This window comes from Leopardus geoffroyi, chromosome A1 (assembly GCF_018350155.1).
Source record: "Leopardus geoffroyi isolate Oge1 chromosome A1, O.geoffroyi_Oge1_pat1.0, whole genome shotgun sequence".
Taxonomy (NCBI): Eukaryota; Metazoa; Chordata; class Mammalia; order Carnivora; family Felidae; genus Leopardus; species Leopardus geoffroyi.
In genome coordinates, this window is record NC_059326.1 from 229,968,848 (window position 1) to 231,115,345 (window position 1,146,498).

General features: G+C 42.0%; 1 protein-coding gene and 3 long non-coding RNA genes across 8 annotated transcripts; all 4 read left to right on the forward strand.

Moving 5' to 3' along the window:
* The first annotated feature begins 26,356 nt into the window (after positions 1 to 26,356).
* On the forward strand, positions 26,357 to 968,544 carry CTNND2 (catenin delta 2). Of its 5 annotated transcripts, none has more exons than XM_045441900.1 (23): positions 26,357 to 26,456; positions 186,952 to 187,088; positions 382,099 to 382,211; positions 539,424 to 539,458; positions 539,849 to 539,965; positions 555,600 to 555,772; positions 570,173 to 570,740; positions 593,519 to 593,713; positions 605,563 to 605,884; positions 717,485 to 717,617; positions 751,515 to 751,728; positions 796,974 to 797,157; positions 830,595 to 830,712; positions 836,549 to 836,734; positions 851,885 to 852,058; positions 865,281 to 865,355; positions 866,410 to 866,560; positions 918,985 to 919,195; positions 924,332 to 924,416; positions 949,576 to 949,702; positions 953,873 to 954,004; positions 959,944 to 960,017; positions 967,373 to 968,544. In XM_045441900.1, the coding sequence occupies exons 2-23, from the start codon at positions 186,957 to 186,959 to the stop codon at positions 967,631 to 967,633; spliced, it is 3,780 nt and encodes a 1,259-aa protein (XP_045297856.1). In that variant the 5' UTR covers positions 26,357 to 26,456; positions 186,952 to 186,956; the 3' UTR covers positions 967,634 to 968,544. The 5 variants fall into 5 exon arrangements, with proteins under 5 accessions (XP_045297856.1, XP_045297866.1, XP_045297884.1 ...); XM_045441910.1 differs by lacking the exon at positions 26,357 to 26,456 and adding an exon at positions 26,505 to 26,571 and having other exon boundaries at positions 605,629 to 605,884; XM_045441928.1 differs by lacking the exons at positions 26,357 to 26,456; positions 865,281 to 865,355 and adding an exon at positions 26,505 to 26,571 and having other exon boundaries at positions 605,629 to 605,884.
* Positions 152,404 to 164,199, forward strand: LOC123578782. Its single transcript, XR_006702509.1, has 3 exons — positions 152,404 to 152,514; positions 157,973 to 157,977; positions 164,190 to 164,199. It is a non-coding gene; the product is annotated as an uncharacterized LOC123578782 (long non-coding RNA).
* LOC123578773 lies at positions 350,621 to 354,426 on the forward strand. Its single transcript, XR_006702506.1, has 2 exons — positions 350,621 to 351,181; positions 353,401 to 354,426. It is a non-coding gene; the product is annotated as an uncharacterized LOC123578773 (long non-coding RNA).
* On the forward strand, positions 754,122 to 754,787 carry LOC123578779. The gene is made up of 2 exons (XR_006702508.1): positions 754,122 to 754,270; positions 754,493 to 754,787. It is a non-coding gene; the product is annotated as an uncharacterized LOC123578779 (long non-coding RNA).
* Positions 968,545 to 1,146,498: the final 177,954 nt, after the last annotated feature.

Sequence of the window (1,146,498 nt, forward strand, 5' to 3'; positions counted from 1 at the left end):
GTGCTGATTATCTAATTAATGATTCTTCCAAGCATGCTGATACAGTAGTACTCATAAACTCACATCAGCATTTACTGGTCATCTAACTTTTACACCAAAGATTTTATGCATAGTTCAATAAACATAAGATAAGCTGATTTCTAACAGATCAAGTGATAGAATTGGGAAAAAAAAATCCTTTGCATAATTTGTGTTCCACATCAGATATGTTAGTATAGGCTTAAGAGAGAGAGAGAATATTGGGACTACATAAAACTGAAAAGCTTCTTAACAGCCAAAGAAATAATCAACAAAATGAAAAGGCAACCTATAGAATGGGAAAAAGTATTTGTAAGCCATCTATCTGACAATATCCAAAATGTATTAAGGAACTCATACAAGTCAATGGTATAAAAGCAAATAACTTGACTGAAAAATGAGCAAAAGGCCTGAATAGACATTTTTCTAAAGACACATAAATGGCCAAAAGGTATGTGACAAGGTGCTCAATGCTACTAATCAGGCAAATGCAAATCAAAACCATCATGAGATATCACCTCATACATTTTAGGATGGCTATTATCAAAAAGACAAAAAAAAAAAAAAAGACAAGTAATAACAAGTGCGGGTGAACATGTGGAAAAAAGGGATATAGCCACTGTGGAGATTAGTATGGAGGTTCCTCAAAAATTTAAAAAAGGAAATATCATATGACCCAGCAATCCCACTCTAGGTATATATGCAAAGAAAATAAAATCAGTGTCTCAGGGGCATCTTCATGGCTCAGTTGGTTGAGCATCCAAGTCTTGATTTCAGCTCAGGTTATGATCCCAGGGTTGTGGGATCAAGCCTGTGTCCAGGTCCACACTGAGCATGGAACCTGCTTAAGATTCTCTCTCTCACTCCTTCTGCCCCTCTCTCCAGCTCATGTGCTCTCTCTCTCAAAAAAAAAAAAAAAAAAAAAAGTCAGTATCTCAAAGAAATATCTGCCCTCCCATGTTTGTTGCAGTTTATTCACAATAGCCAAGAAAAGGAAACAATCTAAGGGTCCACTGATGGAAAAATGGACAAATAAAATGTATATACATACAATGGAATATTATTCAGTCATAAAGAAGAAGAAGAAGGCAATCTTGCCATTTGTGACAGTGTGGATGAACCCAGAGAACAGTATGCTGAGTGAAATCAATCAACCACAGAAAGGCAAATATGATATCATCTCACTTATATGTGGAATCTAGAAAAGTCAGACTCATAGAACCAGAGAATAGAATGGTGGTCAGCAGGAGCTGAGGGGTGGGGAAATGGGGAGATATTGGTCAAAGGACATAAACTTCCATTGATAAGATAAATATGCTCTGGGGTCTAATGTGGAGCACAAGGAGGACAATTAGTATTGTGTTTTTGAAATTTCTTGAGAGAGATCTTAAATATTCTTACTGAACACACAAAGAAAGGTAACTATGTGATTTGGTGGATGGATTGATGAACTTGATTGTAATAATCATTTCATAATATATACATATATTAAATCATCATGTTCATCTTAAATAAATACAATTTTTGTCTGTTAATATCTCAATAAACCTGGAAGAAATAAATAAATACATAAGTAACACAAAGAAAGTATTTCTGTGAGTATCATTAATTTTGAATTTTTAAAATAATGTGCAGTCTTACAAGGCTATTTATGAATTTATCAATAAAATCCACTAATATTCTATATTTTTTCTTATGTGTGAAGTATACACATTCTTAGTCGTTTTTCTTTTAATGATTATTTATTTTTGAGAAAGTGAGAGAGTGGAGATTGGGCAGAGACAGAGGGAGACAGAGGACCTGAAGTGGGCTCAGTGCTGACAGTAGTCAGCCCGATGCAGGGCTTGAAATCAAGAACCATGATATCATCATCTGAGCCAAAGTCATATTTTTATGTTAAGCGTATCTTTACATGTGATTTTGCTTAAATGCAGTGGAAAAATGGATGGCAGTGTTTGTCTCATGGAGATTCTGTCAGGATCCCATGAGGAATGTGCTTAGAACAGTATAGGGTCAGGCATATAGCAAATGCACACTGACGTGGGCTCTCTCATTGCTATGGTACTGGTGTGTTTTCCAAAATGGCCACAAAAAGAATTGATTCTGTCCCACAGAGCTTCTTACAATGGGACAGGCACTCCTCCTACAGACAAGAGCCCAGAGCGGCCCGTTTCCTCTCGCTGAAACTTTTTCTGACTCCCCAGACCATCAGAGTCCAGCCCAAGATGCCACTTTCCTTCTGAGCCAACGTCATCCAAGAGCACACACCCCCTTCCTCACCCTCGCACATGTGCGCTCTCTCTCATTCTGCGCTCTTAGCCTTAGAGAAGCAGCCGCCATCTTGTGAGGAAACCCAATCCACCTAGAGTGACCACGTGGAGATGTCCCAGCTGTCTGTGCCAGCTAAGGTTTCGGCCAACAGCCCCCATCAAACCTGAGTGAATAAGCCTCAAATCATCCCAGCCATAGGTAGGCTCCACTTCTTCCATCTGAGACTTCATACCTGGGGCAGAGATGAGCGGTCCCCCTGAGTCCCATTCGCTTTTTCACCTGCAGAAACTGTCACAGATCAGTAAGGATTGCTGTTGTTTTAAGCCACAAGGTATTGTGAAAAGCTGCTGTACAGAAAAAGAGAACGAATACAACCTATTTTCTAAAGCAATGGAATTTCTAAAATGGACAATTCCCCATCCCACCAACACCACTGTCACTTAATGAAAGTTGACTGACTTGAATTAGAGCAATTTTCATTTCACAAGCATAGGTTAGAGTGTACTCCATACACTGTGACCAGATAAAAGTCTTGCTCTAACAGCGGGTCCCAAAAGGGGGAGTGAACCAGGCACAATCTAATAAGATAATTAAAGTCGTAATATAAATGTCTTGCATTTTTTTGTCAAATGTCTGTGAAAACACATGCTATAAAAATAATGCTATTCTTTCTATTCAAATTATAATTGGTGGAAAAAGTATTCTTTTTCTTATATTGTTCTATTTCTCCTATTTTGGTAGGGTGGGGGTCACCCTCCCTGAGCCTTGGCCAGCACCACTGTAACAGCTTGAGATCACATGTACCATAGTGTCACCATGGGAGCCACGTGGTAGCAGAGGAGGTGCAGAAATAAGGCCATTTCCATGGAACTGACCCACAGGTGACTGGGCAGGTGGAGTGTTGGAATGGGTTGGTGGAGGCACAACCGGGGTGCCAGCTCTGCGGTGAAGTGTCCCAAGGATGGCTGCTGTTTTCCCAGGACACGGTCTTGACTTTGAGCCAAAGGCTTGTGTTTATTGCTGCTTCCCTGGGAAGAAAAATACATGGGTCAGGAATCATGGAGAAAAACATGGTAGTCTCCGCTCACAAACTGTGCTTTCTCTCTCTGTAATGCTGGGCTCTTCAGGTTTAGAAGCCCTGGTGCCACAGAGGGAACACGTCCGCCAGAAACCACGGCCAGCTGTCACTGTCTCCAGGCTGTTCCGGGAAGAAGGGAAATGACTTAGTTTCCTCACTTTTCCATAACACGCTACTGAATATCTGGTGGCTTTAAAACAGCAGAAATGTCACTTCTCAAATTCTGGAATCTAGCAGTGTGTGTGATCGAGGTGTCAGTAGGACCTTGCTTCCTCTGAAGGCTCTAGGGAAGAATTTCTCCTTGCCTCTTCAGGCTTCTGATGGCTCTGTGCAATCCTCAGCTCGCAGCTGTATCTGGCTGACCTCTGCCTCCATCTTCCCGTGGCCTTCTTCCTTGTGCGTGGCTGGGTGTCCTTTCCTCTTACAAGGGCAACTGCCATTAGATGTAGGGCCCACCCTGACCGGGTCTGACTTCACCTTAAATTCATTGCTTACTCTTAGAAAGACTCTATTTCCAGATAAAGACACATTCTGAGCTTCTAGACAGATGTGAAGACTTGGGGAACATTATCCACCCACTACAAGAAGTCACTATCTTGGCTGGGGCCACTGACTTTGATCATTAAAAGGGTTGGGGGCGTGTGACACAAAGAAACTAGGAGGAATATACAAAATGTTAGGAAATCTCTAAATATGTAAGCTGTAGTTTTATGTAGCCTTATCTTTTATGTTGTTAGTATTGATATTTTCTTGAATATATTTACCTCTAATTATTCTACTAAGATACAATTTGCATTCAGTAAAATTAATTTTGGGGCTACAGAGCTATGAGTTTTCACGAAGTCACTGGAAAAATTTCTTAGCTCAAAGGAAAATCTGACTTCCAGGATTATACAGGAGCACAACTCTGTCCTAAATCATCTTGGTAACCCATATGGTGTTTACTTTGGCGGCACATAATATTTCAAGGCAGGAGGCTCATATTTCATATTGGTGAAGACTGCAAAAGCCATTTTCCAAATTAGAGAGAATTGGTGTTAAAAACTGCATCCACACACGGGGTCAGGCTTCCAGATAATACTGTCTCCACGATAAGGGATAGCATTACAAGTTCTCCTCCTACGTTAGCAGAACGATGAGTTTCGATGTCATAAATACACTCCCCTTTGCTCTCAAACAGAAACTTTGTCAACAAGTTGCCTGACCCCAATATCTTCAAAATAATGTGCTTATGCTCTGGTACTGGTCATGTTAGTGATGTGCCCACAGCCTTCAGTGTAGCCTTGAAACAAAACCCCTTGCAATGTAAAGGACTGGAAGCGATTCACCTACAAGTTAGTCTTATAGGAAGGTAGTCTTTCAAGCAGACACTCTGCTTAGCCACAGTCTAAACACATTTCTTCGCTCTATGATTATTCACATGTGTAAAGAGTGAAGTTTCTTTAAAACAGTTTTGTAGAAAAAAAAAGTTTGAGGATCTAACCCCAATCCTAACCATAACCCTAAATGCTACTAGAGAATACGTTGGCTTTTTTTTTTTCTCTTCAACTCTGAAAATCCAGAGTTTTAGTTTTCAAGCCCAAGAGAGAAATGAAACAAAACAATACAAAAAAAAGTCATGTTTCAAAGTCCTGCTCGCCATGAAGTGGAAAATCTACCCCCTACGTGCCTAATTGCCATGAGTATTGTACCCTCACTCCCAACAATGCCCACATTCCTTATTACTCTCACTCGACAAGTAAAGGTAGGGAGTTTATTATGGTATTCAATTTCCAGGGACATGGAAACATATTGCTAAGAATTTCAAATGTATATATTTAAAAATTAGTTGGCATTTTTAATTTGTTAAGATGCAGGATTTTCCTGAGGACATCAAGAAACACTTGGCCAAAAAAAAAAAAAGAAAAAGAAAACTAGAACTTTGTCCTGGATCCTAAAGAAATGGAAGAATTGACCCAGACAACCAAATCAGGGGGAGGAAATGGCATCGAGGAAGGGCATTCTCTACAAAGAGAAATGATGACATGGAAAATTGTGACCCCGTGATGCAAAATCTGATAGGAAAATCTTTACACAGAACATCATATTTGATGGCAAACATTTAGAAGCATTGAAATCCAGTGCAATGAGATTTAAAAAGATGTACACAGATTCAAAAGGGAAGACATCAAACTGTGATTATTTGTTAACAATACAATTGTCTACTTAGAAAGTCCAAAGGAATGATCCACAACCAACTATTAGCGCTAATTAGAGAATTTAGTCAGGTTGCTGTTTCATGCTGTTACTGTGTGATCCGTGGCTGTTGGTAATGTTCCCTTTTCTAATTTGGATCCTCCCTCTGTTCACTATCTTCCCTCCTCACCACATAACCTGATCGCTAAGAGCTCAATTTTCCCCTATAGAGTTCTATTTGGATATCACCATTACTCTAAGTTTCTGTACATCACGTAGCCATTTGTGTGATTTATGAATCCATTTTTCTCTTACATAAAAGTGAAATTATGATACCCCAAATTATAAAGATATGCACATTATTACTTGACTTTCCCCAAAGTTTTACCTTGTCTCTTGTGCCAAATAGCACTTGTTAATGGGGTTTTCACTAGGGACAATTGCTCTGCAAATTCTGCATTTCTCTGCAAATGGAGAAGGAAACACATGCAGTCAAGATTCAACTTGACAGAACTGAAGCAGGTATCCACTCCCCATGGGGCAATGCTGTCTCACTCCCCACAGAATCTGTTCTGATCACATAGGTTTACTGGAATGTTTCAGCTGGGCAAATAACAGAATGGGCTTTAAAGTAATCCATATGGGGAGCCTTCTTACATCAAAAACCACATGCAGTCTCCAGCATCCAGAGATGCCCTACCTGGTTTCAGGGCTTCCAAACTGCTGTTCATGAGATTCAGAATCCTTTCTTTTTTTAGGGTTTAGTGACCAATGCCAGAGAGAACATAATTAGATCTCTGTATGATATAATCTCATCTCTACTGTATTAGTTTACTAGAGATGCCACCACCAAGTTTTGCAGACTGGGTGACTTAAACAACAGAAATGCATTTTTTTTTTTAATTTTATTTTAGAGAGACAGAGATTGAGCAGGGGAAAGAGACAGAGAAAGAGAGAGAGAAAATCTTAAGCAGGCTCCACACTCAGCACAGAGCTCAATACAGAGCTTAATCTCATGACCCTGGGATAATGACCAAAATCAAGTCAGACACTCAACCGAGTCATCCAGATGCCGCAAGAAATGTATTTTCTCACAGTTCTGGAGGCTGGACGTCTGACATCAAGATGTTGGCAGGGATGTATTCTTCTGAGACCTCTCTCTCTCTGACTTTTAGATGGTCATCTTCTCCCTATATCTTCACATGGTCTTCCCTTTGCATATGTCTGTGTTCTAATCTCCTCTACTTTTTTTATGTTTGTTCATTTTTGAGAGACAGAGAAAGAGAATCCTCGAGATGGGAAGAGAAAGAGAGAGAAGAAGACACAGAATCTGAAACTGTCAGCACAGAGCCCGATGTGGAGCTCAAACTCACAAACTGCGAGATCATGGCCTGAGCTGAAGTTGGACCCTTAACCTACTGAGCCACCAAGGTGCTCCTAAACTCCTCTTCTTATAAAGACAGCAGTCATATTGAATTGGGGCCCATTTTAATGACCTCATTTTAACTTTAATTACCTCTTTAAAGATCCCATGTCCAAATATAATCATGTTCTGGGGTGCTGGGTTTAGGACTTCAACATAGGAGTTTGCAGGGTTGGGGGATGCAGCACAATTCAGTCCATAACATACATGAAGCAAACATCCCCCAAGAGTCTTGTATTGTACATGAACTTGTCATAGACTCTCTCATATATTTTGTATACTTCATTTTCTAATCTGCTGTCTAATCCAGGTGTGTTTCGCTCATGATCTCCTGAACAGAATGAACAGTGATTACTTAATCTGACTAATCCCAAACTTGTTCCCAAGGTACAATTAATATATCATACATATTTTGCATTGAATATGGTCCTCAACGTCCCCTCATCAGTGTCCATCCAGATTCGCTAATTTGAATTCGTCTTCAAGTTTCGAAGTTTGATCTCTCAGAGGCATTTTAATTCTGACAAATCGCCGTATGAATCTATTATGTTTTTATATCTATGTTTATTTACCCTGACAAGAAATGAAAGGGGTGAAATGAAAGCTGCCTCAGTGCTGGTTTCCCATGCCCACAGGGCGAGGCAATGCTGGTTGGTATCACTTGCACACGCAGGAACGTCAAAGTTAGGAAACTCAGAACATGTATCTAGTGGCTATCCTACCTCATCCCTCCAGAAAGAGAGGCAGAGAATTCGACTTTAGAATGCCAACAATCTCTAGGGAGAGGAGGAGAAAGTCTCTAAGTTGGAATGTAAGCAAATGGCTCTAGGACGATACAGAATCTCTAACATGTAAGTCTCGTTTTCCATCAACCATCCTTTAAGCCAGGTTGCCCATAACGGTTGTTCAGAAAGCCCTGATTGCACGGAAACATGGAAAGCTTCTTGGAGAATTGTTTCCCAGTGGTAATGCCTCCCCGTGTCACCATCAGCCACAGACAGCGATTGGAAATACCAAAAGGTCCTGAAGGAGCACACCTTAATGAACCCATAGCATGATTCCAGCACCCTTGCTGCCATTTCTACTTTCCCCCATGATTTACTAAGTACAGTTTACGCTGTTTCCCCACAGAAGAAAGAATTTTAAGCTCTAATCTACCGCTACAACACAAGGAGTAGAGGAAATATGGCCTCTGTCATAGTTGGTTTGGGCTAGTATAACAAATTATCATAGTGTGGAGACCTTAAAAATAAACATTTATTTTTCACACTTCTTTAGGCTAGAATTCCAGGATCAAGGTGCCAGTATGGTTCTGTTCCCAGGGAGTGTCCTCTTCCTGGTTTATAGATGACTATCTTCTCACTCTGTCCTCTCATGGCAAAAAGAGAGCCAGCTAGCACACTGGCCTCTTCTTTTAAGGAGACTAATCCCATTCAGGATGGTGAAATCTGAAACTTGTCCCCAGGCATGGAAGGCAGGGAAAAGCCAAAGAAAAAGGCAGACCACTCAGATTGGTGGGTAGCAGATTTAACAAACAAGGGAACTTCCCTGTAGTGCCTGTCTTGTGGGCTCCAAGACAAGTAGATCTCCATATCTGCCCACCAGAATCTTAGCGGGTTATAAAGAGGCCTTAGCTGTGTGCAGTTATGTATTCAGTCCATATGATCACAATGACACGCTCTCCCCAGGCTGCATCCTTGAAGGAGCTCCTAGTGTGGGGACAGTGGGCAGAGCTTACATTCCAAGACAGGGGAGAAGATGAAGAACCTCTGATTGCCTAGGTCCAGCTCACGCGTCAAACAGTGGCCACATCCTCTCAATAACCTCTCCTTTTCCATGACCTAAATGCTGTTCCATATATCACCCTTGGCTACCACAGTGTCTTTCTGGCCATTGCTTATATTTTCTACAAAACCTCTTCCTTAACGCTTTACCATTGCTATGCCTTGTGCTTCTAGACAGATATACATATCCTGGTACTCACAAAGCTTTTTCTCTGACTGTACTTAAATCTGTATTCAATGTCACCTACTAAGAAAAGTGTCTCCTGAATACTATAACAAAATCAGTACTATTTTCATCTTTAGCTCCATTTCTTTCTCTATTTTTCTTCAGAGAACTTACCACTTACTAACTGGTGATATCATATGAGAAAATGAATTTACGTGTTAACTGTCTCTCTCCCTCCAAAATATCAGTTCTACAAGGGAACTAACATTGTCATATCCTCAGTTTCTAGAACATGGCCTGTCACTGAACCAGTGTTTAGTAACTATCTGATGAGAGTGTGAATGAATGGATGAATGAATGAATGAATGAATTAGTGGTCCAAGGAAGTGAAATTGGAAAGTGATGGCTGAGAGACGGCTAAGCCTCTGAGTATCATTACAAGCAGTCGGTAGATGGCAACCAACATGAATAAACCCAGCATTAGTAGAAGAGAGTCCTATTTAGAAATACAGAGGTGAACACGGTAAAAATAGATGAAGGAACTACTGTTCAGTATATTAGGCAAATTGAATCAAAACTTAAAATCTAGTCCAAAAATTTTTATTTTTATTTTTTAAAGTTTACTTATTTATTTTGAGAGAGAGAGAGAGAGAGAGAGAGAGAAAGCATGAGCAGGGGAGGGGCAAAGAGAGAGGAAAGAATGAGAATCCCAACCAGGCTCTGCACTGCCAGCACGGAGCCGATGGAAGAATCGAACTCACCAACTGTGAGATCGTGGCCTGAACCGAAATTGGATACTTCACCGACTGAGCCACCCAGCTGCACCTAGCCTGAAAAACTTTTTAATAAATTAGGGAAATTAAAATTCTGACAAAATTTTATCCAGAAATAAGCTTCAAAGTACAAAGCATATTAATGACCTATTGTCACATTTTGCTGAAAGCTCTGAAAGGTTTTAGCTTTAAATAGAATGGACTGAATTGAATAAGCACAATTTGGCCCAATACTCCTATTTGAGAACAACAGCTACTGTAGATTTATCTGCTAGAGTTGAAATTTAAGTTTTTTCCAAGACTTTAGTATACTGATAGTTAAACAATGTTTATAAATGAAAGTAATTTATGTGCAATGAAGAAGAATACATCAATTGAAAAGAGTGAGAATTACAAAATTTAATAGATGAATATCAGCCTGGAAGTTCTCTTTTTTAAAAAAAATGGTTAATGTTTTTATTTATTTTTGAGACAGAGAGAGACAGAGCATGAGCAGGGGAGGGGCAGAGAGACAGGGAGATGCAGAATCTGAAGCAGGATCCAGGCTCTGAGCTGTCAGCACAGAGCCCGACCTGGGGTTTGAACTCAAGGAGTGTGAGATCATGACCTGAACCAAAGTTGGATGCTCAACTGACTGAGCCACCCAGGCGCCCCTAGCCTGAAAGTTCTCTTAAAAGTTGATACAAATTGGGGCATCTGGGTGGCTCAGTTGGTTAGGTGACCGACCGACTTTGGCTCAGGTCATGATCTCACAGTTTGTGAATTCAAGCCCCACGTGGGGCTCTGTGATGACAGCTCGGAGCCTGGAGCCTGCTGCAGATTCTGTGTCTCCCCCTCTCTCTGCCCCCTCCCCTGTTCACACTCCATGTCTCTCTGCCTCTCAATAATAAATAAACGTTAAAAAAAATTAAGAAAAGTTGATACAAATTAATGAACTTTGATAATAGTATTAAAATTAATTTAAAAATAATGACATTGGAGGGTTTAATTGTGTTAGGTTGAAAATTCCAGAGGAGTACACAGAATTATGAGAAGGTAGCAATTAATGAGAAGCAAAGTCATTCAAAGAGGACTTCAATTTTTGGTGGCTGCTGGGGACAGCAGTGCCGAGAATCACATCCAAGATGACTCTATGGCGGGGGGCGGGGCGGCGCCTGGGTGGCTCAGTCCTTTGAGTGCCCCACTCTTCATTTAGAGATGAGTCGGGTCATGATTTCACAGTTTGTGAGTTCGAGCCCCACCTCGTGCTTGGGATTCTCTCTCTCCCTTTCTCTCTGCCCCTTCCCTACCCACCTCTCAAAATAAATAAATAACCTTGAAGAAAACCCAGATGACTCGACATAGGGTTCCGGGTGGTATCAGAAGTCTGATGGACACAGCAGACTGTAATCGGTGCTTAATTTTCATGTCCAGTGATACTAGAATAAAGCTGGCTCTCCCGGAAGGTGGGGCATTAGATTAGCTGGAGTTGCTGACACTCATCTCTGAATAGGACCAGCGACAGCTTCCAATAGTTAGGAAAGCCCATCTTCCCTTGAAGACACTGGAAAGAAATTTCACTATACAGATCGGATGAGATAGGAAGCAATTGGCTCAGTGAACACTTCTATTCCAAGGATGAGGTACAGCCCGTGCGGCCTGGTACAGGGGTCACTGTGCAGAATCCGTGGCCTCCCAAGCAAGAAACTTGTTCATGCCGTTGTTCTAACCTAAGGAAAGGACCCCGTGTTTCTCTTCATTTCATTAACTTTTGAACACTGTGTTCATCATCCTAAGTACATTTTGAGACTTCATGCTTTATCTTTCAGGTCTTTGATTTTCTTTTCTTGCGTGTCCAACCTGTTCTTATGCTTTCTGTGCCTTCATTTACATTTATCAGCTTCAGGTAGGAAACAAGCCAAGGCCACTTTCACATCCCCGAGTGGCCTCTTTCCAGGTTGACATCTATGAGCCAAACAACCCCACAAATCCATTTCACAGCAAAATCATCCTGCTCAGGATTTTTCATACTTTTTTGTCTGGAAGTGTTTTGCAAAACACTGTATTGCATGTCCTGTAAAAATAAAGATAGAAAAGTCCTAAGGAAGCTTTCTGATCTCTACAAATGCAGGGACTCTGTTAGGAAAGGAGATACGTATCTTCATTTCGCATGTATGTGCACACGTGTGTGCATAACGTGAAAGTGGAGGCACTCGTGTAACCTCTATGGAGACGCTCTTGCTTGCATGTGGCTAAAAGGCCAGAGGTCAGGGTCATTCAGTCCCGGGCAAGAGGTCCTGCAACGATACCTGAAACTATCACGGTATCTTAATGCGTTAACATTTATGTTATTGCTCTGAGTTCTCGAAAAAAGGTCTAACTGTGTTTCCCAGGCTTGGCTTAATAAAAAGAAAATATATCTTTCAAACATTTCACATAGCATACACAAGGTTTGGAATCTTTTTCAAAATCCTGATGTATTTTGCAAACTAACCACTAAAAATGTTACAATAATAGGTAGTGCATTAGCATTTCTGCATCCTAACCTACACTGAATATAGTAAGTGAAGAAGACTTAGCAAATTTGATAGAGGAATATTGGCCCTGCAAAGCTGTTTTAATTGTTATATATATCATTATGAAATTAATTTCTCTGGTTATATTTTTCATATCTTAGGTATTTTACATATTTATATATAGGTATTATAGATATTCCATAACCACATGCATAATCAATAACTTTAAGATTAAATCAATGCATACCTTAAAAAGAATGAAGGAACCAACATCCATCTACCCACCAACCAGTTTAGGAATTGAGATCTGAGAAAAGGCCAGGGAAGCTTGATTGGTAAACCAGCATGTCCCCACCTGGGACACTTCTACTCCTGGTGGTGCCTACTGACTTTCTAGGGTACCATTCAGTTTAAGGACGTCACTTTTCCTATGATCAGTTTCCATATATGCCTTTTTCCTAAAATTTATATCCCCCATAAGATGACTGTGATATACGAGGAGACTTGCCTTCTCTACCCCCTTTTCCAAATTTCCCATTTTGTCATCCTTACAAGAAAAGGCATAACACGCATTCAATTCTAGTATTTTGATCATTATGAAGTGTTCCCCTTTGTCTCAGTAAATTCTCTTTGCCTTGAAGTTTCTCCTTATCTGATATTAATATAGACGCTCCCGTGTTCTTTTACTTACCTTTGGCATGATAGATCTTGTTTCTTTTAATTTCAATATATTTGTGTTACTAGAGGCTAAATACTTAATTTTTTTATTATATTCTGAGAATTTCAGATACTATCTTAAGGAGGCACTGAGTTACAATATTTTTCCTCAAAAAGAATTGAGTTTTAGGTTGGCAGACAGTAAAGTATCAGAGGAATACATTGATCTGTCAGGCCTTGTTTTAGGCTTTCTTTAAAGAGAGCTATTACAGTTTTTTGTTTTGTCCCCCTCCACCCCCCCGTATTTCTAGGTTCATAGCCGTCAACCTAAAGTGTGGCTAGTTTTTTTTTTTTTTTTTTTTTAATGTTTATTTATTTTTGAGACAGAGAGAGACAGAGCATGAATCGGGGAGGGGCAGAGAGAGAGGGAGACACAGAATCGGAAGCAGGCTCCAGGCTCTGAGCCATCAGCCCAGAGCCTGATGCGGGGCTTGAACTCACGAACCGTGAGATCGTGACCTGAGCTGAAGTCGGACGTTCAACCGACTGAGCCACCCAGGCGCCCCAAGTGTGGCTAGTTTTACTTTTTGTATTAGGTTGCTAGGATCACCACACAAAATCTCACAGACAAGGTGGCTTAAACAAACAGAAATTTATTTCTGGAAGCTGGAAGTCCAAGATCAAGGTGTCAGAAGGGCAGGTTTCTCTGAGGTCTCGCTCCTCCATTTGCCAATGGCTGTCTTCTCACTATTTCCTCACATGACCTTTTCTCTGTGTGCTCACATCACTACTGACTCTTTCTCTTCCTGTAAGGACACAAGTCCTATTGGATTAGGGCCCCATCCCTATGGCTTCATTTAATCTTAGTTATTTCTTTAAAAGCTCTGTCCTTAGATACTACTTGGCAATGAGAAAGAATGAAATCATGCCATTTGCAGCAACGTGGAGGGAGCTGGAAGGTATTACGCTGAGTGAAATAAGTCAGTCAGAGAAAGACAGATACCATGTTTTCACTTATATGTGGAATTTGAGAAACTGAACAGAAGACCATGGGGAAGTGTAGGAGGAAAAATAGTTTTTAAACAGAGAAAGAGCCAAACCACAAGAGATTCTTAAATACAGAGAACAAACTGAAGGGGCATGGGGGATGGTGGGGGAGAGGGGAAAATGGGTGATGGGCATTGAGGAGGGCACTAGTTGGGATGAGCACTGAGTGTTGTATGTAAGCGATGAATCATGGGAATCTACACCTGAAACCAAGAGCACCCTGTATATGCTGTTATGTTAAGTAACTTGACAATAAATTGTATTAAAAAAATAAAAATAAATAAAATTTAAAAAAAAAGAAGGAAAAACTTACACTAATGTAAGTTATATCTCAATTAAAAATGTTATAAAACAAGAACAAAAATAAAGGCTCTATCTTTACTTTTTTAAATGTTTATTTATTTATTTTGAGAGACAGAGAGAGAGAGAGAGAGAGAGAATCCCAAGCAGGTTCTGCACTAGAAGAGCAGAGCCCAACTCAGGGCTCTGTTTGTCAAACTGTGAGATCTTGAGCAAAGCAGAGATCAAGAGTTGGATTCTTAACAGACTGAGCCACCTAGGTGCCCTGTAAAGGCTCTTTAACTATAGTCACCCTGAGGGTTAATTTCAACATACGAATTTGGATGCAACACAATTCAGCCTACACAGTCTTGTTAGATGGCCTTTCTGATAACTCAACTCAATCTTTGACTTGTTCATAAAGATTCTCCACCCTGATTGATCCTGGCCACCAAACTTTCCAGAGCATTAAGCATGTTCCAGAATTGCTCAGCTCCCTGCCTCCAAGCAGCTGTTCTCTGCCTAGTTTCTTGGCATCTTGGTGGAGACTCAGGGGAATCTCTCTGGATTTCCCTCTCCCTGGCTCCTTCTTCTCCAGTACTTTCTCTCCTAAATCCCGACCACCTTAGTAAGAGACAAACTTTAATCTCTTCCTTCTCTATCTAGTGTAATTGCTTCTCTTTCTTACATCCTATATAAATGCACCACATCCCAGAAAATGTTCCCAGGGAAAAAGTCTACATAAAAGTAGATACCCTTTGTGTGCCTCCTCTCTCTCACGGATAGTGGCCTTACATTAGCTGCTGTCCAATGGCTGCAACTTGTTGTGTTTCATATATTTTGTACATGGCATCATAGATTTTATAGATATTTTTGGGGGCGCCTGGGTGGCGCAGTCGGTTAAGCGTCCGACTTCAGCCAGGTCACGATCTCGCGGTCTGTGAGTTCGAACCCCGCGTCAGGCTCTGGGCTGATGGCTCAGAGCCTGGAGCCTGTTTCCAATTCTGTGTCTCCCTCTCTCTCTGCCCCTCCCCCATTCATGCTCTGTCTCTCTCTGTCCCAAAAATAAAAATAAACGTTGAAAAAAAAATTAAAAAAGATTTTATAGATATTTTAAAAGCTATTTTAGTTGCATGGCACAGGTTTTGATATATATGTTGTTTACCATTTATGTGAAAATAATTCAACCCTCTTAAGTAGATTTATTTTGAAATAGTATAGATTAAGTTCCTAACAGGATGAACTTTCTATTTGCTATTTTTTTTTTTAGTTATTGATTTCTGTTTTAATTCCACTGTTGTCTGAGAATATACTCTGAAGCGCTCAAATCATTTCAAACTTGCTATGGCTTGCTTTCTAACCCAGCATAGGTTGCTTTTGTCAAGTGTTACCTGCGCACTCAATATTTTGTGTATAATGGGTTACGTGGAACTTACTACTAAAATTAATTTCATTTATATTTTTAAATTCTATAATTCCCAGTGGATTCTTTCTGTTGGATTCTAATTCTCAGGTGAATTTCTCCATCCTCTCTAGTGTTTTTTTTCTATCTCTTCCTACATCCTTATACTCTTTTGAACATATTATTATTACTTTGAATATGTTCAATATATGCTAATCCCCATATCTGGATTCCCTGTGGGTCTATTTCTATTATATATTTGTTGGTTGGCTATTGGTCATTTGGTCCTATCCCTGCATAATGACTTCTGTGTTGGAACCCGCACATTAAAGCATTGAGGAAGTTTTCCTGAAAGGGTTCACTTTTTCCTGGTAGGTACCTAGACGTCCTGCTCACCTCTGGTCCAATCAAGGGCTAAGCTGAATTGAGCTGAGGCCACAGTATTGACAAGTGGCCATCTCCCCCTGTTTTCCCCGGATCTCAGGGAGCAGGCTTCTAGGAATTTTCTCTGAGAAACTGATGGGTCTCCTAAGGTCACTACTCAGGAAGGTCCTGAATGCAAATGCTTTTTTTTCCCTCCTCTGGACAGCAAGACTGTTAAAACTATATTATGATCTTCAAGGACTTTTTCCTTAGCTTTTTAGCCTTGTGAGGCTTCAGAAGTTGCAAAATTTTGAGGGGAACACCAGCCTTGTGTTGGGGTCAGTTCTCTGCTCCTCCCTTCCCACTGGGACCTTGCTCAAGTGTCAATATGAAGCCCTATGAGACCAACAAAACCTCTACTCGTATCTGTGTGTCAAACAGTGGCCCCCTGCCCAGCTAGACTCAAAACTCAGCCTCTTTCACTGTATCCAAAATTGGCGAAGTTTCCAGGGAAAGAGGAGATACACAGCGTCAGTTCAAGCTCTGCATCGTCTTCCGTCTGGAATCTTGGCTCCTCCAGTCCTTGCTTTAGAGAAATATTTTTGTTTTTATTCAAGAATTCTAATTATTTTCAGCAGAAGCATTGGGCTGCCACAAGCTATTCCATTCTGTCCAGAAATAGAAGTCTGGTCTATTTTTTAATTGGGATGTTTGTAATGTCAAATGATTTGAGAAAAACAATCTTCATTCAACCTCCATGTAACATGGGAGAGATTATGTAATAACAGCCAAAATGTATAAAATGGAAACTTGGCTGTATAAAGAATGATCTAACCTTAGAATAGGAAAGTGTGGTCATGAAAAACAGAATGGGGAAGTTACAGAAATATAATTTTAACTAAGAGGATGTATATTTGTGGATTATAATAAAAAACCAAACTGTTTTCATTCTGGGTGATGAGACTATAATTTTTTTCATAATTTTCATAATTTTCTAATTTATTTGTGATTCAGAATTTGTTACTTTTACAATAAGCAAAACTAAATGCTCACCAAAATATTTACACAAATATAATGTTCAATTATTCAGAAAATTCCTTCAGAAGTCCTCGTTTCTGACATTATTGAAAAAGATGAAAATAAAATAAATGTGAGGGGCACCTGGGTGGCTCAGTCGGTTGAGTGTCCGACTTCTGCTCAGGCCATGATCTCACAGCTCGTGAGTTGCAGCCCCGCGTCGGGCTCTGTGCTGACAGCTCAGAGCCTGGAGCCCGCTTCGGATTCTGTGTCTCCCTCTCTCTCTACCCCACGCCTGCTCACACTCTGTCTCTCTCTCTCTCTCTCTCAAAAATAAATAAACATTAAAAAAAATAACAATAGGGGCGCCTGGGTGGCTCAGTCGGTTAAGCGTCTGACTTCAGCTTGGGTCATGATCTCACGATTTGGGTTCTAGCCCCGCGTCGGGCTCTGTGCTGACCACTCAGAGCCTGGAGCCCGCTTCGGATCCTGTGTCTCCCTCTCTCTCTGCCCCTCCCTTGCTCATGCTCTGTCTCTCTCTGTGTGTCAAAAATAAGTAAACATTAAAAATAATTAAAAAAAAATAACAATAAATACATAAATAAATGTGATTTCTGGAAATACAAAATATAGCTAGTCATGTACATATTCCATGTATGTGGAAAAAATATTAGAGAATATAGGAAATATTTGATAACATTATTATCAACAGATAAATCAAATGGGTAAATTGTATGGAACAGCCGTACAAGTTAAACAGCATACTTTATAACAGGACGCTTTACAAAGCCCATAAAGGAATATACCATCATGAAATACAAAAATAGGAAAGTCACTTGACCTGGTGTAGATGCCATGCATCTGTGAATTCCTCGAAATTCAGTGAAAACAATAATCACAGCCAGTGTACAAAATGAAGATCAGTATAAACTCTCATCATTAGCCTGTAAGATATAAGTATTTGCATATTAAAGTAATTTGTTGATGCTCATTAGGAAAAGAATGAATATGAAAAGTATCCATTGGCAATGTGGTGTTGCCTCTGTGTCTTGATGACAGAACAATGTACGTGCAATCAGATAATACGTGTGCTTCGGAGTAGCGAGAAGCTAACACAGCAGAAGGAAGAGGGCGTTTTAATGTCATCACTAGTATTAACCGTTAAGTTGTGAAGTGGTCACCAGGTGCCAGGGCATGTTGCTATTTGTTTACTACGGATTGATTCACTATTCCTCACAACAATCTGAGGGGAGGGTTTTGTTTATTTTATAGGTAAGAAGATGAGAGTTTTAAGAATTTTAATGAGTAGGGGGCGCCTGGATGGCTCAGTCGGTTAAGTGTCTGATTCTTGGTTTCTGCTCAGATTGTGATTTCACAGTTCATGAGTTGGAGCCCCCTGTCGAGCTCTGTGCTGACAGGGCAGAGCCTGCAAGGGATTCTCTGCCTTCCTCTCTCTCTCTCTCTCTCTCTCTCTCTGCCCCTCTCACACTCACACTGTCTCTCTCAAAAATAAATAACTTTTTTTTTAATTTTAGATAATTTTAATTAGCAAATTGATTTCAGAGTGTGCACTCTCTACAACCTTCAGAGTCAACATTAAAGTGAGTGGAAATGAGTTATTCACTTTTGGAAACAGTGTAAAAGTCAGTTAGTTACATAGGGTGGACTCAAAGCTTGGAACTGACTTCATTTATGGCTCAAGGGAGATACAAATCTCATCTTCCATCATTCCCTGATTTCTCTTCCTGTATATGTGATTTAGAGCACATTCATATACTCATTTCAATACATTTTTTTAAAATTTTCATAGAATATATATTGGGAGGGAATTAAAGTGTCACAGCTGTAGGAAGCAGAGGGGGATGATTACAGACAACATAAGCATCAGAGATTGTGTTTGGCTGCACATAATAGAATCGAGCTACCAAGGCTTGACCAAACAAAGGTTAATTTTTATCCGATAAGCTCAGGGAGCAGCAATCTCAAGCTGTTGCAACGGCTTCAGGAAACTCTTAGTATCCTGGGCTTCATCTGTCTTAGGCTGGTCTTGGTCTGTGGCTCTCATTCTCAGGAACAATTTACAGGTCCAAGTGGCAAGGTCCACGTCCAGCCTGCAGACTGCATTTCAGAGTATAGGAAGGAGGCAGGAACAGGCAGTACTGGAGAGCCTCCCTTTCACAAAAGCCAACCATTCTCTGGACACTTCATCAGCCGCTCTGGTTTGTCTGCCAGAATACACCTAGCAGCAAGAGAGGCCAGGAAGTGTTTTCTAGCTGGTCACGTGCTGCTTTGGATCAAATTCGGGTCTTGTACAAAAGGAAGATAGGGAGGATAGACATCCGACTGGCAATCAGCGGTGATTTGGGCTTTCATCGAAATGTTTCCGCTTAATCAGAAGAATGAATTGAGAAAGTAGCACATAAATGAATCTAAAAAGCCAAATCAAAGCTCTAAAGCAAAACAACACAATAAGACGGTGATGTGGTCAAATATATATATATATTTTTTTTTTAATTTTTTTTTCAACGTTTATTTATTTTTGGGACAGAGAGAGACAGAGCATGAACGGGGGAGGGGCAGAGAGAGAGGGAGACACAGAATCGGAATCAGGCTCCAGGCTCTGAGCCATCAGCCCAGAGCCTGACGCGGGGCTCGAACTCACGGACCGCGAGATCGTGACCTGGCTGAAGTCGGACGCTTAACCGACTGCGCCACCCAGGCGCCCCTATTTTTTTAACGTTTATTTATTTTTGAGAGAGAGAGAGAGAGAGAACGAGACAGCAAGCACGAGTGGGGGACGGGCAGAGAGAGAGGGAGACACAGAATCCCCAGGCTCTGAAACCCAGGCAGGGTTTGAACCCACAAACCACGAGATCATGACCTGAACTGAAGCCAGGCACTTAACTGACTGAGCTACTCAGGTGCCCCGGTGATGGGGACAAATATTAAGAATGAAGGGAAGAAGCTCAAGCTGAGTTTGTAAGACTGAGCAAAAATCAGCGTTAATTTTTGAATTCACCCTATGCGTGCAGATTTTGAGACCTGCCTATGTGATTAATTATTATTTTTTACAGACTACCCGACAATCAAGGATTGGTGATAGGATCCAAACTTTTGTTAATAAACCCAGTGTTTCTTCTTGGAGCTACAGTACAAATGATCATAATATATGCCATTGATTTTTCTGAATCGAATCATTTAGGTTCTTCATCCTCAAACCTACTGAAAGCCAATGCCCCACTTTCACAACAAGTGTTCCGTGATGCCCACTCGGCCATCCTGAGAAGAAGAGATCTTAACTGGTTTTTAAGGGCCTATAATATGCACAACAAAGATATAAAGATGAAATAAAAGAAAAGTTATTTAAAATAGAAGATTATGTTCCTCTTTGTGTAAACGCTTAGTCACAACCAGGCCAGAAGAGCTAACCTTACCCCTGTATGTAGCATCTCTGTGATAGTGATAACTACACAAATTGACTGATGCAGGGGCGTCTGGGTTGCTCAGTCGGTTAAGTGTCTGACTCTTGATCTCAGCTCGGGTCTTGATCTCAGGGTCATGAGTTCAAGCCCCACATTGGGCTCCGTGCTGGGCATAAAGCCTACTTAAAAGAAAAAAAAAAAAAAGACGGATACAGGAGTGTTCTTTTGGTGAGTTGTTGTTCTTAATTTTGTGAACCACCCTTGGTCAATTTCTGATCAAAACAAGGTTGAATCTTTCGGTAATTTATATCACCGTGGTTTTTCCAGGCAAAAATGCTTCTTGTCTACATGTAAAATGGAATACTGTTAACAAGCTTACATACTTCTGAACATGTTCTTAGCACCTGCGGATGACGGTGGCACCCTTGAAAGCCATGAAGGATACTGGCAATTCTTCCTCCTGTAGGATTGTCTGATATACCGCAGAATGTTTAGAATGTGTGGCTTGTGACCACTGAATGTTAATGACAATAAAAAAAAAAAAACCCTTTCACACATTTCTAAACTATCTCCTGAGGAGGCAGTAATGATTCCATTAAGAATCCTTAACCTAGATGTTTGGCCTAAGAACTGAAATTTTGTTGATGAAATTCAATACTAAATCAGTCTGCCTTAAAATTCATCTAGGAGGACTGCACAAATTTGATAAGAATGCCCCCGTTCCATTCTTTGGGTCTTATTTTTGCCATTGCTGCTTCCTGTTCCTGTCAATAGGCCCCAAGCCGGTCAATCTGGGGAGTCAATTTCTTCATTCAGTGGAAGAAGCTCATTAAATCTATAAGCATTGCTGACACGTTAAATCATAGCACAAAGTTTATTTCTCCTTGCTGCTAATATTTGTTGTGAAGATTCTGTGCCCAGCTCTATAATTTGATGTCTTCTTCCTGTATATGCAATCCGTCAATTCCTGTCCACTTAGACTTCTGACCCACTGTCCGATTCTGATCAATGATGCTTGACCTTCTCTATGCCTGAGCAGCCTACATTGAATTTCGATGTTTTGGTACCAGGTTGTGACTTTTGATGATGTAGGGCTGCCACTGGACACCTCATTGGTCTCTGATGCCTTCATTCAGTCTGACTCCGTTCAGAGTCAATGTATTCCACTCCACTGTAAATCCAAGAACCCTGGCTCTCTCCAAATACACCCTCTCTATCTCTCTCCTTCCTCTGGCTCAGCATTTAGGGCCTATCCCCTCACCATGCCACCTATGTCCTGGCATTAAAAAACAAAAACAAAACCAAAGCAGGTTCCCTCGAAGAGGCAAAAACAATGAGAAAACGTTGAAGAAAAGGATTGAATAAAGAATCATCAATGCCCTAAACCGTATAGACAGTCAGAAAGAAATGAAAATATTTGAGCGTTAAGTGCCTCCTCTGTGTGTTTCCTCTTCTTCTCTCATCCCATAACCACAGATTATAAACTCCCTGAGGATCGGGAGCTGTCATTTTGTCTATTGTTTGCTACTGATACCACAAATTTTGCTAGTGTCTGAACCACAGTAGACAAACATCTGATAAATGAATGAATGAATGAGCGAAAGCATCATATGAGGGACAGCAGTAGTCAAAAGAAGTCTGTGTGAAAGTGTGAAGTTGCCCATCAAATTCTGAAATGGCCCACACATTGATCTTAACTAAAATGGTTAATTCAAAACAGTTATAACTACTCTGAAAGTCTTTGAAAACAGAGTAATGTTGTCCAGTAACAAATGCATATCTTTTATGGTCAACAACAAACAGTGTGTACTATTCTCCTGAATGTGTGTATACAATATATATAATGATATGACTTCTACATTTAAATTGTAAATTGTAAATTTTAAAAGAGTGTCATTATTTCCCCCATTTAAATGCTGGGCAGCAACAACAATCACTCACATAGTTTAATTTTACAACGTGAGAAATTTCCACTTGTTTATCAATGGGTAAATCATTTAAAAAAAATACAAGAATATTATCTTTCTAGTTGAACCTCAACCAGAATCTATAGTGCTAGATTGAAATTGCTTTGAACCAAGCATTTCAGTCTCCTAAAATTGGCATATTTTGAACTATAAAATACATGCATTTGCAAAAATATTTTGAATTGTTGGGTTTTATGTCTGAAATGAAGTAAAAGTGGCATATAAAAACATACTTGTATCAAATTTTGAAAACTGATTGAAAAAATCAAGAGATACAGCATTTAGTATTTAGATGATTTCTGCGCTTAGAACTCTTTGGATACAGAAACAGAACGAACAACAAAAATGTTTCACTTCGTGTCAAGTGCAGTAATTTGAAAACAATAAGCCAGTAATTTCCTGGTCTCCTAGTGAAATCAGGGAATTCAGAACTTTCCTTTGTACAGGAACTTTCAGACGCAGGAGGCAAAAGATGGCAGCAGTGAGTTGTTCCAAGACCTACACTACATATGATCATTGGACTTCATTTTTCAATATTATCTAATTGTGCATTTAATAATATCTTAAGTTATAAGTGATTTTAGATGAATAGAAATCATAATTTACCAATGAAATTGGGCACAGAGCAAATCAAAACTGTTCAGGGCATCACTGCCCTTCTCAAATACCCACCTCACCTACCCTCTACATAAGTTTATAGGGACTGCCTCCGGGTCATTTCCAAGGATTACAATTAGCGAATAGGTTTTGCCACGGCTCAGTTAAAAAATAACTCTAAAACACTTAGAAAAAATTATTTTCTTAACTTAGATCTACATAGGCATAGAAGACACATATGTTTCCCATGGATAATATTTATGCATGTACTTTAAATTTAATCCAAAGTGTAACTAACCTTTTCTTAACTCCTCCCTCTCCACCCCACCTTGACTTCCTGAATTAAAAGATGTGAAGTACAGGTTAAAAAAAGTTTTTTCCCCTCCAAAATCCGACCAAAGCTAAGGTGAGAACAGAGCATCCTTTAAAATATAATGTAGCCTAACGGATACAGTACTGCTAATTTGTCTTGTACCAAGTTCTCTGAAGTAATTGAATGCCTTTCTGAGGACTAAAATAAAAAATATAGTTCGACGCGTGCTGAAATATGGCCCTGCAGTGTCTTCTCTCACAGGGATCGGGAGTATTTTAATATGGAGCTGGCTCTAAAACTTGAAGCCAGACCAGAGCTCTAATTTTGGAGGCGAGACCAAGCTTGTGTGGGCACCTGTAACCCTGGGTTGAGAGGGTTAAAAACAAACATTTGCACTGTTGTCCGAAGTCCTTGTCTTAATACGCTGCTCCTTGCGTTTATTTCTACCTATTTAACCTAAAACTTTTTTTTTTTTTTCTCTTTGCATTTACTTCAAATGATAGTTTAGCATGCTCCGAAGTACAACAGAGAATAGCCCCGGATAAGTAGTCAAGCCATTTAACTTTCTTGGATTATCTCTTTTGACACAAAAGAGAAGCACTTTGCCAGGGAGAATCATAAGCCCCCCAAATCCCTCTGATGACAATTTCCTGTATTCTTCCCTGCTTATCTGTGTCTCAGAAACCAGCTCTGGGGAGGGGAGGAATACAGAAGATCACAGCCTCAGACAGTCTGGGATCTACAGGGTCAGGGACGGCGAGCTGTGGCATGATTAGGAGAAACGTTTGCCTCTGGCCCAGGGTGGGCTGCGGTCTGCGGTCTGCCCGCCCAAGTCCTTCGCAGGAGGGGCAAGCCCCGTCATGATACCTGAAACAGGGACACAGGTGAAGGCCCAGAGGACTTTCTTGGCACATAACTTGGGGCTTGTTTTCTAACAGTCCTTTCATCGTTCACGACGTTGATTCTATTTGCTGTATTTCACAGTAAGAGAGGCACAGAGAAGTCTCGATGGAGTCAATGAGTCAAACCATGGGGAGATGCGGAAGACCAATCTCAAAGTGAAGAGAGCAGTGCGGGATCCATTGGAAAACTATGCAGAAGGGACAGGTGGGGGGGGGGGTTCCAGTTTAGCTTGCGCAAGGGGCGGGGGTGGGGGGTGGGGGGTGGAGGGAGGAGGACGAGAAGAGAAGGTGCCGAGGTGTGGAAGTAGGAAGACACAAGAGGGGGCTCAAGAGGAGGCGAACTCGTCATCGCGGTCTATTCAAGTTCCAGACTGGACAAAGGTCTTTCTCGCAGTTAAGTTCACATACGTTCCAGATTCAAAACCAGAGGGATTCTGTTAAGAAGAAACTCTCTCCCATGTGCGGAAAACATGTTTTAATCTAAGTGCTGGGGGTGCCAGAAACAGGACTGGCGCTGTGGTGCGGCTCGCAGATGGATGTCCTGCGTTCTCTGCTCTAGAACAACAGGATTTCAGAACACCCACTTGCACCCAGTGGCTTGCACCTTCAGCCTGCCCCCTGCCCCCAAGGCGCACACCAGCTGCTCTAGACCCCCCTCCCGCCCCTGCCCCTTTGTTTGCAGGCCGGCATCTGCCCCGCCACAGTAAACTGTCGGTTTCTTGCACGTGAACCAAGGAACCGGCCCAACCCGGGGTTCCAGGCCTTCCCCGGGCCCCTTCCGGCTTTCGCCAGGTTGCGAACAGCCACCCGTCTCGAGGCCCGGCAGCGCGTTCGCCAGGATGCTCGGCCCTCTCCCAACCCGCGGCCTCCTCCCCTCTCCCCTGCTGCTGCTGCTGCTGCTGCTGCTGCTGCCGCGAAAACCAGGAGAAGTGGAATGCGCACGGCGAAGCGCCGCGCGGTCGCGGCGGCACTGGGCATGCTCGGCGCCCAGGGCAGGTTTGGGCGGCGGGGCGGACGCTTCCTCACTAGCCGGGCGCCCGAGCCGGCCGCCGAGGCATAGGTGGAGGCTGAGGCTGCCGCGCGCCGCGGGAGGAGCCTCGCCCTCGGCGGCGGCGGCGGCGGCGGCGGCGGCGGCGGCGGCACAGGTGGCGCGGGCCGCGCGCGGGGCGCAGCACGGGAGCGCTCGGCGCCGGGCGCCGCGGCGGCCCCAGGCTCGCGTCCGCGGCGGCAGCCGGCCGAGCGGAGCGCCGGGCGCGGCGGCGGCGGCGCCCGGAGCCCCGAGGAGCCTGGAGGAGCCCGGAGCCCGCGCAGCCCGCGCAGCCCGCGGAGCCGGGCAGGGGGCGCTGCGCTCGCCGCGCTCGGAGGGGCCGCCGGGTCGGGCGCCGCGCACTCGCGTCGGGAGCCGCCTCTCCCCCGCGGCGCTCGCCCCTGCTCCCCGCCAGCCTCGCCTGTCCCGCGGCCGCGCTCAGACAACAAAAGCGGAAGATGCTGCACTTGGGCAAGGTCAGGACCTTGCCCTGAAGCCGGGCGGCGGCGCGCACGCCTTTTCCCGGACTGAGGAGCTGTCGCTGGTGGCGGGTGCATGTTCTCCAGGAAGCAGTCGGGCGCCGCGCCGTTCGGTGAGTTGCTTTCGCTGGGCTGCCGGGGCCAGGCGCATCCTCCTCCTGGGCGCCGTCCTCCTCCTCAACCTCCTCCTCCTCCTCCTCCTCCTCCTCCTCCTCCTCCTCCTCGCCGCCGGTGGGGGGTTGGTCCTCTGCTCCCGGCCGGCTGGCGGCGGCGACTGCTGCGCGGTCCTGCCAGCCGGGGGAGGACCGCGATCGCGCCCGGTCCCCTCTCGGAAGACGGCTCTGCCTGGAATGGGGACCAGGGTTAGTGCCTTTCTCGGAGCGGTTAGCAAGTGGCTTCTTGCGTGCTCCCCCTCCCTGCCGCCCCTCTCCCCCGGAGGAGGCGTATATAGGGCAACATCAACAATACTGCTCCCCGCCACCCTCAAGAACATACCCGTTGCCTTCATGACGTCCCTAATATACGGAGAAGACGGGGTGGGGGTGGGGAGGACTTCCCTCTAGTCTTTTGCCCTTATGTTCAATGTCATTACGATGTTTGGCTAGAACAAAATGGAAATACTTAGTCATATGCGTCCATGGCCGTTTCTTCAGTCTCCCGCTGCTTGCCAGACCCAGAGCCCCTTTGGTCTATATTTAGCGGTTTCAGAGGAAGCCTTTTCAGCTCGATTCACAGGTTTCGGGGGCTTCTGCGTCCTGACAATAGATAGCGAGGCTCTGGAAAGCGCCGCCTGAAACCCAGGTTTGGAACGCTGTGCATGTGTGTGGGGAGACTGCGATGCGATATTTGGGGGATCGGTAATTAATGGCTGAAAAGCAACGCTGCTTTTCTCTTCGCCGACCTTCCTCTTATTCTGGTGTGTAATGTGTTCTCATCGATTGCTGCTCAGCTGGTTCGAGCCACTACGTTCAGAATTAAGTCACCGGAGAGGTGGTGCAGCCTCCCCGGTCGTGTGGTAGGAAAGCAGTCTTGGGGATTTTTGGGGTGTGTGTGTGTGTGTGTGTGTGTGTGTGTGTGTGTGTGTGTGTGATTCCAACAAAGGACAGCTACTTCCCAGATGCCTAAAGTTGTTTCCTTGTACGTGCAGGGGTAGGGAAGGGTGTGGAAATAAAGAAAAAGAAGGGCAGGTTGTGGTTCCAAGATGTTTTGTTCCCCTTGTGTGCTTGGCTTGAACTGATCTGATTTGCTTTGGCCCTGAAAGGTGTTGTTAACATGCATGCCTAATGTTATCAAGCAAATGTGTTGGTTTAGAAAAGGGATAGGGTACAAGCAGACTGTCGGGCCTGACATGCATAGATTTTCACTTTTCGGAACTATGTGACCAGTGTTTAAGATGCTTGCAATTTTCTGCAACGACTTCCATGAAAATAGGGAGGTGGTCCAACTACCCAGGAGTTCTCTCATTGTGCATCTTTCCATCAGTAGCTCAGGGTCCGGTGGTAGTCCTGTTCAGCTCTTTGCAGTTAGTAATTCACCTACAGGATTAAAAGGCTTTCAAGCCGCAGCACTTCTAAAATCCCATGGAGAAGTGTTTGATATGACTCATGTAGAATTACAAGGATGAACCTGTGCATGGTTTTGGGGGCTCGTTCTGTGAGAAGTATGACACATAGGGGTGGGCATCCTCAGATGAGGACTGGGTGCTTTACACTGCCCTAAATTCTCTTTGCCACATGCAGAATCCATGTTTAATGCTTTTGGGGGAATGGTTAAGTGGCATCCTTCCTGCTCTGTGGGCCACAGGATCTCAGGACTTGAATGAAGATGCTTGTATCGGGAGTTAGACGGTGAAATTTGGGAGGCCTGTAATTATACAGCTAGGAGGGGTCAGCGTTGCAGGAAGCCCTCTACGGCTTGAGTTAACTGAATGGTGTGATTAGCTTTACCTGTATCCTGTTAGTTTCACCTTCTACATGTTTAGAAAACTTTCCAAAAGCACTTTGAACACACCATTGTGTTCGTTGCATTGTTTTAATACAAGATTTCTTTCAAGAAGAAGCAGAAAGTGAGGGAGACAGATTTTTTTCGTTTCCTTTGGAGTCTGCTGTTCAGTTTTAAACGTGATTCTTAAAGGACTAGTGGATACTGTTCTGTGCTTATGTGTGTACGCAGACAGGTGCCGGTGAGCAGGAGTAAAACTACGTGTGTTGTACATGTGAGTTTCATGTTATATTGTAGATTGAAAACGATAGTGCCTGATTGAATGGCAATTGTAGTACGTACATGAGGTTGTTGCTCTAATAAAATTGTCATAGTCTTGTGGAAAGGAGTTATTTAATTTCGTGAATGTTTGTGTAGTTGTACAACCTAATCATTATAGATGTCACTAATGTTTTCATTGTTTGTAATAAAAGTCATGCACTGTCGAATTACAATATTTCCATCAACTTCACATCTTCCACAGTAGAACACAAGCCAAGTCTTTCTCCCAGTGAAATGGTTCGTTGGCGAGAAAATGAATTTCAAATGAAATTAGTTGGAAAATGCAATTTATAGTTTGTTAAATAATTTCTGAGGATAATATCACTTTCATAATGACCTTTAAAATTAAAAATGAAGATATCATATTCTCAAATATAACATTACTTTTGACATATAATTGAGAATGCAGTGCTCTCCTGAAAATATTGTAGAACGTGCTCCTTTCCACGGTGCTTTATCAGAATTCTCTTTTATACAGTACGCATTTATGTAGTACCGTTGGAGACTTCTCTAGAGGAATTTCATCAGGCTTTCCTTATGTAAGAAAACAGCAAAACTGCATTTAAGCTAATTTATTGTAATTTGCTTGTCCATAAAGTCAGGTGTGCTTAAATGGACTAGTGTATCTGGTTAACAAGACAATTGAACCAAAATTAGAACTGTTGCGTTTTGGACATCCAAAAATGTTTTTCTTCCTTCTTTTTCTCGTGACTGTCCACAGAAGATTTGAACATCCATTTATGATTGTTTCTCTATGTGAACATTATTTTTACTTCTGTAATGGGGAATGCGTGCTGTGAGTATTACTCTTCCTGAAAGTTTCTTTTTAATAAAGATTGTTATTTTTGAAAGATGCCATATAGTTGAGAGCATTTAAACTGGAACACGACATTCAGGGAATGAATTACCTCTGAATTACCATTCAGAGCACGAAATACCAAGAGAAGTCAGGCATATATTCTTCAATCCAGTAGTTCCGCTGAAGGTGTGGTACAGTGGGTCCTGGTGGGCGGATTCACAAGTCAGAAGTACATTTTCAAGCCAGATTCTTCAGTTGGCTTCCATGATGGTTTTCATCATCCATATTCCAAAGGTGTTCTCAGTACTCTGAAGGCTCTGTGAGAGGTGTTATGTGGGTGTGGGTGAAAAGTTAATTTGAGGGGGAGCAGTTCACGATATTTGTTGCTGGCTTCTGATTTTTTTTGTATTAATGTAAAATATTAAACATGTCATAAGTAAATCATTTCTATCACATTGTCTGCCAGTCTAGCCTACTGATTAATACACTGCCTGGTTGGGTTTAATGAATCTAATTATATTCACAAACAGTACCTCTAACAGAGGAAACTCACAGAAATATTTGATCGTACTGTGCTTTTAGTCCATTAAAAATGTTAAAACTCATAGCAAAAATGTGTAGTTATGACACTTCTAGTTGTTTATCTTTTGGTCACGTAGCTGTTAAGTATGCTCTCAAGCTCTTTATCATGGTAATTGATTTGTAAGAAATGTCTTAGCTATATTAGGATACTGAAGCTATACTCTATATCAATTAGTTTTTGACAAATTGGAAATAATGGCTAAATAAATGAAATAGTACTTCCTGGAAGCTTTCCATCTTAGACACATATTCACATGTATCCCTTGGTGAGATTCCTCAAAAGTTATCTGTAAACTGAATTACATCTATTGAAACTTCTTATTCCCTTAATTGTCATTTCATATCAGAAATACATTTCTAGAGGAAAAAGTTGGGCTCTGACCTACAATGAATATCGTGTGTGTGTGTGTGTGTGTGTTTTATATATTGTATGTATATATTGTATATAAAATACATGTGTAAAATAATGAAATATATTTATGTTATAGTGTAATGCTATTTGGGATTCTGTTTTATGCGGGTGCAGAGATGTGGAGAGAGTGTTGGCTTTGGGTGCGTCCCAGTCTGTCTCTTCTCAGCTGTGTCCTTGGCCATTTATGTGATACTCAGACTTTAGCTCAGTTTTTTTCCGCTGTAAAATGGGCACAACAGGACAGAATATCTGAAAAGATTGATTTCAGGATCAAGTAAGTAAGAGCACAGGTGGCTTACACATTATGAGCATTTGCATAAACCTATAAGATATATATCTGCATATTAAGGTGGATAGTTGTGCTTCATTTATGTATTATTAAATATGTCTTACAAATCATTTATGTATTATTAAATATGTCCTATAGTCTACCACCCTCTCTAACAAAAGTGTTCAATGGACATATTCTCTCCCTACTCTTACTGTAATATTACTTTATTATGTAGCTTGGCATATAAAGTATATCAAGTTTTCTAGTCTACAGCATACCAGTCCTTTGAGTATTAAAATATATATTAGTTAAGCTAAAAGAGAAGTAAATTGTATCTACCAGCACTATTATTAATAAAAAAAGATTCTAATCAGAGTCAGAAATTATAAAACTTTGATACTCTCTATTAATGTTTATATTATTCACCTGATTAAGATCAAATTTTCTACAAAGATTCACATTATACAAAGAATATCATAGACAGTTTAGGAAATACAACCTCACTCTCTGTGAAGTCAGATACTAAACACGTGCTCTGTTTGGAACCACAGGGCATGAATCCCATAATAATGTCATTGTAACAAAGATAAACATTAAACAGCTAAATTTATTATGTAAATAGAAGACTCACTCACCCCCACCTCCTCATTCAAAGCAAGTTTTTTTTTTAAGTTTATTTATTTATTTTGAGGGAGAGAGAGAGAGCGAGCATGCATGAGTGGGGGAGTGGGGCAGAGGGAGAGAGAGAGAGAATCCCAAGTAGCTTCCAAGTTCGGCACTGAGCCCTATTTGGGGCTCAATCTCATGACCCTCAGATCACAACCTGAGCAGAAATTAAGAGTCAGTTGCTCAACCCACTGAACCACCCAAGTTTTTGAAAATAAAGTCACTAAAATCAAGTTTTTGAAAATAAAATGTGGTTGTGGTATCTTTTTGACACTAAAGGATAATTTTCACTTGCCATCTAATTCAGTAACTTTAGTAAAGTGTCCTACTCCTTTGGGTTTGGTTATAGGAGCTCCTGCAAGGGAGAACTGTGATCTTTAGCAACCTAATTTTACCATACTAAAGCTTGGATGTATCTTAGGATTTGTTACAGAATGTGACCTGTTTAACAGGAGACTAATTTATCTGAAGTCAGAAAAACATTTTGACAATAAATATAGTTATTTATATTCAAATTTATGTGTTGTTGTGGGAACTGCCAATTATGTTACCAGAGTAAAATACATGTTATAATAAAAGACCTTTCTGGTTTTTGGCTCAAAGTGAGTGGTAAGCCAATTATGTTTGGTTAAATAGATTTAAGTGTCAAGATGTCTACAAATTTTGCATGATACAGAATATACTATTAAAGGGTATATTTAATTTGTAGCATTAGATGATGAAGAAGAGATAGAATTTAATTCCACCGTGGAAATTAGCTAATACATTTATCCCGCATAGGTGAGGGCTAGAGTTTTCTCATTAAGAACATTTTTTTTGTGTGTAATAGATGTGATTATCACTACTGTCATTAGAAAGTTGATCCAATAGGTGTATATTAAGAAAAATGCATTTTGTATGCACGTTTTATTTAGTTTATTCTTTGGGTTTTTAAAAAAAATTTTTTTTTTAACGTTTATTTATTTTGGGACAGAGAGAGACAGAGCATGAACAGGGGAGGGGGAGGGGCAGAGAGAGAGGGAGACACAGAATCGGAAACAGACTCCAGGCTCTGAGCCATCAGCGCAGAGCCTGACGCGGGGCTCGAACTCACGGACCGCGAGATCGTGACCTGAGCTGAAGTCGGACGCTTAACTGACTGCGCCACCCAGGCGCCCCTGGTTTTTGCGGTTTTAAGTAATCTTACAATGTTTATTTTAATCTTTTTTCATTTAAATGTTCAACATCATAAATCACAAAAAGCTATACATTTACCTTAAATTATAACACGTGCCAAAATGTGGATTGTCGGGGGTCCTTAAGAAACCCAATAAATATCATCCCAGCACTCTTATAGTTTCTGAAAAAGTCGATATTTTGAAAGAAAAAGAAGTAAAGGAGTAGCCACTGTGGACGAAATAATCAGGTTTGATTAGAGATAGTTTGATGTGATGCCAGATGACATCCGAGGGCCTTGGCCTTCTCTCCTCCTCCCTTCCCACAGGGACAGAGCTGTCTCTGAGCCCTGGAGCCTAGCCTTGACTCTCTGCAGGCAGGGAGTTCTTTAGAGGAAGAGGGAAGGAACTAGCCAAGCTGCTTCCTTTACTTTTCAGAAACGGAGGAAGTGAAGGTATGGAGAGAGGCCATAGTGTCACATGAATTAAGTTCCCTTTACCTGGAAGGAAATATCAGAAGTAGGAAAGCAGTGTTCCTCATTGACATGCTTTATAAAGAATTCTGGTTGTAGAATTCTGGATATAATAGCTTCCACAGTATTTTGCTTAGAAGTTGAGCTCTTTAAATATTTTATGGTATTTTGACACTATATCAGGAATTATCTAATGCCCTGGCTGATTTATAGAGAGTATGGTCCATGAAATTCAGCTGATTTATGCATTGCCAACTTTAAAATAACTCATTCTCAGTGTTTCTTCCCTACTCTCCACGTTAGACTTTGACTGCCAATAATTGGGTGGCCTTGTAAGTGGTGAGAATTGGGCATAAAAGGGACAGTGTCAAAATGTGACTTCCCAAACCATATATAAATGATGATCCATGCCAGCTGTTATCGACAGCACTTTTTACCTCAGTGTAGATAATTAGAATTTGGCTGGCATTTAATGTTTTAACTTTTAATAGAAGCAATAATGGACACCATCAAGAAGAAAAAAGTGAATTTCTAAGGAAATGTGATGTTTTATTTGACTCCGAGCATGACTACTCAACCTTAAGAAAGCTCACTTCTTAAAATAAATTTTATTCTTCTCTCTCAAATAGTTTGTTTGGACTTTCAAACATTAGAGTAACCTAGCAGTCATTACCTTCAGCAATGCAATAATTTAATTCTCAGAAGAATAACTTCTTTGGCAGCAATCCAAGTCTCCCAAATACAAAAAAGCCAAGATTCAGTCTCTTGTCTCTAACACGGTCCTCGCTGGTGGCTCTGGTGTTTGTTTGTTTGTTTGTTTGTTTTTTTGGGTTACTGGATAAGGAGGTGGGACGAAGATTTCCAGAAAGGCAGAAAGGTGAAATGGGCATCATCTGAAAAGTCTCAGAGACAATAGAAATCATGTCACATGTACCCAGGTCATAGAAGGTGATGCAAGAAGCCTGGTGCTTGTAGTGTGTGGATCAGACTGTTTGGCTTGAATTGGGTTGGAGAAAAGTAATAATGTTAAATCCACTGTAGATGCATAAATATATTATGGCACCTCTACCCAAAGGAACATCATACAGTTGACAGTTATCTCTTCTAAGACAGTGGGGAGTGTCCATGACATTGAAGGTTAAGAAGAAGGTTAAGGTTAAGAAGCAAAGCAGAAACCTATATTGAATATGATACCCAGCACACATACCCATATACACACCCATACAAACACAAGAACATCGTGTTTATGACAGGTTTCAAGAGCTTTGTTCATTGTATATTGTCTTTCCACCAAATATATAGTTTATTATGTATTACATCATTACACAGAACAAAAGTATGCCTTTAAATTTGAAAAGGATATTGTATTTTTGCTTTGGGATAAATTTCGTTAATTAGCTGAATGCCTGACTGAAATTAACAAGGCGCATCCTTCATTCAGTGTATATTACATATATTCTGTTCAGTTCTACACCTACATTTTCTGTTTTTAAAGTTAAGAGATGTTTTGAGTAGGTTTAGCAAGTTGGTGTCTTCTTGAGAGCTGTGCAGCATATTAGTGAAATATTTTCTTTTTCGAATAATGTTTTATTATTTTTTTCTGTTTTCAAAAGTAATGTGGATTAATTAAAAATTGGAAAATATAGTAGTGATGAAACAAAGCTAAAGTTCATGCATATATCTCAAGCCACAGAAATGACTATTTTTAGCAGAATGCAAATCCATGTTCATTTTTAAATTTAGAAGATCCCTCATATTCTGTTTTGTTACTTTTTAACACATAAAGCTGCTTTTTTCATATGATTTGTATTCATTTTTAGTGTCTGTTTTCCATACCTTTATGTAACATCATTTACTTAAATAACTTCCTATTTTTGGAGATTGATGGCATTTTTGTTTTTTGGTGGTATGTGTAATGCTGTGATTAAAGCTACATAGTTTTCATCAGGCTATTTTCTGTAGATTACTTCCTAGAACTGGATGTTTTCAAGGCTGTTGATAGATGTTGTCAATTTGTCCTCCAGAAAGGTTATATAATTTACATTTCCTTCAGCGAGGCAGGAGTGTGCCAATTTCTCCATGATTTCAACAACTGGGTATTTTAATTAAAAAAAAAAAAAAAACGAAAACAAATTCCAATTAGGAGGAAAACTGTGTTTTTCTTGTGATTTAATTTGCCTCTCTGTGACTATGGCTGAGGTTAAATATTACATAAGTTGATGACGCCGTCCTAATTCTGTTGTAAATTGTCTTTTTGTATGTTTTGCGCATTTCTGAGTTGGTTTATCTGCCTCATTTCTCATTGTTTTATATTGTCTATAGTAGTTATATTACCTTTGCCAGGTTTTATCAATTTATTAGCCATTTTATTCTTATTTTTAAAGCATAATTCTAAAGCTTGTAGTTAAATGTATTCCTTTTTCCTGGGGGGAGGGAGTCCCTCTTTAAGGGAGCATTCTACCTTCCCTGATTTTCTTTGTCCCAGTAGTAAATATGGTAATGGAGCAAATGGTGGAGGGAGTATTTAATAGTTGTATTCTGACTTGACTGAGTTCATATCTCAACTGTTCCATTTTTCTATTAGCAAGTGGTAAGTTAGTACTGAGTGCCACTGTTGATAGAGGGCAGGTAACTCCTGTGTCTTCAGGCTGTTGCGAAGGCAGACTAAGAGACTATGGACCTCACATACATAGCAGAGAGGCTAGTATATTTGTGAATCTCAAACACCTTAGTTATTTCTACTCTTCCTTTTTTTATTAAAATTTTTTTTTAAGCTGATTTGTTTATTTTGAGAGAGAGAGAGAGAGAGAGCGAGCATGAGCAGGGTAGGGGCAGAGAGAGAAGGAGAGAGAGAATCCCAAGCAGTCTCCCCATTGTCAGTGCAGAGCCTGATGCAGGGCTCGAACTCATGAACTGGGAGATCATGACCTGAGCTGAAATCAAGAGTCGGATGCTTCACTGACTGAGCCATGCAGGCGCCCCTCAACTGTTAAATAATAAAGATGACACATCTTTTTCTCTAATTCTGCCTTTTGCTTGCTCCACAGGAAGCATAATTAGGCACCTGCACAGGCTTAGGGACCTGTATATGACGGGCCAGGTGTTTGCCACGGTCTGGGGCTCACAGGTGGAAGGCCTGTGTGTGTACTGTTGTCATCCCCACTGTGGCCTCGCTGAAATAGTGTTTCAAGTTCTTTCGGAAGAGTAAGGGTGACATTCTTAGGCAAATATATGATTTTCCATTTCACAGATAATATAGATCCATATATATATTTCCCTATCAAATCATATGTGTACCTTTTAGTACATGCACCTTTCTCTCTGGTCACATAGGACCTTGCTTCTTTCCACCCCCACTGCACACCGGTAATCTGTCTTTTTATCATTGATTCTCAAATCTTCGGATAACAATCGGCACATAGTAAACACTATGTGTTAACATTGTGCGCTATACATACATTTGTTTTCATTGTCAAAACTGGTTCATCAACTAGGGTCTGTTTGGTTTCTTTCAGTGCATTTTGGGCACTGGAATTCTGGAGGGAACGCTGAATTAGGATTCTGAATTTGGGATCGAAATCATGAAATCATTTTTGTTCTGTCTTCTGACCTTGCATCTGAGACTATTTTGTCATTCGCTTATTAGGGTCAACACTTACAGTATTTTTGTGAATGTGATATTATAATAAATGTGAAAATGCTTCGGGAAATGCTATCATAATAAGCATTTAAGTATAAAATACATTCCCTGAAATTTTTGATCTGCTTCAGGGTTTTTGACTTGTTTTGTTTTGTTTTGTTTTTTTGGTGAATTGGACCGGACCAAAAGATTTTCTTGTCTGTAAAACTAAATCTCTGACCTCCATTATGAACATGGTTATGAAATGGTCAGTCCCCTAATGGTTGTCAAGATGCTGTGACATTCCAAGCTTAGACCTCACTTAGAGGAAGAATTCTCCTTTATCCACCACTGGAAATAATTCCTGTTGTTTCTTTATACCACTTCAAAAATTATGTCACACCAAATTGGCTCAAAAAAAAAAGTTCTATTTTTTTTTTCTCTCTGCACAGATATGTCCTGCTTAAAAGAGGAGGAGTGAAAATGAAGCCCTATTGTTCCTCAGGGATTGAAGTCTGTAGAAATGTCCCCAGAATATTATTTTCTCTCCTGGTGGGCTGCTGAGTCTGGCGCCTGGAAGGCTTTATCAGGACAGTTTTAGAGGTGTGAACTGAAGCTGGCTTCCATTTTTCTTTTTTTTGAGCATATTTCCTTAAATACTTTGAACAACATTTCAGAGGATTCTTATCACTCTAACTGTAGGTTGCCAATAGGAAGAAATCATGTGTAAACTTATGAAAACAACAACAACAACAACAACAACAACAACAACAACGAAACTTTAATTTGTTCCCTGTTCTCAAAACTTGAAGGAAGTAAAGAAGGGAAGTTTATGTCCCTTCAGTGAGTATGTTACTTAGTAGTAAAGGTTTAGGTACTCAAGGGGAGATGCTAGTCAATCATGGTTTTGCTTGTGCTTCTAGCAATTTCAGAGACGGTTCTATTTTTTGTTTTTGTATTTTTAATTTAGCTTCGGGTAGGTTGTGTGGTTAATTGTACAGTGATCCTGTACTTCTGGCTGTAGCAGTTGAGAGGTTCATGGTGCGCTCTTAGCTTGTACATGTGAACCCCAGAAAGAAACAGGGTGTAAGAGGATATGGGGCAAGGGGACAGCTCGGGGAACCTGACCCTTGGGTGATATCCCTGCTTCATCTGCAAATACAGACTGTGGAGACAGAAGACTATGTTCTGGTGGCTTCTGATAGAGGGGTGGAGGGTTAGTAACACCTGAGAAGAACTGTGGACATTTTAAGAAGTGAGAGGGAGCAGGAAGCTTCAACTAGTTTTTGGTAACAGAATGTTTTTCGATGGGCTGGTCAGTTGTTCGTGGACTAATCCATTCAGTCAACACACCTGGCCAAGTATAAGGTTCGAAGAAGCAATATATGTTATACTTATATGTTACACAGAGTAGCAAGTGACATACGTACATGTTAAACAGAGCAGCAAATGACATGCTGCTCCAGGGTCAGATAACCTGCCGCCCGCGCCCCCCCCCCCCCCCCGCCCCGGTGGTTTAGCCTATTTCTCTATTTCTCTACTTGAAAAGTGACTATATCTATGTCCTCTTCAGACTTGGACTTCAAGCTGAGCATGCCATCCCCAAGCACACCTTATTTCCTGTCACTTCTCTGAAATCCTTCCCTGCCTTCTGAGTGCCAGGTCTGTGAAAACGTGTTATATAATTGCTCCCAGGACTCGCGATCTTTCCGTATGAAGCATAAATGCTTTGCATTTGCACAGTGTAATAATCCGAGTTTTATGTGGCTTCCCGGCGGCTTGTCAAAGTACACATTTTATACCAGTGGTTGTATTCTCTCCAGGTTGGCAAGTGGGAGAGCGGGGTGATAACCTGATACAGGGCTGTCTCAGCCGAACAGGGTGTGGGAGGAAATACAAGCAAAGTTATTCCTTTGGCTTGTGTGGCTTGTTCGTCCCGGCAAAGGGCTCCCCTGTATTTTAACTTTTGAATGCGAGGCTGAGAATTTTGAACACAATGTAACAGATTTTTGAACCAGTAGTAGATTTTGTCATTTTTGCTTATTCTCAGAAGCTGCTTGGGTGATATTACGTCTGAGTTTGAATGTACATGCTGTTCCTTGCAGTCAGTTATCATTGGAGCTAATTGAGATGTAATGGATTCAGGATTTGGTGGCCAGATGAGTTTTTTGTTTGTTTGTTTTTAGCTCTGACCCATAGAAGCTGCTTTTGAACTTTGAGTTATTTTCAATTTCTCTCACTGTCCTTTATGCTTACACAGAGGCATTGGGTGTCCTTGCTTTTTCTTCTTCTTACTTTTTCAAACGAATTGCTTTGTGGACTTTGAGGGATAATTCTGTTTCCTGTTTGTTGCACCTTATTAGCTTTCAATATGTATGCCCGTGACTTACATTAAGACGCTGCCTGTGTACCGTAGGAGTAATTTCAGATTTTCTGCTTCATAGTTTTCATGTAAGTAGAGCTTTGCTACCTGTGTGTTCGCTACTCATGCATCTTTGAAGACAGGTATCATTAGGCATTTGGGACGAGGTAGGGCTGCTTCCACATCCATTGTAAGGCACTGAGAAGGACAGTGAAGGCAGGTGGGTCGTGCTGGTGTATGCGTGTGGTGCCCAACGCTTTGCGGTGACTCTGGAGGCACGTGGAAATGTTTGCGATCGTCACATTCCGAAGCTAGGCTGCACGTGCATATTAGGCTAGAAGGTATAGATGCAGGGTGAGAGGTCAAGTGTTGTGATATGCAGATGTACGCGATTATCGAGAATACTGTGATGTCAGAATTTGTGAAGCTGGTGTGTGTGGCTCACCAGAAGACGGTGCAGCATTTTGACAGTGGGTCTGTAGGCAGCTCTGTAGCGCCGAGTAGATGCTGGGTGGCACAAATATTACTAAACCCAAAGGTAAGTACACACCAGGTTTCCCTCAGCTGCAGAAGTTCAGGAAAATGTCCAGGGGCTTGTCTTTTGTGGTGGTGGAAGGACTTCACTAAATGAAAACATTATACCAGATAGTCTTAGCTCAGGCTGCCATAACAAAATACTGTGGACTGGGGGGTGTCAACAACAGACGTGTATTTCTCACAGTTCTGGAGGTTGGGGAGTCTGAGTTCGAGGTGCCTGCTGATCCGGTTCCTGGTGAGAGCTCTCTTCCTGGCTTGTAGATGACTGCCATCTCTCTGTGCCTTCACATGGCATTTCCTTGGTTCATGTATCTTTCTCTCTTCCTCTTCTTATAAGATCCTTTACCCCTTTATGGGGACCTCAGCTCATGACCTAATCTAGCCCTAAGTATCTCCAAAGCCCCAACTGTAAATACCATCACATTAGAGTAAGGCTTCGATCTACACGTTTTGTGGGGATACAAGCTTTCTATCCGTGACAGAGAGCATAGCAAGGTCTCGATGCCCAGGAAGGCCCACATCTGATGGCAGATTTGGGGTGTTTGATATTGAATTGATCCCTAAATGAATGAGAATCACTGATTGATAATCTGGGTCATTACTCAAGGTATTTTTAATTATTTTTTAGTTCACTTTAAGTCTTTTGCTTTGATTTCTAAATTATAGAATGTGACACACAGAACAATTTGCTAGGTAGAATCCCTAGACATACATTTCTTTCCTTTTCTTTTCTTTTCTTTTCTTTTCTTTTCTTTTCTTTTTTTTTAAGTTTGTTTAGGGACGCCTGGGTGGCTCAGTCGGTTAAGCCTCTCACTTCGGCTCATGTCATGATCTCGTGGTGTGTGGGTTTGAGCCCTACGTCAGGGACAGCTGACAGCTGACAGCTGACAACTCAGAGCCTGGAGCCTGCTTTGGATTCTGCGTCTCCCTCTCTCTCTGCCCCTCCTCTGCTCTCACTCTGTCAAAAATGAATGAATGGTAAAAAATGTAAAACAAATAAAGTTTGTGTATTTACTTTGAGAGAGAGAGAGAGGGAGAGAGAGAATCCCACGCAGGCTCCGCGCCATCAGCACAGAGCCCAACGCAGGGCTCAGACTCACGAACCTTGAGATCGTGACCTGAGCCAAAATCAAGAGTCAGATGCTTAAACACCTGAGCCACCCAGGCGCCCCCTAGATACACATTTTTATATTTATTAACATATGCTATTCCAAAGTTTTTTAATAATATTTTTAAAAATTACATGGATGCTCCTTGTCTTGGTTGACCCTTCCATCTCTTACCACCTTTACTCTTAAATATGCGGATCCAAGCTCCCGTCACTTCTTACCAAGATTTGTGTAGCAAGCTGCACCACCCCCCCCCCCCGCCTTTCCTGTGCTTCCTTGAAGTTTCCCTCCACAGTAGCCAGACGTCTCCTTTTAAGACTTCTCATATCTTGCCTTTGTTTAGAAGCCTCACAATGATGCCAAGAAAAAGGTTCAACTTCTTCCTGTCTTGTCTCACCTACATCTTCTCCCAGTGGTTTATTAGGCTGCAGTCCAGCCAATTTGGCCACCTCTCTGTCTCCCCTACTCATTTCCCTAAAGCTGATCCTCTCCTGGTTTCTCACCTAACACTTACCATTTTATTTTCTTCACGACATGTAAGAGAATTGGAAACCATCTCCTTTGTTTATTGGTTTGCAAGTTTATTTTCACGTCTTCTCCCATTTGAATACAACCTTTTGGAAGGTTGGTCACTAAAAAGGCTTTAAAATTTGGGCACCTGGGTGGCTCAGTTGGTAAAGTGTCCAACTCTTGATCTTGGCTCAGGTCATGATGTCGTGGTTTGTGGGTCTGAGCCCCTTGTCCAGATGTGTGCTGATGGCACGGATTCTGTCTCTCCTTCTCTCTGTCCCTCACCTGCTTGTGCTCTCTCTCTCTATCTCAAAATAAATAAGCTTAAAAAAAAAAAGACTTTAAAATTCATCCTATACTGATATAGTAGCAGGAGGAACTCGCAAGGATTAACATCTGCCTGGCTTCGAGTAGCGATCTTATGTAGGATAAATTTTTAATACGCAGTAATCATTGAATCATATCACAGATGTATGTTGAAATGGAAGACAAGATAGAAGACAGATCATCTATCACTGAATGAATGTCAGAGACCAATACGATGATTAGTTAGTAAGAGCTGATGCGTTTCCATGTGTGGATCTAATATAATGCTTTTGCCTAACAGGTCAGCTGTCATATGATTTCCTGGCATCCTCAAGCATGGTAGGCTGTTTTTCAAAGGCAGATTAGCTCATAGTAAATAGGATATAAATATGCCAGGAATTTTGCTGCAGGAGGACATTAAACTTACTTTTAGAACAAAAAAATAGAACTGTACAAAGTTTACTTTTTCATGGAACAGTATTCATCATCTTAAAGCAGTGGAGTATGAAATATGGAAATGTTGATTTAGATGAGAACTTCCAGGATATTCTTTTGTCAAGACATTATCTTAAAGTATTGATGAATGTAGGCAAAAATGGGAAAAATGATCATATAGGATTATCAGAAGTAGATTTATTTTCGTAAGGTGAATTTATTTAATATTCCCTGTTATATTTAAATTGAAGATACTGTCTATGATTTGGAATATTGTCAACTGAAAGAAAAGTAAATTATTTTGAATTACTACAGCCTTATCTAAATGTTACTCTTGGCATAAGCCCTTGAATGATATATGTTGATAATTTTGTGACTTGTTTAATAAAGAATAAATGGCAATGTTTCAGGGATGTGGATTTTTTTAACTGCTACATATTAAAATATCACAGGCCAATTTATGTGACTTCAAGAGTGATATTTTCATAATTGCATATTTGCTTCTATTTCCTCTCATACAGGAAATGTCTACAACTTAGAGTTAATATTAACAGAAAAATAAGTATTTGCTTTTACACACTTTCATGTCTCATGTTAGGACTCTGCTGTCACAGAATCCCCTTTCTATTTAAATTAGCTATGCTTTTAGTCAGATTATTTGTCTTTGAAAAACAAAACCTCCACATAGCAAATTTGATTGAAGTTATTGAATTAGTGTCATTAGGTTGAGGAAGTTCCTTTTAAGTAACAGGAGTATTTTAGGGTGGTTTTCTTTTCTTTTTTTTTTTTTTTTAGTTTAAAGTTATTGCTACCCACTCGAGCAAAAATATGGTTTAAATTGTTTCCTGTTGTCTTGGCTACATATTTCTGCACCTTTAGCTTATGAATTTCTCTGTAGATGATGTCTTAAAATAATTGACAGGTTAGTCATGGAGAGCAGTTTGGGAGTTTGTAACAGGAAAGGAAGGTGTCATCTGTGACCTTGTCTAGATGCTGGTCACCTCAGGAGCTCAGCGCAAGGTAGCAGGCTCCTTGCAGTGTTTACCTGTTGACATTCAGCATGCTAATAGTTTCAGCTTTTGGCATGGAGCCTTATTCAAAGAGAAGTGGGGCCCTCACCTGATTGTTTACCAAGGGCAGTACATGTCTTGAGAAGGTTTTTACTTAAGTCATCCTGGGAAATGCAGGCCTACATTGCTATATCATTGAGAGTATTAGGTAGATCCATGTGAAATTGCAACTTTCTTTGACCTACAAAAATGGCAATTGAAGCCAAATCATCGATCTCATTAATCGAGGAGTTAATTAATAATTGCAAAATAACATCTATACTTTTTTCCTCTTCAGTTCACCATTTACTAGGTTAATAACAAATAAGGGATTCAAATTCTCTTGTGTTTGTGAGTACTGAGGGAGATGTGCCAACTTGTGGCTCATGGGGGAAACCACTGATTGGATTAAGGTTGGCAGGACTGGAAAGAATTAACTTTAATCCCGGAGAAACTTAAGGAACTGTCAGCTGGTATGTTTGGCCCCAGGGAGTGGGATGCAGGCTGTCACTTTCTGCCCTAGATACTTACTCTTATCTTCATCAATGATTTTACTGGTGTGTGTGTGTGTGTGTGTGTGTGTGTGTGTGTGTGTGTGTGTGTTTAGCCTAGCTATAAGCTTGTAATTTTGGTTTTTAAGCTACATAGGATTTATTTATTTATTTAAAGGACAAAATAAATTAATGTTCTCATATTTTCATGAGACTCTTTTCTAAGTTTCAATGATTTTTGGTTCTTGCACTTTAAAATGTCATACGGTCATTCTAAATGATGTTCGAAGTCGTATAAAAATGCCATTGATTTATACAATTGAAGCTCCTCAGTCTTGTCCAAACGTTTACTTCAAACTGGATATGCTGGTAATACTAAATTGAGGACATTAAAATATACTTTAGTTTCCAAGAACACAAGTAAGCAATTTATAAAAATTATTATTTAAAAAAGCCCAGCTTAAAGCCTTGATCTGATGGGTTGAAAATGGCACGTGACTTTTGTGGCTTCCTCCCTGAAACCTATAGGCCTCATCCAGTCATGAGAAAAACATCAGGCCAGTCCTAAATGAGAGACATTGTACAAAATATCTAGTTCAGTATTCCTTAGAACTTTCAGGGTCATCAAAAACAAGAACAACCTGAGACGTGGTTAGAGCCAAGAGGAGCCCAAGTAGACATTAAGACTTAAAGTGCTATAGTGTCCTGGATGGGATCCTAGAATAGTAAAAGGACATTAAGAAAAAATTAAGTAAATCTGAATGAAGTATGGACTTTAGTTAATAATAATGTGTCAAAACTGGTTCATTAATCGTAACAAGTATACCAATGTAAGGTGTTTATAATAGGGGAAGTTGGGTGCAGAGTATATGGGAATTCTGTCTACCGTCTTTGCAATTTTTCTGTAAACCTAAAATGGTCCTAAAACATAAAGTTATTTATCTTTTATATCTAATTTTTAACACTGTAAGTTTTTAAAATGCCTGCTAAAGGATTTCAGTAAAGGAAAGGATGTTTCTGTCTGATTTTAATAGGCTTGGATGTTGTCCTAATATTTTTAAATTGTTATTCAAATTGATTTATTAACTACTTGTTAAATACTAAATCAGCATAAAATATTTTTTATCGTCTATGTTGTGGATTTATGGTTAAGGTGAGAGAAAGGACAGAATTTCTCAAAATTATAGAAAATAATGAAAAAGAAAATTTTTGTTTGATGATGTTTACAGTCATTAGATACGGACAACTCATAAGTGGCAAAATATCTCCCTTAATGTATTTTGTGTAGTGGCTTTTATAGAAGCAAAGGACGTTGTCATCTTTTGTTTTGAAAATATTTTAACAAACAAAATACATACATACATATTTTTTAAGTAGGCTCCACTCTTAGCATGGAGCCCAATGTGGGGCTTGAACTCACGATCCTGAGATCAAGACCTGAGCTGCCATCAAGAGTTGGATGCTTAACTGACTGAGCCACCCACGCAGCCCCAAATGAAAATATTTTAACAAATATTTTAATAGGGACTCTTTTCCTCCTCCCGTTTACAAAACCAGAAACAAATATAGTTAGTTTTCATTTTATCATTTGTCTTACTGAAAACTTTGATGCCATGTCTCTGGCCTTCTTAGACAACCTGCACAGTCCCCAGGATGTACCTAGAGTTAGAGTTACCAGATTTAGCAATGAAAATACAGGATCCCTAGTAAAGTACGAATTGCAGATAATCAATAGTTTTGCTTGTTGTTTTTTTTTTTTTTTTTCCCAGTGTGAGTATGTCCCGTAAATGTTGCATGGGGCACACTTATACTAAAAATTGTTTTTCTGTAGTTCAGATTTAACTGGATGTCCCCATGTAGAATCTTATGGATATGATAAGAGCTGAAATTCTGTTGCTTTAATAACATTAACAATACTAATTACAATAGTTGTTGAGCCTTTAGTGTATGTTTAAGACTCCAACACTTTCCTTGTAATGAGAGACTTTCTTTTGGGTTTATTAATTCTTCAACATCACTATCTTAAATGCCACTTTCTTATGCCAAACCTTTTAGTCTTAACCTCGGCCCAAAGTAGACTCTTACAGAGCTTTTGTTTTTCATTTACTGTGGAGTATTTCAAATTTTCGCCTTTTATAGCAATCATCTGCTAACTTGCCAGACCGTGACTTTGAAGAGACAATCTGTGATGATCCTGTGGACACCTCAGACAAAGGAGTATAATATATTAAAATTAAAAAAAAAATTTAATGTTGATTTTTGAGAGAGAGAGAGAGAGAGTGAACAGGGGAGGGGCAGAGAGAGAGGGAGACACAGATTCAGAAGCAGGGTCCAGGCCCCAAGCTGTCAGCACAGAGCCTGACGTGGAGCTAGAACTCACAAACAGCAAGATCGTGACCTGAGCCGAAGTCGGATGCTCAACCGACTGAGCCACCCAGGTGCCCCTGATATATTAAAATTTTTATGATTGAATGAGGAGATTGTGTATTCATTAGGATAAGCTCAGTTAAGTTGGTTTAACAAATGGCACCCAAATTTCAGCAGCTTAAAAGAGTAAAAGTTGGTACATCTTCAGCATGGTTGGTGAAAGGTGGGAATGGAGGCTTGGATAATCCTAGGCACCCCGGGCCCCAGGCCAATGGATCTGGCTTCTTAGTGAATTTTTCCATGATCATTGAAGTAGGGAAAGGGGAGTGGAAAATTGAGTCACCTGTCACTCAGTCCTGTATCATCAGGTAGAGTGAGTTGTGTGGCCATGCTCAACCTTAAATGGTGAGGGAAGCCAGTCCTACCATATACCCTGGGTGGGGAGAATCTGGACACAGGTGAACAGCCCTAAATACAGCATAGACACAAATGTTGGTGGAGCCTTTGAATGAGAGTTGGACAGCTTAGAAATACTTTCACTGTAGGAGTTATTTGTGAGCCTACAGCTTTTATTGGTAAAACAAATATTGCTTTGGAATTCTTGTACATAAAATAAAAACTGAGGATTTTGTATAAAAATGAGAAAAAAGTAAATGTCAAAGTCTCATTGATGGCACAGAATAGGGCGTGAATCATGATTGGGAATAAATATTATGATAATGTGCTCAAATGAAATGGTAGCACACTCCAAAGTAGTCTTGCTGTTTTTCAATATTTCCATGAAAATTAACTTGTCTAGAAATACTGTTCCCAGATGTTAAGAGAAGGCAGATCAAACTTTTCCTGTATACACACACACACACACACACACACACACACACACACACACACACAGTTTTTTAAAAATAAACTTGAAGACCTGATTTTTACATTTTATTTTGGTGGAAACAGTGCATCGTATCCAGAGACACTTGCCAGTTTTAAATGTGTCTCTTTGTCATATCCATTTGTTTTCTGTTCTATACTGACTCCCTGTCATTTCTCCCTGGCCCTCCTGTCCTTGCTTATGCGTCTGTCCGGAGGACCCCAGGGGTCGGTGATGCTTGGGTCAGGTTCTGCTGCTCCCCTTGGCATCCTTCTTGCGCTCCCTTCCATGCGGCACTGTCTCCATGGAAACCACAGGCTACTGGGCGGGCAGCTCCTCGGTGCCGGGTGGCTGGAGCTGGCAGAGGCAATCAAAGAGAGAGGAGGCCTTGAAGAGCCCTGGAAAAATCTTCCAGAGACAGGACCAAAAAATGTTATTAATTTGAGACATCCAGGCTTGTGGCGAAACTCCTGGGGGCCCCCATCTCTGCTCACGCCTTGCAGAAGTGTGCTCCTGCATCCACTGGCTTCCTGCTCCTGTGGGCCAGTGTTCTCCTTTGGGGTCTGAGGAAATTTGGGGAGGACCGAGGGAGTGTCAGTGCTGTGTAGCTGGTCACAAGCAGCAGACTGCCTTAAAATAATGGCTCTTAAAATAATTTAGATGTAGACACTGAATTTCCTGGTCACTGGATCTCAAGGCTACAAGCTTCAGTTCAGGGTTTGGCCATAAGTTGTCACTTTTTCAGGTGTACAAGCATTAGAGGAGTTTTCTGATGGAATTGTACCATTTGAGATCTGGATGGTTGAACAATGACAAACATTTGCTTCTGCTTTCTTCTCCAAGCATTGATCTCTCCTGAAGGTGGGAGGTAAACAGAAGTACAAATTCCTTCTGTTTCTTGGGTTGCAATGAATCCTGCCCTATTTGGACCTGACCTTTTCTCTGGGGATCTCATCCCAGAGACAAGTGAGCAACCTTTTACAAGAAATACACATACTGGTGAGGAGAGAGAGCAAAGAAGACAGAGAAGAAATTCTTTAGGGAACAGACCTGAGGAAAATATGTAATATTTATGATAGTTTTTTTTTTATAACTCTGTTACACCATGTTTGTTAATACACACTGATGTAGTTTTTCAGGTATAAAATGAAAAACAATTCAGAAAGAATGGAATCACATTTTTTTTATTTTTTTATTTTTTATTTTATTTTATTTTAAAAAAAAATTTTTTTTTCAACGTTTATTTATTTTTGGGACAGAGAGAGACAGAGCATGAACGGGGGAGGGGCAGAGAGAGAGGGAGACACAGAATCGGAAACAGGCTCCAGGCTCTGAGCCATCAGCCCAGAGCCCGACGCGGGGCTCGAACTCCCGGACCGCGAGATCGTGACCTGGCTGAAGTCGGACGCTTAACCGACTGCGCCACCCAGGCGCCCCTGGAATCACATTTTTGAGAGTCTCTTATTACTTCCAAAATTTCAGTTCCTTTGTGTATGCCCCTGTGTGTGTGTGTGTGTGTGTGTGTGTGTGTGTGTGTGTAACATTGTTAAGCTATTCTATAAAACAGTTTTAAAAAAGAGAGCATAAATACAAGATAATTTTCTTCTGTGTTTCTTTTCTTATATGCAGGATTCATTTATTTGATTCCACTGCACGGAAGGTCTCAAGTTTGCATGCTACTCTTTGGTGCTTACATATTTTTAGATATTAGGTGGATTTATATGTAGTTTTATTCCAATTTGATGTCTTTAATTTGAAATTGTATTTTTTCCTTGCCTTTTACTATAGCGCATTTCCCCAAATGCAATAGTGTTAGTCCTTCTCATTTGATTCTCTTATTATATCTTTGTCTCAAAGATCAGTGATACTCTCAAAAGAGAATATGATGACAAACGATGAAGATCATAATTATTATTATTGAAAATGAGGATTTTCCCCCCTAAACCTCTTATTTTCCAGCTGTGGATTGGGGGTTGATACAAAGCAAGAGCTTCTCAGTAATAGATCCTTTAAATATTGGAGATGATCTACAAACATATTCAAATATTGGTGATCTGGTTTAAAAACTATTTCCTTATCTTTTGAAATCTGCTTCTTTTACAAATTAAAGATGGTTTATTTCTTAGATTCTCAGTTTATAATGATCATTCAAAATTATTTTGAAAAGTTAACTTTTGAGACATAATAACTAAATTTTAGAAAATTAACTGAATGCCAATTAAAACAAAATAGCAACATTTGAAGAGTGTGTCTAGTGTAGTACATAGAAACCAACTTTTAGCATTTAATTCATATATTCGAAAAGAAGAATAATTGATAATGAATTAGCTAAGTGTTCATGTTAAGATATTAGGGAAAAAAAGGAGATGGAGTAAAATGAAAGAAAGCAGTTAAAAGACAACTATTACAAAGATGCATACTACAGTCATTCCTAAGTATGATTTAGTAATAGGAATACGTTTTATCGGTCACAGACCACTTCAGTATTTACAACAGAGAGGATTTAATAGAGGAGATTGGTTACATAGTTGAGAGAAAAGCTGAGAAGTCAAACAAGGAGTCAGGGAAGTAACTCACAGACTTGCCTCAAAGCATGACTCCCATTAGCCTAGAGCAGTGTTTTTTGTTCTTTTAAGTTTATTTATTTATTTTGAGAGAGAGACAGAGACAGAGAGAGAGAAGAAGGGGGAGAGGGCAGAGAGAGAGAGACAGACAGACAGACAGAATCCCAATTCCAAGAAAGCTCCTCACTGCCAGCGCAGAGCCCTCTGCGGGGCTCTAACTCACGAGCCAGGAGATCATGACCTGAGCTGAAGTCAGATGCTTCACTGACTGCGTCACCCAGGTGCCCCTAGATCAGTGGTTTTCAAGCAGGGCCTGTGTGGTCCCTCTCCGCCACCAGAGGACACTTCGCCATCTTTGGAGACATTTTGGTGGTCATCCCTGGGTGGGAGGTGCTGGCGGCGTCTGGTGTATAGAGGCCAGGGATTGTACATGCACAGGACAGCCCCCTCTAACAAAGGATTGTCTGGCCCCCAAATGTCAGTAGTACTGAGACTGAGAAACAATGACCCTGAGAGATGGGAAGAGGCAGTGCCACCAGTATCCTATGCCTGGATTTCCCAGGAGGAGAGGACCATCCAGCGGGACATAGGGCCACGAAGGGGATGCGGTAGCTCTGAGAGGCTGCTGGACAAAAGGAAGGGAGAGTGATGTTCTGTCTCCTGCTCTCTTCCTTGCGTCCAGCCTCTCATCAGGGCCTCCCATTGGCTAACCTCGGCTGGAAGCCTGCTGTTACTTATGCACAGAACACTGCCTGCAGGGTAACCTCATGATGCTGGACGAGTCAGGAAGGTGGAGGGCTGGATCTGAGGGCACAAGGGAGGCACCAGCCAGCAACTACTGTAATTGCCAACATTAACAGATGGAGGAGAGACCAATGATGATTTCAGTCAGTGTTTCAAAACTGATACATTTCAATAGTAGGTCGTAATTAATAATTCGTGGTAAACTAAGAATTGGAGAATATTCTTAACCTAAATAATACTGAAATCCTAGTTTTATAGTATCATTTTAATAAAAAACAATACTATTTGCCCCTACCACTTGTCAGCCCTCAGATGTCACAATAAGACAAGACAAAAGAAGCAAGGGATGTGAAAAAAGGAGGAAACATTTAAAAATTATTTGCAGATAATATGATTGTTTATATACACATCCCAAAGGAATCTGAAGGTAAACTATCAAAAACTACAATCTGTGTGTCTGTTTTTGTGCCGGTACCATACTGCCTTGATGACTACAGCTCTGTGATATAGCTGGAAATCTGGAATTGCCAGTTTTGTTTCTGTTTTCCAGTGTTGCTTTGGCTATTTGGTGTCTTTGGTGGTTCCATACAAATTTTAGGATCGTTTGTTGTAGGTCTGCAAAAAGTGCTCGTGGTATAGACAGATTTCAGCAAGTTTTCTGGGTTAAGTATCAGCATCTCAAATACAGCATATTCCTTTCAGGCTTGATTTATAGTGATAATTCAGATTGCTTTGAAAAGCAAACAGTGAAACATCATAATAAACTTTAGAAAACGTTTGTAACCCGATGCCAATTAAAATGGCAGAAGTGCGGAGTAAAATAGTGCTAGCTTTGATCACTTGTTCAATCCATAGCATTGTTAAATGCATATGAATTTGCAGTATGTTTTTAAGATAAAACCTTTTATCCAGATCAGGCTTTTTGACTGTTTCTCAGCTTTACTCTCTATGCAGAATTATCTTTCTACTTTGTTTAAATACGTATATGCATTTTAATATGTATACATGAGTATGTACATGCATGTGTGTATGTGCACACATGGTTTGTTGAATGAATATGATTATATTTGATATCAGCTCTGTGATTAAGTGTTAACCTTTTAGACTTTTAAATGGGATTCTTCCCTGTGAAATGCATTTGTAATCTGATTTACCAAGCTGAAAGGTTATGTATGCTATCTATAAACTCATAAATCCATATATTTATAAATATGTAATTAGACACATGACACAGACTTTCTGTTCTTTTAAGGGAATAGAAATAGGAAACGGTTCTTGCCTGTTTCGTCTTATGTTTCTTTGTATGAGCAGCGGCAAGTTAAATATTTTATATAATGTCGTTCATGATATGGCTGTTATAGAAATGGAGAATTTATATACCTTAAGATTTAGTCTACTGAATTTTTAATCAAATATCCTCCCTTAAGACTGCTGTGCAAGTAAAATCATACCCGATGGAGAGCCAACATTTGGCTTTGATGATCTTGGTTGCTTTCTTGCTAATGTTCACAGATTGAAAACTCCATGTGCTGGTGATTCTAGTAAAATCCGGAGTCTGCTCAGTTCACGAATCCGAAGTGGCAGGATGCTTTGGCAGCACTTTTCCTTGCCAACATATTGAAGATTTTTGATTGAGTTATGTATTCTCAGAGTAACAACCATAAGAAGCAGTGCCCTTGCACGAGTTTAATAGTGAATGTGGGACTTCAAGTGAACATTGAGGCTTCAGGGTGAAGGGCATATTTGTGAAGCTAGAGAACTGGATACAACAATAGGTTAACCCTCGTGTCTATCGAGTGTTTGAAACTCAGTAGAACATAGGTTTCTACCAGCATGATTTAGCAGTGTGGAAACCTTTGTTCCTAAACGGGTAAGAACTTAGCGGTTCTATAGGAAAATTATTTCCAAATTACTCACAAAAATGAAAGATATAGCCATGAAGAGTGTAAGCGGTTCAAAATATTTGTTTTCCACTTGTGCAAACCACTTTGGGATTAGGTCATTTATATATTTTTAAAAATTGTTTGAAAGCATCTACTTAATCATATATATATATATATATATATATATATATATTTTATCTAACTTAAAAGGTGTCTGGGTTATACTTTCCTTTGAAAATTAATGATGAGACTTACTTTGACTTACAGGTTATCTGGGTGAGGGATTGTGGTGCTAGTTCCCTCAAGTAAATGTTATTGTACTTTACTGGCTCAGTGACATTTGATATTAACACCATGTTTTTGTGTAGTGTGGAGGTTATGATAAGTTTTTCACAAAGAGGTCATAAGAATGAGATAATTTTATCATTAAAGGTTGCTGTTTTAACTTAGAAATAGGATAGGGCTTCAGTATGTGGTTAATAAATGGCAAAGTTTGTTTTTTCCCGCCATTTCTCCTTAAAGCAAGTCTATAAAAGTGCTCAACAGTCTATTCACCACTAACTAGTAGCACTTGAAGTCTGTGTCGGCCATCATATGGCTGTCATGAAAATGGAGAATTTATATATTTGTGTGCAAACATGACAGTTTAACCAAACTTGTGATACTTTTCCCACAAGTAGGAAAACCAATACTAAAGTTGTTCTTTTTCAGACCCAGATATCTTCAGCAAAATGAAAATGCAAGAAGCATATTTTTTATATTTAGAAGAAAATAGCACTGTCAAATGAAATGAGAAATGTGTGATCTTCTATGTAGTTCTTACACATTGACTATGAAAAGTGTTTCCCTGCAAAGAGAAGAATCTTTACGTGGAAAACCCAAAAGACTCCACCAAAAAACTGCTAGAATTGGTACATGAATTCAGGAAAGTCAGAGGATATGAAATCAATGTACACAAATTGGTTGCATTTCTTATATGTCAATAATGAGGCAGCAGAAAGAGAAATCAAGGAATTGATCCCATTTATAGTTGCATCAAAAACCATAAAATACCTAGGAATAAACCTAACCAAAGAGGTGAAAGACCTATACACTTAAAACTATAGATCACTTATGAAAGAAATGGAAGAAGACACAAAGAAATAGAAAAACATTCCATGCTCATGGATTGGAAGAACAAATATTGTTAACATGTTGATAGTATCCAAAGCAGTCTACATATTCGATGCAGTCCTTACCAAGTTAACACCAGCATTCTTCACAGAGCAAGGACAAATAATTCTAAATTTGTATGGAACCACAAAAGATCCTGAATAGCCAAAGTAATGTTGAAAAAGAAAACCAAAGGTGGAGGCATCACAATTCCAGACTTCAAGGTGTATTACAGAGCTGTAATCATCACGACAGTATGGTACTGGCACAAAAACAGAACACATAGATCAATGGAACAGAATAGAGAACCCAGAAGTCGACCCACAAACATATGGGCAACTAATATTTGACAAAGCAAGAAAGAATATCCAACGGAAAAAAAATGGAGTCTCTTCAGCAAATGCTGCTGGGAAAACTGGACAGCAACATGCAGAAGAATGAACCTGGACCACTGTCTTACACCATACACAAAAATCAACTCAAAATGGATGAAAGACCTAAATGTAAGACAGGAAGCCATCAAAATCCTAGAGGAGAAAACAGGAAACAACCTCTTTGGCCTCAGCTGCAGCAACTTCTTACTTGACATGTCTTCAGAGGCAAGGGAAACAAAAGCAAAAATGAACTATTGATACCACATCAAGATAAAGAGCTTCTGCACAGTGAAGTAAATAATCAGCAAAACTAAAAGGCAACGGACAAAATAGGAGAAGATACTTGCAAATAACATATCAGATAAAGGGTTAGTATCCAAAATCTATAAAGAACTTATCAAACTCAGCACCCAAAAACAAATAATCCAGTGAAGAAATCTGTAAAAGACATGAAGAGACACTTTTCTAAGGAAGACATCCAGATGGCTAACAGACACATGAAAAGATGCTCAACATCACTCATCATCAGGAAAATACAAATCAAAACCACAATGAGATACCACCTCACACCTGTCAGGATGGCTAAAATTAACAGCTCAGAAAACAACAGATGTTGGAGAGGATGTGGAGAAAGGGAGGACCCTTTGGAACTGCTGGTGGTAATGCAAATTGGTACAGCCACTCTGGAAAACAGTATGGAGGTTCCTCAAAAAATTAAAAAAAAAAAAATTCCCTACTACCCAGAAATTGCACTGCTAGTTATTTATCCAAAGGATACAAAAATGCTGATTCAGAAGGGCACGTGCACCCCAGTGTTGATAGCAGCACTATTGACAATAGCCAAAGTATGGAAAGATCCCAAATATCTACTTACTGACTAATGGATAAAGAAGATGTGGGGTGTGTGTGTGTGTGTGTGTGTGTGTGTGTGTGTGTGTGTAATGGAATATTGCTTGGCAATCAAAAAGAATGAAATTTTGCCATTTGCAAAAACATGGATGGAACTAGAGTGTATTATGCTAAGTAAAATAAGTCAGACTTATGAAACACCATATGATTTCACTCATATGTGGAATTTCAAAAACAAAACAGAAGGACATAGGGGAAAGGAAGCAAAAAGATGACAAAAACAGAGAGGGAGATAAACCATAAGAGACTGTTAAATGCAGAGAAAAAAACTGAGGGTTGCTGGTGGGGTGTTGGGTGGGGGGGTGGGGTAAATGGGCGGTGATTCACTAACTTCTATTCCTGAAATCATTATTACACTATATGTTAACTAACTTGGATTTAAATTTTAAAAATGGTGGGGGGGCAGAGAAGACTCTCGTGCCGTCACAAAATAATTGAGAGTGCAGAGGGAAGGGAAGATGTAAAATAACCAATCTGGATAACAGTATGAACCTTGGATGCGTAGTAAAACTGAATCTAATAGCTTATAAAAAACACATGAGACCTAGAAAATAAAATAATTTTCATGTACATCATAATTTAAAACAATGCAATCTGAATAACAAATTTCAGACTAGTTATCAAATTTAAGACTGTCAAATAAGACTAATTACTATTACCCGAATATCAAATTTAAGACCAGTTACTGTTACCATAGTTTTTTCCCCATATACAATACACGCACATTATTAAAAATAGTAAAACACTTCCATATTCTAAAATCTAAATGAATTATTTCCCTAGAAATCTTCCAAAAGAGTAGCTTTTAAAAAGAAAGGATTAGTTTAAGTCTGTGTTAGTTTTCCCATCTCCTACACCTCTGTGGAGGTGTTACTAGTAGATGGTCTCATATGGACTCTGTTACGTATACTTCTTCTTGCTACGAGGTGGGGGGGGGGGTCTCACCTGCTGGTGGATCTATGAGTGGAACCAGCATGTTAGTCCTAAGTATTCCACACAAGGCTCCTGTCAAACTGCTCATGTTCTCCTTCTCTTCACCTTCTTCTTGAGCAGGTGTCCCACAGGGAGTCTTTGTTCCAGATCCTTGCCCAGTTGCTGGAAGGTATGGAGTGGGTGGTTTTGGCCTTCAGTTCAACTCTGCCAGCAGTAAAGCAGAGGCTTTATTGCTAATTCCATCCAGTCTTTCTTAATTGGTTCAGAATGGAGAGGTGACTTATATGCTACATGTTTATATTGATTTGAACTTTATGATAAAGTGGGAAATTCATAGATAGTCAATAAAATCTTCTGTGATTCAATTTGCCTTGAAAGATAAATATATAGGGGTTAGAGAGGAAGCCTCAACCTTCCCAGGATACATCTCTTGTCTATGCCTTGGTGGTGGGAGCAAACACACTGTAGATCACTTCCTGCTGGCTGCTGGATCATTTTGTTTGGAGAAGATGGCCACTTTGTGCAGTAATTGTCTCCATCTTAAAGTGTCAATTCAGGGCATTTCAGGTGGTTATCATGATATTGATTAGCTTTAAATAGTTGTGGTGAGTGTCCTCAGCTTTAAACACTGTAAACATCTTGGAGCTACTTTTTGCTTTTTTTGTTATTGCCTAGGAGTTTTGGACAGGTATGTGAGACTGTTGAATAACTATGTAAGAATGAATAGGTTTCTGCAGGAAATAGAAATGATCAAATCAGACCGTGCTGTTTCTTTACCCACCCTCCCCCAAAAGTGTTTAATCATTTCTCCTTCCTAATTAAAGAATGGGAAATTTGCCAGAGAAAATTCTTACTTAGCATAATTGAGTCTTATTTTTATCTAATCTTTTTTGCTCAAAATGAATGGTGAAGAGTTGCTTCATTTTAAATTACTACAGTGTTAACAACATCACAAGGGGGAGCAACATATTCCATGGAGATCATGTGGAAACACGAGTAAAGCCTCTAGAAGGTACCAGAAAGATAAACTGTCAGTGAAATTTCTGATAATGTCACCATCTTTTTCTTTTTCTTTTTCTTTTTAAATACAGGTTGTTATAAATCTGATAGTTCTGGAGGAAATGAAACAGTGAAGAGAAAGAAGGGACTCCATGAAATGAGCCATGTTGAATGCATTTTGTAGGTTCTCTTCAAAGTGATAAAGGGAATGAGCTACTTGGAGGTTTTGGATATAAATGTCACAGTCATGAAACCAACACTACAATCCTAGGACTAACGTAGTCTAGTCCTATTACTTTATTGTGTCACATCCACTTTAGTGTGGAGTTGAGAATAAAGACTCTTCTCTGGCCGTAGAACTTCAGAGACCTTTGTTTGACATTGACAAGTTTAGTTAATTATTTCAAATTACTGTGGGCTTAACTCTGCTTTTAATTACATGCAATATTAATATAAAGTGAAGAACATTTTTAATGTTAAAATATACCCCCCCCCCCCCCCCCGCCAAGTTTTCAAGTATTCTTTTTCTTCTTGTCAAGAACACTTTGAATGTGGTATTGAATGTTCAGTTTCTGGCTACTCAACATTTTCATTTTAGTATTGGCTACAAATAATCTGTGGGAACTTGGGCATACATTCAGTTTTGGGGGGGGGGCTCAGATTCCTCTTCTCTAAAATGTGCAGTTGGCTGCCTCTAACATTAAGCGCTATTTACAGTCTTTATTTTATTAACACAAACATGGCACTTTTGATGTGCCAGGCATTATTCTGAGTCATTTATGTAATTAACTCCTTGACTCCATCTAACAACCTATGGGGTAGGTACTATTTTTATCCATTTTGCAGATGAGGAAACTGAGGCACAGAGCGATGCCTGCCTCTGTGTGATGTCTTCTACAGAAGAGCTATATAAACATGAGAGGTGGTGTCTTAGTTTGAGCTGCTATAACCAACCACCATGGACAGGGTGGCCTCGCAGTTCTGGAGGCTGGGAAGTTTAAGATCAAGGTGCCAGTGGATCCAGTGTGTGATGAGAGCCAGTTTCCTGGCTCATAGATGGCTATCTTTTAGCTGTGTCCTCACATGGCAGAAGGGACGAGAAAGATCTCTTGGGGTTTCTTTATCCATGAGGGTTCCATTGTTTTGGCCTAATCACTTGTCCAAAGGCATTACTTCCAAACACCATCATATTGAGAAATAGCGTTTCAACGTATGCATTTTGGGGGGGACACAAACATTCAGTCCATTGTCAGCGACGTAGATAGAAATCTCATTCGTGAGTCTCCCCTGAAGGTTAATTTTCCACTAATTGATGTCCCAAAGCTTTGTCTTGATCAGTCGGTCAATAGTAAGTTCAACATCTATGCCTGACTCTGAACTTGGTTCCCCTCCTGGCACTGACTTCCATGTTCCTGCCAGTCCTTGCAGGAGCGTGCCCTGGGACTGGTTCTCCATGACTGGATTGGGTCAGTGTGGGGGTAGATGGCGACAGGCCGGGAAGAACGTCCTCCGCGCCTCACAGAGATGTGGAGATGATGACAGATTTTCTTGCTCTGCCTTTAGAAAGCAAGCTTAGCACTTCATGCACTTTTAGCACTTCCTTTTTACAAGGGATTGAGCTGAGGGAACTTTTTGTTTATCGTCAGGTGTTTTTAAGTTAGGGACCTTTGCCAGAGCATTTCCGTGGTGAGCCCCTTTGGGTCTCCGGTATGTCTGTCCGCGTAGCTGGGTCAGGAGTGTGCCCGTGGCTCTGAACGGAGAGAAATGACTGCTGACGAGGGTCAGCTTTCACTTGGAGCAAGGTGTCTCCACCTCGGCACTGTTGTCATCGTGAGCTGGCTAACTTTCCATTGTGGTGACTGTCCTGTGCACTGTAGGTTTCTCAGCGGCAGTCCTGGCCTCTACCCGCTGGATGCCAGGAGTGCCCCACCCTCCATTTGTGACAGATAGCAATAGCTCTAGAGATTGTGGAATGTGTCCGGGGGTGGAGGCCGCACCCATGGATGAGAACCAAGCTGTAGATTGAAAGAGGCTTCTGGTAGACCCAGTCCCCTTAGCAGCCCCCTGCTGTCCCTCTAGCCCTCTCCATGACGGGTTACCGTGGGTGCCACAGATTCCAACGTGACCAGTGTTCTTATTACAATCACCCTACATGTATTCGCCAGGTGGTTATCATGGCCCATCAAGGTCTGTCTCCCCAGTGTTCTTAAAGTGTAAGCATCTTGAGATTTTCACCCTGATGATGATGAGCTGCTCTGTTCAGGCTTTAGGAAAGGGAATATGCTCGTATTTGGCCCAGATTGCTTTGTCTCTGGTGCACGTCTTGGGCAAAATGCTTTTTAAAAATACTTTTTTATTATGGCAAAATGTATATAACATTTTAAACTATTTTTAAGTGTATAAAGTGGCATCATGTGTATTCACGATGTTGTTATGATTATCATAGCTATCCATTTCCAGAACTTTCCATCATTCCAGATAGAAGTTATGTACCCATTAAACAATAACGCCACCTCCTTCCCTCTCCCTGCCACGCATGGGCAACTATCATTCAACTTTCTGTCTCTATGAATTTGTTTATTCTAGATACATCATATAAGTGGAATCACACGGTGTCCGACCTATTGTGTCTGACTTCTTTCATTTCACATGATGATTTCCAGAATCATCTATGCTGTGACATGCATCAGAAATCCATTTCTTTTTACAGGTGAATAATATTCCATTGCATATAGAGACCGTATTCAGTTTATACATTCATCTCTTGATGGAAACTTGTGTTCTTTGCACCTTTTGGCTGTTGGGAATAATGCTGCTGTGAACATGGGTGTATCTTTCTGTGTCCCTGCTTTCGGCTATTTTGTTATAGGTTCTTTGTTTTTGTTTGCTTTTCTTTTTTTTATATTTGGAGTGGAAATGGTGGATCATGTGGCAATTTTTTTTTTTTAATTTTGAGGAACTGCTGTACTGTTTAACATAGTAGCTGTAGCACTTTACATTGCCATCAGCATTGCATGAGAGTCATAATTCTCATCAACACTGATATCCCATTTTTTAAAATTATAGCCATCCTAATGGATATGAGAATGTATTATGCTGTGTAAAATAAGTCGGTCAGAGAAAGACAAATACCATAGGATTTCACTCATATGTGGAATTTAAGACACAAAACATGAGCATAGGGAAGGGGAAGAAAAAGTAAAGTGACATAAAACCAGGGAGACAAACCATAACAGACTCTTAACTCTAGAGAACAAACTGAGGGTTGCTTCGGGGGGGGGGGTTGGGGGGATGGGCTAAATGGGTGATGCACATTAAGGAGGGCCCTTGTTGGGATGAGGATGTGATGAATCACTGACTTCTCCTGAAACCAATATTATGCTATATGTCAACTTGAATTTCAAGAAAACTTGGAAAGGAAAACCAAACCAACCAAACAAAAAACAAAAACAAATGAAGTTGTATCTCATTTTGGTTGTGATTTGCATTTCCCTAATAACTAATGATGTTGACCATCTTTTCCGGTGCTTGTTGGCCATTTGTCTGTCTTCTTTTGGCGAAATGTTTATTCAAGTCTGTGCCCATTTTTTATTTTTTTGTGTTATTATTATTAGATTGGATACTTTTAAAGAACAGATAAATTCCACGATCTTCTTGATTCTGAATATCCATCCAGTCGTTTAACATTAGAGGCCATTACTTCGCTTCATTTAGTTTGTATGGATTTCATCTCGTGTTTGAGGGCATCGTGACACTGAGACCAGTAGTTCTGTCCTGTCATCAGTGTTTCCCACGGGACTGCTCGAGGTGGGAATTTCCACCAAAACCAGATCACGGTGGAACATGGAGGGTCTGACAGATGACAGTCCAGCTTCAGGTCTTAGTGGTGGCCAGTGTGGTCATAAACAGCACCGCAGAGACTGTGGCTGCAGTCCAGGAACACCTGCTGCCCATACTTCCCTTCTTTCTGTGGCTGTGACTGCAGTTGGCATCTGGCCTTTGTTCAGACCGGAGGGCTTATACTCCTCTCTTCACATGAACCCAGCTGTCAGCGATGGTGGGCACGACAGCATGGCAAGTCTTGACATGAATCACACTTCCCATTTTGTGGCAAAGACCGTACTAAAATAGGAGTCATGCTAATCATTTCCCATAAATTAAGGGTGGCAGGGTTTCCCAGTGTACTAACCCAGTAGAGCTGAGAATCGTGGGAGAATGGAGGCACCCTTTATAATTCCGACGAGAAAAAAAAGGATAAGAATGGTGAGAGGGGTCACATGTGATCATGAATGTCAGAGCCTGTCCCCACCTCAGGACTGTCTTCATGCGACTCCTCCTTCTGCACGGCTGGGTTTTCTGGGTTGATTAAAGATGGCACAGACACCCTGCATGTGGCACCGGTTCCATGATGGTTGGGGAAGAGAATCTGATTGGGGTATGTCATGAAACAATACATTTTAGATGTCCAGCACTGCATAGATTCAACCCCCGTTTTTAATATAGTTCTACAGTTTATGAAGAATAGATTATCTTCTGTAGTCACAACACCAGTTGGCATTTTAATAGGTATATTGGTTGATCTGTGAAAGTTCCTGTCTTAGGATCATAGCTCTGCCACTGATTTACTGGGTGATCCAGGGATCCAGGGGTCCGTGTCTGATTCTTTGAGACCTGCATGGGCCTCATAGGGCACAGGTACTAATTGTTGAATGAGTGAATACATGAAGAGTCTTTCTGTCTGTCACTAAGGGCAAAAGTGGTCTTTCAAGTTAGTCTCAGCTCTGATACACAATAATTCTAAAGGGATCATTGTTCATCTCTCACAAAGGAACCTGTAGGTTTCTGCCAGCATGCCAGAGCATCCTGTTAATGGACCAGAATTGCCATCTCCACGGAGGAGAGGGAGAAAATCTTCAACAACTCATTAAAGTTCTGATTGGCTGATTATAATGATCTGAGATGTCCCTCTTCCTCTGCAATGCTGTCTGTGATTTTGTATTTTCTTTCCCCAAATGAAAACAAAAACAGCAATTATTGCTTGCCTCAAATAATTATTGGACTTTTTTCTGAAATCAGTACAAAGTCTGAGCAAAGGGCGATTTCCCTGGCTAGAATCAGCATGATATAAAATCAGCACTGCAGCCTTGAGCAAGTTCGTTCTTCTCTGGAAGAACTCAACTTGTTGAAACTATCTCTGGCTTCACCATATATTTTGCATGAGCCAGCCAGTATTCTAGGTGAGGTCATTAAGCCTTGGCACTCCAGCAGGCATTAAAATGAAAGCTTGGATCAGAATCATGTGGTATTCCATACAGACTTGGGGTATTAAAAACGAAGCTGGGTGGAGAAACTATAATGCCACATCATGCATTTGTCACAGTGATAGATGCGCTTGTGGATATCCAGAAAAATTGTTACAGCTTATCTGCTGCTCCTGATAAGGTGTCAGGGAGGCGAGACTCAGAATGAGTTCATGATGACTGGAATCATGTATTGATCGGGACCACACAGAATAGCACACAGGTATTGATCATTCTAAAGATTCTAAGAGAGGCCTAAAGGCACGTGATTTCTCTCTCCCTGTGCATTTTTCATGAGTGGTAGTATAACTTGTCATTAGGCCAACCCGGGAAACACTATTGCACTGTGGCAAAAGCTTTTCTGTTTGCCCACAGGGAAAATGCAGCAGCATATCCACAATAAACATGTGTTTAGCACTTAGGATGTGCCAAGTACTGTGCTGGGCACTTATATCAACATCTCCTTAAATTCTCCCAGTGGGTCTCTGAGATGATTTGGGTTTTAATTTCCTATGTCAGAGAGGTCAGCTCGGGCCTCCTGATTTTCATGTATGGTTGACTTTGTCCCATATCGCCATTTATATGGCCATTGAGATATGGGCATCTTCCACTGTAGGGTTTCTGTAAATTCCTTATAGGTCACTTGCTCAGGCTTCCCTGGGAGCCAAGCCCTGCGTCCTCATGTGCTGTATCAGTTATAGCTGACCGTAGTTGCTGTAGCAAATTAGCATAACTTCAGTGGCTTAAAACAGCACAGATCTATTCTGTTACAGTCCTGGAGGTTGGACGTCCAACGTGGATCTCATGGGGCTAAAATGAAGGTATCAGCAAAACTTGGTTCCTTTCTGGAAGCTCTAGGGGAGAATCTGTTTCTTCCTGTTTTTGAGGCTGCCCGCCATCCTTGTCTCGCGGCCCCTTCCTCCAGCTTCGAAGCCAGTGACAGCAGACTGAGCCATCCCATCCCATCCCATCACATCCCATCCCATCACATCCCTCAGACTTCCTCTTCTGCTTCTTTGTTCACTTTTCAAGACCCTTCTGATCACACTTGGATCACAGCTGGAGATGATCCAGGATAATTTCCCTATTTCAAGATCACCTGGTTAGCAACTTTCATTCTGTCTTCACCCTAACTCCTTTGACATGTAACATAAAGTATTCACAGGTTCCAGCGTCGAGGATGTAGACATCTCTGAGGGGTATTGTTCTGTCTCCTACAGTGCTTTAACCTGGAAGTAAAAAATCTAACTCCTTTGCTGATCTTTAGTAATAAGCCGTGTATCTTAATCGTATCAGCACTTTATTCAGTTTGATGAAGGCTTAAAGAAGCTGACGATTATACCACTTTTCTTCTTCTTTCCTCTCTTTTCCCTTTCTCTGTGGTTTTATTGGTAAATGACCTTCCTTATTCAAACCAGATGGTTCTTCCTATCTCAGCCCCTGGAAGTCTCTTTCTCTCAGTAGCAGATGAGTCACTAATAAATAAATAAGTAAAAGGAATTTCAGAACAATGGAGTATCCATTTCCTGACAGAAATGTTATGATTATGCTTTTTTCCATCTCACGTTAACCCATTTTACACATTAACAACAACAACAACTGACTAGGCAGGCGAGTGATGTCCCATAGGGCATTGGTTCTCATCTGGGCTGATTTTGCCCCGCGGAGGATACTCGGCACTGATGGAGACATTTTGCTTGTCGCAACCAGGAGGGGAGGGGTAACGGTGCTACTGACACCTGGCTTGAAGAGTCATGGGGCTGCTAGATCCTTTCTCACACAGGAGAGCCCCTAAAACAAAGAGGCACCTGACCCATGGTGGTAGCAGTCCCGAGGTTGAGCAAGTCTGCTGGAGAATATACAGCCACCTGGTGGATGAGGGGCGGGGCTGGGGGAAGGCCCCCTGAGTGCCAGTCTCTGGTCGACCAGCCGTCTGTTCCAGAGAAGAAAGAGGACACTTTGGATAAACTTTTAACTTTTCTTAGTTGTAAGGTTATTGTATTTGTTGGAAATGAATCGTGTTCAGGGGGTTTGTAAACATCGAGAATGTGGTGGGTTGCCTGTGTTTGGTGTGGTTTCCACATTTCTGGGTAGTACAGTGATGATTTCCAGCGAATAACTACAATAGACATTTCTTAGAAGAGCAGTGTCATTTGTCCGCCTTCAGAACTGAATGACTCTTTGCCTCTCAGAATTACACCTCTTTTCCTTGAATTAGAGGCCAGCGAAGGCCCTCGCTGGTGGTGTCCTTGGGTCAGCTCATGGAGCCATGCCTCTCATCTGGGAGGAGTGTTTTTCTGTGAATGCTGAAGACACATGAAGTCAAGGAAGAATCAGGAAGCAGCAATGCTGGCCTGAGCAATGCAAAAAAAAAAGTCGGCAGTATTCATGATCCATTTGCACTGAACCTAGAGAGAAGGCCCAAACCATTGAAAGAACTGAGAATCGTTTTAGGTGGACCGTAAATTAAACCTTAGATAAGTGGATGCTAGGCTCAGGTGTACTTCTGCTGATTTCAGACACCTTTCATTCTGATTTCATAGAGAATGTTGAAGGGAATTCTAGAATTCAGAGGTGTAAAACCATCCATTTGTCTCAGACAACCATAAATCTGACCATCCCTGATTGTGTGTTATTTTTTATATACTCTGCTGCCTTCAAAGAATGCAATGATAATACTCTCAGGTTTAGTTTGGACAGAAGAGGTGCTTTGATAGAAGCAGCAAAGTATGGGGGGGGGGGTGCCTGGGTGGCTCAGTCGGTTGAGCGTCCCACTTCGGCTCAGGGCATGATCTCACAGTCTGTGAGTTCGGGCCCCGTGTCGGGCTCTGGACTGATGGCTCAGAGCCCGGAGCCTGCTTCTGATTCTGTGTCTCTCTCTCTCTCTGTGCCTCCTCCGCTCATGCTCTGTCTCTCTCTCAAAAATGAATAAATGTTAAAAAAAAAAAAAGTATGGATGTTGATTTAGTTTTGTGCTGATTATGTACTTACAGCACGTTAGTATTTACCTAGAAATTGCTACGTTGAGCTTCTAGTGCTCAGGTTTTATTATTTTCCTACAAATCAGCACTAAACAGAAAGAACCTCTCTCCCCTCCTGCTTTGCCCGTGTGACACATACACGAACACCTTTTGTCCTAATAATTGAATTACTGCTGGAAGTTATTAATAATTTCATTGTCCTCGTAGCTTCCTTCTATGTAATGTTCTTACCAATCAAAAATAATTGGTTTGGAAGCTAGGGAAGCCATTGTGTGTGGGATCCCGTTGTGACATATCTGGCCCCATAATTTGATTTATTTCTATTGAGTAAAATCCTTTGAGATCTATAGCCCTCAAGTTGGGAAAGAGAATAATTTTCAAACATATATCATTTATGCTAAGAAACACCGATTGTTTGGTGATCCAGGGTTTTATTGAGTATCTCTTTGCAAACAGTGTGCGGGGTTCTCTGGAGAATGTGCACATCAATATATGATTTGTTCTCTTTAAGAGAAAGCTTTCAACTTTATTAGGAAGATGTGATTTAAACGTGTATGTTTTTGTAGAAGTTTATGGGTTCAATGAAATATGAGAAAATAGATGTGATCAGGAGGAGTGCTGGGCACTGTGGAGTCTTCTCATCAGAGCTGACCTGTCCCAGTGAGCCTCAAGTCTCACTGGTCTTTAGACTGTATTTTAGCCCTGATCTTACTTTTTAAAAACATGTTTTTAATGTTTGTTTATTTTTGAGAGAGAGAGAGACAGACAGAGTATGAGTGGGAGAGGGAAAGAGAGAGGAGGAGACACAGAATCCGAAGCAGGCTCCAGGCTCTGAGCTGTCAGCACAGAGCCCGACGTGGGGCTCGAACCCACAAATTTTGAGATCATGACCTGAGTCGAAGTCGAACGCTTAACTGACTGATCCACCAAGCCCTCATCTTTCTATTGATTGGATACAGAAGACTTTTATTTTTATACTATGCGTATTCACTCTGTGTCATTCATATTTGATTTTGATATTTCATTTAATACCACCTTCGTTAATAAATGTCACCTTATATTTATTCCAAAACGGATCAACGATAGATAGAAAGGAATTTGAGAATAGTCAGGAAGTGAAGAAGGGAAGAGTTGGCCACGTGTCAAAGGAAATAGTTGAAGTATAGCCAAGAAGCTGTGTTCAGATGGTTCTGTTAAAACAAAGTCTCCTTTTTAAGGGAAGCCTGGGGAGTGAGGAAGCAGGTGAAGTGGCAGCAAAACGATTATTCTTTTAGTGGCTCTTCAAAATGTCAACTTTTTAGGATTATGAGGTAGCACGCTAAAACTTCTCTTTTGTACTAACGTTGAGAAACGTCTTCAGTTTCCTAATGCCCTACTTCACCAATGTGCTTTCAGGGTGAGCTCTTTGAAGAGGTGGAATACAAGTTTCTTTCAAAACCATAGTGCCTTAGGGGCGCCTGGTGGCTCCGACTTCGACTCAGGTCATGATCTCACAGTTCGTGGGTTCGAGTCCCGCATCGGGCTCTGTGCTGACAGCTCAGGGGGCTGGAGCCTGCTTCGGATTCTGTGTCTCCCTCTCTCTCTGCCCGTCCCCTGCTCACGCTCTGTCTCTCAAAAATAATAAATAAACATTAAAAAAATTAAAACAAACAAAAAAACAAAACCATAGTGCCTTCAAAATAGGAAAAGGTCGTGTTAGTGAATACTTGGACAAATTCCATCATTTGAAAGGAGACCTCTTCAAAACATAACTGACTGTCCTTAAAAGGCCATAGCAAAAATGAATTACTGTGGCAAATACTATCATATTTACTAGTTTATATTGGTTAGAATAGAGCATTCTTTGAGAAAGGTCTTATAACAATTGGTTCATTGTTTTATGATATAAATGTGGGTATTTGGTTCCATCAGTGGTTGGAAGAAGCCTTAATTGTTAGTTAACATTTAATCCCATTTCACCTAATTACAGAAGGTGATTAATGCTATTAAAAAACATAGAACAGGGTTAAAGGGTTTGGGTATTAAAAGATAGGGTGCAGGGGCACCTGGGGGGCTCAGTCGGATAAGCATCTGACTCTTGGTTTCAGCTCAGGTTATGATCACACGGTTCATGAATTCAAGCCCTATGTGTGGCTCTGTGCTGACAGCTCATAGTCTGCTTGGGATTCTCTCTTTCTCTCTCTCTCTCTCTGCCCCTCTCCCTCAGAATAAATAAATAAACTAAAAAAAGGTAGGGTGCATCGTGTGAAATTCTGAATAGTGTGGTCAGGGTAGACCGCGTTGAGAGGTGTCATTTGACCTGAAGGTTCAGGAAGGTGGGGGCGTGTGGATCTTAGGGGGAATGAAAGTCAAGGGGACAGCTGATGAGGTCCCTAGGTGTGAGAATACCTAATACTCTCAGAGAATGACAAGGAGGCCAGTTGTGGCTGCAGACAGGAAGGGTAGGTCATAGGAATTGTAGTCCTGACATCAGACTGGCCGTGGGAGGACAAACCCAACGATTTTATAGACCATCCTGAGGGATCTTCGGCTTCCACTCTGCCGAGTTTTGAGAAGAGAACGGACACGATTTGATTCACATTTTAGAAGAATTCTCTGCTGACCTGCAAAATTGTTGGGGGGGAGGGGCAGAGTGGAAGCAGGGAGCTCAGTTAGGAGGCTCTCGGTGGGATCCAGGCGAGATGTTGGTCGGGACAGTGGTGTGGAGATGGTGAGAGAAGTGATCATATTTTGGATATGTTCTGAGGGTCAGAGGATTTGCTGGCCAATTGGGAAGGGGTGTCAGAAACGGGGATAAAAGGTGACTCCAGGTTTTTTTGACACAGCAATTGGAAGGACAGGTGAAATTGCCATCCAGTGAGAGGGGAGACAGTGAAACTGGGGGGGGGCGGGGCGAGGTCAGTGGTTATTGTGTTATGTTATTGTTATTATGTTACATTATGTTATTATGTTATGTTACGTTATGTTGTTATGTTATGTTATGTTATGTTATGTTATGTTATGTTATGTTATGTTATGCTACGTTATGCGGCAGCAGTTTCTCAGACATCTAGGTGGAGGGGTCCAGTAGGCAGGAGATTATAGGAGTCTGGAGTGGAGCATAGAGGTCTCAGGTCACAGTGGGAACGTAAAGCATGAAAGCATAGAGTTGGCGATCGTATTCTGTAGACATAAAAGTGGACTGTGTATGTATTGAGAATGGGTGTGTGTATGCGTGTGTGTGTTTCTGTTCAAGTTATTTTCTATGGTTTGCAGCATAGAGGGCAGTACCGGTAAGAACGTTCCAGTACCTGTTAGCACACTGTAATAATGCTATTTAGATTGTGATTTGCAATGGGGAGGTTTCTGAAGGATCTTTATTCTTTGGGCACAAAAAGAAACCTCATGGTTTTTTTGGGAGAAGAATTCCGCTGTAGTAGTGAAATATAAGTGACAATGTAGGCAGACTCTTTGCCATTCTCTATACAGTAGTACTTATCGAGAGGTCATGTTTTATGGTAGATCTTGGATTGGTGGGGGTTTGCCAGTTTTCTTCAAGAGCCGTGTTTGTTTACTTATTTTTGAGACAGGGAGAGAGAGAATCCCAAGAAGTTTCCACAGTGTCAGCACAGAGCCCAGCGCGGGGCTGAAACTCACAAAGTGTGAGATCATGACCTGAGCTGAAATCAAGAGTCAGACGCTCACCCGACTGTGTCACCCAGGCACCCCAAGAGAGCCATGTATTTAAATGTCACGTCACAGCAGCTGAGGTCACTGCTCGAACTAAAATAAATTAAACGTTATAAGAGGTATCTAAATTACTTGGTTTAGCCGCTTTGTAAATGTGTAATATAATAAATTATAGCACTTGCTAAAAAAACAAACAAACAAAAACAAGCAACCTCTGGCTTCCATAGGATGTAATTGTTACAAGCAGTAAAGTTATGTGTATGTTCTTTTGCCTTTTCCTATTTTGTAACTGGAACACATCTTATGTGCATTATGGAATTTTTAGATGCAGTTATCAGAAATCCAATTAAGATGCTAGAACAGTAAAATTTACAGATGAGCTTAAAAGCACTTAGCTCTAATAGGGAATTAGTTATAAATCTCTGTGTAAAACATTACTGATCATGTATCTTTTGAAATGTTACCAACTATAATATTAAAACCATAGCATTCACAGTTGAGCTCTAAAATTTACTAAAAAAGGGATTACAGAATGGACTGGCAGTTGGAATGTTAGTATATCTGCAAAGAGTGGTTTCATAGCAGGAAGTGTGAGTGCTGTTTTGTTTAAAATATGTAACACTTCTTACCAGAAGAATCAAACGTGAGAGTAAACTATTTGTATAGCCAGTAAGTCTTGGTTACAACCCATTCTTAAAAAAAAAAAAAAAAAAAGCAAAAAGAAACTTTGTGTGTTATTACAAATACACCATGTATATGTTCCAAAACATCACATGCTCTATCTAGGATACTTAATGAAATCACTGCTACTTAACTCCACTGTGAGTGAGCAAATATCATAGAGTAAGAACACTGCTTTTAAAAAAAAGTAGCTCGAGAGCCAGAATTGGAGGCGAGAAGTAGTAATTTTTTTCATTCTCAGTACTGCAGTTTCTATTTTCATGGGAGACTGAAGTGGAAATACTGATACGATTATACTGACAGAGTCACTGCTCCTCTGGCATTTCCTGGCAGATGAGACGCCCAGGACATACACAGCACAGTCCAGTTTTTGAACTTCAAATTTGTCATCTAGTACAACTGGCGAGGTTTTACAAAGTCTTTTATTGTAGTATCATCTCATTGAGCCATAAGTATCTTTAGAGGTTTAACCTGGTTGTGATTTACATGGTGAAGCAATGTATGGTTTGGCAATGGGGCAACAATTTACCCAGGTTGTTTTTTTCTGTATTGTGATAGTTCCTGGCATATATGGCAAAGAAAGAACTCGGGGAAAATCTGTTTGTCTGTTTCTGGTAGTCTCCGTGCTTCTACTGTGGTAAGAGGAGGTAATGAGGACAGAGGGCTTCATACAAAATACAGACCCTGCCTGGCCTCATGGTGCTTGGTCGTGTGGGGAGGAAGAGGTACTGCTGAGAAAAAGTCTAAGTGGGAAAAAGGCAGGATGAAGCTAATCATCAAGGGTGAGAGTCAGGGATGGAGAGTTCTGGACAGAGCATGTGCAAAGACCCTGACAAGAGAAAGCTCGGACCCTTCCCTGATTGGAAGAAGGCCAGTAAAAAAAGGGAAGGTGACCGACAGAGCTCTCCAGGGCCATGTAGAGGCTCCAGAGAGCCAGGTCAGGCCGGACTTTGTTTTTCCCTAAGAACTGGGAATTACTCTTCCTGCAGTATCTTCATGGTGATGGAAGGAAGGATGTTTTCATTATTATTGGCATTGCTGCTGTTTAGTGCTTGGTTTGTTCTGTGTTTCCAGCCTTGTTGCCCTATGAAGGTCTGCATCCGGAACTTGGCTGGTGTGGAATAAGTGTGAATTGCAGCTCTAGGCACGGTGTGTTAAGTATGACAGCTGTGGCACAGAAACGAACTGTGTCAGTCATTCCTGGAAAAGAGAAGGCAGCATTAAAGGAGAACGAAGATTCCATACAGGAAGGGAGCTGGGGCTGTGTGTTAGCAGACAGACATGAAGGAGATGTTATGGCAGTCGATTCGCAGTCTGAGTCTAGGATCAGGTTGTATTCTTAACCTGTTAGCTTTGCAGCCTTGGAGGCACTCTTCACTGTGAAACGTCGCAGAGCCTAATTCATTAGGTTTTCCTAATAAATGAGGTAATACGTGTAAAGCACTTAACCCGGGGTGGCATACCTGAGTTTACTGAAATTATTAGCTATCATTGTTGCTCCTACTACTTTTATTATTTGATTAAGTTGGTAACAAGAAGAGTGGACAAGTATAGAATAATTAATGCCTTGGAGCTAAGAATATACATCCATGATAAATAGATCCGTAAGCGGGGATGCAGGGTTCCTGTAGAGCAATGCTAGTAGATAAGATTAGAAAAAACAGGATGCATACTGATATTTTATTGCTTATATCCTAACCTGCCGCTTGCAAACAGCAGTTCTGGGCTTATTCACTCAACAAACACTTCATGTTCTCCATGTCACTCAACCTTCTGCCCCCTTACCCTACTCCTATCACCTGGGCGTTTAACCACCTGTAAAATTGTAGGGGTTTCTTTGTGTGCGTCTGTAATGACATCCTTATCAGGCAGTATTTAATAAAAGCAACTGTGCCCCTTGTTTATGTTGTTACGAGAGTTGAGAGTTGTTCTGGAAAATGTCTGAGAAGGCTTTTGAGAAGTGTATATTGGTCACCAGAAGATCGAATTAAACGTGGAAACAAGCGTGGGAAACAAGCATGAGCAATTCTAGTATAAAGCTGAATTTGAGCTACAGTGTCTGTGATTTTGTTCTACACAGTCATTTGGAGGGAAAAAGTCCAGCCACCAAGAACATGCTGTAAGAAGTCCCAGACGTGCTGTGGGCCCCTAAAACAAGGGTTCCTGAAGAACCCACAATGCGCGTGGCTCCAGCAGAAAAGCTCTCTCTGCCTTTCCGCATTGTGCTGACCATGAACAACAGGTCTTGTCAGCCTTTTGTGGAATCCTGGTTGGAAGGTTTGTGTTGAAATTGTAGTATGTTACATTGTATATTCTTCCTTTTCCTGGATGCTCATGTAGGATCTCAAAACACATAAGAGAGCAGACAGGCATCATTTCTGTTATATGGAAATGGTATTTTTTTCTTTAATAATACAGGTGGTGATTAAATATGCACATTTGTAGCTCAGCTCAAATTTATGAAATATGACACTAAGTAAGTTAACCCATACTTAATGTATATTAGCTCTCCTGCTTATTGACCCCAAAGATCAAAGATACCCTTGAGTCAAGAGTTTTTTACATTATTCCAAGTCTAGATGACACGATTTGCATTACTCATTAGAATATAAGTAGAAACTTGTGGGCAGAGGGTAGTCAGTCATATTATTCTCCTGCTTTCCACCCTCTCTGCAAATCCTGTGTACCTGGGAAGAGTGGTCTACAAGGACATGACCCCGTTGACAGCCATATCCCAGCCACACTTGGCATTTCCTTGTTTCTCACAGACCGGGTGTGTTTCTGCCACGGTGCCTTTGCACCTGCCACAGGTTCCCCCCAAACATCTTTGACAGAACTGTACGCCTTGACCTGACTGGCTCGTCCTTATCTTCTTGGGCTCTATTCCACTGGAGGGCTCATTTCTGTGTCTGTTTTATTGCACAAGATTTAATCATATGAGAGTAGAGGTCATTGACCTATGAAAACTGATGTTTTTAATATTTAAGATGCGCTTTAGTATTTAGAAATTTAGCCCTGATGTCAGTAGTACAGGAATGTTTTTAAAGTACAAATATCTAATGAAGGATGTGAAATTTAAAAAATGCACGTTCTCCAATCAACTAATTTGGACATGGATGTATCTTTACTCACTGATTTCAACTCTCTAAGCAGATTGTTTGAGAATTTGATAAATTTGAGAATAGTCTTATATAATATTAAAGGGATTTCTGTAATCAGTTTCCATTTTGGTTTGACCCTCTGAAGCGCTGTAATTCTGGTTTGGTCCCTTGTGCCAGTAACTTACGTCATAACGGTTGAGCGTATGGCTGTCCAGACGTAGCGTTCTGAACGGGTTCTGTAGCCCAGCGTCAGCCACGTTATCACTAAGTGTAGTATGTCCCATGCCACATACGTGTGAAAGGGAGATGTACTTTGGGGCGTACTTCCTAAACCTGGGTCTGTATTTGACCCCCAGTCATTCATTCTGCAGATCTAGCCATCGCTACTCTTTTATGTTCTATCCTGACTGTGCTTTGCCATTTTCACTAACGTTTCCTGCTCCTCCCCTCTCTTTTCTGTACAGTTTGCTTGTTCTCTGAGACTCGGATTGCTGCTTACTGTCATCTAGACTCAGGTTTGGTGGATAGAGAGAAACATGGCCTTTCTCAAAACCTCATTCACTTTGTGCTGCGAATGTAATAAAGGCCACTTCCTCGGGGTGACACTCAAGTCCCAATTACATGTCCAGCCTCCTCTCCAGCAACATCGCTCGTTACCTCCTTTCCTCCTGCCGTGCCTGACCGACTGCTGCTATCATCCCTTGTTTGCTTATCTTCCTGGACACTTGTTCCTTATTTGTGACAGCAGGAGCTGCATTCGGCTTTGTATTCTTCTTCGTCTTTCTGGGTCTGAATACCTCATGATATTACAGACTCCCAAGGGCTGAGGTCTATGTTTCATCATCTCCGTGCCTCCTGGTTCATAGCATGCTGGCTGACACCTAGTTATCGCTCGGTGGATCCTTGTGAGTGGAAGATTTTGTGTGCTGCCGAACCAAATACCGTTTCCAACTGAATATCGTCTTCAGTCTGTGTTTTCTAAATGCGTTTTCTCGCAACCATATACTATCAATTCATCACTTAGATAAAGCATTTGAAGAGTCATGGTCAGTTCTCCATCAATATCTTTTCTCCCTCGGGAGTTGATGGCTGAAGGCAATGGTTCTCCCGACTGGCTCATGCCCCCATCGTCTGGCTTGTTAGAACTGAGATTGCTGGGTCCCAGACCCACAGTTTCTGATCCGGTTGGTTCTGGGCTGGGGCCCAAGAATGTGCATGTCTAACACGTTACCAGGTGATGTGGCTGCCGCTCTCCCAGAATCCCACTGAGAGAGCCTGTTTTAGGGTCACCTGGGATCGCTGGGTATCTCTGTGCTAAAGCAGCTGAGTCAGAGAGTGCTAAGTCTGTGGAAAAATCTTCCCATCAGGGTTAAACATTAGCACTGAGTTGCGCACGTCTCATTCACCCCTTTGCGTGACGGTTTTGTTCCTCCACCTAATGAGAGAAGATGCTTTCCTACCGCCTCTCCACTGGCCTTCCCTTAACTGGCAGGGAAGATGCTTTCACCTGCGGGATGTGTATGTTGAACTCTGTTTAGTTTGTTGGCCCACGCTTGCTTTCCCTAAAGAATTCCTGGTGGGGGCGCCTGGGTGGCGCAGTTGGTTAAGCGTCCGACTTCAGCCAGGTCACGATCTTGCGGTCCGTGAGTTCGAGCCCCGCGTCAGGCTCTGGGCTGATGGCTCGGAGCCTGGAGCCTGTTTCCGATTCTGTGTCTCCCTCTCTCTCTGCCCCTCCCCGTTCATGCTCTGTCTCTCTCTGTCCCAAAAATAAATAATAATAATAAAAAAAAAAAAAAAAACGTTGAAAAAAAAAGAATTCCTGGTGAACACGGGTTGTCTCGGTGCCCCCCAGGTAGCAGTTCACGTAATCCTCCCAGGAAGCCCGGGGATTGTCTTTGTTTTTCCCATGCGAGGAGGTTAGGCGCTTAGTGTGAGGCCATATACACAGTAAAGGTGGGTGAACCAGGGGTTGAGCCCAGGAAGTCTGGCTCTGAGTCTGGACACCTCACCGCTGTCGGCTGGTCTCTCTCTAGGTGGGAAAAACAAAACAAAACAAAACAAACAAAAAAAACCAAAAACCAAAAAACTGCTGTTGTCCTCGTTGTGGCTTGATGGCTTCTCCACAAATCCTTTTGGCATCTCCAGTTAGTATCTGGTCTAAGACTGCCTTCTGGGCCTCAGAGGATTTTTACGCTTCAATGGGAAAACCTTAGTGACCATCACTCTTTAAGGGACTGTGTCTTAATCAGATTTATTTTGGTCAGTGAGTGCAGCTGCACGTTACGATTACAGCGTATTTTCATCGCTTGCTTTATACAAAATGACAGCACAGGGAAAATGACCCAGTTCAGAAGGGAACAGTGGGTCCTCTTGTCGTATGATCTTGCACTTCTGATTTCATAGTTTTACATGCACCATCATAGTCGGCCTTACGCATAAAAGCAACAGCAAAAAAGCATGAAGCATTATCCCGATTTCACAGAGAAGGAGCTGAGTCTTGGGCAGGCTGAAGTTCTCCTTTACCAAACTGCAGGAATGGGATTCGGGCTCAGCTCCGGGTTTTCAATTCAGAGTTTGATACTGGTTTCACGACATATTAGGAATTTATATTCAATCGAGTTTCCGTTAAAATTTGTAAATTTCCGGTGGGGCTTTGCAGATCTTGAGTGCAATATTTAAATTAGATTTCTGAGTATTCGTTTATTCAACAAGTGTGTACTGAGCCTCTCCTTTGAGCTAGGCGTTCTTCTAGGTGTGTAGAATAATTAGCAAACAAAACACGGAGACAGCTGTTACGACACCGTGCTGGTAGGAAAGGACAGTAAGCAGTGAGCACAAATGAGTCAATTATATTGTATGTTGGAACCTGACAAGTGCTATGGAAAACAAAAGAAGAGTAGAGCAAGGCAGGGTAGAAAGAGCAGGAAGAGGATGTCGTTGAAATTTTCTGGGTAGTTAGGCAGAGGGACGGTTAAGCAAGACCTAGAGAAGGTGGGGGAATTAACCGTGGACCTGGCTGGGAGAAGACCGGTCCAGGTGCAGAGAGCATTGCTGGCAGGGAAGGGCCACATATGGGAGTGGACTTCAGGAATGGCAGGTGGGACAATGTGGCCATGGAGAGAACAGCAGGGGACTAATTTAACGAAATGATGCTTACCCAGATTTTCTAGGGCCTTGTGTGGCATCGAAAGTGTTGACCTAAGGTGTGGCCTGATCTGACATAGACCTAGTCTGGTGCTCTAGTAAGAATAGACTGTAGGGAAGCTATGGTGGAGACTGTATCATCAAGCCAGGTGAGTAAAGATGGATTGCTCAGACTAAGGAGAGTCAACAGTGGAGGTGGGGAGAGACGACCAGGTGCTGGATATATCTGACAGGTTGAGGCGGCTGAAGTACCTGGTGGCTGGGGTGTAAGGTGGGAAGGAAAAGGTGAGTCGGGGCGATTTCCAAGACTTTTGACCTGAACAACTGAGAAGGATGGAGTGGGCACCGACTGAGAGGCAGAAGAAGGTGGGTGGAGCAGCTTTGGGAGGTGGAGACGCTTAAGAGAGGAGTTGTGAGTTCCACAGTGTCTTGGCATCTAGATGTCGGTGCTGTGAAGACAGGGGAGAAGGGCGTGTGGTCCAGGCTGGATATAGTGACTTGAAGTTCATCAGCATCTGCCAGCAGGATGAGATCCCCCAGGAAGGGAGTGCAATACAGAAGATGAGAAAGACTGCTGAGCCCTGGTGCGGGTGTCTTTAGGGGGTCAGAGAGGAGGTAATGAATGCCAATGAAGTGGGAGGAAAACCAGCCGAGTATGATGTTCCTCAAGCCAGACAAGAAGATTAGTCAAGGCTTTGGAGATAAAGAATCCTGAAAATGCTGTAGGTAGCTAAAGAAGGCAGGCCTGAGAATTGCCATGAGTCACTGGGAATCCTCCCAAAGCTGTTTTAGTGGGGTGACAGGAGCAGGAGCTGCATGGGGTACCTCCTGTAAAATGGGGAGACTCTGGAAGAGGTTGGGGACAAACGGATCCTTCGAGAAGTGTACTTCCTTCCCAATTTTAAGATGCTTTGATTAGGTTTCCTAGGTTGGAATATTATTCAATTATGTTCAATAGAAAAAAAACGTTCAAAAAGGAGAAGGTTCAAAAAGAAAAAAAAAAAAAAAAGGCATTGAGAGCAAGACATAGAAGCAGGCCAGACAAAGACACTCAGAGGAAAAAGAGAGACACGGCAGTGGCTCCCAAAAGAGATCACGGGAACTTTCATCTGTGAACGTGCACAAGGGAAGACACATTATCAAATCAGTTTCCTGTTGTTCTTTTCCAGCTGCCTCTTTTCTTTCTGATGAGTAATTAATTGGGTTTTCTGTGAACGAGTAATCCTAACATATGTCTTTTAGCTCTCTGTTAAATTTCTTACCTGCCTGTGTTTCAGAGGTAAACCATGAGCTATTTCCACAAAGGGTCAGTGTAATTCCAAGATCTAGGAAAGACTGGTTTCCAACTCCGTTGAAGCAAGAATGTTGAGGTTTTAAATTTTAAATATATAGGATCTTTTCACTAAGTGTGTATTTTTGAACTTGATACCGTTTGTGTCATCCCAGGATATGTAGAGGTTTTCCCGTAGCTTCTGTGACCTGTGATACTGATGCAGCCTCCTTTAGGACAGGGAGCTCTCTGCCATTACCTCTGCATGATGCTGTATACATGAAAATTGGAAATGCCCCATGTGAACTCAGATAAGTTTCTCTCACTGTCTTCCTCAGTTCTCTACTGATTGATTTTTTTTTAAGTTTTTTTTTTTTTTTTTTTTTTTTTTTTTTGAGAGAGACAGAAAGAGTAAGTATAGGGGAGGGACAAAGAGAGAGGGAGAGAGAGAATCCCAAGCAGGTTCCATGCTGACAACAGAGAGCCCAATCTGGGGCTCAAACTCACGAAACCATGAGATCATGACCAGAGCTGAGATCAAGAGTTGGTCGCTTAACTGACTGAGACACCCAAGTGCCCCGAATTCTCTCTTGATCCTTGTTACTGTTCTCTGTTGCTGTTAGACCATCACTTAGTGTCAAGGGAGGAAAATAATGGTCAAGACTTGTACGGATCAAGTTTTGTGTATTACTATTAAACAGGGATTCTGTTACTATTTTTTTCTAACTTGAAGAATGCACTTTTCTTTTTAATCCTTTTGGACCTTCAAGAAATTTTTTTGTTGTTTTCTCATTTTTGAGAGTGAGAGAGACAGAATGTGAGCGGGTGAGGGGTAGAGAGAAAGAGGGAGACACAGAATCTGAAGCAGGCTCCAGGCTCTGAGTTGTCAGCACAGAGCCCAACAAGGGGCTCAAACTCACAAACCACAAGATCGTGACCTTAGCTGAAGTCGGATGTTTAACTGATTGAGCCACCCAAGTACCCCCCCTTTTGGACTCTTATAATCATAATCACCTTTGATGATAATGAGTAGCTCTACAGGTAGCATATTGAGGTTAGTTGCTGGGTGACATTCTTGGGCTAAGCCCGGGGTAGTTGTCCATGGTGGGCACTGCAAAATATGAAGCTAATAACTGAAAGCTAATGAATCAAAAAGGGAAAGGAAAGAGGGAGCAAACAATGGATAACATTGGATACAGTTAAGGAGGGAGCAAGGTCAAGGTTTGTAAGCTAATTCTTAATGTAGAGAGCGAGAACAGACAGAGAGGGGGAGGGAAAGAAAGCGTAGGGCTGAATTGAGGTGGGAGAAAGCATACTATGACTGTCTGACTAGAAACCATACTCAAAATATTTACTTGTCCTTTCTGGAAATCATGGAATGGATTCAACTGCCCTCTGTCCTAACCAATTATATACCACTGATTAGAATATAAATAGCTTTTTCTGGCTAGGCTCTTGAGTATTAAGACTGAGATTTTTGAGATTACTTTTATGATCAGCACCCTATGAAACATACTGTGTTTACCAAAATCACAAATGGAATTGTCCATTGCCAAAATGAACACTTGGCATCAACACGTAGGCCAAGCAAACTCCCAGAAATATAAACACTATTGCTGGTTGAGTCAGTACTATAAGCCGAATACAGCGCTTCTGTGGGAAGGTCCTGGTTAGACTCTGTTGAATGACTTTAAAAGTGGATCACCACACAGGCTCTGTGTTGATTAACAAGGAAGCAGAAAGCCAACTGGTCCTGTTGACTGTGGATGGATGAAACCAATTACCATCGGGCCCCCAGAGTCTAGTTAGGAAATTCCTTTAAGAAATAACTGGAACTGAGAAAACACAGCACCATTTCTCTCAATCATGCAAAGACTTCTTCTCCTGAAAGGTAGAGTTTAAGCCAAGATCTTGTTGATGGCATTTGAATATTCTAGTAAATCTGCTCCATGGTAGACCATGTGTACAGATATTCATTATATATTACTTTAAAGATGTACATTGTCATTGGTGAATGTATTAGTCAGGGTTCTCCTGAGAAACAGCGCATACACACACACACACACACACACACACACACACACACACACACACACATTGTCAACCCTTGAACAACATGGGGGTTAGGGGTGTTGACTCCCTTGTAGTCAAAAATTCACATAGTGTGATGGCATGGGTGGTAATTTATTTTCCTAAATAGCATCATGAAACACACTGCATCGATGCTATTAATTTGAATTTTGTTTATTTTATTACACTTTATTTTATAATTTTAAAATTTATATTTGTATTTGCTGTAAATTGCTATAAACACTCTTAGGCTAGTTGTATATTCTCTGTGCTTAGGGAAGTTTACAATAAATGTACTTAAAAACTGGATGTCCTTTTTTTTCTCTTAAAGTTATATCATTTTAGACCATGGTGTGTGTTTACTCCTGTTGAACCTAACAGTGTTTGGACTCAGGGAAGCAATTTGGTGAATATTTTAGCATTCATTTTTGACCAAAGGAAATTAAAAGTAGAAAGAACAGAAGGGCAAATTTGCCTTGTACAGGATGAAATCTGTGAAAATTATGTGTACAAGTATGAAAAAGTTCTCATCACCAAACGAATCTTGGATTCTCTTTGGTATCTTAAAATGTGTTAAAGGTAAGCATTAAATAATGTTTCTACAGGGGCGTCTGAGTGGCTCAGTCGGTTGAGTGTCTGACTTCAGCTCAGGTCATGATCTCATGGTTCATGAATTGGAGCCCTGCGTTGGGCTCTGTGCTGACAGCTCGGAGCCTGGAGCCTCCTTAAGATTCTGTGTCTCCCTCTCTCTCTGCCCCTAACCCATTCGCATTCTGTCTCTGTCTTCTCAAAAATAAATAAACATTAAAAAAAATAATGTTTTTACAGAATTCTTAACAATGGCCCACTTGTAATATAATTAATATTGTTATTGAAAGTTTTTTAAAAAATATACCCCTGGACAGTATAATGCATAAGTAATTCGTTAAGGAAGGTATCTATGGACATATTGGCATAGTTGTGCTTTTCATTTAAAAACTTCAGTAACTGTTTCCACATTGTTTATTTCTAATCACCCCTTAAAGACAGAGCAACTTTGCTTTCTGTACAACATGAGGGAAAAATTTGATAAATGGTTCTTTGAAATGTTAAAAATGTCATTGTACTTGTATTTTTCTCAAGCTGACAACATATGGCATATTTCTAATTTTTCTACTAGGATTTCCTTTTTAGTGACTGACATATACGTGATTTAAAAAGAAATCACAAAATTCTTCAAGTAGAAATTGTAAAGGAACAGTTGCTTTGTATATAAACCTATTTCCAGTTTCATTTTTTAGTTTTTAACATTTTATTAAGCATGATCACCTATTTGCTACTATATTTTGAGTTATAATTCTCTATATTAGACATTCATTCATTCATTCATTCATTCATTCAACAAATCATTATGGTTTATGGCCATAATGTTGCTAGGCTGTATTTTAGGTACTGAGGAATGTGTCAGTGTACAAACGAAGTTTCTTTTTTCGGAAGGCTTTATGTTTCAGATGTTCTCATTTAATTTAGTTGATCATCTGCTTACGCTTATCTAAATGTAGACTAGGTATAATTTTGGGGGATCTAAACATTAAATATGGTGAAAAACAACCCTTGAAATTTTTTTCTTAGCTTTCATATTCTGTTTATTTTATTCACAATTAAATTTTCCATGTTTATTTATAAGTATCAAGTCATAGGTTGGTTCCTGTATTAGTTTGTGTTAGTATTGTAGGGCCGCTATAAGAAACTTACACAGATTGGGTGGCTTAAGTAACAAATTTATTTTTCTTATTTATTTTAAATTTTTTAATGTTTATTTTTGATACAGAGAGAAAGACAGACAGAGTGCGAGTGGGGGAGGAGCAGAGAGAGGGAGACACAGAATCCGAAGCAGGCTCCAGGCTCTGAGCTGTCAGCACAGAGCCCAATGAAGGGCTTGAACCCACAGACTGTGAGATCATGACCCGAGCCGAAGTCAGATGCTGAACCGCCTGAGCCACCCAGGTGCCCCGAAATAACAAATTTATTATCTCATATTTCTGGAAACTAGAAGTCCGAGATCAAGGTGTCCAGAGGGCTGTGAGGGAAAATCTATTCCACACTTCTCCTGTGGTTGCTGGCAGTCTTTGGTTTTCCTTTGCTTCTACTGCATCACCCCCATATCTGCCTTCACCATCATGTGACGGTCCCCCTATATGAATGCTTTCTCTAATGGCATTCTTTTTTGAAGGACAACAGTCATATTGCATTAGAGGCTTACCCTACCTTAGTATGATTTTGTCTTAACTAATTACATCTGCAATGGCCCTATTTCCATATAAGGTCACATTCTGAGATACGGAAGGTTAGGATATCAACATGGGAATTTTGGGGCAAGATGCAATTCAGTCCCTAATAGCTACCATGGCGTGAATGAGAGCTTTTTTACTTATTGAACAAATATTCATTATATACCTACTAAATTGTAGCATTGTGCTAAGGATAAGTGATACAGAAGGGTTTTTTTGTTTTGTTTTGTTTTTGTTTTGTTTTGTTTTGTTTTGTTTTGTTTTGTTTTGTTTTGTTTTGTTTTGTTTTGTTTTTTAAGACACGTTAAGGTCCTGATTTTGTAACGCTGACTGGCAGGTAGGTCATCCGTATAATGTTGGTAAGACCAGTGTCAATGTCCCTGGTTGTTCCACGTACTAAAAATTGGGACAGAAAACTGGTTTCCATCTTGGATATGCTCTCCTACCATCGCAGTGATTTCTCCGTCAATCCTTAGCCATTAAACTACTGGAGAGTCGGGTTTTGGCCATGTCACATTAGGTGACCCAGTTCTGGGTACATTCCAGCTCTTGTTTGCCAAGGCAATAGGTCCCTGGGCACTCAGTCCTGTACAGGATAGTTCCCTCATTTTACCTTCCTGCTGTTACTTACAGTAAGCTTTGTGATAAGCAAATTTGACTCAGATACTTCCCGTGCAGCTTGAGTGAGACACTAGTAAGACTTACCATACATGAGGCTTAGGAGTGAAAAAATAATCCCCAGAGGAATATAATGGTTAATAAGAAGACAAATTTAGTTCTTGAGGTTTTTTTTTTTTTTAATAAAAATCATCAAGGCATAAACGAACTGGAAACTGAATAAACATGGGATCTCTAAAATGGCTGAGATTAAAGTAAACAACAGGTGCTCTATGAATCTGTCAGTTCTACAATTAAAAACAAAGTGATATAGACATTCTGGGTTATGCTACTTTACGCTAAAACAGATTTCCCAATTTTCAGAATGCGTGAAATAATTATAGCTGGGAGATTGCTTTCATTTTAATGGGAATTTGCAAATGCAAATCCCAGTTTGCTTCAGCAGTTGCATTATTAGATTTCAAACTCTGGCACGGAATGGTGTGTGTGTGTGTGTGTGTGTGTGTGTGTGTGTGTGTGTGTATTTCAATCTATCCATTCCTAACTTAGGAGGATTCATAATGGATTCAAGATAGATGGCTTTATAAATTTTAAAAAGTCTTTGAGGAAATGTTGCACATCCTTAGAAATATGTATTAAAATATTTCTATAAAGATGTTCTTAAATATCACCTAGGTTTTCTTTGGATGAATGTGGGTTTTCTTTGGTTAAATAGGAAGTCTTGTTTTTTTCCGTTCCATTTACTTAGAACATTGGAAAGTTGGAGCCAGGAGGAGAATGGTAGTACAACAACTAGTGTCTTCATTGAGCTCTGAGCAAGTGAAGATCTTAATAATTTGACTAGGACCCAAATGAAGTTATCTTGATTCTAAGTCTAAATGAGATAGCAGTGCTTGAACCACTTTAGGTTACTGATATTTCATAATTTAAAAATACATCAAACTACTCTTCAGATTCTCTGTGCCATATCAAATGTTATATTCTTTGATTTTTCCTTTAAAAACCCGGTTCTCTTAAAATGAAACAAACAGCCCTTGAGAAAAGTTTACTTTTTGAGATTTCATTGATCCACATTGGGTCAGAGTTCATCTCTTAGGAATGTAAATAATCGTTTGTGTTCTTTAATGGGCATCAGAAAGTGAACTACTTAGAACTAGTGAAATGTGAGCCCAAACTTTGTAGCTTTAGATTGGACTCAAGATCAGATCATTGTAGGGTTTTTTTTTTTTTTTGCTGTTATCCTCAATATCATAGCGATGAGATAGATGTATTTTGGGGGGCTAAAGTCTGTTGGCAGTCTTGATTATATGTTGCTGGGATCAGCATTATGGAAACAGAAGCTTGACTTATTTATTTTTTTCCTTCTGCAATACTGAAGCAGTCTGGCTGGATAGCTTAACAGTGTCAGTGTGGCAATATTCGTTCTAATAGATGATGTGTAATTTGTTCAGGAGGACATTTAACAAGGGTAAGTGGCATCTTCAGGAAAGTGTTCGTCTGCCATCAAGGATGTCACTTCCTCTGTTCATGTTATTGCCTGCCTAGACTTCCACCAATCATCCTCTAAAGCGAAAATGAAATGAATTGCTGTAATTTTTCTCTGGAGAAAAAGAGAGAGTGTGTTGGGAACTGCTCGCGAGGCAACGTTTTTTGAGACGTAGTTAGGTTTTCTGGTTTCTTTTTCATCGCCGTATTTTCAGATTATTTTGTAAGACAAGAAATGCAACCTTTTCATGACTCTCTGGTTCCGTGATGAATCCGTGGGAGGACTGACATTCCCTACCGGGCATTTTGGAAAACCAGCAGATCCGTTGCCTGCCCTCGGTCATATAACAACATTAAGGCCTGGTTGTAAACCTTGGTTTCAGACTGAGCCAAGTTAATATTTCTTGCATATAGTGGTGCTCCACATGTTGGAAAAGAACTACCTACCTACTCTGGTTGTCTCTAAAAGCAGTACTGTCCCGTAGAAATAAAACGGGAGCCACACAGGCAATTTAAAAGTTTCTAGTCACCCTGTTAAAAAATGCAAATAGAAACAGCTGAAATTAAAGTTTGAATTAAACCACTGCAGCCAACATATGATTTCAACATAGTCAATATAAATCACTATTAAAGAGATACTTCACGTTGTTTTTTTTATGAAATTTTTGCCCTCGAGGTGTATTTTACACTTATAGAACATTTTAATTTAGAGTCACTTCATGTTAAGCGCTGAATCACTTACATGTCGCTGGCTAGTGGCTGCTGTGTACTGACGAGCACATTCTGAGCTAAACATCCCCAGTGCCTTGGAAGGTCGGCAGTTTTAGAGGTTTGAGCCTGTCCCCTGTCATGGCCTAACTGACCTACGTCTTATTAATGGTACTCTTACATTGCAGCTATAGTCTCTCTGAGCTAGAGGAGAGATTCACTTGGTCTGACCTGGTGAAGGGACTGGGGTGGTACATGCACAGTCACCTGGGAACCTTTCTAACCTCCTGTCTGATTGTATACATCTGGAGTGGATTCTAAGATTCTGATTTCTAACCAGCAGCCAGGGGATACTGATACAGCTGGTCCAGAGAACACACCTGGGGTGGTTGTTTGGAGGAACCTGTTATTACTGGTGATTCCAACTTCTACTTACTACTGCTAAAATTTCTAAGGAGATTTTCTTTATATATATTGCTGCAAGCCTCTTTATTGCCATTCTTGTTCGCCTGGTTTGCTAATCCTTCATATAGAATTTTGCATTTGTACCGGTCCATTTGTACTGGTGCATTTGATTCCACCCATCAAACTGGGCTTACGAGGTCCCTGAAGACCCTGCTTCCTCGATTGTTACATTCAGAATCACCTCCTCCCTTTATGTAATTCCTGCCCCTGCTACCATTTACTCAATAGCATCCTTCTTGACAGACACACACACACACACACACACACACACACACGTCAGGGTTTCTGCATGAAATTGATTTCTTTGGTGTTTTTTCAGGTTATGACAACTTGGACAGTAAGTAGTTTACCAAACTAGATATCTCTGGTCAACAATATAAACCAATGTGGAATCCTGAAAATTCCTTAGTGTTGTTTGGAAATATTATGTCTATGGTATTTCTTCAATAAATGGTGCTGGGAAAACTGGATAGTCACATGCAAAAGAATGAAACTGGACCGCTGTCTTACACCATGCACAAAAATGATCTCAAAATGGATTGAAGACTAGAATGTAAGGGCAGAAAGAAGAAAACTCCTAGAGGAAAACACAGGTGGTAAGCTCCTTCATATCAGTCTTGACAATGATTATTTGGATCCGACTCCAAAAGCAAAGGCAACAAAAACAGAAATAAACAAGTGGGACTATATCAAACTATAAAGCTTCTACACAGCAAAGGAAATGGTGAACAAAATGAAAAAGGCAACCTACTGAATGCGAGAAAATATTTGCAAATTCTATATCTGATAAGGGGTTAATATCCAAACTCTATAAGAACTCCTACAACTGTGGACGGAAGGTCTGAATAGACATTTTTCCAAATTAGAATACAAATGGCCAGCAGGTACGTGAAAGGATGCTCAGCATCACTAATCATCAGGGAAATGCAAATCAAAACTACACTGAGATATCGTCTCACACCTATTAGAATGGCTGTTATCAAGAAGACAAGAAATAACAAGTGTTCCTGAGGATGTGGAAAGAAGGGAATCCTGTGTACTGTGGGTGGGAATTTAAATTGGCTCAGCCACTGTCGAAAATATTGTGGAAGTTTCAATAGAACTACTATATGATCCAGTAATTCCACTTCTGGGTATTTGTCCAAAGAAAACAAAAACACTAATTTGGAAAGAGAACTGCACCCCTGTGTTTATCACAACATTATTCACAATAGCCAAGATAGAAGCAACCTAAATGTCTGTTGATGGATGAATGGATAAAAAAGATGTATTTATACGTCTAGATATCTAAATATATAGTGGAATATTATTGAGCCATAAAAATTTTAAACAAATGATATTTGTGACAATGTGGATGGGTCTTGAAGGCATTATGCTAAGGGAAATAAGTCAAACAGAGAAAGACAAATACTGTATGATCTCCTTATAGTTGGAGTCTGAAAAAAAACAAAAACAAACCCCAAACCAAGTTTGGGGATCCAGAGAACAGATTGGTGGTTGTCAGAAGTAGGGCATAGGGCCTAGTTAAAATAAGTGAAGGGGGTCAAAAGGTATAAACTTCCATTCATAAGATAAGTAGGTCATGGGATGTAAAAACAGAAGTATTGTGTCTATTGTCTAGCAAATATTTACTATTTAAACACCGTTTTTAGATTAAAAAGAAGAAAGCAGGCCTTGCCCATAGAGGGGAAAGATTCATAAGGAAATGCAAGATGGTGATGGCTCAGTATCTTGGTTCCACTGGGATCAGGTCTTCAGATTGGCTGGTGGAGTCGCCTCTTCACTGTCAGGCTTTCCTCTGAATAGAAGGTCTCAGAGCCCTAGAACTTCAGAGTTTGGAGGTCCATTAAATGCCATTCTAGTCCAATCTAGTTTTACAGACCAGGAAACTTGGACATAAAAAGCTTATATGATTTGTCCAGGGAAAGCAGATAGTTTCACGTCAAGCTGTAATGTGTAATGTCACGTCGGCTGAAATGTCACCACCCCCAACCAAAGAGGCCTTTCCTGACAGGGTCACTCTTTCCACACCTTGCCCTGCTTCCTTTTCCTTTTGTAACCACTGCGACTTGACTTAGCTATTCCATCTACCTCAACCTCTAGAATGGAAGCTCCAAGAGAACAGGCATTTGTTGCTTTCGCTGTTTTGTCCTGGAGTCTGGTGCACAGTGTGTGGTCAGTAAATATTGTTACCGATTTACTCAATTTGCGTCTTGACTTTGGTGATCCGTATTGCAAATTTAATCAGTTCTTTCACTGCAGTGAAATGGGGCTGGTGGCGATGGGTGTGCAATGATGTCTCATTACTTTGTTGTTGTTGTTGCTATTTTGTCTGGGATTGATTAATGCTGGTCTGGGGGTTAGGTGTCTTATAAGGCTGATGGCAATGCTGAGATTTGATAAAGAACTGGCATGAGAAAAAAGGTTTCTAAAAAGACTAGCAAGAAATCAGTGGGTGAAGGTTGCATGTTGACAGGGTTTTTTTTTTCTTTGCCTTTTCTTCATTGTTGTTTGTTCTAAGGAGGTGAAATGATTCTGTGAGAATTTGTAGAGAATTGGGTGATTTGCGGAGTGGGTTTCTCAGATCTAAAATGGAGAGGGTGTCATTGGCCTGATATGTATGTAGTGAGGGTTCAATGAAATCGTGTATTTCTGGCACTCAGGATGGTGCTTAAAATAAGGTTAGTAATAGGGGCGCCTGGGTGGCTCAGTCGGTTGAGCGTCCAACTTCAGCTCAGGTCATGATCTCCCGGTTCGTGAATGGGAGCCCCGCGTTGGGCTCTGTGCTGACAGCTCAGAGCCTGGAGCCTGTTTCAGATTCTGTGTCTCCCTCTCTTTCTGCCCCATCCCCACTCATGCTCTGTCTCTCTCTGTCTTAAAAATAAATAAAACATTAAAAAAATAAGGTTATGGGGCGCCTGGGTGGCGCAGTCGGTTAAGCGTCCGACTTCAGCCAGGTCACGATCTCGCGGTCCGTGAGTTCGAGCCCCGCGTCGGGCTCTGGGCTGATGGCTCAGAGCCTGGAGCCTGTTTCCAATTCTGTGTCTCCCTCTCTCTCTGCCCCTCCCCTGTTCATGCTCTGTCTCTCTCTGTCCCAAAAATAAATAAACGTTGGAAAAAAAAATTAAAAAAAAAAATAAAAAAATAAGGTTAGTTATATTAGTACCATTAATATAAAATTATCTTAATGTAAATATTTCTCCACTCCGGTGAAAGCATATTTTTAAAGTTTATCAGTGGCTGCCTGTTGGGATACATATGTACATTAAAATGTAAAGCTTCTAAATCACTTTAATCAATAGCACATGGACAAATAGATTTTGGGTGTTCCTTGTTTTAAAGGTGAAAACAGTTTTTACTGACATTACCTCCTGTGAATCCAATCACTTCCCCTTGTGCCCACTTCCTATTGAAAATCAGGCTCACGGTACTGCTTCTGAAGACTCTTTACCCCAAACAGCATGGCCTCCCATGCACAGGCGTCCATGAGGCTTTACTTTTCGTTTTTAATGTTTTATTTATTCTTGAGAGAGAGAGGGAGACAGAGCATGAGTGAGGGAGGGGCAGAGCGAGAAAGGGATACAGAATCCGAAGCAGGCTCCAGGCTCTGAGCCATCAGCACAGAGCCGGACGCGGGGCTCGAACTCACAAGCCATGAGATCATGACCGGAGCCGAAGTCGGATGCTCAACCGACTGAGCCACCCAGGCCCCCCTTCGTGAGTCTTAAGTAACATGAAGTAACAGAGAATTATCGTGATGGATCCAGTGTGCAGTGTAGTTGAGTCCAAATCAGAGAATCATCTTCCCATTTAATGTTTGTTTCTTTGAAAAATATCAAGCATGTAGGGCGTATTTATTGTTTTGATGATATTCAAGTTAAGCCTCACGTTTCTCAGGGTGCAGTGCATAGATAAAACCATCCAGTAACTTGAGATAGTTAATTTTGAGGGATACACAGTCTTCCATAATGCATTTTAAAAATGTTTTTCAACACATGGTAGTAAACAATGAATATTTCATAAATACTGGTATTTTTTATGTTTATTTTTGAGAGAGAGATAGAGCATGAGTGGGGGAGGGGCATAGAGAGAGGGAGATAACAGAATTCGAAGCAGGCTCTAGGCTCTTAGCTGTCAGCACAGAGCCCGACCCTGGGCTCAAACACACGAGCCACGAGATCATGACCTGAGCCTAAGTCGGACGCTTAACCAACTGAGCCACCCAGGTGCCCCAACAATGAATATTTCATAAAAAACATTATTTATGACATTTTAAGCAACTTTATGGAGAGATTTTTGCATTGGTCCAGTTTTTATTTAGGAAAGACATGCATTGTATATCCTTGGGTTGTTGGGTTTTATTTACTTTTTTTTTTTTAAGGTTGTTTAGAGTTCTGTTTGTTTCAGCAGAATACTTACATGTAGTTATGATTTTTTCTACTTATCAAAAATATTGCAGTAACTCTTACAACTTTTTTATGCAATACCAGATTTTTCGGTGATTAATTTTCCCAGTAGAGATTATTTAAAATAGAAAAGTTGACTTTAGTATTCAGAGAATGATAACATTTTAAAAATTCCTTTCTTTGTGGCAGTTTTAAAACATATCCACAAATTTAGTTATCTTCCTTTGAATGGAGACTGGCTTTAGTGACTCAGTTCTAACAAATATGTTGCCACAGACTCGTCAGTGCCTAGGTTAGGTCTTAAAGATAATATTGACTTGTAACTTTTAACTTTGAGTTACAGTAGGATTTTCTTACTTTTGAATTTTAATTGAAAGATACACTATTGTTACACAGTGCTGACCAGTGTTTTTAATATGCAGATTTTAAGGCATAATCCAATATCAAAGGCATTCAGATGTGAAAAAGTCTATCTCATAAATGGATGCAACATAATATTTAATATTGCTACTCTCATATTCTAGCAAAGAATCTTGAGAATAGACAAAATTTCAAAATAGGCTCAGCAAGTGGGGCATGAGTTGGGTCAGTTTGTCCTAGGGCCTGACTTTTATTCTAAAACGTAGAACTTAAGTCGTCATTTACGCGAAACTTTCTGAGGCAGCTGAGTCATAGTACCCCATGTCCATAGCGGTCTTTTTCAGATGTCCACATGAGTCAGAATCTTTGCTGGGAGAGCTCCTAAGTCATAACAAAAGGCAGGTGTTCATTAGGGGGCCTGGGCCTCTGTGTTTTTACCAAATCTCCCCACAAACTTCACTACACACCTGTTTGGGACCTGTTACTCTAGAACATGCTTTCCTTCACATCTGGCAGAGAAAACGTAAAATAAATGTGCCTGCTGCTTCCAGAGTCCTTAAAGGACAGCTAGGGGAATCTAAAAATGTGGAGACGGCAGAAAAGGAATCCCAAGAAGCGTGAGTGAGTCCCAGGAATTGGGATTTTGGTGGAAGTGAAGGCCTGACTTCTCCGTGGGGAGAGGAAAATATGTGAGATCTGAGGCTCCATCTGGCGTGGTGGGAAGTGCAGTTTCTCCGAGAAGGGAACATGAGGATACAAGGGAGTGAAAGCATGAAGGATGGGAGTGGTGCTTTCAGAACAGAAGCTGTGTGTAAAACTGATTGTCCCCTCTTGGTGAGGGGGCCAGAGTCAGGAGGACAGTAACCAGGAGGTAGCCTGAGCTCAAGGCAGTGAAAGCTGATCATAGACAGTGGCTATTGTGATGAACAAGAGGAAGGGGCCTGGAAATGTTAATAAGAGCGAAAGTATTATACACTTGACGGTTTTCAGAATTGATTATGTCCCAGAACGTGACCCGAAATTCCAATAACTGGTTGGACTTTGAGGATATCCATGAGCGGAAATTGTATGCATTATTTTCTCACTCTAGAACGTGTTGAGCCTTTGAGACAAAAAAGATTCAAGGAAAGATTAAGCATTCTTCAAGAAAAGCGGAAGCAAAAACCTCCTACTTCTCGTCCAAGGGATCTGATTGGCTCCGAAAGATCCCCATACTAAAAGAAGCCAAGGCAACACGGACGGAACCAGTTACTTAAAATCCAGCAGCTAGGCCAGTGGCATGACCATTCGGTTATGAATTGAGATTCCGCATTGCCACATGTCACAGTGACTAGTCTTTCCTGCCTTCTCCTGTGCTGATTAAAACAAAAAATAAATAACCTAATTTGCTGAAGATTCCATAAAAGCACTAAGGTCAGGGGATGTTACCAGCTTTGTTCCTCAAATATTGATCGCTGGAACTAATGTTCTAACTACATACTTACAATTTAAAAAGCATGTTAGACCGAAGCCAGTTTTAAAAGTTTAGCTCTTATTTCTTATTTGGCCCCATCTAGGCGGTCTTTATGGGAGGGTAATGACTGCATGTGACAGACAGCAGGTCATTGGGCGCCAGTGGTTAGGGTGAGAGCAGGGCGCCCAACAAAGGGAGGAGGGCATTTATTGGTGGAGGATCTGTTCTGTGTCTTTGTGGTGAAGGGTGGTGGCTATCCAAACTTATACATGCGTTACAGTTTATAGAACTGTACACAAAAAGCTAACGTCACTGCCTGTTAATAAATACAATTTTAAAAACATGAGACCTAAAAGTAAGGGAGAAGGTGGAGTCCTGATAACAGTTACACGAAGACTTATTCTACAGAGAGGCTGTGGATGCTTTGGGGGAAACCCACAACAGTGAATTTCCAAACTTCTCTGGACTTGCAGAAACGTATCATATACGTGTGTATGTGTAGGATATGTACGTATAGATATATGCATGTACGTATATACACAGATGTGTATATGTATTTCCACTTGAATGACAGTCGATAAAAATGGTATGTGACTTCTGAAAGTGAGCATTTTACAGTCGGTATCAGCTAAAGAAACATCTCACGATCCTTCTGACATGGTCACGTGCTCCATGAATAGATACGGTTTGCATGTTGTTTTCTAAGAATGAACATGTGGCGTGACATCCACTGGATTCTATGATGAATAATCTTACGGAGATTCTTCACTAATTAAGAGGGACAATACAAGGAGTGAGTGCTGCAGAAATTCTAGCATCTGGTTTCGATTTTACTTCTATGGAGGTACATAGGCTCTTCACTGGTTTCTATCTTAAATAGTAGATTAACTTAATTTAATTTAAATGAGCTCCTTTTAGATATTGTGTCAGAACAATTGGCTGGAAATGAATTCTTTTAAACAGGTAAATTAATTTATCTTCCAAGGGTGGTGTTGTCTTTTTATTATTATCAATTACTGATATTAAGTTGCCATTTATCGTGTTTAGAGCCCACTACATATTGAGTGGATTCTGGGAGTGTTACAGCCTCACTTGAGAGGGAGGAGGCCCAGTGCTGGGGGCCGTTAAGGTTGAGCGGACACCTTGCACAGGGCAGGATAAGCCCAGAGCCCAGCACAGAGAAAGTGCTCAGTGCATCCTTCTTCTCTTCCTCTCCGTGTCCATCTATGTTCAAATGCTCTGTAGTTCTCAGTTTCTGACAAGGAATGTAGTGTGAAGAGGGGAGAAGCAGAAAGACCTGTGAAATGAGATTTGGAAGGTCTTGTCACCTGTGTTTGTACTTCTGGTTTGTTTGTTTGTTTGTTTTACGTTTACTTTTAGAGAGAGAGAGAAAGTGTGAGGAAGGGAGGGACAGAGAGAGAGGGAGACACAGAATCTGAAGCAGGCTCCAGGCTCCGAGCTGTCCGCACAGAGCCCGATGTGGGGCTCAGACTCACAAACCATGATGTCATGACCTGAGCTGAAGTCGGCGCTTAACCGACTGAGCCACCCAGGTGCCCCTGTCCTTCTGGTTTCCGGTGTGGGAATCAGAATTTATTTCTCTGTGATGTGATAAAAGACCACACACTCTGGTATCCAATTCAAGGCCCTGTAGGACACACGGGTATTCATGTATTCTGATTTAACTGAGGCCTTTCCGATTACTTTGTATCTTATTTTGGGAAATCAACCCTGGACGCTTTCTTGTTTGGGCTTCTCATGGTATCCAGGGAAGAAAAATTGGAATGCATAGGAAAAAGCTATCGATTCCAGTGCTGGTAGGTGTCGTAGGTAAAAGTCGACATGGGTGACCCCGGGGAGAGAGAAGCAGAGGGAGAGATCATGATGTTATTTTGTAAAGTATTTATTTTCAAATGCATAGGTTTACTAAGGGCCTGTCTTAATAGTTTTGCAAGGGTTTTGATGGTGCAAATATTAAGATTGTTAGTTTTTCATCATTGTGCCTTATTTTATTCCCCAAGGTCCTCTTTTTCTTAGATTTTACCTCGGGCTGCTCCCTAGCTGCTCGGAGAGAGCAGACTACTCTCGTCCCTCCTTTTGGGCTTCTGTGCCTCTCCCACAAATGTTTAGTTTGTGCCGCCACGGTCCTGTAGATCTGCCGTGTGATTAATGTATATTTTTAACTCAGGATTGCTTCCGGATACATTGAAGATTTGGTGTATAACATACATACAATAAAACTCATATTTTACGTTGAAATCCAATGAGTTTTGGCAAATGTGTAGTGTTATAGTTGCCACCCAAAGTAAGATACGAAACAGTTATTGTTACACAGAGCTTTGTCTTACCCCATCCCTGCTTTCTGTCCCCAGCCCTTGAGTACCCCATCTGATTTCTGTCCGGTAATCTTGCCTTTTTCAGGGTCTCATGTGAGAGGTTCATAGTATGTGTACATAACCCTTAATGTCTGGCTTCTTTTGCTGGCGGAATACATACGATTTTGTATCTTGCATCAATAGTGCAATAAAAAATTGCTTTTTGGTACCCTGTTTGTATGTATTCAGAATCTGTTTATTCATTCACTAGTTAAATGGACTTGTACACTGTTTCCGGTTATTAACTATTGTGAATAAATTTGCTATACATTTTTGCATACAGATACCAGACATATGTTCTCATTTCTCGAGTAGATAGATGCCGGGGGTGTGTGGAGGGGTTGGTGGGTCATACGCTTAAGTGTGTTTTTTAATTTTTCAAAAATCACCAAACTCTTATAAAATTGCTGTACACTTTTCCATTCCCACCATCAATGTTTAAGAGTTCCCGTTTCTTCACATCCTCGCCAGCACTTTCTAGTTTCAGTAGATTTCTACTTTATCCATATCAGCAGATAGGTAGTAGGGTTTCATTGTGCATTTGTTTTGCCTTTCCCTAATAGCTGCAGATGTTGCCCTTAGTATATCGATTGCTTTTTTGGCCAAGTGTCCGTTCAAAACTTTGGCCAGTTGTTTTAGTTGTGTTGTTCTACTTTCCAGAGCAGTAAGAGTTTTTTTCTATCTGCTGGACACAAGTCTTTCATCAGTTACATACTTTGGAAATATCTTCTCCCAATCTATGGCCTGTCATTTCACTTTCTGGACAGTATATTGCTCTCAAAGACTGGAACATTTATATTTTAATGAAGTTCTATTTAAAATTTTTCTCTTTGATGACTCACATCTTTTGGGTCATTTGTTTGAAATCTTTGCCTAACTCAGGACTATAAAGACTTTCTCTTGCATTTTCTACTAGAGTTTTTAACACATTAAATTTTACATTAGGTTTGTGATCCTTTTAGTTCGGTATTTTATATATGGTGTGAGGCTCTTGTTATGCTTAAAAATACGTCAAGTTTCTGTTGTTAAGAGGATTTTCCTATCTCCAGTGAGTTACGTTGGCACATTTGTGAAAAAGCAATTGACCCACGTATATGAGTGGGCGTATTTCTGAATTCTCTTCTATTCACTCCTTCTCTGTTTCCATTCTTATGTTAAAGAGACACATGGCCCTAATTATTGTAGCTTCCTATTAGGTCTTGAATGAGGTACTAGAAGTTCTTCAACTTTGCTCTTCTTTAAAAAATTTTTTTTTAAAGTTTTTTAAAGTTCATTTATTTTGAGAAAGAGAGAGAGTGAGTGAGCCAGCAGGGGAGGGGCAGAGAGAGAGGAAGAGAGCAAGAATCCCAAGAAGGCTTCTCACTGTCAGCGCAGACCCCAACACAGGGCTCGAACTCATGAACCTTGAGATCGTGATGGGAGACAAAGTCAAGAGTTGGATGCTCAATGTACTGAGCCACTGAGGCACTCTTCAAAATATTTTTTTTTTATTAATCTTGGTCCTTTCCTTTACCATGCAAAATTTAGTGTCAACCTGTCAATTTCTACAGCCAAGACTGCTGAAATTTTGATTAGGATTGCATTGAATTTAAAGATTACTTTGGAGACATATGATATTGTGTCTTCCAATCCATGAAAAAAATAACATTTAAAAAATTTCCTACTTCATTGCTTTATAATCTTCACTGCATAAGTCTTGAAATTATCTTATGACTTTTACCTCTACATATTTCGTAATGCTTTGATACTATGAGTAGAATTTTTAATTTCAATTTCCAATTGTTCATTTTTTTTTTTTCTGTAGTAAGCAGAGTCCTGCAGTCTTGCTAAGGCAACTTATTCTGGGAACTTTTTTTAAAGTTTATTTATTTATCTTGAGAGAGAGAGAGAGAGAGAGAGAGAGAGAATGCATGTGCGAGCATGAGCAGGGGAGGGGCAGAGAGAGAGGGAGAGAGAGAATCCCAAGCAGGCACACTATCACCACAGAGCCCGACGTGCAGCTTGATTGCCAAACTGTGAGATCATGACCTGAGCTGAAATCAAGAGTCAGATGCTTTGCTGACTGAGCCACCCAGGCATCCCTAGTTCCAGTAACTTGTGTGTAGTTTCTTTGGAAATCAGTGCATAACCAGTTACGTTGTCTATGAGTATTTACTGTTGCATTTCTGGCTTTGGAAACAATGTATCCTGTATTTATTTTTCTTATTTTATATCACTAGCTAGACTTTCAGTATAATGTTAAATAAAAGTGGTGAGGGTGTACATTCTTACTGTGCCTTCACTCTTAGGGGAAATCATCGAGTCTTTAATCATGAAGTGATTTTAGCTGTAAGTTTTTTTCTAGATCTTCTTTATCGGATTGAGATTGTTCCCCTCTCTGCTTAATCTGCAGCAGGTTTTTATTATGATGTGGAATTTGGTCTAGTGCTTTTTCTTCATCTGCTTCCTGCAGACGGTACGACGGGGGGTTACCTCTTCTCCTCCTCCTCAAGGGAGACACATTCCCCCCCCCCCCCCCACTGCTGCCAGCACGTACCCTTCTATCCACCCCGGAGTGAAAGCATTTGCTGACCTCCCTGCAATGCGTTTACTTCCTATGTGAACAGAGTGTGGCATGAGGGCTGTGTTGTATGCCTATCGACTGAATTTTTGACTGTGGTACTAAGGACGTTTATGGAGTGACTTCCCATTGGCAGAAACAGCCATTTCTGTATAACTCATGTCTGTTCAAGTCTGGATGGATCCTGAGGGACCTGGGGACAAGGTGACATTATAATTGTGACATTATCCATTTTTCCTAAGACTATTAGATCTCAGAATGCAATGGTATCTATCGGCGGAGCACCCCTCTTTGCCTGTGTATCAGGATATGGGCGATATAACCACTTCCTTGCAATTACACTGCTTTCCCTTCCTTGTCTCTTCCAAACCTTCCATCAAGCTCACCTGACATATTTTATACTTCTCAGATGGAGCAGCTTTAAACACCTTTCATGTACTTCTCTATCAGTATAAGCAATGTTTTAAAAGTTATCATTTTAAGAATTATTCAAGCCATTTAGTCCTACTTGCTGTGCTTAGAGATAATAATTGTAACTCATCAGTTGACTATCCAAAACAGGCCAACAGTCAAATGATACAAACAGACAGAACGCTCACTAGTGCCTTTCTGTCCGTGTGTCAGGTAGAGGGACTCTACGTTTGGCTTGTTTTGCTGAGTATCCAGGTTGCATACTCACGAGTGAGTATACATCAGGACTGCTTGATGGCTTAGTGATTTTCTTTCTGATGATATCAATTTTTTTCAATATTGCCAGTACTGTTTTGTTATTTTGCTATTGATGTTATTGTGAAAAGTGCTTAAGAGAGCAAAACTTTGTTTAACTTTATGCTCGTGTGTATCCATTTTAATGAAGAGATCTGTGATGAGGGTGCTGGTGACAGAGCGTAGCTATATAATCTTTGGAATTTAGTGTTTAGAAATGCCTCAGATTGTGTATGACACTTTTCATGTAAGCGTTTCCCTGGATGTCATTCGTAATTGCCACCAAGATATAATTTTAAAAATACTATAGTATAATATGGCACTGAAGAAGTACCAAATAGCCTAGAAACATTTATAGTTTATCATGAATTATGCCTTCATCCAAACTTCTCACTGATATGAGTGTATCCTTCTACCTTATGAAATTTTTATTTTGTATATATAACTTTAATTTGCTTAATGAAAATAAGCCATGTAGCAGGTAAAAAAATTGGTTTTGTTTTGTGTTTTACTGGCTGATAGTTACACTTCGGTTTTTATTCTCTTCAGATATGAAAATATCCTCAGTGATTAATAAATTGGGTAGGCTACTAGTGTATTTCAGTAACCATGGCTGTAATGCTTTTAGAAATAAGCTAAAAAGTAAATAATGAGATATTTTCTTTGAAAATATTTGAGAATAAAATTGAGTCAACAAATTGCTGATTGACTCTAATAATCTAATGTAACCCAGCCCAAACTCACAAAGCACAGTAATTGGGGAAAATTGCATGCTTCATTTGTGGCTTTCCTTAATTTGATCTTTTCATCTTCCTTTTGGAGGGCACTAAGCATCAAAGTTTGAAATATTCACCATGTGTAGCTCTTTAATTTATCTCCTATTAATCAGTGTTCTACTTTTGAACATAATCCTCATTAATTTAGTCCAATATACATGTCAATTGTTGATACAAGTATTAAAATTATGCACAAGATATGGATTGAAGGAAATTAGAATTTAATATAATCATCAGTAGTTAGAATAATTGAATTATTTCAACGGCGATATTGTATCTATCATTGCATTGTAATAAAAATGCAAATTTTAGCAGTTATGGAAACATACTGATCATCTTACAATTTCTGTGAGTAAGGAACTGGGCATGGACTGGATGGGCCTCCTGTTTCATCGTCTTTCACAAGGACTGAATCATGATCTGTAGTCTCATCTGAAGGGTTGACTGGGGAAAGATACACATCCATTTTCAATCAGTAGTTCTTAGCAGACTCTGAGTTCCTGGCAGGTGCCAGCCCGAGGTCTTCGTATCCTCATTGGTTTTTGGCCAGTGACTTCCCTCAGCTCCTTGCCAGGTTGGTCTCTCCAGTATGACAGCTTGCTTCATCGCTGTGTGCAAGCAAAGAAGCCATAGAGAGTCTACTAGAAGTACAAAGTCACAACCTTTAACCTATTCATGGAAATGACATTGTATCAGTGTCTCCTGTTGTTGGTTAGAGGGAAGTTATTCATGGAGAAGGGATTACGCCGGCCATGAATACTAGGCTGTGGGGCCTATCAGAGAGGCTGCTTGCTATCCTGAAACAATCATTTGTGACACAAACCAGGTACCGTTTGAATCTTTGCTTAGACTGTGATTCTTTATCCTAGAATTCAGTTGCTTTGGCGAATTTGAAAGTCATACACCGTTCATCATTTTTAATCGTGTCACCAGAATGTCTTCTTGGCTATATTTCTTCTCGATTCAAATTGTACCATAATTTATGACAACCTTCCAAAACATAGTGTTGGAAATACAGACCAAGACAGTTATTAAGGAACTGAATGGAGGACGTGTAACATAGAGGGCAGGGTATGATTTAATACAAATTCTCTTTCTGCTACTTACTGTACGTTGCTGTGGCCCATTTCTTCTCTTTCAAATGGAGATAACAGTGCAATCATATTGATAGTTTTTAAAGTTTACATAAAGTAATAAATGTAAAATACTTCTACGGCTACAGATTAGGTGCTACATAAATGGGCTTTATCAGTATTATATATCTTTACTGGACAAATGAGGAATCTTCTAATGAGGAAAAACTTTCAACACACCGTTACTAAGCTCAATTTTTTGTTTTCTTATTTTGGGTCACTTGGTTAATTTAAAGGTGTATTTCAATGAAAATAGAATTTAAGTTGCTGACGGTTAATCAGTTACTGAATTGTGGTTTACAAAGGAGCCATGTTTTATCTGGAAGCTTCCATAGATCAATCACTGTGGTCATATATTTCAATTTAATACTGTTAAAAAGTCCATACTGTCCAAAGTGCAGTTTCAGTGCAATCCCTATGAAAATTCCCAATGGCAAGGGAACCTGGGTGGTTCAGTCAGTTGAGTGTCTGACTTACGCTCAGGTCATGATCTCACAGTTTGTGAGTTTGAGTCTCACATCAGATTCCCTGCTGTCAGTATGAAGCAAGCTTTGGATCCTCTGTCCCCCTCGCTCTGCCCCTTGCCCATGTGCATGCTCTCTCTCCTCTCTCTCTCTCTCTCTCTCTCTCTCTCAAAAGTAAACATTAAAAAAAAAAAGAATTGCCAATGGCATTTTTTGCAAACAGAGAAAAAAAATCCTGAAATTTGTGAGACCACAAAAGACTCTGAACAGCCAAAGCAATCTTGAGAAAGAGGAAAAAATGAGGGAGGCATCACAACACCTGATTTCAAACTATATTACAGAGCTACAATAAACAGAATAGTATGATACTGGCATAGAAACAAACAAATAGACCAAATGGCACAAAGTAGCCCAGAAATAAAGCTGCACTTATAAAGTCTCAACTCATCTTCAACAAAAGTGTCAAGAATACACAATGGGGAAAGGATAGTCTCTTCAATAAAAAGTCCGTGGGGCGCCTGGGTGGCTCAGTCGGTTAAGTGGCTGACTTTGGCTCAGGTCATGATCTCGTAGACCATGAGTTCGAGCCCTGTGTTGGGCTCTGTGCTGACAGCTCAGAGCCTGGAGCCTGTTTCAGATTCTGTGTCTCTCTCTCTCTGACCCTCCCCCGTTCATGCTCTGTCTCTCTCTGTCTCAAAAATAAATAAACGTTTAAATAAATAAATAAATAAATAAATAGTCTTGGGAAAACTGGATATCTAGATGCAAAAGAATGAAATTGGACCTTGTCTTACACCCTGTGCAAAGACAAACTCAAAATGGATTAAAGATTTGAATTTAAGACAAGAAACTGTAAAACTCCTAGAAGAAAACATGGGGAAGATGTTTTTTGACATTGGCTTGATAACGAATTTTTTATGTGACACCAAAAACACAGGCAACAAAAGCAAAAGTAAACAAATGGGACTATTTCAGTCTAAAAACTTGGTGCACAGCAAAAGAGACCAGTGGCAAAATGAAAACACAACCAAATATCCGATAGGGAGCTAAGAGCCAAAACATATAAGAAGCTCATCAACTCAATAGAAAATAAACCAACAAACACACACAAAAAAACCCAAACCTGATTAAAAAATGGTAAAGGACCTGAATATAGATTATTGCCCCAGGTACTTGAAAAGATGCTTGAAATACCGAATTATTGGGGGAATGCAAATCAAAGCCACAATGAGATATAACCTCACATCTGTTCAGATTATATCTGCTAAGTTATCAGAAAGTCAAAAGAAAGCAAGTGTTGGTGAGAATATGGAGAAGGGGAACCTTTGTTCACAGTTGGTGGGATTATAATTTGGCACAGCCTGTATGGGAGCAGAATGAAGAGTTCCCGAGAAACTAAAAACAGAACCACCCTATGATCTGGCCGCTCTTCTGATTACATATGCAAAGGAAGTGAAATTAGTACCTTGAAGAGATATCTTCACTCTCAGGTTCATTGCAACATTATGCAGTAACTAAGATGGAAATAATAAGTGTCCATCAACAGGTGAATAAAGAAAATGTGGATAAATGTATATACACACATAATTAGATATTATTAAATCTTGAAAGAAATAGGGAAATCTTGCCATTTGTAGCAATAGGGGTGAACCTTATAGAGGTACATTATGTTGCGCGAAAGAATCCAGGCACAGAAAGCCAAATACTGCACGATCTCACTTATATGTGGAATCTAAAAAAGTTGAACTCAAACTGAGAGTAGACATGGGGTTACCAGAGGCTGGATGGCAGGGAGAAATAGAGGGATATTGGTCAGAGGCTACCAACTTTTAGTTACAAGATGAGTAAGTTCTGGAGATGTATGTATATAGCATGGTGACCATAGTTAGTAAAAAATGTGTGCTTGAAATTTGCAAGTGGATCATCTTATGTGCTTTTACCACGCACACAAAAAGAGGCATATATAGAAAAAGAGGCAGTTTTAGAAAAAGGTTTATTTGTCCAAGGAGAGAGAGAGCAAGCAGGGAGGGGCAGAAAGGCAGGGATAGAGAGAATCTCTCTGCTGTTAGTGCGGAACCTGCCACGGGGCTCGATCTCACAAACTGTGAGGTCATTACCAGGGCTGAAATCAAGAGCGGGACGCTTAACCAACTGAGCCACCTGGGCACCCCAGAAACAAGAGACAGTTTAATTTAGACATATTCTTTTCTTAAATTGTTGCTGTGAATGGAGACAAAGTGAAATAATAGGGTAACTTACAATAAAGAAAAGGTAAGTTGTGGGTGTTAAGTACTCTGTATTCACTATATATTTAAATACTTATCAACTTATAAACACTGTAAATTTAAATACTTATCAATACTTTAATGCTGGTTACATATCACCAAGTAGGACTTAGTATTTCTTTCTTAGGTAAAAGTTATGTAAAATGGCACAAATAAACTTAAGTGTACCATTTAATAAGTTCTTTTTTTAAATTTTATGTTTAATCACTGCATCCAGTGTGGGGATCGAACCCACAACTCCTGGTACAAGAGTCTTAAATGCTCCACTGGCTGAGCCAGACAAGCGCCACTGCCCCCGTGCCCCCCCCCCCCCCCGTCATTTAACAAATTCTGACAAGTGAGTTTTAGGCCTTTAGTTTATATGTTACATATGTTTAAAAAAATCAATATGAAAATAACAGAGAACAGTGTTTTGACAACTGATCAAAGTTATATTATCCACAAAAAATTCATGTGAATTAAAGGTATACATAGATATTTTATTTTTATAATAACATGGAAAACATTGTCAGAGAATATCATAGACATTAGTATTTTGCCCAATAAATGGTGGCTAATTTGTGAATTGTACAGCCCTCTGAAAGCTTAATTTACCATGGAGGACGATTTCTGTTGCCATGGTAATCCTGGGGCCGTCAGACTATTGCCAAATAGCCCATAAATGAACTGAACCTGGCATTTAGTGCAAGTATAGAGAGTGAGTATCCTTTAAAAACCCACCTCATACAATGCCTGAAGTTTTGAGTGATTTACTCAAACTTGTTTAGCAGAAAAACGAAAACTGTCTTAGTGCCACATTCACAGAAGACTTTATATCAGAGTAAGCACATTAATTTTCAGACCAAATAGGAAGAATCTAAATTGAAACAATTCTGTAAACCAAGAAAGTAAATCCTGTATGTAGGGTAGATGGCCAAGAGAATTTCATCTGAAAATCTGAAACCCTTCACGAGCACATCCTAGAGAGTTGGGACTGTTGTCACAACACGAATTTACCATGGCATTTTGTAAATACAGGCAGTGCTATTAATTTTGGGACAGAAACTAATATCATATGGGTAATATTTTGCAAATATAAAGGTGATGCATTTTAACTTCCACCTGCAGACTTGTTCCATTCCACTATCTTCCTTCTGTTTGGGCTTTAAGGTTTCTAGTTCCAAGGAAGGAGATATTAGATACACCCAGCGTGGAGAATCAGCTTTGGCTCTCAAGTAGACTTTCTCGATCTTTTAGCATGACAGAATCATGAATGCCATGGGATGGATAGACATGAAAGGATTTTCCTTGTCTGTAATCCCCTGTACCATACTGATAACAAGGATGGGCAGATTAGACTGTAGAGTTTCATATGTGAATCTGGATCGGATGAGAGGTTGGGAGCTCACATCTTCTGCATCGGTCAGTGTAGGAAAGGGGCCCTGTGTCCCCTCTTCCATCCAGAAGTTCTGAAGGGAGGGGCCATGTTAGATAAATATAAGAAAGAGAAAGAGAAAGCCAGTGGCTGAGGGCTATGGAGGGCTCTTTGTTTAGCAGTAAGAGAAGAGCTGGCTTTGCTGTGAGAGACTGTAAGAACAATCTCATCAAAGTAAATTGTGAAGAGTGAAGGCTTGTGCATAGCTCTCCCATGCCACCTTGAGATCCCCTTAGCAGGGCGTGAAGTCATGAGCTGCCATGACAGGGCCCAGGAGTCTGCTGAGACTCTTCCTGGACAGTTTGCCGAAGGTGTCGCCAAGGCCAGGCAGAGGGGCCCTGAAATCCAGAATGCAGCAAAGATTGCTTTGGTCTGGATTCATCCAGCCCTCAAGAGAATTGAAAATACCTGTTGATTCATCTGAGTTGCAAGGAAGATAATCGAGCCTTCCTAACCAGAGACTAAGAAGAGATTGTGAAGTTTCCCCAGCCTCCAGCTTCTGTAGCAAAACCTGACAGAATGCCGAGGGAGAGCACCAACAACCCTCAGCTCCCCAGCTGGTGAACAACACCCCAACAGGGGCTGTCAGATTGTTCAGAGTCCATGTCCCCTAGCCTTGCACCCAGCTCACGTACCAACTGGGCACCATCTTGGGAAGGAAGAGGGGTAGGTCAGACTCTGAAATACCAAGTACTGATGATAGACATACAGGTAAAGACTCCATTTGACTATTTAAATTGTTTAATCTGGCCAGTGTCACCTCATCATAGTAAAATTCAATTTTCCAGCAACTGATCGACCAATGGCTTCAGCTCAGGAAAATAAAAATAGTTATGGGGAAAGAGGATACACACACACACACACACACACACACACACACACATATACACATATGTGTGTATGTATATATATAGTCACTCTAGTATTTTTGTTATTCCTGTAGTTTGATTATTCAAAGTATATTTATTGTATTGCGATAAAAACTGTAGCCAGTAGGTTACATGGATACACCCATAGTCTGTGAGAAACAGGGCAAATCCTTTTGAAGTCTTTGCTTCACCTACCTCCACTCCTTAGTGTGTCTTCAGTCAGGCCCAAAGGGAGAAGAAAGTCGTAAAAACTTACTAGTTGCTGCCTCATAGCTGCAGAGACTGGATCCGCTAGAATTCAGACAGTTCCCCACAAGTTATCAGGAGAGAAAACTACTTGAGGTTGTGCAGTTATTTTTCTCCCATTAAGAAGATAAAGACAGGCACTTGTTTCTTTTAGATTCTGTATTCCTTCTTTTCTCTCACATTCACAAAGCCTAGCATAATACTATTAATTTTTTTAAATTTAAATTTCAATTAACATGCAGTGCAATACTGGCTTCTGGAGTAGAATTCTGTGATTCCTCACTCACATAAACACCCAGTGCTCATCATAAGTGCCCTCCTGAGTGCCCATCACCCATCTAGCCCATCCCCCACCCACCTCCCTCCGTCAACCTTCCATTTGTTCTCTTTCATTAAGAGTCTTTTGTGGGGGCACCTGGGTACCTCAGTTGGTTAAGTGTCCAGCTTCAGCTCAGGTCGTGATCTCGCGGTCCGTAAGTTCAAGCCCCGCATCGGGCTCTGTGCTGACAGCTCAGAGCCTGGAGCCTGCCTCATATTCTGTGTCTTCCTCTCTCTCTACTCCTCCCCCACATGTGCTCACTCCTCTCCCACTCTCTCTCTCTCTCTCTCTCTCTCTCTCAAAAATAAAAAATAAACATAAGAAAGAGTCTCGTGGTTTGTTTGCCTCTCTCCTCTTTTTCTCCCACTTCTCATTTGTTCATCTGTTTTATTTCTTAAATTCCACAAATGAGTGAAATCATATGGTGTTTGTCTTTCTCCAACTGACTTATTTTACGTAGCATAATGCATTCCAGCTCCATCCAAGTCATTGTAAATGGAAGATTTCATTCTTTTTGATGGCTGAATAATATTCCATCATATATATATATACCGCATCTTATTTAGTTAACTATTTATTGAACTCCAACTCTACAGACGTTGTTTGAAGTAGGGAGTCAGTAATGCACGTCCTTGCCCAACATTCTTGGAATAAGTCTTGGAAACAAATCATATCTTCTGCCCTGTGCTTATTACCTCCTCATCTACAGTTACCTGCTGAGGAGAGAAAACATGCTATAACTAAATACCTGGCATTTCCATTTTTAAGTTGACCACGTATGTACTCAAGGCTTTGTTTTAGCTGACATATGAGGTTTCCCTTTTGGATGTGTGTATATCACACACACACACACACACACACACACACACTTTGGTACACTCATTTTATTGAACTTGCTTATTCTATTATTTCCTTGCCACTTCAAACCAGCAGAGCTTAGAGGTGAAGACTGTAGGTACTTTAGCCATTTGGCCTAGTTCAAATGAGATGCCCCCTCTCTTTCTAGCTGTGGGAACTAAACACTGCCTCATGGGGCTCATACACAGTTGGTGGAATTAATACTCTTAGCGAATTAATGAATTCATGGGCATCACTATGTTAATGCTAAAGCCCTCGCAATAATGTCTAGACACATCATAATCAGTACATTTCCTTATCTCCATCTATCTGTCCGTCCCTCCCTCCTACTTTTTCATTATTGTTAATAGATTTCCATGTTGTTTAATGAGTTGGCATGTGTTTAAGAACCATGATAACCTGCCAAATTTATGATGCTTCTGTCCTCTGAAACATAATATGCTTTGATAATGGATGGAGAAGTGCAAAAAAAGAAAGTCCTATAATATATATATTTCCTTAGTCAAATTTTGAAACTCTCCAGAGACTTTTTCTTTTTTGAGTGCAGTTATAGTTTAGTCTGTGTCCTCAATTTCTGTTTTCAGCTTATGTGCTTCTTCCCAAGCATTAATTTTCTTATTTTATAATAGTGGGTTTTTTTTAGGCGTAAAGAATGTGTTTGTACTGCTGGTCTACGTAATGCCCTAGACCTGCTTGAGCTGCATCGTGGTACCCAACATAGTAAACGGGCCCAAATCCCCAAGGTCAGAGCCTGTGCCTCTCTGTAGCCTCTGCCTTCCAGCATGCCCCATGGAATCCCCTGACCTCTCTGTGGAGACATGGCGTGGAGACTCCCGGTCTTTTCAAAGAGAGAAGCTGTCTGATTTTAATAACCACACACAATTTTCATGTATTCAGTCCAGCTTGATTCTGAATTTCCATCATAGATCCCCGGCAAAGCGCTCTGCACCCCGACCAGTGGGATGGAGTTGTGCCGGTGAATCACCAGCCCAGCTAGCTGTCTGCTGTCTCCTCCCTTCTCACTTTCTGCTGCCCTCGGCTTCTGCAGTGCTGGGCCCCTGGGAGAAGGCCTTAGAGGCAGAGCAGTTGTACTGATGTCAGCCAGCTGCAGGCCTCCCGTAGGACAGGCATCCCAGATGCTAGTTCTGCCTGAACCCCTGGTCCCGGTTCTTTTCATGTGTGACACATTCACGAACTGCTGGGATTCTCTCCCCTAAACTCTCCTGTGCACAAAAGACCCCCGAGCACATGTTATTTCTGTAGTCTCGTTGCCCCAGCATGCAGGCCTTTGGAGCAAGATCCCTCTGAAAGGCCCGGGGAACTTGTGTTTTCCCCAGGTAGCTGATGGGAAGTTCACACCTTTCTCACCAAAGACAGGATGAACAGACTTCATCTATTCTTACCCGGCCCATGGTGAGTCTCCCACACTGTATATGTTTTCAGATTTCTCCAGGCATGAGACATGTGCCAGCCCCCAGGTGCATGTGCGGCCCCAGGCCCAGGGACACGTGCCAGGCCTTTGCAAGGGCACTCTGTGCATGCCCTATGTGGATACCAGGGTGGGCTCTTGGGCTCATGTGCTCAGCTGGCCAGCAGGGGGCAATGAGAAGCTGTGTCTCCTCCTTGCAGGTACCCCCTTATATCTCAGTGGGTACCTTGGAGATCTCATCAGTCACATGAGGGGTGGGAGGGAGACTTCCCCTCTGCTTTCCCGAAGTTAGGACCCCACCTCTTAACAAGTCTTGGAGGAGGCTGATGGCAGCTATTCGGCACTATTCAGCTGCTCTCATTAGAACCCCTGTTCTGGGCTTTTGCTGAAATGCTCAGAGGGCGTGAAGAGCTCCATACCTTGTCCCGTCGTATTAACAAATTGCTGGCACAAGCCTCGTTACCTGAATGGCATACTTGATTTGGTTTTAATTAGCATTTAATGTTAATTTTAATTCATTGGTACAGAAGCTTCATATTTTTCTATGGTTTTCAGTTAACTTAAATTTCTTTTTCATTTTCATTTCACTCATAGCAATGTTCACGTCTCCACACCTGGCTGTATATCACTCCTTAGTGATATCTGTCCTCTCTTTATGAACGTACACTTTGGAGGGATTTGGGTTTTTATATATAACTTGCAGGCATAATTCCTGCAGGTATGATTTCGCAAGTAGGATCCTGGCATCCACAAAATTCTCATTAACGAGAATCCTACAAAATGAGAGAAGGGCTTAAAAATAAGTTCATAAATAGTGTTTACCTTTTACAGTAGAAGTCTGTTCAATCCGCCCTGGTCAATCATAGCTTAGTGCCAGTTGATTATAAGAATGGAAACATCAACTCATTTATCTTGTTTAGAAATCTTAGATATAAGTCTACATTGTAATCTCACAACCAGAATTATAGTCTTACTGCTGCCATACTTTCATTTGATATTTTGATCAAAGGCAAAAACCATGTTTGGGCTGCATTGCAGAGTCCTTTTTAGAATGAGATCCGAGAATTTCTAGCAAAATCCTTGACATTTGCCCATTAAAACTGCAGCTTGGATATGATTCAGAGTAGCTTAGCCTCACCCAACAGTAGCTCATCATTTCCTGTGTAGCTTTTCCTCTTTTCACCTGGCCGAGTGCCATTCACTTTCCTTTTCCACACACACTATGCTCCTCTCCATCCCATGAGCCTACCATGCTGTCACTACTGCTTGCAAACTTTAAATTTGAGACAGATTTGCCTTCCTGTCATAGAACTATTTAAATTAGCAGCCCATGATAGTGTGAGTACATCCAGCGGTGATATCCCACATACACGGACTAGAACTTCTGTCATCTACCACGTCTTTTAATTAAATGCAAGTCCACTGGGGACTCTGTTCTGCAACGTCAAGATGTCTCTATGCTTATATGTGAGATTTCTAGTTGTGTAGGTACGCAAAAATGCATTCTGATTTAAAAATGCATTTAACACACATCTTAAAATCTGCATTGGCATGATTTAAAATGTTTTAGGCAGCAGCTAATTGAAGTTGGAAGTGTTTCACTTTCATCAGTATTAAAAATGACATATGATATGGGGCACCTAGGTAGCTCAGTCGGTTGAGCGTCCGACTTGGTCTCAGGTCATGATCTCATGGTTCATGGGTTCGAGCCCCGTATCAGGCTCTGTGCTGACCGCTCAGAGCCTGGAGCCTGCTTTGGGATTCTGTGTCCCCCCCGCCTCTCTGTTTCTCTCCTGCTCGTGCTCTATCTCTCTCTCTCTCTCTCTCTCAAAAATAAATAAACATTAAAAAAAGACTTTTTAAATGACATTTGCTGGTAATCATAGATGTAGAAAATAAATACACAGATGATGAAAATACATGTCAGATACATAAGCAAGCATAAACTAAAAAATCAAAAAAATTATAACAATAGCATAATTCCATTAGCAATTTTATGGTAACTAATAGATTATACTTCTCAAATAATTATTGAGAGTATTAACAGCATTTACCTGGAGCAGTGAGTAAGTGTGCTTACAGTGACTTGTGGGAAAGCATGAAAATCATAGCCTCATTGTAAAGCCTTGTTAACATTTTGATTAAAACACTTATTTAAATGTTTGTTCTAAAACAGATGTGGACTCTTCTGGAAATTGGGTGCTGACATAAAATGAGGTATAGGTACCACCAAAAGTATCAGTCGCTAGGGAAGTATTTGGATATGCGTGCCAGTGCATACAAGACCCAATTAACAGCAGAAATAGTTGAATATACTTCTGTAATAAGTGGTGGAGGACGAGAGTTATTGAAGCTATTAAAATGATAAATTGAAGGGAATACTTCATGTTGTGAAGACATTCCAGGGTGGCTAAGGCAGAAGTATGTTATTTCATTTTATTCTGGAAGACTGTAGTACAAATGAGATTCTTAAAAAGCCCAATTATATGGCTTCATTAAGGTGTGCATCTGCGTATGTGTGTACTTTTTTGTGTGTGTTTGGACATGGCAGTTCGTACTGCTTTGACCCTATAAAGCAGGAAAAAAACTCACCCAGAATTAAATAATCATAGGAATTTATTGTTTAACATATCTGAAAAATCTACTGGGATTGTAGGTTTCAAGCATGGTTTGATCAGGGCTCCATAACATGCCTATGTAATTCACTTCTCCTCTCCTAAGAGGAAGCTTGATTCCAGGCTCTCTTCCATTATCAATAAAACAAAGGCTACGACAGTTCTGAATGTCGCATTGCCAAGTACATCTGCTGGAGAAAGGAATCTTCCTTTTTTCCCTTTTGTTTCTCACCAAACAAAGGTACTCCGCTTTGCTTTTATTTTCCTATCTTAGGTTTTGCCCACATCTGAGTTGTTCACTGAGGTCAGTGAAATGACCTGTTTGAATCTGGTTAGATCTGAGTTACAGACCAGTTACTATGCCAGGTTTTGTTACAGTGTGGTGATCAAGCCAATTCCACACACAAGCCTTGGCCTCTGAAAAATGGACTAGGGAAGGGAACACGTGTTCGAGAGAACCCAACAGAGTCTGCTCTTGGGGAGAATATGAAACAGGAGACTGGAAAGATACATAGGGGCCAGGATAGTTTCCAGGCTTGCAGTTAGAGAAGGACAGAAGGACTTTGGTGTATTTCCAAAGTGACCTCTTTTCTAAAGAATATGTTTCCACAGAATTAAAAAAATGTTCAAGTAGAGGGGCACCTGGGTGGCTCAGTCATTAAGCGTCCAACTTAAGCTCAGGTCATGATCTCCCAGTCTGTGGGTTCGAGCCTTTGTCAGGCTCTGTACTGGCAGCTTGGAGCCTGGAGCCTGCTTTGGATTCTGTGTCTCCCTCTCTCTCTGCCCCTCCCTACTCACGCTCTGTCTCTCTCACTCTCAAAATGAATAAATGTTAAAAAAAAAATGTTCAAATAGAATCTAAGAATAGAAATAGGGCTGCAATAGTAAGGATTGCAAACACAGAGTAATGATAATGACATGCAGTTCTAATTAATGTAATTAACTTGATTCCTGCCCTCAGGTGCCTTCTCATCTTCATTCAGATGTCAGTGATCTTAGGGAGGACATCTTGATCCACTCCATTTAAGAGAGCGGTATCTCACCCCACAATTTCAATTCACTTTCTCTGCTTGGTTTCTCCTACTCAGGTGGACATCTGTATGGTACTAGCTCATTTCAGTATTTAGTGTTTATTTCTCCCTTGTAGAAGATATGCTCCACAAGGGCAGGGATATTGGACTGTTTTGAACATTTGATTGTAATGGGGCTTCCATTGGGTAGTGTCTAATAAATACTTGATAGATACATTACCCTGTGTGCTTTTATTATGTTTTAGTTAGCACTTCAAGGGTATGAGGATGGCCATTTCACTAAAGATTTTTTTTAAGTTTATTTATTTATTTTGTGTGTGTGAGAGAGAGAGAGAACAGGAGTAGGGGAGGTGCAGACAGAGAGGTAGAGAGAGAGTGTGGAGAGAGAGAGAGGGAAAGAGGGAGAGAGAGAGAGAATGAAAATCCTAAGCACTCCATGCTGTCAGCACAGACCCCAATGCAGGACTCAGTCTCACAAAACTGTGAGATCATGACCTGAGCTGAAATCAAGAGTCGAATGCTTAACCCGCTGAGCCCCCCAGGTGCCCCTTTCTGAAGATTTTTAAAGAAGCTAATGGAATGGGAAATCACCCACATAACTTTCTCAGGATGCCATGTTTGAGGCTGTTGCTAACCTAAGACATTGCCAGCTTCTGCTGTTCATCCAAGGACAGTAAGTTAGTTGATTCTGGCTGCTGTAACAAAATACCACAGACTGGGTGGCTTAAACAACAGGAATTTATTTTGTCACAGTTCTGGAGGCTGGAAGTCCAAGACCAAGGTTCTGGTCGATTCAGTTCCTGGTGAAGACTCTTCCTGATGTCCAGATGGCCACCTTCTTGCTGTGTCGTCACATGGTCTTTCCTCCGTGCATGGGCACGGAGAGAGGAAGCAAGCACATGTAAGCTAGTTGTCTGATGTCTCTTCCATTAAGGGCACCGATCCTATCAGGTCAGGGCCCCATTCCTATGACCTCATTTAACCTTAATTACCTCTTCCTTCCCTCCAAATACAGCCACCCTGGGTTAGGGATCAACATACAAATTTGGGGGAGGGGGAGGGAGGCACAAACAGCCCATAACAGACAGCTTACTTGTGGATCCATTGTCTACAAAGAAGCAGGGTTATTGAGACTTAAATTATATGTGATTTCGGGGCGCCTGGGTGGCGCAGTCGGTTAAGCGTCCGACTTCAGCCAGGTCACGATCTCGCGGTCCGTGAGTTCGAGCCCCGCGTCGGGCTCTGGGCTGATGGCTCGGAGCCTGGAGCCTGCTTCCATTCTGTGTCTCCCTCTCTCTCTGCCCCTCCCCCGTTCATGCTCTGTGTCTCTCTGTCCCAAAAATAAATAAACGTTGAAAAAAAAAAATTAAAAAAAAAATTATATGTGATTTTACTGATCTGGTCTTCTCCTCATTGAAATGGGGGAATTCATGAATAGTTATTTCCCTTCATCTTTAAATGCCACAATGAAAATAGATCAGAAGCTTTGTTGACTTCTTAGCACTTAAGTAATGCATAATATAAAACCAGGACTCAGTCAGACCCTGTGTAATATAAACTGAAATTTGGTCGATCTAGCTTTTAATGTTTATTTATTTTTGAGAAAGAGAGCGAGAGACAGAGCACAAGTGGGGAGGGGTAGAGAGAGAGAGGGAGACGCAGAATCTGAAGCAGGCTCCAGGCTCTGAGCTGTCAGCACAGAGCCCGATGTGGGGCTTGAACTCATGAACCTCGAGATCATGACCTGAGCTGAAGTTGGACGCTCAGCCAACCACCTGAGCCATCCAAGTGACCCTGGATCTAGCTTTTAGATGCACCCAAGAAGCATGGGCCACCTTACATGTTGACTTATGCAAAGAGAACTTCTGGTAGCCCATTACATTTATTTGTGTTCATACATCATCTTATTTCACGACAGTCTTTAAAAGAAAAGTCTAGTCTAGAATCAGTCAGTTGTGCTACATATGTGCACTCAGTCAGGAGACTCACGATGGCAACGAAATAGCCAAATCTTATCAGCAGTTGTACCGACCCATTAAACTGAGCACTGGAGATGGTATTTTAAGTTCCCCAGGCAGTATTTAACTCCCTTCTCTGTAGTTAATACAAAGTAGTCAGTTCTCAATTAAGCAGACTCGTTGTGTGGTGGTGAGAACATGGCATTTGCAGTTGGAAGGCCAAGGTCAGATTTCAGCTCAGCTGCAAACTGTGTGAGGAAGTCTGTTCCTGTGGTTCCATTTCTTCCTTGTCTCAGACCCCAAGAGTGGCTGGTTCCTAGGGAATCCAAGTATTTGTTGGTTGAATGTAAAATCCTCATTTTACTAGTAATGCTTTTTTTAAATGCAGACTTTTCATTTTTAAGGTGATTTCTTATGGCTTAAAGATTATAGTGAGTATATCTAACAACACGAACTATAGCAAAGCTCAGACGATCCATACAAAATACAGTAACATATGTAATACAATAATATAAAAACCATTTCACCACTGCATGTCACAAAGTATGTCTGTCTGTAAAAAATAGGTCCTTGGGACACCTGCGTGGCTCAGTCAGTTAAGCGTCTGACTTCAGCACAGGTCATGATCTCACGGCTGGTGAGTTCAAGCCCCATGTAGGGCTCTGTGCTGGCAGCTCAGAGCCTGGAGCCTGCTTCGGATTCTGTGTCTCCCTCTCTCTCTGCCCCTCCCCAACTCACACTCTGTCTCTCTCTCCCTCAAGAATAAACATTAGAAAAAAAAAAAAAAAGAATAGGTCCTTAAGCATGGACTCCAGGTGTTGGCTAATTTACCCGAGGATTTTAGAATCACATTGAAAGTGGCATGACAGTACTTAATTAACTGATTTAAGAGGTTCATTGCTTTTCATTTTAATCAATAGCATACCTGTATATACTCATACACCCACATACACACACCAGTAATTTTGTTGCTCTCCAAATTACAATCATGCCTTATAATAAGCACTAGAAACAAAGTTTTTCACATTAATGATTTTCCTGACACAACACAATTGATGTAATTGCAAATTATATTTTATAGTAAATGAAAAAAGTGCCCATTTTTAATTTAGAAATCAACATTTGTTAAAAGTAGTAATCCACATTTTAAAAATTTAATGCAATGCACATTTAGTTTTCAAAACATTGCTCTAGGCAGTGGTGTGACATTTCTTATAATTTACCAGATTGCTTTTTAAAATTAAGCTAAAAATTAATTTACTCTAGTAAATCCTTGAAAAAATTATGAATATCATCCCAAACTCCACAACCATCCTTAATGAAGGCCTTTCTTCTTTTCCATCATCAGTGTCATAGTTATTCTTAATTGCTTTTTAGCTTATGTCATAATCTTGGCAGTTTAAGTCAAATTAACATGATGGCTCAGATGGCAACTTTAGCAAATGCTCGGGAAATGTACATAACACCATTTAAAACTACTGTGCTAAGTAGTAGATACGGATTTTCTGCGTAAAGCAGAACATATTATATACAAATATTTCATATGGCAAAGAATACGAAGTTCCACTTGGGGACATGCGGTGTTGCATTTAGTTCTTATATTTAGGATTCTGAGTATCTCTGGGCACTTGATTTTCCCAATGTTTATAAAGTAGGGTACTGTCAGGCTCAGAGACTGATACTTTCTTTGTTTTGTTTGTTTGTTTGTTGTGTTTTTTTTTTTTTTTTTTTTGCTTCAGAGGCTGATACTTTCTTTGTTTTTTTTTTTTTTTGTTTTTGTTTTTTTGCTTCAGAGACTGATACTTTCTTTGGTTTTTTTTTGTTTTTGTTTTTGTTTTTGCTTCAGAGACTGATACTTTCTTTTTTTTTTTTTTTTTTTTTGCTTCAGAGACTGATACTTTCTTTGTTTTTTTGTTTGTTTGTTCTGTTTTTTGTTTTTTTTTTGCTTCAGAGGCTGATACTTTCTTTGTTTTTTTTTTTTGTTTGTTTTTGTTTTTTTCCTTCAGAGACTGATACTTTCTTTGTTTTTTTTTTTTTTTTTTTTGCTTCAGAGACTGATACTTTCTTTGGTTTTTTTTTTTTTTTTTTTTTTTTTTTGCTTCAGAGACTGATACTTTCTTTGTTTTTTTGTTTGTTGTGTTTTTTTTTTTTTTCTTCAGAGACTGATACTTTCTTTGGTTTTTTTTTTTGGTTTTTTTTTTTTTTTGCTTCAGAGACTGATACTTTCCTTGTTTTTTTTTGCTTCAGCGACTGGTACTTTCTTTGATTCATTTGCTGCGTCCTTAGTGCCAATGTTTGTAGCCCAAACTGTTCCTTGAGTTCCACTCTTCCATTGGGAACTAGTACACGTTCTCCCCCCTGATGCTAGTGACTTCTCTTCTACCCTGTGCTCTTCAACCATCAGCGATTGTTCCGTGCATTTGAAACAAAGACGCCTTTAATTGTTTCCAGTTGTTACTGGTTGTCAGCCACTAAACTGTGAGCCTTCCGTGAACCATGACCTGTTCCTGTATGTTGGTACAGCACAGAACTTTTCTTTATCCTTGTGTACACATGGTGATAAATCAACCTTTGGTGATGCTGAGGAAATATCATTTGGACGTGGAGACCTGCGTCTACCCTGCCTCAGTTATGTGTGCCTCCTTTCCCTGGCATAAGGTACGCATTTCTACCATGGCTCACCCTTCATCATTTGTGAGATTCATGCTTGAAGGGTATCCAAAGGAGTTGACTAAATTCAGTTGGGTAATGAAATTAGGAGCATTTTCTTGATTTTTGAAGTAACCTTGTCAATATACAGTCTAAGGAAAGATGACTCAGTTTGAATCCCACCAGTTTACTGTGACACACATATACTTTTAGAATGTAGAATGTCCTGAAAATTCATCTTTTTATGTTTTATTGTGTGATGTATGGCTTTACAACACTTTGAAAGTGATGTATTTCCAAAGAACGCTAGAATAAATGGATAGCCCATTTAGAAGAATTCACTTGTGTGAAGAGGCTTAAAATAAGGTTGCCATAGTTAAAATCCTGATCATGAAACCATCCAGATTTCCCATCTTATCACGGAAAAGCTTGTGCTCTTACAGTTTGCTTAAGCATTTAGAAATGAGCTCCATGCTCAACCTGCATCGTTTCCAGGGAGTTAAATTCCAGGAATCCACCTTCCGTGATGACCACAGAGTGAAGTGGTCCTAAGTGGTCTCAGAGGCGGTAATTCCAACCACTTTCTCCTCTTATTGGACTCGGGTCATTATCGGGCTCAAGGTAATTTCCTTTGTATGTTTCCAGATGTTTTAGCGGTAGTTGTCAATACTCTCATTTCCACTTTCGACATCTTTTGTAATAATGCATATGATGCAGTTTGTAACCACTGAGCTTCTGGTCACGGACATGTTGTGATGAACGTGAACTTTGCATTTCAGTAAAATCAGCTCTGAAATGTTTGGCAACCGTGTTCCGATGGATACATGTTCTAATGGATTGGAATAAATAACTGAAGGAGGATGAAACCATTTTAAAGAAATCTCAGTATCAGATCTGGCATGTGTGGGTGATTGTTAACGAGCCAAATAGACTTGATGAGTGCAAGTCCTCAATGCCTTACCTGTAATTTGGAGATGCAAAATGCTCCAAAAACCAAAATTTCTTTCAGGCGTTCATGGAAAAGTCGTTGGGGAACAACATCTAACCTGGACTGAGGCACAGTTATATGTAATCATCGTTTCTCTCACTTAATGTGAATATGCCTATCTTGGCTCAGAAATATCAGTAAGTATTGAAATTTCTCAGTACGTTGCTTGGAGTTTTCTATAGAAACGGTAGATGCATCTTCCTAAATCCAAAAGAAATTGAATGTGGAAGCACATATAACTCCAAGGATACAGATAACTGACTGGGAAGCCTCTAAAAGGTGAAAGTTAATAATTGGTTCTGCTAAGGAAATGGTGGGGTCATAATCAGGCATAGGAAATGGTGCTGTGGGTAGGGACATGCACAGATGTTGGTTCGTGTTGCTAACTCCACGGTGAATGGCTTTGATTTCTATTTTCCACAGTGTTAGTGCCTGTAATAGAGAGATGAAAGAAACCAGTGCAGGTGAATCCACGGGGGTGGACAGACCAGCTAGGAGGGGAAAACATTAAGGAAGAAATCAACTTCTGGTAGCTCTGAAAAGCTCCACAGAGCAGTTGGCATGAAACTGCCTGAAAGCCCAGAGCTGCAGAAAAGTCCTAAGAGGATCCGATTCTAAATTAAAGAATTCCCTGTGAAAGTTAGGGTTAGTTTAAGCAGTGATTGATCTCAGTACTTATTGTCCTGCATTGTTAGTGCCTGTTTATATCTCTGTGCCCCACTAGACCGCAGGCTCTGAGCGCGTAGCACTTTTCATCTCTGTTGTTGAGGGAGGGGTTCTCAGCTCCTGGCACATGGCCCGCCGGGTGGTGGGTGTTCAGTAGATACTTGGAAATAAGTCAGTGAAATATGTTTAGCTGTGCTCCAATAGCTGTAAGTCTGCACATTGTATTTGAAATCCATGATGTGTAATGTGGTACATTGGAGTAGGGCGAGGGAGAAAAGTGGCCACGTGTTTCTAGAATCCCTTCCTTTGGACAGAGACATGGGACATGTTTTCAGACTGCAGCACATACACCATCCCATCTGAATTCCAGGGCACCCCACATCTGATGAGAATTTCTATCGTAAGGAGCCTTTCTTACTAATGGAATATTTCCTGTTTTTCTTTTGTACTGAAGTGAAACATAAGGGTGAGAATCACCATAGAAAGCAGCATATAACCCACTCAAACACAACCATGAATAATATAAGTTAATTCATAGGCTTAACAGTTCTAATAATAATGGCTGTGTTAATATATATTTGATAGAAAAAACGTGGCACGCATCTCCTTTTGGTTAAGCGAGCCCATGGGAATATGCGGACACTACTGGTATGCTTGTGTTCATGGGTCTTGGTGCATGCAAATTGCAGACTGAGTCCCAAGGGGAAACATAACATGGTTTTCATTTGGCTTTTGCACACGCAAATCTATAACGATCACACAGTTAACAATTCTAAAGTTATATTAGAGATGAAGTCTGCATTGTCCCGGATTTCCAGTCAATTCTATCGTGTAGATCACAACTCTGAGCTGTATGTTATATATCCTCATTCCTCTGGCTATGGTGGCCTCGGTGCCATATTTGTTGAAAGTAATACTGGGACAATTAATGGCAGTCAAGTTTTTGACACCTTCTTTATTTTCTGGCACCACAAGATTCTCCAGGCTCATCTCGTACGGTCCCAGCCATAGTCCTTAGACTCAGCCGTGTCTCCACGGAGCCCTGGTTTCTTTTATTGGAGAACAGTGTGTGTGCTCTTCACTACTGGGATACCCTTGTTTTAGGCCCTTTCTGCTGACTGGGAAAAGAAGCACACGTGTGTATACTGAGCGTATATACCTATCTATAAGTGTTTCTATATGTGACAGTCTGTATCTACATGAAACTATACGTGAGTTCCCTTTTTGTCTCCTTCCTTACAACATGGGTCATTCTACTTATTTCCTTGCTTGTGTATAATGGCCTCCTCCACATAAGAGAAATCCTTCAAACCATCTGCCATCCATTTACTTAATTACAGTTTACATTTAGAGCAGGAGCAGAATTGTTAACCTGTAGTCCTGTGGAAAATTACAACTGGATTGCAGTGCTTCAGGACAACTGATCTTCCCTGTAGTCCTACAGCAGCAACGGTCTTCCACACGGGCTTAGGTCACCATGTCTTTACCCTACCGCCCACAGTGACATTACTCCGCATTTGTGATGCCTGTAGGTTGCTTTCTCATATTCTGCATTCCACTCCAAGATGCCCTGATCTCCTCAGTGAGTTTTAAACTGTGTATACATTAAGCATCAGACTTGTGCTGTAATACTGCGTTGAAAGATGCATATCGAAAATGAATTGAAAAATGAATACTATCATGTCTCCACCATTATAGTTTCATAGAGAATATTTTCACGCCTTAAAATATCCCCTGTGCTATACTGTTCATCCCCGTTTTCCTCTCAAAACCCTTGGCAACCACCGATCTTTTTTTTTTTTTTTTTTTTTTTTTTTTTACCATCCCTATAGTTTTGCCTTTTTCTGAATATCAGATCTTCCTCAACTTTTGATGGGGTCACATCCTGATAAATGCATTGTGAGTTCAAAATATCCTGAGTTGAAAATGCATTTAATACGCCTAACCTACCAAACACCATAGCTTAGCCTCACCTACCTTAAATGTGCTCAGAATAGTTACCTTACCCTACAGTTGGACAACACGTAGAACACAGAGCCTATTTTGTAACAAAGTTTTGGCGATCTCATGTAATTTACTGAATCCTGAAAGTGAAAAGGACAATGGTTGGTTGGGTCCAGATGGCCATCAGTGTATCACTTGTTGGCCCTTGTGACCATCTGGCTGGCTCACTGCCACAGCCCAGCATCATGTTAGCTTGCCAAAAGATCAAAATTCCAAAGTATGGTTTCTATTGACCCCATGTTGCTGTTGTACCATTAAGTTGAACCGTAATGAGTCTGGACTGTCTGTGCTTAGAACATAGAGTACGTAGCCTTTTCAGACTGGCATTTTTCCCTTGTAACAGTAGGCATTTAAGATTCATCCATGTCTTTTCATGGCTCGATAGCTCATTTCTTATTGCTGAATAATATTGCATTCTTCGGATACACCACAGTTTGTTTATTCACTCACCTACTGAGGGAGATCTTGGTTGCTTCTAGTTTAGGTAACAATGAATGAATCTACTATACACATTCACATGCAGGTCCCCCCGCCCCCTGCTAATTTTACTGAGATATAGTTGACATACAACATCATATAAATTTGATGTCTACCATGTGAGGACTGGACACATTTTTAAATAATTTGTGTATGTAACTAGGAGTGTAATTGCTGGATAGCATAGTAAGACTGTATTTAGCTGCCAAATGGCCTTCCAGAATGGCTGAACTATTTAACAGTCGCATCAGCGATGAATGAGAGTTAGGTGGTTCTGTATCTTCAACATCAATTGGAATTGTCAGTGTTATTTATTTATTTTTTAGCCAATTCTAATAACAGCATAGTCATCTCTCTCTTTTTAAAAATTTTTTTAAGTTTATGAGAGAGAGAGAGAGAGAGAGCGAGCGAGCATGAGTGGGGGAGGGGCAGAGAAAGAAGGAGACACAGAATCCGAAGCAGGCTTCAGGCTCCAAGCTGTCAGCACAGAGCCCGACATGGGGCTCGAACCCACAAACCATGAGATCATGACCTGAGCCGAAGTCAGACGCCTGACTGAGCCACCCAGGCACCCCTCTCATTTTTGTTTTAATTTGTAACGTATCTGAAAAAAGGAACCATGGCTTTTATTTGAAATAGTGTCTACCTAGAAGTCCCTGAATCAGTCTTTGCCAAACTTACTCCAGAAAGTATGAAGACTTTGAAAAAGTGGAGAACTCCTATGAATCCTCAGAATAAAAGTTAGCAGTTAAAATTTAGTAAAACTGTTTTTACAGATTAGACTGGAGAAAAAAAAAAAAATGTGTGAGAAAAGAAAAAAACCAACAGCAATATAGCAGGACCAGATGGGGGAAGGTGGATACTGGCCAGAAAACATTGAATTCTAGGAGGGCTGGTATAAAATTGTATAAGTGCTGAGATCTCCCTTTGAAACAGTAACAGAAACAGGTTGTAGAATAAAAAATAAACTCATCTCATGTTGGAAGGACACTAGACAATGACAGCCAACAATGCCCTGAAAAATGGGCTGTGGGAGTCAGATGTGGCAGAAAAGGGTTATTCTCTTCATGTTTCACTTGCCTTCGGTTGGGTGGCTCTTTCTCTCACCCCCTCAATCTCTGAGTCACCAAGGTGTCTGTTGGGCCCACCTCTGAAAGATCACTCAACACCAAGTCAGTAACTGGGTGATGGCTACAGACTGTTCTACTCAATCTTGGACTTTTCAGGTCTGTTTCCCTGCTGGAACTGGAACTAAAATGTTCTTTCAAAAACACAAAGTTAAGTTGCTCAGTGGCTCTTTGTTCTGCGAATGTTAGAATGTCTTAATTGGGTTGAAAGCCTTGTGTGAACTCACAGCCTTCTTAATAAACCTTTTGTGTGTCAGAATTCTGTCTTCCTTCTCTCTGTGTTCTCGGTATCTTGAAATGTGTCGAGGTCCCTGGTTTTTGGTGCTCCAGGGCAAATCTAGGCCACTACACTGTAAGTTTTTGAGAACAAATATTGTATTTATTGTGAAATTGCCCATACCAAGGACTCAAATGTTGCTAGTTGAATGAATACATATTTGACAAAATGGTCTTCATTATAATGCAGTTAATAGTAAAAAAGTAATATTATCCAAATAATTAGTCATAGAAAGTTGTTAAATGCATTAGGATAGAGCTATATAGTGGACTATTATGTAATATTAAAATCATATTTTGCTTGTGCCCAACTTGGTAAAGTATGTGCACTTAAACAAACAATAAATAAAGGTGTTTTTACAGTATTTCAGCACCAGACACATAGGGACATAGAGATGAGTTTGGGAAAAAAGTGTTAAAACATCAACACATTAACATCTCATGAGTGTCGAGTATTTTCCTTTTTGTGCTTTTTCTGTCTTTTCCGAATATTCTGTAATTACAGAATGACATATTTTTTTCAAAATTTGTTATAAAATATATTTTGTTATTTAGATCACAATGTTCAGCTCAGAATAACTGATTATTGTTTACTGATTTGATATTGTAGGATTGCTTTGACAATAGGAAAGTCCTAATTTTATACTGACACACTTTAGGATAAAAGTTTCACTGCTAAATATATAATATAGTTAAGGGTATATAAGCAGATGTGAAAATAAAAAAAAAGCCCAAAACAATTGCTGCCTATGGAGATTCCCCAATTATATACCTGGCATGTGCCAGCCATTCTCATTTCAAACGCTTTTAGATACAATGTCCCCCCAGAAGCCTTGCAAAAATGGAAACTGTAATTGCCCGATTATCATAGGTGGGAAACAGCTAGCACTGAATTTAGACATCTCTGTACCTGCTCAAATTAGGCTGCTCATAAGTGAGCAAAAGCCCGGGTTTTGTTATTAAACACAGAGCCAAAAACAGATTTGAGGTTTAAAAGAGATCCAAAAGCAACTGTATCACCGATTCAATGCTTTGTAGCTAGTCAATGCAGTTATCGCTGTTCCTCACCCTAGGTGTGTAAGAGTTTGCTCATTATTACATTTGTTCTGTACTGGCTCAGAAAATAAAACCACTGTGCGAACTTAGACAAAAGCTCTGTGCTTAACTGGTACCCGTCAGCTACCAAGACATTTTGCCAGTGTGCTGTTTAACTTGGGCAACAACAACAATGAAAGAATGTGTTCATTCTGGAAGATAAAATAGTAAAAGATAATTATGGAAGGACACCCTTGAAAGTGTCCAAACCATTTATTATGTCTGTAGGAAATTAGCTTCTTAAATACCTTCTTTCTTTTAGTACTGGTAGATACAAAGAACACCCTCATGAAAAGCAGTCATGAAACGCTGTATGTACTTCCTCATTAGGTAATTAGTGGGCTGATTGCTAGTCAACAACTGAATTTTCTGAACGTCACGGAAGGACGAGAAGGGAATTCCAAGATGTATTTCATGCCAAGTGTCAGGGCACCTGGGTGGCTCAGTCAGTTGAGTGTCTGCTTTTGATTTCGGCTCAGGTCGTGATCCCAGGGTTGTGGACACGAGCTCCATGTTGGGCTCTGCACTGAGCTTGGAGTCTGCTTGGGATTCTCTCTCTCTCCCTCTGCCCTTCCCCTGCCTATTGCTTGCTCTAGCTCTCTCTCTCTCTCTCTCTCTAAGAAAAAGCAAAACAAAACAAAACAAATAAAAAAATGCAAAGTATCTGCCAGTTTATATTTGAACTTTAAATATAATACTAAATTTTGATTAATTATTTCTTCCAGGATTTTATTTAAATTCTAGTTAGTTGACATACAGTGTAGTATTGGTTTCAGGCATAGAATTTAGTGATTCATCCCTTACTTACAACACCCAGTGCTCATCCCCTCCTTAATGCTCTTCACACACTTAGCCCATCGCCCACCCCCCGCCCCTCCAGCAGCCCTCACTTTATTCTTTCTGTTTTCCTTTTATTAAGTAAACTCCATGCTCAACATGAGGCTTGAACTCATGACCCCATGATCAAGAGTCACATGCTCTACCAACTTAGCCAGCCAGGCACCCCATAATATTTAATTTTAAATGAGAATGATTGGGCTTCCTATTAGCTGAAGGTATGCGGACAGTGTTATTCTGCTAAAATAAATTGTTTCTGCCTGATTATCTCAGTTTATTCCATTTTTACCAATTGTTTCATATACTGAAGATGAGTCAAATTAAAATACTGTTATAAAAGCTTCTTTGGTTGGCTGAAGAATATGCCATTTTTTCCACTGTAACCCGGATGCCCAGCCAAGTCTCTGGCACACAGTAGGACCGCAGTAAGTGTCTGATGCACGGATGAATAAATTAAGGAATTTATGCTGGTCAGTTTCTTATTCTGCTAAATAAGCCTCAATAATTTCCTTAATATGTACTGTGTGATTCCATGACTGCTTAGTATGTCCTGTCTAGATGGAATTTTGAAATGTGTATCCCCAGGTGCTTTATGTCATTAAGATTTTGAATCACACAGATAGTTTCCGGTATTAGGAGCCCAGAGGCCATAACATATTGAATCATCTTTGCTTTCAGCTCCTCCCAAAAGTTCTATATTTGCTAACAAGTGGCTACGTAGGGAGAGCCCAAACTGATATGCTATAATGTGAGTAATTATTTGATGACTTAAATTCCATTTAACGACATTTACTCAACACCTAATATGTATCATGCTTTTTTTAGTGTTTATTTATTTTTGAGAGACAGTGTGAGTTGGGGAGGGGCACAGAGAGAGGGGGACAGAGGATCAGAACTGGGCTCCGTGCTGACAGCAGTGAGCCTGATTCAGGGCTCAAACTCACCAACCACAAGATCATGACCTGAGCTGAAGTCAGACGCTCACTTATCTGAGACACCCAGGCGCCTCCCAGGCTTTTCTCATACATTTTATATCATTAAGTCACCTCAGAAGCCCATGAGGTTTATTTTATCATTCAGATGTGGGGGGAACATATTACTGAGGTCAAGAGACATTAATTCACTTGACTTACTAGGTAGCTGAATGGACAGCCAGTCCAAGATTCTGTTGTATCAAACTCTACCACGCTGGTCTGTCCCTCTTGGAAATGATTTAGTATGGAGTTTGTTGTAGTAAAAAATGTTTGCAGTGTTTGGACATGAGTCTGAATCCCTGCTTTGCTGTTCATTCTATGACTTCGAGTAAATTACATAAACTTTTTCAGCCTCATTTTCTTTACCTTGAGTAGCACAATTTAAGTGTCACGTAAATAGTATCTGTTACTATCTGTACTGTTAGGACCTTGTTTCATCATAAAGGATGGCTAACACATAAACAACATTGAAAAGCCTCCTCTCTATCCAAGTAGAGATTTGGACAGAGAGGGGGGATATTTCATAGTAGAGGTGTAATATAGCACCTTGTATCTTCTTCCATTAAATTCTACATAAAAGTCTATAATTTGCCTGAAAGAAAGTAAGTGCATTGAAAATAATGTAAGTTAGCAGCACCGGAGTGGCTCAGTCGGTTAAGCAACTTATTTCAGCTCAGGTCATGATCTTGCAGTCTGTGAGCCGTGTTGGGCTCCATGCTGATGGCTCGGGGCCTGTAGCCTGCTTCTGATTCTGTGTCTCCCTCCCTCTCTCTCTCTGCCCCTCCACTGCTCAGGCTCTCTCTCTCTCTCAAAAATAAATAAACATTAATTTTTTTAAAAAGAAAATATGTAACTTAAAATGGGGAGAAGTTCATAAAAACTTAAAAAAAGAAAATAATGTAACTTAAAATGGGGAGAAGTTCATAAAAATTAGTAGTTGATGATTTTATGTTCTGAAAACACGTACACACTTCAAAGGGGGGAAAACAGTAAAAATGTACAGATTAAGTTATGAAATTCTACCACAAAACAAAGACATAGAAGCCAACAAAGAATCTAGACCTTTACTCTAAGAGATAAAAACAAACAAAAAAAAAAAAAAAAAACAAAAACAAAAACAAAGAGGGGCATCTGGCTGGGTTAGCTGGAGGAACATGATTCTTGATCTTGGGGTTGTGAGTTCTAGGCCCACATTGGGCATAGAGGTTACTTAAATAAATAAACTTAAAACAAAACGAAACAAAAGAAAATTAGCAAAGCAGGTGGTAAACAAAACCAATATGGGATTAAAAACATCACCAGTGAGATAAAACTACTTTAGAAATTAAAGGTAGAACCACAGAATGGGAAATTAAATCAATGAAGTAGAAGATAAAGTCATGGCACACCTGAGAAATGTGGGCAGATATTAAAAAGATAGGACATATGATGCATGATGTAGGACCTAAAGGAAAAAGCACAGAAGTCTAAACTGGATATACTGGTTTCCAAAGCAACAGAATGTATGTCACATACTAAGTCGCTAAATACTTCCAAAGTGAAAAGAGGGATTGAGTTTCCAATTGGAGAGACATTATAGAGTGCCAATTTAAAAAAATAATAATAATAAAAGCACAAACCAATACAAAGAGAATTATTCATAAAATTTACAAACATTAGGGGAATATTAGTAGATGGCATATATTGATAAGTGTACAGTGTATAGAAATCAACTATTTTGATTGTTTGCCCTATAGAATATAGTGTGAAATATATCACTAAGTAATATACACATATGTAAGTAATAGTATATATAAGATAAATATGTATACGTATATGTGTATATATACATATTTACATACGCATACACACACCAATATATTACTGAAATAAAATGATGTTATAGAAATGAAAAGTTCGCCTAAGTGTTTCTGCACAGATTCAGGACCACTTTCATTATTGAGTGGAAGGCTGCAGTATTGGTATGGAAACATGGGAATGATTACAATTAGTGATCTGGACTGCTTTTATAAACATACCATTCATTATATAAGCACCTAGGGGAACAAGTGAAATACTTAACAAACAAAAAGAAACTATAAATTAGGAATATCTTAAATATTAATGTTCAACAGGTCTGTGTCATCTTAAGGAAAAGAAAGGTGAACATTCAACACACTACCCTTATGGACTGAATGTTTGTGTCTTCCCCAAATTCATGTGTTGGACCCGTTTCCCCAGAGTGATGGAATTAGGAGTTGGAACCTTGCGGGGTGGTTGGGATTAAATGGGATTAGTGCCTTTGTTAGGGTCAAGAGGGATCTTATTTTCTTTGTTCTCTGCCATGTGAGGAGATAGGGAGAAGATGGCCATCTGCATGCAAACGAGGAAGCAGGCTTTCTCCAGACCCTGGATGTGCTGGCACCTGGTTCTGGGACTTCCAGCCTCCAGAACTGTGACAAATAAATGTTTGTTTAAGACACTCCATCTGTGGTATTTTGTTATAGCAGCCCACACTGACCGAGACAGCCACCAGAAGGAATCAGATACTGGCATCAAACAAGCCCACAACTTCTTCTGCCTGATCAACTATGAAGTCATGTAGTGACTTAGTAGAGGTGTTATCTGTGAAAGAAGAAAGACAACTCGTTTATAGTGACTAGGACATGAAGTAATTGGTAGTAACCTTTAATCCAGTGGGTCATGTGATCTACTTAAAGAAAACTAAGAAATTTTGAGTTTTGCTGGTGATCACACCATTTGTATTTCTACCCAGATCTACTGTGCTTCTATCATATGCCTTGGAGAAAAGGTACAATGTCGTGCTTAGGAAATATTTTCTTGACTGCGTGAATGAAGGCTCTGAACCAAGACCCATCTCTCCTGTGGATAACATTTCTGTTCCAAACTACATACGTTCATTCATCTTTGAATTCCTTGGAACACATTTACTTCTAGCACACGGTTAATTCAAGATCTAGTTATTGTAGTTGCATTGAAGTAGCCTCCTTAATAATAATGATATAATTGTAAGTACCTTGTTTAGGAAAATGAAACAAAATGGAGATCTCACATATTTGAATTTTACAACATGAATGGTGTTGAAATCTAGGCTTGCTTGCTTCTTAGGGAAGAATTCCTTCTTTACTGTTAATGTAATCAACTTGAAATGTGCAATAGTAGTTTCAATGTGTGTAGTGCTAAGTTTCTCAGGGAACGATGATAAAAATACAATACATGAGGGGAAGCTAACAAACTTAGATTTGAATGCTGCTATTAATATTTTAGGAGAAATTTTGTTTTCAATGGTTTAATAGCATATCAGTTTAAAAAAAAAACATTTTTGAGTTTAAGCTTATTTTTCTGTGGCAATGCATTTCCAAAATATAAGCAAGTTTGAAAATATGTTGTCCCATTTTTCCAGAATATCTTTCATAAATTGAGGACTACTCCTGTTGGAAATATTGGATTTGAAGCATAATTTCCCATTTAATTGGATATTTTAGGATAATATATTTCATAATTTATATTACCTAGAAATGCTCCCTTAAATCTTATATTATTATTATTCAAGTTTACAAGTAAATGGTAGTACACTGAAGATTTTACAAATGAGTAAATTGAGGTTTGTCGAAGTTAACTTACTCAACACTCTTTAAGAATCAGCCTCAAACAATCCCAAAGTTTGTACAGAATCACAAGAGACCCTGGAATAGCCAAGGCAGTCTTGAAAAAGATGAGGAAAACGGAGGTGTTAGAATTCAGGACTCCAGGTTATATCACAAAAATGTAGTAATCGAGACAGTATGGAACTGCAAAAAATAGACACATAAATTAATGGAACAGAATGGAGGGTAGAGATAAACTCACAGTTATATGGTCAATTAATCTTCAACAACAGGAGGCAAGAATATACAGTGGGACAAAGTCTTCAGCAAATGATGTTGGGTAAACTGGACAGCAACATACAGAAGAATCAGTAAATTGAGGCTTAACCTTCAACGTCGCTCCTTATCAGGGAAATACAAATCAAAACCACACTCAGATATCACCTCACGCCAGTCAGAGTGGCCAAAATGAACAAATCAGGAGACTGTAGATGCTGGAGAGGATGTGGAGAAATGGGAACCCTCTTGCACTGTTGGTGGGAATGCAAATTGGTGCAGCCACTCTGGAAAGCAGTGTGGAGGTTCCTCAGAAAATTAAAAATAGACCTACCCTATGACCCAGCAATAGCACTGCTAGGAATTTACCCAAGGGATACAGGAGTACTGATGCATAGGGGCACTTGTACCCCAATGTTCATAGCAGCACTCTCAACAATAGCCAGATTATGGAAAGAGCCTAAATGTCCATCAACTGATGAATGGATAAAGAAATTGTGGTTTATATACACAATGAAGTACTACATGGCAATGAGAAAGAACGAAATATGGCCCTTTGTAGCAACGTGGATGGAACTGGAGAGTGTGATGCTAAGTGAAATAAGCCATACAGAGAAAGGCAGATACCATATGTTTTCACTCTTATGTGGATCCTGAGAAACTTTACAGAAACCCGTGGGGGAGGGGAAGAAAGAAAAAAAAAAAAAGAGGTTAGAGTGGGAGAGAGCCAAAGTATAAGAGACTCTTAAAACTGAGAACAAACTGAGGGTTGATGGGGGGGTGGGAGGGAGGGGAGGGTGGGTGATGGGTATTGAGGAGGGCACCTTTTGGGATGAGCACTGGGTGTCATATGGAAACCAATTTGACAATAAATTTCATATATTGAAAAAAAAAATTGAGGCTTAACCAGGTTAACTTACTCAACTTTCAGCAGGGAAAAAATAATGGAAAAGCAGGAACCATTGTCAGATATTTCAGATTTTTGAGGTAGCATTCTCTTCTATGAATAAAAATGCTTGTTACCTTCTTTAAATTCTGCAGATTAAAATAATGATTATTTACACTATTATATATATATATATATGCTATTATGTATATATTCAGGTATGAACATTTTCTATGATTTATACTATGTTTTATATGCTTCATTGAATGTATTCAGTATGTTTTAATGCAAAATCTCTTATTTCTGCTGAATACTTATTGGCCAAAGATGTTTACAACCATATAATTCCTCCATATTTTTAGAAAATGTAATTAAAATATGTAATGTAAGCTTACACACACACACACACACACACACACACACGAACACACACTGGTTTTTACAGGAACAAAAGAATTCTAACACACAAGAAAATAGTTCCCAGTAAAAGAAAATAACATTTAAAATATTTAAAGAAGTATATTAATATCTGCGTTATTTTCTGGAAGCTCTAGTGGGGAATGTGGTTCCTTGCTTTTTCCAGCTCCTAGATGCTGCCCACATTTTCAGTGGCTTCTCATTGCTCATAGGACAAAAATTTCATCTCTTTAAAGCCTGGCAAATCTTGTTTCTAGAATTTCATTCCTTCTGTGTGGTTTGTATCCTGACCTGTTAGTTTGGTGCCTCCGTTGTTCTTTTCAGTGCTCAGCTTTAATGTCACTTCTTCTAGAGACCTTGTGTGACCTTCTAAATAAAGACGACCTTGGCATTTGTAACCTCTGTCTACTTTTCCAGAATGGCGGGCATCAAGTTTACTTGGCCTCCACAGGATCATAGCCTATAGGGCATTGTCTAGCACAGTAGGATCACTCTGTATTTGTTTCAAAACTGGGTGAGTTAATGAAAGAATAAGTGAACATTTATTCTCCTTCAAGAGTATTTTTTTTCACCCAGTTGAATGAGTTTGTCAAAAGAGAGAAGTCACAAATGCGTGAGAAAATATGAGACTGCTAAGTGGAAATACAATGTTTGGAAAGAGAATAATAGTGAGTTTCTTTCCTATGGGGCTAATGACATGAGTTTTCCTGTGTTGAGCCTCCTAATAATGAATACAGATGTTTAAACCATTATAGATGCCAAAGGGCACCCAACTAGATATTGCTTACCCAGAGAGGCTTGGGCCATGCAAATGGGGAAAACGGAAAACCCACCTGCTTGGGTCCTAACATTATATCCTTTCCTTTCAATCATGCATACACTGGAGAAAGATGGTATTAAAATCTCATTTTGTAAATGACTGGTATTTATAATTCTTGCTTTCCTTGCTGGTTTACAATTTATCATCTTCCCATCCTGTTGAAAAATCAGCATTTCGTGTGGACAAAGATGTTTAAGTACGCTTCCATGTTGTAAATTAATTCTAAATACTTGTAAGATACCCTGAACAGAGATGAGTCTACAGATGACAAAGCAAACCAAAGAGAGAAATGCATCCTCACACAGCAAGGCTCCAGTCCTCTGACACACTCTCATTGATCTAAGCCTCCTCTGATCTATTTTAGCAAGTAACATCTGTGTGCACAATTTAGCACCTAATTACTCAGTGACTTGTATCTGTAGCTGTTGCGTTTCCAGTTCATAAACTATTTTTTTCCAAATTCAGCTCTGTTACTAAAATTTCAACAGACTGATTAAAAAAATACAAACCCAATGGATGTATTAAAAGACAGTGAGAAATGATAGTGCTTAATAACTTTGAGGACTTTATTTGACTTGCTTGATGATTCCTGTTTGAGAAGGAAAACTCTTTGGGGAACAATTAATATTGAAAACTTGGCTGTGAATAAAGAGGGCTAGAATCTCGGAGAGACTCAGGAAAGCACAGCCTTCTGAAGGTGTGATCACCTGGTATGTTGTCATGCAGCAGGTGGACAGGCTTCCCTGTGGTCCACCAGCAAGGATGGAGGAAACAAAACAACAAACTCACATCTTTTATTATATTTCTTATCAGTCAATTTAAAATAAATACTGGAGGGGCACCCGGGTGGCTCAGTTGGTTAAGCACTTGACTCTCGGTTTCAGCTGGGTCATGATCTCATGGTTCATGGGGTAGAGCCCTGCATCCGGCTCTGCGCTGACGATGCGGAGCCTGCTTGGGATTCTTTCTTCATCTCTCTCTGCCCTTCCCCCGTTTACTCTCTCTCTCTCTCTTTCTCAAATAAATAATCTTTTAAATAAGCAGAGTCAAGGTAAAACTAACACTATTTTGTTGAAAACTTCCTCAAGGGAAGTAAAATCTAGGAATAACCCTAGTGTTTGAAGAAAAACATTTGCAAGTAATTTTATGGGTATGCGGAGCCAGTAGGTTTGGCTGATGGATTGACTATTCTTAGTTTGCCAGGCCACTGCAATAGAGTACTGCATACTAGGTGACTTCAAACACCAGAAACTTAATTTCTCATGGTTTTGGAAACTAGAAGTCTGAGATCAAGGTGTCAGTGGGGCTGTGCTCCCTCTGAAGTGCCAGGGAAGGATGTCTTCCAGGCCTCTTTTCCCAGCTGCTGGTAGTTCCTTGGCTGGCGGCAGAATGATTCCAGTGTTCACATGGCAATGTCCCCGTGTGTGTGTGTGTGTGTGTGTGTGTGTGTGTGTGTGTGTGTATGCCCAATTTCCCCTTTTTGTAAGGGCCCCAGTCATATTGCATTGGAGGCTCACCCTACTTCAGTATGACTTCATCTTAACTAATGACACCTCACTCGATTCTATTTTCAGAGAAGACCATATTCTGAGATATTGAGGGGGACACAGTTTAACCCATAACCAATCCTGTGTGTGAAATAAGAGTCAAGAATGAGTCCAGAGTTTTCAGACTGGGCAAATAGAAGAATGGAATTGCCATTCATGGGAAATAGGTGGCAGAGAGGAGCTGGTGTATGGGGAAAATCAGATATGGCGCCCCGGAAGGATGGATTTCGATGGGTCCTTGTGAAGGGTGTATGTTTAGAGTGAGGATCAAGGGTATATGTTTAAAGTGAGGATCACCAATAAAACAAGAAATCACAAAATAGTTATCTAATTCTCCAGCTTCCAAAATTTATATCATTAGCTCAGCATGTAGAAAAATATATATTGATTGCATAAGATAATTTTTAACTACCCAAAGCATTTGTAGTTTTTCTTAAAATGCCTCATGGGTTCATCACGGTATGTATCAAAGAGTCCTGCAAATGTGGACTTCTTTCCCCCTAAATAAATGTAGCTTAGGCATTTTATCCGAGTTAGTTTATCATTTCAAGTCTTTGTTGGCAAGAGTTTGCTGGCTGTGAATGGGATCTGGCCAGGAAGCTTTCCTTAGGGAATGAGGAAATGGAAGCACAATAGAAGCATTGTGCACTGCTAGAATATTCTTCTTTTAAGAGGACATTGCTGTTTTATTGGTGGAAGTAACCATGGAATTTGATAATTAAAAGAAAGAATAAGCAAAATTCCAGGCGACAAGAAGTGAGAATTTTATAAAAAGCCATGTCAAGCATGAATAATATCTTGAATACTCAATTCATTGGCCTTGATATGCTTCCTCTTAGACCCCTGCTGTAATTATATTTAAATTTATGAAAGCTTTCACGCTTGTACAAAAATATACAGGGAAGAAATGTCTATGGACTTTTTCTTATAGTCGCATACCGTGTGATAATAAAATATTCATGTTTCCATTGAGTTAACCAATATTTTTGAATTGTTTAAAAATGGAAAGAAAAACACATGTCAGAACTAATTTGATAGTAACAAGTTTGTGCTAATAATCATTAATGATGGATTTTAATGGATACACAGATAGTTAAAAAATATCTGCATATATGTTTTAAAGAAAATTGAATCTTGGTATTTAAACCAATCAGCATTGCCCTACAATTTTTGAGGGTAGAACTTGCAATAATTATCATCAATCCTTCCTAACTATGCGATTAGAGCATTGAGGTTGGCAGGAGTCCTGTCATTTAAATTGATTATCACTGGAGAATAAAAACTTTGAGACCGCATGGTCTGGAGAAGAGAAAACTGATGGTGAGAAATTCTGGTTTCATTCCCAGATTTAGAATTGCTTCATCATATGACTTGGAGAGTAAGTCAATTAATTCTATTTGTAGAATGTTAAATGCAGCCACCCACTTCTTATCATTGCTGTTCACATCTTTGATCCCGTTTGACCAGAGTGAAACCAGCATGACTGCATTTTGCTCATCTAGAGTTTCTGATCAGGGATAATCATGGTCAGTTTAGCTCTTGTCATCAATTATAAAATAGAGAGTGATGAGGAAGATACAGTTGTGGAAGTTGACATTGACACTATTAAGAAGTTACATCTAAGAAAGTTTGGCAGTAATGAATGGATGAGACAAATGGGAGTTACAAGGCAAGGGAGTCCCAGTGCCCAGGATGCTTTTTCATGAACTGTTTTTGTGACAAAGTTAATTGGAGATTATGAACTGTTCGGGGTTACTCTGCCCCAAGAAGTTGTGTTTCTTTGGCAACATTTGTTAAACCCATTATCAAATATATTCTAGCAGTTAAAATGGTACCCGTCACCTAGTGAGTTAATGAGCATCTGACAGAATTGTAGTTACTCTTGACCACGGTTCACCATTATGGCACAAATGGTTGTATTCTCTGCTCTCTTCTAGTTTTATTCTGCTGGATTCACAGTTCAGTTCATGTTCCTATTTTTGTCCCAGCTCAGATAGCATCCAACTTAGAAATCAACACTTTCTTCTTGCTGGCTCTGTGCCATCTTTCTCTTGGTTTATTCCATTGACAGCCTGAACCTCCAAGCCATTCCCTGCTTCTGATGCCCAGGGGGACCATTACAAAGTAACAGCAACTAGGTGGCTTAAACAGTGGAAATTTATTTTCTTAGAGTTCCACAGGCTAGAAGTCTGTAATCAAGCTTTTGGCAAAGGCTCCTTCTGAAGTTCTGAAGAGAATCCTTTCTTATTTCTTCCAGCTTCTGGTAGCCCCAGGTGTTCGTTGGCTTGTAGATGCATCACTCTGGTCTCTGCCTCTGTCATCATGTGGTGTTCTCCCTGTGTGCCAGTGTGTTCACATCATCTTTCCTCTTTTAATAAGGACACTAGTCATATGGGATTAAGAGCCCCTGCTTACTCCAGTGTGACCTCATCTTAGCTAATTATATCTGAAAAGATCCTATTTTTAAATAAGGCCACATTCACAAGTACTGGAAGGAATAGGTTCCCAACATATTTTCGGTTGGGGGGAGCACAACTCAACCCAGAACAATCACCTACTTGGGCTGTTGGCCCTACCACATGGTTTTCATTTCCTCCACTGCCTTAGGATCTGTATCTATTTTCTGACACCAATTTATTCTTATACGTCTACCAGTAAGCTTTCTTTTATGAATGATGTTTGTGCATTTCCTGTGTCAACCCTAGGTATCGCTCGACATGCAAAGATCAAGGCTGACATATTCAAAGAAAAATGTTTATGTTTACATTCATCAAAAAATCACGACCTTTGTTATTTATAGAAAACCTTGTATGTATCAGATACTCTGTGAACATTAACTTATTCTTATAACTGCATGCAGAATAGCTATATCCATCCACTGGACCACATGAGGTCTGACTCATTCTGCAGTTGTGTGGCATTCCCACCCAAACCAGGGGGCTTCAGGACTGCATAGTAAAATGTTCTTTGAACAGGCAGTGATAAGCATATGGTTGGTACTAAGTGGGTGAAATGTAACCTGGGTGGGGGAGGATAGAAAGGCCGACAAGCCAGCAACAATGTAATTTGAGTTGCTTAATCAAAGAAAGATTATGTTAAAGAAATTTAATTTTATATAAACAATACGGGACCCCACTGCCTACACCAGAAATGAAAGTATAGCTCAGCTTCACTTTTAAGCACTGGAGCAAAAATCATATGTAAAACTCAATCAGCTAAGTATAAAATAATGACAGAAAAGTGAGTTTTGTTTCAGATATGCAAGGATGGCTTAATGTTAAAAAACTTGTTAATGAAATCTAGTATATTAATATTAACCACAAGAAAAGCCTATGGCCATCTCCACAGATGTCCAACATACACTTGAAAAAGTACCCTATCATAATTAAAGGAGAATTCTCTTATAGCTTCCAATTATGGAATGAATAAGTTACAGGCGTAAAAGGCACAGCATAGGGAATATAGTCAGTGCTATTGTAAAAGGGTTCTGTGATGACGGACGGGAGCTACACTGAGATAAGCACAGCGTAACACATAGGCAAGTTGAGTTACTATGTTGCACACCTGAAACCAACGTACCATTGGGTGTCAACTATGCTCAAATTAAAAAAAAATAAAAAAAAATAAATACAAGTTAAAAAATCTCTTAACAGAACACAGAAGGGGTGTTCTTCAATTTCTCAGGGAGTTACCAGTCAGGTATATCATATTTAGAAGCTTTATCAACATTAAAAACACTTCCAAAAAAAATGGAATTTTATGCATTATGTCACCTATAATATTTAAAATTATACTTGGGATACTAGGCAATGCTAAGCATCATAAAAGCGGAGACATGCCATTATTTGTAGACTTCACAATTATATACCCAAAATACACAGGAGAATAACATCAAGCTGTTATAACTCATAAAATGAGTCCGTTATCCAGACATAATCTCAAAACACAAAATTCCATAGCTTTCCTTTATACCAGCCATAAATAACTAGAACATGTAAAAAGAAATGCAATCCAACCTATGAAAACAATAAAATGATAAGATACATAGGGTAAAATCCTAACAAAAATATGCAAAATGTTTGGGGAGAAAAATACTAAATTTTATATAAGCTCAAAATGACCAGAGGAAAAAGAGACACGTATCAAGCTCATGAATGAGAAGGTTCACTATAGAAGCCTTGAATTTGAAGGAGAGGACTCCTCCCAATATGCTCATTTAATGATCTTGCATTCAGAGATTCCAATGAGATTTTTCAGGAGTGGCAAAAAATTGATTCAGTAAATCACATGTGAATATAAATGACCAACACAGCATAAGACAATTAACAGGAAGATTACAAGAACAATAACACAAAGCATGCACAGGCACTATGTTCTTTTTAAATGCTGATTTAATTATTTTGAGAGAGAGGGGACACGCAGGGGAGGAGCAGAGAGAGAGGGAAAGAGAGAAGCCCAAGCAGGCTCCACTCCACACTCAGCACAGAGCCCGATGCAGGGCTTGATCCCCCATGACCGTGAGATCATGACATGGACCAAAATAAAGAGTTGGATGCTTACCTGACTGGGCTACCCAGATGTCCCTATGCTGTTTGGTTTTTTTTAAACATGAATTACCTTAAGTTCTTAAGACAATAATATAAGGACTAGAAGTAGACTCCTACTTGGATAAGAATTTCATATTTGGGAGGGATATATAGAACTTTTCAGTCCTAACTTTTCAGTCAGTGCAGTTGTCTGAATGTTATATCCTTGGCTGTCTATATGGAAAATGAAGTACAATTAGATTTCTGTCTATACACCACAAACAAATTCTGTGTTGAATAAGGGTCTACATGCTTTAAGAGTATAAAAATTAGGTAAAGTTATGGGAATGTTTATTCATGTTGCATATTTAATGTCTTTATGGACAACAAAATAAAGTATTGAGAAATTTGCCCATATTAATCCTTAAATCTTCCGGAGAAAAAAAGTCTCCATAGCTAAGGTTAAAAGTCAAGGGATATGCAAAATAAAGTAACAGTGAGATAGTACTGCACATCTATTAGAATGGCCAAAATCCGGAATATTGTAACACCAAATTGTGGTGAAGATGTAAAACTGGAAATCTTTTTTTATTGCCCATGGGAATGCAACACGGTACAGCCACTTTGGAAGACGGGTCGGTGGTTTCTTCCAAAAGTCAGCACTCTCTTACCCTGTGAACCAACAGCTGTTCTCCTTCACGCTCACACAAAGGAGTTGAAAATTTATCTCCACGGAAAAACCTGCACACAGTTGTTTGTAGCAATTTTGTTTATAATTGCCGAAACTTGGAAGCAACCAAGGTGTCCTTCAGTAGGTGGATGGATAAACTATGGTCCATCCAGACAATGGAACAATATTCAGCACTAAACAGGAATGAGCTATCGAGCCATGAAAAGAGATGGGGTAAACGTAAAAGCACATTGCTAAGTGAAAGAAGCCAATCTGAGAAGGCAACGTGCTGAGTGATTCCAGCTATATGAAAAGGCAAAAACTATGGGGACAGCAGAAAGATCAGGGATTGTCAGGGGCTTAACGGGGGAGTAGGAATGAATCAGTGGAGCATTGAAGACTCAAAGGGCAGTGAAAATAGTCTGTATGAGATCGTAATAATGGGTACGTATAATTAAGTATTTGTCCAAACCCAGTGAATATACAACACCAATGGTGAACTGTAAGGTTATCTGTGGACTTTGGGTGATTTTGATATGTTGATCTAGATTCAATCATTGTCACAAATGTACTACTTCGGTGGGGGATATGGATAAAGGGAGAATGTACTTGTGTAGAGCAGGGAGTATATGGGAAATCTCAATACCTTTCCCTCATTTTTACTGCAAACCTAATAAAACTGCTCTAAAAAAGTAAATTTTTAATTAAAAAAAAAAGCTAAGGAAGGATGCGAACACACACCTATAGAAGCAAACAGTAAATACCATGAATATGTAAAGAAGTCACATGAGTGAATTTTCAAAAGTCATATATACTAACGTCCCAAGTTTTGAAGAGGAAAGAAAACGGAAATGGACGATATATGTAAGACGAGATGTTCAACCTTGCTTACATTCATAAAGTACAAATTAGAAAGACATACTGTTTTCAGGCATCAGAGTAGCAATAATTAATGTTGGATAATATAAGGATTAGCTGTACATGTGGGAACCTTGGGATTCAAAGTGGAGAATAGCCATCTGGGAGGGCACTTTGGCAATATTATTTGAAATTTGACATCAGCATTACTCATCCTCCAGCAATTTCCTAGAGCAGATCAGTGATTCTAATAGTGCATCTCTATTCTGGTAGCATCATCATCACCTGGGACTATGTTAAAAATGCAAAGCAGGTCTCCCAGGTGATCCAAATGCCAAAATTTGACAATCACCATTATGACCATTGTTAGGTAACTAAGGGATGACAGAACCATGCAATGAAACACTGTGCTACAATTAAGAAAATATGGGATAGATCCATACGCCTCGCCACACCAAAATATATTGTCAATAAAGCAAGCTACAGAACAGGACGTGATAGAATAGCCATTTACGTAAGTGGTTCAGATAAGACTTGAGTCTTACCTGAAATGACTCCGGTTGTTACAAAGGAGAAAGTATTACATGCCATATATACACATTGAAATGAACGATAACGAAAGGTCTTGCTAGAATGACCTGCAAGTGTAGACCAAATGGAGCCATCATTGCCAGGCGGGCCATGTCTGGCATGGTTTCCAAACTGGGGTATGCCTATGCCATTGAGTGCATGTTGGGCTCTCGGAGAATATATTAGCTCTACTATACTGCTTGTGTGTGCAGTTTTTACACCCCCAAACCAGAAAGAATAGAACTTTATTAGTTTTAGTTATGGATTGACATAGGAGCCTTCACTCTTTCTATACATCTGATGGCCATATGAGATTCGTAGTGAGCATATAAACTGAAGAAGTTGGGATTCTGTAATGCAACCATGTGCCTCGGTTGTTGTCCATTGTCAGTCCATTGTCTTCAATTTATTCAGTTTAAATGGTGTCATAGAACATGTTCCTTTAACATTACTGAAACTTAATGATACTTTGTAATGGTGACTGAGATTAAAAAAATTATATCCGATAAATGTGAACAGCTTAAACTATCACTAGTGGAAAAAAATGCACAACTTAGGGACTAAAAAGGTTTCAAATTTTCCTCATTTTTTTCTGTGATGACAGGTGGCTCTCCACAATATGCTACATATTTGAAAATATATTTGAAACAAAAACACATTTTATTTTTATTTTTTTTTTTTAATTTTTTTTTTCCAACGTTTATTTTATTTTTGGGACAGAGAGAGACAGAGCATGAACGGGGGAGGGGCAGAGAGAGAGGGAGACACAGAATCAGAAACAGGCTCCAGGCTCCGAGCCATCAGCCCAGAGCCCGACGCAGGGCTCGAACTCACGGACCGCGAGATCGTGACCTGGCTGAAGTCGGACGCTTAACCGACTGCGCCACCCAGGCGCCCCCAAAAACACATTTTAAAAGGTGGATATTTAAAGGTGGCCTCTACAAATCAAGAGTAAGTTAACTGCTTTTATAAATGAATTATGCGCTAGAAAGAACATTTTGAATGTTTGAAAGAGCTTGGAATATGTGATTAGTCATTATGTGACGTTGTTGCTAAAATCATGTAAGCCATTGTGTATTTTTTCATATTTGCTTACTTAACAAGTCCTGAGAAATCAACGTTGTAAACATTTTTGATTACTCGCACAGTTTCTTTCTTTCTTTTTTTTAATTTGGGCCCGGTTTGCTCCAAAATATTAACATGAAACTAACTGGACAATTGCACGACTGGAGTGGAAATAAAAATTACTACCTCAAGTTCAACAAAATATTCCTTAATAATAATTAACTTTGGTCAATTACAAATGTAATTTGTCAAGCATGTGCAAAAAGGAGCACCCCATCTCTGACTGGCATGGTTTCCTCCTTCTTTGCTGTTCAGCTCTGTATCTGCTACCTATGAAATTCATCCCTATGATTCTCTATTTAGTTTTCCAAAAGCTGCCTTTTGCCTTCCTTGCCTGTCCTGCCCATGCTTCTCTCATTCTGGCTGACTTTGTGGAAGTTGTAAAAAGGGGATTGCTGTCCTGTGCATAAATCCAGTCCAAGGAGTTGTTTCACAGTGACCATGGTCACCTGTTAGGGCTTCTGAAGTGCTTGTTTCATGTGCATTTGTTACAGGGTGCAGTCATCATTTTTCACAAAGCTTATTTCATTCAGGTTTTCAACAAACACAAATACCTAAGGTGAACAAAATATAATTCCTCAAAGAACTGCTGAATTAGGGAGAAAACAGGTAAAACAAGTGATGCGGAGAGTCTCGGACCATAAGGCTTATCTGAGCAGCCAGAAGGATAAAGGAATTAAACAAAGGTTTCAGCAGGGGTAGTATTGGCCAGGAGGAAACAGAGGACATTCTAGGAACAAGTAAAGGCAGGAAAATATAGAACAATATAGTTTTGAGGTAAAATTACTACAGTTTGCTTTGCTTTGGTAGAAAGCCTGTCAGCAGTTGATGGAATCTCTCCTAGGAAAATTTTTTATTACTAAATTATAAATTTATCGTTCTTAGCGTGGGCTATGCATCAAAGTTGTCTGGGACCTAACCCAAGACTACTGAAACAGGACTTCAGGTTGGGACCTCAAGCACTGTATGTTTGTTTTTGTTTTTTTTTTTACAAGATCAGTTAATTTTGAGGGGCTGAGAAATTTGTGCACAACGTGTCAGTATTTAATATTCTTTTGATGTTGCAAGGCCTTGATGTTTATCTATTTCATTAGGTATCTGCTGCATTGAAAGCAATACTCTCATAGATTTAAGCAGAGTCCTTAGGGTTCTTAGCACTGTCCCAAACATAAAGTTATAAAGTAAGGGAATAACTTTAATAACAGATTGTGAAAATTCTGAATACCGTGCTAAATTATTTAACATTTTAATTGGTTAAAAAGGTGGATAATCATCGAGCAGAACTAACTGCACGTAAAAATTAGTTGTGGCCAATGGAACATTCTCCATGATAGATCACGTTAGCTCACAAACAAGCCTCAGTTCAAAAAGGTTGAAATCCTATCAAGCGTGTTTTCTAATAACCACAATGTTGTGAAACTAGAAATCAATTACATGAAGAGAACTGGAAAAACCACAAATGCGTGGACATTAAACAGCATGCTCCTGAACAACAGCTGGGTTATTGAAAAAATCAAAGGGAAAAAACATACTTAGAAACAAAGTGGAAACAGAAAGCCAATGGTGGAATCTGTGGGATGCAGCAAAGGTGGTTCTGAGAGGGACATTCTTAGCAACACAGGCCTACCTCCAGAATGAAGAAGCATCTCAAAAACTCTAACTTTACACTTAAAGGAACTAAAAAAGAAGATCATAAACAAAGCTTAAAGTTAGTAGAAGGAAGGAAATAAGAAAGATCAGAATGGAAAGAAATGAAATAAAGACTAAAAACGCAATAGAAAAGATCGATGAGACTAAGAGGTAGTTTCTCGAAAAGACAAACAAAATTGACACACTTTTAGCTAGACTCACCAAAGAAAAAGAAGTTTCAAAAGAATAAAATCCAAAATGAAGCTACAACTGATACCACAGAAATACAAAGGATTATAAGAGACTAGTGTCAACAATTATATACCAACAATTGGACAATCTCAAAGAAATGGATATATTCCTAAAAAATGGACTATCTATGTAAGACTGAATCATGAAGAAATAGGAAGTCTGAAAGGACTGATTACTATTAAGGAGATTGAATCAGTAATCAAAAGCCTCCCAACAAACAGAAGCCCAAGACCAGATGGCTTCATTGGTAAATTCTACCAAACATTCAAAAAAGATTTAACACCCATACTCAAATTATTCCAAAAAGTTGAAGAGGAAGGAATGCTTTTAAACTCATTTTACAAGTCCAGTCTTTATCCTGAAACCAAAAGCAGACAAAAACACCACACAAAAAGAAAGAAAATTATAAACAATATCCTTGATTAGCATTGATATAAAAATGCACAATAAAATATTAGCAAACTGAATTCAACAATATATTAAAAGGATCATATGCCACATTCAAGTGGGATTTATATCAGGGATGGGAGGATAGTTTATTTCTACAAATCAGTGTGATACACCACTTTAACAGAATGAAGGATTAAAGTCATATAATCATCTCAATAGATGCAGAAAAAGCATATGACAAAATTCAAAATCCATTTATCATAATAACTCTCAACAAAATAGGTATAGAGGGAATGTACCCTTAATACAATAAAAACCGTATATGGCAAACCCACAGCTAATATCATACTCAAGGGTGAAAATCTGAAAGCTTTTTCTCTGAGATCAGAATAAGACAAGGATGCCCACTCTCTTCACTTTCTTACTGATGGGAATCCTAGGTACTGCAATTAGGCAAGGAAAGGAAATAAAAGGCACTCACATTGGAAAGAAAGAGGTGGAACTGTCACTGTTTACAGATGACATGTTACTGTATACAGAAAACCCTAAAGACTACCCAAAAACTGTTAGAACTAATAAATGAATTCAATAAAGTGGCAGGATACAGAGTTAATATACAAAAAGCTGTTGTGTTCCTCTACACCAATAACAAAATATGACAAAGAGAAATCAAGGGAATAACAGCACATACAATTGCATCAGAAAGAGTAAAATATCTAGAATAAATTTAACCAAGAAGGTGAAAGATTTGTACACTGAAAACTGTGAGACATTGATGAAAGGAACTGAAGAAGACACAAATAAGTGGAAAGATATTCCCTGTTCATGGACTGGAAAAATTAATATTGTGAAGATGTCGATACTACCCAAAGGGTGTACAGATTCAAAGGAATCCTCATCCAACTTCCAATGGCATTTTTTTTGCAGAATAGAACAAATGATTCTAAAATTAGCATGAAACCACAAAGACACCAAATAGATAAAGCACTCTTGAGAAAGAGGGACACAGTTAGAGGAACCACGCTCTCAGATTTCATACTGTACTACCAAGATGTATTAATCAAAACAGTATGGTGTTGGTATAACAACAGACCCATAGATCAATGGAACAGAATACAAAGGCCAGAAAGAAACCCATACATAGGTGCTCAATTAGTTATGATAAGGAAGCCAAGAATATGCAATGGGGAAGAGAAAATTTCTTCAATAAATGGTGTTGAGAAAACTGGGAAGCTACAAGGAAAATAATGCAATTGCACCAGGATCTTATACCACTCTGGATAACAGAATGGAGTTCCCCACAAAGTTAAAAATAGAACTACCCTGCAGTCCAGCATTGCACTACTCGGTATTTACCCAAAGAATGCAAAAATACTAATTCAAAGGGCTACACGCACCCCAATGTTTACAGCAACATTGTCTATAATAGCCAAAATATGGGAACAGCCCAAGTGCCTGTCAACTGATGACTAGATAAGGAAGATGTGGTCTATACATACAATGGAATTTTACTCAGCCATAAAAAAGAATGAAGTCTTGCCATTAACCAAGATGTGGATGGAGCTAGAGGGTATTATGCTAAGTGAAGTCAGTCAGAAAAAGCCAAATACCTTATGATTTCGCTCATATGTGGAGTTTAAGAAACAAACAAGCAAAGGACAGACTGTTAACTATAGCGAGCAAACTGATGGTTACCGGGGGGGTCGGGGGGAAGGGATAGGGGAAAATAGGGAATGGAGATTAAGTATTGCAATTGCTGTGATAAACTCTGGGTGTTGTATGGAAGTGTTGAATCACTGTATTGCACACCTGAAACTAATATTACACTGTATGTTAAGTAACTGGAATTTAAATAAAAACTTAAAACAAAAGGCAACTTACTGAATGGGAGAAGGTATTGGTAGGTCATATATCAATAGGGGGTTAATACTGAACATATATATGGAACACATACAACTCAGTAAGAAAAACAACAAATAATTTGATTTAAAAATGGGCAGAGGATCTGAACAGGTGTTTTTCCAAAGAACACATACAGATAACCAATATGCACATGAAAAGGTGCTCAACATCCTTAACCATCATTAGAGAAATGCAAGTGAAAACTACAAACGGATATCATCTTATACCTGCCCCAGTGGCTATTATCAGAAAGACAAGATATAACAAGTGTTGGTGAGGAGGTGGAGAAAAGGGAATCCTCATGTTCCATTGGTAGGAATACAAGTTGGTATAGCCACTAGTGAAAACAGTATGGAGGCTTCTCAGTCACTAAATTCTACACCTGAAACTAATATTATACTGGGTGTTAACTAACTGGCATTTAAATAAAAATTTAAAGAAAAATCAATGAAATGCCCCCTCAAAATAGAAGTATTATCTGATCAAGCAATTTCATTCCTGGATATCTATCAAGAAAAGGAAAACGCTAATTTAAAAAGACATATGCATGGCTACATTCATTGCAACATTGTTTATTAGGCAGGATATGGAAACAATGTAAGTGTTCATGGATGGATATACACAATAGAATATTACTCAGCCAAAGAAAGAATGAAATTTTGCCATTTGCAACAACATGGATGGATCTAGAGGGTATTATGTTAAGTGAAATAAGACAGAGAAAGACAAATACTGCATGATTTCACTTGTATGTGGAATCTAAAAAATTAAAACAATTAAAACCCAGACATAGAGATAAAGAAAGCAAATTGTTAATAGCCAGAACAGAAGTGAACAGGGAAAGGGTGGGTAATGGGTAAAGGAGATAAAAAAAAAAAATACAGACTTTCACTGGGCACCTGGGTGGCTCAGTCTTTTAAGCCTCTGACTTCAGTACAGGTCATGATCCCACGGTTCGTGGGTTTAAAACCCGTATTGGGCTCTGTGCTGACAGCTCAGAGCCTAGAGCCTGCTTCAGATTCTGTGTCTCCCTCTCTTTCTGTCCCTCCCCCATTCACACTCTGTTTCTCTCTCTCACTCTTCTCTCAAAAATAAATAAACATCAAAGAAAAAAAATTTTAAAGTACAGACTTACACTTATATATTAAATAAGGCATAGGATGTAATGTATAGCATGGGGACTATAATCAATAATATTAATCTCGTGTGATGAGGGATGGTAATTAGACTTATACAAAGGTCAAATCACTATGTTGTACCCCTAGAACTAATGTAATATTGTATCTCAACCATACTTCAATTAAAAAAAAAAAAACTAGATGTGAGCGTCAGCTAATGATGACCTCAGCTTCGAAATCTTCTGAAAAATACTTTTAAATGTGGTTTGGATAAGAGAAATATTAGATTTTCCGCATATCTTCTTCAAAAGCAGTAAACTTGAAGTTCTACAGATGAATATCTACTGTGTATTTGTTGGGAAATCAGTCATTAATTGATAGAATTCTCTGTAGTTTAGTGTAAAAGTACATTAAAGATGATTGAACACATTCTCAATAGGAATTGGAAGTAAAAATATTCCCCCAACAAAACTCAACTGTGTTTTAGGATTTGCTTTCACTTTTCTTACGGCAAGTCACAAGATATCCGCATAAAATAATCTTCCTATAAGACTCATCTTAAAACTAGAGTCTAGGGGCGCCTGGGTGGCGCAGTCGGTTAAGTGTCCGACTTCAGCCAGGTCACGATCTCGCGGTCCGTGAGTTCGAGCCCCGCGTCGGGCTCTGGGCTGATGGCTCAGAGCCTGGAGCCTGTTTCCGATTCTGTGTCTCCCTCTCTCTCTGCCCCTCCCCCGTTCATGCTCTGTCTCTCTCTGTCCCAAAAATAAATAAACGTTAAAAAAAAAAAAAATTAAAAAAAAAAAAAACAAACTAGAGTCTATATTGTGTGGGCATGTGCACACGTGCTTGCACACACACTTGCACACACACATTGAGAGCCCTTTATTAAGTGATGGAAATTTGTGCTAAATCCAATGATTTCTAATATAAACAGTCAAAAATGTTAAGTGGGGTTTCAATAATCCTTTATGTTAATTAAAAATCTTAAGACACTCCAAATCCAGCCTCGTAAGAAGGAAAAAGTAAACCTCACAAATACTCTGCATAATTAGATCGATTACAGATGAGATTAGAAATGTCATCACTGGGGAGCCTATTTCTTAGTGCGACTGTGGTGGCTAAGTAGTGGCATATAAACGAGTCCCTAGAAAAGTGGCTGAACTAAATGAATAAATAATGTGTAATAAGTCATGAGTTACTGGTTATTAGTATTGTTTCACTTATTTTACTTATGGTTTATGTTCATTCTCAAATCTTTTTCTGAGTTGGTATTACAGTTGGAAACATTTAGCATGTCTAAACTCTCAAGAGACTTTTTAAGCTAGGTGTACATATGCATAACAATTTTGCTTAGCTCTCTTTAACCAGAACAGTGTGTAAAGATATCATTGTCTAATTTAAGAAACATTATTAGTGTTAATAAAGACTTGCATTTTGTTTAAAAAAAAAATCAAGGTCTTTAATAACTTGCCTACTGTTGCATAGTCCAAAAGTCCTATATTAGGATTATGGGATCATTCCATCCATCACATTCCACAAATTGATATCTGATTTCACCTCTGGAGGATAACTATGTTATTGTTCTGATGTGACTTTATTGTTTTAGCTATTTTGCATCTCTGTGGTGGCTAAGCATTAGGAGGGTGAAAATTCTCTTCCTCTGGCATTTTCATGATCTAACTTGTGGCTCCTGATTTTATTCTGATACTTAGAGAAAATGAAATTATTGTGCAATAATAAATTAAATATGGGGATACACCCTAAAAATATCACTGAGAGTCTCAAGCTCATTATATTCGCACACTGTGAGAATGTTGAACAATTGAAGATAAATGGTTATGCACAGAAGTTATTTAGGAAAATATACCCAACTTAGAAGGAGAGAGATTTTGAGGAATTCTTCATTTTTACTTTAGTGTAAACTACTTTTCCTTAATGGCCCCAGGATAGTATTATTTCATTTATTAAGCACTTAAAAATTATTTTCTGGGTGCCTGCGTGGCTCAGCTGGTAGAGAGACCAACTCTTGATTTTGGCTCAGGTCATGATCCCAGGATCGTGAGATCGAGTCCCAGGTTGGGCTCTGCTTTGAACATGGAGCCTACTTAAGATATTCTCTCTCTCTCTTTCTCTCTCTCTCTCTCTCCCTCCCTCCCTCCCTCCCTCCCTCCCTCCTTCTGCCCCGTCCCCCCACCCACATGCTCTTTCTCTCTCTCCCAAATTAAAAAAAAATCACATTGTTTATTACGAAAATTTTTATTAGTACACATTTTCCATTTCTCTGTTATTTTTCAATTGTCTCTGACTTCCATGAACATTTGTTTAATGTTCTGTATGTTTTCAGGTGTGCCAACTCTTTTTTTTAATGTTTATTTCTAGTTAGTTAATAGTGTTATATTAGTTTCAGGTGCCCAATATAGTAATTCAGGACTTCCATACATCACCCTGTGCTCATCTCAACAAGGACACTCCTTAATCCCCATCACCTATTTCACCCTTCCGCTCCCCCCACCTCGTCTGTGGTAACCATCAGTTTGTTCTCTGTATTTAAGAGTCTGTTTCTTTCTTTTTTTTTAAGTGTATTTATTTTCAGAGAGTATGCACAGGGGAGGGACAGAGCAAAAGGGAGAGAGAGAATTTCAAGCAGGCTCCGTGCTGTCAGCACAGAGCCCAACATGGGGCTCCATCACCCGAATCATGAGATCACGACCTGAGCCAACATCAAGAATTGGATGCTTACCCTAGTGAGCCACCCAGGTGCCCCAAAAGTCTGTTTCATCACTTGTCTCTCTCTTATTTTTTTCCCTTTGCTCATTTGTTTTGTTTCTTAAATTCCACGTGAGTGAAATAATACAGTATTTGTCTTTTCTCTGACTTGTCTCACTTAGCGTTATCGTCTCTAGCTCCATCCATGCCATTGAAAATGGTGAGATTTCATTCTTTTTATGGTTGAATAATATTCCATTGTATATTTATATACCACATCCTCTATGTCAACTGATGGACACTTGAGCTGTTTTCATATCTTGGCTATTGTAAATAATTCTTTTGTAAACATCAGGGTGCACGTATCCCTTTGAATTAGTATTTTTGTATCCTGTGGGTAAATACCTGGTAGTGCAATTACTGGATCATAGGGTAGTTCTATTTTTAATTTTCTGAGGAGCGTCCATACTGTTCTCCAGAGTGGCTGCCTCGGTTTGCATTCCCACCAACAGTGCACAAGAGTTCCTTTTCCTCCACATCCTCGCTGACACCTGTTATCGCTTGGGTTGTTGATTTTAGCCATTCCGATGGGTGCGAGGTGATAGCTCATTGTAGTTTTGATTTGTATTTCCCTGATGATAAGACATCTTGTGTCTGTGGGCCATCTGGCTGTCTTCTTTGGAGTAATGTCTGTTCATATCTTCTGCTCATTGTCGGCTCTTATCGTCATTTTGCCATAGGTTATGCCATTTTCAACAAGGCAACAATAAATGTTATAGTATCAACTCTGTATGTATCCACTGATCCCAAAAAGAAAGTCTACAGGATCCCCAGGGTTTTCTGTAAGCTGTTGTCTTTTCTGTTCTGCTTGAAAGCAGCAGTTTTGTGGAAGTGGTGTGCAGTCTGTCTACCCAACATGCCTGTGGCGCCCTGCTGAGGGGCTTCGCAAATCTCCTGTCTAGGGGGGCAGGGAGAGCCATCACACAGGAAGTCCCGGTACCGGGACGGTAACACTGGCGTTCAGGGTCTTCCCTGTCTGTGGTGGCCCTGGGAAGGAAACGAAGAATCCTCTGAGCAATAGGGCAGGACAATCGTTTGTTAGAAATAGAACAGAAGACATAATTGAAGGTGGCAAATGAGAAGAGCCGCCAAGACGAAATAATAGTGCATATTTGCCAGTTCCTAGTGGAGGTCATGACCGGATCTGCAGTATACTTGCTATGTGCCTGTGGTGGGGGAGAAACTTCCTTCCCTGGACCTCTCTTGCCACAGGAAGGCACACCGACTAGAGAAATCTTGACTTCTGTCAGCTACCTCTCTCATGTCCCCTTGGGTGATTGGGGAGCCTAGGGAAGGGCCTTGGCATGTGTTGATCCTCCTCTCCCTCCTCTTTGGGGTCTGCCTCTGCATTGCTCTGCATTATAATTCATTAAGGTGGCTAAAGCAGCCTCAGTTGGTCTGGCTGTGTATGTACTTCAGTATGCGCGTTCCTTCCGGCCCACAGCTATAAGCCACATTCTCCAAAGTCCACCAGACTAGCACTAAGAGTGAATTTTTTATGTCCATTTTTTCGGTCTTGCATCAGTCTCTTCCTTGGTTCAAAAACTTAGGCTTTAAGCAGAAGTGTGATTTACTTAACTCCCTAAAATATTAACATCATAGATATTGGTGAGTTGGGTGCAATCAGAAGAAAGATCAGCACATATAAGGGAAATACATTCCTAATATCATAATGGAATATGGTAATGAAACGTGAAGATATTGAAGTTTTCATGGTAAACTTGGATAGTTCGTAAATGAGGGTTAAATTAGGCCCAAGCAAATGATTCTTTTTGAAATGTTGCTGTGGTATGTAAACACTTTTAAAATAGTCCAGCAGTATATAACAAAGCATGAAACTTTATATGAAAAACACACACATGTTTATGCTTGATTTTATAGACATTGGATGTGCTTGATAGTTTAGATGACTACCAAAGTCATTTTATTGTCCTGATGAGTGGTTAATTTAGGGTTGGTCTTCAATCTTATTTCTTATAAAGGGAATTCTAAATATCATAAGGTTACACTGTTTTTTCTTATTTAGTCGAGCAGTTTTCTTTTTTTTTTTTTTAAGGTTTACCCATTTTTGTTGAGAGAGAGCATGCGTGTACATGTGCATGTGGTAGAGGGGAAGAGAGAGGGAGAGGGAGGGAGGGAGGGAGAGAGAGAGAGAGAGAAAGAGAGGGAGAAGAAGAGAATCCTAAGCAGGCTCCTTACTGTCAGCACAGAACCCTCAAACCCATAAACCCTGAGTTCATAACCTGAGCTGAAACCAAGAGTCAGATACTTAGCTGTCTAAGCCACACAGGCACCCCAGCAGTAGTTTTATGCTACATTTAAAATTGCTACATTGCTACACTTTAAAATTACCATCCCCCAATCCAGTCCACGCTCCGGCCTAGTTTCTTCAGAATTTTCTGGGGACAGGAGCCCAGGTATCAATATATATTTATTAAAACCCAAATGATCCCAAAGTATAGACACATTTAAGGATTATTGTAGCAATAATTTAAAAGTACGTTAAATTTCTGGGGGTTTCGGTACCTGTGCTCAAACGAGGCTGGAAACGGGTGATCGTCCTTCTGACCAATCTTGTCACATCACTGATAGCCTAATGCTGCACATACAGTGCCTATCTCAGTCACCTCCATCTCATCATGTATGCATTTTATCATCCCACATCATCACGAGAAGTTGGGTGAGTTTGGTACAATAAGGTATTTGGAGAGAGAGAGACAGAGACAGAGACAGAGAAGAGAAGAGAAGAGAGAGACCACATTCACACAACTTGTATTACAGTATGTTATTATAATTGTTCTATTTTAATATTAGTTCTTTTGTTAATTTCACAACTGTGCCTAATTTATAAATTAAGCTTTATTGTAAGTTCATATGTAGAGGAAAAAACATAGCGTGTGTAGGGTTCAGTACTGTTGTGGTTTCAGGCATGGAGGGCTTCAAACATATACCCCTCAAAGATGGACTACAGTAGTACATTCTTTTTTTTTTAATTTTATTTAACATTTATTTATTATTGAGAGACAGAGCATGAGCAGGGGAGGGGCAGAGAGAGGAGGAGACACAGAATCCGAAGCAGGCTCCAGGCTCTGAGCTGTCAGCACAGAGCCCGATGCGGGGCTCGAACCCATGAACCGCAAGGTCATGACCTGAGCTGAAGTCGGATGCTTAACCAACTGAGCCACCCAGGCGCCCCATACAGTAATACATTCTTTAGGAAAATAATCAGTTAGAAAGTAGAGAGAGGTGTGAGTACCAGTTATATGCCCTGTGATCAAATGTGATCGTTGTGGTGCATTGTGAGTGTCATTAAGTGTGGACAAATTCAAAGGGAAAAAAAGCAAATGAAACTTTTTTTAAGTATAGATGATAAATCAGTTGTAAACCTGATTTACAGGTTTTTACACAATTATCCCTTGTGTAAATTATCTGTTAAATAGATTTCAGAGAAAAGCAGATGTTTGCTCTTGTATGCTACTGTTTGTTTCAGAACCCATCTTAATATAGGTTATATTCAGAAAGTACCTTGTGCTTTTATCAGATATTCCTCATGTTGTAATATTTGCTGCAAAAAGATGAAGTGAAATAAAAAGCAAAAGTGAAACGTTGGGGACGAGAGGTTCTCAGCATTGGATTGTAGGCTGCCTGACTGCAGGGCCCGGTGTAGTTCATTTCTCCCCATTCCTTGGGATCCTCAGGACTTGGTTGTGGCTTTGGTTAAATTGTCAGTGTTTGGTGAGTGATCACATTAGGGAATTTGTAGATTAGAATGACAGTGGAAAAGCCAGCCAGAAACTGGAAAGGCACGGACTTTTTAAATTCATCTGGGCTGGAGTTCAACAGTGTTTCTACTTAGTTCCCTCCCCTGTAAATGAGATTAGTGTTCTCTATCTTACCTACTTGCTGGGAAAGTTGAGATGATGTTTGTAAAACACCTGGTGACTGTAATAACTGGTGTGTGTTGATGTACTTGTCCTCTTCTACACCTGTAGTGAAAACAGTTAATATGAGAGTTAATACAAGAAGTTGCTGCGGGCAAGATCAAAGAGGTTTTTGGCTGCTTTCTCCTTGAGGATTTTGATGGCTTCCTATCTTACATTGAGGTCTTTCATCCAGTTTGAGTTTACTTTTGTGTATGGCGTAAGAAAGTGGTCCAGGTTCATTCTTCTGCATGTCACTGTCCAGTTTTCCCAGCACCACTTGCTGAAGAGACTGTCTTTATTCCATTGGATATTCTTTCCTGCTTTGTCAAAGATGAGCTGGCCATACGTTTGTGGGTCCATTTCTGGGTACTCTATTCTGTTCCATTGATCTGAGTGTCTGTTCTTGTGCCAGTACCATACTGTCTTGATGATTACAGCTTTGTAGTATAGCTTGAAGTCTGGGATTGTGATGCCTCCTGCTTTGGTTTTCTTTTTCAAGATCGCTTTGGCTATTCGGGATCTTTTCTGGTTCCATACAAATTTTAGGATTATTTGTTCTAGCTCTGTGAAGAATGCTGGTGTTACTTTGATAGGGATTGCATTGAATATGTAGATTGCTTTGGGTAGTATCGACATTTTAACAATATTTGTTCTTCCTATCCAGGAGCATGGAATTTTTTCCCATTTTTTTGTGTTTTCTTCAATTTCTTTCATAACCTTTTTATAGTTTCCAGTGTATAGATTTTTCACCTCTTTGGTTAGATTTATTCCTATGTATTTTATGGTTTTTTGTGCAACTGTAAATGAGATTGATTCCTTGATTTCTCTTTGTGTCGCTTCATTGTTGGTATATAGGAATGCAACCGATTTCTGTGCATTGATTTTATATACTACAACTTTGCTGAATTCATGAATCAATTCTAGTAGTTTTCTGGTGGAATCTTTTGGGTTTTCCATATAGAGTATCATGTTACCTATGAAGAGTGAAAGTTTGACCTCTCCCTGGCCAATTTGAATGTCTTTTATTTCTTTGTGTTGTCTGATTGCAGAGGCTAAGACTTCCAATACTATGTTGAATAACAGTGGCGAGAGTGGACATACCTGTCTTGTTCCTGACCTTAGGAGGAAAGCTTTCAGTTTTTCCCCATTGAGGATGATATTGGTGTTGCACTATCAACAATAGCCAAAGTATGGAAAGAGCCCAAATGTCCATCGATGGATGAATGGATAAAGAAAATGTCATATACACACACACACACACACACACACACACACACACAATGGAGTATTACTCGGCAATTAAAAAGAATGAAATCTTGCCATTAGCAACTACGTGGTTGGAACTGGAGGGTATTATGCTAAGTGAAATCAGTCAGTCAGAAAAAGACAAAAATCATATGACTTCACTCATATGAGGACTTTAAGAGACAAAAAAGATGAACATAAGGGAAGGTAAACAAAAATAATATAAAAACAGGGAGGGGGACAAAACAGAAGAGACTCATAAATATGGAGAACAAACTGAGGGTTGCTGGAGGGGTTGTGGGAGGCGCGATGGGCTAAATGGGTAAGGGGCATTAAGGAATCTACTCCTGAAATCACTGTTTCACTATATGCTAGCTAATTTGGATGTAAATTTTAAGAAATTAAAATTAAAAAATATATGAGATACTATAATTGGGAAAAAAAGAAAATGGAGCAGTTGGTTTGCAACAAGATTAAGGAGGTTATAACATTTAAGTTTGAAGGAAATAGTGAGCCCCTTATTGGTTAAAGAAATTCTCATGGAAATCCATGGACCTTACTGTCCTTGTTCTCCACCTACTCAGAAATGACTGGTTAGCTTTGGGTGGGCTCCTTGGGCCATTGCTGACATCATTGGCCTGTCTTTTTGAGGGCCTGTCCCTGGTGAAGTCATAGAGAAGGAAGGCACCGTCTATATTAAACATCTCCGGCGTCAGCTTTTTGTGCCAGTGTCATTGCTCCGTGGAAAAGCCTTTGCCAACCTCTCCTGACCTCCTCATTCCTCTCCTTGTTGGATACCTTGAGATAATGTGTAACCGGGGGTGGGTATGCTAGGTGGGGACTTTTCCGGACTTGGGGATGGGGGTCTGTGGATTCAACGACATTCTGGCATCACAGGTTTGCTAGCTGCGGGCTCTCACTTAGGGGAGACGAGAGGTGCCGTTTCATTGAGTGGTCACCATAGACTCAGCAGTCCCCAGGTGAGGGGGCAGATGGAGGATGCATGGTGGCTTTGGGGGCAGTGCAGTGTGAGCAGAGGCAAACTCCCTCCTGCCTGAGTGAAGACTGGAGGCTGTTCCCTTCCTGAGGTCCTGCCAGTCCCTGGCAGAGTCGGGGAATGCTAAGCAAAGAGTGCAGGACCACACCTCCTTCCCTGGGCTTACTGAACTTGACTATGAGAAAGAAGTATGGTGGCTGGCTGGCATTGTGTTGAATTTCTGGTTTCTGGGAAGTAGGAGAGATGGGTCCAGCCTGTGCCTGGGAGCTCAGAATTGTGTAGCAGGGGCAGATGAGGGTGGCTTTCAACTTCCCAGGGGCCCTATGGTGTGGTGTTCCTAAACAGGTGACTTGGAAGTCCAGAGGGGATCATCTGGAGGACTTGGCCCTGGCTCCAAGGGTCTATTGATGCCCGAGGCAGATGCTGTGATCTGAGCAGCTCTCACAGGTGCTTTCCAGGCGCTTAATGAGTGGGAGCCCCTTACAGGAAGGAGACCTCACACTCAACAGGGAAAGTCACTTGAAGCCCCCCCCCCCCCCCGCCTTTTCCTTATCCTTCTTTTGTCCTCTCCCAAATCCTCAAAGTGGAAGAGAGAGAGGAGATAGGTTACAGGGTATGGCCTCCACCCTCCTTAATACTAAAGAAAGGGAGATTGACTTTAGAACGATGTTAGAGTCTTAAAATCCACAAGTATTAACTCCTCTTAACTGAAATTAGACGGTTTAAGTAACGAAAAATCACTGAAAATTTAATAAATTTAGACAAAACTATTTTTAAGGAAACCAGCCACCCAGCAGGAAAGGGAAGATTGACAAATGATCGCAGGTAGAAGTAACTGGGAAAAAAATAAGACCATTTGATATTGAAACCTCAAAAAGTAGTGATTCCTCACATAGCCAAGGTAGATATTTGAATTCCAAGAGAAGACGTGATAATAGCTGACCTCTGACTTATTAAGACTGCCAACTCATAACTGATATAACCTATATTTTATGTGGACGGAGGCCAGCAGCTTCCCGGGCGCTGGCTCTCCACGAGGCTACCTATGGATTCTTCCCCAAGGGCTTGTTTGTGCCTGTTGTGTTCCCATGAATAGGTCATTTAGCTGAACAATACATAAAGCAATGGGATGGGAGGGCAAAGTGAAATCTATTGTTTCAGTGGGAGCTACCATACAAGCTGGAAGGTGAGAAGAAAAAAGCTGTTGTATCCTTTGGATAAATACCTGGTAATGCAATTGCTGGGCTGTGGACTAGTTCTATTTTTAATTTTTTGAGGAACCTCCGTACTGGTTTCCAGAGTGGCTTGCTGATTCAAATGGGCACATGCCCCCAATGTTTATATCAGTGCTGTCAACAATAGCCAAATTATGAAAAGAGCCCAAATGGCCATTGACTGATGGATGGATGAAGAAGATGTGATGTAATATATACACAATGGAATACTACTTGGTGATGAAAAGGAATGTAATTTTGCCATTCGCAACAACATGGCTGGAAGTGGAGGGTACTGTGCTAAGTGAAAGAAATCAGTCAGAGAAAGACAGATATTATATGATTTCACTCATAGGTGGAATTTGAGAAACACAACAGATGAACATAGGGGAAGGGGAGGAAAAATAAGATAAAAACAGAGAGGGAGGGAAACCACAAGAGACTTTTAAATACAGAGAACAAACTGAGGGTTGCTGGAGGGGCGGTGGATGGGGGGATAGGTTAAATGGGTGATGGGCATCAAAGAGGACACTTTTGGGGATGAACATTGGGTGTCATATGTAAGGGATGAATCACTGGGTTCCATTCCTGAAGCCAAGACTACACTGTATGTTAACTAACTTGAATTTAAATTAAAAAAAAAAAAAAAGATTCTGGGGAAGGTGCAGGTATCTGCTCATCCTGCAGCCACCTAAGACAAGCCACCAAGCCCCTTGTATAGGTTTCCTTGCTTATAAAACGACCACATACCAAAAAAAAAAAAAAAAAAAAAAAAAAGAAAAGAAAAGAAAAGAAAAAAGAAAAAGAAAAAAAATAGCTGTTGGATTAGGGTGTGTTATGAAGGCAATAAAAAGTATGGTAAAAAAAAAATCATAAAAAGTCCAAAATTGGTCTGCACTCACTCTGTTTCACAGTTTTGACATTGAATTCTCCACACCTCTGATAATTAACGAAAACGTGCCCTTATAGAAGATGCAGCATGTATCACAGGTCACGCGTGAAGATGTTGTTGCCTTCTGATCTGAGGTCCAGACCCCAAAGGGACCTGTCTTTCTATGGAAAGATGGGAGAGCGAGTGTACATCATGTTGTAAGTTTAAAAAAAAACATTAAAGGATTCTATCAGAATTTGTCAGTTGCTTTGCTTTAACTGGTTTTCTCACTTTTTTTTAGTAAACTTTTTTATTTTAGAACACTTTTCGATTTACAGAGCTGTGAGAAAATAGTTCAGAGAGTTTCCATATGCTTCACACTCAGTTTTCCCTATTATCAACATCTAACATTCCTGTGTTTCATTTGTCACAATTAATGAAGCAACATTGGTACATGATTACTAACTGAAGTTCATAGTTTATTCAGATTTCTTCAGTTTTTTCCTAATTTGTTGTTGTTGTTGTTGTTGTTCTGGGATCTCATTCAGGATACCATGTTACATGTAGTAGTTATGTCTTCTAGTCTCCTCTTGGCAGGGCAGTTTTCCTGACCTTCCTTATTTTTGATGACCTTTGATGCCCGTGGCAGTTTTGAGGAGTGCTGGTCAGGTATTTTTTAGAATATCCCTCCACTGGCATTTATCTGAAGTTCTGATCATGATTCAACTGAGGTTATGGGGTTTGAAAGGAAGACCACAGATAAAGCACCATTCCTGTGAAGGTTACTTCCTGTCAACATGACTTCTCTCTATTGATGTTGACTTTGATCCCTGGCTGGGGTTGCTGCTCAAAGTCACCTGGAGAATCCACTGACCGTTTGCATTTTTGGGCCTGGAGATTTTGATTCCAAAATTAAAAGATACATTTGGCAACTGGTTGGTTAACATAGTGCAAGGAATGTCATAGGTAATAAACACCATTAGGATCTTTGAGCTCTGAAATTCTTTTATTCTGGGGCAACCTTAAAACCAAGTATCAGGTGCTGAAACTTACACTGGTATGGACTAGCAGTTCTCAACTACTTAGGTATGTCAGAATCAAAATCAATCAGAATTGTAGAGCTAAAATAGAAATACACGAGGGCCAAGGGTCATCGAGAGAGTCAGGGCCTGGGTGTTTGTGTTTACCAAATTTTTCAGGTGAATTCTGACATGACAGACATTTGAACACTAAAAATAAAAATGTTGTCTGCAGGACACTTGGGGGCAGGGGGAGAGGGGGAGATACCTGTTGTGTTTTCTTGTCTTATATCCGGTTCTCTACTTTAGGTATAGATCCTAATGCTTGTTAGTGAAGCCCTTTCTCATTTGTATGGTTGCCTCTGTCTAAGACTCAGCAGTGAAGCCTTGACTCAAGCTTGGTCAATGAACAGGGTCCATTTTCCTGATTTCAGAACTTGATCAGGGCTGGAAACATGAACCAAGTTGACCATGTTAACTGAAGTGGAGCAAATGAATGGGAAATAAGAATATGAACATTGCATCTAACAAATTCAGTGTTTTGAACATTGATGTACGAAATGCCAAGGTAAACTTGACTCAAGAAGTATTTTGTAATCAATAGTCAATGAACTGATTATCTAGTTATGGCAGAATGCCATCTTTGGATTAATGATAGATGGCTATTGTTAAAGTAATTGTGCACAAAGGCCCCGTTTGTTGAAGAGAAAGGTGATTCATTTGTAGCTGAGAGACAAATTCACATGCCAAGAGATGTTTCCTGACATTTTGTTCATGTGAAGGTCAATTATGGTAATTTATTTAAGCAATTCACTGAGTATATTAAAACAAAGTGATTGAAAGTGAGGATGTGCTTATACAATTAAGTTTTTGGAACAAAAGGATGCCACACCTATGTATGTCATGAGTGTTACATATTTATTGAGACTTACTTAATGAAGATACTTTTTAACAAGCAATCATCCCTAGATTATCCTTTTTGACAATCTAGATTTTATATACTGGTTTTATTGGAAGCACCGATAGCTAGTAATATAACTTACCTAATTTTTTTATTATGGGATGCCTCATGGTTCTCAATTATTCAGTATTTTGATCATTATCATTAAGGACTTGTAACCAAAGAATGTTTAAAAATAAAATATTTCTGGGGCGCCTGGGTGGCGCAGTCGGTTAAGCGTCCGACTTCAGCCAGGTCACGATCTCGCGGTCCGCGAGTTTGAGCCCCGCGTCGGGCTCTGGCCTGATGGCTCAGAGCCTGGAGCCTGCTTCCGATTCTGTGTCTCCCTCTCTCTCTGCCCCTCCCCCGTTCATGCTCTGTCTCTCTCTGTCCCAAAAGTAAATAAACGTTGAAAAAAAAATAAAAAAAAAATAAAATATTTCTATCCTCTGCTATTCAAGATTATGCCCCCCTCCCTTTATGAAGGAACAGGCAATTTTTATTTGCTACATGATTAACTTGGGAACATCTCCCTGGGATAAAGCATCCTATCATAGCTAAAGTCAGATATATTTTGTGGGGAAATCCCAGATTAGTCGCTCCTCAGCCATTTGTGAGGTTGAGTATGTTCATCAATCTAAGTCATAGTTTTCTCATCTATGAAATAATTGGGATATTTGGTATCCCCTTTCTGATTCTGCAGATTAAAAACAACATAGCAATGTGCCTATCATATAGTACATGTTCACATATCGTGGCTGTTTTAGAGTCCATAGACTGCATCTGTTACTTCTTTGTGTCTCTGTTCCTATAGAAACACTTGCATGTCCGGCAGAGGAGGCACATGATTAGGAATTAAATTAATAGAAACTATTATCGACAATACATTGTTGGTAGAATGGGAGGTGATCATTTCGAACCCCAGTGTTTTCAACACGTCTTGCTAACTGGCTGAAGAAGGGGAGGTCTTTCCTCTGTGCTCTGCCCTGCTTTTTCATGACCACAGCAAAACCAAGATTTGGGTGTCTTTCCCACTCCCCGGGTGGATTTGTTCCCTAAGGTTGCTGTAAAAAATGACCACAAACTGAGTGGCTTAAAGCAATAGAAATCTGTTCTCTCTCAGTTCTGTGGGTAGAAGTCCTAAGTGAATGTGTCAGAAGGGCCAGCCATTCCCCTTCTGAAGACTCTAGGGGAGACGCCTTCCTTGTCTCTTCCAGCTTCAGTCGGTTTCTGGTAATTGTTGGCATTCCTTGCCTTGTGGCGGCGTACTTCAGTCTCTGCCTCCATCATCATATCGTTTTCTTCTCTCTATGTATGTCTCTGTCCAAATTTTCCTCTTATTAAGGACACCAGGCATTGGATTAGCTCACACCCTAATCCAGTATGACCTCATCTAAACTTGATTATGTACGCAAAGGCCTTATTTCCGAATATCACATTCACAGGTTCCAGGTTGACAACTTTTGGGGGATACTGCTCAAAACAGCGCACCAAGGCTTCCGACACATGCTCCATCCCTTGTCCCTTCTGGAAACCCTGGCTTCTCACACGCTTTGCCCCTCTGACTCCCCTACAAGCAACAGCAGCCCCCCTGAGAACAACCCGTAGCCCTCCCTGAAGTTCTACGGGAACGGAAAAGGCCAAATTCTATTTGTGATATTACCTGCATTGACTTATTAGTTGTAAATATCCCAAGTTGTAAATTTTCCATGGGGAAATATTCTCCGTGGGAGAGTGATATCAAATAGCAAGAGAATTGGGGAAAATGCAATGGAGGGACACTCGTAACAGGTACTGAGCGTCCAATGGTATGAAGATCTAAACCCGCCTGAGCTCATCTCATGTGAGGATAGTGCTCAGCATTCTCTCAGTTTTACAGGTGAGGAAATGGATGTTTCAGTTACATGACTTCTCCAAGGTCCTACAGCTAATACATGGCAGAGAGAATTGTATGTCCAGTTTTCTCCAATGCAAATGTTCAAGTCCCTTACTCTTCTCCCAGAATTTAGGATATCTATATCTATATCTATATCTATATCTATATCTATATCTATATCTATATCTATATCTATATATATATCTGTATATGTATGTATCTGTATATGTGTATATATATATATCTACATATATATGTGTGTGTATTTACATTTATACGTGTATATATATATACATATATATATGTATATATATATACACACACACTTTTTTCTCTTTTAACTGCCCACTGAATTTCTATGATATTTTCTTATGATGGAATAATTCCTGAAAAGACATTGTGATCAAAACGATGTTTTCCCCTACCCTTGTAAGTGCTGTTTGTCACACATATATATCACACATATACTCTTCATCCTCTTTGTTTTGCTGTCTTTGATAACAGTGCTTTCTGACCACTACTTGCAAGTCATTTAAACGAGATGTGCGTCCTGAGGGGATTCCAGAAGGCACGCTAGGATGGATGTGGATGGAAGAAGCGAGGGGCTGGTGACTGCATTTCCAGCTAAGGAGTATTATAGTCAGAACATTGCAGCAGTTGAAATTAGTTGTTAGGGACAGTCTCCTCGATATGCAGAAAAAGACTGTCAGGTAACACAAAGTAGAGTAGTGTGATACAGTTGGAAAAACACATCCCTTCAGTCAAGACGGAGGTATATTTTATTTCCAGTTTGCAAATGACAGTTTAAGTGACTGCTCATCAACATGGCTAGCGTGTAACCAGTGATTCCGACAAAAGCCGGCATTATTTTGTTCTCTGTCTAGAAATAAGCAAATTGACTTGACTTGAAATATATTCCAGTGAACTATGCTGTGTGTTTATCAAATAATAAAAGACACAGTAACGTTAAGGCTTATTCAGTTGTTGTTGTTGTTGCTGTTGTTGTTGTTTTGTTTTAAGCTAATACTTGAATTGCCTTCTGCTCAATAGTTTTCCTGACCACATTCAGTCCTACAGATTCACGTACTGTCTCTTCTTGCCTGACAACATATTCAGTATTTTATCTCCTCTAACAAATTGTTTAGAATAGCAAGTACAAAACAAAAAGAGAAAACAACCCTATTGTGCATTCTCTTAGTATTAAAAGAAAGAATTTAATGGCTTCTACATAATGACTTTCTTTTAATATTGATTGGGTATAAATTTCCATGTTTTTCATATGGTTCTTTATTTGGTCCTGATTTGTGGAAACTAGTTGTAAAAGAAAACAACATTGTCAGAGCTCTGTCCTAAAACAGCACCTGGAGTGAAGGCTGAGTTTGGCATAACTGATTCTGCATTGCAATAGTTTTTAAATCAATTGGTGATATTATGTATTAAATAAAAATGAACTGTTTGGGGCAATATTATTACTATTGCCCAAAGTAGGAAACCTAAAAAGAACTGAATTTTACTGCTTGAAAAAAATCATTATATTTGCATGGGCTTACAAACATATTTAAATTCACATGCGGATGCAATCTTTTTTTCTTGTTACATTCTACAATGGGTACGTGAACTCGCAGATTAAGTGGGTCGTGTCCGGTGGCCTCCGCTGCTATTTGAGGTTGATTTCATGGTGGGCAGACACCGTTCAGCACAAAAGCTCCCTCCGTGACACTGTCAATCCAACTTGGCACTGACACCACAGGGTCTCGTATAGGGTGATGACTTGGGTCATCTTATAGTCAGTTCTTTGAGGCAAGGGTGCATCTTCCTTAACTGGTCCAATACATGATTTATCTCAGTTTCTGTAACCATGGCAAATTTGAGTTATGATAAATCATTCTGAGAACTTCAAATAAATGGAGGAAGATGAATTTCATGACACATATTTTGCTCCCTTGAACCATATTCTAATAAGATATTATAAAATTCTGCTGCAGATTTCGAGGCTCTCCAATGCCTGACTTAATAGAAACTTTGCTATTATCTGTTGGGCTTTGTGTGACATTTCACTGAAACAAAGGTTTCAGTGGCCAAAAGATCAGGCAACTATGTCTGCTCTTCTGAAATTAAAAGGAGTTTACCACCTTTTTAAAGAAAAGGACCACTGTATGTTTCATCTGTATTTAACTCTTTAAAGCAAAATTCTTCACCATTTAGAGTTTATGTACCTATTTGAGAATTTTATATAAGTTTGAAACTTAGAAAAATTTACAAATGCATAGGCATGCAGTTTTTCAGAGATAATTTAAAATATTCAAAGTTTACTGTAAGCCCTTGAATGCCAAGTCAAGAACTCTTATCTAAATTTTATGTGATTATTAATTTTACCACCAGAAAACCTGAGACAAAAAGCCTGCTACTGGCCTTTATATTGTTTATAAAAATGAATTCAACAGAGATATAACTTTAATTCTAAAAATAAAACTTTAGAAATAGTTAAGAGAGTGTATGCATAGAATATTGGAAAATCAAAGGCAGACATAATAAAGAGTCAACGATTGAATAAAGATTAAAACATCGAATTTCTAAATAACAAAATCATTGTAAAATGAACTTTTGATGACTAATAGGAAAAAAGTAACTTGATACATACATATGCTAGTTAGATAGTTCATATTTCTCCTATATAATGAAAAATATATAAGAAAAGACTGTCGTGATGGTAGAAAAATGGAGAAAGGCCCTGAATGTGCAAACCTTAATAAGAAATAAAAATGTTCAATGAAATGTTCATTTTCCCTAGTAATTAAAGCCTAATGTAGCTGTTTGTTCTTCAGATCGGCAGACTTAATACAAAAAAAAAAAATCCCAGTACTCAGCATGGCATTCTGATGTGCCTACTGAGCCTATAAATCGAACAACCTCCCTGGAGTGAAATTTTTCAGTGTGTTTCCAAAGCCCTAAAATGGTGCATGGCTTGAGGCAGTAATCCCATTTCAAATAACTTATTTAAGAAAACGGACAAGAAAGCAAAGGTTTCTGTTGCAACCTCTTTTAATAGTGGGAAATGGGAGACAACTTAAATATTCTAAAGAGCAGATGGAGTAGGTAATTATAATACATCAGCTAATTAGATATGATTGAGTCATTAAAATGACATTGCATAAAATGATTACTGATATAGAAGAGTGTCAGAAGAAAATATTAATTGAAGACTGCATATTACAAAGTAACTACAGAATTTTGTTTGTATTGTGAAAAATATATATATATGTATGTGTGTATATATATATATATATATATATATATATATATATAAACATACTGTTTTTTTAATGGTAGTATTTTAAGTATTTTAACTCTGCTCTTTTCAAATTACATTGCTTATTGGTATTTTCTATTTTCTGCTGTCCTGCACAAAATGGAATCTGTTCCAAATTTAAATTTTAAATTTCGGAATCTAAAAAACAATGCTGAAAGCGTGGATGTATGAAACATGTAGTTATTTCCAAGATGATAAGAAGTTCAGATTCCTTTCCTTTTTTGTATTTTAAAGCTTTTAATTACATATGTGTATATATGTGATTTCATATATATTTACATCATGTATATATAGTGATTTTATGAGGAGATTAGGGATATTTGGTTCCGACAGAATCCAGCTCGTACATGTTTAAGAAAAGAACAAGTTCTTGTTTTGTTTTATGAGGAGACAGCTTGGGTCTCTGTTACCCAGGAGGACGAATGTGACTTTCTCAGGAAACCAATGATACTAGTCACCTCTCTGTTCCTTTTTGGGTACTTGCTGTGCTCTCTCCCTGTCTCTTTCTCATTCTTTCTCTCTCCCCTCATCTTTCTCTCCATCTTTCTGCTTCTCTGGTCTACATGATGGGAAGCGCAAGCACTCAGTATTCTCAGACCATACAGTGGTAGAGCCGTAGTCATCGGAGAGAGATTGGGTAACCCCACTGGACCCCAAATCCATAGTCCCAGGTCAGACTGTGTCTGTGGTAGCATGGGTCAGATGCCCATGGCCAGAAAGTTGGCTCTGGGGGAAGGGTCCAGCAGGGTATAAGAACATGTCAGCTCTCTCCTGTTCCCTGTGGATCACAGCACACCAGTTCCTTGATTATTGGGAAAAATTCAACCAAATTAAAAATGTGTATCTGCCATCTTGAGCAGTCTTTTTATTATTTGTTTAGTTTTCTGCAGAACACCTGACAAACTGAATGAGAATCTTCACTAGGATTTCAAGATCCTGATGTATTATAATTATGTGTTGTTTTGTGTAGTATTAGTTCAGTACCAAGCACTCAGATTAAGATTAGAATATAAAATTGCAATCAAATTCCACGGATGCTCGTTCTGTGTTTTGGAAAGTACAGAGACCAGGTGTCAGTGCATGTGTGTGTCCCTCAGTCTGGATGCTGGGGAGGGTCTCCTGATAAGCTTCAGGCAGTCTCTGTTTCGTCTTGTCCAACACATGACTGTGGCTTCTCTCCAAAGACTTCGCCAACCGCAAAAGTGTAGGGTGTTTGGAACAATTTAACCCACGGTGTTAGTTTACTTGAACTATTCTCGCAGGCTGATGACGTCCTTTAAAATTTTTAGCTACTTAGAATTTTATCGTTTTCCCCAGAGTTCTAGCAGAATCCAGTCCTAAAAATATACAGAAAGTTATTAAACCTGGAATTAGGCTGCCAACATATTTTCAAATCGAATGTTTAATTTCATAATTGGGAAATGATACATCTGCCTGGAGAAAATCAGTGGGGTTGGAAAACAAATTATGTGTCGACAGTGTTGGTGCAGAGAAATTATACATATTTATGAATGGCCAAATCATCTTATTACTGGAATTTGAAAATATAATTATCAATCATTTATGAGGTAATGATTTCAACTGAATGCCTTCTCCCGGGGCATGTATTTTATGTGTGTGTGAATTGACACACGTATACTTCTCATGCACAGTCTCCCTGGGTACTATCTCATTTAATCTTTACATTTTTATTAATAGAATTCAGAATCTATAGAATTAGGTGTCTACTTCACTGCTACTGCAAATAGGTACTGTGTGAAATGATTAGTAAAGTAAATTTCCATTTTAAGTTTTAGGAGAATGCTAAGTGTCACAGTATTTTAATATTTATGTGTCACATACACCTTAAGTACGTTGTGTGATTCGTTCAAAGACCGTATTAAACTGAGATCCTTTAAGGATTTTAGTTTTGTACTCATAAATGTGAAAGGACAGTGTCTTCTATTGATGTGTGGTTATTGTAGTTCGCTATAAATATAAATGTGTTTTCCATGTCACTTTATTTTAATACTGTGGGGATTAGATGACATCAGTCTTCAGGAAGATACTCTGGAGGTACCATCACCGCCCCCCACACAAAATTGCCGTGGAGACAACCTCGCCACGGTTTCTGTGTCTGGGTTTTCAAGATGAGGTATGGGACAGGTGGTTCCTTCAGTGACTGAGGCCTGGATCCCGGAAGGAATTCCAGAATTTGTAAATCTGATTTTCTGGTGTGCTGCTTAGAATTCTACATTTTTACCAAGGTCCCCTGTGATCTGCTGCATATGGACGAGTGAGACCCACTGACTTTATTCAGAGGGGAAACGCATCCGTTATGTAACGTGTGAAAGTCAAAGCATCGAAAATGCTCTTTCCTCCCTTTTAAGAGAAATTGACTTTATTATGTTAGCTGGATGAGTTCTTTCCTGCAGAAACCTAAATCTGGGGAGAATAACTCCATGCAACATTCTATTGCTGAGTTCTGGAAAGGCAGAGAAAGGACCCAGGATCCTGCACATATAGGAATCGGGGCCTTTAGGGCTAGTATGTTTCTCGTGGGAGGATCTCGTGATTCATCTCTGACACTGGTTTGTCCTCAGAAATGACTGCAGAGAGTTCTTGTCAATCATTTGGAGATAGTGTGCTGTTGAGAACTCTAAGTGCCTAGTCGGGCAACCTGGATTCTGGGTCTAGCTTAGTCATTCGTTGGTTATATGAACTTTGGAAATTCTTAGGACCCCAGATTCTTGGCTCTTTAGCAATATCCTGATTGAGAAGGAGGCTCTTTGAGTTGTGGGTGGCCCTCACTGCCCATGACTTAGTATATTACATCCATAATATAGTTCTAGTTGTTGTCAGAAAGACTGATTAAGAGACCACAGAAAACCTGGTTCATTTAGTTTTGTAGAGCTTCATGCAAGAGTTTTCTCATGCTTCATACTGTAATTAGGGAAAAAAATTGGTATGACAAGTCACGTCAACCTCTATCTTGGATTATTAGTAGAAATGAAGGAATCTGCAATTTCAACCTAGAATTTTTATATTTCAGTTAAGAATTTCGTGAAACATTATTGGAATGTTCTCTCTCTTTTTTTTAACATTTATTTAAACATTAATGAGAGAGAGGGAGAGAGATCACAAGCCTGGGAGGAGCAGAGAGGAAGACAGAGGATGCAAAGAGGGCTCAGTGCTGACAGCAGCGAGCCCAGTGCAGGGTTCAAATTCATGAGCTGTGACATCATGACCTGAGCCAAAGTCGAACACTCAAACAACTGAGCCACTCAGGTGCCCCTTGGAATGTTCTTTTAATTGACCGATGAAACTATGGACTGTTATGTGTCATGTCTGTATCTGTCATATAGTTTTCCCTTTACTTAAATTGACAAATACTGTCCAAAGAATGTACAGTGGAGTAGATGGGGTACGGCCACAGAGACTGTCAACAGAACACACAGTGTTGATCAGATGTTTGCCAAATAAGCTTGCTTCACTCTGCCTTTGGCACTCCTACCAAAGTGATCGTCAGCGTCTGGTCAGTGGGAAACTTGTGCAGACTCAGGGAGAATCATTCTTCATGGCAGGTTGCCTCGATTTGCATCCTCTAGGAATCCATTGTCAGTATTACGTAAAAGAGAGGCTAAAATCGTCCTGGAGGTTTACCAAAAGACAGTAAGATAAAAACGGGCATTCATCTGACTCACTCAGCGGCAGGGATAGAATTCTTGTTTGTGGCTCCCTTCTAAATCGGCTCCTGAGTGTAGCGTAGACTCAGTAGTCCTTTGTCCTAGAGACAGGTGCTTAGGCACAAGCTGTGCATTTTTGGAACTGGAGTTGGAGACATTCATTGGGTGTGTATGAACAGACAGAGACACGGACACAGCACACACACACTCTCACACCTGCAGTGCTATGGCATCTTAGTAATTAACATTGTGCGGCCACTGGTTTTCCTGCCATCAAAGTATTTTGAAACAGTGGCGGTATTGGCTTGTCATGTACAGCTGCACAGGATGCACTCTGCACAACTCTAAGGGATGCTTGCATCTACCTCGGTGCGTCTCATCTATGCTTACTGTCCTGTTACAATGCTGATTCCATTCAGCTTCGCGTGACAGCCAGTGCTGCAGGAGTAGTGACTACGTTGAGGAGTGTGCCCCCAGACAACAATGTGGATGGTACCCGCCAGAGTTGCATGATGGGGCAGCCCTAGGGTGGAGCCAGGCTCGCACAGCTGCCTGCCACAGAGATCCGTCAGTTTCTTGGTTCTTCTCATAGCTGGTACGTATCACCATGAATATTTCAGACTCACAAATCTTCCCCTAAAATACAGGGTAGGTTTGAGATTTTATGTTACCGTATTTCAAAAAGCAAGGAGAGGAGAGGAGAAGTAGGATTTATAGTACATCAGTCCATAGGTGACAGGCTTTCCTCCATGACTTGTAGGGGGCTCCCCAAATCCTCGTGGGCTGAACCTCTGAGGGACAATTAAATGGCCCCAGACTTCCCACTGTGAACATGAGGTGGCTCTGAGCCACTAATACTAATGTCATTGTGACTTGCCTTATTATCCCTATGTAATGCTTTCCAGCATTTCTTCCTATGGGATGTGCATTCGTTCAGCCAGCCAATGGCATATTGAATCCACAAATATCTGTAAATAATTTATTACAGGAAATGTGATTCAATTATTCAAAGTAAGTGTAATGGAAAGATAAAAATCATGTATAAGTCGAATTCTGATTATAGGAGCGACATAGTTAAAATGCCCCATATATGTGCCACGGGATTTCCCCAAATTGAATATTATAGCCTGGCATCATTGTGTGTCTTTTTGAAAATCCAAGCCTTTGTTTCTGTCTTCTGTGATGACTCTAGTCACTAAGAAATCATGCAAAATCCACAGTGTATACTGGATCTATTCTGATAAAATGAATAGCTAACACTCACTATTTGAATATTTGTTTTTGATTGAAATATATTTTTTAAATGTTTATTATTTATTTTTGAGGGAGAGAGAGAGAGAGAGAGAGAGAGAGAGAGAGAGAACACAAGTGGGACGGGGGCAGAGAGAGAGGGAGACACAGAATCTGAAGCAGGCTCCAGGCTCCGAGCTGTCAGCACAGAGCCCAACGCAGGGCTTGACTCACAAACTGTGAGATCATGATGTCAGTCAAAGTCAGATGCTTAACCGACTGAGCCGCCCAGGCGCCCTTGATTGAAATAGTTTAATAACTTATTATTAATAAATTATTTAAATCATTATCTGAGCCAAAGTAGTTTTGACTCGTTTTGAAAAACCCACATCCGAATGCAAACTGGTGCAGCCACTCTGGAAAACAGTGTGGAAGTTCCTCAGAAAATTAAAAATAGACCTACCCTATGACCCAGCAATAGCACTGCTAGGAATTTACCCAAGGGATACAGGAGTACTGATGCATAGGGGCACTTGTACCCCAATGTTTATAGCAGCACTCTCAACAATAGCCAGATTATGGAAAGAGCCTAAATGTCCATCAACTGATGAATGGATAAAGAAATTGTGGTTTATATACACAATGGAGTACCATATGGCAATGAGAAAGAACGAAATATGGCCCTTTGTAGCAACGTGGATGGAACTGGAGAGTGTGATGCTAAGTGAAATAAGCCATACAGAGAAAGACAGATACCATATGTGTTCACTCTTATGTGGATCCTGAGAAACTTTACAGAAACCCATGGGGGAGGGGAAGGAAGACAAAGAAAAGAGGTTAGAGTGGGAGAGAGCCAAAGCATAAGAGACTCTTAAAAACTGAGAACAAATTGAGGGTTGATGGGGGGTGGTAGGGAGGGGTGGGTGGGTGATGGGCATTGAGGAGGGCATCTTTTGGGATGAGCACTGGCTGTCGTATGGAAACCAATTTGACAATACATTTCATATATTGAAAAAAAAAGAAAGAAAAACCCACGTCCATCAAATGGACTTCTAGATGTTGATCCTGGCATCTCCAATCTTTCCTCTTCTCTCCATCTCATTTGAACCCATCATACACACAGATGACTGCAAGAGTCTTTATAACGAGGCTCTGCTGCAATTCCTACACCTTTTTTAAAGATAATTTTCAGACAGTTCTCAAAATTAAAATCTGACCTCGAAGGTCATTACCCCATGTATAAGATCCTCGAATTTATTGCCAGATTCTTTAAGATAAAGAGGACAAGCTCAAAAGTGTGGACTGCAGACCTTCTGTGGCCTGGACTTCCCTTTCTTTCCAGTCATATCTTGTAAGGTTCTTTTCTGTGGGACTTCACTCCACTTTTCCGATCGCTGTGGCCGCCTGGAGATTGCTGTATGTGTGACTGCCTCAGACAGAGGAGCACACATGCTCCCCGAGACTGGTGCTCCCTCCCCTCCGCACTCCCTCAGCCCCACTTCTGCTCGTCCTGTAGGGCTCAGTGTCCTGTTCCCCAGGCATGCTCCTGGCCTTGCCATCCTGCCTCACCCTGTCAGAACATTTGTCTCATTGCAGAGATGATCTCTTTACTCAGCTGCCCCCACTGAGGACCACAGAACGCCAATATCTTTTGACTTTGTTTCTCTGCCTGGTATTCCCTGTGCTTAGTACATAATATAGAGGCTTCATGAACACCTGCTATATAAGTAAATTGAAGGAAAGAAGAAAGAAGGAAAACGGAAGAAGGAAGAAAGGAAGCAAAGAGGAAAGGAAGGAGAGGAGATAGGGAGGAAGGAAGAGTGGGCCCTACCTGAAGAGAGATTTAGTGACTCATTTTGTGTGTGTGTGCGTTTTTATTATTTTTATTTTATTTTATTTTAATTTTTAGAGAGAGGGCACATGAGCAGGGGAGAGGGGCAGAGGGAGAGAGGGAAAGTTCTTAAGCAGGCTCCACATGCAGCACGGAGCCCAATGCGGGGCTTGATCCCATGACCCTGGGATTATAACCTGAACCCAAATCAAGAGTTGGACGCTCAACTGACTGAGCCATCCAGGCTCTCCTGGTGACCCACTTCTTGAGGATGGATCTTACAATATTCACCGTGACCGTGACCGTGACCGTGACCAAAAGAATCTTGACAAATTTACAGTTATAGTTTGTGCCAGTTCGATGATACTCCTTGGTTTTTAGCAGGATATCTTCTTCTTTGTATGAATGTAGCTTTTATTTATGTGAATTGTATCTATAATATTGGCAGCTAGAATGTAAGCACTTTGTAGTAGAAACTGCTTTTCTTGTTGACTTCTTGACCCTCAGTGTCTAGCATAAAGTCTGGCCCTTGGAAAATAAATTTTAATAGCACAGTCAACCAATGGGCTGACTAGGTAGCTGACTGAATGAAATATATCAGTTAGGATCACTGATTCCAAGTCTAAGAAGCACTGGTTTGCTTTGAGGAGGAAGAGGCATTTGTTGGAACTATGTGAGATGCTCGTAAAAGAAAAAGAAATGTCCAAAAGCCAGGGTTTGTAAAAGGCAGGATCCAGGAGAACTCCAGGGGTATAAGAACCAGGGACTAGTAGACAGGGGCTTTGGAGTGCTCCCAGGGACAGAATAAAATTCACTGTTTTTTATTCTTGTTTCAGATCCCAAGAGGAGCCCATTAGATTAGAGACATTCCACAATTGGCCAGGAAAGCATGGGGTGTTAGTTTCCTATGGTTGCTGGAACAAATTACCACAAGTTTCATGGCTGCAAACAGCACAGATATAATATGTTATAATTCTGGAGGTCAGGAGTCTAAAATGGACATGCTAATAGGGCTGCATTGCTTCTGGAGGCTCTAGAGGAAAATCCATTTCTTTGCCTTTTCTACTTCGAGAGGCTGCCTACATCCCATAGCTTGCTTCTATCTCAAAGCCAGCAATCACATCATTTCATCTGCTTCTATTGTCACATCTCACCTTCTTTTCTCTTCCACTAATAAGGATCCTGATTACACTTGGCTCACAAAGGTAACGCAGGATAATCTGCCCAATCAAGAGCAGCTAAGTAGCATCCTGACATCCATCTGTACAAACTCCCCCTTGCCCTGTAATGTAACGTCCTCACAAGTTCTAGGCATTGGAATGTGGACTACTTTGGGGGCCATTATTCCACCTCTCATGGATTGGAACCCTTGATTGTGAACCCAAGCAATGTCATGCAATCTAAGGTGGATAACTCCCTCCAGGAAAATCAAGGTTCAGTTAACAAAAGCAGAGAGAAGGACTATAGGTGAGACAAAAGCAGGTTTTCACTGCACATGTTGCAGATCATTTTGTTAATTTTTAGCACTGAAAATTACATTCTAAAGATGTTTCTCCTTGCAGTGAAGATGTTTGAAGTTAGGTGAGTGGATTTGCCATATGAGATGTTTGAAATAGCGTTGGAGTGAGCCATTCCCCTCTTCTTTATTACTTACTTTGGAAGCTTTTATAATGTCAGTTGACCAAGTGTGGCACACAGTTAAAGCTAAATCAGCATTTCTTCTGTTTCTCCTACAAAAACAGTTGCCCTAGTCATTTGACCCATAGGTTGTTGGGACATTAATAAGCCAAATGACCAGTACAGTATGGGTCACCATCCTACAATGAAATGGTCTAAAGGACTTTTAATCAGTTTACTTGTTTTCATAGGCTTGGGTAATTGGGCAGAACATAACAGCTCTGAGGAAAAGTGTGTTTCTCTTATTTCTGTTGGCTTTTATGAGCCTTTACTAACAGCCAGTGGAAAGGGCTTCCGTATCCTAGACTAAGAACAATTGTCCAGGCATGATTCAGTTGGTGAGTTCTCTTCTCTTTGCAAATTCAAATGTGTGATCTCAGATTCACAGATAAGCAGGGTAAATTTTAACAGGACACAGGACAATGTTTGGAGTTGACTGGCCCAACAGAGGATGTACTTCTTATATGGAAATGTTCCTGTGCATTCTAGGTGCATTCTAAGGCAGCTGAACTTGTAATTTAAGATACCCTACATTAAACTCCCAAGGTCATTACAAAGTACATGATAAAAGCAAGCAAAGGAGAAATATTTTGAACACTGTCATTTATCTTAAAGCAAGCTGCCACTTGGGAATAGCATGCACCTTTATTTCGTCTTTCATTTACTTTTGGAAACAATTCTTTTTTGAATCATTTTGTGTCTTGGATAAGCCAGAAACACTGGATAAGCCAGTGTTTCATATTACACACATGAGGGTTGTACAGTGCCAGTAACTTCCTTTTGGTTCATGGTTCAAGAGCATAAGATTGGGAGCTTACTCTAGACATTACGGTATGTATCTAATAGCCAAAACTTACGGTTTCGTTCTCTGCTCTGTTAAAGACTCCAGGTCTGACCTTGAAAATGTAACTTAATTCCTATATGCCTCATTACTCTCCCATTTATAAAATACATCTGCAGAGAGTCCTCACTGTCCCTTGGGCTACTTCCTCAAGGGCTGTTCATGTGCTTCTGTACTGTTGGCTCTGTGCCAAGAAGGAACGTGTAGAATGGATGTTGTTATTGTAGTGGCTTCTGGAAATGATGACGTGAAATGGAGATTTCGGCTAGTTATACCAACAGATACTAGTACACTATTTTCATTTTTTTTAAAGGTGCAATTTATCTTCCACGTAAGAAATAATTAAACATATTCAAAGTCACGTATGCATGTGGCTGAGTTTTTCCTGTTGCTGAGTTGACCAGCACTACCTGTCTATTTGTGACTCAGTCCCCGGACTTTTCAATTCCCACATTTTTCTAATCATGGTAGAGTTCACTGTTCCAAATTTGCCTATTATGTTAAGTAACGGGGTCAATTTAAATTTTAAATTAGAGGATTTCTTGGTGACCAATATAAGCTACATTTTGTGTGTGTGTGTGTGTGTACAATTGTGTATGTGGAAGACCTTGGTTTTATATCTTATAAATGCTTAGATGGCAACTTGATAAGGTCTTATCCAGGCTAAGCAGCTTGTTGTATTCGTACTAGGCTCATCATCTATTCTGAGGTTGTTTGTTCCTAAATCATAACTTGAATTTAATGATGAATCTGTGCAGTATGGTACCTATTTAAATATATAAAATTGAAATTCAATACATTATTATTCAGTTTTCTCTAGTTACCTATGCAGTGATTAAAACATGACTAGGTATTGTATAATCTTGAAAATGAAATCTACAAATTAATTTTTGATTAATGTTCTTCACCCTATTTTGTTCAATTCATTCAATATATCAATAGAACTTTAATCCCGTGTTCAAATTTCAAAGAGATTTTATTTTTCAAACAGTTAATTGAGAGACAGTTTTTTCTCAATTGTGTAAATTATATATGTGGTACACAGAAATTCGATAATGGTTTTCCAATCAGATGACATGTAGATTTATTATTCCAAATTGAAATTCAGTCACTTGTATAATTTACAGTTAGCATCATTCTTAGAGTACTTACTGTTTCATAAAAGCAGCCTATCGGACTGCATTGCCTCATGTGGATGCCATGAACAGACATAAAGTCACAAGGGAACAGAGGCAGAATCCATGTAAACAAAAGGTTCTTTCAAAACCCAGCATCGTTTTCTTTGGTGGAATTACTGACATCAACAAGTAGCACTAGCCACTTGTTTCTTAATTAAGTTAATAAATGACTAATTGATCCAGTAAGTAAATGATTCCAGGCAAAACAAATGCAATACAAAATGAAGACCACTAAATAATCGCTTAACAGACAGAATAGGTTAAGAATGATCAGTTTACTTACTGTTCATTCATTCATTCAATCACTCATTCATTCATTCACTCACTCACTCAGCAAATAAATATGGATACACTGGTTGCTTAAAAAACTCTTTTAATCAGGAGATTGAACGAGTCAGTAAAGAGGTCATTTAAAATAGGGAATCATTTTTTAAAACTATTTAAAGCTGTATTCTTTTGGTTTCGATTTAATTGTACTGCTGTTCAGTCACCTTATAGAACCTGGGTCATTTATTTAAGTATGGCACTGCTCGTAAGAGTGCTAACTAAATATTCTTGCAGAACCCTCCCCGGCCCTACTCTCTCCTCTTTGCATCTTCTATGATTTCCCATTCCATCTCTTTAAAGCAAGTAAGGAATCTAAGACATTTTTGAAGCATTTTGAAGAAGGAGTTTCTCTGTGTGTTTATAATTTTTTCCTTAAACTCTTTATAATCATCTCATCTATAATTAATTCCATAGCTTTTTGAAATGGGTTACCTTCAAGGAGTTTCACCAAATCATTCATAAAGAAATAAAAACTTACTCTTGATGCAATTAGATCTCCTTGGTTTACGTATATTTAATAGAATTACAAGTTAAACTGGAATGAGTGGATTTGGAGGCAACATAACTAGCTTCCGGGAAGCCGCTCCTTGAGCAGTGAGGGCAGGAGGACCCCAGTCAGCTGTGGAGTGGACAAGTGACCTCAGGCCCAGTGGGAGTCAGGTGAGGTTACAAAATGGAGTCAGTTAAAAAAGCTTCTTGAGTGCATGCTGGTCATTGTGCTAGGCACTGGGACACCAAAATAAGCTTTCTGAAGGCATTCCCATTTATAAACTTTCCCTCTTCACAACAAAGATCCACATTTTATTTATTTGTGTGTGTGTGTGTGTGTGTGTGTGTGTGTGTGTTTATTGAGGTATGATTAACGTATGGCGTTTCAGGCACACAACATAATCGTTCATCCATTCTATACATTACCCAGTGCTTAGCACCGTAATAGTCACATCTGTTACCAGACAAGGTTATTACAGTCATACTGACTGTATTCTCTGTGCGGTACTTTTCATCTCTGTGACTTATTTTGTAGCTGCAAGTTTATGCCTCTTAATCCCCTTTATCTATCTCACCCATCCCCCATCCAACTCCCCTCTGGCAACCACCAGTTTATTCTCTGTATTTAAGACTCTGGGTTTCTTTTTCTCTTTTAACTTTGTTTGTTAATTTGTTTTCTTTCTTAAATCTCACGTGTGAGTGAAATTATATGGTATTTGTGTTTCTCAGACTGATTTATTTTACTTGGTGTTACACCCTCTAGGTCCATCCGTGTTGTTGCCAATGGCAAGATCTCACTCTTTTTTTATGGCTGAATAACATTCCATTGTATATATTTACCACATAGAGATCTATACTTTATATCCAATTTCTATATTCATTATTTCCGCCCCATGACTCCTCTTGCCCTTCCTAGTTTTCTTTTACATCCAATGTTCAATGCCTTGTGCTGAGCCTGGCACATGCTGTGGTCAGTGAATTATTTTAAAGTAATGAATTATTTGCTAAATTAGTATCAGTATTAAAAGATGTTGTTTAGATTAGCAACACATAGTGACTGAGAACCCTAGGTTGTGTGGCTTCAAACAATAGTTCTTCCCATGTTGCTTTGGGGAGGCTAACCTCTCTGGACCTGAGTTTCTTTTTGGGGAAAATGGGTATAGTAATAAAAGTACAGCACAGGGTTGTTGTATTAATTGTGTCAATAATGGTGAAGAGCTTAGAAGAGTGTCAAGTACATAGTAAGCATACAATTAATATTATTATATTATCTTATAAAATATTCAATTGTACCTTAAATTTTAAATATACTGCCATATAATTAGGTAATATTCTTTTGTATACCTATGAGGACTGGTATGATACTGATACTCATTGTTTATTGTTTTTTTCCTCTAAGAAATACTGTAATTAATTGAAAAGAAACCTGATTGTAGGAAAGGTAAATGTAAGAGAATATTTATGATTTTTCTACCCAAGATCTATATGCTTAAACAGTATTTATATAATTGGGATTTTTAAGAAATCTGTTGATTCATCTTTGAGTATTATTTTCTTAAGACCCTTGAACTTTGTAAAAGACAAACAAAAGCTTCAATCTCAGGTGCTTTTTACTGTGCTTCTAGTAATCCCTGCACATTGCTGAGGTTTTTATAGATCTTTAAACCTTTTTCCCCTTTAAAAAATATCATCTTTCATTAATTGGGATTTCATCTTTTGGAGATCATGAAAGTTTGTCAACAAAATAGAGGCATAAAAAAGTAGATTATAATCCAGTTTATTTACTTTTGGATCTCTCCCTCCAGAAAGATCACAAACTGCACCAAAATACTGCCACATAAAAAGTACGAGCTTCCTACTTAATTGGCAGAAATATTATTTTTCTGCTGGACACAAAGCCACAGTTTCTTTTTATAGAGGTTATGCATATTTGCTTTAAATTTATTAATATATTGGGGCGCCTGGGTGGCTCAGTCAGTTGAGTGCCTGACTCTTGATTTCAGCTCAGGTCATGATCCCAGGGTCGTGGGATTGAGCCCTTTGTCAGGCTCCATGCTTAAGATTCTCTCTCTCTCTCCCTTTGCCCCTCTACCCTGCTTGCGCGCATTCTCTCTCTCTCTCTCTCTCTCTCTCTCTCTCTCTCTCTAAAATAAAACCAGAAAATTATATATTCTAACTCTTATAATTGACTAATTTTATAACTAAATACTAAAAAATTTGACCTCATTTGGGAACAACTTGTGTATTAAAGAGTGGTGCCTGCTGATCATGGGAGAGGCTGAAAGTATTCAGAAACAGGAGAAAGAAGAAAGTCGGAGGTGGGAAGCCTAATGCCGGAAAGAGACTTTTTCTCAAACTTAGAATAATTTCATTCTGAAAAAAATTGTTTTAAAACATAAAGTAGAAACATGGTACAAATGAACTATAAAATGTTAAACATTATTTTTAGATCAGGAATATGATATCATTATAAACAAACCTATTTACATATGTCCGAGATTTAAAATACAGTATGATTGCATACAGTAAATGGAAACATAGAGAATTTTATTTCAAACAGCTTTGCTAAAATTTGCCTTTGGAGATCTGAACAAGCTTGGTCTGGTAGAGAATAACGGGCTTCACAACCCATTAAAGATGTTGGCATCATGATGCTTTCAAAAGAAGCCACCCTCTCTTCAAGATCTCCATAGTAATTAGTGTCTTAGTGTCAAAACCTAAGGATTTATCTAAAATTATCAAAACAAAAATCTTTCCTGAAACCAATGAGTGTTGTTTGTAATCAGATTTCCAATGTAAAAGAAATGTTGCATTTGAGTATCAAATGTCAGCTATTTGGGTGAAAATCCTTAACCACTGTTGTCTTCTGCCTTCTGAGACTGGACTTGCTTTTTGTTTTTTTCAAGCCTCGTTGTTCTCCATTTGTAAAATGAAATTACTTTTTATATTTTATACTTCTATATTATTTTATATTATTACTTTGTATCTTTTTATATTTTTATATTACAGTAAAATGGATTAGGTGTGATAAGGGCAACATAACACTTATGTGACAACTCACAGAGTGAAAGATGACCTGTGTTTCTCCCTGGTTGGAATCAGCTTTTTGTCTGATAGATTCCATAGTTTAAATGTCGTTTTATGGACGGAAGAACTGAGTAGACGTTTTTCCAAAAAAAGATACAAATGGCCGACAGGTGCAGGAAAAGACGCCAGTGTCACTGGTCATCAGGGAAGTGCAGATCAAAGCCACAATGAGATATTACTTCACACCTGTTGGAATGGCCACCATCCAAAAGATAAGACACGAGTGTTGGCAAAAATGTGGAGGAAAGGGAACCCTGGTGCGTTATCGGTGGGAATGTAAATTGGTTCAGCCACTAGGGAACACATTAGGAAGTTTTTTAAAAAATTAAAAACAGAATTGCCATATGACCCAGTGGTCCCACTTCTGAGTATATATTGAAAGGAAATGAAAATAGGATCTTTAAGAGATAGCGCCCCACATTCATTGCAGTATGACTTACAGGAGCCAAGATACGGACACTTGGGTGAATGGATAAAGTGTGTGTGTGTGTGTGTGTGTGTGTGTGTGTGTGTGTGTGTGTAAAATATTATTCAGCCATGAGAAAGGAAATCCTGCCATTTGTGACAACACGGATAGGCCTTGAGGGCATTATGTTAAGTGAAATAGGTCCGACAGAGAAAGACAAAATATGATATCACTTATGTGTGGAATGTAAAAATGATTACTCATAGGAACAGTCTAGTAAACAGAAAACAAATTGACAAAAAAAAAAGTAGGGTTATGGATTGATAGTCACCTTTTTGTAATATCCAATCATTCATCCATTTAAAATTATTTATTGATCACATGCCAGGATATTTGAACTCCCAGTGTGTATTTAATGAATATATATTCCAAAAAATAAGAGAGATTCTTTGCTATGTAACCTTCACAAGTAAAATGAAACCTCTACACACATGATTTAGATTTACTCTCTATGCAAAGTGTTACCTCTTCCTTGAAATGTGTGTTATAGTAAGGTAATTATATCATTTAAAATTACAAAATTTCTTATATGTGTGTAAATATTCAACATAATTTGGTAACTATCAAAAATCATCATGACTATTCTGATTTTGTCTTATGTAATTGTTTTTCTTTTAAGGCTAGTTGATTTGTTGAAAAGATTTCTAAGTCAATGGTAGCAACTAAAGTTGTGAAGGAGAAGTTGAAACTCTGTTCTAGAATTAAATTGAAAACACTCATTGGCAGTTTCCCTGCTTTGATGAGTTAAACATGTTTTCTAAATTGGGATGCTACAGATACTTACTTGCTGTGCAAGACTTTGTCTTTGGTTGTCCATTGATTGTAATTCTGGAAAAAAACAAACGTGTGGTTGTTCTTTGGTATCTTGAGAAATTGTCGAGTGGCAGATACGTATTTGGAATCAATATGAAGGGCAAATTGCCGTAATTTGAATGGACACTTTCAAGTACTATGAAGTGAGAGCATGTTGCAGGCCAGTGTGTGGCTGGCATTTGGGGACTTTCTGTTTCATAGATCGTGACAATCAGAGTTGGTAGTTCACAGTAGTGAAACTTGCGGAGTGGCTTTGTGGCTTGATTTTTTTTTTTTTTGGTACCAGATTTCATCATGTCAATCGGTGATTAAGTAGAAGACCTCAAAATGGAAAACTGTGCATTTGTTTAAAACGCCGTTAGAGAGAGTGTTTGAGAAAGCACACTGGTTTTCACTTGCAGGCTTAGAGGCTATTGTTCAGCATCTTGCAAAGACACAATGTAGGGGACGGTGGTGAGTCCAGTGCCTGGGGCATTTGGCAGTGACAGTGTGTTCTGGGCAGTCGCTGTGTGTGAGCAGTACTGTATTGGGAGCTGTGCTAAGCATGCTTCTTTGAAGTTTCAGCCAGAAGAATAGTCAGTCTACCGCTGAGCCTCTTTATTATAGAATGTTTTAGAACTTTTCCTCCTATTCAGGGAGAGCCAAAATTTCAGGTATTGTGCCTGTTTCAATTCCTCCTCAGCTTACAGTTACTGTGATGGATCTGTAATTATAGAATCTCAGACTTTATTTCTCTGGTGTGAAGAGAAATGTCCCTCTAGCTTAGCAAACCCATGAAATTGGCTGGTGAAACATCCCTTGTAGTGTCTGAGGGAGCTAGGATGGTTATTGATTTCAGAAGTGGGTCACTGACTTTTCAGGGAAGATCAGCCCTGAAACTTTATTTTGTTTTTATCACAAGCATTAGTTTCATCAGATACATTCCTGCTGTAAAAGGAGACAAAGGTGGAATTAGAAACATACATGGGTGGGCTACTTTTGTATGTTACGCAGCGTCATTAATTTGAATGTTTCTATTTTCATGGTCCCACTCGTGCATTTCTTCTTCTCTGCAGTCTTTCTAAACAATTCGACAATGCAAATCCCTTCCTCCTTCCTGTCACCTTCGTAACGCGAAACTTCCTCAAGCAGTGCATTTATCATGATGAGCTGTAATGATCATATGTCTTCCAGGATTGAAAAAATCTTTTAATGTTTTTGAAATTGGGATGCTTCTTAATGTGACTGTTGCTCCCTTTTTCCTTGAAGCCATTTGGGATGGATTTTCTGTCACTTGCAAATGAAAGCATTATTAAGTCCCAACAGCATGGCAGCTACCCCCAGTTTCCTCCGTCTCAGTGTTTCTGGTCTCGCCCTTGATGCTCCCTGATTGCCAGCCCCTGTGCTTCCTGCCTTTCCTGCCCTTCTTACCTCACTTTATAGATCCATTCTGATCCTTTTCTCTCTGCCAGCAACCTCTGCCTTTCCAATGTCCACCAGTCAAGCCACTGGCTTCTCTCTGCTTGTCCCTTCACTCAGGTTTGGGCACCCCGATCATGGTTGAGGAATCTGTGAGATCCCACTCTTAGCTTCTTGCCTGTCGGGATCCGACCTTATCTCTAGGGGGCTGAAGCGCCTGCCCTCGTTTCCCCTCCAGATTATAAGCGTGGCTGGGACAGGAGGGGCAAGTACGCACCGTCATCTGCAGGCCCCTTTTCCAGAAGCACTGCCTTTTCAGTACTTCTTAAAATGTTTTATTTATTTATTTTGAGAGAGAGAGAGAGAGAGAGAGAGTGCACATGAATGGGGGAGGGGCAGAGCGAGCAGGGGAGAGAGAGAATCCAAGCAGGGTCCGCACTGTCAGGGCAGAGCCCGATGCGGGGCTCGAACTCATGAACCGTGAGATCATGACCTGAGCGGAAATCCAGAGTCAGACCCTTGACTGACTGACCCAACCAGGCGCCCCACCAAAACTTTTTAAAGAAAGATAAATTGCTGACATAATGTCATTCATAATGTCATAATATCATAGGTGAAAATGCCTGAGATCATGCTTTAGGAAACAGGACCGTGAAACACCCAGGGAAGACCCTCTCCTGTCCTCACTGACCTCATTTTGGCAGAACTCGGCTGATTTTACGACTGTCCCAAGCGTGAGCCCTGCCATTCCTCCTTGCTCTCCAGTCTCTACAGAAGCCTTCTTTCTAACTTCAGACACAATTTATGTCACCAAGAATACTATTCAGGTGGGCCCTAAGTCTGTGGCGCTGTTTAGGTTGGTCCCATCCTCCTCAACGAAGTGGACTTTTGACTCTCTCTGTTGTTATGTCCAACTTCCTACCGTTCCCACTTGTCTGCACACACAGGTAGGACACGCATCCCCTTGTGTTCGACATGTGACTCTAACACTCAGATCCCATGTCTCTCCGCCCTGCCGTCCTGTCTTCCACTGTAGGGACGAGGGACCTCATGCCTCTGATTCCGCGAGCAGCCTCTTATTCTTCACCCCAAACTATCAGATAGAATACGACATTTCCCTTCCTCCTGGTTTTGCCTGGTAGTTGCATATTCTGTTTATGGCTCACTACTCCTTCTTCCTTGCTTGGTGCTTTCCATAAATATTGCCAGATTCCGTTTGCAAGTTGGGAGTTGTAGCATCCAGTCCCGGAAGCTCCAGATCCCGCATACTTGATGGTTCTGCCTAAGAAGCCAGCAACCCTGGGTGTATGTTCTCTGGCATTTGACTGAGGAAAGGCATGCACTCGTCCTAATAAGGTTGAGAAAAAGCAGCTTTCTTGAGTCAAAATTAAAAAGTGTCATTTCAGGGACATCGCGGTGGCTCAGTCGGGTAAGTGTCTGCTCAGGTCATGATCTCACGGTTCCTGAGATTGAGCCCCATGTCAGGCTCTGCACTGTCTATGCAGAGCCTGCTTGGGATTCTCTCTCTCCCTCTGTCTCTCCCTCATTCTTTCGCTCTCTGCCCTTTCCCCACTCGCACTCTCTCTCTCAAAATAAACATAAATAGACTTAAAATAAAATAAAATGTGTCATTTCAAACACCATTCAGAGAAGTGTTCCTTATACAAAGCCCATTTTACTTATGTTACATGCTCTACTAAGCAACCATTATTGATTTTGCACTATTAGTTCATACATTACCTCAACAAATATTTATTGACTGGCTGCTATATATTAGATACTGAGCCAGATACAGGGAATTGAAATAGACCAAGACGGATTGAGTTTCTGCTCTAATTATGTTGAGTTTTGACAGCTATTTATTATATTGTGTATGTTATTAGGACAGGCTGTGATTTTTTTTTTTTTTTTAATTTTTTTTTTTCAACGTTTATTTATTTTTGGGACAGAGAGAGACAGAGCATGAACGGGGGCGGGGCAGAGAGAGAGGGAGACACAGAATCGGAAACAGGCTCCAGGCTCTGAGCCATCAGCCCAGAGCCCGACGCGGGGCTCGAACTCACGGACCGTGAGATCGTGACCTGGCTGAAGTCGGACGCTTAACCGACTGCACCACCCAGGCGCCCCCAGGCTGTGATTTAAAAAAAAAAAAATTTTTAATGTTTATTTTTGAGAGAGAGAGAGCATGAGCAGCGGAGGGGCAGAGAGAGGGAGACGTAGAATCCGAAGCAGGCTCCGTGCTCTGAGCTGTCAGCACAGAGCCCGACGCAGGGCTTCATCTCACAGACCGCGAGATCAGGACCTGAGCCGAAGTCGGACGCTTAACCGACTGCGCCACCCAGGTGCTCCAGGACGAGCTGTATTTCAAAACTTCTCTTTAAAAGGAAGAAACAGGGATGGATATACTTTTATGCGTGCAGAGTGCATCTGAGAACAATGCTGTGCCTATTTCTCTGGGCCGTGACCTATCAGTTGCAAATACAGAATTGTGGTCTTGGTGATCAGAGTGATTACACAAATGAGGTGTTCGGTATTGGTTTTCATGTCACTAGTTTGTACGAATCGACACATTCTCTGCAGCCTAATGTTAATAATATGCTTATGCTGATTCTTCGGTTTTACACGATCTCTTACATGTCACCTGTGGAGTGGAAGGTTATACAAATCGCATATATATTAAATTTAAAATATCACATGGGGGTGGGGTCCCTGAGTGGTTCAGTCGGTTAAGCATCTGACTCGGCTTGGGTCATGATCTCATGGTTCGTGGGTGGGAGCCATGCGTCAGGCTCCGTGCTGATGGTGCAGAGCCTGCTTGGGATTCTTTCTCCCTTTCTGTCTGCCCCTCCCCTGCTCTGTCTCTGTCTCTCAAAAATAAATAAATATTTAAAACATCAAATTGGATACATAAATGCGTGTGTATTTGTTTATATATATATATATATATTTAAATTTGTGTATGTATGTATATACATATATATGACTTTATTTTAAGAGGTCATCAAGAACTTAAGCAGTTCTTATATAAGCAGTTCTTAAGCAGTTTATATATATGTGTGTGTGTGTGAGAGAGAGAGAGAGAGAGAGAGAGAGAGAGTGACAATTTTTGGCCTATTGTAATGGCCAGTTTCCTTCCTCACTGGGCTGCAACCATAATGGAGAATTATGAAAGTGAGGCCTAAGGATAGGCAAAGCTACAAGTCAGTCTATTTTGTTTTGTACTTTAGAAGATAGGATCAAGAACAGGGTGGGGCACTGTCTTGAAGAGGGTGGGACATGTGAGGGAAGGAAATAATTTTAGGTGTGGCTGCATATGCATGGGATGCATTTGTTAGCTTGGTGTGAGGGTCAAGGAAGTTAAAGTCTAAAAGTCTTAAGTTGAAGCCATTGACTAAAGCCAAAGGAAGATGAGGAGAAATCTAGAAATTTCTAGCAATTCTAAAGTAAAAGATAAAAAGGGACCTGCCTGAAGAAAAGGAAAAGGGGAGAAAATGATTTGATAAGCAATGTTTAGAAATCGTCAATCTCTACATTACCCAATACATATCAAAGTGTCGTTTCTGGCTTGAGCTGGTCTCAGCTACCCAGATGTTAGCAGCAAAGAAAAATCATTGATAGATGCATTTTGGGTTGTAAGTTTATATGCCAGGTCACCTTCCATTTTCTCAAATATGTTTTACCCACAGTGTCAGCATTTTGGCTAATGGGGCCAGTCACTCAGACCAAACCCTGGAATCATCTAGACTCTTCTCTCTTTGCCTCACTATTGCATGCAACCTGTCAGTAATCCTGACAGTTCTCCCTTCAAAATATGTTTATAAGCTGATCCTTTTTCATCACCTGTTCCCAAGGACTGAAGCTACAGATAAAAGATTACATCAAGGCATTGACTGTTGGGTATAGATCAAGGCCATCAATAGAACTTTCTGCAGTGATGGAAATCTACACTTTTACTATCCACTATAGCAGCCACTGGCCACATGTGGCTATTGAGCACTAGAAATGTGAACACTGCAACTAGTAAACTGGCTTCTTAATGTTATTGAGACTTAAATAGCTATATGTTGGTAGAGGCTACCATATTGGACAGTGCAAGTCTAGCTAATGAAATAAGTTTTGAGTCCCACAGTATGCAAGGGATTTGGAGATTCTGGAATTTGAAGTAGGTGGGACCTGCAGCCTGGGAGAAGAAAGAAACAGGTCTCTATGACAACACAGTGTGAGGGCCTGGTAGTGACAGAATGAGAGGGCACTTGAAAGGATGAGAGGTCAAGGGTTATAGACAGAGGGTAGCCAGTTCAAGAGGAGCAATGACCTCATCGTGGCCAAAGGGGCTTATTGCTGAATCAGAGAGGAGGGATCAAGTAACAGTGGCATGAGAAGACTAGGTGGCTCATTGAATTAGATGATCGTGTGACACCAGAATCCGTCAGTTAATTTTTTGAAGATGGCCATATCTGATGTCACAGTCTGTTGGTTTGCAAACTGGAGCCCATACTCAAGGGCAGGGAGGGACTGAAGAAGGCAGCAGACCACTCTAGACTGGTAGGTGGCAGGTTTAATAAGGGAACTTATTTACAAGGCTCACCTTGGGTGGCTATGGGACAAGTAGATTTCTGTACTGCCCACTAGCCAGAATCTTAAAAGTTTCTATAGGCCTTAACTGGGTTCAGTCACATACCTTAACACCACATTTCTACCACTAGGCTATATTCTTAGAGAAGCTTCTGGGAGTGGGGAAGGTGAGCAGACACGCATTCATTCCAAGGACAGGGGAGGGAGTATGGAGCCTGTAGTTGGCCGGATCCAGCTTAAGGGTTAACTGGTTTTCAAGAACTATTTAAGTTCTTGATGACCTCCTCCAGTAAAGTCATCAGTTGCTGGGCAGCAGTGACTAAAGAAGGAACGAGTTTGAATACTTACAAAATGTAAAATAAGAATTTTATTTTCTTTTTGTGTGATGGAGGTCAATAAAAGATAGCGTTGAATGTGGTCCTTGAATTGAAAGCAGGAGAATTTGGCCTTCTAAAGTGCACGTAAGATTACAACATGTACGTTTATATCCCAAACTCATGTTTGGGAAATGAAAGTTTAGAATATTTATTTGGACCTCATGAAATCTTATTACTTATGGTCATAAGAGTTCATATTGGGAAGGATGCTCTGTATATGAGGGCTGCCTGCTTTTGGTATTTTTCTCATCCCAGCCAACTTTGCTGAATTTCTTGTTGCATCATCTGTGAAAGTCCCATGGAGGTTCTTAAGATAGTGTTTTGTTCCATAGGCTTACTTCACACCAGTGGGGCACAGCCCTCTTACAAGCTTTGGTTTATCCAGGTTGCTGATTTGAAGCAGCACATGCCTTTTCCTGACACCTGTAGTTCATCTTGGACGTAGGTGTCCACAGAGAGGACGTATCAATAATACGTGACCTTACTGGCCTGCTAACATCAGTTCCCCAGTGCCCCCATACTCGCCTCCCGGGGGAGGTAAGAGAAAGAAGCTGAGAACATCCAACCCCAGGCTGCCATAATAAGATGCCACAGACAGAGGGGCTTCAGCAGCAGAAATATATTTTCTTACAGTTCTAGAGGCCAGAAGTCCAAGATCGAAGTGTTGGCTTATGTTTTTGCTGAGAATGCTCTTTTTGGCTGCTCGCTTCTCTCTGTGTCCTCACAAGGTGGAAAGAGCTCTGGTCTTTTCCTCTTTTTTGTAAGGGCAACAGTTCCACCCTTAGAAGCCCCACCCTCGTAACTGCATTTAACCTAAATTACCTCCCTGAAGGCCCCATGTCCAAATATGGTCACCTTGGGCATTAGGGCTTCAGCATATGGATTTGGGGCAGAGGTGGGGCCAGGGATGGGGGTATGAGTCAACACAGTTGAGTCCGTAACACTCATGCATGCGCAGGTATAGCACAGCACGACTTGTGGTTTTGTATTTTCTGGACATAGAACTTGTTAGTACCCAGTTCTGCTAGAGAACAAACCCACTAACATGTGACAGTATCTGTCCCTCATTATTGTCTCTTTTTCTCATGTCGAAGATGCTTCCGTCTAAAATGTACTTTAGGTGTTTGCTGATTAGCATGTGACTAGCGATAGAAAGACTTCCTACACAGTCGTTGTATAAAGAGAATAAGAGGTGTTGTACGTAGGATCAAGAAATCTGTAGGAAAATCTGCACTGTACTTGTTGCCAAAGAGAAAAAAAATCAAAGGGGTGCATTTTTCTATATCAAATTGGTAAAAGCAGGAGAAGATAATAGAGGCCAGTCTTGTTCACATTGTGGGGAGGGGACATTCTCATGGGCAGATATGTTGAACCAGCCTGGCGGCAGGGAAACTCGTTCTGGCTCTCCAAAGTCTGAAACCTGCACTGGTTCCTCATTCCATCAACACCACTTTATCTATTGAAAATGTCACAGACATAACAGTAGGGTAAAAGTTATGAATAAGAGATAGTAAATTATGATGCCTTATGAATACTAGGTATTCGTGACATTTTAAAACTGTAGAATAATTTTTGTTGACATAAGACACAGTTCATGCTATGATGGTGAACAAAGTTTAAAAAAAATCGAGAATATTGCATTAGGACTCCATTATGTAACACTCATTACATAGAATGTGTTCAATCAGAAAAAAACATTCTATCAGAGAAGCCTAAACCAATACGCCAACGTAAATATACTTACCTCGGGTGGCGGAATTACTGAGGCTGGCTCTTCCTTGGTGTTGGTTTTTTTTTTTTCCTTTCTTATTGTCTCTCTACATTTTCCAGATTTCCTGGATTTAACACAGAATATCTCCTCATTTTGGTGGATTAGTTCTAATTAAAACTAAAGCACTTGGCGATTTACTGCCAAGTCAGAAGGCTTAAAGCTTTTTACACTTACCATTAGGCATTCCACAGCTTGGTTGCGGTAGTCTTCACGTGGCCCTGCCTCTCTTCTTGTGCTGTGAGCTAAAAGGATTAGGAGTGGAGGTCGGGCAGTCTTACTCATGTACAGGGATGGCCAACGGTCGAATTAGATCTGGGTGTGAAAAATCACGAGCCATGGAAATGATTCCCAGTCATTTCCATTCAGGCACAATGGCTAGCCGTGACTCTGGATGGTGGGCCTTGAAGGCCTTGAAGCATTCACTTTTTTTCTGTCGTTGCTGTAAGGAGAAAGGGGGGGAAGTAAACAGACTTAATTATTCCTTACAGTGTGTGGGTCAGAGTTGTCCGGTGCCTGAAGATTTACCTTGATTCAATGCCTATTAAATCCCATATTTTATTATGACAGGTTACCCTCCTACTTTTAAGAGTAACATTTTAGAGAAATTGGTGTGTAGACTAGCATTTATGAGGCAGCACCACAGGTAATGGGAAATAGGCCAATGCATCACAGGACTCTAAAATAGGAATAAAGAGGGAGAAAACCCGGGTTCTAGGCCCAATTATATAAATAACTTAGAGACTTTAGACAATTTCTTTGTCAAAAAATATATTGATAATAATGCTGGTCCAAAACCTAGATTCACATGGGCCTGACAAAATTTGGAAAACATGAAAGTTAAAATAATTTAAAATATGTAAGACTCGGGGCGCCTGGGTGGCGCAGTTGGTTAAGCGTCCGACTTCAGCCAGGTCACGATCTCGCGGTCCGGGAGTTCGAGCCCCGCGTCAGGCTCTGGGCTGATGGCTCAGAGCCTGGAGCCTGTTTCCGATTCTGTGTCTCCCTCTCTCTCTGCCCCTCCCCCGTTCATGCTCTGTCTCTCTCTGTCCCAAAAATAAATAAACGTTGAAAAAAAAATTTTTTTTTAAAAATAAAATATGTAAGACTCATCCTTTCCCATCTTGAGGGCGTCCCCTTTGGAAGAGGTAGAGTCCCCTTTGGACGCCAGTGACATGGATACAGGCGGAGATGCAAGGCCGGGGAAGGGGGTGACTTTGCATGTAAGAACTGCCATTGTCCTTTCTTCTTGCTTTCTGCCCTCCCCCCGCCTTCCCCCCATTCTCACACTTTTCCTAATTAGAAGGGCTTGGCTTCCAGGCTCTGTTACCTGGGCACAACATTTGTTGATCTGTTTATCTAAATCCTTATAATTATAAGGCTTGATCAAACAGGATACCACGTGTGAAAGCAAGTGGAATATAAAACTGTGCTTTATTATTACCTTCTCAACCCCACCACCATAATTATTTAAATCACTTTCTTTCATCTTGTTAGTATCCATCACCTAAAATACCTTCTGGTTTTTAGCCATGGTTACGTTTTGCCAAGCTATGTTTAACTTGATCTTTACTCTTTGCTCGAATCTTGCTTGCAAATATTATTTTCCCAAAACCTCCTATAAATTCTGTTTGTAACCGATTTATCTTTTCAGTGCTATTCTAATCGTCGTTGATATTATTATTACAATTTTTACTTAAAAAATGACAACAAATCAAAACTAATTTGGAAAGTCCAGTGAAAAAATTAGATGACCACCTTTTTCATACATTTTAAGGAACATTCTATAATAGAACCTGTTTCAGATAGCATAGCCCTAGTTAATAACTGCTAGCAAATATAGGTAATATCACAGTGCAAGGGTTCCTATGAAAATGATGTTGTTGACTGGAAAACCCAGGCTGCTCAGATACAGTAGAACAGGAAATACTCTAACATTCACATAGCACTGGTTCCCGGAGGGGCATGTGATATGATAGTTGGAGGCAAGAAAACCACCTTTATTTACTCCCAGACTTTTATTTGACTAGTGATTTTGTAGTGCTCTGGTAGAAATTGTTATTGGTTAATTATTATTTCCCCTGCTGATGAGCACTGCTAGATTATATATATAATAAGTACTTTAGTCTTATTTATTTGTTAGGGAAAGATAACGGGAAAAAATAACTTTTGGGGTGCTGTTTTTAACCTGTACAATGGTGTCCATTTATGAATTGAGCTGATGTTATTTGAGTTTCTTCTTTCTTTTATAAACTCAGAAAAAATAAACTGTGGCAAATGAGCCTTGGCAGCTTTAAAAACCTTTCATCTGCCGTAGGTCACAGAGAGGGAACTTGGTAAATATTTGTGGAGTGGGCTAGGTATTTAGTATTCACAGTACTAATCTTCTTATGTTAATTCATGAATTCCCTTAATTATTTCTAAATTATTGATCGTTTATTTTTGTGATTTCCTTATAAAGGGGAATATTGAATAGATTTTCTTTGAGATGGAAATACACCAATACACAAGTAATAAAATTATGTAAAACAGAAATAAAATAGTAGATCAGTTGGCTTTTTTTTTTAAAAAAAGACTCAGTACTTCATTTCTTTACTCTTTTTTTTTCCTTCTTCTTCTTTTTTTTTTTTTTTTTTTTTTTGCTTCTTATTATTTCTTCTTCCACTTACTTCAAATACAAAACAGAAAATTGTGAGTGTATCTTAGAATTTGGTTGGGGTGATAAAGGAGAAACGATTCTGTTTACTTGTATTGTTTCCTATTCTATAATGATGTCATGTGCCTTCTCTGTAGTTCATAATTTTCATTTTTCCCAAGGGGAATGCTTAAGGTTCCTGACAGTTGTATCTGTTTGCCATGGCGACATCTCACATTGCATTAAACATGTCCCTCTGCATTGCAGGAGCTATGCCTGTCCCAGACCAGCCTTCGTCAACCTCCGAGAAGACCAGCTCCCTGAGCCCTGGCCTGACCACCTCCAATGGGGATGGCTCAGAAACGGAAACCACCTCCGCCATCCTTGCCTCGGTCAAAGAACAGGTAGAAACATCCCACTCTTGTGATCTTCTTATGGGAGCACTTTAGAACTTGTTCTTTCAGATGAACCCATGATGACTCAGCTACATTGGAAGAAACTTACGATTTTCTGGCCAAATGTTGGTTTTTAGTATAAAAATATTAAAATTGGGTTATAATTGCCATTGGAGAGTGGATTAATATGTTTTATGTTTTTATTCATGATTTAGGCACTTTTCGTTGAGAAATATTCCACAGGGGGTAAAAAACAAACAAACAAACAAACAAACAAAAACACTTGACAGTCAAAATTCCCTGTATGGGTGAAGTTTTGGAAGATTTGGTGAGGGACCTTTTATTTAATACTGCTAAATGCTGAGGCCAAATAATTGGTCTTTAGAAAAGATAAAGTCTAATCAACAATCAAAATATATCCACAAGTGTAAAAAATTAGTATGTGTGACAGCAGATGAATTCTGTGTTGGGTCAAGGCGAATTGGTCTTTCCAGTATCTCTGAGATAGATCTGGAAGAAATGTGTTTTAGAACTTTCCCTATAAAACTAATTAAAATCTGAATGCTTCTTCCCCCGACATTACTTTGCCTTAAAATGAATAAGTAAATAAAGTCTGAAGTCTTAGATTAAAAAAACAACAACCACAAAAAAACCGTTTCAGAAAAGTGATGTTTCTTGTAAATAAAGGGTGGCAAATAATCAAAGAAAGCTGGAAAACCAAGATTTTTTTCTCGCTTCTTTTAGCATGTGCTAGAATATAAATCATAATTTTTTAAAGAAATTGAAAAAGCATCCTATGTTTGGTTTATATGATTCAGGGATGCTGAATAAGCAGCAGAAGTGGCCAGGCTATCAATAGAGTAGCTGAGGAAAGATCCATTGACAGAAGGGATCGATGATGCTCTCAGTCAAAGTGTGCCCTCGGGTCAGGAAGTGTATGACTAAGTGGGTACACAAAGCAAAGTTGAATAGAGTAATTGGATAATCTGGTTTTTGAAAATGGTCTGTAAGCAGGAAATTGAGGCACAGGCCGTATTCCTTGATGAGTTTGCTACCAAAAGCACACTCATGAGCGTGCTGACTCTTTTTAAGGAGTAATTGAAGAAAGGAACGAAGGTTCATGGCAGTTCCCATACTCAAGATAGTGCTTTGTTAAAGTTGGTCTATGCCACGGTTTCTTACTCAGGTATGATCTGGAAGTCTTTGGGCCAGTAACATTGGACTAGTGACAAAATATAAAACAGGAGGAATAAACTGACCAAGAAAATGACAAGACCTGTCTGATGAAAAGTATAGCATTTTATCAGAAGACATAAAGTAATTAGGAATAAATGGCAAGGTATGCTATGATCCATAATAATATCACTTTCTCCCAAATAAAGGTATAAACTTTAGGCTATGGTAATAAGGATCTTACGGCTGATTGTCTCTTTGACAAACTGGAATAAACTATTGTAAAAATTACATGGGAAGGATAAGTATATGAGAGTTACAAGGAAATTTTTGGTAGAGAGATTTTACCTTACCAAACATACTCATCACTATAGTGTCCAGTGGGTCCAAAATGTTCTCTCTGTAGGACATAACTGAGGGTTCAGAAACACAAGGACACATTCAACATAAAATCGTAGAAAAAATAGGCCAAGAGAAAATATGTGCCAAAAATATGATGAAGTGTTGATACAGTTAGTATATTAATGCTTCCTAATGTTGATGAGAGAAAAAGAAATACAGAATAGAAAACTAGGCAAAAAATATGAACAGCAATTCACAGAAGAAAAATGCAAAAGACCAATGAATACATGCAAATGTTCTATACTCTACTGATCAGGGATATAAAATTCAAGATAGAAATGATTTTCTTTAATCTACCAAACAGGCAAACATTAAAAAATAGTATATATTGTAATCTACCTAAGGGTTAAGGTTTGAGGAAATTCACATTCTTTGTCACTTCATATGGAAATGTGTATTGCTGTAACCTTTGTTTAAAATGAAATGTTGCTATGAATTGGCATTTATAGTGTTCAGTAGCCTTTGATTTGTTGTGCCTAGACATAGATAGTATAGAAATGGGTGACCTAGATCGTAAGGTTTTGTGTATATGGGTGTTTATTGAAAAATTAGGATAGAAAAAATAGAACAATAATGATAAGTTGAAAAACAAGGTGTATCTTTTTTAATGTTTATTTTTGAGAGAGAGAGTGAGAGAGCACGAGTGACTGGAGGAGGGGCAGAGAGAGAGAGAGAGAGAGAGAGAGACACAGAATCCGAAGCAGGTTCCACGCTCTGAGCTATCAGTACAGAGCCCGATGCGCAGCTCAAACTCATGAACCATGAGATCATGACCTGAGCCGAAGTCGGATGCTTAACCAACCGAGCCACCCAGTTTCCCCAAGATGTTATCTTTTATATAAAAGCTATATCCTTTTTATGTAGTTATTAATAAAATGAGTTGGAGCTATATATTATATCTTTGAAAAATTCCGTGAGGACTTTAAAAAACAACATAATAAATATTTTTGTTTATGTTTATGAATATCTAGAAAAGTGTAGGAGGAAATAAATCAAACTATCAACACTGGTTACCATATGTGTTTCCGATTAGATGGAGGTAGAGTATAGGGAAGACAATCAAAAATGAGAGAAAGAATTGGGAGATTGGAATAGATACTAGTTGGATACTAGGAGATGCTACTTCTGCTGAGATAGTGATGTTTGTAGTCGAGAGAGTGGATAAGCTGCTTGAAGCAAAAATACATTACTATAAATAACATGGCCTCTCCAAATCCTTGATGAGGATTTAATAAAAACTTATTGTGAAGAGTTTTTTCAAATAATTAAAATAAGTCTAGCGTTCATTTTTGGATGGCAAAGGTTAGATTCTTTGTGGCAGGAAACTAATGTGAACAGGTGTGAGAGTCTGTCCTGGAAGCCGAGTAGAGGATCTGGAAGCCTCCGCATCAGAGGCTCAGGCATCATCAGGTCCTGTGGGCAGCATGTGCCCATGTTAAGGCCAGATCCACCAGCAGCCAGGTCCATGGACTTCCTTGGGTGGCCTGGTGCAAACAAGCAATTTTTTTCTTCACTGAAGATTTTCGCCCTAAATTATTTTTAAGGTTTGCATCATTTCTTTTCCTGAGGTCTAGGCTATTATCTATGGAGCCAAAGCTAAGTTAAATATATCTGAAAAAAAAATTAGCTGAGATGAAAGAAAACTGACTTTGGCCATTAAATGTCTTTTATGATTTTTAATAATTATGTACATAACATTTATAAATATGTTCATTTGACTATTGCTTGCCTGGTCCTCTTTGGTGCTAATGGGAAATAGCTTTCCTGACTAAAAGTCCTATTTATTAAGTTAGAAAGTTTGAAGGAAGAAATTTTATGGCATCACTCTTATGTGCTACCCCAGTGCTGTCTCCTCGGACATCAGTTCTGCAGGAGAGAAGTCATTCTTTATCACAGCAGGCATATGTTCTGAGCTCACTGCCAAGTGATAGGTTTCATAATTTATTTACTCATTCATTAAATGTATTGAGCACTTTATATATGCAAAGTACAATAACGATGAAAGAAATACAAGTATAAAGAACACTCAGTTTGACAGTTTATTGGAATAAGTTGTTATGGAGAGTAATAATGTAAGTTTTTAGACAGGCAGTTAACATTGCATAGAAATAAATTCTGGTGTATAACCATAGAATGAACTGAAGTCATGCCAAGCCCTATGTCATGAAATGTGTCCACATGACATGTATGGCATGACTAAGATATTTGTAATCTGAGTCCTAGAGACCTTGAACCCAAGCAGTCATGGGTTACTCCATGAAAAGGTGTTCATTGATTTATTTCTTTGTTCTAATTTCCCATCTTGATTGCTTTTAGCTGGTAAATTTTACACTTTCATATTAACATAAATAGAACCATGATTTATGTTATACTCTATGGGTAATTTTCTGTATTTCAGACACATCTGTCTCATTTCCAAGTTATCAAGTTTCTCTATGGGGCATTAAGAGAGAGGGACCTAATTCCTATTTCCTCTCCTGTAAACAAGCGTCCTTCATCAGAAGAGGAGGGGGATGGGTGGAGGACAAGCATGTGATGACTTCGTTCATGTGATTTGGATACATAACTTAGAGGGGGTGATTGATAGCCATTCATTATATATAGCAGCCCCAAACGTGGGGTGTCTTAAAGGGGTGAGAACAATGAAGGGATTCTTTTTTAAGGATGGTAGGTATCCCTATGATGATGGCAGTGACTTATAGAAAGTGAAATTTATGACGCTTGAAAGGGGGGGAAATAACAGGGAGAAAAGTTACTGGGTAGATGAGAGTGAATGGATCCAGTGCATCAGAGAAAAGAATGGCTTTTGGAACAAAGACAGTTCATCGATGAGAATGGAAAAGAGGCAAAGTACATGGTCTCAGGTCACCCGATGGCTTGGTGTTGGAAACTGCGGTATTTCTTCCCCTCTCTTCAGATGAGCACAGTCATCTTGTTTGAGATGGACTTGTTTGGAGTGAGCTGGGCTAAGCAGAGGTGGGGAGGGGAGGCATTGGAGATGAGGGATGCAAGACAGCCATTATAACGATGCATCTTGGAAGTGACATAGAGTGGAAGCGGGGAAAGAGAAATTGTTAGTGACAATGCATTCGCAGTGAGTGTGCAGATGGTGATAGCTTGAGAGCTGTGTGCTCAAAATCAAGAATTAGAAAGTCATGATTGTTAATGTTTAGACCTAGGTTGTGACTCTTTGAGATGAGATCAAAATGAGAAAAGACAGCAAAATTTTTTTGACTCTGGGAAAGGTGGTGGGGAGTCATGACAATGCCAGGACAGTGGTCTCCAGGAGAAGGGACAGTGCTCGCGTCGCCCATGTGGAGGGGTGTGACTGTGAGAGGCACAATAATGTTCGCTTGTGGTTGCCTAAGAGTAGTAGTCCTGGTGTTCGCCGTGTGTTTTCATTGTTTTTAATTGTCACAGTGCTGGTCTACACAATTAGATAAGAATTTATATTCGTTTACACTATGTAACCTTGTCTTTGTATTTTGCCTTAAATCAACATGGTACTCCTTTGCTCTTAAGAAAACCATGACTTTCCTAAAAATATATTCATTTCGAAAGAATATTTCTTTTCCTTCAGGTAACTGTGTTTCATTTGATCATCACACAATTCCAACGCTGGCATCCAAATAGTCTTCTTGTATAAGCTAGAAAATCACGGGGCATTTTAAAGACCTTTAGAACTCATATAGTTCATTGATCTTTGTAAATTATGACTCAGATAAATGTGTTTTTTGTAATAATTCAACCAGTGAAGTACATTTAAAAATGAATAGGTTACATAGAAATTGTAGGCATATAACAGTATATGCCAGTGTCTCATTTCATTGTATTTTTCAGTAGTGTTTATCAAATGCCAACACTGTGCTTAGAACTAACCTTCCCTGGGTGATACACAAATCTGAACTGTGACTTCTATTTAGCAGTGAAGTTAGAAGACAAACATATATAGAAATGTATAAAACATTTAAAAACTTACAGACAAAATTTTAAGGAAACTCTCTAGTCAGTTTACTTAAAAACTCCAAGTAATTTATACTAATAAGAACATTCCTTAACTTGACAGTATTTATAACCCTAGACACTATTGCTACAGTAATTTCTCTTGTTTATTTTTTTGTTTTGTTTTTTGTTTTTTGTTTTTACTTTGCACAAGGATTGCAATCATGTTCTTGATTTTAGAGGAAATTTTTGGTACCATTATTTCAAATACTGATTATTTTCTAGGTGGTAAAACAGAAGATTTCTTGCTTTTAATCACTTTTGTTATTACTTTTTTTTTTTTTTTTAATTTTTTTTTTTCAACGTTTATTTATTTTTGGGACAGAGAGAGACAGAGCATGAACGGGGGAGGGGCAGAGAGAGAGGGAGACACAGAATCAGAAACAGGCTCCAGGCTCTGAGCCATCAGCCCAGAGCCTGACGCGGGGCTCGAACTCACGGACCGCGAGATCATGACCTGGCTGAAGTCGGACGCTTAACCAACTGCGCCACCCAGGCGCCCCTTGTTATTACTTTTAATAGAGGGGAAAGTAGGAGTGAAGACACTTCTGACCTCCCACTATGGGCAAAGCTACTGCACAGAGTACTTTATACATGGTATGTCCTGTGAAGGCACGAAACAAGCATTTTAAAACATTCTTCTTACACGGAACCTAAAGAAATCTTGATATTTTACATTGACTCATGTTGAGGATAGCATGTCTTTATTTTTATTTAGCTTCTTTTATTTATGATTAAAAAAATTTTTTTTAATGTGTATTTATTTTTGAAAGAGAGCGAGAAAGTGGGGGAGGGGTAGTGAGAGAGGGAGACACAGAATCCGAAGCAGGCTCCAGGCTCCGAGCTGTCAGCACAGAGCCCGACACGGGGCTCAAACTCACGAACTGCGAGGTCATGACCTGAGCCGAAGTCGGATGCTCAACTGACTGAGCCACCCAGGCGCCTCTATTTATAATTTTTAAATTCCATTAGCTCTGTATAAAAAGCATATGATTGGGAAAGAGCACATTATAAAATCCTCCTTTAATTAGTCTTTGTCCTGTGCCACATGTCGTTGCCAAGTCTTTCAGCATTGGTAGTGTTACTGTAATGTGGAACAGTAGTTTCTGATAACATGATGTGAAAAATGACCTGTGATAATTAATCGCTTTCCAAACTATGTCTTGGGAAAGCATCTTATGAAAGTAATGACACAATTATCATCCATGAAAAAGAGGAAATTAAAACACCTTTAGGAAAGGTCAAGAAGATAGGGAAGGATTATCTGCAAAGACTAGTGAACTTTATATTCATGTAGTCAGAGAAAAAAGAATTCTATGTATCAAAGTGCCACAAGTGGAACTCTTTCCATATATTAAAATTAAAATGAGAATTGCTGGATGATTTTGAATTTATTTCTTGTTTCAAGCCAGATGTAGATTGAAAATGGGGGGAGAAAGCATATTTTCCCCCTTGCTTTCATTGTTAGAACATAAACCATGGTAGGAACAGTCATGACCTTTTTCGAGATGTGAACTGCGCTATGAAGTTGCAAGCCAGGAGTCTACAGATCTGGGTCCTGGTAGAGGGTGTGGTTTGGAAGAAGGAAGGGCAGATCCTGGAGTCAGCAAGGATCAGAAAGCCTTGTGGATGGATATGACATGCACAGACATGGTGCAGACAGGCTGACCAGACTAGGTGTTTAGATTCGCAGCAACCTAAAGAAGGAAATTAAGTGGTGTATGTAGCAATGTGGAGCTCCAGGTAGGAAGGAAGGGGAGTGGTCAGCTGGCAGGGGGTTGATGGAACTTGCTGGGTATGAAACAGTCTATTTCTTTGTGGATCCTGGATCTGTTACATCGCAAAAATGATGACTGAAGCTTGAGAGAGCGGAGCAACGAGTGTCCTAAACCGCTTGTCTAAGGTCTTGGGAATTGGCGCTGGGAGTTCTAGTCACTGGTGAATATTCTGGAAGTGTGGATGGGTCATCTCCCTCCCTTCCTCCTCCTGCCTGCCATGCTCTTTTGTGTATATTCTGTTCTTGCCTGTAAGTTATTTTGAATTTTTCCCTTAAAATTTGACTTTGTAACGCTTCTCAAGACACACGTATACTTATCTACCTTTTTAATCACCCCAAATTCTAAGAATTAATTCGTTTGGATGCTGTCTGTTCTGTTCCCTTTGAAGCTATTAGGAGTTGGGTTTTTCAGGGACTGGAGGCTATGATGGGAAAAGTAAAAATGGACTAAGCTTTTATATGCTAAATTAGAAGATAAGCTCTCCGGGGCGCCTGGGTGGCTCAGTCAGTAAGGCGTCCGACTTCAGCTCAGGTCATGATCTCACAGTCTGTGAGTTCGAGCCCCACGTTGGGCTCTGTGCTGACAGCTCAGAGCTTGGAGCCTGCTTCAGATTCTGTGTCTCCCTCTCTCTCTGCCCCTCCCCTGCTCATGCTCTGTCTCTCTCTGTCTCAAAAATAAATAAAAACATTAAGAAAAATTTAAAAAAAGAAGGCAAGCTTTTAATATGTGGGGTTTTGTAACATGACATTATAGTGCATTTCTAATGCCTCTTTTATATTTATCATTAGAATTCATTGCTAAATATTCATATGTGAAATCACATTGAACATTTTAATATGATATTTTATAAAGTTTCTATCAATTTTCCATTATAAAGTAATTCATACACATTGTAAAAAAGTTTAAAAACTCAGAAAGGAAAAAAGATAAAAATTTTATTTGGGAGTCATATTGCAGCTAGAGATTGGGGCAAATATTTGGGAAGGGCCCTTCTAAGATTTTTGTATGAATATATAATTATTTATACAACATTTTTATTTTCCTTTATAAATTTTTTATACTTCCTCGTATACTTAATATTATAGTAAGACTATTTTTCATATCACTATTGTATTAAAACCTAAACAGATACACTGAGTTAACATTATAATTTTATTGAACCTTTCCATCTTTGTTGATCTCCTAGGTTGATTCAATTTTCTCAGAATGAAACAAAAATGCCATGTCACACTTCCTTGTACATAAATCATTGGGTCTACTTTGACAGAACCTGCCTGGAGCAAAGTTTTGAGAAAGACTTTAAAGACCCTTACAAACTCACTGGGAAAATATGTCATAATTAGTTACTGATAAGAGCCACAGGCAGGACTTACAAATCAGGAGCTCCAGGGGTATTAGTCAGTGCCCTTGTACAGGGTTTGCAAAGTAGGAAATTAACAAGCAGAATATTCTAGAGGGAATAAATGGGGGAAACATGTTCAGTATTCAGAACAACTGAACCAAATATGGTGGAAACAGTAAAGATAAACATATAAAATATGATAGGACAAGAAAACATTGTTAAATAGTATCTCAAAATCACAAAGATGTTTTTAAAAGGTTAGACAGTACATTTCATTCAAATGTACATATTTTTATAAAATATGACATACTTCTGTTAACTCTTTACGTAAAACTTATTTCATGAGATCTATAAGTAATGACTGTTACTCTAGTAATTATTTCATCCAGTGTCTTCTGTTGATGACCAAAGAAACTCACTTTAAAATGGTATTTAATTTGCTTACCTAAAGCCATATAAGAAATTGCCATAGAATTGAAGTGAGAAAATTAGCTTGTTTTATTCTGAATTCAGTGCTCTTTTCACTGTACTGCATTCTCTCTCAATTCAGGTATAATAATGGGCTTCAATATATTGTCTAATATTTCTCCCAAAAAAAACATTTCTCTATGGCCAAAGTTTGCTGAGGTCAGGTTAAATGATGCCCCTGCCTGCCTCGCTTTCATTTAACTAGGAAAAGAGAGGCAGATAACTTCACATCAATTTGATCTGCAATATATTTTTGCAATCGGAAGGAATCATGAATGAGATTCTAAACAAAAGGAATTCACACGCCTAGGTGGCTCAGTTGGTTAAGCGTCCGACTTGGGCTCAGGTCATAATCTCATGGTTCGTGGATTCGAACCCCTTGACAGGCTCTGTGCTGACAGCTCAGAGCCTGGAGCCTGCTTCGGATTCTGTGTCTCTCCCTCTCTCTCTGTTCCTCTCCCCACTCACGCTCTGTCTCTCTCAGTCTCCCAAAAATAAATGTTAAAAAAAAAAATTCAAGGAATTTACGCACCTCATTGTTAATGTGTGTAGAGAAAATGTGGTATGAAACAAGAACTGTGAGCTCAATACCACGGCTTTCTTTTCATTGAACATTCCTGTTTCCAAGAATCAGTGGTGTGGACGGAAGTTTTCTCTAGCATGCATCAGTGACACAGGTAAACACGCCCGCGGCAGCCCATTGATCATGTTCAAGTTGCTGTCATTCAGCTGCAGTCATTAAAGGAAAATGTGCAGGTTCATGCCCCAGGCTCTAAATGAGCTGGCTCCATGGCCTGCTGCCGTAAAAAAAACTGAAGATCAGCATCCTCCTCCTTGATAATGACAAGTTCTGATTTTTACATTCTTCGCAGCATCTCCAGAAGTAGCTGGACCACTTGCGTAATTACTAGGAGACAGAAGGACTCATCAAGACCAAAACAAACAAACAAAAGTCGCTTAGGACAGGTAATCCTTAGCATTTAGTAGCCAGTTCTAATGCATTGACTGCATTCAGCAGTCAATAGATGTTACCTGGGGGTGCATTTTACAGCTTAGACGGGTATCCTGGAGGGTCTGCTAGGTGCAGGAGTTATGTTCAAAATTAAAAATTAGAATTACATTGGGGCGCCTGGGTGGCTCAGTCGGTTAAGCGTCCGACTTCAGCTCAGGTCATGATCTCGTGGTCCATGAGTTCGAGCCCCACGTCGGGCTCTGGGCTGATGGCTCAGAGCCTGGAGCCTGCTTCCGATTCTGTGTCTCCCTCTTTCTCTGCCCCTCCCCCGTTCATGCTCTGTCTCTCTCTGTCTCAAAAATAAATGTTAAAAAAAAAATTAAAAAAAAATTAGGATTACAATGAATTCAATCTAAGATCATATCATAGTTGTAGGCAAAGACGAGCAATCCCGCGTGCAGTTTGGTGCTGCTGTCTGCCCTGTTTTGGGAAGCAGAACTCCGAGGTGTCATCCAAGGACATTTCAATCTTTGAGTTGTTGTGAAACTCTTAAAGTGCAGTTGTGGTCCTGTAGGTCAGCACCGGTACTCTCACCTCTGCCCAGACAAGAGATCGGCTGTGTCCGGAGCCACCCATTAGTGAACACAGACACTTCGAATAAATGATACCCCGGGCTTCAAATACTTGTCAGCCACCTGCCTACCTTCTGTAGACCTCCTGTCAAAACGAGAGACTGTTCATGCTGAAAATTAATAATCTAGAGTGTAAATTCTTTCTATTTGGGGAGCCCTCACGTATCACGAATGGCATCTCAGCCCTCTTTGGGCATGCCTTCTAAAAACATGGCTTTAATAATACTGCAGGAATAGGGTCTCTTTATGGAGACCCAAGATAAGAAATTACCATACCGAGGATTGCCTGGGTGGCTCAGTCGTTGAGCTTCCGACTTCGGCTCAGGTCGTGATCTCTTGGTTCATGGGTTCCAGCCCTGCATCGGGCTCTGTGCTGACAGCTTGGAGCCTGCAGCCTGCAGCCTGCTTCAGGTTCTGTCACTCTCTCTCTGCCCCTCGCCCACTCATGCTCTCTCTCTCTCTCTCTCTCTATTTCTCTCAAAAATGAATCAACATTAAAAAAGAAAGAAATTATCATCCTGAGAGCTTTTCAACCCTTCTCATGCTGTTGTCACTTGATTTAATGTCAATGAAATATTTTAGTATTACATGCATATTGCTACTAAAATAATGATAGTAATAATAAAAATTGTAATTCTTTTTCTGAGAACTGACTAATCAGTTCATTTCTGGAATAGGTTTGTGGCTGGGTCTCCCCCCCCTTACTGTTGCTTTGCTGCCCAAGAACAGTAGTGCCCAACACAGAGAATGAATCCAGTGTCTTTGTGTGGAGAGTACGCGTTCATTAATTGACTTATTATTTTGGTTTTTTTCTGTTCCATTTTAGCTGAAAACTGAGTGCTTTGCTTACTTGTAATAAAATACCTGTTAGGGTTTCAGTTTCTTCAATCAGTGTTTTTATTTTTTTTATTAAAAAAAAAAAAAAAACCTTGCAGAGAGAGAGAGAGAGAGAGAGAACATGTGAGTAGAGGAGGGGTAGAAGGAGGGAGAGGGAGAATCCCAAGCAAATTCCATGCTGAGTTTGGAGCCTGATGTGGGGCTCAGTCCCACAACCCCAGGGTCATGACCTGAGCCAATATCAAGAGTCAGAAGCTTAATTTACCAAGCTGCCCACACACGAGGCGTCCCCACATCCTTGTTCTTGTATGTCTTTTTTTTTTTTATAGTTATCCCTGTGGGCAGAGGTCACTCTTTGAAATGAAGTGCTAGCCCAGAGCCTAGTGACACATGGCAAACCATTCTATAGCCTATGTTATTCTATATTCTACAGGATCATAAATATTAAAATATTTAAATAATACATTTAAAAATATTTGCAGTGTGTTTATAGAGTAGACACAATAAGCTCCTAAACATGAGTTGTTGTAAGCCCCAGCATTCCCCGGGGCAGCACCAAGGCCTGTGAAGAGTCTAGAAGTCAAGTGATGTGGGGCGTCAGATGGGAGAAACCCTGATGAACTGTCTTGGAGTGGGAAGGAGGTTGGTATGAGCTGCCTCTTAATATTTGGTATGGGGAACGAGAAAACTTTTACTAGACAGATGTTATCCAACTGAGAAGAGAATTAGGATAAAGGATCAAAACTGGCAGATAGCAGATTCAGTTTTGTACCAGACATGATCGTTAGTTGCAAACTTAAGCAACTTGAAGCTGAAAAGGAATAATTCAATGACAGGTAACTCTTGAAATATTTGGAAGGCCCAAATAAAATGGTCAGGCTTGGGGTTCATATTGCTAGAGTTAATGACCAATTTTATTGGAAGTCTACCCTGAGAATGGGTTCAAAAGGTGGAGACTTTCAAACATGGAAGAAATCTCCTCAATGATGCTGGCAAATGACAAATTTAGGGAAGTACCAAGGAGTACAACTAATGACTTTTCTGTCTTTTCGGGAAATTCGCTAACGAACAATGATCAGTGGCAGACCTTTGACCAGTGGGTGGCAGCACAGAAATGTACCATGGCTGCTTGTAAATGTGCTATTATTTGATGCCTGTAGCCTTGGGTGGCTCTGGGTGGGCCTTTTGCTGCCAACTTCATTCATTGCCTTTCCATAGGATGCCCAAAATATATTATTGTTTTTCTTTTTTCTTCTTGTCTTTTCTTTTTGGTTTTCTCTTCTCTTTCCTTCTATTCTTTCCTCTCCTCTCCTCTCCGCACCAGTGCGTAGCCCAACATGGGGCTTGAACTCATGACCCTGATTTCAAGACCTGAGCTGAGATCAATAGTCAGACACTTAACCAACTAAGCCACTCAGGCACCCCTATTTTATTCTTTTTCTGACCAGGATATGAAACTAAGATATGGCAATCCTAGGAAACAAGGATATGAAAAAAGTTGGAAAGACTATGTGCTGTAATATTACCTAAAACAACAATTAAAATAAAATCAGAACTGCCCAGAAATTCAAAGAAAGAAATAGTGAATCCTTTAGTTATTAGAATTAAGGAGAATCTGAATGAATATCTGTCAGGGACTCACGTTTGATACAAAGTTTAACTACATGAACTCAAGTCTCCTCCACATGTTAAATGTTTTTGAGGTCTGGTATTCACTTGTTAGTAAATAAAATTTGTTCATTAGTATTCCGTCACTAAAGATAAATATTGCAAATTGTTTTTTAAATATTGGAATAGTTTAAATATATGCAGATTTTTTGTATCTGCTAAGAGTCTTTTCTCAGTTGTCTAAGGTATTCATAACTTCTAAATAATTTGGTGTCTATCAACAGACTGATTATTAATATGTAGCATTAGAAACTATTGCCTTTGTAGTGAGTCGAGTTAAAAACTTGAGCTAAGACATTTGATGAACCTTTGATAACCTGGCGAAAGGGCAGTAGGCATCACTGGGCTAAAAACGTTTCTTCCAGTTTCAAAGACAAGTTAAGTTTTCAGAGCTTCTGCCATGGCACAGAGTAAACTGGTAGTTGGTAGTGGCTCCTGAAGTAAAGTGGGTCATCTTGTTTTGAGGATTTATTCATAAGTGGATATGGGATTTAGGCCAATATTTGATATGGTGCAAGAAGTGATATACTTGGCATCAGTACATTTGATTCAAATTCCTCTAGCATTTACTTACTACATACCCTTTTAAGGCATGTAACATCTCTCCAAAATTAAGTTTAATTATCTACTGAAATGAAGAGTCTTATATGAGAGTTATGATGGAATGTGTGCAAATTATAACACAAATTGTACAAACATGTTAATAAATTTACTATGACCCCATGGAAATCTGTGCTCCCTAATTAGTTTATATCTGCTTAATGAATTTCTCTTCACCAGTCTTTGTTTGACAATTAAACATATATGCAATCTCAAACTTTGGATGAATTCATGAAACCCAAAGGTAAATCTGGGGGTTTCTTTGGTCCCTTAGCAGTTTGTGAGAGAGGAAGAGGATACTTGGCTGAAGATAAACCATAATAAACAAGCCTTTAGAGTTTTATTTATGGTCAGAATATCACATGCGACATAATGCTGAAGAGACAGGATAAGAGGTATTTTGAAGCTCCTGAGTACACTTAATTATATTAAATTTCAACTTCCTAGAAGAATATATATATCATTTTTCCTGTCGCTTTTCTTTTTCTTTTCTTAGAGAGAGAGCGTGCGTGAGTAGGGGAGAGGAGCAGAGGGAGAGAGAGAGATAGAATCTTCAGCAGGCTCCATGCTCAGTAGGCAGCTCAACAGCAGGGGGCCTCTGTCCCACAACCCTGGGATCATTACCTGAGCCACCAGGTACCCCCCTCTGTCACTTGTCTTAATGAAACTCTTTATAAAGCAACAAAGAAACAAATGGGTCTAGAACTCTTGATAATCAGGTCATTTGTATTGCTGTGATTTAAAAGTCCTCTGAAACCACAGGCATGGACACATGCCCCAGCACGGGTGAATGCCTGATGTCGAGAAGTATGGATAAAATCAGAGAAAGCAAGATGTGTGTCTCATCCTGGTGTGCTCCTGGGTCTCTTGTTGTAATTGAGAGAAGGGAGAGGTCTTTCCTACAGAAGCAGGAGCTCAGAGCCAAAGAGGACTGGAAGAATGTTAGGTCCCAGGGTTTACATAAATCTTAGGCCAGTTAGGATTCTCACAAAATGAGATAGGAGATTCCGGGCGGTCCTGATTATTAATTCAAGGATATTAGCCACTGCTTGAATTATATTATGGAAAGTGATTCTGTGCCCCTCTGAGGTATGTCCCCCTTCTTTTTTATACTGGAGAAAGGGACTTCCACAATTCCTGGACTGTAGAAACTATTCCTTGTAGAGTGGTTACACTTTTAAAAATGACATTATTTTGTCAATTAATAATATGAGTAACAATAGTAATACATTTCATTCTTAGCCACCAAAGTTGAATTAATTATGTAAAATCCATTCCAGGAGTTCTGATGTTTCACTGCTATTGGGCTATTTTATGTAAGTGAAAGGAATGCACCCATTTTATTCAGATTTCGGGAGTATTTAAGAAAGTGTTAACGGTAAGTTTGGTGAAGCCTACTTTCTGCCTTTTCCAAAACTCTCTATTTGATAACAGAATTTCTACTATCGAGACTCTAGTACTTTCTTTTTTTTTTTTTTTTCAAATTTTTTTTTTTTCGACGTTTATTTATTTTTGGGACAGAGAGAGACAGAGCATGAACGGGGGAGGAGCAGAGAGAGAGGGAGACACAGAATCGGAAACAGGCTCCAGGCTCTGAGCCATCAGCCCAGAGCCTGACGCGGGGCTCGAACTCACGGACCGCGAGATCGTGACCTGGCTGAAGTCAGACGCTTAACCGACTGCGCCACCCAGGCGCCCCAAGACTCTAGTACTTTCTAACTTAATAACTGATGGTGATTCAATTTTAGGTTGAATGAATGAACGGGTAGTAAAATAAATAACAATGGTTAGGAATTGTACGTGGAGAGAAAAATTAGATGAAATTTGATGTATTTAGATAGATCAAGAGTTGCAAGCTCGTGATGTGAATGTTTCAGTAGCAATAATCCTCACATTTAATTATGAAAGACTTTAACCCAAGTAAATTATCTTCTTTATTCACAATAATGTGAGATGTCTGGGTGTTTGCTTGAATTTTACCTTTTTATACTGTGTACATAAAGGAATGTGAGTGAGAAATTGCATTTTCACCTTGTTAACTTCCCTCATTTGTGATTTCATTATTTAAACTAATTAGCTATGTGCATGACTAAATTGCAATTCTTTTTGTTGCTAGGATTTTCATTTTTTTTAGGCATTATGACTTTATAATGATGCAGTGTCACTTTAGTCCTCGTAGAAAGGAATCCACAGTACACTTGTAGGAGATGAGACACGTTGGCGGTGGCTGCCAGGCTCACCCGAGGCCCCTGCTCTGAGGACAGTCCCAGATACCCCAGGTTTGTGCCATCCGCGGGGGATTGATGGCCCCCGAGTGGTGACTTGAATAGATACGGACACATCAGCACGTGTCTCTGGGTCTTTTTGTCCCAGCGCTGCATATTGAGTAGAGGCTGATGGTCTAACAGATGAAATTTGGGTAATTGGTGACCTTGTTTTCTGACCTGAGAAGAAAGCCAGAATGCTTGGTTCAACTTTTTGAAAAATCCAATGAAACATCCCAGCATCATTCCAATATATTACTTTTTTTTTTTTTTTTGTCATTGTTTCTTGCTTAAACTCGTTCAAATTGAGCTTCAGGTAGGGGCGCCTGGGTGGCTCAGTCGGTTAAGCGTCTGACTTCAGCTCAGGTCATGACGTCACAGTCTGTGAGTTCGAGCCCCGCGTCTCGAGCCCCGCGTCTCGAGCCCCGCGTCGGCTGACAGCTCGGAGCCTGGAGCCTGCTTCCGATTCTGTGTCTCCCTCTCTCTCTGCCCCTCCCCTGCTCACACTCTGTCTTTCTCTCTCTCTCTCAAAAATAAATAAACATTAAAAAAAATTAAAAAAAAAAATTGAGCTTCAGGTCACTTAAAACCAGATGAATCCTGGCTAAATCATGTATTTGGGAATTGATGGGTAAATTTTTAAAGTCAGGCCCATGACTTTTTTCCCTGTATCTTCTGACACATTTAAGATGCTTTAAAAAAAAAAAAAAGAAAGAAAGAAAGAAAAGAAAAAAAAACACTGTGAGTCAAAGCATTGCAGACTATTGACTCCTGGCAAGACCTCTCAAGAACTGAATTCCTGGTAAAGAACAGTGTACACAAGTCTGCTCTCCACATGCAGCTGTGATTTGGACAATCTTCTGTGGTTGGTTAGAGGAGATGTTCCTTAGGTGAAGAGACATGATCAGCTAACAGGAGAGTTCTGGAATTAGCTATTAAGTCAGTTATTTGCGAATATTTGTACCAAAATCATCACAAGGAGCCAGTCAGGGTTTACTCACAGGGAACCATTACAGTCTTTCTTGATGTTTGTTTGTTTGTTTGTTTGTTTCTTTCTTTCTTTTTAAAGTAGATTACTATACAGATAAGAGCAGTGACAGTGTGAAGATGTAACGCTTCATGATGTCACTAAAGCCTTTGGCAGTCTCTTGTGATATTCTTGGGTACAATGAGTCTGTGAATGACAGTACAGTTCACATCTGCACTGGCCGTGGTTAATAAACTGTTGCCCAGAGACTATTGGATATTAAATTGGGCTTTTTCGTAAAGAAAAAAAAATCAGTCTGCCTGGACTTAGGGCAGTAGAGGGAAATTCAATCTAAGACCAAAATTCTGTCTCCAAAAAGCTTAAGATATTTCATTTTTGCATGGCTACTACTGTTGCTTTTGATAGTGATAATTGTAATAATAATAGCTAAGACTTACATGCCATTATTAATGCTAGTGAGGTTTTATTCTTTATCTTCCTGGATCCTTACAATTTGCATGTGAGGAAGGTTCTGTTAATCCGCATGTTAAAATGAAGGTGAGACCATGAGCGATTTTGCACCTTGCTGGGGCTCTGTGGTGTCACAGGGAGGGATTTGAATTAAATTGCCTTCCCTTTAAAGCAGGCTCCCTTCCACACTCCCCTATGAATGTGCATACATGAAGGAAGTGATCAAGGCCACAAATGTTATGCTCTGTGACTTGCCTGAGTAAGGTATTAGAGAAGACAGAGAGAAGTACCGGCAAGGATCTTTAGAAGAATTCAAAGATCTTGGGGGGCACCGGGGTGACTCAGTCAGCTAAGTGTTTGGCAGTGCGGGGCCTGCTTGGGATTCTCTGTCTCCCTCTCTTTCTCTGCCCCTTCCCCGCTCTCTTTGAAAAATAAGCAGACATTAAAAAAAAAAAAAAGAAAAATTCAGAGATTTTCATTTAAAAACGTCATTATTCCCAGGAAGATAAAAACATTTAAAGATTTATTGATGCATTTCTTTCTCTGTCTGGAAGATTGATTCTAGACAGTTTTTGCTGGGGTTTCCTTTTTTCTTTTTCTACCAATTTTAGCTCCACAAAGAACGCCCCTTCAGTCAGATCCATTCACTTTGTTTTCAGATACAATCACAAGAAAAACCTTTCAAGTTCTCCTTTAAAATAAATTAAGCCATCACTCACAGCAAACATGACCTCCCCGCGTACGGAAATTAAATATAGAGGGTAATTTACAATTAAGCTAATATTTAACTTGCTGTCAGAGCCACAGCCTTATTGCAGACTGATGTGTTTGAGTGGGTGGAGCTCGGAATCCCCATGGTTGCCCCTGCGTCCCCTCTGCCTTGCCTCCAGGAAAGCAGGTCAAGCCAGCAAGCTTCAACGTTAACGATTGAGTTTATCAAACCACTTATTTCAGTCTTAAAATCCATCCAAATTTTCTTGTCCTTTGTACCCTTAGAAAGATGCGGAGTCGTACCTCTTAATATTAAATTGTATTTCTCCCTATTGGAATGGAGCTGATTTTTAAACCCTCTAATGATACTGAGGTTGTTGGTAAAGGAATCTCGTCTTCCTAAGGAAAGTGGGAGACGAACTGCTCTGAGTGTCTGCATGTTTGCATTTCTTATGCATCGAGATGTGAAATATCTCCCCAAAGAATAAATAATTTGTAAGCCAGCCTTTCTAATAAACAGTAGTAATAACAACAACAACAAATGGTGTTGATGAAATTGCTCAGTCTGGCTCATTTCTCTCCTCCTAAAATAAGAAAATAAAATACTAACTAAGTTTACTATTTCTGTCTGGCCATAGCCAATATTATTTTTAATAGAAAGATCTAAATATCCGAAGTTCTCGTTTCTCTCTTCTATCCAATTAGCAACACTATGTACACACCATTTTTGTAACAATGGGATGATAACTTTATTTTATTTGTCTTCACCATGATCCCTAGGCTCATATAGAAGAATTGATTATCCAGAAATAACCTTATTTTCATATGCTTCTGTTCCCTACCATTTGCCCATTTCCCCTTATATGAATTTTTTTTATTATTTAAAAGTTTGTTTATTTATTTTGAGAGGGAGGAAGGGCAGAGAGAGAGGGAGAGAGACAATCCCACTGCACTGATGGTGCAGAGGGTGACATAGGGCCCCAACTCATGACCGTGAGGTCATGACCTGAGCCAAAAGCCAGAGATGGATATTTATTTTTAAAAAATTTTTCAATGTTTATTTATTCTTGAGACAGAGACAGACCATGAACAGGGGAGGAGCAGAGAAAGGGAGACACAGAATCCGAAACAGGCTCCAGACTCTGAGCTGTCAGCAGAGCCCAACGTGGGGCTCAAACCCACAAGCTGTGAGATCATGACCTGAGCTGAAGTCGGACGCTTAACCGACTGAGCCACCCAAGAGCCCCAAGAGATGGATATTTAAATAAATGACTGACTCACACAGGTGCTTCTAAAAAAAAAAAATTGCTCTTAGGAGCGCCTGGGTGGCTCAGTCGGATAAGTGACCGACTCTTGGTTTTGGTTCAGCTCATGATCTCATGGTTCGTGGGTTCGAGCCCCAAATCAAGCTTGGGATTTTCTCTCTCCCTCTCTCTCTGCCCCTCCCCTGCTCGTGCTCTCTCTCTGTCTCTCAAAATAAGTAAACTTAAAAAAAAAATGATCTTATTCAAACTTTCTTTCTGAAACTAGTATTTTTGGTTTTTTCTGAAAGCCTATTTTAAGCCATTGAAAATTTCAGCTATGTCCACATTGAAAATTGTGGAAAGTTTCTAAATTCCAATTTCCAGAATGAATAGCTGTTTAGTGGTACTTTATTCTGTTTGCTGTATGCAAAAGCAATCCTTATATCCCAAATTTATAAAAGTATTCTTTAAATTATACCCATTTACTCAGCATCATTGGAAAGTGAGTTTCAAATAAATAAGAGAATTTACATTTAATTTGGGTTTGACCTTTGTGCACACTATAACAATTTTATTTAAATTATCTTTATAAAGTTATTTTTATCTTAACATTGCTCCATCCTTCAGCAAATTAAGGACAAACACTGAAAACATTTCAGTTTCCTTGATGTGTTGGTGTTGTTACTAGGAGCACTAAATTTATTGTGTTTCATCTGTAATTATAGAAGCAGGGCTATGAAACTTTGGAGAGACAGGCCTGTATCTCAAGAAAATCTCTGAGAGTTGCTTTGTTGAAGAATTCCTGAAAGCCTATTTTTAAAAAATTATCTACCATTTTGCCGTTAAATACATATAATACACATATATACATATATAAAGTAAAAATATGTATATTTATATGTGTGTATGTATATATGTATATATATATGTATATGCATACATATATACATATATACACACACACACATACACACACACACACACACACACACACACACGTATATACATATGTATAAGGTAAAAACATTTAGCCATGTGATCTCTAGGGCCCTGAAACTTTCTGAAGTGGTAATTACAGAATAAAAGGTCAAAGCAATTTCCTCCCAGGTGATTTAATGAAAATGATAGTTTGTATGTGTGTAGTTCTTTCCGGTTTACTGACTGCTCTGCAAACATTAATTTGATCTTGCACTGCATGATCTGGTTGGCAGGGGACATTTAGCTAATCTCATCTATAGGTAAAAAACCGGAGAAACTCAGGGCTTTCAGGTCTTCTTCAACAGGACACGAAATATAAGCTTCAGATCTAAGACGAGAAGTCATTGTTTGAATTCCTACCAATAATAATATTAACTAAAAATCATGGATGGCTTACCCTGAGCCAGGTACCTGTGCCATACACATGATCTTAATCCTTTCCACGAGGAACCATCTGCAGTCGTAATGCCCATCTGACACAAGAGTAAACTGAGAGGTTTAATAAGATAAATTAACTGGCCTGATGCCATGTGGCTAGCATGTGGCAAAGCATGAATGCTTAAGAGGTAAAGGTTATCCATAAACAAAAGTATAGTAAAATACATTTTGTTACATTATTCAACCTCTCTATGCTTCCGTTTCCTTACGTGTTAAATTAGGGTTAATAATACTGTCCACCTCGTAGAGTTGTGAGGATTTCAAAGTGAGTATATGAAGGGAGCTTAAAACAGTGCATGATATGTAATAAACACAAAATAAATATTAGCTACTATTTTATGTTATAGTAGCCTAGGAATATATGTTTTTTTAATTATTATTTAAAAGGCAATAGCGAAGCCTGAACATTTATGTAATACAGCTTGGAATTAAACTAGTTGGAACTGACAGATATGTTTCCATATGTAAGTTGCACATAATGAACGTGTCTTACAAGTTAAAACTGGGTCTTGCCAGTGAAACCAAAACCAGTGTCATCAAAATAGTCAGTCATTGGTAAGAGGAATGTGAATCTCAATGATACATGTTTAAGATCTAAGTTCATAAGAAACATATTTGAATAGAGTAATGTCTGTGCAGTTAATGTGGAATAACAGGTGATTAAAACTTGTTTTCCTTCATAGGTTTGTTTAAAGTTAATAGGCAAGGAATCAGATTGCATTGTATTTTGTTTTGCCATGACCAAGAGTAATTTAGCAAAGGGGTGCGTAGGTGACTCAGTCGATTAAGCATCCGACTTCGACTCGAGTCATGATCTCATAGTTTGTGGGTTTGAGCCCTGCATCGGGCTCTGTGCTGATAGCTCAGAGCCTGAAGCCTGCTTCAGGTTCTGTGTCTTCCTCTTTCTCTGCCTCTCCCCTGCTTGTGCTCTGTCTCTGTCTCTCTCAAAAATTAATAAACATTAAAATTTTTTTTTAAAGAAGAGTAATTTAGCAAAACTTTAATGCTAGTACTTAGCTCAATCCTAACCTTCTTCTATCCACTGATGCAGCTATGAGGTGGTCCTGTCCTGAACTTCATCTGTAGCTGTGAAGGAAGGAGCAGGCTAAGGCATTTGGTGAAAAGACGAGGTGCATAGAGTTAAAGTTTATGATTGATCTTCATCAGTTCCTTTTAACCAGATCAACCCTCGAGGAATTCCATACATAAGTCAACGAAGGAGAAAGTGTAGACACCTTTCATGTTGTCTTTGCTGTATGTGAGATCACTTCACAGAAAACTGATTTAGGCTTTTTCACAACTACTTACCCATCAACTCCATTTTTAAAATAGGTTCCAAGAAGTATTTAGCTTTTCACATAGACACAGTCCTGGATTCCTATCTCAAAGCTAGGGAATAAATTCTTTAGAACTATTGTAGGTTCTACCCAGTTAATATTAGATGTAATCCCTATAATCTCTTCAGATTTATTGGGCTAGGATTTTAAGAACATCTACTGGGAAGCTTTGTAAGAAACATGCTAAATGAGATCTTATAGTAAAGGGATAGCAAGTTAGGTATACAATAGGGTCTTGAGAAAATTTATTTATTTTTTGCATTCAACTGTATATAGATTCACCCAATCAACAAACATGTATTGAGCTATTCTATGCCAGAACTGGAAAGATTAATGAAAAATTGTGCGTCTTTCAAGAAGTTTAAATAGTAGAGCAGGAAAGAATGTAGTGAATGACAACAGCATGGGATAAAAACAGAAATGTGTTATAGGACAGCATAGAAAGGAAGATGGTGAAGCTAAGCCTTGGACGGGTAGGAGAGAGTGCTGTCATGGAATATGGGTCTTGAAGACTTAGTAGGAGCAAAAAGTAGATGTAGAACAGGAACTGAGCAGCCCAGGTACATCCCTAAATTGTTTCCCCTCTAGTCACCATACAGGTCACATAGATTGGGATTTCTTTTGTATAGGTTTGCTGAAATCAAAGAAATAATCCTAACAATACTATCTGAAAGAGTGTTTATTACTTTTACCTGTAAGTGAACCTGCTACAACAATAAAGCCATACATGTCTCCATGGATAATATCCCCTTGAAGTAGAATCAGTTGACTATGAATGCTTCCCCAAAGAATCCTCTCTTCTTGTTATTGTCTAGTCGTTAGTGTTACAGTGTCTGACCACCAGGATAGAGGAAGTGAAATGAACTCACAGACTGGCAATCTAAGGGTGAAGTCTGTAGTCCCCAGAGAGCCAGCAATCCCTCTGAAGTTGCCAGCAGGAATGGTGGGGTGTTTTCTCTGGGCATCAGGAGTGTTCTAGGACAGGCAATGCCACTCTGTAACTGCATGGTGTCACATCGGGCATGGTGTCACAGTGGGCATGATGTCATAGCGGGCATCGGAATGAGGGAGATACAATGACCCAGGAAGAAAGGACTTAGGATCACTACTTCTCCAGTTTTGGATCTTAGTTTTCTAGATCACCGTGTCTATCATTCCATGTTGAAAATGGGGCCACTTTTGGAGCTCCTGGGTGGCTTAGTCAGTTAAGTGGCTGACTTTGGCTCAGGTCATGATCTCACGGTTCCTGAGTTCAAGCCCTGTGTAGGGCTCTGTGCTGACAGTTCACTGCTGTGCTGACAGCTTTAGATTCTGTGTCTCCCTCTCTCTCTGCCCCTCCGCACCCCGCTCATGCTCTGTATCTCTCTCTGTCTCTGTCTCTCTGAAAAATAAATATTAAAAATTCTTTAAAGAAAATCGGTCCACTTCCCTAGTAATAGTGAAAGAAAGTGACTTCAAACACAAGGAGTTTTGATTTTGTTTTGTAGACAGTGAGACATCACATCTAGAAGTGGCGATGCTTTGGTTTTAAAGCAGGGGGATGCTATAATCAGATTATTCTTGGGGCGCCTGGGTGGCTCAGTCGGTTAAGCGTCTGACTTCGGCTCAGGTCATAATCTTGTAGTTCGTGAGTTCGAGCCTCATGTTGGGCTCTCTGCTGACAGCTCAGAGCCTGGAACCTGCTTCAGATTCTGTGTCTCCCTTTCTCTCTGTCCCTCCCCTGCTCTCTCTCTCTCTCTCTCTCTCTCTCAAATATAAATAAACATTAAAAAAAATTTAAATGTTTATAATCAGATTATTCTTTAGGAAAAAAAAAATGACCCCAGCAGCTTTGTTGAGAATCCGATCAAGGAGCTAAGAGCTTTCACAAGACTCCAGGGGAGACAAGATGGTAGCCTAACCCAAGGAGGTAATCTGGGGAATGGACAGGGACATGGAGAGCTGAAGGCATTGGGATTTGGTCACTGGTTAGATGTGCACAGTCACAGGCAGGAAGTAGGGCATCCTTCTAAATTAAACCTTCATGTGATTTAGGAAATAGAGATGAAGCACAACAGTTCAAGATCCAACGTTTATTTTTTTTATTTATTTTTGGGACAGAGAGAGACAGAGCATGAACGGGGGAGGGGCAGAGAGAGAGGGAGACACAGAATCGGAAACAGGCTCCAGGCTCTGAGCCATCAGCCCAGAGCCCGACGCGGGGCTGGAACTCACGGACCGCGAGATCGTGACCTGGCTGAAGTCGGACGCTTAACCGACTGCGCCACCCAGGCGCCCCAACAGTTCAAGATCCAAATGAATTGTTCTTGAATCTGTAAAGTTTACTTAAGGAGTTAATCATCACTCCTTTGCCTACACCTCTCTTGGGACCCTTAGTATTTTCTAACTGGTATTACAATTATCTGTGTTTGTCTCCCCCTCCTAACTAAAGTGAAAGATTCCTATGGGTTCAGCTTAATCCCTAAAATGAAAATGTTTTTGTATTCCATGTATCACAGAATACGTAGCACTCAAGGACTTTGAGTGAAACACTGTAGGCATTTTCATAAATAACCTCTTGGTCATAATCTACCAATATGATTTTGGGGGTATCTCCACTTACTTTTATTTAAATGAGTATATTTTCTATTTTTAAAATATACTTAGATAACAGTTTCATTATAGGATGCTTTAACTAACAAAACATGGGTGCAAATATTAAAATGTTGTTCTTTACAAAATCTTACTATGTTAAAAAGAGCCCATCTTCTTCTTAAAACATTGTCTGCATTCTTTTTACATAATCTAAATACTTTGTCTACCATTTCAAACATGATGGAAGGAACTGTGTGCTGGGCTTTTTGCCTTCTGCATAACTTTTAACTTTGTACATTGTTTCTGTAGCTCACCATATGATCTTAGGAAGCAGGAAAAAAGAAATTAAAATCACACAGAAAGTGTCCCACATTATTGTGTACAATTTTAGAATACAGTATTAGCTCATCATCTTATTTTATCTGACATTTTGACAAGTGTCTTAGCAGATCAGAGAAAAGAGAGGCTCTTACATGATTAAATTATACTAAGAAACACACACAGCATGTCACAAAATAGTTAAGAATTTTCGCAGAATCAGTAATCACTGGATAAGAGGTAATTCACATCCCTATATGACTAGGCCTGGGAGTTATCTCTAACTGCTAATGTCCTTAAGGAATAATTACCGTAAAAGCACTTTGGACTTGAGAAGTATCTTCCAGACACTGTAGATTGGCCAAGTTCAACCATCTTCTGTCTTCCGCTATAAAAACAGAAAAGCTGAATTTTATCTTCCAGTCTTTTTTTGTAGCCAGGTGTGTCTGAGGCACAGAGCTGACAAATAAAAGCAGACACCGACTATGCCTTTTGAGACAGCTCTTGCTTTCCTGAAAATGGCTGCTGTGCTGCCCTTGCCCATTATCCCTGCCTTAAATGTGCACAGTGCTGTGAACTATAATAGTGGCTTACAGTTGTGAGTTGGCCGGTGACACGCACAGGATGTGAAAGCATCAAGAATTATGGAATCTGGGTCTTCAGCCTCTTTGAGCCACACCATAGAATTCCTGGAGTAAACACCTGCAGACTCATCATGCAAGAAAAATAGACCTCTAGTTTTTAGACATCATTACTCAGATTGTACAGAAGGGCACATCCTAGCAAATACAATAGTATGTGAATAAGTCATGTGAGTATTGTAATTATTGGAAATACTCAAATCTCTGTAATGTCTAAAGAGAGCCACAATTAAACCCTTGCAGCAGGATGTAATCTTTTCTTAAAGCCTTTCACTGTGGGAGACTTTTCCACCTCCTTTGGTAATGTTTAATGGCTTTCTTTCCTTAATAAGCTGAGGCACATTTTATATTATTCTAAAAATGAAATAAAGCTGATTATGTTCCACTCGCTGTTTTCACATTTTACCACTTGTGGAAAATACGCAACTATTCCTTGGGTTAAATGAAAAATCATCTTTTAAAACATTTTTAATCATGTTAAATGTATTTCTTCTGGACATACATGAGTTATTATTTAGTGTCATAATTAATGTCCTAGAACTAGCAGAATACAGAAGTTAAGAGTTAGAAAGTTCTTAGAAATATTTATTTCTGTATCTTTACTTTTTTTCTGCTTACTAGTTTATTTACCTTAAAGTACATACAGTTATCTACTTCTTTTTTTCTGGGGAGTCACGGCCAAAGTGGTCATAGGTGAATTTTTTTTTAATGTTTATTTCTTTTTGAGAGAGACAGACAGCATGAGTGGGGAAGGGGCAGAGAGAAAGGGAGACATAGAACAAGAAGCAGGCTCCAGACTCTGAGCTGTCAGCACAGATCCCTATGTGGGGCTCAAACTCATGACTTGTGAGATCATGACCTAAGCCAAAGTCAGACGCTCAACCGACTGAGCCACTCAGGCACCCTGATCATAGGTGAATTATTTAATCACAAGATGACTCATTTTCAATAAGACATTAATTCATATTATGGAGATGTTGAGGATCCAAGAGTCCTAGCTCTGAATTTAGAAATATTAAATTAAAACTCTAACTCACTTTTACTCATATAGATCTGTTAATATAAAATATAAATAAATTGTGATGTTGTAAAAAGGGGGAAATTATTTTCCTTAATTATTTTGTACCAGCATTCACAATTTTCCCACTTAGCAAAAGCAGTAGGTAAGCTTTGTAATAAGCTTTGAAGTTTGCAGAGTTCTTTCACATAAATGGACTCATCGTGTCCTTATGTTAGCCTTATATCAGTTCTACAAATTAGAAATTATGACTCAGTAATGTTCAATGATTGGCCCAAAAATATGTCACAGAAATCCTGACAGACTGAAGTTCAAATTCTAATGTCTGTCTTTTTTTTTTTTTTTTTCAACGTTTATTTATTTTTGGGACAGAGAGAGACAGAGCATGAACAGGGGAGGGGCAGAGAGAGAGGGAGACACAGAATCGGAAACAGGCTCCAGGCTCTGAGCCATCAGCCCAGAGCCCGACGCGGGGCTCGAACTCACAGACCGCGAGATCGTGACCTGGCTGAAGTCGGACGCTTAACCGACTGCGCCACCCAGGCGCCCCTGTCTGTCTTTTTTTTAACACCATTACCAACTTTGCTGTGTTCTGTGTTAGATCTTAGGCATTCTACATCTTATACCTGAAAGTAGTGTTGTTTCACCAACCTGTGTTTCCCCCACCGCCACGCCACTGGGAACAAGTTTTCTACTGTCTGTTTCTATGAGTTTAAAGTTTTTTTTGTTGTTGTTGTTGTTGTTTGTTTTTTTGTTTTTTTGTTTTTTAATTCCATATACAATTGATAGCATGCAGTATCTGTCTTTCTTTGTCTGGCTTATTTCCTGTGGCATGATGCCCTGAAAGTCCATGTTGTTACAAGTGGCAGGATTTCCTTCTTTCTCAAGACTGAGCAATATTCCATTGTGCTCACACCCACTGGTGGCCACCGTAACCCCGTAATTCTACCTGTTAGCATATGCCTTCAACAGAGATGAGCCTCCAGTTGTTTTCCAACAATGGAGATGAACTTGCTGATCTGGCCAGTTCTCTTGCCAAGGCTCCCTGGTGAACAATAGCTTCTATCAGAGCATGGTAGCTACCACAACGATGAGGCCCTGGGGCTCCTCTCACAAATGGATATAGAAATGTTGAGAACAGGGATGCCTGGGTGGCTCAGTCGGTTGAGCTCCAACGCTTGGTTTCAACTCAGGTCAAGATCTCATGGTTCATGAGTTGGAGCCCTGCTGAGGGCTCTGTACTGACAGGGCAGAGGCGGCTTGGGATTCTCTCTCTCTCTCTCTCTGCCCCTCCCCTGTTCACTTTTTCTCAAAATAAATAAATGCCTTTAAAAAAAATGTTGAGAACGTCTGCTACAAGCTTTGATGTGGGTCCACTGCCACCTGCTGACACTTGCAGCACCTCTGGTACCACATCTGGAGCACCAGCTCCCCTGATGTGAGGGCGGCGCCACTTCCTTTTTCCAGTCCCTGTCCTGCACAGGCCCGGGACTTTGTAGCTCCGGCCAGCTGGCCGGGTGGGGACAGTCAGCACCAGAGACAGCTCCGACAAGGTGGGTGCACAAATATCACGGCCCCTGGCCTCTCACTGCGTGGAGAGATGGCCTTTCATTGAGCCTCCGGAAGCCAAACCTGGAAGCTGTCTCTTTACTTTGAAGATTAGAAGTGGAGGCTCCAAGAGGGTTAGTGAAAGTTGCCCACAGTGGTGGTGTTCGAAGACCTCCTTGGCTTTTATGAAGCTTTCCTTCTATGTCTGGTTTTCATTATTATTTTTAGGGAGGTCCCTTTTCAGTTTATAGACTTTGTCATTGTAAATTGTTGCTAGTCTCAAATCTCGGCTTATAAAATGAGATTTCCATAATAGAATGAGTGGGAAGAGAGCATTAAAACTTCTATTTATATTTAGGTTGAATCTTAACAATAATGGAACATCTACCATTTAGTATATATGGTGGCAGTCACCTGTACCTCTGTTCCCAGTTTGAGGCAGTGGCCCACATTTCAGGTGGACAGAAAGAAAGGATAGAGGGATATCCTGCTGGACTACAGAGACAGGAAAGGTAAAAATAAATTTTCCAGAGTCCTTTTCATTTAGACATTGAATTTGTTAGAGGTTTTTGCCAATTGGATTGCTTACTTGAGATTAAGAAGGCAGCAATGAGATGGGTGCCATCCTTCTGGCTGTGTGTGGGGATGGGGAGATTTTCCGCAGGACGTCATTAGGTTTGTGCACATCAAGAGGAAGACGGGTCTAACAGGACTGCTCTGTTCCTGAAGTCATCAGTTGTCACAGGGGATAGCCATGGGATGCCTACTTTTCACCTTCTTATTGGAGTGGCAGCCCTGGTGCGCAAGTTCAGAAATAAATAGAAGCTAGTTATCAACCCATGCAACAACTGGATGAATCTCATAAGCATTATGTCACATGAAAGAAGACAGACGTGCAAAGCTACGTAATATATGATTCTACTTATAAGGAATTCACAAAAAGACAAAACTGTGGACAAAAATCATATTGGATATCTGGGGTTCGGGGGAGGGGGCAGATGACAAAGGGGCAGGAAGATACTCTTTGGGGGGAATAAAAGTATTCTATATCCTGATTGCAGTGGTGCTTGTACAAGTCTAGACATTTGTTATTTTTTTATGCCTAAGTAGGGTGAATTTTATTGAATGTGAAGGTTACTTCAATAAGCGTGATTTTCAAAAAATGTTGGGAGAACACAGGTCTTGAGAAAATCTTCTCATCCCTATTCCCTGGCTTGCCCATGTTTTATCACCATGAATCTGATCACGCTAATGGAAATGGTTTTAGGGTTTTGTTTTTATTTTGTTTTTGATCACACACAGGATTTCCTGGTTTCTACAGGTCAGAAGTCCAGATACAGTTTCGTTGGGTCCTCTGCATATTCCACATGGTTGCAACCAAGGTATGGGCTGAGTTGGGTTTTCATCGGAAGGCTCAACTGAAGAAGAACCTTCTTTTATATTCACTCAGGTTATTAGCAGCATTCATTTCCTTGTACCTGCGAGGCTGAGAGCCACGCTATTTACTGGTTAGAGACTGGAGGTCGCACTCAGCTCTTAGAGCCCACCTGTGGTTCCTTGAGATTGCCCACAATCCCTGGCCATGTTGGCTGTCTCACTGTGGCTGCTTATCTCATCAAGCCAGCCAGGAGTCTCTCAAGTGAATCTGTTGGCAAGATAGAACCTTAAATAATATAGTATAAGCACAGCGAGATATGCCTTTACTTTGCCATATTCTGTTGGTTAGAAACAAGTCACAGGTCCTGCCCATGCTCAACAGGAGAGGATTGTGCAAAAGTGTAAATACCAGAAAACAGACATCATGGTGGAGGCACCCTAGAGTCTGTTCATTAAGGTCAGGAGAAGGATATAGAGGGATTCGCTGGTTATGGTAGAGGATCAGTTCTGGGCATGGTGGAATTGGTTGGGAAATGGGGAGAAGTTGGGTCAGGAGCTGGATCAGGAGCAGGGAAGTGCTGAGCATGTGAGGATGAGGGTTTGTCAAGGGGCGGATAAGGTAGAGGGTCACGTTTGACACCACACTGAAGTATTTTCCTAGAGAGAGTCTACTCTCTCCAGAGACAAACTAAACTCAAATTTTTCAAAGATGGTATTTTAAGAGAATCAAAATGTATCTCTAGGAATAAAGTAAAGAGTAGAATTTCATACTTCTGGCTCATAACTCAGACATGTACCGGTTAGATTTTTAGATGTCTCATCCCAGATATTATTGTATTTATATGACTACATATACGTCTATTTTTACACAAATGGGACCTGGCTCTCTATGGTTTTGTACTTTACTGAATTGTTTCTCCCATCTGCCTTTTGATTTTTCCACTTTATATTATTTCATCTTTTCTTTTTCTAATAATTCTTCTTTTTCTTCTTCGATTAGAGGTCTGGCTCATGATTTGCTCAAGAATGGCATTGGGTAATAGGAGTAGTATTGGCTAGCACACTGCACAGGTACATTCTGTCTCTCCAGACACCGTCTGTAGCATCCTTAGTTGGGAGGCAAAGGAACTGACCATCCTGGCAGAATGGCAGTTTGGTGATTGTTTGCTTCTCATAGGCATTGATTAGCTATTTGGGGATGATTTATCCCTATACCATTGACAAAAGCCAGCTCTTCAAAAGCTCACAGCTATTTTCTCTTTTTTCCCCTCTGGCTTCATCTCCAGACAATTTCTCTAGTTTAATTGCAGAAAATGGATCATTCAGTGATATACGGAGGATTCTCTCACTTAATTCCAGAGAAATCTACCTTTTGCTTAAGCTCTGGAGAGAAACATATTGGCTTTGTGTATCCTCCATAGAGGTTCATTGGGTTTGCATTTTTATGCAATTTTTCAGTTTTATTATGCATGATTATAATAATGGTGTTCCTTCATTTCAGCAGGTTTCAACAGAAAGGGGCCAAGTAAATAAATACACTTTTCTTAGGCAGCTTTTCCCTTTTTCCTAACTCTGAGCCATAACCAAGCTGCAGCAGCTATATCATCGTTAGGCTGGACATAAGGTCGCCAGAGGAACAAGCTGGAAGTGTATTCATTTAGATGTGAGCTTAAGTGCATTTGGGTTAAAGGTTAGGATGCATCCATTAGAGCTGATGTAAATGGACTCCACCAACACATTTCGTTCCAAACCTAGTGTCCTTCACTAGTGTTTGCTGTCACCTGGAAACCGACTTTGAGCTGCATCTCTGATGCTCAGGGCCTGGTCCAGGGTCCCTCTGTGTGGCTGAGGGGCCTTTAGCTCTCTACCAGGTGAGAAATCAGAGGTACTCACTCATGTTTTCCTCAGGCCTATGTTAAAGTTAACCAGCATCTACTCTCTGTCATCTATCTCTTGACCTAAGTGAAAAATGGTATGTGTCACTTCAGTCCTCATTATGTAGGCACCTGCACTCCGAGAAGACTTCTTAATTAATCTTCATGAAGTGAATGTCAGCCAAGGCCATGTATGGAATTGTTCTGAAGTGTGAGCTGTCTTCACACCTTTGTAGGTGGTCCTTTGAGGTCAAGCCCGAACAAGATTGATAGGAGAGTGCTGTTGAGGCTTCTTAGATAATTAATTTCAAAGGAGTTTGACTACATCTGGTCTTCTGGTCATTGCTATTAAAACAGCATGTTCACATTTCTGATTCAAAAGCCATTTCCTTTCTTCTTTTATACCCTTCTCATGAAAGATGCAGAAATTGTAGGATTGTGGCCTAGGCCTGACTCGAAATGAAGAGTCCAGTACAGGTACTGGGACACTATATGCTATGTTTTAAGATTCCATGACAACCAGTCAGGCAAGATAAAATTCTTTTACTTTTCTCCCTTGAGGATAATATTCCTTTGCTGCTTCTTAACTATTTTAGTTACATATTGGTTCTGATCAAAGACACTTGGTTCTGATCAACATATATTTTGCATACTTATTCCAAATTCCAATTTTTTGGCAAATATACAAGAAATCCAGATAAATAATTAAATCCAATTTAATTAAATCCAACTGAAAGCCTTATTTATTTATTTATTTATTTATTTATTTATTTATTTCACCTATGAAATTACCCGTCTGCTCCCTGAAAACAGAGATGATGTTGTATTCCACTCTAAATCCCTGAGACAACTAGAGTAATCCCTTGAGTATAACATTTGCTCAAACATTAGAATGGGAGTCACTGTATTATTTCAACACATACTTGACGTTGGTAGGAGATGTAACTCTACGGCAACGACACAGACTTACCTGTGTAACTTGTGAGTGCTTCTGTGTTACACTGTGACCCTATAAAACCTATCTAAGGGCAAGATGGGAGTGTGTTGCCCTCAGTAAATAGCATCGTTCAGATACCTCACAGATTTCGTGATTGTAAAGACAGTTTTCCTGCGGAAAAATGCACCAAATAAATCAGACCCTTATGGTTGCTATCCCCTGATTCAAAGTTAGCAAAACTGTAGCCTATCTAGCCTATATAGATACAGATGTAGATAGATATAGATATAGATATAGATATAGATATAGATATAGATATAGATATAGGTATAGATATAGTTATAGATATTGATGTAGATGTAGATGTAGATTGTTTGGATCATGTTAAGAGTTTTTTAAAAAAGGATTAGTTGCCAACTACATTCCTTTTTTATTTCTTTTGAAAATTTGGAAGATTGAAACTACATTCTCCTTGGGTAGGATTGGCTAGAAATTTGTAGAGTTTCTGTAAATCTAGCTTCAGCCTAGCCCACTCTGCTCATGTACATTACCTACCTGATCATGTTGGAATTTGCTGTTGTGGTTCCTGAATGCTTTATCCTAGAATTTCCCTGTGCAGGTTTCTCCTATAGCCATGTTTTGGGGATAACATTGAAGCATCTGGGTGTCAGGGAAGCTGGTTACTGAAGTCGACATGATCAGGTACCTAGGCTCTTCTCCAAGTTAAGTAGGGAACCTGGCTCTCTGGCCCAGTGTGGGGTCCTGAAGTCAGGGCTGGTTTGTATCTGTGAAGATTAGAGCGAGAATAAATGGAAGAAACATCCCAGGCAAAGAGTGACTCAATACTTCTTCTTTTTTTTTTTTTTGAAAAAAAAAAGTTTTATGTTTATTTCTGAGAGACAGAAACAGAGCATGAGCAGGGAAGGGGCAGAGAGAGAGGGAAACACAGAATCAGAATCAGGCTCCAGGCTCTGAGCTGTCAGCATAGAGCCCGATGCGGGGCTCGAACCCATGAACTGTGCGATCGTGACCTGAACCGAAGACAGATGCCCAACAGACTGAGCGAGCCAGGCGCCCCATGGTGACTCAATACTTCTGGATAGAGAGAAGGAAACTGTTAACTTCATTGATTTACAAGAGTGCTCAATGGAACGTCCCTCATATAAAAAGATTGTGTTCACAGCTAGACAGAAGAGTTAGACAAGGCCTTTGCCTTGGATTTCCACCCGCAGGATCCAATGTAATAGTCCCTGACCTTTGGAAACTGTCGGAAGATGGTGACCTAGCATTGTCTTTGCAATTGTATGTGGAAGGAGGAAGAGAAGGGCAATGTGGGTGGGTAGGTAGCACTAGATGATGTGGAAGAAGCAGAACTGGGTCAAGGAGAATGATTGGTCTTAACAATGTGGCATTTTGTTGGCAGGAAACACAGTGAAACACGCACTCTCTCAATACTTCCTTCATGCGTTCTCTAACTCCTGGGCTGTGGATTGAGGAAATTGGCATGTGTATGCATGTTGAAACTGATTTTAGATAATGTCCATCAAAACAGGGAAATAAACTAGAAACTAAAGTCAGACCCCAGGGGATTGATAGCTGTGTAAGTCATCCCTTACCACAGTAACCCCGTGTACCAATGACCACTAAGCTTCAGTGAGAAACAATAAGCATTTATTGTCTGCAGCACTGAGGTGGTTAACTCAGTTCTGCTGACTTTGTGCTCACGTGTCTGGATGCAGCTGGATGTCACCTGGGGCACATGAGCACCCGGGTTCTGCTCACTGTGTTTTATTATCTCATAGGCTAGTCATTGCGTATACGCATAGCAGTGTTGAGGCTCGAGATAGAGGGCAAACCCAAGAGTAGAAGAGCCGTTCAAGCCTTTCCTTGTGTCATGTTCGCCATGACTAGCAACATGACCAAGCCCAAAAGGCGCTGTAAAATTAATCCTCATTAATCTCTTGTGGAATTAAGCTACTAAAATGTCCAGGGTGTTTTTAGTGCAGCATAACCCAGCCTCCCTTGACTGATAAAATCATTAAATATCTTCTCAGCGTAATTTTTGCATCACAGGTGAAAAATTATACAGATGACAAATACTTGCGGTCATATATTTTTCAAGGATCTATAACAGAAATTCCGTACTTACACTATAGAGGGCTTATATACTTTATAAGGGGTCATACTATTCCCTTATTTGTTATACTTTCATTCTTATATGCATGTATATTTTTGGTAAGTTTTAATACCGCAGTTATAGTAAATGAAATTGGTAGAATTGTGTCCTCATACATTGTCATTGCATATACAATCATGTATAAACTTATCAATAGCAATTCTGTGTTTCCTAGTAGAATTTCAGTAGTTGAGTTGAAAGTGAAATAAGCATAAATATCAAATATATAGAAATTCTTTGAGGTGTTTATGTAATCACTTTGTGCCAGGTGTTTGTTGACTGATTTTGATATTAAGTTCAGTTTGGACTTATCTATACTGGTTCACAGACTTCTGAACATTAGGCTGTCAGTCCCATGTGTCTGTCCAGCACACTGGTTGAAATGTAGCTGTCATCTCTGATACCCAGTGATGAAATTCTCTACGCGGGAGGCCCCTCGCTGGTGTCGTAGTCCTGGGGGGCTCCTCTTAGGATGTTTCCTCATGGGAACTTAGGTCTTATTAAAGGAATGGACACTCATAAGGCCTGCTGTGCCTTCAAATAAAGAGGAGAAATCTTCACCTGTGGCCCACAGTTATCTTAAAAGCCCTTGGACGATTCCGTTAGAAATGCAAGATTATTCAATGCAGCATGGTCTCAGCTGATCACAGAATATTTAACCAAAATGAACATCTGTTGACTAAAACAACTGCCATTTGGTAATGTCTGACATCAGTGAAACAGAGATCTTTTTAGAGTAATGCTGAATTTACACAGATTCTATTTTCACTGACTTCAGTATTCTCTAAGCAGAATAAGTTGACAGTGCAGTCCCGACGTTCTAATTTCAAGTAGATCACTTGTTTTAAAAAGGCCTTGCTCTCTCTTTCGTCACTTGTTCAACTGGACTCTTGTGTCGGGGTTTCTTTTCTCTCCTTCACCTTTCTGACACTTTTGCGCTGCCTAGAAATTCCTGAGATTTGAGAATAATCTTCAACTCAACCAGTACCTCTGTTGACCTTTGGCCCCAGTGAGTGGATAGGTAACAGAAAAAAGGATGCCCACCAAAGAGGATGCCACAAAACACAACCCTTAGAGTGCATATGAAAAGCTCACAAATGTGTGTCACCGTGTGGCAGATTTCCACCATGGGTTGTCTTCCCGTCACACTTAATAAACCAATTAGAGGTTTAGCTCTTTAAGTCATTCACCCCTCAGTAAACAGTAATCTCCTAAAAGTCAGGGGACTTCCTGTTAATAATTAAATCTTTTTAAATCAAAGATTAACTTTCAGTACATACCGATATGTTAAGCACGCGTGCGCGCGCGCGCGCACACACACACACACACACACACACACACACACACACACACATTTAAAAACCCAACATATAAGTGATTTGGATTTGGACAAAGCCTCCAAGATGAGTGAAATGGAGTTTCTACAAAGCACTCAACTTCTTCTGCTGTAAAAGAATGAAGCTGTACCAAAAAGGGAAACCACTCTGTGGGAATTTGATTAAATTTACAGTCTGGTGTATTGTGCTCATTACAGGCTGACCCTTATAATTTCTAAGTTTGTAAAGAACTAGTTAAAATTTTGCTTAAGCAAATATTTTTATTTTGGAAAGAAGCTCATGGACTATACATATGTGCACGTGGTAAGAATTTAACGAGAGAGAAAAATAAGAGGAAGAGGAAATGGTCCAAAGTATTTTTTTGGACACTCCTCTTTCTCGTCTTGTTCTTTAAATATTCCTTTCATCTTGGCCCTTTTCTGTCCCTCTCACTGTGTCTTCGAGGAATGTTACCCTTCTCCCTGTTTTCACTTACATTTCTGAAGTTTTGCAAAAGTTTGGCTGAATACTCCCTTCAGTGATTTAGACTTTTTCACTCAACTGCTCATGCCCTAAGAACATTCTACACTTCGCACACACATAATATATCTAATTTCTCCCTTGCCCCCAACCTTCTCTTGTCGTTCTCACTGTAAGTCCTTGGATGACTCAGACACCCTTCCAGTTCTCAAGCAAAAGGCTTAGGACCATGCCACACTTGTTTGTTTATTGCACACAGCCAGTTAGTTACTAATTCTTCCTTCTTCCTTCTTTAACATCTGCTCCCCTCTATCCCTATCTCCACTTCACACTTCTGTGACTCCTTCCTCTCCACTTTGTTTTTCAGTGGGCTCTTGGCTACGCCTCTGATTTGTTCCAGCCCTTATCTGTACAATCACAGTGATGTCTCTGACTGTATTGTCCCAGTGCTTCTTATCGTGATTGACTATAACAAACTATTCCACAGATACTCATTTGAAAGGTATTGATGTAATTAGTGTCAACTTTAAAAAGGTTTCTCTCGGGGCGCCTGGGTGGCTCAGTCAGTTAAGCGTCCAACTTCAGCTCAGGTCATGATCTCATGGTCTGTGAGTTCGAGCCCTGCGTCGGGCTCTGGGCTGATGGCTCAGAGCCTGGAGCCTGCTTCCGATTCTGTGTCTCCCTCTCTCGCTGCCCCTCCCCCGTTCATGCTCTGTCTCTCTCTGTCTCAAAAATAAATAAAAACGTTAAAAAAAAATTTAAAAAGGTTTCTCTCTTTCTAAAAGAATAATTATATAGTTCTAAATATTACATGGGTCAAAGAAGAAATCCCAAGAGAAATTTTAAAATATTTTTAACTATATGAAAATGAAAACAATGTATCTTGTACTTTATGGGATAGAGTGAAAGCAGTGCTTAGAGGGAATTTATAGCATTGAATGCATATATTATGCATATATGTATATTATGCATCTAATGATCTAAAGTCAATAATCTAAGTTTCCAGCTTAGGCAAATATCAAAAGAAGAGCAAAATAAATCAAAGTAAGCTGAAGAATAAAGAAATAGTAAGAATTAGAACAGAAATCAATGAAATTAAAACAGGAAATAAATAGAGAAAATCAATGAAATCAAAACTAGTTCTTTGAAAGGTCGATAAAATTGATAAGCCTCTAGTCAGGCTAAGAAAAAAAGTGAGAGGACACAAATTCTAAAACAGAAATGGAAGAGGGGACTTCACTGTAGATCCCATAGAAATTGAAAGGATTATAAAGGAATACCATGAACAACTTGATGACCACAAATTTGATAGCGTGGATGAAATGGCACACTATCTGCCAAAACTCACACAAGAACTCACACACAAGAAGAGAAAGATCTAATAAAAATGAAGAATTTAATCAATAATTAAGAATATTCCAAGCCTGTTTCCGATTCTGTGTCTCCCTCTCTCTCTGCCCCTCCCCCGTTCATGCTCTGTCTCTCTCTGTCCCAAAAATAAATAAAAAACGTTGAAAAAAAAAATTAAAAAAAAAAAAAAGAATATTCCAAAGCAGAAAGTTCCAGGCCCATATGGTTTCACTGGTGAATTCCACCAAATACTTACGGAACAAATTATAGTAATTGTCTACAATCTCTTCCAAGGATAGAAGCAGATGGGATACTTTGTAATTCATTCCATTAGGCCAGCAGCATTACCCATATGCCATAATCAGACAAAGACATTACAAGAAAACGACGACCAGTATCTCTGATGAGTATAGATGCAACATTCAACAAAATATTGCCACATTGCATCCAAAAAAGTATATGAAGAAGTATAAACCATGACCAAGTATGCAAAGCTGGTTCAACACTTAAAAATCAATTAATGTGATCTGTCATATCAACAGACTAAAAAAGAAAAGTTGCATGATAACATCAGTATATGCAGAAAATATACAGAAAAGTGTCTGACAAAATCCAAATCTTCATGGTAAGAACTATCATTCAACTAGGAATATAAGAGAATTTTTTTCCAATTGATAAAGACTATGTACAAAAAAAGTCTATACCTCACATTGTACTTATTCGTGAGAAACTTGAAACTTCCCCTGGGAAACTTTAAGTTTCCTTGTTCCTCATGGAAGGGACGTCCCTGTCACCATTCCTTTTCAGCATCATCCTGGAAGTTCTTGCTAATGCGACAAAACAATAAAAGGAAATGAAAGGAATATAGATTGGGAAGGAAAAGATGAAACTGTCTTTGTTCAGGGATGACATGATCATCTCTATAGAAAATCCAAAACAGTCCACAAAAACCTTCTGGAACTAATAAGTGATTACTGCATGGCTTCCAGGTACCAAATTTAATATACAAAAATCAGTTGCTTTCCTATGTATTAACAATAAGCAAGTGGAGTTTGTTACTGAAAACACAGTACCATTTACATTAGCATCTGGAAAAAATAAAATATTTAGGTGTAAATCTAAGAAAATATGGGGTGCCTGGGTGGCTCAGTTAGTTAAGCATCTGACTTCAGCTCATGTCATGATCTCATGGTTTGTGAGTTCGAGCCCTGCATCGGGATCTGTGCTGACAGCTTGGAGCCTGAAGCCTGCTTTGGATTCTGTGTCTCCCTCTCTCTGTTCCTCCCCCACTCGCACTCTGTCTCTGTCTCTGTCTCTCTCTCTCTCTCTCTCAAAATAAAGATTAAAAAATTATTTTTAATAAAAAAAGAAAATATGTACAAGATACATATGAGGAAGACTATGGGCTGGTGAGTGAAATCAAAGAACTAAATAAATGGAGAGATATTCAATGTTTATGGATAGGAAAACTCAGTATCTTTAAGATGTCAATTCTTCCCAAATTGATGTATAGATTAAGTACAATCCCAATCAAAATCCCAACAAATTACTTTGTGGGTATCAACAAAGTGATTTTGAAGTTTATATCGAGAGGCAAAAAAACACAAGAGTAGCCAACACAATATTAAAAGAGAACAAAATTAGACTGGTTCTACTTGACTTTTCGACTTACAAAACTGCAGTAATCAAGACAGTGTGCTATTGGTGAAAAAATAGACAAATAGACAGATCAATAGAACAGAATAGAAATCCAGAAACAGACCTTCATAAATATAGTCGGTTGATCTTTGTCAAAGAAGCAAAGGCATCACTGTGGAGCAAGGACAGTCTCTTCAACAAATTGTGCTGGAACATCTGGACATTCACTTGCAAAAAGATGAATCTAGACACAAACCTTACACCTTTCACAAAAAGTAACTCAAAATTGATTGTAGACCCAAATATAATATATGAAAAACTATAAAAGTCCTAGAAGAGTACATAGGAGGAAGCCTAGATGACGTTGGGTATACAATGGCTTTCTAGATGCAAAACCAAAGAAATGATCTGTGAAAGAAAGAATTGGTAAGATGGACTTCATTAAAACTTAAAACTTCGGCTCTGCAAAAGGCAATTTATCAGGAGAATTTGAAGACAAGCCACAGACTAGAAGAAAATATTTGCAAAAGACACATCTGATAAAGGACTGTTATCCAAAAACACATCAAGAACTCTTAAAACTCAACAATAAGAAAATGGATAATGCAGTTAAAAATGGGCCAAAGAAGATGTGTAGATGGAAAATAAGCATATGAAAAGATGCTCCACGTCATATGTCATCAGGGATATACAAATTAAAATAAGGAGATACCGGGGGCTATGCAAATGAAAATAACAAGATAAATGCTCCCCATTTAGAAGGCACCATTCCAGAACTCTGACAACACCCGATGTTTACAAGGATGTGAAACTATAGGAATTCTCAGGCATTGTTGGTGGGCATCACAAAATGGTACTACCACTTTGGAACGCATTTTGGTGGTTTCTTACAAACCTAAACATACTCTTACCATAGGATCCAGCAGTCACACTCCCTGGTATTTATCCAAAGTAGTTGGAAACAAGTCCTCACAAAAAAACTGCACGTGGATGTTTATGGCAGCTTAGATATAATTGCCAGAACTAAGAAGCAACCAAGCTCTCCTTCCGTAGGAGAATGGACAAGTGAACTGTGGTCCATCCGGACAATGGAATATCATTCAGCACTAAAAAAGAACTGAGCTATTAAGCCTCGAAAAGATATGGGAGAAACTTAATACTGCTGAGTGAAAGAAGCCGAGCTGAAAGGCTACATACCATATGATTGAATTGTATGACATTCTGGAAAAAGTAAGACTGTGCACAATAAAAAGATCAGTAGTTGTCTGGGGCAGAGGTCAGAGAGAGTTAACTGTCAGTGCACAGAGGCTGTTTAGGGGAGTGAAAATACTCTGTATGGTAATATTATGATGAATATTGTAACTTTTTCTAAACCTATAGAATGCATACCACTCTAGCGTGAACTATAGCGTAAAATGGAGTTTGGGTGATTATGATATGTTAATGTAGGTCCATCTTTGGCAAAAAAAAAAAAAAAAAAAAAAACCGAAATGTTTCATTTTATTCAAAAATGAGTAAGTTAAAATTTTTTTTTAGTAAAAATTAAAAAAAATGTTCTGGTGGTTTTTTTTCTTCTCCCCAGTGTTTATCCTGCTTTAAACCACTCTTGTTTCTGATCTTCAACAACCTCACTCATCTCACCTTTTATACTCTTGTCCCCCAACCCTCATTATCAATTTCTGCATAGCAACCAAAGGCATTTAAAAACAAGATCTGACCTGTGCCTCCCCTACTTTCTTTTATTTTTATTTTTTTATAGTTTTTTTTAATGTTTATTTATTTTTGAGACAGAGACAGAGCATGAATGGGGGAGGGGCAGAGAGAGAGGGAGACACAGAATCAGAAGCAGGTTCCAGGCTCTGAGCCATCAGCCCAGAGCCTGACGCGGGGCTCGAACTCACGGACCGCGAGATCGTGACCTGAGCCAAAGTCGGCCGCTCAACCCACTGAGCCACCCAGGCGCCCCCCTCCCCTACTTTCAACCCTGCAGCGGCTTTCTCCTGGCTTAGAATAAATGCCAAGCTCCTATCCCTTGGCTTCCCATGTTCCAGGCATATCCGCTTCCCTTCTGTTCCAGGAAATCTCCTTCCAGACTTAGGATGTCAGACATGCTCTGTTTGGAATGCTTGCCTTTTTTTCATGGATGATTCCTTCCCACTTGTCAGGCTTCAATTTAAATTACCCCTGCTCGGGCAGGTCTTCCCTGGCAGTGCATGGAGTAACCCCCACCCCAACCCCAGAATTACTCCACCACACTCGGAAGTGCAGAGATTAAGACCACAGACTCTGGCTTCAAATGACCTGTGTTAAAACCCCAAACCACCACTTTAAAGTTGTATTATGTCAAGAGATTCTGTAATTCCTCTGTCCCCCAGTTTCCTCATTTGAAAGGAGGGGATAATATCAGAGTTAACTTATCTGATAAGGTTGAGGTTTTGAATGGGTTGATACACATCATGCACTCACTGAGGACAGTACCTGGCAAATAGAAATCCTTATGTTAGTGATTAGTACAGTGCGTCGTTATGGTCTTATAAAAGAGAAAAGAATTTCAATGCATTTTAATTGCTTATTTTTTATTCCCTCTTCTCTAATAACAAGGCAGGGACTATATCTGCCATTTCCCCCCACTACTATGTACCCAGCTATTCCTGGCACATAGGAGAACATCAGCAAGTATTTATTGAAGAATTGTGAATTGGGATCAGACTTTGCCAAATTAAATTAAACCATATTGCTGAGGCTCAGCTTTTTTTTTTTTTTTAATTTTTTAATGGTAGGCAGTGGAGTGGCACCTGCTAATGCTTAGAACTGGGTGAGACTTAGCCACTTCCCGACACCCTGTATCTAACTGCCTTTTTTGCCATGCCTGCAAGCATTTATAAAGCAAGCATTGATCCTCAAACAGGCACAAAGAGGATCCAACTGTCTGTGAAATCAGATAGAATCCTTTGAGGCAGGGCTGATCTTTAGCTATTAGGCACTGATACAACCATATTGGTTGTTAACTACTCGTGCTTATGTTGCTTGGCGTATAATTCCTGTCCAGATTCCTAGAGTGCCTCTGACCTTCTTAAGCATGTTCAGGAGCTCAAACTGAATGCCCAAAAAAGGGTTAAAAGCTGTGTCTGAATACCACTAATTTCACCCATGAAAACTCATTCTGATTCAAATTATTGAAAATGGCTCTTGCTGATCAGATGTAAAACTAGATCAAACTCTGGTAGTAGCTTCCCTCTGGAGGAAGGGGCTTCTTACTGAAAGGGAGTTGACCAGTCCTGGAGCATGAAATGCTTATTAGAGCATTTGACTAAATTTGCAGTGTGGTTTATACTAGAAATCTGCAAACTGTAGCTCTAAGCCAGACCCAGCTGCTGCCTGTTTTCCTACGGCCTGTGGGCTGAGAAAATTGTTTTACATTTTTAAGTGGTGGGGAAGAAAAAAAAAGAAGAATATTCTGTGGTGTAAAAACTTTATAAAATTCAAATTTTAGCACCTAATAAAGTATTTTTGGAACAGAGAATGCTCATGTTTATGCTCTGTGTATCACAGCTTTGGCCTTTCCATGGTGGAGGTGAGTAGTTGGGTTGGAGACCTTGTGACACAGAAATCCAAAAATACTCACTGCTGTCCCTTGACAGAGGGACAATCCTGGCTTACCCTAACAAATGAGCTATCCGTGCTCAATAGCTTAACATAAACTATGCATATCTATAAAAAGTGTAAAAATACTTATAATAAATGTGGCAAAAGGTTAAATGGTTCAACTAATATGGATAATGTGAACTGTTTCTGGAAGACTGTTAAGTGACACTGGACAGTACTCATGTATTAAAAGGAATGAATCAGACAGAGAAAGACAGATGTCATCGTATGTTTTCACTCATATGTGGAACTTGAGAAACTTAACAGAGGACCACGGGGGAAGGGAAGGGGGAAAATAGTTTCAAACAGAGAGGGAGGCAAACCATAAGAGACTCTTAAATACAGAGAACAAACTGAGGGTTGATGGAGGGGCGGGGGAGAGGGGAAAATGGGGGATGGGCATTGAGGAGGGCACCTGTCGGGATGAGCACTGGGTGTCCTATGGCAGCGATGAATCATGGGAATCTACCCCCAAAACCAAGAGTGCACTGTATACACTGTGTGTTAGCCAACTTGACAATAAATTATATTAAAAACAGAATAATAATAAAATGGGGAAAAAATCGAAAACTATATAATATGATTGCAATTTTAATATTTGATATATATATGTAATATTACATTGGTTTATAATGAGAAAGAAATGGAGCAGATTAATGGGTAACAGCTTACTTTTCTGCATTTATTGCCTAAATAAACCTATTTATTCTAAATAAGCTTGCATCAGTTTTATCAGTTTTCAAATAACAAGACTAAATGGTAATGCAGAACATCGAACTCATGGTAAAGCTAAGTAAAAGGAAGTTTGCATAGTCTTCTTCATTAGTGAAATAAACATAAATGTGCCATAGTTCCAGAACAAAAATATTCCAGTTATTCTCAAGAGATAGGAAAGTGTTTTATAAATGGCAAAATGTCTCTTAATCACTTGTTATCTCTCCATTCCATTATAAAATAAGAAAAGAGAAGTGGTGCTCTTTCCCTAGTTCTTAATGATTCATAGAGAATTGTATTCTTTTTTTTTAAGTTTATTTACTTATTTTGAGAGAAAGAGAGAGGGAGAGAAGGAGTGGGGGAAAGGGCCTGGAGAGAAGGAGGGAGAGAATCCCAAGCAGGCTCTGTGCTGTTGGCACAGAGCCTGACTTGGGCCTTGATCCCACGAACCATGAGATCATGACCTGAGTCGAAATCAAGAGTCAGACGCTTAACCCACTGAGCCACCAAGGCATGCTCAGAAAATAATTCTATTCTTAAGCATGAAAGGAAGGAGAAGTTTTAAACCAATACACAGGGCATAGTGCTATCCAGACAAAAAAAAAAAAATCTCTTCCCCTCATTGCTTGCCACTGAACAATAGCTTAGGTAGGTTATGATAGGGTATTAATTTCTTCTAAGGCCAGTTGCTAGACATTTGTCATGGACCATTAGTGATGTGACAGGATATAACAGAATCGGCATCTTTCATAACATACTACTTCAGTCAACTGTGTGCAATCCTTCTTCTTCTGGGCTGCCTCTTCCTGATCAGACCTTTTAATGATTATAACTTCCTATAGTCCCTGATTGAAGCTAGTGATTTTGTATCAACTTTCTATTTCCTCAACCTCATCTAACATAGTTCAGTTTCTTCTAACTGTTCCCCAGCCCAGTAATGTTCATTGAAGGCCATACCTTTGTAAGCGACGTCTTTCAGAATGATGTGCTGTATACAGTATCTTTTGGATGACCACTCTACCAAATATATTTAAGATAGTAAGACAAGTTGTGAGGTTCTTAGTCCTGTTGCATAGTTTCCACTGGACTAAAAATCCCCCAGACGTGCTCATTTTCCTATTCAGCAAGCAGTGATTGGGAAAATCTGTATTTAAGATACTGTTGTACAAAGGGAGAGGGGCGAAGGTGCTGATACACAAAATTAGAAAGGGTGATCCTTATCAGAATATCGTATATTTCCTGTTAGATATACAGTCAATCCTCAGTATTTTCAGATTCCATATTCATGAATTTGTCTACTTGCTAAACTTTGTTTGTACTCCCAAGTCAGAACGCATGTGTCTTTTGTAGTCATTCATGGGACTTGCATAGAGTGGCAAATGATTTTAGTTGCCGGACATGCACATTCCCAGCTGAGATCAAACAAGGCGGCATACCACCTTCTTGTTTTAGCTCTCCTACTGTAAGGAAGGGTTTATTTAGTGCCTTTTTTTTCCTTCACTTTTCTGCTTTTTTGCTCTGTGTGATTTTGCTGTTTAAAATAGCCCCCGGGCACAGCGCTGAAGTGCTGTGTGATGCTCCTCAGTGCAAGAAGGCTGTGATGTGCCTTATGAAGAGAAGACGTGTTAGACAAGCTTCAGTCAGGCACGAGTTACGGTGCTGTTGGCCATAGGTTCGACGTTAGTGAATTGACAATACGTATTAAATAAGGCGCCTATTAAATAAGCTATATATTGACAGGTTGATGAAAATCTGTGGCCAGAGGCTTACAGGAACCTCACCCTTCATGTCCCTAGGAGTAATGCTTCCTCTTTCACTAATGTAGTGTTTGGGTTGACTTTGTAGAACGTAGCTAATAACGAGCATCTACTGATTCTGTTTGGGCTGGTACTTAAGTTTAGAGAAAAGTCTTGGGGTAATTATTAAAATAACGATGGTTATTCATTCAGCGTTTACTGAGAATTTCTGTGTATAAAATGCACAGCAATGATCAAAAGACACAAATATCCCTGCCCTCAAACTTCCATTATAGTTGAATTTCTTGGCTTCTGAAGGCCTGTGCCACACACTTCATGTGCATCATGTAACACTACTGCGAAGTGCCCATCACAAAGGAAGCTGTAATTCAAATAATTTTAAATAAGTAGCCCAAGATAAAACAGAGTGTCCCCTCCAACAAGGTTTCAAACCCAAGCTGACTTGATCTAAACCTCTACTCTTAAATACTATGCTGTTGTCATGATTTACTTTTAAACTACCTAAAATGGTATGCCGAGACTTGGTCATAGAAAATCCACATGCCTACTGAATATTTCCATTTCATGAATTCAATGCTACAGGATAGCACTTCTTCAGATTCAGTCATTTAGGTGAATATTACATCGTGGGTCTAATCTCGTTTTGCCTTTGGTAGATTCTTCATCATCTTGTTCTTCTTTGGAAATTGGAGTTAACTTTGAAAAACGCTCTTGGTCTCTGGACACTGTGAGTTTACATGTAGCATTTGGTGAAAATGGACATGGCAGACATTGTTAGGATTAAACTTTGAAGAGAGAGGGGGATTTTCTATTAACGTTTTAGGGCGATAAGAAGAAAGCATTTTATTAAACTTTGCATAGTGACATTCTAAAAATCTTGTTTCAACATCTGCCTAGTTTTCCAAATTTCACTAATGGCACTTATCATTCTCAGCTTCATTATCTTTTGTCCCTTGCACTCTCCCAGCCTCCTCTTGAGCCATTCCACCTCCTGGAGACCCTCCTCAGTCCTCATGACTTTTTGCCAACATTTGGTTTGTCAGCTACCTGATAAGACAGTCTAGACAAGGAGATTTCAGCAGAGCTCATGAGTGTGGTAACAATCTCATGGCGCCTCTGGCTGGTTTCATTTTAACATACTATCCTTCACCAATATTCTTCCAGTTTGGGTTTTACATTTTTAAGGTGGCCTAAGAATTTTACTTCTTTATTTGAAAAATACTTTACCTTTTATTCTAAAATTTCCACCAAAATCGTTAAGAGAGAGCAAATTAAAATGTCTGGCAATTACATGTTCAACATGAGCCAAGATTAAAATTCAGAATTCCAAATTCAAAATAAAATGCAGCCATGTTCCCGAATTATTAAATATTCATCTGCTAAAACATGGTGAGGCAGCAAAATTATTTACTGGTGTTTTTGAGATACTAGGTAGAGTGAACTTGTTTTTGACCAAAATTTCACTTTATACTTTTTTTTTTTTTTTTTGGTACATAAACTTTAGATTGTACAGAACCCCTTTAAAGAAAATGTTAATGTAGCGTATGGGGAAAAAGCACTAAGCACATTTTAAAAATACAGTTGTATGATTGGAAACCAAAGGATTCCTTACCTTTTTTTATTACATACTTAAAGTTTCCTTCAAATACAATAAAACTTGTGTCTGGACTATGCATCTTTAAGATAAAAGCCACTTTTCAAAACAGAAATGCTTCCATTGAGGGTTCATGTGTTTGCAGAAACATATTTTTCAAAACTCACACTAAAGGTTGCATTCTGTGATGTGTTAGCCAAACACATAATTTCGTTCCTGTTACTAACTTTTTTTTTTTTTATTTTTAAAAAAAAAAATTTTTTTTTTCAACATTTATTTATTTTTGGGACAGAGAGAGACAGAGCATGAACGGGGGAGGGGCAGAGAGAGAGGGAGACACAGAATTGGAAACAGGCTCCAGGCTCTGAGCCATCAGCCCAGGGCCCGACGCGGGGCTCGAACTCCCGGACCGCGAGATCGTGACCTGGCTGAAGTCGGCCGCTTAACCGACTGCGCCACCCAGGCGCCCCGTTCCTGTTACTAACTTTATTCACATTCCTTTTTCCTTATCTCGTGGAGACCCGCTGTCCTGTGGGTTGTTAAAAAAAAAAAAATGCCAAAACAATGCAGCTGTTGCCATGGTCAGAAACATTACATTCTGTTCACTGAGGGTTTCCTTTTTCTTTCCACCATTTTTCAGGTTAGTAAACTCTGATTCCTCTATGTGAAGTTGTTAATTTCTTATTAGCCCATCGTACATACAGCAGTGATTTCTGTCACAGTTAGACATAATGAAGCTTAGTGTTTTGGAAAGGCAGTATAGAATTGAGGGCACAGATTTCTTAAGTCAGAGCCCGGCCTCTTGAGTGAGTTATCTAGGCTTTCGTACTTGATTTTCACTTCTCCCTGTGACTAGAGGACCATGCAATTTTCAATGGACGTGCTTCCTTATTCGTTTATAACATTGTTTGACAGATTTTTTTTAATGTTTAGTTGTACATTAAAAACTGCTGTGCTGCTGCTTAAATATTTGTCAGCCGTTACACGATCTGGAAGTCCTGTGTATGCCAGCGGGCTGACGCATTAGATTCCATTCTCTTCCAGCTCAGTCCTGGTGCTGGTTTTTATTTCCCCATCAAAGTGCAATTTTCTTTGACTTAGTCATTTTCACTTAAGTCATTTTACAATTGCAGCAATTTGGAAATTGCCAAGCTTGGAATGATAATCTTTTAAAATTTAAACTCAGGTTATAAGTTTCCCCCTGACGTGTGAGCGGTGCTAAATATTTTCACAATTTTGTGTAGGAAGGAAGAAAAACGGCGATTCATTCACATCGTTCATCGCTATCCTAGACTCAAGCCAGGGATGGTGACACTGTTCTGACAAATTAACTTCGCTATATTATACTAGACACTGTTGAAAAGAGATGATAGGATCAGTCATCCTCATAGTAAGGCGGACGAAATAAATTTCTTTCCTTTAGCTTGCTAGGCAATTTGATGTAACTGTTCCCTTACCTCTTTCTGATCACAAACTCTTACAGCTTCTCCTCGTCAAATATTAAAGTAGCGCTATAATAAAATGTAGAGACGGCATTGCTGAATAATACACCTATTAGACTATTTTGGTAATACGGTGATTATTAGCTACGTGAAACTGTGACGCAATGTATGTGGGGGAAAAAGCAAGTCCCACCATGTTCTCCAGTGGCATTCCCAAATTGACATATTTACTCAAAGGAAACACTAAGATATGAATGGTGGGTGCCTGGGTGACTCAGTCAGATGGGCGTCCAACTTCAGCTCAGGTCATGATCTCATGGTTCATGGGTTCGAGCCCCGTGTCAGGCTCTGTGCTGACAGCTTGGAGCCTGGAGCCTGGAGCCCGCTTCAGATTCTGTGTCTCCCTGCCTCTCTGCCCCTCCCCCACCTGTCTCTCAAAAAAATAAACAAACTTTAAAAAAAGATATGAATGGGAGTGGCGTATGATTCTGGATTCTGGTTCTAGGTGTCGGTAGTTATTTAGATGGTAGAAAAGATTCTTGAATATGTATTTTATAAGAAACCCAAAGCTTAGTAAATTATCATGTAATTTTAAGACAACACAATCCCCAATATACAGGGAGCGAGATTTATATTATCTCTCACCTTCGTAGAACACTTCATCATTTTTAATATTCTACCATATTATTCATCCTGCAACAAGCCTCTTACAAAGACACGGTCTCCCCCACTTTGCAGATTAAAACACTGGGCCCCAGGACCGAGATAAGTAGCACGTCGGCGATCTCATGTGCAGGAAATGCAGTCTCTCCCGGATCTGAGCACAGTGCTCTTTAGTCTTCGGTGGGTGTGCTGCGGCCGCTCTGCATCATGCAGCACAGGCCCTGCTGCGTAAGCGTAGAAGTTGATGAAGATACAATGTAATAAAGCAGTGATTTGGCGAATAGACACCGCTGGTAGCAACTTCGGTGTAAATACTGTCTGTCTGAGTCATCTTGACAGCTCCCCTTGTTTTGTGGTCCTCACCGCCTCATCCATCCAAAGGATGGCTCCATCCGCGATTAGTGAGTACACGATGGGCTTCTTTCCCGGTGAGGGTCTCCCCGCTCACGACGAGTCTTGCTTCATTATCCAGGTCTGTTGTTAATGGTGATTCTGCCCCCCTCAGCTCGCCGTGCTGCGGCCGTTCTGATGGGATCCTCTGCTCGCTCTCTGGGCTTAAGCGGCTGCTCCGTTCCATGCAAGCAGAGGGGCCCTCCTCACAGGACATGGGTTCCCGGGTTCGGGGACTGAGCCTGCCATTTGCTGCTTGTTTGGGGAAGGGGGCTCAATTTTCTTATCTGGAAAATAAGAGATACTTACCTGGGAAAAGCACAGGGTTGTTTTTGAGACAGATGTAAAGAATGCATGCAAAAATTTTGCAAATTATAAAACAATGATTTTATTTTTTTATAAATGTTTTTCAAGTTTTATTTATTTTTGAGAGAGAGACAGAGCGAGTGAGAGGGGGAGGGGCAGAGAGAGAGAGAGAGAGGGAGAGAGAGAATGTCAAGCAGGCTCCGCACTGCCAGCGTGGAGCCCATTGTGGGGCTCGAACTCACAGGCCACGAGATCGTGACCTGAGCCGAAACAAAGAGGCACTTAACCGACTGAGCCACCCAGGCACCCCTAAAACAGAATAATTTTAGCGAAGTAGCCTAGTGTCTCTGAACCCCATTGCTGGAATTGTTGAAAATTCAAACTCGATGACGGTGGAGGACATATGCTTACTTTCCATGTCTGTCTACAGGATCTTATATGGTAGGCTCGCCTCACTGTGGCGTCGACCGTTTTCATTGGTCTTCTGAAAGTGTGTTGCTTGTTTTTCATTTTCATTTTCATTTGAAAATGCGGTCATTCTTTACTGAACGGTCCCTGCACGCTTGTCAGCCCCCACAAACCGCTGCAGATGCTGAGATGAGTGACTGGGCCTGGGGAGTTGCGGGGCTGGGGGGCTGCTTTACCAAGAGGCTTGGTGGAGGTGCCAGAGGCCCCATGGCAGCAGAGACAACGGGCTTTGCTCCCAGCCTGGAAGATTGGGGTAACATTTCCCAGGAATATCAAGCGGTAGAGTGAAACCAGCATCCTTAACGTGGCCCGCAAACCACCGCACAACATGGCCACAGCCCTTGTCCCTGATTTCAGTCTGACGCTCACCCAGGCATGCCGGCCTTCAGCCTGGCTTCTGTGCCCTCTAGTCCCGAGACTCACCTGCCGCGTCCCACCTCACAGTCCGTGCTTTGCTCCCTTCTCTGCCCGAATGTGCTTCCCCAGACGCCCGTGGGGCTCACCTTCTCGTCTCCTTCATGTCTTAGATCAAAGGCCACTTGGTTCGTAAGGTCTTCTCCCCCCTGCCCTGCTTAAAATAACACTCCAGGCTGGCCCTGCTTTGACTTTCTTCGCAAGAGTTTTTTTACTTCCAGCACACTAAGTATTTATCAATATTTTAAATTACCTGTCTTCACTGGAATGTGTGCTCTGTGGCTCCCCCCACCCTTGTTAGGAGTTAAGTGTAAAGCATTCTTAGCTGTCAGAATTAGGGGCCCGTGAGTATTACTGGGGAATGAGCCACGCGCTGCGTGGCCAGCTTTACGTGCGTTATCTCATTCGATCCTTACAGCTGAGCTGTGAGTTAGGTCTAATTGCCCCCTTCGTATCGCAGCAGAGACCGTGGCTCTCAGAGCCACAGAAGCTTGCCCACACCTCAGCTGCTGGGTGATAGAAGTAGGCTTTGAATCATGGTAGAGAACCTGTACGCTGAGTCTTGACCCTCGAATCTAGACAGGAAAGAGAACCCGGCATATTTGGGGCACTGCCTCATCTACCCGTGACTTGGGAAGTGGCTGGAGATGTGGTGCCAGGAATTGAGGCTGGGGAGGCAGCAGGAGATCCTTTGTCGGCTTTGTGACAGTCTGGTATTTCCATGTGATGGTTATTGAAGGATGCCGAGCAAGGAGTAGGGTGACCAGACTGCTGTTCTAGGAAGATCACTCCAGCTGCGGAGTGATGAATATACATTAGAAGGAATCGGTGTTGGGCTTGGGAAGCCAGCTGGGAGGTTATCAGAGTAGCCCAGGCCAAAAAAAAAAAAAAAAAGACAAAAAACTGAACCAAGTGAATGACAGTGGAAATGGAGAGGTTGGAAGGCAAAATGGGCTGATGTGTGTAAAAGTAGATATGGAAGCAGGTGAAGGAGAGTCTTGGATGGTACATTTCTGGGACAGATGGGAGATGAGTGGTGCCGCTCTCTTACCTTCATGGATGAGTTTTCTACTTTCTTTATATTAAGAAAATAAAAATATATATATTACTATATTATACATAGCTATTATATATAAACATGTTATTGAATAATATTAAAAATTATATATATTACTTCCAATAATAAACCATGTTGTGAAATACACAAACTTGCTAACATTTAGGAGTATATAACGCTCACCCAGTTCATTAACTATCATTATCTCTTGAGGAGGAACTAGAGATACGAGCCCTGGGAATTCTGTCTGGAGCTTACAAACACTCCAGAGAGAGCCCTTTGATTATGGCACAAATAAAAAATAAATATGGCTTATTCATAATAAGTAATAGTATCATCATTATTATACATTTAATAGCACATCCTCCTCTTCGGCCACCTGTCAATGAGCAGCTCACTCCTGCCCCCAAAGACTGTTTTCCTAACTCTGCCTGGAAAAGAGAGATTACTGAATGTGAAAGTAGGCTGTTGACAATAACCAGTGCAGTGGCCTGCTCTTGGCAGGTTCTTTTGCTTTGCCTGGCAATGTTACCCACAGTATCTTATTAGGTACTTCATATTTAAATCACAGTAGAATTTTCCAGAGTGCCATCCTTCACATAACTAAAAAAAATTGTTAAGCTTGTTTACATAATGGATGTAAATGTTAAGAAGACTTCTTTTCAGGGAGCATGAGGATTTAAGATAAACACCTCTGATCTTCATCGCCTCATCTTTAAACTAGGGAAAATAACCCCAATGAAGGTTTGATGTGTGGGAATTACATGAGATAATGTTTATAGAGTTTCTCGGAACAGAGATCAATAATATTCCAAGTGTTCTTCAAATAGCAGTTAGTAGTAATAGGATTGGTATCATCATTAAAATGATTACTGTATTATGTATTGATGTAATTTAGCCTAGGAAAACCTTTTAGGGTCTTCATGCAAAGCGTGCTCTTTAGAATTTCGATATTAGGAAGTAAAAGGTTGAGTTTAAGAATATGATCTTGGTTGGGACGCCTGGGTGGCTGAGTCCAGCTGTGGCTCAGGTCATGATCTCACGGTTTGTGGGTTTGAGCCCCGTGTTGCGCTCTGTACTGACAGCTCAGAGCTTGGAGCCTGCTTCAGGTTCTGTGTGTGTGTCTCTCTCTCTGCCCGCCCCGCCCCCCCCACTCGTGCTCTGTCTCTTAAAAATGAATAAATGTTAAGGAAAAAAAGAATATGATATTTGTTTGGTAAATGAAGCCATAGTTAGATGAATTTATTTGAACAATCTAAAATTCAAAGTCTATGTCACGGCAACTAGTGGGGCCGTTATAATCCTTGTTTGATAGTTTATGCACAATCAAATGTGGCCTGGCCCTCAAGTAACCAGAAGCTCAAGTAATTATAAGTCCGTTGTAAGAAAGTAATGAGGGATGAGATTGTGAGCTGTCCATGTGTTTGGTATGATAGCTGCCATTTTTATTTCATTTTTTATGAAGTTGAACCAACTTGGGCTGACCATGTGTTCCTCGGGCCACTTTGGTCCCCATGCTCACGGACTTCACACGTGCACTTCATCTGTTGCTCCTTCTTTGAATGAGTGACTCCAACTTTAGTGAAGAAAAGTATCTTAAGGGTCAGCATAGTATTGACATTCCTATATACTATGCTCTGGTGTCTGTAATAACCTGCTTTTCCAAAAACAAGAATCCACTATGCTAAACCATATGGAATTGCTGAACTAGACTGTTCTAGATCCACAGGATGGCACTTGTATTAGGTTCCATCACTAATAAGATGAAGGCAGTGAGGTAGTTACTAACAGTAAGTTAGTCTACCGAAGCGTTCATGAGAGTAATCTGTAGGTCATCAGTTAACAGGGAATAGGGAGGGAGTGGATCATTCTCTGCTCCTACTTGTTGAACTGTAGGTAGTAGGAAGCATTTTGAGGAAGGAAGTTCATGTGATTTCAGAAAGGTGGAAAATCTTCCTGTCTTTAAGGCCGTTGAATAAAGAGATGATTCACATAGAAGTCTTGAAAAGCATGGATAAGGTGCCTTGCCAAAGTGGTATTCTGAGCACACAGTAATTAGAGGAACAGCTGGTAGATCGCGTTAAGACTATCGCGGTAAAAAAGCACTCCAGTACTGTCACACTCCGCAACATCAAGCCTTTTGATAGCCCACCTTGATTGTGTTTTAACTTGACATTTAGGATAAGCCTCTAACACATTTTCCTTCTTTTTCACCTTTATGTGATTTGCACTTCCTTACTGTGGCTTCTTCTCCAGTCTTCCTTCTGTCTTTTTGTTCCAGTGTCCCACTTGGTAAAATCAAAACCGTGAATGCATAAAAAAGTTGATAGTCAATCCTCCCAGTATCCTTGGTCAGTATAGTAATCATAACTGTGGTTTTGAAAGCCACCTTGGCATTTATAAATAGAGAGGATCTTTCTGGGGCGAAGATGCTTCCATCTGTCTAAACATTAAGGTTCTGTTGACATCATACACCGACTCTAAGATAACTTCTCTCTGAAAGCGGGATTGCCGTGAAAAGCCCATCATGCCCTGGGACATACTCTTTAGTGTGTTGAACACAGGTCAGTGTGAAATAGTTCAAGAAACAAACCCACACAAAAAGGCACTATTCCTTTGCTTGTTCTTTTTCCCAGAGGTGGCACAGCTGAAGAGACCCTTTAACAGCGTGTCTTTGTCTTCCCTGAAATCACGCAATCCCAGCACTTTGTCATAACGTGTTAGACCCTTCGAGAGCTCAGAGTTTATTTCCTCCAAACGCTTCATGTTACACCCGAGGAAATGGAGGCATACACAGAAAGTAGTGATTGGGGCTTTGAGCTAGAGTCACTCTGAGTCTGTCGCTCAGTCATGATGATGGAAATACACCGTCATGCTGCCGGGAGCCCTGTTTGTTGTTTCTCCAGGGGGTCTCAATAGAGATTTCTAGTTTACCCTCTGTGATTTTAGGTTTTTTGAAGCAGGGAGATGGGAAACTCACTTTAGCTGGGTGATCTGTCTCCAGCAGCCTTTTAGTCATGACATTTCCACCTCCTGGCATGTATTTAGCCACAGTGGGAAATTCAGGAGGATATACATTCATTCTGTCTTTGAGCATTCTGTAAGAGCAGTCTTGTAGAAGAGAAAAGAAGAATACTGATTATTGGAAAAGTATCGTGTAAATGCAAAGACAGCCTTCAATAATTGGAGGACCACTGACTTAAATTGTGCGATGAACCATTAAAAAGATAAACGTGGGTTTTGGTAAAAAAACATCATTGTCTTTTACTGGATTGTAGATATTCTATTGATGACTTCATGGTGCGTTATAAATCACAGTTTAAATAAGTGATGGAGGAGAAAGTAAATCTCTGGAGTAAATGAAGCCTGCTCATTTTCTGCTGCTTGATAAATAGTGTGTACAGTGCTCATAATACTTAAAATGGTTTCAGTGAAATTGTTATTGTCTCTTTAGAGTTTACATGTTGACACGAAAACTTGATATTCTGTTTAATGCACTGCATATAAAAGACTTTCTCAGTGCCATGTATCTCCACTGTGGGCCCATAGATATCTGAATGACACACAGAGAACGTTAAGTACGAAATGGTAGAAACTAGTTAGGTAACCCATAAGCACATGACACGTTAGCACTGCAAACTGAACCGTAAGAAAATCCAGGTGATATTATAAATCAAAGCACGATCGACTGGGAAATAAATGATGTGGGAATGTGTTGTAAATCATGTTATGGGGCTACATATTCTGTTTCGAGAAATTTAATAGTACCCCTTATTTAATTATTATGTGTTCTGCACACTTACTTTGTAAATTTCAATTCCCCCTCCCTTTCTTTTCTTCCTCATTTATAGGTGTTTATTTCTGGGATGTTTCAAGTTGGCAGGGTTGTTTCGGTGGTTATTTTTAAATCCCATTCTGAACATCACATTATCTGCCGACATATTTAGCATCTTAGTCTGGTTATTTGTTGCATTTCTATCCAAGAACAAGGACCCTTTGTATTACCTGCACTTGACACCGTTCCTGGTGCATTTTAGCTGTTCAGTAATGTCATTGGTGCCGTTGAGTACTGTTCACCTTCTGTTGATTGTAAAACGTGTTAGGATTTACATAACACCAAATTTGTTGACCTTTATAAACATAGTGAAAGGATTAGTGAGAAAGAAGGTAAGGGAGGATCCTTATTTTTTTCTCTGAATTTCACACACACACACACACCCTTCCACTGTATATTCCATGGGTTCTTTTCATTTTGAACATGTTCACCATCCAGAATAGACATTCTCTTATTTTTATGGGTATGTCCAGATGCCATTAGTGTCATATGCAAATGGTTCTGAGTAAATCGTGTTTGGATCGTCCATGGAGTATTGCACATCAGGGCGCAAGGGCGCCCTCGACACCTGGGCCTGTCTCTGTCATCTTTCTTCCATCTGTTGGTTCTAATAAATCTTGTCCCCAGCCCAGTAGAGGAGTCCAGGGCTTCCGACGCAGAGACTAACTTTAATATAAAGAGCCGAGTGTCTAGGAAGGGGATACGAATCTGCCACATGCTAAGCCAGAGTGCACCTGTGCATGTCTTCTCCACAGAAACCAGAGAGAATTCAGATGCGACATGACTTTGTGCTATGACTCAGTGGCAGGAAGTCCCAGCTAGGTCCGTGTGTTGTTCCCAGGTACCTGGGGGCGAACAGGCAGCACACTTACCTACACAGAAGGACAGCAAGCTGTTTCACTCATTTCCTGTGTAGACAGCTTGTCTGCTTCCTACTAAATTGTGATAATTACTTCAAACGGTGGCCATGGGAATGCTGCTGAGAAAAATTAACCCCTTCCTGATGGGTCAGTAGATTTTCATAATAGGTAATTAGTACCCTTGCAGGTAGCTGGCAAGAGCAGCCTTTCTGATGAGTCTAAGCTGCCTTGTTTTAAGGAATTAGGCATCAGATTTGACATCAAATGTATCTACGTGGAGTGGTCAGTGGTAATTACCTGGTGATAAATGACTGTGTAATTATGATTACTGTGTAGTAATGAAAAGTGTTGGCTTGTACTTATACTACAAGACTATAAGTTAGTCTTATATTTTGTGTTGCATTAATTCTTCCTTCATTAACTTTCGCTAGTGGAAATGGAAGGAGAATGTTTTGTCTCCTAAAGAATGACTTGCTTAGAGTCCTTTAGCGGGTACATAGCAGAAGCACCGTGGAGCAGGTTGGAAGATCAGGTTTGTGTAAGAGGCCAGACCGATACGGTATTATCTGACTTGTATATGGAATCTTCAAAAGCCAAGCACAGAAACAGAGGCTATCGTGGTGATTTCCAGGGGCTGTGGGTGGGGGAGAATGGGCGACGTGGTCCAAAGGCACAAACTTCCAACTGTAAGACGCATAAGTTCCGAGGATCTATTATACATCATAGTAATTATAGTTAATACTGCTCTACTATGTACTTGAAAGGTGTTAGGAGAGTAAGTCTTAAGTGTTCTCACCCCAAGAGAGAAATGGTAATTATGTGATGCAGTGCAGATGTTAGCTGAAGCTATGGTGGTAATCATTTTGCCATATATAAGTGAGTCAAGTCAACACATTGTACGCCTTAAACTTACACAGTGTTCTATAAGTCAATTACATCTCAATAAAGGTAGGGGGAGGGGGAGAGAAGCTAAGCCCAGAAAGGAAAAGGTAACCTGAAAAGGCAGGACTCATATGTCAGTACTATTGACACAAGGTTTTGATTTAAAAAAAAAGTAAAATTTTTATTGAGTTCTGAAGTTTTAATCTACAATCACTTAGATTCATTCATTTGAATATATATTTTTTAAGTTTATTCATGTATTTTGAGAGAGAGAGAGAAAGAGAGAGCATATTTGTGGCGTACCAGTGCAGGAGGGGCAGAGAGAGAGAGGGAGAGAGAGAATCCTAAGCAGGCTTCATATTGTCAGTGCAGAGCCCAACGTGGGGCTCAAACTTACGCACCGTGAGATCATGACCTGAGCTAAAGTCAAGAGTTGGATGCTTAACCGACTGAGCCACCCAGGAGTCCCTTTTTGAATATTTCTTGAGTGTCACCTGTGGACATGGTAGCATTTTCATTTTACTTCATCTGTAGATTCTATTCTATACTATTAAACAGTCCATCCTTCTGGAAATACTTTCCTTGTTAAGTACAAGTAATTACTTGTTTTTGGGTTTCCTCTTACCCTTCTGGTTATTCTTTCTGTTTTCTTTGCTGGCTTCTTCTTCCCTACCCAACTTTAAATGTGGAATGAAAGCATAGCTGGAGCCTTGCCTTGCCGTGCCTTGCCTTTCCATTCCTTCCCTTTCCTTCCCTTTCCTTCCCTTTCCTTCCCTTTCCTTTCCTTTCCTTTCCTTCCCTTCCCTTCCCTTCCCTTTCCTTTCCTTTCCATTTTAAATGTTTATTTTTTTATTTTGAGAGAGGGAGAGAGAGAGAGAGAGAGAGAGAGAGAGCGCAAGCAGGGAGGGGCAGAGAGAGAGGGAGAGAGAGAAACCCAAGCAGGTTCTGTGCTGTTAGCACAGAGTCCAACCCTATGAACCATGAGATCATTACCTGAGCCGAGATCAGGAGTTGGACACTTAACCGACTGAGCCACTGGGGACTCTTAGCTAGAGCCTTTCTTTGTATCTCATTCTGCCCTTCCCAGATGGGTGAGTTCGTGTCCATCACTGATAGCTTTAATTTGCATCACTTTCCTTACTTCCAGCCTTAACTACTTCCTTTAAATCTTTACTGATTCACAGGCCACTCAACCTCAACATGTCCAAAACTGAATGTGTGGTTTTCTCTCTAAAACTTGGTCCTCCTCGAGCATTGGCGTTGTTAGTGAATGGTATCTCTGCCTCCCCAACTGCAAAAGCTAAAAGGGTAGGAGTCATTCTTGGAACCTTCCATTTTCTTGTCCTCCATGGCCAATCATGGGCAAGGCTATTGGGTTTTGCTCCATGGCATCTCTTGAATATGCCCACTCTTACCACCTCCAAAGCCACCACACTCATCTGTGGCATCATTTTGTCCTGTCCTCCTGGACTTGGATGTCCCTCTCTTTGGACATCCCCACATCCCGTCTTGCTCTCTGACTCATTTTCCCTGTAGGAGCTTCAGTACTGTGGTTGTTTGAGGTGCACGTGGTGCATATATTAGCCTGCTCTTCTCATTATTTTAAGACTGTTTTTTTAAGATCCACACCATCGACATTCAAGCCAGACAACTCTATTGTGGTGCTGTCCTGTAAATTTTAAGATGTTAGCATCATCCCTGGTCTCTACCCACTAGATGTCAGTAGTACCCCATCCCTACAGTTGTGACAACCCAAATGTCTTCTTTCCATACCAATGCCCTGGGGCTGTGAGGGATGGGGTAGGAGGAATTGGAGTAAAATCCCTCTAGCTAAAACCACTGCTCTAGGGATAAAGAGCAAAAATCCTAAGCACAGCCCTAGGTTCTGGCATTTTGTAATTCCTGGTTTGGTGCCTCAAGCTTATTTCATGCTCTTTTCTCACGTTTCCCACTCTGGCCCCCTCACTGTGGTATGGCACCCCATGGGCTTTACATCTCAGGATGTTTTCCTAGACTGTTCCCTTTGTCTGGACCCTTCTCCCACACTCTCCCACCCCCATTCCCTTTGCCCTAATAATGTCCATATTCCCTTCACATCGCACTTCAAACACTGCTTCTCCCCTCAAAAATAAATGTCCTCTAACCTCCAGAATAAGTAATGCACGTGTGTACCTTGTTTTGTTGCACTTCCTTTCGTTGTGCTTCACAGATAATTGCGTCTTCTACCAATTCCAGGGTTGAGACAGCCCTGTGTCTGGCAAGTCTGTTGGCACCATTTTCCCAATGGCATTTGCTCACCTCTTGTCTCCTTGTCGCATTTTGGTAATTCTGGTGATATTTCAAACCTTTTCATTATTATTGGATTGGTTATGGTGATCTGTGATCAGCAGTTAGAACTTACTGAAGGCTCAAATGATGGTTAGTGCTTTTTAGCAATAAATTATTATTTATACAAGGTCTATACATTTTTTTTTTTTTTTTTGCAAGAGCATGAATACAGGAGAGGAGCAGAGGGAGACAGAGAATCTTAAGCAGGCTTTATGCCCAGTGTGGAGCCTGATGCAGAGCTCAATCTGATGACTGTGAGATCATGACCTGAGCAGAAATCAAGGGTCAGACATTTAATGGACTAAGCCACCCAGGAGCCCCAGGTATATATGTCCATTGAAGCCATAATGGTATTGAACACTTAATAGACTACAGTATAGTATAAATATAACTTTTATGGGAAACCAAAAAATCCATTGCAGTTGCCTTATTTCCATATTTGCTTTTATGGAGGTGGTTTGGAAGTGAGGCGTGATGTCTCCAAGGTATGTCCGTACTCGGATTATACTCTTTTATGAACCCTGTAATTGTACTTAAGAACATTTATCACAATTTAATTAAATTGTTAATCTTCAGCTGTTTAATTTCTGCCTCCATCACTGGAATGCAAGATCTATGAGGGCAGGACCTGTTCTTTCCTGTTTCACCAGTGCCCAGAACACCATGAGTTGTAAATATTATTAGGTAGAGTTCAACAAGTCATTATCAAGTGTGGTAGACTAAATAGCTACCCATCCCAAGATAGCCACATCCTTATCCTCGGAACCATAAATATTACTTTAAAGAGACTTTACAGGTGTGATTAAGGATCTTGAGATAGGAGATTATCCTAGGTGATCTGGGTTATCACAGAATGGTTTTATAAGAGGGAAGCAGGGGAGATCTGACTACAGAAGAAGGCAGGGTGGTGCTGGAAGGAACTCACTATCCTGCTGGCCATAGAGACGGAGGAAGGACTGTGAGCCCAGGAATGCAGGGGACCTTTAGAAACAAGAAAGGCAAAGAGATAGAGCCTCCTCTAGAGCCTTGAAGTCCCAGCACTGCTGGTGCTTTGACATTAGCTCATTGAAGCTGATTTTGGGCTTAGAACCTCCAGCTCATACAGTGTATTAAGCCACTGTGGTAATTTATTACAGCAGCAATAGCAACTAATACATCAAGCAAAGCAAAATTTCGAGCTGTGACAGTGTCTATAGAGAGAAGATGGTTTTTGGCATCAAAGACTTCATAATCTAGAAGTAAAAAATATGCATAATTATAGGACAAGATAAATTGGTCATAATTGAGATACAAAGAATGTGCTGTTCTGGTGCAAAGGAAGGAATAGCAATATCCTGTTAGAAAGATCAAAAAAGCCTATTAGAATATTTACAATTTAAAGGAGGCATTGGAGGACACATGGTGTTTGGATGCACGGAGATGAGTTGAGGGAAATTCAGGCAATAGAAACAGCTTGCATGAGAGAAAGACGACAGAGAATATGAAGTGCATTTGGAAAAGACTTGTTTATCCTGAATGTTGAATGCAGTGAAATGAATCGAAACGAACTCAGTGATATGAGTTTGGTAAAGTAGCCTGGCCCAGATGACAAAGGATCGTGACTGACAGCTATCTAGTGATTCCCACAGCTCAGGAGCCCATAAAACATCGCTGAAGTTTTTGACCAGGCACTGAGGGGATAGAGCTCTTTCTTTGCTTTAGAAAGCAAACCTCGGTGTATCATATGGTGTGTACTTGGTTAGAGAGCAGTTGGGTTGGAGGCAGGAAAACAAAGCAGGTGTTTTGTCAGTCTAGGTTAGAGAGAGCTAGAGCATGAAGAAGGCTGGTAGCAGAGGAAATAAAAACCAAAGGAACATCTTAGAGACATTTTGGAAGTAGGAGTCACAGCAGTGTAATGGAAGGCCAGAGTTGAAGGGGTTGGTATGTGAGAGTCTAGAACAGATCTGGGTGCAGGAAGTAGAAAGGCTGCTAAGAGTGTGGAAAGAAAGGGATCACTGGATTAGCCCATTTGACTGCAGCCATCAGAACAACTATTTCAAAGTCTAGACCTAAAGCTTTGGGTTGTGGCTAAAGTTATTAGCACCTGAGAGAGTGAGGTTCTACCTGGATGAAAAGTCCCTGACTTCATTACAGACTTTTTTACAGAGATTCCTGCTACTAATATAATCCAGCATAATTGACCTAAAGGTGGTATGTATATGAGACTACAGTTAATTGCTTTTCTTTAACTATGACAAAAATGGGAAGTGTCATTAGTTTGAATTCCCATGTTTTGGGCTTCATAGTGCTTAGCAGAAGGCCTGGCCCATAGTAGATACTCAACAAATATTATCTAAATTGATTGAAAAGTAATTTGTCTGTAGTAGAAATACGGTGTTTGTACAGCCTCTTAGTGTGGTTCTGTTGGGATGGTTGATTCATCTTCAAGGGTATGGAGGTGACTCATGAGTAGCCAATCGAGGGCCTCATCTCCCTGACCACAGGGTTTAGTTCCTGGATGGGCATCATTCCAGGAAAGGCCAATCAGAGTCCCTCCATGGAATGTGATGTAAGGATACTGAGCAGCCAGAGCCATAGACCAAACGTTTGTATGCTCTGCAAAATTTATATGTTCAAACCTAATCCTTGGTGTAATAGTATTTGGAGGTGGAGCCTTTGGGAGGTGAGTAGGCCATGAGATAGAGCCCTCACGAATGGGATTAGTACCTCTATGAAAGTATCCACACAGATCCCTCACCCGTTCCATCATGGAAGGACCCAGTGAGAAGGTACCAGCCATGAAACAGGAAGAGGGCTCTCACCGTAGCCTGACCTTGCCGGCACCTTGATCTTGGGCATCCCAGACATCAGAACTGTGAGAAATGAGTTTATGTTTGTTTTTAAACCACCCAGTCTCTTCCTCTGGGAACTCAAACTTTTAGAATGAGGTAATCCCAGAACCATCGGTGAACATCTTGCCTCTGTGTGCAAGATACCTGGAACGGATGCATCTGTCAGTGTGACCAAGCCCAGAAGAGAAGTGGCAGTGAGGGATGGTGGGGAAGGAGGGGCACACCCACATTGCTCCTTTGCGCCTGGAGGCAGCTGTGCCTGTAATTCACGTACTCTGGACTTCGCATTTCCATGAGCCAGTAAATTTTACTTTCTTCCTTACATTAAGCTATAACTTGCCACAGTCTTACCCACAGTATGTTAAAAGAGTGTTCGTTACTTTAAAGAAAGAATCGCCTTAGCTCTTCTCATGATCCGCATGGTTTGCATTATTGTAGCCAGATTAATTTGTGGGGCAGTTGCAAAGGACACAGAAACTCGTGTCAAATGTAATCCACTTGCTCATATCAGAAGTCAGTAGTGCTAGAGGGCTTTGTCTTAATAATATTTAATTTCCTAACTGAGGCCGATGATTGTTATAGCATTAACAATACTCCTTATTTTGTTTGAAATCTCTCAAAGCCTCTGCCATGCACACTGTGGCCTCCTGAGCTGTCCAGATGAAGGATTGCTAGTTGGGGAATTTTCTTTTAACTCTGCTCAGCAGAGCCCCATAGCTCTAGCCAATTGTATTATTGTAAAATACAGTCGTGAGGTTCTGAAGTCACCACTCAGAAAGCCCAATGTCTTCTTGACAGATAATGGGTTTGTTAAACTGCAGCTGTTTGATTAGTAAGTGAATGAGCATTCCTGCCAGAGTAGGAGGTAACTCCCGGTCAGCCTATAGAGGATTGATCTGATATGTTAGTTTTCTAAAATATCTATCCAGACTATTCTCCTGACAGTGAAGGGAAATCTGACGTTACAGATTTGCTCAAGTAATGTACGAATGTTTATTGTCAAAGTTCTGATCTGATATTTGTTAATTCTCCAATGGTCTGCCATAGAGTGGATGTTTTTCCTGCTATGATAAGGAAATCTTTCCCCTCTTTTTAGTTTACTACCTATTCTTGGATGTTGGACCAGAGTAATATGTTGAAAGTGTAGAAAATAAGGACAAAGACACATTTTGAAAATCAGTAAGATCCGTACAGCCTCCTGCTCAAAACTTCCTGGTTCAGATTAACTTGACCTTTGCCCCATATCTGGACTTCTTGGAAAGGCCAATAACGTCATTGGATAATTTCGGTGTTTTGTGAGGAAACTACACCCATGATCAAATAGAATTACTTATATGTTCTTTTTTAACATTAAAAAAATTAAGTTTATTTATTATTTTGAGAGACAGAGAGAGAGAGAGAGAGAGAGAGCACAAGCAGAGGAGAGGCAGAGAGAAGAAGAGGACAGAATCCCAAGCAGGCTCTGTGCCATCAGCACAGAGCCCGACATGGGGCTCAAACTCACAAACTGAGATCATGACCTGAGCCCAGATCAACAATCAGATGCCCAATTGACTGCATCACCCAGGTGTCCCTCTTTTTCACATTTTTGATATTTTTTTTCATATTTTCATTTTTTGAACAATAGCAACAAAAGGAAAAAAAAAACAAAAAAAACCAAACTTGAATATGTATATTTGCATAAGACTGCATGTACACTTTTTAATTGCCCACATTTCTTAAATACATTATTAGACATCAGAGGTTTAAATATTTCTACTCAAAAACATTTCCTTTTTTGCCTCTTAATGGGTGTTCATCTTAACCTCTGTGTCAAGGGAATGGCAATCACAGTATAGTCTGTCTGATGTTGCTCTACTGGAAAAACCACTACAAACCAAAAAAGCAGACATAGAATCAGTTAGTCAAATCAGTAGAGAAATGAAATGGAGATTGGCTTACAACGGAAGCAACTAATTGAGCACCAAGTTTTGAATTACCTTGTAGAGAGAAAGAGATAGTTTTGAGAAAGTGAAATGTTGGTGAAATTAATACCATTTCCTGATTGTATATTAATTCACACAAAAGGAAAACAAGTTCAGTAGTAATCAGAGTTGTACCTTTCATAAGAAATGCTTTGGGATTAAGAGTCAGAAGTCAAGAATAGTAGAAAATCAGCAGAGAACCATTAATAGAAAACATTAAGAGAACATAAAATACAATTTATCTGTATTAAAGAGGAATGGCTCAAGAGCCTTCTAACGCTGACAGGAAAGCTCTGTGAAGGAATGATAAAATATGGCACAGACTCATTTGGGATTGAATGTTTTTTTCCTGTAGTAAAAAGCAAAGCTTGGAGAGACTTGAAAGATGTACATCTTGTTTTCTTTCACTTTTTGGGAGCATCGCAGGTGAGCCTCCCAGGACTGTTTGGACAGTTTAGTATAATAATTGTTGTTCTAAAACTTCAGAGGCTTACATTACTCGTAAATACTCATCCATTCTCAGGGTGTGAGCCCCTCACTGCTGTATTGAATCACAGCATTTCTTCTCACTCTTCTGAACTCTGGTCCCCTATCATCTGGGGCTCTAAACCCTCAGGATTGACGTCGCAGAGGACGTGGGAACCATTTATTTTGCCACCATATTTTATGACTCTCCAAGAATTTCCCACCTCTTCTCAGTAACTGTGACCCACTTGAGAGGAACACAGCAATGGTGACAATATTAAGCCATGATGTACACTTCTTGCCACATCTAATAAAGCCTGTCTCTTTAGAAAGCATGCCACTGTATAAAGCTGTCTTTATACCTGAAAGGCAATAGAGAAAAAAAGGAAATTATACAGAAACAATTGAAAAATGTTATAGATACATAGGACTTCCATTCTTTTTTTAAAAAATATATATATATATTTAATGGATTTATGAGTATTTCATTCACAGGGAAAAGTTTTGGTTGTGGCTCCATCAACAGTCTCTTAGAAATCAATCTTATTAAAAAAATCTCTTCAGGGTCAGAACGCCTGGGTGGCTCAGTCAGTTAAGCATCCAACTTCGGCTCAGGTCATGATCTTGCAGTCCGTGCGTTCCAGCCCTGCGTCAGGCTCTATGCTAATAGCTTGGAGCCTGGAGCCTGCTTCAGATTCTGTGACTCCCTCTCATGTTTGCGCACATGCTCTCTCCCTCTCTCTCTCTCTCTCCTTAAACATTAAAAAAATTAAAAAAAAAAAAACAAAAAACCTCTTCAGGGTCACCTCTGGTTTGGACTGACAAATGCAAAATGCAGGTGAAGAAGGAATTTAAAAACAGAGAGATAAAAATGGGAGGGGGCATGGTTATGCAGAGGGGTGAGAGGAAGGTGGGGCTCTGGAGCAATGAGAACTGACTTCCCCAGTAGTTCTTGTACCACTGGTTTCCCTCCCTTCTGTCCGTCCCACGCCCTTGGACCCAAAATGTCTGTTCTCGCCTGAAACACAGGCTCTATTTAGATAAGTCTCTCCTGTCCATGCCAGTGGATGCTTCAAAACTGGGATAACAAAATTAAAACAGGGGCTGGGGTGGGTACTATGAAAAGTTTCTATCCTGCTACACTTCATTTTACCTGATTGGTTAATTTCCCGTTTCAAGTAGGAGTATAGACGATCAAGTGCTCCTCCTCCTCCTTCTTTTTTTAGTAAATGCTATATTTCCTCCAGTTCTCTGTCTTACAGAATAGTTCCATCTGCAGTCTTACTTTGAATATTTGAATCAACTCAAATATTCTGCTTTCTTTAGAAAGAACTTAATGAAACTTGACCCATGTTGTATCAAATAGACTCTTTCTAAACGCGCACTATAATTTTGAAAGCTAATGGATTGTTTCATTAAGAAAAAAAAAAAAGCTCGAGATATTATTTCACTTTAAAATCTACTGGTGTACCTTATCTTATGTCTGGTATTCAAAAGATGCTCAGAATCAACACCTAGACGAACCAACTTGTATAGTCGTTTGGGACTTGAAGAGACATTTACTCATTTTAATTCACAGATGACTTTTTCTGCTAATTAGATACATCTATTTCCCAAACATCTGTGAATAAATATGAATTCATTTTTTGTTTACTTTTTAACGTTTATTTATTTTTGAGACGGAGAGAGACAGAGCATGAACGGGGGAGGGGCAGAGAGAGAGGGAGACACAGAATCGGAAGCAGGCTCCAGGCTCTGAGCCATCAGCCCAGAGCCCGATGCGGGGCTCGAACTCACAGACGGTGAGATGGTGACCTGAGTCGCATTCGGACGCTTAACTGACTGAGCCACCCAGGTGCCCCTGAATTCATTTTTTTTTTAATGGAAATGAATATGCTCAGGTCTGGTCGATACAGTTCAACTTGAGTTGTTCTTCCCCAGATCTGGAACTTACTCGGTCATAATTATGGTCTGTGGAGACACACAAAACAAAAACCTTGCCCCTGAGCCAGCACCTGGGACACTTCTGTGGTTCTGATTTAGGAATTGTGTTGATCAACGATAGAGCCTCTACCTAACATCAAATTATGTATGTGTGTGTGTGTGTGTGTGTGTGTGTGTGCGCGTGTGTGTGTGTTTTATATCCCATTATCTTTCTATCTGAAGTTATGAAAACTGCCCTGCATAAAGTGTCACTGCACTTTTAATGTAAACATCAGCTAAATTCTTAGTATTGAATAAGTAAATCAGCATGCTAAATATCCACCCAAATTCTTGATGCTTCCGGCTGGAGGCCATTACAAAACTTCCAAAACAATAAAAACACAGCCTTCAGAATAAGATTTTAAACTACGAGAAAAAGAAGATTGGACTGAATTCCCAAATGTGAAGCAGCAGCATCCCAAGTTAATTTTAACTCATAAAAATGAAAGCATCTGCATAATTATTTACTGCAATTTGAAATAAGTCTTTGCTCAACGTTTGCAATAGCTTTTCAAAAAAAAAAAAAAAAAAAAAAGACTGCAAAAGCCACAAACGTGCATTTGTAAACAGTGACATTTATATCTGTATCTTTCTCTATATATAGTGAGGACTCTATCTATAAACAGAGAGATAAATATATAGAGAGAGATAACTACAGACAGTAAAAATCAACAGCAAGTAGCTTCTGTACTCCTTCTTCCTACTCTGGTGGGAAAATCAGATCAATCCTGTATACTGTGGACTGCATCAAAATTCCAGACTTCTTGGAAAATTTGGGAAGGGTAACGTGTTCCCAGAACCAAAGTCCTAGATTTCCCGGTTGCATAACCTGAGAGTCTTGAGGTAATCCTGTAAAACATTAGAAGAGATTCAGCTTTATTTGCATCCCAGATTTGTGGACTGGGTTTCAGTTTCAGAGAAATCAGACTCTCTGAGTTTGCAAGGAAGAATTCATTCACTTTACATTACAAAAGAGTAGTTGAGACTCTTAAGTGTTTGCCTTCTTTTGTAACAGCCAGAGCAGGCCTTGCAGTGTCTCTGGCTCTGCTGCTCAGATGCAGAAGAAAACAATTCCAATAACGAAGCACAATTAGCTGCATTTTGTGGTTGAATCACAGTGCACTTTTATTTGTACCCAAACACATTCCTCCAACTTAATCTGGGGAAAACTTAAACTTTGTTTATTTTGTAGTCTCTATTGAAATAATTCCATCTATGAAAATTGTTTCCCAAACTTCCCCTCCAAAGGGTATAGTGATTTTTCTAGGCAAAAGCTGTTCTTTCCTTCGTCTTTGTCCTTGTCTTAAAGTACTTGTCCTGTTCTGGTCGTCTAGCCTTTGTCTTCCCTTCTGGGCTGACAAAAGCCTGTGGATGCGGGATGTTCCTTCTAGAAAGACATGGCCCTAGACCAGGGTGCATAGCTTAGCCAGTGTAGTGAGGGTCAGATCTCAGTCTCTTATTACCTCTTCTTTCATTTGCTTTTTTGGCAGTGTGCAAACTGTGCAGCTGGACCTGGAGGCTATGATTTTATCTCAAGTTGCAATTTGTGCACATGCCTTTATCTCCCTAAACTTTAGGTTTGGGACTTACCTCACCTCTTTCATCACCATCCTTCTATAGTACAAATTCAGTGTTTGAAGTAAATTTAATAATCATGGTCACTGCATACAGGTATGGTGAAGAGCTCAGATCTTTGAAAACATGTTTATATTTCTTTGCTCATAATACATGTGATTTCTAAGTGGTGATTATCTAGGAAAATATGCTTCATTTTGTTTTCTTCTGACCTATTTCCGCTGTTATATCTTAAGCTTGACACTGTATTTGTGAGGCATGAGGGTAACTGGTCCATTTGGGAAGACAAAGCAAAGGGATTTAGCCAGGGTTAGGCAGTGAGGTTGAGGGAATTAATTGACTGGCGAGAGTCCTCTTGTCACTTAGCTGGTCCCTGAATCCACTTTTTCCTCAGTTCTCAATTTTGCATAAATATTAAGATAGAGAAAAGAAATAGTGGATACTTTTTATTTAACATATGTGCAATTATGTAAATTTTCCCTTGTGGAATGTTAAAACTATCCAGGAAATAGCCATGTAATATCACATATAGCATTAAAATATAAAACCAAATTACAACTCTTGAAAGAAAGTCTTTACATCACTTAGTCTATTTCCCTCTCAAGTGAAATAACTGAAGACAGCAACATTCTGTTTGTGGAACTGTATTAAGAATGACACATGGTCTTGGGAGTTCTGTGTGTATTAAGTGACTGGCTGCATGCTATACAGAGAAATCGAGATCAACCTGTATGAGAATTCTTTAATGTAGCTATCATTATGCTAACTCTAGCAATGAAGCAACTCGGAATAGCTTGCTCACCATCTTGTAGCTGCTAAGTAGTGAAGCTGAGATTCACAGGCTAAGATCACAGCCAGCCCATGTTCTCATTATCATATTTGTAAGCTATATAATTTCACTATTGAGCCCTAGACTAAGGTACCATATGCACAATAAGAAATACAAACTCAACAATGACAGGGGAACCTGTTTGGCTCTGTGGGTTGAGCACCCAACTCTTGATTTCAGCTGGGATCATGATCCCAGGGTCATGGGATCAAGGCCTGTGTCAGGCTCCATGCAGGGTCTGGAGCCTGCTTAGGATTATTTCTCCATCTCCCACTGCCCCCCACCCCAATTTTGCACGTTCTCTCTCTCTCTCTCTCTCTCTCTCTCAAAATAAATAAATAAAAATTAAAAAAAAATCTAAGGGGCATCTGGATGGCTCAGTCTGTTAAGCCTCTGGATTTCAGCTCAGGTGATCTCATGGTTCATGAGTTTGAGCCCCGCATTGGGCTCTGTGCTGGCAGTGTGGAGATTGCTTGGGATTCTCTCTCTCTCCCTCTCTCTTTCCCTCCCCAGCTCTCTCTTTCTGTCTCTTTCAAAGTAAATACATGAACTTAAAATCAAAACAAAACAAAACAAAAAACCTCAATGATGACATTAGTTATTAAGAGGCAATCTGGTTAGATTAATTTCCAATTCACCCTCATATTCCTCATCTAAAGTGGGCCAACCCTTGCATATTAGAAAACCAGGTGACATCAAATATAAACCCTTTAGTGATTTTTCATCCATACGAGCCATTCCTTTAATTGGGGTTTTTCCTTCAAAGCAATGATTTCACCATGCAATTAATTTGCTTTCAGTCTACAATTACACATTTAATCCTGCAATGAAGAACGACTTCATACTTCATTCCCTGAACAAGCTCTTTTGGAGCAGTTCATTCTGTGGAGAATGGGAAACTAAGTTGTCAATTCCACTTTTGCCGATAAGTATCCATGGGGGGAAATAGCAAGTCAAATGAATTAGAGCTGATAATTTTGTTGAAAATGATCTCAGCCATCTGAGACTCAGGAAATGAGCAAATGGTTTTCAGTGATAATTTTTTTTTAATTCATTCATGAGTTTATGTTATGAAACTTAAGGGAATGTATCTATTTTTATTTTTCAAACATCTCCTTAATACAATCAGTCCTGAAAATTGTTTTTTAATTCTTCTCAAAGTATGAGAAAGAAATAATCTTTCTTTTCACACACTGTTTTGACAATGGTATGTGCAGAAGTATTTGATAGACATATGACATTTTGAATAAAGATATTAATGTTAGCAACCAATTTCTATTATTAAGGAACAGCATTTTCTTTAGCAACTTCAACTGAGGCACTCAGATCTGAATGAATTTCAAGACTAAACCTTTTTAATTAACTACTCTGTCACTTTGAGATATGTTGGCAGCTAATGGTATTTGAAGAAGGAACAGCATCTGGTCTTGAGATGGTTTCTACCTTCTTGGCTCACTAAGAAATGTTTCTTTGGAATGCTGCCAATCAAATTTTCTGTACCATCATTAAAATTAATTCCACAAGCTAGTATAATTCAAGGACACAACAATTTAAGTTATTTAATGTTACTAGCAATGAATATAGTGGTAAAATAAAGGGTATTTTAAAATATTATTATTCTACATATGCAATATGTTATAATTATTTTCTTATGTTTTCCAGGTCAAATTCTGACTCCTTTTTGGTTTATTTCATTAGAAATAATATTTGTTTGGGGGCACCTGGGTGGCTCAGTTGGTTAAGCATCTGACTCTTGATTTCAGCCCAGTTCCTGATCTCACAGTTCATAGGATCAAGCCCTGCATTAGGCTCTGTGTTGACAGTGTGGAACTTGCCTGGGATTCTCTGTCTCCCTTGCTCTTTCTCTCTCTCTCTCTCTCTCTCTCTCTCTCTCTCTCTCAAAATATTAAAAATGCCACATAATCTTTGATTTATACAGAGTCTTTGAATTAAATATACATGTTTTAAGACTTTGTGCAAGTTTAAAATTTGGCTTTATTCTCTCATTTCTAAATATGGTACTAGAATATAATATTTTAAAATAGTAATTAAGAATAATTTTTATCTGTGTTAAGTGAAAATACATGTTACACATAAACACATACAATATTAATTCATGGTATTAGGAGTACATCATATTTCAGTTGTTTTTCTGGTTGTTATTATAAAGAAATAGACCATTATATTTTCCAGAAATAGATCTTTCTTCCAGTAATATCTTTGCTGTACCTGTTAAGCAACTTACTTGTTTGACAGGTTGTGTGTATTAAAGTATCAGTGGCAAATAGGAATAGGAACTCAAGTCCATAGTTGGATATTTTCTCTTTAATGGGAAAATGTGATTCTCTTTGTATTATAGATTAATCTATAGACAGAGAACATTAGGATAGTGGAGAACATTAGGATAATCTGATTGTTTTAAAGTTCATATTTCAAATCAATTATGTAGACATGTTTTCTGCAATGACATTACCACTTCATTTCCAGAAAGTCCAAATGCATGGGAGGCCATCTGCAATGAGTTGGGTGTGTGTGTGATGTGTTTGAGTCTTGCCTTAATTAAGAACCAGATATGAGACATTTCTTTAAAATGAAAATGTTAAAACCAGCTAGGTATAATTTGGTGCCTTTGTCACTGCTATAATTCCCTTTAACTCATGCCTTAATCAAATCCTGGTCTTGACATAATGCACCAGCGTTTTCCTTCTCAAGTCCAGACTGGAAATATTTGGGCTAATTTATTTGTTTGGTGATGGCTTTTATCTAAGAAATTGTCTAGTAATCATGTTTAGGCTTGTAGAATGAATTAAAATAAAAGCCTTAATTTGCTTTTCTTATTATCCACATCAATTAGAAGGACTTAACTCTTCACTCTGAACTTATTTTTTTGCCTCCAAAAGGTAATAAGAAGAAAAGAAAAATATGTTTTTTGTATCTCTGAACTAGAAATCTAAAATTCTTTCTTATTTGGTCTTTCTAATCAGAAGGAAGTAATTGCTTGCTAAAAAGGAGGGAAGCAGCTCTCTTTCCATTTTTAGTATCCATAATGAGTGACTTTCTTAATGGCCTGGCAAAGAAAAGTTTGCTGGCAAATTTAGATATGTACTTTTATAAAAACTCTCCTGTTTGCATATATTGAACAACACATAAAAATAATTTTGAAGTGGGGGGTGGTTCAAGGTGGCAACACAGGAAGACCCTGAACTCCTTTCCACCCATTGACACACCAGATCCATAGCTATATATGGAATGGTTCCCACTGGAAAAATAGCTAAAACTAGCTGAACAGCTTCCACAACAAAGGATAAAAAGATATGCAGACAGGTAGGAGAGACAAAGATGTGGTCTTACCAAAACCCCACCCCTGTACAGCAACACACAACATGGGAGGATCTCATGGATCCCAGGCTTCTCCCTAGGGAGTGCAGGGTTCATGCCTACATTAGGCATCCCAGCCCTTGAGATCTGCATGGGACAGAGGAGTCTCCCAAATGTCTGGCTTTGGAAACCAGTGGGCCTTACCTCCAGAGGACCTGGGGGGCTGTGGGGATCTGAGATACTCTTTTTTAGTGGCATTCATATGGGCTTACTTATCCCAGAACCCAGCACAAAGGCAGTTTGATAGGTGACTGGATTATATGAGAAGGAGATTCATTTCCTAATGTTAAAGCATCTACGGGAGGGGCAAGGACCAGCTGAGACTTTCTTCAGAGACAGAGATGCTGGTGAGTGCCATTTTTGCACTCTCCTTTACCTTGCTAGCACAGGTGGTTAGGCATGGACACAGACATACTAAAGCAATGGGTGTGCCCCTCCCCCAACAGTCTTCTAAACGGCTAAAGCTGAGGGAATACCCCACCTCTAGTGTGCAAGACAGCCTTCAGGCTTACCACACATCTAGATGCTACTCTAAGGAAACTTAGGCAGGGAGGTGCCATCTTTGTGCTCTACCTTGGCCTTGCCACAACTTGCTGGTACCTCCCAGAGAGGAGCGAATACACTTGTCCAAATCCCTGATTCTTGCTACTGTCTTCCAGGCGACAGAGACATCCATGTCTGATATGGAGGTCAGCAGGGTCTACAGTTGTGGTTCCACAGGACTGTGTGTGTGTGTGTGTGTGTGTGTGTGTGTGTGTGTGTGTGAATATATATTTGTATATATTATTTACTTATATTGAAAGCTGCTGCTTGAGGTTCTGGCTTCCGATCAGCCTGAAACTAGGTGCTGTCTGAGATGACTCCCTTTAGAACACTGACAGGTCCTGGCACATCCTCAACAACTGGGACCTCAACAATTGGGAGAATAAATCAGCTACTTAAACTATCACAAAAATTTGAGAGACAACCGAAAGCTAGGGCAAGGGTGAATAATAAGGTTCATTTCCCACACGAGGCCATTTCTTGAAGACTGGGAGAGGTAGCTGTTTCACTAATACATAGAAGTAAACACACAGAGTCAGGCAAAATGAGGAAACAAAGGAATATGTTCCAAATGAAAGAATAAGACAAAACCTCATTAAACAAAACAAAACAAAAAACCTTAATGAAACAGAGATAAGTATCTACCTGATAAGGAGTTGAAAGTAATAGTCAAAAGATGCTCACTGAACTCAAGAGAAGAATGGATGAACATTGGGATAACTTCAACAAAGAGATAAAGACTATAAGAGAATACCAAACAAGAAGGCACAGAGGTGAAGAGTATGACAGCCACACTGAAAAATACACGAGAGGGGTTTAACAGCAGACTAGATAAAGCAGAACAAATCAGTGACCTGGTAGACTAGGCAGTGGAACTCACTCAAACAGAACAGCAAAAAGAAAAAAAAATCATAATAATTGTGAAAGTGAAGATAGTTTAAGAGACATGGGAGACCAGACCAGCAGAATAACATTTTCATTATAGGGGTCCCAGAAGGAAAACAAGACAGAGGAGACAGGCAACTTATTTGAGGAAACAATGGTTGAAAACTTGTTTAACCTGGGGAAGGAAACAGATATCTAGGTCCAGGAAGTGCAAGACAGTTCCAAATAAAATAAACCCCAAGAGATCCAAGCTAAGATACATTATAATTAAAATGTCAAAATTTACAGATGAGAGAATCTTGAATAAAGCAGCAAGAGAAAAACAACTTGTTATGTACAAGGTAACTCCCATAAGACTGGCAGCTGATTTTTCAGTAGAAACTTTGCAGGCCAAAAAGGGGATGTATAATATAGTCAACGTTCTGAAAGAAAAACAAAAACAAAAACAAACTTCCAAACAAGAATACTTTAACTGGCAAGGTTGTTATTCAGAACTGAAGGAGATTAAAGAGTTTACCAAACAAGCAAAATCAAAAGGAGTTCATCACCACTAAACTGGCCTTACAGGAAGTGTTAAAGGGACTTCTTTAGGCAGAAAAGAGAAGACACTAGCTAATAAGTTAATATATAAAAATAAAAATCATACTGGTAAAGGTAGAGGTAGTGGATCAACCACTTTTAAGCTAGTGTAAATGTTAAAAGGCAAAAGTAGAAAGTTAGTTATAATAGTTACTTAAGTGATACACAAAAATAAAAAGCTGTAAAATATGATATTAGAAACTTTAAACATGGGGGAAGGGAGTAAAAAAAGTAGAGGTTTTAGAAAATTTTCAAGTTTAAGTTGTTATCAGCTTAAACTATACTGTTCTATATGCATATGTATAGGTTATTCTATGTAAACTTCATAGTAATCACAAAGCAAAAACTCACAGGACATACACAAAAGATAATGAGAAATGAAGCTAAGCGTAACATTAAAGAAAGTCATTAACCACAAAATAATAGAGAGGAACTACAAAATTAGGCATAAAACAATGAACAAAAGGGCAATAATTACATACCTATCAATAACTACTTTAAGTGTAAGTGGACCATATTCTCCAGTCAAAAGATATAGAATGGCTTAATAGGAAAAAAAAAAAAAAGAAGAAGAAGAAGAAGACTCATCTATATAAATTGCCAATAAGAGTTTCAATGCAGAGCTAAGGACACACACAGACTGAAAGTGAAGGGATGGAAAAAGTTATTCCATGCAAATGGAAACATAAGGGAAGCTGGTATAGCCATGCTTATGTCAAATAAAATAGACTTTTAAACAAAATCTGTAATAAAAGACAAAGAATGACATTACATAATGGTAAAGGCGTCAACCCAACAAGAGGCTATGACATTTGTAAATGTGTGTGTACACAACATACAAGTACCTAAATGAATAAAGCAAATATTAACAGACTTAAAGGGAGAAATAGACAGCAATACTATAAATTGTAGGTGAATTTAACACCCCTTTTGCATCAGTGGATAAATCAGGAAGAAAATCAATAGGAAATACCTGCCTTAAGTGACACATTAAACCAGATAGACTTAGTGGATATATACAGAGCATTCCATCCCCAGGTAGCAGAATATACATTCTTCTCAAATGTGCATGAAACACTCCAGGATAGATCACATGTTGGGCCACAAAACAAGCCTCAATACACTTAAGAAGGTTAAAATCCTATCAAGTATCTTTTCTTAACACAGCAGTATGAAGCTACAAGTCAATTACTAGAAGAAAACTGGAAAAAAATCATAAATATGTGGAGATTAAATAATATGCCATTGAACAAACATTGGGTCAGTGCGGGAATCATGGAGAAATAAAAAAATACCTTAAGAAAAAGGAAAATGGAAATACATTCATCCGAAACTTTTATACTAACCCACTAATAGACTTTCACAGTTACTACCATCCTTGTGTTAAATTTCTTACTACCTCCATCCTCATTTATGGCCTTACTGCCTCAAGTAGCAGCATCTTGCCTGGTCTCTATATGTGAATATCATCCCATTTCCAGTCACCTGCTAAAGCTCAGCTAGATTAAAATTTTCAACACACACTGTTGATAGCATCACATCATCTCCAGATTCTTCAGAAGCTTCCCCTTTGCCAATCTAATAAAGACTTTATTGGCAGCCAAAGAAGTCCAAAATCTAATTTCATCTATCTTTTCATTACTTTAGTACAAGTACCCAGTATTCTAATCTGTTTAGTTTTTACTGTTCACCTCAAAGTGTTCATTAATATTAGTTAAAGACTGTTACTATGGTAGTAACAATTATTCTTAACACATGTTTGACTGGAAGTCTGCTTCTGGTCATAAAGAAGTAATTGGTAGAAGAGGGACTCTTAACGGCATGAGTGGCTGTAACGCCGAACAAGTATATGAGGCACTAGTTTCCAAGACTGCACAGCAGGTGGTGCAGGACTTGATTCTTGAGAGAAAAGAAACAAGAGAGGAGACTCCAATTTATCCCAGCTTTCATTCTAGAAGTGGTTTCCCAACACTGACACAAAGGAGAGAACGTGGATGTCTCTCTCTGAGTTAAGGAGCAGATACCAGACTTTGAAACTTCTAGAATTTGAACAGCTGCGTATCAGAGAAGAGGAAAATGTACAATTTTCATGTGATGACCCCTCATGCAGAGGATGAGACCCCAAAAGGCTGTAAATAGAACAGCTTCTTTGGAAGGCAGAGCTGAATGGAGATATCAGAGGTCATGTGGTCCTGAATGATGCTGGAGTCCTGGTCCATCCAGAAGAAAATAGGCCTACTGAGCACCTAAGACATTCCATTGAGACCCCACAAAAAGCCACATTTGGAAATAAGAACCACAGCCGAGAGTAAAACTGATCACCTAGTCCTAAGGAGAGAAACAGAATACATTGGTACTATCAAATCATAAGATCAGGTCTGAGTCTGGGGTGTTTTCTACCCCCAACTGCTAATTCTCTGAATCTCTGGATACCAACTGGGTGTTCAGTAATTCAGTTCTGACACTAACAACCCAGAGTTAATGGAGACCCCACAAGTTAAATACTCATTTCAGCAAGTTTGCACCTTGCTTCACATGTGAATCACACGCTGTACTGCTGACCAACCAGCTGTAAACTAGGGATTCCCACAACCCCCTCCTCAGGTCTTATAATTTGCTAGAATGACTCACGGAAATCAGGAAAATGATTTACTTACTGTTACTGGTTTAATATTAAGGATAAAACTCAGGAACAGTGAAACAGAAGAGATGCATAGGGCAAGAAATGAGAGGAAGGGGGGAGGGCTTTCATGCCCTCTCAGCCTGCCTCACCTTCCCAGCACCTTAATGTGTTTCCCAACCCCAAAGCTGTCTGAACCCCATCATTTAGGGTTTCAGAGGGTTTTGTTGAGGTTTCATTATATAGGCATCATTGACTAAATCATTGACTGCTGTTGATTGACTCAGTCTCCAGCATCTCTCCACTGCTGCCCTCTTCCTCCATGTTGGGAGCTGGGGCTAAAATTCCAAACTTCTGATCAAGGCTTAGTCTTCCTTGTAACCAGTCACCATCCTGAAGGTATCTAAGAACTGTCAATAGTTTGCTTCATTAGAAGAGTAGACACTCCTATTACCCTTATATGGAAGTTCCAAGGGTTTTAGGAGATCTGTGCCAGGAACTCAGGCCAAAAACCATACACACATACACACACACACACACACACACACACACACACACACACACCACACTGAGAGAATCAAGATACTCTGATTGTAATTCAGCTATCTGTTAGAGAAAAAATTAACACACTATATTGGGGAACATAATAACTCACAGTTCCTACAATGAATCATCACAAAAGAGAAAAATACAGAAATATGGCAGAGTAAACCCAACCTTATTAAAAATTATATTAAGTGTAAATGGGCTAAATATTCCATTTCAAGGGTAGAAATTGTCATATTGTGTAAAAACAATACTAAACTATATGCTGTCTACAAGACTGTGCTTGAAATATAATGTCATAGATAATTTTGAAAATAAACAGAAAAAAAAGTTATTTAATACAAATAGCATAAAAAAGCTGGTGTCAGATCATTAATTTAAATAATTGATTAATCACTGACAAAGTAGACTTTGAGGAAATAGAAATTAATAGAGATAAAAGATGTCTTTACCTAGAGGCAGAAAGATATAACAATCCTAATGTGTATGCACATAAAAACAGAATTTCAAAATATATGAAACAAAAACTGATGGAACTAAAAGGAGAAATAGAAAATGCAGTTGGAGATTTTAGCAAGTAATACAAGTAAATGAAAAATCAGTATGTATCTTGAAGGTTTGAACAATGTGTGTGGTTTTGTTGTAAAGGCAGTGTATCAGTGAAACACAATGAAATTGAGAAATCCACTCTTATCTTCATAGTCAACTGATTTTCAGAAAAGACACCAAGGTATTTTGATGAGAACAGGGAAATCTGCAATAGATAGAGGAGGAAAAATTGGATATTTGTGTAGGGAAAAATTGACTTGACCATACCTCACGTGATACACAAAAATTAACTCAAGATAAATAATAGATTGAATTTTAAAAGCTAAAAGTATAAGGTTTCTGTATCTTTTCTACTGATTTTCCTAACAGTATCTTTTACTATGCATATTTAAAAACATTAAAAAATCTAAATTGACTTTTTAAAAATCTATGTCTTAGAACTTTCCTGTTCTCTGTAAGAAATCTTTTCCTATGACAAGATTATTCTCTTATGGCAAGGAAAATACAGCATGTGGACTTTTCATAGATTACAGGTAAGAGTCTAACTGGGGTAACCATTTTGTAGAAAATTCTGATAGTTAAAAAAAAAAAAAAAAACTTAACCATCTACCTACCACATTCCCCAGTGATTCTACTCTTAGAAAAATAGAAACATATGTTTAAAAAATAGTGACACCAGGATTTCATAGCTTTATAATAATAGCCTCTGACAGAAGACAATGAAAATACCCATGATAGATAAGCACATTATGGTACAGCCATGGAATGGAATATCGCCCATCAATTAAAAGGTATACATTCTTCTGAAACATACAACAATATGAGTGAACCTCAAAAAATCATTTTGCTGAGCAGAAGATGCTGCGCAAAATTAATTTATGATTCTATTATATACAGTTCAAAATCAAGCACAACTATACTACAGTGACAAATTAGACAGTGGTTGTGGGTTGTATGCAAGGGGCATGAGGATACTTTAAGAGGTGAGAGAAATGTTCTCCATCTTGATTCAGGTGTGAATTACCTGGTTGTATGTATTTAACAACTTATCAAATTGTATAATTAAGATATGTGCATTTCACTTTAGGGAAATTTTATCTCAATTAAAAAAAAAAACTACTTCAGTAAATTCAGTTTGACCCGGAAGAAACAAATATGTGAGAAAAATACCTTTGAACTCCCCCTGTCTGCATTTTTATCTTATTCTTTTTAATTTATTTTCTTCCATTTAAATTTTTCCAGCCTTCTAAGCCGATGCAGATGGCTTCTCTGGGAATTACCCTCCATCTAGTTGTGTGTGTTCATATAGCAACTATCAGAAATTATTATGCATTACAGCTGTTAGCATAAATGATATATATGCAAATGCAAAAAGTACACTACTTAAGGCAAATAATATATTATTAAAAATAATTAATCCAGGCATTGGGCTCAGAATTATAGAATCTAAAGAAAACATAGTGTATTGGTCTTTAAGGCTGTTTTTGTTTTGAATGAATGTGTTCGGTGAATGTATCTATTATTAGAATTTAATCTTCAGCATTTCAATTATGGTTTATATACACAATGGAATACTACATGGCAATGAGAAAGAATGAAATATGGCCTTTTGTAGCAACGTAGATGGAACTGGAGAGTGTTATGCTAAGTGAAATAAGTCATACAGAGAAAGACAGATACCATATGTTTTCACTCTTATGTGGATCCTGAGAAACTTAACAGAAAACCATGGGGGAGGGGAAAGGAAAAAAAAAAAAGAGAGGGAGGGAGCCAAAACATAAGAGACTCTTAAAAACTGAAAACAGGTGGCTCAGTCGGTTAAGCGTCCAACTTCGGCTCAGGTCATGATCCCCAGGGTCTGTGAGTTTGAGCCCTGTGTCGGGCTTTGTGCTGACAGCTCAGAGCCTGGAGCCTGTTTCGGATTCTGTGTCTCCCTCTCTCTCTGACCCTCCCCCGTTCATGCTCTGTCTCTCCCTGTCTCAAAAATAAATAAACGTTAAAAAAAATTTTTAAAAACCCAAAAAACTGAAAACAAACAGAGTTGATGGGGGGTAGGTGATGGGCATTGAGGAGGGCACCTGTTAGAATGAGCACTGGGTGTTGTATGGAAACCAATTTGACAATAAATGTAATATTAAAAAATAAATTAAAAAAATAAAATATTAGATCATCAAAGAAAAAAAATAATTTAATCTTCAGCATTCATACTCAATAAAATGTTTCCAGACATTAAGAATAACAAAGAATTTATACAACTCAACACACACACACACACACACACACACACACACACAACAATGTGATTAAAAACTGGGCAGAAGGCTTGAATAGACATTTTTCCAAAGAAGACACACAGATGGCCAACAGACACAGGACAAGATGCCCAACATCACTCATCATCAGGGAAATGCAAATTAAAACCACAATGAGACATCACCTGACGCTTGTCAGCATGGCTAAAATCAAAGACAAGAACCAGCAAGTGTTGGCAAGCATGCGGAGAAAAAGGAACCCTTGTGCACTGTTTTGTGAGAATGTAAATTGGTGCAGCCACTGTGGAAAACAGTATGGAGGTTCCTCAAAAAACTAAAAATAGAAATATCATATGATCTAATAATTCCACTACTGGGCATTTACCTGAAGAAAAAACACTAATTCAAAAAGATCTATGCATCTTTATGTGTATTGCAGTATTATTTACAGTAGTTAAGATATGGAAGCAACTTAGGTGTAGATATATATATCACATCCATATCCATTCATCTACTGATGAATTATAATGGAGGATTATGCAGCCAAAAAAAAAAAGGGTAAAATCTTGTCATTTGTGACAACATGGATGGAAGCTGTTAATGCTAAGTGAATACGCTAAGAGGTATTATGCTAAGTGAAATAAGTCAAATAGCGAAAGACAAATACCATATGATTTCACTTGTATGTGGAATCTAAGAAAGAAAACAGAGGTGCCTAAGTGGTTCAGTTGGTTAAGCATCCGACCCTTAACTTGGGCTCGGGTCATGATCTTGCTGTTTGTGAGTTCAGGCCACATGTCAGGCTCTACGCTGACAATGCAGAGCCTGCTTGGGATTCTGTCTCTCTCTCTCTGCCCCTCCTCTGCTTCCTCACTATCTCTCTCTCATAATAAATAAAAATAAACTTGAAAAAACCCCCAAAAGAACAAATGAACAAAAAGCAGAATCAAACCTCTAAATACCAGAGAACACTGATGGTTGCCAGGGGGGTAGGAGGTTGGGGATGTGTAAAATGGGTGAAGGAGATACAGGCTTCCACTTATAGAATGAGTAAGTCACAGGAATAAAATACACATTATAGACAGTATAGTCAATGCCATTATAATAGTGTTGTATGGTGACAGATGGTAGCTACCCTTGTGGTGAACACAGTATAGAGATGTTGACTCACTCTGTTGTATACCTGAAATGAGTGTAACATTGTGTGTTAGCTATACTCAAATAAAAAATTTCAGAAAAAGAATAACAGTGATGGCTTATAAAATATGGCTCCTGACTTTAAGGATCTCACAGCCAATATTCAAGTCAAACAACTGAGTAAGAAACTTACAAAAATTTAGAAAGGTATCAAATGCTACATAAGATCAAAAGAAGCAGAATGAAGGAAGTTTCTGGTTGGCATGCACAGGTGAGGAGCTTTAAGTTGAGACCTTATAATCTTAACAGCTTTGGAGTGTTGCTGAGATTACATTAGTTTTGATGTGTAGAAACAGTAATTATATACTGTTCAAGCTAGTACCTGGTTGGGAAGTGTTTCTGGCAAGAGGGGGTATGGAAGGACCCCAAGGAAAACAAAGTGTGTTGCATTCAAAGAATGGAAAATTTAGTTCAGTTCCAGTAAGGCTGAACTGTGGGGCGAGAGCTGAAACTGGAACAGCACACAGGGTCAGAATTGTAGAATCAGTCCACCATTTTTTTTCCAGATGGGTAAGGAGAACAAGCAGACATTAGAGAAAGAGGGAGAAAGAAAAGCTCTAAAACTTCAAGCCCCGACACAAGAAAGGATGACCACAACCAAAGCTTCATTTGGCCTTCACATGTCTTACGTTTGGTGTTTTGGAGGGGCCACCACCCATCTGGGGATAATCAACTGAACAGGCATCATGAGTCCTCGTTCCCATGTCCCCTGTTCCCATTCCTGTTCCAGTCAAGGAGCTGTTTACTGGGTGGTGCTCTTGCATTAACGTACGCACTAAGACTTGAAAGCTCTAATGCATTTAGCAAATGTGGGAATTGTGTCTGGATATGTATAGTCCACACCTAAGCTTCTTCTGCAGGAGTTAGGGATCCATTTTAATAGTGTGTACTCTATTAAGAATATTTGCAATATATATGTATATATATATATATATATATATATATATATACATATATATTGCGTACGATTTGTGCACATTTTACTGAAATGAATTTTTAAAACTTTTTATTAAAATGTTAAATCTTAAATGCTATCCGTTATACTCACCAATATCTAATTCATTATAGATCCCTAAATTCTTTTTGCTTATCCTTTGTATACTAAATAAAAATGTGACTCGTTTTTATTACACAAAACCTCAGCTTATAAAATTTCAAATTTTGTACCTGTTTTTGAAACACTTAGCATCCAAAAATGCCACATTGTCAGGAAATGTGTTCATATAGTGCCATGGAAATTTTTAATTCACTAATTTGTCACTTCCTCCCGTTAGCAATCAGCCGTCATGTATGAAGAGCTTACAAGCTAAGTGCCTGGAGAGAGAGGGCTTAAGTGACTTTAAGACATTGACTTTAATTTTTTTAGGACCTGGACCAAGATGAGGGATGTCAGGGCTTTTCAGCTTAGTGAGCTTCCCACTGAACACAGCAATACAGAATAGAAGAGGAAAGATGGACTTTCCAGTAATGGATTCTGTTCATGTGTTAGTCGTCAGTGATTTGACTTGCCTCCTTCTGGTCCAGTCTAGAATGGCAGATGACCTCAGAATGTACCATCACCATCAAGCTTCTGTGATATCCGTGATGTTCAGACAAGCTTGACGTGATGCGTACTTACTTATGTCTTATTTTTGCTGTTGGTCTTGATCTCCACTTCTAGAGATTGTATTCTTTGTCATCTGTGGAAGGTTAGCGACACCAACTTCATGTAGTGAAGACATGTGTCAGTGTGAACACACATACATATACATGCAAGGTATGTTCAGTACATATGTGTTACACATACTTGGTAAAGAATCTTCAGTTTTACAATCTTTATAATAGGTAATATTTACAACCCTTATAAAATTTGAAGGGGGAATTTACTATAATTTGTGGATGTAGAGATTCAGAGAATAAATGTTGCAGAATGGATAAATGAAAGATGGATGATAATTGTTTGAAAAATAAAACAATTTACTTTTTATCATAAAAATAAATGACATTCTTCTGGATGGTGATCTTAAGAAGATGATTTTCAACTACTTTAAAGATAATTATAAACATCTATATGACAAAAGTCATAGAGTTAATAGGAAACAACCCAGATTTTTATGTCATGTCAAATATAAAGCATTGAATTTATGAGTATTTGAATTTTATGTGCAAGAGACTTATCCAAATGATTTTGAAAAATATTTTGACTAGCATGGCAATGAAAAAAGGCATTTAAAACGTACTTGTGAAAAAAGATATTAATCTGAAAAATGGCTTTTTGTATTGTCAGTCTTTAGACTAATTGTCACTAATTGTCACTACCTGTAACTGTGTGACTAAATGTCAGAATCACAACCACTATTTGAATTATTGCCAAAATTTGAGATACATTAAAATGAAGACATACCATTATTTTATGTACCACTAAGAGATAAGGGACAAAAGGAAGGAAGAAGAAGAGAAGCAAAGGAAGGAAGGGAAAGAGGGAGGAGGAATAGGAGGGAGAGGAAGGGAGGGAGGAAAGAGAGAGGAAGGAAGGAAGGAAGAGAGGGAGGGAGGGAGGGAGGAAGAGAGAGACAGGTAAGAAGGAGGAAGGAAGGAAGGAAGGAAGGAAGGAAGGAAGGAAGGAAGGAAGAAAAGAAAAGAAGGAAAGAAGGAAAGAAGGAAAGAAGGTAGGCCAGCCAGGGCATGAAGCTTTCTTGGTACTTAATTTTTTTAAATTTTATATATATTGGAAAAGCTCTTATAGATTCATCTAGGTATACAGTTTTCATTATGTGGTACACACTTTTGTTTTTAAGCTTATTTATTTGAGAGAGAGAGAGAGAGAGAGAGAGAGCAAGAAAGAGTGAGAGCATGAGCTAGCCACAGGGGTTTGGGGGGCAGGCAGACAGACTGGGAGAGAGAGAACCCCAAGAGGTTCCACACTGTCAGTACAGAGCCCAATGTGGGGCTCGATCCCATGAACCGTGAGATCATGACCTGAGCCAAAATCAAGAATCATACGCTTAACCAACTGAGCCACCCAGGCGCCTCACATGCTCTACATTCTTAAAAATGGAAGGGATTATTGTACATTCTTAAAAAATGAAAATCTAAGCTCGGCAAGTTGTTTAAGTATTCCCAAAACTTTACCAGAGTCTTTCTCTTCTGACTCACTTTTGATGTTTTGCCATCAGCATCTCTGTTTTCCACATGCCACCATCCATCCCCAGCAGCACCGAAGCGGTGAGGGCACAGAATCCTTTTAAGAAGTGTTTCCCAGTTGCCTCTGTGATTGTCCTTTGAGCTGTTGTGACATATTCTGCAAGTTTTGTTTTCTTGATCTCCCCAGAATGTCACTGGAGGGTTTACAGACAACAGCCAGAACTGATAGTCCTTCCTCAAAGTCCTTCAAGAGTGTTTTGAGGGACACACAGGGGCCACTTTCCCCTGGGTGCAGGACTTGAGAAGAGCACCATGACCACCATCTACCTACAAGGGATCGTAAGAAGCTACTGGCTTTACATCTGGCTACTCCTTTGTCATTCTCCTTTTTGTTACTGTGATCGTATACTTAAATTCAGGGATGTTAATAGTTTATCTTATGAGGCTCTGATTTAAAGCTTACCTGGACAGGAGAGAGAGATGGAAAAGGTTTTTCCCTCTGTAGGTTTCCACGGTTCACGGGTCAGGAGGAGCAAACATTCTCTCTTGAGATGGAGGGCTGGTGGCTTCACTGGCCATGAGAGCGTGATGTAGGTTTGGAAAAGCCTCTGTGGTGGCTGAGACAGGGAATCCAGAAAAGAGAGAGCCTTCAACAGATATGCTGAAAACCAAAAATGGGGTTGTGTAGTGGTTCTAGTCCACAGGAGCATGGAATTTTTCTCTGGCTCAGCAGTGAGTGCAGAGGCAGAGATGGTGTGGGGCTGGCTAATCAAAAGTGGGGGTTTCATCATACAGCGAGTGGCAAAGGAAAGTCGGAAATCCCCTACTACTCTTACTTTCTTGAGTGGCGTGTAATATTAGTTATTGCAAAGGGTGACACTGCCAACAGAATCATGGAAAGAGCAGAGACGTTAAACTGCTTATGGATTGTACTTCTGCATAACATGCCTGTGGACGAAAACCGAACAAGCATACGTGAACGTAAATTAAAAAGATCCAGTTCATCTTCCTTGGGACGTTGTTCTTCTTTGACTGCAATACTCCTGGGCCAGTTGATAGGTACTTGTCTTTTCTGTAATTCTGCCCACGTTCTAAAATCCTGAAAATGATTTCGAATGGAATGGCTTGGTGGCACTTTAAAGCTAAAATGATTTGTTGTTGTTGTTGTTGTTGTTGTTGTTGTTGTTGTTGTTGTTGTTTTTAGCTAAATCAAAGAGGAACCTGCTACAAGTACAACCTTCACCATGTTGCTACAAAACTCAGTCAAAGATCGGTGACTCAGTACTTCCCGTATTAAAAAACAAATGAATGTGTGTCATCATTGAAACAAAAAAAAAATAACAGAAACTCAGAAACCTTGGAGCCACATGAGCAGCCATTTCAGTAACTGAAACCACAAGTGTGTGTAATATTTACTTCCTGGGCAACCATACATGGGCTGCTTAGGGCTGCTTCTCGTGCATTGGGATTGATCTCATTTGCTTCCTCAGCCCTGAATGAAAATAATCAATGGATATAGCAAAGCTTTCTGCCATTTGAGTTGTGAGTTATCTCAGGAAAAAAAATACATGACCCTGAGCTGAACACTGAATGTCTTTCTTAAACATTACCTATTAGTGTAACTTATTATGGAATGCTTTTAAGTGAAGTTGGAAGGATTAATCATGACAGAGAGAAGAGGCATAAACCCGTCCTCACACTTCTCCTTTCATTTACAAATATGAGTTGTACATCCGTAGTGTGGCAAACAGAGCCCCATTGGGTGATATGTACCTGTCTTCTCAATTGAATGGATCGTCTCATTTTGCAGGACGTCAGGGAGCTATGGCGCTCTTTCATAATAAAAGATCCAGGGAATGATAAGCAGTAGCTGACTGAATGTAAGACTGTCGGTGCCCAGTGTTTCCTTAACAGATTAGACAGTACCCACCTGAAAAAAAAAAAATAGCAGAAGCTCTCTTACTAGAAGCATTCCCACTGGTGTGGGATATAAGACAGGTATGTCTGATGCAGAGTCTGTTGAAAATTGTTCAGGAAAAAGTATGGTTCAGGAAGGGCTAACCCAAACTTTTCTTTTTTTGAGAAGAATATAAAATGATGAATTTTGGATAATGAGAAACAAAACCTAGATTTTTTTTGATGAACTTCCTAAATAACCTAGGATGATCAACTGATGAATGATTGGGATTTATCACTTTTCAACAGGGTAGCAAGATAATCTGCAAAAACCAGTGCTTTCCTGTATGCTAGCAATAACAAAATAAAAACGGAATGAGAGAAGTTCCCAGTCACAGATATCAATGTATATGAAGAGGTAGAAATATACTTTATCCATGATTTGAACAGTAGTTGAGAGCTTAGTGGTCAAAAGTCATGGGTTCTGGAACTAAGGGAGTATAATAAAAATACCAGCTTTGTTCCTCTTTGGCTGTGTGATATGAAATCACTTAATTTAAAGAGACATCTCTGTGCCATCGTTCCCAACCTGTGAAATGAAAATGATAATAATGATGCCAATGCCATCGGGTCATGGTGAGAATTAAACTAATTAGTATTTATAAGGCATTCAAATAGGTGCCTACAATGTGGTAAGTACTCTATAAATATTAGTTGTATTAACAGTATAAAACTTTAATGAAGAACGAATAATTTGGTAAAGGATGATCATAATACTGAACAGGAGGACTTACTATTCAACACTGTCAATTCTCCCCAACTAAATATGTAGATTGAATCTCAATCTGAGCCCAGTCTCTGCAAGAGTTTGTACAACAGAAGGGATGCACTGTAGTCACATGGGGTACACAATTTAGAATCAGGTGACCTGGGTTCCTTATTTCATGATTCCCGTTTTCATTCTCTTGATTTGTGAAGCAAATGTAATAAAAAAGTATACCTCATATGATTAGAGTATCTGTGTCAATAAAGCCTTTATCACAGTGCCTGACCCATACAAAGCAAACTGTGAGTAATAGTGAGTTGTTGTTACTAATATGTTTGGGGGAAAAAAGAGATTTTACTAAAAAAATAATTGAAAAGATTAGCAAAGTGATTTTTTTTTTTTTAATAAGAGGAAGTGAGGAGAAGTTTGATGATTCAGGGAGATTATTCTTCTAGACCTGAAAATGTGTTAGCCTTCTACAGCGATTAGAACTGAAGGGGCGCTTGGGTGTCCGACTTCAGTTCAGGTCATGATCTCGCAGTTTGTGAGTTTGAGACCCATGTCGGGCTCTGTGCTGACAGCTCAGAGCCTGGAGCCTGCTTCGGATTCTGTGTCTCCCTCTCTCTCTCTGACCCTCGCCCGCTCATGGTCTATCTCTCTCTGTCTCTCAAAAAAAAAATAAATAAATAAAAGAACTGTGTGGCATAGTTTCAACAATGAAAAGGTGAATGAAGCTGAAGAGCAAAACTGAAGACAGTGACTTGTACACAGTAGCCCTGTTTTGTGTCCCTCCTTGAAGCATTTTACATGTAGTGACTGCTGTTACCCCTGAGTTACAGGCGTATGGGGAGGTGAAGTGACCTGCCCAAGGCGTATTGAGTATCATAGTGACATTGGATCTGGGCATCTGGTTCTGGAATCCATACTCTCCTCTGAGGCACTAGGAGATATTACCATTTAGTGGAGTTGGAATTTTCGATCATCGGAGAGTATTTGAAGAGTTCAGTAAATAGTGGTAGGATAGCCAACCAATTGGGATGACACACATCCGTATAGAATGTAATTCTATATATGTAGAGTATAACTATATATATATATATATATATATATATATATATATATATATACGTAGAGAGAGAGAGAGAGAGAGAATGTAACTATACATGTACAGTATAACTATATATATAACTATATATACACATATAGAGAATGCAGCTGTGCATATAACTATACATGTAATTGTGTTACATAGTCATCTATATCTATATATCTATATCTGTGTATCTATCTATGTATCTCTCTGTATGTATATAGAGATGCATATATACAGTTAAATTCTAGGAATCCAAATTCCTGATCAATACATGATTTAACATGCTAAGTACATCTAAATAAACTTGGGGGCGTGATAATCGTGGGGAAGACTTTTCAAAGTGTGGCAAGGTGTCAAGGGGAACCCAGATGGGGCTGTACTTTCCGCTCCTCTGAAAAATGGACGGGTCATTGGCTTCGTTGGCATTAATTAGCAAGAGCTGATAACCTTGGAGAAGGTGGCTTTTGAGGAAGATGTCTGAGCAATCATCCCTAAAAAGTGACAGCTGAGACATGGAGATTAACAGGGCAGGACCAAACGACCTAGCTTTGGCGGCCTGTGTGTATAGAGAGAACCCAGGTAGAAGTTAATTCCATTGCGTTCAGTTCATCCCAGCAATATGCACACCTGCTATGTGTACTGTGCAGCGTTGTAAATACAGTAGTGGGAAAAATTAGTGTTTTCTCTGTCCTCATGGGGCTGGTTTATAGTCAACTGAGAGAGAATGACAATCGTATACGGAAGTATAATACAGTGTGCTAAGTGCTATGAGAGAAGTCCAGGGTGCTGTAGGATAAAAAGGGCACTTAATCTAGATTTTGTGTCTGTAGAAGTCTTCCCAGAGAAAACAATATCTCGGCTAAGATCTGAAGGTAAACTAAGATACAGCCACGCACATCAGCTCCTTTTCCTCTGATTGTGAACACAGCTGTGTTTTATCCAAGTGGTGAAGCCAGAGACCTGGATTTCTAAGGAAATAAGCAAATGAACGATAAGATACCTAGGCTGAGAATCGGGAGCAAGATCTTGGCTGGGTGTGGAACTGAGGTATCATTAAGCAAGCAGCCAGTGATGGACAGCATGAAAAAGATTGTCAAGGGCCAGAGTGCAGAGTTAGCACAGTTCCTACTGCGGTGCTCTAAGGATCATCAACAGTTACGAGTGTTGAAGCATAAAATTCAACTGAGAACATTTTAAAGATCTTATTGGCCTTATTCAGCAATCCATGAATTGGGCAGCATCCTGTCTGAAAGATAGGAAAGAGCCCTGATGAGCGGTACAAAATGGAGTCTAGGCAGTATAGGGGACAAAGAAGTTCCAAGCACAGAGTGGATTGATTCAAGAAAAGTCACCTTGCTTCGGGTGACACAGGGGTCTGTCAGGCAGATTACCTCACTGGTGCTGACCAGGACATTCCAGACCGACTAATTAAGATTACATTCCTGGGAGAGGCTGAAACTTCCGTTAAGATATTAAGTCTCCGTTTGGTGACCTGGGCTTTGCAAAGCGACTCCCTTTTGAGACTGCTGTTTCTTTTTTGATCTGGGACAGAGAATCCCAGAGAGTATTGTGAGAAAGGGGTATAATCAAATTAGGAGCACACTGGGAGAGCGGGTGTCATGGAAACCAGTGGAAGGAGGCTTTCACTTGTACGGGGCAGGTGACGTGGGAGCATCACTGACAGACGGAGGATGTGAAGGCTCCGCCAGCAGACTGGTTCACAAAGGAGCCAGACCGCGGCCAGCGTGATTGGTGGTTGGTGGACTGGGGGAGGAGAGGATGTAGTGGGATGGTAGGTGGAACTGGGGACTCCACACAGCCTGCCTTCTCAGAACAGTGGTCTGTTCAGTTGGGCGTTTTTCCAGCAGTAATCATGTTGCTGGAGCTCATACATGAAGTAGGCAGATGGCCTAATTGGATTTGTTGCCAGACAAGTAATGGAAGGAAACTGGGCGAAGGAGTCAGGGGTACTTGAGAAAAGCCAGCTAAGTGTTTTAATATGGCGTGATGTCTAGCCAAGGAAGGACAAGTGTGATCAGCACTAGAGTTTGCTGGGTGAGCGGAAATGTTGATATAGGACGGGACAATAGTTGTGGATCAAATGCTGCATGAGTACAAGAACAGGTTTACTAGGCATAATGTTCTGGCAGTGTTAGAAGAACAGAAGGCTGAAAGGAAACAGAAGACAAAAAAGGAGAAGGCCTTTTGTTAAGAATCCTGTTGGGGCGCCTGGGTGGCTCAGTCCGTTGAACATCTGACTTCCGCTCAGGTCATGACCTCGCAGTTTGTGAGTTTGAGCCCCACATTGGGCTCTGTGCTGACAGCTCAGAGCTTGCTTTGGATCCTCTGCCCACCCTCTCTCTGCCCCTCCCCCACTTGCACACGCACTCGCTCTCAAAAATAAATAAACATTAAAGACAAAAAGGATCTTGGGGCACCTGGGTGGCTCAGTCGGTTGAGTGTCCGACTTTGGCTCAGGTCATGATCTCACAGTCTGTGAGTTCGAGTTCACGTCGGGCTCTGTGCTGATGGCTCAGAGCCTGGAGCCTGCTTCCGATTCTGTGTCTCCCTCTCTCTCTGCCCCTTCCCTGCTCATGCTGTGTCTCTCTCTGTCTCAAAAATAAATAAAAACATTAAGAAAAAAAATTTAAAAAAAAAAGAAAAGAAAAAAAGGATCTTATGACTTTGTGGCCTGCATGTAGTCTGCTGCTTTCTTGTCCCGGAGGCTTATCCGTAGAGAGAAGGAAGAGAGAGCCTAGTGTATGTGAGGACTGAAGACTCCCCAAGGGTCAACAGCTTTGTGAGCCCTAAGGGACAGCACCCTGAACCAGTTTGCACCTTTTGCAGTTGGGGGTTGTGACTACGGTAAGAGGCCATGCAGCTTCAGAGTACTCACCGTCCTTAGACATTCTCAAGATGGCTTGGGCAGAAGGCTTGGTCCTCTGACATGCCCAGGAATTATGAGGCAGGGAAGAGGAATTTTCCTTAGCAGATAAAAACAAAAAGACAAACTGAACAAAAAATATTTTAAAATATTGAATAGGGGTGCCTGGGTGGCTCAGTTGTGTAAGCATCTGACTCTTGGTTTCAGCTCAGGTCATGAGCTTTGTGCTGACAGTGTGGAGCCTGCTTGGGATTCTGTCTCTCTCCTCTCTCTCTTTTAAAATAAATAAATAAACTTTAAAAAATAATTAAAAATAAAATAGAATATTGAGTAAATAACATTGGGTACTAAGAAGTGGAAAGCTAGGGATTTGCATGCATTTTTGGTAGAATGTTAATTGAAGACAATTTGTAAGTATGAATCAAAAGTTACATATATATATATATATATATTTTTTTTTATCTTTTCTCCCCTCAGAGAATCCCCCATAAAATTTCTTACAGGGCTGGTTTAGTGGTCACAAACTCCTTTAATTTTTGTTTGTCTGGGAAACTTTTTATCTCTCCTTCTATTTTGAATGACAGCCTTGCTGGGTAAAGAATTCTTGGCTGCATATTTTTCTGATTCAGCACACTGAATATATCCTGACACTCCTTTCTGGCCTGCCAGGTTTCTGTGGATAGGTCTGCAAACCTGATCTGTCTTCCCTTGTAGGTTAGGGACTTTTTTTCCCTTGCTGCTTTCATGATTCTCTCCTTGCCTGAGTATTTTGTGAATTTGACTATGATATGCCTTGTTGACGGTCGGTTTTTGTTGAATCTAATGGGGGCCCTCTGTGCTTCCTGGATTTTGATGTCTGTGTCTTTCCCCAGGTTAGGAAAGTTTACTGCTATGATTTGCTCACATAACCCTTCTACCCCTATTTCTCTCTCTTCATCTTCTGGGACCCCTATGATTCTGATGTTGTTCCTTTTTTTTTAATTTTTTTTTAGTGCTTTTATTTATTTTTGAAGGAGAGAGAGAGACAGAGCATGAGCAGGGGAGGAGCAGAGAGAGAGGGAGACACAGAATTCGAAGCAGGCTCTAGGCTCTGAGCTGTCAGCATAGAGCCCGACGCGGGGCTCGAACTCGCAAACTGGGGAGATCATGACCTGAGCCGAAGCCAGACCCTCAACTGACTGAGCCACCCAGGCACCCCTGATGTTGTTCCTTTTTAATGATGCACTGATTTCTCTAATGCTCAAATCATGCTCTTTTGACTTAATCTCCCTCTTTTTTTCTCCTTTGTTATTCTCTATAAGTTTGTCCTCTATGTCGCTGATTCTCTGTTCTGCCTTGTCCATCCTTGCTGCTGTTGCATCCATCTGTGATTGCAGCTCAGTTATAGCATTTTTAATTTCATTCTGGCTACTTTTTACTTCTTTTATCTCTGCAGAAAGGGATTCTAATCTATTTTCATGATTATTTTCATGATCTATTTTCATGATCTATTATCGTGATTCTAAATTCTGGTTCAGACATCTTGCTTGTATCTTTGTTGGTTAAATCCCTGGCTGTCGTTTCTTCATGCTCTTTCTTTTGGGGTGAATTCCTGTTGATTTCTGTGGTTCAGATTGTGCAGATTGTTGTGTTAATCCTCCAGTCTGTTTTCTAGGTGTGTAGGATGGTTTATTATTGGTCTGGCTGTATTTCATGGACGCGAGACACACAAAAAACTTCCATGCTGTCCCGCCATCTTGGTTCCTCCCCTGAATCAAAAGTTTTAAATTAACATGGCTAGAACCATTGACAGGAATTCATTCTAAGGAAATTTTCAGACAAGGATACAATGCCACACACTTAAAATGTACGTGTAAGAATCTATCACAGTGAGACGGTTAAGGGCTCTACTCTAGAAATTGACCCTCTTTTTGTTTTTTTTTAATTTTTTAATGTTTATTATTTATTTTTGAGAGGAAGAGAGAGAGAGAGAGGGAGCAAGCAGGGGAGGGGCAGAGAGAGAGGAAGACCCAGAATCCGAAGCAGGCTCCAGGCTCTGAGCTGTCAGCACAGAGCCCAATGTGGGGCTCGAACTCACGAGCCATGAGATCATGACCTGAGCTGAAGTCTGATGCTCAACCAAGTGAGCCACCCAGGTGCCACTAGCAACTGACCCTTCTGAATTTGGATCTCGGCTTTGCTATCTATTTTTCCTTGATGACCTTGGGAAATTCTTTAATCTCCTTAAGCCTCATTTCAATGATCTGTAGAAAGGGTGCACTGATAATGACTACCTAGAAAGTTGTGATTGGGGCTGTGATGCTACATGTGAAACTGAACACAGAAGCTGGATGTAACATGGGAAATGCTCATTCCATTTTAATTATGCTAAAAAAGGTGAGAGGGAGGGGATAGGAAGTGAGAAAAAGGAAGATAAGGAGGGAGGAGAAAAACATGGAGGGGAGGAGGGTAGATTAATCACAGCCACCTGGTGAAATAAAATACAGTACCTCTCTAAAGTGGAAAACTTTGCAGCCATTAGAGTTGCATTCTGTATTTATGCATAGTGACAAGAACACCTGTAGAAGACAGGTTACTTTCCCCATGATTTCAGTTTATTTACCATATAAACACTGCTATTATTTTGAAATTGCAGTCCAGCAGCACTAATCATTTTTCTTTTTAAATCAGTTTATCGATGTATAGTTTACTCACAGTAAAATGATACGTTTTTTATGTTATTTGCCTTACTTTTTTAAATTGAGGTATAATTGACTTGTAGCATTATATTAGTTTCAAGCGTGCAGTGTAATGATTTGACATTTGTGTATATTGCAAAAGGATCACCTCGGTAGGTCTAGTTAATATCCATCACCATGTATAGTTATGATTTTTTCTTGTGATGAGAACCTTTAAGATCTGCTTTCTTAGCAACTTGCAAATGTACAGTATAGCTATATAAACTATAGTCAGTCAACATCACTCATCATCAGGGATATACAAATCAAAACCACTATGAGTTACAACCTCACACCTGTAAAAATGGCTAAAATTAACAACACAGGAAACAGATACTGGCGAGGATGCAGAGGAAGGTAAACCTTCTTGCACTGTTGGTGGGAATGCAAACTGGTGCAGCCACTGTGGAAACAGTATGGAGGTTCTTCAAAAAGTTAAAAATAGTACTACCCTATGACCCAGCAATTGTACAACTAGGTATTTACACAAATGATACAAAAATACTGATCCAAAAAGGTGCATGCCCCCTGCTGTTCATAGCAGTATATCAACAGTAGCCAAGTTACAGAAAGAGCCCAAATATCCATCAACTAATGAATGGTTAAAGAAGAAGTGGTCTACACACACACACACACACACACACACAATGGATTATTACTCAGCTGTCAAAAAGAATCAAGTCTTGCCATTTGCTATGACGTGGATGGAGCTAGAGTATTTTGCTAAGCAAAATAAATCAGTCACAGAAAGACATATACCATATGATTTCACTCATATGTGGAATTTAGGGAACAAAATAGATTAATCTAGGGGAGGGGGGATAATAGGGAGGGAAGCAAACCATAAGGTACTCATAACTATAGAGAACAAACTGAGGTTTGCAGGAGGGAGGAGACAGAGATGGGCTAAATGGGTGATGGGCATTAAGGAAGGCTCTTGTCATGAGCACTGGGTGTTATATGTAAGTGATGAATCACTAAATTCTACACCGTAAACCAATTTTGCCATATGTTTTAACTAATGAGCATTTAAATAAAAACTTGAAATAAAATAACAACTGTAGTCACCATACTGTACATTATATCCCATGCCTTCTTTATTTTATAATGTTGAAATTTGTACCTTTTGACTCCCATTTTGCCCACTCTCCCCAGCCCCACCTCTGCTAAGAACCAATCTGTCTTTTTTTTAGATTCTATACATAAGTGAGATCACACTGTTATTGACTTTCTCTGACTTGTTTTACCCTCAAGTTCCACCCGTGTTGTTGCAAATGGTAACATTTCATTCTATTTTTATAGTTGAATCCTATTTCATTGTGTTTATGTGTGTGTTCGAATACGAATATTCTAATGTGTATGGAAGGTTGTATATATTCCATTATATATATTTACATTATATGTGTACACATGTATGATATGTGATATATATGATGTGGCACAGATATGATGTGTTACAGGTGTAGATACACATTCACACACATATACACACACATATGTACACACATATCACATTTTCTTTATCCATTCATCCACCAATAGACGTTTAGGTTGTTTCCATGTCTTGGCTATTGTAAATAATGCTGCAGGGAACACATGGGGTGCATTTATCTTTTCTACTTAGTGTTTTCATTGTCTTTGGATAAATATCTAGAAGTGGGTTTGCTGGATCATATGGTAGTTCTAATTTTATTATTATTATTTTTATTAGAGAGAGAGAGAGAGGGAGGGAAGGAGAGAGAATGAGCAGGCAAGCAGGGGTAGGAGGAAGAGGGAGAGAGGGAGAGAATCTTAAGCAGACTCCACACTTGCATGGATCCCATTGTGGGACTGGATGGCATGACCCTGGGATCATGACATGAGCCAAAATCAAGAGTCAGATGCTCAATTGACTGAGCCACCTAGGTACCCCCCCCCCACTTTTAATTTTTTGAGCAATCTCCATACTGTTTTCTATAGTAGTCACACCAATTTATATGCCAACCAGTAGCGTAAAAACGTTCCCTTTTCTCTACATCCTTGACAACACTTGTTATCTCTTGTCCTGATATTAGCCATTTGGAAGGGTATGAGGGGGTAATTCACTGTGATTTTGATTTACATTTCCCTGGTGATTGGGGAGCATCTTTTTCTTTAGTTGAACATCTTTTCCTGTGCCCGTTGTTTGAATATATCTTCTTTGGAAATGTCTAGTCAGATCTCCTGCCCATTTTTAAATCAGATTGTTTGTGTTTTTCTATTCTATTGGTTGAGTTCTTTATTTCGGATATTAATCTCTTATTAGATATATGGTTTGCAGGTAGTTTCTCCCATTCGGGAGGATGCTTTTTCAGTTCCTTTCCTGGATGGCTTCCTTTCCTGTGCAGAAGCTCCTGGGTTTGATGTAACTCTGCTTTTTTTTTGTTTTTGCTTTTGTTGCCTTTGCTTTTGGTGTAAAACCCCCCAAAATCATCACCAAGATTGGTGTTAGGAGTTCACCTTTTTACAAAAAAAAATCTTCTAAAACAATTTTACAAAATCAGAGTATAAAACTAAGTAAATAGCATGATATAATTTTTTCAGTTTTTATCTAAATTGCAGTTAGTTCACATACAGTGTTAACATTACTTGCAGGGGTACAATACAGTGATTCAACACTTGCCTCCGTCACCCGGTGCTCTCTTCCATCACAGGTGCACTCCTTCATCCCTATCACTTTTTTCACCCATCCCCCACCCCACCTCCCCTCTGGTAACCATCAGTCTGTTCTCTGTAGTTAAGAGTCTGTTTCTTCCTTTGTCTCTCTCTTCCTTTCTCTTGTTTTCTCCCCTTTGCTAGTTTGTTTTGCTTCTTACATTCCCCATACGAGTGAAATCATATGGTGTTTGTCTTTCTCTGACTCGTACCATTTTTTATTTTGAAAATTATTTATTATAAGATATTAAATATAAATACAAATGAAGTTGTCTACTGTATTTTTCAGGTGATGTAGTGCTGATTTTCTTTTTAATATTGTTTATTTTCGGAATATTTTACAGTAAGAAAGTAATATTTAGATGCTCAGTACACTCAAGAAACTTTTATTTTACTTTTTTAAAAAAAAAACACCTGCACGTGCACAAATAATACAGAAAATGTGTATGAAAGTGCTATTAACTCTTAATTATTGCACCAAAAGAGAATCCGTTCCCTTTTGCTTAAAGGCTATAATGATAATTGGGAGATATTGAGATATCTCAAAAAATAATTGTTAACATATGCATTAATTTATCATAAATAACTACAGAAAATGATCATAATGTCTCTTTTTTTAAAAAAGTGCTTTGACAGTGAGCAGAATTTCTGGTATGTAGTTTTGTGTTACATGGCCTATTTTGTATTCTGTTGGGCCATGATATAATAAATATGTGGAAGGAATCATTATAGCTTAAAGTTTGTACATCAGGAAAAAAAGAATAGTTTGCTACTTGATGGTTTGAAAATACATCCATTAGTTTTCTGCCATCACGTACAATGACTTCTCTCATGTCTGTATTCATAAAAAGTATCTGTTCAAATGTGTGTATTTTAAGGTTGATTCTCAGAGTGGTTCATAGGTGACGAGCTTCAGCTGTCTACTTTTATGCCTGAAGGGACAAGTTCAATGATCGTGTGATGGACAGTCATGACCGATGTCCTCTCTCATTATGCTTTTGTAAAACCAGAACTTAAAAAAATTACATTGCTGGGTATCACTCGCATGATTTAATTGTTACTGTAGTTAGAAATAACAATTACGGTTGTTTGTCTGAAACATGTTCTAACTACCCACAGCAAGGAGACAGATCAGTTTATCACCGTAAATATAGATCAGGTAACACTGGTCCTCGTGTCCTGCATCTGGCACGAACACTCCTATTGGTCTTCCCCCTTCCGTTATCTACACTGTTTTCATTTTTTCTTATTGATCCATTTATTGATTCGGCCATTAATGAAACTTTCCCACTGTGGCCAAAAGTAATGAAGTTGGCCTCCAGACTAAGTGATTTTATTGTACTTCATGCACTGAATATTTAGGAAACAAAATCAAGGGCTTGCTTCCAGTCACTGGCCTGTTTGACAAGTGGAATGAATCGTTTCTTTTAAAATTCCCTTCTCTGCAAAAAGTTATTTTTTTTTAGTGTTTATTTACTTTTGAGAGAGAGAGAGAGAGACTGAGTGTGAGTAGGGGAGGAGTAGAGAGAGAGGGAGACACAGAATCTGAAGCAGGCTCCAGGCTCTGACCTGTCAGCACAGAGCCTGACACATGGCTGGAACCTACGAGCCGTGAGATCATGACCTGAGCCGGTGTTGGATGCTTAACCGACTGAGCCACCCAGGCGCCCCTAAATGTTCAAGTTTTAAAAAAAATTTTTTTAATGTTTATTTATTTTTGACAGAGAGAAAGAGAGAGAGAGAGAGAGAGAGAGAGAGAGAGGGAGAGAGAGAGACAGGCTCCAGGCTCTGAGCTGGCAGCACAGAGCCCAACACGGGGCTCGAACTCAGGGACCTTGAGATCATGACTTGAGCCCAAGTCAGATGCCTAACCGACTGAGCCACCCAAGAGCCCCACAAAAAGTTATTTTCAATAATAATTATGAAATCAAATGAATATAATGACCTAAAGAAGAAAATGAAATTTTCTTTGTACTTTGTATATTCAGGCAGATAAAAATAAATATTACAGTAGAAAAAAAGGAAATAAGTAATAGCTCAATATTTCTTTATGCATTAGAACAGTTATTGGAAAAAACATTACTTTTTGGTGTCTCGCAGTAATGAGTAGTATTACTGTTTAGCAGTAAGTTACAATTATATAAGAATAACAATTCAAACATATTTTCTATTGTAAAGTTGTTATTGAAAATAACAAGTAAAACATTACATGTATGAACTAAAATTTGCACCCCTCCACCCCCCCCCCCCCACACACACACACAATATTACACCTTGTGTTTTACAATCTACTTTACTGGTTTAAATTTGGATTACGAACAAAATGCAAAATGCTTCTGTGGAATAGAGCTTCTGATTAGTGTCTTTGCTGTCACGGTAACTGTAGTACCCTGACTGGATCTGAAGGCAGGACTCTCCAGTACCATGAAGTATTGGGCACAGACTATACCCAAAGCAGGTTCAGACAGTCGGGACTGTTATAAAATTCCTCTGGAAATGAACGCATGTAGCTGAGTCTGCAGGTTTTTAGGGTTGACTGTATAGCAAGAGGTACATATATTACATGTAATTAAATTTTTATGGTAACCACAACAATTATTTAGAACTTAGACCCACAGAAAATGTAGGGGCTGTGTATTTGACCTGTGATGTTGCCTAGAGTTGCTGGCACATGGTGTGAAACAAAAGCAGACTGAATTCCAGTTATCTTATCATTAAATTCTCCGCAGACAAAACGCACCCTTATTGCCTGTGCCCAAGTGTTGTCCCCAGTGGCCCAACCACAGGTATCCTGCTTCCTCCCTCCTCTTCCTCCTCTATTAAGACCTGGCAGGTGCCAACTGTTCTCCTGTCACCTCTTGGCCGTTAACCTCCCAGCCCCTCCTCCTTGCTCACTGAGCCTAATTCTACCACCTACTTTGTACACCCAGGTGCATACCAGTTTCGTTCTACCTCAGGGCCTTTGCACTGCTCCTTCCCTTTCCTGGAGAGTGTAACCCTCAGAAGCCCACATACATGGCTTCCTCACCTCCTCCAACTCTTTGCTCAGTGTCACCTCCTTAAGGACACCGACTTTGACTACCCTGGTTGCTCTTGTAGCCTCCCTGTCTCTCATGTTCTACTATTCTTGCTTAAAATACATGATTAGCAGCTTCTAAGAGGACACAGTCTGTTGATTTGTCAGAATAATAATTATTTATTTTCTGCCTCCTGCTACTAGAATCTGAGTTCCATGAGGGCAGGGGGGTTTGTATGTTTTCATCACTGATGTAGTCCAAACCCCTGGGCAGTACGTGACACGTGATAAGTGCTCAGTCAATATTTCTTGAATAGCTACACCTAGATTTTTTTATTGTGTGGAATTGGGAAACAAAGTTGCTTCCAAAACTTTGTGTCTTTTTTTCACTTCTAAGAAACAATTTCCTTGCTTTTACATGTCAAGCCCACACAATTGAATATTCACCGAGAACAACAAACAATTACCCTAAGCCTTAAGGGACAATGATGTGATTATGTTATGCAGCACAAAGAAAAGGCTTAGGGGACTGTGATGGAATCAATGAACAATATTATCATTTTTGAACATATACATTGTTTTATATTGCCTAAATGAATTCTTTCAATAACCTTGTGAACAAGGCAGAATAAGGATTTCCTTTTGCTCTTGTTCGGACAAGGAGACAGACGCTGGAAGAGATTAAGTGACTTTCTGATGGGGGGGACGCGGGCACTCACAGCAGAACGGACATTGCAGTGCTGTTTTCCTTATTCCTAGACCAGCGAAGTTTCCGGTGTGTGCATTTAACTCTTGCATTACAAACATTAGAGCAAAATGTCTGAGAGAAGTAAAATGCATCTATCTGATGATTCAATGCCGGTAGGGAAACAAAACTATTCTACAGTTTCACGTGGAATCCCAAGAGGCACAAGTATCTCACCTTTGCCGAAATCCTGTACTCAGGGTAGTCCTGAATACGTGCATGGCAGCATTCAGAAAAGCATCTCCCCAACACCTGGAGCTCACCTTGTGTCTCATGGTAAACCCTTGGATTTTTTTTTTTTAATTTAAATTCAAGTTAGTTCACATACAGTGTAGTCTTGGCTTCAGGAATAGAACCCAGGGATTCATCTCTTACAATATGACACCCATTCTCATCCTGAAAAATGCCCTCCTTAATGCCCATCACCCATCTAGCCCATCCCAACCCACCACTCCAGCAACCCTCAGTTTGTTCTCCTATTTAAGTGTCTCTTATGGCTTGCCTCCCTCTCTGTTCTTATCTTGTTTTTCCTTCACTTCCCCTATGTTCACCTGTTGAGTTTATCAAATTCCACATATGAGTGAAATCGTATGATACTTGTCTTTCTCTGATTTATTTCACTTAGCATAATACCCTCTAGTTCTGTCCACGTTGTTGCAAGTGACATGCTTTCGTTCTTTTTCATCACCAAGTACTATTCCATTGTGTGTGTGTGTGTATGTATGTGTATATATATATATATATATACACATACATACATACACATATATACACACCACATCTTCTTTATCCATTCATCAGGTGATAGACATTTGGGCTCTTTCTATAATTTGGCGATTGTTGGTAGCACTGATGTAAACATTGGGGTGCATGTGCCCCTTTGAATCAGCATTTTTGTATGCTTTGGATAAATTCCTAGTAGCACAATTTCTGGGTCATAGAGTAGTTCTATTTTTACTTTTTTTTAGGAACCTCCATAGTGTTTTCCAGAGCGGCTACACCAGTTTGCATTCCCACCAACAGTGCAAAAGGGTTCCCATTTCTCCTCATCCTCGCCAAGATCTGTTGTTTCCTGAGTTGTTAATTATAGCCTTTCTGACAGCTATGAGCATTTGACAAAATACAGCATCTTAATAAAAACCCTCAATAATGTAGGTATAGAAGGAACATGACTTAACACCATAAAAGCAATATATGAAACAGCCACAGCTAATATATCCTCACTGGGGAAAAACCGAGAGCTTTCCCCCTGAGATCAGGAACATGATAGGGATGTCCAGCCTCACCACTGTTGTTCAACATAATACTGGGAGTCCTAGCCTCAGCAATCAGACAATGAAAAGAAATAAAAGACATCCAAAGTGGCAAGGAATAAGTCCGTCCTCTTTCCAGATGACATGATACTCTACATGGAATACCCAAAAGACTCCTCCCCAAAACTGCTGGAGTTAATTCGTGAATTCAGCAAAGTCTCAGGACCATAAAATCAATGCACAGATAATGGTTGCATTTCTATACACCAATAATGAAGCAGCAGAGATACCAAGGAATCGATCCCATTTACATTTGCACCAAAACCCATAAAATACCTAGAGATAAACCTAAGAGGTAAAAGATCTGTACACTGGAAATTATAGAAAGCTTATGAAAGAAATTGAATAAAATCCTTGAATTTTTTTTTTATTTTTGTTTTGTGTTGGGGGTGTTGCTCTTGAATGAACGCTACACTCGGTAAAATGTGGGTCTGGCATTTCTCCCTCCATCGATCAGCAGAATTGATTGGGTCCATCATTCCTTTATCACACCATTGATGGACAGAGGGATTGGGCTCATTATTGCTTCATAATAATGTCCACGAAAATGACTTAGACAAACTGAAATGATGGTCTCTCAGCAAATGACATCGGAGTTAACTAGACAGCCTTAAAAATGTAAATATTAAATATAACGGTAGTAACTGCTGACAGAGTGATGCCTTATTGTGCACAAGCCCCTGTGCTCTGTTTTTCACGTGTCGCATGCCTGGTGTCATATTCCATACGGGCGTTTGAAGAGGAAGGCACAGCCCTTTCCTTCATGGGCCCAGCAATGTGAGGCATGGGGAATTTGCAGGCCTTAATAAGGAGGACTGTTGAGGTTTGAACCCAGATATGTATGACTCCAGATCCTGTCTCTTCACTACTAATCACAGTTAGAAGAGTACTTGATTTCCTTGATAATGTGATGCTGTGTCTATTTCTTTTTTTTTATTATTTTTTTTTAATTATTTTTTTTTCAAACGTTTATTCATTTTTGGGACAGAGAGAGACAGAGCATGAACGGGGGAGGGGCAGCGAGAGAGGGAGACACAGAATCGGAAACAGGCTCCAGGCTCTGAGCCATCAGCCCAGAGCCTGACGCGGGGCTCGAACTGACGGACCGCGAGATCGTGACCTGGCTGAAGTCGGGCGCTTAACCGACTGCGCCACCCAGGCGCCCCGCTGTGTCTATTTCTAGGTATCTACGTATATAAATGCAAGGGATTTGAACTCAGTCTGTGTTGCAGCCCCAAGGATTGTTAATTTCTAAGGAAATGTTTGTGGTTTTTTTTTTTTTTGTTTTGTTTTTTTTTTTTTAATTTTTTTTTTTTCAACGTTTATTTATTTTTGGGACAGAGAGAGACAGAGCAGGAACGGGGGAGGGGCAGAGAGAGAGGGAGACACAGAATCGGAAACAGGCTCCAGGCTCTGAGCCATCAGCCCAGAGCCTGACGCGGGGCTCGAACTCACGGACCGCGAGATCGTGACCTGGCTGAAGTCGGATGCTTAACCGACTGCGCCACCCAGGCGCCCTGTTTGTGGTTTTTTTAAAGCTGTCTACACCATGGCGATTCTATTCAGTGAGTGAATCTTAAATAACCTTTAATATAATTAGTGAGGAAAAGAGACAGTTTGTGACTCCATATAATTTATGTGCATAATAAAGTCACCACTGACATTGAATTCCTTATGTTTTTTTCCTGTCTATTTTGCAGTTCCCAAAAATTGCTTGTTGAAGATTTTTTTCTTGTTGCATATTACAGAAAATATTGCATCACTAACGCAATCAGATAATGTGAGGAAGGCGCATATCTTTTTAATATGATTTCTGAATGAGGGGAATTGATCTTTGGGCCTAAACTTTGTCCTTTCAGTAGACAGCAGTGTGCGGAGATTTTTCTAGATTTTTCCGAATTTTTCTGGAATGTAAGAAATTCTCTCTGCAAGATTCTACTCAGGCGTGGCCTTGATAACGTTTTTCTCTTGCTGAGGGTCTCGGGGATTGTAGTCAGACTCTCATTGTCAAAGCCAGTTGTGGGCTCTGCCTTTTGTTGAAGCCACATGTGTCTCAGGTGATAACTAATTCAAGACTCTATTGAGAGAGGTCTGAACTTTAATTAGTTCCTCCTTAGTTCCTATGCTGAGAAAAGGAAAATGTGTTCTGTGAACACTTAGGACTGTTAAATGCTCCGAGGAAAAATAGATCCCAAAGTTAAATAGTTTGGAGAAATGGTACATATGGTAGCCCTTTCCGGAAGATTCTTAAGGTGCTTTATCCTATTAGAGGTCTCAGTGCATTTGAGTGTGTCCTACATAGAGTTTTCCATATTATTGAGCAATGGATGTTTTGTATGCAAGCGATGTAATATCCAGTGGAGCTACTGGTTATAACAGTAATATTGAAGTAGAAACGGGAGGCTGTACTAGTGAGCCTGTTCTTAAGAGTATTCTTTTGGGCTATAAGACAGATGATATTGTAGTCAGTTAAGGATTGTCTAAGAGTTATGTCACCCATGCTTCTCAAATGTGATGGTCTAGATGAATCATCTGGCCACCTTGCTATAGATTGATACCGTAGGTCTGTGGTGGGGCTCAGGTTTCTAAGAAGCTCTTAGAGGAGGCTAGACTGCCATAGACAACAGTCTGAAGGGCAAGAATATTTATTTGTTTGTTTGGTTGTTTATTTATTTGGAGAGCAAGAAGGGAAAGGGGGAGGAGAGAGAGAGAGAGAGAGAGAGAGAGAGAGAAAGAAAGAAAGAAAGAAAGAAAGAAAGAAAGAAAGAAAGAAAGAAAGAAAAGAAAGAAAAGAAAGAAAGAAAGAAAGGAAGGAAGGAAGAAAGGAAGGAAGAAAGAAAGAAAATCTTAAGCAGGCTCCACGTCCAGCACAGAACCTGACTTGGGGCTCAATCTCATGACCCTAGGATCATGACCTGAACCGAAATCAAGAGTCAGGCACTTAAACGACTGAGCCACCTAGGTGGGCCTGAATAGCAAGAATTTAGACCGAGGCTCTCACCCTTAGCACCATTGGTATTTTGGACTGGATAATTCTTTGCTGTGCCTGATGGCCTGTGCATTCTAAGATGTCCAGTAACATCACTGGCTTCTAACCACTTGGTGACTGCATGGCCAGGTAGCACCTCCTCACTCTAGTTTTGGCAACCAAAAATATCTCTAGAGATTGCAAATGTCCCTTGCAGGCAGAATCACATTTTTTGAAAACCAGTGATTAAAATGGTTTATATTGAGACATTTTGTCACTTTGGTTTCTCAAGTATTCCTTCTCAGTTGTCATAGGTCAGGGAAAGACACTTTTTCTTTTTCTTATAAAGCAATAGGAGACTAGCCTTCCTTCAAAGTTGAGGCAGGGGGACGCCACGGTTCTGTTCAGTTACAGGGATAGCTGGTGCACACTTGTCGGCTTTTTCCAGGGAGTATATTTATAATTTGACGGAACTCTCAAGAACCGGAGAATGTAATGAGTTCCAGACAACTTAGGGGCTTGTGCAGAGCTAAGAAGGAGAATTAAGGCGCCCATTTTATTACTGGAATAGCAGTGATTTCTTAAACTAATGCTTGTGCTTCTGGCTAATTTTTTTTTTAAATGAAACCAAAATTAAGGCATAAAAACAATGAGCAAACATAAAGTAAAATACCTAAAATAAGTGTGGCTAGGTTTCTGAGGAGCTGAATTTTCTAGTGAGATAGCCACGGGCAGAATGTTTGGGAATGGATCACTCCCAGCATGTGCATTATAGCTCCACAGAGAAGAACGTTCTCTAGACAGGCCTGGACAAAAGCCATTAATCTCCCAGAGGGGCAGCTGGGAACAAGAAAACTGCACGCCCTCCTCTGGCTCAACTAATCTAAAGTTCTGAGAATGTTTTAACACAACTTCACAAATCTGAAACTAACTCATTTGACCAAAAGAGAAAGAGAGAGTCTATTATCTTTTCTCATTAAAATCAAAGACTTTGGAGACCACTTCTTCACATTAGATTTTACATTTGTCTTGTTATAAGTTATTACTTTTCTTAAGCAGATGAAACCTATATCCAAGTTACGTTACCCTCTCTGGGCCCCCATGGTCCTATCTGTAAACTGGGGCTGTAGATTAGATATTTGTAGGTCTCCCTCAATTTCAAGATAACGCATTGCAGTGATTCTGTAATACGTCTTGAGTAGAGGAAGCAGAAACCAAAGTGGGTCAGAAAACTGACTCATCGATAATAATTTTAAGAACCATAAATATGTATGTATGACAAACAGTTATTATTTGGTGACTAGATTGCCTGGGTAGTTTGTAAGAAAGATCATTTTTTTATGTTGTTAAAATATAAAAGGCATGATAATTTTCAAATTGAGGACTGGGATTCAGTGAGTTAGAAATAGATATTGCAGAATATTGTGTACGTACTAGCGTTCTGTTCAGTAACACTGTTCTAAGGCTAAAGAGGGAATTCTAGACCAAGATATTTTGATAAACAAATAAGCAATTCAAATAGGATTGGCTTGTCACATAAAATTCTGCAGGAAAGGTAATTGGTAGTAAATTGAGTGCAAGATATTGATTTGCATATTCTCAAGATGAAAATATTTCTAGAGTTTGAGCAAAAGACAACATCTCAATTACTTTGGGGCATCTATAGTCTTTTTTTTTTTTCAAACGGGCTGTTAGCAAGATGTTCTTTTGATACATCTCTTTACTCAGGAATTATATGTTCTATTAAAATGGTTTATTGACAATAATTCTGTTTGTTTAATACACTTTCTGTCTGTTAGTTATTTAAATCTAACTCAGTGAGCATTGAGAAATAGAAAAAAATAACTAAATATTTTCCAAGGTCATGATTGCATTTCTATGGCATTATTTCTCCTTTAAAAACTGTAGAGCCACTGAATGAAATGGCCATCTTACTATTCTGAAATTGCCACTTATTAAATTTTTTTTAACATTTATTTATTTTTGAGACAGAGAGAGACAGAGCATGAACGGGGGAGGGTCAGAGAGAGAGGGAGGCACAGAATCTGAAACAGGCTCCAGGCTCTGAGCAGTCAGCACAGAGCCCGATGCGGGGCTTGAACTCACATACCGCGAGATTGTGACCTGAGCCGAAGTCGGACACTTAACCGACTGAGCCACCCAGGCGCCCCAAATTGCCACTTATTTAAGGTAGTAACTCCTTTTTTCTGCTGGTTGCCCCTTTTCCCCCCATGGCTTTCGGGATCATGATATTATTTACTCCTGGTACAATCCACCGGTACCTTGGAACCCAGAGAAATAAATTCTAAATGCAGAGAAGCCCATGTGAAGAATTGCCTCCAACTTCCAAATGGAAGGTCATTGCTTGATATTTATGTGGTCTCCGGTGCTCTTTCTTTCTGCTCCGTTCAACACCAGCGTGCACATCTTAAGCTTACTCTCTGCGCATATTGAGAAATATATTTGTTCCAAATGCTTGCACTCCAGCTGGTTGCCGAGATGACACACGTTATAATGTTCAGAAGTGTCTTCCAGACTCGGCCATTGGACCTGATTTTCTTTGGTTAACAGTGTTCCACTTTATCGGGCAGTAGAGGTAGCTTGCCAAGTTGTACCCAAAGGTGGGAAATAATCAAGAGGGAGTAGAAATACTCACTGAAAGTTGACCACACGATCATAACAGCCTGATTTGGGTGCCTGTCTGTCATTGGTGCAACTTTTTCCCACCCCAAGCCTATATTCTTTCTTTAGTGAAATGCTTATTTCTATGATTACTGAGGACTTCGTGTCTCTACTATAACTGGGATCTGGATTGATAGAGCAGAGAATCATACCCCTTCACAAAATTTATCCCAAAGTAGGAGGAAGAGGAAGACAAAGCTGGTGTTTTCTGTAGAGGGATTCTGGGGCAAGAATAGGTTTGAGATTAGCAGTGGTTACAGCTATGAAATCTTTTGTTTATGTCGGCTCCACGCCCAGCGTGGGACTTGAAATCGTGACCCTGAGATTAAGAGTTGCATGCTAGCCAGGGGCCCCAGCTGTAAAATATTCTATAGCCAGGTGATAAACAGTGTAATTGTGTGTGTGTGTGTGTGTGTGTGTGTGTGTGTGTGTGCGCTATTTAATTTCTATTGGAAGTATAATATACACGCTAAATAGACTATTTTTAAAGGTTTATATGTGGTGTCCATTTAAGAGGCAGGCTTTTCTCATTTTTCTCCCATCCTGTCTAAAACTCCAGTAAAGTGACAGCAGAGTCACGAATGAAGGGAATTCAGCTCCTAATGCTGGGAGGGCTCAGAACATGAGGCATTGAGCCCATTCCCAGAAGACCATGACTTAGTGTGAGAACTTTGATCTATGACATGAAGAACAGGAAAGAGAAACCCAGAGTCCATGCACAGGGGAGGTGGCTTGAGGAGCAGGGTGGGGTGGGGGCTGATCTTCTGGCAGCACCCAGAGGACCTTCAGTCCCAGGCAGCGTGCCCGCGAGGCCAGACTGACAGCGGTCCTGAAAACAAGTGGGTTACAAAAATAGCTGGTCTACATTATGAGATCCTATGAGGAATGCACGGGACTGATGTCCTACAGTACAGTCATAAAGACAAAACAATGATGATTACAAGTAAGATGTGCATGTCGAGTGTTGAAATGTGGCCAGAAAGTTGTGGCAGTTCTGAGAAAGAATCTGGAGCAATTTGAAATGCCCTGGAAGTTAATAATAGAAATGTCTCGTCCCTAACATGCCTTCAGAAATCGTAAATTTCTCTCCTTTCCAATCACATCTGATCGCATAATGCTCCCATGAAGTGATTTCTGGAAATCATAAACAAAATTCCTGGTGAGATTTATTTCTCTTCTCCATATCCTACCTCCCTCAAGCTTCCCATTCCCTAGCTCCCCTTACTCTTAGGAGATGACCCTGCAACTCCAATTCCTCACCCTTCTGTCCAGTCATTACCCTCTCAGCCGTGGGGCCTTCTTTCTAAAGATACCATTTAAGCACTTTTCTCTCCCCACACACACACCTTTTTGTTCTATATTCTTATGAATCTTGCTTCATAACCTATTTTCCTTCTCAAAGTTCTAATTACGGTCTACCCTCTTCTCCGCATTCTTTGCCTAAAAACACGCCCAAATCATTCTCTCCATTTTCAGTTTACAAAGGATAAAAAACCTTTGTGTATATATATTTTTTCCTTTTCAAGCTATCCTCTCCTCACTATCATCACTGAATGTCTTGAAAGGATGCTGTGTACTCTTTGCCTCTAATTCCTCATTTCCCATTGATCTTTTCACCTATTGGCTCTATCTCCTGCCCACAGATGACATTAAAATTGCTCATAAGGCACATGATCACCAGGCTGCCAAAATAATAGCCTCTTTTTGTTTCTTAACTGTGGACCTATTGAAAGCACCTGATACCATGGGTTTCACACTTAGAAAACTGCCTTTCACCCTGCATGTTCCAGCGCCACTGTTCTTCTCTTTTTCCCAAGATTCTTCTCATTTCCATCAATGGCTCATTTTCTTCCAGTTTTCCCTTAAATATTAAAATCCCCTATAATTCCACCCTGAACCCTCTTGTGACTTACCACATGCTTTCTGGGCCATTTCATCTTATGTTCAACTACCACCTACTTAAACAGTAAAATATTCAACTTTCCTGATCTGTGTTTCAAAATCCAGTGTGAGATTGCATAGGAACAGCATCCTGTTGAGAATGCAGATTCTCTTACATGAGATCTTGGCTTATCATCTCTCCTCCCTCCAGAAAAAGAGTTTGATAATGAACCACACACATAGTGCCTAGAATTGGGGCAGAGGAGAAACACAGGGGCTTATCTATGCCCTTTACATCACCTTGGACCTAAAGGGAAAGGTGGCTTCTGCTCTCCAAAGTCCTGAAGTGGAAACTCACAAGAGAACTCGCTCTCCCTCTCGCTCTCCCTCTCTTTCTCTTCCTCTCGAAAGGAAGTTTATTGTGAAGTTTATTAAGTGCTTTCAAGAAGAGGAGGCAGCCACCCTGCTCTATGGCGCTGTGTGTGTAATCCCATGGTCTCTGTGGCCGTGTGTGTGTAAGCCTGTGGTCTCTGTGGCTGTGTGTGTGTAAGCCCGTGGTCTCCGTGGCTGTGTGTGTGTAACCCCGTGGTCTCCGTGGCTGTGGGTGTGTAACCCCGTGGTCTCCGTGGCTGTGGGTGTGTGTAACCCCGTGGTCTCCGTGGCTGTGGGTGTGTGTAACCCCGTGGTCTCCGTGGCTGTGGGTGTGTGTAACCCCGTGGTCTCCGTGGCTGTGGGTGTGTGTAACCCCGTGGTCTCCGTGGCTGTGTGTGTGTGTGTAACCCCGTGGTCTCCGTGGCTGTGTGTGTGTGTGTAACCCCGTGGTCTCCGTGGCTGTGTGTGTGTGTAACCCCGTGGTCTCCGTGGCTGTGTGTGTGTGTGTAACCCCGTGGTCTCCGTGGCTGTGTGTGTGTGTGTAACCCCGTGGTCTCCGTGGCTGTGTGTGTGTGTGTAACCCCGTGGTCTCCGTGGCTGTGTGTGTGTGTGTAATCCCGTGGTCTCCGTGGCTGTGTGTGTGTATAATCCCGTGGTCTCTGTGGCTGTGTGTGTGTGTAATCCTGTGGTCTCCGTGGCTGTGTGTGTGTAAGCCTGTGGTCTCTGTGGCTGTGTGTGTGTAAGTCTGTGGTCCTGCTCCAGTTCCACTGAGGCTGAGAAAGCGTACTGGAAAAATATGATGCTATGTAACCCCAGATGTTTTTTTTTTTTTAACAAAAGGTAAAATTGTCTCCTGGTGAGTGTACAGTTTCTTGAAGGTAGAGAAGATTGATCTTTTGATCCCAAGAATGGAAGCTGTGTGGCAGAAGGGTGAGCCTGATTCTATCAGCCGGACAGTAGACTGAGAATGTAACCAGATTTCACAAGGCACTCAAAACGCCTGGCACCATGTCACTTCGGAGCTCTCGGCATCTGCCAACTTGCACAAAAACGTTTCTCAAGCTGTTGGATGTGCCATGATGACCAGCACAAGGGGGGTGGCCATATCTCCACTACCATGGTGAAATTGTTCACGTGGCTTACGAACAATTACCCACTTTCAATGACAGCCTCATAAAGAAACATCTTTCTCTTCCCCTGTGCCTACCCAAGGAGAAAGATCAGATGTAAGAAGACAGACTACGGCCCGATCTTCTTAAAATCACAGAGCCTTACACCCAGCCCTCATTAAAAGCAGGAAATTATTTGATTCCAAAGGAAGATTTTTTTAAAAATGTACAAAGTCTTAAGCTGCAAGATACTGTTTTTAATAAAAACTTGGCATAGCTAGAAAGTTATGCAAGCCGACTCAACTTCTTTAAGAAAGCCTGTACCTAACAGATAAGGGTTTTATAAAGAATTTCAGTGCTAACCATAAATGCACAGGTTTGTTTCTGGACTTCTAATTCTGTCCTGCCGGACTGTATTTCTACCAAGATAGTCTATCCATTAGTGTAAGTGGGATATTGAAGTCTTCAACTAATATTGCTGAGTTTTCAATGTCTACCATCAATTCTGTGTTTTTGCTTTGTGTCTTTTGGGGCTTGGTAGTTAGCTACATTTATTTTTGGAAACTTTATATCTGCCACATGCACCGACCCATTTGTCATTAAAAACATCCCTCATATCACTAGTAAACGTGTTGGTTGGGAGTCTGTTTTGTGCGATATTATGATTGCCACTCTAGGTTCTCTTTTTTTGACCGTTTGCACAGTATACCTTTTCCAATCTACTTGCTTTCCATCTATCTATACCTTTCAGTCAAAAGGGTGTCTCTCTAGGTAGCATATAGTTGGATCTGTTTTTCCTTTCTCCAGCACGAAAATCTTCATCCTGTGCTTGGATTATAATTCACATATATTCAGTTTGTTATAGTTGGATTTACGTCTGCCATGGTTTTTGGTCTGGTTTGATTTCTGTGTGTCTCGTGTCTCTCTCTCTCTCTCTCTCTCTTTTTTTTTTTTTTTTTTTGTCCCTCTGTTCATCCTTCCTGCTTTCTCTTGCATTAAGTGAATATTTTCTAGTGTGACATTTTAATTCCTTTAATGGCTTTTTACTACTTTTTAAAAGTTATTTTCTGGGGTGCCTGGGTGGCTCAGTCAGTTAAGCGTCCGACTTCGGCTCAGGTCATGATCTCACGGTCCGTGAGTTCGAGCCCCGCGTCGGGCTCTGTGCTGACAGCTCAGAGCCTGGAGCCTGCTTCAGATTCCATGTCTCCCCCTTTCTCTGCCCCTCCCCTGCTCGTGCTCTGTCTCTCTCTGTCTCTCAAAAATAAATAAAACAAAAAAAAATTTTTTTTAAATAAAAGTTATTTTCTTAGTGGTTGTTTTGGAGCCTAAATATACATATTGACTTATCAGATTTATACTAACTTAATTCTGGTGATTTATAGAAAAGCTATTCTTAGGTAGCCCACTTTTCTCTTCCCATTTTCTGTGCTGATGTTGTTAATGTCTATCTATGTTCCACTACAAAACCAACAATATAGTGTTGTAATTATATCTCATACAATTTATGTCTTTAGAAGAAAGGGAGAATGAATATGCTTACAGAATTTGTCTTTTTTTCTTTGTTCACCATTTCTGGTTGTCTTCATTTGTTTCTGAGTATTCAGTATACCATCTGGTGTCACTTCTTACTCTAATAATCCTTTTCTCCCATCTTCTTCCTTTGTGCTGTCAAATATACTATATTTATATATGCTGTAATAGCACTATTGCAGTGATATACATATTGTTTTATGCAGTTGCTTTTAAAATCAGTTAAAAAAGAAGGGGGAAGAATTAAGCATTTGCACCTTTATAAGTACAGTATTACATTGACTGGTGCTCTTTGTTTTCTTATTTTTTTTTTTTTTTTGGTTTTAATGTTTTATTATTTGCTTTTGAGAGACAGATAGACAGACAGAGTGTGAGTTGGGGAGGGGCAGAAAGAGAGGGAGGCACAGAATCCAAAACAGGCTCCAGGCTCTGAGCTGTCAGCACAGAGCCCGATGCAGGGCTCGAACTCACGAGCAGTGAGATCATGACCCTAGCCGAAGTGGGATGCTTAACTGACTGAGCCACCCAGGTGCCCCTGTTTTCTTTATTTTGATTTAAAATAATGTCCAGCATCACATGCTCTCATCCTGAGGACCTTTCCTTTGTATTTCTTGCAAGGAGGGTGTGCTGGCAACAAGTCTCTCAGTTTTTGTTTACTTGAGAATGTATTTATTTCACTTTTGGTTTTGAAAGATGATTTTGCTGAATATAAGATATTTGGTTGTGAGGTTATTTTTCTTTCCATACGTGGAATATTTCATCTCACTGTTTTTTTGCCTCCATTGTTTCAGGTAAAAAGTCAACTGTTCATTTTATTGGTATTTCCTTATGAATAAGGAGTCATTTTTCTCTTGCTGTTTTGAAGATTTCTCACTGTCTTCCTCTTCTAACATAACCATCGTGTGTTTGGGTGTGATTCTCTGGATTTACCCTCCTTGCTTATTGAGCTTCTTGGATTGTGGATTAGTGTTTTCCATTGAATGTGAGAAGTTTATAATAATTATTTATTTGACTATTTTTCTTTCTATCTCTCCTGTCTTTCTAGTAGTCCCTTTACATGCATAATGTATAGGAGTGTATAATGGTGTTCCCCATTTCTCTGAGGCTCTGCTCAAGTTTCTTCATTCTTTCCTCTCTGATCTTCAGGTTGTGTAATTTCCATTGGTCTGTCTTCAAGTTTACAGCATCTTACTTCTGCCAGCTCTGGTTTACTGCGGATCCCCTCTTGTGAATTTTTCGTGTCAGTGATTCTGCTTTTCAGTGGAAGAATTTCCATTTGGCTCTTTTTGATAATTTCTATCTATAGATATTCTGTGTTTGATTAGTCATTAGTCATACAATCCTTTTATTCTGTAAGCACGGTTTCCTTTAGTTCTTTGAACGTATTTGTACCAGCTGCTTTGAAATCTTTGTCTGCGAAGTCTACCATCTGGACTCCTTCAGCTGTAGTTTCCAAATTTTTTTGGTCCTTTCTATAGGTCCCTGTTTCTTCGTATATCTCCTAACTTTTCTGTTGAAACCTTGCCATTTTAGGCAATATATGTCAGTGGTTCTAGATGCTGCTCCCCATCCCTCACCCATACACACCACACCTAGCTTTCTTCTTTGTTTTGTTTGCTTGTTTATTTCTTTAGTAACTTGGCTGGACTAATTCGGTGAAGTTCGTTTTCCCCGTTTAGCATCTGGTGTTGCTTCTCAGAAGCTGCATCCTTAGGCACGTGCTCAGTTCACCCTTGATTCGCGGCTGGCTTTGGTTTAGACGGGCTCTTTCACTGTTTTTTTTTTTTTTTTTTTTTTTTTTCTTTGACCTCCCTAGTCCTTGAGATTTGCTTCAACTCCAGGAAGTGTCGTCATAGTTGCCTCTGTCCTGGATTCTCTCTCAGTCTAGCTGGTCTACCTCCTCATTTATTGCTGTCATGGAACGGCCAGCCTTCTGTCAGTTGTTCCCTACCAAGATTGTCATTGTTTTCAGTAAACCCTTAGGCTTCAAATTCTCCATGTTCTGCTTCAAATATAGTCAATTCCTTTAGGGAGAACACTGGAGTTCTCTGGTCTTACATGTGCCTCTCCCTTTGTTCAGAACATTGGCATCAATGCTCTGGAGGTGGGGATCAGGACAGTGGACCACTTCTGGAGGGCTACATCTGCTCTATGAGAGGGGCACCAAGATGGGACGGTAATTCTTGGTCGTCTCAGCTTGCCTCTCCCAGTATGGCACCTCCTTCTTATAAGCAAGCTGGACCAAGGCCAGTCAGGGCCAAACATTGTCAGCTTGCCGGCTGGGACAGAGGGTCCACCCTACAAATTGGGCCGGATGAAGGAAGACTGCTCCAGATACCTCAGTCGCATTTGCCTGAGATAGAACTTCCGCATGATAGAGGTCCTGAGATAAGTAACACCGATATTTTTCTCTTCCTGAGAAGAAACTACAGCCTTGAACTTGGAAGTGGTGGGAGAGGAAGCCCTGTCTTTTTGCCCCAGGCATTCAGAGCAGAGCTTCTATGACATTTATCCACAGGAAGGGGAGTGTGCTATGGTTCAGATGCCACAGATTCTCTTTTTCCTGGGACTTAGTCAATGCCTTGAATAAACGTTTCTGTCCATTTGTTATATGCCTTTAAGACAATTTCCAGAGGCTTTAAATGGTCGTTGATTTTTAAAAATCATTTGTACCAGGTCTGTTTGTTTCACTGGGGAACCTGAGTTTTAGGGAATCACTAAGCTGCTTTCTGCCTCTATACCTTTACCCTTCCCAAACAGCTCATACAAATGGCATTACACCATATGTAATCTTTTGCCCCTGGCTTCTTTTGTGTGTCAAAATGCTCTTGAGCATCATCCATGTTTTAGCATGGATCAGTGGTGCATTCCTTTTAGTTGCTGACTACTATTCCATTGTACAGATAATCCACATTTTGTTTACCCATTTGCCAGTTAATGAACGTTTATATTGTTTCCAGTTTGGGTTTATGATGAATAATTCTTCCATGAACATTTGCATGCACATCTTTGTGTGGACATAAATTTTCATTTTTCATGGATATATTCATAGAAGTGTAACTTCTGTGTATGGTGAGTTTCTGTTTAAATTTTAAGAAACTGCCAAACCGCTTTCCCAAATGACGGTATCATTTTAAATTCACACCCGCAATGTACGAATGTTACAGTTTTTCCACATCCCAGACAACATTTGTTATTATCTGTCTTTATCGCAGCCATTCTCAGGAGTGTGTAATGTTACCTCATTTTTATTTTATTTTATTTTATTTATTTTTTATTTATTTTTTATGTTTATTTTTGAGAGAGAGGGAGAGACAGAGCATGAGCAGGGGAGGGACAGAGAGAGAGGGAGACACAGAATCTGAAGCAGGCTCCAGGCTCCGAGCTGTCAGCACAGAGCCCGATGCAGGGCTCGAACCCACAAACCACGAGATGATGACCTGAGCCAAAGTCGGGCACTCAGCCATCTGAGCCACCCAGGGCCCCATGTTACCTCATTTTTAAATTGTGATAATGAAATGGTTACTTTAATGCCCCAAAGTAAAATCTTTTACGTGTTTGAAAACTGTCATAGATATCCTCTAAAATATATGAAGAAACAAAATTTGGTCAAAGGGGGAAATTGGCCTAATTTTAAGTTACCAGTATGATCTTAAGCGATATTATATATGATATTATTTAACAGTACGTACTAAAAATGATATACCATTCTCCTCAAGATGACACAAAGAAACATTTCTCTTTTTTTTAAGTTTATTTATTTTGAGAGTGGCGCAGGGACGAAGAGAGAGGGAGAGAGAATCCCAAGCAGGCCCCGCACTGTCAGCACAGAGCCCAAGCAGGGCTGGATCCCACAAACCTTGAGATCATGTCCTGCACTGAAAGCGAGGGTCAGACGCTCCACCGACTGAGCCACCCAGGAGCCCCCACACAAAGAAATATTTAAGGTTCTAGAATGTTTAGATATAGGAGAGTACCTTTTTATCCTTACATAAAACTGATTCACAGGGACATATCTGTGTGAAATACCAATTTTGTTTGACGAGGTGTGTCTAATCCTTTTAGCTCATATTTCGTTAAAATGCTCTTCTTCAGCTCCGAAGCATGTTGCCTTGGTCAGTATTAATTTAACGTAAGATTGCGTTGTCCCATGTTGGTGTTACTTCTGTTACTTTTCAAGTAACCTATTTTGAAGTGAAGGATGTTTCTATGTCTTCAGCTGATCGACACAGGAGCGATCTTGTGTTTGAGACAAGGCATGAAGGTGAATGCATGAAGAAAGCCTACCTTCTAGGAAATTTGTCTAGAAATAGAGACATGGAAATTACCCTTTTTCACTGAAATTTCTATTTGGGTGATTTTTATAGGCTCGTAAAAATTTTAGAGCTTAAACAGACCTTCAACGTGTTCTTCTCCATTCCTTTTATTTTAGAAATGAGAAAACGGGCTTGGCATCAGACTTTAGTTGTAAGAAGCCTGGAAGTTTATAAAACTTCCTCCTGTGATAAAAAATAAGTGTTTATACTTCAGAGTAAACATGGTGACAGACTCTTTATCCATGGCAATATGTGATGTCTTTGTGGTAGCTTAACAATGTATTCCTTAATCTTGTTAGACTATTGTCAAGAACTGAATATTTCCATTTGACATTGTAAAATATAGACTGGAATGTTTTAAAAGTAAGTATCATATAAATGAAATAGTAAGGAATCTCTTTACCATATAGTAAGATCAATTTCATAGTAATAAAACCCATGTATACTTGTCCAGGAAAATACAAACAGATCACTGCTGCACAGGAGTCCAGAAAGATCTCCATGAGTATATGTGCCTTTGATATGTGATCAAAGTAATAGAACTTGCAAGCAAATTTGGTTGACTCTAGATAGAACATATAAAACTTCTGATGTATTAAAGACTAATTATGAGAGATAATCCTATAAAGTGTATAGAATAAAATGTTGGGGAATATTTTAATGATAACAAGATAGGAAATGCGTTCTTGAACAAACCTGTTTTTTTTTCTAAAAAGCAAAAATCATAAGAGAAATCAGAAGTTGACATTATAAGATTGCATCAGAATTAATATTTCTAGGGGCACCTGGTTGGCTTAGTCGGTTGAGCATCCAACTCTTGATTTTGGCTCAGGTGGTGATGCCAGCCAGGGTGATGGGATTGAGCCCCATGTTGGGCTCCGTGCAGAGCTGGGATTCTCTCTCTCTCCCACTCTGCCCCTCTCTTTCACTTCTGCCCTCCCCCCCTTCTAAAAAAGTAAAAAGAAAATCAAAGAATTAATAAAGTTTTAGAAGAGCATATTCTATTAGAAAAATGCACAAAGCAAGTCACCAGACAAGTTTCAGAGGTAGAAACTGGAAGCCCTTCTTAGTAGTCGTACATGTAATTTAAGAAAAAAATTACCAATTTTGCAGAATGTCAGGAATTTGGGACACACCATCCCACCTGCAGTCTTGACTGCATCCCACCACACGTGCTGGTCAGTCCTCCGGAAGCAGGGGTCTGAACTGGATGAAATGCACTCTGTGTCACCTGCATTCTGCACTCCCCCCTCGAGTACATTACTGGGCCACCCTCCCAGCTCACGAGGCATGCAGCAGGCACCCACCACAGCAGTGTTTGGAGAGATCCCGGGGGGATGGATAAGCCAGGTGTGATGCATGGGGAGCTCTGCACAAGCCCAGACTGATTAATTCAATCTCTAAGCAGGCACAGGGTCTCAGAAGCTTGGTGTTAGGTGAAATAAAGGAAACAATTAGAATTAAAAGACACAATATATCTTCTTTTAAGGAGACACATATGATTAGCTAACCACATGGAGAATGGATTAGAAGAACATATATTAAATACCCTTCTGTGAGTTACTGTGAGGGAAGGGAGGAGGATTGAATTAAGATGAAGGGCAGGATGACCAGAATAAACACACACACACAAAAGCAAACACGAAAAAGAGCAGCCTTTCATAGACCAACAGTAAGAGTGTAACTGGGGTTAAATCACAAAGGTGCATTTTCATTTTTGCGTCTATTAAAAAATGAGGTTGAAACACCTAGGTGGCTGAGACTGTTAAGCATCTGACTTTGGTTCAAGTCATGATCTCGCGGTTCATGGGATCGAGCCTGGCATCGGGCTCCACACTGACAGTGCAGAGCCTGCGTGGGATTCTCTCTCTCTGTCCCTCTCTCTTTGCCCTTCCCCACTAGTGCATGCTCACATGGGCACTCTCTCTCTCTCTGACCCAGCAATAGCACTACAAGGAATTTATCCAAAGGATACAGGAGTGCTGACGCATAGGGGCACATGTTCTCCAATGTTTATAGCAGCACTTTCAACAACAGCCAAATTATGGAAAGAGCCTAAATGTCCAGCAACTGATGAATGTTGATAAAGAAGATGTGGTTTATATATATAATGGAATACTACTTGGCAATGAGAAAGAATGAAATCTAGCCATTTGCAGCAACGTGGATGGAACTGGAGGGTATTATGCTAAGTGAAATAAGTCAGTCAGAGAAAGACAGATACCATATGTTTTCACTCATATGTGAAACTCGAGGAACTTAACAGAAGACCATGGGGGAGGGGAAGGGGAAAAAACAGTTACAGAGAGGGAGGGAGCCAAACCATAAGAGACTCGTAAGTACAGAGAACAAACGGGGCGTTGATGGGGGAGGGGGTGAGGGAGAGAGGAAAATGGGTGATGGGCATTGAGGAGGGCACTAGTTGGGATGAGCACTGGGTGTTGTATGTAAGTGATGAATCATGGGAATCTACCCCCAAAACCAAGAGCACACTGTATACAATGTGTGTTAGCCAAGTTGACAATAAATTATATTAATATATAAATAAATAAACTACCTTTTTTAAAATGAAGTTAACCTTAATTTTAATTTGCTTTTTCAACATTTAAATTAAGGCATTATGTATTGTAGCCTGTTTGAGTTGGGGTCCAGCTGTATTGAAAACATATATTATAGGCTATATTTTATAAGGGCTCCTAGGTGGCCCAGTTGGTTAAGCATCCGACTTCAGTTCAGGTCATGATCTCACGGTTCGTGGGTTCAAGCCCCGCATGGTGCTCTGTGCAGACAGCTCAGAGCCTGGAGCCCGCTTCTGTCTCTTTCACTCTCTGCCCTTCCCGGCTTGTACTCTGTCTCTCTCTCTCAAAAACAAAATAAAAAATAAAAATAAGCATTAAAAAATTTAAACATAGGGGCGCCTGAGTGACTCAGTTAAGTGTCTGACTTCGGCTCAGGTCATGATCTCGTGGTTTGTGGGTTCAAGCCCCACGTCGGGCTCTGTGCTGACAGCTCAGAGCCTGGAGCCTCCTTCAAATTCTGTGTCTCCTTCTCTCTCTGCCCCTCCTCTGCTTGCTGTCTCTCTCTCAAAAGTAAATAAACATTATTTTTTTCATTTTATATACATTATAAACTATATATTAAAAGTTGAATGAGTGTTCAGATACACACAATGTATGCCTACAAAAACAACACAAAATGGAAAACACTGTAAATGAGCAGAAACAGTCAGTAGTTCTTTGGTGCTTGGTCACTGTGTTCATGGTCTCTCCTAATGGCTGGTAGTTTTTATTTGATACATCAAACTGTTCTCTTTTAGAGGTGGAAATGCTCATATCATTTCTAAGCAAATACCATTATCGCTTTTAGTGATATGAGCAGCCTGGAGAACAAAATGGGGGAGGTTTCTGAGCCACTTGTGGAGAACAGTTGTTACACTGTCCACCCAACAGACCTGTCCTGTCTCTTCTGGGTCTTTATTGGCTTCAGTCTTAGGCGATACACATTTTTCAGGAATGTTGACATTGGCTTTACCAATCATGGTTTTAACATTTCCATTTGTTCTGCAAACTAGCTCATCGATAGCTATAGAATTGTAGATGGGAAAGGAACTTTGGAGTCACCTGTCAAATCTTCCAGCCTGGTACAGCCCCCCTGAACTTGCATCATCCACCCTCCAAATAAACACTCCGCCATGGAGAGGAATTTCCCATCGGTCTGTTTTTGGACACTCGCAACTGGTAAATAGTTTTTTTTTTTTTTTCCCCATTGCCACTTGTTTCTTCTTCTGGACCTATGCAGAAAAGTGAAAGTCCAATTTGCAAATAACAGTTCTCTGGACATTTCAAGATGGTGGTTGTGTCCTTTTAAGTCTTCTCAAAAGTTATAATCACTCTTTCTTTTTGGGCCCTTTCCCACCCTGAAGATGGCTGTAATTTGAAAAGCCACAATTTTATAAAAAGCACAAACAGCAATGAAGAATAACCATCCTCCTTAGCCTGGATATAACACATCTGTTAATGGCAGCATAAGGTGTTATTAGTATCTGGGGGGGCCTCGTCCCACCTAGTGTATTTGAGAATCAGCGTAGCATGTTGGTCCAGAGCAGGGCTTTATGCCCAGAGAACCAAGGATCTCACACTGTGTTGTGTTACCTTGGGCAGGTTAGTTAAGCCCTCCCCGTGTCAACTGCCTCATCTTTTATTTGCTACATTATGCTCTGTTATGAGGATTGAGCTAAGTGATACTTGTAAACTGCTTAGCCCTTCAACTGATGAAGATGAAGTGCTCACTGAGTATTTCCAATTAATTGTGGTCTTCTCTTCATGTTATGCTTGAGCTTCAGTGTCTTGATCCTGGACTGTGAAACATTTTTATCTAAAACTAGGCTTATTTATTTATCCTGATTAAATTTCATCTTTTAGGACTTCACTCATTGTTACAGCATGGTGCAAACTCCTTGAATTTCCTGTGTCATCCAAATAATGCCTACCCCTATCCAAGTCTGAAATTACATAGGGAAGTCATTTGGATGCTCTAAGTTAACTCCCTGTCTTTTGAAATGAAATACCATTTCCATGTTGTTATGAAGTATCTACTTATATCTACTGTTACCCACAGTCAATTTTCTTCATTTCGTCTGCAGGGCTTCACCTACAGCTCTCCTCGAGTATGTGTTGATACCTTAGTGCAGGCCAAACATTGTGCCACCTTACGGATCACGTTCTAGTAGAAGAGGCTGGTGCCCAAACAAATTGTTAAAAGCCCTGTGATTCACACCTAATAAAAGGGCACAGTAGAGAACATCTGTTCCAAGGCACCACAGAGCAGCTGCTGGTGACTCTCCCTGAATGAACCAGGGGTGTGCTTTGCAGAGTTGGTGATATCTGGATAGGTCTTGAAGAATGGTTAGAAGTGATGAGAGTTGGAAAAGCATTCCAGGACCCCACAAATAGTCTCCTCAGATGCTTGACTACTGGCCAGAAGCCTCATTTTCACACACTTCCAGTTCTAAGCGTTCTTCCAGGGCTAATAAATCTATCAAAAAAGACAAAAGATCTGCCTTACGGGACCTGCTCTTCATGACTCGGGTTTGGAGCCTAGCGATCCCCAGTAATTTTTCAGATGCTCTCCAAACACCTCTGCAAATTAACCCAAAGTTTACTCACCGTCTCGCCTCCACCTGGCAGTTAAAAATAGATGAAACAGGTTCCTAGCTTGGAATAGGAACCTAGAAATAGGGAAAGAGCCTGCAGCATACTGAATAAGGAGAAAGAACAATTTGGCACAGTGTGTATTATTTATTTGTTTGTGTTTGTTTGCTTGTTTGTTTATTCATAGGAGAGAGAATGAGTGGGGGAGAGGGGCAGAAGCAGAAAGGGAGAGAATCTCCAGCAGGCTCCACATTCAGCACAGAGCCCGACATGGGGCTGGATCCCACGACCCTGGGGTTATGACCTGAGCTGAAATCAAGAGTGGGACCCTCAACTGACTGAGCCACCCAGGTGCCCTGGCATAGTTTTTAAAGCTTAGATTAAAGCACCAATGGGTTCTTGAGTGGTGTGTGTGAGTGTGTGTGTGAATCTTCTCAGACTTCTACTTTCCTATTTGCATGAAATGCAGAATGCATAGTCTGGGGCAAGTATTTCATTTCATAAAAAGCATGCACCAGTGTATTTTTGTGGGTTGGATACGTGATGCCATAGCCTCCTATATCTGAGGTAGTGTTAATCTTGCTGCCTTTGCTGCTCTAAAGAGAGAACATTAATTACACGGTGGCAGTCACCAGAGACGAAGTCAGAGAGTCTAGCGAAACTGAAAGCACATTCCAAGACCCAGCCACTTAACAACGTGTTCAGTGACTTAAACACCCTGAGTCTTCAATTTGTGTTGGTTGATGGAATATAATTTTGTAATTAGCAATGTGTACATTCCTAATATGATGGTGTGTTTATATAATCTCAATGAATTATGTAAATGACTTACCTGTACGCTTACATTTTAGTTTTTACCTCATCACTAAATACCACGCATGCTATAGTGTTCACTTTTAAAAAGACAATGCAATTAAAACCTTTAAATAAGGTAATCAGGAGTCCACAACAAGCAACCAGCCTGAAATATGCAGTCAAATGGAATAAGAGGCAAACACTGCTCAGTGTTTGGGGGAAGGTAGACAAGTTGTTATTGCCTTATTACGCAAGATGTGGGCACAAGTGTCCCTTTGCTGTGCTTGAAATGGGAAGCTCCATAGCCCTTCTCAGATTTTGGTTAGGTTCATTTCCATTGTGGTCTCAAGGTTGATTTCCTGGTAGGTATCTGATATACTAGCACTTTGTCTCAGTCTTTAATCGTTAATGATGATATCATTCTATACTAGTTAGCAGAATATTTTTTAAAAATACAGTATGTGGTCATCTTTTGGGTTCATATTGTTCTGTATGACTAGATTTTGGCTTGGCACTCATTTTTATTTCTGACTTCGACACCTGTGACCCTGCCTGCACGTGAGTCTAGCTGATTCCTAGGTCATCAGCATAGTCGTATTCATCTCCTTCTGTGCTATCCCTGGACCATAAATCTAGGGCTGATTACTTCCAGGGGACTGATGGCTAAATCCTAGTCGACTAGCATTTGTGCTTTTACCTCGTATTCTCCTTGCTGAAGGAAGCTGCATTAACTTTCCTATTGGCCCCCCTTTCTTTGGTAGTAGCAGAATTTAGATGAGCATGTCCGTGTTCACACAAATGACTGTTTTGCTCAGGATGTATTCAACTGCATTCCTTGTACTCCTCTTGAATGTGTATCTGGAGTGAAGAGAGTATGTTTGTAATTTTAGCTAAAGTTTAAAAATTAATTTATAGTCTGTATCTAAACTCTTAGCAAACACACTATTAGAATTTTTTGTTGGCTTTATTGAGGTGTAATTTACAACTCATAAAACTGTCCGATTTTAAGAGCATAATTCCACGAGTTTTAACTAATAGATTTAGTCATGTGACCACCACCACCATCTGGATAGGACCCCTTGCCATCACCCTGAAAAGTTCCCTTGTGCCACTTGAAAAATCAGTCCCCTCCACCATCACCCCTTCCCCCCGCCAACCATTGATCTGTTTTCTGTCATTCTAGTTGTGTCTTTCCTAGAATTTCACATACATGGACTCAAAGAGTATTGCATCCTTTATGTCTGATTTCTTTTAGTTAGCATAATACTTTGACATTCATCTAGGTTATTGAGTGCATTAGTGTTGTATTAGTTTTCTTTTTTTTTGCATAGTATTTTATTGTATTTGTTATCCAGTCATCAGTTATTTCCATTTTTCATGAAGTATGAATAAAGCTGTTAGTATCATTCAAGTGCAGGTTTTAGTGCAGACATGTATTCATTCTCTTGGGCAGACACAGGAGGCAGAATGGCTGAGCCGTATGCTAAGGGTATTTTTTTTTTTTTAGGGAACTGCTGAACTATTTTTTAAAATGCCTTGCCCATTTTGTTTTCCCTCTGGCAGTCTGCGAGCTTCAGTTCACCAACACTTGGTATTATCAGTCTTTTCCATTTGTAACAATTCTAGGAATTTGTTATGGTATCTTATTGTAGTTTGAATTTGCAATTCTCCAGTGATTAAATATGTTGTGCATCTTTTAACATGCATATTTATCATTTATATATTTTATTTTTTATTTTGATTTTTAATTTTTATTTTTTTATTATAGAGAGAGGGAGCAAGAATGCAAGTGGGGGAAAGGGCTAGAGGGGGAGAGAGAGAGAATCTTAAGCAGGCTCCACACTCACCTGACTGAACCACCCAGGCACCCCTGTATATTTTGCTTTTTTTAAAGTGTTCATTGAAGTCATTTGCTCATCTTTTTCATCAAGTTGTCTGTCTTACTATTATTGAGTTGTAAAAATTTTTTATGTATTTTGGAAATAAGTCCTATGTTAGATGTGTGTCCTGCAAATATTTCTTCCAGTGTGTGGCTCCCTTTTTCATTTTATAGCAGTGTTTTTTTTTTTTTTGAATATACTTATTGAGAGAGAGAGAAAGAGAGAGAGAAATCATATGCAAGTGGGAGAGGGGCAGAGAGAGGGAGAGAGAGAATCCCAAGCAGGCTCCACGCCATCAGCACAGAGCCTAACACAAGGCAGGATCTCACAAAGCTTGAGATCATGACCTGAGCAGAAATCAAGAGTTGGACACTCAACCATCTGAGCCATCCAGGTGTGTTTTGAAGAGGAAGAGTTGGTGATTTTGAGCGATTTTAATATATGCATACTTTTATCGTATACTTCGTGTGTATGTGTCATTTTAAAGAAATCTTTGTCAGGGCGCCTGGGTGGCTCGTCGGTTAAGCGTCTGACTTCAGCTCAGGTCACGATCTCGCGGTCCGTGAGTTCAAGCCCCACGTCGGGCTCTGGGCTGATGGCTCAGAACCTGGAGCCTGGTTCCGATTCTGTGTCTCCCTCTCTCTCTGCTCCTCCCCCGTTCATGCTCTGTCTCTCTCCGTCTCAAAAATAAATAAACGTTAAAAAAAAAAAAAAAGAAAGAAATCTTTGTCTAACCCATGATCGCAAAGATTTTCTCATATTCTCCTGCAGACGTTTTGTAAGTTTTGGTTTTACATTGAGTCTGATTCATTTCAAATTAACATTTTTTAAGTGGTGTGAAGTAAGGTAGAGATTTGTTATTTTCCCTTTTTTGAATTTTTGAATATGGTTACACCATTTGTGGAAAACCGTATCCTTTCCCTGTTGAATGGGATTTACCCCTTGGTTGAGAATCAATTCACTGTGTGAATGTGGTCTTCTGCTCTAAGTTTTAGAATACAAGTGTTCCTCAGTCATTCTAACAAGAAGGTTGGTAGAGTGGACTTTTGAGGACAAACTCCCTTCCCCAGGAAGGCAAAAGGCAATAAAGGACACACTGGTTCATAGCTGTTTTGTGAAGTGTCACTGACATTCATGTTTTAACCATTTCAGCCATGTGGTCATTTCTCTGCATGCTACTGACAATCCGTTTTGAAGTTGATTGTAATTTGTGTATTTTTGTTGTTGTTTGCTGTTGTTACTGCTGGATTTTTTTTTTGTTTTTGTTTTACAGATGGATGCTTCTAAAATATAAACCTTAAATTGCAGTATTACATGAAGCTTCAAGTATAGCACCTGGCATATAGTAATAGACTCTAAATAAATATCTGTTGAATGAATGCACATTTAATAGATACAGTTTTAGTTCCGTCATTGCATTTCACCTTGGAACTATTTTTGGTACAGATTTGGGACACCCAAAATTAGGGGTGGAGGCAAAAGAATTGTCATGAAATTCTTATCATTAATTTTCCTTAACTGAAGAAGAATCATTTTGCTTTGTTTCCTTTTTTTAACACCTTATAAGTCGAAATCACCAAAAATACCATACGTTTAAAAAACATTCATAATAAATAATTTTTTCTAAATATTTCTATTCCATTCAAGTCTCCTTTTAGTTTGGTATTTGAAATGAAATCTGTTTAAGAAATCATACCTGAAATTAAATCTCTTTAATGAAATACAACCTACTACACAGTGTATTTTGACTAATTATTGTCAGTGAATAAAATGATACCATTGTCACCAATATTAAAATGAATTCCACGTCTCTTATGTAAATGAAAACAGTAGGATTATTCAATATTTTTACTCTAACCTAGAAAGTCATTTCACATTTGTGCCTTTTTCTTCTCAGTAAGCAGTTGATATGATCTGGTTTTTTAGAATAAAGTAGATAACTGGGAACTCCTATATGGCTGAATATTCTGTCTCAGTAAAGACAATCTTTTTTCTTACTTTAAGAATTGTTAACAGTGGGGGCTCCTGGGTGGCTCAGTTGGTTAAGTGTCCAACTTCAGCTCAGGTCATGATCTCACGGCTCCTGAGTTCGAGCCCCGCATCGGGCTCTGTGCTGACAGCTCAGAGCCTGGAGGCTGCTTCAGATTCTGTGCCTCCCTCTCGTCTGCCCCTCCTCTGCTCGTGCTCACTCTTCCTCTCTCTCTCTCTCTCTCTCTCTCTCTCTCTCTTTCTCTCAAAAATAAATAAACATTAAATTTTTAAATTAAAAAAAAGAATTGCTAACAATGTATTCTTCCATACCATTCCTGCCTAATTTATCACATTATATTCCAAATATCTGCACTTTTCCTTATTATATTTTCTTTCAGTCTCCTGAGCTCCAAGGTTTTTTGTCTTGTTTTGTGGTTTCTTTTTGTTTGGGGTTTTTTTGGCATTCATCCCTAATTCCAATTCCTATTATAAATCTCACTGATATTATTCCTGTGTGCACCTGAGCGCACACACATATGAGTATACAGCATTTTGCAGCAAGAGAGAACCAACTCATCTAGTTCTAAACTGGTGCACCCTCTCCTCCTTCAAATATCAGCTTTAATGCTAACTCCTCAAAAAACTTTGCTAGAATAAATCCTCCGGTTATTCTGATCACAGTGACTTAATGACTTTCTCTCTGAAGTTATTCAAATGTGTAATTTTCAAAGTGTATGTAATTGTTAATCTATCTCTTCTAATAAAATATAAACTCCTTGGGCGCCCGGGTGGCTCTGTCTGTTCTGCCTCCAACTTCAGCTAGGGTCCTGATCTGTCAGGTTGTGAGTTTGAGCCTTGCATTGGGCTCTCTGCTGTTAGTGCAGAGCTTGCTTTGGATCCTCTGTCTCCCTCTCTCTGCCCCTCCTCTGCTTCACATGAATGCTCTTTCTCTCTCTCTCAAAAATAAATAAACGTTAAAAAAATATAAGTTCCTGAAGGTAGGGACCATTTGTCTTTCCTGCTTTGTGTCCCCATCACATAGAATTGGGCCAAACACGTTTAGAGGTGTGTTAAGCATTAATGAAATTAAATTGAAAACAAAGACGTGTAAACTTTCTAAACTTTAGTGTTTTTGTCTAAAAAAGAGAAAGAACAATAGACTCCTCTGAGGATCCAAAGAGATCTCACCTAGAGGCCCTTGGCACCCTAAGACATAGTAAATCCTCTATGTATGAAAGGTCACATACCCTTTTCACTTCTTTACTTCTCTAAGGAAGTAAAAATAATCCAGTGCAAATTCATGAATGTGTGCTTCTCCTAATTTGACATTTTCCTCTATAAAATAAAGAGCAGTGTGCCTGGAGGTCAAAAGTCTCATTCCTTGTATGGGGGAAGGAGTATTTCCACTGGAAAATTCTCAAAGACCAACAGGGTGATTTAAGTTTCTTATTCGTGTTCAGTGGGGACAGTTTGCCAGTAACTATTCTGATGATGCCAAAAATAAACTTGTCATTTTGTTAATGTTACTTTGAAGGACATAATTGTAGTAGACTAAAAATATTAACAATGAAAGAAAAGGTTTTAAGAGGTGGAAATCTTACATGTTTTGGAGTAGAATACCTGTTTTAATCATTCTGAAGTTAATGTGAAAGGTATCAGTGTTATTTACTAGTTTGCTTTTCTCCCTTAAGGGTTTTTTTTTTCCTCCCTTGATATAACTATCTCAACTCTGTTTTGAAGTAGACGAAATATAAATAAATGCTTAAGAAGATGCCATTGTATGAATGTGGGAAACCTTTCGGAGCCATGCTTTTGTGGGGAGAGTTTTGCCTCTGTCAAGGCCATGTTTTTCTAGAAAGCATTGAAAAGAGCCATAAGCAATATTATCATTTTAGCCATTTTAACTATGGGGTCAGTTCAACCAATTGTGCCATTTAGAATGATTGGAATAAATCCTTATCGACAAAACTGTTCTGTTTACAAGCTGTCATGAATACAACCGACAACTCTATTTTAGAAAAGGACTCATCAGGTCTTTCTTAGGTCATCACAGTATTAACTACAAAACTTGTTAGGTGTATTTGCTTTCTATTGATGTTTTATGTTAGGCTGGCTAGTCTCTTATCCCCAATCAATGATACAGCCATCATGTTTTATGTTGGTAAGAAAATAAGTTCATTTAATTTTCGATAAATCTTTGCTTGGGAAACATACATTCAATATAAATTCCAATATAAAAAGAGACATAATTTTAAAGCATATTTAGAGCTTGGGGAACAAGTCACATTATTCCTTACCAGGATTTTATGTTAGGTTAACATTTGGCAAATCCGTAAGAAGGCACAGGTGTTTTGTTCTCTTTTCCCTAAGTGAGCATGATGATATAAATGCAGTATTTAAGGCCACGTTATTCCTATTTAAAGACTATTGGATTTTAAAGTCTCCCTTTGACAAATTTGTTTTTAGTTTTATTTTGAAATGAGGATGAATATTTCATTTTAAAAGGAGTATATTTTGTTTGTAGATTATATGTGTGACCCACAAAGGCTTTGGAATAAGGGATGGGAAGGTGCTTAAAGGTGGTTATGGAACAAGCCAACTATAGCAGGCTTCATACACATGAAATCAACTCCAAATTTGTAATATAATTTCAATACATTTATTAATATATTTATTATCTTATTTATTATTAATGTGTTATATAAATTAATATAATCTAAATACAATTTAAAATATAATTACCAGTAATTATCCATTAATGTGTGTGTATACGTGTGTCTATATCACAAAATCATTTCCTAAGAAGTGCAAATACGGTAGTCTGAAATTTGATATTTATTTTTACATAATCTCCTTAATACTGATTTCACATGTTTACCTATGGCAGAATTAGTTTAGAAAGATACATGTGACTGTCTGTATATATGAATGTGTGGATGTACACAAGCATGCACACATTCATCCATGGGGACTTGAGTGCATGACAGTGAACCCGGTCATCGGACTGGACTTGACCCTCTGGCAGGAGGCAAGGTCAAGTGGACCGGATATTGGCTAACAGTCATGTTTTCTGTAGCCATAAACAGTTGCCCTGGGGCCACATCGGGACTACTACAGCTCGAGCCCCAAATGCAGGCTTTGGCATCGGGAAATGCTAGGAGTTGGGTGTCAGAGCCACCGGGCTGCGTGTCACCTGGAACTAGAGCATCTTCAGGATCCGGATACAGAGGGGCTGTAATGTCACAGGAACAAACATGGGATGCATTCAGCCGCAGGTATTAAGATATGGACCCAGTGACCTAGAGTTTTCAAATGTAGGTTTTATTATTATCCAGGTGTGATGAGTTCAACAGATCAGGGGTTGCATGTCACGGAAAAGATGCTTATAATTCAGAGAGTTTCGAAGAAGAGGGCCTGTTCCACACAGTGCGGGGCCTTACAGGTAGAGGCCAGGATTTGTCAGGAGGCACACGGAGCAGCAGGTAAATGTGGGCAAGAACCTTTGTTGTGGTTTCTGTGGGAAGGAGCAGGGGAGGCAGGGGAAGCAGGTGTAGGATTGGCTATCTTCTAGAATAATGTCAGTGGGCTTTGTGGTGCAGGAACTGCCCTAGGTTGTCTGGTTCACGGCTCTGGGGTGATTGAGGCAAGAGAGTGAGACAGCCTAATAGACGGCAGGCTGTGTGGACCCAGGACTAGTTAATTTTCGCATGAAAGGCACACTCCAGGGCGAGGCACTGTCTCCAGGAATTGGCTAGTCCTGGGAGCAGTGGTCTCTGTAGGGTCTGAAAGTCCCCAAGATGTCAAAGCATCAGAATTACAGAAAATAAAAAGAACTGATCAGTACACCTGCGATACATAATACTCTTGGAAAGAATAACAATAATAATGATAGAAGCTACTATTTTCAAAGATTTTGAGATTTATATTTATTTCTGTATATTTTTAAATTGTTTAATATAATTTTTGTCAAGTTAGCTAACATACACTGTATATAGTGTGCTCTTTGTTTCAGTAGTTTCCCATGATTCATCGCTTGCATACAATACCCAGTGCTCATCCCAACAAGTGCCCTCCTCAGTGCCCATCTCCCATTTTCCCCTCTCCCCCGCCCCTCCATCAACCCTCAGTTTGTTCTCTGTATTTAAGAGTTTCTTATGGTTTGCCTCCCTCTCTGAGATGCAAAATACCATTGATTAAACTTTAAACATTTTTTTTAACATTTATTTATTTTTGAGAGACAGAGAGAAACAGAGCACAAATGGAGGAAGGATAGAGAGAGACACACAGAATCCACGTAGGCTTCAGGCTCTGGGCTGTTAGCTCAGAGCCTGACACGGGGCTCAAACCCACAAACTGTGAGATCATGACCTGAGCTGAAGTCAGACGTTTAACAGACTAAGCCACCCAGGCACCCCATTGATTAAACTTTTTGTTGTTGTTGACATTAAAATGCATTTGGTACATTAGTTTTTAAACATTTCTTGAAAATGTACTTAAAAATAAATATAAAGTATGTTTGGCCTCAAATTCCAATGAATATAAGCTGAAAATGAGCGATGCCACCAAATAAAGTGCACCGGCAAGAAATGAGTCCTGCTTTGTAAGACAGTGTAGAAAAGTAAGACGTTGAGAAGGTACTATGGTGGTAACTTCAAAGTTCAAACAAGAAGATGAGTCTTGTGAATTCTTTCTTATGTGAAATTTCCAAATGGCCACCAATTTGGATGCCCATTCCTTGAGAACCAACAGATGGCACCAGTAGTTAGCGGAGAAGGGTGATGACTCTAGCTAAGTGAAAAAATTGGAGGTCCCCAGATCCTTGAGCAGCTTGAAGAAACCGGGATGTTCTGAATAGTGTCATTTTTATATACCTACTTAAGCCAAAATGCTTGTACCTTCTGTTTGGAATGTTTATCTAAGTTCCTCTGCCATCATGGAAACAAGTTCAGAAATTTAAAATCTGTTACTTATGACCCACGTTGAGAGTGCAGACAGGCTCTGATCGGCAGAGACCCTTGGGCATGAGATTTAAAAAGCTAAATAATGAAAACAGAGAGGGAAGCAAACCATAAGAAACTCTTAAATACAGAGAACAAACTGAGGGTTGATGGGGCTGGGGGTGGGGAAAATGGGTGAGTGGCATTAAGGAAAGCACTTGTTGGAATGAGCACTGGGTGTTTTATGTAAGTGATGAATTCTAGTAGGAGGATTCTACTCCTAAAGGAAGATGACACTGTAAATTAACTAACTTGAGAATTTAAAAAAAAAAAAAAAAAAGCTAAATAATGAATAACGCACCAGGACCACAAATCAGCTGTACTTTCAGACTATGGCTAGGACAAGGCAAGGGAAGGGTTGTACATTGAGAATATATTTTGAATGGTTTTAATTTTTTTTTTAATTTTTTTTTCAACGTTTATTTATTTTTGGGACAGAGAGAGACAGAGCATGAACGGGGGAGGGGCAGAGAGAGAGGGAGACACAGAATCGGAAACAGGCTCCAGGCTCCGAGCCATCAGCCCAGAGCCTGACGCGGGGCTCGAACTCACGGACCGCGAGATCGTGACCTGGCTGAAGTCGGACGCTTAACCGACTGCGCCACCCAGGCGCCCCATGAATGGTTTTAATTTTTAAGATTCTTAAGTTGTAGTGCTTATAAATACAAGCCATACACCAGAAAACTCCAGAAAGAAGATACTGGTTTTTTAAAACAATGACTCTCTTATTAATTTTGCAAAATTCTAACTTGGATTCAAACATCTCCTAAAGCTACGCATATTTACTAACAAGCAGTTGGAGAGAAGCATAATATAGTTTTCAGTTAATCAATAATAACTTTACTGAATTTATTTTATTTTTAGCAAAAAAATAGCTTTTAATTGATAAAATAATGTGCTGATAAAATGAGGGTGCAAATGATGTGAAATATATGTGGGAGGCTCATCCAATTACTAAAGTGCTGCCTGGGTCATAGCTGCAATGTTTCTTTTAACTAGAACAGGCTAGAATGATTTGATTATTAAGAAAACTGATGTGCATTGTGCCACTGATCAAGATTTTTTTTTTTTTGTTAACAACTCAGATGGTCAGAACATGGAAAGAATGAAAGGCTTCAGTAGTATTTCTACCAAATTACATACATTATCACTGAACTCCACAGTCTATGAGTGTATGTGTGTATATGTATACGTACATATGTATATATATGTGTGTATGTACATATGTATATGTATATATGTATATATGTGTGTATACATATGTATATATGTGTGTATATACATACGCATGTACAAATGTGTATATGTATATATACACATATACACGTATATACATATACACACATATATATGTATATGGTGAATGTGGTATTGTGACGAGGTTTCCTAAAAACAATAAGCAGCATAATGTCAGCGAGGTGTTAAAAAGAGAAGTGACTAAAAACTTCTTCCTTTTTGAATCTAACCATGACCCAAACTAACATGAGGCTATGTATCATGTTATTAATCCTGGTAAACACAAGTGATGGCACATACTTTTGTGGAAACTTCAGTGTGGCTGATTCTGGGTGCTTCTCCTTGACTCCATTATATACATATAGTAATATCTTTGTAGTCAAAAATTCTTAATTCAGAAATACATCTAGTCCCAAGGGTTTTGTATAAGGGACTTGTCGAGCTGTAATTGATGGAGAGGATGCTTTAACATTTTTCAAATGATGTGAAATGAACATCAAAACCCAAGTATCTGGTGTGGTCAGATATAAATGGGATAAAGAAAACCTGACAGGTTTAAGTAGAGAAGGACAGAGAAAAAGATAAGGGTACAAGGTAGGTGGTAAAATGGCTAAATATGTGCAAAGCAAAGGAGTAAATCTTTTAGCAGACTTAGGAGATAGATTAGCCATCATTTTGTAGTCTATTACTGTAATTACTTAAGTTCCACTGACATCTGTTTTCCCATCCATAAAATGGGGGCAGTGACGTCTCCTCTGCCAGTCTGTGTTGTTTGCATGTGCCCAGGGATAGAAACCTTTGTCTGGGATAATAAATTAGTGATTCTGTGCTCCACCTCCATTTTCTGGGTGCTTCTCCTTGACCCCATTATATATGTATAGTACTATCTTTCTAGTCAAAAATTCGTAATTCAGAAATACATGTAGTCCCAATTTACAATGTCCATCAGCATACTGATGATTCTGAGAATCCCATAATGAAGACTCTCGTTCACCTGTGACCCAGTATGTACCAGAATTATTTCCCCAGAACCCTTGTGGAAGTACTGCTCCCTGGCTGCCATTTTGGGAAATGGCTCACAATCTGCAGCACACCCAGGAACTAAGGTCGAGTCATATTTTCTTCATATTCATATTCATGTGCTCCTGATCTAAAAAAAAAAAAAAAAAAGGAACCTAGCATAATAGCTGTGCGATAAATGTTTGTTGCGTGATCACTTGAAAATTATTCTTAACAAAGCATGCATTTCGGTAAACATACTCCATAAATGCTGAATGAATGATGGATGAGCTAAGAAATGGCAGCATAGATGGCAAAAGATGAATCACGTTTAGGGGCTGTGATATCAAGCACCCTGTGGGCGTTAGATGGGATGAGAATAAATTGCCACGAGGGATCCAGCTACTGAGAAATGCCCTGGAATGTCTCTGCAGGAGTGAGAAATAATGAAGATGGTGTCACTAGAGGTAAATGAAGGGTCATATTTGATAGACCCTCTTGAACTTGGAAATAAATGTTGGAAGCAAATAAGAGAGAAGAATCAAAGCTAACATCACAGTTTTTAGCCTGGATGACAAGAAGAATGTAATGCTATAAACCAGGATAGGGAAGCTAGAAATAGGAGCATTTGTGTTATGAACATGATTTTTAGTAACCCTTTGGTTATCCATGGAGGTAGTAGATGATTGGAAATGTATTTCTGGGATTTTATAGAAAATTTGGGAAAAGAGGATCAGAAGGCTGATACACATAGATATGCTTGATGATGCTTTGGGGATCGAAAATTAATGGAAGAAAACGTGTGAAGGAGAATCAGTCCTTGTCGGCAAAACCCAGAAGAATGCCTGTATTTAAAGGGAAGCAAGCAGGGATAAGAAGATTGGCATAAAGAAATAGCACAGAGGCAGAAATTAGGATAGTATTAACATCAAGGCCAAGGTATGTGAACTGTGTCAAGAAGGACGAGTCATCAACAGTCATATACTGTAGATATGAAATTACGAGTCTCAGGAAGACAGCCACACTTGGGAATTAGGAAACCATTAGTCATGTTCAACAAAGCGGCACTGTAGAGTGGCAGTGATAGAAACTTTTTGCGGTGGACTAAGATAGGGATGGATGAAAGGAATAGAGGGACCACTTTGATATGCTTGGCAAAAGTCATAGTGGAATTATTTTGACAACACACACACACACACACACACACACACACACACACACACACAACCCCCTGTTACCACCACCTCCCAAAATGATGAAACACAGATTTAGATACTAATGTGTGGTGTCCAGCTGTAGTTCATTGAATTCATTGTAAAGTAAGCATTTTTGTAGGGAGAAGAGTGTCCAATGGAGAGAACGAGATTGGAAATGAAAGGCAAGGTAAGGTTGACTCAGGAAACGAGGCCCTAGAGGAAGCCATCTGAAATGTGAGCACGAACCCAGGGAGAGGGAGGAAAAAGTCTTGACTGTAGGAGGAAAGAATGGAGGCTGAAGACTCAGATGGATTTTGAAGTATAGGGAAGTAAGAAATTGCTGCTATGAGTTGATCATCATCTGTTGAAAGCAGAGGTGAGTTTGGAGAGGGTAGAGGTTGGGGAGGTGGTTAGGCCTGCTCCTCAAGCCCGTCAGAAAGAGTCCCTCCTCAGGGTCTTTGGTAGGCTGGATTTGGCACCTAGGAAGTTCCTCCTGGAGATACCTGCAAAGCTGTCTCCCTCCTCCAGGATCTTAGCCATCAACCACGTGACCCTAGTTCATAGGGCAGGAGGTCAGTTGTCTCGTTATTAACTTGCACAGCTATTGTATTATCAGATATATTTATTTACAATTTTTTTAATGTTTTTTATTCATTTTTGAGAGGGAGAGAGACAGAGCGCCGGCAGGGGAGGGGCAGCGAGAGAGGGGGAAACAGAATCTGAAACAGGCTCCAGGCTCTGAGCTGTCAGCACAGAGCCCGACGCGACATCAAACTCACGAACCATGAGATCGCAACCTGAGCTGGAGTCGGATGCATAACCAATTGTGGCACCCAGGCGCCCCCCAGATATACTTATTTAAAATGAGTTTATATGACCTACTAAACAGAAAACCAACTAGCAATCAGAACATAATGTTTTCCAGTTACTATCCTTTCCCCAGCTCATGTGATAGTTTGTGTTATTTGTTAATTTCTCCATGTCTCATTTTTCCTCATTTGGAAAATCAGGGTTTTGAGTAGATTACTTCAAAGGTTTACTCCAGTTTGGAATTTTTCATATATATATCTGAGCAATATCTCAGCATTTCTAATTTTGGTATTTAATTTAAAAATTTAGGGGCGCCTGGGTGGCGCAGTCGGTTAGGCGTCCGACTTCAGCCAGGTCACGATCTCGAGGTCCGTGAGTTCGAGCCCCGCGTCGGGCTCTGGGCTGATGGCTCAGAGCCTGGAGCCTGTTTCCGATTCTGTGTCTCCCTCTCTCTCTGCCCCTCCCCCGTTCATGCTCTGTCTCTCTCTGTCCCAAAAATAAATAAACGTTGAAAAAAAAAAATTTAAAAAAAAAAATAAATAAATAAAAAATAAATAAAAATTTATAGTCATGCCAAAGTGTCTATTTGATAAGTAACCTTACATTATTTTTAAAAATATTTTAAATATTAATCCAATTAGGACTAGAAAATTCTTTATATTCATAGAGTGTCTAATTGTTTGGTAAGGGACTTAGAACACATAATAATAAATATTATCCTTCAGTGTTTAATAGCTGCTGTTATTGTTCCAGTTAAATAAATATATATCTAAACTAGTCTGTTGAATATAACACATATAGTTATGCTGTAAGAAGCAGATTCGATCTCTTCTACATTTGTTTAATGCATATGTACATTAAATATACTTGACATTTTGTTCAGATTCTACTATATGTTCTAGCAAAATGGTGTCAATAGTGAGAGAAACACATATGTAGTGTCATTGCCCATTCAAATAGCTTGTGAATAGTTGTATTCATGAGTTCTTACAAAGACCCTCTGAGCCAGGTATCATTACCCTCACTCTAGAGATGAGGAAACTGAGGACAGAGAGGTTACAGAATTTTCCAAGATTGCACTGCTATTAGTGCCAGGCCTGGTCTGGCTCCCCGATCTGGACTTTCAACCCCCTGTTACCACCACCCCACAAAACGATGAAACACAGATTTAGATACTTATGTGCTGTATCCAGCCATAGTTCATTGAATTCACTGCTCTTAGAGTATTCAGTGTTGTAATAATACCACTATTCATCCATTTTTCCTCGATGGGCATTTGTGTTATTTCTGAGTTTTTGCTATTTTGAACAGTGCTGCCATGAACAGTCCTGTATATGTCTCTGGCTTTACGTTTTTCCAAGAGTTTTTCTTCATTATATGTTCAGGAATCAAATTTCATCTTAATAAGTTAATGCCTAATTGTTTTCCAAAATGGCTATCTACGTTGTATTCTGGTCAGCCAACAGAAGAGCGTCTGTTGATTCACATGAACTGTATCGCTTGGGGTTCTTAATCTTGGTAGACAGAAGTGGAAATAATTCATTAGGAGAAAGGGAAGCAGTATTTGGTACAGAGGAAAAGTAGACCTTTAGCATCAACGGAACTTTTCTGTGTTTGAAGTCATGGTCCTACAAACTCGCCGGAAGTCATAGCTCACACACAATTTTTAACCCTTCCAGACATCATGATATACTTTTGTAAATTAAAGGTAGTTTATTTAATCTGTTGAACATAGTCACTACATAATAGACAGTGTAAATTCACTAAAAAATGTGAGTGGCATGCAAATAATCAGAACTGTAATTGTACACACAGTACGAAGGAGTTTACCGTCAACATAATTACAGTGTCCTTTACAACAAAAGTATGGGAAAAAGATACTTCATCAAGCAAGACATTTTCTAAGCTTATCGGCACAGTCAAACCTTTTCAACTGGCACGCATCTTGTTTTGGTCTTCATAAATGCATGTGTGTTTCAAGTACAACCTGGCGAGCTGCTGTAGATGCCAAGATGAACAAGACTTTCAAAGGATTGATAAATGTACTGAAGTAGAGATGGGGTCTTGCTGGTAGAGAAAGAGATGGGGCAGCTAAAGTGATGAGACCCTTCGTAGTTGACATTAAGCTACAGATAGGCACTGACTATTATGGACACGCAGATTAAGGTCTAACCTAATGCTCGTCCTCCCCAGGCTGGGCAGGATAGGGATGCTGGTGGGAACGAGGTGACGTGACCTAAGACTTCAGAGCCCGGCTCCTTGGGCTGTTTACATATAGTTATCTCTGGGAAATGTGTGCATGCTAGTATCTAATTCAGTTCTGAAGCAGTACATTGCCAGAAGGAGAAATATCAAATTAGTACATAAAAATTAAATACAGAACATGTCAGGTGTGGTATTTTTGCGTGCCCAGATTGGACCTCAGGTTCCTCTGGAGACTTAGCTCCTAGCAGTACTTTAACTCCATGATTCTGTGTACCATGGTGGTCTTGATATTTTCTTATCATTAGGAAGGAAGCACCAGGGTTGGCTTACATTTTTCACAAATGTCATTGAGAAATTTTAATGAGATGGTCTTTAAAAAGATTATTTTAGTTTAAGCTTCAACAAATGGCATAGATAGGCACACATATGCGTATATGTCTACATAATTGTAGGAAGGGAGGAGGGGATCCACACAGGCTACTTCAAACAGGATAATTGCTATATGAATGCCATGTTGACAAAATAAGAACAATTCCGAAGCAAAATGGATTTTGATTAAGAAAACTTGACATTGGCAAAAATTTATTAGCAAATGTCACAAAGAAGCAGATTGGTACCACCCTCCACGTGTATTTCATTCATAGCATCACTGAATTCAGAGGGGAAGAGGGTGTGTTCAGGAAACAGGCCATACCCAGGACGGAAATTCGGTGACTCTATTAAATATGGCAGTTAATGTAAGTGATTGTTAATTGACCCTTAGAGAAAGCTGAAAATTGTTTGTGTTTTTGTTTTTAGAAATAGGAAGGACTTTAGTCTTATTAAGCAACAGGACCTTTTTAAAGCCATGCTTCCTATGAATAGTTTCCCTTCACATTCACATTTACTGTATAACGTGTACCTTGAAGGAATCGAAATGCGGATAGCTGAGACTCCGTGTGCCTTGGCATAAATCTGCTTATTTGGGTCATTAGCAGTTTAAATATATTTCAGAGATACTGAATTGTTTAATACTATTTTTAAAAGATAATTATTTCTTCTGAAAATTTTGGTTTCTATAAAGACAAAATTTCTGATTCAGAAGGCATGAGTAATAATATAACGAAAGATAAGATTCATATTCAAACAAAAAGTTCTTTCAAGTGCTCATTTTGTCAAATCACATCTCTTAATGCCCGAAGTCAAGACCATTAAATGCTAGAACAGAGTGCCCCTTCTCTGGGATTTCGAATTTCCTATCATGAGTTCTCACATGTATACGCTGTTAGGTCAAAAGCTCTGTATCTCCACCTTTTGTGACTTTCCCTTACAATCTAGGCTTGAAGAATACCTCGTATTGGGATGTCAATCCAAATAAAAAGGATTTTTTTTCTTTTAATGTCTGACATTCCTTGATCACTTATTTGTATTGGGAACACAGTGAAGAATATGATACAGTCTTTGCCCTCAAAGAGCTCAGAGTTTGGAGAGGGCTGGCAGTTAGAGATAAATGTCTATCAGACAGTGGAGGGAGAGTCACAGTGTGACATCTGCCTGAGGCACGTGAGCCTGAGGTGATCCCTTTCTTTGAGAGGAGCAAGGAAAGGTCCTTATTGCAACTGACCCTTGAACTAGACAAGAGCCAGGGTTTGCCAGACTGGCAAGGGGAGTGGTGCTTGTTAAGGGGGTCTGGTGGAAGAAACTGAACCTGTAGAGGATTACAGAGCAGAACTGGGTGTTCTTGTGAGTGATGTGTCATTAAGATGCACTAGATAACTGGGGTCTGTGCGCTGGATAGGGCACAGGAAGATGAACTGATCGAGGTGTCCACCTCCTCTGTTCCGGGTTTGAGAAGACCTTATCATTGTATCCTGATACTCATTGTATGAAATAGAAGTGTTTTGGGATCGTTGGACATGACAGTCTAGAAAGAAGCCTGGAGACATTTTACGGTGTAACTTAATGAGTTTATTTCAGTAGCATGGCGACAGGCCCATGTGCACAAAGAGATGCACTTTTGCCGTATGAAGCTGGTGTTTATATGATTAGTGCTAAAGCAGGAGGGGATGTGCAAAGAGTATTAGACCATAAACATTTTCTTCAAATTTCTACTTTTGCGTGATTTCCACTTTTTTTCAAATTTCTACTTTCACAGTTTTCTCTGAAACTTATCATTCAGTTTGATATTAACCATTGGTGAGATGTACAGGCAGTCATGAGACCCTTTAAGAATGAAGCACCAAGCACATATTTGATCCTTATGGAAACCATGCAGGCTGTAGGTCAGCCTTCTGGGCTTCAGGTGAAGATCTTTCTGCTTCTATCCCTCATCTTGAAATACATAGACTCCATGACTAAGTGCAGGCTAACAGTGATAGTCCTAAATCTTGCTTAAAATGAAACTTTGAAGGTGGTAGAATTGACCAATTTTGCTGTTGGAGAGAATTTTTCTACCAACTGAGACCCTACATTTGTATCCTAACTCTTGGCTTCCAGTTCCAATCTACCTCTACTCTATTTGCCGTGTCTTCTTGTTTCAGCAGACAAAGGAGCTTCCTTTGATAGCTTCTTAAGAGTGTTTTACATAACCACATATGCAGCCAAAGCTCACAAGGCAACAGCATAGCCAAACCTATACTGTGTCATTCATAATGAAAAGTTGAATTTATCATGCTTCTTTGAGATACATAGAACTCTGGATGACCAACGTATCTTTTGCTCCAATTGATTCAGGCATCATTTATGGTGGTAATATTCTATTGCTCAATTGTTATGGAACATCAACTAGAACCCAAAGGGTGTGCTTTAATAAGCAGAGGAAGGAAAGTGCCTCATTGGGAGATGGGTGCCCTGGGCTGAGAGTCAAAATCATGATAGCCCTCCAACATTAAGATTTAGTGACTTATAAATCCAGGAAACTCACTTAACTTCTCTAGGCATGTTTTTCTTTGCTGATATGGGAACGCTATCGCTTTCCCCAGTGCCTTATGGGGTTATGGCAAATATCATATCTGATTATCACCAGCTTATCTCTTTTAAAGTATTTTGGAACATTCAGCTATTCCTATAAATAAAATTTTCAACATCGTTTCAACTAAACAGTTTGAAATCTTTAGTATTTTGAATCATTTTGAATGTCATTTCCTTAAGATGTTCATCCTTCCCAACCTAAACAAGGCACTGGGTTTTTGCTTAGGATCTGCATATGAAGGCCATTACTCTCCTTGGGCTGGCTGGGCATTACTCCAGCTCCCCTCCAGTGGAATGGCCTACCGATTTCAGTGTGTGCATTTAGGGAGAACTCAGTGTCTAGGAAGCTAATGTTGAACTTTGTGTCCAGAACTCACCAGAAAACTCTTTGTCATCAGCCCTTCTATTGTTATCATAAATCAACATAACAAATACTAGGACTAAAACCAAATTGCTGTCACATAAATCAGTTCTAAATTTCTCCTCATGTTTAAAGGAGGTCATTGTGGAGGTTAAAAGATTCTCAAAGTGATTTTGTTAGGAAGAAATTGTAATGGTAAAGGTTAACAGAGTCTGGCCAAGTGTAAGAAGTTTACTATGAGTAGGTGGTGAGGTCAAGATCCCAACCCTGAGGGTGAGGGTGGGGGTTTCTCAGGTTCAAGCCTCCCCTTGGAGGTTGTCTTCAAACTTTAGGACACCTGTGTCCAGGCCAGGTTTTGTCTAGACACATCTTCCTGGACTTTTGAAACAGTCATACCTATGACAAGGCATTCCTTCCTCTTATTTCACTGGCCAGTGTTGGGCATTATCAGTGTGTATTAGATCAAAAAATAAGTTTTGAAATTTTGTCCATTATCAGTATGATAAAAGAGACCATTGTTCCCCCAAAAGTTCAAGAAAAGTCATTCTCTTATTAGGATATCAGTGGGTGATTAATAATTCTTACTCAGTTAAAACTGTCATCGTAACAGAGGGTCAACTGAGATCTACTAATTTGGAAAGAAATTCATGCTCTTAAAGAGCACACGTTTTCCCTGTCCTTTAGGAAAAAAAAAATAGCTGTAACCTTAGGTCAGCTATTCATAATATTCATCAAAAAGGATCAACCCTTCATATTTTGTGAAAAGTAAATAAAAACTAAACCAGAGTGACTTACTGGGGGAGATAGGCAAAAGCAAAACAAAAACAAAAAAAACAACAAGATAAAATATAAATAAGCAATACATATAATTTCAGATCATGATCCATGGTATGAAGAAAATAAAACACATGGGGCAATGGCAGGAAGAATGAGCAGGGGACAGCTGGTCAAGAGTAGCTGAGGAGATTTGGGGCACCTGGGTGGCCCAGGCAGTTAAGCATCCAACTTTGGCTCAGGTCATGATCTCAGGGTTCTTGACTTTGAGCACCATGTTGGACTCTGTGCTGGCAGCTCGGAGCCTGGAGCCTGCTTCAGATTCTATGTCTCCCTGTCTCTCTGACCCTCCCTCACTCACACTCTATCTCTGTCTGTCTCTCAAAAATTAAACAAAAGCATTAAAAAAAACTAAAAAAGAAAATAAGACAAGCTGAGGAGAGCCTTCTCTGGATAAGCATCATTTGTGCTAAGGCTCAGAGGAAGAGTGGGAGGCAGCCGGGTGAGGGTCTGGGAAAAGAATGGTCCAGGCTACTGGAATGGTTTCAGGGGTCTGAGGAAGAAAAATGCCATATGTTTGGAGCCTAGTGAAAAAGAGCGAATAGTGAAAGCAGACCAAGTCAGGGAAGTAGACAGGTGCTCTGTGACTGAGATGATGATGATGATGATGATGGTGATGACGACAACTTCATGGGAAGACCATTGGAACATTCTAAGCAAAGGTTTGAAATGATGTGATTAATAATTGGGAAAACCCTGACTGCTATGGAAAATAACATTCTGGAGGCAGTGGGGGATGGGGCAAGAAGGGAAGGCGGGAAACCAAGAAAGATGCTGTTGCAGAAATGCAAGCTAGAGATGATGGATTAGGTGGCATAAGGGGGGATGATGAGAAGTGGAAGAGTTCAAGATATAGATTGCAGGAGAATAGAACTAACAAAAGCCCACTGATGTATGCTCATGGGTCATAGGAAAAAGAGACTGGTCCAGAATGTCTCCTATGATTTTGTCCTCAAGGACTAGGTTGGTGATGGTCCCATTTACAGAGATGAGGAAAGGTTGGGAGTGATGGAATGGGGATAATGGGAGAAATAAGAAAAAAACACAAAAGCTCTCTTCTGGATGTGTGAACTTAGAGAGAGGTCTGGTGAATGAACACCCAGTAGAAATGGGAAGTAGGTAGTTGACTAGATACGTCTAGAGCTCAGTGGGAAGAGCAGAGCTGGAGATGAAAGCATTGGGAATCATCAGCATATAGATGATGTTTAATGCCTTGGGCCTGGGTGCGATAACACTGTATTAATTTTCTCTTTCCAGTCATGTTGTTTTCTGGCTTTTTATGAATCATAGCTTTTCAGACTTTAACGGGACTCTTCATAGCTTCCATTGCTCTGGGTAGGTTCACATTTTATTTAGCATAATACATTAAGCTGGCAGCTTCTATTTCTAGGTTTGTTGCAAATTGTTGATAAAATTCACAAGTGCTAAATTTTATGAGTATTTTTTCCTTGAGTTCTTTTTTATGGTTGTTAATGAGCTTGAGAATTTCTTATAATGCATAGTGTCAACTTTAAGCACATTTCTTGCATGGGACCTCATTATGTATAAATTTCTGCTTTTAACAGAAGGCATGCTCCTTTTAAAGTTGGAGGGGGTTTGATACCTGCTGTGTTCATAGACATGCAGCCCAAGTTTTAAATTTCTTCCACTGGAGATGTTGACAGTTTGACATTTTTAACAGGTCTAAGTTAAATAAAACAGTATTTAAATAAATACAAAGAATATCTTGGAGAAGTGGGTTCATAGCTAAGACTGTTGAGCATCCTTCTTTCCATAATTTTTCATGGAGGATGAACATTCAAATACTCGTAATTTATGTCAATTGAATAGCAATCAATTTTAGTATCTAATAAAAGAAACTTTAACTCCAAAGTGAATTTATATGTATTTGTTGGTTCTTAAAAAATGGTTAATTAAAATTGTATGATGACTGTTGCAATTATTAGAATGGATCATTTTTCCTTGCCACATTTTCATCTATTTTATTTATTTTGAAATGAGTGGTGATATTATATATGCCAAAGATGGAAACCATACTGTTCGAAACATGTCTGTATAGTTGCCTCAGGTCAATTTCACAATATTATGTGTGTGAATTAGTTAGGGCTGCTCTAATAAAGGACCACAAACTGGGTGGCTTAAACAACAAAATTTTTGTCGCTCAGTTCTGGAGGCTAAAAGTTGAAAATCAAGGTACTGGCTCCTTCCGAGGCTGTGAGAGAGAACCCGTTCTGTGCTCTCCCTTGGCTTCTGGTGGTTTTCCAGCAATCTTTGGTGTCCCCGGCTTGCTCAAGCATGACACTGATTCTTCAGTGATGTTCTCCTGCTGTGCACGTCTCTGTCCAAATTTTACTTTTAATAAGGACACCAGTCATTTTGGATGAGGGAACCCCCTAATGGATTCATTTTAACTTCTTTATGTCTCTAAAGATCCTATCCTCAGTTATGGTCACATTCACATGTTCTGGGGATATAATTCAACCCATAAAAGTATGTAACCCTCTTTCCTTACTAACATTCTTAATTTTCCTTACATGTTGTTAATGTTAATCCTGTAGACGTTCTGACTCTATGTATACTTCTAGCGCTCACGCGTAGCCCCATTTATATGCTCATGACACAGTCACAAAGCCAGTTTATATCTTTGATGCTGACCACTTCTCCAAACTTCAAATTTCTATTTTTACCTGCCTTGTTACCTCCAACTGGATGAATGAGAGATGTCACAGGCTTAAGATGTTCAAAACCAAAGTTTTGTTTTCTATCCCTCTCTTCAAATGCTCTTATGTCATTCTTTCCCATTTCAGTAAATGATCCCTCCATTCCCCTTCTCTGTCCGAAGAGCTGAGTCATCCTGCCATGTCTCTTTTCTTTATTCCCATCTAATATCTGTTCCATTGCTGTATTAGTTTCATATTGCTGCTGTAACCAATTGCAACCTAATAGCTTAAAACAATGCTATTTATCTTGTGTCTCAGAAGTCCAACATAAGGCTCACTAGGCTAAAATCAAGAGAGCCGCACTCCTTTCTGAAGGTCCTGGGGGAGACCGTGCTTCCCAGTTTAAGTTGTTGGCTATATTCAGTTCCATGCAGTCGTAGAATTGAGGTTTCCATTTCTTTCCTAGCTGGTGACCACCAGCCATTCGTAGCATCTGGGTCCACTTGTGTTCTTTGGCTCAGGCTCTCTTCCTCCATCCTTGAAGCCAGCAAAGGTGCCTTTGAATCTCTCTGACCTCCTTTTCTGCCTCGTCTCTTGCTTTTTCTGCCAGACTCCATGCAGAGAAAATTCTGGCCTTTTAAAAGTTCATGTGATTAAATTGAGCCAATCTGGTTAATCCAGGATAGTCTGTATATTCTTGGGTCAACTCTTGTATAACCTTAACTCCATCTTCAAAGTCCAAGTCCCTTGACAGTAGAACTTAGTTAAATGTTTTACTGAGTAATCAGGGCACAGGAGGTAGGGGAAGGGGGAATTTTTTTTAGAATTCTTCCTGCCACTGCAACCATGTCTTGTTAGCTCCATTTCAGGACACTTCTGCTTTTCTTCCTCCACCACTACCACTGTACTCCAGACAGCGATTGCTGTTTCTAGATGTTACCATATATACCTCACTTGTTACCCCACATGTTTTGTATGGATCATCGTTTATCAGATCCAAACAGAATTATTTCTTCATAACTTGTGTTGTTCAAGACACTTTTGCCTTAAATTTAGCATAATACATTAAATTGATCTTTTTAAAAATAATATCTGTCAGAAAATGTTACTCACATCTCTCCAGTGGCTTTTTTTTAGAATCAAATCCAAATCTTAAAATGGCCTGCAAGTCCCTATTTATTCCTATGAAGGCTAGATCACTTCATCAGACAATTTTATTTCCTGCATAGCACTTATCACCATGAGAAGCCATCTTTTTCATTTATTGTGGATGCTAATAGTCTGTGACTGTCCCTCCTTGTCTATTATCTTCATCTCTTAGAATACATTGACATTGTGGTCATTCTAAATGCTTCTATCTCTGTATGATTTATTTATTTTCTTTTTTTTAATATTTATTTTAATTCTAGTTATTTAACAAACACTGCAATATTGGTTTCAGGAGTAGAATTCAGTGATTTGTCACTTATATACAACACCCAGTGCTCATCATAACAAATGCCCTCCTTAATGCCCATCACCCATTTAGCCCATCCCCCACCAGCCTCCTTCCATCAACCCTCAGTTTGTTCTCTATCATGAAAAGTCTCTTATGGTTTGTTTCTCTCTTTTTCCCCACTCCCCATTTGTGAAACTCCACGTATGAGTGAAATCATGTGGTATTTGACTTTCTCTGATTGACTTATTTCACTTAGCATAATACATTCTATCTCCATCCATGTCTTTGCAAATGGCAAGATTTCATTCTTTTTTTTTTTTTTTTAACGTTTTTATTTAGTTTTGAGACAGGGAGAGACAGAGCATGAACAGGGGAGGGTCAGAGAGAGGGAGACACAGAATCTGAAACAGGCTCCAGGCTCTGAGCTGTCAGCACAGAGCCCGACACGGGGCTCGAACCCACAGACTGCGAGATCATGACCTAAGCCAAAGTCGGCCGCTTAACCCACTGAGCCACCCACGCGCCCCAAGATTTCATTCTTTTGATGGCTGAGTAATATTCCATTGTGTATATATACCACATCTTTGGACATTTGGCTTTTTCCAGAGTTTGGCTATTATTGAAAATGCTGCTATCACGTGGAGGCTCATGTACCCCTTTGAATCTATTTTTGTATCCTTTTGTATCCCTTTCTGTCTGTTCTGAGGGTGTCACTGTGCTTGGTACCCTCTACTCTGAACAGTGAAAAGAACTTTTCCTCATGAGATTTTCCCCTAGACACTGTGAGGAACATATTAGGCAAGCCCTCAACCCCCCAAAACTTGTAGCTTTAATTTCATATAGTTCTATAACCTTTCATTGAACTAGGGTAAATAAATCTTATTCCAATTTTATAAATAAAGTAACTTCATTCAAGACCAATTAAGTAACTTCCCCAAGAAAACCTGGTGCTATAACTCACACTCTGAGCGCATGTTCCGGATTTCTTTCTGAATCATACCAGCATTGGCATTTATCCCACAGGTATGCAAATTAATTATTCAACCACTTTTTTCCAAAAGTGGATATACATCATTTTTGTGTTACTGTCTAATGTTTCTCTTTGGCACTTTTATTGCCATCAAATATTAAATTATATGGAGGAGCCTGAAAACGACTGGCAATGTGTGGCAACAAAACTTTTCCAGGGAAACAAAGAAGGGAGGTTGGAAAGAGGAGATGATGCGGAGGCTTCAGGGTTGGCACCTAAGGCTGTTCATTCCTTTCTCTACTTCACTCAGGAGCCTAAGAGGAAGCAGGGATTCATTTCTTTACTACTTGAGAGCCAAACCTGATTGTGGTTTCTGCACTTCCCATTATACATTTCCTAATCCCTGGGGGAACGAACGTAGGACTCCAAACTAAAAACAAGGGCTGAATGAAATGGTCATGCAAATCTCCCTGGCGTCCTTCCAATGGTATATTGAGATTACGCATGCCTTGCTTCATTTCCCATTCAGTGTGATAATACTAATGTGACTGTTTTAATGAGATAGTTTCTAGGATTTGGGACCTGGGTGTTTAAATGGATCCAGGTAATATTAGACCATTGGACATGTTAGAGGTTAGCCCCAAGCTTTCTAGGGGAGAGAGGAGGAACTAAGATTTGAAAAGCCAGAGAATGTCAGAGCAGGGGGCAGGAGAATAAACACTGCATACGGAAGAGGGGAGGAAACTTACAAAATTGGGGCTAACAATCTGCAAGGAAAGATTCAAGGCTTGAGAGCAGACTTGTGCTCCAGCCCACACTCCACCATATACCGGCCTGGGGCCTGCCATGGTCATTCCCATTCTGGAATCTCTCTCACCACAAAGAGGGGACAATAGCAGTTAGTTGCAGTGCTGAAAATTGTTGTTGATGTAAGTATTTTGCATGATGTCTAGGTCATGGTTACCGCCCAACTCATGTTAACAATCAGAACCTTTGTAAATTTCCCAGGCCAACCGCATGGCTGTTGAGACCTGGGGCATGAGTTGCTGCAGCTGAATGCTATATAAATGAAATACTGCCTTTCTTCCAAAATCTGACCCACCGTAAGCCACGTTTTAGCAACTGACTTCAATGGTAAAAGAAGAACCAGCCTATGAATCTGAATGCTCACCAAACATGCAAGAGGAAATTTCTGTGTTCTTATTTCTACCCTCGATGTGAAAGAGTAAATTAGCAAATAACTTTTAAGTTTCAGAATACGATTTAATACTATACATTTATCAATTATAAAGGAAAATGCTAATCAGTCTGTGTGCATCACTATAGGAATGAGTAAATTGATTTGTTTAAAAAAAATAAAATTGCAGGGTGCCTGGATAGCTCACTTGGTTGAGCATCTGACTCTTGGTTGCGAGCTCAGGTCATGATCTCATGGTTTGTGAGTTCGAGCCCCATGTCTGCCTCTGTGCTGACAGAGCATAGCCTGCTTGGGATCCTTTCTCTCTCCCTCTCTCTGTGCCCCTCCCCCTTTCTCTGTCTCTCAAAATAAATAAAATTAAAAAAATCAATAAATAAAATTACTTTTCTAGAAGGAGGAATAAGTACCAGATATTGAGTGTTTCCAAATAATAGTAGAGAGCAACTATGTGAGGGCGGAGATATGTCTATCTACTTAACTGCCTTTCAGAATAGTGCTCAGCACAAAATAGCCATTTAATAACCATTCATTGAATGAATGAAGAATGCATGAATGCTAAAAAAAAAAAAAAAAAAAAAAAAAAAAAGGACTGCTCAAAGTACTAATTTGTTGGACTATGTAATAGACTTCTCTGCAGTATTTGCCTTTCATAAAGTCAGCCTCTATTTACATTGCCTTTTACTTTTAGGGAAACCCATCTTCCTAGGTTTTACATTTTACATGAGCGTAACATGATAATCCAGACAAATGTGGGACCTCTGTGATTAGCCGTTTACTCTGGACTCCTTTGGGGCCTCCAGTCTGTTTTACTTTTGCTCCCGGTGTGTGGCACGATAATCTTGGTTTCTCAGGACCACACTGAGTTTTTTAGGAGTTCCAGTGCTGCACATGAAATCCTGACAATAACACCAACAAGGGATAGTAAAATTGAAACCTGTCAGTTACTATAACTACAATATCTAACGTGGACTGTGTTTGTTCCCCGGTGTGGTTCTTGATAAATGCATATACTTAGACTGTGTTTTGGAAACTAGAATTGACAACTTTCGTATTGCAAAAGTAGGCAGCCACCTTCTTTTTTTTTTAAATTTTTTTTTCCAACGTTTATTTATTTTTGGGACAGAGAGAGACAGAGCATGAACGGGGGAAGCGCAGAGAGAGAGGGAGACACAGAATCGGAAACAGGCTCCAGGCTCTGAGCCATCAGCCCAGAGCCCGACGCGGGGCTCGAACTCACGGACCGCGAGATCGTGACCTGGCTGAAGTCAGACGCTTAACCGACTGCGCCACCCAGGCGCCCCTAGACACCTTCTTAATATACTAAATGCAGGTGAAAGTTTGTTCAATGGGTTTATGAAACCATGGCACTTATACTTCTTTGCTCATGGTTAGTTCGTGTTATGTTTTGGAGGTAAAGGCGTACAGGGTCAACAGTTTATCTGGTAGTTATTAAGATGCCTCTTGCGAAGTACCCTCTTCCAGATGCTTCTTTGCTCTGTTATAGGTTCAAGAATAACCCAGGAAGGCATCTTTCCTTTTAACAAATGGGTAATTTATATTGCATTTACCAAAATATTTTAATAAGTCACCTCACTGTGTCCTAAGGTACTGGATTTACCCCCTCATTGATTGTAGGCTGCCCCTCATTGATTGTAGGATAATTCTAGAACTATTGCTTCATTCTAGTATTATACATTAATGTTATTAGCTTGAAAAAGGAAAAGCAGCATGCTAAATTGGTGATTTTGTTGTTGCTGTTGTTGTCGTCGTTAGTATTTAAGGAGAATGTGAAACTGTCTCTTGGCTTCTGTCTTTTTCAAACCTGAATGTTGTAAGATTATTCTGTAAGTGCCCGCACTGGCACAGTGTGTCAGTCTTCCATCTGGACAGACACTGGGTGAGATGCTCTGGACTCCATGGCCAAAGGGCAATGCCCTGGCTTCTTGCTGCGACTGGCAAGGAGGTGTTTGAATAGTGCTATCGAATGTCATCATGTTTATTATGCATTCCGACACATGTCCATGGGGAACTTGCCTGAAAAGAAATACTCATTTGCGTTGCTTTGGATTCTCAAATCTTCCTGGATGACAAAAATCATGCAGATATTCCTAGTGCCAACGATGAAAAAAATATCTCTAATATATCTCTCATATAATTTCCTAATTATGATAATATTAATATAGAAGTGGCAATGCTTAGGTATTGTTATGAACCACTTGCATTGTTAAAATTAAATTATGATAGCATATTTTATAAAAATAGATTTTTAAAAAGAGAAATTATATCATTAATTTCCAGAGGAAGAGAAATTGAATCTCATGGTGCTTTGCATGCCTTTATTATTAAGGGAACTTAATTATCATACCCTTGGAGGAATTCCCTTGCCTGCCAAAGCCTTGGGAACAAAAGAGGGGATGGAAGGGGTCACTTGTTGCCACTTGGCTCAAAACCTTCCAGAGAGTTGGGGGTTGGGGAGAAGGGAGTTGAAGGGGTTCAGGTGAATGTTTTGAAACATAGCACTAAGTACTTCCTTTAATGAACACTACCAAAGTGTATTTTAATAAGTGCCTGAGCACTTTTCGTAATTAGCTTGGTAACTTAACTTCCCAAATAAGAACTTTGATATAAATTGGCTTTCTGTTATTAAATTCACAATATCGTTCTGGTTTTAGATACTACTATCTAATTGAAAGATTGTTAAGATCAAAAGTGATAATTTATGTAAAACCATTTTGTAAACTATAAGACAGTAGATGTTTATGTGGTTATCATTATGGTATATTTTCTCATTTAGGAAAGTATGAGTTATTAAAATCTTAATGAGTCGTGAGACGTGAACAAACAAATATTAACAATTAAATCTAATAAAGTGATTTAAATAAATTTACAATGACTAAGGTTTTTCAGACAGACTGAATTAGAATTTGGAGATCTAAATTTTATTTTTTAAGGAGCTGAATTAAATCCGTTCCAATTCTGTATGGCTTATTATGATGCCTCGTCCTGTCAGGGAAATTTTCTGCAGAAGAAAATAAAATTCATATATAGCAATATGCCCTTTTCCATAGTACTGTAAGAAAGACACTGTGGAAAAAGTTGAATAGAATCTGATAATGCCAATTAGGTCACAAACAGCAAAAAAATGGTGAAAATTATAGTATGGTAAAAAGCAATGGGTGTGCCTGGGTGGTTCAGTCAGTTAAGCCTCCAACTCTTGGTTTCGGCTCAGGTCACGATCTCATGGTTTTGCGAGTTTGAGCCCCACGTCAGGCTCTGTGCTGACAGTGCTGAGCCTACTTGGGATTCTCTCTCTCTCCCTCTCTGCCCTTCCTGTGCTCTCTTTCTCTCTCTCAAAATAGATAAGTAAACATTAAAAGAAAAGAAGCACATTATTTGTGATTCTAGCGTCTCCTGTAATTCTCAGATAATGTGTTGTCTCACAGTATGTGCATGTGAAAAGTATGTACTCATGTTCTTGTTCATACATACATCGATACAGATACATATTCACATGTGCCTCTGTCAGTCTTTCGTTTCAGAGATGAGATATTCTACAATACTTCTGCATAGTGCATTACTCTAGAGAAATGTCCTTGCCAAGCACTTTATACAAGTCGAATGGTATTATTTTTTAGATTCAGAACTCTTAATGTTCTTTTCATTTACTTCAGCTATTTCTCTGCGAGCTTTCAATCTCACCAGGAGACAGGCGTTCGTGGATGCCTTCACAATGTTGTTCCTGTTGCATTTTTATCACCAATACTCTCATTACCTTCGACTTCTGTGCTATTACTGCTGAGTTAATTGCTGACATTTCCTTCCAGATCAAACCTTTCATTACCAACATCATTGTCTGGAAATGTTCTGCCCAATAATTTTTAAACACAATTTCCTGTGCCAGTATTCATTTTAAAAGATATGCCCGTGTATTGGCTCAACTGATGCATATTTTGTTTCAAGTTGGGAAAATAAAATACATAGTGTATTTAATACATCTGTAGAAGATATTCAGTACTTTTATACCTCGGCAGATTTTTTTTATATATAGTTTCAGGGTTTCTCAAACATTGCTTAGAATTTAGGTGACAGCAAATGTTTTTTACATGCTGATTAAAAACACACACATACACATACACATACACACACCACCACCACAACAACAACAACGTGCCCACATACTGATATTTTAATGTAGGTAGTAATCCTCTAAGTAGGTAAGTACTTCAGTGATTATTTTGGACATCCAGCAATTCCAGATGAGGAAAACGTAGATGGTAGATAGAGAATTGGAAGTTGGAGTAACATATTTCAGTGACAGGTCATTTTCTCCAGATTTGTATTCACATCTGTGCTTCAGAATTGGATAACCAACATTTATGGTCCCAGGTTTTGAGATTTCCGGAAAGTGGGTACATTGATGCATTTTTGAGCGACCTTGAGACTTTGGAGTTCCTTAGCATGCACTTGAGGTATCAGTTTGATGGTAAAAGAATGTCATCAGAATATCAGGAGAAACTTGTACCTTTGAGATCCCCAGGTGTACAGTGAGTCTCAATTAATTGGATAGCCATGTCTGGGTGCCATTTGTCAACACGAAAATAACAAACCCTTTGCCCTAAGAACCCTAGTGGAAAGGCTAAACAATATTTCATTTGTCCCTTTTCCATTGCCCGGATTCATCACTGAATTGTACTCCCAGGCATAAATCTCACCTTTGATACACATTGACCTCATAGATAAGTAGAACTTACAGTCATTTTGGATTTTAGGAACTAGTGGAAATATAACAAAAAACCAGAAAAAAAATCCTTTTGACAGCCATACATACGACCTTTTGGGGAAAAAGGTTTATTTGGTAAAAACTACTGCTTCCAAGTTCAAGATTTCATATGCAGGGGAGAATGAAAAATCCAAAAGTTAGTACACTTAAAACCTGTTGATACCTACAAAAAAGTTCTAGAAGACACAAACTTCCCAAAAGATGAATTAGAAATAAAATGCTTCTTTGAGATAAAATTTTCTCTGATAGTTAACTTTTCTTTTTTAAAACTATTTCTTTCAGTGTTCTAGGAAATGGCACTGTGTCCTCATGATCTACCAAATCAGCTTGCCCCATACATTTTGTGCCACTATACTTACTTTGGATGTTTATGAGCCAGTCCTTAATGATTATTAACTTGCAGTTACTGGTAAAATGTTTTGGTTATGTCTTGTACTTTTCGTAAATTATCATGGTGACTTAAAATATGTTTCTTCACCTCTTGGTCTTCAATTCATGTGTTAAGGGGCTGTAGGTAAAAGACAATTCCTCTCTCTCCTCAACTGGTAAACCTGCCTATCGGAGTCCTATTAAAGGGAGAAGTGATATGTGTTTCCTGTTTCTTAAGAAAGTACAACTAAATCCTTCAAATGTTAGCAGATAAAGAACTTTTAAATGTCTATATACAATATCAACCTTAATGACCTTGACAATGATAGACAAAACCATAGTTGACAAAGGATTACTTAGTAGGTGGACTAGATTGGGGACAGTTCTGGGATGCTGGCTCCCTTAGGAACCTGGCTGATTTGGGGGGACTGGGATTTCTCATTAGAACTTCCTTCCTTCGTGGGGAGTAAGGTGTGGATAATCTGATCCTTCATTGCTCTACAAACCCCTTAAGAACATGATGGCACTGTGGCTTTTAAGCATGACTCCAGAAGACAAACTTAAAACCTTGTAAATGATTATAGGGATCTCCAGTGGGTAAGAACATGAGTTCTGAAGTTAAACTGCTCCCGTGGAAATACAGGTTCTATTACGTAAAATCCCTGTGATTTGGGGCACATTACTTAATCTCTCTGAATCTTTTTCCTCATCTTTAAAATGAGGTAGTAACTTGCTCCATTCGACTGGATGCAGAAACCATGTACAGTTCCACTCCTACTTAAGCTGCTTTTTTGTAAACAAAAAAGCAAGCTATTCCTTACCACGTGAGGATATGGACAAAGGCAGTTTCAGGGGTGTGGGAAGTGAGTTCTTGTTATCCTGTGGTGAGTTCCTTACCCAGTAAAATGCCAGCTCTTCTTATTCTCATTGTTATTTGTTTAATATTCCACAGCCCAGAGTGCTCGGTTGCAAATTAAGGGAAACTTATTAGAGGCCAAATTTTGAACCTAGGGCAAGAACGAGAGAACATAGCATAAACCTACGGAGGTAAATGAGCCTCAGTTTTTCATCCAGTCCATCTGATGACCTGAGAGGCTTTGAAAATGCCAAGCAATCACTTCATTCCAGATGGGCCGTACTTATAAAGGAGCAACCTCAGGATTTAGGAGCTTTAGAGAACTGTAAACAAAGCTTATAGACATCCTAACAAACGCTTATTTCAAAAATGCGGTATCAATTCTAGAACCAGCTGCAGTTGTATCATTCGGTCAGGGCCTCCATTTATTGGATAACAGTGTTTGGGCAATGTTCAGAAATAGAGACATATTCAAAACATATTGTAGAAAAGTCTTCAAAGTTCTCAAAAGAGAGTGTGTTATTTCAATAGATGATACGGTACTTGATGTGGGAAACAAAGGCAGGAGGAAGTATAGATAAAATTAAATTTGCTTATAACCTGCAGCCAAAAATACTTGAGGGCAGGAGAGTAGAACATTTCTCCAGGAGCTCAGCACAATCTTAATGTTCATGTTTTGCTAGAGGGAAAAACAACCTTAGCTTGACCATAGCTAGGCCTCCACTATCCCGGGAGTCTTTTTAAGCATATGATATTGCTTTTGGAAACTTCCCCTTGCCTTTACCTCCCCCAACTCCCAAGTGTATAATCAGTCACTGTTCCCAATCCAGGGGCAGCTCTTTCTGCCCGGGGGTCCGGGCCCCGTGCTTCAGTAAAATCACCTTTTTGCACCAAAGACATCCCAAGAATTCTTTCTTGGCCTTCGGCTCCAGACCCCACCGCCTCCAAACCCCATCAGCACCGATCCTATTGTGATTCACATCTGTTTAATATACACATCTGTTTAGTAATATCTGTTACCATATCTGCAGGCAGAGTCCTTTCAGGAAAGATCAGTTTGGACTTGGCTTTGGCCAGCTTCCTACACTACTCCATCCACATCCAGCCCCACCACAGGACAAAGAACAAGTTTAGAGATTGTTCTTAGGCAGTCATGATGAAATGGAACATAAAGCATACTACAATTCATGAAGGATTGCTGACCAAATACTTTTTAAATTTTTTTTGTGTTTATTTATTTTTGAGAGAGAAAGAGCACGAGAAGGGGGAGGAGCAGAGAGAGAGAGAGGGAGATACAGAATCCGAAGCAGCCTCCAGGCTCTGAGTATCAGCACAGAGCCCAACACGGGGCTCAAACCTACCAACCGTGACATCATGACCTGAGCCGAAGTCAGATGCTCAACCGACTGAGCCACCCAGGCGCCTCTATTCTTAAGTAATCTTCACACCCAGTGTGGGGCTCAAATCTACAACCCTGAGATCAAGAGTCACATGCTTTACCAGCTGAGCCACCCAGGTGCCCCTAACCAAATATTTAAATGCTGCTCTCAGTTTAAAAAATGCTTACAAGCAAGCAAAAGTACAAAGAGGGCACTAGCATCTAAGAATTACAGGGATGCTCATCATCTTGAGCCTTTTGGTCCTTGTTTAATCCCCATCACCATGAGAGTGCACCGCTGGCCTTTGTATCTTAGCTTTCCAAGATACAAGTTAAATCTTAAGTTAGAGGACGGAATGTTCCAGGCTAAATGTAAGAAAGTGTGCCAATACCAGGGAGAATATATCCTATGGAGGAAATTATACCAGAATATTTATGTAATTCTGATGTGATATATTGAAATGTATAGTTTCAAGTATGTACTTGTTTGTTTTAAATGTGCCCCTCCAATTTCTTTGAAACTTAGTATTTTTTTTGTAAAGAATTATTTTTAAAGTAGTCTCTTTGGGTAATGTTGTAGCCAAACACATTGTGGGAAGAACTTAAAATGCTTAGTCATGCGCGTTTTCTTATTGGTATTCCTTAGGCACCTCAGCCTAGGGCAATGACGTAATACCCAAGTCGGCCCAAGAAACAGGGGCCACTCTGTTTTGACAGAGTATTATTCATGATCACCACTTTACATAAATGTTAAAGAATATCAGATAAAGACGGAAGCTAATTATGCAAAAAGTTGAAACAAATGCTACTCTTAATACTGGGAGATGAAGATAGGATACTCTTAGTAGTCAGATAAATTGAATTATTTGTTAGAAGATAATGTCTGAAATATGTGCTTGAGATATGGGAAAGGATAAAATATGGTAGACATTGTCCATTCAACCATAAAGAAATTCTCCTTTGTCATTTAAAATGTTGCATTCTTCAGAGGGGTGTGTGTGTGTGTGTGTGTGTGTGTGTGTGTCAGAGAAAGAGACAGGCTGCTTTAAAAATAGGAACTCTGCATTTAAAAACGAGAATTCTGTGTTATTATTAATATTACTTGGAAAATGCATATATTCATGATAAAACTGGTACACTGTGGCATTTTAGAAGTATTCCATAGAACAGATGTGTTTCTACCTCTTATTAATTAATGCATTAAAAAAATCATGTTCTAAATTCACTCTCTTGGAGTCATTGCAGTCATGCATTCGGTAACTGGGGATTCCTGACTTCCAGCCTTGTTTATGCCCAAAACATTAATTCATATGAACTTCATGGATTGATAATTGACAGCATTAGGAATGCCAAGGGGTTTGCTGAACCTTTACCGGATGGTCAACTGCACATCCTATTTGAGAAACCAAGAGTGCTTTGAATACAGTGAAATTAATTTCATGCCAGGGTAGAGCGCTGTCCCTGCAATCCTCTGGTCTTAATCTCTCATTCCATGAGCTTTAACTTAAAGCGGACAGTGAAGGAAGGCATGTGATTTGCCCAGTATAAAAGGTCCCAAATAAGAGGTTTATATCCCGGTAGGGCAAATAATCACCAAAATGTATTTTATTAATGGGATTTAGTATATGTAGCCTACATTTCTAGTTACAGAGTTCAGGTTTACACTGATTGGCGTTCAAGAGCTAGTGTGTGATCTCATGCATTTCCAGCCTCTTAGTACTGAGTGTCCTATTTCTGAGTGTGCCTGACACCAGGTAGTGACATTTGAGCAGCAGCAGGCAGCACAGGGTTCAGTTTTATCCAAGTAGCTGTCACTACCAGGGCCCTAGGCAAAAGTCCAGCATTGTTTGTGTCACTGGCTTCCTCTTTTCTCTTCTTCTTTTCCCCAACGCTAACATGTCCTGCAATCCATCCTGGCCATGGGCAGCAGAGATAACCACAGACTACAAATGAAAAGCTGAGCTGGCCCCAAAAATATTACTCCTTGCAACTATTTAATTGCAAAAGAATCTTTGTGCTAAAGTTTCACCATGCCCTTTGAAAGGCAGACTCGGTAATTTGGCTGTCATTCATTTGTAATTTTATACCTTAGAGTCCGGAGGGATAGTAAATAGAATTACAGAGTTTTATCCTGGAATGCTGGTTCTGAGGGGAGAAAAAAAAAAAGCCAAAATTTCAGGAAAGAACCAAGTTAAAAAAAAAAAAAACTCATTTAAAGATCGTTCTACTAAAAGTATACAACTATTCATATTACACTTACTTGGAAATCACTACAAAGGCTTCACTTGTTTGTAATGTTAAAGCTTTCCTGTATTAATTAGTGCTGCTCATTCTTTTATCGTGCTGTCAGAGTTAGTGGGTAAAAGTGGCCAGAACATTAAAATGCAGCTTCTTTCTTTTGTCAGATCATTTGTCCAGTAGAACACAGCATAGTGAATTATTTTTAAATTGATGATACCACACCAAATAGTGATCCCTTCATTCTTTAGTTCTACTTCTAAGACTTAAAAGCCTTTTATTTTCATTTAAAATAACTTGGTAAGCTGAATTTAAAATGGTGTTTTTCTCTTTTTTTTTTGTTTTTTTGTTTTTTTTTTTTTTTTAGAAAATCAGGAACATTCGTAGCTACATAAGGTACATGTTTCATTCATGCCTGATATCTAGGATTGGAAATCATTTAGGACTTTATTTTTTTAAGAATAGTATACATACAGAAAAGTGGATACACCGTGAAATACAGCTTGGTCAAGATCATGTGTATAAGACTCAGCCATTCACTGCGTTTGGTTATCGGTTTATTTATTTATTTATTTTGCTGAAAAGAATTTCATTGTGCACAGATGTCATACTACATTTCTTCTTGTTCCTGGGCGTGTCGGTAGTGTCCAGGTGGGGCTGATAGGAATATTGCTGGGAGGAGCATCTCGATAGATGTTTCTGGTGTACTTGTGTGCACCTTTCTGGAAGTAGAATTTCAGAGACCTAGAGGGATGTCCTGAAGGGCTGTAGAAGAGATGAAAAAACACCAAATTACTCTTAGCATCTTACAATTCCGCTCAGTCTGTGAAAGTTCTGCTAACACCCAGTAGTTTTCAGTATTTGATATTTCGTCTCTTTTTTTTTTTTTTATTTTAACCATTCTTATGGTTATTCTCATGACTATGTACTGGCATCCCTTGGAAGTCATAAATTTGCATAGCACTAATGAGTAATAAAGTTGATCATCTCCTTTCTGTACTGCCTATGTGGACAGCCCCTTTCGTGAAGTGCTTCTTTAGGTATTTTGATCTTTTTTTTTGTATTGGGTCACTTATCTTTTTGTATTAGACTGCATTTGGAGAGTTTTGTTGATGATATAGATATAGTTACATACACAGACACACATAAAGAATGAGAATATCTTTTTCCACTAGCTGCCCTGTCACTTTCTCAGTGGTGTCTTGATAAACAGGATTTCCCGATTTCGAAATGGCCCAATTTATACCTCTGTAATTCCTTCTATGGTTAGCACTTTTTGCATCCTACTTAAGAGAGCCATGGTTCCTGTAAGATCCTGTTTGTGTCCTATATTTTACTCTCAAAGCTTTATTGTTTAATCCTTCACATCTAGCCTGAGGCTCCGTGGGAACCGATTTTTGTGTAGTTTTTTAGATGGAGTCATCGTGCATTTTTTCACCATGTAGATACCCAGGTGAAAGCACCATCTCACCAGTATGTGGCAAGGGCATGATTCTCATAAATTACATATAAGCCTGGTTTGGTGTCATAATTCTCTCCTGATCCACTGTTCTGTATTTGTCTCTTCTTATATGGATGCCATATGTTCTTAATTTCTGCCCCTTTGTAAAGTGCCCTCTTATCTGTAGGTTCAGTGTATTGATCTGTTTCTTTCCTTCAAGACCCCTTGTATGTGTTGACCGTTTGCATTTTCATGTAAATTTTAGAATCCACTATCCATTGTCTCAGCCTCTCCCACCCCTGGAGGAAAAAAAAAAAAAAAGCATGCTGAGGTTTGAATTGGAATACTGTTAAACCTGTCAATTAATCCAAAGAGATTGAAATCTTTACAATAGTAAATCAGCCAAGCATAAGCATGGTATTTCCCTGTAAAACCATTATTTGGGTCTGCTTTAATTTCAGGAGTGACGTGGAAGTGGTTAGTGAGGAGGTCTTATATCACCTTCACAGATTTATCCCCAGGTTTTGGATGTTTTCCTGTTTTTTGTAAATGTTACTATTGTTGTAATTTCTTTATTGACAATATACAGAAAGAAAATGGATGTTTTTGTACATTGGCTTTTTGTTTTCACTTTATCCCAGAAGACCTCCGGTACAATTTGTTTTTAAGTTTATTTTTTTTATTTTGAGAGGAAGAATGTGTGTGCGTGCGTGGGGGAGGGGCAGAGAGAGATGGAGACAGAGAATCCCAAGCAGGCCCTGAATGATCTGGGCAGAGCCACACCCAGGACCACTCGTACAATGTTAAGTAGAAGGAATGATAGTGAATAACACACCGTTCACCTCTTAAGGACGAGTTTGCAATATTTAAATCTGTAATTTTTAGGCCGTTTTTTTTTTCATTATCAAATTGAAGGGATTCCTCCATATGCCTAGTTTGCAAAGATTGCTTTTTAAATTGTGAATTACTGTTGGATTTTGTGAAAAACACACATTTATGCCTTTCTAGGATTTAGGTTAAGTTATTAATTATGGATATTCCACAATGTTTAGTTTATTCTATTTCTTTTCTGGAAAAAGCAAAATCAACCAAAAATGCAATAAATTAGTAATACAGTTCCATTTACAGTAACACTCAGAAGAGAATTGGCCACAAACTCCTAAAAAGAAGGTACACAGAATGTAGATATCACTTTTAAGATACCATACATTGAACCAATCTTATTTAAAAAAAAGTAAAGAGGGGTGCCTGTGTGGCTCAATGTGTTGAGTATCCGACTCTTGATTTTGACCCAGGTCATAATCTCATGGTTTGTGGGATCAAGCCCTGTGCTGGGCTCCATGCTGACAGTGCGGGGCCAGCTTGAGATTCTCTCTCTCTCTCTCTCTCTCTCTCTCTCTCCCTTCCTCTCTCTGCCACTCCCCCACTCTCACTGTCTTTGTCTCTCTTAAAATAAATAAACATGAAAGAAGAGAAAGAAAGAAAGAAAGAAAGAAAAAGAAAGGGCAAGAAAGAGAAAAAGGACTGAATTATGGAAGAGAGGGAGGGAAAAGGGAAGGAAGGAAGAAGCAATGGCCATGATTCAGTGTCCTTCACTGGAACACTGAGCTCTGCAGACAAGAGGAGACACAGAGAAACAGGAAGCCCTGTGGAGGACAAACTCCCATAAGAGAGAATATTGTTGAAATGGGGGATGTTACAAGAACTGCATGTTTAACCTGTTTTTTTTCTTCATTTATATTTGCCCCCCCCCCCTTCTCCTCAATCTGATGAAGCAAAAGCCAAGCCCAGGTGAAGTTGCTGGAATTATCAAGGAAATAATAAATTGAAGGGTTTAAATATAAGACAGTGGATTGACATTATCACACACACAAAAAAGATAAAGAAATCAGAAAGAGAAGAAAGTAAAATAACAGTAATATACAAAATGAAAAGAGAGTATAACTCCAGAAAAATTAAATTACCTATAAGTAATGTAAAAGAACATTAGCCATATTCTTTTTTATAGTCTAAGGGAGGTTAGAATCGAAGAAATGACAAGACTAAGAAGTCATGAAAGGAATAATGAGAGTAGGCAGCGCTCATGGAAAAACAAGAAAATGTAAAGCCATTGTGTAAATGAAACCACATTTAAATCATTAGGAGGCATAAATATTGCAGAAATAAAGAGGACTGCTATGAGGAAATAAAACAGAGAGGAAAAAAGGCAATAAAAGCAGCAAAAAGGGTGATAGATACGGAAGAGAGAAAACTGGGAACTAACATGTGGGTGGAAGTTGTTCTCTCCCAGGAGAACTCTTTTCTTAAGAGAGTACTGTTAGCCTGCTCTTTAATTCTCTAGTTTTCAGTGTGAGGTTATCTGAATGATGTATTCACAAAATTTGTATAGCCGTCTAAGTAGGGCCATGAGTTGTGCAACTCAGGAGGCATCCTCATGGAAAATGAAGGTGAACTGTGCTTCTGGAGGCACCAGGAACACCCAGTTCTGGGAGATCTATGCCCCCAGGAGATATAGATATTTGCCTGTGTTGCAGGCAACAGAAAATCTTACCAAATATGCTCTGACAGAAAACACTAGCATCCATGAGTCAATCTTGCAAATTGTCTTAAAGACAACGTAGAGTCAATCAAGACTTAGATCAAGATGCATGATTTAGGTCTTAGACATACACTATATGAATGGAGAGTGGTGTGGGGTGGGTGGGGGATAAGAATGGCCCTTTATAAAGTAGGTGCTGGGGCACCTGAGTGTCTCAATGGGTTAAGTGTCCAACTTCAGCTCAAGTCATGATCATGTGGTTCATGAGTTCAAGCCCCTCATTGGGTTCTGTGCCGACAGCTCAGAGGCTGCTTGGTATTCTCTGTCTCTTCCTCTCTCTCTGCTAGTCGCCAACACATGCACACATTCTCTCTCTCTCAAAATAAATAAATAAACTAAAAAAATAAAAATAAAAGTAGGTTCTGTTTGAATTTTCATCTAAAAAGCTTGTACTATTTTAAAAATAATCAAGACCTAGTTTTTAAAAGTCACCTTGTTTAGCTCTATTTGAGCCAACACTAAATATGATACTTTCTTTCCAGCATCAAGTATTATCCTAACAATTATAGTCGTATATTGTTTTAGAATTGAAGAAAGTATTTCCTCAATAAGATAACATATTACTAATATGGTAACCTCATTACATTGGGGTGCTATCTCTGTTGTACATAACTTGCCCTAGGTCGTCTAATTACAACCTGTGGACATGGGGTCCCTTGGCCACACAGGTGATAAAAAGTACTTAAAATACTTGGAAGTCACACCCAAACTAGAATCAAGTAAGACTCAGAACTGAGTTTTCTGAGGGACTACGATGGCTGGGAATGGGTAGGGGTGGATATAAGCATAAAAAATGTAGCGTTAAAGTCAAGCATCTAGACAGGTTCTCTTTTCTGTAAGTCTTCGGGTTTGTTAGAGTTTCCCATATTTTATATTTCTTTTGAATTACAATCTCATTTCAAAAAGAAAATAATTTGAATAAACTTATGTTTTTTCAAAGTGTCCATTTCTAAATCAAAACTAGACCCCAGCTTTGAATATGGACTCTAAGCAATCTTGAATCTACCTCTTGCCTTTGAATTCACCAAGGAAACAAAGTCTAGATTCGGTCTGAGACTAATTTTATGATTCTGTGGGTTTTTCTTTCTTTTTTTTTTTTTTTCTTTTTTTGTCAAAATGTTGAGATACAGATCGCTAAGGATCCAGATACAGATTTAGGGTAAAGAAATGAAAGATCCGAAAACTAGAATTTGCTAGGCAGGCTAGTGGGAGGGTCCTTTTGTGATGAAATGTTGCATAAATAATGCCGATGGGGGTCTAAATTCACTGTTGCCATGGAGACCTTTGTGCCTGGCTGAACTCAATTCTTTTCTCTTTTAAGACCGCTACCACTAGGCTTGTGGTGTCTCTGATGCCTCTTTGCTTTGCTTTCTCTTAAACTGTTGGCGAGTGAAAGAAGAAATTAAACTATGATAATTTGGCATGCTGACTTTTGCGAGACTGTTCTTCCACTCCATTCTTGATTCTTGAGCTCCTCTGGGGTTCCTTTTAGCCCTGGCTCTGGGAGGGAGGAGCAGGTGCAGAAACGGCTGAAACCCCGAACGCTGCCCGGAAAGAGGGAAAAGTAACCCCTCATCTTTGTGACTAGGCGACTTGTTGGCCTCGGCTACAGTTTTGAAGTATTTAAGGACCATTTGTTTCCAAAGGTAAAAGAGAAGAAAAAGTGAAAATGGAACGTATTTGTGTTTTAAATGCTTTCATTATTAATGTTGTTTGTGTGATGATGATTTTTAGCTAAAGTTGTAAAACTGCAGGTTGAGAGTTACGTGTAGAGAACACAGGTACAGTTGATCTCCGGCCTCACAGTTGTCAGTGTATTCAGAGTATTAATGTTGAAATTGTAAATGCCAAATAACCGAATTAAACAGAACGCGGTTGTAAGGACCCATTTGCCATTTTTCTATCTGTGAACCATTATAACTGCTTCATGACTGCATTTGGCAAAACTTGGTATGTCGTAAATACATCCTTTAGATTTCATGAAAGTTACGATTATCCGTGTAAATGCCGGTTTAAGTAATTAAAAGTTGGCTTGGAAATTGTGGGCTGTCAACCCCCCCCCCCCACTTTGGCACACAATTAAATAAAGAGCCTCACTCAGAAAGAAATTAATCTTTGAGAGTAAAGGCATAAAAATCGCACAACCAGTGCCAGTGTGTCAAGTAACTAAAAATTCAATGTATTGGACAGCTAACTTGTTGCATTGCATTGCCTTTCTCAACAGAGCTTGTTCAGTTCTCAGTGATGAGCTTTGCGTTAGAACTAGAATGCAATAATTGCATGTTTTGATCATTCTAAATGGTGTAAACAGGATGCTCAAATCCCATAATTATAGAAAACCTTTACCGTCCAAGTATTTCCAGATTGCTTTCATCCACATAACTCAGTGAGAGAATCATTGACCAAAATTTACAGTGACTTCGTAGGTTTCACGTATGTAGCCACCAGAGTTTAGAATATATTTGTGTACTCAACAGGTTAAAGAGACAAATCAATTTAGGAAAGCTGGGGATTTAACGGTGGGGTGTCACTGGGGTGACAGTCTGTGAGAATTATATGTTAAATTGCTATATATTTATGAGATAGGTGCCCGTTGGAGAATTCTAAGTGAAATACCATGATGACTCAAAGTCTTTAGGTTTTTATCTTTAGTGTTTTCAGCTGGATGGTAATAGCAAAAGAGAAGAACGATTTCCAACTTAATTGTGACAATCACAAGATAGAATTTCTACTTGATTAATATTTTTGAAATTTGAATGACTTTGTAACTCAGATACTGAGGGCCAATAATAACCAAGTTGATATAAAGAAATTACTTCTTTTTAATCAGGAGCATGTTAGGGCACATGTTTTAGTATGTTAATTGACTAGCGTGGGTATGTTTTATTTTAAAGAAGCTAACAAAGGAAGGCTTGAATATACTCTGGGGATACCTCTCAGTAAATATTTCATTTCGATTCATTAAAGTTAAAAGTTTATTTGGATCACATGAAAGCTAAGAAACCTTTTTTCACTTTGGGGGAATGGGTGTAAACCTATTAATGGTTTCAAAGGTATCCACTGGGAATTGCTACTTAAAACTTTGACCTTTGAAAAGAGTTTTCCACGCATCGACCATTATTTAATAATACAGCCTAAATGTAAACTCAAATGATCAAGCCTAAATATAAAGCTTCACTTCGGGAATGTAGTGTCTAGGCACTCACACTTTGTGGAACACCAATGTCATGGGTTCAAGTGGCATTAAGTCTTCAAGCTGTAGGGCACAGTATAGGCATGTGACCCAAATAGTTTTTTAAACAAATAACAACTTAACTAACTACATGGTATAATTGCCTATTACCTCACACTGCTGAATATAAATATTGTATATGGGAAGAAAATTTAAACTATTTTTAAATTTGTTATTTTTAATCCAGCTATTTAAATGCTGTGAATGCATCAGACAACATACTAAATAGGGTCCTTCAGATGTTGAAGATCCTCAAATGCCAAGTTGCACAATCTTTCCTGGAGTATTTTACTGTGAAGTTTTATGCAAACAGTTAAGAATAGTTTTAATTGTTAAATATTTATAATTTTATATATATATATATACATATATATATATATATATATATTTTTTTTTTTTTTTTTTTTTTTTTTTTTTTTTTTTTTTACCCAGACAATTCCAGATTTGGCCCAAATCATTGATATTATATTGATAGGTTACAAACTCATAGCTAATACATTTGACCGAAAGTTCCCGTTGAAATGGTTTAGGAACAAAGATTTGTGTTTGTATTTGTGTAAGAAGCTTATTAACATGTGAATTCTGATTCAGAGTTCTGTTTTATAGCTCTTTTGTAATTCTTATCTCTTACAGTACCTTATATTCAGCAAATCGATGTTGAGTTCCTCCCTGGTACTAAACATTGTATGCCATGAACAAAAAGGAAAGAGGAAGTTCCCAGAGTCCATGAACTAAAAAATCTGGTGCAGATGAAGATATGAGAACTCGTAACTGTAATGCAGTAAAAATTACTGCTGTAATGGAGCCTGGCCAAGGAGAGCCAGAAACACTGCTGAACTTGATACAGTACATTAAAATATGATTATTTGATCTTCCCAAACCAAAACGAGGAAAGAATCAGTGACGTGCACAATATAATTGTTAAAGCATGACTGTAAAGATAGTTTTTAAACAGTAGCCAGAGAAATCCTCTGGAAACGTAAATCCTAAACTTTAAAAAGTTTCGACTATTTTTAGTCTAAAATTTTACTATATGCAGAGTCAAAGTCAAAGACCATGCAGTCGCCCAAGCCCCTCAATCGTGTGTCTCCTACCACCCCTGGCTCTCCCACCTTTCCTAAATCGTAACCTCTTGCCCACTTTGCTCCAGCAGGGAACCTCCTTGCCATTTGTAGAACCATCACATGGCCTTGGCACTTGCCATTCTTCTCTGCTGAAGACAGAAAACAGCAGCCCCAACCAGAATCCAGCCCAGATATACACGTGCCCCCTTCCCCTCGTATCTCTCAGGTCTTTGATCAGAGGTCACCTTATCGATGAGTCAGGTCTTGATAACCTTACTTACGTTGCCTCCCTGTCTCCTTTTCCTGCATTATTTTTCTCCTCCGCCTTTACCACAGATGGTACTCTAAGTAATCCATTGGTCCATCTTGTTCCACGTCCATTTGTTTCTACCAGAACGTAAAGTCCATAAGGACAGGGATTTTTGTCTAACATTTTTATTGATGCATTCCCAGCACCTAGACCCTCGCGTGCCTTATTTATTGAACAAATGATGAACTAAATATAAATTTCCTGGCACCAAATATACAGTGTTCTACTTTGGTGTTGTTGTTGTTTTTCGATTTTTTTAAAAAAAAGTAGAAATTTTCAAATTTATCACTGGCCACTCGTTATTCTAGCATAAGTGTGAGAGAAAGTGGTCAAATACCAGCAGTAGATTTATGATTGCTTATGTGCCGACACTCAGCCAAGTCACCTGTATCACAGAATAGGGGTTGAGAATTTCCCTCCTAACGCATGGTCAAGGAATCAGATGGACTCTTAGTGAGAAGACCAGTGTGTCCTCCCCTCTTCCCGGCCTCTAGTGGTGGAAACTTGACCACTGCCCTCAGCTTCTGAAGTCATCTGTTGCTTCCATCATAAATGGTGTGGCTGTTATTGTAATACTCCAGCTGTCTCTAAGGTTCTGTAATTTATCCGCATATTCTCCAAACTATTGCATAAGGAACACACAAAGAATTATACATAGTCTCTAAAATCTCACATCATCTCTTTCTTCATATTTCTAATGTTCATTGACAGGAGAAAAAAGATCCAATAGCCTGGATCATTTATGTGATCATATTCAGTCAGCGGTTCTGTTAAATAAAGTTCTACTCAAAAATCAAAACCCGTTTTCAGGATCCTAAGAATTACCAATCAGCATTAATTATGTCAATAGTGGCATCTCATATAGTGGCCATAACTAATGCTGGCTCATCTGGAAAGCATAATCAGAGTGAGAATGTTTTTGTCATTTGTGCACCCAATCACCTGCTTCTATCACATCAAGTTTTTCCTACATTTGACAAGTTTAATTAAACTTAGCACTGGTGGTTTTAAAAATAAACTTTGCAAGCTCTAAGAATTTAATGAATGCTGCAGTGTGGCTAAATTACATAGTGACCTTCTCCAGTGTATAAATATTTTTCAAGGATGTGAAGGTTACTTCCTCTAGGAATAAAAATGTTGAGCTAGTCTGTGGCTTCCAAAAGTACTGGCTCATTTTTAAAGAGGAAAGACTGATTTTAGGTGTTGGTCAACTGGTCAGCTGTCTCCTTGTTTCGGTATGAGTCTAACCAATTGTTAGAACCTTTTTGTTTCCCTTAAGCCTCTGCTACTGTTTGTGTGGGGAATGTGACATTTGGATACGTATCCAACGAGAGTAATTCCCAATAGGTTTATTTGTTGCATGGCTTTCCCATTATTCACACACACCTTCTTTGTGAATTTCAGCTGCTTCTGGTTAGTTTAAAGCCCTCCTGCTCTTCTGAACCAACTTCTGGTAATTTTCATCAGCATTAGTAGAGTTTCTACTATCTTCAACCTTGAAATGGTAAAGGTGGTTAAATATCGGTGTTAAGGCTGAGGATTAACTGCACCACATTATCATGCAGCAGTTCTGCTGGAGATTGGAAACCATAATACGGAGGTGAACATGACAAAGACTTACAGAGGGTCACTCTGAGTGAGCTGTGGGGCTGTGTGTGCCTACATAGGCCCGTGGGTTGTTGGGTCATTTGGTTGTCGGCCCTAGTGCTGCTGTGGACCTGATGTTAGTCTGTGGACTGTGGCATATTCCGGCATATATTTTGCAGATGGGCTTGCACAAATATTGGCCGAATGTCATACATTTCCCTTTTAGGGACTTTTCTAATCGCCAGGTATATGGAATTAAACAGGAACTTTGCATGCCTTCATTTCAGCATATATGAACCTAACCCTGCCTTTTATTTGTTACTGTGAATGATAACTAACACACTCGTTGAGCGTATCTAGTGTTTGCTTATAGCATCTCGCTAAATCCTCACAGAGGCCCGTATATGTTAGCTATTGTCCCTGTGCTATAGATGAGAATCATTAAGCAGAGTAATTATTTCATTATGTGGGATGTCTGAGATTACAGAAAAAAAAAAAAAGTGTGCAAGATTTTGAACCCAAGTCTACTTGGTTATGCACCTCCCTCCCCTTCAGCCTTCCCACCAAGGGCACTGCTCAGTTTAACCATCTCACTTAGATTTTGGAGAACCTTTGTAGATCTTTGCCTATTCATAGAAACTCCCCTCCACGCATTGCATAGCTCTCCCTGTTTTTCTTTACTGGTCACCTCCGGCCACATGCTCCAGGCTCTTCTCCCTTGTACTGTGAATTGACCCACTGATCAACATGTTCCTGTTTAGAATCCTGCAGGGCCTGGGAGCCTTGGTGGCTCAGTCACTTAAGTGTCCGACTTCAGCTCACTTCATGATCTTGTGGTTCAGGAGTTCGAGCGCAGAGCCTGGAGCCTGCTTCGGATTTTGTGTCTCCCTCTCTTTCTGCCCCTCCCCTGCTAGTACTCTGTTTCTCGGTGTCTCCCTTTCTCTCAAAAATAAAACATTAAACAAATTTTTAAGAAAAGAATCCTTCAGGGCCTGGAGCTCAGGGATTGATGATGGGGTGCCGCATCAGAATCCGCTTGAGCATGCATTGTAAATACAGCTCCCTGACTCAGCATCTCAAAGTCTGGGCTGGACATCTGCATTTCTAAGAGGTTCCCTAGGGGATTCCAGGAGCAGTTGAGAACCACCTCTCTGCTTTTATGGATGCAGAAACTGGCTGTGAATGAGGTGGGTGAGAGAACAAGTTTAAGGTTGATTTGAAATTTTTCTGCAGAGAGTTAGGGGTAGCCTATAGATCTGGGCAGTCTCATCTGCCACAGTGGAGACTCCTGCAGGTTCAAGGTGAGAAGAGATCGGAAGGCTCAGTGGTATCTGGTTTATCACAGTCTTGTATTTTTCCAGGCTCTTTATTTCCAGGCTCTCTGCCATGCTGTATGTGTGCGTGCACATGTAAGGTAGAGAGAGGGAGATAGGCAGCAGGAGGGGAGAACACGCTAGCCTGATCTTGTGGTGGCCTCCCCATTCCTCAGTCTCCTCCTTTCCTTCTCTCCTCACTGCTTTCACCTGCAGCCATTGTGTGGCTTGGTTTACAGTACGGCCTTGTGTGTCAATTCAATACGTCTGTGGAGGCGGATATTTCCAAAGCATCTCCTAAGACTGGTTTCAATGAAATGGCATGGTCTAGGGATTATTACAGCACGATGTACTGAGCTGCTCTTTGCCAGTCCCTGTTCTAAATCTAGGAGTAGGGAGCTGCACAGCCATTGCCTTCATGGAGCTGTCTTTCTTGTAGGGACCAGAAGATAAATCAGTGACTATGATTGCTATCACTCCTCCTCCTCTCAAAAGAACAACAGTCTAGGAGTCGAGTCCCTGTGATGACCCAGAGGCTGTGCCCATCCTAAGGAGTTTATCCCTACAAGTGTATCCCTGTCAGTGCTCTGGGAGCCCTTTCTCTTTCCTCTCATTTTCAAAAGGAAACCAGGCCAACTGGCTTCTCATCCTTGTCTGCAAGTGACAGTGGTGATTTGGGGTAACTTTGAGAATCTGTGCTTTGTGTGGAGACAAAATACTTAGTGTTTTTAACCAGGTATGAAATAGGCCTTTTAGCTTTGGGGTCGTGGGAAAAAATATGGGCCTAGAGGCCAGAGGCTTAGCTCTATGCGCCGGCCCCAGTGCACTCCAATTGTAGGATTTTAAGAAAACACGGGCATACTCGTGCCTCACTTTCTCTCCATCGGAATAGTGACATTCTCATCCCTGTGGCACAGGTGCAGTGTGATGTCATGTATAAGCACAACTTCATACAGTAACTTCCTCTTCCATCTGTAGAACATTTTACCGGATCTAGATTACAAGTGGATATTCCTGTGCTGTAAGCATTCATTTATTTTGGGGAAATGCGTTATTCATCCTAGAACAATGTGGATGTTCACAACTTCTGAAGGCAGAATTCTAAAGGGGCTTCAAGTTAGAAGGTGGCTGTGTCACCCTGAGCGATCGGCCGACGTTCAGAACGTTCACTGCCAGTGCTTCTGCACTGTGCTTGGTGCATTCCCCAGAAAATCCGTCAGCCTAAGTACGGTGCCTAAGGCTGTGTAAGGCTGTATTCGGTGACTGTCACCCTCCCATCCCTTCTTCTTTTCTTCCTCAGTTGTGGCTTTTGGCTTTGAGTTTGTAGGTTTACTACTTTATCGGGATATATTTTGAGAAAAAGTGATGGAATGAACTCAGTTCCAGCTCTGGTATTAATTTTCTTTCATTTCGTGTTCTTTTCCCTCGAATGTCCCCCAAGGGCTTTGAAGCTGCACCATCTACTCACTTAATCCCTCTGCACCTGAGTTTCCTTGCCTGCAAAATTAAAGGCTTCAATTCTGTGATCCCTTCCAAATGAATAGGATTTTATGATTTCTCCTCTAGGGGCTCCCTGGTGCCGAGTTAGGGGTACAACTTTTAGCTGTGGAGCACAGAAGATTGGCCAAGGTGGGCTCTCAACAGGGTCGCTGGCCTAACCCGTGTGCGTCTCTTACCCTGGGGTCTCCAGCCCTTACTATTTTCACTCCTCCGATCCGGAAGTCTTTTGAGCAAGAACATTCATAAAGTGCCCATTGATTTGTACGTGATATAAATGTACTACTGTACTAAGATGCATATCTTAGAAAATAAGGTAAAAAGCTCATGTAAGAGGTGAGAACAGTAATTTAAACCGTAAGTTCACACCTTTCTTCCCCTACCCCAGGCGATTGTCTTATGTGCCCTACTTCAGAGGAGTTTCGCCACCACAGAGCTGCACAACTCAACGGGGTCGGGAAGTTAACGGTCGCATTCCAATTCAAAAGCTGCAATATGAGAAATAGGAACATTTGTCAAGCTCAGCCGTCTGTCCTTGTAAGACACCCCCCCCCATCTGGCTTATCTCCAGATTTAGGGTCAAGGATGAAGAAGATCATACAGCCATGAATGATTGTTCCTAATTTGTAAATGAACACATAGTTACTTCCAGGCATTCTGCAGACAGGGGGACAAGAAGACAATGTTGGAATCACAGCGCACTGCATCTAGGTACTGGAAAACAATCCAAGGCTTATGTTGATTTTTGTATCCTGATGACATGTACTAGGCATGTCTTTATATATCTCTTTGGATGGTTGTCTACAGGAAAGGAAATTGGGGTGGAAAAGCATTGAGCTATGTACTTACTTTTCAAAACAAAACTAATCAAACAATTGGCCTAATGTCTTCAAAGCAAGCTTATAGAATATGCAGGTTTTCTTTTTTTTTTCTTTTTTTAAAGTTTTTATTCACTTTTTGAGTGACAGAGAGAGAGAGAGAGAGAGAGAGAGAGAGAGAGAGAGAGAGCATGAGCGGGGGAGGGTCAGAGAGAGAGGGAAACACAGAATCCAAAGCAGGCTCCAGGCTCTGAGCTGTCAGCACAGAGCCTGACGCAGGGCTCGAACTCACAAACCATGAGATCATGACCTGAGCTGAAGTCAGACACTCAACCAACTGAGCCACCCAGGTGCCTCCCCCCTTTTGTTTTCTTTTAAATTTTTTAAAACTTTTTAGAATATGCAGGTTTTCAAGGCTAGTAAAATACGCATACATTTTGGGGCTCCTGGCTGGCTCAGTCAGTAGAGCATGTGACTCTTGATCCCAGGGTTGTAAGTTTGAGCCTCACATTGGGTATAGTGGGTGTAGAGATTACTTAAAAATAAAATCTCAAAAAAGTATGCATACATTTGGTATAAAATTAGATTTCAAGAAAAATCTAAAATCTCGAAAAAAATATGAGATAAAACAAAAAGTTGAAAATTTGGAATCCATGTCTGTGGGCTCATAGAGATCAACTATAGAGATATATTGTGTATGGAAGTCTGGTTTTTGGCAGTTTCGAACAAAAGTACTAAAGGTATAGTTGAATTCAAATTTCCTATAAGGCAACTATTTGACAAAGTTAAGAAAGCTAATGTAATGTTAGGTTCTATTAAGGGAAGTTCAATATCAGTGCTATGAGTGATGCTTCTGAAGTACTTGATAGTTTTCAGATTATATTTGAAATAGTGCATGGAATGTTGGTTATTAAGGGAAAGGGAGATCAACAAACAAAAGAGACCATGTAGAGGTCTGGCCACAATGATGAAAGCCCAAATAAGCAGGGGTAGGACCTCTGAACTGCTCCTGTTTAAATCAGAAGAGAAGGGACGTCTGGGTGGCCCAGTTGGTTAAATGTCTTACTTTTGAGTTTGACTCAGGTCATGATCTCATGGTTCGTGGGAACCAGCCCTGTGTTGGGCTCTGCACTAACAGCATGGAGCCTGCTTGATATCCTCCCTCTCTCTCTCTCTCTCTCTCTCTCTCTCTCTCTCTCTCTCTCCCTCTCCCTCCCCCTCTCCCTCCCCCCCCTCTCTCTCCCTCCCTCTCCTTCTCTTCTCTGCCCCTCCCCTGCTTGCTCTCTCTCTTTCTCTCAAAATAAATAAACTTAAAAAAAATAAATAGGAAGAGAAGATGTGGTTTTCAAATAATGGGGTCTATTGTATCAATGAAAACGTCAGAGTATTGCTTTAGTGAATCAGGAGACAGAAATAGAACAGAGGTCAGTATCAGAAGCAATTATTAGATTTTCATGAGTAGGCATGTTATGCTTTTGATGACCTGGGCCGCCTTCAGTGGGTGTGCATCTGACTTTGAACCACCGTCCCCAGTAGTTTCCAGGTAGGAACTGTCTACGAAGCTGACTGTCCAAGACTGACAGATGATGAACTTCAATGACCTTGTAGATCCCCTCCACTTACGAAATTCTCTGGGACTTTTCAGACATGACATCTTGATTGATTAGAACTAGTTTGGGTTTGTAAAGATCTAGAAAACCCATAATTGTACTTGCAGAGCCTGTTTTCCTGTATGCTAAGGTTTCTGGAGGTAGGAGGAAGAACGTGAATTTGGAAAACATCACCCAAGTGATTCATGTACACCCGCTGTCTAACATAGAATGAGAATAAAGGAGTTAGATTATTCACATAAGTACTTATTCATCCTATACATAAAACTCTATGGAAATACCTAGCTATATATTGAATGCCTGTTCCCTTAATGTAGCAACTGGCTAACTATGGGTTATCCGTTTCCTCATCTATAAAATAGCAATGATAGTCTTTATAATAGTGATATTATTATTAACAGCAGTTAATAGTAGTAGTTCCTACATACCGAAAGGGTATTCACTCTACTGTGGGGCGAGAAGGAGAGCATTGCTTTTCTAGGGAAAACGGTGGCCTAAGTTAATTATACTAGGAAGGTTCTCCATGCTGAGTTGGGTAGGATATGGTTCAAGTCATTTTTCTTAACTAAGTACAAGTTCTACAGTATTTATCAAATACACGTGTCTTGCTGATTATTTAATTTCTGACTAGACTATTGCTTTCCCTGCTTGAACAGCAAGGGAAAAGCGTTTGGTGGAAAATTGGCCTAATATGTGCGAAACAGCTGCTGGAATCCTGGCAGCTTGCTGTCCGGCTCGGCAGCCAGGGAGCTGGTGTTCATTAGCTCTGCCCTCCCTATCAGGTAAACACTGCAGCTGATGGAAATTACAGTCCCCCGTTTCAGGGGACACAAGGATAATTTGGCTGTTCCTAAAAAGGCATAAACAAAATATTGGCTAAGCACAGACAGATGTTGAGGTTACACTCTGTACATGAATTCATGTACTTGAATTCACTTTAATGGAGTTGAGCTTATGGTGTAAGATCTTGCAGCTCATTATAACTAAGTTGTTATGGGCTGCTAATTTGCTAGAAGCTGCTGTATCATGAGCTAGCCCAACTGCCTTGATGGGTCTCCTGGTAGTTAATGTGGATTAAATGTGAATCTTTTATTTTTTCCCCTGTGGTCTCCCATAATGATATTAGCTTGTCTACAGTGTGACAAATTCAGTGTACCAGGAGCATCTGGTACCCTATTCTTTATGACTGAAAATAAGCCTGCAAACTCGATACTGCACGTCCATTAAGACATTTCCCCAAACTGGGGAGAGGTGGAAGGGTGGCGACCATGGAAGGGATTTATTGGTCACAGTTCATTTTGCTCCAGTGTATGTAAACTATCTCAACAGCGGTACATTCATCAATGCTGCATTCCTACAAGTTCTCGCTGCATTCTCAGGATGCAAATATGGATATATTCCTTGTTAGACTGAGCTTAATTTATTCCCAGAAGAGGAATTTCAAAAAGAAAAAAAAAAATAAAAGGAAAAGAAACTGAATTTTCACAGCTTGAAGATAGGTTTATATTCATCTTTTGAAGTTGTTCTGGGAATGGATCACCCTGGAACGTTCAAGTCATGAAGCTACTTTAGTAAGGAGGGTATTTTTTTAATTGAATGCCTAGTCTTGTAAAAAATGAAAAGTAGAATCAGATCCCGTTGTGCCATTTGGATTTAAACAAGTTAATGTAAGAATGTTCATGTTTTGTTGTCACTACCTAAGCAGTGAGGAAATGTAAAATGAAAGACTTGACTTGTCATTTATATATAGCTTGTCTACAGTATGTAAATGCATATTGCATACCTTATCAAGAATAGGGTAGACCATTGGGCTAGATGTCACTGTGTTATCATCTCTGCTATACCATTAGCTGAGTAATCTTGAATTATTCACTTAATCTCTTTGATTGCTAGTTCCCTCCTCTCTACACCAAAGAATTATATTTCATATCCTATATTCTTCTCTGGGGCATTTGAAGGTAAAATAATTAGAGTAATAATACAGCTGTTATTATTCAAAGACTAAAACCATTATATTATTACATTAGAGTACAGTTATAATAATAACTCCCTCTTACCTGATGTCAGCGCTGTGGTGACCTCAAGCCCCTCAGTCAATGGTAGATGTGACATTGGCAATTAAAAACCACTCTGGAGGCAATGAGGTGAGCTCTGAAAGGCACACCAAAAAAAAAAAAAAATAATAAAGAAAGGAAAAAGGAAAAAAAAACACACAGGAAAGAAATGTCAACAATATAAATGAAGCAGAAGAGAAATGAAACTATTTCTTTGGTTGTAGGACCCCATAACTGTGTCCATAATGCCAGAAGACTTTACTGTGTCCACCTAATTATGAAAAAGCTCTGGAGGAGACAGGAACGTTTAGGGACAGGCAAACTAACATCCTAGCAGGACAGTGTGCTTGTAATGTGACACGAGATCCATGTCAACACTGAAGACCTTCAGATGTCAAAAGCCAGTTCAATGCTTTTATTTCCTTATCAAATGGGTTCAGTAAAATTTCAAAGGATTTCTTAGTTGGTGTATAGAAATAGATGAAGTGGTGTATCACATTTAATGGATGAGGAAAATCAGGATCGTTGTTGAATATTAACCTGTTATTTAAGTCACAACTTCCAACCTAATTTGCCTGATATTCTCTCCAGTCCTGCACACCAGTCAAACCGCACTCTAATTACTCCCTGAAACACTTACATACACCTTCAATATTTGTCTAATTCTATGCCTTCATTCATGCTGTTCCTTCCACTCATAATGCTTTTCCTCAACCTTTTCACACAGTCAACAACTAACCTCTCATCGTCCACCTCGGGTGCCACCTTCTGTATGTGCCATTATCCTTGATGTTCTTCTCCCCACCCTCTCCCATCTTCCCTAACTGGATGTTGCCTTTGAAATTAATTTGTATCCATCTCATCACAATTTAGCATTTTACTTTATATTCTGTTTAATTATATACAGATTTCAACTCTTTTGCTAGACTTAAAACTATCAACAAAATCTCTGTTAGGGTTCTCCACAGAGAAAGAGAGAGAGAGAGAGAGAGAGAGAGAGAGAAAAGCAATTGAATATATGGAGATATATAGAAAGTTTTATTATGAGGTCAGGATGAGATGATTGTGGAAGCTGAGAAGTCCCACAATCTGCCGTGTGCAAGCTAGAGGCCCATGAAACCTGATGATATAGTTGCAGTCCAAACTCAGAGAACTGAGAATGAGGGGAGTCCATGATGTAAGTTGGTTTGGTCTGAGTCCAAAGGTCTAGACAACCAGGAGTGCCAGAGTCTAAGGGCAAAAGAAGATGGATGTCCTAGCTCCCATGGAGAGACCAGACTTGCTTTTCTTCTACCTTTTGTTCTATTGAGCCTCTCAACTGATTGGATGATTGATGCCCACCAGAATTGGTAAGAGTGCTCTTCTTAGTCTACTAAGATTCAAATTCCAGAAACACCATCATAGACAATGTAAGAAAGAATGTTTCTCAGTGATTTGGGCATTCCTTAGCTGAGTCAAGTTACGTAAAATTAACCATCATAGGATCCATACCTGAGCTAATTTTGTACCCATGTCTTTGTCATCCAACACCTTATAGAAAGCTTTGCCCCTAAATATTTGTTGCCCTACTGCTACTTTATTCGCTCATTCAATTAATGTGTATTTGGCACCTACTGTGTGGTTGGTATTAGAGATCTGGATTAGAAAGGTATCAGTATTTTTCTGCCTGGGAATTTAGCGTTATAAAAATAGGAACTCCAAAATAATGGGTTCTTGTGGTATGCTGGCAGTCAAGAAAGTGTTGACGGCTTAATCCCCACCTATGGTTGCTTTTAGTGAGAAGACAGTATTCCTTTTGCATTTCATCTGTGTACCAGAGAAATCTGATATCGTAGTACTGAAGAGATACTAAGCAGCAATGTCCGCCATACTACTGGAGATAAACTTTGATTTCTAGGGATCTAATGACAGAACTCCTTGGAACTTTGGAACCAGTGAAGATACTTAAGTCATCTCCTCATCCTGAAAAACCGATAGGCACTCAGCTCAAAGAACTACCAGTAAAATTCATTAGGGATTTTTATGTTAGGAAGATGGTAAATCATGGGAAAACTGATTATTTTGCCATACAAGTGTTACAACATGAAAGTATATGAAGATGCTGATTTTATAATTGAGGGGTCTTTTTTAATGTAGATTTTACAGTTTGTCAAGAGAACTTTGGATGCTAGGTCAATAGAAAGCAAATATTTCCTGGGGCACCTGGGTGGCTCAGTAGGTTAAGCGTCTGACTTTGGCTCAGGTCATGATCTCACAGTTTGTGAGTACGAGCCCTGCGTCTGGCTCTCTGCTGTCAGCACAGAGCCCGCTTTGGATCCTCTGTCTCCCTCTCTTTCTGCCCCACCCCTGCTTGCGTGCTCTCTCCCTCAGAAATAAATGAAAACATTTATGAAGCAAGTATCTCCTGAAGCTTTTCTCAGAATCAGAAAAGTGTTCTTTCTTACTCTGTAAAGTATTATATTCTTTCTTTTCTTGGTGGCCCAGCAAAGGGATAATATCTTTTGAACTTGGGAGTAACTAGTTTACTAGTGACTAGTAACTAGTATGCTAATTTGTATGTAATTATTATACAGAGTATTTAATTATAATTAAACTATAGTAAAGTGTGGAAGAAAATGTGAGAGGATTAAGTTTTAACTATTTTAGGTTATGTCTGTAATTTCAAATTAATAATACTATATTAACTTGCAAAAGCCTATGTTCTGTGTAAACAAAAAAAGTATGAATAGAGACCGCCAGTCAGATTCTCAACATATTCAGTTCCTCAAGTTGATATCAAGACTTAGTAGAGATATCGTGATGTGTGTGATAGTAAATATTTCCCTTAATGTTACAGAGTATTGAGCTATTGAAGGGTTAAATGTTAAGAATTATTAATTTTCATTTTTAGTAAGTAAGGAGTCACTGAAAGGTTCTAAGTAGATGAATAACAGAATCACATTCATTAATATTTAAGGATAATTTTTTACTATATTGTGGAGAGCAGACTGAAGGCAGGTATGAACAGGGGCAGACACTCTAAAAATGAGTTTAGTTTTGCAGGCGTGTGTACACGACTGTCCACTGACACCCAGTGTGGGGTAGAATTGGAGTGGTGGCAGTGGAGATAGTGGACAGATTGGAGAGGTAGAATTGGGAGCTACAAGTCTGTTCTCATATCCAATGTGGGTTTTCCCCCCACACCAAGCAATTACCTAATACCACCTGGGTGTCCTACAATTCTGACACTTTCTACCTGGAGATAGCATCAGATCCCACAAGTTAAGATTCAGTCCTACAGCCCCTCCCCCGGCCACACATACACTTCACATGCCAGTGGCAAATCCAGGTTGTCACCTGTCCTTCCAGCCAACCAATCAGCTGTAGATTGGGTTCCATTAATTTACTAGAGCTGCTCTTAGAACCCAGAGAAGCATTTTACTTACTAGATTATCGGTTTATTGTAAAAGGATATACCTCATGAGCAGCCAGCTGGAAGCGATGCATAGGGCATGGTATGGGGAAGGAGCTCAGCGCTTCCATGTTCTCTCTGAGTGCACCCCTCTCCCCAAATCTTCATGTGTTCACCAACCTGGAAGCTCTTTGAACCTCATGATTACGGGTTTTTTATGGAAGCTCCAATATGTAGGCACAAATGATTAAATCATCAACCATGGATGACTAAACTCAATCTTTAGTCCCTCTCCCCTTTCTGGACACCCTGGGGTATGGGACTGAAAGCCCAACACTCAAATTACATTGTTGGTTCTCCTGGCCACCAACTCCCCATCTTTTGGTGTGGTCCAGAATTTCATTAACATAACAAAAGGCACCTTTGTCATTCTTAGCACCTAGGTAATTTCAAGGGTTTTAGGAGTTATGTGACAGAAATGGGACTGAAGAACAAACATATTTCTTATTATAAATCACAGTATCACAGTGGTATTTAATGATCTATTGTGCATATCTGGGGAGAATAAAGTCCAGAATCATAAACAAATTTGGGGACTAGGTAACTTGGGTAAATGATGGTACCATGGACTAAGATAGGAAAACAACAGAATGAGAGCAGGTTTGTAGGTTGTCTGTGATGTCAGTTTTGGACATGAACCTGTGGATTTTCTAGAGTGGGTGCCATGGACAGTTGTGTACCCACCATTATTGGTTATTGAAGCTGTGAGGATTGGTGAAATTATTTAGACAAAATCTAAGAAAATAGAAATTTAAAAGAATCCCAATGAGAAGAGTAGCTTGAGAGAGTAGGAAGCATCCACAGAGAAGAAGAGCAGCCAGAGAGGTGGGAAGGAAGGCAGGGAGGGGTGTATTGAAAACCATAAGAAGAAGTTGTTTCAGGAAGAAAGGAGAAGCCAACAAAGTAAAATGCTAACAATAGGTTACAATACTGGTGGCATATGGTAATGAGAGCATATATAATTATTCCATTGGTACGAATATTTAGCTATTCAAATTTCAACAAAGCATTGAGTGAGAAAGGATAAATATTGGCCTTTGTCACTCAAACATTTCTATTCTAAATAGAATTATTACTGTAATTCTTATTCTGTAATTCAAGTTAGTTATACAAAAGACATACAGTATGGGGGGAAGAGCAAGCACAATTCATGGAAAAATATCATAGAAATTTTGCATTGGAAGTGCCACAAAAGTATCTTTTATATTTTATTTTTATATTCCTTCTTTTATATTCCTTCAGATCCCTTAATCAGTTTGCTTTAGGCATGCACACTGTTGCACACTTTCTCATATTGACCCAAACATTATTTTTTGAGGTCAGACATTAAGTCATCCATCCATCCACCCATCCATCCATCCATCCATCCATTCATCATTTATTGAGAGTGCTATATATTAGGTGAGAAGAAGATGATAATGTAAAGGCATGACCCTGCCACCAAGACATGTATGTGCTAAGACAGAAGACAAGTATGTAATTAAGTTAATTCAATAAAACATTGTTGTACTATGAGAGTGGTGGTCATTTCTTGTCATGTGTAGGGGGTGAGGGTGAGGCCAGGAATGTACTCATACAGAACAGATGAGAATTAAATGAATCAATGTTGGGATTCAACACCATAAAACTGAAAGGCAAAAGCATATTTCCTAAACATAAGGAACAGAGGAACGGTGGGGAAGAGGAACTGGATATTTGGAGCAATGGTCGTAGAGTCAGCACATGCAAAATCTATTGGAGGAGATGCAAGTCATTGATCTTGTCAGAGCCTAGTGTTTTGGTACTTCCTCTTTTACTCTTTAAATATTGAAAGGCTGCTCTCTCCACTGTGGTGTAAACATAGACAAAGCTGTTGGAGCATAACTTCTTATTGTCGTCCTTGCCCTCACAGGGTGTATATGAGTTTCACAGTGGCACTCTTACAAGTTAAGGATCATTATTAGAAGGAAATATTTCAGTTGTACTGTGAACTTGAACACAACAATAAGTATAATTCTTCCAGTGGTTGGACATACTCATCCCAGTATTATATTTCTAGAAAGGCAAGGAAAACTAAGAAGAGAGTATGAAATGGTACAAACTTCAATAAGGAAGTTTGTATTGTTATTTTGGCTGGATTGTTCCTGATTCTATAGCCTCCATTAAAATGGTGGGAACAAATAATCCTAGATTTTTGAGGCAGTGGAGTTCTGAACAGTTAGAGCTGGCCTTTGAGTTCTACTCCTGCCTGATCTTTGGGGAAGCTCCTGACATTTTTAAGTTGGAAATGTCTCAGACAATAAAATGCCTTATTGGATCAGTGTGAGGAATGAATAATTAATGCATGTAAGCACTTAACAGAGTATGATACATTGTAAGCAAATACTTACAATCTTGATTGCCATTATTATGTGCTACTGTAATAAATAGAGTAGTCATTCCTAAATAGATATGGGCATAAAAATCACTAGTAGAAGCTTTTCAAAAGGTACATGGTAGGGCCCCATTACCTTTAAATTTTTATTCTGTAGTTATGGGTTATGTATTAGGTATTTTCAAAGTTCTATAAATAAAAATGAAAAAAAAAAGAGGGGCACCAAGGTGGCTCAGTTGATTGAGCGTCCAGCTCTTGATTTTGGTTCAGGTCATGATCCCAGGGTCATGGGTTCAAGCCCTGCATCAGGCTTTATGCTGAGCATGGAGGCTGCTTGAGATTCTCTCTCTGTCTCGCCTGCTCATGTGCTCTCTCTTAGATATGGAAAAAAGTTCTAGAAATTATCATGATATAGTTAAGAGTCACCAATATAATACCATCACTAATTTTTTGAATGAAACTTAGTGGATTTTTACATCATTTTAAACTACCAAGAACTATGGCCTTCTTTATTTCATGGAGTCTTGTCATTTAGGTGATTTAAGTAAACTGTGGTAAACATGCTTTATTCGGATAACAAAGCATTTGGTAAAATGTCAGAACAAAGCAGATAGAATTCTACAGCTTGAAGGAGTTGGTCAGAAAGAGGCATTTCTTCATGTTTTTATTTTATTGAACTGTTCTGGAAAGATGCCTATGATTTTGCTTCAGGGTGCTGATTCCTGTCATCTGCTGTCTTGCTAGGTGACCCAGAATGACACTGTGGTTGTTTAAAACATTAATCTGTCAGTTTTGTAAACTTCCATGGACAGCTCTTTGCCATAGTTTTTGACTCATCAGTGAGGTCTACACAGCGTTACAGTTGACATTGATTTGTTCCATTCCATCCTGACATCATGGCTTTGTTCTTTCCAGATTTGTTGGACACTTTGCTGTAGGCTTCCTATCATTACCCTGTCATGTGTGCCACCATCCCTTTGATTTGGCTTCAGAACATGTCTCAGTGGGATGAAATTGACATTGCCAGGAGTTTGTGGCTGTGAAATCAACTCATTCATGTGAAACAGGAATTAAAAGTGATGTGGGGGGAAAAGGTCACCTAAGATTATCTGATGGTATAAATCCTTGGTGGACACAGGGATGGGGGGCACTGGGAAGCAAAACCTCATCTACACAGTGGAAAAAGGACACGAGCTAGAATACGGTCCTGGAAATCCCTGCATCCTAGGGCCTGAAGAGAGATGCAGTGATCTTCCATTCTGTCATTTTATATAGAACTAGCAAGGTTGCATTAGCATTGATGCTTCTGAGAATGAGGCCTTAGAACCTGGTGTGGGATATGGTTAGGCTTGGGTAAGGAGTAGGAGGACCGACCAGTGTAACTTACAATAATCTTGCTGAGAGCGCCCCTCAGATGGTAGGTACAAAGGCCAAGGACATTTGAGGTTCACTCATACTGTGGTTTGTACTCCTTGGCTCTGAAGTTTCTGATTTCTTTTAGAAAAGGAACTGACCTCCAAGTAAAGAAGGTAAATGGAACTCTTGCGTTAATATCTGCTCCCTTGCCAAAGTGGACTTTTTAAAAGGGATAACCCCATAAACATCTCACCAAGTTTGAGTGGCCATCAACTCAAAATTATTTCACATGCCATGAAGAAGGCCACAGTGCTTCTGATCAAACTAGAATACACTTTCAAATATAAGTCATCCCAATTCAAGAGCGAATAAACCCGGAAGCATTAAAAGTGAAGTCTTAGAACTGATTAAACATGGTTCATAGACAAAGTGGCAAATAACTTATCATATCTAAGAAAATGAGTTCCAAACAGAAGAAGTAAAAACATAGGCTAATTTATAAGGAAAGTCTTGGAAAGGTTTGTAAGAGTGGGGACATGGGGTATGAAGTATAGTTCTACAAACAGGAGACTGTTTGCAAATCTGTTTAAATATCAATTGACCCCCAAGTCCCTGACCCTTCCATACACCAGATGACTGTTCCTCTCCCACATTGGCAAACACTAGAGGTGTAATATCTGGAGGGGTTGAAATTAGAGTCTCTTAACTCAGGGGCATGAGAAGAGTGAGTGATAAAGTCGGTATTGAAAGGTGACAGGGGGAGTAAGTGAAATTTTACTTACTAAATTTTGAGCAACCCCCCCTCACCCTGCCACCAGCCTCTACCCCTAGACAGTTTTCAGAACAGGGCAGCCACATGTGTATACTCAAAGATGGAGCTTGAGAGAGCCATCTTTGGGAGTTCTGCATGGACACACCCACGGATTCTCCTGGAAGAGCACAGATAACCAGCTCGTTTCACCAAGGGTCTGGTCAGCTCTCTGAACGCCCTCTGAAATAGAAGAAACCTGCCAGGGAATTTGATATGTTCAAAAGCCTAGAACATGAAAGAAAGACTCTAAAACAAATGGGAAATCATTATAAAATAGGAAGTATGCAAAGAGAAGAAAACATAATATTAACATCATGGAGAGAGGAAAAAAAGATTTCACATAAAATAAAACATTGGATGATAATTAAAAGAAAGATTCAGAGAACAAAAATGAGGTCTTAGAAATTTAAAGTATAATAATATATTGACACTGATGATGATTAAATTGAGGAAACTTCCCAGAAAGTAAAAGCAAAACATAAAAGAGATGGGAAACTAGAAAAGAAATAGATTTAAATAAGAAACTTAGTCAACTGATGTATATAACATCTGAAGAGTTAAAAACACAAAAACAGCAACAAGAAAATTTTTTCCATTTTTTTTAATGTTTTTTAATTTTTGACAGAGTCAGAGTGCAAACGGGGGAGGGGCAGAGAAAAGGAGACACAAACCAAAACAGGCTGTAGGCTCCAAACTGTCAGCACAGAGCCCAACTCGGGGCTTGAACTCACGAGACTTGAGCTCATGACCTGAGCTGAAGTCGGATGTTTACCTGACTGAGCCACCCAGGCACCCCAAGAAAATTTTTTTTCAAGGGAGAAAAGCATGAAGAAATTTTTAATAGAGTTATACAATTGCCTAGAACTGAACAATGTAAGTTTCTGGATTGAAAGGTCCCACTAAAGGTCCTGAAAATGTCTCACATTTCAGGACTAAAGGTCCTGAAAATAGACATATCACAACAGAATTTTAGAACACTAGGGACCAAGAAAAGATACAAGTTTTCTGGGAAGAAGTAAAAGCAGATTTCACGCAAAAAATAATAAAAATTTATAATGTTTCACACTTTTCAACAGCCACACTGGAAGGCAGGAGGTAATGAAGTGCTAGCTGAAAATTCTAAGGGAAAATTATTTCCGACCTAGAATTCTCTACTTCTGTAACTAGTTTTAGAACTAAGTTTGAGAGTAGAATAAAAACATATCAGATATGCAAGATCTCAAAAAACTACCTCCCACTCTCTCTTTCTCTCTGGAGAGACATTTTCTACCAGAAAAGGAAACAAAGTAGGAAAACGGAATAGCAGGTCTAGAAAGAGGGAACCCACATAAGAGAAGGCCAGAGGAGATCCCCAGCTTGAAGGTGAAGGGAGGGTCCAGGATGACCACTGTGTAAAGAGGCCAGATTAGAACAGGTTGGAAGACACCAGAAGAGAGTTTTTTTCAATGGATAGAACTGATATGTTCTTTCCTGTTTTGGATTTATTGAGAGAAGTTGATATCAAGCAAGGGAAGTTTTTGGTTGGATTCATGGGAAGTACATAGACAGCTGAACAAGTGAACAGTAGTAACAAAAAAGACAAGCCATTCATTTAGAGAAAACAAAATGTTTGATATTGGTGTTAAGAAAGCCATGGTATGAAGCATGTGCATTTTGATATTGTTCTACTGAACATCAAAGTTTAAAATATGTAGAGAACATGGGGGAAGATGGGCAAAGGGTCAATGCATGATGGCAGGTGGGGAAATGGAGCTAAATCCTTGTCTTCTGTGGGAAATCAATTGATGATGCCTATAACCAAAAATTTCAGGAATAATAATATTTGAAAGTTAATGGAGATTTGGATATAGAAATCAGTAAAGGAGTTAAAAGTGCTTGACTCTTTGAAAAAAAAAAAAGTGCTTGACTCTGAAGAAGAGAAAATGAGAAGGTGGAATTGCTGCTAGTTTTCAAACAAACTTGATCAAATATTTTACCCGCTTCAATTTGTACATATTTAGATGGATTTAACAATGACAGTTATTTTCCCTTATACAGTTGGAAATATAGATGACAATTAGATTATCTTTTTATATATAGTTTTATATATTTATATTTTATGTGTGTTATTATATATTTATTATATATAAGGCATGTATAATTATGTATTATGTAAATAAGTATATTTTTATATATGTATAAAATCAAAGAGGCACTGATTAGAAGGAAAAAAGCAAAACAAAGAAAATTTAAACAAAAGAAACATCACCTAGATAAACCTTTAACAGCTCTTTTAAGGATCGCACAAGTTTATTACAATTGATGAGCTGACTGAATTCTGAGAATAACACTATGATGAAGTCATTTCATAGAACTGCTGATATTTTTTAAGTCCTATGGAAGTTTTCTCACCTTCACTTGTGACCAGGAAATGCCTTCTTTGAAAAAAAATACTTTGTAACAAACCATTTAGCAATTTCATTCCAGGGAACTTGATACCAGGATCTTGTGTCATTTATTCACCCACATGCACCTAGTTCCAGTTACATATCCAGAGTTTTACTCACAAGATAAAATAACTTAGGACCTAGTCCCTTCCTTAAGAAGTAATCATAATACTGAAGAGATAATCATAATAAAGTACATAAAGTATGAGAACAAAAGTATAAACTGATTATCATTGGATCCCAAATTATAGCACTACACACTCTTGAGAAGTGGAGATTAGAACAGCTGTCCATCAAAGGAAAGTAGACCTGTTGCCTATTAATAGGTTTTCCATTCCCATCTACGTTGACCTAACAGGCCTCACTTAGGAGACCCTGGGAGCCTTCACTACCATGGTCAAAACTATCAAATACCATCCCCTTTCTGCTCGTCACCTTCATGCCTACCACTGTTCTGTTGCAACATAAGACTGTGCAGGACCGCCATTTTGTGTCTTGGTAGGTGCCGGTCCTCATTCTACCTTACTCTTATAGGAGAAGAGGTTGACAAAGAAGTCTTGATGCCTTAGGATGTGAAGTCCACACAAACAGTCTCAGAACATGTTCTGAGTCCATCTTCCCACTTCATGTGGTTGGCATGGTCAGTTTGAATCTTAAGTCATTGGATTCTAGCAATCAGATCTACTCTGTAGAAAATGTCTTCCACTGCCTAGAAGCTCATCCATCTTGTCCGTTCTCCACTTCTGTCTAATCTCTTTTCTATCTTCTCATATTAGAAAAATCATGGCAGGGGCGCCTGGGTGGCTCAATTAGTTGGGTGACCAACTTCGGCTCAGGTCATGATCTCACAGTTTGTGAGTTCGAGCCCCACATGTCTGTGCTGACAGCTCAGTGCCTGGAGACTATTTCAGATTCTGTGTCTCCCCCTCTCTCTGCCCCTCCCCTGCTCACGTACTGTGTCTCTGTCTCTCAATAATAAATAATCATTTAAAAAAAATTTTTTAAAGAAAATCATGGCAAATCTATATTTACTGAATTCACTATGCAGTCTAAAGTTTTCTACTTCCTTAAAGTTTATTTATTTTTGAGGGAGAGAAAACACAAGTGGGGCAAGAGCAGAGAGAGAGAGGGAGACACAGAATCTGAAGCAGGCTCCAGGTTCTGAGCTGTCAGCTCAAGTCAGGACTCAAACCCACAACTGTGAGATTATGGCCTGAGCTTAAGTTCGACGCTTAACCAACTGAGCCACCCAGGCACCCTTAAGGTTTTCCACTTCCTTAAATCTAGTTAGTATAGTCCCAATTTATGCTATGGTACATTGTTAAGTAAATTATTTATTGAAGGAATTAATAAAACTGTAAGTATGTGTTTTCTGATTTCATTTTTCACATTGAGTTAGCTAAGCCCCTTCAAGAGGCTTTATATGCTTTTATCCTCTTAAAAACATTTAATAAACTGTATTTAATTAAGTGGAATTAATTATTAATTAATTATTAATTTAGGCTCTTTAGGAAAAAGTTATAAACTATATGACAATTTTTCTTATAATACTAATGTGTTATGTGACCTCATGATGTGCTATTCTAGGAGTGAATATCATTTAGATCTGGCTCTTAGTAAATTTTAATGAACTCTGGTATCATATATCTGCTACTTTTATAAAATTTTATCTCTAAAATAAGATAATTTCCACAGAGTGGGGAGATTTAGGTTTTCTAACACTACTTAGCTTTTTCTTCAAACTTCTTTTATCAAAGAATGTCTTCTTTAATCCACATCCCAATGTTAATTCCCATGAAATACAATGCAGTTTTATTTAAGCATTATTGATATTAAAAACTGGCTATATTTAATACACACAATTTGGTGAGTTTGGACATATGCCTACACCCACAATACCAGCACCACAATGAAGGTAATAAAAATATCCATCACCTCCAAAAGTTTTTGCCCCATTTATTTTTTGTTTATTTATTTATTGGTGATAAGAACACTTAATATGAGATATACAATCTTAACAAATTTTTAAGTGCACAACATTGTGTTGTTAACTATAGGCACTATGTTCTAGCACATGGCTAGAACTTGTTCATCTTGTATAACTGAAACTTTGTACCTATTGAACAACTCCCTATTTCCCCCACTCCCTAGCCTCTGGCAACCATCATCCTATTTTCTGATCCTATAAGTTTGACTGTTTCACACCTCTCATATAAGTGGAGTCAGGTGCCTTTTGTCCTCTGTCACTGACTTGCTTCACTTAGTATCCTATCTTCTAGGTCCATCCGTGTTGTTGCAGATGGTGCTAATTCATTCTTTTCTAAGGCTGAATGATGTTCCATTGTAGGTGTCTACCATAGTTTCTTTATCCTGCTGTCTGTTGTCCATTTAAGTGGTTTGCACATGTTGGCTCTCGTGAATAGTGCTACAATGAACATGAGAGTGCAGAGATGTCTCGACTGTAGTTCTTTGGCCATATACCCAGGAGTGCAATTGCTAGATCATATGGTAGTTCTATCTTTAATATTTTATGGAACCTCCATACTATTTTACATCATGGCTGCAACAATTTACATCCCCACCAAGAACATCTAAGCATTCCGATTTCTCTACATCCTTGTCCAACTTGTTATCTTTTGTTTGCTTTGATAATAGTCATTCTAACAGGTATGAGGCGGTATCTCATTATAGTTTTGATTTGTATTTTCTTGATTAGTCATATTGAGCACCTTTTTATATACTTGTTGGCCATTTGTAGGTCTTATTTGGAGAAATGTTTATTCAAGTACTTTGTCCAATTTTTTTCCCTACTGGGTTGAGCTCCTTCTGTATTTTGGAAATTAACTCCTTTAAATATTTTCTCCCATTCTGTAGGTTACCTTCTCACTCTGTTGGCTATTTCCTCTGCTAAAAGGTTCGGTGTAGTCCTGCTTGCCTAGTTCTGCTTTTGTTTCCTCTGCCTTTGGTGTCAATCACTTTTTCAAGCCTGATTTACATCATCACTTCTGCAGTGAAACTGCCGAGAAGAAGTCCATGATAGCGGTCTTTGTCCTGTAATTCTTCCTCTATTTATTTTGTTGGCTTCTATTGTTCCTTCTACCCTCCAATCTCAAACCTTCAAAGATCTTTCTTTGCTCTTCTTATCTGTTCTTACAGTCTCCCCTTCACTGAACTAATTTAGTCCCACATATTCACTTTCAGCCAGCATTACAAATTTCACTGAGTATATCCACATTCTTTTATTTTTCCAGTTGATTTCTTGGCTACCCACCTGGCCTTGTCAACAACATTCCTGTCATGAATGCTCTTCTATCTATCTCAAAGTCTTTCAGAAACCCAAGGGGTTATTCATTCCTAAGAGGCCTGTTGTCCCTCCAAGCGTGAAATCTAGTTAGAATTGGAGACTGTAATGTTTGCACCTACACTACAGTTCAAGTATCCCCAGTGGAGTGGAAGCTCACTCATTTTTGTGACAATGCCCTAGGTGATACCATGGAGGCTGTAAGGCCACACGAGTCTCTGAGTTTGAGAACAGGTCCAGCTCTTCTAGTTCCCAATTCTAAAGTCAGTTTTCAATTCCAGGCATAAAAACCACACTAAACTCAGCGTAGGTCCTGAGAGCTCCCAACCCCAGTGATGTGCTGTGAGAAGAACAGCCCCCCTTCCCCATGAGCTTGAGGCCCTTTGGTTTGGGGTAAAGTAGGAAATGACTGTAATATGAGCGCTAGGCTGGAGGACATTTCAGAACCTGGTCTCTAGAGTTCAGAGAAATAAAAACTGTTTAAATGACGAGTCTTAATATGAATGTGAGTGAAATTCATAGTTTATATTGGCATCACATGCCCATTATGTTAATGGACTGCTATGGCCTCTAAAACAAAAGAATTGACAATAAGAGGAAGATGTCATCTACCCAATATTAGGTAGCTTCTTCAATTAATTACCCCTTGTCTATGTCCAGATCTCCTAAACACCATTCTTTATCTCATTCTCTTTGCTCCTTTTGAAAGAAGAAATTTTTTTATTCCTGGCCAAGGCTAATAAGCCTTTCACCTTAATGAACATTTTTGTAAAATGAGAGAAAAAAAAAAACCCAGAATCTAGGAAATAGCACTGGGATGATGTTTACACAAGGTAATACATGTAAAGCATTTAGCTCAGTGCAGATACATATATCTAACAGGTGTTTATTGAGTAACTTCTATGTGCCCGGACTGCTCTAGACACCAGATGCTTTGGCAACACAGCGCAAAAAAATTTCTGGTTTATACATGTTCCTAGAAATAAATTACTCAATAGTGAGCACTTGATAAAAAATTGTTTCCAATTTTATTCTTATGTTTTGTGCTGTCACGTTAATAAAACATAGGATTGTAGATGAAGAAGAGAGACTTCCTTGCTCCTTGAGGACCTTAACATTTACTATGTACTCCTTAGCAAAGCACAGGGGAAAATTCACTTAATTACTTCTTTGGTTCATATACACGATGACAAAGTAAACATTTATTGAATGGACCTTTTAAAAAGGCAACATATTGATACCGTTGCCTTAATAAAGAAAATGTCAGTTCAGTTAAAAAGTCATCAGGTAAATAAACAAGTAACCCAAAGTAGCCATCTATTTTTAATAATAGTGAACAACATTGAAGAGAATATGCAAACGCATTAAGTATTTGCTTGGTTAGTAGCTCATTGACTGGGAGTTTTAAAATACGGCAGAAAATATGCATTTACAAATCAAGCATAGAGGAAACTTGATAATTCTTAAAAACCTTGCGGCTTTCAGGTAAGATAGACTAACAGGGCCCGGCAGTACCTTCCCACCTGAAACAACACATCACAGAGAATATGAAACACCAGCTTTCAGGACTCTGAACTTTAGGCAGTGAAGAAAGGTGGTTCGTAAGAGACACAGAACAAATACACTGGGTGCACAGTTTCCCCAGCTACGACAGTGTAGAAAGGGGGACCCATGGGGCGCCTGGGGGGCTCACTAGCGTAAGCATCTGACTTGACTTCAGCTCAGGTCGTGATCCCACATTTCATGAGTTCGAGTGCCATGTCAGTCTCTGTGCTGACACTGCACAGCTTGCTTGGGATTCCCTCTCCCTCTTTCTCTGCCCCTCCCCTGATTGCGCTCTCTCTCTCTCTCTCTCTCTCTCTCTCTCTCTCAAAAAGAAAAAAAGGTGGGGGGTACCCAGGCAGAGCCCAGAGAACTCCCTGCACTGGGGAGACAGTGCGGACAGTCCACGGAGGTAGAGGTAACTAGAACTTGTGGGGCAAAGTAGAAGGAGGGCGATCACCGCTCAGAACAAGAACCCTGGAGATCTGCAGAGGGTCCACTTGTGCTATTCAGCTGAGACCTGAGAGCCTGCATATGTAAAAGGAAACCACCAGGGGGCAGGGAAGGAACCATCAGAGAGGATGGGAAGAAACAGTACCTGGGGGCTCACCTGGTGCCAGGAATATGTGTCCACACTGACCAGCCGAACTGGGAAACCCACCATCCATTGGATGTTGAGTACTTGGAAGGATCCGCCCAGGTAAAGGAGTACTTAGCCCTAGACCAAATGCTGCTCTGTCTCCCCTAACAAAGCTGAGCTGCAAGACTCAAGTGTATCCAATTGCTTCCAAGTAGTTGTGCCCCCAAACAGGCCTTAAAATACCTGTAAGGAATGTGAAGATATGCAGCACACAAGGGGGAAATTCAAAATGTGTTATGTTTTAGGAAAGATCACCATACCATACAGACATCACCCAGTGCTCATCCCAAGAAGTGCCCCCCTCAATGCCCATCACCCATTTTCCCCTCCCCCCGACCCAGCGATGAATCACCAGAATCTACCCCCGATACTGTATGTTAGCCAACTTGACAATACATTGTATTTACGAATTTTTAAAGATAAAAATAGTGAAAATTGAGATAAAAAATGTAAAACAAAAAAAGATCACCATACCTGACAAGGAGCAGAAATAGGGCCTGTACTCAGGAGAAAAGTCAAGCAGTTCGAATTCACACAGGTGCTAGAATTAGCTAATCAAGACATTAAAACAGGTTTTATATGCATATTCCCTAGATTTCTAAGTTAAAGAGACATGGAAAATCTACAAGAGACCCGAGGGAAACTTCTAGGGATGTTTGATTCATCAATGTTGGAGATAAAAATATACTCTACAGGATTAATGGTGGATTAGACATTGCAGAGGAAAAGATTGATGAACTCGACAACCAAAGGACACTGTTCAAAATGAAACACAGAGTGAGGGGAAAAAAGGACTTTAAAAATGAAACAAGAATCCATGAGCTGTGGGGCAATTCCACATGATCTAATGTATACTTAGTTATTGTCACTGAGGGAGGGGTGTTACTGGGGAAAAGAGAAAAGAAATCGAGGAATTAATGACTAAAATTTTCCCAGATTTGATGGAAATGATAAATCCACAGCTTTATCCAGGAAGCCCAGCGAATCCCAAGTGTAAGAAACATGAGGGAAACTACATCAAGGAGCATTATGATCACGTTGTTCAGAACCAGTGATAAAGAGAAAATCATAAAAGGCAGAGAAGAAAGACACTGGGTACGCTAAGAACCAAGTACGCAAATAACAGAGGTGGTTTTTTTTTTTTTTTTTTTTTTTTTGTCAGAAACAATGTGAGAGGACAAATGCCTTACAAAAAAACGAGGGCAAAATAACAATTCTTGTCAGGCACATAAAGCTGAGAGAATCCACCGAAAGAACCGCATTCCAAGAAACACTGAAGGACGTCTTTCAGACAGAAGGAGAATAATGCCACATGGAAATAAAGATCTACACACAGAGATGAGAAGCTCTAGAAATATGTGACTCTATGTTTGCAAGGCAGCTGACATAACGAATTTCCACATAGAGGCACCAGGGTGGCTCAGTCGGGTTAAGCGTCTGACTCTCGGTTTCGGCTCAGATCATCATCTCACGGTTTTGGGGGTTTGAGCCCCACAACGGGCTGTACTTTGGCAGCATGGATCCTGCTTGGGATTCTCTCTCTTTCCCTCTCTCTCTGCCCCTCCCCTGCTCACGCTCTGTCTGTCTCTCTCAAAATAAACTTAAAAAAAAAAATACTGAATCTCCATGCGCCTATGAAGAATGCTACATGATCTTTAAATATTGTTTTTCACGTGTTATCAATCCAAAGGTATAACTTGGTTTTCTGTTACACAGACAGATGCAGGATAAAATATAAAGCCTGGAAATGAAAATCTTCTGGAATCTGTGTATTTCTGTGGAAAGGAACTGCCAAAAAAAAAAATTAAAATTAAAAAAAAAAAGCAGTAAAACTTGCTGGAAGAAGCAGTGGAGGTTAGGTACACAAAAATGCATTTTGGTAGAGGTCTTGGTTTTTTGTCCTTATGAATCATCTTTGCCATCCTTCAGAACATGTAAGAATAAAGATTTGAGCTCCCATAACATGCTTCCTCAGTTTTAGCACCTTAAAGGAAAAGTTGAGCTCTCATTTGTAAAGTGTCTCTTGGTTCCCCAAAATAATGTTGTTAACAGAAAAGAAATCTCCGGTGGAAAAGGCCAAGGGCATTTTTAATATGTATGGAGGACACGCCAGATCCTGTTTTTTACAGGTATCCCCCAAGAATGTCCCAGGGTAGCAAATAAAATAAATGCAACTTTTATGGGAAGACACATCTCTGCGATGTGGCGAGTTATAATTCTTCCAAACTAACCTGTATTTTCAGTATTCTCCAGCATTTTTGTTTTCCCCTACCCAAAACATAACTGTGCAGATAACTTATATTTTACAGAAATTAAATGTGACATTGTAAAAACTTTTCCTGAAATTTTTAGTGAAAATATATGCTTTGCTATAATTATGTTTCGTAAAAAACTTAAGTGTATGGGAAAATATAATGCAAAGATGAAAATGTGGTACAAAAGTCCTATAATTGGAAGAGCTAAGATCCTTGATGCACTGACTGAATCATTTTTCGTTAATGTTGATCCTTTAACAGTGGATTTCAGGCATTCTTCAAAGCATTCTTCATTGGTTTAATTGTTTTTTTTAAGGTGATACAGCAAATATCTCAAAAGGTATTCATTTAGTAATTAGGTTGTATAGGATCAGTATCATTGCCTTTCTCCTGGAGTTTAAAGCCTACAGAAGTATAAGCATTATTTTTCTTCAGTCTACAATATATGTAAGTAATATTACGATCAAGTTAGTAGAGAGGCAGCTAGAACCCAATAGGGAATAAACACAGTACTCCAAATGATAGAAAAATTGTTTCTTTTAACATTTCATGGAATGTTACAATTTTAATGGAGGAAGTATTAATATCCATTGGGTGCTGGCCACCAGCCAAAGAATAATTTTTCATGGGCGGGCTCATTTAATCCTCACCCTGACTTTATGGAATAAGTATTGTAAGCCCATTTTACAGGTGATGAGATCGATATAAGAAAGATTAAATAACTTCCTCAAGGCCCTACAGCCAGCAGGTGCCAGGACTGAGATCTGAACTCAGCTCTGTCCGAACTGCCAACCCTTCTTGGGTTTCACAACAGCATCCTCTGCTTCTCCTATTTGACATCTTGATAAATTGCATTTTTCCCCTTGACCACCATGTCACTTTGATAGGAATTCCCCTTTGCAAATAGATGATAGAACTCATCTCTTTGGTGGTTTTATTTCAGGAATTACAGTTTGAGAGACTGACCCGAGAGCTGGAGGCAGAACGCCAAATCGTAGCCAGCCAACTGGAGCGATGCAAGCTTGGATCAGAGACGGGCAGCGTGAGCAGTATCAGGTACTGGGCACGCTGCCTCCTTACAGTTCTGGGCTGTGAGCTGCCAGTGAAAGTAAATTGTGGTGTTTGTCTTCTCCTCACAAACCTGGCAGTGGAATGTGCAGTGGAACCGTCAGTCGGATGTGGGAAGGGAATTGTAACCCATCTGATTTAAGATGTTCAAAAGGTGTCTGAAATGGCCTGATTTGTACTTGAAACTCCTTTAACAGAATTAACACCTGCCCCGGATGCAAATGGTGCATAATTGTCCATAAAGGAAGGCTCTGCATGCAGTCAGCTTGCTGGAAATCAGATTCCACAGCGCAGTCTCTCAGTCTGGTTCTCTTTCCCTAGATGATCCAGAGTTGCAGGTTCCTGAAGGGAAAGGGAGAACGTTTTGATGTAACCTGTATTGTTTGCTAATATATGATGCTAAAGTGTGAAATCGCACCTCGGTTATCAACCACTCAGGCAATTCTCCTGGGTAGAACAATTTCAAATTCATAGATAGAAGAGTTATTCAGTTAGGGGCTGGTTTGAGGTTCCAGAATGTCTCAAAACAAGACTTAGTCACTTGCCCACAAAATAAATGATCCACCCTAGAACCATGTTTTCATATTTAAAAAGTGTGTGTGTGTGTGTGTGTGTGTGTGTGAATGTGTGTGTGTAATGTGAGTATGTGTGAAAGAATCATGAAGCTCTCTATAAGACAGCTTTTATTTCTCAGTAACTCATCGTACTTTTCTATCGTCCTGTTCTACATTGTGGTTTTGACCTTCTACATTTTTAGGGAGGAGTCTTACTTCAGGAAACAATAGTTGCTGTGGCAAATCAACTCCAACATTGCAGTGACTTAATGCAATAGCAGTTTGCTTCTCATTTATGCAACAGATGGAGGTAGTGGACGGTAACCAGGGGCTGCCCCCCTGCTTTCCCTCCTACAGTGATGAAGGATCCAGCTTCTCTCTTGAGAGCTCTGTCATCCCTATACCTCATTGTCAATTGCATTGCCAGTTGCATCACTGCACCTACAAACCAATGGTGAAAAACAGTCACATGGCCTCTCGTAGATGGAAGAAGGGTGGGGATCCCTAGACCTGGGGTCTACAGCCACTCTGCTCAGGAGCATGAATTTGATGGTCTCTTAGCCACCTGCTCTGACAAAAGAATTAAAAAGGTCCTTGTCTCCATTGCTCTAAAATATTTTATCATTGTAGTCAGAATGTTTCCCACTAGAGTCATTTGCCATCGGTCTTTTAACATCATTCTTTTTTTTGTTTAACAATGATGAATTTTTGCAAGGAAATCATTGCACTCTTGTTAGACTAGCTTCCTTGGGTGCAATATCATTTTCCATCCCAAAACTTTATTTTGGGCATGTGAAAGTGTACCCACCTCTGCATCCAAGTACCTAGGTTATCAGTAGCTATGAATGGGTACATGGGGACCCTTTAAACTCATCACAGACTTGTTGAACACCCAGATTAACCAAAGCAGAATAGACAAGAAAAAAATGCGAATTGTGCCTACCTGAAATTGTTTACAGAAGGTTGACTGGTTGAAGATGGTGAGACTAAGTCAGGGAGAAAAATGTTTGGAAATATGTATTCGAACCAGTTCCTACGGTTATACGTATTTGAAGAGCTTTTTGTTAAAGATGTTTTTTTTTTTCTTTTCCCCTACTTCCTGAGAAGCTAAGACTGTCAGGTTTTTAGGTCTATACACACCACTGAATTCACGTTTATTTCGCTTTGAAACCCGTTGTTTCATTATTGGTCAGTTTATATATCCAGTCTTTCTGTGTGCTATGTTTGCATACTGTACATCTTTTATTTTATTAAATCCACCCCAACCCCTGGTAGAAATAGGTCTAGGGGACCATGTTGTATCCTGTGCCTGAATGCCCAACCTCTGATTGGATTAGAGATAGATATCTGATCTAATGGTGATTCATCCAGTGACCAACCAGTAAGAAATTGGTCTTACTCTTGAAAACACAAAATAAGTGATCCACAGGTGCCCGGGTAGCTCAGTCAGTTAAGTGTCTGACTTCGGCTCAGGTCACGATCTCACAGTTTGTCAGTTTGAGTCCCACCCACATCGGGCTCTGTGCTGACAGCTCGGAGCCTGGAGGCTGCTTCAGATTCGTGTCTCCCTCTCTCTCTGTGCCTTCCCTGCTTGTGCTCTGTCTCTCTCTCTCTCTCAAAAAATAAATAAATATTAAAAAACATTTTTTTAAGTAAGTGATCTAAAGTCTGTGACATCTAATGGTAAGCGGTAGAGGACGGTGGCCCTGTGGATTCGTGCCAGTGGAGGCATCTGTAATGACAAAAAGTAGTCCAACAAAGAGACTGTATTGTTCCTGAAAGTCAAACAGGCCAGTTTGCTTATCATTAGGAGCAGCTGAATTTTTAAATTCTTAAAAACTTCCTTCCTCCCTCATTTGATTTGACTGAATTGATTTCTTTTCCTTGGGTCCAAGGTATCTGGAATAGAACCCATCAGTGAACTACCAAAGTTGACAGAAAAATTATCCCATGACAACTTTTGATTCTTAATCTTATATTCTTAGCTCTCAGCCATGATACACAATCAATAGTTCTGTGTAAAATATATATTGAATGGTAATGTTAAGTGCAGATGACACTACCTAATTATTTCTCCTTGCCAGATAGCTATATAATGTCAGTTTTCATTAAGCTTAATTATTTTGTATATTGGAAACCTCCAGTGTATGAATCTGCACTTGAATAATACAAGCAATTTACTGATAATTCATTGGGGGAAAGTCTAATACATAGCTTCCACTGTTCTTTTTTTGTCATAACCTAGTTGTTTGCTCAGCTTCAGAAATCACCTTTGGAAATTCGGGTCTTTATTAAGTGTGATAGACTAACCTAGTTAGCACATCAAAAGGAATATTCAAAAAACATTTAAAAATAGAATACAAACATTTTTTAAAAGGAGAATAGGTAAAGAAGTCTTTGATAATTTAGATGTTGTTTCGTACTTCTTAGGGATGCTAAGGAGGGGTAAGAGAGTATCTTAGAGGAAATGAAACAAATCAAATATTTTTTAGACTTTTAGTGGAAGTGGTAAAAATGACTCATAAATATAGTTTGGTTTTCCTCTGCCTTTTATCAGTGATAGGAAACTCTCCATTTGGTTTCTAAGACTCTTTCCCTGGTAGTCACATTGACAGTTGAAACTTTCAAGAAAACTTTTGTTGATATGCATTTATAACAGTCAACTTTATAATAATCAGATCATGAGCGTGAACACTGGGAACTTGGAGAAGGAAAAGCTGGAGCTCCCTGTTGTTGAAGCACGTCAGCTACTGTGTCCAAACAGCCAGACCTTCAGTAGCTGCAAATAGGAACGTTGTGATCTCCTAACATCTTCACAGACTTTTTTTAATGTTTATTTATTTTTGAGAGAGAGAGACAGAGCGTGAGCACGGGAGGGGTGGAGAGAGACAGGGAGACACAGAATCCGAAGCAGCCTCCAGGCTCTGAGCTGTCAGCACAGAGCCTGACACGGGGCTCAAACCCACTAACCATGACATCATGACCTGAACCGAAGTCAGACGTTTAACTGACTGAGCCACCCAGGCGCCCCGCTTCACAGACTTGTCTAAACATCCGTGTTGGTATTGAAGCTTCCCGAGTTCAGATGCATTAGTGGTGAAGTGTTGGGATTCTTCTACACAGGAATTATTGGTGCTTCTTACTGCAACTACACATCCACCATGCACCTTATCTCCTTCCTGACTTGGCTTTGCTCACTCTTTCCAGCCCAGTCTTTCCAAGGTGTTAGATTCTGCTCCCTTCCCATGAGAGCATTTGGTTTCACATCTTCTCCTTGATTGCTCAGAACCATCCAGATCCGAGTCAGGAACTTTACTTACACAGATGTTGCCCTTTATTCAGGGTCATGATCAAATCCCCCTTGCTCGTGGCTCACTCCCACACTCTGGCCAGTTGTGATTACTTGGCTAATGCCTGTCCCTCAGGCCAAGGCCTGTCAGTGATCATGGTCTGACAGCCCTGTGAGCCATTCATTCCCTCCCAGGCTGGGGGCCATGCATGACTCTTTTAAGTCTCCTGGTCTGAGGACTTGCTTATACCTGTACCCATGTCATTCTCTCCACAGACGCTAATAACAGCATTCTAGCTCATCCTTCTGCCTGCGGTATGCCCAAATCTATCCCCCATACAGGGTGAGATTGAGCTACATAATACATAAATCAGAGCCGTGTTCGTGAAGCATTCTTTCCCACTTCTATAAACACACCTGTCTTTCCCATTTCAGTGCCTATGACCATGTGATCCCTTCTATCTAGAATGTCTTCCTTCTTTCACCAGGACACCCCCTCCGGTGAATCCAGTTACCCAGCTGAGGGCTCATACCCTTCTGAACCTTTCCTTGATCAGTCCAAATTGGATCAGGTGTCCCTTCCTTGAGGGTCATTAGAACTTAAAGCATTAGAGATGAGACACCATTGACGCTTTGAGAGGTTGCCTGCCAGAGAATGTCTAACCTTCACTCAAAGGATGTGTGGGGATTTTCTCGAGTGCTACTGAAAATTTAAGGACATCAAAATAGATGACTAATCATATCCCTGATTCCCAAGAACACAATGGGAGAGACACTGAATGCAAACCAGAGTTGAACCTATCTTATGGACTCTTCTTAAAGGACACCTGACTCTTGGAAACAATGATGATGATGATGATGATTTATAACAATGGTCTAGAGCTCAGAGACAAAGGAAGTCAAAAATTCAAAGCTACAGAGATTTGACACATAAATTCTTTATTGCTGGCTTTAAAGATGGAGAGGCTATGTGACTAGCAATGCACATGGCTTCTAGAAGCTGAGAGTGATCCTTGACTGACGGCAACAAGAAGAGGGTCTCAGTAGTAAAACCAAAAGGAATTGAATTCCACTCACATCCTGAATAAACTTGAAACAGATTATTTTCTAGAACATCAACAAAGGAATCTAGCCCAGCAGAAACTCTGATGCTAACCTTTAATGACCTTGAACAGAGAAACCAACCATGCCACATCTGAATTTTACAAAACTTATGAAACTGTTAGCGTAAAAAATGGGACATTGTTTTAAGCTGCTCAGTTAGTGGTAACTTGTTACACAGTAATAGGAAATATCGACAGTGCTTTCCAGTTGGTCGTTAGAGATTATAATAAGCTGAATTATTGAAAGTTTTCCAAGAAAATAAATCTTTTCTGTGACCATCTATATTTCATTCCAAAGGTGAATGTCTATAGCCCATTTTATTTTTCATGCATGTATACATGCGTTTGGATTCACATATTAAAATAATCTGTAGCTTTTATTCTAAGAAGTGGAGGTATTTGAATATGGAGTAGCGGCATTATTTATTGTGGAATAAGGACTATTAAATAAAGCAATCATACTTAGGCTCACCATTTTTTTTACTAATATACACACCCAAGATTCTAATTGGAGTTATATATGTTTAAAAAGACGAAATGTTAGGGGCACCTGGGTGGCTCAGTCAGTTAGGTATCCAACTTCGGTTCAGGTTATGACCTCAGGGTTCATGGGTTCGAGCCCCACCTTGGGCTCTGTGCTTACAGCTCAGAGCCTGGAGTGCTCTGGATTCTGTGTCTCCCCTTCTCTCTGCCCTTTTTCTTCTTGTGCTCTGTCTCTCTGTTTTTCAAAAATAAATGTTAAAAAATTTTTTTAAATACAAAATGTAATATATATATTCATACACACACACACACACACACACACACACACACACACACGCACATATATGAATTGCTTGCTCCATGTAAGAAGCTGCTCTTTCTTTCCTGCAGATGAACTATTGAATTTCTTGCAAACAAGTGTCCACAAAAGTTTGCCATATCTTAGAGACTGGATGCAAAAGGAATTAATGTTATACGTGTTACCAAAGGTCATTCTCTTTATTAGCTAACTTCTGTGAGCTGAAATGCCAACAATTCTATTAATGGAGTCTAAATGTCTTGTCCACAGTTAACAAAGAAGTCAGGCTTATTTTAGGAAATATGCTGACTTCTGGTTAAAGTAGTTAGAGGTGAAGAAACATTAGTCAAGTAGACACATACTTTTTGTCACAATGAAATGTATTTATTTAAAAGCATGATCACTGAACTTTTTAAGGAAATAAACCATATATGAATATAATTGTAAGTAAAACATGTGCATTTTTTCATTATCCTGTAGGATCTGATATTTAAAAAAGTAGATAGTTATATTTATTGTTTTAAGATAAAGAAGGAGTAAATTTGCCAAAATATTTCATTTTGAAAAGAACACAGCTTGGATAATTAAATAATTACTTTTATTTTTTTCACATGAATTTTTTTTACTATGAAGATATTTCTACACATTTGTGCGTTCCCAAATGCCATCTTTTAGCCAAAGGAAAAAAGTCACTCAATGCCATAGGATTCTAGATTCTTACCAGTGGTGAATACAGGCTTGCTCGCAGGGGAAAAAAATAATAGCAATAATAATATTGCTATAATATTATAAAAAGTAGTTTTTACTTGAAAATTAGAGAATAGCTGTTAGTTTCCACACTAGGCAGTATCTCTCATGTGGCTGAAGTATTACTCTTCCAACAAAGTCTAGTGATTTATTTGAACAGGACATTTAATTGATTGAATTGGTAATAAGAATTAACATTGCAGTGGTATTTTCTAAGTCTTTCAGAATGGCTTCTTTGTATGAAAACAGAAATAAAAACAAAAATATAGAGACTATAGACCTATTTTAGAGGTTTTCCTTTTTCATTGCCAATTAAAAAAAAATTGCTCGGGGCGCCTGGGTGGCGCAGTCGGTTAAGCGTCCGACTTCAGCCAGGTCACGATCTCGCGGTCCGTGAGTTCGAGCCCCGCGTCGGGCTCTGGGCTGATGGCTCAGAGCCTGGAGCCTGCTTCCGATTCTGTGTCTCCCTCTCTCTCTGCCCCTCCCCCGTTCATGCTCTGTCTCTCTCTGTCCCAAAAATAAATAAACGTTGGAAAAAAAAAAAATTAAAAAAAAAAAAAAATTGCTTCCCTGTTTCCTTCCAGACTAAATTCCAGAGCAGTAATCTACCTAGAATATGCTCCTGATTTTCTTAAGTCCCTTTGTGAAGCCTTGTTCTTATCTTAAGCCCTGTACTACCATCTTTCACCTGATCTACTTTTCTCCAGTGACCTAGTCTCTCATAGCTTGCCTTTTAATGCTACCGTTATTCCTTTAGGATTTCCTAGTGTAGTCTTGTCTTTCTCCGACATAAATTAAGAATATTCTAGACCACTTTCTGGCTCTCAAGAAGCACCATCACATTTCTGCTCAGGTCTCCACTCCAGAAAGAGCGAGAACATTCATAGTCTTTGTTGGTTTCAAGGGGACATACTTAACTCCTCTCGACCCCTTTTCTCTCAGTCTTCAGTCCCTTGAGCCCTTCCCACCTTGCCTAAAGTCCAAGGGCCCTGTGCTGAGCCACCTCTAGATAGTACCCTAGTGTCCTTTGGATTCCTAGGCATGCAAGAAAGCTTACACCCCAGGTTGAAGCCGCCACTTCGTCCTCACCTGCATGGAGACTTTGCTGAGCCTTCTTAGCCACTGAAAGTAGTGGCTGTCCCTCCTGCCTGTCCTCCTTTGGCCTCTAAGTAATTCCTGAAGGGCAAGGGCCAGGGGCGTATGCCAAAGCTGTGGCCAGCACGTGCTCACTGTGCAGTCAGTGCTGAATGCAGCAATGAGTGAATGGATATATAGTATTTCTATGACTGTTCTTATTTTTGTCACTCTTGTTCTGGTAGAAATCACTAGTCGTACTCATTTATAAGGATTTCTGTCTCTATGTATTCCAGAATATATATACATATAATATATATTACGTATCAAATGGTTTTACATTATTCTGAACTTACCAGATCGTAATATCACTTTTCAGCACTCATTCTAGTTACTTTTCACGTTAAAATAGCACACTGGATTCCAGAGCCAGTTGATTTGAGGTACTCTGTGCATGGAGTTATGGTTGACCTAGTCTCATACTTTCACTCTGACCTTAGGAAGATGATGATACTGGTGATAACTTTAATAATATTAATGACAGGGCACCTGGGTGGCTCAGGCGGTTGAACGTCTGTTTCAGCTCAGGTCATAATCTCCCTGTTTGTGAGTTCAAGCCCCCCATCTGGTTCTGTGCTTATAGCACAGAGCCTGCTTCGAATTTTCTCTCTCCTCTCTCTCTGCCCCTCCCCTGCTCTCTCTCTCCCTCTCTCTGTCTCTCAAAATAAATAAATAAACATTAAATAGTTAAAAAATATTAATGATAATATTTATTGAGCAATTTTCATAGACCAGGCGTGGATATGGTTTACGTAGATCATGCTCTTCACTTCGAGTTAACCCTATGAGTTAAATCTGATTTCATTTTGTAGATAACAACACAGATTCAGAGAGGGAAATTTGTTTTCCCAACATCCAGCAGCTAGGACCAGACATTGATTGTCGAGCCCAGGTATCTTTACTCCCCAAGTACACATGTTAATATGCCTTACCACGATGCTTTTATTCAGTCTTAAATGGTGTCTTAAATTATGTTGGAAATTATGCATGTTGTAAATAACTATCTACATGTCTCCAGTCCATTTTCTTCCTAGGGATATAAACATTTTGGACTGATTTTGTGCTTATTTTTTCTCTACCCCCCACCCCAGTAATTATAGCTATTTTGAATTCCTTTATCTGAATATATTTCTGAGATTCATTCTTACACAAATGAGGTAATGAGTGCTAATAGTATATGTTATTATTGCTTTTAATTACATCCAGACTGTTAGGCATTCTCTTGCAAATTGCAGTGGACAAATTATACTAATATTTATGTGTATAAAATGCTACTTGTATTGTCTTAGGCTGTTCAGGCTGCTATAGCAGAATACCATAGATTGAGTAGCTTATAAACAACATGAATTTATTTCTCATACTTCTGAAGACTGGGAAATCCAAGATGGAGGCACTAGCCAATTTGGTATCTGATGAGTGCCTGCTTCTCGGTTCATAGACAGTTTTCTTTGTGCTGTATCTTCACATGGCAGAAGGGCTGAGGGAGCTCTCTGAGGCCTCCTTTATTAAGGCACTAATTCCATTCATAAAGGCTCCACCCTGATAACCTAATCATATCCAAGAGGCCCCCACCTCCAAATACCATCACAGAGTAGAGTAGATTAGGACGGGCACAAGCATTCAGTCTATGTCACATATTAAACACATTTTTCTGGATTTCTTCTGTGGGATAACAAATAGTCACCTGTCCTGAGGATTTGATGTAGGTCCTAAAAAAGGGTCAAATACTTATAATGATTCAATATTTGTTTAATGTTTATTTATTTTTGAGAGAGAGAGAGACAGAGTGCAAGCGGGGGAAGGACAGAGAGAGCGGGGGGGGGGACACAGAATCTGAAGCAGGCTCCAAGGTCTGAGCCGTCAGCACAGAGCCCAATGTGAGGCTCAAACCCATGAACACAGATCATGACCTGAGCCAAAGTCGAATGCTTAACTGACTGAACCACCTGGGAGCCCCTTATGTATTTCTTATAGCAGCTACCATAGTTAACACTTTTGTATAAATTTTGAAGCCTGGGGTCTTTCCAAAATGATATATCAAAAAACTAAAATTAACTTTATATTTAAAAACAATATACCAAATCTTTAGAGATTTTACATTGTAAAATAGATATTTCAGGAATATTAACTCTAGTTAATTTTAAATTTAATATTCTGATTGGTATAGAACTGAAAATCTTTATAAATTTAGCCTAGAATATTTTCCATATTTTCTGTCATCCTTAGCATTTTTTAACTCATGGATCTGAAAAGTGAAATTGGTAGTTGCATAGTTTAGACCTAAATTTCTTCATTGTGTTTTTAGATATTGCCTACGCTCACTAATTTCCCTGAATTTCACTTTTTTTAAAAAATCTGTAATAGTATAATGCTTTTCTGTAATTTTGCAAAGGTTGAATGAAAAATGTAAGTAAAGCACATATCACCTCGCACATTGTTACTAGTGAATCATATATATTTTTCCTTTTTGATGAATAGAACACATAATCTTTTTGTTGAAGTCTCTTTCCTAATTTTTCTGCAAAAGATGATAAAATAGTTTTTCTCACTATGGGCTAAAACGACATACGAGGGTAGCACCACATTTGTCTCCTTCATTTTATAGACTAGACAACCACACAGAAATTGACATGATGAATGGAAGAAACTTTTCACATGGCGCATCTTAATATGTCTCTGCACCCACTGCTCAAGCTAGAGATGAGATTCTTGATATTGTGTGGTTGTGAAATGAAGAGCAGTAGTGCAGTGATAACATGTTGACAGGAAGTGTTCAGCAAATTAAGATCTAGAAGCCAGTGGCTCTTTGCATGGGTATTTTTCAGACAGGGAGCAGCAAGAGATGAATGCATGGACCAAAATATGCATGCTCATTATTTTCTCTGCTTGTGTAAATACAGTGAGAAGTAGAAGTGCCTCCTGGTGAAGGCATTTGTGTGTCCTTCTGCCTTTGCTTAGACACTGAGGGTTCAAGAGCTTTTACCAGCTTTTTTGTATTTATATTTGTGTATGCTCCTTTCGGAGGATTAAAAACCAGTGATATTTCAGCTGACGACATAACAACGAACATTTGATTCGCTTAAAAAGAAAGAACTTCGGTGGTCATCACTGGGATGACAGCAGCTCGCTCAACACCATGACCATTGTGTGTTCAGATTATTAGGAGGGAAAGGCAGTGGGGAGCGAGCAGGAAGAATGTGGTGGTGTGTGTGAGGAGATCGTGGTCTGGGCACCAACACACTCAAGAAGTGACTCGGGGCAAGCCATTTGGGTTTTCTGGGCCTCCATTTCTACACCTGTAAAATAGGAATAGTACCTAGGTTTGTTTCAAGTCTTCACTCCTGTGTTCTTCATCTCATTGGCACCTTTCATTTTAGGCAGTAAGTTGCATGGGAATATTTTAAGATGGCGACATTATGTGAACTTGAGTAACAAATCAAATTGAGAAATGAGGATAGCAAGATGTTCCCAGATAGATTTGGTGCTTCAGAGGAAGGCAGCTAGATGTCTGTACATTCATATAAATAGTTTTTTCCAATATAAGAATCTCCAGTTAGGTCAAGGCATGGATTTTATATTTGGGAAAACACAGTCTAAAAGAAATTGTGTACATATGTATGTTATAAACTACCTCAGATGTTCTCCATGTTTTCTAGTTTGGCTAAAAGTAGGGCAAAGATATGGAACTAGAACACAGTTTCACACTGAGAGACCAGGGAGATTGGGCTTTTTTTAAGAAAAAAAAAAAGTTTATTTATTTATTTAGAGAGAGAGAAAGCTTGAGTGGCGAAAGAGCAGAGAGAGAGAGAGAGAGAGAATCCCATGCAGGCTCTGTGTTCAATGTGGAGCCTGACGCAGGGCAGGGTCTCACAAATGTGAGATCAACACCTGAGCCAAAATCAAGAATTGGACACGTAACCTACTGAGCCACTCAGGTACCCCAAGGAGTGGGCTTTTTAAGAACTAACCATTGGTTCCATGAGAAAAAAAAAAATGCTCACGAGGTAATTCTAAGGACCTAATAGGTTAGGAAGCTCTCCTGTGCTTCATTTTTTTTTTTTTAATTTTTTTTTTTCAACGTTTATTTATTTTTGGGGCAGAGAGAGACAGAGCATGAGCGGGGGAGGGGCAGAGAGAGAGGGAGACACAGAATCGGAAACAGGCTCCAGGCTCTGAGCCATCAGCCCAGGGCCTGACGCGGGGCTCGAACTCCCAGACCGCGAGATCGTGACCTGGCTGAAGTCGGACGCTTAACCGACTGCGCCACCCAGGCGCCCCTCTCCTGTGCTCCAAATGTGAAGGCTCCTGGACTCCAGGGGTTTCCTATCAAATACAAAGAGAGATTTATAAGCAGATGAAGCATGATGAAATTTGTCGGTGCTCTGAAGAGAGTAAGTCGTGGCTCTGGGGATAGTTTTACGGAGGGATATTTGTGTGTGAAGGATAGGAACCACTGGTGGGAGACAAAATGTCAGAAATACAGGGGTCAAAGTCAGAAATACAGGGGTCAACTTGAAATCACTGTGGTTGGAATAGCCAACGCATGGTGCAGACTGGTGTTGGAGAAGGGTGCAGGCAGATGTAACCATTCTGTGAGCGGGCCCGCAAGTCAGTGTAGTGATTTGGGGTTTGTTGAGTTGTCAGTAGAACGTGGAAGACAGCTTTATCCAAGGAAGTGATGTCATCATCCTTGGTTCTGCCAGCCGCTTGGAGAATGGAGTGAAGCCTGTGGAGGCTGGTGACAGCCCCACATGTTAGAAATGGCAGCATTTGTCCAACGGAGAAGTCAAAAGATTTAAACCAAGGTCATGAGCACCTATAGCGATTTCAGAGTTGGGAGGCTCTGCGGACTCACTTATGTCAAAGGATACAGAGTAGGTTTTGTAGTATTTATTTTTCTTAAAAAATGTAAACATTTGTTAGGCTAAGCCAACACTGAGCTTAGCTTCTATTGCAAGCATTGCCCGTTTTCAACAAGGAAATCTTTGATGTTTTTATTTCATGGAATGTGAATGTATTCTAATTCTCCTTTATCCAGGAGAAACTATCATAGAATTTTAAATTTAAGAGATTGCTGTGTTAGCAGCAGGCAGCAAAGATGTTGCCTGATTTGTTGACAGTAAAGCTGTATTCATAAGCCTGTCTTCTCAAACATCTGTGTGTTTAGTACCTCAAGAGCTGAGGAAGTTTAAAAATTGTCACACGTTGTTGCTTAGTCTTCTGCACATATTTGAGAATGTACCTCTCAGCAAGATTTTATTGAAAAGCTATGTCTAAAGAATTGACTGCCAACTTTATTCAAAATTTAGCAATTAACCTTTTCTCTCTAATGTGGGAATGACGGTATCCACCTGTTAGGACTCTGTCATTTTGGCATTCTTCATTTAAGGTAAACAGTTTCATTCCATCTCTTGAAACTCATGCGTTCCTGTCGTATCATAAATGCCCAACAAACGTTGCAGCTCTAATTTAAGCAGGTAGCTTAGGGTTGTGGATCACACCACGGAGTTTTGAACTAGTCAGTTTTGGGTTTGATTCTCAGCTCCACGTATCGCTAACTGTGTGACATTTGGAGAGGTCTTCTAGAAGCTCCATTGATCTATATGTAAATTGTGGAGAATAATACTTACCTTAGAAGTTTGTTGTAAGGATTAAATGTGAAAATGTGTTTAAAGCAATTAGCGTAGTGTTTGTCACTGAGGAAATATCCAATATGTGAGGCCTGGTTCTCTCCTTAGTAATTGATGAATTAATTTATATAAATATTGTAATTATGACTCACATGTCACATAAACAAATGGGAAAGGCCCTCCTTTTCACAGAGAAATGTTGTTTATTTATATTTTCTCTTCTTTATCTTTTATTTAGGAGGTGATTATGATATCAAATTAACTGAAAACAGTATTCTCACTATTGTCACTCTCCGCCATCACAGTAAAGTGATGTTCTTAAATTTATGTGTGAGTGATACGTATGCGAGGTATGACCATGATGCCTGAAATATCACACTGTTCAGGATACAGTCTCATCACCACTGAAGAGTGTATTTGCCCTCAAGTGGACAGTTGCTCAAGGTCACTGTAATTTGGAGCACCTGTGTTCCCCTATCAATAAACTTTGCATAATGCCTTTGTAACATGGTACAAGAAGAGATAAAGGTGAGAATAGAGAAGATGCCCAATGTTACCTAAACACTGGAGTTGCTAGCATTTTATTAAAGCATTGGGGGTCTTTAAGGAATTGTGGAAGCTAATGGTGTCCACTGATACCTGTGTCTAAAAACTGAAGTCTGCTTATCTGGTTGCTGATTCACAGAAGAATTGCCCATGGCCACGTGGGTAGGTTGCTAGGGTCAACAAAATAAGGACAAATGTGTAGAGGCATGGATTTGTGAAGCTGTCTGTTAATAAGGAAGGAGCGCACGGTCTCATTCCATCCATCCATCCATCCATCCATCCATCCTTCCTTCCATCCATCCATCCATCCATCCTTCCATCCATCCATCCATGCATCCATCCTTCCTTCCATCCATCCTTCCTTCCTTCCTTCCATCCATCCATCCATCCATCCATCCATCCATCCTTCCTTCCATCCTTCCTTCCTTCCTTCCTTCCTTCCTTCCTTCCTTCCTTCCTTCCATCTATCCATCCATCCATCCATCTATCCATCCATCCATCCTTCCATCCATTCATCCATCCTTCCATCCATCCTTCCATCCTTCCTTCCTTCCTTCCTTCCTTCCTTCCTTCCTTCCTTCCATCCATCCTTCCATCCATCCTTCCATCCATCCTTCCATCCTTCCTTCCTTCCTTCCTTCCTTCCTTCCTTCCTTCCTTCCTTCCATCCATCCATCTATCCTTCCTTCCTTCCTTCCTTCCTTCCTTCCTTCCTTCCATCCATCCATCTATCCATCCATCCATCCATCCATCCTTCCATCCATCCTTCCATCCATCCATCCATCCTTCCATCCATCCTTCCATCCATCCATCCATCCATCCATCCTTCCATCCATCCATCCATCCATCCATCCATCCATCCAGCACATAAAAATCATTGACCTAATATATGTCACACAATATAATAGACACTGGGAGTATAGCTCTGGATGAAAAAGGCAAATTGCCTGTTGTCAAATAACCTACAGTCTTCATGCTTCCTTGAGGATGTGACTTTACTTAGTAAGGATGATAATCAGATCATTCTCTGGTTAAAATTGCTCTCCTTAGTGTCTATAACAAAACATATGTGAGACTAACCTTTATATGCATGATAGACTATTTAATACTAAGTTAACACAGCAAATGCAAGATCCAGATTCAAGAGAGAGAATTAAATTAGCTCGATTCTATTTAAATTACTCTTTGGGTTGGGGATGCAGAGGTGTATTTTAAGCATAAATCTGCCCATTTTCAACACTTATTATATTTGGATAATGAACTAGCATTCCAGAGGGAGAAAATTAATCAGAACTTAGTTTCATGTGCAACTCATGGAATCAGAATAAAGGAATAATAAACTAATGAAGAAATAAGGCTCCATAGGATATTTGAAAGTTTTTAAATAAATATTAAAAACTTCAAAAAAGAGAATTTTAAGAAATAAGATTTAAAAGAACTCGTGGTGTTTCTGTCAGGGGATTTGATTCGTCATTTTTCACAGAAGATTTAACTTGCTTTACTATGTCCAGAGAGAATTCTTTCATTTTCAGTGAGAAAAGTAAACACACACACACACACACACACACACACACACACACACGAAATAAAACTCTGAGATGCTAATTGAGCACAAGGATAAAATAAGATACTTTTCCAAATAAAAGTATTAAAATGGATTGATGGCCTATTTTTAAAGTTATCATTTATTAATAGGACTTTAGTTAAGAAATGAAGTTTATTTTGTGAGATTGTTATACAAATATAACTTTCAGAAACCAAGCTCATATTTTAAGATAGTGGCATATATGGGTATAATGAAACATATGACATATACAATGGAGAACATGTGGATTTTTTATGTGCATGGTTTAAAGAATGCCACAACTCTGCCGAGGAAATAGAAATTGACTAATAGTTAATGGAGACTCTACTATTATTCTCTCTCACTATCTCAGAGAGAAACGCTTGACTGCATTTTGTGTTTATTCATTCCCTTGGATTTCTTTATATTTTCCCACATGCATCATCCAAATATGCAAAATATTATTTGGTTTGCCTGTTTTTGTATCTTCTATAATTATGTTACACATTTTTTGCAACTTGCCTTTTTTTTAACCGTTTTTCAGATTTATCCACGTTGATGTAAGCACTTGTGATTTATACACTGTTTTCACTGATGCCTCCTAATTCATCAGGTGAATATGCCATAATCCATTTATCCTTTCTCTTGAGGAGAACATTTGCAGATGTTGCAGGTTTTGCTTTTAGAAACATATGGCTTGGGACACAATTATATGAACTTCTAGTGTAGGTGTGCAAGGGTTTCTCTTGGATGTGCACAGACATCCTGTGCACCCATCCTGAGTGGCCTTGAGGATTTGAACATCTTCAGGCTCCTCTGTAATGCAGAAGAACTTTCAGAAGTAGAGGTACCAATTTACATTCCCTTCAGCAAGGAATGATGCATTACTCCATTTACTCAGCAAAACTCGCTATTTCCCAAGTTTTTGTTGGTGGTGTTGTTGCAGCTCTGGTGGGTTTGCTTCTCCTTGACTTCTGCATTGAGAGAACTTTTTATACATTTATTAGCTATTCACGTTTATTCTTCCATTTAAATCTTTTGCACATTGTTCTATTGGTGGTTTGCCTTTTTTTAGTTATTTTAATTCTCAATATACTTAGATCGTAATATTTTGTTGGTTGAATGCATTATAACCATGTGTCATAACTCTCAGATTGTATGTTTTTCCTTCTTTATGGTGTCCTCTGGTGAACAGAAGTGCTTACTTATAGTGTTGCTAGGTTGATCACTGTGTTTTCTTTAGGATCTATGCTTCTTGGAATCTTGTTTAAGGAATTTTACCCAGTAAAACAACATTAAAGCCATTTCCTGTTTTTTATTTTATTAACTGTAAAGTGATGCCTTTAATTCATTTGTAGTTGATTTTTTTGACATGACAGAAGGTAGATATTCAATTTTCTTTTTTTCCATGTAAATAACCAATTGTCTCAGTACCTGCTATTGAGTAGAATGTCATTTGTCCCAAAACCTACAGTTCCATCTCTCTCATGTGTCAAATTTTCATAGATGTATAATCTAATTCTGGGAAATTGGGGGAGAATTATAGATTTATTATTTTGAGTCTTCCTGTCCATGAACTTGTTGTCAGTCCATTTTATGTGCCATCTTTCAATGAAGTTTACGCGTTTCGTCTTAAAGGCCTCGCACTGTTTTTTTGTCTCATTCATTCTAAGGCTCTTTAGAGTTTTTGTTGCGCTTGGAAATGTTATCTTTTTTATAGGATGCATCTGCTAAGAGTTTCTTTTTTATATGGAAGTGCAGTTGATTTTTATATCCTGATCTAATACCAAGAAAACTCACTAAACTCTTTTCACTACTTCTGTAAATTGTTGGTAGATTCCTTGAGGGTTTTTATATGAGTAATCTGTGAAGATTACTTTATCATGTCTTCTTTTAAAATCTTTTAAGTTTCATTTTGTTTTGTTTCTTTTTTGTGTTGGTGAGAAGAGACGGAGAGTGGGCAACTTTTTTTTTTTTTATTTAATGGAATTCCTTTCATTTCTATCGCCAAGAACTGCTGCGGGGTTTTTTTAATACCAGCTCTACTGACATATAATCCATGTTTCACTCACTTCACTGATTTGAAGTGTCCGATTTAATGAATTTTAGTATATTGCAGCCATTGCCACAATCAACTTTAGAACGTTTTCATCACCCCCAAAAACTCCCCATCTCCATACATTTGCCTTTCCTGGACATTCCATACAGATGGAATCATGCAGTATGAAATCTTTGATGATTGGCGCTTTTGGTTAGCATCATATCGTCAGCATGATTTTAGCATCATATGGTTCACCCATTCTGTACGTGTATCAGTACTCATTTTTTTATTGTCCAATAATAGTCAGTTGTATGGCTGTAACATACTTTATTAATGAATCTGTCATTGGACTTTTAGATTGCTTTCTATTTGGGGGATATTATAAATGGTGCTGTTATGAACATTCCTTAAGTTTTTTTAATGTTTATTTACTGTTGAGAGAGAGATAGAGAGACAGAGCACAAGTGCGGGGAGTGGCAGAGAGAGAGGGAGACACAATATCTGAAGCAGGCTCCAGGCTCCAAGATGTCAGCACAGAACCCCGACATGGGGCTCAAACTCATGAACCGTGAAATCGTGATCTGAGCTGAAGTCAGATGCTTAATTGACTGAGCCACCCAGGCACCCATTATGTAAAAGTTTTTATGTGCACATGTTTGTTTTTTATTTCTCTTGGTTTTTTTAGCTACAAATGAAATTCTGTGTCCTTCTATGTTTAATGTATTTTTTTAATAGATTCATTTCATCTCTCTAAGGTCATTCCTTTTAGTTCCTAATTTGCTAAATGTTACATCGTAAAGAACTATTAAATTTTACTTGTTGGTTATCAGTAGTGCATTCCGTTTTGTTGCTGCATGTTATCCTTCTGTATGAATATGTCACCATCTGTGTATTCATTCACCTGTTGATGGGCATTTGGGTTGTTTACAGATATTTTGCTATTTACAAATGAAACTGCTGTGAACAAGTATACAAGTCTTTGTATGACATATACTTTCTTTTCATGCGGGTAAATACATGTGGAATGGCTAGGTCATATAGCAGGTGTATATCTTACTTTTCAAGAGAATGCCAAACTATTTCCAAAGTAGTTGTGCTATCTCTAATCCTATCAACCTGAGAGTTCTATTAAACTGTTTTTAATATGCTAATCTAAAGTATATAATCACTTCTATAAGTTCAGTTTGTTCTTACTCAAATTTTTTGTGGAATACTGGATGATCTCCTCTAACTTTTCATTCCAAAGTCCGCTTTATGTCTTTAACATATTAAACAGACTTGTTTTTATTTTCTGAATCTGACAATGCCACCAACTTCATTCCTTGCGAATTTTATTCTGCTGCTTAATGTTTCCAAAGAATCTGGCTCACAGGGACTTATTTTTTCTTGCGTTTGAGACTTCTGATTGTGGGTTTATGTTCCTAGGAGCTCATGCGTGGGAATTATATAAAGGCTGAGTGTAACATGTGGTCTTGCAAGGAAGGTGCGTCATTTTCTTCTGCCAAGTGTGGGAAGCCCTACTTACTTAAGGCCACCTCAAACTGAATTTTTGCCCTGGGTTTACAGAGAGCATCATATGTGATAGAAACATGGCCTTAAACACATACGAGTAAGGATGCTTCTGTTCTGTCATGTTCACGATTCTCTTTTATGTTTAGATTGAGCTGAGAAAGCATGCATGCCGTATTTGTTTTGATCGCTCCATTCCAGCTTGTGGCTTTAAATGGCAGTTGTTGACATCATTTCATCAGCGAATGAGTAAAACATAACAAAATAAAACAAGGCAGGATGAGACGATGCTAAATCCTCAAACTAGTTATCCTAAACATGACTTATGCAAGTCATAGAGGGCTGGATTTTATTTCTAAGTATTCAGTTAAAAGAAGTATCTTCTGCCCCAAACCCCATGGTCTCCTTTGTCTTGTTTACGTCATAGAATGTATGGAGAACACTTACCTTGAGTGGAAAACACAGCTCACCCCCTTTCTCATTGACTCCTATTACATTTCCAGTGAAGAAACATTTTTACGAGTCTGGAATGTTTGCAGACTTAATCTACAGGGAAAACAGAAAGAGGACCCTGACCATCTGGGGCTGTCCCTGAGGAGTTTTCAAAGTCAGACCTGAAGAGAACTCCGTGATTCTGACTGCAGGGACTATACAGTCTCATCCGTAAAAGCGGATTCCACCTACTTACAATACCTACTCGTAGCCACAGAGCACAGAGGAGGTATCTGTGTTTTTATTGAGTCCTGCAGATGCCTGACAATTCTATGTCTTGCTTATCCTGAATTTTTATGTGAAAACCCAGGGTTAAGAAGTGAGAGTACTAGAACTCAGAAATGAAGCCAAGGGAGAGCTCGTTCCCCACTCCAAATGTTTCACCTCTCTTTCCCATTGCTGTTGGTCTTGTAGGACCCACATAAATCAGAGGTGGGATGACGCCTCATTATATTCCTGTATCTAAGATTTTGTGAGTAAAAATGGAAAGTATGTCTTTTGTAAGTTTACTGATAAATTGCCTGAGTTCAGACTTGTATAGAGACCTTTTCATTTCTTTTAAAGGCATAATTATAAAAACTTGACTGGATTATATGCCTTCTGAAGTTTATTATGAAATACGTAACCATTTCGCTACCTTCCCATTATTGAAATAAGCTGATGCATGCAACGGCATTTTTAAATGGCAACGCACAATGTAGATAAATGAAAGGGATTTCATTTATTGTTAGGGATAGCAGTGAAACATTTCGCATTGTTAGTGGCTACCTATCACCAACTTATGTTAGCAACTCTAGCAATCAAATCATTTATCTTAAAACTAAACAAAGTGAAGGCTCAGAATGAAAATAGAATTCTTCTTCTGAGCATTTACTCAGAAAATAAGCAGAGAAATCTGGATCGTTAGTTAAAAGGACCCTTGAAATAATGAATAGGTAGAACATTCTTTACTGTTATCTGTATTTACCTGTCCCTCAATAGAAGGTTGTGTTCACCAGGCAGTGGGTCTCTGCAGCGTGATACAGGGCGAAGACTTAGAATTTGATACAATTCATTATTGATTAGATTTACTGATTCTGAGACATGAGAGTGTCCTCTTGGGTTTCCTCTGAAGCAGCTTCTAACAGCTCATGCTCTTGGCTGACAGAACCACTGAACCTACAGCATGCATTTTTTAAATTAAAAAAAATAATAATGTTTATTTGCTTTTGAGAGAAAGAGAGAGACAGACAGACAGAGTGTGAGCAGGGGAGGGGCAGATAGAGGGAGACACAGAATCTGAAGCAGGCTCCAGGCTCTGAGCTGCCAGCCCAGAGCCCGATGCAGGCTCGAACTCCCAAACCGCCAGATCGCGACCTGAGCTGATGTTGGAGGCTTAACTGACTGAGCCCCCCAGGCGCCCCTACAGCATGCTCTCTTTTTATTTTTTTTTTAATATTTTTTTAACGTTTATTTATTTTTGAGACACAGAGAGACAGAGCATGAACAGGGGAGGGTCAGAGAGAGAGGGAGACACAGAATCCAAAACAGGCTCCAAGCTCTGAGCTGTCAGCACAGAGCCTGATGCGGGGCTCGAACTCACGGACCGTGAGATCATGACCTGAGCCGAAGTCGGACGCTTAACCGACTGAGCCACCCAGGCGCCCCATGCTCTCTTTTTAACAGAGAGCAACAATTGTTTTTTGTTGGGGAGGGCCAACAAAAGTTAGATATTATAGTGGCTTGCTGTCCTCCAAAGACCACAGAACAAACAGATATATGGCATATCTATGATCTTAAAATTACAGGGGCGGGTTGGAGGGATACTTGGTGGAAAAGTCCAGAAAGACTTCTTAGGGAGTTGATACTGAACAAAATGGACAGATGTTGGCATATGAGGATCTGGAGATTCATCTCATGCAGAACTCAGCTGCGGGGGCAGGGGCTGATAAGCATTTTGGTTCATATACCCTAAGAAAGGTTTTACTGTAGTCAAATAATAGAATCCATTGAGTGAAGGTGGCACCTGCAAACGTTCCCTCATCCAAGGTAAGAGGCATTTCCTGCCCCTTCTTTAGAGCTCTGTATAGAAAAGTATAAGCATATGTGCAATTCTCTAAAGGCTAGAAGCTTACTTACACTTCTTTCCTAACCCTAAACTCTGGCCATTAAGTTTCGGTCACCAAGTTGAATATGGCAGATGTGTTCTATTTTGGTGGTGGCCACAGTTTGAGGAAATAAAAGAAACAGGAATGATACTTTCCCGATGAGGCGTGACAACCTTGGGAAAGAACTTTTACTTTGAATAACTTTTCTTTATGGTTGTTTACCATTATTTCACAAATGAGTACCAGACTACTGCGAGTAATAGTGAAGTGTGGCCAGGAGTGTTTTATGTTAGCGGTTCTTGGGCCTGGCTGTGCTATTAGAATCATCTGGGCAGCTTTTTAAAATGCTGATGCCTGGGCCCCAACCTCAGGGAGTCTGATTTCATTCTTCTAGAAAGGCGCCCAGGGATCCATAGCTTTTGAGGTGCCCCAGCTGAATCGACGTGCAGCCAGCAACAACGGGCCCGTGCGCTTGCTCTGAAGCAGCCTTCCCCGCTTCGTGGATAGCAGCTTCCTGTTTCACAGTCTAGCCCTCAGTTTTCCTGTGAAAGGGCTAGCCTCTGAGTCTGCAAGAGGCTGGTTTACAGCATTTGTCGTTTTGAAATAATAATAATAACAACAACAACAGCAACAAGAACAACCACAATAAAAGCTGGTGTCCACTCAACCCGTTGTGAGCACTGACCGTGACCTTACTTAATTCCCATACCAACCTACGAGGCGAGTATAAGCTATTATCATTGCCATTTGCACACAGGGATAAACCAGTAGGAAAGGATTACATTGGAATTTGAACATGGGCATCATGACTGCAGGTTTGGGTCATAATGGTTTTCTCCTCTTCTGAGATTCTCGATGACTCTTGCAAATAATTACAAGCATTCACAGGAGCAAGGGGTCTGGAAGATACAAGGGTGAAGGAAGGGGAACGGGTACAGCCCTACCGAGGACCTATACTCCACAACCTAATGGCAAGGTATGCATCCTAAAAGAGCTATTCTAGCAACTTAGAAGTTCTCTACAGAGGGACTTTGGTCTAGGGAGAAATTTCTTATAGCTAAAGTAAGCAGCACCGCTGCAGGCATGGAAAGCAGTTCATTGTAAACCGGGGCCGTGTCATGTAGGGAGTAGATTTGTAGACGTTATTAGGTCAAACATATGAAATTGCTAATGACCATCCACTTGACCTACAGCCATAGCAATTTCAGAGTTCAATCTACGAGAGACAGTGATCTTGGTAGAGAGACGAGCAAGTCACCGTGCCGCAAGAGTTGCTGCAGATGTTGACAGGTTAGGTCTGGCCATTGGCCTCATCCATGGCTTGCTAATTGCTTCAACATTACATGGAGGCAATTTTTGCAAGACTGAATGACTTTGCTTGTCCAGACCGTGTGTCTACACTGCTGGTCCCGCAGACAGCAACAGCAGAGTGACTACGACATCACTAAGCCACTTGTAAATGATAAGTTAAAAAGGGGGTTAAGACGAAGATGGAGACAATGCTTCCTTAGGGCTGAGCGCCCACAGCTTCCAGAAGTGTGGCAAGGACTTAGAGAACTGGGACGCGAGCTGGACGCGAGGCAGGGCCCTGGGCCTCAGTGGCGGGCGAACCCTCTCCCAAGGCAGCAGTCGGCAGGAAGGGGTGAGAACTCAACTGTGGAGACGCTCTACAGTCAGCCAGAGCAACATCCAAGTCAAAGAACAATCCTCACGCGTCCACAATGTGGACGAATCGAGCATCTCATATCTGCCTTGGTGCAGGGTTGTGGGCATGGGCTGCCAGGGCCAGGGCACCTGGAGAGCAGGGATCCTGACATTTCCATCTTCAGGTCCCCCACAGCCTGAACATAGGACAGCAAGGGGCACCTGTACACGTGTGAGTTGGATTAACCTGAAGTATACATCTGACCTGATGTATGCATCTAGGAAGCAACGGTTAATGTTAATGACAATAATTTTAATTACTCTTAATAATAACTTTGGGGTTTAAAAAACTGAGTGTAGGGGCGCCTGGGTGGCTCAGTTGGTGAAGCGTCTGACTTCGGCTCAGGTCATAATCTCACTGTTTATGAGTTCAAACCCCACATCGGGTTCTGTGCTGACAGATCGGAGCCTGGAGGCTGCTTCGGATTCTGTGTCTCCCTCTCTGTGTGCCCCGCCCCTGCTCACACTCTCTCTCTCACACACAAAAATAAATAAACATAAAACAAAATTGAGTGTAGATGCTACACATCATTTCTATAAAATTTTTCATGACTTTTGCTGTATTTATTTTGAGAGAGAGAGAGAGAGAGAAGCACGAGTGGGGGAGGGGCAGACAGGGAGAAAGAGAATTCCAGGCAGGCTCCACGCTGTCAGCACAGGGAGCCTGAGGCAGGGCTCTATCCCACAGACCATGAGGTCATGACCTGAGCCCAAATCACGTCAGACTTTTAACCAGCTGAGCCACCCAGGGGCCCCTGTTTATGACTTTTTGATTCCATTCACATGACATTATAGACAGCCAGCTGAAAATCATCTTGGTGTACTGGAAAACTATTGAGGATTATTTCTGAGAACTTTATCATTGAAGATACATAAACACCCTGTGAATTTTTTGGAGAGCACTATAGAACAGAGTGCACAGGCCCAAGTGTTCCCAGCCAGTGAGATTAGGAAAGACTCTTCACAAAAAGTAACTAAGAAGACACCAAGAAATAGATTACTTCTATTTCTCTTCATTAAGTGTCTACATCTCCGGTAGAATGTCACAGAGTAAAGATAGAATATATAATGTTGTTCAGTTGCTGCGTTACTGGTCTTCTCAGCATCCAGAAAGTGTTAGGGAAATAGCAGAAATAGCACCATTAATGGCAACAATTAATCTTTGCAATTAAGACCAGGAAAAAAATATTATAATAAATCTCTTTGCCCTGTTTATACAACATTCCTTACTTTGATATGCTAAGAATACTAATAAGGATAGTGGCCCTTGGTTAAATGAGCAGACTATTAGGTTGATAGAAGTGTTGAGAGGAGTTTAAGTTGGATGAGCATTGCCTGTCGATGGCAGATTATTACACAATAGGCATAATTTGTATGCTTTGCCGAAAAGATCCATGCATTTTTCTTCCTTTCCCTTACTCTTCCATTAGATTAAAAACCTGACTTCTAAAGATTCTAACAAAATTGGAGACTAATTCTAATTCTTGGTGAATTCAAGGCTGTGGCGAGTCGGCAAATTCCAGGGATGGAATTAATGTCTGGACACACTGCTACTTTGCTACTTGGAAGAAACCAGAACAAGAATGGATAATCGGCTCCAAAATGGTGCTCACACAGGAAGAGTTTCTTTGGATTCAGTCCAAGTGGTAGATGGGCTCTTGAGTTGCTTCAGAATATTCTAGGAACATTATGGATGCATATAGAGAATCTTAAATTGGCAATTAATGAGCGCAAAAGTAGCACTTATGATTCCACACTCTATAATATTATTTCCAGGAGAATGTACTGAAGAAATAGTTATAAAAGCTAATGAATATGTATTTTGAACAGTTTTCTTTTTCTTTTTATATAGGATATTAAGATATATTTTCCATGATCTTGTTTACTAAAGCTAATACCATATTTTAGGTATATATCTCACCCTTGGTCTTGCTTTTGGGAAGAGCACCTCCTTCTGAATCCCACCCTATGACAGAATCTCCATTCCCCCGACCTAAGTGTAAATATCTTTATCACTTGGTCCTTACTTTACTTTTCCATGTCAAAACAGAATAAAAAGGATAACTATTTTAATGGTAAACTAATTTAAAGGGTAACTATTTAACGGTAAACTATTTAAAGGGTAAACTATTTTAACTATTTACTCTGTGTCTGTAGAATAGTAATGCCCAACTCAAAAGAATCATAGCTGAGACCGAATGGATTTTCAACAGAATGAATTGTACAATGTATATAAGTTCTCTTCAACCCCATAATGTTTTTTGATTAAAATAAAATTGTTAGTGCCAATATTTCCTCTTAATTTTGTTTGGGTTATACCAAAAGGATAATTGCAGCATTATTTTTCAGATATTTATTACTTTCAGGACAGATTTTATTTTATAGTGCATAAGCATTATAAAAATGATGAACTAGTATTAAAGATGCTTGGGTCATTCCTAAGTTGAGCTTTATAGCTGTTTACCAACATTTCCTCATCACCTCAAACTAATTAATGCCTAAAACAAAGCCAGAGGGGCGCCTGGGTGGCGCAGTCGGTTAAGCGTCCGACTTCAGCCAGGTCACGATCTCGCGGTCCGCGAGTTCGAGCCCCGCGTCAGGCTCTGGGCTGATGGCTCAGAGCCTGGAGCCTGTTTCCGATTCTGTGTCTCCCTCTCTCTCTGCCCCTCCCCCGTTCATGCTGTGTCTCTCTCTGTCCCAAAAATAAATAAACGTTGAAAAAAAAAAAAAAAAAAAAAAACAAAGCCAGAAAACCATTGGAAATTCGTATCAATTAGAAGGGCCAATAATATATTCTACCTTTATCCCAGTGGATTGCAAACTTGAGGCTTCCCCGAATGATCTGGAGAGCTTATCAAACACTGACTCCTGTGTCCACCTTTCCAGTTTCTGATTCACTGGGTCTGAGATCGATTGGGTCCAAGAGTTTGTATTTCTGAGTTCCCAGGCGATGTAGATACTGTGCATCTGAGAACGACATTTTGAGAACCACTCCTTTAAATTATTAAATGTGTTTTGAAATAATAAGAGCTAATGTTTATTATAAGAGTGCTTCCTGTGGATCAAGGGTTCCTTCAGCATTTTACATATAGAATAGGCATTTAATTCTTACAGTCAGACCACGAAGATGGTTCTGGTCTTAGCCCCATTTTACATAAAGATGGGGAAATGGAAGGTCACAGAATGCAGGATGCTTTTCTAGGTCACCTAACCAGTAAGTAGCAGACCTGGGATTTGAGCCCAGTAATGGAGGTCCAGGGCTCATGCTTGTACTACCAGGAGAAAAATGTCTTCTTTAGTCAACGCTTTTATATATTTTACTATTTGTGTAATTTTCCCACTCCACATTTTTCATATTTCACCAGCTCCGTTTTACTGAGATGTATCAAACATGTAAATACCATTTTTATAATATTCTGTGAGGGTACAGACACAGCAATGCCTTTAGTTTTCTTTCAATCTATAAATACTCAAGGAATGAACCAGAGGAAGAGCTGCCTCTCACAAGATTACGCATGTAGAAAATTTTCATGTTATAATGGAGAACAAAGAATGCAGGACAAGAAATTTCACACTCAGCTTGGTGCCACCTATGGGGAAAAATTTGTATAGGAAACAAACATATTTGAGAAGAAAACATATCATAATGCTGACATACACACAAGACAATGTTATACATTATTTGGAACACTTTGAAGCACATTTTAGACCATATTGCAAACCATTTCTTGGACAAGGCAGTATAGTTTAGTAAATCATTTTATATTAGAATTCCTTTTAGCATTTAAAATCAGTACAAATTAATGTTCCATAATAAGTAAACGTCATTTATTATTGTTGTTGTTTAAGAGTTTCTAAAATAGAAGACTAGAAAGAACAGGTTGTCACAGAAGTCTTTGAGGAAAAGCTAGTTTGTGAGTTTCTTAGAATATTTAGCTCACAACCAGGTCCCCATACTTCGATTCATTTTATTCTGAGAACAACCTTCTAAAGAGGGAGGTGTCATTCCAGATTTTAAGTGGATGTTGTTAGAACCCATAGCAGAGAACTGTCCTATCCTATGAGATATACTCTTCCCCAAATTTCTGTGGAGGTCCATAGTTATACCCCAAAAAAACTTGGGATTTTCAATTTTTCCAAAGATGTTCAGTACTCATTGAATTAATTAAGGAGGTTGAAATGGTTTGCAAACTAGAAACAATAGGAAAATGGAGGGAAAGGCTGTTTTGTATAACATTTAAGAAAAAAAGGTGGATGTTGATTTGGAGGAGGGTGCTAAAGGGAGAGGACCTTTTGGGTAAAATGATCCTGTAAAATTCAGGGCTGTCCTGAAGCCAGCATGCTGGGAATGTATTCATTCTTTCTAGCAGTGGGAATTCATGAAGTTATCTGTAATGGTGTGCAAACTTATCCCTCTCTCTACAGTCTAGATTACTAAATCATGGCTTCTCAAAGTGAGGTGCCAGGTCTGTGAATATCACCCCCCCCCACCACCAGAGCTTATTAGATTCATAGAATCTCAAATCTGGGGTAATTTGAATACACATCAGAGTTTAAGAGAAGCTGCCATTGATAACACTAATGTCTCCATGAAGCCAAATTAGCAGACCTGTCTTGGGTGAGGAGGTTGACGTTGGAAGGGGAGACCTTTGCCCTTAGAGGAAGTTCACGGCCACCAGGAAGAGGGGAGTTGTGTGGGATGTCAGTGCTTAGCTGGGGCTGTGCTGCCTCCTTGCCTCCCGGCTCCCACTGGACCTCTGTGGTGGGGTCAAGACCCAAGAGTGGGCACTGTCTTAAGTCCCAGTGGCGTTTGCTCATGATTCCCAAACGGATCTGCTGGGAAGACATGTTCTCCCTGGGGCAGCTGTGGGCTACCAATTCCTACCCCAGGTGGAAGGAGTCAGTGAGGCCAAATTCCCATTGGGACCTATCCTGAGTATGATTGACTTTATTAGTCCACGCACTGATGACTCAGAATCCTGAGCACACCCTATCATGTGTTTCCTGTTAAAGATGCTTATCTATGTAGGCATTACAAGCCTTACATCTGATGCAAGAATATAAATTTAATATTTTTAGAGAAGATGGGTGACCTCTTATGCATGTAAATGTGAGCTCTTTTTGACTCCTCTTAGCCCCAAGTGTCTTTGTGAACTTGGATTTCCGCCTTTCCTCTTCTCGGCCCCCTGGGGCTGCCACTTCTTGTAAACACTAGTGTCTGGTGTTAAAGTTTCTACTAATTGCCTTATCATTTCATAAAGAGGCATTAATTGCTAGCATAATTTCCTCTTTTCCTCTGAATTGCATACTCCTTTTATGCAAAATGACTACTTCAAATGCTTTTCCATCCCCCTTCTTTTTTTTTTTCCTATCCGTGGAGAAAACAGCAAACCTTGGGTGCTTGTAGGAAAGCTTTTGCTTCAGCATTCGACTCTTTGTTCATAAATTTGTTTTGTGAAATGTTACTTGAAGTTTATTTCTTGAGCTAGATATCCATTTCTTCAAGCCCCTTCTGAATTGTTTTGTTCTTTTGAGCCCATAGAAATTCTTTGAAATGATGGAATGAAATATTTTTATGTGCAATTTGTTTTCTTACTTCCCATTGATTTCTCTAATTTCATACTGTATTTTAATTGGTTCTCTTCTCTGTAGACTGCTCACCTGAACTCACACATGCACTTACAACATGCATGTTGCTGGTATGCCAGACATACCACTCACACACTCACACACACACACACACACACACACACACACACACACACCCCGCATCAGTAATCTCCATAGAATCTACAGTTCAAGGTCTATGCCTATATATTTTTAGTAGCTGGCAAGGTGGATTCTCTACAGTAGGTGCTCAATAGCTTAATAAAAGTTTGGGTTATCATTGAAAGGTCTTTAAATCCTTTTGATTAAAAGAGTATTTTAAATTTTGAAATTGAAATTGTCTTGTCGAATGCTATCTCGAAACCAGTTGGAGATTCAAAATCTTATTTTTCTAATAAATGCTAATCTTCCAGGTCAGGTTCCCTGGGAAGCCTACTCCAATACAAAGGGTAACATGCAGGAGGCATGCTAAGGGTGCTGTTGGGGTCAACACTGCAAAAGGAAAGGGAAGGGGAGGGAAAACTGGGGCAGGGGACTGGGCAGAGGGAGAAGTTGGCTGTGGTACAGGCACAACAAAGGCCCTGGTTGACTTAGGGAGGGGTTGTAGGGCTTACCTGGTTCAGGGGGTTGAACCCTAGATCTCCCGTGGTCAGCCAGTCACGGGATGCAAGCTGGTCCAGAAAGGGAGCTGAACTTGTCAGCAGAGCCTCCCCACTGGGGGGCTGACAGCTGAGGGCTGTCTGGCAGCTGCATTCCCAGCACTTGGGAGGGATAGAATAGGTCCTTCCTTAGAGGATCACAGTGCCCACTACAGTTAGTTATGTTTTATAGTAATGTTACTGGACTTTATTTAGCAGACAAGCCCAATCAGTGATCAAAATCACCGTTAAGCAATATTAATTGTAATCTTTGGTGAAAGCAACAGAATATAAATTTCCACGTGCAGTATATCAACTGTGTAAAATATTCATAGGAAAGAAGACTGGAAAAGCTGGTTTCAAAATGATGAGTGCTGGGGTGCCTGGCTGGCTCAATCGATAGAGCATGGGAATCTTGTTCTGGGGTCTTGAGTTGGAGCCCCACGTTGGGTGTTAAGATTACTTCAAAAAAATTGTTAAACAAAATGATGAGTGGTGTCTTTGGGTGGTTTTTATTTTATTCTTTATTCTTTCCTGAGTTATCCCATTTTAATAATTAATATTCACTATTTTATGCCTAAAAAATCCACCATGGCAGTTCACCCTGGGGGGTGCAGTCCGCTATCATTCTTCACTTCCTCATCCCTACGTACATAGATTTGATTCATTTATTTAGTCCCCTCTTGTTGCCTTTGTTCATCCACTTGATGTTTTGCCATGGCCCTCTTCCCATTTTCTGTGGCTGGCCTTGCTATTTTGAAGACAATTGCGCCATCCACTCTAGCCTGACCCCACTGGATTGGACCCGTTTTGTAAATGCAGACTGTGCAGTTCCAACAAAGTATCAACATTTTCCCTCCCTTCTCCAGCCACTGGAGTAATAAGCCAGGAATCATAGCTCTGGCTACAGGATGTTATTTCCATTGCTTGCAGGAGAGAAAACCTTGTGTTACATTTTCTGTAGATGAATCTATTTTAAAGATACTTCGTGTAAGCAGGGTGCTGTATGTGTGTGTTTGCAAGTTAACTTTATTTTTCACCCCAGGTTTGGGTAATTGGTGGTTGAGAACCCCAGTCAGAAGTGCCTAATCTTAGAATGGTCACTGGGCCCTTCAAAAATGGTACCAAGACCCTCACTAGTGGATTTTGCCATTGGAAAAAGGGGTGCTAGAGACATGGAGTGATGGTTAAGATGTGCAATGTCAAGATATACCTATCACCCCTTTGTGACCGGAGCGTCAGATTCTGGAAAATCTTTCACTAGAGAGCTTTGAGTGCAGTGCTCAGGGCTTGAGGTCTGACATGTTGTGGGCCCCACGGCTCCCCAGCTCCTGAAGATTCGGTCTCTTGGGCACACTTGAAGAATGACCTTCCCTGCCACAGAATGCTGCTGTGTCTGTCTTGCAGTGAACTTCTCTCTCCTGGAAAGTGCTGACCCTGGGCCTGAAAGCAAAGAAGGGGAGTCCCACAAGCCACAAATACAGGCTGTGTAACTTTTGTGTCTGCTGGGTAATTTGGATATGAGGCCAAATTGGGTCTAAAACTGGATGATTTTAAACCACGTGATGTTTGTAGGGACAAGATTATTTATGTCCCACGTTTATTTTTGGGAGAGAGCGAGAGAGTGTGAGCACACACACACACACACACACACACACACACACACACACACCAGTGGAGAGGGGCAGAGAGAGGGGGACAGAGGATCCAACTTGGGACTTGGGCTCCACGCTGACAGTATAGGCCCAGATGCGTGGCTCAAACTCACTAACCGTGAGATCATGATTTGAGCTGAAGTCCGACTGAGGCACCCAGGCACCACTCTCCCACTCATTTTTTTTTAACGTTTATTTATTTTTGAGATAGAGGGAGACAGCATGAACTGGGGAGGGTCAGAGAGAGAGGGAGACACAGAATCTGAAACAGGCTCCAGGCTCTGAGCTGTCAGCACAGAGCCTGACGCGGGGCTCAAACTCACGGACCGCGAGATCATGACCTGAGCCGAAGTCGGATGCTCAACCGACTGAGCCACCCAGGCACCCCTCTCCCACTCGTTTCTAAAGATAGGAGGATATTGATATTTATCAAAGTAATCTTGCAGCCTTTAAATTGGTATATTCAGTGTATAGACATGTTGAGCCATTCTGGAATTCTCATCTCACACTTCCTTCCAAGCAAGAATTGTACCCACTATTTTCATAAAGAAAATGTTGTGGTGGACACTTAGAAAGTTAAAACCCAAAGAACTGTTGTGTTCTAGGAGAATCTAGGATGCCCATTTAATAGAAACATCTTGGTATCTGAAACTAAGCTAACTACAGGGTGCAGTGTAGCTTAAAGTACAGCTTAAAAAAGGAAAATTACGGCATATAGTATGTAATTTTCAAGATAAATTACTATTTCTAAATAATATAGGAATGAAGGAGTTATCAGAACAAAAGGATTTTGATACTTATGTTCTAGATACCTAAGTGCATATTGTTGAGTAATTTGAAAGACAATAAACCAAAGCAAGATCTTTCAAATCCATGATTTTAGATTGTTTGAAAATACCATTCATCTCTTTACAACCTTTTTTTATGAAAATATTTCTAAATCTATTTGAAATTTTGCTCTGAATAAAGCTTAAGCTATCTGCATAATCTTGGGTTAACTCAGAAGTCCCCATTCATATTCATGGTTTTGCTAAAGATCTGGCAAACCCATTGCTTGCTTAGTATTTAGGAGACTACAAAACCAGCTTCCAAACTAAGCTTTATTTGATTATGCTCCCATGAGGATATTGCTTTTTACTGAATCATTTTTTTCTCCATAAGTTTCTCTTGAGCACCAAGGCAGAGTTAAAAATAGATCCGAGTTGGCTGGAATTATGTAGAACTGTAGTGTATATTTCTTATTTATGAACTATAGGAGAATTTCCCTTCTTTTTGGTCTCCCTTTTTGAATATCTACAAATAAACTATACTTCACTGAAAGAAGACTTTGGTGTTACGGAGCATTTGATTTTTTTTAACAGAAATGAGATAGTTTACTAGCATTCTCAAGCATAACAATGTCTCCTATAAAAAAAAAATCTGCTTCCACACACCTGATAGAACATTCAAGCGAAGCATCGTTCCCTCATTTGGTGTTGCGGACCTAATGAACAGTCCCGTTTTCACTTGGGAAGGCCCAAGAATGAAAGTGAATGGAAACAAGTCAAGCTTTGATTTCCATGTCCTTCAGGATGGGGCGAAGCAGCCCTTACTTCTCCAAATCTCACAGCCAGTGACTGCATTTGTGGCCAGGCATCCTTGTTGTCTGCATTGCCATGTGCTGCAAACACCCATCTGCCCAGATTAGCAAAGTGCAAACCTGGCGTTTCTCTCCTCAAATATTTTCGTCACCTCCATGATGTCAACACAGGCCTGCTGCTTCCTGTCCGAAGACCAGAGACCCAGTTGTGTCCCCTGAAGCCAAAGACCTAAACTGCCAGCCCCCAACAGCTTTGTTTGGCCCTAGCAACCACTGAGGCCACCTCACTGCTGGTGATGAGAAGCTTCCTAATGTCCCCACCAATCTCAGGGCAGATCAAGATTAGTTCAAAGAAATGCCTGCCACACCTGAGTTCATCCTATTCAGCAGGTGTGTCCATGCTTATTTCCTGTGTGGTCGTGGTTCAGACTGTGGCCCAGATTCCAGGCGGAAATGGCCCTCTTGCCTAACGCAGGCTCAGGATGGGGTGACAGGGTTTGGCATCAGTGTGTAGCTGGACATTTGGGACAGACTCCTCTGGGGACCCTGGCCCTTGTCGCAAGTCCCTATCACCAGCCCTAGATCCTTCACCTCCTTTTTGGTGATTTTTGAGGGACCGTGACTCCCACTATAGTCTGGCTGTCCCTCTTCCTCCAATTACTTTGACTTTCTAAAATCTCCAAGCATGGGGGGATAACTCCTGAATGTATTTAATAAGACACTTCATTTTTTTAAGTGAACTACTGTGAATAACAGCTCTTCATATCATTGGTTGCTGTGTTTCACTTGATAAACCCAAAGTGAGTATATAGATGAAAAGCTGGCAAATCAGTCTTCAAGAGCGTGGCTTTGAGGTGTTGAGAATTATCTGCGTGTTCCAGAAAGCCTCTGTGCATACAGCCCAAGGCAGGCTTGGCTTGATTTTACCACGATGTCTCCTTGATGGATGACATTGTCATTTGACACCTAGTACATTTGCAGGAGTAACAATACATCCATTCTTTCTGAACCCTGGACGAGACGCCTCAGCTTAGAGACCAATTGTGAAAATGATATTGATTGATAAGTCCCCTGGGAGCTATTACATGTGATTCTCTTTGCTCTCTGTATGTATTCCCATACTGAATGGTTTTTTTTTTTAACTGATTCTGTTAATATTATTGTATTATCATGGTATTATTCTAGTTTATTTACTTTTCTAGAGAAATCTGTTTACCTCTACTTAGAAAAATGCATCTTGGTATCCAAGTCATAAACTGTTGCCATTATGACACCCTGGGGTACCTGTGAGGAGGACATTCATTATGCAAATGTTTATTGTGCATTTCTGTGTCCGCTGTTCTCCAAGTGCCAAGGGAAATATAAAGCATGAGATCACCCTCTCTCCTTTAAGAGAATACGGTAACATTTAGAAGACAAATTTATATGAGATGTTAAATACAGTGACATTGTAGTTAGAAGAGTATCATCCAGTGACAGAGTTCTTGGTGAGAAACTATAACTAATGGAACAAATAAAAATGTCCCGCAGCTGCATACTGAAGTGTTGTAGGAAGAGATGTTGGGGGAAAGGCCATTGACTCCATCCGTGCTGTTTTTGATCTTAAGTGAATCATGCAAGAAATAAGAAAGGTGATCTTTAGAACCCAGAGGTTTCGGGGATTAGCTGAAGTCAGGCACGTTCAGAGAGACTTGGAGGTGGGTGGGAGGGGGGGGCGAGAGCCAAGGGCATACTTGCAGGTGTCCTTGTCAAGGTCTCGTCAAGGCTGGGCAGGCGAGCCAGTGTAATTGTGATCAGCCACGCTGCGCCTTGTGCAAGTCTCTGTTCATTCCCGCAGCCGGCACTGATGGCGGACGTGGTGGGTCTGTGTGAGTCCTACAGGCTCATAGCTAAGAACGTGGCCTCTGGCCCCTGACTGTCTGAGCTCTAGACCATGCTCTGCCATTTACAGGATCAGTGGTTTGGAGCCTAAGTTCCACTTCTTGGCACCTTGGTTTTCTGCTTTCTTTTATTTTGGTAAAATAGACATAACATAGGGGTGCCTAAGTGGCTCAGTCAGTTGAGCATCCCACTTCGGCTCAGGTCCTGATGTTGCAGTTGGTGAGTTCGAGCCCTGCCTCGTGCTTACTGCTATCAGCGTGAAGCCCGTTTCAGATCCCCTGTCCCCCTCTCTCTCAGCACCTCCCCGCTGGAGCTCTCTCTCCAAAATAAATAAACATTAAATATATATAAAACATAAAATTTGCCATCTTATTCATGCTTAAGCGTACAATTCAGTTCCACTAAGTATATTCACACTGTTGTGCAGCCATCACCACTGTCTATTTCTAGAACATCTTCATCTTCTAAAACTGCAGCTCTGTGCCCATTAAATAATAACTCCCCATGTCCTTCACCCCCAGCCCCAGGTATTCTCTATCCTACCTTCTATCTCTATGAATTTGACTCCTCTGGGTACCTCGTGTAAATGGAATCATACAATATTTGTCCTTCCGTGTCTGACTTATTTCACCTTGCACAATGTCTTCAAGGTTCAGCCATGGACCACATTTGTTTACCCATCCACCTGTTGATGGATGTTTGGGTTGTTTCTACCTTATTGGAACAACCCTTAGTGGGTTGTTTCCACCATTATTGTGAATAATGTCACTGTGAACATGGATGTACAAGTAAGAGTCCTTGGTTTTGTTGGTGTTGGTGTTGATGTTGGTGTACCTAGAATGGAAATTTCTGGTTCAAATGGTACTTCTGTGTTTAACTTTGTACCTTCATTTTCTTATGTATGAAACAGGGACAGTGATAGTTCCTGATGAGCAGGGCTGTTTTAAAGATTGAAGGCTAGTGTATTTGAAATCTTTAGACCTGTTTCAGAGCATATGGAATATGAAGAGTTATGGATAAGCGCTGGCTGCTTGATTTTACCTGAAGGCACAGCCCTGTGCAGGCTGCATGGTGACATGAGGGGGTGCGGTCTGAACACCAGCACCTCTACCAACAAGGCCAACGCAGCCGTGAGTAGCGTTGGACACATCTTCGGATTCACATGAAGCTCATGACAGTACTGTTCTCCCTCTAGCTTTTGAGGTTTCTGGTACCTCACGGGTAGGCGACAGAATTCTGGGTCTCCTTTTCAACAAAGCCCGGGATCTTAAGTCAGAATTTTTGAGTTGCGCCTCTTCCTGAATTCTTTGGGAAAATCAAATATGATCATATGTTTTTAATTTGAAAATGTTATTCGTAGTGCATAAAGACCGTGTGTCCTTTTGTGCAGTCTGTAAACTTAGGTCTGAAATATCACATGTGTTGCCAGGGGCCACCTCGTGAAGGTGGGTCTCCAGAGAGGCACTTTCTAGTCAATAACTCAGCAATTACTGAGAACTGATAATCCAGTAACCAGTTCGTACTGGTAATTGTGCTCTAAGTGTTCCAAGTTGGGCTGAGTTTGAAAAATCTCCTTTGATACAAAATTCTATTTTGGATGTGTGACTGTAACTAAAAAGCACTGAAGCCCTTGCTAACGTTATCTCTCATGAGGAAGGTAGGACCATAGATATGTTCCTTGGTTTCACTGGGAAAAGGTCATTTTATAATAAACATAAAAACCACTTTCAGGGGCTCCTGGGTGGCTCAGTTGGTTTAGCATCCGACTTCGGCTCAAGTCGTGATCTCGTGGTTCATGGGTTCAAACCCCGTGTCGGGCTCTGTGCTGACAGCTCAGAGCCTGGAGCCTGCTTCGGATTCTGTGTCCTCCCCTACCCCCCACCCCTGCTTCTCCCCTGCTCACGCTCTGTCTCCCTCTGTCTCTCAATAATAAATAAATGTTAAAAAATTTAAAAAAAATCACACTTTCAGGGGGGCCCAGGTGTCTCAGTCAGTTAAGCCAACTTCAGCTCAGGTCATGACCTCAGGGGGTTAGTGAGTTCGAGCCCTGCGTCAGGCTCTGTGCTGACAGCTCAGAGCCTGGAGCCTGCTTCAGATTCTGTGTCTACTGTGTCTCTGCCATTCCCCTGCTCGTGCTCTTTCTCTCAAAAACTAAATAAACATTAAAAAAAAAAAACACTTTCAACTTCTTTAGACACCCTGCTTTCCTAACTTAGGTAACCTTAAATATTCTGTTTAAATTCCGTGTCAAATAATATCATTCAAAGAATTCTGAGAATTGTGAGCCATGGATCAATGAACACAGCATAGAAAGGATTCAGGTGAAAGGACACCACTGTAGTCTTGTTTGTTTGCTTCCTTCACATGATGGGAAACAGAGATAGGTTTGCAAAGTGAATTCATTATACATTTACAATTTGCTGTACGATACAAGTGCTGGTGAGTATCGCCAGCATAAAACATCTATACTACATTTATTATGTTATGGGCGGTACTTTTGTCAAAGCGTGTGGGTTACTCTATTGAGGAAACAAAAGGTGGCCTTTTTAGGGAGAGAAATTTGTTGAGAAAGCTGCCCCCCCCCCCCCGTCGTCTCCAGTACCCATCTGTGAATTGCCTCAAATCCTCTGGAGAGGGCTTTGTTGGGCAGAGACCTTTGTGCACAGGGTTCCCCGTGCATGCCAGGTCACCCTTTCGCTCCCTCCCGTGAAAACAGCCAGAACTGGAGTCTCCTTTCAACTGGTCCTTCTAGACCCAGAACAACAATAAAAATCCTCTGTTTGCTGATGCTTGAAATTCTGTGAGCCAAAGAACAAAAGCTTTTCATTCCACAACTTGCAACCAGAATACATTTGGTTTAATGCTTTAGTGTGATTATGTCGAACTCAGAGGGGTCATAAGTCAAGAAAACCATTAAAATGAGCGGGTTTCGTTAGGAGGTCAAAGGGCAGGCGTTGTGACCAAGTGCCTGAAATGGAGGGGGGTCAGGCAGAGGGAGCGTGAGAAGATGGAGACCAGGAGTGGGGTACGGGAGGGGTGGGGGTTTGGGGCAGGGGAGGGATTAGAGATTCCAGCGGGGGCTTTCCAGCTTCCCCTGTCTGCAATCCTACCTTTATCTGAGGTAGTTGCGAAAGAAGCTGGCCCTTCAGGGATTTAAAATTTCTGCCCATCATGATTTATGAGGATCACTCTTTAAACATGGTTGAACTTGTAGAACCAGCTTAATTCGCTGAAGAATCACTGTGACAATAACATAGATAAAGCACCAGGACCCAGGGCCAGCGGTGCGGGTGGAGGCCTGGCCTGCGCTTACATGGTGCCAGGTGAAAAGCAGGCAAGGAGAGGTCAATGCGTGCTGGCCTTGTCCGAGGAGGGCAGATCTGGAGCCCGGGTCAGTAGGCTATCTGTGAAACAAGGGTGGACAGGGTTGGGAAATGTGAAGACGAAGCATTCCAGCCAGATACTTCAGAGACATGGAGGGGGAGAGACACTGGCAGATAGACAGGAGAAAGAAAGGGAGAAAGGACACACACACACACACACACACACACACAGAGAGAGAAAAGTCACGGATGCAGGACACCTTCCCTGCACTGGATCTTTTCAGACACCAGTGAAGGGACCAGTCCATTATCTCATTGTATCCACTTGGTGATGACCTGGGATTGTCACGGGTTCCTCTCTCAAGAGATGTAGACTCCAGCCTGTGGTCCTCTGCACCTGAACCTCTAACCCTCCTCTAACCCTGTGGGTACCTGAGCAATACCACTTGGTATAAAGTGCTAAAATATAAATAGAGGATTGAAGTGTCCTGTTTTGGGTGCTGACACTCGGGATCATTGATTGTTGAGGGATCGGTGGTTCTGTAATTGCACCTCCATTACTTATGCTCTGTACCTTTATGTCTACTGGGAAGTTATTTTTCCAAGGCATAGAAACCATGAATAAGCACCTTAAAAATTAATCTTATGTGATTTGAAAATAACACTTCAGCTACTGTGGAATGATTTGCTTTAGGGCTGGCACACGTCTTGGAGAAAACGTAGTTGTTATCCTTCATAATTGCGTTATGTATTTAGTTTTGAACAGAGCCACTGTTTGTGGATTCGGTGTGAAATTAGTATCAGCTGTGGAATTTTTTTAATCTCAATATTCAGTAGCAAGTAACATGGGGAAGCAAGGTCAACGCATACCATCATGCCACATAGAGCCACTGTCACTCTTCGATATCAGAAGGATTGGACAGTATGCATTGAAAATGTCCTCATTTTCCCACAGAACGTTGATTTTTTAAAAGTATTAAAAATGTATGTGTGTTTCTCTGCAAAAGTATTTGTGCGTAAGTAGTTTATAGAGACAGCATTTATCGTATTGAATTTTTCTGATGTCCAGAAATTTCCGTCTGCACCTTTATCATCAGAATGGTGCCTGTGTCCGTGGACTAACAGGATTTAATTAGTCCTGAATAATGCAATGTGATATTCTGCTCTGGCCCCGTCTGCCATCTTGTCATGAGTAGGTGATGATGAGAATGAGTGGGAAATACTGGTTTATGGTGTCTTTGGACATTAGAGTCTCATTCACATGGAGAAGGAACTGGCTGGCTGCAGCAAATCCTCATTGTGAGTGCTGACTTGATATTATCTCCCCGCAGATAGAGTCTGGATAGAATGGTGAATTCTAAGATGGACAATACAGTCGATTGTAGTCTGTGGCAGTGCTTCCAGAGGGGTGACACTAACAAAACACCAGATTGTAATGATGGGATTATTATTGGCAACTTGGAGTTTTACAACTGGAAGGTAACCCTACAGGTCTCAGAAGAAAACAAATAAATTCCTGTATATATGAGGTTTGTCCAAAATCATGAAGTCAAGACTGTACAGCTGGACCCTAGGACTCCCAGGGCCCTTTCCCTCAAACCACATAGTTCGGAGATTGAGTAATAAACTATAGCTCCCTCAATCTGTCATGCAAATTTTACTTTCTCTCCTCCAACACACACAGAATCAAAAACCTGTTTGAGTGACAATATTAAAGAGATTACTCTTTCTGTAACATTTACCCACCTATTTAATATTTAATTTTTTTTTTCATTTTCACACTCTTGTTGCCGGAATTACTAGCCATCGGTCACTCAGCGTGCCTGCTTGATTTGAGATGGAGCCCTTCTTTGCTGTGCTTTAACGTTGCCGGATGAAGCTCATCTCATACACCTGGATGGACTACGGGTTACAGCAGCGTTCTTTGTAAATGTAATCAGTTATCAGTAAAGGGCAAGAAAGGACACCTTATAAATTATTCTTATTGGGGGTGTGTCCAGTGTCACTTGTCGTTGTAATGGAATATGTAGCTTTCTGCATCATTTCCTAATGGATGTTTTACATCGAGAGCCATTGTGTTTGCTGCCCTTGACACTATGCCCAGCCTCAGAAGGGCTGCAACATGACCACAGTGGAACTGCACAAGAGGATAAAATCATGGCTAACGCTCTTTATACATTTACTATATACCTAATTTCTGCCGTATACTGTCTTAGGACTAGAAGACTAATAACGTGTGGCAGACTATTTTGAAGAATGCTAAGGAAGTTCACGGTAATGTTGATTAAGTATGTGTTGAACGGTAATGGTAGTGGGTTTGATGATGACAGACATGTATTGAATATTTACTATGATTTAAGCATTGTGCTAATTATCTTACCTGGGTTATAGAGCAACCCTTATTCCTCTGTAAGAATGACAAGGAAGAAACAGAGGCTTAGACAGATTGAATAAATTGCTCAAGAATAATCAAGGAAGGCTCACTTAGAAGAGTCCTCTGATATACACCTTGATGTTAAGATAGAATTTATTTGACATTGCAGTTGCTGGGGGAAGGAAGTAAAATTAAAAGGTAACTAACACTAAAAAATGCATGGCCAGGGCACCTGGGTGGCTCCGTCGGTTAAGCGTCTGACTTCGGCTCAGGTCACCATCTCACTGTCCGTGAGTTCAAGCCTCGTGTTGGGCTCTGTGCTGACTGCTCAGAGCCTGGAGCCTGTTTCAGACTCTATGTCTCTCTCCCTCTCTCTGACCCTCCCCCGTTCATGCTCTGTCTCTCTCTGTCTCAAAAATAAACGTTAAAAAAAATTTTTTTTAATAAAAAAATAAAATGCATGGCCATATTAGGTTTGAAAAAAGCCTTTGGCTGTGTCATTTTTCTGGTATGCCCAATTTTCCTTTGGTATAAATATTTATTGTATTTCAAAGTGGTAATAAGTACATCATCTGCTTGCACATCCAAAGGAGAATACCTCTACTTCTCCCTGAATTGAAATAGAACATACAGAAAATAGGAAAATGCTGAAAATTACATTAAGCAAACTATAAACCAAATAGCACAAAGTTATAGTTCCTTTTCATTTATTTCTTCAGGTTTATAGAATCACAGAGTTCCATGGTGAAACATACATCATTGTCATCATTAGCATTTCTCCTAAACAGAAATCCTGACTATATTCAGTCTATTTATCGCAAACTGGTAGGTGCTGAGCTCTGGTATATGGTAGATGAAATAACACAGCTTCCCTACAAAGCTGCTGAGATCAGGGCTGCCCATCTGACTAGGGAAAGCAGGGGGCACCGTGGTTGATGAGTTGGCATTGGATGAAGCCAGTCAAAAGTAGAGGGGCCACAATTTCAGGTCAGGCTAGATGGCATCAGTCAGAACCCAAAGGAAATTACATAAGGCCTTGGAGAGACTTCTGGGTGACAAGTTGCTGTGACTGGAATCAAGGCCCAATGCTACGCTGTAGGCTGCTCAGAAACACCTGTAAAAGGGATCCTGCTACTATACCCTTGCTTGCGGCCTAGTGCACACTTCACTCTGCCTCTGTGAATTTTGGCATCCCTGCTTCATGAGTGGTTCAGTCCAGCATGATTTAGTTCTCCTGTGGAGGATTTATACTCATAGCAAACATCACAGAGTAACCTGGTTCTTCTGTTTAATTTAGGTTAATCCTTGGATCCGGTAGGGGCAGGGCCATGGTAATGCGAGGGAGTCAACAATGCTGATGCAGATGGGCCTACCTAGTAGAGTAGAGAGCGACCCAAGCTTTGTCAGGAAAGGGAGCCCTGAAGTAGAGGTAGTCCAAGGTCAGTCCTTCCCCTGTCAGGTCACAGTTTTCCTAGGAAGAGGGGATTAAAGTTTATGCCTGAACTACACTCTCTTCCTTCCTTTTTTTCCTCCCTGCCTTCCATTCATCCTTTCATCCACCCATCCATCCATCCATCCAGAAAACACTTATTCGATACTTTCTTTGTGACTCATGGTGCTCATGTACTGGTGTGGGGAGACGATAAGCCAGTAAACAAGGAAATAAAATCCAGATAACTTCAAACAGTGTCTTGTGTCTACCCCTGAAAGTGTAGATGCAGAGGCCCAGGGCCAATGGTCAAGGACTGTAGCCCTCTAATACTTAGCAGTTGAGCAGAAGGAAGGAGCCCACAAAAGAGAATGAAAAGTAAACCGTAAGAGCCTTTAACTCACAACTGCCGAGAAGAAAGGATTCCAAGAAGGAAGCTGTCTGGCGTGTTCAATACTGCTTTGAAGATGTGTAAGATAAATCAAGACTAGTAACTGTTGGATATGCTAACATGGAAGTCATTAGTGACCTGGGCAAGACCAATGTCAGTGAAATGGGGAGCTTGAAAGTCCAAGAATGGTACTCAAAGTAGTGGAGGCCTTTTGAAAAGTTTTGCTGTAAAAAGGAGCAGTAAATGGTTGCTGTTAAGAATGGACTAATCGTGTGTGGTCTATAAAATTATGCTGAGCTGAATTCTGGCTCCACTGTTTGCCAGCTATATTGTAATGGGCTGGTGCCTAGCGTTACCAAGCCTCAGTTACTTCATCCATACAGTGATTTTATTTTTTAAATGCTTATTTATTTTGAGAGAGAGAGAGAGAGAGAGAGAGTTGGGGAGCAACAGGGAGAGAAGGAGAAAGAATCCCAAGCAGGATCCACACTGTCAGTGTGGAGCCCCATATGGAGCTTGACCTCTTGACTGAAAGATCATGTCCTGAGCCAGTATCAAGAGTCGGGTGCTCAGCCATTTGAAGCACCCATGTGTCCCCATACAATGATTTTTATAGGGCCTATTAAGGAAGGATGCATAGGGCTAAATGTTTTCTCTCTCTCTCTATCTCTCTTTTTTTTTAAATTACCCTTGTATGTGTGTTTGGAGGTAGAGAAAGGGCCCAGAAAAAAAAAAAAAAAAAAGAAAGAAAGAAAGAAAACAAAGCAAGAAGCAAAACCATAGACATTTTGGGGGTGAAATTATATTATCTTAAAATTATTTAAGTAACACATAATTAGTGTTACCCTGTCATAGAGAGAAGACTTTAGACATCTTGAGAATTACCTTAACTTGATTTTATATGCAAGTATTTTCATTCAGTAAGGATGATGTAAAGGCGTGACTTGTTTATATTCTTCTTAGATTTGTTAGTTACATATATATCTTAGTTAAAGTAGATGTAAAATTGCCGAAGATCAAATTAAGCCAGTGATTTAAGGAATAAGAGAATAATTGCATGATTTAAGCATATTTTGTGTTGGGTACTTAGCAGTGTTCATTTTGCAGATCTCATCTGGAACTTACACATATTGTAAAACGTAAAATGAAACTAGACCTTGGCTGCTACTTGGAATATTGAAATTCTTTTTGCTGTTGGAAAGTAATTATGGTAATATACTTGCCCAAGAAATATATATTCATGTGGAAGATTAATTCTAGGTAGTAGGAACAATGTAAACATGGGCCACTGCATAGTTACTATCATTAATAACCAAAGTTACTATGTTGATGTAGGAATGCCATGCCAATTGGGGCACCTGGGTGGCTCAGTCGGTTAAGCGTCCGACTTCGGCTCAGGTCATGATCTCGCGGTTTGTGAGTTCGAGCCCCGCGTCAGGCTCTGTGCTGACAGCTCAGAGCCTGGAGCCTGCTTGGGATTCTGTGTCTTCCTCTCTCTCTGCCCCTCACCCACTCACACTCTGTCTCCCTCTCCTTCAAAAATAAATAAACATTTTTTTTAAAAAAATCAAATAAATAAATAAATAAATAAATAAATAAATAAATAAAAGGGTGCCATGCCAATAAGTAGATCTTGTTTTAAATTCATACCATCTCTTTGAGGTAGGAAGGGTAAAAGAAAATCCCCACTTTTCAAATGGCAAGATTAGGTTAGCTAATGTGATCGTTTGGTAGTAGGTATGATTAAAAACAAGACGCTCTGACCATCATCATGGTACTTTCGTCTCTAGTGAGGCATCAGCATAATTAGATTGATACTTTGCAAGCAAGAAAATGTCAAACACAGCTCACAACATTGTGCAAGTAGTTAGTCTTCATTCTAAATGCTTTCTAATGGCAGCCAAAACATCTCTGGCTCAACTTATACAGTTTTTCAGTGAACACAAAATGAGTATTCTAGCTGTAGCCATTACTCCATGCCGAAGACACAGTGGGTCTGTGGCTGTGAAGATGATTTTGTAATAACAGCTTTGTTGAGGTTAAGCTCATATGCCATAAAATCCACGCTTTAAAATGTACGTTTCAGTGAGCTTTAGTATATTCGCACAGTTGTGTAATTATCACCACTAATATTGGAACATTTTCATCAATCCCCAGAGAAATCCTGTACCTGTTCCCTATCACTCCTCATTCTCTTTTCTTCCCACCCTTGGCACCCACTGACCTGTTTGTCTGGGTATTTGCCTCTTCTGGACCTTTCATACAAATAGAACATACAATATGTGATCTTTTGTAACTGGCCTCTTAAGTTAGCATAATGTTTTCCAAGTTGATTTATTTTGTACACATCTGGGTACTTTATTCCTGTTGCTGGCTGAATAATATTCCATGGTGTGGCTATACCACATACTTTTATTCGTTCATGAGTTGATGGCCATTGGGTTTGTTTCCACTTTTTGACTATTATTATTATGAGTAATGCAATTGAACATTCATGTGCAAGATCTCATCTGGAACTTACACATGTGGAGTTTTTTTTTATTTTATTTTTTTATTTTTGTTTATTTTTTTATTTTTGTGTTTTTATTTTTTATTTTATATTTTATTTATATTAAATATAAAAATTTTATATTAATATATTTATTATATGTTATATTATATTATATTATATTATGTTATGTTATATTTATTATTGTATGTTATATATAATATATATTAATAATTACATATATAATATATATTAATATATATAATATATATTAATAATTACACAAATAATATATTAATATATAATATATTAATAATTATATATAATATATATTAATAATAAAAATATTATATTAAATATAAAAATTTTATTTTATTTTTGTGTTTTATTTATATTTGTGTTTTATTTTATTTATTTTTATTTTTGTGTTTATTTTATTTATGTGGAGGTATGCTTTCATTTATCATGGACTAAGCTTAGGAGTGGAATTGTCGGGTCCTGTGGTAACTCTATACTTAATCATTTGAGGAACCGCAAGCAATTTTTCAAAGTGCGAGCACCATTTCTATAGCAAGCAGCAATGTGGGAGGGTTCCGATTTCTCAACATTCTTGCCGACACTTGTTAGTGTCTATCTTTTTTATTTGATTTCAGCATTTTAGTAGGTGTGAAGTGGTATCTTATTGTGGTTTTGATTTGCATTTCCTGAATGACTAACAGCGTGGAGAACCTTTTCATTTGCGTATTGGCCATTTGTGTATCTTTTCTGTAGAAATGCCTACTCAGATCCTATGTCCAATTTTTAATTGGTTTATCTTCATATTGTTGAGTTGCAAGTGTTTCCTTCTACTCTGTGGTTTGTTATTTTGCATTCTTAATGGAATCATTTGAGGCACAAATATTTTTAATTTTGGTGAAGTCCAGTTGATTGAATTTAGTTTTTGTTGCTCATGTGTTTGATGTCGTATCTAAGAAACCATTTCCTAGCCCAAGGTAATGAAGATTTATCCCTGCAGTTTCTTCTAAAAGTTATATCGTTTTAGCTGGCACAGGTAAGTGTATGATTTATTGAGAGCTAATTTTTGTGTGGTGTGAGGTTAGAGGTCCAACTTCATTCTTGTGCATGTGGCTATCCAGTTGTCCAAAGACTCTTATTTTCCCATTTATTGACACATCTAGCCTTTTATCAGTATGTCATTGTTACGATTACTGCAGCTTTTTAGAAATTTAGAAATTGGAAAATGTGAATCCTCCACATTTTCTTTTTCATGGCTATTTGACTATTCTGTGTCCTTGCTTTTTCATTGTGAATTTTAGGATCAGCTTATGGATTTCTGCCAAAAAGAAAAAAAACAGCTGAGATTTTGATAGAAATTGTGTTATATCTGCCGAGGAATTTTGGGAGTATTGCCATCCTCACAATATTAAACATTCCAATCTGTAAACACGGAGTATCTTTGCATTTATTTATATCTTTTTTGATTTCCTCCAACAATGGTTTTTTCATTTTCAGTTTTGCATTTCTTTTGCTATCTTCATTTGTAAATATTTTGTTTTTTGAAGCTATTATAAGTGGGATTTTGTCCTTAACTTCATTTTCAAATGGTCCATTGCTAGTGTGTAGAAATGCAAATGATTTTTTGTATATTAGTCATGTGTCCTGCAACCTTGCGGGACTTGATTATCAGTTCTAAAAGTTGTTTTGCAGATTCTTAGGATTTCCTTTATGCAAGACCATATCATCTGTGAACAGCGATAGTCTTGTTTCCTTCCTTTCTCATCTAGATGCCTTTTATTTCTTTCCTTGTCTAATTTCCCTGGCCATGACCTTCATTACCATGATGAGTAGAAGCGGCAATAGTGGACATCCTTGTCCATCATCCCTATTTTTGATTTTAGGGACGATTTAAGATGTGATTACTTATAATGAAATATATCGGTGGAGACTCTGAAAATTCAGTTCTCTTGCCCACTTTCTTGTTTAATAATAATGAGATTATTGTACTTAAAAAGTTAAGTAAATATTTTTGACTTGAACTATTAACAAATTTTCTGGAAAGTATACTAAAAGAGTCCGTTATAGATTCTATAACTATTTTACAGCCTTTTAACTGAAAATTTTATCTTTGTTTAGATTTTCCATGTAATTAACACATACACTTCTGCTGAAATTCAAACATTGAGTGTTTTTTGAAAGCCTAATGGGGTGCTGTTTTCATAAAAAGACATATTTTGTAGTGTTATAAAAATTATGTAATTACGTATTTGTGTTTTGCTTTTATGTCCAGAATTACAAGATCAAAGAAAATCAAAGCTATGTTATGGTTATAGAATATAGTAGAACTCCACTTAGTTTGTCCCTTGATAATCTTGAAACTTCTTAGCCAGCAACTAAATAACTCCGTATCCTTCTGTGTGCTTACCTAGTGAAGTGGGGACCCTGCTGGTTAAAATGCATCATAAACTGAATTTCCATCTCAGACTCTTTCTTCCTCTCTCTTCTAATTTTTCGAATCGCGTTACTATGGTTGTGTCAGCAGAAAGAGGATAGGAGCTTCATGTTGTCTGCAAGGTTTCACGTCATTAACCTTCCGGTGTCACTTTTATTATACGAGGAAAATTAATGGACTAATATTTGAGGGAAAGCGTTGTAGTGAGAAAAACACACTTTCAGAGCGTGATGGCCGTGATCCTTCTGCACAGAAAAGCAGCCCCCTTTCATTAGGGCATTGATGCTGTGGGTGTGAATTAATGAGATGCACAATTTTGTTTCTATGTTTGTTTCCCTGCTTTTAAGGAAAGTTGACTGATTTCTTTTCATATTCTTATCATATGGCACAGACATTAGAAAACATTCTTCTCCACACTGCAATGCAAAAAGTATTTGAATGAATTCTCTAGAAATATCATTGCCTGTAATTTTCTGAGGCGTGTGTGCGTACACATTTGCATCTCATGCGGAAGGAAGGTCAGAGTCTAAGCAAATGGGTACTTTAGAGGTTTGTCTTAATATTTCCTGTGCATATGCCTAAAATGCCAACTTCTGTGTGTAACTGTCACTGCACATTCATGCCGCGTTGCTTTTTGAGGTCACACTGTGACATTTAAAGATGAGGAAATTTTTATATTGTAGACAGTTGAAAGGACACAATAAAATAAGCTTGACAGCTGATCATCCCCAAAATGTGTTATGAAGTTACATAGAGAGAAGACGATTTTTAAGTATTTGTATTGTATTCATACTCTTTTTTTTTTTTTTTTTTTTTTTAATTTTTTTTTCAACGTTTATTTATTTTTGGGACAGAGAGAGACAGAGCATGAACGGGGGAGGGGCAGAGAGAGAGGGAGACACAGAATCGGAAACAGGCTCCAGGCTCTGAGCCATCAGCCCAGAGCCCGACGCGGGGCTCGAACTCACGGACCGCGAGATCGTGACCTGGCTGAAGTCGGACGCTTAACCGACTGCGCCACCCAGGCGCCCCGTATTCATACTCTTAAACATGTTAGTAACTCAAAATCCCTCACGTGACTACAGCCAGCTGTCTGGGAGAGAACATAGCTAACTTCTTTCCAGAAAAAGATATATTTATGCGACATCATTTTTAAAGGCTGAATTATCTTGCATGGATAGCCATGTGGTAGGCTATATTGCAAGTCTTTTCAAATATATCAATCAAAACTATTGCAGTTAAATACTGTTTCATTCCTCAAGTTATTTCTTCATTATCAGTACATGGCAAATGGAATTACTGGGTCAACATGTTTGTCTTTAGTACGTTTAATACCTAGACATACTTTCTTTTTTTTTAAGTTTATTTATTTATTTTTGAGAGAGAGACAGAGAGAGTGAGCAGGGAAGGGGCAGAGTGGGAGGGGAAGAGAGAGAATCCCAAGCAGGCTCTGCACTGTCAGCACAGAGCCTGACGTAGGGCTCGAACTCACAAACCGTGAGGTCATGACCTGAGCCAAAACCAAGAGTCAGACGCTTAACCTACTGAGCCACGCAGGTGCCTCAAGACTTTCTATTGTCTTACCATTTATTTGTGAATACATCTCTCCCCTTTTTAGATTATTGAGTTATGTGTCTCAGGACCAGGCCAAATAGTATGGACTTAATAAGTGTCTGTCCCATGAATGCTTCAAATTAGGCACATTCAGAAATGAAGATGTGCCTGAAAAGATTTTAAAAACTATAGAACTGAACTGCTGAAAGATCAAAGTCAAAAAGATATTTGCCTATTTGATGCTCTTCAATTACACATTTTTACCGATCTGCTATATTTTCTCTAATAGAGATGGTGTCTGGTTTAATTGTGAAAATTATCATTGTTGAAGTGAAATGGTGAGATGCAGAAAAGTTGAGCGCAGTTAAGTACCTTCGCCAGGAACACAAGGATGTAGGCAAATGCTAATCCTTTCTGTATCACACCGACTTCCGGAACATCATGCAGCCTATCTTCCGAAATAGATGTGAGAAGATTCAGAAATAGCGGACACAGCCCCTGTTGTCAAGGATTTCAGTTTGTTATTAGTTGGGACTAGTCTGTAGAACAAACATGGTGACAGGCCATGAATTCAGCTGTGTGTGTTCAGGTGCCTGGATCCTTACAGAGGGAAAGAGAAAAGAAGGAGAGGGCATTTTTGTGGACTGTTCAGACCTGCAGCCGTGGAAGGGAGGAGGTGGGTCAAGCACACAGCGGGAGCGTAATCTAGTGCACTAGATTCTCCTGACACGGGTTTGCACGTGTCCTGTGTGCCCACCCGTGGATGCATCGCGGTCGGGGTTCCTGTGTAGACCAGCAGCTTTGTGAAGAAAAGCAGCCATGAAAATGAAGTGGACCATGCTTAGAAGTGCATGAGTTAGTGCAGCCTTCAGAGGGATCTGGAAAGAAGTATGCGCGAGTTTTGTGGTGCAGCGAAGGCACGAAGTCAATAAGGCAAAGACTTGGGAGCTATATGAAAAGACTAGCTTTTTGCACTTGAGAGAACATGTGGTTTGGGAAGCGTATCTCTTTTTTTCTTCTGCTGCTTTGGGCGAAAGCCAGCGTTGTTAATGAGCTGAACGCCCCTGTCGTCTCACACGTTCTCGTCATCCTGCTGCCAGAAGAAACCAAGGACTGGAAGAGACTTGTGCTCCGTCCCCCTGGGCCTTCTGTAGATTAGCTAGTGGTCACTTTCCAAGCCAATACCGTTAACCCAGATGCGGGATATGAGGGTGATGAAAGGCAAAGAAGGGCCATGCACCACAGCAGTAACACTGAATCTTGAAGCATGAGTGAAGTGTGTCACATACAGAAAGGAAGTGACTCCAAGTCCCTGTGATACTGACGCAAACGCTTGAAAGGCAGGGTGTCTAGAGGTAGAGATGCATGGGAATTTACGCTGGTGAATTAATGGCAGTCAAGGCCCAAAGACATTTCTTTCACCTGTACTCTTTGGGAAAGCGATAGCAGAATCGTAGATTTGCAAAAAAATAATAAAGGAGATACTAACTGCGTATATTTATTTGATTTAGGGAAATAATCCCAGCTGACATATGTAAGGGCAGATTACAGAGAAGCAGAGCTAATATAACTCACAGGGTCCAATTCACAATGAAAATGTGGTTCCTGTTGTTAAAAAATTATTAAGACTTTTCAGATGGCAACAGCAGAGCATTAAACCAAGCGTAGGATTCTTCTAGGTGCAGTATCCTATGCAACTGCATGGGTCATGGGCCCTTGAAGCCAGCCTTGGCTGGGGATTAAGTGAGAGGTGAGAGAAATCCAGGATACTTCTGTGTTTAGGTTTGAATGTAGGAAGGTGGCATTGTCCCATTAAAAGAGAGTTGAATTCAGGAAGAAAATTTGCCTCATGGGGATGTAAACTATATTTGCCTTGACGATTTTGAGCTGACTTCAGGAACATTCCTTGGTAATGTCCAGGGGCATTCAGAAGTGGGAGTCTGGAGCTCAGAAGTGAGATAAAAATTTTAAAATAAAGACCTGAGCGTTAGCCATACAGAAGTGATACCTGATACCCTCATGAAAATGACAGGGACCAAGAATACATTGTGACCAAGGGCAGAAGCTTATGGGACACCGGAGGTCAAAATGGGGGGAAATGGGGGAGGATTGTTTGAGGTGTCTTTTTTTTCCCCAGTATTCCAGCCTCAAGCTCACTTCTTAGTATGTAAGGGGGAAATTAATGGACAGGAGAAAAATGAAAGCTGAAATAATTCTTTGGGTCAAGATTCAGGTGTCCACTGCATTTCTAGAAATTAGATGATCCGTCCATTAAATGCCCCCAAATGGGCTTGTTCATCACCCCCTAAATTTGGAGGAAATTTAATTAAATGGGAAATCCTCGAAGCTGGGATTTTATCTTGCTCTGCACTCACATCCATCACTCACCTTTGCCAGCCTACACTTCCTCCTAAGACGACTTTCCTCTCATCTTCTCCCCAGACGTGGCTCTGGCTCAATTATTCTAATTTCCTGACACATCCTGGGTTAAAACTTTGGTTTTGATCTTTGCCTACTACAGATAGAAACCAAATAGAATGATATGTCTGTGACTCATTAAATGTTAGATATTTTTTTCTTAAGAAAGTGAAATGACCTTTAACATTTTCTGAGAAAACATGACAGAAAAGCTGAGAGTAATGACTCCTTTAAAGAATAACTCCAATCAGCTCTCAGCAAGACAACGTGAAATGCCACAGGGCTTTCACTGTGCAAGGCCTTATTATCATAAAGTTCAGATTCTTGGACATAGCACCACATTATCAAAGTTTCCTGTGTTCTCATGTAGAGACTGCTACGTGTTCCTCTTTCATGATATGATGATGAAAGCTGGAGACAGAATTTCTATTCAAATGCATTTTAATGTGAGTCTATTTACTGTTTCATTCCTTTGAATTCTGTTTCTTACACGGCTCTTAATGCCTGTCACAAGTGTGTACAATATAGAGAGTCCTAGTAATAATTAATGAAAGAAAAGTACAAATGAAGGTTATCCAATTACATCAACATAACCACAAGTAAAGTTGTCATAACCGATACCTAAACAAATACCGTTCATCTCTTAGAACAGTGATTTAGACTAGTGCTTTGTAAAGTCATGATCATAGGAACCGAGGATCTTGCTATATGCAGATCCGGACTGACTGGTTTAGGGATGGAACCTGAGATTCAGCATTTTTAACAAGCTCTTTGGTGATTCCGGTGTTTGCATCAAAGACTGAACTGAAGTAGCAAAGATTCCAGTCTTAAGGCAAAATGCAGGACTTTTTTTTTTTTTTTTTTTTTTTAATTCTCTTTTGTGTAACTTGTGAAGCTTTGATTCTGTTCCTAAAAATTACAATAAGCATTTCTGCTTTGGTAGGAAGGGGAATCCTCTCTAGAGAAGGTGAAAAATTTAAACACACTCCCCAGTAATGCCTCTTTGGAAGGATAGCTGTGTCTCTGCTAAAATTTAAATGGGTCTTTGCCGAAACAAGTGTGAAGGGATTATTAGATCTACTTTGATTTTTCCTGCTTCAGAGATTCTATATGTGTTGTACATTAAAAAAAATAAACAGAACACTGATTTCTTTTTTAATTTTTTTTTTTACATTTATTTATTTTTGAGAGACAGAGACAGAGCACAAGCAAGGGAGGGGCAGAGAGAGAGGGAGACACAGAATCCGAAGCAGGCTCCAGGCTTGGAGCTGTCAGCACAGAGCCCGACACGGGGCTCAAACCCAGGAACCGTGAGATCATGACCTGAGCTGAAGTCAGACGCCTAACTGACTGAGCCACCGAGATGCCCCAGAGCACTGATTTCTTATGTTAGAAGATAAAGTGAGGCTTATTAAAAATTAAGGGTTTATTTGAGCAAAAATCCATTCAAATAGGGCAGCACAAAACCAGAAGTGGTTAGTAAGTAACACTCCTCTGACGGGAACCAGTGGAAAATTAAGGGGGAAAAAGGAAATTATTGCTTGGCTGTAGCTTAAAGCCTGGGTGGCCATTTGTGATTGGTTGTCCCTAGCGTTTTGATTTCATAATCTTGAGGCATTTACTGGCTTAGGTTTTGGTTGGCTTATATAAGCCACTATGGCATTCAAGCCACCTCAGTCTAATGACCTCCTTGCTTCATTAATTTAACACTTACTTATTTACCTTTTGTTTTACTTGGATATCTTTGCAGTTCCTTTTCTCTACTGCTCAATTTCTGCACCCTGTAATTATAAATATCCTCTTGCTTTCAAGCTCCTCTTACACGATTCATTCTTTAACCCTCACACTTTTCTTCCTTTTTTCCATTATTTACTTTCTTTTCTTTCTTTTCCCCAAAGTCAAATCTTAGATGGGAGAAACAGGGAAAAAATAAAGCTGTTTTGAGCTAGATAAATGTTATAAAATATCCTATGGGATGGCTTTTTAAATAGTTTTGTTCTTGTGTTTTTTTTATAGTTCCACAATGTGTGTAATTTCTGGCATCCTCTGTCTGTTTTATAAGCACCTTTTATAAGTCTAAATGCCTGTATTTACAGACAATTGTTCCCTTTAGCCAATAAAACTCAAATCTGTTCACCGATGCAATGCCTTAGGGAAACCAACTGCATTCTGGCCTTTTGGAGTTACTGGAAATGTGGTCTTTCTTATTAACACTTAGTTACTTGATCTCCATAGTACTCTTTTGTGTTTTAAATCAGCCAATTGGTTTTTGTCCTTTTTTTTAACTTTTTGAAAATGTTTATTTATTTTGAGAGAGAGCACAAGCTGGCGGGGAGGGGAGGGAAAAAGAGAGAGGGAGAGAGAGAATCCCAAGCAGGCTTCACACTGTTAGCTTAGAACTCCATGCAGGGCTCAAACCCACGAACCATGAGATCATGATCTGAGCCAAAATCAAGAGTCATATGCTTAATCGATGAGCCATCCAGGCACCCCAGTTTTTGGCTTTAAAAGAAGTCAAAGGTATCAAAAAGTTACCTATGTCAAAGGCCAAGGCCAATCATGTTAATGTCACGTTAAAGTCACCCCCAAGAATGGTATCTCTAGTGATTCTCTTCAAATCTAGTAACATTACCTGTTCTGTAGTTTTGATTACAAATTGGAAACTGTGCTGCATCCTGGGGAAATTTTTTGTGTACATTTATTTATTTGTTTATTTTTGTAACAGTGTTTTTTGTTTTTTTTTTTTTTCTGTATGAATATTAAAACTTTTTCAAAGTGCAACGTAAAAGACATTATTTCACTTGACAATGTGTTGATATATGGTGTTTGGGGCCAATGTTAAAGAAAACTAGTGTTTTCCTCTGCATTGTCATAGCAGAAGCAGGAGGGAAACCCCTTCCTTTCCGGCTCTCTATCTGTGGTTTCAACCTGAAGTCCCAGGAACATGGGGATTGTTTGCTTACCAGACCATCAACAGAAGTGCAAGGAAAAAAGTCGGAGCCTAATGCTTTGCATTTAAACGCATATGTGGAAGAGAGAACCTTAACTACAAAACAGATGCCTAGTTTTGTCCCTAAGAAAAGAAAATGTTCACAAGCATAGTTTTTCTGGCCACAGAATCCAGCTGTTTCCAGTGGCTGAATTATTTCCCTAGAATAACTCCTCAGAGATAGCAGAATATTATTTCATATACTTAAAATAATTCTAAATCCTGACAGCCATGATATAAAATCGAGTACCTCAAGACAAAGCGATAGAGAAAAGAGTGTCACCGTCCTCAGTAGCTACTCCCGACAGAGTGCAATTCCACTGTGTCATTTGTCCAAAGTGTCTAGGCGTAAGACTTACCTCTCTTTACTTGCTGGAGGTCAGCCCGCTCAGTGACCCTCGTGCTCCTGAGAATTGCACCTGGGACCTCCATGCCTGGGCTGTGGAATGTGTCCTCTAGTGCTGGTCCTTAGACTCCTCTTGGCCCCAGGCCTCTGTTGCTGCTGAAATGCCCAAGAGTGTGCCATCCGGGCAACTCCATGTTGTGGGCAGAACCCCTGCTCTCAAGCTCCCGCAGCACTGATGGTTGTCAAGTCTTGGGAAACCCCATGAGGAAAGGGTGTAGGGCTGCTCTCAGACCAGGCTTCTCGGCAGCCTCATAGGGTGGGGGAGGGCGGAATGCACCATATGCCGCTTTGCCACACCCCTGAACCCATGTGGCACTGCCCTTGTGCCAACAAGGAAGGAGGAATCCCTTCCCCACTCAAAAACTCGGTTCCTTTTCTGCCTGTATGGATGGAGGTAGGACATTCACTTCTCTGAGTGAATCCCCTGCCTACTCTACAAGGTACACTCTGGACCCTGTAGCCTGAAGGAGAGTGTCTCGGTCCATTTGGGGCCGCTTCAGCAAAGCCACGCAGTCTGTGTGACTTATCCAAAACAGAGATTCATTTCTCACAGTTCTGAAGGCTCAGAGTCCAAGAGCAGAGAGCCATCATGGTTGGGTTTTGGTGAGAGACCTCTTCCTGCTTCTTAGCTGGCCAACTTCTTGTTTCATTTGCATGGCAAAGAGAGGGGGAATGAGCACCCTGGGGTCTCTTTATAAGAGACCTAATCCCGTTTAGGATGGCTCCACCCTCATGGTTTAATTCACCTCTCAAAGGCCCCACCTCCTACTACCATCACACTGGGGATTGAGATTTCAACATATGAATCTGGGAGAGACATAAATATCCAGTCCTTGCAAAGACCATCGCAATACACAGAAGTATTTTTTCCACTTGGCTTATCTTTGGTTTAACCTCATGAAGCTCCTACCATCTAATGTAGGTTATGTGGACCAAACTCAGTCCAATTTCTAGCCATCGTTTAATTAGAGTTCAGGAGAGGGCCAGGCCACCCCTGGTACCTAATCACCGCCTACCCCAACCCAGATTTTTTGAGAACTGTTCAGAGCAATTGTGGACATCTCTTAAACACAGGCACAGAACACTTTCATGCTCTGCATAGGCATCATCCAACTAAAAACACATCCAATTCATGTTACTAAACAACATTTAAAGTCTTGGGTTGGAGCACCTGCAGAGTTCCTACCTGCCTACCACCTGCATGACTGAAAGGGCTCCCCGCAGTGATGTCCCCTTCAAAATGGGACACCCACCACAAGGTCAAATTCCATGTGTCAGTCAGTATAAAATGCAGGACCCACTTAAAACAGTGCCATCTTAGGTTCACATATTTGGAGACCCTTTCCCCAACAGAACCCCCGTGATGATCAGCTCGGGACATTAGTCAGTCACAGAAGGAAAATGTCTGCAATTTCCAAAGGTGTTCCATGTGTGTCACTACATGAATCAGATGTTTGGGGGTTCTGGAACACTTGCCAGGGTACAAAATAAGCAGCTCTATTCCAGCTCGAAATGCAGCTGTTTAGATGGAATCAAGCTCTTCATTTTTCAGGTAGTCGTTCCACAAACATGGGAGTGCTGACGAGTCTGTGCTGGGGATTTTAATAACAGGAAAAGATAATGCGTAACGAGGTGAAGAATATTGAAATAATGGTGTGCAACAAAGCATAGTGAGAGGAGCAGGAGGGTAGGAGAGTAGGAGAGCAGGAGGGTAGGGAGATGGCTTTAAAAGGCTGTTGTGTGAAGTGAGTGTTGCAAAGTCACATTTCTCTGGCAGCGCTAAGTGGACTTGATGGTATGTTGGTATCCAGAAAGAGAATGGCTACTAGACATGGAGAGTCTACACGTTATATACACATATGTGTGTATCCATCTACTTTCATCGTGTTGAATGTTTTCTGAACCCTAGACACAAATGATAGACCCTTCTTCTGCAAGGATCTCTTTTTAATGAGACTTTTGACACCACTTTTCTTCATGGCTTTTGGTAAACAAATAATCTGAGCATTGCTTTTTTTTTCTTTTTTTTTTTTTTTTTTCTTCTCAGAGTGGCTTTCTAACCTGATTGTCCTTGGTTGTATATGAAAGGGAGACTGTTCCCAACCACCAGGCTATTGATTTTCTCACCAGAGACTTCTATCAGGTTAACAGACTCCAGGCATCTGTTAGGGAAAGAATACCAAGTTCTGGGAGAGAATTTGGTCTCTGGAAACTTAGTCTGACATAGTTTGCTTGTTCTGTGAATGCGGAGGCAAAAGCGGCTACATCCAAAGGAAGAGTCAAATCAAACTGCCAGGTGCGCCATTTCTAGACTACGTACCCAAAGGGCTTACACGGAGAGAAAGAAACTATCACAAACCCGGTAGGACTGAGAGTCATAAGACAGCGAATGCTCCAAGTAGAGAAATGGAGGGACGTGGAATAATTCTCTAGTCGGCACTGCTACAGGACGTTTGCCCATAACAGGAAAACATGAGTAATCTAGCACAAAGTGAGCCTAAGTCGAACGCATTGGAAGTGCGATCTTGATTTTTCAACAAAAGGTTTATTTACATTATAACAAGTGTATAATACATAATAAATGAGCCAGTGTTGGCTAACAACCCTGGGGAGTATCTCCTGCCACACGTTTTACAACACATTTCAAAACACCATTCCTCATAATCACATTAATGTAGAGTAGAATACAGTCATACATTTGTTCATTTATTTTTTGAACCCATCCACCACTGTGTTAAGTAAAATCAAGATAAGTAAAATCTGCAATGAGCATGCATTTTATTAGAAGCTATAGATATATCTGTATAGCTATGTATGTCTTCATATAGATATTTTTATATATGAAGCAAAACATGGAAAAATACATCTTTTATGATAATTTTGAGGAAATGTCGTGCATGGAAAGATGGAGAACAAAGCTCTTAATTCCAAAAAGGTTCTTAGGGAGAGCATCAGGAACGTGACGCATCTTGAAATACAGGTAGGACTTTCATGGTCAGAAATGGAAGCAAAATCTATTCTGCACCAAGGGAATGCCGTGACTGGAGTACCCGAAATGTGGGAAGGTGCCACATACAGGGCCTCAAAGGTGCCCGTCTGCACCTGGGTGAGGTCAGATCTTTCAGCGCTCAGAAGCCTGGATGTGATTCCTCAGTGAGCAAAGAGCCACTGAAACTTTCTGAGCCATTTAAAGACATTATTATATAAGAACATAATTGGCAACCATTAAGGGTGTTTTAGAAGCAAAGGGAAACTATTACAGGCCAGTAGTCTACGAGGCAGTCCATGTACAATATCCCAGTGAGGGGTCAACCGCAGAGGTACAGATGAAAGATGGTGAAGGGCCAAAGTAGGTCGGTGACTATGTGAAAATAAGGAACACGGCTTAGCTTTAAGATTTAGTTTTTAGATATTGGGCAGGAAGGTGGGAAGGATTTGCTAACTGATTGGAGGTGAGGATTGTTAAGGAAGTGGAAAATGACTCAGGAATTGATTGCTGGTCTCAGTAACTAAAGTGGTAGTAATTTTGTTACTGAAGTAGGGTACAAAAGAGGAGAAATACTTTTTGAATTTAAGGTAATGGATTAAGTTTTGGACAAATTTGAAGTGACATCAGTAAGGTGGGATCTAACAAGCAGTTAAACAGAGCTACCATTTATGGAGGATTTACTTTTGTCCTGGGCATTTTGCTAAGCCCTTGACATGCATCGTGTTATTTATAACCTATTGTTTTTCATTTTTTCCCATCTCTGATATTTTATTATCACTTCTGGATCCTAGATAATGGAAAAGGGTCTTAGTTGACTCTTTCCCTGAGCCATACAACTTGCTAACGTTGGAGCCACTCTATTGGCCACTGCCCTATGCTAGCCCCAAGTATGTGGATTTGGAGCCTAGGGAGAAGTCAGGGCTAACAGTGTAGAATTGGAAGTTAACCATTTACTCACAGCCTTTGTTGAACCCCTGCAAGTGGCCATCTGTGGTGCTCTGAGCTGGGCACACCCAGATACCACTGGGCAGCCCTAGAAGTGTGAGTTGAAGTAACAGGCGTGAATCAAAGACTTGTGAGCAAGAGGAAGAGAAGAGGATAAAGCAAAAGATCCTGGTAAGTTGGGCAATGAAGACATCACTGCAGAAGAGGGAAAATAGATAGTAAGGAAAATAAGAGGAAAACCCAATACAGAAAGCACAGGCAGCAAGGGAAACTGGTGGGTGTCTGTTAGTACTCCAGAAAATAATCTGATGAAAGAAGATTGTGAGAAGCTGTTGAGTGTTAATTTTGGGGGTGTTCATGCTCATGGACTCCAGCCTAGAGTGACTTTTTTGAGGGGCTGTGAAGTGCAAATGTGGAGACGTAGTAGACTAATATACTTAAGAATTTGAGGCTTGAACAACAAGAAAACAGGTACAGGAGGATGGCTAAAGGAAGAAATCAAATTGAAAAGAGGATTTTGTTTTGTTTTCTGCCTCAGGCTTTTGTTTTGTTTTGTTTTGCTTTTGTTTTCCGACTCTGCAGCCTGAGGGAAGGAGACAGTAGGGCAAGGGAAGCACTCTATTCTTACAAAGTCAGCGATGGGGGGGTAGATGGTCAAGCAATTGAAAAAGCTAGTTCACACAGAAAATCCTAAAGATGACACATGCAAACATTAAACATTTTATTTTAACTAAACCATGTAACTGTTGATCTCTTGGCTAACTTTTTGCTGAGAAACTGGACCTTCACTTCACATGTGGGCCTGCTTTGCATTTCTTCACCACGCATCCTGTAGAAATTGCACCCCTAATACAGCATCTGCCCCTCCAGTTCTGCTTTCTTTAAAGAGAAGGAGACTTAGAGTTGTAACTTGAACACAGAGACTTTCTTGATTGTTTTTTTTTTTTTAATTCTTTCCACCTGCCATTTTCTTTCTCTTAAGTAATTCAACAGATTTTGGTAAGACTCTTCCAGAGCATTAGACCCAGTTTTTACTAAAACATTAACTCCCCTGCAGAAGAGTTAATGCTTATTCTTCTCAAGATATTCCAAAAAATAGAAGAGGAATAAAAACACCCAAATTCATTCTATGAGACCAGTACCACCCTGATACCAAAACCAGATAAAGACACCACAAAAAAAGAGAAGTATCACTATCTCTGATAAACTAGATGCAAAAATCCTCAACAAAATACTAGCAAACTGAATCCAGCAATACATTTGAAAAAGTCAGTTACCGCAATCAAGTGGGATTTATTCCCAGAGTCGTTCAGTATTCCCAAATCAGTCGAAGTGATACATCACATCCATAAGAGAAAGGATAAAAACTATATGATCATTTCAATAGATGCGGGAAAAGCACTTGACAAAGTAAAACATCATGATAAACATCATTGATAATGATGATAAAATATCATTCATGCTAAAAACCTTGACAAAGTAGGTTTAGAGGAAACATACCCTAACATAATAAAAGACATATGAAAACCATACAATGAACGTCATACTGAATGGTGAAAAACTGAGAGCTTTTCCCCTAAGGTCAGGAATGAGACAAGGATGTCCACTCTCACCACTTCTATTCAACATAATATTGGAAGTCATAGCCACAGCAGTCAGACAACAGAAAAGAAATACAAGGCATCCAGATTGGTAAAGAAGAAGTAAAACTTTCATTATTTGCAGGTGACATGATACTATATATAGAAAACTCAAAAAAGATTCCACCAAAAAACTGCTAGAACCAATATGTGGATTCAGTTAAGTCTCGACACAGAATCAGTGCACACAGGAATATGTTTCATTTCTACACACTAATTATGAAGCAGCAGAAAGAAAACTTAAGGAAACAATTCCATTTATGACTGCACCAAAAACGATAGCGTACCTAGAAATAAAATTAACCTAAGAGGTGAAAGACCTGTACTCTGAAAACTAAAAAATGTTGATGGAAGAAATTGAAGGAAAACAAACAAACAAACAAACAAATGGAAAGACATTCCATGCTCACAGATTGGAAGAAAAAATATTGTTAAAATATCTATACTACCAGGGTGCCTAGGGGCTCAATTAGTTAAGCATCTAGCTCTTGATTTTAGCTTGGGTCAGACTCTCATCATTTCTGAGTTTGAGCCCCATATCAAGCTCTGTTGACAGCATGGAGCCTGCTTGGACTTCTCTCTCCTCCCGTCTCTCCGTCTCTCTGTCTCTCTCTCTCAAAAACAAATAAACTTTAAAAATAAATAAATAAATAAATAAATAAATAAATAAATAAATAAATAAATAAAATGTCTCTACTACCAAAAGCAATCTACACATTTAATGCAATTTCTATCAAAATACCAACAGCATTTTTCACAGAACTATAACAAACAATCCTAAAATGTGTATGGTACCACAAAAGGCCCCAAATAACCAAAGCAATTTTGAAAAACAAAACTGGAAGTATCACAATTCCAGACTTCAAGTTATACTACAAAGCTGTAGTAATCAAAACAGTATGGTTTGGGCACAAAAATAGACACATAGATCAATAGAACAGAATAGAAAACCTAGAAATAAACCTACAGTTATATGGCCAATTAATTCTTGACAAAGTAGGTAAAAATATACAACGGGAAAAAGCCTTGTCAATGAATGATGTTGGGAAAACTGGACAGCAGCATGCAGAAGAGTGAAACTGGACCACTTTCTTACACCATCCATAAAAATAAGTTCAAAATGAATTAAAGACCTAAATGTGAGACCTGAAACCACAAGACTCCTAGAAGAGAGCACAGGCAGTGATGTTCCTGACACCAACCATAGCAACATTTTTCTAGATATGTCTCCCAAGGCAAGGGAAACAAAATCAAAAATAAACCATTGGGACTACATCAAAATAAAAACGTATCCATGGTGAAGGAAACACTCAACAAAGCTAAAAGGACCCTGGGACCGGGGAGAAGATATTTGCAAATGACCTATTCAATAAAGGGTTAGTATCCAAAATATAGAAAGAACTAATGCAACTCAACACCCAAAAACCAAATAATCCAAATAAAAAATGGGCAGAAGACTTGAACAGACATTTTTCCAAAGAAGACATCCAGGTGGCCAACCATTAAAAGATATCCAACATCACTCATCATTAGGGAAAAATCAAAACTAGAATGAGATATCACCTCACACTGCTCAGAATGGCTAAAATAAAACACACAAGAAACAAGAAGTATTTGTGAGGATGTAGAGAAATAGGAACCCTCACACACTGTTGGTGGGAATGCAAACCGGTGCAGCCACTGTGGAAAATGGTATGGAATTTTCCTCAAAAAAGTTAAAAATAGAACTATCCTATGATCCAGTAATTACACTACTGGGTATTTTCCCAAAAATAATACAAAAACACTAATTCAGAGGGATACATGCAACCCTATGTTTATTGCAGCATCGGTTACAATAGCCAAATTATGAAAGCAGCCCAAATATCCATGAATAAATAAATGGATAAAGAAGATGTGGTATTTATATTCAATGGAATATCACTCAGCCATAAAAAATAACAAAATCTTGCCATTTGCAATGCCATGGACGGAGTTAGTGAGCATAATGTTAAACAAAACAAGTCATTCAGAGAAAGATAAATACCATATGATTTCACTCATATGTGAAATTTAAGAAACAAAACAAATGAGCAAAGGGAAAAAAAAAAAAAACAAAACAGAGAGGAAAGTAAACCAAGAAACAGACTCTTAAGTATAGAGGACAAACTGATGGTTACTAGAGGGGCCAAGGGTCAGGGGTGGGGTGGGGAAAGGGTGAAATGGGTGATGGAGATTAAGAGTACACTTATCATGATGAGCGCTGAGTAATAATGTATAGAATTGTTGTATTACTATGTTGTACACCTAAAACTAATAGAACACTGTATGTTAACCAGGCAAAATTAAAAAATGAATTAAAAAATAAATAACATGTAAAGGGAAAAAATGGCTATATTGACTCTGTTATGAGGGCAGTGAGAGAGTCCACAGGATAGAAGTAGCAGTCTGGTACTGGAAAGGTATCCAGAGCTCCTGTCTGGAAAATTCCTAAGAAATTACTTTCTTGCAAGTCAGTGGGGGATGAACAATGTAGGGGAGGAGGGTCTGCAGCAACAACGAAGACAACAGAGAAAGCACAGTGCTTCCTGATGAAGTTCCAGGACCAGAACCTTGACCAAAGTACTCCAGAGCAAGGGCAATCGGGAGAAAATAACGCCTGATGATTTCGGGAGAAGAGAGCTACCGGGTCACCAGTATGTAAAAACAAGGGTGGGCACATTGATGGGCACGACAAAGATGACAAAGAGGCTGAGGACATGGGCCAGGAGGGTGATGATGTGAACTGATCTCATGGCGGCCTCAGAAGGAAATAGGTACGATGTCACCCAACTTGCCAGTCACCATCTTTGGCCCCATCAGACCCAACAATACCAAAAGGGAGTTCATTAGTCAGAAACAGTTGATAAATGACACATTCAGGAAAATCCGTTATGAATTATAGTTCCTAGTGATTTTCAAAGTTCAACCCAAACTGTGATGACGATATTTCGAATAACATCATTGCACAAGGTCTCCTCTTCTATCAAAAATAGAGTTTAATGTGGATGAAAACTGCTATCGGGGTGGCGAACTTAAAGGTTTTTTGGGTTGTTTTTTTAAGTTATCTGAATTATTCAGAGCAAACAAATCAGTCATGGATGACACTGGTAGTTGTCTCTCTTCTTGTTGACAAATCTAGATTTTCTTCAGATGTTTACCCATCCAGATGCTCATGGAAAGTAGTAAACCCCAATGGGTTTATGGGTTTAATACAATTATAGTAGTTCTATTTCTCCTTAACATGTGACCCGATCCTCATCTCTGGGGTGGGAAGGAGTTTTGGAAAAAGTGTTCTTGTTAATACCAAGAAGATCACTAGAGGACAGTCTCTTCATTGTCCAAACATTGTGTATCTACACAAAGATGCCTGCAACTGAGGCAGCCATCTGGTAAACAAGAGAATAGAGGCCTAAAAACCAAGTTTATATACTCAACATAACATGCTAAAATTCCATCTTTTAGAGCCTGGACCCTGAATGATGGTATTTGTGAGATGGAGAATCCTTCTGGAACTGTCTCAGCTTTAATAATATTAATAACACGATTATATTCTTATTGTCTTGGTCATCATTATAATTGTCTCAGGTAATAAAAGATCAAAACACTGAAAAAAACTCAACTCCCTTTACTCAGAAATATTCCACCAGTTTATAGGATGACTCAAGCCTGAGGCAGGAAACAGGCTAAGGAGCTCATGGTGGCAGAGTGGAGGGAGATGGGAGAGAAGGTGTTCTTAGGACTACAGGGTGAAGAGAAGATGTGGACCCTGAGGAGGAGAGCTGGGTCATTTTGAAAGGAGGCCCACTCGAGAGACCTGCCAGGAGCTGGACACCTCAGTGAAGATGGCTTCAGGGACACTGTCAGATGCTAATGCTGGGCTCGGGGTGGATCTTAGTGGGGGAACAGCAGGGAGATGTCGCCCAGGTCCTGCGTCCAGGCAGTGGCCATCCGATGTCCCTGGGGAACACCTCTCCCTCAGAGTCAGCTGCCAACAGCCATCCCGCTAGGAGAGCATCAAGAAGGAGTGTCATACTACTCCTCAAGTCAGAGCCTCCCCTCTGCAGCTCACCCCTTCCCACCCTCATGGACCCCGAAGGGCTGGGAGGCCCCCAGTTTGAGGTGTGGAAGGAAAGAGATGCAAGGCAAAGACATCAAAGAGAAGTCAAATACAGCTCAGTTTACCGGGAGTCTTCTCCCCAGCTGAAGCCGGGACTTGATGACGGTTGATATATATGTAGGAATTTAGGCTCTTTAAAGAGACAGGACATTTTAACTAGTGAAATTATCTTGCCTTTATGATTAATAGTGACCAAAGGACTTCCAAAGTCATGATCTGTGTAATCAACGTAAGAATAATTAGAAGAGGAAGACGACAGAGGAGGAGGGATAAGGGGAAGAGGAGGAAGGGGAGGGGAAGGGGTGGGTGGGGGAAAGAGGTGTCCTGCCAAGGATTTCATCCAAGAAGTAGATAAGAGGGTAGGGGCGCAATGTGAAAGTCAATGCTCCATTTGCACTCTTTGTAGTTATCTGATTCGCATGTAAAAGTTACAAATAGTACCGAAAATTTTAGCCCAGCTTCCAGAGACTATTATAAATATAATGGTTCTTTTGCATTGTCATTCATAGCTATTGTGCTTTGATAATTATCTTTTAGGATGAGGTAATAGTAAAGTCATTTAAATGGAAATACTGATGTAATTCAGGCAGTTTTTTTTTTCTTTTTCTTTTTTTTTTCCCCCTCAGTGAGTGATTTCCATGTTGCACTACTCTCAGTGGTAACTGCTCCCAAGATCAGAGACTGGAATAGGAGCTAAAGAGAGAATTACTTAGGTTTACATATTTTGTCTTCGCTCCTGTTCATTAGAACATCCTTATTTATCCCAAAACAGTCATGAAAAGACATGTACGAGGCATAGTGGAGGGTGCAAGCATTATTTCTCTTTCTGTTATTTTCTTTTCTGTTATTTTTCTTTCTGTAAATTGGCTTATCCACGCTTGCACCCTCCAGAAAGGAAAAATAATGCCCAATCCAACTGCAGAATCCATTGTTTGAGATCTTCAGCTGTCTCTGGCTTGCCTAGAGTTTGGGTGAATGCTTTGTGTGTTTTCACCCTCATGACTACAACAGTCTTTGTGTGAGGCCAATAAATCTGCACAGACCTGTTGCTTTTGAGTGCAAACAATAGCATAAGTTGTAGGTATCTCTTTCTGCCATTTGAATCCCTAACAGAGATGTATTTTTATTTTCTTATTTTTGAAAGCATATTACCACATGGTTGATGACTTATGAAATTCACCAAAAATAAAAGCTGAGAGCAAAAATTTAAAGTAATAATATGAAAACCTCAAAGAAGTCACCCACGACGTTTGGGGCCACCTAGATAATTAATTGATCTTTCAATTGAGGCAGTATTCCCAAGCTAAGTGGAATAATAGCCCAAAAGAAGTAAAGAGCTTATACTCACCTTTTATCAGAGTGGTAGAAACCAAGAAACTGAGACCGGCAAGTCTTATTAAACGGGAAAATATGGTCTTACCTTGTTCAGACACTTGATAGCACAGGAGTTATGATAAATTATACCCATATGCATATGCAGGCTGTCTTTGTGTGATTGCTGGAGGGACAGATGGCAGTCTGAAGATGCCGAGGGCACAGATGCAAACTGACCCCCATGAAGTCATCAGTACTCCCTCGCTGCAATTTTAGCCGTATTTCTGTCGCTGTATACAGTTTCGTTCATTGATACTGGTTCTAATGTGAACGGAATAATCTAGCTGACAAATTTTCATACGGTGACAATGGACATTACGAAAACTTCCAGTAGAACTCAGATTTGATGTCAGAGTACAAAGCATACATTTTGGCCTTTGCATTTCAGTAGTCTCTTCATTTTATTTCCATGGTGTGAAATGCCCTTCGCCTCCATTTCTGACCATAAAATTTCTACCTGTATTTCAAGATTCTCTCTTTCATGATGTTTTCTTTATCACACTTTTTTGGGGATTGGAGCTTTCTTCATTTTTCCATGAATATAAGGTGGAAGAGAACACAGTGGAAGGGTTTCAGGAGTTGGCAAGAGTGGAAGGCAGATTTAGTCAAGAGGTTGTACGAAGCCCTCCCTATGAGGATAAGGGTCTATTTGCTGATGGGGGCTCAGAGTTCCTGAGCTTTTTGTGCTGAATAATGTCAACGGGGAAGTTATCCTAAAGGGTTTTCAGGACAGATAGTGGTGGGGAGGCAGGCGGTGCTGGTGGGGAGGGTGTGGAAAGCAAGGATGGAAGTTCTTGTGTGTGGGTGTGTGTCTGTCTTATTGTATACATACATAATTTATTTATACATTATGTCTCTTATTTATAAGTAATTCTCAGACACACATGGTTTTTGGAAATTAGCATGGAGCTAAGCAGTTAGCCTAGTCATTGCTTAGACTTCACAACCAGCACAGCTGATATTAAGTCCCCACACCTGTCTTCCATCTCCCAACTCAAAGCAACCATCAGCTAGAGCTAATTGTGCATTATAGGTTTTATAGGATTCCGTTCCTTAGTTCCTTTGAAGAAAAATATCAGTTGGTTCAGCACCAAGAAGAGAGAAGAGAAGAGAAGAGAAGAGAAGAGAAGAGAAGAGAAGAGAAGAGAAGAGAAGAGAAAAAAGAAAAGAAAAGTAACAAAAATGGCCAGTACCTAAAAGCCTGGCTCATGGTAGCTACATAATATTTGTTGAATTGGATTAAACTTAATGAGTATAATAGTGACTTTCAAATTATGTGGTAAGGCCCTCTCAGTGCTTAGAGACAGGGCTTCAGTAACTTCTGGTTTTGGCAAGTGGGTAGTCCTTGGTCAGATAAGAGACGTCTTTAGCTGTCACTCTTCATTGGCCCCAGGTGGGAGCTCTCACCAGGAGCACACAGAGCTCTGAAGTGTCATTCTCATTCTGGGCCAGTAGGGGTTCTATCTGGAGAGAATCCATCCTAGAGGCTCCCACCGTGTCCTTGGAGCACCTGAAGCTCTGGGGCTTCCCCTCAGCTCTCAGGAATGGGTTGAAGAAGGGTTCTAAGAAGCACGTCTGTTGAGGACAAGAGCTTTACCTTTTCATTCTTTTCTCTAGGGTTGGCTGAGCTTGTAACCATAGGGATTTCACAACTTTTTAATGGAAGAATGAATGATAAGGTAACCCCTGTCTTCCTTAAGTGACCGCTAGAGCAGTCTCCTCTTTCTAGGAGTATCAAAATAGGCTTGAGAGGCACACAAAGTTAAGGAGAAAAAGAGAATTCAATAAAAAAATGCTACAGGGCAGTTGTTGATTAATTACAAATTATGAGGCACTGATGGTGGACATGCCTATGTTCTGACTAGTGTGATTCTCACATCAGGGTTCATTGGGTTTTGTCTGTATAAGTAATAATAATCATCTTTAGTTGTCTCCCAGTAGCTAATTTGGATTCGAGCTGAGAGAGTGCCAAAAAAATTAATTCTGTTTATGTTCTTCAGATAAAATCATCATCCACTCCGAGATTCGTAACATCACATACTTCATAGCCTGGTGTTCAGTACAAATTTTCGAATATGTACCTATTAGAGTAACAACCTCTGGTCAATATGTACAGTGACAGACTGGTGATAATTACACGGCATATTCATTTTCCCTCCAACCATACGATGTGAAATTGAGATTCTTATGTCACCTTCCTAAGCTATTATATTTTGGGTGTTCAGCTTTTTGACTGGCTTTTTTTTTTTTGTTATTGTTGTTTGTTTGTTTTTGAGTAACAGTGTTTGAGTACCAGATAAGACCAAAATTCCCTAGAAGATGAAATTGCCTGTGACAATGAATAGGAAAAAGAATTTTCATTCCGTTGCCAATACAGAGAATATCTTGGTTTATGTTGTGATGGGTTGTAGAGGGTTTGTATACCATAATCCAGAAATTGATTATATATTTTAATGACTGATGCACTGTTATTTTGAGTGATAAATTGAGATTTATTTCAATTCAGCTTCAACCAATATTTAGGACTTTGCCATTTCTTAGGGATTGTGCCAGATGCTTCCATGCATATTGTCTAGGTGCAGGATTTAGAATATACTGTATAACAGCCTACCTACTATTTAGAAAAGGAACAAATGCTGGAAAATCAAAGTCTCTTTTTTTTTTTTTTTTAAACTTTTTTTTTTTTTTTTTTCAACGTTTATTTATTTTTGGGACAGAGAGAGACAGAGCATGAACGGGGGAGGGGCAGAGAGAGAGGGAGACACAGAATCGGAAACAGGCTCCAGGCTCTGAGCCATCAACCCAGAGCCTGACGCGGGGCTCGAACTCACGGACCGCGAGATTGTGACCTGGCTGAAGTCGGACGCTTAACCGACTGCGCCACCCAGGCGCCCCCAAAGTCTCTTTATCAAAACAGTCTTGCTCCTTAGAAGAGAAATAAATCAGTGAGATAATGGAACAGCTCGTGTTACAGAAGAGACGAGGGGAGGTTGGATTGAAAGATAAAAATATGCCTTCCATTGATTCCACTCTCCATGGAATGAGGGGATTTTCACAGACTCTTACTCTCTTTTTAAGACATATTCTTAAAGATCATCTATCTGGGATATTCTGATTTTAGGGCATCATAAGACAGAGGCTCAAATTATCAAATTCATTGATAATATAAGGGAATTACTGTCCAAACCCAGAATGCGAAAATTCTTTTTTCTTTAAGAAAAAAAATTAAAAAAAAAAACTCCTTTTAGAAACAAATCAATAAAAGGAGAATTCAGGAAGGGACTGTTAAATAGAAGAACTTTAGAGATATAGCAAGCAAATTAAATATGTGGGTTTGTTTTTTTTTGGGGGGGGTTCCTGATTTGAATAAATGAACTGTAAAAAACAATCTTCAAGGTAAGAGAAATTTTCATGAATTTGGAAGATGAAATGAAGGATTTTTACTAATTGCCCTGGGAGTATCTACTAATTAGGATAATGGCATATCCTTATCACGTAGGGTGCATTGAAATTTTCATGGACGAAATAGTAGGGCACTTTGGATTTATTTTAAAAGACTTCAGCCAAAAAACTGAGGGAGGGGGGAATAGATGAAACAAGGTGGCCAAAATGTTGACAGCGATCGAGAGCACCATGATGGATCTGTTGAAGCCGGGTAAACTTCTCCGTAAAAGCTTTTGAAAGTTTGAAACAAACCAGAAGCAAGTTGATAAACAGTAACCCTGCAGTGGCCTGGTCCCTCACTGTGCTTTCTGCCACCACTGAGCCTTCAGGGCGATGGGCAATTTGATGGATAAGACAGGGAAAACGATTCTCTTCTGGAATGAGGACAAGAGCGGAGCTGTTATTCTGGACAGATGGGTTCTGTTATTCTGGATGAAACCCACGGGCGAGTTTCAGAATGTTCTGCCCTCCCTGTATGTATATCCCAAGGTTGGATTAGAATTATTTCCTGGGGAGACATTTCATAGATTTCACTAGATCCTCAAAGGGATTCATGACCCACGAAATTTGAGATAGACTAGATTATAGGAGTTCTGAAGCCTGTGTCAGCTGTAAATTTTATAAACCCATCTAAGAACACGATATTTAATTGTGCTATTTTAAGAACTCCCTGGACATTGTAAAGGGCTCTAGGTTTCAGGAAGTCTGCATTTTAATATATTTAATTTATTTAGGATATGGGAATGTTTAAGAGCTATCAGATGCATTGAAAAAAAAATCACATCTGGGTCTTAGACTGGTTCAGCCATTAACACAATGGCCGAATGTATCAATGCAATTTTCTCTCTTTTAGATACCTTTCAATGTCATCCTGGAGTCTATGTAGTAAAACCTCACTGTTAAAAGATCTGCTTAAAAAAAAAAAACCTTAAGAATTGGGAAGCATTATAGTAACATAAAAATCCCTCAGCTATACACAAGGGAGCAATGTAATCGCTCTAAGTGCCAGCATCTCACTGGCTGTAAAGAAAGAAACGTGCCAATAAAGTCTGAGATCTCCCCAGGCTGGAAACTCAGATCATGCATGTGCTAGTTGCTCATGGCATTTCTTTTATGCCATTGCGGTTCATTGGTATTCTACCTTTTTTTTTTTTGAATAAAATAAATTTGCAGTAAAATAACAGGTTTATAATGAAGCCTAGAGCGGTGCGGTCAGTAACAGGAGGCCGCTTTAATTCAGTTACAAAGTGGGGGCCCAACTAGCCATCATCCGGTATTGTCAGAGCTCAGACTATAGTTCATGCGCCAGGTGGGCTTCTGGCCTTGACACTGTTTGCCTGTTTCTTCTTGCTGTCGTCAAGCCTGGTGATGAGCCAGAGCAGAACGAACTTGTGCATGCCCGTGTGCCCATCTGTGTGTGTTTGCGAGGGCACACGTGCATGTTTGTTGGGGGGGGGGAGTAAAGAGAGCAATTTTTAGTATTAAAACTTTGTATTCAGTAGAACTGCAACAAAATTACATGCTAAACCACCTTAAAAATCAGTAGCCTGTAACACCAAGCATTTATTTGCATAGTCAAGACTTGTGCACATCTCTCATGAATGAGGGTTTGTCTGTTCCTGGCTGGGTGGCCCTGATTCATGCAGTTTGCTGGCTGAGCTTCTCTTCAGGCTTCAGATGCAGCTCAGATCAGTTTGCTGCCCAGCGATTCTGGGCTGAGGAAGGGGCATGGGCCTCTCACGATGGGCAGCCAGAACCTCTGATGCTCACATCGTATACATCCCCTTCCTACTGGCTGTATCCAGTCACCTGGCCAGGTCCCAAGTCTGTAAAGCATAGAAGTCTACTCCACCACAGTGGGGAGGGAAGAAGAACAGATTAGCTGAAAGATAATCCAATGTATCACGAAGCCATTTCCTTACAATATTACACAAGTGTGTTACTAATTTCCTTGCTCAATTTGTGGCTAATTTCTGGCTTAGAAACACTAGACTTATGGGTGAGTCATGCACACAAATCAATGTCCAGTCAGTGAAGCCCCTGGATCCAAATGTGGGTCACCTACCTTTTATTTCCTAAAATTTTCCTTCCCTTTCAGAATACTTGTTACCTCAACCCTGCTTTTTGTTTTTGTTTTTGTTTTGTTTTGTTTTGTTTGCAAACTCTCCCCGTTACTCTTCCTTCACTCTTCACCTCCCAGTGGGTCTTTCAGTTCCCCAAAATGCATCACGATTTTGGTGCCTCAGGGCCTTTGCTTATACTATCCCCACCACTCCACCCATGATTCTTTGCCTCATGGAAGTCTATTCATCTTTCCTATATCATCTTAAGCATTACTCCCAAAGCCATCTTCACTGACCACCCAGCCTCATATGCCCCCATTATGCTCAGAATACTCTACCCCTTCCTTTGAAGCCCGTGATAATTTCTGTTTACATAGTTCTTTTGTGATCACATCCACCTTTCCCATTAGACCTAAAGTGTCACTGATACAGAAGTGATATCTTTGTTCCCCATTGCATTCAAAGCACCCAGCCTGGAACTCAGAGAGTTGTTGAATGAATGATTGAGAACAGAACCCTGGAGAGTGGGAGATTCCTCTTGTCAAACGTACTGCGTTTCTAAGCTTGGAGACATGGAGACAGACCAGCATGAGTGTGAACCCCAGCTCCATTGGTCACTTCGGCTCCCATCCTTCCCAATGTGACCTGAGTTCTTTGTGCGTGTGAGCATATGCCTCACTCTGACCCCAGGTTTGAAGAGTAGTGGGATTGTGGATGCAAAGCTCCTGGCCCGGTGCGAGAGGCGGTCAAATCCAGGAACCCAGGAGGGGGTGCTGTCTTTCTCTCTCCCTGAGTGTAGGGTCTGGACCACTATCCTTCCCAGGCACCAGCATTGGGGAGCGCTTGTCCCACATCCTGCTTAGTGTTAGTCCTACAGTGAGTTCACGTAGCTGCCAGAGTAAAGCAATATTACGAGTGGAGTGTGGGGCTGGTGGTCGTATATAACACCGTTGCTATGGGAAAGTGAGTTTGGGCTTCAAAACAACTGGCTGAGTAAAGGGCTTTTGAAAAATAACACACAACCAGAGGCTTCTAGTCGTGGTGCATTCCCTCTTTTGACAATAATGAGGGAACTCTCTGTCCTCCCCAGTGACACAGTCCTCTCCCAGGTTTATCAAGTGGATGTGCAGTATTTCATCTGAGTTCCTCACTCGGGGTCGGGAGAGGTGATCCCTGGAAAGACTGACTGCATTTTCTGATGGGACACAGCAGAACCAGCAACCCCTTCCTGGGGACAGCCCTGCTCCATGAACCACAAGCCAAAAGAACAGCTGAGTTGTATTGGCCCCAGGAAGAAATCTTACAATAGAACATTGACTTGAATCACTCCTATGCTAAAAACCAATGTGTTCTCAATGTGACCGTTGTGACCATGAACTCTTTGATGACAGAGGTGGAGGTTAGGGGTTGGGTTGAGGGGTGTACCTGACAAAGAAATAAGACCACTGCCTCTGGCCTGGTTGTTCTGAGATCTATTCATTCATTCCCCGTGGTCCTGAGGTTAGCACATATACCTGCATGGTCCTTGCTACTTTTTCATTCCTTACAGCAACAATAGATAAATCAATTTAAAAAATAGCCTTGGCAGAATATCCATGATGCTTATATCCAGGTGTAAATGGGGTGTAAATGGTGAGGCATTCTGGGGATTGTTTAAGGAGTCACTCTCATTTCAGAATAATCATGATAAAGCACGCTGGGGAAGTGAATGGAGGAGGCAGAGCCATTGAGACAGGCTATGGGTGAGGCCAGGAGAGGAATTATCATAGCATCATAGGACATGACTTAAGACACTACAGGCTTTGTGGTGCCCTTTGGGGGAAAGCTTCTTTGGGACCACTGGGCTGTGAGAACCATGAAATAGGGTGGGGAATGGGCTCTGTGTGTCCCCACCTCCTCAGTCCTCTGTAAGGGAGGCTGGAGTCAGAAGTTGGGTGAGTTTCCGTTGCAAACAGGACTTAAGTGTCAGTTTCCTTCTGTCCTTTGGAATTAGTCCGTGGCTCACATGGCCGGTCACTCTTCCTCTAAACTACAGGTACATTTTGGAAACCCTTTAATTTAAATCTTTGGCATGTGAACTGGTTGATTTGAATAAATAATTATTTTAAAGGGGTGGAAATACTGTAGATATCAACGATGCTGTTGAATATTCCTTAAGACAGCTTCCCAGTTTTTAAAGTGAAATGCTTGGCATTTAGTATACCACGATTAATATTTCAATTTGTTAAAATATTTTGATAAATAAAAGATCATCATTTGACTCAAAAAAAGATTTCCAATTTCAAGTCAGAGTCAGTTAAATGAAATTGTTAAAAAGGCATGGGGCCTACTCTTATTATAATTATTGATCAGACTGCGACTGCAGTTACTATAGTGGGTAGATTATTTTCTTAAGGGTAACTGTTCCTTCAACCTGAAAGAAAATTAATTTTGGATAATGAAAGAAATTGTAAAGAACTATAAGAAAAGTGGAGAAGAGGAACTTGGCCCCTCCTACATTTAGAGAGTGAAATTGGTAAAAAGATACTCACAAATATGAGAAATAATCAATGATGAAATGAGACTTGAGTCTAAATAGAGTGCTGAGAACAGAAAGTGTAAGACATCTTTTCTGTCCCTTTGTTCAATACGATAAAAATTACTTTTTATTGCTTCTGTTGGTATCATAGTATTAATTGACTGTAGTAAAACATGGAAAAATCTCTATTTCTGAAATGGATCGTTTCTACTGTTATATTAATAATTGGAAAAATTATTTCTTACCCTTGAGTCTTCCTGAAACCTACCAAAGATAGTGGGAGCCATCCAAATAAGACATACTGACATAATGGAGTTACTTGTGGTCTCAGTATGTTTAGTCTTTCATGAAGCGTTTCTTATGACTGCGAGCTCTCAGGAATGAGTGTGTGCTTCTTGGAAGAACAACCAGAAGGGGGCAGCACGTCTTTGAAAATTATATTTATTTTATTTTTTTTAATGTTTATTTTTGAGAGAGAGAGAGACGGAGAGTGAGCATGGGAGGTGCAGATACAGAGAGAAACAGATCTGAAGCAGGCTGTAGACTCTGAGCTGTCAGCACAGAGCCTAATGAGGGGCTCGAACCCACGAACAGTGAGATCATGACCTGAGCTAAAGTCAGACGCTTAACCGACTGAGCCACCCAGGCGTCCCCAAGAGTCATTTATATTTATTTCACATCAGCATTTTTTTCAAGTGCCCCTCATACATAGTTGATGTGTACTATAATATGCATTTATAGGTCAGAAAACTCCCTTTCTTTGCAAAGAAAAAGATGATGCAGTAACAGCTATTGATAAAATGGAGCTTCAAAAAATGTTTGTTTCCAATGAAGACTTGTCCTTCTCTTGAGTCACATGGTTCATTATTTGTGAATTATGTGGCAACACACCCATTCCTTCTTCAGTCAGAAAATCTTCATGGAGTCACCTAATCATTAGCAATAACTGTGTTAATTAACCAATGGAAGGTTTAGAATCTTCCTTATGAGAATATTATGAAAACTAATATATTCTCAAGAACCACAGATAGGTCTTTTATTTTTTTCCTGAGGAGATGGATGCTGAATTAACAATTCTTTAAATATTTTTCCTTCAGCACAAATTCTACCAGACTTTTCCATAAAAATGTTTTTAATCATGTGATATTGGCACCCCTTCAATGTCAAGCTTAAAATTGTTTTTTAAAATGATTCAGACATTCATAATTCTAAATTAACCCGGCTACAAATCTGTGTTTATCCTAGATTAACCTTTTTTCAGATCCTTAACCTTTCTCGTATATTAAAGACTTCGAGAGAAAATTAGCAAAGTCAAATACTAAATTTTTCTTAAAACAATAGTTTGCTTTTCTGTAATAACACATTATGTAAAACCTCATTGATTCACATAAAATAAAGTCTGAGGATTAGCATTCTGTTTATTGGACTTCAATTATTCTCGCGTGCTTATAGTTAACCTAAATTAAGCTAAGCAAGGAAACAGCCCCTGTCAAAGTCTTGCTTTGATATATAAATTATAGATGGATGTAACTGACTTTTAGACAATTGGATCCTCGGTTCCATTAGAGCAGCAACATTATACTTTTCTGTGTTGTGCGCAGATGTATAGAGTCAAGATGCCATTCTTTAGAAGATCGCAATAAATTCTAACATCAGTGTGTCACTTTAGGAATTAAATGACAGAAATGTATAACTCCAAGGGGCTTTGAAGATCAAAAGTTTTCCCCTCTGTGTAAAGATTAGAGATTTTCACATATGTGTCCATCTCAAATTTCTAGTGAAATCTTTTTCACAAGTCCAGTCTAAAACTCAGCCCAGGGAGGCGAAGTTCTAGTTCTTTGCTGGGTGGGGAGCCTGTTGTCTCTCCCCCTCCCTCTGCAGCCTGCTCACCCTGTGACTTGAAACCAGGGACCCTGCCGACCTGAGGCCCAACAGCGCTGACTTCACTATCCCTTTGTTTTCCGAATGCCAAGTGAGGATGCCGTCATCTAAGCACATGGTTCAAAGCGATGGAGGTCATTAATTAAAACCCAGGAATTGTAAGAATAACTGTGTGAATAAAAGTATATATTTCATTTCATCTCATTGTACCATATTTTATGTTATTCTGTGACTTCTTTTCAATGACAAAGAAGGGTGGGTAAACGAAGGTCTAGATATAGCTATCTGAGAGTCAGTTCACAGAAAGTGTGCATGGAAGCAAACTTCCGTACACGTTATATACATTTTCGGGTATTTGCACATACTTCAAGCATGCGTACAGCACGCTTGCACCATCGGATGAAACGTTCTTGCACCGAGACAGCAGGAAGTGCAGAATGGACAGCGCTCTCCAAAGGAAAGAATACTAGTATAGAAGCTAGTTTGAGGTAAATAGCCAAGCGGTACGCCCTGCTTCCATTTCACACATAGAGACACTCAACAGCTTACTTCATGATTCCTCCCATTGCAAAGGTTATGATCCTTTTTGACAGCTGTCCTTGTTCTTTTTGAAAATATTTTTGCTAAGCGAGTTCTCATGCATGAAATAGCAGTGTTGCGGTGACAGCAGAATGTCTAGAGAGAACCAAATGTTCAATGGTGATTAGACAGAGTGCATCGCAAGTACTTGCTGAATTGCTGGATTCTGTCTAAAATGTGTTATTTAAAACACTGGGTATCTGCGTGGAAATCAGACTCGTCGCTTTAGCGTCTTCCCGTTTTGGCAACGGCAACTGCTCCAAGGGTCCCCCACTCTGTCAGGGAGCCAGAGCACTTGTAAAGAGGAGGGTGTTGATGTGAGGAAGGCTGGAGAGAGCCTTCCGTCTTTCCAGAGGACCCATGGAGGAACAGCATCTGTTATTTCTAGAAGGATGTTCTGCATTTCTGCCTCGCTGGGAGGCAGTGCGGGGTGACGATTGTGGACGCTACGGTCATCTGCCTGGGTCGGAATCCCAGTCCTGCCCCTTCCTAGTTCGGTGAACCCGGAAGTTCTGTTCGACCTCTCTGTGTCTTAGCTTACTTTGAGGTTGGTCTTCACAATGGTGCCCACGTCCTAGTGTGTTTGAGAGGATTGAGGGATATTGTATACGGAAAACACTCGGGAAAGTGCCTGATGCACGTGTGTGCTATTTAACTGCTTGCACTCTTTATAATAAATGCTCTGCCGCATTGCAAATGTTCCAAATCCTGCCATTTACAAGAAAAGGGAGTCCTTGTGGGATCAGAGCAGGTGGGTCCTAGGTGGAAATCATCATCATAATTGCGTAGTTCTGTGGCATTGAAAAAGCTTCAGGCTTTTAAAACTTTCACTTTTTCCATGTTTTCAAAAACCAAGAAATTAATAGTCATTCGTCTCACATTTTGATTTCTTGATGGTTATGGTTTCCATCATAAGCAGTGACTCTTTTTTTATGTGTTCTTTTGCCAATTTTATTTGAAGGAGGGAATTTACTAGAGATTATTCAAGACTTGTGACCAACGGTGGTCATGTCTCCTGATACGTTTATTAACATTTAAGAATGTGAGGTTGCAGGTTATCTAAGGGATGAAAAATAAAACTTCAAGCCGTGTGTGTGTGTCCGTATGTATATATGTTCTATTTTGTTTGGTTCTTAAAGCTAACATTATTGTCAGGCCCAAGAATTATAATATAAAATTCAAAATGAAAAGGCTTCAGCTATTTAAATGTTCTTCATTGAATTTTTCTGGCATTGTGTGGCTCTTTTAGATCTTTTGGTTAGTATCTAGTTCATACTTTCCCCAAAATAAGTGTGTGATAAGTGTGCATTTAATTTCAGGGGTGCCTGGGTGGCTCAGTCTGTTAAACGTCAAACTCTTGATTTTGGCTTAGGTCATGATCCCATGATTCGTGGGTTCGAGGCCCATATCTGGCGCTGCGCTGACAGCATGGAGCCTGCTTGTGATTCTTTCTCTCCCTCTCTCTCTGTCCCTCTCCCACTCTCTCCCTCTCCCTCTCCCCCACTCGTTCTCTCTCTCTCTTTCTCAATAAATAAACTTTTTTAAAAAGCACATTTAATTTTAAAAGCAAAGAAAGAAATGGAAGTAATGGATGCTAAATCTGTATCTTGTTTTAATGTTTCTGTTTTGTAAAGAGCACGTAAAGAATGAAAGTCAACATATTTCTCAAAATGTATTACCATTTTTAATAGGTAAGGCACAATTGTGCACCATTTCCCCCCTTCTTTGACTGTGAACATGTGGCCTCAAAAACGCATGCATCATTATTTTTTTCATATGGGAGTTTTGAAACTCTCATAGACTAGGTTTTTTTAAAAAATGCTGTCGCAAGCTCTATGCAGCAAAAAGTCGAATATTAGCAGAATAAAGATCGAAAGAGGGACTCTAGCCAGAGCTATAGGCTTTGCTTTATATCTTGAGCTTCTCTGAACCACCACCAGCATGAATTCACATCAGGGATTTTATGCACCTTCAGTGTGGGCTGGGGTTGATACGCGGCTGGCTGGGGAGCACTTTCTAGAAAATGAATATGAGCCATTACTAGAGCAGGTGGAGCCAGAAGGCATTGGGATAAACACAATAAACCTAGTGCGGAATTTGCAGAGACTGTCTTGTGTGCATTCACGACGTTGTCGTTTCATACACAGCTGGACGTGCAGATGATAAAAACGCTTTCCTAACAACAAATCCAGTATTAAAAAAACTGTAAGTACAGTGAATAACAATTGAATGTATGTTAGGACACCTCAGTGAACAAGCACAGAGAATATGTTCACGCGGATGTACAAGTTGTGTGGGCAGCTGTGTGCCAATCTGCATTCTTACTCACCGACTTTGTTCTTCTTTGCATATTTGGTTACATTATCCGGAACGCATCTCCCAACTCGTTCTGTTTTCATTTCACCCAAAGAAGGAAAACTGTGTGTTGAAAAGCTCCTCTCTTCACATGTTTCTCCCTATTCAGTGATTTTCGGGGCACATTTATTGAATTTATAAAAGGCAGATGAGTCGACAGCACAAGAAAATCAAACGGATTGCCTAATCCAGCCATATTTTTATAGCCTATACATTTTATCTAGAAAAGTGATGGCAAAGAAATATCTGTCAAATTTAAAGTAAAAAGGTACAAGGAGGACTGGAACAGGTACTTTATCCAAGAGGACATGAGGGTGACATAAAAGCACAGGGAAGAACATCCAACATCATTAACCACTGGGCAGGGGACGCAATTGAAAACTGTAATGAGACACCATTCACACTCACCAGAAGAATGACTAAAATTTAATAACAAATTTTTAAAGCTTTTTTTGGTACTGTTTATTTTGAGGGAAAGAGAGCATGAGCTTGGGAGGGGCAGAGAGAGAGTGAGAAAGAGAATCCCAGACAGGCTCTGTGCTGTCAGCTCAGAGCCTGATGCGGGGCTCAATGTCAAGAACCATGAGATCATGACCTGAGTCGAAATCAAGAGTCAGACGCTTAACCGACTGAGCCACCCATGCGCCCCTAATAACGAATTTTCAAAACACCTGGCAATACTAGGTTCTGGCAAGAATTCAGAAGATCCAGAACTCTTAGACACTGCAGAAGGGTATATAAAATGCTGCAGACTCTGGAAAATGGTTTAGCAGTTTCTTATAAGGTTAAACATATTTTCCATATCAACCATTACCAAACTTCTGGGTGTTTACCCTAGAGAAATGAAAGTTTATGTTTATACCAGAACTGCATATGAGTATGCATACTAACTTTATTTGTGAAACTCATGAGCTGGGAACAATCCAAATGCCTTTAAGTGGGTAAATACTTAAACTTCAACTGTCATACAGCCAAGCCACAGAATGCTCTTCAGCAGTAAAGAAAGAACTCTTGATACATGGAGCAACTTCAATGAATCCAAAGACATTTGGTGAGTTAGAAAAGCCAGCTGGATGGGACACCTGTGTGGCTCAGTCGGCTAAGCGTCCTACTTCGGCTCAGGTCATGATCTCGCGGTGTGTGAGTTCAAGCCCCACGTCGGGCTCTGTGCTGACAGCTCAGAGCCCGGAGCCTGCTTCAGATTCTGTGTCTCCCTCTCTCTCTGCCCTACCCCCACTCATGCTCCGCCTCTCTCAAAAATAAATAAGCATTAAGAAAAAAACCCAGAAAAACCAATTGGAAAAGTTTACAAATGTATGACTGCCTGCATGACACTCTCCAAAGACAAACTCATGAAGATGGAAAACAGATCAGTGATTACCAGGGGTTGTGGGTAAAGGGCAAGTGTGGCTAAAGAGATTTTATGAGGTAGTTTTTTACGATGATAGAACTGTTCTGTATCCTGATGAGACTATATATCTGTTCAAATTCACAAAACTATACAAGAAAAATATCCCAACTTTATTATATAGTAATTAAAAAAAATTTTTAAAGTAAACTCTACCCCTAACATAGGGCTCAAACTCACAATCTGGAGATCAAGAGTCACATATTCTACTGACGGAGCCAGCCAGGTGTCCCTTTCTTTTTTCTTTCTTTCTTTCTTTCTTTCTTTCTTTCTTTCTTTCTTTCTTTCTTTCTTTCTTTCTTTCTCTCTTTCTTTTTTTTAACGAAGCTCTATACCCAACTCAGGGCTTGAACTGATGACCCCAAGATCATGAGTCACATGCTCTAATGTCTGAGCCAGCCAGGCACACCCTTAAAGATACTTTTAAAAATCATGGCTAGCATATTTCTCTCTAAGCTGCTTAAGAAGCCGAAGTCACACATGAAAAAGGTCAAATCAAGTACAGTTTCACAAACTTTAAAATATTTAATGAATTTATATTTTTGGTTAACATCTGCATCTCACGCAGTGCTCTCTAAGTGGCAGAGGTAAGGTGGTACCATCTGGGATGGTTGCACGTGGCTCATGGTTGAGCACTTTTCATTTTAACAGTTATATATTTACTTCAATAGGGAAAGAGGTAAATAACATATCAGATCCATAATTTCGTGGGTAGTATTGCTTAAGAGTGGCTGAATGTAAAAATGGTAAAATAATTTAAAAGGCACTGTGTGTGTATGTGTCTGTGCACGCGCATGTATGTGTTTATTGAGAAATAGCCAAGAAAATAGACTGAAATCTAAGAAGTACTAAGCAAGTCATTTTTTTTGAGATAGCTAGCTTTTTAGACCATATGTAGTAGGAAAGAAAAAGTTATAAGGAAATGACGATATAGTCAGATTTTAAAGACTTAAAGCAAAATAGTACTTTGTTTCTGAAAAAAGAAGAAAATGTTATCCGGAGAATTTCCATTGTTTAAAAATAATTGTTTGTGGGGGTGCCTGGGTGGCGCAGTCGGTTAAGCGTCCGACTTCAGCCAGGTCACGATCTCGTGGTCCGTGAGTTCGAGCCCCGCGTCAGGCTCTGGGCTGATGGCTCAGAGCCTGGAGCCTGTTTCCGATTCTGTGTCTCCCTCTCTCTCTGCCCCTCCCCTGTTCATGCTCTGTCTCTCTCTGTCCCAAAAATAAATAAACGTTGAAAAAAAAATTTTTTTTTAATAAAAAAAATAATTGTTTGTGTCTGTGTCTCCGTGTTATCAAGGCAAATGCTAAAGTGCCAAACAGGCAAGAGAAACCTACAGGTATATTTCACAAAATAAAAACTAATTGTACAGGTAAGGAGGAATTCAAATACATGTTTTGTCTCGGTTTTTCTATTTTAAATTATTCCTGACATAACCATTTAGATCCTCTATTCCGTGTTCAGTCATGGATGTTCCAATAAAGAAAATAAACTCTTATTAACATACAAGTGAATAAAAACATTTAACCGGTTTCATATTTTCACTGAACCAAGAAAAGAATTAATTTTATGGGAACCTAAGTATAGACATGAAAATATCGAGCAGTTTTACATATTATCCAGAGCTTCAGGTTATTAATATGCATTTCAGCTTCTTCCAGATAACTTAGGAATATTATAAACTATATTTAGAATTACTAATAAGCAACACATAGAAAAAATAGCTAACAAATAGTTGATTGTTTATATTCAATTTTAAATCATTTGGTACATAGCTTTGGTAAGATTTTCTCAGATTAGAGATGAAAACAGAGTTTCACAAGGCAGTCATACTAGGAGACCATTTAGGTTGTTACTGGGGAAGAACTGATGACGGTTGCTGATGATGGTTGTTGAATTGCTCTTTTCTCCATCATTCTCTCCTGTATCCCCTGCCCATCCTCCTCCTTCTTCCTCCTTGCTTCCTTTCCTCCTCATTTTCTCTCCCTTCCACCATCCTTCCTGCCTTCCTTTCTTTGTTTCCTATGCAAGGAATTTCTGGGTCAGAAAATATATGCACTTTTTTTCTTCACTGTTTACTGACATGTTGATTTCCTGAAAGGTTCTGCCAACTTAACCCAGTATTGTGTGAGACTGCCTGCCCTCCGCCAGGCAGGGGAATGCTGGATGGGATCAATCAAGGATACCTCGTTCTTATATAAACTTACATTTCCCTGGTCGCTACTGACACTGAGCATGTTTCCTTCCATCTGCAAGAGATTTCTAATTCTTTTTTTTTTTTTTCCTGAAGACTGTTCCAATTTAAAAAAAAAAACATTTTTTTACATTTATTTATTTTTGAGAGACACAGTGAGACAGAGCACAAGGGGGGAGGGGCAGAAAGAGAAGGAGACACAGTATCTGGAGCAGGCTCCAGGCTCTGAGCTGTCAGCACAGAGCCCGATGTGGGGCTCGAACTCATGGACCGTGAGATCATGACCTGAGCCGGAGTGGGACGCTTAACCGACTGAGCCACCCAGGCGCCCCTCTAATTCTTCTTTAGTGAATTGCCTGCCTATGTGTTTTGACCCTCTTTCTACGCCATTTATCTTTTGCTTCTTGCTTGGGCTTCTTTCTACACTATTTTTTATTGACAATTATATACTTTGCAAAACATTTGCATAGTCTTTTGTATGTTCCATTGTTTATGGAATCATTGGACTTAACAAAGTCTTAATTTGACTTACTCTTAACTGGATTATAAATCTTAATTTGATAATAAAATAAAAATAACGGGCTCCTATTTCTTCAACTACTTTCGTACTTATTTATTTTCTTGTTTGGGGTTCCGTTTGTTTCAAATGTCAACCTAGCTGGGATATATTTTCAATATCGTATGAGACAAGTTCAGCAAACTTGAATTCTTTCAGATTAATTTAGACTTGACTTTTCAAGTTAAGAAAGGATCTAAATGGGTTTTTAGGAAATTGCATTGAATATATATATTCTGGTAAGAAGTGGCATTTAAAAATATTATCTCTTGCCATATAGGAATATAATCTGTTTTCAAATGGCATGAAATGTTTCCTTTTTTGTTTGTTCTCCTTCTTTCAAATTAAAAAAAAAATGTTTTACGTTTATTTATTTTTAAGAGACAGAGACGAGCATGAGCAGGGGAGGGGCAGAGAGAGAGAAGGAGACACAGAATCTGAAGCAGGCTGCAGGCTCTGAGCAAGCTGTCAGAACAGAGCCTGATGTGGGGCTCGAACCCACAAAACTGAGATCATGACCTGAGCTGAAGTCAGATGCTCAACCAACTGAGCCACCCAGGCGCCCCAACCTTCTTTCAAATTTAAGAGTTAAACTATATATTTTTTTTTCTTATACCTTTTCTGTTACATCTATTTCTAGACATTTTATAACTTGACATTATGGTAACCCCCCCCCCCACACACACACACCTAGTAATGTGCATTATGTTGTCTTTTCACCAACATACAGATAATGCATTGATTTTAGTATATGTCATATAACCTGTTAAACTGATTCTTTTTTTTTTTTGAGATAGTTATTAAAGTTTGTTTGTTATCACTTGATACTTTCATCTCTCCTAGGTAATCAACAATAGTGAGGGTTTTGTATTGTTTTTCTTTTTTAATTGGAATTCCAATATAGTTAACATAGGGTGTTATAGTTGTATTTTTCATATAACACCTCTTCTAGAAAGTATTGGTAGACCTTCTAGGAGAGAGTTAGATACCCCTGGTGAAGGTCAAGGTTGCTGACTTTATGTGCACACTTTTAGTTTATATTGTGCATTTCATTTCCTTCTGGTTTGCTGTCATTTTAACTAGAATCTTTGCTCTTCATAAATAATTTTTGGCTAGTTTTTAGGAGTTCACACTTACTCCGTATAGTACTTAAGGATCTTCTCTGTCATTCTTTATGCTCTAGAATAGTTAAAACAACAGAATGTGTTATGTAGAATTATTGTGGCTAAAAACCATCTGGGATATGAAATTTCTCTGTAAACTGGAAGGTAATGGTTACGAGCAAGTGCACAGGCTGGAGGAAAATCAGGGCTTAAATTTCTGGTCTGCCATTGACTCCATTTTGACTTTGTACAGTTCACCTACTTACTCTCTGAGTGTAAGTCTCTGAAGTGCAGATAACAATAATATATAATTTCTTGAACTGCTCTCATGTATCTCTTTGGTAACACATCCTCTAACACATGAATAGCCTGACCTGCTATTCCACATCCATCAATTTGAATGTTCTGAATTAGATTATAAGATCCTTGAGCATTCTATATTTATTTTGAATCCCCTGAAACTTGTAACCTACAGAGGAGGCAGGCAGTACATTGTCTGATTAATTGAATTTCAGAACGGTCTTACTCATTTTTGCCTCACGTAGTTCTCAGGTTATGATTCTTAATTTTGCTGGCAGAGTACATTTTATTCATTTTCCAAACTTCAGTCGACTCTGGGGAACTCTACTTACTATATTAACCAAAACTAGGAAGCTCATTTTTAAACCATAGTTAAAATGCCTTAAATGCCTTCTAGAAATAGTATATTTGTCACCAAATATTTATTCTCCATCAAAGGTGATCATTTTACAGTGTCATGTAAGAAAAATTAAATTAATAATCAAAAGGTTGCTTTGTGAAGTTCAAAAACAAAGCCAAATCAAACATGGAGACAGGAAATCGTTGGTCTCGGGTGACATATCATCTTGGCATGTTAGGGGTCCGTGGGCTACTCTCCCCCAAGGAATAGATTCTGGCTTTCACAGTGAGTAAATGCGCGTTCCCTTAAGTTATAGCACATTCCCATGGGAGACTGACCCTTTCTTATTTGCCAGCTCTCGGTTTTCTAGATTCTGTGCTACATTTTCTAGATTCCGTGCTATACATTTACTAGTTCCTCATAGGCCCTGTGCTCCTATCGCTCCAAACCGCCAATCCGGACCCAGTATCAACTCTGCACAACACCATATGACAGATTCTGTAGTTTGTCAGGAGTTGGGGGGATGGGGGAGATGTTGCCACAGAGACGCAACTCTTGGTGGCAGCTTCGAATACTGAGTGAGAGTTCACAGGCTGAACAGTAGAGGAAGTGAAGGGACAAGAGTACAGTCAAAGCCAAGGATGTGCAAAAGAACTCGGAGCACTTGGGAATATGGAGTGGGGCTCAGTTTGGCTACTAGAACATGGAGAATGTGGTTGAGATGCAACCAGAAGGAATGTGTGGGGGGAGCCAGTTGGTGATATCACCATGTTGACCCAGACTGATTCTGATCTCTAGTTCTGTGCCTGTGTTTAACTACCATTCTCAGTTCCTCTGTGTTGAGTCGCTTGTGTGAACAATCCAGTTTTCCTTCCCCTGGATCGGCCTGGCAGTGAAAAGTCCATTCTGGGACATTGTTTTTCCTGAATCTGTTTCCTGCCTCTCTTTCTAATCTTCCAGTGTCCTCGTAGGAGTTGACTTTCCTTTAACCTTTGTTGAACACTTTCCACTTTCCGTACGAGAAATCATTCATTTGCCAGGCATTTACTGAGAATTAATTCCATGCCAAGAACATGCATCCCTGAACCATAAAGAGCAAGGATCCCTACTCTTGGGGAGCTTATGGGGAACCACAGGCATTGTGCACGAGTGAAGTATGAGAGGTTATAAAGCGAAAGCGTGATGTCGAGCATGGTAAATCAAGAGTTACATGCTCCATCTAACGGCGCACAAATTCTCTTTTTAAAACACCAAACAGCACAATGAGCCACGTCTTCCATTTGGGTCCACTCCAACTTTAAATGCCATCTGTTCTCTGCCAACTGCCAAATATCTATCTCCAGCTCATTCTCTCCATTGAACTCCAAACAGCTCAGACTTTCCTTTTGAATTCCTCATTCCCTAAACTCCAAGGTGCGAACTCTCATGGCCCCTTAGACGTCTCCTAGGCCCACACTCACCACACCCAAAAGTGACCTTTCCGTCTCACCCCGCCCAAACCTGTACTTTCTCCACCTGCTTCTCCCAGCCAGAAAACAAATTCCGTTTCTCCAGCTGCTCAGATACAAAAACTCAGGTGTCACCTTTGACTCTCACTTTTTCTCGCGTTAAGTGTTTAACTTATTAGACCCATCAGCTCTAACTTCAAAAATTATCCAGAATTCACATCATTCTTTCTGCTTATCTCCTGCCACCTTTGTGACAGCACCACCGTCCTCCACCTGTTTTCGTCTTTGTCCCTGAGCAAACTCATTTTCCTAACAGCCAGAGGAGCCTAGAAACAGGAGTCAAACTATTTCACTCCTCTGACCAACATCTCTCCACGGTTTCTCATCTCAGAGAAAAGTCCGTGTCCTCACAATGGCCTAAAGGATCCTCATACACAATTCCGCTTCCCCCTCTGTCCATTACCATCTTCTGACCTCCTTCTTCTCTCCTCCCTGACCCCACCTCCATCCCTCTTGCCCTCATCCACCCCATCTTATTTTGTTACAGCACCTGGCTCTCCTTCAGATGATCAGTCTTCCATCCAGGTTCCAGCATCAGGACTTGGCATTTGCTGGAGCTTTCTCCCCTACCCTTAGTCATCCACTTACTCTCTCACCTTCTTCAAGTCCTTGTTCAAATGTCACCTTCTCAGTGAGACATTTTTTTTTAATGACCTACCAACCTAAAATGACATTGGCCCACCCCAGGCCATCTCTACCTCCTTCCCGTGCCTGTTTCGTCTTCCTCTCTGGCCCTTCTCTGTCTGACTCACTGTCTACTCTACTTATGTGCCTTTATTGACAGCCTTTTCCCACTGCAGTGTTAACACCTCGAGGATAGGGGATTTTGATCCTTTTATTCATTGCTTCGTTCCCAGGACCTAGATTTGTGTCTGACACATAAAAGGCACTCAGTTATTTTATGTTTAATGAATGAATAAGTGAAGGCACATGGGAAAATTCCTCTTCATTGAATCTTAAACATTCCTTGTGTCAGTGCTCAGAATGCTTTATCATTCAAATATTGTGTGTAGGGGGGTTGCATTTCACCAGGGGGCCTTGCTTCCTATACTCCTATCCATAGAGATGTAATGTATTGGGGATAAAACCCTAGACTGAGAAGCTGTGGTGTGCAGACGAAGGGTGCCGGGAAACCACATGATGCTGATCCCTGCTGTATTGAGGACAGTGCCAGAGAAGCCAGAACATGACCAAGTTCATGTATAAGTCTGGGCTTCGGGCATGGGAGAGAGCTTGACTTTATAATACCTTTTGAGCTGGCACAAAGTCGTCTTCCTCAGACCCAGGGAACCGGTAGCAGGGATCAGGCACTTCTCCCACCCCTTGAGGCTGTGTGCTATTCTTTACCCCTTCTTGTAGTCAAAAGACAATGCAAAGGAATTCACAAAGAAATGGCGTAACTAAAATCTTTCCAAACAGTGCATTCTGAGGCTTGCACAGGCTGCTTTTTGTGTCGGTGATTCCAGTGTCTGATTTTGGTCTCCCTCAGCCAGTGACTTTGCAACTTGTCTATGACAGCAGAAAGTAATACATCTCATAACCCAATGTGTCCACACAAATGTGGCTGTTAAACACAGAGAAGAGTTAGTCTTCTTAGGTTTGCAGCACCCAGATGATTTCTGTTTTGTTCTCTTCTATTTTATCATTACTATATTCTTAATTCTGACGGACAACCAGCATTAAGGTAAGGCAGGTGAGAAACTACCTAAAGGCATGATACTTAAGGGGTGCAGGGCAAAAATCACTATTAAGACAAATACTATTTTAAGGCAATATTTCAAAAAATCCAAATTAAGGCAAGCAACCCACAATCAATGACTTGTGGAGATTTTAAATACAAAAAGGCAGTTGCATGATTTACGACCCTGGTGTAGGGTGCACCTCTACGTTATTGTGCCCTTGACAGCCAGCCATGCGTGTCACCGCTGGTGGGTTTACAAAGGTTGACAACGGCATGCAAATTGGGCAGCATGGGGCTTTCTAGCCATGCTTTTTGATTGTAGAACTTTTATTGACTTTTGCCACCTGGTTCGGAATATGAGAGTGTATCTCGATGAGTGGACACAGGGCGCATTTCTCCTTTTGCCTCAGACTCCAACATGACTCAGCCCAACACTGCCGGTTGACTTGTCTCTACCTCTATGTCCCATACTATTGGTTGGAAAGAATACAGCCCTAGTCTGTCACCAACCTTCCTAGGATGCGTGGCTTGTGCCAGTGTGGGGAGTTCACCTGCCATCAACAGCTTCCCCTCCCACTGGTCTCCTAGACAGGCCATCCCACACACCTGCACGGGGCTCTGTGTAATCCTTCTCTTCCAAGTTGTTTTTTTATATGATTTATCTATAATATATACTATTATGTCTTATGTATATAATATATATATATATGCACCTATAAACACATACACACACACCTATTTTGTAACTATATATACCTATAAACTATAGGTACCTATATATACCTATAAACTATACTAACTATATACACCTATAAACACATGCACACATATACACCTACTTTTGAATCATAGAGAAGGCATGTTTTAGGTTAACATAAACCTAAGTAGTTCCATCAGAATGAAGAGCTACCACTGAATCAGCATTAGACATAAGATACTAGGAGCCTGAAGGGAGCGATCTGAGCACCTGACTCACATCATGGGCGTAGCAGGTGGGAGAAGAAAGTTTAATAATCATCCCCTTGAAATGATAGCACAGGAGACGCGAACTTAATGTGGTCTTTACTTTGCCGGTGGAAATCTTAAACCATGAGGAGATGATTGCCCTGCCCAATTTTGCTCAGAGCTGCGTTGGTGAATTAAAATTCCAAGTTTGCTTCCTGTTCCGGTATTTGGTGTAAGAGAAGATCCTCCAGTGTTCTTTAAATGCCATCACTATTTAAGCTTGTGATGACAATGGCGAGATTCTAAGTGAGAGAGACATGGAGAATAGCGTTTCCATCCAGCGTCTCCTGGCCCTGGAATTCACCATGTATGCATTTCTTTATGTTCAGATTTCAGCTTAGCAGAAATCGAACACACACAGTGGTGTGTTAAGCAGTTCCACGTTCACAATTAATCTCAATGGTGATAAGTGCCAGAGTACTCGAAGACCAGTGCTAAGTTTACAGGACTGTGGAACAAAATGCATAATTATCATAGGCCGGTGGTAAGTTGAGCCTGTGAAGGGGAACACAGGCATAGACCTTTGGGAAGTAACCAAGCAGCAGCAATGTGCCTGATTTAAGAAGATCTTAAAAGAAAAGCTGTTTTCTCTGGTTCAAATAAAGGAACAGATGTGGCTGGTATGATGTGTTTTGACAAAGTGCTCCAAAGACACGGTGCTTAAAAGGCTGAAAAGCCACTGCTCCAGCAATTCCCATCTTCTAAGTGCCACACTGCTGGATTTCACATCTCTTACGCAGGGAAGGAACGCAGTTCATGAAAGTGCAGGGGGCATGAGCAAGTCCAGGGCCGTGGGTAAAATGCAAGATGTTACATTCAATCAGCTGTGTTCTGATAACCGCTTTTGGTAAAATAGAGATCAAATTCAGAGGTCCCCAAGCGCAGCAAAGGCAGAAGGACCCATGATAAAATGGATACAAATGGATAAAACAGGGTGGAAGAAATTTCAATGAAATCTCAGTCTACTATGAAGGAGAAGAAAACAGAATCATGCACATGCACACATGTATATTCCTCCTTCCCTCCGTCCATATGTGTGAGCGAGAGAGTCTAATGTGAGGGTCTAGGATGGGCAGGTAATGAAAAATAATTCTAGTAGACTTATTAATAACAAGTTAATTTCTACCAAAATCATATTTTTTTGTCAAGTGAGTTAATCTGAGTTAATTATGTCACCCCAAACTGAATGATTGAAGATAATGTCTCACTACTTGACATCGGTCATATTTATTTGCTTGGTTTAAATCCCTCAAAATCAAGACAGCACAAGAATACAAGTTAATTTGCCAGTGGTTCCTCATCTTACCAATGTTTTCTTTTTTTTCCCATCCACATGTTCTAAGGAAAAGTGAAAGTCATAACCTAATGAGAAGAAATTTCCCATACACTGTTGTAACCATAGTGGAAAGATAAACTTGGTATTGTTAAGATAGGTGATGTGTACTCAAACCATCATCACTTTCCCTTGGGTTGAGTCTACCCTCCAAATAGGTGTATGTCTACTCTAAGATTACCCTCTCATAATAGTCAAATTTTTACACAAACAACAATACTTGCCTTTCAGAGAAAACATCCTGCAGAATTGAGAGTGCATAATGGTCAATTATCGTGATAATTATGGTATAAATCATGACTGGCAAATAAAACAATGAAATGTAAAAGATCTGCTTGTAAAGCTGTGAGAACAAATTCACACAAAAGTCATTCAGCACAGTCTCATTCTTCTTGCCTTTCAACTGACTCCAGTCAAGTCAGAAAAAAACATCACTGAAGGCCAATTATTTCCTTAGTCAGCTCTTCTTAAATGTGAATCTCCCAATGGTCTTTGTTAAACTACCCTTCTACAAAAGGGGCAAGTTTCATTTCAGGCCAGGCAGAGTTAACTAAGACCCATTCCATTCCATCCCATTCCATTCCTGTACAATGTTATAATTTAGCTGGCAGGAAAAGGCAAACATAGAATTCACTGTAACAACACAACGATGACTTCAACAGTACACGGCTCTACTGGGTTTTTTTTTTTTTCATTATTTTTTATTTATTTTTTACTATAAAGAGTGTTAAAACCTTACATTTATGTAGCATTTTCCATTGCTGAGGTAAATTGGGCAATACAGTAATTTAATTCTAACAGTGACCACCACGTGAGTTTGGTATACACCTCTTGCTCTACCCAGAAAGAACACCCCCTGGGGCATGTTCCCTATACTGGCTAGGAAACGGATTATTATTCACAGAGAAAGAAACTTGGGGGAAACCATGACTGGAAAGCTTGTTGGGTGTGTGGAAGAATGGGCTTTTGCATATGTGAAGGTGGTATGGAATCAGCCAGGTTTGTGTTTGTTTTTGCCTCCGTCTGGCAATGGGATTTCTCGAAACCTTCCTTACCCGTGTGGACCTTCTATGCCTCGCCTGAGAAACCTTGATACCTGTCTTGCATTATTATTGAAAAGTTTGCGTGCAGTCATGCTTGTCACTCACGCGACATGTTGTCTGGCACCCAGTAAATTTTCCAAGTAATAGCTCTTAATGGCAATTATATCTGAGCACGGAATGGTCAAGTGGGAATTTAAAGATATCCCGGAACTCTGCAAAGTCATTAATAATGCAAGACTGTTGATAGAGTTACAAGTCCTTAAGTGAATTTTCCAAGTTAATTAGTTTCCTGAATCATCCGGTTTGAGTCCATCCAGGTTGAGCGACGTAAAGCCATCTATTTCTTTCCTTTATGTGAATATAGGGCATAAGATGCTGAAAGCAATCCTGCATTTAAATATAGAAAGTGGAAGAAGGTAAAGCCTCCACTTCCCATGCCAGCCTCTACTTCCTCATAGCAGTTAACTCTGTGCGCCATATTGCAAATTCCACTGCTCAGACTTCTGTGTCTCAGGCTCTCAGTTTGCCTTGCTGGCATTGGGAAATCTTAGCACATCAAAATTTGGATGTTCCTTCTGCCTTGATTGGAGTTCACTCTTTATACAAAGTGGGTTTCCCCTAAATTTCTGAAAGCAAGAGACTAACCAAGCATCCTCACACCCAAATGAGGCACATAAATACTATTGAACCCAAATTGGGCATTTTTATGACATTAATTGTTCACTTTTAGGTTCTAGAGTGGATAGAAGGCAGTAAGAATTAGGCATTCAGCTCCTTGAGTAAATTTAATTTCTGGCGATACAGTTTCTTGAGCAAGCTTTGATAGGTCGTTTCGCCCCTTGGTCTTATAGGACCAAAAAAAAAACAAAAACAAAAACAAAAAACAACTGTTGCGAATCCTAAGTTCTCACTTTCTGCCAATATCCAGGCTACCGAAACCTCATGAGGTATATTGGCTTCTTTGCAGTGTGAAGGGAGAATGGTGGTAATACCTGAGACGTGTGTCATTTATAAACTCTACCTTAAAGACTTTCCACAGAAGTCTGCTTGGTGGTTCAGAAAATTCTCCCTGTGGAGGCAGCATAACTTTGTTAATCACAGCTCAGCTTTGCTGGGCAAATGCAAAAATGGGTGGCAGCAAGTTGGCACAGAAGTATAGCTCTAGCATGCGGAGCTGGGGAGAGGCACGTGTGCACATCCAGAAGTTGAGGACGCTTCAAGGGCACTATGGAAGGTAATTTGTAATAATGAGAACAAGACCTGGGAAACAGCCATAGGCAACTTGTTGAACTAGCAGGACTCAATCTAAAGGGCTCAGTTCAAATACTTTAAGACCAAGAAATTGCAGTTATCATGGTCTTCAGAGATATTTCATAAGAAAAAAAATATTTTTTCCATCCAATATTCATAGCGGTGCTTCAAGCCAACCATAATTTTTGAGCAGACATATGCCAGGGCACCTTCTATGTTGGTGCCCTCTCTCAGGTTCGCCCTCCAGGAAAAGCTCTAACCTGTCTTTTGAAAGCTATCCAGTGTCCAAGGCCAAGGTCAACTACTACCTACTCCAAGGTGCTTTTTGGATTCTCACATCTCCACCAATTTCTGTCTTACTCTGTTTGGGTTGCAATAACAAAACACCATAGACTTGTTGTGGCTTGTAAACAACAGAAATTTCTTTCCTACAGCTCTGGAGGCTCCAAGTCCAAGATCAGAGTGTCAGAATGGTTGGATTCTGGTGAGAGCCCTCTTTGGGGTTGCAGGGAGGAGGTTCAATATGATTTGGGGGATGGACACAAGCATTCAGTCTGTAACATCCAAGCAGCTCTCTTCCTACTGGGCTCTCCTAGTATCATTTTTGAAACTTGATTCTCATTGTTATAAAATTTTTGAATTACAATATGTAAGTCCTTTAATGTTCTTCCTAATAGATTGGAACATCTTGATAAACCTAGCTCGTTTGGGGTAGTTGGGAGAGGAAGACCCAATACTTTGCCCAGTGCATGGAGTAGAAGCTAATAATTAATTGAATTATTAAATAAATAATAATTGTATAAACAACTCATTGAAATCTGAACCTTACAAACCATGCTGGATTGTTGTTGTTGTTGTTGTTGTTCTACTTCCACCTGGCAAGAAAGGTTACAAATGTTCAGAGTTTTTCTATAGACAAATCTCAGAGTAAACCGGATGGTCATGTATGGGTACCTCATTTATGTTCCCTCTGTTCCAACCAGCATGGATGCTATTCTTAGCGTTCCTATTTGCGGCTTACCAAGGAAGAAAGGACTCTTTAGCTGCAGTCAGACTTGGTCACAGGTGCATGCAGGAGCTTAAAACTCTATGTGGTGGGGCGCCTGGGTGGCTCAGTCGGTTAAGCGTCCGACTTTGGCTCAGGTCATGATCTCGCGGTCCGTGAGTTCGAGCTCCGCTTTGGGCTCTGTGCTGACAGCTCAGAGCCTGGAGCCTGTTTCAGATTCTGTGTCTCCCTCTCTCTGACCTTCCCCCGTTCATGCTCTGTCTCTCTCTGTCTCAAAAATAAATAAACGTTAAAAAAAAATTTAAAAAAAAAAACTCTATGTGGGATCAGGGACATGTTCAAACTTGTCACTACTAGGACCAACACAACTACTTTGCACCAGCACGACCACTGGAATGCAGTAGGTCCCACAGAGACTCTTCTGAAATATTCTGGTCTCAGACCTTGTCCTTTTATTCACAATTGTCCCTGCAAACTTTGTCTTCAGTTCTTGATTCAGTCATGGGTCTTCTCACAGTATATGGACTGTGCAGATACCTCCTGTGTCCTCTCCATTGTGTTCCAGGACAGGTTTTTTTTTGCTGTCCCTCAATATGAATGTCATCCCTGGGAGTGCTGATGAAGCCATCCGCAGCCCCTCCACCCCACATCCTCCTCCAATACCCCCACCACTTGTGGTTGAGGGTACCAGTGAATTCTTCTGAAGGCAGTGAGAGCAAACTTGCTTGGGCTCTCTCGTTTGCTCTGGAAGCCACAGGCACTGCACCCCATCCAGAACTCAGTATCCCCTTCCCCTTCTCGAATGATAGGATGCCCTTGGGATGCCAGGCATTGCTTATATCTTTATTACTTGGTCTAGGGAAAGCTTATTACTTACAATAAACCATGTGGACATTCAATGCCAGAGTGAGCTAGAAAATGCTACAAGCCACATTTGCTTCTTATTGATTTTGCATTTGCTCTCCTCCCCACCTCCTCTGCCATTGGCTTGCTTCTGTTGAATGCCATAAAATCTTTGAGAATGCGGTTGTCTTCCCTTCTTCTTAAGGCCTATACTCCAAAGATCTGGCTATAAAGTGAATCTTTTTACTTTATTTCTTGAGTTCTGGCAATCTGTTTTGTATTTTCTGCTGAAGATTTTGACTTGCTACTAAATTTTGAGTGTAGACAACAGTGCTAAAATTTAATCAGTAACGATCTCTTGTCTTCACGTCTTCACTGAGACTAGGAAACATTTGGTCTTATCCATTCCATTCTCTGTACTGAACTTGATGTGAGCATAATTGCTGGTCAGTCTAACATTTTCACACTGTACATGTTTCCAAATCAGAAAATAGACTATAATATAAAAATCAATAGCAGCCCTAACTATCTGTAAGAACCTGTTAGAAAATTTAACAGTATAAGATCTCAAATTCAATAGCTGCAAACCTGTAACATTCTTGGAAGTTACTTCAACCAAACATGCTTGGAATCTAAATGCAGAAATTTACAAAAGTAATATATACGAACACCGAAAAGACGTAAGTTCTTCCAAAATACACTTAGATAGTAATATGATTCTCCCAGTTAAACAATTCATTAGGGATGAGTCAAGAAAATAGGAAAGGAAAATTAATCCAAGGTTTTTCTGGAAAAATGAATGCATGAAGCTAAGAAAAAAATAGGAAAAGAGTAATGAGAGGTAAAATTTCTCTTCATTTATAATAGCAAAAAGCTAAAATAAGTAGAATTGTGTGGTGCTACTGCCAAGAACATTCCACAAAGCAATGGCAAAGCATGAGATCATTCTATTGAAAGATACTGCTTGACTCTCCCATCTATTGTAAAGTAAGAATTAACATGTTAGTTAGTAAGGGTTCTGTTACGTTCAATGTTTTCCAACAATCATAAGGATTAAATGAGAATCTACCCTAAAAAACTGAGGATGAATAAGTACTTACATAAAAGGAGAGCCTCACACGGTGACACTTTTTGCTTCTTCTGCACTTAGTTTTAAAGGCAAGAAATTAAACAGGTTTTAGGGATATCCTTTGGATATTATAATGTCTGCCTCTGAAAATAAATTAAAGGCTGAACTGTTCTACATATGCTGACAAGAATACAGGTGTGTTTGCCAGCCTGTATTATGGACAAAATGGAACCAGCATATAGACTTACTCACCTTAACAATTTTAGTATTTAAATAGTACCAAATTCCAGTATCTTGTGGCTTTACTTTGGAACTAATTCTATATTAAACCTAATTCCTATTCTTCTTGACAGTGATATTTCTTATTTCTGGCATTGGTAACTCCTACTTGGAAATTAAGTCTTTACAATGACAGGAAGTTCCCATATCAATTTTTCTCAGAATGATTTTGGCACGATATTTAATGGACCATTTTTTGGCCTTTATAGAATGAACTGTCTGAGCTTTTAAAAGTCACAGTCAATATGTGTCTGTCAGATAGAGAGGGACACACTAATTAGTAGCATGTGCTCTCAATTTGTTTAGCATTTACTGTCGGTAAATACCTTTATCAAAAGCAATATTCTCTTCCTGGAATGTGTTATTTACAGACGTTGATAACATCACTAAACATGTTTTAAAGACAGTAGGAACTGATGCAATCTGAGTATAATCAGTTTCTCCCTAAAGAAAAAAAAAATGAAAGAAACTTTTTAATGCAGCAGAAAAACATTCTGATGTAGTTAATTTCCTTTCTTAGACTAGAAAATATGTAGTAAAATGTTATAAAAAAAGATAGAAAACTAAATTAAATGTTTAAAAAAATGCATTGAGATTATTAAAAAAAATATTGACCCAATTCTGGGTGGAAGCATGGTTCTGTCCTACTAATTGAGCAATTGGGGGAATTTGTTTGACCTGATCTAATCTTAGTTATTAGGAAAAATAAGTATCTGTCACATCTGAATGACCTGAGCATTAAGTGAACTAAAGCAGCCAAGTGCTTAGGATAGGGCTTTGCAAAAAATTTCGGCCCTCACTGCCAAGGAACTATTATTGTTTTTATGCTTTCTTTCAGATAAAGAGTGGGTTTCTTATCCCACCCCCCCACCCCCCCATCCCCCCCCATGGAGTGTTCCATCTATGCTGTCAAACAGCCACTAGGGCAAGCCGAGGCTGTGAGATACATTATTTTCTAGTCCATAGTTCAGGAGTTGGGCAAATAATAATTACTGATCACTGAAGTAGACACCTCATAGGCTTGCCTTCTTTCTCCCCATAGTCTTAAGAAGAGAATATAGTGTAACAGTAGGAGCATGGGTTTCATGGTTAGACACCCTGGGATCAAATTCCTACCCTCCCAACTTCTTAGCTACGCACATTTGGACAAGCTTCCAACTTGGTCTATAAAATGAAGATAATAATCTTGTCTACTTCCTAATGCTACATGGAAGGTAGCCATAAATATTAGGTAATTCTGTTGTTTTATTTTGCCCTACAAGCGAAGGAAACTATAACTCTGATAGGTGATGTAACCTGCCAGTAGTCATGCAGTGAGTCCCTGGTAAAGATCTAACTCAGATGTCTGAGGTCAGAATCCTTTCTTGCCTTTTTCTCTCTGCTCCTCAAGCTTTCCTGGGTTCGGTGTTGCTGGGGAGACAGGGTGCTTGAACTTGCAATGAATTCAACAATTAAATTAAAAGATTCAACTGGGAAGAATCCACAGAGAGGTCGATCTTGAGAGACCAGTGAAGTGTGGATATAAGGATAAGAGAAAAACATGAGCCCGTTTAGCTGTAACTTAGATAATAATGGTTTTTTATTAGGACCTGCCCTGACTATGATGAATATTCACGAGTGACGAGACAGATAATCCAACAAAGAAACTAGTATTTGATATCAGACCTGGATTCTTAAGGGAATTATGTGGTTGGTGATCTCAGCATTACAAGTCACAGGCTAGAAAGTAGTGCATCATGTTGAAAATTGGCTCACTGCATGGAGAAAAATTAGTCATCTCAATATCAAATCCTATAGTTTCATGATCTAGAATACTATGTTGGTGACCGTGAAGAAGATAAGTATTTCTCTAATGTTTATTTATTTTTTTTTTTTGAGACAGACAGAGAGAGAGAGAGAGAGAGAGAGAGAGAGAAAGAAAGAGAGAGAGACAGAGCATGAGTCAGGGAGGGGCAGAGAGAGAGGGAGACAGAATCTGAAGCAGACTCCAGGCTCCGAGTTGTCAGCCCAGGGGCTCAAACCCACGAACCATGAGATCATGACCTGAGCCGAAGTTGGACACTTACCAATGAAGCCACCCAGGTGCTCCAGAAGATAAGTATTTCTTAAACAAAATGCCCAAAGGCCAAAGGGTAAGTAGAGAATTTGATGTATTTGACTACATCAAAGTAAAAGATTACTGGTTTAAGAAAGGACTTCATAAACAAAGGTGAAAGATAGGATAAGGTAATTGCAACGTATAAAGCAGACAGGAAGACTCAAGTCCAGAGTACACAAAGAAGTTTTGTACATCCACTAGAAGGGCAAAACAGCTACACACACACACACAACACAAAATAAATAAAAAAGGGCAAAGGATATGATTAGACTATTCACGGTAGGAGTAAAATATATGCTAAGACCTATAAAATAAGTTAGATCCTACTAATTGTTGTGCTTGATTTTATGTGTCACCTTGACTGGCCATGGGGTAAGAGAACTCTAAGACACTGATAATCAAAAATGCAAAGTAAAGCAAGAAGGATATACCGCTTTATAACTATCAATCTGGGGATTATTCAAAAGTCAAATAATATTAAATCCTGGCAAGGATGTGGGCAAAGAGGCAGTCACAGCCCATGAAAACAGGGGCAGCCACTCTCAAAACATGATTTTTTTTCTAAAAAAGCTTTTTTAAAGGGCATTATAGCATGCATGTGTTCTTAAAATTGTACGTGCAAAAATACCACCTTTTATCTAATAAAAGAAGATGAATAGATGGTTACATGTTTAATGTATTAGAGAGTGTGGGGGGGGGGTTAGTTGTGGCAGGGATGTGTGTAGAAATAGAGGAGGAAGGAAAAGAGTAATAAAATAAAATTGAAGAGAAGAGGTACCTTGCAGAAAGCCTTCTTAAGTGTGTGCCGTGAACCAACGTGTAGCTATATAAGTCAGTGCACCATGAGTCCTGAAAAGGAAAAAAAAAAAAAAGAAAAAAACAAAAACAAATAAACACTGCCTTGACCAGGTTGTCAAGGTCTATGTCAACAGTGACAAGTCACATGGGCACCCTCTGATGTGATGAACTTGCCTCTTTATCTCTGTGGTCTTCCTCCCCAAACCCACCATCTCTGTCTTAGGATGAGAAAAAGTGAGACAAATCCTAATAATGGGACATTCTATAAAATATCTGACTACCACTCATGAAAACTGTCAAGGTCATCAAAGACAAAAAAAAAAAAAGTCTGAGAAACTGTCATGTACCAATATTGGTTTAAGAATTGTGATAAATATGCCACAGTACTATAAAATGTCTATAAAGCAGGAAAAACTGAACGCGGGGTATATGGCCATTCTCTGTACTGTTTTCCTAATTTTTTCTGTAAAGCTAAAACTATTTTAAAATATGTAGTCTAATAAATTAGTGGGAGCAAGATTGGAGTGGGACATAGAATTATTACATGCTGGACTAAGCAAGTCAGAATATATTTTGTTTTTGGAATGTATTTGAGTTGGGGGACCTCTAAAGGATTGAGTCGTAAAATATGAATTCTAGAAGGCCTCTGAAGGCTCACATGCAGAAGGAGCAGTAGATCAGGGCGGTGACTTTAGAAAGCGAGTCGAGATAAGGCTGAGTCCCGAACCAGGCAACAGCACTGAGAATGAGTAGGAAGCAGAAGGTAAAACGATAAAGCATTGGAATTAAAGCAGTTAATCTCTGAGTAAATGGGGTGGATTGGAGGAAGGAGGGAAAAGTCTGTCCGCGTGGTTTTTAAGTTGAACATGGGATGTTGCAAAAAGTTTACAAAAGGAAGGAAAATGGCCTAAGGAAGTGTTCACAATACCGAGAAACAATCTGGCGAGGATGTCATGCCTGGAATTTTGTAATGGTAGAGAAAATTCCATGGAACTGGACTTCCCCGTGTGGCTGTGGGTTTTCTGGTCTCAACCAGACAATACTTAGAAGCTGACTTTTGTCAGCCTCTGTGATGTGATGATTTCTGTTTGTAACAAGCAGTGTCAGTTGATTGACTGACTTCTCTGAAAATGCATCTAGGTTTCCAGTCCCCTGTTGCTTCAATAAATGCGGCGGCTTTACACATTTCTGTGCTGAAAGCGAATTAAGAGGGTCCTGGGTTTAGTGTGCTTGCTTCCATATCGATTTATCCAGCTCCCAACAACATGGCTGACTGAGCTGATGTCTACTGGCCTTCTTTCTGCATACTAGAAACTCTTAGAAATCATCAATAAAATATGACCAAAATATTTAATCCGTAGCTAATCTCCAAGGAAAGCAAGGGGTATCTCCAGGCACCAGAAATTGAGAAATCAAAGCCAGTGGAACGTGAAAGCAAGGCTCTGAGTTTAAGATCCAGATATAAACTGAGAGGAAAGAGAACCAGATGCTAAAAGCCCGTTGCTAAAGGCTGAATGTGTGCCCCCCACTCCAAATTCATATGTTGAAACCTAATCCCCAGTGTAATGGTAGCCGGAGGTGGGGTCTCTGGGAGGTGACTAGGTCATGAGAGTGGGGCCCTATGAATGGGATCAGTGCCCTTATAAAAGAGACCCCACAGAGCTCCCTCATGCGGATACAATGAGCAGGTGGCAATCTCCAAGCCAAGAAGAGGGTTCTCACTAGAATCCAGCCATGCTGACATCCTTATCTCAGACTTCCCAGTGCCCAGAACTGTGAGAAATATTTTTTATAGGCCATCCAGTCTATAATACTTTGTCATAAAAGTCCGAACAGATGAAGATACCCACCCAGAGAGAAGGATGCAACTTTAGGCTGGATGAAGAGGGAGCTGAGCCATCTCTACACAATGCCTAGAGACTCAAAGTCCAGCCCCATCTGTGGAAAAAGCTAGAAACTCTCTGACCACTGGTTTGGGATCAACAGGGCAGCCGGTCCACTCAGGGCACTTGGGTGGGGAAAACCCTCTTCCTTGAGAAACCCAAATTCTAGACCCATTTGAAGGTAGCATCTAAATTTGCACCCTGCGTGCCGTGCAGAAACTCTAGCTCAAAAGGTTAAGCTGAAGAGATTGTCCAGAAGCCCTTCAGCGCCAGCATGGGCAAAGGTAACACTTCTCTGAAGGGCCCTTCCACAAAGCAGATCATGCAAAAATCCCACAGGAAAAAAAGAGAAAACGCTGCTGAACATGAGCTCGGAGTTAAAAATGTCAAGTGGCAAGACAAATGAGTCACCATGAAGGAGTCAAGGTTTTCAACAAACAGAATGATTAGCAATCCAGGAATTTGAGCAGAGCAAACTGAAAGAAACAAAAGAAGAAAGCATAAAAATTGAAAAAGGACGAAATAGAATTCCTAGAAATGAACTAGTATAGTCACTAAAATTAAAGCCTCGTGGGAATGTTTGAGTAACCCCAGTATTGAGGATACACTCAATAGACATTTCAGAATAGTGGTCAAGGGCCTGACAAACACCTTGGAAACAGTGTCCACACACCTATCTGAAAGCTCGCTATTATTTTGGCGAGTCACTGCTTCCTGTGGTTTACGCCATGGAACTATTGAGATGGTTTCATTCTTTCCCCAGATTTTTATCCTGAGTTTTTTTGATTGATAAGTACCTCCTAATCCCCTTATTCATTTATTTTTTATTGAATATTTTTGATATGTAACATTGTATAGGTTTAAAGTGCACAGCCTGTTACTTTGGTACGTTGATATATTGTAACATGATTGCCCGTGTAGGGATATTTGTCACATTATGCAATTATAGTACAATATTATTGTCTATATTCACTCTACTGTGCATTAGATCTCCATGGATTATTTACTGCTTGTTACAAGTTTGTACCCTTAAACACCATCACTCTTACCCCCTGCTTCCCATCCCCCGGTAAAATCACCATTTCACTCTCTGTTTTTTACAGGTTTGCCTTTTATAGATTCCACATATTCTCTGCCCTACTTTTCTCACTTAGCACAGTGTGCTTAAGGTCCATGCATGTTGTCCTGATTGGAAGGATATCCTCCTTTCTCATAACTGACTAATATTCCATTCTACATATGTACCACATCTTCTTTATCCATTCATCCGTTGATGGGCATTTGGGTTGTTTCCATATCTTGGTTAATATGAAGTAATGTTATGGTAAACATAGGAAGGCAGAGATCTTGTCAGAATCCTGTTTTCATTTCTCTGGGTATTTACCCAGGAGTGGGATTGCTGGATCATATGGTAGTTCTGTTTTGAATTTTATGAGAAACCTCCATACTGTTTTCCGTAGCGGTTGGACCAACTTACATTCCCACCAACAATGTATAAGGGTTCCCTTTTCACCATTCCTTTTCATGCTTGCCAGCACCTGTGAAATCCCCCCTTTATAGACCTGAAGTGTCATAAGTGGACTTACTGTTTGTTTTAATGAGTTTCCATGTTATGATCACACAGTGAAAAATCACTTTTCTTCTCTCACCTTCATCTCCATTGGCTGGAAGACCTGATAGATCCTTAGGGACTCTGATTCCAAAGGATCATATAACCTCTCGGGTTGCCATGATTCCCTCTTTAGCGGACTGGGGACCACTTTTATCCCAGGACACCTGGTACCCTGGAAATACCACAGGACTACAGTTTTCTTTTATTGTTAACTATGCCGTGAGTCTCACTCTCCCTGCTGACATTGCCGTTTCTTGGTGTTGATTAGAATAACGATTCCAGCTTGGCACTTTACGCTAAGACATTTTTAACTCTCTAATTTGAATTGATAAAAGAAGAAGAAACTGACATATCTTAGGTAAAAGAGGAAGAATAGCACAGTATCACTAAAAGCGAACACGTACTTTTTATCCTATTCTTTTTACAAACTAAATTTAAAGGCAGACAGAACTTACTCATCTTTATGCCCTGTAAAAGTACTATGTATGTGTTAGAGGTATGTTTAAAGACACTTATTAAAAGTTCTGAATACTTCCGAAGGTCTAAAACAATGAAATGTTAGTTGCACAATAAAGCCGATTGGTCAGAATTCATTTTAGGGATTTCTGCCCTTACTACTAAGATTAAACCCCCAATAATTCCTGCTCAAATAATGTTAATACTTCTGTAAGTAAAAAGATATTACCCGGAGCTCAAACACATCTTTTTATTTTATTTATTTATTTATTTATTTTTAAAAATTTTTTTTTTCAACGTTTATTTATTTTTGGGACAGAGAGAGACAAAGCATGAACGGGGGAGGGGCAGAGAGAGAGGGAGACACAGAATCGGAAACAGGCTCCAGGCTCTGAGCCATCAGCCCATAGCCTGACGCGGGGCTCGAACTCACGGACCGCGAGATCGTGACCTGGCTGAAGTCGGACGCTTAACCGACTGCGCCACCCAGGCGCCCCTCAAACACATCTTTTTAAAAAAAACAATCTAGTAAAAAGTGTTTGTTCATTTAGTCTACTTACTTATTTTAAATATGCATATAACACAGAGAGAAAACAAATTAAATTTCAAAAGCCAGAACCTGTTAAGACATCTTTTTCCACGCGTGAATATTCTGGGCAGGGCCAGGCCTGACAAAACCGCCAGGCTGACACTATAGCTACTCACCCCAGAGACATCACAGATGTCAGGACCTTAGACATGTACTAAGACGAGCACAACATGTAGGATGGAGAGACGCATCTTGGGGCCAGCTCATTCCAAATAAAGCCAAGCCAGGCAGAAACCATCCAAAAAGAGGAAGGTGGGGGGTGAAGGGGTCACACGGTAGAGCTGGCCTGTCATGTCCAAAGCAGGGGCAAGCCCGGGAGAACCTAAGCTATCTTCACTCTCTTTTTTTTTTTTTTTTTTTTCAACGTTTATTTATTTTTGGGACAGAGAGAGACAGAGCATGAACGGGGGAGGGGCAGAGAGAGAGGGAGACACAGAATCGGAAACAGGCTCCAGGCTCTGAGCCATCAGCCCAGAGCCCGACGCGGGGCTCGAACTCACGGACCGCGAGATCGTGACCTGGCTGAAGTCGGACGCTTAACCGACTGCGCCACCCAGGCGCCCCTATCTTCACTCTCTTGATGGAGTTCACAGCCTGTGCTGGCTCCATGGACACTTCCTGCACATCTTGGACACGTGGCAGCTCTCCTGCGGGCCATGCTGTGGACACCAGCCTCATGGGTCAGCTTCCACCTGCGCTCCTTGCATGCGTCCATGAGTATCCTTGTGAGCAATACCCCCTCTCCGGTCTGGGCAGCAGGACCCAGCCTTGGGTTCTGTACTTCTGCTGTGTCCGGCTCCTGCTTGTAGACCACACTCAGGACACCCGGTTCCCTGGAAACATTGACATAGCACGGTCCTCCTTCATTGTAAATTCTACCCATATGACATTGCTGCTGCCGTACCTGCACGTGTGGAAACTTGAACCCGCAGAAGATCATTCGCCCCAGAATGAGCTTGTCACAAAGAATCGATTGGGTGATATGAGAGAGGGCAAGTGGATAAGAAGGCATCGGTAACTTTCATGGTGATGGTCTTACAGAACCACTGCTAGCGGGGGCCTTGGAGATGCTGTCATCTCCTCGGTATCTCTGGAGTCTGCGGATAGTATGCTCGTCAGCAAGAAATTTTTTATCGTCATTTTTAGAGGCGTAATTTTTTCTGAAGTACTTCAAGTCAGAATGGAGGGGGGTAGCTCGCAATACTCAAAACTTTGGAAAAGGAAGAGACAGAGGAGTCAATTTTTTATTGTCCTTAGTAAGTCTTTACACTTGACTCTGTAGACTTTCCTCTGCATGTGATGTGTCATAACCTAGTGTTAATTTGAGCGTAGAATTTGGGAGACACCAGCTAGTATGTTTTGCCATATTTTCTTCAATTTTTTTCCCCCAAAGACAATAGATCTGGAGGAACTCGTTAATAAACTGGCAGATGAGTTTCAAGATCCTGATGAAAAGGTCCGGAACCCAGTGGTAATCGGTAACTCCTCTGAATGAACTACCTTCCAGATGAATGGCTGTAGGAGAGAACAGTCTCCTTTTAAAAGTTCCGTAAAGTCCATTTTTAGTTGCACCCCTCATCTGTTTCCACAAAGGCTGCCATTCGAGAAGCTTGTCCAAAAATGGCCGTCTGTACCTGCGGATTCAAGTGGAATACCGTCTTCAACAGCACCTTGCACAGGTAGCCACCATGGACTGTAGCAGCACCCATAGTTTGATAATGAAATTCCAAGGAGTAATAAAAAAAAAAAAAAAAACCTCCAGATGGATGTGGTCATCTCCTTGCCAGTATTTTTGGAGAGGCTAAACTGGACCAGCCTGCTAAATTTACTTAATCACCTCGATTGGTTTTAATATTTTTAGGGCCTGGACCATTTTGGGAGGAGAAACAGATGTTGTATGATAGCTGTGAGTTTTTCAGGACCTGCTGCTGAAATAATTACAGATCAGGAACCGCAGAGTCAAAAGTGATCTTCATTCGAGTCAGTTTGGCAAAAATAAAGGTGATGGGAAGGCTGTCTCCCTTTTGTTTGTCCGCCTTGTCCTTTCGTTTCAAAATTGGGACACGGCTCTTGTGAGAATGCCCAGGTGCACAGCTGTTGCATTTATTATGTTTCCGAGTTTTACCATTTGCTAAAACATGCATATTCATCAACAGTAATTGAGAGCAACCCATTAACTGTGAAAGTAAGAGGATGCAAAAAAAAAAAAAAAAAAAACAGACTAGTTTCTAGTTTGGGATATTTTGTATTATTTCAAGAAAAACTCTGATTGAGTAGACATAGTGAAAGACGGAGGGTTTTTGGAAAATATTTTAATACACTTACTTGGAAAAGTTGTGCATGTTAATAACAATGTGAACAGTAATTTTGTGAAAATATAAAATGTTTCCAGTCATTTTTACCAAAATTGTTTAAGAAAAATGTATCTTCCAAAATACAAAAACAGTTACAATGATCATGAAGTCTAAAGAAAAGAGTGGGGTAGGGGAAGAAGAGAGAAATATCCTTTCCATTAGGAGAAACGAGGCACACGAGAAATCATTTGGGGGTCTCTACCTGTACTCAAGGTAACTGACTAAACAAGGTGTTAACTCTTTCATATCGTTAGGTATTTATAGTAAATATGGCCACAATGACTGAACACCTGTATCAAAACCATGGCTGAATATTTGTAGAATTTTAGTTAACAGAGTATATGACTCAATCTCGCCTCTTTTTATCTCTTGAGCCCCATACCCCACCCAGCAATCAATCCTGTTAACCTTACCTTCCTAATCTAGCCAGGACCGCTCACTCCTCATCACCTTCTTACCTAACGGGTCCTCTGCTCTATCACACCTGAAGAGTTGCCTTTGCCCCATGACTGGCCTCCCAGCTTCAGCTCCTCGAGAGTCTATTCTCAAGAGTCTGTTCTCAACACAAGAGTCAGTGTCATCTTTAAAAGCTTATGTCAGTTATTTTCCCTCTCTAGTTCAAGTACTTCCTGCCTCTCAGGATACTCAGATAAACGTCAAAGTGCCTGTTACAACTGAGTTGATCTTCTGATGTTCACCGCTCCCTGGGCTGGTGACCCGCTCCCTGGGCTGGTGACCTACAGCCCTTCGGGTGCTGTGTTCCCTGGAGGACATTGAAAACGTTCTTTCCTCTGCCTGGGACTCTCCTCCCATACCTTATCACCTGCTCCGCCTTTTCACCAGCTTGGTGAAGACCTCCCCATACTTCATTTAGAACTTAACACTTCACCTTATGTATCCCTCTTTCCGTTTTGTCACCTTCCAGCATACTATACATTTATTTACTTACTAATCCCATCGAATATCTTCCTCTCTCAACAACAGAATTAAGAACATTTGTCTGTTTGGTTAACTACTGAATTCCCCTAAATGTACCCAGAGAGTCCTAGGCACTTGTAGAGAATCAATAACTATCTGGTGAATGAAATATCCAGTGTGTTTGCCGTATAGTTTTTTAATCATGTCATTTAGATATAATCTCCAAAGTGAATCTTAGGTCCTAGTCACCACTAGCTAACAAAAGTTAACTCAACATAACTAATTAAAACTGCTTCTAAACGAACACATTTTTCCAGTCTCTATAGAGCCCGCCTCACTGATCAGTTGAGAATGGAACTCTGTCTCATTTATAAATAAAATTACTTTCCCAGCTGCCAAAGCTTAGCAGCCAAACCTCTAGTGCATAAACATCTTCCTCTTCTGCTTTCTAATTCATTAATAATAGTAATAATACAAGAAATTGAGTCAGGGTTTGCTTTTTACATGACAAAGAAAAAAAGGTATAGCTATGTATAGATATAGATATATATCATTTTATATATATTTATACCTGGTGCAACTATGGCAAGGGGTTTGTACTCTAACTGAATTCTGGCAGAGTCAGTCAAAAGTTGAGAAAGTAGGAAATGATGCCAGGAAATGGTTTGTATCTCTCACCCTGTTAGGATAGAGTCACCACAAGTGATTCCTCAAAATATGTAACTGGGAACCAAGTTTCCCTTATGCATAGGTTTATATGCCTGAGAACTCTGGCGTAAATTTTTTTTTATCAAAAACACAAGTGAAAGATGGAAAAATGGTTTAACAAAAAGCCAAAACACCCAAAGAAAAAAGTAATTAGTCCTCCTTATGGATGTATGGGTATTACTGCACAGTTTAAGAGATGGATGGATGGATGGATGGATGGATGGATGGATAGATAGAGGGGTAGACAGATAGATAGTAGACAAACAGAATGTATTACTTCAGTAGACACTTATAAGTACGTTTTCCAGTTTTGTGCATAATTGTCATGAGAAACAGCCTTAACAGTGTACCATATACCAAAAATAGGATTATTATTTGAATACACTTCCTAACTTGGCCAGAAGCGATACAATATAATTACAGTACACTTGAAATGAAATGTTGGAGCGGAGCGGGAGCACTTAAATTGGAAAAGCTATTATGTTGGACTTGTGCGATTAATCTCTGAGAAGAATGGCAAACAGGTTTTTAATGAGTTTTAAATGTAGGACTAAGATTGATGGATCGTCCACACTGGGTACCAAGGCTGAGGAGTAAACCAACGCGGGGAAGGAGGGCACCCATGCAAAGTCCACATGGGACGGAGGCAGTTCCTGGTGTCAGTGTTGTCCTTTTGTTTGTTTCTTTCCACCATGGCCATTTCTTTGCTGTAGACCAGAGTAAAGAAACCTATAGACTGGAATTGTAGCAACTCATTTCTTTGTTGACATCTTTAATCATTTAAACAACACACTGTATAGCATAAAAGTCACTTACTTCCCAAGACCCCAAAAATAGAGTTTATTTCCCATTTATATTTGTAACTTTACTTTAAAACAAATTCTGCTTCAGTTTTCGTGCTGAAATTTTTTTCTCATTATAACCTATTTCAATCCAGCTTATTATTTTGAAGGGAGAAAAAGTAAATAGAATATTTCTTCCATAAGTGCACCTAGAATATCCTAAGACTGAAGTCCGAGGTCACAAGTGGTGAACAATCATCCACTGCCACATCAAGAAATGTGCAGTGAGGAACAGGTGTGCCAGGAGAGACCAAGGCCAGGACTCAAGTTGAGAAACAATGTGTGGCAGATATCAGTGCTTTTCAGTAGATCAAGTCCAAAGTGAATGCCAAGGAGCCAAGCCTTGCCTGAAAGATCACCTGTGTGTTCTGCCTGTGAGGTCATTGAGAGTGAGGTATAAATAACCTTGACTTTAAAATTGCAAATGTGATCTCTCTCATCCTCAGCTCTTTGCTCTGGGCTGGGAATTGTGCTCTCTAGTCTGAGTGGACACACACAACTTGAAGAAGTGAGTTTAGATATCCCTGGATTATAGTGAAAAAGAGAGGCATTTCTTCGTCAGCAGGGCTAAATCTCAGTGATCCTCTGTGGAGGTCTTAAAATCCCGTGCTCTTGGGGCGCCTGGGTGGCGCAGTCGGTTAAGCGTCCGACTTCAGCCAGGTCACGATCTCGCGGTCCGTGAGTTCGAGCCCCGCGTCGGGCTCTGGGCTGATGGCTCAGAGCCTGGAGCCTGTTTCCGATTCTGTGTCTCCCTCTCTCTCTGCCCCTCCCCCGTTCATGCTCTGTCTCTCTCTGTCCCAAAAATAAATAAATGTTGAAAAATAAATAAAAATCCCGTGCTCTGATCTGAATGCTTGTGTCCCTCCTCCCCCAAATTCTTATGTTGAAATTTTAGCTCCCAATGTGATGGCATTTGGAGGTGAGACACTTGGAAAGGGATCATTTCAGGCAGGTGGAGGCTTCGTGGTGGCAATAGGGCTCTTACAAGAGACCCAGAGAGGTCCTTCACCCTCACCGCCATGTGAGGACACAATGAGAAGTCTGTGACCTGGAAAAGATTCCCCACCCAACCGCGCAGGCCCTGGGATCTCAGACGTCCAGCCTCCAGAACTGTGAGAAATAAGTCTGTTGTTTATAAGATGCCCAGTTCAATGCACTCTTAGAGCAGCCCAGACAGACTGAGACACCACCAGGACCTGGGTGCCACCTGCAGCGTCTGTTACCTCCTACCCTTGTTTTCCTCTGTCACCTTCGGTTAGTTCAGTTCAGACCACAGGGTTCACTATAACCTGGATATCAAATAACAATGAAACAGTGATCCTAATATCACCTTTAAATTTTTTTTAATGTTTGTTTATTCTTGAGAGAGAGAGACAGAGCATGAGTGAGGGAGGGGCAGAGAGAGAGAGGGAGACACAGAATCTGAAACAGGCCCCAGGCTCTGAATTCTCAGCACAGAGCCCAACGCAGGGCTCGAACTCACCAGCCATGAGATCATGACCTGAGCCGAAGTCGGATGCGTAACCGACTGAGCCACCCAGGCGCCCCACTAATATCACCTTTTAATGATAAAACATTTTATTGTTACATTTTTAAACTTTACCCAGAATGTGCATGGGTGCTACACAGTATCTTTTAGAAGCAATGTCTTGGTCCCTATTTCTTTCAAATCTAAAATTACTTCTTGAAGACTAATTTTCCCAATCCTTGAGTGCAAATAGTTGAATTTTTCAAAATGTCACTCTGTTATTTCCTTGTTTATGAGGAGCGTTGTTGGCTCAGTGATCCATTCCAGCTTTGAAATTTAGTGATTTTATAATGCTTGTCCATCGAAGCTAGAACATGTTGCAAATGGTTTGCGTCAATCATCCTGAGGGTAACAGAGTCCCCAGTGACCTTGACCTGTTGTCTCTGGGCTTAGTCCACCCCAAAGTCAATCAGAGTTCTTGAAGCTAGACCAGCTAGAGCTACAGCTGGTTCTTATAGCTGAGAGGTTCAGAAGCAATCTCTTACTCTGGGTCGTATTGGATCTCCTCCCTACCTGGCCTGTTTCTCATTCCTTGGGTTTATTTTTACATTTAGTCTCAGGTTCTTGCAAAACGGTGGGGTTTTGGGCTGAGGTTGGGATTTTTGTACCTTCTGCCCTGTCTGTAGATATCCGAGTACTTGTGCAGATGAGACCTGAAAATGCTTCACTTATTCATTCATGTTTATCCACTCAACAGATACTTATTTGGTGACACTTTTGTTCCACACACTTCTAGGCACATGAGATTCAGCAGTAAACGAGACAAGCAAAGGGAACCATAAAGAATAATAAAGCAGAACAAGGGTGAAAAGAGTAAAGAGATAGATGGTATTTTATATATAAAATAGCCAGTTAAGGCAAAATGATATTTGAACAGAGCTCTCAGGAAGAAGAGAGGGAATGAGCTGTGTCTGAGGGAAAAGTAGTAGCGAGTGCAAAGGTCCTGAGGCACTTGAAGGAGAGCACCTGCTGGGATGGCCTGAAGGAGGGGGCAGGTCCAGGAATAGGTGGAAAAATGCAGAGGGGCCACCTTTGGGGTTAACACCGTAATCAATTAGTAGGGGAAAAAAGCAAGTGGGAAGCAAGTGGGGAAAAAAAAGGAAGTGTATGTTTGGGATTATTATACACAAACACACTTCTCAGTACTAAAATATGAGTGAAATCTCATGTGTCAACATTTAGGTTTTCCAATGTATATCAAATCAGAAACAGGTTGGACAGTTATTAAAGAAACAGATGATAAGTATTAGCCATAATTCAAAGCTTTATTCTCTGCGTATTTTCCACTGACTTTCTTCATTAGGTAGTCTATTTTCTGTTTCTTCTTGGGCTATTGTTTCCTGGGTCGCCCTGTGCTGTGAGGTGGGAAACCTTTAGCACACGGTGTGTGAGGAATGCCATGGTCCCACCTATGTTGGAGGCTTCCTCTGACTGCATTTATATAATGGACTGTTGGAGGCAGAATGTACCAGGAGCGAGATCATTAAATCTGTTGTCAAGGGGGCCCAAGAGCTCTGTCCATTCCAGTTGGGTGATCTTGTCAGAATGATGGGTAAACATTGTTTGAGAACAGTTCTGCTTCATCAGAATTCTAAGCGTGAATTCTGCAGTGTGAGAATAGCCACCTTGTCAGATTGCTTGGGGTGTAGACCACTGGACCTTTTATCAGTACACAGACCGCAAGGTCTGTGCGAGGCAAGGAAAGAATGCAGGTTCTGAATTCGTTTGCAGGTACTTGCAACATGATACTGGCCTGAATGTAGATGTAAAATCATAAAACATTGAACAGAGGCTGCAGCATTGGCTAAATGCACTCTGGCAAATGTACACATAATGTCCTCCAGGTAGGTTAGAAATTATGGTCGCAAGGTTTTATTCGTGTTCGTTTTGAAGTTTTAAATGAGCTCTCTTTTAACATCTTCCTGCAAATTTGGGGATTTGTGATATGTGGAGAAGAGGCGCTTTTTGTGGAGGAATAAAAGAACTATCTGGAAACATTTTTCTTTCCGAGAGCAAAGGCAGTTAGCTGTATATGCTGACAAAGCACATGAAAGGCGGGCAGTATTAAATCTATCACCTTATTCGTTGTTGCTCTTTTAAGAAGTGCAAAAAGGAAGAGTATCTTTATCTTTAATATATTGTGGTGGGTAAGAGGAGCCCCTGCTGTTCCACTGACTGCTGCCAAGTAGAACTTTCCATGGTGCGGTTTCGGTGCTTAAGGCGCTGTTTATCTTTCTACATGAAGTGGAAAACGTAAGACTGACACACTGTTGATGGCGATAAGATGCAAATGACAATCTAGGACTCTGCTTGAGACAGAATTCTTTGTCTCGCCAGCAGCATTGTTTCACTAAATATTAGTTTAAACTTGGTAACTCCGGGGCGCCTGGGGGGCTCGGTCGGTTGAGCGTCTGACTTCAGCCCAGGTCATGATCTCGCGGTCCCTGAGTTCGAGCCCCGTGTCGGGCTCTGTGCTGACAGCTCGGTGCCCAGAGCCTGTTTCGGGTTCTGTGTCTCCCTCTCTCTCTGACCCTCCCCTGTTCATGCTCTGTCTCTCTCTGTCTCAAAAATAAATAAACATAAAATTTAAAAAAAAATAAAAAAATAAACTCGGTAACTCCATCAGCTGTGTGGTAAAACAGGAATAACAGAAACGGAACTTGTAATAGCCACGTGGTCTGTGCCAAGCCCTCTGCTGAGCACGTTCTATGTACTTTCATTGACTGTTCCCCTTGTTTGTTTCCTCCTTATAACACATCTTTGAGCCAGACTAGCACCATAATCTGTACTTTATAGAGGAATACAGTGAGGTGGGGCAGTTAGGGGGCTTTATCGGCTGGTCATTCGGGTGGAGAGCTGGTTTTAGGGATCAGGACACCCAGAGTTTTTCCATTACACACGTGAATCACTCGATCCAAATGATCTCTCTGAAGATCTGAAGTGTCTAGAATTGTGCACTCTGGTAAATGTTTTTACATGGTCTTATATCGCACCCTTTACTTTATCTTGTCCACGGTGACGATCTCAAGTCTGATCGCAGAGATTTGGGCGAAGATAAGACAAAAATAAGATCAATAAAAGTTAGGAAGAGGAGAATCAGCGGGAAACAGTTGAACCCACTGCTTTACAGAAGGACTTCTAAGAAATTTCCGTATGTTAATGTGCTTCATGGATCTCCAAGAGGAAAGTAGAAACTATGGTGTTTTCCAAACGCACATGGCCACGTCAGGGAGCGCACATGACTGTCCTGTGGTGCACTGTTTTTCTCCTGGTCCCTGTCAGAGAACTAATGAACTAGAGAGGAAGGATGTGCTCTGTCTTTGGTTCCCCTCCCCGGTCTGTTCACCTGTTTCTGCTTAGAGACTGAAGTTTTCATTTAGGGGATTTCACATTCACAGATCTGCCTGGGAATCCCACAGCCAGGAGGCTCGTGTGGAAACGCACTTTAGGACAACTCCTCCTTGCTAATATTTTCTGGGATCTCAGTGTCCCCAGTTTTCCTATAGAAGTCAGAGTCCAACAGCTGTTTGGGACTTTGCTCCCATCCCCGTGTGTGAAAACTCCATCTACACTTCTCTCCACGCATCCACGTTGGGTTATGGAACAGCTTGCACAGGAGCTACCGGAAAGGTTTCCACAGAGATGCCCTACCATTTTCTCAGAAGTCCACAGTCACATTCTTGAGCTTGGAAGTAAGCAAATTCTCAGGGATGTCCTCGAGTTATTCACATCAGTGAAGCCTGGAGAGAATAAAGGTCAAAACTGGAAGGACTTAATAAGATGCTCTTTATTAAGCCCTAAGTTAATGTCAGACTGTTTGGCTTTTTACGTGCATTAACTCATTTAATCTGAATAGCTCTTTTAGGACCATACTCTTCCTATGATATGAAAACTTGCCCCACTAGTAAATTACAGGACTGGAACTGGGCTGTAGCCCAGGGTCCAGATTCTAGAGCCCATGCAAGTAACACTGTAATGTTTTGTCTCTTGTCAGTTAATATGATGGTTAAGTTTCTAAGGGAGTTGGGAACCTAAAGGGTCACAATCAGAGAGATAACAGTGGACTCCAGGAGGCAGCCAAAAAGGAATGGAAGCAGACGTCCCAGCAGTGAAGACAGGCAAGGAGCCATATTTTTGGGTCTTGGAATCATTCAGTGTGATGACAAGAATCTGGTAAAGATGCTGTGAAACAGCATCCTGTGCCCTAATACAAAGGCAGTCAAAAATGCCTGCAGTTTGGGAACGATCAATCATCACCCTTAGGAGGTACACATACCTGACCTCTTCTTCATCAATGAGGAGTCAATGAGCATTCCATTTCTTAAGAAGACAACGAGGGAATAATGCCAACTTGTGGAGTCCACAGTCCTGGCACCACCACTATCTCTGTGACCTTTAACAAATGCTGTCACCTCTTTCGATCTTAAAAACGTGGATTATCCTACAGAGGGTGTCATGTGAATTAATGCGGTGACATGTCAATTGTCATGCAAATATAATGTGGTGAATTAATATTGTTTCTCCATTGTGCAGCTGATATATATAGCCATCCTGCTTCTAGAAAATTTTAAGTTTTGAGATCATCTGTACAAAATTGTTCCTAGACCTTGAACTCTGGATAATATTTTTGGAAAAGATAAATTGCAATAAGATTTTTAAATAACAGAACGTATTTGGGGCTGCCTTCCCAGGTCTTGGGGCTGAAATGTAGAAGCGTGTATAGCTAAGTGCATGAGAAGCATTTCTCAGGGCCCACATGTGATACAGCTCTCTGCTGTGTCACAGCACCTGTGTCTAGCCGCTGATGTGAGACTATCATCAGTGCAGAGCTTCCTGTTGCTATGAATAGAATACTCATAACAGCTGGAGGGGTTCGCTAAAAGGAGTCTCTGTTATCCCCTCACCACACCCTGTTTTGCACAGCAAGCGTACTGGGCAAGTATACTTTTACATATGGGTAAAACCAACACTGTCTCCTTGATGCAGAAAGGAAAAAACCAAATACAATCCTTCCCTTGGGGCACATCAACAAGTTTCAGAACCCATTACAATCTATTGCCCAGATGATTGAATTAGATTCTAGATGAGTGATGGTAATAAGTGTGCATTTGCCCAAGTGGGTAAAGACTGAAATGTGATTTGCAATCTTGTAGATGCTGTGCTGGGCCAAGACGAATTCGTAAGAGTAGCTTAAAAGTTCCATTGTCTTAAATTGTATTAATTAAAGTATTATTCATTCTCTTGGAGTATGAAAGATTCCGTAATAATAAATAAATAAATAAATAAATAAATAAATAAATAAATAAATAAAGTTCTCATTGCCAGTGGGGAAGATTTATGCAGAGATAGCGTGTAAGTAATCTTGTATTGTTTCTCAGAGGTGCCTGAAGGAGCAGTGTTGGGTTACAGGAAAAGCAAAATCTTAGCTTCCTATATGTGATCACTTTAATTCTGAGCAGAACAAACCTTCCTTGATAAGCATTAGTTGCCATTAGTTCAAGTAAAAAAAGTCATCCTTTTTCATGCCCTTATTTTCTCTCCTGCTAGAAATGTGCGATCCCTTCTTGAATGACAAAATGATTGATTTTAAACCAACACATCAAAAACTGAAAGGCAAAAGGGAGGAAGGGGGAGGGAACGAGTCCCACAGAACTTTCTAAGCTGCCTCAGAAAAGAGACTTTAAAGGTCACCTCCTGCCATTTAATTTGAAATTCCCAGCCAATGCTTGGAAATCTAAATCAAGATCAAGCTCATCGTGAGAGGTAGCGGTGTGCCGGCTCTGGGTGAGGCATTGCACTGTGCCTCACACAAATATACGGGGTTCAGGTAAACTGTTTCCACTAACAACGGGAGGACCGTGATTATGACGTGTGTACCCCGCGATAAGGTGAACTAGAAAAAACTAGAATGGGGTCCAGAAAACTGTTATTATCACTCTATCTGGCAAAACAAATAAGGTTCTTTGCATGATTCTTCGCCCTGGAAGCAAACAGATAATAATACTGATTTTATCTTCCTTCTCTTCTTCCTCTCAGTAGCAGCGTTTAAAATCCACTTCAATTCCATATTTTAGTCCCATACTTGGCCCTTTTTGCTACCAGTGTTTGAGTAGTTCCTATCCACCCCGTTTAGCTTAGACCCAGAACAAGTTCAGTAGTTCCGACTTGGGTGCCGTGATGCAAAATGGGACGTAAATGATGTGCCAGCATTCAGTTTCCTAATGCAGCTGGTGCCCAACTTATGATGGTTCAACTTAGAATTTTTTGACAAAGCAATGCACATTCAAACTTTTATTTTGGATCTTTCCTTGGGTCCATGCTCTGTGGTCTGGTCCTCTCTCTGGCTGCTGGGTAGCAACAGCCCTCAGTCAGCCCCGTGATCACAGGATCCACAACCCAGACACTGACCACCTTCTGTCTCCACACAACCGTCCTGGTTTTTCACTTTCAATAGTGGACATGGAAGAGTCAACACTTCATTATAAAACGGGCTTCCAGTTCGATGATTTGGCCCACCTGTAGACTAATGTAAGTGTTCTGAGGACGCTTGAGGTGGGACAGGCTAAGCTATGGTGTGCAGTAGGTTAAGTGTATTAAAATGCATTTTCCACTTCTATTTTCAACCTATGACGGGTTTATCAGGATGTAACCCCATTGCAAATTGAGTTAGATCTGTATTCAGAAAATTTCCATTTGTAAGAAAGAATTCGAAAGAGTACCCCTCTCAAAAAAAATAAATAAATAAACTTTCTGTTCTAAATATTCTGTTAACTTGTGTCTTAAGAATGCATAACATGGATGGGGCGCCTGGGTGGCGCAGTCGGTTAGGCGTCCGACTTCAGCCAGGTCACGATCTCGTGGTCCGTGAGTTCGAGCCCCGCGTCGGGCTCTGGGCTGATGGCTCAGAGCCTGGAGCCTGTTTCCGATTCTGTGTCTCCCTCTCTCTCTGCCCCTCCCCCGTTCATGCTCTGTCTCTCTCTGTCCCAAAAATAAATAAACGTTGAAAAAAAAATTAAAAAAAAAAAGAATGCATAACATGGAGAAATCAGAAGATTTTTGTAAACCAAGATTACATCTGATTTGAACATAGAGAAAATTAACTTAGGGCATCTGGAAGCAAGACAAATATTATGCTAATCATATTTTATAAGTAAAACCCTAAGGTCATCTAAAAAGTGTTACAGAGAATATGGGACAACCTATATGGAGAAGAACCAACTAAATAATTGGCTACTAAATAGTTACTTTGGCCTGTAGCTCCTTTTCTGTGTGTTAAAGCCTATAAAGTGTTCATGTTGGTAAGGTAAATTTTTGTTTATAGCAGTGCTCCAGAAGCGAATGAGCCTTGATTCTCCATAAAACAATCTTTTCCTGTTTATTAAAGGAAGTTATGTGTCATCCTATAGAAAATGATTTTCAAGCAGAGTAACATAAATCTAACAGAAACCAATACAGTGGTCTTCAGAAGGAAGAGTATAAATATGCACGGAAGAATATAAAAGAGAATCATGTTATATCTTTACCTAATGAAAAGCAAAAGTCTTAACTTACATCAGTGTAATTTTGAATTTGTTTTTAATGAGGTGTTCCTTTTTGAGGGGAGGAGTACGTATACCGTGGCTGGTAATACTGGGTTATATGTTCTTTCAGTGCTATAATCCAGCCAGAAGAGAGCCTTGCCCAGATGGAAAACTCATCTACTTGTCAGAAATAAGTCTTGTGCTCCGATATTCTGAGCCTCCTCTCTTTGGTTCATACTCCATATAATTGACAATAAGCAAGGACAAATTGGCCAGAGATAAGAGCATCGCAGGACAATGGGAAAGAATCTGCAGTCAGGTCTCTGTAAACTAGAAAGGACACTGTTTCACCTTCTGCCAGTGTCCTTTCTGCTGAGAGAGCTCAAATGTTTTGCAAAACAATCAGGGCCTGCGTGTAGTGCTATGGATGCTGGTATCAGTCTTGATGAGACAATTTTTAGTGTTAGGAATCAGCCTCTGATACCCACTGTCACAGACACCAGGGTTATGATGGTGTCAAAGACGTGTTGGTAGAGCAGTTATGTCTGTTGTAAGTAAGAAGTGGCATTTTAGGGAAAGGCACAGTGTGGAGGGCACACGTTTTGACCTCCCTGGCCTTTGGGGGTTTTTTAAAAATTTTTTTTAATGTTTATTTATTTTTGGAGAGAGACAGAGCATGAGTTGGGGAAGGGACAGAAAGAGAGAAAGAGACAGAGACAGACAGAATCCTGAGCAAACTTCAGGCTCTGAGTTGTCAACACAGAGCCCGACACGGGGCTCGAACCCGCAAACCATGAGATCGTGACTCGAGCCAAAGTCTGACACTTAACTGACTGAGCCACCCAGGTGCCCCCGGACTCTCGTTTTTTCTACAGCTTCCTTTGTCACTTTCTAGCTCTCTGGTCTTTGGCAAGTCTTTTCAGTTCCCTAACCTGTGAAATGAAGATGATGTCACTTGCTTTTCAGGGTAGTTGACAGAGTCCCAGTTGCATATGTAAAAGCACCTGAAACAGGCAGGGGACTCATCACTGGTGGCTGTTGATGAGTAGGGTAGGCTCATGCAGATTTTTCTCCAGGAATTTTTCTTCAACCCAAGTTGATCAGTGTAATATACATATATTATGATGGAGTTCAAACACGTGCAACTCAAACAAATATATGCGCATAGTCTGTGTGTTTCAAAGGACAAGATTCTTCAAATTTTCATTTAAATGAGCTATTTCAAAATAAGTTTGGGTTTCTTGTCTGAGCTTTTTTCCTCCTTCTTGAAACCAACTGATATTGGATGTGTTACTGGATACAGGTCAACGTGATTGTTGGTGTAACAGGCTGCAGAGAATGAAAAGATAGAATGAGTAGAACTTTGAAGATTCTCATGTCACTAAGCATCTAGATACATGATGCTTTAAAAAAAAAGATATTGTTAGATCATGGTATTCATCGCTAAAACCCAAAACAAAGCCTTGAAGTTTCCATAGAGTTGAGCTGTAGAAAGTGAATTTCCTGGAGGAAGGAGTCACTTTACAATTTTCCAGCTTCTCCCTAAACAGCAGTGTCTCCAGTCATATATATATATATGGGGGTGGGGGGTGGATTCTGGAGTAAAAGTGTTAAAATTATATGACCCGAAATAATTACATTTCTGAAAAACTTGAGACTTCCTGGCCTTTTGTAAAGGTTAAGTCATGTTAGTTTTTTTGTTTAGGGGATTTTTTTTTTAAGTTTGGGGTATATTTTTCCATAGCAACTCAATTTCCCTTTGTAGAGCATGAAATGCCTTTCTATTTACCAATACATTCCCTTCATTAATTCAGAGACTTGCAATAAAACTGTGTCAGCCATAATAGTTGAAAGACCAGCAAATATTGAATTCCATTTGCTCTTTTTTATTGATGTTCTACAGCCTGGCCTTTCATCCTGTCTATGCCAGCACTGGGTGCTTAGCCCGGAGGCACACAGTAGTTCTTATCCACGCAAACATATAACATCACTAAAATAAGCTAATCCATTATTTTTAAAGTTTCCTCCTGAAGCATGCTTAGCTTTAGAATTTACAATTATGCCTGAAATTATCCTTGTAATCGCCATGGAAAGTATCACTATTGGGACAAACAAGAGAGGAAAGCAATGTTTGGCATGCTATGGTTGCTTGTTGTATTTAGTTGAGTGTAAATAACTAAAGGAAAATGCTGAATGGAAGGAGATGCCATTACGTTTACTTTTTTTTTTAATGAAAGAGTGTGTGATTCACATGTATTATTTAATCTGAATAAGTCTTAATTGATTTTCTGTTTCAAATTTAAAATAAGCATATTATGGGATTTAGGCAAACAGATTGCTAATGTGAGAAGTATATAAAAATGAGTTAAAAATGTCTTCCATAAAAAATGATTACCATTAGACGTTAGTATTTTAGTCTGATCCTACAGTAAGATTACCACCCCTAAGATAATTGTGGTGCGAATTTTTCATAGAATCCAAGGTTTGCATCTGTGTTTGGCAATGCACAGTTCGGGGAGAAGGATTACACTCTACTTGGCATGTTTCTAAAGCCCTTGAGTCTAGCTATGGTTCTACAGCAAAGTAGGGTGATGTTGAGGAAATATAATGCCGCTAGCCTTCAATTCTTATATTAAATGTGGCTTTTGTATTAGCTGAGCTACAAAGCCTTTTTTTAAATCAGGTTAAAAGCTGGGGCGCCTGGGTGGCGCAGTCGGTTAAGCGTCTGACTTCAGCCAGGTCACGATCTCGCGGTCCGTGAGTTCGAGCCCTGCATCGGGCTCTGGGCTGATGGCTCAGAGCCTGGAGCCTGTTTCCGATTCTGTGTCTCCCTCTCTCTCTGCCCCTCCCCCGTTCATGCTCTGTCTCTCTCTGTCCCAAAAATAAATAAACGTTGAAAAAAAATTTTTTTAAATAAATCAGGTTAAAAGCTTATATAATTTAAAGCTATGATTATTATACTTAAGGTATACTTCTAATCCAGAAATGGATAGGTATCATATGCATAAACATAATATGTATCGTACAAGAGACTCTGGTTCTAAAGTTAATAGTTAATATTTTTCTCCCTTTTTTTTTTTCCAGTTTCTATAAATCCCAGAATTTTTGCGATAACAAAGTACTCCTTGTATTAAAGACTACTCTTATATTTCCTTCTTAGGTCTACCATGTATGATAACTTGTGGCAATGAGAATAGTCTATTAAGAGATGTTAGAGGGGTCCCTGGGTGGCTCAGTTGGTTGCACATCAACTTTGGCTCAAGTCATGATCTCATGGTTTGTGAGTTTGAGCCCTGCATCAGGCTCTCTGCTGTCAGGGGGTAGCCTGCTTCGGATACTCTGTTCCCCTCCCTCTCTGCACCTCCCCCCCCCCCCCCGGCTCACTCTCTTTCTCTAAAAAATAAATAACCATTTCATTTTATTTTTATAATGTTTACTTATATTTGAGAGAGAGAGAGAGAGAGAGAGAGAGAGAGTGAACGAGAGAGTGAACAGGGTGGTGGGAGGAAGGGGCAGAGAGAGAGGGAGACACAGAATCCGAAGCAGGCTCCAGGCTCTGAGCTGTCAGCACAGAGCCCGATGTGGGGCTCCCAACTCATGAACTGCGAGATCATGACCTGAGCTGAAGTCAGAGGCTTAACCGATTAAGCCACCCCGGCGTCCCTAAGAATGAAATGCACATTTTAAAAAAGAAGAGAGATGCTAGACATTTTGCAAACAGAATAAAGGATTATTGGTATGTTTAGTAAAGAAAAAATACTTACAAATAAGAGCAGAAAAATACAAAAATCCTAATATAGTGTGCAAAGGACATGAACATGTAATTACCAAGAGTAGATATTTACAAGATAAATAAAAATGGGGTCAAGTTCTTAAAAATTGAAGAAGCCAAAATCAAAAGAAGTGTTATGAACTCAATGTGTGTGTCCTTCAAAACTCACAGGTTGAAATTCTAACTCCAGTGTGACAGCTCTGGGAGGTAGAGCCTTTGGGAGGTGATTAGGTCTTGAAGGGCCAGCCCTTATGGATGGGATTAGTGCCCTTATAAAAGGAATCCCACAGAGGGGCACCTGGGTGGCTGAGCGTCTGGCTCTTGGTTTGAGCTCACGTCGTGACCTTGCTCACGGATTCATGAGCTCCAGCCTCTCATAGGGCTCTGTGCTTACAGAGCGGAGGCTGCTTGGGATTCTCTTTCCCCCTCCGTGTCTCTGCCTCCCACTCTGCTCCTCACCTGCTGGTACATGGGCGTGTGTTTGTATGAATTCTCTCTCTCTGTCTCTCTGAAGATAGACTTAAAAAAATAAAGTGTTTCACCTTTTTCAAAAAAGGAGGATCCCACAGAACTCTCCCTTCTCTCAAGTAAGACGATGAGAGATCCCTCTGCAACCGGGAGGAGGGTCCTCACCAGAACCAGATCATGCTGGCACCCAATGTTTTCATTTCCAGCCTCCAGAACTGTGAAAAAGAAATTTCTGTTGTCCATACGCCATCCAGCTCTTACATTCCGTTTTAGCAGTCCGCAGTGAGACAGGAAGATATACCACTCTTACCTACAAAATTGAGCAATATATACTTTGAAATACTCTGTGTGTGCTAGCTTGGGCACGGTGACCCCCATAACATTCATAAACTACAGACAAGGGGAGAAAATTGTCTCGATTCTTCTTTGAAAAAAGTGACAATATGCACAGTCCCCTTAAAAATGGTTACAACTACTGACCATTTACTTCAGTTTGCAGAACTCAATCTAAAATTGATTTACATTTTAAAATACATAAACTTGGGGTACCTGGGTGGCTCAGTCGGTTAAGCGTCTAACTTCGGCTCAGGTCGTGATCTCATGGTTCATGAGTTCGAGCCCCACGTCGGGCTCTGTGCTGACAGCTCAGAGCCTGGGGCCTGTTTCGGATTCTGTGTCTCCCTCTCTCTCTCTGCCTCTCCCCTACTCACGCTCTGTCTCTCTCTCTCAAAAATAAACATTAAAACATTTTTTTTTTTTTACTATCTAAAGAATCCCTCCAATACAAGGTGGATGGTTAAATAATTCCAATGCATCTATTGGCTAGTGAACACATTTTTTTTTTTTGCCACCAAGTATGCAAGAATGTATCCATGAAATGGCTGCTTTAGTTTTAAGTTTTGTCTTGAAGATTTGATAAACAAGACTGTGTAAAGAAGCCCGCTGTGCACTGGGCATTAGTGGAGCAAACCAGGCGGTCTGCTGGCTTCACTTCCCTATAGTAACATATTGGATGAATAGATGTGATAATTAATGATACGCCTCTCTACAGCAGTGTTAGTTGTTTTTAAGAGCTTTAAGTTTTGCCCATTGGCACCATCACTGGAAGCATGATGGTTCTGTTGCAGAGCATGGCAAGACAGCCAACGCTTTAGTCCTTGGATTTTTTAAGGTGATATGCAGAATAACGTCCTCTGTACATTTGATGATAGAACTTACCAATAGCGTCCCAAAGACATGTATAGTGACCCAAAGAAAGAATCCTGCTGGTGAAATTTATACTACATGTCACAGAAACGTGAGAAGCAACTCATTTTGTAAACCTGGTATGTAGGTTGAAGCCAAGATCTGCAGAAGGCAGGGAATGTGGGCCTGATGCAAAGTAGAGTTCAGTGTAGACCAACCAGCCTTGTGTGAAGTCTGAGAATGGATTCTCTATCACTCAGTTTATGCTACTTCTATGAAAGGAAGGGCTCTTTCCAAATCTCATGAACTACAACTTTATATCATTACTGTCTAGCAACTGTAAAGATAATGAGTACCTTGGAATGACATTATGTTCAGTGGATCCAACAAAAGTATCTTATATTCAGTCAACATTTACTGAGTGTCTCTGTGCCAGATGGGGTGGTAGATATTGGGGGTGCAGCAGTGAACAAAATAGAAACTATCTTCACTCTCTTCGTCAAAATAAAAAGCTTCTGCACAGCAAGGAAATAAGCAACAAAACCAAAGTCAACCTATGGAATTGGAGAAGATATTTGCAAATGACATATCTGATAACGGGTTAGTATCCAAAATATATAAAGAACTTACCAAACTCAACACCACCCAAAATGAATAATCCATTTAAAAAATGGGCAGATGGCATGAACAGACATTTTTCCAAAGAAGACCTACAGATGTCCAGCAGACACATGAAAAGATGCTCAACATCACCGATCATCAGGTAAATACGAATCAAAACTACAATGAGATATCACCTCACACCTGTCAGAATGGCTAAAATCAACAACACAATAAGCAACAGGTGTTGGTGAGGATGTGGAGAAAGGGGAACCCTCTTGCACTGTTGATGGGGATGGAAACTAATTCAACCACTCTGGAAAACAGTGTGGATTTTCCTCAATAGGTTAAAAATGAAACTACTCTACACTCCAGCAATTGCACTACTAGGTATCTACTCAAAGAATACAAAAATACTAATTCAAAGGGATACCTGCACCCCAACGTGTATAGCAGCAATTTCTACAATAGCCAAATTATGGAAGTGGTCCAAGTGTCCATTGATTGGTGAATGGCTAATGGAGATATGAGATACACACACACACACACACACACACACACACACACACACACACACACACACAGGAATACTACTCAACCATAAAAAAGAATGAGATCTTGCCATTTGCAGTGACATGGAGGGAGCTGAAAAGTATTTTGCTAAGCAAAATAAGTCAGTCAGAGAGACAAATAACATGTGATTTCACTCATGTATAGAATCTGAGAAACAAAACAAATGAGCAAAAAGAGAAGCAAACCGATAAACAAGCTCTTAACTCTAGAAAACAAACTGATGGTTACCAGAGGGGAGGTAGGTGAGAGGATGGGTTAAATAGGTGATGGGGATGAAGGAATGCTCTGGTTGTGATGAACACTGGGTGTTGTATGGAAGCGTGGAACCACTATATTGTACACATGAAACTAATATAACACTGTATGTTAACTAACTGGGATGTAAATAAAAACTTTTAAAAAAGGAAAATACCGGGGCACCTGGGTGCCTCAGTTGATTAAGCGTCCGACTTGGGTTCAGGTTGTGATCTCTCGGCTCGTGAGTTCAAGGCCCGCATGGGGCTCTGTGCTGACAGCTGAAAGCCTGGAGGCTGCTTCAGATTCTGTGTCTTCTTCTCTCTCTGCCCCTCCCCCTCTCGTTCTCTCTTTGTCTCTCTTAAAAATAAACATTAAATTTTTTTTTTGAAAAATTATAAAAAAGAAACTGCCTTCACTCTTGAGCAAAGTATATTCTAGTAAGCGTTAGAGATAATAGGTAACCGAGCAATAAATAATGTAATTTATTACATATATAATGTTATTAATGAAATAATATTTCGTATAGAACTAAAGGACATCTAAAAAAAGAATAGTAACAATACCACATTACTTAGGATGCTTTCAGCTACAAGTAACAGAGAAACCAACGCAACAGATGAATGTAATATCTCACTTCTCTTGAACCACATCACAGCTGGTTGTGACTCAGTGGAGTCATTCGGGACCCAGTGATTTGAGGGTCTGCTCTTCTGTGTTCCCCAATGGCTTTACTCATTCAGTGCACAGCCTCCACCTCCACCCTGGAGTACTCAGATGGCTTCTGGCTTCTACAAGGCCACCTGTTATTTGCTATGGTTAAGAGAGTGGAGCTTTCTGATGATGGCTGATCCAAATCTTGTTGGCATCACAATAGCCAATAACAATGTGGTTTTTGGCTGGAATGCTATGGCCACATGTGCTCATTGACAAAGCCTAAAGATGCTGAATTCTTCTGTGAATTCACTATTCATCTGAAACAGTTGATCAATTAATTTGCTTTCATATACAGGGACAATGAAATGCTCAGGAGACAAAAGCTTAGGATTCTCTCATAAGCAATCATATTATATCTGTAAATAACCTTAAAATAAACAAATTTATTTAAATAACAGCATAGAAAACATGTATTTGACCTTGCAATAAGCAATAACAATGAATTGTTTGTGTTTTGATTAGAATTAACTTTCAATGAAAAGCTTAGATACCTAGACAATTGGGTTTTTCTTTTTCATTCTTTGGGATTTATTAGCATCAGAACCCAAGTTCTAGGATTAAAAATTATGTTTTATGCAGGATAAGGGTGGGTGGATGATATGTTAGTATGTGAAGTAAGAACTTAAAAAATTAAATTAGGTTCTTTTACTTGCATTTTTATAGTAGTACTTGTAGCAGAACCTAATTCTTTTACTTAAGAAAATGAAAACAAAACAAAATTAAATACACTAATGAACTACTAACAAAGCAATCAAATCTCACCTCTCTGAAGGGATTGAAATGTTATGGTAATATTTTTTTACTTTTTTCTGCCTTGGCTCATGGTGAAGGATGGACGTAGCCCATCTGTCGCCTACTGATTTTTTTTTTAAATATTTTTAACTAAAGTTTAAAAGAATTTTAACTAATCATTTAATAAACTTTAGCACATAAATCCATAAACCAAGTATTCAAACCGATGATATTCTGTATCCCATATCAATTGTTATTACACTTATCCATTATTGTTGGATGTTTTAAATCATTTGGTAGAAACAATTTTAACAGCAGTAACAATTGAACAGCATAGCTAATCTTTAAAGTGCACTCTTAGGATAAGATTACTGTTTTGTGATTCCAAAAAAATAACTAAATAATTTTGTGATTCCACACGGGGGCTAATGCATCGCCATTTATACCACCATTAAGATTTTGCCTCCTTCCTCCCTAGCTACATCTTCAGGCAACTTGAAGATGATACAGTTGTATATATCAGGCTCTGTTGTTTGGTTATCATCAGTGTGGGGATCCTAGGAATGGATGAAGAAAAGCAAATAGAGCCTGTGCGGCAAAGCCAGTCTCTCTGTCCCCACTTTGGCACCTAGAAGATGCCACTTTGGGACCCCAGTACTCTCAGAGATATAAGAGAAGAGGAGTTAGCCTGCCATTTAGTTCCTTTACAGATTCAGTTGTGTCCCCCCAAAAGATATGTTGAAGTCCTAACCCCGACCTTATTTGGAAATAGGATCTTTGTAGATGGAATCAAGTTAGGATGAGGTCATACCCCATTGGGACAGGCCATAATCCAACATGACTGATGTGCTTATGAGAAGAGGAACATTTGGACATACAGACACACAGAAGACAATGCTGTGTGTTGACAGGAGGCAGAGATTGGAGTGATGTCTCTGTAAGCCAAAAAATGCCAAGGACCACCAGCAACCAACCACCAGAAACCAGAGGGGAAACGAACAATAGGATCACCCTATAGTCTTTAGAGAAGATGGTCCTTCTGACACCTTGACTTAAGACTTTTAGCCTCCAGAACTCTGAGGAAATGTATTTCTATTGTTATAAGCCACCCAGTTTGTGATATGTCAGCTCTAGGAAGCAGTTTCCCCCTTACTTTCTGGGGCAAACAGACCCTCGCACTCACTCAGGGTTGAAAGTGTCTCTTGACCCTGAGCACATCCACTCCGGGCAGTTCTTCACATGGTTCACACACTGTGGTCCCTGCCTCTGAGTCCCAGCTCTGTCCACGGGACCTCAGTGCAGCTCATGGCTTTGCCCATGTGTTGTTGTCCACTGGTCCCAGTGTCTACCCCAATTAGGAGAGGATAGGAGCAAGAGCCTTACAAGCCACTACATTCCCAAAACTGGTCAGTTACTTGTACTTGCTGTTTCAGGTACATGGACTGGCCCATCTACACTTCCTTATTTCCCCATTGCTCTTGGCACAGACACTTGGTGCCTTAGCACAACTGAATTTAGTATGTGCTGAGCATTTCATTTGACCAGTGTTTTAGAGAATCACATTGTCTATATGAGGATCCCCAGTTCCCTCCCGTTTTTTACTTGAGTCATCTTAGGCAATTGTGGGAAAAATCATATTTTTGTGAACATTTTTTCAGTATATACAGCTCTGAAGGAGACAAAAATGCTTTGTGTATTCTCCACGTCAATCCCAAAAGTGATCAGGTGATACTAGTTTTCCTGTAGCCCAGTAATTTATTTAGGACCCATACCACTTCCACAGTGCATTAGGTCAGGTGTTAGTTGTCTGTTATTTACTTGGAAATGTCTTAATTCTCCTGAAGTCTGGCATTAAGTCAATGCCAGGGTAGACCAGTTAGCTCTTTGTAGTTACTATTTCTGAGCTGAGTTAAACAAAGCCAATATTCTGTGCAGCAGTGATGGAGGGTAATTAATCACTTTATTTATCCATATGTGTAAATGAAATCGTGCCATTGTTAAGCAGCCAATAAACATTTGGTGTCAGCATGGAATAAATGGATTAAGTGGAAGGAAACTAATGTTTATCCAATGCAGCTTTTTATTATGGCCACCCAATAAGGTTCATATTTATAATTCTGTCTCAGAAAAGAAATCTGAAACTCACAGGGCGTTTAAAAATCTTACTCAAAGGGCACCTGGGTGGCTTAGTGGGTTGAGTGTCCAACTTGGGCTCAGGTCATGATCTCATGGTTTGTGAGTTTGAGCCCGGCATTGGGCTCTCTGTCCCCCTCTCTCTTTGCCCCTTCCCCATTTTTGTGCTCTTTCTCTCTCTCTCTCAAAAAGAAATAAACATTATAAACAGTCTTACTCAAGTTATTTCTTATGCTGTTGAGAAATAACAGATCGAATTTGAACCTGATTTTATGTGATTTCAAATGAAAAATCTTTCCTCTGGAGTAAAGTTTTCTCATTGTATAGAGTGTCGGTAAATGTCTTGTTTGGTTTAGTTTGTCTTGGAGTTAACACTATATAATTTAAGTGCAAATGTCAAGACAAGTAACAAAATACAGAGACAAATAGAAAAGAAAATAAAGATATAAATTTGGAAGAGCATTTTTAACTAGAAAAATTTAATTAACTCTACATGTTCTTATATTAGGAAACACATATACATATATTTGGAGACCAGAGTCAAAGTCTGGATTTGTTTCATTTATTTATTTTTTTAGTGTTTATTTTTGAGAGAGAGAGCGAGCATAGTGTTTATTCTTTATTTGCTTTACTTTTTTAGTGTTTATTTTTGAAAGAGAGAGCGAGAGAGAGAGCGAGCATGAGTGGGGGAGGGGCAGAGAGAGAGGGAGACAGAGAATCCGAAGCAGGCTCCAGGCTCCGAGCTGTCCGCACAGAGCTCGATGCTGGACTCGAACCCACAAACCATGAGATCATGACCTCAACTGACATCGGACGCTTAACCAGCTGAGCCACCCAGGCGCCCCTGGTTTTGTTTTAAAACAAAAGTGGCCTTCTTTGTACACCAGTGCCATAGTACTGGTGTATTTTCATTGGGTCACATCAATGACTTTTCCTCAAGTGTACTTGTGGTAAAATGTGGATATAAGCCAATTTACTCTTTGGGTGTATATGTCAGGTGTATATTGTGATTGCAGCCCCATAAGATTGAATGTATTACCCCCTCACTATCATGCTGATTCTTCTTTTAAGCTTCATAAACAATTTAAGTTCAAAGCCAGAACACAGCACATCTGAATTTACTCTATATTTGCCTCTCGGGCACTGAGAAAGCCTGCCGCAGAGAAAACACATTTCCCAAAACCTCTTAGTGTACCCACAGTAAGGAAATCTTTGAGTTTCTTCAAACTCACTCTTCCTTCTTGTACAGAGGCTGAATGAATAATTTTTTTAGCTGTTGCATCACGTTTCCAGTCAGTGTATTAGCACAGCTGATTTTCTGTGCTTATTTGTCCCATGTTAAGTTAGTTGTGTTTTCATGGTATTGAACCACTAAGCCAAATCTTCAACAAACTAATTAGATAACTCTTTTCTGTATGCACAAGGAATTCTAATTTGTCAATCCATCTGGTATATACCTATATCCATATCTATATGCTTTTTACAAAAAAAATGAATTAGAGAAAAAATATCACACCTAGACTTTTTAATAACATATACATGTTCTGTTTGTACCTTGTAAGTAACAGGACTGGTACCTGAATGAAATGCATCTGTTGGGTAGATATGTAGTAGTACCTTTTTCATGGTTTTTTTCTTGGAAGATCTAGTGGAGTATTGCATGGATGTCTTTTCATTAAAATAAAGAAAAATTAAGCTATTGTTAAAGGAAAGAGGAGATTGATGGAGTTTTTACATTCTCGTAAAATCTAGATTCAAATTTGAGCTACTTGTATGTAATTGTAAAACCATAAAAAATTAAACGGTGAATAGTTCTGTGTCAAATGTTCACCTATAAGCATTATTATAAAGAAGGGAACAGGGGCGCCTGGGTGGCTCAGTCGGTTGGGCGGCCGACTTTGGCTCAGGTCACGATCTCGCAGTCCGTGAGTTCGAGCCCTGCGTCGGGCTCTGTGCTGACAGCTCAGAGCCTGGAGCCTGTTTCGGATTCTGTGTCTCCCTCTCTCTCTGACCCTCCCCCATTCATGCTCTGTCTCTCTCTGTCTCAAAAAAAAAAAAAAAAAAAAAAAAAAAAAAAAGAAGGGAACAATAAGCTGTGGAAAAATCTAGTTACTCTCTTGGTAAATTAAACTGAATTTGATAAGAACAAAACAAAATAAGCCAATTACATATAAACATGCAGAGTTTTAGTATTTGGGAGAATTGCTTTTGTAGTTCTCTTGAGGAAAATAGGGATAGCAAAAAATAGATTTATTGTGTACTGTATAAAGGGCAGAGTCTTTTTTTTCAACATTCTAATCTCTTTGAACTTAATGTATATATAATTTATTGTTCCTATATATTCATATATCTATGAAATTAGGAAGTTGATTTATTGAGAATGTCCAGTTTGTATTTAACCCTGTAATTAAATCTTAATGTTAAATTCAGATTTTTTTTAAGAAGCCCTATAGGAGTGATACTTGAACTATTGTCAAACTAACTATAAACACTGATTTTTGGAAAAGAATTGATAAAATTAATCAAGAACACAAAAATAGTTTTATTGTTTGTCTCCACAATGCTACTTCTAGAAATCTGTTCAAAGAAAACAATCAAAATTTTATAAAGATATTCATTAACACAATACATGTATATCCATTCACACATGTACAATGATAATATCTGTAACACTTATTAAAATAAATATATAACGAAAATAAATTGGAAATAAACTAAATGATCAATAATAAGGTATATATACAAAGTACATCCATATGGCTTAGTATGTACCCATTATAAATTATTTCTTCAGGGAATAAAGACTGTAAGAAATGCTGACAAATCAGTGGCAAGTAAAAAAAGTAGTATGATTTTAATTTTTAAAAACATAAAATAAAAAGTATACGTTAATAGAAAATAGTGGAAGGAAATGCAGTGAAATGTTCCCAGTGATTGTCTCCGACTTACAGGATTAAAAGTGATTTGATTTGGGGGCACCTGGGTGGCTCAGTCAGTTGAGCGTCCAACTCTTGATTTCAGGTCAGGTCATGATCTCGCAGTTCGTGAGACTGAGCCCCGCGTCGGGCTCTGTGCTGACAGTGCAGAGCCTGCTTGGGATTCTCTCTCTCCTCCCTCTGCCTCTCCCCTGCTTGCTCACTCTCTCTCTCTCTCAAAATAAATAAGTAAACTTTTTTTAAAAAGGGATTTTATTTTTTTGACCTTTACTGAATGTCTAAATTTTTACCATACATATGTAGTACTTTTATTAAAAAAAAAAAAAAAAATCTTAAGAAGTAATCCAAGGGGCGCCTGGGTGGCGCAGTCGGTTAAGCGTCCGACTTCAGCCAGGTCACGATCTCGCGGTCCGTGAGTTCGAGCCCCGCGTCAGGCTCTGGGCTGATGGCTCGGAGCCTGGAGCCTGCTTCCGATTCTGTGTCTCCCTCTCTCTCTGCCCCTCCCCCGTTCATGCTCTGTCTCTCTCTGTCCCAAAAATAAATAAATGTTGAAAAAAAAAATTAAAAAAAAAAAAAAGAAGTAATCCAAAAAACCTGGATTAGGAGGCACATAAAAGAATGTCATCCTGACAAGTTTGGGAAGAAACTAGATTAGAAATCCGCATGGGCCTATTTGCTACTGCAATTTTTATGTCAGATATTTAAAGATTAAAAAAAGCGTAAGGTAATTAGGGCCAAGAATTATGCTAATGGAAACACATATTGGATAAAATATCTTGTTAATATTCACATTAACTGATGATTAAGGGAGAAGACAGTTTGACTGATATACTTTCCTCCAGACATGGTAATGGAGCTGAGATATTGCCCAAAACATCCCCCACTTCAGTTAGAAACGACTCCCATCCCTCGTCGGAGATTTGAACAATTTTCCTTTTTTTTTCCACCGTAAATATAATGAGCTCACTAATAAAATGGCTTGATCTGTGGTTTTTACATATGTATCAACTCTGCTCTATGCAACTGAAAGTATACATTGCAAGATTACGCATAGTTGTAAGAAAAATTCATAAATGTTTCTAGTTTATTCGTTATTAATGCTGTGACAGATTTCAGTAACAAAATTAATTACCAGACATGATCCTAATGTAGTATTATTTTAAATTTGCCTCAGAGCAAAACAATCATCCTTTAAAAAAAAAAACTCAGTGTAATTATAATACATTATGTTTTCAGCTCTTTAGATGAATAAAAACATGTTCTTCTGAATCCAATGTCAGTGTTTCTGACAACTGTAGATATTTTGTGTAAAATTTGTATATTTTCATGTGCAGCAATCATTGACAAATACATATTCTCCTTTACATGATTATACTCACATTATATTTGTTTGCATATGAATTTGCTCAGCATATAAATCTAAAATATAGCTTGGCAAGTTTGTAGATAATAGAGCTTCAAGAATAACTTTATCCATACTATCTGGATGTTAAATTTTAATTTCTGGAGGGAATTTGTTTGTGCATATTTTCCTAAGATGTACTTACTTTATCATAAATATGTAAAAGTATACATATTGACCCTCTTACATCATTCTAGCATTGTTTAATACATTTTATAATACTGGTATTGTGAGCATTTCCAAATAGTAGTTGCAAATCAAAATACACTTTAGTGTTTGCAATTTCTGATTATAAGGCTAGATTATTTCTCAGTATTTCTCATTTAGGAATCCCCAACAGTAAACATGTTCTTACCCTATAATTGTGCATAAGAATTTGGAAGAACGTTTTATTTGCCCAGACTTTTCATAGGGATCCCAACAGTCTGAAGGTAAATTGCCTGCCTTATCAAATAGTTTTTAAAACCTATGCACTAGGATCGTAACATGCCAGATGACTAAGAAAGTAGAAATTGAGCTTGCGGAGAATAAAAATCCACATAATTTCTTTTTAAGTTTTAGATAAGATGCAACATTGCAGAGAATTTTGTTGCAGTGAACAAAGCTTCTCTACCCACTAGAATAGTTGCAAAGTCACTATTAGTATGTGTTAAATTAACGAGGGAGTGGGGAGCATCGGTGGCTCAGTCGGTTGAGTGACCAACTTTGGCTCAGGTCATGATCTCACCGTTTGTGGGTTCGAGCCCTGCGTCGGGCTTTGTGCTCATAGCTCGGAGCATGGAGCCTGCTTCAGATTCTGTGTTTCCCTCCCTCTCTGCCCCTCCCCTGCTCATGCTCTCTCTCTGTCTCAAGAATAAATAAACATTAAAACATAACAATAACAACAGTAAGTAAAATCAATGAGAGAATATGTAGAAATGAAGGGGGGTAAATTAGGTTGAGCAAATAATCATCTAAGTAATATTTTTACCTGAATATCAACAGGGGAGTCTTTGAATTTATGGTTTACCAAGAACAGTATGGTTTCTGACAGTGGCCCTGGCATAACCATTGGTAGATTTTCCCTCTCAAAAAAACTGCCCCAGTTTGGACTCTAGAAGTCAAACTATTCATGGGAAGTTATTCACTTTCATTTATCCCCTCTTCTCCCATGGAGCCTACTAACAAGAGCTTAAAGAAATAAAAGGGAACGAGTATTTGATTTCTTTTTGACTAGTGAGGGTGCCACAGAGCTTCTGGCTAACTCACGGACAGAAGACCCTCTTTGCAGCTATCATAGTCTATGGAGACCCTACCACCGCCATCCCCAAGGAGTCAGTCCTCTGTGCAGTGATTTGATACTCTTTGAAGTCTACTGAACGGTGACCAGGATAAACATTGTAGGGCTTCACTTGGAGGTTCCACAGCAAGAAAATATGGGGCCGCTCACAGAAACCTGAAGACTCCGTGCCTTGCTTCTCGGACTTGGCTGGCGCAGGCATTGAGACCTAATATGGAGCCCATTGCTTTTCCCGCCAGGCCAGTTCCGTGTGTGGAAAAGGCCTGTCTGCCGCTAGCTGTAGAGACATGCTAATCATGGTGGTGTGATGAACATCTCAAAATCAACACTAGATATTCCACTTGAAGCTCTTCTAAGTCATTGACCATGTGTAACTTTTAGGTGTAATCACTTTTCAGCAGCTAGGTTCATTTCCTCTGGGGAAAGGAATAAAGAATAAAGACAAGAATTACATGTCGATTAGACTTTCATAAAAGAGCCATATCCCTTAAGCAGGACCATGTGCGGTATCTCTTATCCAGTTAAAATTGAAGCATGTCTTTTGGAAAGAACTAAATCATGTTTTACTAGACATTGATTAGATCATCAGATCTCAACTGGGCTGTGTAGGAAGGACGTCATGATAATGCAAAGAAATCATTCATCTTGTATGTGAGACTATCCAAACATTCTCCCTTTGCAAACTATAGATCACTAAGATTAACTATTGTGTTCATTCTTGGAAGTTTCCTTCTTACATTCTTTCAACCATATAACTGAGAGTCCTTTATCAAGCGTGATTGTGAAATTAGGTACACATTTTTAACATAGGACCACATGTTTTTCTCAACACCATGTGTAGGTTCATATATGAGAACTTGGAAACTCCCTAACTCCTCCTGGAACCTTTCCCAGGCAGCACACCCTATCCACCCATGTCGATTTTGTATTCCCACTGACGCCTCCTTGTATGTTCACCCCTGAATAGCCAGTCTCCAAAAGAGTACCTGGTATGTTGTGGACATTCATACATTTTATTGATTGGATGAATGAATGAATGAAATGAAAACAAAAATATACTTACAATTATTGTTGTAGTTGTATATTCTCGATGTGATTGCCTTTACCAGACCAAGAGAACCATCTCTGAAGATGAAGACTCCATTCTCCCAGTTGTGCATATTCCCTACAGTCTACCTGTAGGCAGCTGGCTATTTTTGTGTGCCTTCGAGATCCTCTTAATGTTCCTCATTTGCATCAGTTATGGCAGGACTATGGGGTCTTCCCCGTGTTGTCACACACACAGCACACACACGCACACCCTGAGATCGTGGGATTGAGACACTGCAGAAGAGCCTGTACTGAACCTGCAGGGAGCCTTACAGGTGCTGTGTTGGAGATCTGGTACCTCTGACAAGGCTAAGCCTGAGATACTTGTGTGAAGGTGTTTGTGGGACATTCTTCCCACCATCTTCTTTAATCAGGCCATCCTATTACTCAGAAACCTCCAATGGCGCCCAAGTTTTTCCAGAAAAAAAAAAAGCCAAATATTAGCCCTTGGGGTCATTCACAGACTGGCTCCAGTTTATCACCCGGGACCATCTCCTACTATACCCCCACTTTTCCTTCTCGAAGGTACCTCCTTTGCTCCTGACTTACCAGGATATTGCCTTTGCTCCATAACCACCCTTTGGGTTCGCACTCATGTCTTTGTTTACTCTCAGTCTCTCTCTTCCCACACTGCACCCAACCCAGCTGTGATCACCCTCCCTCTATCCGTTTATCAGAGATCCTCCTCAGCCCGTGCACTGTGGCTCGCACACCGCCTCTCCTTTGGTATTTCCATGGTTTCCTCCTTCACATGCAATGGTTCCCAATTCTGTGCTTCTGATGCCCCATGTCTTAGACCGGGTGCCCACCGCAAGCCTGTCCTCACCACTGAATCCAGTGCACCTTGAGGGCAGGACCACTGGCTGTCCACTCCTCTCCCAGTGCCTCGCACAGTGGTGGGTGCGGATTGGGTACATTGAGATGGGGCCAGATGATCATGCATCTGTTGAGTCCACTTGATTTCTTCCACAGAAAATGAAAATTGCTGTCATGTGTACACAGGTCTCCTGAAACTCAGAGTTCAATAAAACAAACATAAGGAAGCAGTTTAGTTGGCTCAGTCTTAGAATGGCTAAAAGACATGACAGTTGAGTAAATTTTGCTCATTCACACACTGGCAAGTGCATCGTTGGGTTTCTGGAGTGCTTCGGTGTTTCCAGTTGGTACTCCAGAACATTTCTTACAAAGTGATGGGTTTGTTTCAAGATACAAGGAAGGTATATGGCTCAGGTGGGATGTAGTTGCTAGCCCATATTTTTAGATATCCATCATTTCCATCTGTGGGTTGACATTTGAAGACATGACTAATGAAGTAAAATAAAATGTTATGTCAATTAATTGAGGCGTCATAGTTACTTAACTTCTATTGCTTTTATCTTTCAATGTTTAAGGGACTCGACACCGGGATACTAAGAGAGCTTAAAAGCAATCTGTGTCATTTGTGTCATTTGGAAAGTGTCCACAAAAAATAATGGGTGAGGTTTTGCTAAATTCCATTTTCTAAATAAAATAGCTTATATTTTAACCTTTGACCTGAGGTAAAGAGACAGATGCTTTACAAATGTTTCATTCTTTTTTATAAACTAATCTAACCTAAGGAAAACTGAATGAACACTTTTGGCGACAGACTGACCATTGCAGTCTGCTGAGTTCTAGATAAAGAAAAAGTAGATGGGGCACCTGGGTGTGGCTCAGTCAGTCAGGCATCCGACTTTAGCTCAGGTCATGATCTCAAGGTTCATGAGTTCGAGCCCCACATCGGGCTCTGTGCTGACAGCTCAGAGCCTGGAGCCTGCCTCAGGTTCTGGGTCTCCCTCTCTCTCTGCCCCTCTCCTGCTCGCACTCTGTCTCCCTCTTTCTAAAATAAATAAGTGTTAAAAAATTTAAAAGAAAGAAAAAGATATAAGTAAAAATATTTTAAAATGTGCCTAATGAGTCACAAGGCCCTGTTACTAAGTATCATCTGTATAATCTGATATTTTCTCTCTCCCAGTAACAAACTGTGTTTGTGCATTGTGACATTTTACACCAGATTCTGGGTTTGCTCCTTCTGGTTGAGGCATTGCTCTAATAAACATGCCTGACTGGAGGTTATTTGCTTTTTCTTGATTACTTCCAGGGATGGTGAGCTTCCTCTGTCTCTGGGAATAAAATTCAACCCCGATAGCTCTACTTACAGAAGGGTCTTCATAATGAGTGAATTTTTCTCCCGTTCACCTGTTGCCTGTTGGTCCCATGACTGCAAAATCACCAGCACTGTAAGTTCCTGGAGGGCAGGAAGTATGTTTCAGAAGTGGTTGGCCCTCCTACCTCGCCGGCACCCACGTGGAGCTCAGGAAAGAGCGAGCTAGTCTTTTCTCTCCTGCTTGGATCTGCCCTTAGGCAGATAAAGGCATTTACCTTTATCCTGCAGTCTGCTTTCTCCTACCCCAAGTCTCTCAACCCTCCTTCTAGTTACACTCATAACTGCTATTTCATCCCCAGTCATTATGCAGGGATACCAAACTCCCCTGTAGTAAGCACTCAGGGAGCCAGGAAATGTGAACATTTCACCCCCAGTGAATTTTGAGAACAAGATCTACTCTCCCCGGCAATCCTGGATCAAAAAAAAAAAGTCCTGTAGGGGCACCTGGGTGGCTCATCAGTTAAGTGACCAACTTCGGCTCAGGTCATGATCTCACAGTTTGTGGGTTCAAGCCCTGCGTTGGGCTCTGTGCTGACAGCTCGGAGCCTGGAGCCTGCCTCAGGTTCTGTGTCTCCCTCCCTCTCTGCCCCTCCCCATTCACCCTCTCTCTCTCTCTCAATCTCTCTCTCTCTCTCAAAAATAAACATTAAATTTTTTTAAAAAGTCCTGTAAAAACCTTTTCAGCTTATAGAACTGTCCCTCAAGATATTTGAATTACAAGACTTGAAAAAATAAGGTTGACCTACTAGCTGATCTGAAACTAATGTTCACGCTCTAAATACTATAAAATCTGTGGTGTGGGGTTGCCTACAAATTCAATTATGGTGACTCTTCAAGTAGATCAGGAGTTGGCAAACTACATCCTGAGGGCCAAATCCGGCCCGCTATCTGTTTTTGTAAATAAAGTTTTATGGGAACCTAGCCAGGCCTCCTGGTTCAGGTGTCGTGTACAACTGCTCCTGTACTATACCACAGGCAAGTAACTGCCAGAGAGACCTTATTGCCCACAGAGTCTAAAACGCCTGCCCTTTCCAGGTGCTTGAAAAAACTTTGCCAACACCTAAACAGAAGATCAACCAAAATAGACATTCTTCCCATGGCACTGAAAAGCTCAGATATTTCTGCAGCAAAATAAATATTTGATTTTAGATTAGAATTGGATAAAGGCAATCTGAAGCATGTTGCCATTTATTGATTGTATATATGTTGCACTTGAACATGCTGTATTTTCTATACAGTTGTCCAGGTAGAGTGGGTTATATACTCTCCTTATTTGGGAGAATGTGCTTTTTCCTTCTGCGTGTATAGACGCGCATTCTGAGCGAGGAATACGAAGTGCATTCTTTTCCCAATTGCTAATGTTCTGGGTAATTCTTTTCCAGCATTTAATGATGAAAAAAAAAAAGGAGAAAAGTTGAAAGAATTTTACAGTGACTACCCATATGCCCGCCACCTGCCTCCTACCACTAACAGTTTAATATACTTGATTAATCACATATGTATTCATCTGTGTGTCATCCAGTCGAATGCGATTTGTTATATAACAAATACTGTTTGTTACGTAACTAATGTTATTTGTTGGTGCATTTCAAAGAAAAATCGCAAACTTCAGTACACCACGCTCCCAAATACTTCAGCGTGCGTATCAATAACTACAGTCTAGTATTTAATTCCAGTTCCTGTTTTTCTCTTTGAGGTGCAGCTTACGTACAAGGAAACGCACAAATCTTAAGTGCACCATTCAACTAGCTTTAGTAAATGAACAAAAGGAAGCAACACAAACCTCCGTCGACATATATGCATTTCCAGTCGCCCCAGTAAGCTAAGCCATTACCCTTCCCAGCAAACTTCAATCCCACTCTCTCACAGGCAACCACCGCCATTTCCTACCATAAACTGGTTTTGCCTGCTTGAGAATTCCATACGAAATGGAACCAAGAGTATGTGTTATTTGCTGTCTTTTTTCATTGAACAAGAAGCTTTTGAATTCATCACACTGATGACACAAATAGTGCTTTTAATTCACTGTGTAGCACGATTACAACACAGATTACAAACCCATTCAATTGGTGCGCATTTGGGGCTATTATAAATTAAGCGGCCGAGAACATTCTTGTACAAGTGTTTTAGCATATGTATGTTTTGTATTTGTGGGAAAGATACCTAGGATTAAATTCACTGGATCATTGAGTAGGTGTACATTTTGTTTTGTAAGAAGCTGTCTGACCTTTCCTCATCGTGGTTGTACAATTTGACACTTCTACAACAACATATCGGGGTTTCTGTTGCTTCACAGCCTTGCTGATATTGGGTAGTGTCATTATTTTTAAAATAGCCATTCAAGTGGCTATGAAGCAGTGTCTCATTTTGGTTTTAATTTGCATTTCCCTGATGAGCAATGATATTGAGCATTTTTTGTTGTTTTACTGTAGTTAATTTTAACATAGTCTTAAAATAAAACTCCCATGAAAAACCTGATGTGGAAAAAGTGCACACTTTCCATTTGTTTTGTAGCAGTTTCTTCCCCATAAAATTTCATGACATGACTGATGTCAACCCCCTTCTTTCAGAGTCACCAAAGATATCAAGATATCCGCTGTTGCAAAACACACACATATGCACACGATTACAGTAATAAGTCCAAAGCAAGGTGCCCCTGCAGAAATTGCTGATTTCTTTGTTTGTTTGTTGATTGGTTTCTGGCTTAGGGGTTTTTTGTTGTTGTTGTTGTTTGCCTATCATTTTATTTAGCTTATTCTCTCATGCTGTCTCCTTGGGATAGATCCCAAATATCACGGTTCTGCTTAAATTGCACTCCCCACCCACATCCCTCCATTTCACCACCTCCACAGCAAGGGAAGAATTATTTCTCAGGCTGAATTACATTCTGCGGAGCTTAGCTATAGTATTGTCTAGAAATGTTTAACTGACTTAAATAAGTTATTGATTTTTATTTTTCTTTCATCTTTAGCACCTATTAGAAACCTGTCATCTCAGTATGCCCATGGGATTCTCCTCCATACTCCCATTCAGTTTTCTCCTATCATTTCTTGCAAGATCAAGGTCATACCACGTTTCCACCCAGATATCTTCCTTGGTGAAGTTCATTTCATTTTTTTTTTTTACAAAGTCTATGCTATCATATGCCCAGTTTATGCTAACTTGCCATACTTTCTTTGTTACCTACTATTAATTCATAGTTTTATATGCCATTTCCATTGCAAACTGTACTTTTTTTCCCGAAGGTAACAGGCCCTAAACATTTTACTTCTTTTTAAATCTCAACTCCAGGAACTCATTGGTTGGAGTAAAGCTGGTGTGTATTCACTTTAATTCATCGAAGAATTCAATAAAATAGAAGATTAATTCCCTCAGGATACAACAAAGCAAGTAGTTAAATGTTTAACCTTGGGTTTAAGTATCTCTGTGTTCAAAACAAAATGCAGAAATATATTATGCCTTGTAAATTTAAGAGTTAATCATTAGATTCATTTCCTTTACTACCGTTGACTGCCAAGGAGTTTTCTGTGCTATGAGCATTGTTTGGGTTATCCAGAACCTTTCTCAAACCAGCCTAACGCTCAGTGGCTTTAACATTAAGTACATTTTACTTGCTACAGATCAAGAATGGAGGCAGGGTTCATGTGGTTCTTCGTTGTGTGCAGGGGTTATCCCCTCTACCAGCTAGGCTCAGAAGGAAGGTTCAAGAAGTCTTCACCCCTGTGTCTGGCACCTCCGTGCTCCTCCATGTGGCCCCCATTCTCTGCATATGACTAGCTTTGGCTTCCACATAGCAGGGTTGTCACCAAGTAGTCAAACTTCTTATGCAGAGCCTGGCCTCCAGAAGGAATATTCTATCATGCAGGAATGGAGAGGTCTTAAGACCCAGCCTCGAGAAGTTTCAAAGTCACAGAGCATCACTTTTGCTGCATTTTAATGATCTAAGCAGGTCATGGCGAGTCCAGAATCAAGGGAAGGGATGGAAAGACACCTCCCTTCTCAGTGAATGAAGTGGTGGGAATTTGAGGCTAACTGTGATCTATCACATGCATTCCTGACATAAGTCTATCTAGTTTAACTTGCTAGGCTTGTTTAATGAGGACTAGCAGCCTCATTGCAGGGTATTAGTCCCAGAGCTAAGGGCTCGCTGTCACTGTGGATTTACAGTGGTTTTAGGTGAGTTCCCTTCCAGGAGCTCTTTGTCGTTTTTAACCTCTGCTTGCAAAGCACAGACTTGGAGGAGGCAAGCATCACACCACCTTCCAATGAAAGAGGGCTTAAGAAAAGAAGAAACGCCATAAAAATCCTCTCCTAAATGCCATAACCTCCGGGAAGAAAAACTGCTAATACTATTTCATGTTATCTAAAGGCATTTCCACTGACCAATCCTCAATAGATAGTGTATTTGTACTATTATTTTTTTCAAGTAGTGATGATACCTCTCAAGGACACTGGCACATCAGACTGCTCAATCCCAGCCAACTACAGACCAGATGTGATAACATAACAAAATAGAGTTCTTCACTGAATCTCTGACAAGGAGAAAAAAGTATGACCCCTATGCTTGCTTTTATTTTATTTTATTTTATTTTATTTTATTTCATTTCATTTCATTTCATTTCATTTTATCCTATGCTCTTCTATTTTATTCTCTTCTATTTTATTTTTCTCATTTAATTTTTTAATTTTTTAATTTAAATTTCAGTTTGTTAACGTACGGTACTAGATTAGTTTCAGGCATATAACTTAGTGATTCGGGACTTCCATACTTCACCCAGTGCTCATCCAGACAAATACCCGCCTTCATTCCCATCACCTGTTTATGCCAACCCCTCCCCCACCTCCCCACTGGTAACCATCAATTTGTCCTCTGTAATTAAGAGTCTGTTTCTTTATTTGTCTCTAAAAATGTGTTCCCCTTAGCTTGTTTGTTTTGTTTCTTAAATTCCACATCTGAGTGAAATCATACATCACTTGTCTTTTCTCTGACTGACTTATTTCACTTAGCATAATATTCTCTAGCTCCATCCACGTCGTTGCAAACGCCAGGATTTCATTCTAAAATTCACATTTTCCTATGTTATCCGTAAGGTAAAATACTGGCATTTCTGTTGTCTACTCTCTGACACAAAATACTGTCTTAACTTCCAAATTAGGACAAAAAGAAAGTTGTTGCTGTCAGTGGTGATGGGGCCGTGGGAGGTGTGTGTGTTTGTCCCGTGACTCTGGGTAAAGTGACATTTTAGGCAACAATCAAGTCATTTCTCAGGATAGTGCATTAATTACATACAATTCTAATTTTGAGGGAATTTGATTTTTTGGTATTTTCTTATATTTTGAAGGTCAAAAAAGAAGAAAGGGAGTGTGATTTTTTATTCTCGTTTTGACTTTCAGCCTGTTTGAAAAAAAAATTAAACCACCCTTACTTACATTATACTATTATTTTTTGACTATTTATACAATAAAACAGGAGAATATGTCTTCCCTGACTCTAGCAGAATCAGTTTATTATATTTTATACTGTGTTCCAACATTGTACTTCTTTTTGTATTTTCTTATATTAACTCATAATAGAAAAAAAAAAAAAGTCACTTTACATTCCAGTAGTGAAAATACCAACTACAAATAAAAGAAAACAAAACTAACTATAAATAAAAGAAACTACAAATAAAAGAAAACAAAAAGTACATTCGTTTCTCTGGTTATTTCATTCTGGATAGCGGGGGTAAGTGGAGAGAATGTCTAGTCCTGTTAGGGTATCGTTTTCCCCTAAGCTGATAATGACCTGCACTTCGAAGGGGGTGATAACCCATTTTCTGGGTTCCTATCACTTCACTTCTGTCATGCTCTTGGAATCCATACAAAATGTCAAGGTCTAGTTTCTGTGTTTCCTATGAGAAGGGCTCATTAGAGTAATGCATCAGGGGCTTGTATGACTTAGAAATGGGTCCAATAAGGACTAAACCAACACCACCAACTGATTTCATTTAGACCATTAAGCACATTAGGTGATGAAGATTTTGTCAGTTCCTCTCTAGCCAGATTAAACCAACAAATTAAAAATGAAGGATGTCCTCACTGCCTGTGAATTTCCTGAGCTTCTTCATCAAGGCTCCCTCTGGAGTCCTCATATGCCCTATTGCCTTAAACCAACATGTAGGCATCAGAAGTCGAACAGGGACATGCTAATGACAACTGCCCCTGATGAGTTCTGATTTATCTGTGTATAATTGTCCCAATTAGAAATCACTAGGAGCACATCATAGAACATTTATAAGTGAAAACAGTGTTTCATTTCATAGGAAGCTTGAGTGAGTGAAATATGATAATGGGATTAATTAAGAAGAGGAAAATTAGTTTGTTCAAATCTATAGGATGAACAGAATTTAACAATTAAAAAAAAGAGATTATTATATAGTGGCCTAAGATGTAGGCTTGAAAAGGACAGATTTTCCATAGGGATGTCAACATCGCCCTCACTCCTACCCCCACAGAGAAATAATCTTGCCCACTCTGGACTTCTCTTGAATCAAGATATATACTGAGCTTAAGGTGGGAAAAATGGTAATTTCTAAATTTGGGGGTATAAAAACATAAAGCTTCGTTGTTTTTATAAAAAGATTTGTCATGGTGCACCATGAAAAAATATGTGCTTTGATCATTTCATCTATAGGGTAGCTGATAGCTTAGCAGCAGATTAGTGAACGTTCTTATTCCAATTGGGGTTGTACAAATCAAAACACTCACTCAGTGGGTGACTGACTTATTCCACTGATGTTTTATGATAGAAGTATAGTAAAAGAGTGTAGTCCCTTTCCGTCACGATGCAACTCTGAAGAAGAGAAAATTCAGTGAAACAAGAGGACACTCCGAATATGAAGTTGAAGGTCCTGACTTGTACTAACTGTGCTGATCTTCCTTCATGAACAAATGTGTAGTGAACACCAGGCAAAGAGCTTTATACTGAGGAATAGAGAGATGAATACTGTTTGGTTTCTTGTCCTCAAAGAGGTCATCATCTAGCAAAGTATTAAAGACAAGTCATTGTGGTGTGTTTTGACAAGTGATAAGGCTGCTCTGGGCTCTCAGATGATGCAGAGCCTCAATCAGCCGGGACATCTAATGCAGGTGGCTGAGGCTGGGTCCTCAAAGTGGGTTAAGGAGGTCCTATAGACCAAGAAGATTCTGGAGAGGAACCTGGGTGTGATCTCACAGGCAGTGGGAAACCACTGAAAGCTTTTGAACTACTGGTTTCCATGATCAGCTTTCTGCTTTAGGATGTTGACTTCAGTGACATGGTGGGTAATTGATAGGAAGAAGAAAAGACTGCAGGCAGAGGGGAGAAGCAGTTGGGTGGAGTGAATTGGAGGAGAGACAGGGAAGGATTGGTTGATACTCTGTGCCTAGGACCTTAATGTCTGTTTTCATTTAATCTCCACAATCTCAATCTGTGGTAACTCATGTTTAGAGCCAGTTATATAATCTGGAACACTCAAGTTCAAAATGAAAATATGGAGTTTGTTGTTTAAAAACCAGGGAGTGGAATGCCATTAAAGGTACTAAAAAGATACTAAAGCTTTTTCCTAACACATACACTCACGAGCACGCTCTCTCTCTCTCTCCTTGTCATGATGTTTTTGTATTTACTATTTAATGTTCTTCTAAATAAAGAAATTAAAATTTTAAGCTATTAGCATGAATTTTACCATTTATCTTTGTATTGTGCTTGCCAGATTTAAATGCAAATATAGGAGCGCTTAATTTATATGTTAAATTACTGAAATGATACAATTCATATTTCATAGCCCATACACGCATACATATTTTGTTCTTGGAAGATCAGAGGAAACACTGTGCAATTTACCTCAACCATTTTTATTTCACTTCTCAATATGCACATATTCTAGCAACATTCTCTTACTAAAGAGTAAGGAAGGACTGAATGGACATAGAACTGGGGGCACCTGGGTGGTTCAGCCATTAAGCATCCAACACTTGATTTCAGCTCAAGTCACGATCACTTCGTGAGATCGAGCCCCATGTCGGGCTCTGAGCTGATAATGCAGAGCCTGTTCGGGATTCTCTCTCTATCTCTCCCTCTCTCTCTGCCCACCCGCCCCCCCCCCCGACATGCTTGCTCTCTCTCTCAAAATAAATAAATAACATTTAAAAAGAAGGAAATAGAACAGTGGATTGTCATATCTTTTCCTTTCCTTCTAGGTCATCATGTTCAGCATAAGTAGTTGGCAGACACAGGAGAGTAACATGAGTAAGAAAGAATATGATAGGGTGCCTTGATTGCTCATGGTTCTTAGAACATCATTGCCTTCTTCTTTCAAAGCAAGTTCTGGTTCAAAGGGTAAGCATGGCCTTTTGGGGGCAGTCAGCAAGCACTCCTGCTTACTCAGTCATAAACATAACATGTTTACCTGGTACTCGCCTTGAGTCTTGCTCAGCTCCCACAACACATCATGGCTCCAACAGGGCACTGCACGCATTCTGTGAATGAGGCAGGACAGAACAGAATTACACATACATTGTGCATATCCACATCCTCATGCCTATGCTCCAGTGTCTTGTTGGATTCCACTTGCAAAACACAAGTTCAAAAATAGGGGGCTCTCTGAGTGTAACACAGTTGTAATTTGAGACAACTGCAAGGTTTCTAGCCCATGGAGCCCACCCTGGTAGTATTATCTCAGTACCCAGGAGGAGACTGAGGTTCCAGAAGGATGCGACTTTGCATGTTCCCCTCGGGCTGTGGGGCATTGGTGGTGGGAACTAAAAAGAATGGTGTGGCAGGCTTTATTCAAGGGGGGCCTTGAATACAGTGGGGTTTTTCAGTGAGGGAGAAAGATTGGGCCCGACTCCAAATATTACAAGGAAAAACGGGAATTTAAAGCCAAGGACCAGGGTGGGGGTCAATGGATGGGAAGTTACTCAGAGGAACCATCAAGAGTAAGGATGGGGGGTGCACCTAGGTGGCTCAGTGGATTGAGCATCTGACTCTTGATTTCAGCTCAGATCATGATCTCATGTTCATGAGATCAAGCCCGGCGTCGGCCTCTGCCCCGACAGCACAGAACCTGCTTGAGATTCTCTTTCTCCCTCTCTCTCTGCCTCTCTCTCCCTCTCTCTCTCTCAAATAAATAAACTTAAAAAAAAAAAAAGGAGTAAGGAGGGGTGGTGGGATTCTGGCTAAACTGACCTACCAAGATTCATGCTAAAGACAGGGCAGGTGAGCAGACATCACCTGGGGGGATGATAGAGGATGAAGAACCCAATGAGATATGCAGGGTCCTCAGACATCAAGTGGGGGGGATTCTAGCTATCCTGGCTCAGAAGGATCCTTGTTAGAACTAGACTCTGCCAGGAAGGTCATGAGAGCCCAAGATTGGGCCTCGTCAAAAAAAGAGCTCGCAGGAGCCTAGCCAAAGTTTGATCAAGGATAGAACCTTGTGGATGGGAAGTTAACACCTACCCTTCAGTCACTGAGCTCTTTATAGCACCAGGGAAGAGAACACAAAAAGATCCAACAAGGCAATGGCAGGGAGTGGTTTTCAAGGCACATTTCCAGTGCAGAACTGATAGGTAGATGCTAAGGATCCCAAACAATGATTCTGGAAAAGATAAGCTTTCATATCTTAAGAATATTAATAGATATTTCAATTCATGGATTTTAAAATGGTTTTATACATCTGGCAGACAGTACAATTGCTTAGTGAGATCTCACATTCAAATCCTCATTCTTTCTTCAAAAGAGGACTCAAGACAAATAAAGGCGCCCTGCGATGGTAAGATAGGGAGAAGATGGAAAGGCTGATCCAGCTTTTCAGTTTCAAACACCAGATATTAAGGGCTGGCTGGAAAGAAGGCAATTTTTAATGTGTGAATTTTTCCCCACCACAATAAATACGGAAAGCCACAGACAGATGTAACCAAGGAAACCAATTTCCAGGAGTCGGGATAGTGGGTAGGGGGTTGTGGAAGCAGATTGGCACCAGGGTAGCTCCCCTGTGAATTGGCGGGAGGAGCGGGAGTGTGTCTGCCAGGTGTGAGCCTAACTTGAATAAATATGCTTCCAGAGAGCCAATGAATTGTATCATGTGAGGTCTCTTGGACTCACCTAGAATGCATTAAGACTTGTATTTTGCTCTAGGACTGTAAGCCAAAATACCATTTTTAATTTTCCCCCAAAACATATGGCAATGGAAGTTAATACAGGGGCCTGATGAGCAGGGAGCTTAGATATAATGGATGAATTTTCATTTGGAAGCAGCACTATTCCTTGCATCTGAATGATAGTGGGCAGTATGATTGGTATATTATGCTCCAGGGATAATGCCTTCATTCACAGAACAAAGGAGAAAAGAGCCCAGGGCAGAGTCACTTGAGTTCTACTGAATAATGAACAAAAAAGATCATCAGAAGTTAACAGTGGTTTCTTCTTTTATTTCTTCCCTCTTTGTTCCTTCCTTCCTTTGTCTTTACTCCACTCTTCTCAATGCCTTTTTAGTTCTTCTTTAGTTATTATATAGAAATAATTAAATAGTATATTGCATATAGAGAAAACAGTTCAGGGGGAGAAAGAAAAGAAGGCATACCAAACCATACCCCACTGTTTTTTAAGCTTTTTTTAAAAGTCTATTTGTTTTGAAAGAGAGAGAGAGTGCATGCTTGCAGGGGAGGGGCAGAGAGAGAGGGAGAGAGAGAATCCCAAGCAGGCTCTGTGCTGTCCATGTAGAGCCTGATGTGAGACTCAGTCTCACTGAGTGTGAGATCATGACCTGAGCCAAAATTAAAAGTCGGACGTTCAACCAACTGAGCTACCAAGGACTCCTATATTTTAACCTTTTTATTTTGAAATGGTTATAGATTAGTGGGAAGTTACAAAATAAAATACACACAGGCATATCCTATAACTTCTCCCAGTTCCCATCAATGGCAACATCAGTGGTGTCGCCACGCAGTACAGAATCACAACCAGGAAACTGACGTTGGTACAACGTCAGCGCTGGCTTTCCCCAGTTGTACACGCACTCCTGTGTGTGTGTGTGTGTGTGTGTGTGTGTGTTTAGTTCAGCTCAGTCTTATCAGATAAGTAGCTTTGTGTAACCACCACCACAAGGACATGCAGGATGCCTCCAGCACCATAAGGCCTCGTGTTACCCCTTTATAGTCACACCCACACTCACCCTCCGTCCGGAAGCCCTGGAAACCGCTGATCTATCCTCCAGTTCTATAATTTCGTTATTTCAAGAAGGTTATTTGTCTTTTTTTACTCAGCATAATTCCCTTAAGATCCCTCCAAAACGTCATTTGGGACATATTATCAATAATCCATTTCTTTTTATTGCTACATACCTCCCTTTGGCGTGGATGTATTAGCGTGTTGAATCATTCACCTGTTGCAGAACATTTGGTCGTTTCTAGTTTGGGGCATTTATGAATGAACTGTCAACATTTGTGCACCCATTAAACATTTGAACTGAACCTTCAAATGGTTTTTAAAACCACTACTGATCATAAGGAAGTAAAGACCTATAATGCCATGAGAGTTGTTCGTGAGCATGACATGATTTCTGCTCCATAAGGCCACTGAAATTGAAATTTATTTTTACAAATCATCTGTTGCTACTCAAAGACAGAAAAACAAAAGATTCAGACTTCTCTTTTCTGTGATACAGGCAATGGTTATTCGCATAAATTTCCATTAAATATCTAAGAAGTGTTAGCTTCACTTATATTAATGAAATCGTTTCACCGTCAGTCAAGTTCAGTACTCAGGGTTTGACATATCTGTAATAGACACACAGTTATGAAGCAAGAACAGATGAAAGCAAAGCAAAGCAGGGAGTTCAGAGGAACAGAAGAGTGAGGGACACCCCTGAACACGATCTCACACATGAGCCCAGGAAGCTAGGAAACTATAAACTTGACCCCTCCTTTTGTCCAGAGATGTCTCCAAGGTTAAAGTGCTCCCTTCACTGAGCAGACCCTAACAACAGGGATAATTCTGGAAGAATGACTGCCAAAGACTGATACTTGGAACATCTGAGAACCTTCAGATAGGTACCACCTCTGTCAGCAGACAAACCTACTACTCTTCTCCTGCCTGAGAAATCACTTATGAATGATCAGACTGCAAAACGCAGTGAGCTCTCTATTCACCCTCAGTATTCATGAGTGAAGCCGTCAGGCTCACCAAAGATCTAACCCTGAGTTGCAAGGGACCCCAAAGGAGATTATGAATATCATGATGTATAATGCAGGAGTCTACACTTAGCACAGAAACGGCATAAACCACTCAGTTTCTGGTGGTTTGGAAGGCATTTCAAAATATTACAAGATCTCAGAATTAATTCATTAACAGTATCCCTGGTCATCTGCAATTGCAATTTACTACATTCTGATTGATGGAATGCTCACTGACAAAAATATTATGATAACTTTATTGTCTAATGTGGCTGGCATTCAGAAATTTTGCTTCAACAACTGTAAAATTCTGATGCACTCGCATAAGCATTTAAAAAAATACCCAGCTCATGCATGAGAAATCTCCCAGGAAACTACAAAGGGAGCTATAACGTGAGAATTTTCTAGTTTATAATTTACCATTTGTTCCTCCTTCTGATATTGAATTTTATGCACAATGTGCCTCTTGTAATATAACTACAATGGATGGCAAAACTAGAAAAGCATTTGAAGAAGAGAAACTTGAAAATATGTGTTTCCCATGGTAAGACCTTGACTTTGTGTAGATAGTGCCTTTAAGGTATTGAGCCAAGGGCTAATTCTTTGTCGTTGCTAGAAACTGGAGTCTGTATTTTGAAGGAATTAAAACAAACCAGAATTCATGTTCATTTCCTGTTGTTCAGCTCTGGCTGGCCAGCACACAACCCTGACATTGTTGTGGTACTCCGAGATAAACATTGCAGCCGTGTGTATCCGGGCTACGGCATGGGAGCCATTTTGCGGTATCAGTTTCTTAGATAATTTGTCAGTCAAGAGCTCCATCCAAATTAACTTAGGAATATGAATTTCCCTTGCCTCAAAATAAAAGAAATTAATAATAGCAATTTGGGTCTGATTTATTTTCTTCCAAGGTTTTGAAAATAAGTTTTTTACTACGGGAAGAACAGTAGCAGTTGCCAACAGAGGCATTTTGTGCTGGACCGATTGGAAAACTTACAGCTTAAAAAGTGAGTCCTCTTTCTTTGGACATCACAGACTGCCTCTTTTTCTCCACAGCTTTAGTGTAGAAAAAAAGAGAAGATGGACAATGTAAGTTCTACAAAGGCTATATATAACGTATTGGTGAGATGGTATTTATTGGCCCCCAGCGTGGACAACTTGAATTGCATATGGTTGGACCTATGGAACTTTCACTTCTATTAGTTGGCTGTGCTCTCTCAGCCTTCTGTTCTGCATGTGATAATGAGAGCTTACTTTTAAAAAAAAAAAAAATAATGCCTTCTGTGTTCCCCCACTGTTTTGTGGGTTTTACATACATTGGTTTTGTAAAGATGCCTCTGGGAAATTCTAGTAAATCTCCATTTTATAAGTGGGGAAACTGATGTTTAGAGAGATTAAGTGGTTTGGTAAAGGCCCTACGGTCCTGTGTGCAGTAGTGCCTTGAACACACCTTCTCATACAATGACTCTCCGAGCTTTGCACACTTGCTTCCCACACCTCTAGTGGACTGCAACGTCCTGGTAAGCCGCACTGCGTCTCTCTGTTCTGTATGCCCAAAGCCACCATGAGCTCTCACCACGGGTTTGTGCTGACTTTGTTTCCATTTTCTCCAGGACTGGCTGTCACCAACAGTCTAGGCACGACACCACCGTGCCTGGGTATTTTCTTAATGTCCATTGTTCTCACGTCCCCACGTCTGTCCCCATTTTAACCCTCCCACAACAGACCACAGCGGGCTCCAAAGGATGAAATAGAGTAGGTATTAACCTACAGGCCATGTAAACCATTTTAGCCATGTGTAATAGAATAAGAAGCAATTCCGTCCTTGCTCAGGTAGTGCCAGGCGCCGATCTACTGAAAATACATCACTTGATGTAAACTAATCTATTTCACCCACAAAATGTCTGCACTTATGCCCAGAGAGTTTAAGTCACTTGCCCAAAGTGTCCTAGACTGAAAGCAGCGAAGCTGGGCTCCCGTCTCAGGGAGTCTGTCTTGTGAGTCCACACCCTTGGCCACTACACACGGCCCCCTGGTTTGGGAGCTTTGCGGTCCTCCAGCTAGGTGGTGTAGCCCTGCGAACATTTTTATAATAGCTGTAAAATTATATTTCTTTTTAAAAAAAAATTTTTTTTCAACGTTTATTTATTTTTGGGACAGAGAGAGACAGAGCATGAACGGGGGAGGGGCAGAGAGAGAGGGAGACACAGAATCGGAAACAGGCTCCAGGCTCCGAGCCGTCAGCCCAGAGCCCGACACGGGGCTCGAACTCACGGACCGCGAGATCGTGACCTGGCCGAAGTCGGACGCTTAACCGACTGCGCCACCCAGGCGCCCCTGTAAAATTATATTTCTAATGGGAAGAGGTAGAGCGGGAAGAGGATGTATGATCGAAGGAAGAAAGAAACATGCCAGTTGCATGGCGGAGAGATCAGGACACTCATTTGGGAATATATCGCAGATGCACGTAGAGACCACAAGGCAGTAGAAGGATGGAAAAACAGCTCCACAGGAAGTTCTGGGGGGAGCAGGGTTCCTCGCATATCCAAACAAATATGGTCTGGGTACAGTGCACTAAACAGCTGCCTACCTCTCAGCTCCACGGGCTGCCGCTTCTCACCATTTTTAGTGAATATGTCACATTTGCACATATTTGGGACTTTTGACCCAGGTCATTTTATCTTGCAACCAATACGCATTCTTGTGAGGTGGCTGCATGCAAGGCCATATACTAAGAAGTATTTTATGGTAGAGTACAATTTTAGGTCATACTGACATCGTAAATATAAGGGCCTTTGTTCCCGTAGGCGAAGATCCAACATCAGTTCTGCAAACCTTTACTTCACAACAGTTTCTCTGGCTTATGTTTTAGGTACATTGCTTAACTTGAAAGCAAACTAACAAAAAGAAAAAAAGGAAAAGAAAAAACCTTCATAGTTCCTTGCCTTTATTTCATTTTGAGTCATATTGTGAGCAATAACGCATCACACGATACAGTGTAGGGATTGATGCTCTGGGCATCAGAAAGCTGAAAAAGAAAATAAGGAAATATATTTGCGCAGCTTCATGACAGACAGAGTAGCTATAGTAATGGCTTGCTTTGTGTCTTTTCCTGACATTAAGCAAACTCTCTGAACTTTCATATTATATATATTAGAAGTGGCCTGGAGGTGGGTAAGGATCCTATCATGCTGGAAATGATGAGGGTGAAAATCACTTCTCTAGGAGCTCAAAGGTTATTCTTTGGTTTCAACTAGTTTTTCCCCAACATCATGCCCGCAGAACTTTACAGTTATTGGTTACTTACGTGAAATGTTTAAGCTTATACCAAGACATAGCCAAAGTGATCCTGTCATTTTTATCACATAGAAAATAGAGACAAATAGTAATTACATCTCTAAAACCATTCTTTCCCTCTATTATTTGGACTTACATATTTCATATTTTTTTGCATTATTTGAATTTCAACTACGAGTGATTTATCAACAATGAGAATATTATGTAGAACTGGGTCACCAAGATTTATCTCAGCGTTTAAGGAGACATTTCTAGATGTAAGAATCATGATGTTTTCCTAGTCCAAGTAACAAAGGCATTCCTAAGTTAGTGTTAAGATTTTCCCTCATTTTTCATGAAATAAAACATTAAGAATGAAAGAGAAATTCCCTTTTAACCCACCTCAGACATTTCTCTCTGTTCCTCAGAGGCTACCACCGTCATGAAATTCAGTGTATGAGGGCACCTGGGTGGCTCAGTCGGTCAAGGAACTGACTTTTGATTTCAGCTCAGGTCATGACCTCACAGTCATGAGATCAAGCCCCGTGTCATGCTCCATGCTGAGCGTGGGATCTGCTTGGAATTCTGTCTCTCTCCCTTTGACATTGCCCTGCTTACACACATTCTGTCTCTAAAATAAAAAAATATATACATATATTTTTTATTTTAAAAAGAAATTCGGTGTATCTTTTTAATGTATGTTTATATGATTTCACTCAATAGATAGACAGACATATAGTTGAAAAACTAGCTTAAACCAAAGAATAGCCTTTGTGTATATACGTGTGTGTATACATATATGTATATGTATTTATACACAATATCATTTAATCAATGTTTTTAAAATTCACATAATTGGGATCATGTAATACATATGTGAAATTTGCATTTCCCACTCTATATTTTACATTTGAGAACTACCTAGGTTGCTTCATTGTGTATTTGGCTAATTTATTTTAACTGCTGAGTAGTGTTGATTCCATATATACGTTCTCTGTGTATGCAATCATATGATTTACACTTGTCCATTCCCTACTACTGATCCCTTAGGTTATTTCCATTGTTTGGGTAGTGCTGACCTCTAGGCATGAACAGTCTTGTAGAGGTGTTCTGGGCATAGGTGCTCAGATTTCCCTGGAAGTTCTACCTGAAAGCAGACTTACTGAGTGATTAGGCATCTGCATATAGGACATGACCAAGTATTGCCTCATTGCTCACCGAGGTGACTGGTTTATTCTCACGTGCAACGTATGAGAGTTCTTGTTCCCCATCTTCTCTCCAGCACATAATATTGTCAGACTGTCTAATTGTTTGACAGCCTGTGGAGTGTAAAGAATTGGCCTGTGTTTGGTTTTTATTCTTTCAATTGCTAATAGGCTTGAGTATCTTTTAATATGTTCAGTAACCATACATTCTAGATTTTTTTCTACTGTGCATCAGCTATATGTATACATATTGACCTTGCTTTTGTTTAACCTTTTTAATCTTTATCTTAAAATGATTTGTAGGAGTCATTTTAATATTTGTAAGTTATCTGCGCTGCCAATATCTTCCCCCAGGACATGGCTTGTTTTTTCAACTTAGTTTACGGTTTTATGTTTATGTTTTTGCTTTTATCACATAGGGGTGTTATTTTGATGTCGCTAAATGTGAGAATAGAATGGTAGTTCAGAATGTGGCCTCTAGAAGCAAGAGACCCAGGGTCGTAATTCTTCCTCCACTGCTTGCTGGATGTGGGACCACCAGCAAGTTCCTGAACATCTTTTTACCTCAGTTTCATTATCTGTAAAATGGGAAAACAGTACCTGTCTCAAAACTGTTGTCTTGGAAATTGACTGTAAATCAACTAGAATATTGCCTGGTAGAAAGCTAGAGGTATCTAAGTGTTAGCTATTAGGAGTTGTGCTTTTATTAAAAGCAACATATTGTTTTTAAACTCTTTCCTAGCACTACTGATTTATGGACGTATTTCTGTATACATTTAAAGGTTAAATGTTAGGTCATCTTTGTTACAAATATGTATTTTTCTCACAATAATTGGGTTCTGGAACTGGTACATAGTTTTATGTTTAAATACATACTGGCTAATCTAAATTATGTCTATATCTTTATTAAATTCAGTTCTTTACAGATTACTTCTATTTGAAAAAAGAGCATTTTGGTAGTGAAAGCAAACTTTAGTTTCTAAAATTGAACATGCATGGAAGTTACAAGTGCTTCAGAAATAACTTTTATATTATACTAAATTGAATGATATAATTGGGAGAAAGTTCACCATGAATAATATCCAAACACTTGAAGTAAGAATGTGTGAGACGCAGGCATAATCTGTGTGTATCGGATGAATAAATAGTTTGTTTGCTTTTTTAAAAAAGCATCCACCTAAAAGCAGCTTTTAGGAGAAGAAATCAAGTATATAAGATATACAATTGCATAGAATCCCCTAACAGAGAGTCAAGTGAGCACTTAATGGAAATAAAATCCAAACCAGGTCTCTCTTGGGACTTCTATTTTCTGTGATCAGTCATACTTTTAATGCATTTTAACTGTGCTAAAGGAATCAGGATTTTGAATGATTGATGCTCTTTATCTGGCGAAAAGGAAGCTTCGTCTGCTTTGAGAGGAATAGTTTCATATTCACTGCGAACGGCATTCTTTCAAATGTAAGGGGAAAAAAATGTCTCTTCTTGTTTCTGTTGCATCATCAAATTGAAACACTTTTGAAAGAGATGAACAAAAAGTAAATATTATAGGAAACTCTGATGTGTGGTCTGACACATAAAATCACCCGTTATTGTACATGAGCAGATACATCTCACAGGATGAGTAAAAGCTGTCACACCACCTTATTTGTGGTAGAGTGACCCAAGACATTTTCTCCCAGCGCTCCACGGCGGAAATGTAAGCTAGAGAAGCAAGAAACACCTTACAAACTCAAACACTGCCACATTTCTCTATTACTCAGTGTGACATTTATTCAACAGAAACAAACCCCCCTCCGGCTCCAGCGTTTTCACACAACAGTGGTTTATTTCTCACTCGTGCTGTGTCTTCTCTGGGTTGGCAGAAATCTTCCTCCCTCCTACTCAGGGACCCATCTCAGTGGGGGATTAGGAGAGAGAGAGAGAGAGAGAGCATGAAAATCTCGTGCCTGCCCTTCTGTGCTTGGGGCAGGAAGTGGCACTTGTCCCTTCCTCTCAGGTGGCGCCATCTACGTGCAAAGGCACATAAAGTGCGCTCTTCGCTGAGCGTGCGAGGAGAGGAGTGGTGAATGCAATGACTTCTGTTGACTTATTCGTACTGTTTCCGGTGGGAAGCCACTTGAGTGTGTGTTTCCCTCCACGACGTTTTATTGTGAGTTAGAAATATGAGCTTTGGAGTTTGGCGGATTAATTTAAATCCTTGTTGAGTTCCTTATGATCCGTGTGGTCAAGTTATCTAACGCCAAATAAGCCCGTTTTCGCCATCTCCCAAAAAGACCATTGTGGTTGACAGGAATCAGAGGAGCCAAGGTATACAGTAAGCACTTAGTAAAGGGTGATACTGACAAAAGAAACATAGCAGCATAGAGATAGTAGTAAATCCTAGAGGGTTAACATGAGACCATCTTTATCGTACCAGAAAAATATTGTTATCAGTTTCCTGGGGCTGCCATAACAAGTGACCACAGCTGAGTGGCTTAAAACAAAAGAAATGTATTCTCTCAAACTCTTTGGAGGCTGTGAGTTCAAAATCAAGGTGTCAGCAGGGCTGTGGTCTCTATAAAGGCTCGGGAGGAGGATCCTTCCTTATTTCTTCTAGGCTCTGATGGCTCCAGGCATTCCTTGGCTTGTAGATGCCTAATTCCAGTCTCTTCATCCTTTTTCATATATCCTTGTCTTCTGTGTGTCTCTTGTAAGGACAGTTATCATGGGATTTGGGATGATCTCATCTGAAGACCTTTCCCTTAATTTAAACATCTACTAAAACACTTTTTTCCCGGGCGCCTGGGTGGCTCAGTCGGTTAAGGGTCCAACTTCGGCTCAGGTCATGATCTCACGATTCGTGAGTTCGAGCCCGGCGTCGGGCTCTGTGCTGACAAGTCAGAGCCTGGAGACTGCTTCAGATTCTGTGTCTCCCTCTCTCTCTCTGCCCCTCCCCCACTCACATTCTGTGTGTGTGTGTGTCTCTCTCTCTCTCTTAAAAATAAATAAGCATTAAAAAATATTTTTTCAAAAGCGCTTTTTCCATTAGTAGTCACATACAGTTTCTAGAGATTTAATGTGGACATATCTCCTGGGGGTGAGGGGCACCATTCAACTTACTACAACTATGAAAGCATTTTTTTTTTATTCCTATTTAAAATCGCACTTACTGGGACACCTGGATCCCTCAGTTGGTTAAGCCTCTCACTCTTGGTTTTGGCTCAGGTCATGATCTCACAGTTCATGAGTTCAAGCCCACATCAGGCTCCATGCTGTCAGTGCAGAGCCTGCTTGAGATTCTGTCTGTCTCTCTCTCTCTCTGCCCCTCCCCTTCTCTCTCTCTGTCTTCTCAAACATACATACATACATACATACATACATACACTTAAATTTATTAAAACAATAAAATAAAATGCTACTAACTGAACCAGTGCATGCAACTTTTAAAATATTGACCTTAGGATTACTTTTCTGTTTTAAGTGTGGAACTTTATAGATAACATATTACCACTATATGGCACATACCTTTTTGAAATAAGAAAAAGTTGCATTGGACTGAATTTGTAAAGTTATCATTTCATGTATCAGTTGTGTGTGTTTTTCACCATTGTGCAACTGTTTTCCAGTTTGATAAAATGGATTGGTCAGGGAGCAAGATGCCCAGGAAACAGTCACATGTCCCTTAAGATACTATTCTTGTGTTCATGTATACCGATCGCAGCGTTTCTGAACACTGATTCATGCCAGAATTCCCTTTCCTTTTCCCTCTGTAAATATATCCAGAAGCCCCCTCTAAGGTACAGATTAAAGGTCTAAAATCCACTTGCTGTTGTGCAGCTGATGAGCTATTCATAGAAGCTGCTGGATCAGAGTAAAAGATTTCGTGAAATAAGTGTAGAAAATCATTCTCAAAATGATACCTGTCTGTAATTGGCATCTAGATTTCTTACCAATCATCGACATATAAAAAGGGGCATGTAGAAAGTATTTGCATGTGTAATGAAAGAGTTATGCACATGTAGACATTTTAAATTTATTTATATATTTAATAAATCATTCAAAATTAACCTATGTCGCCTTCATAGATGAACTCTGCACATTGTCTTTGGCACATCGTGTATATGAACAACCCTTGCTCCCTGGGTCGTCTTATAAGATGTATTTGTAAAGCGAGAAATCGGGACTGTATATTCAATTGGTGGCAAAGTGTTATAATTTGTAAATGACTTAATTTGAACTAATAATCAGCTGAAAGGAACTGCTCATGTGATATGTCTAGAAGAAGGAATAAATTTATCGAGCCTTCTTTATAATGCAAAAGGAGGTTATTTCTTTCCTAGACAATCTCACAAAGTCTATATGAAACTAGTCAGACTCGTATTTTAAAATAACTAAAATTGGGTAGGACTGCATCTATGTAAAAGCTGTTGCAAGAGAGGAGTATAATAGGTTGGGCTTTGTAAAAAAAAAAAAAAAAAAGGAGCTGTTCTCTGAAAATTACTGAACAGTGTCCATTTATAACACGCTAGTGCCTGTGAATCAAAAGAGATCTACATCAAATGGATTACAGTTAAGATTGTATCAAAACGGGATCTTTTTTCTCAGTAAAAATCTAAAGGACACACCGTGGAGCCACCATTGCTACTCCAATGCATCTTTGTGTCTTCTAGTCTAGGGTCCTTGGTTTCTAACCAGTGAATTATATCTGTGTATTCTCTTTTTTACAGTTCAGCAGAAGAGCAGTTTCACTGGCAATCACAAGGTAAAGTACAGCTTCTTGATGAAACTTACATCCATTCCTACGTGTATGTCTACTGATTAATATTCTTGTGAACTTTAGAAAAAAGACTGATAAAAATGAGTATGAGAACACCATGACACTAAAATTAAATGTTCCTGTGATAGCTCGTGATTCCCTGAGAGTTGAGTTCTCTCAATTCCCTAGAAACCTCTGGGTTTTTCATGGATACCTGGAATTGGCTGGCCTTGGCTTTTGATACTGGTTGACCCAGGATTACAATGCGAAATCTAATGAGAACCTCATGAGAGAATGTCTTTGGTTAGGATACTTTCCATTATTAAATAGTAACCTGAAGCTTTAATAATAAGAGCATCATGTATTTGCTCATCACTTTAAAATGTTGTGTTTCAGATGGTCAAAAAGACATCGAAGATGAACTTACAACAGGTCTTGAGCTGGTGGACTCCTGTATTAGATCCTTGCAGGAATCAGGAATACTTGACCCACAGGATTATTCCACAAGTGAAAGTAAGTCAAATGACAATGATGCTTGAAGATAATTTTAAAATACAAGAGTATACTTTATTATAATATAATTAACATAAAAAGCTATATCTAAGAGGACTTCAACCTGTGTTTGTACATGTTTTATCCATTTCACTCCACTCTCATCTAATTCCTTCCCACATTACCCATCCCAACTCACATTAGATTATAGTCTCTCTTAAGTCAGCAATTGAATCTAGATTTCTCACAAATTACTGACAGAGTGGGGATTCTCACCAATTTTCTGATATCCTTTTTGGCACCTAGCTAGACTATCACATTGAATGCACTCACCATATATTTGTTTAACCAGTACAGTGTCTGCTTTGAAATTTACTGTGAATGCTTTACATACACAGATCATTGTTGGTAGAGATCATAAACAGTACAACAGCTATGCAACAAAATAGAAAGAATCGATGTAATATATGCAGTACTAACTACTTAGTATTATGCTATAGTACTCTGCAGTAGCCCCTTGTGTTTCTAGATGTAGCCACCTTGAATTTGCATATTAACCTCGACAGAATATTTTAAAATTTCTTCATCTCCTCCTAATTATATATATTTTCAACCACAGTGGTTGAGGCTTAGGAATAAAAGTGCTGTGAATTGAAATGAGCTTCACTTTAATAAATCATAAAATTCTCTTGACTTCGTTTAATAAAATCCCACAAAAAGCTAAAAATGAAATCATTAAAACATATATCACACTGGTAATTTCTATATCAGAAATCAGTGGAGCATTTCATTTCTTAATTAAAAAAAATAAAATCTCCTTGAATACCCATCAAGGTTTGCTATTTAAAAGGAAGATATAAGAGTAAGATAGCATACTTATCTTGAAACCATTAAATTTACACATTAGTTCACTTTCTCTACAATTTTCGTAATACCACTACTCTTAGGATAACATCATCATGAATATCCAGATTTATTTAAACCCATTTGAATCCCCTCAATAAAACTTCTAAAATAAGATGCATGATTTATAGTATCCTTGTTATCTGTATTTTATATTTTAGAATGTAGCCTCATTCCTTATCTCTCAGTCAATAAATGCATTTCTCTTATAGGGGTAGTTGTAGTCTGACTTATATTTAATTAATATTTGAGGCACATGTACTCACTTTGTTAGAGTAAGGAAAATAGAGATAAAATAGTGTGTCTTGGGAGAGAGTTGATATTTGATATCATATTTTTCATATGATAATAGAGAAACATTCTCTTATGAGCTTAGGAGAGGGAATAACCTTCAATACACAGAAGGTACAGAAAAAAAGAAGGAAGAGAAGTAAAATAAGAGGCAAGCAAGTTGAAACAGGAGGGATGAATCAAGTATGTTAGTCTAGCCCTACAGGTGAGCACACTGAATTCTTTGAAAAGAATAAAAAGTTTGTAATAAAGACAAGATAGTTATGTGATGTTGATAAGGGACATATTTATATTAATGAAACAAACGTTGAAGTTCAAGGAACAGAGTAGTAACAGCAATTATAATCAATATAAACTAGGATTGGGAAGCATTTGTGAGATGAAGTGGAATTTAATGCAGGAACATTAGGCCAGGTCAAAGAGGAATTATCGAGTGAAATGTTTTTGCTTATAAGGATGTGATGAACTCATACTAACATCTAGTGAACGTGATGTACCAAACAGAATAATACCTGAATATTAAAATAAAAATTATTAAGAATGAACAGAGAAATTGATGAACAATACCGTTGTCAACATTTCAATGCGCAGAATCAGACAGAATTCAGGAAGAGAAAGACACGTAAAATTGGAATACATAATCGACAAACCAATGTAATAACTCTATCTAAAAGGTTAGATCCATTGAATGATAGTATACATTTGTTATATATGTCCAGGAAAACTTAGAAGACTTGATCAGCTATAGGGCAGTAAAGACAATCCTAAAAATTAAAAAGTACAGAGGGGTGCCCGGGTGGATCAGTCAGTTAAGCATCTGATTCTTGATTTCATCTCAGGTCATGATCTCATCGTTCATGAGATCGAGCCCCACGTTGGGCTCTGCACTGAAAGCATGGAGCCTGCTTGGGATTCTCAATCTCTCCCCTCTCTTTGCTCCCCCACCCCACCCCAGTCATGCTTCCTCTCTCTCTCTCCTCTCAATCTCTCTCTCTCTCTCTCTCTCTCTCTCAAAAAAAAAAAAAAAAAGTCATCTTAAAAAAAAGTATAGAAAGCCCACCTTCTTTGGTAATAATCTAGTAAAATTAAAAGTAAATAAAATGATAAAATACATCCACGGTAAAATTAAGAAAATGCATTTGGATCTACAAATAAAAATAGAAATAAAAAGAAAGTTACATACTATTTAAAAAGCAAGTAAAGTAGCAGGGCACCTGGGTGGCTCAGTCGATTAAGTGTCCAACTCTCGCTTTTTGGCTCAGGACATAATCTCACAGCTCATGGGTTCGAGCCCTGCATCAGGTACCATGCTGATGGAGCAGAGCCTGCCTGGGATTCTCTCTCTCCCTCTCTGTCCCTCCCCTTCTCTATCCTTCTCAAAAATAAACTTAAAAAATAAATACACAGAAACAAATAGAATAGCGATATTTTATAATGAAAATACAGGGGTAAGGGGGAGAAACTGTACTCAGTAAATCTTAACTTTAGGGGCGCCTGGGTGGCTCAGTCGGTTGAGCAACCGACTGCGGCTCAGGCCATGATCTCGCGGTTCGTGAGTTCGAGCCCCGCGTCGGGCTCTGTGCTGACAGCTTGGAGCCTGGAGCCTGCTTCTGATTCTGTGTCTCCCTCTCTCTCTGCCCCTTCCCAACTCACACTCTGTCTCTCTCTGTCTCAGAAATAAATAAATATAAAAAAAAATTTTAACAAAGATCAGATCAAAGAATGTAGTACTCATTTTGGGGAAACCTTAAAAAGAGCTAAATAAACCAAAGAAATTAGAAAGATGGGAATAATAAAAGTAATGCAGAGATAAAGTAATATAATATAAAACAGTAGAAGAGATAAAGTGATAAAAGGAGTAAATATAGGAACTTAAAAAAAATTTTAATCAACTGATAATCCTGAGTTTTCCTAATTGAAACACTCTCTACACATGAGAGAAATGGAATGAATTTTTAGTGTTCACTTTTCATTTCCTGTAATATGTGTTCAAAAATTATCTACAAAAGATGTATCTTTGTTCCAGGAAAGTTAAATACTCCAGTAGGGTTTTTTGGAATGTATTTGGTAACTGCTGGATTTTTGTGTTTTGGAAAGATTAGTTATGTCCTGTTACTATGTACTGGGTTATCTTTTGAAGACTCCTAGGATTTGAGTTGTTTGTTTTTCCTGCAAGCCCCTGCTTTGTTGTTTGAGATAGAAAAGTAACAAGGAAAAATAAACCAAAAACAAAAACAAAAAAACTCAAATAACCCAGGTGATAAAATCACCATCCAAAACTTTTATGCCAAAGGATCAAAAACCACAATGAAGAGTATTGTTACTCTTTTTTTTTTTTTAATGTTTCTTTATTTATGAGAGAGAAAGAGAGACAGCCGGGGAGGAACAGAGAGAGAGAGAGAGAGACACAGAATCTGAAGCAGGCTCCAGCTTCTGAGCTCCACACTGTCAGCCCAGAGCTGGACACAGGGCTCGAACTCAACAACGTGAGATCATCTGAGCTGAAGTCGGACACTTATCCGACTGAACCACCCAGGTGCCCCTGTTGTAATTCTTCAGATACATTTGTTCTTAATATTTTCAGAGTAACTTTGAGACAGAACTAATTAAGTAAAATTGGGGAAATTAATTTTAATTTTTCTAATGATTGATTTATTTTTGAGAGAGAGAGAGAGAGCAGGGGAGGGGCAGAGAGAGACACACACACAGAATCTGAAGCAGGCTCCAGGCTCTGAGCTGTCAGCACAGAGCCCGATGCGGGGCTCGAGCACATGCACCGTGAGATCATGACCTGAGCTGCAGTGGGACACTTATCCAACGGAGCCACCCAGGCATCCCAGGAGACTAATTTTAAAATATTGGGTAGGTAACTGTCATTTCAGGGATCAATTACGGCTAATTTTAAGTGTTTAGAAGGCCATAAAATAAAAGTCTCTCTGTTGCTCTTGTATTTGTATCAGGGTCCAGCTGGGACATAGATTGTACTCAAGAGCTTAACCAAAGAGAAGTTCATTAAGGGACTATGTGCAAAGGAGTGGGCAAGATTGAGGGAATAAAAGGTGTCTGTTGAGGTGCTCAGGTGGCAGCAACAGAGGGCAGCCCTTCCCACGGTGGACATGAAGGAAAAGTCTAGGGAACAGGACCAGCAGTCAAGAGGTGTGGCAGGAGCAGAAGGATAAACAGCCTAACTTCTCTCCTCCTGCTTTCTGGTGTCCCCATGCCTACTATTGGCCAAATCTGATCACAAACCAAAGAGCCAGGGGCCCTCGTGAGACTCTACATGGCAAAAAGGGCAGAGAAGCAGAGATTGACTATGGGAGTGAAGAAGCAATCTGCACAACATCCCATTAGGTAGTAGAACAATATACCATGTTCGTGTTCTTGTTTTGTAAACAGCACATTGAGACCCGGTGACTTTTTGACACATTTCATATAGTGAGGGCAAATCTAACAAATATGTGTCACAGAGTCATTAGGAGAATTGCTATTGTTTACTGGGGAAGAAAAAAAGTTCTAGAACCTCAGCGATGGAACCTTAGCTTCTCACATAATGTACAGCTTGATCCAAACTGCTGTGGACTAAATACCTTATTTAATCCGTGTATCTTTGGAGATATAAACTCAGAGAGAAGTGTGATTAGATCTTATCCAAAAATTAATAAAACTATTTGCCAGTCAAAATCAGAAATAGAATGGACAACTTTGGAGAAAATGACTTACATGTTTATAGACAATGTTAATTTGTTTAAATATTGTATTTTGAAACAGTAATTATTTTTATCTGGAGCATATTGACAAATTTAAATTCCACCACATTCTAGAAAACCCCAGCATTCGGGAGGATGAAAACCTTAGGAGCTTATTATATTCTGAATGTTATGGCAAAGAAAGGACTGTTATTCTGAGATTTCAAATCAGAACATATTCAAAAAAATCAAGAATCAATCATGTAACTTACCATTCTGAGCAGATAGAATACAAATTGAATAATCATATATATATATACTTGGACAGAGGTGGATATGTTATTTAGTGTTGATTTACAGTCTGTCATTTTTATTTAATTACTGTGATTATTCTTAATTGTTATGCAGCAAGAGAATTGTTGAGGGATCAAGTTAGTAAGATACTGTAAAATATAATTCCATCGAGTCTTATGCAGTAATAACAATAAAGGTGAGGGACATCCTTATAAAGTGAATCTTTTCATAATTCCTAGTAAGCATGGCACCAAAGGATGCAGAACACTTTTAGGAGTAAAGGTTTTTATAATAACTAAAAGAATCAAAAAATAAATGTATAGACCACGGCTCACAATATTGATATCACGCTCAGGGCAAGAGAACTGGTTCGTTTCATTTTCTTGTATGGTGGAAACCAGTCCGTAGGCAGACCCAATGAAGAGCCTCTGAGAAGGGATACAAGGCAGCCCATCCCACCCTTGGAGTCAGAAAACCTGAATTTTTTTTTTAAATTTTTTTCAACGTTTATTCATTTTTGGGACAGAGAGAGACAGAGCATGAACGGGGGAGGGGCAGAGAGAGAGGGAGACACAGAATCCGAAGCAGGCTCCAGGCTCTGAGCCATCAGCCCAGAGCCCGATGCGGGGCTCGAACTCACGGACCGCGAGATTGTGACCTGGCTGAAGTCGGACGCCTAACCAACTGCGCCACCCAGGCGCCCCCAGAAAACCTGGATTTAAAAGTCCTCCTGCTCCCCCTGCTCCGCCAGTGGTTGAGAACTATCACCCGGAATCTGGAGATCCCAAGTCTTTTCCTGGAAATGCATTTATTCAAGTTAGTTGAGTTGCTCCTTGGGTGGTTCATTTCCTGTAAAATCGCTTCATCTTATGCCTTTGGTTTTTGAAATGCAAATGACCGTCTTCTTTCCAGAAGTTTGTCATGGTTCCAAGTCTAAAATTATCTTGAAATACTACATGCATCTATTTGTTTCCTTTCAAAATTCACTCACATCCATTTCCCTTACTGCCTTTGGTGTCATGGGGCCAGTAGGAAGTTAACAGTGGCAGAAATGGTAAGTACGAGCAAAAGTCAAGGGAAAACACCCAGGCGACACACAGGACATAGTAATATCCACCTAGAAGCTGTAGTTAATTTCCCTTCCAGATGCTCCCTCTGTCAGGTTTGCAACAATTTCTTTTTCTCTGATTTCCTTCTATCACATGGATATTCGAGGGTCATGTTCTACCTTTTCCAAAGAGGCAAACATGGGAATCGAAGGGATAAACGAAGGCATGAAGTACCAATGCTTCCTTCTCCATTTCCAAAGCAAGGGAGGACATGATGCAAATTTCTCGTTAAAAACATCATTCTCACCCGTGTGAGTAGGGTGTCCTGAGATCAAGCACAGAGTTGAAAGCCCGATGGGAATTTTTAATAAAAATAAAATTGGGTTTTGGAATTGTCAAAGTGTCCAAAACACAGGTGTCCAAAACATAAATATGAGTATCGAACAAAAGCTGGTGAAAGGAAGGAAGGTATCAGAACTGGCATGAGTATAAGAAAAGTTACAGAGGCGAACGCCCCGGTGAGAAAGTCAGAACGAGCAAACTCTTTCTCAGGAGACAGTGAAAGGAGGGGCGTTCTGGTAATACCTTGTGGAGACATCTTGTGGGATTCCCCCAGAACTTAAAACACTCAAACTGCCCCTGGTCAAACAATAAGCCACTGCAACAGCAACTGATACAATCAAAGCATAATACGCTGGGTTTTTATTGCATCAGTCTGGGCACAGGTGGTGTTACAGTCATTCATTTTTTTTTAACATATGTATTAAATACTTATTAAAGGAAGCACAGAGAGTCTCTGCCCTTGTGGCATTTACATGCTAGTCAGCAAAGGCTGAAATCAAGTAATCTGAATACTATAAGGTCAAGTAGATAATGGCTACAAGCAAAAAAAAAAAATAAGACGTGGAGTAGAATAGGGTTCTCAAAGTGTACTTGGGCATCGTGGAGGGTCCCGAGACCCTTTCAGGGGGGCTGCAAAGGCATGAGTTTTCACAAAAATCCTACGATGTTATTAGCTTTTGCATGCTCATTCTCGCCCAGTGAGGGTGAAGGCGTCTCACCGGAGCCACGTCACAGGGGTTTTCCAGAGGCTAGGTGGTGCGCGATGGCATCACTGTCATCCGTTTCAAAGATCTTTCGGTTTCAATACAGTGAATAGCATTCTCTATCACCCATATAAATAAAAGCTCTTTGCAGTCCTCAGTGATTTTTTAGAAGCATGAAAGTGTTATGAGAACTGCTCCAGTTTTGAAAGAATGATCAAAGGGCCAGGAAGACCTCCGCTGGGAGAAGATGTTGGATTAGGGACCTGAACGGAATTCACAGCCAAGCCCTGCAGATCTCTAAGGGAAAAGTCTGTGATTTGTGGCAAATCACACACTGGTTCTTTAAGTTAGTATACTCCATAAATAAATTAGTTTTCAGCATTTAGCTTTTAAATTTTGTTTCCTGCTAAACTGGTTTCTATTAATTTTCTATTTCTTTTCATAATTCTTGATAATAAGAAATATGGACCTATTATCTTTAGGCAATTAATTTATGAAGAAGTATATATAATGCTTTTCCTCTGTGTGCTACATTAAGTTTTTTAAATGGTAAATAATCTGAAGATAAAACTTTACAAGGAAATAGTTGGGAATTGTAATGAGCTATAAAAAAATACTGTTCTGTGATGATAACATCATGTAAAATCCCATGCATAATAAAATTCTTGAGCGATACATTTTAAACTAAAGTTATACATTTGAAGTTCATTTTGTGGTAAATGTCATTTTGTTAATTCCCCTCTATTGGTTACAGCTGTAAAGAAACTGAGTTGTTGCACAAGTGTGAGTACATCACCCACCTTCTATTTATCCATATACAATAGGAAAACTTGAAAAAGCCCACTGATTAGGACAATAGCATTGGTTGAATCTAAATCAGTTTAAAAACTAAATGAGTACTTTTCTAATCCTGGGACCGCTGGAGTTGTAACTTTCACCTAAAGCATTGCACACTGAAAGCAGCTGCCCAGACAAACTTGACATTCTGCAGACAGACTTAAAAATCAAGTGTAGAAACACACCTGTCCTCGGAATAATTCCACATCACTCGGAGCTTCCTTGCATAACAACCTTCTCGAGCTTTTTTCTTTGGTTAATTCTAGGAATAGTGGATGGGCTTAACTACCATTTTCAGGGAAATTCCTCAGTGAAACGCCTACAGTTGAGCTTTGAGAGTTACTAGTGAAGATTAGAAGAAAATAACTACTTTAACACCACGAGCCACCTGTATTCCAAGTAAGCTTAAGCTGACAAATTTTCCAGAATTCACAAAGAGGAAATGGCCACTCTAAATGAAACTGATTAGTAGTTCGATTTAAATAAAAGTCAATATTTGTACTCTATAAAGTTAACTTGCAGTTAGATATGACCAAAATGCTATGAGCTTGTTAAAATCAATTTGATAATCTTACAAATAATTGACAGCTTCTCATTGATTTTGTGATTTATAACAGCCCATTTGTATATGTCTATATAATTTCCACCAACTATTTCCTCTATTCTTGGTCAACATTTTTTTTATAAAGAAAGATGTTCTCTTTCTCTTCAGTTGATGTGGCTCTGAGAGTTTATGCTCATTTAAAGCACAATAACACTTAACCTTCAAATCATTCTTAACCTCCCAGAAAGACGAGAATGAGAGGGTAGAAATGAATGCAGATTCTGTCAGTTATAGATGTATGTGAATCTTGGTGGCGTTATCCTTCATGGTCTATGTAAAGATAAGTTTTTATATCATTTTGACAGACTCAATTTAGCCTAAGAGTAAATGTTTCTAAACTTCCTGACAAACGTAAATCTAAACAAAGCTGCCAAAGTCAGGTGTCCAGTCCTGAAAGGGTCTGTCTCAGTTTGCGTGTTTATTATTCCTTTGATAATCCGGAATTAACAGCCTCAACAGAACATTCGTGGAGTGCCTGTCTGAGGCATTGCCTAATTCTAATGGTTTATTTTAGTGCATTCTTGTTAGTAACGCTTTGTTTTTAATGGTAAAAATGACCCTTTGGAGTTAAATTGATAATCACCCCTTAGAAACCTTGTCTTTTTTTTCCCCCCTAAGTGTATTTATTTATTTTGAGAGAGAGAGAGCGAGAGCGAGCAGAGATGGGGCAGAGAGAGAGGGAGAGAGAGAATCCCAAGTAGACAACATGCTGTCAGCACAGGGCCCACCATGGGGCTCGATGTCAGGAACGATGAGATCACGACCTGAGCTGAAATCAAGAGTCAGATGCCTAACCGACTGGGCCACCCAGGCGCTCCTAGAAACTGTCATTCTTGTGACTTCAACTTCCACTATTGATGACTTTGGTGGCTCTGTCTCTGTCCTCAAGTCTCACCCACGTGCAATCAAACTTTGATCTTGGAAATTGCCAGGTTATATTTGAGCCAGTACTGAAATCAAGCTCAGAGTCCCTTTCTAACTACAGAAATCCTCACCATCTCCTTCTGCTCTGTAATTTAAAAATTAAGCCCATCCTTCCGTAAAACACACCCACTAATTTCTCTGCTTGGGAATGCCACATCGTTGGGAGTTTCGGCTTTCGCACCCTCACCTGTGAGTGTGTGTTGTATTCTGGGACAGGTGCTCAAGTAAAGCAGACCGGAATTAGCAACTCCCAATAAATCACCTGAGAACTTACAGATTCAGAAGGTACGTGCGTGATTACGCCAGCGCATTACTGTCTGCTCGCTTTTCTGGAAAGACTTACTCTGCACTGTGCGAACCTCCCGGGCCCCCACTGCAGTGCTCGCAGTCAGCTACACGGTGGAGTCGTTTCGTCTCGGCTTCACTCCTGCCCTCTTCGTCACTAAGTCCCCGTGAGCTTTTCTTTTAAAACGTCTCCCAGCTGTGCACCTCTCTCTCCCTTCCTCAATTACAGCGGGTTTTCTTTCTCTGCACTGCAGGAAATTCCCGGTCCTAGTCGCTCCAGTATCTAAGCGGTGTCCTGCTGCCTTCATTGTAAATGTTCAGAATTCTGGGGCGCCTGAGTGGCTCAGTCCATGAAGTGTGCACCTCTTGGTTTCGGCTCATTTCATGATCTTGCAGTTCCTGGGACTGAGCCCTGCTCTAGACTCTGTGCTGACACTGTGGGGCCTGCTTGGGATCCTCTCTCTCCCTCTCTCCGCCCCTCCCCTGCTCATTCTCTCTCTCTCTCTCTCTCTCTCTCTCTCTCTCTCTCAAAATAAATAACTAAAAAAAAAAAAAGTTCAGAATTCTGCTTCCATCCTATTACCCTCTGTCTAGAGAACCCATTGCTGTGTGATACTGTACAAATCTCCCTGTCAAATGCTTAAAATTTCTCAAGAGTCTGGGCTGCTCAGAGGGTTAAGGCAACCCGGTGGGGGTAGGATGAATTCTCTCTGAGCCATCAGGCATCAAGGCAGGCTGCAGGGAGGAGGTAACATTTACACATCACTTTAAGGATGAGTTTTGATATTGACAGAGAAATGAATTTCAAGCTGAGGGGACAGAGGGAAGTTTGCTTTCTCATCTCTTGGCTCTGACGACTAGGTGTTGTTTGGGTTTGTTTTCAATTTTAAGCAGGCCACTTTAATGATCTATGCCTTAAATGTCTCATTTGTAAAATGAAAGCTCACGAGGTGTTGAAGGGAAACATTAAGTGATACCTGGGATAGTACTGGGATAAGGTTTTCGGGACAAACAAATCCCAATCAAGGTTTTGTTATTATCAGACCACGTGGCTATGTGATTAGATCTAGTGACTAACTAAAAACGGACATCTGTAAAGGAGTTTGTGCTTTTGCAAACATTTTCCCATCCATTGTCTCCTTAGGTGCTCAAATTTGCCAAAATTAACGTTTGTAGAGACACAGTAATGGAGTGTGGTTAAGAACACACGCTCTGAAGCCCGATGCCTCACCTGCAGGCAGCCTTGGGTGGCCTCAGTTAGTGCCCCTCTCAGTCCTGTTGACACAAGCAGGATGGTTGGAGGTGCCTTCCCACTGGCTCCTTGTGAAGATTCAGTGAGCTAACCGATGTCAGCTGTTCTGGACCGTCCCCAGAACCTAGAAAGTACTCAGTGAAGGTTAGCTTCTATTACTGACACATCACTATCCTCATCATCTCTGCTTTTATAAACATGGAGGTCTACTGAGTTCTAGTTCTGGATTCTTTTCAACCCACCCCATTGGCATGGCTGTGACCTACATAATGACTTAGGAAAAACGCACTGCAGGTCTCTGGCCTTTTCTGTGTTATTGCAAAGTATGTAGCTGAATTAAGGGTTACTGTTTTCTGAGATCGACATGTAGCTACAGAAGGCAAGAATGAACAATTCCAGAAGTCTCTTTAAACCTGTGCAGAATAACCGCAGATAATCATGAAAACTCTAGAATTTCTAGCTCAGTTAGGAAAAAGCAGACTATATATTACAGTGTATGCGTTAATACGACCTGTGAGTCTGAATTTTTATGTACAAAATTAGCCTTTCAAGCTTTCTACCTGCCTAGGCTGATCTCTGCCCCACTGACGGTGGATAGCAAGCTTCCCCAGCCAATACCGGAGTCTCGAAGGAGGAGTTCTTTGGGGGCGTACCACAGTCCGAGGCATAGAGCTTTCTCCTGCAAACAAGTTGGCTTCTCTTTAGGGAAGAATTTTTCAACCTTAAAATGTCAGTTTGTGTATAGGACTTAATACTGCTTGGATACTAAACAGCACCTACCCCTAGACTTGGGGATAGAAGATGAGGATCTGAGTCCCATCTTCGTTTTACCAAGTGCATGACACTGGCTGACCAAACCCTTCAGCCTCTCCACACCTCTGTTTGCGTTTCTGAGAATAATCAAAAAGATTCAAGGACGGTTGTTTTCACAGATTGCTATGTGGTCTCTAGTCAATTCATGTATGTGAAAGCACACAGAGATATTATTGAGATACTGGTATTATACTCAAGATGCATTGCTTCAGGTACCTTTCTAGGTTCAATGGAAGGTTTTATGTCCCTTAATTCTGCAGTTCCCTTGGAATTTCTCCCCTGTGTCCAGTTGGATTATTGTGTCTTGATCAGGTCAAGGACGCATATAATCTTGAATTTTAACTATTTACCACGCAATTATTTCACCTCCTCTTCCCAGTCCCCCAGAACTGAGTCATATTGAGCAGACCCCTGGGCTCAGCTTTGAGGACTATCCCACCCTGGGGAAGGTCCAGAATGGTCAAAGAAGTCACAGTCAATGCCCTGGAAATATGCTTCCCATACCAGAGGGTAGCTGTTGCTTTCTGTGACCTACTAAGACTTGGAGATCCGCGGTTGCTCATAGTTGTGGTTTCTTCTGGAAGAGTTAATTGCCCTAAAGGCAACATTCCATTTCACTAGGTGGAATTTTAAAGCCCAGTCTCTCCCCACCCCCCACCCTAAGAAATCCTCTCACATCGTCCCTATCCCCCAGCAGAATGCTTCATATCCTCAGGACTGTGGTCTAATACCACCTCTAGCCCGAGCCTCTAGGCAAGACTTGATGAAGGAAAAAGTTCTGTAGAAAAAAAAAACAAATCATAATTTAAAATCCAGAACTATGAATGCTTTCGAAATCCCTGGAAATTTTGTATTTTCTACCTCAATGCACAGTAATGTTAATAAAGCAAATCGATAGTTAGTTATATGTAAATTTTACTTCCATTATAAAGTAATTAAGGATTATCCTATAATTTTAACCTTTTTCATCTTCTCATATAACTTTGCTGTTTAAAATTGGAATGAATAAATGCTGTTCATTTGAAACCTAGTGAGCAATGGAAAATCATTCTAAAAGGCACCCAGTGTTTCAGCTATTGTGCTGACTGTTTCGTCCTTGCCAGGTGATATGTCAGTGCTGTAATATTATGATACATTGCTCATTGTTGCAATTACCTTTGTCAGAGTGCATCTAGGTTTCATGCTTGAGATGTGTGAACAAAGTCATGAGATGGAGAATCTCGGTTTGTTTTCGTTGAGTATTGATCAAATACAACACTGATTCTATAAAAGATGAGCAGATCTGATTATTACGTGATGTGTATTTCAGGAGCACATAAATCACATTTTTAATTGAAATTTCTTTGCAAAGGGACTTTAAATTGCTACCTTTAATATCCTGCCTGGAAGGCATTTGTAGGTTTCTGGTGATGATTTTATGAATCTCTTCAGAATTTACAGAATTGTTTCACTTGCTAACTTCATAGGCAAGAAAGTTCATCAGAGCAAAGTCATTCAGTCTTCCTCAAAGGCAAATAACCGGGACTCACAGTTCTCTTGCTTTATAGATTGTTTCACTGCGTGCATGAAATTAAAGATTTTATTTTGTTTTGTTTCACTTTTGCTGAAGTTTCCAAAGGTCTGGGCACTGTGGTGTTTCCACTTTCACTGCCCTGGAGATGCACTGTCATGGGGGAGGGGGTATGGCCAGGACAAGCCATTACCTCAGGGCAGAGAGAAGTAACCAAGGGAGGTCTCTGTGGGAAGCCCCCCAGTGGCAAGTAGAATGGTAACCACTGATCTTAAAGGGCCTTCCCTCTCTCAGGGTGGCTCACTCTCCTCCGCTGAGCTGTGATCTTCAGTAGGGTAGCGACCAAGGGGAGCACCTTTGGCTACGGTTCGTAACTGTCCCCCTCCCCACCATGCCTCTCTCTTCTTCCTTCTCCTTGCATTTAGTCCCATCTGCCTCTGCCCCCATCACCCTGGCTCTTCTTCCTTCCGAGGGTTCTTTCGTATCTCAGTCTGCCCCTCACCTGGGCCTCTTGACTCTGTCGGTGCCTTGAAGTTGCCACAGCAGCAGCGGGGACAGTATGGTTCCTGGCATCCACAATGAAACTCTGACTGCACTCCCCATAGACCCATCGTATTTCTGGTGATTAGGCCTAGAATACCATCAGTATGGATTAAACGATTTTTTTGCAGGCTATTGCAATCTTCACCATCTGGTATATACTGTTTGCTTGGGACTCTATTTTCTAAATTACAAGAAAAAGGATTACGATTGTACTTTTGTTATGCCCTTCATGATGAAATTGGGACTGGATGGGAGCATTTTTATATCCTTGCTTGACTTTTTTCCAGATTTCAAAATACCCAGTCTTACCTGTGTCCGTGAATTGGCTTATTATTCAATATCCAATGATGAGAAGGTATATTTGCATTGTTTAGAGTTCTCACCAAAGAATTAGAGGGAAGGAAGGCGGAAGAAGTTCTTAAATGGCAAACATTAATAGGAACTGATGCTTTTTGAGAAATATACATCGCTTTTATACTATCGCATGTCAAATCTGTGGTTGCATTCGAAACATGAAGCCATGTTATATTCTTGAAAAGAAAGAAGTAGGGAACTTGAAATCTGGCCACATTTATCAGGAACGATACTATTGTCTAAAATAGCCAAAGAGGGCGATTAAGGATGGATGATGATTACAGCGTGGTCTGTGCGTATATAATTATGCTCTATCAAAAGAGGGAGAGACTTTGTGCTGTGGTTCAGATAGCATGAGAACGCTTGTATTGCCAAGTCCTTCCCACCCAACTCCCCCTCCTCACCCCAGACCCCTCTCAGACACGCACAAGTGTGCCTAGGCTCTTTTAACGCCCAAGACGAGTCGGTAAAACATTCGATTAAAGACACTTGCTTCAAAAGAAAGTGGGCAAACTCTCACAAGGAGCCCGTTGAAATAGAAAGGAATACAATAAAATGCACTTTCTCATACAAAGTATAATTAAATAGGACGGCCAGGAACTGAGTCTCATATCTCCATCACTTGTAATATCAGCCACATTAGCAACACCAATTTGAGCACTGTATCTTCTCATTGTTCTGCACACGGCTGCGATGGCAAAGATAACCAGCCAGTGGCTGCGTATTCTGTGAGATCAGGGTGAATTCTGCATTGTTTGAAGACCTATTAATATTTTAAACACTGTCTACCCTTCAGGCATTGAGGTATTACATCACTATTTATACAGCGCAATTTGCCACTGCTTGGAAGGTTTCGAGCACTTCAGCATCCTGATAATTAAGTAGGAGATAGAATTATATTAACACAATTAACATGAGCCAAAAGGTAGACTTTTAAATTATTTCAAATGTTTCTGATATTGTGTAATCCAAAAATAACTCCTTGATTAACTAATTTGTCTCATAAGAAATGTCTCTATGTAGGTCAGGATGAGATCACTTGAAAAAACTCTACTCTTTTGAGAACTTTTAAACCGCCAAAAAAGAAAAATCTCATTTAAGAGCTGGAGTCAAATTATATGGTCATTTTAGTTCTCAGAATTCAAAGCATAGATGGCTGGAATCATGCGCGTGTGATAATTCTAGGCTACTCTCAATAAATAATACATGTCATTTCTGCTTCACTGAGGCTGTCACTTACTGCTCTAAATGACTTTCAATGCAGGGCCCAGCCTGCTCTCCCAGAGTGCACTTCAGCTCAATTCCAAACCTGAAGGGTCCTTCCAGTATCCGGCCAGCTACCATAGCAACCAGACCCTGGCCCTGGGTGACACGGCCCCTTCGCAGCTCCCTGCCCGAGGCGCGCAAGCCCGAGGTGCGGCCCACGGCTTCAGCCAGGTACGTGTGGGAACAGGGGCTCCACGGGAGCAGGTGGGGAGCAGGGCTGCGAGCTGGCCACCGCGTTCCCTCCTCCCCTCTTCAGGCATGCCCGGTAACTTGGGAAAGTTAGGAAAGATGCCTTCAGGGCTGTGAGTGAAGGAAATGAATGATCAAATACCATTGTCAAGTAACACCGAATTGTAGATATTTTCTTGAGGGATGTCTGTGGATCACTCCTGCTGTCTACTTTGTACAGGCTCATCTATGTGAATGTGTGTCTCGTTACTATTTCTGTGTCTATATGGGATATAAATATGACAGACACTCCGAGTTTGTGAGTGCACCTGGAACCAATTTTTTCTCCTAAAAAAAAAAAAAAAAAAAAGCACGAAATTATTCCTTGGGCATAATCGTATCAAGGAACATAGTATTAATGCATAATCAAGTACACGGAACTCTTCTGTAGATAACTGTGATTAGTTTAGGAGCGGTTACACGTTGTCAGGTTTGATTTTGAAATGTGCCTATAATTGTTTCTTTAAAGCCCCGCACTTTCTCCTGTCGTTTCACAGCACAAATTCATCAGGTGCAGTTGAGATCAGCTGTTGGTAAAGAGAACTAGCTCCTCACCTGACTTTGTTTTTCACGCGAGATGTAAGCGTTATTTACATGTTAATTTGGGGGTGCAGGCTTTAGTTGATCAGCCCACCAGAATTAATGTATTGATTGGAGGGCTCTCTTCTCTTCAGCTACTTTAAACTTACTGTAATCTCTGCATGTTTGGTCCTGGAATGAAGAACCGGCCACCTTCAAAGTAGCCCTTTAAGCTGATGAGCTTCATTTCATCCTTTCTGCGCTAACGCTCGGGACCTCCGTACCCCGTTACCTCCGCCAGGAACAGTTCCCCAGCTGCACTACCCATCTGGGGGCTTCCAACGACCAAACCCATCCATCTCTGTTATCAGTTTATCATTACTACGCATCCGTGGATCTTTCCACCTAAAAGCTGAAAGCAACCTGAGGGCAGGGCCATTTTCCTCTTTTATCAGCAGCCCCTAGCCATCCCAGTGGCCCTCTGGAAATGTCTGCAGACAGGTAGGAGGTAAGGCGAGCCAGAATGGCATGAGGTATAGTCACCGGGAGATGCTGATTTTCAGTGACATGGACACAGAGAAGCATGAACTGAAATGCTTCAGTCTCAGTGCATTTCAATTATTAAATTATTGCCCTGGCAATATGTTAAAAATACGATTACCTCCTGCAGGCAACACCCTTGTCCATCAGTGGCTTTGTGACTTTTACCTTCTTGGGGATGCCAAGCACAGGGTATGTGAATAAAAGGGAGGGATAAATAAAACATTCCACTGAGAAGATTGGCCAGCTCCCCTGTTGTGGTGCAGTGTGTGACCCTTGCGGTGCTTGATTTTTTTTAATGTTTATTTATTTTTGAGAGAGTGAGAATGTGAGCAGGGAAGGAGCAGAGAGAGAGGAGAGGGAGAGAGAGAGAGAGAGAGAGAGAGAGAGAGAGAGAGAGAGAGAATCTGAAGTAGGCTCCAGGCTCTGAGCTGCCAGCACGGAGCCCAACATGGGGCTCAGACTCACAGACCGTGAGATCATGACCTCAGCCGAGGTCGGACCCTTAACCCACTGAGCCACCCAGGCACCCCAGGATCACTGTTCTTTAAATGTACTGGTCTGTTCTATTGCCCTGAAAGAAAGATGCAAGGATATGCGAGGGAATATCTGAAAATGGTTTTTAATTTATTAGAAAAAAATCATACACACATGCATTTATCACATATACATAATACTGCGTATTTTTTCATTACCTACGAACATTCATTATGTGATGTTTGAAACACTGGGTGTTGTCAGCATAGGAAATATTGTTAGATTTTTTTTTTAATCTGATTTTATTTTATTAAAAGATAAAATGGAAGCTGTGATTTCACTATGTAGATGTAGATTTTTTTTTTTTCTCAAAAGCATCCCATTCTTGAAAGGAACTATTTTTCTCCTTCTCATCTGTCTTCTCTTTGACCATGATACAGTGATTGTGGTAGAATGCACTCAATTTTGAATTCTTTGGAAGCAAGCAACGATATTACACACCCTCTTTTATCCTTATATCTGACTATACTTCTGGGTCCAAGAGGCCACATTCAGAAATGAGAAATATTTTATACTCAAATTAACCTGCAAAGGTTATGAATTTAGCTTTTACCAGCCTCCTAGAACTTCTAAGACACAAAGGTAGTAAAACAATAAAGTTCTATCTTTTTAAAAAAAAAATATCTTGAACTCATATTACTCATGTTTGGCTTTTTTTTTTTTTTTTTCATAAATACCTAAGACCTCTGTAATTTGAGCTGAAACACTGAATCAGTTTCTTTTTTTAAATCTGTATTACCATAGCTGAGCATCATGGAAAACAGAAATGTCAATATAAAATGAAAAATCAGTTAACTTCTCAACTCATCTGTGAGCATCTTCTAAGTTCAATTCACACATAGCTGTATAATGACTAGCTGTTAAAGCGAAGCTTTCTTATAAAATTAATAGCTACCATTTATTAAGCACGCAGAAGTAGTCTGTTTTACATGCATCATCTTATTTCATGCCCACCACGGGGCTGCATTAGTATCTACACTTTAAAGATGGGAAAATTCAAGCTCATCACATTTAGAGATGTTGTCACACACCATTTTAAGGAAGCAGTGGTAAAACAGGGCACAAAATCTGGAATGAGTTGAAGCCTAGTGATTCCAGCACTGTTTCATAGGTTTCATTATTGACCATTTCAACACCTTGGATCTAGTAAGAGGTCTATAAATGTGGACAAGCAGTATGGCGGTTTATCTACTTCCGTGTTATAGAAGTTCTGCTTGGAGCTAATTCTTTCATCCAGTACTTAACATGGGAGTATAATAGTGGAAACTCAGAATGACAGGATTGGGCCTCACATTAAAAGTCTGCTTTAAAATTTAATCAGAAAATGTAACAAAGTTGTAAAGATATCAAAGCTATGTATTTGAAGTCATCAGAGTTATAGTTGGAAGACGTCTATAAATGTGCATGTTCAAAGTGATAACTTAGGTTTGAGCCAAAAGTGACTGGCATACTCATTTACTCTGGCAGGTGGGTGGATGGAAAGTCTGAACATTCAAAGCAGGGGGTTGTTCTAATCCACTTGATTAACAGGATTGAGGCTGTTGGCAAATACCGAAATCTTATTTATTTTACTAAGTGGTAGATCTTGGTACCATGATTTACTTTTAGCTTTTCTGTGCTGCAGTAGGAAAATTCATGTTTTATTGAATACCCTATAGGACCTCTGACTTCAAAATAATGTCAGAGAAGCGTTGAACAAGTAAACAGTATTTTTATTTGGCTTTAGCGTTATACCTAGAAAGTAGGGGCACCATTTCCCATTCCAATAGCATCCCTTTTGTTTAGATTATCTCGAGAATCCCTCTATTCCAGTGGTTTTACAGAGCCCAGTGACACATTCTTTTCAATATTCTGACTGGTGCGAAAGCTCATTTCTTCAAGGCTGGATTAATTTTTAGAATACCTTGTAGTTTGAAAGTGCCAACGGGGCTAGGGAAATTCAAATTATTGCCAACAGATGCCAGACCAAGTTAATAAGGTCAATAATCAATCAACGCAAAAACATTTCTTTTTTTTTTTTTTTTTTGGTTGGTTGGTTTTTTTGTGTGTGGGTCTTAAAAAATATGTGTAATTCTAAAGTAAAGCAAATGGTTTTGTGTCTGGCTCATAAATCATGTCACCATGCAATGTCAAAGGAGTATCATGTGTGTTCAAAGATTCTAATTTCAATTAAAAAGAAAAAACTCTGACTTATTCAGCAGAATAAATGTTGGTGGAGTGACCATCACCCGCTCTACACCAGACCCTGGCAATACATGCATCACCTACATTGCCCCATCGTATCTGCAGATAAAACTATGAGTCACAAAAGGTGCAATAGAATATTGATTCTCTGGTGTTGCCCTAACTACAATCCTTGAAAGTCCTTCCCCTCAGACACTAGGTTGAGTTTAGGAGACTGGGAGGCATAGAAGGTGAGACCCTACCTATCAGCCCCCAGGGCCTTTCTGGGAAGTAACGTGAGCCAATTTATGGTTATTCTTTCCGCCACCTTGCAGTCTCCATGCCCCAGCCTCTAATCAGGCTGTGTAGATAACCTCTCCCTCCCTCCCTCCGTCCCTTCCTCCTCCAAGTCAACCTTGCCCTTTATGTAACTCTCCTGAGGTGCCCCAGTTACATTTGTGTATCTATGGGCTATTCTTTTTTTTTTTTTAATGTTTATTTATTTTTGAGAGAGAGAGAGAGAGAGAGAGAGAGAGAGAGAGAGAGGGTGCAAGCAGGGGAGGGGCAGAAAGAGAGGGAGACACAGATACCAAAGCAGGCTTCAGGCTCTGAGCTGTCAGCACAGAGCCCAATGCAGGGCTCGAACCCACAAACCGTGAGATGATCGTGACCTGAGCCAAAGTCAGAGGCTTAACCGACCGAGCCACCCAGTCTCCCCATCTGTGGGTTATTCTTTAATGCATCTGAGATGCTTTGTGTGCCTGTTGTAAGCCGTGTGCTGTTGTGTGTGCTTGGGAGAGAGCAGGAAAGAAAATAGACACAATCCCCGCCCTCAAGGAACCTACATTCCAGCAGCAGCAATGAGAACGCAGAGTATCGACACAGGGAATAAGTAAATTACATAGTTTGTTAGAAAGCGATGATTTCTATGAGGAGGAAATGACGCAGAACAGGATAAGCAGGATCCAAAGTGTGGGACCGGGTGTGCTATATGGGGCCTTGTGCAGAAGGTAAGGATTGGGAAAGACCTGAAGATGGGGAGAGAGGTCGCTGTATGTAGGGGTGTCGTGGGGACACCAAATACGATGAATGGCTCCCGGATGAGGTGGCCTGGCATCTTGATGGAGCAGCAGGGAAGCTAAAGCGGGTGCAGGACTTTTCAAAGGGGCTGGAAACCCAGCCCGTTATTGTCAGGACCTTGTGTTTTACTCTCAGAGGCACTGCATGGCCTGACGTAGGCCTTGAAAGCATCATTCTACCGTATCACATGTAACACCTGTAGTTAGTCACACAAGAGTCTATTTCTTCCGATCAGACTGCCTTTGCTGCCAGAGTAGGAACCACACACAGTTGACCTCCATATCCCAAGTGACCGGCCCAGGATTCACCAGGTGTCCATCAGGCTCCTCAAACCCCAGCCTCCCTCTTTACAATCGTACCACAGAGGTTGTGGGTAGAGAGCTGATAGAGAAGCTGGCTCTCCTCCAGGCTTGTCTGCTTCTGCTCACATCAGATTCCCTGTGGATTATATGAAATGCATCGAGGAGTCGCTCTAAAAATGTCGGTGTCTCCCCATGTGCAAACATGAAGTAGTCTTACCGAGCATTTCTTCCCTCAAAGAAACAAAATGTGCAAGAGAGAAAGTATATCCCTGTATAAAGGGCACTAGCAAAGTAGCATTGGACCCTCAAGGTTTTAGCACTGCTCTCATGTTCTTCCACAGAACTGATGTAAGTAGGCGCGTATTTATAATTCTAGAAAAATGCCTGCTTGCTGTAGAAAGTCAGAATCGTATGCTGGTTTTGTAGAATAAAACTGGGCAATAGTGGATATATCCTAGAAAAGCAGTAAGCTTTCTCAGAAGCAAAGTTGCCATTTCTTTTTTTTTTTTTTTTTTAATTTTTTTTTCAACGTTTATTTATTTATTTTTGGGACAGAGAGAGACAGAGCATGGACGGGGGAGGGGCAGAGAGAGGGAGACACAGAATCGGAAACAGGCTCCAGGCTCTGAGCCATCAGCCCAGAGCCTGACGCGGGGCTCGAACTCACGGACCGCGAGATCGTGACCTGGCTGAAGTCGGACGCTTAACCGACTGCGCCACCCAGGCGCCCCAGTTGCCATTTCTTTTTGATGTGGGCTGCTTATTCAATGTGGCACCGACTTTTATGTCTTAAAAGTGCTCATGTAGACTATATCATAATTATAAATATGCCATGTGCCCACTTGGGCCAGCGCCCTGGTGTTTGTTGAATTTGGAGCATCTCTTAAGGTGGTACAGTCTCACATCAGGACGATGTGAAGGTCAAGGAGGTGGAGAGCTCTGGGGATGGTGGCTCAGTGGACAGAGACCCACGTGGCGTAGAGGAGGAACAAGTCCCCAATAAACACCTATTTATTGACCGCTGAATGAAAAGGGTCATACAGACAACTGGGGTGACATCACTCCGATTTGCTTCATTATGAGCAAAGTCGTTGTTTGGTAACATTAATGAAGAGAAAAGTCACCCATGACCTTGGGAAACACAAAATTACATGGATGCATTTAGCATATATACAGTGCATAGCATTTAGAGGAGAAATCATGCCATTTTGTCTATTTTCCTTGACTTGTCTGTGGGAAACTAGCGGTTCTTTTAAGATAGTTTTCACATGACCACCTATTGGAAATCTTTCCTCATTGAGCCGCTTTAAAATCTTCCCCCTCCATTTTCTGTTTCCAGTATAAATATATTTAATCTGGCTTCAGTAGGTGAAACATCTCTCCTTGCAGGGAGGGTGTGTGCTGTACTATAACATTTCCTCTCCTAAGTAAACATTTGATTTGGCTTCTTGAAGTAAATACTGAATGAACGTCTTGCCGAAATAAACCGTTTTTCTTGGTAGTATATTTTTCCCAAGGCCCGTTTAGTTTTTTTGAAAAAGTTGCCATCCAGAAACCCTCCTTATATATTCTTTAAGACAAATTTATATAAGTCGCTGTTTTCTTTTTCTCTCTTTTCTTTCCATTCATAGAGACTTTTAATGGCCATAGGAAATACTTTTCTGAGTATTTATTGATAATGGCCCTAATCATACTTTTATTAAGTGGAGGTCAGAGGGTAGGAAAATCCATCACCCAGGATGCAAAAGTCTGCACCACCCTGTTTTTGTAGTGTCTGGGAAACCTTGGAAAGGGCTCACTTAGTGCCTCCTTCTCACTTGAGTGACAGACATGATTTGCAAGAGCAGTGCTCTCTCCCTTTCTCTCACACTCGCTCTCGCTTGCTCTCATAATTTTGAGACCCTCCTGCAAAAAGAAAGCAGTGAGTGAGGTCTCCATTATTATCTCAGAGATTATAGCTCTTAGGGTCCTTTAAATCAAATTGTCCTCCTCTGAAGAAGGAATTTCTTCCCAACTCCTTGGTTGTTACAATTACTTAAGTTTACTTTGCTCTGGGTATCACCTTTTGCTGTTACGACAAGGTCACCGCCAGGTAAACCCTGTGCTTCCGTTCTCATCCAGCAGTGATGACTCCAGGGATAGTGTGAACTCTGACCAGAAGCTGTCTCTTTATGTTTCCTGTTAGTTTTTACCAAAACCAGTGCTCCTCAAGGGAATTGCTGGACAAAGGTCTTCATGATTCTATTTGGCTATTTCCAAAATCAAACCTTTGTCACAGCACCAGACTTTTCTACCTTGGGGATTATTTTAAAGAGTGACATTCCTTCTGAAGTTAATTTCAAAAGAGAGGTTATCAAAATTGGGGGGCGGGGGGCAATGGTAGTAGTGCTCAGGAAGATGTATTTCATCCCAGGGAGTAAGTTAGTTCAAGGGCACAAGACTTTTGGGGAATGTCGATTCATTTTAATTATTTTGTACTGTAGGAACATTTCTGATAATACCTCAATGCGACTGCTTTCTGGAGGTGTGATTTCTTCTCTTTTCCAAGTTGTGAGGGTCGACGGCTTTGTCATCCTGAGCACCTGAGTGTGCTGACCTAAAGCCCCATGCAGACTTACTCTAGGAAAGTTCTCCGTGCTCTCAGATATTTTAATCAATAGCATGTAGCTAATATTTCTAAATCGTGTTACCAGATTGTTATGGTTTAGAAATGTATTTCTTCAGAGACTTCATCTTATGGGACACCTGGGTGGCTCAGCCGGTTAAGTGTCCAACTTTGGCTCAGGTCATGATCTCACGGTCCGTGGGTTCAAGACCCGCATCGGGCTGTGTCCTGACAGCTTGGAGCCTGGAGCCTGCTTCTGATTCTGTCTCCCTCTCTGTCAGCCCCTCCCTGGCTCTCCCTCTCTCTCTCACTCTCTCTCTCTCTCTCTCAAAAATAAATAAACATAAAACATTTTTAAAACATGTCCTCTTAAAGCCATGTCCTATTTATTTAGTATTTAAACGCTATTCAAGCTTCTTAACTCATCAAACAAATATTATTCAGTCATTGCCTTTATTCTCTTACTTGCCTCAACTGGCTGCCCACCCCTTGCTCACTGAGTCAGTATTGTCTCTGTGTGTGTGTGTTCTCTGGCGCCCTGGCCCTGTGGTGTCTCCCTTGCTTTGAAACGTGCTCACCGGCTTCGCCTCTCGTGCCAGTGTTTTTGCCCAGGACCTCCGTAGTCACCACAACCAGGATTAGGTTCACCAGTCTGCTGGTAATCTCAGGAAAGTGAAAGTGATGAATGTGGCCCGTGGGGAAAACAGACAGCTGATCGACGGCTCCCTCTGGGAAGCCATGAAACAAGGACTCCTGTTCCCCATTCCTGACAGTGTCGGCCTGGCTGCCCAGCTTTCCGGGCAAATACTCCTCCTGACCCAGAGTTAGGGGTCTCGCTGACAATTCCAGGAAACTTGGCAGGTCTGAATGTGTCTTCATGGGGACTTCCCATAAACCATGGGCCTGCTTTATAGAACGTTGTGTCGCTCAGTGACACTGCTTACTTGTGGTTTGAAGTCAAGATTCCTTAGACACTCCAGGCTGTCAAGTTTCTTTTTTAACTGGCTGGAAGCATGGCTGGGTTTTGTTTTGCTTTGCTGGCACTGCCCGATCCCCAGACAATGAGGATTAAACAAGTTTCCAAGTTTGGAGAACTTCTACCCCACGTCACCCCCACGCCCAGCCTCACCCTGTTTATGTAAGATAAAATGTAAAGGATGAGGAAGTGACTCTGCTCTCTGTTGAGGCCAGTGCCACATTCTGGTCCAAGAGTGCCATATTTTCAGAGATTCAGGCTTCCCGAAAAGAACGATGTCATAATTGTTAACCTGGCATTATTCTGTATAAATGACGATAGGTCTCCACAATAATGTCATGGTAAAATACGATCGCAGAGAGGCCTTCAAGAACAAAGTCCTCATTTGTATGTGGAACATAGCAGGTGCTAGTTTATGGTTTATTGAGTTAGGGAATGAATTAAAGCATGGATCTTGAATACTGTTGGCTAATGGGTGGTGGGAATAATGTATACATTGCCTAAATTCCCATTTTAGTACTCTTTTTACTACACTTTGAAAATCCATTCTCCCCTTAAACACTTTCATAAAGTAGGTATAAAGGTACTCCACAATTACACAAGAGGCCTTGGTGTATAAGTGTATACACACAAACACACACAAACATAAATGTATAAATCACAACGAGTATTTGCTAAATCTGACCCATCTGAAACTTATATGTAAACTATTATGCAGATGAAATACTTAATCCATAAGAACTTTCATAAATTTTATATATTGCTCATGTGTCATTAAAAAACAAATCCCGACTTTTTTTAAATTTGAGATATAATGTACTTAAAGTAGCCATGGGAACTGGAATAATGTTTCACTTTTCTCTTGATGAATTTCCATAATGGGAAGCAAGAAAGGAAAGACATTTAGTGTGTACCAAACTCAGCCTATTCGAAACTATTTAATCAGAGTGTCTATTTGGCAATGTTCTACTTCCTTGTCAATTTCACATGGGTGGGTCTCCTATTTCAGAGGCGTAGGAGAAACAAAGTAACCCAATGAAGACCCCGACAGAAATCGTCCTTCTCCAAAGGACTGTCTTACAAGACAGTATTAGGGCACAGTCTGCCCCAAGTATGTAAAAAAAGTTTTTTATATCATCCTAAGGGTCTCATCATCAATAAGAAGGTTATATCAATTCTTACTGCATTTCCAAATATCCTTAGGGAAGAAGGTGTCATAGTCATTAGTTTTTCGTTGATATTGTTGTTCGGGATTTTTTTTTTTTTTTAATGTTTATTTTTGAGAGAGACAGAGCACAAGCAGGGGAGGGGCAGAGAGAGAGGGAGACACAGAATCCAAAGCAGATTCCAGGCTCTGAGCTATCAGCGAACCATGAGATCATGACCTGAGCTGAAGTCGGATGCTTAACCAGCTGAGCCACCCAGGCATCCCTGGTTTTATTTTGTTTGTTTGAAGTGAAGTTTTGGAATGCTACCTTTAAAACTGGATTCACAGTTTTATAGTGTAAACACACTTTTAAGATGGAATTGAGCTTCTGTGACAGTCAAGTGGGTAACATTCATTCTATGTGTGTTGAAATCTGCTTATCTCATTTTAACCCAATGACCTAGGTAGTAATAAGCCTACATCTGAGGCACAGATATTGTATCCTTAACTGGCTGAGAGTTGCTAGACAAATTATAGAATGGAACAAAACATAAACACAAGAGTGGAAACAAGCTTCCAAAACATTACTGCTTTTGTCTAATTCATTCTTAGGCCCTGATTACTCCACAGCCTTCAGAATGGAGTCTAACATCCAAGGGTTATTTATTGAAAACTGCAAAGGGACATACGCAATAGTCCGTCCAGTGAGGTAGGCCACCACCTACAGTTGCCTGTTGGAATTCAAATTAAGTAAAATTAAATATGTGTTAAAATCCAATGCCGATATTAAGTACCCAATAGACTCCTGTGTCTAGTGGCCTACCATATTGGACAGTGCTGATACAGAACATTAACAACGTGAGCAATACCAATCTTAAAAAGCATATAATTTTTTTTTTATGTTTTAATTATTTTCGTGTAAAAAAATGGCCAAATTTCACCAAGATCCTACGCTATTTAAAAGATTTTTGAATGGGGCACCTGGGTGGCTCAGTCAGTTAACGGTCCAGTTATTGATTTCAGCTCAGGCCACGATCTCACAGTTCGTCAGTTCAAGCCCCCTGTCAGGCTCCCCACTGGCAGTGTGGAGCCTGCTTGGGATTCTCTCTCTCTCTGCTCCTCCCCCCTCTCAAAATAAATAAACTTAAAAAAAAGAGAGAGAGAGAGATTGTCAAATGGGCTGCTATAGCCTGTCAAAATATCTGCAGGTGGTAGGCCAGTTCTCAAAACTTCTACGGACTCGGGGGCCATTTAAGGAATCTTTTGAGGACAGTAATATTTAGCAGCCAGCACTCCTGAGACTAGAAGTGTCAACGGATTAAAAGGAAAATTAAATGTGTGCAAAGTGTGTTCAGGGTTTTCCTGGTACCCACGTCAGTCTAACATTTAAATCCTAGAGTTCTACATAGCATTGTTTTCATTTATATTTGTATACTTTAGTGTTAATAAAAATTGTGCCACTTGGTGATAGCATTGCTGATGTCACATAGGGTTATTAATGTTACATATCCAAGACATAACTCAAAGTATCTGTTCTGTTATAAGCAGGGAACTCTCTTGTGAGCCTCTGGGGTTCTCTCTCCTCTTTATGCTCCTGTGGGAAGGGGTTAGAGAAAATTCCTGTTGTAGGCTTTTCTGCCACTTGTCGGCTGAGTTCTGCACAAACGAATGTAGCTCAGGCCCCAGGAGAGCTTCAGAAGAAAAGTGAAGGAAGGAGGTCCCTGTCTGCAGCTTAATGGTGGTTCTCACATCAGCAGCATCTGTCTTCCCCGGGAGACTGCTGGAAATTGAGGCTCACAGGCTCACTCCAGACCCCTGAATCAGAATCTCTTCTAGATCTGTGGCTTGTAAACTCTAGCGAGCACCATAATCACCTTTGGAACTTGTTAAAACAGCTCCCTGGGCCCCTATCCCAGAAGTTCTGATTCAGTAAGGGTATACTGATTCTGAGTGCAGGCAGGGGCACACTTGGGAAACCACTGCTCTGGGATAACTTGTTCTCTTGTTTGCTTGCACACTGGAGTCACCTAGAGAGCTCCCCAATAGCCTGATGCTTGAGTCCCCACCTCCAGAGATTCAGAGTACATGGATACGGAGATTTTTTACAGATCTTTTTAAAAAATCTCCTTTGCCCATGATAATATGAAGCCAGGTTTGAGAAGCCCAGCCTGTATAAATTTCATGCTCAGAACTTCTACCTGGATGGAAGCAACATTGTAAGTAAGCAGCACCCTTAAGACTCTGGATGATGCTGGGATAAATCTCTGGGGTTCAGGATGAACACACCAGTTTTACAGAGCTTCTCCACCATCCTCCACATACAACCCCCCTCCGCACCCCCAGTGTCAAAGTCTTGGGACCAGCTTTATTAACTATCCCTTTTTTCTGCAAATATCTGTGATATCTGTGCTATGGATCAGGCCTCGTTCTAGTTGCTGGAGACACATTATTGAACAAAGTTATGGAGTTTATTTTACATTTTACTTTCACTCCTACCGCTAAATTCAAAATAATTGCTCAGTGATGTTAAAGGAAAACTAGAGCTGGGCAGTAAAGTGGTAAATAGAGATTTTATTCAGGAAAAAAGAAAAACTACTGTAGTAGAGGAAAAGAGACCTTGGTAATGAACTAGGCTCAGTCCTTTAATTCAACAAGGAAAAGTGGGATTTATGGCCAAGGAGCAGGGTGGAGTCACAGGGCAGAAAAGAGGAAACATTAGGGGGAAGGGGATTCTGACTTAAATTCACCTCACAGGTACTTGCTGAAGGCAAGCCCGGTGCTCAAAAGGCACCTGGAAGGTGGTGGGGCCTGAGGAAGGAGGTCCGATCTGCAGGGTGGCCGGGCATGGAGCATGGGGGCTTCCGGCTAAAGTGACTCAGCAGTGTTCTTGCTAAAAATGAACAAAGCAGAGGTGAACGCGGAAGGGCCCCCAGCCAGGGTCTAACTGAGAAAAGAGCTCAGAGGAGCCTCACCAGAGTTTGGTCAAGGAGAGAATCTTTGTCAGCGGACTGATCTAAAATATACACAGATATGGAAAATACATATATCGTATATAAATGCACACACAATCGTACACGCACAGTGTCTCAACCAACTGCTGTCTCCTCTCATCCCACTGCCGTTAATAGAGAATTTTGATTTTACTCAGTTAAGTCTCTGGGATCTCCCCATGAACCTGACAACCAGATAAATTTTGGAATGGAATGGAATGGTGTGTGTGTGTGTGTGTGTGTGTGTGTGTGCATGTGTGCACACGCACCAGGATGGAAGTGCCCCGCCTGTCATTTGCCAATTGCCATTCCAAAACGGGTGGAGAGGCAGCATGGAAACTTTTAATGGATGGCATCTGTTCAGGCTCTCGCCCCCCCCCTTCCCTCCACCTTACCCGCTTCCTCCTTCCCACTCAGTTCCCACCCCTAATTTCAAAACCTTCCTTCCCCAGCTTCTCTCTCTCTGCACGGTCCTACCCCCTTTTCACACCAGCCCGCTCTCAAAAACCTTTCTGCTCCTCCGGGAAAGCCTGGAAGATCCCAGACCTCCTGCCCAGAAGCGGTTGACAATGTAGCGTTCTCATTCGAATGCAAATTTGTCTCTGGACAAGATTCAAGGAAACCGCTTTCCCCTCCAACCGTCTCTCCAGCTCCACCCCAGCCCTTGTTGTCTTTTGTGTTCTTGTAAATAAATGAGAGGCAACTGGCTTTCAGTCTGAAGACACAGCTGCAGGGGGCTCTTCAAAGACAGCTAGAGAGCGAGAGATGCTGGAAGATGTCTCCCAGCGTTAAAATCTAGAAAAGGGAGGCTTTTTTAGTCTTTCATTTGCAATGGCTCGGATTCCTCCAGATACCCCCCCCCCTTTTTTTTAAACTACTGAAAGACTAAGGGTACTTCTTTTGACTTAATAGCTTCCCCTCCTTCTAACTTTTCTGGTCCCCAAAGAAGAATCCACACGGCCATAGCAACAGAATAAACTCTGAGAAGTATGTTTGCTCTTGATGTTCTCCAGATAAGTATGCAACTGAGCGCATTTTGGAGGCAGAAACTGTATCCAGTGAAATGACGGTGGGGGTGGGGGACTCAGTGCCTCGATTTCTCGTTTGACCACGAACGGATCGTGATTGCATTCAGGTGCATCCCGGTGGCCCCGCTGGGTGGCCTTTGAAAATCTTTCTGCGCCCAGTGCGATGCCTCTGCTATTCCAGAAACATCTTAGATATGTAAGCAGAACAGTGTGCCCCGCTCGCCAGACGCGATCCCCATCCGGTTGTCGGCCGGCCCTTGCCGGCCGGTTGTCCCTCGTGTCCGAAAAGACCCTGCCCGAGAAGATCGGGGGCCTCTGCGTCCCGACCCCGCGCGCAGGGCAGCTCGGCGGGCCTGCCGCGCGCGCGAGTTTCGCTCCGTCGCCGGGGCGCGGGGGGCGCGGGGGGCGGGCTTCCCGCCGGCTAAGCGCGCGTGTTCTCTGCTCTCCCGCGCACAGGGCACCACGAGCCGCGCGGCGCACCTGGCGGGGCCCGAGCCCGCGCCGCCGCCGCCGCCGCCGCCGCGGGAGCCGTTCGCGCCCAGCCTGAGCAGCGCCTTCCACCTGCCCGACGCGCCGCCCGCCGCCGCCGCCGCCGCCGCGCTCTACTACTCGAGCTCCACGCTGCCCGCGCCGCCGCGCGGGGGCTCCCCGCTGGCCGCGCCGCAGGGCGGCTCGCCCACCAAGCTGCAGCGCGGCGGCTCGGCCCCCGAGGGCGCCGCCTACGCCGCGCCGCGCGGCTCCTCGCCCAAGCAGTCGCCCAGCCGCCTGGCCAAGTCCTACAGCACCAGCTCGCCCATCAACATCGTCGTGTCCTCGGCCGGCCTGTCCCCGATCCGCGTGACCTCGCCCCCCACCGTGCAGTCCACCATCTCCTCCTCGCCCATCCACCAGCTGAGCTCCACCATCGGCACGTACGCCACCCTGTCGCCCACCAAGCGCCTGGTCCACGCGTCCGAGCAGTACAGCAAGCACTCGCAGGAGCTGTATGCCACGGCCACCCTCCAGAGGCCGGGCAGCCTGGCAGGTAACCGGCTCGCCAGCCCGCCTTCCGCGGCTCCGCCCCGGGGTGGGGAGCGGGGGACACCTGGGCGCGCGGTAGGGGCGAGTGCGGGACCCGAGCGCCCCGCCGGGGGTGGGGGTGGGGGCCGGCTTGAGCGCAACTCGAGCTGGGCGTGTCTGGGCCAGTGTGCAGCCTGCGGGGTGGAGAGGGAGCCAGGGCGTCCCTAGGCTTTGCTAGTATCTCAACTATGATGCGCCAGCTACTTCTTGGAGAAGTAATGCTGTGTCTCAAACTGATTTCTCCAGCTCTCACTCCCTCGCTCTCTCCCTCTCAGTCTCTCTCTCCCTCCCTCCCCCCAATCTGAAGACTTAGACATCCATACAATTCAGTCATATTGAGTAAAGAATCACACAGACCTGTTGATTAATGTCCAGAAAAAGAGCCACGCAAATAAAAATCGCACAATCCAAGTGATCGCCTATAGTCACCTACAGTTGCTGGTTATATATATATATATAAAAGATTTTTCCCAAAGCAGCCTTTCAGTTCACATAGATTTCAATAGTAGTGAGAAGGTAACCAAGGATTAATTGCTTTGAATTGTTACTACTTTGTTATGGCTCTCATTTCTTCAAACTTATTCTATTTTGTCTAAATTTAGTTACTGGGAAAAGTGAAAGATTCCTCCAGACCTGTCATTGCATACACATAGATTCCAACAGTGGGCATGGAGTAAACCAGTGATGAAGTCCCTTGAATTCGTTACCTGCTTATGGTAGGCACAGAGGGGTTGGTGCTAGGAAACCTTTTCTCTGCCAGTTCAGAGGAGGTGACTTTTCCGTAGTTGTTGTGCCCGTCAAAGACCAGGCTGAGCTGGTGATTCTCTGCTGGTAGCACCCACCATATGTTCAGCTTAGACGGGACACTGTGATTGAAAGACTGTTTTGTCTCCTAAAGCACCTGACGACTCACCCGGATTTATTGTTGATTTTTTTTCCCTCTTATGAAAGTATTTGGTAATTGTGTCACTCTAGTAACAGATGCTATGATCATATGTTTCCTTTCTTGACATAAATAGATGACTGCAAGATAAATAGGATTAAAAAAAGAAAAAAGGAACTTGTTGCATGCAGAAGGCAGGTGTCTGAGGGCTTCTTTAATTCAGCACAGTAATTGCTGGTGTGGACTGGCCTGGGGTAACAGGATGCAGGCTGCAATTCAGCTGCCCCCGATTTATGTTAGCTGTGCTTACTGAGATGAAAATATTTCCTCTCACACACTCCACTGTCTTTAATAGAATTGTGGAAGTAGATGATCATTAATGCCAACCCAGTAGCAGGACCAAAATCTCTAAATGTAAGGACTCAGGTTTGGCAGTGTGGATGGCAAAGGTGGCCAGGAGACATGTATGGCAACTTTGTGTTTATAAGCTTGGAAACTTTGTTTTATGAATTTGTACAATAAGTTACTAGATCCGTCAAGGAGGGGGAACCAGCTGCAGAACTTGTAGAAGACGGAAGCCCTGTGTGGTCCTCCTTAGCCACAGGGCAAGGACCCTCAAGGAGTCCCTGAGAGCCCTGTGATTGCTAATGGCCATTTCATTCCCTGTGCAAACCTGGGGAAAGAAACCAAGAGCTTAGCCCTTTCTCCTACTGAGTGTATATATATATATATATATATATATATATATATATATATATATATCCTAAACGTGTGATTGTTCCACTGGATTGTCTTAGTTAAAACGGGGAGTATGGGTCTGTTGGAGAGTTTGCGGGAGTGTGAACGGGGCAGACGGAAAGTCTGACTGCTCAGTATGTCCCTGAAGTTAGGAGTAAATATGTTGTGAAAATCGCTTGCTCTCTATAAAAGCTTGAATGAGTGTTTCTAGGATCTGATGTGGGATGTGTGTATGTGTGTTGGGGGGGTGGGGGGTGGAGGTAGGGAGGTGCTGGCCAGAAAGAGGGAAACCGTCCCTGGGATCAACAATCCCACGTGCCTTTGCTGCCTCTGCATTTCCATCTGTCCCTCAGATGTTCTGACCATATTTCATTTTTGCTACCTGGCGGGGTGGGGGGGGGGGGAGGGGGGGCGGGATATCAATGTGCCATTGATGATTCTTAATTTTAGAGCTACAATGAACATGCTTAATGTTTGAATTATTTTGTTTAAAATGCATGCTTTTAAATATCCATTTAAAGATTTTCTCATGCAAATTACTGCTGGTGGTGCTTGAGTTTAAAATTACTCCATAACTCTGCATAAATACTTGAGTGGCATAAGATCATAGTCCCCATTTAGGAATTAGAAGACTGTGGCCCAGAACAGATATGGGGAGAGACTCTAACATTTGCAACAGATCAGGCAGGACACTTGGAGCTCTTACCAAGTGGGACCCCATACCTCAATCTGTGTGCTTCGTACCAGACCTGACTGGCATGGTAAAGTTTGGGTCCACCTGGTTTGCTAGTTGAAAGCACCATGAAAGTCAAGACTGGCAAATACCTTTTAGATTTTCAGGGTTGTGATTTTGAAGATTTGTCACTGATAACTAGGAAGTACAAATTACGGGATAGGTAGTGATTTTCACTACTGAATGACTTAATTCATTCAATAATTATTAAGTACCTCTTACCTACCGGCACTGATTAAGACCCTGGGGATCCAGCAGTGATCAATATCAACCAAAATCCCTGGCCTCCTTTCAAATGGAGGAGACAGAAAATCAGCGAGATAAATAGTTTTGGTAGAGTGGCCAGGGAACGCTCTCATTAAAAGGTGACTTTTGAGTTCCTTGTGAAGGAGGTGAGGGAGCTGGCCCTATTGATGTCTGGGGAAACTGCATTCTGGAAAGAAAGAGTGGCAAGTCCCGACGCTGGTAAATGGGGGTATGTCTGATATGTTTGAAGAACAGCAGGAAGTCGAGTGGGGGTGGATCAAAGAGAAGGAGGGCAAAGAAATGACCTGAGGTCAGCAGAGTGAGCAGCCGGGTCAGGGTGAAAGCTGAGGTTAGGTAAGCTGAGACTGGTAAGCCTTGAGGAATTGAGGATGCCAGCTGTGGCCAATCCATGGGAGCCATCGAGGATTTGAGCCGATGAGTGACACAAGCTGCCTTAGTTTGTAACAGGGTCTCTCTGGCTGCTGTGTGGAGAGTACGTTGTAAGGGATCAAGGACAAAAGCCAGAATGCCGGTCAGCAGGGTTATTGCAGTAATCTAAGCAAAAGAGGATGGCTTGAGCCAGGATGGTAGCAATGGAGGTTATGAAAAGTAGGGTAATCTGGATGCATATGTATGGTGGAGCTGAGCAGATTATCTCACACAGTAGGTTGTGATGGTAGGAGAGAGAAGATTCAGGGAGCCCCAACAGCCAGAAGAACGGAGTCTCCATGGACTGAGGTGGAGCCAGGTACAGAGAGGTCTAGTTGGGATTGAGGCAGTGCTAGTGAATGTTAAGATCTTGGTTTTGAACATGTGATGTCTGTGTGTCAGCATCAAAATGCACATGTAACTCAGACCACTGGATCTGTAGGTCAGTTCAGAGAAGCAGCCCCTGAATGAGGGAGTCATAAGCAGGTGGATGATACTAAGACCGTGAATCTAGAAGACATTAATTACCTAGGAAGTCAGTGTAGAGAGAAGAGGTCCAAGGATTGAATGCTGACCGCCCCGCCCCCGCCCCCGACAGATGTAAAGGTCTGGGAGTTGAGAAGAAGCCAGCAATAGAAAGAGATAACCAGAAGTGTAGGTCAGTGTCGTTTCTTAGAAGCCAAGAGAAGAGCATGTCTCAAGGTTAGAAGATCAATAAACTATGTCTAGTGCAATTAAGAGGTCAAGACAAAGGAAGACTGTTTGATGATACTGGTGGAATGATTTCAGTGCAGGATGGTGGTGAGATCCTACTGAAGGCAGGAGGTGGCCCAAGAAACAACGGGAGGAGGAAAGCTCGAGACGAAAAACGTGCAGAACCTTTCCAGGGAGTTTTCCTTGCTTAGCTACAATCACTTCCAGAGATTCAAAGTCTGTCTGAGGATTTCAAGTCCTCAGAGGTAGTGGGCGCTTGGTAAAGAACACAGCTTCCACATTTTCCTCTGGATCTTACCAACAGCCAAACTTTATAAAAGTCTGGCTGGAAATCTCAGAGTTCCAGCTCTCTGGGAAAACACCCCGATTCAGATCAAACCTAGAAAAGTATGATTTCTCAGGTGTTAGGTCATCAGGATCCAAAGACCTCTTAGAACGTTTTATCCCCCTCCTCCCACCCCCGCCTCCTCCTCCTTCTTGCAATTCTTTGCATCATCGAACAGTGCCTGAGTGAAAACCTAGCTCTGCCTTGTGGGAGGTCCCTAAGGTTAGGTATATTACACCTTGACATTGTTCTCTCATCCAGGGGATCACAACAGTACCTGGCTATTTCTATAATCTCAGGCATAAATAAGATAACGTGTATAAAATTCTAGCCCCTTTCCTGGCTCAGTAAAAGTTAACTCGTATTATTTAATAATACCTACCATATAAACTTGGATTCGTAAGGAAGAAGCCATTCGTTTTTGTTTCAGACAAAAGCAGGTCTTTTGAGTCCCCGAAACATGCCAGTTTCTGTGTGGGACACACAAAGAGGAGTGAGAGATACTCTTTGCCCTCAAGAGACCCAGCCTCAGAACGGATAAACGAATGGACAGTTTTAGCCCTCGTGCTGGAATAAGACAGATTTCGGTTACTGTGGGAACAAACTGCAGGGGCATGTTATGGTGGGTGTTCGATGTCTGCCGTTGATGCTTCCTTGACGTCGCGGCTCCAGAGCTAAGTGGTGTAAGCAGAATCACTGAGGAATGGTAGCTGGAACAAAGTCCAAGAAGAGAGAAGGTAGGGAGCGTGAGGGTGGAGACTTCCAGCAGATCGGGGTTTCTGGAGGGAGAAATGGATGGTTCAGGTGGTGAGAGAAGGGGAGCGGGAGAGGAGGAGTAAAAGCTGTGTTATTTCATCCTTCCGGCAGACAGCCGACATGATCATATTTGCACATTAAAAACTCCATTCCAGGGACTGAGTGAAAGAAGGATTTCTTTTTACAAGAAAAAAGAGGCAGGGGTGCCTGGATGGCTAAGTCAGTTAAGCATCCTACTCTTGATTTCAGCTCAGGTCATGATCTCCCGGTTTGTGAGTTCAAGCCCCGAGTCAGGCTCTGTGCTGACAGTGTGGAGCCTGCTTGGGATCTCTCTCTCTCTCCCTCTCTCTGCTCCTCCCCCACTCGTGCTCACGAGCTTTCTCTGTCTCTCTCTCTGTCTCTCAAAATAAATAAATAAACATTAAAAAAAGAAAGAAAGAAAAGACAAAATAGGCAGAGAGACACAGGAAGGCATTGGAATAACTCTTCCATGGGAATAACCCTCCCAGATCTAGTAGTCTAAACTGCTCCCCCCCCACACATACATACTTGTGTGCAATGTGACTGTTCAAAAATTATCACTAATAAATAGTAGGGGAAGAAGGCTAAATAAATAGCATAACTAGTTCTTACATTTTTCTCTTGACAGATAGGTGGCTTAATTTTCTTTTTTATAGTTTAAAAAATGTATCCATTTTGTGCATGATGATGAATAAAATTATGTTAAAAAAAACCCATACTGCAATATAAAGCATTTGCGAGACGCCAGGCACTTTGCAAACTGTATCTCATGTAGTTTCCAACAACTTAAGGAGGTAGGTGTGATTGTTGCCACATTCTACAGATTTGGAAACTGAGGTTTCTCAATGATAAGTTTCTTGCCCAGGGTTACTTGGCTGGAAGTGACAGGGATAGGATTTGAACCTAGATCACTTTCAGTGTGGCTTCTCTATAAGGCAGAGAGGCAGTATATTTTTTGTTGTTGAAGAAAAACACCAGGAATATAGAGATACAGTGTGAGGTTTTTTAGCTTTTTTAAATAACTAGTAATTTTGAAGAAAGCAGAAGTATCTCAAAAGTGTGTCAAAATCTTACTGAATATGACTCTACCAGCACCCAATTTTGTTCCCTTTTGTAAAGAAGACAGCATGATCATCTCATTTTCTGTGTTAGAGGAAAATCAATCCTATTAAAAGTAGGAATCTGAGTTGTACATAGGTATTAAAGTTAAGCCAAACATTAGAAGCTTATTTTGAGGTAAAAACGAAATGAATTAAATGTAGGTTCTTAACCAATGATTACAATACAGATTGGCCTAATATGGACAGGATTTTGGTCAAGACGTGTTCATCTTTTACCTCTGCCTAGCGGACATAAAACCCAGTGTTTAGAGTGTATCACATGCCATGCCTCTCAAATTCTGCATACTTGGTGATTTCAGTTCCATTTGTGACGTGCTGATTCGTCCAGGCGCACCTGCTATAAGAAAGAAAGAAAGAAAAAAAAAAGCCTAATCCCACATAAAAGCTTTGCAATTTTCACCGTCAGGTTCTCAAAGGAAACATGAACTCTACTCAAGTAAGGAGTGCGTTTGTTTAACACCCAGCGCTTGGGATGCGGTCACAATGCAACGCGAGATCTTGGTGCCTGCTGTCCTTCAAATCACATTTCCCGAAGGTGATCCTCTAACAGTTTTTGCGAACCTTCCTCTCACCCTTAAATAAGACAAAAATCTCTAGTTTACATTTACTAATTAGAATGTGATCAGCCTGTGATATCAACCAACACGTTAATCTCCTCTCCAAGGCGGTTAAGGCCAGTTCTCAGCCAAAACTTCCAGGGGGTTCCGGAACCAGACCTCCCTCGGGTCTCCTCCGCAGCCACGGAAAGCCTGTGGCATTCCCTGCCGGCCATGCCTCTCAGGCCCAGAATCTTCCTCCGAAGTTCTCGCTCTCAGCGCTCAGTCCCCGTCCAGGCTGTTTTCTGGATCTGCATTTAATATAGTCTCTCTCCTGCAGGCTGCCTTCTGGTATCCTGCACCCCAGTGGACACTGAGAGTGCAGGCCAGTTCCCACACGCTGACCCTCTCCTGCTTCCACCAACAAAGTGATTGCTTTGTCAACTGCTTGCCCTCCAGAATTCTGGAACCTCATTTTCCAGCAGGGAACTCACATCCAAGTGGTCCCACGGAAGCCCACTGTCTTCAGGCTTTCCCTCCGAGGGGATGGTTACTGAAATCTCATCAGCAAACCCCCTCTGGACTTCTTGACTGCTGTCTCACAGCCCTGGTCTTCCTAGAGCGCAGGGCACACAGAAATGGCAATCGGACATCCTTTGCGAAGTCACTCCATGCAGCGTCTCATCATACTCATATTGGTATCTGATTTCTGTCCAGTTTATGTCCACGGCAAACTTGCATCAGGGAGACTGCCATTTGAACATCCCATTACAGTAAGTTAGTGGCTGAACCTGGAACTAAATGTTTGGGATGCTAGGTGGCCACAAAAGGCCTACCTGATTTTTGTTGATTCACAGAAATTAGTACCTTCCCTTCCCTTCCTACCACATTGGCAACCATGCTAGTTGAAATGGGGCAGACAGGTCTTTTTTGTACATTTGTAGGAAAGTGGCATCTTTACCTACAGTTCTATAAAGAGCTTTTCCAGTGTCTGTGACGCTTTGATGATTTTGATCATGCTTTATCTCAGACAGTGGTTCCAGATGGCATTCTCTGTCCATGCATCTGCCTCCCCTGTGTCCAGATCCTCTGAAAATTACAGAATTTCAGTGGGTAAGCCACCAAAGACACAAGAACACAGAGGCCAGTGGTTGTGGCTCATCAAAAGCAAGCCGTGATAGGAATTTTCTAGAAAGCAAAATACACAGGAGTGATAAGCACTTAAGATGTTGAAAGTTTCTCCCAAGAATCTGCTGTGCCAGTATGACAGAGGTGGGCTGATGATTTTCAGTAAAGCCTTGGACAGGCTCAATTGTCAGAGTGAAGCTGGGGAGATACGTGGGGTTAAAGATGGAGGGATTCGCTGGAAGTCAGGGCTTGATACAGTTTTAAGTCTGCTGCTTGCTCCCACTTACATATTCTCTCTCCTCCCAAGATGACGAGCCTGTAGCCATGGCTTACTCCAAAGTGAAGAATGGGGGCAGTCTCCTGAAACTGGACAGGCTGTCTGAGAAAGTTCAGCTCCGATTTGGCCGCCGGTGGCTTAGATAAAGTTTATTTCAAACAGTCATGCGGGTGGTGGGCTGGAAGGGGGCTCAGGCTGTTCTTTACCCTCTTTCTCTCATCCCCAAGGAGGAATGCCAGGCCGTATGCCCCTCCTACCTTACAGATTGTAACTCAGGGGCATTTAATGGGAGATACTTCCATTTAGGCTGTAGTTGAAGAAGCTGCCAGCAGGTTTTTCTTTCTCAAATATGATAAATTAGTAAGGATTACTGAGGAATTGGAGAGAATTAGTGACATGAAAAAAAAATAGCAAAAATGAACTGTCTCTCAGAAGAAACAGATAATTTACAGAATAAAAGAGATTAAAGGAAACAAGGAAGAACTTTTGGATCCGTACTGAGAAGGGTTTAAGAAGATCTTGTGTTTATTAAATAAGAACCGGGTGATACATGAGAGGATCAAAGAACAAGAAGATCTTTATAGGCTGTAAAAATAGCACCACCCAAACAACAACAAAAAAAAAAGTGATAGAATAAGTGGGAAGTAGTCGAGGAAATCGCTCAGAAGGTCGCCATACAGGGAAGGAGACAGAAAATACAAGAATGATGCAATAATAGTGCATGGAAGACACATCCAAGACTTAGGAAAGTCCCAGAAAGAATGGAGGGAAGCAAGCTACCAAGGAAGTAATACAGAGCGATTCCTCAGAGCCAGGGGACCTATACCTTCATAGGAAATGCTCCGTGTTTGCAAAAGGGCATTTCCGCATTCTGCATCGTGCAATTTCAAAGCACCAACGCAAAAGACCCTAAAGCCACTGGAGAGGAAGAATACGTATGCCACCAGATTGAGGCAGTGATACTGGGTGGCAAAGAACAATCAGGTGATGTGCTCAAGAGTTCTGGGGGCAAGTTATTTTTTTAACGTTTTTTATTTCTCTTGAGAGAGAGAGAGAGAGAAAGAGGGAGAGAAAGGGAGAGAGAGAATCCCAAGCAGACTCTGTGCCTTCAGTGCAGAGCCCAGTGAAGGGCTCGAACCCACGAACCATGAGATCATGACCTGAGCTGAAACCAAGAGTCTGACGCTTAACTGACTGAGCCACCCAGATGCCCCTGGGGGAAACTTATTTTTAACCTAAACTCTATACCTAGCCAAATTTTCTACATAAAGGCAGAATCAAATATTTTCAGTCCTGTAAGTATTGATAAAATTGATCTCCATATAGGCCCCCTTGCCTGGAGATTTACAACACTCAGTGGGTGTGTCTCAGCTGAATGAGGGCATAAAACAGGAGGAAAACATGGTACCCAAGAACAGTGTATATTGACCGTCAGGATGGTGCAGAGATGTTCCCAGGGTTTGTGGGGGGGGGGGGTACATCTGGGCAGTAAGCTAGCAAACTAGGAAAGGTAGGACTCAACACATAAATGTTGACAGTCGTGAATGTTGGCCTAAGTCCCAAAGAGTCTGGGTAATTTTAATATCTAAGGGCTGAACAAGTACAAGAACAAGTTAAGAATAATGAGTTCAATTGCAGTTTGACAAAAAACAATAGTTCCTACATTGCGTTGAGTTCCACAAATACAGGAGGTGATGGTTAAGAGAGAGAATGGATTGAGGCCAGACATGGGTACATCAGTTACTAGCTTGGGTCCATCATTTACTTGTTCTGTTCACCTTTTTTATCCTACTTTTTTTTAAATATAATTTGTTGTCAAGTTAGTTAACATACAGCACATACAGTGTGCTTTTGGTTTCAGGAGTAGAATCCCATGATTCATCGCTTACATACAACACCCAGTGCTCATCCCAACAAGTCCCTCCTCAATGCCAATCTCCTCTGCCCCCCCCACCCCTCCAACCCTCAGTTTGTTCTCTGTATTTAAGAGACTGTTATGGTTTGCCTCCCTCTCTGTTTGAAACTGTCTTTCCCCCTTCCCTTCTCCCATGGTCTTCTGTTAAGTTTCTCAAATTCCACATAATGCGTGAAAACATATGATATCTGCCTTTCTCTGACTGACTTATTTCACTTAGCATAACACCCTCCCGTTCCATCCACATTGTTGCAGATGGCAGGATTTCATTCTTTCTCATTGCCAAGTAGTATTCCATTGTATATAGAAGCCACATCTTCTTTTTTTTTTTTTTTTTTTAATTTTTTTTTTCAACGTTTATTTTGGGGACAGAGAGAGACAGAGCATGAACGGGGGAGGGGCAGAGAGAGAGGGAGACACAGAATCGGAAACAGGCTCCAGGCTCTGAGCCATCAGCCCAGAGCCCGACGCGGGGCTCGAACTCACGGACCGCGAGATCATGACCTGGCTGAAGTCGGACGCTTAACTGACTGCGCCACCCAGGCGCCCCAGAAGCCACATCTTCTTTATCCACTCATCAGTTGATGGACACTTGGACTCTTTCCATAATTTGGCTATTGTTGAAAGCACTGCTGTAAACATTGGGGATACATGTACCTGGGGATTAAGGATCCCAGGAGCATGCACATGATCTTCGAGACATGAGGGATTGAAGGCAGGGTGACGGTGTGCGTGAAGTTTGAAGAGAAGTGGATTAAAACGGGACCGGTTTTGGGGCTTCCGGAAATGAACCAACTCACAGGCAATTCCCTTTTCCTCTTCGAGAAACAGGCCAGGTAATGTGCAGTCAGGTGTTTTGCAGGTGCTGAACCCTGAACACCCGTCTTACTTCCCAGCGCTGCGGATCAGATCGGTGGAAGCTAGAAATAGGAGTTCTGCGGGAAAATGCTCTTAGGTATAATACCGCATCAGGGAAGGAAATGACAGAATGCGAGGAGAGATGTGGAGACACACATAGTAATTAGGTCTGGAAGCCAGGCTGCAGATGCACTGTTCGCTCTTGTGCTGCCGGGGTATCGGCCGCCCTGACTGTGGACCGTTTTCTTGGCTGGGTCCCCGGCACTCAGCAATGGGGTCAGCCCAGCTGATGTCTGACCCATAGTGTGGGTTTCTCCTGCTCTTCAGGCTCTGTGCTGCTGAACTTCAAGTCAGCAGGGCATTGAAGGTAAAATATTCCTGGGTCTGTTTTCACTGATCGCTCCTTGCGGGTCACAGGTGTCAGTTAATCTGAGCAAAGGGGCATCTGTGCTTTGCCACTCACCTCACACGTGAGCATCAGTTCGATTGTTGCCTGGTCGCTCCACCTTAATAAATACGATGCTGTTAAATATTTATTTTCTTTCTACCTAAGCCACAGGGGTGATGTGGAGACCAGCTATCTTAGTAGATGCACAAATACTCTTCAATAATTAAAAACCTAAAATCTCTCGAAATGGAGTCGATTTGCAACCAAGGCTGCATCACAATCCCACCTGCCACTGTATCTCACCAAGGTGCATTTTGTAATTTTTAAAAATCTCTCTGTGTGTTTACTTTATATGTGTGTGTATATATATACACATATAAAGTGTGTATATATATAAAGTATGTATACATAAAACCTACAGTTTTTTCTTATTATTTATATGTATTGTAAATATGACAAAAATTACCGTAGATACATTTATTTATACATATACATACACATATATGCGTATGTATTTTATATATACCTATAAAAGTTTGCATCTCCTGTGGATAACTAATGTGAAATATCTGAATTCTCTAAAGGCTAATCCCACATGGGTCTACATGTATTGTTGTGGTGCCCTGTATTGCCAAAGAACTTATTTACATTACAAAGCAGAAAGTATCTTGAAGTATTTTGTAATCCTGGCAGAGCATTTGAATAGTGGGAGTTGTGGGCTCCCGGAGGGCAGCTAATGGGACTTTCAGAGTTCAGAGTTTTGCAGAACTCCTCACCAAGCCTCTTCTAGTAGGTATTCAACAACCTTTTTTTTTTTTCCTTAAGATTTTATTTTTAGGTAATCTCTACACCCAATGTGGGTCTCGAACTTACAACCCCAAGATCAAGAGTCACATAGCGGCATAGCCAGCCAGGAGCCCGTTCAACAAATATTTTTGAGTGACTATTGTAAAAGTATTTTTGGGTGCAAATGGTATATCCCATTGGTAACCGGAAGTCATGCTTAGCATGGAGAGAATACAGAGAAATACCAGGTTCTACCCAGAACGAGTGAACCATTAAAAACTTAACCAGTAGCTACCAGAAAGACTTGGTTCAATGCATATTGAGAATCTGTAAGATAAAGTGTCTGCGTCCTCACCTCTGAGTTTCCTAATTCTTTGGAAAGTGGCTTCCTGTACTTTCTACGTTCCTGTTGCAGCATTAACAGAGGCACGGACAGCATTCCAAGGAATGTCGCAGGCTCACCTCGAGAGCTAGCAGTTCTTTGTGTGTGTAGCTGTAGAGAAGAAATCATAAAAACAGATAATTCCTATTCTGTGGTGTCTGTATTCTGAGCATGTGCCCAGGATCCTGCAGGTAGAAACTTGGCAGCAAAGAGAACCCAAAGAAAACCATTAATTATTTTGGTTCAGGAGACTCTAGTGGCCCCTCCTATTTCTGCTTGCTATGCTAATATCTTCAAATAGACGTGATCGCATTGATTTTTCCTGTTGGGCTTCCTAGATGGTGCCTGGGCCCGCATGTGCTCTGCTGTTACAGACGGTGCCTGGGCACACAGGTGCTGTGCCATTACAGAGGTGCTATGCCCATACCGTACCCCAAATGATATCTGCATTTCCCCATGTTTCTGGTTTCAACCTTAGAGCTCCCCTAGAATGGACTGGCAATGTGATAAAGTCAAAACCCCCCTTACAAGATAAGCTTCATTTTAATAATTGATGTAGAAAAGGGAAGTCTGTATACATTTCTCTTTAGAATGAAGAAAATACACACACACACACACACACACACACACACACACATACACACACATGCACACAGGTACTGTCAGGTCTTAAGCTCAGCTGGTTAGAAGCTTATAATACTCCAGTCCCCTCCATGGCGGAGCCAATTAGTTGGTTATAGTTGACATGACCCCAAAGAGCCCCCTACACCTTGACAGCCTTCTAGCAAATATGTAGTATTTGTTTTGCCCTTAAAGAGTCAACACAGATTGATTTCTGGACTGGAAAACCATCACGTACATGACTACTGGGCCGCACCAATTGATGGTTTAATAGTAACTTCTTTGGATAAAGAAAACAGTTGAAAATAGGGTGGGGGAATTATAACTATACATCGGTCTCATCCGGGTGCTTTGTATTAGGGACTTAACGTTTAAATAAATGTAACTGATATCCAAATAATAAGTATACATATATAATACATTACTAATTGGATTCTAAAACCCACAGATACAATTATTAAAGCCCTTTAACCAGAACAGAATCAGGGGAAAATTTTAATCCTCCTCAGAACTGTTTATTACACAGCATAATCTCTCTTCTCAAACCCTTTTTTTATATGCCAAATATTATGTTGAGTAAAATAAGGAAAATGTAATAAAGTGTTGATACGAAGAATTTATAAAATGTAAATATAGAGAACGAGTAACCTATGAAGCAATTTGCTTGCCATTTCTCCCCCCCATAAATTATGTTGAAAGTTCATGGTATCTTTTTCTTCTGGAATTAACACCAGAGCCTCCCTGTGGGTGTTAGTAAGATATATAAAGGAATGGAAAAATGATACAGGAGAATACATCTGAACTTTGCATTATAAAAGCTAAGTAATTTTTGAAAAAGAATTTGCACACCCTGTCTATGGTATATTTAATACAGTCTGATCAAAAAGGCCTGTGTTTGACAAAACATCTTAGCTCATGTATATTTCAAAATATTTAAACCAATTAATGAAGAAAACAACTTAAGCCTACTTTTGTCTGATAAAACTTTTCTCCTTGCCTTTACACTGAGAATTTCATCGGTGCCCTTTGAGGGGCACATACACAAAAAATGAAAATTCAGCTTCAATTCTGAAGAGCTCTGGTCCCTTGCAGCCGAAGCTGGTCTATCTGTCCTGCTTTGCATCTCAACAACAACAACAACAAAAAAAGATGGGTCAGGAGCGCCCTGTTCGGGCTTCTTTCCATGGAAATATCCATAATTATCCATAGTAATTAGGTCCTGAAACCAGACTCCAGATGTACTGTTCGCGTATTGCGCTGATGGGGTATTGAGAAGCAGCTGTCAAGAAATAAAATGACACTCGTCGAATTTTATCCGCCTTGTTGATAGAGAAGAGTATCTGTGTGAATATGAGACTGGCCATTAAAAACTCTGGTAAGTGACTAATTAATAAAGCACAGAATCGTAGATCTCTCTGCATCAGTAGTTAATTAGGACCATAAGGTAGTGGTGAGCCTGGCTCCTGGTCCGTTTCACCCTGAACGTGGCTGCCCAAAGCTTCTCTCCAGGTGGAGATGGGGTTCGAAGCAAATTTTAAACAGGAGACCCCTCCTGGGTAAAAATTAACATTCACAGATTACACTTGTTTACAAGTTAATGTCAGAAGACTTTAATTACAAGTCCGAGGTCAAATTATGTTGCCCTTCTCGCCTGGGTGGCGCAGTCGGTTAAGCGCCCGACTTCAGCTCAGGTCACGATCTCGCGGTCCGTGAGTTCGAGCCCCGCGTCGGGCTCTGGGCTGATGGCTCAGAGCCTGGAGCCTGTTTCCGATTCTGTGTCTCCCTCTCTCTCTGCCCCTCCCCCATTCATGCTCTGTCTCTCTCTGTCCCAAAAATAAATAAATGTTGAAAAAAAAATTAAAAAAAAAAAAATTATGTTGCCCTTCTGCACAAAGATACTACAATTCACGATTCACCCCTGCCAATTTTTTATCTGCCAGCTGTCAACTGAAAAGGATTTGGGGTGTCTTGATGGACTGTTTTGGGGAGTCATTCTGTCAGCTTCACTGGGACGTTTATCTGAATAGTTGTGATTACACGCGAGTTATTTTTAGAAAGATTACTACGTGTTCACGGGATCCATGATTGTCACGGCAAGGACCCCACCCTCACTTGATGTAAAAAATCAGGCACCTTCCAGCCTAAATGCCCCTTTTCCCAAAACCACGCTGTGTCCAACCCGAAGACATTTTCTGGAGACCTACAGAAGTGAGGGGATGGGAGGGGCAGGAATTGTCCTGCGGGCCGTACGTGTCTACAGTCTGTGAACTTGGGGGACTTCCCAACAGGAAGTCAATTGCAGCACAGTGAATAGCACAGGTGGACAGAAAGCATTCTGTACCCTTTTTACTCTCAGAGGCATTGCTGCCTTCCTGCAAAGCTCAGAACCTGCACCCCCTCCAAGGGGGGTGACTCCTTTCCCCCCACCACCCATCCAAGAACAGAGATTTCTGTATTTTATTTATTTATTTTTAATTTTTTTACATTTATTTATTTTTGAGAGACAGAGTGAGACAAAGTGAGAGTGGGGGAGGGGTGGAGAGTGAGGGAGACACAGGATCGGAAGCAGGCTCCAGGCTCTGAGCCGTCAGCGCAGAGCCCCACGCGGGGCTCGAACCCACAGATCGTGAGATGATGACCTGAGCCGAAGTCAGACGCTCAACCAGCCAAGCCCCCCAGGCACCCCATGAGATTTCTGTATTTTAAATCTGCAGTCTTAAGGGCTCTGCTGAGGACCAAACCTTGGCATGCACTCCTCAAGACCCTACGTTGGCCCCAAATCTACCAGGCCTGCCCCTAACCATCCAGTGCTAGATCTTGTCTTAGAAACGTCTGGGGAGTGTTTGAACTCTTCTGTTCCCTGGGCCCATCCCCTCAGGTCCCAGTTCAGTAGTCTGGAGGGGGCCCCAAAAATCAATACTGTTAAAAAGGCTTCTAGGTGAACGCCATGTGTGTCCTCCCAAGGTTGGGAAGCACCGAACCGAACTCTTACATAGGTGTGCACCGAAGCAGTGAAGGGAACCTAGACTTGCTTCCCCAGAATCCTCCTAGAAGCATAGCAGAAGCAGCAAAAGCATTCCTGGCCACCCATATGTAAAAAGTCTGCCCTCTGTAGGAAAGATGGGCTTTTATATGCCCCTTGGTGTCTGAGCCTTGCCACCTAGAGCTGAGATCAGTCACTCTGCAGCAGCCCACAGGTGGAAGCCTGACCTGTAGGCCCAGGCAACCCGTGGCAGCCAGTACGATGCCCGCGTGCGGTGGCCAGCACAGCCACCTGCTGGACCCAGCTGCCGATGTTCCCGCAGAGGCCCCATCAGCATGGTCAGCATCTGGCTGCACCCTCGGCCTGCACCTTTGTTGTTGCAATCGTGTTTGCTTAGTAAGGCAGGGAGAGATAAGGAATCCATAGTTCGGTCCCCAGGGCTTCAATATGGCGCCTAAGTTGATGCCGTCTAGCAACCAAGATATGTGTCCGTGGCTCAACCAGTACATGTGTGGACCATCCACACCAACATTGTCAGAGAACTTGTTAAAAATGCAGAACTTTGGGGCATCTCCCAAACCTGAGCCAGAACCTAGATTTTAATCAGAAGATTCGTGCCAGTGGTGTTTGGAGAAACACCGAAATCCATGGCTGGTTCATTTGGAGCAGCTCTTTATCTAGCCTGAGATAAACCGAAAGTAGATAATGAGGACACTCTCCAGGCCACCACTGAGTTTACCTGGTGTGTTTCACTAGTATTTGCACCATCTTGGACAAGTGTGTTTTCACTCAGAGTTCTGAGTTTTGCCATAGGACGCCATCCACTCTGGTGCAGACACAGAAGCATGCACCGTTCGCTGCAAAGAAAACATAGAAGTGGTCCATCCTATGAATGTAAAGATAACAGACTTCTCATTGCTCGTTATTCCCCGTTACTGCTGTCTCGTTACTTTACACGTGCCTGCCTGTCACAAAAGGAAATGAACAAAAGAAGCCTGTTTTTCTAACAGCTTGAGAAGAAATGCTCGTGGTAAAAAAGAAAATACTAGAAAGAATGAGGGACACCTGCTATTCTAAGGGACACGATCACATGGGCACCGTAAATGCTACTTCCTGACTAGTGATTTTTCACTTTTAAGATATGCTCGGTGGAAAGTATTTGAGCCCAAACAGAATACAGTATTCATTTGCTAAAAGGTGTGGTGAGGTCTCATAATTAAGTTGCATTGGAAAATGCATCATCAAGTTACAGGAATAAATCCTGTGTTTTACACCTGGTCAGAGACTGTATGAGCATTCACGTTATTTGTGATAGCAAAGTTACCGTAACGGATGAAAATCTAGGATTCATGAAATACATGAAACAGAAGGGCATTTTCTAAAGGTTTCCAAAACAGACTTTTTGTAGAATCACTTTATATCATCAGATGGCCTGTTGCATTGAACTTATTAGGCTCCAATGCAGATTTTGTCATTGAATATACATGAATAGTCTCCCTTCCAAATGTCGGTCTGAAATATGGCTGGTAGCCTGTCTAGGAAATGTGTTCATATATCTTAACATTTACAACAACATGGGATAAGATGTCTAACTAATTCAATGAATTAATGATCATTTGCAAATGAAATTTAGTGCAGGGACTTGACTCAAGATACATAGGAAATATTTTGGGGTCTCTTAAATACTGAAATTAACTAGTGAATTAGCATAGAAGTGGGGAGGAGATTTTGGAATTTTGAGTTGAGTCCAAAGCAAAAACCAAGAATTAAACAAGTCTTTATTATGGTAAAGTATTCCTTAGATCTAAGATGCTATATTTGCATCTTTGAGCAATTTACTTAGCACACATGTATGAAATAATATCAGCCAAAGTGGCTTTTTTTATTTCTAAAAGTGCTTATATGTTGATATCATTTTTCCCTCTTGAGATTAATAATGACAAATATCAAGGGCTAGAAGTTTTAAGGCCGTGTCCCTTAGAATAGCAGGTGTCCCTCATTCTTTCTAGTATTTTCTTTCTTACCACGAGCATTTCTTCTCAAGCTGTTAGAAAATGACAAATATCAAGGGCTAGAAGTTTTAAGAGGTTCAAAGTCTATGGAATAACTGTTCCGGGGCCATAAACTGTCACAGAGCACAGGCTACCTACCTGCATGGGCCGTGCTGCCTAGCCACGTTGCTTAGTGATGCCAACGTATCAGCAGGGATCAAACCGCTGATATCGGAGTATGCAGCGGGAGGAGTTCAGTGGGAATTTGCGAGGGGAAAATCTGCTACTATTCCAAAAACCACAGTTCTCTTTGGAAGTTCTGTTTTGAGGTGCCTGGGTAGCTCAGTTGATTAAGCGTCTGGCTCTTGATTGCATCTCAGGTCACGATCTCACAATTTGTGAGTTGGAGCCCCGTGTCGGACTCTGTGCTGTCAGCATGGAGCCTGCTTGGGATTCTCTCTTCCCCCGACCCCTCTCTCTGCCCCTACCCTGCCCTCTCTCTCTCTCCCTCCCTCCCTCTCTCTTTCTTTCTCAAGATAAATAAACTTAAAAAAAGTTCTATTTTGCACTTCAGAGATACAGTTTTGCTAATAAACATCGATGTTGAACTCGATTCACAATTTTCAAGAAACCTGAATTCCTAGATTTTACTTTGGCCTTTTCTTCCTCTGAATACCGTTGTTTAGATCAGAAATGAAACTGCCTGTCTCTGCCACCTGTTCACAAATACTGAGTCAGCTTGCTCTGGCCAACGGACTGCTGTATCATTTGGGTCCTTATTTTTGCCTGTGAGCATTTGAAAAAAAATTTATTTTATTTTAATTTTTTTAATGTTTATTTCTGAGACAGAGCATGAGTGGGGGAGGGGCAGAGAGAGCGGGAGACACAGAATCCGAAGCAGGCTCTAGGCTCTGAGCTGTCAGCACAGAGCCCGACTCGAGGCTCGAACTCACAAACTGTGAGATCATGACCTGAGCCCAAGTTGGTAGCTCAACCGACTGAGCCACCCAGGCGCCCCTGAAAAAAATTTTAAATGTTTATTTTTGAGAGACAGAGAGAGACAGAGAGAGAGAGTGTGTGTGTGTGTGCGCTAGAGGGGGAGGGGCAGAGAGAGAGGGAGACACAGAATCCGACCGAAGCAGGCTCCAGGCTCTGAGCTGTCAGCACAGAGCCCGACGCAGGGCTCGAACTCATGTGAGATCATGACCTAAGCTGAAGTCAGACGTGTAACCGACTGAGCCACCCAGGTGCCCCCTTTGCCAGTGAGCATTTGAAACTGGCTCCCAGATTTGGGAAGAACAGATAATGGCAGGCAGTATGTCCTTCAGAACCTAATATTAATATTTCCAGATGAAAACATGCAAACACTTATTTCTTTGCAAAAGCGAGTGAATTCATACTAAATTAGAGGGTCATAACTTATATGTTATAGAACTAAAAGAATGTAAACGGGTCCCAATTAAAACCAGAATGTATTTGTTTCATTCTGTCTGGTAAAGTAATTGGTATAATGTGGTAGTAAATTATATTATTAGAAGAAAGCAAGAAATGATAAATTGAATGTTACAACTTGTTAGGCATTTCTTTCTTTCTTTTGAATATGCCTGTCTCCTGTCTCTCTCTTTATCTAAAACAGGGGGGCTCTCACTGTCATCTCTGCAGTAGAATCATGAGGTGAGAGGGTGCCCATTAAGAGAGGCACACAGCCTCTCCTTGCTCAATAGACCAAGTCCTAATCTTTTGGGGATATCCAGGAATCAGCCTTCCAAAGAGTTCCCTGGATGATTCTTGGGAAAGTAAATGAAGATTTGAGAATTAATCATGTTCTAAGGAACAAAAATTCAAAGGCTGTATGTGTGTGCGTGTGGGTGTGTGTTACACGTGTATATACATATATATGTATGTGTTATATATACGTGTATACATACATATATATACGTAAATTTGAGCCGAATCTCAATCAGAGATGGTGCTGCTCTCATGAGCTCATTAAGTGTGATCTTCCACTGAATATTCCAAATCCCTTTGATATAAATGTGGCTGTTGTGATTGTGAAATTTTGAGTTAAAAAGGAAATCTGTTCAGTTCTTACAACCAATTGTAGTCTCAACTCATGAAGAGTCCATACGCTGTGTTTCTTTTTAAAGACAATATGGGTTAAATAGGTACTGATAAAATCACTTCCATAAATACTGTGAAATGAATTTCTTACAGAGGGGCCTTTGCTCTTGCGGCTGGTTCCCTCTGTCTGGGAAACAAGTGGATCTCCCTCCATCATGGCTTTGTCTGGCCTTCGGAAGTTTTCCGCTGAAATGTCAAATAAGCAAAAAGAACTTTCTTGACCACCTTATCAAAACAGTATGCACCACACTTTGTCTGCTGTCCCCTTACCCTGCTTTACTTTTCTTGAGTACCTTTATCCCCATGTTGAATGAATCAATCTGTTGGTTGATAGGGACTAACCTGCTACATGTAAACGACAGATATAAAACTTAACATGTAGAAATTTATTTGCACATCAGTCTAAAAACGATAACTGTTTCATATTGCTGGTCAAACGAAAACACTGCCTGCTGGACTCTGACCCAATGAAACTGTGGCGTGGAGGCACGTGACAAGCCCTTTCTGCTCCGTGATTATTTCCCCGTGCTGCTGGCTTCCTCCTGGGCTAGCAGAGTGGTGTTATCTGTAAATTTTCAGATTTAATTGATGCTATATCTCTTTCTAGAAAGTATTGCGCATTTCCTTGGTCATTTCAGTCCTTCCCTTTTTGACTTCATTCATCCCTGCAATCTTCGCAACTACCCATTAAAAGCAGTGCTAAGGGTAGGCTTTAGGATCCTTGCTCCTTGCCTAGGACCCTTGGTCATTAATGTCTGAATCGTGGTTCCATAAAAATTTCCTCATGCCCAGTAAATGCTGGCCCTCACATCCTGTCCCCACTCAGACCATCAGGACTTTTTGTGGTCCCCTTGTTGGGTGTTTTTAGAGACTCAGAATCAAGAACATGATTAAGTTATAACTCTAAATCTACGAGTGATGGATGGCTTTCATTTAACTATATAACATTTGGATATAATGACTGTTCCCTTGATTTTTACGCTTGTAAGTCTTTGGCAATATTAAGAAAGCCTCCAGAAGAAGGAAGAATTGATGGCAGGAACTCAAGGCGTATCATACTTAAATATATTCCTGGAAAATATGAACATGAGATAATATTCAGTGTGATGTTGGCATTTGATAAATCAGATGCAATGAAGCTAATTATGCAAAACAGTTATTTTGAACCTATCATTCATCTGAGCGCTATCTAAATCAGAGTTGATTTAATTACTAGCAAAGGGAAAGGTAAGGAACTAACTTGCTCTATTCCTTCCCTTTCCTCAAAACATTCAGTCATTTTTATTAACACTGAATTCAGGGAATTCTGAGCACTGCCTCAATCATTCAGAAACGCTCTGTTTTGTTTACGTAAATTTAAAACAGCCCTGTGTACAATATACTAATAAAGCGTGTATTTATCTGCCAGCAATTTCGAAACTTTGGAATGGGCTTTTTCTCAAATATACTCGGTGAGAATATTAAAATCCTGGGGGTTACATGATCCTGAAGAAGCAGTGCAGAGTCACTGAGCATTGAAGATCTTGTCTCTAAAGTGGCCACCGGTGACTGCCTTGGACGGCCACACAGAGAGAGAGCTGCCCGCAGACACTGCTGAAATCAAGGAATTCCAAAATCCCGTTGCTTAGAATGGAGTGGAGAGCTCCCAAGTTCGGGCTGTCCAGAGGCCGCTGACAGTTAAATCCCAGCATGGCGTGTGGGTATCGGCTTTGAAGGTTTAGCCGAAGGGTCTCGCCAAAAGTCCGCTCTCCGCCTCATTCGGTTCTTGTGTGTGTTCTCCGCTCACCGCCATGAGATAACCGTCTCTCCTTGCTGCCCTGCATCCTTCATTGTCCCCCGGTGTCCTCCACCCCATCTGCCCCAGTGGAGATGATGCTTCTGGGATTCTGACCGTACCTCAGGTGCAATGTTGGCTCTCGGTCAACATCATCTTTTCCGCGTGTCAGCTGAACCTCTTTAGCCCTCGCAGAATGCTCTGTCCTCGGGTCCGCAAAGGTTCCCTGGTCCACAGCACTGTTTCAAAGCGACACCTCCTCCCATACAGTGCGAGGAAATGACACAAATAAGGATTTACAAATACTACAAGGCGAGCGATGCGCAGACTCAGTTTACAAATTCAACCAGTTAGTGACAGCCACTTGTACCGTTTTTTTAGAGGAAGGTAGACCAAATGAGGTGCTTCAGTTTGGAGGGTAAGAGTAAAAGGAAATGTGACTTGAAAACCTGTTTCTTTACAATCTGCTTCTCTTAGAGATGTAGGCTGTTGTAAGTCCAAACATTTCCGTTCATTCATTGTCCGGGAAGAAACTGCTGATGAGAACGAATTCTGGCTCACTTTTCAGGAACAACATCAGGATGGCTTGCCATCATGGTTTATTTGTTTGCTCATCATTTTACATAATAATTTCTGTTGCAGAATTTAAGGTGCAAGGACTATGGGATAAGAAGAGGTTTTTAGGTTCAACTTGTCTGCCTGATTCCTTTAGTAAGGAAGCCAGCCACATTCGTTAGGCTGAGAAAAATGATGTTTCGCTGGCCCTGTTCAGGGTGGATTTATCTCAGAATCATTATCATCCTTATAGGGAGATCAGGTTTGGGAGCAAAGCAAGGCAGCTGGGTGATGCCGATAAGCTGATTAGCTTGACATATTGCTGCCATTTCATGCTATTCATTTGATTTTCTGCAGATTTCACCATTTCTGTGCAAAAAACAAATTCAAATATGTCTTTGATAAAACAAGTTCTGTCTGAATGTTGGTTGGGTCCTAATGTCTCCTGTTCGCTTATTTCAGCTGGGTCCCGGGCCTCGTACAGCAGCCAGCACGGCCACCTGGGCCCGGAACTGCGGGCCCTGCAGTCCCCAGAGCACCACATAGACCCCATCTATGAGGACCGTGTCTATCAGAAGCCCCCTATGAGGAGTCTCAGCCAGAGCCAGGGGGACCCTCTGCCATCAGCACACACGGGCACGTACCGCACGAGCACAGGTGTGTATTCAGCCCCCCCTGGGTGGTCTGTGCGTAGTAGGTGGCGGGGGCGGGGGGGGGGTCCTGCTCGGGAGCTCATCAAAGGTGTGTGTGTATGTGCGTGCACACACCTTCTCATCCTCTCTCCCCACCAGCATTATGACCTACTTCTACCATTAATGTCTGTGATGATAATGAGAGAAACCAAATACGATTCATTTAGCTACCTGAGTCTCTTTTAAATGAAAGAAGTTTAATGGGGGGTTGTAAGCTTATTTTGTCCAACAGGCGATCTGAAAGAAAACTAATTTTTTGTGTGCCATCGTTAACATATTTGATGAATTTAAGTACTCCAAGAAAGCATAGTCATTATGCAGGACAGAAAAGGCATAGGCCTAATGCTGGTAAGTGTTCTTTAATGATACAGGCTACCTATCTGGCAAGCTGGGGGGAAACCTATTTAGGAAAATGCCACATTATTTTGTAAGGCAAACTGAGACTTTGCTTCATAAGCACTATCAGGTTCAGTCATGTGAAATTATCGTGTAAAGGTCAGATATTGACAATTGCATATGATTCAATCAACCCTAGAGCTCTCCTGGACTAAATATATATTTTGAATTGAACACGACCACAGGCTGCGCAAAGAAAGGCAAGCATTTTCCAGAGCATGTAGCCATTTGCAAAATAACTGGTTAAATGCCATGCTTAAATGTGCTGGAGAGCATTCATCTAACAATAAAATTGATACAATTAAGATATTGAGAACCGCCCTTGTTACAAAGCTTCACATTGCTAAGGAAACTTAGAAAATAGTATGCCGCTGGTTTGCGTACAGCAACTGATACACGCTGCACTTGAACCAAGGCTGAGGCGTGGGAAAACCGAAGCTCTGGTCCAGAACTTGGCACACAGGGCCCTGCACCTTCAGACTATTGTAACTTCCAGTTACCCCGAAGTAGAGCATAGCAATTTTGTTAACTGCATTATGATACTAAATTATACGTTTTGAAATCCAGGCAAGTTAAGTTGCTTTTATGGTCGATTACTGATATTTACATTTCAGTATTTCACTGCACCGTAAGAAGAATGGCACAAAATACTCTTTCTTTTATTTTTGACATCATAAATGCCATCCACCGTTAATAATTCATATCTTGGTTCAGATGCAAAGGAATACCCATTTATTCTTCTGTCGGAGTTCTCTCATTGTCAGCCTGCTAGAACCACTCCTGTGTGAGGCTGGGCTCTTTTAACCGTTAGTTGGTTTGCATAATAGTAACTAAGGCAATTTTATTTCCATGCACCCCTTACAAAAGGCAAGGATTACCACCTCTGTGATGTTGAATATGTAATTTGCATAAAAACTGACAACAAAGGGGATTATATGCTGATTCTCTGTCCTGCATTCCTGTGCTCTTCGAATTATCTTTTGTTAATAAACTTCTGGGGGCTTCATAAAAATTTACCTACAATAAGAAAACAATACTTCATTCTACTGTGTCGGATCAAAGACAGGGGAAGATGTTCACACTTAAAACAAAACAAAACTAGTATTTTCTCTAAACTAGGGGTCTGAAAACTCTCGCTCATGGGCCAAATTCAGCTGGCCACCCATTTGATTAGTGCTCCTGAGCTAAAAATCATTATTACATTTTAAATGGTTTATGGTCAAATGATGGATAATATTTTCTGATACGTGGAAGTTCTATGAAATCCAAATTTCAGTGTCTATAAATAAAGTTACTGGAACACAGCCATGCCTATTTGTTCCCGTATCATTTCTAGCTGCTTCCACGCTGTAGCAGCTGACTTGAGTAGTTGTGGTGGAGACCATCTGGTTGGTAAAGCTGACAATATTTACTTTCTGGCCCTTGGTAGAAAAGTTGGCTGACCCCTGCTCTAAGCCATCAGTGGAGCCCTGTACTGAATGAACGAACAAGGGTGTCATCCTCCTTAGGAGGGAAGCCAGCAGTGTCCTCTAAATGCATCAAGGAGAAAAACCTGTTTGCCTGGGTGTTCTCAGTAACAGTAATCTCTGCCCTGGCAGAGAGCTGCTGAGGTTGTGACATCCAGATGTCCGAGACCCCAACCCAGATGCCCTTTTGAGCTTGAGGCACTTTTGAGGAAATCTGCTGATTTATGCAACAATATTGACATTTCCAGGAGTGCATGGATGGTCTCTTGGGGTGACAGGTGGGGAGAACCTACCTCTCTCCAGCTCCTAAGTATAAAGCCATAGGCTCTATCTCCTCTGCACCTGCTCGGGTCACTCCCTGTTTCTACACTTAATTCATTTCATTTCAAATCCTTATACTTTCTTAGCTAACCCTGCAACCCCAGGAACTGTCTCTGTTAGAACCCACATGTTTGGGAAAATGCCTTTAATATGGGTGTATACCCTTTACTTATAAATTGTATACATAGTATACAATATCATTAAATAATATCTAGTAAAAGTCAGGATTACAAATTAATATAAAGAAACATTCTAAGATTGTTTTTTCATATCCAGGAGGTTATTTTTTTTGAAAGTTTATTTATTTTGAGGGAGAGGGAGAGAGAAAAATCCCAAGCAGGCTCCGCTCTGTCAGCTCAGAGCCCGACGCTGGATCCCATGAACCTTGAGATCATGATCTGAGCTGAGATCAAGAGTCCGGACGTTCAACCTAGTGAGCCACCCAGGCACCCCCAGGAGGTCGTTTTTCACATCCTGTGTTGCACACACCCCATACTGGAGACTTCTGATGCAGAACTTTGAGAGGTTTCCAGGGCCAGAGCAAATACCCCAATTTCTTGGGACGGTCTTCTAGGGCCTCTTAGACCCGAAGTATTCAGGGGCCACTGACTTTTGGCTCCCATTGTGACTGAGGTGGTTTGAGCAACCTATCTTAGGTCTCAGCCCTTGGGTGGCAGGGCACTGACTGGTGTTCCTTCAGTTTGACCCCTAAAGCATTTCCAGAGGACACATCAAGGAGGTGGGCCACGGGAATTGAGGGGCACTTGTTGTAGTCAACACTCAGGAATGAAGACAAATGCACTTGCCTAAAAAACCAGGGAATTACTAGATGGCCTATAGTAAGAGCAGGTGAGTCCGAATGACAGAAGCATGTACCAGGTCACTGCTTTCAGAGATCATTCTAAATTCTCTGAATATATTCACAAATCCTCAGAACCACTGCATGAAGGAGGTACTGTTACGATGGTCATTTTACAGAATACTGAGGCACAGAGATGTTGAGTAACCTTCCCAAGGTCCCACAGGTTGTATCGAGCCAGTCTTTAAACCTTTGCGCCCAGGCAGTCTTGCTCTGGAACCTGGGCTCTTAACGTTCATCTTGGTTGAAACTGTATTTGTAGGGGTTCCGTTGGTTAAGCGCCCAACTCTTGATTTCGGCCCAGGGCATGATCTCACGGTTCGTGAGTTCAGGCTCCACGTGGAGCTCTCTGCTGTCAGCACAGAGCTGTTTTGGATCCTCTGTCCCCCCTCTTTCTGCCCTTCCCTCGCTTTCTCTCTGTCTCTCTGTCTCTCTCTCTCTCTCTCAAAAATAAATAAACATTAAAAGAATAAAAAAGAAACTCCATCCTTCTCTCTGCATGCCTTCTCCAGGTCTCTTTGACTGCCATAATAACCACTCACCCCTGTTATTTACTCTGAAGACCGATTTATTTCTTTATTTTTAATGTTTATTTTTGAGAGAGAGAGAGAGAGTGCAATTGAGGGAGTGGCGGGGTGGGGGGCACAGAATCCAAAGCAGGCTGTAGTCTCCAGGCTCTGAGCTGTCAGCACAGACCCCAATGCGGCACCCAAAACCACAAACTATGAGATCATGATCTGAGCCAAAGTCAGACGCTTAACCAACTGGGCCACCCAGGCCACCCCCTTTTTTTGTAACGTTTGAAGGCTGATTTAAATCTCCATTGGAGGCACCAACTCCGATGGGGACCTCTCTCTACCTTTGGGTAGGCAAAGAGGTCCTCAAGGCCTTCCCAAACCACAAAGCTACCTAACCCTTCTGTGAGAGAGCCTACACACATGTATTTGTGTACATTTATGAACAGGTTAGGGGGTCAGGGTGCTAACGTCCTACTTCTCACCTCCCTTCTGCTCCAGACTGTGGAAGGTGAAACTTATACAAACAAGGTTCACGACTCGACACTGGAAATCAGTGGGATGTTACTTAGCTGGTGGATACTCTGTCAGGGCTGTGCCAGGAAGCAGGGTGTGAAGAGGGTCTTGTGCCCCTGCCCCCGCACGCTCATGCGCCCCGGCCATTGTAAGACAAGAACCGCAGACCTTTGCCCCACCCGGTTCCGGCATAAGGGAGCAGGTTCTGAGGACGGCCCGCTGGCCTCCCTGGCCCCAGACGTGCTCTTGGTAGGAAGGCAGAGATAAAGTAGAGGAGCACGCCCTCATGCCTGAGGACAGGATTGAGATAGAAGCCAGCAGTGTGGCCCCAGAGACCTCGCGGCCTAAGAGAAGGCAAAAGGGTCACTTCCTGAATCAGCACTGGTGTCTGCTGAACGGAAAGCGTCCTCTTGCCAGAGGTGACAGCCACTCATTCCTTGTAGAGCCAGGAAATGAGAGGGGCCACCATCGATGTTCTCTCCCTGTGCAGGGAGGCGGAACGGTGTGACCTGCGGCCGAAAAGGCAGGCCAGTGAGTCTGATGGCAGCGCGAATATCCCCACCTGGCTTTCACAGGACATCAACCCAGTGTCTGAAGCTTTACTTCTGGCGTGATGAAAATTTAAAGAGGCACACTTTTAACTTGGATGTCTGTTTAAATAAAACATACCTTTCATCTGGGATAAGGCTTGTCAAAACCAGAGCTTATATAATAAGAAGTACAGCCAGGCAGGGACGATGCGATCTTCATGGATTTGCTTATGATAAAGTCTATTAAGCAGAAACTAAGTAGCACGAGTTTTTATTGCAAACTCAAACATACCAGTAACTGTCAACTTAGGAGTCATTTGATTAACACCAATGCTTGACTCTGACACTCCCCCCTATCCCGGCCCTCCAAATGCATCTTTCTAAACTAATGAAAATGGCCAGTGTCTGCCGTGATGAATGTCACATGAATTTACTTTGGGATAAATGCGTTTCTCAGTGAGTGGAGAAAACAAGCTTTCTGTGATGAATGTGTCAGCTTGTAATAAAAAATGAGTTATCATCGGTATGTTGCGAGGAGAAAATCTGCTAACTATCTCTATGAGGTTGACAAATACTAAAACATGGAAAGAAAAAAAGAATGGGATGAAAATATTTGCACGTGTGGAGAAAGTACTTTGAAAGAACTTAAAATTCTCCACAATAATGGCCACTGCTCAATAAAGGTATAGAGGCATTTCACAGCACCTTCATATTCATACAACTTTATTACTGTTATTCACTAACAGGTAAATAACATCTTCAATTAAAATCATCATTGGAGTCCACAAAAACGTGGCATATTAGCAGTTTATTACTTCTTAAATGCTGTTACTTCAAACTGTAAAAGTGATTGCTTTCCATTAGAGCAAGTCAAATTAGATCCTTCATAACAGCTTGGTTATTTTTTTTTAAGTCTAGGAAGTCAGGGGCACGTTATTACCCTATTGGAAAATTTTAATGAACCTGGTGATGAATATCCTCTAAAAATGGAGAAGGGCTTCCAGAAGCTTACCTGTATCAAACCACCTAAAGAGATGTGAATAAAAAGTGTAACTGAGCTCAGCTGAGGGAAGGCAGAGTGTTGGCTAGTAGGAACAGTTTTTTGGTAAAATCCAGAAACATCAACACCCACACCATAATAATGATTCTATTACTAGTAAAACCCCTGCATTAATGCCCCTCCCCACAAAGGCAGTAATACCTGAAGTTAAAAGATTATGTTCATGATGAGCCCTGAGTAATGTATAGCATTGTTGAATCGCTGTTTTGTACACCTGAAACCAATGTAACATTCAGTGCGAACTGTACTGGAATTAAAATGGGGGGGGGGGAGATTACATTAAATTTACCCAGGAATATTTTCCCATTGAGTTTAGCACGGGTCAGCCTGTGTAGAGAGCAGAAAATGGGAAGGCCTTTACAGTTGAGTTCTAGATAATAATACTGCTGGGAATATAGCAGATTGAGTGCTAAAAGCTCTTTGTCCCTAAAATAACAGAGTCGAATTCTCTTTAAGAGAGTTCATGGCCACGTTCTTGGACCTGATGGCACCTAAGCTATCTTTATTTTCTGAGATTGCACAGGGAATAGTATTTAATTATTGTGTTCCTATTTTGTATTTAATAAGGGTAAGTGTAGTTCATGTTTTCATATTTCTGTAAATGCAAATATACAGAAAAGCAAAGAGAATTAAAAAAAAACAAAAATAAAGGTTTTTCTTCTTTTGTTGAACCGCACTTTTTATTCCCCTGCAACCAAATCTCTTCATGTGTCAGATTCTTATATTTTATTCTGTTTTTTTTTTTTTTTATGGTCAGTAAATAATGGATGTGACCATCTATCATCATCCAAGTAGAATGTCTGGCTGATGAAAAAGGATCCCTCCTCCCCCATTTCGAGCAAATATCACACATAAAACATCTTTCCCCCTTTTGTACAGTAGACCTTTATTTGTGTAGCTCTGAAGAAAACAGGTAATTTCGTGAACAGTGTAGAAGTCGGGTGAAGTATCAAGTCAGCTGCTGAAGAGGCTGCTTTTAAAATCTCCCCAAAGGTACCAGCGACATGGCTCGCTGAGCTCTGAGAGCTCATTGAGGGGAGAAGGGGCCGTTTGCGGAGCAGGTGAGGAGAGAGGGGAGTGTTGGACACGCTGACGGGGAGCCTTCCCCTTCAGATGTTTGCCCTGGAAGGTTCCATTGAATAGAGCCCTCCTGCAAGGCGGGTGACGTGGTCCGCCGAGCTCTAAAGCTCGAATAAGAGAAAATGTGTGATGGGACAGAAATGCAGGCAACGTGTTAAAGGAGAAAGTCTTTAAGGGTGTGACCAGTGTCCGCTGATCCACACTAAGGGGGGGCATGGTTTGCATGTGCCACGCTGAGGTCTGAACAGGTAGGGCACAAAGGGGGAATTTGACTTGTGATGCCGAAGTCATTTTTCCATGTCGTGCTTAAAGAAATACAAGGCATCGCGTTGTTACACTACTGATGGCTAGTTTGAGATCTATTTGAGCCTCACACGTTTTCTTCAAGACAGACAGTTGCATGACCCACATTTTAAGAGAGTGTATTTTTCTCCCCGTCTGTATTCCATGTTGCATTATTTTCTTTGCACTGATTAGTCTCTTTTTTTTCTCATTTCGGCAGTACCAACTTGAATTCTCATTTTATACTTTGAAATTCCCATCAGGCATCCTATTTATTCTGACCTAAAAGTTTAAACTGTGGATTCAGGAAACTTTTGAAATGTCATTTATCAAATGCCACACATGCGATTATGATTTTCTAATAAGATCTCTCTGGAAGTTGTTCACCCATCTTAGATTTCAGAGTCTACCCTCTTTTTTCGAATTATAGTGGTATTAGTGATTAAACTAAGACTCAAAACACTTTGAGTGGTGCCTGGGTGATTCAGTCGGTTAAGTGTCCAACTTCAGCTCAGGTCATGATCTCATGGTTTGTGAGTTCGAGTCCCGCATCGAGCTCTACGCTGCCAGTGCAGAAGCCTGTTTCCGATTCTGCATCTCCCTCTCTCTTTGCCCCTTCCCTGCTCACACTCTATCTTCAAAAGAAATAAACATTAAAAAAAAAACTTTGAAATAAAATTAAGGTAACTATGAATATCCCTATTCTTTGATTTTTATAGACATGAACAAAGTTAGTTTTTTTTTCTATGTGAAGAATTTTTCCCCATATTTTTCTGCATATCTCAATAAATTCAGTTTGAGGGGAAATGATCTAAATTAACACACGAACTTTTACCAATTTTTACTATAATATTCATGTTAATTCCTATTGTAAACCTGTCTATCCTCTATGCCTTTAGTAGACATTTCCCTTCATTTTAAGCCTCTCATAAATTTTCTTACCATGAAGCTAATTCAGTAACACACATTTTGAAGTTTAAAATCTGGTCCAGTTGCAGCGGTGGTTGTAAGAATAAACTCTGGAGGCAGGGTGCAAGGACTTGATCCCTTCACTGCTAGATACCAGGCAGACTCAGGCAAGTTACGTAATCTCTCTGTGCCTCAGTTTCCCATCTGTAACGTGAGAGTGATGTGTTCAGTCTCTTATAGGGTCTTAGCAGACAGAAAGCCCTTGCGGGAGCTCTGGAGCCTGATACCCAGTGGCAAGTGTCTCCCCCACCCCCCCCCACCCCCCCACCCCCCCAGTGCAGTGGGTACAATTTCCTTGTTGAGTATCAGTGGATTTCAACATTGTTAATGGTAGACACAGCAATAGCTCACTTGTTTCATAGTTCCTACATATGGGATGTTTAATACCCTTCATGTCTTTAAAGCAAATAATGATCCCATGAGGCCATCTTGTTCTCTTCATGCCACAGTCAGGAAGGTGGAGCTTAACAAGCTCAGTAACTCCCTCGTCTCATACCCAGAATTGGCCAGAAGGCCTGGATAGGAACCCACTTGTCTAACTTCAGAAGCCAGGCTCTGAATGAATTCCCTGCCCCTGACCCCAAACAGGCCAAAGTGAAGTACAAATATGAGCCTGACGATATTCCTACATCTGCCTCTGCCTTCTCTTCCTCCTGGAATACTGGAGCTATTCCTGTTTCTGCTTAATTAACTGCATTTCACGCCCTGTTTTCACGTTTGAAGCCAATGTCCTTACAGTCTTTGCTGCTGTAAGTGTTTTGTTTTGGTTTTTTTTTTAAACCCTCTCATGATATTCTCTTTCAGTTTAAAGTCCCTGGAGAGTTTTTGGCATGATTAGGTCGCTCACCTTACTATTACTACTTTTTTAACAAGTATGTTTTTGTTTTTGTTTTTTTAGATTTCTGTATGATTTCCTGATCTCTGCCATGTTGTCCTTCTTTCCTGCTAATCATTGTACTTACTGCATTAGCTATTAACACTTTGGAATAGAAAAGGATATATTTTCTGGTATTAGTAACCATTTTCAGCAAGCTTGAATGTAGATATTACTTTCCTGAAGGCGGGGGGGAAATGAATTTATCTGAAAAATGTCAGGTGTATTTAGTTTTCTGCTTTTGCCCTGGATTTGCTGGCTATCCTGTCACAACTCTTCTAGAAAATGAAATTTTGTTTGCCTCTGTACATTTGTTCTTCTAAAAGCAAGGTTAGGCCTGGCCTAAATCTTTTTTTTTTTTTTTTTAATTTTTTTTTAATGTTTATTTATTTTTGAGACAGAGACAGAGCATGAATGGGGGAGGGTCAGAGAGAGAGGGCGACACAGAATCTGAAACAGGCTCCAGGCTCTGAGCTGTCAGCACAGAGCCCAACGCGGGGCTCGAACTCACAGACCGTGAGATCATGACCCGAGCCGAAGTCGGACACTTAACCGACTGAGCCACCCAGGCGCCCCAGGCCTGGCCTAAATCTTAAACCCCTGCCATCGTGATATAAAACACATTGTTCATACGTTATTAAAACATGAATTCTAATTACACATGTTTGTAAGTTTGCGAGAAAATAGAACTCTTCCAGAAATTGCGTAAAGACATAAGACAGATTTCCTGGTTCTGAACTTAATGTTCATTAGTCTAAACTGGTCATTTTGAAACAATCCATCAGGACAGTCTGCATCATTTCAAAGACCGCTCCTCAGAGTATACATACAATTTTTGTTTAGGAAGTTTTTCAACGTTTATTTATTTTTGGGACAGAGAGAGACAGCATGAACGGGGGAGGGGCAGAGAGAGAGGGAGACACAGAATCGGAAACAGGCTCCAGGCTCTGAGCCATCAGCCCAGAGCCCGACGCGGGGCTCGAACTCACGGACCGCGAGATCGTGACCTGGCTGAAGTCGGACGCCCAACCAACTGCGCCACCCAGGCGCCCCAGGAAGTTTTTCTTAAATGTGTTTCTACTTTTCACCATGCCTCAGTGGCTGTTCTCCTAATTTGATTATTGTAAGATGAAATATTATATAATTCATTGGAAATGAGAAGCCCTGAACTCTTTTTTAATGTTTCTTTTTTAAGTTTATTTATTTACTTTGAGAAAGAGAGCACAAATGGGGAGGGGGGAGAGAGCGAGAGGGAGAGAGAATTCCGAGCACACTCCACGTTGTCAGCACAGACCCAATGCGAGGCTCGAACCCAGGAACTGTGAGATCATGACCTGAGCTGAAGTAGGATGCTTAACTGACTGAGCCACCCAGGCACCCTGAGAAGCCCTGAACTCTTAATTAAAACTCAGTTCTCAGCATTAGAATGTTTTCCTCCAGTTCACTTTATAACTTTTTTGTCATTTGGCACAATTTCCTTAACTTCTTTTCATAATTATTTGCTCAGTGTGACATAATTTTTTGGGTGTTTGATTTGGCATATGTCCTGTAATGCGAGAGAGGACAAAATAAACTCTCTGTCACCCACTAATAAGCACTCAGTAGTCAGAGTTGAGGGGTATCGTTTATAATTGAAATCCTACTCCTTAGAGCCTGGATACTCCTGGATACAAATGGTTGTATCCAGACACTGGCTGTTTTTTGGATATCTTCTGATCTGCAATGCCAGTCAAGAAATTGTACTGTCTACGGCTGATCATGGCTAACAACTGTTGCAACAGTTAATGACTGGTCCCATTCTGTTAACGTGAAAGATGCTGTTTGCATTGTATTTGGTCATTAAACCTTAGACGTCAAATATTTTTGAGAACCAGATAAAAACAATGCCATGCAATGGACTGACAAGAATCCACGAAGGAAGCATAATTGAAATTCAGTTTGGGACTAGTCAAACTGACATTAATAACTGGTGGAGACTCTTCCCAGAACAATGTAGACGTTTCGAAAAGATGCAGGTGCTTCTGGAAAAGCCAGGTCGGCTCGTTATTTTGTCTGGGTTGCAGTTGGGCACCTCCTCCCACCTGCCTACCCTTCCCCGAATTTACTTGCTACTGTGACAGCTTTAGTTGAAGAAGAGGCATATGGAAATCTTTGGGGAATTGCTTTCCAGGAGCTAGAGCAGTCCTGTGTTTACTGCTCTAGGACTAATTGTGGAAATAGGAGCCCTTGGGGCGCCTGGGTGGCGCAGTCAGTTAAGCGTCCGACTTCAGCCAGGTCACGATCTCGCGGTCCGTGAGTTCGAGCCCCGCGTCAGGCTCTGGGCTGATGGCTCAGAGCCTGGAGCCTGTTTCCTATTCTGTGTCTCCCTCTCTCTCTGCCCCTCCCCCGTTCATGCTCTGTCTCTCTCTGTCCCAAAAATAAATAAACGTTGAAAAAAAAAAAATTAAAAAAAAAAAAAAAAAAAAAGAAATAGGAGCCCTGCCCCACTCTACCTCCCCACCCCCAGGCCCACAGTTTCTTTCTTTTATTCAGGAAAATTCACGACATTACTAAGTTTGCCTTATACTCTTAATAAAATTAATGTGACACACCTGAACACTTCCTGAATTTTCTCAACTTGAACAATAAAGAACTACCCATCCATGATGCCTTATAAGTGGTCCCTATGCATCCTCTGCATTTGGGTTCTACACAGACTTTATTTTCCTTTGAGATGAACAAAACTTCTCTTGGGGATTGGGAAGCCATCAACACACAACTGATGCATTTCCCACCCACCCCCATCGCCGAAAGGTTTATTTCGGAGATAGCATGCTAATGATCATTTTAGTGGATGACATTGAATGTATTGGTTCAAATATGACAGATTATTTTTTTTATTCTTCCAAACCCCCCCCCCCTTTATTTTTTCTTATGTGTGTAATTTCCCCCCGCCCCCTGCCTTAGACCTGGTTAACCGTTTCTGTGAGCAGGTCCTCAATTTTTTGCTTTGTCCCTACTTTCCTGTCCTAGCCCCATCTTCCCCCGGTGTCGACTCCGTCCCCTTGCAGCGCACAGGCAGCCAGCATGGCCCGCAGAACGCCGCCGCGGCCACCTTCCAGAGGGCCAGCTACGCCGCGGGCCCAGCCTCCAATTACGCAGACCCCTACCGACAGCTGCAGTACTGTCCCTCTGTGGAGTCTCCGTACAGCAAATCCGGCCCCGCCCTCCCGCCCGAAGGCACCTTGGCCAGGTCCCCGTCCATCGATAGCATTCAGAAAGATCCCAGGTGGGTACAAATCCTTTTCTTTTCCCGACCGCGATGTCTAAAGAGGTTTTCCAAGCAGGCGTCCTTAAGACATTGTTCCATGCATGTCCCACCATCGCGTTCGTGTTCCTGGCCGAGTATGAAAGGGTTGGCTTGGGGCTGGGTTTTATAATCTTGCGTTTGATTTGGAATACGGGTATTGATCATGTGTCTCTGTCTAGTGTCTTTTGGGGTTCAACAGCAAATAATAACCTCTCCAATAAGATATGAAACAGCTCTCTTTCGTGCAACAGAAATTGAGGAGTTGGGGATTCAGTGGTTCGACTTCAGGTATCCCAGTCTAAGCGCCTTCTTGTCTCAGTGGAACCATGTTTGGTCACTGCGTACCCATATTTCTGTATTCATGCCTTCTGGGTTATACCCAGAATTGAAAATTTAGAAAATCCAATTACCTTTATTTTTCTGTGTCCAAAAATAAACATTAGGTTGGCATTGTTTGGGCGTCGATAAAAACTTGGGTGTAATATCAGAGAAATTCTTATTCCTGAGTGGTGTTTCTTTTTTGCTTCCTTTTTTCCAGCAGTGGTGAGATATTTAGTGGTGCTCTACTTCTGAAGTTTAGAATTGGTTTAGTGATGTTTTATTCATAGCCATTTGATTTATGCTGATAGAGTCCCATAAATATATATCTGCATCTGTGAATACTATAGATATGTCAGATTTCTGGTATTTCTTTATAGCAGGGCATATCACTTGGCTCTGGTAAGTGTACTTAAAATTCGTCTCAAGGAATTTTTCTCTGATAGAGCACACAAGTGCATATGTACTGTATTGAGGAGTTCCATAGATTCTTTTGTGGAAAAGAAATCGCTTCCACAAACATAAAAGGAATAATGGGACCATTTCATAGTATTTTTTGAGACAGCTCCTTTAGCACAATTCAGACTGGCTTTGAGGGTCCATGTTGAATATTATATTTGATGGAGGCTCCGTGATAAAAATAAATTGTAATAAATGCTCACTGTTAACTACTAGAAATAAGAAGTATGCTGACATTACATCGTACAGTGTCTGCTTATCCAGATCTTCAGTTTCAAAGGTCCTGAAATCTGCCCCAAGTCCTTAAGTACTTTCGCTGGCGTGGGTAATATGTTCTTCAGATAACACCTCAGCACTCTCTTAAGTGTTTGCTCTTGCCATGCTACTGAAAACATACAGAAATAGAAGAGTAGTAAACTCTTAGGAAACGGTAAATAGAAAAATACATCATTGAATTGGCATTGCTTTATTTAGCACCATATATTTAAATGAGGGTAAACATTTTATCTCCAGTGGAAAGGTTTTAAATTTTCATATTAGGAAAAGTTGGCTTAGCAAGAAACCAAATGTACTTGTTTCTCTAGCCACAGCCTAGCCTCTTTATTTTATGCTGTATATTAAATGCATTTGATTTTATTAAATGGTGTATCCTTTCTATTTTTTATTACTGTCATTTTTACGACCTTTTTTTTTCTTCTTTCAGTGTATTGCCATGGCTCTCTTACCTTTTTAAGTTATGGATTGTGTCACCAATATTTACTGCGTGCCCACTATAAACCAAAAAAGGGAAACACCAATAAGCAGTGTTAATCATAAATAAGACAGTATCGGCTATTAATTTTGTGTATGTGTAAAATTTATGTGTAAGCCATTGTGTCATATGAATTACAAATTCGCCGTTACTTTCAAGAATGCCAGTCGTTAGCCCTTAACTATGCGTTAAATCTGAAAAAAAAAAAGAAAAAAAAGCATTCCACTTCCTCAGCTCAGATATACAACAGAACAGAACCACATCCAGAACCAGAACTAGATTGTCATGGCTTAGTTAATACAAAAGGAACTAATAATCTGGCATCATCCAAAAATGGATAGAGCTTACAATACAGTAATGCCTTTCTTGTAGAATTTTCTTTAAAAAAGGGAACATGTCACAGTGTTCAGATTTAACTGACAGACGTCTCAAATCTAAACTTCAAGTCCAAATTACGATGATTCTCCTATGATGAGATTTTTGCATCTTCCTTTGAATAATAAATTTTGATTGTTATCAGGTGAATTTTACTCGAACTAATAGGTTTAACTTCCAGGGTTCAGAATTGTTTATTTTGGCACTGTGACCCATGATTTAAAGCTTTTCGGTCCTTAGACTTTTTTCAAGCTTTTATACATACATTGTTAAAGAGAATTTTTTTTAACATTTTATTTATCATTAAAGTACCAGACCATGTAAGCCTCTGCTGTTCCCAACATGTGTATAGCACGTTACAATTCTCAAAGCACTTTTAGTTACATCTTTGATGTAATTCTCCTTTGTGGAAGGAAACTGATAGGTTTAGTGCCTTGAATAAATGGAGAATTAGAGTGTTAAATGACGTTGCAGATCACATTGCTGGCAGGTGGGTACATGGGCTAGAATCCATACTTTTAGGACTCGGAAGCACGTGTTGGCATGAACATCTTAATTTTTTCATAAAAAAAGGAAAAAGAAAGAATATACTCCCGTCTCTTATGATTATTTTCAGAGGGTGATTGAATGGTAGTACCTGGTGTTTGGGTGTAGGAGTTTGGAATGATGAAAGAAATGATAGAAATTCCTGAGATCGGTCTCCTTGCTCTGCTGATTGCTAACTGGATGTGTGGTCTTTGTTTTATTTTTTTATTTTTTTGGCTTTCTTTTCTTTTCTAATACCTGCCTTATGTATCTTACTGCAGACCAGGGTATTTTTCTGTGGAAGAGTTTTAGTATTATTCATATATTTATTTTCTGAGAAAGAACAAGTAGGGGAGGGTCAGAGTGAGAGAGAGAGAGACAGAGAGAGGACCCCAAGCTGGTTCTATGCTGTCAGAGCAGAGCCCTATGTGGGGCTCTGTTCCACAAACCAGTGAGTTCATGACTTGAGCCAAAATCAAGGGTCAGACGCTTAACGGACTAAGCCACCCATGTGCTCCTGAGTTTCAGTATTATTCAGTGAGAAGCTTTCCAGAAAATAGTGTACCTTAAAATAAGACTTTGAAATCAAGATAGCTCCAATTCAGTCATTAGACTTGAAACCAGAGACTCAGCTCTTAATTCCTCTGAACCACAGCATGCAAAAAATTGGTTCCGAAGGCTTGCATTTTTCTCACATGCTGGCTCCGTTGTATATGGAGGCAAAACTTTGGTCTTTTTACTTTTGACTGCCCCCGTGATGTACTCCAACAAAGAATGCACAGAAACCTTTTTTATACAGAGAGATGATAAAATCGAATTTCCTTTTTAGAGTCAGCAACCCCTGAGAAAATTTACATCCATATGTTTTTGTTTTCTAAGAAGTTTTTATTTTTTAATTGCATGTGTGAATCTCTTAAGGATTGTTAACATGGCTAATGTATTTTCAGTGCCCTCCAAATTCTGAATTTTATACACTGTTGTTTTCAAACACATAGGTCAAGTATAAATCTTAACATCAAATAATATGAAAGAGGTTTTAGTGATGTTGGGAGTGATAAGTCATAGCATCCTTATTTTAAAAATCGGATTAATGAAATAACTAGAACAACATAACGTAAGACTGGCATACCTGTGTGTACTAAAAGTACTATACATGTTCTTATCCATAAAAGGAAACTTATGGCTTAGCCATTTCCTGTCATAACTTAGCGTGTAGGTTGTAGTAGGAATAACATCTTTTAATCTTGTTGATGAATCCCTTTTCAAGATGTTGTAATTCGTGATGTGCACAATCTCCAGCAATTTTTCAAACATGTTAAAAGAATCTCACTTAGGGGCGCCTGGGTGGTGCAGTCGGTTAAGCGGCCGACTTCAGCTCAGGTTATGATCTCGCAGTCTGTGAGTTCGAGCCCCGCGTCGGGCTCTGTGCTGATAGCTCAGAGCCTGGAGCCTGTTTCAGATTCTGTGTCTCCCTCTCTCTGACCCTCCCCCATTCATGCTCTGTCTCTCTCCGTCTCAAAAATAAATAAACGTTAAAAAAAAAAAGAATCTCACTTATTATAAACCTGGTTTAAACTTAAACGCTGTCTTCTTTTCGTTTCTCAACATAACAGAAATAAATACAATGGCACATCTTTAATCCTGACTTTGGGCCCAGATTTGCACCTGCCTTCTAGTTGGTTCTATGAGACTTCTATTCCATAGAGTTCCTTTGTTTCAAGCCACAATTTTTGAACAATAATACAAAAATATTCATTTTTCTAAGGAATCCTAAGGAATTGCCTACTGCATTTCTACTATGTTTTATCTATTTTAGGAAGCGATTAAAGTTATTTTACTATTGGATGTTATATTAGCAAATATTATTTAATAATGCTGCTTATAAATATCTTATCAGCAGGTAAACCTAGGTTAAGAATGTTTTCCAAAGGCTGTTTCTTCATTGCCCACCACAAAACCACATGTACGGCAGACAGTGAGTGAATGAATACTCAGGAAACAAAATATACTACAACAATGCTTTTTAAAAGGTGAAGATTTGAAAAATAATTTTCAATTCTTTAGTAACGTTTAAGACACTATTACGTAACTTACATGACATGGCTGAAGTGTTTATCGTGAGCACAGTTACATGGTATTCTTCATTGTCCTGTTCTCTTGGATGGGGGGATCTCTGGGGAGCTTGGTTTTCACTTCAGATGCTCAATAATCATTTATTTAACTGCGGCAAAATACAGCGCTCACAATTTACAGACCGTCCGAGTGTGAAGAGCATTTGGAAGTCACTTATTCAGTTAGGCTAAAAGCAAGCCTAACAGTTGGCATTCAGTCTCTACTTGAATGCCTCTAAGCCACGGGCCACTCACCATCTCCTGAAAGCATTTTATTAATTCTTCGAGTAATTCAAGCCTATAAACTAATTTATGGTGATACAAAACCTGCACCTCTTGTAAGTTCATCCCCTGACCTTGTTCCTGACCTTTGAAATCACATGAGATCATGCCTATCCTCCCTCCCAAGGCCAGCCCTCGAAGACACTTACACCACCTCCCCAGTGCCCGGGGCTCCTGTCTCTGTGCTGGCTGCGTCCCTTCCCTGAGCCGTGGTTTCCAGGGCCCTCCTTTGGGAGCCCTGCAGTGTCCTTCCCGGTCGTCTCCTGCATCACCAGAAGCGCGGGAAGGGAGCAAGCGTTACCTTCGGGCAACCTGGGGTCACAGTAGGTTTTCTTGCGAGTAAGATGAGAATGTTTGTGACAGTGATGATGATAACGATGGTAATTAAAAAAAATTTTTTTTTCAACGTTTATTTATTTTTGGGACAGAGAGAGACAGAGCATGAACGGGGGAGAGGCAGAGAGAGAGGGAGACACAGAATTGGAAGCAGGCTCCAGGCTCTGAGCCATCAGCCCAGAGCCCGACGCGGGGCTCGAACTCGCGGACCGCGAGATCGTGACCTGGCTGAAGTCGGACGCTTAACCGACTGCGCCACCCAGGCGCCCCAATAACGATGGTAATTTAAAAAATGAATTGAAGTAATATATTTTGTACTCGGTGGTAAACTTTTTTGGGATTTTTATTTTATTTTTATCTTATTTCCATTTACTTGTTCAAGCTTTCATTTGAATTCCAGTACAGTTAACACGTAGACTGTAGAATTAGTTTCGGGTGTCGATATAGTGATTCAGCACTTACCTACGTTGCCCAGTGCTCATCACAGCAAGTGCCCTCCTTCGTCCCCATCACCTGTGTCACCCATCCCCTGACCCCCTCCCCGCTGGGAGCCAACACTTTGTTCTCTATAGTTAAGAGTCTGTTTCTTGGTTTGCCTTTCTCTCTCTCTCTTTTTGCCCTTTGCTCATTTGTTTTGTTCCTTAAGTTCCACACATGAGTGAACTAACAGGGTATTTGTCTTTCCCTGACTTACTCACTAAGCATAACGCTCTCTAGCTCTATCCGTGTCATCACAAAAGGCAAACATTTCATTCTTTTTCATGGCTGAGTAATATTCCGTGGTATATATGTACCACATCTTCTTTATCCAGTCATTAATCGATGGACACTTGGGCTATTTCCATAATTTGGCTATCGTAGATAATGCTGCAATAAACATCAGGGTGCATGTATCCCTTTGAATTAGTATTTTTGTATCCTTTAGATAAATACCTAGGAGTGTGATTACTGGATCATAGGGTAGTTCTATTTTTAACTTTTTAGGAACTGCCATATTGTTTTCCAGAGTGGCTGCACCAGTTTGCATTCCCACCAACAATGCAAGATGGTTTCCCTTTCTCCACATCCTTGCCAACACCTGTTGTTTCCCGAGTTGATCATTTTAGCCATTCTGACAGATGTGAGGTGGTATCTCATGGTTTTCATTTGTCTTTCCCTGATGGTGAGTGATGTTGAACATCTCTTCATGTGTCTTTTGACCATCTGGATGTCTTCTTTGGAGAAACGTCTGTTCATGTCTTCCGCCCATTTTATAATTGGATTATTCGGTTTTAGGGGGTTGAGTTTTATAAGTTCTTTATAGATTTCAGGTACTAACCCTTTATCAGATATGCTGTTTGCAAATATCTTCTCTAATGCAGTAGGTTGCCTTTTATTTTCGCTGATTGTTTCCTTCACTGTGCGGGAAACCTTTTTTATTTTGATGTAGTCCCAATAGTTTAATTTTGCTTTTGTTTCCCTTGCCTCAGGAGACCTACCTAGAAAGAAGTTGTCATGGCTGATGTCATAGAAGTTACTGCTTTTATTCTCTTCTAGGATTTTTATGGTTTCAGGTCTCAAATTTAGACCTTTCATCCATTTTGCATTGATTTTTGTGTATGGTGTAAGAAAGTGGCCCAATTTCTTTCTTTTGCATGTAGCTGTCCAGTTTTCCCAGCACCATTTGTCGAAGAAACTTTTTCCTGTTGCCTTTTCTTTCCTGCTTTGCTGAAGACTAATTGATCATACGACAGCATTAAACTTTTTAAATATGCATTATTTAATTTAATCCTCCCCTAAATCCCTATGGCACAACTCTTCGTAGTGCCCGTTTTACATATGGGTAAACTGAGGCCTAGAGCGCTAGAAACTGGATCCATACCTGTCCAAATTCTTATCTCGTGTTCATAACTACTATGAATATTGATCCCAATATTAATGTTACAATCAAATAAAATGCAGTCTTTCCACATGTGACTTCTGTAAGGCTATAAATTAATGATTCTTACCTTGAATTTTTAATTTTCTCTTTCACGTAAATGAGGGGCTTCAAGTTCACTTCTTGTTCGCAGTCATTCCAGTATCCAATGCTTCAGAAGTCTCTGGATCCCAGTTTTGTCATCCAGCATAATTACTGGACACACTGCTCCGTGTCCCTTGGAAACACGAAAGACACACATGCGTGTCCTCAGTGAGATTTGATCAGGAGTGGCCAGAGCTGGTCCAAAGGCAGAGCCTTGCACGTATTCCCCAGTCTTTGGGCTCCTCCCTCCAGGTCCGTCTGAAGGCACCTGTGTTCTATGTGGCTTCCCGGTGGAATATTCTAGGGTGAGCTCTGTGGGTGTGATGACAGCACGAAAACAGCTTCATTTTTCGAGGAGCTTTCAAAGTTATGTGAGAGAGAACGTGACTGCGGGGCCCTGTGTGAACAAGACAGACATGATCAGAGAAGCAGAGAAGAGCAACTGAGTGTTTTTTGCCGTGTTTTCACTGTATTTTCAGTGTTCTTCTTAGGCTCTAAATGTATTACTTTAACTAGTAATACAGAAGGGAATGTTCGCTTATACCCCATATGAGGATCTGTTTCTTGTGAAGTATAGATATAACGTATTACTGTCCCGTGGCTGCCATAACACCGTACCACAAACTGAGTAGCTTACACCAACAGGATTCACTCTGTCACAGTTCTGGAGGCCGGAAGTCCAAAATCAAGGGGTTGGTGCAGGGCCACGTTCCCTCTCAGGCTCCAGGGGAGGATCCAGCTTCTTGTGGCCCCGGCCGTTCCGTGGATTGTGGCAGCATCCCTCCTGCCTCTGCCCCAGGCTTCACTTGCGAGCTTCTCTCTCTCCCAGCCCCCTCTCCTCCTCCTATAAGGACACACCAGTCATTGTATTTAGGGCCCACACCAACCCAGTGTGGCCTCACTTTAATTACATCTGCCAAACCCTGTTCTCAGATAAAGTCACGTTCTGAGCTTCCGAATGGATGTGAACCCTGGGAGGACACTCTTCAGCCAACCACACAAGCCTTAGTGTACATTTACACTATTTACACTATGAAATAATTGTACACAGGGTTCCTGGGTGGCCCAGTGGGTTAAACGTCTGACTGAAGCTCGGGTCATGGTCTCACGGTTCATGGGTTCAAGTCCTGCATCGGGCTCTCTGCTGACAGCACAGAGCCTGCTTTGGAGCCTCTGTCTCCCTCTCTCTGCCCCTTCCCCCCCCCCAAAAAATAAATAAATAAACATGTTTTAAAAATTTAATAAAAAAGAAAATAGTTGTACACCGAAGATAGGACTTGAGATAGGGTTTGTTAAAGATAAAACAACAAAATTGAAAGTTTTTAGATCGGTTTGTATTTTTAATTATGAAGACATTTCTTCAGGAAGAGTGACCTGGTTGAACATGTAAGGTCTGAGCACAGACCTGTTGTTACTGGTTCACATGGCTGGCAGTCTTTGCTCCGGCTGGAGAGAGATGGGTGAACTCAGCTCTGTTCTTGGCCTTTGGGCGTGCTTGAATGATTAGTGCTGCCTTGCTCACATTGTGAGGGTTGGTTTCAAGCTAGATAAGATCTAAAACTTCACATGGGCTAACGCACCGACAGCAACAAGGGGCCGTGGGGGAGGTGCTGGAAGAAGCAGGGGGGTCATAGCTCTGCCATGGGTAGCTTGCAACAAACATGCACCATCATCTGACTGGGAGAACCAGTGAGTGGACCAATCCATAGAGTAAATATGATAGTTATTCATTCCTTTATTTTGTTTCATTAAATAATTGAGTAGAAATTCCAGTGTTCTCCCTTCTCAGCCCAACGGATGATCTTGCACAGCCCTGCAGTGTAGACTCACCTCAAATGGGAGAGTGGAGGGGGTCACCTGGGGAAAGGGATTCGCAGCCAATCCCGATCCTGGAAGTGACGCTCTGCCCTTAGCATCCGTGTACGCGAAACAGTGATGGTATCATCATCTTCCTCATAAAGTTGTGAGATGAGAGTTGTTAAGACTCTGACATCTTTGGGATATTTCCTTGCACGGTGAAAGGCCCATCATAGGCTGTGTCAGGACTGCTGTCCCACCCCCTGGGACTGCAGCCACCAGTCCCCTCCCCCCTACGCCCCCCCTCCCCCCGCCATCAAGACACCCCCTGGGATGGAGTCAGAGCCATGGGAAACATGGGTGAAGGCAGAGAGGCCAGAGCTGTCTAGTTGGAAGGACCGAGAGCCCAGGAGCTGGGAGGCCAGTGTGGGAGGGGATCTGGGGAGCCCAGTGCGAGGAGGTGGGGTAATTGAGAGCCCAGCCCTCGTGGCAGGAGAAACAGAAGTGCAAGATGGAAGGGAAGACTTCACTGCAAAAGGATTTTTTTTTTTTTTTGGTTTGTTTTACAAAAGCCTCCTTTCCGGAATTCCTTTTATCGGTTTAAAGGAAAGCAGTGTTCTCACACAGTACTTGCCTGTGCCAGTATTGATTTTTCCCACAGCCAAGGATACTCGTTTTGCCTCCTGTCTTAAAAATCACTCGTAAAGAGTAAACAAGTGCACTTTAAAAACAGCAACTCATTTCTAATACGACACCCCCACCTCATTGATACCAAAGCAGACTCAGGCCAGGGAGCGCCACGACATTCCACGGTAAAGAGCCATGACACGGAGTCACGACTGACAAGCAACTACGCGCAGGGTACTAATGAGCTCATGGTTAACGGCCACTCCGTCACTTGTGCTGGAAGTCTCCGTGTTGTGCTTTGCTGGCAAACAGACTTTTCTCTTGAGAACCGACCTCTTCTTTGCCTTCAGTCCACGGGCTCTGACTAAACCAGACGCTGCCCCAAGTTTGAAGGGGAGCGTGCAGTCCACACCCGCTCCAAGAGCTCACGCCTTGCAGGCCCCACAGACTAGCCAGACCTCCAGGTGTGTGGATGAGTCTGAGGAACCCATCTGTCTCAAGCAGGCTACATGCATTCTGGACATCCCCACCTCATTTAGGTCAAAAAGCCAAATCCAGGTTAGGTAGAGCCGACACACGCCCTCTTGTCTGTAAAGTTTCCTGCCCCCTGCCCAGTCTCTCCAGAGCTGGCTGTGATGGTCTGCAGTTTGGTTCCACCAGGCGGCCAAGAACATTCATCTTCGGTCACTCTACTTGTATGTCTAATGATTTAACAGTGTAAATTGAGTGTATACACTCTTCCCGGAACTTTCCTTTAACCTTCTGCCTAAAGCCGGCTGCACTCTGTGTCCCAGAAATCGAGATTTTTGTCTTTCCCCCAATTCAAAACAACTGAGAGGTTCTATTCAATAATTAAATTATCATGAAATCTTTCCCAAATAATGGGAGAGACTAACTCCAGTGACACCTTCCAGCATCAGGGTACCTTCAATCCCTAGAAGTCAAAACTCTGTGGAATGTCAAGCATTTCAGTCTTAATTTAGGGCCCCCAACAATGGTAAGTACAGTGATAACTCATAATGAAAATAAAAGTAATTGGTCGTTCGAAGGAATGGCATATTGACTTCCTGAGTAAAACAAACAATTATTTTTCAGGGTTACTCTTATGCTTTGAATGTGTTACTTTAACTAGTAACTTACGTTCCTTCCTGCTTCTCAGTTATTCTCTGTTTTTTCACTGATAATCAGATTCATGTGTGTGATGTGTGTCTTACCTGTTGGATTTAGATGTTTTCATACTGAAAAGTATAGGATCTTGCAGGTGAAGTCATGCCTCGTACCCATCACTGAGGATAAACAGAGCTCTGAGACAGGAAGCTACAAACGAGACGGAGGAAGTCAATCTCTTCATCTTTAGTGTGAAAGAACTTATCAGACTATTTCAGAGCACAAAAGGGATGTAAATATTAAAAATGATGCCCCTTGGGGGCGCCTGGGTGGCTCAGTTGGTTAAGGGTCTGACTTCTGCTCAGGGCATGATCTCTCAGTTCGTGGGTTCGAGCCCCGCCTCGGGCTCTGTGCTGACAGCTCAGAGCCTGGAGCTTGCTTCGGATTCTGTGTCTCCCTTTCTCTCTCTGTCCCTTCCCCACTCACACCCTGTCTCACTCTCAAAAATAAACATTAAAATTTTTTTTTAAAAAATGGTGCCCCTTGGAAACAAGTTGAGAACCAAAAGTAAGGGGCCCCCTTTCCCTGAAATCTCATGGAGAATTTGAGACCTGTAGATCCACAGGAAGCTCCAAGATCCAAATGCTCCATTTGGGTGCACTGCCTTTATTTCATGTCCAAATACTCCCTGTTTACTTCCCACTTGATACTGTTTAGGGTTCTTGGAGGGAGTTTGAAGGAATCAAAAGACGATTTTGTGCTTCAAAGGGAATCAAAGGAATGTTGTATGGGTCCATTATTGAATGAGCTCATAAAAGTGCTGACAACATCCCCCCACCATTGTTGGTTCCTGTGGGTGGGGAGCCCTCACCAGGAAAGAGAACCCAAGAAAACTCAGGGTGACAGAATTAGCTACGTTGGTCAGTCATTCCTCAGGGACTGTCATTTTCCAGGGGGATCTTGACAATCCCAGACTTGATTGTATTAATGAAACTGGCATCTGTGCGTGTGTGTGTGTGTGTGTGTGTGTCTACATACACATACATATATGGGAGTATACATGCATACGTGTGTGTGTGCTGCATAGATTATGTGTCTTTGCATATATAGATTTTGTGTATATATATAGATACAAACAGACATAGTTTATGTGTGTGTGTGTGTATACATGTGTATATTTTTACACAAGTTATCTGTTTATTGGCTCTGCACACATTTATCTGGAGATACGACTTTGCAAAACTTACAAAAGCACAATATTATTCACGTGACAAAAAGACACAGTAACAAGGTACTGATTTTCCTCCTTGTCTACTTATCTGCCAGCCTGCTCTCTCACACCATGCTTTGCTTTTATTTTGTTTTTCCACTTTTTTTTAAGTCATTCTAAAAATAATCCGTTCTTTAAATCAATGTTGATAGAGTGTTAAAAATGAAAAATAGAAATTCACAAAACCAGAGAAACTCAAGATTTGTTTCCCCTGCAGAAATATGGGTCCTTCACAGTAGCTATCAGAACATTGAAAAACACATTCTGGTTGTTTGTTGACGCATTTAATAGGCATCCACATGGTTCCACTCAACCTTTTGCAATTACGTGCCATTTTAAAGTACGCTATCCTTCTCAGAGAACTTGACTAGTTCTTAATTTAAAAGAACTTCCTTTCTTTATCTTCGACTTCTACTGTGGAACTATTCAAGGCCTATTGCATTATAAGCATATCTCAATTAACTAATCCTCAGAGCCTTCTGTGTAGATTCCCCTGCAATCAAAATCTGAAATCTCCTTTGTGATTTCATGTACAAACCCAGCTTTAATATTTCTCACGATGTCGTAAGTCGCCTTTCTTCACCATCTGACTTTAAACATTTGGTTGAGGCCAAAAGGGGAGCTTTCAAAACTTTCATTGTCCTACAAGGAAGGTGGTAGTTGCCTGTCAGTTTGTAACTAATGGGAATTAATTTTTGTTGCTTCTTGAGGTATTTTGCAGCTAATAGTGCTCATTAATTTGGAGGCACTGACATCTATGGAGATAAAATTAGCATTTGATAGTAAGAAATACTATACATTTTGAACTGAAATTTCCATTGCCATGATAAATTACGGTTTGACAAATCCAGTAACCTAAATTCTTTCATCTACTGAAAACCACATTCAGCTGTCTTAACTGGACTGCTGAACCACGCGTGGTCTAGAGTCCAAATCATTGTATTACGAAGAGTAGGAGAAGAAGGAGGAGAAAGAACAGGAAGGGAAGGAGGAGGAGAAACATATGGAGTGGGAAATTTAGAAGGAAAGCCTCTTGCCCTACAGAATGTTTTATGTGCTAAAATGCCTCTCGTTGAGTGAGATGAAACGTGTATCCTCTCTTAGAATTTCATACTAAAACTTGGCCCATGGGCCATCGGTTGTGGGGTCCTCTTCAGAGATGAACCCACTACACCAAGAAAACTCTGTTTGATATCTGGACCATTTGCAGAGAAGCCCCTAAAGCGAGGGACCCCGCCCACCGTCAGCCGCTCTATTCTGAAGGAGGCCGCAGTGAGACCCCAGGTATTTCCCGTAGACTCTGAAACCTGGCACAGTAAATTCCCCACAGTTTTGGAATTCATATTGGGGTGCCGCCAGAAGGTGCCCAGTCTTTTATTCTGTAATATCCTCCAACCACCGCTTACTACACAGGAAAAGCTAACATGGAATAACCTTAGAATATAGGACAGTGTTTTCAATTGAATGAAAGGGACCGTATGAAAAAAGCAAAGTTGGCTTGCAAAGAGATGCTTGAAAATCAGTGGCTTAGAAGCCACAATGAAGGAAATCACTTCTCTGAATATGTGAGTTATGTAAAATTAGCTTCAAATACTCACATATGTCCCGTTGAATGTAAATGAGAAATCCTGAGTTTTTACCTTACTTTGCCTGTATGTACTATTTTAAAGATATTTACTGAATAAATGAATGACTAGTATTATGATATTTCTTCTGAATGTTTGCAAGTATTTCAAAGCGGCAATAATATTCTCGCATCTTAATCGTTACTGAAAAATCTCCGTGTGGCTGGTACACTCTGTGGAATTAACGGTGGTGTCTGTGGCGTCATTGCCCAGTCACCGCATCTCCTGGAGCTCACCCCTTTGTGTGGTCCCCTCCCACACTGACTCAGAGCTGGCCTGTGACCAGCAGAATAGCGTGCGAGTGTCAGTGTATGACTTCTGCGGGTAGGGAACCACTCTGCCCGCCATGTGAGTGAGACACCTTCCAAGCAGACCCACCAGGGCCCGTCATGCCTTTGAACCTTCCTGCTTAGATCCCAGACATTGTGCAGCAGGGACAGATCACCCCCACTGTTCCCTGTCTTGAGTTCCTGACTAAGAAACAGCAAGACAATAAATGATTCTTGTTGTCGGCCACTGAGTCGTGGGATGATTTGTTATGCCTGATCTGACTGGTCATCTCACTGAAGTTATCGGTTTTTCTCCCAGTATCTCCTGTGAACACCCCCCTCCTCCTTTCTTGTGTAAAAGAAAAAAGCCAAAAAAGTAGAAACAACCCCAACATCCGTCGACCAATGAACGGATAAACAAAATGAAGTGTTTACGTGCAACAGAATATTCCACAGGCTTAAAAGAAAAACAGAAATCCTGTCCCATGCTACAATGTAGAAGAACCTTGAAAACATTGTGCTGGATGAAGTCAGCCAGTCATAAACTGACAAATGCTATGTAATTCCACTTATTGGAGGTACTCCAAGTAGTCAAAATAATAGAGACAGAAATTAGAATGATGATTACCAGGGGCTTGGAGGAGGAGGAAGAGTCAAGTTAATGTTGAATGAGTACAGAGTTTCAGTTTGGGATAATAAAAGACGTGGACGGTGGTGGTGGTTTCACAGCAGGTGTGAAAGGACCTAATGCCACTAAACGGTACACTGAAAATGGTTGGAATGGTAAAATTACAAGTCATGTATACTTGACCACAATATAAAGAACCAAGAAAGGAAAAAAGGAAAGAACCAGCTAAAGGCGGTCCAGCCCTACTTCTGACATATAGAAACTAAGGCCATTTGGAGTTGCACCTGATGGGGCCCCAGGGAGGACGACTGAGTAGAAGTGGCTCCAGGGGGCACCTGGGTGGCTCAGTCGGTTAAGCGTCCGACTTTGGCTCAGGTCATCTCACGGTTCGTGGGTTTGAGTCCTGTGTTGGGCTCTGTACTGTCAGCACGGAGCCTGCTTTAGATCCTCTCTCTCTCTCTCTCTCTCTCTCTGCCCTCCTCCCTTTCGCATACTCTCTCTCAAAAGAAATAAGTTAACATTCAAAAAAAAAAAAAGTCTCCATGATTGCTTCCAAAACAGTGCCTTCTGCTGCTTTATGGGCTCTCAAGCCCATTTTTAAGGGAGATGCACACACAGCATCCTGTCCCATTTATCGCTTGCCAAATATGTTACCTAAGTAAGGTATTTAATCTCTTGCCCACATTTTCTTATGATTAAATAAAAATAAGCAATATATTACCTAATATATGAGCTATAAGACTAGTTAAAATAATGAATGTGAAGTAACTTTTTCAATTAGCTGACACAATATTATTCTACAGAAAAAAAAATTGTTCATATTAGTTGAGAAATAGTGCCTTATGGTGGTCAGTTTTAAATAGTTTATTTATTTTTCCATTCAACAAATATTCATTGAGTACCAACAGCCAGCCATTCTGGATGCTGGAAACTTTTGGATAGGAGATGATATGGGAACATTAACTAGGAAATAAGCAAGAATTATCTCGTTTAACATCATATAAGCTTAAAACTAAATCAAATTTAAATGAAAACTATCTGCTACATTTTTATTAAAATTGCCTTTAGAAACGGATTATATGAGCTACCGCATAATTCTAGTGTAATAACTCAGGCACCTCTACTTGTGTGTTTTGCTTTCAGAGCCTAGGTTCTATTTCATGACTTGTACTGGGGTTAATTTCCCCTCGCACTGGAAATGAAGGCAGTAACTCCTACCTCAAAGGCCCTAAATCAGAAAGCTTTCAACCAACATAAAGAAAACAGGCAGGGAAAAAGCATCCCGTTTCTCCCAGGAACCAATAGTATTCCTGTCCCTATCTCTCCTTGACAAAGAAGTCTGCTATATTTCCAGCCAGGCTATTTTATATTAGAAAAGAACTCATTAAGATAAGTGGCAATTAACATCTACACTGCAATAAAAGTGCTTCTGACATTAAAGAGGAAATATAAAACATGGGCTCTTTTAGATAAACTGAAATGTTTCTGCAGGGGGCCTTACAGTGTGTTTGCTGTGCTTTGTTTTGAAGGTTACTAAAACATTAACAGATTGAAATTTGCTATAAATCAGTTTGAAAGGAACAGGCGATATTGTTAATATTGTAGAAGTGACCATCAGGAACACAAACGCGGGGCGTGTCTGCTGAGCAGTGTTGGGTACATACACACGCAACCACACGCGCGCGCGCACACACACACACACACACACACACACACACACACACACCGGCTGGACCTGCTCTGTGTAAGTAACTGCCAACCCTTAATGACTATACATTTTCACTTTTGTCCATTAGAAAGGAGAGGATTTCCTGTTTGATGATCCCATGCTGTTGCTTTAATAAAAAAAGGCAAAGCTTGCAACATATAACAGGACCCTTACGTACATCAGTGTGGAACGTTCCTATCATTCAAGCCCACACTGTCTCCTGAAGCGCTTGTATGGAATATGCAACATTAGCTCCTTCCCTGCGATGAGAACTTACAAATTGCAACGAATAAAAATGCACTCCTGGTTATCTCAGTCAATAGGAGCTTGTTGTAAGTTTCCAGAGGGGTATGGAAGAGACAGGAAGCTGTTTCAGCAGCCCCAGCCAGGCAGGTCTCATTGAAAAACAGATCACGGCCATGGATACAGAAGCTGCTTTGGGGCCATGGCAGGAACTCTGAGCAGGGCGCTGAGAAGTCTGCTGGGCCCTCATGCAGAGCTTTGCGGTGTGGGGTCTTTTCTTCCGTGTCCCCGCTTCCCCCCGACCTCTTTTCTCTTCTCCTTCTTGTCTCTTAGCACTGACTGCCAGGGCTGCTAATGGCTCGGCTTCTGCCTGTCTTCTGTCTGCATCTGTCTCCAATTGTATGTCACGGTGCAGTGCCTTGAATTCAAACTTGCTCAAGAAAGTTGTTTGGGGCTGAAGTGGGTGTCCCCCGAAATTCAAATGTTGAAATCCCAACTCCGCAGTATCTCTGAATATAACCATGCTGGAGAGAGAGGCATATTAAAGAGGTGGTTAAGTTAAAATGAGGCCATCATGGTAGGGCCCTAATCCAGTAAGACCGGTGTCCTTATAAGAGAAAGGACCATGTGAGGACAGAGTGAGAAGGTACCACCTGCAAGCCAAGACAAGGGAAGCCTTGGGAGAAACGAAACCTGCTGACACCTTATCTTGGATTTCTAGTTTCCAGAACTGTGAGAAGATAAATTCTGTTAGGACAGTCCAAGTGGACTAATGCAAAAGCTGTGTTTGGAGCCACAAGTGGGTGTTCAAGATAAAACTTGCTGGACAGAGCTCAGCGGCAGATGACTTCGCCCTTCGAGGCAGGGCTGCCTGTGGGTCAGTGGGAATTCCAGTGGCATTAGCTGTGGTGGGATTCTACAATCATCTACACATGTATGTCCTCAAAGGAGGGCCTAGGGGGTGTGATAGCTGCTCTCAGCCCAAAGTCCAGCTGGCCAATCATTTTCCCCATAGAGGTGTACCTTTAATGAAGATGAATTTTGTATAGTGTTTATTTATTTTTTTTTAACGTTTATTTATTTTTGGGACAGAGAGAGACAGAGCATGAACGGGGGAGGGACAGAGAGAGAGAGGGAGATACAGAATCGGAAGCAGGCTCCAGGCTCTGAGCCATCAGCCCAGAGCCCGACGCGGGGCTCGAACTCACGGACCGCGATATCGTGACCTGAGCTGAAGTCGGATGCTTAACCGACTGAGCCACCCAGGTGCCCCTTGTATAGTGTTTAAAGTATAACTTGAAAGTCAACAAATGTGTATTTATCTTCTGTAAATTTGAAAAGGTTTGTGTAGGTTATAGAGAATGGGATTCAAAAGAGTAGTTTTACTAGTTTTACACATAAATCATGAAAAGTATGAATAAATCCACGTAATGTAATAAATCACTAGTGCTTTGATAAACTGGACATACCCACTTGTGGAAATGGGAGTCATTGCTACAAATTAAGAATCACTGTCTTTTCTGTTTCATGCCTTCAGTTTTCAAATCATTGAAATGTTCAGTCTACCCCATTTGGAATTTTATATTAAAATATATCTTCGTATTTAAAACATTACCAACACTAGAATAACCAGAACTTAAACTTTCTAGCACCTTCTCTGGAGCCTTGCTGTCCAAAGTGTGTTCCAGGACATGGGTGATGGTTAGAAGTGCATGTACTGAAGGGGACTCTGCATTTTAATAAGACACCAAGATGATTTCTGTGCACGGTAAGGTCTGCATCACTAATACGTAGTGAGAAACTTCTCGCAAATACCGCATCCAGTTTATTGCAGAAGTTAGAAACCAAGCTGTGAATTAAGATGCCAATCATATTTGACCTTGCAAATGTGCTTTTTATTATCTTGTGGCATTGGTGGCATAATAAGGCACTAGGATCATTTGACTTTTGCAGGCTTAGAGTTTTATCTAATCAAAAGTCTGAATTTAGGTCTACAGTTGATAATGTGATCAGCAAAAGTTCCCCCACAGTATCAGTTCCCTTTATTTTTTATTTTTACAGTAATTGCACTACACCTGTGTTATTCTGCAACTTTCTTTTATTCACATAATGTGTCTTGATGAGCCTTTCTGTCAAAATATATAGACTGACTTTATTCATTTAACCACCACATCCAAAGTACGAGATGTGACATGACTCTTACATCACATTGTCTCATGGATTGTTTTCAGCCGCTCGTCTTAGAGAGACAGTTTTTTCGTTGTTTATTATCTGAGTATTGGAGTTTATGAGATGATGCTGTTCCCTCTAAAATGCTAAAAACGAAAATCTCAGTTTGTCTTTCAAGGATAACCAACATTCCCTCCCCTTCACGAACTTTAGCCACACCCCCCTGTCTCTTTTTTCTCCTACTGAGCCCGTCTCAGCTAGCTGAGGTCTTCTGAATGGATCGTGCCAAAATTACCCAGACTTGCTTGGAGATTTATTCTTTCCCCTCTCTTTGCCCGTGGCCTCCATTTGATCTAACGCACTACTCAGCCACATCTAGTCTCCCTAACTTCAGTAGATAGCATCATCCCTTTCTCTAGCCTGTGACCCCTCAACAAGGACGTAGTCCCTTCATGCTCTGTCGTGAGCCAGTAGCAGCCCGGGTGGTGCCTTGTGAGTGCTCCTTACAAACCCAGTGGGCACGCCCTCAGTCCACTGGGTGTTGCACACCTCTCCAGCGTGGGGACTGACGTAAGACCGTTCTCTTCAGCCAAAGCGACTGCCCCTCGGTATGACACTGCAGTGTGCAGCTCTTAGAAATGCAGAACCCCAGACCTATTGGCCAGAATCTCCTCGTTAACAAGATGCCTCAGTGATGCATGTCACAGTAACGTCTCAGGAGCCCTGATCAGAAGCTACGTGTTGTCCAACCACTTTCATTATATCTCATTAAGAAAAGGCCTTCGTGTTTCTTACGCAGAAGTCGCACCCCCAATGGAGAATCTGGGGCTAAGCTGTGAGAGAGCGTGGGGGTCCGGAGGGTGGGGCCACACAGCAAACTGGAGCCCTTGGGATGGAGGAGAAAGAGAGACTCACCTGGAAGGCAGTAGTAGTTTCTTCTCTCTTGTCATGATGCTTTCTGAGCTTTGGAATAGGAGTTGTTTCCCCAAAGTCTGGGCCCCTGGCTTTTGAGCTGAGGTGGACTGTCCTTGGGGTGAGGGTCACTGAGCATTCCCACCCATTTCAAGACGCTCACCTTTGCCAACGCCTATCTTCTCTTCACCCATTCTCCTTTCCACCCTCCCTCTCATGGTTTCTCATCATCTTCTTTACAAATAAAGGCCAGCCCCCCACTCATTCAGAGCCTTGCTGCTTATTTACATGAACAAAGTTTCTCCATACTTGTATCTCTAAAAGCCAAAAATAGAAAGATTGGTACTGACCTATCTCATTCTAGCAAAAAATATTCATTTCTTGGGGTGCCTGGGTGGCTCAGTTGGTTGAGTGTCTGACTCCTGGTATAGGCTCAGGTCATGATGTCAAGGTTCATAAGTTCGAGCCCCACGTCGGATTCGGTGCTGACAGCACAGGGCCTGCTTGTGATTCTCTCTCTCTCTCTCTCTCTCTCTCTCTCTCTGTCCCTCCCTGCTCATGCTCTCTCTTTCTCTAAAATAAATAAATAAACAAACAAACAAACATAAAACAAATATTCATTTGTGGATTCATAAACTAGTTTTTAAAACTCCACATCCATTTCATTAAGGGATGTGTTTCCAATAATATTGCATTTTATCTTTAAAAACAGTCTGTCACATTTTGTATGCATTAATAATCCTAGGTTTTGAACAGTTTGTGTACGACCAACAGCCAAAATAACTCCAAACAAAAGAAACAATTAATAGATCTCTATGGTCAGAGGAAATAAAGCATGCCAGGATGTATGTGTAGTGTGGATGTGTTTATGTGTTGTTTCAATGAAATCTCAAGGCACCGTCTTTTAATCTCCGATAGATGGTTACTTTAAAGGGAAAAACCACAGAGGCTCATTCAACAACTGAGGCTACTTCACAATCTAAATTTTATTGGGTCAGACTCTGAGGCTTTCATTAAGCCTGCAAAGGAAAATAAAACTTCTGAAGACTTCCATTAGGCTTGACCTTTGAACCAGTTTGTCAGAAGAAAGGAAATGCATAGTGGCGGCTCTTGTTAAACACCAGTTCAGGCAAAGAGGGTTAGTTCTTGTGCTTCAGACTTTGATTTCCATTTAAGGCTTTCACTCCTTAGAAAAAAAGGATCATGTGTTAGGTTGAAAGCTGGAAAAATTAAAGTTGGCCTTGAGTTTTCTGAGAAATCAGCACCCGTTTCTTAGCAAATTTCAGAAGCAAACTTATCTTAGCCACAAAACAAATGGCTTCTTTCAGTTAATACACAGCAAATGAGGGTGTCTGGACTTCTTTTTAAACAATGGACCAACTATACTGTGCCCGTCCTGTTACCCTCTCTGCGGGCACAGCAGTGACAGACTGCCGTCAGGCTGAGAAGCCGAGGGCATTTCATCTTTTCAAGAAAGCCAGAATTCTCCCCTGCCAGTAACCTGATGTGCCCCCAGCCCTGTTAGGATAGGCTCCATTTGAGTTTTCTCATCATTATGCGAAAAAAGAGAAGCATAGGGAAATATCCTCAAATACTTCCTAGATCGTTAATGCCAATAGAGAAAAGGCTTTCTTTGCATGATCATTGCAGTTGATGGGAAAAGTCTCTTTGGTAAGTTTCAGCAACAGAACAGAGCACGTGATGACTTTTTAATATATGCCCTTCACAGTTTTCCCTACTCAGTTTCAAGTGGTAGAGAATGACAAGCAGGCTGTGACTTGGCAAAGTTCTGCCTCGAGCAGGTAGTGTTACCTGCACATATTAGTATATGTGAGCTTGTTAGTGTTACCCTGTAGGATTTCGGCCTAATGGGGAAGGTTACCTATAAAATGGGTCGGGCATTAGTCTTTATTGTTCTCTTGGATCACTCTTGTATTCAGCACATCAGCATACAAAAAGAGTCCCCTGGGCTTGTCCAGAGCCCCAGGGGCCCATACCAGAAGGTTTAGTTTTCCACCAGTGCTATAGTCAATCTAGACCAGAGTCAGAAAATGACTAAGACAACGCTGCTCACTTTCCAAGGACCCGGCATCCTGCTGGTCCACCTGTCACCTAGGACCTGGCCTTTTCTGCGTTGCTAATTTCCATCTTATCCCCTACTTCTAATGACCAGATGATGGCATGCTTCCCTGGGCCTTAGCCACACCTTGAAAACACAACACCACAGCTCAACACTCCTAAGACAAGGTGCTTACTCTGCTGGGGTGGTTCCCTTTCCTTCCTTAGAACCCCATCCTTGGTGAGGATCTTGTTTCTTGCTAGTCAGGATTCTGTGTTGCCATGTGCTTACCTGCCCGTGGCCCATCTGCCAGCTTATATCCCCAAAGCCAGACTCCTCTGCTGATGGCCATGTTTGCACTTATTGGATAATTGCTGCAGGCACCTTGAAAGCATCTTATTTTACCTCTAAAGATGCTAAATCTGTTCTGCTTCCTTGAGTCTGCACCCTAGGTAGCCTTCCACTTCCTAAGCTAAAAACCTCGATGTCGTCTTCTGCCACGTCCTCCTCACAAATGACCATGTTGGCCATCAGGTTTATCTCTGAAATATCTTAGAATTCCTGGTCCACCCCCACTGCCTTTCCCTTAAAGTAGACCCTTGTCATCATTTACCTGGTCCCACTTAACCCATCTCACTCAGTTTGAGGCGTCTTCCCCCCCTGCTGCCAAAAACACCATCTTCAAAATTAACATGACCATGGCATTCCCCTTCTTGGTAGCTTCTGCTCATGCTCGGTCACCTACAGAATTAATCCCCACTCCAAAATAAAACTATGCACACCAAGTTTCTAACCCTGTCCCCCAGCCTGCTCCTGTATCCTGTCTGCCATGCGGACCAATATAGTGCCATCATGTGAGATGACGTGCCCTTCATAGAGTGGCTTTTCTACATCCTCTCCTCTCAGCCAAAATGTTCCTTCCTTTTTTTACTTCTGGAAGATTCAAATCATCCTTCCAATTTCAAGTATAATCTCGTTTGCCTCTCTCTGTGCTCCCCCTGGAGGGTCTGCCTACATCTGCAATGTGTCTAATGGAAGGGAGGCAAAGGAAAGAGAAAAACCCAGGGCCTACAGGATTTGAGAAATCTTGAAGAAGTGTGAAAGGTGTTCCAGTTGAGTAAAGACTTGGCAAATGCTGTTTTTAGGCGCGCGCACACACACACACACACACACACACACACACAACACACAGTTCAATAGTTTGATTCCAGAGATGAGAGACCAACATGCTTGAGATTTATCTTTTAGGGAAAAAAAATCAGGAACATATTTTAAGAATGTTGGCCAGCACATTAAAAATAGGGACCAATAAAAATCATCGTATTTTTACTGGGATTGAGTGATGACAAACTAATGTAATTTAGGTTTTTAATGAAGCTATTTGATTCAAACATTAGGGGGTGTTCATAAAGATGCCATACATTTCTTTCCAAAAAAGCCCTTGAAAAAGTTTTTTATGTTAGGATAAAGAAGGCATGAAACTAGTGATTACCTAGTTTAGGTGTTCAAGAGTCTATTAAACTACCACTGTCTCCTCTAAGAACCTATTTCCTGCCACTGTCTGAGTCCATTTACTAATCGTACAGGTGACTTTATAGCATCTTTTTTTTACATCACTTTCATTAACCTTCTAATTGACAACATTTATACTTTTAACAATAGAATAGTGCACAGAAACTCCGATTCTCTTCTCAAAACTCACCGTGGTTTTCCAGACATGGAAAGTTTGAGAGGACCTTAAAAAATCACATCCTTCGCATCGGAGCTGACAAGAGAGACCTTTGTGAAACAGTTATTTCTAGTACAGAAGAGACACTGAGCGGTTGTTTTAAAATATTTGAATCTAAAGAGAATTTTCTTTATTATCTAACGTCTTTTAAAACTATCTTAAAGATAAGGAAAAAGTAAACATACAGCATGAAGTATTTGTATGAAACACGATATGAAGGTGTCAACCATGAGCCTTATTGGTGGCTCTTAGTAAGTTGCCAGGATGTTTTCTTTCTGTAGAGTAAGTTCAAACACAGGGAGGGCAGACTCAGTCTAAATCCTTTCAGGGGGTGCCTGGGTGGCTCAGCTGGTTGAGCATCCACCTCTTGATTTTGGCTCACGTCAGGATGCCACGGTTTGTGAGACGGAGCCCCAAGTCGGGCTCTGCACTGACAGCACAGATTCTCTCTCTCTCCTCTCTCTCTGCCCCTTCCCAGCTCCCTGCACCTCTGCTCTCTCTCTTTCAAAAGAAATACAATGTTAGGAAAACAATAGCTCCTTTCAGAATGGTGCCACGTGGCAGAAGGGGTAAGCATAGTGAGCTACGTGTTGCCTGCTTCTTTCTGATGGCACAGTCATCGGTTGCCTGTCTTACTACTTTGTCTTCCTGGATCATGTGACTTATTGACTTTCTCAAAGCTTTGAATTTAAGAGAGTGCGTGAAAAAAGAAATCAGAAATAAACCACCGCTAAAACAGTGTCTCACATATCCCTGAAGTTAACTACACCAGGGACACAAATTGTTGACGCATGAAGACTGTAACTTTTTTCCTTTAATTTCTAACTGTAAGTATTTCAGCAGGATACTCTGTAGCCTTTTCTTAATGCAGGTATCTCCCTACTCAGAGTAGGTACACATATGAGCCATTTGAAAGTATTTAACTCACTTAAAAAAGTACATGCATATGCTTTACTACCAGCCAAAGAAGAACACTCATACTTTGATAGAAATTTATTTTGACTCGGAATATAAATTTTGTGGGTTTTTTTTTTTTACCATACACACTTTTAAGTCTCCTGCTTATCATAAAATACCTTTTTATCCTATAGCTGTCAAAATGAAAAGAGCTCACATAGTAAATACATTCAAGAGGCCACCCAAAGTACATATCATTGAGCAGTTGCATAAAATATTGAAAACGTGAATCACCCCAGTGTAACTTTGCTGCTTTTATACATACACAAATGCCACTTCAATGAAACTCTCATGTGGGATGACGCATTTATGTCTGTCACAGATCTTTTTGGAGGCAATTCACAAGTGCTTGTTATATAATATTATTATGCAACTCTGCCTTCATTATGTCAAGAGATTCTCTGCAGCGAATACTGAGACAACATTAAAATTACAGAGATAAGTAAGATGTAGCCACATCTTCAAGAAACTTTGGGATGTCTGTGGGAAGTGAGAGATCCACGGTTTCGGTCCTGTAATACATATGCTCTGAGAACACTAAGCACGGATTCCATGGGAGTCTGAGCAAGAGCTTTAATGAGAACAGGAAGTGGGGAAGACCCCCTGGAGCTGACTGCGTGAGGAAGGGCATTTCCTAAGTCAGGTTCACGATGAGTTTCGTGCGAAAAGAAAAGATACAGGTAGAGAGCAAAAGTTATCCAGTGTGGGAGATGCAGGTGTGTGGAGGGGAGGGGCAGGACAGGACACCACGAGGGGGCGCAGCGTGTGAGCCTGAGCTCAGAAGGGCTTGGAGCTGGATGCAAGATTTGATTTCTTGTATCTCAAACCAAGGCCACAGGGGGTGCGGAAAAATGGCAGTGGACAGAGGAAGCCGGCTTCTGCTTTGGGATCAGTTGTGGGAGGACAGTGCCGTGAGCCAACCTTCCATGTTTGGAATCTCTTGATCAGTGACCACATACTGGCCAGTGCTGTGTGTGTGTGTGTGTGTGTGTGTGTGTGTATGTGTGTGTGTGTATGTGTGCGCGCACGTGCGTGTGGTCTGGATTTCTGTACCATCTTTGAAATAAGGCAGTCTGATACCTCATGTTTCCCATCATTTCTTTTTCAACTGTATTCCTTTCCAGGTTTTAGGAACTTCTCACAATGCCAACTTTACATTTTTATTACATTATTATCAAAATGTCTTGTGTTGATAAAGCCCTAATTTTGGATGTCTTTTGCAGTGATTACAGGATTTTCTTCAAATGGAAGCAGGTGTGGGCATGACAGAAGAGGTTGTAATGTTAGCGGTAACTCGCGGCTGCTTGTCTCCGGCTTGACCACTGTTGCTTAAGCCTCTAAAGCCATGTCCGGTCGCCGCTGGGCCCTGGGCAAAGCACAGAGGTGAACCCAGATGACAGGCCAACCAGCATCCAGGGTGTAGAAGAAAGCGGACCTCGTGTAGAGTGTAATCCTGATTTGACAAAAGTTTTTTTTTTTTTAATCAGACGTGGTGCCTGCAAGTGACAAAATGGAGGAGTAAATACATTTTTAATGCAGCAACATAACAGTGTAGAAAATCACAATTTTAAAAATATTACCCAATTTTAACATCAACTTTTCTGGCAGCTCAGACTGTTTTAATTCTCTTTTTCTTGGTGATGGGTCCGTTATCATTTATATTTATGTTACATACATTAGAAAGGTAATAAAACTGACGTTTGGGACGCATTGCTGATCCCTGCATTTATTGGCGAAAAAAAAAAGGGATAGTATATGGGAATTTTCACATAGGAGGTACAATTTACTGCGTAGGATTTAGGAGCTATCTTCAGTTTATCAGGCTGAAAAATAGATTACATAAAACTATGTTAAATTCTGTTTCTTTCATCCTCAGAACAGAACTGATGTCACTTTTCAGAATTTGGGGGATCCAAGAGTGCCTTTTTTCGTTTCGCTTTGAGATACTTTTCCGTCTCAGTCCTTGGGCTCATTAAACGTTCAGTGTTAGGTACGATTTTTTGCCCACAAAGCTTTCTTAAAGTCATAACTCAGTCACCGGTTTATCCGAGGGCCAACAATATTTAGATAAAGAAAAACAAATAGTGAAAAGCAAACCAACAGAAGCTGAAGAGACTCTTCCTCTGTGACCAAACGTGAAATATATGATTATTCCCCCAAAACTCTTTTCCTGCCAAAACCTGTCAACTTGGCTTCCCAGAACTGAAGAAAAAAGAGTTACGTAAAATGTCATATGTGAGCGTTAATTTGGCTTCCTCTGGAAATTTGCTTCTCTTGCAAGTGGACGACGCCCTGTGACCCGGGGGCTTGAATGGAAAGCCCACGTGGAACCGTGCATGTCTTTTCAAGTGTGGCTGGTGGTTTGGTATCAGGTCAGTGTGTGGGCGTGTGTGGCTTCCGGTTGTGAGGCTGACGGTGGAGTGGACACGCTGTCCGTGTTGGAGTAAACTGCGATCTCCCAAAATAGCGCGATCGCCCATTGAAGAAAATCCAAGTAACGAAAAATCAAATAGAGCCGCGGACACACTCTGTGTTGCACAGATGATTTCACGGCACTGCTTTTACACAGCACGTCCGTTGAAAACACGTTTTAATTTACAAAGATCTGTTCTGCGCGTTCTTAGAACTGTGATTTGTGAAGTGAAGTCACGGTGTAGGTATGTCACTTATCAAGCGTCAACCGTGGACCGGGCATGGCCCCAGGTGTGGAAAATGGACAGTTTCTGTTGCGTGGGAGCATACGTAGCGCCAGGGGAAAATGACGTTAAACAAAGAAATACCAGTAGATAGAATGTTCGGAAGGAACTAAACTGCAATAAGGAGACTGAGAATGAAGAGGAAGGCTGCTTTACACAAGGTGGTATAGGGGAGAGTGTTCCTTTGCACATTTGAATAGAGGCCCAAATACCAGGTGGAGGTGATGTCTGAGGTGCCTGGTGGCTTAGTCAGTTAAGTGTCTGATTTGATTTTGGCTCAGGTCATGGTCTTATGGTTCATGAGTTCAAGCCCCGCATTGTGTTCCTTGCTGTCAGCTTAGGATTCTCTCTCTCTCTCTCTCTCTGCCCCTCCCCTGCTTGCTCTCTGTCTCTCTCAAAATAAATAAATAAACTTAAAAAAATAGGAGGTGGTGTCATCTGGCAGGTATCTGGGAGAAGAGTCTTTGAGCCGAAGGGACTGGAGCAAGAGTCCTGGGGCACAAACCTGGTTGCTGTACATGAACTGAAGTGTTTTGAAGGTGGAACCCATAGCCTTTGGCGGTGAATTGCCTTTGGGGAGGAGGCAAGGACAACTGGAGCGGTTTTTGTCCTGAGTGACCAAGAAGAAAAAAAGCTCTGTTTGCTGAGATGGGAAATCCCAGGAGAGAATGCAGATTGGGAGGCAGGGGGAAAGGATAGCGGAAGCAGGCCTTGTCCATTTTGAGATACTACTTTTCATCCAAGTAGAGATGGGGAATTGGAGGTCAGGGGTTGGACCGGGAGAGAAAACTCTGGGCATCATCAGCATGTAAATCCCAACAGACCAGACTTTCCTGGCAAGCAAGAGAACACGCACAGGAGCCCTCACAGCTTGTGGAGGCTTTGAGGAAAAGAGAATCCAACCAAGGAAACTGAGGAGGTGCCCAGAGTGAAGTCAGGAGACCCAGGAGAGTGCTGGGTTCTGGAAGGCAAGAGAAGAAAGTAGAGAGGAAGTAATCCTGAATGCCGCGGGCTGCTGGCGGGACCAGTGTGATGAGGGATCTACAACCAACCATTTGATTTTGTCCCACAGGGGTGGCCGGAGATGCTAAAACTCTGCTTTCCTGGACTCACCAAAATATAGATGAGGAACACAGATATCAAGTAAAGATACAATTCAGGGAGGCGGTACCGTGTTCAGTGAGAGGATGTGAGCTATCTTGGTGCAGACCTCAGCTCATCTGGGTCCTGCTGGCGTGACCTTCACCTCTTTGTGGTTCAGTTTGGTCAAATATAAAATGAGGATAATAACAGCCTTTACTTTATTATTATGAATTCTAGGATTTCTGCATGGAATAATTAATCTACACAAAACACTGAAAACACTGCCTGGCATTATGTAGGTGTTTGCTGTAATTATTGACATTATTGTTTTTATAGGGATTTTGCTCTAAACGAGGGCAAAGAAAGGAAAGTGGGACAGTATCTGGAGGGAGGTGTGGGGTCAAGAGGATGTTTGTGTGTCTGAGTGTGTGTGTTTTCTTGCTGTGTTTTATGACAGATAAGAGATTTCACAGCATGTTTTAACATTGGTGAAGGATTAAACATTAGCAGTGCAGGAGAAAGAGAGAGGGTAATTGTGGGTATGGTTCTTGCGTCTGGGACAAAGGATGGATGCAGTGGAATCAAAGGAAAGTGGGACACTTTACTCGTTTTAATAGAAGAAAAGGCAGAGTAGATGGGTGCAGACGGAGGAGGGTTGGAAAATCTGTTGAACAGAGAGACTGCCTTTGTTCTCTCACTGGGAAGAAAAGCCAGGTTCCCAGTTGAGCGTGGGAAGGGGGCCCAGGAAGCTGGGTGATCAAGGAGCATGGGGCTGCACAGACTGGAGAACAATGTGGAAAAAGGAAAAGTCGAAAAGCTGTGTGTTTGCCATTGCTCAGCTACAAGAATCTATTCCTCCCTGAACTTTGTTTCATATAAATATGTATCTTCATATATTTGTATGTTAAAAATACTTTTCTTTATTTTTGGGAAAGAGAGAGAGAGAGATGGTGAGGGCAGGGGAGGGACAGAGAGAGAGAGAGAGAGAGAGAGGGGGGGGGGGGAGAGAATCCCAAGCAGACTGTGCTGTCTGATGCGGGGCTCGAACTCGTGAACCATGAGATCATGACCTGTACCAAACCCGCGAGTCAGGCGCCTACATGACTGAGCCACCCAGGTTGCCCCTTTTATATTAAAAAAATACTTTTAAATGAAAATGGCATTAATTATAATTTCTCAGTTACTCTTCTAGGTTGTGCTAACAATGAGAATTCTAAAGTAAAAACTTCCTCGATAGCAATTTTTGCTATGAAAGCTAGCATAATGTATGTGATTATTTATAAATTAATATTTTAGAATAATGGAGTATAAAATAATGTAAGGTCTCCACTAATCTCTAAATTGTATCTTTAAGCTAGTAAAATGATAGCAAAAAGCTGTACTCCTCTATTAAAGAGACTGCTATATGGGATCATCCCTTTATCTTCTCTACTTTTTATATTTCAGCGTGGTATCTAAGAGGACCGTAATTTTGGAAACATTAAACTGACGTATTTCATTCCTGGTGAATATTCAGCTACTAGAGATGCCTGTTTTTACTTTGGGTGCTCATTATGACTGCAACCAACCCGAAAAACTGGGAAATTAGAATTAATAATTATTTGTATTAGTACATTAAAATACATGACATCTAGGTAAATTCAAATTTCAGACAAACAATCAATTGTATTAAGTACAGTGTGATCCATACAATATGTGGGGGATGCTTATACTAAGAATTGATCCATTGTTTATCTGAAATGCAAATTTAAGTGGACATCACATCTTGCACTTCGGCCACCCTGTCAGCCGTGCTGGTTTGCCTCCTCCCACATTACAGCCAAGACATTTGTTCCGTCAGGGGGAGAAGGAACCCAGATCCAGGAGATCATTGCTTGGCCTTAAGTTTCAAACCGACATTTAAACGTGGTTAGTGGATTTGGGCATGCCAGCAAGATTCTTTGCTTTTAGAAAGCCAGGCTGCGATGCAAGGGAGCAAAGAAGACGTAGGGGGGTCCCCAAACCACAGCTGGAAGGCAGATCAGAGAGAGCAGGCAAGAAATCCAGAGAGAACCCAAGAACAGATTTCCTGAATTTTCAAAAGAAGTTTACAAGGTCAAGCAGGAATCAGCAAGTTGAAAAATTCAGAGAGGACGAGTCTGGGGTTTGCTGGAAACCCATGAAAGTGCCCGGGAGGCCCCACCCCCGAGTTTCATCCAAGGTGGGGAGGAGGTGAGACTTGAAAACCCCAGAGAGGGGTTGGTGGCTGCTCCCGTGTGGAATTCTGGGAAGACCCAAGCCGTTGAGGAGGAAAGCAGCATGGCACCAGGGAGCCTCCACTTCCCCTCGGCCTGCGGGAATTCCAGATGTTTCCACAGGATGCCTGCAGAAGGGCCCAGAGTATCGGCGGCCTGGACGAGGGTCTCAGGACCAGGAAGGCCGAGGGCGGTGTGGACATTGTTGCTAGCGCCTTCTACTGCCCTTGACCTGAACACCATGGAGTTCACTGAGGCCAGCGAGACGCTAGCCCTGCTTCCTGCCAGTGACCCACGACCTGCCCAGGGTGAAGATGCTCTGAACAGCATGAGGATTTTCCTCTTGGGGACAGAATTGCCTCTGACAAGAGAAGCACTGGACTCTGAACAGGATGGAAAAAAAGTTTCAGGCCCAGCCAGGAGAAGCTCAGGGACAAATGGGAGTTTGTTTGGAGACAAAAAGCAGTCACATTTCTGCACCAGCAATCAACAGTGTGTAGACGTCAGCCTGCGGCTGTAGGGACGTGATAAGGATGACCGAGCTGTAGACCTCAGGCGCTGTCAGGGCCCTCCACTCTCCGCTGCGGAGGTGGGGGTGAAGTTGATTGTCGCCGTGTCTTGAAATGGAGATGAAGTTGGTCTGGAAGGATAAAATGCCAGGCAGAAATTCACTTAGAAAAAGCTCCAAGTATGTGAAAAAGGCAAGTTCTCCAAGGTAGTGTAGGGTGGGAGGACTTGAGTGTGTGTGTGTGTGTGTGTGTGTGTGTGTGTACGTGTGCGCGCGTGTGCGCATGCGTGCGTGTGTGTCTCACAGGGTATGAGCGGCATGAGAGGGACCCTGCTGGGACCAGTCACAGGGGAAAGTCAGACGGAGAGGACAGGGAAGTGTGGGCCCCATGGATGAATTCCACATCACAGAGCATCGGACTTTGTCTCTGAGACCAAAAGCTGACTCCCCAGGTGTTCTGAGTGAGAATTGACAGAATCAGAACTGAGTTGTAGGAAGATTACAGTGATTATAACGTGTAGGATGGAGTGAAGGGTTGGATCCATGAGCTGTCACAAAAGATGACTTTGGGGTTTTAAACCTCAGAAAACAATGTTATAAATAGAAGCAATGAAGGCAGAGGAGAAATTAAGTTTGAGGGGAAGATAAGGATTCACATTAGATGTGTCAAACGTGGTGTGGCAGTTCAGTCAATCAGCAAAGATTCTTTGAACACCTACTAGGCACCAGGCCCGGCTTAGTGCTGGTGTTGCAGTGAGCAGAGAACTGAAAGCATTTGGACTCCACGAGGGTTGGAACCCCATTGGGAGTTAGTTTGATTTATTTTGATCCAGCCACTCCCCACCACGGGACCTAGCCCATTGGAAGGGCTCAAATGTTGCTCAATGAAGAGAGATCCGAACAGACTGGTACCTCCAAATGGAAAGGTCTGAGCAATTACAAATGCTGCCTGGATTCTCATCCGTGTTAATTACTTCTGATTACTTTCGTCTTGAATGAAGCTACACCTGTTTCCAAAGTAAGAGCCAGACCAACACAACACACGTTTTCAAAAAGTAACATAGATTTCACATTGCATGCAGTCATGCACTGATTTTAAGTTTGTAATTAATGGATCCTGGGGAGAAGAGAACACACATGCCCTATATCAGGTTTGGCAAACTATAGTTCCAGCCCACAACCTGTCTTTTAAATAAAGTTTTATTGTAACACAGGCCGCGCTCATTTGTTTACGTATTGTCCCTGGCTTCCGCTGCACTGCAACAGAGGAAGGAGTAATTGTGAGAGACGATCTTGCAAAACCTAAGATATTTACTGCCTGGCACTGTAAAGCACCTTTGCTGACCCCTGCTTCTAAACCAAGATGTGATAAGTTACGAGCGGGTTTGCAAATGAAATCGATTGACAGCTTTCTTTAAAAAAGAAGATGTGATTGTAATCTCAACAGAAGGTAATGTTGCTTAGGCATACAATTTAAAACACTAATTACACATCTGTACAGTAATTAAAGCAAGGCTTTTAATAGGCAGCACTATGAATCCAGTGTAATGAATGTACTTAAAAGGAATACATTTTCTTTATTCTGAAAAATCTCCTCTAACTCACACATTATATAAGCAAACCAAACCACTGATGTCTTCTATGGAATCATGATTTTTTTCCCCCAGAAAATTGTTTGGTGAGCTCTAGTTAAAATGAGCATAAAATGGTTTCATTAAACAATGAATTAATATTATGCGATTTTTTATCAGTGAGAACGTATTTAAAACTATAGGCAGTACTTAACTAGTTGAGCTCCTTTTGGCCCCTTGGTCCCTCCTCTTTCTTTCTTTTTCTTATTCTTTTTCTTTTCTTTCTCTTTTTCTTTTTTTTTTTTTTTTTTTTTTTTTTTGGACAACACATCAGTCAAAGAAGTGGGTCTCTCCTGTGGTCTGTCTCATGCTGGGAGTGAGAGGGTTTTCCTTCCAGCAGGACACCTCCACCAATGATTCCTTTTGCTTTGTGTTCCATGGCCACGAACACACACATGCATGCCAAATACACACACACACACACAGCCACATGCGCACATGCACAGGCACACGTACACACACATACCCATTTGTGGTTTGGGTATGATCAAGGGCCTAGGCCTCTGATCTCTCACTTCGTTAGCAACTCAAAAGCAGAGAAAAAAGGCAGAAAAACACTTCTGAGTGTAGGACGTGGAAAGAATTACTATAGCCGTAAAGACTAATTGGACCTTGGGGACTGATGAATGACTACGGAGGTAGTTCAGAAAAGAAGCTTTGTGGGGCGCCTGGGTGGCTCAGTCGGTTAAGCATCTGACTCTTGATTTGGGCTCAGGTCATGATCTCACGGATGTGAGATCGAGCCCCTCGTTGGGCTCTGCGCTGAGCAAGGAGCCTGCTTAAGTTTCATTCCCTCTCTCTCTCTGTCTCTGTCCCTCTTTCCCTCATGCGCACATGTGTGCTCGGAAGGAAGGAAGGAAGGAAGGAAGGAAGGAAGGAAGGAAGGAAGGAAGGAAGGAAGGAAGGGGAAAGCAGTTTCAAGATCACACTGAGCAGAGTAGCCTCATTTAACTAGCCAGGGGTCTCGTCTGGAGAGAACAGTCACATTAGTCCCAGAACATTGGCCAAAACTCTGCTTCCAGGCTGCACAGGAGAGCTGCACACTCAGACCATGAGCCTTCTCCTTGTGACCTAGAAAAGGGAAGCTCTGTCCCCAATGAAGGTCGCAGTCTTCTGTTTCCAGGCAGAATGTGGAAGTTGTCACTATGGACAGAAGATTGGATAGTATGAATGTAAGATCTGACTTGGTTCTCTGTGCCTTTCATTTGGCACAATGTAAGCCAAAACCTTTGAGGTGTTTTGGCATTTTGACTCAGCAACATGGTAAAAGATCAGAGCGCCAAGCAGTCCTGTGCCTACATGTGGGTATGAAAGCACACCCATCCGTTTTAAAGATCGCTGCGCCTTGCCTCATGGGGCCCAAGGTGAGCCTGTGCATTCTGAAAAGATAGCAGATCCAGAAAGCTAAACTCTTTCTGTTTCCAAGGCAACTGAATGACAAATAGCTTGATTCTTAATCCAATAGATGATATGATGGTGCTGGTACATTTTCAATTAGAAAATGGCTATAGGAAAACAGACACCCCTGAATCCGCTCCATGCTTGCCCAAGGAGCCTATTTCCCTAATAGTCTTCCGGAAAGATGCCCTAACAACATTTGATGGAACATAGATTCAGCCTCTGATCTGTTGCAGAAAATGAGGCCAGCAACAAATATAGAGATAATATGATAACTATATGCAGTGTGTTCCCACACTAATTCTATGGGACTGGTTCCAATGTCCCAGTGCCTTACTTAATCAGTTTATATACTCCTCAGAAAATATTCTGATGGAGGAAAGAGGAGCCTGGGGGATCAGAATGGCTACCGAACCGACATTTCCACCAAGCCTGGAAGGGTGAGTAGACTTTGAAGGATAAGAAGGGGGGTACAGCCCCAGACATGGAGCGAGAAAGATGGCGTGACTTTCAGCACTGCTACTTAACTAACTGTGGCATGGCCGTGACAGGGAAGGACAGGGAAGTTGGAAGACATTGCTGAGGTTTGAGAGATCATCCTTCTGGGAAATTTGGGTGTTATCTTCCAGGCAGGGTGACATCAGCCACATATTAGAAGTAGAAATCGAGCAGGATGGATAAAAGGAGGAGGAGATGAAGCAGAGGCCATTCTTTAATTTCCATGCACCTATTGATTAAGAATCATCGTTTGCTCACGTCTCCCCTCCATGCTTCCGTCCATGGTCAACAGCAGCTCCACACCAGCTGGCATCACCCCTGCCTGTCCCACCACGAGTCTCCTAGCTGCGAGCACTTCTGGGCTCATCTCATTCTTCTCACAACAGAGTACAGTAAGACCTGTGTTTGAGAGCACAGTTTGTTCTGGAAACACGCTTGTAAACCACAGCACTTGTAAATCAAAGCGAATTTCAAGAACCATTGGCTCAGTTGTGCCCATGTGACACGGCGTCACGTACTACTCGTATTTTAAGATCTCGCTCGTTCATCAAGTTAAAATTTATTAGAAAGGTTTGCTCATCTTGCAGAACACTCGCGGAGCAAGGCGCTTGCAATCCAAGGTTTTATTTGGATTTATTTTTCAGGTGTGGAAGTCAGCATGCCCCTCCCCCATGCAGACCATCATTGTCTTCCCATTACATCTAAGATCAGGTCTGACGTCTTCACAAAAATACCCTATCAGATGGCATCTTACCTAGCCTTCCTGGCTCTCCTGTCACCCCCATGTCATTTACTCCTACTACTTCTGCTTTGTGGGCCAGCCCCGGGGGGCCACCTTGTGTGCACCTGAAGGCCTTCCCACGGGCACAGTCCTGTGCCTTAGATTTTCTTAGGATTCCCTCTGCCTCACTTGGCCAGCCCTACTGGTCTCTCAGGCTTGCGCAGGAGAACCATGTTCCTGACCCTCACCACCACCTGCCCATCTAAACTGGATTCTTTGTTAAAAGACACCTGGCATCCTTAACCTTTCCTTCTTGACACTTACCATAGTTTGTCACTGTGCACAGGGTGTATGTGCTTTTCGTTGATGTGGGACGGTCTGCAGTATCTCTATCCCAAAAGTCTGTACCCAGCTCGTGGCAGAGAGGAACCTTTGTGGAAGAAGGGAGGGTAGAAGAGAGGCCACTGAGCATGAGAGAGAGGCATAAATCACAAACAAGTAATTCAACAGGGTGCGATAAATGAGTGGCCTAGTCCTTGAGGGCACATGGGACCTTCCCTGAGGGAGTATGTGCAGGTAGGTGACACAGGGGACATACAGGAGAAGCTAATACAGTATTAGCCTGAGAGCTGGAGCTACCAGCCTCCATTCTGGAAGGAAGGAGGGAGCCAAGGAGGGAGAAGGGGCCAAGCACAGGTGCCAGAATGCACGAAGGGGAAATAGACCCTGTGATCGCATCCTGGCTCTGTTCCTCCCTTGCTGCATGATCCCGGGGCATCCACTTACATGTTGGGTGTGCTGGGTTCCTAATCTGTCAGGTCGAGATGGTAATGATGCTACCTGCCCCACTGGGCGGTTTTGAAGATGAAGGAAGTTAGTGTTTGAAAGGTGCTCAGAATGTCTTGTCTGTATTGTAAGAGCTACATCCGTGTGTCAAAACACCAGCTCTGAAAGGGAGCAAAGACGTGAGGGAGGGAGGCGATCAGGGAAAGCAAACACGGGGACCAGAGATGCTGCTGGTAGGACTTCTGACTGCTGACTGGTGGCTGAGAGCAAGGAATGCTGAGACACATTCATTCATTCATTCATTCGCTTGGCAAATGAATGGAGAGAATGGCTGGATGTGCAAAACATGTGGGAAAAGAGGGAAAGGCTCTGATTTCTGACCTCAGTGGACAGGAAGAGACAAATTCACCTGCCAAGGGCAGAAGTGACGGGGGCGGGGGTTGGAAAAAAGGGGGATACGTCCCTATTGACAAGGGATGAGGGGTAGTTTTAGAGCTGAAACTCCAGCCCCTGTCTTGTGAGGAACGCCCCGCCTCCCACCACTGCTCCTTGCCACGGTTCTCATTGTACATAAATATCCCTTTCTAAAGCTAGTTTTGTGTTTGCAGGCTTATGTTTTTTATAGAGGGGCCCAAAATTATTATATACATTTAGATCCCCCAAATCCGAGATTTATCTGGGGATGAAAATGCACTGCTGAGCAACCTGGAGGGAGTAGAGAGGCCAGACAAGCCTGCTGTGGCCAGGAGGTGGTGGTGTGCAGGGGGCACCTGTGTGTGTACACACACGTGCACGTGGGAGGAAGGCCAGTACGCACAAAACCTAAAAGTGCTTGTTCAGCATTTCACAGTGTCTTCATAAAGCATTAATCCTCAACAATCAGAAGGTCAGGTCCCATTATCCCCATTTTATTTATTTATTCATTTAAGTTTCTTTATTTTGAGAGAGAGAGTGTGGAAGGGGCAGAGAGAGGGAGAGAATCCCAAGCGGACTCTGCTCTGTCACTGCAGAGCCCGATGAGGGGCTCGAACACGAACCTTGAGATCATGACCTGAGCCGAAGTCGGGCACCCAACCGACTGAGGCACCCAGGCACTCCATCCCTATTTTATTTTATTTTATTTTATTTTATTTTATTATTTTATTTTATTTTATTTTACTCTATTTTATTTATTTTTATTCTATTCTATTTTATTCTATTTTACTTTATTTTATTTTATTTTACTTATTTTTATTTTATTTTATTCTATTCTATTTTATTTTACTTTATCTTATTTTATTTATTTTATTTTATTTTATTTTTTAAAGGTTATTTATAGTGAGAGGAGAGTGTGTGCATGCGCATGTAGGAGAGGCAGACAGAGAGAAGAGAAAGAGAATCCCAAGCAGTGAAGGAGGAGCCTGATGCAGGGCTCTGTGCCACCAATGGTGAGATCGTGACCTAAGCCACAATCGAGTTAGACACTTAACTGACTGAGCCACTCAGGTGCCCCCCCCCATTATCCCCATTCTAGAAAGAACAGTGAGATGCAAGAACCCCTGAGTAACCGGACATTTCTGTGCCAGTTAGAAAGAGAACGTGAAGCCTGATTGGTCCCATTGCCACCTATGCCCTCTTGATGGAAACTAAGAGACATCAGGAGAAAAGCTTTGCCTTGGAGTGTGTTCCTAAGTGAGGACTGGCAGTCACTGTATTGCGGCCAGCAGGTACACACTAATGGCTAGCATCCATTGAAGGCTTACTCGCCCCGACATCCCTTTCAGCAATTTGCCTCTATTATATCACCCGGTCCTCCCACCAGCCCATCAACAGGAGTAATTTTATCATCCATGTTTTCTAGAAGGAGGAAACTGAGGATCCAGCCGATGAGTGACTTTCCCAGGGCCACGAAGCTAGTGGGATGAGTTCTGGAACTCACTGAGGCCATCTGCTTCCCGAGCTCACACCCATAGCCACCATGCTGGGCTGACCCTCCTGGGTTTCCAGAGAAAATTGTACCCACAAGAGTGAATCATTAGGAATTAACTATATCCTGAGGTCAAGAAGAATACAGACCATCCCCAACTTACAGGGGTTTGACTCACGCGTTTTTGACTGCATGATGATATGAAAGCATTACCCCATTCAGAAGTACAATACTTCAGATTTTGAATTCGGATCATTTCCCGGGTTTGCACCATGCAGGCCGATCCTGTCTCGTGATGCTGGGCCATGGAGAAAACCATAGCCTCTGGTCAGCCACGCGATCACGAAGTGTCAGCGGCCCATACACTGACCTTCCCTCCCCATACCACTGCTCTGTTGTTCGGGTCCAGTTCAGTATCCAATAAATGACATGAGATAGCCAACACTTTATTGTAAAACCAGCTTTCTGCTAGAGGACTTTTGCCAAACTAATATAAGGTTGATGTAAGTGTCCTAAGAATGTTTAAGGTAGGCTGGGCTAGTCTACGGCGGCCGGTACGGTGGGTGTATTAAACATATTTTCAACTTACAGTGTTTTCACTTTATGATGCGTTTATCAGGACGTAACTCCATCATAAGAATATCTGTAGTCTTTTTACCCATGCCAGTCCCAATTTATACCTCTAATACCAAACTGAAGTTAAGTTCAGGTCGGCTATATTTTTGAAAACCTGCTAACAGCTTGGAACTATCCCAAGCATTGCATGGGAGAGAAAGGAAGTTTCTGGAGCATCGCCATGGCTTCAAGATGTTCCCAGTCTTGAAGAGAAAAGACACACATGAAACCTAGAAACATAGTAACATGCACCACCCGCTAAAGATTGAGGGATTCAGACAGCACATTCAAAGTGGCTCCCCCTGCAGGTGTGGACATGTAAGGAGGACTCCTTTGGGCACATGGGCAGAGAGGAGGAAGGACGGGGGTTTCTGGAGAGAAAGGGCATCTGGAATGGCCTTCCTGACTCCTTTCTACACTGTTGAAACTTGCCAGCTGACGCCTCATGAAGCAGGTGACATAAGCTGGGCATTTTTACCTCCTCCATTTGCCCAGGAAAATCATTTTCCCTGATTTTCCACCCTGCTGCCAGCAACAGCTCGAGGCAGCTTCCCACAGCTGGGATGCAGAGGGCACAGTTGTGCTGGCGTGGTGACCCTTTAGCCTGATCTTTCTCTCCGTCAGTAGAGAGCAGCTGGAGAATCACTGGGGACACCCGGGGAGTCTTTTTCTTCCCTCTGCTGCCCCTCCTGGGTATCCCGAAGCTGGTGAGCTTCTTGTTCCCACATTTAGCATTGACAGATTTACTGTGCGCGCCCAGTGCTGCCCCAAGAAGGCTGTGCACCGTCCCTGTCTCTCCTGTGGCCCCATTTCAGTAAGCAGCAGAAGGCGTGGATTGTGGGGTGTACGAAAACAGCCCCTTTCGCTGACAGAAGCACACGTACATCAGGATTTCAGCCAGGGGGAGCCCCAGGGTGAGAACAGCCATCTCCAGGTAGGGGAAGGCTCTGTGGGAACAACACGCCGATCTTTCCCTGTGCCTGTGGTTTTCCCTCTGATTAGGGGTGACAGTCATCCCGGCCACTAGGAGCGCATCACTTACCCTGAGAAGTACAGCCCCCTCCCCTTCACTCCCTCGGGACAGAGGAGACCGGCCAGCCTTGGGGGAAATGTTTTTTTTTCCCCCCAAACCATGAAAAATAGATGCCCAACTAATGACAAAGCAAAAAGCCAGACACACAAACCTAGGAAAGCAAATTTAGTGTGGATTTCAGATTCAACAACGATCAGATTCCCACGCAACTCCCCGCACCAAATGCTCTGAGGATCCAGCTCCCACATTCCTACTGAGGACATTCCCTGCCCTCCTCCCTTGTGACCAGTTTGCCCGAGGACACGTTCAGTCGTTCGAGTTGAAACCAAGGCAGAAGAGAACACGACAGGTCAGTTACGGGTCAACGTGTTCCAGGAGAAGTGTCGTTCCCATAGAGAGATGATGAGAAAATCTAGGACAGTTGAATTTCCGAAGAAGGGAATCCTTTTTTCCCCTGGGCTGTGGGGGGCAAAAAATGGCAGGACTTCCAGTGGACATGTATGTGGTTTTAATATTTAAAAATGTACATTTTAGGGGCGCCTGGGTGGCGCAGTCAGTTAGGCGTCCGACTTCAGCCAGGTCACGATCTCGCGGTCCGTGAGTTCGAGCCCCGCATCAGGCTCTGGGCTGATGGCTCAGAGCCTGGAGCCTGTTTCCGATTCTGTGTCTCCCTCTCTCTCTGCCCCTCCCCCGTTCATGCTCTGTCTCTCTCTGTCCCAAAAATGAATAAACGTTGAAAAAAAAATTTTTTTAATGTACATTTTAGACAATTTTTGTAAAAAATTTTACATTTTAATATAAAAAATGTACCGTCTGCCTGCACACTGTCCTTTACTGTAGTGCTGAGCAAAGACTAAGGGTTTATGATTTCCTTTGTCTCAATGAGTCTTCAGAAAACAAACAGTGCGTTATTCTTTTTGAGGTGTTGAAGAAGAACAAAAAGAAGGAACAATCATAACGTTGGAGAAATTCCTTTAAAACCAAGCCATTCATGGTTGTTTGCGCTAAGTTTCTTAAAGATATGAACCCTTCATGGTCCACGGTCCCCATGTAGGCTTGGAACCACACAATGAGGAATCTGTTGTGTTTTCCTCCCAGTTCATTTTGGCTCCTCCAGTCTCAGCTGGACCAAAGCTGCTTCTGTTCACTGGAGGCTAGACAAAGGAGCAGGTGTGGGAGGCCCACGTACTGAGATGTGAGGTCCTTTTCATTGTTTTTTCTTCGTGTCCCACCAGCATCTTTTATGCTCTCTCACCTCAAGGGAAGAATGTGCTACAGACCAGACCCCCTCCCTCCCTGCTCTCCATCTTCAAGTCTGACCCCTTGGGCGGGTGGGGCAGGAGGTGGGGCCGCTCAGGAAAGGAGAGGCAGAGCAGAGAGTGGGGCAGGGCTGAGACTGCCAAGTAAAAGTCGAGACATCCACTCAAAATTGAATGTCAGATGCACAGTAGACACAACACGCTTCCTTGGCTTCTGTGGAATTGGGAGTAAAAACACTCAAGTTCTGTCTCAGCTCGGCTACTTAAAGCTTTGTGACTTCACCGTGCTGAGCCTCGTTTCCTTCAACTGCAAAATGGGGGTGACAGTATGGGGGCCTTAGCTCGTTGAAATCAAATCTATGAAAAGAGCTTGGAATGTGCTTGCAAATGATACATGCACTTTGGGGAGTGAAGCTTTCCCAAGTTGAACATTGAAATGGTACATTTAGACAAAACAGTGCAGAAAAGTTCAACCCCTAGCAACTGGTAATTAAACAAAATACATGCTGGTCTTTGAACCACGTGGGCTAGAACTGTGCGGGTCCATTGATAGGCAGACTTGTTTTTCAATAAACACAGTGTTTACTGTAAGGACTGTAAGTGAATTCTCCTTTGGATTTTTCTCAATAACATTTTCTCTAGCTTACTTTATTGTAAGAATATAGTGTATGATACATATAACATACAAAACATGTATTAATTGATTGTTTATGTGATCGGTAAGGCTTCCAGTCAACAGTAGGCTGTTAGTAACTAAGTAAATTTATGTATGAATTTTCAACCGTGGAGAGGTTGGCACCTCTATCCCCAGCATTGTTCAAGATTCAACTATAGATGCTAAAGTTAAGAAAAGAGACAAGTAGACAGACAATCTAAAGAGCTGACTGGGAGCTGGCTTACATGCATCGCTATGATTTTGTTCACTGATAAAACAATTCGTGAAGAGACTCCCCAGCTCACATCCAGGGTGAGCGTTTTTGCATTTGTACCACAAGAGTTTCTGTGCACTGGTAATGGGAAGAAGACCCAAGAAAATACATTTACCAAGTATTTTATAGTGAGTGATCAAACTCTGTTCTAGAGTGTTCACCAAATACAGCTTGTTTTAATTCTAGCAAAACACAGTACAATATACCATTAGCCCCATTGCACAGCTAAGAAACCTGGGGCACAGATGCATATGTAATGCATATTATAGTGGAGTTTGGGTTCAAGGTTGTAGACCATGCCCTGAAGCACATCTTCACTGACTGTGCCAATAATGCATAAGCAGTTGAAAAGTTCCTTTTCAGGAACATGTTTGTAGATATGATTGCCAGAAACCAGGATCATAGAATTAATAGGACTAGCTTGATGAGAGACATAACTAAATGAGAGGTAATCCAATTATTTAGACACTTTTTAAAGCAAAGCATGAAGACTTTAGGAGAAAAGGAATTTTACGTTCCAGACTTACACATTAATTTCCAAGCTTTAGCATCTAATTGTGAAACAAAAGACAGCCATCCATTTCCTGAGGATTTTATTATAATTTACAAATTGTCATGCCTCTGGTAACGCATGAAGTTTTGCTGTCTGGATGCAGTTACAGTAGTAAGTAGTCCCTTATGTAAAATTTGCTACCTTTGAAGTGTGGTGTCATCTGGAGAAAGTAAAGAAAGGGGACATTGCAGGGCTGTGTTCACTGCTGTTGTGTTTTCTTAGTTAACCTGCCCAGTGTGTAAGGTGCTAATTGGTATTTCAACATTAGGACAATGGAATGTTCATTTCTTCTCAATTATCAATGTGAATTTTGAGGTGAGAATAACAAAGAATCCTTGGGAAGGATCCTTGGGAAGTTTGTTAGACAATGGAAGGTGGAATAAATTTGTGTCCTGGGATAAAATCCAAACTCATGGCCCCTCTGGCCCATCATTTCCTCATCCCCACCCGTCCCACTCAAATCTTCGGAAACAGTGGTTCTCAGACTTGTTGGTTTCCTACCCTCCCTTCACATGCTTATCTGTTACAGAAGGACTCAGAGCTTCTGACTGTGAGTTACATCTACTTATATTTATTGTATCAGAGATTAAAATTGAAATGTGCTTCAATATTTAATTTAATATATTCATTAAGAATTACTTTTAAAGTCATGGAGTGCCTGGGTGGCTCAGTTGGTTAAGCATCCAACTGTTGATATCGGCTCGGGTCATGAGATCAAGCCCTGTGTCAGGCTTTGCACTGATCGCAAGAAGCCTGTTTGGGATATTCTCTCTCTCTCTCTCTCTCTCTTTCTCTCTTTCTCTCTCTCTCTGCCCCTCCCCTGCTCATGTGCACACACACACTCTCTCTCTCTTTCTCTCTCCCTCCCTCCCTCAATGAATAAATAAACTTAAAAAGAATTACTTTTAAAGTCATAATAAACCCATTACGTATTGATATAAATCTTTCATTTAAGGTAATTGTTTTGGGGGTGCCTGGGTGGCTCAGTCGGTTAAGCGTCCAACTCTTATTTTTAGGTCAGGTCATGATCTCACAGTATTGTGGGTTCAAGCCCCACCTCGGGCTCCATGCTGACAGTGTGGAGCCTGCTTGGGATTCTGTCTCCCTCTCTCTCTGCCACTCCTCCACTCGTGCTGTCTCTGTCTCTCTCAAAATAAGTAAGCTTCAAAAAATAATAATAAATAATAATAACTATTTTGATGGTAGCTACACTTGTGAGCATAGCATTGAATGAAGTATCAACTTATCCGATCACTAAGTCACACAACTGAAACTAACGAAATATTGTATGTCAAATATATTTCAATTACAATAATAAAAATAAAATGACTAGCTTTCCAAATACAGCACTTTTATAATTTGCAAATCTCAAATGTCTAGCTTAATGGAAGACAACTACATTCCCATATCTGCTTCTTTGTTCAGCTTGTAAAATATTTTGTTTGATGTATATGAAGAAAATCTGGCCTCACACAGATATGTAGTCGGAAAATGAGTATTTTCATAGCTCTTTAGATAATTGTGGATATTATTTTAAACCACACCAAACCCTGTAAGTTGTAGTTTCTTAAAGTTTAGTTGAGGGGCACCTGGATGGCTCAGTCAGTTAAGCGTCTGACTTCGGCTCAGGTCATGATCTCGCATTTGTGAGTTCAAGCCGCACGTCGGGCTCTGTGCTGACAGCTAGGAGCCTGGAGCCTGCTTCGGATTCTGTGTCTCCCTCTCTCTCTGTCCCTCCCTTGCTCTCTCTCTCTCTCTCTCTCTCTCTCTCGAAAGTAAATAAACATTAAATAAAACAAGTCCACTTGAAATAAACAACGTAAATTTTAGCAGTGAACTTTTTGTAACGTGTTGCTGAAAATCCCTTGCTCTGTCTTGGATAAATTTTGAGTGCTTTGAAAGGTCTTTTACCCTCGTGTGCCGTTGGCATATACTGTGGAGAATTATGCAGATATTCTAAACGTGGATATATCTCATGTAGGATACATTTTTATATTCATTTTATAGTCTATTTGTTGGGGCTACCAACAATCCCATCAGAAAGTCTTCAAGTACCAAGAGATTTTTAAATTCAAATTTTCCCATCCTCTCATTTTTCATGAAAGTTGAAACTTTCTCACTGGCATCGCATACTGCCAGTCATTTCACTTAAAGTGAGAAGCTCCCTGTGTTTCTTGTTGTCCATAGGAGAATGCCTGCCGATACCCAGGACTCAATATGACTGTAGTTTGTCAGTCTTTCACGTGAAATTAGTGCCCCGTGAAGAAGGAGGCTAGTTCATTTCACAACTCAACACACACAAAAGTGCTTTTCCAGGACAGACCACGGCAGGTGGAAGTGCCTTATGTGTGTTTTCCATTTTATCACCCAGAATATTAAAAAGATGTGCAATCGAGGATCAAGATTTAATAAAATTGATAATTTTGACTGCTGTGTCAAGGACATTCTTTTTTTTTTTTTTTAATTTTTTTTTTTCAACGTTTATTTTATTTTTGGTACAGAGAGAGACAGAGCATGCACGGGGGAGGGGCAGAGAGAGAGGGAGACACAGAATCGGAAACAGGCTCCAGGCTCTGAGCCATCAGCCCAGAGCCCGACGCGGGGCTCGAACTCACGGACCGCGAGATCGTGACCTGGCTGAAGTCGGACGCTTAACCGACTGCGCCACCCAGGCGCCCCAAGGACATTCTTAATTGGAACTGGCCCTTTTTTCTTTCTTTTTTTTTTTTTTTCAACCATGAGCGTGTGACAATGAAGAATGTCATGGCTACGAGAACAGTGTGGTATCACTCTCCTGATTCCTGCTAAGACACTGATTCCATAGCCTCGATGCCAATGTCAACAAAACTGAAAGGGCGAACAACATTTTAGCGTCACTATGGAAATAGTCTTAACCGTGCAGATGCCAGAAGGAGTCCCCGGGTTCCTGGGCCAAACTTTAAGAACCATGGCTTCGGATTAGCCCTGGTCTGTGCTGGATCAGTGACCGCTTTGGGTACAAGGACGATTTTATAGCACAACTCACAATGCTGCCCTGGGAAATACTCTTTTTTCTTTTTAGAAAGAGCACACACTTCTTTGAATAGTGTTTACCTATGCTAAATGCTTCAAGAAAGCTGCAGTTATGTTCTGTGCTCAGTTTACATAATTCCTCTCTTTGAATAGCAAGGAAATGTTTAAGCTGTTGGTTGCTTTTTCACTCAGTTGCACACTTATTAAGAATAAATACAAACTTTGAAATGTTTTCAGGATTTAATTTTTATTTGTGCACTGTGCGATGCTACAATTTTAATTCCTTTGAGCAATAGTAATACTTTGTTTGCATTATAAAATAAATACTACAAAATGTGCAGCCAGGCATGTTAGATTGGCTTATGAGTCATTTTATTTTAAATAACACATCTGATAAATTAGATAAAAATAAGGTCCTCTGGGACTTTTTGTAAACATAGTCTTGTCTAAAATACAATGAATTATTTTATTCAAGTTTCTCTTTCCATGGAGTGCGTTAATGAATATCTTAAACTCTGGGGCGCCTGGGTGGCGCAGTCGGTTAGGCGTCCGACTTCAGCCAGGTCACGATCTCGCGGTCCGTGAGTTCGAGCCCCGCGTCGGGCTCTGGGCTGATGGCTCAGAGCCTGGAGCCTGTTTCCGATTCTGTGTCTCCCTCTCTCTCTGCCCCTCCCCCGTTCATGCTCTGTCTCTCTCTGTCCCAAAAATAAATAAACGTTGAAAAAAAAATTAAAAAAAAAATGTCTTAAACTCTACAGCATAGCACACTGGTGTCATGTGAGGGCCACCTGTGTAACCTTGTCCCAGCCTGGAAAGGTGTCAGGACAGGCCCTCCAGACGACAGGAAGAGAGTGGTTATGAACTTGGGTTTTGAAATCACAGCCATTTTGGTTTGTGTCGTTTATTATCTGAGTGACCTCACACTACGTACTTAATTTTTTAAGGCTTTGTTTCCACAGCTTTAAAATGGGGTAATATCTGGGGCCCCTGGGTGGCTCAGTCAGTTAAGTGTCCGACTTCAGCTCAGGTCATGATCTCACAGTTGTGAGTTCGAGCCCCGTGTCGGGCCCTGTGCTGACAGCATGGAGCCTGGTGCTGTTTTCGGATTCTGTGTCTCCCTCTCTCTCTCTGTTCCTCTTCCTTTACACTCTGTCTCTCTCTCTCTCTCTCTCTCTCTCAAAAATAAGAAAACATAAAAAAATTTTTTAAGTAAATAAAAATAAAATGGGGTAATATCTGTATGAATAACTCTAGATGAGTCCGTGGCTACTGCAAGCGGCAAATCAGTACAGGTCTGAAAAGGGTGTTAGCCCCTTGGCCGGTACTTAATGTATTAGTTCGCTGGAGCTTCCAGAGCCAAGCTAAGGATCACAAACTGAGTGGCCTTGTCCAATAGAAATATAACGTCTCACAGTTCTGGGGGCTAGAAGTCTGCGGTCAAGGAGTCAGCTGAAGGTACTCAGGGAGCATCTGCCACAGGTGTCTCAGGTAGCTTCTGGTAGCCCCTTGGCTTGTGGCAGCCAAACCCCAGGTATTCTCCCCACACGTATATCTGTGCGTAACCACGCCATTATGTTCTTTTAGGCTCTACTTCCTTTATTAATGGCCAACATGCCTCACAGGTGATTTACAGACATACAAACTCGACTTAGCACATCCCTTGAGTTTCTCCTATATGTCTTAGAAGTTATTTAAGGAAATTACAGACATGATGTCTCTTTTACTTCTGTATAAAGGAATAACTGCCCCATTATTATAGGGACCCCAGCCAGTCACACTGGGTGAGGGGCCCGTCCTACTCCAGGATGACCCCATCTTAACTATTTTTTGCAGCGTCTCTGTTTCCGATAAGGGCACAATCTGAAGTATTAGGGGTTAGGACTTAAACATATGCATTTGGGAATGATCCAGCTCAGCCCATAACGTTTAGCAAACCCTCCATAAATGTGAGATCTTGCTATTGTTTTGTTGGTATATTGCAATGCAGATGACTCTTAAATGGTGCGTAGGAGAAGTTGGAACTAACTCCCAGGTTTCTGGTTTTGTCGACTGCTGCCGTGAACTGAACCGAGATGGAAACTGAAAAGGGGGGGGCAGGGTCTGTGCTGGGGGTGTCGGGGAGCAGGAGTCAGGGTGTGACTGTTTTTTTTTTAACTTAGGGAAATTTTGTATATCTGGGTGGCATATCGTGTAATGATTGTAAGCTCAGACCTGGGGAGAAACGTGGGCTTAAGATACAGTTTTGCCAAAATCATCAGAAAATAAAATGTTTTGTCTGTATGTTACATACACATGCTCTCATTCATCCCACGGACATTTATCAACTGACTATCGTGTACCAGGTTTTCAGGTCATTTTTGTTCCAAGTTATCGGTGTTCAGGAGGTTTGGCAAGCTGACAAGCCGTAAAACTAGAGATGCTTTTGGAGCAAAGTGAATACTCTGGTTTCACAGCAGCCGCAAGGGAACTGCAGAGATTCATCTGGAGAGACGGGTTGGAACCAGGTGGAGGAGGACCAGGCTTTTTTCAAGTTGAATATTTGTTTTTCCTGAAAGCAGTGGGAAGCTACTGGGGGCTTTGAGCTGAAAACCGGCAGGTGCTAGGCTGTGCTTTAGGGAGACGAATGTGGAAATACTTGGGGAACAGAGTGGTGGGCCCCTTCACAGGGAACGCACAGGATGACGAATTTCACCCGCAAGAAGGCTAAAACTTGGGGCCAGGGAATAGGAGAAAAACCCCATGGAGGAAATCGGGACGGTATGTGGAAACAACACAAACAATTCACGACAAAATGTGTAGCTTAGGACAATGGGAAAGTGTGGTATTACTGAGAACATAAATAAAGGGGGATTCAGAGGGGAAACGATTTGTGGAAAGAAGTGGCTCTCGGGGTTAGACGGCTCGTCTCAGTTGGCAGAGGGTGTCCGTGGCGGAATCCCGAGGTGAACGTGGCTCAGGAGCAGTGACATAGTGGCAGGAGAGCACTTGACATCCGCCAGGAACCATCGCCATTCCCCGCGGGGGGTTAATACCAGATACTCTCTCTTCGCTTCTCTGCAAGTGTCCTGCTTCTCTCTCCCCAGTATCTTAATCCGTCAAGACTCGACTGTAGGTGAGATGTTAATTCCCTAAGATTCTGCTAAAAATCAACAGTTTAATTAAACTTCACAAATCCAGCTGCCGCCCCACGTCCCTTGTTAGGGGCCCAGTGTATCCTGCTTTGCTATATTAAGTTAAAGAAACAACCAATGTTACCTTCTGTTGAAACCACAAGGATCTTTTTAAAAGGTCTCAGATTTTGATTGCTCTTAATGTAAAAGAGGGATCTGAGCATGAGACTCAGACCAAAGCACGAGGTTAACTTCAGAAATGATGTGGAAGGGCTGACAATGGGTAAAACAGATGTTCTCAGTGAAACAGATCCCTTTATGTAATCCTTTTATAGTGTTTTAAGAGCCCTACCCGAAGTTAATGATGGTTGCATTCAGGATTATTTCTTCATCTGACACCATGAAATTAGGGGTATTTATTCATACGAGGTCATTCGCATATAGATCAAACATTCTCAGTATAAAAGTGATAGTTATTTAAAGGAAGCAAAACATGGTGGAAATAGCAATGGTGAAAGACAAGCAATTATTTTTATTGTTGAAATAGAGGGCGAGTGCAGAATGCACTGTCAACGTGTGAGCCACACATCGAAAGTGCCGAGAAGAAACAATCACGTGTGTCTTCTTGTGAAGAGTGTGGTTCTTCTTGTGAAACAAGCTCCCTGTTACGTAGCTTATACGCGGCTCTACACAAAATTAAAAACCTACTTTGTTCTCATATAGCTTAAAATATAGTTTAAGAGGCAGGGGGCACCCAGCCAGCTCCGTGGGTAGAGCATGCAGTTCTTGATCTCTGGGTTGAGATTGTGAGTTCAAGTCCCACACTGGGTATAGAACTTCCTTTAAAAAAATAAAAGATAAAATATATATACGGTAAAACTTTGCTTTGTGAGCATAGTTCGTTCCGGAAACATGCTCGTAATCCAAAGCACTTGTATATCAAAGCACATTTCCCCGTGAGAAATAATGGAAACTCAGATCATTCGTTCCACAACCCAAAAATATTCATATAAAAGTGATTACAGTACTGCGATATAATACAAATTAATAAATGAAATATAAAATATAAAGAAAAATAAATCAACCTGCACTTACCTTTGAAAACCTTTGTGGCTATTGTGAGGGAGACAAGAGAGAGGAGAGTTATTGCGTGGGACCTACTTTCACTATCACTAACAGAATCGCTGCTATCTATTGGCTCAACGGAATCTTTTTCTTTTCGCGAACTTTAACAAGGAACCTATCCAATGGCCTAGAATGAAGCAAAGCATTCCTGAGCTCACTCTTGTCTGGAAAAGCAAAGGACAGTCCATAGGTGCTCTGAAGTGACAAAACATCCACCACTGCCAGTGGTGGGCACCTTCCAATGTTCTGAAAAATCACGCTTTCTGTCCAATACTGCAGCCTGAAACTGAGCACCTGAGCATGGGAGGTGATCACCTATAAGCCTGCAGCGAGGGAGAGAGAGAGAGAGACATAGAGAGAGAGAGACAGAGAGAGAGAGAAAAGAACCATTGGCTTAGCTGTGATCATGTGATGTTTGGCATCACATACTATTTGTATTGCAAAACATCGTTCGTACGGAGTTAAAATTTATTGGAAATGTTTGCTCCTCTTGTGGAATACTTATGGAACAAGTTACTTGCAATCCAAGATTTTACTGTGTGTGTGTGTGTGTGTGTGTGTGTGTGTGTGTGTGTATTTTAAGAAACAGGATGCAAATTTAAATTACTTAAAGATACTTACGCAGTGGCAATGAAACATTGCTCCTGAGTGGGGGAAGATTGCTACAAGTTAATATTATGAAACCACGTGTAAATGGAGATATTCTCTAGGAGCTTACAGGAGACATCCCCCAGTTTATGTGTCCAAAGTAGTAGCTCCTTTCCTTCTGGAAAATAACATTTCTCCATATTGTCTCCATGCAGTTTACTTATTTATTTTTAGATTTATTTTTTTTTTGAGAGAGATAGAGAGAGAGAATGAACAGGGGAGGGGCAGAGAGAGAGGGAGACACAGAATCTGAAGCAGGCTTCAGCCTCCGAGCTGTCAGCACAGAGCCCGATGCGGGACTTGAACCCATGAACCGTGAGATCATGACCTGAGCCGAAGTCGGCCGCTTAACTGACTGAGCCACCCAGGTACCCCTCTCCAAGCACTTTAAGTGAGAGTGGCCATTTTCTGAGGCCACATGGTTCTGGTGATTTTCCAGAGGTGACCGAACATAGTATCCCACGCTCCGGGAACAGTGACTGCATCAGGATTTGGCACCTGCCCCAGGTGGAGCCCCTGAGAACCCTTCCCTGGCTTGGAACCCAAGAGAATGGTCCTCATTTATCTCTGGAGGTAAAGGGTGAGGAGCGGAAGCCAAGCGTGACCTTGGGAGAGATGAGAGAAGCAGAGACAGGCCCAGGAGAGAGGAACCCCGGGGCTCCTTCCTGCTCCTCTGTTACGGACGCTCACGTGCTGTGATGGAGATGCTGTTGCTGTTTGCTTGTTGCCTTTTCCTCTTGAATTGTTGTCACTCACATCCAAAGGGTTTTGACTGATACAGGAGAATGCCTGAGGATTTGATCTGTGGGAGAATTCATCCCTGCTTGTGCAGAACACTGCATTGATGGTGAAGAATTGCTCTATTGTGAGTAGACTATGGATCACTTCCCCAGTTCTCCACTGTTCTTCTTTGGCCAAATTTAATTTGATAAGGCGAGATACCATATGCAGCCTAGTTACGACATGTGGCCTGTTTTCCTTTGTGCTACTAAACAGTGGCTCTTTCATTGAGAAACAGCATCAGAGCCTGAGGTCAGGGTATGGGCACCCACAACCATCGGAGTAAAAACAAAGAAGGCAATATATTTTGTACCTGTCATGGACATTTGATGGTCTCTTGCAGGATTGTGTCAGGTACTGTGTTAGGTGCTCTGGATGCTAAGAAGAATGAAGCAGGTTTCATCTTGAGGCATCAGAGCCTCTTAAAGAAATGACCGCTTAAGGATCTACTGAGGCCCGTGCCGGCGACATGTGGTGGGGACATGGCCCGGGGGGGGGGGGGCAGCCTACCAAAGCTTGCGGTCAAGGGGAACAGACTGGAGCTGGGACTGGTGGCTTGTCCTTAACTCTACAAGGGGACCATTAAGTACGAAGACATGCGGTTCCTTTCAGGGCAATAGACCAAGAAGAATGTGTTGGCAGAAGCAGGACTGATGATTTGAAGGGGGGACAAAAAGCCTCGAGTATGTAAGAGATAAAGAAATGGAACGAAAGCTATGTCTTCCCAACTATTTTATGACTTTTAATTTGTATTCTAATTCTGAATACGAAAGCATAATGTTCCTAAAGGGGTACACAACATCTTAGTAAACATTTTCTGAAAAAAATAACACGACACACAATTTTTTATTTCTATTGCATCTTCCGTTAGCTACTAAGAGTAAGGGGCTATGGAGTCTGTGATCTGACATTTGATCATGAATTTGACACAGAATCGTAAAAGTCTTTGGGAGGCAGGAGAACTTCCACGTCATTCATTCATGTCCACTCCATTATTGTACTGAGAAAGACAGGGAGCCACAGAGAGGAGGTAGGAGTTCTTCAAATTCCCGTGAAGACTCAGTGAGACTAGTAATTTTCAAACTGCAGATTGCAACCTGCTAAGTAAGGGTTGTGAAATCAGTTTTGTAAAACATAGTGTTGTGAGAGAGAGCATATGGCAGAATGGTGATGTCACATTGCATCACATGTAGGAAGAATGAAGTTTTATGGTCTTTTTCTTCATTTACGTGTCCAATCAGTATCTAGTAAATAGTGATATACATATGTAGATGCATACGCGTGAGTGTTCTCCAGCTGCCAAGTAAAATGTACTTTTTACCATAGGTTGCAAAATAAAAGTGGTGGGGAAAAAATGGTGGTCAGGTGCTGTGGCCAGAGTCCCGGTGGACTTTTGGTCAGCCGACCACTCAGGTGCTTGGGAAACATCAGGGTTCTCAGGAGTCCAGGCTGATGTTCAGCCCGCGGTGAATCCTGACCACCTTCGGGCTGGCATCTTCTTCCCTCACAGGCCCTTGTTCTTCTCCAGCACCCTCCTCACCCTGCTTCCTTGGCCAGGCCTGTTCTTTCTTCTCTGCGACCACCCTGCCTTCGCCAAGTAGCCTTACAAATTCTTTGGTGTTCTCCCTTCTCTGGCTCTGCCCAACGTTTGGACCCCTGATAACAGAACCTGAGACAAGGATTTGGGCGTGGATTTTGGAGGCGATTCCAGAAAGCAGGGAGAGAGACAAGAAAGGAGGAAAGAATAGTCTAAAGGCCCCCCATCAAGGTCATTGCTGACGGTGTGGAGTGAGGGATTGATGTGCTAATCCTTCTCAGGAGCATGAGCAGCGCCTGCCCCAGTGGTCCGGGGTTGGGGGTAGGGGGTGGGGAGTGGCTGCTATCTGTTAACGACCAGCTTCCAGCGGCTGCAGGGTACCTAGGGAGCATTAAGTTCCTGCACTTCTGGACTGTGTGTCCTTGTAGCCAGGTGGACCGGCATGGCTTTGGTGCCCTAGGCAGAAAGCTACAAGATCATGGCAGCTACTCAAGAGCTCATCTGAGCTCACAGGGAAACGTCCCCGTGGAGCAGAGGCTGAAATCAGAGGGAGCCAGGCGGCACCAGGAAGCTTCTGCTCCGCCCCCTGTGGCACCCATCATGTCTGTCACACAGCTGGGATTTGGGTGCTGTCCACCTCAGGAAGTAATAGCAGCCAGAGTGGAATCAGGATCCTGAGTCCTAACACAAGCCTGTGCCTCCCACCACCCCATACTGCCGCCATCACAGCTTTTAGCTTTAAAATTTTTTGGCGTGTTCTTCTTTTGTTAGACTAATTTATCTGATATTCCCTTGAGGGCCCTTGTTTTGTAGTATAGAAAACTGTATTTACAAGTGAGAATGATTTGTTTTCTACACAGAAAAGCCATTCTTTCTATCTCCTTTGAATTATTTAGTTTTTCTTTGAAGAATGCTGAACATAAAGGTTCATTTACATCCCCAGCTTCTCCTAACTGATCACTTCAGGAATCCGGTGGCTGGCGAAGGCAGCCTGGAAATTAAGTATGCTGCTGGCAGGCAGGATAAAGCACCGGGAGCCCCAGTCCCTCATACGGAAGAGGCCCCCATTCAGGTGGGTTCTCCAGAGCACACATATATCAGGCTTATCTCCTCCTGAAGTGAGGGCTCAAACACAAGTGATTTCATACATGTAGGAAGATTTAGTGCCTTAGAACCTGCTAGGTTTTAATGTTTTCTTCTTCCCTTGGTGGAATTCAGAGGTGCGAAATCCTAATGATAGACTTTTCAGATTTATAAGCAAATAGGTGCCATGTGGACTTTTTCCAGAGCTCGATTTTCTCGGCATAGATTGGTTCACTGATTGTATGTGTGTGATGGAGAGGCAGGGGACTTTTGTTACCCCAGTTAACCTCTGTTTTCCTGGGACTCATCACAAGCTGATTCTCCTTGCACTGATTTCTGTTGTGGGTGTACAAAGAAGCACTTTGCCATCCATCTGGACACCCGATCATTGAAATAAGGGTTCTCTTTCTGAGGGGCCATTTCTTCTTCACGTTCTGTTTTCTTCCTGCACCGTGAAGATGACAGGTTAGGAGCCCGAAGCCAGGTGTTAACTTCTCTGCTACCCAAGGGCCATCCCTGCCTTGCTGTCTCCGCCAGGCAGCACCCTGCTGGAAGGAAGGGTCTATGTCTTATTTCGCGCTGTCCCCAGACCCCAGCTCAGGGCCAGGCAAGTAATAGGGGCTTTGCCACTTTGAGCAGCAGCTCAAATCACGGCATCCTTGATATCCCCCCAAGTAACCCTTCTAAGCTTACAGCGTAGATGCTGCTGAAGTTTTATGTTTGTTTTCATTGTGCAAGCACATGTAATCAACCTGAAATATGATAGTGTCCAAAACTGCCCATCCTCTGTTCCCTGTTCCCTTTAAACAAGTTAGTTCTTAACCTTCAGTCCCATTCTGCCCTCCAGGCTGTTTCATTTCCATAATGAACATCAATTAGCTTACCCCCGTAGTACCTTAAATACTAGTCTACCTCCATTAATTTGTCCAGAGCTTATGGCAGGCAGAACTAGGTGTGTCAAAAGATCTGTACACAACCAAGCCCACTGCATAGGTTCGCCATAAAGTGAAATACGTATCTGATGGCTGCTAGCCTATATAATAACTAACCCACGTACACTCTCACAACACACAAAGAAAGACTGATTTACATCACAAGGATTTTAATTAGAATTTTATTAGCATAATTGACATGGTGTTAAAATTAATTAGCAATTGTTTTTCCCAAGTCATCTTTAAAGAAATTACTTGAAGGCACTCTAGAAGATATTTTATGAGCTGCTTCTGTACAAAAAGAAGAATGTGAACGTAGATGATTTGCAATATATCAGTGTCATTTGGTGTTTGTGTTTCTTTTGGAATCCCGATCTCATAGGACTTTAAATATAGAACAGGCAGCCCCCGTGCCACATCACCTTAAAATATTGGTGTGATATTTTATGCAAAAAGAGAAATCACCTGCAGCCATGGATCTGCCTACAGTCGCATAATAACTTAGAATGCATTGAATTATTTGTCATACCTGAATGATGTCTGACACGGTCCAGAAACCAGTACGGCATATTTTTCTCTAATTCATAATGAAAAAACACATTGTAAATTTTAATACACATCAGAATATAAATTATTTTCTGTTACAAAATAAAAATAAAAGAAATGACAGCCTGGGGAAAATAGGTAATTTGCATTTATTGTATCAACTGACTGCTGTGGAGTTTTTATTCTAATACAACACTTTTATATAGTCTTCAGAACTGGTCCAGTGATTCAAATTATAATTGAGGAAGATCGACTCCTCTTGTGCTAGAAGATGAAGCATATTCACTTTCTTAAAAAATGAAACTCACTTTAAAGGTAGCTCTCAGAATTGTCCAAGTCTGTCCCCCAGCACTTTTTTCATCTTAATATGACTTTTTTTTTAAAACCATTCCGTACAGCACTGCCTTTATGCACACTCATGGTTAAGCAGGACACCGTCAAATGCAGATCGATGTGTGTCATTCACACGTGTGTGTGCCCGTGTACTGCCTTGTGCGTTTTAAACATTGACATCTTCAGCGACAAGACCAAAATGTGCAGGGTCGGCCTGGGGATTTTGTAGGTTGGAGACCCAGGAGAGAGCTGCACTTTGAGTCCGAAGGCAATCTGTGGACAGAATTCCCTCTTCTTCCCAAAAAGTCAGTCTTTTTAATTCAGGCCTTCTACTGATTAGATGAGCCCTACCCACATTATGAAGAACGATCTGCTTTACTCAGTGTCTACTGACTTAAACGTTAATCTCACCTAAAAGAATACTTTCACAGAAATATCTAGAATAATGTTTGACCAAATCTTTGAATATCCTGGCTTAGCCAAGTTGACCCATTAAATTAACCATAACAGCACCATATTATATCGAAATGGATATGGTTGTAGATATAGATCCACCTGAAACTTACTTTTTTGATTCAACATTGTTCCTGAGCTTTATCCACATGGATGTGTGTATGCGTATTTCATGCATCCTTCTGCTTTGTAGTATCCCATTGCATACATAGACCACAGAGCATTTCTCTGTTCTTTGATAGATATTCAGATGGTTTCCATGCTCTTCTTAGTGGATATTTAGCAAGCAGTGACTGCCCTCTGTGTGTGTCCTTGGATGGATGTGGGACGTTATAATTGCTGGACCAGAGGGCCGTTCATCTTCCAATTTAAGAGTTACCTTTTATTGTCTAAAATGGTTGTGCCAATTTTCACTCCTGCTCTCAGTTTACGGCCAGCTCTTCCTGTTGTCAGCCTTTTAAATCTTTGCCACCTTGATGGGTCTGTTGTTTCACTTTATCCCTGAAGTTCAGCATGTGTTCAGCATGTTGCCTGTGAACTACCTGTTTATAGCCCCTTCCCTTTTACGGTTGGATTACTTGTGAGGACTCTGGAATCAGGCTACCTGGAGGAGATCCCACATGTCCTAGTCACATGAAATTGCTCAAATTTAATCTTTATTATCAGTAGCTTCATTGACTCTTCAAAATAAGACTAATACAGCTACCGACTTTGTTAGAGGTGTTGTATTTTCTTAATTAATTAATACATTTAAAGTACTCAAATGGGGTTGGCTCAAAAAATGAAATCCGTTATTAACATACAGAGAAGATATTTATGCATTCTTTTTTTTTTTTTTTTTTAATTTTTTTTTTTCAACGTTTATTTATTTTTGGGACAGAGAGAGACAGAGCATGAACGGGGGAGGGGCAGAGAGAGAGGGAGACACAGAATCGGAAGCAGGCTCCAGGCTCTGAGCCATCAGCCCAGAGCCCGACGCGGGGCTCGAACTCACGGACCGCGAGATCGTGACCTGGCTGAAGTCGGACGCTTAACCGACTGCGCCACCCAGGCGCCCCGATGCATTCTTGATGTTATCTAGATTGTGACCTATTCTGCCAATCTGTGATGCATCTCTTTATGTTATTTTTTAACTTTTAAATTTCAGTGTATTCAAATTTTGTCCTTTATATATTCTTTTAAAGGAATCATACCCACGCTCAATTCATACTGTCATTCTCCTTTATTATTGGAATAGTTAAGATTTAACCCTTCAGATTTGTTCTCTAGTATATTGCGCACTTACTATTGGGTATAGTGTGAGGTAGGGATCTAACTTTATTATTATTTTCTTCATATGAATATCACTTGCTAGAAAAGCACTTCTTTTTTTCAGTATCTTTGCCTCCTTTATTTGTAATATTACTTTTGCCTTCAGGATGTGGCATCCTCATTTACCAACATCCACCTATGCTGCCTTATACACGCTTACATTAAGGTGCGTATCCTTAATGATTTTTGTTTTGTTTCATTTTTTAGCGTTTATTCATTTTTGAGAGACAGAGAGAGACAGGGTGTGAGTGGGGGAGGGGCAGAGAGAGAGAGAGGGAGACACACACTCCAAAGCAGGTTCCAGGCTCCGAGCTGTCAGCACAGAGCCCAACGCGGGGCTCCAAGTCACAAACTGCGAGATCGTGACCTAAGCTGAAGTCGGACGCTCAACCGACTGAGCCACCCAGGCTCCCCTATCCTTAATGATTTTTAAAATCACCTTGTGTTTAACACCTATGTGAAGGTCTCCCCTGCCCCACTCCGAGAAATACACCCCTGCTTTCAGTCCTCAACTAACTTCTTTACTCCTGTGGGGAGCACGTAAGGCTTCCGGTCTCCCAGGAGCTAAAGAGGACTCAGGTTGGAAGGGGAGGAAGAAGATGGCTCGGGGGTGGGGGCTCTCTGTGGTTCAGCTCTCCTGCTGTCAGGCCAGCTGGTGGCAGAATGGCCACCTGCCCACTCTCTGAAGGGACGAGGGGAAAACCACCCACTTTTTAGGTCCCTAAACTTAAGGGGGCAGAAAGTATACACGGGCACCTTACACTAGCATCCGTGGGACTCTCCCCAGGTTTTTGCCCAGAACGCTTCCCCCTGGTCGAGAGGGAATTACATCTGCGTTACTTCCACATCTAAGGCTCTTGGTAACTTCTCTAAGCCAGGCTTATGTTCGATTTGCAAAGCCAAGTTTTTCTTTATCCTTCCAAAAACCTTCTTTCCCCCCCCCGTCAGAGCTTTTCTTCCAACAAGTACACTTTGGCTGTCAGACTCGTGTCTTCACTTCTAAAAACTCTTCTTGGAAACGCAAAGCAGGGTGTTGAGCATACATTGCACAAAGGATGTGAAATGTGTTCTTCCTTAATGCTCTTAAGCACCTGCCTTGCACTGTTGCCTAAAAGTCAGGGAGGGTCAACACAAAATGCCCTAAAACTAAATAATAACAACGCTCATAAGAAAAGAATTCAAGGGGAAAAAGCATGCTAGAAGAGTGTTCAAGACAATGCAGATTTCACTTAATAAAAGAATCAGACTAAAAAAATGATTACACGTTACGGGGCTTTCCGATTGTGATTCTTACAAGCTACTTCTCAAATAACATCTTCTGATTTAATCCATGCATACCAACAGCCACATTACGCCTCGGTAGTTGTGTTTAGGCCCAATCTGATTTTTTTTCTCCCAGCCACATGTGTCACAAACAAAAGGAAACAGCAGTGTGAGTAGTAAAAACTTCCTTTTTTATTTAAAATTTTTTTTAAACATGTATTCATTTTTGCACAGCAGAGAGACCGAGCACAAGCGGGGGTGGGTCAGAGAGAGAGAGGGAGACACAGAATCGGAAGCAGGCTCCAGGCTCCGAGCTGCCAGCACAGAGCCGGATGTGGGGCTCGAACCCACAGACCGTGAGATCATGACCTGAGCCGAAGTCAGATGCTTAACTGACTGAGCCACCCAGGCGCCCCAAAAATTCCTTGTTGAAAGTAATATTGTGAAGTTCAGAGGAGATAGTCAGCGAAGTCTGGAACTGCAGGACCACCCGCCAGGGAGAAGGCGTCTGTCCCTGATGGGGTGGGTGGCCTAAGGAGGATGTACCTGTGAGGGTGTTTAATGAGCATATGGTGAGAGCCAGAGGTACCCTGAACTTTGGCCTGCCTCCACCCTTTTCCAGGATGACTTTTAGACTGGGGTCTGTCAGAGAGAACCAGAGTTGGACTGCAGTTCAAACCATACAAGCAGATCTTATCCAGAAACGATTGCAGTAGGGGAAGAGAGGCCTGGGTGTGGAACCGGGCCCAGTTTTGAGCACAGCCCAGACTGGTGGGGATTGGGGCTGAGGAGGCCAGGGGATGGCAGATCGCTAGAGGCCGCACCTAGGGCAGGGGGCCTTGCTGCCAAACTGACTCGTCAGGATTCTTGCTCCGGGCAGCCAGCGTGCTCCCGTCTCACCTGGGAGCCAGTGGGGATGAAGAATTTGATGAGGTACGATCCGAGGGTGGGGCATTCCCTCCAAACCGGCAGCAGGCTTCTTGCCCAAAGTGGAGGCGGCCAGGACAAGGGCCAAGGTGAAGGCTTACCTGACAAAGGGCCCAGAGAAGCCTGACTACAAGTTCCACCAGGGAGAGTCTTTGTCCGTCCGCAAATGCTTGTGACATAAAGGCAGCCCCGTTTTCCTTTCTGCTGTCACCTCACCTCACCCAGCCGGTGAGAGAGACAGAGGTCCCTCTGAGAGCACACACGTGTGCTAGTCGGCTGGAGCCTGAGAGTGAGACCTGCCCTGCGTGACCTCACGGCCGCTGGCGCCCCCACCGCCCACACCCCCCCCCCCCCCCGTGACCCGTACTGCCCTCAGCCCATGCCCCCGCGGCCCACACCGGGCACTCGGTGCTAACAGCTCTGTGCTGCTTCAGACCGTCAAACAGCCCAGAGGGCAGGCCATGTACCACGTGCTCTCCGTGGGCCTGAAGACTTCCCACAGCACAAGAGTGCCCCGTGCGTCCCTCACAGACATGGCCCACGGGGGAGAAGAGGGGGGGACTCAGGCCCGGCACTTCGCTCTGCTGTGTGGTGGGAGCCTGCGGGGCTTTCTCTGCAAAGTGACTGCCTCCATGTTAGAGTGTCGTAGACTCTGGGTCTGGAGTTCTTTCTTGTCCAGCAAGAGAATGGACGCAGGATTGAAATGCGAGAGAGGCCAATGCCCGGGAGGGGACAAAAGCCCTGAGTCCGGGTCCTTGCTCCATTTTTATCAGGATCAGGAGGCTTACAAGCATGACGGGCGTGCACAGAGAGACAAACCCTGAACGTTAACTCATGGGCGTGGGGGAAAGGGGGTTTTGAAGATATGCGGTGTTAGGGGTGTGGGTCAGTACAAGACAGAATCCTGGCACCCGGCAGATGGTTGTTTACAGCAGGCACGAGGTGCCGCGTGTTTTTCTTAGCCAGCCTAGGGGATAAGACAGACAGAGCGTGCTACCTCAGGGTCAACAAGCCTTTCTTTTGCTAATTAGCTCCATTCCGGGCAACTTGGGCCTGCTGTGGTCTAAAGTCCTATTTGCGTGTTTACTTATTTTGGTTCTTCCTTCCTGTGAAAGCAGCTTTCTACTATTGTACTAAGTTTGGGGGCGTTTCCACCCTTAATACCTAATATTGTTTACCTCATTTTTGATGCTTTCATCCTGAGGCTCTTCTATTCCTATATATTTGTCCTATACTGGGGGCCTTTGCCCTGTTTACCTAATCTGTTTTAGCTAATCTTGGATGCCTACATCCTGTGGCTTTCTATTTCTTTGTGCCTTGTTAACCCATTGGTACAAGCTCAGGGAATTCCTAAGCTTCTCCCCCACATCAGAGGAACAGTTTTATGGTGAAGTGTCCTAATACCCAACATTTCCAAAATTTCACTGCAAGGGAATCGGACAAGGAACACAATTCCACGCTAATTGGAGGAGGTGAACAAATGCATGAGGCCAGTGTTGTGGAACCGCCAGTTTAGCTGGGATTCATTTTCCTTAGTTTTATATAATTCAAGTCAGTACTGGGGCGCCTGGGCGGCTCAGTCGGTTGAGCATCCGACTCTTGATTTCGGCTGAGGTCATGATCCTAGGGTCATGGGATCGAGCCCTGCCTAGGGCTTCACATTAAGTGTGGAGCCTGCTTGGGATTCTCTCATGAGATTCTCTCTCTCTTCCCCTTGCCCTCCCCAAATTTTGATCTTTGGAAATGAAGGAGGGAAGGAAGAAAGGAAGGGAGAGAGGGAGAAAAGAAGAAAGAAAGGGAAGGAGGGAGGAAGGAAGGAATCAAGTCATCACTGAATTTTTTACATGTGATTGAATTATTTTCTATTTTTTGTAGAAATTACTCAATAACCTAAGATGTATTTCTTTAAATTGATCTCCTTATTTTAAATTCCAAATTTATTAAGTCCCTTCTTCTGTTTTTTTTTGTCCTGGATTTACAACGGCAGGAAGCAGGTACTACTCTTTGGTTGACTTTCACTCTTCACATCAAAGGCAACACCAAGACTTTCTTTATTTGTATGCTGGGTACGGACAAGCTATTACAGCTCCAGTACAGGAGGGGACAAAATCCATACTGTATCTTACTTAAAAGACAGGATTCATCTACAAGTTAACTACTGGATTAAGCAGTGTGGTTAAAAATTGCTCACTGGGGGGCTGGGGGGCTCAGTCAGTTAAGCATCTGACTTCAGCTCTGGTCGTGATCTCACGGTTTGTGGGCCCCTGCACTGGGCCCTGTGCTGACAGCTCAGAGCCTGGAACCGGCTTTGGATTCTGTGTCTCCCTCTCTCTCTGCCCCTCCCCTGCTCGTGCTCTGTCTCTCTCTCTGTCTCTCAAAAATAAAAATAAATGTAAAAAAAATTGCTCAGAATTTCTCAAGTGGTTAAAAATAAGGGCTTGGTAAAAGAGCAAATAACAGTTGTAAAGGGGACAGCATTTGGGGAAGATTTTAAGGCGAGCTTTTGAGGATTTAATCAGGCAAGCTTTTTGGGTCATCTGTAGGGTGTTAATTGGTCACTCTTTGATCTTGAAAAGATGTGAGGGAAAGGAAGTACTATATTGGGGCAAGATTTAACATGGTTTTCCGAGTTATGAGTAAAAGGTTTCTGCAAAGATGTATTTGACATACGGATGACACAGTAGCAGGGACATTGATCGTTGTTAGTTAAGGTTGTAGGTAAACCTGTGTAACAAAGATGAAAAAGTAATAATTTGGAAGTATGAGATTTACTCCTGATTCATTATTCTACAAATATTCAACGCAAGATTAAATTTACTCGTGAAAGCCTGATTCTTATCACAATTAATTGATTCGAAGAAGAGATGTAAATCCTATCCACTTGGGTGACCTAAGTCAATGTTGATTCCTAACACCTAGGAAACACGCGACAGTCACACCTTGGCAGTGTGCATGTCTGAGTGCTGACCACAAGTGGCTGTCCTTGGTGCCCTGTAAACCGAGGCCACAGCGATCATCTCGGAGCCAGTCGGGTCCACTTTTTAAAAGGGTGCTTTACGAAGGTATACGTGATTCTCTGGACCGGACCAACCCTAAAATCTCTTTGTAGTGGGAGGATGTGTCAATGCTCAACCCTTTTAAGTCCCCTTATTAAGTATACCTTCTCTGGTCCTTTATGAACCAGTATTTTTAGGGCAGTGAAACTACTTTGTTAAACACTATAATGGTGAATGCATGTAATTATACATTTGTCCAAACCCACGGATTGTACATAAGCAAGAGTGAACCCCAACGTAAACTGTGGACTTTGGGCAGTGATGGTGTCTCGATGTGGGTTTGTCATTTGCAGCAAATGAATCACTCTGGTGGGAGAGTCCGTAGCGGCTGTACATGTGTGAGGGCAGGGGGAATAGAAACTTCAGCACCTTCTACTCAATCTTGCTACGAACCTATCACTGCTGTAAAGAATAAAGTCTAACCTTTTGCAACAACATGGATGGAACTAGAGTGTATTATGTGAAGCGAAAGAAGTCAGGCAGAGAAAGACAAGTATAATGATTTCACTCGTATGTGGAATTTAAGAAACAAACCAGATGAACATAGGGGAAGGGAAGGACAAATAAGATAAAAACAGAGAGAGAGAGAGGGAAACCATAAATACAGAGAGAAAACTGAGGGTTGCTGGAGGGGAGGTGGGTGGATGGATGTGCTAAAGGGTGATGGGCTTTAAGGAAGGCACTTGTTGGGATGAGCACTGGGTATCGTACGTAAGTGATGAATCACTGGGTTCTACTCCTGAAACCAATATGCACTGTATGTTAACTAACCCATTAGGCGAGTCCTAATCCAATATGACTAGCACCCTTTTAAGAGGATATTTGAAAACAAGAGAGACAACAGGGATGTGCATGCACAGAAGGACGATGTGAGCACACAGCAAGAAGTCGACCATCTACAAGCCAAGGAGAGAGGTCTCAGAAGAAACCAACCTTGCTGACACCTTGATCTCGGACTTCCAGTCTCCAAAACCATGACAAAACAAGTATCTGTTGGTTAAGCCACCCAGTCCGTGGTATTTTGTTCTGGCAGCCCTCGCAAACTAATCTACACGTTAGGAAAACAGATCCAACCTCCAAGAGTTGACTTTATTCTTACAATCCTTCAAGTTTTTGCTCTTGGCCATTATTTCCTGTTGCTTCATAGAATACCATGTCCTACGATTGTCTGGTTTCACTAGCAGTAACATCTTTCATGGGGTAACAGTGTCAGACATTAAAAGAACATTTGATGAAAGCTTCTCCGGAAACATGGCCTCTTTCAGTCCGAAGTGTAAACATGCATGACCTTTCCTCTTACCCACTGAGCTTATATCCTCTGGAATTTACTAAGCGTCTGTAATTATGTCTGAAACGTGAAGGAAACATTTCCCCCAAGGAGCAAAGAGCCACTATTACAAGGCCAGAAAGATAAAATGTTTGATGTGGTTTGGTTTTCTCATTAGTTTGGTTTTCGTTTTCTTGAAGGGTTCTTTTTGGGTTTTGGTTTTTGGGTGTTTTTTTTTTTTTTTAATAGTTGACTAGCTACAAGTCCACTAATTCAGATTTATCTTCATGATTTTGTGTGTAGTGAACACGTTACCTACTATTTCAAAGAAGATAAATCCTGATACGTATATATTTTTTTGCTTCTGCTTTCTTTCTTCTTTTGCAATGGCTTTTTCGCCAACGCCAAGCTGTTGCACCTGTTTTCACCTTGGTAGAGAGTGAGGCTGTCTCCACCCACTGCTATCCACATCCCTTCCCTGGCTGCTCACTGTTGTGTCCAGGGAGTTGAAGATACACAATTGAGGGGGCTGGGGGATGGGAGGAGGACACTGGGCCGGTTAATCGTCTCCAGAGCAGGACAGGGTAAAATCTTCAGGGAAGAACTGGGGGAAGGAAGAGCCCTGAAGGCCACAACTGAAAGCGTTTGGTGATTGCAGTGGGGAGCATAAGAAGAATGTGCAAGTAGACACTTTAATCTGTTACTATGAACTGAACTGTACCTCCCCCAAATTCATATGTTGAAGCCCTAACCCCCTCCACATAGTCCAAGTGACTATTTGGAGATAGAGCCTTTAAACAGATTAGGTTTAAGGAGGTCATCAGGGTGAAGTCCCAGTCTCGTAGAACAGGTGCTCTTTCGAAGAGGAAGAGACACGAGAGTGCGCGCTCTCTCTCCCTTTCTCTGCCACGTGAGGTCACGGCAGGAAGGCGGCTGTCTGTAAGCCAGGAAGAGAGCTCTCACCAAAACTCAATTAGGACTCAAGTCCTAATCTTGGACTTCCCAGCCTTCAGAACTGGGACAGATTATGTCTGTGTTTAAGTCACCAAGTCTGAGGTACTTTTTACGGCAGCTGGAGTACACTAATTGGTATCTGGCCTGCTTGGGGATTGATCACTATTAATCCTTGCTGGCCTGTGTTCCTTTTGATTTACAGTAAGATACGGCTGGAATGTAAGTATTCTGAAATCCACAGTGAATGCTGCTTGTACGGATGAGAAAGAGAAAAGCAGAAATTAATTACCTCCTTGGAAGCATCAGACTTTAAATTGAGTGTGGCTGAGGCATGGACTTGGGCTCTTCATCCATGCACGATGGGGAAGCATCAGAGAGGTTGGGCACAGGAGCGACAGGATCTTACTTAGCTCTGAGGTGGATTGTTCTAGCTGCTTGCTTGCTTGCTTGCTTTAAAAAAATTTTTTTAATGTTTATTCAGTTTTGAAAGACAGAGACAGAGCACAATCAGGGGTGGGGCAGAGAGAAAGAGAGGGAGACACAGAATCTGAAGCAGGCTGCAAGCTCTGAGGGGTCAGCACAGAGCCCGACATGGGCCTGAAACTCACAAACCGTGAGACCATGACCTGAGCCAAAGTTGGATGCTCAACCGACTGAGCCACCCAGGCGCCCCGTTTCTTTCTTTCTTTTTTTTAAGTTTATTTATTTTTGAGAGAGAGAGAGAGAGATTGAGCTCACACTAGTGAGAGAGGGGTGGAGAGAGAGGGAGAGAGAGAGAATCCCAAGCAGGCTCCGCATTATCATTTGATTCAGGGCTCAGACTCAGAAACTGTAAGATGATGACTTGAGCCGAAGTCGGACGCTTAACTGACTCAGCCACCCAGGCGCCCCTAGCTGCTTTCTTGAAGGGAGATTCAAGGAGCAAGATCCAACGCAGGGAGACCAGTAGGAAGGCTGTCGCAGTATCTGGGATAGCGATGACGGTGGCCCGGGCCAGTGTAGTAGGGGTGGAAGTAATGGGTGGTCAGACTGCAGATGTATTTTGCAGGTGGAGGCGGTAGCCTTCGTTGACGGGTCCGTGTAGGCTCTAGGCCCCGGCCGCTGCCTGACCGGAGTGGTCATGGGTGGAGATACTGACGGTAAGAGGAACAGTTCTGGAGGAGACGTCACAGCCGCAGTTTGCCTGGAAACGTCACATGGGGCGGAGAAGCACAGAGGCTCAGGCAGCCAACTCGGGAAGAGGAGGAGGAGCTCTGCACGACACTATGGAACCAACAGGCGTTTGTACGTGGAGTCAAGCGACCGCACGTTCTCTTGTGCCCAAGACAAGTCCAGTGTATCATCTCCATCCCCCCGATCCAGGCTCAGAGGTGTCCCCGTTTGGACAACAAATTATATCTGTCACCTTAGTCTGCACCCTAGTGTGACTGAAGTCATGGATGGGATGGGAGGGCCGTCGAGTGGGTGAAGGTGAGGACGGGAGAGACAGGATGAGCCCCTGGGCTGCCGTCATGTATGTGACGAGCAGTGAGAGAGAATCCGTGCAGGAAACAGAAGGGGCCTGTGAGCAGGACCCCCCCCCCCGAATCCACATGGAGACACCTATGGAGAAGGGAGACGATGTTGGGACGCCCCAGGCACAGTCCTCGGCCTCCTCGCTGTCATCTGCACCCATTTCCCTTTGTGCCCGCCTGCCCTGTAACCACGTCTGTATCGCAGTGACTGAAGAGTGCAGATCCCGGGCTTCAGCTCTGTCCCTGCCCCCGTCCCCCCCATGACAGCAACCATGACGTCTCTCCCACGTCACCTCCCTGTCAAAGTCTCCCTGGACACTAGCTTCTACTCCTGTTCCATGTCATTTCCCTGCTCTTCTCCCCTTGAGCACTTAGGACAACCCAATGTACTTTTACCCTTCCTACCCCTCGCCTCCCCATAGAATGCAAGCCCCGTGGGGGAAGGACCTCGTTCTCCGCTCCCTGCCCGGCACATCTAGGCCCTCCACGAGTTTTTGTCGAATGATTGAGTGAATGAAGGAATGAACGAGTGACCGGAAAGGAGACCGGCCCTTGAAGGAGGCGCAGTGAGCACTCAGAGGCAGGAGGGAGATGAGAATAGTTTGGGGGCAGACACTGGAGAGTAGGGGGAGCGGCTCGTCAGTGCTGCCGAGAGGTTGAGTAGAATGACGCCCGAGGACAAGCACCGGCTCGCACGTCGCCCGCGACCGCTGGTGGACGCAGAGACCCCTGAGCTCACAGGGAGCACCGAGTGGGATGCGGGGCCTCCTGGAGAAGATGCTGGAACAGCACAGAGGTGTTGGAGTGGAGGTGAAGTCGGTGACAAAAGACGCGGGCAGAGAAGCGAGGACAGTGGCTTCACAGCCCAAAGGAGAACGTGGGGCTTTGCTGAGAGCGAGGAGAGGTTTGGGGGGTTGGGTGTCTCAGAAAGAGGATGTGCCTGGGAGCCGGCGTCCCCCAGGGGGGCAGCCTCACGCACCTCTGGCAGTGCCTGGAAGCTTCCGCCTGTGGTTTTGGGGACGAAAGCTCTTCTGCAGTTCTTCCACGTTGTTGTTGTTGTTGTTAATTAACAAATGGGTTCAGAATGTTTTCTTTTCTAAGTCAAATGTTTACTGTTCCTTAAAGAAGGAAATTATAAAGCCTAAAAAGAAAAAAAAAAAAAAAACAGTCATGTTTGTTCTTGATAAAGTGGATAGTTGGCCTACGTTTTCTTTTTTTTTTTTTTAATTTTTTTTTTCAACGTTTATTTATTTTGGGGACAGAGAGAGACAGAGCATGAACAGGGGAGGGGCAGAGAGAGAGGGAGACACAGAATCGGAAACAGGCTCCAGGCTCTGAGCCATCAGCCCAGAGCCCGACGCGGGGCTCGAACTCACGGACCGCGAGATCGCGACCTGGCTGAAGTCGGACGCTTAACCGACTGCGCCACCTAGGCGCCCTGGCCTACGTTTTCTTAAATAATGCTTATAGAACCCAAACTTCTTTTGAGTTGTGCTCAGATTGTGCTTTCAGCATTAGTTTTTAAGTCTTTTCTCTCACTGGTCTGGAAAAGAAAACACGAGGCAAGGGGGCACTTTGAAGCTGTTCTGTACGTAAAAGAGGATTTGGGTCCTTGCTTTTCTCTTTCTCTTCAAAAGCACAGTGTATTAATTTCCTAGATCTGCCAGAACAAATTGCCATGAAATCTGTGGCTTAGAGTAACACGTTTTTTCTCTCACGTTCTGGAGGCCAGAGATCTGAAAACGAGGTGTCACTGGGGCCTCCCTCCCACCAAGCGCTCTCTGGGAAGACCCTTCCTGCCTCTTCCAGCTCCTGCTGGCCTCAGGCATTCCTTGTTTTGTGGTTGTGCCATCCCGAGTTCTCCCTTCATCTTTGTGCGCCTTCTCCCCTGCTTTTCAAAGACACAGGGGAGAAGAGACACATGAAGACACATGATGTCCTTATAAGAACAACAGTCCTTGGAACGAGGTCCTAAGATGATTCACGATGATTTCATCTTGAGACCCTTAGTTTAATTGCGAGTGCAAAGACCCTGTTTCAAATAAAGTCACATTCACAGGTACTGGAGGTGAGGACTTAGAAAGAGATGTTAGGGGCCCCTTTGCACCTCCCTACATGTAGTTTTCTAATTTGAGACGTGATTCGTTTTGGGGTTCATCATTCTTTTGCGTCCTGGAAAGCCACTTAAAATGATTATATAAATAAAGTTGCTTTGCGTTTCAGAGAAACAATGGAGACCATTCTTTAATTGTATTTTTTAGATCATGTGCAAGTAATGGATGACTTGGGAATTAAAATCAGATATTCAGCAGTCTACAAATTGTATGTTTCTCTTGCTGACGTTAAATCGACTAGAAAACACAATTAGTAAAACGTCTTTTGAAGAAATACATTTTGTTCAGTGCATTCCCCCGTGGATTGGCACAAAATAGAATCATGATTAATTTGAAGTCATGGCAAACTTTAATTCGAGTTGTTTCAAATTATTGTTTCCCGTGAATATAGAGCTATAGGAGTTTATGAATAAGCAGGGAACAGAGAAAAGGTTAAGATATGCGGTGTAAGGCAGGGAAAGGATGTTCATGAAGCCTCTAACTTTATTAAAACCCTGGACTCTGTTGGAATCAATGGAATTCCTTCGTTTGTAGAACAACCCAGGCAGGTGGATGGATTGGATCTTACCTGCCTTATAGTTGAAGGGACCGAGAAGCAAGACAAGTACATAAGAAAGCCCACCACCCAGCTAAGAATCAATGGAGGCAGGATTTGAACCCAGGGCTTCTGTCCCATCGCTGTCTCCATACACTCATCTCACTCACTTGCAGAGTGAAAATAGAGCAGGGGTCAGAAGCCTGGCTCTTGTTGTCGCTTTACCGCCAAACCTCTGTGGATCCTGAGCACTGGTCAGGAGGGGGTGCTACATTAAGAGCCAAGGTCTGGGGGCACCTGGCTGGCTCAGTTGGTGGAGCATGTGGCAGTTGATCTCAGGGTCATGAGTTCAAGCCCCACATTGGGCGGAGAAGTTACATAAAAATAAAAATGAGAGCCAGGGTTTGAATCTTACTCCTGCTGCTTGCCAGCTGCATGACCTTGGATCACTTACTCGTGCTCTTGTGCCTTGGTTTACCCATCCGTAAAATGGGGATGATCTTAGCACCTACCTCGTAGAGTCGTGTGAGGACTAAATGGAGGGATCTAATACCTAAAGCGCTTGCAGCAGCGCTTATGAAGCCGAGCTAGGGAGACCTGCTCCTCCTCTCGTCTCCCCCTGTGTACATTTATTTGCATAGCTGGACTCCTCTGCTCTCCTGCAGCCCTGCGCCATGAGGTTGCTGATGGTGGTGAAACGCCCTGCAAGGACCAATGCCGGTTAAGCCTAAATGTACTTTTTTTCCCACTATAGGAGCATTTTTGAAGTGCGCATTAGCTGTTGGCAAAGAAATATTTATTTATTTATTTATTTTAGATTTTCTTGTACATCTGTGGTTCTAGCTTTGCCTCATTCTTTGCCCTTGAAATGCAGCTCTTTGTTACACAAAAATCATCTTTGCTCGAAAAAAAAAAAAAATTCCATCAGAGGCTTAAGAGCAAAACTGAGCCAAAACATTTATTGAAGGAGAAAATAATCATCACTATTACACTTGATTATTTGAGTTTGTAATCTGTTTCCAGATAGATCATATATTATTTAATCTATGTGGCAAAACCAAGTTAAATAAACCTTGGATAAATCTTATCTCAGGGGAATTCTTAACATGCTATATTCCTGTTGGTTTTTTGTCAGTTTTTTTGTGGAAATTGTTTTATTTCCTTCCACGTATTTGTTTTCTAATCACGCTCCAAAATACATTTGCAATTTGATATTGAACATGTTTTTTTTCCTACCTTGGGCTTGTCTAACATTTTAACTGATGAATGTTATTTATTTCACTACGTGTTCACCTGAAATGGGGATTTAATAAGGTGGTGGTTTTGCAAGAAAATATTATTTATAGCTAAAGCTGACATATAGTGAACAAAAATTTTAATAAGGGCCCAAACCAGTCATTCAAATTGCCGCACGTTAACCTAAAGGCTTTATGAACAAGGCTTTGATTAATATGTGTCCTGTAAAAAGTAAGGATGACTTCCATAAATGTGTAACCTGTTGTCTAGAGGATAAGTAAAACCATCACAAATATACCAGGAAGGTAACCTTGGCTCATCCCCTAGTTAGCATGAGAGCCAGTGAGGAACACTGGTGGGAATTGTTGTTCAAGGGTTGCTAAGTATGTTCTAGAGAGAAGTATTCATGTCAGCAGGGAAAGGAGGGTGGATGAGCGGGAGCGGTCAAGGTAAGACATGGCAGAAATGAAAAGCAGGAAACATAAATATTCCCCAGAAACATCTATGTATTCATTCACATCGTGTTTTTTCCCATGCTAAAATTTAAAGTCTTTATGCGCAAAAGGGCAAAACATCGTTTTAGGGACACTCACTGTGTATCATCAGGATGGAGTAGAACTTCTTTTTCTAGTGGAAAATATACACAGAGAGCTAAACCATGCTTCGTGTCGACGTAAAAACAAATGAGAACTTGTTAAATGTCCTAGACGCTTGATGGTATGATAGGCCGTTTATCTGTGCCCGAAAGCGCGGTTCCCCAGAACGGAATAGCTAGGAACTACTTCCTTTCCTGAGATGCTCGCTAAGTCGAAGTCTCTTGCCATAGCTCTGTGCACCTTCCCATCCCACCGCAGGAATTAGGTGAAAAGCAGTTTCATCAAGAAAAGCCCATTTTTCCACTGAACTTATGGCGTCTAATGAAACCAAAAGCCAAGTTATTTTTAACAAAGACATCTGAGTTTCCTTGGCCAAAGAGAGGGACTTCTCTTCAGGGGAACGGCCCCCCTGGAATCAGGGGGACAAAATTTTTCACGTGCAGCAAGGAGGGAGGCTCTGTAGGTGGTCAGGCATACACCTGCTGTGTATATCAGCTGTGTGCTCACCTGCGTCACCTGTGTGGTTAGGTTGCAGCCAGGTCACTATCTGAGTTGACAGGTGTGCATATTAATAATTACAGCAATTTAAAAATGATGCTTTCATGAATGCATGGGTGGGCAAGCCTTCTGCAAAGGGGTATGTGGTCAATGTTTTAGGCTCTGCGGGCCAAAAGGCAACTTGTGAATATTATGTAGCTACTGCAAAATAATTATTAATGAAATCCAAAATATAACAATAAAATGTTAATAATGTTTTGTAATACAGGTTTTCTTTTTAAAAAAAATTTTTAACATTCATTTTTGAGAGACATAGTGTGAGCAGGGGAGGGACAGAGAGAGAGAGGAAGACACAGAATCCGAGGCAGGCTCCAGGCTCCAAGCTGTCAGCACAGAGCCCGATGCGGGAGCTTGAACCCACGAGCTGTGATATCACGACCTGAGCTGAAGTCAAACGCTTAACCAAGTGAGCCACTCAGGTGCCCCGTAATACAGGTCTTTCAATAAGAATGAGGCTATTTAGGAGAGATAACATTTTGCCTAATTTGGGTTCAAAGTTAGTGTTCTCTACCATCAAATCTATTGTAAATGTCCATTTTTAGAAACCATTTGTTACCTCACAAGCCATACAAAAGCAGGAGGTAGCCCAGATTTGGTCCAGGAACTGACCCTGCTCTAACTAACACTGTTGATTTTATGTGTTCATGAGTATCATTCTAGTATGTTTCTGTAAAATATAAAAGTAGATTCTTTGCTTACATATGTTTTAGTAAGCTAGCCCTTTCAGTCTGAGTGATTAAAATGAATTTCTATGATATTTTTATGAGATGCATTCTGTCTGACATGTAGATAGAATTCAGAAGCCCATGGCCTGATTGGATTAGCCCAATTTTGTTTTCCAGCTGGGGACCACCCATGAGTGTGTAGTAAAATCAGTTGAGAGCATTTTGACCAGCGTTGAAAAGAATGAGTAGGGCAGCATAGCATAGCATACCACGAATAATAACAATTACCATAGTAAGGAAGGTTTGGTTTGCTGTTTTGGGAAAGGGGTGCCAGACTTGAGTATGTGTGTGTGTGCATGTGTGAGCCTAAGATATATTTTTATGATATATTTTAAGATATATGCAGGGGCTCCTGGGTGGCTCAGTCATTTAAGGTCCGACTTCGGCTCAGGTCATGATCTCATGGTTTGTGGGTTCAAGCCCCACATCGGGCCTTGTGCTGACAGCTCAGAGCCTGGAACCTGCTTCAGATTCTGTGTCTCCCTCTCTCTGTGTCCCTCCCCTGCTCGCTCTGTGTTTCTGTCTTTCTCAAGAATAAATAAATAAATAAATAAATAAATAAATAAATAAATAAATAAGTAAACATTAAAAAAATTGAAACATATATGCAAAACACTGAGAACTATTTACTTTTCCCAAAGTAACATATTAAAAAAAAACAAAATAGAATCTCCTAGATGCTGGCAGAGAAACAACATTATCAAACACCTCCAGCTTTTGGCAAATAAATTATGTCATTATTGATGCCTATAAAATATTTTGAGTGTCTGTGGAGTGGTGTTTTCCACTGTAGATGGTGAGAGATCAGATGAATAAATGACGTATTTGTGTCTAGAAAATAATCTTAGGTGCTGTAACTGTTTTTCTGAACTAATGCACAAATTTGAGTGCAGAAATGACATAATTTCTCCCTCTCTGGATTTGTCAGGAATTGGTATTTTAAAAATTATAACCACTTATCTTTATTAGCAAATGGAAATTATAGCTGTGAAGGACATTATTTTTGTAATATTTTAGGTTGCATTCTTCAAACAGCTTAGGCATTTGTATTTACACAGTTTGTCTCCTTCCCAGTAAGTCCTTTTCTCCTTATGTTGAGTGGGATGGGCCATATCTTAGAATGAAGTCTTTGTACTCCGTCTCTGTATTTCTGCCTTTCATTCACTTCTCATTCAGCCTGCCCTTGGTAGGGACACAACTGGTAATTGGACCCAGATTTGCAGATGACATGAGATGCTCAGACGGACAACATGACCCTTCCCCCTGGATAATCTAAGTCAACTGTCCCCTCTTCATTTGAATATAAAATATGGGCCCGCCTCAAAACAGACATGAGTGTCCAGATGGAAGTAGGCAATATTATCAATATCACTGTTATCCTCATCATCTTGGTGTGTCTCTGAAAAGTAGATTGTAAGTGTGGAGAAAGGAAAAAGGGTAAATGTTGAGTAATGCAGGAATTTAAATAAAATGAAAACAATAAAAAAAAACTTTTCTCCCAGCCTAATTTTAGCCTTTAAACCTAATTATTAGTGAAATTGTCAAACAATTCCTACTCTATATATGATATTTTATATTTGATAAGTGGGTATGCATGATTATCTAGCTTTCCTATAATAATATATACAGATATACTTGTATATACATATGTGTATATGTATGCGTATACATAATTGTACATATATGTATAAATATGTAAATTTATTATATACATATAAAATTGTTTAAACTGCAGATTGTGGTGCCTTAGTGGATAGTAAAATACTTTTGTTGGTCAAGAACAGTGTTCTGGGGCACCTAGGTGGCTCAGTCAGTTAAGCATTCAACTCTTGGTTTCGGCTCAGGTCATGATCCCATAACTCAGGGGTTCGAGGCCCCCATTGGGCTCTGCACTGACAGTGTGGAGCCTGCTTGGGATTCTCTCCCTCTCTCTGCCTCTTTCCTGCTCTCTCTCTTTATAGAAAGAAAGAAAGAAAGAAAGAAAGAAAGAAAGAAAGAAAGAAAGAGGAAGGGAGGAAGGAAGGAAGGAAAGAAGGAAGGAAGGAAGGAAGGAAGGAAGGGAGAGAGAGAAGAGAAAGAAAGAAAGAAAGAAAGAAAGAAAGAAAGAAAGAAAGAAAGAAAGAAAGAAAGAAAGAAAAACAGTATTCTGAAAATTTAATGGAATAAAACAGAGTAAAGTAGAACAAAAAAGAAAGTAACCTATCAAAACGCAGCTACCTTGGGGCACCTGGGTGGCTTAGTCAGTTAAGCATCTGACTTCGGCTCAGGTCATGATCATGATCTCATGGTTCAGGGGTTCAAGCCCATGTGCTGACCCCTCAGAGCCTGGAGCCTGCTTCAGATTCTGTGTCTCCCTCTTTCTCTGCCCCTCCCTTGCGCTCTGTGTCTCTCTCTCAAAAATAAACATTAAAAAATTTTAAATATAAAAGGGCATCTACCTTAGTGAGAACAACTTTCTTTCCCCCTTAATTATACATTCATTTATGTCTGCTCTTGGATCTGTATGAACTGAATTGCAGTGTAAATATTTCGTATTGTGGCTCATTGCTAAAAATTTTTGAAAAATGTTGCTAAAGTCATAGTGACAGCAGTGATTCACGTGTCCCTCTTATTGTTGTAGATATTCATTTTTTTAAGTTTATTTTTGAGAGAGAAAATACACGCACAAGCACAGGAGGGGCAGAGAGAGAGGGAGAGAGAGAATCCCAAGCAGGCTCCACACTGTCAGCACAGGACCCGAGGTGCAGCTCGAACCCATGAAACGTGAGATCATGATCTGAGCCGAAATCAAGACTCAGATGCTTACCTGCCTGAGCCACCCAGGCGCCCCTACATACTTTTTATTTTATTGCCAAGTATCGGAGCATTATAACTAGTAGATTATTTCCTGGAAATGCATCCTGCAATTTAATGGAGATAAATATTTTTATGTTTGGTTCCACATGGCATTCACTCAGACTATTATTTGGTTAGCTTTTTCTATCTGCTGGTTATTGTAGGTTTCTTATCTGCTATTTTAAGCTTTCTTGCAATAACAAGGCTGAAGATTGGATTGCAATAATCCAATAATGCCACCCAAGGAAAGTCTAGAAGTATAATGTTGAACACCAATTCAGAGAGAAAAGAGCTTGATCCCTCTCTGATACTGTTTCAAATGGCACCCTGTGTTGAAGTAAGGATCCTGTATTTTTTATGAGCATTACATAATCTGTTGTCTCCCTGTTGAATAAAATTCCAACCAGCCAGAAATCTGACACTGCAAAAACATGAGAATTCTCACAGTTCAAAATTACAGTGGCTGGAATTTTTTTTTTTTTACCATATTGTTTTCCTTTGTACACAAAGAGAGGACTTAATAAAAATATGGTAATATATCTGACAAGTTGCGTTGTTGTTCTGTGTAGTATCTCAACAGTTGTTATTAGCTGATGTATATTAACTACATAGAAATGCTTTATTTACTGTGTGGGTCTCTGGGTATATAAATTAGTAGCTGCTTGCTAGAACCTTAGAAATAATGTAGTGGCAAAAATCCTACCATAATTGTACTTTTTGTTTGTGAGCAAAATAGAAAGAGCCCCATATTAGGGAAGTTGTGCTAGTGGGAACAAATTCTAGTAAGTTCCAACATGAATCGAAGATGGACTCGAAACTGAGGGCTTAGATACAAATTTTATTCAAGATCATCATGAGGAATTTGTAACTAGGAATTGAGAAGTGGTGAAATATAATGTGTGTGAATGTCCGTGTTTTACAAATTTGGCAGCTTTTGAAAAATAATTGTTATGAGATTAACATTCCCAAGATTAACCTAATCACGCGATCCAAGGCTCCATGTTCTACAATTTACAACGACTAGTAGAATTTCTGTATTCTGTAGTTCATAAGTAGACTTCCCTTTGAACATTTCTGCCTTTTGGCTTATGTTATGTGTTTGTAAATATTGATGATGTCCTGCGTTTTCTGAGGGGGAGGGCTTACTCCTGTAAAAATCATTCTGCAGGGTTCCAAACTGCAAGTCTAGAGAGGAACTCTGGCAGCAATTTCAAAAAGAGACCCCTTTTTTGTAAGTATTTACATTTATGCCAAACGTATGTTGTGACCTTCGTGTACATGTAGTATTTGTTGAGATCAGAACACCGGTTTCTTTGTATTAAACATACAAATCCAGATCCATTCTTTCGACCCTCTTACAATACTATGTGCTGTGGCCCAGTTGAGTATATGGTATGGACAAAACACAAATTTAGGTTGAAATTTGTAAGTGAGGAAACAGTGTACTATCTATTTTGGTCAAGATCAATAAGTAGGAGAAAATACTTTTCCAGCATTCCCCTTGTAGCACGGACTAGATTTCACATTTTTCAGATTTCAGGGTCCCCAAAGTGTTGTAAAGTTGCTTTCTGATATCTCTCAAGTCTTGGGAACAGGGGAAGGTGAGTGAATCCACATCACTTGCTGGGATGGGCAATGTTCTAAGCCCTTCCCCTCCCATACCTCCCTCACTCCCCTGCGTATCTGTAGGTTAGATGCTGGTGTGTCCCCATTTTGCAGGTGAGCAAACTAAGTCCCTATCCCTTGCCCAGGGTCTCGCAGCCATTAAGTTAGAGGACCTGAGCTCAACCCAAGGCAGGCTGCCTTCAAAGGCCGCATTCTTAGCTATGGTGTATTTTTTTAATGAAACGGTTTGATAGAAGAAAGAAAAGGAACACAGGGAGCATGAGTGCCATGACTGAAGTGAAGACAGGTCTGTCTTGTTAACTAACATCCCAGACCTCTTCAGACACCTGTGAGAATACTATCGGAAAAGCTTGGCCACAGCACCAAAGCGCGAAAGGGTTGGGGCACACATTGTTCACCGTTCTGGAAACCCTATTTCCGAAGAAAAGACCTCATAATTTTGAAGAAATAAGTACAAACCTAAGCAACTATTCACAAGACTCATGAGCTCTAAATGGTTGAAGACTGATGGTATGGAACAAATACATATTGTGACAATATAAATGAGCCTTCATTATGTATTTTGTATTCCATGTGGTGTAAATAGTGTGATAATGCTTTACACACATTCATTGTTATTGTTAAGTTGTCCCTTCAGTGATTGAGAGAATTAATTAGGTACCTTACTGAAACGACTCTAAGCTCAGTCTCCTTTCCTTCCTTCCTTCCTTCCTTCCTTCCTTCCTTCCTTCCTTCCTTCCTTCCTTCCTTCCTTTCTCTCTCTCTCTCTCTCTCTCTCTCTCTCTCTCTCTGTCTCTCTCTCTCTCTTTCTTTGCTTTAAGTTTCTGTTATACCTCGAGAAAAGGAAATACAGAAATGTTTGAGGTAAGAGACACGTCCTGTGTCTCATGGAATACCTGGGCTTTCCAGAAAGACGCTGATGTCAGGCATGTGTAAAACCCCCCACTTCACGCAGTTTCTCTGAATCCCACCTCCTGCCATTGGCGTGAGCACATCGGAAGCAGTGTTTTCTTGGGTTTCACCACCACCGGTTTGATAAACCTGTTTCCTTTATGGTTACTTCTTTCACATTTTTCTGCACAACAGCAGGCATTTCTCACTTTCCTCAAGGCTCATCTTTTTTTTTTTAAATATACTGTATTGTCAAATTGGTTTCCTTGCCACACCCAGTGCTCATCCCAACAAGTGCCCTCCTCCTTGCGTATCACCCATTTCCTCTCTCCCCCACCCCCCATCTACCCTTAGTTTGTTCTTAGTCCTTAAGAGTCTCTTATGGTTTGCCTCCCTCCCTCTCTGTAACTGTTTTCCCCTTCCCCTCCTCCATGGTCTTCTGTTACATTTCTCAAGATACACAGGAGTGAAAACATATGGTATCTGTCTTTCTCCGACTGACTTATTTCACTTAGCATAATGCCCTCCAGTTCCATCCGTGTTGCTGCAAATGGCCAGATTTCATTCTTTCTCATTGTCAAGGCTCATTGTCTTGTCCCTTGTATGATGCTGTCACTTCCCTTTATTTTTTAAATTTTTTTAAAATATAATTTATTGTCAAATTGGCTAACATAGACTGTGTATAGCGTGCTCTTGGGGTAGATTCCCGTGGTTCATTGCTTCCATACCACACCCAGTGCTCATCCCAACAAGTGCCCTCCTCAGTGCCCATCACCCATTTTCTTCTGTCCCCCACCCCCATCCACCCTCAGTTTGTTCTCTGTATTTAAGAGTCTCTTATGGTTTGCCTCCCTCCCTCTATGTTGTACCTTTAAAAGTTGCCAACTCGGAGTGAGCAAAATTCCTCATTCTTCTGAATAACAAATAGAAACAATGAAGGGCTTGGTCAAAATGTTAAAACAAAAACATTGGCAAACCCTTTTTTGTAAATTCATCGCAATAGTGAAATGTTTATGCAGAATATAATGGGCCACTAGAACTGAAGATTTTCCTTTGAATCAGATGATTTTTGTTATTAGGACAGCTTTGCAATACTTGCAAAATGTGTTTAGTGCCATTAAATCACACTAAGTATTTGCCATTTCAGTGCCAGACATGTAGGATGGCTCTCTCTCATTGTTAATTGGTCTCCCACAAGGGAGCATTGGAGGAGGAACCAAGTAGCTTAGGGTCTTTCAAGTTAATAAAAATCTCTAAAAGCTCTCATTTATCGTGTGTGGCAGTTAATAACTGATGGCACCTAGTAGTGGCTGGATTTGAGGCACCCAAATGGCCATCCCTTGGGGATACAGATCCCAAGTAAACTGTGGAGATGTTTTCACACCTCAGACTAATTTATAGACTAATGAGGCCAAACCCCGGCACCACGTGGCACAAATGACCCATCGCCTGGTCCTCGGTGATGACGGAGGCTGAGTGCCCTGCTGCTCGTGCCCTCAATGGACGATGGCGGTGTGGAAGCTTCCATGAGATCTCCTCCTTGGGAGGCATGCCCTTCCCAACATCCTCCTTCATGGAAAGTAGACTTCAGGTCTTCTGGGTGCATTCGTGGTGATTCCTGAGCAGGAGACATTTGTCTCTCCTTGCCATGTTCCCGGGAAGAGTTTCGACACGGGAAGCCAACCCATAATGGCAGCTTCTTTATTAAAATATGTGCAGTGGAAATTATGCTAATTAAGCTGGAGTGTAATTATAGACTAGAAAGATTCTTCGCAGTCTGAATTGAATTGTTGTAGATAAATGCGCATTAACTTAATAGTGTGCGGCTAATTATGAAAAGTAAAGGAGAGGAAGAGAGGCGATCAGTTACGCGATGTTTTAGAGATGCCGCTGTCCCAGTCCAACTCTCCCATTAAAGCCCAGGTAACCCTGTGATGAGAATTCTTCTCTCATCTGTCTCGGAGTTTCAATACCACAATTAAAATGGCCACTGGTGACTAATTAACCCATTTAACTCTGTTTGTCTGTGGCATTTATTACAGCAGAGAGTTAATGCAGTAACACTCGGCAGCTTTATGCCCTCATCCAAGTATATCTGTGGAGTTAATTCTTCATTCTTTATTTATGCTTTTGTGTGCATTTATGATAATTATAAAAATGAGGCGAAGCTCCATCGTCCCAGTGTGATTTGCCACACTCACCTAAAACTGTATTCTGGGAAATAAATTCTTTTTACTTAGAATTAAAATAAGCTCAAGTGGTAGTCATATGCCTTCTGTTCCAAAGCTATCAACTCTAACAACCTGAGAGATATGGTCATGATGCTGTGCTTATGCAAAGGAAAAGTTAGTCATTGAATCCTCTCAGCTACCGACTTCTAAAGTCTATCGGTAAGGTGGGTTTCCCGTGTCCATTGATCAGTGCCACCTGGACCAGCTGAATGACAGGTGCTGTTTGTAAGCATGGAGAAGATGTGGAGCGACCTTTCAATGAATTTTCGAGAACGTAGTGTTCACGAGTCCTCTGAGCAGAATGGCTCGACACCCGCTTGCACACTACCAGAGAGTTTGGAAAACGAAAGACCCAACAAAGCACTGAGAATTCAAAGGTCCTTTAGAGAGGGCATGACTGTCCAGTAAAAGGAGGGGGCCTGTGTTGTGGGACATCACACCTCACTGTTTTCTTCTGTGTTTCCAAGAAACCTCAAAAAAAAAACCCTTTAATGGCTTTTTATAGCTAGAAAATGAATGAAAATGTGGGGATGTGCATCAGGTCGTTTCCAATTCCTTCAATTTCCATCTTTTTTCTTTTCTCATTTACATTATGGTTGTGTTCTTACACGTGGTTTGTTCGAGACACTAACGATCAATAACCCTGAATTTTCCTCGGACCTTCCTAAATCTTTTCTAACCTATCTGCAATGTTCTTTAGAACATGTACAGCTACTTCTTTTTTGACTTAACGAAATGTTGCTTCTAGTATGTTGTGACATTTGTTTTGCCAAGATAGTATTGGTATCAGAAAGTTTCTTAAAGCTTGTTATTTAATTTATACACTTTCGAGGAAAGCATGAAGTTGTTCTTGCCTGTGGGATGAGACGGTATTACTGAGTGATTGTAACCCTGGTTTCTGGAGATTTGGTGCCAGGCCAGAACCCTAGAGCTACCGGATATCAACTGTGTGACTTTGCACAAGATGTTAAACCTCCAGCCTCTGGCCACCCCCCTCCCCCCCCACACCTGTGCACTAAGTGAAACCATCATTATTTCCTCAAAGGGGGATAGCAGCAGTCAGCAAACCACAGTCCATGAGCCAAACCTGGCCCACCAAATGCTTTTGCAAATAAAATTTTATTGGGACATAGCCACGCCCATTTTTAATGTTTACTCTATGGCTGCTTTTGAGCTACAGTGGCAGAATTGAGTAGTTGCAGCAGAGACTATATGGCCAGCAAAGCCTAAAATATTGATCTTCTGTCCCTTGAGAGAAAAGGTTTGCTGATCCCTAGATTCGAATATTAAGTTTGTGTTTGTACGTAAAACATATATAAAACACACGCGTATATAACATAGGCCTATAAATGTGTGTGCATATACAAACGTAGTATGTAGATAAAGCTCCCAGCATAATGCTCGACACATTGCAAGCATTCAATATCTGTGGACAGTTTTAAATATTATTATGATTTTATTAAAACCAGTGTTACTTTGTTGTTAGAAAATTAGTTGTAAAGGGGATATTAGATGGGGTAGCATAAGCCTTCGCATTAATTGCAACTAAAATATTTTCTTTAAAAGTATTTTCTGAAGACAAGAATACGTTTATAATTTAAGCAGAGGCTGATTTTAAGATTAGATATCATGACACTTTTTAAAATGCATTAGTTTCCTAGAGCTGCCATAAAAAATGACCATCCATTTAGTGGCTTAAAACAACAAGTTTGTTTTCCCACAGTTCCAAAGGCGAGAAAGCCAAGGTCAAGGTCACAGCAGAGCCAAGCTTTCTCCAAGGGCTCTGGGGGAAGATCCTTCCTTGCTGCTTCTTAGCATCTAGTGGTTACAGTCTTTGGCATTTCTTGACTTGTAGACATATCACTCTATTTTCCCTGCCTCTGTGGTCGTGGTGTCTCCCTGGGTCCGTCTTCACACGGTCTTCTCTCTGTGAGTATCTCTGAGTCTAAGTTTCGCCTTGTTTTAAGGACACTGGTCACTGGATTAGAGCTCAGCCTAATCCAGCATGACCTCATAATTGTAGGACATCTGAAAAGACCTTATTCCCAAATAAGGTCACATTCATAGGTTCTGGGGGTTAAGACGTCAATGTATGTTACCAACATATCCTGTCAAAAAATATATTTTTGGGGGGAACCCCAAATATTGTAATATCAAGTATTATCAACCTGTAATGTCAGGTAACTATCCTTTGGAAAATTGACACTTATCCTAGTATTTTAGAATATATCTTAGATGAAAACAAATGATTAGAACAAGTATTTCACTCCATCATTTTAATGGCTGAAATGAAGAATGAAAAGACTGATCAAGGGGCGCCCGGGTGGCTCAGTCGGTTAAGCGTCTGACTTCAGTTCAGGTCAGGATCTCGCGGTCCATGAGTTCTGTCGGGCTCCGGGCTGACGGCTCAGAGCCTGGAGCCTGCTTCCGATTCTGTGTCTCCCTCTCTCTCTGCCCCTCCCCCGTTCATGCTCTGTCTCTCTCTGTCTCAAAAATAAATAAACGTTAGAAAAAAAAAGACTGATCAAAATGCTATCAGCAACACATTTTTTAAAGGGACGTGTATGTGTATTGTTTCGAAGTGAACTTGAGGCTTCAGGTGACATGCCACTATTGGGAATGGGATTCAGGCAGATGGATAGACAGACCCTGTCCAGGGCAAGGGGAACCTTACCCAGCCCACCTGAGCTAGTCCCACCCCACCTGGGACGCTGTGTCCAGAGGCTGGCAGTCCCTGAAAAAGGCAGGTGCACACACCGAAGTGTGTTCCGAGAAAAGATAAAATACATACGAAGAGTGTGGAGGGGTTGAAGACAGAGGCACGCAATAATTATAAAGATCTGGATCCAAGACTCATATTGGAAAGTACAAGAATATTTTAGAAACAACTCGTGATGCCATCATCGGTAATACTCTTGACACGTTCATTTATTTTCTTGGTCTTTTAAATTCTCTGTTTCCTTGTCCATTCTTTCTCTCTCTTGTCTCTCATCGTCCCTTACCCTCCTTCACATACAATGCACGTACATGCACATTGTGGTCATATTTCCTGTAGAGATTTGTATCTCGGGTTTTATTTTTTAGTGAGTATCATTTTATTAGTGCCTTTCCATGTTATTACATATATTGTTTAAACATAATTTTTAATAACTGTAAATACTCTGTTTTCTGGCCATAGTATTCTGTAACCATTCTTTTTTTTTTTTTTTTTTTGATCAGTTTTGTTTTTTTTTAACATTTATTTATTTTTGAGACAGAGAGAGACAGAGCATGAACGGGGGAGGGGCAGAGAGAGAGAGGGAGACACAGAATCGGAAGCAGGCTCCAGGCTCCGAGCCGTCAGCCCAGAGCCCGATGCGGGGCTCGAACTCACGGACCGCGAGAACGTGACCTGAGCCGAAGTCGGCTGCTCAACCGACTGAGCCACCCAGGCGCCCCTTGATTGTTCAGTTTTAGATACTAACTCGGACATCATAGAAAAGTGATTTTAGATATCGTGTAAGGTTTCAGAAGCCAGGGACAAAGCCAGATGGGTTGAGATGCAGATGTGGGGCCAGTGTTCAAAAGAAAATTCACAGTGGTCATCCTGAAGCAGAAGGGGGCCTCTCTGGTCATGCACGCATACTTAAATTATTCTCAGTTATTCTGCAATCAGTTTGACAGTTGGACTGCATGGCTATACCCACGTTTCTTTCGCCTCTGAAATGCTGGGTCACAAATTCCTTCTGGAGCACGGCAGGCCTTATGCACATGAATTAAATGACTCTGATGGGAAGGTCTTTTTTCAAGGAACAGTTTTTCTAAAATCTGTGTTGTTGAAAGGAATAGAGGAGGAATCGAGAAACCCAGCCCATGAATGTCAAATGCACCTGTGAACCTGGGTGCCTTTCGCAGATGCACTTGATCAGAGTAGCTTACACATGGGATCCATTCGAACACCTAATTTCTTGGTTAATTTAGGCCTTGGACCTAGGTTTTTGTTTTTGTTTTTTTTTTTTAAGTAGTTGTCTACAATGACTGGTCTGGGTAGTCACGGAGTTGCTTTACAGCATGTAATCCTAGTATTTGAATTTCTTTTTTTTTTTTAATTTTTTTTTTCCAACGTTTATTTATTTTTTTGGGACAGAGAGAGACAGAGCATGAACAGGGGAGGGGCAGAGAGAGAGGGAGACACAGAATCGGAAACAGGCTCCAGGCTCTGAGCCATCAGCCCAGAGCCCGACGCGGGGCTCGAACTCACGGACCGCGAGATCGTGACCTGGCTGAAGTTGGACGCTTAACCGACTGCGCCACCCAGGCGCCCCCTAGTATTTGAATTTCAAGTTGACTTTCAGGAAGGAACATTGTGGGTCCATTCGCTTGCCCATAAAGCTACAAAACCCAGGGGATACCAGGCTTTCCCTTTCTTTCTCCCTTACCAGTGCTAGTGGTGGGTTGGAAAGGCCAAAGCCCACGGCCGGTTCCCACCTTTCTACATCTGCCTCAGGGCCCAAGGAGCCCAGAGGATTTGCCCCCAGGGAGTCCTGCTGTCCAGAGATGGGGGAACACATGTTCCGTGGTTTGTTCCCTGGGATCCTAAGAGGCGGCTTTAATGTCTGAGATGGGAAGCCAAATAAAAATGCTAAGTGATTCTGTCCTTGGGAGAGTTCTTGGATTTTATAACGAGGTATTTGTCAGTCTCCATTTCAAACCACCCGGGAGGACACAGGTAGCTTACCAGCACAGTGTCAGCATGCGACAGATCACAGAGTTTTCTGTCAGCGGGTTCTGGTGGAAGGAGGTCCCAGAATGCAAAGAAGCTCAAGCCCATCCCTCTTCCTACTTCAGCACAGAGCCAAGAGAGCCGGCCTGGATATGTACATAAAAGGCCAGGAGAGACCCCCACACCCGTGACCCTATTTCTAATGTGCAATGAGTCATTTTGCCTCTATATTTGGAGCCCTAATTTTATTTAAAAAATTTTTTTAATGTTTATTTATTATTGAGAGAGAGACACGTACACAGAATCCGAAGCGGGCTCCAGGCTCTGAGCCGTCAGCACAGAGCCCGACGTGGGTCTCGAGCTCAGGAGCTGTCAGATCATGACCTGAGCCGAAGTCGGACGCTCAACCAACTGAGCCACCCAGGCGCCCCTGGAGCCCTCATTTTAATTAATTTTAAAATTTTTCGTCAGCGAGAAGGAAGCCACCTTGAGTCCCTTCTGGGCCCAGGTGAAGTTTGAGCACATACATGCCTGACTGTGGCTGGTGTCATAGTGGAAATGTCCACCCCTCCTCCCGTCAGCTTGCATACAGAGCAAGACCCAACCCTCCGGATACGTGAGCCAATGACAGTTAAAATATTCAGAGTCCTGGTCTTGGGCCGGTTTCCGTGAGAGAGACGTCAGAATTAATTTAATAACTTTTACACAGATAAAGGCCTGCTAACTCATCTGTTACGCTTTCTAATAACACCAAATTTCATGTTACTACCCTAACAGTCACCTGTAACATAATAATACTTAGTTATCACCTTTGTCTTTTTCAGATTTTTGACTGTCCCCTTTTTACATAATAAAAATCCACATTACATGATATTTAAAAATATTTTTCTATTTCAAAGAAATTATGGTATTGATTCTTCTGGGGTTTTCACTTAAGACCTTGTATTTTTTAAGCCTCTTTTCTTATATTAGATGTATTATATTTCTTAGATACATATATATGTATTTATATATTATATTTATATATATTATATATGTTCATATATAATATATATAAATATATTTCTTAGATATATATATATATTTTCTTATCTTGCTTATATTAGGTGTTAAATTAGATCCATTAGAAGAAATAACAGTTTTAAAACACGTGTCATTATTTTATACGTTACAGCGGTAGCTTGTCATTTAATAGCATCTTACGGACCACACCTTCCAAAGAGATCTAACTACCGGGAAGTATCACTTTGTGCTTGTAGCCTCTGCTTGAGGGAGCCGGTTGAAAACACATTTGCATACCTGCTCTGTATCTTCTGATTCGGGTCTTTGTTGTCTACTCTTCACTCCTAGCTGCATCACTGCAGGCAGCAAATGTTAGACGCATCTCTCCAGGAAGGGCCACGTCAACTTCCACGAACCAGCCTAGTGCAGCAAAGTGCCTTTGAGCGACACGTATGAGCGAGGCAGTATTTGCAACGTCTCTGTTTTTTTAGGACAGTTTCTAACTGGCTTAAAACAGTGTGTGTTTTGTATTCTTTTACGAGATATCAGTCAGACGTGGCTACAAGAGGAGGCAGAGCTGAGGCTCGGGAAAACAACGTTTATTTTGCTCACAGGTCCTGGGGACAAGAGGCCCCAGCTCACCGCGCAAGGCCACAAGGGAGAAGGCAAAGCAGCCGGGAGGCAGAAGCCGGGAGGAGGGTAGCACTTAGCCATGGCCTTTGTTAGGAAATGAAATGTAACTGACTGAATTCAAAGATTAAATTGGCTTTATTAAACAATTCATGACTTGGGCAGAACCCCCCCTGCAACACCCCAGCAAATGGAAAGGAGCTCCCAGGAGCTGTACGGATGGGAGGATTTTATAGGCAGAAACGGGGTAAGACAGTAAAGCCAAAGAAAAGAAAAGATTGCTTTAGGCAAGGTCAACTTCCCTGTGGGGCAGTTCGGGGGGAGGGGGGGTCTTATTTAAGGGTGGATGACCTCATCTTCCCTTGGAGGATAGAGGGGGCCCATGTGACCCATGACCTCATTGGTGCTGGCCAGAAATTCCTCCTACTGGTTAAGACCGCATTTCTGGGGGAGGTCGAAACTACCCTTAGGTTAAGTATTCAGCCCCATTTTGGAGCTGTGGGGTTTTTTGTGACACCGTTATTACGGTTTATGTGAGAAAGTGAAGCACGACTGGGTGAGCAGGTTAGGGCTGGCCGTTTGAACAGTTCCAGGGGCTCTAAGCCTCTAGCTGCCTGGTACCTGGCCCTGGGATGATGAAGTAAAGGAATACTGGCTTGAAATTAATATCCTGGGGTGGACAGCCCGGCTAGAGGAGGTTTGAGCCTGGAACGGTTGGCTTGCGTATCCAGGACATGCTGCGGGACTGGCCCTTTTCTCTCTCTCTCTCTCTCTCTCTCTCTCTCTTTAATGTTTATTTCTTTCTGAGAGAGAGAGAGAGAGCACAAGCAGGGCAGGGGCAGAGAAAGAGGAAGAGAGAATCCCCCAAGCAGGCTTCACGCTGTCAGCACACAGCCCGATGTGGGACTTGAACCCTTGAACCATGAGATCATGACCTGAACCAAAATCAAGAGTTGGACACCTCCCTGACTGAGCCACCCAGGCTCCCCGCCCTTTGCTTTCTATAAGAAATATCTAGCCCCCACCCACCCATGAAGGAGCAGTCTCTCTCCAACCAGAAAGGTGGTTTGAGATGTTAGAGCATCATAATATACAGAAAGATTTTTAAATATGCAGTACAATGTGCTGCCCCTTTTAAAATATTGGTGAGGAAGCATCTGAGATGAGCTCCCCACTAGGCCCACAGTCTTGACACAGATGGGCTGCAGCCATTCAGCACTGTCTTGGGGGTTCCTAACAACAGACTGTCTCAGCATGGTTCCTCTGAGACCTTTTCCCGTCTGCTGGGAAAGAATTTAACAAAGTCACTGCATCATTTGGACACATTGGGTTCTCTCAATAGTTTCAAAATTCTTGGGCCAGTGTTTTCAGTAATTAGTGTGAAGAGTATCCTTGGTTGAAACAAAGGCAGGTGCCTGAGAACGACGTAACAGAAGCGGTTCCCACATGCCGGAGTTAGTTACCTGTTCCCGCACAACGCCCAGTGATCGCCTCGAAAAGTAGTGGCTTCCAACCGTAATGCATCCTAGTGTCTTGGTCCTCTGGTAAACTGGCCTTAGCTGGGTAGTCCTCACCTGGGTGCCCTCATGGGGTGTATAATGGCCACACAGAACTGGACGTGTAGGGGAGAAAAAATAATGTCCCGTTTGTCCTTCTGAGTTATTGGCTGCCACACCCCTCCCACCCTGTAATAAAAGATAGATTTTTTTAAGTTTATTTATTTTGAGAGAGAGAGAGAGAGAATGAGTGGGGGAGGGACAGAGAGAAAGGGAGACCCAGAATCCAAAGCAGGCTCCGCTCTGTCTGCGCAGAATCCCTCACGGGGTTCGAACTCATAATCTGTGAGATCAAGACCTCAAGAGTCGGATACTTAACTGACTGAGCCACCCAGGTTCCCCAAAATATAGATTCACAAGAGAAGAACAAGTTTGTTAACGCGTAGATTCCACACTCGCTTCCGCAGCACATATACGAAAATTAGCTCGCATACTCATGCACACATGGGAGAGACCCAGGGAAACTAACTCCCCGAGATGACCCACACCCCCAGCCTCACATACCACCTTCAGTTGAAGACAAGGAGAGATGATGGGTGTGGGGAGCAGAGCTTGGCAGGTGTCGGGGGGTGGGGGGCGGTCATCAGGAAAGACATGCTGAATGAGGATGAGGTCTGTGATGCAGGTTAAGTCCCGGTCTTCTCCATCGATAAATTCCTGGTGACAGAGTCCTCCTGTCTTCCCGGTCCAGAGAGGGAGATTGACAAATAGAAACGGCCCTTAGAAATGTACCTTTCCCTTAGGAAAGGGTGACTGCCACTCTGTTTTCAGAGCTTCTCCTGCGTCTGCAGTTCCTCAAAAATGAGCAGCTCAAATAATCCCGATGCCAAGGAGGCCCGTTGTGAGGCGGTGTGTGCAGCCGGCCTTCGGCCCCGCGGTGGCACACTCTCACGCACCCGGTTGATGCCGGCTGCCATCTGGAAGCTCAGCTGGGCGCCTGACCAGGACGCCCACGCCGTGCGGCTCGGGCGTCTCACGGCGCAGGGGCCGGGATCCGAGAGGGACCGGCTGAGAGCGAACATCCCACAAGACCAAGCTGGAAGCTGCGAGGCTTCTTACGACCTGGCCTCAGAGCCCTGTTGTGTTAGTGCAGACAAATCACTTAGCCCAGCCAGATTCGTGGAGAGGGACCCCTCCTCTCGGTGTGAGAAGTAGAGGTGAGGACAGGGCGGGGAAGGAACTGGCGGCCTCTTTGCCTTGCTGCTGTATCAAATACAGCCACCGTTCGAGAGCTTAGATAGAGGATTCTTAGTTTCTCGTTTATTTCTGTTCTATCCTAAATAGACACTTTATATACGTAACATACACTATACGTACATTACATTTGTATATGTCAGTTTGCGTGTAGGTGTATGTGTGTGTATATATGTGCCTCTACATATACATATATATATGTATGTGCACTAAGAAGAGAGATTTTCAGAACTTGTCTCGTGATTGTGGGGATTAGCAAGTCTTAAATCTGTAGGACAGGCTTGTAGGCTAGAATCTCAGGCAGGGGTTGACACGGCTGCTCTGAGAATTTCTTTTGGAAACCCCAGATTTCTTCTTATGGGCTTTCGTCTGATTGGATGAGGCCCACCTCCTATGAAAGGTAATCTTAAGTCGACTTAAGGTCAACCAGTTGTCCACGTCCACAACATCGACACAGTACCTTCAAAGCAGCACTTAGGTTAGTGTTTGATTCAATAACTGGGTACTGTCGCCAAGCCAGGTTGACATCACGGTGTCCGTAAAAAGGACACACTGGTTCATGTAGTGGTGATACATGAAGGACAGGAGAGAGGCGCAAGAATCTTCTCCTTGGCAGATCTTCTGTACACAGAGGGAAATCAGAAGCAAAACAACAACAACAACAACAAAACGAATGAAAAGATTGCGGAGAATGCACAGAGTGTTTCTGTTTACGTACACCTTGGGCAAAACTTTATGAAATATAAAAATAGGAAGGCTTTTGGGGCACCTGGGTGGCTCAGTGGGTCGAACGTCTGACTTTGGCTCAGGTCATGGTTTCATGGTTCGTGGGTTTGAGCCCCGTGTTGGGCTCTGTGCTGACAGTTAGCTCAGAGCCTGGGTCCTGCTTCTGATTCTGTGTCTCCCTCTCTCTCTGCCCCTCCCCTGCTTGTGCCCTGTCTCTCTCTCTCTCTCTCTGAGATAAACATTTAAAATTTTTTAAAAAATATGAAGACTTTTAAATACGACCTAAAACTCTTGGTTTTTTTAAATGTTTTTATTTACCAAACTTTAGAAGCATGACTGCTCTTTGTCAGGATCATAATGCAGACTTTCCTCCTTGTTCTACTACATTCCGTATCTCAGATGCAGTGACCTGCTCCAAAGTTGAGGAAACAGCTTAATGGTTTTTGTAAAGTCTTCAATTGGAAAAAAAAAAAAAAAAAAAAAAAACACAACACACACATCGTGTGTGTGCACGCGAAAGTGAAAAGAGCAAACAAAGTGAAACTTACCACGATTGGGTCATTTTATTTACATAAGGAATTAGCAGTGAACAGATTCCCTTGCCTGGGAGGAGGGATTGGAACATGCAGGTCATTTTCAGCTTCTTGAAGAATTTCCTGTGTGACCTTGAATAATGTGCCTACCCAACTGGTGCCTGAGTATTCGCTTGTTGTGCGCAAGTTAATGTTGTGAAGGGTTTTTGGGCGACCAGATGGAAGCCAGTGTGTTTCTGGGGAGAAGGAAGAGGAGAGCGGGGTCCACATGCTCTCAGCTTTGCCAGCTCTCCAGCCCCCGTGCCCGTCGCCTGTGGACCTCGTTACACTGAAGCATACGCCAGATTCCCTGATGGGAAGGGTTTTGCGCTGCTCTGATGTCTGGGGTTTATTAGAGGAAATCTATTAAGCCTGAGGTATGAGGCTGGCTTCCTGCCGTCACGGGGCTCGTGGAAACAGCTCTGGAAGCATCTTTCAGTGAAATCTAAGTTTGATTGAGACACCAGATCAGTGGAAAAGCATTACTCACCCCAGGAATATAACGACTGAAAATACTACCCCAGCTCTCTTCCTTGACAGAAGAGCGTCTGGCAGGGTAATAGGAGAGTGACGAAGATGTTAAAATACGTGAGAAGAGTTATTTAGTACAGGGATTCCCAGATACCTCTCCTTGCAAATATGTGCTCAGACTGCAGAGCTACGTGTAAGGAACCAGCATCAAATAGTCATCCGTTCTCGCCACAGTTTTATGGAGCACTAAGGAGGCATGACGTGCCATAGAGGGCCTGTCAGCCAGCAGGCTCCCACCAGGGTGGCTAACAAACTCCTGGAATGTCCCCACTCTGCCCACCAACTGGTCACATGTGATCCTCCGTGCCTCAGGCTGGGCTGACAGCTGTTCATTCACTTAGGTGAACCAACTTACGGGAACCTTACCAAGAGGTGACCACTACGCGTCCTCTCCACTCTTTCCTTCATGCTCACCGTTCCAGACCAGAACTCACTAGCATCCAGTACAGGAAGTCTGCTCTGCCTTTTGACGGCATCATCAGCAGGAACAGAGTCGACAGAGGCCTCTATGATACGACCAAAGACGCTTCATTGCCTGTGATCTTTGTCGGGCACCGTCAGCAATATTCCGTAAACCAGTAGTTCTCAACAGGGGTGTGATTTGGCCCCCTACCCCCCTGGGGTTACTTAGCAATATCTGGCACATCTTGGGTTGGCACAGCTGGCAGGGGATGCTATTGGTGACTAGTCGTTAGAGGTTGGAGATGTCCCTAAACATGTTACAATTTTAGGAAACCCACCCCCTTTTTCCAACCAAGAATTATCCAGAATATCCACAGTCCCAAGGTTCAAAAACTCTGCCTTACTCATGTGTCTTCTTCCCCTTAGCTTCACCCTCAGCCTCCCAGATGGAAGCTTGTAGGGCCAGGGATCGTACGTGATTCACTATACTTCACTGACATTCACGAAAAACTCAGTGAACAAATGAGCGAATGAATGAGGTCAGGGCGGCATTCTAAGCAAGCGAGTAGGTCACCATTAAGTGAGCACTTACATGATATTTGCGTATACAGTATTGCATCCTTTCGTCGGTATTGTTTTTGTCTCTGAGATGTTTTTATCCTGGCCTAATTTCATTCGTTCACTGTGCACCTGACTGTGTATAAGCCAGCGTGGTAGCCACCAGGGGCAATACAATGAGTTCAACGTGACGTGACCCCTGCTCCCTGGAGTTTACTTCCCCACTGGAGAAAAGCGGCATGAACCAATCAAGAAGATAAGTGTAAAATTTCAGTGGGACAAGCGCTACAGATTCTGCGCGCCTGCCACAAAAGAAGCCTGAGAAAGGTCCGTAGTGTCAAGGACTAGGCAGTGTCATCTCCGGAGTGCTGTGACCCACAGATGATATCTTAAGTATCTGTGTTAACATACCAGTATCACCTGTGGATATTTTGTCATCAGGAAAGAGCTTTTGCAGGTCTTAATTCTCGAGCAGATTAGCATTTCCCAGCAGAAGGGAAATGGCCCACGTTAGTAGTGGAGGAAGGGAGACTGCCAGGCCCATGCAGGGACCTGCCCACGGTGCAGCGGGAAGAGGCAGGCAGGGGCCGACGTACGGGGCCCTTCTGGAGCACAGGGCCGTGAGTGACAGAGTGCAGGTGGAGAGTTTCCAGAAGGTCAGTAAGATGTTCTGGTTTGCTTGAGAAGCCTCGCAGCAGTGTTGGTGTGCGGGATAAACTGGGGGTGGGGATTTTTCCAGGCTGCAGAGAGCCCATTAGGAAATACCACAGTTTTCATAGCAAGAGATAATGAGTCTGAGGCCCATGGCTCCAGCCACGGGACTGCTTTGGAAAATGAATTTACAGTTCTCTTGTCTGATGGCATGCGGCGTGGAGAGAGACAGGGAGGAGCTTAGATATCATTCTTTTCTTTGCAGGGTTATTTTTTCCCAATAGCTCTTGAAGGAGCAATCCCTCATAAATATTTGTGTTCCTCCAAGGTGACAACGCCTGTCCTTCCTTTCATCAGCATCCTGCTAGATTGGGTAATCTCGATGTTCACGGCAACTCTGTGGATTTTGCATTTCAGAGAAAATGAGACAAGATTGAATTTTCTTACGTGAGAATAGGGTGATTTTAGTTCTAAGAGTCTTTTGCCAAAAATATTTGATACATCCCCAACTGCTAAACAAACATGAAAAATGCCGGGATCCAAAGATGATTCTTTGTCACACACTTCCTGCCTAAAGTTCTGGCTGGGTTGTGTGTGAAACCTGCAAATACAAATTCTCCTTTCTGGGAAAGATGTTCTAAAATAAGAACAGGAGACCCAGATGTAGCAGGAAGGAGGCTGGGAGTCCTTGTTGCAGTTGGGATGGCTCATTCTCCATAAAGTAAAGTTTCCTTTCGTCCCTTCCCCCCTCTTTGCTAATTCAGGACTCTCCCTCTTCTGTTTAACCATCAAGGATGTATTAAATCACGCAAGAGGCAGTAAACCTGAAACCTCAGATATTTCAGAGACTCAGAACATAAATCGGTCAAGGCATATTGCAAAAAACTCAGTGAGTTTTTCTGCACATGTAGAATAAGGGGTGAAGAAAAGGTGTTTAAAACTTATCCACAAACGTGTAGCTCTGGCATCGTCCAGAATACAAATTTTAAGTAACAACACTACCTAAGCCACTTGACTCTACTCTGGGAAATGAAGATACTCAGCTGAATTGACATTGTTTCTCACCAAAACTTAGTGCCTTCTGCAGTTTATGTCCGGACTATCAACATGTGTGTCCTATTTCAACCAATCAGGATTACTTCTCAAACCTGCAAAGGGGGATGATACCTGCTTTTCCTAACTCAGCAAATATTTTACACGTCTTACACACTTCTACTTGAAGTTAAAAAAAAAAGATCTAGACCAAGTCTTCTGCTTTCTTATTTTTGTATCCACCTACACAGAATGAATCTGAATGTTCTCATAACTTGAGGAAATACACACTTCCCCTGACCCTAGTGGATAAAAACCTTCCTGGAGATTCTGCCTCTGAGCACAGTCCAGACCTCTGATGCTTGTTCAAATGGAAGTCAAACACTCCCTGAAGAGCATGAGAAAATTCGAGTGTGCTCGGTTCTGTTATGCCAAGGAGGACAGTGTCCTCTGCACTCTGTCCTTATTCCTCCCTTGTGCCCATACAAATTCCGCCTCCCATAACCAGCCCTGAGGACCACAGCTCTAAATGGGGCGGGCCCTGCTTCACGCAGCAAGCACAGGCCATCGGCCCATCGAAGCCCAAGGTGGTTCTCAGGCTTCCTTTCAACAAATGGGGAGGGCGCCCGGGTGGCTCGGTCCGTTAAGGGTCTGCTTCTTGATATTGGCTCAGGTCATGACCTCATGGTTCATGAGCTCAAGGCCCAAGTCAGACTCTGCACTAACAGCGCAGAGCCTGCTTGGGGTTCTGTCTCTCCCCCTCTCTCTGCCCCTCCTTGCTTGCGTTCTCTCTCTTTCTCTCCAAATAAATAAATTAATTTAATAAAAAAAAAGGGCAAGCCTCTGAAGCTCTGTGAACCTCAGTCTCCGTATCTATAAAGTAGAGCTAATGATAAGCCCTACCTCCCAGAGTCATGGGGAAGGAGACTTAATCGACCACTAATGTTTATTGAGCAACTACTAAGGTTTATCACTCTGTGTATTAAAGTTGGATGATTTATGTAAATTTTCAAAACCCAGTCAAGATTTTAGCTTACTAGGTTTATACATGCGTCATTTTCTGAATCCGCTAATTGGAGGACATTTTATTGGTCATTTTAGGGGATTTTGGTGGAAAATACTAAATCGTTTTGGGACAAGATAATATGCCAGTAAATACAAATAAATGAATATCCTGAAGATACAGAAAGATAAGTATTTTATATCAGACCTTGTTTAAAGAAAATATCTGTCTTGAATTCCAACCAGCAGATTTTGATTGGCATGACCAATCCCTATGGAAAACTTAAAACAGGAAAACACAAAGGGTAGTAGAATAGTACAAATTAGGAAATGTTTTATGCCTGGAAAGCATTATTTATTATACCTCAAACAGCATAAATCTTTATGGACATAAACCTCCAGACAGCTCATTGTATTTGACATCGTAGTCATTAATTGAATGAATTCTATGTGACTTGCAAAAGCCAGAGAAATGCAGAACATAACTCATTTGGAAGGAATTTGGAGGAATGGGCCCAGGGTGGGACCAAGTACAATTTAGAGACCAGGTCATGAAAGAAAAGAAAGGGATTGTGTTTAAGAACTTGTTGAGGGGAGCCTGGGTGGTTCAGTCAGTGGGCCATTGGACTCTTGATTTGGGGCTCTGATCTTGTGGTTTATGGGATCGAGCCCCACCCACGGCTCTGTGCTGCTGACCAAGTGGAGACTGCTTGGGATTCTCTCTCTCCCTCTCTCTCGGCCCCTTCCCTGCTTCCACATGCAGCCTCATGCACGTTCTCTCTCTCTCTCTTTCAAAATAAATAAATATTAAAAAAAATGGTTGAGAGCATTTATCTTTCTCTGGATAAGACCTTTCCTTTTCTGTTCCACCACCTGACTCTGGGTCCTGGAACCCTTACAGTGAGGTTGCCTGAAGTTGTAAATGGACTTTGCTTGAGCATAAAATGTTTTGCTTTACAAAAGTCAATGGCATAAAATGTCTGTGTGTGTGTTACTGATAATTTAAAAATTATACAAGTCCCGGGGCGCCTGGGTGGCTCAGTCGGTTGGGCGGCCGACTTTGGCTCAGGTCATGATCTCGCGGTCCGTGAGTTCGAGCCCCGCGTCCGGCTCTGTGCTGACAGCTCAGAGCCTGGAGCCTGTTTCGGATTCTGTGTCTCCCTCTCTCTGACCCTCCCCCATTCATGCTCTGTCTCTCTCTATCTCAAAAATAAATAAACGTTAAAAAAAATTTTTTTTAAAAATAAAAATTATACAAGTCTTGATATAAAAACAGAAAGCAGTTGCCATTGAAAAATACATAAGAGACGTGGCGGTAGTCCTGAATTAAATGAATTTTGCCTTCTTCTAATGTCTGTGTACCGAGAGACAGACATGCATTCCAACTTCTGGTTGTTTGTAAAAATGAAAATGAAAACTGTTTGGTTAGTGCGGCATCTTGGTTAGGAGGGTGGGGCCACCTAAGTTGTAATTCTGGCTCCGTGGCTTGGTCGTCTCTGGGATCTCAGGCAAGTTGCTAAAGCTTTTCTGTGCCACCGCTGCTGCGTGTATAAAATCGGGGTTCTGATGGTGCCACTCTGATGGGAACGTGGTGTGGAGTGGGTATGGTACCCAGAGCAGTTGCTAGCACACAGGACTCACTCAGTAAACGAGAGCTCTCAGTACGTTGACTTCTTGTGCAAACAAAAGTCATGTCAGGGCTTATAGTCAAGTCCTACTATGTAAGGAGATATTCTCCCTGATTAAGAAATCTATAATTGCCTCTAGAGGTAGTGGATAAAGTATTACCTCCATACAATCTCTGATCACTCCAGTGCAATTAAATCTAGAAAGAGTGCCTAGAAAGAGTACCTGTTTATCTGAGAATGGTCTTCAGTTCGCTGAGCTCATTTGCTTTCTGTGGCGCTCGTGTTTTCTCATGCGACCTCCTTTTCTGCAATCTGAGTCCATAGAGCCCAACAAAGCCCTGGAGAAAAGACTGGAAATGGGTGTGAAGGAGGTCTCTCAAAATCAAGTTCAAGAATGAAAACTTCAACGATAATTTCAGACAGTGAAGGGCATGCTGAATATAAATGTTCTCAGTGACATCAGTGCCACCAAAGCAGTATTTTTTTCATGAGCATTGCATCCTGTTGTACTATACTCTTGTTAAGGTATAAAATAGAGAGACAGATGACAAATTTAAATGTTGGTATCTTCCCCAAATTCTGTTGTAAGCATTTTTTTAAATACATAGCAAACCATTAAGGAATTCTGTGATTTGTGTCTTTAAAAGTCTTTAAATAATGCATTTGAAAACATTTACAAAAGGAAAAACTGTTACAAAAGAGTAAAAACATTTTCCCAAATGACAAGTGTTTATGCTCATTGAATGTAACTACTGCGTCACTTCATTGAAATTCTAAATTTAAATCTTGCAAGATAAACTTTCTATTCCAATACGTATCATCTCCCCTTCCCCCAATAATTGTTCATTATGCAAAAGTTCTTTATTGAGGTTTAGATCACAGCGATGGGAAGGACCATTCCTTTACCGCTGTTCCCCAACCATGTTCCAAGGTGCCCCAGGACGACGCAGCAAACTCAGTGGGGCTCCTCAGGATAGTTTAAGTTTTCAAGGGAAACAAAACATCCGTCAGACACCAGGAGAAGCATGAACTTGAGTTGGTTCAGTTTCAGAATTCGGTTGTCACATTCCTTTTGATGACGTCATAAACTTGCAGATGTGGATGTTCAGAAATTTCTGTCACGGGAAGCAAGCACCATGTGAAAATCAGCGCGAGAGGAACAGGAGGCAGCAGTGTCTGAGTCCGAGGTTGGAGAAGCAGAGCCGCACCCCAAAGGTGCTAGCTTCTTAGGACATAGACAACTCTGAAGTTATTCGCACCGGGTTCTTTAATAAATGGAGGTGTCGGGCAATTCTTTTGGCCCAGGGACACCATGAAGAAGTGAAGAGGACCCCGTGTGCCAATAAAATTGGAAACCTCTGCAGTTATATAAAGTCGGGCTCTGCCCAGTCACTTCCCACAAAGAAAAAACAAATGGGTTCAAACAATTAGATATTAAATTAGCATTCTTCAAGATCCAAGTGATTTGTTTCCTTGTGGCTTCATTTCACAGCTGTGCATGGAACTTAAACCGTTCTTCTAGTGAATAAAGAAATGCTTAATGAAGAAATCATAATTCTTAATTAGTGGAAAAGATAAAAGAAATGTGTGCTTTTATTATTTGCATAAATAAAACTATTCTTATGTGCCATTTGCTCTTTTCTCTGGTAATCAAATGTATTCCATGAGCCCTGTCGGCCATCCTGCCCGTTTTAAATTTGAAAGGTCTATGGCAGCAATAATAGAAAATATCTTTAAACTCATTGCAAACTTTTCAATTAATTTTCAAATTAATCACAGCCATTCTGAGAGTTAGGCGGACCTAGAGGTAATAAAAGCCGAGTCTAAGTCTTTATCAATGGGTAGAAATGAAAGGTAATGGGACACTGTTATCTGGAAATGAATACCTTCTTTTTTTTATGATGGCACTTTAAAAAGAAGCTTACTAATACATTCAGTTGTACAGATATGGAATCTTCCAGGATAATGGTATACAGCTGGCCTGTCTGTACCCCTTTCACTGATGATCTGCAGGGATTACAGGGATTACCAATAAATATCCATTGTTGGTTACCTTACTCAAAATGAGGGATATATGTATCATTATATATATATATATATTATATATTATTGTATAATTATAATATATAATAATATGATATATATATATCAATAATGTATATATTATATATATACACACATATGTATCTTCCACATTTTATATTTAGAAAAATCCAGACCAACAAGTAATATGAAGTAGGATAAAAGAAAATGTCTTCACATGGAATTCTTTTGCATTTAATGTCTAGTAATGAGAAATAATTGTGAATGGCCACTTGGACACTGTAGTTCTCTTTTTCTAGTATTAAGGCTTGGCTCAAGTATTCATAGCTTCTTTATACTTCCTTTAAGGGCAAATGGAAACAAACCTAGCTAGGTGTGTTTGGGTTGTTTTCTGATGTAGGCACTAACAACTGTTTATAGTTCTTTGCTTGTTTTTTTTTTTTTTTTTTCCTTTTCTAGCAGCTAAAGAGCAACAATACCCAAAAGCTTTCCACCCATTCCTGATGCGTTTCAGTAAGAATAACAGCAGAAAAATGCAGGAAGATGTAAACCCTAAAGTCATTCATCAGTACTTACATTCGAGGGTCAGATTGGCTGTCTCTGAGATTTTAAAATAACCAGCCAAGTATACAAAAAAAACAAAGAGGTAAACAGGATGTGGCTTCATGGGGACAAAGCATCTTCTCTTCTCTTCTCTTCTCACTCGTGGTTCTGATATCATGTTGACAGAGCTTAACAACACCACTTCAACCCCCAAGCGAGCCACTTCTCCAGACACAGAATGGAACATTGATCTCTGGCACCTACCCTTCCCTTTCTGGTATCCCCTGGATCTCCCCTAACGGGGCAGCCCCAGCTCTGGGGGCCAAGAAAGACAAGAGGAGAGCCTGATGTTCTTTTGAGCATAAGCAATTTCACAGACCATCAGCATCACGCAAGGCCACCCTGACGATGATGGATCAAGACAAAATCAAGACCCCTCCGTAGTCATGTCTGAAAACTGACAAATCACAAAACTGATGGAAACAGCCACCTGTCCAAGCTGATTTGATGACTGCTTTTTCTTTACCAATCACAGTTTGAGCCTTGCTGTAGTCTTCCCTCCTTCTAGATCTTTAAGAATCTTTAAGATACCGAGTTACATCCCGGCAGCAGCCAATCCAGAACCAGACCCTGCCTCCAAAGCCCCCCAACACAAGCCCAGATGCTGTAAGTCTGCTTTAACATCATCTTATTGAACTACCCTGCAATCCTGAGGTGAGGGATCTTTGGTTAGAGCCAATAAGAGCCAACCACAGATGCGATCCTGATAGGCTTGGTTGGATTACACTGACATGTCTAGCAACATGCTTTTTAAAGTTTACCCTTCCTGGGGCACCTGGCTGGCTCAGTTTGTAGATCATGTGACTCTTGATCTTGGGACTGTGAGTCTGAGCCCCACATTTGCGTGTAGATTGCTTAAAAAATAATATCTTTAATTAAAAAAAGTTTACCCTCCCTGAATACCACCTTCTTATAGCACATGGCCCCATGCTTATCAGGAAATTAATCCCTAACACAGTTAGAATAAGTTTTTTTTTTTTTTCCTTCTTACACAACATGCTTTTTCAATTAGGCAATTCTGCTCCAACATTATTGCCTACTACGGTTCAGAGGCACAAACCAAGGTTTGGAACTAGAGTGTGTGTGCATTGCAGAACAGACTTAGGGAGGAGATATCTTGGCCGAATGTAACTTTGAATAAGCTTTGAACCTTAACAATTGACCACCCGGTTCCATACACTAACTTACCTGTGACCTTGGTCAGGTCACTAAACAATCTGACCTGGGTTTCTCAGTCTACACAATAAACATGGGAAATGCTGGCTAAAGTGCCCTCCCGTCCTAAAATATGAAGAAAAGCCATCAAAATGCATATATACAAATTCTGGAAATACTAAGTTACTATTATGATTTTTCACGATGGTATAATTATTTCATAATGTTAACAGTAATTGTTTCTGCTGTCGTTTAGATGGATTTGAATCCAGCATTACTGAAAAGGAAAGAGGCAACCAGATGGCCTTTAAATGCAGGTCTGGCATTTCTTTAATATCTTTTCTTCAGCGTACAGCCATTGCTTATTTATAGTTGTCTTCTCTGCTAAAGTGTAAGTGGTTTGAGGTCAGGACCCAATATGCGTATCTGCAGGACCTAGAACTTCTCCTGGTTCATAAAAAGGCCTCTCAAACACTCCTGGAAGGAGACCATGCGTGGGTGCTATTTTCAGAGGATTTGTTACTCATTTTAAAGAATACCCTCAAACATCTTTCTCACTTGGTGCCTCTTCTAGACTAAATTTCGTTTCGATTCTGTAAGATTTTCCTTAAAGGGAGTCTCTCTGTTCGGTGTTATCTGAAATACATTGAGTTGTCATTCTTTGAAGAACTAAAATGAGGTGACAGACATGGAATCGTATGTGCGAAACATGCTAGCAACATTCCCAGGACCAAGGTCAACAGTGGATATCACTAGATGCCCACCGTGGACTCTGTGTAGCAATCAACCCTCGAGCCTGTACTCACAACTTACATTCTAAAGACAACGTGACAGGTGCTGTGGGACAGGTTCTTGCTTCCAGAAACATGGAGACCAAGCACGCAGTCTTTGGAGATGGGTTCTTCTAGAATGCATTTACCCGTGTCATTTTGGTTTTTGGAAAGGTTCGGAAGTTTTCAGAAACAGAATCATTAAAAGCTCTTTTTTAAAGATTCTTTTCACAGAGAACTGTCAGATGATATCGTTGTTTAGTTTATAAGAAAGCACTCTCCATTCTATAATTTACATGCAGTATATTGCTAGGCCATTTTTAATAGTATTTAATATTAAGTTTCCTTTAATACACATACATATAGTAAAACTTTCTGAGGGTGAGCAAGACCTTTGTGGCTTTTTCTCAAATACCTAATCTAAACGGGAAGCAGGGGGCACCTGGGTGGCTCAGTCGGTTAAGGGTCAGACTTCGGCTCAGGTCATGATCTCGCAGTCCGTGGGTTCGAGCCTCGTGTCGGGCTCTGTGCTGATAGCTCGGAGCCTGGAGTCTGTTTTAGATTCTGTGACTCCCTCTCTCTCTGACCCTCCCCCGTTCATGCTCTGTCTCTCTCTGTCTCAAAAAAATAAATAAACGTTAAAAAATTTTTTTAAATAAATAAATAAATGTGAGGCAGAACCCTGATCTCTGCCGATACTGACAGAGTAAAAACTATTGCTCTAACATCCTACAATCATGCCCTCCTCTCATGGGTCTTGGGTGTCAGATCCTTCCTTCTGTTCCCACTGGAGGTGCACAGGTCCAGATTTTTCTAGGAAGCATCACGGACTGTTAATTTTAAAATGGGTACATAGTCATAGAATATAAACATTTTCCATAAAGTCATTATGGCTTACACGGAAAAGTTTATGGGTACTATTTGTCCTTTGTTCCCTTGGGCCATTACCACCAAAGACAGCCTGTTAGAATTTCCAGGGCAACTAAACGGTTATGTGTATGAAGTTGATTTTTCCTTGTGGAATCTATTTTATTGAAAATGTCTAGTTGTATTAATAGATAAAAGCGAGTATTCTACATTTTATTGAGACTGAATAGGTATTACCATATAATTGATAATATTATTTGCAGTCTAATGGACTTTTAGGATATTTAAGCCCTTGGTAGAAGCAGAAATTCACTGGTACTTAAAATACATGAGATTAAAAATGGTAAATAGCAGCATGAACTTTTGCCATTCATTTTACATTATCCCCCCACCCCACCCCCCCGCCTTGATTCCCAATAAGTTGGACTCCAAGAAAAAGCCCTTTGCTTGGCTAAGATTTACTTAAGGCACCCAACACCTGTAACAGTTGGGAAATGAGCAGTTTTCTCACGATTTTGCTGTTTCCGATTCTCCGCTTCAGCAGCCAGTAGAAAACTTGCTAGTCGAAAGTGTCCCTCCTTGTTCTGGAATAATAGATGCCAGTCCCCGAAAGTGGGTCCTAGCCTGGCCAGTCCGCCCTGTGGTCCCTGGGCATGACGGACGTGGCCACAGGAGTCACCAGTTCACGTGAGCAGAGGGTGGGAGAAGGGCCGGCTCTTGCCTTCACACTCCGTGTGCACCTGGCCCCGGCCCCAGCGTGTATCCCCACCCCCCCACTGCCCAGCACCAGCAGCCTCGCCAGGGTCCCCCACATGAGCCACTAAACTCTCTCCTGCTCCATCCGCACCCTATAGAGTCTCAGCCCTGCATCCAGAGGGACCTTTCGTAAACACAGCTCCATCAAAGTATGATTTATATACAATAAATGCACTGTTTTAGGCTGCAGTTTCTGAGTGTTGACAGATGTATACACCCACGTAACCACTGTCAAAGCGATTCTCCAAAAACGCGAATCGGACCACAACATGCCAGTGTCTCTGGCCTCTCTCAGAGCAGAAGCCAGAGACCTGCCAGGACTGACGAATCCTGTGTGATCTGGGGCCTTACTGCCTCTCTCCGCATGGCCCCAGGCCCCACGCCTCTTCCCTCACTGGCCTTCTCCCCTCTTGCCTGACGTGGTAATTAAGCACATTCCTCTTCAGGGTCTTAGCGCTGTTCTCCCTTTCAGGAACATTCCTTCCACCAGGCACCACCTTTAGGTCTATGCTCCAGGGTCACCTTCTCCGGGAGGTCTTCCATAGCCACAGAGTTTACAGTAACAACCCCTGTACAGCACGTGTGTGTGCGTGTGTGTACACACACACACACACACACACACACACACACACACACACTCGTGTTGCCTATGCCTGTTTTATTTTCCCATTACACCTGTATTAGTTTCCTGTGGCTGCTGTAACAAAATACAACAAACGAGGTGGCTTCAAACAACAGGAATTTATTCTCTAACAGTTCAGGAGATCGGAAGTCAAGTGAAGGTGTCAGCAGAGTGGGTTCCTTCCAGAAGCTCTAAAGGAGAAACCGTCCATGCCTCTCTCCCTGCCTCTGGTAGTTGCCGGCCATCCTTGGCATCCCCTGGCTTGTAGCCACATCACTCCAACCTCTGCCTCTGTCTGCACAGTGCTTTCTCCTCCCTGTGTCTCTCTGTGTCCTTTTGTGTGTCTTATGAGGACACGGCCATAGGATTTAGGGCCTGTCCTCATCCAGGAAGATGAGGATCTCATCTTGGTCCTTAATTATATCCTGTAAAGACCATATTTCAAATAAGGTTATGTTCTGAGGTCCCACATGGACTTGAATTTTTGAGGGGACACCATTCAACCCAGCACACGCTTAACACGGACAAATAATGCACTTTGCTCTCTTGATAACGAATTGCCAACCACCGTTAGGAAGCAGCTCCCTGCAACAGGAACTTTTGCTGCGTTCAGTACTGAATTTCCAGTGGCTAGAGGCACAGTGGTCACTCCGTGAACATTGGCTGGGGGAGTGAGTGGTTTATAGCTGAATCTGCCAAAGCAGGAAGTCAGGCGGCCTGCAGGGATGCAGTGAGAGGCGAAGGCCACAGGTTAGAGAGGTGGGTGTTTCAAATAGACAAACGAGCGGGTTGGTAAGTCAGAGTAAATCGCTAGAGGAGTCGACCTCATGACCAGCGATCACAGGGTGGATTCTCAGAGGCATGAGTTGGAGGTGGTGACTCTTAGGATAGTCCAAGCAGCTCCCTCCACCTCCTCGGAGTCTCGCCAGTGGGATGGTCTTTTGTCAGCTTAAAAAGGCCATATGTGCATTTGTTTCCTGCGGCTGTTATAACAAATGGACACAAAGTTGATGACTTTCAATAACACAGATTTACTCTCCTGTAGTTCTGAAGGCCAGAAGTCTGCAGTCAGGTTCACTGGGCTATCATCGACATGTCAGTACGACCATGCTGCCCCCAGAAGTTTTAGGAGAAAATCCTTGTACTTGTCTGTTCCAGCTTCTAGAGCTGCATTCCTTACATTTCTTGGCTCATGGCCCCTTCCCGCGTCATCAAAGACAACAATATAGCATCTTATTTCAGTGGTATATCTCCTTCTTCTTATATACAAAGTCCATTTTGTCAAATAAGGTAACATTTACAGGTTGGAGGGATACCTTTGGGGACATTATTCAGCCCACCAGAGGGATCCTAACTAGAGACCAGCCATGGATCTTGGGACAAGTATAGAGAGTTCCAGATTCTTCCTTCCTGATTTCCCAGTGCAGGAAGTGGTGGGATTCTGTGCTTTCATTTAACTAACAGGAATGACTCATTTCCTGCCCTAATTAGTTTCTCTGCTGAGGGCAGGGCTACTTGTAAGGAAAGGGTCCAATTTGAAACAAGCAAGTACGTCGACCTTACGCTCATAACATTTGAAACCCCCCTCTTTTTTGTACTTGGTTTTTCATTTATCATATCGTCATAGATGATCTGTCTGTGCGAGTTGCCTCGGTATTTTGTGAAAAGAGAGGGTGTAATTAATAATGCAGATTTAAGATAAGATGAGGATCATCCCCAGGAGGGAAGAGCTGGCTGGTGGTCCTTGACAGCATTGAGTCCCTGTGAGCTGAACACATCTACAAGGAGCACAGTGGCTGCTCCATCAGAAGACAGGTCAAGAAATCATGGGTCAGTGAGTTAATGCTACTGATGCAGTTTGGGTAATTACATTTTCCCAAAATGTAAAGCTTGGAGAGAGCCGTTTCTTTCTACAAATGAAAACAGTTGAACTTGTTTTCTAGACAGTCATAATTCCAATGCTGCTGTTTCTCTGAAAGCAAAGATTTGTTTTCTAAATGTGATAAGCCATGTAGGGCAGCTTCTGGTTTGGGCTACAAAATATCCAGGAATGAGGACCAAGGCACGAATGCTTCCATATGTTTCTCATTGGATAAGATCTCGTTCGTCAACAAGAATTAAAATACTTCCGTTTCGTCATAAAAATATCCACCTATCTAACGTTCTTATGACCACCACGTCTGCACCGCCAACCTTATTAACAAGACCACATCAGAAACAAAACAGCTCACCTCATGGCTCTAGATGCCAAAGTTAAAGCCGATATGCTCTTTAAAACCTTTAGTTAGGGGGTGCCTGGGTGGCTCAGTCGGTTAAGCGGCCAACTTCGGCTCTGATCTCACTGTCAGTGGGTTCAATCCCCGCGTCGAGCTCTGTGCTGACAGCTCAGAGCCTGGAGCCTGCTTCTGATTCTGTGTCTCCCTCTCTCTCTGCCCCTCACCTGCTTGCACTCGGTCTCTCTCTCTCTCTCAAAAATAAATAAACATTAAAAAAATACAACTTCTGGTTACAGTTCAGAAGTTTAAAGAGGTGGAGATTTTCACGTTTTTAAGTAATGTCCATGTAGCCCTGCCCCACTGAAACCACTGAGACTGCAAAGTGGGCAGTGTCCCTCCAACATAAAGAATCAAAGTAAGCAAGGTGTCTCTGACGTGAAGCTTTGCTGAAAGTCAAATTTTGAGTTCCCAGAGACTCTGGCCCCGAGGCCCGTTACAACGCAGAAGTAAACGTGATAAAATCTTGTGACGGTACATCAACTCTCCGGTTTCTGTGCCAGCATAACATAGTAACGGATTTCAAACTGTTTTGCTATTTAGCTCTGAGCTGAGCGCTTATAATTTTAGCAACTCAGATAGTCCATATAAGAGTGAGAATTTTGTCACAATATTGTTGGGGTATGTGACAAGTTTTAATGGAGAAAAGGTTACATTTGCATATTCTCCAGTTCCATTAACATTTCTAAAATGAAGCCCAGTAACAAATGAGAGTTATGAGTTCGCTCCGGTAGAAAACTGTAGATGGTTCTTATTTCTGAGTCTTTACTCCGTCGTCTAGTTATATACGACAGCTGGCATGTCTCAAGGGCCCACAGTGCGTGCCAGATACTGCTCCAAGGGGTTCGTATATATTATTTCTGATCATCCCACCAATACACCCAGGTAGGAATTATTATCTCATTATGAAAGATGGACTCAAAGCAAAGAGCACGCCAGCCAGTGGAAATTCAGCGGGAAACCAGAGGCAGACAGAAGGAGCCCAAGGCTGCAGAAAGTGTTCATGGTGGGTGGAGCAGGATTCGAACCAACTCTGACTGCATCCAAAGAACTTTTGCCCACCATGGCACTCTGCCTCTGGAGGCGGTAGGGGGCAAAACAAATCATTTCAAAGTGGCACATTTTCAGGCAGAATTTTTAGTATAAGCTAAAGCAGTGTCTCTCTTTACACTTATGTTCTTTCGTGTCAGTATCAGCTCTAATGTCAATAAACCCATCAGTAACAGGTTATGTTTAAAAAATTAAATGGCATTATATAAATATTGTAAATATATACATACGTCCTTTAGAGCAATCTTAGGGTAACAATCGCTCGTATATATCTATCTATAGCTCTTAATACCTTGCCAACCACTTTCACCTTCATTAGCTCATGTGTCATTTCAAAAGATATCCCATGAAATAGGCGGTATTATTTGCCATATTAGATCTATGGAAACCAAGCCCAGCAAACAGTGAGGGACTTGAAGAGAGAAAGCCAGATGTTCAAGTTTGGAAGGCTATCCTAGCTACTCTCATACCAAATCCTGTGTCCATTCTACTAAAATAATCCAGGAGTAAAAGACTTTAAAACATGCTTGCTCAACACAAGTGATCAGACACACTTCGTGTTTGGACCAGAGTTTCTCAGCCCTGGCTCTAATGACAGTTCGGGGATGGAGAATTTTTTCTTGTGCACTGTAGGATGTTGACCCGCATTCCTGGCCTCTCCCCACTGGATGCCAGGAACATCTTCCAGTTGTGACAACCAAAAATGTCTTCGGTCATTGCCAAAAGTCTGCTGTGGACACTGTTTTAAACATATTTTTTTAATTTTTTAAATTTTTATTTGAGAGAGAGAAGAAAGACTGAGCACAAGTGGGGGAGGGGCAGAGAGAGAGGGAGACACAGAATCTGGGCTCCAGGCTTTGAGCTGTCAGCACAGAGCCCGACGCGGGGCTTGAACTCGGGAACGGCAAGATCATGACCTGAGCTAAAGCTGGACGCTTAACTGACTGAACCACCCAGGTGCCCCTAAACATATTTATTTTTGAGACATTGTCTAAAAAAAAAAAATCCTTCTTCTAGATGTTATTGCAAGGCAGTGATTACAGCAGCCAACACAGTTATGTGGTTAAATTTATCTATTTGAAAGCAGACAGCCGAGTTTTATTCTGGCTCCCCCAGTTAAGTTGGTACCATCTGTAAGTCAAATTTCCTCCTCTGTAAAATGAAAATAAACCACAGAAGGCTACTTAAGGATTAAAGAGTTAAGGCGTGTGAACAGGGAACCATGGCAACTGACTTTTAGTGCACTCATGTTGTTTCTTAAGGTTATTTTTCTGGCTGTTCTGTAAACCTAAACAAATCTGAATGTTCTTAGATTTCTTCTCCACAATAGTCACTGCAGACCAGAAACAGCATTTTTGCATTTGTATGAAAGGCCCTCTGTGATCTCATCCCAAACTTGCTTTCTAGCCCTGCCTCTACTATCCGGCCTCCCGGGCAGGCTTCCTCCAAACAGCCTGTTTCTTAGCCATTCCCCAGCTAGTCTGAGAATGTACCTTTCCCAAATCCACCAATCCCTCTGCAGCCCCGAACCTCTCCCTGTGCTGATCCTTTATTGGTATGTGTCTTTTCCAGAGCATCTTTGTCTTGTGAGCCACTCCTTGTCCTTGAGGATTAAGACCCTTATGCAAGACCATATCATATACCAAATTCTGGTCCAAATGAGATGGACATTTTACTTCCTCTGGGCCTCCAGTTCTTTCTCTGGAGTCTATCTCCATGGACAACAAAAAATCCGAGCGATCTAATTTAAGCGAAACAAAACCATTCTGGAAAAAAGACTTGGATATAAATCGTTCCCCCCCCCAACTTATTGTTGAGGGGGTACACCTTTAGCATCACTCTTGTGAAATTGAGGAAGGCATTTGAAAACACTAGTAGTATCCTCTTAGCACCTGCTGCTGTGGCTAGGGCTGGGAAATGCCAGTTAGAATAAACCAGAAGCGAACTGCTCAGACGCACAATCCACTCCAGCATGATTCGTGGAAAGCTGGTTTAGGCTAAGAGACATCAAGTCATTTTGAACACTAATTTACCGTTGTCGTTAAGTCTTACCCGGCTTTGTGATCTCCCTCGCCCCCTTTCACTCTGTCCCAGAGTCCCCCCCCCAGGGACCCCACTTTCACACGTTGTCATTGCACCAGAGGAGGATTGGAGCACGGCAGCTGAGGGAATTTCTTCATGCTGTGGGAAAAACCCTTGTCCCCGTGAAGCTTACAGCAGAGAAAGGGCGGAGTGATGAATCATCGTAACAAAAACGATGGAGGGGAATTTCAGCCAGTTATAAGTGTGGTGGATGAAATATGGCGGTAGTAAGATGATATGAAGGGTCAGGCTTGTTTGCCTGGAAGCTTCTAGGAGATACCCTCCGAGACATACGAACTAAGACCTGGTCAAGACAAGAGAGCACCATGCAGAGACCTGAGGGAGGAGCCTCCCCCAGCGTACCAGGATCTTGAGATGGGAACAGCAGAACTGTTTTCAATAGGAAGGAAGCAATTCAGGGAACTTGGTGCAGGAAGCTCAGGAACAGGGAGGAGTCCTCTGTGTGGGAGGTGGCTGTTGTCCTTGGTACAGTGGGAAGCCACTGGAAGGTTTCAGTGACAGAATTACTGATGCATAGTAAAGACTGCACAGTTTGGCAGTATGGAGAGAGTGTGTGTGTGTGTGTGTGTGTGTGTGTGTGTGTGTGTCTGTCTGTCTATCTGTCTAGGTGTGTCAGGGGACGGGGGAGCATTCCAGAATGACCAATTGGCCAGAGAAAAGATGTCATTAGAACTGAGGAAACACTCCCTGCCCAGATACTTCCTTCACTCTTTCCTTCATGCCTTCATTCTCCCAAAGCACATTTATGTAACGTTCATCAGGTACCGGGGATATTGTATGCTCTAGTGAGCAAACATGACCGAAAGGGCTGCAGTCCTGGCCTCAGAGAACTTACCACAGTGTGGAGACGGAGGCAGCGATGGGATGCAGTCCACAACAAAATGGAGGCACTACCGCTAGGCGTTGCATGGATGGACTCACGGAAGGCCTCCCTGAGGGAATCACAGGGAGCCCGGGGTCCTGAGTTTGAGTGAGAAACCGCTGGGCCAGAGCTGTTCCAGGAGCCAGAACAGAGGTGGGCGAGAGCACCGTCCAGATGTCTGCCAGTGCAGGGAGCCCAGGGAGGCAGCGGGACGCAAGGCTGGCAAGTTGGGAGATGGCAAGCCAAGCAAAGGCCTCACGAGCCATGGGAATATCCTGGTCTTTATCCCGAAGACAGTGGGAACCACTGAAGGGCTTTAAGCAGGGAAGCGGCCCGATCAGTTTTGTGTTTGTGCCCAGTCCGATGCCTTAGGTAGGAAGAAGGGTGCGTGGGAGGTGATTGGCTTGGTCAGCGGGGTGAAAGGTGAGAAACAGGTCTGGGAAAAGAGTAGTGGGGCAGAGGGGATGTCTGGAAGATTCCAGAGTTTTCAGGGGAAGCTGAATAGCCTTTTTCCCCCTTGGCTCATGATTCCTTAGAAAGTGCATCTGCTCTGAGTTTGGGCTGTGTGTGTGTACATGTGCGTGTATGTATATACATGCATCCACACAAATGAACCTGTGTGTGTGCATGTGTGCAGAGGGTCCCTCAGACTGTTCTCCTAGAGATGTTGTTCCAAAGATGTTACTGATATATGCCATATAGAGCAGTTACCATCCGGTTAATAAAATAGGCTCAAATGAATTCTTTACTAATCACTTTCCAATAGCACAGGCTCACCAGAATTCATCTTAGCCATCCAGTACCTATAGGACACTGCCAATCTTAATGTATAGGGTATTCTGTAGATTTTTATTTCATTTGAACAAAGAACACAATTTTACTTGGCTGCTATTCTGAGCAGAGGGGCTGTGGGTGCTATCTCGATGTTGCTGAAGTGGTTTAGAATCATGCGAGAGAAGGACATTAAACTTAAAGTAACACAAGCTTCCTGTGTTTTTAATCTGTAATTTCTGCTTTGATCACATAGCCAAAAAAAAAAAATGTAATAATTTGTCTGTTACCAGCAATCACTTATGGGTAGTTTGTAGAAGATGTATTACTATACTATCTTTCCTTTTGAAAATATGTGTGGCTACCTAAAATTTTATGTCAAATTTATTAACTACTTAATGCACATTAAATCAAATGCTTGATCTTGCCAAGAAAAACTAAGCTAATTCAAAAGGAATCCCATTGACGATTGTCTTCAGAGCCGTGAAGGGAGTGCTAACACGTTTCAAGGTTTGCTTGACAGCCTCTATGGGTTGTGATAAAGGAAAGATAAAGAGAACAGGTTAGAATCTACGAGGACGCTTTTAACCTTCGTCTGTTCCTTCTCTGCCCCATTTTTTTTGTGACTCCTCTTCTCCAACGACAGCACTGACCCAGCATCAACAGGATGGATGCTCTTGAGCTGTTTCTCTGGGAGTAGAGTGGTTATTGCCAAGCTATCTCGTTTGTCTTTCACCCTATCCTTTGGATAAATAGTACCCTTTTGTGGCACGTGGGGTCACCTTTTTATCTGCGGTCTCAGAGGTTGCTTTTTTATTTCTCTGTTAAAAATGGGTTCCCTGCTACAGGAATAGAATCCATACAATTGGCCCTATTAGCCCCATGTCCTAGCTGGTTGAGCCGATTGACTTCATAAAACAATATTCATTTGCATGGTACAGTCAGTCTTGTGTTTTAGGGTGGACTTAAATGTCTCAGAGCATGTTTCTTAAAATTAAATAAACAACCATCTTCTTGGAGTAGCTCAGATGTGAAAAGAAGAATGGAGGAGAAAAATGTACAGTGAAAAAATATATATTAACATTGTATGAATAAACCCAACTCTTGAACTTCCTTTCATAAATTCTTCTTGTTGCTCCACTTTTCCCTCTGGAGAATCGTTTAAAGAAGAGATGACGATAACAGTAACAGTAATAATAGTCAGAAAATAATAAAGAAGGCCTCAGGTTCTATCACAACATTTTGGATTTTGGATTGGACCCCATCCAGTTATATTTTCTCTTGTCTGATAATTTAGCTAAATGCTGTCCTTGAGTCAGACTGTTGAAACAATATATTAGAAAACCAATGTGACCTTGGGGCGCCTGGGTGGCTCAGTCGGTTGGGCGGCCGACTTCGGCTCAGGTCATGATCTTGCGGTCCGTGGGTTCGAGCCCTGCGTTGGGCTCTGTGTTGACTGCTCAGAGCCCAGAGCCTGTTTCGGATTCTGTGTCTCCCTGTCTCTGACCCTCCCCTGTTCATGCTCTGTCTCTCTCTGTCTCAAAAATAAAATAAACAGGGGCGCCTGGGTGGCACAGTCGGTTAAGCGTCCGACTTCAGCCAGGTCACGATCTCGCGGTCCGTGAGTTCGAGCCCCGCGTCAGGCTCTGGGCTGATGGCTCAGAGCCTGGAGCCTGTTTCCGATTCTGTGTCTCCCTCTCTCTCTGCCCCTCCCCCGTTCATGCTCTGTCTCTCTCTGTCCCAAAAATAAATAAACGTTGAAAAACAAAATTAATTAAAAAATAAAATAAAATAAAATAAACATTAAAAAAAATTAAAAAAAAAAAAGAAAACCAATGTGACCTTATAAATTCTCCATTTAAGCCCAAATTAAAAATGTGTATATTAATAAAATCATGTGACACTTTAAGTCATTTTTTTTCACAATCTTCATAAACATGTAACTTCAGTTGATACATTTAAGGTTTTATATATATAGGGTGTGTGTGTTCAGCATACATCCGTATGTGTATACCTACACGCACCTCCAAGCCATCAACTGAAGGACGTCTTTTCAGATTCTTTTAAGTGAATGTGCGTGTATGAAAACCAGACCGGCTATTTGTGAAATAGTTCCGTGTAAACTCAAGTACGTTTCATAAATGGGTTAAGCGCGTGTTAACACTGTGGTAGGATTTCTCTCTCATGTTCTCCTGCCTTCTCCTTGTTCAGAGAATTTGGATGGAGAGACCCAGAGCTACCGGAAGTGATCCAGATGTTACAACACCAGTTTCCTTCAGTCCAGTCTAATGCTGCAGCCTACTTACAGCACCTCTGTTTCGGAGACAATAAAATTAAAGCCGAGGTAAGCGCTACTTGGATTCTTTTTTAATTTTTTTTCCTCAACGTTTATTTATTTTTGGGACAGAGAGAGACAGAGCATGAACGGGGGAGGGGCAGAGAGAGAGGGAGACACAGAATCGGAAACAGGCTCCAGGCTCTGAGCCATCAGCCCAGAGCCCGACGCGGGGCTCGAACTCACGGACCGCGAGATCGTGACCTGGCTGAAGTCGGACGCTCAACCGACTGCGCCACCCAGGCGCCCCAGCGCTGCTTGGATTCTTAAGCGACTGGTGGTAGATTTCGTCAGCACCGAGGTCTATAGAGTAGTGTTGAAAGGGGAAAGGAATAGGAAAACCAAAGTTATGTTTCCAAAATTTAGATCCGTATGTAAGACCGAAATGGCACCTTCTGATTAACTGGCGTGTGTATGCATAGTCTTCTTTTTTTTTTTTTTAATTTTTTTTTCAACGTTTATTTATTTTTGGGACAGAGAGAGACAGAGCATGAACCGGGGAGGGGCAGAGAGAGAGGGAGACACAGAATCGGAAACAGGCTCCAGGCTCTGAGCCATCAGCCCAGAGCCCGATGCGGGGCTTGAACTCACAGACCGCGAGATTGTGACCTGGCTGAAGTCGGACACTTAACCGACTGCGCCACCCAGGCGCCCCCATAGTCTTCTTTTTTAATGTTTGGATACTGAGGAGTAGATGACCAAATATACCTTCTAGTATTAACACAGGCAAAATGGTCAAACGCTGGACTTTTCATGTGATTTGCCTTCCTCTTCCCAATATCATCCCTGGAGTTATCTCTGCCTCTAAATCTTCAAGAAATAAAGAGCATCTTACGTTGTCTCCTCAACTTACAAGATTACTGCAGTCACCTATGATATCATCTCTCCTTTCTGGAAAACTCACTTACAGGATGAGAACTCTAGGCAATAGATAAGCTTTGTGTTACAATCAAGGATTTTGAGCCATTTACAGAATTACTAGGGAATATAACACGGGTGGATGTGATCCAGGAAAGAATATATTGTCTGCACCCATTATGTAAACAATTGTTAACATGCTTGGTATTCTTGGACTACTTTGTATATACACTGTGCTGCGTGATATTTCTAGAAAATCACAGTGGTCGGCATAGCTCACTCTGATTTTTTAGACAAGGGACAAGTATTTGCATTAAGCTGCTGAGTAATCAAATGTTTTAAAACAATTTGATAAGCTATAAAGAGTCATCTCCCTAGCATGGGAGCAGTTCTGGGGATCAGTCAAAATCGGTTTCAGAGTGGAAACAAGAAATTTAGAGATATAATTGCAATTTATTGTAGATTTTGCTTGCTTGCATTAGGATGGATATAGCCTAATGCTTTTCATCATTTCTTTCTATCTTCCACTGGGACTTAGAGGACTTAGCAGAAAGGTCACGTGTCTTTGTGGATTGAATAAAGGGCAGTGGTTCTCAGCCAGGTGTGATTTTTGCCTCCCAAGAGATAGTTGACAATATCTGGAGACACTTGTGGTTGTCACAATTGGAGAGGACCGTGGCGGCGCTATCAGCATGTTATGGGTAGGGTTAGGGATGCTGCAGAACTTCCTAAAATGCACATGCACCGGGCAGCAACCACAGCAAAGAGTTATCCAGTCCCAAATGTCAACAGTGGTGTCAACAGTCACGTAAAGAAAAATATTGTTCATCCAAGATAAGTTTAAAAATGCCAAAAATACTATTAAAATTATATAAAATGATCTACAAATAAAGCAAAGTTAAATTTGAGTTCTGTCCCCAATGGAAAATCTCTCAATCCTTCTATGCCTTTAATAGAAAACCAAAGAGTCACTCAAAATGAAGGACAGATTTCTGATTAGGGGATTACAGCCCATCATTTTTTTCAAGGTCACCACTTTGAGGGCATCTTTAAAGGCCGGGGAAGCATTTTATTCCATTGTTCACGTAAGGTTGGATCAGGGGTGTCATGATGCGTGCCCCCAAAAGCAGGAGTGTGGTTCCGATCTCAGGATTGATGATGCCCTGCAATACACCTGGAAGGTACGGAAAGTTGGGTGACTCACATAACGAGGCTTATTGGGATGGTCGGCGTGGCTCCTAAGTGGGACTGAAAACGTCTTGAGAGTAGGAAAGGGGGTTGGCTTGAGTTTTTGTGGTGATTATAGGGTGGAGTCAGTGTGAGGGTTCTCAAGTGTGGACAGGGGCTGGCGTGATTTGAACTTCCTGCTGATGCCGAAAGAGGAGGCATCCAAGCTTTCATATCACCTTGCTCAGATGTGGGCAGAGCAGGAGAGGGAGGCTTGAAAGCAGTCAGAAGCCAGACATCCAAAAGCGGAGTCTGAACCTTTATTATAAAGGGTCGTGTGATCAGTACAGACAGCATGGCCTGGGGAAGTGTGAAGTCACTGGTCCCACTGGCTCTGTCTACGTGCTCCTTGGACTGGCCAAAGCCTCTCAACAGCAGTGGCTGCTGGCAGCTGGCCACAGACTTGGGTGTGGCCCCATCAGACGCACCTCTCAGCCCCGCGGTGGATCCGAGGTGGCATGATGTCGGGGGCGTGTGGGGGGGGGGGACTGGGACACGCGTCGGCGTCCAATAGACACATCCATCTCCCAGTGCTGCTTCCCTGCTCACCAGCTGTGCCTCCTGGAACAAGCCGATTGTCCTTCAGCCCTTAAAATAGAGATGCCGATACCTGTACTGTGCGTCTTTGTGGGGCTAAGTGACTTAATGTATGCTGGCCACTTAGTGGTAATATATTCATTCATTCATATTCTTTTTTGGCCAGGAACAGTTAGAACATTCAAGTTACTTTATTTTATCTTTTCGATGTTCATTTTAAGTTATTTTACTCTATTTAAAATACAAGTTATTTTATCGTACGTATGTATATATGTCTGCATGTGTACGTGTGCTTATTTTCCTAATTTGCCGTGGGTGCCTGTGTCCCCTCTTACTGCCTGGAGATCTTCCAGCAACTGGCTCTCGGAGGAGGGGCTCATCTGGTGGGTGTCAGTGCTCCACTGCACCCCCAAAGATTCCAGATGTGGCCAGGACCTCAGGGTAACGTTGGCCAGGTCCCCGGGAGCCTGGGATGGGGAGGAAGGGAAGAGTGGTGTAGGACCAAGGGCACAGTCTGCCACCACGGTGGACAGGGACAATGCACGTGCCTAAATAAAACACAAAGTGAGCTATCTGAGTTTCCCTGTCTCGCTCCTTCACTCACGTGGGGAGCACACATATGTACACACACATGCACGCACACACACACACGGAACCTCTGGAAGGGATTTTGCACGGTTCTGTTTTGCTCCCTCATCCTAACTCAGGGCCCAAGCCAATAGTAATGGTTCTCCCTTCGTGACGGATGGCTGCCTGTCATGTTCTCATACACAAGTATTGATTTTTGTAATTACCTGTTGTTCAAATACTAATCCTGCAGGCACTCGCCTTTCCAACGTACTCAGTCCCCCAGTCTTTCTATTGCATTTTATTGAATTGATTTAGCCCCTCAGTCTGCATTTCATTATTAGTATTGACTTTGCTCACACAATGGATAGACCATTGAGCAAAAGGCAGAATTAAATCTCCTATATGGGGAGGGTCATAAATCATGCCTTTCTCATTCCTCATTCCAGTGCTTGGTACAGTTTTCATGTAATGAAGCCAAGAAACTCAGTGCTGTTCAAAATGATGCCGGATATTATAGGCACAAAGTTGAGAATTTGCTTCCATAAATCAGCAAATGAAAGCCCCGTTTCTAACTTTTCCTCCTGGTCTGGTGACCGGTGGATTTGCTGGATTGGTGGCAGCCTCCCAGGAGGGGGTGGCGCCCCGGGGAAGGAGCTGGTGTGGGCAGCTGGCAGCCACCAGGGACCGAGCTGGAGTCTGCGGGCCAGTGGGGGACCCAGCTTAGAGCGTTCAGTTACAGATGAGACAGGAGGGTGCTCCACAAACTGGACCTCAGATCAGAACAGAAGTGGTTGAGGAACAACTAAAGAGACCTGGGAAGGAAAAAGGGTAAAAATAGACAGGGTCTGGGCTGTTGCCACAAACACACTGAGTTTGCGCAGCTCGTTTTCACAGACTGATGAACATCTGATACGTTGCTGCCCTCCTGCTTCAGGGCAGGGGTAGCAGTGGCACTAATGGGTGTCAGTACTATTTGAACTGTGTCTCGTATACGTTGTCTCCTAGACTGTTGGGACTGTCACAGTAAATTGAGCTGTACATAATCTCTGGAGTTGTTTGACGTGAAAACTTGCTCATGTGCGTGTATCACCGGCATCTTTTAGGAGGTACCCAGGTGATAATCTCTTAGTATTTTTCATAAATGCTTTCTTCATTCTTTCTGGGCGCTCCCCAGTTAAGAATATTAAGATTGTCCATCGACTCGGGGATAATACTAGGTGCCTCTCATGGGTTCTAATGATTCGAGCTTCTTTATGTTGCCCCTCCTGCTTTGTCCCCCTGTTTCTGCCCATGCACACGTTAGGACAGGTAGGTGCACACGTAGGCACCCCATACTTGCACGTGGACAATCATGCACCAAAAATGAGCATAATATATATATGCTGTAGGGCAGCATTCAAGATAACATGTCTCCTAGAAATTAAAAAAAAAAAATCTTTTTTCACAGTTTCAAGTGAGAAGGACTCTTCTTAAAATTAAAAAACATTAGCTGTTTTAATTTATGATGAACTAAGGAATTAAATTTAGTGGAAGTTTAAAATTAATAAGTATTTAAGTGTTAAAATAATTTTAAGATGTATTTTCTTCTAAACATGGGACCATTCCTTTAAACAACATACCTTTTAAACAAAACTGGAGCTGTATTAGTAGAACTTTGTTATTAACTGACCGTGTTCATTTCTTTGTGATGGAAATGGCCACTGACCACTGCTGATGAAGATTTTTAGGGTTTTGACCTGGTCACCTCTTTTAAAAAAATTTTTTTTAATGTTTAGTTATTTTTGAGAGAGACAGAGTGTGAGCAGGGGAGGGGCAGAGAGAGAGAGAGAGAGAGAGAGAGAGAGAGAGAAAGAGACAGACAGAGAATCTGAAGCAGGCTCCAGGCTCTGAGCTGTCAGCACAGAGCCCAACATGGGGCTCGAACCCACAAACCGTGAGATCATGACCTGAACTGAAGTCATATGCTTAACTGACTAAGCCCCCAGGCACCCCGGGTCACCTCTTTTTATATGAGAAATTAGCTTCAGCTATCAAATCTGCACCCCAAGTATTTGAAGAGCTTGCATATTAAACACATATTTTGATAATAAGCATGATTGCTCTAGGAAAACAGTGCTGACTTTACTTTCCTAATTCCCAACACACCTCTGGGAAGTTGCCTTAGCACCCTGGCTCCAATCAAGTATTTTTTGGTGTTGTTTTTAAAGAAATGGCATTTTCAGTTCTAGTGGGGAAAAAAAAAGTTTATCAAAGCCTATTTTAGGTTGGTAGGGGAATTGAATATTAATAATATATAGATCCTATTTTTAAGGAACCCACAACCTACCAGACAAACAGCATACAAACCAGGTAATATGGCACTGTGTGTTAAGCACAATGGTGACACAAAACCCAGCCTGTGGAGTCAGAGAAAACTGCCTGCTTCCTAAAGTGATTACACTGAATTTTAAATTAGAAGTTGCGAGAAGAATATAGCCTAAGCCATACCCACTTAGAATTAATGGAAGACGGCTTGGATTTGGGGTATCAGTCCTTTGGAGTGTGTGTGTGTGTGTGTGTGTGTGTGTGTGTGTGTGCACATGCATACACATATCCATGTAGTTTCAATGTGTTTGTACCATTTACACTAATCTATTTTTCCAAATTGGCACCATCTTTCTTGAGTGATGATAACATAGAAATTGGTTTCAAAAAAAGAAAGAAAAGAAATTGATTTCTGTGTATACCCATACCATCCCCATCCCCCATAATTTTTATTTTATTTGGAGTGATTTAGAACATTCCATATGTTAAAAAAAATTGACTTGTTCCTGTCTACTACACTTAAAGACCTTCATCATTTCTATTTTATCCTGGTTCTTTCTACCTCATATAGTTCGAGAGGAGGTGCAATCCATCTTTTCAGTTGAATACCTTTGAGCCATTTCTTGTCTTCTCCATCATAAATTGTTCTGCATTTTTAAAGAAAGAGCCTCTATTAGTTGCTAGATGTGAGTTGAGAGTATACCACTGAGTTACAAACACAGGCTCTGGAGCCACGCTGCCTGCCCTTGAACCCTGACTCTTCTGCTTTCTAGCTCTGGGATCTTGGGCAAGTTTCTGTACCTCTCTGAGCATCAGACTCCCAGACCATCAAATGGCACGGAGAATCCACATCACTGCAGCGAGGAGGCGCATAGACCGCCAGCCAGCATAAGTGCTTAAGGAATGTGGGTTATTGTTAGTATATGTTGAAAATATAAACTAAGGAAGTCTCTTCCAAACTGTTAAATGTAAAACCAGTCTCCTCGTGTTAGAGACAGAATGGTTTATATATTCTGCTTTACTTGTATTTTTACCATTCACATTTTGAAATCTACTGTTGTCAGCTAAAGAAATGGAAGCACATGTTGTGTGTGGCTGTATGCCAAGCCACTGTTGAAATGAGTGGATTCAACCACGGGGCCTTTAGGAAGTTAGAATCAAAGAACCATTTTCGTGTGGCAACATAAAACAACACACAAACGGGTCCAAATGCTTCACACACTGATATTGTGTGGTGGTGGAACTCTGGAGTAGATGCATTCGGCAGATATTCCCCGATCAGCTGTAAAGTTCCAGGCTCTGTTCTTGGCCCTGACATCCCAGCAGTGAACACACTAGACTCAGGTGAGCCACTGGGAGGCAAGAATGAACAAAGATGGAAATCTATGACATGTGAGATGGTGTCATGAAGAAAACACAGCATGGGAACTAGGATAAGGGGTGAGGGCATGTGGAGGCAGGGATCACTGCAATCTTACAGAAGGTGATCGGGAAGGTCATCTCTGAGAAGCGGTGCTGGAGCAGTGCCCGAAGGCTGAGAGAAAGAGAGAGAGAACCATGGAGTCAGCTCTCTGAGCAGGAGTGTTCCATGCAGAAACCAGATAAGCCCAAGACAGGAGCGTGCTTGTTTGTGTACTTTCTTGTGGCTGCTGTAACAAAGTACCACAACCAGGGTGACTTGGAACAACAGAAGTCCAAGATCAAGGTGTCAGCAGGGCAGGCTTCCTCTGAGACTCTGGGTAGAATGAAGAACCCTTGCCTCTTCCAGCTTCTGGTGGGGGCCCTCAATCCTTGCAATTCCTCAGCTTCTAGCTACATCCCTACAATCTGTACCTTTGACATCCCAGGGCCTTCTCTGTATGTGAATCTGTGTGTTTCTTCCCCTCTCTTATAAGGGTAGCAGTCCTATTAGGGCCCACCCTGATGATCTCATCTTAACTTGATTACATCTGCAAAGACCCTGTTTCCCGCTAAGTCACATTAGTTAGGATTAACCTATCTTTTGGCTGGCACAGTTCAACTTATAATGAGGAGCAGCCAGAAGTGTGGTTGGAACCTAGAGAGAGGGCTAGAAGATGAGATCAGAGAGGTAACTCAGTCCAGGGCTGTGTTACATAGGTCTGGCAAGCTGAAGGTCTTACCATCAATGAAGAGAAATCCGGGGCCTGCTTTTTGGCAGAGTGGTTGAGACTGTAGTGCATTTCAAGAAAGAATGCTTGCAGATTTTTGGAATCCATTAAATGGCCACAGGAGAGGGTAGCCGGTGATAGGAAAGATCGGGAGAAGGTGAGTGTGTAAATGAGGTGGGTAGGATTGCCCCGGCCCATGTAAAAGGGTGTGCTTGTAAGAGGCAGTCAAAAAAGGAGGAAGGTAACCTTAGGTGGCCTCTGGGAGTGACCGCAAAGTGGTTAAGAAAGTGTGATAAAAACAAAGTGACTTACTAGATCTGAAAGAAGTCTGGGTAGCTTCTGAGAGGACTCTAGTGTCAAGGACAAAGACTTAGAATCGCAATGAGTGGGAGGGGTGGAGGGGGCGGACCGTGACCTTCCAGGACAACAGTATGAGAAGTGGCCCGGAGGCAGAAGGGGGAGCATGAGCAGCGGGTGACCGGGAGAGTAGTAATGTCCTACGCACGCAGCCGGCAGGAAACAGCTGAGCGACAGGTGGTGGGTCTGCATAAAGAAGAAGGGAGAGACAGTGACCCTAACACACGGAGCTCTAAGACCTGTTTCCAGAGTGATCCATGATCTCGTTGCATTTAAATACCACCATGGCGGAAGGAGAGAGTACAGAGTGTGATTAGGGCTGGGCGCGCTGGTCGGAAGACGGAGATTGGCTCTGGGTCGTGGGGAGGAGTTGGCTCCCTGGAGAAGTTCAGGCTTTCCAGGGATTTCAGCTCTTGTGGACACAGGAGAGGCGGTATAGGACCCATGCCGAGCACCACTGCGCCCGGAAGCTGGGACTGAATGAATGAAGACAGCCCAACATGTATGTTTTTCGTTTTCACGAAGGCTTGGTCTTTCACACATGACAAGGGACAGAAGAGGGGGAATCGTGAGTTTTTGGACCAGTGCTTCCAGCAGAAAGGCCCATGGGTCATTCTCAGTGGCATAGATGGCAAGTAGACAGTATTGCTAACAGGCTGGGACAGAACTACAGCTAAGAAGGACAGATACGATCGCACAGACGTTTGCATCCAGCTGGTGGCCATGCCCCCGTGCTGGGGGCGCTGAGTCAGAATCGCGGCCTTTTGGAAAATGTGGGGAGAAGCAGAGACAAAGGCATCCAGAGGCACCAAATAGTGGCGGTGCAGTGGCCTTCCATACTTAAGGGCAAATAGGACCTGAGGAAACGGCCAGGATGTCTGGGGCTCGATGGCCCTCTGTCCGTCCCTGCCACATACCTTCCATCCACGTCCTGTGCTTCTGCCTCTCTGCCCTGCTGGTTCCATCTCTTGCCCCTTTGAGCTCTTCTCACTCCTCCTAAATTTGCGCCTGTCACAGCCCCCATCACCCATGCAGAGGTTTGTCCTGGCCTTGGTGACTTTTTCCAAGTGCTGAGGAGACCGAGGCCTTCTCTGGCCCAAGGTCTCTCCTCCCCGGTGTCAAGGGATCAGACATCAGTGTGACAGTTCTGTGTGACTCACCTGATAAGGGCCTTCTGCTGGCCCCAGGGATCACTGAATAGACACAGCAGCAGGGATGGTCCCCCATTAGGAAGTAAGTCGATCTTTACCAGAATCCAGTTCAAAGAGGGCCCAGCTCTTGACAGGAAACTCCCGCAGTAGACACAAAACTGGTTTCATGGCCTCTTCCATTAAGAAGTTGAACAAAAGGGGTACCTGGGTGGCTCAGTCACTTGAGCATCCCACTTTGGCTCAGGTCATGATCTCATGGTTTGTGGGTTCGAGCCCCACATCGGGCTCTATGCTGACAGCTCAGAGCCTGAAGCCTGCTTCTGATTCTGTGTGTGTATCTCCCTCTCTCTCTGTCCCTCCCCCCCACACACTCTGTCTCTCTCTGCCTCTCAAAAATAAAGAAAACTAATAAAAAAATTTTTTTCAGTTTAACAAGAGACCTGGGAAAGAGAAGCAAAGCATGTTGGGAAAAGACTGGACATAGGACGGGAACAGCCCATAGTTTGTAGGTGGCAGTGAAAACTGAAGACTCACGTCTCATTTCCAGACTGGCTGTCAGCTTGGCTTCCAAGCTGGTGACTTATCTGGTGCCACCAGAGCACAGGGCGGGAGAGAGCACAGAGGTTCAGTCAGATCTAAGGAGCAAGGACCGTGTTTCCTCTAGTTTAAGGTCCCTTCAAGGAAGGCCAACTATGGCAGGAGAGAAGAGACAGCACGCGGTGAAGGAAGGCATGGGCATCAGAAGTGCAGTGGGGGACAGAGCCACCTGCCACACACGGTCTATAGCTGTGGGCCACATAGACGGAGACCAACGTTCAGAGATAGCCTTGGGCACCTGGGTGGCTCAGTCCGTTAAGTATCCAACTTAGGCTCAGGTCATGATCTCATGGTTCAGTTCGTGAGTTCGAGCCCTGCATCGGGCTCCACGCTGGCAGTACGGAGCCTGCTTGGCATTCCCCTTCTCTCCTCTCTCTCTCTGCCCCTCCCCCACTCACGCTTTTTCTCTCTCAGAATAAATAAATAAAACTTAAAAAAAAAAGATGGCCTTGGGGTCTGCCTTTATGTGAAGAAACCTCTCTTCTCCCCCTCTTCCCCGCCAACAAAAGTGGAAGAACAAGGTGGCAGGAGGAAGGTGGGAAGCTTGCCCCCCCGCCCCCTGCCCGGGGAAGCTGGTAACTTGTCCAGTCCTCAGGGAGGGTGGGATATCGGAGGAGGGGGAGGGAGCCAAGACCGAAGTTGTAAGTTGGATAGGCTTCATTCTTTGAAACTGGAATGAGACTATTTTCATAACCAAAAGTGAATGGAAGTTAAGGAATCAGACTGATGTGTTGACATGTAACCAGCCTACAGTGAGAGTCCTAATTAAAACCACCAGGTACAGAAGGTTCTCTTTTCAAGACAGTGATGAGTCAGAGAGCTGTCTCCAAAGCTGGGTCATGACTCGGGAACAGTGATGCAGCAGGTGTTTTTTTTTTTTTTTTCTCTAATCTCTGACAGTTCCTTGCTGCGTTTGCTAAAATTTGCTCTAGGTTATTTTCACTTTGTTTCTTCTTTGGGCCATGCTCTTCTTCTATTTTAATGGGTTGTCTTTGTACCTGCCCACCCGGGGAATGGTTTGTATCCTTCCCAGTAATTAACAAAAGAAACAAATGACCCATCTGAATGTCAGTCGATTCCTGTATGTATCACAGGTAGGAGCCAGGCTCTAACCAGAGGCCTCTCGCCAACGATTTTTCTCTCGGCAAATGTCTGAATGGGATCTCCTGCATCATAAGTTAGAAAAGAAGATCTGTAACTAAAGAACCAATCCTTTCTTCGGGGGCATAGACCAGCTTTATGTCCAACATCAACCTCAGCTGACCTTTATGGTAGCGTCCTTTTCTTCACTCCTGGGAGAGGTCACAGAAGAACCTTGACCTCTGTCCTCCTGCTGACACTTGGATCCTGAGGGCTGCCGACTTGCCAACATTGGCTTTGTTTCCTATTGAGCAATCTCTCAACTGTTGAACCAAGGAGGAGGCATTTTGTTGGCCTGTCATCCTTTTGATCTTTCCCTTCCAGTCTCCAGGTTTTCCTGGCACACAGACTAGAGAGAACGTTTTGTCAGGATGCTGATACAAACGACACGAGAACCCTCCACGCCAGGTCTGTGCACACGTGGCTTATAGCGTGCACTCCTTCTCCCTCCCCAGATTCCATTGCAGTTCGGTGCTTTCCTTTATTTCAGCAACCTCTGTTCTGTTAATCCACTGTAAGTAAATGATCTTGCACGTGCCCTTTTTTGAGCCTCTGACTACTTACTTCTCCAGCTTCACCAAGGCTATTTCTCCATTTCATTCTGAATCCAGAGTTTGGATCTCCTCGTGCTGATGGCACTTGCGAATGCGTTAGCGACCTGCTCTCTGCACACTTGGATGCACCATCTTGGAAACCTTTAACATGGCGGGAGTCACATCCCGTGGAGGACAAGAGCCCCCCTGACTTCAACTGTTGCCTCAGTTGACGAGAGTGCATGCAAATTTCTAATCCCCCATATTTCAGCCACTCAAAATCAGATTCTTATTGGAAGAAATGTGTCTTTATACCACAACTATCCCATAGACGTTTTGTTATGTCTCTTCCCTATTGGGTGCACTTCATCATTACAAATTTTTTTTTTAATGTTTCAAGAAAAGCTGTAGGTGATCATTATAAGATGACTATTCTTTCTTGGTAGTTCCAGTGCACTTTTTAACCAAACCTCTAATATAAGTGAAAGAAAAAAAAAAAACATCTATTTTGTTAAGAGCCCTTCAAAATTCAAATTGCTCTCCTGTATTTACAATCCTTTTTAGTTAATTTGCCTCTTGAATAAAAAGTAAAACACTGAGTAGGCATTAGGTCTTTTGTTATTTGTATTTAACTTTATGTATGCAAAGAATTCTGCATTTCCTTCAAATCTATAAGGGCGGCCTTCAGTTTCCAAAGATTGCTTGAAGGAAAGTCTTACAATTGACAAAGTATTTCCCCTGGAAATGTGGTATATAAGAAGACCAGCCTCCCCAGGACCGCTCACAAATGCCTCATTAACCCAAAATATATGAATTATAACAGTGGGTGAATAATACTGTATAATATCCAGTCTCTTTGTCTTTGTGGGGGAAAGCAAAAAAAGTGTTCTGAAGGCTAGGAATTCATCTCTGGCATTCTACTGCTTAGCAGCCAGTGCTCCCCACACAGTCCCTGTGGATTCTGGGGGGAGAATGGAGACCATCCTTACTGCAAAGCATTTAAGTGATGGAATCTGCTGTCTGGACCAGGGGCCCAAGGAAGGCAGAGGCAGATGAGAGGGAGCAGGGAGACAATGGCAGAGCCATTTCTGGAAGGGGTGCATAAGCTTTCAGAGACCCTAGTGTGTGGACAGAATGAAGGGGATCCGAGGATGAAGGACAGAAACTGGAGACTGGAAAATAGAGGTGAGGAGTGGACCCTCCTAGCCGCACTACGTGCAAATCCCAGTGACACCCCCAGACCTGATTGGACTCTCCCTGCCACTCCCTTCATTTAATTCCACTTTTCCTACTGTCCTTTTCTGTTGCTACCTCCTGTAGCCAGTTTCTCTTTTTTCTGGTCCACAAGGGAAGAAGATCATCTTCCCAGCTGCCCCCTGTTCTCTTACGTATAATGCAAATACACTTGATCCTGACATTTGACTAGATCCCTCCTACCCTCACAGGCGATAAGCGTACCAGGAATAAAAGGTTTCCCTCATAAACATCACACTTCTAGTTTTCATTCACATCTTGAGGACACAAATAATGTCACGTTGGTAAATGGTAAAATGGTGGCGTGTACATTTGGGCAGAAAGCTTTCCTAAGATTCTCTCATAGATGGAGCTGTCTGGGGACTCCCCAGGGAGCAGCCAGGTGGTGCTGGGGAAGTGGGGTGAGAACTGGGCCCCCTATTTGCAGGCTGAAATAGCCCCACCCTATTCCAAGAGATACTGAAATCCGATCACTGGGAAAAGCACTCTATCAACAGAGACTCTGAAATTTCATCAAAGTTCTTTCAGTAGAGGGTGTTTTCTGAATTCATGTTACACTGGCTATTTCTTCTTTCTGCTGATGACGATAACCCAGAGTCACCCTGTCCATACCACACGTACAACTAGTTGTTTCCAGTGGTCCCCTAGAAGGTATCTCTGTTCGGAAGCACACCTATCAGCTCTGGCATGGAAGGCACCATTTCTTTCCTCTCTTGCTGCTCCTGACAGAGAAGGTGCCTCATGCCCATGGAGGCAATGACGGCACCCACAAGCAAGCCACCGTTTTTCCAGTTGCTGCCTCCTGTATCGGCCTGCCAAGCACACCTGACGCTGTCACTGTATTTCACCCAACTCTGTCACTCTTCCCAGGCACTGTTGCCCCTTCTAATGACTGCCATCATCCCCTTGCATCAACCATCGCTTTTATGGCACACGCGATAGATCTTTCAAAGGCTAAAAATGTCAAAAGCAGTGAGAATATCTCTATAGCCCTCCTGATTGGGGGTTTCTGATTTTTTCGCGTGGCTAAAAATAAGTAAAGGAGAGCCCACTTACTTATTTTACTCACAGCCTCCAGATTTTGTGTGGTCCATGTAGGACTCCGAGGGAGACTGATCCAAGAGTTAAAAATCACGATCTGTCTAGAATTGTCCCTCTTCCTAACCATTAAGGCTTTGCTACTGGATCCAGCTGCCTGGTCCTCCCTTCTCTCAGTTCCACCTACAAACACATATCTGGAATCTAGCCCCTAGACCTTGTTGGACATGCCCCAAAAGGTCTAAAGAACAGCAGATGCACCATTTAGGCTCAACCCCCTTGCCATGTACTTGAGTTTGCAGAGAAACTCAGCCATACAAAGCAGAAGAATGTGTCTTATCTTCAGCAGGTAGTGATTAAACTCCCCAGCCTCCCACATTCTTATGGGGTACACACAGCACTATTAATATCAACCATGCAGGTAAGTGTCAAAAGTGATATTGATACATAGACTCTAGACTCTTAAGACCGTTTGGGGCAAGCATGGAAACTGAAGGAAAGGAGATGATTCTATAATGCCATCTTGGTGGCCAGATGATTCTTAGTAGGAGACCGTACAACCTTATATATGTAAAGGAAAAGAACTATTTCAGTGGAACGTGTCCACTATCCCCTTGATTATAGGTGATCTGCAACATTATGTTGTATAGAAATTAGAATCCAAAGGAAAAAGGTTGCTTCCATTGGCTCTTACCAAACAAGCAGGGATATGTGAGGCTTTTAACAAGGAAATAAAATCTGACCTATAAAAAAAATATGAAAACTGAACTTGGCATGCCAGTATCTCCGTTGCAGACAGGTGTGTCAGAGATGTGATGAGTGAACTTACCTCTTGGTAGAATGTTCTCTTTAAAAGAGTAATCTGCCTTCCTTTATTCTCGTCTGTCATTATTAGGCATATCCAGAGGGCCATGGAAGTGGGACTCTAGAAGTTTGGGGGCAAAGGAGCAAGGCAGTTTTTCCAAGGAATATAGGCAAGTATTCAGGTAAAAATTACTGCCAGGGATACGGACACAGAGTGAGCCAAAGACTAGTAGTCTCCAATGAATATTAGTGATATCAGAGTTTAAATAGAATAAGAATTAATCACAGGTGGTGGCTTGCAGCCAAATCCAAGACCATGTCCCTCTGGCCTGGGTAAAAACTGTGATGTTGGAGACTTACCGCAAGGGTAGAGTTATCTGTATTTTCTCCAGCCCCATCATTGCCCCTCATAAAAGGCAATATCGAGAACCGGAAGCCAACTTGATTGATCTGTGACCATGCCCCAAATCAAATGGGAGAAAATACCTTCATGACTCAAACAATGGATGGTAGGGTGATTTGAGAAGCCCTCTCTAAGAAAATCATCATATTTCTTAATGTTATAATAAGTGGAAGGTGTCCAAGAGAAAGTTAAGGCACTGTAGCCTCACTTACCATAAAGGGGGCATCTGGATCCTGTGGTTAAACTGGCATAAATAGTCATGAGAAAATGAGGACTCATAAGCTATGGGAAAGCTGGGCAAAAATGGAGCAGGGCAGCCTAAGACAAATTAGATTTGGGAGGTGTTTGTATGGTCATTAATAAAAGAAGGAAACCAAATACAGGTTATATTCGCTTTTTCTTGCCACTGTAACAAATTAGTACAGACTTAGTGGCTTAATACAGCAGAACGGTATTAAGGGAGGTCAGAAATCTGAAATCAGTTTCACTGGGCTGAAGTCCAGGTGCGAGCAGGGCTGTGCTACACAGCCCTATATGGAGAACCAGCTTCCTTGCTCTCCCAGCTTCTGGAAGCTACCGGTACTCCTTGGCTGTGTGGCTTCTTCCTCCACCTTTCAAGGTTATTCCAACCTTTGCTTCCATCATTACATCTCTCTCCTCTGACTCTGACCTTCCTACCTCCATCTTATAAGGACTCTTAGGATTACCTTGGGCCCACCCTGATACTCCAGAATAATCTTCAATCTCAAATTCCTTAATTTAATTACAGCACCCAAGGCTCTTCTGCTCTGTGAGGTATTTATATGTAATATATTCACAGGTTTCAGGGATTTTCCCATCTTTGTGTAAGGGAAATTATTTAGCCTACCCCATAAGTCCTTGTTCACTGACAGATAAACTTAAATGTCTTTCAAGAAAAAAAAAATCCAAATAGGTGTTCTTCACTTTTCCACAAAGTTCTAGAAAATTTCTGGTATTTGTGCTTAACTTCACTGATCTGCAAAAGACCCTAATGGAGGCTAAGAAAGACATGAAACACGATAATCCTGGGAAAAGATTTGAATTCAATTCTTGTAATGGCAGAAGGAACAGATATGAGTGGAAGGAATTCTAGCGTAAAGAGGGGTGAGGAGGACCTAGTGACCAGGTAGCCCTCTGCAGGAGGGTGGCGGGAGGTCACTCTTGTCACATTCCGAGCAGGAGAATTGGGGCCGCATGCTGAGGCCTGTTGGATTGGCAAAAGGCTGGGAAACCCTATTTTCTGAGCTTAATCAATGAAATCTTGCCTGGCCATTGTACTAAAGAATTGGAGGTTGTTTGAAGGAAGCATGGAAAGGTAGCTGTTGAAAAACAAAAGGTGACTGTTCATACCACTGGCCCAGACATAGCACATGTGCAGACCACAGTGAGTTTATGCTCCATAACACATGAGAGGAGCAGCTGTGGTAAAATGATGCTGGAAGCCAGTTGTGAGTGTATAAAGTCTTGAGAGTCCCTTGGCCAGCCAAGAGCCAACATTCTCAAAACTAAACCAAGAAAGATTTCTTGGAGAGGTTCTGGCAATTTCCGCATTAGCATGGGGACAGTAGAGAGTGGTACCCTGGCTCACAACACCTCCTTATATGAAAGACTTACTTGACTGAAGCAGTCAACTTTTCTAGATTAGCTTTATAGATTATCAGGATCTAAATAGAATGGCTCTCCCATTCTGTTGGGAGAATACTATTCATACTGTCAATGGCTTTGACAGTATCCAATATAGTTCAAGTTAATAAGGAAGCTCGATAGGCACTAGAGAGTTCAGTGCTGTCATTGATCTGGAAATTTTTTTTTTTCCCAATCCCAGTTTCTGAGGAAAAAAAAAAATCTCGATTTGCCTTTACCTGAAAGACCATAGATTCTATTTTAACGGTTCTTGCACAATGATATGTTAATTCCCTCGCCAGTAACCAGAATTCCTATGAAGGGACTCCAACTTACTTATATAAAAGATATTCTAATCTACAGCTTTGATGATTAATGACAATTGGGCTTACAGAAGAACAGGCTGACAAATGGAACTGGCATAACTCATGACAAAGTGAGACTAGCTTGTAAATTCTGCAGATTTGTAACGGGGTAAACTAACAGAAAATTTGAAGAATCAGGGATCTTTCCCAAATGATGAAAAATATTCCCCAGATGCACCCCTAAAATGAATAAGAAATGTAATACTTGTAGAACTCCTTGGGTCCTGGAGAAGTCATATATTTGGGGATATTATAAAATGACCCCAAAGAGCAGAAGCTTCTTTAGGTATTCAGTGGATAAGAGTACTGAATGTAACCGTGAATGCCTAAGGTGTACAAGGTGCTTTCCCCAAACAGTGACAAATACTCAAAGAGGTTGGAACATCATGCCCAAAGCCAGTAGGGGCAACAGAAAAACAGCCTGAAGGCTGACCATGCTGACTTAGTCTCCACCATTAGATATTCACTTTTTGAAATGGCAAGTGGCTTGCTAATAGAGATTGCTTGCATCCCTGAAAGACATTTGAGACCTAGAATCCCTGTTAGACGTTGGAGAACCTCAGAAAACACTGACAACATAGAGTCTGTTCCAACACTCTGATTAAATGCAGGGTTTTGCTGAAACACTCTTAAGTGGGGTTATACCAGAGGCATCCACCAGATGCATGAACAGGATCCCTCATAACTGAGATTCTCCTGCTTTATCTCCTCTGGTGTTTCACCCTCGGTGGAAGAAATCATGGGACCGACCTGCGATTCCTTGTCGGAGCAAGTCCAGCAGTAACAGGACTCAGAGGCAAGAACGCTAAACAGTGGAGAAGGAACACCTTTGGGGGGCTGCCTCCTTCCAATCTCTTTTATAGGAGAGTTAGCTTGAATAGAACAAAAATCAAAACCACAGCGCCAGAGCGTGTCTTCCTAGTTGGCCAGGTTGTATTCTTTTGAATGACCTTTTGAAAAGGTGCCAGTGACAGTGAGTCATTCGTTACTCATTTAGACAGGGTCAACCATCCAGTGTGCAACCCGCCACATTAAGAAGGCTTTTTCCTTCGACTAAGTTTGTTGGCTTTATCATATGATTCCATTTCATCTTGACCACTTGGTCTCAAAAGCAAGCCCGCTGATCATATGCTGGGAAGGCGCCAACTCTCATGAAAATCTCCTTTCAACATTTTCAAAGTAAATCGTAATTTCCTTAATTTTCTCATTCAGATTTGCCATTTCCCCACCCCTGCAAAGATGGGCATCTATATTAATAAATACCACACAATTTCTCATATTTTCTTTAAAAGTTTCCAAAGCTGATGTTTTCCCCTTTTTTGCTAAGTCTACAAGATCTAGATTTAATTTTTCTGCTACAAGAGAGGAATCAATAGATGATAATTTGTTTTGCAATTTAGATTTTTTCATTTTAGTGTCCTAAACCCTGAAAAGTGTCAGCAGAATGTGAAGATTTTGAATTACGAATAATCTTCCTTATTGTTCTGACTTTTATCTGTCTCCCTACCATTGAGCCCAAGTTCATCTAATGGAAATTGGATATTCAGCCATGGGCATGAGTGCTACACGATTTCGCATGATTTTATATCTTTTTTGCACTAAGGAAAACAAGCCATCTGCATATCTATAATTAGCTAATATATTCAGCGTTGGCTCCTGTAAACAAGATGCAGGTGTAAGTAGTGCTGAAGCATTTTGTGTTGGCTTTTACTTGCGGGAAAAATTACTCTCACTTGTGAAATAGAAAGATAAGAGTCATAAGAAAAACCTTTTTAATTGTGTAAAATGTTTGCTGAACTAGTGGCCTATTTATAGCTGTATGATATTCTAAGATCTCGTCTCAGGCACCAGAAATCTTTGTTCCTAAGTACTAATTTGCTTGGCATATGACATTTGTGCCGACAGGTGGACTGTAAAAATTGGCTTTGTTTCAAAATTGTGAAGGTTAGGGTAAAAAAGGCGTTCTTTAAAAAAATAACATGGTACGGGGCGCCCGGGTGGTTCAGTCAGTTAAGCATCCGACTTGATTTCGGCTCAGGTCATGATCTCACGGTTCATGGGATCAAGCCCTGCATTGGGCTCTGAGCTGACAGCATGGAGCCTGCTTGGGCTTCACTCTTCCTTTCTCTCTTCCCCTCCCCAACTTGTGCTCACTCACGCTCTCACTCTCTCTCTCAAACTCAATAAGTAAACATTAAAATAATAATAACAATAATAATAGTCCATTCCTGCTATGTGCCAGGTACTCCTCTTGGCCCTGGACATTCAGCATTCAGCAAATTAGGCAAGATCTTTGCTCTCACAGTGCTTATATCCCTCTAGGTGGGGGTAGGGCAGAACTCAACAGGTCAGTATATGAAATTTATCAGGTGGTGAATGGGAGCAAAGGAGGAATACCAAGAAGGAGAGGTAGACCAACAGCAGAGAGGGGGGTGCGCAGGGCAGATGGGCTACTTTTGATGGTTCATCGGGTTGAGTGGACACCCGAGTGATGGAAAGGAAGCCATTCTGTGGAGTCTGGGAGAACACCTCCAGCCACTCAGGAACTTCCAGAAACCCAGAAGAACAGAAACCAAAAGTAGAGAAGAGAGAATGCCGATGAGTGGAAGCAGAGGGAAGACAGGGACTGGTCACATAGGACCAAAGGCCAAGGTTGAGGATCTTCTGAATGCGATGAGATCATTAAAAGGTTTTGAGCAGGAGTGACGTGGTCTGACTATGTATGTTTTAAAACAATGATTCTACTGTGTGTGCAGAATTTTAAAACAAAACAGTATTCTTCCCTAAGTCCTCGGCCTCAACCAGCCTATTAAAAGCTGGAAGTATAACTGTCACCTTCCTTTTGGTCTAGAAAAAAATTGTATGCAAAAATACACATAATTCATTTGAAAATTATTAAATAATTAAAATTGCAAACCAAAATAATTAAAATTAAAAGCATGCATGTATTCAGTACTCTTTTAAATGCATTATTAGAAAATGATAACACAAAATATACAAAAACTTGATTTTTTTTTAAATCTAGGATTTCATATGTTGAAGATTTTTTTAAAAAGAGTTTAAGTAAGGGGGGCCTGTGTGGCTCAGTCAGTTGGGCCTCCAAATTTCGCTCAGGTCATGATCTCGCAGTTCTTGGGTTCTAGCCCCGCATCCAGCTCTGTGCTAACAGTTTGGAGCCTGAAGCTGGATTGGGATTCTGTGTCTCCCTCTTCTGTGCCCCTCCCCCACTCACACTCTGTTTCTCTCTATCTGTTTCTCTCTCTCTCTCTCTCTCTCTCTCTCTCTCTCTCTCTCTCTCTCAAAAATAAATAAATGTAGAAAACTTAAAGAAAAAGAGTTTAAGAAATTCTGCTGAGAGCTGAAGCCTGAGATAGAGTAAAGCTGGAGTATTTTATTATTTATAATTGGGGTTCCGGCCATTGAATCTGGTGCACTCCAGGACTAAAGATCCTTCAACAGGAATGATTAAGTTAAAGAAATAACAATCACCTCAATCCCTGTGGCTATTTATATTGGAAGGTGGACAGTCAGCAGGGTAGGTTCTTGGAGCCCACAACTCTCGGTGAGTTAGAAGAAAAAGCCATTTATTGCTAAAAAAATTAAATTGGAAGGAAATAATTGAAAGAACTGAATGCATCACAGTCTTGTGGGAGAAGGAAGAAGAGATGTTTCGAATTGCTCTCTTTTAGATATATACATTTGCAGCATACTTACTTATTGATACATGCATATTATTATACATACATTCATTATATATTTTGCAGTATGTCAAATATTATAACACCTGTATATAAAATAATAGACATGTGTGATTTAGTACTACCCACTTCCTAAAATCACCAGGAGAGGACTTCTGAGATAACCACCCACGTGATGCCTAGAATAAAGTCTCCTCCATTACGGATGACACATAGGTTTAGGATGTACTGCATTGCCCTTGAGGGGATTTCTTAGAACATATTTTTTTTTTTAATGCAAAAGCTCACAGATGCACCAAACAAGTGTATTTTCTTATTATACCAAGATCCAAGTGTCATATAGATGTTCTGCTTGGGCTGATGGACAAAATGAAGGGCGAATAACATTGAATCAGCTGAGCAACATCATTGAATAACTTCTCTTTCACGATGCCGTGTTGCAGACGGTTTTCCCTGGTAACAGCTTTCTTTAGAAACGTGTGAAAACGTGTGAAACAGCTTTCCATAGAAACGTGTGAGAAAATAAGGCTGACATGTTCCAGTGTGTGGATTCTCAAAAGAACTGGTCACAATGGATGCATCTGACAGACGTCTGGCAGGGGTGGGGGGAGGGGGGGACCTCCAGGGAGCTGAGTGGTGGAACTTATGTTTTTTCCCTTTTGCTCAGCTTGCGGGATCCCCTGCAGCCTCCACCCACTGATTCTGTGGGGAGAGCTAAATGGAGAATCACAAGAAGGACTTTACCAGTCACCTTGCTGGGGCTCAGTCAGAGCACAGAGCAGCAGGAATAAGCAAAGCAAAGTAAATTTAAGCAAATGGTTGAGAGTTGTAGAAAGATTCATATGCATGTTAAACTACTTACAAATTCCCCAATGCCAGGAAAACGGTTGAGGATGTTTCGTATCGAAGATACCCTTCTACGCTACCCACAGTGTCCTCCTTTGTACAGTCTCTCAGATTGATTCTCTTGCCCCGTTGCCGCAACTCCCCACGTCATTCTTCTGCTCAGGAACTATGAGTGGATCCTCATGTCCTGTCCCCTCAAATATTTCTTGTTATGTGTTTTTCTGGTCTCATCTTGGCATCCCACAGCACTCCCTGGGCCCCGCCTCCGGGAGACGTTCTGTGCAGGTGGACACCCTTTTCCGCATGCCTCCTGTCTTCTCCAGCCCCCTATGCCCATCCGTCTTCAGAGCCCTCCTCCACGTGGGCTGCAGGAATTGCAGACTGTTGGCCACAGAAGCTTTCTGCAAACTCTCCCTTAGATTCTGTGCTTTTTCTTTAAACTCCCATACATTTTATATTCTGCTCCATAAGGTATCTAAGACCAATAATAATAATAATAATAATAATAATAACAATAACAATAATAATAATGCCCCCAGCCACACACCATCAGTCCTTCAGTCTTTGGGTAAATTTAAGGGCAAAGGAGATACCTCGCTATCTAATGCACTGATGACTACGCTTTTACCCCAACCCTCCCATACATGTGCCCTACTGTAAAAAGTACAGACCTACTGCATCCCAAACATTTAAGGGTTTAATCCTGTTCAAATTGTGTGGCTCACTAGTTTTCAAACTTCTTTTTTCAAAGTCTTTTTATTTTATTCTCTCTCTTGAGAGAGAGCACCCATGCACATGAGCGGGGAAGGGTCAGAGAGGGAGGCCAGAGGATCGGAGGTGGGCTCTGTGCTGACAGCAGAGAGCCCGATGCAGGGCTCGAACCCACCAGCCTTGAGATCATGACCTGAGCCAAAGTCAGATGCCAAACTGGGCCCTTCAGGGCGCACCTCCCCCGCCCCCCCCCCCCGCCCAGTTTTCAAACTTCTTAAAATCAGTTCAACTCTTCTGCCTTCCAGAACTAACTAACCCACTCCACTTCCCAAGGAGGCTGGTTTCATGAACTTCCTGTGGGCTCCTCAGCACCTTGTATGTTCCTGTGAGTTTCTCCTTTATTAGTCCACGAGATCCTCAAGGGACATACAACAGTGCGTATTACTAAATATCAGGTGAGCCGAACAAGACGGAAATTCCTTCCCCAACCAGTTTTGAGGCCAGTAAATATCAGCCGTTACTACCACCAAAGAGTGGATGAGCAGGTACATCTTCGGAACATATCGGTGACTTGATAACCTAGAACAGAAAAGACATATGCGCGACGAGAAAAGTCTTAAGCGAATTTTATATTCTGTGCAATTTTATAGGTATAATAGAATAAGTCTTACTTGACACAGTTTATTTTTTTAACATATATCATTGTTTATTTTCAGTCTTATTTATTTATTTATTTATTTATTTAATATGAAATTTATTGTCAAATTGGTTTCCATACAACACCCAGTGCTCATCCCAACAGGTGCCTTCCTCAATCCCCATCACCCACCCTTCCCTCCCTCCCACCTCCCATCAACCCTCAGTTTGTTCTCAGTTTTTCACAGTCTCTTATGTTTTGGCTCCCTCCCTCTCTTTTTTTTTTTCTTCCTTCCCCCCCCCGCCCATGGTCTTCTGTTAAGTTTCTTAGGATCCACATAAGAGTGAAAACATATGGTATCTGTCTTTCTCTGGATGACTTATTTCACTTAGCATCACACTCTCCAGTTCCATCCACGTTGCTGCAAAAGGCCATATTTCATTGCCTTTCTCATTGCCACGTAGTATTCCATTGTGTATATAAACCACAATTTCTTTATCCATTCATCAGTTGATGGACATTTAGGCTCTTTCCATAATTTGGCTATTGTTGAGAGTGCTGCTATAAACATTGGGGTACAAGTGCCCCTACGCATCAGCACTCCTGTATCCTTGGGTAAATTCCTAGCAGTGCTATTGCTGGGTCACAGTGTGGAGGTTCCTCAAAAAAATTACTTGATACAGTTTAAATTGTCAAAAATTTAAATGTTTAACTTAAAAATAAAATAAATGCATAGGAGAGTTTTCTCTACACATCTATCATAACTCCTTTGCAGGGAATATATTACATTTATTTTAATGCTCATTATTTGTTATAACCACGGGCTATCTAAGGTACAAAATAATTTTTCTATTGTGGGTATGTATTTAGCATAATTTTATATTTTAGAAACATATTATTTTCTGTTTGCAGTAACAAAAGAACAGCAATTTTTAAAATGTGTGCTTTTATAATGCCAGTGAAACAAATTTAAACGAGGGGCTGTGTCTCTCATAAATGCTTTGCCATCTGTCAGTCAACCAAAATCTACTGTGTGCTGATTACCCACATACCTGCTTATTATAATTAAGGGCCAAAAATCTTAGTAGGTCATGATGCTTTCAGTGATATTTTTTGCTCTACCTGCAAAATTGGATCTAGAATTTGACCATTTCTTAGCCCTTGGGCTCTCATTACTCCTATCCAAAGCTACCGTGTTTCTTGAATCCGGACCATCTCGGTGATCCCTACCTGGTGTCCCTGCTTCTGCCTTTGGGACAGTGCGCTCTCTACATGTCACATACAGATGTGTTCAGTCACGCTCTCGGTCTCATGTTCCTCAAGGTCAACCCAATGCTCTTACGGCAGCTAACGCCTCCCAGACCTAACCCTGCCCTGCCTGGCAAGCACTCTCATCTCCTCTCTCGCCTTCACTGTACTCCGGCCACCCTGGTCTCCTTGCTCTTGCTTGGCACCTGCTGTCACCGTCTCATGGCCTTTGGTCCCTGCTCGAGTGTCGCCTGACCACAGTACTCAGACTGCACACCCCCATCTTTTTCTCCTGCTATTTCTTCTTTATGATTCTTATCCCTGGAGAGGATCCCAGTTTTTGAGGGGCTTAAACCTTATACATGTTGGTGGATCATCTTTAAGGATCCAGATTATTACTAGAAAATTGCTACATCCTCACCTTCCAATTCTCGTACAGGTATGTGAGCTCCTTTGAGGGAGGGGCTTCGTTCAACTCGTCCACCCCCGGCCCCAACTCCCGACAGTCCACTCCATAAATGTTCTTTAATGAGGGACTGTCTAATCACTACAACAGTGAAAGTTTGGGGGGTAATTTTTGTGGGCTTCTTCTAGTCACATTCTAAGATATTTTCATAATTCAGCCAAGTTCCAAATAGCCAAGTTGAATCTCTGCCTTGCGGGGTTTGTGTTTTCAGAATTTATATGTGCTCATCTAAAATACTCTTTGACATGCTGAACACTGTGTGAACGTAGCATTGTGGTTCATGAAATTATGTTGATTGAGTTCAGTTTGGAGCACAGTAAAGGAGATTTTTATTTCAGGCATCCTTTGTGATTCCTGCTACTTTGTGAGATTGTATTCCATATCTACAAGGGCAAGCACAAACATCATGCCAGATAATAGAAGCCATTAGACTTATTTGGAACATGGTGAGTGTGCCTGAGTGGGGTCTTCAGGAAAGGAATTTGTGGAATCGCTTGAAATTCTTTCTTGTTAAAAAAAAAAAAAAAAGAAAAGTAAGGGCCTTTCCTGGGGGCTCTTAGAAAGGGATGTGGAGGCCCGCCTTTTGCACACACCAGTTGTCAGAACCGAGTTGAGTTTGTGCAGAAGGTCAGCGTCGGCTTCCAGATGGACAGTTCTGAGACCCCTTTGGCCTCCGCACTGGCTTCCTTGGTGGGCAGCAAGATTTTCAATACAGGATCCTGATGTCCATCCGCTTCGACTGACTGCATTTCATTCTGAGACAGGGAAATGACTAGAGAAGTTCAGTGTTCGTGATCAGTTAGCAAAAAAAGGGATGGAAAGGGCCAAGGACTGTGGTAATGTAATGTTTGTGGTGTCTTGTGATTTTTTTAAAGTGTCCTGTAAAATGCGTCACTGTGTGCCATCATGATTCCCATTCAGACTAAAATAAAGGTCTTTTCCCCCTCTTTCTTTTATCTCTTTAAATAACAGGATCATGAGCATGATGAGGAGTCAGAATGTTGAATTGCTACAAAATAGGTCATTTCAGAGATTTTCATGAGAAATGGTTTTCTTTAACCAGAGTTATGGACAGGAACCGATTACCAGTCCATAACTGAGACAATATCAGCGACTTCTCTAGAATTGAGGATAGCAAAAAAAGGGAAAAATGTTCAGAATCACCCTTCGGAAATGTTCATTTTGTTATAGGGATAGGCGGTTGCCTCAGTGATGGTCCTCAGTACCTGCTGAGGACACATTGAACAGGATGGGACCTGGGTTTGGAAATCTGTACAGGGGACAAAGACTCTCGAAATGTGTGGAGGCTTTACAATGGGAAGCATAAGGGAATTCAAGTAACAGTGACAGTGTATTTGTAGACTTCTTTATATTTTCCATATGATTTTCAAAAACCAAATAGTTTCCTGCTAGACACAGGTGGAGTCAAAACCAAAACCACTGCCCGCCCTGTACCACGGCAGGGGAGTAGCACTCGGGAAATCTACATGCGCCTAGAACCTTCTCAGTCATTTCTCTTGCTACTGGTTGGATCTTTTGTTACTGGTTGCATCATTTTTTTTAATCTGTTCGTTAGAAATTGATCTGTTGAATCAAAAGATGGTCTTTCTCTCTTTGTGCTTAATAATTCTCTCTGTATTTCAGAAAAATACCTTCTTTTTCCCAGTGACTAGTGTCACCTCATAATTATTTTTAAATGCCTTTTTTTGGTCAGTTAATTTACCATAACAAGACAAACCATTGCACTTCTCTTCTTTTTCAAATATAGATTAATTCCTGTACTTACCTTGAAAATGTACCTAGCAAGATATGTCATATGTATGGTAATGATGCAGCACCCTGTGGTATTTTTTAAATGACTACAGAATAGAGTTTCAGAGTAAATATATTTCTTTTTAAATCTCATTAGTTATACACCAGGTTGGATTAATGATCTGGTAGATAATAAACAGTCTGCACACTAAATAAAATTTATGAAGCTATCACTCTGAATTGTATACCTTTCACTGATTCTATCATATGTTATGTCATTATATTATTAAGTTAATTCATATATTGACCAGGTAATAAGTCCATTAAGAATATCCTTTAACAAGGTAATACAGTGGGTGGTTCCCTGACAGATAATATTTGTTGAACTCTTTGTTAAATAATTCACACTTGAAGTTTCATTTACTCCTGAAAACAACCCCATGAGACAGGTTCACATTTTGTTCGCGTTTTACAGACATTTAAGGAACTTGCCTCAGGGGACACAGGTGGAAGAGAAGTAGAACGATTTGAACCTTATTGCTTCCGCCTCAAAGCCAGCACCCCCTCCAAACACTGCAATACACTTGCTCCCTAAAACATAACTTAAAAAGAAACATAATCCATCTTGGTTCAGCTACTGAATGGAGAAACTAGATCACTTTGCACGACTGCAGAGATGTATTTTCTCTCAAAATTCTCAAAAATAATTTCCACCATAACACTAAAAAAGATTTTAGCCTTTATCAGTTGTACTTCTGTCTTGCTCAGAATCAACTACACGTACACACATCAGTTCAACTCTGTGGAAACATTGATCGGTTACCTGACTTTGCTATCCAGGTTAGGGGTGGAATCCGGTGAGGTAAAATATGTATTTTACAAACTGATAACTTTGCAGTTCCTATATTAAAATTGAAAAGTGAATTTCAGGTACCTCTGGGTAAGCTTCTGGTTTTAGATCCACAAACTTTGTATCTTCCAGTAGCTTTTTTATTTTTTACTTTTTTTTTTTTTTTACTTTAGGGAGAGAGAGCCAGTGAGTGAGAGTTAAGGAGAGGGGGCGGGAGGGAGGAAGGGAGGAATGGAAAGAGAAAGAGAGAGAGAGGAAGAGAATGAATGAATCCCAAGCAGTCTCCATACTCAGGGCAGAGCCCGACATTGGGCTTGATTCCAGGACCCTTGGACCATTACCTGAGCCAAAATCAAGAGTCAAACGCTCAACCAACTGGGCCACCCAGGTGCCCCTCTTCCAGTAGCTTTTTAAGCAGAGAAAATTATTTAATTTCTAAACATTAATAGGGAATATAAAACAACTATATCCATTTTTATTGTTTAAATGAACACCACTGAAAAATAACAGTTAATTAAAAATTTACTAAAATCACCAAGCCCGAGGTTCCTCTTTGTAGTCAGCTTTTGGTAAACCATTTCTCAGACGTGGTGAGTTGATTGCTTATAAATATCTGAAGCGAGAGGAGGTACTATATATTATAATTCTGCAGTCCATTATTTAAATTTACTTTGCGTTTCAGGTCCAGCTTAGTTTCTCTTAGAACTAAACCAGAAGCCCAAAGATATATCTACTTTGCTTAAAACCAAGCAGATCCTTGAGAGGTATGGAAATGTCTACCCAGGTTCTCAGCTGTTTGAGCATCTTACCACCAATAGGTTAAAAAAAAAAAGGCTACTTACTCCAACCTCTTCCTCCTTCTCCCAGCTAATTCCAAATTCCTTCCATTTCATTTGCAGGGTGGGTGAGCAATCTCATATTGCCAAGAACAACTATAACCCATCCTTGAGGGTCTTGCTATCCTCGAAGCAACTTTTCATAGTATTTCTCTAAATGAAGATAGGAACCCCCAAGAGGAATTCCATTCTCTGTTAAAGTACTATTTAACCCACTATACGTCATCATCATTATCATTCTACAAAAACTGTCATGAGCTTGCAAACACTGCTGTAATTGGATATGTTCTAAATTATTCATTGATGTTGATGTCATTTTAATGATAATAGCTGATTCCTTGGTAAATATAGTTTATTCTCAATAAATGCAGAGAATATCAAGAGTAACAAATTCATTAAGTGGCAAGGCCCCATTTTTTTACAATGGGTGATATCGCATTACCTGCATTTTTCTTTTCTTTAATTGCTCATCCATTTGCTTCCTGATTTAAAAGGCTTATATATAGTCTGCCTTGTAATGAGAGGACAAGGGGGAAAACCATTGCATCCTACTCTTTATGATTTTTAGATACTTTTAGTTCTAGAGTTTAAATTGTAAAAACACTATAAAACAGTGGGTTATTGTATGGCAGAGGTGTGGAGGCTGTCTTCACTCTCCCTGATACACACTGGGTGAGCTTCACTGATTCTGTGCAAACACATCCCAGCTTTCATCCTCAAGAGACTGTCTGTGTCAGGCTGAAGAATGCCCGCTCTCTAAACAACCTGAAAGGACAGGCAGAGGGCATAGTTTTGCTTTGTTTGATGAGGTGATCTTTTTATTTCTCCTGCCGTGGGGTTCATCGGCATCCATCTTCCTTACTTCTTGTAGACTGATCTCTCAGTCTAGATCCCTGAAGTTTACAGCAAAGCATAAAAATAAATAAGAGCTATTATCGTAGGAACAATTGACCAACGTGGACCATCTAGCAGAGAATCATTTAAGAAATGAATTTAAGATTGTCTACTCAGGTTATGTATCAAAAGGCCTTTCCGGTCATTCTTTGAATCTGTTAAATTCAGGAAAGAAGCAGATAGGAAATTTATTCCAGGTCTAACTCGAGCTATTGCTTTCCCTTTATTCAACATTGTTGGTTTTTATTCAGTTATTTGTATTGATGTAAGTAAATCTGAATCACGGGTCAGCCTTGCAAGAGAAGGAAACACAATGAAATACCACCACAGTCTATTAGAATGGCCAAAAGCCAAGAAACTGACGATACCAAGTGCTGACAAGGATGTGGAACAGGAATTCTCATTCGTTTCTAGTAGGATGCAAAATGGTACGGCCACTTTGGAAGACAGTTTATCAGTTTCTTACAAAACTAAACATACTCCTAGTAGATGACCCAGCAATTTTGCTCCTTGGTGTTCACCCAAAGGATTTGAAAAGTTATGTCTACACAATAACATGCAAATGATTGTGTATATCAGCTTCGTTCATAATTGCCAACACTTGGAAGCAACCATGATGTCCTTTAGCGGGTGAGTGGATATATGAAGTGTGGTACATCCACACAACGGGGTATTATTCAACACTAAAAAGAAAGGAGCTGTCAAGCCATGAAAAGACATGAGAACAATCTTAAATGTGTATTACTGGCTGTAAGAAGCCAATCTGTAAAGGCTAGATACCAAACGATACTAAAGCTGTGATATTTTAGAAAAGGCCAAACCATGGAGAAAATTAAAAAATAGTCAGTGGTTTCGGGGGTTAGGGCAAGGAAGGAAGGAATTGGTGGAGCACAGAGCACTTTAGGGCAGTGAAATCATTCTGGATGATACTGTAATGGTGGGTACGTGTCATTATACATTTGTCAAGACCCACAGAATGTACAGCGCCTACAACACCGAGAGTGAACTGTAATTAAACCATTGGCTTCAGGTGATTGTGATGTGTCAGTGTAGGGTCATCATTGCTACTCAGTAAGTTTTACAAAGGGGAAGCCTGTGTATGTGTGGGGGCAGGTGGCACATGGGAACTCTCTGTACTTACTGTTCAGTTTTACTCTGAGTGCAAAACTGCTCTAAAAATAATGTCTATTCTATATTAGCAAAAATAAGAGGGAGAAGGAAGCTACCATGTGACGACCTAGCACACTATTCTTCCATTCATCTGATAAATAGTTCCTAACTCCCTTCCATGTGGCAGATGTTCTTCTTGTGCATTTTATTTTATTCTATTTTACATATATCAGATACGTATGATATGGTATGACATTTTATGAGCCCTATTTTAGTAAATATTAAATGTAGACTTTGGAAGAATTCTCCATGAAGATGATGGAGTGAGAAAGGGGAGACAGTGAACTGGCCTGGAATGACAGTGGGGGGGCCAGAACAAAGGCCTCTGCCTGCTGGGTGTGGAGTGCCCAGTGGGGAGCATACATGGAAAAGAGATTGTTGGCCATTTAGTGGGAGAGGAAATACAAGTGTCATTTCGAAGAAGAGAGTTCCTCCGACCGTTTTTTCAAAGGGAACTTGTACTTTATTAGTGTTTAACATAGGTTTATCTGGAGTCTTATAAGAATTTAAGGTTGGGTACAAGCAGAAACAAGAAGAATCGGGTGCCAGGAGAAGTTGATGGGAGGCAGGATACAGGGGAAAGACAAAGCAGGGGGGAAGTGTAGAGAACAGCACCCAGACCCATCCACAGCCATCCACAGCACCCAGAAGTCCTGCCATGGATAGAGACCCTTCAAGAGAACTCAAAGTCCACCTCTCGCTTCCTTCCTGGTCCTTTTGGGATGTGGGAGACAACAGGAGGAGGCAGAACCAAGGGCCTGACCATCACATTTCATGTGTGTGAACTCAGTTCTGACTAATGTTTGACTTCAGGATTCCAAAATTCTTAGATAAAATTCAACACAAGAAAACAAGAGCTTTTTATGTGTACCATCTGGTGACCGCCCCCCCCCCGGCCCCCCGCCAAAAAAAATAAATAAGAGCAAAAGAAAAAGCTTATCATCTCATTTGTGTTTCTCTAAGTAGATGAAAATAAAACTTAAGACTTCGTTATAAATTTAGAACTATGGCATTAATTAGGGCCACACCGAAAACATTGTGTTCGCATGGAACCATTAAGCATTGGTATTGCATTTGTTTTGAATTCTTTTTCCTTTTTAATGCTTTGGAATAATATTTGAATAGCTTAACTCACTAAGTTGTATGAATGGGAAATATGTTAAAAATTAAATACTAATTATACAATATAGCTAAAATATAAAGATAGATAGATAGATAGATTTGCTACACCAACTGCTTTTAATTATAACCAGTCAGTTGTAGAAATGGCTTTATTAACTCTTTTTTAATGGTTTCATCATTATTAAGATCATTAAACCCAAATAAGTTTAAAGGAAAGCGCACACATGCAAATACACACACATAGAGAAAACAATACTTATAGCTTAAACTTTTGTACAAATGGCATATCCTTTCTGAAATATTATGATACAGTGGGTGTGGCTGTAACCCAGATGCATGTACGGGACATGGTCACAGTGATTACAAACTTTATCTCTCTTGAGTGGGCACCAAGCAAGCACTGGTAAAACCGTACGTCAGGGGAAAGTTGTTTGCTGCTTCCTTCTCGCATTTGTAGTGGACCCACTGACATGCTTGGCCACTTTCCCTGGGTTGTACCGACTACCACCAGCTGTGCAGGAACGTCACAGAAGCTAATGCCCTCCCTAACAGCCCTGTCCCATGTCCTTCCCTCTCCTGTCCCTGGTCCTGCTCTGCCGAGACATGACATATGTGAAACACCGTATTCGTTTCCCAGATTAGGGACTTTGAGGCCAGGAGTTCTGGGGGAATTGCAGCTTTTCCTGTTTTCGTTTTGTTGGTGGATGAAAGTAATTCCTACAGCATATTCGGATTTATCTGATGGCCCACTTCCTGTGAATGATGCATACCCTCATTTTATCTCTAAGCTGGTATAATGAGCTGCGGTAGCCACTGGAGACATTTGTACACAGAAAGCGTTTTGTTTATTCGCCCCCCACCCTTAAATGAGGGATATTACTCAGTTTCGAAAAGTCAAGTTCCAACAAATCTGAGAAACTCTGCTGTCGCAGGTAATAGAGTCTCCCTCCTCATTCACTCGACAAATATTTGTTGAACATGTGCTATGTGCCTGGCACTGCACTTGGGGTAGGGTAAGAGATCCCTCAGTGAACAAAAACAGACTTGCCCCGGGGCACCTGGGTGGCTCAGTTGGTTAAGTGTCCAGCTCTTGATCTCAGCTCAGGTCATGATCTCGCAGATAATGAGATCGAGTCCCACATCAGGGTCTGCGCTGGCAGCATGGAACCTGCTTGGGATTCTCTCTCTTCCTCTCTGTCTGTCCCTCCCTCTCCCCCACTCTCCCTCTCTCTCTCTCTCTCTCTCTCTCTCTCTCAAAATAAATAAATCAATATTGGGGTGCTTGGGTGGCTGAGTCGGTTGACCTTCCGACTTCGGCTCAGGTCATGATCTCGCGGTTTCTCACTTGAAGCCCCATGTTGGGCTCTGGGCTGACAGCTCAGCGCCTGGAGTCTGCTTCACATTCTGTGTCTCCCCCTCTTCTGTCTGCCCTTCCTCAGCTCATGCTCTGTCTCTCTCTGTCTTTCAAAAATAACAAATAAACATTTTTTTAAAAAAACCTTCATAAATAAATACTGAGAAAGAAAAGGAAAAAAAAAAGCAGACTGGCCCTCCAAGAACCAAGATTCTAGCAGACAGTCCCCAACAAGATACATAATAAAGAAGTTAGAACCTGACAAGGGATATGAAGAATTCCATAACGGATTAAGGGAAAACAAGAACTGGATCGGGGAGGGGTACGGATCAGGGTGCAGTTTTAAATAGTGTGGGTGGAGTAGCTTCACAAAGAAAGTCACATTTTCACACCTTTGAAAGGGCGGGGGTTTAGCCATGTGCTCGGCACATCTGTGGGATGAATGAGTTTTCTGTGATAAGACAACTGAATAGGGAAAGTGCCAAATTATAATGGTTCGTGCCAAACCATAATTTTTCAATCCCTGAGGGACGTTGAATTCAGAAAAAGAAGACAGTATTACTGAAGGAGCTGTGTTCTTTTTTCCATATAAATGCAGAAATATTCAAATACAGCTTTGCTAATGAAAACTCCATGAAACAGTCTGTCTGTTAACAAACCCATTTGTTTCTGTTTTAATTTAAAAATCGGACTAAAACTTAAAGGACAGCGAGAAGACTCATCTAGAAACATATTGCAAGGAGTTTTTTTTTTCCATGTACTTATTTGAAAGAAATCAAAACTATTTTGGCTAACAAGAACATCAGAATTTAATGTGACTTTGTTAATCAATCTAATACCTGAGTTAAGCATGACATGCGTTGGCCTTAGTGTTCCGACCGGCTCTAATTGTGACTTTCTTACTTTCCCGAGCTGCTTAGATGAGAGTCCTTGTGTCCGTTCTGGTTTCTCATTTACTTCTGGTTCCTTTGAAATGCTGAGAGAATTTTCCAATTAAGCCTAGTTTTAACATTTTGCACATCAATCCCACAGCCCGTTAAGACAGAGGTTAAATGTAATTAAGTCTCAGGAGTGAGAAACATCTTTCGTCCTCCTATCTACTTCATGCAATGAGTATGTGCCATATTTTTTATAGAGAAATGTCCACCCATTATGAAGTTACAATCACCTTTCTTAAAATCTAGAACTCGAAAGGAAGTATGTTTGACGTTTTACCGCTGGGGTATTCATCAAAGTGAGGCAATCGCATCTAAGGAGAACACGGGTTTGCTCGCTTTTTCCTTTGTGGGCTTTAATTCAGTTCAGTGGAATGCATTGTAGCAACCGCTTCACGGGGAAAAAACCTGTTTTAGTTTACGTGGCGACCGCTTCTGACTCTCTAAGGCAAAAGTTGTTCCCTGTGCTCTTGCAGATAAGGAGACAAGGGGGCATCCAGCTCCTGGTAGACCTGCTGGATCATCGGATGACGGAGGTCCACCGTAGTGCCTGTGGGGCCTTGAGAAACTTGGTGTATGGGAAGGCCAATGACGATAACAAGATTGCCCTGAAAAACTGCGGCGGCATCCCAGCACTGGTGAGGTTACTCCGCAAGACCACCGACCTGGAGATCCGGGAGCTGGTCACAGGTGAGCATCCTTGTTAGCAGCACGCCCGCCTCTCAAGACGAAATCACCATTATCCAGCATGGTAGCAAAAGTGCTAACCGAGTGTGGTGGAGCAGGGCCTCTCAGAGGGCTCACACCGTGGGCAGGTCCCAGTACGCACGTGCGGAACAAGGGACTCCACGGATCATCCAATTTCACACACGTGGAGTAGCCAAATTAGAGCATTAGAATCCAGGAACCATTACCCTCCTAAAATTCTATGACCATATTTCAGTTCTGTCCCTTGATTTGGAAGTGGTTCAGCATCTTACAATACCTATAGGTCATCATTAAAATGGCATTTAACAAAAATTGATAAAAGGGCAAAATACGTGAGTGACCGTTAGGAAGGTGGATATTCTTGTTTATAACGTGGCTAGGAAGAGAGGTCTTAGTGTACTTAACAAGAGTGGTCTTAGTGTACTTAACAGTTATTTTCTTGAAAAAAAAAAAAATGTATGCCTAGTCCACGTTCCCAGGTGATAGGATCACATGTTAGGGAATTTTTCGAACGTGAACATGAGAGAAAGCCTTTCTGTGAATGTAGAACTTTTGAGCTTTGTAAAGTGGAGATCACTAGAGTAGCGCCTCAGAGAGCCACGAGGGTTTGAAGAGTGAGAACTTGTAAGCATTTAGCAGTACCTTTCTTGGAGTACGTGTGAATGCAGTAAAATCCGTGTGAATGCCATCACTCTCGTCCCTCACCTCCGAAATGTGCAGTTTTACTTGTTGGAATGCTAACAACAGAAGTGGCCTCAAGATGGGATTTCGGATTACTCCTCTTGGTGACCCATATTGTTGGCGATATTCGGGTTTGGGTTCATCAAAGTTCCCCTGCAAGCGTTTGGCAAACAGATTGCAAAGCTGACTCAAGAAAAGGGTCTCTTAATCCTCCGTGATGCTACTGATCTTCCTTCTGTCTTGATTCTAAAACTTCCTTGTAGCTATGCTCATGAGGTATATGTGATCTTGTTTATTTAAGAAAATACATTACCGAAGCTGAGAGGCATCAATTTTGGTTCAATGTGAGGTCAAGACTCTCAGCCTCAGCGTATTTTCTTAAAGGTACACCCTTCAAGATTATTGTCACATTTCTTTTGCACTCTTAGCTAAAATAGAACTAGACCTCAGTTCCTTTTTTTGTTTTGTTTTCATTTTTTTTTGTTTTGTTTTCATTTCTCTAAGTGGAGAATTGTCCTCATGGAAGAATATCGTCGTTAAGTTTACAGTGCTATTAAAATGATGGTTCACACCAAACTAATATGGGTCATTAAAGGTAAAACTATTATTATCAGATATTATGATGTGTAGGACCGTTTTGGGGTAAGTTAAATAATTGAAAATGTGCCTTGCCATTATGGTTATGAACCCCCATCCCTACTTTCATATTGAGAGAAAGGACTCAATACGTGTGATGGAAAACATCATGGCGCTTCTGGGCATGAAGGCCGTGCCAATGGGAGCACGAGGCCAACAGAACTAAAGCAGCACCTTGTGCTGTGCACATTATGCGTCCATTTCATGATTTCAAAAGAATTGGATTTTACTGAAATTTGTATTTGCCCCAACACAAACCCTCTTTGGTGGCTTATCTCATTGCCAAGGAATTTCGGCCACATGCAAAAGGCTGAGGTGATTGATGGCTTAAACCAGAAAGAAAATGACAGCATACCTCTGTCCCATGACATCGTCCACTGCAACATGCTCCTGCCTCTTCTGATGTTGGAAGCCACTCCAAAACACTGCTTCTGACAGATGCCGGATGTCTCCCATTTTATGCATCTGGGCAACATGGAAAATTTCTATGTGAGCCTCGTGTGTAAACATCAGAGGCAGGTAACCTCTTCAGAATGTCAAGAAGTTTCCTTTCTTGGCAAAGCTTTGTACCCATTGTCATGTCACGACTCAGTGTTTCTTCATAAGCATGTGCTGGGGGCTGAAACTCAATTCCACTTCCCCTCCTGAAAGAAATGCTGTCTTCTGTCAGGACTCCATCCAAGCCACTGGGGCTGAACAGTTCCGGAAAGACAGTGCTTGCTACTTCAGCAGATACTTTCTGCCATTCCAGAGTCACCGACTTATCATGCATGGCTGAACTTCATGCATGAGTTTTACTTTTCCCAAAGAAAAACATGTTGTTAAAACATTTTGATGGGTTGAAGCCCATGGCTTCTGAGGTTTCCCTGGTAGATACTCTTGAAAAACAATAAGCATCTTGGCAAAGCTACTGCTCTAGAAAGAGAAGTTAGAAGCAAGCATGTGCAAGAACATTCCAGCATGGAAGGAATTGCTGCTGCGGGCCAGTCTGTAATAACAAAGCCCTCTGAACCCCCATGCTGGCAGAAATCTGAGAAACCGGCAAGGTTCTGCTAACTTCTGTTGAGACGTAGCATCAATGATGCAGATCCAGCGAGAGCTGATTCTACTGCCTGAACCAAAGTAAAAGGATTCAAATGAATATCCCTCAAAGAGCTTTAGAGGGTCATTTTCATCTTCAGCCCCATCCCAGCACTCATCTGCCAAGGTGAGCTATGAAAGCTTGGATTCCGTTGGCTCCTGGGGAACTTTGGGAATCCAGTATTTTAGTACAGCTAACTGATTTAACCTCGAGGACATCAAATCGTCCATTTTTCTTATCTTTCTCTTTCCATGCCTCCTCTGAGACTCTTGTCTCCCCGCAAGCCTGGGAAATGCTTTGCTACACTAAGCCCACGGTCTCCGTTCATCCTTATTGTTCATTTCTCAGATGCTTTGGAATTTCTGCGGCCATCAGGCGTGTGCTAACCCTTGGACATCTGCACGTGCGGGGCTGATGTTCAGCAGACCCACACCGGCACTGCCATGCTTACGACAAAGCCCACTGTGATGGTTGGAGGCTCTGTTGGGAACTCTCCCACCCATGTAGTGCCGGCTGCTAGATATTAAAAGGGAAGTTTCTGACAAATGTGTCCACGTTTTAGAAACTTAATTAGATGAGCACCAAGGCTCATGATGGCCCTGGAGGATGGAGTAATAAAAGCTGCTCTTCACTGCTGCTGTCACATTGTCACAAGGACCCTCCTTTTTTTCTAATATGAAATTTATTGTCAAATTGGTTTCCATACAACACCCAGTGCTCATCCCAACAGGTGCCCTCCTCAATGCCCATCACCCACCCTCCCCTCCTTCCACCCCCCATCAACCCTCAGATTGTTCTCAGTCTTTAAGAGTCTCTTACGGTTTGGCTCCCTCCCTCTCTAACTTTTGTCTTCCTTCCCCTCCCCCCATGGTCTTCTGTTAAGTTTCTCAGGATCCATAAGAGTGAAAACATGGTATCTGTCTTTCTCTGGATGACTTATTTCACTTAGCATCACACTCTCCAGTTCCATCCACGTTGCTACAAAAGGCCAGACTTCATTCTTTCTCATTGCCACGTAGTATTCCATTGTGTATATAAACCACAATTTCTTTATCCATTCATCAGTTGATGGACATTTAGACTGTTTCCATAATTTGGCTATTGTTGAGAGTGCTGTTATAAACATTGGGGTACAAGTGCCCCTATGCATCAGCACTCCTGTATCCCTTGGGTAAATTCCTAGCAGTGCTATTGCTGGGTCATAGGGTAGATCTATTTTTAATTTTTGAGGAACCTCCACACTTTTCCAGAGCGGCTGCACCAGTTTGCATTCCCACCAACAGTGCAAGAGGGTTCCCGTTTCTCCACATCCTCGCCAACATCTATAGTCTCCTGATTTGTTCATTTTAGCCACTCTGACCGGCGTGAGGTGGTATCTCAGTGTGGTTTTGACTTGTGTTTCCCTGATGAGGAGTGACATGGAGCATCTTTTCGTGTGCCTGTTGGCCATCTGGATGTCTTCTTTAGAGAAGTGTCTATTCATGTTTTCTGCCCATTTCTCCACTGGATTATTTGTTTTTTGGGTGTGGAGTTTCCTTAAAGTCTTTTTGGAATTAGGTTAGATGTGCATACATGAATTAATAGAATAGTGATTTAAGTAGTGAAGCAACTATGCCCTTTACTTCCATTGTAATTCTTCAGCAGGCCTAATTCCGAGTCTAGCAAGGAGTAACAACATGGTACATGATGGAGCCCTGCCAGTACAAGGGAGCTTTTTCTCTTGCGTTCCTCTCCCTGAATATTAGCAAATGCATGAAAACCAGTGCGTGTTAGAATACACTGGGAGGGTGAAGTTGCCTTTGAATTCCTCTTTAGATATTTACAAGCTGGGATGTTTTATAAACAAATATTGGAAAGAACAGTGTTGGTGATTTTTTAAAAAAAATAATAAAGCATGTTTCTAAACGAGATTTTTAGATTAGATAGAGCCAGGCCCTATAACCAGAAGGATCTAGAGTGCCAAATTATAACCAGTAAAAAACTAGAAGAAAGAAATGTTCTTGGAGAGCTTTAAATTATTTACGGAGTATTCCTTGGCAAACTGTTTGAACAATAATAAAATGTTAAAATTGAGCTATTTACATGCATTTACATTGAACACATAGACATACATGCTTTAAAAAAAAGCTGCCTGTTTGCACTGCAGTGTCTATCCACAGCAGAATATATTCTGCCTCTGCCTATTAGGCCTTGCAATAAATAATTTTCTTCCTATGCAATAATTGCTATGAGATGATCAGAATTTTATTTAAATCCAGTTGAAGCTATTATATGCTAGCAATTACTGGAAATATCCAAATAAACTTTGGTTACAAATTCTGCATGTCCTTTGGGCTTGACTAATATAATTTTTCTCTCTCTAAATATGGATATAATCAACCTACATTTTGAAATGCCCAACTAAAGATTTCAGAATGCTTTACAAATCACGATAAGCCACTTTTTATTAAACCATAAAACCTAATAAATAACTTTTATTTCTGTTGAAAGCAAGTGTCCTGAAGAGTTCTGCTTCTCCCAAGAGCTGTGTTTTCTTCCATCTTATGTTTCAGATACTCAAATAGTCTATCCTGATTTAACTAATGAAAGAGATAAGCCTCAGTTTATTTTACTGACTAGCATTAGGTCAGTTGATTTCAAGCCGCGTCGGTTAGAAGTTGAATTGTGTACACCCCACCCCCAAATTCATATGTGGGTGGTTCCTTAATCTCATATAGCTGGTGTCCTTATGAAGAGAAGAAATTTGGACACGGACACATACAGGGAGGGGTCATGTGAACATAAAGGCAGAGATGGGGTAATGCTTTTGCGAGGCAAGGAGTGCCACACAGATGGCCCGAGAACACCAGAACCCAGGAGGGGGGCCCAGAGCAGATTCTCCTCATAGCCTCGGAAGGAACCAATGCCAGTGGCATCTTCATCTTTGACTTCCAGCCTCCAGAACTCTGACCATGTAAGTTTCGGTTGTTTAGTTCACTTGATCTGCGGTGGCAGCCCTAGGAATCTATTACAGACCCAGATCGAGGGAGTTTTTCATCTTTTCCCAGATGTGAGCAAACACATGTGTTGGCCCAGGAAAGAAGACAATGCAAATAAATGCAGAACCATGAGGGCGTAATAGTGTTGCCAGGTTTAAAATAAAGAAGACCCTGTTGGCCTCATTCCATAATGCATCTTTTTTTTTTAGTGTTTATTTATTTATTTTTGAGAGAGAGAGAGAGAGAGAGAGAGAGGAGAAGGGGCAGAGAGAGAGGGAGACAGAGAATCCCAAGCAGGCTCTGCAGCTGTCAGTGCGGAGCCTGATGCAGGGATTGAACCCATGAACCATGAGATCATGACCTGAGCTGAAACCAAGAGTCAGTCACTTGACCGACGGAGTCACCCAGGCACCCATAACGCATCTTTTTAAAACAATTACTTGTGAAGGATCTGAAGTGGCAAAGATGATAATTTAATGTACTTTAGTATTTTTAATCAAAGTAATGGATCTATATGGTCAAAAAATGAAATTGCATAAAAACGCTTATAATGAAAACAAGAGTCCCCAGCTGCCTCATCTGTCCTCTGGTTTTGGACACTCGCAGCCTCTCAGAGGCTGTCAGTCTTAGCCTCTGCTTTGTCTTTTAGTTTTCTCCTGTTTATTCCATGTCTTTAAATAATATGCTTATTTCACTCTATATAATTCAATGATCATAGTCTTTTCATTACTGACTTTCTAGTATGGCGGAGAAGGATTTTTCACATTTTCACCACTCATGCCTTTTCCTTTCCCATTATTTTTGGTTCCTCAGTACATTCAGTCAGTAACTTCAAGGTTAAGCCTCTATTTCTTCTGTATAATAAGGACATGGTCTCATCACCCATATTATAAGATAAAAATAATAGTACTCTTCTGTCCTCACCCTTCTTCACAACCTCTGTCGCCATAGTTGACTTTGACATTGTCAAGGTTGGATGTATTTGCAATCGATTCTGTCACCATAGTCAGTCTTCCAGGGTTTTCTATAGCTTGATTCAAAAGCTGAAAGCCAGAGATTAGCCTTTGCATTTTGATGGAAGAGCGGATCCGTGCGGTACCCAGCCATCACACTTCTTTCCCAATGGGTCCAAAGTAATGATCCTTGTCAAAGGAGTACATTTCTGGCATCATACCTAACAGATCCTTCATCATCTATAATGCCCACCAACTCAACTTTGTCCATGATTTCTATCATCATGAATTCCCTGGTTTTCCAGAGAGCTCATGAACAGAACCCTCTATTTTGGGGGCAGAATTAGATGACTGCTCTCTAGAACTGCTGTATTGCTCTTCAGGTTTGGAATGTCTGTCTCCTAGATCCCAGGCCCTCCTCTTTCTTGGTTTATTCTTTTATAACTTCCAAATATTAATTAAGGTGCTTAGGCGATGAAATTCTGAAAATGTTGCTAAATCCTCATACATGATTGACCTTTATTAGATATGGAGGGATAGAAATTATTTTTCTCAGGAATATTTTCTATGATATAATTTTATCCTTGAGACATAAAAGTCTGTGGTGATATATCTAGGTATTTTCCTTTTTAAAAATTCACTGATATTAGACATTTTCAGTTTAAAGAGTCATGATCTACGGTGCCAGAAAACTATCTTTTTATTTTTTTTTAATTTATTCATTTTCTCTATCCTCTCTTTTTAGGATTATTGATAGTCAGATTTTGGACCTCTTGGACTTTTCCTCTCTCTTATATTTGCTTACATAATTTGGAGCCCTTTTCTTTTTGTCATACATGGTGAGAGATCTCTTCAGTATCCCACATTACTCTCAACCTACCCACGAGGGAGTTTTTTGCAGGGATATACTGAGATACTGTTAGTGGTATTAACAGTGTTCTTATTTCAATCTTAAGAACTCCCCTTTGTGTTTTTTATAACCTCTGTACTTATTCTATGAATGTAAACAATTCTGGAATTTTAATCAGGATATTATTTTGAACTAAGATTTGTTTTCTGTTCATCATGAATCATCTGACTTTTCTATGTTGTCATTTCTTTCTATTTGTTTATATGGGGGTCTTCTCACTGATTTTGCACACTTACTTTAAATGCATAGAGACCAGTTGTCTACCCATTTTTTTTTTTTTTTGATGAAAGAAGATGTTACTTTAATAAAGGTTTATACACAGTGTAGTTTCAAGCAATTGAGGACACGGCTATTTCCATATGCTTCTACACATAAATTTATAAAACCATGTATTTTAAGGAAAGATGCTACTTGAATGACTGTTTATACACAGTGAACTTTCAAATTATGTAAACAGTCCAAGTACCAATCAACTGATGAACAGGTAAAGATTTGGTATACACACACACAGACACACACACACACGAAATAGAATATTACTCAACCATAGAAAAACGATGAATTCTTTGTTCATTTTTAAGACAGAAAGAGTAGAGAGTTTGAGCTCCATGCTTACCCATGAAGCTTGTTAACTGTGAACTTGACTTCAGGTGAGCAGGTAAGCATGAGCTGTTGTGATGGGGAATCCTTTAAGGATCTTGATGAGGAGAGCTTTTCTCTAAGGCTCAGATATCCACACTAGCTTTTCCATTTTCCTCCCGTGCAGTCAATCTCTTTGGAGAATATTCTTCTGAGTTGTTTATTTGTCTGCCCTTTAGGGAGGGGCCAGCAATTTTCTGGCTGCCGGGTATTTTTTCCACCTGGGTAGGAGTGGACAGTGTGGGGGCGAGGTGTTCTCTGCACCCAGGCAGGAATGGATAATGAGAGGGTGGGCAGCTGTTTCCTTTGCATCAGTCACCCTTGGGTACCCTCCCTTCTCATTTCTACATTCCCTGTGCCTGCCTTCTCTGAGCAGGAATCTTCCCTAGGTTCCACCAGGACAGGCAGTCACCACATTGGATCATTGGCATGGAGTCCCCTCTGTGTTCATCCTGGGCTGTGCTGGCTTCCATTGCAACTTCATCAGCCAACTCCCCTCCATCTGGTTTGCATCTTACAGAAACATGATAAAATGTCTCATCTACTGGGTTACTCCTTCCATTCTCTTCTTTATTCCATTATGTCCCTATTAATAATCTCTTGCCTGCATGAATTCTGAACAGTTCCATAGATAAGACAAAGTGTGAATATTACTAAGTATTGTCTCTATTGCTGATAGAAGCCAACGTGGAAGCATTGCTTTAGGTCTGTTAGCCAAGACAGCTTACTATTGCAGAAAAAGTCTAGGGTGTAACATTAACTAAATACCCTTCATGGAAAGAGACACTGGAATAGAGGGGAAGCATTTTCCCGACTAGCATCCTCCAACCTGTTTTTTTTCTAATCCTATTGGCTGTGATCACCTAGAGGCATGGCTCATCTCTCCAAAGCAGGAGCTAAGCATTTTTCAAGGTAGCCTTTCCTCTATCTTCCTGGGTGTTTTGGTGATAACCTGGGACTCCTGGTGAGCATTTTATATATTATATTAAAAGGCACTGAAATGGATGCGGGTAGCACATCATTTAAATCAAACCCAGGGTCACTGTGTTCCCAAAGTGTAAAATTAAATCCCACACTTATTTCTTATCCCAAATAATGTCCACCATGTTGTCTAACATAGCATATCGGAGGTTCTTCCATAAGATTAAACAGCATCACAAAGATAAAAATGAATGGAGACGTTCCAATAATGAAATGCCAGCAATGCAGAGATGCTTCGAATTTTAATATAAACCCCTCCAAATATCAAATTCCCAAGGAGAAATTAAAAATCAAAGTTTCAATCCACTTTTATGTTGGAGTCCAAAGACATTAAAGTTCAAAGGAATTAAAACCTAAAAATCAATATCTCTTGCCATTGTGTGTTAAAGTTCAAAGTCTACAATTCTTAAGCTAACTAAAGTATAAAAATCATCCTCCCCAACCTTTCAATTCCTCGCAGCCTCTGCCAGAAGTCTTCACTGTCCCTCCATCCCTCTTTAGGTAGCTCAGAGCTACCTCACGCAGGAATTGTTGATATACTTTAAGGGCCTCAAAGATGCATTGTTCCAGTGTGAAATCCTACCCATGACTCTCCAGGGGTGTGAACGCTGGCCCATGATGCATCATCTTTAGAAAAGGAGCCATGCTAAGCCCTGAGAGCAGTTATCCCAACACAGGTGTGTACCCCAATAGCAGCCCCAGACAAGGCCATGACAGGTACCCAGTGAAGTCTGTATCTGTTACATTTTGCTGCTACAACATATTTCCACAAACCTAGCCACTGAAAACAATGCAGTTTATTATCTTCCAGTTCTGGAGGTTAGAAGTCCAACATAAGTCTCACCGTGCTAAAATCAGGATGTCAACAGGGCTGTGTTCCTTTCTGGAAACCTTAGGGTAGGTTGTTGCCTTTTCTGGCTACTGCAGCTGCCCACATTCCTGGACTGGATACCCACTTCCCCTGTTGGCTGGAAACCCACTTCCCTTGTTGACTGGAGACCCACTTCCCCTGTTGACTGGAGACCCACTTCCCTTGTTGACTGGAGATCCACTTCCCCTGTCGTCAGAGCCAGCAGCATCACATCTCTGAGAAGTCTTCTGTAGGCACATTTCCCTCCGACTGCCGCCAGGAGTGAATCTCTAAGATAATCTGCCCGTCTTAAATTAATCACATTTTCAATAAAAGGTAACATATTCATAGCTTATGGGGATTAGGGCATGGAAATTTTTGGAGGACCATTATTCTGCCAACCACAGTATTTGAGGGAAGATGAGTAATTAGAGATCTTTTTGGTTGTAGTCAGTCAGGAGAAGCCAGTCTGGTGGTGCCTGACTTCCAGGGTCCACCATCGGTGAGCTTAAATTGAATCAGGGGACAAAATCCAAGCAAAAGGTAAATTTTGGTGTCACGCATTTACTGGTGGAAGGGAAGATTAATCCTTCCATGAAATTGGAAACATTGCTGCCCTCTTGCAACATTTAGATATTGGCAGTGGAAGCCACCCCAACACTAGGCATCTCAGCTGTGATTTGACCGGAAAAGCATGAGCAGTGTAGGTGATACAGTAAAGGGATTTATTATCTGGGTGAGACTTGGTACAACGTAGGAGCTAGTGAAGACGTCTGAGGAAGGCTGTGTTTGGTGCTGAATGTGAAGTTGACGTGGGTCAGGAGGTAGAGATCAGGATGACAGGCTCGATATGAAGAAGGGAAGCTCAGGAAGACCAGCTGGCACCTGTGAGGGTAGAGAGGCACCCTCTTCTGCCTCCCGTTGGCTGAATATTGGCCTCATGAGAAAAACACAAAACCTGGCTCCTTTGGCCACGGCGTTCCACACGTGCCTGCTGCAGGACATGGAGAGCTGAAGAAGGAGAAGTAGTGAGAACAGCAGCTTTGCCGCTGGCCGTGGCCCCACACCCAGAAGGCGAGGCCATGAAAGTGCACACAGGCCACGGCAAAGCTTGGTGCCCTGGGCCTACAGCCGTCAGAGTTCAGCACCTGCTGCTTCCCTGCCACCTGCCAGGTTGCCTGCAGATTTCTCCTGTGGACATCATTACCCTGGAAACTAGGAGGAAAGGGAATTCTGGGAGGCATCGTTCCAGCTCAGCTAGGCGGACACAGCACAACCGCCCCCTCTCGCCCCCCGCCGCCACCCCACGCCACACCGGGTCTTACTGAAGTGACTTCGTTCCCTTCCTGCAGATCTGACACCTTTGATTTTTAATTTCCTCTTTGGAGGTTGGGTTTCTTGGCTGTGCAGTGCCACACAGAGTGTGATCACTGTGTGGCACACCTCCACTGCCACATGTCCGTCCTCTGCCACCAGGGCTATTTCCCCGAGCTGCCCTATGGAACCCTGACATTGTCTATCCCTACAAAGCCTGCAGAGTCTCCCTCAACAGAAACTCGGGCATCCGGGGGCACCTCCGCTCTGTGCCCACTTGTCCCTGTTCCAGGCCCTGGGATCCAGGCCTGCCGTCACGTCTTTCAGCTGCTGTCACTGGATGCCTCTCCTCCTCTGCTGCAATTCCCAGGGAGGTTCAGTTAAGTTTCCATCTGTTGAACTTGCTTCTGCATTTGGACTCTCTTTTTAGCGTGTTAGGGACAGCAGTGTTGGCTAGAATTGAGTCCTGCCTTCCTTTACTTTTCCTTTGCTTTCAAACATGAAAGCATGGCTCTGGCAGCAGCATGCCTTTTTAGCGTTCCTCTAGATTCCAGAACAGCAATTGGCAAACCTTATCTGTAAAAGGCCAGATGATAACTATTTTAGCTCGTCGGCTATAACGTCTCTGTTACAACTACCCAATTCTACCTATGTTGGGTGAAAACAGCTATAGACAGTACATAAAAAATTGGATGTAGCTATGTTTCGATAAAACTTTATGTATAAAGGCAAATAGCTAGCCCTCAGGCCATAGTTTATAGAACCCTCTACTATACCCGCTTTTACCCTCTTTTCCACACCAACTTCTGAACAAAATGAAGAAGGAAGCCACATGATCAAATCATTACTCTTAGAAGTCAGATTGGAAGCCAGGTTCTAGGCCCGTTTACCCAGCGGGTTTGCTAATAATGAAGCCCAGAATTAGGCAGACGTATCCACTATTGCACAGGCATCAGTTGGGTCAGGGAAGCCTTCCTGTTCCTCTGACAGCCCCCCGGGACATATCCTGCGGAGACTAGAGGAACCAGAGTTTCCTCTGGCCACTCATTCCCAAGAAGGAAGGACAGACAGAGCTGAGCCAAACGATGCATGCCGCTGATTGTTTGGACAAGTCCCTTCCCTCAGGGGAAGAGTGAGCGAGGGTCTGTGCTCCAGTAATCGTGCTCCATCCACAGGAAGGAAACAGCAGGCCTGAAGAATTCCGCAGCACTCCATCGAAGGGAAGAAGAGACAGGCGTTCGTGGTTGGTCTGCCGCTTGCCCCCAACTCATTTCCTAATCTGCTACATAGCCCACGCATTCTTTAGAGAGATGTCTGCTCTTGCCCCCTCTCAGTTGTCATTTTCACCATGTTAGGGTTATCTCTCTATAGCAGATAGCCCGGTGATAACCAAATGCGAACAGCAAAACTTACAACCCTCCACACAGCACTGGTTCTGATTCCTAATTTCCTCCCCAGCCAGGCCACGTCTAACCAAGTGGGAAAATTCACACCATTACCTTCCCGCTCACCCCATTCTTAATTCTGGAGATTGAAGCCAGTCTGTAGGCTATGAGTCTCATTCATTCATTCGTTAGACACATGTTTGTTGAGCATGTACTGGGTGGCAGTGAGGCGTAGGTCCTCTGGATACAGGTGTTTGGTGAATACCCAGGTACCTTCTAGTCATAGGCCATCCCTGGGGCATGGCCCTCTTCCTAATGGCCAAGATGGTGATGCTGCTGTTCAGGGAGCTAGGTGGAGGAGGGCAGAAATAAAGGGCATAGCTGGAGGGGGTCTTGGGTTTCCGTTCATTTACATGTAAAGAAGTAGAATATATCAAAACTTTGAGTGTGATTTTAATATCCATTAACAGAACTGTTGTGGAACGTTGCAGGCTGAAAATTCAGAGCCGTGCTCTCAGAGGGCTTGTGTCATGGTGGACAAGACAGACAATAAACCTGTCATTTCAAGAAGCGCTATGATGAAAAATGGAGCAGGCTAAGGAGATTAGAAAGTAATGGAAATTTATTACTTAGAATGAAGCTTCGCTTCAAGAAATGAAAAGCTCCAAATGATGGTGTATGTTAGCTTAGATGGAAGTGTTCCAGTGAGCAAGACATTTTGATAGAAAGTGTTTGTTAAGGAGTTCTAGTTTATGTTATGGTAAAATATAGACTTGTTGACTGTAGAAATCAGTATTAGAACCCTTCTTTATTACATAAGCCACAGAGGAGGATACTGGTAGGTGTTTCCGGAGCTGATATGTTACGTTATTTCCTGTGTTTTACATTCTCATTGCTCCCCGATGTGCCTAACCTGAAAAGCCCGGTATTCTTTGCATTCTTATGTTTCAAGACAGAATAAACATTCCTGAACACCCGCCACTTACCAGTCATCATGCTGGGTGCCTTGAATATGCCCAGAGGTCCCCAGAGGACGGGCCTAAAGGAGCTTGCTCAATGTCCCAGCTGGCACGCAATACATTCCCTAACCCTCTGTTCCCGAAGCCTGTTCTCTTTATACTCTACCAATGATCTCCCAATTCCCCCAATCAAATGAAGATTTCTGGGCCCCAGATCTCTATGGTAATAGCCTGGGAATCCGTATTTTCACAAGACCCTCTGGCAGTTGTCATGATCGTGCACGTTTGAGGAACATCACTTTCTGCTCTCTCCAGGCCAGCAGTTACCACAGTGAGCAGCAGAGGGATGGGGGCGTGGGAGGCACAGGTATGTCTTGAGAGATGCCAAAACAATCTGTTGCAAGGAGTAATAACTCAATTATCCAAAGAAAATGTTCGGCTCGTTTCTCGTTTCTGCAAATTAGAATGAATTTGAAGTTGCCTCTTATTTCAGTGTGCCTGCTCACGTGAGAGAGAAGAAAGTGAGGGCACTTCTAACAAAGGCAGCAGCGGTCCCCTGTGACAGTCCGTCCCCTAACTGACAGCCAGCGGTAGGGAAGCAGCTGTCACCGAGGGTGCTGTTGACCGGGACGGGGCTTGCAACTCCCACGGTCTCCGTTTCCCTACAGAACCCGTGAGGGTTTCGTTAGAACCTCTGCACACCCATCCGAGCGCACCGTTCGGCATGCTCTCGAGGTAAATGTTGGATGTCCCCAGACTGCGTGAGGTTGCCTTCATTGCTCACCCCTAGGATCGCCAGTGCCGATGGTATGAAACACACCTGTGCTTACCTACAATTGCGTTCCAGAGCAATGCTGAGACGTTGTAAAGGTTCACGGGAAAGGATTGCCAAGGGCGTTTCGTTTTGTTTTGTTTATTTGCCCGGATGGAAATGTACAGTGTATTTTACTTGTTCGGTGTGACAATGCATAACTGATTTGTGGCTCTACTTTGCGACTCACGAGTTACAAGTTAATTAGAAACACTTTTCCCTAATTATATTTGAGAGTTTGCTCTATTTGCTCTACAATTATCACAAAAATTACATTAACTAGTGTTAATGAACACAACGTCGAAATCCCCACTGGATCCTGGAGGAAAGGGGAGAATTAAAGAATGTGCACATCTCCTGCCCAACACCTGGTTTCCTTTTCAACAGATGTTTTTATTTGTTATTCCCAATGAAATGTGCAAAATCAGCCTCCTTCCTGGTTGTCCCTCCGAGGATGAGACTCCACCTGGCAGGGGAGGAGCCACCGTTTTGTCTGCATGCGCTCAACCATGTTCCCGTAGTGACTCACTCTCCCGGTGGGCTGCCCGTCAGGATCGGTGGCGTATTTGCCTTCACGGAAGCTGTGTGCCATCACCGCGGCACCCTCCCGAGGGACAGCCCCGAAAAAGAAGCTCTTTGGAATGATTTCCTAACTCGGGGACCTGCACCATGGAGACTTGTAATCCCAGAGAAATAGGGAAGTTGTCCTCGGCAGCTGGCCTTCCTGTCCACCTTTCTTTCCTGCGTGTGCCAGGTTATGTCCGAGCCCCAAGGAGTTGTCGATCAAGTGTGAGAGAGGGTACATCCACGTGGATAACTGTTCTACAAAGTAAGCACTGAGACAGGGCTGGAAAAGCTTCAGGGAGGAAAGGGAATTCTCAATCTAGGGGATCAGGAAAGGCTTAATGAAGAAATTAATGTTTGTCGTGGGTTTGAAAGATGGACGGGAGTTTGGTTTTCAGATAATGAGAGCAAGAAAACACACCCTGTGCTTACAGAAGGGCTCCTCCTTTCCTAAGAATAAATTCAATTGTGTCACTCTTGTGCGTGTATGGGCATCCCACATGCCACCCCATAGAGGGTAGGTGCCATCTGCATATCTGCTGTGGCTACCTTCCTTGAATGCTGCCTGCTTCAGACAGTTCTGGTCTTCTGTCTCCATGCATATTTGCCTTTTAATCTAACACCCTCCAAGAAGCCAGGCGCCTCTTCTGGGGAAGGGGAGGAAGCAGTCGTGGGTGTCCCGCTTTATACTTCTTACATAACCTGAGACACCTGGGTGGCTCAGCCAGTTAAGCCTCCAACTTGAGCTCGGGTCGTGATGTCGCGGTTTGTGGGTTCAAGCCCCGCATCGGGCTCTGTGCTGACCGCTCAGAGCCTGGAGCCTGCTTCGGATTCTGTCTCCCTGACTCTGTCCGTACCCTACTCGAGCCCTGTCTCTCTCTCTGGCTCTCAAAACTAAATAAATCAATGAATACACACTGAAAAATGTTTAAAAAAATAGTTCCCTATGTGACTTGATTTGCCTTACACAAATATTACTAGAAATGCTCCCGGGGTCACATGGTATTAATTCACCATAGTGAGCAAGAATTCATTTGGGGTACAAATGACAGCTGTCCGGCTGAAAAGTTTGGAGATTTCTTGCAGACACTTTGGAAATGTAGAAACTCAGGCATAACGGTATTCAGCACCTCACATGAAGCCGTCCCATAACAAACACATTTAGTACTTAAACTAAAGATACACATTAGGAAAAAGAGCCATTTGCTCTACACTCGGTGTGGCTTTCATGCATGTTGGATTTTTGGTTTTTTTGAGAAAATGGATGTTCATTCATAAACTCAACTCCATTGTCAAGTGGCATACCTGGTCTGTTCACAAATAGAGTTTCTGAAGCCCATCTTTGTGGTTACTTCATTGAAAAATGAATACGTACTCTAATCTGCTTTCCAGATAGATTTCATAATCACATTTTACGTTCGTAAGTGTCAGCAGTAAGAAGGCTACTTCCATTCCTCACGTTTTATGTTAAAAGATTTGTTTTCAGATGAGGAGACATTGTCTTCCATGTTTTACTCTTCACTCAAAATTCTTTCCATCGAGAGTTAGCGAGAGGCAGGAATATGCTCAGAAGTCTAAGACTTAGAAATACGGATTCCAAAGCGGTCAGAAAACACTTTTATTAACAAGAAGAAGCCTTAGATATTAGCTGTAGTGGTATTTGTTTTGTTTCAGTTTTGTTTGCCCTTTAAGTGATTTTATAGTCCGGGTGGAGCAGACGTTTAATATTTTTTTTTTAGTTTTGTTAGTTTTTACTGATGTATAATTAACATGAAGTGTTCTACTAGTTTCAAGTGTACAACGTTTCCAAGCTTTTCTTAGTGCTGCTGCTCAGAATAAGTGTACTTTTGACCTCCGTCTCCTAGTTCATCCATCCCTCCCCCCCCACCTCCCCTCTGATAACCATCAGTTCTCTGTATTTAAGAGCCTGGGGTTTTGTCTCTTTCTTCGTTTTTGTAAATTCCGCATACGAGGGAAATCATCTTGTATTTGTCTTTCTCTGACTTCTTTTTTTTTTTTAATTTTTTTCAATGTTTATTTTTAAGAGACAGAGAGAGAGAGACAGAGCATGAGCAGGGGAGGGGCAGAGAGAGAGAGAGACACAGAATCCAAAGCAGGCTCCAGGCTCTGAGCCATCAGCACAAAGCCCGACGTGGGACTTCAACTCACAGACCATGAGATCATGACCCAAGCCAAAGTCGGACACCCAACCAACTGAGCGACCCAGGCACCCCTCTGACTTATTTCATTTAGCATTACGCCATCTAGGTCCATCCATGTGGTTGCAGATGTCAAGGTTTCATTCTTTTTTATGACCAAGTAATATTCCATTTTGTGTATGTTGTATGTACACACTCGCACACCTACACACCCACATACACAAACACACACATATCACATCTTTACCCATCCACCCATGGATGGACACTTGGGTTGCTCCCATATCTTGGATATTGTAAATAAGGATGCAGTAAACATAGAAGTGTATATATCTTTTTGAATTAGGGTTTTTGTATTCTTTGGGTAAATACCCAATAGTGGAATTATTGGATTGTGTGGTAATTCTGTTTTTAATTCTTTTTAAGAAACGTCCGTACTGTTTTCCATAGTGGCTGCACCAATTTGCATTCCCACAGACAGCACGTGAGGGTCCTTTTTCTCCACATCCTTGCCAACACTTACTATTTCTTGTAGTTTTGATTCTAGCCATTTCGGTAGGTCTGAGCTAGTATCTCATTGTGGTTTTGATTTGCATTTCCCTGATGATTAGTGATGTTGAGCATCTTTTTACTGGTCAGCCATTTGTATATCTTCTTGGGGAAAAATGTCTATTCAAGTCTTCTGCACATTTTAAAAAATCAGATTGTTTTTTGGGTGTTGAGCTGTATAAGTTCTTTATATGTTTTGGATATTAACCTCTTATTGGATATGTCATTGCACATATCTTCTCCCATTCAGTAAGTTTCCTTGCTGTCCTGTTGATGGCTTCCATTGCTATGTGAAACCTTATTATTTGGTGTAGTCCCAATAGTTTATTTTTGCTTTTGTTTCCTTTGCCTGAGGAGACATATCTAGAAAAATGTTTCTATGGCCGATGTCCGAGAAATTACTACCTATGTTTTCTTCTAGGAGTTTTATGCTTTGATCACTACAGCTTTGTAGCGTATCTTGAAATCTAGTATTGCAATACCTTTGGCTTCATTCTTCTTTCCTAAGATTGCCTTGCGATTCAGGATCTTTTGTGGTTTCATACAACTTTTAGGGTTATTTGTTCTAGTTCTGTGAAAACTGCTATTGGTACTTTGCTAAGGATTACATTAAATATGTAGATTGCTTGAGGGTAGTGTAGACATTTTAACAATATTGGTTCTTCAGTCCAGGAGCATGGAATATCTGTCCACTTGTTTGTGTCACCTTCAATTTTTTATAGTTGTTGGAGTACAGGCCTTCTACCTCTTTGGTTACATTTCTTCCAGGTATTTTATTCTTTTTGGTGCAACTGTAAACAGAATTATTTTCTTACTGTTCTCTTTCTGCTACTTCATTATTAGCGTATAGAAATGCAACAGATTTCCGTGTATTGATTTTGTGCCCTGGGACCTTACTGAATTCATTTATCCGTTCTACTAAGTAGTTTTTTGGTGGAGTCTTTAGGGTTTTCTATATATGGTATCATGTAGTCTGCAAATAGTGAAAGGTTTACTTCTTTACCAACTTGGATGCCTTTTTTCTCTTTTTCTTGTTTGACTGTTGCAGCTAGGACTTCCAGTACTCTGTAGATTAAAACTGATGAGAGTGAACACCCTTGTCTTGTTCCTGATCCTGAAGGACAAGCTCTCAGTTCTTCACCATTAAGTATGGTGTTCCTATATGTGGGGTTTTCATACATGTTATTTATTATGCTGAGGTGTGCTCTCTCTAGGCCTACTTTATTGAGAGTTTTTATCATGAATGGATAGCATACTTTGTCAAATGCGTTTTCTGCCCCTATCGAGATGATACGTGGCTTTTGTCCTTTCTCTTATTGATGTGATGTATCGCATTGATGGATTTGTGATTATTGACCCACCGTTGTGTCCCTGGAATAAATCACACTTGATCATGGTGAATGATTTTTATAATGTATTCTTAGATTCAGTTTGCTAATATTTTGTTGAGGATTTATGCATCTATCTTTTTAAGTGATTTCCTAGTCTGGATGGAGCAGGTGTCTAATTTTGTATGAGTTCCAAGCTCGCTCACAGCAATGAGAGAAAAGAGAGTTCAAAGAGAGAGAAGAAAACTAAATACATTTTCTTTTCTTTGGCAGTGGAGCCTCAACTTTGGGGTATCTTTCTCAGACAGAACGAGTGTAGAAGCTTTCCTTTTTGCTTCTGACCCTGGAGGCATTTTCTGATACATGTCACCACTTAGAATGCCCGATCACATGTACCTTTCATGAAGAACATTTATAGGCAGGACAGTGGTAAGTCACTTTACCTTCCATGGCGCTTTCAGTAGACTCCCTAATGTTTTGTTAAATTAGCAGGAAAGAGAAATTTGTATTTAACACACAGTTACAATGATAAGATGAACATGGGTCATTTAGGATTTTCAAGCAGTTTATCAATTTAATAATTTTCTGCAAAACTGCCCTTGCTATTAACTTAGCTATCGGAGTGTGCAAACACAGACGTGAAATTTTATTGTCATGTATAAACTTCACATTGAGCACAACTAAGTATTTATAACTTGAATCTAATGAAAATGGGATTGAAAAGAAAGAAATGATCATGTGACCCCAGGATGGGAACTCTCCCATAAGCAAGCAAGTCTGATTAACTTAGCCACACACTCAGTGGAAGGAAAGGAATTGCTCTCTACAGTTAGCTGATGAACCTCCAAACACCAGGGTCTTATTAAAAGTCCTTTTACCTCCAGGGAGCCCTCTCACCATCTCTCTGTAGCTTTGCTAAATGTAACCCTATCTGGGTTGCTATGGAAACAGCTATATCTATGCAAATTACTTTTTAAAAAATCATTAGGCTGCAGAAAGTCCGTCTGACATATGAAATTTGCAAGGACCCCAGCCCATAGCTTCTCTTGGCATTGTATCTCCGCTCTAACTGTCCCCAAGTTTCCTTTGCTGTGCCTATTGTAAACAAATACTCCCGAATCCTTGAGAAAGATCTCCAACAGTAAGAGTTGAACAGTGGTAAGGTGAGGGCAGTGGCCTGCAGTCAGAGTCTGGAGGGTTGTGGGCTGTGGAAGAATCGAGTTGCCTAGACACAGGTGAGGGAAGAGAAAGGTTGCAGGCAAATCTATTGAAATACCAACTGTCTCCCATTCATCTCTGTCCTCCGGTGTGGCGCTGGCACACACACGTGTGGGCATCCGTGTGCAGTGCAAGCGTGTGCACACGTTGACACACGCTGGTGTGCTTACGCACCCACGTCACGCAAGTAGCCCCTGTGTTTGTCACACATTTACATCCTTCTCACAGCCTGGCCGCCGCTCCGCCAGGCACAGACCCGCGTTGGAAGGACTGCAGTCCCCAGCTTCCCTTGTGTATCTGTTTCCTACACGAGGCTTGGCTCGAACGTCCTTGGGGCTCCCGCAGGGCTTTGCAGTTCCCCCCCCCCCGGTTGCCGCTCCTCCCTGAGCGTGGCGTGTAGCACTCTGCCTGCTGTCACAGTGTCACCTGCTGCTCCCTGGGCAAAGTGGCCCCACAGGTATCTGCCCTGAGCCCCCAGGAGGCCAGAGCTAAGAGGCGGCGTGTGACCCAGACGTAGAAGCATGGCCCCGCTGCCCTTGGCTTTCCAGTTCTGGAATCCCTCAACAGAGCTTCCCATGCTCCAGGCATTACAAAAACAGCCTCCTTCATCTTTCCCTCTGTGCCTTCCTAGTCGCTGCGCTGGGGACAAGTTCAAGTAATGGCTCTCATTCTGGTCCTCGAGTCCTCACTCGCCATCACTGAACTCTGCTCATGGTGCCTGGTCTCCACTCAAACCAGTTCCCTCCTAGGAGGCTTCCCCGCCCTGCCTGTCAGTTGCTGCCTGGCTCACCCCACCTGCCCAGGCCCGTCCCAGTCCCCAACCTGCACAGAGCTTGAGTTCTTCTCCAGATCCTCCCGGGCCCGCCTACTGACAGACTCTGCCCGCCCCAGGCCTCCAGGCTGCCTGGAGTGGTCAGTCCTGCCAGAACTCAGCCATGAGCAAGAGGGATCAGCTCGGATTCGAGCCGGCAGTCCTGCTTCACGTGGATCCTTTATGGCAGTGGCCAGTGCACACCATCACACATCTCAGCACACATCGTGTGCACGTCTCACTTTGGTTCCCCGAGGAGCCGACTCCCGTTTCCGTGTTTGCTCCAGAGAAGGGGGACCAAGGGGTCTCGCTCAGCTGAGCTCTTGGGACGGACAAGGGACCGGTTGGCGCCTCAGGAGTCAGCCCGCCTTCTTGCAGGCACCGCGGTGCAGACCCTACGATACAGAGGGCGCACAAGCATCATTTCTGCTTTCAGTATGTGAAATTTGTAAGCGAGTTCTCAACCAATCACAGTTATCTCTTTTTCTCTGAATGCTTTAACAATTAACCTAGAATTCTACCTTCAAAGTAAATGTGTTCCATTTGGAGCCCATATTTCCTACTTCCTTTGCTCGTTACAGAATTGGTGTCCCAGGCTCAGCCTTCCTTGCATGAAGGTCAGTGTTCTAAGTTTTCTCCTCAAAGAGCAGAGTCATGATTCCCAGCAAGTGAGAAGCATGTCATTGCCATTATCTACACGTGGGGATGAGAAGGAAACATTAAAAGACTAACATCATAGGTCCCAAACCAAAAGTTCTCCCTTGTACTTTGTTTAAACAGAATCAATTTAGAGTAAAAATACGTTTTCTCGTGTATAAAGTGTGTGTGTGTGTGTGTGTGTGTGTGTGTGTGTGTGTGTGAAGTTAGATATTATCCAGGCTTAATTATTCTAGGAATAGTTTAAGCTTTTAATGAAAGGGTGTAAATTAGATGAAATGTCCCTAGACCTCAAATTTACTTTTAGGAGTAAAGGTGAGAGTGTGGTTTTAAACAACCACGTCTCCTCTTACAAAAAAATCTCTTTTTGAAAAGAATTGGAGGTATCATAGATTGTCAGTGTTATGTATGTAAATACATATGTTTAAAGGCATAATTTATATTTAAAATGGTAGCCTTATCTTAGGAAATATAGTGCAGTGCTCTGCTTTTCTCTCTAAAAATAAATATTTATATGATTTATCTTGAAATGTTTATATCCAAAAAAAATGTGGGCGTGTGAAACTGAGAAAGTCTACTCAAGCCATGAAAAATTGCTTATTACCAAATATACCAGCTCCATAATTAATAAATTATTATAAAATGTATGCTGTCTCTATGAGAAAAATTATAAATAAGAATTTTTGATCTATGAACTATTATAGTTGTGTATTCTCAGAGACCAGTAAAGCATAGGTTTTTCCTTTTTAAAGAAGTATGTCTTTCTAATAGATAAATTTAAATATAAGATCAACAGGGGTGCCTGGGTGGCTCAGTAGCTTAAGCGTCTGACTCTTGGTTTCAGCTCAGGTCATGATCTCACGGTTCATAAGATCGAGCCCCAAATCAGGCAGTATCAGTGCAGAACCTGCTTGGGATTCTCCATCTCCCTGTCCCAACTGCCTCTCTTCCGCTCACATGCGCATGCATGCACACACACTCTGTCTCTGTTTCTCAAAATAAACAAACTGTTAAAATAATAAATAAATAAATAAATAAATAAATAAATACATAAATGATCTCCAATATATTGTATTTATCACCCTTGTACACCAGATTGATAATCATTATATTCTTTTCCAGGTGAAAGTTTTTAAATATGATTCCTCTGGGTATAATTAATTTTAATGGCAAAAGTTTATATACTCTACATTTCTTTTTTTTTTTTTTTTTAATTTTTTTTTCAACGTTTATTTATTTTTGGGACAGAGAGAGACAGAGCATGAACGGGGGAGGGGCAGAGAGAGAGGGAGACACAGAATCGGAAACAGGCTCCAGGCTCTGAGCCATCAGCCCAGAGCCTGACGCGGGGCTCGAACTCACGGACCGCGAGATCGTGACCTGGCTGAAGTTGGATGCTTAACCGACTGCGCCACCCAGGCGACCCAATATGCTCTACATTTCTAATGTTACGTATGATTTTTAAAATGATAAAATTCTACCAGGCTCTACTGACTTCTCTCATCTCAAATATTCCAGGCTTCCTCATTTGTGCTTCCCTTCATTTGCTGGTGCCGTCTTTCATTTTGAGGCGTATTCATCATACACCCACCTCCATGTTGATGCGAGAGATTTTCCTTTCATGCCGTGTGACAGATATTCAGTTTCAACTCCTTCTATTACAAATATTAACCCATAAGCTCCTCAAGGGCAGGAACAGTGTCCTAGTTATCTTCGTATCCATGATGCTCAACCCAGTATATAGATGGAGTTTGGTAAGCTTTCCCTGGGTGACGTTGTTGGAAACTCTATTCCGGTTTCCCTCTTGTTTATTGAGCTGCATATCTAGTATCTAGGTCTCAAACATATTCAGACAGACAGCTAGCAACCACTGTTGTGTCCCCCCTTTCTGCTTCCAGAGAGGGGGTTACCACAGTGGCAGACTTGCCTCTTCACTGACTGTTCGTCCGCCTCTCCTTTCCTAGTGAGAGCACGTAGGAGATGTCCTGGGTGGCAGTATGTTAACGCTTCTGTAGAGAGTACCAGACGCTCTTGCAAGGATAAGCAGGGCAAGGAAAGAGAGCTTTTCCATCTCAAACAGTACAAACCCGGCTTGGACTCCAGGCCAACTTATTGTCTCTTTCAACTCTGCCTTTGCAACTTTATTGCCTTCAACTCTACAGCCACCATCACACCGCCCCCTCACTGTCACCCCCACCTCCTCCGCTCTCTCCACCGCCATCTCTGCCTCCACCGCCTCCACCACCACCACCATCTCCACCGCCATCCTTGTCTCCACCTCCACCGACTCCACCCCCACCCCCACCGCCGTCTCCAACACCATCCCTGTCTCCACCCCCACCAGCTCCACCACCGTCTCTATCACCACCTCCACCGTCACCACCTCCACCTTCACCACCACCATACCAGTGGCTACCAGGAATCGATGAGTTACCTTATATACATTTATCTGATGGAAGCAACATATTTTTTAATTAATTGGTGCCTGTGTTCCTATCATAGAATTGAGGATACTCTTCATCTAATGATATGCTTTCAGCATCACAAATCATAAGTCAGCAGAAGAAATAATTGGCAATGCTAACTATTGCCATAAAGAACAGCTTAATGTCAAAGATCACAAAGGTTGTTTCGCAAGATCTGTTTTAGAACATTAATGGGTGGTACAAGCATTTCTGGCTAATGATTAATTGTATGTCATTTAATGAGGACATATCGTAGATCTAATAGCTCTAAGCAAGAACCAAAGAAATGATGTCCCTCAAACTCTCGCTTCAACTAAATATTTTTTTTTACTCTCTAGGAGTTGATAGGTAAAGGCTGGCATTAATCATTTGCAGTGCATGTATTTTGTACGTAAATTTGTACATATGTTTTGACTAATTTTCTATTAAAAAAGTTTGGAGTCTCAAATAAGTAGTGCCTTTAGGTTCTTGAGTAGACCAAGAATTTTTTGTCTTTTTTTAAAAAATAACAGTATGAGTACTGACTACACATAGTTTGTTAGATATAGAGTTGGTAAGAAACGGAAAATAAAATACCTTGAACTTTTTTTAACTTATTTATTGTGAGAGAGAGAGCACGTGCACAGGGGATGAGCAGAGAGAGGAGAGAGAGAATCGCAAGCAGGCTCCATGGGCTATCAGCACAGAGCCAGATGAGGGGCTCACCATGAACCAAGAGACCATGATCTGAGCCAAAATCAAGAGTGGGATGCTCAACCAACTGAGCCACCCAGGCACCCCCAGATGCCTTGAATTTTTTTAAATTTATTTGTCTATTTTTTTTTACAGTTATTTATTTTTGACAGACAGAGAGGGACAGAGCACAAGTCGGGGAGTGGCGGAGAGAGAGAGGGAGGCACAGAATCCAAAGCAGGCTCCAGGCTCTGAGCCATCAGCAAAGAGCCCGACGCAGGGCTTGAACTCATGAACTGTGAGATCATGACCTGAGCTGAAGTCGGACACTCAACTGACTGAGCCACCCAGGCGCCCCTAGATGCCTTGAATTTTTCATTGAACATCAGTTTTCCTATCTAGACACTTAGAAACAAAAGCACAAGGATTTCCCTTGAGTCTTAGGAACAGAATATCTACAACTCACTTTCTACTTGGAACCCAGACTTTAACTTATATAAGTTCTCACTGAAAATCCAAGTGTTTTGGGATTTGTTGAAGTTTGCTAAGAAATATAATACTGATCCATCTTTACAGGTGTTATAAACTCCATCTGCTTATAACATTCAATCCAGGATTGCATACCTGGACCTCATTAGCTCAGACCCCAGAAGAGAGGTTGTATTTTAATGTTATTGTCCTTACTCTTATTAGTAAGAGTTTATGTAACAAATTTACTTAAAAACATGTCAGCAAATCCTACCACCTTGGTCTTTAATTATGTCATTTGCCCTTGGTGGTGTCATTTGTTCTTAAATCTGTTGGTTATGGGGACAAACAGATGGTTGTTGAGTAGGACATGAATCCCTACTGTGGAGTGGGAGCATTAATCTGACAGCAGTGACATGATGAATTGGAGTAAGTAGCCTAGTTTGGGATAAACAGAGGTGGTGAGAACGGTTAGCTTATTGTGATATTTCAAGCTACAAATAGTGCATCAGAATCATGACCACAGGGTCCAGATAAGATTACACGAATCCTGAGTCCCCATTGTTGCAAGCTGAGGTAAGGAAACTGGGCTTTCCCAGTAGTGTGGTTGGAGAAGAGGGTGGAGATTACTAGATAGATCAGTAGGAACTCATTCCTTGAGTGAGTTTATCCTACTCTTCAACCCTATCCGTGTTACTACCCTCAACCAACAAATGCAATATACTTACTGAAGTGGATGGATAGAACTTTATGCTCTCAGACTCCACCAACAGAGAAGAGAGTTTGCCCTTGAAACTGTGTAAATGGTCATATCCATTGTCAACAACGTATATGTCTGTTGGCAACAGGTTTCAAAGCCTTTGTATACAATCTCTTTATAATTGTTGAAGCTTGCCCCTACCAAGAGACAAGATAAAGGTGGGAAATAGCAAAGACAGATGTCACCTGGATTTTAAAAGGAAAGGTGAGTCTTAGGAAACAAAAGAATTAAAAGATGCCGTTAAAAATGAACTGTAGGTGTCGGCAGATGAAGAGTCACAAAAGAATGAAGATTAGCAATAGGAAAAATAAATAGTGATTGTGGGCATCAATACTGGTGCTGATAGCTTCTCAATTCTTCAGGGTCTTCACAAGTTTGCAGCTTTTAGTAGCTTTATTTATGTGTTTATTCCCATGCATGACCCAATTGGGAAATAAAATAACAAAAAAAATATGAACTGGCATTTCAGAAAACCACATGCAAGCAGCTAATACGCTCGTAAAAAGAAGCTTAATTAAAAGGAATGCCGATGGGAAGGAGGCACCATGTTTGGCATTAAATCTCCAAAGATGAAAATGGTTGCTGGCGTGCAGCGTTAGCGAGGGACCACCGAACAGTCCTGTCGGTGAAAGTGTCGTGAGTACGGTCTTTCCAGAGAACATTTTGACAATATGCCTCAGTATTAAAACGTGCAGACTCTTTACCCAGCAATTCAAGTTTTAGGAATATATCCCGAGAAACTATTTTAAAAAGACCTTCAGAGCAAACGAATTAATATAGGGAAAGCATTTAAAACACTCTCTGGCATCCAGTAAGAGTTAATGTCAGCAAAACAAATTGGAAACAATGCCTGTCAATGCACATTTGGATAAAAAGAGTCCATCAAATAGAACACTACCACACATTAAAAATTACGGTGTGGCTAGATATTTGTTGATATCAAAATATATCCATGGCATGTGTTGAGGTGCAAAAAGCAAATTAAACAGCATGTGTGCTGTGGTTCTGTGTCTGTAAAGTAACACACATGAGTGTATGAGCAGCATAGAAAGGTGTACAAAAGTGTATGTACTCTTTGGGTGGATTTCTTTTCTTCTTTAAAAAAAAATTTTGTCCTTTTCAAATAGATTGAAGATTTTAAGGTTATCGTGTCAATTTTATAATTAGAAGAAAATAATGCTCTTAGTATCTTAGATTTTTTAAAGTTTATTTATTTGTTTTAAGAGAGAGAGAGAGATGGAGAGAGCACAAGCAAGGAAGGGACAGAGGGAAGGAGAGACAGAATCCCAAGTAGGCTCCTCTCCCTCCATTCAGAGCCTAATATGAGGCTCAGACCCATGAACCATGAGATCATGGCCTGAGCAGAGATCAAGAGTTGGACGCTTAGCCGACTGAGCCACCCAGGTGCCCAGTATCTTATTAAAAAATTCTTAAGTATATGCCAGAGCATGCACTTTTGGGGAACTTAAAATTTTATTTAAAAAAGTAACTGTAATATAAAAGGGAGTTTATCTTATATTCTGTATCCATACAGAGAAATTGTTAATGTCAAAAAATGGACGCATTGTAAAATTTGGTTGGAAATAGAGGCGCCTGAGTGGCTCAGTCAGTTAAGCATCCAACTCTTGGTTTCGGCTCAGGTCATGGCTCACGGTTTGTGAGATCGAGCCCCGCAGTGACAGTGCGGAGCCTGCTTCAGATTCTCTCTCTTCTTCTCTCTCTGTACCTGCCCTGCTCACACTCTCTATCTCTCCCTCTCAAAATAAGTAAACATTTTTTTTAAAAAGTTGGTTTGAAATAAAACATAGAAATTCCACACGTTTGCACAATGACTCAGTTAGAGTCACCTTCAGTTCTCAGGAAACAGTGTAGTTTTTATACTCACCTAAGGGTTAGTCAACAGATAAATGCATTACATGTGTTCCACATATTCAACAATACCTCTAAAAGTCATTTTATCAATTTTGTAATTTTACCTGAAGGAGCAATGCCGAATGTCACATGGCATTTAAATAAGCAAGATTGTCGCTTTTCCTAAATTGTTTTCTGAAAATCCTATTACGCTTTACATTGCAGTCATAATAGGGGCTCTGCCATTATGCAAGCTTCGCCACACTCTGCTTATGTTGCTACTGCTTTGATTCGGGAAATACCTAAAATAAGTGATTTTATCCCCTCCTGTCATTTGTTCTGCTTACAGTCACTGAATACATGCTGTCATGATCAGCTGGCCAGCTCGTTTTCATTTGTCCTCAATCAACCCATTGGTGGGCCTAAAACAGATGCCTTTAAATGAGAAAGGCTGTGAGGCATTTCAGGAACGTGCGTAAGAAAAGGAGAACTTGACCTTTCAGATCACCTGTGATATAAAAAAATAATAAATATACTTCAACTAACAGGAAAGTGTCCGCTCGTAGACTCAAAAGGAGCAATGTTTCCCCAAGGTTAACAGTGTGTGTGGCTAAATTTTTTATGGTGCTCTTCTCCTTTGTGACAACCTGCCTTCACCACCAGACCTCAAATGTAGGTATGCTTAGGATCATTACCTTGAACTCTGTTTCTGTGACCACATCCCATCCGGCAGCTCCAAACACCATCCAAATGCAGAGGGCTTTAAATTTCTATCTCCCCACGGTGCTCCAGATGCTGGCATCCAGCGGCCTCTGGATATCGCCCCTGGCTGTCTAACTGGCATCTCAAAGTCGACGCATCCCAAACAGCAATCCCCAAGTTCTCTCCCGACCTCTTGTTCCTCCAGGCCTCCTCGCCTCTGTTATTCAACTTCTCATTTCCCCCCAACCCCTCCATCCAGCCCACCCGCCGGGCCAGACGTTCTGTGTCACGCATGACGACTTCCATCGCTGTGGACCTGATCGTCTCTCCCCTGGAATTCTCAAGTGGCCTCCTCACCGGTCAGCTCACTTCTTCCCTCATTTCAGCCTGTTCTCTGCCAAAAAGGCTCCGGAATGGTGTCTTTAAAGACCAGTTGCCCTTTTTGGGGTGACGGAAATATTTTGGAGCTAAAGGAGATGATTGCACATTCCAGCGAATGTACTCATTGCCACTGATTTGTACACTTTAAAACGCTTTATCGTATGTTATTAGAAAAAGATTTCCTTAAAGCTACCCTTGTAGCTGGGTGACTAGTTGGGAATGCGTCTTATATTTGGCTTTTAGTGCTGTGGATGCCCCAGGAAGGAATGAAACATAATAAAACATATTATGACAGTTACGTGCTCACTGTTACCCCACTGCACTTACGGGTAAAACAGAAATGTCTGACTATGGCGTCCGAGGCCCTTTTTAGTCTGTGTTCCCTGCTTACCCACTTCAATCAAGGATCTGGCCAGACACGTAAGGCACCCTCAGCTAGGATTCTGGAGAGAATTTAGTGAAGGGCCTCTTTTCCAAGGTATGGGCAGAGTAAAGGGACTGATCCAGGGGCGGTCAGGTGGCTGCTGACTGTCACCCGTGGAAGCAGTGAGAGAAAACAGTATTCCAGAGATCAGGAGCTGTGGGGATGGGCTGGTCTAGCCACAAAGTGTCTTGGCCCTGTGGGCAGAGCTGAGGACGGGGAGCGTGTGTAGCAGAAAGAGCTCAGCACTCTCTCTCCTCATGCTCTCTCACCAATTCTGCCATTGCCTGAACCCAGCTGCCCGCGGGAGGGCCTGGGTGCCTGGGAGATTCAGCCCAAGGGCACGGTTGGGTTTTGGGGGTTTTGTTTTATCTTTTAATGTTTATTTATTTTAGAGAGAGATGATGTGTGAGCAGGGGAGGGGCAGAGAGAGAGAGGGAGATGCAGATCCGAAGCAGGCTCCAGGCTCTGAGCTGTCAGCACAGAGCCTGACACGGGGCTTGAACTGACAAACTGTGAGATCATGACCTGAGCCGAAGTCGGACACTTCACCGACCTAGCCACCCAGAAGCCCGATGTTTTGTTTTGTTTTGTTTTGTTTTGTTTTGTTTTGTTTTGTTTTGTTTTGTTTTAGAGCAATGTGAGTTGGTAGGAACCTGGAAGAATCAAATGCCTTGAATTCATAATTGAACATCAGTTTTCTTAAGACAGTAACACAACAGCACAAGGGGTTCCCTTGAGTCTAAAGCATAGAGTATCTACAACCCACCCTCGAAGTCTTAACTTCAACCTTGCTGAAAATCCAGCTAAACACAGAGGGAGCACGTGGATGGCCCATTCCACCGCCCCACACACTATCTGGCCATGCAGACCCTCTTTGTATTCCCTGAGTAGAATGTTCTCTCTGCCTGACTTGACTTTTATGAGAGCTTTTGCCATCCTGGTCTCAGCAGCCCCATGAAACGCCTTGAGGCCTGAAATCCCTGCTGCCCCATTTCCCTCACTGTCTCCCAGCTCTGCAGGGGAGCCACACCCACATTGCCCAGTGTTTGTGGAACTGAATTCGGGGGTGGCTTACTCACTCGAAGGCTTGAGTTGTTCTGCTAGACAAAGAATGTTCTGTTGACTGAGTGGATGAACAATCAAATAAATGAACAAATAAAAGGATTGAGTGAAGCAGATGGGTCTTGATGACATGAAAGTACAAAGATCTCAAATGTGGAAGCTCACTAACCACTTTCCTTTTGTCAAAACAGGTAGTTTTTCTGTGTTCTTCAGAAAGAAGTCACAGCGGAAGCTGACAGTGATGAACTCAGTTAAATTCTCCATAGCTTAGATGTAATAACTTCCACTGGCTTGCTAGTCTTCCAAAAACAAACAAACAAACAAACAAAGCTGGTGGCAGGACCCACTGAGACCACTTTAAAAAAAAATTTTTTTTTTAAGTTTATTTATTTATTTTGAGAGAGAGCACAGGGGAGGGGCAGAGAGAGAGAGAATCCCAAGCAGGCTCTGCACTGTCAGCACAGAGCCCGAGGCAGGGGTCGAACTCACGAACCGTGAGATTGTGGCCTGAGCCAAAACCAAGAGTCAGATTCTTAACCGATTGAGCCACCCAAGCACCCCTCACTAAGATCACTTCTATCAGAATCTCCAGAGATGGAGCCTGCACATAAACATTTTTCTTAATTTCCCCATGGTGGATAGAAAAACTGCCATTTTGGTAGTTAGACTATGATTGTCCTAATGTCGTTCCCTTTGGATTGTTGAGAAATGTATTTTTTTATTCAAATAAGTTTTGAACGGGCATCTACACAACTGATCTCATGGACATTAAGACTGTCTTCGTATCTGCAAGCTTTTGCTTTTTCTGGATACCTGGATGCCTCACTCCCACTCCTCGGCTAATTGTTCTTATCCCTCAAGGGCCAACCAAAGACCCTCTTCTCTCCCAGATAGCCTTCTGTGATCTCTCCTTTGGTGATCTTTTATTCCCTGAATTCTCATGGCACAGCATCTCTGATAGTTGGTGGATTTTATCATCTACAGCCCAATCATTTTCTCTCCCCAGCTAAACCCTGCCTCATTCACAGTATGTTACCCAGGGTTCTTATCAGTCCTTTGTTTTCTGGGCCATTCGTAAAATATCTGCTGAAAAATTAAAAGCATAGAAATGGCACAAGGAAATGGAAGTTTCCCCAAATCTCTGATTTGGGTAGTAGATTAGCTTGGAGAATATGAGGGGGAAGGAAGTATGTTTGGAGAAAAATACACAGCAACAAAGTTCAAATTTGGAGTCATAGAAATGAAACGCAGAAATACAAATTTGAGAATGATCAGAGATAATAGTTGAGTCTTAATGTTCTTATCCACTGTCGTCATTTTTTCCATAAAAAATAACCTCTGAATGGAGTGTCTCTAAAAAGCAAGATAATTTGGACTATGGGAGCCTATATTTATATCCCAGCTCTTGTTTGTTACCTGTCCTTGGGAGATTTTTGTAACCTCTTAAATCTTTAGTTATGAATCTGTAAAATGAAGTCAGTAGCAGTACATCTCTCTCAGGGTTGGGATAAAGAATTAATAAAACAGTGCATGTGACATGGTAATGATTCAATAAATGAGGGCTTGTGTTTACCGTTGGTATCATCGCGATGGAGCGGCAATATGAACCAATTTTGATTTAATGGAAAATAAGACCCAGTTTTAATATTAGTGTGATGGATAGGGACAGGATTTGTTTTAAAATTACCCTTCATCTCAATCTGGTTTTTGTTCAGTGTTTTCTCCATGGAAGACCGTAGCTGCATGTTTTCATAGAGGTCAACAGAATTAAGGTTTGCAAGAAAAGTATATTTGTAAAAGTTGTTTCAAAATGGAATACTCTTCATTCTATGAACTCAAATGACTTCTTGAAATTTCTCAAGTTACATGACCTGAGGCTAAAACGAAACTGGGCAAAGATGAAAAGCAGAACATTCTCTTGTGTTCATGTGTATTCCGCTTCAAAGAACTGCAAGCCATATCACCTCTCTCCAATTTCAAGTAGCAGATGTACGTGCCTGACAATTGTCTGATTGTTCATAATGCATCATGGTCAGACTACTGACCTTCATTTTTACTTACATGTACAGTGCCATTCGCTGGGTCTCAGTCTCATCCTCTGTAAAATGGAATTTGTTGAAGGTTTACATGAGTTAATACATGCAAGATGATAGCAAAACTCCTAGTGTATGACAATAATGCAAAAATATTAGGTATATTTGGCTAGTTTTCTTTTTTTCAGTGTGATCTTATTTTGAATGCCTAGCTTAGTCACGATCTGAAAATGTGAGACCCTTATACTTGAACATCATCATGACTCAACAATGTCATTCATTCCGTGTTCTTTCATTCAGTAGGCACCTATCGATAGCCCACTGGAAACTAAACTCTTTTTAATGCTGATTATGTGAGAGCTGAACTAAACTTTCAGTCCGATTCCCAACTTCCACTCTTTGTTCACTCCACCACCATGTGGTCATCAAGGCAGCTTTTTTGTGTGAGAACCCTAGGAACCAAGGTTGCAGTTTAAGATGGCCCCGGTATAGAAGAGTGTCCCCAGCTGTCTTATTTCCAGGGATTCTTAGCCAAGGATGCTCCCACAAACTCAGTTTGAGTCCTTATGTTGATTCTTGGCAGGAGTAAGGAGGATGTGCTACCTGTAATATTAAAAAGAAATCCTCAAGGAGCTAGCCATCCCTATCTTTGTGCAAGGCTATATAATTTCACCTTTGCCTACTCACTCTAAGCCTAGAGAGTTTGGAATGGCAGCCTCGGGCCCTACCAAGAAGTGTATGGGGCTTTGTCACTTCTGGGTTATGGTACCTAATAGAAATGCAAACAGCTTAACACCCATTGTCATCCACACAGATAAAGTCATGATGTTATGGTTAGTGAATGCCCCGCGGTTCCAAGAATTTTCCAGACTCTGTGTTTACCAAAGATGAAATTAGCTATCTACTCATTTTCAGTAATTCACATGGTTTGCCAACTGTCGGCTCCTCTACCAGAAAAACCTGTAGACTAAGCAAAGCTAAGTTTACTAGATTTACTATGGTAAGGGAGAACACGACCTTGCAGAAGTCAGAAGGGAAATTGGGCCTGTTATTTATAAGGCCTTAGATCCTTGGCTGAGTTTGTTTAAGGTGGGTGTTCCAAGATACAAAACAACTGGCATTGGGCAGAGTTTATAATGTAATAGCTCTGGACTGGTGGTACATAGAGGCAAGGGTCATGAAATGAGTTTTGATAAGCAAACTATTACTTTTGATAAGCAAGCTGCTCAGCTCACAGTCTGAACTTCCAGAGGCAGGTATTTTCTGAAGCAAGCAGTTGGGTCAGTCTGTCCCCACATCATTTAACCCGGGGCCAGAAATTATGATGATACCACTTCCCACCTAAAAAATCATTATATAATGGGGCTGAATGTCTTCAAATCTCTCTCTCATTCTCTCTTCCTCTCTCAGTCTCTTCTTCTGCCTCTCCCTGCCCCCTCTTTTTCTCCGTTCTTTCCTCCCTTCCTCAATAATTTATGAAAGAGGCAAACTTAAGTTACTTGATGTAATGCATGTAATTTGGGGTACAAAAAGCTACCAAGAAACACAAACAAAGTATAAGAAATCATCTTTGTTACTACACAGAAGAATATGACAGTTGTTAGATGAAATGACATAATCTTAACTACAGTCACTTTTAGGAAAAGAGGCCCAGGGCCAGTTTCCAGAGATTATAAAACAGCTTGTGTGCTTTTTTTTTCAAGGTCTGACTTATCCAAGGTCATTGAGGAAGGCTATAGTTTCAAGCAAGCCCAATTTTATATTCCTAACTCTTGATCTCTCGGGAATTGAAAAATAAAGTATTCTATGGCTCATTTACAAAATGCTGTGCTCAAACATGAACCCATGACTTTCACAGATGGTTACTATCAGACATTGACATCATATAGGTGAGGAAAAAATATTTTTCCTCTACCCACCTTAGGCTCTCCAGCTGGGGTCTTGTAACTGAGATAGGCAAAAGACAAATTAATGAGAGAAAAACAGAAGTTTATTAACTTGCATATGGCACATACACGTGGGAGCAGCCAGTGATGGGTAGCTCAAAGAGGTGGTTAGAACTTATGCTTAAATATCATCTTAGGCTAAACAAAGGAAAAGGGATTGGGGGCTTCTGGGAGGGGGAGACAAGTAGTTATGGGAAGGTGACTAAGAAAATTACAGTTAAATAGGGTTCCATGCTAAGGTTTGTTTTGCATATTTAAGTTGATGCTGTAAGAGTTGCTAAGGGTCCTCCTCCTCTTCCTGGTACAGAAGAGGGAGACATCTTGACAAATGGAAATTTCCTTTATAAATGTAAATTTCCATTACAAAATGACAAGCTGTGCTGACTAGAGAACCTTTTCCACCTCTGTTGGTGCCCAGTGGCCTTTTTCCCAAAATGACCCATATGCCAAAGGGACGTGGTTGGGGATGGCATGTTTTGGTTTCGTTCACATCCAAATTATTTTCGACTACAATTCACTTTAAAAAAATACCCTGGGAAGAGCTTCTTACTTCTTAGATAGGAGCTGCACTGCTTGGCCCCAGTTGGAGATAAGCCTCGTTTCTGATGACTGGAATCTAGCTTGTTATTCCCTTACTGTAAGCATTTAATGTAATTTGAAAAATTGCAGATCTCCAGAATCCAACTGGAAATGGAATGAGATATCATAGACACACCTGAGTTTTGATTCTTCCTTTCAAAAAAAGTCATCCTCTTTTGTCTGTGAAATTACCTCGTTTTCAATTAAATTAGTCCCAGCTTTGAAAACAGGGAGGATCATTTCTTAAATTACTAATGAAAACTTTAAGCGAGTTTGGGCCTCTTGTTTAAACTAATCTACACCAGCTTGTTCTACACGTGTTAGGTGCACTGCTGGTACTAAAATTTGAATATCAGAGTGTTCCTGGGATCAGTTTTGGCTTTGAAACAAGACAGCACCTCAACATGGATGGCTGTATCAATAACAGAGCTGTTGCAGAACTTCAGGAGTTAAGACGTCTCAAGAGGGAGCCCTCATAGATTTAATCAGCTTAAACCAGAATTTGCCTCATTTGTGAAAGGGAAGATCTGATTTTCTTGCTAATGTGAAAACCATCTCACTCCTCTGGAGTTAACCAAATTTTGTACCTATTTTGAAAATAAGCAAGAATAATTCTGCTTGATTCTCAGCATGTAACGTGTATGTGATGCTTTCAAAAAAGAATTCCATGTCTGGGCTAGAAGCTGTCAGTGGCATTAGTAGGGTGACAGTTTTTGGTTATTGAGGCTGACAGTACAGTTCTTCTGCCTGCTCTCCCCACACATTTATCAGCCCCCGCAGCCCTCTCTCTCATCGTCACCACCTCGGTGAGACTCTTAACTCAGAATGATTGGGTGAGTCCAATTCTAAAAGGATTAACCTTCACCTAAGCCCCGGTGGTCACTGCAGTTTCCTCTCCTGAAATATTAAAGAAGAGAACTCAGAGATCGTTTGTTCTGGTCATCCCTCCCCTGGGATTCCTGGAAGCTTGAAGAGTTTTGGCCTAAGGAACTACCCTTTTTTCAATATTTTAAAATTATTTTAAAGTAGTTATTTATTATAAATTGGGTGGTGGGAATCATCATCAAAAAATGGATTGCTCTTAAGGGAATGTTTAGAAAAGAAAGATAAAGATTCAACTTTTAACAGAGAATTTTTATATCCCGGAAATACTGATATTCCATTGATAAAATTCATTAAGGGTCTGTCACTATATCCAGCATCCAATCCGACTTTTCTGAAAAAAGAATATATACAATTACTTTTAAAATTTCCTATGATGGAGGGGCGCCTGGGTGGATCAGTTGGTTGAGTGTCCAACTTCGGCTCAGGTCATGATCTCGTGGTTCATGGGTTCGTGCCCCATGTCAGGCTTGCTGCTGTCTGTGTGGAGCCTGCTTCCGATCCTCTGTCCACCTCTCTCTGCCCCTGTCCCACTCGTGCTTGCTCGCTCTGTCTCAAAACTAAATTTTAAAAATCATTTAAAAAATGATAAAATAAAGTAAAATTTCCTGTGATCCATAACACTACATGTTAAAGTCAAATTCTTCTATTTCACACTCTTATAACCATCTTTGTTACATGTGTTTTAAAACGCTCTTCTGGGGGCACTTGGGTGGCGCAGTCGGTTAAGCGTCCGACTTCAGCCAGGTCACGATCTCGCGGTCCGTGAGTTCGAGCCCCGCGTCGGGCTCTGGGCTGATGGCTCAGAGCCTGCAGCCTGCTTCCGGTTCTGTGTCTCCCTCTCTCTCTGACCCTCCCCCGTTCATGCTCTGTCTCTCTCTGTCCCAAAAATAAATAAACGTTGGAAAAAAAAAAAATTAAAACGCTCTTCTTCATGCACGACAGAATGACTGTTGCATCCATTTCCTGTAATTACTGTTCTCAAAGTAACATTCACATCGCATATTTAAAAAAAATTTTTTTATTGTTTTCGAGATACAGTTGACATAAAGCATTGTGGAAGTTTACGGTCTACAAGGTGTTGATTTGACACATTTATATATCACAGTACGTTACTACCTTGGTATTAGCTAACACATCTATCATGTCATATAATTATCATTTCTTTTTGTGGTGGGAACAGTTAAAATCTAGTCTCTTAGCAGTTGTAAATTGCATGATACAATATTGTTGTTCATGACCACCAAGCTGTGCATCAGATCTCCAGAACTTATTTATCTACCAGTTGCGTTTCTGTACCCTTAAACAACACCGCCCTAATTCTCCCACCTCCCAAACCCCGGTGATTACCATTCTGCTCTCTGTTTTTATTAGTTTGGCTTTTTAGATTCCACCTGTAAGTGATAACATACAGTATTTGTCTTTCTCTGGCTCATCTCACTTGGCATAGTGTCCGCAAAGTCCATCCATGTTATTGCAAATGGCGGGTTTTCCTCTTTCTTGTGGCCAAGTAATATTCTAAGAATATATATACCACATCTTCTTTATCCACTCATCCACTGAAAGATGGTTAAGTTGTTTCTAGATCTTGACTATTGTGAATAATGCTGCAATAAACACCAAACACAGATATCTTTTCTGTAACCTATTTTCATTTCTTTCAGAGATGTACCCAGAATTGGAATGCTAAATACTATGGTATTTCTATTTTTAATTTTTTGAGGTCCCTCCATACTGTCTTTCATAACAACAGTACCAATTTACATTCCCCCAGTGGTTCCTAAGGGTTTCCTTTTCTCCACATCTTTACCAACACTTATCTCTTGTCTTTTTGATAATATCCATTCTAACAGATGTGAAGTGATGTCTCAGCGGTAGTTTTGATTTGATTAGTGATGTTGAGTATCTTTTCATGTACCTGCTGGCCATTTGGGTGTCTTTTTTAGAAAAATATCTGTTCTGTTCCTCTGCCAATATTTATTCAAATTGTTTATTAAATTTTTTGCTACTGAGTTGTATGAGTTCCTTACATACTTTGGATATCACCCATTCCTAGGTCTAGGTAGCCTTTATTTTTTCTTTCTTTTCTGTCCTTTCTTTCTTTCTTTCTTTCTTTTTTTTTTTTTTTTTTTTGCTGTGCAGAAGCTTTTTAGTTTGATGTAGTCCCATGAGTTGCTTTTTACTTTCAGCTACCCATTATTGTTGCAACATTTTGGTAGACTTTATCTTTGAGGCCAGTGCTTTTATTTTTAAAAGCATTAAATGAGGCTGTGTGCAAATCTTGTTGAAGCTATGCCGCATACCATCTGGAAGAACTTTCATCACAATCCTAATTCACAACCACACCTTGAGGGTCATGACTTCTCAGGGACAGTTGAAAGTTTCTGTATCATGCACCCAAATACTCAGATACATGCACACACACACATAACACAGATGCACAGGCACTCATGCATACACACACACACGTGCACACAGCATAAATCGAGTACAGCGTGTCATGGGGCTCCAGATTTTGATCAGTCACCTTCCACCCACCCATGACTCAAAGTGTGAATGGTGTGGATGGAGAAAGTAGGTAAACTCATTTGCTCCCATTTTTTTCTCTTCTCTCCCTTCTCCAGATGTACACATTTTCACTCACAGAATAAGATGAGTAATAGATTCATTTAAAAGTAAATCTTCATATATATTAAGTTAATTTTTAATTAGCTGGTGAATTTAAAATAAATTTTGAAGCATTTATTTAAAATGAATTCAGCGTAACTTGTCTTTGGTTTGAGCCTCACTGATGCTCAGAGATTATGTTTTAGGTCTAAAGATTAAAAGCAAATGAGGGGGTCATAGGAAAGGCCTGCACAGACAGAGGCAATGTTTGATTTTATTATGATTTAAGACTTAAGGTTATTAAAATGTATTTTTTGTCAATCTGAGTTTCTTTTTCTAAGATATCCCTTACCTCTTTTAGGGAAAAAAAAAAACCACACAATTACCCTCTATTAAAATAAAGGATCCAATGAAAGTAATTAAGATTTTATTAAAGAAATTTTAATAAACCAATTACTGCTTATGAATATGGATAATCTCAGGGAAAAGAGCCACCCTGTGCCTGAAATAAAAATAAGCTATATTTTAAATATATTTAGTATACATAATTAGTTATTTAAATGTCTTCTCAACTAAACCTACTGTCAAAATTATATTTGGAACAGCAATAATTTTATACTTAAAGGAAAGCTTTTGAATCCATATAATTAAAGGAAAGATGCTACAAAAATTTTATTAGAGATTTTAACTTCAAAGAAATTAGCATATTTTCAACAGGTAAATTGAAATTTGCTAGTGACCATCAACCAAAACACTAAAACATTTTTATGTTACTTTCAGATACGAATAAATGAGGTAGCTCGTATGGATACCAAATATCACTGTGAATTCAGTTTATTCCACAGGTTTTTTTCACAAATTGAAATTTCAGTACTACCTTAGCTAATTTAGAATTATCAAGGAGTTAATACAAGATAATTACTCAGATACAACATTGGAGATGAGCCTTCTGATGCTAAATTGACTAATGTCTTTGAGCGGCATAAATTGTTCTCTACTAGCTAAAAGCGGAATTTCTGTAGAGTTATATTATCTGTATTTCTGTGGAGGTTATAGTGTTGTTGAAATAACATTTTGTATTCTCACTTGGACTTATTACTTATAGGATCTGCTATTTTGTTTTTTTACATCATGGCTTCATTTGCCTGGAGCACATGTCATCTTACAAAGGTCTGTCATCCAGCTATTAATTCTTGTATTTATTCAGCACCTGAATGGTGAAGCACCTAATGTGTCAAAGCTTATTCTGTGTGTTGTATGTGTTCTGTATGCTATGAACACTCAGGCCCCCTGGTTTCATGTCGTGTCTGGGACCTTGCTGGGGAGGAACAGTGAGGAAATGGCAGAAGTTCAAATAATGGGAAATAGGAGTTAGTGATGAGGTCTCTGCTAAAAATTAAAATACTCTCATAGGAGGTGTCTGGGAAGCTAGTTTAGAGTGATCCAGAAAACGTTCGCTGAGTTTTTGCACCTTTAAGGTACCATGTGAGCAGAAAGAAAGATCAGCCTTGGAAAGCTCTAGAGAAGAATATTCCAGGCTAAGAGAGCCATAGGTCTAAGAGATCGGAATTTCAAAGGAGCTTGTGTGTTCAAGGAGAAGAAATATGGCCATGATGCCGGCAGCAAAATGACTACAGTTACAGCAATGGAAGGGCCCTGAGGGCAGGGACGTTTTGTTTTGTTCAGTATTGTATCCACAGTATCCCACACGGAACCTGGCACCTGGGTCCTTAATGTGCATGGAGTGAATAAGTGAATGAATGATTCAAGATGAATTTAGAGATTTAGGGAAATGCCTGATCATGAAGCTGTAATAAGAGGTTTAACTTTGTTTTAAGCATAGCAATATTTTAAGGGGATGGGTAGGGGCGCCTGAGTGGCTCAGTTGGTTAAGCGTCCGACTTCAGCTCAGGTCACGATCTCATAGTCTGTGAGTTCGAGCCCCACGTTGGGCTCTGTCCTGACAGCTCAGAGCCTGGAGGCTGCTTCAGATTCTGCGTCTCCCTCTCTCTCTGCCCCTTCCCCGCTCATGCTCTGTCTCTCTCTGTCTCAAAAATAAATAAAAACATTAAAAAAAATTTTTTAAAAGGGGGATGTGTAGTAGATTGAATGTTGGCCCTCCAAAGAAGTCCATATCCTAAATCTTAGAGCCTGTGAATGTTATCTTAGGTAGTAAAGGGGCTTTACAGAGGGGATTAAGTTAAGGATCTTGAGATGGGGAGATTATCCCGGATTACCCAGGTGGGCTCAGGGAGATCACAAGTATCATTATAACAGGGAGGCAGGGAGGTTCAGAATCCCAGAAGGGGATGTGATAATGGATGCTGAGGACGAAGAGATGCAAGCCTCAGGCCAAGGAGCACAGGCAGCCTTTAGAAGTTTAAAAAGACAAGGGAATTCTCCCTTAGAACCTCCAGAAGGAGCGCCACCCTGCTCATGCATTTTATTTAGCCTTCAGATCTGCAGCATTGTAAGAGAATAAATATGCATCATTTTGAGCACCATGTCTGTGGCAACTTGTTACAGCATGAATGGGAAGCTAAAACACTGTTATTCCAAATTAAAGGAAGTGGTCATTTAATAAGTTGCAAACATGAAGATGGTTACATTCTTAAAAGTCAATCACTTATTACGCTCACTTCGGCAGCACGTGTACTAAAAAAAAAAAAAAATCAGCATTTGTAATCTAAATTCAAATGCACTTTGTATTTAGTTGCAGTATTTAGGTGGGTCCTCCTTCCTGTATCTTCTGTTCTCTCACAGTAGATGAAGAGGGTAAGAGAACCAGGGGCTCTAAGTTACGAGAGGGGTAACCAGGAAAAAAGTGTGGTAGAAGGGAAAAAACTGAGCCCAGAGACAGAGACAAAGGAGGGGGAAGAGAAGGGATCCCGTGCAGCGTCTGAGCGTCAGGACTCCAGGGGTGGCAAATCTGGGTGGTTCTGGCTCAGGGTCCCACGTGAGACTGTGTCATCTGAAGCCTTACCTGGACCCGGAGGTTCCGCGCCCGAGGCCGTCCCCACGTGGCTGTTGGCTGGAGACCTTGGTTCTTTGCCCCGTAGGCCTCTTCAGAGCAGCACTGGAAGGTCGTCCCAGCGGGACAGCGGGCTTCCCCTCCAACCAGCAGAAGCCGAGACAGAACTTGGAGGGAGCAGCGGTACCTTTTCTGTGACTGAGTCTCCAAAGCCACCTCCGCCATATTACGTCAGTTAGGGCAAGTCTCTAAGTCCGGTGCTCACTCCCAGCGAGAAGGATTGGGCTCCGGGATTAGAAGGGGATGTCAAAAAAGAGAACAACAAAAATGTTAAGCCAGCACAGAGGGAAGAGGACGGAGTGAAGAGAAATTTAAGCAGAACAATGACTTCTCGTTTCTTTATAGAGAATGCCTAGATATGTCCATTTTTCTCAAGTAATCTCTCTCCCGTCTGCCAGGACTATGGATGTGTGTGTGTGTACGTGTGAGTGTGTGTCTGTCTGTCTGTAGCAAGACAGCTTTAGAGTTCTGGCTGTTTCCCGCTTTTGACTCCTGTCAGACATGTCAACCTTTATCTCAAATAACCCCCAGAGACCTCTGGTTCTACACTCGAGCGGGTCTATACGTCCAGATAACGTAACCAAAACTCTCTGAATTCCCCTCAAAAGAAATTCTGCCGCATTACATCCATCTGGCCAAGCCCTCGTCGAAACAGAGGAGATAAAAGCTGCCCCCAATCACAGGTCCAGTGCACCCCTCACGGGTCAGGAAGCACTTGGGGGTTGCAGATGGGAATTGGTATAGGAAGTTCAGAGGCGGGATCTAGCGCAATGATAAGCTGTCTGGAACGTGAAACACGGATGCAGCCAGTCTGGAAGGTGGGATGAATGGGAACAAGGAAACTTCTGTCCATGCTAAATGCTGAATCAGGTTACACTAATGAATTAATGAGGAAGGTAATGAAGAGAAGAGCCCAATAAAGAGTTCCCTTGGACCATCTCCTGTCCCATCATTCACTTCTTGTCAGATATTAGATTAGGCCTTCACACTTCCTTTGATTTTCCCCTCTTTAGACCTTTTTCCTGGTTGTTAGAAAACAGTAAAGATTGTTTTATTTTTGCAGAATGCCTTTAGATTCTTTTAAATTCATCGCCTGTAAAAACGCAGAAGACTTTCTTTTACTAATTAGGTTTTAGAGGAAATGTATTTTAGAGCAAAACATACCACCCATAACAGGAAAAAAATAGTTACAAACAGAGAGGGAGGGAGGCAAACCATAAGAGACTCTTAAATACAGAGAACAAACCGAGGGTTGATGGGGGGGTGGGGGGAGGGGAAAATTGGGGGGGCATTGAGGAAGGCATTTGTTGAGATGAGCAATGGGTATTGTACGTAAGCGATGAATCCCAGGAATCTACCCCCCAAACGAAGAGCACACTATATATGCTGTATGTTAGCCAACTTGACAATAAATTAGATTTAAAAAAAAATACCATCCATATTTTAAAACATATATGCCTCAATTTTCATGTATTGGTATTTTCAAATCGGGATTTAAGAATGAAAAAAATTATATTTTCTGGCTCTATGTGTGTGCATTGTATCCTTAGAAGAACAGACACAATCCTTGTAATGTGGTATTTTTTTAAGTTTTCTTCAGATACTTGGGTAGATATTAATTTCATTGTAATGTGCTTTTTTAAATCTGAAAACCTAATTGTTTTATGAGAAAAGAAAATTTTCACAAGACTGCAAATGAATGTGTTTTGATTTTCTTTAAAAAAATTTTTTTAATGTTTTATTTATTTTTGAGACAGAGAGAGACAGAGCATGAGCAGGGGAGGGGCAGAGAGTGAGGGAGACACAGAATCCAAAGCAGGCTCCAGGCTCCAAGCCGTCAGCCCAAGGCCGATGCGGGGCTCGAACTCACGAACCACGAGACCATGACCTGAGCCTAAGCTGGACACTTAACCAACTGAGCCACCCAGGCGCCCCTGTATTTTGATTTTCTAAAATTTGGTAAAATCTCTCTTAATGGACTGAATAAGCAGCTTTATATATTATTTAAAGCAAGATAAATGTATGTGATAATATTGCTAGCATTTCAAATCCGTCCGAATCAGAATGTATTTTTGAGCACCTTCTGTGTACCACTGAGCATTTTTTTGTGTGTATCCAGTCTGCAATTCTAATGGTAATGCAAACATGTGCATAGAAGTTTATAGAAAATGGTCTATATACTAAAGCAGGGTGGGCGAAATCTTTCCATAAAGGGCCACATAATAAATGATTTTGGCTGTAGGGGCCATGCAGTCTGTGTCACAAATATTCAACTCTCCCCTTGTAGGCCACAGACAGTATGTAAATAAACAGGCAGAGCTATGTTCTAATAAAACTTGATTTACCAAAACAAGCCGGCAGGATTTGCCCTTGAGCCAACCCCCTGTGCTAAAGGATTGGTTTATATATACGGGGCGGCAAAAACATTTTGTTTCCTTTGCATTTACTTCAGTAAAATTCCCAGCAAATGTTATTTTGAAAGACAACTGAGAGGATTTGTCTCTATAGTCACATTTTTATAGAACTGATTTAAAACTGTTCCTTCGGTTGTTAACAATCAAACATTGTCAACACTCAGATGAGTATTATTAATGCCCTTGGTAAGTTCAACATGTGCCATGAAAAACTAACAAATTTCAGAAGTACCTGTGTTCTGTTTGTTCTATTCATAACACAGTAGATAAAACGCAATCTCATGTTAACATTTATTGAAAGCTTATTAAACAAGTTGGAAGTTGTGTTTCTAAAAATAAATATTTTATTCTCCATGTCTGCAATGATGATGTATATTTAAATTAGTCTTGAGAAGAAAATACAGTCTTTCATAAAAAATTAGAATATAATTCTGTTTATTTTACCTTCATGTGTTCTGTTTTGAACAACAAAAAAATACTTTAAGAGCATTTTCAGATGTTATAACTTATACGTAATACTTAGGAACGTTTCTAAACTTAATCCTATTTTTAAGATTTCCTTTAAAAATATGTAAGGGGCCCCTGGTGGCTCAGTCGGTGAAGCGACCGACTTCAGCTGAGGTCATGATGTTGTAGTTCGTGAGTTCGAGCCCCACGACAGGCTCTGTGCTACCAGCTCGGAGCCTGGAGCCTGCTTCGGATTCTGTGTCTCCCTCTCTCTCTGCCCCTCCCTTGCTCACACTCTGTCTTTCTCTCTCTCTCTCCCAGAAATAAACATTAAAAATTGTTAATAAAAATATTTGAAACCCTAAAACATTCCATCTGTCCTAAAACTTTAGCTTTTGCTCTGCCTACATTACTTTCTGTTCTAGTCTGTCCTCTGCGGACATGCCCTCTGCTTTCTACTGCTCCCTGTTCTCTGCGTCCTCCACGAGCATTGCCTTCTGAGAAAAACTGACAAGGCTGTCACAAGTGACAGTGAATTTAAATTCCTTGTTGCGCATCAGACCTGGTGCTGGACTCTCATAAGATCCTGCGTGTTGGTGGCCGTTTCTAAATGGAGGCCGCATCACACTGTCCATATGTGCATATTGAGGTCTTGGATAAAACAAGGATGTCCTGCTAGTTCATAGCTCAGATAACTTTCACAATTCTTTTGTGTTGGTTAGATTTTTGGATACGTAGGCCTGCTGTATTAAAAGTGAACAGAAGCCTGGTTGGTATCCATAGTTCAAATCAGACCTCACCCTCTTCGAGATGGAACGAAGACAGTGGTGTCACAAGTCTTATGCCCGCTTGTCAGATTTTCACAGCAGCCCTTTAATGGGTTCTCAGAGATGTTCTAAAATCAAGGGTGTGCTCTAGGTCATGCGTTCACACTCTCTAAGTCCGCCTTGCCCTTGACTTTAACTTGATTAGGGAAAACGGTTTTGAGATGAGAAAAAAGAGTGGCCATCCAAAAGCTCTGTTTGTGTGTATCTTGCAGGAGTCCTCTGGAACCTCTCGTCTTGTGACGCCCTCAAGATGCCAATCATCCAGGACACCCTGGCAGTGTTGACCAATGCCGTGATTATCCCCCATTCGGGCTGGGAAAATTCACCACTCCAGGATGATCGGAAAATACAGCTGCATTCCTCACAGGTGCTGCGAAATGCGACCGGATGCCTAAGGTGAGTGGCACCTTGCTGCCTCCCGCTGCTGTCATATGCTTTCTGCTTCTGCAATTTTCATTGCTGCTTTCCTGAGGATCAGAGCGTCCCAGAAAGATGAATGTTGACATGGTGAAGAAGGATAAGAGGCTAGCAAAAATCATTTCTAATGAGGTACTGACGAGGTGTAGGCATCTTCTTCTATAAGTCTTTTATTTAACATGTTTTCTTGAGTCTTGGGCAAAAAATAAACATTTTCATTCCAACCAAAAGTAATTAGTTTTCTTTGATTAAAAGCAATAGTTCACAGTAGTTTCTTTCCCATGTTATAGTATATCATGTGTATAGAATAACCAGGCAGGCCAGTTGGTGGGGGGAGAGTCTATGACATATACGGAGGGAGCTAATTAAGTGACATCACTAATTTTGGTTTTCATTTTTAAACGTTTGTCTGTGTGACTACCGGAGCCCATAATGCTTAGAGATAACTTTTTAATAAAGCCTGTTGTGTGAAATGTTTTTTTTTGAAATCATGAAAGTAGCAAATACATTCTAGTTCTCTCTCAGTGCCCTTTTACAAAAATCATCCCCCAGAAATCTCTTGAGAAGTCTTCGAATCACCTTAATTTTTGTGTAACTTTTGCTCTTAGAAAAGAAGGGAATAATCAGGATACAGTTTTTCCAAACTCGGGCAACTGTGCCCCCAAGGATGCTGTATTTGGTACCAAAGTTGCAAATCTCTGCCAGATAAACTTAATGACGAGGCGGGATTACAAGAGAAGCCCACGGTACCCAGTCCAACGATCCATATTTCAGACATAAAATGTACGGGTTTGTTTTAGCTGAGCTGCCTCAAAGCTGTCATCTTGCCTGCAATTGATTGGTTTCCAGGGGCAAAAACTGGTCTCTACTGAGAAGGAACAAAATCACCTTGGTGACATTAATAATAATTATCTCATGCATATGTATAGCAATGCTCTGGGCCTCCAGTCTTGAGAGGGGTGGTGCGTTTGTGTAAATGTGTGTGTGTAGAGGGAGATAAAGTGAGTCCACCTCCATAAATATCGACATACATTCACAGACAGGAATAGGAAATCCTCTAACGGTCTTGCTGTTCCTCAAGGTCACGAAATAATGATCTTTTGACATGATTTCTCGGGCTAAGCTTTACCATAAGCCAAATTTACAGTTCTCCAAAACTCCCTGTTGAGACATTCATTTTATAACCTCTTACATTCTGTTATCCTTCAGAAAACTCCTGCCCCACCAGAAGAAATATAACTCCTTCCCAAAGCTAAAGCTGTAAGCCACTTCCAACTTTTTATACCTGATTTTTCTAGCCCAGTTATTTTCAACTATTACGGGTCATTTTTTCCCTTCTTAGCATCTTTGACTTAAAGAGTGTCATTGTTCCTAATAAGGATCCTGGAAGAAGTGCCTCGGAATCAATTGTAGAAGTATGGTCAGTAAAGACTTGGTGAACTCCGTCAGGTAAAACTCTCTCTGAATGATACAGTAACACAACTCTACATTCAAGATGTTAGACTCACGGATGTGGGCCACCTCCATTAAGAGCATACCTTCAGCACCATTTGATCAAAAGTCAGATGAGGAAGCTAGACCATGCGGGTTCACGGGTCTGCTTTGTAAGTCATCTGGCTGAGTTGAGCATCTGGGATGTGACGCAGAGCGAAGATAGGTCAGATCAGGATCAGATCAGAGAAACTATCTATCCCTGTCTGTTCACACATACAGCGGGTTGGCCACGTGCTGCTTACACTGAACATGGCCAGGAGCAGACACATCATAGGAAGCAAAAAGGGGGACATCTGATTTCGAAAGAATTTCCTGTAGTCAAATTGGGTTTCCTTAGTCAAGATGCAACCAGGTTGAAGGGTTTTCCCACTTTTCTGAGTTTATCATGTAACTGGCAAAGCAAAACCCAACAATATATGGTAAATACTTCATTTCCCCCTTATTTCATCAAACCCCTGCCTTTCTACAGGAAAATAATCATTTGTCCTCTCTTATTTAAATGTGTTTGTGAATCATTCCACATGGATGAGCAGGTTGAGCTGAGAGAGGAAGAAAATAGCCTTGGGAAGGGGCGAAAATGAATTTACCAAAGACTCAGTGGACAAAGTTCAAGAAATTCCAGCTAACATTTGACACGTAACTTACAACCAGTGTTGGCACACCAGAACAGTCACAAATGTTTTTAGCATGATGGAAGGTTCTAGATTTTAATTGTTGAGGTTATATGCATTCTTGATTTTTCCAAGAAAGCCTGGCTTTTTATTTATGTTAAAGAAATTACTTTGTACGCTATTCCTGCCTTTCAGTAGTGTCAACCATGAGCATTTACTGAGTGTCTGCTGTTTGCCAGAGAGGGATCAGGGAGGCAGAAATAAACAAGGCTCAGCAAAAGCCCCCTGGGAACTGCAGAAACGATTCGAATATACTCCTTAAAATGTATATGAACAACCAGATTGTCTCAGTTTATAAATCATATCTGGACTTGTACCTTTGCAAAGAACATTTTCTTCTATCAAAATATTTAGAAAGAATTTGATGCTTTGGTGCTTCTAAAAGCAAAAACAAGAAAAACTCAGCAATTGTTCTTGTCATTTTCATGGACTAAATTTATATTGCATACAAAAACGATACAGTGAATTTTCACAGCAAAAAAGATATAGGAAGTTTGTGTAACATTTGCATACTTCGGTGTATTAATTTATAGCTTTGGCTTTGAAAGTTGCCTAAGTTGTATAAAAATGCCAAATTTACATGTTAGAATTATTTTGCAATGTGTCATGACCACTGCTATCATATTCCATGAAATCTGGCTAGAATGTTCAGTATATGTTTCAGGAGCTTGTTTAGTTGGTAAGAAAGAGCCAGCTGCATTTGGCCAACAAAATGCACCTGTCCGCACGTGGGTGCATAAGGAATTCGATGTAAGTTGGGACTAAGTTGGCATACACCACGTTAAGTGTCACAACGGGCAGATAATACTTCAGTTCATTTCATGTGATTTATGGATATTTCACTGTAAAGGCAAAGAAAATTAGAAACCTTAAAAAATAATGTAAAATATGCACAAAAAATTTCTTACTATCCTCCTGTTTTAGATCTTATTCCTTGTTAGGGAATCATTTTTAAAACTAAGGCATTGTTGAGGACCATCCGATTATATTAAGATTTTTTTCAATTATTTGCTTTTATAGAGTTCAACTTCTAGAAACCCTCCACAACCTTTAAGGATCAGGAGTTACATATAATTCAGTCCTTTTCATAATTATACATTTTATAAACTTATTTTGAGAGTGTGATTTTCCCATTACCATTCATTATCAAACAACACTTGGAATTAAAAAAAAAAAAATTACAAGTAGCAAGGTACATGAGTCACTGTTTAAGTATTTTTGATATGTGAGATGTCAGTTAAATTTAATTCAGCTATCTGCCCTCGGGTGATATTTTCCCTGATACTGAGTTGGAATGGAAACTCTCCTTTCTCATGAATTGTTGAGAAATTGAAGAAGGGAGCTGTGTGAGTGCGTGTGTGTGTGCGTTCGTTCATTCCGAGGTTTGACCTGGCAACATGTCTATCGGATAATTTTATACATTGTTGATAGAGGTAAGATTTTGACTTTGAAAAGGAACATTTTGATTCATAAAATCCCCATCTTCCAGGGACCAGAAACTTCTACTTCGAATACATTGTTTATTCTCATATTCGTTATAAGTTCAATAGCCTGTGGTCAGTTGGTCATCCTGACTCCCGGTCCAGCCTGCTCCCGCTGTGCCACACAGAGAGGAAACACAATGTCCTGTGAAGTGCCAGGAACACATCTGTGCTCAGAGCCTCACAACCCACTGAGCACCCAGTTGGCAGATGGACTCGCTCTCCTTTGTGTTGGCTCCTTTAATTTGCTTCTGGACATCCACTGAATGGCATCATCTCAGCCAACACCCATCCAAATTACCAACTGTCTTCCTCCTCCTTCTCCTTTCCTACTTCCCATTCTTCCCTCCCAAGGCTGCCAGTATGGAGTGGGAAGCAATGTGGACAGTTAGTCATGGAGCCTCATGTCAGCCCCTTCCCGCCACCTCCACCTTAAATCTTAATTTAGGCAATTAGTCAGAGCAATGGATGCCTTTTTTTAAAAACATAAGACTGTATTTTAAGACATACCCTAGAAAACAAGGTTGACATTATTTCCCCAGTACTCAGGCTCCTTCATTCTTTTACTGATGGCTTGATTCTCTTTTACTGATGGCCCCACTCTTTTTCCAGGATAGTATTTCCTAACCTGGGTGGCTTTTGACCCCAGTAGGAGCTTTGATGGTGGGCAAAAGTACATTTATCGGGTCACTGATGTAGAGCAGTGTTCTTAATTTTTGTTCCTAGCAGGATTCAAATTTGTTTGTGTCATTTCGGAGTGGGAAGCCGAGGGTAGGCATTTAAGCAATTGCTATTCTAAAAGACATCATCCTTTCATTTTTCAGAAAGAAAAAAAAATATTATAAATGCAAATTGTACCATTCTTAAATGTTCCAAAGCTTATCAGAGTGAAATTTAAGGTGGGGAGGAGGGGCGGGGAAAGCCTATGCCTTCCTAAGCTAAAATCTGGACCGCTAACACTGTTCAAACGTTAGATAATTGTATACATTCTTAATAAACTCTGTCCAGCTTCTCAAGACTTCTCTTTGGCGGCAGATGTACCGATACCTAGTAGTATCCACACGCCCCACCAGCCTGCAGCAGGGGCCATACTCATGGGGAGTGTTCTAAAGAGAAGAGACTCTTGCCTTTGCCTTCTCTCAAAAGGTACGGTAAATCTTCACGGAAAGATGTCATATCATGTTGACATAGCAGAAATTTAAGCACATATGACATATAAAATGAAAAGTTAATGCCCTTAGTCCTTTTCCATTTAAAATTCATTTTGGGGTAGGAAATGGAATTTTTCAAAAGCAGATCTCTATTTGTTCCTGAAGTATCCATCTGTCACTGAGGAAAGAGGATAGAAATGGAAAAAAAAAAATCTCTGAAATTTTGTTGGAGGAGCGAGTTGATAAGAATGATGGCGGCTAGATTGTGGGGTTCATGGCTCTCGGTGATTAGTGGGGGTCGGACTACGTCTCTGCCAGCATCCTTCTTCCAGCCCCCACCCTGGACACACACTAATGCTCCCCCTCTTCCTTGCCCCTTCCTCTTTTATGATGTTTGTCTTTTGCTCCAATACTGCCCAATTTAAGCTTTACTGTTTGATAAAAACCATTTTCAAATATGGCCTAAAATGAATGTGGTAAAACGTTAGGTATGGCTTAGGTCGTAAGTATGCATGAAGCTGTTGGATTAGCTTTTTCTTCACTTGATGATGAAGGAGTCCTCCAGGAAATGGCTTTCCTTTGGCCTCAATTAGGCAAGTCAGACCTTGAAAGAGATTCAGTTCTGCATGAGGATTGTTTCATGGTACCACATATAATCAAATACTTTTCCTAACTTGGGCCGAAATGATCAGCTTCAACTATAACGTGTATTGCCCAACCACAGCCTGGTTGCTGAAAAGTGAAGGTCAGACTGGCCCCTCCCGAGGACAAGCTCGTTGTAGCTGAGATCGTTGTAATGGGTTAAATAAGTGTGTCCCCCCCCCAACCAAAAGCTATGTCTACCAGGAACCTCAGAATGTGACCCTATTTGGAAATAGGGTCTTTGCGGGTAAAACTATTTAAATTAAGATGAGGTCATACTGAATTAGGGTGGGCCTGAATCCAATGGATGGTGTTTGTTTGTTTGTTTGTTTGTTTGTTTTATTTATTTAATTTGAAGTTGAGAGAGAGAGAGCATGCGTGCTGGGGAGGGGCAGAGAGAGAGGGACAGAGAGAATCCCAAACCAGCTCCACACTGTCAGCACAGAGCCTGACAAGGGGCTTGAGCTCGTGAACTGCAAGGTCATGACCTGAGCTGAAATCAAGAGTCGGATGTTTAACTGACTGAACCACCCACGTGCCCCAATGGTGTCTTCATAAGAGGACATAGACACAGAGGAGGAGGCCACGTGAAGACAGAGGCAGAGATTGAGGCGATACAGGGAAAAGCCAAGGACTTTCGAGCATGGCTGAAAGCCATGAGAAATGAGAAAAACGCAAAGAAGGGTTCTTCCCCAGAGTCTTCAAGAGGGAGCATGGCCCTGCTGACGCCTTGATTTTGGACTTCTAACCTCTCAAACTGTGATAGAAAAAGTTTCTGTTGTGTTAAGCCCCACGCCCCATGCCCAGTGTGGGTGGTACCTTATTCTGGCACCATCAGAACCTCTACAGTCACACTAGTAAGTAACCAGAGGGGGCCTACAAATCCAGGGAGCCACCAGAGAACACAGCCAAGGGAGGGGGAAATGGCAGCTGACTCCCAGACGCTGCCTGTCCCCAAACAGTGTTCAGGCACAAGAACAAACTCCCCAGATAGGGAGCTGTTTGTTCTCTAGCCCATCTTCCTCCGTAGCTCAGGTGCAAGGCCAGACATCCCTGGTACAGGACTGGGCTCGGCCCAGCCTCAGCCAAAGAAGGATCGCGTGCACCCTCTGGGCTGGGTAGACGCGAAACACGTGGGTCTGGTTTTTGTGTTTTCTGCTCCTATTTATGAACCAACTTCCCGTTTCCTCCAACCTTTAAACTACCTCCTGAAAGTTGTGTGGGTTATTCTGGGAGCCAGGAGCCATTCTAGGTTTTTCAGGCAGGGCACATGACATTTAGGGATCGTTGAAGGAAGTTGGCTCCAGCAGCTGGGGACAGGATGAATGCTTTCTGCATTTCGCGTAAAACATGACTGTATTTCCCATTTAAAATACCAGAGATCAATATCCTAAAGATCCCTGTCATGGCCATTATCATCATTTCAGAGTGAACTGTAGGTGAGGCCTTGCCAAGTGTCCTTTTTTACCATTTAATCTGCCAGCTCAATAAGACAACTCCGTTCCAATACTGTTTGGTTGTGTTACGTTTTGTCATGCATAGTTAGGACTTTATCTCCAGCCGAAGTATTTGCATAAGGCTAGCTTTGCTAACTTCCACAGCTCATTTCCTAGAGCCTCTGAGTCATTTATTTATTTTTATTATTCTGTTCCCACTTCAACATCTTGTCCTGAAGGACAACAATATACAACCCTAATTTTTCCATCTATCTTTGTGCACACGAGAATGTTATTAAGCCCATCAAAGGAGCTGCACTGAGCCTTTGCTTATGAGTATAATTAAACTCAGACCCTCGATTGGTCACTTTAACCCATCTAATGGATGAGCACTTACTTGGTCCCATGGGTCCACTCATTCTGGAGTGACCTTGAGAAAACCCGTTCACCAAGTAACACTACTGATAACCACACTCTGGCTGGAAAGCTCCAAGGACATTTATTTTATTTGGTTTACCCCTGGCATTAGCCATAGGTAAGAGGAGGAATTATCATTACTTTTAAGCTAGGTTCAGTTGGTTGCCAATATTATTCAACCATTAAAAAGAATGGTTTTGTCGCCGTGACTTGCTCATTCCATAACTGAAAGCGTGTACCTCCCACGCCCCTTCACCCATTTTGCCCATCCCCCCACACCCACCCTTCTCACAACCATCAGTTTGTTCTCTGTATTTACGAGCTGGTTTCTGGTGTTCTTGACTTGTTTGTTTAGATTCCACACGTAAGTGCAATCATATGGCATTTGTTTTTCACTGTCTGACTTACTTCAGCATAGTGTATGTAGTAAAAAAAAAATTTAAAAATCTGTTTTAAAAAGTGTTTCTTTTATTTTTTTAAGTTTATTTATTTATTTTGAGAAAGACAGAGAGAGCAAGCAGGGGAGGAGCAGAGAGGAAAGAGAGAATCCCGAGCAGGTTCTGCACTGTCAGTGCAGAGCCTGATGAGGGGCTCGAACCCACGAACTGCAAGATCATGACTTGAGCTGAAACCAAGAGTCAGACACTCAACCAACTGAGCCACCCAGGTGCCCCAGTTTTTTTTTTTTTAAGTCTTGTATAATGAGTTCTGGATTAATCTTGTGTTGCAGCTGAACCGAGCACTCTTTATCCAGGGACTTAAAACAGGAATGACGTAGACCGTATGGATGCTATGAAGAGAGGAGAGCCGCTCACCCACTCACGCCTGGTGTTCCCAGACCTGGCCCCAAAGCAGAGGCTATTCCTCACCTGAGCAGCTCTCTACTTCTGATCCCTGGGTCTATCATGGATGCAAAGTGAATGGTTTTGTTGAGTCATGACTCAGCAATGAAAGTCTTCTTTGAAGGAAGGGAACAAGTTGAGTGGCCGAAGGAGTTTGGAGTATTAGGACCCCATCCGAGAGGACATTTGGGCTACCCACCTCAGCAGCTCCCTTGGTGACGAGGGCTCCCACCTCCCATGGAGCACCCCAGCTTTCTAGCTCACTCTGTGTCACCCAATCAGGGAAGTTCATACTTTATTACTTTATAATAATAGATCTATATGCTATTAATAGGTTTTAACAAGTTTATACAGTATTACTTTGCTGGGGCCTTTGTAACAAAATGCCACAGACTGGGCGGCTTAAACAACAGAAATGTATTTTGTCACAATCCTGGAAGTTAGAAGTCTGAGATCAAGATGTCTGCAGGTCTGGTGGTTCTCAAGCCTTCTCTCCTTGGTTTGTAGATGGCCGTCTTCTTGCCCTGTCCTCACATGGTCTTCCCTACATGCCTCTGTCCTGATCTCCTCTTCTTATAAATCTCCAAGTTGGGATCTCCAAATGAGGCTTCCCCAAGTGGGGCATCACTATTGAATGCCACAGACTCCAGGGCCTGGCCTTTGACCTTGCCTGGCCAGAAACTGGACCTTAAAGCTCCAATAATATCAGAAGGAAATTAGCTTTGGCTTAACATCCGTTAAAAGCCCATTGTGATTTTATGTGTCTTTAATATGCACACTGTCTGATACAGCTGTCCCAATAATCTAGTGAGGTAGGATCCCCTATCCCATTTTACAGATCAGGAAGTTAATGCTCATGAGGATAAGAGTAGGTTGCCCCAAGTCATACAGTTAGTAAGAGAGGGAAAGGTGAGGTAAATCCCGGGTTGTATCATGCCTCAGCTGGGTTCCTCCCACATCACCATGTTCCATTAGGCAGAGGCAAGGAGCAGCCCCAAAACACATTTGTTTACACTGAGGCTAGGATGCTGGCTCAGCCCACATCCTAAGAGAAGCAGACACCCAGACAGAATTAGCAGTCCATGCAAGATATTTAATTAGGGGTAACACCGGAGAGGAAAATGAGAGGGAAAACAGAGTCTTCAAACCACGCATGATGCAGCAGGTCTGACCCCAAGTGAAGGAGAACAGAAAAGAAGGAAGGAATGTTGGTTGCGAGGGTGAAAATGTCTTAGACTTTCGGGGATGTCGACCAGACCACTGGAGCGTTCTTAATCCCAGTTCATTGTTCCAAGGAGCCTCGCATCTCCCAAGACAAGGCTTACCCTATCACTGCTGCAGAGCTGGGTCACTGGCTGGGAGCACCCATGGGGAGTGAGGCTTGAGTATGAAGGCAAACACAGTACGAGTCTCAGGGCACAGCAGCTGGACCATCAGTCAGTGATGCTCCTGCAGTGAGAGATTTGAGTGGGTGTAATTTTATGGTCGTTACGTAAGCCTAATTCTTTACCAGTGCTTTCGTTCTCTAGAGACTAGCTACTAAGAAGTCACATTAAACCAGAAAATTGCTTGGTAATATGGAATCCAAACAAGAGGAGCTAGTTACATTGACTGAAAGCTTCATTGTCTCAACATCTGTTCTTTTGAGTCCTTACTATGTGCTTGGCCCTTATGGTAGGCATGGGTGTTGCAAGGGAGAGCAGATAGGCACGGTCTGTGGAGTTTGCTATTGAAAGCGATTCATAATGTCATTAAGACAACCTGATTGCCTCCAGGTTCCATTAGGCTGCCCCAGAACTGGAAAAGCTGGAGCGTGTCTCTCCTAAAGAATGCCTCAGAAGGCCATATTCTTTTTTTTTTTTTTTTTCAATGTTTTCATGGGCAACCTACCTCTCTTACTAATCCATTCTTTCTTTACATTTAAGAAACTGTTTATTTTTAACTGACTCGCTGTTAAATCCTGTAGTCTTAAAGCTTTCTCTCTCTTCAGGATTTTGCATTCTCTTATCTTTTCTATTAGGAAAAGTCTAGAAAAGAATTCATTTTTTAATTCTGTCAGAAGATATTGCTATCCCCCAGAGGACTAACCATAATTTTGCAAAGTCCTTTCTGGCATTTATGTTCCATGAAATAGTAATAGGGATCATTTCGCCCCAAACATTGTTTTGTTTTCCCAAGGTAGAAGAAGTGAGAGCATAATGATTTCACCATAAATAGAAAATTTTAATATGAGATATCCCATCATGCTATTCCTTCTTAAAGTTTCCACAACTTATTTCTGCAAAATTTGATCTACTTAATTATGAAAATTTCCAGGATCTAACTAAAACTTGCTTTGAATTATTTATCTCATAATCTGGTTGCAAGTGTGGGCTTCTTTTAAAAGGACAAACAAATGTTAAATTTTATCTTTTCAATATGAGTAGTCATCCTTCCTATTAGAATATGAATATTCAACCCTTTCCACTAGTATGAACAAATTACTTCCTTTGAAAAATGATTAAATAAAAAAAGCTTAGTTAATCTCCAATTGGTAGACAATGGTGTTTAAAATTTATCCCTATAAAACATTGGGTTGTAGGGTGTTAACTCCCTGATAAATAAAAAGCAAGTCGTCAGAGCTGGATCGTTCTTCAAATCCTTCATAACTTCTTGATATTAAAAATATAATTTTTCCTCCTGCTGCCTCCCAAATTATATTACATCGCATCAGAAGTGGCTTCCCTGGAGGAGAAGCAAAGAAACAAGTCTATTATCCATAAATTGAAGAAGAAAGAGTTCACTAAACAGTTTCACTTACATGCTAATCCTCTCCAGTATTTTAACACATCTATTTTCATACCATTTCTCCTTTCCCTTTTCCAAGTGGCACTTATTTTAAACTAAATAAAGTCAGCATTTGCCAGAGTTGTGACAAAACCAGAGAGATGGGGACAGATCCAGGAGGACAAGCGGAGCACGCGGGGAAGCTAGCCCACACCCAGTGGCGTTAGTGAAGACCTCCAGCTTCCAGTTCCCATTCCTCTTGGAGAAGAGAAACATAACCAGTGAGAGCATGAATAGCGGTTCCAAAGCACCGGCTCGGAGATCACGCCTCCCACCCACCATCCTGTAGAATTCCAGAGTGCAGAGCCGAACGCACAACTCTACTCTGCACAACCTGGCTCTAAACTCTGTTGCCCCCCTCGTTCTCCTCTTCTTGAGTCTGGGTGTTCCTTAATTGACCAAGAATATTTGAAGTAAGTTCCACTTGTCCCTTAGTTGACCAAAGGACCTTTTGAAATAAAAGAATGGGAACTGTTCGAATTTCCATCCTGTTCTCACTGTCCCCCTTTTCTGAGTTAATGACTTCCTCCAGTCACGGAGCCATCACTGTTTGCTTCAGGGCATTTGATGGACAGCTGCGGGTCAAGGCTGACTGGGATGGACCATTCTGTGGGTTCCTCTCCATCGCCCTTTGGAGCTGTGATGGGGAGAGGTGACAAGTGGGGTCTCTGACTCAGAGAGCTATGGCAGGGTGGGGATCACAGGAAGCAGAGGTGCAGGTGGGGGTGAATAGAATAACTACTTGGTTCCCTGCCCTGTGTCGTAGAGCTCCTGGTCGCTTCTCTGGCAAGATTTTAACCATCTCATAAGAAGTTACGTGTTCTGGAAACAGAGAATTGGGGAAGCTACTAGATATAAAAACCTTTATCTCTTCATTCTCATTGGAAAGTTCTTGTTCTGAGCTGGCAGAAGATTCTGGAAGTACTACCTCGAATGCTTTCCTTAGGCAGAGAAGAACAGCCCTACCTAGATTTCATGCTGGGCCTACAGTTTCTTGCCTCCAGAATATTTAAGCGCAAGAAGCAGTAGGTAGTAACAACATGGGCCAGCAGATTGACAACCTTCAGCATTCGATTTTTAGACTACTGTCCTTTTTTTTTTTTTTTTTTTTTTTTGCCTGTGTCATAAATTCTTTTTCAGTTTTTCAGTCTGCTAAGTAAAAGGACAGGCATGCCAGGACTTCGGATCAACCCTCCCTCCGTCCTTCACTATTATCCTGTAGAGGTACAAATACATCATTATTCCCCATTAACAAGCACTCAACCAGCAAGGAAGATGCTGTGCCCTGAATGCTCTGACTGGAGCTAATGAATCCCAACAACTAATTACATTTCTCTTAAGGTAACTTATGACCAGAAAGTAGCTGTGTTAGCACAAAGGTTTTATGTGAGAGTGGCAATACTCAGGAAGAGGCCAGCTGATTAGTCATCCCCCATAATTCTCTGTAATTGTCCTGTCTGGACTTTTTGTGTCCAGACCATTGTTCTTTCCAGGGTTACATTTTCCCTGACCTTATTTTGGACCAACAATGTAATTGGTAATTGTGGGCTAATTTATATAAACAAACGAGGGTCCTGCTAAATGAAAGCATCGTCGCTGTGATTGGTACTTACGGCTCTAAGAGCTCTCTATTTTGTACAAGTTTGGGTCAAGTGGTTGGAGCCAATGGGGCTTATTGCAAAAAAAAATAATTATTTCAAATAAGAAAAAACCCCTCCTGTCCTGTTAAGGCCTGTCGGGAAGCATGGTTTATGGTCTCTTGCATGGAATGAGTGTTTACATGGTTTGCAGAAAACTGGTTTCGTCCTTTGCTTAGACTCCTAATAAGGCCTGAAGGGTCCTTCTCCTTACCATGTGTGAAAGCAGCACTGATAAGTTTCTTCCTAGAACATAAAGGAACCTTACGTATTTCTCCTCTGCACGCAGCACTGTCATCCTGACTAGGAAACGTGATTAGATGTCATCTGCCCTTGACCCCTGTCGCTCCTAAGCAGCTGAAATAGATTAAGAGGCTGGTGCTTCCCAAATCAGAGGAAGCCAAGCGTCTTCAGGCAGTGCCTTCAGTAATAGGCTCACAAAGGAATTGGTGCCTGGGATTATTACCATGTTTCAGGGCCCATGCCTATTTGAGGGGAGATAATTGAAACAGATTATCCTGTTGTTTCCTTTTAAGCACCTAGCCAGGATCCCCTGCAAGCTTAGAAGGACACCTTCAGAAAAGGCCCGGGAGGGACAGCAGCTCAGAAAGGCAGAGCTGAGGGTCCACGCACTCATGTGGCCAGTGGGACCAGGATGCTGTTGGAGAAGGGGAACCCCTTACCTCGCACCTCTTAGGGCCTATGAGCTTCCTCCTCTTTCTCTAGAAACCTTTTATACTCTGAAGGCTTTAATTCAGGTGAAGCCAGAGAAGCACAATAAACCGTGGAGATCGGATTAACCTGACCTGTGTGGCTCAATCTGACCGGCACAAATGTGTCCCTCCACCCAAGGGGCACCTTCTGTTTGATTCTAGCATGAGCCCCTCACATCTCCAGCATTTTCTTCCCTAATTTTTTTTTATCTGTCATTTAAAATTTTTTTCAGGCAAAATTCAATAACATGTAATTAACCATTTAAAAGTGAACAGTTCATGGGGTGCCTGGGTGGCTCAGTCGGTTGGGCGTCTGACTTTGGCTCAGGTCATGATCTCGCAGTCCGTGAGTTCGAGCCCCACGTCGGGCTCTGTGCTGACAGCTCGGAGCCTGGAGCCTGCTTCAGATTCTGTGTCTCCCTCTCTCTCTGCCCCTCCCCTGCTCATGCTCTGTCTCTCTCTCTCTCAAAAATAAATTAAAAAACATTAAAAAAGTTTTTTTTTACAGTGAACAGTTCAGTGGCATTTAGTACATTCACAACTTGGTGCAACCACTTCTATCTAGTTCCAAAATATTTTCATTTCCCCCAAAGGAAATTCTGTACCTATTAGGCAGTCACTCCACATTCTCCCTCCTGCGCGCCCTGGCAGCCACCAATTTGCATTCTGTCTTTATGAATTTACCTCTTTTGGATATTGCATTGGAAAGGCATCGTGCGCTAACAGTCTTTTGCGAATGGCTTCTTTCACTTAGCATAACGCTTTCAAGGTTCATCTGTGATGTAGATTCCTTTTTAGAGCAGAGTAATATTCCCTTGTGTGGATATACCACATTGTGTTATAGATCACCGATAAACATTTGGGCTGTGGCCACCCTCTGTCTCCTGTGACTAATGCTGCTGTTAACGTGCATGCACAGGTATTGGTTTGAGTACCTGTGTTCAGTTCTCTGGGGTATGCACTGAGGAACAGCAGGGACTGCTGAATCATGTGGTACTTGTATATATAACTTTTTAAGGAGCAAAGGGTTTTCCATAGCCCTACCTATTTCATGTGCATTTCTCTGCCTTACATTTTCTGCCCCAGATTGTTTTCTTTTTCTCAGATTATTTGCCTTTTCTTGCGTCCTTTTTTTCCAGAGAAGTTTTCTCTCTGCCTGCTAGATTATTAAGGCCATTTGTCTTTATATCACTCTGCATGAGTCCTTAGAAGGAAGGTACTACGTGAATGTTATGCTTTTGCTTTAAAACTCTGAGGACTGAGGGGCGCCTGGGTGGCGCAGTCGGTTAAGCGTCCGACTTCAGCCAGGTCACGATCTCGCGGTCCGTGAGTTCGAGCCCCGCGTCGGGCTCTGGGGCTGATGGCTCAGAGCCTGGAGCCTGTTTCTGATTCTGTGTCTCCCTCTCTCTCTGCCCCTCCCCCGTTCATGCTCTGTCTCTCTCTGTCCCAAAAATAAATAAACGTTGGAAAAAAAAATTAAAAAAAAAAAACAAAACTCTGAGGACTGATATCAACTCACTGCAGCTACGTGGGCAAGGTTGGACAGATCCCCTGAGTCTCCAGCCCTGCGCTGGGCCCCTCTGCCCTCACTGTGTTTGCAGTACTGGCCTTCTTTCTATTGCTTTATACACCGTGGTCTTGGTGACCTCGGGACCTTTGCATGTGACTTCCAGCACCTGAAAGACTTTATCCTCTCTCTTCAGATCTCAGCTTAAAAGTGTCCTCCTATCCAGAGAGACTTTCCCCAGCCCTTTCTCTTGCCATATAAATCAGGGCTTCCCTGATGCCTTTACAAAGCATTCTGAGCTTTTAATCTGACCTTCTGACTATTTGAAGTGACATCTCTGCCCATGTGCTTGTGTATTTAAGGCCAGAGAGCTACATTCTCATCCACATGAGGATAATGTCATTGTCATCCTGGATTACTCAGCCCTAGGGCCATAGCTGGCACCTGGTAGATCCCTGATAACTAGTGAGTGAATGAGGCAACCAGTGAGTGGCCCTTCCCTGGCTGCTTTTCTGTGTGACCCAGAACCGTCCTGTATGAATTTTCACCAAAGCAAAGAACCTTTCAGTTCTCCTGGTGACTAATAAAATCTTCCCGGTACAGAGACAATGTTCCTTTGCATGATCGCCAGTTTCCACATGAGATTAACCTCCTGGTTACAGCCACATATGTACTTGTCTTTCAGTGTGGGGTTTTTGTGATATTTCTGCTAAATAAAACCACCACATCAGTTGGTTTCACTGTCACACCTTTTCTTACAGTCTGCAGGTTTTGTCTTTGCAGTTTGCTTATATTGCCCATGGTTCCTCATGATACTGTTTTCGTCACCCACCTCATTTGAAGGAAGCCATTGGACTGTTGATTGATCAGCACGGTGGAATAATAAATGTGGACAAAACTCCTTAATACCACCAATCACCACTTAAATCTCATGACAGCTTTATAAAGGAGAGGTTATTATGGGGTTATCCCCCCCCCAATTTTAAATAAGAAGAACCTGAAACTCCGAAAGGTTGAGCAGTTGGTTCTAGAGCCCATGTTGGGAAGCCGTGAACCCAGATGCAGGCCTGGGCTTTCAGAATCCAGGTGGAGCGCTGCCCAATGACGTCATTGCCTCAGGGTTGGCCTGTTAGCATGAAACACCGCAGCCCGTCTGCCCCACTTGTAAATAATGAGAATGGCCATAACCATCTCATCATCTTTTCCTTGGTCCGGTGCTAAGTCAACACCTTGGCAGATCAACACCTTGGTAAAATGGATGACGTCTCTCATTCCACACAAACGTACAGTGAATTTCTATTACATTCCCAGGACTCTGCTGGGTACCCGAGAGGCAAACATGAATAAGACATGATACTTACAGCCTAAAAGGATAGAAGGAAATCTGAACCATGGTGCATAATGCTCATACTTAGTGTTTTCATTTCTTTAGCTCAAAAGGATGAGCCCCAGGGTCTCCACATCTCCTGCAGTAACCCTTACCCTCACTCGCTCAACCCCTCCTGCCCCAGGACACAAGGAAGGTTAACAGGCGGATCCTGAGAGGAAGCAGCAGCCGACACATCTGAGTGGGAAGAGCTAGGCTCCCGTGACTAGGCAAGCCTTGACTTGGGCAAAAGGTGTTGGAACCTTTGGCAACTTGCCAAACCTTCTCGACCCTTCACAAGCCTCCATGAGCCTCCGATGCCTCACGGATGCCTCCTTAAGGGCTTATGTTAGGACGTGAGGGCCCAACAAACATAACCCTTTTTTGTCCTAAGTTAAGAACTAAATGATAAATAAGACAAAGAAAACTGGTGAATGGAAGTCAGACAGTCTGTTTCCCTCTGAGAATGCTGAGCAGAGATCATGCCTTCTTCCCTACAGCCAAGAAGCAGGCTAAGGATCTACTGATGGCACTGCCTTGCCAGTGTAGAACTTGAGACTGGCCCCAGGGAAAAGTTGAGATCTGAGGAGCTGACAGACATACCCAACATCACTGCCTCCCAGTCCTGGGATGTTCTGTTGGTGGATCAGCTCCACGAAACGAGAAATCTCGACAAAAGGATGGCAGAGCTTTGCCCGCCCTCCCCCCAGTCAGATAATTCACTCTTTCTGCTGGGGGCTGTTACGGATTAAGTGTTGTACCCCCCAAATCCATATTTTAAAGTCCTAACTCCAAGTTTGCTTCAGAATGCGACCTTATTTGAAACTAGGTGGCTGCTGCTGTACAGAATGTGCATTAGATGCACATTAGCTAAGAACATCACGGTGGGCTCTCATCCAAGATGACTGACTGGTGTCCGTACCAGAAGGACTGTCCTTTGCTCAGTCTGGGAAGAAAGGGCGGTGGGTGATGATAGGTCTGCCTCCTACATGCTGCACACTGTGCCTCATCTCATCCTTCCAAAACGTTAGCCCACTTTACAGATGGAGAAACTGAGGGTCAGAAAGGTTAATGTGTCGCCCAAGGCCAGGCGGATAATAACAGAGTTGAAATCTGACACCAAAAGCTTCTCTACTCCCCTAGACTGTCTTTTGGAGTATAAAGTACTTCCATCCTTTACAAGTGAATGCCAGTATTCATAAACATCATGTTACACGAATCAGGACCTGCTGAGGTTGGGGTGTGACAGTACCTCTGGTATGTTCTTCTCCCTGTTCATAACCCTCTCCCCAGGCTCTTCAACAATCCCCATTGCTTTCAACTGCAGAGTCTCTTGCTTGAAATTCCTTTAACATGCTTGAGATGAGAACGTCGTCTGATCTGCCTATAAACTCTCTGTGGAGTAGGGCTGGAAAAGGAGCAAGCAGTAGGAGGCTGTTCTGTTGCTGGCTTTGAATTTTGTTTCCTTCCGTGGTGGGAGTCCAGAAGTGTTGGTGTCATTCAGTCCTTCTGTCTCCTTGCATCCTGGCAAGTTATCATCTATCTGACAAGCAAAGAAATCAATCACAGGCAGCCATGCATATTTATTTGGTCACAGACCAAGATCGGCCCTGGATGAATACGCAGAGCCACTGAGGGCTGCCTGCTGCCTGCAGACTCAGCTGGCCTCGGGCGTCTATCTGTCTGGGTTTTCCTTCCCCTAATTTGAGTTCGCTCTCGCTTTGTCAGCTTGCTTGGCTGCCCGTTCACCCCGCAGCTTGCCTTCTTGCCGGCCAGCTGCCCACCTCTGACTCCCCAAAGCACGTGATGCTCTGCAAGCTGAGCACAGGACGCCAGCGGGCGGCAGGCAAGTAATACAGGTCGGGGAGAATGTGCAGGTGCACCTCGAATGAGCACAGAACACAGGGATTTCACCTGCTCGGGGGGGACAGGGAAAGCCTCCCTGAAGGAAAGATGAGTAGAAGTTGGCCAAGCGAAAACGGGGAAGCTTGTCCTGGGCATCTGCCGTGCTGGGGACTTGGAGTCTGAGTGAAATGGACAGTCTTGGGGTGGGGGGCTGATGCGCTGATGCACATTTTAGAAGAATCACAGGAACTTTCCTGGGAGGTGGGGGATGAGGGCCGAAGCGCAAGGACTCGAGTAAGAGACAAGACATGGCAGTAATGGACCTGTCGGTAGCTACGGAGGACGATTCTGGAGATGCTTTGCGGTCAGAGCTGCCTGGGTGTGCCGACTGAGTGGATGTAGGTGTATGAGAAAGACTGAGTCCAGGGTGAGCAACACTGTGTTTGTCCAGTGAGTCCATCAAAGTGTCTTGGCGAACAACAAAATAGCTCTTAACGGAAACCCCCAAAGCAGACTCCGATTAGCGATACTTTTCTTTTCCTCCATTTTGCTCTTACCTCCTTTTCGCCTTTGAAATTTCCTCCTTCTTTACTTCTCTTGGTTACTGTGACCGCAGATATACTTTGTGAAGGTCGCTTGTCGCCCTGATTATCATTCTCATCCCGTCCATCCCTAATAGACTTCAGGGTCTCCCTAGTGAGGAAAACCCAGCACAGAAACCAAATCAAAAAAGCTAACCGACACCCATTTCGGGGTGTGCGTCTCCACCTGCCCTCTGTGACGCAGCTCCGATGGGGAGCAGGGGTGAAGCTGAGGCTGGCTGGCCGGGACTGCCTGTAAGACCCACAGCCCACCATGTCTCTTGTCACAATGCTGCTGCCGACGGGAGAGTGTCAGGCACCAGCACACGGTCCTGCAGGTGTGTCCGCATGGAGAAGGTGGGAAGAACATTCTAAGACTGCAGCAGTTCAGAGTTTCTCTGGCACCGCAGTGAGCTAACACGGCACGTTTGATTTTTAGTGCGTTCTGCAAAAAGTACTCCATGGTGAGTATTTGTGATTAAACTTAAAACAGTACGTTGTATTCCTGGGGAGCACTTTGGCAAAATAGCGTATTGTTGGAAATATCGGGTTTGATCACCGGATCTACTGGTCTAGTAGCAGTTTATCTAACATAGAAGGATCCTCTTTCTGCCTCTGTCTTGTGCGAAAATCAACTAATTCTACTCCGTCTTTTCCAAAACTACTTTTTCTTCACTGATGAACAGACCTCCAAAGCTTTCCATATTCGCACATAAAAAAGTATTGATAGTAAGAGTAACTGTATTAGGGTGAGCTTCAGAAAAACCTGGAGTTGCTAGACTATGCATTCCAGATTATTTTCATGGTGCATTGATACCTTGACATTTCACCCGAGAAATCATTTTATGTAGTCTCTTCCGGAGCTTCAAGAACTGCCATCATTCACAAAGAGCAGTGAAGCCAGCACGCCATGGGCTCCCTGGGCCGATGGTGGAGACACGACTCTTCCTTTTTGTTTTCTACTTATCCTCGGGGTATCCACCGCGCTGGTTAAGTGCCTAGCGTTGAAACCTTAACGCTTGCCCGACATCAAAGAGAGTAACCCCAGTCCCATAACCGGGGAGAACGCTTTGATTCCAGTGCATATTTAGGGTGACAAGGATCAACAGTGAAACTAAACTCTCCGCGGCCAACTTGTGCCCTGGTTTTAATGATGCTCTGAGGCTCCTCGAAGTGTCTTTGTTAGGTGACCTTCCAATGCAGCATTATAATTCTTGGAGTTTTGAAACATTACTCCCTTCACGGCTAAAGCAGTAAAAGAAAGTGGTACACCCAGCGGTGCCGTTATCTGACGCTCGTGTTAAGCACAAGCCATCTGGTGGTAGTAAACCAAGAACAGTCACTCTCAGGTTACCTGGAGTTGGGGAGAATCTCATTCCGCCTACCATACCTGCAACGAGAGGCAGCTAAAAGTCCTAACGACCACATTTTGTCTTGTCACTCAGAGCATCTAAAAACACCTTCATTTAAAAGATGCAAAAACTTTATCTGAAAGTTTTGAAATACTTCAGCAGAAAAATTAAAAATGAGCGTTGATGGAAAAATATCACAGGGAGGCCGTAATTGTCTTACGTGAATGTACAAATGTAGTTTCTCCACTGCCGCCATAGCAGTTACCACAAACGTAGTGGTAGAACGGTTTGAATGTGGTTTACTTCGGAAGTGCAGGGGGCATGGCTGGTTTCTCTGCTCAGGGTCTCACTAGTTCGAAATCAAGGTCTCTGCCAGCAGGCTTTTCTCAGGAAATTCTGGGAATAAGCTGCTTCCTGGGTCAATCGGATGGTTGGCCAAATTCAGTTTCTTACAGTTGTAGACGGAGGACGGTACTTCCTTGTTGGCTGTTGCCTAGGAGATGTTCTTGGCTTCTCGTGGCCACCTCATTCCCCGGTTCATGGCCCCTTCGGTCATCCTGCGAAGCCAGTAATGTCCGAGAATCAGGATCTCTTCCCTCATCTCTCTGTTCCCTCTTCAGCCACATCTTTAGACTGACCCTTCTGCTTTTAAGGACCCATGTGATGACATAGGACCCAGCAGGATAATCCAGGATCATTTCCTTTATCCTAAGGTCACTGATCAGTACCTTAATGCCACCTGCAAAACTCCTTCACTGCAGTGCCTAGATTAGTGTTCGGCTGAACAACTCCAGACCAGGAATCTTGAAGGGACATCTTTCAAATTCTCCCTTCCACCACAAAGAAAAAGTCCAGTCATGACAACAATGGAGGCAGACAATTAAACTATAGATTCATAGGCACGAAGCAGCCTTGGTTTTAAAATGCAAAGACTCTTCGAACAGCTTTGACTTTTCCAATTATTCCTAAATTGCGATTAAGGCCAATGCCTAAGCGGCTTCTTTTTCCAGAAGCTGGCACCCACTTTTTCAGTAAGTCTTCCAGGAATTTCCTTCAAAATGTAAAAACATATTTCAATAATTAAGAATAAGTATATGCTCTTCTCCTTTTCAGAAAATAAACAGGCCAGATGATCTTAGTTTACTGAACTCTCTGTATATTTTTTTCTCATAGAAGTTTATATGTATTCCTATCGTTTTTCGCTCTGGTCACTCATCACCCCCACACTAGATCCTTTCCTTTCAAAACAAGGAGAGAAGAGAGCTGTCCACAGACACCCTCTGCCGTTTTAATTCATCTTTGGCCAAGCACAGATTGGCTGTTTGTTTGTTTCACCTACCTAGAACTACACAAGCATCTCTGGCCAAAGTAATTGGAGTCTGCATTTTGTTTTGTTTTCTTTTTTTTTTTTTTTTTATCATTTATCGTGTTCTTTGGCCCAAGTAGAAAACTACTCAGTGAGTCGTCAAAACTTCTAAGTTCTTCGGACAGCAGTTAGGAGAGATGGGAGCATTTTTAAGAGATTAAAAGAAAGGTGCTTTTTTATTTTTTAATCCCTTCCTTTCCCTTTGCTCACAAGGAGCCTGGAGCTGTTTTGATCCAGGGACTATTTTTATTAGCAATTTGGCCATAAATTTAAGGAGACTTTTCCCAAAGCAAAATTTAAGAAGACACACACACACACGTGGAGAGGGATGGTTACCATAGGCAGACAGCCTGGAGCAGTGGGGTAACAGGAATGGGCTCTTCTCTCTTCCTTACCCTGTGGCTGCCTGTTCTGATCACTCACCCTAACTTGCTGGGCAAGGATCGTGAACAGTCAACTCAGAGAAATGCTGCTAGTCCCGACCCAACAGTGAATACCCAGAATAAAACACCGGGTGTGGGGGGCAGGGGAATTACAAGAACATGATGGGGGTGGAAACGGGGAGGGGATGAGACACAAGAATAAACGCAGTTCTTTCCCCTGGAGATACTTTCAGATCTTTGGTTGTTATTATTGGAACCCAATAAGGTATCAGTGAGTGATCAAAGCAATCATGAAAACAGAAAATGCACCTCGAGGACAACTCTTCATCTAGATAAGTGAACTTTTAGAAATCACATTCATTCCCAGCTGTAATAAATCTTTGAAGTACGATTTGTTAAAATTTTCCTGCAAGTAAGTAAATTGAAAGATTACAGGAGTGCATATAAGGAATTAGGTGATGAATTGAAACGAAGGTTTAAAGGGCTAATTTAATAAGAGCTATTAATAGTCCGGAACATAATGCCAAATCTTGAAAGTCTTCAAACCCGCAATCTGACATTTAAAAGGCAAGTAACCAATTACCTATAATCCCTTATCAATCAGATTTGTTCTCCTACTTCTGAGAAGACAGAGATCTCAAAATACAAGGAATTGGATGGCCTTGGCCTGGCTCCTCATTTATGTAGCCACGGTGCTCACTTGCCTGAAAGCCACCTGTTGGTGAAGTGAATATTGCATTTCTAGTTTGCAGGGTTTCTCAGCGTATTAATATATTGTATGTATTTTTATTTTTAATTTTTTTTAATTTTTTTTAATTTTTAATTTATTTTTTTTATAGTGTATGTATTTTTAAAGCTCAGGTTTTGTGACTTACACTCAGTTGTGCCTGGTTGATAAGGAGTAATTTGGGCTAGTAAAAAAAAAAGAAGGAGAAGAAGAAGAAAACACTGGTTTTTAATTCGTTTTGTAACTTAATTTGCATTCTGAGCAGATATTTCCTTTTCACCGTTGGATTTGTAGTGGGGCCATGGCTGGCGGCCGGTTTTGTTCTATGGGTGTGTCTGCCGTGGCCGCTGGTGGTGCCAGTGGGTACGCTCCAGGGAAGGCCCCCTCCGTGGCAAGCAGAGGAACCAGGACCGAGGTCAGGCGTGGGGCTTGTAACGTGAGATGCTCCCTGGTCCTGAGTCCGCACAGAGAGCCTGCCACAGATGTGCCAGAGTGACATGTTTCAGGCGTTCGTGGAACACGGCGGAGCTGGGCATCGGCCCAGGAGGTGGGGCCACGTGGCGGTGCTCCAAGCTGGCCGTGTGGCTCGGTAGCTACAAAGTCAGGGCACAGTGAAGTGAGCGCCGCTCACGCCCGCGCACAAGTGACAAAACGACCATGGGATGTGCGTGGACCACAAAGGACCGCAGGCGCGATTAGGTTCACGGTTAACGGTTTTAGCCGCTCGCCTTTTTTCCCTGGGATTTCCTCGTCATTCCGCCCAACGGGACCCTGGCGGCAGACGTTTCCTAGAGCAGTTAACTCTGTGGCGTCCATCAATTTTAATTGGAATCACGAAGCTAAAACCCTGGGTAGTACTTGCCAGCCATAGGTGTCTTTTAACTCAGGTACTTCTGGTCCTGCCGTAGGCTTCTTTGCAACAGTGCGCCCTGCTGCATGGCCAACTCCGGAAGGCAGGGATCTGGGCATTCTTAACAGGGACAGTGTTCAATCGTCGACAGAAGAGGAGCCTATCCGTCTCTCTCTGCTGGCTTACGTTCATGAGGGTGGCTGGGGTGTCAACGCGGAGGGACCACCGCCCTGAGGACAGCTCAGCCTCAGTGTTCGCTTGCCAGCCCGGTAGGTAGTTGGTCTTTAGGCCACTGAAGCATTCTGTCCCTGCAGCTCTACAAAGCAATTACCGAGCCCTCACTGTCCTGATTTATAAAGAGATTGCCTTCCTTGCGAGAAGACAGTAAGGTGCATAGCAGGAATCCAAAAGCAAGACTGTGCTAATCTTAAAAAAAAAAAGAAGAAGAAGAAAAGACAAAAAATAAAAAGGGAAATTTATTTCTCTGGAAATCGTTCTGACTTGGCTGTAATGAAGGTGGCACCTTAAGAAACAAGTAAGCCTAGGGGCGCCAGGGTGGCTCAGTCATTTAAACGTCAGACTCGTGATTTCGGCTCAGGCTGTGGGATCCCAGCGTTGTGGGATCAAGCCCTGCCTCAGGTTCCACACTGAGTGTGGCACCTGCGTGAGATTCTCTCTCTTTCCCTCTGCCCCTCTCCCCCCCACTTGTGCTCTCTCTCTTAAAAAAAAAAATCAATCAAATTAAAAAGAAACTTAAAAAGAGAAACACATATGTGTAAAGAGAAGTCAAGAGCTTTTCAAATAAATTCAGCCTTCTGTTACTTGTACCAAATAAAAATGTACAGAGGTGTGGCTAATCTTAATACAGGTGTCCCTCAGTTGTCAAAAGTTTGAATCATGCCACTTTGCTTTTGCAAAAAACCTACACGAGTAGCCGTTTTCACAAACCGAAGGAAATCCAAAGAGGACTTTTGCTTTTATGGGGAAAAGGGTGAGAAGCAAAACCTGTGTCCCGCGCTGGTTTTGCAGAGAGCTGGGACAGAGGCAGGGATCCAGAGCAGCAAGAACGGCCCCGCCCAGCTCCTTCCCTGCGAACCACGGCCAGCGTCCTGGCATCCAGCGCCCAGAACTTCGAACCGTGTCTGGGAGCATCTGGGCTCTGTCCTCATGTATTTTGTGCATGTGTTAGCGATGTGCCCTCAGGTATCAGAAAAGCCTAAGAGAGGAGATTTCAGGGTCTGGGAATCCTCAGAATTGTTTTCCTGTAAATTAACGATAATTGCTTCTTTGCTTTACACACTTCAGCGTGTGAAAGGTTTCCTAGGAACACCCTACTTTGGCCCAGCACAGGAAACTTGACCATTCATACCATTTGGCACTTAAGGTTGGCGTTTCAGATAAGGTTCCAGAAATTCACTTAAGACCCCACTACAGACTTCCCTCAAACAGAGCTAGGACATTGCCCATTTCTCTCCCTTAGGATCCCACATACTCACTATCCCCCCAGAAGAGAATACCAACCACTCCACTCTCTGTTCACTGGAAGCTGTGAAGACTGAAGTTTTCAGGAGCCTCTTCGGCAGTAAGAGACCAGCTGAAGTAAAAGGTATATGAGGCGCCTGGGTGGCTCAGTCGGTTAAACATCTGACTCTTGATTTCAGCTCAGGTCATGATCTCACGGTTCGCGGGTTTGAGCCCCGCATCTGGCTGTATGCTGACGGGCACGGGTCCTGCTTGGGATTCTCTCCCTCTCCTTCTGCCCCTCCCCCACTTGCGCTCTCTCTGTCTCAAAAAATAACTTTAAAAAAAACAAAAAGAAGAAGAAGTAAAAGGTATCCACCAAGCACGAGAGCAGTCTGGACCAAGCTGATGCCCACGTGTCTGGTAGCTTGTCTCGTGGCTAATCAGATCAGGGATCGGGCAGAGCAAGTACTTTTGTCCCAAAAAGTGCATCACATCAGTGCTTCTTACGCAGAGGGCTTTTGTCTGCTCCGAGGTAGATAAAACGTCTCCTGGCCTTGCATAGTTGAGGGCACGCGCCTTATATGTCACCCCCTCGCCCCCTCCCCTACACGCATGCCCCAAGGAAGAACTTTTATTTTCTTTTGTGTGTGCATTTTCATGTCTATTTATTTTTGACAGACAGAGCATGAGCGAAGGAGGAGCAGAGAGAGAGGGAGACACAGAATCCAAAGCAGGCTCCGGGCTCTGAGCTGTCAGCACAGAGCCCAATGCGAGGCGTGAACTCAGGAAGCGTGAGATCATGACCTGAGCCAAAGTCAGATGCTTAACCAACGGAGCCACCCAGGAGCCCCTGATTTCCATATATAGGTGGCATTTGGGTCTTGGTCGAGACAATACAATTCTTTGATCATTGAGAAATACCTTCTTGAAACTTGCGTGAACCCACTACAGAGAAGCAGTTTTCCAGGAAAAGGGTGGGGTGTGAAATATATATGGTTGGTGTTGAGAAGAATGTCATTTACCCTTGAGTAAAACAAACTAATGCCCTTTTTTGGTTTCCTATGCTGCTGTAACAAGTTGCCACAAACGTAGGGGCTGAGGACAACACCTATTTATTATCCTCCCGTTTCTGTGAGTTAGAAGTCTGACGCTGTCCTTACCAGTTCAAAACCACAGTGCTGTGCTCCTTATTAATGGCTCTTGGGAGAAGATTTTTCCAAGCTTCTTCAGGTCGTGTCCAGGATCGAATTCCTTGTGGCTGTGGGACCGAGGTCCCCGTTTCCTTGCTGGCTATCAGCTGAGAGCTGACAGCCTCTCTCACAACTTAGCGTGTGGCCCCCTCTGTCAGAACCAGCAGTGGGGACTTGAAGCCTTGTGCTCGAGACCTCTCTGACTCTTGCTTCTGTGCTGCTCCACTGACACCAGCCAGGGAATCCTCCCTGCTCTTCATGCTCATTGGGTCCACAGGGATCATTTGGGATATTATAAAGTCCCTAACCGTAATTCCATCTGCAAAGTCCCTTTTTCCATGTAGAGTAACCTAGTCACAGGTTCCAGGCATTAGGACATAAACATCTTGGGGGGATGTTATTTGGCCTACCATAGTCCTCCCTCTGGGCCCCAAAGACTCACATCCATCCCACATACGTTCATCCCATCCTAGGGCCTCATCCCAGGACAGCATCATCTCCAAGTCCTAAAGGTCGACCCAAAGGTCTAAAATCAGCAGCATCTAAATCAGGTGTCATCCACGAAGTACAGCTCCTGGGGAACTATTCTTCTCCCCTTGTGGTCCTACGATATCAAAGACATAGGTCATCTTCTCCCAACAAACACTGGTGTGACAGGCATAGGATAATAGTGAGAGAGATGCCAGCTCAAGAAGGGGAGAAATAGAAAATAAAATAGACTACTGGGTCACAGCAGCTTGGAAATCCCGCCCAGCAATCCCCATAAGATTTCAAGGCAAGGGATTTATCTTCTGTCATCCTTAGCTCTGCTCTCTGGGTAAGACATCCCAAAAAGTCAACACTGGAAATGCCCCTTGAATGAATTCACCAGGCAGGTGAGGGGAGGCTTGCTTTGGTTCCCTCTTGGTTATTGGCCAAGTGTCACAAATGGTTTTAAATTGTTTTTTAACACTTATGTATTTTTGGAAGAAAGAGAGAGAGAGAGAGAGAGAGAGAGAGAGAGAGAGAGAGAGAGGAGACGGGCCACAAAGCAGGCTCCGCACTGTGAGCACAGAGCCTGATGCGCGGCTAGAACCCATGAACCCTGAGATCATGACCTGAGCCAAAATCAAGAGCCGGACGCTTAACCGATGGAGCCCCCCCCCTCACCACAGGCACCCCCATATGTCACAAACGGCACATTTCTGCAGAGCCACAACAGCCAGCAGAGCCACTGATGGTACACTAGTTCAGTGGTTCAGAGCAGCCTGGCTGGGCTACTGGGCAGCTAGATGTCAATCAAACGGGACTTAGCACAAGTAATGTGGTTTGGCAAAAGAGCATCAGCATGATTCACCTTGGTGAACCACGAGCCCACCGTGGTTTTATTGAACACAAGGGGCTGGCATAGCATACCAGGCTTAGTAAAAATGGAGACGTATACACCAGAATTGGCATTTGCCACAGACGGCTACCTCTCCCTACAGGTCCTATCCTCTGTTAATGCCAGGAGTGGTGGCCTGGAGACCCCACCTCTGCGTGGTTGTGCTTGGTTAGCATTTCCGCAGTCTGGTCACCTGGAGCCACCCCTAAGCCTGTTATGTGTAGGTTAAGTCTTGCCCTTCAAATTTGAAGGTACATTCCACGAAATATGCATAAAATGCTTTCTTGATAAGACACGTTTATCATACTCTGGGCTCTTACTTCTTAAGAACCTATGACTTGCAGCAGCAAATGTTAAGGAAAACAATTGATGTCCACATTTGTAGAATCACAACCTCAGTGGGGTGCCTGGGTGGCTCAGCCAGTTAAGCGTCCGACTTCGGCTCAGGTCATGATTTTGCAGTTTGTGAGTTCGAGTCCCCCATCGGGCTCTGTGCTGATGGCTCAGAGCCTGGAACCTGCTTTGGATTCTGTGTCTCCCTCTCTCTCTTCCCCTCCCCCACTCGTGCTCTGTCTCTCTCTCTCTCTCTCTCTCTCTCTGTCTCTCTCTCTCGAAAACAAATAAACATCGAAAAATTAAAAAAGAATTACAACCTCAGCAAAGGTTTTAATTACAACTTAAAGGTGAGTAGTAAAACCTCCATCCAACTCAGCCTGTGTTTCTTTTCCAGACACATCTAGGCATTACTTCCAAGGGAGATAGGTTCCCAAATCCTTCATACCTCTGTTTTCATACCGATGATATCAGATCTAGGCACATCAGATATGTTTCTGCTTGCCTGCTAGACGGAGCTCCCAAGGTCAAGGGCCAGGGGTTCTTTTTATCCCAAGACACGGCATTAGGTGTGGAGCAGAGTCGATGCCCAGTCAAGGTGGGTTAGTTCGTTGCTTTGAACTGATCTATCCGTTAGCCTTCCTTCTAGTTCCATAGACTCTATCTCACAAAACCCATAACTCCTCCAAATTTCAGTTCAATGTTACTTATTGCGGTAAAAAATTAAAAATAACTTGCATGTGCATTAATAGGGTGATAACTTTTTAGGTTATAAATCATCATATATTTATACACAGAATGCCCAAAGTTGTTCCATGAATAGGGTACATAGGTAGGTATTACCGTGAAAAGAGGCTATGGTAGGCTTTTAATGCATAAAAGCAAGCAAGGTGCTTTACACACCACTATGGTAAAAAGCAAAAGCATACCTACACAGTTTATTGGTATGAGTAGAAAATAATCTTGAACGATAAATGTCAAGTGGTGACAGTGATTTCCTTGGACAGAAGGATGAGGGGGAGAAGAGAGAGTAAGGATGTTCACTTTTACTGATGTATTTCCCCCAGGGTTTGAATACCTTTACAATAGTTTCAGATTTTTTAAAAAGCAGTCATGAAAATTTTCAAAATGAGGGTGTCATTGTTGCTAGGAAACCTTCCATTCTACCCTCTGCACACCCCTCATCCTCTCTGTAGGCTTGCAGTACATGTTCCAGGTGGTTCCTGCAGCTCCCCGCCTAGTGTCTCTCTCCCTCTTGGATGGGGGTCTCTGGGCGACAAGCAGCTAGAACACTTAACATTTCCTTCGTAGACTCCGTACCAGGCCCGGAGCATTTGGCCGTGTCCCCACACGATCGGGTGATGCCAGATGCCCCCATCAGCGCACTATGGATGAGCAGACCAAGGCAAGGCACGTGCCTCCACACCTAGGTAGCCCCAGCCACGAGGCCATGCCAGGGGCACGAAAGGGTCCACCTTTGTTGAAGTTATCAAATGAGAAGAAGGCAATAAGCTGGTCCCTTGTTTTGCTAAAAGTTTGTGAAGGGGCACCTAGGTGGCTCATTCAGTTAAGCGTCCGACTCTTGATTTCCGTTCTCACAGTTCATGGGATCAATGCCAAACTCTTCCTGCAAGCTGGGGGTGAAGAGAGCTATGGCTCGGGGATACCTGATTGTCTCCAGGCGGCAAAATTGTGGCGTTCTCTCCAGCACTCCGTGTGTCTGATCGGTATTGTCAACAGTCATAAGAAAGCTCATATCTCAAACTGGTTTAGTTATGTTCAGCAGTTGTTGTCTTTTTCTTCCTTCCCAAATTGAGCCTGCTCTGAATAATCCAGGATGGGGGTTGTAGTGGCAGGGCACAAGCCACAGTGTAAGAAGCCTGTATTCTTGACGAAGCAGACATCCAATATTGTCCAGTGAGTACAGCGCATGGAGGTAAATCAGTCACACGAGTGACTGTCCGATGGGAGGGCTGAATGCACGAGTAATAGCCACCTTGCTCTGAGCACCTAGGTTGTGTTGGGCACTCAGCTGTATGCTGAGCCTACAAATGACAGCAACATGCCTTCTACCCTCCAGAAGGTTCCAATGCAGCAGTAAGGTCACGGCCTAAATAATTCTACTACAAAGTCAGTGGTGATGCTTAAGAGAGATTCAAAGAGCAAAGAGAGTGTAGAGAAGAGAGGGCTCATTTCAAATAGACTAATTGCTAAAAATCTCATCCATTGGTTTTCTCTGCAGTTTCCCTGTTCATATCCTGACCATCTTGAAGTGGAGGCACATAAAATGAAGTCTTTCATGTGAAATGCTGGTTGCGTTCCTTTTGAACGTGCATTACAAGTGCCTCTTTGGACCCTATGAGGGCTCTGTATATTGAATTTGTTTTACATAAGCTCAGTGAGTGATGGAAGCTCAGAGAAACAGCATGTCAAACAGCACTGAAGAGAGGGGAAATAAAGCAGCTTAACTCGTTACAGTTGAATAACAGAGATTGTAAGAGATTTTGTACCTTTTAATTGTAAGAAATAAAAAGTTTCGTTTTTATCAATTAGATAAAAAGATTATGGAACCTACGTTAAGCAGAAATCTCCAAATGACACGTCAACTGACAGTTCAATCAAGATTATAAAGATTATTTCTAAGGCATAGCTGTCATGCCATCTTTGTGCTTTTTTACAAATAATCCATCAGTATTTGTTTGAATGTCATGTTTATGCATAGAAATTTGCCGTACCGGTTTCCCATCAGATGTGAAAATCACCTCAGTCAAGATGGGCAGAAGATGGTTTCAAGTGCAACAGGAGGGTGGAACTTTGTAGGTTGGACACTGGCCCATTGTCCCTTCCTTAGGACCATGATTAGTTAATTGCTACACACACAAAATGTTGTTGGTTTTTAAAAAAATTTTAAATAGTGAAGCATGCACGATACAGTAGATCTTGTTTTGTGGGGGGAAAGGAGAAACAGGAAACTCTCCTCTCCTCCAGAGTGAAAAGCCAGGGGTACTTTTCTGATGTGTTTCCCTCATTTAGGAGTAGTTGCTTAAAAGCCAACTCACCCCCCAGAGGGTTGTAGGACACTGTTCCCCATTGATTAAGAGACATGTGCACACCTCATTCTGTTTAAAAATATGTATTGAGCATCATCATACCTGAAGACACTGTGGTAACTCCCTCTTGCCTCCGTATCATAGAGATGTGTTTGTGTGTGTTTACCTGTGTGTTTATATGTGTGTGATTATATGTGCGTGTGTGTGTGTGTGTGTGTGTGTGTGTGTGTCCCATTCATTTCCCCTTCTCTACAGGGACCCAACTTATTAGTCTTCTCATTTCTCAATATCTTACACATTTTTTAAAGATTTTATTTGTAAGTAATCTCTACACCCAACGTGGGGTTCAAACTCACAACCCCAAGATCAAGAGTGGCATACTTTACTGACTGAGCCAGCCAGGCACCCCACAATATCCTATACATTCTAATATAGCAGCCAGTTAGTAAGTTTTTTTTTTTTTAATTTTGGAGGAGAGTGGACTAGAATCAAAGAAAAACGAGGATAAAGGATACTGCTTAGATTAATATTCACAACTATAATGTTGACTGATTGATAATTCCTGACCTTTCCCAGGTTGCCCTGTCTGTTCATTGATTACCACTGAAAATAGGCTGATCATTACGAAGTGTATTTGTGAATGAGGAGGCAATCTGCCCTCACCATAAAGCTACTCAAGGGCAAGACGGAGCATTCATTGGAAGAGGGCAGAAGACTTCAGACTAGGGTGGACAGAGCTACCCTCAGGCACTTTCAAGACTCCATTCCATCGTTCTCTCTTTGGAGAAACAACCTCTTCAGAGTGTAGGTGCAAGATTTGAAACACACAGGCACACTGCCATCCAGCATTCTTCTGGCCAAAGAGGTCTGATTGGGAGTTTTGACAAGCCTATTACTCTAACAGCCTCAAAGCCTGACCTGGTGAAAACCATTTCAAGGAGGGATGGTCTAAAACTGCTCTGTCACAAAGGCCATCCTTCTCGTTTAGAGTAATACCAGCAAAGCTCTCACCACTTCTTCCTGCAGAAATTTTGGCTCTTCCTCCCTCTCCGAGATCCTGTCAGAAGTGAGGGTTGGCCACCCCAAGGGGGAGTCCTGACACTTTACCTAAAAATGCTGTCACTATTTGCCTACTTATATTATCTGAGGAACTGAGAAATTTTGTTTATATTTTAAGATGAGCAAATGCCAAAAATACTAATTTGCATTGAATAACCTTTCCCAGTCTTAGATTAAAATGCGGAGAGATCCTCCGCATTTAAACACATTAAACGCATCCTCCAGAACCTTCTAGATATCGAAGAAAACATTTATGTTCAATAGCACTTTAGCCGTTGGCATTTTAGTGTCGGCCCTATTTTATTTTCGTTCCTAGAAAAAGTAGTATATCTGTGTTGTACATCAAGCCTGAAGGCCTTGCCTTCCTCTCCTCATAGACTGGGTTCAATCCCAGCCCCTCCACTAACTCCTCCCTCTGTGGCCTTGGGCAGCTCTCTCAGGGTTCTCATCTGTAAAACAGAAGGAAAAGTAACCTTGAAGGACATTTTGAAAATGAAACGGGAATGCCTGCGTCAGTTACAACGTGGGCATGAGATGCATCCTATCGGTGCCTCCTGCGGGCTCTGTCCAGGGCCACAGATTCTTGGGATGTGCCATGTGGCAGCCATCAGCAGTCAGCAAAGAGGGTGCCCTTCCCGACCAGACCCTCTCCCTAGAGCCAGAGTCAGCGCGGTGGTTCTCAACTTTGGCGTCACCAAATAGGAAGTTATCTGATGCCACCCAAGACTCCAGAGTGGGGCCCAACAGTCTCCCCTGGGTGATTCTGATATTAGCCGAGTTTGAGAGCCACTGGCCTACTGGGATCATTCTCGAGAGATCACTCTTCCCATGGTCGCTAAATTCCCTCAGTTCCTTTATACCTTCCCTTAACTCACCTCCAGCATCCCTCCAACAGGCTGTGTTGTCCATGACTTGCCACAGAAATTCTCTGCCTGAACCAAATCCTAACCAGGGGTAGGAGAGGAAGAATGTACTCTCAGGTGGTGGGGTCACTAAAAGCACCCCAAAGATTCACCCTTGACTGAGCTTTTCTCATGTCTTTTGTCGAAGTGGAAGATCTCACTGCTTCCCAGCTGCCTGTTCCCTGACCATCCGCCCCTTCTGTTGGCTTAAGCTCAGCTTGTGCTGGTACGAGAAGGAACTTGGGCCACGCCTGCCCATAAAAGGTGCCCGTGGGCATCCCGGTGATTAAATTGTCACAGAACCCCCTACCTATGCGCCTAGAATAAATTTCTAGAAGTTTACTTCTGGTAGGGCCAACGTAGGTATATTTTTGAAGCAGGTGAAATTAGATCTCTAAAATATTTCAGTAAGTCAGAAGCTCCGTCTTTGAAAAACGCTCTCGCAAATTTCTCAAAGAAGAGGCCTTTGCATCACAGAGCTTGATTCCCTTGTCAGCTGTCAGTGAAGTAAACCTTAAAGACTTTCCAAGAGCCCCCATTCTCCGCGGCCACGGGACCCTCACAGACGACGTGTTCAGAACTCTGAGTCTCCTTTGCAGAAGTCACGATGCAGATACCTATGACTTACCCAGTTCTACGATGTATTTGTGGAAACCGTCCCTACTATTTAAAACCGTGTTCTCGGTAAACATTCTGGAGTTGCGCGTGGGAGAAAGGTTCTTTTGGGGACCACAGGGAGGTAGCTGACGTGCCCTTTTGCTTTTGCAGGAATGTTAGTTCAGCCGGAGAGGAGGCCCGCAGGAGGATGCGGGAATGCGACGGGCTCACAGATGCGCTGCTCTACGTGATCCAGTCTGCACTGGGGAGCAGTGAGATCGACAGCAAGGTTTGTTGTGTTTGCATAGATTAAACATCTCAGTCAATAAAGATGCCCAAGGGACTAAGCAACGGCTAACAACAACGGAGAGCTAATGCTGTGCCTAATACCTTCACTCTGAAATCTATCGTGGTCTCCCCGTAGGAATCCTACATTTTCTTGATGGCTTCTAATAATCCTAGCCTAGAACTAGACACCTAAGTCTCAATAACGAATAAATTAAAAACGTGAATTGTTTTCAGTTACTCAGACCGGATGAGTGTATCAACTTTTCCATGCTACATTACCCACAAGCTTCCAGTTTTATTTTTTTGAAATCTGCTTTTAAAAGAAAGAGACCTATTAAAACTACCTGAGCTTCGAATAACTCTATATTCTTAGCAGTTAGCTTTTTACAAATGTTAGTTGTTCAAATGCCATTTTAAAAGTACCTGATGAAGGGGCACCTGGGTGGCTCAGCTGGGTAAGTGTCAGACTGTGGCTCAGGTCCTGATCTCCTGGTTTGTGGGTTCGAGCCCCGTGTCAGGCTCTGTGCTGATGGCTCAGAGCCTGGAGCCTGCTTCAGATTCTGTGTCTCCCTCTCTTTTTGCCCCACCCCCTCCCCGCACCCACTCTGTCTCTCTCTCTCTCTCAAACATAAACATTAAAAATTGTTTTTTAATTTTTTAAAAAAGTGCCCAATGAAGGTAAGTAACTGCTTTAAAAATGCTAAATAAACGAGGCTGGTGACATGTGAATCATCAGAGTCTCTTCAGTGTTTGAGTTCACAAACCAAAATAGAGTCGGGTGGGCTTTTCCAGTGTTGGAGGTATTTTGTTTCGCCTCAGTTTGTCTTTTGATTAGTTTCGATTCGTTCTGAATGTAAAACTGTAAAGTAATAATGTCCTGATGTAAACACAGCCTCTAATGATGCTTTTAAAGTAGTCCGTGTGACAAATGTAAACACAGACTCTACTGATGAGTCCATGTGACAAATGCGAGACCGTAACGAGAACTTCTCTAGAGCCACACCATGGACATTTGGGGCTGGATAAGTCAGTGTTTGGGGGCCACCCCGTGCATTGTAGGATGTTGAGCAGCATTCCTGGGCTCTACCCCCTAGATGCCAGCAGCTTCATAGCTGGGACAAACCAAAATGTCCCCAAGATATTGCCAGATGTCCCACAGAGGGAGCAAAATTGGTCCTGGTCCTTAATCCCATGGCTTTTAATGCCAGCTCTTCGTTAGAATTAGGACCGCTTAGTAAGTACGTGTGCCTAGACCCCATCACAGCCCTCTGACTCTGAACGTCTACCTCTGATCTCAGATTTTTGTTCCTTAGAAGTTCATCAGGTGATTCGACGTGTGGCCTGGACTGAGAGCCCACCTTAGTAGATACAGCTTTGACAAGGACTCTCATCAGAAACACGATGTAATGTAATTTAGTTGTAAAGTCACATAAAGAACAGGTACGAGTGGTTTGATCCCTTTGGTTGCCAGCTGGCATGGGGAATGACCTAGTGAGGGGTTCTCAACCTTGACTGCACAGTGGAGCCACTGAGAAATGTAGGAAATTGCTGATACCTGAGACCGACTCCCTGTGGTGGAGGCATGATCCGCCTTCTGGGATTCCCATCCTTTGAGTACTAGTTTACCGCAGTTGTGAACACAGTTTGTCATCTGATCGCCGCCACTGACTTCTGCTTGCGTCCATCAGCTTGCTGTGAAGTGCTCCTCAGTTTCGAAATGGAGTATGATGGACTCTAGATGCAATCAACCCCTTTTGTAAACACCGTTAACGGCCATTTTAGAACTTTTAATATCGTTGATAGGAAAACGAAGTCCCTAAAAACACGACCAGTCAAGATGTCTTGAGGATTTACAGATGTCTGTTAACACAATAGGCGATTTTTAAAAGAGCTGCCAAAGGAGATTCACTAAGGCTTCCGTGCGGTGGGTCTTAACGTTCAGAGCAGGAAAGGCTACAGCATCGGGACGCTGACCCTCTTACTGTAATGGATGCCAAAAGAGCTTAATATTGTCTCGGCCTTGCAGTTGAAAATAACAGTCAACAGCCCCTTGCTTTGGCCAACCGCCCATGCCCACACTGGTGGGGAGGTAGTCCGTAGCAGCATGGCCCCAAAACGAAGTGCTGTGAGGCCCCACCCCTTTCTCCTGACGTGTCAGACTCCTGGGAGACATTGGAGATCACCTCTTTTCATGTCCACATTCTCTTCAAAAGAGGAACCTAGAATCCCTGGGAGTATCAAAGGCGGGAATCATAAGACGCGGCTATTTCTTTTTTTTTTTTTTTTATAAATTTTTTTTTTCAACGTTTATTTATTTTTGGGACAGAGAGAGACACAGCATGAACGGGGGAAGGGCAGAGAGAGAGGGAGACACAGAATTGGAAACAGGCTCCAGGCTCTGAGCCATCAGCCCAGAGCCCGACGCGGGGCTCGAACTCACGGACCGCGAGATCGTGACCTGGCTGAAGTCGGACGCTTAACCGACTGCGCCACCCAGGCGCCCCATGACGCGGCTATTTCTGATGCAGCAGCTAGAGCACCAGGTTTGGGTAGATTTGCCCCCACCCTCCTGCTGATTATAGAATTGTACCCGGGCACCCCGACTTCGTGACGAGGAAGATCGCCGTAGCTTCTGAAAGGATCAGACTCCACAAGTTACTTAGCAGTGTTTTGCCAGCCAGAACGTGCCAGAGAGTTCTAACGTATTATGGTCCCACGGTGTGCCACTCAGCCCTCTGTCTGGTCTCCTCTGAGCTTTCACAGTGACAGGATAGAGGAGGGAGGTGAGTGCACATTCTCTTTACGGCCAGCAAAGCTAATGGCATCCTAGAGCCTGGAATCCACACAAGCTCTCAGCTCGGCTCCTGTGACCGGGACAGTTTGTTGAATGGGTAACATATGGTTCAGCAGTCTATGGACAACTTCCAAATTAGCCCTTTGCCATAGAAAATAAGGCGTCAAAATGACCCTGGTGACCACGAGGAGCCGCTAGAAGCGCTGTTGACAGCAGTGCAGGTCAAGAGCAGCACCACCAGCTGCTACATGCCTTTGCTGGCGTCCCAAAGAAGGACGGTGGCTGCCTGTTTTTCTGTCCGCTGTCCCCCTGCTTTCGAGGAAAGAGCTTGAATGGGTGGCCCTCCCACACCAAGCTGAGCTAGAGGGATGAGTTCAGCCTCTGTGTCTCCCTCGCCCCGTCTTTTCCTCTGCACCCCCACCCCTCCGTCAACCCCACTTTCTCCCCGCCTCCGGCTTCTCCCAAACCATCCCCCAGCCACAGGTAGATCATAAAGCATTTCTCAAAACTGCGGCTGTGTTCCCCGGTAGTCATTTGTTAAACAGAGGCACGGAGATGCCCCCAGGGACCATGAGCAGCAGGATGAAAAAGAAGTTGATTCTCCCAAGTCTTTGATGTAAGGAAAAAATCAGTTTGAGCTGATTTAAAAATCGTTCTGACTTATGCCATAACATTTCCCTTTCAGGGAGAGACTTTTCTCTCTTTGACGCATCGTCCTGTGTTTACCTGCTTTCATGCCGGTTCCTTTTTTGATGCCGAGAGGATGCTTGAAATAGAAAATCGAGTTGGCTTAAAGCCTGTGGGATTAGCAGCCGTGAAACCTTGAGAAGCTGACAAGAAAGGTCTAGAATGGAGCAAAGGCTCCCGAGATACATTCCGAAAACCAGTTTTCCTGGTTGATTGTCACACGCCCAGTAGTCGAGTCAAAGATGCATGCTTCCTTTGACCAGATCCCTGTCGTGGGAGGGGAGCACTTAGCCCCATCCCTTCCAGGCTGGGCCCAGGACTGGGAAGACGTGGCCCAGTCTGCTGTGAGTCCCCGACGACTGCAGGTCTCGTCCCTCTCATCTGTGAAATGGAACCACGTTCCCTGCCTTGAATGCTGGTGCACACATAGCCAAATTGGCATGCTTCTAAAAATAAAACTTAGCGCAGTTCAGTTTTTTTTTCCCACCATTATTTTTTGAATTGGGTGCATTTTTCTTCTTCCCGCTGTTCGTCAAATTCGGAACAAAGGTCAGAAGGTCAGTGCCATGGACTGAGTGTACGTGTCCTCCCAAATTCATGTGTGAAACCTGTTCTCCAAGGTGATGATCTTTGGCAGGAAGGGTCTTTGGGAGGAAATGGAAACACAGAGAGGTTAAGCACTTTGCCCAAGGTCACACAGCCCATGAAATGGCAGAGCCAGAGCTCAAACCTAGACCGGCGGCTCTGGGTCCCATGCTCTGGACTCCCAAGCGTGCTGTGTGCACCATTGTTCACGGTATGAACTCTCATACAGCATTCTCCGTGGGCAGGCACTGTCTTCAGTACATACACACTAGCTTGGTTTCCCACTGTTGCTGGAATAGATCGCCACAAACACGGTGGCTGGAAACAACGCATATTTATTATCTCACCGTTTCACAGGCCAGGAGTCCCAAATGGGTCTTGTTGGGCTAAAATAAAAGTGTTGCCAGGGCCGCGTTCCTTCTGGAGGCGCCGGGGAGAGTCTGATTCCTCATTTTTTCCAGCTTCTACAGGTGCCCGCAGTTCCCTGGCTTGTGGCCCCTTCCTCCATTTTCACAGGCAGCAATGAGAGGTCACGCCTTTTCACACCTGTTCTGCACCCTCTCTCGCTTCTAAGACCCTCATGGTTACATGGGCCCCCCAGGATAATCCGGGACAATCTCCCTAACAGAAGGTCAGCTGATTAATTCTGTCTGCCACCTCCATTCCCCTTGGCCTCGGAAGCTAACATATTCAGAGCTTCCAGAGATTAATGCGGACATCTTGGCCGGGGAGGCATTCAGCCTACCGCACACACATACTCTAGCTCACCTGATCCTCACAGCAAGCTAAGACGTGGGTACCATTCCGAGCATCTGACAGAGGAGGGAATTGACTCAGAGAGATGTTGGGCGTATTGTCCCAAGTCACAAGGCAGCAGAGACCAAGGGCCCTAAGGTGTTCATCTGCACCTGTGTCCTCAAGCACCGTCGAATGCCTATGCTAAGAAAACAGGAGCACCAGCCACCTCAAAACAAAGCGGTAGCATGGAAACATTTATGCCCCCAACTGATCCCAGCACATGGCTTGTCTAGGACCCCCCCCCCAGCTTTATATCTCCTACCTCATTTTACTACCAGAAAGGGCCCTGGTGGATGGCAGATAGTAGTGTCTCCCTCCCGGAGCTGATGGAAACGTGAGTATCCATGTTCTCGGTGATGCCGAGCCCTGGTCCCCAGAGGGGAGTGGCCTGTGAGCGGGCCACCATCCGAGACCTCTGGCGATTGTGGATTCTTCCCCACTCATTAGTGAACTTCAACCAACAATGGCAGCTGCTTACATAACCATAAGAGACTCTTAAATACGGAGAACAAACTGAGAGTTGATGGGGGCAGGGGAAATGGGTGATGGGCATTGAGGAGGACACTTGCTGGGGTGAGCACTGGGTTGTATGTAAGTGTTGCATCACGGGAATCTAGTCCTGAAGCCAAGACCACACTGTATGTTAGCCAACTTGCCAATTTAAAAAAACAAAAACAAAAACAACCACAATGACAGCTGCTTATAAAAGGAGCTACTTTGGATAAGGAAAGGTTTCAAGACCTTCTCGGGCTTCTCTAAATTCTTTCCACTGCGACCATCAAGGGAGCCTTTAGGAGCCAACAGCTAAATGTATCCAGAAAGGATCAGGAATGTGGAAATGACTCGCTTTCCTGGGTGGAGGAGGGATGCTGGTTAGTTTTTATTCATTCCTCCTTTGTTTCTTTTCCTTTCCTTTCTTTCTTTTTTTTTTTTTTTTTTTTTTTTGTTTGCTTGTTTGTTTTGGGTTCTCCAGACCGTTGAAAACTGTGTGTGCATCTTAAGGAACCTGTCATACCGGCTAGCAGCAGAAACGTCTCAGGGACAGCACATGGGCACAGATGAGCTGGACGGGCTTCTCTGTGGTGAGGCCAACGGCAAAGATGCAGAGAGTTCCGGGTGCTGGGGCAAGAAGAAGAAGAAAAAGAAATCCCAGGATCAGGTAATGCGGGCGACTCTGCAGCTCCACACAATTATCCCCTCCCCTAATTACAACATTAATATTTCTTCTGCGTATACACGTACGGGGCTCTGTACTTTCAACGCAGGCTAAAATCATTAACACATCTGCACAGTGTTCCCGTGGGGGGGGGGGGGGTCTGACAGGGGGACATCGAATGACTTCCCCCACATCCTGCAGCCCACTCAACATAGGAACTTTGCAAAAGAGAGTCACGTCGGTCCCAGGCAGGCTCTGAGGTACCAGCTTGGAGAGTCCAACCCGGGCACTGATTCTTCTGTGTGTTGATTCGTACCTCGATGGAGGTCCCGGCCAGGGACAGGAGGGTGCTTTGCAGGTGTTCCACAGGTGCACTGTAGGTGTGATCTAGGAAGAGAAGCTAAGCAGCCGACACATATTTTACTGCATGTTTTGAAACGTTTTGATATGTGCTCTTGCATTTGTTGTTAGAAATGGGGGCTCAGATTCCCGGTTCTCCAACAGAATGGCATTGGAAGCTTGGCCTTGGGGGACAATTCTGATAAATTCAGGAAGCTGAGCAGCTGGAGAGGTGTCTCCAAAATGATGGACTTTACCTTGGGCGGCTGTAAGTAGGCTGCCTGCACTGAGGTAATGGCCAGTAGGAAGCCACTCTTGGCCTCGATGGAATCAAGATAGTCTCCAGCCTTTTCTCCCGGAGCCTCTGGAAGACGGAACCCTCACCCATCGGCCCCCCACCAGCTGAGGGAGTAGTGTGAGTCGTAGCTGCGGCCAGAAACCCCTACTACTGAGGTTTCTTCATCTCTCCTGGACAGTGATCATGAGTCCAGCCTTCCCCTGGACACTGTGGTCATATCCCAGCTGCTAACGGTCATGCAGACCCAAGATCTGACTGTCTTCCAGAGTGAACAACTAAGAGAGCAGGACAGAACTCCCAACACTGTCTCTTAGCAGGTTTTAATTCAAAATAAATATGCAAAAGTATCTGTTTAGATCAGAGCCCATCATTTTTTAAAGTGTTCTCAAAATCATTTTGCTTTGAGTAAGGGTTATAGGCACTATTTTGTTTGGAGGAAGGATTCACGGGAATGCATTCTTAAACATCATTCCTAAATTTAACTCGAATGCATCAGTGTTCACATTTTTTAGCTTCTAGTTCTCTTGCTCTTTGTGGCCCCTGGGGGCCGCTCCAGACACATCTACAGCCTCTAGATCTGTACATTCCGGCATAAACACACCTGTAACCTAAAAATACGTGCTGCTGGCCTTTTCGATGGTGATCTGCTGCTCTGAGACGCTCCCAACCCTGCTTTCTCTCCTGTGCTCTGTGTCCACCTTCTCCCTGAATTGCAGGAGCCTTTTAAGAGGATTGAGCCATACTTCTTAAAATCTCCCCTCAGGGGAATGCAGTGGTTAGCTAGCAGGTGTTTATTGAACTGTGCCAGGAATTATGCCGAATAGTATTGGATACCTCAGTTTTCCAACCCAGTACTTAAGGGGGCCAGACCATAATGCTTCTGACCCTTTCCATTATCATACAAGCGAAACATGGCCTAACAAAGGCATAATGGGTCCTTCTCATGCTTTCCTTCTGCAATACTGTATACCATGGGGTCCCATCCCTTTACTGCTTTATCCTGGAAAGTGAATGAGCATAATAAAGGTTGAAAAGAAGAATGGCATATGGGCAGGAATGTGGTGCTTGCCAATCTGTCAGGTGATCGTAATCCCCCAGGTCTTACCCACCACCTACAGACTCAGAACCTCCTGGATGGGCCCAGGCAACTTTGGAAGGCAGATTTGGGAAATTGTACTAATGCATGAGCCTTGGTGTAAAAAACAAAAACAAAAAACTTTGAACTGAGATGGAATTCACTCTGATTTCAAGGTTTTGTCTTCAGTCCTTTTTTGGATTCTGAGCCATCCTTCTGATGGTCCCTGCATCTGTCACTGGTGTCCCGTTAGTAAGAGTTGGCCTCAGACCCTGAACCCTTTTTCTAACGCTGCCAATGTGTGCTCACGTGGCTTGAAGCCTTTCAAGTGACAGGTGACATCAGGCATTGATTGGGTCCAGAGAGTTCAGGAGTCAGAAGAAAATGTCCACGGACTTCACCCCCAACCACATCCCTCCTTTCACGCTGTGAGCTGCGTCACGGAACCTTATGATGAGCAATTTCCCACCTTAGAATGTTGTACTTCGAACCATATTTTGCAACATCAATGAGCCATTTTCTAAGTTGAGTAAGATGAAGAGATTAGAGCACTTTTATCATTTTTGCCAAAAGTCTAAGTGAAAATTTATAAGGGTCATTTGTCCCATCTTTTTCTCACAATATTTTCAAGGAGACAAAAAGGATTTCTTTAAGAAAGTTTTGCTGAAACAGCCATGTTAGAATACAGAACGTTGTTGCTTATAAAGAAACATCAAAGCCATGGTTTCAGTCAAGTGATAGTTACGTAAAAGACTTTGAACTGTGCTCTCACATAATAAAAGTATCTTATGAAACATTTTAGTGAGGGTGTAAACAGATAATAATTATGGTTGTTTGAAAGTCATTTAGGATGTTTTGTCAAGTTCAGTCAAAAGTAGAAAAAAACAGTCAAAAGTAGAAGCCATCTTGCATTGAAAACGGATGGTAGGGAGGCACAGCCGAAAGGTCTGGAGATGGGGAGGAGAGCACCAGCATCGGGCATGAAGAAGAGGGATAGGAAGACGCCCTCACATCCAGTTGGCCCCCAGCCTGGTGACTGGTCCCCAGGAGAGAACTGAGTCTAGATGGCGCCACCTGCTGGGAAGGATGGGCATAGGCACCAGTCTGGGTCTCAACAGGGAAACCTTGCTTCTTGAGGAATGTGCTTTGCACTTGGGGAAACCAGGCAGCCATTCCAAGTCTTCTAAAGGAATTCAATGCCAGCTGCCTCCAGTGAGAGGAGGAACCAAGGCCCTAATTCATCACTGTTAACTGGTTGCCGCAAGGTGAGAAATGGAAATGTCCTCGGGTCTGTCTAGGACAAAGCATCCCCATCCTTGCTAACACCAGAACAGAAGGTTACCTTCAGAGCCTGCAGACTGGCGTAACTCATCTAGAAGCTTCCAGAAAGTTGTAGGTTTACAGCTTTAATGATTGTCAGATATCCAGTGTCTGGAACCTGTTGCTCATGAAGTCAGGTTTTCAAAGACTATGTAGTGACAAGAGAGCATATGGAATACAAAGTGGAGGAAAATGATATAAAAATGGGAGTGTATATAGAGATACGTATGATGTTGCTAAAACCTGGCCAGGTTTGCAAAAGGTGTATCACATGCAATTATAAAATACATATGTATATATTTTTATTATTTACATATAATATATTCATTATTATATCCTTATATATATTTGTATTTGTATATATACATGTAGGTATTTCTAGGGAAAGTGCAGTAACATCAAAGACCAAGGCTACTGATTGTTTCGTACTTTTGTATTTACAAATTTTCGAACAGGCATGACATTTATAATCTTTTCAAATGCCATCTAGAAAATAATATTTTGAAAAGCACGAAGTGATTAAGTCAGTGTTTGCTTATAAGAATGTATTTGTCTTCCTTCTTCCATTTGAGACACCAGAGAAAGGTACAAGGAAAGTTTGTCTAATCCACAACAGATACTGCCCAGGACAGAGAAACCAGAGATTTTACGAGGAAGCCAAAGTGATAAAAATCATAATTGGTTTAATGATTGCCTCTGGGGCCTTGCTATATCCCAGAATTTTATGTTGATCTTACCTCTGGCATTGTTATTCTATACCTTAGGAAAATTCTCTGACACTATGAAGGTCGGATTTAGTTATAATAAAAAAATCTCAGAAACTTTATCCTTCGGATACTTAATTGAAATAATTCAAGAAGATGTAGGGTACAAAGATATGCTTCATTCATGCTCTTCTTTCAAGAAATGGCTGCTGTTGAATCATACTGGAACCATCACACCATGAGCCCCTGAGGGTAGAAGCAGTTAATATTTCTGGGCATCATATTCTGGTCCAAAAGGGCTTTGCAAATTTATTAATTTCTGACTCCGGGTTCAGTGCCTGTTGCCAAATTATAAGAAATTGCTGGTCTCTCTAGCCCTTTTCGGGCAGAACCCTACCCCCGCCCCACCAAACAGTGTACACATCACGTGCCCAAAGGCACATGTTACCTGGCAGGGGCTCCACCTTCTCCAGCAGGGCTCCGTGCCAGCAGCTGGGCACGGTGGGGCAGGACGGGCAATCCAGAGATTGAGATCCAGGGAAATGCAAGTAGACAAAATCGGTGTGTTTACTTTCCCACCTTTTGTAGAAATAAGCATCTTTTGTTTTCCAATTTGGGAGATGGCCAAACTTCCCGGGATGATGTCCTGGGGTTAGTGGTACTCGAAAATGGACTTGAAGTCACAGGATACTGCTGGCTGCTGGCCAGAGCAGACCTGAGGCTTCAAGACCCCACTCAGTGTGAACTTGACAGTGCGGAGAAACCGCTGAGGGGGGAAAAAACAAAACCAAAAACAAAAAAACAAGACAAGCAAGATGACCTAGAACTCAAAACTTCTCCCTTCTGTTGGAATATCCCTTGTGAATGTTTTATTCATGTGGATATAGATGTATCCACGTGGGTGAGGACATAGACCTCTGACAATTCAAAGACGATTCTGAGCCTCTTCTCGCGTGCTCGTGTTCCCTCTCCCGGTCATCTTTGTTTCACGGTCTAGTGCGCTGTGGTCAATTTAAGCTCCTGTTCACTTCTTTCTTACGCTGTAGATGTCAAATGCATGGGCCAGCGGGAAGTTTCACTGATGATACCACCATGCTGTTTTGTACGCCAAAGCGATAGTAATGGGATTCCGTGTAAAATCTTGAATGCCTTCTTTTGTTCCCCCTGACGATGGGCATGTCTTGGAGGAACCTCCAGGGGCTCCCACCTGCCCATCCTTTGTCCCACAGACCAGCCTCTAACCTTTCACTCGTGCTCCTCCTCTGCGGTCTCCCCCTCCCCTCCGTCCACTGCTTGGACGACTATCCTTTAAGGTCAAATAAAAACATCTCTTCCGCTCTTTCAGGACTTCTTCCAAGTAAAAAGTTACCCATCTTCTAATCTACCTGCACATGGCTGTATTTAAACTCCCCCCGTCGTGCCAGTCACATTGTGAGTTATGTACAGTTGTTGACACCCATGGAGAGTGGATCTGCTGAGGCGGGGGACTGGGCGCGTCCGGTTTCTGTCCATTTCTAGCCCAACACCCAGAACCAGCTGTGCTGAGTGATGCTCGGTCTGGGGTCCGCAGCAGCCTCTACCCCTCGTGTCAAGTAGACATTGAAACCTGTGACTTGTCCCAGTCACATCCATTTCTTTCCCGGTGACACTTGGGCTACAGGAGCTGCTGTGAGCCAAGGGTATTCCATGGACCTTCTCTCTCCACTTTTGGTCCAAACTGCTCTCTGGCTTCTCGTGGCAGTGCTGTATTTTATGACGTTAGTCAACGTTCTGAATCTGTAGGGACCACCAAACCTAACAAACATTGTGTATCGTGATGATCATCTAAAACCTGAGGATTTGTGTCAACAAATGGATATGGGTGCGTCTCAAAGTACCCATGGAGAAGCAACACTTTTGATCACGCCAGACTCAACGATGCTTTGTTCTGAGGGTGTTAACGCATGACATACGTAAATGGCGTGAGACGTCATGAAACCCCATCACCTGAAAGGTTTGCTGGGATTTTCAGGACTTGCTATCTGGTATCACTTCTCCGTGAGCATGACACATTGCCCACTGCATCACACAGATGTGACAGATGCACAGGAATGAGACTGTGACGCTAAATAGTGGTCAGTATCCCAAAGCACACAAACGAATTTCACTGCTAAGTTAGATCACGTTGGAGATTTGAATTTTAAGTAAGTTTCTCCTTATCTTGGCCGAAACGGATGTTAATTATAAACAAACATAAATATACCGGTATATACGTGCACACAGAGCATGTAAAATTATACAGAAATAAAATAGTAATAAGCCACGAGATGAAAGTAACACAGACACCCCGCCCCCACCATCCCCCTCCTAGACAGAGCTGTGATTGGAATTTATACCAGGCATATATCCTTTCAAAACTTCTCTCCATATTTATGCACAGCTTTGTTTAACCCTTCAAAAGGCAATTTTAACTACACTGCTGTGCGTATGAGTCAGGCCACATGTCAGACAGCCAAACCCGTAGACTTTATAGGCGTCCTTAGGGTTTATAAGTGTCCTGAGAATAGATAAGTGTCCTTCCCGGTAATGTGAAGGTCGATGCTGCTGGCCGCCGTCATCTGCAGTCTTCGGAGGCTCTTAGATCTGTCATGTTCTTCTCTTTCGGATAATTCCTCCTCCTCGTGGTCCAAGGTGGCTCTTCATGTCTGCCGTCCAGGAGCCGCAATGGCACATAGTCGACAGGATAGAGCAGAGTGCCCTATTGAAAGTCACATATATCACTGCCACTCACCCCCTCTTTGGTCTGCATTGGGTCACCTTAGCCCCTGAAGTGCACGGTAGGCGGGATGTGTGATGTGTTTGTGGGGAAGCCATGACCCTCGGGCATTCCCTTCGCTCAGGAAAAGGGGGTGTAGTGGCATGCTTAAGGGGGTCAGCAAGAGCTTTCTGTCCCCGGGAGGAGGAATATTGTGTAGAGTTACCTGCGCATGGTAAGAAAAGTTCACTTTTCAATGTTTATTTATTTTTGGGACAGAGAGAGACAGAGCATGAACAGGGGAGGGTCAGAGAGAGAGGGAGACACAGAGTCGGAAACAGGCTCCAGGCTCTGAGCCATCAACCCAGAGCCTGACGTGGGGCTCGAACTCACGGACCGCGAGATCGTGACCTGGCTGAAGTCGGACGCTTAACCGACTGCGCCACCCAGGCACCCCAAGAAAAGTTCACTTTTTATTCGTTTCTCGGTTCGTGATTCCTCGGCAAACGGCGCAGCCCCTGGTTACCTGCACTCGGGGCCGCGCCCACTGCCCACCTGGGCACGCCACGGAGGACAGGGGTGAGCGCAGCACCCACTCTGTCTCCAGCTGCGCACTGTTGTGCACTCGTTTATCCCTGGCCTCAGCGTGACCTCTGTCCTGGCCAGCAGTCGCCAGCGGAACGTGGAAAGGCTGCCAAGAATCGCACGGTAGAAACACACCTACAGCCACGTGTGCTGCGTGAACCCATGTGCTCGTGGTGTGGGAACCAGTCCCTGATGAGCAGCAAACTTGGCGGCTTCCGAATTTTAGCTAGTGCAAACTGTGACAAACTTGTGTAGTAAAGTCTCGCCTACACCCTTCATCACTTTGCAGGGATTAATCCTTAAAAGGGAAATGTGGAGACCAAGCCCATTGTTCAAGGCTTGGGATACATAAGCCGGAATTTGTCCTAATCGCTCTGGATGGCAGCGACAGTCGAGGCACATTTGGATTTGGTTTATTATCACTGATGGATCTGCCCCTCGTGACGTTCCTGATGCTTTTAAGTTCTCATTTCAGAATAGCACGGGTCGCCTTTCTTTCTTCCAGTTTTCATTTTATTAGTGAGCCATACTTTTTCTTTTGCTGCTTAATACCATTCTTTTCCAGCCATCGGCTTATTTCGGTGGCTGCTTGCTCCTCCCGGCTGGCTCCCGCTCGGTCTCACTGTAGCTTCACGTCACCGTATGCCAGGAGCTTGGTGACCCCAGACACGGTATTTCTTGTCCTGCAAGCAACAAGTCACATGAGCCTGCAAAATCACGGCCGTGCCTTTCTGTGCAGTGACTCTCCTTTGTCATGAGTGAATGAGATTCTCTTCCTACTTCTGTGCCTCTCATATGAACTATATCCCATCAGCAAAAAAAAGTGCTGGCTTTCTGCTTTTAGTGAGTTTGCAGACTTAAACCTCTGAACTAGGCTTCCCCTTCACTTTCCTTGTTGACATTTGACCATTCAGTACTCCATGCCATTAATAAATACTCTGTTATATACTACTAGATCAGGGTTCCTCAGCCTGGCCACTCTTGGCATTTTGAGCCGGATAATTCTCTGTTGTGGGGGCTGTCCTGTGCCTTGTAGGATGTTATCGGCATTCCTGGCCTCTACCCAGTAGATGCCAGCAGTACCCCTTTCCCCCGGTTGTGACCACCAACAATGTCTTCAGACATTGGATGATGAAATCCCTCAGTCAAGAACCACTGTCTGAGACTGTCTTTCAGGGGTGTATCAGCAAAGATATTAACAAACAAGACTACGGGATTCTCTGAGGCAGGTTGGCATGTCAAGGACAGAGTGCCTTTAAAAGGAAGGTACTGGAAAAATTAAAAAGGAAGTAATGGAGAGGTTCCTGGCCCAGGTTTTCCCAGATGTGGATGAGAAGTTAGGAGCAGAGAGAATTCTAGAGGGGTCTTAGCGGTGTTCTGGTTGGTTCCATCACAGTGACTGGGAGAAAAGGCGGATAAGCCTGGTGATGTGGCCCAGCCTCGATAACTCTGTGGGGCACAGCACAGTGGTGTCATCGTGTAGGTCTCTAGAGCAGGGCAGTATCGCCGGCCTCCCTCCCACCGCTTCCTAACGGGCGGGTGGTTCTGAGCAAACGATTGGGGGTGCCCGTCACCCTCACACAATGCCCCTTGGCTCCACACTGACAGAGAATCAGCAAGGCTATCTATCCCTGAATCTCTTTATTCTGATACTTGATTCAGAAAAGAATCCTGCCACTTGAACATAGGTTTCTAATTTCTCAAATGCAAAACGCGTTGTGTCTTCAAGGAGAGCCGAGAGACCATGTGTGCCACATAAATACGGCTCCTTGGCCACCACCTCTGTCCCGTTTTTGCACGGATCCCGCCCTCCCTGTAATCTACATCTTCCGAACAGCGACCAGGGGAGTTGACACACCTGAGCCACCTTCTTCTTCAAAATTCCCAAGAGTCAACATAAGAATCATCTCTCTCCTGGCTCTTTAGCATTGCTCCGAGTTTCTTCATAACCAGAACTTCTATCCCCTGCCTCCTTAATCCCCCCAAAAGCTGGAAGTGCTAAGGAAACCCTGTCGAGGGAAGATCTATTAGCAACTCGGATGTTCAAACCAAGCCAAGCAAAACTGGCAGACAGAGGACGGACTTATGTTTATGTTGTTGCTTTTTAAAGTATGTGTACAGGCTGACCCCTGATTAAACGGAGTCCGGTGTAAGAGGACATGCCTGCCAGTTCACATCTCTGAGCTGTCTTCTCTTCTGACACACAAGGTGTGCCTTCAGCTGGGAGGGAAGAGTGGGATTTTAAGGACAATGTTCCCCTGCTGCTGAAGATCCACACAGTTTCCTTGGCCTGTTGTATATTTCACCCAGATCCCTTCGGAACAAAACTTGGCCTGCACAAGGGTAGTGACGGTGATGCCCTCTCAATGGTGGGAAAATATGGGCAACAGAGATGCGTCGCAATGGCGAAGAAAGCTTTTCTGTTTGTGAAGACACAGCCGAGCAGGAGAAGCTCTTCTCCTTACGTGGCCTTGCACGGCTGCGACACATGGAGAGAGGAGCGGGGTATCTCTGCACCTCTGGACTGTAGATGCTTCCCCCAGCCTCGGGGAGCTCTCCTTCTCTGCATCTCTGTGGAAGCCAGCCCAGTGGGACAGAACGGAGGCTAGGCAGTTGTAAACTTGGCAGAAGGGGAAGAGCTGAAAGGCTCTCGTTAATTTTTCTCACTAGTAGGGGCTTTTATGAATGCAATAATTAGAGTGCTCTGTGAGCCACCATCCCTGAGAGAAGCCCATGTTTACAAAGTCTTGGTTTAAAGGGGCGCCTGGGTGGCTCAGCCGGGTAAGCATCTGACTTGAGCTCAGGTCGTGATCTCAAGGTTCGTGAGATCGAGCCCCGCCATCGGGCTCTGTGCTGACACCTGGGAGCCTGGAGCCTGCTTCAGATTCTGTGTCCCCCTCTCTCTCTCTGCCCCTCCCCCGCTCATGCTCTGTGTCTCTCTCTCCGTCAAAAATAAATAAGCATTAAAAAAATTAAAAACAAAAACAAAAAAACCCACAAAGTCTTGGTTTATGGACATCTTTGCTTTCTGGTTTGGGAACGTTCGGATTTTTATCCCCAACTTACACCGTTCTCTTCATATAAGGAGAAAGTGGCTTCTACTCTTCCATACTGCAGCCAACTAAGAAACCTTTTAAATAGAATTTAAGCTGCGTGGGGAAACAAAAGTATGGAGACCAAGTCCAAAGAAAGGCTTTCATCTTGTTTTTTGTTGGTCCATTTGTTTGTTTAAGCCACACGTTGGCCACAGCCCCGCACCTGTGTAACTTTCTTCCCAAGCGGACATTTCTTAACTGTGGCCAGTAGATCTCTCCTCCCCTGACTATGACCATAGCAGAAACATCATGTCCAAAAATCAGCAGCTCCTTGGCTTGTAACAAGAGGCTTGTTATTCTCTTCCTTTCCAAAAAGATTTAAGCATGACCTTCTTGAACAGAGAATACCTTATTTTCAATTCTATGCAGTTTTAGAAAATGAATGATAGAAACTGTTGATTGATTTGCTTTATTGATGTCAGTCATACAGTTACACATTTAAGATCAGTAGAGAAAAGCGCTGATGGTATGTTATCGAGTGTGGCACTATTTGGGGCGATAAAACCAATTGATTTGCTCTGTGATTTACTGTCAACATAATCCTGCCACGCACTCTCCTTGCTTTGCTGACAGCTTGTCCCCGAGAGAGCTCCATGGCAGAAAGGTCATGGGGAAGCCAGAAGGATCAGAAGGATCCTACTACACCAAATGTACTTAGTCCTTACTGTGATTATGGCTTAGTCTGCTCAGGCTGCCGTAGCAAAATACCAAAAACAGTTGGGGGGGGGGGGGAGGGGGGACTTAAACAACAGAAATTTATCTGGAAGTCCCAGATGAAGGTACCAATAGATTTGGTGTCTGCTGAGAGCCTCTTCCTAGTTCACAGATGACCCCTTCTTGCCACACCCTTACAAGATGGAAAAGAGAAACTCTGGGTCACTTCATTTCTTTATAGGGACACTAATCCCAACATGGGGGTTCCATTCTCATGACCTCATCTAAACCCAATCACTTTTCAAAGGCCCTGCATCCAAACACCATCAGATTGGGGGTTGAGGCTTTTAACATAAGAAATTGGAGGAAGGGAGCCACAAACATTCATTCCAAAGCATTATCCTTTAAAAAAAATCTGAAAGACTCTGGTGTAATGCACTCAGTTCTTCGCTTCTTGAGCTCTAACTGTATATGTAAAATTCTAAATTACTACAAACCAGACAATGAGTAAGGGCAGTGTTAATGCCAGAAATAAATTCTCTGGCATTTTTTTCCTGTGTAACAACATGTGAATCACCTGTACAAAGTGTAGTTTGAACATTTAAGTAATAACTAAGAATCGAGGGCTTCTAGAACTTTTGCAAGTTTTGTTAAAATACAACCGATGAAAAGAAAACTGTGCACAAAACTGAGAAATGTTAACTCTCGAGCATAAAAGTAAAATTTACTACCAAGAATAAGGGAGGGTTTCACTGAAAACTTCCCCCAAGCCAGATTTTTTTTTTTAAACCGCATAGGCCTTTCTTCTTTTTCTTTTGCTTTCCCTTTACCTACTCTCTGCTTGATTTTTAATCTTCAGCCTGATAAATGAAGATACATAAATACTGAAATATATGTATATACATAGAAGTGTGTGTATGTCATAATTTGGCAGTAATGCAGATAGTAAATCAAAAATATTCTGCTACCTTTGCTCCTGTTAGTTTCCTGGAAATATTTTGTCTTCTTGATTGTGACCCGTCTTTGTTACAAAGAAAGTTCTCTGTCCTGACTTGATGACATTTTGCATCTTTATTTTTCTCATATTTCAAGCTCTTAGACAATGTTTGGTAATGTGCCCTCAAGATATAGTCCAAAACAATTTGCTTAAGGCTTACAAATTCAATCCTGTGTTCGTAGGACTACATAGCTGGATGATCAGTGGGTTGGTTATATGAAAGATGTAGCCACAACTTGCCTTCTGTCCACGTGCTAGTCTTATAGCAAGTTTAGGATGGATGCATCTTGTGTTTCAATTTATAAATGATGTATTTCCACTGTGGTGATAAAATTGCATATCCCATGACTTGTCACAGACCCTCACTCCAGAAGAAGCTTAGCCCTAAAAGTTTGCATGGGCAGAGTGTTCATGACCGAAGTCAGATCCTGATGTCACCATCACCCTAGGGTCCTGTTGGAGTTGATTTTCCAGGCAGCATAATGTCAAGTACATTGGCACACTCTTAGAGAAGACTTCAGGTCTTTTTATAGGTGGTAAAAGTCTATTTTTAATAGACAATTGATAAATCTTTCCCTGTTAACTCAGTAAAAGTTTGAAATAATGTACCCAGATAAAAGCCACACACATTGAGTGGCTTTGAAATAACTTTTTTTCTTTGGTATTGACACACCAGGGTGCCATCAATGTTCCGAAATAGCAGAGAATCCCCTTTGAACTTCATTTCTAGTTGCCACCAAAGATTATCCGTATTCACATCAGTTTGCCTTTTATTTCCTTCAGATTCTCTTTGTAGCCATTAAGAAAGGATTGTAATAAAAGATATTTAAGAGCTACATAGATCACATGTCAGAGCAGAAGAAAATTGTCTACTGATTTAGCCATTTATCCTATTTTATTGTGAAGAAGTTAGGAAAGGAGAACAAGATGAGCCCAGCAAATGATAACACAGCTCCTTTTTGTTCTTAGAGTTTGGCTATCGCATTTTGTAACCAGCGTGCAAATACTACTTCTGGGCACGTCCAGCTGTTACATTAGTTCTTCCTGCATGACAGGGAAATGCCATGCCTATTGAGTTTCAAATTGCATAATATGATTGTTCTGAATATTACCAAATCTTTATATGAAGACAGTAGCTTAAAAGTTTGAAGGGGGCACCTGGGTGACTCAGTAGGTTAAGCTTCTGACTCTTGATTTCAGCTCAGGTCATGATCTCACGGTTCATGCGTTTGAACCCTGCATGGGGCTCTGTACTGACGGTGCAGAGTCTGCTTGGGATTCTCTGTCTTCCTCTCTCTCTGCCCCTCTCCTGTTCTCTCTCTCTCTCTCTCTCTCTGTCTCTCTCTCTGTCAAAATAAAGAAATAAACTTCAAAAAAAAGTTTTAAGGAGATGACCAAATAAACCATGAAAAAAAAGCTTATATAAAGTAATTTTCCTTTTCCTGTTGCACCAGCAGAGACATTCAGTTCCCCAAACTGGTTTCTCTGGACGAGTCAGTATTACCCCTGCTTCATCATGGAAGTCAGCAAACCTGCAGAATGACTGGTCTGTTTCCCTGGCACTACCTTTCTACCCAGTGTAGCGAGCCCGTCTCAAATAACGAACCAGGAGCAATGTGACAAGGCTGGTTCACTTCCAATGTTGTTACTTTTTGTACTTACAAGAAATGTACTGGTTTCGTTAGTAGGCTTGCACAGGTGCAAAGTCATTTCGGAATGGTTTAGAAGTGGCTTTGGTTAAAAGCATAAGCAGATTCCCCCACGTTGAGTGTCCTTGTTACAACGTTGAAATTGAGTGACACTCTCATTGAAGATGACCTTTTGTGGGATGTCCAACGTCCATCCTTGGGATATTCATCTCTGAGCTTTGGCCTTCGCTTAAACTAAGCTGTGGCATAATTGAGAAAAAGAAGACATGAGTTTTTAATTTTTCTCGTAGAAAATAATGCAATTCTTAAAATGATTTGTGACAGTTAAATAACTTTACACTTTCCCTATCAACACTTCCATCTTTATGTTCCAAGGATATGAAGTAAGCTTGTGCTCCAGTAAAATTTTCAGAACTAAGAAACACAGGTTTTGAAATACAGCTATGATTGTGTATTTATACATAGATATATACACACATACATGTACAGATATGGGCCCAAATATGTGCAGGGAAGTTTGGTATATGTCATTTAGACTATAGGTTAAGCAGCCATTAATAAACACAAATAAGGAGTAAAATAAATTAGTGTCCCTACCCTGAAATTGTGAAGGATGATTTTGTTTTCCTGGGACTTTTCTCATAGGTAAATATGCGAGTATTTTTTCTAAACATAGAGTTTACTTCATTTCTACCCTCATTGTATTTATTGCCTTTATCTTTCCCAAAAGACAAAGGTTGTTTGTGATCAAAGATCAGAATCACTATTATAATTTTTCATATTTTTAAAATCCTTATAGGAACAGAAAACTTGAACTGTGGAAAAAATGAAAGACATGAACACTTTGTTAATGAGTTTTTATTACCATGCGTGTTTCTGTGGCGCATTTTACTTGCTGTAAAGCACAAACCACATACCGCTTTGCATCCTGCTTTGTTCATTTTATGTTTATTATTTGTCCAGACACATTGCTACACGGTCGTCATAACTACCATTTTTAATGGTCTGCTGATATCCCCTTGTGCAGTAAGTGGTAGTTTTGAAATTATTTGTTTTAATTTTTAATTACACATTCTCTTATTATTCGTTAGATCCAATTCAAAGCCAACTGAACTGAACGATCAGAATCGCCATAAAATCTAGATTTGCCGTTAGCTAGGTCAATGCATCTGATAAACGATAGCAGTTGTCTCTTTTTGTGATGTCTATAATGCAGTGATGGAATTCAAAGTCCGACAAATACGTATTTTAGGAGTTATGTAAGAATTTATCAGCTGGCACTTAGGCATAAGAATTGAAGGCATTTGAGTGTTGCTATGTACTCTGTTATGCTAGTAGTATGCTAACTGTAAGACATGCCACCTTGATCTTTGGCTTTCGTCCACTCTACCCACCAAAATTAATTTATTTCCTCTTCCTTTTAACAGCAATGTGCTGGCACCGTTCTTACAGAGCTTATGCGTTCTCCTGCCAATTACATTCACTTATGTACATGCTCTACAGCCTTTCACTTTCCATCCTAAGCTCTTGGTGGACAGGAGTGGCTCTCTCATTTTTGGCTTACGAAGGCACTACCCTGCGCGCAATCGATGTTCACCAGACGTCGTGTGTGTTTTTGTTTCTGTGTGTCACGTTTACAGGAGGCAAAGTTGGGAAGTGTAACGATGTTAAAAATGTTTACTCTCTTATTTTTTTTCCACCAGTGGGATGGAGTAGGACCTCTTCCAGACTGTGCAGAACCACCAAAAGGGATCCAGATGCTGTGGCACCCATCAATAGTCAAACCCTACCTCACACTGCTCTCTGAGTGCTCAAACGCAGACACGCTGGAAGGGGCGGCAGGTGCCCTGCAGAACTTGGCTGCAGGGAGCTGGAAGGTATGACTAGTTCATTATCATAAGGAGGAAATCTGGAATTATGAGCACGTCCTCAGAAAGGAATAGAAATCCAGTTGTGAGATATGCAATTCCAATACAGTTTTTGAGGATGTTAGAGAAAGACCAGTTCCATTGAACTGTTGGACACAGAAAGGTATTCCTTTTAAAAATTCTCAAGGGCTCGGGAGTCCTTGAAGATCACTACAAAGTATAGATGAATAGATGTAAGTATGGTCATTGAAAATGCTGTGATATGCTTTCCATTCTATATGTGTAGCTGAGCTATTTTGTTTTCAGGGGAGACTGTGACATGTGGATGCTTTTCCAAGCTCTGTTGTTTCCCGTTAGGGAGCTAATACCCAAGCACCTTGTTTCAAAACCCATGCAAACCCCTATAATGTTGTAGTTGGTCCAGTCCCCAAAGGAAAAGAACCTCTTTCATTTTTAACCTATGGGCTTACAGAGTAGAATAGTATTGCTTGGTCTCTTTGGCCAGAAGGGACAATGGGGAAGGAGATTAGGAGATTAGGAGGGCCTTTTTCTCTGAATTCTTGAAAATACACACTGTTCCTGATTGGTTTTCATGGAAAATTTCCACGACCCTCATTTGGGTAGGAAAGGATTCACCATAGCAAAGAATTCTTGAGTTTAGTCACTAACCATTACATGAGCTAACTTGTCTTATTGCATAGAAGAGTGTAGTCAAATGGGAGAATGAGGGCATATGGGGAAAATATCAAGAGAGGAAGTTTGAACCTCTGCCATCCATTTTTCATTTCATTTAATATAAAAGCCTGGGGCTTGGAAGACACAGAAATCACTGTCTCGCGTTCACTTTCTTTAAAACGATGTTAATAAGGCACAGAGAATTCTCAGAAGCTCGGTATCCCAAGCACTGCACATACTGTCCTCAGCATTGTCACACAACTACATCCTCCCTTCTTGCTCTAGCTTCCAATATCTGCCTTCTTGTGTCTTCTGTGTCATTCTTTGTTTCCACTGCTGCAGCAATGCCTTCTTTCTCAGGTGGGACATCCCAGCCCTTGGGGACAAGCCCTGACAACACCTCCCAGGAGCTGGCTGCTGACATATGGGCAGACCCATCCCTTCTTTTGAGAGTCTTAGGAATGAACATCACTGTCTCTTTCCTCCCTGTCCATAGGTGTCCCCAATGTTGCTCAGAAGGAATTCAGGTTGGACTAGACTTGAAGTGAAGTTACCTTTTGCTTTCAACCAGAGAAAAGTTTCAAAAGTTGAGTCACGTCAGGAGGAGTCCCAGAGTAGGGCCTTGCATGACTGGGGAAGAAATAATAATGGAAATCACTTCCTTGAATGAACCCTTCGTCGATCTTATCTCCCTCTAAATTTAAGAGGCTTTGATTCAAGTTACAACTCAAACTTAGTCTCTGCCTTTTCTGAGCTTTGTGACCCTGAGCAAATGATAGTCCCTGATTGCTCGATGTGTCAGTTTCAGACAGAGAATACTGTGGCTGCTTCAAGTCACAGCTTGCAGATCAATCCTGACACTAGATGCAAAGATGGTGGCAGGATGCCACAGGCCAATGGGCTGTTATTACATGTGGCCAAAAGTTCGGTCAATGCTACTTATCAAAAGCATTTGCCATCCTAATAACTCTAGAAAAATGGCGTAGTCCTCAGGCAGGGCAAGGGACGGCTAAGGAATATTTGTGTGTAGTTATAAATATATAAATATATGTATATTTATTTACTAAGAGTTTTCTTATCAAAATACAAATGCACAAGCATGCATAATAGTCAATCACATTATCTTCATTTACTGTATAATGTCTTAACACACCATATTAAATGGTAAGGAAATATGTGGGAAGGGAAAGTAGACAATCCATAGTGATGATTTAAGGTCATCATTAAGCCAAATACTGATAAATTGTTATAATTTTTAAAAGATCAAAAATAACTTGTACAAAAACCAAACAGAGAAATCCTTCCTTTTCAAAAAAAAAAAAAAAGATTTTTTTAAGAAAAAGTCTTCACTGATTAACAAATTGATTAAAGACACAGTGGGATCAAGTTTCATGCAGACAGTGCTACCATCTGAAACCTAGAGTACTAAGAATGTATTTTTATAGCAACTGTTGAAATTTAGTGGCATTTTTTTAGTGTCCTTAACTTTTTATGACCCAAACAAAAGCAGAAATGTAAAGTGTAAAGCACCAGAATTCTGTATAGAGACAGCTTTTTATAGACCTCATCATGCGAAACAATAACTTCTCTTTATAGGAAGATCACGCACACTCTTTTTCTGTAACAAATTGACTAGCAAACTAGATCTTCATAATGGTCTTAAATACTTTTTAAACTTTAAGAGACTCATTACTTGGTTTATGAGCATCAGAAAAAGAATAATGGTATAATGGCAGAAGCAGAGTGATACATTTTTTTCATAGTCAACATGGACTTTGGTTACTTTTTTTTTCCCCACTTCCAGCACAATTATTTTGTTTGTCACAGAATATCAAAACAATTGGATATAGTACTTTGGAGATTTCCAAAATGTGAATGAATGCTTTTTCAACTCGCATTTATGGGTTATTTCCGTTGTAATTGAACTTTATGCAAACCTAGGGTTTGAACTATGGAAATACATTCTGCACTTATTATTAAGTTGGGTACTTTGGATATTTTTGTAGAGTCCCCCTAAAATGTGACCATTTTCAAAGAATCTATTATTTATTTTATTTACTTTCCAAAAAAAGAGAGAGTAAAGAGATACTTGGATATTAAGCTGTTAATATTTAATGAGGTAACATGATAGCAACATAGATGTAGTGAAGAAAGAAACAGAATCTCTGGCCATGTGGCCAAAATGAATAAAAAATAAGAGAACTGGGGAATTTGAGACTTGTCCCTAGAGTCAGGGGCAACAGCCTTGACAAGGACAGTGAATTAAGTGGAGCTTAGCAGTTGGAGTACCATGTAAAAGTGAACCCGGGCATCAGTGGAGTACAGCAAATAAAAGCAGAAACCATGGTTTGACAATTCTTATTCTAGTTAATGGTGTGATGTGAAGCATAAAGTTTAAATAAAAAGAAACAAAGTTTTGAAAATGGTGCATGAAGCATGATGCCTAGGAGGTAGGAATTGGGTCAGAATAAACACAGAGGTTATCTGAAGATCCTGCCCAATCAACAGGCTCCTAGAGACAACACATTCAGTTGGACATGATGACCAGCCTGAGGCAGGACAAGGATGGGCCCAACCTAAGGAGGAGGATATGGAGAGGATCTAGGTCATAACCAAGTCACTGGCCTTCATCACACATGACTTAGTGATTTCTTCCCCACAAGACCCCAGTAGCTAGTCCTGATAGCAAGGACTGCACTTGTCTTGTGAGTGCCATATACATCCAAATCCACTATAGAGTAAACATGGCTCTTGGGAGTTTGGTATTACTTTCGTCATCGTCATTGAACAATCTGATTTCCAAAGCCGTAAGTTATAGAAACAGCTACACCTGGGGGGACTTCCAGCCAAGATGCCCAGATGAAGTGACAAGGTCCAGGTTTACCTACCTTTAAGGAAAAATAACAACAACAACAAATAATCTAGAGAAATATAACAAACAATGGTTTTTAAGACACCAAGCATTAGTCAGTGAAGGACAGTGATCTAGGAGAGACAGAAAACAAGCAAGGTGAGCCCTCCGATTGCTGCAGCACACTGCCTTGGGAGTCTGCAGACCATGGCCCAAGACCTGGAAACTCCAGAGGAGCTCAGCAGACACTGAGCCTAGGAGACGGAGCTGGGAATCTGGGGAGACAGGGCGCCTGGAGTTCATAGGACAGAGTTCCAGAGAGGGGAAAGCCACACACAGAGGATCCCCTCAAATATTCAGCAGGGAACTATCAGTGAATGCATGTGAGGTAAATGCCCAAAGCAGAGGAAAGAAGCTCGTGCAATTAGGGAGAATTAAACTTGGCTCACACAGGGATGGGCATAGTGTGCCTAACGAAGAGCCAGACAGGAAAACCTCGTACTTCATGGGCCACTGGGTATGTGCTCAGGAGGGTCTTGTCTCCTGATACTAAGCATATAATTAGCCCTGGACTAAATATGACCTGGTCTCTCCTATAAAATCTGAAAAGTAAGATCCAAAAGTAGCAATAGTTTCCACATTAACTGAATCCTAGAACAATGCTTAAAAATATCTGTAGGAATACAAAAAGCATGCAGCATCCAGCAGATTAAAATGAGGAATGTCTGGCATCTTAGTTGAAAATAAGCTTACAACCAAATAAAGAGGAAAATGTAGTTCATAATAAGGAGAAACATTAATCATTCAAAAGCGACTCAGAACGGACACAGAAGTTAACATTAGCAGATAAGCAGTTGCTATCAACTGTGTTCCCTGTGTTCAAGAAGTTAATTAGAACATGGAAAGTAAGTTAAGACTCAAATACAACCTCTAGAGTTGTAAATACAATGTATGAAATAAAAAACACATGGGATGGGATGGGATAATAGGAAGGTTAGCTGTTGCAGAAGAAAAAGATTTACAAACTGAACAGAAACTACCCAAAATGAAACACAAAGAAAAAAAACCCCATAAATTATCAGTGAGCCTCAAGTGGCCTGATACACATGTAATTAGAATCCTCAAAGGTGGGGTGCCTGGGTGACTTAGTTGGTTAAGCATCTGACTCCTGATTTCAGCTCAGGTCATGGTCTTACAGTTTGTGAGATCGAGCCCCTTGTCAGGTCCTGTGATGAGAGCACATAGCCTGCTTGGAATTCTCTCTCAATCCCTCTCTGCCCACACTCTCTTTCAGTCTCTCAGATAAAGTTAAAAAAAATTTTCTTAAAAAAAAAATCCCAAAGGAAAGGAGAGAGAAAGGAGAAAGATAAGAGAACAAAAATATTTGGAGAAATAATACCTGAAAATTTCCCAAATGTAATGAAAACCCTAAACTCCCAGATCCAAGCATTTCAAGAAAACCCAAGCAGAAGCATGAAGGAACCGTACTAAGGTGCATCAGTCAAATTGCTCAAAATCAGTAGTAAAGAGAACATCTTAAAATCAGCTAGAGAGTAACATTGTGTGTCAACTGCACGCAAAAAAAAAATTATGACTTATTAAAAAAAGAAGGCAGCTAGAAGAAAAAAAGATTTGTCCTTACAAAGAGAAGAGTGACAGCTGATTTCTCATCAGCAACAATGACAATGAGAAGACAGTGAAGCAACATTCTGAATCTGCCGGGGCCAATTACATATAAAACTGATTCTGGTTCGGTATCTACCAGGCACAACCTGCTCTTAAAGGAACCCCAGGGGCACAGATTATACCTAGGACAGTTGTAATACGGTCAGGAACCTAATGCCCATTTGAGCACAGTTTAAGACATGGGCTAACCTGGGAACTGGCATTATTAATTATCTGAGCAGTTGGGTCAGTGGGAATTCGAACCAAAACTTCAGGTTAACTGTTCTTACATCATCAGAGCTGTGGGGCTCAGGTCTTGCCACTCGGTATTCTGTTCTTCCGGTCCAGAGGATAAGCAAGTATTCATCGGCCCCGTGTCAGGGTCTAACCCCACACACAGGGACCACAGGACTAAGGGATTCGTTTGGCTTTAGAAAAGACCAGTAAAGGAGCATGTGAGCACTTTAAGCCCTAACAGTGTTTCTGTGGAAGTGGCTACAACTTGCTGGCCCTTTCAAAAATTGTGGTAGCTTTGATCCTTTTTATTAGTTCCTTTCAGTGGAGAGTGCTATTCTTAAATAATAACCACTAGATTCTAAAAATTAACCTAATATGGTCTTTCATCAGGTAAACATTTTTTTACTCTCCGATTGTGAGCTGTTAGTTGGAAGACACTTGAAACAGGAAGCTGAGTTTGACTTGGTACCTGCCCCCTGGTACCTTCCAGTATAATAAACATGTAAACGAGAAGTTCAAAACCCATTGTGGATGCTATGGTAGGAACGTATACACAAAGGTGTATGTCTACACTAGGCACAAGAGTGTTCCTGGAGTCGGTTTTACAAGGAAGAGGTCAGGAATGAGGAAGTACACTGCCAACGTCACTAGCTAACACCTTAGGGCTAGGAGTCCATGATTAGAGTTCACTGTAATACGCTAGCAGATCTCCTTTAAGAAGGATGCTAGCGGCCATAGCAAAGAGGTCCCAAATACGCAAGGGCTAATTCAAGATAGAAGACAGAAGTTATCTTCTCTGATGTAACGGGTATGGGCAGGTGTGTGAAGAGGGAAGCTCCCCTCCATGAATTAATTCACCCCGGCTCACAACAGCCGTTCTGCCATCTTTAACACGTGACTTCCAAGGCCACTCTTGTGGTCACCATCTACCAGCAAGAAGCAGGAAAAAAACACAAATCCACGACCAGAAATGTTCCCTTACGAGAGTCAAGATCTTACGTGTGTGTCCCTCGCGCGTCATCTGGGCTCAACTCCTAGCCTCCAGTAGACAAATGCTTTCTCTACACTCATAGGCCCCTGACAGTGAAAACCAATTCCCAGTCATAAAGTAATCTGAATCCAGATTCAAAAAGAGTAAAATTCTTCATTCTGAAGGGACAGAGATTTGGTAATATATTCAATTTATGTTACAAAATAAAACTGTTAACATCTTTGTAAAAACCAGTGGCACTTTAGGTACCTTACTAGCCAGGTCTTCAACCAAAGGTGTGCCTTGTATTTGCAAGACGGAGAGGGTTTGTATCAGCACAGTCCCTCCAGACTGTGCTTCATGTCCCCCGAATAATATGTTTTCTGGATCCAAGAGAAAAATATGAGATGTAACTCCCTCTCCCCATGAATCACCATGTTTATAAAGAAAAAAAAAAGAAGGATGCAATAAAGGAAAAGCTTTCTGATTTAGCGTCTAATAAGTGAGAATGAGGAACAATTAAATTCCTTTTATGTTGTTATATTGAATAAAGAATCCCTGAGTTCTCCCTGCCTACACTTCCCAGTCACCATCTTTGCTGTCAAAAAGGCAGGGGAGGAAGCAGATTCATTTGAACACTCATTCTTGTCCATATCCCCTTCCCAGTGGGATGTTTACACAGCCCTGTCACTAGAGAACGTGCCAGACTCTTAGAATTAAGATCTGTGGCATCCGTCCTCTCAGACACACCACGCCTGTGATCTAACAGCGTCACATTTTGTGGCCCAGAAGGCATTTCTAAATACCATTTGCACACAGTGAAGACATATTTGATAACAGTCACCAAAAAAGACTCTCTGTGTTCAGAAAGGCCCATTGTTAAAGGTATGTTTTTTCATTGAGAATTGCTGATCCTTGAGACGGCCTGAGAGGTAGGGGGACAGGTGGACTTGTTACTGTCAGTTGAGCGAATGCGTCTTCTCCATGGCTTTTATGTGAGCTTGACCTTCTTTATTTGTTCTTACCACAAAAGCATATCTAAATGCTTCCCCCCCACCCCAGGAAATTCTCTTGCTTGCACTTCAATTTTCAGCATCGCATAAACACTTGCAGTAAAATTCAGTCTTTGCACTAACCTGACTTATGTTTTAAAAATACAAACAAACGCTTTACGTATGCAATAGCTGCCATTACCTTAATTAAACATCTTATTTATTAAACTGATTTATTGGTTTAACGGCACAAGGGAGTTCCTCGCTAGCCCTCTTCATTACAGATACAACTTTTTAAAATGGACTTTGAAAACAAAAACATGTAATCCTGCAACAAGATCTGAATTTAAACAGGGGACACCTATGTCCTGTCTCCACCGCAGCCAAACCCCAGCATTTGAGGGCCTTGTGGTTAAGGTTCCCAGCTGCTTCATAAATCCTGTTGTGATCACCGGCCACAGTCCTGTATGAACATGGTAATTCAGGTAGAAATCCACACTAGAGAGAATAATGTGACGCATGCAACAAAAGCCACACAGTTTCTGAGTATTTTGAACATTCTTTTTATAGTAAACTGTCAGAATGAGATGGAAGAAGGAGAATTTCTTTGATACTTTCTGCCCTCATATCGCGAGAATGAAGGACTGCGGTAAATAACATAGCATCATAAGTGAATTCAGAAACAAATTTCGAGGTCTCATGGAATCTGTGCAAAATTCGTTGCAACTTATTCAATTTACAGCTGTCAGATTTTAGCACATTGTGGTCCTGTGACACTGGAGGATGCCAAAATGCATCTGAAAGGTGAAATTATGTTTAGAAGGATTTGGTTTGAAAACGTGACTTTTCTTTACCATATCAAAAGGAAACGTAGGGAATTTGATAAAGGAATTCACCGGGAAAACAGTCACGCAACAGAAAACCATTTAATCACCGACTATGCTTCTAAACCAGGAGAACTTGTAAGGTATTCATCAAAAATATTAATATTTAATGTGAATAGAGTTATTAATCAACAAAGTCAGAAGTTTAGCACATCATGGGTTCAGCCTCTTAATAGAATATTTCCTACCAAAAGAAGAACACTATCTCTACTTATTTAGCAAACTATTAGGATTTCAAGAGGGAAAAGCTAGTTAAATTACAGTGTTGATCTTCTTTTAGGAACATAAGTCAGCCTTAACCAGGGCTTAAGCAGGGGAGAAATTTTTGGAAAAATTGTAGCCATCAATCCTGTTTATGGCTGGGCTGAGAATTTGAAAAGTGAAGCTTCTGAGAATCCACATCAGATTGAGGAAGGCTGAGTGGAAAGGGTTAAAAAGCATTCTTCTCACTTTATTTTTTAAATATTTTTATTTATTTTTGAGAGAGAGACAGAGCACAAGCTGGGGAGGGGCAGAGAGAGAGGGAGACACAGATTGGGAAGCAGGCTCCAGGCTGAAGCTGTCAGCACAGAGCCTCATGCAGGGCTCGAACTCACGAACCGTGAGATCATGACCTGAGCCGAAGTCCGACACTTAACCCACTGAGCCACCGAGACGCTCCTATCTTCACCTTATTACCAAATCCTCCATGGGGATAGTGAGGAACATTATTGAACAAAAACTCATGTAATTTTCTTTATTTTGTGTAGTTCAGTTTGGTTTCATCTCTGCACTTGCATTGTGTCCAATGCAAAATGGGAAGAAAAGAAAATAATCTAGACGTTTCTAGGTAAACTCAATAAAATGCAGCTATTTTTCAGTCTCTTCAGGCTTAACACTTGGCCATATTTATGTTTGTCAGCCTTCATCCTCTCCTGCCTCCTGCAGTTGATGCTAAACTTGGGGGGTGGGTTCTTACAGAAATACCCCTGCAGGGGACAGGGATTGGGTGTCTGTTTTCAGTGTGGCATCATCTCTGTCCTAAGCTGCTCTTTCCCAGGACAAACTTCCTTGTCCTGTTGGGCTCTCAGACGGGATATGATAATTGGTGATAGGACTCTCTCTGGTCCAAGGTTCTCTCCTGGCCCACACCTGCCCCCTCCCATAACTATTAACCTCCCCTGAGATATAGCCACAACCTGTAAGCTCCCCTGAGACGCAGCCACATCCACTCCTTAACCCAGGCGAGCACTGTCCACACCTGCTGTTCTGACGTGTCCTTTCCTCCTGGCCGACTAACCCCCCTCTGCAGCCCTGGGTCCTCAGCCTTTCCTCCTCAGCTGACTTACATGGCCCACCCACTGGAGACAACAGAAATGCTCAGAGGCTATTCTATGCCACACTGGAGCCACAGGAGCCCTTTCCTGCCCCCCAAGTCTGTTGCCGGTAGCTCTGTGGCCGCTGCTCCATGATGATGCAGGGACTTCGCTGGTTCTTGAACAGACACTGCCGTGAGCAGGGTGGGCAGCAGAGCCTCGGTCTTCTCAGCTCTCATCTTCCAGGGATCTTTGTCAGCCCCTCACACAGAGCACGACTTGTCTGGGGGCGCATCCGGTGGCAGCCCCCACAATGCTCTCACACCTCCTGCTTCCTCTCCAACCCGGACCCTTTCTCTCCATGACTTGGAGGCTCCATGTTGCCTGAGGAGAGGCCAAGTTGTCTTCTGCCTATTCTCATCCCCTTCCAGATATGTCCCAACCTTTTACCTACATCTGTGCCTTCCACCCTTAAAGTCAACATTCACTGCTTTAAGCTCTGTCCCATCCTGAAAACTCCTGGGTCAAATAATGGCGGACCTTTCTTCAGGGAGAGCCGTAAGCAAGGAGGAGAAGGAAGAGCATTCGGTGGTTTGAATTGCTGTCACATCGCATGCACGGAAGCATCCTTTCCTGACACAAACGAGGCCTTTCTCTTTGCCATTCCCATCATACGCAACTTCGTGTATCAGATCTGCTAAATCTGGACAAGCTGTTCTCAAGACAGGGTTGAAATGCCCAGTAGTTCCATTGATAGCACTTGAAGGGTCTTTAACTCAGGAGTTTCGAGGAGTGCCAGATGGGCTATTTATTGCAAGTCCTAAGTAATAGCATCCCCTATTAAACCAAGATTAATTGGTACATTTGTAAGGATTATATCAACCATGAGTGCAGATGTCTTTCTGAGAGGCAGATGAGAATGGAGGCCAAGCCCACCAACTCTGGGACAGCGCTCCCTGGGTTCAAGACCTGCCCAAGCGTCTGCAGGCTGAGAAGCCTTGCTGTGGCTCCCTTGCCTCATCTGTAAAGTGGAAGTTACCATAGTGGCTACTGCATAGGGTAGAGATGGGGATTAAATGAGTTAATACATATAAAGACAGTAGAGCAGTGCCTGACAGTTGATTGAAGTGTTAAGTTTGTTTTTGAGGACTCGTGGCTCTCCTGGGATCATCACTGGGAAAGCATCTCACCAAGAAGAGTTTGAAACATATCTGTGCGCTTTTCTCCTGGACCAGATCCTTCTCCTCGTCTTTCTCCTCCTCTTCCATCTTTCTTGTCACTCTCCCCCCTCCCCTTCCTCCTCCCCTTCCTTCCCCTCTTCCTTCTTCTCTCTTTGAATCATCAAACATCGTCTCTTCAGTTCATGGACCACTTTTCTTAAAGGCATCCTGGTCCATGCCCTTCCCTCTACACTGACGTGCTCTGTGCACGGTGCTCTCGTGTTCCATTTACGGGAAGTTAAGGTTCCACCCAAAGAGCCACTCAGCCACAGTGAGTTATGAGGCATTTTTCTCTCTTGTTCAGCTGTTTTTATGCCAGCGGTACTCCTACTTTGTTCCTATCACCAAACTTTTGGCAACCCGCACACCTTTCTAAGCACAACAGAGGCTGCTATGCTTTTCAAGGCAACTCCCTTCTTTTCCAGAAAACCTCTAAACGAGCTTCATGTTTCTGTGTTGAGTGCACCTGTGAAACATTCCCCAGTTACTGAATTCCTTTCCCTCTTTCCACCCCTGCACTCTTTCACTCCTTCTGCTGGGTTTCATACAGGTTACACGCGTGGCTTACACGTGATCTACTCCAAGACTGATTACTACGTAGAAACCATCACTGTCGTGTCACTTTGCACGTCAATAAAACTTGAGGAAACTTGCAACATCTCTTGAGTGGAATGTAAATAACGTATTCTGAGTCGTCTTGTATGGAACTAATATTGGGAATTTTTCCTATACAGTTGACTCTTCAACAATATGAGTTTGGACTATGCACCTCCACTTAATCATGGACTTTTTTCAATAAATACATCAATACTATAAATGTATTTTCTCTGCCTTATGATTTTCTGAATAATATCCTTTCTTAAGCTTACGTTCTTATAAAAAAAAAATACAGTATAAATACATGTAACATACAACCTGTGTGTTAATCTACTATTTGTCTTGTTGGTAAGGCTTTAGGTCAGCAGCAGCCTGTTACGTTTTGGGCGAGTCAAAAGTTTTATGCAGATTTTTGACCACATAGGGGGTCAGTGCCCCAAATCCCGTGTTGTTCAAGGGTCAACTGTATGTGCAAGCACACAGAACTAAAAGTGTCAAAATAAAAGTTCTTTTCTGTGTATCAATAATGTACGATCAAATCCATTATCTGATTATCTCTTTTCACTTAGGGAGAACATACCACTGTTGTTGACCATTTTCCCATGCCAAAGAGGCATATCTGTAACTCAGACACGTTTGGGGCTATCTACAGCCATTTTTTGTTACTCCGAAATCACTTCCCAAGAAGGCTTAAGGATTGTCATTATTTTCCAAACACCAGATCATCTTTCCATCCAACATGGGAGGGATGTAATAGCTGAACTTCTAAGAAGAAAAAACAAAGTCCAAGCCTTCCTTTCTTGGCTCATTTCAGATATGGCCAGGTTCCCCTCTGTCTACGTTTGGAAGGATGAAGGAGAGGGCGAGGCAGTGTCTGGGAGACTGAGCACAGGGGATTAGGTGAGAGAGAGGTGACGGCAGAGGAGGATGTATCGGCAGCATCATAGAGAGAAGCAGATGTAGAGTAACAGGACCAGGCTCAGGTGGCCCCCATAGGCAGGGTATTTGACATCTTTGTGTCTAGATTTCCCCATCCGTACAATAAGAATGCTAATGCCGACCCACCAGGGCCTTGGGGAACTAAGAGAGATCAGTAATATATGAGCCAGCATCCTGGGCCTAGAAAGAGGTGCCAAAGAGGTCATCTTTAGGGCCTTGCTTCAGCCTGCTTAAGTGACTGAGAACATTCCCTGTGGTGTCTTAAAAGGTCCAGAATATCACCCCAGCAGTGAAGTTTATCGTTGACGTTCATCTTACAATACGTAGACCTTGACCCTACATCTGATTTCCGTTTTCTTCTTTTTTCTAGCTTCTCTTCTTAGTTTTAGGGAAGAAAGCCAACAATGAGTGGGCTGCATAAGCTCAGGTTTCTAGTCTTTTCCGGGCACTGGAGACAAGAAGGTTCACAGGTAGTGGAGGAAGTGGATGAAAAGCATATGTCAGCATGTTACATTGCAAGTGAAATTTCTGATGACACAAAGTGGTTTTGTACGGTCTTCACGAGGGGCCTCCCTCCCTCAGAAGGATATCCCATCCAGACACCCAAATTTCAATGAGAAGTTTCCAAACCTTGAGATTTTTGTATGTCTAAGGATTTCTGACTGTTGGTTTCTTTGCTCCCTGAGAGTGGGGCTGTGGAATAGTCCATTGCAATCAAGAGATGCTTTAGTGAATTCAGTCTGTTTCCCCAAGCCCCTCAGGCTTCCTAGAGCTTGAAGGACAGAGTGGGGGTAGGAGAAAAACCATACAGTGTGAGTTGATGGTGATAAGAAACTATGTGAATGTGACTTCTGACGTAGGACAGGATGAAGTTGTGTGTGTTTTTTAATCTCATATTTCATGCAGGGCTGGGCTGAGGATGTGGCAGGCATGGCGTATGCCCTACGTTCACTGCCAGAGGGGGCTCCCTGCCTGCCACAGGTGAGAGCCAGCTCTGGGGTGCCTGCCCTAATGGGAATGGGGGATGGAAGGGCCCGGTGGGGGAGGGGCGGGGACTCAGTCCCACCTTTGGTGGTTCCCTGAAGGACTCTGCCACAGAATCCAGAACTTCATGTCGTGAATGCCATTTTCTTAAACCCTTCTATTGCTTGGGTTTTATCGTGCACACTCTTCTCTGGAGTACTGTACAACAATATGAAGTATATATGTGAATGTCCGGAAAACGTGGACCTCCCTGCATTCCGTTAAATGAATCTGAATGCTTTATCATCCTGAAGTTGCAAATACGTTTCAGATAAAAAGTAGGTGTGTTCCATTAAAGCCGACAACCACCAATCCAAAACAAATTGTATGTCTTACTTTATAAAATGGACATTGAATAATGGCCCCAGACATAATACGTTTTGATCCAAATGTTTTCTTAAAAACCTTTGACGGTTTTTACTCTTGACTTTAAGTGTCATGCTTACCTCTCCTCACCCTTACCTTTTTCTGACTCATTGACTTTTTATTATTCAGCCAACAACTTAGTGACCGTATGTTCACCAACCCACCTGCGTGCCCCACCTCCAAATGCAAGTCTCTTAAAAAAATGACCTGTCCTCAACTGTTTATCATTTTCTACCTTTTCCAGAGTTATTTTTTATTCCTCCTCACACCAAAAAACCAGCCCACCCTTCCTGTCCTAGCGTTTCCCGTCCTAGCATTTCCTGTCCCAGCCCTTCCTGTCCTAGCCCTCCGCATCTTAAAGCATCAAGTGGCTTGCCCAAGTCAAGGACTGCAAATGCCAGCCTCAGAGAAATAAGCGTGGCAATAGCTGATTAACCCCAAAACCTCTTGCATATACTGAAGGCAGAAAATAAAGATAAGACGTTTCAGTACATGCCTACCGCATTCAGCCCATTCTACAACCAGGTCTTGATAATTCATGCTTTTTGGCTCCTATAAAGCAGCCGTCTGAAAGCCTGCACGTGCTGTTAGCTTCTAGGGTTTTCCACCTCCGCTTCTAACGCCTTGGCCTTCCTTCTCGTTGCAGTGGTCAGTATATATCCGAGCTGCTGTCCGAAAAGAGAAAGGCCTGCCTATCCTCGTGGAGCTGCTCCGAATAGACAACGACCGTGTGGTGTGCGCGGTGGCCACGGCACTCCGGAACATGGCCTTGGACGTCAGAAACAAGGAGCTCATTGGTACGTTCTCTGCAATTCACGGTGTCTCAGAATCTAAATGAAAACATTTCCCGGCAGGTGCATGTGGCCGAATCCATAGGCAAGACAACCGCACGTGCAAAACACAGTGCATTTGTTAGAGGTCACGTTTTGTCAGCTGGCCGCCTTCTTTAAATGCAGTGTGCTGATTTCTCTTTTAGAATTTACAGGAGAATGCAATGTGTGTTGACATCCTAATCCTTGCAACTTAAAAACGACCACGGTGCTCAGCACTGGATACCACTGCCCTGAGCCTCTACGTCTCTGTCTGGTTGTTTGTTTGCTTTCCACGTGGTGACCTGGGATTCTAATGGCTGCACGCCACATCTCTCCCCCTATCTGTTTGAAGATCTATTTTGGATTAGAGCATACTGGCCCTTTAATCCTATTTGTAAAAGACTCCTCTTCCTCTAATTCGGTACTCAAGAAATAGGGGAGATCTTTTATTAACAAAGCATTAAGGAGATCGTATATTCATGTATTTATTCGACAGATGTTTATCCCTGACCTGCTTTGTTCCAGGCCTGTTCTAGGCTCGGAGATTTTATCAGTGAGCACGACAGGAAGGCTCGCCCTTGTGGGGTTTATATTTGGGAGAAGGGAGAGACGCATCGAATAAAATATACATTCGCAGGAACTTGACGGTATGTTAGAAACCTTACATGGGGTAAAGGAAACCATCATTGTGAGGTGGCGGTTTTTTTCATCGAGGTGAGATTCACATAACATTGTATTAACCCTTTCAGAGTTCACCATTACCGTGGCACTTAGTATTTTCATAATGTCATACAACTACCATATCTGTCAAATTCCAAAGCCTTTTCACCACCCTAAAGAAAACCCTGTAGCCGTTAAGTAGGCACCGGCGTTTTCCGTCCTCCAAGACCCTGGCAGCCACAGTCTCCTTTCTGTCTCTGCAGACGTCCCAGTTCTGCATATTTCATGTAAATGGAGTCATATCGTATGTGAGCTTTTGCGTCTGGCTTCTTCCACTCAGCATAAGGGGTTGTGATTTTAAGTGGAAGGTCAAAGTCAAGGTAGTCGTGGGAAGGTTACATCTGAGCAAAAACTTGAAGGAGGTGAGAGTAGGTCTTGTGGACATTTAGGGGGAAGGGCAAACGGTGGGGGAGCTGGGAGCTGGGTGGTGAGTTCAGGGTCTTCAAGGGGCCGCTTGTGTCTGGGGCAGAGTGTGGTAGGAGCCCAAGTGGGAGAGGCCTCCTGGTTCCTCCCCTCTGCAGGTAGGAAGATCCCAGGCCAAGGCCGATGGATGCCTGGAGGAGTGGTGAACCAGGAGACCTCCCTCCCCCAGAAGAGACGCAAGCCTTCGCACAGACAATGTATTCCTGCTAGAGCCTCTGAGATTAAAGAAGGGATTCTAGTAGGGTCTTTGGTCAATGCCTCATGAAGCCTGGCAAGCCTCCGTGCAGGTAACAGGTGTCACTGGAGTTTGGGTAGCAGGGAGCTGGACCAGCCACCATGCCAAAGATTCACATGGTACCAACTCTGGGCTGGGGGAAAGGGAGAAAGTGAGTGAGCGTGGGCAGAGGGTCGAGTTTCCATTCCTGGGACAGTTGGGGTCCCAGGCGTGGGTCTAAATGTCATACACAAATTTCACATAGAGACATGGGTCTATTTGTGCTGTCCTCATTCCTGAGCATGGCGTTCCAAGCCCTTTGTGATCGGGAAACCAGATACTTTTTTCCTGCCGTTTCGTAATACCCATCATATCCTCCAATAAAATCAAAAGTATTTGTGGACCTTTGTCCATTATTTATTTACAGGGAAAAAAGACTTCAAATCTTTGCCTAATAAATGCAAGTATCTTTTTAAGCTCGCACTATGTTATAAATCATGAAAATTAGACTTACAATTTGATATTTATAGTTAGTTTGAAAAGAATTTAAGTGTCGCTGTGCATTTTGTATATTTAAATTAGGCCATTAACTCAGAAGGTTACCCGCTGCATATCTGCTCTTCCTGTCCTTATGGAGTTGTTTCAGACGGGACAGAGCTGGGGCTTCTGATAAGATCTTGTCGCTCCTGTGTAAAATGGAGGAAAAATCAATAGCTAATCAGTCCGCTGCCTGGATACTAACTACTAGGTATTGTATGTCTGCGTGTTTTATTCCTTTTGCTGGATTAAAATATAACAAAATAGGGAACTATTGATTGGTTTTCTAGCTTCCAGACACCTCTTCTTTCTCAGAAGCCCGTTATTCGGGACTCTCTCTGAGGCAGGAACATTTGGAGCTCCATATTGCCCATGTTAAATTAAGCCTCTACTATCAAATGTCACGAGCCAGGAAAGGGAGCCAGTCACTTAAAAATAGAAGTGAAAATATCCAAGTCACTGGCTTTATGGAATCAATAACTTTTTTTCTCGAATGAGAAAAGTAGAATTTAACAACAACAACAACAACAAAAAGAAAAGAAACAAACAACACCAACACACCTGTCTATTCCATCTAGAAGAAAGGAAATGTGACTTCTGCCAGCTCTTTGACTTCAAATACTGTATCACAGTAGTGATTTTTATAGGAAACGCTATACAGAATTTTGTGCATTGAAAAGAAAGTTGCAGTGACTTTGAACAAAGAACAGCAACAAAGGGCAAGAGTTGAACTTGGACTTCTCTTTTCTGTCACTTCTCAGTCAACGCTTTGGTGGTTCTGTGGTTTCATGGTGTCAAAGATCTATATTCCGATGACGCTCAGATGGGTATCTCTGGTGCGAGTCCCACATCTCTGGGTCTAGCTGTCTGTCCCCCATCTCCATTGGCTGTCCAACAGGCATCCCAGATACATCTCCAGACCTGAGTTCCTTGCCTTTCCCCCTAACCACGGTCCCTCCTCAGTCATTCCCAACAGCAAACGTCAGTTTGTCCTTGCCGAGGTCCAGGAGAGGCACCCGGCGGTGCCCTTTGACTCTTCAGTCCCTATGCCTGGTCCATCAGCAAATCTGATCATTCTTCTGCATTCTTCCAGGACCTGACACCTCTCACCCTCATTGCTCTTTTCCCCAAACTCCCATCATAGGTCACCTACCTGGTTATTACCATGGCACCTGCCTCTGCCGTCGCCCCCTACCATCCACTCTCAACACAGCAGCCAAAGTGGCCCTGTTAAAACCTTAACCAGAGCTTGTCACCTGTCCTGTCCTCCTCAGTGGAACTGAAATCTTCATCAGGCACATATAGCTGTACACAATCCAGCTCTCTGGTTCCCCTCCACACTCACCTTTTCCCCTCTCGCTGTGACTAACATGCTGTGGTCACTGGTTCACATGTGGTTCACATGAGCCATGATCCTGCCTTAGGACCTTTGAACATGCTGCTCCCTCTGCCTGCAGTCCTCTTTCTCCAAGCGCCCAAGTGCTTCTTCCCTCATCCCAACCAGGCATTCCTTTCTAGCAGAACCTTTTCTGGCCACTATTCTCAAATCTCACCCCCTTCGCCACTTTGCTTCTCTCCACAGCACGGGTCACCTTCTAATATATAGCATACCACTTCTTCATCTTGTTTTTCGTCCATCTCCCTGCCACCGGAACATTTGCCCACTAAGGGCAAGAAGCCCTGTCTTATTGGTTCCCTGGGGTGGCCCGTGAGCCTAGAGGGGACCTGGATCCATTGTAGGACTTGATAAAATTTTGCTAAATAAATGGCAAAAGTAAAATTTTTCCTGCCTGGCCACCATCTTTTTTTTTAGCTTCTTTAAAATTTTTATTCTTTAGGAGAGAGAGAGAGAGAGCACATGAGTGGGGGAGAGGGGCAGAGGGAGAAAGAGAGAGAATCTTAAGCAGCCTTCACACTAAGCGTGGAACCCGATACAGAGCTTGATCCCACGATCCCGGGATCATGACCTGAGCTGAAATCAAGAGTCGGACGCTCAACCAAGATTAAGCCACCCAGGCACCCGTGTCTGGCCATCGTCTTAAAATGAACCCCAAATCAACAAAACCTTAAGTACGCAAATTAAACTTTAAAGAAAAACATTTTATATTAATAAAGAAAATCATTTTAAGAATCTAGTTCATTTTCCTCCTAAAACTTACTAGATGTATGAAGATGTTCAGAATTCCCGAGGAAACACTGTTTTTCCCATCGCTGGTTCTGGGGTTTCAGTTTAGCTCTTTGTAGATGGTTCTTTTAGTTAGAGTGGGGGGAGGAGCTGCTACCACACTTCGGCTGAGGAATGCTTCGCCTTCAGGGACTCCCATTTCTGGGAAAACACCCAACAAACTATTGGACGATGGTCTTCCTACCCCCTCAGCTCTAATAAGGATCATCTAAAAGGAATGGCCTCTTCCCGTTTTTGGGTTTTTGTGATTCTGAGTCTGTCTCTGACACTGGGCATTAGGTATATCTACTTAGCTCTCTCTGTCTATAGATAGACCTTCGTGTCCTTCTGAATGATGTGATGGGGCAGTAGTCCAAATTAGTCGACACGCGTACATTTCTTGGCCGCCTTCCAAAAATGGTAATTATCCTTCTGAGTGAAGTGTTATTTCATCATTCAGAAAGGTTTTGTTTTTTTTTTTTTAAAGAATGGTAATAGTTACATTCAGTGAAAAGAGCAAACAATATTGTGTCCCTTTAACAAATATAACAAAATGCCATCCATTTCAGCACATTGTCAGGTCCTGATAAAGATGGCCGATATTTATTTTAGCCAAATCCCTACCTTCTCTGCCAACAAACAAACGAAACTCAAAAAAATTTAAAAAATAAAAAAAATTTTAAGCATACATAAACACTAGACAAGAGAGCTATCTGTCACCTGGCAAACATTGGTCATTAAGCCACTGCTATCCATCCATGGAAAATAATCCCAAAGAGAGTAATTTCATCCTATGTGCTGTTCTGTTTTGCTACATTTGCAGACAGCACAGAAAATCAAGACTGCATCAAAACCATTACTTAGTATAACATGGACACTGCAAGTAAGTTTTCCAACAGGCAAGATTATCTCGTCTGTGAATGTCTTGGTGTCCCATACAAGGCCACGCCCATGCAAACTGCCTCTTATTTCTTTTTTTTTTAATTTTTTTTTTAATGTTTATTTACTTTTGAGACAGAGAGAGACAGAGGATGAACGGGGAAGGGTCAGAGAGAGAGAGGGAGACACAGAATCTGAAACAGGCTCCAGGCTCTGAGCTGTCAGCACAGAGCCCGACGCGGGGCTCGAACTCACGAGCCGTGAGATCATGACCTGAGCCGAAGTCGGACGCTTAACCGACTGAGCCACCCAGGCGCCCCACTGCCTCTTATTTCTAATGGCTTTTTCACGAACTCTTCAGCCATACCAGTTTGTGTACCATTATTCCCGCTTACGCACCTACAGACTTCCCGCTCACCATTCAAAGCTCAGCTCGGGGTGACCTTCCCAGTGAAGGCCACTCTTTGAATTCAGAGCACAGGGGGGCAGTACCTACCTGATTTCTTAGATTTCCATCGTGCAGTTTTACGTTCGCAGTATCCGGTAGGCTTTTGTGTGTATATGCCATGCATCATCCCCCAGTGAGATGATAAGCAGGGATCGGGTACCATGTTTATTTTTATGTCCTACAGTGCCCAGCACTTTGCTCTGCCCATAACAGGCACTCAGTACATATGTGCTGAAATAAGGCACTGAGGGGTGAAACACACTGGTATTTATTCTGAAGAATGATCTGGAGAATGTTTGGGGAATCCCAAAGAGAGAGAGGAAGGGGTGGGGGAAATGTCTGTTTCGGCTTCTTCCCACAGCTTTCGGGAATAGGAAGAGAGACAGCTTAGCTGCTCCCTGAAATCCAGCACTCTTGTCAAACTCAGACTCATCCTGCTGCCTCCTTGGAAGAGGCTTATGATTGGGTGGGAAATAGTAACGTCTTCCTTGTGTGCCTTGATCACTGCCAGAAGATCGTGTTGGCAGACTGTCTCCACCCCTGCGGGTGGTATTGGCAAAGCTGGCAGAGCACCCTCCCTTGGCTTCCTAGGCAGTGGCTTCTTGTCACACTTTCCGGCAGGCGAGCCGGGGCTGGGATCCGGAAGCATCCTCCCGGTCCTCTTCATCCCTCCTTCCACTGCCTCATGAACCTGGCTCTTCCCTAGTTTGCCTCGGCCCTTCACCTCATCCTCTCTGGTTTGCACAGCTGTTTCCCTCTATTATCATTTGGATGGTTGGGGCACCACATCTGGAATGATCTCTAAGACTGTTCCTTTGACTGGTGGCCCTGCACATTCATATTACAAGATCCATTCTTCTGATTCAACTAACCTTCTACTCACTTCACCAGCTAGCTGAGCCTCTGTCTAAGCAATACGTTCTCGATCGGTTCCAAGCTCCAAGGAGCACAGACAAAATTTGATTCTCTCTGGGGTCGGGAAGGGACCATTTCTCAAAGGAGTCTGCTGGCTCCAAACACAGGTAACCCCCAGGAGAGATGGATGAGAAGGGAGCCCCAAATCTCCAGATGTACCTAGTGGTGGACATCACGTGCTTTCTAACACTAGTGAAATCATGAACAAAATAAGGCTGATTTCTTGCCTAGGGGTTAATTATTCTTTAAGCAGTAAATCCATTGTTGTTTCTCTTCCCTTTTGGGGGTTTTCAGATTATCCTTTTCATTCATTGCAGGAAGCGGGGGTCAAGGGCCTGGAGGCATTCCCTTCCTATCTTTTTTCTTTCTTGCCACAATGTTGAAATATTCAGGTGAAAGATTTTATGTGACCACCGTAGGCTGTTTATAGACAACGGTTGCTGGTCATATTTAAAGGACAACATAAAAAGTTTCATTTAAGTGGAAATAGAGACTGAATGAAAGAAAAGTTAGTGAATTCTGTCAATAGAATGACCTCTCACATGCCACATTTTTACCTAGGGAGAAGTGTATTTTCTTTTGGAAAACTGGGGGTGGGGGGTGGGGGTGGGAGTCTTGGTTGTGTCTATACTGCCCTGAATGCTGCATAGCTTTGTGAACATTTCCTTTCATTTAGTGATCTCACAGCTGAATTTTTTGAGATGTGCATCCGTGGAATTACAGGGCTGGCAGTACCAATCTTCATCCAAACTTCGGGATGCATTTTTATTCAATTCTCGAATCATGAGCACATGCTCAGGGGAATAAAGAGACACCTGAATCAGGGTCTCCATCTCCAAGAAGCATTCCACATATTCCTCAGGAGGTCATTACTCAAAGTTTATCGAAATTCTTTGGCTCAGGATTGAAACACATCTTGGTCATCATCCTGTGTTACTGAGAATATCACTTGGTACCCACAGGACAAAACTAGAGAACAGAGAACTCTAAAACTGTAGGGTCAGTTTGTGTGTGTGTGTGTGTATGCGTGTGTGCGTGTGCCTGTGTGTGTTTTATTTTCTCATCTCATGTACATGGCTTGCATATGGCAGAACGTTCTGGGATATGGGCATCCCATTGCAGAGGGCAGCGCTCTCACAGGTCAGTCATTGCACAGCACCGAGGGCGCCTTCTTTACCCGTGTTCTTGACCCTGGGTGATCCCACCTGTGCCTAGGAAAAGACCAAGAAGCTCTAGAGACCGCCATGCAACCGGAAGGCTGTGCGTTATTTTCATCCCTGGAAATGTGTGCGCTTCACTTTGTTGAGTAGGTCTGAGGACGTTTTAGAGACCTACCTTCTCTGCTTTTCAAACATGTTTCTTCAGACCCTGGCAGATGTTGTTTTAATTAAAACACATGCAATTTCAATTAGTATTTTAAAAGGAAGCCTGGTTTCCCAGACAAGGTGATTTATTGGAGCACTCTTTGCCGGCTCTTTAATAACTTGATTTCACAAAGCAAATTCTAGGCAGCAGGAAAGCTGTGTGCTTTGGCCAAAACTTGGTATCTTCAGATTAGGTGCCTGTGTTAGAGCCCCTAAACCCAAGAGCCTAATCTCGTGAATGCTGCCCTCCTTTCCAGTGGAGCCATAGAAATCTTCGTTAATTAACTTTGGACACCTGTTGGGGAATTTTGGTGTCTGCGCCTGGCAGATAAGAATTGCTTAGAAGGGGAGTTGTAAATAAATCGAAGAGCCAATAATTATTTTATTAAACAAGACTTAATGATTCACCCCTTGGAAATACTCCATGTGGGGAAAAGGCAAAACTGACTGAAATTTGTGGTTGCTCCAAATTTCAGAACCTCTACTTAAAGACCTCGAAGAAAAGAGGAAAAAACCCCACCTAACTTTACTCTGACTAGTTAGATATTCGTGTTATGCCTAGCCAAACAGTTTCAGTAGAAAATGATTTTAAGAAGAGAATATATGAGAAATGAAACAGATCTCTTGACAACCCCGAATCTTGAGAATCTAAAAATAGAAAAGAAGGTTTTAGCAGAGTCGTGTTTTTAAGTTGTATTCCTTGTACACGTAGACTACCATCTTTCCCCCTTGCCTGCTTCAAAAAAGATTTTTTTTGATCCTATGGAAAGAATTGATATTTTTACTCTCTGATACTAAAAATAGGGGATTAGAAAATAGCTGAAGAGTTTAAAGACGAATATCGTTTTAGCATCCAGGCTTATGTTTCATTGTATTTATCGTGCTGGATTTGAGGAATTATAGAGCAGGCAAGGACAGCCATTACTTGGGGGTTCTGGTTTTAAAACACAGTGTGTAGGGGCGCCTGGGTGGCGCAGTCGGTTAAGCGTCCGACTTCAGCCAGGTCACGATCTCGCGGTCCGGGAGTTCGAGCCCCGCGTCGGGCTCTGGGCTGATGGCTCGGAGCCTGGAGCCTGTTTCCGATTCTGTGTCTCCCTCTCTCTCTGCCCCTCCCCCGTTCATGCTCTGTCTCTCTCTGTCCCAAAAATAAATAAACGTTGAAAAAAAAAAAAAAAACACAGTGTGTAGGCTGGTACCATACTTGAGTGTACCAGTCAGTGGTTCTGCCCTGGAGGACATCTGAGGCAATACAAGAGGAGAAGGCAGACGGTGTAGAGATGGGGCAGCCATCCCAGGAAGAAGGACACAGGAAGCCTCAGGCAAGAGAGGCTGGGGACCCAGGAGGCAGATGGCCGATGGAGGTGCAGCCTGCGGCCAGGAGCTGCGATGCTGGTGTGTGAAATAGCGTAAGCAGAAAGAGCAGAGTTTGCTCCTTGAGAAGAAGCAAGCTTGAGAATACAGAGTTCATCCATTCAGCCTATCAGACTAGAATCAAAGAGATACTTGCTTCCGAGGAGAGAGGAAGCAAAGAATCATTCCCAGCCGTGATTCACTAAAATATTCTGAGTTGTTTCAAGAAACTTAGGTGAAATTCAGAGATTTCTTCTCTTCTAACTAAGAAAGTTCATGAAAGTTCATTTACTGTCTAGCAAAAAAGCCTAGCCTTTTCCCCCAAATGTATTTCTTTTTTAAAAGGCGAGGTACTTTTTTTTTTTCTTTTGGTCCAGATTTTTTTCCTTTCTTTTTTTTTTTTTTTTAATTTAAATTCAAGTTAGTTAACATATGGTGTAGTATTGGTTTCAGGAGTAGAATTTGGTGATTTATCGCTTACATGTAGCATCCAGTGCTCCTCCCAACAAGTGCCCCGTTTAATGCCCATCATCCATTTAGCCCAATAATGAAGCAGCAGAAAAAGAAATCAAGGTTTTTTTTTTTTTCAAATTTCAAATGAAATTTCCCTATTCAGTTTTGTGCCTTATAGTGTCTTTGAACAATGTCGGGTAAAATAAACGGCTTTGGAGAGGAACGATAAAGGACAAGTGACTTGTTTCCTAAAGCACATAATATCCTTTGAGCCAAATTTTATCATCCTTATTAGTGAATATAGGCAGCTGAACTTGACACGGTACCAGCCAGGCTGGTGCAGGCATATAGTAATGTGCAACGTGTTGCTTTTAATTAGGAGTCACGAGTATTCCGACACCAACATGAGGTGGCATTCAATGTGCAAGATAGATCGAAAGATTTTTTAAAAAATCCCATGGTCCTCACTTTGAGACTTGAACAGTTTCATTTCCTCATCCGAAAGGAAAATTGTAGCCATGAAATGGACAGTGGTGGGGTTAAAGGTTTTAACTGAATATTAATTAGCTCCAGAAACTGATACCTAGCCTCTGCGTGAGAGTCTGGTCCATTTTAGGAGTGGTCTTGTTTTTCTTACAAGGTCAGAATACAGCGGGTATGTGAGAGACAACCCACAGGCTTCTCTCACCAGCAGATGGTCATGGAGGGGCCGCTGTGCTGGGACCACAGGGAATACTGTAGTGAGCAAGGCTTCAACTTGCTCCTCTGGACCAGCGTTCCCACTAGGGTGCACCATGGATGGGTGACAAGTGTGCTGGGGTTGTGATGCCCTCCGCATCACGGTCCGGGTAGCACCTGAGTCTGCCCACCCACCCGGATCCGTGACCTCCGACGGGGTATAGCTGTCGTCCCACGGAGCTCTTACCCCGACACATTGCAGGTGTTCTGGTTTCTGTGTGTGCCATGCTGAGGTAGCAATATGGAAGTTCTGCCCAAGACGGACCTCCCACCTTCACACCCTGTACGAGACATCGTCACCGTGTCACTCTCCCTGGCGCCCAAAAGGTTGGGCATTCAAATCCTCATCTCTTTCGTCCTCAAATACTAACCCAAACCCTGGTCTTTTACTTGCCTTCCTGTTTCCAGTGATAGAAATGGATAGAAACTAGGGGTCTTTTTCTTCCTTTTCTTTATCCCTGCAGATGCATCACGATGCTTTCCTTGTACTTCAGGGAATTTCTTGAATTCTGTGTGTCATTCCTGTGTCCTTCGCTGTTGTGTCTCACGTGTGGCATGGCGGGTCCACTGTACACGGAGCTCCCTGCCTGGGGCACTTCGCCCCCTCCACCTTCCTGTGATGCACCCCCACCTCACTCTTCGCCCTGTACTCCGGCTAAGGGCTCCTCGTAGCCTCCACGATATGAACGACCTGCTGGCACCTGCCAAACGGGCCGTGTTGGCACGTGGTATTTGAGTAACAGGTTGAAGTCATACATTGTGCTTTCATAAACCCAATTCCCATTGCCCTGTGTAGATTTTCCTAATTATTCAAAATTGGTTTGGAGTTTTAACCTACACCACAGCATCTTTGACAATGGAGACCTGCCTGCCCTCACCCTCCTTCCTCACCCTGAGCATACCACCGCCCCTACGTCCCCCAAAATAGAACTCCATGCCTTATTTTTATTATGCAAACCAAAGCAGACGAGAAGCACTTTGTCAGGACACGATTCATAATCTCAGTTGTACATTGGAATCGCCTGAACCCACCCCCAAGAGATGCTCAGGTATTAGCACTTATTTTGAGGCTCCCCGGGGGATTGTAATATACGGCCAAGGCCGAGAACGTTCTCGAAGACCCGTCGTAAATAAAACCAGCCTGCTGATCTCCTCCAAAGCTGTCTTCTTTCAATTTTGAAATAATTCATAATGACAAGTCTAACCCTAAGTGTTTTTTGGTAAGACCATTCCATTTCTTTGATTGGAACACAAGATTTTTCCTCCAGAAATTTTTCCGTTCCAAACTTCCCTTACGGTATTGTATGTAATGAATAATGACTTTGAAATAGCTCATTTCAGGTCATATCACCACTCATGATATTGATATCTAGACCAGAAGCATAGGAACGTCATGTGGGTATTATTACTCCCTTGTGTTAGTACAGTTTTTCAGAACACAGATGAACATGTCATGAGCTTCTTTGGCGTGGCAAGGCACATTCTCACTTTACCTTTCCGCTTAATAAAGCTGTGTATGCTGAAAGACAAATTTAATCAAGAGGACGAGTGTAAGGAGCTTGTTGAAAATATCACACACAAGTGTAACACTGACTATGGAGGTCAGTACTTAGAAGACCACAGGGAATGTCTCACATCTTCTGACGGGGGCCGGGTTTGGCCGTTGACATCACCCTTGCTCACTCAGGGTGTCTGAGCTCCCCCACCACCCAGGAAGCCTGCATGTGTCCAGCGTGGTTCGCTGGGAGATTTGAAAGTACTGTTCTCCCCAGCACCACCCACCCGCAGCCCCAGTCTTAGCTAATGTTTGGAACCCAAAATCCTGATCCTTCAAGCAGCGTCCAAATCTTCCCTGCCTAGGCCCATAGCTTCTTCGAGATTGTGTCTGCCTAGGTGTGGGGGTGAAGAAAGGCCCTCAGGGTATCTGTTAGCAAGCAAAGGAAAAGAAAACTAAATAGAAAATTTCCAAATTAATACTTTGAGATGTAATCCTGCCTCAAAACCATCCTTCAAAAATGCTAGAGTGAGGGGGCACATGGGCGGCTCAGTCAGTTAAGCATCCAATTCTTGGTTTCGGCTCATGTCATGATCTCATGGTTTGTGGGTTCCAGCCCCGTGTCGGGCTCTGTGCTGACAACAGAGGTTCTCTCTCTCCTTCTCTCTCTACCCCTCCCCTGGCTCACAAGCTCTCTCTCAAAATAAATAAACACTAAAAAATGCTGGAGTGTTAATCTTAACCTTTTGGAGAACCATTTTTCTTGAACTAAAGCTACTTACTTCTTCCCAAACATACTCTTCTTGGCTGCCACCTTATGCCTTATGCCTGAATGATTTTTAAAATGTGTTCTCCTTGATATGCAGAGGCGATGCCAGGCAGTGTGTGCTTCAAGTTGCTTTTGAATCTGTTGTGACAGGATTCCTCAGATGCCCCTCCATCTGGTCCCCTCCCCCACCCGTGACGAGCAGTGTATGTTGCTCGCGGGGCTCTCTGCGGTTGGGTATGGAGGCTGCATCAGCTACAGGGAGAAGTTATGGGTTCCTCTGAGGATCAGACTTTTGACCTTGCTTTTTTGGCGGGCTGCTGATGTACCAAACTGAGGAATGGCGGGCAATGGCGAGACCCAAGGAGCAATTCCATAGACCTCACTGGACATTCCTCAATGGACCTGGTACCCAACATCATAGTGTGTGCCTCACCCCCTTCTGTGACACCTCACTTACCCAAAGGAGCAACATTGGAATCATATTCCATTGTCACCAACTCTCGCTGTTGGTCCAGGCTGGGAGAGAAGAGGTAGGGTAGACAATGAAACTGGCAAGGATATTTGTTGATGAGGAAAAAGGGCGTTGTTTCTAAAGTGTCATTATAGGGGAAAATGAAGAATTTCCACTTTCCTAGTTTCCATTAGGCAAAGGGCTAGAACTAGCTGAAAACAGTTGAATTACAAAGTAGGGGGGCCTCCCCTGGATCAACGTTTTAAATGCTAAGCATGTGACCGTACGAGCCAGTTGGACATTGACGATCTATGAGCAACAGACGAGGAATTCCAGGCATTCAGTAACTAAGTACAGTCTGCAACAAAATCCATCTTAAATGGGTGAGGGAGCTCATATGTAGAAACGCGACTGCGTCGGCAGTAACTAGGCGCACTTGGGAAGGGACAGGCTGGCTGACTCAGGCTTTGCCATCTTCCCACGTTGGCTTAAGGCAGCGTCTCAGCAATCCTGCCTTGTTCCGTTTCCCACTGACTCCAAAGGCAACCCCAGGCGAGCCTGCTGAGCTATAGGCGGGGATGGAGTAGAGGTTTGGGGGGGTGTGGAATGGGAGCCGTACCTGGAGAGCAGTGCCGGGGAGACAGAAGGAACTGCAGACAAGAGACAATATTGATGACAAGTAACCTGTAACCGTCTGCTCCCTAAAGCGTGGGGCAAATCAGAAGGGGCACATACAAAAGGCAACCCCCTTGAATGTCAGTCTAACTGGACTAACAAATCAGTTAGTCTAACAAGGAACAAGGGGGTTGAAATGCGTCCAGCCTTCACTATAAATTTGATGAATCCATTATTTTTCTCTAAATATTCTGCCGAACTTTTTGAAACAAATGCTGCGTTTCTGTGTTGCTTCAGTAAGGGATTTTAACTCCCAGAACAGACAAAGCCAGGTGGGCCCAGGCCTGGGGCGGGGATCCAGTCAGGTGCGGTCTTTCTCATCCTCTGGGAGAGCAGAGTAACGTTCCGGGAATCTCCTGCTAATGAGAGGGGGACAGTGGGGAAGGAAGGACAGACAGGCGTGTGGACTGGACCTCCCATCGTGGAGGCGCATCTTCCAGTGACTTCCATGCTTCCTGTCGCACCGTCTCTTCTCACGTTTCTGTAGCCCTCTGCCCAGGGATGGTGACAGCCAGCCTCTATGTTTTTTGGAAATCTCCAGGCTCAGGGCCTTTCACAGATTACAACTTTGCTCAGTTGTTTTTTTTTGTTTGTTTGTTTCATTTCAGAGACCTGGCAGATTCTTTATTTGGGGAGGGTCCAAATACACGCATAAGATTAGCCTCATCACTGGGCTGAAGCTAGTTGGTATCTTTGCGTGGACGATGGAAAGGGAATGAGAGGAGACCTCCCTTCTTAGGCTTCCAATAAAGGCCTGAGGAAGGACTCCATTCCCTGATATTCCTCTTTTCCCTGATGTTCCCTGAAGTTCTCTCTCTCTCCCTCTCCCCCTGTCTCTCTGCCCAGCCCTCTTTCTCTCCCTTCCTCTCTGTCTCCCTCCCTGTCTCCCTTTCTGTCCTCTCTCTCTTTTTCATTCTCTCCTTCTCTGTCTCTCTCTCTTTTTAGCAAAGAGTATGTGGGATTTTATTTAACTCTTAAAGTTAGAAACTTAAAGAATTATAAAAATCAAAAATTCATCTTCATTCTCTCAAGCCTAATTATCACGGCCCAAGGGAAACCATTACAAGGCTGCTGGGGACATCTGTCAGTCATTGATTTCATTAGGAGAGTAAAGGACATGTTTTTTGTTGTTGAATTGAGGAAGGAAAATTTAAGACTTTTTTTTTTCTGCAAAAGCTGTCCACTTTTTGTATTTATTTATTCATTTAATTTTCTTGAAGTATAAAAGACTGTATTTCTTATTATAGTGCCCCTGAAGTTCTGAAGTCATTTTCTTGTTTCCTATTCCTACTGACCTTGTTCCCCACCCTGCCTTGTAGTCTCTCTCTCTCTCTCTTTTTTTTTATTCTCAAGCTGGTTAACCTACAATGTAGTCTGGCTTCCGGAGTAGAGTCCCATGGTTCATCACTTACATATAACACCCAGTGCTCATCCCAACAAGTGTCCTCCTCGGTGCCCATCCCCCATGTTCCCCACCCCCATTAACCCTCAGTTTGTTGTCTGTACTTAAGAGTCTCTTATGGTTTGCCTCTCTCTCTGTTTTTATCTTATTTTTCCTCCCCTTCCCCTATGTTCATCTGTGAAGTATCTCAAATTCCACATATGAGTGAAATCATATGGTGTCTGTCTTTCTCTGACTAATTTTGCTTAGCATAATACCCTCCAGTTCCATCCACGTTGTTGCAAATGGCAAGATTTCATTCTTGTTCATCACCGAGTAGTATTCCATTGTATGTATACATACATCACATCTTCTTAATCTGTTCATCAGTTGATGGGCATTTGGTCTCTTTCCACAATTTGGCTGTTGATAGTGCTGCTGTAACCAACGGGGTGCATGTGCCCCTTCAAATCAGCATTTTGTATCCTTTGGATAAATACCTAGTAGTGCAATTGCTGGGTCATAGGGTGGTTCTATTTTTAATTTTTGGAGGAACCTCTACACTGTTTTCCAGAAGGCCTGCACCAGTTTGCATTTCCAGCAACATTGCAATAGGGTTCCGCTCGATCCACATCCTCGCCAACATCTGTTGTTTCCTGAGTTGTTCATTTTAGCCACTCTGACCAGCAGCACCCAGTTCTTACTTGACATGTCTTGGGGAGGCAAGGCAAATAAAAGCAAAAATGAACTATTAGGACCTTGTCAAGATAAAAAGCTTCTGCATAGCAAAGGAGACAATCAACAAAACTAAAAGGCAACTGGTGGAATGGGAAAAGATATTTGCAAATTCCTGGTAATCTCCTTAACAGGAGTGTTGACCACACAGGGCCTGGAGGGGGTCTCTGTCACTTTGTTGATAGAATCAAGGACTTTGAATCATTGCTAGTAATTAGTAAGAGCCAGAGGTCTGTTAATTTATTTTTGCTTGTGAACTTTCTAGAAGGCATTTGGACAACTGTTTTACCCCTCTCCCACTTTTAAATTTAAAGTGTGGCCAAGGATATGGCTTTCTGTGTGATATTAAAAAAAAAATGAAATTGACACATCCGGGGCACCCGGGTGGCTCAGTCAGTTAAGCATCTCACTTGGGCTCGGGTCAAGATTTTGTGGTCCATGGGTTCGAGCCCCACATCAGGCTCTGTGCTGACAGCTCAGAGCCTGAAGCCTGCTTTGGATTCTGTCTCTCCCTCTCTCTCTCTTCCCCTCCCCCACTCATGTTCTGAATCTCTGTCTCTCTCAAATAATGAATAAACATTAAAAAAATTTTTTTAAAGAATGAAATAAGACACATCCCTGTTTTAAATAAAGCTGAGAAATCTGATAACCATAGTAGTTTAATGTCCAGCATTATCCTTTTTAATAATATATGAACAGGTTTCTCATTAATGTTAGAACTTGTACATAATTCCTTTACTCTTTAAACATGTGACCATTCCACATTCCTTAACAATTTTACCCTGATTGATGTATTTTATGCTTAAAAGTCTCACTGATCGTTCTTTCAGCAAACAAGACGTACACATATTAAAAAGTGTTTTGTTTATATTTTTATGGTATTCGTTTTTAAATTAAAATTGCCGTATGGATTAAGTTATTATTCTAGTTAGTAGCAGGGTACAATTGATCAAAATAATTAATCAAATAAATCTTAATTAAAAATTTTAACTATAACAAGTAAAATTGTATTGGAAATTTATTCCTTAGATGAATGAGCCCTTTTATCCCAATCAATTCATAGAATCAAAAATGAATATTACTTATTTCTTGAATGAACAGGGCTCAGTATCAATCATTTCTCAATTCTTTATAGATTTAAATACTGAGAAACGTCATTCATATATAAGGCAGAGGGAATAGAAGATATTATATATTTCAAAAATCTCATTGGGATCCATCATCAGTTTTTAATGTTTATTTATTTTTGAGTGAGAGAGCATGTGTGAGCAGGGGAGGGGCAGAGAGAGAGAAGACAGGATCCGAAGCAGGCTCTGCAGTGACGGCAGAGGACCCAGTGTGGGGCTCTGACTCACAAACTGTGAGATCGTGACTGAGCCAAAAATCAAGAGTCAGACACTTAGCTGACTGAGGTACCCAGGTGCCCCTGTTTTTAATCATCTATCAAATGACAACTTGATTAGGTTCTCCTTTAATGTTGGAGACAGTAAGGAATTGGAAAAAGGATGAACTGCCCATCATTATTCTTGTTTCCTTCTCAACTCAGACACTAACACTTTGCTGAGACCCTTGATTTGGACTCTGGAAATGTTGGCCATTCTGGCAGAGGGAGGAACTAGGCTTAATTTTGTTCATTGAGAGAAAGGAGGCTATGAACGTGTGCATGGGTGTGCTTTCAAGCAGATTGGTTTTGTAAGAGGGCATAAGGAAGCCAGGGAGCTGAAAATGAGTTCCCTGAAAACTCCAAATGATGCATCCCCTTGAAAACTCTTCATGAAACCACAGGGCACATGGGGGCCCAGTTTGGAGACCAGTGCCCCTGACGGAACTCTAGCTCTGACCTTCACATTGTTCTCGCATGACCAAGGGTTGATGTTAGAAGGATGCGCTTTGTGTTGGGTGAGCTGTGTTTCCCCAAGCCATTTCTACACGGGCCAGTTTTGAGCCAAAGTTCCCCAGAGAGAGCTTACCACATTGAGAAGAGCAGCCAACTGTGTGCTGAGAAACACCAGCCAAGATTTAAGGATTGCATTTGAAGCTAATTAAGACTACAGTACAAATTTTATGCTAGACCATAATTTCTTATCTACATATAAAGTATCATTATTGGGACAATGAGTAGAGTATTTAAAACTTCCTGGGGACTAATTAATGTAAAGAAGTCCAGCTTTCAGACCGGAAGCTTCACAATTCAGTTCCCATACCATAAAAAACTAATGTGATTGTTTAATACAGTTTCCAAGATATTGAAATAAGAAATAGCTGGGTATTTCAAGAGGTTAGCATAATTTTCTCCTTGTGTATTGACTTCCAAGTGTAGAATTAATTTATCTCCGTATTCATTCATTTGACCAATGAAGGAATGCCTTCTTGAATGCCTACTATGTGCCAATCGCAGTAGACCATCAAAGTTCCTGCTTCATGGCTCTTGTGGTCTAGGGGTGGAAACAGTTTCAAAAAGAAGCTAACAATATTTATTTTCTGCTCTGCAATGTGAATAAACTAGTCTAAGGGATTGGAGTGTGAGATAAGAAGGAGAATGTTGAATGTGGTAGTCAGGATGGTCCCTACCAGGGGGTCACATCTGAGCAACTCCTGCTCCTGCGTGATGGACAAAAGCCAGCCATTAAGCCATTTGGAGAAAGAGCTTTCTGGGCAAAAGGACCAGCAACAGCAAAAAGCCTGGTGCAGGAGGGGAGCTTGGAATACGGTAGAAACAATGGTAAGGTCAATGTTGTTGCAACCGGTAAATGAGACAGGAAAGGTCAGAGAGGATGGTGAGTGAGAAATCCCTCTAAGCCTGGATGAAGGCTCTGAAGGTTTTGGCGAGGGATCACATGGTGGGATTGGCATTAAAGCCCTCTCTGGCTGCTGGTTGGAGACTAGACTGTAGGAACTCAGGAAGGCCAGTGAAGGTTTGACCTGGCTAGTCTGGAAAGGAGATCCTGCTGTACTGCACCAGAGCATAGCAGAGGGGTAGGAAAAGAATTTTCAAGGCAGAGCCAGTAGGAATTGTTGATGGATGGAGCACAAAATAGGAATAATAATAAATAGGAAAAGGGCAGAGATCAGCTGGTAGAATTAGGAGTTTGGTTCTGGACTGAAAGTTTGAAATGTCTCTTAGACATGAGAGGGAGATGCCTCATAGGGAGTTGGAAATACATGTTTGAAGCTCAGGACTGGTAACATTAATTGCATCATCAGTGAAAAAAAATATGTTTAAAGTCATGGTCCAATTATTTTAATTCTCTAAATACAGAAACAGCTACAGGAAGCCTCATCTTAAAATAAAATGCCTAGCCACAGGTAGACAAGCATTTCTTGGCTCATTAACCAAAGATAGGTTTCTTACATAATTTTCTTCTTTTTTCTTCTCTTTGAATAAAGCAGACAAGAGATAATGTTCTTTCTTTGCATGAGTGCAACTGGAAAATATAAAACCACATATGTTCAAATGATTTTAGAATTATCTGTAGATCATATTGTGAAGCACTTTTAGGTTTGTGTTACTTGTTGAAGCACTGTGAATAGCCGTTTATTCCTATACTACAGTGGACGCAATCATGCCTTTTAATCTACCCCAGGGAAAGATATAGGGGTGGGGGTGGGGAGAGGGTCAACCAGTTCTGACTGATGGGCACTCTGGATTTCCATCCACTGGTCTAGACTCTCTTATTGGGTATTATTTGTTTTACTTTTATTTCCTAAGGCTCATTATTCCACATGGTCATATTTTACTACTGACATTTTCATCTTTCTAGTAATTTGTGTGTGTGTGGAGTCATCCCTTGTTATAGTGCTTCTGGGAACTGATGAATCCCTGTGAACAGGACAGCATACCCAGCCATTCTGTCTTGTTCGGGGTTCCTTGTGGCAGAAATTGTTTCAGAGGGCCTGTAAGCTGTTTTTCTGAGGAATATATTATAACTGAAATGCTGCTAGTATGTTTATAAATTCAGCAGGGGTAGCTATGTCCCCTTGACACCACTCGTACAATGCTGTGGTAGTCAACTTATCTTCCATTTTTCAGCTGTGTGCAGGTCTTGGCAGGAAACTTTGTCAAACATTTACAAGTGACAATAGCCTGTGGTGAGGCGAATGTTTCCAGGAGATACAAATCTAATTGATAGAGGACCATTAGAGACACCTTGTACTCAAACGCGCCTTATTTTGCAGGAAAAAATAGTTTGCTTCCTTCTTCTTTTTCAATTTTAGGTAAGCCTCCACAAAATTACCATTTCATTTCTATTGCTGTATGTGGATAAAGATACACACAGGTGTAGATACAGATATTGGGTGCAGACAGTTTCTGTGATACTCTTTCTTATAACTTGAATGCTTTTTTTCATGTATTTGAATTTCAGTTGGCTATGGGTGAATGATTTTCTTAATCTCCTATGTAACTGGATCTTTGTATGCGACCAGAGTTGTTACAAGCAAATGTGACTTTTGGCCCAAGACGTTTTTAGAGATGTATGTGACTCATGTGAACTGGAAAATCGTGGTGGTTCTGACTTCATATTCCCAACAGACTGTTCATGTTTTTTCAGTCACGACCGAGACCCAGGTTCGTAGTGTTGATGATCCATACAATCCAGCCCATTAAACAGTCAGTATTCCCCCTGCACGCTTCCTGCTTCCTCTAGTTTTCTGGATGCTTCATTGGTGAAGACTCTTTTTGGTTCTGGTAGCCCAGGATGTCAGCTTTGGAACAGCTATCCCTATACATAAAGGCATGAGCTGGAAGAAGAAGGTGGGCAGTGGCACACAATTTTTTAGAATGCAGATTAAAAGACAGGCATTGTTATATAAATAGACCTATGTCACAGCAATATAACACAAGGCAGGGATTCCACACATAGAGATTAAGTGGAAAATGCTCAGCATGAAATTACCTTCAGAAAATTCAGAATGATACATGTCCTGACCTGACCTCAAAGCCCCTGGGTCTGAGTCTCCAGCATGGAGCCTGAACATCTTTCTCTGTGTTTTCCTTGCTCCACAGGCAGTGCTGATACCCAGTCGAGGTTGACCATCGTGTATGTTGTGTTGTGCTAATTCTTACTAGGTCAGCCATTTCTCCTTATGAACATGCACAGCCCTTTTCGCTCTTACTGGGCTACTTCTTACTGAGCTCTGAATTATTATTTACAGAGAGTATTAACACCTTAAAAAGACTCAAGTCAAGTACCATTAAGGTTGTGCAATGAACCCATGAATTTATTTTTTTTTAATTTTTTTTTTCAAGGTTTATTTATTTTTGGGACAGAGAGAGACAGAACATGAACGGGGGAGGGGCAGAGAGAGAGGGAGACACAGAATCGGAAACAGGCTCCAGGCTCTGAGCCATCAGCCCAGAGCCCGACGCAGGGCTCGAACTCACAGACCGCGAGATCGTGACCTGGCTGAAGTCAGACGCTTAACCGACTGCGCCACCCAGGCGCCCCAAGAACCCATGAATTTAAAATACACACACATGTGATGCCCCGGAGGCTCAGTCAGTTGAGCATCTGACTTGAGCTGAGGTCATGTTCTCACAGTTTGTGGGTTGAAGCCCCGCATCCTGCTCTGTGCTGTCAGGGAGGAGCCCACTTTGGATCTTCTCTCCCCTGTTCTCTCTGCCCTTCCCCTGCTTATGCTCTCTCTCCCTCTCTCTCTCTCTCAAAAATAAATACATATTAAAAAGCAATAATAATAGGAGCACCTGGGTGGCTCAGCCAGTTAAATGTCTGACTCTTAACCTCAGCTCAGGTCGTGATGTCATGGTTCTTGAGTTTGAGCCCTGCATAGGGCTTTGTGCTGATTTGTGGCGCCTGCTCGGGATTCTTGGTCTCCCTCTCTCTGCCCCTCCCCCATGCTCTCTCTCTCAAAATAAATAAATAAACTTAAATAATAACAATAATGATGAAGATGATGACGATGATAAAATACACACACAATTTGGAGGGGAAATGATGTCATTTTGAAATAGGTTAGGTGAACTGTACCAGGTTGCATTATACATTAACATAGGAGTAAAACTAAAATTCTGCCTGGATGTATTTAAATGTATTTATTCGATCTCATTTGTCAATATTTCTTTAGCAATACTCTAAGCTAATTCGCTCTGTGAACATTAACCGAGTGATCGCCATATTCAAGGCTAGGGGCTGTGATTCTGTGACAGGTGTTTATTCACATTCTCAAAAGGAGACTCACTAATAGTATTGAGATGTGACGGTCTTGTTCTCAGAAATGAAAGCCATCGTTCACACATCTCATTTGAATTCAGACGTAGCGGGAGGCCCCCATGGCTCACCTCCATTGCCCAGGGTCCCAGCATGAAACTTGGTCCTTCTGGGTGTGGCCATCTAAGATCCCACACCACCACTGGGTGGCTCTGACCACAGAGCCTGCTTTTCTGTCTGCAGCCAGGAAACCTGCCCAAACTGATGCGGTGCTACATGTTGACTCCCCTTCTGCACCACACGCAGATATTCCGCCATGAGCAAGCCTGTCTAGCCACGTGGCTTGTGGCCCACCCCACCCCCCACACCCAGTGCACTTCCTGCCACACATCACTGTCCACCACAAGCTCACGTGGAGGCCAACCGCGGCAGGCCAGTTTCTCCTCTGCTCTTCCCTCCGTGTGGTTTCTCTCCCTAAAGCCAAAGACCACTTGGTGTGGGACCACCAAGCACGGCTTACCTCTACAATCACCCAGTGCCAGCTACTTGGAGCCGTGCAGGCCCAGCTTCTGGCTTCAGAGGGTCAAGAGGAAACCTTTGTCAGCCAACTAAGGCCCCTACAGTGATGGGGGCGGGGGGCAGGCAGGAGTGGTGGCGAGTTCATTGACAATAGACAAGCTAACAGGAGAAAAGACAGAAGTTTCTTCACACGCATGTGGGAGACTCAGTACTCTGAGTACGTCACTGAACAGCGGGGAGTTATGGTTTGTGGGGAGAGTGGAGGAGGACAGGACTTCTAGGGGACACAAATGGAGGGTACGGTGGCTTCCATAAAGTTTATTTATGCAATTCCTCATCCCAGTGCTAAAAGTCAGGCGCCTTCGTGGCTGGAAGCTTCCCAGAAAGAGGATTTATGGTGTCTTCCTTCTCAGAAAGCTCTGCCTTTAGTCAGATAAGAGAAGCTCAGAAAAGGCTTCTTTCTATATCCACCGTATTTCAGATGTCTCCAGTTTAAAATAATCTTTATGTCATTCTGTTGGGTCCCTTCAAGATCTCGGGAGTATCTGTTCAGCCTTACTTATGGCTACTGTTCCAATGTCCTTAACCTCATTTTCCCAGACCTTTTTACACTTTTCATTCCTCAGTCCGTGGTGTAAAAGAAATGGTGTAAAAGAAATGATTTAGGTCTTGCCAGACCTCAAGCTAGCACTCACGCGACAGGTAGAAAATAGGACCCTTCGCGCTGCTGGGCCTTGGCCAGGCAAATAGCTGTCTCGGAGCCCTTGCATCGTTCTGAGGAAGCCTGTCGAGGCTCTCGGTCTGCTGTTTAACCTTAGAGAGTATACTAAACGTAAGAATCTAGAACCAAACAGGCGATGTTGGAGGAGGAAAATGTAACGACTCTTCCTATTCACGTAAACAGAGAAGTGTCTGGGACAGCTTCGTGTGGGGCAAACAGCCCTCCATAAGAACATGATTGTAAAGCAGAAAAGCAAATGACGCCCTCAACAGAAACCATGAGTCATCCAGAAAGTGTTAGATTATGTTACCCATACCATCCAGCAAGCCTTCCACTTTCACACAGAAGGTTCTCTAAAGCTTCACTGAAAGCAGTGCCAGGCAAAAGGCAAGTGCGTTTTTTGAGGACAAGCTGGAGGTGATGTGTGGAGTGAGAGGCAAGGATTGGGACAGGCTGCAGGGTTGGGGGCTGAGGGTCGGTGCAGGGAGGTCCCAGTCACGAGGTGGGGTTCGCGGGCACTCGAGGGAAGTAATAAGAAGCATGTCTCTTACCCCCTCCCTTGTTACCTCTGATAATTCCTTTTAAAAGGCGTCTTTTTCGGGGCACCTGGGTGGTTCGGTCGGTTAAGCGTCGGACTTCAGCTCAGGTCACGATCTCACAGTTCGTGGGTTCTAGCCCCGTGTCCGGCTATGTGCTGACAGCCCGGAGCCTGCTTCAGATTCTGTGTCTCCCTCTCCCTCTGCCCCTCCCCCAGTCATGCTCTGTCTCTGTCTCTCAAAAAAAATGAATAAACGTTGAAAAAAAATGTTTAATAAATAAAGAAAATAAAAGGTGTCTTTTTCCTGTGCTTATCTTTTATTTCTGGCTCAGGGACGAGTGGTGGTGTACATTTTCTAGCTTGAATCCCACGGGCAGATTGTGTGCCTGTGCCTTTGTTTCTTCATGTTTGGAATGGAGATAATAATAGTGTTGACCTCTTCGGGCTGTCCTGACAAATAAATGAAGACATACGGAGTGCTTAGAACAATGCTGGGAACATGGTGGCCCTCACTGCCTGGGCCTCACTTCAATCTTAGGAACACTGAGTAGTTCTCGAAGTAGTTACTCGCTTGGTTATGCGCCTTCATTGCTTTCTCTTGGTTCGGTGCAGGCTCCCAAGGAAAGGTTGTTCAGGGCCTCTGTTCTGTGAGAAAGAGAAGAAAAACTTGCAGTGGGATGTTATCACACGGCTTACGGTGACGAGGCCTTTTTTCCAAAGCACGTTTTTCATTTTATTGTAGCACAAATCTTTGTTTACACTGACGCTTAATTTTTCCCCGTAAGAAATATATTCCTTTCACCAAGATTTTATATCTGGGCATCATATCTCTATTATTCTAAGGAGCCCCCTGGTAAATTATGGAATAGCGAGAGAAAGCGTTGACGATAATGAGCTCTCTGCGAATCACACAAGGAGCTGGCATCCCAAGTACCTATAATTATATTTTCCTACACGTGTGCAGACTTTGATTTAAAAAAAAAAAATATGGGGGGGGGGGGGGACGGCTCTGTTACTCCTTAATTTTAAGAGGAAGAAACTGCCAAGAACTGTAGGCTTTAATTGCCCAAACAAGCTTGCTTGAAACAAATCCAGAAACGTGAACACAAAATAGAAGATCAAATACGTGACCTGGTACCTGTACACTTGTCAAGAGGCTCTGTATTTCCAGGTGACCGTGTCTGTCTTTGATACATCATTAATGCCACACTGTCTAAATGACGCACGAGAAAAGAGCCATCTTATGGTGTCTTCAGTGAACCATGAAACATCTCAGGTAAAAAGTACATTTTTAGGCAAATCCTTTGAGATGAGGAATCTGAGGAAGGATTTGAGTGCATTATCCAGTGTAGTTGAATTCTTTCTTTGGTATTAAATATGCTTTGCTTTATACCAAAGAGCTCAGCCTCTCCTTCCAGACATTGAAATTCATCTATTTCACTCATGGCACCATTTAAGTTGTTTTTTTTTAATTTTTTGTTTTTCGTTTTTTTGTTTTTTTGTTTTTTTTTTTTTCACTCTGGAACTTCTCTGATAAGCTTGCCTCCACTTACAAAACCATCAAAGCCTGGAAAGAAATTATTAGAAAAGAAGAAAGAAAAGCACCTTTAGTTGAAGCTTCAAATGAGACCAAATTGATTAGTCATCTAAGATCAGGTGGCCCGGCGGTAAGCTTACAGCAAATCATGTCTATCGTCTTCTTCTTGCTCTGATTTCTCTTTTGAAACTTTGAGTAAACTGCCTGCATGCAATCATATCTTTAAGAGAGGCTGATTAAATCTAAAACTCAACTAGCTGGTGCCCTATGTGAATCTTGTTTATTCTAAATAAGAAGATAAAAATCAACACAAGGGAAAAGGCAGCGTAGGCACAGAACAAAAATAAGGCCCCCTTAATTAAAATATACAAACCTTATGTGTTACACGATAATTTTTCTGGCATATCTAATGAATGGCGGGCACAAAAGGCTTGTTGCCTCAAAGGCCCTTGCCTACTTGTATTTCTGGATAGAAAAAGTTGTCCTCAAACATGTGTAATGCTGGCTCCCCAGGTATCAGCCACACAGCCTGTTGCTAAAACAAAGCTGAGTTTCCTGCACACCATGGCGAGAGGTGCCATCACTCAGTGGAGCTTTGCCAGTGCCTTAGAGGGGTAAGGTGACATCAGATCTTGTTAAGAATCTAAAGTTTGGGGTAAGGTGCCAAGATTCTCTGACTGGTAGAATGAGGAATTCAGAGTGGTGACAAGAAGGCCTCTGTTGATGCTTTTAGTTGAAGACTTGATGGTTCTTTCCACAAGTCTTTGTGTTGAGCAACCAAGTTATTTACCTGGACAAGAACTTCTTTGAATGAATGGTAAGTGCAGTTCATGAGGACAGTGAGATAGTTAAGTGGTGTTAATGAAGACAGTAGGCTGCTCTTGTCTCCTCCTTGTCCAATCCATGTGTAGGTGGGGACAGTGAGGGAAGAGCTGGAGGGAGAGGATTTCAGTTCTCCGTGGCCTGAAAAGAGACCTGTGTCTTGAGAATTGCTCTGTTTCGTAATGGATAGACAGCCAGATGCTGGGAACAAATAAAGTCATGAGTAATGCAAAGCTATGATGGTCCAAATTCATTTGCATTTAACTTTAACAGCATTTAGGCTTCGGGGTCCCCACCTCTTGACCCACAACTACCGTCTCTCAAATTGCCATGACAAGTATGACAGGGGATCTCTGTTCTCAGGGAGTGGGCCATTCAGCTGGAAACCCATTTCAGCCCATTTCAAACCACACACATATATCCATAGACTTTTCAGATAACAGCGCACACTTTGGTGCTGTTGGAGTTCACAGAAGATAAACATAATACAGTGACATTGCTTAGTCAATTAACAGCTTTACGTTCTGAAGAAACAATAGTGAAAATGGAGTATTTTTAAGTGAAATTTATTTTGAAGTTTATTCTTCATTTTGGAGGGACATAGTCTCCTCATGTCATTCCTGTTTGCCTTTTGAAGAAGTCCAAGATCAACAAAATCTCAGGCTATCAATCAATATCTGTTGAATGAACAAACAGTTGGTATTTAAGCTTTATATTCATAGAGAAGAGACATTACAGGATCTGTAGCTTTAAAAATCTATTTCTTCAATGTTTATTTCTTTTTGAGAGACAGAGAGCATGAGCGAGGGAGGGATAAAGAGAGAGGGAGACAGAGGGTCCGAAGTGGGCTCTTAGCTGAGAGTGCAGAGCCTGACGTGGGGCTTGAACTCATGAACCACCAGATCATGACTTGAGCAGAAGTTGAATGCTCAACCGGCTGAGCCACTCAGGTGCCCATAAATCTGTTTCTAAAAAAACAGAGGGAAACATCTCAGTTCTCATAAGGAGAATCTTTAGCAATTCTGATTTTCCAGTTATTAGAACATTTTCATATATTCTCCAAGCTTATTTATTAGTGTCAAATGTCTATATTTTTCTCTCTCTCACTTCCTTTCTACTAGAATTAGGCATGCCAAAAGAAGTTCCGAATGCACAGATTGAATAAGTGGCTCAGAATGTGGTTAAAGCTCCTGTCGGTCTGGATTCTTGTCGATTCATCTTCCCTCTCTCCCAATATTTGTAAGATTAACTAGGGAATCCTCCATTTTTCACATGCTCGTTGCTCTGGCCAAACTGCAGTATGGCTGAGTCCTTGCCCCTCATCCAGAATTCTCTTAAATTTCAATTAGCTTTTCTATCTCTCTTCATGTTCTACTCTTCATGGGTGCCCACCGGTGCTCTTAGCCACTGGGCAGACATTGTGCTCTATCCTAGAGATGGCAACATTTTTATTAAAGAGCCTCCTTGGGATCCTTGGGAAGGAAAGCACCCGGCCAACCTAGACAATGTATGTAAGAATTCACACATTCCCATGCTGGTGGTGACAGGGGGAAGTGGGAGGCGTGGAAGTAAACAAAGAGCAAGCAAATGGAAAAAGCAAAGGCTATCTATTCTGAGCTTCCTATAGCAAGGGACGCCACCATCCCTCACTTGACTTTGGCCGAGACTCAAAGGCAGGCAGCAGAAAGGAAAGCTTCAGAGTAGAGAAAAGGGAAGGATTCAGATGTGCCCTGATTGGTGGTTGGCATGGGGAAGTGGGAGGACCAATGAGAATTAGGGCATCCTATGTGTTAGGGGTGTGTATTTGGCTTTCTCTGATTGGTCCAAAGTTGATCCCCAAGTCAAGGGTGCTGCTAGTTATTAATCAGGTACTGGCCATTGGGGCCAATTGTCACAGAAGTTATTGTTCAGCTAGGGATAGCAGTCTGGCTCCCTGCAAGTCTGACTTTCAGCAGGCTGGCTTCTTGGGTTTACTGAAGATAAGGGGCCGGCTTCCTGGACAGGCTGCTGCAGGTTGTGTATCCAAGTTCTATTTTTGTACATGGCCTGGCCATTGTCTGTTCACATATTCAGTCTCTTCCTGGGAATATATGTGAAAGTTATAATGTAACAGAGCCCTGACTCCGAAATACACTTTATTGTAAATTAGTTTTTAGGTAGAGTTGTAATAAAATTAAACACAGGTTATTTGGAATCAGTTTTCTCTTCTAGGTTTTTCTCCATCAGATACGAAGTATATAGGCCAGTCCATAGCAACGGGTATGAATTGTAAAGGAAAGCACTGTGGAAATACAGGAACCAGGGAGTGAGCGAATGGGAGAGATGAACATAACTCAGTGTCTCCCCGGATCTGTTTTGCGTTGGGGCCTGAGTTGGTGGATACCTCCGAATGTGTTCCCTGGGGGGAAGTGTTTGTGAGCTCTTGGTTTAAAGGTCTAGGGACCAGCAGACCTGGGTGGACAAAGAACAGGGCTTCACAGAAGAAGGAAATATATCAGAGATTGATAGGGAGGGACAAGGAAAGAGCATTGAGTTAAAATTCCACAGGCTAGATAATATAGACAGAATTCTATCGTCTAAACCATTTAAACTTAAATAACAAGTTGCTAAGAATAGCTCATTGAAATGCCGCTTTATTCGACTTGATAGACTCTTCCCCTGAAGACTTGTTGGTCCCTATGATGAGTCTGGCACTAGAAGTATCTGCATTATTATCTGTTAACAGTTGTTTGTAACCACACAAGAAAAACAGTATGTATCTTCACTAAGACGGTAACATTGCTTGTGCCTTATAAATTTAGCATTTAATTGGAATGACTGACTACTAGAAGATATCAATGATGAGCTATTTCCTCCTTAAAGGAAAAACCCCTTTTTTATGTTACTTTGATACGCATGGTATTAAAACCAGTTGTTTATTGAATACATACCAGGCACAAGGGACTGGGTTGGGTGTCTGGAAGATGGAAACTATTTCTGGACTTGAAAGGATTTTGGGAAGCCTCATAGATAGGGGATAGACACATGTATCTGCAATGCCTTGGTAGATGGTTAAATATGTCTTATGAGTGATATAAAGTCAAGGGCTCCCCAGGGTCTTTTGGGGGAGGGTGCTATTTCCTTTGCTCTGGTGAGCAAGGGAGTTATCATAACACTTTTGTCAACTCCTACATTTTCATTTGTCAGGTTGAAAGTTAATACACCATCCATGCCAATGCATGTTTAGACATTTATTTTTCTCTGCGTGCATGTTCCCACCATTGCGCTCTGCAGACAAGTGAGAGAGGAAATTTGACAAGCAATTTGTATTATGTCAGTTACACCAAATCACATCCCTTGTCTGCCCCCCTAATCACACAAAAGCCTCCCAAAGCCCATGAGGCGTGAAGTTCCAGGGGCTTATGACGTTATTGAGGCAAAGTGAGAAGTACAGAATAGACATGAGGAGACTTTAGCAAAAAGAATCTTCCTTTCAGCCACTTAATACAACTATCCCATGATTTTCAGGAAGTGACTCACCTCCACTTATTTCCAGCAGTTACCTCATGTAAATGTTTGTGTCCCCCCAAAACTCATATGGAGAAGTCCTAGCCCCCAGTATGTATTTGGAGTTGGAACCTTGGGGAAGTGATTATGTTTAGAGGAAGTCACGAGGTTGAGATCATTATGATGGGATTAGTGCCCTTTTATAGGAGGACACACATGCACTGAGAAATAGCCATATAAGCACACCCAGAGAAAATGCTATCCAATAAGCCTGGAACACCAGGAACCTAATCTGCTGGCATCTTGATCTTGAACTTTCCATCATCCGACCTATGAGAGGCAAATGTCTATTGTCTGTTGTTTGAGCCACCCAGTCTATGGGGCTTTGTTTGAACAGCCCAAGATGACTAAGTCACCTTGTTGTGAATCTCTAGAGCAATGGCTTTCCATGAGGTGCAACTTTGCCCAACCCCCAGGGGACATATTTGGCAATATCTGGAGAGAGTTTTACCTTGGTAGAGAGGGTTTGCCAGCAGCATCTACGAGCAGAGGCTAGGGATGCTCTCAACCATCCTACAACATACAGGAGAGCCCAACAGCCCCCATAGCAAAGCAGGATGCACACCAAATAGCAATGGTGCCCAAGTTGAGGAGAACTGTTCCAGATCCTGTACAGCCATCTCCTTAGAATCCCTGGAAACCTGAAAATTCCCCTCTCTCCCCAATAGCATTAGCCTTTCCTACCTTTCTGTGATAATTCTTAAAACCACCCCAATTAGAAAACCCATCAAAGCGCAACTCTTGGTGGACCAGGTGACATTAGCTGGAAATCGCACAGGTGGACCCCTACAAATGATCATGCTCTGTCCCCTCATACATGCTTGAGTCTCCCTCCACCTCTCCCTCTCCCTGTTGGCTCACCACAGAAACTGAGCAGGGTCGGGGGGTTCTAGCAGCTCACACACGTAAGATGTGCATCCTGAGATGCATGATTGCACCGTGAGAGCATGGCCCAGAAACACTCTGTGGCCAGTTCTTTCCAAACTCTTTATCTCACTCTGCAAAGACCCTTTTGGTTTCCCAGGCAACTAAATGCATTACTGACAAATACATGCATGCACGATCTTTATGGTGAAAATAAAACAAGCAACTACCTTCCCTTGGGGAACAGCTTATGCTTCCGTTTTAAGTACTGTGTTGAGGTGACTGACTGTTGTCTGTGGTGCTTTGGGCCCGAGGTTGGGTGGGGTTCTGGTTTATTTGTTCATGGCTACTTTTCAAACGTAGAGATCGGATTATGCGTTGTTTACTGTAGTGTTTGTGGAAGCCTATGTTGATCCAGGCCAATCCCAGGTGCTAGGAGCACCCATGGTATGCACCCTTATCCCTTGCCTCAAGGAGGTTACTTAGGTCAACAGACCCTTTTACCCTGCGAGAGATAGGCGTGCGTCCAGGGTGGGCAGGGGGCACTAAAGCAGCTTCGGAGAAGGGGAAACAGGAATTCTTTCTTAAATGACACGGAGAAGTCAGAGTTAACCAAAGGAGTGAACGACACAGGAAGCAAAAACAAAGGGAGTTAAACCCCGACGAACTCCTGTACAATATTCATAAAATTATAAGCAGGGACGCCTGGTCGGAGGAGAGAGGCTCCCTAGACCTGCAGGGGCCCCAAAGAGCATATGTTTTGTCTGCTAAATGAGTGGAGCTCGCTAAGACGCGGTCAGCAGAAGAGTTACACACACAGGCATGTGCTGTCAGTTTACTTTGGCTAGGATGAAAACATAATTTGTTTGCATATTTTAAGGCACATTCAGACCCATAACACAGTATCACACAATGAAATCAGCTGATTTTTCTGTTTTTATTGACCTCCCAAGGAACAAAGTCAAGGTATTTATGTACGCTTTCCAATTTTTCCCTACACCTAAATCTACATGTAGTCTGTTCCTCCTTCAGGCAGAGAAGAAACGCCTCGGTGGATCATTGCTTGCCTTATTATAAATCTGGAGCCCAGCACAATGGAAAAAACTGGGCAAAAACAAAAACCATTGTTCTTGTTTTGTTTTGTCGGTCATTGCTGTTGGTGGAAGACTGTGCATGACAGGACTTATTTCCTGTGTTCCTTCAGAACCAACGTCCCAACCCCCTTCCTGTGACTTCTTCTTTCTAGACTTCCTAGACTTCCTACTTCCTAGGTAGAGGGGCGCCCTGGCTTCTCAGAAGCGTGCGGCGCTCCGATTGCAAGTAATCTTTGATTTCCGAGACAGAGATCCTGTGCAGTCACTCACTTCCCTGAGAGAATCACTGCAGAGGTATTAGCAGTAATGAAACCTGTCTAATTAACCCTCCTAAAATTCATGAGGAGACTGTTAAAAGGAGTAACTTCTTGTGACAGAATTTTAAACTTTATTTTCTTTTCCCAGTAGGGTTGGAGATTATCCCCATGAAAACATCAGAGCTTTATGTTGCTGTTCAGAACTTTCTAGAGAAATTAGTCTTGAGCTTGCCAACACATCAGTGCTGGGTCTGTGTGTAGTTGACTCTGGGGAACGCAAAGTGAGTTTGTTTTTTAACGGGTTACGATGAAGCAGAATCCAGGGGTGTGACAACAATGATTACAGCCAATGTTACGGGGGCTGATACATCCTCATTTTTATTTAAATAGTGTTCATTTCCTTTTGTTTCTTGGCTTAGACACTAATCTTAGAGACCTCGAAACTGGGGATGTCACTCAAGGAGGTTCCCGAACTTGCTAAAAGCGGAATGCCAAATTACGTGGAATTGCCTGAGACTGATGACACGTGAATATCTGTCAAATAAAACAAAAGACAGTTAACTGTTATGTGTGGTCTCTCCAAAGTAGCTGTCCTAAACCGGACCAAACACCAATGTTGAGCTACCTAGGGCTGCCATAACAAAGTACCACTAACTGGGTGGATTAAACGATGTATACGTCTTGTCTTTCTGGAGGCTAAAGGATTTGGGCAGGTTTCTTCTGGATCTGTGTGGGAGAACCTGCTCCCTGCTCTCCTCCGGATTCTGGTGGTTTGCCGGTAATCTAGGCCATTCCTTGGCTTGTAGAAGCATCACCTCGTCTCTATCTTCATCTTCACGTGGGAATCTCTGTATGTGTCCAATTTCTCCTTTGTATAAGGACACCAGTTATACTGGAGAATAAAACTTGCTCCAGTGTGACCTCACCTTAACTGATGACACCTGCAACCACCCCATTGCCAAATAAGGCCACTTTCTGGGGCAGTGGAACCCAGGACTTCGACGTATGAATGGGGGTGGTGCACAATTTCACCCATAAGTAGCCACCTCCCTGGTTTCACTCCCATTCCACACCAGAGTGAACCACCAACTGCTAAGCAGGCAGCCACTGTGCTCTTCACCACAGGATGGGGTGAGCCGCTGAATTGTTTTGGTTAAAACCAGTGAGGATGACAGTCCTGAGTCTCTGACTAAAGAGAAGAAGGAAAGGAGAGAACTCAGAAAAGAGAAAAGAACGTTCATTAAGAAAAACAAAGGGGGCGGGGGGAGGAAGGTGCAGTGAGGTGAATGGTGGCCCCCAAAACAGATGTCCACATTCAAGTCCCCGGAATGTGTGAATGCGACCTCATTTGGTAAAAAGGTCTCTGCAGATGTCATTAAGTTCAGGACTTTGAGATAAGATCCTCCTGGATTACCCAGCTGAGTCCTAAATCCAAGGGTAAGTGTCCTTTTAAGAGACAGAACTGGGCACAACACAGACCCATGGAGAAGATGGAGGCAGAGACCAGAGTAGTGCAGCCACGAGCCAGTAAAATGCCGGAAGCCACCAGAAGCTTCAGGAGGCCAGAAGGATCGTCTCCTGCTGACACCTTTGATTTCAGACTACCATTCCCACGAACTGTGAGAAAATTTTCTTTTTAAAAAATTTTTTTAAATGTTTACTTATTTTTGAGACAGAGAGAGACAGAGTGTGAGCGAGGGAGAGGCAGGGAGAGAGGGAGGCACAGAATCTGAAACAGGCTCTAGGCTCTGAGCTGTCAGCAAAGAACCCTATGCAGGGCTCAGACCCACGAACAGCGAGATCATGACCTGAGCTGAAGTCAGACGCTCAATTGACTGAGCCACTCAGGCGCCCCAGAAAATTAATTTCTGATGTTTAACACCACCCCATTTGTGGGAATTTGTTAAAGCCATCACAGGAAACTACTGGAGAAGGAAAGAAAAAAAGCACTATTTCCAGGGAGCCCAGATGTCACCAGTGGTGGCCTATGGGGACACCACCCTGAAGTCCTGAAACCCTTTGCAGCTTTGCTCTGGCCTGCTTCCTTGAGGAAGAACAGAACCACCAGAGGATTCTGAGCGCCATGAGAAAACGTGGTTTCCCTTCCTTGAACATGGCTATTTATTCCAGCCCCTCCCATCACTCAGCTCCTGTGCGTGACCTTTGCAACCAGTCACTGGTGGGAAGGTAATTGCCTTGAGAACTACGTGCAGCTTAATGGAATTATGTCAGGCCCAACAGACACCACTGATCCTCATGCTTTCAGACAAGCTAACAGCCCATACATGCTTGAAAGCCTGCTTGAAATTTCTATCGGCTTGCAAAGAAGGTAGAGGAGACTGCTCTTGGTGGATTACAAGATGTACATAAAAAGCATTTCTATAATGGGAAGACTCCTCATTGTTTTTGCTTGATGCTTGGTTTAGATTTGCATGGTTTGGATTGTTTCGGTTTGATTTGATGGTGCTAACAATAATCACTTAATAATAATAGAGAAACTGTCGGTTGGTCATTATGTAGGCTCTTGAGTCATCCTTTTAGATCATGCTGAATCAGGCTCAACAGAGTTCCTGGGCCGGGCCTGCAGGACATACTTCGTGTCTCCGTTTTAGAAGGTGACACTGCGAAGAAGTCATCCTTACCAAGTGAATGGACCCCCGTCACCAAACCTCACTGTAGGGAGAGCAGATGGCCGGGAAAATCAGATTCCTGCCAGGCGACGGCTGCCGTCCCGCTGTGCAACCTGCGAGACGATGCCGGGTGGGTGTCTGTGAGCCCGTCACTCTAGACAAACGTGCCTGACAGCCTCTCTCCCCTGCCTGGGCTCCCTGGTGCACGACACAAATAGGCAATTAGGGTTCCCCCAAACTGTGACAGTTTAGATAAGAAAACTCAAACACCAGCCCCTTAGCTTGGCTTTAGGGCAACTGACCTGCCTGAGCATTGTGTCTAATAGTTTCCTACTTTTTTAAACCTTCGTGCAATCCCTTCTGTTTGCCATATCTTTCTCCTTGGCTACAAATGAAATCCCACGACAATAAATTGCCGAAGGAGTATCCAGATTTTTTTTCTTTTCCTAGAATTTGCAGTGTTAAATGTCGCTTGTTATAAAGATGCCATCAGTTGGGTTCAGATGTAATATTGAGTTCTTTTTGATTGAATGGGATTCACAGAAACAAATTGGTCCATTTTTAGTTTTCTAGACTCATTATTTGCTTCTATCTTTATATCTAGTCTTTTTAAATTTTTTATCTTCATACCTCCTTCTTTTCCTATTTCTTGTTTTTCTAGTATAGCACACACCCACCAAAGTTTTCAACTCATTTGATGTATAAATCCTTTAAGTTTTAGTTTTACACCCACAACATAAGCCTACAATATGAACACTGGAGTTGTGAACGCATCAGAAATGCCAACAATTCCATATGAAACGTTCACTGTGGTTAATTAATAAAAGAAAACAGGGTATATTATGTAGCCCAAGATAATTTTACAGTTCATCTGAGAAATGTTTTGCCTACCTAGGGAATTTAGAGAGATAGCTAAAACACAAACCAATTTTCATTAAAATAATTTGTCTATATCTTCAGGTTCTGGTGTTCTTTCTTTTGAAATTGGAATTCTGTGTACTATAAAAATACAAAATAGGCCACGTTTGTTTACTCTGAAAAACAAAATCCGCAGGCAGAAACTAAAAGACATGCTCTGACGTAGACATCAAGTTTTATAAATTAACACTATTAAAAATCAATCTCAAAGTCATGAGAAGTTTTTTGTTTTTTTTTTTTAAAGAAAAAGTATTTTAAAAAAATGTTCTTACTTTTCTTAGTAGGGACTGCTCTGAATCTTCTTGTGTCCTAGTGAAGGAGATTGTCTCCTAAGCATAAGGGAGGCAGGAATTTTATAAGATTTGGATAAGTTCAGGCCCTGGCATATAATTTAGGGCCCATGATGTGCGTTAGAGGGACAGACTGATTGATGATCCAGACAGCCCCAAGCTGCCTTGAGTTACCTGTCATCTGAGGTTTATTTCAGCTATGAAGGTAGATGACCCATAGCCAGGTTTTATGTAAGCAAAGTCAGACCCTGAGGAACCCATCACCCAAAGCCAAGTAAGATCCATTCGCATCCAAAGCTCAGTTCAGTAATTTAAATTAGAACTAGAATTGCCTAGTAGAAATCAGTACGTGGCTTGGCTGTTCTGTACTAGGAAGGAAAGCAACTTGGGAAACAAAATTAAGTGAATTTCAATCAATGAACTTCCTCCGAGAGCCTATACTAGGAATTGCTCTTCCATAAGCAGCTCATTGGTCAACAAAGAAAGGGAATCATAGCCAAAGAATTTATATGCTCCTTCTGTGACATTTATGTCTCTGATTTATGAAGTCTGCTGTGAACCAAGTATGAGGGTAAGGGGTGTATGAAATCAGAACCAGACTGTCGCATTTAGGAATAAGGTACACTCTGGGAGAGGCACTCCTGTCAGCCCATACTTAAAATACACTGCTGTCCGTTGTCTCTGGCCATGTCTTTTGTATAGTTAGAGCAATTCTTTTAGTTCTGATTTTGTCGACATTGCATCAAGTTGTTATGAAATTAGGATTTCTTTGGTGCTGAAGATCTGTGAGTCCTCGGTGATACACAGGCATAGTAACAGGAGCAGGAACGTGGCTGCCCTCATTCAGCAGGGCCACCCAGGGTGAGTCCCTCAGAATCCCAGTTCTTTGGGACAGGAATGAGTGGCATGCGCAACAAGATTTCCTTATTTGGATACAATATTCAGATATCTGGGAAAGTCTAGATTAAACCAAGTTCACCAAGTGGTTTCATTTTGTCCCACTGAAGGACTGACGGGGCCCTTCCTTTGCTACTATATACATGGCAAATTTCTGAGGGTCACGTGCAGCATTTCCCACACTTAGGCTACAGAGAAACCTTTTCTAGAACACAGCATCGTAAAGCACTGGTATTCCTGGGATCTGTCATAGAGGAGGGAAAGCCGCAGGGTGGGTGTGAGCCCAGTTCTCAGCCAAGCACTGTTGTTGCGTCTTCTTACGTTGCGTAGTCAAAGAACCCATGTAAATTGTTTATTGATTTATCAGCAAACACGTTATTAGATGTCACCCTGTCCTCAGTGTGTATTACCATTGGGAAGGTCTGTGACATGTGTAAGCTAACGAGACACAGCTCCTACGATGTGACTGTAGAACGACTGATCGGATAGATGAATTACATGGCAGGTGTCACACAGGAGGTGAAATTACACCTGTGATTTTACCTGTGTAGCATGCATGAATAACATATAGAGCTGATGCGTCTCTATGTTGGGCACCTGAAACTAATGTCGTTTGTGTGTAATCTGTACTCAAAAAACCTTTTTAGAAAGGAAGATTATACCTGTGGAAAGAGCTCAGAGGCAAGAGAGAGGAGGGCTGGTCGGAGAGGGGAGCTTCGAGCTGGGAGACTCACAGAAAGGGACCAAAGCCAAGAGACAGTTAGCTCTGCGACCTTACACACATCATCTAATCTCTCTGGGCTTCATTTGTCATTGTGAATTGCACCTGCTGTTCTTATGCCCCCACAGAAATGCTAAGTAGAAATTGAAACAATAGATGTGACTTTTCTTGAAAAAGTTAAGCTACTCTATAATGTAATCGATGAGTAGTGGCATATGAAGAAAACCTGTAGCTGATTCCCTGTCTTTGTGACCTTTGTTGAGACTAATTTTTATTTTGGCAGAGGGGTAGATGGATTTGAGAAGGCAATACAAGGGACTGCAGTGTTGTAATTCATCATTATTTACATTAATCTTTGTGTTACTGTTATCCCAAAGTGCCAATGTCAGGTCAGAGGACTACCTTCAGGTTCTCTTCCTGAAAACCAACTCAGCTTATGAAAATGCCAATCTCATCATGTCTCATACTATTGTCTGCTGAAATTTTCATCCTGGGAGAGTTCTTAGGTCTTTGCTGGATAACAATCTTGACCTAAAAATAAAGAGCCTTCCTAGGTTTCTCCCCTGAGGCTAGAGTCAGTGAGTTTAAGTTTTCACCTTTACCTCCTTTCTGCTAAAATTAGACAATGAATTAGCACAATTTTTTTGGCTATCATGCTAAATATTTAATCAAATTATTTAAAACCTGTTATAATGTGTCATATCAGTTGCTTGACTCATTTTCAGTATTTCCCAAAAATCATCTTATTTCCAGTTCAAAAGGTGCTTCAGCAAGCTTCCTGCCATTTTTTAATTAACTGCCATTTTTATTTTTAGAGCAATTCTTATACAAATTAAATATGCTTATCTTAGCCACCTCCTTGTCCGTATTTCTACTCATTACCTTACTTCTCAACAAGTATGACAATTTTTTTCAAAATCTAACACAGTGAAATCCTCTGGATAAGAGCTCAAGGTGCTAAAAGGTACAATTCCTTTTGTCTTCTAAACAGGTGGAAGGGGTTATTTATTTGGCGGTAATAATTCTTGAGAGAACTGTGCACCGTCCACTAGAAACCTATAAAATTCTGCATTGTTTAATATTATTTCCATTCAGAGGGCTGAGTTCTTGTTTGAATCATTTTCGCAGACCAATTGCTTATCAATCCTGGCATGTGAAATAGGTCCTTATATGTGTTATAAGGCTGCACTTGTTTTCTCAAATCATAGTTTTGAGACAAAAAGCATAAGGAATTTTTGGGTTTCTTCCAGAATTTGTCTCAACTTTTGCCCACAGCAACCACTGATACCTTGGCTCCAGCTTATCCCATTCTACTATGCCTTTCTCTCTCTCTCTCTCTCTCTCTCTCTCTCTCTCTCTCTCTCCCTGGATAAATCTTTAATCAATTAAAGCAACTGGCAGATCCATAAAAGAAGGTTCATTGTTTGGAAAAATCAATGCATCTCATTTAAATATTTATTCGAACCCAGCAGGAGCGAAGGATTAGATGTGGAGATGAACAGGTCTCATTCTGGGAAAAAGGGACTGGCATGATTAGATCAGAGGGTTGGTGTTGCCACAACTATTTTCCAGTCTGTGAAAGGGAAATGTAGAGACAGAAGCATCAAGAGAAAGGAATTTTTACTTATGAAATGTTGCAAGGCATCCAGACTTCATAAGAACCAGCCTTCCACATTTAAAATACAGAAGTACAGGGATGCCTGGGTGGCTCCGTCCATTGAGCATCTGACTCTTGATTTTGGCTAAGGTCATGATCTCAGGGTTGTGGGATCAAGCCCCACCTCAGGCTTCATGTTGAGCATGGAGCCTGCTTAAGATTCTCTCTCTCTCTCTCTCTCTCTCTCTCTCTCTCTCTCTCTCATGCTCTCCCCACCCCCCAGACCCCTCTTCTCCACTCTCTCTGTATCTATAAAATAAAAATAGTAAGAATAACAAAATTAAAAAGTACAATCTTACCATGGTTTGTAAGCTTATTGGTTGGTCACTTCATGCTGGACAGTGGTGTTCTCACGAGATAATCATGGCATCTGTCGCAGGTCAGTACTGTGAATGTCAGAGAGAAAGTTGATCTGGGAAGTCAGCAACTGCTAACAAATGATCCAAACATTCATTTTGGGGTACTAGGATTAGAAGGACCATCCCGTATTACTTTTTCTTTTTTTGATTTGTTTCCCTGGGTTGATTTTCTGGTTTTGTCTTGTTTTCCTGATTCTCCTCTGTGATAAGCTCGTGATATGCACATGGTCATGACGGAGACGGAATGTGGTACCGGTGCTCCTTCACAGCCCCTCCTGATGCAGAAGTTCTGCTCCTATGATGAAGATGTCAGCTTAGCAGTTTTGTTATTTGTGACCATCCATCACTTCGATGGTTTACTTTATCTGATCAGACACAGATGTACGGATAGCAAGCAGCGTGGATTCATTCACAAAGACTTCTTTGTATGGTTATCAAAGCTAGACCTCTATGATAATAAATCTTGGAAGTTAACTTTTGTTTTGTTGGTATATAGCTCCTGGGTTTGTAATTTTGGCCACGTTATTCAGCAGAAATATTGCATTTCCTTTCAGCTCATCTACAGGGACCAGTAACCCAGAACTCTCAGAGTCAACCTCTGCCAGTCTTCACCCTCTCCCCCTGTATCTCTCTGAGCTGTAACTTTTCAGTGCCCTGGCCATGCTGCCTGAGGGCAGGGCTCCTTGGGTCATACAGCAGTAGCCAAGCCTGGGAGGAGGTTGTAGGCATTAATTCCACCAATGAAAAGTGCTTGTCTTTTAATGGGCTTGTCATGCCTAATTATATTATATTTCCCTTAAATGTGACATCTATGGATACAGATTTGATTTTTTCAATTATGCTCTACTAGAAAGGAAGAGAGATTCCAGTTCTCTCCATGAAAACCTAGGGTCAAAGAAAGTAAATAAATTGGTCAAGGCAATTTTTTATATTATTTAACTACTGTTTTAACTTGTGTAGACAAGACCCATCAACATGTCATTATATTTACAGAATTATTAGTAACTCTCCCTGGTAATTTATTATCTTACCTATTTTAAGAAATTTTTAGTATATTTTTTCCGAATTCTGAATGATTAATTACAACAAAATCCTATTTAAAGATTGTTTTATCAAGTTTTTAGAAGCATAACCTGTGAAATCAAGCGTTTAATAAAGACAGAAGAAGTAGAAATAAGGAAGCTTCTAACATGCCCAATTCAAAGTGGAACATTAACGACAATTAAATTTGTTTCACTTAGTCTAAGTAATTAATCCTTGTTCTCTTGATCTTGGGTTAGTTAGCAGTCTTTCAAAGTGAATGAGTTCCGGAAAGCCTGACTGAATCTCTTAGCAGTCTGAGAGATGTTCATCTGGTTGACGATATCACTTCTGCGGGGCATCTGTAGCCAAGAGCCTATTTTCTATTTTATCAAGTGTTAAGAGGATGTGTTGGAGCCCTTTAATCAGGCTATTTTGATGTTTCTTCCAACTGACCCAATTACAGACCTGTGGTTCCTGCAGGGGTCTTTAGGCAAGCATGAGAGAAAACCAAAACCCACCCGTTGATGATAGGGCTGAACGGCTCTGATTACTCATCACAACCAATAATAACAAAATTGAGACAATTTTAGCTTTATAAGGTGTTAGGGACTAGCATGAAAGTCAGTATACATTGTGGACAGGGAGGGCACTGAAAACCTCCAGGACCTCATCGTTTATCCCATAAAGATTACATTAGGATTGGGGCGCCTGGGTGGCGCAGTCGGTTAAGCGTCCGACTTCAGCCAGGTCACGATCTCGCGGTCCGTGAGTTCGAGCCCCGCGTCGGGCTCTGGGCTGATGGCTCAGAGCCTGGAGCCTGTTTCCGGTTCTGTGTCTCCCTCTCTCTCTGCCCCTCCCCCGTTCATGCTCTGTCTCTCTCTGTCCCAAAAATAAAATAAACGTTGAAAAAAAAATTAAAAAAAAAAAAAAAAAAAAAAAAGATTACATTAGGATCTTTGAAACCTAGAAATTGAACCTTTCTTTTAAAAACTTGTTGACCATCCCTGTGCCATTCTTTAACACAAAAGGAATCATGCTTTAACCAAAGTGGAAGGTTCATAAGTGCTGAGGCAGAATAATACTACTTGTCATGATTAAGTGGAGGTCAAGTTTCTCTGGTTTTTATTTGCTAGGTCTTTTTGTCTTGGAATTCTGATGAAAGTACATCTCCCACACTGGTATTAAACCAAATAAAAACCTGCAAAAGTCCAAATATCCCTCATTATTTCCAGCATCTTTATTTTATAAAATCAGGAAGAAAACTCCTTGATATTACCCAGCAACAGTCCGGGAACCCTAAGATGATTTTAGATGTAAAAGACATTGTTTAAAGTTTTATTAATTTGACGATGGGGTGTAGACTTGGGGAAGACAATTTCAAAAAGGGTTCTCAGGGGACAGAAGATACGAATATAAGTCTTTAGTGTGTAAAGACAAGAAATAACTGCAGCTTGATTCAGAACTTTCCCATGTGAACAAGAATTCAAACGTTTTCAATAGCCAAGAAATGCCATCTTGAATGCTTCACCTCTTTGGTCTGTAAGCCACAGAAGCCAGTTTTATAATACAGATTTTTTTGGCATATGTTTTCTCTCTTTCATAATAAACTGTTTTTATAGATACCCTTATAATGTATACAGTGACAGATTTTATGATACATGAGGGCCAGTCATTCCCCAAGGAGAAAGAAAAGGTCCTGGTCACATTATATAAAGAGTTATGGCTATTGACAGAGCATTGTAAAAGGCTAGTACTCACTCTTTGGCAAAGGGGGCAAAGGCTCTTTTCACGTTTGCCTACAGACACAATCACGTTGAAATCAGCACCTCACTTTCATATCTTCAACCACCGATCAAAAGTAACTTCAGAGTGGAGAGAGGATTCTGGCAAAGTGGCAGAGTAGGAAGCACCAGGAATCTGGCTACCCACATTGGCAGAATCTATCTGATGTATTTTGGAACTCTGAAGTCTAATGAAAGCTGAAAACTTGCAAGGGAAACTTGGAGGGTAAATAGTGATATTAATTTCAGTCAATGTCAGCTCTTAGCACAGTATCAAGTACATATCCCTCACCCCAAACCCCTTGGCAGGCAGCTATGTATGTGTTCCTGAGCAACTTGTGTGCAGCTGGTGGGAACCAGGGTGGGCATTGAGGACTCTGCCCTCCAAGTATAAGGGATCTACAATCTGATCACTGCTGCTTCTGATAATGGAGGTGCTGACACAGAGGTAGGCAGCCATTTTTGCACACCTCACACTGTTGCAAGCCCCTTCCCCTCTGGCCGAGGTGACTTCCAGGGGATTTCAAGTGTTGGAACCCTCCCTTCCCCTTCAATTCATTTTTCTTCCCTTTTGGGAGCAAGACTTTAAGGACTAGGAGATTCATAAGCAAATGCATATGCAGAGGAAATTAACAGCCCCCCACATTCCTGGAGCAAGGCACAAATTCCGAAAAGACCTGAGAGGACTTTCAGGTTTATACCTCAGGCTGATCCTCTGGACGCCTATAACAATCAAAACAAAAACAAAAACTAAAAAAACAGCAAACTTGGGGAAGGGGAAGAATCTAATTTCCAGGGTTACATAAGGTGTCGTAGACTCTGGGTCTGGAGTTCTGTCTTATCCAGCAAGAGAACAGATGCAGGATTGAAATGTGAGAGAGGCTAATGTCCAGGAGGAGATAAGAGCCCCAAGTCAGGGTCCTTGCTCCATTTTTATTAGGATCAGAAGGCTTGCAAGCATGATAGGCGTGCACAAAGAGACAATGAAACTGTGAACACTAATTCATGGGAATGAGGGGAAAAGGGGTTATTGAAGATATGCGATGTTTGGGGTTTGGGTCAATGCAAAACAAAATCCTGACACCAGGAACGAGGTGCCACCTCTGTTTACCTAAACTGCCTAGGGGAAAAGAAAGACAGAGCGTGCTACCTCAGGGTCAACGAGGCACTCTTCTTTTGCTAATTAGCTGCGCTTTGGGCAACTTTGCCTTGCTGCAGTCTATAGCCCTGTTTACATGTTTACCTATTTTGGTCCTTCCGTCCTGTGAAAGCAGCTTTCTGCTATTGTACTAAGTTGGGGGACATTTCCACCCTGAATACCTAATCTTGTTTACCTCATTTTGGATGTTTCCATCCTGAGATTTCCTATTCCTATGCCTTTGTCCTATACTGGGGGCCTTTGCCCTGTTTACCTAATGTTGTTTTACCGAATCTTTGATGCATACATCCTGTGGCTTTCTATTTCTTTATGCCTTGTTAACCTCCATCGGTGCAAGCTCAGGGAGTTCCTGTGCTTATTCCCCACAATAAGATTCCAGTGTCTACTTGTACACATGTCCACACACACACACACACACACACACACACACACACACAAACCCATAAGGCATATAAAGAAAGTATGGCTCGCTCAAAGGAAAAAAATAAGCCGACAAACCTATCCCTGAAAAAGACCAGATGGCAGACCTACTAGACAAAGACTTTAAAGCAACTATGTTAAAGATGCTCAAAGAACTAAAAACTGATGTGGAGAAAGCCAAGCAAATGATGTAGGGATAAAATTGAAATATTATTAAAGAGATAGAAAATCTAAAAGGAAATTTAAGAAAGGAATTCTAGAGCTGAAAATTACAATAACTGAAATGAAAACTTCACTAGAGGGATTCAGAGGTAGCTCTGAGTAAGCGGAAGAATCCGTGAACTTGAAGACAGGACAGCTGAAATCATCAAATCCTAGGGATGGAAAGAAAAAAAATGAAGAAAAGTGAAAATGTTGCAGAGCAACATACACATTGTGGAAGTCTCAGAAGGAGGAGAGAAAGAGAAAGCGTCAGAGAGATTATTTGAAGAAATAATGCCTGAATACTTCTCAAATTTGATGAAAGATGTGAATATAAACATCCAAGAAGCTCAACCAGCTCTAAGTAAGATAAACCAAAGGGACCCATACAGACACACATAATCGAATTGTCCGAAGACTAGGACAGAGAGTATCTTGAAATTGGCAAAAGAGAAGTGACTCATCACATAAAAAAAAAAAAAGATCCCCATTAAGATTATAAGCAGATTTCTCATCAGATTCTTTGGAGGTCAGAAGGTAATGGGCTATATTTTCAAAGTGCTGAAAAAAACCTATCAATCAAGAATCCCATATTTCAAAAGTGAAGAAGAAAGACATTCCCAGGTAAATAAAAGCTGAGGGAGTTTGTCACTAGAACTTTCCTACAAGGAAAGGTAATCCTGAAATTTGGAATAAAGTGACTCAAAGCCATATGAAGAAATACAGATCTTAGTAAAGTTAAATACAGGGGGTAATTATAAAAGCTAGTACTATTATAATGACAGTTTGTGACTCCTGTTTTTCATGTTTTCTACATGATTTAAGAGACTGATGCATTAAGAAAAACATTCATTTTTTTTTATTTTTTAAAACTGTTTTGTAAATATTTATTTATTTGAGAGAGAGGGAGAGAGTGTGCACACAAGCAGGTGAGGGGCAGAGAGAAAGGGAGAGAGAAAATCCTAAGCAGGCTCCACACTGTCAGCACAGAGCCTGATGTGGGGCTCAATTCCACAAACCATGAGATCATGACCTGAACCGGAATCAAGAGTCAGACACTTAACCAACTGAGCCACCCAAGCACCACCCCCCCAAAACAATTATTTTATGTTTTTTGGACATACGATATACAAAGGTGGAATTTTGTGATGTCCATCACTGAAAAGGGTGGGGGTAGAACTACATATGAGCAAGTTTTTATATGTTATCGAAGTAAGATGGTATAAATTTAGAGTTTTATAATTTCAGAGTATTAAATGTAATCCCCATGGTAACCACAACAAAAATAGTTATAGAATATATACAAAAATAAATAAGGGAATTAAAACATTTCACTATAAAAATAATCAAATAAACACAAAAGAGACAGTAATGCAGGAAATGAGGGACAAAAAAAGCCATAATCTATATACAAAGCAAATAGCAAAGTAACACAAGTAAGGTCCTCCTTATCAGTAATTATTTTAAATATAAATTGATTACACTCTCCAGTCAAAAAACAGAATGGCAGAATGGATTTAAAAACATGGTCCAACTCTAGGCTGTCTATAAGGAGACTCACTTTAGATCCAAATGTTGCGGGTGAGAGAGAGTCTGTGTCATGTGGATGGAGATCTCGATCCTTGGAGTCCCCACAAGATTTACATGGGCGTCTCCACTCAGAATAATGACAGCTAGAAGGAAATTAGCACCAACCAGTTTATTAACATGAAAGTACACTCTCAAGGTGGGAGAGCTGGGCATGAGGTGGAAATGGCCTTTAGGGTGTTTTGGGATTGGGGGTTACTGGGTCTCTCTGGACTGGGAGGAGACCTACAGTGGGGTGGTCTCTAACAGGGACTATTTCCAGTGATTTGGGAGATTCCTTCCACAGGTTGGGAGGGGGAATTTTTGACCCTACAAGGTTTGTAGAGGAGCTGTCATGGAAGCCTTCCTCCATTGGTTGGGGCTGTTCCCACAATGCAAATGCATTATAATGAGTCTAGGGATTACCCTGGGGCAGATGTGGAAGAGGAGAGCATGTGCTCCGCACCTGTTCTGGCTCTTTGGTCTGGCAGCCCCAAGGTCTTGGAAGCCACAAGGTCAGGATGTCGTGCCCCAGGACTTCTACTGGGTAGCTTATTTGTCACCATCCTTGCCTCCAACTCGTGTCTCTGTCATTCCCCTTCAAGGACTTGGGACTCTGCCCCAGGGTGTTCCTCCCACCACTCATGTCTAGCTTCTACCTAACACAAAGACATAAACAGATGGAAAGTGAAACAAGAGTTGTATACCCATGTTCACAGCAGCATTGGTCACTCTAGTTAAAATGAGGGAGCAACTCAAGTATCCGTCAACAGATGAATGGAGAAGCAAAATGTGGTATATGCATATATGGAACAGTATTCAGCCTTAAATAGGAAGGGCATGTTGACATATGCTACGATATGGATGAAGCTTAAGGATACCATGCTAAGTGAAATAGGTCAGTCACATAAAGATGTATACTAGGGGCATCTAGGTGGCTCAGTGGGCTAAGCGTCCAGCTTCAGCTCAGGTCATGATCTCATGGTTCGTGAGTTCGAGCCCCACACCAGGCTCTGTGCTGACAGCATGGAGTCTGCTTCAGATCCTCTGTCTCCCTCTGTGTCTCTGCCTCACTTGTGCTCTCGCTATCTCTCTCTCAAAAATATTTTTTAAAAAAGACATATGCTGTATGCTTCCATTTGTATGAGGTACTTAGAGTAGTCAAAATCATAGCGATAGAAAGTAGAATGTTAGGGTGTTATTGTTTAATGATAGAGAGTTTCAGTTTTGCAAGATGAAAACAGTTCTGGAGATGGACAGTGGTGATAGTTGCCCAATACACACTTACTTAATATCACTGAATTGTATACTTAAAAGTGGACAAGATGCTACATTTTATGATATGTGTATTCTGCCACAGTACAAAAAAAAAAGAAGGAGAAAAATTGGAAAAGAAAAGAGTAAATTTAGAGCATCTTGGCAAAAACTCATAGGGCCAGGCTTAGCAGCCCCAGAAACAAAGAAGTCAAAGAGGTGTTAAGGCCTCAGTTGAAGGGGTCATGATGTTCCTGACCCAGCACTGCTCTCCATTCCAGCCGTTGTTAAAATTTATCTTTTCTCTAACATTGCTTTGAGAGAGATTTAAGTTTAGAAAGACATGTGAGTCGTCACAAAGACCAGCTATCCAGCGGACTCTATCAATGATCAAAAGAGATACATAATCAATGTAGGAAGGGACTCCAGTGACTTCTGTGATGTCAGCCACCTTACAGCGGCTAGACCACAAAGCACTGCTCAATATTGGTGCCACCGACGGGGAACCGAGTAGTGGTGCACAAATCAATACCACAAATAAACTTAGTCCTGAAATGGAAATAGAAGCAGAATCATAAACAGACAGACAACCCAGGAGCAGAAGCAGCCAGCAGGAACGGAGCCCTGTGGCGCCGTCACGAAATCTCCACCAGCCCTCCTCTGTGCTTGCTCTGCAGAGAGTGCCCTTCTTGGACAGCATAGTTGCTCGGGTCCCCAGTTCCATCTGCGCCTTTGTGGGCCCAACACTCTAAACGGATGATTCCAGAAAGAAGCATTCTAAAGAAATATTTTTATTTTTCCATTTTTTAGAGATTCTGAATTTAGAAAACTAGCTCAACAAATCTTTTTTTTTTTTTTAAGAGAGAGGAGAGAGCAAGAAAGAAAGAGAGAGCACAAGCAGGAGAAGGAGAGAGAGAGAGAATATGAATCTCAGGTAGGCTCCATGCTGTCTGCACAGAACGTGACTCAGGGCTCCATCTCACAAACTGTGAGATCATGACCTGGGCCAAAATCAGGAGTGGGATGCTTAACGGACTGAGCCACGCAGGCACCCCACAACAGATCTTAAACACTTAAGTGTTTAAAGGGAACACACAGAGACACAGGTAGGCACACAGGTGCATGGAGGAAAGGGTATCAAAGTTACAAGGTTACAGTTAGTCTGTCATTGATGGAAACTCGGGGTATTTCTTACACACTCATAATATCTCCGCTGGTCATTTCATACCAGAATTGCACACCAGAAATAGTGTTATTTTCATCAGAGATGAGGTAACTTAGAAGAAATGACCCACGTATGCGTCTCTACCAGGAACTTGAGCAAAACGGAGCAATCTGTTCATTGGCAGTGGTGTTGGTGGTGGCGGAGTTGTGTTTTGTTTTGTTTCAATCTGAGGGAGCAGCGTGCTTTTCTTTTCTTTTTCTCACATGCGATTCTACGACAGTGGCTACTGGGGAGCACAGTTCTTGCAAATGGAGGCAGGCCAAGGCATCCACTTGGCTTTCACAAATCTGGGCGTCTTTGGAACCTGATGACCAGTGGGGTCTCCCTGATGGAACCTTGCTGTGTTGTTCTCCCATATCACATATCAGGTTAAATAATTCTGCGTGTTTTTCTTTGTGCGAAGAAAGTACGATAGACTCTAACTTGTCCACTATTATTAAAAGTTTTAAATTCACTTGGTTTTCACGACCCACCTCGTTCCAGCGAGAGACTTCTGACCCCTTTTTCCTCCATTCCTCCACCACCACCAGTGTTTCACGTGTTAGTTTCATCCTGGGATTCTCCATGATGGCTGGCTGCTGTCCTGTCCCTGACCCACAGCCACCTTTTTGTGGTCACAAGTCCTTGCTTTTGTTGCAAAATATTACAGTTGCCTGTTAATTGAATCATTCTATGAATGAATCATTCTGTGACTTTCAGTCTGTGCCGTCCCATTCAGTTATTTTTCAACCAATCACATCCAGAGAAAGGGGGAGTGGCTCTATCTGCAGTGGTTGCTGATGCCACTGGCCTTTCCGTGGCCTCAGCGATTCATTCTAAGACGGAGGCTCCCGTGCCTCCTGCCAGACTCAATGCCAAGGTGACACCTGTCTGCTTATGATCTCCTTTGCACCCACATGCATCCCAGTGCACCACAAGGGCGCCGCTGGGCCCCAGGTGTCCTTGACATTCCAGACCCATGAAGAACCTCCAGTATTCCTCCTCCAGGTTCCTAAGGAGATGCCATCCATCTGGGCATCCAGCCACGCTCCTCCTTAGCCTGTGAAGAGCCTTCCCTCTGTCCATCTCTGTCTCTGAAACCAAACTGAGACCAAACAAAAACCGACCTGATCCCCTTCGTGGTGTTAGACTGAAAAACTTGCAGTTTGGCTCACCTGCCTCACAACTTTTTCTCATTGCCTCTGTGGCACAAACATTAGTTCCTAAAGAAGGTTAACTCCTTTTTTTCTGATGTTTATTGATTTAGAGAGAGGGAGAGAGAGTGCAGGCAGGGGAGGGCCAGAGAGAGAGGGAAAGAGAGAATCTCAAGAACTCCTTTTTTTCTAATGTTTGTTTGTTTGTTTGTTTGTTTGTTTGTTTAGCACAAACTGGGGGGGGGGCGCAGAAAGCGAGGGAGAAAGAGAATCCCAAACTGACTCCATGCTGTCAGCTCAGATCCTACTGATGCAGGGCTCCATCTCATGAACCTGAGTCAAAATCAAGAGTCGGATGCGTAACCGACTGAGCCACCCAGGCACCTGAGGATTAACTCCTTTTACCTCCAAAGAAACCTCAGACCTCAGAGACCCAAAAGCTTGACTGGGGGGCAGAAGAGGGAGTACCTCTTATTTATTGGTAGCAACAAAGGCTTCTTAGCTCTTTCTAATGTTTAGAAACTTAGGGAACAAAAAAAATATGTGACATTGAATAATTATAGGCAAAAGCCACCTTGTGCTGTAATGCTCAGAATTTCAGCAGAAGTTCAGAGAAACAGAGTTTTATTGTCAAGAGAAAGACTACACGTTTCTCCAAACTTCATTCTTTCTATTCTGAAACCTTCCTTCTTGCGGTACCAGAATCCTCTTTGTAAGATATCAACTTGGTCTTGGAGCTCCCCTAACCTATAGAACAAAATCTGAATGCTGACTTCCCATGTCAGTCCCTCCATGCTAACCCCAGTGCAGTCTCCCTTGCCTGGACTTCTGTTATTAGCCTGCCACACAAGGTCACTTACAGCTGTAATTATTCTATGCTCCTGTTTTCTCTTTTCCCCACCCAATTAACCTCCAAGTTTCTGAACACACGCACATGCACACACACACACACACACACACACACACACACACACAGCTATTCTTGCTATGCAAATTTCACATGATGATACGATTCAAGTTCTAGTATGAGAAGACCTCTTTTCTCAGAAGCATAATCGAAGGGTAAAACAATTGTATGCCCTTTAGAGAATTAACAAACTTTGTCCAGAGGTTTTCCCCTCTATGGAATGATTTTACTTGATTTGTTTCTTCACTTGGATGGTCAAAAATTTAGACTAAAATGTATCCCTCCACATAGACTAATAAATAGATCTATGAAAAATCTCCAATTGTCCAGTGAAATGTCAGTGAACTGTATTGGAAATATTAGAAATAAAATCATTCCAATGGGTTTCCTTGACAGGTGGTGGTAGGTAATATATGACAGTGACTCCTATCATTCTCCATGGAATGGAAAACAGTGTTTATACAGCGTCGTGGGGCAAGCGGGGGAGGCTGCTCTGGGAGGAAGCAGTTGCCTGTGTCACCTGAATGTTATGGGGACACCTTGTATTTCATTCACGGCTCTTGGATTTGGAAAGCATGCAAAATGAAACACACCTTCAAATTTATCTGAGATAACTTTTTAACTGACAGTAACAACAAAAACTGGAAAATGCTGCAGCCAAATCTTCTCTCTCTTTTCATTTTTGCTTTCAACCTCAGTGATGTTCAAGGTCACAAACAGTCTTCCATAGTCCGTCAGGAGCGTGAATGCCCCTGTGTGCCCAGTGATTGAAATATCTTTCTGTTCCCTTCCTCTATCACTTCCCTTAGGAAGAAAAATTTTAATCCATCCCCCCATTCATCCATCTTCTCACATCTGTGGAACTCAGATTTGCCTTACGATATAATCTCTGGGGGTTAATGACCTGATGAAGCCCCGGCATGCTGAGCTCAGCAAGAGGAAAATCTTAGCCAGAGCCGAGTGTGATTTAATGATAAATACATACAGCAAGTTGCTCAGAGAACTGCCCATGCACAAAGGATCTTCTCCTAACTATTTTAGATATTGTCTTTAGAAAATAAATATGCTACGCTTGGGGGTTTTCAGGCAAACCATTTTTGTCAGATACTTCTCAGCTACCATCAAGTGAATGAAGACATTTTCCTATTTCAGTAATTTAGACATCAGCATTTTTTTTGGCCCAAGCTAAAATAAGCCACCTAAACATAGGATAAGAGCAGATACCAAAATGATATGGGCCTATGTTTTATTTATTAATGCCTGGAATGGAGATGTCATTGCCTTCTCCCATGAGTTCCCTTTCCTTACCCCAGGCACCTCGCACTGGAGGGTTAAACAGCAGAAGAGGCTATCCTTTAGGGACATGTGTGGAGGAAAAGTATTTCAAATGGCTTTCAGGAGCTAGCTAAATATGTCTAATTGGGGGATAGGAGACAAGGAAGGGATTTTAATTTGGACACGTGCCAATTCCATCTGAAAAATTTAAGAACAGCCAACTTTGCTACAGGCACTCATTTACTTAGTTCCAGGAGTAAATTAATGGAACAGAATTGGAAGCTGCAGGTGGGATGAATTAATGTCTTGCAGGGTTATTGGTAATGCCTAAAATGCTTTGTAAACTAAAAGTACTCCATAAAGATGTCATTATAAGTACCTGTATCATTGAGAGCAGCAAGATTAATAATGATGAAGCAAATTAAGGAAGCAAAGTTGGATTTTATTTTCTTTGTTTTTCGCACAAAGGGGAATGTGTCAAATTAGTAAGTGTTATATGGTAGAACCAGACAATAAATCCCATCAGGGAGACAGGTGGATCATTGGGTTACCAGAGTTCCAAGGACACCTAGTTATACATCATTTGTAAAGCCTCTCTCCCTTGCTTTGAGTGTTTCTCTTTGTTTTATAAGGGCCAGAACTCGGAAGTTACGTATATGATCATGCTGTCCATATGTTCGTGGTTTGACTCTGACTTGTTAAATAGTTCAGGCCCCAATGTAGTTCCCATCAAGGTATTTTTGATGTGATGTTCGAATACCATATGTTTTCTTGACTTCAAGAACCATTGACAGCTCACGTCTACAGAGTCCCACATCTTCAGTACTCCTCGTGTTTTACATACTTTACACACTTTTACTCATTTAATCTTTGCAACAGCCTTGTGAGATAGGTACCGTTAGTGTTCTTGCTGTACAGGTTTAAAAAGCCTAGGCTTACAGTCATGGACTGACTTGCCCAGAAATTCTATCCCACATCCATCAGAAAGTCCATGCACTCACCATGAGGGAAAAACTGTTCTCTGTATGGGTTCAGTGACCCATGCCCAACAGAGCAGTGACCCAACAGAGAATTTTCAGTGATGAGAAACAGACAATAATGGATTAATGTGGCCTCTTGTGTTCTCGGTTTTTCTCCCCTGTTCCTACCATCGCCTCTCCCCCCGTCTTCCATTTTGGCCTCATTTCAATTCTTCCCTTGACTTTTTTCTCCCAAAGGCAAATATGCCATGCGAGACCTCGTCCACAGGCTTCCAGGTGGGAACAACAGCAACAACACAGCGAGCAAGGCCATGTCAGATGACACGGTGACAGCCGTCTGCTGCACCCTGCACGAAGTGATCACCAAGAACATGGAGAACGCCAAGGCCTTACGGGATGCGGGCGGCATCGAGAAGTTGGTTGGCATCTCCAAAAGCAAAGGAGATAAGTAAGTCAGACGGTGACTTCATATCACTGCGGAATGAGTATTGGTAGAATTGGTTCTAAGTATACGCAGCATCCATTGGTTATGGGTAACGTTGTTGAATGTCATTGGATATTCAAGAGGAGGGAACTAGCAAATGGTTTCCAGGCTTCCCACCCATGGTGAAAGCTGATTTTAACTGGTAGTCTTGGTGACTGCCATGATACTGGAGAGATGCATTTGACAATCCAGCATGCATACACTAGGAGAGACAACCCGCTTAACCTGAGTATGTGAAAGTGTTTTGTGGTTGCTGTTCCTTTGTGGTTGCAGGCCCGGGTGTTCATGATGCCCTTTCCCTCGTCAGCTGTACGGAGCAAGCCATGCAAGGAGGGTGAGGGAGCCCACAGTGGGGAGCCCAAGAACTCATTGCTGACCTGCCATCCTTCCATGCTAGCCATGCGTTTGAGGCAAATAGTTTAATTTAACAAGTCACTGTGCCTGTCCTTTCCAGTCTAAAACTGAGGAAGGGGCTGCCCTAATATCCAAGAAGTGATAATCAAGTCTTAAAGCATGAATAGAAATTTTGCAGAGGGGACGGTGGTAAGGAAGGACTTCTACACTAGTGGAATAAAGAAAGATAAGGCTCTGTGTCTGCCGAGCTGCACTTCCAGGAAATGGAAATGTCCCCCATTTGATTTAAGAATCAATGGTATCTTGCTGCATGCAACCAAAACATATCTTCAGAAGCCAGGGTGTCAGTCTATCAGCAAGCTGTCAATGTTACAGAAACATTCACAAACCTTAATTAAATTTTGCCTCCTAGAAATCCCTCAATGCAATCAATGAGATTAAGAGGTTATGGGTAACCTTTTGTTACCCAAGGTCTACTTCTTGACTTTCCACTCCCTGCCTCCCCCCATTTGTTCACAACTAAACGCTAAATAATTTTTCTTCCATTATTAAGGGCTGTAAAGGATGTACTTTGAGACTATTTGGAAATTCTCTCTCATTATTTCATTTGATTCAGGATATTACCCTTGTATAATAAAAGAAGTCTCTGGTTTCTGGTTAAGACCTTCAAATAGGTTCAATCAACAGCTTAGTATTAGGATTCGAATACTTTTTTATATCAAGTAGAGAAGCCCCACAGGACTCATGCAGTAATGGTGCCATATAGATAGTTGGCTTGAATTGTATGTTATTATATTGTACTTAAAATAGATTGCTATTCTACATAAACACGAAACCACATGGTTTTCTTCTTCATAGAGCTTCTGTAGAACTTTGGAATCTCTAATTGAAATGCTTACCCATTTTGAACATTAAGAGCTTAATATGTCAATGCTTTTTTAAGCAAACACACACACACACACACACACACACACAATAAAACCATAGTCCACAAAACATTCTGACCTATTTGTGCATATTCATGAGATGTTCAAAGATTTTTTTTTCTCTGAAATGTAAGAATAGAGAGTTTGAGGGTGGTCTGGCGTGTGTTAATTTCTTCCCATTGTGTGAACATCCTTACTGTAGCATCCATCACTAAATGGGCCTTAAAGAGAAGAGGTGTTTTTATCAGTCCTATGGTCAAAGAAGATTGCTTGGTGAAACTAACCTAAAAATCACTTCAGGAAACCATCCATGAAAGAGTGTGTATCCACAATGCCAATCCAGAAAATGGTCCTGATAGGTCTTGTCCAATCTTGATTATTGTTAATGGGAAGTTTCTTTCACTATAGATGATCTCATAACTGTCCTTTGATTTGACTGAAAATTTCTTTTAAGAAAGTCATGTGTTTCATTTCATTAGCCCTTGCCCTTTTTTTCCAAAGTTAATAGTCGAGATTTACACACGAGTTGAATAAGCAGTACTGAACTGGGTTGAGTCAGGCATCTTCCCTACTTTCCTGCTTATCTCAGCCGTCCTTCCATGTGATTTACCTCTTTTTTATATAATGACTAATTTGGGGATCAAAACAAGGTTTTTATAACTGCAGATAGCCTCATCTCCCACCTACACTTGAATTTGGTTACTGCTTTTCACTGCCCTTAAAAGGAATCCAGAAGAACTGTTCTGAATCTTAACACTAAACTCACCACTTATCACTCGATTCTGTTACGACATTAGGCGCTGAGATTCCCAAGGCCTTCGACAAGTTTTAACAAAATAGAAATTCTTTATTGAAAGGAGAGTTTTTAAAATTGGGGATTAATCATTGAAAAATGGAGGGAGAGCAGTTTGCTCTGGTTAATTTGTACAGACCTGCCCTCCCTAAAATGTCCTTAAAAATTATTAACAGAAATAAGTTTAATTCAAACCTGATTTGTATATTCCAGATAGCATAAGGCACAGGTGGAAAAACATGCCTCTCTACGACTCTGTATTTATGTGTTTTATTTCTAAATATACAGAAATTTAAAGTATGCCATGCCATTAATGAGTCGGACTGGTGAGTTGCCAGTCATAGTCTGTTTGAACTGTACAACTCATTGTGTTCTGCTAATACAACCACCAACACTGGGGTTCTGGGGTCCTGCGGCTTTGAGTAGCTGTGCTCAACACCCACGATGAATTGCACCAACGGTGCAGTCACCCCTCATTTGACAACGTTGGTGAAGATCAGGTGTGGTATAATCATCAATGACTCTTATAGGAATCTTATACTTACTATTTTCAAGTCTGGATAACTTAAATTATTCTTTTCACGTCATTTTAAACACCCATTATGGACATCCTGTCACATCTATCTCTTTCAAAAGTACATTTGGGTTTTTTCTTCTAAATTTAACAATTATATAGGAAATAGGGTTGACTGTGTCACTGCATTTTGTCATAAGACAGAAAAGCCATTAACAGTCTCAACCGTTACTTGTCAGAAAGGAACTGTGTATTGCGGCTTAGGTTATAATCACTTGTCACATTAGAAACACTCAATTGTTCAGTCCTTCAATCAATAGTTATAGTCTTTCAAGTAGAAGTTGCTATGGTATCAGTCTAGTGATGGGTCAAAATTAAAGTATATATAAAAAAAAAAAAGCAATGTGTCTTTGACCTTCGCATGTTATGACCCTGTGATGTGTTGGCATTTTAATTGAAAGGTTAAAACCTGCTATTCATTACACATTTGTAGTCTTTTTCTATTTTGTACCCAAGCAAGAAGGAGAAACAAAAAAATTACAGTTTCTGAAGAATTTTTGCATGCTGTGTCTCGACTACCTTACCACTATCTGAATATTAATGCATGTTCCTCAAGAGTTGCTTAACTGTTGTCATGAACAAATACCTAGCTAACAATGATAAAATACAGCAACACATAACATTTAACCTTTGATCTGCATTGATTATATAAGGTTAACACACACCTGTACCTGTATCCATGAAAATTCTCTGTCTTTAAATCAAAGGAACCTAATATTACATGTAGCGCATGATACTAACAAAAATTCTGAAATCATTTAGCAACCATGCATTTAGTAAAGGAAAATACGTGTGTTACGTATATACGTTTCATCTTTCATAGTGAAAAAAATTGAATTTATGAGAACTCTACTTTTTTTTTCTTTTGAAAACGCATGATATAACTAGTGTTTTCAAACACAGCCAAAATTGTATTTCATCTCAGCGATAAAGATAGTAAGCATGACTGTTACTGTCACCAGTAAGCAAGTGGATGAAGGAACCTTCAACTTACTTGGTCTAAATCGCAAACTTGAAGACCCAGGAAAATAGCAGACATTTAATTGACCAAGTATTAACATCCCATAATTCCATCACAAAATGCGTGTCCTTACAACCTCCACTTACTCCGGCTCTCCTATCCAACCTCAACCTCATCCCATCTAACCATCTGCTCACTTTCTATTTATTTCAAAAGCCATTTTATTTCAAAGGCATTTTTGGTCCCAACTCAGATTTTCTCTTCTGGGAATCTTTGGGCCACTGCCCCACTGGTCAGCTTCAGGTGGGTTCACCTTGGAGTCCTCATGAATGGCTATGTCCTGCCCGACTCCAGGAGTCACCGTACACATAGACCAGGGGTCAGCAATCTACAGGCCAGGGGCCACATCCCACCTGCTTTTGCACTGCCTGCTTTTGTAAATAACATTTTATTGGAACGCAGCCACATCCACTCGCTGATGTATTATTTATGACTCCTCTAGCGGTACAGTCACAGGGCTCAGTAGCTGTGATCGAGACCATATGGCCCTCCGAGTGGCGTATATTTATTATCTGACCCTTTATAGAAAAATGCGCCAGCCCCTGAGACAGGCCACAGTGGCACTAACAGCCACTAGAGGGTGCAGCTGTTTATGGAATTGGCCATTAGAATAAAGAATCTACAGGTAATTAATTAATAGCTTCCGCCACCACCAGCCAAAATAACTTCCAAGAATGTGATCACATTAAAGCAACACAGATTTATTGACCTCGTGTCTGTTTGGAGACACAGGTTGGCACCGACCCAAAAGTCGAAATACTTAGCTGTTGTGTGTTTCATAACGATTTTAAAGCCATGACTCAAAAAAAAATGGTCTGCAGGATGGAACTTTAATTGTACACAGGGCTTTACTTCTAGATGCTTATGCCTTCCTGTATACCCATGTGAGAGAGCACGCACACACATCTTCCTTCGCTGCCGGTCCCTTGTGCGTGGTACCATCGGCAAACGGAGAGCAGCTCCCTGTAATCACGTAGGCATGCGGAACCAACACTATACATGCTCTCAAGCTTCAGCTGAGAAAATGAAAATATTTTTTTTCTTCTTGCTGCTACACAGATATTACACAACACTACCATTAAAACTCCCAAATCTGGCCCTTCCCGATCGGTGTGTTTCTCTTCTTTCTTTTCCACTTTATAGTCAAACACTAAATTTGCATTCGGACTCAAGGCTCTGCTCTTCCTTTTGCATTTTGAAAATTCTTTGCCAAGCTGACTGTGTTCCTATCTCTTGCCCTCATGGGTGTGCCGATGAGAGGAAGGTTGCAGACGGGTGGACCATCCCTTGCACTTCCAAGGGTGGGAGGGAAAGAGCCGGGAGGCCATACGGATGTGGTTTTTTTCTGTAAACGCTGGATCCTGATGAGTCAGTGTCAGTCTGAAACCCAGCTGCCCCACTTTTACCATCTTACGTGTCTTCTCTCTATCAGACACTCTCCAAAAGTGGTCAAGGCCGCATCTCAGGTCCTAAACAGCATGTGGCAGTACCGAGATCTGAGGAGTCTCTACAAAAAGGTAAGATTTGCTTTACCTTCTTGGTCCCTGGTTCACACAGACCCTGAGCCCAAAGACAAAATATCTGGTCACAGCCAGGTGCATTATAGATATGGAAAGTGCTTGTCCAACAGTCCGAGTGACGGAAACACAACTAAAAAGCAGGACAGTCAATGAGGAAGCAGGAGAGAAGGGTCAGCAAGTGTCCCCAAATATACACTAAGATCCATGGACCTTCTGGATTAGACAGACCCATATGCATAGGGTCTTACCCTAGATTGTCTCACGGAAATGAAAGTAACTGTTTTCCCGAGCTTCCATATTGTACAATAGACTAAAAATTAAAGAACTGAACGATTTTGCCAAAAAAAAAGAAAAAAAAGAAAAAAAAACAGACATCAACAATAATGGTGTAGAGAAGACAGAAAAAAAAAATGTAAAAAGCAATTCAGGAAGCCAAGAAGTGTCACAGCCCAAGAGCAATGAGGAGAAGACCCTACAGCCTGCCCTGTGTGCCTCACCCAACCGTCCCTGAGTTACCACCCAGTAGGAAAGGCCTGATGTTCCTAATGATGGGTGCACATCAGGAGGCAGAGGCGAGGCATTTGTCCCGCACACTCTCAGGAGGCAGGAGGGAGTTTGTATCATACATGTCGCAAGTGTTCATCCCCAAAATGGTTTCAAGTGTAAAATCATAAGGGAAAAATGTCACATCTAGAAATTTTGTTCTGTATGTCATTTCCAAGTGATGGTAAATAAAGGGTGTGTAACTTTTCCTTTCAGGGTTAGAAGGGGAGAATTTTTTAACAACGTGTCTCAGAAGTTGTTTCTGTTGTTCTTGGACCAGCAGATGTGGATAGCTTCAAGGATTGATGATCCCATGATAGATTTGAGTGGATGGACAGGGGAAGAGACCATCGTTAATCCGCAGGGAGAATAGTGTAGGCATTGATCTCCGTAGGGATTCAGAAAGCTTAAACAGGACTGGGGTGGGGGGCGTGGGCTTCCTCAACAACTGCTGAGAGTACCTCCTTACACCCTCTGGCCACCGGCATGAGAAGGAGGAGCCAACGTCACTGCTGCCTTCATCCCCTAGCCTGCCATTCTTGGGTTGGGAATGTGGGGCTGCGGCAAGAGGTCGCATCACAGAGAGCAAGACCCATCTTGCCAGAGGGAAATTTTTCTAAGCCAGTGGGAAAAGAGTAAATATTTAATAACTGGTTCTACTAAGTTGGAGCCTGTGTGTAGACTTACCCCAAGGTCTTTCTATCTCCCTTATGCTCTCATTACTTTGCACTTCGAGTTTACAAAGTTTAGCCTATATATTTCTCTTTCAAGATTTTCCTGTTTGCTAAGAGCAAGTGTGTTGAAGTTGAAACCGAGATGGCAAAACGCAGTGTTAGGGGAGTGTTGTAGATTAATTATATTCTTTTCTAAATATTTGGCACGTTAGCGTAAGCCCTTCTCTCAAATGTTTTGGGTTACGTTTTGTTTTGCTTGAAATTCACATCCCAGAATCCGTACTTCGTTCCTTCCTGGACTCCTCCAGGAGCCAAATGAATTCTCTCCCAGGGCAGGATCCTTCAGCTGAACAGGCAGCTTGGCATGAAGAACACGCTATCAATTAGAAGGGAGCTGGTCGTTCTGAATCGGTGGCTCCGGAAGCTCGATGAAATATTACTGCCTCAAATAAACTCCACTTTCCCTTGGAGCCTGAACATTTGTTTGCTGAAATACACCTTCCCCTACTTATGTGCATCGAAGGGGAACTGCTTTTGGAGACTCTACAAGTTATTTGTTGAATACTAGTATAAGTTTGCCATCTTAGTTTCTTTCTGTGTCAGTAGTACAGTCCAGAAAGTGTAATTGTCTTTTAATTTTCATGGAGGAGAAAAATGTGTTGACAGGAATTTAATGGAGCTCAAAATCAAGAGCTAAAGATGATTTAAAATGTGTTTCGTGTGAGGACATTCAAGGAGGATGAGCTGGAGAAACGGATGCCAATGTTTTCAGTTGACCCGTGGTGATGTTTTCAGTTGACCCATGATTTATAAAGGTGAAGAAAGAGCCGTTCTTAATAATTTCCAAATTATGCGGTTGTGAAATGAAATGAGGACCTTTATGCTCAATATCATAATAGCAAAGCTCACCGTTCACAAAAGCTTTTCTTTTTGAAAACTCCTTTGGTGAGAAGACCAGATTCATTCATGCTTGTGAATTGTTTTTAATCAGTGGGGAAATAGATATCCTTTTTGTTCTTCCTTGACAATTTGCATATCATTGAAAAAATGTCTGATCCGTATCTTTTAATTCTCCACGCTTCAAATCTGTTTATTAAACATCTATCGTAGGCTTAAAGGAAGAAGAGTTTCAGAGAAAACATAAGACGTGGGAAGTAGCTAATGTGGGTAAAAATGAAATATGGAATGGGGCACCTGGGTGGCTCAGTCGGTTGAGCGTCCGACTTCGGCTCAGGTCATGATCTCACAGTTTGTGGGTTCGAGCCCCACATCGGGCTCTGTGCTGATGGCTCAGAGCCTGGAGCCTGCTTCGGATTCTGTGTCTCCCTCTCTCTCTGCCCCTCCCCGGCTCATGCTCTATCTCTGTCTCTCAAAAGTAAATAAACATTAAAAAAATTTTTTAATGAAATATGGAATAATTACTAGTAACTTCAATAGTTTCAGAGATATGTACTACAAATTTACTGGATGAACTAGGGCTAAGGAAAGTACAGAGCAAAATCTTGAAGAATTCATGGAGTTTGCATAAATTAGGAGGTAAGACATAGAGGCATTATGTGTAAGAGGAAAACATGAGTAGAAAGAGAGAAATGGAAATGGAAATGGCGTATCTATCAGACAGAATTAAAGGTCCGTCTGTCACTGGCTAATTTCCTCCCAGGGCTCAGACACAGAGGCCAGGGTCTCATTTCATTAGCTCAATGACTTTATTTTACATAGAGAGACACATTTAATACATCAGAATATTCTTCTGGCCGGGTGTGTTGACCAATACAAAATTATGTTTGGTCCCTGACACATTGTGAGCCAAAACATATTTGTATTATCTGAACCTTCAACTTTAGTGAGGCCTGGACTTTTTTTCCCTAAAGGAAAATCAACAATTGCAGAAGAATTCTATCACATGCCTCATACACCATCTTTTTTCTTTTTTTTTTTTTTAACCAGTCCTTAAGTTTGGATAACCACAAACAGAACTTTAAAACTTCTTTATCCGCTGTATCATCACAGAGGCTGTTTGGTATTGGAAAAGAAGATGAACGCTTGATATAGGCATGAAGGACAAACTGGAGGTCAATGATTCTGGACTTCTTCAAACCTCGGTACTTTAGGAAATTGAGGTCACTGACATAATGGGGTGCTTATGTTTGACCCTGGTAAGGACCATCGGGACAGCTGGTTTTAGAAGAAAGGAGACAAAATTGGGGTGGTGGGGAGACATAGAGTTATACGATTACAGAAATCATTGTTTACAGACCCTTATATAATGCCTTAATGGTCTGTACGGCATCTCCCAGACCTAGTTATACCGGTTGGGATGCAGGCTATGCTGTTCTAACAGAAAGACTTAAAGGCGTTCAGAAGCTCACCTGAACAGGTATCTACTTCCCACTCATGGAACCGTAGGCAGGTGGCCCAGGGCCACCAGGTGATTCCAGGAGCCATCTTGTTGCTGTACTTTGCCTTGTCGTCCTTGCCTTTGTAGGCAAAGTTCCCTAGCTCGGCCGTCTCTCATTCCAGCACACAGGAAGAGAGAGAGGGGAAGTGAGGACCAGTGAGGTCCTTGTAAGCAAGGATACAGAAAGTGCTGAACTCCTGCTCACATCCCCGCACCAAGAACTCAGTCGCATGGCCGCACCCAGCTACGAGGCAGGATGGGAAAAGTTAGCAGCCGTGATCCTCGCTAAACTTTATGGCAGGAGGAAGGTGGTTATTTTACTAGAAGAAGAAAGGCAGTAAAAGCTCCAGTAGTCATTTCTCTGTGTTCAAATACATTTAATATCAATTGCATTCACTGTCTAATGAGGCATATTATTCCATTTTAGGGTAGCTGTGGTTATTCAGAACTTCTTACTTGCATTAAGTAAGAATCTCTTGATCAGCAACTTCTGCCCTCCAGTGCCATTCTGAAAAGTCTAATTTTTCTTCTCTACGATAGCCTTCCTGTTTTTGAAGCTAGTCATTCCATCTCCACGAGGTCATGCCTTCCCAGGCCAGACATGCTCAGTTCTAATATATCAGCATTTCCGTGACCTTCGCATGACTCTCTCTTTTTTCTACATGCGTGCAAGTTTGTCGGGATCCTTTCTGTAAGGGGGCACCCCCAAATGAGAATATTCCTCCAAATTTAGTTAAAACGGAAGAAAGAGAGTGAGACTGTGCTTCCCTGGTGCTGGCACTCACCTGCCCATAAGGTTCAAGAGCAAGTGAGTGCCGGGGAGGCTCATCCTTCTACCTGGTGAAGTACAAAGAGCACAAGGCTTAGAATCACACGGCCAGAGATCCAAGGAGCGACTTGCCCCTCACTAGCAGCGTGACATGGCAAGTGCCTTGAGACCTCCCTGCCTATTAGGTAGGAATTGACTTTGGGCAGCCCTGTGGTGCCTTCCTGCAGACGGACAGCGCACAGACCTTCCGTTCACCAGGTCTCACTGTCCATGCTCACAGGTGTGCTGGTGTTGTCTTACAGCCTTTCTCTGAAACTGGTCACCAGCCATTACTAATGCGGAGTCTCCAGAGAAGTGAATAACCTCTTAAAATGGTCTGTGGCAATTCTACCTGGTGGAATGCTCTCTCTAGGCATCCGGACATGTCCTCAGGGCCCTACAGGTTTGGGAGGCCTGGGCCTCCTTGATACTTGCCTTCTGCTTTGTATTCCAGTCTGGCGTCAAAAGACCCATCACAGCCTTTGATGGAGACAGCGGGCATCTCTCTGTCAGTCCTACCCCGCCCCTTGGTTTTTCTCAACCGTGCAGTAAACACAGATACACATGCCTGATAGGATCGCTGATTGTGCCCAATGGGACAGTAATCATCAAAGAGCTTTGTAAACTGGAAAGTCATATGCCCATGGGAGTTCTAAAATTGTTCATTGTTCATGCCATTTGGCTGACAAATGCTCTCTGCCATTCTGTTCACAGGCAGCTGGATGTTTGGATCCAAGGGTTTCATTTGGCCATCACCATCATCATCATGATCATTATTGGCCTCTACATTTTCATAGCTCTCTTCCTCCTTGGTTTCCCCACCCTCTCTCCTCCTGGCCCCTAGATGCCTCTCTGGTGCCCCAGCTTGCACTCTAAGGGTATAAGTAAACCAGGTTACACAGGGCTTTACAGGGAGGCCATCAATGACAATGTAAGTTGCCATGGTTTTAGAAGGGAAGTGAAGGCTGTTATTTTATTTAGTGCCAACCCGTGTGTGTGCAGGTCACATGTACTGAAGACTAACATTAGATAGAGGATGGTGGAATCTAGGACGGCAAAAAGAAGACACGGGCTCAAGCCCTGACTTAGTAAATAGCATGCCACGTTTCCCTGATAAGGGGCCCTGCTGTGATCCTGTGTGTTTTTCAGTCTGAAAATGATGTCGTAAAACAGCATCACTCACAGAAATATTCTTCTGGTGACTCCTATGACATCACTGTCCCCTAAGTCACCTCAAGTTGTCTGATTGCTGCTTCTTCATCATTCTTGGGCTCATCTTCTTGTTCGTGCTTGAATGTGATGTCCCCCGGGTGTGTGTCTAGATCTTTCTTTCTTTTTCTTTTTAATTTATTTGAAACAAATTTTTTCAGTGTTTATTTATTTTTGAGAGACAGAGAGAGAGCATGAGCAGGGGAGGAGCAGAGAGAGAGAGGGAGACACAGAATCCGAAGCAAGCTCCAGGCTCTAAGCCATCAGCACAGAGCCTGACGTGGGCCTTGAACTCATGAACAGCGAGATCGTGGCCTGAGCCGAAGTCGGACACTTAACCACTGAGCCACCCAGGCACCCCTGTGTCTAGATCTTTCTTATCTCATGCACAGCCTCTTCCTGGTCTCTGGACTCTTTCCTGGGCTTCAGTTACCGCCCACATGTAGGGCTCTTCCGAGTCTGTCTGTCTGTACATCTGGCCACCTGCCAGATAACCTACTCAGATGCCTCAAACAAAACTGGATCTCAAACTGACCTACCCTGCTGGGTTTGACTCCTCGTCCTACATCCTCCCTCACCTAAGCCCATACCCAGGAACCATCGCTGGCTCTCTCCTCTCCTTCACGTGTCTGCATCCATCCCACCAGAAAGCCCCACGCTTCTGCTTCCGTCTGCTTCTTCCTATGGTCATGACCGTGAGACAGCTGGCTTCTTTCTTCTGGATGATTGCCACAGACCTGTAACTGGGTTCTCCACCCTCGGGCTGCCTCCTCTCCAGGCCATTCTCCAAAGGGCAAGCAGGGCAGATTTTCTAGAAAGCAACTTTGACTAAGTGACTCTTGGGAGCCATACCTTCCAGTGGCTCCCATTGCCTCAGGATGGAGTCCAAACATCTTAGTTCAGGCCTCGAGACCTTTTAGGAGCAGCCTCAGCCTAGCTCCCCAGCTCACCCCTGGCCTTCTGCCTACATGTAGCCACCAGCTATACTGAACTCCTGTGTCCCCAGGTCACTTTCCCTCCTTCTCTCCCCACCCTCCAAAGCCCTTCCACAGCCCATGCCCCGCCACCCCACTTGCCCACCTAATCTTCTTCATTTGTCCTACATTTTCTATATCACCTACCCTGAAAATCATCCTTCTGACCTCTTCTCCAGGGCTGAATTAAGGCCATTCCTTATAATTTCAAATAACTGGAAGGTATTTCCATTTGAATGAATAAAAATTTTTTAATTCAAACTTCTAAGTATTATGAATAGTTTGAGCTTACAGCTAAAAAGATTGCAGCAGAAGGTACCATAATATTTAATATCTAAAAAGAATTTTTTGTACTTTAAAAAAAAATGTTTATTTATTTTGAGAGAGAGAAAGAGAGAGAGAAAGCACGAGTGGGGAAGGGGAGAGGGAGAGGAGGAGAGAATCCCAAGCAGGCTCCACACTGTCAGTGCAGAGCCCAGCACAGGGCTCAGTCCCACAAACCATGAGATCATGACCTGAGCTGAAACCAAGAGTTGGATGTTTAACCAACTGAGCCCCCCAGGTGCCCCAGATTTATTTGTACTTTTATGGAAAACAATTTTCTTGCTTGGTTCAAATATTAATTGTGGGAGGATTTGCATTGTGAACTTATATCAAAAGTCATTTCTTAATAGAAATGGCAATGAAACTTGCCTCTGACTCTAGTACAATTAAAATATCAACCCCTGGGGCGCCTGGGTGGCTCAGTTGATTAAGCGTCTGACTTCGGCTCAGGTCATGATCTCACGGTTCATGGGTTCGAGCCCCGCATCGGGCTCTGTGCTGACAGCTCAGAGCCTGGAGCTTGCTTCGGATTCTGTGTCTCCTTCTCTCTCTCTGCCCCTCCTCAGCTCATGCTCTCTCTCTCTCTCTCTCTCTCTCTCTCTCAAAAATAAATAAACATTAAAAAAAATACCAACTCCTAAAGAGCAAAATCCTGAATTACATGCAAAATGAGCAAACACTGCCTGAAAGAGGCCGCACTACCATGTGCTAGAAAATCGGAAGGAAGAAAAGGAATAAATCCAATCTATCCCTCGGGCAAAAATAAGGCAGATGGCTCCACTTTTTTTAAACGTGAGTTTCTTAGTTTACTTGAACTACTTTGATGACTCTGTTCTCCAAACTTCTAGATTTCCCCTCTTGGCTGCCAGTGTCTGAAGGCTTTGTATGCAACCCTCGGCTTAATGATATGGAAAATTGGCATTTATCTCCTTCCTAGCCAGTACAGATCATTGTTTTATTGGTCTTCATGAGGCGTTAGGTCCAAGACCAATTTGCTGGATCTTCCTGAACACAAATTCAGTAACAGGATTGGGTTTTAAATGTCCGTGGCCTGTTTTGCCTTAAAGTGTTCTGTACCCAGCAGTCACTGAAAATGTAGGCTTGCTTATCGCTGGAACTCAGATGTGAACCAGATTTAGCACATTGTTTTTAGGCTTTGGATCCAAATCTTTCTTCCATCATAGTTAAACAGTTCTACGTTAGTATTCAGTCAGTAAAAGTGCAAACGAGGTCATCAACGCTCGCGCTCATGTTAGGGCAAAATGACCTCTTAATAAGGGATTCCAAGGAGCAAGCCTGAAGGTTTCACTGGCTGGTGTTGTTCCCCCGCTTCTTGCAGTTGGCCCCTCGGTCAGGTTGCCGGCCAGGAGGATCCCTGCCACCTGCCACGGCATCTGTCTTGCGCGGGACTCATTCCTAGATCTCCAGCTCAGCACCGCAGCTCTTTGCTATTTCTGTCTCTCTGTACCTCCAGGCCACGTGCTGGTCTCTGGGTCTCAGCGGCACTCAGCTGGTAAGGCCACTGTGCCCCACAAAGACGACCCCAGAGGGTTCCGAGAAAAGCCTCACTGGCAACCTGCAGTCACCCCAGGCCATCGTGTGACGCCAGGGGGACCCTCCTCGGGTGATCGCTCAATGAGAAGTCGTGGCCCTCCAGGCACAGTGGGCCCGCTCCGTCTTCTGAGGCACAGATATATCTGAGATGGAGCAGACGTTGCAGGAAGGCTCAGGGCACCACAGCGAAAATGCCTCTGAGTATCGGGTGCAGGAAGAAAAGGATCAGGAATGAGGGCAATGCACCTCCGTTCTTGCATTGCTTTGCTTCCGCCTGGACTTCCTGCTCAGAAAACACGCTGGGCTCTTAAAACAGACTGTGGAAAGGGAGAGAACAGTCCCTATTGTCAAGGAGGGGGTCACAGTGTTTAGCTGATGATACCGAGCCTTATTAGTTTGCTCTAAGAAATTCGAAGGGCTCCAGAGAGAACAGCATCCACTCAACCTGTCCATGAGTGAATTAAAATCCCTGGTCCATAAATGCAGGAGTCAAATCAAAGCCAGATCAGATGTCAGAATTGCCCTCGTGTTGACAATCATCTGGGTTAGAAACGAGACTGATTCTTTCCACTAATATTCAGTGCCCAGTGTTCTCGCAGCTGTACTCCTATCGTGGCCCCCACCCAGAAACATCAGTTATCTTTCACAATGAGCTGGTGTCTCCCGGAATGCCAAATTGTTTGTGCTGGAAACCGAGTAAAGTCGTGTTTCCCTGGATAGAGATATTGTATTCATTCTTGCCGTCGGGATGAGAGAAGCAGAACATAAAACGAATCTTTAAATGTCCTTCCTTTTATTGTCGGGAAGATAGACTCTCAGGTTGTGCGCACCATTCAGCCAGTGACTAATGAGCTTAGGGAGGATTGGAGTCATGCCCTTCACGGCCCGTCTCACACAGGGCTCCCTTTTCTTACTGCTGCTGTGTTCATTTCATTGGCTCTTGCCATCACTGCACTCACAAAACAAGAAATCAATAAGTAATTATAGATGGGTGAGGGATGCCTGCAGATTTCCTCCAATGTCCAGACCATAGAGGATGAGAGAGTGGACACAGCCCTTGTGTGGTTTTTCACTGCTTTGGGGAGGCCACAATGCACAGACGAGCCCATGGTCCCTCTGCCACAAACGGGAGTCATGGACTCGTCATCCTCACCTGCTAGACATTGAAAAAAATCAGTACTGGAGGGGCACATGGGTGGCTCAGTCGGTTAAGTGTCCAACTTCGGCCAGGTCTTGAACTCGCGGTTCGTGAGGTCGAGCCCCACGTCAGGCTCTGCGCTGACAGCTCGGAGCCCGGAGCCCGCTTTGGATTCTGTGTCTCCCTCTCTCTCTGCCCCTCCCCCACTCACACTCTATCTCTCTCTCTCTCTCTCTCAAAATAAATAAACATGAAAAAAAATTTAAAAATCAGTACTGGATCCCAGTGAGAACTGGAAAGCGGTTTTGAAATATTGTCAAGAAAAAAACACAACGGTGTCAAAATTTCAAAATTTTGATCTTTAAGCTTTACGGTAAGAAGGGCTTTCACATGTTGCCATTTTGAAAATTAGATTTTTGCTTTGTGAGTATCTGAGATGTTGATGGAAAAGCAGTAAATCCTCTATAGACATAAATTAACCTACTGAATGTAGAGCTGTCATTTTATCAAGGAATTTATTAATCTTTCTAATGTGCTGGAAAAATTCTTCAAGAGATGACTGGAAGGACGTAAGGACTTCAGCCAGTTTCTAGAACAACCCAAGCCCAGTATCCTCAAGACTTACAATCGCAACTCCTCAGCTTCTTTCTTTTCTAAATCACTTGATGTCAAGTTGGGGTAAGAAACAAACAGGCGGAGGTTAATCTCAGCTATGATACTGTCTCCTCCATAAATCCGGGCGTTTGCTTGTTGACGTTTATATCGACAAATAAGGTCTTTCTTCATGAGGTCCCCTGACCTCTCTGAGACACTTCTCAGACACTCATCATATGATATCTGTCCAAAAACAAAGGCACAAATGGGAAGAGAAGCAAAAATCAATTGTGCAAAAGTGGAAATCGATGCACATGGCAGTTGCTAAACAAGAAGTGACTAAGTTATAGCTATTGCTGGGATGGATGTCCACGTCGGGAAATCCTGCAGAGCGGCGCCCAAACTGAACGTTTCCTCTGTGCCTCCACTCTTCCACGAGGCTTTACCCATAACATTTTAAATCAAAACCCACAAAAATACCCCAGAGACCAAAGGCAGGGAAAAAGGATTGAATCAGGAACAAGAAAATTCCCTAAGTTTAATGTGAGTCTACAACCATTCTTGTTTCTTACTTTAAGCAATTAGCTGAACCTTATCTGCTGTTTTTTAGTGGATGACAGCAGTTGGGATGATGTTATTTATGTCTATGAGAGCCTTAATTGCTTGAGCAGAAAGAGTGTGATCAGTTTCTTCCCCGTTCCTATCTCTCCCTCACCTAAGCTCTTCCTTCCCCTGTCCCGACCCCATCCACCCACCAGGCTCTGGAAGGGAAGGAAGAAGAGAGGCGAACATTGCCCAGCCTGGCCAGTGAGGTTTTAGCCTGTCGTTGGTCCTTCTCTCATGGGAGCAGTGATGTGGTTTGCTCAGAAGAACCACCTCGCAACTGAGAACCCCTGGCCTGGGCCTAGCCTCCCCCAGCTAACTCTTCTGATTTCTCCATCAGCCTCAGGATTCCACTGCTCTACTGCACATAAGTCAGGGTGGGTGCAGGTTTTCTGCCTCTGTAGCATAGGTAGTTTTGGAAGTCTGGATTCAGAAGAAGCATAGGCTTTGTGAATATACATTTCTGGACAGGTCTTGGAAGGGGCTCAGGCAGTGGATAGGTCTGGAATCTAAGCTGTTGGAGCTCCATGATCAGTCCATCTCTGCCGCTGAATCTGTATATCTGCTGAAGACACCAGTCCCTGCAAACCTCGCCCTCCAGAGAGTCCACGGTCATGCTGAATGGGTAGTTCGCTTCCCAGGCTTCAGGAGAGAGAAAGTGGGGAATGCCCAGCCCATCAGCCATCTCCAAGGAAGCTCTCCCCACTTGCAAGCTCTGTGCCCTCTAGTGAATTCTCAGCCTGATCTTGTAGATTCTGGACCTGAGACATGCTAACCCTGAAGACCGTATTTTGTCTTTTGTCTCTCATAAGAGTGTAACAGTCCTGGTCTGACACCACACCTCCCAGACCAGGGCTTCTGGTTCCTTCTATCAGTATTCACTGTCTCTGTTCATTCTCCACCATTGGCTGGCACTGTGTCCACATTCCAAGCAGCTGGAGAGGAAGAGAGAAGAGGAGGGCATAGCTTCAGTATCCCCAGGTCTTAATCACATGGCCATACCTCCCTGCAGGGGAGCTGAGAAAGAGGCTAACCAAAAAACAGAGTTTTTATTGCAAAGTGGGAAAATGAAAGAGAATGTTAGCCCACATGAGGTGGGCTAACACCAATGGCCTTTTGGTATTGGTAGCCAGTATTTACAAAAACCACATTCTTCAGAAGATCCCCCAGTGCTTTCATTAAATTGAAAATCCTCCTACAATAATTTCCAGTTGGCTTCAATTATGAAGACTGTCTCGTGTCCATGAATCCTTGGTCCATGCAGAGAGACCAGTTCAGTGGGGAATGAGGAAGGACAGTAACTTTTCAGACACTTCTTGTCACTTGAGCAGTGCAAGGTATATTGGCTGCACCCCCGGGAAGAAGTGCGGAGGTCGTGGGGTGTGGATACACCTCAGACATTTCCTGTTGTTGCTCCTTGTTCTGTTGTAGCACGGTGCCCCTGACAGGCTGTCAGCAGCCCCCTGTGATGAAGCTGAAATAGGCAACATCAAAAATATAAAATACACATCAATTGCTTTTTTCTCGGCACCAGTCTGTACTGTAACACCCCCATCATCTCTCCCTTCTTGTTTAACGACATGTGATTCTCTTGGAGCCATCGTCATAATCCTATTAGCAAATGGCCATCCCTAGTTACTTCATTCATTCATCCAACACATGTTGATTGAGTCCCTACTCTAGCCCTAGCTCTGTTGTACGTAGTGGAAATACAGAAGTAAATATCTACCTATTGGATTAACTTTTCCAAATACACCATGGCACTTCAGCTGTGATTTCTTGCTTGCTTTATTTTATGCTTTTCTTTCTTGAGTCCTATTCTAAAATATGTTTTTCTTACTTAATATCCATGCTTCCTATTACATCTTCTTTGAGTGAGAACCTTACTCTGTTGATTTTCCTCTTGTTTCTTCCGCCTCTCCCAATCATCATCCCTCCTCTGTGAGGACACATTCTCTCTGTACTTCTGTCTTAAAAACAAGAAATGTCCTCTCCTGCCCATCCTCCTCCATCTTCTGCCTTATCACTTCCTGTCCTCACATTTCCCACCCTCACAGTCACGTTTCTAGAAGGTTTGGAGTTCATGTATGGTGCCTGCTTTCTCACTTTCTGTGTTAGGCTCTCACCCCCAAAATCTGACATGATGTCTGTCCTCATGCCTCTCTTGAAATTGCTCCTGATCACAGTGTTCAACCACTTCCACTGTCCATGTTCATCAGGGAAGGCTTCCAGCTGAGCCAAGCAAACCTAAACGTCCAATGATACAACTTGATAGAAGTTTATTTTCCTGTTCCTGCAACCATTCTGGACAGGCGCTCACGTGGGCAGATCAGCTCTTCTCTTTGTGGACGTTCAGGAGCCCGGAGCCCAGAGTCCTACCGTGTGTAAGGCTGTAAGACCTGCCACCACACTAGCAATGGCACATCCCCATCCCTCCGCCCTCAATGGGGTAGATCCCCATCACACAGCCATAGGAAGCTGCAAGGCAAGCTGGAACATGGGGGTTCGGTGTGTGTCCAGGAACAAAAGGAAATGGATTTGGATGAGCGATTAGCAGTCCTGACCATCTTCTCCTCCCTTGCATGATCTCCTCTGGGCTTCTCTGCCCCCACTCCTTCCTGCCTGGTTTTTCTCTGACCTCCCAAGGCACTCCCACTCAGTCTTTTGTGCGGGCCCCTGGTCTTCCCTGAGGCATCTTTGCTTTTCTCCCTATTCCTTCCATTATAGATGAGCTCATCTGCTCCCTTGTGTTAAAAATACATTTGAATGCCAATGGCATCTACATTTATTTCTCTACATGGTCTTCACTCCTAAACTCAAGCCTATATACACAATGACCATGTGACATCTCAACTTCAGTAGATCACAAGCTCTAACAGTCCACACATCCAACAAGCCACTCTCCATATCTCCCCCAAATCTGTTCTTCCATTGTCACCCATCTCAGCAAAGAGCACCCACTTGGCTGTTCTTTTCAGAAGTCCGGGAGTTATCTCAGTGTACCTCTTTCTTCCTTATCTCCACTGTACTTTCCACCAAGCCCTACAGGGTCTATTTTCTAAATATCTCTCAAGTCCAGCTACCTCTCCCATCGTTACCTCCATCACCATCATGGTGGACCACTGGTCCTGGTCCAGTGCTGCCTGATTGGTTTTGTGGAATCTACTTTACCATCTTCAGCCTGTTGTCCATTAAGCATTCAGAATACACTTTTATAAATCCAGTTCTAGCCTTGTCAGTGTCCTGATTTAAAACTCATCAGTAGCTTCCAGTATCTCTCAAGAGAAACCCTTACTCGTCTCTCCAAGCTCACCTCCCTCTACCTCTTCTCAGCCACTTGCAGCTACTCTGGCCTCCTAGTTCCTGTCTGTGCTCTTCCTTACAGGCACAAAGCTGTGCCCACCTCAGGGCTTTTGCACTGCATGGGCATAGGTTCATTCCTCAGCAAAACATGCCTTTTCTCCTCTCCCACCAAGCCTATCTATTTCCATCTCATTTTAATGGTCACTTCCTCAAGGAAATCTCCCTGACTCTCTCCAACCCTCCAAGGCTAGTAAAGAACCCTTATAATTACTTGTACTTTTTCTTCATGGCTCTTACCAGAAAAGTAATGTGATGTGATCATATCTTAAATGTCCATCTCCCCTCTATCTCCCCCTCAGGAGCCATTGCTACCTCCCTCTGTTCTAGCCCCTGTGCCCAGAACAGTGCCAGGCACTTATTAATGTTTATTAAATAAACCCAGCAATGTCCCCACTCTAGAGCTGAAGCTTAGCAGAGGACGTGTTCAGTGACCCTGCTTCCATGTCCACGGTCTGTAGCACGTTTCAGTAGGGGGGGGATGGGAAGACATCAAGGTTGGGACCCGGACTGAGCTTTGAACTTGCTGATCACTGATGAGTACAGATGTAAAAGACTTGACTTTTCAGATGTCAGAATGGGGCGCACTAGAAATGAGACATTTGAATTTGTTAAACACTGGACTTTCTTTAGTTCACCCCGAATTTAATTTTGCAGCACGAACTGGAACGCAGAGGGCATTGTTAAAGATCATCCACCTCAGGTCTTTGTTTTAAGGCCTCAGAAGGGACACCAGGGAAACAAAAGAACTGAACTGGTCTTATTTCAATTTTCTGAGCGTTTTTCCTGCATTCTGTTGGTACCAGTTAACTACTGGTCGTTAACAATGGCACACTTTCTTTGACCAAATTCTATAAATTTCTTTCCAGCCTGTTGAGTCTTCTCAGTCATCTTGATTCTTCAGAATTAGACCCATGGCAGTAAATTCAATTCCTGAAATAGATTTACTTGGTATTTGCTTTGAAAAAAGATGGTACGGGTTTCCCCCACTATCCAAAAGTAGAGTGCTCCTATAAAACCTTTTGTAAACTGAAATCGTGTAAAGTGAAGCAGCAATTTCCATTTCATAAAAGCAGAAATCCTCTTTGGATTTCTTCCATTTAGTGAAAACAGGTTCTAAGGTAAGTCCTTCATAAGGGAAAAATGGCGTCAAGTGAACTTTTGGATAGAGGGAGAAATCTGTACTATAGAAGAAGCTTCTCCGTGTTTACTGTACCTTTAAGTATCCAAATCAATTTAATTAAATTCCATTAGAAGCACCAGAGCTGAAACAAACTAATGAAAGCAACTGGTATGTCAGGTGGTATTTATTTCTGTATTAAACTGCAAATACTCCCTTTTGGCCCTTAAGATTTAGTTTAAATATTTAACTCTACTAGGTTTTGTTGTCGAATTGTTGATGGAATTAGTTTTAATGAATCTTTAACAAACACTTTACCTTAAAAAGAGATGGGAGCTTGTTTTATTACAGCAAAGGGAGGCTGAGATTTCATTGACTTGCAGACTCCGGCCTGGGCTTCAATCACGCCCGCCGCGAATACACTACTTGCCTTTTTTTCTACAAAATACCTTTTATTGAAATAAGAAGTACGTTTGCATAACTACCACTAATTTGGAACCTCTTCTCTCTCTGCTTCATGTGATTACATTAATGGGTTTATTCCACTTAAAAATGACTGGAAAACTGGCACAATGTTGAGCAATCAAGTTTTTCCTCAGTGAGCCATAATATCTTAGCTGGTTGCCTTTTCAAAGGATGTCAACAATTCATGTTTTGACTTTCATCTGAAAAATAGGTTCCTGATGAAGAAGTCCTGTTAGTGCGTGCAAGAAACAAGCTGTAAGCGTTCCAGTTTGAATGAGCGACTGCGCCTGGGTTGCTAAAAGCCCAAAGGGTTTCTACCACACTTCCTTTCTATCTCAGGTCACTCAAAGCAAATTAGAATTGACAAGCTTTATGGACTGAGAGCCTTCAAGGACAGCTAACGCAAAAAACTTGTATTTGTTACTTCAGAATCAAATAGTCTGTGTGTGCCTACTGAGAAATCCTTGTTTAGAGGCCAAGAAAATCTCATCAGATTAAGGACATTCCAGAGCTGTTTTCAAAAGGGAGGAAAAACGCCGATGACCGTAGATGGGCTAACAGTGTCCTAGTATGTATCTTGGGTTCCCACTGCCATCTATCTCAGTGGAAATAACAACTGTTCTCCATTTTCAGGTTAATTGTTGATTGGAGCTTTTGTCCAAGTCAGAGATGTCACTTAGCATTAGAAAAGATTTATTAAATCTAAATCCTAAGTATAGAAGAGAAGACTTCCAAAAATCACCTTGAAAATGGAGCTGTCAATGGGAACATCGCCATTTAACTTACCATTCGATGGGTGTTCACTCACTCCATCATCCTCCACCTGTTGCTGTCTAGTTTCCAAAGGGTTCCTTCTTCCAGAGGTCAGAGACCTCTAGGGAATTCAGGTGAAATTCCATTTCCTTTAATCGCATCTCCTGAACTATGTAACTGAGGATTTGGTATCTAACCACTTTTGCTCTCTCTTTTTTTTTTAATTTTTTTGAAAGTTTATTCATTTCTGACAGCCAGAGTGTGAGCAGGGGAGGGGCAGGGAGAGAGAGAGAGGGAGACACAGAACCCGAAACAGGCTCCAGGCTCTGAGCTGTCAGTGCAGAGCCAGACACAGGGCTCGAACTCACGAACCATGAGATCATGACCTGAGCCAAAGTCGGATGCTTAACCAACTGGGCCACCCAGGCACCCCAGCCCTTTTTCTCTCTCTAATCACCAGATCCTCTCAACAGCCCCTGAGATATTTACCCTTCCACCATCTCTTTAAACTCTGTACTATATACATGGGGTAACCTCTCTCCCTCATCCTTTTCCTCCCCCTCCATCTAAAGTGTCTTTCTGTCCTTCTGCATCACTTCTCTGATTCAGCATGGAGGCCAGGGGGTTGGGGGCTCAGCTGGGTGACAGGATGTTTCCTGGAAGTTGGGGGGTCGGGGGATAAATCTTCAAACACTCCCCCATGGTTCAGCTTCACTCCATCTTACCAAACTGCTCTCCACACCTCCTGTCGGAGTGCCCTGCATCCCACTTTCTGGGGCAGTGACGCTGGGCACCAGTGTTCCCCGCCCAGGAATGTCCCCACAGGAGACCCATTCAAAAACCATCTCTTCAGTCTGGGGAAGCACAGTCCGGGAATAGGTATGGGCTTCTGGACCCAACCTTAAAGGAAATTGGAGCAAAGCCAACAGAAAACATGACACGTCCTCCCTTCTCCCCTTCCTTCCTGGCTCTCCTGAGCATTTGTGTTTGCGGAGAACTGGGTGTCTGTGCCGTGGACAGGTGCTGGTGTTTTCTGTGCTGCAGGAGGCGGTAGAGATGGGGGTGGGCTCAGTACGTGCTCTGAGAGCCACGAATGGAATCAGCGCCCATCTGGGGCCAGATGTGGCAGGTATAATGGTGCCTCAAATTATCTACAAGATGGTTAAAGAGGAGGCTGTTTTATATACCTCACACTGAAACAGTGGCAGCTGAGGAAGAAATTACCATCTAAAATGGAGCAGGCAAGCCGTAGGCCTTTTTTTTTTTTTTTTTTAAGTGCCGTTTTACCTAAATAAACAAACACAGCCTTCAGCCCAGCGGTAAGCATGTCATAAAAGATAGCTATACCGACGGCAGAAGATGATACTGATGAAGTTGCCCTAAGCTGGAATAAAAACATCATAAAGATCTGATAACCTTCATTTGTTACAGGACAATGGAGTATAAGAACTATAGAGGCTGGCTATAAAGCCTATGACATTGATTATCATTTTGTTTTACAATAATCAGTGCAGTCCTCTTAAATCACTGGGTCCAACTACTATTTCTTAAGCTTCTCTGTGTTGCAGGTACTATGCCCAGGGACCTGGGCTTCAGAAATAAGCGAGGCCCGACCCTACCTCGCAGCTGGGGAGACGGGACCGCGGCGGTCCGTAGCGGGATCGCAAAGTAGTTTGTTCATAAGGAAGCAAAAAAATCTAGAATAGCAATGCTAAAGGCCCCCCCCCCCCCCCCCACCAAATCTGGGAGGCATAATCCATTTAGCAATAGTGATTTAATGAACAGGTACTGCCTGCCTCCTCTTTACCTCGCACCAAAGTGTGCAGGATACGTAAGATCTGTCAGGAAGAGGTAGGGAAGGGGCTGTGCCAGGTTGTGGAACTGCCTGATCCGAGGTGCAGACATGCGAAATTGAATCACATGGCCGGTGGGTGCTGGGTAATCGGGTGTGATTGGGGTTCCGTGTGTGTGTGTGGCACCTCTCGGCTCTGAGGTTGGGACCTATTTTTGTTCCTGTAGACGTCAACCTTGAGAAGGCCTTTTCTGACATTCCCCAGGGAAGTCAGACATTCAGAGCCTCCTAGGATTCAACACTTGAAAACGTATTCTGAATCCCTATTAGTCACCACGGTCTGTGCACAGAAACTTCAAACCAGCAGGTCACTGTCCCTACATCACCCAGGGGGTTTTTGAAAATACCAATGCCCGGGCCCTACTCAGAACAATTTAAATGGGAATCTCAGGGCCTGAGACCCAGGCATTACTATTTTGAAACCTCCCCAAGCTGATTGAGTATTTTTGCCCTTAGTTTATGGAAAAGAAATGAAGGCAGACATTACCAGGAATTGTGATACTCACGTAGACCAGGGGAGAAGGGCTGATTCCTGGCGACCTTCTCATTTCAGCTGTCGGGTGACAGAGAGGCCCCAGGTAAAAGCAGTTTTCAGCCTTGACAAAGAGCTCTAGCTAGCCTTTGTGCACAGACCTAACAGATTCAGGTGCTGATCTCTGCTGCACACTTTCCAGAGTAAGAAAATGGGAGCAGGTGTGTGTTACACTACCCTCATGCAGACCAATCTGGAAGCCACTTTGTCCCTTCATCTGAAATCTGTTAGTGGAAGTCTCTCCCATCAGATAGTCTTCTTGGAGGTATCTACAAGATGGTCCTAAACTTAATATTCCTGTACATTGGAGACCTCCAAGTACTTAAGGGGAAGATGCGTAAGAACTAAATGGAGTGACCACCAGATGCGCATATGGTGAAGACCAGTTTCGAGCCCATGAGGAAGAACGTTGCCCGGATTCTCACGAGCTCTGAACCATCGAAAGTACCGATACAGGTGATAGTAGCTTTGGGGAATAATACAGTTTCATAAAGAAACAGGCTGGGAACTTTAACACAGAGACTGAAATTGGTGGAAGGACAGTAAAAGGAGAAGATAAAGAAAATCAGATTATTCCTGGCGGCAATTTAAAGTTCAATGACTTTGAACTCCTCTTTCAGGTTTCTATCTCTATCTACTTGGAACAATTGAACAACCTCTAGTTTTAAGTTGAATGTGTTAAAAATAAAAACCAATTTGAGGCACAGATATCATATCACCTTTTTGACAGCTTGGCTGGGTCTTGAGCTGAAGGGCACAACTTCTCGGTCATTCTCCTGGAGGCGAAAGACAGACGTTGAAAGAGTCCTTTAGCGTCAACATTAAGGATTAACGGCCCTTTCCTATTTGCTGTGGCTGTCCTTCATTCTGTTTTTCTTCCTTGAGGTTTCTTATCGAACACCTGGAAGGCAAAGGGGTGATGTGAATGGGGACTGTGGTCGAGTACCTGGCAGACTAAAATTCAGGAAAAAGCGTCTGGTCTACAGGGAGTTAAAATGTTACGAAGAAAAAATAGTAATCTAAGAGGCAAGTGATGTAAAAGATATGTGCCCAAGTTGTGTGTGTTTATGTAAACCACTTCAAGCCTTCCTGAATGGCCCTGGGAAGTAAATGAATAATGAATTGATTGCAAGCTGGCTAGATAACAAATACACACATGGCTATTTAGATAAAAGGAATGTCAGCTTAGCAATAACTTCCCAAAGAAAATATGTCTTCATTTCCCTTCTTCTTTGGAAAGCAAAAAAAAAATTTTTTTTTCAGAAAAAAATGTTCCATTTTGCAATTTCAAAAAAAAAAATCATACACTAAAAGATCTGGAGGGTCATGAGATTTCTTCTCAAGGTAATTAATCATTCCACATAACTTACCGATTGATCTGTACCGTCATCTCTAGCATCTGATGCACTGTTTTCTATGACATTGGGAAGTACCTACCAGTTGAACCAGAGTTAAAACTGTGGGGTCCCTTCTAGGCATGGTTGCATGTAGCAATGTGAGAGTTCCATGTTTTAGTCACGGCACCTTCGCTCTGGATCAGTGAATGAGAGAGAAGGTGGACATGAGCTGTAACCAGATCACCCCTCCTTGCTCCTGCACTGGCTCAGGAAACTTCTCTAATCAAGAGCCTTAACTGGGTTTCCACTCTGCCCTGTTCCCTAGGCTCCCTCCTCCGACCTCCATTCAAAGTTTCTGTGTTCACATGCATGCAAGTCGTGGGCTATGTGCAGAAGTGTCAGAAGCAGGGTGGCCTTCTCGGAGCCTCTAAACATCCTCCTCATCCTCCTCAAGTGTGTGCTAATCCCCTCACCCACAGACAGCTTCCCTGCAAGGCCACATCTCTGTCATGCCTTTGCATTCCCAGAATGGGATCTTACAAGGGATTGGAAAGCTTTTGTTTGGTGCATCCTTACAAGAGTTTCTTCCTGAGTGAGCAGTTTCAGTATGCGCTTTCCTGGTATTTCCTGAGATGTAAGTACTTCCATGGTCCCGTTGTCATCTAAGCATCATGGAATCTGAACTGCTGAGCAAAAAGATGCTTTGTTGTAAGAGACGTTGTAAGAGATGTTGAGCAATCCATTGCCGTCTCACCAAGTAAAACCAAACCAGATCAAGAACTGTGCCACATTTCTCTCTAGCGCCTCCCTTGGTCTTAAAACATACAAAATGTTAGCTGATAGACTTATTGGGAAATATTTTATTTACCTTAAATGACATGTGGAGCACCGTGACTTCTTCATGACCGAAGAAGCCAAGGCTTTGATTAAAGCTATTTCCTGAACCACTATGTGGAACCCCAAAGTATATCTTCTAAATTGTGAAACAAACATAACATGATCTGCCTCTGTTGATCATATTCAAGGATTTTTGTGGTCAACAGAGCTTTACCTTCAAAAGAAAGGAATATATTTTTTAAACAATTTTTCAAATTGTTCCCATACATGAATACACTTTTTCGGATGCATACGCTTTTGAAATAGCTCCCATCCTGCATGTGCTCTTGTAAGACTGCCCCTTCCCTATCCTTGCCACCACTTGACAGAGGATTTAAGGGAAATGTACAAATTCCCATGGAGATATTTTCTCCTTCTACCCTGACACCTACCCCTTACCTACCATGCCACACTCCCACCTTTCTCTGAGGAGGATTTATGCCTTCCACCCCTCATCACCTCAGTCACCACAACTGCATCGCTCAAGACTCTTGGGCCATCTGTTGTTACTGGACCATTAGCATTTAAAGATTCAGGATAGCCAGTAATCTGCCCCAGTAACCCACCTTCCTTTCACCTGCTTCCCATTCCTTTGCCCCTTTAGCCCATGGTCTGCTATCAGCAAAATCCCCTGTATGCTTTGCCCACCCCTTCTTCTTGCTCTGACACTGGGATATCCCTGAACACACGCTCCCCACACCCGCCACCCTGCTGCCCTCTCAAGTGGTGGCTGTTTCATTTGCCACGCCCCTCCCCAAGGAAAAAACCAGCATCTGTGAAGTACCCCCACCCCAGCAGCCTGTGACCCTTTTAGGATCTGCAGCCACCAACTAGTTTTCATTCTCCATCTCCTCAACATTTACACTTTCCTTTGTCCCAGGCATAGATTCCATGGGCTTCCATGACATTCTGTTTGCACTCCCTGTCTCCTTCCAGGTTGCCTTCCTGACCACCCCCATCCAATTCAATCAACTCCACACCTGCCACAGGGCAGCTGAATTTGGCTGGAGAAAAACAAGGAACGATGCGAACCTGTGGTCTCATTGTAAATTCATTGCCACGTGCCTTAAGTCGCCTCTCAGCATTCTGGCCTCCAGACCGCCTGGCCATGGTCATCTTGCCCCCCACTTACCTTAAGAACCATTTCACACACCTTCCCTCCTTCCTCTCTTTTGTCCCCCTCCTCCCTTTTGTTCTCTAAGCTCCAGCTCTTCCTCACACTCCGCTGATGACCTCACTTCTCACCCCACCCAGAGAACATGCAAGAAAACATGAGAGAATGTCCTTAGCCTCCCGCCACCAAATCTACAGCCTCCTTGCTGCATCTGTGACCACACAACCTGGCTGTCCTCCTCCTATTCCATGGCTCACGAGCCCATTGTTCCCAAATCCTCTCCACGCTCAGCCCATTGTTCCCAAATCCTCTCCACGCTCCTCCCTGAAATTCCCTGCAGCTTCTCGCTTCCTCTGTGGTATCAGGCTCTTTCCTCCTCTCTGTTGAGTCACTCCCAAGGAAAGAATGAAATGCTCAGTATCTCCCAGGTGATCTATGAAAATACCTCTTTGTCACTCAAGTCTCTCCAAGCCCCATTTCTCCACTCCCCTTAATAATAAAACTTTGTCAAAAGTGGTCTGGGCTCACCCTTCTCCTTCATCAATTCTCATTATCTGTGGAGCCCACTCCAGTTAGATGTTTGCCAACCTGACCAAAGAAAGTACTTTTGCCCCAGTTATAATGGCTTCCATGTTCCCCAGGCCAGTGGCCAGTTGCTGGTCCTGCCTCTCATCCGGTTGGTCTTCTCCTTTACCCATGAGCTTTCCTAATCTTGCCTGATCTCATACCTTCTTGGTCCTCCTCCCAGCTCTCTCTGTCCCTTCTCAGGCTCCTCACACTCTCTAAATTCTAGAGTATTCCAGAACTCCTTCCTGTGTCCCCTGTTTTCTTCCTTTATCTGCATTCACATTTCTATCCATTCTCCTTGTTTCAAATAACGTCTCTATGCTCAACTCCAAAATTTTATCTCCAGCCCTAAAATCGCTCTTGAAACCCTGATATGCAGATTCTGCTTTATTCTGTATCTTCTCTTTCATGTCCAACAGGCATCTCTACCCAACTTGTCCCAAATGGCAGTTGGTTTCAACACCTAAAGCTACTTCTCTCCCAGTATTCCTTGTCTCAGTAAATAGCACTTCCAGTACCCTGTTGTTCATACCAGGAACACTGGGGTAAAGCTTGACTCCTCCCGCCTGCACCCAACAGCCAGGTCATCAGCAAACCCTCCAACACAGATGCCATATCTGCCCATTGCCCATCATCTGCTGCTATCCAAGCCAGGGTTGTGTCTCCCTCGTCCAACGGATAGTTTCTTCCTTGGTCTCCCTGCTCTCCCCAAACTGTTCTAGTCACTCCGAAGGCTTCTTATCTTTCTGGAGCCTCTTGATCGCTCCTCAGCCACAGGGACTTCTGGTGGCTCTCACATGCACTTAGCCCACGTCCACCCGCGTTCCCATCTATTCTTCCCATGGCTTGGCAGCCCCAGCCTGCGTCTTCGGTACCTGGCACCTTATCATCCTCCAGGTCCCTGCTGCAATGCTAAGTGGTCCCAGAGCAACACACATTCCATAACCATATCCCATAAACTAGCCACACCAGCATCTCTACACTCCACGCTCCTCGATCCCCTAACCTTGCTTTATGTCTCCCTTCAAATACTTACAAGTGTGCCACATTTCAGTGTTAATATTTCTTGACTTGCTTCGTGTTTGACTTAGGTGTCCCATTAACTGTCTAAGGCTGACTAAAATGGGATAATAATAGTATCCAGCCTATGAGATTGTTGAGAAAGTTTTGCCTTGTAGTAAAGGTAGTGCTAGGTAAGCGCTAGATAATAGCTTTTAAAATAGCATACTTCTCACCTTGGCTTTTGCCTACCAGCCAAACAGAATAGGAACAAGAATTAGATAAACAAAGACAGAAATACTGAAATGAGTATGAATTTTATTCTTCATTAACTTCCGTCTATTTATGCTTGCAATGATTCTTTATAGAACATTGAGTCCCTTAAAAATCTAAATATAATCAGAAACAGAAAAAGCCAAAAGAGTTGAAGTGGTTGCCTCTATGAAGCAGGAGTGGGGGTGAGGCAGGTGTCTGCTTTTCTTTGTTGTAGTTTTAGGTCCCTTTGACATATGACTTCGATGCAAATGAAGTTGAATTAAAAAAGAGAAGACACTGGGAGGATATACATGAACATGAGTTCTTGCCGGGGTGAAGGGAGGGTGGAACTCCTGGCAATTTTTTTTTCTTCTTTATGCTTTCTGAATTCACAAAATATGATGCACAATGTGTTTATTTGGCTTTTATAATGAAAAAATGGTACATGTGCATTTTTGTATATTAACTGAAGGCTTAATGGAAGACTTAATTGGTAGGACACATTTCGAATATGCTCTAAAGTGAACAATATAGTTCCTGGGTTAAACCAGAGAACATACCCATCTGGGCGTGAAGACACAGTGACGGTCACGCTAAAGGCCTTGAGCAGGTGGGGCTGGGGCATTGGCGGCCAAGGAGGTTGGAAGCAAAAATGGGGGATCACCTGGCAGGGAAGATGCTGCTTGGCATTGTGATTGCAAACTGATTGGTCCTCGGGGATAAAAAGCATAAATACTTTTGGAAGACTTCAAGGCAGTTGAAAAGAGGGCCAGACAGAGCTGGAAGCAGGTAGGTAAAGATGAGACAGTTTCAGGGTCATCTAACATTTTTAGCATCATGTTTTCGTTCAAATCTTCTGGCCATTTATTCAACGTTTGGGAAGGAAAGCAGGCCCGCCCCATGTCAGGCTGTCTGGAGGGAGCAAGGTGGGTGTCTGTTCACACTTGTCTCTGGGAACCTTGATGATCGATCGAGCAGGGCTCAGTGATCTCTTTTGACAGACTGCAGAAATGCTTTGCAAAATCTAGCGTTTGGAACATCGCAATGTCAGGTGATGAAGAATCACTCCACCTTCCCCACTTAATGGGAGCGTGCTGTCTGTTGCAGGACGGATGGTCACAGTATCACTTTGTAGCCTCATCCTCAACCATCGAGAGGGATCGGCAAAGGCCCTACTCTTCCTCCCGCACGCCTTCCATCTCCCCTGTGCGTGTGTCTCCCAACAACCGCTCAGGTAAGCGACGCCTGTACCCAGCCAGGCCTGCTGTCCCTTGGCCCCAGAGCCCTCCTTCCCACCCCTTAGGTGACTCCCACAGGAGGAGAGCTGTCCGACTTGGACATTTGCTAGAAGTCTCAAATGAGTCTGTTTTCTTTCATAGCGGTGGTGACTTTGTGTTATGTTAACACAGATTCAGAGCAAATCTCTCAAACAGATTTCAAAAAATCTCTAACAGGTGTTAGACCTGCATTTAGTCAGCAACAAGAATAAAGACAGCTATCAGATGTTTGCAAATCAGGGTTTTCTATGCACCTTTTTCCAACTTGGAATAGTTTGAGTAACATTGTATTGATTATCACTGGAATAACAGAGTAGTGGAGAAAGGGCATGCTATTTCTTGCTCTAGAATGACATACATTTGAATATCCCATTGAGGGTCTCATTACCACCCCATATCTGGTTAGCCTGTTGTTATTACCTTTAAACCAGCTGATAAATGATAAAGTCTTGTTACGAAGCGAAAGCGTAACTTTTAAGTCACTCAGTTTAATTTTCTTTCTGGTTTTGTCACATTTCTGTTGCTTACATTTTGAACTAACTGTTCTTACTTACTTATAAAGACACTTGATACCCTTTTACAATCACATTATATACTGCCCAAGATTAAGGAAAAAATTAAAGGCAAAATATGAGCACATCATTTACTATATAAGAGACATAGTCTTTATTGTTTTTATTCACAGCGTAAGTTTGAATTTTTTATTTCTGCGTTTTGGGTTTTGTTGTAAGAAGGAAGCATGGATAAATAATCCTATCTATACGTGTGTGCGCACGCGCGTGCGCGCACACACACACACACACACACACACACACACACACACAGCTATATAGGCTTTTATTTAAGAGATTTAAGAGTGTCTCCTTGCTCTTTGCTGCCCTGGCCCTGGTGAGGAGCTACGAGACCTGCATCTCGGAGGGCAAGGTAGAAGGGCACTCCCCTGCCCTTGAGATCACTTGCCATAAAACTTTACACCGCACTTTACTGTCAAAATGATGAGGAAAATCAGACATGAATGGGGAATATTTGACTGAAATAAATCACTCTCTCCCAGCCCCATGAAAGCTTCTATTTTTAGTGTGATGTTACTGCTGCTAACGTTTAGTCCCCCACTAGATGAGAATCAGAAACCTCCGTGTAACTGGAGAAACTTCCACCTGCCTCAGAAGCACAGGGGTGGCCTTTTACATGTCTTACCTCCATACGTCCTTGTTTTTATGTTTTGTTTATTTTTTGAGAGAGAGAGAGAGAGAGAGAGAGCGGGGGACGGGTAGAAAGAGAGGGGGACAGAGGATCCAAAGTGGGCTCTGTGCTGACAGCAGAAAGCCCGACACGGAGCTCGAACCCATGAGCCCTGAGATCATGACCTGAGCCTAAGTCAGATGCTCAACCGACTGAGCCACCCAGGCACTCCTTACCTCCATATGTCTCAGAAAGCTAAAGACCAGTGAGTCTGAGAAGCACGAGGATGGGTTCTTTCTAAAGCCCTAACTGTGAAGAGCCCCTCATTGTTAGGAAGATGCGAGATGGCATAATGGATTGGAAGATGCCTGGAAGGAGAAGCAGTGGCTTATCAAGACGCTATCCCAGCCATTCAGCTAGGCCGCCACCCGGTATTTACTCGTGAGGCGCATTAAAGACATCTAGCAAACACTTGTTGGCGTGATTGGATTTTTCCAGGAGTACGATCTTAGTTTCCTAGCGACTCAGACTAGTGTGTGAGGTCTTGAGATAATTACACACTTGACGTAGCTTAATAAACCCACCATCTGCACACTATTAGGTGCTAATATTGAGAACTTTGGTCAAGAGGCTCCAAAATATTGTCCCTTCGTGGTTTCCTGGCAGTGACTCATAAAAGGCTAGCCTGTATGCAGGAAGACCTAGAAACGAAGGAGCAAGGGCAGGGAAAGGACTTTCCCAGGAGAGGACAACAGAGAACTGAAGATAAGAGAGGGGCAGAGGTGGAGGAGGTGAGGGAGACACAGTGGCCGATGTTCTGAGAACACCCAGGAACTGGAAACATACAGCCCAGCCATGTTATGTAGAGCAAACACCATTTTCTTCCCTGTCTCCCCAATAGACTTAACACCCAGAGATCCAGAGATTCCGGTCCAACAGGTTCTGGGTGGGGTTCAAGTATCACCGTATTTTTATAGTTTATTTATTTTGAGAGAGAGAGAGAATGAGAACACGAGCGGGGAAGAGGCAGAGCCAGAGGGAGAGAGAGAATCCCAAGCAGGCTCCACACTGTCAGCGCAGAGCCCAGTGTAGGGCTCGGTCTCACGAACCCTGAGATCACGACCTGAGCCGAAATCAAGAGTCAGATGCGTAACCAACCGAGCCAGCCACCCAGGCGCCCCTCAGGTATCAGTATTTTTGAAAGTATTCCAAGGATTTAGTTCTAATGGGAAGCCAGGATTAAGAACCTCTCGGGGTTTTGAGAGCTGAGCAGGGAGCCTCGATTTTGTTTGGATAGGTTTGAGAAGCAGGCAGGGCGCCTCTCGGGAAAGGATGGGGGCAAAGGCTCCGTCTGTTTCTCTCCTCAGCCTTTGGCTGTGATGTCTGCTAAGCACTCTGCCTCTGATACCAGTTTATTTGCATGTCTGTTTCCTGACCTCCTCGAGTTCAGAAAGTGACATGATTCATGTTTCTGTTCCCAGTGTCTAGCGTAGGGATTTGCCCATAGGAGATACTAAGCTTGATGAAATGCACCAAGCGGCTCAGACACGGAAAAGAAAAGGACATTGAGGGAACAGGCAGGCCCGGTGGGCTGGAGCTGAGGGATCCTGCAGAGGGTGTGAATGATAAGCTGAAAGATATACTGAGGATTGACTGGAAGGGGCTTGGATACTACTGGCAAAGAGGGCTTTATCCAAAAAAATCAAGAGTTCCCCATAGCTCCCCTAGCCTTAATAATTACCAGGTATGCTTGTTAAGTATGGACTCCTAGACCCACCCCCTGAAAATTCATATTCAGAAGGTCTGGGGTGGGGTCCTGGAATCCCTGGATTCTAGATGAGTCTTAAGGTGAAACAAGTTTAAGAAGCACTGTCCTCGGGCATGGAGGCTGGGGACAGATCTGGGACAGAAGAGTACCACACCCGAGCTCTACTGAGATAGGGGCAATTGTCTAAGCTCTAGACGCCAAGTGGTGTCACTGAGGAGCACAGACAGCGGCTGCCTCACTGCCACCCACACACTCAGACCTGCACTCCTTCCGACCCATCTCGGCACCAGTAGGGCTGTTCACCTGCTGCCGACCGATCCATTCTATCTTCTAAGAAATCTAGACCTCTTTCTGTTTGCTTCCCTACCTCCAAGGCTAGTCTCTCCTCTATTCTGAGGGCACTTTAAAAACTTGAGGACTTCCCAGAGGGATCCTTTAATTACAACCCATTGTTTTAGATATGGAGACCCAAAGAGATGACAGGGCTCACTCCCTGGGTCCGGGGTGCAAAGCGTAGTTAGGAGATTGCTCAGGGCATTCATCAAGGAGGTCTTTGCGCACCCCTGCTCCAGCCCCCTCCACAGGCTGATCTGTGCAAGTTGGGTCATGCCAGCCCCACAGAACATCCTAGCTGCTTCCTCTGGCTTCCTTTAGGGCAGTCTCTGAGTCACACGGCATTTAAGTAAAACCGCATTTATTTTAATCAGAGATTCTTCAACATCAGTACCAGCGCCTCTGAAACACCTGATTTTTAAAAAGGAAGAAAGGAAGAAAAGAAGGAAGAGGGGAAGGGAAGGAGAGAGGGAGGGAGGGGTAGGGAAGGAAAAGAGAAGAGAGGAGACAGAGAAAACAAGCCTGATCTCATTCTGAAAACTGTCCTGTGCACCTCAGGTGGGTCATGTCCCCATCAGGATGTCTTTTAAGAAAGATGGCCTCAGGAGATCGCCTTTAATTTCCTGCCCCCAAGCTGCATGCTCCCATAACTATAAAGCACCGAATGACAAGGACAAGGGGAAGGGGTAAGACAAGAGCCAAAAGAACACAAATCAGCAGGTCCACGCACACATATTGCTTCAGGTTGAGTCACGTGTCTTCAGGACCTTAGCTGTTGGTGTGAAAAGCTATCCGTGCTGCAGAACGAGACACACAAAGTCTTCCTCTTGATTTCTTTATGTAGCAAGTGCCCCAGCTTCACCTCGGGAAATGATCAGCCTCAAGGAAAGGAAAACAGACTATGAATCCACTGGGAGCAATGCCACTTACCACGGGACTAAAGGAGAACACACTTCCAGGAAAGACACCATGACAGGTGAGCTCAGCTTCTTGCGTATTCTCCTCAGAGCCGGTGGCTTGATCCGGGACAGGGCCAGGCCGGGAGACTTCAAACCATGCTTGACAGCTCAGCAGGACTTAGCAGCTAGAGGGTCACTTGAGAGCTTGACAGCAAGGATTCTCAGGAAGTGGGGACGAGATTAAGCCAGAGGAATATAACTGAGCCTCTTATACCTGAAAATAACTTATACCTGAAAATAACTAAGAGAAAATGTTCTCTATGCACATTGTATTCTCATTCTTTACCTACCCCTTTCCTTCTCATCTGCTCATCTCGTAACCTTCCCTCAAATGAGAGAGAGGAGTCACCATAGATTTTCTTCTTGACTGACATAATCCAGAGTGGAGAGGACCCAAGATGGTGGGTGCACTATGGCCAAGCTTTGCTATTCTCAACAGAAGGAAGGGAAAATGGATAAGAAAAGAGGGGGAAGGGAGGGGGTCAGTAAAGAAAGAGATTTCAATGAAACCCTAAGAACTCCTGTGGAGACATTTTCTCTTCTTGACATGAAACCAATCTCTTATCGTGACAAACTCCTAAGAAGATTCATTAAAACCAATAATCACACTTTCTATATGGAGGCATTGATCTTTTCTGCTCTTTATCCCTCGCTACCCCAATCATACCCATTGCCTTTCCTTTCTCATCAGCTGGGACCCCATCAAGGCAAAAATTGGTGCCCAGTGCTGCTTGGCCTTTCTCATGACCAGCCTTGACCTTAACTCCCCTTCTGCTCTGAACAACTCTCCTTGGGGCAGTGTTACTGTTCCCATTCCTCATCCCCTCCAGGCTCTCCACACACTCCTCCCTGTGCTGGTTTTCCCCTCCTCCAAGAGACAGGACTTGGAGGTTCTGCTGTAGAGGAGGTTGTGCCTGGAAAGCAGAGCTTCCAGAGCCATCAGGATCTCTAACAGGGATTCCACACCCTTTTTTTGCCACGTGGACAGAGATGGATCCCTCTTGAAAATAGGCTGTGAGGAACATGGCCGGATGAGGCCATTCACAAAACTGGGGCATAAAGGGAAGAATCCTAAACAGACATTGAGAACTGCTTATCAAGAGGATCTCCAAAGTGTGAGTTTCTCAGATATTATTTAGGTGTAGACCTGCAGGGAAGCAGAAGAGACAAATTGGATGATTTATTAAGGCGTCTTCCAGACCCAGGCCATCTAAGATAAATCTTTCTAATGGTAAGTGCACTTACCCCAGAGGCAGTGTTTTCCATGGTAACTGTGCATGACTGCAAAAAAGAAAAGCACAGTAAACAGATGCTCCCGATGCAAACTCCCAGGTCAGCACTCTGCCTCCACGTACAGTCCCTACCAGGGAAAGTCTCAGCCTAATGCCTGAACTCGTTATGCAGGATATACCTTCTTATTCTTACGTGCTGCTTTCCCCCCTTAAATGTTGGCCCAGTTGTAGACGAGCATGAACAAAGAAAGCTATGAATCTGAATGCCGAGTCCCTAGAGCCAACGCATTCAGCAGAGAGTCTTATTTGTACCAATTACTCCAGAGTAGTGACACCAAATCCACCTGCCCCATTCGTTTTGTGGTTCTTATTGCCCTAGGTGGCCACATCACTGGCTGTCTGAGATGACCCATTGAGATTATAATTACAAGAATAATTGTGAAACTGTATTGTTATTTAATTTTTCTTTCTTGCCCAGTAGAATTATTCAAAAGGCTTTTTTTTTTTAATGTTCATGTATTTATTTTGAGAGAGAAAGAGAGAGCTTACGAGCAGGGAAAGAGCAGAGGGAGAGGGAGAGAGCAAGAATCCCAAGCAGACTCCGTGCTGTCAGTTCAGAGCCCGATGTAGGGCTCCACCTCATGACCTGTGAGATCATGACCTGCGCTGAAATCAAGTCAGACACTCAACCAACCGAGCCACTCAGGCACCCCTCACAAGGCTTTTAAATGTGGGTGTTTTTATGTTGAAATATTTCCAATGGTACATAATCATGCCCTGCACACATAGTAAAATAAACAATAAAATCTAACATGTTTCCAGATGTTTAATCTTCCCAGAAAATGGCAGGGAGCTTGGTAATTCCAGTATTGAGGTATATGTAATTTTTCAAACCTGTTTAAGAGGCTTCACCATCTTTGCTCTAATGTACTTTCAACAATTCAAAAATACGCTATCACTCATCTAGCATGCCTAGAAGAGCAGAGGTCTTTATTGAACAATACGTTTATACGGGATGGTTGCCTTTAAGCCGAGTTTCTATGTAAAAGTTAGTTGCTGTTATCTACAGTGATGGTAGTGGTGGTGGAGTTGCTAGTGGAGGTGATGATGGGGGTGGAGGTGATGACGGTGGTAGAGGAGGTAGAGGTGAAGTTGATGTAGTGGAAATGTGGTGGTGATGGTGGAGGCGGTGATGGTGACGGTGGAGGTGGTGATGGAAGAGGTGGTGATGGAGGAGGCAATGACGGTGGTGATGGTGGCGATGGTGGGATGGAGGTGTTGATGATAGAGGCAGTGATGGTGGTAACACAAGAGATGGTGATCAGCAGGTGGAGGTGGAGGAGGTGATGGTGGAGGTGATAATGGTGGAGGTGGAGGAGGTGGTGTTGGAGGAGGTGATGATGGAAGGATGGAAAAGGCGGTGATGGAGGGTGCAACGATGGTGATGTTGGAGGGGGTGATGATAGAGGCAGTGATGGTAGTGACAAAGGAGATGGTGAGGGTAGAGGAGGTGATGGTGGAGGCGGTGATGTTGGAGATGGAGGGGGTGATGACAGAGGCAGTGACGGTGACGACACAGGAGATGGTGATGGCAGAGATGGTGATGGTGATGGAGGAGGTGGAAGAGGTGATGGTGAAGGTGGTGACGGAGGAGGTGGTGACGGAGGAGGTGATGGAAGGAGGAGGCATTTACTTAACCACCTTCCACAGTGGCATGAGTGAGTCCCCAGCCAAGCCAGGTGGGAGCCAAGGTTTCATATAAGAATGGAGAGGACGAATGGCCAACCCCTGCTCTACAGCACTTTTGCTTGTGCCCATCATTTCAGTGTTCACCTGCAGGTCACATCTCTTGTGACCGCCACATCAAGAGCAATACCTTTTCTCATTCACAAATATCCAGGGGACACTTACAGTATAGTACCTTGAAAAATATCTGAAAAACTGCCATCTCCCTTGTTTCTAAGACATCAGAGCATGTCCTACCGTTTCCCCCAAAGAGAACACTCCCTCCACCTTGGGAAAACCATGGGAAGTTTCACGCTCAAAATGCAGCATGGGACAGCTTAAAGTGAAGCAGGCCCTTGCCAGGGTTCAAAATCTCCTCTGCTGAGCCCTTAGAAATGAAGATCCTTCGAGGTTTTTGTGCCAGCCTCCCCCCACCCACCTCTTCTGGATTCATTATCGAGCTGAGATGGAGTCTTTTGAAATGTCTCCTCCCTTAGTGTTCTTTTGCCACCGAGGAGCCTGCAGAAAGCCAATGTCAGCTCTTCATTCAGGCATGCAGAACGGTTATAGCTATTTCTTGAGGTCATGATTCCCTAGGAACGTTACGTGTTCAGAAGCATGCATTAGAGGAGGGCTGTGTGATCCCAGCAGCTGCGTGGCCTGACTTTAAAATTCACCCAGGGGATTTTGCCCTCCCATCTGAGCTTCCCAAATGCCTTTACATCAAACGGTCCAGCCCGTTTTTGTCAGTGTCTCTCTTACGCCCTTTTAAAGCCATTCTAATCTTCAATATGTTGATTCAGTTGGAAATCGGGGCCCATACAGAAGAAGAAAGGCATTTCCTCATGAGTGTGCTCTTGGGTCAGACATACAAGGGCAGAGCATCCATGACGACATCTGCTTCATGTGTCTGCAGAAGCTACAAGTTCAATCTCGGCTACACAGCCTCCTATAAACAGGTGAAGTGGACCAAAGAGCAGGAGGAAAGAATTTCCAGTAGGAACATCTTTAGCCCAGAAGCCACAACCATGACAGGAAGGGGGAGCAAGTCAAGTACGAGTGCATGATCCCCCCCAATTAAAAAATTCATTTTGTTCTGAGTCCCAGAAAAACAAAATTTCACCTTGATGTGACATTTTCCATCAGCAAGCCATAGCTCTGAGGGCCTCTTTTCTCAGGGTTACTCATTCATTCGTTCACTCCGCAAATAATGCTCGCTCCAGGAGCATCCACTGAGTTCAAGCACAGTCCCAGACATGGGGATACTGATTTCTGGCCTCATGGAGCAGTGAAGGGAGGTGATACACAAGGAAGACACCAGAGCAAGCTCACCCACAAGCTAGGACCACATGGTGTTGAGTGTGATGGAGAAAATTAACAGGTTCAGAAGCCACAGGGTGCCCGTGGGGGCAGAGTTGTTTCACAGGGTTGAGATGGGAGACTAAACTAAACTCCCCACCACCACCACCACCAAGGGGAGGTAGTCCAGAGGGCGGGGTGGGGGGGAATGGGGCGGGAGTGAGTTCCAGGGAGAGGGATCAGCCAGCACAACATCCCGGAAGCTGAACAAACAAACTCTGCGCGCTCGACCAAGGAAAGAGGACCAGCATAGCTTGGGCTTCCTTGACGAGAGAAGAATGGAGGGAGACACTGTGGAAAATCGGGCAGGGCCCCGATCGTGCAGCTTTTGCCACAATCACCTTGGCAAAGCCTTGCAGTGACATGATCCAGTGTGCCAAGCAAGGTGGCACTGCTTTGGGGAACAGGAAGGATGGATGAGTAGCGTTGGGGAGGGCGGAAGCCGGTTGTCAAGGAAGATTCGACAGCAAGGGTCTAGGCAACAGTACAGAGAGAGGAGCGTCATACACCCAGCCAGAGAATATGCCAGGGTGGTCTTCAAAATCTAGAACGGGCTCTCAGCTCTCACTTCCTAAGCTGAATTTCCTGAGAGGACTTTTACTGCACAGCTATTTTGTGCTTTTAGTAAGAGTCATGGGTGGGGTGATAGGTATGACTGGCCTTGTGTCTCGAGTTAACTGTGCCTGTGAGAGAACAGCTACGGTGTGTCATATCCTATTTTATTATTCCATGGACACAGGAAACTAAAGAAACGCTTTTCTTTATTTCTAGAGTATTTTAGTATAGGTGCTGCCGAAGCGAGCACATCTTTATTTCTAGAGTATTTTATACCCCAGTGACGCTTGATAATTTTTTCCAGAGCTCTCTTAAATCATGACCTTTTAAGGGCTATGAGGGGAGTGGTGCCCTGGGGCCTTCCTCTGGGCCTGAGGCATGAGCCCCGAGGGTTCTAGGAGGGTTCTAAGTGAGCAGGTGGGCAAACCCTGCCCGTGTCTTTGGAAGCTGCTGGCCACCAGAGGAGACCTTCCTTCCTTTCGGCTAGACCACAGGCCGCTCACAAGACAGGGGGAGGGGCTCCTGGCCCTGTGTCTATTGGGTCCCAAAGCTGCAGCCTTCCAGAAGCACAGGGCAGAGGCAGATGATGCTTCCTGCCCATCCTTGGGGGCTTTGAGAAACGAACTGTCTACATGATGATGAAGCACTCTGTGAGCCCAAATTAGAAACTGCATTCCTGTCGTTCTCCAGCTCAAACCTAAGCTGCTCCTGCAGATTCTTGCATGCTTCGATGTGGGAGACAAACCTTTATTACCCACTAGTTCTCACCAGAGAAGAAGGCAGTCACCCTGGCAAGATAGCCGTTGTTTGCTGCCCCTGCCCTGACCCTGTGGACAGTCTGAATGTTATTGCAAGAAACCCACCTGCTGTGGGGATTGTATAGAATTCGCTGTTCATCTTTCTTAATATCTGCATGTAAAATGAAGTGTCCAGGGCCAATGAATTCTTCCCCTTGGCAATGGACCTTGGGATGGTCCCAGAGAAACCAAGCTTTGTCAGGGCAAGAACTCACCTTGATAACCATCATTCCTCACTTGAAATCTTGCTCTCTTTGCTAATACTTTTTGTTTCCTTCTCGCTTTCAGCTCAAAACACTGGAATTTCAACTTTGTATAGGAATTCATATGGTGCGCCCACCGAAGACATCAAACATAACCAGGTAAAGGAGATGCCCGCATTTGTATTCATTTTCCCCTTCGACTTATGTGAAAGAGCCGGGAATTGTAAAATAATAAATTAGCTTCTGCGTAACATACATAAAGGACCGAAAAAAGAAAATCGCCTTTCCTCCACTCACATTTCACATACCATACGTGGGGTGACCACGGTCACCAGAACAGCCTCAAATTTGAAAACAAACTTTGATTTCACTACAGCCACCTGCTCGGGGTAGAAAGCAAGTTCTCGGCTATGACCCACAACCAAAAGGCTCAAATACGCAAGTGGACACAGTGTGTAATTACTAGACAGGGATTAGGTGGCTCCTGTAACCCAGCCAGTTCTCACATACAGCTCGTTATACATGACGGTTTCCAATAAAATAAAGACAAGTGCAATAATGGACAATGAAATAACCTGCGTCGAGGAATGCCTCGCTATTCAGTCTAGTTGGGGAACCAGCAGCCTCAGCACGGCCCAGGAGCTTGTCAGAAAGGCAGAAGAGATTCTTGTCTGACCCCTGCCCCTAATCCATCCAGTGTAACAAATGCATCAGAGCTGCCTTTTTTCGAGGCATTTAGGTGATGCGTGTGTGTGTCCAAGTTTGAGGAATGCTAGCCGTAGCTCTGTCCAGAAGTGCTCTTAAGTTTGTGAGTGTTTGTCTCATTTGGCACGTGTTCCCTGTGCTTCTGTGGGAGCTATCAAAGCAAAAGGCACAGCCTTTGCTCCTCCATTGACTGACAGCTTCATACATTTGGCCCCTGGAGTGGTCATGACAGAAAGACGGCTGTTCCTCATCGCTGTTGGCCACCGATAACCACTGCCAGAGCTGGCTTCTGCTGACGCTCGGGATTCCTGCCACAGGTCAGGGAAGTTGGGCTGAAAGATAAATCTGAAAGTTGTTTGTTTGATTGCAATAACCAGATGACATGGAAGTTAGATGTGCTGTGTTTAAGCATTTCTCAACACCCTGTGGGGCAGCATCTTTGAAAAGGAAAGGGACTCCCTTCTAGCAGATAAGAATATCTTGTGCAGGGCCGTTTCCAAAAGAAGGAGGAGGACACGAAAAATATCTCCTCGACCTTAAATTACCTTTTCCTCTAATCACCCATCAACAGGAGAAATGGTCGTGGGTAGAGGAGTTATCCCTTTGCCCTCAATGTTCCAGTCCATGCGGAGCCATTCTGGAAGACAGCTGGTGTGGTTCACAAACCCCCGGTGAATGCCCAGGCCCCACGGCCCGCCTGACACGTTGGTAACATCTACTTGGCCTCCCTCAGCTCCGGTCTTTGCTAAAAGCAAAGAGGTCAATGAATAAATAAATAGGTGCATGAGCACTAGACAAGAGAGCACCGGGGGTGGCCACCAGCCGTCCACGTGTCAATGTGCCTGCGGAAACACAAAGGAAAATGGAAGCAAAATGTATTGGAAATGCCAACTTCAGTCACAGAAAATGACTTTTATATTTTCGCAAATATCAGGCACAGTGAGAGAATTGGCTGTAGCTCTTAATGATACTTGTCAGGATGTGATAGGACCCTGACTTTGCATCCAAGAGTATAGGAATTATCTTTAGTTTCCTCAGGTTAGGAGAAGCTCATCACAAGAATGGAACGTATTCTACACCAATATTTCTTTCCATGGGATTCCACTAGCGCTGGCAGCGAAGAAATGTCCTGGTGTGGCCCAGAGGTCCTTGGCATCTTACAATGTGGCTGCAGTAGTTTCCTAGCACTGCTTGCAACCTAGATATACAGGAAAGTCCACAGTGGCTCTATGGGCAATTCTTTTCTCCAGAGCCTATTCTGAACAGTGAAGCCAATTGGAATTAATGTGCTAGGATGGCATCACTGCATGGAGGGAGGGCGTGACATAATGTAACCTTTTTCCCAGCATGCCCCAGAACATACTCAGCCTCAGTGCGAATTGTCAAGGCCATGGTGCCCCCGGCGAATGCTGGGAAACCCAGCCGGGATGGAGTGCGAGCTCTGCACCATTTGGCAACACAGGGGAGATGCTGTAGACAGGCCACTGGTTGAGCTGAGTCCCACAGTATCACCTGGTGTCATCAGCTCAGTGCCATCATTAGTCCCTGAGAAGGTCCAGCAAAGGGAAGTAGATGATGAGACTCTTAACCCCATTCTAAGATCAAGCAGCAATTAAAAATGTCCACCAAAAAGAATTGTTTTTCCCCCCAAAATTTCCAAGGTAAATCATTATGACACTCCAGGAAACTCCAGTGTTACTGGAATAAACTTGGGCTCTGTTTTGAGGTATGACCATCCTACCCATTCAAAAGAAGAGGGGACTTGGTTCTCTTCCAGTTGGGTAGTTCTAGAGACAACTTTGTACCGAGCCTCCATAATTTGGATTTTCTGGCCACGTGGACATGGCTAGTCATTCCAGATGGATGGAATGCTTTCATTTTTGGAATTTTCCTGAGTTGAGAGTGACCTCACAACCTCACAGCTAATAAAAGACCAGCTTGAACAATTTAACCAGAAGGAATATGCCCGAGTCCGTTCCATTTCAGTGCTGATGCTTGTCCTCTGCTGAGCGCTCTAGTCTCCTGGGTGTCTCAGTCGCCCGCCGGGCCTCATGAACTTCACAGAGGCTGGACAGTGACTCATCTCCAAGAAGAAGCAATTCACTGAGGGAAACTGGTTTGAGGTAGGTCTCCAAGAGGAGTCAATGACAATGAGAGCTGGGAATGTGGCCCCAGCTCCAAATGCATGGGCAGGCGAGGCAGGGTCCAGGGCAATGGCCATAAGCCAGGCTTTCCATGACTCAGTGGAAAGGGAGCCAGGAAGCTGCTCAACTGTGGCTCTCTCCATGAGACCACCTGGAATTCCAGTCTTATTTTCACTGAGTTCCAAGCCTTTCGACTCCTAGAAGAAATAGCCACTAGTCTGAAATAACATCTGTGGTCCTTGGTTTTTATATCTCCAATCAACTGGTTGCAGACATCATTTTAAGAATTAACTACTTAAACTCCCCCAAATTGTTATTGAGCTTCTACTAGTCTATCACATACTGATAAAGAAAAATATCACATTCAACTGCATATATCTAGCTAGCAACAGAATTTTTTGTTCCTAAACTAGAGACAAAGGGGTTTGGTGTTTTGATGACCACCATTAAAATGATTACCGTTGACATCAAAACAGCATCTTGAGGTTCTGGTTGGTGTCCTCAGTTTCACTGCCAGGTGGGAAGAGCAGGTGAAATTATCCTCAGAGATTTAAGGAGAATAAGGGTTTGCTTTTGGTCACCCAGCTCAGAAAAGGAAAAGACTCCAACCTGGTTCATCTGCCTTCTTGTCCCATCTGGTCTCCTCTCTACCAGTGGTTCTCAAATTTGAGCATGAGCCAGAATCCCCTGAACAACTTACTAAACACACATCAGTGGCCCCCCACAACCCCAGAGTTTCTGACTTGGTGGGTAATCTGCATCTCTAACAAGCTTCCAAGTGATGTTGATGCAGTTGAACCAGACTTTGAGAACCGTGAATCCTTACCACATGACCTCTTTCATTGTATATTATCACCCTGAGTCTTCAGCTTTCGCCATGTGGTCACGTTTGAAGATCTGTAATGGGCAGCTATTTCCCTTGTGTTAGAAAGAAATACAGGTTGTAGGCAAACTCGGTGAGGAATCAACCAAGTTTTCCTCACTATGCTAACAGAACTGGGGGGTAGAGAACTGGCACTATCCTTCATAATTTAAACCCAACATTCTCCTATTGAGGAAAAGGTTCAACAAAGGTGTCTTTATGGGAGCAGGAGCCACAGGACAGAGCCCAGTCTCCCCATGTGAGCCAGCTGGTTGCACCTCCCCTTCCCAGAAAGGACGCTGCCTTAAGGCAAAAGCAGACAGCCTCAGGCTCCTTGGTTGTGCCACGGTCTCACTGAGCCGCAACAGACACTCAAGTTCAGAATATGCCACTATTGTATATGAACATCATTCTACTTCCTTCATAGAAGTCTGCTTTATGCAAACAGTACAATGTAAAAAAAAAAAAAATGCATTTATTTTTAGTTCCTCTATGGGGAAGGCTTATATTTGGGAGCTCAAAATACGTCCAATTTTGAGCTCTGTCAGATTATCCCTTAGAGTAAGTTATAAAATAGAGCCAACATTCCTCCACTGTGAATGTGCATCCACAGTCAACATCTGCACGACCAGGCCGATGAGCAAATTTAATCCCTCCAAACACAGCAGTGCCACCTGTCACCCATCCTGGATAGTTCATTTACACAGTCTCAGAACCACAGAACTAACTCTTAAAAGGGGTTGACAAGAGACTTTATGACCAATACAGATGAATTAAAGAGGGCAAGTCCTCAAGGTAAGAGACTAAGATAAACGTGCCCGACCTAAAAACGTCCACCAACCAGAGAGAACCTGGCAACAGTAAGAAGTTTGAAACAGGTTGTGCAAAAGCCTGAAAGAAGCAGCCACTGTGGAGAGCCATAAGCCTGTGAGTGATTTCCCCTGCAGATCTCTCCATCTCTGGCCGATAAGACTGACACAAAGAAGTGAGACCTCTTCCAAGGGTACTTTTGTCCACTAGCCTCCCTTCTTATTATAGAGCCTTGGGTCAACACAGTGAGGCTGGCCCTCAAGCCTGACCAGTTTGGCTCAACCGAAGCTGTGTTTGTGTGGTGGAGAGAATGTGAACTTCTGATTCAGCCAGACATGGATTCATATTCCAATCTCACACCACCGCTAGCCATGACATCTTGGAGGAGTTTCTTAATTTCTCTGAGCTTCAGTATCTTCATCTATAAAGTGGGAATTGGATGGATGGATGGATTGATCCCAATAGGGAAGGAGAGATACATGATGAGATAGATAGATAGAGACATATACATACATATATACACGTTTCTGTTATTAAAAGTTAAACAAAGAGGAATTTGTTAAATGTTGGGGATAGCGCCCACTGACATAAAAGCACAGTAAACTCTAGCCCCCTCCCCATGTGATTTTTCTAGATCTTCCAGCTCCTACCCTTCATATGCTCGATGCTTAGTAGCAGCACGGTGCTGGAGCACAGAAGTTCGGCATAGCACACAACTCTTCAAAGGATAGCAAAGAGCGCCTCAGCCTAGCCACATAATTTGGTAGACCTGGCCTTGTTTAATTACAGATGATTAATTCCAAACATCCCTCTCGTGGCCAGGCTCTTAGGCTAACATGTTTCGCAGGTAGCCCAAAACCTCACTCATCAGCACCACTAACGAGAAGTGTGGGACATAGCGGATGGCAGCTATGATGAAGAACAGGTCAATTACTAGTGTAAATCAATTACATGTAAAAGAGGGAGGTTCACTTACTTGAGAGAAGAATTATGTGCAGGTCATTAGAAGCATTCATTTACACACAACGTGCTAATTACAAGTCATTATTAACTAGGACCAATTTCTATAGGATGTTTTCCATGCTGAGCTTTAGTTAAATTAATAGGGAATTACTGAATCTGCTTGGAGGTGATCATACTGTGTTTCTTTAGAAGTGTTCTATCATTCACACCAGACCTTCTTCCCAGTGACTGCACGTGAGCAGAACTTCACAAGTGACTGTGTGCCCTAGCTGCGGGGAGGTTCCACTCATTTCGGGTGCATAGTGCTAGAAAAGGGACCCCAGAGGCAGTCAGAAGGGAAGAGGAGAGCCAGACCTCCACATACAGGTGTTAATTACCAGCCCATGAACAGTCTTGGTCTTACTGTCCTTACTAAACAGGTGGAACTAGTTCTTGACTTTACATATCTCAGAGGCTCATGTGACCCCTCTAAATTTCCAAAGCCTCCTACATCAGACAGTAACTTGCAAAGGACAAGAGGGCAAAGAGCACGGAGGTGGGCTGAAGGGATACGAGACAGTACTGAAACCTCTCCTCCTCAACTAAAAGCTTCATAACCCCACATCATTCTCAAGTTCAATAAATTCTTACGGAAACCAAGTTGGGGAACATTTTCATCCTCCTGAATATGTTATATTTGGGGTGGATTTCCTGTTTTGAGTACATGCTTGTCTGTGCAACCTTCTGATCACTTAGGCAGGTGTGATGGAATGACCCTACCAGTGGGAAGCCTCCGTCCTCCAGAGAGGTATTGATCATAGCCCACTGCACGGGTGGAAAGATACCCAAGTGACCATTAGACCTCATACATCTTCACCGTCTCTTTCTCTGGGATTGCAACAACCTAGGTGTAATGGAAAAAAAATGCAGAAGAGAGGAAGATCAACTAGTTGTGTTCTATAGCGTCTAGTCTATGCGTCTTTAATTTAAAAGGTTATCTACTAAAATGTTCAGCTGTTGTGGCAGTTTGGCAATTCCTTGGAGTTACACCTCAAATTATCAAAAGATCAGCAATGCCACTTCTAGGTCCATACCCCGAACATTGAAAGCAGGGACTCAAACAGGTACTGGTGTGCCCACATTCATTATAGCATTATTCCCAATAGCCAAAAGGAGCAAACAACCTAAGTGGCCATCAACAGATGAATGGATAAACAAAAAAAATACGCATACAATAGCATACTGTTCAGCCTTAAAAAGGAAATCCTGTCCCATGCTACAATACGGATGGCCTTTGAGGACATTACGCTAGGTGAAAGAAGCCAGACAGAAAAGGACAAATACGATATGATTAGACTTACATGAGGTGTCTAGAATAGTGAAATTCAGAGAGACAGAAAGTAGAATGGGCTGCCGTGGGCTGGGGCAAGGAGGCAAATGGTGGGTTATGCTCAATGGGTCCAGAATTTCTGTTTGAGGTGATGAAAAAGTTCCGGAAATGGGGTACCTGGTTGGCTCAGTCGGTTACGTGTCCGACTCTTGATTTTGGCTCAAGTTATGATCTCATGGTTCATGAGTGCAAGCCCTGATGACAGTGTGCTGCCTGTTTAGGATCCTGTCTCTCCCTCTCTCTCTGCCCCCCTGCATTCTTTCTCTTTCTGAAAATAAATAAATAAACTTTTAAAAAACGTTCTGGAAATGGATAGTGGTGATGGCCGCACAATGCCATGAATATACTTAATGCCACTGAAGTATACATTTACAAGTGGTTGAGATGGCAAATTACATGTTAATGTATGTTTTACTACAATCATAATCTTTTAAAAAGATTATGTAGAATGCTAGTGCATGGACCCAGGCACCAGCTTATAAAAGGAAGGGCGATCAGAAGTTGGCAGTGTCTGGAGAAGCGTCATGGTGGTCGATCGGGGGGGGGGGGGTGGTGGGGGGCACGGCCCAGCCCTTAACATGGAAGGCTTGAGCGCCTGGCCGTGGGGGGGTTGCATCAAGGGAAAGCGAACCAGCCCAGGTGGATCTTCTTTTCTGTGCAGGTTCCAGCACAGCCAGTCCCACAGGAGCCCAGCAGGAAAGACTACGAGACCTACCAGCCGTTTCAGAATTCCACGAGAAACTACGACGAGTCCTTCTTCGAGGACCAGGTCCACCATCGCCCTCCCGCCAGTGAGTACACCATGCACCTGGGACTCAAGTCCACCGGCAACTATGTCGACTTCTACTCAGCTGCCCGTCCCTACAGTGAACTGAACTATGAAACTAGCCACTACCCGGCCTCCCCCGACTCCTGGGTGTGAGGAGCGGGCGGCACGAGGCGCTCCGGGAACAGTGCATGTGCATGCATACCACAAGACATTGCTTTTTTTTTTCCCCCTGCAAATTTAGTTTGTTCAAGCCTGTTCCGTAGGAAGGCTGTGATAACCAGTAAGGAAATATTAAGAGCTATTTTAGAAAGCTAAATGAATCGAAAGTTAACTTGGAAGTCAATAGGAAGCTAAAACGATCCTAAATATGACATCGTGCAACACCTTTCTAGTTTGAGCTGTAGAGTATAAAAAGTGCTTTATATTGAACGTGGCTGAAGGCAGCAGAGGAGACGGTCGGGGTGGTGGGGCGTGAAGGTTGCAGTTAAGCACAAGGGACAGTGTAGTTCACACACTTTAGAGGGACGGCTTCTCACGCTTTGTTTACTCTCTTCATCCGTTGTGATTCTAGGCTTCAAGTTGCATTGGGGTTCCTCTGTACAGCAAGATGTTTCTTGCCTTTTGTTAATGCATTGTTGTAAAGTATTTGATGTACATTACAGATTAAAGAAGAGAAGCGCATTGTGTATATTACACCATGCCGTGTTTCCTCATCTATGGTTCTAAATATTGCTTCAATTTCAAACTTTTGAAAGATGTATGGATTTCCAGTTTTTCTTTTCTTTTCTTTCTCCCAGTATGTTTTAACAAAAAAAAAATGGGAAAAAAAGGAATATTTAGCAGTATTGTTCGTTCTGATATGTGAATTTGTTTGTGGCAAGTAAGCAAGGCATTCAGCAGTTTCTGACAATTAACATACATCATTCCACACTCCTTGTCAACAAAGTGCTTTTTCACTGCCTAAAATTTTAGATGTAGATATTTGAAATAGATTTTTTCATTTATACCAGTTTTCTTTATGATGATACAGTGTTAAAAGAAAATAAATTACAATTGATCTGTCATCCATATTTGCTAAGAATGTCTATTTCCAAGGACCCTATCTTACAAAATAACATTCTTGCCTGTGTGTCTGTGCGTGTGTGGGTGTGTGTATGTCCACGTATGTATAAAAATGACCTGTGTGAGATTTTATTTTGATAGAAGCTACTTCATTCGCTGTTCATCTTGTACAAGCTTTGTTTCTGGTTTTCAGTATAAATGTACATCGCTTTGTTCTTCTCGTACTCCATCTATTCTTCTGACCATCTAGTGACTCAGGATATTAGGCCAGTTGAAGTGAAGTTATAGGATTTTCACACATTCACACATTCTTGGACACCACCTCTTTCTACAGGTCCATTTCCTTCCACGTTTTATGCCCTGGGAACACAATAAACCATGGCCAACTCAATAATTTCACTTTGGGGCCAATTACTTGAAGTATCAAGAAATGTAAACTGCTCGCCTTATTACCCCCAAACTTTCTGTTCATGTGGCAGGGAGCAGTGGACCATTATGGATTAGATTATTAAAATTGAACTTGAAGCCAATGTTAGAATAGTGGTTAACAGAGCTAAGAAATAAGGCTAACCATTTACAAGAACACGGGCTGTGGGTAAATCAGCTTTGCTCTTAGATGCAAGTGACTGAGGCCAGTAGGTGCCTAGTAAATGTTAACTGTTCTTGGAAAAAATAAAAATTAAATAACAAAAGAAATTGGCTGACCATCTTCCTTTAAAACTTCCTCCCCTTCACCCTACGTAGTTGAATTCAGCGCAAAGTCCAAGATCAGTGGTTCCTTCTCCAAATTTAGCAACAATCAAAAAACTTTTTTTGTTCAGGTGTATTTTTGCAAATGAAAAGCTGATTTCCAAAATAGAGCAGGAGACACAAATTTGCTTTTGAACTGTCCTGTAAATTACCTGCAAGTTGGACCCTGTTGCACTGTTTATTCTAGGACTGGATTCGGCATTGGTGGGTTCCCTCACAGGAATGCTCCAGCCCCCGTGGAGAGAGAGAAAATTAGCACTGAGCACAACGTGTCCTCCTCCTCCGTGAACTAGTGAAGTTCATCGAGGCAGAGGTTATGGCATAGACATGACTCATCCATAACCTAGTAGCTGGTTTAACTTTTCCAAAAGTGAATGATAGGACTCATTCCTGGCTTGAGTTGTGCATGGAGAAATGACTGCATGTGCTGAAAAGCCCTCCTAGTGGGAACTGTATATTTTCCTTTATACTCTTTGAGTCCGAGAATTCCCTGCATTTGCGACCTGGGAAGACTAAAGATGCCTCTGCTGCCCGTGATTCTTTGACAGCATATGGTGCCAGGCTGAAATGAACCAATTCAGCCAGGAGCCTCTGGCTTCAGAGGTAGAGGTAGGAAAAAGAAAATTAGAAGTGTTGTAGTTACTCAAACCAATCGTGTTCTCCTTTTCATACACACACACACACACACACACACACAGAAGTAAATAAGGAGAGAGTAAGAAATGATTGATAGATAAATAGAAGATGATGTAGATAGGTGGTGATGATTGATAGATAATAGATGATAGATAGATAGATAGACGATGGATACTAGATAGATAGGTAGATGAGTAGGTAGATAATAGATAGGTGAGATTTTACATAAACTGTGAAATAACCTAAAGTCCCCACAGGCTCCCTTGGCAACAAACATTGATCAGCTGGTAATTTATTATTAAATTGGATAATATTGGATAAAAGCCCCAAATGGCAAGAAACTTTAGTTTGTTTTTGCTTTCATTGTACTGAAGTGACCAAGTGTGATACTAACCCCCACCCAAGTCCCCACAGATAGTTGCCTCTTGGGTCTATAAGAACCTCCAGATGTCAGATTATTTACTGAGATGGGAATAGTGTTTTTCAGAGCAAAGGAGGGAGGAAAGGAAACTAGAATTTTTTTTCCTCTCAGTCCTTGTAGTGGACCATACATACGCCCAGTACATTTAACAGTTTGTAAAATCTGGACATTATGTATGAGAAAGAGACCTGGTTTTTCTTCACCTGAGAGTTTTGATCGCCAAGGACTGATTAAAGGGACACTTAAAACTATACCCCCTTCAATGATATTAATATTTTAAAATAAGATCTTTCATATTGACTCAGGTTTAATAGCACACATTTACGTTTTAATCCAAATGATCAGTTGTGAGTTAGATGAGAAAATACCTCAGAGGTTCATAAGAATTAGGGTGACACAGATACCACATCACACTTGGTGCAGACTAGGTGAAGGTTAACCACTGATGACCCATTTCATATAAGCAAGACACACATTATGAAAACCTGCTGTTAAAAAAAATAAGCAGTGTTTAAATTCAGCAGCAAAACCAATCTCAATTTATTTGCTTTGCTCATTTCTCTGACGTCAGCTCTGCTGTAGGGCCTGATACTGTCCCCCCATCCTTGAGAACTGTGCCCTTGGAAAGTGAGGTTTGGCTGTCTGAAGACACTATTTTGTCCGCCTTCGAGAACCAATTCCCTTCTTGCCTGGTGATTCTGTCCCTCCAGAGAGAAAGTGGCACCTCTCAGGTCAGGATCTTCATGAAAGTGCACTGGCCTCCATTCCTTGGAGAGAGCTTGTTGGAAGAACTTAAACACATCACCTCCTCTGTGGGCGAAATGTTGTTTTGTAACCCACAGAGTTAAATAAAAAGAAGGATCTGGGAGTGGGGGGACAATCCTTGGCCATACAAAGTTGAGAGACAAAGACCTCCAGTTCCTTACAAATGACAACACTCCCAAGCCATGAGCCTGTGTTCTTCAAACCAGAGAACTGGTACGAGTACCCAGTTTAGGACTGGCAAGGCAGGCACGTGACCTCCGTGTCTTCACCAGTTCAATAGTAAACAACCGGGCTGCACCTATGGTCTCCTCAAACACAAAGAATGAAGTAGTTTAAAAAAAAAGCAAGCAAGCAAGCCAACCAACCAACATTTCTGAGCACACTAGATAATGGTGAAACTGGGGTTTTGAGTCAAGGGTTTGATCCTCAGTTAAGACAATGGAATTCTTGGCATGAACTTCAACAGTGGCTACATTAGCATCACACATTTTAAAATTTTCACAGTATTTCATTGCTTGGTTCCTCAATAAAATGAAGACAAAAGCTTTGATGAATCAGCACCTGGTACTCTGTACTACAATGTGCATGAAAACTGAGACATCATCTCAGGTGGTGCTGACACCCATCATGAGAGATGACAGAACATACACATAATACTCTAGAGTGTCTTCACTAATGCACCATTAATGTTTGGGGCTGAATAATTCTTTGGAGAAATAGGGGAGATGCAGCATAGGATACTTAACAGTGTCTCTGGCCTTTACCCACTGGATGCCTATAGCACCACCACCTGCAGTTGTGACCATCATAACAGCCTCCAGATATTTCCAAATCTCTCCTGGGGCGGGGCTACATCAGCCCCAGTCAGAACCACTGCTCTGGTGCAATGCACAACGTCCTAACTACAACTGAGCATAAGGAAGGAAAAAGATGCACTCCCAGGTGGGCGATCTGAGAACACAAGGCAGAGGAGATGGTATTGGGCTGGAACTTAAAGGACGGATAGGCTTCTGATGAGCAATATTGGAGATGTTTCTGGAAGAAATGCAAGTGAAGATGTGGAAAGTATGGGGAATGGACAGGGAACAGAATGCAACAAAATTAATTCTAAAATGAGGAACGGGAAGAGCAGGGAGAGAGAGACAAGGCAGGCTGTGAACAAACTTGAGGCTCCTGAAAGCCATTTTATAGAACACTAAAGATTTTTCATAGCATTTTACAAAAATTCGGGGGGGGGGGTGTGGTGGTTGTACAGGTAAGGTCTAGATCAGTGGTTCTCCAACCGTGCATCAGAATCACCTGGAGCACATCACCTGAACAATTTGTTCAGACATTGAGTTTCTGATTGCATAGGGCTGGGACTGGCAGAGAACTTTCATTTCTAACAAGTTCCCAAGTGATATTGGTGTTGCTTGTCCAGGGACTATGCTTTGAGAACCCCTGGTCTCAAGAGAGATCACTTCTGAAACTGTTAGAATAATCTAGAACCTTGTTACTTAAAGTATAATCTGGGGGACTGCAGCCTCAGCATCACCCAGAAGCATATCAGAAGTGGAGAATATCGAGTGCCACTCCATACTTTCTGTGTCCGAATCTGCCTTTTCATAAAATCCCCAGACGATTCATAAGAACATTAAACTTGGTAACAATGATCCAGAAAACATAAGACCATGAGCTAGGAGAAAACTAACATGAAATGTTGCAGTTGTAAAATTCACAGTACTTGGTGAGTGCTGGGTGAGTGCTGGAGGAACCCAACGATCCCTCTAAGATGTGAGCTTGGGTGACCGGAAGCCCAGCAGGGGATAATCCACTGGTAATAAGGAAGAAAAATCTTTCTGACAAGGAAAATCCACTCCATGTTGGACATATTACAGATGTTGATGGTAGATCCAGGGAGAACGTTGCAACAGGCAGTTGAAATGCAACCAGGATGCTGAACGAGAGGCGCAAGATTTGGTGCCGAGAGGTGGAAAATGGCACGGATAGAGCAGTCACGGAAAAGGGGAGGTAGAGAGGAGAGCATCACGGGGATGATGAAGGCCCATTGGCAACCAACATGATACAGGAGTACACAATAGCATATCGGAGGTGGGGTTTGGGGAGAACAAGACCAGTGTACTGTTGTCAAAATCAGGGGGAATTTCATATAAAGAGAGCGGAAAGTATCACTGGTGGGCACTGATACCAGAAGATGACAAGAAGGAAGACAAGAATGAAGAAACCTGTGAGTATTGTAATTTGGAGACCACACAGGGCCTTAGTGGGTAACTCCAGTGGCAGGTTAAGGAGACTGAATAGCAGGGGAGGGGGCAGAGGACTGGGAAGCTTAGCAATAAGCTGTTGATTGTGACAAGATGCTGGCTTGAGACAATCACAAATGGAATGAAGAATTATTTTAGGGCAGCAAAGCAAACTTGTAAAGCAAGGTTCCATGCTCATACAAATGGTTTAAGAACAACTCCTTCAGTGTGTGCAGCATTTTAGTGCTTTCATGGTGTTTTAAAAATGTTCTGCTTGTCCCACTCACTACCAGGTAGGCTCGTATTATAACCTGCCCTGTTTTGGAGATGAGGGGAGTAAGACTCGGTGATACCACGTAATTGGCAACTTTTGCTGCTGGACATAAAATCGAGGCTTTTTCACCATAGACCATAACACCAGGATGGCTCTGGGACCATAACACATCTGGATGGCTTCTGGGACGGTGATGTTCAATCAGTGGCTTCAGATAGGATTAGGAGTCATGAAGCAAAGGGACCATGGGGAGAGGAAAGCCTGATTCCCCAGGGCCCACTCTTTGCTCAACACCATGGAACCAGGCTAACTCTCAGGCAGTGGGACTCCAAGGTCCGAGAGGAGGGTGTCTGCGGACCCCGGCATCTGTTTGTCCACCACACGTCCTATACAACCAGTGCCTTCCACATCAGTTACTGCTGTGGGGTAGTCATCCTCAATACCCCACCCAACTCCCATCTGCTCCAGGCTATTTATTCTCATTTCTCATATGCCCAACCTACCCTAAGCCTGAACTTCATGGAGCCAACACGATGTTTTTGTTCAGAAATTCTAGTTTGGGAGCGTGTCCAGTCCATGACCACAACCTCCCTTAGTGAACAGCTCAGCAGAGAAGCCTAGTGTCCATCTCCAAATGGCCACAATGTGTCTTCATGCTCTCAAAATTAAGACCAGACGGCTATGAGATAACCACACGGTTAAGTCACAGAACAAAGTGAATTGGCCTTCATTGAAATTAAGCCTAAATCACTGGCCATGTGAAAAGTGAATTTGAACTACATGAGCTAAGTTGTCATCGATGGAAAAATTATTACAATACCACTGACTTTTTTCATATACGACTCTTAATTACGGTCAAGGATAGAAATCACACATGTAAAATTTGATCTAGACTCATTCTGTTTACCTATTGCTTTATACAGAACACTCCAAAGTTAGCGTTTTTTTTTAAAAGAAAGAAGGGGAGGTGCCTGGGTGGTTCAGTTAGTTGAGCGTCTGACGTTAGCTCAGGCCATGATCTCAGGGCTCGTGAGTTCAAGCCCCACACTGGGTTCTTGGCTGTCAGCGCAGGGCTCACTTTAAATCTTCTATCCCCCTTTCTCTCTGTCCCTCCCCAACTCGCGCTCTTTCTCTCAAAAATAATAAACGTTAAAAAAAATAAAAAGAGAGAAAGATTTATTTTCTTCAGGAATTTTCAATCTGGACTGGGCTCCATGAAGACAGCTCGGCCGTGCTCCACTCCACTCGGAATCATCCTGGAGGCTGGAAGCCTGGACTGGAACCACTTAAAGGCTCAATCACTTAGTATCTGGCTGGGACGATTCAACTAGCTGGGACAGGGGGAACTTCAGCTCCTCAGGCATCCTGTGAAGTATCTCCACGTGCTTGTCCAGCAGAGATGGTTCAGTGGGCCAGTCTTCTTATATATTATCTCCAGGTTCCCAAAGTCTATGTCCCAAGAGAAAGAACCAGGCTCAAAAGTCAAAATGCATTCCATTAGTCAACGCACTAGCAAAATATTGCTCAGTTCCAGAGGGTAGGGAAGGAAATGGACTGTATCTCTTGATGGGGTGGGGGGAAGATTCTAGCAGAGCATGCAGGGATGGAAACACAGGTGTTGCCTTTTTCAGACGGTCTCCCACAAAACTGATAACACTTTGCCTTAATAGGTTCAGCTTCTTTCAAACTTTGGCCAATATTTCTTAATAGCAAAAGCAATGAGTTTTACTATCAGAAGTTACCAACAACTAATACAACTCATGAAAATGGGATAAAAGGCCATGTAATTATGTCAGAAGGAAGAGTTTGGATCTTGGGCTTGTGTTTCCACCAGCTGGATGAGAACAAGGAAGCAGGTCATGATTCTTAGTCTTAGCAGCCATCTTGTCACCATGAGGGGCCCGGAAAAAGCTGAAGTCAAGCTGAGGAAGGCAGAGTAGATAGATAGAAAGAACCTGGCTCTCTTAGAGCACAGGAGAATCACCAAATTCCCCAGAATATTCCACAACAGACAACCATTAAGTACTCGCCCCCACATTCTAGAGACTTTCCCCTGACCTCAGCTGAGAAGTAACAGAAGGCTAGATGGATGAAAGCCATCTCAAGGTAGAGTTAAATATTCACATCATCATTTCCTTAGAGTAAGAGTATATTTTCCTAAAATTCAGTAAAATAGAATTTAAAAAAAAAACACAATTACCAATTTGGTAAGCATAGAGACATTCCGTGGACACATTTTCTAGCCATTGTCCTAATATACCTTATTTTTTAATCACAAGTAAAATGTGCTGCAAATTCATACGGGTTTGAAACTATACCATTGCCTCAGTACACTAGCGATATCTGCTGATTTGGGGTTTTTAAGCAATTTTGTTCATGCGTCATGATCTATAACCAGAGATCAAATGGAATCAAATGGAAGGTGATTAAAGGTTTGGAAAAGTGAGGCATACTGAGCAATGATGCAGCTTTCCCCTGTGTTGGGTCGTCTTTGGGGACGCACAGTTTCAGCATGGGAATGTCTCCAAGTTACATGGCCCTTTATCACTCCCTCTTCTGCTAGCACCCCCCCCCTCCCCACAGACACACACATTATCAATACAGTGGCACCACCGCTTTCTCTGTTTCCCAAATTCCCAGCCCCACACTTCGGAGGTGAGCTGGCCAACACTGGTCCTTGGGCCCCCTGTGAAGATAGAGTGCTCGGCGCATTCGCAGCCAGTGAAACGCTGATACAGGTGAATGGCTTCAGCTTCTAATTGCCAGGTGCCTGCGGACAGGTGCTATAATGGGTCCTCCAGCGATGCTTCCGTGGCCCTGATACATTCATGAGCTCCCTTAGGGAAGAATTCCAACCAGATTTTCTGCTCACTCAAGACCCAAGATTCTGAAGGGCAGCTTTACTTGTTTTCCCAAGAACTTTTAAACCTAAAAAGAAACGGCTGAAAATGACAGAACTGATGTCCGTGCCTGCTGATGGCACCGACAAAGCAAGGTCAGGACCCAGGAGAAAGGGTCAGTAAACTGTGTTATGAGATGGACATAGGTGGAAGGGAAACTGTGTTTAGGTGGAGTCAGAAATGAGATTGGTGGAAAGTTTGTTGGGAATCCAGTCACTAGCCCAGTTACTAAGTAATCTAAGGAATTTTATGTCATTAATTTTGACCCTAGTAAAGTTGTAAAGATAGAGCTGACCATAGTAAGCAGGAGAGGAGATCAGAGTTTGTAAATCTAATAGGACTCTATCAAGAAATATCTCCATCTTCTTAATATGTATACACAGATCTCATTTAATCAAGGTTGCAGGGTCCAGCAAATAAAAATATAGGCGTCCAGTTAAAATGGAATTTCAGTGAAACAGCTGATAATTTTTTCAGTTTAAGTAATGTCCCGTGCAATATTTGGAACATACTTACACTGAACAGTTGAAAGAGAGAAAGAGAAACCCCTTTGACCTATAGAGCACTTGCCAATTTCTGTGCTATAAGGGCACCCGCCACGACCAATTTCAAACTGCCGATTTGATGCTAGTGAATTCAAAACCGGAAGTGGCAACACGTCATTTCCAAGGTACAGATAAAGCAGACAAAATAACCTCAAGAGCACAAATGTAATCAGGTTGTGCTGGTTACTGATTATTTATTACCTTTATTTCTTATATAACTCTAAATTTAACTCTAAATTTTTATAATGCGATATGTGGTATGGCCGGATTCAACATCCAGCCATCCAGTATTCAAATTTTTTTTTTCAACGTTTTTATTTATTTTTGGGACAGAGAGAGACAGAGCATGAACGGGGGAGGGGCAGAGAGAGAGGGAGACACAGAATCGGAAACAGGCTCCAGGCTCTGAGCCATCAGCCCAGAGCCCGACGCGGGGCTCGAACTCACGGACCGCGAGATCGTGACCTGGCTGAAGTCGGACGCTTAACCGACTGTGCCACCCAGGCGCCCCAGCCATCCAGTATTCAATATCCAGCCATCCACCAACATCCAGCATTGCTGAAAAGGTAACAATCTGGTCTCGTGAGCTATACAAGACTCCTCTTGCACACCACTGCTTGTGACACCGTAAGTGGCTGTCCGAATGAACATTAACACTCACTCATTCCGCCAAACTTTACTGAAGTTGCCACGTAAGAGTCATGAAACCACGCTCCTTGGGAGACAGATCTAACAAGGATCACGGTGCTGTGGATAACCACCCGCAGCTCGCCAAGGTGGCAGGTCCTCATGGAGGCGACGCCTTCCCGGCAGGTGGAGGGCAGTGCTGCCGTCACCCCCGCTAGTGTGGAGCAGCAGGAACGGGGGCAGGGTTAAGGGCAGCAGAGGTAGAGCCCTGCTCCGGCAGGAGAAATGCACCTGCGGACGAAGGTTGGGAAGCTCTTGGGGTGGGGACAGAGCTGTCAGCAGGCTTGCAGGACAGAAGAAAGGAAAGCCTGCAGGTGGACGCAAATGAGGAAGAACTGAGGAAAGGCACTGTGTTCAAGAGCGATTGGCAAAGCAGAGGACAAGGTGGCACCCTGGCAGCCCTCTCTGCCCGGATCCCCCCCGCCCCCGGACCAGCAGCAGGTAGCACAAGACAGACCCTGTGCCTGGGCCACTCGTGTCGTAGGGCTCATAAGCCTCGGATTCTGGAACAGCCCAGAGAAGGGAAAGCGGCCATGAAAATGACATATCGCATTTCTTCTTTTAGAAAAATAAAGACGTAGAACACTGTTTGCAACCTTTAGTGCTTTGTGGCAACCGTTCCCGTCACCAGCAACGATGTCGCGCTGTTGACGCTGCTAGACCAAATTATCACACATTTAGTGGTTTAAAACAAGAGATATGTATTACTTCTGGAGGTCAGAAATCCAAGATGGGTTGACAGAGTTGTGTTCCTTTCGGGGGCTTTATGGGAAGGAATCCACTTCTTTTTGTAGCAACTGTAAGCCACCTGTGTTCCTTGGCACCATCTTTAAAGCCGGCGGAATGGCATCTTCAATCAAATCTTTTCTCTGTCTTCCACCTCTCTCTTTTCTCTTATAAGGACTCTTGTGATGACATTAATAGTGTCCCCAACTCAAGCTCTTTAACTTACGTCTGCAAAGTCATTTTGCCATGCAAGGTGACGTATTCACCAGTTCTAAAGATCAGCACGTGGACATCTTTAGGGAGTCTTTATTCAGTCTACCACATCAGGCTCTTGCTATAATATCATCGTTGAATTCACGTAAAAAAAAAAAAAAGTCTTAAAATGGCTTCTAGCTGTATTAATACCTAGATTCAGAAAATAAAGCCTTAAAACAATCTAGTTTATATTAAATTCTTGGGGAGGGGCATAAACTCATTTGTTTCCTATAGTAGTATACTTCCAAAATCTCTGAACAGGTGGAAATTCTCATACACGTTTCTGGTCAAAAAAAGAAAAGATTTCCTTTGTTAAATTTATTTATGTTAATCAATATTCATGCATCTTGAGGTGGGGTGGGAGAGGATAGATTAAATGCAAATAAAAGGAACAGGAGGTAGAGGAAAGGGAAACCCTTGCAGAAGTGTAACAAAAGGTCCCAGCGTTTGAATTTTTTGCCCGGGTTATTGAGGTATGATTGCCAAAATTGTTAGATATTTAAAGTGTACAATGTCCTGATGTGATATATGTATCCTTTGTGAAAGGATCCCCCCCATAGAGTGATTAACCTGACTTACATTAAATTCTGCTCTGAACTGGAATCATGATTATAATGAGGAGCCTTACATTTTTAAGTCTTATCCAATATACAGTGAAATAAGCTTATTTGCAGACTGGTCTGCTTACTGCAGGGGTGGATGAAAGTTCCCAGCATGGGCAGGAGTCAAGGTATAAATGTCCAAAGGGGATCCCTAAAGCCTGGTTCTCTAAGGGCACGTGGCAAGAACGCTGTCATAGCACCTGGAGGTAAGCCCCCGCCCCCCATTCCTGCAGGCCCCCGCTTCCCGACCTGAGTCACGATTCTGAGGCCTCACTCTGGCTTTGCCCCATGGCCCTACCATCTCATGTCTAAATGCTTCTTTGGCTCCAGTGAGAGCAATGTGTCAACAAAGAAGGGCTGCATTTTGCTCCCTCAGCACCAAAATGTGAAAGAGATTGGTTTCCACTGAAATATGCACCCCCCCCCCTTCACATACTCGAGCCATAAACCCCAGTGTCTCAGAATGTATCCTTATATGGAGATAGGCTTGTTAAAATGGTGAGTAAGCTAAAACGAGGTCGCTGAGGGGGACCCTGATACACCTTGTTTTTTACGACGGGTAGCCTTACAATGAGATGAAACTTGGACACAGACACGCACAGAAGGCGGACGAAGCGAGGACCCGGGGAGAAGATCCCCTGCAAGCCAAGGAGAGAAGCCGCGGAAGAAAGCCACCCGGCCGACGCCTCCAAATCCCAGCCTCCAGAACCTGAGAAAATAGATCTCTGTTGTTTAAGCCTCTGGTCCCGGCTATTTGGCTAGGCAGCCAGAGATGACTGATACGGGGATCAAAAGCTGGCACCCATGAAGCCAATCAGCTTATGGAAAAGTCGAGAAAACGAAGCATGCCCTCGAGCAACAAGTCTTCCGTCTTGATGGGTACTCGGTGAGAACTGTATTTGAAAGCAGGCTGACATCTCGTCCTGAGGCCATTCAGCAAGCCACTGACTAACATCCCAGCTTCGGAACTGGGCTCCCTGTTGCTTCCCCAAACATCACAGCATTTCCTGACTCGGCCGGTGTTCCTGCTGAGAAGCCAGGCCCGGAGGGTCCGTGTGCGCCACCCCCAGCTCCAGGGGAGTCCTGGGTGGAAGGCACCCCCCATCTCTCCCTTTCCCCTTCTGCCCGCACTCTGTGCAAACCCTTCCATTAGCCCCCAGCCCTCTTCAAGGATCATGCCTTCCCTGGGCACCCCAGGAGCCCGTGAACCTTCTCTCCAGTCCCATTTAGGGATGCAGAAACTCAGCAATCTAAGTGAGATGGAGAATGTGATTTTTTTTAAATTTCATAACAAAGTGCCTTAACTTTGTTTACTGAGTTTAGTGTCCCCCAAAGTCATGTTCTCCTGAAAGCTCAGAATATGAGTTTATTTGGAAATAGGGTCTTTGCAGGTATCATCTAAATGATGGAGACGAGATCATACCGAATTAGGGCGGGCCCCAATTCCAAAGAGCATGTCCTTTTAAAAGACAGGACAGAGAAGAATCCCATGGTCTGGGGCAGGCAGAGACGGGAAGGATGCATCCACGGGCCAAGGAACACCAACAATTGCCAGCAGCCACAGGAAACGAGAGACGTGGAATAAAATAAAGCGACTGGAAGGAACCAACCGTGCCCACACATCGATTTCTTACTTCTAATCTCCAGAAGTGCGAGAGGGTACATTTCTATTGTTTTAAGGCACTCTGCGGTAATTTGCAATAGCAATCCCAGGAAACCAATGTATTTGTTTAGGTAAGATTACATCTAATTGTAATGGAGACTCTGACCCCATTCTTTAATTTTTTTTAATGTTTGTTTATTTTTTTAATTTTATTTTTTATTTTTTAAAATTAGCATATAGTGCAACAATGATTCCAGGAGTAGATTCCTTCGTGCCCCTCACCCATTTAGCCCATCCCCCCTCCCACAACCCCTCCAGTAACCCTCAGTTTGTTGTCCATGTTTATGAGTCTCTTCTGTTTTGTCCCCCTCCCTGTTTTTATATTATTTTTGGTTCCCTTCCCTTATGTTCATCTGTTTTGTCTCTTAAAGTCCTCATATGAGTGAAGTCATATGATTTTTGTCTTTCTCTAATTTCACCTAGCATAATACCCTCCAGTTCCATCCACATAGGTAGTTGCAAATGGCAAGATTTCATTCTTTTTGATTGCTGAGCAATACTCCATTGAATATATATGCCACATCTTTATCCATTCATCCATCGATGGACATTTGGGCTCTTTCCATACTTGGGCTACTGTCGATAGTGCTGCTATAAACATGGGGGTGCGTGTGTCCCTTCGAAACAGCACACCTGTATCCCGTGAATAAATGCCTAGTACTGCAATTGCTGGGTCGTGGGGTAGTTAATGTTTGTTCATTTTTGAGAGACAGAGTGCGAGCAGGGGATGGACAGAGAAAGAGGGAAACACAGAATCCGAAGCAGACTCCAGGCTCTGAGCTGTCAGAGCAGAGCCTGATGGGGGGCTCAAACCCACAAACTGAGGGATCATGACCTGAGCTGAAGCGGGAAGCTTAATGGACTGAGCCACCCAGGCGTCCACAGTTCACTTTGCACTCCCTTTTCTGTCTTACCCTCCCTTCCTCTTTGGCGTTACATCTGGACAGATTGGTAAAAAGACCCTGAGCTCGCATCCTCCTTTGGGACAGTGGGAAACTTAAACCTCCCCTACTTGGGAACTCTCCTGCAGTCCCGCCCCTTGGCCACTTACTATAAAGGCCCAAACTCAATGGCTCTGCTCTGCCTGCGTCAACCTGGACCTGCTTGTGCCCACCAGCTCTTCCTAGAAGTCCTTTGAATGAGTAAGAAGCTTCTAAAATTCTCTTGGTTCCTGGAAATCATCGACCTCAATATATCCAAACCCAATATATCCAAACACAGGTGGGGGTCCTGTGTGCATTTGCAGGGGACCAAACAACACTAACAGGGAAGAGGCTCCTCTGGGCAAGACACTGACACCGAGTGACAGGCACAGAAATCAGTAGGACCGTAAAGCTTTCACCAGCACCTGTGCCTCCAACCTTCAAGAGCAAGTCGACCAGCCAACCTACCTGTCTCCTCGGCATTCATAAGGAGACTCTTCATTACACTTACCAGATTGCTGAGTTTCTGCATCCTCAAGCTGACACTAGAAAGAGCCGAGGGATTCTAACAACCTTGCCCCATGATGGCCCCATAGATCTGGTGTCGTATCCATTTTGGCAAGTTTAACTTAATTAGCGAGCAGATGATGGCAGCAATGTGAAAGAAAGAAAGAAAGAAAGAAAGAAAGAAAGAAAGAAAGAAAAAGAAAAACTCCTGGGAGTCTACATGGTGACTGAGCAGTTCCAAGTATTTCTGTCTTTGCTCCAACTTTGGCTTGCCACAAGCCCCAGGCTGGGCATTTACCTCTTTGGGCCAGATGCTAAATTAAGTTTGAAGACATTTCAGGGATTCATTATTGATCAGGCTTTTGGCACCTGGAGGAGGAACTAAAGAAGCAGCAGCTGTGGTTTCAAAGGTGCCACCTCAAAGCCAAGAGCCACCAAAAATAACAAGTAAACTTTTCAGGTCTACGCGTCCTTGACGTATCAAAGCCGGGTGCTGCCCTGGGCTCTAAGCGGAGATGATTAAGGAAAGCAGGGCTCTCCGTGGCCCCTCCAGCTCCCTGCAGTGGAAGAAAGTGGCTGCCAGGTCGAATCTTCACATTAAGCAATAATAATAAATCTATGAAGATGTGAGAATGTCTCCCTCCAGGCCTGCGTCTGTCACAGATCTTTGTTGCACGCTAGACTGAGAACCTGACCCAGGCTTCAGTAAGCAAAATGGAATTAATTTACTCCTGTAAATGAAAAGCCCAGAAGTCAGCAGACTCCAGGCATGGCTGGATTCAGGGACCAGATAAAGTTACCGTGGGCCTGTTTGTCTGTATGTCTCAATTGTCTCCACCTGTCCTGGCCGCACTATCCAAGTTCAGGTGTAATCAAACCTCCAGGAAGTCTGTCTTCTCAGCTTTAAATCCATGAAGCGAGAATAACTCAAACAAGCCACTGCAAAAATCTTGGGGCATCTCATTAGCCGTTGTGGGGTCACATGCTCATTCCTGAATGAGTTATTAGATATGGGAGAATGGAAAGCTCTAGAGACACAAACTGTTTAAAAATTATCATGTTACCAATCATTAAAATTACCAAGCACCATATTAAGGGCTTTATTGTTTGTGGGGCTCTATCACCCAATGTGGAAGGGCAGGTGCCAAGAGGTTGTCCTGACCAGCTTTGTCCACTTGATAAGTTCTTTTTTTTTTTAATATTTTTTAATGTTTATTTATTTTAAGAGAGAGAGACTGAGAGAGTGTGCACATGCATGAGCAGGGGAGGGGAGGGACAGAGAGAGAGAGAGAGAGAGAGAGAGAATCCCAAGCAGGCTCTGCACTGTCAGTGTAAAAAACCTGATGAGGGGCTCGATCTCACGAACAGTGAGATCATAACCTGAGCCCAAACCAAGAGTCGGACGCTTAACTTACTGAGCCACCCAGGTGCCCCAGCTGGATAAGTTCTTAAATACCGTGTCAGTTTATGCCTCAAGCCCAGAAAAATACCACACTCTTCTCTGTCACAGGTGATGGAAGTCGGTAGTGGATTTATACTGATTTACACAAGCAGCTCATTTTTAAATAAGATGCTTTTACACACACACACACACACACACACACCAAATAATTAACTTGTTTTTTATTAATATTAATATAATACATTATATAGCATTAATACATTAATATTATTCATTTTAATCACCTATTAATTTGGTTTTTATAAAATTTTGATATTAAAAATGGTTTAAAATATTAATACATATTTGATCACATTGCCAAGGAATCTCAGAATCTCAGAGAGTCTCAGAGAAGTTAAATAACTTGTCTAAGTTCACATGGTTAGTTGTGGGATTTGGAGAGTTATGTCGGCCTTTGGGCTCATATACTTGAGTTGTAGTGGGGTTTGGGGGCCATCGAGTCCAAAGCAGAGTCAAATTTACAGCCTCCCTGACAGATGTTCACCCAGATGTCGTCACCCTTCCAGAGAAGCATGCCAAGTTACGTCAGCCCGAACTAATACAAAAAGGTGCTAGAAAGTTCCCTCTTATGTTGACCTTGCATCCATTCCACCTATAAATTCTTTTCTCTAGGTGTCTTAGACACTGAGCCCAATTAATTCAGCGTTTTCAGTGTTTTCAATAGTCACATCATGCCCTTGGTGCATCCTAACCTTGAATCAACTAAAACTCCAGGTTGCTTTTATTTTGGGGGGTTTTGCTGGTTTGGGTTTGGCAAGGAGAGTTTCTACGATCAGGACCCTGTCTCCTTGAATTGGACCTGTGCATCTGACCTTCTCAATTGCACTTGGATTCCACCTTGTTTGTTTCAACCCTGCCTTTTTGCATCTTGAGTCGGCATCGAAGCACTTGTCACTGTCATAAACCTGACCTTGGGCTTCACTCGGGTGCGTGTTCGATAGGAGAGAGCCTGTTCGGGGATGTGGAAGTCCAAGCCACTTTTCAGAATTGAACAATTTTATCAGCAGAGAATATTGCTCAACTTGCTGTTTGCGGGATCCATGCTCTTTAGCTTGTAATTGTCCCCCAGATTTTTATTCATTACAATGGATACATTAGAGAGGTGTCAGCACCTCAATCTTAATGTTGTCACAATGTTCTGTCCTTCAAGTGGCAGCCTTCTAAGCCTGGCACTGTCTCACTAATAAGTGGACTTGGACAGGTCACTTTCTTGTCAGCACCTTAGTTTCCCCCGTTGGCAGAAAAAGAGTATTATACTAGATAGACCTCTAAGGCCCCTTCCCATGAATTTATTCTGATACCTACAGTTTTGCTTTTCACACAACAAAATCCTTGACAAAGTGTTCACTGCTTGGTATAATGCCTTGGTTTTGAATTTAGACATGATCTGGAAACACCCTCAATTTCCTGCAAACATAAACAACAGCTAGTTCAATGTCTCACCTATTATGTTCACAGCCCATCCATTTACTTTCTTGTTGATTTTTTCATTCTCTCTCATCCCCTTTCAAAGGTTTGCATAACACACGTAGCTCCTGCTCTGTCCATAAAAATGTCCCTGAGTCTCTCTTGGTGATGAGTCTCTCTTGAATATATACCTCTGCTCTGAGCAGGTCACATCAGAAACTCCAAGTGCTATGCTTTCAATTGCAAGCCAGAAATAAGTTGTTTTCTGTTAAAAAGAGACAAAATCAATGGTACTTTATTAAAACAGCATTTCCCATCTTCCACGACCGCATCTTGTCTAGTTGAGTCCTGGGAGCTGCTTTTCCCACTAGCATCCTGGTTCAGCTGACACCCTTAAGAGTCTGTCAGGATTATAAGCCACCACTGTGCATGCTGCCTTAAAACAATGAGCATTTACCCATAAAAAAAAATGGCCCTCGTCTCTGCACCATGCCAAGGGTGCCCATCTTTCAAAAGAATGAATTACAACGGTAGTGGGTACATGTTCTGAACGTAAGGGAACGAGAAGTTACAAAATTAATGAAACCAGATGCTGTTTCAAATCTCCTGTTAGAGAAAGCCATTTGTCAACTGAATCGGTCCTATAGCTTGATTACAAACGTCCATCTATGGAAATGTTAATGAAGCCTGGAAACTTGTTCAGAAAATATATGATTTGTATAGTGCTGACACAGTCATTAAAATAGCCAATAACAATCACTGACTAACAAGAGGTTTTACTTCAAACTGAAAAATTAATACAGTTGACAAGAGCAAGAGATAAGCTCTGGAATAAGTAACGCCTTCTCTTTTTTCTGGTCTTCCGCATCGGTCCGTGACTTACACGGAATGTAGGTAAGGATTCAGATCTACTTGGAAGAAGCTATCTAAGCTTACCCTTCCTTTATTTGACAAAGCAATATGCGATTTTTCACATACATCTTTGGTGATAATCCACTACTCAATCAAATGATAATACAACCAAGACAATGAATTTTCCAAATAACTGTAGCTGACTGGCTGATGGAGAAGAAAAAGGAGGTGTTTACAGGACTGTTGGGAGGGCTATAGAAACTGAATTGTGGGGAAGGCTCAGGATGCAGTGCCTAAAACCCAGCCTCAGAGCTGCCTGAATACGGAGGACGTGGCCATGAAGGCACAGCCCATCCACGTGACTTCTGCACCAGGGAGGGACCTTGCCAGACAGCTATGGGAGAATGGATTCTGCCCAGAGTTTCCCTCCTTGAGTCACTCACTCCCCAACTGAAACATCCCATGGCAGAGGTTGTTAGGTTGAACTCAGGTCACACGTCTACACTACTGCCTCGAAGACCACTCAGGGTTCAAGTGTTCAGGTCTCTGCCTTGGGAAGGCTTGGACTTAGATTAAGTCCAAGCAAAGCTGTCCTAACAGTGCCACCCTCTAGAAAACCTGACAAATACCCACACCTACCCACGGGCATTCATCAGTGAACCAGGAGAAGCTCTGAGGAAGACATCCAGCGGTCAGAACTCTGTAGCCAACCAGATCATCCTGCTGCTCCTGTCTATTCCATGTTTCTCCCAAGGACCAACCTCCCTCCCATCCAGTGGATCCAATGGATCCCATCCAATAAATACCCAGGGCCAATATGAAAGAGCAGAGGCTGGATTTACCACTGCCAACCCCCTACCAAAACCTTAAACACCTAGAAGACCAGACCAAATATACGCATAGGGTTTGGACAAAGGCCTGCACGGGATTATGGTTCATGAAAGGAAGGAAACAAGGTGAGCCTGGCGATTACATGAGCACACGGCCAGGGGGCAGAGAGGAAAACAGGACCTGTCTGAGTTGAGGAGAGCTCGAAGTGTAGGATGGCCAAAAAGGCCTGAATTTGTAGCACAGATACAGGAGACAAGATAGTTGCAGAGAATTAGGTTGGACAGGGCACCTCTCCCATTGATCCTGAGAAGTTCTGGTCCTTGTCCACCCTTCCCAGACTCATCCTAGACCAACCCCCTTATCTCCTTATCTTTACGCAATCTTCAGACATGTTAGGGAACAGCTATTAGGCTAGAGATTTCCTCAACTAGCACAGTGTGGTCCAAAATATGGACACCATTTGACTGGACATGAGTGTTTTCCAAGTATCTTAAGACACACTTTTAAAAAAAAAGATTATCCCTAGGGCACCTGAGTGGCTCAGTTGGTTAAGTGTCCAACTCTTGATTCTGGCTCAGGTCATGATCTCATGGTCTCTGAGTTCAAGCCCCGTGTCAGGCTCCATGCTGGTGGAGTGGAGCCTGCTTGGGATTCTCTCCCTCTCCCTCTCTCTGTCCCTCACCTGCTTGTGCTCTCTCTCTCTCTCTCTCTCAAAATAAATAAATAAACTTAAAATTTTTTTTTAAATTATCCCTTGAGTTATTTCTTCAAATGTATTCATTAATTAAGTTTACGATGGTCTTCTCACTAGCCCTTCTGCACCAAGTATTACGCTAAGTGGAGAGATTGAGTTGACATCCTTAACCCTTACAGAAATCAGCCCAGGAGGAGCATTGCTCTGACTCACACTTTGTGAGGTAAGTTTTGAACAGTCATATTTTCAGAGGGTAAGCTTTGTCCCCTATCCTGGGCACATCTTTCTCTAGCATTTTCTGATACCTGCAGGCATCTTGAATACCCACAGCACCAACCTGCTAATCTACTCTGGGAATATTCAGTAACCACTTTGTACTGATCTGTACAGTTTAATTGCTTTAAATACATGCAAACAAAGACACATGCCAGCTAATGTTTCCCTTTCCAGTGCAGTAGATATTTGTTGAGTTCTGACCACTATGCACCCACTCACACTACTTCTGTTAATAATGGCACAATTTTTCTGTGGGGCACCACTTCCTCCCCTACCCTCTAATGGTGTGCACTGGGTGGAGTTGGCCCTGCCCCTGGCCCCGGGACTCAGATCTGACCAACCAGAGTATGATACTTCCCTCATCACTGCAAATGGTTCAGAAATGATCACATCATTCAATCAGAACCAGTGAAACGAAGACTTTTCTTTAGTGCTCTTTAGCAATAAGGGAGATAAGAGTCAGTTGCTGGCAAAGATTACCAGAGTCCTGAGAATGAAATCAATGTAACAAAAGTCAGAGCCAGAGATGGAGAGAAACCTAGCTCCTTCTGGTTGTGTTAGAACGCCTTTGCCAAGCCTCACCTTGAGTTTTTTAATAAATGAACCAATAATTCCCCGTTTCTGGCTTAACATTGAGTTGACTTTTTTATCACTTATTATTAAAGAGCCAAGCCCCACCTGAAACAGGTCTACTCCTAAGTTTTTCAAGATATTTATGTCTAATTTCCCTTTTTCTGCCAAAGTTTGGGTTGTGTTTTCCAATACTTGCTATTAAAATCCTCCTGACATACCAAATGAGTAACTTCTCTGCCTCATTTTGTGCTGATTCTCCCCAAAATGTTTTGCTGCCTGCTCATCACTAAGGAAGACAGCTCATTTTTAAAGATCTTTTAAGAGTGGTCTCAGGTTGTCCCTGATTCTTTAAACAATATCATGGGAGGTACTGAATGACACTAGACAAGTTATTTGGAGTATTTTGTTTTCACACATGCCAACGCACGTCATGAATTTTCAAGGTTTATTTGGCAACTAAACATAGCTTTTACATGACAACTATTTCATGCTAGGAAACTTGTACTCTAAAGAATCCTTGTTAAAGTATTCTATTTCTAGTCATTCCAGAAAGACTAATGGAATAAGGTACATTGGCTAGAACTGGGTTATGAAATGTGTGATAACTAGAATCTGATGACATTTCTACCAAGGTAAGATCTCCAAAGTTTCATGGGCAATGTTGGAGGGGAATAGAGGGAAAGGGAAAGCCCAGGTGAGGTTCTGCATCAGATGGCTTTGGAGAGTTTGGGAGCTGCATAATAACTTTGGACACTTGATGAAGTGGAAATTAGGGTCAACAGAGAGTCAGAAGGAGCAGGAAAGGGACGGTGGGGAAACACTTCACATGGTGCTTAGAACAATCTTTCGGAATAACAGATGAATGGAGATTTCCTCGTTCTATTGCTATTTATTGGTAATGAGACAAGCATCTCTCATTTTGGACTTAAATCCCCTTAAGTCCAAGTCATTGGACTTAAATGACTTTAAAAAAATTTTATTAACAGAGGTCTTTTTCATCCCAATAGAAACGCTAATAAATGAATTGGCACTCTCAAATAACCAGTGTGGGAAGAAATTTCTCCAGCAACAAACTTTTGTATGATTTTAAGAGTGATTGTCCTTAAATTGGACTAGAGAACTTACATTGTTTACTAAGAAATGGGAGAAACAGGATGGATAACTGAGAAGCCAACACACTTATAAGTAAACTTACAGATAGTGACACAACTTACTACTTCTTTAAGATATTGTAGGATTTGTTGTGTCTCTTGGAGTTTTAACTGATTTCCATTGTACTTGTAATATTAAATATGCTACTTGAACAGACAAGATTTTTAAACATAAAAATCAATAAATGCTTTTGCTCTGGGACCGCAATGGGGATGTGGTGTCACGCCTGCTGCTGAGTGCACAATGGGGCATTTGTCAGGCTGCCAAGATCCCTGTATCCTCCCCTATCTCGTCTCATTACTCATCCAGATTTGAGAGCTCATGTTATCATGTACAGGCTGTACATTCCCTTGAAATATTAAAGGTATATAATCATGACTCCTGTTTAGGTCCTCTTAAAATGACTAAGAATAGGGCACATGTAGAAGTGGAAGGCAGACGAGAGAGAGATGGAGAATATAGTTGGCTTCTAGAAGCTAGAAAAGGGAAGGAAATGGATTCTAGCCTAAAGCCTCCAGAAAGAATGCAATCCTGCTGGTGCATTTTGTCCCTGTAAGGCTCACGACAGGCTTCTGATCTCTAGAACTGTAAGATCTGAGATTTGTGGTGTTGTCACACACTGAGTTTGTAGTATTTATTATAGCAGCAATAGGAAACTAATACAGACCCCATCCAACCTGGGCCCACCAGACTTTCTCTCATGCATGCCTACTTTAAATAATAATTTACCTAGAGAATATTAAAGCACACTGAGTAACAGTGGAAAATATTTTTTTACTTCTATTTTGAATGCTACTTAATTCCTCTATTCCGGTTAAATATGTTGGAATGGGTGCGTTTTCTGAAAATGCCAGAACTGTCTTTTAAAATAAGATAGTTGGTTAGTCCTCTATGTATTCAAAAACAATGAATTTTAAAGATGAAGGTCAACATTACAGGTTTTTAGAAAATATCCTGGGGTGCCTGGCTCAGTTGGTTAAGCAGAGCCTGGAGCCTTCTTCGGATTCTATCTCTCTCTGTCTCTCTCTGTCTCTCTCTCTCTCTTTGCCCCTCCCCCCCTCACACTTTGTCTGTTTCTCTCTCTCAAAAATAAACATTAAAAAACTTTTTTAATAAAAATATCCAATGAGAGCAAAAACCTTATAACAATTAGTGAAATTTATGTGAGGCTCCTTTCTTATCAGAAAGGGATCTCCTTGAGGTGTTCATATAAACCAGCATATCTTAGTATGTGATTTTGTTATTCTATTTCTTCTGGGCCTAAAAATGAACCAACTGGCAGCAAAAGAGTGAGAGGGCCAATCACTCATTTCCCTGATAAGTTGTCAGCCAACTCATTGATCAATGTATCCATATATATTCATTCACAGTTTCCAGTAGAGAAGGTTAGGGAAGTACAAAGAAGTAAAATGCCTGTTCTCAAGGGCTTTGCATATAATGTACTCAGAGTTCCCTTCCCACAGTAAAAATGAGGGCGAAAGAAAGGCTATAGGGTGTTGACACCTGGAAAAATGGGTTTAGGGTCTTTCAATAAAAGACAAGTGCTGAGGAATAAAATCATATCAGAGTGAATTAATTAAACTTGTATGAAAATAAGCACCACACTGAGCAGTGATTGACAATAGTTCTACAATTAGATCAGATGTATTAAAGCACATTAAGATAGACTGTAACTGGGTGTTTTTATTTGTTTAAATTTTCCCTAAACTGTGCACCATTTTTAAAAAATATTTATTGGTGATCAGAAATGTGCCTGCCCAGTTTGTTCCCATGGAATGTAATTTTAATTATATTCCAAGTATAAGAAGGTGGCCTTTCTTCAAGCATAGAACTAAAGACCCACTGATGTATGGCGCTAATATTCGTGAGGTCACTGACAGACAGGACCTATCATTATAGAGAATGTTAACCAAATCTAAGGACTTGTACAGTGAAAGGAAATATTTCCATTGTTCTTGAGGAACTCAGAAGAGGAAAAGAAACAGAGTTGTCAGCAGTGGGGAGAAACATGTCAGCTCCACAGAGATTCATCTGGGAATATGAAATGAAAGTTCCGGAGCAATCCCAGTCTTCCCTCTAGCTCCCTGACAAGCCCTTTCCTGGTGTTGCACTGGATTAGGTTCTTCTTCCTCCATTCACTTCCTAAATGTCCATCATCCTCAAACCTCTCCTCTACTTGTCTGTTCCCTCCCTTCATATAAATCAATACTTCCAACCACATGTCCAGTCAAGACCTGTGTCCCAAGGTCCAGCCTCAAGTGTAAGACTACCTTCATAACTTCTCTTCCGAATTTCTTACACGTACGTGCTGGTTTACACGCCTCTGACCCCTTGTAAATCTCCCTTTCTCTCCATTCCCCAATTCATAGGATGGCCCCACCACCCAGGCAGCAATGGGAGTCATTCTAAACCCTTTCCCATCACCCCTGCCCACATCAGTTACCCATTCAATTTTCTGGATATTTCTTAGTCCTACACTTTCCTTTTCTTCCATTGTCTCTGCTTTTATCAAGCCCTGATTATTTCTCTCTTGGATTACTGAAACAACATCCTCATTGGCTCCCTTTGTCTAAAATGGTTTCCTTCCCAACCTATGTCCTATAATTTGGCTAGATCTAGCTTTCTGTAACAGAAGTCCATTCATATTGCTGCCCTGCTTCAATTCCTTCCTGAGAGCTTTCAGCATAAATTTTGAACTTCAAGACCCTTCACAATCAGAAATTGCCTCTATAGTAGCTCCTGCAACTTCCTACCATACCTGTTACACCATCCATTCCAATCAACGGCCATTACCCAAAGTCTTGATGACCTTCTGTCCTTTGCATCTGGAATGCATATCACCATGCAACTCCCACTCATCCCTCAAGGCTCAGACTATATCCTGTCACCTTTTGGAATGACTCTCTGATGCAATGATCTGATTTGGCTCCCTTTCTTCAGCTCCCATGACACCTACTACATGCCTCTATTATGTCCTACCCACCCTACATCATAATCATTGGTTTGCTTTGCTGTTCTCAACAGATAAGGCAACTTGAGGTCCAACCTGGGCATGTCGATGCCTTGAGCTCCTCGCACAATGCCTGGTGCATAATTGATTCCCAATAACCGTGGTGACACAAAAAGGTGCCGTGCAATTCTCAGGCAGAGAAGCTACTGAGATAATGGACTGGTTACACAAAAATAATGAGGTGGGTCTCTGCTCAGAAATTCTCACACTTGGAAAAGACTTGGACATAGCAAAGAAACCAGCCAGGAAAGAATTTTAGTATTGTTTAATTGGAAGTGAAGTTTGTAGGATTCAGGTAACAAGAGCATCATCTGATAGAGAAATTGGCCAGGTAACTGTTCGTGGTCCCCTAAAATAAGAAAGATTTTAACAGAGATAACAGTCTGAAAAAATGGTGATTTATTACTTTGGTTAATTTCTTTTTGCTTACTCTCCATTTTACTCATAGCATCGATCAGAAATCATATGTGGAAGGTAACACCAATAAAAATGACTTCTATTCTATGAACCGGGTTTTTTTCTTCATAAGATTAAATAAATCTTATGTGAAGTCTTCTCAAATAAGCCCCAAACACTAGTGCCTCTATTTGAAGGACACAAACCTCTCCTTTGAAAACACGACATGTCTCCTGTTATAAACCTTTGAAAATTTCCAGTTTCTAATTTTTGTTGATTTACAAGGTATTGTCATCCATAAGATCTTTATTTCTTCTGACATAAGCATTTACCCAAGAATACCTCAAGGTACATAAGTGTGAAGAGACCCCAAAAAAAACCCTCATGCGCTGTGGATACTGATACAGGTTTGGTTTAACTGTTTTTCAATTAGTAAAGAAAAACAAACCTTCTACCCTTCAGGGGCATTTTCCAAACTTCAATAACCATCAGGATGTCAAAGCCATTTCTTTTCTGTAGTTGGTAACCTCACACACAAGGACAGAAGAGTTCAGACATTAAAACACCATTAAGATCACTTTGGTTGTAAGATTCCCACATTCTCAGCAAATCTGGGCCTAATTACTGCCACCTTAAATGTGAACGGAGGATATTCCGCACTTGCTTACAGGAAGGTCTTGCACAATTCAAAAAATGAAAATCAACAGTGAGACAGTGGACAGCCTTAACTTAATTAAAACATAGCTTCTCGTGAGGAAAGTAACAGGTACTCGGGAATGCTGATACAAAAGCACTGAAATGCTTGAAGGGGTCTGGTAATTAGGCTCAAAGCTCTTTAGCAATCCTGTCTTTTTCCTCTACCATGGCAGGGGAATTATGCTCTTCTCTCAACAACCAAATAAAGAAGAGAAGAGAGAACATGACCCAGTGAAAATGAGTTTGGGATGGGGGGGGCGGCCAGGAAGTGGACCTATAAGGAAAATGTGTGACCCCTTTCAAGGCAGACCCACAAGAGACCACAGTGATTTCCTCTTAAACCCATAGACTTCTTCAGTCCCCTCAACCCCAGAGAGACGTGTCTTCTTTCATTCTTTCCTCTTTCTGATCTGCGCTTTGGTACCCGCTGACGCTTTCATTCCTTTCTGGTTCCCTTCCTTCTTCCATCACTGTTTGTGATACAGATTGCGAGGTCGGGAGGTGGGTGCAGAGCTGAGTAATGTGGATCTCCCCCTATTATTGTTGCCTTGAGAGGAATAGCAAAGTCGGAGTCAACATTCTCATAGAACACATTGTACCTTAGTATATTTCAAGTACATTGCACTTTCACTTGGAATTAAGTTACATGTAGAAAAACAGTTCAGAAGACACTGGAATATTGGGTCAACTCCTCTTGGATCCCCATGTACCAGATTCTTCTGAGTGTCTCTTATTTAGTCAGGTTTAGGGGAACACACAATTCTCCCTAGGCATTTCTAAAGAAGTTCTGACCCTCTCTCTCTAGCTCCTGCCTTGAGATTCCCCCCCCTCCAACCCCATCTCCCCTACAGGGGGCTCAGAGGTATTGCCAACAGTCATGCAAGAGTCCGTGTTGTAATTCACATAAGGGGCCAACACTTCCTATTGAATTTATCTCCTAGAAAATCTAGAACCTAGAAGGTTGGTGCGCGGTACATGGCCCATCCCTCCACGGTCTACCAAACTCCCCAAAACCAGCACATCAGATCACCAAGTATATAGAAATGGATGACACGGTCCATATGTGCTCAGGTGCTCAGGAACTGCAACCGTTTTTCTACATCCAAACTGATTTCAATTCAAAGTGCTCCTTGATTCCTTATGGGTGGTGGGGGTGGCCTCAGTCTTCAGGCTACAGAACTTCGCTGCTGTCCGGTCCCTTTTGGGGACAGTGGAATGAGAGGCAGGGGTTAGAGTGGGGGAGGAGAGGAGTGCTCCAGATCTAGTCCTGTCTCCCCAGGGGTGAGAACTGCCCGCAGGCTCGGGTCTTACTGGTGGTCAGTGAAGTAGGCAGAGCTGCAAGCATAGGCTGTGGTCCCTCCAAGAACAGCAGTCTGGTCTGGGCGCCAGCTTGAGGGACAGTCCAGGGCAGCTTTGGCCACAGGTGAAGAATGACACCACTAAGGGAAGGTGACAAGTCAGTGCAGAGGAGACCTGTCTAAGCCCGAGAGGGTCTCAGGTGCAGTGAGCTGCAGATCCCCAGCTGGTTGGGGCAGCGTTGGGACCAATTCACCAAGTGCCACGTGTCCATGGTGTCTGGCCGGTCAGCCCCAGCATCGCTGCTGCAGAGGAAGGGCGGCAATGGGGACAGTGGGCTGTGGGTGGGTTGTCGCTCCTGCAACGCCATGAGGAAGGGTCAGGGTGCCCCAGCCAGCACCCCAGAGCACAGAAGCTAGAGAAGTGAGCTATTCTTTATTTTACTGAGGAAGTAATATTACAACCTTTGTGACAAAAAAGGCTGCTTCATAGAGCGGTTAAGAACAAGAACATTGGCGGCAGAAAGATGCTCATATCCCGCCTTCCACCCATGTGACAGTGACTCAGGTCATTTCCTGCCTTACTTTGCATCTTGAAGCCTCAGTTTCTCTATCTACATAATGGGAATGATAATTGTGTTTCCCTCTTAGATGCAGTGTGGAGTAATTAATGAAAACCACTTAGCATCCAAGTGATGGTAAACACAGTAAGTAAATTATAGGGGTGCCTGGGTGGCTCAGTCAGTTAAAGCATCCAACTCTTGATCTCCGCTTGGGTCTTGATCTCAGAGTCATGAGTTCAAGCTTTGCAATGGGCTCCATGTTGGGCGTGGGGCCTACTTAAAATAAATAAATAAATAAATAAATAAATAAATAAATAATATTCTTAATAACCATAATAACCAAAAATATTTGAGGCTACTAAAAAGATGAGTACTACAATTTTCATACTCTTTCAAAATGAACTCTGGGGTATAATTTATATACAGTACAGTTGTACTCATTTAGGTGAACAGTTGAGTACTTTCAACAAATATATTCACTCATGTAATCATTACTCCAATCAAAATATAAAATATCACCCCCCAGGGCACCTGGGTGGCTCAGACAGTAAGCGTCAGACATTGGCTCAGGTCACGATCTCACAATTCTTGAGTTTGAGCCCCACATTGGGCTCTGTGCTGTCAGCATGGAGCCGGCTTCAGATCCTCTGTCTCTCTCTCTCTTTCTGCCCCTCCCCCCTCTCTCTCAAAAATAAATGAACATTTAAAAAAATATACACCCCCCCCCTTCAAGGATCCATCCTGCTCCTTTGCCGTCCAGCCATCTGCCATCAACACTTAACCCCAGAGAACCACGGATCTGCTTTCTGACACTATGGATGAGTTTGGCCCATTCTAGAATTTCAAGAAATAACATTGTACCGTATGTACTCATGTCTTTTGTTCAGCCTCCTGTTTCTGACACAAGTTGCTACATGTGTCAGAAGAAGCTTTATTTGATAGGGGTATTTTGTTGAGTGGGAAACAAGGATTGGCAAATAGGGTGACTTCAAAATGGAAAGTCGTGAAGCTGTCTCTTCCTGGTTACAGCTCAGTTACTAAAGCCTGAATGGGGAAGCGTGTAGCTTTCTGCTGTGACTGGTAACTGGAAACTTACATTCAGGGTCGGGGGGGGGAGGGGATGTGGGCGGGAGGGGATGCGGGGGGGGGGGGGTCGGAGGGGGGAGTGTGCAGTAACGCTCCATAAGCTTACTTGCTTGTAGCCTAACGGCCAGGAAGCCGCAAGGCCGTGCCAACATAAAGAAATTAAACTTTGTTGAAGGTCAGAGTCAGCCTTTGGGGGATATCATATCGTTTACGTTTTGGTGATGTGGCTATGGGTGGTTGGCTTAGGGGTACGCTGGAACCCTCCACTTGTGGCCTCCACTTTGGTTTTTCTTTAACACATGCCTGGGGACTTCATTCGTATTGTCACGGAGTAATATTCCATCGACAGGAACCACCGCCATGTTTACCCATCATCCCCTGGTTGACAGACATTTGGCTTGGTTCCAGTTTGGTGACTTGATGAATAAAACATTTATGAGCATTGTGGGGCGCCTGGGTGGCTTAGTCGGTTAAGTGCCTGACTCCGGCTCAGGTCATGATCTCTCGGTTTGTGAGTTCGAGCCCCACATCTGTGCTGTCAGCACAGAGCCTGCTTCGGATCCTCTGTCCCCCTCTCTCTCTCTGCCCCTCCTCTGCTCGTTCTCTCTCTTTCTGTCTTTCAAAATAAGTAAGTAAACTTTAAAAATATATATATTTCTTACCAGCTTTGTAGTATGTCTTTTCATTTTTTAACAGTGCCTTTTGAAGAGCAAACTTTTTTCCGATTTGATAAAATGTATCCGTATTTTAATTTTATGATTAGTGTTTTTTGTGTCCTGAGAAATCTTTGCCTACCACGGGGCTGTGCAGATTTTCTCCTACGCTTCTTCTCTGTGCTTAATGGTTTTAGTCATTATATTCAGGTTTCTGACCATTTCAAGTTGTTTTTGTTTGTGTGCTTGCTTGCTTGCTTGCTCATGTGTTCATTTGTGTCATGATGGAAGTGAAAGGTTAAAGGCCAGATTTTCCCACAGGGCTATTTCAGGTGCCAGCACCTTATGTTATAAAGCCGATGCTTCTTTACTGAATGCTGACACTAAGGATTTCTACTTTTAACCCCGATGGAGTCACAGGGAATGAGGTTGCCCTTAACTAACTGGAAACCGGGCGGCATTAATGAAACAACAGACAACAGGCGGTTCAGGACAGGGGCCGTGGGAGAAGGAAACTGCAATGGCACTAAGCCTTACTGCCTAGAAGCTTTCCAGCCTACAGGAAGGGGGACCCACAGAAGCCCAGCAGTCTCCCTGAGTCGACAAGACCAGGGTTCCCGACCGGGAAACCAACACAGACACAATTTACGGAGCAAGATACCTAAGTTGCCGAGAAGTAGAGGTATTTATCCTCAACTCCCATCCATTATCAGCTGAGAGCTGCCCCCGGGCACCTATTCCCAGAATCTCTGACTTGTGCAGGTAAGCCAAGAGAAAGGTCTCGGGCTGAAACCCAGCCTTCAGGCCCCTTTGGCGGGTTCTGGAATGGTAAGGAAAGAGGCCATATGGGCAAAAAGCTAGCAGTTTCTGCATTGGGGTCTTGGGCCATCTCTGTAGGGAAACCAGCCCAACTGGCATGTCCTGATGAATGAAAATTTCAGGAGTGGTGATAGCCCTCCTATCCCATCTTGGCAAGGGCTGAATGGTGGGTTCTGAGTGCCATTTTCCCTAGGAACCTAGGAGGCCATCGCATGGGCAGCGGGCACCTGAGCCGTAACAGGACTGCTCCCAGAAATAAGTGGATGAATTTGGAGGGAGCGACTGAGGCTTTGCTGCTGCCAAGGCCAGGGCCATGGAGACATTTACTAGGGGAGCTCCCGGCGTGGAACCCGGGTTCCCTGGCCCAGCATGTAACCGCCTTTCACCATCGTGATACCACCTGTCTGATATCAAATGCTTCATACTGATTAGTATCTTTGGAGCACTGTCACTTGAATAGGACTTCCAGGGAGGTGGGAACTTGTTCATGTAATTTGCTGCTGTGTCCAGAGCTTAGGACAATATCTGGCGTGTAATAGACCACAATAAATATTTGTCGAAGGGATAAATATCGCATGTTCTTGTTCCCTCTGTGATGTATAGTCTTCGTCCCCACCCCACCCCCTTCCCTGTCTGTGGAAAGCTCACGTCAAAAGTTACTTCCAGTTAGCACTTACCTCTTGTTCCAGAGATGATTATAAACCCCATCACCGGTCATGAACCTTGCTTAACAATGACACATATCCTTGTCGAGGCAAAGAAACTAAACCTTGATTTAATCTTCCTCCAAGATGCACCCTCATTTTATTTTTTTTTAAATTTTTTAAACACTATTTATTGTTGAAAGACAGAGACAGACAGAGCATGAGCAGGGGAGGGGCAGAGAGAGAAGGAGATGCAGGCTCCAGGCTCCGAGCTCTCAGCACAGAGCCTGGCACGGGGCTCGAACTCACAAACTGTGAGATCATGACCTGAACCGAAGTCGGTCGCTCAACCGACTGAGCCACCCAGGCGCCCCGAGATGCACCCCCGTTTTAAACCCCAACCGAAGTATTCTTTATCACTATGTCAAAAGCCGAAAACTGATGAACAGTATGCATCAGCAGAATAACGAAGATGGTGAGTCTCCATTTCCACCCCCTTGTTCGTCATTACCACGGCCTTCACGTTACCGTAAGTAACGACCATCACAGGGCTGTGACTTCACCTGGAATAGATGGGTGTTTCGCTCCTGGCTCTCAAAATAAAACATTTCATTATTCCAAGAGCTTCTTGAAATAACCCAACATAGTGATTTCAAAGGCTTATTCTCAAAAACCTGACTTCCGTTGGATCCTGTGTTAGGCTGAATAAAAGGCTCGTAGAAAGTGAAAACTTAAGGCTGAAAAGTGAGAAGTCAGGAGGCCCATCCTCTTCAGGTCAGATCTGTTGCAGCCTCTGCGCGCAGGAATTGACTCTGTGTGGTTCTTAGAGACCTCCCAAGGAGAACACGCTTTAAGTGCACTCGCTTTAAGCACTTGCTTTAAGTGCGATTTCAAGGAGAACAGTGCTTCTCGTATCCAAGCAAAGCCCCGCCTTCTCTTCTTGGGCCGTCCTCTTTGGTTTGGGCACTAGAATCGCTCACAAAAACTCCAAATGCTACCAGACGAGGGACGTTCACGCTCACGGATCAGAGACGGTCACAAGGACTCCTAAAATTTCACTACAGCGTGGTGCAGAATCCGGTACACCGTTGCCCAAGCCTTAGGTTCTGAAAACGAAGCATTCCAGAATAGTCCTAACATAACACCATTCCACGCCTCCACTCGTCAGCCGTGTCCCGGGTCTCGGTGAGGATTCAAAACACGCGGTGGGCCACATCCCAGTCATCGGTTAGCAGGGAGTCAGGGGAAACTCAGCCCGGAGGCTGGTGGCCGACGCACAAATCCCCCGATGCAAGATTAACCGTCACACTTAAAGAATAAATTCACCGAAGACAGAAACAACACAGAGGTCACTTCCTCCTTTTTCCTTCTAGTTTGACTGTCCTAACCACCTCTGATGGGTCTCTGTCAGACACTTCTGTGTAGCTCTAGGGAAGCAGTCTCCTATGCGAAGCCAAATCCACTGTTAAAAAGAAAAAAAAAATAAAATACAGAGATTTCTTTAAATTTAGCCGGAAGTCTCCTAACTTCATGTCATGATTTCTTTGTGGCCTGAAATTGAAGAATCAATAACACGTTCAATTGCCCTAATCGGTAGTTACAGATCTTATCTGTGATTCATACAGGCAATCTCCTCCGGCATATTTTAAAGTCAGCTTTTACAGTTCACTAATGCAATTTGCAAAAGATGCTTTAACTAACAATGGTTTTGCCTCGGTTGAGGCCTTTATCGCATCTGCTCTGGATGCTTTCGAATCCCATCTCCACGGTGCTCGTTCAGCTCACACGCCTCTTTCTATCTGCCGTATCCTCCCTCCGACAGACCAGCCTGTGTGGCCGCCTCGGGGACGATCCTTCTGTGACGACACTCAGACTCTGGGAGAGAGTCGAAGCTCCTCATAAGCGTCTTCATCCCTTGTCGGCAGCTCTCCTACCTCTTCTCTTCCCCCTGCCCCTTCCTTCCATCTGGATCAAAGACTGTTGCCTAGACATCACGTACCGCTGGTCTCTGATCTCCTCCATAGGCTCCAGCCTCCACCTAGATTTTGTTTCTTGAATTGGAAGCCTCGGATTACCCATTATCTTCTCCCGGCCTCCGGGCTCCCCACAGTACCTCCCACCATTCAGGCAGTGACACCCAGATAGTCCCGGACTGGCACCAAGTAATGAACAGAATGAGATGAAGTGAGGGGCCACCAAGACCAGACCCTGCCCCCGGTCCCCCTGTGCCCCGCCCAGTCACTGCAAAGGGGAGGAGATAAGTGTCTTCGTGTCCCTGCAAGCTGGCTTCGACACACCCACTGGGAAACCCCCACTCCACTGGGTGCCTCTCTTGTTCTCCTCTGCTCCTCCCCATCATTAAACGTATCACACAAGATGAAGCTGTTTCATTATCCATTACAGGCAAGACAAGAGGCCCCCCCGTACACTCCTTCGTGGGAGGCACGGTGACCCCAGCACGGCGTCTAGTGCATCGCTGGCTCTCAGTAAGCGTGCGTTGGCTGCTTTGCCCACAGAAACAAGTGTGGATGAGGAACTTGGTACCATCCCTTCTCAGCCATGTGTCATTGCATGTGTATGTGACAAGAGGGACAGGGACAGCTTAGCCAAGAAAACCGTGTAGCCGTTGCTTTCCTCGCTGGCTACAAACCAGTTATTCCCCGTGCTGGGGTCCTGGAGCAGGAAGAATTCTGAAGGTCCACAGAGAACGCATGCATGGCGTTTCCTTTACATCGTAAATAAGAGTGTTTTCCCCTCCACAAGGGAGTCAGTTTTGTTCCTCCTTTTTTTATTTTCAACAAGACCCAACTTCTCTGAATTTGAGGAGTTCTGTAAATTGCCAGAGCTGTTTGGGACGATTTTTCTCGGACTACGAGACAGCCAAGCAATTCCAAACCCTCCTCAGGATGTCCCCTTCCACCGGGTTCCATCTGGAAGCCCGCCACCAGCGTTGCATGCGGATTTCAAAATCGAAATATGGCAGCCTCGTAAGGACACAGAAAGAGCATCGTGCTACATTGTCATGGCATGTTCTGTCTCATTCGTGTTGCCAAAAAGTATTTTTTGGATCCTAGGTACCACTGAAGAGGCATCCTTGTTACACAGCCCTCATTTTCTCACAGATTATTTTTTCCTGAGAGCTTCAATTTAAGAGTTAATACCAAGGGCATTTACGTAACTCCATGCAACCTAAACGCATATGAACAACAAAGCTGGGAAGAGTTTGTCAAAAACAGAATGTGTTCAGAAGAGACAGATGCTTTTTTTTTTTTTTTTACTTACCTTGAACCGAACACTATTTCAAGAGCTAAAATTACAGACTTGCTTTCCCACAGGCCAAGGCAGCAAATCCAAACAAAAGCTCTCCTTGCAGCCCCAAAGCAAACCCATGACCCCAAGTACCCATCACCTCTGTGGGCTGTCATTATCACTCTTCTCTCCAGAAAGAAGTAAATTTAGGAAGGGACAAAAATAGGCAAGTAAAGCTGTCAGTCACTTTACTTCTTTATTTTTCTGAATAGAATATTTTTCTTGGTCTATCAAAAAATACATGACCGCTCGTTCAGAATCCTTTCATTAATATAAAGCATTAAGTCTAATCCATTTTGCCTTTTTGAAGAACTTGTCTTCCGTTCATTTAAAAGCCTGCTCTCACGATAACGTTAACACCTGCACCTCTCGCTCCTGTTTCATTTTGTGCAAACTCCAGACGTCAGTTACACAAGGCATTCTTATAATGTCACATAATTTATTTTTGAGCAGAGCTCGTATCATATGCAAGAGATTAATACGCAGGACAGCACTTTAAGCTCTAAAGAAGAATACGAGCATTAGCTACCTTTATCTTTATCATCCCTTCAGCACTTAATGAATAGTAAGAACCCAATAAAATGTCTGCTGGCTGAACTTAAGTGTGGACAAATAGAAAAGAAACAAAGGAAACTATTTCATAAGAGTGATAATAAATCCAGGGCGCCTGGGTGGCTCAGTCGGTTGAGCGTCTGACTTCGGCTCAGGTCATGATCTCACGGCTCCTGGGTTCAAGACCCGTGTCGGGCTCTGTGCTGACAGCTTGGAGCCTGGAGCCTGCTTTGGATTCTGTGTCACCCTTTCTCTTTCTGCCCCTTCCCGACTCGTGCTCATGCTCTCTCTCTCTCTCTCAAAAAGAAATAAATAAACTTAAACATTTTTTAAGAAAAGAATGATAATAAATCCAAAATACAGAATCTCCCACGACGCCAGCATTGCCAACCCTACATCGTTGGCTGTGGGCTGAAATGGGCTTCGGGGGCTGAGTGTGTGCCCATAGGACCAGATATGGCTGTTGTCCAACTCAGAGTCATCTGACCTCAAGCAGGATCCAGTGCTTGTTCCTCAAAAAGTATCCGGGCGCCTGGGTGGCTCAGTCGGTTAAGCATCCGACTTCAGCTCAGGCCATGATCTCGTTGCTCGTGAGTTTGAGCCCCACGTCGGGCTCTGTGCCGACAGCTTGAAGCCTGGAGCCTGCTTCCAATTCTGTGTCTCCCTCTCTCTCTGCCCCTCTCCCACTCGTGCTCTGTCTCTGTCTCTGTCTCTCTCTGTCAAAAATAAATAAACTTAAAAAGGAAGTTATAGGGAACCTGGGTGGCTCAGTCAGTTGAGCATCCGATTTTGGCCCAGCCATGATCTCACAGTTGGTGAGTTCAAGCCCCATATCAGGCTCTGTGCTGACAGTGCAGAGCCTGGAGCCTGCTTCCGATTCTGTGTCTCCCTCTCTCTGTGTCCCTCCCCTGCTCATGCTCTGTCTCTCTCTCTCTCTCAAAAATAAAAATAAGCATTAAAAAAAATTTAAACAAAAAATAAAATTACCCATGTAAGACATTAGCGAACAACGAGACTTTACTGAAGATTCCACAGGTTCCACAGGGAGTCTCAGGATGTGGCATCGCCCGCTGCCAGCAGCACTCTTCCCCTGCATGGCACCCCCCGCGGTTCCTGCCGGCTTCCTGCTCACTTCCTGCTCTCAACGCAGCACTGTCATCGGAGAGGTAAAAGGCAGTCACGCTGAAGATGTTTATATAACCAGGATAGAGGAAAAGGTAGACAGGTACATTAAATTGATAGAGAAAAAGAGGTACATTAAAGAAAACAGGAACCGAAAGGACAAATTCCATCACAGAGTTATCGCACAAGAGACAGACAACATGGTAAACCTCGCCACCACGATAATATTGTAAACGGGCACAGGCTTTTGCAAAGGGATGAGAGGCAGCACACGGCAGGAGCACCGTCAATACCCAGGCCCTTTGCATCACTCCAGAGAGCACAGTCCAAGAACGTATTTCCTTAATAGGAGAAAGCATTCCGTGTAGGCTGTTGCTTTCTGAAGCATTCTCAACGCTGGGAAGAAAGACAGCTGGGTGGAATGAAAACCACAAAGACGTGTTCCTTCTTTGGTGCATCTTTGGTGCTTCTGATGGTGCATCTGCACCATGAGATATTCTTCTTGTTTTCTGTACTTATCGTTTTGTATTTTAATTCCAGTGTAGTTGACATGCAGTGTTAGATCAGTTTCCAGGTGTACAATATAGTGATTCAACAATTCTAAACATTGTTAGTTAAAAAGAGAACTACCCTACAATCCAGCAATTGCACTACTGGGTATTTACCCCCAAAATACAAAAACACTAATTCAAAGGGATATCAGCATGCCTATGTTTATTGCAGCATTATCTACAATAACCAGATTCTGGAAGAAGCAGCCCAAGTGTCCATCATTAGACGAATAAAGATATATATATATATATATATATATATATATATATACACAATATACAATGAAATATATATGCACAATATATATGCATATATACTACATATATATAATGGAATATTATTCAGCCATAAAGAGATATTTTTCCTGGACTTAAAAATGTAATTAGGATGGCCACCTCAAAATACAGAAAATGTTTATTTTTATTTTTTTTTTCAACATTTATTTATTTTTGGGACAGAGAGAGACAGAGCATGAACGGGGGAGGGGCAGAGAGAGAGGGAGACACAGAATCGGAAACAGGCTCCAGGCTCTGAGCCATCAGCCCAGAGCCCGACGCAGGGCTCGAACTCACAGACCGCGAGATCGTGACCTGGCTGAAGTCGGACGCTCAACCGACTGCGCCACCCAGGCGCCCCCAGAAAATGTTTATAATCGTATTGAGTGACAAAAGAAATAAATAGGCGATGATGACAGCTCCATTAGAAAAATATGTGTTTGGACAAAGGTTTGGAAGTACTTTTAGAATTTTTTAAATGGTGGGGCGCCTGGGTGGCGCAGTCGGTTAAGCGTCCGACTTCAGCCAGGTCACGATCTTGCGGTCCGTGAGTTCGAGTCCCACGTCGGGCTCTGGGCTGATGGCTCAGAGCCTGGAGCCTGTTTCTGATTCTGTGTCTCCCTCTTTCTCTGCCCCTCCCCCGTTCATGCTCTGTCTCTGTCCCAAAAATAAATAAACGTTGAAAAAAAAAATTTAAAAAAAAAACAAACTAGAAAGTAATAGAATTTTTTAAATGGTGACCATGAAAAGACTTTCAAGTTAAGTTTTATTGTGTTTTCTGTTTTAGGAAATGTGACTAATAGTTACTTCATCAGCTTTGGAGTTAAAAAGGAACAAAAATATTTGACCATATGGAAAAATGTGGGTTTCTTTTTTCTATTTAGTTATGGATCCCAAACAAGTTTTTACATAGCAGTATAACTGATACTTAGAGGAAAACATTTTCCCCGTGCAAGAGTTGTCTCAAACTCAAGGTGACGACATTCAACGAACAGGCACAGGAAGTAACATAGGGACAAGATGTTCACATATGTTCTAATGACATGCTTTCACATGAAGCCTTTGAAGTTCTAACCACAAATCTATTTGAACTTCCCTGGGAATCAATGAACTCGCCAGTCTAAAAGAAAATAACAGTGAAGACATTTTTGGACTCAGATTCCATTTTGCCTCTCAAAAAAATGTATTCTCGAATAAAACCACTTTGCCAGGATATGCGCCTGGCAGTCCAAAAGTGGTCTTAAAGTAGTATCCAATGTGAACCAACGGAAAGTGAGATCTCAATTATTTTTCAATTTCTCTGAAAGAGGAAGGGGTTACTAGCAGTTATGATTCCCCTGATGAATGGCAGGCCTGATGGAAGTAGGTTGAAGCAAGATGAAAGTCAAGCCTCTTCTTGGCTAAAAGGTGTCAGTAAAAACTGATTCAGAACCGTTAGCTACTGGCCCACTGTAACCAGACACAACATATGAGAACATGCAATGACTGAAATTGTACTAAAATGCTAATAATGAATGAATCATTATCTAAGTGGAAATGGAATGGGGAAGAAACACAGAAGGATGAGTCTATATTGTTCCCGGTGTATCTTTAGAAAGACCCACCACAAAAAGAAGTGCACCTACTTCATTGAAGACTTTTGGGAGAAGCATGGAAGGGGGCTCTCTGATTCTAATCTCTTACCAGAGTATCCCTGTTGCCAAGGGTAGCACTGTATGAACACAGCCAGCCCCCCCTTAGCTCTCATAAATCGGCGTGTTTCTCATCAAATCTATAAGGTAGTTTTAACATACTGTTTTGGTGACTGCTCAAGGCTTTTGAAGGCAGAAACTCTGGAGCCACCATGAGCACCGTCCAACATGCTAATTCCTGAGTTCTCTCTCATAGTGGTCTTCTAGAAACAAATTTCAACTGAGACTGGGAGAAACTGGCATTGAATGGTTTCTTCTGAATACCAAACAGTAGAACTGTTTTTACTGATTCAAACGAACCATGATCGATAACCCCCAGAAAGAAAAAATGTACATGTAAGCAGGTAGTTAAATTTAGATTTAAACAAACATCGTACCTAACATGTGAAATAATCTATTTCCATGTTGATGGAATCAGAAGCTTGAAATTCCAATGAGCTGCTCAGAAAAGGAAGCTTACGTATTCCTCCGTCAAAACGAATAACCCAATAACCTTGCTTTATATCTTTGTCATGACTTCATGCTCTCCAGGCGAAAGAGTTCAGGGCACCTGTTCAAAACCCTGGTGTGTAGGGAGGAAGCTCCTGCTGAAATATCTGATTTTGAGACCCCTGGCCTCTGCTCCCCTCCAGACCCTTTCTGCCGTAGGCCTGCGCAGAAGAAATGGGTAGGAAAGCATCTTTGGAACTGGCGATGGTTTACTGATACTCCCAGTAAGCAGTTTTCTTTAGGACAAACAGCACTTAGCTCTTTTGGGTCCACCGGATGCTTAACCATAGAAAATCTGCCTTTGAACCCGAATAACTAGTACCCCAAAAAAGCCTAATTTGTTAGCATTAGCAATTTTATTTCACTTATGAATATTTTATTATATATAATTTATTTTCTTTATTAATGTATGTTATTGCATTCATTATATTTTTTATGTTATATTTATGAAGCATTAGGCCACCAAACAAGGGGAAGAACACCATTACCCATCTCCTCATCTCCTCTTGCTAAATAAGGTGCAAAGACAATTATATGTTCCCATGAAGCAATGGGGAAAGTGAAATGATGAGGGGTTATGGATGTGGTGTCAGCAAGAAAAAGTTTCATCTGGGTCCCAGGTTTCCTGATCCTCAATTTCAGGAGACTTTTTGTTGGTTCTTGGTCCCATTGTTCCAACGGATGTTAGAAATGAGACAGTCACCGGAGGTGATGCAGACATCACAGGTCCTGAAATCCAGATGCCAATAAATAACTCCTTAAATGGTGTTTGCAGCCTTTTATTGTATGTGAAAGGACCTACCATACGTGAACATGTCCACATAAAGGCAGGTGAAGCTCTAATTCTAGCACTAGATTAACATGTCACAGATAGGTCCCCACTTCCATAACTACTTCTTTTGAATCTCCATGCTGGCTCCCCCACAGCTCTCGTCTTTAACTTGCAGGGATAATAGGCAGTGAATTTACTTGCCTTTTTTTTTTTTCCTGGAAGCAACTATAAACCACCGCAAGCCTTGCCTAAATCCAATTTACAATAAATAACATAGCAAGATTTGGATTGTTTTACTTACTCGCCTCTCTACTGGCAAACCTATCATTGGCAGTAAGAGATATCCTTGCAGTGTTTTCGGAAATTTAATCTATGGCATGAAGTGTGTAAAATTCCCTCATTTCAAAACTGGTGTAATTTGTTAACCTCCAGAACGATAAATGCATCATGAGCCTCGGCAGACATTCTCCCACTTCTTCCATTGCTGGGGAGATGAGAAAATCACGTGCTCCGATGACCACTGGCAGAACAGCACCTGACAAATCCCTAGCCTCGTGTCATGTTTATCAGAAAAATAAACCCGAGTGACTAAAAGATGTACAGAGTGGAAAAACTATCTCTGTCTATATTCATTATTTATATCTGAACACTTACTATTTTGCCATATCATTCTAATGAGAAGAATACTAATGAGAAAATGAGAAAGGTACATGTGATTACTTTCCGAGAGCTGCTACAGCAAAAATATTACAGACTGAGTGGTTTAAACAATATAAATTTGTGTTCAAGGTCCTGGAGGCCTGGAGTCCAAGATCAAGATGTCGTCAGGGTTGGTTTCTTGTAAGGCCTCTAAGGAAGAAGCTGTCCACGCCTCTCCCAGAGTTCCTGATGGTTTTCTAATCCTCTTTCATGGTCCTTGACTTGTAGAAGCATCACCGTGATCTCTGGTTTCATTTATCTACATGGTGTTTATTCTCCTCATGTGCATGTTGATCTCCATATTTCTTCTGTTTCTAGGGACACCACTCATACTGGATTAGGGCCCACCCTAATGACTCATTTTGACTTATCTGTTTCTGTAAAGACCCTGTCTCCAAATAAAGTTACATGCTGAGCAACTGGAAGGTAAGTCCTCCACATATGCATTTTGGAGGGACACAATTCAACCCACAACAGTAGGTGTTTCTAAGAGAGAGGGTGGGAAGTTGAGTTTTGTTATTCAGCCAAGCCTGGGCCTTGCCAGTACGTTTACTTCGTAGACGAAATTACTGCTTTATGCAGCAGGTGGTAGAACCACATCCAGCACTGTGAGGAGCCGCCGGACTTTGCATCAGATGATGCTCAAGAACTTCCTCCAGCCGGTGTGAGGCCAGCCTCGTAGTGAGGCTAAGCGTGGTAAGAAATGTTGTCCGGCACATTTCCTACCAGAAACTTTCAAGTTGCTGTAGAGTCTAGGGAGCATGTGATTCTTAGGCACGTCACGTTCTTCCAAATAGCATGGGGTGGCACATTTGTTGACATAGATGTTCTGTTACTTGCTACACTTCCGTGCAAGTGAGTACAGTGGATTAAAGATATATGTTCAAACCGTAACCCCAGATACCTGTGAATGTGACCTTATTTGGAAATAGGGTCTTTGCAGATGTAATTAAGTTAAGACTCTCAGGATGAGATCATCCTGAATTTATGGTGGGCCCTAAATTCAGTGACTGGAATCTTTATATGAGGAAGAAGGAGATTTGACACACAGGCGTGAGAGACCAAGATCCTGGAATGAAGGAAAGTAAAGAAAACTGAGCATAATAGTCAGAGCCACTCTCTGAATGTAAGATGAACAGGCCAAACAATTTATGGAAATTGAGATGACAAAAACAAAACAAAACAAAACAAACAAAAAAACAACTTGAAAAGGATAAGAAGTTAAAAACAGCTATTGGCATGGCATTAGAGAAACAAAAATTAGGCTTGAATCCCTGCCCAAGTAGAGGGGTCCTGGACAATATTGTAGGGTTTCAGTTGGGACCCCTGAGGGACTATACCCTAGAAGTAAGAGTAAACTAAAAATAGACCAGATCTTACAAAGACTGAAGAGTAGATGGTCATTAATTCCATCCTCAACTGGATAGAAGATGCTCCTGTCCTTGTTGCATATCAGAAGAAAAAATGTAAAAAGAAAAAAATTATTCAGAGGAAAGTAACATCATCCAGAGCCTCTAATGGTTTCCCATAATGGCTATGAGTATATGTGAATTTCCAGCATCCAATACAAAATTAGAACAAAGGGATGAAAATACAATAAAAACATACCCACAGGTGCTCCAAGTTAAGGGGAGTTAAGAGACCTGAATTTTGACCATTAGGTTTCAAGAAAACAGATGACCATATGGAGAATCTCACCAGAGGACTAAAATCTATTCAAAAAGTTAAATAGAAATTCTGAAACCAAAAAATATAATAACTGAAATTAACAATAACAGGGATGTTTCAACAACAGACACAGCTAGAAAGGGTCGTAGTGATTTTGAAGACATGTCATTTAAAATGTCCATCGTCAGGGTACCTGGGTGGCTTAGTTGGTTGGACGTCCAACTCTTGATTTCAGCTCAGGTCATGATCTCACGGTTCATGGGATTAAGCCCCACATCAGGCTCTGCACTGACAGCAAGGACCCTGCTTGGGATTCTCTCTCTCTCCTCTCTCTGTCCCTCCCCAGCTTGCGCAGGCTCTCTTTCTCTCAAAATAAATAAATAAACTGTATTTTTTTTTAAATGTCCATCCTGAAGCCCAGAGAGGGGAAAAGAGGAAATAAGAGAATATAAGAACAGAGAGCTGTGCAACCCAGTGAGCAGACCTGTCATGTGTATACCTGGAATCTCAGAAATGAAGGAGAGAAAGAACTGGAAAGAAGTCACATCTGGCAAAGTGAAAGCTGAAAATTTTCTGAAATTGATAAAAGAAATCAAATTCTAAACTTAAAATATCATATAAGCACAGCAATAAAAATACATAGAAAATTTTATTTTAGTACACCACAGTTGAAAATCAAAGACAATGAGAAAATCTTAAAATCATCCAGAGAAAGAAAAAAAAAAAATTATCTTCCAAAAAGCAAGATGGATGACTGACTCTTAATAGGATTACCTGAAGCCAAAAAACAAGACAGTGACATGTTTAAAACAATTAAAGGAAGTTGGGGCGCCTGGGTGGCTCAGTCAGTTGAGCTTCTGACTTCAGCTCAGGTCATGGTCTCACAGTTCTTGAATTCGAGCCCCGCGTCAGGCTCGGTGCTGACAGCTCAGAGCCTGGAGCCTGCTTCAGATTCTTGTCTCTCTCTCTCTCTCTCTCTCTCTCTCTCTCTCTGTCTCTCTCTCTCTCCCCTTCCCCTGCTTGTGCTGTCTCTCAAAAATAAATAAATAAACTTAAAAAAAAAAACATTACTATATACTGCTTACAAGAAATTCATTTGAAATATAGGAACACACAATAATTGAAAGAAAAGGATGGAAAAAATAGACCATTATACTGACCCCCCAAAAGCTGGTGTAAGTATGTTAATATCAAAGCAGTTTTTTTTTTGTTTTTTTTTTTTCAACGTTTATTTATTTTTTGGGACAGAGAGAGACAGAGCATGAATGGGGGAGGGGCAGAGAGAGAGGGAGACACAGAATCGGAAACAGGCTCCAGGCTCTGAGCCATCAGCCCAGAGCCTGACGCGGGGCTCGAACTCACGGACCGCGAGATCGTGACCTGGCTGAAGTCGGACGCTTAACCGACTGCGCCACCCAGGCGCCCCTCAAAGCAGTTTTTAAGGTAAGAAGCATTACTAGAGATAACAACATTTTATGAGGAAGAAAAGGTCACTGTTTGAGGAAGATAAACGAATAGTATGTACTTGATAACATAACTTCAAAGCACATAAAGCAAAAATTGACAAAACTGAAAGGAAAAATAGACATATGTGTAATCATAGTGAGGGATTTGAACAACTTCTCTCAGTAACTGTTAGCACACGTGGCAGGGGGTGGGGGAGGAATACAAAGATAGAAACAAAGATTAACAAATATGAAGTAATTGTTATTTAAACAACACACTACACTACACTACTCGTGCACTTTTTGGTAAACGCATAAGAAATGTTTACCAAAAATGTTCGTATGCTGTGCTATGAAGAACATTTCAAAAGGGGCGCCTGGATGGCTCAGTTGGTTAAGTGTCCGACTTCAGTTCAGGTCATGATCGCACAGTTCCTGAGTTTGAGCCCCACATCAGGCCCTCTGCTGTAGGCACAGAGCCTGCTTCAGATCCTCTGTCTCCTTCTCTTTCTTCCCCAATCCTGCTCATTCTCTCTCTCTCTCTCTCTCTCTCTCTCTTTCTCAAATAAATAAACCTAAAAAAAAAAAAAAAGAACATCTCAACAAAATTCAAGCCATCAAAAGTATATAATATATTGTCTCTGATCTCAGTGACATTTGGTTAAAAATCACTAACAAAAAATAACCAAAAGGTCCCAAGGTTTAAAAAATTAAACAACATGTATAAATAATCCATGGGCCTCATTTTGTATTGTGTATGCTTTCTATTGTGTATTCACCTAAGCTATGGAGCTACAGGCAATTTCTATTTTTTTTTTAATGTTTATTTTATTTTTGAGAGAGAGAGAGAGAGAGAGAGAGAGGAGGAGGAGGAGGAGGGACCGAGAGACAGGGAGGAGGATCCGAAGTGGGCTCCGTGCTGACAGAAGAGAACCCGATGCAGGGCTCCAACTCCCGAATCTCAAGATCATGACCTGAGCCAAAGTTGGAGGCTCAACCGACTGAGCCACCCAGGCGCCCCATATTTCTAAGAAAACTCATAAAGTCTTTTATTTACATCTTACCAATTACAAATATTTAAAAATCATGTGAGAGCACTGTAATAAAGTTTATTAAACCATACTTGGGGAATCTCTCTTTTCCTTTAGTGAAGTTAAAATATAAAGATTATAGTACACTCTTTCAGGATTGCAGTGGAATTCTTCTGGAAGTAGATCTTCAATTTTTTTTTTTAACAAAAAAATTCTATATTTTCAAGGACACCCAGAAAGGAACACCAATCACTGGCAGCTAGAAAAGATGACCTCACCTCTAAGATTCTTGTTATTCCTAAATCCTAATTTGGCCTATTTCCATTATTTCGATTAATGATCAAAGGGTAAAATAGTCCTAAGCTCCATGCTAAAACTGTGTGACAACATGAGGTTAAATTTCTTTTTTTTTTTTTTTTTTTTTTAGTTTTTATTTCAATTCCAGTTAGTTAACATACAGTGTAATATTAGTTTCAGGTGTACAATATAATGATTCAACAGTGCTCATCATAAGGGCCCTCCTTCAACCCCACCGAGGTTAAATTCTTCAAGAGCAAACTTGGAGAGACAAGAGTTGATTCTTCATATTTTAATATAGAAAAGGGATTAGACTTGTTCTAATCTAAATTTCACAGGGCAAAACTAGAAGCAAAAGTGGCAAATAATGGGAAGAAGATTTCAAGTCAAAATTAGTTACCTTTAATTTTAATGTATATTAAGAAGGGAAAGTGGGTGATGGGCATTGAGGAGGGCACCTGTTGGGATGAGCACTGGGTGTTGTATGGAAAACAATTTGACAATAAATTATATTTACTATAAAAAATATATATAATTACATTAATTTAATGTGAAAATAATAACATATTAATATAATTATATTATAAATGATTAATATTAACATATTATATTGGTATTATTAGCATAATATTAAAATACACAGAGCCTGTGTATTTTGGCAAGCCCTGTGGCCAGACCCCAGTGTTTCTGAATATTTGACAGCCTGAACTGGGAACAAATTGGTATCTGGTTAAAATATCAGAAATGTGTTTCTTTTGCTTCTAAAGCTAAAGATAGAATTTGTCCATAGGAAGAGTTCCCAATGTAATTTCTATAAATAATTTTAAGGCGAGTACCTATTTGTCATCCTTGTGCTAGCCTTCAACTTTGGGATGTATTCCAAATGCAATGCTTCAAACAGAGATGTTAACTAGTCTGCTTATTAATGTGAAAAGCTACCTTCATTGCAGACATCGTCAAGAGATTCTTATAATGGGAGTGGGGGAAAGGTAACTGTGGCCTCTAGGACTCAGGAAGAAGAGAGATGATGAAGTGGACTTTAAGCTGAAGAGATGGGCCCAGCAAAATGGCAACACATGGGGACTAATGAAGGACCCAGCCAGCAGGGCCCTGAAGCACTATAGAAGAAGCGAGCCATGGGCATCCAATTTTAAATTGTCCTTCCAGCATGCTAATTGTCTTCTGTCATTCTCAAATCCTCAATAATATTTTTAAACACAGCTCTCTTGATGGCACCATGTCTTGGGGATTAAGGAAGGTCAGTGTTCAAATGTGAGATGGAATCCAAGAGAGCTGCAAGCATGGATAGGAGCACCAAGGTGGTGCATGGAAAATGGTGGAAGAGGTCAAAAGCAGGCATGTGGAGTAGGAAGTGAGAAGTGAAATGAAAAGAATGTGTATTCCTGGGGTTCCTCAGAAGTATTTAAAGAAGGGACAGGACTCTGTCCTAGATAAAGTCTTAGATTCTGGGTATTTGGTAATTATATGGATGGATGGTTCTTAGGAGACTGAAGACCTTGGGAACCCTGGGGCCCCTCTTACACTGAGTATCATGGGCATTTGGGGGGAAACCCTTCTAATGATAAAATAATGGACAGACTGCCTCAGCAAGAGAAAGGTTCCCACTATGGTAACCAAGAAGAAGCTGATGGCTACAGGGAGAGGTTTCCCAGACAAGCTCTTAGATCCTGTGTGCTCAACATTAATAGAATGCCAAGCTTTTAAACTGAAGCATAGAAAAGCATTTCTGAAATATAAAAAGGAGGCCAACTGAATGCCTTGAGAACTTCTATGAGAGTCGTCTCGCTCTCTCCCTCCCACAACCTGGGGACATCAGTCCAGGACTGCTCCCCAATGGCACTTGGTATGAACCGGCTAATGGGAGGTCTATCAAGACAAAGGGCAAGACCCCAGAGTAGCTGTTAATCTCTGAGGAGTCAGATCCAGCATTCATGAGTCCAAGGAATGCTCCACCAGAGATGAGTCATTAAAAGGATATGTCACAGCTTTTGGAAATAGTGGGTCTTGAACATGGAGAAAAGAGAATATTGGTAAGGCCGGGCAGAGCAACCCTATTTCCCCTAATACAGGACCCTATTTACTTTAGGACACATCCTGATTTCAGAGATGGTAATTTAAAAAACAAATAAATACACAAACTATGCATCCTTAAATTACGACTTTCAATGATCTAGACTATATTTTGGAGAACATAAATGGATAAAACTAAGAACGAATTGAGTTGATACTAATGGAAAGAAAATTTATCTACAAACAACCACATTATTGAAATAGTCCCGATTTTCTAAAATTTCTCATCAGGAGAGCAGGACTCATTAGATTTTAGCTTTTTGCTTGGTGCTGCTTTTGACTGCTCTGCGTGATTTTCCTGCTAGGATCCACAGAGCCCCTTATTCCGACCTAGTGTTACAATGGAGCCCTGTTATATTTTGTGAAAGAAACTGCCAATCTGCCTTGAGTTACTCCAGGAATGGTTGATTTAGCTACTCAGAACTGTAAAATTGAGAACTATACTCCAAAAGAGAATTTTATCAGGCCTATATTTTAGTTAAAAAAAAAAAAATTCTTTTTTGCTACTGGACTATGGTACACTAATGATGACTATTCATTCCCTTGAAAATAAAGAAGATCCTGGGTGTTCGTCCCTGTGTGGTATGCCGACAGCTGAACAAATTTTAAGGGTAACTGTTTGCCTATGTCTTTTCAGCCTCCACAATGAATTACATCATCTGACCTCCAAACAGGAAGTATTAAATTCAGCTCCGTCTCTGTATCTTCCAAACCCCCTTCCTATTCCAGCAACTAGTTGGCCCTGGCAAAATTGTGGAAGCACTGGATTGTGCTTCCATGGGTCTTTTCTCCCTCCTTTTTCTAATCTTCCTTATTATTGGCCCCGACCTTCACCATCGTCTTCTAGGACCCCTGACATTCCAGAGCCATGGGCATTTTCCCTGCTCACCTTCCTGTTCAATTCTCTTCAACCTCAACTGCCTGTCCTAAGGAGCCCTAGGCTCATCTCCTGCCAGATGCTTCCAGCAAAGGTGTCAACGATTTCGTTGACTTACAGTGACATCATGTTTCCTCTGCCAGAAAATGTTTCTGTTTAACAGAAGAGATTAATGGAGTTCTCGGCCATCTCTGCACATGAGATTCACTTGAGGCACTTCAAAACTTATCAAATGCCTATGCCCATCCATAGATATTCCGACTTCATAGTGCCAGGGTGGGACCCAGATATATCATTATTTTTAAAAATTCTTTCCATGTGACTCAAATGTCAAGCCAGGGGTTGGAAATCACCGCCTATCCCAAGAGGGAGAGAGCTGGGATAATTGCAGGGCCTGTGGTGAGTCAGGAGGAGATAGGATCAGGAGAAAGCCTCCAACCTCATCATGTTGACAATTGGCTACTTCAGCCAAAACCTAGTTGTATCCTTATTTATTGGTAGAAGGAATTACCTGCAGATCTTATCTCATCTGCTGAGGAAAAATCAAACAGATGTGCAGAGAGATTGTATTTTTCTAACCAACTGCCCCAACCAAGATCTTTGAGTTGGCAAAATATGATCAGTCCCAGGACATGGCGTCTCCTAAGAGTTCTGTTGTTTCTGAGACTGGCCATTCCTTCTCTCATCCTCAGAAGAGCACAGACCTTTCTATCTTCTGAGATCCAAAAGAAGCAAATCACAAATGTTTTTGTTTATCTCTTTCTTTCCAGAAGTGGGTATAGAGACACCTGTTCAGAGTAAGAGAAACCAGTTGGTCTCAACTGGTACCCCTAGAAAGGAGTGTATTAACAACAGGACAAAGAAATGTGGGAGAGGAAAAGGAAGCTTAACCTTCTCAGCATCTGATTCCAGCAGGCGTCTACAAACACATGTAAGTAGACTCCCTGCTTTCAGAGACCTTTGCTAATAACTAGATTATTTCCAGTATAGGAGGTGCCTGTAACATTTTCTCCTCACGTGCCTAGATCAGCCCTACTATCACAATATGTGAATGTAAAACATGGTAAAGCTGAATTCTTTTTTGTATGATCTGAAGAAATTTTATGCTCCGGATTTTCCTCCTAATGATGTTATTTATCTCCCATACTGATGCCCTTTTAAATTGAAATTACACACCATCCTGGATCAGCACGAGTTGGCAGTTAGTTACATGGTATACTAGGCTTGAAATGTTTCATGGCAGGTGAACGCATTCAATGGCCCCAACTGAGGAAACAAGATGGGTGTTAAGTGATCATGTATTAAGTCCATGTATTCAAGAAGCCTCCATATGTAAATATTAGGAACAGGGATAGTTCCCAGAAAAAAAAATTAAAGGAAAAACAAACAAACAAAAAACCCAAAGAAGGAGATTTCAAAGAAAAAAAAACAGGATTTCAAAAACAGAAGAAACAAAAGCCAGCCAATGGCTGATTGCTGCTCCTAGCATTCTGCTCAAGCAAGGAGCCAGTCAAGTCCCGAACTGGACCAAAACTTCTGAAGCTACAAATTCCTTGGGAAAAACCAGATGGGTCAGACATTTTGGCAAGGGTATTTCAGATATCTTACTGATGTCTTCTTAGACCCAGCCGTATTCTCTGATGCCTACTCTGGATGTGTATTTTGGGGATCCCAAGTAGCCACCTACAAGACCAGGTACCTCCTTGACCAAGAAGAGCCCCTTCACACATGTCTACAAATTCTTTAGGGTCCAGAGGCACCACTGGAAAGGCACTTCCAATCTCTAAGACTTAAGAGTTCTGGGGAAAGAGAGAGGGGATGAAGACTAAGGTAGCTTGTTTCCACATTTTATCACTGCACCCTTTGTACATGGGCTCTAGCTTTAAAAATACGATCTTCAGCATGCAGATTGGAAGGAAATCAGAAATCCAAATAAATACTGAGAACATTCATTATAATAGCTAGCAGACAAGTAAGACAGATGATCAGGAATTTCTGGTCCCCTCATTTAAACCTACCAATTTATGCTGCAATGCATCCTTTTGAGCAATCTTCTACTTTCTCCACAGTATGAAACCTTTTGGCTCATTTTCAAATGTTTTATGAATTTCTGAAAGAGCCATTTTCTAAAGAACCTTTTATATGTTATGGCTCTACTATATCTTATTATGGCCTTACTGTTGACTTGGTACTAAGAAACCGTCACAAAAATATATGGTTGTATCTTTTCTTAAAATCTGTGAAGTTGAGCTGAGTTTGGGAAACTTAACTGTTAAGAATATTGGCTTTAAAAAATAATACTGAGGGGCGCCTGGGTGGCGCAGTCGGTTAAGCGTCCGACTTCAGCCAGGTCACAATCTCGCGGTCCGTGAGTTCGAGCCCCGCGTCGGGCTCTGGACTGATGGCTCAGAGCCTGGAGCCTGTTTCCGATTCTGTGTCTCCCTCTCTCTCTGCCCCTCCCCCGTTCATGCTCTGTCTCTCTCTGTCCCAAAAATAAATAAACGTTGAAAAAAAAAATTTTTAAAAATAAAAAAAAAATAAAAAATAATACTGATATTAGCAGTAAATTGTCCAACTTGTGAGCCTAATTAAAGTCAACAGAATGAAAAACAAGACCCTTAGAGCTTTTCGTAGCTCAAGGCCTACAAAACTTGTCAAAATATGATATGTGCTGTGATGTAGGCATTTGCTTTGTGAGTATATTTATTGTTCAATCTGTCCCACTTTTCTTCCATCCTCCCCGAAGTTAAGGAAAGGGGAGAGACACACTTAAATTATAGCTTTCACAGTTTAGATTGGATATATGCTTTTCTTGTGCTGGCCTCGTGGCCTCTCTGGGTCTCCCTCCCTAGTTAAAGAGAATAAGGCACAGGAAAGATACTCAATCACTTCATGCCATGTGGACAAACAGGGACTCTGAACAGAAAAACAGGTGAAAGGCCTACGGACAAACCACTTACATGGCTCTGATCATTTTTACGTATTGGCTTTAGTTCTTTGTTTACTTGACCCTAGGACTTATCCCCTTTCATCCTAGTCCTTTTCTTTGCAAGACCGTAGATTGTCAAAGGTTAGTATAGGTGTTTCAAGGAGGTGTTTCAGTGGGTAGGCAAGACAAATTAATGAGTTTTGGGGAGGAAAAACCAACCATGTGCAAAGGGAAGGGAAAACAACACCAAGAAGAGAAACACCAAGCTTGGCCATTGTCCCAACTACCGACACTCTTCCTCTTTGTTTCAATGAAGTATCATCAGAGAGAGGCTTACCAACTTTCAGATTCCTGGCACTGTAAACTGATTAATCCAAGAGCTTCAGATTGCTCATTCTTATAATTTTTTCTTTCTAATTACCAGTGCCTTCTTTGTCTTCAGTTTGAATTTTCTTCTTTTGTATTACCTGAGCTGAATATGCGATCCATTTAAAATGTTCCTTTGTAAGCTTAAGAGTCAGTCATTGTGAGGGTGTGGGGGCTCTGAACAAGGTAGGTATTTCAAGAGTTTCTAAAGAATAAGCCTTGACATTTGACTAACAGATTGTAGTTTGTAAAGTGCTTTTCTTACCCGGTATGTTCTTTGATTTTCACCAAAACTTTATGAAACAGACGAGGGAGCCACTGGAGAAACTGAAGCCCAGGGAGGTTTGTCCAGGGTCATGTGGCTGCTTGATATTACCTGTTCTGGTGCCCTTTCTGCTATGCCAGTCTCCCACATAATAAGGCAAAATTGTCTGGATATTTCTCAGCTGCTGTTTATTAACATCCAGCTGACGGCCCGGGATCAGAGACAAAGTAAGCCTATAAATTACTACATCAGAGATCTTTATTTTGCTTTCTCTGAACCTAAAAGAACTTTTCATTTTTTGGTAATGGATAAGAATTTTTAATTAAGATAAGAAATTAATTTAAACTTGTATCGAATTTAAAAACACACAAACATGGTTAGAGTCAGTCATCTGTAAAAGAACACATTTCATCAGCGTTTCATCTACAGCCTTCTAAAAGTCATTGTTCTCACAAAAATTCAGGGCGCTCGTTCCACATGTTTTGCCAGCAAGACTTCTAACCATTCCCGTTGCCCCTGGTAGAATGCACAGAATCTGCTTGTACTAAACGTGCTCTAAGTTTGTTCACCAAAGAACAAAGTTTCCTCTAGAAATTTAAAATTTAGGAGAGAGAGAGAAACTCTACTGTGCTTCCTGTTCAGCTCATCGGCTACCTTCCACCAGACCTGCCCAGGGACACAGACGTACAAAGCCTGCCCATCAACCCACGGGGGGTGGGCAAATATATTCGTGTCCAAGTCAGGATCCAAAGGGACCACATCAGGATAAGACCACAGACTGGGCCTAAAAGGATGAGCTGTCATATAGATAAATATAAGTTCCAACTCTGCAAAAGAGCAATTGTTCAAATACAGGACAAGAAGACATGAATCCACAGGAGTAAATGGGGGGAAAAAAATCCAGGCTTTCAAGTCAATGGTGAAATCACAGTAAGAGACAGCCCCCTGTGAGCCAACACAGCATTAGCCTGTCTAGACGGAAGTCATATGTCCTGAACAAGGAAAGCAAGCATTCTTTCCCAGTAAGAATTGTCCAAACTATACTTGAGGACTGGGTTCACTTTTAGGTATCTCTCTTAGGAGCAGTATAGACAAGACAGGAGGCATTCTGGAAAAGAACCAAGCTAATGAGTCTATTCAGACTGTGCCTGGCATGTTGGAGATTAAATGAGTATTCATTGAATGACCAATGCATGAGGAGTAAACATGAGGAATTCTAGAAGGAACTGAGCCTGCTCATTCTTTGTTTTTTTAATGTTTATTTATTTTTGACAGAGAGGGAAAGAGAGACAGAGCACAAGCAGGGGAGGGGCAGAGAGAGAGAGAGAGAGAGAGAGGGAAACACAGAATCCAAAGAGCCTGTTCATTCTTAATACAAGACTTGGGGAAACTCAATAAAGGAATGGTGCATTGGGTCCGCTAAGAAACTGCCGCCAGCCCAGGTGTAACACAGCCCAGGTGTAAGGATCTTATTTGACCCACTTCGAGGTGTGTTTTTTTCAATACCACCAAGCAGTTCACTCAATCCTGGCATTATCTACCTAAAGACAGAATCAGCTCTCACAGCGTAAGGGTTCAGATCTACGAGACTGCCCCACTCCCCCACCTCAGACACCAATCACAAGTCTGTCTATAGTTTGGTTTCCACAACCTCTTCTTGGGTTCAAGTAATTTACTAGAGCAGCTCACACAACCCAGGAAACCTGTTCACATCCTAGATTATTGGTTTATTATGAAAGGATATAACTCAAGAACAGCCAAAATAGAAAAGATCCATAGCGCAAGGATGGATATGGGGAAGGGCAAAGAATTTCCATGCCCTCTCCAAGTGTGCGACTCTCCTTGAATCTCTGAATTTTCACAAACCCAGAAACTCCCCCAACTACCCTTTTTGGGTTTTCATGGAGACTTCATGACATAGACACGACTGATTAAATCACCAGCCGCTGGTGATTGAACTCAGTCTCCAACTCCTCTTCCCTCTCAGGTCTGGGGTGGGACTGCAAGCTTCAACCTCTAATCACAAATTTGGATCCGCTGGTAACCGGCCCTTATTGTTAGGTTTCCCCGTGAGCCTCCCCAAAGTTACCTCATTAACATAACAAAACACATTTTACTGCTGTCCTCACTAAGGAAATTCCAAACTTTATAGGAGCTCTTTTCAGGAAGGGGACTTGACCAAATACACATTTCTTATAAATCACAATATCATACCAACATTGGGAAAAGATCCTTCTACAGCCTTTTCCTTTCTCCCCAGTTTTCCCCTGTGTAGCAGACATCACCTGGATGTCTCCAAGGTCAGAGCAGCACTTTTTGAATGCTGCTCCCATTATATCCTCATAGCAGAAGCAGAGTGAATTTATAACCCCTGGTAGTCTGAGTTTGGAACACAAAAAGTCCCAAGTCTAAAATAAAATTTTTTGTAGTCTAGTATTTTATGTTAACATTTCATGCTCCTAAGATATTTGTGACTGTAATAGAATAACAATGTTTTTTTTCCCAAACTTTGATCAAAATGAACTCCCCAGAAATGTGTCAGATTTATCTGTAACTTCATATGTCTCTGCACAATGCTAAGGGTTGTGAAAAGCATGGAAATTGGGAAATTCATTTCTCTCTCCTTTTTTTTCCCCTCCAGTCCCAATTTCTCTATGACAGTTTTTCCTATTTTATGACTTCAACTCATCGTTTCTTCTCTTTCCAACTCACTTCTGAGCCTCTGCCCCATCCTCCTCATTACTGTCTCTGAACTGTATGTATTCTAAATACTCTTCAACACCGTGATTCTTGGTGAGTCCCATTACTCTACTTCTTCTAGGCAATAGAATTTTCTTTTTAGATTCACCCCATGTACCAGTAGCAGAACAATTATGCTAACACTTGTATTTATTAGCCTTGTTTAACAATCAACAGTGACTATTGCATCAACTGGTAACTATTGCATAAAGCCAGAGATTTCTGGCCGGATCCCTTCGCTTCATGTCCAAGATTCCCTTTCAAAATGTACTTTTCTTTACGCTGAAATATTCAGATTGGTCATCACCATGAACACACATGTGTGCTAGGGACTACGTGCTATGCACGATACAAAGATGAACAAGACGGAGCTTACAACAGAGTAAGTGCCATGAAACGTGCGCACAGATCACTCTCATTTAAGATAAAAATAGTCCTTGCTTTAAGGGAGGGACAAACTTCAGACCAAAGGGACTCCAAGAGGGAGATCTTATTTCTGGCTCTGAGGATAGTAGTGAGCTCTTGAGGGGTATCAAATTTTGAATATGCTTTGAAGGGTGACTAAGACGTAGGAAGACAAAGATTTGGAAAGAGGGCCAGTGTGACCAATAACATTACAGTATAAAGACATATAGGCAGAGTAGTGAATTCTACAGTTCTGCTGGGCTAAGTAGAGGACATGAAACACAGTGGCGAGGAACAACTTTAAGGAAGCAGGTTTGGGCCAAATCCCAAAGACCCCCACACTTGTCTTCCCGTGGAAGGAGACTAGCCCAACGGCCCTTTCTCCTTGCCAGCACGGAGGATTTGTCCAGACCATGCCCAGGATGCCCTCTCCCTCTGCCCGGTCTCTATTGTTAGAATCTAAACACGTTTGCCAAGTCACTTTGTTCCATGGAGTCTTTGCCACCTGCTCTAATGCACGCACCACATTCAGTGGCATGTGGTCAACCAGCCTGGCCTGTCTGGGCAAGTGACTCAATCTCTGAGCCTCAATTTATCCATCTGTAAAATGTGATAATACCTCCCATCTGAGGTGTGAGCTTTACATGAAATCATTGTGCTCAATTAAAATGAAGAGAGTATTTGTTTCAGGAATGATATAAAAAACATGTGACAACCGGATTAGCACAGGCACCAATCAATCAGAATAAATACCAGCCATAAATTCCGCTCTAGCGGTACATCCCAGATAAACGTCAGCCTGGGCTGTTAATATCACCGTCTTCACATCATTATAAGTACGTACCAAGCCATCACTTTCCTTCATTTCTCTAAACTCCCAATAAGAGCTCTTGTAGCCCAGCAGTTAAATTACTATTAGGTAATGAAATTTTGAGGTGTGTGAGGGATAATCATTTCTTACACACTTTTGTGTTTTCTAAAACTTTACTATGATGTTTGGAAATATTTAGCAATTAGCTTGAGCCAAGAGAGATACTATTCCCACAAAGACCTTCAATTTTTCTATATTTATCCATATCAAGTCCGCGGTATTTGCCAAAAAGAAAAAAATATTAAAAATGGACATACAAGTGTTTTTTAAAGTAAAAAACACATATTTTTGAGCCAGCATCACTTCTTCCGGATATTATCTGTTAGAAATGAGTCAGTGTACAGGACTGTAGGCAAAGAAGGGACTGTGGCAACTTTGTCTGAAATGGTAAACGGCTGACTTATCCCTCCAAACCTGCATGGCTGAGTCCACTGTGGAGCCTCCATCCATGGGCTACTGTGCTAAGAATGAGGTCAACAACATCCATTATTTTCAAGGACGCTGTCTGAGTCTGCTCGAGCCCCTGTGACACAATGCCATAGACCAAGTGACTTAAGGCAACAAACATTAATTTCTCATCATTCTGGAGGTTGTAGGTCTAAGGCCAGAGCATCACGTCTGAGATCAAGGTCAGGTTCTTAGTGAAGATATTCTTCCTGGTTCAAAAATGGCTGCCTTCTCATTCTGTCCTCACATGGTGGAAAGAGAAACCTGTGATCCCTTCTTTTCCTCATAAGGGCACTAATCCCATCATGGCAGCTCTACCCTCATGACCTCATGGAAACATAATTACCTCCCAAAGGTGTCATCTCCAAATACCATCACACTGGCGGTTAGGTTTTCAACATATGATTTTTTTTAAGGAGACACAATTCAGTCCACAGGAAATACCTCTGATGTGGTCAAGTGAAAAGAGTAAATCAATGAATACCATGTTTAGTATGATGCGGTAAAACATAAATAATAATATAAAAAGAATAAAAATAAAAAGAATATACAAACATATGTGTTTGTATAAGCAAAGAAAAGAGTATGGGAGAAAATGTATCTAATTGTTAATTATTACATCAGGGGTAGAGTTAGGAGGAGGGTTGGGGGCATTTTTAGTTTGACTTTAGACTCCTCTGCAGTATTTGAATTTTTACTAGGAGTCTGATTTACTTTTGAAGTTCCAGTAACTAAGAAAAAAACAAACAAACCGTAAACCTGTCATTCACAACACTTATGCTGCTCATGTCTGAATAGTATACAAGTCCAATATATACTACACTGGAGATGTGGCTTCTCAAGAACGTACTTCTTTTTTTTTTTTTTTTTTAATGTTTATTTATTTTGAAGGAGAGACAGAGTGTGAGCAGGGGAGAGGCAGAGAGAGAGGGAGACACAGAATCTGAAGCAGGTCCCAGGCTCTGAGCTGTCAGCACAGAGCCCGATACAGGGCTCGAACTATGAACCGCGAGATCGTGACCTGAGCTGAACTCCGACACTTAACTGACTGAGCCACCCAGGTGCCCTGAAGAATGTACTTCCTAAAGAGCAGTGGCTGAATAAGGTCTATACTCCAAGTACTATGATGGGGGGCCAGGGAAGCCTCACCTTCATGTCTTGATGAGAAGGTCATCATGATTCCAGTCCTGAGGGACACACACCCTGCCCATGACGGAATTAGCAAACAGACCACAGAGCCCGGAGATACGGCTGCACATCTCAAAGAGAAGTATCCTCTAAGAGTTGAAAGAGAGCCAGTGATGAGGGCTGTCAAAGTAATTACAACCTTCCAATAAGAGGAACTTAGGTAATTGCAGTGGGTGAACCATTCTATTTAGATTCACAACTGACTCATGATTGGAAATGGTTGGCCACATAATTACAAAGTTTGGGTTCCTGAATGATTAATTAGATGCAGTGGCTTCATTTTATGTAAGTCCCACTTAAAGCCACATTGCCTGAAATAGAGCCCCTTTGAAATGAATCACATTGTACACTAGAGACTGGAAAAATAGATTACGTTGAAAATGAATCCAAAAAATCCGTCTTTTTTCTTGTGACCGAACTTGCCAAACTTTTAAAACTTGTATTCAGATGGGGCTTTTGAAGTGTTCTTGGTCTAAACTCAAAATATAGGTTACAAATCATGTTATTTAAAAAAATCTTTTAATTAATTGAATTCTTTTCAAGAATGAAGAAAGGATTCTAACATTTTACAGATCGTCAAAACTAGAAAGGACCTTCAGAGGATGTCTGTAGAATCCCCTTGTCCCAATGACAACTTGACCTTCCCAGTTCTTCCCAGAGACACAGCTAGCTAACATGGTCCTTCTTCTTCCTACTTCTTTCTTTAGATTTGTAACTGTGGTGCAATACAGACAACATAAAATTTACCATCTTAACCATTTTTAAGTATACAAACCAGTAGTATTAATTATATTCACATTGTTGTGCAACCAACGTCCAGAACTTTTTCATCCTGGTTAAACTGAAGGTTTATACCCGTTAAACAACAGTTCCCCATTTACCCCCTTCACCACAAACCCTGGCAAACACCACTCTGCTTTGTTTCTACAAGTTTGCTGCAGGTACGTCATGATTGGAATCATATAATATTTGTCATCTTGTGACTGGCTGATTGCACTTAGCATAATGTCCTCAAGGCTCGTCATGTTGTAAGAGGAGTCAGCATTTCCTTCCTTTTTAAAGCTGAATAACATTCCATTGTAGGTACAGACCACATTTTATTTATCCATTCATCCATTGATGGACACTTGGTTTGCTCCCATTTTTTGGCCATTGTGAATAATAATGCTACTCTGAACACGGGTTTACAAATATCTCTTTGAGACCCTGCTTCCCAATCTTTTAGATACATACCCAGAAGTGGAATTGCTCGATCATATGGGATTTCTATTTTTCATTTTTTGGAGGAACTGCCATACTGTTTTCCATACCTTCTTCTTTCTTTTTAATAAAAATAGGTTTGTTTGGATTTTACTCTGGCAATGAAAGTTATATATGCTCACGGAAAAAAGCTGTCAAAAGTGGAAAGTGGAGGGCTCAGTTGGTTAAGCATCCAACTCTCGATTTTGGCTCAGGTCATGATCTCACGGTTTGTGGGATCGAGCCCTGCGTCGGTTCTGTGCTGACAGTGTGGAGCCTGCTTAGGATTCTCTCTGTTGCTCCTTCTGCCCTTCCCACCCCTCTCAAAATAAATAAACATTTTTTTTAAGTGGAGAGTGACCAGAAATATGACCAGTAATATGACCAGTAATGCTACCCAGCAAAAACTAATGTTAAAGTAGTACATTGCCTTCCAGATTTTATCATTTTTTCCTGGTTTATTCTTATTCTTCTTATATTCTTATTCTTCTTATATTCTTATCCTGGTATATTCTTATTCTTCATAATAAAATATTTAAAACCAAAGTAAACGCCGTAACTAACAATAACCACAAAAATCAGCGAATGAAATGATCACTTATGAAATTGCTCTTCACTGAGCTTCCCTTCCTGATAACACTACCTGTCAACTGAGAATCTTTGCTGGGCAGTCTCTCTCACTGGTTATGGGATACTCCAATAAAACACAAGTTGATTCTAAAGTAGAACTAGAAATATGCCACAGACGCCAAATTTCATTATGTCAATGCACTAATTTAAATAACCTGAACTGTGACTGGGCGGGGATGTTTTTCAAAGTTCCCCTGCACTTCTACTGTGCAGTCAGGCTTGAGAAACACAGTAGTCGGACTGTCCGTGCTCCCAGCTAAGGCCAGCCCAGGCAGGACCCTGATTCCAGTCCTTCCTTCTGCTCCAGGATGTGGCTGCAGCTGTGTTCTCTCCCAACATCAGCAATTTTCTTCCTTTTACTGGATGATTCCCATCAGCATGACTCAAACATGCTGCTATTTCTCCCATCTCCCCCCGCCCCCGACACACACACAACACCCCCAATACACACACACACAACACCCTTTCCTTGTCTTATCACTCTCATCTCCAGATTCTGTCTTATTTATTTGCTCCTTTTTATAGGAAAATACTTTAAAAAGATTGTTTGCTCTAATTTCCACTTCCTCTCTTACTGCAATAAATTCCTTCACCACCTCTCCAGGGAAGCTGGCTTCATCCAGTGACTTCCAAGCTGCCAATACAATGATCTTTCTCAGTCCTTAATTTACTTGATCTCCGGGCACTAAATTCTCTCTTCCTCCTGAGACACCTCCCCCCACTTGGTATCCAGGTGACCATTCTTTTTTGGTTGCCCTCCCTCACAGACCCTTTCTTCTCAGTTTATTATATGCGTTCCTCCACGAGTCCCCAGCCCTGGCCCAAACATGAGGCGCCATTGTTGCTCCTGAGACATGTCGGCATCAGTGCCGGCCCCTGGTCTTTGCACTAGCATTTCCCTCTGCCCAGACTTCCCTCCCTCTTGGCCCCCTCCCCACTTTCTATAGGCCTTGTCTCAACTCCCCCCGATCAGAGTCCTTCCCTTTCCACCCCCCAGGGACTCCTCACCTCGATCAATTCTCCTTCTAGCACTTACCTTCTTGTTTGCTGATTTGCTCCTATCTGTCATCCCCTCCAGAAAGTGAGGTCTAGGTAAGCCTTTGTTTTCTTCACTGTTTGCTATATCCTCTGTGTTTCCAAAGTGCCTACACTCGGGGCGCCTGGGTGGCGCAGTCGGTTAAGCATCTGACTTCAGCCAGGTCACGATCTCGCGGTCCGTGAGTTCGAGCCCCGCGTCGGGCTCTGGGCTGATGGCTCGGAGCCTGGAGCCTGTTTCCGATTCTGTGTCTCCCTCTCTCTCTGCCCCTCCCCCGTTCATGCTCTGTCTCTCTCTGTCCCAAAAATAAATAAAAAACGTTGAAAAAAAAATTTAAAAAAAAAGTGCCTACACTTAATGAACACCTAATAGTTGCTGCCCTATACGCTTTGCAAAGTTTTGCCAGTGCAGTCCAGTATTCTTTGTTTTAACAATTACTGCTTAGTTGCCCTTACATTTAAAATTTTTTAAAGAATAAACTATAAAATTTGTCAACAGTTTTAGGTTTAATTGTTAAGATAGTCATAAAATACCTTTCTTTTTTCATTTAAATCCAAGTTAGTTAACATATAGCACAATAATGATTTCAGGAATAGAATTTGGTGATTCATCACTTACATATAATACGTGGTGTTCATCCCAACAAATGCCCTCCTTAATGCCCATCACCCCTTTAGCTCATCCCCTCCCCCCATACCCCACCAGCAACCCTCAGTTTGTTCTCTGTAAAATACCTTTCTTTATTCTCATTTTTTTACTCCAAAATTTTTTACCCATTTAAATAGATTTACATCAAATGGCTACTCTCTAATATTCATTACCCTGATGTAACAAGACTTTATATGTTGCAGAAATGTATTTATACTACAAATGCTATTTATAAATTGCATTTTCACCTACTAGTATATCTTAGACATCTTCCTGTGTCAGTAAACAGAATTTTGCATCATCATTTAGTGCCTGAAAGGCTGCACAATATGAATCGACCTTAATAGTAATGACAATGACAGTAGCAAACATTTATAGAGCACTTATACTACACCACATATTTTGTTAAGCACTCAGCATGCATTGCTTCATTTAATCCTCAGACTGTAAGGTGTGATTAATCACATCTGTTGTGCCCATGAGGAGACCAAGGTTTAGAAAGTTATGGTGCTGGGATTCAAACCCAGGCCCGTGGACTCCCGGTGTGCATTCTCACATACCCCACTCTGCTGCCCACACATTTACTCCTGTCTTGGTTTCCCTGGTGATGGATTTCTAGAGATAGAATTTCTGTGTCAAAGGCTATACACATTTTGACTTTTGAAACATATATAAATTTTCCTCAAAAAATCTGTTGTGAGTTTATATTGCAGATTTCCCATAACTTACCCATCTTGGGGTATCTCATTATTGCTTTAATATGTATTTTTTATTATTGAAATTGCTATGGTTCTTCTTTTACACATCGCTTGTTTGGGAACTTGCCTTTTTTTTTTTTTTTGGCTTGTTTTTCTGTTGTGGTATATATCTTTCTTTTATCCATAGAAATTCTTTATGTTTAGACTGTTAATCTCTTATTAATATTTTTCCTAGTTGGTTTTCTTTATATGCATAAGTTTTATCATTGAACTAAAGATTCTTATCTTCTCCTTGTTGTTCTTAAGTCTTCTCCTTGTTGGTTTCCAGTTTTGAACCCCTGAAGTTTTTTCCAATCATTTTAGTTTTATTTTTTGCATTAAAATATTTACTTGTTCTGAATTATGTGTGTGTGTGTGTGCATGTGTAAAAATTGTGAGGTAGGGATCCAAATTTGTTTATTTCTAAATTGTTAGCCAATACTCTCAATTAACATTTATAAAGTATATATTTTTTCCAGTTATTTGAGATGCCATTTTTCATATATACTTGAGTCTTTTTCTAGAGTTAGCATTTCACTGATCAATCTTTTTTTGCATCAGTAATGTAGTAATTTTGCATCTTTTAAATGTGTAGTAAAATAATTTAAAATCTTGTAGAAGTAGCTTTACCCCTTCTCACACTTCTCTCCTTTAAAAAACTTATGGCTACTTTCTCATGTGCGTTCTTTTTATCGTTGTTGTTGTTAATTTGATTAAGTTTTTTATTTTAATTCCAGTTTGGTAAACATACAGTGTTACATTAGTTTCAGGCGTACAAAATAGTGATTCCACAGTTCCATACTTTACTCAGTGCTCATCATGATCGGTGTGCTCTTAACATCCCTCACCTATTTCACCCATCCTCCCACCCACCTCCCCTCTGGTAACCATCAGTTTGTTCTCTAGAGTTACGAATGTATTTCTTGATTTGTCTCTCTTTTTTGTTTTCCTTCGTTCATCTGTTTTGTTTCTTAAATTCCACATGTGAGTGAAATCATATGGTATTTGTCTTTCTCTGACTGACTTATTTTGCTTAGCGTAATACTCTCTAGCTCCACCCATGTTATTGCAAATGGCAAGATTTCATCCTTCGTGGCTGGATAACATTCCATTGTATATATATATATATACCACAACTTCTTTATGCATTCATCTATCGATGGACACTTGGGCTGTTTCCATAATTTGGCTATTGTAGATAATGCTGCAATACCCAGTAGTGTGATTGTTGGATTGTAGGCCAGTTCTATTTTTAACTTGTTGAGGAATCTCTGTACTGTGTTCCACTGTATATATTCTTTTAAAAAACTTAGGGGGAAATGACTTTAAGTTTTGAATTTATAGAATAATTTCGATTAAAAGTTTATCTTTCCAACTTAGGATCTTTGTAGCTAAGGAAAATATACATCTCACTATTTACTCAAGTCTTTACATTCTTTTTAAAAGTGGTTCCGTTTTGGGGGCGTCTGGGTGACTCAGTTGGTTAAGCATCCGACTTCCTCTCAGGTCATGATCTAGCAGTCTGCGAGTTTAAACCCTTCATGGGGCTCTGTGCTGACAGCTCAGAGCCTGGAGCCTGCCTTGGATTCTGTATCTCCCTCTCTCTGCCCCTCCCCCACTCTCACTCAGTCTCTCCCTCTCTCTCTCTCTCAAAAATAAATAATAAAACATTAATAAATAAATAAATAAAATAATAAAAAGTGGTTCATACAAATCCTGCATGGCTCTGGTTGATTTTATTCCCAAGAGTTTTATCACTATTGTTGTAAATGAGACTTTTAATTTCCATTACATTTTCTACTTATTTCTTGTTGATATAGTAAACAACATGATTGATAAAAAAAAAGTGGATGAGATGTGAAACAGTGAGAACTTGTATATGCTGCGATTCAAACATGAACTCAGCACAATTGGTCTCTGCCTAGAAAAAGTGAAGACAGGGGATTCTTCCCAATTCTTGGTGCATACTCTAGATCCCTGGGGTCCCTGGGAGCACCCACATTTGTAAAAAGAGAACATGTACATGGGTGTTTAGGACAGCAGATGGCGGGATATGTAGAGCTACAGTCATTCCCTGGAACAACACATAGCGACGAAATGCATGTGCTAAAAGCCCACGTACCCACTCACGTGAACCCCGTAAATGTGATGCTGACCTGAACAAGCAGGCCAAAAAAGAACCTTTTCAATAGGATGCCATCGTCATGAGGCACCAAACAGTAATGGAATTGAGGAATACAGATCTATTTGGCAAACATGTTTAAAGCTGCACAAGAATAATACACATTAAATTCATAATGAAGATTCTGAGGCAAGGATGTGACCTGTGGAGAATACACAGGCAAACTGCGTCAGCAATGTTGTATTTCTTTTTTTTTTTTTTTTACCAGTTTTATTTATTTATTTATTTATTTATTTATTTATTGAATGTAATTTCTTGTCAAGTTGGCTAACATACAGTGTATACAGTGTGCTTTTGGTTTTTGGGGTAGATTCCCGTGATTCTTCGCTTACATACAACACTCAGTGCTCATCCCAATAAGTGCCCTCCTGAATGCCCATCACCCACTTTCCTATTTCTTTTTTTTTTTTTTAATTTTTTTTTTCAACGTTTATTTATTTTTGGGACAGAGAGAGACAGAGCATGAACGGGGGAGAGGCAGAGAGAGAGGGAGACACAGAAGCGGAAACAGGCTCCAGGCTCTGAGCCATCAGCCCAGAGCCCGACGCGGGGCTCGAACTCACGGACCGCGAGATCGTGACCTGGCTGAAGTCGGACGCTTAACTGACTGCGCCACCCAGGCGCCCCAACCTACTTTCCTATTTCTTAAGCCAGAGTGTGGGCACACAGATGCTTTGTAGTTTTCTTATACCATTCTGTGTGTCTGAACTATTTTATACTAATTTATAAGACAAGATGCTATTGTTTCTGTATCCTCTTTTTTTTTTTTTTTTACCAGACATCTTATTCAGTTTTCCTTTTGCCTCTAAGAGCTTTTCCACTGGATGTTGTTGGATTTTTCCAGGTAGATAATCATATCATCTGAAAAAATAACTGCCTTTGTCTTACCAGGGTATGGAACTCTGATTAAATCTCTCCCTAATTTTACTAAATAGCACTCCAGCCCAACATTGATGGTGACAAAAGTGGCCTATTTTAGTGTTTCACCATCAAACGTGATGCTGGCTATTTTCCCGAGGCAGTTGTCGAATTTTTGTGATGTAGAGCTGTGACGTATCATGCATACACACGTGACTGATGTGTGTGTATAATATCATGTGCACGCGTGTGGGTGGCACATGAGATACGGTGTGCACATGTGATTGCCACGTGTATAATATGATTGCACGTGGATGTCATTGGCGTGCGTATGATGCGTGTGCTCACATATGTGATCGGTGTGTTTATAATATGATGTGCATATGCATGGGATTGATGTTTGTTTCGTGCTGTGCACACATCTATGACATGTGTGATACGATATAATAATACATGGGTTCACACCTGTGTTGTATAAGGTACTCACACGTATGATGTGCTGTGTGCGTGAGTGTGGCTGACGTGTTCAATATGCTATACACATGCATGAGATTGCTGTGTGCATGTAACACGTGTGTATTATTTATTGCTTCCTATCTCATGTCTTACAAGAAGGCACCCTGTCATCTATTCTCATGAGAATTGGGGCCTGGTATACATGGTAAATATTATCATTTTTTCACATATAATATAATCTATTAAAAGAGTATATGGTATTAATAGATTTTCTCATATGAAACCATACTTCTATTCCTGGACCCTGATCTCTGGGCATTCTTTTTCTAATAACACCGTTGCGCTTTACCTGCCCACATCATATTGAAGCTGTCTGCTTCTACATTTCAGAAGAAGTCAGGTGTGCTCTCCCCATTGGTAACAGGGTTGAGCTGACATCAGGAAAGAAGAGGGAAGCTTTGTTCTTTCTGCTCTAGAACAGTTTATACAGCCCATGAATTGTCAGTTCCTTGAAGGTGTGAAAGTACTCCCCAAGGAAAGCATGCATTTTGAGGTGGGGGGGGGGTCCTTCTTTGACAGTTTCTTAATTTTCTCCTTTCTTTGGTTGCCTTTTCATCCTGAGGAATGACGTCTAAAGGCGACATTGTCTTACGGTACAGCTGCAGTTATAACACCCCACAGTCATGCTGCAGATAAAATCATTCTTGTGTAAACTGAAGACATATTCAACTACCACCTATACGATGTGTGTTTTATTTCGAAACTGGGTTTTTTTTTCAGACTTCCCTTTCGTAAAATAACACCACCTTCTTCAGCCTTCCTGTTATGATTACCCAAGTTAAAGATGTCAGAGTGGGGAGAAACTGCCAGCCTTTTATCCGAGTTATGACAACTTCAATGTGGTTGACCACATATTTTCAGCTGGTCACAGAACCATGGAGTGACTAGCTACTTTTTGCTAAGAAAGGAAAACTAGCCAAGAGGTTTCAGGAGACATATGATAAGGTACAAATAGTCTTCTTCACAGCAGAATTTTAAGAGAGTAATGGTAATGAACCTCATGGTTTTTTAAAAATAAGTTTCAAATGTACAGCTTTATAATTTGACATCTGTGGGGACTACAGAGTGATCACCAGCTTGGGGTACCTGTGTGGCTTGGTCAATTAAGTGCCCAACTCTTGATTTTGGCTCAGGTCATTATCTCATGGTCATAGGATCAAGCCCTATATCAGGCACCATGCTGAGTGTGGCACCTGCTTAAGATCCTCTCTCTCCCTCTGCCCTCTCCCCCATGCTCCCTCTCTCTCTGTCTCTCTCTGTCTCTCTCTCTCTCTCTCTCTCTCTCTCACACACACACACACACACACACACACACAAAACACAGAGTGATCACCACCTCTGGTTACCATCCATCACCATTCAGTTGAACCCCTTCATCCATTTCACCCACCTCCCAACCCTCTTCCTCTCTGGTAACCACTAATCTGTTCTCTGTACCTGTGAGTTTGTTTTATTTTATCTTGTTTGTTTGTTTTCTTTTGTTTAAATTCCACATATAAGTGAAATCATTGGTATTTATCTTTCTCCACCTGACTGATTTCGTGTAGCATAATACTCTCAAGGCACAAATGGCAAGATTTCATTCTTTTTTATACCTGAGTAGTATTCCATTGTATAAATATACCATATCTTCTTTATCCATTCACATTCCTATTTCTTTCTTAATGTTGACAAGTTCCCACCATGAGGGAGACAGCAGATGTCGACTGAGATCATTGGTTGGAATAGTTTCAGGCAGAGGAGTAAAAAAATCCAAATATCTCAGTCACAGCAACAAAGTCAAAGCTAACCTGTGGAAAATTCTGAATGACCCTCCGTGCCACAGACAAAAAACATTGATGTAAATAATTTTTAACTTTTTAAAGTGGCCTCATATCGTTTTACAACATAGCCTTTGTTAGCAGTAATTACGATGGCTATTATTATTTTGTAAATTCCCCAGTTCATATTCACTAAAAATCTTTATCTTGTTGTTTTAGTAATTCCAAGAAATGATAATAAGACCCAAGCTTCATGTAATTGGAGGTTCATTATCACTTTTCAACATGTATTCTGGAATACTCACTGTGAACCTCTTTAAGCCTGAATGAATATTGGATGTGCTCAGAATCGCATTAAGATAATCAGCTTCTCCTTCTCCCTTTGTTTTAATTCAAATTTGGGAGTTCAGCTTTCCTGGGCCTAGTGCTGTGGGGTAACACAATGCCTTTCCTGCTAGTAGGCGAAGGCCAAGTATGGCAGGGGAAGCAAGTCGGCTGCAGTCTTTAAAACCAGGGTCATCTCTGTTCCACTAGAGGGGTTACTTCTTATGCTGTGCTTTCTGGGGCAGGTAGTGGAATGATCGGGGAGAGCAGTGGCTTTGCAGGCCCCTAACCTGGAGATTCTTGGTTCTTCCCCTTCCTTCAGTGAAGTCTGGCAAATTAATCTTCAAACGTCAGTTTGCCCATCATAAAGATTTCCCCGCCATAGGAAAGTTCTGAGGATTAAAAATATATATACCATTTATAAATGGCATTTGGCATTTTGAATGGTATTTAGACAAGATCTCAAAGGCCTTGACTAATGACGCCACACAACATTATCTGCTCTTTGCCTGAGTTCCAGGAATAGTGTATTTCAAACAAGGTCTGAGGTCTACAAGAATTTCATGTTCCTGATATATTATCAATGTCGTCATTATCCGGAGGAAGATGATGCCGTAGGACCACACACTCCTAGGCCGTGCATCTGTTCTTGTGTTGATGTCTCTGCAAGATGAAGACCGAATTCCCTGGCAGCAGACAACGCAGAGATCTCACCGTAGTTTGAACAAAGAAACGTGGGGAGAGACCAGGGTGAGATTCACCTTCTTGGGACAGTTCACTGGCAATGAGCATAGTGGCAAATACGCAGTGATGGCGTTTTTCATTACATGGAATTTTTACTTTTCATTATTATATCGGGGGCCACCTTTTCATCAATTGGCTTACTGAGATCATGCATCACTGATTTAAGATGAGATCATAATTTAAAAGGAACGCTGAAACAATCAAAATTGATACTAACAGTGCATTTGTTTAATACTCTGTACAACACTCTTCTGTGTGCTTTGAATAATGATTTATTTACATACATACTTCACATCCTTTAATCCCTACTGAAACCATAAGAGGTAAGCACTACTATTTCATCCTCGTTTTACAGATGAAGACAGCAGGAACAGAGAAGTTAAGCAACTTGCCCAAGGCACTGAATGATGACCTCAGGCTTTCACATCCATGATTTTAATTACCATGCAGCTGACCTTCCACAATGACAGTCACTCAACCGATGCTCCATCCTGGGGAAAGTCATCTGACAAGTTGGCAAGAAAGAATGATAACCCATTCTTAAGTCCCTTGTAAGCAATTTAGTTTTAGGAAAACGTCACCCATCAAAGTAAATTAAATTAGATGTAAATGTTATTGGTTTCATAGTTTCGTTCATATATAATTCATAAATACGCTACTCTATAATCCTTAAAAATCTGTACTTCGTCTTATGTTTATATTTAAATAGCTTTATAAAAATTAAGTTTAAGCCAACCCTGGAGGAACAGAATGAAATATTTTATGGGGTCCATCCATCTCAAATTTGAGAACATGGTATTATATTTCCTTTCTAGCTCACTCATTTAGGCATTTACAATATCCCTCCTGCTCCAAGGCCAACTAAAATTATTTTTCTTCCCATAAACCTTGACTCTAAACTAACGTGGAAGAACACACTAGCTTTGTTCCAGAGTGGAAACCCAAAGCTTTGGATTCCAGGTGTCCTTTCTTTGCCTTTTCATTCACTCCCTTGCACAATTTGTGTGTCCATCTCCTCAACAAAGTGTTCACCACAGTGAAGACAAGGACAACACTCTTCTCATCTGCTCATTCCCTCTAGGAAGAACACACAGGTTTCAGGAAGTAGCAGGCGCCCAAGGAATGTCTGCTAGTTAAAAAGAAACCCAATCAGGGGCGCCTGGGTGGCTCAGTTGGTTAAGCATCTGATTTCAGCTCAGGCCATGGTCTCACAATTCGCGAACCCACTTCAAGTTATGTGTCTCCCTCTCTCTGTCCCTCCCCCACCCCTGCTCACACTCTGTCTCTGTCTCTGTCTCTGTCTCTCTCTCAAAAATAAACATTTAAAACATTTTAAAAAATAAATACAAAATAAAAATAATTTAAAAAAAGAAACCCAATCAAAAGACCAAGACTCTGCATTTTTCATGCATTTGTTTGCATTTTTCACAGCCTCCTGGGGGATTAGGGTAAGTTCTGTAACCTCACTACAGCATCTCCACTAAGACCCAGTGGGTCCATGCTGGAGAGTCTGCAGGGATGAGAGCTCACTGGCAGGCTGAAGCAGCCTGGGGGGATTAAGCACCCTGGGGGATTAAGAAGTCCCTCCTCAGGCCGTCCTAGAGAATCTGCCATTTTGCCCCATTCAGTCCAGTTCTGCTCTCTGGTGTTGACCAACTCAAACCTGCTTGGCCCAACAGTTCAGGGAAGCACACATCAAAGGTGATTTTCTTAAGGTTTTTTTTTTCTTCTTCTTAAAGTTATCCCTACACCCAATGTGGGGCTGGAACTCACAACTCTGAGATCAAGAGTCTCATGGTCTTCCAACTGAACCAGCTGGCTGCGCCATCACAGGTGTTTTTAATCTCCATTTCACTGAGGAAACTGAGAGCCCCAGACGCGTTAGAAGATTGTCCCAAGATCACACTGCTGTTGAGGATGGAAGCCAAGATGGTTTCACATATTTCAATGTGAACTTGGCCATCTGGATCAGAAGCTACTAGAAGACAGGAACTATGTCTCAAATCTATTGGCACCCTCCATACCACTTGGCCTAGTCCATAGTAGATTTACAATAAGTACTCCTTCGATGAGTGAATACTTGCATAAATTAATTATTCTGGGGCCATAAATGGAAGCTATATCTCAGATACTGTACCCTACAGTTATTATAGAATGCATCAATTAGCATGTGCTGCTTTGCGGATCAAAGCCACAAGGTGACTCATGAAGCTGTTTGGAGATGATACAGGACTCTGGCAAGAATCTTGCCCAAAGCAGAAGACTACAATATGCTTTGAAAGAGGCAGCAATTGATATGTTGGCTCATGAGGCATACAATATGGGAACAGCCTGAACCACTGCTTGGCTCTGTGCTGGCAATTTTCCTAATTCTCTAAATAGATGTAGCCAGAGCTCTGAAGGGGTGAGATCCTTCCCGCTCAGGCTCAGAGCACAGACACCATTCCCCACCACGCCAGTTCCTGGGAGGTCAAGTGGGCAAACACTAAAATGGCTAATTTTGTAACCTGTGCTGGTGGAGGGAAGGGAAAGCCTGACAGAGTCGAGATGTCTTGGACTGTGTGAGGGGCAGAGCTGTCCATCCAGCACAGGTGGTGACAGTGGCACAGTGGCCAGTGTGAAAGAGGGGCCTGTGCCAGCAGCAACGAAGGCCAAGTGCCCAGGCAAGATCAGGACTCGGCCAAGGCTGATGGCAATGGGTAAGCAACCAAGACTTGGCCATGACCACATGTTAGTCGGAAGGCTCCCTGAGGCAGAACAGAAAGAGGCTCAAGGAGGACTGGGCAACATTTGCTGGAGTGTTGGAGGCTAATGCTGGGGCAGGCAGCACTGTGTGGACTATTCCCTTGTGGACTCCTAGCCCCTTGACCATGAGCCACTAGAGGGCAGCACCTATGACTGAGTCATCTAGAGCAGGGTCCATACCGGATGCATGGGTGGGTGAAGTGGCCTGGGAGTGGCCAAGCACAGAAGCCCCTTGGGTTCCGTGGCTAGGCTGGCCATGTGCAACCACTGCCAGTCTTTCTAGTTGTAACTCAACTCTTTGTTTTTTAATGTTTATTTATTATTTTTGAGATGGAGACAGAGCACAAGCAAGGGAGGGGCAGAGAGAGAGGGAGACACAGGATCCGAAGCAGGCTCCAGGCTCCAAGCTGTCAGCACAGAGCCCGACGCAGACTCGAGCTCACCGACCGCGAGATCATGACCTGAGCTGAAATCGGATGCTTAAGCGACTGAGCCACCCAGGCGCCCCGTCAACTCTTATGACTCAAATGAGAAGACCGAGAGGCTCCCAACTGGAATGTACTTTTGAAGGAAGGAATTCTTTGTCCCAGGGTGTCCACCCCCAAACAGATCTCTAGGCTGTGCAAACACAGAGCATGTCCCCTTATCATTGCAGAGTCCCCAACCACAGATGCTTCACAAGTGGTCCAAGTGCTCCTTTTGGGTCTGGACATGTTTGTGATGTCAGCTGATGTTCCAGCAGATGTTATTGCTTCTTCAGAAGAGTGCCTTCCTCTGTGTGGATTCAGACTTCTCCGAGGTTGCCGTCGCTGGTCCTGTGGGGCTGTGTGTGCCAGTGAGTACCAGTGTTCCAGCTCAAGGAGTCTCCCCTGGTGATAGAGAAAGAACTACAAGCCCCGAGATGCCGGAATGGACGAACTAGTCCAAGCTTCACCTGAAGCTGAAAGAGAATACGGAAAGGAAACACGTGAACTTGGCTGAGAACAATTCAGGCTGACGTCCTACTCGTGGGGTCATTTTAGGTTCATTAGTGCACTGGGGGAAATGCTGATAATGGGTTAGAACACTGAAGTAACATGACTTTAAGGAAACATAAGGCAAAAACACTCTAAGAGCAGTTGGGGGTTTGGTGATACATTGAAGGGAGCAGAAGTTGTCACTGTCGTTGGGGTCTGTGCGTGTGGTGGCCAGGCACTGGCACTTTTAACAAAAACTGGTTAAAGGTCCCAATGGACATGAATGAGAGACTGGGGAAAAGAAGAATGTGTCAGCAGCCAGAGGGAAGTTCTCAGGGCCCAGGAGGCAATTTGCAGCAGAGCCGGTATAGACGGAGGTCGGAGCAGATCACACAGGATCATCACCGATGCTCCTGAGCCAGGTGATAGCTAAGTGACAACCAAGAGAGATGGGGGAAACTTCTAAGAGATTCCTAAGGCCTCTCAGATATTCTTGGGGAGAAGAATGGACTGTCTCATAACTGAGCAGAGTAAGGGTTCAAGTGGTTATAATTTGGAAAATCCATGTGGTCTAGTGAACCCCACACAAAGGAAAAAACCTGAATCTGTAACATTCAACAAACTGCTTACTAGACAAGAGACGCCTACTAAGGGTCCACTGACCGGACCTCACTTCCCAGGCTGGTGACCCCAGGACCAGCCGGTACATAAGCCCTAGACCTTGAGGTCCCTCGAACTGGCTGTATGACTGAGCAAACTTTTGTCATTCTGGCTCCTGCAAGGTGGCCTAATTCAGGATCATCAGAAAGAGAGGCTTTACTCATTTGGTTGCCCTTGTTCAACACAACCTACCCATCTCTCAGGTGTGAGGGCCCGACCCTTAGCTCCTATGTGTAATCATAAAATAAAGAGCATCTAATTTCCTCCCTATCCAGTCTTCTTTCTACCTTTATCTTCAATTCCTTAGCAGCTCACTTCATTTGAAATAGTTTCAGAAATGTCTAAAAGTCATTTTGAGTGAATTTATCTCTCTGTAAGATGAAGGAAAGGACATTTTCTTTGATTTATTTTTCCACTCTCCCTCAGTTTTCCGGCACACTATCACAGAGATGGCAGAGATTTGCCAACTTATTAACGTGCATCCATGGTATGACAAGTCAAAGGAATGGATGAACAACAACAACAACAAACCCCAGTTAACCAATTGCCTGGTTTTTCTTTTGCCTCCTTTAACTCATCAATTGCTCCTCCCACTACTAACCCACAAGGCCAGCAGTTGTGGCCGGAGTAGCAAGATGGCACAGGAGAAGCCGATGTCTCTAAGAGAAAAGACAGCTTTGGTTGGAATTAATACCTTTTTCTTACCCTGATCTCCTTTTAAAGTGGCTTCTTTCAGTTTTTCTTTGCTTAAGAATAAAACGTGCAATTGAACTAAAACGCAGCACCACAAGCAGTCACATCTGAGAATCCTGGACTCCGGTTGAATCCCGGCTGATGGCTGCCTGCTGCTTTTACCTCTTTTCTTCAACGGTAAACCCAACTCTCAAGTTTCTTTCTGCAAAAACTCCTTTCATCTTGCTCTTTAAAAGAATCTCATTAGCACATTTTGTCTTTCTTTAAGAATGTTACTGAGTGTTAACCATAGCAAAAGGAACTCTGTAATCAGTCCCAATCTTTGAATATTCTCCCTTAGTTTGTAGAAGGAATGAGATAATCAAAACAATCCTTGACCCCCAAGAAGAAAACAACAACCAACCTGAGCAGAGCTGGAGAAATGAGTCTGGTGGGGAAGTTTCCCTGAATCATAAACAAATCAATGAAGCTCCATTAAAGAAGAAAAGATCTGACTGTTCTCCAGATTTCATTAGGAAAGAAATCATTACATATGCAGGCATGAGTCTTTTTCTTGCTTTTCAAGGAGCCACTTAAACACAAAGGCAGTGAGGAAATGTTCTTTGCAAATGCATCATTGACGTGCAGCAGATATTCCTGGGCCCAAGATAAGGTGGAATTTGGCCACTCTTTACAAGGTTTCCTACTCCCCCCTCTCCTTCCATACAACCCATTGTCACCCGAAGATTTCTACCATCTGTGGCCTCAGAGACAATCCTCCACATGTTGGGAACATGTTTCAGTACATTTCTGGAATGACCAGATGCCCCTGAACAAGCCCTAGGCTGTGGGCAAGGAGTATGGATTATCTTGGTCTTTTCTTCTCCGGTCATTTCCAATTCACTAGAATTCATCTGTAGTGGCCAATTCAGGAACCAGAAGTCTGATGCAGTGGGGGAATCATTTCTTTCCTTCTTTAAGAATTTATGTGCATGGGGGAACCTGGGTGGCTCAGTTGGTTAAGCGTCTGACTTCAGTTCAGGTCATGACCTTGTGGTTCACCAGTTCAAGCCCTGCATTGGGCTCTCTGTCCTCAGCACAGAGCCCACTTTAGATCCTCTGTCTCCCTCTCTCTCTGCCCCTCTCCTGCTCTCGCTGTCTCTCAAAAATAAAAGACTAAACTTTAAAAAAAAAGGATTTATGTGTACGTAAGATGAACATTTAAGTTTTTATGGCAGGTATGTTTTATTTAACATGTGAGGGGAAGCCCAAACTATTGTAACTGAGTATTTAAAACTCTATTCTTGGAGAGCCTGCGTGGCTCAGTTGGTTAGGTTAAGCATCCAACTCTTGACTTCGGCTCAGGTCACGATCTCACTGTTTGTGAGATCAAGCACCGCATTGGGCTCTGTGCTGACAGTGCAGAGCCTACTTGGGATTGTGTCTCTCCCTCTCTTTCTGCCCCTGCACGTCTCTCTCTCTAAAATAAATAAGCATTTAAAAATAAATAAATAAATAAATAAATAAATAAATAAATAAATAAATGCATACATATTCTTTTGTTTATATAAGAAGTAAGTAAATTTGGTTGCTGCAAAACAAAATTGAAAAAGAAAAGAAAAGAATTTTATAACATTATAAGTAAAGTTTTCCCCTCAACCATCTCCTCCTAATGTCATGCCCCAGAGATGACCATTGCTAATTAGGTAATGGGCTTTCAATGAAAAGAACGGGATTGCATTAAATTAAGACTGCCCCCCATCCTTGGGTCACTGGGAAACAATGATATCAATATCGATGTGCAGTTATTAATTTGCCATCACTCTTGGCTTGCTTTTGCCTTCGTATTCGATGAAAGGATGGCACTTAGCACCACAGGATTGGCTCACATTCCAGGCACCTGGCTCAGCACTGCTTTCGTCCAAATCTTATACCCATTCTGAGTGAACTCATTTACCTTCATCCTTTGGTTCTTGTATACTACAATTCCCAGCCCAAGCCTTGCCTGCCGACTGAATAGACAGACAGACAGCGCTCCCTAGAGGAGCCATGGGCTTCTCAGACACATCTTGGGAGTGACCCACTCCTGTTTATGGACCATCATGCCTCTGTCTATCCAAGTTACAGAAAATCAGAAACTATCCTAGGCTCTACCCTTCATGACCCACCTCCCATCCCATTCAACACCAAACCCTCTGCATTTTCCTCTCTAAACCCATATCAAATCCACGCCGCCTCCCACTGGAATGACTCACAGCCTCATCTCTTCCCACCCAGATTGGCGAGATTCTGCCAACTTCATCTGCAAAGTACATCTCAAATCAGCTGTCTTCCCCACATCGCCAATGCCACTGCCTCTTCCTTGCCAGGGACAACCGAACCAGCTTCTTAGCAGATTTCTCTGCTTCCAGTCGTGCTTTGCAGAGTAGCCAGGATGACTTCTACTCCTCCTTTGGTCCCTAAATAAATGTCACTGCCTAAGGAGGCCCTCCCTTGGTCACCCATTGAACTGGGCCCCCCCCCCTCCATACTTGACTATGACATCATAGAATTCCACTCATACCACTTACCGCCATTTGTAAATATAAATTTATTTGGTGTCTAGTTAAACTTGGCTGTCTTATTGTAAGCTGTCCTGGTCACTACCATATCCCCAGCACCTAAGCTGTCACCTGACACATGGTAGGCATTCAAAGAATATTTGTTGAATGAATGAATGACTGGTGTTTTCTAATGGGTCTCCCTCTCTTGCCCTTCTGTTATTCTATTCTCAAGCTAGAGAGGTTTTTCTAAGTTGCAAATATGATCTCATCATCTGCTGGTTAGAATTTTAGAATTTTTAGGGAATTAACAAGAATCAATTCAAACTCCTTTATGCTATCTGCCATTTTCCCAGACACAGCTTATGTCACACTGGTACTCCCTGAACTTACCCACCCTAAACTCCTGCCATTTCCCACAAGGGCCACACTCTTGTGATTCCGTCTTCTTTTTTCCTTCCTCAACATCCCACATTCACTGTGTCCTGTCCTGAAAACCCTCCCTTGGTTCTTCAAACACTGATCTTGGTGCCACTTCTACTCCTATCAAGTTTAGGCATTTCAAAACACATTAAGGAACTATGTTTTCCCCCACTGGTTTGTATGTTTCTTGAAGACAAGCACCACGCCATTCATCTTTATATTTCCAGTACTTTCCATTGAACTTAGAAAATAGTGGGTGCTCAACAAAATTGCATTAATGGGGCTATACAATAATTAACATCTGGTAAAGCAAAGACAGCAACTGTTAGGACAGATCCGTCAGACAGATATTGGCTACAAACACAGGTGACCCACATGAGCATGTGCTGGCCAGATGTCAGCTGGGTCTGATGAGTCAGTGAATGAATGAATGAATGAATGAATGAATAAAGACTGAAGACCCTCCTTTCTGTGCCTATCCCTGTGCTTCTTCCAAGGACAAGCAGCAGCAGAGTCCATCTCTCTGTCCAGGTCCCCCACAGTGGCTCTTCTCGAATGCTCTCGCCAGCCCAGAAGTCAGCACCAGGCTCCAGACAGCCCTGTCTGCATGTCTGTTTGAGTTGTGACCACATCACTTGCTGCCATTTGACTGGAGAGAGGTTCCCTTGAAACGCATTCATGCCGCACATTGAGTTAACACAGTTCAGCTGCAGAGTGATGTATTGTTCAGGGAGTAATTATCAGAACTTCTTGTCAACTCTGCTCCATTTCACTGAGGGGGAAAAAGATGTATTTTGAACAAAACAAGCCCAGGACGCAGCACTTGTAGGAATTAGCTGATGAATGAGAGATAGAAGGCACGATGCTGGCCCTAGTGGGGGATGTAATCCTCACCAGATGAACTCAAGCCAACCTGCTTCTAAATAAATATGACTCTCCATGCTCAGCCCAGCCCACATCGGGCTGACTCCACAGTTTTCCATGGTTTCCTTCCCTTAGAAGGCATCATGTAAATGGAGATCTGAGTAGCATTTTACCCTTTTCCTTCTCTTCATTTTGCTTGGCTCAGCCAACAGGTCTGCTGTAAATATGCTACCTTATCCCCATCTCCAGGAAAGGGTCGGTTCTAATCTCTAGCCTGACTCCCCTACACCCCAACCCTGGAAATGCCTGGAATAAATGAAGTTTCCAATCCAGAGCAAGCAAGAGGTGCACTGACATAAACTGGCAAACAGCACATAGGTATACGTTGTGCCAGACAGTGACAAGTGATCTATCTGATATTGGATACATGTCACATCAGAGACACCAACATAAATTTGGAACAGTATTCTGCAATAAACTCATGAGATTGCTAATAATCCAGAAAATACAGGGTCCAGTGAGCTGGATGGCGATGCAATCCAATGAGCTAACATCTCTGTGTCTGACCGTCTGCAATCCAATTTGATGCCTGAATTGGATTTGATCCACTTTGCAGGAAGGAAAGAAAGAGGAATCAGAAATTGGGAGGAGAGAAATCATACTTTGTTAGGTCTTCTTAGACCACGGGCATTTTGCATCGAACTCTATCTTCACAGCCATCCAGAGAAATCCACACATAGGCCCGGCAGCTGTGTTCCTGGTTTGCGGACCGACAACACGGGATCCAGAAGGTCAGGATACACACCAAACGCATGAAACATCTGGGCAGGGTGGACGCTTGGGCTACAGATCCCCACTGTGCTGCCCCCAAACTCCTTCCACTGAATCATGTTGCTTCTTAGTAAAATGGGGTGCGGAGTCTCTAAAATGGTAAACATAATAACAGCAACTACCAGTCCTAACATGTCCGTGCTCAGCACTCTTCTGGGACTTGACATGCATCAACTCCCCTGAGCCCCCCAACAAATGTATAGAGTCCACCTTACTCCCATTCTACAGATGAGCAAACTGAGGCACCAAGAGTTAATGCAACTGATAAGTGTGGGTAAGTAGTAGGGCTGGGCTTTGGGACTAGGCAGGTTGCCTTCCAAGCCTGGGCTCTGCCACCAACACTATAGAAACAAACACAATTGGCGCTATGTATCCTATTCCCAAGATGAGCCCTGGAATTGACCTCATCGCTGACCTCTGCCTCTCAGGCTGATGTAATTGCCCACCTTAGCCTGAGAGAGAAGAGCTGAAGCCCCAAACATCTTGGCTCTGGATGAGCATGCGGCTGACCTTTAGGAAGAACGCTGTAATCAGATGGAAGAAAAGAGGCCATTCTTTGGAGACAAGCCATTAAAGCTTAGGGATAATATTTTCAATTTATGTTGCTTCTGCCTTGCTGAGGAATCATAGGCTATCTATTCTAATTTTATTTTTAATGTTTGTGTGATGAGTTCGCTGAGATATTCCTCCCCCAACCTCCCCAGCATGGCATTATTTCTCCCATCCCTTCTATTTCCCTGAGGGAGCCTTGGGTTAAGCTGTCTGCTCGTTATCCACAATGTATTAATAGCCACCTCTGTCCGACAGCGTGCTGTTGTTCCTCCAACGTGCATATGAGGCGAGCAGGGAACACAGTATTCTTTTGGGTTAAAAAAGTAAATAAAAAGACAGTGTGTGGGAAGTGTGGGGAATCGGCTAAGGAAGGGAGAGTGTAGTGTGTGTTATATGGAACAAGAACACGTTGGTCTCCTTGCAAAGCCTGCCTGTCAGAAGAGCAAGTGCCTCAGAAACTTCTTTTCTCGCTTTTTTTAAGGTGTTTTATTTTATTTATTTTATTTTTAAATGTTTATTTATTTTTGAGAGAGACAGACAGAGTGCAAGCAGGGGGAGGGGCAGAGAGAGAGAGAGACACACAGAATCCAAAGCAGGCTCCAAGCTCTGAGCCATCAGCACAGAGCCCGATGCAGGGCTCAAACCCACAAACAGTGAGGTCATGACCTGAACCAAATTCGGTTGCTTAACTGACTGAGCCACCCAGGCGCCCCAAAATTACCTGACTTTTTTAAACATTTTTTTTTACATTTATTTATTATTGAGAGACAGAGAGAGACAGAGCATGAGCATGGGAGGGGCAGAGAGAGAGAGAAACAGAATCCGAAGCAGGCTCCAGGCTCCGAGCTGTCAGCCCAGAGCCCAATGCAGGGCTTGAACTCACGCACCGTGAGATCATGACCTGAGCCAAGGTCTGACGCTTAACTGACTGAGCTACCCAAGCGCCCCAGAAACTTCTTTTCAACTACTGATTTCGTGATAGGAGGTGAAGTCTAGAAATATGGATTCCGATCTGTGTAATGCTGTGGTAGTCATGTTTTCTAAAATAGAATCAAGACAGAGTCGTGGATGATTTCCAGGTGCCAGGAGTAGTCTGAGAGACAGTGGGGATTCTCACCGACTGGGACCCCACCAGACATTTCTGTGGTTTGTGGGGGTGGGGGGAGGGGGCTGTAGGGGTCTGTAGGGCGAGGCCCAGTGTAGGGGCTCTGCTGCCTGAATCAGACACAGTGTGCAAGTGAATGAGTGGACAGTCTCAGTGCCAGAACAGAGCATTTCACGATGGCATTTCTGGCATAGTATGAGCCTAGATGCAGAGCCCCTGGCAGTTGGGCAGCCTGCTGGGATCAACAAAATCACACCTCATGACCTCATTGTTGTGCTGGACAGCTGAGCACAAAAGTAAGTAGAAAACACTAAGTTGTTTATTACTATTACTATTATCGTTGATTATTGTTATTATTCTTACAAATGAGAATTTCCTGTTATTCTTTTTTAAATTATTTATTTTCTTTTTTTGATAATTTTTTTTAACATTTATTCATTTATGAGAGACAGAGCGTGAGCAGGGTAGGGGCAGAGAGAGGCAGACACAGAATCCGAAGCAGGCTCCAGGCTCCGAGCTGTCAGCACCGAGCCCGACACGGGGCTCGAACTCACAAGCTGTGAGATCATGACCTGAGCTGAAGTTGGATGCTGAACCGACCAAGCCACCCAGGCAGCCCCTAAATTATGCTTAAAGGAGACCATCTCAACTCTCATTTTCATCCAAAATGAAGGGACAGCAGCTAAAACGCTACCAACCCTTCATGCCAGTCGACACCCCCAAGATAACAATATTTCCTGAGTTTCCATTTTCTGTTGCTCTGGCCACTGTGGAGGAGGGTGGGGGTGAATATAAACACACAGAGAATTGCATCCAGCAATGACCATGGATGTCCCCGGGACGTCACCATCTATACCCCACAGATAAGCCACTTAATTGGCGTGACTTGAGAAAGCAAAGCTTTTCTAATGTGTCGTGTATGTCCCTCCTGCACTGCACAGAACACGGCGATTGAGATCTCCAACGTACCCTACCCCTGAAGAGCCTCAGAGCTTTTCACTGGCACCAGATTCTGTTTTCTAAGAAGGTTGCTAGTGAGTTAGCTAATACATCCTCTGAGATTGGTGTACCTAATGAGAGCTCATTATCTCCCCAGTCTGCTGGAGTTGTAATTCCCCAACCTGACTACAAATCAGAAGGACCAGAGTGTGGTTCCACTACCGACCCCTGAGCCCCACCTCCCAGACCTCGTGGGAAGCAGATCCTCATGGGGTGGGGCTCAACCATTGGCATGTTACATGAGCTCTCCAGGTGATTCTTTGCGTCATCAGATTGGGAGCCATTGACAAGAGGGAGTCCATTAAGTGACGGGACAATTACTGATGAGGTCTAGGGGCACTAAGGAAGGCATCTGGGCTTGGGGGCACCAAAATAAGGAATATAAGTGGTTCACATTCAGACAATACCTACTTTATGGCCTTGCCCATGAGCAGTATGGCCACTACAGACAGCCTCGCCATGTGGGCGAACGTGGACAGGAATATTTTTCTCCCAGCAACCCTATGCCTGCTGTAGGCCGATCCTAAACCAATGCTGACCCACAACAAGGCATTATGACTCTCCCTTCCTGGATCCCCCTCAATCCCCATCCTCAATGACAAAATGTATTAGTGCAAGTGTTGCCTTAGTGCACAATCATTTGAGAACCCTCTGCTGGGTCAACCTTGTTTTTCACTTTTAGTTGTATAAACAGCTGGGCTCTTGGCCTTCAGCTCCCTGACAAGCCTAATTATCACACAAGAAATAATCCTGACCACAGTGGCCCTGGCAAGGCAAGCCCAGAGTTGCCAGAGACAGCTGCCCCCAGACTCATTGCTGCTTTTCCAGCTCCATGACAAGCCTCTCAGGGAAGGCTCCCCAGGCCTGTGACTTTCCAGCCTGGATGGTTCCCAGGCATTCCTGCATCCTGGAAGAACCCTCTGTCTCATGCTCCTTCAAGACAACAGCAGTAAGCATTTATTCCAAGTCCTCCATGAGCCAGACTCTTTGCCCAACCCTTTACATACATTATTGTTCATCTTGATCACAAACCTGCAGTACATGCATTGTTTCCAGCTCAGAAAAATGAATTTTGGAGAAATTCAGAGTCTCTTATCCTAGATCACACAGCCAATAGGTGGACTTTTTGGTGTTCTGGTATTCCAAGAAGCCATGATATTTTAATAACTGGGATTTGAGTCCATTTGTTGTTGTAAAAAAATATTTTCATATTCAAAACATATGAACTCTTTGGGGCTCCTGCGTGGCTCAGTCGGTTGAGCGTACGACTTCGGCTCAGGTCATGATCTCACGGTCTGTGAGTTCGAGCCCCGTGTTGGGCTCTGTGCTGACAGCTCAGAGCTTGGAGCCTGCTTCAGATTCTGTGTCTCCCTCTCTCTCTGACCCTCCCCTATTCATGCTCTGTCTCTCTCTGTCTCAAAAATAAATAAACGTTAAAAAAAATTTTTTTAAATATGAACTCTGAATCACTTATGGTTTCTGATCAAAATCAATGACTCCGTTATTCAATAAAAAAAAAAAAACAAAAAAAAACCTATATCCAAACTGCAAATCTAAGCAAGTGTTTGCCTCACAGGCCAGAGTAAACAACCATGTTGTGTTATTGCAACGTTTCTCTTTCAAGAATAAATCTTACTTGGGGCACCTGGGTAGCTCAGTCAGTTGAACGTCTGACTTCGGCTCAGGTCATGATCTCGTGGTCTGTGAGTTTGAGCCCCACATCGGGCTCTGTGCTGACAGCTCAGAGCCTGGAGCCTGTTTCAGATTCTGTGTCTCCCTCTCTCTCTGCCCCATCCCCACTCGCACTCTGTCTCTCTCTCTCTCTCTCTCTCAAAAATAAATAAACATTTTTTTAAAAAGGATAAATCTTACTCTAATTCAAAAATTTTCCAAACAAGTGGGATGCAATGATGATAGTATGAAAGTTGATAAGTTGCCCGCACTGGATCTGTCGTCTACACCTGAGGAGAGCAAAGGCACAAAGACCAAAGAGCATGCTGTTGTAGAACAACAGCACAAATGTGGAGCTCTTCCTGTGTTAGTGAGCCCAGGCTGCCAGGACAAAGCACCACAGACTGGGTAGGTAACAAACAGTACTTTCTTTCTCACAGTCCTGGAGGCTGGAAGTGCAAGCTCAAAGCGTTGGAAGGTTTGGTCTCTTCGGAGGCTTCTCTCCTCAGCTACAGCTAGACCTCTTAGCACTACGTTTTCACACGGCCTTTTCTCCGTGCACGAGCATCCCCTTCTTCTTCTTCCTCTTCTTCCAAGGCCCTCAGTCATATTGGATTGGGACCTCATCCTATGAGCTCATTTAGCCTTAATTACCTCCCTGAAAACCCTATTCCAAATACAGTCATGTTGGGACTTAGGTCTTCAAGGTACGAATTTTGAGTGTGACATGATTGAGTTCCTAACAGCTCCTTATCAACTAGAGTCCAGTTCATGAAAAGAAAATGTTCCAACATGTCTCTGGTGGCACTTTCTTATGTAACATGGGAACTCATTTCCTGGGCGTCAACCCCGGCTTCATTTTCGTGCCCTTCGCTCCAGATCTGTGCATGTGCGTTTCCATTTTTATACCTTCTTGCAGGCCCCTTCTACTTCACATTATGTCGTAAATATTTCCGCACAAGTTAGTTGCTATGATTCTAATCTCAGCGGTTTCACATTTTGCACACAGTGTGGCACATTAAGCATTGAACGTTCTCAGTGAGAAAGGGAAGAAGCTCCTCTGGAGGTGGGGCTGGGAGGGTCTGAGGAGAAAGGCAGCAGCTGGCGGCCCCTCCTCCCTCAGTCCAGCCAGGAAACAAGATGGAGGACTGAGGGTAACTCTGCGGAACACGGGTCTATCCAGAAGAAGGCGGATTTTTGTAGGAAGCAGTGTTGCTCATCGGACACACTTGGATTTTGATCTTCTAATCATTCACTTACTAGCAGGTGATTCTGGTGAATCACCTTTGCTCTGAGACCTGGATTCCCACCCTGTGAAGGAAGAATGCCTACCTCACAGGTTCAGGATGAAATGTGATAACAGGTAGGGTGTCTAGTATACAGTAGGTGCTCCAGAGACCTTAGATGAATGGCTGAGGAGATAAGGACCATTGGAATCCCCTTCAAACACACTGAACACATGGGCTTTTGGTGAGATAGACCCAAATTCCAGTGTCTACCCCCCACCCACTTACTGAGGGCTCACCCCAGCTCACCAGTTACCTGCTTAGAGACCTTGGGCAAATCATTTCACTTGTCTATACCTCAGTTTGTGATAATGCTACCTAATAATATCGCTTCTCGGCCTTTTGGCTAAGATCAAGTGTATAATGCTACCTAATAATGGGTTTCTGGTGAGAATTAATGTGTGTATCTAAGGTGCTGGGACATGGTACTTCTTGATATCTGGAAGATAGTAAACGGCATTTAATTTATCCAGAAAAAATACTGAAAACCAGACCTAAGCTTTGCTTTGCCTCTGTGGCATTGAAACAGTTATTCGATATCCCTGAGCCTTGGTTTTCTCATAAATAAAGTGAAGTGACTATAATAATGATTATAGGATATATCATAGGGCATATAATGATAATCTTAGATAATGAATGCTTAAATAATGAACTAGAGTATCCAAAATCCTGATCAAGTGCCTGGTACATGGAAAGTTTCCGTAAATCTTTGTAAATGAAAGAGAAACAAAAGACTTGAGGAGTTCCAATCCACTGACGAACATCATGGAAGCAATTGTGTAGACGAGTAATGTGTTATTTTAGGAGTCAACAATTCAAGGATCCCCTTCACCAAAGCAGACTGTTTGTGTTCTCTTTTCTAAGTGTTCATCACCGGCTCTCTGACACTCGTGATGTGCTGAGGGCTCTCACGTCTGACATTCAGAGTCCTCAAGTCATTTCCATCGTTCAAGATAGAAGTCCTCTCCTCAAGAACACAGGCAGAGAAGGAAAGTAATTGTTCTGGAAACCTTTCCATGTGGACAAAAGAGGACCCGGCTCAGATATTAAAACCTCTGTTCCATTTTCAGCCCCTCACATCTCTAATTCCAGCAACACAAACTGGCATCAGATTCATCTTCATAAAGCCCAACCCCAGATAAGGCACTTTCCAGCTTAAACACACACTTTTCTTATTGTGGGGCAAATTATGTTTTTGGGGAAAAAAACCAAAAAACCAAAAAACCTCAAACTCAATATTCAGAATGCTCTGCTCTAGAACCTGCCCCCTATCTACCTCCCTGGCTTGACCTCCCATAAATCCCCAAAGTTACTGCCGTGTGCTGAGCCAGCCCCATTGCTTACTGAGCCTGTGTCACTTTCCTGTGAGTTGCCCTATTGGTTACTGAGCCTGGATCACTTTCTCCGTGAGTTCACACCTCATCAATCTCCCTCTGTTAAAATTCTGTCCAATCTTCATGAGCTATCTACCCTTGGAAGACCTCACTAACTCCTCCCTATCTGTTGTGCTTTCTCATTCATTTTACTCCAATCAACTCTTAATGGCTCCTTTCATCTTATATTTAACCATAACAGTTATTTTTATGTCAATTCTTATCCCCGTGTCCACAGCCCTATTGAATTATAACATCCTTTAGGGCCAGGAAGACCATGCCTAGCCTCATACTTTGCAGTGTACACATTTAAATACTTGTTGGATTCAGTTGCACTTGCCAGGATCCAGAAGCCAGTCCAAAGGATTTTTTAAATAGTTTGTATTTTTAAAAATCCAGTTCAAATAGTTATTCAGCAATCATTTTCTGCACACTTGCTGGATGGCAAGATATAGATAGATAGATAGATAGATATAGATAGATAGATAGATTTTTTTTTTTTTACTGCTCTTGACAAGATTTCAAGCTGACATTAATAAGACCAATGTAGGGACTTGACTGAGGCTAAGGAAGCCAACTGCACAAGTGCAGGGTGCAGGGAAACCATAATTACTACAGTTCACTGGGGGGCCCTAAGGTAGCAAGACAGTTCACACTACGTGGGATGATGCTCATGGAAATGGTCACCAGATCCAAAGGCATTTTGGGTTGTGACCCTTCAGGAAGCACTGAATAAAAGCCAGAGATGCTGCTAAACATCCTACAATGAACAGGACATCACCACTCTACACAACAAAGGATTATTCAGGGCCAAATGTCAATAGTGCTTGAGGTTGAGAAACCTTGGTTTACAAAGAAGGATGATGGGTGCAGGGGCCTTGGGCCAGTGGCTTCTCACTCTGGACATAGCTGGCAGAGGGGATTCTGTGCAGACCTTGGGCTCCAGAGCAATGCACCAGTTGCTTAATATAACACTGGACCTCATCTGCAAATCACATTTCAGGTTGGCTAGTTGATCTGCTCTTATCAAAATAAGCCAGATATGAGGAAGGGCTAAAAGCATGAAAAACAAATTCCAGAGACACCAGGGATGGTAAAATAAGAGAGAGAGAGAGAGAGAGAGAGAGTAAATGTCATTTGCAAAGTCCATAAACTCAGCAGGTACACTGTAGCTGTGCAAGACCATTAGCCCATGAAAATTAATTCTAGTTTTCATTCAGTAGTAACCGGCATTTAAAAAAAAAAAAAAGACAAGTAATTTTGAACAGCGCCATCCCAGCCAATGCCAACTACTTGTCTATCTGGGGTGAGGCACTGTCAATCACTGAGTCCATGAAGCAGAAAAACAGTAATTTCAGAGAGCTTGCAAATCACCCAAACAGCAGCCTGTTTTCACTCCTTTCTTCCATTTAAAAGCATTTGAGAATAAGCTAGATGGAAAGCACTCCTCTGAAAATTTGAAGATAGAAGGTTTATTGGTTCTCTTCCGACCAAAAGAGGGAAAATAAGGTAGTGGCCACAAAGAAAATGAAGTGTGCGTTTCTCCCACTTCACATCTAATGAATGAAATAGTCAGACAGTCAACCTCGGTTGAGGAGGGAGAATGAGCTGTACATCACTCGATTTGCAGGCTGTAAGTAATGGGTGCTGGAGTCATAGAAGACGACTCTGATTCTTCAACAAATAAAAATACCTGCCTTTTAGAGAAATGTTGATATCTGTTAATATAGGCTGAAATTGTTGCTGTAAAAATGGGGCCTGTAATTCATAATAACCATGAACATCCAATTCCCACAAGGAGTTTGGAAATTTGTGGGGAAGAAATTCTAGTTCTATTTTGAGGCCAGACCTTTCTGGTTTGACAAGTGTTAACAAGAGCTGGCGAATGTTTTACGAGGAGCATGGTCATTAATGTGTCACCTTTTGAGATAGAGTGGGAGTCCCTTCCTATAAAGAAAATTTTAGAGCAGAGTCAAAAACTATGTCATGCTCTTTTTATCTCCTCGATGGAACACATCTAAAGAAGAACAATGAATTAAAATGTCCAAACTTTGGGTTGTTGTTTTTTTTTCCCCTGTGTCCAACTGCTTGGTGTCACTTTCTAAAGTTTTTGTCCTCATCCCATCTTACCAGAGACCATTTCCTCTTGAGACTACAAAACAAAGGATACTTGAATATCAGTTTGATGGTGAAATACACATGATTGTCTACATCAATAAGCATCCGAAAGCTAAACGCAGCGGATGTGACCAATCACTTCGTTCTCTCGGTACTGGGCTCCACTGCTCTTATTCTGGCTGTCCTGTAGGTCAGGAGAAGCAGGACCCAGAATTCCTGGATTCTTAATCCAAAATTCAGACTGAACATTTCCCTCTTTGCTCCCCGTTGGTCAAGAGGGCAAGTAACCAGAGCTGGTACTGCTGAGAGGTTCTACCAATCCAACATAAAATTCAACATGGGATTAAGAGCCATACTCTTGGTGTCTTTTCTGGAATTGGTTCTCTGCTCTATGGCCTTGGAACAAATGAAATCAATCTGATCTGCATAAAGATCAAATCCAGGCACAGAGAGAATTTTGAAGAAATTCTTTCTTCCACGGACGGATGGGAGGCGCGTTGGATGAACAGATGCACGGGTAAATGGAAAAGAGGTAAGTGGATGGGCCAATGGCTACATAAAGGAATGGAGAGAAGGCTAATTGGATGGATGGGTAAAGACACAAAGATGAGGCAATTATATGGTTACATTGTCAAGGGAACAGAAAAGAGGGCTTAATTACATCCGGCAGAAGGCAATACAGAAGCAGAAGACTTCAAGACAAAGCCTTTAAATGTTTCCAGAAGGAGATCTCTCAGGAGCAAAAAAGGTCTGAACCAATATGAGAAAAAACAGAGTTTAAGCTGTGGTCACAGTGATGAGTGGCCCAGGGTGACCCAGGGTAAGTGTAACAAGAGGTGAGGTTTTCTACAGGAAAGAGTGATCTGCCAGCTACTTGGATCACTACTCGAATGAGTTCTGAGGATTTTTATACCCCAGCACAACCGTATTGTCATTGTAATGATATCCTATTCGATTTTGCATTTCCTTCGGCTCGGAGGAAAACTTTTCCTTCACCGACTTGTGTTCAAGTAGTCCGGGGCCTGGGAAGTAATTGACAACAGACAGACTACCGGAGAGAAGTTGCTCATAAGCTGTGACTCCATGAACAGCCAGGGGTCAGGGTCTATAGGTCCGCTTGGCAGGGTGTGGGTGTGTAAGGGAGGTTCTGATGGACCCTTTTACACGAAGTTCTTGAAATGTTACAATGTTAAAGGTCAGTCACCTCCCTGACTGCAGACTCCCTCCAAGACGGGAGCAAGGGGTACTGGCAGCCGAATTCCCGAGAAGCCCTTATTTAGTCAGATAAAGGACGTTGCGATAAGATTTCGTTCTGCATCTGCTATAACCCCAATGTTTTCAGTGTACAGTAATCTTGATGTCACTCTGGACCCTTTATTTCTCTATCCTTTGTCTGGCCCTGGCTCTCTCATCATCCCAAGGTCACACGAAGGACCTTGGATTTGGTCCCGTGATGAGGAGAGCTTCTGGAGGATTTAAAGCAAGGTGACTCGTGGAGATCTGGAACTGAATTTCCAAAAGCGAACCCCAGCCTCAAGAGCCGTGCAAGCAGCAGCAAGACCAATGGCTCCAGAGAGGAGAGTGAGGCGCGTGTCCGTGACACAAGAGCGCCCAAGAGGAGGCAGACCACCATGCCGGGGATGCGGGGCAGGAGCAGGGCCCCCGGTGGGCTCCCTTCTGCCACGTAGGGGCGGCAGGGCACCTGGCACAGGGGCTGATGCCTGCAGACTTGGACTCCTGTCCTGGCCCCTTCCCTTCCTGGCCACACAAGCTACTTATCTTCTTTAAGTCTCAGTTTTGCCAATCAGTTAATGCGAATAATACTTATTTTTGAGATTACTGTAAAGATTAAGATGAGAAATCAGTTGCAAAGTGTGGGGCCGAGTACCCGTCACATGGTAGACATCCGAGACATTCTTTCCCTGCCTTTCCTCCCCTTACCCCCGTTCCTCCTCTTGGGAGAAGCCGTACTGTTCGTCAGCACAGGGCACTGCCTTCCTCCCCGTGTCTCACCTGAGACAGGTCCTTCCTCCCTATCTCCACATTTCTTATGTAGCTAAGACCAGATAAACAGCACCTCCCGACACCCACATCCTAGAACTGTAACCCAAGAGTATGAGAGCTAGACCCATCTGTAGCCCACAGCTTCCCACATACACTGACACGACCTCACCATTCGACACTCTCATTAGGACCTTACATTTCCAGGGAATCCTTGCCCGAGGAGACCAGTCTGTAAGTTACTTCCTCATTTGTTTCAGGAACTTCGTGAAAATCCACCTGCCTGAACGAGAGACTACACACCTAGCCCCCATCAGGGTGGGAAGCCTTTTCTCGGAAACACGCATGACTGTTTTCGGGCTCCTGGAACATCTCCTTCCCCCACCCAGCCCGTTCCAAACTCCCGCTTCACTGTGCCCACCGTGCCTGAACGCCGATATGGAAACTTTTGCCAATCAGCATCTCCCTTCCTGGCGTTGAAAGACCTACCTGGAACTAACTGGAAAAACCTTAGAGACACCCTGCCCTTGGCCTCCCCCCTTTTCGAGACAGCTCCAGCCCTGTCGGTGCACTGGCTACAGGGCTCCAGTGACACATCGGGCTTTGCCTCCTCCCCGGGCTGACGTGGGGCTGCTTTCGGGGAGCTGGCACCCTCCACCTGATTAGGACCGGCTGATCAACCTGGCCTTCTCCAGCCCCAAGGGCAGTTACTGAGGGACTGTGCCCCGTCCAGCCTTTCCTTCTCAGTGGGGGTGGCTATCAGAGGCCTCCCATGCTTGGTTTATAACCAAAGACCACAAGTAACCAGATTTGTCTCAACATCACCCCTCGCACATTCTGTTAGCACCTCTGCACTGCTTGGGGGAGCTCGTTTTGGGGACACATGGCATTCGTTGCCTGGGCTGGGACTTGGCCTCTGAGCCAGGCCCAGGAGGGAGCCCCAGGCTCGGGACATAGTACCTCCCCTTTTCCAGCTTTTAGGGGCAGGCAGCGTCCTCTGAGGTCCCAGCTTTCCTGTTCACGTACCCAGGTACCCATTCCACTTCCAGGTGAACCTGCCCTGAGCAGTCCCCCAGAGTGACACGCCCATCTGGACAGACGGGAGAGCCACGCACAGCCTGCGATCTCCCTCAGCTCGCAGAACACCGGGAGACTTGAAGTTCAGACCGTTGAGTCCTGAGGGATTTGTGATCAGACCTGCCTCATGCCCTCGTCACTCAACTCCACTGGTTTCTGTCTGCGACCTAAGAGAGATCCAGGAGGGAATGAGAGTGCCCTGGAACGTTCCCAGAGCCAACAACAAGCCCGCCATCAGCAGCAGGTGGGTGACGACAAAGGATCCCAGGTGCTCCCCGAAACCAGGCCGGGGGTTTTACTCTACCCGGCACGCTTGTTAGAAATCACCAAATAAGAGGAGACTGGGGTGGCGATATTTATTTTCTCAGCTTTTCACGTCTCAGAAAATGTGTTTCCAAAGGGAAACCTGACTACAGGTAGATCGCCTCTTCCATTCCGGCAGAAACCTCGCGGAGTCTAACCGGGGAAAAACCGTCAAGACTTGGGGACGCAAATCCAAACACATCTGCCAGGAGCAAGTGACACGGGTCCCCGACAACTGGAAAGTCTTTCCGTATTTGTCTCACTTGGCCTGCACTCGCCAGCTTTCCCTGCCTGCGCTTTAATCAGGACGTGAGGCCGACTGCGCGTCCCAGGGATCCCGTTGAATGGCTTTTTCGAGGTCGGCCCAGCAGGTGCGCGGGTTTGTCTCTGCAGAAGGGGCGGCTTCGAGCGGCCCAGAGATGGTGGTGTCGGCCCGGCCCTCATGTCCTGACAGCTTCCCCGGTTGTGGGCTGGCTCTTGGGTGGAAGGAGAATGTCAGCATTGCTGCCGTTTTCGGCTAAAACGGAAAAAGGAGTTCTTTTTTTTGAATATGAAATTTATTGTCAAATTGGTTTCCATACAACACCCAGTGCTCATCCCAAAAGATGCCCTCTTCAATACCCATCACCCACCCTCCCCGCCCTCCCACCCCCCATCAACCCTCAGTGTGTTCTCAGTTTAAAAAAAAAAAGAGGTTAGAGTGGGAGAGAGCCAAAGAAAAAGGAGTTCTGAGTCAGAACCGAGTCATTCTCTCGCCGGATCGTGCCCCGCTCTGGCCCGTGCGTGCAAGACCTGGTGTCTTTCTGATTCAAGCATTTGGAGCCACGAGGCAAGGGTCTGGGGCAGTTCTCAGTCAGCTGACATCAATGTTAGAAGCACAGGACAGGGGCGCCTGGGTGGCTCAGTCGGTTGAGTGTCCGACTTCGGCTCAGGTCATGATCTCACTCACAGCTCGTGGGTTCGAGCCCCGCGTCGGGCTCTGTGCTGACAGCTCGGACCCCGGAGTCTGCTTCGGATTCTGTGTCTCCCTCTCTCTCTTCCCGTAACCTACTCTCATTCTGTCTCTGTCTCTCTCAAAAATAAATAAACATTAAAAAAAAGAAGCAGCAGCAGCACAGCACAGCCAGGCGGCCCACATGGGGGGTGATAGTTCCGAATCCCCTGAAAGCAGCAGCCCTCCGGCTTCTCCGCATCCCAAGGCAGGTGGCTCCGGGCGGCCCTGCGCTAGGCTGCCTCCGTGCCCACTCTCCCTTCCATCCGGGATCAAATATTCATTGAGCGATGCTTTGAGTAAGAGAGGGGCTTTGACCTCCCACAGATCTGGGCTTCCAGCGTGAGAGACAAGTGAAACACGTTTGAAATGTTTAGTAACGATACCAAAGGCCAAAACAAGGGATTCAGAAATAATAGCTGCTGTAGAGTTCAGAGGAGAGAAAGATCAATAAGGGCCAGCATGATTAGGAGAGGCTTTCTAGAAGGTATCAGAACTGGGGGATAAGCTTCGTGTAGACCCAATGTGGCGGGGGGTGGGGGCGGGCGTCTACAGTGAAAATGAACATTCGGGGCTTTGAAGGTGGCTTGGAGAGACACGGATCAGGGGTTCTCTTGAGGCAGGGAGGAATGTGCTGGGGCGTAGCAGCACGAGGAATGCTCTGGAAATAGGCCAACAGCCTCTGAAGGAACCCCCTTATTGAAATAGCCCACCCCTCACCTCTCTCCAAAAGCACATCCTACCCCAAAGCTGTCACCGGCTTATTCCCTCCTAAGACCTGGAAAGGGGATAGGGAAGTACTCCCTCGGCATGTTCCGCCCAGAACAGAGTTATCCCAATGGTACAGATTTGCTCCAAGGCACTTCCATGCAAAAAAGGTCACAAGTCTTTATTTTTGCTAAATCAAATTACATAGAGTGAAACGGCATCGAGGGCACAGAACAGACACACCGATAAGCTTGCCCTTGATTTACAACAGGTGACACTACAGAGCAGTGCAGAAGAGACGATCCTTTTCATAAATAGTGCTGGGTCAGTCGAATAGTCATATTTTCAAAAAATGAGTCTTATCCCCTCACATCATACACAAAATCAATTCCCGGTGGTTATATGCCTAGACGATCACATAAGAGAACATGCACCTGAATTTGGAATGGGCAAAGATTTCATAAAATAGCACAAGAGCACACTGACCTCAAGGAAAAATTTGATTAAACTGGAATAGATTAAAATTAATAATGTGTGTTCATTAAAAACCACCATTAAGAAAGTGAATAGGAGCCCAAAGAGAGGGAGATAATATTTTCAACTCATATACCTGATAAAGAAGTTCTTTCCAACACACTTAAAGTACAGTGAAAATAAATAAGAACAAGACAGGCAAAACCAACAGAACTACAAGAAAAATATGTGACAAGGCAACCCATTCATTCAGAGAATAACCAAATGGCCAATAAACATATGAAGAGTCCCTCAAACCCATTAGTGATCAGGGAAATGCTCATTGAAAGTACAATGAAATCCTTTTACACATGGCTAATATGGAAAGGACACAATGCCATGAGTTGGCAAGAACATAGAACAACTAAATTCTCACACAGTGCTGGTAGGTGAGTAAAGTTATAAGCCACTTGGGAAAACTATTTGACAGAATCTACTGAAGTTGACCACACACAAACCCCACGACCCACCAAGTCTACTCCTTAGTGTTTACCCAAAAGAAATGAAAACATGTTCACACAAAAATTTATACTCAAATATTTATAGCAGCCTCATTCATAGTAGCTAAAAACTAGAAACAAACAAATGTCTATCAACAGGAAAAAAAGGAGAAAATTGTAGTATATTGATACAATGGAATACCACTCAGCTATAAACAAACTACTGATATTCATAGGGAAAAAAAATACACATATGATGATGTCAATTACATTGTAATGGCAAGGAGAAGCCTGGAAATACTCTGAATGTTTATATCTTTAAAAAGGAAAATTCAAACAAATTATGGTATATCCATTCAATGAAATACCACACAATAGTTAAAAGAAAAGGCATATAATTGGATGTGTTGATAAGGAAAGAGTGTCAAAGTAAAGTAACTGGAAAGTTCAAGTATGTAAAAACATTTATAGCATTTTTCTTTGACATTAAAAATACACATCGCATATGTGGAAACGTTCTGGCAGGACACCCAAGAAATAGGTAACTATGGTTAGCTCTGGGGAAAGGTCTGGGGCTGGAGTAGAGTAACCAACTGGCCACTGAGGTCAACCTAGTCTGAAGTTAAAGGCCCACTCACTTTTCATTGCATACCTTTTGTATGGCTTGGATTTTTTTTTAACATGAGCATGTTAATTTCTTAGTTTACAAGGCTCAAATAAATAAAATGTAAAGTGCTCCTCACATGTAGAATTTAAGAAACAAAACGGATTAACATAGGGGAAGGGAAGGAAAAATAAAATAAGATAAAAACAGAAGAGGAGGCAAGCCATAAGAGACTCTTAAATACAGAGAACAAACTGAGGGTTGCTGGAGGGGAGAAGGGAGGTGGATGGTGGATGGGCTAGATGGGTGACAACACTGTAACAACTTTGTGGGGTGACAAGCGGTAACCTATTGTGGTGACGATTTTGTAACGTATATAAGTACGGAATCTCTATGCTGTATACCTGAAACTACATCGTATTCAATTATAGTTCAATGAATGAAAAAACACGTAAGGTAAAATTTTCAAACGCTAGGAAGCACTCTTTCTAGACAAAAATGTGTTGGCAAAGGCTTATCATGTGAACAATCCAAGTATCTGATGTCAAGTAAGCTCGCAAGGCCGGGCTAGGTTGAGATCACACTGCCTGCTTTTCCTCGATGGGAATTTTATTTGTATGGCCCATTACCTTCACCACCGACATTTACTGGACTCTGGGTAGAGTTTTGGAATTCAAATCTTGAACTCTGCTGTTGAATGCAATTTCTCTGCTTGGGAAACAATCTGGCACAGATTCAAAAATCAATACATTCACGCTATGACCCAGGATCAAACTCCAGCCAACGTCTGTAGATCTTTAATAAACGTGGGTCTAAATGAGGCCATTTTTTCATATCAACTAAAATCACCTCTGTATTCCGACTGAGATCTTCTTGCTTTATTACCCTTTTCACTCTGAGTTAATGAAACATAGGTGGCAAAGTTTTCAAATATGTGTGAATCAAGCTATTGTATATTCCTAAAATTACTTTTAATTTGATAGAATAAATCAATTTGAGGAGTGCTAAGAATTGTCCAGTTTCTTTCTTTTTTTATTTTTTTTAATGTTTATTTACTTTTGAGACAGAGAGAGAGACAGAGCACAAGCCAGGGAGGGGCAGAGAAAGAGGGAGACACAAAATCCGAAGCAGGCTCCAGGCTCTGAGCCGTCAGCACAGAGCCAACGCGGGGCTCGAACTCATGAACCGGGAGATCATGACCTGAGCCTAAGTCAAACCAGAGCCCAAGTAGGACGTTCCACCGACTGAGCCACCCAAGCGCCCTGTCCAGTCTCTGATACTAGCCTTAATTGCTCATTTCCCCTAAATACAGTTAATCCAGAGATGTGATACCTACACACTTACTGGAGACATTTGCTTATGTGCGATAAGGGAGCTGGGCACGTACATGCTCTAGGATTTCCCTCCCGATTTAGTTTGTAGATTCTCCCTTTCAAGTACCGTGTTTTAACCTCTCTTTTTAAAAGATTGAATCTAGAAAAGGGAGAGGCTTAAAAGGCCAGACTTTCCAGTGGCAAATTTTTACTGTTTTCTCTGATTCGTGTTTCAGCCCTCCCATCCCACCCCACCACCTGCTCTTTCTCTCATGGGCACGTTAGTATTTGAAAATGTTCTCCCTGAGGAATGAGGACAGGTGAGTTTGCAGGGCATTCCCTTCTGGAAAGGCTCTGATTTTTATAAGAGCGAAGGTATGTGTAAAGTGGGATTAAAGAAGGAGAGATTTGCGGAGAAATTCACTCCGCCAATAATACCCTGTGGCACCCACCATGAGGATCAGAACGCGCGTGTGTCAATGGTGTTTGTGCAAGAGTTTTAATTTCAATGCAGCTTCTGCACATGGAACAAAGCTCCTTCTTGAGTATCCTTTCATCTTCCCGGGTCTTTCTTGTTCTCACCTCCAACTCAAGACATCAAGACTCACCCTAGATCCCCACACAAGGGCACAAAACATAATCTGCATTTTCAGATGCCAATTTCTGACTGCAGACAAGACAGAAGGAGATCACACAAAGGTTCACACACACACACACACACACACACACACACACACCCCACCACCAACAACAAAACTTGTATCCTGACCTCGGGCAGACCGTCTGCTTAACATGCTCTAATGGGTACTCGCTGACTCTGTAGTCGACAGGGAGGACTATTTTTAAAATAGTTCCCTAAACTAGAGGTTTATACAAAGAGGGAAGAGGAGGAGAAGGAACTGGACTGGAAGACTGTGTTTAAGAAGAAAAGAGGAACATTGACTCCTACCTTGCGATGCAATTCAGTGGGCATTTCGAGGGGGAATCTCATGTACACTGGGGAGATTTCCCCAACACCCCTGACCAGTAGACTCAGGACGCTTTTTGCCCCCCCCCCCCAGCTGGCAATTCCCGTCAACCCCACCCCTCCGGCCACCGGGCCACCGGCCACCTGCCATCCACATCCACATATGCTGATCTCTTCCTACAAGACTCAGAGAAACCGTCCCAATGCCTCTTTGAAACTATATTATATTAATCCCGTTTTCCCCAAAAGATTTCCCTTTCCTTTCCCATTTCAACGCAAACTTCTTTGTTTACACAAGTCTGTCTAATGATGATGCCTACCATTTATTAAGCTTAGTATGTGCTGTTTTCCGTGCTAGAACATTATCTCTTTCCTTTCCACCATCCACTGCGGGAGGCATAATTACATCCCTTTTGCATCTGAGAAAGTGAGATGCATAGGCTTAAATTGACCCAAAGTCAGACCGTAAGTGAAGGGCCAGCACGTGCTTGCTGCTGAAAATCCGAGCCTTGAACACTCTTGCCTCCCAGCAGATAAGCAGTGGCACAGAGCGGCTTTTATTGGAAGAGTTTACAGAGCTGTGGTTCCTATTGATTTTTAAAATTTTTACAAATTTACCGCTGAATTCACACTAAACTTCACACAGATTATAAAGCCAGATTCAAATCCAAGATAGGAAGGAAGGAGGGAGGGCGGGAGGGAGGAAGAGAAACAGATAGGGAGGGAGGAAAGAAGGAAGGAAAGAAGGAAGGAGGGAAGGAAGGAAGGAAGGAGGGAAGGAAGGAAGGAAGGAGGGAGGGCGGGAGGGAGGAAGAGAAACAGATAGGGAGGGAGGGAAGAAGGAAGGAGGGAAGGAAGGAAGGAAGGAGGGAGGGAGGGAGAGATAGGTTTGAGAAATTGTTCTTTTAAACCCAAGGAAATTCTATCAATGGCCTGAATTTTACCCACCTTCCCCTATAATGGATCACTAATTTGATGGTTATTTCTCCAAATACACAGAATAAAAGGAAAATCATCCTGTTGTAGTTTTCCCATTGGCTTCACATCTCTGAAGCAGAGGCTGTCAAATTGGCACAGGATCTATTTTTTATGGCTGATTGAGCCTGGGGCAAATGGACTACAGTGAAAGAGAGCATTAAATCAAGCCAATGGCCAGCCTCCAGCCACATTTGATAGCAGCCAAGATGTCACCTAAGTGGCAAAAGACTCCAGAATGAGTAGAGGAGCACTATCTGATTCTGGCCCCTGATCTCCACGGGCCAGAGCCAAAAAGATAAAATAACTATCTAAGATGAAAAGTTCCTGATTTACTGCCTTTTTTTTTTTTTTTTTTTTTCATATTCACAGAATGGGAAAAAAAAAACTGCCTTGGAGAAATTGTTTTTCATTGGCTTTAGAAGGTGGATATGTAACATATAACTCGGCAACAGTAAGCAAAGTAAGATAGGCGCCCCAGAAAAGCTCCAGTGGGCCAAGCAAAAGCTATGAATCAAAGCCAGCAAAGGGGAGATTTGTCATGTAGATTTCAGCAATCTGCTTCTATTTGCCCCGCCCACTCCCTGCTCACTCCAGCCTCAGGGAATGTTATTAAGGGTGCTGACAGGCCGGAGGAGGAGGAAGGGAGCTGAAGAAGCATTCTCAAGGCCTGTATTGAAAGATAGTTACAAACTGAGAACTATAACGTAATTGTTAACATAGTAAAACACTTTCTGGTTTACAGAGTGTTTTCTCATGCAGTATAAATTCATTTGATCTAGTATTTATGATTTCCGGAACATGCAGCTGCTGCAGCCGTCCCCAGAGTTCCTGCTCTGATATAGAAGGCAGGGTTCTCCCAGGACTGCCTGAGCCAAGGATTCAGGCGCGAGTGATTCACTGAGGACGCTGGCAGAAACCCACAACCGCGTAGGTGGAACCAACCCCGGGCGGAGACGCCAAACAAAAGATGTAATTGCAGCCAAAGTCCCCAGTTCAGCCTGATTCCAGGGAGTCTTTGAAGTGCACATTGTGCCTCAGGAATTGTCCCACCTTTCAGCAAAGCAGACTGGCTTTTGTACACAGGGGCCCCCTCTTGGGGCATGGGGGGGGGCGGGGGGTAGGGTACTGCTTAGGCATCCAGGTACTTCTATCTTTGTTCATGGAGGAGGAAGGACAAGTGTCAGCAGTAGGGCAAAGGGTGATCATCTTAAGGTCTCAGATAAGCCTTAGCTCTGAAGTGCAAGGTTGCAGACATTGAGCTCATATTCCCGGAAAGGGGTCCTCCCTACTGAAGAACTCCCACCCATCCTTTCAAACCCTGCTCAGGTTCTGGTGACACATTCTCTGATAATTGGTAACCCAAGTGGGGGACCTTTTCTTTTACACTTTTCCTTCACCTGGAATATCTTCCAGAGTGCTATTTCTCATTACAATTTAATGAGTCTTTCCCCCAAGAGCCAACAGGAATCCCTCTTAGTAAATTTGATCCCAGGGAGCAGATACTAATGAATCTCTCCAAGACCCTAATTATCCCCAGGGAGGCAATGAGGAAAAGCTAGCCCACTAGCTGTGATTTATTAATGTAGCGCCAAATGACTCCAGCTATAGGAAGTTTGTTTGCCAAGCCATTCTATGAAGATACAGAAGGAAACCATATAAGCAAGTTCCTAAGAAAACTTGATTTCAGATAGCAAAAAGCATTCAGAGAATAACACATTGTGCTTCAAGAATCTCATAGAGTTTCTCAAAAACCTGAGATTTTCTTATTTTCATGGATAATTACGTAGTGATCATATCCATTAAGGCGACACTCTAGGAATATTGGGGTTTTCTAAAGAACACAAAATACCAAAAATTGAAGCAATGCCATGGTCAAGATTTTCTCACGTTGACTCCATATTTACGCATACGGTCCACAGATATTCAAACTAGAAACACATTTAGCAAATAATTCGGGTATTTGAAGAAATTCTCTTCTCAGTTTCATCAGGCAAGCTCGTGGATATGTTTTACAAGGCACGTAGGAAAAAAAAAAAAAGAGATCAATTCTACTGCTGAGAGAGAATCTGGGTCAATTTTATAGATTCACACCCACATGAAATCCACATAAGTACAAAATTTGGGAGACATTGGTTAAGGGAAAAATCATACCAAGTATCAAAATCAGTTAAATTGCTATATGTTTACAGTTCCATAAATGGCAAATATCCTAGGTCTTTACCCCGATCAATTTCTTGGGCATCTTACAAAGCTTGCATGAGATTCTAGTAGTACTTTAAAAAATCTTACACAGCCGTGTTCTTAAGAAAAGGGAGCCAAGACTGGCAGGCAAAATTTCCATTTTTGCTCATCAAGATTTCAATCAATTTTACTTGAGCAAGCTGTTTCACCCAATTCGCACTGATTAACCTTAGCCCGGTCACTGCAAACTTTGTGGTTCTGGGATACAGGTTTTAATTGTCTTCATAATATACTTGGAAGGTCACTGGGGAAATTAAACACAAAAGGTTTTCTGCACAATGCTGATGAAATATGGAATTTGGGCAGGAATCTCCATCTCAAACTGACCTTTTTTTGTGCCTTCTCTTTGCTTGTAGAGTGTATTTCTCCTTTTTTTCTTTTTTTCTCTTTTTTGGTTAATATGTATGTGGATGTCCTCTATATCCTTACCTCTCTCTAAGTATTGCTTTTCCCTCGAGCCCTAATATGAAAACAAAATTTCAGTTAAAACTCTGATACTTTTATCCCCCTTCAGTGTGTCACAAGGATGGGACTCAGGTACGAAATTTATAGGGGTACCAAAAAAGTCAGTCATGAAGATAAATCGTATCTTAATGCAATCCTTTTAAAAATAAAAATGAATATTAAAAAAGAGTTCGTGATGAATAAAATATTACAATTTTAACAACTCAGCCATCTTACTCTACCCTAGTCCCCACCCTGAGAGGGACTCTGGTGATCATAAGTGTGGTCATTAGTGCTCCGGGAACATGGTGGAATTGTCCTTCCTGGGTCCCTTGTGGACATGGGTAAGGCCACGTGACAACTTCCGATCAATAGGTTCTGAGCAAAGCGACGATTGCTAGTTTTAGGCAGAAGCATGTGATTGCCCGTCCAAGCCCCTCGTGAGTGTTCTTTTCTCTCACTCACAACCACTGGCAACTTTCCAGACCAGCAACGCTATACTGACCAGGTCCCTGAATGACTATGTTGACCAGAGTGGTTCCCCAAACCCACAACGGATACACAGCATGAGTGAGGAGTAAACATTTGTGATCTCAAGACTCTGAAGAGTGTTTGTTATAGCAGCTACACAGAGCCTCTCCTAACTGACACGGACTGAAAACAAGGCCCTCACTATGAGAACCCTCAGCTTTTCAGGTGGGAGAAATAAAATTGTCTTTCACATCCAGTCTTCCAGCTCAAACTCCTTCTTGCCCTGAAAAAGCAAACTGCTTCTTTTCTTCTTTCCAGCTCTCCTGTAGATTTTATTCTTAGGGCTGAGGGCTTTGTAGACAGGCAGATATAGATCTGAAAAACTCTTTCTTACAGTCTCATGATTATAAAGTTTAATCGCCAAACCTATCAGATAAGGTTAGAAATAGCTCCCATGCAAAGTAGTTATGGAATTAAATGATACAATGCAAGAACATACCTGGAACACAGTAGATAATTAATGCAGTGTAATCGAATTGTGCTCAAATCATACCTGAGACGTTTGCTTAAATACAGACCCTCTACATCACCCGAACTCAGGAGATATAGGACCCAGGAGTCTGCATTTTAGCCATGCCACCTAAGTTTTACAATGGACCTCACCTTGAAGAGGCCTGGGTTCTTCCTTTATGCCATGGTCATTATTTGAGTCATGCCCAGGAGCCTGAGTCTTTGTTACATGTGTAAACTATTTTCTGCTAAAAATGATCCTGGAAGGAGAACTCTAACAACTTAAAAAAGTGGAGAGAAAAAACAATGTGGCTTTGGAAAAAAAAAAAAAAGAGTTCTGCCAGTCTTTATTCCTTACCGATTATAACACGTCTAAAGTAAAGGTAGATGAAAAATTCCTGAGATCAGGAAAGCATGTGTTTTCACTGGGCAAAAATTCTCATTCTCATTAAGAAATCCATAAAATATGCCCACACAGCCAAGAGATTGGTACTCAACTAGGTACAGCATTTTGCTGGTATAAAAGTACCACTTTTCCATGTCGCGTCAAGGAGAGAGAACATTCTGGTGAATCTGAGCCACAAAGGGTCATCCCAGGGTCTGTACACTTTTCATAGTATCACTCAAACCTTATTCTAATAGGGGTAAGCAAATTCCTGCCTTCATCCAAACAAAAATACCTTGAATATACAAAGAGGACAAGAACTGACATGTACGTAGATTTGCCACAATTATCCGTACACAGTGAGGCGCAGGGCAGCAAACTGGGAAGGGACGGTATGGGGACAGGAGTCAGTTGGCAATCAGAAATGTGGGGTGGAAGATGCCAACTTAAGTGACAGAGAAGTGCCAATGAAGAGCAGGAGAAAGCCTTATGTCAACAGCTTGGAGCCGTCACATTCACCGGCCATTGCGGTCGAGATTAACTGTTGGAAAGTCCTTTCCCTGACCCTAGATACCCTACTTAGGCTTTCCTTACAACTGATAGCTCAGGACATCCAGGGATTCTTCTCAGGTTTAAGCCTTGGAAGAACTACCCACTCAAGGGAAAAAGAGATACCGTGTCTGTACCCACTACCTGAGAGCCTACCATGTGGGCGTCCTGCAATCACTTATGTAGGAAAGCGTGGTCACCTTCTCACTTCTCCTTTCTTGGAGCATCAACATACCAAAGTGTACCCAATCATCTGTTGAGATCCTCCTGGGAGTCCCCAAAGCAAAATAAGAAATAAAAACCTTTGTTCTCAACCTTTGGAAAGTAGACCAGGCTGTTCAGCATCGCATATCCACCTGGGTGTTTGCTATAATATTGTTTGCTTACTCTAAGAGCAACAGTGTATGACTGGGGACCTATTGAGAAGCACAAAAATGAAAAGTTCCTCTCAAGAGGGTCTGCCGAAGAATTAACTCCTATTGTTTATGTTGTAGTGGAGACCAGCTTAGCATGCTAACATGTGTTTTCTGTGCAGTTCAAGTGAGCTGAGACACCTCTAGGGTTCAGCTGGGTGGTCCACCAGGAGTCCCCATGCATGAGGGACTGGAAAGCTCTGGAAAAAAAAGAACTCAGATTCATGGAAGACAGGACCAGGGTGCAAAAGCCAGATTTATGGGTCAGTTGTAAAAAGTGTCCATGACTTTGTATGAAAACGGTCGCTGTATCTCCGAGTATCTCTTAACCCAGGTCCTTATGGATTCATGCCTGAGTCATGGTGGGAGGACTGCAGCAAAGGGCAGGTGAAATATAAACGAGCTATTTTGTCAAAATCTCCATACGACAATGCGAGCATAAGGCAGTATCTCTTAAGGATTTCCGCTCAATGAAGGATGCCATAAACAAGGGAAAGAGACAGATGGCCCACTCAAAGAAGATACTTTCAGTGTATAAAACAAGGGATTAATGTCTAGAATAAACAATGTTCTTTAAATTCGAAAAAAACCAGTAGGTACTTTGCAAAAGGGGAGGTGCCAAAAGCCACTGGTACCTGCAGAGATGCTCAAGTCACTGGCAATGGAGAAGAAAAGAAAGTGATGATGGAAAACCATCATCAGAAAGGAAAAAAAAAAAAAAAAAAAAAAAGGAAAGGAAAAGACAGTCCTGATGTTGGAGAGGATGGGGGGAGACAGGAATGTTTATGTGTCACCACTGGGCATGTGCAGCTCTTGGGGAACTAGGGCAGCTCCAGGGGAGTAACATGTAAGACTCTGTACAGATAAGGGGCGCCTGGGTGGCTCAGTCGTTAAGCATCTGACCTTGCTCAGATCATGATCTCACAGTTCCTGAGTTCAAGTCCCACATCAGGTGATCATGAGCCCATTTGGGTGAGCCCCACTTCTCTCTTCTCTCTCTCTCTCTGGCTTTCACTCACTTGTGCCCTCTCTCTAAAAAAAATAAAAATAAAAAATACTCCATACAAGATACGTCTGCAGGTTCCCGGAGCTCAGGATCCATTCCCAATTGTCCATCCAGAGAAATTGTCATGCAAGTCCCAGGGGCTGTGTATAAGGGTGTCCACTGAGGTCATGCCCACAGCCATGGAGAAGAGCCATCTGTTTCTCACTAGGGAAATGGCTAGAATGTGGTGGCATACACTGTGGAATACGCATGCAACAGAACAAAGCATGTTTCTTTCTTTCTTTTTCTATCTTCATCATATTTAACCTTCACAATGCTCTTGTGAGGTAGGTATTATTGCCCCATCTTACAGATGAGGGAACTGAGGCTCACACAGCCCAGAGGCATAAAGTCAACAGGAAAGTTCTGCAGTCCCAACACTGGGTTCTCTCCTCACCCAACCACACCCCAGCCAGGGTGGTCAGGATTCTCTTACACTGGCAAGAAGACAGCTCCCAGGGGGACATGAGCACACCCCCAACAAGCACCCAGAGAAGCTGCCACTGAGTCGCATCTCCGTGTCACTGTAGTTCTGGTTCAAGAGCATTTGGAGGACACTGCTGAATGAATGGATAGCACCAGGGACGGCTCTTGGACCGAGGGTGCTACCTGAAAACAGAAGGAAAGGGTGTGAGCTGGTAGATCAACACTCTTCACGTCAGCTAAAATACACACACACACACACACACACACACACACACACCACTACACATTCAGTGTGGACACTGTCTCAATGTGGATCCCTAGATGCAGAACATGAGACAGGATTCAGATGCATGTGATGCTTTGAGGGAGGCTTTCAGGAGAAAGCAGGGAGGGAGCAGGATCCAGCAGGCGAAGGAGCTCAGGGAGGCTATGGAGTTGGGGAACGTCTAGAAAGATCCCCAGGGCCTGCTGGGGCGCAAGGCACACCCTCGAGACAAGGGGTTGGCCTTTTGTACCACTTTTCAGACAGTCATTTGGCAGGGGTGGGGGCAACTCTCAGCCCAGACGTTCCCCACCTGAGAGCAGTTATCACCATCCAGGGACACTGCACGCACAGTGGTAGGGGGTCAGGTACTCCACCCCGGAAGGGGTCCCTGTGAGGTGCCATTAGCATCCACTACAGATACAAACATTTGGAATACATTATTCTAATGTTTCTAATTATTCTAATGTCTAAGTCTTACTCTAAGTACCTATGGAAGGACAGGGGGCTGGCGAAGAAAGAGCCGCTTTTCAGCGTGACGACGACGAGAATGTGCCGGAAATAGGAATATGATTAACTCAACCTCTGAACCTGAAGCCCCTTCTTTTTGATTTGTAAAAGAGAAGAAGGCACGCAGGGATGGACTGCCGCTCGAAGCACCCCCTCGGTCTCCCTTCTAAAAAACCGAGAAGGATGGACATTCTGCCACCTGCTGGCAAGCGCCGTGGAGGCTGCGGAGAGGTGGTGGCTCGGGGCCCAGGTTTTCTGGGAACAAAGAATCAGAAGCGTTCAGATCCCCTCCCGGTGAGGTGCAGGATCGGCAGCCACGAAACAAACGATCGGAGAGGTGAATGGAACAACAAAAGCGGACAAGATTCAAAACTTCCTTCTGTGTAATTGACACGGACAAGGCAGAGCAAGATGAAACCCCGGACTTGGCTGGGCGGGAGAGTGAGGTGGGAAGGAGCAAACCCCAAAATGCCAGGACCTGCAAATGAGGATGTGAGGGCTCTCGGACAAAAATAGATTGCTGCACCCGGGGAGGAGTCCACATGAGAACGGGGTGTGTGTGTGTGTGTGTGTGTGCGCGCGCGCGCGTGCCGGCGCGCGCCCGCGCGCTGCGGTGGGGCTGTGGCTGTCTTGCCCTTTGTGCTGGGAGCTGCTGCTGGTGGTGGTGGCTGTCTTGCCCAGGTGACTCAGAGCACTCAACAAGGCCGCGACCGCATGCTTGTGTCACACACTCGCATGCATACACGCACGTGCACGCTTTTGCGCGTGCGCACACAGATGCACAGGCGCGCCCAGGGATACCCAGCTCCCCTTTTCTAAGTCAAGCTAGTCCCTCTGCCCAACAGAAGTGTTTGGGGGACCCCCTTCACCTCCTCCCGACCCTCCACCCATCGCACAGATTCCTTCCATCCTTTGCCCAGCTTCAAAGCTCTCACATGCAAGTTAATTTCCGCAAACCTCTCCCGCCCGGTACACTTGCCCTATCGGGTCTCACCCATCAAGCCACACAGCTTGGGCCACTGGGTCTCAAAGTGTGGTCCTTGAATCAGCAGCGGCAGCAGCCGCAACACCTGGGAGGTTGTTAGAAATGCCGATTCTCGGCTCAGTCCCACACTTCCTGAATCAGAATCTCTGGGGTTAAAGCCAGGAACCTGAGCGACTCTCCAGGTGCCCCCTGTGCGGGCTACAGCTTGAGAACCACTGCCCGGGGCCATGCCTTACCCAGTGCTGGATATAGTCACAGGGAAGAAAGTCTGCGCCCTCGGGGAGTCCCTACCTGGTGTCTGGGCTCAGCTTCCCCGGAAGCCACGCCCGAGGCAGGGACTGGGCGCAGAAGAGGACTGGAGCTACACCCGAGAGGAGGGAGGAGGGCAGCAGGACCGGGCCAGGGGAGCAAACAGAGCCGCGCTCTGCAGGAGAGCCCCTCGGCCTGACCCCGCGGGAGGTAGGGTGCGGGGGATCCGGAGCCGGAGTATGAGTAATGAGACCGGAGTCAGTCTCAGTAGAGGCGAGGGGAGCAGCACTGCACCCCACTGCGTCCCGCACCTGGGGACCGTCCTCCCTCCAGCGGTGGCGCAAAGTCTCCAGGCTGAGAGCCGCAGCTGCTGTTCCCAGACAGCAGGGCAGCTCAGCCTTCAGCAGCCACCACTCAGAGCAGCTGGGGGAACCAGCGCTCTAAAGGGGATTCCGTTGGAGCTCACTCTCTGGTGAGCCTTCTCTGGATCCCTGCAATGTCACAGCCTTCTGAATGTCTGACCCTGGGAGGGGCGCCTGGGGGGCCCAGTCCCTTGAGCGGTTGAGCGTCTGACTTCAGCTCAGCTCACGATTTCACGGCTCCTCTCTTGGGTTCCAGCCCGCATCAGGCTCCGTGCTGACAGCTCAGAGCCTGGAGCCTGCTTCTGATGCTGCGTCTCCCTCTCTCTCTGCTCCTCCCCTGATCACACTCTGTTTCTGTCTCAAAAATAAATAAACATTAAAAAAAGAAAAAAAAAATCTGACCCTGGGCTGGGGGAGAGGGAAACAAGGCAGGAGGGAGCCTCCCGAGCAAAGCAGCACAAATCATTGTTTCTGCGTAAACAATAGAAACTTACTCTCTGGCTGTCTGGAGACCATAAGTCTGAAACCAAGGGGTGCAGGGCCATGCTGCCTCAATGGCTCTAGGGGAGGGTCCTGCCCGCCCCTTGCTACTATCTGGTGGCCCCAGCCACACTCAGCGCTCCCTGGCTGGTGGGCACATCGCTCCAGTCTCTGCCTCCGTTGCCACGTGGTCTTCTTCTGCTCTGAATGTCTCTCCCTGTCCCGGAAGGACACCAGTCATTGAATTTAGGGGCCACTCTGAGCTGATGGCATCTCACCTAGGTTCTTAACTGCTTAAGCCTGCGAGGACTCCATTTCCAAACAAGGCCACCTTCACAGGTGCTAGGGGCCAGAACTTCCACTAGCATTTGGGGACACAGGTGAATGCACGACCCACTGAGGATGACTTTGAGTGCCACCCGGGGCCACCACACGCCAAGGCGACTCTACAGGAGACTCGGTGTCGATCCTTGAGCAGGAAGCTACTACGATTCTTAGATAGAAAATACTATCTAATAATATTTAGTAGCAGGAAGCTGCTCCTATTATTAATGGAAAATAGTAAGGCCAACCTCCAGAGGCTGAAGGAGCAGTGATCATCCAGAGGCCAACTGGCCTACAGAGAAAGCCTGGAAAGTTCCTCCCGCTGGCTGAGTTTCTCAGTACACTGGGTGGAGTTTGGCCTTTGCAAGGGTGTCAAAGTGTTGGCTAAAGTGGCAGCCAGTGAATGCCCCACACCCCAGGGAGCCAGACAGGACACTGTTGTGGCTGGGAGAACAACCACGGAGCTCACTGAGCGAAATTACACTGTGAAATAGTCCCTGAGTGCTTTTTCCTCCCAGCAGCTCTGCTTTGTGGTCTTCTTTTCTGCCCTGCAGCCCTTCCTCCACTCGATCCAGACTGTGAGGTTCCAGAGAAGAGCTGGTCCCAAGGAGACAGCCAGAACAAGTCATGGGACTCTCCCCTGGGGAGCTCTAGGGGGAACTTCAAGGAATCGAGAGCAGGGGCTGGTCTTGGAAACAATAATTTCCTGTTGTAAGAGCCACACCGGTGAGAGAAGAAAGGGTTTTCCTTATGATTCAAGTAATATCAAGAGCCAGCCTGGGGTAAAGAGCTTGACCTCCAGTTCAAGGGGATGACAAAGAGCCCTTCCTGGGTAGGGGCGCAGAGCTCACAGAGGGGCAAGCAAGCCAAGGAAGGGAGGGTGAGGTTGTGTGTCTGCTCTTGAGATCAAGCTACCCCCCACCCCACCCCACAATGGGTTTGCAGCCATTGTGGGCTCATCCTACAGAGCGGGCTCATCCAAGAATTGGGGGAAGCCGACTCCCCCCACACGGGTGGTTCTTGGAGCACGGAAATGGGAGCAAAGCTGGCCTACACGTCCCCATCCCCAAGTCTCCCTCACTCCTGCAGGATGTCAAGGAGTCAAGGATCCCCGAATGTTGCAGTGGGATGTCGCTGGGAGCTGAGTTGCGAGCTGGCATGCATGGCAGGGAGGCAACTGTGCTATGAGATCAGGGACCTGTGGGCAGCCCAAGCTGGGGACTGGATGAAGGGCATGGCTGAGTTTCTAGAAACTGAGCTGAGAGCTGGCTGTAGACACAGCCAGCAGCAGTGGCTGCCCGGTCAGCTGGGTCAATCACAAAGGTCTGTACCAGGTCAGAGGTCACTCCCAGACCAGACGCTTTGCCTCCTGAACATACTTGCTAGAACATAGAGCAGCCCCCAGGGAAAACAGATAAGGGTGAAGGGAATAGGAATCCCGAATTAGCTGGGTATTTCCCCCCAAAAGGTACCAAGTTTTATACCAGGATTGACAGAATTGCGTGGAATCAGCAAAATTAAGTTCTCCATCATTAGCAGCAATGAGGGTTTGTGAGCTAAATTAAGCTCAATTATAAAACAATAAAGAAAGTTATATTTCTGCACACCGGAGTTTTATGGCTGTGAGATGTGTACCCACCGTATGAGAACGGTAATTGCAATTCAAGGCAATATGTGATACATGCTATATCAATTGTAGAAGCAAAGTGTTTTATGATTTCAAAGAAAGGAGAAAACATACCTACTGGAGTTTCAGAACCTGTTTGTAGCGCAGTCTCCCCAGTTTATAGATTGCCTGACGCCACAACTCAACTTCCAATAACTGTATTAGTTATGGTACTTTCTGCTGCAAGTGACAAAAACCCTAACTCAAACCAGCTGAAGAAAAGGAACAGGAAAAGGTATTTATTTGCCCACATAACCGAAAACCCAGAGGGAGCTTCAGGTATGGTTTGATCCAGGTTCAGACGATTTCACTGACATGGAGCTTCTGTTTGTGGATTTCTCAGTTCTGCTTCCTCGATGTTCAGTCCTCACTCAGGACCCGTGTGCTCACAAGATGGCTGCCACAATTCCAGTGCCATCATCTGTTCACCTAGGTGCCAACAAGAAAAGGAAGTGTGCTTCCCCGATGACAACAAAAGACTGGGAATTGAATCTCCTCAGACATGATGAATGGGATTTGTGTCATGTGACCATGGGAAGCCAGCCATTCTGATCAGAAGGATGGAATGTACTGATTGCCTTACATGTGGAGTCTTTATGCAAACTTGACCCCAAATATGGCATTGGAAGATGGTGAGGCAGTGGTTGCTCAGGGCAAGGAGAAGAAGCTGGGAGCCAAAACAACAAACACCCAGTATTCTGTCTCGGATTATGGCACACAGTTTGGTCACTTTTCCTTCTAAAGCACACAGACTGTCCTGAGGCTGAGAAACATTCCATTTGTCTTCCCATCACAGAGTAGGAGCTTGATGAGGTCTTTGGATTAATTAATGTCAGATGAAACCAATGTCTACCTGTCCGTTTGGGCTGCTATGACAAAGTACCATAGACTGGCTGGCTTAGAAACAACAAACATTTATTCCTCACAGTTCTGGAGGCTAGAAGTCTGACATCACAGATGCCAGTCGGATGGTTTCTGGCGAGGTCTCCTTCTGTACTCAGTTTGTGCAAGGCTCCTTCCCACTGTAACCCCCGTGGCCTTTCCCCTGTGCACGCAGGCACAGAGAAAGACATCTGGTGTCTCCTCCTTTCCTTACAAGGATGTCAGTCCTATGAAATTAATCCCCACCCTTATGACCTAATTTAACTTTAATTACCTCTGTAAAGGCCCTATCTCCAAATATAGCCAACCTGGGGGTTGAGTCTTCAATATACAAATTTGGGGGGACATAATTCAATCCGTAACATCATTCTAGTAACACACATAGATTGAGGATCTTTTGGTGAAAATCTAAACTCCAAGGAAAAGAATAATCTTATCGGCTCAGCTTGGGTCATGTTTCTAAACCTCATCCATCCAACTGTTGCCAGAAGGTTTGTAATACCGTCATGGGTGTGGGCAGGTCCAGCAGAAGGGAGCACCGTGAACCCAGGCAAACATATTCCATATGCAGTTTATCCCAATGTATCAATGCTTCGTGCCTTTCTGGCCTTTCTTGCTGTAAAGAGTAATTCTGCTTGGCTTATGTTCTCAGTGTGTCAACGAACCTTGCTACATCGGGAACTAAGAATATAATATATTGGGTTGTGTAAAGACGTGTCTTTTTCCGAGCACGTCCACTAGGAGAGAATATGACTGTTCTGCTTTGAAGGGTTGCCATGTTTTACTCTGAATCGTCAGCATGTTGTCCATTGGCGCCCTTGGCTTTTTTGGCCTCCTTCTCCATGAGGAAGCTTCTCAGCACATGAGGGGATCTTCATTATGTACAACTAAATACTACTAATGGAAAGGCAACTTACATCAGCCTCAGGGACTGTGGAGGAACTGCCGACAGTCTTTCTATCTCCCCTTCCTGGTCCATGTATAGTAGTCAGAGTGTTCTTTCAATTGTCAAATTCCAAAGACACTCAACCATGAATAAACATGTAAATCCTTCAGGAGAAGTCCTCTTAGGTTAATAAGATTTGGTTTTTATCTTGTGTTATGGACTGAATGTTTGTGTACCTGCCCCCAAATTCGTGGTGAACCCCAATGTAATGGTATTTGGCGGTGGGACTTTGGAGGTAATTAGGTATAGATGAAGTCATGAGGATGAGGCTCCCATGATGGCACTGGTGTCCTTATAAGAATAGGCAGAGACCAGAGCCTTCTCTCTGCCATGTGAGGACACATCAAGAAGATAGCACTCTACAAGCCAGAAGGACAGCTCTCACTAGGAACCAACCGTGCTGGCACCCTGTTCTTGGACTACCAGCCTCCAGAACTGTGAGAAATAAATGTCTATCGTCTAAGCCACCCAGTCTTTGGTATTTTTTTATAGCAGCCTGAGCAGGTTAAGACGTCTTGGCCTAAAAAGTTGGGTGAAGGGTCATCCAAGGAATGAAGATAAACAAGCAAGCCTTTTCCTTAATATGGGTATTTGCCCGGTCCATTGGGGATAGAAATCTATTCATATACACTTGGGAAAGGCTTCTCAGACACAGCTTGTGTTCCAAGGTTATTTACATCCTCAAAATGTATTCAGATTTTCAACTCAGTGACAACTGCGGCAATACTAATGTAAACAGGGAACAGGTGCAGGAGGCAGTGAGCAATACCAGAGGCAAGTGACTGTGCACATCGAGGGACAAATGGAAGGGGAATAAAGGGAAACCCACAGCACAAACCAGATCCCATTATGTGTCAGTTTTTGTTTCCTCTAGCCTTAACAATACAGGTGTCCCCAGGAAGTCTGGCCCTTTGCTGTGGAGCTAACCGCACACTAGCCCAGAAGAGCAGACACGGGCCCCAGGACAGCCTGTGCCGATGAGCCAACAAACCAGTGACAACACATGTGAGCTACCAACGGCTGTTGCTTCACACACCCCGGCCAAGTCTTCCAGGAGAATCTCTCTTGTGGCTCACTCTCACCGGAAACATACGGGAAAGGGAATTCTGACATGTCGCAAATGACCTCACCATGGCTGCGTAACAAACCACCCTACAACTTACTAGTGGAAAACAACCCTTTGTTACGTTCATGCATTCAGTGGACCGGGGTGCAGATGAGGCACAGTAGCTACAACTCATGTCTGCTTCACGATGCCTGAGGTCTCAAAGGCTGGGGGCTGGAGCGATCTGAAGCCCCGTCCGCTCATGTGTCTGGAGGGTGATGTCGGCTGGAGGCGGAGGGCCCAGCTCCTCTCTTCTCCTGGCTTGGCCTTCCTCACAGAACGGCGACTGGCTTCCAAGGGCAAGCATCCGGAAGAGGGCCACGTGGAAGCCACAACCTTTTTAGGACTTAGCCTCAGAAGCCGCAGAGCATCACTTCTGCCATTTTATCCTGGTTGGAGCAGTCCTGAGCCAACCCTCCCCCAGATTCACCAGGAAGAAACTCGGAGGCCACGTCTCAGTGGGAAAGCAGAGAGTGCATTGTAATAAATAACAGGCTGCGGGGTGACCTAGGTGAATACACACAGCCGTTGAAAAACACAACCCATCACGAGGACGTTGGCAAAATATGACTGTGGTCATCCCACATTATAAGGAAAACCATCCCACTGACATTTTTATGAATTTGGACATCGATATTATTCTGACAATGTAGGATAAAAACCTGAATCACCTCTTACTGAGGGCTCACCATGCTCCAGAACATTCTAGCACAGAAACAATCCAAGACTTCAGAGGCCATGAAGGGTCAAAAACTAAAGATTATGCTTTGCAGGTTCATTAAGACACTTTAATTGTCCATGTCAAATACCCAACTCAAAATGGCTCTCAGTACAAAGGAGATGTCGTTGGCTCGTTCCTGTAAGTAGAACGTCAAAAGATTATTTCTGATCAGGGAGAGTTTGATCCAGGGGGTAAGAATTTTCTGACTGAGCCTGTATCTCCTGTCCCAGCCTAGCTCCATAATTTTCAGTGTGGCTTCCATCCATCCCCAAACAGAAGTCTGCACTCACCTTAGGACTTAGAATGCCTGATGAAAAGGGCACGTCTTCTGATCAGGCTGGTGAGTTCCCTGGGAACACACACATTGGTCTAGCGTGGGTTGCATTCTCATCACTGAAATGAAGAACTCTTATTGGAGCTTCCTGGACTAGCTGGAACTCACAGCCTCACCCACATGACGTGGGCAGAGCAGGGATTACCCTGTGGCTCAGGAACTTTCCCCAGATGAGGAGAGGTGGGGCAGACCAAAAATATTCCAAAATAGCAAGATGTAATCGTTGCTAATGTTGCACTGATCGGTAGCTAGGCACTTGTGTCCTCTAATTAAATTTTCATGCGGACAGCTACATGATTCCCTTTAAAATAAAACCACCAATCAATTTAACTCTGAAGGAACTCAAGGGAAAGGCTCCTTAAGTAAATATATGGAACACTATTTAGTTCCCCAAAGGAAATTTTACACTACATTAGTAGTAACCTAGTCACTGAGGAAAAATCACACCCCATACCCTCATGCATTTCAACTCAAGAAATTAGCCTGGGTATCAGTTTCCCAGTTTCACAGGGCCCCACAAGCTGGGCAGCTTAAACACAGGCATTTACTGTCTCCTAGTTCTAGGGGCTAAAAGTCTGAGACCAAGGCGTTGGTAAGGCTGGTTCCTTCTAAGGGCTGGGGGGGAGAGCACCCATTCAGTGCATCTCTCTCAGCTTCTGGTGGTTTGCTGGCAATCTTTTATACCCTTCGGGTTGTAGAGACATCTCCCTAATCTCTGCCTTAATCTCCACATGGCATTCATTCTATATGTCTCTCTGTGCCCAAATTTCCTCTTCTTGTAAGGACACTGGTTATATTTAATTAGGGTCTGCCCTGATGACCTTATTTTAACTTGATTACCTCTGTAAAAATCTCATTTCTAAAAAAAAAGAGAAAAAACCCACATTCTGAGGTCCTGGGGTTTAGTACCTCAATATATCATTTTGCGGGGGGACTCAGTTCAACTGACAGCAGCCTGATTTCATATCAGGTATTTAAAATCTAGTTGGTACTCTCCAAAATTCACGTCTTATGGTAGAATCACATCTATTCCTTTTTGGAACACTTCCACTATTGTTCAGCCCCTCCATGAAAGCAAAATTAATACTTCCTCCAATATTACCACCAGATGATTACCACGGTTGCATATTTCCTGGTTATCTGGATATTCTTGTATAAGATGTTCCATCACATTGTCCTCTATCCACGAGAACTAGGAATGACCAAACACAATTCCAAACCTGAAACGAAAGAAATAAACGTTACCTCTGTCAGAGACCAGCTAATATTAATCATTACTGTGAAAAGTAATTTTAAAAATCCGTTCATCAACAGCAAAAGTGTCAGGCATTTAATCAAGTATCACCAAATACTTGGAGGAAAAGCTAGAATGTTAGACAACTTCACCTGCACAAAAAGTCTTGAAGCACTAATTGGCCTGGAGAAAGTAAATATGAAGCAAAGTTTACACGTTATTTTTTCAAGATTTTTAAAGTTACATTTTTCGGTTGTCAGCAAAAGTAGAGATTTCTTTCATAAATGGAAAAAGAAAGCCATCATGTGTCGCTAGCTCACTGATATAATTGGATCTTCACTGGCGCAGTCTTGAAAATGGACGTCGAAGTCCCATCTATTAACGGTTACATTTTGGACCTGTGTATGGTTTCCTCTTTATTAAACTGTTAAATCTCTTGGTTAGGGATTGCATCTGTGAATTATTGATTAGCCCGAAATTAAACTGGACTTTTGGGGAAAAAACCCAGAGTTTGAATCCTTAAGAGGCTGACACTATCATTTTCTGTCTTGATTTTCCCAGCCATACCATGAGCATGTTCCTATTTACCTAAGTAAGAGAGTGAGTTCCAATTTTTAAACTATTAAAAACTACCCTCTCTCCCCATCAAAGTAGCAAGTGCTTTCCAAGTAAAAAGAAAGACTACAATATTTACACATCACCAAAAAATATAGAATACTAGTTTGTTAGAATTCAAATTCAAATTTCTTTTCTCTGTTGCCCTTTTTTAAAGTTTTTTTTATTTATTTTTGACACACACACACACACACACAAGTGTGCAAGTGGGGGAGGGGAAGAGAGGGAAAGAGAGAGAATCCCGATGCAGGGCTCAAACTCACAAATCATGAGATCATAACCTGAGCCAAAATCACGAATTGGTTGCTTAACTGACTGAGCCACCCAGGCATCCCCTCTGTTGCCTTTTTATTAGACAAATAGGGATGGAGAAAACAAACAAACAGACCATATTCCATGTTTTTGTTAATTTCCTTAGATGTGATAACAGCATCGTGGTTATGTAAGATACTGCCCTTATTTTAAGAAGGTGTGTGATGTAGCCCTTAGGAAGGAAATGCCAAGGTATTAGCAACTTACTTTCAAATTATTCAGCAAAACCTTATACATATATACAGTAAAACCTTGGTTTGCGAGCACAATTCATTCTGGAAACATGCTTGTAATCCAAAGCACTTGTATATCAAAGCGAAGGTCCCCATAAGAAATGATGGAAACTCAGATGATTCGTTCCCAAACCCCAAAATATTCACATAAAAATGATGACTTCACTCATATGACAACTCTAAGAGACAAAACAGATGAACATAAGGGAAGGGAAACAAAAATAATATAAAAACAGGGAGGGGGACAAAACATAAGAGACTCATAAATCTGGAGAACAAACAGAGAGTTACTGGGGGGGGTGTGGGAGGGGGGATGAGCTAAATGGGTCAGGGACACTAAGGAATCTACTCTTGAAATCATTGTTGCACTATATGCTAGCTAATTTGGATGTAAATTTAAAAAAATAAAATTAATAATAAAAAAATGAGTGCAATACTGTAACATAATACAAAATGATAAAGAAAACACAAAATATAACAAATTAACCAGCACTCGCCTTTGAAAACCTTCGTGGCTGGTGTCAAGGAGACAAGAGAAGGGAGGGTTATTGTGTGGGACAACTGTCACTATCCCTAACAGAATCACTGCTGTCTATTGGAATCATCTGCGTGGGAGCCATTGGTTACCCTCACAAGGATGTTGACTGCAGTACAGTATTAATAAACTCTTGTCATAGACTGTATTTAATGTAACTGGCAATAAGGCAGCAGAGGAAAGGGTCTATATCTGCAGGCAGCCTGACCTAGAAGAGGCAAAGCATTCCTAAGCTTACTCTCGGATGGAAAAGCAAAGGACTGTCCACAGGGGCTTGGAAGTGACAAAAAGGACACCAGTGCCAGTTGTGGGCATCTTCCAACATTCCGAAAAATCACCGATTTCTGCCAAACACCTCAGCTTGAGACCGAGCAGCCGAGCGTGGGAGATGATCACCCACAATCCGTCAGAGAGAGAGAGGAACCACCGGCTCATTGGTGATCATGTGACGTTTGGCAACATCGCATGATGCTGCAAGACATCACTCGCTTATCAAGTCATTTATTTATTTATATTTATTTAACATTTATTAGACGCGTTTGCTTGTCTTGTGGAACACTCGCAGAACAAGTTACTCGCAACCCAAGGTTTTACTGTATATGTCTAATTGTATGTTATACGTGCAGAATATTAGCGATCGCTGAGCTTAGAACATACATCTTGTACGATTCTGCCTACTCTTCTGTATATTTGAATTTTTTTTAATCGAATGCTGCAAAGGAAAGAGGATGGCAAAGATGGGGAAAGTTTTCTTCCTCTGGTGAATTTGTCACTTAGCCCTTGTCCCACGTCTGCCACATCCAAGTTTCAACTCACTGCTCCCCTACCCACCACCCCAAAAGAACATAGTTAAGGCCCAAGGCCCTTTTAAAAATTGTTGAAGAGTGAAAAAATGTACATTTACAAATTATTGTCTTCTTTTGCTTTGTAAAAAAATTGTTTTAATGTTTATTTGTTTTTGAAGGAGAGAGAGACAGAGCATGAGCAGGGGAGGGGCAGAGAGAGAGGGAGACACAGAATCAGAAGCAGGCTCCAGGCTCTGAGCTGTCAGCACAGAGCCCGACGCGGGGCTGGAACTCAAAAACCGTGAGATCATGACCTGAGCCGAAGTCGGATGCTTAACCGACTGAGCCACCCAGGTGCCCCACAAATTATTGTCTTCTTAATGGAGTGTTTTGAGGGTTAAGTGAGCTCTTTTGGGTAAGGTGCTAAGAGAGCACCTGGCACAAATTAAGTAGCCAATACAAGTTTGCTGTCGTGACTGTTATCTAAAAATACAGGGCCTATTGATTACCTGGTGCTGGTGCTTAAGTACCATGAGTACTGTTCTGCTAGGAAACTATCGGCATTGGTAGGAAGAAAAGATCCGCACTGGCTGTGGTGGATAAGGGAGGTAAGACAGGCTGCGTTGTGGCTTCCCCATGCAAGGAGGTTATAATTGAGAGATGTGGAAGGACACACAGGTTCACACATGCACACACACACACACGCACACACAATCATTAATTCAAGAAAGGAAGGGGAAGGAAGGGAAGGAAGAAAGAAGGGAGAAACAAGAAAGAAAAGATAAGAAAAGAAATACTCTATTAAAATATGAGTCTCTGGGGAGCCTGGGTGGCTCAGTTGGTTAAGTGTCCGACTTTGGCTCCCGTCACGATCATCTCGTGGTTCATGAGTTCTAGCCCTGCATCAGTGTGTGGAGGCTGCCAGGGATGCTCTCTCTCTCTCCCTCTCTCTCTGCCCCTCCCCCCTCAATAAATAAATAAAATGCGAGTCCTTAACGGGCCCTACCTTGACCACAACCTAAAATGGCATGAAATACAGTCACGGCGGTAAGTCACCCTTGTGATGGCCAAGCAGGGATACTTTGAGCCAGAAAAACTACTCTTTCCAAATGTTTGTTAACTTCTGTCACTCCTAACATCTACCTTTCTTCACGGATGAAACTACAAAATTTCTTTGCAAAACTTCAAGAAGTCAAAAGGGTGTGATACACAAGCCGTGTGACAGCAGTTGGTTAACATCGTATTTCAACAAAACGGGACGACATTGTTACAATTAATATGCCTGGTATGGTCCGATGTAAAAAGTGATTCCCCAAATATCATCTCTGTTGATCAGACATCTTAGGGGACAGTCAGGCTGTGAACCCACTTGTGTGATTCTGCCTTCTGTGCTGTTCTGTGGGGAATTAAGGGAAAGTCAGTGTGTGCCTTTTTGGGACTCCAGTCTCTAAACTTGTAATTTGAACATCTGGAGCATGATTATAATCCAGTCAGGATATGGATTCCATCTGTGAGCTATATTAGCTAAATAACCTTGTGTGAAACTTTTAACATTTCTGAACCTCAATTTTCTCATCTTTATTTACCACCCAGATTATGATGTTGATTGAAAAAGGTACATGAAAGCACTTTATGAATTTTAATGCACTATATGAATGCTCTTCGTATTATTCTGAATGACCAACCTAAATGACCACGTTCTAAAGAACTTACAGAGCAAAGCTTATTCAAGAGCGATTTAGAATTTCACTCTCCAGCTCAGCGTGTAATACAGTCCACCACTCTGCAGTGCTAACTGGAGACCAGGTGCGGTGCCCGGCTTTTTCATGTATGATCTCAGTTTAACCTTCAGAAAAGTTCCAGGAGGTGAGCGTTATGATTATTCCCATTCAACGAATAAAGAACCAGGCATCTTGGAGATAGTGAGCCAGGCTTCGAACTCAAGTGTTTGGGAGCCCAGTCCCCTGCTGTGCCTCCTTTAAAGCTTGTATTTATTCCCTGATTACGCACATGGATTTATCATAATACGATGAATCCTACTAAACCTATATCTCACGGAGCTACCTCTCCAGCCACGTCAGACGTGTGGGCAACAAACGCTCGTCATCGTACAGCACTGTGGTTGCGTGGTTATTTGCTACACCGCATTGCGGGGGCAAGAGAGAACCGATCAAGCAGGGCATTCCCACGTGCAGCCAAAGGCGAGAATCACTGCCCCGCTCGTCCAGAGTATCCTAAACACAGCCTCTCTGCCTCAAACACACCGGCTAATTCACATCCCGCCACCACTGCGTGTGTATCCACTTTCCAAGTTCTTGATCTAAAAATCACGCTATCTGGATGTATCTTCCTGGATGACCTCCATCCCCCGCCTCCCGGAGCAAATTTAATGCTTCTCTCCTGTGCTCCCAAGGCACCAGATTCTTTTCACAATTAGCACTTCTCCCAATTCACTGTGTAGCAGATGGAGAAAGCTTTATTCTCAGGAGGTGGTAGCATTGAGAGCCTGGCTTAGTCAGAAAAGAACTCCGCTAAACCAAGGGGCTGGATTATCAAGAAGGGCAAAAAAACACAAAATAAAACAAACAAACAAAAAAACCCACAAAAGCAGCGTTGGGGGGATGGTATCTGGTGAGAAAATGTTGGAAATGACCACACTCCATGTTTATAATTCTGCGGAAGAAGCATTTAGAAAAGAACATGATGGAGGGAGAGAGGAGGACATATCATAATCACTAATATCTATCCAAAATAGAGCACTTTACAGTTTATATCATGGCTTCCGCGCACGGATTTCTCGATGAATATTTAAACACGGCTACCTTGTTACCTCTGTCCTTCTTGATTAATTGGGGGAAAAGTTCTACATGTTGATAAGTATTCTGTGCTTACATGCTAGCTAGATTTATTAGTCTAGGCCAGTGCCACATCTAAATCAGATAATTTAAAATGACAGGATGTAGAATTACTTCTAAAAGAAATTGTCAACAATACTAAAGTACCACCGACTCAGACCCACTAACAAAGCCTATTATTGTAAAGGACATTTCCTGAGATACCTTGCTTTTATTTCTAGATAAGACCTGCTTGCAATTACCCTAGGAGTTATATATTTAAATGTCATTTCTAAAGTAGTTGATGACTAGCTCTTGAGTTTGAAATATATATCTCATACTGAAATATTAATTGACATTACCTGTAAAGAAAATGCTTGATAAATAAAAGAGATGTGGGTTGAGTTCCAGTCTGAATGATTATAAATTTTAAATCGATGAAGTCTAAATAAAGGAAGTATGTTTGCCATCAGAGCTCTTAACTTTCCAGAAATTATGATTTGAATTATTAACATAAAATACATAAATGGAAAATTATACTCTTGATATATTTTTATTTATGCCCGTAGAAGAATGTCGGGGATCCAAACTTTGGATCACATTTACCAAAAAAGCTGTGCACCTATGTTCTTCATAAAACCTATTCTAGAATGTTCAGATGAGAACTATTAATGATAGCCCACATGGGAAAGCACCCAAATGCCCATCATGTGTGGAATGATGAATAAAGCTATTCGAGAATATTTGTCTAGTCTATTACTTGGTGACTCCATTACAAAGTATTATTTTGTGTATAATAATAATAATAATAACACTGTAATAAAATACTGAAGTTCACACCAGGGAGTACTATGCAGCACTGAAAACAAATGATCTACAGCTACATCCTACAGCATGGGTGAGCTTCCCAAACATATTATCGATCACGAGAAGCCAGTCACAAGAGATGTCCGTACACAAAGAATGAAAGCAGGCAAAGCTAACGTGTGCACTTAGCTTTTGGGCCAGCGATTACCCTTCGAGGGCATGGTTTCTGAGAGAGAACACAGGACGGTTTCTGACAGGCTAAAAACTTTGTTTTGTGCCCCAAACTCCATAGATAGGCCTGTGCTCCACTGTTGACAGTTTATCGTGTGAAATCTTTCTGTATACGGGGTATATTTTAGGAAAAATTTTTCTTTCTTTAGTTGGGGAGAGAAAATAAGACCCAGAGAAGAGGAGTGCAGAGTGTGTCCCAGAAGACGGTGGTTCACAGTCCACTGTCAGTAAAGTTGCATTCGAATTCTGTCTGGTAAAAAACAAATTCAAAATCAAACACGGTAAACAAAGCTAGGAGAGCTGGAGGATCCAACACACATTAAAGCACTGGAGAGCGAGAGTCTCTGGGGTGACTCAGGCAGTTAGCATCCGACTCCTGATCTCAGGTCAGGATCTCACAGTTCATGAGTTCTAGCCCCTCGTCAGGCTCTGTGCTGACAGCATGGAGCCTGCTTGGGATTCTCTCCCTCTCTCTCTCTCTCTCTCTCTCTCTCTCCCTGTCTCCCTGACCCTTCCCTGCTCATGCATTCTCTCTCTCTCTCTCTCTCTGTGTCTCTCTCTCTCAAAAATAAATAAATATATTTTTTTAATTCTTTAAGAAAACACTGAAAAATGATAATGAAGACCACTCACATGGCTTTGCAGAGCAAAATGCCCAGATAGACCTGAAAAACCCAAGTGTGTGGGGAAACCAATTAGAATTAGAAGTGGTAATGCACTTGAGGTTCCCGGGAGGAATTCTGCTTTTGCAAGTTGCATGACCCTGGTCAAACCATAATTTCTCCATTCCTTAATCTGTCAAATGAGGCTAAGAATACCTACCACACAGGCTTATTCTAAAGATCAAATGAGGGGAACCTGAGTGGCTCAGTCGGTTAAGTGTCCGACTTCGGCTCAGGTCATGATCTCATGGTCCGTGAGTTCGAGCCCCGTGTTGGGCTCTGTGCTGACAGCTCAGAGCTTGGAGCCTGCTTCAGATTCTGTGTCTCCCTCTCTCTCTGACCCTCCCCCGTTCATGCTTTGTCTCTCTCTGTCTCAAAAATAAATAAACATTAAAAAAAATTTTTTGTAAAGATCAAATGAGAGAAAGTGTGGGAAGATGTTTGGTCCTACACAAATGGAAGATCTCCTTTTGAGTGCTCCCCCCCTTCGCCCCCGCCAGCATCTTGTACAAACCAGCCACGAAAGTAATGCCACTTGTGGCCACGGTGAGGCTACAGTCTGAATATACAGGTGTGTCTTTACACTTCAGGTCACAATCATCCACCCAGCACAACCGAGGTCAGAAACTGGAACTCTGGTTCGTTATTCATTTATTAAACTTTTGTCTAAAGGGCAAGACCCAAGAATTCAAAACAACACCATTTTAATTCAGAATTATCCTTCATAATCCTTCTAAAAAAAAGAGATTGCCTCATTATTTGGCATCATAAGACCAATTTTATCACTTTGTGATCAGCTATCGCTGGCACTTTTCATTTTTATGAGGCCTTTCTTCCAATGCATGTGGCACCTAAGCCTAATTTGGTCTAATTTTGGATCCACAAATATAAACGTCACATAGCATTTCACTTATGTCTGAAATAAAGTCATCGCTCTAATTTTAAATTCCTTCCTCTTACACATTATTGTTTGTTGAATTATTGATCTTACATGGAAAATTAAAATATTAGCTTTCAAGTCCTTTACATTAAAATGCCATTTGTTAATTTGCATTAAATAGCTGGCATTATGGGCCCACTGAGAATTAACTTTGCTTCTAGCTGTTACTAATTATTAACATTTTTTATCCTTGGCCTTCAAGTATTTGTTTGGATACCCTACTTTCGTAGCTGTTCCAAGTCATAAGTCATCAGGGAGGAAGCAATTAAGCCACCAGATTGCCCTAATGGCATTCATCCTGGGAGATCATTCATATTATGAACTAGAGTTTGTGCTTTAACAACTGGCAAAGATCAATCTGTTTAAATATTGAGAACTAAAATACAGAGACTTCCCGATTTTATGTATAAAAATCCAGATTCTTCTGCTTGACCTTGGACTTCTGGCCAGAAGGGGCACTGGACAGGTGAGGGTGTCCGTTTCTTCCTCAAACACAGGGAAATTTGGGGTAGATATTACAAAATATTTTGAAGTGCATTGTCAAGTTCAAACATAAAAGAAATTTTCCCAGGCTGCCAGAAACTAAGCCGGAGCTTGCAGAGACATGATGCTACGTGATGTGGATCATGAACATGAGCCTTAACACCTGAGGGACAAGGTTTTAATGACCGTGTTGGGAGAGCCAGAGAGGTCTTGGGACCTTGAGGACTAGAGACAACTGGGACTCCCAGCACCTTCGGAGACCTTCTGCCTCCCTCAAAAAGCTCTTCTGTTATCAGAAGTGGGGTAGGATTAGTTACGCATGGCTGTGTAACAAATTTCCCCAAAAACCTCTTAGCTTAAAACAACAAAAATTTATTATCTCATAGTTTCTGTAGGTTAGGCATCTTGGTGTGGCTTAGCTGGGCCCTCTGACTCAGGCTTCCCCGCAAGGATGCCATCAGGGTGTCAGTTGGAGGTAGATCACCCCCAACTTACCCACGTACCTGTTGGCAAGATTCAGTTCCTCATGTACTGTGGGCTTGAGGGCCTCGGCTTATTGTTGCGTATTGGCCAGAGGCCTCTCTTCACTCCTCATCACTGGGTCTCCCTGTGGGACAGCTTGAAACATGGTAGCCCACTTCCAACAGAGCAAGCAAGCAAGAGAGTGAGAGAGGAGAAGCAAGATGGAAGCCAAACTCTTTCTGAACTAATCTCAGTAGTGGCATCTCATCATTTTTGCTGCATTCTGTTTGTTTGTTAGGTACAGCTCGTGTTCAAGGCATGGGGATTATACAAGGGCATGAAAACCAGGAGACAAAGATGATTGGGAGCCATCTTAGAAACTGCTTCACATACTTATTGGTCTGGACCCATACGTTCTTGCCCAGAAGTGGGGTTATTAGAACCTAGAACTTTGGGGGGGGGAGGTTCCTGAAGACCTGAGACCCAGAGCTTGAAGGAAGAAGTACTGCCCAGCTGATATTGGTATCTTGGGGTGAGATTGGCACCGGTGGTATAAAAAAAAGCCAGAAACTAAAACCATTGCCATCACTGGGATGATGAGCCATAGCCAAAATGATGCTTCAGGAACAGTGAGCAAACAGGAAATCTTTTCTCTCTCCTTCTGCCTTCCATTCTCTCTGTGAGGCCCTTTTGGCAAAAGCTGAAAGACAGCCAGATGGCATAGGGAAAATGTGGCTTGCAAAATCCCATCCCTGGCATCAGAAACAGAGTATAGAAGCAGAGGGTAAAGCTGAGAGCCTCTAGCTGGATAACCAGCACAAATGGCAATAAAGAATATCTTCCTACTGGCCCAAGAAGGTGGCTGAATAAGCGGCTTCTCTCTACATGAGGGTCTGGGTGAAAAATAATATTCAGTGTGGGTCTAAATTTACACTATCCAAATAATACAGGAATCTCAACAAATAACAAAAATCTCAGACAACGAACCCTGTGGTTACTAGCAAGAGCAAATGCTACAACACTCAGCAGGGACTCTTGTGTAACCCCAGGGCCTCCCACAGAAAGAAGTAAGCCTCCAGTGAAGATGAGCTCATTGTCAAAAATTAAAGAACAGAAGAGGACCTGCTTTACCATAATGGTGACTCAGCAATCACAAAAGCAGAAGCAAGGAAGGAAGGAAGAGAGAGAGAGAGAGAGAGAGAAAGAAAGAAAGAAAGAATTGCAAGGGCTTGAGAGATTAGAAAAATCTTGAAGAGATCATAAAGCCACATCTGTTAAAAAGTGTCAACAAGAAGATAGATGAATGATAAAGGAAAATAATTGTAATGAAAAACACAAGAAAACATGGAGAGAGAGAGGCAGATTTTTCTAATGGGTGAAAAGGAAAAACATATGGTCATTAAAATTACAAACTTAGTGGTCAGGCTAAATAGATAAAACCAAAGATAGAATTTACCAATGAAAGCTCTAGACCTGAACAAATTAACCAGAATGCAGCAAGGGAGATAAAGAGGCCTTTTTAAAAAGAAGGGGATGGGGAATCTCTAGTAAAACATGGCAGCTTTAACATAAACATTTATCACACCTCCTTCCTGAAAATTCCATTAACATGATAGTGGTCAAAGAAAGCGGGAACCCAAAAGGACAAACAATGGGAGAGAAGATGCAACAATAAACATTAGTAATAATCACTTAGACTGGAGAAAACTCTGCCAAATCTAAGCCAAAACTGGCAAAACATGAATGCAGTTTGGTTCACACTGTGAGGCCTCTGTTACCTCTGGGAGCAAGAGTGTGTGTAGAAGTCAGAATAGAACTGGCTGGAAGACTGAGTGAGAAGAGGTTGGATCTAGTTCATCCTCATTCCTTAGCAGAAAACTCCCTGGAGAAGTTGAACCCAGCTCAACCTCAGGCAAGGACTATGCTTGAAAACTGAGAGAGTAAATGAAATTCTGCCTACTGCACAATGGGTCCCTTCTCGTCCCTGCCCCACATTTGAGTTTGAAAACATTGGCAGCCAAGAGCTATCAATCAGAAGGGAAAATGCAGGACGTGCCCTTTGAGAAACTGAGCAGCTCCAGAGAAAGCATCTACTCTTTTTCTTTTCCTTTCTTTTTCCTTTTTTTATTTTAGAGAGAGAAAAAGAGCATAAGTGGGGGAGATGGGGAGAGGGAGATAAAAAGAGAGAGACAGAGACAGAGAGAGACAGAGAATCCAAAGCAGGCTCGATGCTCAGTGTAGAGCCCAATGCAGGGCTCAATCCCATGCCCTGGGATCATGACCCAAGCTGAAGTCAAGAGTTGGACGCTCAACTAACTGGGCCACTCATGGGCCCCTACATCTACTCTTTGGCTGGGTTTGTATTTAAGACTGAGGATTAAAAAATTAACTGGAAGCTCTGTGTGTCAAAAAGATGAGAGGAGAGGAAGGGAAGGGTAATGAAGGGAACAGAAAAGGAAACAGAAACAATGAATTGAGGCAAAAAAGTAAAAAAAAGAAAAAGGAAAAAACAACTATAACATCCTCAGAGTTATAAGAGAAGACAGCACATACACTAAACAAGAACAGGACACAAACAAAAAGGAAACAGCTGGGGAACAAAATAATTTCTTGGAAAATAAAAATATGACAGTAGAAAGAAAACCTTCCATGACAAGTTTGAAAGAGAGTGGAAGGAAGAGGAACACATCAAAGAAGTTATTAAAAAAAAAGAGCTAATTCCTCTGGTTTGGAAATTGTATTATAGCAATACAGAGGCGAATATCAGCAGAAATGAAAAGAAGAGTTGAAAATGGTTGTTTGAAAGGTGGAATCTACTGTAAAGCAGAGACTCTTCCTTATGTTGTCACAAATCTTGTAGAACCATTTGGCTTTAAATATTATACATGAGGGGTGCCTAGGTGGCTCTGTCCACTAAGCATCTTAACTCTTGGTTTCAGGTCAGGTCATGATCTCATGGGTTCCTGAGACTGAGCCCCGCATCGGGCTCTGCTCTGACATTGTGAAGCCTGCTTGGGATTCTCTTTCTCCCTCTCTCTCTGCCCCTCCCCTGCTCTCGCTCTCTCAAAATAAGTAAATAAACTTTTAAGAAATGCACTAAACTGCATGTTAAATATTGCACATGTATTACTTTAATAAAAATGAAATTTAAACTGCATATATATATACATATATGTGTATGTGCATGCATATGTGTGTCTATACACATGTATATAAAGACATCATTAGGAATCACATAGAATAAAATAAGAAAGTCCAACACATATCTAGAAAATAGTTTCAGAAGAAGAAATAGAGAAAATGGGAGAGATACAACATTTTAAAAGACACTGGCTAAGAACTTGGCATTTTTAGAGAAATACATGACGTTCAGATTCAAAAAGCTCTCCAGGTCTCCAGCAAGATAAAGTCAAGTGCATGTATTGTAGATCTCTTTCCCTGTGTTCTGCATTTTACTTAATTGTGATCTTGTCTTCCCTGGGACTCCCACCTTCTCGGGTGGTGGAAATGTCCCTAAGACTGGTTTAGCCTTTGCTTTGCTGGGCGTCCCAAGGTTCCTGTCCTGACATCTGTTTTAAACTAATCTCTTGGCTTCGGATTGCTCACCCACATGAATAGTGTATGTGTGGGTGCTGTAACAGGCCACTTTATGGAAAAGATTTACTTTCTCTCAGGAGGCCTATAATTTTTTTTTCTACTCCCCACACAGACTCCCGGGCTGTGTTTCAAATATGATGGAGTGAGTAACTGTGGAAAACATCGTTGAAATTTGTGGAAAAGTCAAGTAAGAGGAGTCTTGAGGACAGACCATTGGTTTAGCAGATTTAGATTATTGTTGAACTTGTCCAACAAAAACCTGCACATACAGAAACTTTAACATAATATGATATGATATATAATATAATATACAGAAGGTTTGAAAGAAAAGGGATGGAAAAGACACACCGAGCTAAAAATAAGCAAGAGGAAGTTGGCTTGGCAGTGCTAATATCAGAAAGTAGTCTTAAGGTGGACTTCTGTCCTGAAGGCATTGATCACCCAAGAGCCCCAGGAGATGGGAACGCTTCCCATTTGCAATCGATCCAGCAGTGTATGCGGTGGCTACAGACAGAGGCTGTCCCGTGGGCTGACCAGCCTGCCCCTCACCGGCCCCTGGGTCTCTTATCCTTCTCGCCTCTGTCCGCAGTGCTGACCTGTTTCCGCACGCACCACACCCCTGAAACCCCACGCCAGTGCCCCAGTGTTTTTAAATCAAATAGCCATTCCCCCTTACTCGTCTTGTTGGTACTGGAAGCAGGGTTTGCCCATCACCTTCCTCTGACCTCCATGGGCTTTTGTGCCTCCACTCTCTTCCCGCTTGTCTCCCTATCTCTCTTCAGTCTACTTCTTCGGATCCTTTTCCTCCACTGGCTTCTTGAAGGTGTTTTTCAGAAACCCTCCCTGGAGCCCTCTGCGCTCAGAGGAGGATTCCCCAAGTACAAACCCGGGGCTTCAGTGCACACTGAATGATGTTGTCTCCCAAACCAGTATGTCTGTGGGGGGCTCTTCAGTGAAACCCTCCTCTTGAATGTTTTAGCAAGTATAAAACTGACCGCAATGTTTCTGACCCCAGCCAACCTGCCACACCCTCCTCCTGTGTCCTTCGTGTCCACCCAGCCCCCAAAGAGCTCTCCTTTCTGTTCTTTGTCATATGAAATGTCCTGCTTTCCTCCTTGGGACACATAACTGAGTGGCCTGGAGTTCTCTGAACTGCTTCTTTATCCACCCCCATCAAAGCTGTGATCAGATCCTTATAATCTACCTGGTTATAGCTCTTACAAATAAGATATAATATAAATAAATCAATAATATTAAAAATAGAAAATATGAAAGGGGCACCTGGGTGGCCAGTTGGTTGAGCATCCAACTCTTGGTTTCCGCTTAGGTCATGATCTCACGGTTTGTGAGTTTGAGCCCCACGTTGTGCTTTGCACTGACAGCGTGGAGCCTGCCTGGGATTCTCTCTCTGCCTCTCTCCCCCGCTTGTGCTCTCTCTCTCTCTCTCAAAATAAATAAGTAAATAAACTTAAAAAAAAGAAGATATGAAAGCCCAACACAATGAGAATTATTAATTTTTTTAAAGAGGAGGGAGAAAGGTTTTCATTAATAAATATTAAAACATATTAAAAACTATAATAATTTAAAAGCACGGTATGGTGCAAGAATTAAATAAATGAATGGAAAAGGAGAGATGGACCTCAAACAGATCCTGAAAAAAGACAAAAAGCTATCGATTTTTCAATGAATGAAACTAGAAACAAATCAGGTACAGAAATCCTCACAGCAAAATAGGTTTCTGATGTCTTCAAGCTTTAAATACAAAAGGCACATGAAGCTAAAGAATATTGGAGAAAAATTAGCCTGTGTGAAGAATCAGTTTCTTTTTTTTAATTTCTTTTTTTTTAATTTTATTTATTTTTTTAAAGAGAGAGAGAGTGCACAAGCAAAGGAGGGAGGGCAGAGAGAGAGGAAGACACAGAATCTGAAATGGGTTCCAGGCTCTTAGCTGTCAACACAGGGCCTGATGTGGGGCTTGAACTCACAAACCATGAGATCATGACCTGAGTCGAAGTTGGATGCTTAACCCACTGAGCCACCCAGGTGCCCCCTTAAGAATGACTTTCTGATAGACAAAAAAGCAACTGAAGAACTTTCGACAATATGGTCAACAGATTTGACATCATAAGAATGTAAACCTAGCTTGTCAAAACCTCAGTAATATAATTCACACATCAACAGTAAACTGGTTTTTAGTAAGTTAACAGCCAAACTAAATGCACAGGCTGCCCAGTGGAAATCAAGGCTGGAAGAGGGATGGCCTGGATAACCATGAGCCGCATTCCTTGGGGGTTGTTCCATCGTTTCAGCACTGAAGTGTTGGAGAACTTTCACACCAGCTTCTGGATAAATGTTGACAACTTCTCAGCTTCAAGTAAAATACAATCAAACTAGAGACACCTGAGTGGCTTCGTCAATTGAGTATCTGGCTCTTGGTTTCAGCTCAGGTCACAGCTGGTGATATTGAGCCCCCCATCAGGCTCTGCATTGGCAGTGCAAAGCCTGCTTGGGATTCTCTCTCTCCCTCTCTCTCCCTCTCTCTGCTCCTCCCACACTCATGCTCTCTCTGAACGTAAATAAATAAACATTAAAAAATACAATCAAAATAGCCAACTGGCATCTTTACTGAAAGCTGGTGGAGTACACTTGAGCCCCCCTCTGTCTCAGGCCACCCATAGTCAGTGGTTCCGGAACAGCTCTGGACTCCCTCCCCCACGTCATGCCTGCTGCCCTTTTCTCGGTGTTCATTCCCCTCGCCTTTCTCCCTGGCTCTGCAAAGCTCTCTCCCTACTCTCCCCACTGCTGACGAGGGCCCCAATAATATGTACTCAGTACCATCACCAAGTTCAGGAGCAACATAGTGGTTAAGAGCATGGACTCTGGAACAGAATGTGGAAGTTCAAATCCTGGATCTGCCTCTTACCAACTGCCACTGAAGCCCTGTGCCTCAGCTGGCCCATCTGTGAAACAGGGAAAACACTGATGAAGTTATTCTGAGGGTTACGTGAGCCAATACTTACAAGGTGATGAGAAGGGGCCTGTCACAAAGTGTGCTGTCACTGTGTGATACATGCTAGCACCTGTTAGCTGTCGTTGTTTCTTGCGGTGCACTTGGGACAACATCAACCCTCCGGTCAAGTTTAATCTCTTGGGTATGGCACCCAGGCCTTCACCATCTGTCCTCCCTTCGGGCTCTAACTCCCCAAATTCCCACATGAATACACATGCAGCCTCAGTGAGATTCCCAGCCAAGGACCTTATCCTTAAAAACAGGTTAGGTTCCCCAAAGCATATATTCCCAAATCCATCTGTCTCCAAGAGCAGGGTGGCCCTGAGCCTATGGCTGCCAGCACTACCTCCTGAAAGCTAGCTGAGCAGATGCGTTTTTGTGGATGCAACGTCACCCACTCTATAGACATTGAAGGGTAGAAAGCTCACACTTGGGCGCCTGAGGCTCCCTGAGAACATCTAGCTCTTTCTCACTCTCAGCCCTTCTTGGGCACTGTGTGCCCATCCCGCGCCCCTGAACTGCCATTTCCCCCCACTCCAATAATTCACACATCGACAATGTTCCTCTGGTTCATTGTTTGTGTCACCTTAGTGTTTATTATTTAAGTTATGCTACTATTATCCGATTCAAGCAAGAAACACCTTTCCTAGAAGCTTCCCTAATTCCTCCATTCATTCACTTATTTGCTCACCAGTTAGTGAGACCCTGTGCTAGATTGTGGGGACAGGCAGGGAAAGAGACAATCTTTGTCCTCAAAGCGTTTCCAAGCTGACTGGGCTGCCCCCTCCCTTCAGGGTACTGGAAGCAGAATTTAGGGGTCTGTTTGCCCTACCAAGCTGTCATAACAACGCCTAAAGGCACTGACACAAGCCCTATTTGATTTTACTGACATTCATCTAGTTATCCTAGTTAACATTTATTTAACACCAACACAGGACAGTCCCTATGTTTTATGTGCAGTGTTCTGTTTAACCCCCGTGACAATCCTATGCAACAGGCACTATTATGATGCCCGTTTTATAGACGAAGCAATGAGGGAAAAGAGAGGTTAATTCACCTACTCAGAAAGATGGAGAATATAGATCCAGATTTTGCATGTAAGTCTTTTCAGTCCCCAAGTTAACAGCTCATCTAGACCAGGGTATCCCAACCTTAGCACTACTGGCATTTTGAGCTGGATACTGCTTTGTTGTGGGGGCTTCATGGTGCACTGTGGGACATTTAACAGCATCCCTGTCCTCGAACCACTGGATGCCAGTGGCACTGTTAGCCACCCGATCGTGGCAAAAATGTCTGCAGACATTGCCAGTGTCTGCTGAGGGTAGAGGGGGCAAAAAAGCCCCTTGATTGAGGGCCACTGCTCTGGAGTATTTTTCTATATCCCCAAACTAAGGGCTACGGCTGTCTCCTGGAATCCCTGGGAGAGCTTTCAGACAATAGGAAAAAGGCTGAGGACCATGGCTCTATGGTCTACACCGGACTCCCAGTCTCTCTACACCTCCATCTTGTAGGCTTTAAAATGAAAGTGGATCAGATATAATCTAATGATTCTATCAACTCTGCAATCCTGTGATGCCCTTACAACATGGAATTACCTTTGGGTGTGGAGATCCATGGAATGTGGCTGCCTACTCCACCATGCCCCTGATTTGATGGACTCATCAAAATGGCCCCATAATGGGAACCCCTGGAACAAATGGTCAGTGAAGCAGCTTGCTCATCCTCTCATTTGTAATCCAGAGAATTGGCCAGCTACTTCATAGCACTCTATCAATTTACTCAATATACTGCAACACCCAGAGGAATAGAGAGCAATAAACAGTATTATAGCACTCAATTATACTCCGAGAAGGCAGGGGATAACTAGAGAATTCTAAAACAGAACCGTTCTCCTTTGCTTGAAATGATTGGATGTCTCATTTTTTAAGAACGTGAATTCTTTAAAAAAAAAAAAAAAGCTTCTTTTCTAAAATAAATTCGGTGTTAAATTTAACTGTTTTTCAACAGACCTTTGAGGTTCTCAAAGTATGAAAATGCAGGGTACAGTTATGCAGTATTTACTATTTGCACAGTACTTTTTAATGCATGACCTTGTTTTGTTATCTACATTTTATTTTCACAACTCTGATTTGAACAGAGCTATTTGAGCTGTTATCATTCTTTGACGAAGAGCGTTAGGCCCAGAGAGTGTAAGCTATTTGCCTAAGGTCGCGTGATAAAACAGTGCCAAGGTAACAAACCACCTCGGAGTTCCCACATCCATCATGTGACAAATAGCGTGTGTTGACCTGAGAGGACATCTTCTCCATGTGATCCGTGGTGCCCAGGTCTGCATTCATTTGATGTCTGAATTTGAGACTGGGCACTCAACAGAGACAGGGTTGGATGGTGGGGAAGTGGTATGTCCCAGCTGAACTTGAAAAATGGAACCTAACAGAACACCTTAGAAAAAACAAAGATGGGGAAGACAGGCAGAACACGATTGTTCAGACAAAATGAGAATTAAAAAAAAAAAAATCCAGCTACAACAAATACCCCCCAATTATCAAATTTAGACCAGAATTAAAATATTAAAAACTTGAAAGTTTACAAATAGGGCTACGTTAAATCCCCAGCAGACTATAGATGCAGGGTCCTGGGGAGGATTCGCAGGAAGAAGTAGTTGGGGGGGGAACAGCTGATAATTCATTACCCTTCCCCCTCCCATCCCTGGTAAGGGGCCTGCCCTCTGCACAAAGCTCTGGCGGGGAATGTGGCCCATGGTTTTTATTTTGCCATCACGAATGTTGGAAATGACACATTGCAATGAAAAGAGCACAAGACTGCCTATCAAGAGAGCTGCTCCTTGAAGTACGTTGCCGTTGACCAGCCCGATGACCCTCGGTGAGGCGTTAACCTCTGGGGAACACGTGATCCTCACCTGTGAAATGACTCTATTGAACTAGCTGACCTTTAAGGTTACCTTTTGCCTTGAACACCAATAAACGAAGCCAGATGAAGAGAACACAGCTAGATCCTTGAAGTTGAACTGAGATCCCTACAATCTCTACCTTTTCTTTTCTACCCCTTGCTGTCCAGGCTGTGCCTTTATTGTCCCCCATTAAAACAGGATAGGATCTGACGCCATCATTTGTACCTTGGCATTACGCCTTGTATACCAACCCATCGTGTCCCATCGTATTTATATAACAAGGCTCTCAGTCTACACTGGTCTGGATGAATGAGTGAAGATTTCAGCTGAAGCCATGAGTGGAGATTTGGTGTGCAATGAGAACACCTTTTTAGCGCTTGTGAAGCCATGTCCTTGGATAACCTGGCTGGAGTCATTTCAGAAAGTCTGTGAGGTGGGGTGGAAAGAGGAAATGTGGACGTTTGCCTTCTCTCCCCACCTTCTTGCCCTCCCCTTCTCTTAATCTCCCTTCCTTCTCCAACACGGGCCTAGGAGGGTAGGACATGTGGATAGAGTTCTGGATATGTGAAGAATCTTGTCGCCCTTGAACCCTGAGCCTGTAACATACGTCATCCCTGGGGTCCATCCATCTGGAAGAATCTGTGTGTGTTTCCACACATGCAGGAGCTAGACTTGCATAGAATATTCTCTTGCAGGGGAGTAAATGTGCCGCAAGGTAAGCCTGACGCACTACACCTACCAGAAATTTGGCTTTGCGCTAACTCGGAATAAGCAATAAGAAGTCCATGAGTGTAGTTGTGTTAGTTTTGGTTCGTTTGGGGCTTCTTGCTTTGCTGGCACCCTCGTTTTTCCAGTGGGCATGCACTCCCACACTCACAGACACACTCAGGGAATTACCTCCGCACGGCAGGTGTCTCCTTCTCCTGGAAATCTGCTCTGTGTGATGTCCCGGGTTCTGCCTGCCCGGCAGACGCCATTCTTCAGCTGCCCAGATCTCCAGAACTCTGCCGCCATGTCCTTCCTGTCCATCCCCTGGCCTGGGGGGGGCCCGAATTGCCACCTAAGCTGGAGTTTCTGCCCTGGCATCGAGTGTGGGCTTTGACCAGCAGGTGCGTGAGAAGGAAATAATGAGGCTCAAGAGAGAGAAGAGAAAGATCCCAAACATTCAGAGGCACAGAGTGTTTCACCTTCTCTGATCCTTCCAAGACCACTCAACCTCTCGTTTGATTTTATGTCTCTCATTTTTCTTCTCAATACAGTGATTAAAAGTAAACTGAGGGGCGCCTGGGTGGCTCAGTCGGTTAAGTGTCCAACTTCGGCTCAGGTCATCATCCCGTAGTTTGTGAGTTCGAGCCCCACACTGGGCTCTGTTCTTGACAGCTCAGAGCCTGGAGCCTGCTTCGGATTCTGTGTCTCCCTCTCTATATGTCCCTCCCCCGCTCACACTCTCTCTCTCTCTCTCTCTCAAAAATAAATAAACATTAGAAAAAATTTAAAAAAAAAAGTAAACCGAGGACAGCTCTAAAACAAAAACATATGAATAAGGTAACAAAAGCACGAGACTGAGACTCTATCTCTAGAATCCGCTGACTCCCTGGGACACTGTCCCTAACCAGTATTCTTTTCAGATACTGTGGCTCAGCCACAACATGATATTTAAAGCCCCTCACATTGTGTATGTTTCAAACATCCACCTGCACAAGTAGGAAAGAAGAGGGATACAAGTTCAGGGCCCAGAGAAAGGTAGACTGATCTGCAGGAAAACCAGAAAGCCAGAAAAAGAGAGAGAGAGAGAGAGAGAGAAGCTAAAATTTCAGGAAGAAGTGTTCTTCACCAAAAAGTCAAGTAATTGAGTATAGATTCCCCTGCATCCTTTCAAGAACTGCATGGACATCCATCCGAGATATGTCTATGGATGCTGCAGCTTATGCTCACAGAAGTCTCATCAATAAACTGCAAACCAGACTTTCTCTAAACATTGGTTTCTTCCTCCTGCTAGAACTAGAACGCCCATTGGGGCGCCTGGGTGGCTCAGTCGGTTGGGCATCCTATTTCGGCTGAGGTCATTATATCGCAGTTCATGAGTTCGAGCCCCCCGTCAGGCTCTGTGCTGACAGCTCAGAACCTGGAGCCTGCTTTGGATTCTGTGTCTCCCTCTCTCTCTCTCTCTCTCTCTCTCTGCCCCTCCCCTGTCTGCGCTCTGTCTCTGTCTCTCTCAGAAGTAAATACACATTAAAAAAATTTTTTAGAATGTCCAGTATTCCCACTCTTACAGCAGAAGAGAAGGGAAAAAGAGAGGAGGATGAAGCGAATCTTCAAGAAACACAGCCCCCCGCTGGGATGCTGCAAAATACAGCAAAACATATTGACTCCGTGTATTAATCCAGTGATGGAGCAGCCACATGCAATTTCCCAAATAAGAAGTAGTTATGGTTACTGCACACGGGAAAACAGGACTGGGGGGGGCAGGGGGGAGTGTCGCTTCAGATAACTGCAATGTAAGGAAAACAGCGGCTTAATAAAGTGACAGCAGCTCCCTCACAGTTTAAAAACAGATGGGCTTTGCTACCCGGGAAGAAAGAATTTTTAGCTGCGCTGCAATTTGGAGAAATCTGTCATCGCCTGTATGGAATTGTTAAAACTCCGAGAAGCTTAAAGAACGATAAAATTTCACTTCGCAAACTTGGGTGCTAAAGATCTCAGGTGGCCAGCAGTGGAAAGCCATCATCATGTTCAAATCATGACACAGAGAACAGACCGTTATAGATCTGCAAACTCGGAACAGGATTTTGGCCAAAATATTTACAACCTTTTTAATTGTTTTTTGTGATCGAGTATCTAGGATGCTAACAGGCAGGTTAACATTCCAAGCTTAGACCCATGGATCATACGTGCGTGTGCACGTGCGTGTATTTCCAGTGTGGAATGTAGAGATTTCCCTCCTGCCACAGACACGGTGAGCAACTCGGTCCAGCATGTCCAGAACTTTCCCAGTGTTAGCCCTGGGAAGTTCCGGATTCCTGGGAAATTTCTCGTTCCCAGGCCACGCAGGACAGATAGTTACCCAAGCCACAAGAGACCTAGGCTCAGCATTTTCAGCATTTCAGCTCAGCATTTTCAATGCTGCTATTCAGTAGAAGTAGAATCTCTTTTTCTTTTCTTTTCCCAATCTATTGAGACGTAATCGACCTAAGTATTAATTTGATACGTTTATACACCGCATTATGATTACCATGGCGATGTTAGCTTTTTCTTTTCTTTTTCCAACTCTACTGAGATGTAATTGACCTAAGTATTGATTTGATACATTTATACACAGCAATATGACTACCATGGCGGTGTTAGCTAACACCTCTATCATGTCACAGAACTGCCATTTCTTTTTTGTGGTGACACCATCTAAGATCTACTCTCTTAGCCACTTTCAAGTACATTAATACAGTGTTGTTGTCTATAATCACAATGCTGTGCGTTAGATCTTCAGAACTTATTCATCTTCTAGCTGAAAGTTTCTATGTTTTGGCCAACATCTCCCCAATTCCCCTACCCCTGGTAACAACCATTTCTGCTTTCTGTTTCTATAAGCCTGGCTTTTAAAAATTCCACATGTAAGTGGTGTCATACAGGAATTGTCTTTTTTTTTTAATTTCTTTTTTTTTAATTTTTTAATGTTTTTTTATTTATTTTTGACAGAGAGAGAGAGAGAGAGAGAGAGAGCATGAGCGGGGGAGGGTCAGAGAGAGAGGGAGACACAGAATCCGAATCAGGCTCCAGGCTCTGAGCCATCAGCACAGAGCCCGATGCGGGGCTCGAACCCACAGACCCCAAGATCATGACCTGAGCAGAAGTCGGACTCTCAACGGACTGAGCCACCCAGGCGCCCCCAGGAATTATCTTTCTCTGGTTTATTTCACCTAGCATAAAGCTTCCAGGACCACCCACGTTGCCCTCAAAAAATTAAAAATAGAACACCGTAGGATCCAGCAATCCCACTTCTGGATATATTCTCAAAGGAGGCGAGGACAGGATCTCAAAGAGGTATCTACATCTCCTTGTTTACCACAGCATTATTCACGATAGAGCCTTTTTTCTTGAAAGAAGTCTCTGGCACCTTAAGAAAACCATTAAAACCCATTTATCCCCTGACCCTAACATAAGAACCTTGTTTATTTTCCATTTGGAACTGGAAACGAAATCATTGAAGACAGAATACATAGTTCCTAAACCTGTCCCATAAAGAGACCTTGAATTAACGAGACTTCTAAAGGTTCTTTCATCACAGGCCCTATACACCATTTAAAAGAAGTGACCATAACATTTTTTTTAAGGTGGAAGCAGCCCTGGGGTAGTTCAGGAGACCAGGGTTCTTGTCCTGGTGCTGCTCTGAGTGGCTGTGTGACCTGAAGTAAGTAAGTTCACCTGTGTGGTGGACCAGCCAACTGGTTGACCAGCCAATTGGTAGGTTGGGCTGAAGTTCTCTTCCCAAGCGTCCAACTCTTTGTATTATCCCTTCCGAGCTGCATGCTATTAACTCTGCTCCTAACAACCCTCATAGGCTTGTGTGTCTCACATACTGGGCCACGTGAGGCAATAATACAGTGCTTCAATCAGACATTTTTCTTCAGGCTAACAAGAGGTTTCCAAAGGGATGATAAGGTTAGTGAACAACACTTTCCTAGAGCATTTACTCCCTGATAGGATTAACATCTCTCCCCAAACTCTGAAACCCTTTAGAATTTCTACCACATCGTAGTAAATTACAAAATGACACTACACCTTTATGTTTAATTACTACTGAAAAGAGAATAATACGGCATCATTTCATCAAACCAATAGAGAAGATGCCTTTATGTGATAGAAGAAACGATGTTACAATTTTAAATAGAAAGATCTCCCATATTTCTATCAAAATGTTGTGCACTTCTCCCTTTAAAATTTGATTCTCATTTTTTGGTTGTTATTCCCATAACAGCATTTATTTTAAAAGTGAGATCTTTAGGGGAGCCTAGGTGGCTTAGTCAGTTAAGCAGCATATGACTTCAGCTCAGGTCATGATCTCAGGATTCAGGAGTTTGAACCCCACGTCAGGCTCTGTGCCGACAGCTCGGAGCCTGGAGCCTGCTTTGGATTCTGTGTCTCCCTCTCTCTGCCCCTCCCCTGCTCACACGCTCTCTCTCTCTCTCTCTCTCTCTCTCAAAAATAAATAAAAATATTAAAAAAAATTTTTTAAGTGAGATATTTTTATACCAACACAGACACACTAAGATAATAAGACAACATTGTATCCATTGTGGCTCCTTATGAACATTGCCTCACATCCGGAGGCTTTGTCCCAGACTAAAAATAACAAATCCGTCTCCCTCGTCTTCCCCTTCCAACTCTGTATGGTCCTATCAACAAGCCCAATTCTTCACACGCTCACACTCTGTGTGTTAAAGGAGGAGTAGGTCAGTAAAAATTAATTAAAAGAGTTGCTTGAGCAGAAAAAAGAAATTTACCGAGCAATTTCCCACTTCTTGGTGAAAACCTCATCCCGGGGAATAGTGTCCCCTGAACAAGTGGCTTTATTTCTGATTTAACAGTAGGGTATTTCTAAGCCTCCTCATCCCATCTGCATCCATTTCACAATGACTGAACAAATGCAATTAGCCTGCAGTGAGCCAAGTAATGGTTTTCTTAAAGGACTGGGAACACTTTCTTAGACTAATATGGACGGACGTCTGCTGCAGCTTCTTCCAGACAGGCTCCCCTCAGCAGCAACCACATGTGTGCGTCCAGTGCCCCGAGACAGACGGTTTTTACAAGAAAACAGTACCAAGGCATTGAGGAACTAGATGGGAGTGGGGATGGGGAGGTGCAGGGCCTCCCTGCCATTTCTGGCTTGGGAACCTTACCTGGAAAGAAAAGAAACGAACACTCCTGGCACACCTCCCAAATGCTGGGTAGTGCACTCATGCTTCTATGCGCATTACGCAGCATTCTAGAACTTCGGTTCCATCAGAGCAGAGACGTCATCTGTCTTGCTCACCACTATATCCCTAGCACACATGGGAGGCATGCAAAACATACTTGTCTGGGGAAGCCACCGGAAGACCCCTAGGAGTCCTCTCCATCCTTGGATCTAGTGGATTCCAAGGTACTGTCTCACTGCTGTGTGGTCCTGGAAACCGATCGGCTTTTCAGGAGTCGTCATGCCTGGGAATCCCCCGAGAGCTTGAAGAAAGACTTTCAGAGTTCAGGGAACGTGCAAACACATTCATGAGTACCTTTTATTCAATGCAGAGTCTGTAAGTGGGTAGTACATCAAGGGCCACTTATGGATGCCAGTATTTGAATGAGACTATTCATCTACTCCAGGGATGGCTCTCTTTCTTGCCTGATTAAATTAGCTGCCTCCAATCTCTAGAGTTACTGGTCATCTAGTATTCTTCAGCTATAGTTCTTCAATATTTGTCTTCAATAACAAGTACTTGAGAATCTACCCTGAGTGTATAAGACTCTGTGCTAGGGACAGTGGGGATTCCAAGCTGAAGCAGCCACCGCCACTTTTGATCAGCCGGTCAGCCTTAAGCCTCCTGCATTCCAGCTCACTGGTCACTGCATTTCATCAAATCTAAGAGACATTAATTGTAAGACACATTCTGGTTTCAGAGCATTCTTATCTCTCCTGCTCTGTTCTGCCTCCTGTCACTGTATGGCCAGTGACACACACAGAGGAACAGGTTAGGAAAACTGAGAGTGCCTGATGGTTCCAGGGAAGGCTGGGGCCCTTCTCCCTGGAAAGGATCATGCGGTGTGAACCCCGTTAAACTCTTTTCCCCAAGCCTCTGTATCCTTCTATTACCACAATCCACTATATCACTTGCATTTGAATACACAGTTGCACACACACGCACACACACACACACACAATTTAATTTAAATGGGAATTGACAGTAAAACTACATTTTTAATGACAAATGAAGTGAAGTGATACGAGAATTGAAGAGAACCAGATTCTTATGCGTGCATACTTTTTGGTAGATCCATATTTGAATTCAATTGCTACACACAAAAATATCTAATTTTTTCCATAATCAGTGCAAATCTATTTGGCAGGCTTAATTTTGCATGCTTCAAATGTATTTCCAAGTAGTCACTATGATATTCATATCTTCCAACTTCTTTCTTTCTTTTTTTTTTTTTTTTTAAGAGAGAGAGAGCGGGGAAGGGGCAGAAGGAGAGGGAGAGAGAGAATCTTAAGCAGACTCTTCAGTGCAGAGCCCAACCTGGGGATCGGTCCCACGACCTTGAAATCATGACCTGAGCTGAAATCAAGACTCGAATGCTCAATGGACTAAGCCTCCCAGGAGCCCCTCTTCAGATTTATTTCAAAACCTAAAACCAATATTGCTCACGTTTTTGTAACCAAGAGAAACTTGCCCAAACAACTTTTTTTTTTAAAGAAATTAAAACTCATTGTAAAAATTCATTTCTATATTTTTTAGTTTGGGGGAAGAAGAGTGAAAATTCACCATTACTAAGTAGATTTTTCCTTACAAATAAATCAAAACTTTCTGATCGTAATGATTTCTAGTACGGAATCTTGGACGATTTCTGAGGTGTAGAAACTTGATCAGTAAAGAAACCATACTTCCTTGGAAGACTTCTCCTTTTGTAAACTGTTCATACCAAAGATACTCCAATAGGAAAGCAAAAGACATAAGTACGAACCCCCTGAAGCATCAGCCTCCCAAAGGGAAGGGATAGATACCGGGTTTCATAACACTGGACAAGTAATAGGCTTTTAATAAATATTTATTCACTGAATGGATAGAGGGACGGCTGGATGGATGTGTCCCATAACCACATAAGAAGAAGCTATGATAAAGCAAAGGATCCCAGGACTATAGGCCATTAAATAGTGGCTATAAGAAACTGGTGTGGACATCCACTTAATAGGATGCATTATCTGAGAACAAGTTAGATAAGATGGAGATCTTTGTCTCCTGTAGAGGTCATGGATTTATTCTAATCTGTAAAGCCAGAGAGCTGGTGCATGTTCACATAGAGCAGGGAGGCAAACTCGAGCAGAATACAGATGGGCTTTCTAAATTGGGATATTTTAAGAGCTACAGAGCCCAGGTACAGCTCTGCTGGCTTCCCATTACGGACTCTGCAAGACCTAAATAAAGCTCGTGTGGGTTACTCGCAAAACTGAATGACTTCATGAATCATTTCTTGGAGATTGCACATTTAATTTATAGGCAGAATGCAGGAGGGGTAGATCTCAAACCCTTGTGTTCTCAATCTATATCCAGAGCTGGTTCTCTAACGCATAATGCTTTCCTGAGTCCTCCCGCAGGAAGGCCAGGGGCAGGACTGATGGATTCATGTCCTGAAAATAATGGACACAGCGACGGAAGGTAAACCGAGCAGTCACTCGACTCAACACTTGCCCAGGCACATCTTCTCACCGAAGCGAGAGGGCAGATTCTGACGTGGGACATTGTTGCCCACTGCGGTACAAGCTCTTCCCTGCCAGCCCAGCTTGCTTTGCCTGACGCCGGGCCCCAGCCGGCTCCCTCCGCCGCTGCAGAGCTGCTGATCTGGTTTTTCCTTGGCCTTGGGTGTCGCTGGCAACATTGTCAGTGGAGCGGGGATTGCTGAATCTCTATTCCTGGCGACCAGGTGAGAAACAGCCGGTGCACAGCTGGATTTTCTGATCTCGGGTTGGGTTCGCAAGGCTTGGGGTTGGAGAGGGAGGGAATCATCTTTTCATGTGCTGAGTAGTCAGGCTGGAAGTCAAAATCCATAAAAGCCAAGAGGAAATCCTATACTTTTGTCTGTTTCCAGTTCTCAGGCGGGGCTTTCTCTCAAAAAAAAAAAAAAAAAAAATATATATATATATATACACATAATACATATAAATATATATATATATTTTATATATATATAAATATATATATATTTATATATAATTATATATATTTATATATATAATTATATATATATAATTATATATATAAATATATATTATGTGTATATATATATTGCTATATATATATTATGTGTATATATATTGCTATATATATATATATTATGTGTATATATATTGCTATATATATATTGCTATATATATATACATATATATAATATATATAATATATTATATATATGTATATATATAATATATACATAATATATACATATGTACATAATATGTACATATATAATATATACATAATATATATACATAATATATATATATAATGTGTATATATATTGCTATATATGTATGTATATATATATTGCTGTATATATATATATACATATATATATACACACACACACACACATATATACATATATATAACATAGCAATTTTCTTTCAGGTGGTTAAATGAAACAAGTAAGAACCTCCCAAAATAAAAATCACTGGATTTAAACAATTTACAGACAAATTCTGTCTTCTCTTTCCAGCTTGTCTATAAACTTCCTGAGAGTCGAGACCTCGTCTTCTGCCTCTTTCATTCACCACAGTACAGTTTACACTGCCATACGCTTGACAGGAAGTGAATAAATGCTTTTGGACTGAGTGAAAGAATGCAGACCCAATACAACTTCACTCTCCATCAAGCAGAAATATGCAGGCCCGAAAGGAGGCATAAACGAGACGCGTGGATTAAAAACTTCGCAACCAGTGGGGCGCCTGGGGGGCTCCGCTGGTTAAGTGCCAGACTCTTGATTTCGGCTCAGGCCACGATCTCTCGGTTGGTGAGATCGAGCCCCGCATAGGGCTTTGCATTGATGGGAGCCTGCCTGGGATTTTCTCTCTCCTTCTCTCTCTGCCCCTCCCACCCCCTCTCTCTCTTTCAAAATACAAATAAAAAATATTCTTATAAAAAAAAAAACTTTGCAACTAACATATTTGGAAGGAAATATTCCCAGTAGATAGAGCAAGGACTTTTGACCAAGAGCAGCCGATTTCAAGTCCTGACTCCACCACCCTCTCTCTGTGTGACCATCAGGAAATTATCGCATTTCTGGAGCCTGAATCACTGACTTTGCAGGGTCGTGACCGCCCTGCGAAAACACATACGTCGGATTACATCACCCGTCCGCTGTAAGACCGCCCTCCAGCAGCTTCTCAACTCCTGCCGAGCAAAAGCCAATGTCCCTATAAGAATATTCTCCCCACTCTGGCCACAACCTTTAACTTCTAGAGGAGCAGGGCGATGATGGGTCTCATATATTTTGTTGACTGATGTCATTTATTTTCTGTCTTCCTCCTACAGTGTAAGCTCAGTGAGGACTGAGAATTCAGACTTTATCCACAGCACATTGAAGGTTCCTGGAACTCAATGAATATTAGTTGAGTGAATGGATGACCTTCCAGCACAGATTCGGGCACATGGGAGCTGCCCACTAAATGGGGATTTTCACCATTATTCTTATTATCTGGGATCTTCAGGATAAGCTAAGCTACGTACTGTTGGCTTTACATTGCACACAAAAATCAGCCTTTCTAGGAACAAAGCCACAAACATGTATAGTAAAAAGTTTTCATATAATAGTTTCAAGACCTCTTTTCCTGGATCGGATTTCATTTTTTCACTTAGTCCTCATTATTCTCCAAGTTCTCGTCAATGGATAGAAAGGAGAAAATAACGAAAAATAAAAGCGTAAGACCAAAAAAGAGAGAGAAGGAGAACTACAATGAATCAGAGACTGGCCAAACAGTAAAGACTGGCTACAGGAAGAAATTGAAAAGCTGTAAGGGTCTGTGCAGGAAGGACATTCCTGGATGCATGTTAATATATAAGGAAATGGGGTAAAGACAGAAGGAAAAGCCTTCAGAGAAAGGAGAGAAAACTAACATTTTTGCAATGCAAAAGCCAACTTTATAACTTGGAGATGCCAGTGTGAACACTCAAAAAGCTGCATTTTCTTTCCTCGCAGACGGTTTTCCTAGTTGCCAACAGTGGTGGAAATTACATTGATTCCATTCACATGGTTCACGAGAGGCGTACTCTCTCAGAGATTCCGATTTCAAACATTTCTTCAGAGCTGCTAATACAAAAAAATGTTTTCACTTCATATTTATGTATCGGGAAAACTGAAAAGAATCAAAGCAAAAGCTACTATGACAATTAGAGACTTTGTAAGGTAGTGATTTTTTTTAATTAACAAAGAAAAATAGATACCCATTATATATCATAAACAAAACTAGTACAAAGATATAAAAGAAGACCACATTCATGACAGCAAAAAGAAGAAAATATTTAGGCACAAATCTTGCAAAAGAACGTCTGAAACCCAGTGAAGAAAACTAGAAAACACTCCTAAATGACACAAGAATCGTCTCGAACAAACAGGAAGGCACTCCACATTCTCAGATAGGGTGATTTGGCATCAAAAAGGAATCAGTTTTCACTAAACTAATGTATAAGTTTATTGTGATTTAAATATTAAAAATTATCAGAATTTTTTCTCTCTGGGGAGACAGGCTGGTTATAGAGTTGATTTAGAATAATGCACAAGCAGGCACCTGGGTGACTCAGTCGGTGGCTCAGTCCAACTCTTGATTTTGGCTCAGATCATGATCTCATGGTTTGTGAGTTTGAGCCCCGCGTCAGGCTCTGTGCTGACAGCTTGGAGCCTGGAAACTGCTTCGAATCTGTGTATCCCTCTCTCTCTACCCCTCCTCTCCCTCTCTCTCAAAAATGAATTAAAAACTAAACGTTAAAAAAAGGAATAACAAACAAGCAAGCAGAACCCTGAAAAGAACAGGAATGGGGGAGGGGAGGGGAGGGTGGCTGGACCTTTCAGATATTAACACACACTACGAAGCTTCTATGACCTAAAAGGGTTTCTACTGGTGTTTGAATAAACATACATGACCCAGGACAGAAAATCCTGAAACAGATTCACATGGATATGAAAATTTAGCAAACAACAAAGACAACATCTTAATACAGTAGGGAGGGGCGCCTGGGTGGCGCAGTCGGTTGGGCGTCCGACTTCAGCCAGGTCACGATCTCGCGGTCCGTGAGTGCGAGCCCCGCGTCAGGCTCTGGGCTGATGGCTCAGAGCCTGGAGCCTGTTTCCGATTCTGTGTCTCCCTCTCTCTCTGCCCCTCCCCCATTCATGCTCTGTCTCTCTCTGTCCCAAAAACAAATAAACGTTGAAAAAAAAAATTTTAATACAGTAGGGAAAAGACGAACTTTTTCACAAGTGGTGTTGAGCTAACTGCATAGCCATAGGGGGGAAACAAATCCTCTGCTCATGCTGCCTGGACACCAGGATAAATGGCGAATGGTGTTTATTTAAATAGTAAAAAAGATAAAACCACAAAATTCTAGAAGAAAATATGACTGAATTTCTCTTTAACTCAAAGTGAATAAAACTTTCTTAACTAAGACTTAAAATCTAGAAGCAATAAGTGAAAAAGATTGATTCGTCTCATTACAAAAGAAAAACTTTTATGGCAAAAAAAAAGCATAAGCGAAGTGAGAAGACAGGAGACCCACATGAAAGTGCATCGGAGAGTCAATGTCTAATGATAAAGAGGTTCTAAAAATAAGAGGAAAAAAAGCCAAGAACTCTACTGAAATGTCATCTATCTATAGATAGCTACATAGATAAATAGATAGATAGACAGATGATAGATGATAGATAGATATAGATATATAGATATAGATATAGATATAGATATAGATATAGACAGATATATAGATTAGATATAGATATAGATAGATATAGGTGGTTTATGGAAAAATAAATGTGACTGATTCTTAGACAAATAAAAAGATGTTCAACCTAGCTCATAATAAGGGAAATCCAAATTAAAATTATACTGAAATACCACTGGATTGAAACACATCAAATGTGGCTACATCTGTATGTTCATAATGACACATACAGGCACAAAAGTCTTTGTTGTTCCTCCCTGGAGGATGCCTGAGAAGCAATTCATTACTGTGAAACTAAGGAAGAGAAGAGAAAGGATCAAACATTTATCCTGCCTTTCCTAAATGGACTGTTGTTTACTATAATCAAAAAGGTGATAAAAGGAGTTTTCTCTTTATGGAGCTGTCCCAGCTAATACATGAATGATGGAATTTAAATATCACCATTTGCAACCCTTCATGAATTAATGTATTGGCAAAATCCCCAAATTTGACAATATGTGCTTTTCCTTTACCTGTCACACTTCTAGGATCTAACCCAATGATACACTGGCAAAAATTTGAAAACCTATATTCAAAAGGCTGTTCATTACAGCACTATTTGTGAGATTGCACAAAACTTGGGGCAACCCAATTGTCCATCAGTTAGACTTAAGATGAATTAACCAGATACATCTACAAAGTTCTAAGGTATTTTGCAGTATTTTTTTAATTTTTTTTTTAACAATTTATTTATTTTTGAGACAGAGAGAGACAGAGCATGAACGGGGGAGGGGCAGAGAGAGAGGGAGACACAGAATCGGAAGCAGGCTCCAGGCTCTGGGCTATCAGCCCAGAGCCTGACGCCGGGTTCAAACTCATGGACTGCAAGATCATGACCTGAGCTGAAGTTGGATGCTCAACCGACTGAGCCACCCAGGCGCCCCTATTTTGCAGTATTTAAAAAAAAAGTGGGGCGCCATGGTGGCTCAGTCGGTTAAGCATCCAACTTCAATTCAGGTCATGATCTCATGGTTTGTGAGTTCGAGCCCTGCATCGGGCTCTGTGCTGACAGCTAAGAGCCTGGAGCCTGTTTTGGATTCTGTGTCTCCCTCTCTCTCTGCTTCTCCCCCTCATGCTCTGTCTCTCTGTCACTCTGTCTCTCTTCCCCACCCCCCGTCAAAAATAAATAAACATTAAAACTTAAAAAAAAAAAAGAATGAGGAAGATTTCCATTATGAGGTGATCTCTAAGATGTATAATCAAATGGAAAAAGAAAGGCGGAGAATAGTAAATACGATAGGCTAAGAAAAAGGAAAATATGAATATATATGGGAATTTACTTAAAATTTTAAAAACATTAATGGGGGCCTATGGAAAGAAGGAATAGAATAGAGAGGATAGAGATTAAAGCTAGACTCCTTCGAATAAATCTTATTCTGTAGATTTAATCTTAAGAGCATAGCTATAAAACAAAATTAACTTGAAAAACAATCCTTAAGAATCAAAAATAAAGTGAACCAAATGAACTTAAATGATATCGAGGAGATAGCATAACCACACAAAGGAATGTACATCTGCAGTGACAACTCTCTAAGGCAAAAATAACTTCAAACAAATCTTAAATTGTTTTCAGTAAATATATTGCTCCTGCAAATGTTGATATTGTGATTTGAAATTTGTATGTATGCGTTGTGGGATAATGCAAATGATTAATCGCATTGGTGTCACTGAGATCCTGAATTTTAGCGCAGAAGAAAAAATCCAAATGTAAGATTGATGAGGCTAAGTAAAAACAATGGCCCTAAACTTTGAATTGGAAGTTTAAGCATGAACTCTGGATAGAGCTTATCTTAAACAGCAGATAAATACACAAAAATATTTCCTATCTCTGTCTGTTGCAAGTCCCAGAATCAATGACCAGCCCAATAGCAATGAGAATCCCCAGCACCCAGAGTTTGACTTCAATTTTCCCACTTAAAGGAGTAAGTACTCCTTGGAAAATAGGCTCTTACGGGACTGGGTCATTAATGTATGAGATGAGTCTGAATATCTTATCACACCAGAAAACAGGGAAACTATCAAGAATTGCTAGGGTTCTATGAAATAATTGGGGTCCAAATAGAAACAACCCAAATGTCCATCAATGGAAGGATGGGTAAATAAAATGTGTATACCCATAGAATAGAATGCTATTATGCAATAAAAGGAAACAAAGTATAGACACCTGTTACAGCATGGATGAACTTTGAAGGCATTTTGCCAAAAGAATCCAGGCACAAAAGACCACATGTTGTATAATTATATTGTATGGACTCTCCAGAATGGGCTTATCCATGGGGACAGAAAGTCTATTAGAGGTTGCCTAGGTCTGGGGGTGTGAAGGAGGAGGAGGCAGGCAGAGGGTGGCTGGGAGTGAGAGCTAATGGATACAGGGTTTCTTTTGGGGTGACAAAATGTTCTAAACTTGATCTTAATGATGACTGTGCAACTCCGAATATAGTAAAAACAATATACTAAAAACAATCCTTTAAATGGGTGAATTGGCATGTGAATGATGCACCTCAATAAAATTATCTTAAAAATTAAGGGGGCGCCTGGGTGGCTCAGTTGGTTAAGTGTCTGACTCTTGATTTTGGCTCAGATCATGACTGTCGTGGGATCGAGCCCCACATCGGGCTCCACATTGGGCATGGAGCCTGCTTAAGATTCTCTCCCTCCCTCTCCCTCTGCCCTTTCCCTGCATATGCTCATGGGCATGCTTGTGCTCTCCTTCCCCCCGCCAAAAAAAAAAAAAAAAAATCAGGGACCAATGTGGTCCAAGGCAGCAAATTTGATTCTCAATAAGGACAATCAATACATTGGATGAGAACATGTGACGTATGGTTAAATCCATACATTCAGAATAATGTTCTTTTAAGTTTTGATTTTCTTTGGGGAAAAGTCTAGGAACTCATTATTATTAAAAGCAGTAAGTAAAGAGAAAAAAATCCAAGCATTTATTCTGCCCTTCTTAAATGAACTGTCCCTCAGGGTTATCAAATCGGTGATAAGGAGAAACTTCTACTTTATAGAAATAATCCAGCTACTAAATGAAGATTGGAGAGTGAGACCATTTTGCCATCTCTAATAAAGTAATGGATTTAGTCAATTGGGGATTGTTTTGTACAGCCCTCAAGCTAAGAATGGTTTTATATTTTTAGAGAATTATAAAAGAAAAAAAAAAAACAAGAAGAATATGCTCGTCCAGTGTCCAACACCACAGACAGCCAGGTAGGTAATCCTTGATTCTTTCCGGTGGAAGGAAGCTCATCCCAGCACACAGGAGCAGCCTTGCCAAATAGATCAAATCTGATTCTGACCCTCCACCCTCCTACCACTTCATAGGAAGGACAGCAGACAGAGGGACAGGTTCAGGGTCCCAAGGACGATGAGTCAGCAAGAGTCAGACTGCTGGAGAATCTACAGGATAAAATCTATTGGCATCAGCCAATAACTGCGGGGGGAAACCCATGTATTAAGACCCTGTAAGAGAGATGTCACCCAGAGCCCTGCCCGGGGCCTTGCTAGCACCCTGATTCCAGCAAACAAACAAGAGGGGCTCCTGGGTGGTTCGGTTGGTGAAGCATCTGCCTCTTGATTTCTGCTCAGGTCATGATCTCATAGTGGTGAGAGCCAGCCCCACCTCAAGATTCTTTCCCTCTGCCCCTTCCCCTCCCCACCCCCACCCCCCAGCTCTCTCTTAAACAAAAAAGAAACACACACACATAAATGTAACATCTATAAGCCAAGACCAGAGGGTGTGGGGGGGAGGGGAGCACAGCCTGGGAGTTTAATAATAGTAACTCATTCCTGATGTGAAGTCTTTCCTGTTACTTTTGTTTAGATGGAATGATACACAGTACACAATGCACACTTACATACTTTACCCATCTTAAACTCCCAGCAAGGAATTGAAGTTGCTCCCAAGCCAGCTCTGTAAAGCCAGAAACACCTCTGCACCACATCACCCACCTCCGGTGGTCTCCATCTGGCCTTTCCTGCCCTTGTGCCCACAGCCTCCTTTTCACCAAATAGCAACAGAGAAAGGTCCCTGCAAAGGGTGTCTTTTCTCTGCAAGAATCAAACCCCTAAGACTAAAAAGTGTTTTCGATCAGAAACGCTGCTCCTTTTCTTTCTGAAAGAAGAGGGAAGCAGTTTCTCCCTGCTCAGTGTCAAATAAGGAGCTTGTGACAACCTACTTGTGCCCACTGTGCCCGCTGTGACCAAGAACTCCCCTCGGACCCTCAGAAGTGGCCACGGTTCCCAGCCTTTTCGACTTTGTCCTGTGCGAAGCCTGTCAGAGAGCAGGACAGATTTCAAGTGTGGATCTATGCGACCACTGGCAGCATCGGTCATCACCAGCCAGGGGTCTGAGGTTCCGGGACGAGGACAGTAGCCAGAGGGGGGAGCCGAGGGTCACCAGCCAGGGGTCTGAGGTTCCAGGACGAGGACAGTAGCCAGAGGGGGGAGCCGAGGGTCACCAGCCAGGGGTCTGAAGTTCCAGGACGAGGACAGTAGCCAGAGGGGGGAGCCGAGGGTCACCAGCCAGGGGTCTGAGCTCCCTGGATGAGGACAGTAGCCAGAGGGGGGAGCGGAGGGTCACCAGCCAGGGGTCTGAGGTCCCTGGATGAGGACAGTAGCCAGAGGGGGGAGCCGAGGGTCACCAGCCAGGGGTCTGAGGTTCCAGGACGAGGACAGTAGCCAGAGGGGGGAGCCGAGGGTCACCAGCCAGGGGTCTGAGCTCCCTGGATGAGGACAGTAGCCAGAGGGGGGAGCCGCGGGTCACCAGCCAGGGGTCTGAGGTTCCAGGACGAGGACAGTAGCCAGGGGAGGGGAGCGGAGGGTCACCAGCCAGGGATCTGAGGTTCCAGGACGAGGACAGTAGCCGGGGGGGGGGGGGGGCCGAGGGTCACCAGCCAGGGGTCTGAGGTTCCTGCACGAGGACAGTAGCCAGAGGGGGGAGCCGAGGGTCACCAGCCAGGGGTCTGAGGTTCCAGGACGAGGACAGTAGCCAGGGGAGGGGAACGGAGGGTCACCAGCCAGGGATCTGAGGTTCCAGGACGAGGACAGTAGCCAGAGGGGGGAGCCGAGGGTCACCAGCCAGGGGTCTGAGCTCCCTGGATGAGGACAGTAGCCAGAGGGGGGAGCGGAGGGTCACCAGCCAGGGGTCTGAGGTTCCTGCACGAGGACAGTAGCCAGAGGGGGGAGCCGAGGTGCAGGCAGCAGGTGGAATTCGGGAGCCAGGCAGCTCTACCCACACAGGGAGAAATCTGGTGTCTTGTTACCCTCCTCCGTGTCACTTCTACCTTCTCATCTCCGGGATGACACCGTTTCTCCCTAAACCCTAATTTTCATCATCCCTTCCCGTCAGAGCAGGAGACCCCGACTGCTTCCTGACAGCGTGGCTCCCTCACTCCCGAGCTGGCCTGAGGCCACCTGGGGAGCTTGGTCCTGGCTTCTTACCTTAGCCTCCAACCCGGCCCCACCCCCAGTTCCACACGCTGCGTCTTAGTCACATGGTGTCTTCGTGGAGAAAAGTGCTCCTCTGCACCGAACCTGTGTTTAACGGCTCTTAGCAGTTTCCTAGCAGGTGAAAGCAGGGGTCGTGACTAAAATCGCCCAACTCCGGGGCTCGCTTTTCAGGCTCTGAGTGGAGCGGGACCCTGCCCAGATCCTCCTTACGGGCTGGTGGGCGCACCCATCCCCCCCACTGCTGAGAAGAACGCTGCCTGGTGTTATGGGTTGAATCGTGTTTTTCCTCCCCCCCCCCCAAAACCCCCCGTTGCACGCCTAACCCCAGTACCTCGTATTGTGACTTTCTTGGAGACGGGTCCTTACAGCGGTGATCAAGTTAAAATGAAGTCACTAGGGTGGGCCCTAACCCCGTATGACTTGCTTCCTCATAGAAAGGAGACACAGACGCAGCAGAAGGCGGCCGTGCGCAGGCCGCGGAGAAAAGCCTGGAACGGATCCTGCCTCACCACCCTCAGAAGGGACCAGCCCTGCAGACACATTGATTTGGCCTCCAGAACCGGAAGACAGTAAATGTCTGTTGTGGAAGCTTCTGGTCTGCAGCTCTTTGACGACAACCCCATGACACGACTGCGGGGGGTAACTCGCTCCTGTTCCTTCTCCTGAGCATCCCTGCTGTCCTGGCAGATGTCACCCCGCCTGGCCACCCCCCACGGCCAGTGATCGGTGGCCATGGAAAGACAAAAGCCTAGCCTTCTTGCCTCAGAAGAAACCAACTGTGGGGCATGACTCATGCTTCAGGGCCTCCCGTGGGATCGGGCTGAGGCTGGCCTCCAGTGGAGCCCACACCCTCGCTTAGCTGCCCCCATGCCCCCCTTCGTCCCCGGATGCCTTCCTCCCTTGTCCCGAGAGCATTTCTTCAATCAACCCCCTGCACCAGCCTCCCCGTATCAGGCTCTGCTTCCAGGAGCCGGACTCTCGACACTTAGCAGCTGAGTGAGAGCGTCTGGGTGGGTGGGGGTCTTTCCGGCACTCACCCCAACGTCACATCATCCCCACCTCCGCGTCTCCAGCTTGACTTCCTTCCTCCCAGAAACCTCATGGCTTTGACAGCTGGGACACTAGAAATCCGACAGAAATCCAACACCATCAGGCATGTGCCAGGGACACAGAGCACCCCCACCTCTCCGCTGAGCCACAAAGCAGAGCCCCAGGGACGCCAGCACGTTTTACTCCCCACTGAATTGCCACATTGCTGCTATGGCTCCTTCCCCCTTTTTTCAGCTTCTCGATGCATTTTAATGTGCCGCTGTGCCGGGGATGCCTGGGGATCATTAGAGAAGCTATTCAAGTCCTCGCGAGCAAGCCTCGCTAATGGACAGATGATGGGGAAAAGAAAGAAAAAAAAAAAAGAAAGGGGGGGGGCGAATCTTACGGGTGTAAGATTCACTAGGGGAAGCATCCACCCATTTTCCCACTAGATTTCACGTGGCTAACAGGTTTATCTCCCAGTTTTCTCTTGCAGTGAGAAGAAAGTGTTCTCTCTCAGTTTGCAGGCGTTTGGGGGGAGAGGTGTGACTTTTGTGTTTTGTTTTCTTATTATTTTTTCTAACCTTTGATCGAGTGCCTCGCTCGAGTCCGGCCCCAAAAGCACATGGGAAGGGAGAGATTATATAAATCACTTTCCCTTTGATTGTGTTCCAGCAGATCCAGGCAAACCCACACTTATGACTTACAAATGGTTTCCACGTGTCCGCAGAGTAGATGGTTTTCAGGGCGTACGCGTGCCCTTGGAAGCCTGCTGCTCCCTGCTGAAAACCGCTGTTCACTCTCTACTGAAGCATCGCAAAGGCAAGTCAATCCAGAGTAAAAAGACTTCAGAAGCTCCTCTGTCCAGCCAGCCTTCCAAGGCAAAGCTTCTGGGGAGTTGTCTCCAGAGATCAAATGTTTCCCTTTTAGAAAACATTCTAGAATATTCAGCCAAAGTGCTATCTTGAATAGCCTGGGTTTTAAAATACAGCAGCAATACCAGGGGGAAGTCATTCTGTCTTTCTTCTGTTCAGGTTTCTTCCCAGGATTTCACATCTTCCTCTGGGTCATATCAGAACTGACTCCCTTTTAGTCCTTCTTTTGGATTTCTTATTTTTACGGACACTGTTTTCATTGCTGGGCCCTAGTTTCGATCTAGTTTTCAGTCTGGCCTGTCATTGGAATTCTCCTCCTATTTGTGAAAATACACTACGTGTCTAACCATCCTCAATTGAAGATGGAAAGCTGAGCGAGATGTAGAGTCCATGCTCAAGAATTTTACAGAATTAACAGAGGAGGTTAATCAACAACCCACTAAGTACAACGTGGGGCAGAATATGATGTCTATCATGAGAATTTTGCAAAGTGCTGGGGGGTGTTGAGAGTGACCTACAGGAGGCATTCAGGCCAGACTTTAGGAATGGACATAATTTCAACAGTTAGGAATGGGAGGGACATGGTTGGGGAATGCAAACATATTTTCTGGTGGGGGGGAGGACAATCTGTGCCAAGGTCCAGAGGTAGGGGAACACAGGTCATGGCCACTGCACCGAAGCCAATCCAGTGTGAACAAAGTATGGAGGGTAGATACACGAGCAGTGAAGACAGAAAAAATAGGTCAGTGCCAGATCATAAGGTCCCTTAAAGGCCTGGGAGAAGAATTTTGCCCTAATGTGAAGAAACTGGAAGCCATTAGGGGTGCCTGGATGGCTCAGTCAGTTGAGCAGCCAAGTCTTGAATTGGGCTCAGATCATTAATGGGTCACATGGGCCATGGGGATGCGGCTATTAGCGCCGATGCCCCAGCAGCTCTTCTCCTCCTCGCTTGCCCTCAGAATCCCAACTGTGTTCAGCAGTTGGAAGGCCCTGTGCCTGTGAGGACCAGGCTGTCTCTCCAGTCCCAGGATGAATCTTGATTGGTCTAAGCCAGTCACTACCATTTTATACCCCATGTAGGTAGCTGATTCAGGTTTGGAAGGGAGATGCAGTCAAGGTCAAGTACGACGAGAGGGGGGGATCTGCTGCCAAACATCTGAGAAATTATTCCCTGCTCGCAAAATAGGACTGTCAGCTGTGTGCTACGCCTGGAGTTGCAGCAGCCATCTTTGAACGGTGAGGGAAGCCAGCCTAGCAGGACAAGCCAGGCCACCAAGGACAGCAGAGGGGGCAGGGGGGGTGAGTTGAGTCCCAGCTGATGTTGCCGTTAGCTTGTCTGTTGCTTGCAGCCAAAAGTACCCCAATCCGTGTAACTCTCACTGGTCCCCGTGGAAGAGTTTGGCTCCCCTTCCTCTGGTGCATCTCTGTTGCCTTCACTCAGACTAGGAGCAGGGTTCGGAGGGCCCTCTCTGTACATCAGCCCTCACGCCACAGCAGGTTTCATATCCCTGAAACAGCTTCGCCTTGGAAGAACCTGGGAAAACAAGTACAAATTCCCGGGAGCCCAAGCGCACACGTCTCCTGCCGACTCCCTCCCAAGTTGGGCCTTCTGTTCTGGAGTGACTCACGTCGCTTTTCCCCTGGACTCTTTCCAATGTTTTCGGCGTCCTGGTGCTCGTGTTTCTAAACCCCAGTGCAGAATCCCAACTGTGGGCTCGTCAGCCTTCTCCAGACTATGCTCTTCGTGTTTGCCAGGCATCTTTTCTGACAGGAGTCACAATGCTTTTCTTCCCAGATCCAAGCTCCCTGCTGGACCTGAAATGGTACCAATCACAACAGTGCCTCACATAGCACTGCAGAGTTCACAATAGTTTGCAAAGCACTTCCACACATGCCACCTAATTGAATCCTTGCAATGAGGTAGGAGATAAGGAGAGCAGACAGAATTATTCCTACTTTACGGGGCGAGAAGCACATTTAGAGAGGATGACTGGTTGGGCCGGGGTCAAATGGCAGCTGGCACGGGTAGGATCGAGACCCAGTTAGACGGGGTGTCTCTCCACCAAATTCAACTCCACCAAGTTCAACTCTGTTCCAGTCTTCCCTTGGTGCTTGGCACTCTTGGGCTTGCCTGGACAGCCACGCGGATGAGGACTTTGTTCATGCTCCTGCTTAAAAGACACGGAAAGAGGTCAAATTGATGTCAGACACCAGTGATGGGATTCAAGCCACGTTTCACTGTTCATTTGTTACGTAAATTTCACGTGGTGCCAGGAACTTGATACAGTCTGCTCTTTGTTCTACTAGGAAGAAGGTCTTCGGTTTGTGTTTTCTTGAGCTCTGTAGAGGGAAATGGAAAGCGGGGAGTGGACGATGTTCAGTGGCTGTGAGGCACGGGCTTGGCACAGAGAGCAGAGGGAAAGGAGGACTGGAGAGGAAAGTCACACGGAAAGGGGAGGGTCACTGTGGTGCAACCAGGACCTGTTCGGTGAGCTGAATAAAAAATGAAAGTACTAGCCATATTTACCAAACACTTATTGTGCTTGAAGCGTATCAGTTAGTTATTGATGAGTGACAAAATGTCCCAAAGTTCTGTGCCTTAAAACTACAACTGTTTATCATTTCCGAGTTAGTCGTGTGGTTCCAGCGATCTGGGCTGGGCTGTTCTCGGCTTGGCATGCTCATGAGTCTGTGATCAGTGGGCAGGGTGGCTGGGGACATGCTGCTCTGGGGTGGCCGTGGCTGGGACAGTCGTCAAACAGGCTAGCCTAGCCATGTCCTTGTGGCAAAGTAGCCCAGCATGAGAAAGAACAGAAGTACGCAAGGTCCCTGCCACACTGTCCCATCTGCCGTCTTTGAGACAATGCAAGTCTCAAGGTGACCTACACTCAGGGGTCGGGGAATAGATATCACATCTTGATAAACAGGGCAGCGAAGTCACTTGACGAAGGGCTTGGGAAGTGGGAGGGGTAAGGAATTGAGATCCATTCCACAAGTTGAATTGTGAGGGTTGAGAGAAAACCATGTGTAAGATCATCCTAATCCTACCATGTGGAAAATGGTTACAGGTTGGTCTGGTGACCTGTAAATGCTTGCTGAGTAGGACCACTGGAAAGACATCATTTGAGACCTTGTTGATGATTCTGAGGTCAAGGGGATATTTTTGCGTGAGAGAGGATAGCCGTCCACACACCTAAAAAATAAAAGAGCAGATCAAGAACAATGGCTTTGGCCAAGGTCAGGGCTACTGGCACCTGGAACAAGGCCGCTCAGGAGGTTTGGAACATTCACCATATCCAGCAGCTCATGCTCAACATATGAAGAGGTCTTGGCACACATCATTGTGTGTGACCCCACAACACCTCAAGGTGAGGAACATTCTAAGATTTCTCTCTGAGTTTGATTCAGGAAACTTTTGAGCGCTCTGATGGAGAAAGCAGCTGTCAGGTACATGTGAGATGTGTCGTGTAAGAACACTCCTCCCACCGAAGCAAAGGGAAAAGGAGTACGTCTTATACTTTGCATCCCACCAAAGAACATCCTTCTTTCCAACCAAGCCCCTCAGAGCTCTAGAATACTTCAAGGCTTGACATTCTTCTGTTCAAAACTGAAACGAGCCATTAGAAACAGATAATATCTGGAATATGTTATTCCCAACATATTTTTGTGATTACCTAAGTACCAATAGTCAAAATTTTTACGGAATGCTGAAGAGCAGCTTCGCTCTGACATCTGTTAACAGGAAGCAAGTGGAACAAAAGTGGACGTCTCTCAATGATTCCAATCATGTCGCTGCCTTGTCCACGGTGAACATTTTTATGATTCAGTAGAAAGTGCTGCCTTTAGAACAACGACTTACCGGGAGGAAGATGGGGAATCGGCCTGAAGCCCCTGCTAAAAATCAAAAATTCATGAAATTCATAAACTTGTAAAATGTTAGCATATTCCCTTTTACTAGCAGGCAGTAAAGCGACAGCGATGCTCAGACAGACAAGTGGTTCCAGTTAAGAAAAGGAACAGGGGCGCCCGGGTGGCTCAGTCGGTTAAGCGTCCAACTTTGGCTCAGGTCGCAATTTCGTGGGTTCGAGCCCCACGTCGGGCTCTGTGCTGACAGCTGAGTCTGGAACCTGCTTCAGATTCTGTGTCTCCCTCTCTCTCTGTTCCTCCCCCACTCTCTCTCTCTCTCTGAAAAGTAGATAAACATTTTAAAAATTCAAAAAAAAAGAAAAAAAGAAAGAAACTGGAGCCAACCCACACCAAGACCCTCACGTTGGCCTGGGAAGGAAGGATTCTGCTGGTTATGCTTGACACACAAAATGGTTTGAAGAGAGGCGTACCTGGTGGCTCAGTCGGTTAAGCACCCGATCTCAGCTCAGGTCATCATCTCACAGTGCATGAGTTCAAGAACTCAAGTTCAAGTGCATGAAGAACACATGAGTGCAAGTTCCCTGCATCAGACTCTGCAAGGAAACCGCCTGAGATTCCCTCTCTCCCTCTCTCTGCCCCCCCCCCCCAGCTCCCTCATGCACACATGCTCTCTCTCTCCCTCTCTCAGAATAAAAAACAAAACAAAAAAAGAATATTTAAAAAAATGCGTTGAAGCGAGTCGCTTTAGGGATCTCAGAACCCTGCAAATAAACAGAAAGATTGCTTCTGGCCTCCAGAGAAGACAGAAGTGTGGTTGAGAGTCTGGACACTTGGCTTCCACCCCTGCCTCTGCTACTTGCTGACTGTTAGATTTGGGGCCAGTTGCTTCGTGTCTTGGGACCTCAGTTTCCCCCAACACTTAAGTGGGATTATAAAGGAACCACCCCAGTGGATCCCTGTGAGGTTTAGCTAAATCGGGAGTGATGTGTAAGGATTATAGAGCAAAGAGGCAAACCGTAACAAGGGCATGTAAGGACTGGAACAACACAGCCTCGGGGCACAAAGAGGAGGCCGGGGCTCCTGCCCACATCTCTAACTCTGGGCGATGACTCAGGCCTGAGAGCCTGAACAGTAGCTGCAGTGGCCAGACAACAACCAAGCGCTGGACAAAGGCGCAGGGACCTGAGGTCAGTCTTCATTTTCATTGATGAGGAAGAAGAAGCCCAGCTGGAAGGTTCCAGAGAAGCCCCGAGGCTCCGACATACAGCCAGCCCTCAACTCCCACCATTGCCAGGCAAATAGGCAGCACTAACACTCCCTCCTCCTTCATCCTCCACCTGCCTCCCCTTTGGGCACCGTTTCCTCCTTAAAAGTTCCTGAAAGTTAAGTTTAACAGACAGGAAGGAGCAGTGGGCAAGAAAAGGGGGACTGACGTGACCAGAGTCGCCCCCGTCCTCATATTCTTCCAGATGGCCATTCCTCACTCCCACAAAGCCGTGCACGGCCCTGAGGAGCTCTTTGCCATGGCTTGTGAACGCCCAGCCCAATCCAAGGGGGGCTGCTGTATGCACTCGCTTTCAGGAGCTTTGGGGCACATGTACACGCATACACACACGCTCACACACTCCTCACACGTACACACAGACACCTGCATGAATGCACACACATGCACACACACAGGTTCAACCACACAGGCACACACATAGGGGCACACACAGCTTCTCACATACAGATACAGGTTTGCACATACACACACACGCACACACACACGGGCACAGCGACAGCTTCCAGCTGAGTGACGGCAGCAGTGATGGCAATCATAATGCCCAGCTTACTCACCTGCTTGTAAACCCCCAGACCAGGTTCCCAGACAGTGACTTGCTTTTGTTCATATATTTTTTGAAAATATAACTCATGTATAATTAGTATCATTTTGATGAAAATATTTCTGAAGAAAACAAAATATTCCAATCTAAGCCTACAGCAACTAAATTTAAGTAGCGTTCATCTGTATAACAACTTAACAAATATTTTTTTTTTTGTTTCAAGTTTCTATGTAAATTCTAGTTAGTCAACATGTAGTGTAATATTAGTTTCAGGCACAGAATTTAGTGATTCATCACTTGCATACAACACCCAGTGCTTATCAATCACAAGGACCCTCCTTAATGCCCATCCCCCATCTAGCCCATTGCCCCGCCCACCTCCCCTCCAGCAACCTTCGGTTTGTTCTCCATAGTTAAGAGTTTGTTTTATGGTTTGCCTCTCTTTTTTCCCCTGTGTTCATCTGCTTTGTTTCTTAAATTCCACATGAGTGAAATCATACGGTATTTGTCTTTCTCTGACTTATTTTGCTTCGTTTAATACACTCCAGCTCCATCCACATCTTTGCAAAATGGCGAGATTTCATTCTTTTCACGACTGAGTAATATTCCATTGTATATCCATAACACATTTTCTTTATCCATTTATCAGTCGATGGATATTTGGGCTCTTTCCATAATACGGCTTTGTTGACAATGCTGCTATAAACCTCAGGGTGCAGGTACCCCTTCAAATCAGTAGTTTTGTATCCTTTGGGTAAATACCTAGTAGTTCAATTGCTGGGTCATAAGGTAGTTCTATTTTTAAATTTTGAGGAACCTCCATACTGTTTTCCAGAGTGGCTGCACCAGTTTGCATTCCCACCAACAGTGTAAGAGGGTTCCTGTTTCTCTGCATCCTCACCAGCACCTGTTGTTTCCTGAGTTATTAATTTTAGCCATTCTGACAGGTGTGAGGTGATAGCTTATTGTGGTTGTGATTTGTATTTCCCTGATGATGAGTGATGTTGAGCATCTTTTCATGTGCCTGATAGCCATCTGGATGTCTTCATTGGAAAAATGTCTGTTCATGCCTTCTGCCCATTTCTTAATTGGATTGTTTGTTTTTTGGGTGTTGAGTTTGGTAAGTTATTTATAGATTTTTGGATACTAACCCTTTATCTTATGTATCATTTGCAAATACCATCTCCCATTCCATTGGTTGCCTTTTAGTTTTGTTGGTTGTTTCCTTCACTGTGCAGACGCTTTTTATCTTGATGAGGTCCCAACCGTTCTTGTGTGCTTTTGTTTCCCTTGCCTCCAGAGATGTGTCTAGTAAGAAGTTGCTACGGCCAAGGTCAAAGAGGTTGCTGCCTCTGATTTCCTCTAGGATTTGATGATTTCCTGTCTCACATTTAACTCTTTCGTCCATTTTGAATTTATTTTTATGTATGGCATAAAAAGGGGTCCGGTTTCATTCTTTTGCATGTCGCTATCCAGTTTTCTCAACACCATTTGTTGAAGAGACTATCTTTTTTCCATTGGATATTTTTTCCTGCTTTGTCAAAGATGAGTTGGCCATATAGTTATGGGTCAATTTCTGGGTTTTCTATTGTGTTCCATTGATCTCTGTGTTCGTTTTTGTGCCAGTACCATACTGTCTTGATGACTAAAGCTTTGTAATGTAGCTTTAAGTCCAGAATTGTGATACCTCCTGCTTTGCTTTTCTTTTTCAAGATTGCTTTGGCTATTTGGGGTCTTTTGTGGTTCCATACAAATCTTAAGATTGTTTATTCTAGCTCTGTGAAGAATTCTGGTGTTATTTTGATGGGGATTGCATTAAATGTGTAGAGTCCTTTGGATAATATAGACATTTAAAACATTTTTGTTCTTTCAACCCATGAGCATGGAATTTTTTTCCATTTCTTTGCGTCCTCTTCCGTTTCTCTCACAAGTGTTCTATAGTTTTCAGAGCAGAAATCTTTTACCTCTTTGCTTAGATTTATTTCTAGATATCTTATGGTTTGGGGTGCAATTGTAAATGGGATCGGTTCTGATTTTCTGCTGCTTCATTATTGGTGTATAAAAATGCAACTGATTTCTGTAAGTTGATTTTGTATCCTGTGACTTTACTGAATTTGTGTGTTAGCTGATGCTCCATTAGCATGACACATGATTCCCCGTCACCTTACTTTCAACCTGCAGGTGTCTCGAGGTCTAAAATGAGACTCATGTAGTCCCAACGGTGACTTTCTGTCCAATACTTATAACGTGTCCTCCACGGTTTGTCACCAAGATTTGACACCATAGGCGCTGGAGGACCATCAGTATTTAACATGGGTTCCCAAGGTGGGAGAGGGGCAGGGAGAAGGCCCTGGCTTGTAGGATTTGTTGATTTCTGTGGTGTAGAAACTCCCTCAAGGTCAGTTTCAAGCTACCAGCATGACATCACTGAAAGTCAGGTTGGGAGAGACACCAACAAAGACAGCTCCAGGAGCTCCGGCAATGGTTCAGGGGCCAGAGAGGCACCAGTGTGAATCACAGGAGCAGATGCCTTCCCGGTCAGAGACCATGATGCCAAACCCCAGGAAGAAACAAAACCAAAACATCTTCCCAGCTACAGGTCAAAGTTTATTTGTTCAGTTGACGATATTTACTCAAGCAAACTAAAACTATAGAAGAATATTAGGGAAGAGAAAACCTTCCTTTCGACTTTTGGCGAAACCTATAGTTAACAAATTTAGAACGTTTTTCTCTCCAGACACCAGCAGAATAAGTATTACTGGGCAATCTCTGGCAGTCATCATCTCTTATGGAATTTTTTTAAATCTTTTTGAGTCTGGTTTAAAGTAACTTCAAACAGCTTTATAGCACACAAAGTCAGAAAAGAAGAAGAACTTACTGGAAACACACCCAAATCTAAGCAAGGCCAGTGTGGAAGGATCCTCTGACTAATGTGTGTAGTTTTGCACAAGGGACTAAGGGACATCGGAAGCTTTGGGAATGATTACCTGGGGTGAGCACACACGCCTGCCCCCTTTCCCAAGAAACCACCAAGTCCTACTGCGAGGACAGCCCTGGGCCATTATTCTGCAAAATCCTCATCAAACAATTTCTTTTCATTCCTGCTTTAGCTCGGTTGTTTCCTGCTCACATTTTTATTAGGTTTTCTGAATGTAAACCTGAGATGACTCCCAGTGCAAACAGAGAAGCTTCTGTTACAGTCCATTTGAAAAACTGCCCACTGGAATAGAGAAAGAGAAAACACATTTTCGTATTTACCCAAAAGCAATGGAGCCTCAAACAATAAGTTAAGATTATAATATTCTTGAGGGAGGCGAATTCTCTATTCCAATATAAACTCTACAATTGGTTATCTCTATACCATTAAGGAAGTGTCCCAGCCGAATGAGCTAAATACACTCTGGATGGCCGAGATCATTTACAGAATAGCAATCAGAACAAAGGCAAAAGAGAGATAAAAATAGAACACCTCTCGCTGACAGCAACCCCCAAGCAGAAAGCTATAAACCTATTAGGAGTGTGGGTTTAGCTTCTCATCCTTCAGGAGTTTATTAATGAAGCCATGTGGCTATGAGAGCTTGGATTTATGAGGCACAGGCTTCAAGACTCATACTTAGACACTGAAACTCAGAAAGGTGAACTTTCAGCGATGTTATCACTGCAGGTATGTGCAGAAGTGAGGATCAAACCCTGGTCCTTCTGTCTTCAAGGTCAATTCTCATTCCAGCAGATCAGAAGGGAGTGGGGAGGCCACAGCACCAAAGCATTCTTTCCATAGCATGCCTTTGAAAACTAAAATTCCCCTTGTGAATTTGTGAGATATGAGCATTCTATTTTGTGCCACCTCTAGAAACTTGTATGTTGAGTGAACTGAAGTACATCTGCTTTTTGGGGCAACTGGGAGTTGAAGAGGGGTAAAGGAAGATGTAGCCTAATGTTCACCAGAAGGCTAAGGCATGAGGGTCCTGGAGTTGATTCTTTCTTCCAACATTTTGGAGCTGTGCAATCCTGGGCAAGTTACTTAACCTATATGAATCTTAGTTGTCCTCATCTAAGAAATGGGGATGATAATAATAAGTATCATCATATGTAACAGGCATCACCCTGTTGAGAGTGTTCGGTGAGATAAACCAGGCACGTGGTAAAGAGTCAGAGGTTATCAGCTATCATTTGTGTTCTCCATTGGCCCGAAAATGTGCTTCCCCACTTCCCCACATTTTAACATTCTTCAGTGAAACTGACAGTCTGCAGCATCCTAGCATTGTGTCAAATTTTAATGGCACATCTTACAATCAATGGAGTCTCGCTTTCATGAAATACGGCGTTATAATTATCAGTACTATTATCGCCAGAGATTTGACCATAAAATAATAATGAGACTGCTTCCACGAGCTGTGGACAATAAGCAGCCTTATTATTTTATAATAGCATGGCAGATTTCCCAGCTAGAAGACTCTCCTGGGGGCCACTGTGCAATGGCTAAGATGGATGAATGTTGCCTTCTGGCAGTAACAGACTTTCAATAGATCTGTCTGACTTTAAGCAAGTGCAAGATACGAAAATCCACATTTCTATTGAAAAACTAATTAGAAGGTAATACCGTAAAATAGAAGAATGCTAAAAGTACCCATTTAGGCACATTTCTAAACCTTTATTCTCCACCCCCCATCATGAGCCGTTTAAGACATTTTTGTTCAAATCCCTTCCCCCAATGAAATTTTAATGTTAAAGACACACTATCTACCTATGTATTGGATGCATATCTGTGCTTGACACATAAAAACCTGTATGAACAATGTACAAAGGAGTATGACTTTTATGCTCTCTTGAGGATTCCCCTTTGAGAATGCATGGTTTAGAGACAGATGTTAACGGTCATTTGAGATACTATTTGACGGGAAACTTTTATTTGCACGTAGATTTTCCATGATCTGTCAACTGCAGAAAGGAAGAAACACAAGTAGCCTGTTTGATAAAATGTCCACAGTGGGGTCCCTGCTCCCCGTTCATTACAGGCCGGTGTCTCTCTGTTTTTTAGACCATGGTACCCAAGCAACATACCAGGAAGGTGGGTGCAAGTATGAGCCAGATTTGACTTTATAATTGAAGAAAACTTGCCTCAAAGTTAAGTAGACTTGTTTTAGTGTGCACGAGGGTCTATCTACCCCATGACAAATAGGCATGAATGATCAGTGGTTCATTCAAATAACCATGATTGGAATTACTTCTACAATAGATCCCAATATATATATTTTTTCTTATCTCATACTGTTCTTTCTCTAGTAGCTGAAATCAGCATGCAGGTCAACAAGTTTCCTGAATATTCTCTGCAGGTTAGCCCCAAGGGCAGGGTTCTCTGCCTCCTTAATCTTACTGGCCCTGGGCATGAAGTTTCCTGGACCCCAGAGGAAGGACACCTGAAGCAGCACAAAACAACTGCTTCCTGTTTCCTCCTTCTCACTTCCTGTTCCCTGCTTCTCACTTCCTGCTTCCTGCTTTGGCCAAAGTCCAAAGCATCAGGAATGAAGGACTCCTGGCACCTCTGCCTCAGAGTAGATGGCAGAGGCTTGGACAGAAGATGGACAGAAGGTTCACAGGAAATGAGCTCTGCAGAGCTGGAAACCTTTGCCTGGAAGGAAGAAAGAACAGGGGCTAAAGGAAGGTTAATGAGGGGAGCCCCAACTTCAGTGATGGCAATGAAGAGAGGGAGCCAGTGTGGGAAAGGCAGGAAGGAGGCAGCCGGCTCACAGAGCAAACTCCAAGGAAACAGTGGGCTCCAGTCATGGGCAGCAGGAGAGGGAGCCCAGCTGCCCCTACCCCCACGTGTGTGGGGACATGTGTACAGAAGCCTGGAAGCAGCAGTGATGGCTCAAAAGTTAGCCTCATCCCCCATCCAGGGGCCACATGAGAGCAGGCTGCGAGGTTCCTTTGAGGACTGCTCCAACCCAGGGCAAGATTTCAGAGGCACTTGGGGCTGGGCTCAGAGCAGCACCCACACCATCACCTCAATGCTCAGGAGATAGGCAGTTCAGTCTGCTAGTACCTGTTTAAAGAGGCCAGGGCCTTCCACTCTAATGAGATTGTTCGCCTGAAATGTGGAAGGAAGGAAGGAAAAAGGAAGGCAAGAAGGAAGGGAGGTGGGCAGAGAGGGAGAGAGGGAGGGAGGGGGGAAGGAGGGAAGGAAGGAAGGAAGGAAGGAGCCTACAAGGCTGTCCACCTCAGTAAGGGCTCCATGCAAGGGGTTGGGATATTCAGTCCTTTCCTGCTGAGCCTCAGGAAAACAGGGACCTGGTAAGAGCCGTCTCTCCTCCCAGGGTCTGAGGGCCTCTTGCACCTTGGAACGACAGTGCTTGTTCTATAATATAAATATATTTTAAGTTTATGTATTTATTTTGAGGGGGGAAGGGCAGAAAATGAGGGAGAGAGAGAATCCCAAAGAGGTTCCGTGCTGTTGGCACAGAGCCCAATGCTGGGGATGGATCTCATGAAACACGAGATCATGACCTGAGCGGAAACCAAGAGTCAGATGTTTCACCGACTGAGCCACCCAAGTGCCCCTGTTCTTATAAGGATCCCATTCCTGGCTGCCTCCAAGCCTCACTCACAGATCTTCTTTCCCCATGCAGGGGCCCGTTGGAGCCCCTGACTCAGTGGGCCAGCTTGGGGTCCCCAAGCATGAGGAATGGAGAGGCTCCAGAAAAATGCACCGTCTTCATTTCTGGATAGAGTCCCAGGCCCGGCCCCCCCGGTCAAGTTTTCACCCGACAGTAAGCCAGGGATGGCCACTCTCTTCTTATTTGGGTAAGTGGAGGAGATGGGGGGCAGAGCAACAGGAAAGAGATCCCCTTCCTCGACTCCACAAACTCTCCAGGTGCTGTTTTGCCTCCGTGGATGCTTACGTAAGGGAGGTGCTAGCAAGCAGGTCATTTCATACCCCATGCCCACAGTCATTCAGGACTTGACAAGAACACTGGCTAGACCCACTTGTAATTGTCTGGTGGTTGAGTGCTTATTTAATCATTTTAATTCCACAATTGGGATAAATTCAAATTTTACTTTGCATGACCCTTACCTGGCAAATGAAGGGAGGTGACACAGGTGACCGGGTGCTGACATAAAGGTGGGTCAATAGAATGTAACTTGGCTAACGGCGTGCAAATTAGAAACTGGAGAGTTTAGCATTGGAGGAATCTAGACAGAGGAGGCTTATGCACATACACCCACACACATGCACACACAGGTGCACACACACACACGCACGCACACACCTCATTGTCCTGTTTATTTCCAACACTGCTGTTTGCACAACCTGAAGGTACTTAATTGGTTTACTTCGTTGTCACCAGTTGACCCACTGTTAGAATGTCCCTGAGAGCAGGAACCTTGTCTGTCTTGTTCAACCCAGGATCCCTGGGATCTAGAACAATGCCTGGAACCAGAGCCCATCACTGTTGGTGAGGAAGAGAGGGAGAGCTTTGCAGCCAGGCACCTGTCCCATAGTAAGTGCTAAGACCAGGCAGGCTGCAAGGCCACGCTCAGGGTGATGATGTCAATCTCTTCAATAGTTCAGAAGGCCAAGTACAAAACCACAGGTCTGGGACAGTAACCATCTCTCGAAAGTTACCTAAAGGGCAACTACGTTAGCTAAAGTAAGACAGTAAGATGGAGAAGAGGAAAGTCCTTCCTGGTTTCCGATACACAGGAGATTTGCAGTCACCCGGGAGAGGGAAGAAACCAAACACTCCATTGGCAAAGCCACGCTGCTGGCTTGCTCGCCATGAGAGCCCTGCTCACGGGGAGTTTGATGTTGGCACAGCCCAGTGAGCTGGAAACCTGGGCAACGACCCCAACAGTAGGGCCTTCGCTCTGTCTGGAACATTAGGCCTGACGTGCCTCAGTTTATAACTTTGCCCCGGTCTACACAGTGGGCGCATGCATGGAGTTCTGGCTTGCAATGTGTGCCTAGCCTATATTCTGATGCACTTACACAGAAAGGACAGAAACCGCGTGTGCCCTGGACTGATGGGACACCGTGCACGTGCAGCTGGGAGATTTTTGTTTCCTCTGAGCCTAACAAGCCAGCACAGTTGGAGCAGGACTGTGTCCAAGCCCAGCTCCAGACTGCACTGGGGACAACACCGTAAAGTGCTCATCAGCAAACTGGAGAGGTCCGGGAAGACGGAACCACTGTGGTCAGAGGACCCATGGTGTGTACCCTGGAAAAGTGAAGGCTTGAAAGGGCCGAGAAAGTTACAAGGGTCTGACAATGAGGAGGAGCGCAGCCGCCCTGCCATCCAAGCAGAACAAAGAATTTAAGCCAAGGAAATAGGAAAGCAAATACTGGCTAAGGGCAAGAGGATTTCTGCACCAGTTAGAGCTTTGGACAACTGAATATACAGCAGAAAGAAAGCATGGCGTCCGCATCATCCCTGCGCTGCCATCTACTAGCGGCGAGGCCTTGGGCAAGTTAGCTAATTTCTGTGAACCTCAGCTATTATCTCCAAATTGGGAAACATAGCAGTTTCATCAACGTCGGCAGTGAAGGCTAAAATTAAATGGTGCATGTTGGTGGGAGTGCAAACTGCTGCGGCCGCTCTGGAAAACAGTGTGGAGGTTCCTCAAAAAATTAAAAATAGATCCACCTTATGACCCAGCGATAGCCCTGCTGGGAATTTACCCAAAGGATACAGGAGTGCTGACACATAGGGGCACGTGCACCCCAATATTTATAGCAGCGGCTTTAACAGTGGCCAAATTGTGGAAAGAGCCCAAATGTCCATCAACTGATGAATAGGTAAAGAAGATATGGTTTATATATACCATGGAATACTACTTGGCAATGAGAAAGAATGAAATCATGCCATTCGCAGCAACGTAGATGGAACTGGAGGGTATTATGCTGAGTGAAATAAGTCAGAGAAGGACAGATATCATATGTTTTCACTCATATGCGGAATTTGAGAAACTTACCAGAAGACCATGGGGGAGGGGAAGGGGGAAAATAGTTACAAACAGAGAGGGAAGGAGGCAAACCGTAAGAGACTCTTAAATACAGAGAACAAACTGAGGGTGGATGGTGGGGGTGGGGGAGAGGGGTAAGTGGGTGATGGGCATTGAGGGGGCCACTTGTTGGGATGAGCACTGGGTGGCGTATGTAAGCGATGAACCACGGGAATCAACCCCAAAAGCCGAGAGCACACTTTACGCACTGTATGTTAGCCAATTTGACAATACATTATATTTGAAAAAATAATAAAAATAAGTAAAGTAAAATTAAAGTAAATTAAATTAAGAAGCGCATGTAAAACACTTAGCACAGAGAGTAAGCACCCAAAAACAGTAGCTCTGATCATCTCAATATTATGGAATACTCATGACATAGTCCTATATTATGTAAAGGGGTGCTAATAGGGGACCAATTGTTCCCCCCCCCCCAAAAAAAAGATGTATTGGAGCCCTAAGCCCCAGTATCTCAGCCTAGGGCTTTATTTGGAGACAGGGTCTTTACGGAAGTAATCCAATTAACATGAGGTGATTAGAGTGGAAGCCAATCCAATATAACTGTTGTCTTTGCAAATAGGGAAATGTGAACATTCACACACGTAAACAGAAGATGACACACAGAGACGCAGGGAGAAGAGGGCTTTCTGCAGGCCGTGGCCTGGAGCAGACTCTCCCTCCCAACCTCGGAAGGGACCGACGCGCTGACGCCTTGACCTTGGACTTCCAGCCTCCAGAATTGGGAGACAATAAATTTGTGTGGTTTAATCCCCCTGATCTGTGGTTGTTTGTTAAGGCGGCCCTAGCAAACTGAAACAGGTTCCCCACTCACCAAACACGCGGCAACCTCCCGTGGGGGCTGGGGGCGGACGTGACCAGATTGCCACCATATAAATACAGGCTCCTGGGCTGACCGGAGACTTTGATTCAATTAGGTCAGGACAGGACCCAGATACGCATTTTGAAAAAACAGCCGCAAGGTCCAGCACGTGGAGGCTTGGTTTAGGGCCAGACAAGCTTCGAAGTAATTCTCCAGCTCTGTTAGCCCTCCACCTTGTTGTGCAAGGTGTGTGCACAACACGTGTGTGTCTGTGTGGGTCCAGGCGTCCGTGCCTGTGTCATTCTAAGCATATGCCAGATTCGGAAAGGATCCCCATGTCAAGATTCCACGAACGTACATGAGAAGAGAAAGGTGAAGAACACAAAATGAACCGATTTGTCTCCGCCCAAATTGGCTTCCATCCAGGCCCAAGCAGCCGCGGCAGCGGTCCTGCCTCCATTGCCTGCGCGGCTCCAGCCACAGCCTCCCGGCGCCCCCTGATGCCCCCGCCACCCAGGCAGCCACCAGGGGCCCCCGCGGATCAGGTCTGCGAGTAAAGACAGGGGAAGACCCACCGGAGAGTCCTGCCCGCCCCCGAGCAGTGTGCCAGCCTATGCGAGGGCCAGGACATGTAGCCTCCGCGAGTGTTTGCCAACAGGTGGGGATATGTGAACTCGTGGAAAATAACAGTGCACTTGGAAAGGTCACTACTTTACCTGTGTAATAGTGTCTAATTTCATTCAACTTAAACAAAGCAGATTGAGTAAGTTATATCAGCCCAAAAGCTATATCGTTCCCTAATTCAGCTCCGGTCTTTTTTCCCTGGGTAATAGTTACCCACAGTTGCATGACAAATCACCTCCAAAATGTAGTGGCTTAAAACAACACACATTAATTATCTCGCCGTCTCTGCGGGTAGGAATCCAGGGTGGCTTAGCGGGGTGCCTCTGGCTCAGAGCCTCTCGGGAGGAGGCAGTCAAGCTGTTGGACAGAGCTGGGGTCTCATCTGGGGCGGGTGCCAAGGATCAGCTTCCAGTTCCCTCACATGGTTATTGTCAGGGCCCCGTCTCCTACCACGAGGGTATCATGGACCGCTTCCCAGGCTGGCTCTGCCGAAGGTAAGCAAACGAGGCGAGCAAGAGAGAGCAAGAGATAGAAACCACAGTCTTTTTATAACCTAGTCTCAGAAGCGACATTCGTCACTGTTGCCATATTCTGTCCAGTGGAAGCGAGTCATTAGGCCCAGCCCACACCGGAGGGAAGCGTCTTATACAAAGATATTATCACAAGGAGGAGGGGATTGGGGGGACGTTACCTGTCAGGCTGCCTGTCATATTCTGAGTCAAAGAAGAGTTTCAACGTGGCCCCTCGGACAAGGTCTCCCTACGTTCCACCATAAACTGTTCCTCACGGCACATGTCACCATGTCACAGATCGGAAAGATGGCACTCTCTGGAAGGGTCTACCTGGGTCACGTTTCCTAAGAAATAAAGGCTTGGGGCGCCTGGGTGGCGCAGTCGGTTAAGCGTCCGACTTCAGCCAGGTCACGATCTCGCGGTCCGTGAGTTCGAGCCCCGCGTCGGGCTCTGGGCTGATGGCTCAGGGCCTGGAGCCTGTTTCCGATTCTGTGTCTCCCTCTCTCTCTGACCCTCCCCCGTTCATGCTCTGTCTCTCTCTGTCCCAAAAATAAATAAATGTTGAAAAAAAAAAATTAAAAAAAAAAAGAAAGAAAGAAAGAAAGAAAGAAAGGCTTAAACATAAACCCTGAAGTGATCCGTTATCAGAATATTTACCGAGGGCACATCCCTTTGCTTCTACTTTTTGTTGATCCTGTAGTCTATAGGGGTGAGCAAACAGGCTACCAAGGACCAGACAGTAAGTATTTTTGGCTTAGGAGGCCACGTGACCTCCGTCACAACTACTCAACCTTGCCATGGTAGCACGAAAGTAGCACGGAGCAACATGTACGCAAATGGGCATGGCTGTGTTCCGATAAAACTTTATTTACACAGCAGAGCTCAGGCAAAATTTTATTCACAGGTCGTAGTTTGCCAAGTGTCACAGAAAATAGCCCGTATTCTATTTGAGAATAAAACAGAAGTTAGCGGTAAAAGTAGAGCCAGCAGGTGACTGTTTCTGACAAAGGCATTCAGGTGACACATGTAGTAAATGCTTCATCGTAAACACAGGCAAATCCTATCGAATCCGGATGGACCACCATCATCCAAAATAGAGAACACGTGACCTTGAACTGTCCTGTCGCCTAGAATCATGGTAGAAGTTGTGTGACTGTCGAGGCATTGGGGTGAGTGTGGAAGGCCTGGAATTGCCTGAAAGGTTCCCCTCGCCATCCTAATGATGAATTTCTACCTAGTTACCCAGAAGAGAACTTCCATTCATTTATGTTACTTAATGACACAACAAAAGAACATTGGGCCAACCATGACCGTCCCATCTGTTGAGGGGATACCGGTAATGTAAATGGGAGGAAAGGCTCATAAAAATAATTTCTAAACCTATAGCGAAGATACAAGAAGAGGCTTGCTTGTGATGATTCTTCAATTCTGAGCTTCTAGAAACCAAAGCCAGACCAGTCATGGGTACAAGGGAATTTGCCCACTCCTGCTCCAGAGGATAAAGGACTGCCACCACCCCTAGCTCGCAGGGCATGAGCGAGGCCTGAAAGGGTAAGGGGAGCACAAGACAGCCTCTCCCCACCCCACATTTCTTCCTGAAGGATCTTACCGGCAAAGGCACGGAGAACCGGGGATGACATGACACTTGAATTTTATCTTTTAAAATGTGTCTCAGGGAACTCTATGAAGTCTTTGTTTAGAAACAACCAGCATGTTAACACTGCAAAGCTTCAGAAACTGGGAAGTTGTTCATCATTTTAGTTTGTTTTAGAGGAGAATATCAGACGCTTATGTCTGTCGCTCACTATGCACAGTTTCAGCCTCCGACAGACTAGAATGTAAGCTCTAAGAAGGCTGAGACCTTATCTTCACTTTCTAGAAAAGGGCCTGGCATAGGGTACGTCCTCAAAAATATTTGTTGAATGAAACAAAGTCTATGAAATCGATAAACTCCTTCCGAGTCTTGAGATTCCTAGATTTATCCTCAGGGCCTGGTAGCCAACTGTGCCTCCCTCCCCCTGCCACTAAACCCCTGGGATCGTAGGAAGAGGACAAGGACCCCAGGAGAGAGCTCAGGCCAGCACATGTCTCCCAGGACCCCCTCATGAGTAAATAAGGACAGGGCTCCTTTCTGTCTCTCAGCTACCACAGCAGGACCAGCCTTCTGCCTGGAATCTCAAAGAACATTCAGTTCTCCAAACAGCTCAGTGAAAGTTGGGGAAGCTGGAAATGAATCCCAGGGAACCTGGGATAAAAGCAGAGGGCAGTTGATGGAAAGAGCCTGCGGTAAACGGTGGGTCTAATGGGATAGGACAGACTTCAGTATCAGAAAAAAAATAGCAAGATAGAATTGCCGGGGCGGGGGGGGCGGCGGGTGCAGGGGAGCGGGGAGAGGGTGGAGAGCAAGGCTTCAAATTGTGTAACGAATCCGTTAGGGGCACTGCTTTTTATTTATGTGCAATTTGTAAGGGTGCAAAGGAGGAAAAACTAGACCCCTCTCTGCTATCTGTGGGTGTGAAGTCACATCACCTTTTCCATGGACCCTGCAAGGGATTCCTTCAGTGTAACTTTCTTTACCCAAACACTCCGCGGTTCTTTGTTAGGAAGATGAATGGTCATGTTGTAAGTCTCAAGCGAGCTACGGAAGTTTGCATATTTTCTTTTATCTTTTCCATGGCCAAAGGCAGTTTATTAATTTATGTCAGTAAAAAGCTCTGAATGGTGCCCCAGAGGGTCCCTCCAAGCCTGAAGGATGGGCTTGAGATTTGTTCTTATCTAGATCAATCGCAATTGTATTTCCCAAGCTCGGACTTTCCCCTAAAAATTGAGCAAAAGCTGAGCTGGCTTTTCCGCAAACATGGTGAGAAGGAGGACGCCCACCGAAATCATTATTTACAGCCTTCTCTAGCCTGCAAAGTCACACACAGATACTTCCACCCGAGTAGAATAATTAATCGGTTTTGTTAAATCACTTCACTGGGAAGAAAGATGGCTTAAAAGGAAACCCAGGTAACCTCAGCAGGGAAAATAGGCTTTAAATTTGTTAGGGCAATTATTTGCCAACTCTAACCTCAGAATAGTGAGAGAGAATAAAACTCTCTTCCTCTCATTAGCAAAGGAGAGAGAGAGAGAGAGAGAGAAAGTGAAGAAGTGCCCAAAGGTATCTTCCAGAATCATAGCCATGTGTATGCTTATTGATACAGGCTTATCCGTTGAAAGTTATGACACAAATAACTTAGCCCCTATTCACACTGATTCCTAATAAATAGCTGAACTTACCAGTACATTAACTTAAATCTATAAAATAACCTCACCTATGATAACCTATACTGATAGCATGTGCCTTTGAAATTATGTGGAGAGAAAATGACGCTTCCCTTCCATGGTCTTCCTTCCAAAAATCCATAACCCCTGTATAACAGGGAATGAAGGAAACATCAGACTAACATAAACTGAGGGACAGTGCACAAAATAAGACAGTTAAAAAGAATCCTATTTCTATTTTTTTTCTGGAAGCCAGATGTTATTAAATGTTATCATCCTAATGCTGATAGGATTATTAAGAAGTGGGGACATGTGTCACCAAGAAGTGTCCAAATTCTCCTTTGGGCATTGCTCTATTATTTAGGTTTTCTAAAGTATATTAATTTTATTTTTTGATGTGTTTATAAAAAGTGCTCTTACATGAAAGGCGTCCAAATATCTCCTATGTAGTAGTCAAAGCATCTGTGCTTATTAAGAGAAGACACAACTCGCAGCTTTGGAGGGGAAAGAAATGGCCAATAGCCTCCTCTTTGAGATCTTCTGCCATTTCTTATTTAAAAGTCTGTGAATTGTTTTCGCTGTTTCTGTAAGAAACAATTCAAATTTTGACAGGGACCCCCTAGAATCTATAGATGGTTTAGGGTGGTGTGGACTTTTGAACTACATTAATTTTTCCAATCCGTGAACATGGGATAACCTTTCCATTTGTTTGTGTCTTCAATTTCTCTCACCAAACTCTTGTAGTTTCCATTGTACAGGTTTTTTACTTCCTTAGTTAATGGGATGTGCATGGGTTGGATCCTGAGGGCATTATGCTAAGTGAGATAAGTCAGGGAAAGACAACTACTGTGTGATATCACTTATATGGGGAATCTAAAAAAGTTGAATCATAGAAACAGAGAGAAGATTGGTGGTTGCTAGGAGCTGGGGGTTGGGGGAATCGGGGAGATGTTTAAGAGTACAGACTTGGGGTGCCTAGGTGGCTCAGTTGGTTAAGTATCTGACTCTTGATCTCAAAATATATCAAACTATCACATTGTGTACCTTACCCTTATCCAATGTTATATGTCAATTATATCTGTTTGGTATTTTTTTAAAGCCTGTGAAAACAGCTCTTTTGAAAACCGGTGTCAGTAAGGCTATCAAACCTCTAAGATTTCTCAAACTGCTTTTCTGAAAGCAAGTAGCACAACAGGAGGGCTTTGCCCGTCTGGAAACAGCGGTGGGAGTGGGGAAGCCCAGCCAGTGGGGGCTGCAGCTGTCATTTGGGAAGACAAGCCCACACCACCCCCGCATCTGACCTGGCTGGCCCAGCACCTGTGAGTCAGTCCTGAGTGCCCACCGGCTAACCTGGACCACTCTAGGGGATGCCAGATGGCACTGCGGTTCGAGCCTATCGTAAGGCTGACATCTCCACCAACTACAGGGTGGTGGTTGTTTTTTAACCTAAATGCTTTTTTTATTCTTAATCTTAAAGCAATGTGTCTAAAGAATGATCTCGAACAGCAGTCTTCAAAATGTGGTCCGGGGACTCCTGGAGTTTCCCTATACCCATTCAGGGGAGCTATGAGGTCAAAACTATCTTTTTTTACGATACTGAAATGCTTTTTGCTTTTTTTTTTTTCCACTTTCATTCCCTCTTGAGTATACAAGTATAGGTTTATTTTGCGATTTCTCTAAAATCTCCAACAAGTCATGTGCTTTGGGCAGACTTGTATTTAGTTCTTTAAAGTTTACCAAGCATCTTCAATATGTGATCCCATGCACTTCTTGTAAACATTCTAGAGGGGTGTATGATTACTTCCATTTTTAAGGCGGGGTGGGAGGAGGCTCTGAGACCCAGAGAGGATAGTGTTTCCCCAATGCCACACATAGTGTGATCAGGCTGGGTCTCAAACCTTGGTCTGCAGCCCCCAAGACGAGCGCTCTATCATTTGCAGATTCTCCTTCCCAGACGGATCCCACATGGACGGTGTGAGCAGAGGCTCACGGCCGAAAGGCAGAAGCAGCCCCTCAACATCCTGTTCGTCTTTCACTTAAGCTCTCTAACAATGACATACTCCCCCTGAGGAAACTTTTGAATTTTCTTAATGGGAAAAGGGTAACATAATATCCTAGTACCACTGAATCCTGAATAGATTTTTTTAAAAAAGAAAAGCTAACCAAAATATGTTGTTCTTCAATTTCAGATTCCCTGGAGATGATTTTATCTTGCTGAAAGCCTCTTTATTCTTGATGCCTTTGTCATGTTTATTTTTTCTACTTATAGCAATTCATATACCCTTGTAAGAATTTTATATAAGGAGATAAATGCTAAGGCATAATATTGAATAGCTGTTTGAATCCCCGAGTAGGATTCGTATTACGGCCTCCACTATGGAACCACAATCACGGAATGCGGCGCAAGGTCAAATAGTGACTCTGCGAAAGAGCCGGAAACAAGATTGTCCCTGCCTCCCCCCCCCCCCCCCACGCCATTTCTCCCTGCTGGAACACACTTTTCATAAATCGCCTCCGTAGCAGGTGCGGTTCCGTGGGAAATCAGTATTCACGGCAGTAGCGCTCTCATCCTGTTTGCGGCTTCTATTTTCTAACGTCCAAATACAGATAAAAATGTGTTGCCAAGATTCAGGTTGCTTATTTTTTTCTTCAAACATCCTTAGCCAGAGGGTAACCTCATATGCGACTAAAATCGACCTCCGTGTCTTTTATTAGCTGTTAAATTACTTTTGAAAAATGCCTCAAAGTGCTTCTCAATTACCCTGTGACTGACAAGTTGAAGCCCAATGAAATCCCAAAGGATTCCTCGTGTGTGTGTGTGTGTGTGTGTGTGTGTGTGTGTGTGTGTGTGTGTAAGATGTATGGTGTTCTATGATTTTTATTTGGCTCTAGGACATGCATATTCTTTTCAAGTACTGTATGTGTGTGTGTGGGGGGGTGTCATATAAGTTATATTCAAATTAATATTATTTAAAACCTCCATAATATAGTAAGAAATACCTTGGATGTTACAAAGTCAAGAATGCTGCTCTCCCTTTCTGAGCGATATCAACAATGGAAAACAAATTCTGCATAGTGAGTAAGAATATAAAAACTCTCATCCATCAAACAAACAGCACGAGAAGACATAATGTACGGGCCAGTCTGGAATAAAGAAGCAATGTTCACCACAGTGATTGATAGGTGGGGTTATTTCATTACGCTATAGGATAGCTCATGGATTCCATGAATTCTCATGAAAACTCCCTTTGTAGTAGTAACACTACATTCTACGGTATGTTGATGCTTACAGGGCAGGACGGTGGCCAGCACAGGGTTCTCTCGGGTCTCCAGGTACCAGCCACCGATTCCCACGCTTGGCCTTTCGCAGACTGGGTTTCTCCATGAATGAGGGCGGAGAAGTCTTGGGTCTCAGGATCTCGTGGACGGTTAATGTGGTGAGGCAGAGCTACAAGGAGCACAGGCAGCACTCAATCCTGATCTCACACCAGTCTTGGGGGAGGTTAGTGTTCACCTCTCTGAGGGATTGTGCAGATAAGGAAACAGGCTCAGAAAGTTCCAGGGATGCAGCCCGGGGTACAACATGCACACATGGAAAAGAGGGTCTGCATTTTCTGTTCCTTCTTCCAATACTTTTTCCAGTGCTTACAGTATTCACATCAAGAAGTATCTTACAGGGGTGCCTGGGTGGCTCCGTCAGTTGAGTGTCCAACTGCTGATTTCCACTCAGGTCATCATCCCAGAGTTATGGGATCGAGCCCCAAATCAGGCTCCGAGCTGAGCACGGAGCCTACTTAAGATTCTCCCTCTCTCTCTCTGTCTGTCTCTGTCTCTCTCTTCCTCTGCCCCTTTCCCCTGCACACTCTCATCTAAAATAAAAAAATTTTTTTAATTGAAAAAGAAGTATCTTACATTTAGCACCATTTCTTCCAGCACCATTTGGGATTGGGCAAGTCTACTTAGAGAAGAAGGGGGAAATAGCTCACAAAACTCTATTTGGAAGGCGGGAGAAAATGGTATTGGGGCTTCAAAAATCCAGCTTCTGGTCCCAGCGTGCAGTTGAGAGTTGTGTCCCATATCAACCCAACAATCCTTTCTTCTTTCTGTTTGCTTTTGTTTTTCTTGGTAAAAAAAAAAACTGCCTTGCTCTCAGAATTACAGTGAGCTTCAAATAAGATTAGTCACCCAGCAATTCTAACAAAATCTGAGTGTGCATGGCCACATAGAAACTTTCCAATGGATGGTGCCTGGCATTTATCCTCAGGCATCTGGGACTGGTGAGGCTGGACACGCCCATGCATATGCATGTGAGCGCGGGCACACACACACAAACACACATGCACGTACACACATGCATACACAAACGTGTTCCCGGCAGGAGCAAATGTTAGAAAGGACAAGCGGCCATCTGTACTGATGTTGCCGTTCTCTGCATAGTCCTCATTCACTGCTCTTCATTTTGGTAACAATTGTGGGAAATTAAATGCATCCATGCTCTGGAGTTATGGGCGAGAATATCCATTGAGTGCTTTTTACTTTTTTTTTTTAATGTTTATTTATCTCAATTTTGTGAGAGAACGCGAGCAGAAGAGGGGCAGAGAGAGAGCGAGAGAGAATCCCAAGCAGAATCCCAAGCAGTTCAAAATCATGAACTGTGAGATCATGGCCTAAGCCAAAATTAAGACTTGGATGCTTAATCGACTGAGCCACCCAGGCATTCCTTGAACGCTTTTGATGTGCCCACCTTGGTTTTGGGTGCCGAGCATGCAGTGGGCAAACTGGACAAGGTCTCTCCTCTTTGGGGCTGGCACTCAACCATTGCTAGTCAGAGGAGACAGACAGCTGACACCCAGAAGACGGATGAAGGATTCTGGAGGAGGATGAGGTGCCGTGAAGACAAAGGGATGAGAGTCACGTACCTAACTGGCTGCTTCAGATCTGGTGGGCAGGGGAGGCCCTATGGAAAATCTGGCTCCAGAAGAAGAAGGATTCTGGGGGAATAATCTGGAGGAAACAGTTCCAGGTGGAGGGAATGGCTAATGCTAAGGCCCAAAGGGAAGAATTGGCTTATCACACTCGAGGAGTATCAGAAAGGCCAGGGTGGCCAGACGGGCCACGAGAGATGAGCTCCTAGAGGTGGGCACAGCCCCCATCACACAGGGCCTGGGAGGCCATATGTGCTGGGGGTTGCATTTGGCTACATGTAAAGACACCAACCACAGGGACTTGATCTAAATGGTCTGGAAGCGGGTCCATTGCTCTGCGGAGCCCCCCCCCCCACCCGACCAAGAACCTCAAGCCCGTGTATTCTGCCACCCTGAGCACATGGCATTCATGCCCTTAGTTGCCTCACGGTTGCAATAGGATTGCTCTGCTTTGCACCTGCTGTCTGAATTCGAGGCAGCATGAGCCACGAAGTCAACACGAGAAAGAGCAGTTTTCACACCAAACGTGCAAAATTTTGCCATCAATCTCCCAACAAACCTCCACTTACATTTCCATGGCAGAATGAGCCCTCCCCTAGCTGCAAGGGAGGCTGGGAAAAACTCAGACGGTTTTTTTCCAAGCCAAGTTCCTTACACAACCACATTTTCTTCAGTAGTAATGCTATTGACTAGGCAGGTACCCCACACCGTAGTCTAGATGCTATTCTAGGTGGAAAGGTATTTGGGGCTAGGTGCGAGAATCAGGAATGCTGCTTTGAACATGTAAAACTAGACATGACTATCACTCCAGAGTGTTCCAGTCAGCGTAGTCCCAGAACAGGCCTCAGGGCAGCCCAGTGGGGCCACCAAGGTCCTTGAGTAGCTTGACTCCCTCCTCAGAAGCCTCTTTCTTTTACCCCAGGGTTCCCTAGCAATGCCACATGCCCCTGAAGACGTCATCACTCTTCACATGCAGCTTTATGTACCACTAGGGGCAAAAATGCTGCCAATTAAACTATAACACAATGTTTTCTAGAATTATTTTATACTTCTTAGAAACGGTTCTTTCAGAATTATTAAGACATGAGTCTTTACATAGCACTCATGCACATACATAAAAAGGAAAATCTTCATACAATTAATTGGTTAGGTATCCTTAAAGGTTCTTTCCACTCAGGATCCATATCCAGAGTGTCTGTGGATTTTCTCACTGTTCCATTTAGAGTGTTAGTGATGGCTCACCTCTTAAAAAGAGCGCTCTGCTATTTATTTCGGATTTTCTTCTAAGCTGCTGACACCTGTCTGCGAGTTTTGATGTGAATGAATGTAAAAGAATGACAACTACATCATGACGGCCGCCTGGCCAACAACTATGTTGCTATTAATGCTATTGAAACGTGGGGAGAAAGCCCCAGTGGGTAGAACATGCATATGTGCTGTGATGCACACTTGGGCAGCGTTGGGTTAGGCACCCAGAGGTCAAGGAGACAGTGGGAGTCTGAAGCTTAGTGGAGAAACAGGGGTAGAGAAATGGGTTTGCAGATTTGTTATCCGTAAGTAAATGAATGACAGTCATACCCATGGGCCTGCATGTTGCCATAAAACAAGATCCAGACAGAAGGCTGATGATAAGCCTTAGAATATTCAAACGTCTATAAATCTAGAAGAAAAGCCAACACACCTAACAGAGTTAGGAGGAGGCTAAGGAGGAGGGGGACGGTCAGCTAGGTCAATGCTGACAGGTCAAGTAGGATGAGATGGATTGGGCAGCATGGAGGTCATAAGTAACCTTGATAAAAGAACCATACCTGTTTGAGGGTAACCTCGGGGGCAGCTGGATTGGACTGGGCTGAGGGGTAAAGGGGGAGTGAGGTGTTTAACCTCTTTGATCAGTTGTATTGTCAAGGGTAGGATGTACAGCCAAGAGAGACGGTGGTATTTCCTTTCCTCAAGACACTGGGCATGTTTGAACGCTAAGTCGGCAAGGCGGGATGGATGGTGCAGGAGAGGATACCTGCAATTGCAAAGCGCTTGAGAAGGCGGGAGTGATACGAAGCAGGGCACGAAGGCTAAGGATCAGCTTTGGACAGAACCCAGATCCATCGCAACAGCACGCCGGGGGGCACAGAGGCAGCAGCGCAAGAACTCAGTCCTGGTCCCTGGCTTCACAGCGCTGTGTTTCTCCTGGGGGCTGCGGGGGGCACTCCCATATGCAGGGTCTTTGAGCAAATCCCTGCAATCCTCAGGCTCCTAGTCGGTCCCATGTGGGGTCTCATTTCCGGACATAATTAGTCGCTCCAAGTGTGAGCTGGGTGTGCACACCTGGCCGCGGGCCGGTT

What these genes read in the sequence shown, in the direction of transcription:
- CTNND2 (XM_045441900.1), top strand. Translation starts at nt 186,957, where the DNA reads ATGCCTGTCCCAGACCAGCCTTCGTCAACCTCCGAGAAGACCAGCTCC. An exon ending in TGGCTGCAGGGAGCTGGAAG is followed by an intron (nt 852,059 to 865,280) that starts GTATGACTAGTT and finishes TATTTCATGCAG; the next exon opens with GGCTGGGCTGAGGATGTGGC. An exon ending in GTCTCCCAACAACCGCTCAG is followed by an intron (nt 949,703 to 953,872) that starts GTAAGCGACGCC and finishes TTCTTTATGTAG; the next exon opens with CAAGTGCCCCAGCTTCACCT.